General features: G+C 44.5%; 3 protein-coding genes across 6 annotated transcripts; all 3 read left to right on the forward strand.

Moving 5' to 3' along the window:
- The first annotated feature begins 3,443 nt into the window (after nucleotides 1-3,443).
- PHKA2 (phosphorylase kinase regulatory subunit alpha 2) lies at nucleotides 3,444-690,633 on the forward strand. Of its 2 annotated transcripts, XM_085622209.1 has the most exons (34): nucleotides 3,444-3,552; nucleotides 4,088-4,298; nucleotides 100,626-100,784; nucleotides 102,228-102,275; nucleotides 130,209-130,377; nucleotides 143,616-143,698; nucleotides 150,399-150,479; nucleotides 191,116-191,214; nucleotides 192,167-192,313; nucleotides 201,523-201,576; nucleotides 201,884-202,006; nucleotides 219,013-219,108; nucleotides 222,959-223,066; nucleotides 233,711-233,789; nucleotides 281,367-281,501; nucleotides 302,115-302,224; nucleotides 309,396-309,540; nucleotides 310,370-310,448; nucleotides 315,152-315,321; nucleotides 404,512-404,685; nucleotides 408,847-408,935; nucleotides 452,730-452,863; nucleotides 456,860-457,016; nucleotides 467,504-467,583; nucleotides 467,769-467,847; nucleotides 467,968-468,097; nucleotides 474,336-474,437; nucleotides 528,651-528,769; nucleotides 562,818-562,847; nucleotides 633,536-633,589; nucleotides 647,675-647,848; nucleotides 657,074-657,127; nucleotides 669,413-669,613; nucleotides 684,813-686,840. In XM_085622209.1, the coding sequence occupies exons 2-34, from the start codon at nucleotides 4,221-4,223 to the stop codon at nucleotides 684,984-684,986; spliced, it is 3,714 nt and encodes a 1,237-aa protein (XP_085478335.1). In that variant the 5' UTR covers nucleotides 3,444-3,552; nucleotides 4,088-4,220; the 3' UTR covers nucleotides 684,987-686,840. The 2 variants fall into 2 exon arrangements, with proteins under 2 accessions (XP_085478335.1, XP_085478336.1); XM_085622210.1 differs by lacking the exons at nucleotides 562,818-562,847; nucleotides 633,536-633,589 and having other exon boundaries at nucleotides 684,813-690,633.
- Nucleotides 690,634-825,362: 134,729 nt separating this feature from the next.
- On the forward strand, nucleotides 825,363-875,627 carry LOC146805069 (histone H2A-like). Of its 2 annotated transcripts, none has more exons than XM_085620461.1 (2): nucleotides 825,363-825,383; nucleotides 873,958-875,627. In XM_085620461.1, exon 2 carries the CDS (start codon nucleotides 873,961-873,963, stop codon nucleotides 874,372-874,374), a length of 414 nt encoding a protein of 137 aa, XP_085476587.1. In that variant the 5' UTR covers nucleotides 825,363-825,383; nucleotides 873,958-873,960; the 3' UTR covers nucleotides 874,375-875,627. The 2 variants fall into 2 exon arrangements, with proteins under 2 accessions (XP_085476587.1, XP_085476586.1); XM_085620460.1 differs by lacking the exon at nucleotides 825,363-825,383 and adding an exon at nucleotides 826,054-826,161.
- A 68,008-nt stretch (nucleotides 875,628-943,635) lies between these two features.
- On the forward strand, nucleotides 943,636-962,256 carry LOC146805070 (histone H2A, embryonic-like). Of its 2 annotated transcripts, none has more exons than XM_085620462.1 (2): nucleotides 943,636-943,723; nucleotides 961,753-962,256. In XM_085620462.1, exon 2 carries the CDS (start codon nucleotides 961,761-961,763, stop codon nucleotides 962,172-962,174), a length of 414 nt encoding a protein of 137 aa, XP_085476588.1. In that variant the 5' UTR covers nucleotides 943,636-943,723; nucleotides 961,753-961,760; the 3' UTR covers nucleotides 962,175-962,256. The 2 variants fall into 2 exon arrangements, with proteins under 2 accessions (XP_085476588.1, XP_085476589.1); XM_085620463.1 differs by lacking the exon at nucleotides 943,636-943,723 and adding an exon at nucleotides 960,128-960,266.
- Nucleotides 962,257-1,026,049: the final 63,793 nt, after the last annotated feature.

The following is a 1,026,049-nucleotide window of genomic DNA, read 5'->3' on the forward strand; positions in this document are numbered from 1 at the left end:
GCTTTATTAAACTTTGTATTTTCTATTCCAGTTTCTGTGCCAACTTCTTCCTATTGGTCTGAGGACTCTGTGCAGAGAAGGGCGAATCCCTTGCACTGGTAGGCCTAGCTGAGGTCACCCTCAACACACACTGCAGCGGTGACGGTGGGGTTTAAAAACCTTACACCCAGGTCTTTCAGTGGGCTGAAAAAACTGGAGTTTCTCCAAGGGGCGTGGCTTATAAACACGTAACCTAAAAATGTGTGCTTAGCATAGTGCGCTGCCCAACTTGTATTTTGCCGTTTGTCATTGCATCCAGATGTATGATCACAGCAGGCTACGATGCTTTTCCTTCTCGCTTCCAGCTCCCCATGGGTAAGTTAACAGAGTGGGGTTGCAGCAGCAGTCATGCAAGACCGCTGTGGCAAAAGCAGCCCCTGTCTGCGGCGCACTAGGCCATCTTCTAATTGGCGGGGAGCAATTCAGTGCCTATCGGGCAGCGTTTTATGTAAGTCACTTAAGCTGCTGGCGATGATACTCAGAGCTCGCTGCTCGTCAGGCTTTGTTTAAAACCCCCAACCCCCGCCACCCTACACAAAGCAGCTTGTTATTCACATGTTTTGCCAACCACATTTCACTAATAAGCTCGAAACAGGGCGAACTGTGGCTTTAAATGTTGTAGCTCGTTGCAAGTGTGAAGGGACACTGCCTTCAGATAATGCCATTCTCAGCTTTAAAATAAGGGCATTGAAGCAAAGGAGTGGGCGTCTCTTGGATTAGTGGTGCATTACAACAAAAGCTACTTGTGTGATCCGGTTCCGATCTGAAAACCTTTCAAACTGCGCAAAGGCACAGACGAGCCAGCTTTGCTATCTGGGAAACGCAGGCTCCTTTGATACTGGACACCATTTGTTCAGTTGAACAAGCTTGTTTTTCACCTCCTGCCCTCGTGTCTGACTTGCTTCTGGCCAATCTGCTTGTGTAAAGCTCCTTGATGACCTGCAGAAAAGCAGGCTTCCAGCCACTATGATTTTTTTTTTTTAGCAGCCATGATCACATTATTTGATCCTGGTTCCTGGGGGAGAACAAGCAGCGGGTTTTTGACCCCCAACCTCCCTGCCGTGGACTTTGGACATAAACCTCCAGGAGGAGGGGCGGGGGGGTCGGCCTTCTCTGGAGCATCGGTTCCCGCCAGGACTCTGTTTTAGGGCACAATATCCGACCACAGTGTTTTGGGGTCCACAGTTGCAGGAGGATGGAGTGGAAAATCTTCGTTGTCTCTTGGACCCTGTATTTTGGCTTTCGGCAGCACCAGTGAAAGTGAGTATAAGATTGTTTACTACTTATATTTTTTCCATTCATTTTACCACTTGATTACGTTTTTCCTTAATTGTTTCCTGGGAATTCCATGGATATATTTTTGCTCTATCACTGTTTTTTTAGTTGTATTTTATGAATTCCCCCATTTGCAAGTCCTTCTCTTCTATGGTAATGGTCCCCTCTGGGCACCATGCACTCGCTGCCCTCCGCCCCCTCTCCTGACTAGTTACGGGCCTGGCCAAAGGGGCAAATACACGTTTACAAACTATGGCCCACATCGTTTCAGTTTAAAACCAGGAGAATTCAAGTCTCCCCCTTAAACGCCCCCATCCCTAAAAAAAACAACTTCGATTTGCAGCTGCAAAACGCCTTCACTCTAATCTCTGTGCCTCACTGGCACGCAGTTAATGGAGGAGTGGTTTTCATTCGTTCTGCTCCAGTGCTGGAACATGTGGTTATATTTAGTAATGTGCACTGACAATGCGGATCATAACAATGGTTTACAAGGGATTAATTCTGTGAATAAATGTTCCATGTTGTCGTAGACATCTGAGCGACTGTCAATGTATCAAAGTGCTCATGGAATGTATTGTTATAGATTTATTACAGCGCTTAGAAACAATACATGTAAGACATGAAGCTACTTATGTGTTCGCTAGTATAGTGCAGCTTTTGCTTTAAAATATTTGTTTGTGGTTCATTTGGCCTAAACTGCAGAAATGTGTGTTGAAGGTAAAAAAAGCTTTCAATCAATTTAAAACAGTGTTAAAAGCAGCGTGGTTGTTTTCATGGTTGAATCTCATTTCGTCATCCTTGGAAGGATGAAAGGCTAAGCAGAACGGGAGGTGGTTTGACCTAGTTCGCTATGACTGAGACTTGCAGGTTACATCCACATCTCGAGGGCAGGCTCCATGACCCGTGTGTCCATCATGGATACTCAAGTGTTTACAAATGACTGCGTGCTGTGGCTGCTTCTGGACAAAAAAGGTGTATGTGCAGGGAGGCACTCTTGATATTTTTCCCAGTCACTCAGACTTTCATTTTGATTAGGCCCAAGTTTACCAATGTTTTGGCCAACTCCTGGCGCAGATATTCCGAGTTAGCAATGGAAATGCATTATATTTATGTTGTTAAAAAACAATCACATTAATAAAAACCATTACCATTTACAATGGCGATAGCTCACACTGGTGTAAATGCAATACAATAGGTTTCGCATTACAAAAATGTGAGCTTTTGCCATTTTAAATTACAATGCCTTTTATTTATGTTTTACCAAATTTAAAAAAAACGTATTTACAATGCCAATAGCTCAAAATAATCGTCATTGCGAGACATATTGCATTGTATATGCTTGTTATGAGATTTTTGAGGTCAAGGATATTAAGTAATTTCAAACTTTGTTTCCAGAATACAAAGTAAAGAACTATGGCTCTTAAAATACATCTGCTCAGATCTCTACATAGTGCTTCATACTACATTTTGAAATATGTTTCTATTGCCCAAATTATTAGTACTCACTTTACCCACCTTTGAAAAATGGAATGCTGATTGTACCCTGCAATATTTGAATTAGCCATTCATCTTTCACACAGTTCAAATTACTATAATATATTCATTATATAACAATTATATATAATATATGTGAAATTATTCAACAAAAAAACTTGTGTCCATATTTAAATAATAATTTAAAACCCCAAGAATTCATTAAAACAAAAATTTGCCTTTCATATCTGCATGTTATATTACAAAAATACATTTAAACATATTGCTGAACACTGTATTTCTGTGCCTCTCCACGCATTCCAGAACAGATTTCGGTGAGGCGCAAGCACAAACATAGGGACAGCAGAGGCGTTTTCAGGGAAGCATAGACAGACGCGCAGGCCCAAACATACGGGCAGCAGCAGTATTTCTAAGCTTCCCCCTGACGTCGGGGCGGCGCAAACGGTTAGAACACCGGCCGCTTCCGCGCCTAATGGAGAAGACCGCGGCCCTAGGGCCTCGCTTCCCACCGCCTGCACCACACACCGCGCTCCCCAAGAACGTAGAACCGGCACCAGCAGTCCAGCTCAACTCCGCCGATCCAGCTCTGCCGAGGACACTTCCGCACCACGCCCGCGCCCCTAATATAATGATGAAAACAATCTCGGCGTGTGACGTCAGCGCGTCCTCTCCTCTCATCGTCAACACCGCCTCCTCAGCCGCAGTCGCAGTCCGTCAGCAACAGTCGCAGCCCGTCCATTAAAGGTCAGTGGAGAAGAGACACATAGATGCTATTTTGTGTAGTCGCATACTTTTTTTTTTGCTATGTGTAATGTAACCAGGCATGCACGCCCATGGCGTTCTGCATGCACACACATCAGATGTTACAATGCACACAGTGCACACAAAATATTACAGCAGGTACATTCATATTACATACTGTATGCAAAGACACGCCAAGTCTACACACGTTACAAAGCATGCATACAGGACACAACAGTGCATTCACTTGACTTTATTGTGTGTACACAAGATAGAACCGTGTGTACCTGTTCATTATGTTACAGTGTTTTTACACGTGATGGTACAGGGTGAATTCATTGACAGTGTTAAATGTAGTGAACCACTAGTCTAAGTTACGTGCATAAATACGTATTATGTTACAGCACACACACAGTGGGGACAAATACATGTGATGTTCCTATCATGTGGAGTATTTTGTTCTGCTGCCTGTGCGTTGCTGTCCAGTGGGGCCCAAGTCGCTCTCCACTGACAGCTGTGTTGTTTATTTTGGACCCAGGGCATCAGCTGCTAGGGACCGGCCATGGACCCCGTGTGAATGAACGCCGGCAGCTCAGACTTCAAGGGGACACTGGTTTGTGCTGATAGAAGGAAGAGCACGGGGAGGAAAGAGGGAGTCCAGCGCCGAGGCCATGAGGAGTCGGAGCAATTCAGGAGTCCGACTAGATGGCTATGCCCGGCTGGTGCAGCAGACGATTCTGTGTCAGCAGGTTAGTGACTGTTTGCAAACATTGCCTTACTGTGATTAAGTGTTAATAATCACGTTCATCAGGATAGGCTGCTTCTGCTGATAGCACTCATTACGTTGTTGGAGGAGCTATTGCTGTGTGGTTTATGTGAAGCGTTTGCAATAAGGCATGAATTGTTGTTTGTTGTTATTAATATGTAGGTGTTGAAAGGAGGCGCAGTGTCCAGTGTAGTTCACATGTTTTAAACGTGCCTATTTTTTTGGAAACGGCCACTATATAGTAGTAGACATGGACTAGTGGGTTTTGCCTTGGACCCCCAGACAACTAAATAAAATAGTCCCCGCGTTTTCTGGTTTAATAGTAAAAGGCCGCTATAATTGGTGCTCGCTGGTCCCCTGCGGCCTTGACCCGGTGCCACTGATAGCTACGCCGGTGGTAGCAGATGCTCTGTTTTGCATTTTAAACAGGTTTCTTAAAATGTAGATCACTTGAATGTTAGGATCATGGCGATTCTTCAACGTTTTAACTGCATCCTTTCTATTTCGCCACTGAAGCCAGTTCCTCCAGTTTTAAAGAAGGTTGCTTGATTTCTGCCACTGCCCTCCGTTTAAGCCCATGCGTCCTTGTTAGAGGCTTCGTGCACTGGACGTCTTTGGCAAAGTTCAAGTGACACAGTGAGGTCTGAAGGTTAGAGGTCACTTCCAACATTCAGACACGGTCTCTGCATTACTGGTTTGTGTTTCACACCTATAGGCAAGACCAGCAGAATTATGAGATTCCGCTGCCGCAGCGTTTTCTGCATAATCGGGGATTAATAAGGTTATATATTTGCGTAAACACCGTTACCATGTGTAAAACTGTCAAAGTTATGAAGTAATACTATCACAAAATGTGGCACATTACTCTGCACAATTTGATTTTTCTTGACCTGCCGCATACATTGGTCCTTCCCTGCCGCATAATTCCAGTGGCCTTGCCTCTTGGTGTTGCAGTATAATTTAGATTTCAGACATGCAAAACTATGCAGTAGTCTGTGGCCATGCCCTCTCTGCCCCCCCTCTCCCTCCCACCAACACATCTCCAAAACAGAGATGATCTGTGGTCTAAAGCATTTATGTCATAACTCGCTGTTGGACTCTATGATCACATGTTCAAATACTAGCTTCCCCACTTAGCCTTTCATTTTTCGAAGGTCGATAAAATAAATACAGTTGCGTTGGATAACAATAACATCCGCCTTTCCGCATTAAGATACCCATCGGTGAAAGTGTTTTACCTATGCATACACGTATTATATACCTTGTTTTATTGACGACTACATCACAACTTTAGGTACCTATGTTTGCATTTCATTCATGAACCCTAAGCTTCCCTTCTTATAGGATGAGTAACGCTGTCTTTGTCGCAGGACCTCTCAGCTCCAACAAGTTTCTTGCCCATGTTTATGAAGCTACGAGTTTCAGTCTGTTGAAGTTATGTACTCCGTGTTGGGAGTAAAGACATTTCGTGTTACTTCAGTTCACTCTTTTCTGCCTCATCACTCAACTGCCAAGAAAAGCCTGCGTGTTAGCCGTCAGTCAGAGCGGTCTGAACGTCCCCAGGCTCTGAGAGTTCAGCCAGCTCCCCTGAAGTAGGCCCCATGCGGGTTTTTTTTTGCTTCATGCACAGGCCTCCCTTGTTTTTTACAGCTACACACAGGAAGCTGCTTTCCAGGAATTTCCTGGCATGCACAACTGCAGGCGCAGAGCATATTCCTTAGCAGGGTTCAAATTTAGAACATGTTATTATTAATTGTTTAATGCTTCCAATTCACAATAACATAACGCATCACTGTAGAAGCCTTCTATCTCTGCAGATAATTTAATGAGTTTGTTATTTTAGCCGAGACCTAGGGCAATTGTGCAGGTCTACAACATATGTAGCTTATGTTCTGTTCCGCACTGTACTGTCACCTTGTTGTTAAATAATAGGTTTGTCAAATGCTCAATGTATGTTTCATAATGTTAAACGGTGCATACACAGCATCCTCGCCTGTTTAGATTCTCAGTCTCCTTTTCCTTTAATATCTCTTAACATTTTTCTGTGAGACATCTTGGAACCATTGCTTATATATCAATGTATCTGTTTTGTTACGTTAGGTCATGTTATGTTATTCTATGCTTTGCTATTTTAAAAGAGATTTGTTTAGCGGGGCATGGCATTTAGTGGGGTTCACAATGATGGGTGGTTCGGGTACTCTCACTGTGTAGGAGTACTACCATGTCGACTTGCAGTTTCTGTTTCTTCAGGGCCCTTTTGCAGTGTGATGTTGACTCTGTCGCTCTTGGGTTTCCTGTTGACAGATGGGTGAATTTGGTTGTTGAATACTATGCATGTAGTCTCTGAAGATGCTCCTAGGAATAGCTTAGGTTGCAGGTGGTTGGCACTGGTACTAATTTTTGGCGACTGGGACTTCTTTTTCATTATCAGTCTTTGACCCAGAGCAAGAGAGAGAAAGGCACAACACGGAGAAATCACGAATAAGAGAAAGACAGAAATCAGTGACATAGGTAGAAAGCAGAGATGAAAAAGAACCTGCAAGCTGAAATAAAAAAGTATTGAAGGATGAAGAAAGACGCATGAGGTAGAACCAATCAAGACTAGTAGCCCTTTGATTTGCTAACCCTGGTGTTTGACAGTAAAGCAGTGGGCTCCCAAATAAGGCATTGGCCCCCTGCACTTACTATTTTACAGTTAAGCGCTGGTCCTTGGATGGAATGAACATAGAGAATGAACGTTGTCAGTAGCCAGAGCAGAGCTGATGTGCAGCTTAAGGCATGTTAGGAAGGTTGGCCTGGGGGGAATTCTCGCGCTGAAATAATGTTTCTACGTTTTTAGGTGTTTTTTTTAACTCTCTGTGGTGGTGGTGGTACCTATAAATATATTTAAAGGCTTTTGTCCATGCTTTTCTGAAAATCCTGGTGCATCTTTGAGTGTCTAGCTGAGGATAGCCTTGGATTTCTCATGTTTAAAGCTCAACAGTATAGTTCAAATGGAGACAATTTAAATATTTTCTTTTATTATCATAACTTACTTTAGAAATAACATGCTGCAAGTCATTCCCTCAGCGTGCTTAGGGCACTGCATCAATATGGCAATACAAGTACCACCCGTATCAAGTGTACAGAAAGAGCATGACAGGAATATCATGACCTGCATCAGACATGCATTGTGATAGCGTCAGCCCACCCTGCACCAGGTATTTAAAACAACCTTAACTGCAGCTGAACGATTTGCTCGAAGTGTAGAGAAAGAGTGTAACAGCAGTGCTTTTTCTCCAACAGATTGAAGCAGTTCGGCAGCAGTTCTGCCTCGACCAGGGGCTGTATTACATGAAGTGCCCTGGGGCATAACAGGCATGTGTGCCCGCTTTCTGTCTCCTCGGGTACTTTGATATTACAGAACGAGCCGCATATGTTTTTGTGCTACAACTTTTATAATACAGATCACGCTGGGGAACGTGTGGTGTAACACTAGGACAATCCTAAAGGGGCGCTCGCGCATATGTGTGGGGGCATCGCCCCATGCAAATGAGTGAAACACTTTGCCTCTGAGCTCGCATTGAATTATTGATGTGAGTGCAGAGATAAAGTGGTTCTCAGGAGGGGTAACCTAGTGTTCACCACAAAGAAGTGGCACAAAATCAGTTTTACGCCGAAGTATGCCCCTGAAAGGGGGGGGGGGCGTAGGCACCCCACACATCCCCCTGCAGGCGGGGCAGTCACTCACTGCACCCACTTGCAGGGAATTCTCTCTTCTCCTTTGTAATGCTGGTCCGGCTGCTACCTGCAGAGTGAAAGGCTATCCAGGATAGACTGCTTCAAACAGCCAGTCTACCTTTAGCTAAGGCCATTGCCTTGAGGGCAGCGCATTATTTGTAACAGGACATTCGGACCAGGTCTGCGCCAGGTGCACCAACTTAAAGGGGCACTGCAGTGCAGACCAGGGCAGTGCACCCTATAAACAATATGGCCCCAGGTGTGTAGATGCAGTTCAGCCTTATTAATACAACCTGTACCAGGTTACAGAAATGGTCAGAAAACCGCCCTACTACTTGCATCACTTGATCAGAAGCAGGGTAACGGCGGTATCACGATCTGTGTCTAAGAAATATACTATCTTCTTCCCAGAGCAGATTTCTCACTCCTAACAAGTTCTCAAACCACTCTTCATGTGTCAAAAATACCAAGTGCACAAACACATTCCTGCAACTAAATATCACACCCACAGAATGCACATAACCTATTTTTACTTAACAAAAATCATAATTTCAGGTAGTGCCTCACCCCTTCACCAAAGGACTAGAATTTTCATAGAAAGTACATTACCACTTTTCGCCAAACACGGTACAAGTGAACTAACGATCTTTACCAGACATATATCACTCTTCACCAAACACATCTCACATGCGCTTTAATCCTTTTGATCAAACACGTCAGTTGCTAGCAAAATCGCTCAGTGCGGAAATTTGTTGTGTTCAGCAGATCATGAGTCTGAATCGCGGCAAAACCAACATAGCTTTCCTTCTTTCTGAGGGATTGGGTGATGTGCTGTAAAATAATATATTGTGATAACAGCATGTCCACAACCAATGACCACCTAAGCCTATCACAAGATCAGAACCCTTCATCAAACACGTGTCACAAGTGCACTGCGATACTTTTAGCCAAGCAAATTTCACTTGTTAAAAATGCACTAATACTTTCCCCCCACACACTATGGTACAAACTGATACAAAAAGCTTTTTTCATCTTCATTCTTCATCAAAAGTTCCATAATAAAAACCAGGTCTGTTTTGTCGATGCTTTTTTTCATCGGAGACGATGTTAAGCAATGGCTTGTCAATAAGGCTTCTTGCAGAAGTGAGCACATGAAAAATGAATAATTGAACATAGGAAAAGGAGCTATCTTCACTTTAGGGGTGTGCAAAATTTGCGTAATTTTGGGAACATTACGCAAAATTGTGCGTAATGACGCAAAATCCAACTCCGATCTTTTAGGGCTCCATTTTAGCACGAAATGCGTCTTCGCATCAATTTTTGAAACGGGGACATATTTTGCTATAAAAACCCCTACTAAAAACACAAGTGCCACAAACAACTGCCATTCGTGTTTTGGTTGTTTGTGTTGTTCCCATGCTTCTGTGCTATAATTTTGCCACAAACTGTAGCTTTATTATGTAATGTGGCCTGTTGGTTAATTTTGTGAATTCCCTGTAACTTGCGTTATGCAAAATTCCCAAAATGACACCAGTTATAACAGAGTAATCTAAATTTTGCTGAGGCGTACTTCACACACAGGAACATGTATGTGTAATGCTGTTTACAGCGTGCCAGCTTGTAAGAAAACAAGAGAAAATATGTAAGAGATGGGCCAAGTTGCACGAAAGTGTGGTCATTTGTATGGAACTGCGTGCATTTTAAGGGACATGGTGAAAGTTGAACTGAAATGTGCAAACTTCTTGGAAACCGTGAAAGCTAGTATGTGAATCAGGAATTTTCCCAACGTGAAACAATGTGTTTTTCGTCTTTATCAACACTTTACCGAAATAATCTTCTTTGTTTCATGTTATTTTAAAGAGCCGTTTGCTGAAGGGAAACAAATACATTCTCCGTGTTTGACACGAGGTCACTGATTTCTGATCATTCCATCTCCACTGACACATAAGAAGGCAACCCATAAATTAGGCAACCTCCATCATATGAAGGCCTTCTTTTTTACTCCTGTTTTCTGGGGAGCAGCCTGGCACTACAAGTTTTTAGTTAGAGAAACTGTGAAACGACTTATCTTTCCTCTGTAATTCCCTCCTCATAAACACCATATGCAAACTTAATGCAAGGGCTATTATTATGTGTTTATATAGCACTCACCACACGTTCTTGTTGTTGGGAAACTGTAAAAGTCAGGGATTTTTATGATAATTGAGAGCACTCATGCTCACCTAAGAATGAGAAAAATCTCGAGTAAATAAAACAGAAAGTATGTGGCGGAGCATCAAAAATGGGACTTTGTTTTGTGAATTTCTGAGAAAATAGATTTCTGGGACCAGGGTCTGTAAACCGCTGAGCCATCTTACCGGTATCTAATACTACGTCCTAAACTCAGAACATTGGCAACCTGACTGCTTCTCAGAGGAAAAATACATAGGATTGATAGTTATACATGTCTATTTTTCATCAACAGCTCCGCATCCACCTGACGTGCAAAGCATGTTTCAGGTCATGAAAGTGCTTGTGGCAGGGACATCCTAAGGATTTTGGGGGCCTTGGGCCAAACGCAATTTTCGGGGCCACTGTTCAGGAACAGTTTTGATTTTATGATCGAGTTTCAGCTCTTTTATTCCCTCTTTGTCCAGGTCACAGACAGTGCTCAGGCACACTCCTCCAAATTCTAAATGTGTTTAGATCTAATATTCAGGGATATATTGTGTTTTCAATATTGTAACACAGCAGCAGCTCACTCATATTAGTACAAATAATTTCTGTGACACCCTCCCATTTGTCATATGTGAGGTCCTGTTTTGATGTACAAGAAACTTTCTTATGGATGTTGCATAAAATATCAACACAACATTTCTCTGTAAAATGTCTGTAATAGACTCTCACACACCACCCATAATAAAAGTCAATTAAAGGAAAACAGTTAAAAAAAAATATGTTTAGAATTATTCTAGATCATCAGGGCAAGACTCTGCAAATCAGAGCTGGCTCTATCTGGGCCCCCCGAATGACTGGGGCCACGGGCCAGAGCCCACTTTGCCCATGCCTTAATACGTCTCTGGCTTGTGGCCATTTGCAAACAGTCTGGGAGGTGGATTTCACATCTAGTCGATGAAAGAGGCACGAGCAGATGCCGAGGTGTTGGCACCCAGTGTGGCACGCGCGCTTTCCCCTACTGCCTTTTACCAAGTTCTTCCCACGCAGTATATATAGAAGGCATGAGTCATGGAAACAACCTCTTGTCCTTGGGCCTTCACTCTTCGAAGAATGCGAGCAGGCCCTTCTGCACGTAGCAGATCCCTCACCCGGGGCCAGGCCTTGACCTCTGATCTTTCCTTCACCCGGGGCCAGGCCTTGACCTCTCATGTCAATATTGGTAGGTCTGTAGAACTGAGTTTTCACTCTTTTCCCGAGGGTCAGTTTAACAAACAGAATTAAAATGCAGCCACACAAGATGTCTTATTCGTTGCGCCCATAATATTGTTCATAAAACCATTGAATGGAAGATACCCAAAAATTCAATTCAAGTGTACAAAGATAGTTACAACTTAGAAAATCTCTTTACAGAGTATTATTCTGCGTGGTCTACTGTATACCAAGGTCAGTTCTAAAGTACAGCCTGGAGCCCATGTTGTTACATTTCCAGGACAATTAAATGCGTTGACATTTTTAAAGAATGCATAACGTTTTCATATGATGTTATTTTACAAAGACTGGTTCTTTTGTGAGGATCCATATCACTTTAATACATTCAACACAGGCTTCACATTAGCCAATGCCTCGTATATAAAATGCCAGGTACCTATGGCAGATATACCCAGGTCAAACAGTGCCGGGGATATACAGTTGTCTCAGGGTTTTTTCTGTATCCTGCGTGGCCTATCTTTGCTAGACAGATTGGTTTGACAGAGCTCCTGTCCCTCTGATGACTCTTACTAAGTTGGAGTTAGGTGAAGCCACTGAAATTTCGAACCAGGTTCGAGTCAGATGTCTAGATCTGGCTCACCTCAGGGCCCTCTTGGTTCCTCGGCCCCAAACTAGCCGAATTTTCATGTGGTTTCTACCTGACACCGCATGCGCCAAGAGTCAAAGAGAGAGCAGTGACCTTAGTCCTAAAATGTACGAGATGAAGAGACACCCATTTAGTAGCTAAATTGCACAGTGTAAACCCAGAAGACGTTCGATTAATCCTAGCTTCCCCCAATTGTCCAAATTGTGTGATCACAGACAGTTATTTTATTTCACTGAGCATCCTTTTTCTTCATTGTCACGCGAGAGTGCTTCCAAATGCTCAAGTTCAGGATGTGCACTGTAAAAAAATCTCTCTTATGTTTGATTAAATAGACTATAATATTGTTCCATCTATAATAAGAATTTAGGTCACATACAAAGTGCACATGATCACTCTCTTGCCTCTTAGTTCGCTAGTGGCATTCTCATTAGGGCGAGGAGAATGAACTTTTCTAAGTTTATATTCAAAAGGTACTTTTAATAAATAGCTCCTAGTGTAGTGATATAATCTGGTCCATTAAGGGAAAACGCTTCCACTCGTTAAAGAAGAACCCTTTTTAAAGTTTTGAAGAGACTTTATGATTTTTGACATGGTTTTGCGTGACTTACATGGTAAATATTTGCGTGGCTCGGCTCGTGCACCGACTCTTAAGATCCTATATGCTTTCGTAATACAGTTGTAAATTGTGTCTTTGCACCACAAATTCAGTCAAATACCTATCATAGACAGAACGTAGTAATTATCAGTGCTTAATTTGAGCCGGTGGTTGCCAGTGAGTGCCACGGATTTATGGAGACCGGCACTGATTTTTCTGCATCAGACATTCCCTAAGAGCAAAAGAAAGAAAAACACACAAATGGACAAGAAGGAGGACAACAGTAGTGGAAAAACCGTCACAAAGGGAGAAAGCAGGATCGTGCAAGAGTCGGATAAAGTCGCAGGTAGTGCCTGGTAGTGAATTAAAGAGGCCGACATTCAATTGCACCAGCTGTTGACTTTTGAGTGGAAGCTTCTTGCACCGTCACTCTTTCATCTACAAATCAAGCACCGGTTGTTTGTAGGCTTTACGGCCACATGTTTGCAGCTCTGTAGTGCTTTAAATAGTAGTAATGTTAGCCAAATAAATAGTGCTCATAATAGGGCCCCAGATGCTAAATGCTTGTGCAAACACCACAGTGCAATATATGCTGATCTCCTAATTGTTGTTAGAGCTAAAATGAGCACAAAGTGTGCCAACGATCATGCCTCTGCCTGCCGCAGTGAATACCCATGTTAGAACCCTAATCTGATTTGCAACTGCAGAAGACCATTGTAGTCCCTACCCAAGTAACTACAAAGCTCTAAATCGCCAATACTGGAGGCACAAATGGAGGCATTCAGTTCAGTTCAGAAAACTTTATTTCGGCCAATGTGACCATAAAAGAATATATATACAATACAATACCTTTCATTCGAATCAAGGATAAAATAATAGAAAAGGGAATCCATTCCACTCACAAGAATGCAGGTGCATCACATGAATATTACATAAAAGCAATCTATATTTCGACCAGCCCAAACTCAATAACCTCATTAAAGTGCATGTGCGATATATGTGTAATACAGAATACACTAACAAGCAAAGGTAAGCACGAAGTAGTCCTCGTAAACATGAGCGCAAGCCCACTGGCCCTCAATTACGATAGCTTTTTATAAAGTGCTTGTGCTTAACATACAATCTGTTTGCATGAGCATACGCCCTAGCCCAGAAACCACCATTCAGCTTATTGGTGATTTTACACACATGTACAGTATTCATAAAACCGGATATACATCAATAATATAATAAGATTTTTCAGATTCAGAAATCGTTTATTTAGACCATAGGTCTTTAAACAACAAAGACATAATCCAATAAATATTTAAAACTCATTAAAAAATACATCATCAACTACACTATTATAATAGCCTTGTTCCCCCGGGTCCTTTACACTTCCACAATACATCATATATAAAAGGAACCTATAATGTTAAAAAACCAATAAGAAAAAACTGTTCTAAAAAACAATTCTTAAACCAATAGCATAAAAGTTAATTTTAAGATCACACCCAAATTGACTTTAGGCCTAACTTTTAACCATCCGTTTCTTTACCTAAGAAGGACCCTTTTACCGCCTTCATATACTTTGCGATTGCTATTGCTATATTGAGATGAAGCATGCCCGTAAGGAGTTCTATCGCTAAGGAGCGTGAGGCAGCGCCATATTTTAAGAAAATGGAGCATAAAAACAATGTCCGCAGATGTACAAAGTGTTGACAGTCCAATAAGATGTGCAAGTCATCACCTTTTGTGCCCAACCTACATGAGCAATTACCATCAGATTGTAACATTACTGATTTTGTGCTCCTAATTGACACACAATGGTTACAACCTATTCTCCACCTTAGCACGTCATCTCTTAAATATTGATTGGGTAATGCATCCAGATAGGGGTACCAGGTTTCTTTCTCCCAACTATTATTCATAAAGTTCACAAAAACTTTCTTTCTCAGGTACCTCGTGTCTTCTAACCTTACAGTTTGCTTCCCTAATGTTCTGAGTTTGCCCTTTGTTTCTTCTAATAGAAGAGTCTGAGGGTTGAATAATATAATAAAAAGAGCGCATAAAAAGTCATACAAGTTAAAAAACATCCAAATTCAGTTAAAAAATATTGTAAAATAATCTGCCAACACCTATGGGGGTCACCTTCAAGAGAGTTCTACATGTGCACCACATAGAAAATAAAAAACGTGCTAGCGAAAATACAACGGGGAGCCGAGTATCATATTTCAATATCCTAAAAGCCTCTATGCAGTGCCTGGTTCCCAGGTTTCTACATAGATAGATCAGCCATCGTTGTCTCGCCTTCTTGTAGCCTGGGCAGAAAAAAAGTACATGGTATTCAGTCTCTGCTGCGTTATTACAAGCCGGGCAACCCAAATGGAGGTATTCACAATCACTCCTTGGGGAGTTTAGAGCCTAACACACAGGGTCGGATTGGTAAGACGGGCCCTTGAGCAATATCTGAGCTCCAACTATGGGCTGAATTTTTGGCCAGCGTGGTGGGCGATATGGGCTGTGTCTGTGCAGTTCAGATGCCGCCACCGACTCAGTGTGTATGGAGGGGGGAGGGGGCTGAGTGGACTTTATGGAGGCAGATGGGCCTCTATTAACTCCCTTTTACAAATGGGGCGGAGGTATCCTTCCCAGTCTTTTGCTGGGCTGGCCCATTTATGTATGCAGTATTTAAGCACGAGGAGGGGCCCTGAGCATAAGTGACCTCATTTATATTCAGGTGTGGTTCATCATTGTGATCTAATCCATAAATAAAGAGTCCTGGCAACATTTGCATTTTTTTAAATCTTAGTGAAGTTGAGAAACCAGCCATTATTTTAGAGAAACTCCCTCCTTCTTTCTATAACACTTAAAACACTGAAACAGTGTTTCAAAAAAAGTCGCAATCCACAAATGTGGGCCACTTTTTTTTAGGGTGCTTGGGCCAATTTTGATCCCAAACCAACCCTGCTGACACAGACACTTGATCTTAAGTTTGGTGTGTGTTGAGTCGCAAGGTTCAAGTCTGGGACACGAGCCTTCTACAGGTGCTTCTCCATTCAGCAGCTCTGGTAGCTGGGAGCTTCGCAATACTTGTATGCCGGCACCTGTAGGCTCAGAGGTGGGCCTAGCAGAGTCCGTGCTCACAGACGCTGCTCTCTGGTACAAGAGGAAGACCACTGGCACCGGTTGAAGGCAGCATGGGTGCAGATGTCATGGTGGTCCCTTTGACGGGACTGGTGCTCTTTAGTGATGTGCCTGCGCAGCCTCTGGGGCTGACCAGGTGTTCGATGGTGAGGTGCATCTGCAGCCACCCTGGCCAATCAGGCTTCCAGAATTGTAGGGAATGCTTCTAACACAACTTCAGAAAATACAGTCAAATCTGAGACAATTGCAACCCAGTTGCTTTTCTACAAAATTTGCACCCATCAGTACTGTCAGAAGGTGTTAGAAATATTTCAGCTGGCAGTTCAGTTACCATGGATATTTCCCCTTACAAGTGGGTCTACAGTATCCTATATTGTGTGACTGATGCTGGATTTCATTGAAACATCTCTAATTGAGCCCTGCGATGTTCAGGCCCGGGTTTGGGATCTGAGCCTCTTCCCACCCTCCTGATCTCATAATATCCCGTCGAGGTTTCTCCGGCGCAGAATACAGATATCAAAATTGACCCATAACATTTCGACTGTCAATAACAGAATTTTAACAGTTATGGAGGAGGGCAGAATACATTTCCACTTCTTATACCTGCTAGATTCTTGTTGTGCTATGCTGTCCTGTGCTTTGGCTGAGTCTCTACGCCAAGCACACACAGAGTAATTTCTTGGGTGTACAAAGTCAAAGAAGTTCAAGATGAATCTTGGTTTTTGTCCTTGCTTTTAATGGCTAACCAGCAAACAGTATTTTCTGGGAGCCTCAAAGGTTTGCCTCTGTTGCTGACATGGGAAGGATGGGTCTTAGCACCTTCGCTGCTAGGCCTTTTCCCCCCCTGTGCTAAGCCTTTTTGTGGCTATTTGGGGTAGTGCACGCTTAGGCCCCTGTAACTTTTTGACCACATAAGGTATCCACGCCAAATTTGCGTCCTTTTCTTCGAACATCATGGGGATTCTAAAGGTACCCAGGGTTTGTGGATTCCCCTAGAGGGGTCCCAGAAATTAGCCAAAATACAGCAAAATCTTTTTTTGGGGGGGGGGGATGGGAAAAACGGGCTTGAAATGGAAGCATCTGGGTTTTTCTCTGCAAATGGTATCAAAAAAGGGTTTGTGGGGCAGAAATCACAATTTTCACAGCTTTTAGGGAATTACAGACTTTTGTCAGAAAACCAACATGTTTTACACAGTTTTGGCATTTTCCTGGCACATAGCCTATTTTTGCTATTTTTTGTGCTTTCAACCTCCTTCCAGTTAATGGTAGAAATGGGTCTGAAAGCAATAATGGATCCTGGAAAGCTATACATTTTTGAAAAGTAGACACAATTCTGAATTCAGCAAGGGATCATTTGTGTAGATCCATCAAGGTTTCTTTATAGAAACTAACAGTTAAATATAGGAAAAAATGAAAATTAGTTGAAAAAAAACAGCCTTTTGTGTCAACGTTTTTACCTGTAACTTCTTCTAATTATGACAGCTGTTTTAAAGCAATATACAGTTACATCCGTTGGACCTTCCTGGTTGTGGGGATATATAGGACTTGTAGGTTAACCAAGAACCCGACGAACCCAGAGTCAAAAACTGAGCAGCAATTTGCAATCGTTTTTTATTATGTTCCGGGTATATAGCAATTATTGTGGGAAAATGTATACATGGAAAAATCGGTATGAAAGACACCTATGTATTTCTGAAATGGGAACAAATTATAGAGTTTAGAAACAGTACATATTTGCACATTTTCGAAATTGGGAATACTCATACTAGTATGAGAATTATCGGTCATTTTTCAAAATGACTTCTTTTTTACACAATGTCTTTCATTTGGAAGGCAGAAATTCATCGAAAGTCAATAGGTAATAACAGTTGCTTTACAAACCTGAATTACCCTAAGTCTCCCAATAAAATGGTACCTCACTTGTGTGGGTAGGCATAGTGCCCACGACAGGAAATGGCTCAAAACCCAACGTGAACACACCACATTTTCACAATCAAAATGTACCCTTTTTTTGCTAAGTGTCCAGCTGTAGTTTTTGAACACTAGCTCTGCCGGCACCTAGTGAAATGTTGCAAACCTATACATTTTTGAAAACTAGACACCCAGGGGAATCCAGGATTGAGTGACTTGACTGCCTCCCACCAGGTTCTGTTACCCAAAATCCCTTGCAAACCTAAAAAATTGTCAAAAAAACAAAATTTCCCCACATTTCTGTGGTGGAAAGTTCTGGAATCTGCGTGGATCCACAAATTTCTACCCACCCTGCGTTCCCCAAAGTCTTACGAGAAAAATGGTACCTCACTTGTGCAGGTCGGCCTAGTGCCCGCGACAGGAAACGGCGCAAAACGAAACGTGGTCACACCTCAATTTCGCAGTGAAAAATGACCCTTTTTTGGCAAAGTGCCTAGCTGTAGTTTTTGAACCCTAGCTCTGCGGGCACCTTGGGAAACCTAGCAAACTTATACATTTCTGAAAACTAGACACCCGTGGGCTTCCTGGGAGGTATGGATCCCCCAATGGTCCTTACCCAGAATCCCCTGCAAACCTCAATTTTAGCTGAAAAATTACATTTTTCACACATTTTCGTGTGGGAAAGTTGTTGCATCACTGGGCTCAATCAAATTTCCCACCACCCAGCGTTCCCCCGGGTCTCCCGGTAAAAATGGTGCCTCACTTGTGTGGGAGGCCCAAGTACCCGTGACAGGCAAGGGCCCACAACGTAGTGAGGCGACATCAAAATTGCCTATCTCAAAACCACCTGTTTTTGCAAGGGGGGTCACTTGGGTTTTTGGCCCGGTGCTCGGCGGCCATCTAGGGAAACCTACCAAACCCATACATGTCTGAACACTAGACACCCGGGGGCTTCCAGGGAAGTTTGGCTTGCGTGGATCCCCCAACGTTTCCTTTCCCAGAATCCCCTGCAAACCTCAATTATAGCTGAAAAAAAATCACATTTTTCACACATTTTAGTGTGGGAAAGTTGTGGCATCACCGGGCTCACTCAAATTTCCCACCACCCAGCGTTCCCCCGGGTCTCCCGGTAAAAATGGTGCCTCACTTGTGTGGGAGGCCCAAGTACCCGCGACAGGCAAGGGCCCAAAACGTAGTGAGGCAACATCAAAATTGCCTATCTCAAAACCACCTGGTTTTGCAAGGGGGTCACTTGGGTTTTTGGCCCGGTGCTCGGCGGCCATGTAGGTAAACCTACCAAACTCATACATTTCTGAAAACTAGACACCCGGCGGCTACCAGGGAGGTATGGCTTGCGTGGATCCCCCAACGTTTCCTTACCCAGAATCCCCTGCAAACCTCAATTTTAGCTGAAAAAAATCACATTTTCACACATTTTTGTGCAGGAAAGTTGTGGCATCACCCGGCTCACTCAAATTTCCCACCACCCAGCGTTCCCCCGGGTCTCCCGGTAAAAATAGTGCCTCACTTGTGTGGGTGGCCCAAGTACCCGCGACAGGCAAGGGCCCAAAACGTAGTGAGGCAACATCAAAATTGCCTATCTCAAAACCACCTGGTTTTGCAAGGAGGGTCACTCGGGTTTTTAGCCCGGTGCTCGGCGGCCAGCTAGGAAAACCTACCAAACCCATACATTTCTGAAAACCAGACACCCTGGGGCTTCTAGGGAGGTATGGCTTGCATGGATCCCCCAACGTTTCTTTACCCAGAATCCCCTGCAAACCTCAATTTTAGCTGAAAAAATCACATTTTTCACACATTTTTGTGTGGGAAACTTGTGGCATCACCGGGCTCACTCAAATCTCCCACCACCCAGCGTTCCTCCCGGTCTCCCGGTAAAAATGGTGCCTCACTTGTGTGGGAGGCCCAAGTACTCGCGACAGGCAAGAAAGAGACAGCTACACTCAGCATCACCTACTCTGCAGAGACGCAGCAAAAACCAACGATATCCCACTAGAAAAAAAAAAAAAAATACACATCGAGCACAAACGCAAAAAGTTTTTGACACTCAAAAACGAAAACCAAACATACTGCTATTATTCCGATGCAGGCATGTCACGGATTGATATTGCAACGGACCTGTTGCGTCAGGAAGAAATTGAGATTTGTCCCTTTTCTCTTTCAGAAATTGAATTGGCCCTCAATTCCCTATCAGTAGGGAAAAGCTCCGGGGCTTGACAAGATCCCTGGTGACCTCTACAGAAGTGATGTAAAAATCTGGGCCCCTTATATATGTGTGTATTTTAATGCTATTTTGCAGGGCCTTAGAATCCCGGACACCTGGTTGGGTGCAGAAATTATACCCATCCACAAAAAATCCTCCCCACTGGATCCAGCCAATTACCGCCCCATAAGTCTGATTGATGTTTTACAGAAGCTGTTCGCCCGAGTCCTCTTATCCAGATTGCAGTTCTGGATGGAGGATCAACAAATCCTAACCTCCCTCCAGGCGGGGTTCCGAGCTAAGGTTTCTACTATTGATCAACTATTTAGATTACTTTTGATCTATTGGAAGACAGTCAGCATGGGTGCTGGTAATTTGTATCTGATTTTTGTGGACCTTCGGTCCGCTTTTGATATGGTGCAAAGGGAAAAACTCTGGGCCCTTTTGCTAGAGATGGGTGCCCCCCCCTACCTTTGCCATTTATTCAAACGCCTCCACTTAGGCACCTATGCAAGGGTGAGATATGGGAGATGTGGGGAAATCTCTGGGCCATTTCCGGTTGAGAAGGGTGTGAGGCAGGGCTGTGTCCTGGCCCCCACCCTTTTCTCCCTTTTCATCAATGGGCTGATTGAGTATCTTCTGCGCTCCGCTAACCTGGACTCCCCTGTACTGGCGGGGCGTAAGGTCCCGGCCCTAATGTTCGCTGATGATACGCTCTTGTTATCTCAATCTTACATGGGCATCCAGCGTACATTAGAGGCCTTCTGCTCCTTTTGTAAAATCAGGGATCTGGAACTGAACCTTTCCAAGACCAAATTTATGGTTTTCGGTTCTAATTCATTTAATTGCCCCCATCCTAAACTGGGAGATGTTGAGTTGGATAGGGTTGCCACGTTTGAGTATTTGGGGGTGACCCTTAATGATAAAATGAATTGGGGGTCCCATTTGGCGAAGGCAAATTTGAGATTAGCACAATCAGTGGGGGGCATCTTGAAGGTGTTTAATAACTCCTCTTTTAAACCTTTGGGCCCCCCTATGGAAATCTATAAATCTCAAGCCAGAGGAGGAGCACTTTATGGCGCTGAATTATGGGGATATTCCACCCCCGCTTCCCTCTCATCTATTGAGAATTCTTTTATCAGAAGATTGCTGAAACTACCTGTCAGCACCCCATTAATTCCTCTGAGATGGGATTTGGGTCTGGTTCCCATAGAAGAGATTGCCCTGAACCGTCCTCTTCTGTTCTGGAGGCGTCTTTGGTCAACGCCCGAGTTGGTAAGCTACAGGCATGATCTTGGTGACATTATGGCAAGGGGAAAATCGGATAAGATCCCTTGGCTTGCCTACATAAAGAAACTCTGCAACCTAATTGGGTTGGGGAATCTATGGTCCGCCCCGGAAGAGACCTGCCGTGCACTCTCGAAGAATTCATTGCGGGAGGTTTTGAAATCTTATAGGAAGGGAATTCTATTCCACTCCTCCCTGGGTAGGCTTACTGACACCTTTTTGGATACTAAGTGTAGTCCCCAGTTTGAAGTTTTCCTGGACGTTATCCAACCACCTTTGGCAAAGAAACTTTACATCCAGTTCAGACACGGTTCGCTTCCGCTGAGAGATCTCACACATAGATGGTCCAACGTTGTAGATCCCGCTAGCTCGTGTCCCCTATGTTCTGCTATCTGTGAAACAGAGCTGCATGTTGTTCTCTTTTGCCCTTTATATATTATTGCAAGAAAAAAGTGGATCATCCAGTTATGTAAGTCTAGGGGTCTCAGGGACCACAAGGAGGTGTTTAGAATTTTGAAATATGATACTACTCCATTGATAGTGTTTGTAATGGCTAAATTCCTCCTCTCAATGTGGTTTGCAAGGTCCAAATTTATGTCCTCCGCCCTCATCTCTCCTGATTTAGTATTACCTATATTACCATCATAGTACTTTGAGGTGTAATGTGTATATCTTTGGCCCTGGATTAATTTTTAACAATTTGTTTTCGTGGAAAAGATCACGTTTTTTACTGCGTATGTTTTATGGAACTATTTTAATGTTTTAATGGATTACACTCTACACAATGCTATTTAATCATGTTTTAAATGTATATATGAAATTATGTCTTTTTATGGTACTATACCGAAATAAAAGCTTTGACTGACTGGCTATTATTACACCATTTGCAAAAAACAATTCATGCAGAGAAATGAAACTCATTTACATTGTACAAAAAAAAATCTCTTGCCAAACACATGCAACTATACAAACAGCAGAACCAGCAGTAACGTAACCGCAAACTGGAAGAGTCAAAAGAGCAAAAGCCTTCACCTAGAACAAAAAAGAAAAAAAAGCATTACAATTGCAATTCACAAAAAATAAAACAATTAACATTATAACACGCTATGTTACTACCCAGATGGTAAATCGGGTTGTCTGCCAGGTGGGGCAGAAAACAGCAGATAGAAATTTGCCCCTTGCAAAAGTAATAAATCCCTACTGCCTAGTAGGGTTTTCTGCCTCCCCCCTCCCGCCTAGGGCAGAAAGGCCAAAAAAGGGGCAGATCTGTCCCCAGGAAGCAACCACGTTGCTTCCATTACTCACAAAAGAAAATCCCTGGAGCCTAGTGGGGTTTTCTGCCCCTCCCGGGGACAGAAAGGGCACAAAAATAGGCTGATCTGCCACCTATCTGCCAGAGGGGCCAGAATACACATATAAAAAAATCTGCCCCCTGGAAGTGACCCTTGGCCAAGGGGTTGCTTCCATTTTAATTTGAAAGAAGTCCCTGGTGTCTAGTGGGGTTTTCAGCCCCCCCGGGCAGAAAGGCAAAACAAACCAGGCTAATCTGTCCCCGGCGGGGTGGCAGAAAACGCATACAAAAACAATATGCCCCCTAGCAGCGACCCTTGCCCAGGGGGCCGCTTCCATTTTTATTTAAAATAATTCCCTGGTGTCTAGTGGGGGTTTCTGCCCGAAAGGGCAAACAAACGGGCCGATCTGCCCCGGGGGGGGGGGGGGGGGCAGAATTCCCATTACAAAATAAAATGGCCCCCGGAAGTGACCCTTCCATCATATTTTTTAAATATACCCTGGTGTCTAGTGGGGTTTTTTTGCTTCCCCTGGGGGCAGAAAAGCCAAAAAAACAAGGCGATCTGCCCCCAGGGAAGGCAGAATATCAAAATAAACAAAATTGCCCCCCGGGAAGCGACCCTTGCCCAAGGGGTCGCTTCCCTTACAATTCACTATCAATCCCTGGGTCTAGTGGGCTTTTCTGCCCCCCCTGGGACCAGAAACGGCCGAAAAAATGCCCGATCTGCCCCCATGGGGGGCACAAAAGTCTTAATTTTCAAAGGGCGCCCTAGGAAGCGACCCTTGCCTAAGGGGTCTCTTCCTTTTCCAAAAAAAACCCATCCCTGGTGTCTAGTGGGGCTCCATGATCGCGACGCTGTGCGCGATCGTGAAGCAGGAATGCCCTGCATTGAGACATCAGGGGAGAGGAAATACTCTTTCCTCTTCCCTGATGCCTCAAGGCATCATAAAATGCCCCCCCCCCCGCCCCACCGGAGGCAAAACACCTACCTCCTTGCTGGACGTGCTGGAAAGGAATGATTTCCAGCACGTCCAGTGCTTCCTGATGACGTTGGCGCGTGCTGACTTCATGGGGAAGCGTGGGGGGGCTCGGGGGTGGCAGCGGAAACTCTTCCGCTGCCAACCCCCCTATTGGAGCAAAAATCGAGCCCCCGGGGGGGCTGCGCTCATGACGGAGCGGTTCCGTCATAAGCACAGCCCAACCGATGCTCATGACCGAACTGCTCCGTCATGAGCATCGAAGGGGATAATCTAAACCAGGGGTCTCCAACGAGTAGCTCGGGAGCTACTGGTAGCTCGCCAGTACCTTCAAAGTAGCTCTCTGAGGTGAAGTCAAGCCCAGTATCAATTTCAGAGTAGGTGCCTATTAAAGAAGGCAGCACCGATCATCTCAAGACCCTAAGAGTGACAGCCAGCCAAACTTATCACAGTAACTCATACTAACACTCAAACAAACACTGTGTCAGCTTATAGGACCTGCTACATGACAGTCTGTATCCAATCTCAATATAATTAAGCCACAAGGAGATTGACCATGTTGCAGTCCCTCCTTTATCAGTCATAACATGTGTGTGAACAATGCACCATCAAAAAAGTATGGCAGCAGTAGCCTGAGCTGTAATCAGTGCTGACCCACCAAAGTGCGGGACTGCAGGAGTCAGAGTGAAATGTGTCAGTTATATGCATGATCAGCTCAAGACCTGAGGAGAACAGGGTATGATCCAGACCAGAGAAAATTAAGAGATTCATCAACATTTATGTGTGTGCCCATAATAAACACTACTGCTTCCTGAAACTATGCCTGGTGCCAAGAACCACCAAATATATATGCTAGCCCCATCATAAGAGTGTTATTTTTGGCATAATTGTGTCCATTCCTGACATAATAATGCCAATGGAATAATTATAGTCATCCTTGACTATTTTAGTATTTTTGGTCTAGTTGTGGTATGCTGGCAGCCATCATAGGCGTACTCTGAGCATGACTGGCCTATATGTACCTATTCCTGGCATATTAATGGTCATGACTGATATGTGGTCCTATCCCTGATCCTTCTGGTTTCCAGCCTTGGCACAACTGTGGCCCTAGTATAATGGTGGGCATTATCCAGGCATCCATGGTGCTATAGTGAGCATCCATTATGATATAATGGGGTAACCCACAATTGTCCACGGACCTGGGTAACGATTGGTATAGGAAACAACGGTCCTAGACTTCTTTAAAGCTACAATTCAGTTATGAAAGGCATTCATTAGTCAAAGGGCATCCGGTACATATAGAATTAGCATTGTATCATTAATGTACCAATTAATGATACAATGCTATTGCACCGGATGAAAACAAAGCTCCTGCAGCCCAATATGGAAGCATTGTAGCCTACAGAGCTGAGTTATGAGAGCGTGATTCCAGAAACCTGCAAGACAGGAGTGAATATGTAAATTTATGGAAACAAAGTTAATGCTTATACCCAAGAGTATTCCATCAGTAGCATTTGATCTCTCCTATCATTAAACTTTAGAGCATAATCAGAAGACTCAAACTCTCTCCCCAATCTGGAAATTTGGTGTACTAGGCATCTATAGAACATTTGCAGAAGGTTGTCAGCCCTAATACAAAACTTTCCAAACGTTCAGCCAAAGGACAGCATCAAACTCCAGAAGCTCCTGTGTACCAGTGAGACTGCTACTAAATAAGGGCTTTCAAACCCCTAAACTGGCAAGATAGAAACACGCTATTGAGATAGGGTGACCACCTGGTTCCAGGCCATTATGGACACTGTCTTCAGTCCTGAACTTTTCACCTACAAATCATTCATTTCAAGTGAGTGAGTATAACTGATTCAGTGGAGTCAAAACAAGACTACAGCACCAAGGATGTTTCAGACTATCACAAAAAAGTCCAAGACTATGAACAGTGCAATAATGACTTGGAGGGAAGTGGCCACCCTTCATCAAGACTGCAATAACTGTGAGGATTGTAACCAACCCTTAGGGATAGGGGATATTTCATTCGGCAAGGAGCAATTTTATTTTGCAAGGGACTAAGTCAAGTGAAACTTGCAAGCGGCAGATGACCGGTGCCACTAAACTGAAAGCTTCCTCCAGCGCTGCAGTGCTGTACTTTCTGAATGACTGATATTTATGTGGCAAACTTGGTTGTACACTTTCTACAGGTGGACTGTAACATCAGAGCCAGGCAAGATCAGTGACTAGGTCTTGCATGTTGATTGGATACCTATAGAAAAACATGGTAGTATAGTTGTGGAGAATTCAACAATAATTTCTGATCAAAGAAGACCTATATAAAAAACATGGGGAGGCCCAGGAAAAGGACAGCTGTGGAAAACCATGGTAGATCAACCCCAGCCACACCCATGAGTCTTTTTGCCTGCTTTCCTTCACTAATCTGTGTAATTCTTTTCTCTTCTTTTCTGTGCACTCTTTAGATCCCTCTTCCAATCCCTACCTTGTTCCTCCCCTCTCATCCTACCATCACCATTCCTCTTTTACACATTTGGGTAGGCACTTCATTAACTAACTTTCTTTTTATCTTATATTTAAATGCCTGACTGTGTCCATTTACTTTGTACTTCATGGAAATTCTCACAGCTGGTCGCTTTAGATAAAATTAAATATAGTCTTTTCAGCTGTCTGGGCTGCTTCAAACCCCGGCGGATCATGGTGGAGCTTGTGATGGAGAGCTTAGCGGGAAAGGAAAAGCTCAGTCTTGATCAAGGTAATAGCAGAGGCAGATGGGGTTGTGTGTTCTTGGACTGATAAAGACATGTTACTATGTTTTCCCCATATTTCTCAGAAAAGTGTAAAGTCATACAGAGTCACTGAATACTCTTCTCAGGAATGCTGGACGTAGGGGTTTGCAGATACAGTCTTCACAAATCAACAAGCATTTGCAATGCAATTGGTCTTGTATTTGTGAAAGTTAGAGCTATTGGGGGTGTACTTGACAATGTTTTGACAATGTTTTTTACTTTTGTATTTTTGTTTGCAGTGGAGTGATCATATTTGCATAACACTGTTGCCATTTGTATGACCTTGTGGTGCTGGAGAACCAGAAAATGGGAAATAAGTTAGGAGGGAATGGAAGTGGAAAATAAATGACACCAATGGAAAAAGGAATAAAAGAAATAGGGAAGGTTTCGCTGTAAAGAGTTGGGGATAATGCATAACAGGAGAGAGCGTGATACCAGACAGGAGAGACAGAGAGAGCGAAAGAGGGTTTAGAAAGAAGTGTGCACTAGTGACAGGGAGAAAGGGATGTTTAGAGAAGAATGGGGAAGGGGAAAAGGAATCTGAGAGGGACTGGGAAACTGAAGGTGATTGCGAGTTTGTGAGGAACAGACTAGAGTAGAATGGACGGAAGATGGAGCTGGGGGATTTGATTTTGGAGCCTGATTACCCATGGAGGGTCAGTAATGGGAAATGTAGCAGGGTGTAAGCACAGAAGAGTAGCGACACCTCCCGACACGGCAACATCTGAATATAACCCTTCTTCAAAAATAGATTCCCAACCGACACACAGTGATTCAGTTGAGCGTACACATAATAAGGAAATAAAACTCTCATCCATTGATGTTTATTTTGCAAGCATCCAAGGCAGCAGTAGAAGTGCATAAAGTAAACTGTGGGAACAGTGACGCTATGCCACATCCCATCCCTAAGCTCTTGGCATGGTTTTCAAGGTCTGAGGTAATTCATGTTAGCATGTTTCCTAGGAGGTTTCTTAACGCAATAAATGTATAATGTACAGTACTATTATGTAGGGCTGTTTCTTGTTACACTTGGGTGCGTCCAGAGTCCTTTGGACACAAAGTAAAATTCGAAATTGGGATCATTTTTTAGACCACAACATTGAGGGGCAGAAAAGACATGGTCCATTTACAATTGATGCCTATTTTTGGTTTGCCTAAAAAGCATGTTTACACACGGGAGTGTGATGGTGCATAAAATAACCATTTAAAGACAAATGAAGGCTTGGCTCTATTGCAGTTGATGGCAGCCCTTTTATTTGATACTTAATGGAGTAACTACAAGGCTGAAGTGCCTCTCCCATATTCAATTCATGTAAAAAATAATTATATAGTTTCTCCTCAAAAGCAGCTGAACAAAAATTTACCAAAACTAGGCCACAACTGAGCTCGATCTGCCTCCAAAATTTGGGGAATGTTCAATGACGTTCACTAGTTTAGTTTATCACAACGACGATTCTGTATTTGGGGAGAGGTGGGGATTTAAATGGAAAAATTACCTTTATTTTCCTTCTGTTTCCCTCAAAATAATAATGTTGAATAGCACTTCATGTCACACTCCTAATGTGGGCAAGGTTTTGCTGTATCCAGGTTTAACGACTCCATAACTACAGAAGGCCGCTTTTACCTTACTAGGTTTGTGAGCCATGACCTGTAGATCGCTGCAGATGTCAGTGGTGAGCGAAAACTCAGTTATGGTGACTTCACTCGCTCTGCAATGCACTCCTCTCAGTGCAATCTACAACCAAACTATAAATTACCCACAATGTATTAATTGTTCAACCTTAAAATACAGAAGTTAACAGAGGATTACAAGACTGTCCATTCACAGTACCTTTGCTGCTCTTTGTACCACATTTCCCCTCTGGAGGCATGTCTGCAGCATGCACTGCCTTCTTATACAGATTAACTCATTAGGGGGACTTCAACAGCATAGACATAAAAGAAGTACAAACAAGGAACACGCAGCTCCTTAGACGCTGAAATGCCTTCCATTGTTAGAAGCGGCAGGGAATCTCCATGGACAGGAAAGCAGAGTACAAGCTTTGCTCATTCAGACCATTTCATATACAGATATAATTCAAAAACATGAAATTTTAGGATAACTATTTTAAAAGCTCACATTCACAAGGGTATGAGAGGCAATACGTTATACGTTTCACTGTGTTCATACAGTAGTACAATTAATTAGAGAGTCCACGCAGGAGCTTGTATTCTTAGTTTGTTCTTTAATCTTGATATGCATAGAGCTCAGTACAACCACACCCAAAGCGTTTCGCCCAAGCATGGGCTTCTTCAGGGCTGTGTACAATCATACAAAGGGTAATAGCTGTAAAGTTTGTAGATTTACCGGTTTGAAAGATTTTAACAAATTAATACAGTGTGTAAAGGAAAGATTAGTATTGGGCTCAGTGGTTAAGTGAAAAAGGCAGGTTACACAGTTGCCATGTTGTTTGCTGACCCGGGGACCTATTTAGAAACATGAAGGGTAACAGGTTGTGTGGAGTGAAAGAAGAGTAAAGAGAAAGAGTATCCATAGAAGGTACCCAAGATACCTAATAGGGTAACCATCTATTTTGAGAAAAAAGATGGGGGTCTGAGAAGGGCAGTGATATAACAGGTGAGGATCCCAGTTGAATATAGGGATGTAAGGAAAAACAAAGCTTACCAATATGTGACAGCCAATGTAGCGCAATGGCGTATCAAGGGTGTAGTTATAGGAGTAGCGTGTAGTCAAGGTGGACCTAAGAAAAATGAAAAATTACGGTAAATGTCTAAGTCTGGGATGGAGTTAGGGCAAGGAGGAGGTAGTTAATGTGAGTGGAAATGAGAAGCCACTGACCTCACAGAGCAATTGCTCTGATGTTGATGGTCGATAGAGGACACTGAGTAATGCCTCAGATTGAACCAGATCTGAGGCATTACTCAGTAATTAAGGATTAAAGAACAAACTAAGAATACAAGCTCCTGCGTGGACTCTCTAATTAATTGTACTACTGTATAAACACTGTGAAACGTATAACGTATTGCCTCTCATACCCTTGTGGAAACGTATAACGTTTTGCCTCTCATACCCTTGTGAATGTGAACTTATTCTATGGTCTTTTGGCAGCTGGCCATCTGAGGTGGGCAATACCCGTACTACTACTGAGTAACATGTCTAGCCAGTGCAGTCATCTATAATCTAGCTGCTTTCTTCTGTGTTTTAAATCTATTTTAAAAGCTACGTAAGTATTTAAATCTTTGAAGTTAAAAAATCTACATAATTTTCAAAGGAAAATAGTTTGAATGAATTAAAGAGTGAAAATAAGTAAGCACATGAACAATAATTATTTTTTTCTCGACAATCCATACAATGATAAGCATGGCAATTTCATTGTTCCAATATGGCCGTGCCTTGTTGTGGCATTTGAAGGCTTCTTGGAAGCTGGTATGTCTAATCTTTTTTTTTTAAACTTTTTTTTTACTTTATCACATAAGTAATTTCCACGCCGATTCCAGTGATAAAAAATACAAGACGTTGCCCCACTTAAATCTGTTTGAGAATTAAATACGATGTACTCTTCACCTCCGATGAGCATAAATGAGGCAAAGCAAGCCTTTGCTAAATATACCAGGCTATCTTTCTCGCTTCTAAACAAGGGGATGGGGGTCAGCAGCGCCACACAGGCTGCAGGCGAGAAAAGAGCCCTACAAGCAGGAGGGAGGAGGAGGGAGCTTCAATGTGGCCTAACGGCCAGTTCTACTGACTTTTGATCTGTGGTACCAGGTTTGAGTCTCGGCCTCTGCTCAAAATCCTGTGATTCTAGGCAAATCACTTAATCTTCCTGTGGCTACCAAAAATGAATGTGTCCTTGTGTAATGTAACTGGTGCTCATGTAAAGCGCTCCAGTACCTTTGGGTCGAGTTAGTGCTAGATAACTCTGCAAACAGAAAAAAAACAAAGAGAGGGAGCGAAAGGCAGCTGTTGAGAATAAAAGCAAGCTGGGATTTATTGTCAGAGCACAGGAGAGTAAGTAAATTGGGAGCAGCAGCAAGGAGAAAGCGAAAGACAAAGTAGTGCAAAGAAGCAAAACATATGGCCCATAGTGAAAGGATCCATGTAGCAGAGGCAGTCTCCAGAGTGGAGATAAAACAGCCCAAAGCTGGGACAAATGTATGCTATTAACCAATGAAAACAATGGAATTTGTAAAGGCAGAGGAAAGAACCAATGGAAAGTGCTGGGCGTGTTTAAAAGCCCATAGACTGAATACCACATGTCTCAAAGAAACAGCGTACGCGCTGCCTAGGCTAGAACTACAAAGGACATTTCAGACACATCTTTCTCCTAGAAAGGCATAGACAGGCCTTTAGACGTGGGACAGTCTTTTAGCTAAGTTGACCGTCCACAGCAGCCTTTAGATTGTACATCTGTCTCATAGGTGTCTTGATACACAACTCAGCCTCAAAGGACAGCAGGATACCTGCAGTAGGCAAAGCACTCCACTGCTTCAGGGTTTAGGGGGGTAGTTGGCTTCTCCAATCCTGATAGGTAAGATGGGTACCAGTATTGCAAGGTAGAATAGCTCTTTTCTTTGCTATGGTTAAGGATTTCAGGAAACTCCTTGTGATACAATACATCTCTAATTTGGGTGAGTCACAGATTGGCTTTATTCACATTGGTGCAATTAAAAGCCTTAAGCACGATAATCTTACATTTTTCTGTAAGCTGACTAACACATTCTTTGGCTGTAGTGTATGCCAAAGGCACATCTTGAAAGATTTGGTGTTGTTCTTACAAAGACACACATCCAGTTTCCGTCCCAAAATTAAGATGATGCAGGTTCTACATGTTAGTAAGAACTCTGGGTCTCATTATGATGTTGAGCGGAATAACTCCGCCCGACACCGTCTCGTCATGGGACTGACCGACACACAGTCGGCGGTCCCGACCACCCCATAGGATGCGACCGAACATGGTCGCATTCCTATTCATTCGTAAACCGACCGGAATGCATGCTCACGTAGTAAAATGGGAGGTGCGGTTCATCCCTGCACCCTGTGGCAGGCACTTCAAGATACCTGCCACAAGGTGCAGGGAACAACAGGGGGGCACCAAAGAGGGCCCCCGCTAGAGACCCTGCTAGAGGCTCCCAAAGACGCTTTCCACTATGGTTTCCATGTCTGACAGACCGGCATGTAAACCATGTCGGGAACCGTCATTGTAATCTCAAAGGCAGATTGGCCCGCCTTTGAGATTACTTGCGGCATTCCAACTGGCGTACGGGCTCTCCAGCCGGAATGACCGGTTATATTCCTTACCGACCGCCTACATCCTAATAAGGTGGTCGGAAAGGAATACGACCGGCCTATTACGATGCGGACGTAAAGGCTCCGACCGAGGGTTGGAGCCTTTTACGGCCGCATCGTAATCGGCCCATCTGTGTCCTTTGTCAACCTCAACTTGTACTTCAAAGGGAATTTTGCTGATTAGATGCAGCCAGAGGAAGTTCCCACCTGTTATTGGAGCCAAAAGGCTGTTCCTTTCCCAGTCAGAACAATAGCCCTAGGACTATTGGTCTGGTTAGTCTAGTTAGCATGTTGCTAGACCTTGACGGACTGGATAAGGTGTAATAGTCCAGCCAGATCTTTACGAGGAATGCTCCTGAGCTTTAGTATCACCTATTTATGCCAGCCCTAGTGAGGCTTTAAAGCATAATTTAAATCCTCTTTTAATAGATGTGAAAAAGAAATTCACAGCACTAGTTATAGTTTCAGGAGTTTCACTTAAAGTCATATATACCATTCAGTTTTTGGTATGCTCCCCACATGAGGACATTTTACTCTATACTATTGACCCTGAAAAGCTCTCCCCTGCCTTTTGGCTAGGTTGCACTCTACCATATGTATACATACAGAGATACATATATTAGTAATACAGGTTAACAAACCCTATGTCTGTAGGCCGCTGAGTGTTTATGTGTTGACATGGCCATTCACAGTGGCAGAAACAAGACATGTGAAGAGAAATGAAAGTTTAGGTTTATTTTAAATTTGATTTAGACCTCAACTGAGGTCAACAAATACACAAACATAGTTCTAAAACATTTATAATGACAGCCATAGCATCAACTTTCATTAGATATTTATATGGTTGATAGCAGATGAATTCATCCGATAGGTTTCCCAAAGCTTAAATAGATCATTTGAAAAGGAAGGTTGTACTTAAAGTTAATAGTTCATAAAATCAACTTTAAATATTAAGAATTTTTAAAATGTTATCATCATGGATTTTAAAACAACTTTAGAAAGCTCTTTTAAAATGTATACAATTGATAACAAGCGGGTTCATTCGGTGGTGATTTACAGAGCTTAATTAGATTTTGTATAGACATAGCATTGCATCTGATTCTCATAGGCCTTAAATACCTCCTCCTGGCCTCTACTAGGGTTGGGTTAGGACAAACAGATAGAACATGAGTTAGATCTTGTATTCCTCCCTTACACATATCACAAAGTGAAGAGAAATAAAACTGCTCTACTGCCAACTTTGAAAAGTGGTACTATGCTGTGCCAAAGCAATTGACCACATGCACCAGAAGCAGGTTTTCATTGTGTTCTTAATAAAAATGGTGTCCTCCTGTAAATACCAGCAGCCTTGCATCCACTCAAGTGACTGTTACCAGTGTATTCTGTATGTGAGGGAAGAATTGGTCCATTTATAGATGACCATGAGGGCTGAGGCCTCAGTCCAAGGTGGATGTTAAAAAATATATTTGTGATGTGAATGCAAAAAAAGTGAAATACATTTATGAAAAAAGCGATTATTAAGAGCTTCATAACTAGAAACACACATTTATGTTGTGTTAACAATTTTAAAGCAATTAAAAACCTAAATCCTAATTCTAAATCCAGTGCTTATTTGAATCCTATCCCAAAGCCCATCCCCAAACCCAGCTCAAACCTTGTTCCTCACACAGACCTTAAACCAAGCCTTAACTCTAGCCTTAAACTTACACCACAATGTACAAGAGACCACACTTGTGTAATTTGCACCCTACTTGGAGATAGGATGCCCTTGCACAGCACTAAGCCAACATGTTACATTTGTACCCCAGTGTACAGAGATGAGTAGCTTCAGCCTGCATTGATGTAGGAAATGGAAGTCTTCAACCACTGGAAAGTGACGCTGAGCTAGAAGGTAGCACCTAGAGGGTTTGATGAGACTCAGTTACACAAGTACCTTTCATTCATGGGAAGTGCACTTCAAGCACATAGGCACAAATGTCCTCCTACTTAACATGCCTCATTTACCTTTTGCCAAAATTACAGCTTGTATAGGACCACTATCAGTTCACTAATTTCCATGTCTATTCATTATTATGCTGTGTCAGCTAGCTGAATGATAATCTATGGTTAGTTCAGTGATTGGCCAAAATTTGACACTCCAAATTCCAAAACATTAAACAATCCAGTATCATTAGATTGCTGAGCAACAGCTAAAATGTTCCAACAGCTTATTCAGTCACTCTTTATTGCACCAACCTAGGTCATTTCAGACTAAAATAAAATTCTTAATACACACATTCATAAGTAGTCCATCCATATACCAAAATAAATTAATTACAATTATTTTTTTTTAAACTCCCACATTCTTCTTCAAAGACTGTGCAAACATGAACAACAACAAGAATAATTTCAGAACAATATAAAATAAAAAATAACTCGATCTAAAAACTCTGACTCTACAGTAATTATCCCTTGTCTGAACAATTCACTTCACCTAAGAAACCATGGCGAATCCTGGACAGGGAACAATGACTCCAACTTGCAAAGGCAGTTCAATATAACTGGTAACAAATGTCATTCGAAAGACAGAAGAAAAATCTGCTCTGTCGGTTGACATACATAGAAGAACTAGACCAGTAAATATTTAGAAGTTTTCTTTGATTACTTTGTAGCAAAATGAATTTTAAGCAGTTTTTGTCTTCAAATTGTTAGGAGTGCAACAATGATTTTCTTCCATTGAAGTAATCCTTTAATTTGGACTTTTCACTGAAATGCATTGAACCTAGTCAATATTTGCAAGACTCATACTATGGAGTTGATTGTTATACAGCCTATCTGTAGGAAAATTATGGGCTGCTATTTGCAGTGCAGATTACGCCTTACAGTATGTGCAGAATTAACATGAGTTCCAGAGAGGCAACTGTTGACCACATCGTCCCCACTCACAGGGGACTCCACTAGCACCCATTCCGGCTCATACCATGTTCAACACCATGTGCATCATCTACAAAGCCATCACAATCGGCATTGTCACTTACTAAGCCAACCTCTTCTGGTGGTGCTCTGCACACCCGCATCCAAGACACTTAGACTGGAAATCAAGCAGTGCAAAAAAAAATCAATTGAGATTGATAAGGAAAGCCAACCAACTGTAAGCAATATGCCGGCTCCAAGCTCGTCTATGTGCCTGGTAAGCCACAATATGCCTCCCAACAGACAGAACATGCGCTGTCTGGTAGACTCGCCCTAAAAAACAAGGCAACAGGCCTTCTCCAGTTAGGCACCCACAATCTGGAATAATATAACTGTATCCACCAGAACCACTCCAACCTTGCTTCAATTTAGAAAAGAGCAGACAAGACAACCCTTTAAGGAGTTCTATATCATGACGCAGTGAGAATCCACCTTCACTCTCAGAACCCAGCTTCCTTTCAAATCATTAATTAACTGTATCTTTGCTTTTACCTGATCCAGCACACCAGTGCCTTTTGGTTAGGTTTGGCACTATACAAATCCTGCTTACATGCATACACCTGTGTGCACCTATTTGTGTTCGCCTGGAGGGTGAGCTGGTATTCACAACTCCAATCAAAGCCACCAAAGTAATTTATATATCTGCCTCAAATACACAAATCGTCCCAGTCCATCCATGTACTGTAGGCACTGGCGCCCCTCATGGGGCAGCACCTACAGCCTGTGCTGCACTTCTTCAGCACAGGGTGCTTTACAATAGTTTCTTTAGTGCACCATCAAAATCACACCCGGTTTTAGGCCGCGGATGTGTATGGGAATAGTGGTGAGAGGTAAACATCACGCCTTTTGCAGATTTTTTTAAGGAGTGTTAATGTTAAACCATTAGCAGCGAGATGCTAGAACTGCATCTAAAAGGCCATCTCTGCCTTTTCACCCACTCATTTGCTTCTTTAATTTGGTATTGCCTACAAAAATAGGAAGAAACCTAGAAACTAAATTTTATTTTGCAATCCACAACTCTGCCCTTTGGAGGTTCAAAATGTGATACTATCATGTGTGTGTGTGTGTTTTTTTTAACAGCAGTGTTGTAAACGTATTGTGGAGAATGTAGATTTACTTTTAACAGTTTCTCATGAACTTAAAACCCCAACATACAGTGAGCTGTTAGATAAATGCCAGAATTGGACACTTGTCAGTTATGTTTTAAAATTTGACAAAGTCGAAATGTCAGCTATGGTTTAAAATTTGACAAAGTCAACTACTCCATTTGAAAATTTGCTTGTGTCACGCGTAAATCCAAAAGTAAACTCTGTGCACACATTTTGTGAAGGTTTACTTTCTCTCTCACTTCTATGGGTGGGCGTAACTCGTGCAATTTGCTGCAGAGCAATTACACAAAATTACAGCAAAATTCGGTGAGATATTTAAAGGAATGCACCCAGCATTTAGCACCATTTCTTAGCGCAAAATGTACCCTCGCATCCAAAATGGACCAATAGCGCTAAGAAAATAGCTCTAAATGCAACAGAACACTAACAGCAGCAGCCCGCAGCTGCTCGCTTTTTTAAGTTCGTTGTTCCTGCGGTAGGATTTTTGTGCTAAATTACTCATAAATACGCAAACAGACATAATCGCAAAATTTTGGGTAATTTAGTGTGAAAAGTAACAAAGTAAGGATATGTGGCAGTTCTTTGGAGAACCGGGACAATATAGGCAGTAGCAAAGCAAGCTTCCTTGTCTCACAGAAGGCAATGCTTGCAGTCTTCCATTTCCTGCAGAACAGGTCCAGCAGGGCAGACCATTAATTGGCTTCATTGCTCCCAGAATAATACACTTGAGGCATGAGTGACATGTACGCTACAGACAGATCTCTGGAGATGTGCTGTTTGTGTTGATTTGTTGGTGTTCCAAGTATTAAGGAGTAGCTGTCGCCTAGTAGGTCATTGCCATTTGGAGCACCCTCGACGCAGATTTAGACAGGCAGACAGGTGCCAACCTCTAGGAAAATGTTTGGAGTGCACTGCCCCCAGGCGCTGTGCCATCCCAGGCTCGGTGATGCACCTGTTCAAAATGTTGAAGGCCGCCAGTGACTGTAAGCTAGAAAATGACTGTATATCATGTTTGTATTCACTTGTGTACGTAGCTCATGTCTGGCTCTAACAATCTTGAAATTAAAGGATTTCTTCAATGGAAGAAAATCGTTGTTGCTATAGCAAATGCTATACAAGTAAATATAATATATATTATATTAGATATTTCCATTAAAGCTGTGCCACATTTTGACGTACATTCTCCAGAATGTTGTCTGCGAGCTTGGTTCCGACCGGACGACAACAAGTGTGTGATGGATTGAGGTTTTCCCGTGAAAGAAAGCCGAACCCCGCCCTCCAGGCGCTTGGCCGGGTGAAGCGTTTTCTGCCTCGACGAAGAAGGCATCGCGGGCCCCGCAGGCCGCGGCGTCTCTTCAGAGTTCGTCCTTCAAGAAAAAAATCCTGCTATTTGCCGTCCGCAAATAAGTCGAAACGTGCCATTGTTGGAGACGCTTGAACTAATCTTTCCATGGTGTGCTGGGGGAGATTATCGCGGTATTTGTCCCAGCCTGGTCTTTCAGTGTGTACCCTGGGTTAAGTCAACATTTCACAGATCAAATATGGCGAAACCTCCTGAGAGCCTGCGGTTTCTACATCGTAATCCTTCGAGGTACATGCGTGTACCCGTTCGCCTGAAATAAGCAGTGCAACACCCGTCAGTTGTCCAAGTGCACCCTGTGCTGCCGGCTCATTATACCCTCGTTTGTATAAATCCCCATGCAATCAGCGATGCGGTAATCTAAGATGACTACATTACTGCGTGGAGATTGACTCGCGTGTACTGTTCAGCCTCTAGGTTTTATGAGTGTGCCCGGATGTTTCGTAACATAGACCGTTTCCAGGCCAACCATGCTATGTTACTCAGGATAGTCAAATATCCTTAAAGAATTAAGGGACACCTTTGCTTTTTTCTCAAGACCTTGGCACAGAAACTGTAGACTTGGCCTTTTTTGTCACCACGAAACAATCCCTGCGTCGTTGCATCACTCTTGCATGTTGTTTGTCATCCATGTTTTCTCCCTTTCTCACTGTTTTCTTTCTCTTCTACCTTGTTTCCTCCTTTTTCCTTTTTTCTTTCTCTTGTTCTGGGTCAAAGTATGATCAGGAGAAATAAGTGCTGGTCCTCAAAAATGAGTGCTGATAGGCCTGACCTGACCTGCAACCACAACCTCAAATAAAGCACACAAAAGGTAATGGGAAGAATGCTTGCAATTTCTCTACCCACTGACAATCACTCGGGGTAGCTTTCCAACCCATTGTTGGTTTGCTCACTATGTCACCTCAGTTTGAACCCAGATATATGCAAATCAGTCTTGATCCTGCTCCTCATGGGACCAGTCCAGCCTGAACTGCCAGGGCAGGCCATCCCTAGGGTGACCAACTGACATGGGTGCAAATTCAGGACAGTGAGTGTAAAAATTCAGGACAAGGGGTCAAAATTCAGGACAAAAATTCAGGATAGGAGGTCAAAATTCAGGACAAAAGGTACGTTTTACAGACACATCAGAGAAGGTTGCGCAATAGTATATAAGTAAGTAAATAGACAACTACTAAAGTACAAGTGAAAGTAAGTTTATATTAGGTTGAGACAATTGTGCACTTCATGGTTTGTCAGTGTGCGCGCAGCTTTAAGCAAATGTGCAGGTCTTTTTGTGATAACAAAACCGCCCCCACCTTTCCAGCTCCCAGAGAAAACGCCCAATGCCCGGTTCGGCCAGGCCGGCCTTGATACCACCCTCCAATGGCGCCCCTCATCTTCACATAGACCCTCTCTCACATGTATTTAATTTCTTCTATAGTGCTACTCATCCCAAGTATGTGGGGCAGAGTGTTGGAGTGCGTTACAACACACACATATTATATAGAGACAATCACTCATATAAATGTGAGTGTCAATGTATAGGAAATGTTGCTTAAGATAATGGGGCTTACAATGTGTAATCATACTTTCATCCATCATTCAGTCTTTCACCATTCATTCTGTCCTTCCATCTATGTGCCCATCCATGTCCATATTCATCCATTTACAAGCCTATCCATCACGTATCCTTCCATCCATCATTACACTCATCCATCCCTCAATCCACCCTTTTACTCATCCATCATCCATTCATCCACCCTTTCACCCTATCCATCCGTACACTCATCCATCCACTCTTCCACCCATCCATCCATCCATCCATCCATCCATTCACTCATCCATCCAGCCAGCCATTTACCTATCCAGCCATCCTTTCACTTACTTATTCATCCATCCAGTCACTCATCCTTCTACCCATTCACCCATTCAGTCATTCATTTATCCATCCCCCTTTCTCTTTCAAATCCCCTTTCACTTAGCCATCAATCCTTCCATCCACCCACCCATCCATCTACTCATCCACTCATGAATCCATCCATTGAACCTATCATTCATCCATCCTTTCACTCATCCATCCATCCTTTCTCATCCATCCACCATTTCACCCCTTCACTCATCTAGCCATCCTTTTGTCCATCTACCTGCCCTTTCACTCACTCATCCAGCCTTACATCCACCCTTTCACTCATCCGTCCATCCATTCACCCTTTCACTTATCAATTCATCAATTCACCCTTTCACTTATCAATTCATCAATCCATCCATTATTTCACTCATCCATCCACCCATTCTCTCACCCGTCATCCATCCTTTCACTCATCCATCAATCCATCATTTCACTCATCTATCCACCCATCCCTCCACCCATCCCTTCATTTACTTATTCACTCACCTTTTCACATTAATTATGAGACCCATCAAGAACTCCACCCTCGCTGTAGTTCCTAAAGCAAGGGGTGGGGTGGGGCAGGGTTCACTATGCCCCTGCACTTAGGCAATCTGAAAAAGTGGAAGGCATTAGTCATGCATGATGCACAGTGCCTGGACGTGGGGCGACTTTGACATGGTTTTGTTTCCAGAGCTTTAAGTGGGATGTAAAAACTATGGGGGTCTCTCCAAAAGGGTGTTTAATGTAATAAAATGCGTGGCTTAAAACACAAACTAAAAATCAGTGCTGAATATAATGTGCCGCCCGACTGGTATTTTTGTTGCTTGTGTCATTGCATCCAGATATATAATACAACAAGTGACGTTACACTTAGAACAAGTAACGTTACACCTACAACAAGCCAGAACTATTGGCTTTGTCAATGGTTGTTAGTTGCATAAAAGTAAAAAGCAGCAACCATGGCTGCTATACTATAACTATAATCCTTTCCTTTGATATTCTTTCACTGCCTTCCTTCATTAACTGGATTCTCAGGTAGCAGCAGCATGGGCGTTTCTGCACTTCCATGGGACAGAATGCTCTGCCTGGACCGAGGCAGGAGGAGGCCACCACATGCTGTGCCAGCCCAGACTGACCCACTGTCATTCTGTATGTGGCAATCAGACCCACACAGAATGACAATGGGCGGTGTGGGGCTGCTCTTGTACTCGGAGGAGTGCGAGGCGGCCCCATCAGGGGGCTGAGGACTCGCAGGGGAACAGATCTGTTTCCTGAAATGCCTAAAATTACGGACAAAAGGCGTCCGTAAAAAGGATCCTCACGGACAACGGACGTGAGGTCCAATTTACGGACTGTCCGTGAAATTTACGGATGGTTGGTCACCCTAGCCATGCCTGAACTGGAATACAAGCATCCCTGGTATGCCCAGACGTGGGTCTCACTGTGTCACTGGAACCAAGCTGTACCTGGCTGGTAAGCCCATAACTAGGGCTAAACCGGTCCTGGGTTGCTTGTGTACCGGTTCAGGGAGGACCTGGCTTGGCAGTTCAGTCTAGACTGTTCCTACTGGTGAAGGGTCAAGATTGATTTGCATATAGCTAGGTCTAAAGTGAGGTGACATGATGTGTAAAATAGCGATGGATTGGGATGCAGCCCGAGTGATTACCAGTGGCTGAGATTAATTAAAGCATTCCATCCATCACCTTTTTGTATACTTTTTGTATCGCCCTAAGTGGGATGGGTATGCCCAGACGTGGGTCCCGTGCACACTGTGTCGCTGGAACCAAGCTGTACCCAGCTGATGAGCCTGTAACTAGGGCTGAACCAGTCCTGGGTTGCTTGTGTTCCAGTTCTGGAAGGACCTGGCTTGGCAGTTTGGCCCGGACAGTTCCCATTGGAGCAGGATCAAGACCGATTTGCATATAGCTGAGTCCAAACTGAGGTGGCATGGTGTACACAATAGCGATGGATTGGGATGCGGCCTCAGTGATTACCAGTGGCTGAGATTAATTGGAGCATTCGGTCCAGCAATTTCTTGTAAACTGATTGTGTTGTCCTAAGTGGGATGGGTATCCCCAGACTTGGGTCTCATGCAAACAGTGTCACTTGAACTAAGCTGTACCCGGCAGATGAGCCCATAACTAGGGCGAAACCAGTCCTGGGTTGCTTGTGTTCTGGTTCAGGCAGGACCTGCTTTGGCTGTTCGGGCTGAACTGTTCCCATTGGAGCAGGATCAAGACAGATTTGCATATAGCTGAGTCCAAACTGAGGTGGAATGGTGTGCAAAATAGCGATGGACTGGGATGCAGCCCGAGTGAGTATCAGTGGCTGAGATTTATTCAAGCATTCTATCCATCACTCTGTTGTTTACCTATTGCATTGCCCTATGTGGAATGGGTATGCCCAGACGTGGGTCCCGTGCACACTGTGTCACTGGAACCAAGCTGTACCCGGCAGATGAGCCCATAACTAGGGCCAAACTGGTCCTGGGTTGCTTATGTTCCTGTTTAGGGAGGGCCTGGCTTGGCAGTTGGGGGTTGGACAGTTCCTTTTAGAGCAGGGTCAAGACTGATTTGCATATAGCTGGGTCCAAACTGAGGTCGCATGGTGTGCGAAATAAAGATGGATTGGGATGCGGTTCGATTACCAGTGGCTGAGATTAATTCAAGCATTGCATCCATCACTCTTTTGTATACTTATTGGGACAAAGGTAGAAGCACGGCGAGAGTAAGTGAAAGCAACACGTAGGCGGGGTAGAAACAAATGAGGATGAGAGCAATGCATGGAGATAGCAAACAAGGGTGAAAGCAACACAGAGCATGGAGACAGGCATTGACGAGAGCTGCAATACACATGCACTTGCTTGGAGTGTTTAGAAAGAAAAAGTTCTGCAAAAGTGAGCTGTGGAAGGATACAAATGAGCCAGTCAAAGAGATGGTAAAGAGAGATACTCTAGGGGAGGGACAAACACAAATGGACAAACTGGGACAAGTAAAGCCATTGAACGAGAGATCCAAGCAAATGAGAATGACAGTAAAGCTAACCAGTGGTAAGAAATGGACAGGCTGTAAGCCCCTGTAAGATATTTGTAAGCCCCTAATAGGTCTTTTGCAATCAGACAACATGTTCTGTCTGGTACTTGAGACCTAAAAATTACCCCATTCCCCAATGCAGTAGGAAAACACCCAGTGTCTCAGGACAATTCGTTTTTTGTTTTTCAAAAACAAAGACCCACTTTGCTGAGTGGCCGAATTAAATATAGTAGCAGCTCAGCAGTTACAGTGCCTTCAGAGGAGCCGCCGCGGCCATGGCTCCTCTGATGACAGAGCTCTTCTCCAAACAGGTGGAGAGCTTTAAACTGTTAGGATGGCTGGCCACTTGCCTAACACTAAATAATCCCACTAGCCATCATTCGGGAAGTTATTTAGTTGAAATTAATGAGCTGAGGACCATTTTTAAAAAGAGTACGTGTATCCCTCAGGCTATAATCCAACTGGCTTCTAGGTTAGTAGATCCTTAATTCCTCTCAGTGATATGAACAGTTGCAAGAAGAAAAATCACTTATGACACTGATCTGGTAAGAAATTTCCATAAGCATCTTGAACCCTTTTTAGGTCTTGCGCCTAGCGTTGCAGTGCCTAGCACTGCTCGCGCATCCAGAGACCTCTTGTAGGGGGTTTCGGAAACTGACCTAGGAATCGCACACGCACGAGCGTGTGCTTTTCCTTTTGGGCCACGCTATTGGCCTTTGCGTGCGTCTTTTTTACAAAGACAGCACGCAATTGGCCAAAGGCGGGCGCATTGCTCCGCCCATGGCCTATTGGTGTCGGTTACCCGCACCGCCAACATGTGGATTCAATTATCATGCCCAGACACGGGCGCGGTAATTAAAACCACAAGGTTTGCTGTGGCACGCGCCTAGCGTTACTTTTTTCAAGGTGGAGACGTTTCGATATAACAAAGATGACCGTGTGGGTATCATTACTTAAATTAAGAAGTACATTGTAAAATGTGATCTTTCTGATCGTGTGTTGCATTTCACGTTCCGTTACAATCAGCGGTTTCACATTTTAAGAAGTAGGATAACATTATACACATAAGTCATCTTCAATATTTTATTTTCAATGTCGAGGCAACTTGTTTGGGAGATATCTATGGCAATAATTAGTCCTACCCTGCAGCCGTAGCTTTGCTCACCCACCTTATCAACCCCAGAGTGCGCAGCTCTACTCACGTTGTCAGCACCAGCACATCACCTTCCTCGTCAACTGGTGCCCAGTCACTTACAGACGAAGGTTCCTTTTAACAACAGCGACCCGTTCGCAGCTCATACTACACAACAACCGACGGTCACTTTAGTCTGAGGACTAACCCTCTTCCGCTATTCTGAACAGGTATTTCCAGCTTGGCTTGATTACACGAATAGGTTCTTCAAAGTCCCCCGAGGCTCTGAATAGTTCACTTTGACTTGACAGAGGTATACTCTTCAAAGTCCTCCAAGAGAACTGCAAAACTCATACGGTGCCTCGAGCTACGTGATAGATGTAAAACGCCCGCCTCCTTGGGAGCATGTAAACACAAATCAGCCAATCAGCATCGTTACATTGAGCACACTAGACCGTGCATCCCTGTTTCAGAGTCAGGCGTCAACCTTGTTAGGGGTATTTGTAAACCCCTTACTATATGGCTGCTGAATTGTTTAAGCCTAACCGAAAGAGGAGCAGCATCCATGCGTCAATATCGCTGGACTTTCTTCACAAGCGAGCTAGGGACATGAGAGAAGAGCTACCATGATATGTAGATGTTGGATAATAAGAGAAATCTTTGTAGATTGTAGTCTAAATTGAATACACCGTAATTCTAATTAAAATGAGAGTGCTAGATATATGTAAAGATGCCTGGATAATGCACCACCCGCATTTCGGGTGTGATGAGCAGTCCACTGAGCTATATTATTTTAGACACATCAACAGTTTCATGTATCCCGTCCAATTTAGCTGTCTCGTATATTACATTGGGACATCTATTGCTGCTTTCCAATGATTTTTATTTTCTTCACTGTTGCCACAGCTGCCTCTGGTTTTATCTCCCAGTCAACGTGGAACTTGCTGGCCTCGCTCTCGTGAGCCTTTATTTACTTTTAAAATTGCTACTGCTGCCATAGCCGTTTAAAACTGGAAGCAGTGCTTTAACAAGTCCGTCTCACATCGGCCGCCGCCGCCTCGGGTGCACTTGTAAATAGTGATTCCTTCTCACAGCTCAGCAATGGGGCCCCCGAAGAGCACGCGCTCACTGAAGATCCGAAGCTTGTGACTGTGAACGGGGCCTGCACCCAGTGTTCAACATGCAAAAGGACTGTCTGCACGCTGCCAGGTGAGCCAATGCCTCCCCTGGGCAGAACTGCATGCCAACCTTTCACACTCACCCACCCGTGCGCAGATACCCAGCACTGGTGCACAGCCCACCATGCACAAGGATATTCGAATACGGAGTCGCCGTTTTTAAACGGGAGCGGGCGGCCTGTACTACTGCTTCTTTTTGTAGGGCTTTCAGCGTACCTGAAGACTTCAGGCAGATCTTTGATTCAGGACAGATTGAAGGTTGGCGTGACACAGGTAGCATGTGTAGGGCGTGACCATTTAAGGTGACAGAACTGCACCTTCAAAGGAGCGGCAGGGCTTTAACTGGGATGGGATGGGGGAGGGGGCTTAAACATGTAATCTAAATGCAGGGCTGGACTGGGAACCACAACCGGCCCTGGCAAAGTACTCGGCCGCACCCCCCCCAACCCGCAGGGGGTTGGGGTGCCGTCAGGCTCTTTGCCAGGGCCGGTTTTCGGACGATTTTGTTACAGGGCCGATTTTGCAGCTATGCTGCAAAAACGGCCCTGTAACAAAAACGGCCCCCAGGGGCCCAAAACCGGCCCACACCCGTGCGGCGCACCGGGGGATTGCCCGGTGCCCGCTACGGCCAGTCCGGCCCTGACTAAATGATTATAATTTCCACATTGTCACCAGTCCGTATTTTTGTGTCTCTCTGAGCTTTGTTATTGCATCCACGTAAATAACACAACACCTGACCTACACCTAAAACACACCAGGAATATTGGCTGTGCCTTTGGTTATTAGCTGTTTAAGACAAGCATTTGCAATGCAATAGGTCTCGCATTAATAAAAGTTTTAGCTATTGGCGTTGCACATTATAATTCAATGCCAAGAGCTCAAGCTTTCAGTAATGCGAGACCTATTGCATTGTAAATGCTTGTTCTATTTGAAAGATAACATTAGTCAGTATAATTATCCTCTGATTGGCTGAATGTAGGATTATCAGGGATTAATATTAAGAACTCAGCGAGCAAGTACTGATTACTAGTTTTATTGTCGATCTCTGCAAAGATCGATCAATACATATTGGCCAAGACTGGGTTTGAGTTATATTGATGCTCATCCAAAACAGTATCAGACAGGTTTCTTAAAACTATACGTACTGAATAGATTCTTGAGGTTTTATAGTCCATGGTTGGATTATGTAATGTTTGGCCCCGAGTATGCTATAAAACATACTTACTGATGACATTGTGGTTTGGACAATTAAACATTTTCTCACCATATTTGTAACTGTCCAGCCATAGAAGGTCAAAAAAGGTTTTATCTAAATAAAAGATACTTTGAATATGAACAATATACCTACAGCAGAGACAGCATTGCAATTTTGTTTATTCAGTGAATCAAGTGTCTAAAGAGTTATTAATGATTGAGAAGCGTTGTACTTAGCATGGGTTTTAAGTTTTTGAGTAACAGGCATGCTTTCTTTCCTTTGTTACTGTGTGTATTCAGTTTATTTGTCTGTAAGCTTAACAGATGTATCGTATTTGTAGATTAAAAAGGAATGAATAATAAACAAAATCACTTATGTTAGTTCTTCCTGTTTTGTGATTGAGCACTATGACAAACTTATTAATACTTACAGAATGTGAATATTCTAACACATACTTGAGGCAGAAGACCACTATGGTACCAAATACTTTGTGAAAGAGGGGGAAGTAAACCCAAATAACCATATTGAAGAGAGCAACAACTCTGTCATTGAAATCCCAGAGAAAAGCACCTTTCAATATGCAGTGCCTTGTAAACACTATTAAAATATTAATGCTACCACGATTTGAGACAAACAGAAACTGTTTTGGGTAATCTACACCAGAAAATATTAATAGATATTAAGGGAATCCAGTACAATTAGACCAAAAACTAAGAATTCAAGGACATTATTCTGAAGGGAATTACCAGGACATGTTTTTTTCTCTAAATGCTAAAATCTCTTGCAATGCAACACAGAAGAGCAACAAAACTGGGTACTCTACACCGGAAAGTATACAAAATAAGGGAATCCAGTACAATTAGAACAAAAATTAGGAATTCAAAGAAATTATTCTGAAGGGAATTACCATGACATGTTTTTTTTCTAAATGCTAGGATATCTTGCAACGCAACACAAAAACGCAACAAAATGGTATCTTCCAACACACACTTTACTGGTAGCACTCCTCTGGCAACACCAGCAGTACATGCGGTACATGCTTCTCAGTGCTCCTGGGTCCTAGCGAACCTATGGCATTCACTTCAAAGGGATACAGCTGCAAACAATGCAGTGGCACCTATGGACGTTCAGGGGCTTATTCACAAAGGTAAACCTACGCAGTGGTAATGATAGTACTCGTAAAATTCCTTTGTGAATTGCAGAAAATCGTAAAGTTACACAAAAGTCTAAGTTTAACCTTGTGAATCAGGCCCTAAATGTGTGCTTTCAATTGTTGCTGCCTGCTGGCGGGGCGAGGGAAGCACCCCCCCCCCGTACATCTGTCTCTAAATGTAAAAGCAGTCTTTAATTCATTTTGTCAGAGTTCTGTCCTGGCACGAAGCAGGTCTGATATTCACAGGGAGCCAAACCTGTGCATGCAGACCAAGCAGCCCATCAGGAGAAAAAACATACACCAATCCACATGTGAGCCAAGATAAATTATATCACTTTATCTGATGAAACTACCCGAAAAACAGACTTCCAAAGGAAAAGTTTGCAACTTGTGAAGTTATTTTAGGAACAGCCTTGAACAACCCAGTGTGTTGGAGCATGAGTTTAAGATAGCCATGGAAAAAAGCATGTCTATACAAAGCCCACTCATTGTTTGTAATGTAATTTTACTTGTATAGATTGATGTCTGTAATTGTATTAATAATGACCCTTTTATATAGCACACAGTACGTTCAGAAATTCTTTCTACAGTTAATAGCGTTAAACCATGTCCAATCAATCACTATTTATTTTTATTAAACTAGAAGAACAAAAAAATAGGTTTAAAATGTTCATGGATTACAATTTGACTGGTAGATTACATACAGGGGTTTGCAGTGAGTACATGAACCACCAAGCGCTTTTACCTTGCAGATTACACAATGATCACAGCAGTAAAAGCAAAGAGCGAGAAGTGGAGGGTGTTCCTCTAGCTACAATGTGGCCTAGCTCTAGCTGTGGAACACCCTCGCTCTCCAGTATGGCTCATTGACAATAAACTGAGGTTTCGAAAACTTCTAAAAACTTGGCTATTCGACAAATTAATCTTCTTGAGCGCAGTGGTGTATTATGTGTTGCGTTGCAGCGCTGGGATGCATAAGTGTAGCCATGCACTCTACGTATGTGAATAGAATAGAATAGAAAAGCATGAACCCTTTGATAAATATTACTTCACTACACACCTGTGACCTGCAGGTTACACACAATGCTCAGCAGTGCACACTTTTTATTTGATAATCAAATTTTATTAATGTTTACAAAACAGAAATTCATCGTAGCAAATCAAACGCATCATGGAGATGAGTTACATTCGATAAAAGCCGACTGGAACCCAAGGCATAGGTGGGATGACTACGACATATGTTCACAGAAATACAGGTACGCGGCACAGTCAACCCCTTCATGGGGGTAATAGATTGAACCATTTGCCCCACAATTTGCCAAATAGTTCGGGACATCCCCGGGCCTCAAAGAGGGGCTCCTCCTGGGCCCCACACCAGTCCACTCCCCGCCTCCATTTCTTCACAGTAGGTGACTTGACCTGGGACCAAAGCGCCGCTATATCCCGCTTCGCCACCTCCAGCGCTGTCCCCAAGAATCGCTTATCGGCCCTGGAGCCATCGAGGCCATCAAACACCCCCAAGAGCAGAAGTAGTGGGTCGTGGGGAACCTCCCAACCAAGGGCCCGCATGAGCTCAAGCTCCACCCCTCTCCAGAACGGCGCCAGCGACACTGCTAAATCATGGGGTAAAAATCTGCGGGGGCGTGAGTGCAACGCGCACAAGCCGGGGAGGGTCGCATGTGGGCGCTGTGCAGATGCGCTGGAGTAAGGTATGCCATATGGAGGTAGTAGAGTTGGACGAGACGCAGCTTGGAGGAGGTTGTCAAGGTCTTGGGGGCCATAAGGGCATCCCTCCAATCCGCCTCCTCCAGTGGGCCCAACCACCCCTCCCAGCGGGCTCTAAGCCAATCAAGTGACGCGGGGCCATTCACCAGGGATCGGTAGATCCGTGACACCCCTCCTCTACCCAGGTTCCCCATCATCACCTGGGCCTCCAGGGGGCTAAATTCCGGGAGAGGGGTGGGGGACGGAATGTGTATGCGGAGTGCATGCCTGAGTTGTAAGTTTTTGTAAAATTGAGAGGGAAGGAGGGAATGGCGTTGCTGCAGGTCCGCGAAGGATCTGATATGGTCCCCCGTCCAGACGTCTCTGAGTAACGAGATCCCGATGAGATCCCAACGGCGGAGGTCCTGGAGGGATGAAACCTCCCGCACCCAGGTTCCATTCCACAGGGGCGTCTGTCTGGTGAGTTTCCGGTCCCATCGTACATTTCAGAGGGCTGTACGCCAGGCCGTAAGCACCGTCCTAGTGATTGGGGGCAGAGCCCGTGGCACGGGGCTACCGTATAGGTACGCTTGGATCTGCACCAAGTCGATTACCCTGAGTTCCACCCGGTTTGCCGGGTCAGGCCAGCCGCCCGCGAACCAGTCGTGTACTACGATAAGCCTCGTGGCCAGGTAGTAGAGGTGGAGATTAGTCACCCCCATGCCCCTATCAAAGGGGGGAATGCGGCAATGTGCTAGAGATATTCGCGGCCTCCCGTTACCCCATAAAAACCGGGTGAAGACTCCGTCCAATTCCCGAAACCAGTTGCCCGGAAGGTGGATGGCGATATTTTGTAATATATAAAGGAAGCGGGGAAGGACCATCATTTTGAAGAGGGCACTTCTGCCCAAAGGGTTGAGAGAGAGGGAGTGCCATTTCCTGAGATCCGACTTGGCCCTAGCAACCAGGGGCGTAATATTCAGAGCCCACTCGAGTTCCGGGAGGAGGGCGACCCACACACCCAAGTGTTTGAAGGATTGCCTGCGGAGAGGAATAGTCGTTTGCCAGTCAAAGCACGCCCGGGATAAGTGTAGGGGGACCAGGGTGGACTTTGTCGGGTTGAGTCGGAGACCAGTGGCCCGCTCAAAGGCAGAAAGGGCTTCTAGGCATCTAGGGCCGGAGAGCTCCGGGTCCGCCAGAAAAAGGAAGACATCATCGGCATAGAGGGCTATCTTGTCAATCTGAGTCCGGTCTCAGGCCCAACCATGGATGAGGGGATCCTGGCGGATGAGGGAAGCCAAGGGTTCCATCGCCAACGCAAATAGAAGCGGTGAGAGCGGGCAGCCCTGGCGTGTGCCCCTTCGGATGGGGATCGTCTCAGATAGTTCGCCGTTAATGAGGACACTTGCCCTGGGATTACAGTAAAGAACCCGAATAAGACGGCGGAAAGGGGAGCCAAAACCCATCCTCTCCAGCACATCCTCAAGATAACCCCAATCCACTGTATCAAATGCTTTTTCAAAATCTATAAAAAGCAGCGCCAAGTATGGGGTGAGGTGATGACGGTGGGCAAGGGCCAGGTGGAGGCGGCGTATGCAATGTCGGGTGCCCCAGGCAGGCATGAAGCCGCATTGGTCTGGATGGACCAAGTCCTCCAGGTGAGGACGGAGCCGTTGGGCCACCACCGCGGCGAAGATTTTGACCTCCGTATTGAGGAGAGAGATAGGACGATAGTCCGCACAGTCAAGGGAGGGTGGCTGCGTTTTGGGGATGACCACAATAGTGGCCAGATCGGTTTCAGGCGGGAAGGATCCTTCGTCTATCACATGCTTGAACAGCTCCACTAAGTGGGGAACCAATTCATCGCGACCAGACTGCAACAGTGAGATGGCTCCATGTATCTCCTCTGGGGTGAAAGGATGGTCCAGAGCCTCTGAGGCCGTCTGGGGAAGGCGGGGCAGCTGGGTACCAGTCCCAGCCAACAGATCCGCCAGAGAGGACGGGCTGCATAGAGGGCCGCGTAATATCTTGCGAAAGTTTGGGCAATGGCATGGGACGTCACATGGTGAGTTCCGGTTCCATCCCGAATCTCGGGGATGATGCGGTTAACCTTGCGTTAAGACACTAAGTTATGAAGCAATTTGCCATTTTTGTCGCCCTAACCATAGACGCGTACCACAGCATTTTTGCGGATTCCAGCGAGATCCGGCGGATCTCCTCGCGGAGCAATGAAAGTTGCTGAGTGGAGTCTTCGCTATCGTCTGTAAGTCGGTCTCCTTCCAGCCGCGCTGCCTGGGCTTCCAGCTGCATGAGCTGAGCAGATTGCTCCCTGCGTTTCACGTGGACCAGGCCTCTGGCCACACCCCGGCCCACAGCCGTGCCGGCCTCCCACAGCGTTCCCAGCGAAGGAACCAAGCCCACATTGGCTGAGAAGTAAAGTCGCAATTCTCGTCCGAGGGACTCGACAAATGCGGCGTCTTGTAGGAACCAAGCGTTCATCCGCCATGTCGCACGGGTGCCAGCAGGGGGGGTCCAGGGACGGAGGGAGATGGAGGAATGGTCCGAGATACCCCTGGGCAGTATGGAGGCCCCGGACAGCAACTGACAGTCCGTCGCAGGCAACAGAAACAGATCGATGCGGGAGTGGGTGTGATGGGCCGCCGAAGTGTGGGTGTATTGCTCCTCACGGGGGTTCCACACCCTCCAGGCATCACAAAGACCTGGGGCGGAGGACCAATCAGATAGACGTTTCGCCGAGGCAAGGCGGGAGGCCGATGGAATGCCAGTCGCATCACACGATGGTTGCAGGACGGCGTTAAAGTCTCCCCCAACCACCGTCAGGCCATGTGGGAAGGAGGAAATCACTGGCATGAGGCGGCGGAGGGTAGCGGCCATGGTGGCGGGGGGGATGTATGTGCATAGGAGACTAAGAGGGTGACCCTCGATCGTACCCATCAGGGCCACATAGAGGCCTTGAGCGTCCGTTTCAGCTTTGACCAGGGTAAAGGGAAATCCTCGCTGAAGGAGTATGGCCACCCCCCGGGAACCTCGAGTAAAGCCCGAGTGCCAGACCCTGTTAAACCCATAGCAGGTGAGGAAACCACATTGGGAGCCCAGGAGGTGTGTCTCCTGTAGAAACAGGATGTCGGGTGTATGGCGGCGGGCACTGCGAAGGACAGCAGCACGCTTGATACGGTCTAGTATTCCATTAACATTCCAGGATAGGACGTGGAGGGTCCTATTGAAGTTGGAGGGCATCAAGTTGGACAGTGTGTGGAAGAGCGGATGCAAGCACGGAGGTGCCCAGGTCCCCAGGGCAGCAGCCTCCCAAGGCACGGGGCGCCGGGTGGAAAGTGTGTGAACTGGTGGATTTGGTGCCGTCGGCAAAGTCATACATGTGGTTGCAGCTACCGGTAAGAACAAGAACCAGCGGCCCATAGGCGGCTAAAAACAACAAACTGTAGGAAGACAACGGTCTTCCTCCCCTCCCTCGCCCCCCAACTCCCCCCACCCTACACTTCTGAAGAGGAAGCATCTGTCACCCTGAACAAGAAACAAATCAAACCAACAACTCCACTGTGAGGTTAGATGCTAAGCTAAAACGGTTAGCGAAACAGGAATGTGGCAGAGATGGACCCCCTCCATGTAGCTGGTGTTGCGTCCAAATAATAATTCCAAGGGCCACACTTACCACTGGCCCGCAATATTAAGTAGAATAAGGAGCAGTTGGCAACGTGGAAGATTCAAACGTTTATTAGCTACCACAGATCTCTATATAGAGGAGCCTCGTCGATCCTCACCCATCAGGTGCGCCGAGTAAGACTGCTGGCTCCTTGACAGTAACACACTTTTATACATTATCAGTACAGCATACAAAACCTTATATGTGGAAAAGTACCAGTTAGTCCTGGCGCCCCTAATGAGCTCATGCCTATTTCTAGTTTCGGTTACACATACAAAGGGTTACTATCTTTACAGAGAAGGTCGAAAGGGTGACTCCCTTCTCGTCCCAGGTCTAGAGGAATTTGCTTGATACTCCCTTTTAGCAGATGTGACCTTGCTTCTCAGCAACTCAGCCTGTCTCCTAATAAATGCAAGGAAAGGGGGAAGCAGAGGGTGTGCGGAAGAGACCACGTGATTCCCAAGCGAAAGAGCCGCAATCCAAGATGGAGGCGGTTCGGTTCTCGGCCCTTTTTGTCGTGCTAAACATAATCGGGGATTTTTGAACCTTTTAATACACCATAACTAATCATACTGTCATTAGATATACTGCGCTAATCATACCATAGTGACTTGAATACCTCAGAACGGCCCTTTTAGCGCAGCATAGCTAATAACGGGGTCAGTCTTCAAAAATACCCTCATCGATTTGCATTAAGTCATGCATCTCCTTCTGAGCCCGCTGGGTATCTATTCTGGTTTGGATGGGCTTGGGCCTAGGGATGGATCGGCGAACCTGAGTAGCGCAATATGCACAGCAAGCAGGCCCGCACTGTAGACAAAGGCAGCAGGTGAAAATGAACCCTACTACTCCCAAAAGAATCATAAATAACTTCCATCCCCAGGTGGTCACCAAATCCCAAAACCACCCGGACAAAGACCAAGTACCAGTCTCGGTGTGAATTTCAGAGGCTAGCCGATGCAGTTTCTGGATGGCTAAATGGACAGAAGGGGCGGAGTCAGGTATATATACACAACAGGAACTGCCGATGACTCTACAAGCTCCTCCGCGATCAGCTAGGATAACATCTAAAACAAGACGATTTTGAAGGGTCACAAGCCGGGTCGCCTGGAGCTCCACTGTGATATTAGTTAATATTCCTGCAGTAGTATTAACCACCCCTTCCACCACTCTAGATAGCCTCCTAACTTCTTTACTATTGAGGATGGGTCCCCATATGGGCAACACCCCTTTTATGATATCAACGAAGTGTTGGGCTGGAGTGTCAGTCTGGTCAGTGGCATCATTACTGGCGGCTTCAGCTTTCAGGCTCCGCCGATTTAAGGAATGAGACTTATGTTAATCAGAAGGAGCTATGTAGACCGGTGGGTAAAGGAAAGATAAGTAACATCTACCTGCCCATCCTCTGGGTAGCCAAGTGTATTCGTTTTCACCGCACACAAAATAAACATTGGGAGGGGTGAGTGTTGGGGGACTACTGAACGTCTGCAGTCTATAAGTGTAATTACATCTACTATAACCTACGAATAAATGTCCAGTACCCTGCACGCAGAAGGAGGAGGATGTATTCAGTACCGGGACCGGAATGATTTTCTCATCTGAAACATTTCGCTCCTGGAAATACTTGAAATACTCAGTAAAGTTAAAAGTCATGAAATCCAATACTTCATCCCTCAACCAGGTATCATTTTCATGAGCAGTGTACACGTTCATGCAGGCGGCAGGATCAAGGGTACCATCCGTTCCCTCAGCATTAGGAGTAAAACCTTGGTGTTTCTCTATATAGGCTAGAATCAAGGCATAATCCTTCTCTGAGAATCGACGTTCATTTATTTATTTGTTTATGGTTTTATAAAGCGCGTAGTCACCCAGTGGGTATCCCAGCGCTGAACCTTTTTTTACTCGCAAAGGGGGTTTGGTCAGTAGAAGTGACAGCTTAGGGGAAGAGTAGGGTTTTGAGGGATTTTCTGAACCGAAGGAGGTTGGGTTCCGCTCTGAGGCTCAGAGGGAGTGCATTCCATTTATATCCTGTATTGACCGAGAAACGGCGGCCACCTATGCGGGCCTTTTTCACCTTGGGAATCGTAATGAGGTTTCCGTGCTCCGAGCGGAGCGCTCTGGTGGGTCTATAGGGGGTGATCCAGTTGTTGAGTATGGGAGGGCCGGTGTTGTGTAATACCTTGAGGGCGAGACAAAGGGCCTTGAAAGTGACCCTTTCCCTGATAGGGAGCCAGTGCAGCCTCCTAAGTGCGGGTTTGGCAGATGATCTAGCCGGGGTGTTCGTTAGGAGTCGGGCTGCGGCGTTTTGAGCTTTTTGCAGAGTCTGAAGAGTGGATTCTGGAGAGCCTAGGTAAATGGCATTGCTGTAGTCCAGCCTGGATAAAATTAGGCCCTGGATCAGCATGAGATGCGGCTGGAAAGGTAGTAGCGGGAGTACCTTCCTGCAGGATTTAAGTAGACCGTAGCATATGCCGGCCGTCTTTCTTGCCTGTGTCCTGAAGGTAAGATCGGTCTCCAGCCACACTCCGAGACTCTTGACCTCCTTCTTGGGAGTGGGGGGTTCACCCATGCAGGCAGGCCAGATGTTAGAAGGGAGGTTCGTGGTTTTATGTCCTAGGAGCAGGATCTCCGTTTTGGAGCCGTTTAATTTCAAAGCAGAGTCACTCATCCACTGATGTACGTTGGAGAGACAGTCGTGGAGATTAGAGGGCTCTAGCTTGGGGTGGGAGAGTGTCACCACCAATTGTTTGTCGTCAGCATAGCTGACGATAGTGACTCCGAAGGGAGAGACGAGTTCCTCCAGTGGGGCCATGTAAACGTTAAACAACGTGGGGCTCAGGGATGAGCCCTGAGGCACGCCGCACTGGAGGGGGATGGAGGGGGAGCGGCTTTCGCCTTCCCATACTTGGTAGGAGCGTCGAGAGAGAAAGGACGATAGCCATTTCAGCGCTCTGTCTTTGACCCCGATATTCTCCAGACGTTGCGTTAAGACCTGGTGGCTGACCATGTCAAAGGCCGCGCTTAGGTCTAGGAGGACCACTGCCACTGATCCTCCTGTATCGATGATTTCTCTAGTTCTTTCTACTGCTGCGAGGAGAGCAGTATCCGTGCCCTGACCTGGTCTAAAGCCTGTTTGTGAGTCGTTGAGGAGTTGGTTTGACTCTAAGTAGTGCGACAGTTTTTTATTCGCAAGTTTTTCGGCGACTTTACCTATCCAAGGAAGGAGTGAGATAGGTCTGTAGTTGGAAAGGTCTGCTGGGTCAAGCGACGGTTTCTTGAGAAGCGCTTTGACGACAGCCTCCTTCCAGTTTGAAGGGACCTCTCCCTGTTCCAGCGAAATGTTAATGAGGGCTGTCAATTGGGGAACTATGGTCAGCGGGATGTTTTTAGCTAATCGTATGGGGACTGGGTCACTAGGGGCTCCGCTCTTGATTGTGGTGAGTATAACACTTATTTCCTCTTCTGTAACTGGGCCGAGCGACTCCAAAGAGGGCTTGTCGGGAGGGGGCCGCTGCTCCTTAGCTCTCTCTATGGAGTCTGAGTTGGCGGTCGGGAGGGAGGTGAGGATTTTTTTTATTTTTTCGTCAAAGAAGGTGGCCAACTTGACGCATTTTTCCTCCGCTGCTTTGGGGTCCATGGGTTTCTGTGGGGGGTCAGGGACATGGAGGAGTTCTTTGAGAATGGAGAAAGTCTCCTTGGATGAGCAGGAGGAGCCTTTTATTTTTTCCTCATAGTAAGCCCTTTTGGCGTCTTGTAGGGCACGTTTATATGCTTTCATTGAGAATTGATAAGCGCTTTTCTCTTCTATGGACTTGTTTTTCCTCCAAGTGCGTTCTAACCTTTTGCATTCTTTTTTAAGGGCAGTGAGGGCGGGTGTGTACCAGGGGGCGGGGTTGATTCTTTTAAAATGTTTTAAAATGTTGGTTAGTGGGATGAAGCTATCTAAGGGTCGGACTAGCCAATCCGTGAATTCTCTGTCCGCGGTGTTTGGCTCCGTGGATAGGGGGGCGATGGTTTCACGTAGTTTGGCCTCCCATTCCTCTGGTACTAGCTTGTGCCATCGTCTAGTTAGTATCCTTGTTTTTTGTTTGAGCGCTGGTGTCGTTTCGAGTGACCAGTGCAAGAGGATCAGCATATGGTCTGTCCAGGGAAGGGGAGTAGGGTCCTGGGCGTATAGGTTCTTAATGTTGGAGAAGATAGGGTCAAGAAGTTGACCTTTCTCATGGGTGGCTTTGGGGTTTTGCAGATGGAGGTCGGCTGTAGTGAGATCAGCAAGCAAGTTTGCTGCGGCATTGTCCGTGGGGTCCAAAAAGTGCATGTTAAGGTCCCCTAGGAGGAGAAAGTTAGAGACTGAAATAGTCTTAAGTGAGATGTGGTCCATTACAGTATTGGTGAATTCGCCTAGAGAGCCTGGTGGTCGGTACACTAACAGTCCCGAAAGGGAGGTAGATGGTGAGATCTGGATAGTGAAGTGGCAGTTCTCGCAGTCTTTAATGGTCCCATATTCAATTCTACATTTAAGATGGTCTTTGTAGAGTATGGCGAGGCCGCCACCTCTACCGATTGGTCTGTTCAGGCAACATATTTGGTAGCCGGGGGGTGTTGCATTGGCCACATCGAAGTCATTGTGCGGGGTCAGCCATGTTTCCGTCAGAAATAAAAGATCTAACATCCCATCCTGAACGAGGATGTTAATTTCGTGGGCGTGCTTTACTAAGGATCTGCAATTCAGAAGGCCAAGCCGAAGTCCTTGGTGGCGTTCCGTTTCCTCGGGTCTATTGCAGCGGATACATCCTGCATAGGGGGTGTCTTCCTTGAGGATGTATTTGCACTGGGGGTGTTTTTTCGGGTTCCAGGCGTGCAGTGATCCTCGGGAGTATGATATGCGCTTTTGCAGATTGGGCATAGTGGCTAGGCCTAAGGCCGTCTGGGCCCGGACGGGCCCAGACGGGCTTGCCTTTGGCCCGCCTTCGGCGCGCTGACGGCGCGCCCGCTGCGCCCGTCCGCTGCGCGTCCGGTGATTGCACATCTTTTGAGGGAGCGGAAAGGGGCGGGTGGGCGTCGCCTAGGGTAGGCGTGGCCTCGGTTCCTCGCCGTCAATGGCGGCAGGATCGTTAGCTTTCACAATTGTTTGTTGCAGCAAAGATCGCTGTTTTAGGCGTTTCTGTAGCCCGTTTCTGGTGGGGCCAGGCAGGTGAGTGCAATTTAAAAATCAGGTGTTCGGCGAAGTAGTGACACAAGATATACAGATTTTTTTAAAAAGGTGATCTCCCGGCTTCCGCCTCAGGAGTAAAGCAAGTTCTGAAATCGACGCGCTGTCAGCAGCGTTTTATACTGGTTTGGGCGGGTGGGCGTCGCCTAGGGTAGGCGTGGCCTCGGTTCCTCGCCGTCAATGGCGGCAGGATCGTTAGCTTTCACAATTGTTTGTTGCAGCGAAGATCGCTGTTTTAGGCGTTTCTGTAGCCCGTTTCTGGTGGGGCCAGGCAGGTGAGTGCAATTTTAAAATCAGGTGTTCGGCGAAGTAGTGACACAAGATATACAGATTTTTTTAAAAAGGTGATCTCCCGGCTTCCGCCTCAGGAGTAAAGCAAGTTAGTGTAGTGTTCATATAGCATGGATAACATTTTGAACCAGGCTTCGCAACTACCTAAATAAGATAAGGGCATTGATATAAACAAATCTTGCTTATGCATCACTGACGGGAGAAGACCACAGACCCAACAATCAGTAACATTTGTGGAACTATGAGTCTGGTGCAGCATCTCAATGAAGGCATTATGTACATATGTCTGTCGTTGTCTTTCCTTATGAGGGGCAAAGGTCTGGAAATGATGTTCCTTAGGAGCAGGGGTAGACACTATCAAGGTGTGTACAGGATGGCGGAACTCTAGATATATAAACAAACCTAAGCATAGTACAAATGATACAATCAGTATAGAAATGAAAACAATTTTAACACGCAAACTCCATGAGGAGAACATTGGCAAATGCGGGGGAATGGTACGGGGTACTATGGGGCGCCCTTCTTCACGGACAAAACGAGCAAAAGGGTACATTTTCTTACTAAAAGTCCAATATAATCTCGGGAAAAGGGGGCTACAAGCAGTCCGACCTGCCGGAGGGTGCTTCTTTCCTGTGTCCGTATAGAGCCTCACAGGCAGACTCCTATCGTTCAGAGAAATCAAAAAGGTAAAAAGATAAAAAACTTCTCGCGTTGGGGTCGCACTTGACGCAACCCTTGTTGAAAAGAAACTCCACCTGGGCCCCCACCAACCGATCAATGTCTCTATCTTCGTTCTGAACAGAGCTTTACTGAAAGTTCCATGCTCTCAACGAGTTCAGTCCAGTGTTCTACCAACCCTCAGGTCTTTGCCGAGGCCTCCAACTTCCCTCGCCAAGGCTAGACCTGAGATTCTCTATTTCCGGGGCCGCAGGTGATATCGATCCCGACCAGGGGTGTCAGGGTTCACAAACAAAACGGGCACAGTGGGGTCAGACGAGGAGCTGGGCTCCCGACCAGATGCCTAGCTTTGAGCAATTGGGTGGCCACAAAAAGGGGTTTCCAAGCTCACAGCACTCTCCCCTCGCCCGTCAACCTCTCTGCGGGTGTCCAGGGAAAGTGGTTCTCTAGTGCTGGGTTCGCCCTGAGTTGGCAGGCCTTCCTCCTGGTCAAGCTGCTCCCTGGGCAACGGGAGGGGAACTCGCTTAAGATGGGAGATATGGATCCAGTGCTGCTTCCCCTCGACTTTCACCGCCGTTCGCGTGGCCAGGAGCACCTGGTACGGCCGGGACCAGCGTGGATCCAAACTCGACTTTCGTTGGTAGTTTCGAACCAAGACCCACTGCCCAGGTTCTACGCTGTGTCCAGGACCCTCCGGCAGGGGCTGCAGTACGGCAGATATCTGTTGATGAATGGAATGGAGATCTTTAGTCAAAGCATACAAATAGTCAATCAGCATAGGATGGTCAATGTCCCTGAAGGATTTGGGCCGGGGTACTCCCCACACGTTGGCAGGCCTGCCAAAAATTACTTCATAAGGGGAGATACCGCTCCGGGAATGGGGAGTAGTTCTCACGGACAACAGGGCCAGGGGCAGGAGATCAGGCCATTTTAATCCTGTCGTGTCCTGAAGTTTAGCCAGTTTCAACTTCAAAATCCCATTATATTTCTCAACCAGACCCGCTGACTGAGGATGTCGAGCTGCGTGAAACTTCTGCTGGATGGACAGACCCTTGCATACATACTTAACTAAGTTAGCATTAAAATGTGTCCCGTTGTCACTCCAAATCACCCGTGGCAACCCATATCGAGGAAAAAACTCTTTTACCAGAGCTTTCGCAGTTGCCAGGGCAGTATTTTCCTTTGTGGGATACGCCTCCACCCATTTACTAAAAGTACAAATCACCACTAGCACGTATTTCAGATTGTTAACTCGCTCTAGCTGTATGTAATCCATTTGGAGTACTTCAAAGGGCAGAGTGGGTGGCGCAAAATTACCCGCCAGGACGGGAATACTAACCACAGGATTATGCTGGAGACAAATCATGCAATGCTGGACCAAGTTCCTAGCTGTCTTATGGATATTAACATTATACCAGACAGGATCCAATGTGGCACAGATGCCCTGAACTCCTACATGCGAAGGTCCGTGTGCCATGGTTACTACCACATTTACAAATGCGTTTGGCAGTAACCATCTACACCTCTCTGACAAGTCAGTCCAACATCCATTCTCATCAAGCCTCCCCACCTGTTCTTGCCAGTATGTCAGCTCTTCCGGGGTCACCTCCTTTTGTAGCTCTTTCACACTATCTATGGTGTTGTTAAAAACCCCTGCTTCTATCATTCTTGTTACTACAAACATAGAAGTGGTGTCAGACTGGGCCGTTTCCTTAGCGATTCGATCCGCAAAGAAATTTCCTTTACCCACATCATCAATTATAACATTGTGTGCACTACATTTGACTATGGCCAGGGTCTTGGGCAATGTTAATGCGGCTAGTAATCGCTCAACTAATGGTCCATTCTTTATTTTCTCGCCATGGGATGTCAAGAATCCTCTTTCCGCCCATAACCTCCCGAAGCTATGTGCTACACCGAACGCATACTGGCTGTCGGTGTAGACATTTAGCCTTAAGCCTTTCCCCAACTCGCAGGCCCTGAATAATGCAACCAATTCGGCCGCCTGGGCCGATTGGTATGGTATCTTTGCTGCCTCAACTACCGTTTGCAGGGTAGTGATCGCATAAGCCGCAGCTGTCGTACCATCCGGTAATCTGAAGCATGACCCATCAACATACAATTCTCCTTGGGCATCAGATAGTGGGGTGTCAGTTAGATCTATCCGGCCCTTGGTTTCTTCTTCAGTTCGAAAGATACAATCATGTATGTCTTGTCCACCGTCTCCCGAAGGGAGGGGTAACAACGTGGCAGGGTTCAAATTAACACATCTTTTGATCGTTATATGAGGTGCAAACAGGGTCAATTCGTACCCTGTAAGACGCGCACTAGTTAAGTGCTGCGTCTGTGTCCTGTTTAATAATACGTCCACAGCATGAGGCACCATTACTGTCAGATCCGTATTCAGAACTAGCCCTTCCGATTGTCTGATTGCTATGGCCACTGCCGCTGCAGCCCTCAGACAACTGGGAAGTGCTCTGGCGACATTGTCCAAAACCGCCGAGAAATATGCACAAGGCCTTTGCTTACCACCAAAGTCCTGTGTCAACACTGAAAGAGAACAACCGTCCACCTCATGCACGTAGAGCACAAAAGGTTTCCGGTAGTCAAGGGTGCCAAGCACAGGAGCAGAGCAAAGAGCAGTTTTCAGAGCGGAAAAGGCAGTCTGGCATTCATCAGTCCAAGGTAAAGGTTCATGCACATCCTTCGTAGTTAGATACAGGAAAGGTTTAGTCAAGAGAGAATAGTTAGCAATCCATTGCCGACAGTAGGAGGTTATGCCAAGCAAAGCGCGGACATCACGTTGCGTGCGAGGAACAGGCATGTTAGTTATGGTTGCGATACGCTCAGAAGTCAACCGTCTTCCCTCCTTCGACAGGAGATGACCGAGATAGGTCACCTCCGGTCGACAATATTGAAATTTAGAGAGCGACACCTTGTTACCATGCGTAGCCAAATGCTGTAGCAGGGTAACCGTGGCATCGCGGCAACCATGTTCTGTATCGGAGGCCACAAGGAGGTCGTCGACATACTGCAATAGGACATTACCTGGTGGCAATTGTAAAGAATCCAATACTCTCTTTAGGGCTTGGCTGTAGATACTAAGACTTTCGGTATACCCCTGGGGGGCGCGACAGAATCTAAAGCTGCGGCCCCCCAATGAGAAACCAAACAAATGTCTACTATCTGGATGTATGGGAATACTAAAGAAAGCATTCTTCAAATCAACCACCGAGAAAAATGTTGCAGTGGGAGGAATCATGGTCAAAATGGAATTAATGTCTGGTACCACAGGATATTGGGGTACCACAATCTTATTAACCTCTCGCAGGTCAATCACAAATCGATAGGTATCAGCATAATCAGGGGACTGGGGTACAGGGGCTCGTTTAAGAATCGGAAGAATAGGGCTGTTGCAGATATTGGAAGTCGTTTCCTCCACCACCCCTGTTTTAATCAGATCAGAAATAATGGCCAGTAAAGCGCGTTCCCCCTCGGGGGCTATTTTGTACTGTGGGATCCTCGGCAATTTGGCATTCTGTTTCAAAGTGATGGACACTGGGGGGATTTGTAGGAACCCTACGTCAGTGTCCCCCAGGGCCCAAAGATCCCTCGGGAGTTTTGCAAGCTCAGGGGGTAAGGAGTCCGTTTTTGAAAAACATTGAATGGAGGGGATAGAGGTATTCCTAATGGTCAGGTAAACTCCATCGGGGGAGCAAAAGATGCGGGCATGCAGTCTTTTTAATATATCCATACCCAGGAGATTTTCCCCACACTGGGAGGTGAGGAGGAACGGCGATTCTATTGTTACCGGCCCCAGAGTAAGGGAAAGTGGCTTAGAAATGGGGCTCACCACCGGAGTTCCAGAGAATCCCACGGACACATTAGTCTGGCCAGACAGAGCGGCCCCCGGGACCAGGGCACGTGAAACAGAACTGTTCATAGCCCCTGTGTCAACCAAAAACTTACCTGATGCATCCAGCAGTTGTGCATGGACATAAGGTCCAGCTTGATCTATCGGGATTGACACATGCCCCTTACTCTGCCCTTGGCTGTCCTATGCTTGGGTATATCCGGTGCCTTCGTCCGTTACACGTCCGTCATGGTAGTACTGTTTACCTTGGCTTTGGTCGAAATAATTCTGACTGTTCTCACCTCGGGCTGCCTGTTCTTGTCTCGTGTATCCACCTCGGTGCCCACTCATCCTTCCCCGTCCACGACCCCTTGAAGCAGTATTCTGCTCATACAACAACGGGCACTGCGTTCTCCAATGCCCCTCCTCTTTACAAAAAGCACATTGATTTATGCCTAGATCCATTCGCCCAGCCGTTTGCGTCGGTCCCGCCCCTCTTGGAACGAAATTCTGCAACCCTCGTCCTCTTCCTCTACCCCTCTCCACTTGCTGCAGTAACACTCTAGTTTTCAAATCTTTCGACTTTCTTTCTGTCTTATCCTTGCTCTCATTTTCCCGATGCTCATAATACTGAGCCATGCTTAGTATTGTGGAAGGCGTGGTGGTCGTCCAGGTACTCTCAGCTGCCTGTAACCGGGCCGATACCTCAGGTAGCAAATTGGTTACGAATCTATTAACAAATAAACGCACACCCCCCTCCGTGGCCAAGTCCTGTCCGCTGAAATCAATGAATACTCCCTCAAACCTCGTGAAAAAATCGGATACACTCTCATCCTTCTTTTGCTTACAGGCCGTCAGCTTGTCCCAATCTACTTTCCTGGGTGGGATCAATGAATGCATATAGGTTATTATTTTTTCAGGCAAGGTCAGTATCTCAGGTCGGGGCTGGTTCCCCGGTTTACGATCTCTATCCCAGTTTCTCAGTTGGTCCCATGTCCCACCAAATTCCGTAACATGGTCCTGGTCATGTACCTGGCGCCAAATGTCCACCGGTACTAATAAGGCAAAAATAATTCAACATCCGCCAACGTCATTACTGCTGACGAGGCGGCCTCGGTCAGTTCCCTGTAATATGCAGTGGGGTTTTTTCTAGGATCTGGCAACTGGCTTCTTAGGGATAATACCTCACTCCGCTTCCAGGGGGTATAGACCCATTGTTCCTGGAACCGGGCGTCTATTCCCGGGCGGGTAACGACACCGTGGGCATCCACCACCTCAGCAACTTCTGGATGGAAGATAGGGTGCACTTCTCGCATAGGGAACTGGGAGAATCCGGCGGGAATGGCAGACTGCAAACGAGTTCTATAAGAAACCAAAGTCTGCACCTTCCCATACACCTCTTCCGGCGTCAACTGAGATTTGTGAACCTGATCAAGAATATCATATAATATAGCCGGAGATCTCCCTCCCTGGTGTACCTGTTCCCATACAGAAATAAGACGGTTGGCCATATGCTCCAGGGCATGCTGTTGCATCACCGGTTCGTAGTCTCTCATGGTACTCCAAATATCAGCAAGAGTATAAATAGGGTGTCGCATCCACTGGGACGCTTGTGTGGCAATAGTTTCCCTCTCTTCCGTTCCCAAGGCAGAACGAGTGAACAACCTCCTACCCTCCGTTAGACTGGCCGGATGTATTGGAGTAGTCACAGCTGTTACCGGCGTTGTACTGGCGGAGGAGGAGGGCAGAACAGAAGGGGAAGACATTGACCCCGGCAACAGCTGAGGGGTCCCGGCTGCAGCTGCCGTCAATAAATTAGGCAGCATGGCCATAACTTCAGACACAGATGTCGGCAACCTGGAGAGGTTCGGCAGGGAGGGAGGGGTAGTAGTGGCCGGGGGAGCCGAAGCCGAGGCCCCCAGGGACATATTTGGGGCCGGGGCCGAGGCCCCTGACACCTCCGGATATATCCTCTGCGGTACATAAGGGGGCGGTGGCCTGGTGTCCAATAAATCCTCTATTTCATCTTCCGCATTCGGGCGGGTCACATAGCTCTTATCAACCTTCAATCTAAATTCGCGATTCATGCAATCCAATCCCTTTTCTACCCTTTCTCGGTCATAGGCCATAGCTTTCTGAGTAACGTTCTGTCCTGCCTTGGCTCTAGCTACTTTCTCTTCCCTTATTCGCCGTTGTTTGGCCTCCTTCTGCCATGCAATTAAAGCATCGAACATGGCCTGCCTACTTCGCCTAGAAAACAGTTGTTCCTGTAGGAACGCAATTTTCTTCTCATCAAACGAACCCGTCTTGGGCCATCGTAACTCCTCATTTCCCTTGGTATACTTATGCCACAGAGTGCAGAACAATAAAGGAGAGATCCCATGTTTGACATACATAAAATGGCTAGGACTGCCCTCCGGCGGGGCGGGTTGGCTCTCAGCTAATCTGGAGTCACTTGTTCGGCAGCAGCAGCCAAAACAATTCAGTTTACTAAAACAGGACATTTTGGTTAGTTTTCAGACATGTGTACACAGAACAACAATCAACACGAATCACACACAACATACAATCGGTATCAGAGAACCAAGCCCGTCGACTCTGGTTCACAGTCCAGACGCCAAACTGCACGCGGGATTCCGGCCACCCTCCTGGCTCACCACTAAGACCAGCCCCCAACGAGGACTTGCCCCGTCAGGAGTATGCCTTGTGGCTACCCAGTCTAGGTCGCAGGTCCTTCCACGTGCAATCCGTCTATATTCCTTCGGCGCGCTGTGTCTAATCAAATCAAATACAATCTGTACGTACTTCGAGTCAAACCACTGTAATGCTAACCCGATCAAGCAAGACACCACTCTCCGGTGCGTGCCTTCAAATTAATGCACCGCTGTCCAGCGCGAGCTTCAAACAAATGCAATCAGTGTTCAAAATCAAAAAATGCATCGTTGTCAACGAATGCTCTTAAATCAATCAAATAGCACACCGTCTTCAACGCGTGCCTCAACCAATAATGCACCGTTTACAACGCGTGCGTCAAATCAAATCAATACTAACCGGGTGCACCCAGATACGAATGTTCATTCTCCGCTGCCAACTTCTCCCGACCAAATCAGTCCATTTTCTGGGTTAAGCCCGTAGGACCCCGGTGAAGGGTGACTAGCAGCAGGGGACGTACCGAAAAGTCGCGCAGGGTGGGAGAAATCCTCAGGCTCCTCTCCCGCCAACCGGTCAGGACGCCCCCAATCCCACCACCCGAGTACGGGGGGGGGGGAAAAGACCCTTTCACGGGGTCCCTTCGTGGTCGCCAACTGTTGCGTCCAAATAATTATTCCAAGGGCCACACTTACCACTGGCCCGCAATATTAAGTAGAATAAGGAGCAGTTGGCAACGTGGAAGATTCAAACGTTTATTAGCTACCACAGATCTCTATATAGAGGAGCCTCGTCGATCCTCACCCATCAGGTGCGCCGAGGAAGACGGCTGGCTCCTTGACAGTAACACACTTTTATACATTATCAGTACAGCATACAAAACCTTATATGTGGAAAAGTACCAGTTAGTCCTGGCGCCCCTAATGAGCTCATGCCTATTTCTAGTTTCGGTTACACATACAAAGGGTTACTATCTTTACAGAGAAGGTCGAAAGGGTGACTCCCTTCTCGTCCCAGGTCTAGAGGAATTTGCTTGATACTCCCTTTTAGCAGATGTGACCTTGCTTCTCAGCAACTCAGCCTGTCTCCTAATAAATGCAAGGAAAGGGGGAAGCAGAGGGTGTGCGGAAGAGACCACGTGATTCCCAAGCGAAAGAGCCGCAATCCAAGATGGAGGCGGTTCGGTTCTCGGCCCTTTTTGTCGTGCTAAACATAATTGGGGATTTTTGAACCTTTTAATACACCATAACTAATCATACTGTCATTAGATATACTGCGCTAATCATACCATAGTGACTTGAATACCTCACTGGATAAGAGATACGTCGACAGCTGTAATCATATTAAGACAATGTTGCAACCAGTACCGTAGACACGTCATGGGATTGGATTAGAAATTAGTTCACCAACGCTGGGGAACAGCTAAGTCAGATCGCCCCACTCGTGAGGATTTCAAGAGCAGTCACCTTGCCGGCGCCTCCGGAAAAGGGAAAGACGGAGTTCCCGCCCCGTGTTTCAAGTCGTCCCATCTTCATCGGATCCACGGATCACAGGACTTTTAGACAAGTCTGAAGCAGTGCGCACTTTAACGCTGTAAATTATATATTGATGAATCAGATCTGGGATCAGATTACACAGAGATGTCTGCAGTGGTTGAATTAACCACATGGATTATTTTAGCAGTGTATATATCATAAGACTTGCAGCATGCACATATATCCCTTAAATCAGTGCTTTAGCCCCCTATGATCTTAAAATTTGGTGCGCTTGTGAATAATAGAGTCAACCATTTTGTAACACTGTTATCAGCCTAAAGTAAGAAGTGTGATTAAGAGAAATACAGTCAGCTACTAAATAACTATATACGTGTTAGACCCACACATCAGTACTGCTTTAAAATGTGACTTCACCTCAGCCCATGCTATATAATGCCTGTGATGATGCTGCTGCCTCTGAAAAGGTTATGAGTCACCCTTTATGTGTAGATTTACAACCCATGCTTAAAAATGTATCACCCTACACTATTCATGGTGTATTCTATCTACTAGAGTATCCTCTAATTGTGCAGATATAAATTCGATGCCTAACTGTGCATACACCTCCTTCCACAATTCAGGACAGTCTACAACCCGCACCACAATAGTGTAACTTTTCATTCTATAATGACGCACTATGCCCAGTTTGTGGCACAAGCTTGTGTCAAACTGTGGAAGTACTCATCTAATACAGAACAGGGATTCACACACCCTTACACTTCTGGGCTAATGTTCCAACCCATGACTCAGGAGGATACTTTCCATGTCATGCAAGCGTGCAACCCATACACAAGAGACCACCTTGCATTCAGACACTAATCTACGTATCTTCAAAATCAGGCTACAACATGGTGACATTCAACCTGGACATGTACACAACCCATAAGCAGCCGGTATCACTTTCCTTTACTCTGCTCAGGGTATTTTCCGACCCACACCCAACACTTCCTCCAGTTAACACTGTGCTTATATGAACACACACCATCTACAACAGAACATCACCGATGCTTCCATAACACAATGCACATGAGGGATCAACCAACAGATAATTAATAACGCAGACAGCCTGTCACGTTAAGCATGGCCAACACATGGAGCAATCACCCTCTTCAAACAGAAGAAAGCAAAAAATTGCAAAATCAGAATTAATCACAGTAGTTTCGACAGGAATAATCAGAAAAACACATTGTCGCAATATTACAGGAGAAGGCTCTTCCACCTGTTCTGGTTCTGCGGATGCGCGGGGATTCTGCCAGGGCGAGATCGGCAGAGCGGAGGTTCCTTTTGGTTACGTGGAAGGAGACTCTTTCGTTAAAGTAATTGGGTCCGGTGTTGTGGAGGGATTTGTGGGCGTGGGTGAGTAGCTTGAAGTATGGGTAGCCAGTGGAGGTCTCACAGGTGTTGGGTGATGTGCTCATGCTGTGGGATGCCGAAGACGAATCTGGCCACGGTGTTCTGGATGGTCTGGAGTTTGTGTAGCAGGTATTTGTTGATTCCAGCGTAGAGGGCGTTTCCGTAGTCCAGTCTGCTTGTTATGAGTGCGTGGATGACAGTCTTTTTGGCTTCAGGGGGGTCCACTTGAAGGTCTTGCGGATGATGTGGAGGGTGTTGAAGTAGGTGGAGGTGATAGTGTTGATCTGTCGGGTCATGGTGAGGGAGGAGTCGAGTATGATGCCGAGGTTCTGGACGTGGTCTGTGGGGGTGGGGGGGGTGCCGAGGGCAGAGGGCCACCAGGAGTTGTCCCATGCAGAGGGGTAGGGTCTGAGGACTAGGACTTCTGTCTTCTCTGAGTTGAGTTTCAGACAGCTGTTGCTCATCCAGGCTGCGACAGTTTTCATTCCTTTCTTCAAAGCTGAGTCTGGTGGTTTCGGGGTCCTTCGCGAGGGTGAGGATGAGCTGGGTATCATCGGCGTAGGATACAATTCTGAGCCCATGCTGTCTGATGATGGCGGCGAGGTGAGCCATATAGATGTTGAAGAGTGTGGGACTGAACGACGATCCTTGTGGTACTCCGCAGTTGATCACTGTGGGTTCAGAGAAGAAAGGCGGGAGCCTGGTCCTTTGGGTTCTAACGGTGAGGAAGAAGCGGAGCCAGTCGAGGGCAGTTCCCTGTATTCCGGCGTCATGGAGTCTGTCTGTGAGGGTGCGGTGGGAGGCGGTGTTGAAGGCTGCGGAGAGGTCGAGTAGCATGAGGGCTGCGGTGTGGCCTTGGTCGAGGAGTGTGTGGATGTCATCAGCAGCAGCGAGGAGGGCAGTCTTGGTGCTGTGGTTGCTGCAGAATCTGGATTGGGTGGAGTCGAGGATGGAGTTTTCTTCTATGAAGTTTGTCAGCTGTGCGTCAATGATCTTCTCGGTGACTTTGGGTCGGTAGTTCTTCAGGTTCGTTGTGTCTGCCGAGGGTTTTTGAGCAGGGACTTGACCTCTGCGCATTTCCAATCATCGGGGAAAGTGCCGGATTCGAAGGTAGCGTTGATGGTGCATCGTAGCTGGGGCGCCATGGCCGCGGCGGCTCTGTGGAAGATGCGCAGAGCGCAGGGGTCCATGGGGGGTCCTGAGTGGGTGCACTTCATGATCGTATCTTCGCTGGTGATCGGGGTCCAGCCGGAGATGGTGGGTCGTTGTCGTCGCTGGAGGGAAGGGTGGTTTCTGGAGTCTGCTCGCTGAAGTTGTCGTAAAGGGCTTTGATTTTCAGGTGGAAGTAGGCGCCAAGCTTGTTGCAGAGGTCTTGGGAGGGGGTTATGCCTGTGGCTTTGTTGTTGGGCTTGGTGAGTTGCTGGATGATGTTGAAGAGTTCCTTTGAGTTGCTAGTGTTATTTACTTTGGATCTTATGCGTTGGTGGTTGTCTGTCATGGCGTCCTTGTAGGTGGTTAGGTCGTCCGTAGTTTTGCTGTTTCTCCATTGTTTTCGAGACGTCTGCAGGAGCATCTGGCTTCTTGGAGGTCGGTGGTGAACCAGGTGGCCTGGAGGGGGCGTTGTCTGTCGGTGGTGTGGAGGGGTGCGAGCTTGTCTGCGCAGTTGGTGATCCAGTAGTGTAGTTCCTTGGCTGCGGAGTTGGCGTCGGTCAAGGCGGGGGGTGGGGCCCGGCTGAGGATGGAATTGAGGTGCTCCTCTATGACCTAGCTCCAGTTCCTTCGGGTGTAGGGTGAGGGGAGGGTTTGAGAGCGGTGTCGGTGTTGAAAGAGAAATGTACGCAGTGGTGGTCTGTCCAGAGGGGCTGCATGGTGTGGCTGAATCGGATGTTGTTTACACCTGCTAAGATGGGGTCGAGGGTGTGTCCTGCCGTGTTGGTAGGGGTGGTGACAAGCTGTTTCATTCCGATGTTGGCGAGGTTATTCAGGAGGGCGGTGGAGTTGGGGTCGTTGAGGTTGTCGAGGTGGAAGATGAGGTCTCCGATGAGCATGTAGTTCATGGAGGTGATGGTGTGGGGTGTGATGAGGTCAGCAATAGTAGTGGCGGACGAAGCGCGGGGTCCGGGGGGGTCTGTAGGCGAAGGTGCCACGAAGAGTGGTTCTAGGGCTAGTCGAGATCGGGAAGTGAAGGTGTTCGTGGTAGCGGAGGAGTCGCTGGTGGTGGAGGTGGAGGGTTGGAGGAAGCTGTTGTGTGCGATGGCGAGTCCTCCTCCCGGCCGGTTCGGGCAGTCCTTTCTCTGGATCTTGTAGCCGTCGGGAATGGCGGTGGCAATGTCGGGGCGGAGGAGGTGTTGGGCCAGGTTTCCGCGAAAAAGGCGACATCTGGCAAGACGGTGTCGAGGAGGTCCCATATCTCTACGGCATGTCTGTGCAGGGAGTGCACGTTGAGGAGGATGCACTTCAGGGTTTCGGTGGTGTTGGCGTCCGGCATTGGGGCGGTGGCCGCGGCGGGCAGAGGCTGGTGAAGGCTCGGTGACAGAAGAACTGGCCGTGGGTGGTGTTCGGCGTGGAGAGCTTGCAGTTGTTGTTACTTCCAGGGTTGAGTGCGAGGAGGGCAGCTGAGTCATAGCGGTGGGTGGTCAGAGATCCAGGGTCCCTGGCACTGGTCGCGGTCGGGTGATAGACAGGTGCAGACAGACTTGCCTTTGGCATGCCTCCAGGGCACCAGCGGCGCGGGTGCACAGCTGCCGCCATTAAATAGGGAAGGGGGAGGGAAGCGCAGCTGTGAGACGGGAGTGGGAACCAGCAGGGTGGAGGGGCTGCGGGGGCAGCAGCGGCGTGAAAGGGAAACGGGCAGAGTAACAGAACAAACAGAAAGAGACAAGGCAACAATTAATAAAAATACAGAGGCATAATACCTAAAGACAGAAAACCAGGCACAGAGACAACGAGCGAAAAACAGGCGCAAAAGCAAGACAGAAAAACAACAGAAAAAACAGGCACAAAACAGCACAGACAGCAGTAGAACTGGCAGAAGAGCAAGGCTCTCCCACTGGACCACCAGGGATGAGGCACAGACAGGAGCCTGTGGGTGGAGGAGGGCATCGAACACCTACCTGCACAGAGCATTGCACAGGGCAGCGACAGCGGCACTAATTATTATTATTATTATTATTATTATTATTATTATTATTATTATTATTATTATTATTATTATTATATTTGGGTTTGTAAAGCGCACAGATACCCGGGGGTTTCCCGGCGCTAACAGAGGAAAAAGAAGCAGGGAGACAAGATGGAAGTGGACATTAAGCAGAGAAAAGCCAGGTTTTTAGGCCCTTCCTGAATTTCAGGTAGCAAGTTTCAAAGCGCAGAGAAATGGGGAGTGTGTTCCAGAGTGATGGCGCCAGATAGGAAAAGGAGCGACCACCAACTCTGGTGCGTTTGAAACGTGGCACGGAGAAGGTGCCAAGAGAAGAAGATCTGAGGGTACGCACAGGACAGTATGGTTGAACCAGAGTGGAAAGGTAGGGGGGGGAGTTGTCTGTTTTAATCCTGTGCATGTAACAGAGAGCTTTGAACTTTGCTCTAGATTCGATGCGCAACCAGTGAAGGCTGCGCAGGGAAACAGCCGCAGAGGCAGTTCTGGGCAAATTGCAGAGCAGGCGAGCTGCCATGTTTTGCACCACCTGCAATTTGCGTGTTACTTCCTTGTTAACCCCAAGGAGGAGCACGTTACCGTAGTCTAACCTGGAGGTTACTAAAGCCTGGACCACAGTTCTTAGGGTATCTGGCGGCAGCATCCATGCTATTTTTCTCAGCCATCGCATGATATTAGTACAGATGGCTGAGACTTTCACAGCATGCTGCTTCATGGACAATTGGTTGTCAAATGTAACTCCCAGGTTACGAGCCTTGGTGGATGGAACCGGCAGGGGACCCATTTGCAGAGGCCAATGCTTAGGGCCCCAGAGAGAGGTGTCAGGACCGAATAGAAGAAGTTCGGTTTTATCGCCGTTTAATTTTAGTTTATTAGTCAGCATCCAGTTGGCAATATTAATAAGCCCAGATCGAAGAGATGAAGTAGGGGCGTGTTTATTAGAAGAAAGAGAGAAAATAATTTGGGTGTCGTCCGCATATGAAAATATAGAGAGACCAGATTGTTCTGCCAGAGAGGCGAGAGGACTGACATAAATGTTGAAAAAGAGAGGGCTCAGGATAGAGCCCTGGGGTACACCGTGAGGGGACGGGAGAACAGAGGAAACAGAAGTAGGGGAAAAAACCTGGAAAGTGCGTGCGGACAAAAAACTGGCAATCCAGGCTAAAGCCATGCCATGGATACCAGCGGCCTTTAGGGTGGAGAGGAGGATGTCATGAGAGACGGTGTCAAATGCCGCGCTTAAATCCAGCAGGATAAGCGCCACCGTCTCTCCTCTGTCCACCTGTTGTCTAATAGCCTCTGTGACACCTAAGAGGGTGGATTCAGTGGAGAATCCAGCCCTAAAACCAGACTGGGATGGGTGTAAGAATTTGGTGGCCTCAATGTGAGAGGAGAGGCAAAGGTTAATGTGTTTTTCTAAAACCTTGGACAGACAAGGGAGTAGAGATATGGGTCGGAAATTGGAAGGATTATTGGGATCGGCATTGGTTTTTTTGAGAAGGGGAACCACCATAGCGTGTTTCCAAACTGCAGGGACGGTGGCTTCCAACAAAGATGCGTTCAGGAGGGCTAAGATGGGTAAAAGAGCGGGAGTATCAAGAGTGCTTAAAATTTGAGGAGGCATGGCATCAAGTGGGGAGCCAGATTTGATTTTAGCCATGAGTTTGAAGAAGAGTTCCAGAGAGATCGAATCCCATTTGTCAATAGAAGTGTGCGGAACAAGGCTAGTGGTATCCTGAGTGATGGTGTTGTCTGGATCAGTACTGGGAGGGATGTCTAATGCTCGTGGGGAGGCATCAAAACCGGCATAGATACGGTCTATTTTTTCCGTAAAAAATTCGGCAAGAGTATTACATTGGACTGTGTCCAAACAGGGGGCTTTTGGCGAGTTTGATTGTCCAGAGAGTTCTCGGACTGCTTTAAAAAGAGCTTTTGGGCGGTTTTGGGCTGATCGAATAAAGGTGTTAACATAGTTTGCCCTGGCAGATTTGCACAGGGAGTGGTAGTTTCGAAGTTCCATTTTATAAATTTCTTTATCGTTAGGGGAATACGCAGATCTCCATATGCGTTCCAGTTTCTTACACTTGGATTTGGCGCATTTGAGTTGGTCATTAAACCAGGGGGCAGGGGGGTGAGTGAAATTTTTTTTTCCATTACGGGCCGGAAGACAGATATCAACGGCTGAAGAAAGCCATGTGTTAATTAAACTTTCATCTTTAGTAGTAATATTGTTGGGTAGAGAGGATAGGGTTAAGGCAAGCTGGTGATTCAGTTGTGACAATTTGAGTTTTTTCCAATTTCTATTCGGTCTGAGAGTCTGAGTATGCACTGATGGACCGGCAATAACACTCGTCAGGATGTTAAACTCGATAATGTAGTGGTCGGACCAGGTAATAGGTTTGGAAGGGAGGCAGGTAATGTCGTCAAGGTTCGAAAAGATGGGGTCAAGTAGATTACCTGCCTTGTGTGTAGGGCCTGTGTTATGAAGATGTAGATTAAGAGCGGCCAAATCTTGAAGAAGGTGTGTACGGATAGGACAGAGTGAATTGTTAAAGTGGATATTAAAATCGCCAAGGAGAAGAAAGTTTGAGGTTTGAAGCAATAGAGGAGCTAACTTTTCCGATAAAGAAGAAGCCCATGCGCCAACAGCGCCCGGTGGACGATAGAGTAATACGCCCGACAAGGTGTAGTTAGGATTCAATAATAGTTTGAAGTAGCCAGCTTCGCAGTTGGGTATGGCTAAATCTTCCCACTTACATGAGTAGGTCCGTTTATATATGATGGCGATGCCACCTCCCTCCTTGCCCTGTCTATTGCGGCATACATAAGTGTAGTTTTTAGGGAGAGCTGTAGCAACATCAGGTCCCGTGCAGTCGTTCAGCCAGGTTTCTGTTAAAAACAGGGCCGCTGGACTGTCAGAAACCAAAAGATCAAAAATGTCCCTCTTGTGCTTAGGCAGGGACCTGCAATTCAAGCTCAGGAGAGTAAAATCCGTGGAATGATGAGTGGGGAAGGGAATGATTTGACATGGAGAGGGTTTCCAAAACGTAGAGCTGGGAATATGGGTCAGTGAGGGTGCCGAAGTTAGAGTCAGGGAGCAAATCTGACAAGATGTAGGGGCATCCGAGGCCCGTAAGCAGGGGCAAGTATTATTCATAGGGGAACGAAGAGATCGTAAGGCATGGCTAGAATAATAAAGCCTGGGGTTTGTGGAGCACGGCGCAGGGGGGGTGGTCCCTGGTCCCGTCTGGTCGCGGACGGGCGCAGACGGGCTTAACTTAGGCGCAACTTCGGCGGAAGCTGCAGGGGGAGAGAGCTAGTCTCTGACTAGGAGGTTGCTGCTTCTCAATAGATTTCTGCTGAAGCCAACAAGCAACCAGCAGCTAAGCAAACTACACATGAAACCAAGAAACCGTGGAAATGGTCCATCAAAATTGTTTCACCACTTCTGAAAAGACTGCAGCAAAATGATATAGTCTGGAATCCAACTGCACGAACTGGGTAGTCAGGTTGTGTAAGGATACGTCCTCACTACCTGGCAGGCAGATTTTTAAAAGTCCTAATTATTTACCTATAACTGCCAGTAAATCAAGGTACACACCATAACCCTCACATGCTCCATTTCACAGCAACAAAGCTCACAGCATGGTCACCCACACTAGCACCAAACCATGATACTATAATATATGTGGTATTTGTGTTACATTCATTGGGACGAATTGCTTCTCAGTTGGATTTTTACATAAACTCACAGTTCAAAAAATGTGAGACAGGAGGCGTAGTCTCTTCTTCTGCCAAACTAAGTTCTAACTAAGGGTTGGGTACAAGACAAGAAAAATGTGTGCCTTTCACGAGCTCCAAAAGCCAAGAAAGCTTTGAATCAGTGTTCTCTGCCTCGTTGACACTGAAGAAGGTGTTGAAGGGTAAACTGTAGCAACAAGCTGTTGCAGGCCCACTTTTGATGGCTGAATATTTTGTTCAAACCTGGTCAAAAGCTGACTGTTTGACCTGGTAGTCTGTTGTTTGTTTTTGCGTGTGCCTCATGTCAAAGAATGTGCAAAAGTGTTTCTTATACACACAGACACACCCCATGTAATATGTGCTCCTTGTTCAGATATTCTAGTTAGGGCATCTGGAAAGCTCACGTAGCAACTGGTTTTTATTTGTGGTTTGGCCTGTGTAGCACAGTGCAAGATATGTGTTTTTTGTGCAGTGGGATCCATCTCTTAAGCAAGCATTGGCGGCAAAGTCAATAGAATTTTACTACGAGTGAGATTTTGGCTTTGACAGTGTCTTTTATCCATATTGCACAGCGCGGCTTCTGTGCAGCATGGCTGAAAGTAAAAGAAAAATGCTATGCCATAGACAGCGTTGGCTGCGCTATATCGCTTTTTTTTATTGCTGCAGGAACAGGAGACAACGCCAACAGTGGAGGATGTTAGGAAAAGGGCCATGACGTGACCAGCGCTGGCCGTGTCATAGTGCTTTTTATTGTTTATTGCTGGGTGGGAGCCGGGGCGGTAATACGTATTTTGTGGTTGAAAATGAATTGTTGCATTGGTCCTATGTAGCTGATAGTCATGTAGATTCAACCTCAGCTATAAAGTCTGGAATATAACTCGAAGCAGACTGATTACTTACTCACCTGCAAGGCTTCCCCTGACATCCAAACGCAAAAGGGAAGCCGCTTCTTGGGTCATAGAAGGGTGCTAAAAGAGAGACTCAGTTGTATTTCAAACCCCGATATCAAGAGCGAGGAAACAAACAGAGTGTGAGACTGTCGTGGAGGCCTGAGTGGCAATGTTTAGAGTTGCAGGAGGATAGTGAAGGGCAGCGTAGCCCATAGCAGGCCACTGTAGAGACATTTAGTGGCCCTAGTAGACCACAACAAGGAAGTAGTAGCAATCCAAACCTCCTGTGCATGGGATTGGTCGGTGTGGTTGTGACGTCGCCCAACCTGCATTAGAATCTCCTTCAGTACAGACCTGGCGACACTGGCAGGCTCATATGGCACATCACATAGTAGCAGGGAAGACGAGGTGGCAGAGGCAGCAAGCATTATGAGCGAAGGAGGACAGGTTGCACGTCAGAGGCCCTGGGAACTTGCTTGTTGAAGTTAAGGCAAGTTAGAGGCAATGTATGAGACTAATAATATCTGGAGGAGGTAGGGAAGGAAAGTTGAGAGCTAAATAAAGGCATTGACGGCTGAGTCACTGGATCATGACAGTTATCCAAATCAAACAGAATGTATTTAATGTGAAGGCAGCTTTGTTTGAGTTAGGAGATATCCATAGCTTCCCATAGGCCTGAGACGAAAGGCAGAGAATCACTGCATTCCTTACACCAATGGGATATTGATCCTCAAGATAAATCAGCATACATGACCAGCTGCAGAGAGAAAGTGATAGTGTGAGCATGAGAACAGACAAACACTCCCTTAAGAGTGTTCTGGGATACATGGGCACAAGTAACCACAGGCATAGGGATAGTTAATACAATTGCTTGGAAACTTGTGCCGAAAACACAGAGGTAGATGGACTTGGGTCCAGTGATGAAGTCTTGCAACAGTAGATAGAGCTGGAGTGCTGACAAGTGACAGTGTGCTGTACAAACATTACATGTCTTAGAAGCAGAGGAAAACAAGACAACGTGAGCTTAAGCCCTTTTTCCTGAGCAACAGGGCATGTGGGAAATGATTCTTTTGGCAACTGAAAATCACAAAAAGATGACAGCAAAATCCTCTCCTGTGCTAACAAGTGAAGACCTCAAGGATTATGTACTTCAGCATAAGAGGGGTTAGAACACATCGTTGTTGGAGAATATTTTGAAGTATGATCAGATATTAGTAAAGATACTGCTGAATTAAACGTTGATGCAGAAGTCCTCAACTGCAAACCAGAGACAGCGGAAAAGCAGTTGTACTGCAGCAAACATTTAGAGAGACCTATCAAATAACCAAAATGTTGATTGCCTTCATTAATTCTCAAACTAAAGTGCTTATTTCGAAATGCAAGGACCTAGAAAATAGGTCAAGTAGAAATAGCATTCACAACTATTATCTCATTGATGATACCGAAGTAGAAGACATCTGTGAATGCCTTAGAGAGTTGTTATTTGCAGTTCTGATGGACATTGGCATAGAGCAAGCCCACAGGGTGAGCAAAATGAGTCCCAGGGGCCCTCACTGTGCAAGAGATTTCCTCGCTAGAATGTCTAAGAAGAAAGTAAAGCAGGGATTTTCACATTTAATATTGTTGCACCTTCCCTAGCAGCATGCGGTTCAGGTTGAAGGAGAAAGTCACAACTAGTTCTGCAGTGGAAGTTAACAATATTTTGGGCCAATTGTAGGAGGAGGAAGCAGACAACATACTGGCCTGCACTGGTTGATCCTCAAGACGGTATATACTAGATGTGTCATCAAACTGGGATAAGAGATGGAAGCGCAAACTGAACAGAGCAGCAGGTGATTATTAGGACATACCATACAGGTTTGACCTAACAATCCATTTCCAATGCTGCCTGGGCTGTAAATTGGAAGCCAAGTGGAGTCCTTGAGCAGCAGCACCACAATAATAGCATGGAATGAAGTGCTTCCTGGAATTAAGGGTAATACTGCTGAAAAGGAGCTGAAGCTCAGAAGATGAAGGACATGATACAGGAGGGAGAACACGTAGGCACAATAGGGGAGGTGCGACGGTTGAGGTGAAAGGGTGGGCTTTGGATTGAAGTAGGGAAGTTGTTTGCTTGTTATTAACACTGAATTTAGGTTGCATTCATAGGTGCAGCCTTAATGGAAGATTTATTGTCTCTAGAACCCAATTTTGTTTTGGCCCTATTGGGCTGAAGGTTAGGAGCAGGTTTCTACTTTTTTTGTTGAAAACACGGAGGGGGACACTCTGGAAGGAATAGGGGCTCTTGAAGAGAACTTTATAAGAAAGATTACAAAAATAAAGATTCAATAGTATAATTGAATGGTTTCAACTTCCGGAACAAACATAAAGAATATTTATTAGGCTGAATGCTCAATGGCCTAATTTCGTCTTTCTGGAAAGGGTATATTTGGTATGGGCTGCAAAATTTCATTATAAAAATAAAACATTTTTGGGTTTCCAAATCTTCGTATTTACACAGATGACAATGCTGTGTAAACATGACCCACAGCCTATACAGATTAAATTGAGATGATATGGTAGAAGATACCTCCTGATAATGCTTAATGGACAGGGTTTAAGGTTGACATTGATCAGTGTCTGTTCTCCAAAATCACCCTGCTGTAAATTCATAATAACACTCTTAACAGATTTAGTGAAGGAGGTGGACATTGTCATAGATGGTGATTTAAACCTAGTGTAGATTGAGCTGTTGGTCGCTCCAATCCTACACCCTTTACTGTTAAACACTGAGCAAAATGTTTGAAAATATGTTCATTGGCAAGGAGTTGGTGGATGCTTGGAGATATCTGTATAGTTAAATGATAGATGTTGCTTTTTTAGGTCTCACAGACCTAGCGCTGGAGTTCGCATGCACTCCTTGCTCTGCGAGGCTTATAGTAATCGAGAAGATTTCTGTAGTGGACTTAAAGCCACGCCCATAATTTTCATTGGCTGGCGTCAAACCCGCCATCCCAGGAAACTCTGCATGCGAGTTAGAGACCGCCCGGCAGTCCAACCGGGGGCGGAAAGCTGACAACCTTGCCCATCACATCATTGTGCCCGCCATGAGGCGACAAACCCCCCCTCCAACCATCCGATGGCACTGCGTCCTCGTTTACCCCTCCTTCCCTCATCCCACCGTGTTCTGCCATGGGCACCTCAGTACCACAGACGCAGCAAAAAAACACCGGCTTGGGCAACAAAACATTATGCCCAGCACCAATTTAATCACGGCGGCACATCAACCACTCGGAAACGTTACACTGCAATCCGAAAGTGCATTATCTGCGCCCCCCACATCAACGTGCCACCACAATTGCAGGCACCCAGTGTTTCACTCACATTAACGGACTGGTGCCTCTATCCTCCCCACCCCATTGCGCCCCCAGTGTGCAAAGGAATCTCACCCTTGTAATGGCGCCAACCCCTGCTCTCAGGTTGCTGCGCCCTATAGTGCCTAGCGCTGCAACTGCCCTGCCCTCCTCCCTCCAGATGTGGGGGAACGCCCAATGGATCCTAACCAGCCAGACTCCATTCTTTTTATCTTGCAAAAAACCTCCCCCAGGGCAGCCTGGTTCCCGCCTTAGCCTTGTAATTAACCCCTAACTGCCCTGTCTTAAGCTGGCAAAATAATGGCTCCCATGCTCCTCTCTTCTGGCTACCCCCACTCCCGCGCCTTGTCTCCCCCCCCCCCCTCCCGATATTAGTGTTTTCATGCTGCCCATGTTGCATCACCCCCGGACAAATACCTTCTTTGAGGTATTCTGGGAGACATATCAACCGCCCAGGCTCACATGATGCTGAACCACACCCAGACTCAAACTTCACTCCCTTGCTCCAAAGTAGGCCGGTCGAGCCTCGGCCCCCTTGCCTCCCCTTCTACCCTGCCATTGACTGCTATTGTCGTGCATTACAACCTTGCGCTCCTGCGCCCACTTACAATTTGCGCATCTCCTAAAATGGGCCTCCTGCGTCCCCTCTCGCTGCTCCCCCTTCCGAAACTCAGTGCATAGCCCCCAGGTCAAAGACCTCCTTTTTGGTAGTCTGAGGACATTGACCTATCAGCCCAGGATCACTGTATGTTAAGCCAATCTCCAGTCGGCCGCCCTGCCCATAGGCCACATCGCATCCTTTTTAGTCTCTGCTATTACCTACTGTGGTCCAGCGGGCCCTATTGCCTACTCGCAAACCTACACTGAGCCTCCCGCATCCCGAGATGCCAACCTCCCTCACAAGCTTTGCCCCTACCCCCCAACTAGCCTCTCCCCCTCACCGTGTAGGGTAACCACCATTGACACCCCACCCCCATATCCATTATATCCACGGGTATTTGACCGTTCTGCCTTATCCTCATCCTTTGCCCCACATTATATCTTCCGCGTCGCTGCATGTTGGTGGCCAAAGCCTCGTACCCATCCCTCGCCTGTAAATGACACTTGAATCCCTTCTGTTACATTCCCCTTACTCTGCCCTTTTGCAACCACCTTCAAATCAGCCTGCCCCCAGAACAACAATTCAGCCCTATAATTATCACCTATCGTTGCCACCTCTTCTGCATATTGCTCCATTTCTGCTGACATGTCAACTTCGGTCGGGGGGCTCCAAAGTCGGCAGCTCCCTGCACAGGGGCACCTCGCTTCCCCCTAGGTCCCCGTCATTGCCTACAGTTGCCTAGCAGGCCCCATTGACCAACTCGTAACTCCCAAAAACTCACCCCGCCTCCCGAGGTTCCGAACTCCCTCACCAGCCCCCACCCCGCCCTTAAGCCTATCACCTCGCCAACACCACACGCACCACACTTCACAGCAACCCACCCACACCTACCCTCTAGAATCAACCCCCGTGCCCAACCAAGCTCCAAGCCCATGGCAAGCACCACCACTCCCATCCTCCAACCCCCACCCCGCGCCCCTCCCCCCACAGATCTTCTGCAAAGGAAGCTGGAAGACCCCAATTAGTGGTACGGGATATTTATTAAAGACTAGCTGGAATCTTGCCTGCCTCAACCGAGTGGCACTTGTATGCAAGAGGGCTCAGGTCAACTGATCCGGGTCTCCTAGCTATTGGCATGGTAAATGACAATGCCTTTTATGTATGTTTTTAAAACAAAAACAAAAATAAAATGCAGTGTCATTTGCTATGTCAATAGCTCAAACTTGCGTAAATGCGAGACCTTTTGCATTGCAAATGCTTGTTCTTGCATGAGTCCAGGCGTACACTAGTCTGGACCAGAACTTCATAGTGAAACATAAGCTAGGTAGCCTGCAAGGGGGTGGAAATATCTGCTATTTCAATCTCAGATCAGACATGCATGGTAATTAAGTGGTACGGTTGAAGGTAAGCTGAAAATGACCACACCTTCCACAGACACTCAGCTCACACAAGAGAAATAGCCACAATATTTCTGGAATATTTTGAACTTAATATGTTGTAGGGCACTTCTTGGTTCACTTACTGAGAATCATTTGAAGCTTCCTTAAGGGGGAAAACAAATAGTCTTGGCTGCAACAGTATTTAAGGGGGTGAAAGTTATTGTAGTCCCAATCAACAAAAGAGCTAGCATAGTTGGAACAGGCTAAACAGATAAACTATACTACAAATACAGCACCCAAAGACAAATATTAAATTATACATTAAAGAACAAATAGGGCTGTCTTTGCTCTGATAACACTAAAGCAAAGTTCAATGAGAAGGGAATCAAGGCAGACATATTGCTGGCACCATGGTTGAGGGCCGAATGAATCAAGGAGTACATACCACAGCTGAATGATTAGTAGGGCAAACTAATTGCAGGGAAGTTGGGATTGTTCTGTTGACTATATCACAGGCTGTAAAGCAGGGACAAGATGAGATGGACTCTTGTCAAACGTACCTGACAAATATCAGATACTGTTGCTATTTGAAGGACTAGTAGCAGAGTTTACTCGGCGGATAGAGACGAAAGAAGTATAATTTTTAATTCTCTAAGTAAACCTTAAACAAAAGAATTTGGGCCAGATTGCTTCACAGTCTTCTTATTTAAACCATATGAGACACATATCCTAAAAACACCTGAACATCCTTTTTACCTCACTCACATATGCCACGGAATCACTGATGCAATGAAGCACGCATCTCTCTCATACCCGAATAGGGATGTGATGCAAGGATTGTAAATTCTAGTGACCTAAAGTCCTAATAAACACTTACACAAGTTTGTTCACTAAAATACCATTAAATAGCGTGTGCAATCTTATGTTTAGTAACAGATACTTTACACCCTGGATTTATAGTGAACAGACAAGTGGAGGTTAATGACCGGAGACTATTTCATATGACAATCCCAGCCCTCTAAAATAGCTCTTGATGCCGAACGGACAATTCACAGAGGGAGCTGCAGTTTTCTTGGCACCACCCAGCCTAGAGTTGGTTTTGGGCCAGAGATGTTGAGCTGGATTATGTACATTTGCCAGTCTTCTAGGATAAGAGTGCATGAGCAGAGAAGTGAGGCAGGTGTGCTCAAGGGGAACATCAGACGTTGTTGTCCCGTATCACCTTTCATATTTACCTAACCGTAGAAATGTTGGCAGTCAACATTCAGGCCATGTAGTCAATCGGGGCGATCCCTTCTGGGAATGAAAAGCATATTACCTGTTAATTCACTAATTATATTTTGCTTACTCTGGCAGGCCCTGCCACCTCTTTGCCAGCATTTCTAATTGAAATTGAGAGATTTGAGAGGGCATTAAGGTTCAAAATAAATGTTGAGAAATCACAGATACATAACATGATGGTGTACATCAAGAAAGTGACTCAACTGAAATCTGACAAATTATTATTATGTGCAGATAAGCCATTTAGATATCTGGGTGTGAGCTTAACACACAGAGTGGAGGACCTATACAAAACTAAATGGAGATCTTTGTTTTATCTCCTCAGTAGGTAGAATACATGTTTAATAATGTCTTGTCCGGCTTACAGATGCATATGATCCAACCCATACACTCAAAAATAATGTTGAGGGTCTTATGAAGGTCCTAATTGTGTCAGACATGTCCAGCGCTTTTGAAAAAGTACCAAATGGCACATCTGCAAATATTTAAGAAATAGTTCCAAACAGATTCTGGAAGAAATGGGTTCACTTGGACCAGATGGTGGCTGGTAGTGCTCTGTGAGATATGGTATAGCTCTCCAAAGCAATGAGGTGTAAAATATGTGCACAAGCCGAATCACAAAAATTGTGTTAGAGATTTGGCATGGCGTAACAGAACAAGTATTAGCACAGCCAATAGGTCTCGCCTTTGGGACCTTATAAGTGTTTAGCCATGCAACAGTAGATGTTGTTGCACTAAGGATATTGTGCTGCATAACTAAATACTTATAATATCCCAAAAGCGAGACTTATTGGCTATGCCAATGCTTGTTATATTATGCAACAGCTCAGCTGCAGCACACAGTTGAGGTGGGTCAATGAAGGAAGCCCCTGTTGGCTGTAACATGTATAAACTACACACCAAGTCAGACATTTACCTTGGAGCTGGGAATGCCAAGTAAACCTACCATATTTGGCAGATTGTGAGGGTGGTATAGGTTTGTATTAGATTATGAAAGAGATCAGTTTGCAAAGTACCATTCTGGGCCATTCATACATTCCACACACTGAGGAAAGATATTTCCTTCTTGAGATGGCATGCGGTAGGTAGAGTGTCTCATAGTAGGGAATCCATTTATGCAAGCCCAAACATTATTCCGTGTTAGCGTAGGCCAATTTTTGTTTTTACAACATAACAATGCAACTGACGCACGAAGGAGTAGGATTTATCTAGATTGTAAAGCATATATGAATCGATTTTTGTCGGTCACAGTGAGATAGAAACTACAGGGTCTGTGTTCATAAGATGAATTATGTAATTAATTTCTAAAGACGGGCAGGTGGACAGATTCCAGAAGAAAGTGTGTTGCATTATGGTACCATCAGTAGTATGTGCCCAAGCACATTCAAATAAGAAAAAGTGTTGTTCTCAGCAGCACATAAAGGCCTCGCCTCCGCTGACATCAGAACGGGTTAAAACAACAGTTACGTGAAAAGTATGCATAATAGTAAGCCCTTAAAGAATTTGGATGGTCTTAATGAAAAAAATTAGTTAGACCCACGTGTGCCACGTTTTGCCTACCAACTCAGGGTCTCCAGGCCAACACTTCCTCAAACAAAATAAGGCCTGTTTGCATGGGTTGTTCCAGTCAACTAACACACTTACTCCTCTCCTGAAACAAAGCTAGTGGGGGGTTGGTGCCTGTTAGTGAATGGTCCAGCGATTACAAAGTGTGTTCTACAATACAAGTATCAATGCTGTCTGTGTTCTCGTGCTTCTATTCTTGTTCTGTTGCTTTTTATTCACTCCCAAGTGTATCGCCAGGTATAATTTAAATTTTCTATGAATTAATGTGAGTTGGTAGATAGCCTTACATGCCAACAAGGAAGCAGCGAAAGATGACACCAGGAAACCTCACCCAGCTATTTTGCCCGCTGGCTCAAAAAGTAAACTTTAGCTGATTTGCTGCAAAGAAGGCTGCCTTTCGCATTTTAAGTTACCCCCTGCGCATATGTCCCAGGTGGTCAAAGTGCACTGGGTGAGATGGTGAGGCTTGCTCTGGAGAACTATTAAAATTCATAACCACAACGGGAGTCTTAAATGCAGTAAATGATTATGAAAGCGGCCATAAAAGGACCAACAGCGCCCCCATGTGGACATTTTCGGCAATATTGTTTGTGTTCAGTGGCAATGGGCCTGCACTCGTAATGGTTTGATTTCTGTTCGTAACAAGCCTGTGCGCGCGAGAGTGAGCACCAGGCCATATGTTTTGAATTATCGCGCCCGTGTCTGGGCACAATATTTCAAAACATATGGCGCCCGTGCGGGTAACTGCAAGCAATAGTCCACACACGCACGAGCGTGTGGTGAGCTTTTTGAAGCCCCCTTACAATAAGTCGCGCAGCGCTTGCACGCTGCTAGGCGAGACCTAAAAAATGGGGCTAACATCTTTTACGTTGAAATGCCACATACCGGCAACATGTTTTAAAAAAAATTATGTTTCTTAATGATATTGTAAACAACAGCATAATTGACAACGAAGAGTACAGCCATATATAATAAAGTGATGCCGTTGGAAATGCATCTGTGCAATTGTTGAAAGGGTATCTATTTGTGCTTGATACATAGTACACATTCAATTCTGCAACGCATCGATTTTCCAAACATAGCAAAAATAAAGACAAATATTTAATGTAAAGTGCATCACTAAACTTTATAAAAACAAGTCCAAACATAAAAAATATATAAACATTTAACAGTTGGTAGTGGTGGCATGATATGTCAGAAGGGACATGAAAAAGAAGAGGGTATCGGTTGTATAGGATCCATGATTAGTGTATTTTATCATTATGTATGAAGGGATTTACCTGGCATGTGAGGGGTGAGGGTCTCGGGACAGGCATGCCGCCGCCATCTGGATAGGACCAATATTTCAGACACTCTCAGGGTACAGCGCCTATTAATCTGGATCCCACTACCTCCAGGTATCTTTGCCAGTCTGGGGGGAGGGACGAAGCCGGTTGGCCTGTCCTTGCAGAGTGCAGAGCAGTCTGTTCTGCCATGATGCCTGCATGCAGATCGGAAAGCCACAGTCATGCAGCACAATATCCTTGGTGCAACCACATCAACTGTTGCATGGCTAAACACTTATAAGGTCCCAAAGGCGAGACTTATTGGCTATGCCAATGCTTGGTGTGGTTGCGTGTGTGGTTGTGGGTATGGTTGTGGGTGTGGTTGTGTGTGTGGTTGTGTGTGTGTGGTTGTGGGTGTGGTTGTGGTTGTGGGTGCGGTTGTGGGTGTGGTTGTGGGTGTGTGTGGATGTGTGGTTGTGTGTGTGGTTGTGTGTGTGTGGTTATGTGTGTGTGCGGTTGTGTGTGGTTGTGTGTGGTTGTGTGTGTGTGGTTATGTGTGTGTGTGGTTATGTGTGTGTATGGTTGTGTGGGTGGTTGTGTGGGTGGTTGTGTGTGTGTGGTTGTGTGTGTGTGTGTGGTTGTGGGTGTGGTTGTGGTTGTGTGTGTGTGTGGTTGTGGGTGTGGTTGTGTGGTTGTTTGTGTGGTTGTGTGTGTGTGGTTGTGGTTGTGTGTGTGGTTGTGTGTGTGTGTGATTGTGTGTGTGGTTGGGTGTGGTTGTGTGTGTGTGGTTGTATGTGTGTGGTTGTGTGTGTGGTTGTGTTTGTGTGTGTGGTTGTGTGTGTGGTTGGGGTTGTGTGTGTGTGGTTGTGTGTGTGGTTGTGTGTGTGTGGTTGTGTGTGGTTGTGTGTGTGTGGTTGTGTGGGGTTGTAGACAATTTGTTATCACCAGTTTCCCGAGTGGCTTCAGTGCCACAACACGAGGTTTATACTTCTGGCATATCAATAAATACGTCGGTTGTGATCAACACATTCCCAGACCAGGACTCAAAGTTGATACTGCTTGCAAACCCAGAAGAACTTGTGGCCCTCCTGATGAAGGCGCTTTTAGTGCCGAAACGTACGTTGAGAAGAACCATCTGCTAGCCACATCATATCATTTGTCCTAAGTTTTCCTTCTTCATTATTGTTTCCTAATTGATTACATATATGTGTTAAGATTGTGTTCATTTCACACCAATCCTTGGTTTTGTGATATCTGTTCCATCCTGCATTTTACTGAAACTATGTTGCATCAGAATCATGTATTGTTCACAATATTTTTTGAACCAATACCTTTTTTATTATAAATAAACAAAATACATTTTCTAATACGTTTTAATGTAGCTTAATTATACCCACACTGAGTTTTCTCCAATCATGTTGCTGGTTTATTGAGTGTTTGAATTAGCCTAACCTTTTTGACTGCCTAGGAAATTTGCTCTCGACTGTATTGTTACCCTGGCCTAGGAGCTCTAGAATTATTACAGGGGGTCCTTGTTACTTGCATCATCCTCACGAAGGTACACCAGTGCATTGTCCGCATACATAGATAATATATGCCATTGGTTGCCTGCTAATATCCCCAAATACATGGTGTGTCAACTAAGTGCGCAGGACAGTGACTCCATTGCAAGCACGAAAATAATTGGGGATGGGGGCAAGCCTGATGGGTGCCGCACCCAATATTGAATGAGTCAGAAAATGTGGACCCGGCTTTTACTTGGCGATCGCGGTTTTTACTTGAGCCATAGTAGAGTTATATAACTGGGAGACCCATATGAGGAATTTAGGCCCCATTCCAAAGCGTCTAAGAACCTCCATCAAGTAGACCCTACCCAGGGTGTCAAATGCTTTCCCAATATCGAGGGATGCGACCCAAGGGTGTGCCCCCGTCTCGCGAGCCCAGTCCATCAGCATAAAAAACCTATGTAGATTCAAGAACGTAGATCTACCAGGGACGAACCCGTTTTGGTCCGAATGTACTAAATGTTCCACCATAGGAATTAAACGATTAGCTAGGACTTTCCCAAGAATCTTGTAGTCCGAGTTCAGGAGGGATAGTGGACAATATGACCCCAAAAGCAATGGGTCTCTGTCTTGTTTGGGTAGCATAACCAAAACTGCCTCTCTGAGAGTGGGGGGAGAATACCTTCGGCATACTACGAAATGTAAACCTTGAGGAGGTGCGGGTTGAGTTGTGCTTCAAAAGTGGAGTAAAACTCTAATTGCCAGCTGTCCGTCCTAGGGGGTCTTACCCCATGACATTTGTTTGATCGCCCCTGACATTTTGATTTCAGTAAGTGCAGCTTCCAAATCTGCCTGCTGGGAAGCCTGTATACACGGGAGAGTCATTCCGTATTGTATCAATGCTGTATCCTCCCCCTGTGGGGTTCTCTATAAGTTGGCTATGTATGGAAAGCCACATTAATTCCATCTTGAGAGTTCAAAATCAAATCAAATCAAAAGACCTTTATTCGAATTACTTGAATTCATAAAAGTACAGACATAAAAACAATTCATTATTACAATATACAAGATACAATAACTTTAAAAATTGAAAAGGGAACTAAAACAGCAATCTTTCAGGGGTTTTCCATCATATTACATACACGAGTTATTAGTCTTAAAAAGGTACTAGTACGAAAGGTCAGTTCCTCTGTATCCAGGGAGAGTAACATCCGACGGGACTCCTCCAGGGAGAGGGGTCTTTGTTTTCTAAAATAAGGTGTTAAAAACCAGTTAATATATTTTAAATAAAATTTACAGAAAAATAAAAAATGCAGGTCATTCTGTTTACTGGTACCATCACAGGGGCAGGGGTTACATTCTGTGGGGTGATTATAACCCAAGGGGAAACCCAACAAAAGTTTTATGGAGCCTGCCCTTAATCGAAATAACAGAGACCTCTCCCAGCTGGACATAGGAAGAGTAAGATAAAGTGGGAGGGGTTGCCTGGGCAGGTCATTCTCCATGTATCCAACAACGGTAGATTTGGATATTTCCCTTTCCATCCTTTCTGTTTCAAAGAGTACATATAGTGCTTGTCTAACCTCTACCTTATCTTGACATCCGATTCTGGAGGGATCTGAGAAGAGATCTCCTTTGTTCACGGCACTTAATAATTTTAAAACTCCAGCAAGCCATGGGATTGAGAGACCGTGATCACATTTAAGGCAATCCTTAATTATATCTTGTGTTAAGGAGGCTGCGTTGTTCCTCCAGATTCTCAACCAGAATAAGGCTGGTCTGCTTCTAATAAAATCACAGATGTAAGGGAGGTTTAGCTCTTTGTGACAGATAAATTCAGATGACGAAATTGGGGCACCCAATACTTTCCTACAGAAACGTGTCTCTACTCGTTGGATACCGGGGTTTTTAGCAGGGGCCCAAACTTCAGCCCCATAAGTGGCAACAGGAATACACTGCAATCTAAAAAAAATTAAAATAGCACTGGTTGCACCTAATTTCTTAGGGCGTGGGAGACTCAATATTGAGTTGATGGCCTTCGAGAACTTACTCGTGGCGTGGGCAAAATGCCCACTCCATGAGTTGTTCGCAGCGAAAGCCACCCCAAGATATATAAAAGAATTTACAGAATCTAGTTTATCAGACCCGATATGGATGGTATTAAGTTTCCGTTTGCCAGGTCCGCATGACATAACAAAAGATTTTTTAAAATTCACACGCAGGTCTAGGCCCTCCATATGATTCAAAATTTTCCACAAGCAGACGGAGGGCGTTAGGGGTGCGGCCCATAAGGACCGCATCATCTGCGTATAGTAGAACTGGCAAAGGATGCCCCTGGACAGTTGGCACATCTCTAGTTACTTGTTTTAAAACCTTTGCTATGCCATTAATGTAAATGATAAACAACAGGGGTGCTAAAACGCACCCTGTCTAACCCCCCTGCCGATTTTTATAGCTCCGGAGACTTCCCCTCCCAGCCCAATCCTGACTTGCGCCCTGAGATCAGTATGGAGATACGCCAGGAAGTGCACTAGAGGCTCGTCCAGTCCATAATTGAGAAGCATGGACCACAGTTTTGATCTGTTTACCAGATCAAACGCAGATAAAAGATCCATAAAAGCGAGATATATAGGGGACGATCGAGCAACGGTATGCTTATCAATTATTGATTTTAAATTCAAGCATTGCTCGACCGTGCCCACCCCACTCCTGAATCCCATCTGACATGGATCCAGTAGGTCAGAATCTTCCGCCCACTCTACCACCCTGTTATAAATAACTCGCCCGAGTATTTTTAGAGTGTTGTCCAAAAGCGAGATTGGGCGGTAGTTAGCTGGGTCTGACCTATCGCCCTTTTTATAAATTGGGACTATGATGCTGGAAGACCATGTCTTAGGGATGGGCACTCTTGACAAACTGTTAAAAACATTGTATAAAATTGGTGCCCATAGATCTGAACTATACTTTATAATATCTATAGGAAGACCATCTGGTCCGGGGGCCTTGTTGCCAAGGCTCTCTCTGATGGCTGTCACCACCTCGGAAAGATCAATCCGCAGGTCACGCAGCTGTCCCAGATCTGGGGTAATTATTTCCTCAAAGGGAGCAGCATATATGTTGGAAAAGTGGGCTTCCCAAGTGCTACTGGTTATATTGCAGCCAATTGGGGATAAATGTTTACCCATGTCGCGCATTTTCCTGACAGCGGACCAAAATGGCCCACTGCTCTTCAGATTGGCGCTAATGACCAGGGACTCCCACTGTTCCATCAAAAGTGCCGCCTTTCTTTCAGCTATTTTTTGTTTATAGAATTTCCTAGCTGTTTGTACCTCCACTATATTCCTTGGCTTAGTGGTTAATACCCTGCGTAGTTCCTTATTTGCCATAGAACAGGCAGAGTCAAACCATCTTGGGTCTTTCGCCTTCGTGGGTAGTGGGACTAACAAATAATTTTTGATTGCCACGCATAGTTTGCCAAAGTCGGTAACTATTCTGTGGCAATCCCCGTCGGGTGATAAACAAGAATTTATTAATACTGGGTGATCATTTTTTACACGATCGAGTAGGGCTTCGCAATCAATTCCCCTCCATTTTAGGCGGAGACCATCACCTGATGATATAATATCTCTTGCGCCATTAAATTTGGAATATTCTGGGCTAGGGCCCAGATACAAAGTGACTGTAAGGGGGTTATGGTCTCCGTATAATGTCTCTACCACATTTGAGTCTGTGACACGATCTATTAGGTAGGGGGATGTGAAAATAAAATCAATCGTCGAAGATGAATCTCTCCCTCTATGCGTGGGAGCACAGATCATCCTGGGAGATTGGCTTGCTTCCATTACATTAATAAGGATGTGTTCATTTAATATCTTAACGAGCTCAGTACCTCTACGGTCTGCTGAATCTGGATAGCTTTTGTCCTGTAATCGATGCTTTCCTGGAATTTTCGCGTTAAAATCACCCCCAATAAGAATCCCTGACTTCTCATCTAGACCTATATTCATGTTCATTTCAAGGTGTACCAACAAATTAGAAAGTGCTATATAGTTCCGATTTGGTGTCGAATTAAAATCATTATTATAAAAATTAATTAAATAAATCTTGGTCTTTCGCTTGTATTCAAGAACCTGAATGTTTGGGTTCCCGAATGATAAATCCTTAAAAGTACCACCCGCCAATATCCTGATCCCAATAAAAAGTCCTCCCATTGCACGGCCAAAGGCAGGCTTAGAGGCAAGCACACTAAAACAATGGTAACCCTCCAAGTGCACGTTCCCTACGGCCCAGGTCTCTTGGAACATGATGATGTCTTTGCCATCCAATAGCTGGACCCATTGAGGGTCAGACAATCTTGATTCTATACCTGCAACGTTCCAGCTAAGGATTGACAAATCACAGCCACTAGGGCTACTTAGATACTTATCCCTGGTAATCTGCCTGGGGTTAATTTGCAGAGTTGTTATTACGTCTTCACATGCAAGTGGGGATTCAGCCGTGGCAAGCTGTGCGGCCGTGGGTTGGAGTATGATAATTTTTGTGGAATCTAAAAGTTCCTCAGTTACATCGGCTGCCTCTACACGTTCAATATTCCTAACATTATCCCCCAGTCAGTCCAGTTCCTCTAAGTTTGAAAAGGCATGTTCAAATCGATTATATGTTGGAACATTATACAGGTACCTCCTCTCATGCTCATCCAAATAAAAATTTTGATTGGTCACTGCATAGGGCCTCTCCCTGGGAATGTGCTGGGGTACAGCTAAGGAAGGGGGATATGACATTTGGTGTGCAGGTAATGCAGTCACATTACCCAATGAGAGGCCGTTTCTAATGTCAGGATGTTGGTCCTGGGGGTAACGTCGATTGTTAATTCTAAAATCAGTGTTAATGTCCTGGCGGTGTCCCAAGAAACGAGTCCCAAGACTAGGATTAGGATCAATTAAGTGCCTATAAAAATACCCAAGAGGGAGAAGGGTGGTGTTATATTCCCAATAGGAGGGCTGTGGAGCTTTTGCTAGCGTGCATTGAGCCCATTGAGGGGACTTAAAATTTATTATTATGCAGTCCCCTTCGAACTTTTTCCTTAAGGGGCCCACCCACCCCACTCTTTGGGTATGAATAATCTCTCCAGCGCCATCCATCGGAAATTGACAATGTCTGGATAGCCAATGGAGAGTTCTATTTTTTAAATTAACAACATTTTCCTCTTGATCTTTCCTTAGCTTGGGGACATTGGCTAAGACCAGGACATAGGGTCCGCACTCAGGGGGTAGGCTGATACGGGCCGGAATCTGCTTAGCAATAGTTAATATAGACTGGTCCGGCTTAGGTAAGGGAGGGGATGAGTCAAATCGGACATCAGTATTGGTTTGTCCAGAATATGCCGTAATACTTTTAGAGACAGTTTGAGCCGTCTCTGTGGGGGTGGCAACCTTGGGGGATGTTGGTTTGGATGCCGGTTTGGCACGATGCTCCACAGGTGGTAGGCTTTTACTTGTACTTGGTATTGGGGGCAACAAGGGGACACTATTGTTAGTTTTATTATACATTTTGGGCTGATTTGTTAGGGCGTCATCTGTGATGGTAGTTGCCCCTAAGGAGGGCAAAATTTCTTGATGGCGCCCTAAACTTAGTTTAGATACATGATCAGTCAATACTCTCATCCTCTTTTCTATATTTGATACATGTAAATTTAAAGGACCCAAAAGAGTAGATATCAGTGTCTCCAGTCTCCCCCAAAATCCCTGGGCCCCTGACGCTGTGTTAATTTCTGTAATGGAGGAATCCATCCTGCTAGGTAGGCCGTCCCCCTTAGCCTTATCTAGTACTACGGGGGCAACAGACCTCCGTGGTTGGCTATTCCCACCCTTCTGTTTATTTTGTACAGGCTCAGTATTTTTCCGTTTGCTCTTAGCTTTTTGCCTCTTTGCTTTCTGGCCCCTTGTTTGCATTAATCCGCTTGTGCTTTTATCCCCACCTGAGTCCAAAGCATCAGAGTCATGGCATAAGTCAATCCCTTCTGTATGAATCAAGTTGTCAGCTGGGGATGGCAGAAAATCCAAGTCCCTGTTTGAGCTTGGCTCTAACATAATGGGAGTAGTCTATAGCCTAGTGTACGTGGGCAGGTGGCCATAGGATGCTATATTTCCATTTGTGTAGTTCTCATTGGTGTCTGTGCCCGGAAGCCCCGCATAGGATGTAGCAAGTAAGGAATCGAGGGATTTTTCAAAGGAGTTATCATGGTGCATAAATAGGGGCAAACTTGGTGGGAGCGAGAGGCGTCTTTCAGTGTTCTGAATAGCCGTGGCAACGACCCCTATTGTTTTTTGCAACATTTTATCTATGGCCGTTAAGCTTGGCAATGGGGTGGTAGGTGGTGCTGCATGTTGTTTGGGCTTACCCGGTCTTTTGGATGCTGCTGAGGTCTTTTTCCCCATGATGAATGTCGATGCGGGTAGCCAGATGTAGCTTCACAGCCAGATACCCCCGGGCCAGCGATGTTAAGGGGGGGCCCTGCCCTGCCTCTTCCTGGCGATGACGGGCAAGGATGGACCCGCCCTTGGCCCGGGCTTCGCCCGGGCGCTGCCCGCGCGCGTCCCGCGCTGCGGGGCACCAGCGGCACTGAAGTAGGGCCAGGCGCTGCCTGATGACGACAGCGGCGAGCGCCTGGCGCAGAGACTTCTGGGGGATGTGGTCCCGCAACGCTGGCCGTTCCCCTCACGGCGGTGCCGGTGAGATTTTAGGCTGATTGGTGTAGCCCTGCTCCCTCGACCGAGCCGTTTCCCTCACGGCGTCCTCCAAAATTCCTTGGTGCTGGCAATCACAAAACAGGCTCCCACTGCAAGCGCGTCATCTTGAGAGTTAAGAATATTACTAGAGTTCTCTCTAATAGCAGTGATTGGGTTCCTTGGTGAATCAGAGCGGAGAAGCCACACCAAAAACCTGCTTGTTTTATCACCCTCTGCGTGTTTTCTCACCAAGTATTCCCTGTAGTCTAGGGCGCACAACTTCTCTAATGTGGATATATGTGCGAGTTTGGCTTGCGCTAGTGGGGCCACAACCGATTGGTCAGTAGGAGATAATCACTCATAACACTGTATCTCCATTTCCAGAGCCCTGAGTTCCCTACGAAGGGTCAGATTAGTGCTGTATAATGCCTTGATTGTGTAGCCTCGAAGCACACATCCCTTTCAACACCAGTTCCCGAGGCTGAACCCTCGTTATCTTGAAAGTAGGTAGTGCTATTCTCTGTAAGAGCAGAATGGAATGCGGTATCACATAGGGCCTCCGAGGGTAAACACAATGTGGGTATTTCGGTCTATTCCTGCCCCAACGCAATTCTAGTTGCAGCGGTCAGTAGTTTGAAAGAGTGCGTCTGAGATATTTGTCTCAAGTTATTTTAGAAAAGGCATATTGACTACGGTACAAGATATCTATCCTAGTGTGCAGGTCATGAAGACCTGAGTAATGTGAGTACTCCCTGAAATATAGGCTCCAGGCTGCTCCAGGCATCCTACACCTGAGTATTGTTGGCTCACCTTGGTAATGTGTAATAGAGATTGATTGTGCACCAGGTATTGGGAGGTGGGAGCGATCATAGTCTAAGTCCGGGGTGCAGTTGAAATCTCCACCCCATTAACTGGGAGCCAGAGTGTTGTGTAACAATGCTGGAGTCAGAGAGTATAAAAAAGAGACCTGGTTAGTATTGGGGGCAGTCAGCAATATGAGGGATAGGGGCAGACCTTCCAGCAGTCCCTCCAACACCACATCTCTGCAGTCTGTGTCGATTTTGGTATGTATCACCTCTAGCTGCACTCCTGGTGCTGCCAAGATTAGAACTCCTCTTGCATATCTAGAGTATGCGGTCCCTATCAGTGTGCCCCTCCAACACTTACGCATTGCTGTTAGGTCAGGGGCAGTTAAGTGTGTCTCCTGAAGGAGTGCTATTTGAATCCGGCATCTATGTAAGTATGGGTAACCGTGGTAAAGTTTTGTGTAACCTGCCTGTCCATGTACATTCCAGGACAACAACAGAAGTTAGTTTGTAGCCATTACCACTTTAGTGGCCATTCTAACATGTACGTACTGATCATTCCAACTCCGTCACCCAAACCCCCTCTTCTCCCCTCCCCAAATCACATCACACATCGAAATGTATACAGATGCAAAATGAAAAACGATATGGAGAATAATTAAGAAAATAATAGAATAAATTCCCAACGCCAGTTCCCAGGCCAGTACACCAACGGGCGACTAGCCATTAGCACTTTAATGCAATACGAACAAAAGTATATATCAGTCTATAACAATAGTAGTGAACAAGTGAGGGAGACTAGATGACTGTAGCAGTATCCCATCACAAGTGTGCACTCAGTCCACAGTTAGCGCATCAACATTACCATTGCTTACTGTTAGACCTGGTACCATTGGCGTGAGTCTCCCTTCCATTTTTTCTGAATGCCTCCTCTGTTTTTGATATGCTTTGCTGGTTTAGATGCTGTGCCACTGCTATTCAGTGCCACAGTGCATGTGCTCCCTATGTTAAAATTATGTATTGATTAGTGACTCCATGATTCGGTTATTTGATTTACTTGTCAGACCCTAGTACAGTGCACCAGGGGTGCCCAGGGCTTGTAAATCAAATGCTACTGGTGAGCTTGCAGCACTGGTTGTGCCACCCACAGAAGCAGCTTGTAAAGTGTGTCTCAGGTCTGCCATTGCAGAGCCTATGTGCTGTCTGGTACTGCCAGGCTGACTGACCAATTGCACACACCTTCCAGCCCCTAAACCTTCCCTTATCTTCATATCAGACACCCCTATGGTAAGCCCAAGGGCAGGGTTCATTGTAAGTATAAGGTAGGACATGCCCTGGTGTGTGTGGCATGTGCTAATAGTGAATTACAGCCATTTTTGTTTTTCACTATTGCAAGGCTACCTGTTCCCTATAGGCCAGAATGGGCAGTTTGATTATTACATCTTATAATCCTAACTGACTCAGGGAACATAGTAAAAATTCGAGTTTAGTATGCCTGAACTCAGAATGATAAAATACATCTTTAAGTGAAGTTGGTTTTAACATTCTGTGTTTGAAAATACCACTTTTAGAAAGTAGGTATTTTCTTGCTTAACTGTCCAAGCCTGCCTCTGCTAGGTTGTGTATTGTGTGTCTGGTTCTGTGAGTGACAGGGGCTGGGGATTCCAGGGGAGAGGGTGAGTCAGTACAGGGCTGAATAGGAAGATCTGCATGCAGATGGGTGGGAGGAGTTGCACCTGGGACCTGAATAGGGCTGTGCCTTCCCTCCACAATGCTGGCTCCACCTCCTGTAGTGTGTCTGATGTCTCTGCCCTGCATTCTGAAAGGAAAGAAGGAGTCAGGTAAACAAAGTGCTCCAGGACTGACCAGAACTGGTTTGGACTAGGCAAAGGCCTCTCTGCCTTCAGAGAACAAAGAGAAAAGTAGTATAAATATGGAGACCCAGACCCCAAGACTTTAGATCACTTCTGGAACAACAAGAAGAAACCTCTGTCAAGGAGAAGAACCAAAGGAAGCTATAGGAGTGGACTGCCCCCCTGCCAGTGTGCTGTGTTACTGGGTTGGCCTACAGTGGTGTCTTCAGTGCCAAGGAGAGGAGAAGGAACTTTGTGTGTACTTCATCATCTTGCAGAATATTTCTCCAAGGGCTTGAACTTGTGTTTGCCTCCTGCTGAAGTCTCAGGGACAACAGACTTCACCACCAGCTCCCCTCTGAATTTCCTTGCTGGGAATTCTATCTGCAAAAGCCTGCGTGTCGCTGGGAGCTGGAAGCACGATGCAACGAGAAGAAGCGTGTCGCCGCCGCAGCTGTAGTCATTGCATCGCCGGAGCGGCGTGCCGCCGCCTCATCTCCCAGAAGCGTGCCTTTGTCGCAGCTGTCTGATGTCGCTTCAAAGGAGTAGCGCGTCGGTAAGGATTAAGACGCATCCCATACTCTGCGTAAGCATTGAGGCGCGACGCATCGTCTCCCCCAAAGCAAGGAACCGACGCATCTCCAATGCTGCGAGCCTTTTGTTTATTTTGCGTTACGCATCTAATAAAGAGATTAGTAGTGAGTGTTTAGAAATAAATACATATATTTTATATATACCTTGTGTGGATCTCCTTTCATTTAGTAATTCAAGAGGTTATAATCTGGTAAACCAAGCTGCTTTACACTCCTTCAAGACTTAGCCTGAAGGCTGCTCTCCATAGCTACCACTAGGATAGCTTTCAATAAAGGTAGTCTTTAAACCTATCATCAATAAGGGTTGTTTGTACTGGTACAAGTTGCCCACTATAACTAGTGGACAGCATAAACCAGGCCAGCTTCTCACAATCTGCATTGTACATGTTCTTTGCAACAGGCACATTAACCCTCTGAGCTACCTTTCCATGAATCAAAACTTCCACTAGACAAAATGTTCTCTCTCTACGAAGAACATTAAACACCAGAGTCATCATGATATTTTTATTGTTGCCGAAAATTGCTGGAGGCCAGGAAGGAGGCAGCAAGCGCTTTTAAAACCTTAATATACTTGCAAACATAATGCCTCCACCGAAAGTCAGCACCCGGTGCTGTCACACCGGTTGCACTGCCCTAGAGCTGGCCCTTCTAAAGGGTCCTGTGGTCTGGTGGACTGGTTATTAAGGCTGAACCTGGTTCTCCAGTTTCAAATTCAGTAGCTCTGGCCATAGTGCCACATCCTCTACCCCACTGAACACCATACTGCCCCACTGAGAAAAACTCACACTGCCTTCAACTACAACCCAATTGTTGCTGACACATGGATGCGGCTCAATTTAAATTACGCACTAGACAAGAGCAATATGCGGCCTACAAAAAAAAGTAACAACATCCTGGAATAAGCAAACACTCATAGGGAATGCTAAATTTTGCAAACCATGTGAAATGTAAGCAGGAAGAACATGGTTACCTTAACGCGTTTACACTCACTATTCAGAAATCAGTGAGTGCTTTTGCCTGAAAAGTTAAGGACATGACTACAGGGCCCTGAATGGAGCCATTTCAATGTCCATTGCTTATATCCTTACAAAACGTAAGCAGTATGGTAAAAAGACCACATTACTGGACGCAGAGCCGCAGTACACATTTTGTTTTCCAATCCACACATTCAGTACCTCCAGGATTGGTGCACTAGTTGCAAGCCCAGGGAAAACAAAGACAAGAAAACAACAATAGAGCTTCACTGACAAACTCTGTAAAAGTGGCGCTAAGGTGTTTGGGTGTGAATAAAATCAATCTGGCTAGTTTGCTCTGTCTTACTTTATTTAGTTATTTTTCATATTTTTAACCTTTTATTCCAGATGCTACACTTTGGAATTAAAATGCGACATTTCCAGCAAAAATGTTTTTCCTTTTTGGATCCATTTCACAGGGGAGCAAATAAAAGAAAGGAGAGGAAAGAGATTGAAAACCCCGTCTTGAAGACTCGTTTTTCTTTTCAGTAAGAGAAGAACTGCTAGACAGAGAGAGAGGGACGAAGGAAAGAGTGGGGGGGGGGGGCAGCTGAAGCGGCAGAGCAGAAGTGGACACTGTATTTTTCTTCTCTGGGCAAGAAGGAAAAGACAGAGTCCTGTTACTTCTGTGCCTTCCCGCCCGTCACGAACGCCAGGAACCCCGAGCTTTATTTATAGGCGGTGGCGAATTCTTGCGTCCTGGGACGCATTTTCAAAATAAAAAAGTAGGGGAACGGACTCCTTGGAATTGAAGAAGTAGGGGTACGCCGTGCCCTGCCGTTCCCGCCCACTTCGACCACTGGCTGTATCGTGTTGCAGAAGTGTTCTTTGCGGTTCTCTGTGGCGTTTTTAACGCATACTTTAATTCAAAATATCTCCATGTTTTTCTGAAATCAAAGCTTAGAAACCGAGGGGATAAATTCTCTGTTTGTGTTTCCGAACTTCCCTGCCAGAAAAACTTGTATCAACTCGATATTTCAGGTTCAAATATGCACTTAAGACATCAAAAAGAGGCATAGAGATCACTTCTGCGCTGGCACAGTGTAGAAAACAAGTTCAGGTATTACTATCACTTAATTTAATGCTCATCAAACCCACTACGTACAGTGTAGCATAACTCTTGCAATAAAATTCTGTCCGTATGCATTGACTTTTAAAATAATTTTTATTGGCATTTATAAGCATATAACTTGTCCATATGCATTGTCAAGACTACTTGAGACCTCATTGGAGGCTGGTGGGCTGCCCACCAGTCACGTCCACTAGGTAGGCACCGGCCCTCGCTTCCAACCCTCAAAAGAGGATCGCTTCCAACATTTAGAGATCACTGGCTGCTTGGCTGTGATCTCTATACTGAGGCATCAGATACACTTTCGGTAAAACTGAATGCAGAGTGGTTTTCCATGTTGCTGTGGCCCGCACAGAGTTCTCTTTTTGCTTCTCAAAAAGAAACCTCTGAAGAGGATTTAGCTTCTTCCCATCAGGGTCATTTTTAGGTCTCGCCTGACCCAGCGCATGCGCTGGTCTGGCGAGACTTATTGGGAGGGCTCCAAAAAGTGCTACCAGGCCAGCCTAGAGCTACAGTGCATGGGCGCGCGCGCCGCGCTTGACCGCGATTACTTTCACTTTTGATGTTTGATCGGGATCACTTTCACTTTCGCGGCCGCACGGCCGCTTGGCATAGCCAATAGGTCTCACTATTGGGACCTTATAAGTATTTAGTTATGCAACTGTTGCATGGCTAAACACTTATAAGGTCCCAAAGGCGAGACCTATTGGCTATGCCAATGCTTGTTTAAGTCGAGCCTGGGAAGCGCATGAGCTGCTCTGCGAGCCATGCTGTATTACAGTATGGACTTGAAGCTCCGCCCACTTCCTGCCCATATTTTTAATTGGCTTGTGTCATTGTTCTTTGTAAATGCAGGCCTCTGATTAGTTAACAGCTTGTTCGATAGACCCTTCTTAGTATTGCCTTCTCTTCCCACGAGGACTGGCCCTTTTCCTTCTGTTGTTACACAGTATGTCTTATTTAGTCTGTAAGTACTATTTTCTCTAATGAGTTTCTCCTACTGCAGGCTCGACATGCTTTCCTGCAACATTCAGCGCACCATGGGCGCTTTCACTTTCCAAGCAGCTCGGGACAATGGCGGACGCTTCTTTGAAGTGAAATTGGTCCCGTATTTACAAGAGTTTGAGCAATTGGCATTGTAAATGACAATGCCTTTAATTTATGTCAGTTATCAAAACAGATAAATAAAAGGCATTGCAGTTTACAATGCCAATAGCTTAAACACTCGCAAATGCGAGACCTATTGCATTGCAAATGCTTGTTCTCTTTTCTTACAAGGTCTGCCTGGAAGTCCTATGCAGCATCAAGCATTGGCAAAGACAATAGGTCTTGTTCTAAGGCATCGTGCAATGGGGCTTTGACCTTGAATTATTCTCCACACCTCAGATGTGGACAACTTTCTATTCACCTTAATGGGATTACCCGCTTAAATACTCCACGTGATCTGCAATTTTGAGTCAAAAAGTTAACATGTATGCATTTGCCACTGTAAAGACACTATTTTCCCAGACCCTGTGGACTACCCTCCCTAGATACACTGCACAAGTTCCTGAGATGGGCACAGTGGTATACAACCGCAGAACCACAGTTAAAACACAGCGGCACAAGTTATAATAACTTGAGATAACTATGGTGAATTTCAGTGGTTTTGTTTGCTTAAAACAGTACGTTTTAACTGACATTTTCACTTAACTATAACGTTTAGCCCTTGTTTTACCCCCAGTGAAAATATGTACACACACACGCATAAACGCACGCACTCACACACACACACACACACACACACACACACACACACACATACACCTGAAAAACAAAGATTAAAATGAAGCTATGGTTAGATTTATGGTACTTTTAAAAAATCTCAGAAATTCACTTAAAAACAACACATTTAAAATGAAGATATGACTACAAATGAAAACTGAAAAAACACTGACATTTGTAAGATTTAGTTGGAGCACAGTCCATAACTTGCACAAGAGCTATTCAAGCCTTAACTCACAAACCAAATTCAATTCTCATGATGCACCCTTTATTAAACAGATTCAATTACACATTTTGTAAATCTTCTTATAGATGAAATTACATATCACATTAACTGTACCACTTTGACAGAGGTCACATGAGTGAAGTATCATTAATTGGTTCGATTATGTGTTGTTGTTTAATTACCATTTGCTTTTCAGTGTTGTTAGTTATTTGTATAAATATCGTGATGTCACAAGCATTACATTTGGTGTGCTTCATGTAATAATCATGACTGTTTCTGTGAATGGGCCTCATCGTGACCTAATGGTGGTATTAAAAATGCACAAAATGAGAAATTATTTTCTCTTGTTTCTGTTGTGCACAGAACCCAGTTACAGGCCTGTTGTCTGCAAGCAAGGAACAGAAAGATGCATGGGTTCGAGACAACATCTACAGCATCCTGGCTGTTTGGGGTTTGGGCATGGCGTACAGAAAAAATGCAGACCGCGACGAGGATAAAGCCAAAGCATATGAGCTTGAGCAGGTGAGCCTGGGTAGCAACTTTGGTGCTCAGGACTGATTCAGAAAAGTCAAAAGAAAGTTTGAAAAGCGTCAGAAACTTGCGATTGTGGTTACTCCTACCCCTACATTTGAAGCAAATAGCCGATTTTTTTGGTGGGGAAATTTCTGAAACAAATCCGGAAGTAGGCTTGGGAATCTGTGGCAGTTGTACATTTCAGGAAGCATAAATATGATTGATTTGTAACCAACTGTACAATTCTCCACGAGAAGATAAGTTTAATGTAGATGTGCATTGCACATTAACTTTACTTGTTTCTCTGTACGTGGACCCACTCAGGAAAACCCACAAACCATAGGCCCCAGTTTGCAAATGTGGAAATTTGACAACACGTGTTGAATATCCTCATCGGCAAATGCAAGAGTAAACATGCTCTTCCTGATTCAGTTAATAAAGATATAGCTTTACCCTTGCAAATATATTTTGTGCATCTGTGTTGTTTATTACACTGATATATTTATCCAGTCATAATATGATCACATTTTCCATTTTTAGAGGATCTCAAATGTTAAAGCATTTCCTGTTGGTTGTTGTTGCGTGCCATCTCTATAAACGACACGATAACCTGTAATATTAGTCCTTACACTGTGTCTGTTCATTTTTGTTTTTTCAAATACATTTTTATGAATGCCTAGATGGATGTACAAAGCAGGAAAAATCACAAGCAGTGTAATTTTGAAATTGGGTCGAAGTTCTGAATCCTCAGCTGACTTTAAGTCGCCTACTAGGTATAAAAAAACGCTTTTACCTTCGAGGTAAGCTGACAGTTTAAGCTGATTAAAGATTATGAAGTAATTATGAGGCATACACCTTAAAATAGATTTTATAGCCTTCTGAGCTATCAATGCCCAAACAAGTTGGGACAAGGCTGAGGCCTAAGCTTGGCTTCTTTACCCAAATATTTATTTGTTATTTTGATTGATGTCACTTGCTTGGGCCACATTCTGTAGCTGTTATCTCCATTACCAAATATTATTCAGGATTTTCTCCACTCCATAGTGTAGCTCGTTGAATATCCTTATTGATCCCTAGTTTGAGCAGGGCTGGCACAAGCCCCAGCTCAGCTAATACAGCAGGCTTAGCATGCCCTCTAGTGGTGTTGCCAAATTACTGAAAAAAATACCCCAAAAGTCATCTTTTCAGTGTATGACAAACTAGAAATAAAAGCGTATGTTATTGCAATCCCAATGTCTTGGAAAAACACCTCGCACATTTTGTTTCTCTTATCTTTATATTGAATACATTATGAAGGATTGAATCCTAAAATGCGAAAAGGTTAGAAGAGGCTTCAGCACTGAGGTGGAAACCCCCATGAGACAAGAGAGTAAACTACTATGTATTGGACTGTGGTCGGAATCTAAGTTTCTGATTCATGGACCTTACCTCTGTGTATTCTTTCTCCCACAGAATGTTGTGAAACTAATGAGGGGACTGCTGCAGTGCATGATGAGACAGGTAAGATAAACCTGATAATCAGATCTTTTCGCTCTCAACATATTTCATTCTATGAATACAACAGTTTTGTGTGGTAATAAAAAAGCTGAATGATTGGTGGTGACACATTACAAATGTTTGCCATGTAAGAGTCCGGTGTCTTGAAAATATGTAGGATGAGGCGGAAGAGGTGTGGCGGAGCGGCCAGGGCGACAGACACCGGAATCTGGGCATCACGGTTCGATCCTCGGCACCGGTGGCAGATTAGCCCAGCACCATGTGACTCTGGGCAATAGCTTGCTTAATCTTCCCAACAGCCCCCAGCGCCTAGAGACCCTTACGGGTGATTGTTCGCTCTTTACAAATGTGGATATTATTATTCTTATGCTCTTATTATTAATTTTTTTTTACACATTGCCTAATTGATGAAGAATCATGGCTTGTCACCTTAACGGAGAGTGTATTTGTTCAACACTCTGTTTTATGCTACAGAGGGCTGTTAGGTTGGAAGAAGGCCAAATCATTTGTTTCAGTAGTACTTCTCAGACAATACCCAGCTCATAAAAGCTGGCAATCCTGAGTCTTCCATACTACTCTGTGTTGTCCTACGGAGTCAGGATTTACCTCTTAATCTGTTTAAAGGGATAGTCTTGTGAATGTCACAATTGGTTTTATAACTCAGCCAGATATCACCAAAGTGACATTTTGGAACCCATATTGTTGCCTATTGATGATGCAAACTGCAATAAGAGCACAAACGTTTTCAATTCACTGGACAATCCCTGTAAACTTTAAGGGGCTAACTATGAGTCTGGCTGTCCGAGGACTGCCAGACTCACAGGGGCGTGGCGGTGGTGGTCCAACCACCGCCGCACCAGCAGTCTGATGGCTGACATTTAGGACATGGGACAAATTATTCAAAATGTACTGATGTTTGGCACATGGTTGGGTCAAGTGCCTGTCTGGCATGATCAGTAGGAGGTGGAGGCATTTGTTTTATAAGCACATTACATCAGTCAAAACCCCAACCGCGCACAACCAGATTGCTCTGAGAGAGCATCAGCTAGCCTTCTGATACCGCCCAGTTGGTTCGGACAAATAGAGCAAGCAACAGACGGACCAACAGGTAGGCTTATAGACAGACTGATAGATAGAAACACATATAAAGTGCTTTAACAGCCATTCTTGTTTCCAGGTCCGCATCCTAAAGCCCAGTTCACTTTGGATGATAATTGCCTGTTTCTGCAAATAAGTTTCTAAACTCTTTCATGACACATTCTACAAAACTGTACAGATTGTTGTTGGGACACTGCAGAGCCAATGGTGGATACCATGAGGCTGATTTAGGGGATAAAGGTAAGGTGATATTGCCCAAGACAGGCAGAAGTACCTTAGTCGTTCGTCCTCTGTCTTCTGCTGCACTATTTACAGGGGGAGTTTTAATGGCAGAGCTGCTGTTAGCCCTGCCTTCAGAAATTCCAATTTTGCCTCTAAGATGCCATCAAAAAAAGTAGTTTTACTCGTCACTTAATTTAGAGTGACGTTTGGACATCATTGCTGATGCCATTGATTTTATGTGTGACCTGTAATGAATCAATTGCAATTCCATAAAGTGCTTTTTTAGGCTTTGCCTGAGACAGTGCCTGCACTTTTTCTTGGAAGACATTTTGTTTACTTACAACAGGCGTAGAATCCGCCCATTACTTATCATTGGTTGGCTTCATTATCAGCCTTATTTGTTGGGTCCTGTTTAGTCAGCACTTGCTGGCTTCACTTTCTGTTTGTATGTTTCCCCATTCCCTGGAACATGGACGAAGTACTATTTTTTCTTCTGAATTCAGCACTTCGTAAACATGTATGTGTTGCACAGACGTGTGGGGGAATAGCAGATTTTATCCCCTCAGCTATCCATCACTTTCCCTACTATTGCACTGACTGGAGTGGGTATAGTAAATTGTACTCCGCTATCCAACATTTTCAACATTGACTGGAGTGGGAATAGTACGGGTCACTGACAAAATATCGACCCCCAAAATATTCTGGAGTGGACTTCCTGTACATGGCGGTCTTAGCAAGTCCCCCACCTCCATTGGCCTCCGCTATGGGTCTTGGGTGGCACATGTGGTGTCCCCCCAAACATCCATAGACCCTGTGCCAGGTACCTCATGGTACCTGACACACATGGTGCATGAATGTTTAAAACATGCCTATTTTTATTGTGATTTGTGCTGCTGCCTTATTCCGGGCTGCTGCACAAGCCGCAAAACAAAACAACATGTTTGTGAACGCTTGCACGGCAGTCAAATCGTAATTTGGTGGGTGGAACTGCCGTCTACATGACGCTCGTCCGACCACCATCATAATGAGGCCCTAAATTCTTAAATTAAAATTAACCAATAAATACAATGTTATTTATGTTTAAACAGCACAACAAAATTTACACAAACAATAATAAGTAATATATTTATAAAACATTAATTAACTATTTTTTACATTTATTATAACTTGAATAACTTTCTACCCTATATTTCTACACAGTACACAATACATATCTAAAATTAAATCTTTAAATGGTAATATTTACACATGTTACATAATTAACATTTATTGAACTATTAATAATAATTAACTATTATACAAATAATTATATTTAATTACCTCCTGCCCACCCTTTATCCATAAAAAACAACACACACCAAAAAAAAGAAGTATATTGCACTATACAATTTACATAATTACTTGTCAATTAATAATTAAGAATGATTAACGATGAATTATTAATTATAATTAATTTACTTCCCACCCACTAACCCTACAAAACACACAACCCGCACCTTAAAGTTTATTAGCAAGGTAAAATTAATTATACATTCAACAAATAATTGTTAATTGAATAAAAAATATTAATAAAAAATTAATTATTAATTAATTATAATTAGTTTCCTTCCCACCCCATACCTGTATAAACCCCACCCCGGTACCAAAAATGATTTTTTAAAAATTACATTAAATTTCCAAACTACTAAAAATTTTAAAACTATATTAAAAAAACCTTAACAACAATTAAACAAACATTTTGTAACATATACAATTAAAATACATACTAAAATACATTAAAATAATTTTAAAAACGATATTCTTAACAACGATATTTTTGTAAACTATATCAATGATTTCCATATTGTTAAAATCGATATTACTTTCCTTAAAATCGATATTCTTGACATCAGTATTCTTGCACATGATATTTGTGTGACGATATTTCAAACTCAATATTTCTGTCTCACAATATTTTTTTGATATTTTGTCTGAACACAGCTTTCAGTGGCTTATTTTCCGCGTTCATTCCTTTTTACTTTTCACCTTCTCCCCTTCTACTCTTTGGTGCAGCATAACAACACCAGCAGGCCACAGGTTGTTAGTATTGCTTTTAACAGTGATTTCAAAATACATAATTGCTATTTAGTAATCACTTGTTTAGTTTGTAACAAAGCGCTTTTTTGTTAGCGTTTCATATTTATAAAATGTCTTAGGAATGATTAAATTGTTTATGTGAAAAACAGGGTGTGTTTTAAATTGGTATATGTTTGCAAGATTACATGCTGAATAGAACATACTAACATGAAAAGAACATTATATTATAAATCACTGTTTTACTTGTTTGACCGGTCCTATTGCGCTTCCTCCTGTAGGGTAATATGTACATTGTAACAAGGATTATCGTACTATACCATGACAGGACATACCCTAACATACTATATAGTGACAGGCCATATAGCACCTTATTATGACTACGGTGGTCCATCAGACCGCTGTAGCCATGGTGGCGGTGCGGGTAACGCCCCATTACGACTTGGGCGGTCGAACCTCATTGGTACCACTACAACCCCCAGGGAATACAGATCCCTGGCAGTGTCGTGCAGTTTTGATGCCACAATATGCTTGGCATGGGCGCTGCGGCCCCTTAATGTGTACACTGTTGAAACTGCTGCGGTTACATAATTTGAAAAATATGTGCATTTCACCAGAATGTTGCTTTTCTATCGACGAGAACAGTAGAGCAGCATAATATCAAGATTTTCATAATGTGGTTATAGATTGTCTTCCTTCTGTTCGCTCTTGTTTTCACCTGCTCATTTCCCTTATTTGTTCATTTTACTTTCCATCCTGTCTCCTTCTACCCTTTGATGCAGCATAACAACACCAGCCTCCCACAGGTTGCTAGCGTCACTTTTAAAAATGATTTCACAAAACATTAATTGCTTTGTGTTATTGCTATTAAGTAATCACTTGTTTAATCTGTAATTTAAGTGCTTTTTTGGGATGTGTTTCATGATTTATAGGATGTTTTTGGCATAATTAAAATGTTTTATGCAACAAAACAGAGCATGTTTTAAATAGGTTTATGTTTGCACAATTATGGGTTGGATAGAACATTCTAGTAGGAAAAGGACATTATACTTTAAACTTTGGGTAGAGGATGTGGCCTTATGGCTAGAGCGACCAACCTTTACGCTGGGGAACCAGGTTCGAGTCTCGGCAGGGACGTTCAACATCCTGTGATTCTGGGCAAATCACTTAATCTCCCCGTGCCTAACAAAAAAAATGAATGTGTCCTTGTGTAACTCAACTGCTGCTCATGTAAAGTGCTCTGAAACCTTCGGGTCAAGTTCGCGCTTTATAAAACTCTGGAACCCCCCCCCCACACTTTTTTGTTTGTTTGGCAACTCCTATTGCGCTTCCTCCCGTAGAACAAAGATTACCATGCCATACTATATAATGCCAGGCAATACAATACCATAAAATGACAATTGACTTTCACCACTATGTCCTACTGAGCGACCTCAACTTCTACATTGACGACCACAACGGTGCCAACTCCACCGCCCTCCTGGAGAACCTAAATAACAATGGCCTCACCCAGCTGGTCACCGAACACATGAGCAAAGCCAGACACACACTCAATCCTATTTTCACCTCCAGCGACAGAATCAAGCCACACCACAGAACTCACCTGGACTGACCACACCTTCGTACACTTCACTATCACCGACGCCCAGCTCATCATCACTAGGCGTCAAATCTCCTCTCACCGCAGTTGGAGCAAGGCCACCAAAACTCAGTGGTCACAGGCCCTCAACATCTCCCAACCCGATGCCTCAACAGGCCTCGACCAGGCAGTCCAGAACTTTGCCACCTGGATCACCGACAGCGCCGACAGAGTTTCCCCACTGAAGCCTACAAAATCCAGCATGACCTCCAAACATGCCAACTGCTACAACCCAGAACTCAGGACCACCAAGCGCAACCGCCACCAACTGGATAAACAATGGTGCTCCACCAAGAACCCAGCTGACAGAGCTGCTCAGAAAACAGCCCTCAGCAACTATCACCAGCAAACCAAAAAAAACAAGAAAGCAGCCATCACCACTCACATCGACTCCGTGGCCAACCACACAAAGGAACTCTTCAAAATAGTCAAAGAATTCTCCAACCTTTCAGCCATAGAGAACATCATCCACCCCTCCCAAGAACTGTGCAATACCCTCTCAGACTACTTCCACAGCAAGATCACCAACATCTGCAATTTCAACCTCCAACCCGTCACCCTCAACCCCAACAACCTCAACCAGCCAGCAAACATCAGCCAAACCATTACCACCTGGTCTTCGCTCCCCTCCCTGACCACCTCAGCCATCATGTTTTCCATTAATTCCGGGGCACCCACCGACCCCTGCCCCACCACCTCTACAACCTCGCAATGAACCCAATCGACACGCTACTCGCCAACATCCTCAACACCTCTATCTCCACAGCAACCTTCCTGGATAGATAGAAACATGCAGATGTCACACCCCTCCTAAAGAAAGCTTCCACCAAACCCCAGCGATCTAAAAAATTATTGTCCAATTTCCTTCCTCCCCTGCCCGGCCAAAGTACTAGAGAAAGCCATCAACCAGCAGTTCAATGATTTCCTTTAACAAAACCATCTACTGGACACCTCACTATCAGGATTCTGTGCCAACCACAGCACTGAGACTGCACTGATCGCCACCTCAGACGACTTCTGAACGCTCCTCGGCCATGGAAAAACCGCGACCCAGATGCTCCTAGACCTCTCTGCAGCGTTCAACACCGTCTCCCACAATACTCTCATCAACAGACTCTACAATATAGGCATACATTAATACAACCTCAAGTGGAACACCTCCTTACAGGACGCACATAGAGCATCCAACTGCCTCCCTTCACCTCCGTATCCAAAGACATCAAATGCAGCGTACCACAATGATAATCCCTTAGTCCTTCCCTGTTCAACATCTATATGACTCTCCTCATAGACATCTTCAGATCCCATGGACTCAACATAATCTCCTACACAGACGACACTCAACTGATCCTCCCGCTCACTGAGAACCCCTCCAATGCTAAATCCAACTTCCCCGACGCCATGACCAACGTAGCCAAATAGATGAATGACAACTGCCTCCAACTCTATTACGGCAAAACTGAAGTATTGATTTTTGAGAAGAATACCTACCCATAGGACCACAGCTGATGGCCTGCAGAAGTCGGATTTACACCCACACAGACTGACCATGCACGCAACTTCAGCATCATCCTCGACATCCGACTGACTATGAAACGACAAGTCAACACAGTTGCCTTCTCCTGCTTCCACACACTTCGTATTCTTCACAGAATTTTCAAATGGATCCCTACAAAAACCAGAAAAACCTAGACCACCAGTGCCTGCCTGCTTGCCAAGGCCAGTGCGCCATGTGTGGAAGAGGAGAGTGCTTGGAGGGTGGAAGGTCCAGTGGAGGGATCCTTGTGAGTGGACTCCCTAGCGAGGTGCAAGGAGATGGTTGCTGCACTGATCGGGCCGTCATCCATGTGCAGAGTGAAGTCAGCAGCCCCATATGCCAGCATATGTGGTCGCTATGAAGACTGCCATACCTATGTGGCTGTAGAAGTTGGTGACCCTGTATGCCGCAAGGGACTTCCGTGCTGATTGCGTGACTGCCGTGCTGATTGAACTGTAGCCATGCGCGGAGTGAAGCTGTCAACCTCATATGCCAGTGGGGGCTGCCATGATGATGAAGTTACTGCGGTGCCAATACAGGCTGCCACCCATTTGTGGAGTTAGGTCGGTGACCTTATATGTCAGAGGGGCCACCGTGAAGAACATGGAACATTGCCTGGTTCGGCTGTTGTCTAGTGGAGAGAACGCCATGGAGACTTATGTGTGCCCGAGCCTTAACTGAGGGTCGGAACCGGAGTGAGTATCCCCTACCAACAGTGGGAAGGATCAGAGGAACTTACCATGTTATAGGAGAGAGTGCCTTGGGAGCCCAACCACAGGCACTGCTGAGCCATGAGTGCTACTCACCGTCCACAACCGCTGCCCTCTGAGATGTTCAAAAGTGACATGCCCCCAAAGACTCCGGTAGCCCGACCCCTGCAGGAGTAAGAACGATTGTAGAGCCAGAAGGCTCCCGGGAACTTGTTCTACCATATGTCGCTTTGGGCGCTGGAACACTTTTGACTTTTGGAAGAGTTGGAGTGGGACTCCTGAGACTTGGACACCTAGAGGGTTTTAACCTCAATACCGCCTATAGTAAATGGGGAATACCATCTACCATTAGCTAGAGGGAAGTGGGACTCAGGGATATGGCTATCAAATACTAGACCCTGATCTATTGGGGGCTGTGTGTATTGTTTGTGTATGCTGTATGTCACATTGTGTTTGTTTATAAATACTCATTTTCCATAAAAACGAGTATTTGACTGGACAAGCACTTATTGCTGCTGCTTAATGTATTTTGAGCTCTGATCCTGTGTTCACTCCCTTGCATCTATTCCTGCAGGTGCACTGTTGTACAACGTGGCTAAAAAAACACTGCAAAAGCTAATAGATCTTGCATTGGCAAGACCTATTAGCTTTGCTAATGCTTGTTTATCTGGAGGTGTCCCTTGGCCTCTCTAAATATCCTGTCCTCTGCCAGTGGGGGCGAGAGGCCAGGCAACCATTTCCCCCCTACAACCTTTGCATTCTCTCCTTTGGTGTTGCCTCTGTTGTTTTCTGAAACAACTCCTGTGTCGTTTGTACCTAAAGGCCTCTTTAACTCCTATTCTAGCCATGTAATGTTTTATACATTGCGTGTTGTTTGTTATACCTGGTATGACAAGCCTTTTGTTCTTAATTGCATGGTGTTAGTTTCTGTCATAGAATTTAATTTTTGTATACTACCTTCTTGTTTTCTTAAATCTTATGTCAGACGTTTGATTTTGCTGATGTTATAATCAGTTGTTGAGTACGCTTGGATCCCAGTCTGTTCCAGTCTTCACTATAAGAGACAATTCATAATTAAATAAGTGAAATTAAAAGTCCTGGTGCTGTTTAAGGTGAAAATATGTCGCAATCTGGCAGGCAGCAAAGATTGAAGGCACATGTAGTGGCATATTTCCCTTTACAAACACATCATATCATTAGCACTGGTTAAAACTTTGTATGATTTAAAAATTGCAGCCCAAGGGAGGTTTGGGGATTCATCTCCAGAATTATTTCAGGGATGGAGAGGCAGATAACACATTTGTAAGCACACTCAGCCAACTTAAATTCTTTTGCAAGATTTAGACTACTTAAAGGGTTGTCAGAATAGTTATAAGTCCCCCCCAAAGGATTTTTTGAAGACTTTCTACCTGATATTCCGCTATCCCCCACCCCATCTAAGTTACAAATACTGGGGACATCTATAACTCAGTGGGCTGAAATGCTCCAGGCTATGGAATGCGGAAATGACGTGGTAATCGGTATATGTGGCTGTAAGTACACATGGTTTGCATACTCCTGCCAGCTAGTGTTGGGTTTGGATGTGTACATCTAAATCACTCATCCAGTCGAGTCACTTCGACCACGGCACCTACAGGGCCTCGCCCTTCGAGGCCATTCTTCAGTCTGCATTAGGTTTTTCAAAAAATGCCTTGCTGGTGATGGAAAAGAAGCCCTTCAATTACCTCGCTGTCACGTGAAGTATTCCCAAGCTGACCTACATCTGTAATCTGTGTTTATCACCAGAACACAATAAAGCAGGTTGCGACACAGCCATTCCTTCCACTCCAAGAAAACCCTTCGAGACCTTCGAGCACTTGGGCTCGAAATGTTGCAGAGGAGCATTGAGGATACTCCAGACATCTTCAGTCATGAAGACATTGAAGAACACCCTCCGCCGCCGGCTGCAGAGGAAGAGGTGTTTTCTATAGAGGACAGTCTGGCTCTGACCTCGAGGGCGACCTGGAGATGGAGGAAGTTAAGCCAGCTCAGCAGTTGTCAAGTACAGTACCCCTACCCCCCAACACACAGTTTATCCGCCCAAAAGACATTTGGTCCCCCTGGAACAACATACAGAGGCCCTCGGTCAACCACCGCCTTCTGGTCATGTTCGGCAGCGAGTAACTGGTTCGGACACCCGCCTTCCAGCTCAGTGCCGAAATAACATACAAAGCCGAAGCCATCGACCTCAAGCACTTCGGTCCCAGAACTTCAATGGCTGCCTGCACAATCCTCAGTCCTGAGTCGACCATCACCATCGACGGACAATACTTCGATGCCGAGTGGACCTTCAGTGCCAAAACTGAAACCTGGCTCCAAAATCTTCAAGCTGACTTCCAAGCCCGATTCTGGCAGGCCACTGGAGCCCATTCTTCATAGACTCCAAGATTCCTCCACCACCAAAAAGATGGCTGTCTTTCCAGGAAGGTATGGATCCACCGGTACCGCCAAAACACCAGTAAAAATCCAACAAGACCACCGGTCCTTTGATTCCTCTGCCAGCCTCACTAAAACTACCACCACTACTAGATTTGCCTTCTCCACCACAATCTCTAGAAGACCCACTAGAAATGTCACCTCAGGGGTCTCCACAAGATGATACAGCTGGCTATAGTGAGGGGCAAGACACTTTTGGGACACTAACACAACCGACCCCAGGGATACTTATGATATTGATCCTCCAGGGGACACAGAATTGCAGCAATGATTAGATGTGCTAATTTAAAAAAAATGCATGTACAAAGCTCGAAGGGTTCTGCACAATATATAAGAACATTTGGGGGTGATTTTAGGGGGGTGTGGAGCACTTCGGTATCATTTACGATTTTGCAGATTTATCAATCTAATTCTATGTTGCAATGTATATTTCAGTTGGACCGTGTCAATTAGGATTTGCCTGTGTTTGTTTTCTGTATGAAAGTCAATAAAATGCTTGATAAAAAAAATACATAAATGTGTGTATTTTTCCAGTGGCATAGCAAATGTTCCAATGGCCCTATGCAAACAAGGACCGTGCCCCCTTCCTTCCTTTCAAAGTATAAGCTAGAGTCCCATAGTTTTGGTGCAATGGGTCCCTTTTGCCCCTTGGCCTCAGTGCCATTGACACTCCCATGCTACTAATAGCTACACTTTTGTTTTGCTTAAATGCATTATCATGAAACATCAGAAAATGTATCAAACATGGGCTAAGCCAGTCTGTCTGGCTTGAATTTTTAGACTTTAGCGAAACAGTTAAACAAATCCTGGTGCAGTGTGCAATTAAACAAAATATTGCTTTCAATTCACAGTGAGTATGTGGTATAAAAACGTAATGTGTTATGATTCAGTGTCCTTTTGGGATGTAAAATAGTCCCTAATGCAATGAAATGCAATCACTCCTTTGGAGGCATAATGTTACACCAAACAGCCAATAGCACATGGTTAGAAATAATTACTTTGCTGTGTGGAGTCAAAGCTCACTCAGTATATTTTTAAGCAAGGGTGTAGCGAGGCACTCGCTATACCAGCTTCAGCTGGGATTGTCATGAACAGTTTAAATAGTTGTTTATGACCCTTCTTAACTTTAATCTATGACTCGCAGGTCATAAGACAGAAATAGAAGATAAGAGATGATACTGCAAAAAAGAAGATATTATGACACAGTTGTGGGGTGGGGAGAAAGGGTGGCAATGGAACAAAATATTCTTAAAGAGAGAAGATAAAAAAGAGCAAATAAAAAAGTAAGCTAGAGCCAAATGGACTGAGGAGAGTGCAAATGAAAGAAAGAAGAATGGTGGAAAGGAGAAAATGGAGAAGAATGATAGAATCGGGCAACAATTCTACTAGACCATACTTAAAAGGTTCAGAATCCCAAGTTTCAGTAACTCGTAGTATTATGAGGTTCAAAATGGAGGTATTTTATTTTTCTGGCTTCTCTCTTGTTTTAAGGAACTGGTAGCTATGGGGTTTACAGACAGCTGCGCTATCAATTCCGACCTAAAATGTCCCTCTTCTGTGTGTGGCCTTCTGCTGCCCACATGATGCATTTACTCATAGTTTGCTGAACAAGGAAAGTGCATGCTGACCATCATGCAATGATCCCCTATCATCATACCTCATGCCTGATGGTTTTGTCATCTGCTGAGTGCCTTTATCTGGAAACTGGTAACTGTAGGAAATGGAAGGAGCATATGGTTATAACCCAGACAGGGGCAGCGACTGTTCCACACCAGCTTTTGATGTAAAGTTCCAAGGGAGGGGCATGTGGGGAATGGCTGCTGAGTTAGAGATCAGGGTTGAACAGGGCTTTTATTCCACTGGGCATTTCCCCCCCCCAGTGGGCTGGAGCCCTTGAAGGCAGTTTTAAAAGCCCAGGGCCACCCATTGTGATTCTGTAACTTTCCATAGCTCCCTGATAATTGCAGCAGGCACCGACAGGCTTTCAGAAAGAGAGGGAGGGAGGGGAATGTAGGGACAAAGCATTTAGAGAGGGAAGAGAGACAGACAGAGGCGAGAAGGAGGGAGAGAAAATGGATGGAAGGAAAGACAGATAGCATGAGGAGATGAAGAGAGCGCAGTTGGTTTGAGCATTTTTGCCACTGCTTTTTTTGGTTCCCCAATCCGGACCTGCTAAAGATGATGGTAGATGGAGGCCTTATAAGACTAATACAGGCTACACTGCCCGCATGGGCCAGTCAGCCTAATAAAGGTGTTATGTTATAACCTAAAGCTTGACATGGATCATTCTAATGAACACCTCCGCAGCTGGCTTCAACAGAATGCACAAATGAGGAAGTGGGTTTTCTTATTTCCAAGTGGTGGTCCCTATTGGTATGTGTATATCTAAATGTGTAGATTTCCATAAGCTTAGCATATCAGAATGAAAACAAACTGGGCTTGAGTGTAAGTTCTTGTTCCAGTGGACATTCTGCCTCCCATCAAACATCATTACCTGCCATTCATAATTGTGAGAAGTTGGCCTGGTATATGCTGTTCACTAGTTAAAGTGGACACCTTGCACCAGTACAATTCGACACTTATGGTAGTAGGTTTAAGACAACCTTTAAATAAAGCTATCCTAGTGGTAGCTGTGGAGAGCAGCCTTCAGGCAATGTCTTTAGAGGAATGTAAAGCAGCTTGTTTTACCTTAAAATCTCTTGAATTACTAAAGGAAAGGACACCACACAGGTATATATATCAAATATATATGTATTTATTACTAACCAACTCTCTACTAATCTCTTAATGAGATTAGAAGGCAGGAACATATGCACAATCAATGTTTCACAATAAGTTAAGCACAAATATGGCTGGGGCCCTAGGGGCATACCAGACCATATACTAAAAAAGAGACTTAAGAACAACGACTTGCAAGGGGACAAGGCCTAGGGCCTTCAGAAGCGCTGGGGCCTCACAAAACCACCCAAGGCAGGTAAGTAAAGGACCCACGGGAGACGCATGCAATGTGAGAACAGAGCCGCGAATCCCTGTTGACTTCAATGGAGCAAGTCGCGATTGGAAATTAAGAGTTTAAGGATACTTCGGGAGAGTTTACAAGCAAGTCACTTACGGGGTAAGTAGTTCTAGAGCCAACACCCACAGGAGCACCGTAGTGCTGGAGTTACCTCACCCAGGGAAGCCGGGTGCATAGGTGGCTTTTGGTGTCGGGTCGCAGCGTCGTTTTCAATGGGAGCCAAAGAAGACTTGCTGCTTGTGAAGACAGGAGAAGTGTCCGGTGGAATCCAAGGCTGGATTCAGAAGAAGGAAGACCTGAAAGCAGAGGGGACAGTGTTTAAAGTCACTTGGCAGTGACCAGGGGCAAGGAAGATGGATGCCCACAGTCGTCGGGTGATTTCAGGTGATCCATGGGTGTCTTGACTCTTCAGCCACAAGGTCCAGGAGGCGTTGACGATGACCAGGAGCTGGATTCGGCGTGTCCCATGAAGTCTGCAGCGTACTGCGGTGTCGGTGACCAGATTTGAGCCAACAAGCCTTGGTAACAGCAAGTCTCGTGGAAAGGAAAAAAAGTCAGTGGTGCAGACCAGCAAGGTCTGAGGGACTCACCCAGCGAGGGTAAGTCAGGGCAGGCCTGGAGCAACCACGGGAGCCCTTTGGAACTGTAGAAAAGTCTTCAGGGGACCCACAAGCCAACCGGCAAGGGATCACGAAGACGCCTCAGGAGGATCCACTCAACAGGGGCCCGCAGTCACTCTGGACGGGGTAGACCTCTGATCTTCAGAGGGATTCCCGCTAGAGGCTTGGACCACACGTGGTCCAATGCTCAGGTTCGTAGAACGTCGTGAAGGGGTTGCACTCGAAAATAGTGCACGGTACCCAGGGATTGCGGTTCCTCATCACTCGTGGGGTCCACTTGCCTCAGCGTCGCTGGGCACTCATGATGGCCTTGGATAAGTCAGTAAATCCTCTTCCTGGGCTGCAGGGACTTCGGGCTCCGGCGGAAGCGATGGAGTTTGCGACCGTTGATTGCAGTTTTTGGTGCCTGCCAAGCAGGGGAGTCACTCCTTGACTCCAAGGGAGATTCTTCCGTCTTCCAGAGGTAGTGGAATGTCGAAGGTCCGGGATTCGTCTTCAGAGTGTCGTCCAGGGGTATCTAGTTTGCAATGGCTAGGGTTTCCTAACTTATACAGAAAGGAAGGGAGGGACTAGCTCTATGACCCCACCTATGGGAGGGTCAGGGGAGTGGGTGGCTACACCCACTTCCCTTTGTCCAGTTTCGCGCCAGAGCAGGGGCAGGTAGCCCCTGAGCCGGTTTGAACTGGTGTATGCACAGAGGAGCCTACTGCTCCTCCAGTGCAGGACTTCAAAGCACTCTAGGAGTGCACCCACCCAGCCCCAATACACTAAACCCTGTCTGGGAGGTGGTCACACCTCTCTGTGACAGGATACCTATTGTTGGGCTTCCTCCACTGCGAGTTTCGGTCATCAGCAGGAGGGCATCCATTTTGTGATGCCAGGGCTCTGCAGGATTCTACTGTGCTTCCACAGTAGGTACATGTCTATCCCTCTAGAACGGTGGGATCATACTCCCACACCAGTTACTGGTGTGGGGGTATGATTCCAAAGCGTTTGACACCAAACACAACATGTTTTGATGCAGCCATTCTAAAGTTAGCATTTACCGTGAGGTTATAATGCACTTAAGAGTATATGGTTTGACCGCATTCACAAACAGCCCCAGAGAATAGACTCTGAGAGCTGCAGAGGGGCCCTGCTCAGACAGAGGCACCCCCTCACATGGAAACCAAGCACCCTGCCCTCAGGATTGATAGGGCCTGCCTTAGGGGTGACTGATAGGTTTAAATGTGTGTGCAGGAGAGATATAGCGAACCTATATCTCAGTGAGGAGTGCTAGCACCACCTCACCCAGGCTGCAGTAGCAGGCCTGTGGTGTCAGATTTAGTCTGCTTCCCAGGGGTGGCATAATACATGATTCAGCCCCTGGTAGGCCTGTGAAGTACCTATGCCCTTGGTACCTAAGGTACTATATACTAGGGACTCATTAGGCACCACAGTATCCAATCACTAGTGCACCTAATATGCATTCCATGTTGTTTAGAGAGAACAGAGAGGCTGGGGCCCTGATTAGCAGGGTCCCAGCCAGACTATAGCCAGAAACCAGTGTAGGCATCAGAAAAAAGTGGGGGCAACATAAGAGGCAGATCCTACTCTCCTATGCCCCCCAACGCAGGGACACTAAACTAACCTTGACCAGTGGAGTCTTCGTGTTCTAAGTGGAAATACCTTGAGAGTCCATCTTCATGGGCATCTTGGGTCCCAGGTCTATGTTCCACCGTATAGTCCATCCCCTGTAGGGAAATGGACCACCTTAAAAGTTTTGGGTTTTCACCTTTCATCTGTTTAAGCCATAGGAGGGGCTTGTGGTCAGTCTGAACTATGAAGTGAGTGCCAAACAAGTATGGCCTCAGCTTCTTCAGGGCCCACACCACAGCAAAGGCCTCCCTCTCTATAGCTGACCAAGGTTTCTCTCTAGGGGTCAGCCTTCTGCTAATAAAAGCTACTGGCTGGTCTTGACCTTCATCATTCAGTTGAGACAGTACAGCTCCCACACCCAGCTCAGAAGCATCTGCTTGGACAATGAACTTTTTGGTGTAGTCTGGACTCTGTAAGATGAGAGCAGTGCACATGGCCTGCTTTAGGTCTTCAAATGCCTTTTGACAGCTAGCTGTCCACTGAACCTTTTTTGGCATTTTCTTTGAGGTAAGATCATTCAAGGGGGTCACTATAGTTCCATATCCCTTCACAAACCTCCTATAGTACCCAGCCAGGCCTAAGAAGGCTCTCACCTGTGTCTGGGTGGTTGGAGCAACCCATTCCATGATGGTTTGGATTTTACTCTGCAAAGGCTGAACCTGGCCCCCACCTACAAGGTGGCCCAGGTACACAACCTGACTCTGCCCTATCTGGCACTTAGTGGCCTTGATAGTGAGGCCTGCTTTCTACAGGGCCTCCAAAACATTTCTGAGGTGGACCAGGTGATCCTGCCAGGAGGAACTAAAGACAGCAATATCATCTAGATAAGCGGAGCAATAAGTTTCCATCCCTGCCAGAACTTTGTTCACCAACTTCTGAAAAGTGGCAGGTGCATTTTTCAATCCAAAGGGCATCACCACAAAGTGGTAGTGCCCACTAGGGGTTGAAAATGCTGTTTTGGCTTTTGCATCATAAGCTAACCCGATCTGCTAGTAGCCAGCTGTTAGGTCAAATGTACTCAGATACTTGGCTGAGGCCAAAGTATCAATCAGCTCATCTGCCCTTGGTATAGGATAGGCATCAGTCCTGGTGACTGCATTGAGGCCTCTGTAGTCTACACAAAACCTAATTTCTTTCTTACCACCCTGGGTATGAGGTTTGGGTACTAGGACTACTGGGCTAGCCCAGGGGCTATCTGAAGGCTCAATCACACCTAATTCCAACATTTTCTGGACTATAGTCCTGATACAGTCCCTGACATGGTCAGGTTGCCTGTAGATTTTACTCTTGACAGGCAGACTGTCCCCAGTGTCCACCTCGTGGGTGCACCAGGTAGTCTGACTAGGGGTCAGGCTAAACATATGTCTGTACTGCTGCAGAACTTGTCTGCATTCAGTTTGTTGATGGTCAGTGAGGCTGCTTGCCAAAGCAACACCATCTACTGACCCATCATCAGGGTTCTGTGAGAGCAGGTCAGGGAGAGGGTCACTCTCCTCCTCCTGTTCCTCATCAGCCCTGTCAACATATGGTTTCAATCCGTTGACATGAAGCACCCTCAGGGGGCTCCTGAGAGTTCCAAGTTTCACCAGATAGGTGACTTCTCCCTTTTGCTCAACAATGGTATAGGGGCCACTCCATTTGTCCTGGAGGGCTGCTGGTGCTACAGGCTCCAACACCCACACTTTCTGTCCTGGCTGGTACACAGTCAGCACAGCCTTTTGGTCATGCCAAGTTTTTTGTAATTCTTGGCTGGCCTCCAGGTTTTTGGTTGCCTTCTTCATGTATTTGGCCATCCTGGAGCGGAGACCAAGTACATAGTCCATCACATCCTGTTTGGGGTGTTTGAGAGGTAACTCCCAGCCCTCTTTTACCAAACATAATGGACCTCTTACAGGGTGTCCAAAAAGAAGCTCAAATGGGCTGTAACCAACCCCCTTCTGTGGAACCTCTCTGTATGCAAACAAAAGGCAGGGAAGAAGAAGGTCCCATTTCCGCCTAAGCTTCTCTGGGAGTCTTTTAATCATTCCCTTGAGGGTTTTGTTGAAACGTTCAACCAACCCATTGCATTGTGGGTGATAGGGAGTGGTGAATTTATAAGTTACACCACACTCCTTCCACATTGCTTTCAAATATCCTGACATGAAGTTTGTACCTCTGACAGAGATGACCTCCTTTGGGAAACCCACTCTGGAGAAAACTCCAATGAGGTCTCTTGCCACCACAGGGGCTGTTGTGGTCCTCAGGGGAATTGCCTCTGGGTACCTGGTGGCATGATCCACTACCACCAGGATAAATCTGTGCCCAGATGCAGTTGGAGGGTCAAGGGGACCAACAATGTCAATCCCTACCCTTTCAAAGTGTACCCCCACCACAGGTAGTGGTTTCAGGGGGCCTTTGTTGTGCCACTTGACTTGCCACTGGCTTGGCAAGTGACACAGGAGCGACAACACTCCTTGGTGTCTTCTGACATATGTGGCCAATGAAAATGTGGAACAAGCCTGTCCCAGGTCTTTTTTTGGCCCAAGTGACCTGCTAAAGGGATATCATGTGCTAGGGTCAAGAGGAACCCCCTAAACTTCTGAGTTATTACCAACCTCCTAGTGGCGCCAGGGGTTGGATCTCTACCCTCACCATACAGGAGTCCCTCATCCCAATAAACTTTATGGGACCCACTAGCACCCCCAGCAGCCTCAGCAGCAGCCTGCTGTCTGAGGGGTTCAAGAGAGGGGCAGCACTGTTGCTCCTTACTCAGATCTTCCCTAGAAGGGCCCCCTGCCCCCAAGAACTCAACTGGATCGGGCTCAAGTCCCTCTGGGCCAGTTAATTCTTCAGGATCTGCTTCTCCTCCCTCAAGAGGTGAATCTGTGATCTGAGACAGAGGGGAAGGCACTGCCTTAACCCTACTGCTCCTCTTCTTGGGAAACATCTGGTCCATGGTTCCAGGATCCAGAGCTGGGCTCAGTGTTATTCCTTTTGGCCTGTGACCTGGTCACAGCAAATACCTCTGCAGGGATGCCCAACATCTCAGCATGAGTCCATAACTCTACTTCAGACCAGGCTGAAGTCTCTAGATCATTGCCCAATAGACATTCTACAGGGAGGTCTGCACTGACTACTACTTTCTTGAGGCCAGTTACCCCTCCCAAGGAGAAATTCACAACTGCCAGACTATGGTTGGTCCTGACATTGCTTGCATTGGTCACCTGGTACATTTCGCCCAGGATGATCTGTCCAGGGTCCACAAGATCCTCTGCCACCATGGTGACACTAGCCCCTGTGTCCCTAAATGCCAAAACCTGTTTGCCATTTATTACAGGCTTCTGTTTGTATTTGCCCAGACTACTGGGGCTCACTAGGAAGGACATATCAATGTCTCCATCACAAATCAGCAATGCCTGAGTGGGTACTCTGACTAGGCCAGAGTCCACTTCAGAACCAAGGGTCAACCCTACTACACCCTTATTCTGTGTACCACCTCCACCAGTAGCTGAACTAGGGGGAACAGTTGCCTTAGGGGCAGGAGTGGTGGAGGTTTGGTCTTTGGACTTGTTACAATCAGAAGTCCAGTGCCCTTTCTGTTTACAGAATTTGCACCAGGGCTTCTTTTGGCATTTTCCCTTGTTGGATTGTGAATCCCCCCTAGATGCAGATTTTTGGTGCCCTTGTGAAGACTGCTGGTCTTTTGACTTATCCCCACCTTTCTCAGAGCCCTTAGAATCCTGCTTCTTTGTGTCACCCCCTTGGTTCTGGGTTTTCTGCCTCACCCTGGTTCTGACTCATTTGTCTGCCTTCCTTCCCAATTCTTGGGGAGAGGTCAGATCAGTGTCCACCAGGTATTGATGCAACATCTGGTTCTGGCAATTATTAAGGATCTGTTCTCTCATCATTAGATACAATCCCTTGAAATCAGTAACCCTACTGCCAACCGGCCAACCCTCCAGAGCCTTGGTTGCACAATCTACAAAGTCAGTCCAGTCCTGAGTCTGTGCCTTCTGGGTGTCTCTGAACTTCAACCTGTACTACTCAGTGGTTAAGCCAAACCCATCTATCAGTGCACTCTTCAGGACCTCATAGTCATCAGCATCCTCTTCTCTAACAGTGAGGAGCTTGTCTCTGCCTTTATCTGAAAAGGAGAGCCACACGATTGCTGCCCGCTGCTTTTGGGGGACCTGTTGTACTCTACAGGCCCTTTCCATAGCAGTTATCAACTTGTGGATATAATCCCCACTCTGGTAGGGAGGAACAACCTTGCTCAGGTTCCTTTGGTTGGGAATATATTCTCTGCCTCTAGGGACACTGTTGCTGCCACCAGGGGGTTCTAACCCCTCTCTTCTAGAAGCTCTCTGGAGCTCAAAGGCTTCTCTATCTAATGCCAACTGCTTGGTGTTGAGGGCAAATCTTGCTTCCTCATACTGAAGCAGTTTGTACATCCTGTCAGAGGAGGTCTCCCTTCTAGGAAATTAGGAGCTCCTCTGGTGGACAAATTCTCTGCCAGAGTGATAGGAGAGGACAGACTCCCTAGAAAGGGACCTAGACCTTTCCCCCACTCGGTTAGTTCCCTTAGGGAGAATTCCTCTGTCATTTTCAGACCCTTGTGGATCTGGCCCTTCAACCACAGAGTCCTGGTCATCTTGATTTTCATCATCTGACCCAGACACTATAATTTACCCACTCACTGATTCAGACCCATTAGCTCCTAGAGCTAATCTAAGATCATCTGCTGTCAGCAGATCTATTAGGTGTAGTGCGGAGGGATTCTGTCCTAGCTTCAGGTGCCTTGCAGCACACATGGCTTTCAAGTCAAAGAAAGTCATGTCCTTATACTGAGGCTGGGTGGACCCACTGGTTCCAACCCTTAAGGACAATCTAGTGTTGTGCAGTGTTGTACTACCTACACTAGTTTGTGGCTTGCTGATCCTAGCTTGAGCTGTAGAAAGGGTGTGCTATCCCTTGACACACAGCTCTAAGTTCAGTAGAACTTATTGATACTAAGCTTGACTTTATATGTACCTTGAGTACCTATCGTGGTTTTCAGTTAGTAATTCAAATAGAGATTTTCTGGTAAAACAATAGCAAGCTGGAATCCCACACGCCGCCACCAATGTGAGAAGTTGGCCTGGTATATGCTGTTCACTAGTTAAAGTGGACACCTTGCACCAGTACAGTTCGACTCTTATGGTAGTAGGTTTAAGACAACCTTTAAAGAAAGCTATCCTAGTGGTAGCTGTGGAGAGCAGCCTTCAGGCTAAGTCTTTAGAGAAATGTAAAGCAGCTTGTTTTACCTTATAATCTCTTGAATTACTAAATGAAAGGACACCACACAGGTATATATATCAAATATATATGTATTTATTACTAAACAACTCTCTACTAATCTCTTTATGAGATTAGAAGGCAGGAACATATGCACAATCAATGTTTCACAATAAGTTAAGCACAAATATGGCTGGGGCCCTAGGGGCGTACCAGACCATATACTAAAAAAGAGACTTAAGAACAACGACTTGCAAGGGGACAAGGCCTAGGGCCTTCAGAAGCGCTGGGGCCTCACGATACCTCCCAAGGCAGGTAAGTAAAGGATCCACGGGAGACACATGCAGTGTGAGAACACAGCAGCGAATCCCTCTTGACTTCAATGGAGCAAGTCACGATTGGAAATTAAGAGTTTATGGATACTTTGGGAGAGTTTACAAGCAAGTCACTAACGGGGTAAGTAGTTCTAGAGCCAACACCCACAGGAGCACCGTAGTGCTGGAGTTACCTCACCCAGGGAAGCCGGGTGCATAGGTGGCTTTTGGTGTCTGGTCGCGGCGTCGTTTTCAATGGGAGCCAAAGAAGACTTGCTGCTTGTGAAGACGGGAGAAGTGTCTGGTGGAATCCAAGGCTGGATTCAGAAGAAGGAAGACCTGAAAGCAAAGGGGACAGTGTTCAAAGTCACTTGGCAGTGACCCGGGGTAAGGAAGATGGATGCCCACAGTCGTCTGGTGATTTCAGGTGACCCACGGGTGTCTTGACTCTTCAGCCACGAAGTCCAGGAGGCGTTGACGATGACCAGGAGCTGGATTCGGCGTGTCCCATGAAGTCTGCAGCGTACTGCGGTGTCGGTGACCAGATTTGAGCCAACAAGCCTTGGTAACAGCAAGTCTCGTGGAAAGGACAAAAAGTCAGTGGTGCAGACCAGCAAGGTCTGAGGGACTCACCCAGCGAGGCTAACTGCGGTGTCGGTGACCAAGAAAACAGTGGTCCATGCCCTCATCACCTCTCGGCTAGACTATGGAAACATCCTTTACCTTGGCTCAAACAAAGCAGTGACTCGAAGACTGCAGTTAGTACAGAACACTGCAGCAAGATTACATTGCAAGGTTCCCAAAGCCACCCCGATATCTGGCTACCTCCGTAACCTACACTGGCTCAGGGTGGAGACCCGCATTAAGTTTAAAACCCTGAGCTATATGTTCAAGATCAAAATGGGAACGGCACCACAGCATCTTAACTCTCTTGTCCGTCCCTATGCCCCCACTCGCCAACTACGATCTACCACTCTCGGATATTTCACAGTACCTAGGTTCACTATCCAGGATGGGGGAAAGATCTTTCACTTACCTAGGTCCATCACTGTGGAACACCCTTCCTCTCGCCATACGCAAAGAGACTGTTTACACATGCTTCCACAGATCACTCAAGACCTGGTTATTTAACCAGTAACTCCTTCTATTACTGCCTTCTGTTAGCTACACCTAGTCTGCTTGGTGCCTGGAAACCCTTTTTGGGTAGCTGTTGCGCCCTATAAATTAAAATAATAAATAAATAAATTGGAGCTAACAAGCCTTGGTAACAGCAAGTCTCGTGGAAAGGACAAAAAGTCAGCGGTGCAGACTAGCAAGGTCTGAGGGACTCACCCAGCGAGGGTAAGTCAGGGCAGGCCTGGAGCAACCAGAGTAGCCCTTTGGAACTGTAGAAAAGTCTTCAGGGGACCCACAAGCCAACCGGCAAGGGATCGCGAAGACGCCTCAGGAGGATCCACTCAACAGGGGCCCACGCTCACTCGGGACGGGGTAGGCCTCTGATCTTCAGAGGGATTCCTATTAGAGGCTTGGACCACACGTGGTCCAATGCACAGGTTCGTAGAATGTTGTGAAGGGGTTGCACTCGAAAATAGTGCACGGTACCCAGGGATTGCGGTTCCTCGTCACTCGTGGGGTCCACTTGCCTCAGCGTCGCTGGGGTCTCACGAGGGCCTTGGAGAAGTCAGGAAATCCTCTTCCTGGGCTGCAGGGACTTCGGGCTCCGGCGGGAGGGGTGGAGTTTGCGACCGTTGATTGCAGTTTTTGGTGCCTGCCAAGCAGGAGAGTCACTCCTTGACTCCAAGGGAGATTCTTCCGTCTTCCAGAGGTAGTGGAACGTCGAAGGTCCGGCATTCGTCTTCAGAGCGTCGTCCAGGGGTATCTAGTTTGCAATGGCAAGGGTTCCCTAACTTATACTGAAAGGAAGGGAGGGACTAGCTCTATGACCCCACCTATGGGAGGTTCTGGGGAGTGGGTGGCTACACCCACTTCCCTTTGTCCAGTTTCGCGCCAGAGCAGGGGCAGGTAGCCCCTGAGTTAGTTTGAACCTGTGTATGCACAGAGGAGCCTACTGCTTCCCCAGTGCAGGACTTCAAAGCACTCAAGGAGTGCACCCACCCAGCCCCAATACACTAAACCCTGTCTGGGAGGTGGTCATACCTCCCTCTGACAGGATACCTATTGTTGGGCTTCCTCCACTGCGAGTTTCGGTCATCAGCAGGAGGGCAGCCTCCACAGTGTCTGTGACTGGTGGCATCCATTTTGTGACGCCAGGGCTCTGTAGGATTCTACTGTGTTTCCACAGTAGGTACATGTCTATCCCTCTAGAAGGGTGGGATCATACTCCCACACCAGTTACTGGTGTGGGGGTATGATTCCAAAGCGTTTGACACCAAACACAACATGTTTTGATGCAGCCATTCTAAAGTTAGCATTTACCACGAGGTTATAATGCACTTAAGAGTATATAGTTTGACCGCATTCACAAACAGTCCCAGAGAATGGACTCTGAGAGCTGCAGAGGGGCCCTGCTCAGGCAGAGGCACCCACTTACATGGAAACCAAGCACCCTGCCCTCAGGATTGATAGGGCCTGCCTTAGGGGTGACTGATAGGTTTAAATGTGTGTGCAGGAGAGATATAGTGAACCTATATCTCAGTGCGAAGTGCTAGCACCACCTCACCCAGGCTGCAGTAGCAGGCCTGTGGTGTCAGATTTAGTCTGCTTCCCAGAGGTGGCACAATACATGCTTCAGCCCCTGGTAGGCCTGTGAAGTACTTATGCCCTTGGTACCTAAGGTACCATATACTAGAGACTCATAAGGCACCACAGTATCCAATCACTAGTGCACCTAATATGCATTCCATGTTGTTTAGAGAGAACAGAGAGGCTGGGGCCCTGATTAGCAGGGTCCCAGCCAGACTATAGCCAGAAACCAGTGTAAACATCAGAAAAAAAGAGGGGGCAACATAAGAGGCAGATCATACTCTCCTACAGTAATTTAGAACTAATACTAGCCAGGGCTATGTACACCTTGTTTTAAAACACATTTCAAACATATCAACCAGCTGCTGAGTAAATACTTTTTTCCTTTTGTTTGTTCTGTTTCAAGAGATTACATTCATTGGCTGCTGATGTGAGAGGGCAGAAATTTATCTTACTGTGTCCTTATTTGTAAAAAGTTAATATTCTTATTCCATATTTATTGTTAGGTTTTCGAAGAATTTAGATTCTTACCCTGAACTTTCTTTTATGTTTATTTGATATTAACAGGACAGTTCTGAGGTACAGACAGCATGTTTTTCAGGAACGCCTGTCTTTTTTTCATAAACAACCAACGTCTAATTAAATGGCACTAGTCTTGTGTTACTTGATCTTTAAGAAATTAGGGAGTGATATGTTTCTTCCTTTTTAATACTCTGTAGAATGATGCACTTTCCCGAAATGTACTTAAAAAGCATTTGCAATACAATAGGTCTCCCATTTACGAGAGTTTGAGCTAATTGCATTGTAAATGACAATGCCTTTTATTTATGTGTTCTTTTTAAAACAGATAAATAAAAGGCATTGTCATTTACAATGTCAATAGCTTAAACACTCCCAAATGCAAGACCTATTACATTGTAAATGCATAGACAAGTAGACTCACCTATTGAAATTTTCTCAGAGTACTACCTAGTCTATTTTTAAATTATTTTTACGCACTTTACACACCAAACACACCCATCTACGCCTCACGGCCCTACACTGGTACTTCACAGTACGACTTGGGAACAAAAAGATCTCAGTTAAAGAGCCCCTTGAAGGGTGCCTGTTCGGAATTGCAGCGCCGGCCCGACGAGGAGCAAGCCCTATGATGAAGCATGACACCCATTAGGGTGTTTGAGGACCCTAGTTCCAAAAGGAGCAGACTCCTGTTCTATCCTTTCGATATACACACTGACCGACCTGTAAATTCTCTCTTTATCTTTTTTGATAAACACATTTTTATTGATTTTAACAAGAAAATACCAGCCAATCATCAAGGTGCCATGATAACAAAAGAATGCATACAATGGTCTGGACAATCCAAAGGTCAAGTGCATACAAATCAAGAGGACAGCATTTGGAGAATCCCCTACAAAACTAAACAAAGCCCCCCAACCACTTCCCCCAAACCCTACGATACTTCTTGGGGCAACCACGTGCTGCATATGTTGTTTTCTCTTGTGTGGCGCAGCAGTCGACCCCCGCCCGCCACTTCCCCACAGTGGGAGGGTCAGGACTTTTCCAAACAGAGGCTATATCCCTCTTCGCCACCGCCATTGCTGTAGTATAAAACAATTTTTCATGTCTGGACCCATCCAACCCATCTGTGATGCCCAAGATCGCATGCTTCGGATCGTGAGGAATCTCCCACCCCAGCACCTCGGTGAGCTCCTCTTCAATGTCTCCCCAGAAGCGCGCCAAGCGTGGGCACGACCACACCACATGGAAAAAGTCAGCCAGCTCGTGGCCACACCTCACGCAAGCAGGGGACAGCAGAAACCCCGCGCGGTGCAGATGTGCCGGTGTCAAATACGCAGCATGCAAGAAGTAGAGCTGTATCATGCGCAGTCTGGCTGAGGCCGTGACTGTCCTTGGCGCCATAAGGGCGTCGCGCCAGTCTTCCTCTTCCAGGGAGCCCACCCATTCCTCCCATTGGGTCCGAAGCTGCTCAAGTGTGGTGGGGGTATTGTTAATGAGTGTCCGATAGATGCGGGAGATGCCCCCCCTTCCCAGGTCCCCCAGCATGATTTGTGCCTCGGGCGGGCTGTGGTCCAGGAGACGAGTGCCAGTCGTGAGGTGCACCTGAAGGGCATGACGCAGCTGTAAATATCTGTAAAACTGTGAGTGGTGTAAGGAATATCTACCCTGGAGGTCCTGAAAGGGGCGCATATGATCACCCACCCAAACGTCGCCCAGCTGTGAGATACCTATTAGGTCCCACGACCGGAAGCCCTGTAGCCCATTGACTTCCCTGAGCTAGTTCCCCTGCCACAAAGGTGTGCATTGGGTCAGAGTGCGGGTCCATTTGGTGTGGCGGAGCGCAGCCCGCCATGCCAGGAACGCCGAGCGAGTCATGTCAGGCAGACGCTCTCTTTATCTTAAAGGAACTGCATGCCTTATTGATATTATTTGATATGTACTAGGGGATCGTATGCTGGACCTACAAGTGCCCCAGACCCACCTTCTTTGACAATATAATTCCCATACTGTGCCATGACCTCGCTAGATCCTATAAATATACTGAAGTGTGTGCGAGTCTGGGCATTAATGACATTCTTCATTCGGCAGTTAATAACAGCAACTTCATCCTTGCATTCTCCTGCAGTGAGTAGTGGAGGTTTTCATCACAGTGATCCAGGACATGGGTGTGCTACCAGAATATTGTTGTTCTCTGACTTATATAACATGTCTTAAATTTCTACTAAAATATTGCTTTATTGGAGTGAATAATAAAAACCCTACACCCGATTGGACGATATTCCTGTGAACAATATTTAGGATACAACATTTGTGTCACACAGTATTTCTGTATTCCCATGAAATGACATGCAACCACGAGTCACTTCAGTGCAGAAAATAACCCCCTTATTCAGCTGACTGGCCCTTAAATGCAGCATATCCAGCACAGGTCTTATTAGGGCTCCTTCTTTCACCTAGCTGACAGGGCCGCACGTCTTCCCTTGAACATTTAGTTGAAGATTCCCAAAACAGATATGAGATATGTGGATCGAAAGATAGCAGGGAACAATGTCTGCCTCCCTATTGGTTTCAGCCTGGTACTCCTTCTGTTGCGACCAATTACTTGTCTCCAGATAATGGCGCGCAGCTGATGACGTAACCGGATAGCAGTGTGGATGTGGAGAGGATGCACTTTGCAGAACATGCCCCTTTGCACGCTGAGGCCACCAGCCAGTAAAGTCATCTGCTGCTTGCGGTAGGGAACACAGGAAGGAGAGACTACATTTTTTAATTTATAGTAGTAGGACCTTCATCGTCATACGTTTTAAGTGGAAGGGTGCAGTTATCAAGAGTGCATCATGGCCAGTGGGTAAGAGGGATACACTGAATGCAATTTTGACTCTCTTTTACTTACACACCCTGGAGACAGAGGACCCATTTTCCTTGTTTTTATATGGACCAAGTGGTCCTTGTTTGGCACCACTGCAAAGACACACAAACATATTCACATTTTGACAATGGATGAGAATAAAAATAGCAACCATATGAAGTGTTATTTTAAAACCTTTTACATAGGTAGCAATAAAATATTGAAAATCTGTAAGGGCCTGATCACCAGTGCTCCCGTTAATTTCAGGATGTGCGGTAATTCATGTTATTTTGCGTCAGGGAGGTAATCCATGGTGGCAGCGAGGGCTTTCTCTTGTATCCACCCACGGATTTTGGCGCATTCCCAGATTTGCTAAAGCTAGTAACCATGGCAATGCGTCAAAATTCCATGCCTTCCCCAATAAGGCGTAAAGAGGAAAATTGTCTTTATTTCTACTTGTTATCTCCTCTTTTCATGTGTGCTGCAGAAAGAGGAAAATGCCTCTAAGGATTGTTTTTGTTCAAGAAGATGTCCCTTCCTGCACAAAAAGAATACTACCTCTAGATCAGGCAGCCTTGCAGTTTGGTGCAATGGTGCCTGTGTTGGCTCTAGTCAGCACACAATGCACTAGCGCAAGGAGAGAGCAGAAATGCTCCATATCTTTGTAAATATGGAGCAGAAATGCTCTATATATTTGTAAATATGGAGCATTTCTGCTCTTTCTCTTTCACGCAACGAAGCGAAACAACTTTGTTTGCAGCCCTGTGTTGCATGAAATATTAGTAAAGGTGCCCCTAGTTGTTTGGCAGCAAACACAACACCGTTTCACATTTTCCCAAATATGCCGATAATTGTTGTGGGGAAAAGGCCTGGAAAATACTGGAACATGCACTTGTTGGTAAGGTAAGCACAAAAACTGTATGTTATGCCCCATTTTCACAAGCGAAACTTGCAATTTGAGTAAATCGCATCCAACAAAATAATCCCAAGAGTGTGGTTATTGAGTGTAATAAGTAATGATCCACTATTGGGGCGCTTATAATAACGCCCTTATTGTGCATGTTAGCTATAGTTGGTCAGCATTGGGAAAGTAAAACTGTGCAAATTGTAAGCATGTTAAAGAATAGAAAGGTACAGGAAAAATAGAGGAAGACGTGGTACCACACGACTCGCTTTATTTTTTTGGGCTGTTTGTATCCTTATGGTGATTAAACATAACCACAATTCTTCCTGGAGATTGACTTTGATATCTGTACTATCTTTTCTAGATGGACAAAGTGGAGAAGTTCAAACACACGCAGAGCACGAATGACTGCCTTCATGCCAAGTACAACCCGGGCACATGCAGCACGGTAGTCGGGGATGACCAGTGGGGGCATCTGCAGGTGGACGCCACCTCCCTGTATCTGCTGTTCCTAGCACAGATGACAGCATCGGGTAAGCATGCTTGACTGGTTCACTGGCACTGGGTCTTTCCTTTACGCTAAGCCTCTTACACAAAGCCAGCCTTTTTTGTTTTTGTCAAGTAGTTTTTGTGTCTGAATAAACATATTAATGGAGCACATATTACACCGAGGGTGGAATATTTGTTAAAAAAAAAAAAAAAAAAATTAAATGAAAATGCCTGCATTTTCTTTTTATTGCAAAAGCACATCTTGTTTGTAAATATTACAACATGCATCAAATTCCCCATGCACACCAAAGGTATGGTGGATTTAATCAGACAAATCAAAAGAAAATGATATTCAAAAAGAGAGAACAGAAGGAAAGGAAGAGCACAGAGAATGTTGTTCATTATTACAAATACTCCAAACTAGTGGCAGAACAAAGCTTGATCCTAGATAGGCGACTCCTGCTACAAGTATTGTTTTACTATAAATGTGAAAGAAGCAAGTCTGAAGGTCAGGTGCTGTGAGTATTTCCATCCCTCAAAAATATATTTAGTAGAGCTTGCTCTTAAAAAAGCAGGGTGCTCGCTCGATGTAGGTAAACCACCTCAAGAATGCAACCATCCATAAAAGAGTTCATACCTTTGACAGCAATAGGACCTCTAGGCTACAAAGCAGGGAGAGGAAAGCCTACCAGTGGCTATGCTGATGAAAAGAAAATGTGTGTACTCTGCCTCATTTACAGTATCTTAATGATGAAAGGTTAAATATAAAATAGATAACCATTGGAGTAAACGTTAGTCGGCGGTCAATGTACCGCACCATATGTGGTTTTATGTTAATTTCATTTAAGTGCTGCTTTTGGTATTTTGACATCCAGGGCCAACTAGCTTAGTTTATTAGTCTAAGCCGTATAACTTTATGAAGATAATGCTATTAGATTGAGAAATGCATATAATATATGGATACAAATTTACTTTTCATAAAAAAATATTGAATGGGTGTACAGCTTGATTTGACTGTGTATGATTTCAGGCATAAGTTAACAGATCTTGTAATCTCTATTTAAGGGGCAGCGGCCTGATGTAGAAAAGTAGTTAACGAGTTTGCAACAGCCAAGTGCATTTTTTATATTTACAGATGCCCTGGGATTCAGAGAGGAGTGTATCAATGTTTTGTGACCGCAATTGAAATCCCAAATCATTGATTAGATATCAACACCTCAAAGGGTGTAGTATCTGATTGGCAAAACTTTAGCTGTTCCTGTGGGACATATTCTCCTTTGGGTAGGGTCCAGAGGGCCACAACCAGCTTTCCCCGGTGTCTTCCCAAAAGGGAAACTTTTTTTATAAGCAGTGCTGGTCCCTTTAATGGACAGGGGTTACTTTTATGAACATGCATGGACAAAGGTCTGTGGTCCATTGCAGGCTTCCATCCCTGCATTTATAGCCAATCAGAGGGATTGGCAAATTATGACCTGCCCAATTCATATTTATGAGTTGTTTTTGCGATACTACATAATACATAGGCCGGCTGCAAACTGCATTCCCATTAGCGAACCAGTTGGTGTGCAAATTGCAAATTCCTGGTTTGCGAATGGGAATAGTACATCAGACTCAGGTTTCTTTGTATGTTATAGTTCCTTGTACATTTGAAGATTGCTAAATATGTTAGAGCTCATTCCATGCTCCTATGTCCGAGTGCGCCCAGTCCTTCTCTCTAGACAGTCGTCTCAATTTTTTGTCATTTAGAAATGCATCTGATTAAGAATTGTAAGGTGCAGTTCTCGTATCCGAGTTAAGGGACTGGTCATTGCCGCTAAACTTACGCTGCTGCTGCGTTTCAGTAACACTCTGTTGTAATGGGCGAGCACCCATTCCCGAAAGAAAAAAAAATGTTAGTTGTCCCCATCCTCAGTAATCTTGGTGGGTTTATTTTTTTTACTCTTTATCAGAGACTCGTAACTTCTGCATGCGCCGAGATTAGCAACCTCATGTGTGCACATGGACAGTTGTGCTAGGCTCAAGTTTAATGAGATCGTGCTTTCTACTTCCTGTCAGGTGATTCAGGATAAAATCCAACTAAGATGTCTCATGGCCTCTTCATTACCAGTATCAGCTCTTTTGTAGTGGTCTGTAAACAAAATCCTTAGACGAGTTACAAAGTTCTTCCAACTTTACTTATAAGTCCTGTCCTTGAAGTATCACTGGGACACCTTACCGTTCCTTTTTAGATTGCATCTCCAGCTCCCTTCAGCCATATTCATAGTAAGACCATTTATGAACAGCACAGGAGTCACTTGCACCATCCCACTAAAAAGGTGGTCCTGTCTCTGGCACGCCCCAACCACCACAAATCTACTGGTCTCCCCACCTTTACTCCCATTTTATCTTCTGTGGACTGCTCACATCATCAAGCAGTTCTTGTCTCCAATATTTGTTTCTCTTGCCTCGTAGATCATGTTAAGGGCATCCTGATCCATGCTTTATAATAAATAATCACAGACTGCAAGTTTGGTGCCACAACAGGCAAAGTCTCTGGACACCAGCACTACATATGTAGCTGCTGTGTAGGCTGTGGATTAACATCTACACTGAGGGAAAAACACATGGTTTTGAATATTTTAACAGGTTTCTGGGTGCTAAGAGTTTAGCAAAAGTTGCTTCCCCGCTTTCCTCCTAGTGGTAGCCTGGGATGGGGGATTTATGCAGCCTAAGTGATAAAGGAAAGAATAGAATAGTGCCTTCTGACAACATTTTTCGGTGTTCCCTATTCTGTTGTTTGATTCTGAAGAGAGTCTATCTCACTGCCAAAGATAATGATCTGATGTACAGATGGAATAGCTATTGCCAAATGAATCAACAGACACCTACAGTGGAAGACAGTACCTGGCACAACACACATCTCTGCGGGCAAACCAACCAAGCCACAAAACATCCAACAACATACGGACTATGTTCAATTCTGCTAAAAATATAAAAACCCACCTTTATAGCCTCCACCTTTAGCTGTAAAAACTGTACCTATTTCTCAGTTTACCTTCCCTCCCCATCCACCCCTTAACTCTCTTCCTTCTCTGTATCTTGTGTGTTCTAATGCCACCTAACTCCTCCTTCTCCCCTTTTCTCATTTTTGTCCTCCGTCATTGCAACCTGAACATTTATTGCTTATGTTTACTGACCATTGAACTTGACCTTTCCCTGTCATGTTTGTTGTCCTTTTGTTCGGTTCCCCATCTCTCTTCTACTCCTCTCTAATCTCTTCTCCTATCTTAACCATCAATAGTCATCTCTATCCTTTCCCTCAGCCAAAACACCCCTTGTGTGCTTATTCAACCCTCTAACCCTTCATTGCATCTTTTCCCAAGCCTACCTCCCTGTTTCATCTTCCATTTAATTTTTCTATACATGTGACTACATGGGTGACTAGTTTATGTTAACACTTAGGGGCCTATTACAATCTCCGTCGTCGGAAAGCCTCTGACCTTAGGTCGGAGGCTTTCCCACCGAGATCATCGGTTTCAATCCTTACTGCCTAATTACAATATAGGGGGTCTAAATTGAAACGGGCCGGTCATTCCGGCTGCATTCCTATGGGCTCAAAGAGCCTGTTGGGCAGTTGGAAGCCGGCCCGTAATCCCAAAGGGTGGCGTTTCTTCCGTTGGGATTACGATGCTCGGTTTCCGACATGCTTTCCATGCCGGGATTTCCAACATGGAAAGCCTGTTGGAAAGTGAGTTTGGGCACCCCTAACAAGGCCCCCTTCTCATTGCGGCCTTCAGTTGGGGGCCGAGGGGGCACCTATGGTTCCCCTCTGTTCATCCCTGCACCGTGTGGCAGGCACCATGAGGTGCCTGCCACACAGTGCAGGGATTAACACAATCTTCCGTTTCTCTATGGTAGCTTGTGCTACGGCCAGTTTATGGCCGCAGCACAAGCTCCCTTAGGGAAATGGGAGTATGCGACCACACCATGCGCGGTCACATCGTAATTCTGCAGTTGGGACTGTCAACTGGAGGTCCCGATTCCTCGATGATGTCAGTCGGAGGCCACTCCAACCGACATCATAATCAGGCCCATAACGTTCAACGTTGTTTATTCCACTTTTACAATAATGAGTTTTCCATTCTCCAATATGATTTTAATTGGAGAGCGTACTGAAAATGTGCTTAGGTTGAGTCTTGGTATTTAAAAATGTAAAAAGTGAAAGTAAATAAAATGTACAAAGCAAATCATATAGAACAGAATACATGGAAAAAGTATGTATGGGACAAAGAAACAGGAGCTATTGTCTCCATTGTGGGAAGGTTAAGGTTAGTGCAAAAGTGCACTAAACTGTCGTGACCAGGGGGCAGCAAGTCCTCTATTCCCTCCCAAGGAGTACGCTCCCTTTCCAAGAATTTGGGCATATCAATAAATCAATCAATCATTGTTAGTAAAGCGCACCTACTCACCCGTGACGGTCTCAAGGCGCTGGGGTTGGGGGGGGAGGGCAGCTCTGTTGAGTGTTGGGGTCATCCAAAAAGCCAGGCCTTGAGGTCCTTCCTGAACTGGGGCAGTGTAGGGGCTTGCCGGAGGTGGAGGGGGAGGTCGTTCCAGCCCTTGGCTGCGAGGTAGGAGAAGGACTTTTCTCCCGCTCTGGTCCTGTAGAAGCGTAGGACTGATCGAAGGTGTCTCTTGGGTGCGTGGAAGGAGAGGCGGTTGTTAAGGTATGCTGGTTCGATGTTGTGGAGGGCCTTGTATGCGTGAGTGAGGAGCTTGAAGGTAGGGATTCAGTGGAGATCGCAGAGCGGTTGGGTGATATGATTGTGATGGGGGATATCTAGGATCATTCTTGCTGCGGTGTTTTGGACGCTCTGGAGTTTGCGAAGTAGTTTTTTGTTGATTTCAGCATAGAGGGCATTGCCATAGTCCAGTCTGCTACTGATGAGGGCGTTAGTGACCTTTTTTCTGGATTCGGATGGGATCTATCTGAACGTTTTTCAGAGTATGTGGAGGGTATTGAAGCAGGCCAAGGATACGGCATTGATCTGGTGGTTCATCATGACCAATGAGTCAAGTATGAGACCGAGGTTTCGTGCATGGTCTGTCAGGGTGGATGGGTTTCCGAGGGCGGGGGGCCACCACGTGTAGTCCCACGCGGAGGGGGTGGAGCCAAGGGTAAGGACTTATGTTTTCTCGGAGTTGAGTGTCAGGCAGCTCTTCTTCATCTAGGTGGCAACAGCTTTCATCCCTTCTTGGAAGTTGTGCCTGGTGATGTTGGGTTCTTTGGTGAGGGAGAGGATGAGCTGTGTGTCGTCGGCGTGGGAGACGATGTTGAGCCCTTGGTTTCTAACGATGGTTGTGAGGGGGGCCATTTAGATGTTGAAGTGGGTGGGGCTGAGGGAGGATCCCTGGGGCACTCCACATCTGGTGTCTGTTGGCTCCAAGAGGTAGGGTGGCAGTCTGTCTCGCTGAGGTCTGCCTGTGAGAAATGAGCATATCCAGTCAAGGGCCTTTCCGCGGATGCTGGCTTTGTGCAGTCTGGTGGTTAGTGTCCGGTGAGAGACTGTGTCGAAGGCAGCTGAGAGGTCCAAGAGGATGAGGGCTGCCATTTGGATCTGGTCGAGGAAAGAGCGGATGTCTGCGATGGCGGTGATTAGTGATTGGTGCTGTAATTGCTGTGAATCCAAATTGGGAGATGTCAAGGATGTTGTTGGCCTCGGTGAAGTTTGCTGGCTGGGTGTTGATGACCTTTTCGATGACCTTGGCTGCGAATGGAAGCAGGGAGATGGGCCTGAAGTTCTTAAGGTCAGTAGGGTCTGCAGAGGGTTTCTCCAGGAGGGAGTTGAATTCGGCGTGTTTCCAGTCATCGGGGAATGTGGCGGTTTCGAGGGTTTAGTTGATCATCCGGCGTAGTTCGGGTGTGATGGCCGTGGCGGCTCTGTGGAAGATGTGGGGTGGGCGGGGATCTGAGGGTGCTCCGTAGTGGATGCTCTTCATGGTCTTTAGGGTATCTTCTGTCGTAAGCAGGGCCCAAGTGAGCAGGGTCTGTTGGGTGGCGCCGCTGGGGGTGGGAGCTCGAGCGGTGCAGAGGTCTTCAGTAACATAGTTGGGGCCTTATGGGAATGTTAGTGTTCCTGAGATATGAGGTGGGTAAATGTTGATTGTACAGTTTGGGGCAGTTGGGCTGGTTCTTCTTGCCCTGCTCTATTTACTTTCGACATTTAAGTATGCATCCCACATTTCTGAAGAATTTGTTGATCTTCAAGGGTGTTGTACTTTGTGGGGTTTTGGTCAGTAATATGTTCAATAAGCAATGTTTACAAATTAAGGGTGATCTTCCTGCACTAGCTTGCGGTCCTTCCCCAGTAGGGATAATCCTTTATAACATACAGATCTCTTTTTCTGATTCGGAATTTGTCTCTCCCCACCACTGCAATCCTTGTTCCATCCTCACATGTGTCGAGGGCTGACCTTTCTCCTGCTACGTAAGGTTCTTATTTGATCAACTCACTACTCCTCAACAAGATTTCAGGGATTCACTGCCTGGACTTTAAGGTGAAGTAACTAAGATCTGCCCTTTCCACTTGCTGATTCTAATATAATGTGAGGCTGGGGAATATATATTAGTACTCCCCTTATTATCTGGGCCACTTTTGTGCACATTTCATCTGCAGCCTGGCCGCTTTAAGCCCAATGTTTGTAGGAAAGTGGGGTGCGCTCTTAATTGTAAGTCTTTTTGAGACACTGGGGCCACCCCCGTATAGACCTTACAATTTTTCACCACCGTTTTCGTAAGTTTTTAGAAGTCTAATTTGTTTTAGACTCACTCAATTCAGTGGTTTTCTCCGTATATTGCTCAGGAGTTTGTAAGTAATGTTTCAGGGTTATGTTGGATAACCATGCTAATATCGGAATTGCTTTCTCTTTAATGATCCTCCAGATTTTGTAATAACCTCCACTGTTGCTAGGTTTGAGTGCTTTGAGGCAGGCCTTTTGGCTGTGTAAGACAGTATGTAACAAACATCAGCGTATATATTACACACTGTCAATCTGTATGCTACACATTGGCGATAGCCAGTGTGTGGTTATGGTTAGGTCAGATTTTCCATTGAAATGGCGTCTTTTGTTTTCTTAATAAGTTTGGCATCATTCAACAAAGTTACAAAAAACTTTCCTAAAAAGGATTATCCAATTTGGGTTTGGTTTGGCAACTTTCATGCAGAACCGTTATGTTGCACGGCAGCGCAATCTACTGTGCAACGTGGCTTAAAGTAAAATAAACAAAAAAAGCACTATGGCATGGCCAGCAATGAAGCATAATGCTTTTTTCCCTTTAAGCCATGTCAAAAAATTGAGTTATTGGGGGTCAAGCAACACAAGGGAGCGGGGTGTGAAACACATCTGAGAGCGGGAGGAGGGCAGCGGAGGTTTGGATGATACAACGGCGAGTGCGCAGAAGGTGTGAGGACAATTTAAAACAGCAAGAAGAATGGGGAGGATTAAAACCAACAGCGAGCGTGAGGAGGGAGGGGGTGTATGAAAATAAGTGCGAGTGGGGGAGGGCTGTGTAATGGATGAAAACAACAGCGGCCAGGGTGAGGATGGCTGAAAACAGCGGTGAGTGGGAGGAGGGTGGGAGGCTGGCTGAAAGCAACAGTGAGCGGGAAGAGGGCGGGGTGGATGAAAACAATGGCATGCAGAAGAAGGGTGAGGTCAGTGGAGCAAACAACACTGAGGGTGGCGGTGAAGGGTGGGGTCTGCAGCGACATAGTCTCAATAAGAGTGCTTGTCGAAAAGTAACAAGAGGGCCTGCAGGAGTCTGCAGCCTGTAGAAGGACACTGGTCGCAGACAGGAAGCTTCACTTGGTCCATGCTCCATAGCAGGCTGAAGAGTTGAAGCCCAGGAGGAAGCCGGAGGTGAAGATGAGGCGCTGACCAATAGGAAGCAAGGAAACCAGAGTGACATGGGAGCCACTCAGTGGTAACTAAAGCTAAGCAATGGACAGGCTCTATGCCCCTTTTAAGATTTCTTTTCTTTACAAGACATTTCGTAAGCAGGCAAAACCTAAGCATTGAAGAACACGATTAAATCTAACTTGCCATGTAAATATAAATTACTCAATGAAGTGCCTTTGCTTGGTTTGGTGTAAATCCTTTATGTAGTGTTTAAGAAACAGGCATTATAAAAATATGTGTTGTGTTGGCAATATCCGGACCATTAGCCTGTGAGCGGTCCTCCAATCACGGGCACACATTTAAAAAAAATAACAAAACCTTGGTGGACGAGAGAGTTTTGTACTATCATCCATTTTGAGTCCCCAGGCTCAAAACCATGACCATGGACCTGAAAATTCTGACTGGCAGCCTCAAGAGAAAATTTTCTTATGTGGCCACCATTACAGAGAATGGGGCGCACCCCCTTGTGTCCTATCAAAAAGGTGAATGACCACTTCAAGGGGCAAGGTGAGCACAACCTAATCTCAAAGCCAAAGTGCAGAGGCCCTAAGGTCCATCCAGGTTTGAGATAAATAAACGTAGCTTTTGGTGGCAAGGTCCTCGGACCCCAATAGAGGTCTGCGAAGCCAGATATTGTCCACCGTTCTTTTACCCAGGCTTTGCATTGTGGCATCAATTTGAATGTGGAGAATCTGTGGCATCGGTAAGAAGACAGAGAATAATAAATCTTGTTCACCCATGTTGGGTTCCCTTTGGTAGTTGACAATCTCAGTACCAGGGCTGCAGACTATGAGCACCATTCTAGGTGTGTCAAGACCATGGTCTCTAAAAATAGCATATGGACTATCAACTCATTTAAGATCTGTTAAGAATTTAAAAAAAAACTAAAATGAAACTTCATAAAATCTCTACTTAGATCTGGACTGCCATTAGGGTCAATTTTAGGGAGGACTATCACAGTAGACTGAACATTCTTTTGTTGAAAAGTTAGAGACCATGGTCTCTATCAGATACCATGGACTTGGTACTCCTTGCAGAGAGGGGGCTTCCTCTATGGTCCAAACTTCTTTTTGCATCTGCAGATTATTTCACATTGCAAAGGGCATTCTTAACTTCTCATTGGTTGAAAGTCCACGTATTCTTCCACCACATGAAAAAGTATATTTTCCTTGGCTACAAGAAGCACATCAGCCATATTTTGAGGATCAGGAAGCCTGAAAAGGCGATACCGTTACTTGCAGCTACATTTGAAGCAGCTATGGGTGAGAGATGTGAAGGACAGATTCTTGTACCATTCCCTGCTGCTCCAGATGACCCAGACAAACTTTTATGCCTTCAGGAGACTGAATAGGTGAAGACGACATCAAAGACTCTCACATGTTTGAGCTCTTCACACCTCAGCCTGGGATGAAGAAGCTCAATGTGACAAGGGTCTCATGCAAGCTTGTGACGAAAAACTTAGCAGGGGCAGAGAATTTTGTTCTCTTTTAGAATATCCACAATGTGTGGGCACCTCAAGTTGAAGCATGACAAGGAACACTGGGGATTCCTACAGAATAATAAAGATACACGAGGATAGCAGGTGGTGAAGGGACCCCAGAATGTTCCCTCAAGATGTGCTGCAGGGAGCAAAAGAAATCAATCACCACTTAAGCTTCTTTGCACTCTCTGCGTGGAATGGCAAAGCAGGGAATAAAATCCCAACATTGGGAATCAAACTATTGAAATCCTATCAGTAAAGCAAAACAATAAAAGGTTTCTAAGTAGCCATTTGCACCATAGTTGCAAATAAACCAATAAAAACACGGGAATCGCAAAACAATCAAATAAAAAAAAAAAACACAAAATCCAACACACTTTCCTCAAAATGTTCTTTTAAGAACCACCCCAAAAAAATAAAAAGAGCTTGTCTCTATAAAGGACTACACCCTGCAAGGCTATCCATAGTGGGTTGGCTTCAGGACGTGACCTCAGGCCAGGCTTTGCAGTTAATCCCCCTATCTTATGGCCTTGCATGATGGGGGTTGACCGCCAATGGCTTGTTTGGGTGCATGCCTTGACTATAGATATGGCCATTTGGCCAACCCGTGCTGTGCACAGCCAAATCCCTCAACAATGTTTAAAAAAATCTATGAAATTCAAGTAAAACTACATTTTAAGTGAAGTTATAGTTACAAATGCAAACATAAAAAACAGTGAAATTCACGAGTTACGGTTAGCTCTATAATCTATGACTCATACAACAGCCATGCAAACCATAACTTGCACACCAAATGCAATGTATGTGTCCTTACAGTATTTATAGCAATGAGTAGCAACACCTAAAATCACAACATAATTAAATAATAACACATACTCAAACTAATAAATAATACTATGTTAATCGTCTTCTCTTTCATAGTGTTAATGGAATGTGGTATGTAATCCGTTCTGTTAAAATTATTCATGGCACTTTAATGCATCTGTCAAATCAAGGGTGAGGTCAGAAGCATTGCACCTAGTGTGGGAGTTATGGTGTGCATGGCTATTGTGGGATGAACACAGGAAAATTACACCCTGGACTACCACATCATGGGCTGTCAGTTCCATGACCTTCTAAAAAAAAACGGACTACTCTTTATGGTATGTAGCTGCTTGGTGACTTGCAATATCCTAATATTGTGCTGCTTGGGGTACTTTATCCCATATGTTATTTTCAATATTCTTGTATGCAAGGTAAGGGCAGGAAGTGTACACAACAATGTTAGTCTGCCGACCAAATCAAACTCTGTAGGAGAATCAACAAATGCAGGTTGGAATGACTGTCCTTTTTTGATTTACATAAAAGTTTCTGAGCTGAGCTTTACATATTGCGTAATATAAGTAACGTTGTCAAAACATCCGAGCAAGCATGTTGAGTTCGATAGCCTGCCTGTTGTATGGGTAGGGTATTGCTTTAATTGAACCATTGTTGCTGGAATTCCAGTATTGTTTTTGCTATTTCTTTCCCTGCAGCATCAAGCAGGCAGCTTGATAGTCCTTTTTGGACCTTTTACTGTAATAGGAGCAACATGCTTTCCCTTCACAATCTTGGAATTGGTGGAGAGGCATTCCTTTAAAAAAAAGTCACAAATTGACAATGGAACACTGCAAAACCCACCCTCATCTTACAGAACACATACTTAAGAATAGACAATACCCTTTAAACTACCCTCCACAACAAATACTGGGCCTCATGTAGAAATGGTTTTAGTATCCGCAAATCCTCTAAATCTGTAAATTATTGGGCTTGCGAATGTTAAAACCCTTTTTCAAATGTACTAAATCCTTTTACTATTCTTGAAAGGTTTTCTGAATGAATTGCTAAATAGGTTTATAAATCGCTTCAGGATTACTATTTGGTAGGGACGTTTTGCGGGAGTTCTTGCCTATAGTGACTCTGACCAGGATGTATCAGTGTTTTGCAACCGAAATCCGATAGCAAAACATTGAAAAATTACCAATTATAACTGATCGCAGGTGGTTGCAGATTGCAACCAGCCTAATGAATATTCATTAGGATGGTCATTCTGTGACCCCCTTCAATTCGGTATTCTGTGAACCGACCTATTGTTGCATAGATCAGTTTACAAAATCAGAACTGATATTGCGAAATTCAGTGCGCAATTTGTGACCACTTTTAGTGAATCAATTCTTAGTACATGAGGCTCATGGTTTGGCAATTGAATTCCTTTGCGGAAAACCACTGCTGATAGAATCACAAATAAAGGCTGAAGATTGAATGCTGTGCTGTAGGTCAACTAATTGATTCTATGCTCTACAATTACCCAGTGGCACAATGTAACATATCTGAGTTTGCTACTATGTTGATTATATTTGTTATGCCCTTCTCATTGGTTTTGGCACATATTAAAAAATGTTCTTTCCAGTTCCTCCTTAGTTCTTCCTTCCATTCACTGTTCTTATTTAAATTGCATCTTCGTTCGCAGCACTCAGTTGTGCTTGCATAAATGTGACAACATTAAAAAAAATACCAAGGAAAGAATATAATAAAAAGAACAATAATAAAGAAGTAAAGTAGAGACTCGTAATAAACAAGCAGTGCCAAAGCCAGCGAGGCTCTCTTTGCCGATGCTTGTTGTTTTCCAGTATTAGTTTTGCCAATGCGGCACAACCATTGAGAAAGGTATTACTGGATTCAGTCATCTAGGAATGCTATTTTTGTTATTATTATCCTATATGGCCACCATATTGCGTGTAGATGCAATGTGAAGGCCATCTTGGAAGTATTGAAAATAGTGTTCAGCCACTTTGGAATGTATTTTCTATACTGCAAAATTGCGTCACAAGGATTCGCAGAGCCAATTGGTGTATCTGCAATCTTTAAATGGTAGTTGTCTATACTTGCAAGATAGCTGCAATGTTGTGCCTTTACACAATGTGACAGTCATTTTGGAAGTTATAAAACCAACATTTCAAGATGGTAAGTCCACTATTGAATTCTAGCGCCTACAGAATATTTCAGGCATTGGCAAAGCCAATAGCGGCAGACGGCAGTAAAGGTGGCCAGGAAGAGGTAGGAGGGGAGCAGAGATAAAGAGACAATGAGTTCAAGCTGTACTTGGTGTTGGGGGCAGAAGGAGAGAGCAATAGAATGTGGCGGTGGTAAGAACAGAGAGTGAGTGCATGGGTGGATAGAGAGAACGAGAGGGAGTTGCAGACATAGAGATGGCTGGGGAAAGTGCAGGGAGCGAGCTCTCAGGGGGTTGGAAAGAGAAAGATATGACATGCACAGCCAATAAATACTAAATCAGAACTGGCAAACAAAAAAGAAAAAATATATAGTTCCTTGAGATTAGCAGTTTAAGGATACCCATAACAAAAAAAAACAAAGAAACAATGGTGAAACATAAAGTTCCTGGGGACGGGGGGAACAAAAGCTACCGAATCAGCAAAAGAGATTGTAATGGGCAAGAAAGTCATCCAATCATGAGCCAGGGGCGGCCTCAAAGCCCATGCTATGTAATTTTGTATACAGTGCTGGCTGAAACAGACAGCTAAAGCTGTCAGTGTTGAGACAGCTGAAGTTGTCGGTTGTGGGAAAACAACATTGAAAAAAATAATTCCAAATAAGAATGAGAAATAGAATTGGAATTTAAAACACCATGTTTACTTCATCTGAAATAGATGACTTTGGAACTGTCTTCTTTTATTGTTGTGCCTCTGTTGAACTTACTGTGTCTTGGAAAACCTAATGTAGACGTTTACAAGTTGATGCACAGTGCAACTTTATTACCTTAGTCGCTGCCAGATAAGTTGTGCAGGGATGGAAGACTTGTGTTTTTTATGAATGACATTGTGTTTTCAGGTCTTCGCATTGTGTTTACCTTGGATGAAGTGGCCTTCATTCAGAATCTTGTGTTTTACATTGAAGCTGCATACAAAGTTGCTGTAAGTACCCACTGTTTTTTAATTAAGTTGTCAACACTGATCATATGCAAAAGCAGGTTTAAGGCTTTTTTTGGCTTAGGCTGTCACAGAAACATCGGTTTTTAAAGTTGCAGTCTTCGTGAGACTCAATTTTCTTTAGCTTAGCCTCACATAGCTTGCATCTTCTTAGAGTATTGACATCTGCATGGATTGTGCCTGTTTTGCCCAGCATGCACACTCACCCACTCCCTTGGGAAATACCTTCTGTGTATCACAACCTCCTTTGGGGAAATCTGCAGGAGACACTGTACCTCGTCTTGGTATGCCAAAGACATACAATAAAGCAGAAAGCCTACTACGAAGCAGAGGATCAGGAACAGCTAGAATTGGGTTTCTTTGTTAATCTGTCTTTTGGAATTAGGCAAGATTCTGTTATGGGCTTCCATGTATCAGAAAGAGCCATAAAATTCACAAAATGTATTGCACACCTCTCTCAGAGAGATGTCTGTCATTCAGGTTCATCATCCCAAGGAAGATCAACAGGACTGCTGCCCCATCTTTTTCATTCTGTGGCTCACATTTTGAGGGAAGATGAACCACGCCTCTGCCTAGCCCCTTCTTAGCTGTACTAGAAATGTATTACAGAGGGGAGATAACATGGGTTCCTTATAATGTATTTATTTATTTATTTCGCGATTTTTATTGCGCAAACAAATACCCGAAGGTGTCTCGGCGCATGTGACAAAAACGAGAGACCGAGCCGCAGGATTACTGATTGAACAGCCATGTCTTTAAGAGCCTACGAAAGCTTATCAAATTGGGGGCAGTTTTTATGGTGAGTGGCAAAAGGTTCCAGAGTTTAGGTGTGGCAACCAGGAAGCGCCTGTCTCCCCAGGTTGCCGTTCTCGTGCGAGGTAACGGAAGCAGGCAGGAGTTGGCGGATCTCAGCTGTCTCTTGGGGCTATACAACTGGAATGCTTCAATCAGAAACTTTGGACCGACGCCATGCACTGCCTTATAGGCAATGCAGAGGGCCTTGAATTTAATGCGGCCCTCTACTCTTAGCCAATGCAGGTGACGAATGGCTGGAGTAGTTGGCTGGCGGCGGGGGATGTCAAGAAGAATTCTTGCAGCAGCATTTTGTATGGACTGCAACTTAGATAGAACGAGTTTCTGAGTATTAAGGAAGAGGGCGTTCCCATAGTCGATTTTGGAAAAACACTAGGGTAGAGACCAGGGTCTTCCCAGCTGAGGTGGGAAGGTAAGGCAGTATTTTCCTAATTTTCTTTAAAATAAAGAACGCAGATGACACAACCTTGTTGACATGAAGGTTGAATGACAGCTTGCTGTCAAAAATGACTCCCAGGTTTCTGGCCTTATCAACTGGGACAGGAGGAGAGCCCAGCTGGTCAGGCCACCAGGCAGAAGACCAAACCGGGGAGAGATTACCAAAGGTCATGACCTCGGTTTTGTCCGAGTTAAGCCTCAGACAGTTGGAGGACATCCAGGTACTGACAGCAAGCATGGCGCTTTGGAAATTAGCTGCCACCGCTGGGCCGTCCTTGTGTATTGCCAGAACCAGTTGGGTGTCATCTGCGTAGGATGTAAGTCGCAGCCCATGGGCCTTTATTACCCTCGCTAAGTCTGCTACATAGATATTAAATAGCGTAGGACTTAGCGAGGAGCCCTGTGGGACTCCACAGGGGAGTGCAGAGATAGGAGAATAGAAGTTACCCAACTTCACTGTCTGGGTACGGTAGGCAAGAAAAGATGAGATGAGATTTCTAGCCATACCGTTTATCCCCAGGGCTGTGACACGGTCGACCAGAATATCATGGTCGACCGTGTCAAAGGCTGCGGACAAATCCAGCAGAATCTGGACAGCCGCACCTCCCTGGTCCATAATGGCTCTAATCTCATCTGAAGCTTTTATTAAAGCGGTCTCAGTTCCATGACCTTTCCTAAAGCCAAACTGCGTTTCGTCGAGAAGTTGGTGAGTATCGATGAACTCTGAGAGTTGTTTATTCATCAGAGATTCGCATATTTTGGCGTGAAAGGGGAGACACGCTATTGGTCTATAGCTGGCCAGAGCTGTGGGGTCCAGGGAGGGTTTCTTCAGGAGAGGTTTGATCACGGCCTTCTTCCAAAGATCTGGATAGTGACCAGTTTGAAATGCGGTGTCACAGATTTTCATAAGTGGATAAGAGATCACCTCGCTAAGGTTAGCCATCACTGAAGGAGGGGAGGGGTCTAAGGGGGAGCCGGACTTGGTAGTAAAGATAAGTCTGCTGATTTGATCTTGCGTAATGGGAGCAAAGGAAGAGAAGGGATCATGATCGGTGGCAGGTTCTACACCACTGCAGACTCTGGATCTTGTCTCTGCGTTCCCTGCAAAGGATGAGTATATATCTGCTACCTTAGTGGTGAAAAAGCTGGACAGAGCATTACAGAGAGACTGAGAGGGTTCGACCCCAGGTCCCGTAGAGGGGGTGGACAGAGTGGTGACCACTGAAAACAGTTCTCTAGCAGAGTTGCTAGCATTCTCGATTTGAGCCGAGAAAAATGCACTTTTTCGGGCAATGATAGCCTTTTTGTATATTGTCAGGGCGTCTTTGTAGGAATGCTTGGCTATGGGGCAGTAAAATTTCCTCCAGCGCCATTCTAAGTTCCTGCAATGTTGTCGGTGGAGCCTATGCTCTTCGGTATTTCAAACCGCCGAAGGGGATAATCTGTTAGGTCGCGTAAACTTCTCCGGCGCCACCTGATCAGCAGCATTCCGAATCCAGTCTTGGAAGTCGGAGGCTGAGAAGACAGGATTGGCTATCCCCATAGGAAAGGATAGTGTCAGGATATCTGCCATCTGATGGATATCCGCATTTTTCCAAGCACGGGTCCCTAACCTAGTTCGTGGCCTGGAATGGGGAGGGTTAGCATGCCGTGTATGGATCCCAAAGATAATGGCCCTGTGATCTGACCAGGTGAGAGGAAGAATATCCTGTACAAAGATGTCTGAGTTGTTGGTAAACAGACCATCTAGTATGTGCCCCGCCTGGTGTGTAGTTCCCTTCACTAATTGTTGAAGTCCTAAGGTTAGGAGATCATCAGTGAGTTGAGTGGTTTCGTGGTTGCCCTGTTCTTCCAGAGGGAAGTTAAAATCTCCTAAGATCATGTATTCCGGCGAACTTATGATAAGATCATTAAAATCAGAGAGTGTGGCAAGGAAAGAATTTCGGGGCCCAGGAGGTCGGTATAGCAAAATTCCCTTGAGGGCTTGTTTGTGATTAATATTAATAGCAAAGGTGGCTGCTTCACAGTTAATGGACTGTATGGGATCGAGTGTAGTGCGATAGAGATTCTTGTAAATGATAGCAAGTCCGCCACCTCTTCCTATATGTCTATCATGCCTAGCGACACTATAGCCCTCAGGGGTTTCCAGGCAAAAGTCCGGTCCTGAACCAGCATCTCCCCAGGTTTCAGTGGCAAAAAGGAAGTCAAGATCATGGGCGAGAATAAACTCGCTGATCTGTAAGCTGTGACAGGGGAGGGAGCGCGTATTAATGAGCGCTGCTCGACAACCATGGGGCTGAGTGATATGCAATTCATGAAAAGGTATATTGCTAGGGGGGTCTAAGGCTGAGGAGCCAGGAAGACGAGGTTGCGGAAGTTGGTATTGACACCCAGGGCAAGGGGTGGGGGTAACGCCCACTGCAGTGGAGAGAGGCCGAATAATGCAATGTCGGTCGGAATGGCCAGGGTTCAACTGTCTTAGTTGCAGGGAAGAATAGCATAGTGGAGGGACAGAAGTTATGGCCCTGGGCCAAGTCCGGTCGCGGACGGGCGCAGACGGGCTTGCCTCTGGCGCGCCAGAGGCGCGCGCTGCGCGCTTGCATGACTCTGTGTTTTATAGTCTCCCCGTCTGAGAGCGTAAATGCACGATGCAAGATGGCGCTCAAAGTTTAGGATCTAGACCGATCCAAGATGGCGCTCAAAGTTTAGGATCTAGACCGATCCAAGATGGCGCTCGTGACTAGGAAGAGAGAGAGAGAAAGATCCTGCTCAAGCGGCAGGTGAGTGAATTCTGATTTTAAATGAGGGTATGCGGTTCAGAGTGCAGATAAAAACACAGTAAACACAGTAAAAGACACAATAAGCACAGTAAAAGACCGAAATCCGGTCAGTGAACTAGCAGCAACGAAGGAAATATTAGTATCAGCAAATGTCCCTGAGTAAGCAGCAGCAAGTACCCATGGAACAGATAGTGGCCCCGTAACAACTCACTCCTGCGGCTGAGGCTAAGCGTAATGTCAAAAACAGCTGCGCGCTTGCATGACTCTGTGTTCTATAGTCTCCCCGTCTGAGAGCGTAAATGCACGTTGCAAGATGGCGCTCAAAGTTTAGGATCTAGACCAATCCAAGATGGCGCTCAAAGTTTAGGATCTAGACCGATCCAAGATGGCGCTCGTGACTAGGAAGAGAGAGAGAGAAAGATCCTGCTCAAGCGGCAGGTGAGTGAATTCTGATTTTAAATGAGGGTATGCGGTTCAGAGTGCAGATAAAAACACAGTAAACACACAATAAACACAGTAAAAGACCGAAATCCGGTCAGTGAACTAGCAGCAACGAAGGAAATATTAGTATCAGCAAATGTCCCTGAGTAAGCAGCAGCAAGTACCCATGGAACAGATAGTGGCCCCGTAACAACTCACTCCTGCGGCTGAGGCTAAGCGTAATGTCAAAAACAGCTGCACGCTTGCATGACTCTGTGTTTTATAGTCTCCCCGTCTGAGAGCGTAAATGCACGTTGCAAGATGGCGCTCAAAGTTTAGGATCTAGACCGATCCAAGATGGCGCTCAAAGTTTAGGATCTAGACCGATCCAAGATGGCGCTCGTGACTAGGAAGAGAGAGAGAGAAAGATCCTGCTCAAGCGGCAGGTGAGTGAATTCTGATTTTAAATGAGGGTATGCGGTTCAGAGTGCAGATAAAAACACAGTAAACACAGTAAAAGACACAATAAACACAGTAAAAGACCGAAATCCGGTCAGTGAACTAGCAGCAACGAAGGAAATATTAGTATCAGCAAATGTCCCTGAGTAAGCAGCAGCAAGTACCCATGGAACAGAGAGTGGCCCCGTAACAACTCACTCCTGCGGCTGAGGCTAAGCGTAATGTAAAAAAAAAAACACCTCTAATTCTGCGTAGGCTTAACTTTGTTTGGTAACAGCTTTTTCACACACAGTATGCCATACTTTGCACTTCATCAGACAAGTTCAGCATGCTCAGTCTCATCAGGTAAGCTAGGGCTAGTTCTCTTCTGGAAACATAGTGCACCATTGGTTGCCATACAATTGAGAAGGACTTCTGTGCATATATTATCATGATGTATATATTATCATGATGTATATGTTTTGTAGCTAAGATGGCTGAGAGTTTGCAAAGATCCTGTCTTACAGTCAATGCATCTGGTTTCTTACAAAAGATTACTCTTTTGACAGCCATTTTGAGGTGTAAAAGAAGTTGTCTTCAGCTTATGTAATGCTTTCCAAGATGGAATTCTTAAGCCAGAGGTCTGAGAAAAGCCAGGATTGTATAATACACACATTCTTTAATGGAGTACTTCTTTCCCATATATCGACACATTCGTATATTTTCAATACATGTGCATTGGGTTTATCAAACTCTTAACATTGTCTCAAAGACTCTGTTGTTTCATATATTCCATTTAGTTTTGGGGTGAGAAACCAGTCATAAATGTATGTTGGAGTGGGATTCCCAACTGTTTGCAAATCATGTGCTTTTGGTCATATCTACCCAGAGTGTGATTCAATTTGCCTCTCCTATTGTGCTTTCTAGATTGCCTTCCCAATTTGCAGTACAGGCAAACTAATTTGAGTTTTTTATATTGTTGTTATGTATGGGTGTTACTAGCCATACGGTTAGATATAGTAATGTTTTAAAATGCTTTAAGGTGTCTTAGAACTATTGTTCACTGGACATTCTACTTCCACATGTTGCAGCTACATACTTGTAATCTAAATTCCTCTTTACAGTTATGACAGGATTTGATTTGTTGCGTGGAAATTACATCCAAGATGGTTAAAATGTTATTGATTTTTAACTGGTCAAATATTTTTTGTCTCTATTAGTGGTGCATGGAAGTGTATAGGTGTCAACCAGGTCATGAGTATCAGCAAATTATTTTTAGCAGCAAGGCTTTCTGCTTGTACCCTAAAATTTCTGCCACCAGATGCATTTTAACAAATGTACAAATAAGTACATGAATAGCTTCTATGTATCCATGTTGGCCCAGTCAACACGATTTTAAGTTGCAAAGTCTGTGACCACTATTTAATATCTGGAAAAGAAAAACTCCCATTAAGCTTAGGTAGTTGGACAATCCTAACAAAACCTTGACCCTTCACATCCTCAAGCAAAGCTTAGTAATTGTGCTTGTAAGAAGTCCCTTTTCTATCTATAGACACCAGAAGGGGTTTCCACTTTTATTTTTAATAGCCAATGATTTAATATGAACAAACAAGAAAGTTTTCATTTGAAAGTATAAAATATTCAGTGTGTTAGTTACAGAATATTAAAACAAGAATGAGAAGTTAGTTACATTTAGCATTACATAAACATTCTTGATACAGCTGTGTGTGCAAGGGAAATATTATCAGAAGAGTAGCAGGCAATTGGCATAATATTTTGTAATTTTTTTCTTTCAGGACTATGGGATGTGGGAACGTGGAGACAAAACAAACCAGGGTATAGCCGAACTGAATGCAAGCTCTGTAGGAATGGCCAAAGTAAGAACTTAAATTGAGAACTGAGCAGAATCAACCTTTGCAACAATTTTTCATATTTCTAGGTTTTCCATTAAACATTTAAAATCTTCTTACAAGCTCTTATACTCAAAAGGGGGTGTAATAAATTGTTTAGTAAATACTTTTGTAACATCCTTTCTGCTTTTAGTTCTGTGTCCTCATGGCTCCTGCATATTTCCTTTGTCGTAGAGCACATTGATCCCCGTGGGCCAGAGGCAATGCAGATTTTCAGGATATCCACGAGATACATGTAAATACAATTAATCTAAATGGCAATCGTTGTTGTCAATGGTCATCACCGGCGTATTGAGACTGGGGTGGGTGGGCTGAGTCTGAACTTTCCTGGCAGTTATAGCAATCTACTCAATAACACAGATTGGGTAATGAGGTGAGATGAACGACATGAGGGTAATATGTAAGCAGTGAAGATGATATTTTGAAAAGCAAGCCACATTCTTGGTATCATTGGTGTTTAGAACAAAATGTCACTACATAAGTAAATACAGGGTTCATTCAGATAGAAGTATTACTGACTGCAAGCCAATCAATATTATTAGTTAATAGACCTCACCCCACATATCGAGCGCATAACATGGGGAAGTTACGATAGGTAATGTTATTCACTCGCTCCAAACTCATAAATTCTATTAGCAGTCAAATGTTTCAGCTTTGTCACTAGTCACAATCTCCTGTCCTAACTATCTGGATAGTGAGAGACTGCTCCCATGAACACAAGGCACTTTGGTAATCCTTATAATGACATTTTCTGGAATGCTGAAACAACCTTCAACAAAATGAGAATCCCTGTGAATGCCTTTTCCATACAGCACATGTGCAGTACAGACAAGGGAATCCCTGGGATTCATGTTTTATCAGAGAGTGATGGGGTACCCTGGGAAAGCTAATCCTAATTGTGTTATTGTAGTGCACTGGGCAAGTCCTCGTATTCCCCCAACGGCCCCTTGCAAGCTTGGCCTTGCAAGGGTAAGACCTGGGGATTGCCCAGGTTTGGAAGTCTTGGCCAGGTGCTGTTCCCACTAGGCAGCCCTACAGGGCCTCAAAGCGGATGAAACAGAGAGATCAGCTTGGCAGTACTTGCATTGGCTTGCGGGAGTCGGCCACTGCCTCACTATTGCCCCAACCAGCCCCCAGCCACCATGGCTGCCCATCCCTGTAATCAAGGGCAATTAATGCCAGAGCCCCAACTACCTTGGCTGCCCACCCTCGCAATCAAGGACAATTAATGCCAGGGCCATGACGGAGGAATGGAGGAATGGTTATGGGTATTGGGCCTCGTTAGAGATGTTTCCTCCTCTGAAGTCTAAATCGTGGCACCACTGTTTTATTTCAGGGTGTGCTTCGAAATGGAGCGATATTGAAATGTAAAATATCACAATACTTCCTTACGTGAAATGAACGAACACTTTACAAATAAAAAATATTAAATAGATTCACAGTGGCCCTCTATTTTGCGTTGTTTCATATAAATATTTCCCACTATTGATAACTGTTGCCGAGCTTTGATAGTGATAATCTATTCTGATCTGGAACAGGCATAGGAATCCCACTGCTGAGACTTTCACAGAACCACACAGTGCACCTCTACACTTACCTTGTGTTATATCCTAAAACTGAAATGGTCCTATTTCTGTAGAAATGAACCTCTATCTTGATCTGTGTCTTGCACTGATATTCCTATATTAAGTCATACCCAGGGTTCCCATGATGCACCTCTCTGCTGGTCTCAACCATGCACTGCTGTGACACTACTGAGCTATCCACAGACTCACACAGTGCACCTCTACAGTAACCTTGAATTGTATCTTAGTACTGAGCCTTTCATGTGGTTGTTGGAATGCACCTCTCGGAGTGAGGATTTGATATATCTTAATCCTCGAGTATAATCATCAAATATCCCCAGACATTGGTGATATTAGACTTTGTTAGTCGACAAGGGGAGATGATAAGGAGCTATCATTTACATCAACTAACATAAACAGTGAAGTCCATTTGGGGTTTTGCAAGAATCGACAAAGACATTTTGTAGGAGGTTAAAGGGTTTATTAACAAATAATTCAAAATCTGAATTCATTAAGTATTAAAAGTTGTCATCATTATTACAGATTCAAATAATCCATAAATTGATATTTCGAGACCAGGAAAAATACCACTGTTAGAAATGGAGGTTCTGGTTGGCTAGGGTATGCACCTAAGCCAGGCAGAACCTACCACTATAGTCATGTTAAGTAAGTTAAACACTAAATATAACCATGCTCTCCTCCTTGGTAGCTTTGCAAGAGCGGTCAGGCTTATCTCAGAGGCAATGTGTAAAGAATTTGTGTGTGTGTACACACACACACACACACACTCACTGAAACACCACAAAAGTACTCCACACCAATTTAGAAAAATTGCCAGCGTTTTTCTGAATAATTAAGAGCAGAATGACCAAAAATCCAACATACACAAGATTTAATCAAGTATTGCTTCTAGAAAACAAAAATAGCTCCAACCAGGGCTTTTTAGTCGCGGTCAGCGACTCCACAAAGACAGCCTGACCAGCCTGACCTCAATGGAGCAAGGGCCGCTTACGCAGTACAGTACCTTGGAGGTGTTGTGAAAAACAATGCTGGTGCAAAACACAGGGGGAGGTGAGGTGTTGCAGAGGCTGGTGTGGTGTTTGTTCCTTACTGTTGCAGGGGAGGTGAGGCGTTGGTTTCTTACTGCTGCTGGGGAGGGGATGCTGCTGGGGCGGTGCTGTACCTCAGTTCCTTAGTGTGAAGCAGCATTGATGTGGGGGTGGAAGGTCAAGCTATGATGCTTCAGCTCTGCGGTGTCGATGCAGAAGTGCTGGCGTCGGCTGGGCCTGGACTGCTCTGTAAGATGGGGCGGTGCGTTGTGCTCTTTTCGAGTGGTGCCCTCAGCTCCGGTGCAGGTCGCGGCATGACATCGATGGTGGAGCGCAGTCGTCGGTGAAGTCGGGACTGCGGTGTAAGTCGACGTGGTGCAACTTGCTCTTCGCGAGTGGTACCCTCGACTCTGGTGCAGGCAGCGGCCTCGTTGACGACGTCAGAGTCGATAAGTTGCTGTCATCAGCAATTGTGGCTGTAGTGCAAGTCGGGCGGTGCGGCATACTCCTCACGAGCGATGCTCTTGGTTACAGTGCAGGCAGCGGCATCAAAGATGACGTCAGAGTTTCTTTTCTTGAGTTGCAGCAAACAACACTTGACTCCAAGGGCACAGGAACTGGATTTGGCACCATTTGGAGTCACAGGACCATTTTGAGCCACTGGACCTTCATCAGAAGAGTCCAAGTGCTGTTAGCAAGAAAAAGTGAAGTCTTTGATGGCCCTGAGACCCCTTAATAGGAGGCATGCTCAGCTCAAACCCTTGGAGAATCTTGGAAGCAGGATGTAGAAAGCAAAGCTCAGTCCTTTCACTCCCAGGACCAGAAGCAGCAAAGCAGCAGGCCAACACAGCAAAGTGGCAGTTCCTCCTGACAGCTATCCAGTTCTTCTTCCTGGCAGAATGTTCTCAACTCAGAAGTGTCCTTTGGAAATGGTGTCACAGGTCCAGTACTTATACCAATTTTAACCTTTGAAGTAGGCAAACTTCAAAGGAAAGTCTTTGTAGTGCACAATACCCTGCCTTTCCCTGTCCTGTTCCTAGACATGCTACAGGGGGATGGTGACAGCCCTATTCAGGTGTCAGTGTCAACTCCTCCCACCACTGTAGCTCCGGAAGGCCCATCAGCTTGGTAACGGGCCATCAGCATATGCAGGGCACACCTCAGCTTCCTTTGTGTGACTGTCTAGAGAGAATGCACAAGCAGCCCAACTTTAATCCTAACCCAGATGTGTATTCAACAGACAGACAGAGGCATAGAATGGTTGAAGTAAGAAAATGCCTGTTCGAGGCATGTATTTTGTAGATCACATGCTTTGCATACTCCTGACATCTAGTGTTGGGTGTGGATGTTTGCAAGTTGTTTTTCTTTGAAGAAGTCTTTCCAGTCCTGAGGTAGGTGGCTCCTCCTTTTGGTGATAGTGCGCATGGGCATTCACTCCATTGTTAGATTGTTTTTTTTCCGCCATCGGGTTCAGACGTGTTTTGCTGCGCTCCGGTTCCAAACCATTCTTTGAGTTTCTCTCTGTGCGCAATCCACTCTACACGCATTGGTATTGTTTCAAAAGACTTCTGTCCTCGGTGCCACGCGAACTATCCACGCACCGACTCACACAATGTGTGCAACTTGTGCTTGTCTCCAGAGCACAACGAACAGGACTGCGTCACGTACTGATCGTTAAGATTGAAGAAAATGCTCCATGATTATCGTACTCAATGTCGCGAAATGCAGAGTCAAAACTTCGAATACGCGCCTGACATCTTCAGTGAAGGATCCGAGCACGAGTTTGACGCTCAAGGGGCCATGGAAGAACACGAAGAACTGTCATCTATTCCGGAATCGGACTCTGAGTTGGAAGACCACATGGACAATGTCCCGTGAGTACCGAATACCCTTTGCCCGAAAATCCAAATCAGCCCAAACAAAAGGCTTAGGTTCCACCCCCGCCTTTGGGACCGGTCGGCACAGAGAAGATGTTTCTGATGCCCCGCCTTCCGGCTCGGCACCAAAAAACGTTGCTAAGCCTTCTGGCTCAGGATCGAGCTGGCCCAAGTCAGGCACCAAGCCGAAACCTTCAGGCTTGAAGCCAAAAACCGCTTCGGAGCTGAAATCCTTGACATCGTAATCAAAGACAGCTTCGGAACCGAAACCCTCGGTGCCGAAAAGTCATTCCATACCGGCACTAATATTCACGGCGCTGAAACCGAAAAATATGCCTCCGAAGCAACAGGATCCAATTTTCGACATCCCAACACCCAAATCGGACTCAAAACAAAAGGGACTTTATATAAATACAGATACAGCACATGTCTGTACTAAACTGCCTCAAAAGATAGACCTGAGTCCACACTTTATCATATTCCTTTGAAGAGGAAGAATGTAGGTACTAACCCCTCTCCTCCTCCTTCACTAGGATCCCCTGCACCACCCTCCCCACCATTAGAGCATTTACTCATTACACCAACTAACTCTCTACCACCACCACCTGATAATGATGATGATGATGGAGATGGGGAGGACAATATTTTACCAAAAGATCCCTGGAAGGATTATAACACTGATTCAACTACAGATAACGACCCAGATCTTTACCCTACAAAGCCTTCCCCGCCTTACGATAATGTGGGATATCTAGAATTACTTGCTAGAGCATGCAGAATACAATGGAGTACAGCTACACAAGGAATCGCTAGAGAAATATTTCTTATTTGAAACGCTCAGTACAACATAAAAGGCTAGCCCGACTCTACCTATGTTCAAAGGTATGATGAGACATGCTGATGATATTTTTAAAGACCCTATGCGCGTTCACATTCTTACCCCCATAATAGACAAAAAATATAAGCCTGCTCCCTCTGATCCAGCTTTTATTAAAGGGTAGTAACCACTAGACTCTTTGGTTGTCTCTAATGCCCGTAAACGGTCCAATTCACAAACAACAGGGGATGCTCCCCCTCCAGACAAAGAGTCAAAACTGTTAGACACCTCTGGTAAAAGAGTAGCCGCCCACACAGCAAATCATTGGCGCATTGCTATCACCCAGGCCACACTGGGAGGAAATGGAGCAATTGCTCCAATATCTCCCATGTGAGCACAAAGCTAAAGCTCAGGATTTAGTGCAGGAAGGGAAGCTCATTTCCAATTAATCAATTAAATGTGATTTAGATGGTGCTGACATCGCAGCTAGAGAGATCAACACTAGTGTGTAATTAAGGAGGCATGCATGGTTGAGGATTTCTGGTTTCAAACCTAAAGTCCAACATAAGGAAGTGGCCAAGTCTATGGGAGCTCTGCAGTCTCCTTCTTATTGTAGCTCCTTTCGTCATTCCTTCTATCGTGGAGGGTCGAAAACCATGTCCTCAGATAATACAGCCTCCTTGTACAAAAGCAGGACTTAATCTCCCTCTACAAGAGGCTTCTTTAGAGAAGGATACAGAGGTAACAATGTCAAAAGTAGGAGTAAAGGTTCCACACCACGTAATTTCCCTCCCCTAACAAGCAGTGACTTGCCTACACCTCCCCCGATCATTTAACACCTGTTGGGGGACGTCTTCTACCATTCCTTCCCATTTGGCAATCTATCACCACAGACAAAGGGTGTTAGGAATTATCCAACATGGTTATTTCCTGGAGCTTACCAACAATCCTCCAAACATTCCACCACGCTTTCACAAAATGTCACCAGAACATTTACACCTACTTGAACAGGAAATCCAGTCTCTTTTGTAAAAAGGCACCGTAGAGCCTGTACCATTGCAATATCAAGGGTCAGGAGTGTACTCCCTGTATTTTCTAATTCCCAAAAAGGACAGCTTCTTGAGACCTATTCTAGACCTCAGAGAACTAAACCACTACATACTGTCAGAGCATTTCCACATGGTGACACTTCAACAAGTGCTCCCACTTCTACAGCAGGGAGACTTTATGTTTACTCTAGACTTAAAGGACGCATATTTCCACATTCCAATTCATCCAGCTCATCACAAATACCTCAGATTCCTTACCCGTTCAAAGTACTACCGTTTGGAGTCACCACTGCTCCCTGGATATTTACCAAATGCCAGTAGTTGCAGCCCATTTGAGAAGATAGCACATCCATGTCTTCCCATACCTGGACGACTGGCTCATCAAAGCCAGCACTTACCAAATATGTCTCCAACAAACTCAAGCCACTATTCACTCACTACACCAACTATGGTTTACAGTGAACGTGTGGAAGTCTCATCTACATCCTTCCAGCACACAAACATATTTGGGAGCCACGATAGATGCTCAAAAAGCTCTAGCCGCTCCCAATACAGCCAGAGTTCTCAGTATTCAGCCCAGCCAATCATTACCAGCAAGAGTATTCATGCAACTGCTAGGGATGATGGCGTCTTGCATCGTAATTGTTCCCCACGCAAGACTTCACATGCGTGGCCTTCAAGAATGCTTAGCAAATCAGTGGAACCAGTCACAGGGTCAGTTGACTGATCTAGTGTTGGTAGATGGCCACACCCATCACTCTCTGCAGTGGTGGAGCCCAGAAAATGTATCCAAAGGGCGGTCCGTTCCACAGACAGTGCTAACAGCAGACGCATCGCTCACTGGTTGGAGTGTTCACCTACAAAATCACACAATCCAAGGGTTATAGAGTCTAAAGTACAAGAGTCTCCATATAAATCACTTAGAGCTACTAGCAGTGTTTCTAGCGCTCAGAGCTTTTCAATCTCACCTCATAGGGAAAGCTGTCCTAGTCCGCACAGACAACATGACAGCTATGTATTATATACAGAAACAGGACGGGACACATTCTCTCCAACTGTCACGCCTAGCACAAGCCATTTGGAAATGGGCTATACACCATAAGATTTATCTCCTGGCAGAACATCTTCCAGGAGTAAACAATCAGATTGCAGACCTTCTCAGCAGACAGAGAGAGCAAATCCACTAGTGGGAACTTCATCCCCAGATTCTTCTCCCCTACTTTCCGGAATGGGGATTTCCTCACATTGACCTGTTCGCCACAGCTCAAAACGCAAAATGCCCAAGCTCCGCCTCCAGGTTCCCACACCCGCTCTCCGAAGGCAATGCCCTATGGATGAACTGGTCAGGGATATTTGCCTACGCTGTTCTGCCTCTCACACTCATTCCGTTCGTAGTTCGGAAGCTCAGACAAACATCCCTCAAACTAATTCTCATAGCTCCCACATGGGCACGTCAACCTTGGTTCACCACCCTGATGGATCTCTCAGTAGTTCCACACCAAAAGCTGCATCTCAACTCCAATCTCCTCACTCAGAGCCATGGAGAAATCAAGCATCCAAATCCCAAAGAACTCAACCTAGCGATTTGGCTCATGATGTCATAGAGTTTGGTCATTTACAGTTACCACCAGACTGTTATGCAGCAAAATGGAAATGATTTGTTATCTATTGTCACAATAACAGTATCAATCCCCTTCATGCTTCGGTGCAAAACAGCACTTGTTATCTCTTACACTTACAGCAATCTGGACTAGCCTATACATCCATTCACTTGCATCTAGCAGCAGTAGCTGCATACTTACAAAACAGACAACACTTATCTCTATTCAGAGTCCCATTGATTAAGGCCTTAATGGAAGGATTAAAGAGAGTGATATCATCAAGAGTCCCACCTGCACCATTATGGAACTTAAACATAGTCCTTACAAGGCTGATGGGTCCATTTGAACCTATGCACAGGTGTCAGTTACACTTCCTCGCATGGAATTTTGGCTTTTCTCATTACAATCACTTCCCTAAGGAGAGTTGGTGAACTTCGGGCACTAACTATACAAGAGCCTTTCTTTCAGCTTCACAAAGACAAATTTCTTCTAACCAATCCCAAATTTCTTCCTAAAATAGTTTCTGATTTTCATATCAATCAATCAGTTGAGTTACCTCTGTTCTTTGCTCAACCTGATTCTATAGCAGAACGGGCTCTACACACACTAGATGTTATAAGAGCTCAACTATATTATGTGGAAAGAACAAAAGAATTTCGCAAGACAAAACAGCTTTTTGTTGCTTTTTCTCCACCACACAAAGGCACTACCATATCTAAATCAGGTATTGCAAGATGGATTATGAAATGTATCCAAACGAAAGCTAAAAGAATCTTGATAATACCCCCTAGAGCACATTCCACCCGCAAAATAGGGGCTAATATGGCCTTCTTAGGGAATATTCCCCTAACTGACATCTGTAAGGCTGCATCATGGCCTACACTGCACACATTCACCAAGCACTATTGTGTAGATGTGTTAGCGAAGCAACAAGCTAATGTAGGCCAGGCAGTACTTAAACCACTTTTTCCACACAACTGCAACAGCTACAGGTTAGCCACCATTTTTGGAGTATACTGCTGTATAGTCTATGCAAAGCATGTGATCTACAGCTCACATGCTTCGAACGGATAATGTTACTTACCCAGTAAGCATCTGTTCTTGGCATGTAGAGCTGTAGATTCACATGCGCCCACCCGCCTCCCCAGGTACCTATACCTGTTGCAGTTTCTTACTTTACATACATACGCATGGACATCTCTATTCTACACTTACTAACTCCATTCTCACCCTCTGCGTGAAAACAATCTAACAATGGAGTCGATGCCCATGTGCAGTATCACCGAAAGTAGGAGTCACCTACCCCATGACTGGAAAGACTTCTTTGAAGAAAAACAACTTGCATACATCCGGACCCATCACTAGATGGCAGGAGTATGCAAAGCATGTGAATCTAAAGCGCTATATGCCAAGAACAGATGCTTAATGGGTAAGTAACATTATCCACTTTCTAAAAGTGGCATTTTTAGACCTGCAATTTAAAAACTGACTTCACTAAAATACGTGTTTTTAAATTATGAGTCCAGACGCACCAAACTCGAAATTTCAACCAGCTTCCAATTTGCAGATACACTTGTGAGATGTTACAAGGCAGCTCCGTTGCTAAATGGCAGAGATAGGCCTTGCTGTAGCGAAAAAATAAATTTGCAGTAGTCACTACCAGGACATGTAAAACATATCAGGACGTGCCCTACTTTTTAAATACACTACACCCTGCCCATGGGATTACCTTGGGCCTACAAGGGTGGATACAGAGGAAACAATGTTAAAGGAAGACGTAGAGGCACACCAATACGTACCTCTCTATTCCCCAACAAGCAGTGACTTCATGTAATAAGAGGACATGTTTGGCCTTGGCAAGTGGGTGTGCTTGCCAGGTTGAAAGGGCAGTATAAACCTGCCCACACAGACACTGCAGTGGCAGGTCTGCGTCATGTTTGCACGGTTACTCCTGTGGGTGGCACAATAAGTGCAGGCACACTAGTAGAATTTGATTTGCAAGCACTGGGCACACATGGTGCACTTTACTAGGGACTTACCAGTAAATCAAATATGCCAATCTTGGAGAAACCAATTACCATTACCTTTTAGACAGAAAGCACTTGCACTTTCGCGCTGGTCATCAGAGGTAAAGCGCCCGTAGTCCAACACCAGCAAAAACGAGATACAGCACACAGTCATAAACAGGCGGTCAGAGGCAAAAAGACAAGGGAAACCACGCCAAAAGATGCCAGGTCTAACAACCACATTAGTAATAAATTATAACTAGGATACAGAGAATGCATAAAGTGTTTCATAAAGGAAAAGCCCTACTTCTACTTAATTGAGATCAGCATTAAAGGACGTTTGATTTCAGCAAAAAAATGTAAGTTGTTGGTATAGAAGCCAAAAAAACCTGATTAGTTATGAGCATTTATCTTTTTGAAGAACAGGAGCAGTTTAGAATATTAAACTTTGCTCTCGGGACGGACTCAATGCCATTCACCTCCCGATCCAATTGTTCAATTTTCAATATTCGTCAATACACCACATTGCATTTCATCATGTAAGTATCAAGAGGTAAAATGAAAAAATGCGTGAGAGGTCAGAAAGTATCTCACATAAGCATCACCCAGGGAGGTGCTGGTTGGTACTCACCAGTTTGCCCACGTTATCATCATCGGTGACTTTCATGACCATAAAGAAAGAAAAACATGACCAAGTTTTTAATAGGTGAAGAAAAGCAAAGAAAGAAAAATAGTGATATGTGTACAGATGCACTATAAGTGCTTGTATCACTCAGTTCCCACTGGACCCCATTGTGAAGAAAGAGATATACACAAAAACTTTGACACGTTTTTCTTTCTTTATGGCCATGAAAGTCACCGATGATGATAATGTTGGCAAACTGGTGAGTACCAACCAGCAACTCCCTGGGTGATGCTTACGTGAGGTACGTTCTGCTCCTGTCCTCCAAAAAGATAAATGTAATAACTAATCAGGTCATTTTGGGTTTCTAAGTTACTGAGTGGGGGGGGGGACCTGATTAATAACCTCCTTATGCTCCTTTTTATGGCTCGCACCTGCCTTGCAGTGCGCAGCACTGCTCACGAAGCGAGAGCCCTTTTGTAAGGGTTTTTAAACTGTACCTAGAAATTGCACATGCTCGTGCGTGTGCTTTCTTTCTTTTTTGTTACGGGATTGGCTTATGCGTGCGTGTATTTCAGAAGCAGAGCACACAATAGGCCAAAGGCGGGCGCATTGCTCCGCCCATGGCCTATTGGTGTCTATTACGCGCACCTAAGGCCATGTGGTTTCAATTATCGTGCCCAGACGCGGGCGCGATAATTGAAGCCACATGTCTTGCAGTGGCGCGCACGCACGCACCACTCGCGGGCTTCTTTTTCAAGAGATTGCGAAAGTGAAAGCGATCGCTTTCCCTGCCACTTGCTTCTGCCTTCTCGTTCCCCCGCCGGTTCTCCCTCAGTCACCCTTGCCGAAGTGAAAACCCTCATTTCCGGCTTCTATTCTTTGTTCCTGCTGCAGTCTTTGCGGTTTTCAGACGAGGTCTCCCGGGACCCTTTTTTCACGCTTGGGCGTGAAACACACCACAAGTGTATGGAGGAGGCTCCTGGGAACTCTGACGTGCCTCTAAGTCCCCGAGGAGAGTGGTGAGTTAGGGGAGAAGCGAAGGAGCAGTCAGAGAAGCAGGGCCCGTGCTTTCCTAGATAAAAGTCTTCTTTCTAGAGCCTGGGTTGCGAAAAGTATCCGCAGGCAGCCCTTGGTCCCGTGACCAATCCTCGAAAGGACAGCTAAGTGACAGTGATATCAGTGCCTGTCACCCGCCCGTGGGAGCAGTCTCGCTCCCCGGGGAGGGCGCGTCGCACACTCTGTGCACGGAGTCTGTGCTGTCACACGTGTCTGCACACTGACAGCGGCTTCTCCGCTTCATTACCTCTTAATAGCATTTTTTATAGCCCTCTTATCAACACTCAGCTATTTCATAATAGATTCTCGCCTGTTCCCGCGCTTTCTCTGACCTCCTTACCGCACCCTCTCCGCCTTGCCCTTCCCATCAGATCTCAGTTTTCCACACTCTTTGTAAGCCATTCTCCTTCCATTTCTATTCACCCCCTCCCACCCCCCCCCCCTCATTTTTATGATTCACATCTACAGATGCTCTTGGATGCGCCTTACCTTTTATTTCATGCTGCATTTTTTCCCTTCTTCCTGATTAAAATCTCCCACCTCTACCCCTCAGCTGCCCATCTCTCTCTTCGGTGATAGTAAACCCGTCTGTGAGGCTCCAGGACCCAAGTTACGTGCACCTGACCTCTTTCCCAGTAGCACAGCAGCGAATGGCCGCTTCTCCTTGGGGGAGACCGTGGGTGGGCACCGGTGATCCTACGTACACTCCTGCTCTCACAGAGGATGAGGGGTCTTTACTCTCTACCAAACGAGGCCTGATGTGCACACACGCAGCTTGTCGTATACAGGAGGCAGCATGGCCTGTGCATGTGCACATTGTCGGTGTACCTTCTCTGATAATATGCGTTGTGCTGTCATAGGTCGGTTTTAGTGCCATATGAATGGACATGGCATAAGAGCATGGCACACTTTAGCAGCGCATACAAAATCAAAGCACAAAACTCCATAAGACAACTAGTGCATTTCTGGCAGAGAACAAAAACGATATTTCTTCTTAATTCTTAGACTCTCATTTTAAGTGCTGCGATAAAACCACTTCAAGAAATATGAATACCCCCTATTGGAAAAGTGACCACAAGTCCAATCTGCCCTCTGTGGTATCAGCATTTCCACACGCGATGTCATTGTATATGGAACTAGAACACAAGGGACAAGGGAGGTGCTCCTTTTACATGTACTTTTATCAAATGGGAAATTAGCATTTGTAAACCCCAGGGAGCCTGCCAAAGGGTGTTGAGTGCTTGCTAAACTCATGGTGGAGCCAGTAACAGCCACTGGCAAAATGAAAGCAGCCTCGTTTCTACCCTTCAACCATGCACAGGCAAGGAAGCCGTATTTTGTACACAGAACATTTCAGACAGAACACCGGTCAGGTTCTAGCGCCATCCACGGGCAACTTGCACCGTCACTTGTCACCAACCCCCAAAATATCAACGCCATGACATTCGGTAGGCAGAGGTAGCTCAAGTTTTCTGACCATGAGGTAGAGGTCATGGTTCAGGATGCCATGAAAGAGGAGGCCCACCTGTCCAGGCATCTAATTTTAAACCTTATCACAATGTGCGCACCATGTGAATGGAAATATATCACAGACAAGTTCATTGTGATATCATCCTTCCAGCATAAGTTTGACTGGATAAAATACAGTGGCACAACCTTAAAGAGGTGTGTAGGAAATTGCCACACGACACCTCTGTGAAACTCTTGGTATCAATGGAGGTACCCAACTCCAAATATTCTTGAAACGGGGGAGGAGACGGTACTGCCCCACCACTGCCCCACCACACCTTTTGGCCACTGAGGGCATCTGCAAAGGTTGGAGGCAGTTCCTAGTTGCCAAGAAGGTGCACAACAGATGTGCCACATTACTCATAAAAGCACAAATATACGTATGTAGGTAACTCATGTAGCGCAAACTTTGCTACAAAGCACTTAAGCACTAACGAAGAAACAGGGATACAATGAAGGCGTGCAAGAGTGAATGTTCCAGGGATGTATATTAGATGGGAAAGAAAGACTAGCCCAAAGACTGGGTATAATGATTTGGAGAAGGAGGTAGAGGTAGAGGTGATACGATTGGAGCTGCGATGAGAGTGGCGGGCCTGAGGAGTCATGGAGCTCCTCACAGAGAATGACAGTCAGTAGCTGGGGATTCATGTTGGCAGGAGAGTACACATTGAGTGTTTTCTTTAGGCTGAGATGTCTGGATACAGGCAACAGGTTTACACTGAAATCATCTTGGCTATCTATATTGATACAACCTTGGGAAGGGAGGTGGAGCTAGGCAAGAAACTCCCAGCAAACAGTTTGTGCACTTTTATGCAATCAGAGTCCTGCGCAACAGCACATCCCCCCAGGATTTGAACTCCCTGTCCATCCTTGAGGGCACCCACTGTAGGAATGTTCGTGATATTGCAGGGAGGGGATACTGTGCGTCGTCACCGGCCTGACTGACAAAGGTTTCTTGTACTCCACACCCTGAAAGGAGCATGTAAGTGTTGGGCGGTGAGGTCAAGCCATAACATGAGGTGTGAATGGCCAAACCCCTTAACGTTGACGCAGCAGAGTGATCATTCTCACTCTGTGCATGGGGGAGTGGAGTACATGTTGCACATACAAATCAACACCTCCCGTTGCACTTGACTACCCCAAGGAGGAGGAGTTTGATGCAGATGAGGGCACCTCAATCCACAGGATACCTGCACCAGCAGGGCTGCCATCGCTGCCACCACTATCCTGCCCAAACCATGCCTCTGCAGCTGACACCACTATCCTGTTGCTGCAGCTGCCAAGATAACATGGCATCCCATAGTATAAATATAGTAATTCTTGGATTATAATGATATATACGTTTCAATCAGGGGCTGCTCTTCCGCTAAGGCAGAGGATCATCCCCCACTGCTTTCAGAGGAGGAAAATTAAAATGATAATAAAATAGTTATTATCATTTTATGTTTCTTAGGCTCGGGCCTGGGTTACGACGGGACTGGGGTGATGGCACAGGGGGAGGAGTGGTTTGTACACTCCAAGTCTTCATAACTGTTTGGCCGGCCGTCTTGGGCCAGCCAAACCGTCATGCACAATTTGCATGTTCCTCACCAGGCTGCATTACGCAGCCTAGTGGGAATCATGCATGGGCTCCCATTCCTCGTCTGAGCGCTGAACCACGGCCCTCAGACCAATCACAACACTGCATTGCAACATTGTGATTGTACAAGCTGCAGTGTTTTGGACAACTTGAAGTTTATTTAGTAGTGTCTCATTAGTAGAAGCCAATAAGGCATTACAGTAATTCAGGTGGCTTATAACCAATGCTTGGACCAAAGGTTTTCCTCACAGAAAGTGGAAGTACATAGCAATGCCTGTTTACTAACTAACAGAAGGCTTCTGGAAAATTATATCATCTGCAGTGAAAAGAGAAAAACCTCTCTGCAAAGCAGTAGTTTAAATGTGAAAACAGGCCTCTTATCCTTAATGTGTAAAGTCGATGTTTAAAATGGCATCATCAGTTAGGCTAACTTAAGTCAGTACAAAATGTTGCGTCCTATGTGTGCTTATAATGCCTAAATATGATCACCCCCTACAAATGTTGCGTTTATTTTACATGTAATTTAGCATCGAAATTAGCATCATTCATTTAAGTGTGTTTATTTAGCAAAAGGAGGAAATGTGCTCTCACATCTCTATCCTAATGTGTGCATTGCACTGATATTCCAGTATTAAGTCACCCCCTATGTTGGTCCGAACCATCCACTGCTGTTGTATTGTATTGCACTTGGATATGTAGCGCTTAAAACCCCTTACAAGGCGTTAAAGCACTCTATGACAAGTAGCACTCCACTCCGGAATCCAAGTTTAGTGGTTAACTCAGTGGTTGTTGATTATTGTTGGTTAAAGGGGATTCGTTTTATGACTTCAAAGAATCAATTTGATGCATTTACTTCTGTTTCTTTGTAGTAGACTAGATTAACAAGAGTTAGATGTTATCGTTAGTGGGGGCTCTGTGAGTTCTTGCAAATGGTTGGTGGGAGGAATAGGAGATTAGGTATTATTTGGTTGCATGGATATGGGTTTTGAGAAAGGGAAGTTGCAGTGCTTAATTTGGAAAAGAATGAGTGCTGGTGCCCAATGCCCTGCTAAAAGCCACAGCTGGTGCAATTAAATGTCAGTGCGTTGAATAGCAAGACTGCATAGTCTTTAATCCCCTTGATGCCGTTTCAGTGTAATACCAGACATCCGTGCCCCTTTATCTCACTCCTATTGCTTGCTGCTTTCTCCCTTCATGTCAGTTTTCCTGCATTTCTTTTCCTCCATCTTTCTGCTTTGTGTGTTTTTCCCTCTCTCACTCTGATAAATGTATGATACTGGCAAATAAGCACCAGTCCCCAAAAATGAGTGCCGATGGCCCCCACTGGCAACTACCATTTCATATTAAGCACTGGGAAGTTGTGTGCTATAAAAGAGTCGTAGATAATTTGCAGAATTACTATAAAAAGAGGTTAAGTGGGACAGGCATGGTACTTACAGTAGGCTATACTCCGAGATAGAGGCATGCAGAGGATGGAAGGAAGGTAAGGGCTATGCTTAGGGAGGAGGCATGCAAAGATGGAAGGAAGGTAAAGGCTATACACCATCTAATGCCCCTCATTCCTTCACGCTCATTCTACACCCATCATTCCTCATGCATCATTTCTCATCTCTTATTCCCTATCTGTCTTTTATCATTCCTCATCGATTACCCCTAATTGATCGTTCATCATCCATCTCCCCTCATCCATTGTCCCTCATACAGCATCTATTTTCCTTCAGACATCATTCCTCATCCACCGTTCTTAGTGCTTCATCCATCATCCTTTATACCTCATCCATCAATCATCATCCCTTAGCCATCATTCCGAATCCCTCATCCCCACATACCCTCCCTGATCCCTAACCCCATGCACCTCATGCTTAGGGCTCCCTGTTATCAGTTTTTACTGATTTTTACAGATAAATACAGACAGAAAACATTTATATTCGTGTATATATTTACTTTTAAATGTGGATAAAAATGGAAATTGGGTTGCTTTTTGAGTAATTCTAAATTCGGTCTCCCATGACTGCCAAGTCAATAGTTGTGTGGGTTGATAGGAAATGGGGTTAAAAAAGTAAGGCATTTTCGTAAAGAGGCTTTAACAGCAATAGATAAACACAAGGCTGAAACTGAAATTTGCATGTTTACATATACGTGTATTGATTTAACTTAAGCGGCTGTTCACAGCACTGAAACCTGGCAGGCATTCAAACATGAGTGCATATTTTTCGGTTAAATAAATGTGAAAATATATTAATTTCAGCTTAATTTTTTCACAAAGACCAAAATAAATATGGATAAATACAGATAAAATTAGCAAAAAATAAATATGGATACATACAGATGGAAATGTCCCAAAAATAAGTACCATAAAACTGGGAGCCCTACTTGTGCTTCATCCCTCGTCCATCATTCTTCATACCCCATCCATCATTCCTCATCCTTCATCCATTATCACTCATCCACCATCCCTTCTCCATCATTCCTCATCCCTTTAATCCCCATCCATCATCTGTGACCCAGTCCACCTCACTCATCACCTATCATCCCTCAATTATCATTCATCATTCTTCATATATCAGCACTTAGCCTTCCTTCCTCATTCCTCATCCCTAGCTCCTCAAGCCTCAGCTCTTGCCCATAAATTTTAAGTGAGAAATAGGAAAACATACATAATTTCAAAAAGGATTTCATGTAGAAAGCCCAGATGACAGCAAACCCCTCACTCATCATCCCTCCCGCTTTGAGTGATAAGTTACAATGCTCGATTAGTAGGTTTTCCCAGAATAAGCAAACATTCATTTGTGGAAATGATTTGCAGACCACTGTGAATAAGCTTTTTTGCTAATTTGTTAGGTATCAATGGTTCCTTCAATTGCTTATACAAAGCTAATTTAATACTGAATGATCAAAAGCATATCTATTAACTTTATGAAAAACATATTCAATTGAATAGAAATCTATATTTTGCACTGCTCTACCATGTCCTCTTTATTTTGTTTCTAAAGAAGACAGAGTGCCTGATTTAAAAGTTGGCAGAGGGGAACACTCCGTCACAAATCTGACAGATAGCTCGTCTGCCGTATTACGATCGCATTCTATCCTGTGGGGATCATAATACGGCGGATGGGATATCTGTCATGTTTGTGACAGAGTATGCCCTTTGCCGACTTCTAAAGCAGGCCCAGAATTTCCCCTCTTTTGTGTATAATCAATGAACCAGTAAATCCCCACCTTCCTTGTGACCTCTGAAAATGAAGCAGAGGGAATGTATCTTCTGAATATAATAAGACAACAATAATGATGTATGTGTGTTGTAACACATCTAAGAATTGTATGTATATGTTTATTCATATGGCAATAAGAAAATTCAATATTCAGGAAATATACCATGAGATAAATTCTTTGTTGAACAGCATACCTTGAAAGAAACCTGCAGAGTGCCCAGCACTTTTCACCCTACGCCAATATTCTCTACCATGTGTCCACCATGTAGTACCCGGTACTGATTGCCCTGTAGTGAGTGGTTGGTTCTGAGCACCCTTTACTTTCGCACCTGAACTGGGAAAACCCTCTACTGAGTGCTCTGCGAGTGTCCAGAGCCCACTATTCAGCACTAAGAACCATCTACTGACTCCCCTTTGCAAGATGACAGTCACTGCATCCAGGGAGTGCTGACAGAGAAGTCATACCCACGGCTCCCTGCCCTTTACTAAGGGGGAATGTAATCCCTAACAACTATTGAAAAGTAAAGAAAAAAAGAAAAAAGTTATATGATATATATATATATATATATATATAAATATGTCCAAGACCCACACTCCTCTCACCGGAAAGGATCTGAGCAAACACGGGTTCAAAAGCCTGCAAACTTTATTGAGACCAGCAAGACGCGTTTCAGCATAATTGCCTTCCTCAGATGCTGCTTGTCTCACGTATGCAAATCTCCCGATTTAAAAGTGGAATTTGCCACTCAGTGATTGGTGGTAGTCCAAAGTGGGCGTTAAAGGGAACCCCACAGTCTCATCACTACGAGTCCGTATTCGCGGGTGCTCCTGGTAAGTACCATTCATAATCGAAGTGGGCGGTGCTTGCTGTTCCCCTTCATGCGCATCAATATCACATTAACCATCAACAGGCTTCGAACCCTCATCCAACCGCATCAATCCCACACGATGATAATGCCTGCAAGCACCCTTACAGTAAGCAGGTGCTTAACATGAAGTCATGTCCCAACTTGTGATGGCAGGCTGCTGTTTTGGGTTGCGACTGTCCTGCAGATTTCAAGTACTTTGGAGAGTCCATAACGTGCCACTAATGCTGCTGGACTGCTTGAGGATGTGCGCTCACGGTGCTTGTGGCCACACCCAATATATAATTCCAAGACCCACACTCCTCTCACCGGAAAGGATCCGAGCAAACACGGGTTCCAAAGCCTGCAAACTTTATTGAGACCAGCATAATTGCCTTCCTCAGATGCTGCTTGTCTCCTTGTCTCAGGTATGCAAATCTCTCTCTCTCTCTCTCTCTCTCTCTCTCTATATCCATATATAGATATATATGTTCGAGGCATGTGGGCTGCTGAATTCATATCTGTGCATAGATCACCGCCTAGTGTTGGGTCCGGATGATTGCACATTGTTGTCCTGGAAGAGTCTTCGAAGTATCACGAGATAGGTGGCTCCTCCCCTGGACTACAGTGCGCATGGGCATCCTCTCCATCCTCAGATTGTTTTTTTCCGCCATTGGGTTCGGATGTGCTTATCTTAGCTCAAGTTAGGAAAACTTTATTTAAGGCCAAAAGCCTTTAGGTATCATCGGTATTGTGCGCGTTCGGTATCGACAATTATACTTATTCACACTTCTCGGACCTAGTTTCGGTCCGAACATCGATCGACGCTCGAGGATGGAATCGAGGACTCCCTTCAAGAGATGTCCTTTATGTCATGCGAAATATCCACACATCGATGTCCATCCGGTGTGTAACAAATGTTTATCACCAGATCATGATGAGTCAAGGTGTATGGCCTGCGCCCGGTTCCGGTCAAAGAAAACACTTCGGAATCGACGGGCGGCTAGATTGGAGGCCAAACAATCGGCGCCTAACCCGGTTAACATATTCAGCACCGAGGATGAAGAAGTCGAGAGCGTCGAAGAGATAGACTCGAGCCATGCTTCGGAGCATGAATCCCAATCTGACGAGGATGATGAGGTGATCTTCGAGGACGAAGACGTCGTTGACGAGGTAGGAGACGACGATGAGGCCCTTGGGGCCGAGGAAGATAGCTTGGGCGAGGAGCTAGGCCAATCCGTCGATGCGGAGGCCGAAGGAGACAGTCTTGATAAGGCTCAGGTCGAGGGATCGCTTGCGGGCCTTACCCAAGATCAATCGGATCGTTCTACAGCCCCGCCTAAAGGCCCGGCTTCGAACATTTCAAAAGAGCCAACAATATCAAAAAAGACTGGATTCGATTCAGTGAAAGCGAAACCAAACACAGCATCGAAACCGAAAGTGCAGCTGGTTCAGGTCCGATCGAAAGCATCGAAGCCCTCCAATCCGTCGACACAGAAAAAGGACATCGGAGCCGACCAAAGTCAGAAGGACTTCGGTACCGAGAAACCAAAAACAGACACAGAAGAAGGCCCTCGGTCCCGAGAAGACGCACCGGCCTATGGCACCGAAGGTTGGGGCACCAACCACCAAGGTCACGGTGGTCGATCCGACTACGTCAACACCGAAGAGTGCGGCGACTGCCAAAATATCGGATCAACAGGGCGTCGATCCCAAACTTCGGATCGAAAACCCGAAGGCTGGGACGAAACCGGACACCGCGTCGAGACCTGTCTCCAAAGAGCCTATCGGTTCCAAAGCACCGTCTGCATTCACGTTGCAACAGGTGTCGGAGTCCCTAAAACGCATCAGGGAACGGGCAACCCTCGAACCAAAAACGGGTCTCGAACCACACAAGGTCGCCAAAGCTCACTCTGCGCCGGCACCGATCAAGTTTGGATTGCTGCCACCAGGGGCACCGAAGATGTTCGAACTTAGGAAGCGTGTCGAACAACCACGAACAGTGTCCACGGAAAGAACCGATGTCGAGGACACGCAGGACCAGTTTATCGATGCCGACACTGGTAGGCTGTTGTTCCGCAAGCGGAGAATTGTTCCAGAGAAGGCTTTGGACTCATACAAGATTCCACTAAAGAGGAAACTGGCATCAGGTTTGACGCCAGTGCTTGTAGAAACATTCCAAACCTATCATCAGGAGCCACCATCCTTTTCTCCTACACACTCGGAGCCGGATGCAGGAGAGGGCTATATTGGGGATGATACCACTTATCCTGTGGATAATGACCCTGATGACCGACAGCAAGACCCAGATCAAGCATGGGGAGACCCTACTGACCAGGGTGACCCACAAGATGCTCCTGACACTCATCTTTATAATATCAAACCATCTCCCACTGAAGATACTGCTGCTTTTAACGCCCTCATTGAAAGGGCAGCTGCCAATCACGGAGTGGAACTCCATTCTGACTCTGTGGAGGAGGATTTCTTGGTGGACACGTTCTCCACATCTGAAAGAACGGTCAAGACTCTACCAATGTTAAAAGGGGTTCTTAAACATGCTAAGGACATCTTTAAGGAAACAACCAGGGCACGGGTATTGAACCCGAGAATAGAGAAGAAATACAAACCAGCACCCGGAGACCCAATGTACATTAAGGGTCAATTGCCGTTGGACTCCATGGTAGTTTCTAATGCTCGCAAAAGAGCTAACTCGCAGACTACAGGTGATGCTCCTCCTCCAGACAAGGAGTCCAAAGTGCTAGAAACATCAGGCAAAAGGGTAGCAGTACAAGCACAAGCAGCAAACATCTGGCGCATTGCCAACAATCAGACACTCCTGGCCCGATACGACAGGTCACACTACGATACACTAGAAACACTGCTAGAACACCTACCAGATGAATACAAAGAAGGAGCGGAGCTCCTCATCAGAGAGGGACAACTCATTACAAATGCGTCCATCAAATGCGCACTAGATGCAGCTGACACTGCAGCAAGGGCAATCAACACTAGTGTGATGTTGAGGAGACACGCATGGCTGAGAATATCAGGCTTCAAACCTGAGATTCAAAATAATATCTTGAATCAACCAGTCAACCCAGACTTTTTATTTGGCTCCGAGGTTGACACTACACTGGAAAAGATTAAAAAGGACACTGAAACTGCGAAATCTATGGGGGCTCTACAGTTGCAGCAGTTTCGGAGTGGCTCCTTTCGTCGCCCCGGGAATAGAGGAGCAGCTAGAGGTCAGGGGTCCCAGCAGCAGTACAGTAAAGGAGGTACCCAGAGTACCTATAATAAAAACAATAGGGGTGGATCCAGCACCAAAGGCAGAGGACGAGGACACAACAACACCAGGTCCTCCGCCAATAACAAACAGTGACGTCTTGTCACTGCCCCCCGCCCACATAACACCGGTCGGGGGGAGACTCCAACAGTTCCTGCCAGTCTGGAGATCCATCACCACAGACAGGTGGGTCAGAGAAATTGTCCAGTACAGTTATTGTCTGGAATTAACATCCAATCCACCCAACATACCACCAAGACACCGTCCTATGTCTGCAGAGCACTTGACATTATTGCGGCAAGAAGTATTAAGTATGCTGCAAAAAGGAGCCATAGAGCTCGTGCCTATGGAACAGCGGGGGTCAGGGGTGTACTCTCTGTACTTCTTAATACCAAGAAAGGACGGGTCTCTACGACCTATACTAGACCTCCGCCCTCTCAACCAATACATTCTGTCAGAGCATTTTCATATGCTCACCCTCCAGCAGGTTCTGCCGTTACTCAGTCAGGGAGACTTCCTAGCAACACTAGATTTAAAGGATGCGTATTTCCACATACCCATACACCCATCACACTAAAAAAATCTCAGGTTCACTCTTCAGGATCAGCATTATCAGTTCAAAGTACTCCCTTTCGGAGTAACAACAGCGCCCAGAGTCTTTACCAAGTGCCTAGCGACAGTGGCCGCACACTTAATGAGACAGCACATTCACGTCTTCCCTTACCTGGACGACTGGCTTGTTCAGGCAAAGTCAGCCCAGCAGTGTGCCAGCCACATATCCCACACCATTCACCTTCTTCACAGTCTGGGATTCTCACTGAATTATCCAAAGTCACATCTCCAACCCGCCCACGTACGGCAGTACCTGGGTGCGACTATAGACACTCTGGCTGCCACAGCTCAGCCAAATTTAGCGAGAATCAACAGCATGCAACTGCTGATAAAAAAGTTCAGACCACAATACTCCCTTCCAGCGCGAGTGTTCATGCAGTTGATAGGCATGATGGCTTCCTGCATCTTCATAGTCCCGCACGCGAGACTACATATGCACCCGCTTCAGGAGTGCTTGGCACGTCAATGGAATCAGACTCAAGGACAGTTGAAAGACCTAGTGTTGGTGAGCGGTCGGGCATACAACTCTCTGCATTGGTGGAATCCACAAAACCTTTGCAAGGGCCAACCGTTCTAAGAGCCTGTTCCACAGATAATACTGGCGGCGGACGCGTCTCTCCAGGGATGGGGAGCTCATGTACTCAATTACACAGTGCAGGGACAATGGACGACACAGCAACAGAAGATGCACATCAACCTTCTGGAACTGATGGCTATCTTCCTGGCAATGAAGGCATTCAAAGTACACTTGTGCAACAAAGTCGTGTTGATCCGGACGGACAACATGACTGCCATGTACTACATACAGAAGCAGGGAGGAACACACTCTCCACAGTTGTCTCATCTGGCTCAGAGCATGTGGAAGTGGGCCATTCAGAGGAACATCTTCCTCATGGCAGAACACCTCCCGGGCAAGGACAACCAGATGGCGGATCTGCTCAGCAGATACAGCCACCAAATGCACGAGTGGGAGCTACATCCGTCAGTACTCCAACCGTACTTCCAGCAGTGGGGTCATCCAGAGATAGACCTATTCGCCACAAGGGAAAACGCAAAATGCCAAAGCTTTGCCGCCAGGTTCCCGCATCCACAGTCGCAGGGCAATGCGATATGGATGAACTGGTCAGGCAGATTTGCGTACGCTTTTCCCCCAGCGCCATTAATACCGCTAGTGGCACGCAAACTACGGCAACACTCAATGACACTCATCCTGGTTGCTCCAACATGGGCACGCCAGCCATGGTACACCACGTTACTAGAACTGTCCGTGGTGCCGCCTCAAAGACTGCGGCTAACACCCAAACTTTTAACACAGAACCATGGCGAAATTCAGCACCCAGATCCGCAACAGCTGAACCTGGCGATCTGGCTCCTGAAGTCTTAGAGTTTGGCTACCTAAACCTGCCTCCAGAATGTATGAATATCATCAAGGAGGCCAGGAGACCCACGACCAGAGCTTGCTATGCGGCTAAATGGAAAAGATTTGTCATTTACTGTAAAAACAATGACATTAATCCGCTGGATGCATCCATTCAGAACATCATCTGTTACCTGTTACACTTATACCGATGCAATCTGGCATACAACTCCATCCGTATACATCTAACCGCAATAGCGGCCTATCTTCAGAACAGGCAGCACCTCTCTTTATTCAAAGTGCCTGCCATCAAAGCCTTCTTAGAGGGAGTCAAAAGAGTGATTCCTCCAACTCACCCACTGGCACCGGTGTGGAACCTGAATGTGGTCCTCACCAGATTAATGGGTCCACCTTTTGAACCTCTACATTCATGTGAGATTCAATTCCTCACCTGGAAAGTAGTCTTCTTAGTGGCAATCACTTCGTTGAGAAGAGTTAGTGAACTCCAGGCACTAACCATTCAAGAGCCATTCATACAGGTTCACACAAACAGGGTTGTACTACGTACTAACCCTACTTTCATGCCTAAAGTGATATCGCAGTTCCACATGAATCAAACTATTGAACTGCCTGTTTTCTTTCCAAACCCACAAAATGTCGCGGAGAGAATGCTCCATACACTACATGTAAAGAGGGCCCTCATGTACTATATAGACAGAACACAGGATTTTAGGAAAACAAAACAACTGTTCGTTGCCTTTTCTCCACAACACAAGGGCAACGCCATTTCCAAAGCAGGGATAGCCAGATGGATCGTTAAATGTATTCAAATTTGCTATGAAAAAGCTAAACGCACATTAACGATTCCTCCCAGAGCCCACTCAACACGAAAGTTAGGGGCGTCCATGGCTTTCCTGGGGAATATTCCTTTAGAGGAAATATGTAGAGCAGCCACATGGTCCACAATACATACATTTACAAAACACTACTGTGTAGATGTACATTCCAAACAGCAGGCAGCTGTAGGACAGGATGTTCTCAAGACCCTTTTTCAGACTGCTGCAGCTGGCACGGGCAGCCGCCGCTAATGGAGGGACTGCTATATAATCTATGCACAGATATGAATTCAGCAGCCCACATGCCTCGAACTGAATATGCTACTTACCAGTATGCATCTGTTCTTGGCATGTAGGGCTGCTGACATCATCAGTGATGTCATGAGTGATGTCACTGACCATGTCATGAGTGATGTAATATGTGACGTCATCAGCAGTGCATTGTGGGCCCGCGAGTTATAGTTAGCTGAACTAACTATAACGGGGGAATTTCAATGGTTTTGTACGAGTGAAAAGTCCAGCTAACTATAACGCCCCTGAAACCTATGGTTTTTCAGTGAATATATATATATATATATATATATTCACTTAAAAAACCATAGGTTTCACACATGTTATAGTTAGTGGACATTTCACTCGTAAAAAAACAATGAAATTCCACCGTTATAGTTAGTGCAGGCAACTATAACTCACGCGACCGCAATCCTCTGCTGATGACGTCAGATATTACATCACTGTATTTAGACACTTATTTACCCATGTCTTCGTCCATTAATCTTTAGCTATACATATATTACAAATATTTATTTTTCATAAAGACACATATGTCATCAGTGATGTAATATCTGACGTCATCAGCAGAGGATTGCGGTCGCGTGAGTTATAGTTGCCTGCACTAACTATAACGGGGGAATTTCATTGGTTTTTTACGAGTGAAATGTCCAGCTAACTATAACATGTGTGAAACCTATGGTTTTTTAAGTGAATTTGCAAGGTTTTTTAAATGCTAATTCGTAACTATAACGTGTGTGAAACCTATGGTTGTTTCAGTGAATTTGTACGGTTTTTTAAATGCTAAGTTATGTATTTATTATTATTTTTTTTTTCAGGTTTTTCACCGTGCTTCGCGCACCGTGCACCCACGGTTCGCCGTGCGCGCACCGTGCGCGCACCTCGTGATTTAAAAAAAAAAAAAGAATAATTTTTCGCCCTTGGGGGTCCTTCTGTGACCCCCTGACCAAGGCTAGGGGGTCAGGACCTGTCCACTCTGCCCCCTTTTCACGTTCTCCACCTTTTTTTTTCACCCCCTCAGACTGCGAGAGACAAAATGGCGGCCGACACTTCCTGGTTTCGACCGATTCGAATGTTTACCGACATCTAACAACCAATCAGAATTGCGCTCGCGCACGGCAGGGTGCGCGCACAGTGCGCGCACGGTGCGCGCGTATAGATATTGATATGCTTTTAAATGCTATTTTCTCAGGAAATACTGAACAGATTTACACCAGACCTGCAAAAGGGACTTCCTTGACCTTATGGCTACCACTCTGCCAAATTTCACGTAATTCTCTTCAGACGTTCGAGCTGTAGCTGCGACTAAAGGTCCTATGGAAAAATGCATGGGGAAAATGCGTTTTGGGACCCCCCCTTTTTCTCGGCCTCCGCTTGACGAATCACCCCGAGACTTTCAGGGTAGGAGCTGAACGGTGCGCCCCATTAGTTTTGAAAATTTCGCGAGGATTCGTCAACCGGCGCCAAAGTTATTCAAAATAGAATTTTGAGATTTCCTATGGAAACTAGGTTGAATTTCAAAGGTTTTTTAAATGCTAATTTCTAACTATGCCTACAGAGATAGGACATGTGAAGAAAGAAGAAAAAACGCACAGAAAGAAACAAAAGAAATGCAGAAAGAAGCAACAGAAGTCCTCAAAGACGAAGAAAAGTGCAGGAAGAAGGATAACGTGCAGAAAGAACAAACAGAAGAGCAGAAAGAAGCCTTGTTGCAAAATCATCCTGTACCCTCAACTTTTTCAGACAGATACTGGTGGTAACTGAGTCTGACTAACCAGTCCTAGAGCCAGTGCTATGTTAAAAGACACTCAGAATACAGTGAAAACACCTACATACACTAGGGAACACTATGCGTTGGGGTCCCCCTGTGATCAGCATGACCTCCTCTGTAATCCCCTAGTATATAATAGGGCAGGGGATTAAAACTACCTCTTAAAACGCGACACAGGGCGTGTTTGCACACATCACCTCAGGCCCCGTCCCCTCCCTTCCCCACTGTGTAAACACGCCCTGTGGCCGTTTTTTAAGTTGGGATATTAACTCCCCTTGAATCCTGAGGATCCCTAGGGGCAAAATAGCCCACTAGGTACGTCCAGTAAGCACCATTGCAGAGAGGTGTAAAAAGGGGCACAGCCTGCACCACCTCTCTGCAACGCAGAGCAGTGGCGCTTACTGGAAGCACCTGGTGGGCTAGTTGGCCCCCAGGGTCCCTCAGGATTGAAAGGGAATTATTTCCCCAACTTAAAATGCACCACAGGGCGTGTTTGCACACATCACCTCAGGCCCCGTCCCCTCCCTTCACCACTGTGTAAACGCGCCCTGTGGCCGTTCTAAGTTGAAAGATTAAGTTCCCTTGAATCCTAAGGGTCCCTAGGGTCAAACTAGCCCACTAGGTACCTCCAGTAAGCGCCACAGAGCTGCGTTGCATAGAGGTGAAAAAAGGGGCGTGGCCTCAGAACACCTGTCTGCAACGCAGCTCCCTGGCGCATACTGGAGATACCCGTTGGGCTAGTTGGCCCTCAGGGACCCTCAATATTGAAGGGGAATTAATTCCCCAACTTACAACTGGCCATGGGGCGCGTTTGCAGAGTGCTGCAAGGAGGGGGCGTGGCCTCCGGCGCGATGCAGGTCTTTTATTTATTTTATTTTTTTAAGAAGGACCCCATCCTCCAGAGTCTGCATCCTAACTTTTTTTGTTGAAAAAATTTAATTTGGCCCTCCCAAGGCCTTAATCGGCCCCGGGGACCCCAACCCCCGGGTCATGGCCTTTTTTTTTTTTAATTCTTTAGGAGGGGGCTGCGTTGCCCCCCTCCTCATGCCACTTATGGCCCCAGGGACCCCATCCCCTGGGGCCGGCCTTTGTTTTTTTTTTTGTTTTTTTTTTTGAAACCGTTTATTACAATCTCAAATAGTTACAAGTATGGGCCTACAACCGTCTGGCCGGCCGCTAGAGTGGGAGTAGCATATGACATACATACAGAAAAATCTCTTGGCGGTGCAAAAAGGGTAAATCAGGAGATATCAGTAGTGCAGGCCACATAACTCCAAACCAACAATACGGTTTCCTTTTGTCAAAACACAACAACACAAAAACAACCACACCCGCAAGGCAACCCGCAATCCCAAGTGACAGCACGCGCTCCTTAAGTGGGGGACCCCAACCAATCGCCAAACTCTGAAGAGGGGAATGAGAACGGATCAGGGACTGGGGAACCACGTGCCCATGGCTGGGGGAGGGGGTCGGCTAGGGGGACGGAGCTGGCGAAGCAGCCGGCAGCAGCGGCGGCTCGCAAATACCCCCGCGATAGGCGTTCCAGGGGCCCCAGATTTTCACCCACGCCCCAGGCTTACCCCTCGCAACATACACCACCTTTTCACGAAACATACACCAATCCATGTGTTCTTTCCAGGCCGACACCGCCGGAGGCCTCTGGGATCCCCACAATTGAGCAATGTCACGCTTAGCGATCATGTATCCCAGAGTCACCCACCGCGTCTGCGGAACCGAGTAGTCAGTTGGCTCCCACACATTCAGCAAGCATCTCCTCGCTTCAGGCAACAGCACGACACGCGTAACCACTCGCAGGACCTCATGCACACCACGCCAGAATCGCTCCACCTTTGGGCATTCCCACAGAATATGCAAGAAAGTTGCCAAAGCACCACAGCCACGCTTACACAGTCCATCCTCAGCTAAGCCCATACGTAGAAGCCTTGGCCCCGTCACATAAACCCGGTGGAGGATCTTAAGCTGGACGAAGCGAAGGCGAGCCGGGATGGCCACCTCCTTCGGAGAGGCCACCGCGGACATCCAGTCCTCGTCGTCCAACTCCAGCCCATCGGCAACCCAGGCCTCGCGGAGGCCAGTCAGCAGGCCCGATCGGTCGTTAATCAGTTTTTTATATATAAGGGAGATCGTGCTGTCCGGGACATGGCCATCCAGCACTCTGTCCTCCAGGGAGGAAGACTCCGGAATGGACGCGACATCCGGGAAGACGGAGCCCAGCGCGTGGCGGACTTGTAAGTACCGGAAGTACTCACTGCCTTGCAACTGAAACTCCGTCTGCAGCATCTCCCACTGTGCTGATGCCGATCGTGTCCCATTTCTCGAAGCCCTTCGAGGTCCACAAGGAGCCCAACCTCGCCGATGCATATAGCGGTGACGCCCGGGTCAAACGGTCCTTCCACCCCATAGCTGCGTTAGCCGCGTGCCATACACGCACCATGACACGCGTCGGTCCCGTCAGGCGAGGGTCCGGCGCGCCAGAGTAGAGCGCCCGATTGTAGTCGCCACCGGGCAGGAGCATCTTGTCCATTTCAAATGCCGGGTTCAGGGCGGGCCCGTAAAGGCCATGATTAATCGCAGCTAGCTGGGAGGCCCAGTAATACCGTTTAATATCCGGGAGGGCAACCCCCCCATCGTACCACGGGAGCGTCAATTTAGCCAAGGCGATACGTGGCCTCCCGTCCCAGAACAGGCGACGCTGCAAACTCTCCACCTCTCGGAAGTAGCGCGCCGGAACCAAATCCATAGTGTTCTGGAGAGCGTACAGAAAGCGCGGCAACGACATCATTTTAAACAAGGCCGCTCGGCCAAGTGGCGAAAGCGGCAGACGCCGCCAACGCACCACGTCCTCCTTCAAGCGCTGGAGGGGGGGCAGCAAATTCCGCTCGTAGCGGGCCTCCGGGTCCAGAGTAATATATATACCCAGGTACCGAAACCCCTGGGAGGCGATCTGGATCGGACAGTCCCGTGGTAGGACCGGAGCCTCCCCGGCAAGCACATATACACAGGATTTCGCCCAGTTGATGACGAGGCCTGAGTTGCGACCGAATGAGCGCAAAACATCAACTAGGACGATCAGTGATTTACGCGGGGAGGCGAGATATAGAAGGATATCATCAGCGTAGAGGGACACACGGTCCTCATGCTCGGGGGTCCAACGGAGACCACGGATGGAAGGGTGCCACCGCAGCCACTCCGCCAGGGGCTCCAGGGCCAGTGCAAACAGGAGAGGCAACAGGGGGCAGCCCTGTCGCGTACCCCGTCCCAATGCGAATGGGGCCGAAGCTCGTCCATTCACCACCACCTGCGCCAATGGGCCGGAATACAACAACTTGACCCAGCTGATGAAGCCCGGTCCGAAGCCAAACTTCGCCAGCATCGCCCAAATGTATGGCCACTCAAGCGTATCAAACGCCATGGTGGCGTCCAAGGACGCCAAGATGGCCGGTTCCCGCACGAACGGGACACGCGCGAGCACCCCGTGCAAGCGTCGCAGATTAAGGGCCATGTTACGATGGGGTATGAAGCCGGACTGGTCTTGGTGGACCAAGTCGCCCACCACGCCGACCAGCCGGTTGGCCAGCACCTTGGCGAGGATTTTGGGCTCCGCATTCAAGAGCGAGATAGGCCTATAGGATGTGACCCGCTCACGGGGCCTCCCCTCCTTGTGGATCACCACGATCGTGGCCAGACGCTGGTCCGGCGGAAGGGAACCCCGCGAGCAGGCCGCCAGGAACATCGCGCGCAGGTGGGGCGCCAGCACATCCGGTCGCAGCTTGTACAGCTCGATAGGAATGCCATTGCCATTGGGGCCCATGGCCTTGCCAGATGCGACCGAGCGGATAGCAAGGGCAATTTCGTCCGAGGTGGGAGGAGCGTCCAGCGAATCCCTGTCCTCCACCGAAAGGGAGGGCAGCGCGATGTCCCGAAGCAGGGCATGGGAATCCTCCTCCGAGCAGGGAGAAACCGGGGAGTATACCTCGCGGAAATAATCCGCGAAGCAGGAGACAATGGCGTCCGGCTCGGTAACACATACACCATCCATCCTCTCGATCAATGGAACCACACGACTCGCTCTCTCCTTTTTATCCAACCACGCTATCAATTTACCAGCCTTATCACCCACATCATACAGTCGCCCCTGTTGCTCTCTACTGAGGCCCCTGGCCGCCTCCGTGACGAGGGCCCTATAGGCCGCCTGCTTGAGGTGTAGAACATGCAATGTGGCATCCATCACCCCGCTCCCCAGGTCACCCTCTAGTTCAGTAATTTCGGCCTCCACCCGGGTTACCTCCTCCCGCTCGCGCCTCCGGGCATGGGAGATAACGGAGAGGGCCTCCCCCCTAAGAACTACCTTAAAAGCCTCCCAAAGGGAGATGGCAGAAGGGACAGACCCCACATTCTCCTCAAAGTACCGCTGCAAGGATTTGATCAATTCGGCTCGAATAGTGGGGTCGCGCAGGTACCAGGCATTGATCGGGGCTACCCTGCCCCCCCCCCTCGGGAAGACATCAAGATGCAGCAGTAGTGGGGAGTGATCTGAAATACCCCGCGCCAAATGGCGCACCTCTCCCACCCTCCCAGCATAGGCCGCAGGAACAAGGACATAATCAAGCCGCGAGAGGCTACCATGGGCACCCGAGTGGAAGGTGTATTGCAGCTGCGCGGGATGCTTTAGTCGCCAGCAATCCACCAATCCTAGTGTATCTAAGAGGCCGGACAGCCACGCCTGTGCCCGGGGGAGGTCCCTTGGGGGATGACGATCCATAGACCCTGAAGCCACCGCATTGAAGTCCCCCCCAACTACCAGAAGCCCATCCGGGAGGTCAAGGAGGAGGCGCCCCAGGTCCGCAAACGTGGTAGATTGCAACCCCGGCGGAACGTACACTGATACAAAAACGACCACTCTGCCCTCCATTCTACCCACCAAGACAGTGTAACGTCCCCTCTCATCATGGCGCACCTCATCAATCTCCAATGGGAGCGAGTTCTTAATCATGATGCCCACCCCCCGCGAGCCCGAGGTGAAGCCCGAATGGGCCACCAAGCGATAGCCTCTCCGATTCATGGCATGAAAGGAATTACCTATAAGGTGTGTCTCCTGCAGGAAGATCACATCTGGTGAAATGCGTTTCAGATACTGCAGGACCACACCACGCTTAATCCTATCCCCCAGTCCGTTAACGTTCCATGATAACACAGTCAGGTCCCTACCCCCCATCATACATGAAAGCCATCAATCGTCCCCCAAAGTGCATCTCAAAAACAACAATACAGTAAAGGGTTCGCCTTGCGGTGCAAACAAACAACACTCCACCCCCACCCACCCATCCCAACAGAACTCCCCCCTCCCTGCACCCCTGCATGAGCCCAGACAGCCCCCCCAAAGTGCAGTGTGCCTGTCGCCCCATAGAAGAAAACTAACTAGTCCCCCAGAGGAGGAGGGAAAGCCCCCAACGGACCCCGTACGACCTCCATAGGAGAGGAACATACACGATCAGTGAATGGTAACCAAAATGTTGTCCAGAGCAAGGCCTACTATTCACCCCTCAGTTCTGATCCGGCGAGCCCTCCCCGCCAACCGCACCCCCCCCACCCCCCCGGCCCCGATCCCCAGGCAGAGTACGCAACCAGTCCCCAACCGCCTCGGGACGGTCAAAAAAGTGCGTGCGACCATCCACCTCCACCCTCAGCTTAGCTGGAAAAAGCATTGAGTACTTAAGGTTCATGTCCCGTAAGCGACGTTTAACTCCGAGAAAACTCAGTCTCTGCTTTTGGACCGTCGGAGTAAAGTCAGGGTAGAAATTCACGTCCATATTATCAAGCTTGACCGGTCCCTGTAGCCTGGAAGTCTGCAAGATAGCGTCTCTGTCCCGAAAGTTAAAAATCCGGGCAATGAGGGGCCGCGGCGGAGCTCCGACCTTAGGTCTTCCTCCGGGGACCCTGTGAGCACGTTCCACCGCAAAAAGTTTACTCAGCCCCCGGGGCTGGAGATGGGTGAGGATCAAATCTTCCATAAACAAATCAGCCGCCTCCTCCTCCCGTCCCTCCGGCACCCCGACAATACGAACGTTGTTCCTCCGGGCCCGACCCTCGGCGTCCTCCAATCGACGGCCCATCATGGCGCTCGCCTGGCCAAGCCGGTGCATCTCCTTTTGAAGGGCCGCCACGTCTGTAGTGAGACTTGAGGTGGTGTGGGCCAGGGAATCGACCCGATCATTTGTTTTAGACAAGTCGGCTCTCACCAGGCCCACCTCCACCAGGGCCGAGTCTATCTTCTGCGCCAGAGTATCAAAGCGCTGGTCCACCGAGGCCTTCATCTCGGCAATGGCGCCCATGACGTCCCGGAGGGTCAGATCCGTGGGTTGAGCAGATGCCTCAGTCGGGCCCGCGGGGGATGTACGCTGTGCCTCTGGGGATCCCTTCTGGAGGGTGTAGCGGTCCATACTGTTTGACTGATGTGCCGGGCCGCGGCGGGTCGATTTCACCTTGGCCCGGTCGCCATCTTGCTTTGTGGACATGTCGCACTCCCAAAGTCGTGCCAATCTCCTCGAAAGGGCCGAGAAACCAGTTCACGGGTTCCGGGGGGGGTGACCACTGGACCGCAGGACAACTCACAGCCGGCGGGTCTGCCAGGCACAGGGGCAAGGCCACACCACCGCACCCCGCTCCGCAACCCTACCTCGCCTGAGGGCAAGGAGGGCGCAAAAGCGAAAGTGAAAGCGCGGGGTACGCGAGTCGCCCAGCCCTGCCCGCCGTTGTTGTTCGCTTTGTCCCCGGATCGCCCCACAACTCCAATACGGGGGACCGGCGCGGAGAAGGCCGCAATCTTCGATCGGTGCTCCCACCAGTGTCCGGGGTCCGATTCGAAAACGGAAAACGGGTGCCGCCTCAGCTCGGGTACACAGACACAGTCCCCTCGTCAAGGACAGGATATAATCAGGATTAATTCAGGAGGTCGCGGAGGTCCTCGGGAGCTTCGCACCTACGCGGCCATCTTGGTTGCGCGCTAGGCTCCTCCTCCCGGCCTTTGTTTTTTAATATTTTTTAATAAATTATATTTATAGAAACACCTAGGACATGCTGGACAAACCGTATGTACCTATCACCATGACGATTTGCGTGATATTCATTAAAAGGCGACTATGCATAGAATGAATCCACATGGAATGTATTTACACCGCTAGTGAAGCTCTGACGTGTCTGACGCCCTATCGTGCCTAATCCCGGTGCCCCCGCCGGTGGGTACTCTCCAAGTAGACACCCCTGGCGTTTATTTATACAAACATGGGTAGCTATTGACGGGCACATTTAATATACACGCACACCAAGCCATTCACAGGGGATTCAACAAAAATTCGACCAAACTATGCAAGAAACCCCCCTCACGGTTAATAAAACACACATCCACCGCCGGATGTGTAATACTTTTTATTTTACACTCTGGAAAGGAGACGAACCTCACTTGAGAGTCACAGCGTGCTCCTGGCTGAGCCCAATGCTGTGTTACACCCACCAGTGCCCGCCGAGTGCCTCACACCTCTGTGTTGTATTTCACCAGCTAGTGCGTATGCTATGACACTCTCTAGCCCATGTGCACTGTAACACCACCCCGTGAATATGTCATGCCACACTTGCCTTCACACAGGTTATATTGCCCCATCTAACGTGCCTTCCTCAATGCCTATGTTATAACGCACAGTGCTATGCCATACATATTACAATCTGGGATCCATATCTTTGTCACAGTGCATATGCAACGTTACACTCCCCAGCACATATTTTATATTACAACTTTAGAGACTAGTTAGGTTACACAACACTGCCCTGTGCATATTACACTCCAAGGCGCATATCGCATAGCACACGCTAGTGCCTGTGCTATCTCGCGCTCTCCAATGAATCTGTCATTGCGCACAATGTATTGCATATTATATTTCACGCCCCAGTTCATCTTATATCACACTTTTTGGTGCATAGTTTATACCATATACTATATCTAGTTTTCATTTTCAATCGTGCTCCCAGGACTATGTTCTATATAACACTGCGTCCACCTACCCTTTTCACGGGCATTACATTTTGCGATGGGGGTGGAGGGTGTTTCTGCCAAGTGAGCCCGGAGTCACAGTCACAAACGTCCTCTTCTTCCTGAATAAAAGTGAGATTATGCTGCATACTTGTTCATATTTCAAGTAGTTCGCACAGACACACATTTTAAAAACAATAAAGTTCCTAATACCCACCTTCTCTGAACAGTTAGCTTGCTGTCCCATCCACCTCCTCCCTATCCTCTGTTGTCTGAATCCACCGACTAGCCTCCTCCCTCCTGCCATGCATGGTCTGATGTGCTGCCACTGCCCTCCATTTAGCATGATGTACCAGTCCACTCCTCCTGCCCTCCATTGCCCAATTCTATGGCCCATCATTGACCTCCTGCTTAGCCTCTGTGCTTAGCTTGCTGCCCCTATTCTCCTTCCCCCTGCCCTCTTTGTGCATGCCCCTGTTCCATCCTTTTTGCCCACCATGTTCCATGGACCTGCCACTCCTATCTACTCTGAGTGTTCTGTTGAGCTGCACTCCCCTCCCACCTGCCTAGCATTGTCAGATGACTGTAACCTGTCCCTGCCACCTCCACCCTGCCTGTCCACATGCCATGCCCCTATCCCCTTCCTCCTGTCCTCCATGGTTCATTTTACTGCCACACCCTTCTGCCCTCCCTGGTCTGTTGTGCTGCAACTGCTCCTCCTGCCTGCCCCGTGCGGTCTGTTGTGAGGCCCCTTCCCCTGAACTCTCTTGTCTGTGCCCAGGTCCTGACCCTCCCTTCTATCCTCCATGGTCTTTTATGCATGCCCCTGCACCCTACTTCTTGCCCATCATAGCCATTGTGCTGCCACTAACCCTCCCGCTTGCCATGCATGGTCTTCTGTGCTGCCATGGCCCCTCCCACCTTCCCTGTGTGGTCAGCTAGCTGCCCCTGACCCCCTCCCACCTTCCCTCCATGGTCTGTGTGTATGCCATCATAGTCTCATTGTTGCTCTCCATGGTGTGTCTTGTTTCTAGTGCCCAACCTGCCTGACCTCCATGGTCATCTTGCTGCTCCTGCCCTGCCCCCTTGCCCCCAGCCCTCTGTTTCCATGTGCAGACACCTATTCCCTCCCTCCTGGCTTGTCTGTTCCATTGTAATGCCCCTGATCCGTCCCTCTTGCCCTTTATGGTCTGTTATGCTGCAGCTTTCTCTCCTGTCTGTCCATTATGGTCAGCTAGCTACCATTGCCTCTTTCCCCTCTGTTCTCTGTTGTCCATGTGCATGGTCCTGTCCCCTCCCTATTGCTTTCTATGGATTGTTGTGCTGCACGCCCGTCCCGCATGCGCTGTGTGGTGTATTGTGCTGCTGCAAATCCTGATGCCTGCCCTGTAGGGTAATTTTGGTGCACCTCTCCATGTCCCTCCTGTTCTCTGTTATCCGAGTCCATGTCCCTATCCCAATTCCTCCTGCCTACCATGATCCAATGTACGATACTTGCGAACATTTTGAACTTGGTAAGAGGGAGATTTTGAAAAAAAACTGGGGTATTGATTTTCCCCTTTGAGTTACATTGAAAAAGAGGAGATTGTAGAAAGGCGACAGATCAAATAAAGACCATTTGAGATTAAAAACATTGGACGTTTCCTGGCAGAAACGGGTCTGTTGGCATGTATGGTTGTACTACCACTGCCTCTTCCTTCTGCCCACAATGGTCTATTATATTGCCACAGCCTCTCTTGCCAGTCCTGTATTGGTGGTTTGTTGCCCCTGCCCCCCTTTCCACTGCCCTCCATAGTCTGTTGTGCTGCCACTGCCCTTCCTGCCTGCCCAGTGTGGTCAAATTGTTGCATCTGCACTCTCCTACCTGCCTTCAATTTTCAGAGTCCGTGCCCCTGGTCTCTGCCTCTCAACATTATCCCAATGAACAACTAGATTGCTAACATTCTATATTTATTACAAAAGTGTGGAACGCCTGACTTCATCTTGATGTAATCAAAGCTGTAATACCTAAAGTATTTCCTTTAGAAATTACATATATGAGAGGGTCTTATTTGCATCAAAATTATGGTTAGTGCTCTAAAAAACTAAAATGAGGACATATTTTCTGAGTTTTCAAATAGCGACAAAGAACTTTTAAATTATTTGTAATCTTTATGTTTTTTTATCCAGTTGACCACTTGATTAAATGTTGCACCTAGGGGAGAGGATGTGGTGTTACTTCCAGAGCTGCAGACTTTGCAACTGGGGAACCAGGTTGGAGTTTCTGCTTCAGCTCAACATTCTGTGATTCTGGTCAAATCATTTAATCTCCGCATGTCTACAACCAAAATGAATTTGATCTTGTGTGATGTAACCAATGCTCATGTAAAGCACTCCAATACCTGACAAGTCTGCACTATATAAAACTGAAATACACAAAAAATAAGTGTTTTGCACACTTCTGTCATTGGGCTACATGTGGGCTACATCTGGGTGATATTTGTGCTGCATTTGGGCTCTTTTGTCTCTGGTGGCCATCTTGGGAGATTTATTTGTTATGAAGTTTCCTAATTTCCTCATTTACTGCAGTCTCCTCAGCAGGAAATGCTTTCAGTTTTTTACTTTGATTCCATCAAGAAGGTATTCAGATATGTCACACATTTGCCATAAATTCTGAATGTTAGCACTCTAGTTGCTCATTAGATCACTGTAGTAAAGCTACTGCTCACCACGGAAGTCTGCTGCTGGTATTAAAAGTGCATGTTTCAGTCTGCATATCAGAAATTTTTTAATGAAATAGAAGAGGATTTGAGAAGTCACTCAAAATGTGCCCTAATTTTTCTTTCTTCAGCACTAATCATAATTTCTATGGCAAAATAAACCCCCTCATTGTGTTCCTTTTTAAATTAAATGTTTTAAGTGTTACCAGTTAATTCCAATCAAGATGGCTTCAGGTGTGCCATACTTTTGTCATAAGTAAGACTGTTAGCGCTCTAGTTGTTCGTTAGAACACTCTGGGACATTCTGTCATTGGGCTATACTTGGGCTACATCTGGGTGATATTTGGGCTACATTTGGGCTCTTTGGTCTCTGGTGGCCATTTTGGGAGACTTATTTGTTATGATGTTTCCTAATTTCCTCATTTACTACAGTCTCCTCAGTAGGAAATACTTTCATTTTTTTACTTTGATTCCATCAAGAAGGCATTCAGATGTGTCACACATTTGCCATAAATTCAGAATGTTAGCACTCTAGTTGCTTATTAGATCACTGTAGTAAAGCTACTGCTCACCAGGGAAGTCTGCTGCTGGTATTGAAAGTGCATGTTTCAGTCTGCATGTCAGAATTTTTTAATGAAATAGAAGAGGATTTGAGAAGTCACTCAAAATGTGCCCTAATTTTTCTTTCTGCAGCACTAATGATACTTTCTATGGCAAAATGAACCCCCTCGTTTTGTTCCTTTTTTAATTAAATGTTTTAAGAGTTACCACTTTATTCCAACCAAGATGGCTTCAGGTGGGCCATACGTTTGTCATAAGTAGGACTGTTAGCGCTCTAGTTGTTCTTTAGAACACTCTGGGAAGCTGCAGTAGAACACAAAGGAATCAACTGACAGTCTCTGCCCTTGTTGGAAGTACATGTTTTACTGAGAATGTCAGACTTCATTCTCACATGACTGAGAAAGATAATGTGAATTTACAGAAAATATGCTCTCAGTTTAGCTTATAGATCACCTTCCAAACCTCTGTGGGAAAAGCATGAGAAAATAGTTTTCTCTCAAACATGATTTATGATATCACAGCAGAAGGCTTTTTCACATGGTAAAATCACCATAGGACACACCACAATTCCTAAAATGAGTATGGTACCATCAACAAATGATTTATAATGTAACTACAGTCTTGAAACCTTCTAATAACTGCAATGCTTTTTAATGAGGTGCTATCATGTATATTGGTCCCAAGATGGCTGCCAACACTTCTTGGATGAAGTGCTGACAGCCAATCAGATCTCACGGTGAGATGTGTGGTTAGGCTCCGCCCAGATATATATGTGATTTTACTTTTGATTTTCTCAGGAACTACTGAACAGATTGACACCATATATGCAAAAGGCACATGCCTGACCTGAGGACTACCTCTTTGCCAAATTTCAAGCAATTCTGTTCAGCCGTTCGGGCTGTACCTTCGACTAAAGGTCCTATGGGAAAATGCATGGGGAAAACGCGTTTTGGGACCCCCCTTTTTCCTCAGCCCCCGCTTGACGAATCACCCCGAGACTTTCAGGGTAGGAGCTGAGCGGAGCGCCCCATTAGTTTTGAAAATTTCACGAAGATAAGTCAACCGGCGCCAAAGTTATTCAAAATAGAATTTTAAGATTTCCTATGGGAACTCGGGCCTAACTATAACTATCTACTGGCGACTGCCAGTAGATAATATATATATATATATATATATATATATTATTTTTTTTGTGGGAATTTGGGCTTATATTCCCCATTAGTAAAGTATGGGGAGGAGCCGGCACAGTGTGGAAGAGGAATTACTTCTTTCAAAGGCAGGCTAGAACTATTCAGCTGTGGTTGTACAATGAAGCCTTCTCCCCCCTAGCACACAGTGAACTGTATTCACTCCCAGGGACAGAGGGATTGGGGGTATAGTGATAATAGCGTTATTTCCCCAGCTAGTGGGGCAATAATGGCCTTTAATTACTGCAGGGGTGGGTAATAACGCTCATTATGCAGTAGCTTCATATGCTTTGGTTAAATACATTTCTATTTTAGAATATTTGTGGACAAGCATTTTTCAAAGAACCTGGACACACCGCTCTTCACTATACTGCAGTGCATTTAGGGGCATATGTATCAAACGATTTTTTAATCGCAAACGCTGCGATTCGCAAAATAACAGCGTTTGCGATTAAAAAATCGGTAATCGGGATGTATGAGCCAAATCCCATCGCAAAATTAAGGAATTGCTAATTTAGCGATTTCTTAATTTTGCGTAAGCATTTAGGAAATCGCAAATTGCGATTTCTTAAATGATATGTAAAAAGCACCCAAGTTGTGCGAATTATCCTTAAGAAATCGCAAATTACCACCAACTTCCAGTTGGTGGTAATTTGCGATTTCCTTTCAAAATGCACTTTTTTGAATTTTGCAAGGTGCCACGTGGCGCTCATACATGCCCTTAGGGCATGTATGTGCGCCATATGCACACACATGCTCATTTCAGGGGTGCATCAGGGTGTCATCATGACACCCTTGCACCTTTGAAATTATTCTCAAATAGCGATTAGCAAATTGCGAATTCGCTATTTGAGAATTACTTCCCATTCATTCCTATGGGTCTCCTGGCCCATAGAAATGAATGGGCAGGTATTCCTTAATTGCGATTTCGCAATTTGCTAAGCGCAATTAAGGAATTTTAAGAAATCGCAAAAAGTTTGCAATTTTTTAAATACATCCCGTTTTGCAATTCTCAAATAGCGATTCTTTAAAAATCGCTATTTGAGAATCGCAAATGGTGATGTTGATACATATGCCCCTTAGTTCTTAACATTGTGGTGATTTTGTTAAGGTTTCACTAAAAGATGCTTTTTCTAACAAAATCTTTCAACCAAATTGTATTTTTTTAGGCAGCCCTTGAAGCTATCGATGAGCTGGATCTCTTTGGAGCTCATGGCGGACCCAAGTCAGTTATTCATGTCCTTCCTGATGAAGTGGAACACTGCCAGGTAAAGAAGGTGCAAAATGACCACACAGCCAAAGGGGCTTCAGGGGACTGGGAAGCGTTTACAGCACTTGCTTTTAGGAGGTGTATTTTGAACTACTTTTTTACTCTTCTTACTGATGCAGTAACAGCTAAAGCAACTCTCTTAAAGTTGTTGGATTTCTTAAGCAGATGCAAAAGAAACGTTTTGTATAGTTGAACATTAAACCTTTATAGGGAAAAAAGGCCATGGGGGGAGTTAGGTAGTACCAAGCTGTCCCTTGATAGAGGCTTTCCTTTGTAGGATAGCTAAAAAGGAAATATACTGTATGCCATTGGGAGAGATATGAAACTGCTTTCTGAATATGTTGATTTTATTTATAAAGTCTACTAACAAAACTGTATGGCTCCTTGTGTGCAAAGACCTTACATTTAATTTTTCATAGTAAAAGTTGAAATCTGTTACCAGTACCGTGCTTCCATTTACTTTTTCTATCAGTAATCTATCTGTGAGTATCGATATCAGAAAAGTTTGGAAAACCACTTATAGAGAGGTAATATTGTGCTCTGTGCTTTGAATCATCATTCAGTTATATCTACTTGTTTAATGGCTGCAAGCAGAAAATTAATTAAAGTGGAACATAAGAAAACATATAAACTTATCAAGTATTTTATTTGTATCAGGATCAGAGCAATTGTAATGTGTTGATATACTTTGACTCATCTGCTTTGTCCAGATGATTACAGGCAGCGTGTACTTACAGCCTCATATAATCTCGGTGTACAGGAGATTTGTAAAACCAAATATTGAATAGCATATGGTCCTTTACTAGCTATTTGTATATACTTTTTTAAAAGTCAAAAAATTTGCTTTTACTTCATTCTTTTTGCCTCTGGCACTGACCACCTTCATGTTGTTTTGTAGATTTTGTGTGTGGTTTCTCTTTGAACTAATATTTGTGGTTTGTTTTTAAAAGTCAATTCTCTACTCCATGTTGCCGAGGGCTTCCACCTCCAAAGAGATTGATGCAGGACTTCTTTCCGTTATTTCATACCCGGCATTTGCAGTTGAGGACATGAATTTGGTTAATGTGACCAAAAATGAGATCATCACAAAACTACAAGTAAGAGCCTAATTACTGATTCATAGTGAAATAGGTGATAGCATGGTTCTAGTAAACTAATGTGAAATCTTATCTGATTGGTAAAGCATGTTAAAACTTGTATAAAACAAAAGTATAGCTAAATAATTTAATGTAAATAATGTTCTTATCCTTGTAAACAGAAATGTGACAGAGTGACAAACCTTTGTGCCGGACATAAGAAAAAGTACCTGCGCCTTGATAAGTGGAGCTAAAGCAGTGGCCCTAAGGTGCCACCACTAAGGCCCCAGTTATGAGCTGTATGGTATTGCCAGGGTGGTAAATCCTCACTCGTAAAAACAGTACAGTACTATGACATCCTGCCAGTATGTGGTATTATCCCTGTGGAATAGGGACTAACTATGCGGTGCCTCGTTTCACCGGGTGGAATTCTGCACAATGTTCCCTTTTCTCACTTATAACATATGCCCTGAGCAAGTGCTTAATGTGAACAAGGGCTGTTGGACTGGGGAGGGAAGGAGGATAGTGGCAAGGGTGGGCAAGTGTGACTGAAGTCTGGCAGTGGAGCGCATTACATGCCTCTCCAGTTCCATTGCTGATGGTCGCGTGGGGGCAAGAAAAACTCTTTCTGGATTCCATTTTACAAAGCTTGATTGCCAAAGCAAATTTACTGGCCAAATTATTCATTGTTCCCACACTCAGTATATCCAGGTGTGGGGCAATGCCCCACTCATGATTGAGCGGAGCGAAATCCTTGCAGGAGTTGTACTCGGCTCGTCTCATAGTTGGGGCCTAAGTGGCATCAAATTACAACAAGCATTTGCAATGCAATCGGTGTCGCATTTGTGAAAGTTAGAGCTATTTGCGTTGTAAATTATATTGTTTTTTATTTATGTTTTTTTGTAGTGGATGTATGTTGTTTGTAGTGGAATTATGTGGTTTGAATTGGAATTGTTAGATGTGGAATTGTGTGGTGTGTAGTGTATTTTTTTAATGGAGATATGTGGTATGGTCAATAAATAGGGGTGAAGAGGAAAGTGGGGAAACCCACTTGGTACCTCGCACTGTTCACTGAGTGGGAAGAAATCCCTAGGTACACATTATCACAGAACAATTTTTAAATGGTTAATTCTTAATTGCAAGCAAAATAAATGTGTTGGTAACTTTCAATCAATTTTAGCAACAAGTGAAAAACAGAAAGATTTAATCATCCCGTAAATATTGTTCATTTCACAATATGTTAAGCAGTACGTGAATGCATCATATTCAAGTTACAGAAGTGTCCAATAAGTTGAAAATTCTAATATAATGGAGAAAAAATCAAGATGTTTTTGTCTTCATTGGTGTTGAAGCCCAATGCATTTTGGGATTTGTAGAATCCCTTCGTCAGGGGCAGTCTAAAACATAAGCAGAAAACAAGACATATGTCTAGACAATGAACTTTTAGGATTCAAACAGAATTCAAACTGATGCCTAAACGGTGGAGACACAAGGGTGTGTAACCTTAGTGTTGGTTACCAATGTTAAACATTCGTGTGCACATGTTCCCAAAAGGTGAAATTATTCAGCAAGTATAGTTGAGAAAGAAACCTGTGTGTAAAGAACTCTGGTAGAGAGGAAGACAGCGGAGTACTGTGAAAGAAGCTGATATCTCTGGTAAAAAATGTGAGAGAATCTGAACGTGCAAGATTACCGCCAGTGCTGTAAATAAAAATGAATGGAAAGGCGCTCACCTCAATATGACAAAAATGAAAAACAATGAAAAAATAATGAAGAAACGTTCAGCCAGTGGTTTACTCGGAGAAAACTCTTCGAGTTCTGCAGAGTGGGAAGAAAATGAAGCAACGATGAAATGGGTTGAGGGTGGAGATTGACTGCACTGTCCCTAATGTGCGTTGGAGAGTAAACTGTTACCTGAAGTCTCGGCAAGACTGGTGAAGCTGAGTATCCGTGTAAAGCTCGTTGGATGAGACGTTACGCGATAACAGGTGTTGGCGAAGAAATACCTCTAAAGGTAAACGGGGGATCTGCAAACATGGAAAAAATTAGCCTGCTGGACAATAGAATGCCAGGCGGTGGTTCGTAGAGAGAACAGGGTAGTGAACTCTGGTGTACCTGGAAGCCGCAAGTTGACGAAGCGTTCTGTCGTTAGAAGGAAAAACCGGAACTCGTCTCAGGGAAAACGCAGTGATGCGTGAAAGGATGACAGCAGGGTTAAGTGGACGTGGGGAAATGGAGATAGAAAGGAGACTGGGGGTGAACCAAAACGGCAGGATTAACGATAATAAGAAGCATATTAGGAAAATTCCAACCAAGAAAACAATGAACTGTTACCTCTAAGGTTTTGTTCCCCTCTGAGACAAACAATGTAGACACCACTATCATGTTTTTTCCTTGTGTAATCTATCTAATAACACTGAACTTACACTCTCATTCCGGCATTTATCATGTATTCATCGTTCAACTATGTACTGCCTCCAGTGTTATTGTTCTCTCTGTACAGTTGCACACATGCATTTTTTTGTACTCAACCATCATCTTGACTATCATCTAATGATTGCCTTTTGTAACAGTGTTCCTGTGTATATAGTACATATGGAATTTGTTTATACCACTTTTATTATGCTCACACTAGTCTCAATCATGCATTCACCACATGCAACTAACAGACCCCTTCTGCATTCAGGTATCTTATGGTTCTCCTGGTTCCTTTTTACTGAACACTCTTTTTCTCTCCACAAAACTTTATTGTTTTCCACACTCAGCATTCTTATTCCATCATTCACTGCTAGCAGTGCCACGTTCTCAGGATCATTTGCATTGACATTCCGTCTGATTCTCAGACGCTTTCTGCATTCTTCACCCCCGAGCTCATTGATTATTGGTTGGAATTTTCCTAGTACGCTTCTTATTATCGTTAGTCCTGCCGTTTTGGTTCACCCCCAGTCTCATTTCTATCTCCATTTCCCCACGTCCACTTAACCCTGCCGTCATCCTTTCACGCATCACTGCGTTTTCCCTGAGACGAGTTCCGGTTTTTCCTTCTAACGACAGAACGCTTCGTCAACTTGCGGCTTCCAGGTACACCAGAGTTCACTACCCTGTTCTCTCTACGAACCACCGCCTGGCATTCTATTGTCCAGCAGGCTAATTTTTTCCATGTTTGCAGATCCCCCGTTTACCTTTAGAGGTATTTCTTCGCCAACACCTGTTGTCGCGTAACGTCTCATCCAACGAGCTCTACACGGATACTCAGCTTCACCAGTCTCGCCGAGACTTCAGGTAACAGTTTACTCTCCAACGCACATTATCGACAGTGCAGTAAATCTCCACCCTCAACCCATTTCATCGTTGCTTCATTTTCTTCCCACTCTGCAGAACTCGAAGAGTTTTCTCCCAGTAAACCACTGGCTGAACGTTTCTTCATTATTTTTTCATTGTTTTTCATTTTTGTCATATTGAGGTGAGCGCCTTTCCGTTCATTTTTATTTACAGCACTGGCGGTAATCTTGCACGTTCAGATTCTCTCACGTTTTTTACCAGAGATATCAGCTTCTTTCACAGTACTCCGCTGTCTCCCTCTCTACCAGGGTTCTTTACACACGGGTTTCTTTCTCAACTATACTTGCTGAATAATTTCACCTTTTGGGAACATGTACACACGAATGTTTAACATTGGTAACCAACACTAAGGTTACACACCCTTGTGTCTCCACCGTTTAGGCATCAGTTTGAATTCTGTTTGAATCCTAAAAGTTCATTGTCTAGACATATGTCTTGTTTTCTGCTTATGTTTTAGACTTCCCCTGACGAAGGGATTCTACAAATCCCGAAATGCATTGGGCTTCAACATCAATGAAGACAAAAACATCTTGATTTTTTCTCCATTATATTAGAATTTTCAACTTATTGGACACTTCTGTAACTTGAATATGATGCATTCACGTACTGCTTAACATATTGTGAAATGAACAAGATTTACGTGATGATTAAATCTTTCTGTTTTTCACTTGTTGCGAAAATTGATTGAAAGTTAACAACAATTTTGCTTGCAATTAAGAATTAACCATTTAAAAATTGTTCTGTGGTAATGTGTACCTAGGGATTTCTTCCCACTCAGTGAACAGTGCGAGGTACCAAGTGGATTTCCCCAATTTCCTCTTCTCTCATTAATCTCACATCCGTGGTGACAACGGATGTAGTACCTCAGCACCCTTATTGAAACTTTTTCACCTTTACAGGTCAAAATATTACTTCCAGTACTGCCTACAAATTGGTGTGCTCCTTACAACCTTTTTTCCAATAAATAGGGTTGACAGCTGTATAAAATAGAAAGTAAGATTGAGAGTGATAGGTAGTTTGTGTATGAAGTGGTGAATGAACTCTAGATAAAGCAGTAGAAAGAGTGTGTGAAAAAGAGAGAATTAAGGGGGGAGAAGTTTATAGATGCATAAAGAGGCTGCACTTGTGTACGCAGAAAACACCCAAAGAAGAGGAGGAGAGTGTCTGTTTGCGGTTTGTATTTTTTGAAAAGTTATGGTTATGGTAAAGAAACAGTGCTGAAAGACATGAAGTGAACTGGTATGAGAAATGCTGGATCAGTGCGTGCAAGTGAATCGAAATGATGTGGATAGTAATTATGTGCTATTAAGTGTAGTGGATTTATGTGTAGTTGTATTGTGTGTTGTGAAGTGGTATTTATTGAGTGGAATTATGTGGCGTGGTGGGGAATTGTGTGGTGTGGATTGGATGTTTGTGGTGCGTAGTGGAATAATGTATTGTGTATTAGAACTTTGTGGGATAGAACGGAATCGTGTTGTTTGGAATTATATGGCATTGAGTGGAATCAAGTGCATGGTGTGGAATATATTTATGTGGAGTGTTGCTGTGTGGCATGGAGTAGATTTATGTGGAGTGTAATTATGTGGTATGGAGTAGAGTGTAATTATGTTATGTGGTATGTAATTGTGTGGCGTTAAAGTGTGTGGTGTGGCATTTTGTGAAATTGTGTGAAATAGTGTGGCATTATGTGGAGTGTAAATATAGGGCACGTTGCTAATAATAGGCGCGCGGCCGCACAAGCTCCCTGACATAACAGCAGCATCTTTGAGGTGATTTGCTGGCACTGCTGTGTCAAGGAAGGAGGCTCCAACATGGATCTGAGAGTGAGAGTATGTGGCGCAGAGGTTAGAGCTTCGGATTTGGGAGCTGGGGATCCGTGTTCGAGTCTTAGCGTTGGCTCAACATCTTGGGAATTTAGGCAAATCACTTATTTACCCCTTGCCCCCACTATATAAATGTACTAATTTAAATGAAAAAAAAACATCGATCACAGCGATCTTGGCGGGGTGGTGGAGGTGGCAAGTAGTATTGTGGGAATGATGAGGGGGTGGGAAGAGAGGGCACAGGGAGATTAAAGTATAAGAATAATAATTGATATTGAACAAAAAAAAAGCAACAATATCAGAGGGATGGTGGGGCGGGCAGGCAGTGTTGTGCGAGGGGTTATGTGGTGGGGGGGACGGCACAGGGAGATTACATGAAGGCAAGGCAAATAAAGCTGCCCAAGCTTAGTAAACAGAGCACTTAACAACCAGAGGCAGGCCAACAAAAAAAAAGATTGCTCTTGAAGCTCACTGCATAGCCTAACGAGTACCACATGTAACAGGGGCAGTTCTCATGGGAGAGTCCAAAAAAAGAGACTACTAAGCGTATCTACCAAAAAAAACTGGCATTTCCTGAGGACAGACAGATGTTGTGCGGTGTTGTGGAGAGGTGTGATGCAGCAGCCAGGGCAGCTGACTTCAGAGCACAGGGCTCCCGGTTCGATCCCCGGCTCTGGCAGCAGATCAGCTCAGCCCCATGTGACTGTGGGCAACAGCTCACTTACTTTCCACGATGGCCCCCAGTGCCTTGAGACCTGTAAGAGTGAGTAGTTTGCGCTTTATAAATACCGGATTTACGATTTATGTGCGGTCCTCCCAGGCCATATTCAAATTCTGAAGAGAGCATGTCTTGAAAAAACAGCGTATGCGCTGCCTAAGCGAGACCAAATAAAAGAGCCAAAGCATGTCCTAATTAGTAGTGGCAGGAAGCGCTTCCACTGCAAAATTATTTATGCCTGGAGTGCCAAAAATCCTTTTATCATTCCTGATGAGAAGCATGCTCACCCTGCTGTCCTGAGGAGCTTGCTGGGCAAAGTATTAGAAATTAGGGTCAGTATTAGTGACAGGAGCTGAGTGGGGCAATTGCATAGAAGCCGCATTCAGCAAATGAAGACATACTTTGCTGATGTGGTGAATCCAGCACTCAGTGGGATTATAATATCAGAAATCAGTAAGGCATGTGGTACATTTTAGGATGGACTGTATATTTACTTTTGACTTCATTTTCAAAATATTTTGTGCTGTTTTGAATGTCATATATGGGGGGGGGGGGTCACAACCCTAATTGAAGCACTTATAAGTATGCGTCTTTGAAGTATCACTATTTAAAAGGGAAACATGGCTCCTTTAGAAGCCACCATGGCTTTAGCCATATTTGTAAATGCTGTGCAGTGGATAATAGGGTGTGAATTGCAACACATCCAGCGTGTGGCTGCACCATAGCGATATCATTGCGTGAATGCCTAGATGTATTTTGGAGGTGTAAAATGTTTGGCTGTCATGTTGTTGTAGCAGGTTTAGAGGGTACATCGGTGCTCTATTGTGCCTGTACCAGGTTGCTGCAAACCCTTGAATCCTGGGGTCCTGTAATAAGAGCTTAAGAAGTGTCAGAAATTGCAAAGTACCACCAAGCCAGATCCCTCACCCCACAATGTTGAATTTACATCACTGTTTTCCTTATCAAATAGCAGTTTTACAAGAAGTCCTTCAGCAGCACTCTTGAAATATTCCAGTACTTCGTAACCTGCTCAGTAAGCCCAACTCTCCTCATGAAGCTTTGGGGGTGAGGGTGGGTTATCTCCCTGCCTGTAGTTGCACTTCGATGTTTTGGAGCATAGGAGACTTGACTGAGACTTGCAAGGCTTCTTGTGAGAGGGAAACACAAATGCCCTTGAAGAATTGCCCACCAAAATTTGGTATCTGTTGCTAATAGAATTGGAAACTCCCCTCCTGCACCTTTCCACAACAACATATTCTGTCAGATAAGATGTAAGGTAAGGTCCTGTCATCAACCAGATCAAAGACTGTCTGACTTTCCCATCACTTACAATATGAAGGACTTTTTCCAAAACGTTGAGCTTAGCTATCTACAAACTGCACTTCAGTCTAAAACCTGATTCATAGGGACCATCAAGGTGATGATACAAGTCTGTTGTTGGTTTGCTGTAATTTTTCGATTCATTTGCCGAGACACAGGGATCTTGGTCTCAGATTCTGCAGTCCTGAAGCAACAAAAACTACTTTTTGGAACAGGGGCGTTACAAGGCTTGATTTAAGAGAGGATACAAACATTGACAAAGAATTTCACTGGATTCTAAGTGCAGCATTCCATGTTGGTGTAAAATAGTTTTAACAATGTAGGCATCTCAAAAATAGTTTTTATGCCCCTCAGCTGGAATTCTGAACAAACAAGTGAGTGTCTGGAATAGATAGCGAGCAGGTGGAACATTTATTAATCTCAGTGTCAGTCCTAATTTTATCCACTTTCTCCCTACAGTAATTGACAGTGCTGATGAAAATCGTTTGAAAATGGAGACTGGATATTTTTTGGGAAGAGATTGTACCAGTGATTGATAGTTGACTAGAGCTATTTGGTGGTCAAAAGAATATGTGATTTCATTTTGAAAGTTTTGAACTTCCACCTTGTTTGACAGTGCTCAGTGGGATTTCCCTTTGGCTTTCTAAGTTGAAAAGCCTCAGAGAAATTGCTGAATTTCCAGGCCTTTGTCCTGTTTCTTTGATTTAACAATTACAACATAGTTTTTCCATGAGCACCAGGGAATCTTTGTTTTTTGTTAAATGGCTTTGAGAAAGAGAAGAACGTGAACACTGCATTTTCTGTTGAGGAATTCAATGAACTTGTTTGCAAAGTACTGTTCTTGAAAGACCTACGTGAGTCCTGGAAGTATTGTTTGCAAAAACAACAGTTGATGGACAGAATGCAGAACAATGTCATACATTCACCCCAGTACAGAGATCTGGGCCTAAATCCATCGTTTTTTTGCTCACCATGCCATTCCAGTTTAAACCCAGCCATTTGCAAATCAGTCTTGACCCTGTGCCTCATGGGAACAGTCCAGCCCGAAAGCCAAGCCAGGTCCTCCCTGGACTAGAAACAAGCATCCTAGGACCGGTTTCGAGGGTTCACCCCTCTTCAGCCAGGATAGCTTGATTCCAGTGGCATGGAGAGGACAGGACCCACGTCTGGGCATACCCGTCCCACTCGGGGTGACAAATGCAAAAACAACAGTTGGTGGACAGAATGCAGAACAATGTCATACATTCACCCCAGTACAGAGATCTGAACCTAAATCCATCATTTCTTTGCTCACCATGCCATTCCAGTTTAAACCCAGCCATATGCAAATCAGTCTTGACCCTGTGCCTCATGGGAACAGTCCAGCCCGAACTGCCTAGCCAGGTCCTCCCTGGACTGGAAACAAGCATCCTAGGATCGGTTGATAGCTTGATTCCAGTGGCATGGAGAGCACGGGCAGTTCGGGCTGGACTGTTCTCATGAGGCACAGGGTCAGACTGATTTGCATATGGCCATGTCTGAACTGGGGTGGTGAAGTGAGCTAAAGAAAGATGATGGATTAAACCCAGATCAGTTGACTAGGGTTGAGTGTTTGATTTGCTCAAGCACTCCATCCATCATCCCCTTTGGTATCGCTGGAAGTATTGTGGACATAGATGTGGGAGTTCCCCATATTTATAAGTCTTGCCATGGTGTTTGTAGGTTTTGGTTTTTCTTTTTAGAGAAGGAATGTAGTAGGAATTTTACTAAAGGAATAGTCAAGCGCATGACTGATTGCCATAAATTTGAGATAAACATATGGAAACGGGGAATATTTGGCCAAAGTTACAGGAGAAACAATGGTAACAGCATGTGCTTGTGAAGACGCAGACATAAAGCCACAGCTAATGTTCAAGTCATGATGTGTTTTTGCTGATTTTTCTCTTCCGTGGCTGTGAGACATTTAGAAGGGTTGTATTAGTGTAATTTGGTGGCTGTCCTCAGTGTCAGACAACACTGGTATTTATTTATTTTATATCATTCTGCAGGGGCGCTACGGTTGTTGTCGTTTCCTCCGAGATGGCTACAAGACACCAAGAGAGGTTGTACAGAATTTCAGTAAATATTTTGTTTTCTGTATAATTTAGTTATCCGAACAAACCAGTGCTAAGAGTTCACATAATGTGTAGTGTGCAGTATAAAATGTAGACCTGCATTTCTGTAGCGAAGACTGAATTTTCAACAATTATCAATTTTTCCCCTGGTTCTCTTTAATAACTTGTTCTCAGTTGTAATGCTTGGTGCAAAGCCCTGAAAATGTATATATACTACCTTCATTCTTCAGATGCCTTATGAGTTTTGAAACACTTTACATTTTTCAATTTCTAAAAGCCAGTTTGTTCATTTTAGGACCCAAGGAGGCTGCACTATGATCCTGCTGAACTCAAATTGTTTGAAAACATAGAATGTGAATGGCCGATTTTCTGGACCTACCTCATAATTGATGGCGTGTTCAACGGGGACCAAGTGCAGGTAAAGATATAGGACATGTATTGTGTGGAGACAAAATGCCTTATGTGTTATGGGGACATCCAACTATGATGTCATAAAAAGTCTCAGAACTCCAGCAGACATCCTCAAACTAAGGAACATTCAGGAATGCCTTTTATTGACGATTGTTTATTTGGATATACTATGGGAAATGAGTTGGAGCTCCTTGAACTATTATGTTATTCATGACTCATTGGGATAGGGCCAGAATGTTCTGTAAAGAGCCATCTAGGCATGCAATAAAAGGTGTGAGGCAAATGCAGAGATTGCATCTAAAGAGTAATGTTAGACAGATTAATACTTAAGACACATTGTCCAGGAAAGAAAACATATTAGCTTCTGGAACTGAAAGAGTTTTGCATTCACCAACTCAGCATGTTAGGGTAATTGATACGTAGAGGACTATCTCCAAAGTCAAGAACAAAATGATGTGAATATATGAACACAAACTGACATACGCCAACAAAGTAGAAACAACATTCAAATTCTACTGATGAGGTGATTCCCATACAGAAAGATGCTGATCAAATTGGCTCTGTATAATAGGATTACTCATCAGCAGCCCAGTAAGCAAGATGGGCAGAGAAATGTGGTGCTCCAATACACAGAGTCTCACCCCTATTCTTCTCTGCCCCAACCCACAAAGAGAGGAAGGGTGGTTGTCCAACTGATTATTCACATAAAACTTGCCAGTTCTTGAATACAAAACTTTGTTTTAACTGGGTTTAAAGATTGATTGGCTTAATAATGTCCATTGGTAAGATGCAAAAGTAGTGAAGAATATATACATTTTTCCTCCCATTGAAGATCCACTACTGACACAGTCATAGTGACCAGTCAACTATTCTGTTCAACTCACTACTTACTCCTGCTCCATGTAACTATGAGAATGTCTTTCTAGTAGGTGCCACTAGGCAGTCTCCAGTATCATAAAATACCCACCCTAAGACTTGTGACCCATCGTCTCTCAATCAACCCCTCATCAAGAACAGTCAACTTGTTTACATCGGCTGCAATAACTTTGAAGCAATAACTTAGTGCTCACTGTGATTTGGCCAAAATGCATCATGTGTTCTCCTTCAGAAGATGCAGGGAATTTGAGTAGCCTCACTATTCCTGTTTGCTTACTGCATAATCTAACCTTCCAGAAAATGCTAAAACAAGACTCTTGGTACGATGTTTTAGCCCATATGTTTGTGTTTGCACCTATCCCAGCCAGGACCATTGTGGCAGTTGCACAGACCAGACCCAACCAGACTCACACTTCATCTTTAACCTCGGTCTCCCTATCTACACTGTTTTGTAACTGGATAACTCAGAGCAGTGTACAGTACTCCATTCTCTAAGGCTTGGACTTAATTATTTCTTTGTAGCGTTCCTCTAAGAAATAAATAGGTATACCCTCAGTCATCACAAACCAATCAGTGAGTAATCTATTACCAAAGTGGGATGACATCTGGGACACTAGCTTGGTGTCAAGGCTAGTTTTTCGCCCAATATGTTCCTCAAGAGGCCCACCTTCTGGCAGCTCCGACTCCGACTGAGTATCACAGAGAATCAGAGTAGCCAGTTGAGGGGAAGGGAATTAGGGAGGGTACTGCAAGGAGGGATGCCTGGAACAGATGATCCTATAGGTTACTTTGTGTTATGTAATCGGCTATCACAATAGAGTATAATAAAGATGTATCAAAGAATAAAAAGAGCTCTGTAATATTTTACCTGAAAATAAAAGTATGAAATACCATATGAACTGTGTCTAGCCTCTGTTACCCTCTTCTTTTGATGAAACCATCATACATATACATATGTTAATATGTCTCTTGAGATGAGAGATGCTAAATGAATTACTCCAAACAAAATCCAGGATATTCAGATTATGATACTGATGTTTCAGCCACTATCCTGGATTTCTGTGAGAATGACTTTGAGTCTGCTGAGCCTCATGGCCTCCTGCATCCTGCTAGTGACACATGCCAAATGGCATATGCATGTTCTGCAGTGGGACCTGAAGTTCCAGTGGATGCAGCATCAGGGAAATCTCTCCGAAATGGTCCAGATCTCGGAGGTAACTGCATGAGACCTGCATTGGTGGCTAACAAACTGCGATTGGGTCAGAGGCAGACCCCTCGCCCTTCTTCAACTAGATCTCACAGTAGTGACAGATGCATCACTCCTTGGATGGGGCGGCCATTTGGGAGAGTTGGAGATCAGTGTACTCTGATCTCTGACGTAATTCGGACTCCACATCAACCTGTTGGAGCTCCAAGCGATCCATTTGGCATTGAAATCGTTTCTACCCTCCATTAAGGGAAGGCTAGTGCAAGTGTTTACGGACAACACCACCGCCATGTGGTACTGCAACAAAGAGGGCGGGTGGTACCGTGAACCCTTTATCAAGAGGTTCTGCATCTCTAGACATAGCTGGAACAATAGGGCATATCCCAGGTGGTTCAACACATGTCAGGTTCTCTGAACTCTAGGGCATAAAAACTCAGCTGTGAGTACGTAGCAGATCACAAATATCGTCTCCATCCGGAGATGGTGCAAGGCCTTGGTTAGTTCTGTTCGCCTCGGCCGAGAACGTATGATGTCACCAGTTTTGAGCACTGAAGTTTCCAAGGTGACTCTCACTCAGAGACACTTTTCGTCTTGAGCGGAGCTTAGGCTTCCTGTACGCCTTTCCACCCATACCACTACTGCCCAGACTTCTTTAGAAGGTCAGGAATGACAGGGCCCAAGGCATCTTTGTGGCTCCAGACTGGGCACGGAGATGTTTGGTATCCCGAGCTCCTGCAGATGAGCATCGATCCTCCGATCAGGCTGCCTCTTCAGGGGGTTTTTCTGTCGCAGTAGCAGGGATGGGTTCTCCACCCAAACCTATCAACTCTATGCCTTCTTGCATGGAGATTGGGTGGTGGCAGTTGACAGCTTTTGACCATCCTCCCAAAGTATGAAGTGTTTGGAAAACCAGGGCCCGGAAAAAGGCGTTACTGAAGGTAAGTAACTTGTCCATCTGATAGAGACATCTAGCGACAGATTCCTTACCTTTGAATCACCTTTAAGAAAATTATTGGGTCCATCTGTATTGCAACTGGTGCTCATGTAACACTAATATCTTCATGTCGAGTTCAAGCTAAATAAAACTCAAGGTGCAGCAGGACAGGGAGCACCAGGACCATGGCAGAGATGAGGAAACCACATCTTTTATCCCCAGAAAAGGTGACTATCCACCCCTTTTCTTACCTTTCTGCCGAACAGAAGTTGGAGAGATTTCTGCCAGAATTCCCTTGTAAACAACCCAGATCCAAATCTGGCGGGCAGGAATCGTGAATGGAGTCGAACTGCTGCCTGTGGCAGCCCATCCCGCTGTAGGGGCGGGAGCAAAGGCCTAGTAGGGTTGGCGGGATTGCGGTGGTCTTCTCCCTCATATCCAGCCAAGATGTGGATTGGAGCAGCGGACCGCAAGGTATGCAGGTGGGAATACCCCAAAAAAGCCCGCTCCATCGCAGTCCTGCCAAGATCAAAATTAGGCCCTTTGTTGCCATTTTCCTGTTTGCCTGAGCACCTCATGCAGGTGTACCCATCTGGACGATTGACTCTAGCTGTTATCCCTACATAAGATGCCTCATCCGACTCCAATGAATGTAGAATGAAGAAGGTTAAAACCAATTGGAGTTTTGATTTAAAACACTGTTGATTTCTGTTTGACTGTCTTCTTTATTTTTCTGAAGCTCCTTACTTGCCATAACGTAAGTTTTGGTCAAATATTGCCTTTTTCATTTATCGAGGCAAATGTAGGTTTCCCACTATTATTTGTTATTTGAAAGGGTTTCATTAGTGATAGTAGTAGTTTCTCAACCTGCATGGCTAAACATATATAGTCTTTATCCTGGCTTGGCAACTCTTTTCTTGCAGGGATTGTAGAACTTAGAATGCTGTTTATTGTTTCTTTTTCAGACTTGTGCTTCAATGAATAATAAAGAGACACGTTAGTGATAGATTCCTTACCTTAGAATATCCCCAGGCGTCAGACTGGATCTGGAAAGTGTTCGGCAGCAGTACCCCTGCGCGTCGGTAGGCGTCATCGTACGGCACCGCGTACGTCGCTGGCATTGTAGCCACTGAGATGACATTGTCGGAGCTACTTAGATGCGCCCACGCGCGCTGACATCAGTTGTTTCTTATCCCGCGCCAGCAACGCAGATCCAAGAGAGAGCGGTACCCCTAGTTAAAAGTTTTAACTTGGTTTCTGAGAACTTTTTTCTCTTGTTTTGTCGAGTACTCGACTCTTGGTGCAGTAGGGATGTCCGGGTTTAAGTCCTGTAGGACCTGCCGTCGGAACATGGCGGTAGCGGACCCGCAAGATGTGTGTCTCTTCTGCTTGGGGCACGCCCATGACCCCGAGGAGTGCCCTGATTGTCGGGCCATAGTGCCGAAAGCTTTGTGGGAGCGTTCCTGAAAGTTGTTGGAGGTCCAGCAATCGGTTCCACGCTGATCGAGGTCCCACTCCCGTGGGAGGTCGAGGGACCGGTCGCAGAGCCGACACCATCGCTCGTCGGAATTGGGGACAGGTAAGTCACGGCACCATAAAAAGGCGAAGAAGCGACGTCGCTCTTTGTCTACCCCTCACCAGTCGCGGGACGCGGTGGAGGGGATGGGCGGTCACTCCCCCGTGGCTCCGATGGAGCCTCTGTTGTTGCCTGCAGCCTACCCGCCGTTTCCAGGTCCGCACATGACTTTGGACGAGGTACAGGCCTTTCTGTTGGCCATGAGCCGTTTGTTTAGCCCATCGGGTCCCTCCGGAGTGCTTTCAGGCCCTGCGGACCCGTTGGGTGGTTCTTCCCCCATCCCACCGCATTTGGCCGCGGCTACGCCAGCTCCATATCCTGTGGCGCTGCCAGCTCCAGCCTCGGCGCCACCGCTGGATCAGGCACCGAACCAGGATTGGTCTCTTACCCCCCGATTCCATTTCTTGGTGGGGAGTTCGTCCTTACCGGCCTCTTCAACAACCAGTGGATGAAGGGGAGTACTGGGAGGGGTCTGAAGACCCTCTTGCAGCTCAATGCGAGGATGAGCCTGAATGGGAAGGCGACATGGAGGGTCCAGTGGATCTGGATTTCTCTCCACACCCTGCTGCGCTGTCCCCCTCGTCCATGGCTACAGAGGAGGTTGGGACTTTTTCTGGGGTGTTGCATAGGGCGGCTCAGGCTCTCAACCTCGAGCTCCCTTCTGTGCCTATCAAGACTAATCTCCTGACTGAGGTACTGCAACCGGCGTCCTTCTCCGCGGAGCCGCTACTGCCTTTCAACGGCGCACTTCCTGACGTCCTGTTGAGCACCTGGAACAAACCCAACACAGGGGCGCCTGTGGATAAGGGTGTGGTGCGCCACCATCGCCCAGCGCCAGGTGACCCCAGCTTTCTCACGCAACACCCGACGCCTCAGAGTCTGGTTGTCCAGGCCTCTGCCTCGCCGAGCGCATTCCCTTCTGCCCCTACGGACAAGGAATCTAAGAAACTGGAGCAGTTTGAAAAAAAGATTTTCACTTCTGCCAGTTCTGGTTTGCGGGCGGTGAACACTGCGTGCCTGTTGGGCCGCTATTCACATTCTGTTTGGGACACGGTGGCACAGGTGTTGCCTCCCAGGCCATTACCAAGGGGAGAGATGCTGCTCAATTCACTATCCGTTGTGGACTTGACGCGGCCGATTCACTTGGCAGGGCACTCTACTCAATGGTGGTGCTCCGCCGTTATGCTTGGCTCAGAACAACTGGCTTCTCCGGGGATGTCCAGAACACTTTGTTGGACATTCCCTTTGATGGCTCATGCCTTTTTGGTTGGTGACCAGGCGGATAGCACCCTGGAACGCTTTAAGGACTCTCGGGCTACGGCCCAGTCCTTGGGGCTCGCCACCATGCGTACTCCCTCGGGGTCCGCTTTTCGCTTCTTTCGAGGTCAGGGTCGAGGCGCCCAAGCGCGTTGCTTTCAGACCCGCAGGCCTGCACAGCCGCAGTCTCAGCGCATCCGCGAACTTGAGACCCACCGTGATGGGTCCCGAGGACAGCGGGTGGGGTCAGTCCACCACCGCCCCTGCCGCCTCAAAACCTTCCTAGTCCAGTGTTTCAGGTCCACCAGACGCCAGTGGGTGTCAGGATTCGCCATCACCTTCCCCACTGGTGCACCATCACCTCGGACAGGTGGGTTCTACAAATAATCCGAAGGGGCTACTCCCTCCCCTTCGAGTCTACCCCTCCAACCATGCCACCTCAGTACTACCGCATGTCGGGGGGATCATTTGCCACTTCTCCAGCAGGAAGTTGCAGCCCTCTTGGGCCATTGAGCGCGTTCTGTAGTGTAGTTCCTATATTCCTGATCGGTTCTGCCCATTGGAATAATATACACTATAGTTTTGACATAGGACTGAGGTCAGTATGTCTCTATCGAGTACATTACACTTAATTATATGTGTGTGCCAGCTAACTCAAGAGGTCACTAGAAACTTCTCGAATAAACAAGAAGGAATTAGTTTCTGACAACCGCATAGACATGACAACTTTGTTTCCCTTAGAATCGGAATAATCTCAGAATCGTGGAAACAATAGACAACAGTTTCACTCAGTCAATCGTGCATGCTTCGTTTCTACATAGTTACACAGAAATAGATAGACGGGCGTTTCAATAAAAAGGGTTTATTGAACAGTCTTATTTCTCGTGCAAGAGATATGAACTGCTACAATCGTAAGACAGAATGCGAAGTATTATATGTACAGCGTTAGCAGTAAGATAAAATAATACTGCAATAGCCTGGTTTATAGCTATGACAGATATTCATAAAAATACATACATAAATAACACAGGCTAAAATGTTAATACTCATCTGATGCTTCTAGCTAGTTCTACCCCAGTGTACCTAACCTAAGTGTAGTACGAGGTAAGAAGTAGGTGCTGTTTGTCTAAGTCTAGTTTAGCTATAGTTGCCAAGATTTCCAAAAGTCCCTCCAGGTTCTAGTCTGCTCCATATCTTAAAATGAGTGAGATTGGAATCTCTTTCCAAGTCTCGATCTCTAACACCCTGCAAGGGGAGTCAGAAACACTGGAGCTGGATTCTCTGCGAGGATGATGACAGCGTCTGGTCAGTGCGTCAGGTGCGGACTTGACTTCCTTCCGAACTTTCCGTGGTGAGCCGCGTCGTGCAAGTAGGCAGCCGAACTGTGGTTTGCCATGGTAAGTGAAGGTATATTTATACCTTGAAGGTGTTTAGGAATGCCACTATTGACGTAAAGGTCGGGCAGAAGAACGTTATAAATGAACCCCTAAGGAATAGATGTTCATGCATAATAAATGAGTTCTTGGAGAAATCAATATCCAAGCAAGGAGAAGTCCTAAAGGCTTAAGAGTCTGGTTTTCCAAGAACTCGTTGTGACGTAGATGAACGGATGTAGGTGGCCATGCATGTATTTGGTTAGCATGGATAATGCCTAAAGAAGGGTAGGATTTCTATGCCTAAATATGGGCAATGCGAATTGTGCCTATATAAGGACATAAATCGGGAAACCTATATACGGTATCTAAATCGACACACAACACCCACTCCACTTTCGTATGAACGACATTACTAAATCCTAAACATGCTAATAATATCTAAAATATAGCTACATATGGATGGCTAAGAACATGTCTAAAAATACATTGTAAATTGCATAAAAACTGTTGCCATGCATAAAAATGTATTGTTGCTGTACATATTAAAGCAATGTTTCATTCTAAGCATATATTTACATTGAATGCTAAATGAATGAACACACATATATATACACATTATGAAATGGCTAGTAAATACATAAGAAAAAAGCTGAAACCATTTCATGTCAAGATACAGAAATCAATTGTTATTGACTAGGTGACATATTGTCTCTGAAAGTGTATCAAAGAATTATGTTCTCTATGAATAGTTCTACTAAAAGCAGATTACTGTGCCATAAAAAGAAAAATTCAAATTTGGAGAGAGAAAAAAAAGTAATCATAGCAAAAAGTTCCAAGTTAAGTCTTTGTTTTAGAAAAAGAAAGCCAGATTCAGAGTCTTCCTGGTACACTGTGTGCTGAATCAAAAGTCAATGTATGAGAATGGAGAAAACATGAAATCGTCTAATCCTGTAGACAAAAAGTCGTCTACCGTTGTAGGTGAATGTTGGAATACCTCGTTTAGAAGATTAACTGCACATAGATAAGAAGCATTGCCGTCAGCATAGGTCGCATACGCGATGTTCGTATCGGATGTTACCTGTGTACCTGTTGTTTCCTCTCGTACCTCAGCAGTAGCAATTTGAGTCTGTGAGATCTCAATAAAAGCCATCATCAGGATTGGTAGCCACTGGGGACAACACACAGCATGGGCCGTTACCGGGTCCAGCAGGGTATCGATATCCGTAGGCATGACTGATGGGAGTGTTAGACAGATGTCTAGCACGCATTCTTCACCGCAAAGCAGGCAGCGTAGAACATGTAAGATGCAATCTTGCCAGATTGGTCTGAATGACAGAAACGATGTGGTATTTAATTCTCGTAGACGAGGTAAACCCAAAATGTGGACAATGCGCTCACGACACCTTATCTCCAATAGAGCTCTCTCTATGGTGCTTGGAGTGACATTGGTGATTTGGCTTGCCATATCGGAGCAGTAGGAGCAAAAATAGGATCCCTGCAACAAGTCCAAAAAGTAGTGGCAGTCCACCTAACACAGAGTGCACGAAGTTGGGAACTATTCAGAGGACTGCTTGAAAAGGTGCTAACAGTCCTGAACACACGGTCTTAAATACATGTACAATACCGCTTGTATCAGACATGCTTAAGATACGTTCTAACATTGCTGAGAAATGTATAGGGCAGCTTGTATTCGAAAGGTCATGTATCTCGGCAGAAGTCCTTGCGACTTGTAGATCATAGGTTTCTTTGGCCGAGGTCAGTTGCACAGTTTGTTGTAAAAGAATGTTTTCATTCTGCTTAGAGTATCAATTCGTATAGAAGAGATGTTCAGTGAAGGCCATAGAGGCGACTCCCTGACTGCCTGTATTTGTGGAAACAAGACTTGCATACAGCAAGTGACCCTGGATGTAACCGTTACTAGATATGTGATACCTGGCAGCATGCCACAGCAGCTGTGATCATTCAAAATGAGGTAACTTCCATTTGAAAGTAGTCCAAAAATTGGATTAATCACTGCAGCCGGTGAGCCTTGCAGGTGACAGGATAAAACCATCGCAGGCCCCGTGTAAATTAATACCCTGACAAAGGAGAGAACCGCTTAGTGCATTTTCACATTTTGTACCGCTAAGAAACACTTCACGCCCCCCACTCCAACATCTATTGTGTAAGGTAAATCCCAAGATGTCTTGATGTATTCTTTACCCAACCTTTCATATTTGCCTGCTAGTATATGTTTTAGGCAATACCGAAAATGGAAAGTTGTAACAGGCAGAGTAATCTTACCATGTATGATCCACTCAGTAGCTGTTTTTTCTGCCACCGTGAATGGTAATTTCGTCAGTTTTTCAATGCCCAGCACAGTATAGTCTGCTCCCCTTTGTGCCAGTTTGATCTGTTTATCAGTGAGATTGAATTCTGAAAACAGTGACGTAGTGTTGATTAAACACCAAGGCACATAGCTTGAACGCAAGTTTTGGAGCGTCCAGCCTAATAGCATTATAGAACGTAATTGAGACTGACCATGTTGCAGCATGACCAAGTCTTGTTCCATGATGTCTATGGCAGAAGACACAATGCTGTCCAAAGAATATGTCCTGGACGACAGAGTCGTTAACCCATTGTCTACTACAGAGAGAGATTAATATGATCAATTTCTCGTATTCGTTCTGCAGTCTCTGCTTGGGTAATCTTCCATATTTCATTATAAGCAGGGTAGATACCGGCATATATGAAACGTTTTTGATGCTGTTTTCATGGTCCTAGCAAGAATTCCCTAAGGTCTGCGCCTTCTTTAAGTAAAGATAAGTGTTGTTTTACATCCTGCAGTGTAGCTTTCTGTAGCCAATCAAGGCAGAGTTTCCCTACACTGTATGTTGTTACTACCCTTGGATGCTGTCTTTGAACATAGCGTGGGTCTGGTCTATTGATAGTGAAACCCTGTGTTTTATTCAGGAATCGATCTTGACAGTTGTTTGTGTCTGTGGGCTAGAGCAACCATTTTTTCCATTCTGGATCTGATCTGTTGTGATGCAAAATATTTTGTACGTTGACCTCCCCCCGTGTAGTGCTTTACTTGCAGGTATCGGTATGGTCGGTGTGTTCATGTCTTTGATCTTAGCTAACCCAAGGCATGACGTTTGTTGGACAGTGTCATTCAAAAACATAATTTGCTCAAGGATGATACAGGCTCTAAACAAAGCTTCTACCCCCTGCACTTGCCAATCTTTTGTACCCCAGACAGATTTTGTCTCAATGTTGTCTTTCCAAAAGTCGAAACCCTGTCTAGACAGTTGGGCAATAAAGGCTGCAGAATAAATCTAATACGTATTTGTTAACATATTTTTCGTTCCTATCTTGTTCATATTCTTAAAAAAAAACTATTCTGGATTTGATAAGTTGAACCCTGAAAAATATGGAAATTTCATTGCAAAGGTTTTTGAGCTACCCTTTGGAGGTGTAGGACAATGTACCCATTGGTTATACATAAATACATTTCTAGGTGATGCAGTTTTATACAAAAAATGATGACCATAGTGGTTATAACAATACATTTGTTCATAGTCTGATGAACCCTCTAAATATTCATGATTCGTGAATACTGCAGACATTTCTAGATCAGACATCATGTTATTACAGTCTCGAAGTCCCAATCATCAGAAAAGGTACTAGAGGCAATTAAAGTCACTTAATGAAATTTTCAATAAGTGTGGAATCTTCAATTGTTCCGATGGGCCAAAAATGTCATATTTAGTTCTGTCCCAAACTATACCATCTGGTATAGGAACGGCTGTGATGTTCACTGCTGACAAGTCTCTTGCTTCACAATGGGATGATTTGTGTGGCTGGAGAAGTAAGTTCACTCTTTTACTTGCTGTGTCCATTTGAATATATCTTCCATTTATCAGCATACCCAGAGTTATTACCAGAGCTAAACAATGTAGAAAGAAGAATATTCCCAAAACAATCCATAGTTCAATCCATGGTGAAACCAGATAAGTCTTTTTCAGGAGATGAAAAAAGTCTGTTGCTTGTTCTTTGAAAGTTCTTTGCGCTGGCGTCGTTTCAGGTTCGCTGGGATCCTCAGAAAAAGTATCAAAGTTAATGAAATAGCCAGAGGCAGTTCTGTCAATGGTTTGAATTGCATCAGGATTCGTTGAAATCGCTGGAACCAGTTGATCACTAGTTACTTCGTTGAAGACAGGTGTATCAGGATGAACTGTTATTTGGGTCTCAAGAGGGACGAGTTCCATAGCTTTGTTGCTTAGTCCTTCATTTCTCACTGTAGAATCTTCAAAGGTGATGAGTCTCTCAGTTTGAACCTCTTGGATTGTAGCTAGGTGAGTGCGCCTGCTACATTGTCGGAGTCCACTTGGCCTACTGCTTAGTATCGGCCCCATAGTGTGGTTTGATCAGGTCAATGGACACAAATCTTTTCTCCTTTTTACCAGCAAGGGGCAGCAGTCATACTGTTCTCGATCCGTGGATTGCTAGGACAGGTACTGGTTGTCTGTAAGAAGGCCCAAATTCCTTCTTTTCCGCGATCTTTTCTCTGACTAGATCACCAAGCTTTGGGATCCAGACAGGCCTTACTGGGACGGTTGGTTTTTCCCCAGTGGTGGTTGGCTTCAGGAACACATTGCTTTGTTTCGATCTTAGTTCATTTAAGTCCTGTAAAACAGCCAAACGATCTTTGATATCAAACTTTTTATTTTCCACCACTGTGCCTTTCATGTCGAGGTCCGGAATCAACATTCTAGTTCCAAATAGGATTCATATGGAGTGACACCCCCTAGAGAACTTCTTGGCAAATTGTTTAATGAGCGTTGGACCACGTAAAGATGTTTGACCCACCCATCACCCGAACCTAATACCCTAGTTGTTATAGACTGCTTTATGACTGCTTTTTTTTTCTTTGCACAACAGAATTTCCCTCAGGATGGAATGGAGAAGAGTACCGCAATGCTACGCTCAAACTGGCCATGGCTTCTTTGTAAGCTCGAGAGGTAAACGCAGGACCCTGGTCAGAATGTAGTGTGCCAATTGCGTATGTGCCGATACAGACTCGCAGATCTTTTATAACAGTTTGAGCATCAGCCGAGCGCTGAGGCCACCTCCAAAGGAACCTTGAACACAAATCAACTGCGACCATTATATATTTATAGTTACCATCCCTTTGTAAGGGACGGCAGTGGTCCAGGTAAACACATGCTAATGGTTTATCTGAAATTAACAGGGGCGTCTGTGCAGGACGTTTCACAGTAGAGACTTTCATTTTCTGGCATATTTCGCAGTCCAAAACATAATTCCAGGTCTGTTTGCCAATGCCTGGCCACCAGTATCTCTGTTTTAATAACGATACTGTGGCGGAAACACCTGCATGGGCAGAGGCAATCCCTTCATGTGCTGCTAGGATTAGTCCTCATCTATGTTCCATGTTTGGTATTACCCTATCCCCCACTCTAGGGATTCGAGCAAACGGAACATTGTTTGCATCAATTATATATGAGTATTTGAGTGGAAACCTTTTAGGTAACGCTGCACCGCTGCCTTTGCTTGAATCATTGACAGCCAGTATTATTTCACTGTCTATTTTTGTTTTTGAACGAGTGATTGCAGCTACGGAAGCCATTTGCACAGCCCCTTTCGCGGCTTTATCAGCCAATGAATTCCCTTCAACGCGAACTCCATCACGTTGATGACTCAGCGTGTGTACGACCGTTAACGATCGCGCATGCTGCACTATAAGCTTGCTTATCCCCCATAGCGGGTTGTGCAGATCCGTCAGTATAAATTATAAATTCGTACAGGTCAAGAGGGAGAATTTCAGTAGGCAGAAGAAATTTGTGTTCGTATTGCAGGAATGCTTGTGTTTTTAAATATGGATCAAAAACATATTCAACATCAGTTGCAGCAAGAGAATTAACCCATTGTATCCATCTTGGATGCAAAGCTTTGGCATTTGGAATACTCGCTTTTCTAACTGCCTCTAAGCCTGGTACAGGGGTTACGACCATAATGCGTTTCCCCTGTGCTAGGGCTCTTTCTTTTGCTACAGCGTTTTGAACTGCTGTCCGAATTTTTTCTGTCTATGTAAATTTCATTTCTGCTTCCGTATGCAAATGTGATTTGTATGCAATTGGTACTTTTTCACCTTTGTTAAAAGTTAAGTAGGTGAATCCGCATTGACCCGGAATGATTCGGATGTGTGATTTTAAAATCAGGTTTGATTAATTCATAGAGAGGTTTAACCCTTTCTGCGTAGTTTAGAATGTATGTTCTACCAAAATTTAGGAAACCTAGAATCAACTATAAGTTTTTCATTGTCTTTGGAGGTTGGAGCAGCGCACACTTTTCTAAAAAGTTGGCTGCCAGGCTGTCAAATACCTACTTTCAGGTGCTATGTTTTGTCAAAAGAAACCGTTAGAAATATCTAATGTGGTTTTATATTTTTTACGCGCAATGTTTATTCATTAATGCTGTACTATGTGCATTTTGCACTGCAAATGTTTTACAACATGAGTTTAGGTGTCTGTAATCCAAAACTAGACAATATGTATTGTCTGGTTTGGAAACAGGAAACAAAGGATTGTTCATTGATGAGGGTGCATGTTTCAATCACCTCTTGGTATTCAAGTTGATCTAAGATCTCCCTGACCTGTTTTTTAGCTTCTTGCTTAATTGGATACTGCCTTTGTGCAGTTGGTTTATTTTTTAACTGGATCTTATGGTGAGGTGAGTCCTCATCCCATCCTACATGATTTTTGTATAATGCTGGGGCTTGGGCCACTGCCCATTTCCTGGCATAAGTATATTTTAAATGTACTGGAACATGGTTAGAGAAGGCTGGCATAATGATGTCTTTGCCATGTGGGCACTCTGTGACAAATTCTGGTGGCCAGTCCCGTTCTGCTAGAAGTATATCATAACCCTTTGAAAGTCGCACCCAAGAGAGTGCTTTCACTTTTCTTGGTATGTCTCCCTCCATCTGGAGTGTTATTTCATATAACATTTGTGGAGAACTAACCCTGGTGTCTGCAGTCTCAACTTGAATGTCTTCATTCAGGTCCACCGTCTCCAGAACTCCCTTCAGGTTCTGGCGAGCTATTGATACTTCTGCTGCGCTGTCCAACATTGTCTGAGCCCATTCTCCGTTGAGTTGTGTTCTCAGAATCCTCGGCAAGTCTGATCTTCAGACCTGATACTTTCTTCTTGGAGAATTGAGTATTTGGTTTGTTTATCTGAACGTGTTGATCGTCTTTGGACTTCACACGTTCTTCTATTTGAACTGACCGTCCTCTTCTTTCGGATGTCTGTGATGAAATCTGAAAGGTACGAGAGGAATGTGTATCAGTATCTTGATACCTGTCCGTTTTCTCAAATTATCCCTATTCCTAAAGTTATACCTCCTTTCAGAGGGCTCCTTTTGAGGAGACCTACATCGGGATTGAGAATCTTTCTCTTTTGAATGTTGTTTGTTATTTTCCCACTTCTTTTTAGAAAGGGTAGGATTGTTTTTAGTAAAGGCCTTCTCAAGACTTTCAGACAGTTGTCGTTTAACTGGTTTCCCTACCAAACTGTCTCGGCCTAATACTTCATAGGAATTTTCAATTATTCTGGCTAGTTCTTGTGGTTGTTCTGTTACATCAAATTCCCTTAATTTCTGGCGGATTGCCACTGATGCTGCTTCTCCTTTAATATTAGATAATATTATTGTTGAGAACTGGTTCGACATTTTTTCAGTAACTTCATACCTACATTCAGAGCAGGCTCTGCCCCGTATTCATTTTGAATTTGTTTCAGGACATCAGGTATTACTGCCATAGATGAAACACCATGTTTTTTAGTGTAGATAGCAGCAAAGACTGTGCCCCAAGTGATGCAGTCTTCCAGATTTGGTGTTATCCCCATTGGTAAACAGATTGTTAGAATTCTATGTTTATAATCACAATGTGTGGAGGAGGGAACAGGAGGTGTGGGGTTCTAGGAGCTAGCGGCCTCCATTGCTAAATGTTTACCACAGAAAGCTGCTCCTAGTGAGGTGTGACCCTACTACAGTTATAAAACCATTGTGAGTGGGGACATCTCACAAAAAGTAACGGACTGGTCTCACACACCACCTGGTGTCATGCTTCATCATCGGCCAGTCCTCGCCCTCTAAAACCTTCGTTTGATAGAGGGCGGGCATACACCTGGAGACAGGGATGCACTTCTAAACTAAAGAGAGGGGGCCCGTGAAATGGAAAGTGAAGTTAAAAATCATTATAGTTACCAGAAAGTAAGTTTTAATGTGGCCAATAACTATATGATACTAAAAACAAAGGACGGTGAGTGGGGTGTTTAGTGTCCCCTAACCGTCTCGTGAATGGTCAACATGTTTCTGCCATGTAGGCCCGAGCGGGTCCAGGGCATTCATCAGGACATTCGGGAGGACCGGGAGCAGCAACATAGGACGAACGTGGGATTCTTTTCCTGAGACAAATAAACAGGAGTCTCCCCCCTTCCCCTCCCCCATGTGGCAAGTAGTTGTTTCAACTAGGGGTTGACGTTTGGAAGCCATTTAGGAAGCGGAGTGCGGCCTTTGCCACACCCGCACAGTGGTACTTTCTTGCTACTTGTTGGTAAGAACAGAGCCCCCAGTTTAGACTTAGGTCCTGATGAATAGGCCGTGTTTTATAAATTTGGAGAGATGATTTTCGCATTTTCATCGGTTTCATTAAAACCTGTATAATCAAAAGCTGCTGTGACATCGTCGGGTACAGCTCCACCGGTTCCGGTGGTATTATCCTCGTTTAGGGACATTTGTTTAATGAAAATTGTAGAGCAAGTTTCAAGGGAACAAAGATAAGGTGCACAATATTTTGGAACACTTTATCCTTCAACGTTGAACAAACCAAACAGCTAATACATAGGATTTTTTGTCCTACTCAGCTATGGCGGATATTATCCCTACCCACTTCAGACGTCTTATGGAGTATTATGAGTAGGGGTCTCTGAGAAAAGCACGACTGAGTTACTTCAGTATCTAGCGTTAAATTAGATTCTCCCCTTTTCAAGCAAAATGATCAAAGAGTGGATATTTAAAATTCTTCCCCTGCAAAACTTAATTATTTCAGATTATAGCTTGAACAAAATGCAGAAGAAACTTTGCAAACTAGTGTTTTTTTGGCAAGTGAAGTCCTGCAGCTTCAAGCATATCTAACTTTTACCAGTTAGTCCTTCAATACACATATATTGGATGTCCAGAAAAACCTTAACTGTCGCCTTCATTGCAGTGTTCTGTGTTTGGTAATGTTTTCTAAACATTTGGTAATGGAAGCTAGTGAAAGTAAGGTTGATCCCATGTATTAGATTTTTAAATCACTTAGAATAGCGATTCCATGGAACCAAGCTTGGCTCAACCATTTCCACAGTAGTAGTTATGAATCATTATTGAGAAGTGAATGATACGATGTGGCTGGGATAATAGGGGCTAGGAGCATGCAAGCAATGGCTTTAGGGATTTTGAAGTGCCACAACACTAATTATAGCCCCACTACAGTGAACCCAAAATTCCAAGTAACTTTTTTTATCAAAGTAATCCTACAGTCTAGACAAACCAAAGTGACAGTAGGTGAGTAAAATTTTCCTTTAAAATGACTTGATATCTATGATCATGTATTTATTTTAAAAGCCTTATAATCTCAAGAAATGCATGTACTCTATGGCGATGAGTCTTAAATTATGAGTCTGCATTTTCATAGCTAAAAAAAGTTGTTATGTATCCACATATATTTCCAATCTACCCCAGATCCAAGAATATCGAGAGGCCCTTGAGGGAATACTCATCAGAGGAAAGAATGGGATTCATCTGATTCCAGAACTGTATGCTGTGCCGCCAGACAAGGTATTGTTATTCAGAAATTTCTGTGGGTTCCCTAAAACTACGTGAAGCATTCAGGCAAATTGTGCCAAAACTTTTTCTATAAAGGCAACGGATAATGTGTAATTCATACCAGTACCTGTTCACAATTTACAAATGTTTCAATGTTTCACAAACATTTGGAAACCCTAACAGTGTGCAAAGTATGCATCCTGTACTTGACACATTTAAGAGTATGGAACATACGTTGAAAACTTGCCTCTATTTTGATTACCATGATTGTGCATACTCTTTGCATTTCTCACAGAACACATATGGATTGAACATAAATGTACACAATATTTTTTGGAATAAATATTTTTGTCCTTCAAGAACGGTACTTTTGTAGTAAATGTCTACACACATTTTGATACACATTGCCACATTTTGTGCCCAAGCCAACCAGGCATAAGTTTGATATGCAGAATACTCTTGGAAATGCATTGTAACATATTTGTGAATTCCCACTAAATTACAATATTTTGAGTGCCTAATTCACATTACATTTCCCTAATCCCTCTTCTGGCTCTCTCACTTGTCTAATCTAACTTTAACAATATGCTTTTAGTGTGCATATGAGTAGCCTTCAACACACATAAATGTATCACACTTGTGAATCACACATATACTAGGCGTGCAAAAATGATGTTGCTTTACATGCCTTGGTGTGACTTACATCTAGCAAAAGAATTGGGATTGTACCGTGCAGATTTTAGGCCTTCCAGTATGACGTTTTGTGATTTCGATTATGCATTGGATTGAATCAATAAAATTTTGCTTCTGGTAAATGCAGCCAGAGTGTGAATGTGTTCATGCATTTCATAAAGTTCATGCAGGTCATCGGGCATTGAGGGGTCAAATACTTCTAGTACTGCTGTAAGAGTCATTTCACAGTTTAGGTCACCTTTGCATTTCCAACTAGTAGGAGATTTTAAGCTTGTTGAGAAGACTGGTAACCTATATTATCGCTTTAAAAGTCTTATGAGCCAGAAACACTTACACCTATTTATACCTTACACCTATTTGTAATTAGAAAGGAACTGAACATCTGCTGATCCCATGGTATCTACAATGATGACATGAATGAAAATGTAGGTTCTCCTGTCCAACAAGAGCCTATCAGATTATTTCCCATCATGTATATGTGTACATGTTCAATAACAGTTTTATATCTGGTCCATGCAAACAGCATTCAAACATATCTCACCACTTGTTGATTATACACTGCCACCTTGTTTCTGTCTAAAATTATGCTTCCCGCTGTACCGTATGTTGCTTTTCAAATGAAATTATATTCCTCCTATAAACTGTTAAGACACCCTGCATCTGATATGCGCTTTAGAAAACTGCAAATAAATAAACAATGAGCCTACTGAAGAACAGTTGTGTTCATATTTATAGAGAGCGCAATTCTCTTTAGTGGGAGCAGGTGGCAAATGCGTTATGATGAATTAATCAGGTCCTGGGACCTACTTGAAAATTGCTATTGGTGACCTTCAAAAGACTGATAGTTCTTGTGCCAGAAGTAAAAGTTGTAGGAGACCAGTCGTGCTTTTGATGTTCCCTCAGTCACTGCTCACGGGTTTGCAAAGAAACAGTTTTGAACATAGGTGACTGTAGTTATTATTATTATTATAATACAGGATCTCCTGTGATTGCCAACCTATTTTTTGTAGCACCTCTTCTTCATGATTTCCCTTGCTCGACGTCCCCAAGACAATGGTATCAACACCACTGTTGTGTGATAAAATCCCTTGCCCCCTCTTTATCAAAAGGACTAGGTTCCCAAAGAATCCGTAGACACTTCTCTGCCTGCGCTAGCTATTCAAACAACAGCACTAAGTAACAACCCTGACCTATCAAGGCTGCACATGAGGTATAAACTTCCTAGTGCACCATTTAAGGAGGAAAGAATTGTCATCCTGAGAACCTGTTTTATCTGAAGTCTGTGGCACGCTCACACTGCTAAGGCAAATGTAATCCCCCAAATTTTTTTAAGTTTACATTATAGTAAATGAGTGTTTTGGATTTCCTTGTTGTCAAATGGAAATGTTTGCAGAAGTGACTTTTTACCTCAAAATTCAAAGCTGTACCAGTTTGGGTTATATAAAAAAAGTTATACTATTTGTTTTATCTTTCTATAACAACAATATAGCAAACATACATTTTTACAGCTACAAGTACAGGTCCCACAGTGATAAACCGGGGTCGTTGTTCAGTTCAGAAATGTCCATTAACCCTTTTCCTCCTACTACTCCCTATCTGATGGCAAGAGTGACCAAAGCTATCCCCACCCTGTTCTTACGACCATTCTCCCTACGTTCATCCCTCATTCCCCTCCCATCCTCCTCATATTGTTTCATGTTTTCATGCATCCACGCGCTTTTGCTTTCCATCACTTTGCAAAATTCCATTCCAGTTAGCCAGTTTTAGTGCATCAGGGGGACCACTTAACCCCGCCTCTGCGCAATGTCCCTCTTTGCGACTAGACAGCCCATATTTATCAGTTTCTTTTTGGTATCTGGAGTGGTCGGTTGGGTCCCATACCCTCCCGTATTCGCCCTGTCGCGTATAAATACCGATCCCCAATCTGTGTAAGCCCACTTGTTCACCACACTGACTTATACGGCCTCGTAATATTTTCATATATTCAAAGTTATATAATTAAGGTACTCTTCGTATGCTTTCACTGAATGTCTCAATTCTATTTAAAGGTTGTGGAAATGATAGCACTCTCCCAAGGATAATGCTTTTATCTTGTTTGTCCCTGTACCGTTGATCTTTCATACCTTTAATCTTTTGTCTTTCAATTAGGATTGACGCCAGTGCTCACAGTTTATACTTTCATGCAAAGTATAACTAAGGCTTCATTATGAGTTGAGTAAAGGAGAATTTTGTGGAATCATAAGTTGCCCGCTGTTCCCAGGGCAGGATTTTCCAAATGTGGGAACACTAGATGCGATTATGCCTTCTGGAAAATCCTGCTCATAATATCACATTTTGCTCGGGCTGCAAATGCAGCCGGCCCAATCCCCGCCCACCTTCTCAGAGCAGATGGTATTAGTACCCACAGAAAATGGAATACTATGTGGAATTTCACCCCATGAAAATGGGCCTTTATAGTTAACTCATAATTGTATTGTGCTTGTGGGGTGTTACTGCTTGGTGCAAGTTCCACACAATTCATATTAAGGTGAAGGGCCTTATTGGGACTTTAACAGCCTGGGTACTATTTCAATATATGGGGGGTGTCTCACTTGTGATATGGCCTATGGGACATCCTCCACGTTTTTGGTGAAGTATCCTGTGTGCGGAAATTATAAATAAGGCCCTGAGTCATGAAGGTATGTTTCAAGAAAGCATTGTCTTGATAATTTTGAGCTACTGGTTTTCGAAACCTTGACACAGTACATTTATTTCTTGGTTCATTTTATGATCAAGGGAAAAAGTCATAATTCCCTGTGGCCCATTTTTGTCTTTTCCAAGTTTTAAACAAAACGTGAATGGCCAGAGTAAAGCATGTACTAAATGAAAACATGGACATTTACATAGGGAAGCAGTTTAGCCATGGATTCTGCGACTACTGAATTAGTATTTATTTTTCAATTATGTTATGCATTGGGTGGCAATTGAAGAGGTGTCATCAGTTTTCCTAATTGGAGAGAAGAAAAGTGTCATAAAATGGAACCAGAAAATTAAAGTGCGCTTGGAATTTTTTTTAACAATCCTTGTTCGTGAGCTAATCTACACTGTCAAAATGATCTCTTTTCACCTTTCATTTAAATAATGGTTGTTTCTCTCTTTGTCTCCTTTCTTCTTTGGTTACTCCGTACAGGTGGACGAGGAATACAACAATCCTCACTCAGTGGACCGCATCCCTTTGGGGAAGACACCACATTTGTGGGGCCAGTCCCTTTATGTCCTAGGTTCCCTCCTAGCTGAGGTATGTAAGTGCCTTCACAGAATCTTTGAACATTAGTGGTGGGTGAAGCACTCTTGTATTTGTAGAAGAAAGCCTTTGGTTGTGCCATTCCTGCAGTCCTTTTGCAACTGCCTACTTCAAACTGTCAGAGCTACCACTCTGCCAAACCTGGGTTTCAGTGCTTCAACTTCAATTAGAGTGAAGAGAACCACTGAGTTTCATTGGTGGAGCATCTAATGATCCTGTAGTCAAAACCCTTGACCCAGCAGGCTGACCACCATACTACTGCTGGGTCTCTTTGATGGTCACTATCTCCTATTTAGGGCAGGCGTATGTCACAACTTTTCCCTGCCCGAGTCTGCTTTTGGAGGCATGATGGACCCAGGAACAGAAAACAAACAATGGCTCTAACATGTAATGAAAAAAGGCCACATCAGTCATGGTGGTTGCCTTTTTGTTTATTCTGAAAGAAACTCCAACTTTGGCAGTTGGTTTTAAAGAAGCAAAAACAAATGCTAAGCAGGCCAAACAGACATTTTGCTTAGCATTCATCTCTCCTTCTGGTCTCTGAAGGTACGGAGACCCGTGAACAGAAAGATCTCTAATTATGGCGGTCCTGTCTTAAAGATAGTGACAAGGCTCAAGGCTTCCGCTGATCTGGCAGGCCACCCTTCACAGTTTCTAAGGCACTCTCAGTTTTTACAACTACAGATTTGCAATCTCTTATAGCTGAAGTGTGCTTTCCATTTACAGACTATGGGAATACCAGGTAAACAGTCTATAATGCCATACCACCTTTGCTATTCTTAAAACACATATAATCTATAATGAATGCTTACATGTATTCTCAACAGATTTTATTTTTACTGAAACAAAACTAAAGACTAAAAACACAGACCTTTGCTTGTATCTTAATCACAAGGGATTTGTATTCAGTATTTGATAAATAAAATAAGAACTAGGCTACATGTCTCACAGTTTCCAATTTACAAATGATTGTGCTTAGGTAGATGCAAATTATGCGGGGATCGAAGACTGCTTTGCATATGCAAGTTCCCAATCTTGGTGAGCATTCACCTCGTCGAGTTCCACACAATCTACAGTTCCTAGAAGTATACATTCCAAGATTTTACAATATATACATACTTTTCACTGTCACCACTAACATTTGTGCATGGAGAATTTGGCCTAATTCTCGCTGCATAATTTAGTGGCAAATGTGGAAGGTCTGCCACTGTTGTGGAATTTCTCCATGCACAATTCTAGATTCATTCATTTACATTTCTAGATTTCGTGGACTCAACAATGAAAGAATGATATATTGTTTGGGTACTTATTTGGTCCTAATGGCCTCAGTATTTTTTTTAAAGAAAATCTGTAACGGCTACAACGTTGGCAAACTGAACCTGCTTAGTTGGCAGTCTTTAGGGTAATAACAGTGAAGAGTGTGCAGAATTAAAAAAGCTAGATTTAATATGGAAAATCTTTTTCAAAAATAAAGATTTAGCCATGTACAAACTAGCTTATAAATAATAAATGTTCAAACCAGGACTCAGCACAAAGTATTATTAAGTATCATAGCAATGACTAACCATGATTACAATTTCTGTATTTTGGACTGCTAATAAGTGTATATTTTATGTACTAATGAAGGATGTACATTTTATATAACATTGGATGGACTGCATAGTGATCAATTTCATTGAATGCACTGAAGCTTTATAATCAGAAATTTAAGTTGTAGAAACGGATTTCGGGTGTTTCAAGGGAGGGGCAAGTTTTAGTTGTGGGTATTCACCAACAATTGTGTGGTATTTTTCTAACCCGAAAACATGAACATTTATGCCTGTCAACGCCGTGACATGGCATTTCTAGAGCAATACGTTTTTTGCATAAATTCCCACATTTGGTTGGCTGTTTAGGCGTATAACTTAATTCACAGAGTAATATATTTTTTATCTGGTGAAAAGAAAAAGTGCAATGGACAGTTCACTTTTGAATTGCATTTTTGTACTGTAATTTCCACCTAGTTGAAACTCTTACTGCATACGTTTTATACTTGTACCCTAGTAAAACTATGACTGTTTTGGGTTTTGGGACTGAACCTTGTACCTTAAAGAATTGAAACAAATTAGACATTTGCTATAAATGTAGGACTAATCCTCTGGGAATAGATGCCTGACCTTTTCACCTCACCGTTTCTGAATCTGCCCAATAGCAGCTACTGCCCTCCAAGAATTTATAGAAGGGCAAGTACTATTACAAAAACATGTTTCGAGTGCAGGTATGCAGAATTTAAACTGCCCTTTTAAATGATTTATTACAGTATCAGAAGACAGTTTTATGTTTGTCAGACAAGCTACGCAATTACAAATGCAACAGAGTACCCAGCCCTCTATACCCTTTTCCTCATTTAGATACTGGCAGATCATACGTTTTTGCTTCATTGGAGCTCTTGTTGGCTCAGTTGATAGGAAGCATCATCCGACTGCCCGATGGAGTGTGGACTGTCTGAGGAAGGACTTTTCACCACCTGCCCTATTTAAGAGGGACCATGAAATGCCTTTTTCCCCGGCCCAACACTGCCAGGAAGAACCTGGTAGTGCGGGACAGAAGAAAATAATTATGACCCCCTAAACCCTAGGAGAAAAGCAGCGGGATGGGGGGGTCAAATGATTATGACTTATTGTTTACGGGGTCATTATGTGTTTGCTTTTCTGAAACAAACTCCTTCCTTTGATTCATTGAACTCATACAATGCAAACCTGAGACTCACATATGAAATCAGTTAATTTTAGGTAACTTTCCTAGATACAGGGATCTATATAAAACAAGGAATGATCCAAACCACACTCCAAGAGACATTCTCCAACTCATTCCTATATGCTGAAACGTTTCACAAAGAAGCTATGAAGTGGAGTACCCCCTATGGGGAATTTTTCAGAATTAAAAGTAACTGCTCTGTAGAAAGGAAATTAAAAAACACTGAACACTATTAGAAGACTCAAAGAAAGAAAATACACCAAGAAAGTGATCCAGAATGTTTTGAAAAAAGCTGCAGCACAAGACAGATAGTTTTAAAGATGCAAAATAAACAGAGCGATGAAACAGTTGATGGCAAAATCAGAGTGACATGCCACATTCACTGAAAGACAAAAAATAAAGAAGGGCCTTGTATAAACTTTGGGGATCTTGAAAAGTGATTCATTCATCTTTTAGCATTTTGGGGATGCACCAGTAGTAACATACAGGAGAGCTAAAAGCTTGAAGGGCAATGTAAACCACAGTCATTTTTTAGATAAAAATTATCAACATTATTATTAAAGAAAGGATTTGGGAAATGTATGAATTACAAAATCTACAAAACAAGATGAAATAAAAACAGTTTGAAACACATGCAAGTCTTACAAGAACCATCAAACTGGATTTTATGCTTAAAGTAATTAGACCCACTGTCGCCCACTCCTTCACGTCCTGTACCCATTGCATCTTTTTGGGCGGTGTGTGACTTAGTCAGGAAATAGCTATCCGGCATTTCGCCAACACCAATCCCAGAAGGACAAACTTCCTACTAAGATATTATTTTTGGATCAGGGTTGTAAACCAAGTAGAACCACCCGGATCTCCCGTGGTATTTCCCGCCCGTCGCTTCTTGCAGTGAAGCCAAGACATCATCCCCATATACTTGAAGCTCTGGGCAGGACCAAACCATATGACTAAATGTAGCCTCTCCCCACATCTGGGACATTGCCCTGATTGTTCTGGGTAAATCCTGTGTAACATCTTGGGGGTAAGATATATCTGGTGTACATAATTCAATTGAATCAGCTTGAACCGTGTTTGACCTCACCTACTAAATCCCTTCATGGATATTAGACAAATCTTTCTCTGTATGGGGTCCCCTGTCGGTGTCTCCCATTTTGCCTGGATCGGCAGTGCCTGGACCGCCCTGTCGTCCCGGATAGCTTGGTATAGGTGTGACATCAATCTGCGCCCTTTGGCTATCATTATCACGGTCTGTAACACCTTGGAGACGGGGCTCTTCTGGAAACATGGGCCACACCTCTCTAGCTACCTGGGCTATCTTCCCATATTGTAGGAACTGTCCTGGGCCCAGCGAAAGGCTTCTACCGCCTGCTCACGTGAGATGTACTGCTTGTTGATGTGTAGGTCTCTCATGGCGAGGCATCCCCGCTATCTGCGCACAGACATAGATGCAGAAATCTGGGAAAAGGGGCGAACAGCCCACTGGGGCATATCTGGGGCATAGGGGGCCCTTTTCAGTACTTTCCGGACGGCAAGTTCCCAGACATCCCCTACATGTCAAATGATATATGGGCTAGTTGACGGTATCTGTGCCCCCATCATTAGCAATTTAGGGAGTGTTAATATTCCCGTAGGTCTCCGCCAGCAGGGCCTTCTCCCAGTTCTCCCTGTCGTCTAACCAGTGTACCGCATGCTGTAATTAAGAAGCCGCATAGTAAAATTCCAAACATGGAACATCCAGTCCTCAATTGTGCCAGGTTCTTTGGAGATTGACCAATCTTACCCGTCTGTGTTTAGGCCCCCACACCATTTTAGACAAAGCTATTCTCCCCATAAGGGACAGAGGTAGTTCTTGCCAGAAGCATGTTGAACCCCGCAATGCCTCAATTACTTTCCCTATGTTAAGCGCCAAGTATTGCTCGACCTTTTCCGCCAATTTAACTCCTAGGTATCTAGACCCGGATCTCACCCATGGAGGTCCCACCTCCAGCAGTCCTCCTTCCGGGAGCGAGGCCAGTTTACCCAATGGGAGTAATTTCAACTTCCCTGAATTAATTCGTAATCCTGATATATGTCCGAATCTTTCAAGAACGTCAAAAAGCACTGGTATCGCCCTGGAAGGATTTCTGAAGTACACTAATGTATCCTCAGCGTACATGGACACCACGTGATTAGTCTCCCCTAGCTTGATCCCAAAGGGTTCCATCTCTTTTTGTAGGCCTACTGCTAGGGGTTCCATTGCCATGGCAAAGAGAAGTGGTGACAGTGGGCCCCCTTGTCTGGTGCCGTGGTGCAATCTAAAAGCCCGCAACACTAGCCTCCCCATTCTGATCCTAGCTCGAGGTTCCGAGTATAATAGCTGTACCCAATTCAGTAATAGTTGCCCCACCCCCAGTGCACGCAGGACCTCCCAGAGATACATCCAACCAACCGAGTCGAACGCTTGTTCAATATCTAATGTTGCCAGAGCGCACTCTTCCTGTCGTAGTGAGGGTGAATGCCATACCTGGGCTAGCCGCCGCAAATTGTGGGACATGCTACGTTTAGGGATGAATCCCGCTTGATCATAATAAATTACATGTTGCAGTTGAGCCGCCATGATCCCGCTAAGATTTTTTATATCAATATTTAGCAAAGAAATAGGCCTGTATGACCCTGGCAGTTGAGTATCCCGATCTGCTTTGGGGATCATAACCACCAATGCCTCATTCCTGGAAGACGGAAGTGTGAAATTCTGGAGAGCCTCATTATATACCTCCAGGAGGCGATCTACTATCAGGGGTGCAAATTTCTTGCAGAACTCGGCCGGTAAGCCATCACTTCCAGGGCTCTATGCGGATTTCAGGGACTTTATACCCTCTAATATTACCTCTCTCGAGATCGGTTCATCCAATAATTGGCTAACCTCTCTTTCTAAACGAGGTAAGTTCAGTTTGGTAAGGAACTCCAAAGCGGGCATAGAGCGCCCCGTATATACCTCGGCCAAGTGATCAGCTGAAGTATCTTAAGATCTTTTGCTGACTGTAGACCGAGCTTCCATCGGCAGATTGTATCTGGGAGACACTGGTTTCTCATTGCTGATCAGTCTGGCAAGCAACGCCCCAGATCAATCACCCACCACATGTAGTCGCTGTCGATATGCAGTGTAATTCAACTTCTCAAGTCTACAGAGCGCCGCCAACAGCTCTTCCCGTAGCTCCCTCCACTCATTTAAGCGACCCTGGTTCATGGGCGGCGCCGCCTCCAACGCGGCCGGTTCCTTTCTAGAACTTTGATGTCCCTCTCAAGTTGCTGCCGGACCCCATAAGTCGTACTAAGACAAAAACCTCTGACAACCACCTCCATTTCTTCCCATTCTATACCCCTTGAGGATGCCAAACCCCAATTCGTCACAAAATAATTAGAGATCTCTTCTTCCAACTTCCCAGCAAATAGTGGGTCAGCGAGTGCCTCGGTCGACAACCGCCATGTGGGAATTGCCACCCTAGATCTACTGGTACTTAAAATTAAAAGCAAAGGGGAGTGATCCAAGATATATCTCGGTAGATACACTAGCTCCTCGGCCCTAGACATCAAGGTCGATGACAGGAAGAATTGGTCCAACCTACTGAACGTGTTAGTCGCTGGGGTGTAGCAGGAAAATGTCCTAGTGTTCGGGTGTCAGACCCTCCATGCATGCATTAACCCCAGTTCCCTCATAACATTCACTAGGACCCCAGTCATACCTGTGTTAGTACCCACTCGGGGAGGTTGCCTGTCCATCATCCTGTCTATTACACAGTTGACGTCGCCAAGGAGGACTATGTCCCCACCCAGATAAGGGTTCGCTGCAGCCATTATTTCATTAAAGAAGGTATGTGTGTCTGTATTGGGGGCATACACATTTATGAGACATATCTTATGTCCATCAAGCCTACCGTATAGGATCACGTAGCGCCCCTATGGGTCAAGCACATGATGTATATGCTGGAACGGGGTTCCCGGACCACCCAAATAAGCACCCCCTGTGCAAATCCCGAGAATGAGGGGGCATATAGCTGTCCCCTCCATCTGCGGCAGATATGAGGTAGCGTATAACCCCAGACATAGGTCTCCTGCACCAATTTTATACCTCCGTAAATATGAATGCACTCTTGTACATTTTTCTAGCATTGCCATCCCTCGTATATTCCAAGTGAGAAGCTTTGTCAGATAGGGAGCCACAGGATCACACAATTAGTGTCACTTTTTTGTTCCCATCCCTTCAAATCAGTGCTAGATTGAACGCAAAAATGTGAAAATTTACAACCCAGACATGGATACCTGAAACCCCCTTGAAAACCAAAAGGAACAAATAAAGCAGTGTGAATACCTGCAACTCCCCCCTCCCACTGGGCAGTGTAACAGGACTATCCCTCCCACCATTGTGGAGCGTGAACCATCCCATCCTCCGCCCTAAACCACCCCTTCTGAACTTTCCAATATGTTCATGCCTTCAGTATTACCCACATTTGAATTATGTAGCGTAACATTGTCATAATGAGGTGCTGAACAGGGCCTCCGATATAGGTGCTATGCAAGTGACTGGACACTCGATGGGGGCGAGAGCCTCCAGCTCCCCGGACAGGTCCCAGCCGTTATTGAGGAGTGCGTCCCCTCCCAGACGCGACATATGCATATAATACATTCCTCACCAATTACCAAAAGGAGAAAAAAAGGAAAACAACAATTATTTTGAATCTCTTTGCAGTCACTTATCTGAATGTTCAGAACCCTGAACCAGTTCTCCCCGATCTCCCTATAGTCCCAGTCCACATTAGTGTTCGGGATAACCTCCGATGAGGTTAGGTCAGAGTCCGGCGTTCCTTCCACCACCTGTAGTGTACCGTCCTCACACACTCTGACTGTTCCAGGACCATTTGTGTCTGTATGTATTGCCCCTTCGGAGATTCTGTGCCGTCTACCCACCGATTCCATAGAGTCCGTGAGTGTTCTTGGGCTGGACTGCGGCCTCCGTCGGGGATCAAGATTCCCCGCAGCATCCATCCAGTCTGAGGACTCTTCAGCTGATCCAAAGAACAGAGCCCTGCCCTTGTGCTCGAATCGAAGCTTGGCTGGATAGAGGAGGCTGTACTTCATCCCAGCCTCCCTCATGCGCCTCTTGACCGCCAAGAAGGTGCGTTGTTTATCCTGCACTCTTTGCGTATAAGTCCGGTAAGATCTCAATGTGATGCCCTTCATAGTGCAGATCAGTTCTGGCACGGTTGGATTGCAGGAGCATGTCTCGATCCCTATAATTGAAGAATCGGGCTATAATGGCCCTCGGTGGGGCCCCCAGGTGTGGAGGAGGCACCAGCGCCCTGTGTGCCCTCTCGATGTTAAAGAACTTAGATGGTTTACCTGGTGCCAGCACTATCATTCTCCAATCCTCCACTAACAGCTTCGCAGAGGGGCCCTCCACCCGTTCCGGGAACCCCACGAATCTTAGGTTATTTTTCCGGGAGCGCCCTTCCTGGTCTTTGGCGCGTTCATCTAGTTTAATAGTCTTTCTCTGAAGCTCCATGGCTGTCTCCCGCAGGGATTTAATCTCCGTTTGGAGTACTTCCACATTTTGTTTGGTCCTGGTGACCCTGTCCGAGACCTTGCGCAGGTCACATCGGGGGAGGTTGACATCAATCGCCACTGCGTTGATCCTGGTCACCATCTCATCTCTCGCAGCTCCTTGTGCGCCCCTTAGATTAGGGCCATGGGGGAGAGGCTGCACGTAGTGTGATATTATATTGGATTGCACTCTGGTGCCTTTGTCCTTACCCATATTGAGCAATAACGTCCCACTGTATCAGCGCTGATCAATGCTGTCACCTAACCGCATCGTGTCATGCAGTCCACTCAGCATATTTCCCGGGCACCAGACGTTTCCCAGATCTCAGGTCAGGAATGTTGTTTTCCCTGAACTAGTCTGCACTCCAATAGACAGGTCTCTATCACATTATTGGAATTGGCATCAAGGCAGATGGTTTCCTACTCTTCACACTCCTCCAGAGAGCAACCAGCCGCACCTCAGTGGTCTACTGTTGCACCTTCTGCAGTCCCCAGCCTCCGTGGCCCAATCAGTCGACCATGAGGGCAAGCCCCTCCGAAGATCACTTCAGCCCCGCTGGGATTTTCCACTATTAATTCAGGTTGCCCAATGTGTTTCCCAGTCACCATGATCAGGGAGGCCAGGCTCATTTACCCCCCCCCCCCCAGGGCACTGCTTCTCGTATCCCAGCCAAAAGGCTCTGCAAGGATTGTGTGTCGATCTCCCCTCAGGCCTAGGCGCTGGGGCAGGGGCAACCCCTTTAACTTTTGTCTCCCCTCTACAGGCCTGCTGCTCTCTGCAGCGGGCAGCCATTGTTTATTTAATGCAGTCTCGCTACTGTGGTGTAGCTGGCATGAGCCACGAGGGGAGGTCTCCTGCAGCGTGCCTTCTCTTGCGCTTAGGGGTCCCACTGTTAATTCATGCCCCCGGTATAGGAAGTGGCCATCAGGGTCTGGGAATCCAGACTTTCCTATTGTCCAGGACGGGGATTCCCGCGCCCCCACCATCAAGTTTTGCTGTTGGGGAGCCCACCCCTCCAATGCCGTGAGCCTACCTGTCCGGTCGGGTCACGGTCTGTACGGCGTCACCGCCTGTGCGGCCTCAGCTCTGTGCGCGGAAATAAACCGGCCTGGGAACTACCCGGGTTACCGCCGCAGACGCATCTCTGCCCCTTGAACCGATGGGATCCCTGTCAGGTGTTTCTCCACTTCGCGGCCGCGGTAGCCCGTCGTAGGCTCCTCCGTTACTTCTAAGATGGCGTCCCGGTCCCGGAGATGCACCAATTTCGACGCTGCTTATGACCGATCAACTGCCTCTCGGAACACGATTCCTGGCCCAGGTGACTCTCCCGGTCGGGCCGATGTGTGAGGTGAGGTTGGTGCCTTAAATGCACCGCAGGATGTTGACGGATGTTGCCGCGCTGGGACGGAGCTCCAAGCAGCACGTCTTACTCGCCTATCTTGTCTGCTACTCCGACTCACAGTTATTATAGTTTATTAAAAACATAACTTAACACCACATTTGTTACAAATGAAGTTAAAAATGTGAGTGGTGAGGGTAGGCTATTTTAATTTAAAAGTATTGTCCCAAAAGTAATATTTACAAATGTGTCAATATATTTAAATTCATTTAAAAGATAAAACACATTTTTGGCGTAATCTGTTGTGTCTTTTGCATTAGGTAGACATTGGTTATTATTATTTGTTGAAATTTGTTTTACATTTTTATTGTACTTTAAATTCATTTTATTTTTAAATAAAAATCAACTTTATTACATCTTGAATATTTTCCATTAGGGTATTCTCTGACTTGGTGCGCAGATCTCTACAAACAGTTGGAAAGTTCACTCACTCATAAATTCACCTTCATTCAAGAGGGGGGAAACGTTTAAGTCTACACCTATGTATAAATCACCACTTGGAAATGATGAATAGCAAAACAGTGGACAGTTCAGTGTCAGAATAGATTTACTCATGCAAATTACCTTTGTGAATTGGGCCCTCATTTTGTATCCAGTACATTTAGCACCTAACATGCTTGCTTAACATGCTTTGCCATACATCTGTTAGAAGTCAATGAAACAAATGCCACAGCATTGGGATATGAGAGCACCAGTTTGTGGTGTGAACTATATGAATTTGCTTGTATGCATACACAAAGGCAAAGCCATATTAAATATTATCTTGTAAAATATTATATAAAGAATGTAATCCACCCCATTCTTTCCCAGCTATTTAATGTCACCCTTTAAATGTCTAAAATCGGTCTTTGTTTTAAGAGCTGGAATTGATTGGATTCCGTGACATTATTTAACCTATTTCTTTCCATGTTTCCTAAAGGGATTTCTAGCTCCTGGTGAAATTGATCCTTTAAACAGAAGATTTTCAACAGAATTCAAACCAGATGTTGTAGTGCAAGGTTTGTTTGTTTATTTATGTAGAATATTTAGTATCAATGGTGAATGCAATTTGTTAATGTATGTACATGTCAAGATAAACACACTGAGAAATAAAGCGGTACACATCTGCCTATGGTAATGAGTGGACTGCAATTATATGTACTCCAATTAGATGTTGCTGGCACTGGCATAGCTCTTAATGTCCTGCAAATGATTTCAAGGAAGAAAAAAATTAAAGCAGCAAAATAGTAAGGTGTGGAATAAAGGGAAGTACCTGGAGTTTAATGCCATATTCAAGACACACACAAATGTCAAGTACACTAACAGATGATGACACAAATGTGAGATTGGATTGTACCGGTATCCTTTGAGGCAAAATACAATTGGAAAAAAATAGAGAAAATAGGAAATACCATTTACAGAAAAAAATTAACTGCAAACAATTGCATGAATGAATGAAAGGGTGGTGAAGGAAAACAAGAAAATGATATTCAATAGGGAACCAGGAAGATCTCTTGGGCAAAGGTGTTACTAGGCAATTTTGCTGTGAATTTGCACTGTTTAACAAAACCCCCCAGGGTGGAAAGACCCGGGGGCACTGTGAAATGTTCCTTTTGGTGAGAATGGCGCAAGGCCCCCCTCCTTGCGCCTCAAGGCGCCCCAGGGACCCTATCTTGCGGTCCATATGTCAAATATGGGGAAGGGAATGCACGCCAAGCCTTCATAGGCCAAGTGCATTCGCTCCCTGCGCCTGTAAAGTCCCTGGGGACCCCATCCTCTAGGAATGGTAAATAACTGTGTCCCGGAGAACCCTCCCCCAGACACAGTAGTTTCCCTGCCCACTTTAACGTGTGCCAGAAAATATATGTCTGCTTCCATCCATGGGGAGCATTTTTAAGGCTCTTGCCAAGTGATAGCAGACATGCAGAAGGAGACTTTTGTTTCCCTGCCCATGCTCTCACCAGGTGGGCGTGATAACGTCTCACTCAAATGCAGAGAGCCAACTGAGACTTTGGGGACCCTGGTGCTACTCCATGTCCCCCAGCTTGCTGTTGGTGAGTGCCCTGGGTGGGCACCTGGGCACCCACCTAGAAGAAAGAGATGCCACTGGGGATGGACTCCCTGGGACCACAATAGACTCAAGGAAAGGGGTCCTGGACCCACCTCCCCTTTATGTTAAGTGCATCCCTTGGGAATGGGGTCTTCCGGCCTATTAAGGTTTGGGGAGGAGGGGCCGCACGACCCCCTCCCCTCTAGATTGTATTTTTGCACCAAGGGTTTGGGATCCCCAGGGCTTATTAAGGCTTGGGGGGGTGCCCCCTCCCTTTAACACATATGTTTTGACCCTGGAGGATGAAATCCTGGGGCCACTATTGGCCCGGGGAGAGGGCTGTGTGCTCCCCTCATCTTAACATATATGTTTTTGCCCCAGGGGATAGGGACCCCGAGACCACTGTTGGCTCAGGAACATTAAAAAACATACAAAGGCTTTTTTAAGAGCCACCCTATATTATGTCTGTTGATTTTGTAATATATATTTATATATATTTGTGTACTTTGTAGGTGCTTTCACGATAGTACCACTGTAATTTTGCTTTTGTTCAGCAACATTTCATTGGCTTACATCTCTGTCTACTGTAGAAACAGGAAGTGTATACCTCTTTTCCCCATTTCTAGTGAGAACTTCTGAGGTGAAGGTTGTACTCTTTCCCAGAGGGAAAACCTGTCCTTGCAAGCCACCTTTTGGATTTTGCTGAATGACAATGGCTGACCAACAAGATCCTGTCCTGGTTAAGGAGGAAAAAGAAGAGTTGGAGCGCAGGATGCTAGAGGAGGAACAGGAGGTGGAGCGCAGGAAGAAGCTAAAGGATTCTGTTGTGTAGGAGTTTTTCTCCTTGCCAGCTGGACGGAAGACAGTCAGTGCGCAACTGGTCACCTAAAACGTTTGCAAAAGTTAATTTCCCATGGCAACATCAACAGTACTCATTTGGTATGACGGGAATGGAGAAAAACCTGCAGGCTGTTTATTCAACCAGGTTGGTGCTGGCCGAAAAAGATGTCATAAGGACTTGGAAGAGGCCAAAGCAGAAACATTGGCAGCTGCCATTTCTTCGGCTACTGCAAGACCTTCAATTTGTTTGGCGCCCGCAGGACATCCAACACCACCAGCTGCATCTGTCCCTCCAGCACCACCTTCAGCCACCACCCACTGCTGCAGGTACCGTGGTGGCAGTCCATCTGTTGAGGCAGAATAGACACATTGTAGGGCCGTATGGCAGTACTGCAACATACTTTTCCCTTGACCTTGCAGTGTTGCATGAGAGAGCGATCTCACCATACCCTGGGTGCTTGTCATGGCCAGTTTTTTGGCCTTTACTTCCTTCCTGTTTTCTGTATAAACCTTTTATCAGTTGGTTATGTTGACCTTTGTAAAAAAACTTCCAGAAAAATGTTTACAAAAAAGGTTATTTTTAGAACTAAACAAATATCTAAAAAAATAAAGAGCTTGTACCTGTATTAACCATATTTTTTCAGGTAACAGAAATACAACATTGTAGAGATAAAAGATAATTGTAAGATAAATTAAACATGTGCCTTATGGTAGCTTCATACAACATGGTAACAGTGATATGTGATTGTATTTAGAGTATCACTGTCGTAGAGTGAAGTGGCATAAAGTAGAGTTGAGTGTCATAGAGTGGAGTGTCGTTGAGTGGAGTATCGTTGAATGGCATAGGGTGAAAACAGTGTTGTAGAGTGGAGTGGCATCAGTGGAGTGGAGTGGTATTGAGTACAGTGGAGGAGAGTGTCGTACAGTGGCATGTCGTACAGTGGAGTGTCATACAATGGACTGTTGTAGAGTGAAGTTTTGTAGACTGCGGTAGAGTGGAGGAGAGTGTTGTAGAGTGGAATTCAGTGTCCTAGAGCGGCATAGAATGGAGTATATTGTCGTAGAGTGTAGTACAGTGCCATAGGCCATAGAGTGGGGCACGTAGAATGGAGGAGAGTACCGCATAGTGTCGTAGAATGAAGTGTCATAGAGTGGGATGGCGTGTCGTAGACTGTCTCAGAGTGGAGGGGAGTAAAGTGGAGTGACATAGAGTGGAGTGCCATCTCGTATGAGTGGAGAGGTGTGTCGTAGAGTTGAGTGGCGTATCATGGAGTGTCGTAGAGTGTCGTAGAGTGCAGTTAAGTGTCATAGAGGGGAGTGGCGTAGAGTGGAGTGACTGCCTTTTCATTTTACCAGGGCTTTCATTAACCAATAATATTGTGTTTCGTCATTGCCATGTACCGTAGTATACCTCGAATGTGCTGTGGTGGTATACAGCGGCCCAATTTATCACTGTGTTTTTGTCCCTTATTACTTAAAAACTACTGAACCGATGTATATCAAATAACAAAAAGGACCCTTTCCACACTATAATCTATAGTCCTGCAAATTTCTTCACAATCTATTCAGCCATTTTGCCGCTACTTGTGTTTAAAAAGTCTATGTATTGTTGAAAAAACATGTTTTGGACCCCCTTATTTTTCTTTGCACCCCCTTAATGAATTCCCACAAAGCTTTGCATCATCAGCCAATGTATAAAAAGGAATAGATTTGCAAAGCTTTGTGGAGATTCGTATATTCGTCAAACAGTGGCAAAGTTATCACCAATCAAAAATCTGAGGAATTCTGAGGAATTCCTATCTCTCAAAGCCCTCTCAGAAGCCTAACTATAACTGCTGCTACACTAATATATATAGTTCTAGTTAGGAAATGGAATAAAAAAATCTTAGAAATTCACAAAAAAACAAACTTTTACAAAGACTTTATACTAGGGTCAGGTGTCACTCGTACAAAACCAGAGAAATTCAGTCATTATAGTTAGTGAGCTTACTATAACTCTCCCCCCGCATTGCTCCGCTTATGACTTCACATATTACATCACTCATGACCTGGTCAGTGAAATCACTACTGACATCTCAAATCTCAAATGAGATCACTCATGACCTCACAGATATATATATATATACAAAACGAAAATGTCTGGATTTCACTTCTAAGATCCCTTAATTGCATTATGTTTACTATACAATTTTCAATAGCTATGTGCGTTCATTTCTCGCATTTAAATTGGAGCCATGTTTCTGTATTCACAGCGAGATTTCCTCTAAACAAGGAACACAATGTGAAGTATTTCTTTCATGTTTATTTACTGCCGATCACGCGAACCGGAAGTGCTATGTGGTTTAAATTTCCCGGTTTCCAATATGTCACCAAGTGATCAAGGACACAGTTCGTGTCCGAAACGCATCTGAGACTGCACCTTTCCTTTTAATAAAGCACCGTTTATCGGCAACAGCATAGTCTTTGTCCGTGGTCCTATCTGTGCGCGCCCGCATGTGGATATTGCTAGCAGATATATATATATATATATATCATGTGATCAAGAACCCTTGGAGGTTTGAAACGCGTCATGGCGGCTATGCACTTGAAAATAAACTAAAGAATTGCACTGATAAATTGGAGCTCGTGCCTTTTTTGGTTCCGAGGATTGAACGGTGAAAAGAAAGGAATACGGAGGACATATATACCTATATATATATATATATCACAAAAAATGACCTTCCCTCAGCGGTCATAGACGAGGCGCAGACTGGCGAAATTGATTATTTTATATTTATTTTGTCACACAAACTCCCTCGGACAGACACGTTTCGGCTGCACGCCTTCCTCAATGTCACAAAAATATATATATATTGAGGGAAGTGTTCAAACGGGAATCTTCTTAGATTTACAGCCGGGATCCGACACCCGGAACTCGCACCAACCCCGATTGGAGATGACACCGTTCCTGTCGGAAACTTTCCTTTTATATATATAAATGTGGCTCTGATGGTGAAATATATATATATTCACTGAAAAAACCATAAGTTTCACACACGTTATAGTTGGAATTAGCATTTAAAAAACCTTGCAAATTCACTGAAAAAACCATAGGTTTCACACATGTTATAGTTAGCGGAAATTTTACTGATAAAAAACCAATGAAATTCCCCCGTTATAGTTAGTGCAGGAAACTATAACTCACGCGACCGCAATCCTCTGCTGATGCTAATACTGTATTTAGACACTTATTTGCCCATGTCTTCTTCCATAAATTTTTAGCTATACATATATTACAAATATTTTTTTTTCATAAAGACACATATGTCATCAGCAGAAGATTGCGGTCGCGTGAGTTATAGTTTCCTGCACTAACTATAACGGGGGAATTTCATTGGTTTTTTATCAGTAAAATTTCCGCTAACTATAACATGTGTGAAACCTATGGTTTTTTCAGTGAATTTGCAAGGTTTTTTAAATGCTAATTCCTAACTATAACGTGTGTGAAACCTATGTTTTTTTCAGTAAATTTGTACGGTTTTTTAAATGCTAAGTTACTTTACGCCATTCGTGGCGTGCGCGCCCACTTAACGCAGTTCGTTCCGTGCGCGCACGGTGCGCTTCGCGCACTGTGCGCGCACAGTGAGCACGCGGTGCGCTTTGCGCACCGCGCGCCCACTTTACGCAGTTAGTGCCGTGCACGCACGGTGGGCACGCGGTGCGCTACGCGCACCGCGTGCCCACGTTACGCTAGATGGGCCATGTACGCACGATGCGCTTCGCGCACCGTGCGCACATGGAGGACATATTATGCGCTTCCTTGTGATAGGTAATCTGTTGAAATTTTTTGGGGAAATGCTGTGCTCTTATATGCCATGCACAAATGGTGGCCTTCGGCCAACATTTGCACACGGGGTGGAGAGAGTGGGGTTTTTTTTTTTTAATAATTATTTACCGTACGCGTACGGTAAGCGTACGGTAAGCGTAATCGGCGAAATTTTCGAAAAATAAAAAATTACAGTTTTTTGCCTTGGGGGATCTTTGAAGACTCAACTAACATGGTTATGTGCATGGGCGCTGTCTAAACAGCCCCTTTATATGTTTTTGGCATTTGTTTATCAGCTCCCCCCTCAGAGTGCGAGAGAGAAAATGGCGGCCGCCGCTTCCTGGTTTCGACCGATTCGAATGTTTACTAAGATCTAAGGGCCAATCAGAATCGCGCTCGCGCACGCCACCGTACGCGTACGGTAAGCGCACCGTAAGCGCACCGTAAGCTGGCTCAGATATATATATTGATTTAAAGGCTATTTTCTCAGAATCTACTGAACAGATTTACACCAAACCTACCAAAGGCACTTCCTTGACCTGAGGACTACCACTCTGCCAAATTTCAAGTAATTCTGTTCAGTTGTTCGGGCTGTAGCTGTGTCTAAAGGTCCTATGGAAAAATGCATGGGAAAAACGCGTTTTGGGACCCCCCTTTTATCTCAGCCCCCGCTTGACGAATCCCCCCCGAGTCTTTCAGGGTAGGAGCGGAGCATAGCGCCCCACCTATTTTGAAAAATTCGCAAGGATTCGTCGACCGGCGCAAAAGTTATTCAAAATAGAATGTTGCGGATTTCCTATGGAAACGTGGTCCTAACTATAACTACCTACTGGCGACCGCCAGTAGGTAATATGTATATGTATATATATATATATATATATATATATATTCACTGAAAAAAACATAGGTTTCACACATGTTATAGTTAGCGGAAATTTTACTGATAAAAAACCAATGAAATTCCCCCGTTATAGTTAGTGCAGGCAACTATAACTCACGCGACCGCAATCCTCTGCTGATGCTAATACTGTATTTAGACACTTATTTGCCCATGTCTTCTTCCATAAATTTTTAGCTATACATATATTACAAATATTTTTTTTTCATAAAGACACATATGTCATCAGCAGAAGATTGCGGTCGCGTGAGTTATAGTTGCCTGCACTAACTATAACGGGGGAATTTCATTGGTTTTTTATCAGTAAAATTTCCGCTAACTATAACATGTGTGAAACCTATGGTTTTTTCAGTGAATTTGCAAGGTTTTTTAAATGCTAATTCCTAACTATAACGTGTGTGAAACCTATGGTTTTTTCAGTGAATTTGTACGGTTTTTTAAATGCTAAGTTACTTTACGCCATTCGTGGCGTGCGCGCCCACTTAACGCAGTTCGTTCCGTGCGCGCACGGTGCGCTTTGCGCACCGTGCGCGCACAGAGAGCACGCGGTGCGCTTCGCGCACCGCGCGCCCACTTTACGCAGTTAGTGCCGTGCACACACGGTGGGCACGTGGTGCGCTACGCGCACCGCGTGCCCACGTTACGCTAGATGGGCCATGTACGCACGATGCGCTTCGTGCACCGTGCGCACATGGAGGACATATGATGCGCTTCGTTGTGAAAGGTAATATTTTAATTTTTCATATCTGTAATATGCCATGCACAAATGGTGCCCTTCGGGCACCATTTGCACATGGGGTGGGGAGAGTATGGATAATTTTTTTTTTAAAATAATTTTTACCGTACGCGTATGGTAAGCGTAATCGGCGAAATTATCGAAAAAATTAAAATTCCGTTTTTGGCCTTGGGGGATCTTTGGGGACTCCCTCAACATGGCTAGGTGCTTAGGAGCTGTCTAAACAGCCCCTTTACATGTTTTTGTCCTTTGTTTTTTAATCCACACTCTGAGTGCGAGAGAGAAAATGGCGGCCGCCGCTTCCTGGTTTCGACCGATTCGAATGTTTACTAAGATCTAACAGCCAATCAGAATCGCGCTCGCGCACATCACCGTACGCGTACGGTAAGCGCACCGTAAGCGCACCGTAAGCTGGCTCAGATATATATATTGATTTAAAGGCTATTTTCTCAGAATCTACTGAACAGATTTACACCAAACCTACAAAAGGCACTTCCTTGACCTGTAGACTACCTCTCTGCCAAATTTCAAGGAACTCTGTTCAGCCGTTCGGGCTGTAGCTGTGTCTAAAGGTCCTATGGAAAAATGCATGGGAAAAACGCGTTTTGGGACCCCCCTTTTATCTCAGCCCCCGCTTGACGAATCCCCCCGAGACTTTCAGGGTAGGAGCAGAGCGTAGCGCCCCACCTATTTTGAAATATTCGCGAGGATTCGTCGACCGGCGCCAAAGTTATTCAAAATAGAATGTTGCGGATTTCCTATGGAAACAGGGTCCTAACTATAACTACCTACTGGCGACTGCCAGTAGGTAATATATATATATATATATATATTATCTACTGGCGGTCGCCAGTAGATAGTTATAGTTAGGACCGTGTTTCCATAGGAAATCCGCAACATTCTATTTGGAATAACTTTGGCGCCGGTTGATGAATCCTCGCGAAATTTTCAAAATAGGTGGGGCTCTCCGCTCCGCTCCTACCCTGAAAGTCTCGGGGGGATTCGTCAAGCGGGGGCTGAGAAAAAAGGGGGGTCCCAAAACGCGTTTTCCCCATGCAATTTTCCATAGGGACCTTTAGTCCAAGATACAGCCCGAACGGCTGAACAGAATTACTTGAAATTTGGCAGAGAGGTAGTCCTCAGCTCAGGGAAGTGCCTTTTGCAGGTCTGGTGTCAATCTGTTCAGTAGTTCCTGAGAAAATCAAAAGTAAAATCATATATATATGTGGGCGGAGCCTAACCACACATCTCATCGTGAGATCTGATTGGCTGTCAGCACTTCATCCAAGAAGTGTTGGCAGCCATCTTGGGACCAATATACATGATAGCACCTCATTAAAAAGCCTTGCAGTTAATAGAAGGTTTTAAGACTTTAGTTACATTATAAATCATTTGTTGATGGTACCATACTCATTTTAGGAATTGTGGTGTGTTCTAAGGTGATTTTACCATGTGAAAAAGCCTTCTGCTGTGATATCATGAATCATGTTTGAGAGAAAACTATGTTCTCATGCTTTTCCCACAGAGGTTTAAAAGGTGATCTATAAGCTAAACTGAGAGCATATTTTCTGTAAATTCACATTATCTTTCTCAGTCATGGGAGAATGAAGTCTGACATTCTCAGTAAAACATGTACATCCAACAAGTGCAGAGACTGTCAGTTGATTCCTTTGTGTTCTACTGCAGCTTCCCAGAGTGTTCTAAAGAACAACTAGTGCGCTAACAGTCCTACTTATGACAAAAGTATGGCACACCTGGAGCCATCTTGGTTGGAATAAAGTAGTAACTCTTAAAACATTTAATTTAAAAAGGAACAAAATGAGGGGGTTCATTTTGCCATAGAAAGTATGATTAGTGCTGCAGAAAGAAAAATTAGGGCACATTTTGAGTGACTTCTCAAATCCTCTTCTATTTCATTAAAAAATTCTGACATGCAGACTGAAACATGCACTTTCAATACCAGCAGCAGACTTCCCTGGTGAGCAGTAGCTTTACTACAGTGATCTAATAAGCAACTAGAGTGCTAACATTCTGAATTTATGGCAAATGTGTGACACATCTGAATGCCTTCTTGATGGAATCAAAGTAAAAAACTGAAAGTTTTTCCTACTGAGGAGACTGTAGTAAATGAGGAAATTAGGAAACATCATAACAAATAAGTCTCCCAAAATGGCCACCAGAGACAAAAGAGCCCAAATGTAGCCCAAATATCACCGAGATGTAGCCCAAGTATAGCCCAATGACCGAATGTCCCAGTGTTCTAACGAACAACTAGAGCGCTAACAGTCTTACTTATGACAAAAGTATGGCACACCTGAAGCCATCTTAATTGGAATAAAGTGGTAACATTTAAAACATTTAATTTACAATGGAACAAAATGAGGGGGTTCATTTTCCCATATAAATTATGAATAGTTCTGCAGAAAGAAAAATTAGGGCACATTTTGACTTCTCAAATTCTCTTCTATTCATAAAAATTTTCTGACATGCAGACTGAAACATACACTTTTAATACCAGCAGCAGACTTCCGTGGTGAGCAGTAGCTTTACTACAGTGATCTAATGAGCAACTGGAGTGCTAACATTCAGAATTTATGGCAAATGTGTGACATATCTGAATACCATCTTGATGGAATCAAAGTAAAAAACTGAAAGCATTTCCTACTGAGGAGACTGCAGTAAATGAGGAAATTAGGAAACTTCATAACAAATAAATCTCCCAAGATGGCCACCAGAGACAAAAGAGCCCAAATGTAGCCCAAATATCACCGGCCCCAACCAACATCAGCCGAGGACGAAGATGTGGAAAACCTACCCTCCAGCCCCGCTTCCGAACACGATTCCGGATCGAAGAACAACTCTTTCACAGAGATGAAGCCGACACCGAGGTAGGAGACTACGATGAGGCCTTAGGGGCCGAAGAAAGTAGCTCCGGTGACGAGCAAGGCCTACCCGTACAGACGGAGGATATCCCAGTGCGTCAGTCTATGGCTCCGGTCGAGGGATCGCCTTCGGGCCTTACCCAAGACCTATCCCGCAGTTCTTCGGCCCCGCCCTCGGGCCCGGCCTCGGACATTCAGCGACAGCCATTAGTACCCAAAACGACTGGTTTCCCTTCCTCGCAACCGAAACCAAAAGTCGTGTCGGTTCCACAGAAACCGAAACTGAAAGTGACACTGGTCGGATCGAAGCCCACTACACCTTCGACGCCAGCCAAACCCGTCGGCACCGACCGCACCAAACGGGACTTCGGTGCCGAACTCGCAGCAGCCGACGTCGGCGCCGACACACGGAAAAAGGCCATCGGTACCGCCAAACCGCCTCGGCACCCGGCACCGAAACCATCGGCTCCAGCCACGAAGGTCAAAATGGCCGCTGCGTCGCACACCGCTTCGAAAGCAGCACCTAAGGCCCAATCATCGACGCCGTCGACGGCAACTACCTCTCCTCGACTCGATGACCCCGTGGCCCCGAAGAAGTCCACGCCTGCCTCTACCGATCCGCTCGGCGCCAAAGAACCGTCGGCGTTCCAGGTGCGACAAGTTGCAGCGTCCTTGCAACGCATCAAAGAAAAGGCTGCCCTCCAGGACACGTCAGGCTCCGAGCCGAAAAAAGCTCAGAAAGGTTCTCCAGCACCACCCCATATCACTTTTGGCCTGCCGCCATCCACGGCGCCCAAAATGTTTGAAATAAGAACACGTGTCACCCAAACTAGGATCGCGCCTGCCGAACGCTCTCCTACGGAGACGTCACCGTCCCACATCATCGATGCCGACACCGGCAGAATTATGCTCCACAAGCGGAGAATATCTTCCGAACACGCTTTGGACTCCTACCGGATCCCGCTAAAGAAAAAGCTGCCAGCAGATTCGGAACCAGTTCTTTACGAACGTCTCCATACCTCTTACCCAGATCCACAGTCCTTCTCTCCGACACACTCCGAAACCGACGTTTTGGAGGACTATATGGGTGACGACGTCCCCTACCCCAGAGAGATGGACCCTGAAGGCCAACTGGACCCGGACCAGGCTTGGGATGACCCTGTGGACACAGGTGCACCGATGGATACACAGGACACGCAGCTATATGGCGCAAAAACGTCTCCCACAGAGGACACTGCCGCATTCAACGCCCTAATTGAACGTGCTGCGGCCAATCATGGTGTGCAACTCCACTCTGACACAATCGAGGACGATTTTCTAATGGATACTTTCGCATCCTCAGAAAGGAATATCAAAACTCTACCCATGTTGAAAGGTGTCCTCAAACCAGCAAAGGACATTTTCAAAGAACCCACCAGGGCAAGAGTAATAAACCCCAGGATCGACAAGAAATATAGGTCGGCGCCTGGGGACCCTACGTACATTAGAGGCCAGTTGCCTCTGGACTCCATCGTAGTCGCTAATGCTCGCAAACGGGCGCACTCGCAGACAACTGGGGATGCTCCTCCCCCGGACAAAGAGTCCAAGGTGTTAGAGACCTTCGGCAAACGGGTTGCAGCCCAGGCAGCTAACATATGGTGTATTGCCAATACCCAGGCGCTCCTAGCTCGCTACGATCGCGCACACTATGACACATTAGAAACCCTACTCCAACATCTCCCTGACCAATACAAAGAGGGAGCAGAGATCCTCATCAGGGAGGGACAACTCCTCACAAACGCATCCATTAAGTGTGCACTGGATGCCGCAGATACAGCTGCCAGAGCAAAAAACACCAGCGTCATGTTACGACGACACGCCTGGTTACGAATCTCCGGATTCAAACCTGAGGTTCAAAATAACATTCTCAATCAACCGGTCAACCCCGACTACTTATTCGGACCAGAGGTTGACACCACCCTAGAAAAAATAAAAAAGGACACGGACACTGCAAAGTCCATGGGGGCTCTCCAAACGCAGACCTTTCGGAGTGGCTTCTTTCGTCGCCCCGGAAATAGAGGAGCAGGTAGAGGACAGGGGTCACAGCAAACCTACAACAAGGGCAACTCACAAAGTACCTACGATAAAAACACCAGGGGTGGATATCGTGGCTCCAGCACAAAGGGCAGAGGACGCGGATACGGCAATATCAGGTCCTCCCCCAAGAACAAACAGTGACGCCCTCTCCCTTCCTCCCAACCACATAACACCTGTCGGGGGGAGGCTACAAAGGTTCCTGTCCACGTGGAACTCCATCACCACGGACAGGTGGGTCAAAGATATTATCAAACACGGTTACTGCCTAGAATTAACCTCCACTCCACCCACAATACCGCCAAAACACCGTCCTATGTCCTCAGAGCACTTAGCGCTATTACAGCAGGAAGTGCTAAGTATGCTGAAAAAAGGCGCAATAGAGGTCGTACCCGTCCACGAGCAAGGTACGGGGGTGTACTCCCTGTACTTCTTAATACCAAAAAAGGACGGGTCACTCAGACCTATACTAGACCTGAGACCCCTCAACCACTACATTCTCTCAGAGCATTTCCACATGCTCACCCTACAACAAGTCCTCCCGCTGCTCAAACAGGGAGACTTCCTAGCCACGCTAGACCTCAAAGATGCGTATTTCCACATACCCATACACCCGTCACACAGAAAATATCTCCGGTTCACCATTCAGGGGCAGCACTATCAATTCAAAGTCCTCCCCTTCGGAGTGACAACAGCACCCAGAGTTTTCACAAAGTGCCTAGCTACCGTGGCTGCACATCTACGAAGGCAACACATTCACGTCTACCCTTACCTGGACGACTGGCTTGTTCAGGCAAAGTCAGCCCAGCAATGTGCCAGCCACATGTCCCGCACCATTCACCTTCTTCACAGTCTGGGATTCTCACTAAATTACCCGAAATCACATCTCCAACCCGCACACGTACAACAGTACCTAGGTGCGACCATAGACACTCTGGCAGCCACAGCTTAGCCAAATTTAGTGAGGATCAACAGCATGCAAATGCTGATTTCCAAGTTCAAACCCCAACACTCCCTTCCTGCGCGAGTGTTCATGCAGTTGATAGGCATGATGGCCTCCTGCATTTTCATAGTCCTACACGCGAGACTACATATGCGCCCGCTTCAGGAGTGCTTAGCACGTCAATGGAATCAGGCTCACGGGCAATTAAAAGACCTAGTGTTGGTGAGCGGTCGGGCATACAACTCTCTGCATTGGTGGAATCCACAAAACCTTTGCAAGGGCCGACCGTTCCAAGAGCCTGTTCCACAAATAATACTGACAGCGGACGCGTCTCTTCAGGGATGGGGAGCCCATGTACTCAATTACACAGTGCAGGGACTATGGACTACACAACAAAAGAAGATGCACATCAACCTTCTGGAACTGATGGCAATCTTCCTGGCTATGAAAGCATTCAAAGTACACCTGTGCAACAAGGTCGTGTTGATCCGGACGGACAACATGACTGCCATGTACTACATACAGAAGCAGGGAGGAACACACTCTCCACAGTTGTCTCATCTGGCTCAGAGCATGTGGAAGTGGGCCATTCAGAGGAACATATTCCTCATGGCGGAACACCTCCCCGGCAAGGACAACCAGATGGCGGATCTGCTCAGCAGACACAGCCACCAAATGTACGAGTGGGAGTTACACCCATCAGTACTCCAACCGTACTTCCAGCAGTGGGGTCATCCAGAGAAAGACCTATTCGCCACAAGGGAAAACGCAAAATGCCAAAGCTTTGCCGCCAGGTTCCCACATCCACAGTCGCAGGGCAATGCGATATGGATGAACTGGTCCGGCAGATTTGCGTACGCTTTTCCCCCAACGCCGTTGATACCGCTAGTGGCACGCAAACTGCGACAGCACTCACTGACACTCATCCTGGTTGCTCCAACATGGGCACGCCAGCCATGGTACACCACCTTTCTGGAACTTTCCGTGGTGCCGCATCAAAGGCTGCGGATCAAACCCGCACTTTTAACGCAGAACCATGGAGAAATTCAGCACCCAGATCCGCAACAGCTGAACCTGGCAATCTGGCTCCTGAAGTCCTAGAGTTTGGCTACCTAAACCTGCCACCTGACTGTATGGACATCATTAAGGAAGCTAGGAGACCCACTACCAGAGCTTGCTATGCAGCCAAATGGAAAAGGTTTGTCATTTATTGTAATAACAATGACATTAACCCGCTAGACGCATCCACTCAAAACATAATCTGTTACCTCTTACACCTATACCAATGCAATCTGGCATACACCTCAATACGTATCCATTTAACCGCAATAGCAGCCTATCTCCAAAACAGGCAGCACCTCTCTTTATTCAGAGTGCCTGCCATCAAAGCCTTCTTGGAGGGACTTAAACAAGTGATTCCCCCAAGACACCCACCAGCACCAGTGTGGAACCTCAACTTGGTCCTCACCCGACTGATAGGTCCACCCTTCGAACCTCTCCACTCATGTGAGATTCAATTCCTCACCTGGAAGGTGGCTTTCCTAGTAGCAATCACTTCGTTGAGAAGAGTTAGTGAACTCCAGGCACTAACCATTCAAGAGCCATTCATTCAGGTTCACGCAAACAGGGTCGTACTACGTACCAACCCCAAATTCATGCCTAAAGTAATATCGCAGTTCCACATGAATCAAACCATTGAACTGCCTGTTTTCTTTCAGAATCCACAAAATGTCGCTGAAAGAATGCTCCATACACTAGACGTCAAAAGAGCCCTCATGTACTACATAGACAGAACTAAAAACTTTAGGAAAACGAAACAACTTTTCGTCGCCTTTTCCCCACAACACAAAGGCAACGCAATCTCCAAGGCAGGTATAGCCAGATGGATCGTTAAATGTATTCAAATTTGCTATCAAAAGGCTAAACGCACATTAACGATTCCCCCACGGGCCCACTCAACACGTAAGTTAGGGGCCTCCATGGCTTTCCTGGGAAACATTCCTTTACATGATATATGTAGAGCAGCCACATGGTCCACTATACATACATTTACCAAACACTATTGTGTAGATGTACACTCAAAACAGCAGGCAGCTGTAGGACAGGCTGTTCTCAAAACTCTTTTTCAGACCGCTGCAGCTGGCACTGGTGGCCGCCGCTAATGGGAGGTACTGCTATATATTCTATGCACAGATATGAATTCAGCAGCCCACATGCCTCGAACTGAATATGCTACTTACCAGTATGCATCTGTTCTTGGCATGTAGGGCTGCTGACATTCATATCGCCCGCCCTCCTCCCCGGCGCCTGTAGCAGCTGCAGCTCTCAGAATTACTGCATAGCATGGTCATCACTTTCTATATCTACTCCATCACTGCCACAATGGCGAAAAACAATCTGAGGATGGAGAGGATGCCCATGCGCACTGTGGTCCAGGGGAGGAGTCACCTATCCCAGGATACTTCGAAGACTCTTCCAGGACAACAACGTGCAAACATCCGGACCCAACACTAGGCAGCGATCTATGCAAAGATATGAATGTCAGCAGCCCTACATGCCAAGAACAGATGCATACTGGTAAGTAGCATAATTATTCTCAAGCTCGATGAAAGAATAAATGGGTAAATAAAAAAAAAATTTGATTGTATAACGGACTGATTAAGTGTATCTTAGTGAATACATGGGTTAGCGAGTAATGTTTAAATATGTAAATATCTGTATCAGTCTCTCACTTTGTGTATAATTGGCTGCATGGGTTGTGAGTAGCTATATGAGTGTCTATATGGGTTATTAGTTGGTTTTTTGAGTATTAGTATGAGTGTCTGAGTGTCTGTATGGTTCGGTGGGGGTATTACTTAGCGCATAGATGCATGAATGAGTGACTCAGTGTATGTGTTTTGAAGAGAGCATGTGTGCAGGACTGTATGGGTGGATAAGTGTGTGTATAGGTGTGTTAGTGAGTGAATGACTGTCTCAATAGTGTCTTTGAGTAACAACATATGTTTTAAACTAGTATATGTGAGTATTGGTGTATATAAGTGAGTATATGTGAGAGTGAGAGATTGGAAGAGTTCCTGTATAAATAAGTATGTGTTTCTATAAGTGATTGTTTAAGAGAGTAAGTCTGTGTACGTTTCTGTAGAAGTAAGTGCAGTGGTGTGTGTATAACGGTATAAGCAAGTAAATGGATGTTTGATTCTTTATTAGCATGTGTGTGAGTAACTATGAATGAGTGGCGGTGTGTAACAGGATGTATAGGTGTATGAGTACATATGATGAGTGAGTACATGTATGAGTTTCAATGGTTTTGTACGAGTGAAATGTCCAGCTAACTAGAACGCCCCTGAAACCTATGTTTTTTTCTGTGAATTTCTAAGGTTTTTTAAATGCTACTTCCTAACTATAACGTGCCTGAAACCTGTGGTTTTTTCAGTGAATATATATATACATATATAATTTCACCGTCAGAGCCACATTATGTGCCGGCCGACACAAACAGGAGCACACACGCCAAATCTGTGAAAATGTGTGTTTATTTCATTGAGGCTCCCCCCCCCTCAGCGCTGACAGGCGCGTTAGCTGCTCTGGCTTTGTCAATGTTCTTTTTGTTGCTTAGACAATATCAATTCCATCCTCCGAACTGTTAGTAGGGATGAGACAAATTGCAACAGAAACAGAGTTGAATGAAGAGCCAGATATGGTTTCAATGAATAATCAAGCAATAGTAACAGCTGCGGAGGAAGAAATTGATATTGGAGAAAGTGAATCTACAACTTTTAGACCCAGTTCACATTTTATTCCGATATCGACTAGAGACTCTATTGATGTTTTCAATGACTTAGTAATTAATGACTTAAAGAACTTAGAATAATGCACACAAGTGTAAAGAATAAAATGTTGTCTAAGCAACAAAAATAACATTCTGCACTGATTACAAAGCTAAAAATGAATAAAAATTGTATAGTACTTAATGATGATAAGGGCGGGAACGTGGTGCTATGGGACAAACAAAAATATCTAAATTAAGCCTGTAAGCAACTTAACAACAAGTTATGTTATGTTAGAATAGCAATGGGAACCATGCTACAAAGCCATTATCGATACAATGAGCAATTACAAGATTGACATAGTAAGGGTATGCTCTCACAAGATGAGTTTAAGTTTTTAAAGATCAGTAATCCAGTGACACCTCGTTTTTATCTGTTACCAAAGGTGCACAAATACATTGAAAATTCACCCGGCCGCCCGATTATATCTGCTGTAGGCATCGGGTTAGAGAATACCTCTAAATTTGTCGATTCCTTTCGGAATCCACTAGTGAAAGTGCTTCCCTCATACATTCAAGATACAGGGGCATTTTTAAAAGTAATTTACGACATACCCTGGGAGCAGGATCTATTGTTGGTTACCTTTGACGTTACAACGTTGTATACAAGCATTAAACATGAAGACGGTCTGAATGCTGTTAAATACTTCTTAGGCAACAGATCAATTAAAATGTGGTCTCATACACAGATGCTATTAGCCATGGTGTCAACCTGTCTGAAAAACAACTATTTCATCTTCAACGACAAATTATTCCATCAGACCTGCGGTACTGCGATGGGCACCTGCTTCGCCCCCAGGTTTGCGAATTTGCATATGGGCTGGTGGGAGGAGCAGGTGGTCCGGAAGCAGTACCAGGAGGAATGGGAGAACAATATTTTACATTGGAGCTGTAACATAGATGACTTGTTCATCATATGGAAGAGCTCGGTAGCATCAGTAAAGGAGTTTATCATCAAGCTTCAGGTGAACAGTTTGAATTTAAAATTCACTGGTACAGTCAGTGACACTATGATTGATTTTCTAGATTTAACCATCTACGTAAAAGATTCTAAATTACAGACAAAACTCTACAGGAAAGCTACAGCATGGAATACACTGCTTCATGCAGCAAGCTTTCATCCTGACAATCTTGTTTAAAGCATCCCATATGGTGAATGTTTGAGGGTGTTATGAAACTGTAGTGAGCCAGAAGTGAAAGAGAAAGAGTTGTTGAAATTGAAAACACGTTTTAAAAGAAGAGGCTATACTGAAAATTGTTTGCAGGCTTTAATAGAAAAAGTAAATAAAAATACAAGGGAGGAAGTTTTTTTCAAAGTAAAAGAATGTGAAGAAAACAAGAATGCTTGTAGATTAATTACAATCTACAATAAACAACATGGGCCAGTTAGAAATATAATGTCTAAACATTGGCATGTGATAAAAAATGATCCAGTACTTGGTAAATGAATGCCTAGGAGACCGTTAATAACTTTTCGCAGGGCAAGATCTTTTAAACAAATGTTAGTCAGTAATGTGATTTCAAAAAAAGATGTACTTGAAACTAGCTCTACGTTGTTGAAGCGTAAAGATGGCTTCATAAAATGCATGGAGTGTAAGGCTTGTACTCATGGGAAGAATATAGCGACCTATAAACCAGGGCTAACAAAGAGAAAAAAAGATCAAAGGGCAGTATAACTGTAAAACCGAGTATGCTGTTGATGTTTTAAGATGTTGATGTAATTTGCAATATGTTGGTAGCACGATTTTGCCGGTGCATAAGCGAATTTTGCAACATCTGAGAGCTATTAAGAATGGTGATAGATCGTACCCAGTAGCACGCCACTTTGAACAATTTCACAATAAAGACGTGCAAAGCTTAAATTCCAATCAGTAGCAGAGATGGTGATAGAGAAGAGAAATTGAGGAGATTGTAATCTTGCTACATAGTAGAGCTAGATACAAGAAGCCTTGCTGGTCTTAATATGGAAGAAGACCTGTATACTCATTTATGAACTTGTTGTAGACTGCATATGAGTGTCTAAATTCTGAGCTGTGGACATGCTCCCTTTTCTAAAATGTTTAAGTTTTTTTTAGAGCACTATTTAAGAGCACTTTTTAGGTTTATATTCTACACGACATATGAGGTTTTTATGTATTGCCCACTTGGGCTGAATAATCAAAACAGCAAAGAGTTACAATATAAAGTGTTTAAAATTGCGAGCACACTTGGGCATTATTGAATGTGGATAACATTGCATTATAGTTGAGCCATTTAACCTTAAGGGTGGATATGCTCCGATGATTGTATTCTACCAATAGGGACACAGGGCAAATGGAAATGATCAATTTCTGACCGTTAATTATTTGCTCCTTATGATGTTTAAATTCATTATTTAAGCATTGTTGACAGCGATAATACTTTGTGAGACTAATATCATGTTTCCATGTGAGGGCAGGCGTACAACTACGAGTCTGATCTCCATTGTATTGGTTGTGTAGTTTAACACGTGACTGAGTCACATGCACATGATTTAAAAATGGTGGAAATTGTCAAAAACTTTATCGGTGAACAAGCCTGCTGGTTCAGGCGAAACACGTACGAGCAACCGACTAATAAAGGCGATTTTGTCACTACATGGTGTCGTCCGTCCTTGGGGAAACTGAGGTTTTGGCGGAATAATTACCGGTTCGAGCTTGGGTGATCCAGAACGACGACGCGCCCTCTGGTCTGGTACGCGGTGGCTGAAACACAAGCAAAGGAGGAAAAAAATTATACATATATATATATTCACTGAAAAAACCATAGGTTTCAGGGGTGTTATAGTTAGCTGGACTTTTCACTTGTACAAAACCATTGAAATTCCCCCGTTATAGTTAGTTCAGCTAACTATAACTCGCGCGCCCGCAATGCACTGCTGATGACATCACATATTACATCACTCATGACATGGTCAGTGACATCACTCATGACATCACTGATGACATCTCAAATGACATCACTGATGACATCACTGATGACATCATCCAGTGAATGTGTGTTATTCTGAAAATTAAATATGTTTTATATATGTATATCTCAAGGTCGATGGAAGAATAAATGGGTATATAAGTGTCTAAATGGATGATTTGTTTTTGAAAAATTGATTGTGTAACTGACTGATTAAGTGTATCATAGTGAATACATGGCTTAGTGAGTAATGTTTAAATATGTAAATATCTGTATCAGTCTCTCACTTTGTGTATAAGTGGCTGCATGGGTTGGTGAGTAGCTACATGGGTGTCTATATAGGTTATTAGTTGGTTTTTTGAGTATCAGTCTGAGTGTCTGCATGGTTCGGTGGGGGTATTACGTAGTGCATAGGTGCATGAATGAGTGACTCACTGTTTGTATGTGTTGAACACAGTATGTGTGCAGGACTGTATGGGTGGATGAGTGTGTGTATGGGTGTGTTAGTGAGTGAATGACTGTCTCAATAGTGTCTTTATGAGTAACTACATATGTTTTAAACTAGTATATGTGACTATTGGTGTATATATGTGAGTATATGTGAGAGTGAGAGATTGAAAGAGTTCCTGTATGAATAAGTATGTGTTTCTATAAATGATTGTTTAAAAGACTAAGTATGTGTAAGTTTCCGTAGAAGTAAGTGTGGTGGTGTGTGTATAACTGTATATGCAAGTAAATGTATGTTTGATTCTTTATTAGCATGAGTGACTATGTGTGTGAGTAACTATGGATGAGTGGCATTGTGTAACAGGATGTATAGGTGTATGAGTACATATGATGAGTGAGTACATGTATGAGTGACTGTATTGGACTGTTGGTGAATGAGTGGATGTGTATGTGGATCTTAGAATTACTGAAGAGGTTGTTGTAACTGGTATTGGTATGTCCATTGTTTTGAAAATTTTAGTCTCTATTTTTGAATGTGTGTATCAAAGGTTATATTAGGGTGAGAGGAGGTCTGCCACTCTATCACAAGGATGATGTCATCAGTGATGTCATCAGTGATGTCATTTGAGATGTCATCAGTGATGTCATGAGTGATGTCACTGACCATGTCATGAGTGATGTAATATGTGACGTCATCAGCAGTGCATTGCGGGCGCGCGAGTTATAGTTAGCTGAACTAACTATAACGGGGGAATTTCAATGGTTTTGTACAAGTGAAAAGTCCAGCTAACTATAACACCCCTGAAACCTATGGTTTTTTCAGTGAATTTCTGAGGTTTTTTAAATGCTAATTCCTAACTATAACGTGCCTGAAACCTATGGTTTTTTCTGTTAATTTCAAAGGTTTTTTAAATGCTAATTTCTAACTATGCCTACAGAGATAGGACATGTGAAGAAAGAAGAAAAAATGCACAGAAAGAAACAAAAGAAGTGCAGAAAGAAGCAACAGAAGTCCTCAAATACGAAGATAAGTGCAGGAAGAAGGATAACGTGCAGAAAGAACAAAAAGAAGAGCAGAAAGAAGCCTTGTTGCAAAATCATCCTGTACCCTCAACTTTTTCAGACGGATACTGGTGGTAACTGAGTCTGACTAACCAGTCCTAGAGCCAGTGCTATGTTAAAAGACACTTAGAATACAGTGAAAACACCTACATACACTAGGGAACATTATGCGTTGGGGTCCCCCTGTGATTAGCCTTACCTCCTCTATAAGCCCCTGGTATATAATAGGGCATGGGGATTAAAACTACCTCTTAAAACAGGCCACAGGGCGTTTTTGCACACGTTAACTCAGGCCCCGTCCCCTCCTTTCACCATTGTGTAAACACGCCCTGTGTCCGTTTTTAGTTGGGAGATTAAGTTCATTTGAGTCCTGAGGGTCCCTAGGGTCCAACTAGCCCACTAGGTACCTCCAGTAAGTGCCACAGAGCTGCGTTGCAGAGAGGTGTAAAAAGTGGCACGGCCTGGACCACCTCTCTGCAATGCAGCTCAGTGGCGCTTACTGGAAGCACTTGGTGGGCTAGTTAGCCCCCAGGGGCCCTCAGTATTGAAGGGAAATTATATCCCCAATTTAAAACGTGCCATGGTGCGTGTTTGCACACGTCACCTCAGGCCCCGTCCCCTCCCTTCACCACTGTGTAAACGCGCCCTGTGGCTGTTCTAAGTTGAGAGATTAAGTCCCCTTGAATCCTAAGGGTCCCTAGGGTCACACTAGACCACTAGGTACCTCCAGTAAGCGCCACAGAGCTGCGTTGCAGAGAGGTGTAAAAAGGGGCTTGGCCTCAGAACACCTGTCTGCAGCGCAGCTCCCTGGCGCATACTGGAGATGCCTGTTGGGGGCGCGTTTGCAGAGTGCTGCATGGAGGGGGCATGGCCTCCGGCACGATGCCAGTCTTTTATTTATTTTATTTTTTTAAGAAGGGGGGCTGTGTGGTTCCCCTTCTTATTCTAATTTATTGGCCCTGATGACCCCATCCCCCAGGGCCTGTCTCCTAATTATATTTTTTTGACCCCAATCCCCAGGGCCGGCCACTGTTTTTTATTATTTTTAAAAAATATATATTTATAGACACACCGAGGACATGCTGGACAAACCGTACGTACCTATCACCATGACGATTTGCGTGATATTCATTAAAAGGCGACTATGCATGCAATTAATCCACGTGGAATGTATTTACACCACTAGTGAAGCTCTGACATGTCTGATGCTCTACTGTGCCTAATCCCGGTAGACACCCTTGTCGTTTATTTATACAAACATGGGTAGCTATTGACGGGCACATTTAATACACATGCACACCAAGCCATTCCAAGGGGATTCGACAAAAATTCGACCAAAACTATGCAAGAAACCCCCCTCACAGTTAATAAAACACACATCCACTGCCGGATGTGTAATACTTTTTATTTTACTCTCTGGAAAGGGGACGAACATCACTTGCGAGTCACAGCGCGCTCCTGACAGAGCCCAATGCTGTGTTACACCCACCATTGCCTGCCGAGTGCCACACACCTCTGTATTGTATTCCACTAGCTAGTGCATATGCTATGACACTCTCTAGCCCATGTGCACTGTAACACCACCCCGTGAAAATGTCATGCCACACTTGTCTTCGCACGGGTTATATTGCCCCATCTAACGTGCCTTCCTCGATGCCTATGTTATAACGCACAGTGCTATGCCATACATATTACAATTTGGGATCCATATCTTTGTCACAGTGCATATGCAACGTTACACTCCCCAGCACATATTTTATATTACAACTTTAGAGACTAGTTAGGTTACACAACACTGCCCTGTGCATATTACACTCCAAGGCGCATATCGCATAGCACACGCTAGTGCCTGTGCTATCTCGCGCTCTCCAATGAATCTGTCATTGCGCACAATGTATTGCATATTATATTTCACGCCTGGTTCATCTTATATTACACTTTTTGGTGCATAGTTTATACCATACACTATATCTAGTTTTCATTTTCAATCGTGCTCTCAGGACTATGTTCTATATAACACTGTGTTCACCTACCCTTTTCACGGGCATTACATTTTGCGATAGGGGGTGGAGGGTCAGGGGGTGTTTTTGCCAAGTGAGCCCGGAGTCACAGTCACTAACGTCTTCTTCTTCCTGAATAAAAGTGAGATTATGCTGCATACTTGTTCATATTTTAAGTAGTTTGCACAGACAAAATGTTTTAAAAACAATAAAGTTTCTAATACCCGCCTTCTCTGAACAGTTAGCTTGCTGCCCCATCCCCCTCCTCCCTATCCTCTGTTGTGTGAATCCATGGACTAGCCTCCTCCCTCCTGCCATGCATGGTCTGATGTGCTGCCACTGCCCTCAATTTAGTATGATGTACCAGTCCACTCCTCCTGCCCTCCATTGCCCAATTCTATGCCCCATCATTGACCTCCTGCTTAAACTCTGTGCTTAGCTTGCTGCCCCTATTCTCCTTCCCCCTGCCCTCCGATGTCTTTGTGCATGCCCCTGCTCCATCCTTTTTGCCCACCATGTCCCATGGACCTGCCACTCCTATCTACTCTGAGTGTTCTGTTGAGCTGCCACTCCCCTCCCACCTGCCTAGCATTGTCAGATGACTGTAACCTGTCCCTGCCACCTCCACCCTGCCTGTCCACATGCCATGCCTCTATCCTCTTCCTCCTGTCCTACATGGTCCATTGTACTGCCACACCCTTCTGCCCTCCCTGGTCTGTTGTGCTGCAACTGCTCCTCCTGCCTGCCCCGTGTGGTCTGTTGTGAGGCCCCTTCCCCTGAACTTTCTTGTCTGTGCACAGGTCCTGACCCTCCCTTCTATCCTCCATCGTCCTTTGTGCATGCCCCTGCACCCTCCTTCTTGCCCATCATAGCCATTGTGCTGCCACTAACCCTCCCACTTGCCATGCATGGTCTTCTGTGCTGCCATGGCCCCTCCCACCTTCCCTGTGTGGTCAGTTAGCTGCCCCTGACCCCCTCCCACCTTCCCTCCATGGTCTGTGTGTATGCCATCACAGTCTCACTGTTGCTCTTCATGTTGTGTCTTGCTTCTAGTGCCCATCCTGCCTGACCTCCATGGCCATCTTGCTGCTCCTGCCCTGCCCCCTTGCCCCCAGCCCTCTGTTTACATGTGCAGACCCCTACTCCCTCCCTCCTGGCTTGTCTGTTCCATTGTAATGCCCCTGATCCGTCCCTCCTGCCCTTTATGGTCTGTTATGCTGCAGCCTTCTCTCCTGTCTGTCCATTATGGTCAGCTAGCTACCATTGCCTCTTGCCCCTCTGTTCTCTGTTGTCCATGTGCATGGTCCTGTCCCCTCCCTCTTGCTTTCTATGGATTGTTGTGCTGCACTCCCGTCCTGCATGCCCTGTGTGGTGTATTGTGCTGCTGCAAACCCTGATGCCTGCCCTGCAGGGTCAGTTTGGTGCACCTCTCCATGTCTCTCCTGTCCTCTGTTATCCAAGTCCATGTCCCTATCCCATTTCCTTCCATGATCCAATGAACCATACTTGCGAACATTTTGAACTTGGTAAGAGGGAGATTTTGAAAAAAAACTGGGGTATTGATTTTCCCCTTTGAGTTACATTGAAAAAGAGGATATTGTAGACAGGAGACAGATCAAATAAAGCCCATTTGAGCTTAAAAACATTGGACGTTTCCTGGCTGAATCGGGTCTGTTGGCATGTATGGTTGTACTACCATTGCCTCTTCCTTCTGCCCACAATGGTCTATTACATTGCCACAGCCTTGAAGGAGGGTAGATTTTGTATCACAGGGGGCCCCTGGCCCGTTCTGTCCACACCTGAAGTATGAGACCCTTGTCCTTGCCCTGCCAGCCGCATTTGTAGGCCGTATTAAATTGACCAGCGGGTCCTGTGTTGCTATATAATTATCCTGAGACATCCTTACCACTCAGCCAGCATAAAACCCCTGTGTAGGCCCTTCTGTTCAATATGTAGGCCTCTTTGTTAAATTGACCATAGCTCTGCAATTTTAGTGTATAGCAGTCTGAAGGCAGGTCTGCGAGGCCTTCTGCTCCAAACTAGTAGCCCCCACCCTACCCGAGTGCTCCGTGCTCGGTATCAAAGTTCAACATCCCCCTGAAGCTGTCGACATACAGTAGGCTGCATCCTGGACTGGTACTTGCTTCCTGGGTAGGTTTCCCGCTTTTAAGGAAGTGGCAACCGCAGAGCGTCAAGTTAGGAGAACTGAGGAGATTTTATACATGAATATATTGAATTCCTGTACAATACCCATTATTTTCTGCTTGCTCTATGGAACTTACGATAAGCGATTGGCCTGAGAGACTGACCTTTTCACCCAGTCCATTGTCAGCATTAAGTGGGTAAATGACGAAATGTCTGGTAAAATCTGCAGACGAAGCTTTTGGGTAGCATATGTAGGTAGATGTAGCGTGCAAAGGAGCCCACAAAATGATATAAAAAGGGAGCACCCACAGATATCGACGGACAACCTCGCCGTCTGTATGTAGGTTAACAGGCTGTGCAGGTTTTCCCCAAGAAGTGGGAGCTCTTGTCTTCCTTTGCTTAAAATGTCTTGCTCGGCTTTGCTTGAAGTATCTTATTCTATTTTACCTATATGAAATGTCATGTTATGTTTAACCATTGTTCTCTTTACTTTTGCATTTAAAAGATGTTGTATTGTAATTGCAGGAATGCTTGCTCTAAGAGTAAATATGAGTGTCCCTAGGTAACATTTTCCTTGGTGTAACTTGTTTCTCATGATGCATTTATAGATGTGTTTTCTCTCTCTCTCTGTCAGTCCATTAATTGAGATACAGAGAATATCATGACAGCTGTATGATTATCTGGATTCTGTATTTTGTACTTTAGGTCTCTATTCTGCGGTTTCTTTGAAGTTGCATCTTCTCATTAAACTGCCATTGTATTCTGCCTCCAATTCCATGTCTCATATGTCTGTTTTCTTCATTTTTGGAGCAAGCGTTCCTAGGCACCCCGGCTCAAATTAAGGTGCCCCTTTTGTCCCTGACTCACTCTCCTGCTCAGTTCTGTGGTGGCTCCCGGGGCTCTGGGGACCGCCCCTAGCTTCCTTGACCCGTAATAGATCTTCCCTCCAACAGCCTCTCTTGCAAGTCCTGTATTGTTGGTTTGTTGCCCCTGCCCCCCTTTCCACTGCCCTCCATAGTCTGTTGTGCTTCCACGGCCCTTCCTGCCTGCTCAGTGTGGTTAAATTGTTGCCTTTGCACCCTCCTACCTGCCTTCAATTTTCAGAGTCCGTGCCCCTGGCCTCTGCCTCTCAACAGTATCCTAATGAACAACTAGATTGCTAACATTCTATATTTATTACAAAAGTGTGGAGCGCCTGACATCATCTTGATGTAATCAAAACTGTAATACCTAGAGCATTCCTTTAGAAATTACATATATGAGAGGGTCTTATTGGCATCAAAATTATGGTTAGTGCTCTAAAAGACTAAAATAAGGACATATTTTCTGAGTTTTCAAATAGCGACAAAGCACTTTTAAATTATTTGTTATCTTTATGTTTTTTTATCTAGTTGACAACTTGATTAAATGTTGCACTTAGGGGAGAGGATGTGATGTTACTTCCAGAACTGCAGACTTTGCAACTGGGGAACCAGGTTGAAGTTTCTGCTTCAGCTCGACATTCTGTGATTCTGGTCAAATCACTTAGTCTCCCCATGTCTACAACCAAAATGAATTTGTTCTTGTGTGATGTAACCAATGCTCATGTAAAGCACTCCAATACCTGACAAGTCTGCACTATATAACACTGCAAAAACACAAAATAATAAGTGTTTTGCACACTTCTGTCATTGGGCTATATTTGGGCTATATCTGGGTGATTTTGGGCTACATTTGGGATCTTTTGTCTCCGGTGGCCATCTTGGGAGATTTATTTGTTATGAAGTTTCCTAATTTCCTCATGTACTGCAGTCTCCTCAGTCGGAAATGCTTTCAGTTTTTTACTTTGATTCCATCATGAAGGTATTCAGATATGTCACACATTTGCCATGAATTCTGAATGTTAGCACTCTAGTTGCTCATAGATCACTGTAGTAAAACTACTGCTCACCATGGAAGTCTGCTCCTGGTATTAAAAGTGCATGTTTCAGTCTGCATGTCAGAATTTTTTAATGAAATAGAAGAGGATTTGAGAAGTCACTCAAAATGTGCCCTCATTTTCTTTCTTCAGCATTAATCATAATTTCTATGGCAAAATGAACCCCCTCATTGTGTTCCTTTTTAAATTAAATGTTTTAAGTGTTACCAGTTTATTCCAATCAAGATGGCTTCAGGTGTGCCATACTTTTGTCATAATGAAGACAGTAAGTGCTCTAGTTGTTTTTAAGAACATTCTTGGACATTCTGTCATTGGGCTATACTTGGGCTACATCTGGGTGATATTTGGGCTACATTTGGGCTCTTTTGTCTCTGGTGGCCATCTTGGGAGACTTATTTGTTATGAAGTTTCCTAATTTCCTCATTTACTGCAGTCTCCTCAGTAGGAAATACTTTCAGTTTTTTACTTTGATTCCATCAAGAAGGCATTCAAATGTGTCACACATTTGCCATAAAATCAGAATGTTAGCACTCTTTTTGCTCATTAGATCACTGTAGTAAAGCTACTGCTCACCAGGGAAAACTGCTGCTGGTATTGAAAGTGCATGTTTCAGTCTGCATGCCAGGATTTGAGAAGTCACTCAAAATGTGCCCTAATTTTTCTTTATGCAGCACTAATCATACCTTTTATGGAAAAATGAACCACCTCATTTTGTTCCTTTTTAAATTAAATGTTTTAAGAGTTACCACTTTAATCCAAGCAAGATGGCTTCAGGTGTGCCATACATTTATCATAAGTAGGACGGTTAGCGCTCTAGTAGTTCTTTGGAACACTCTGGAAAGCTGCAGTAGAACACAAAGGAATCAACTGACAGTCTCTGCCCTTGTTGGATGTACATGTTTTACTGAGAATGTCAGACTTCATTCTCACATGACTGAGAAAGATAATGTGAATTTACAGAAAATAAGCTCTCAGTTTAGCTTATAGATCACCTTCCAAACCTCTGTGGTAAAAGCATGAGAAAATATTTTTCTCTCAATCATGATATCCCAGCAGAAGGCTTTTTCACATGGTGAAATCACCTTAGAACATACCACAATTCCTAAAATGAGTATGGTACCATCAACAAATGATTTATAATGTAACTAAAGTCTTAAAATCTTCTATTAACTGCAATGCTTTTTAATGAGGTGCTATCATGTATATTGGTCCCAAGATGGCTGCCAACACTTCTTGGATGAAGTGCTGACAGCCAATCAGATCTCAGGATGAGATGTGTGGTTAGGCTCCGCCCACATATATATATTGATTTAAATGCTATTTTCTCAGGAACTACTGAACAGATTTACACCAGACCTACAAAAGGCACTTCCTTGACCTGAGGACTACCTCTCTGCCAAATTTCAAGTAACTCTGTTCAGCCGTTCGGGCTGTAGCTGTGTCTAAAGGTCCTATGGAAAAATGCATGGGAAAAACGCGTTTTGGGACCCCCCTTTTTTCTCAGCCCCCGCTTGACGAATCCCCCCGAGACTTTCAGGGTAGGAGCGGAGCGTAGCGCCCCACCTATTTTGAAAATTTCGCGAGGATTCATCGACCGGCGCCAAAGTTATTCCAAATAGAATGTTGCGGATTTCCTATGGAAACAGGGTCCTAACTATAACTATCTACTGGCGACCGCCAGTAGATAATATATATATATATATATATATATATATATATATTTTTTTTTTTTTCAAACAAAGCACCCTCGATTCGAAAGCTCACTCAAAGCCAGTCTCTTTATTGGCAAAGCAACATCTTCACTGGGAGTAAAATTGCAGCCTTACGCGTTTCGGGGCCTCATACCCCTTGTTCACAGGCATCCGATGTACTGGCACAGTTTCCGTGCGTTTAAATAGGCACTCTTCAGCATGTGACTAAATAATCCAGCTTGTGTTGCATGCTGGGATAGGAAGTCCGTAATTGTTCACAGTTTGTACTTTTTACACAGTGCCTTCACATAATTTTTCTTTTGTAGGTTGTGCCCACTTACATGCAATTGTTCCGTTTCAAAAACCCTCAGTGGGCCTCCAACGTGATAGATGATGCCATGTTCGCCGACTGGTTTTCCAAAGGGGAGACTGCCGAGCAGTTCGTTGTCTCCTTGGCCCCCGGACATCAGGGGTGGTGCGCCTTCGCGGCTGGATTGCCGCCATTAATTTTTCAAACAAAGCACCCTCGATTCGAAAGCTCACTCAAAGCCAGTCTCTTTATTGGCAAAGCAACATCTTCACTGGGAGTAAAATTGCAGCCTTACGCGTTTCGGGGCCTCATACCCCTTGTTCACAGGCATCCGATGTAATGGCACAGTTTCCGTGCGTTTAAATAGGCACTCTTCAGCATGTGACTAAATAATCCAGCTTGTGTTGCATGCTGGGATAGGAAGTCCGTAATTGTTCACAGTTTGTACTTTTTACACAGTGCCTTCACATAATTTTTCTTTTGTAGGTTGTGCCCACTTACATGCAATTGTTCCGTTTCAAAAACCCTCAGTGGGCCTCCAACGTGATAGATGATGCCATGTTCGCCGACTGGTTTTCCAAAGGGGAGACTGCCGAGCAGTTCGTTGTCTCCTTGGCCCCCGGACATCAGGGGTGGTGCGCCTTCGCGGCTGGATTGCCGCCATTAATTTTTCAAACAAAGCACCCTGTATATACATATACAGTTCAAAGTAGTAAATCTTAAATATTATAATATATAACATTAATTTAATATAAATCAAATACGTCCAACTAATATTTAAACCTATTTATAAATATGTATACTTTTATAAACACACGCATATATGCATCTTTATATATATATATGTATGTAGTATAACACAATTATAAAGAAATGTTTACTTGATAATTACTTTCTTTTTATATTAATTTAAATCTATTATCATAAAAAGCGTATGTATATGTGTATATATATATATATATCTACACACACACAAAAAACATAAGAAATATAAACTATTTAATTACAAAAATATATCAATTAATCTAGCAATAAATAAAATATAAAAAAATGTAAAACCCCAAAAGCATATTAACCAAAAAATACCATAAACATTAATATGAAAAAATAATACAAAATATACAAAATAAACAAAAAATACTATAGAATATAGTCAAGCAAGATTAGGAAAACTATTGGTGTCTGTGAATATTAGATGTAGGGGTTAAATTTACTATTTCCAATCTATTCTAAACAACAGTGGGGAAAGCATTATTCTTCCGAGGGGTTAAATGTACTATTCCCACTCCAACAATGCAAAAGTAGGGAAAGTGTTGGACTTCGGAGGGGTTAGCTTCACTATTCCTACTTCAGTCTGCTCAACAGTAGGGAAAGCATTAGACTTTGGAGGGGTTACATTTGCAATTCACACCTTAATCTAAGCAACAGTAGGAACAGTACTGACCTTCGGAGGAGTTAGATTTGCTATTCCTCCTAAAGTTAGCATAATAGTAGGGCATGTACTTCACTCCAAAAACATTACATATATGATAACCCTATTATTGTAGGAAAAATATTGAACTCTAAATATAAACTATATTCTTTATATATTTATATATGTATGTATTAAAATTGAAAACAAATAACTATATAAAAAAGAAAACATCTAATTACATATAATAAATTAAACCTCCCTTACTACCAAAAAGAATAATTAGTAAAATATTTCAATTTATACATACAAACCAATTCAAATGTCTCATAGCAAAAACAAACTTTCATTAACACTTACCATAAAGTAGATTACAAATGTTTAAACATATACATTTTTGAAACTCTACATATTTAATTGCCGAATAATAAATTACATATCAATATAAATTATTCTAACAAATATATATATATCTATTTTCCTCCCTACCAACTAATCCAAAAAAGTAAAAGACAACATTTAAAATACATGTGTAATGCACATATAAATGCAAACATCCAAAGAAAAGTAAATTAAACAGAAGAGCAATTCCACAATTATTAACTTAATTAATGTACATAGTAATCAACATATAATGTAAAGAAATCAACATAAAATGACATTACATTTAATTGAATGTAATTTCCCACCTAATACCCCTACAAACCCAGCAGCCCGCACCTACAAGATAGCTAAAATATATCAATATTAAATAATATACATAATTAATACATTAAATAATTAGCAATTAATTATTTGTTAATTCATCATTACTTAATTTTAACTTCCCACCCTTGCAACTAAAATATAGCTAAAATGCATCAGTTTTAAACAATTTCTATAATTAATAGTCAATTACATAATTAACAATGATTAATTGTTAAGTATTGCTTATTTAGCTTCCCATCCTATCCCTTACAAACCCAGCAAACCACTATGACTCCATAAATTACTAATAAGAGTTAAATTAAAAATTGTACATCACTTAAAAATACAACATATTTTTTAAAACGTGCAACAATTATACAAACAGTACTAACATAAAATTATTAAATTAACTAAAACAAATTGAAATAAATAAAAACATATATTTTTTAAAACTATATTAAAAACAGTAATCTTAAAAACGATATTACTTACTCAAAAAACGATATTCTTGACAACAATATTATTCAATCACAATATTTTTCTATCGCAATATTTAATTTCCCGATATTTCTGTGTTCTGATATTATGAACTCAATATTTCGTCTAAATCTCATCTCAAATGATAGAGAACCAGTAGATTACACCTATTGCATAAAAGTTCAAGCACAAAGGAATATGCCAAAAGAAGAAAGCCAGATATTGGAAACAGATTTATTTAATAAATAGGCAAGAGCATTCCTGCAAATGCTGTAAAGAATACAATTGACTGATAGACCAACACAACATATGAGAACTTACATGGGGAAACCTTAACAAAGGGCAGAATAATTTTATCTTGATGTATGAATCGTAGGGCCTGATTTAGAGTTTGGTAAACGCAGAACACAAAAAGCAGATGTGTGTGTGCTATTTAGAAAGTATAGATTTAAATACACTATAAATAGGAGGGTGAGACATCTGCTGCTGGTTATTTGATATTCTGCATCCGTCAAACTCTAAATTCACTCCAACTGACAAAGACCTCATATCTATACAGACTCCCGTATTTGTGGTTGGAACTCTTCAACGATCACCCAGCTGATGGTTTAATGTATCTTTGTACACAGAGTATGTGTGGAACAGTAGAACAAGCCTTCTAAGAAACTCTCTTTTTAAAAAAATTCATTTTATTTATTTAACATAGCTCGTAGTACTAAGTTACAGAGATCTGTGAGCAACAATCAGACTAAAAGATAACGTCGTGGTGATCAGCCAAAACAGTACAGCAGTACACAATTGGAATGAACAGTTGCATGGTTACTCTTCCAACCCCCCTCCCCCTCCCTGTACTTTTGCCATGGTCCCCATATCTTTTTCCATTTCTTCGTACATCCCCATCTCTTATATATGGTTTCTTCGGCACGCTGGCACCAATCTAGGTCCCTCCCTCACTGCTCCCATGACGGGGGCGTCTGAGATCCTCATCCCCTGGCGATGTTTCTCTTTGCTATCGCCACTGCCAGTGCCAACCAGAGTTCCACGTGTCTTGACCAATCTGTGTCTCCCTTTATCATCAATAACAAAACATCGGCTCCAGTGGAACAGGTGTGCCCACAACCACCGACATTATGTCTGCCACTTTGGTCCAGAACGGGACTATAGCGGGGCACTCCCATAATATGTGGTAGAAGGTGCCTTCCCCCTGACAACCCCTCACGCAAAGGGCCGATGGGCTCCTGCCCCATTTGTACAAATGTGTGCCAGGATAGTATACGCGGTGAAGTATTTTCAATTGGACCAGTCTGAACCTAGGACGGATTGCTATCTCCCGCGGGCTCTGTATGGCGTCTTCAATGGCACCTAAGTTGCGGGTCCATGGCTCTCTAAGTTTCACCAGTGGGTCAGGCATATTGTTTATGAGTTTTCGGTAGATGGTGGACGTGGGCGTCTCTAATATGGGATCTAACAATAGCCTATCCTCCATGGGAGAGTACTCTGGAATGGATGTGTCTTTGCTCGTGTGTGAGTGAATAGCGTGTGTAAGGCATAGGTAGGGGTAGTATTGTGACACAAGGAGGTCGTATTCCTTCTTGAGGTAGGCAAAGGAGCGGGGAGCAGAACCGTTCCAAACGTCGCCCAAATAATCTATCCCGATTAATTTCCTTCCCCCAAAGCCTGTCAGTCGTGACACATCTCGCAGATGATCTCCCAGCCACAGGGGGGTTCTACCAGTCAATTTGTCCGTCCACCCCAGGAACCTGTTTGCCTCCCTCCACGACTGGACCACCACCTTAGTATGTGCAGGCCACTCTTTCCCTACTCTCCGGGCAAAGAGCAAGTGCTCACAGTTTCCCTTTGACATTGCCAGTCTGTCCACTCTAAAGGCCGGTTCGGAGCTGTCTGCATACACCCAATCGTTTACTACTTGAAGCTGGGAGGCCCAGTAGTACAGTCGCACGTCCGGGAGTGCCAGGCCCCCATCGTATACCCCCCTAGTAAGTTTGGTGAGAGCTATTCTGGGAGTTTTACAATTCCAGAGCAGTGCCTGCACTGCCTGCGAGATACATGTGAAAACTCCCTGAGGGACTGGGTACAGTGTATTTTGTAGAATATACAGCAGCCTCGGCAGGGCGAGCATCTTAACTAGTGCTGCTCGGCCAATGAGGGAAAGCGGGAGGGATCTCCAATGGCTTAAATCAGTCCCAAAGCGCGCCAACTGGGGTTCAAGGTTTTTATGAAAAAATTCCCCCACATCCCTGGTTATGTAAAACCCCTAAATATTTTAAGCCATCCGTCGCGATGGTGGCTGGACATCTGGTAGGGACCCATGGGGGAGACCCGACAGAGGAAAGATCACTGACTTTCCCCAATTGATAGTGTATCCGGAATAGCTGCCGAACAGTTCAAAAAGATGTGGTGCCTGCGCTATCGAATGGTATGGCCGCGCCATATATAGTATGATATCATAAGCGTATAGAGAGATATGCTCCTCCCAGTCATCCGTCAGAGCCAGGCTCCAAAAAGACCCATCCCTCCTGATCCAGTGTGCCAACGGCTCCAAGGCCAGGGCGAACAAGAGAGGAGACAAGGGGCAGCCCTGTCTGGTACCCCTCTTAAGGAGGAACACCCTGGACACCGTCCCATTCACTCTAACCCGAGCCATCGGTTGTCCGTACAGGAGACGCACCCATGCACAGAAGGTGGGGCCAAAGCCACATTGCTGAAGCACCATAAATAAATAAGGCCATTCGATACTATCGAATGCCATTGATGCATCCAATGACATCAATGCCGTCTGCGTATCTCCGACATCCTCCGTCATATATAACACTCCGTAGTGATGTCGCAGGTTGTGATGGGTGCTCCTATGGGGCATGAATCCAGATTGGTCCACATGCACCAAGTCCGGAAGGACCGACAGCAGTCTGTCCACCAATGCCTTGGCCAGAACCTTCGCCTCCACATTGATAAGAGAGATGGGGGCAGTACGAGGAGCAGTGGTCCGGTTGCTTCCCAACTTTGTGAATAACCACTATCGTAGCTTCCCGTTGATCGGGGGGGGAGCGTGCCCCTCTCCCTAGCTTCCGAGAACATCTGGATAAGGGGTTTGATGATGACATTTGCCTGTCTCATAGATTTCTTTTGGGAACCCGTTGGGCCCAGGTGCTTTTCCGGATTGTAATGAATTAAGTGCTTTACTAATTTCTTCTTCCGTGAGGTCCGCGTCGAGGCGGTCACTCTGCTCATGGGACAGATGCGACAGCCAGAAATCCTGCAGGAATTAATCACATTCCCCCTCAGTTCTAGCACACACTGGTGAATACACTCTTTCAAAATGGGACGCAAACGCCTCCGCTATGGCCATACTGTTGGATACTGGGGACTCCGACTCATCTTATCACCTGCGCTACCCATGAGCGCTCCCTATCTCGCCGCTCTAGCCAGGCCAGCAACTTTAGGGATTTATCTCCCACATCATATAGCCGGCGTTGTGTGGCCAGTGCATAAGCCTGTGCCTCCTCTTCTGCTAGGGAACAAAGCTCCTGTTGTTTGAGTGTCAATCTATGATGGAGGTCTACCGAGTAGGCTGTACCAGTCTACCCTTCCAATTGCGCAATGTCTTGTTCAATTTGGCTGATCTGCAGGTGTTCCTCCTTCTTTTGGGCACCAATCAATGCCTGTGCCTGCTCCCTCAACACCGTTTTGTAGGCTTCCCACAGCATTACTTGGGAGTCCACCGAACCCTGGTGCTCCTCGAAATAGAGCAGCGAGCCCTCTCAGAGTTTGTCGCCAATAGACTGATCATGGATACGCAATGGGTCAATCCTCGGGAAGGAGGCCCTGTTGATGAACGGGCCCTGGAGTGTGACCTCTACCGGCGCGTGGTCTGAGATTCCATGGGCCAAGATGCGGGGGTCAGTAAAGGCTCCCATCTGATCAGAGCGAGCGCAGAAATATTCGAGCCTAGAAGATGTCGCATGTCGGGCTGATTAAAAGGTATATTGCCTACTGGTTGGGTGATGTGCGCGCCACAGGTCGCTGAGGTCCATCGCTGTGACAACGCCCCCAGGCCCGCTCCCTCCTGTATCCAGACCCATCCCCTGACCGGTCCACATCAGCAGTCATTACCGCATTCATGTCGCCCCCCAATAGGAGAAGCCCCTGGGGAAGATCCGCCAGGAAGGAGCCCAGCCGTGGTAGCATAGATGGGTGTAGGCCCGGCGGGATATAACAGGAGCAAAAGACTACTGTGCGGCCTTCCCACTTCACCGCAGCCGCGACAAGGCAGCCCGCGTCGTCGGACCACGTGCCCAGCAGGACCGCTGGCATGGCGTTACGGATCAGGATGCCCACCCCCCTGGAGCCCGATGTAAACCCTGAGTGAACAACCAATTTATAGCCAAAGCGGTCAAGGGCTTTACAACTGCTCCCAGCCAGGTGCGTCTCCTGGACAAGGACCACATCTGGAACATGTAGTTTAAGGTATTGTAAGATTAGGGTCCTCTTGATTTTGTTACCCAGCCCGTTTACATTCCACGTCCATGCGATACGCCTAGTCTGGGAATTACATACAAAAAGAGTTGACCGCATCGGATAGGTGATAGGACCTTTTGTTTCAAAGAACAGAACACCACGTGCTAAAGGACTGTTTTGGACTTGAGCATAACATACAAACCCCCGAAACAAGCCCCCCCTCCATCCCCCACACCCTGCCTCCCTGCTAGATGGATCCCCAACCTCCCACCTTATGAACATGCAGAGTGCCTGTTGCCCCATTACATCGCCACACAGCATGTAAGAGGAAACATGAACTTGCAGTCAGCCAGAAGAATTATACAAAACTAACGATTGTCCCACCCCCATGAACTTTTTGGTGTTAGGGCAATCCAGTGGGATGTTGCAATGGCCAACCCCCTGTTAAGGTCGCCCCCTGTTAAAGTCGTGCACCTCCCATGGCATCCAGCCCCTGGAGCAGCTACATAGGCATCCAACAGTTCTCGCCTAGAGAGGCTCCATGTGTTTCCAGCCTCTCCCCTCCCAACTATGCCTCTACAGACATCGAGATCTCTGGGCCGGGGAAAATAAATACCATTCAGTCTCTGTGGCTTAACGACCCCAAATTACTTCAGGCCTCTCTTCTCGAGCCCTGATTGCCCGCTATGGGTCTCACGGTGTTGTCAGAGTTCTGCTCATCTGATCGCTGGTTCGATCTCTGGGGGTTTCCCTTCTTACAGTCCACCAACGCTCCAACCAGTCATTGGCCTTCTCCAGTGATTCAAAGAAATAGGCCTTGGGACCATCCATGATTTTGAGTCACGCAGGGAAGAGCATCATATATTTCACCCCTTGTTCCCTGAGGGCTCTCTTCACTCCCTTGAAGGATCGGCGCTGGCGCTGGACGTGCAGGGTGAAGTCCGGGAAGAATCGAATCGTGGCATTCTCAGGGCGAAGGTCTCCTGTCGACCACGCCGCCTGCAGGATGGCGTCCCAGTCTCGGAAATTCAGAATGCGGGCAATGATGGTGCGTAGGGGGGCCCCTGGCTTAGTCCTACCTCCCAGCGCCCGGTGAGTGCGCTCAACTGAGAAAAAATTGGATAAATGTTTGGGTTTTAGATGGTTCAGTATCAGATCTTCGATAAACCAATTCAGGGCCGGCCCCTCCAGTCCTTCCGGAACCCCCACCACGCGAATGTTGTTGCGCCTGGCCCACCCTTCTTAAAACTTGAGCCTTGCGAAGATGTCAGCCTGATTTCTGGTGAGTGCCGCCACTTTTTCTTCAAGCCTATGGGTTTTCTACTGTAGGCCCCCAATGCCCGATTCTGCCGCTGCCACTTTGTCGGACATTTTTCTGAAGTCAGCCTTTAGGATGTTGACCTCCTCCGTCACGGAATCTAGTTTGGGCTCCAATGTCCCCCTGAGGTCACGAATCGCTGCCATTATGTCCCTCAGGATCCTCCTGCTGGCTCCCACCCGGAGCTCCGTCGTCCTTGCCCATGGCCACCATGTATCTGTCTATCTGGTTGGTCTGTCCCTGGCTCAGTTGTCTGTTGTGGCCAATGTCCCTGGCAAGCCCCAGGCCAGATGCGATAGTAGGGGGGACCTCTCGGGCAAACAGGTGCTGCTTAGCTATGAAGGGAGAAACCGGGTCTCCAACCACTCCTCCAGCCCGGTCGCCACCCCAGGGCAGCGTAAGTGCGGCAGGCAGCCCCCTCTGGGTTAGTCCCCGTCTCACCAGATGCCCCCTCTAATGACTTTAGTCACTGCTCACAGCACGCAATGTGAAGAGCACAAGGCCCTCCCTCCTCAGAGCACAGTGCGCTCTCCCCAGTAGTTCCAGGCCTCTCGGGCAAACAAAGTCAGTTCAGCTGTGAGGGGAGAAACCGGGTCTCCCACCACTCTTCTGGCCCAGCTGCCACCCCAGATCAGCGTGCGTGCAGCCGGCAGCCCCCTCAGGGCTAGTCCTGTTCACACCAAGTGCCTCCTTCAACAACGTTAGTCCTTGCCCACAGCACACTGTATTAATGAAGAGCTGGAGCTTTTGAAGGCTACACACACAATACGAAGAGCACCAGGCCCTTCCTCCACGGATCGCTGCTCACTCCTACCGGTAGTCCCAGGCCTCCGGAGAATCCCAAGCCCGGGCTGGTTCTCACTCCCAAGGGGGGGGGGCGATGCTGCGGTCAGCCAGAGTGATGTCAGTTCATGAAACGGGCCCGACCCACCCCCCTGAGCCGGGTGGTCGCTTAGTCCGGTGCCCCCTTCGTGGCCGGCCCCGCTGATTCCGGCCGCCCGCCGCCACCAGCCTTCCTCACGGTCACGCCGTGCCAAGTCCGCACTCACCAGGTATTCTGCAGGGACGCCTCCCGCAGCGCGCAGTATATGCACACAGCCGCTGCTTGCCAACGGTCCGGAACCAGCGGAGCGATATGCTGATGAACCTCCGGGCCAGTGTCCACGGCCTCGGATTCCAGTCGCTACGGCGTCAGGGCATCATTTTGTTGGTGCAGGGGGGGAGCCTCTGCACTCACAGTTTTCCGGCGCGAGCAGTCAATGGCGGCCGCTCCAAGCTTCCTCGGTGGGTCCCCGTTCTCTGTGCAGCAGATCTCTGGTGTTTCGTCCCGAATTGCCCTCAGATGATGACGGATGGCGGGTCTTTGCGCTGACTGCATGTGGAGCTCCAGCAACCTGCGGCCATCTTCTGCGGCTGCAAGCCACACCCCCCTAAGAAACTCTCTTGATGTTATACATACATCCCTCACTTGAATTAATCACCTGTTGAAAAACCTGCATCACACAAGAATAAGGCAATGATTATAACCCTTCCTGTGTTTACAACCGAATTAGTGGAAGAGCAGATTACTCAGGTATTTAACAGTGGGAACTTAGATCAATGCAGGTCTATGGAGGACAATATTGCATAGGACCCCAAGGTGATTGAACTTACTCCTATTAGTGACTGGCTTCAGAATTATGCAAGTAGCTCTGTCCGGTCCACACCTTTAGTAAATCCTTCCACAGCTTCTAGCATTAGTATGGCATCTATGGCTACCACTCCTGATACTAATGTTACTGAACCAACAAGATCTGAAGACAGCATGCCAACTTTTGTTTCAGTTTATGAACTAATCTAAGGCCACGTGGACTAGTGAGAAGGTCTCTCTGGCACTGAAAACATCTCATCATAAGGCGCAGGTGGTCCTTAGAATGTTTTTTAAGAATATGGATATTATTCATACCACTTTGAGTAATATGGAGACTCGTAGTGGTTTGGTGACGGTAGTTCAAAACACCCAAATATAAGTGAGGTGGGAGGAAACCAAGCTAGAAGGTCTGGTTTTAAAGATAGAGGACATGGAAAATTGCGTCAAGGCAACTAGGGCGATGATGCGAGGTCATATAGTGTCCATTTGTTTAAACAGGCAATCCTCAAGTTTAATGACTTGAACATAGACTCTCTGAACCAAAGGGCTCATCGCTTTCGATTTCATAAACCTAGTAATGGAAGGAAAACATAATACCCGTGAGCTGTCCTCATAGACTTGTAGAATTTTTTATTGAGACAGCTAATTTTTCATGTGTCTCGCCCTCATTCCCCTATCAGATTTTGTGGTGTGCCTTTCTTTGTAAGATTGGACTTCCACCATGAGACTGTGGAGCGCAATTAGCGGCTAAGTGAGCAAATTCCTGCCCTTCAGAAAATTGTTCCTCGAGCCTGCCAGTTTAAGGACCAACTACAATGACCAGAGTTACTATTGTCAGGAATCATCTAATGTTCTTGAACTGCTCAACAGTGGCAGCGTCATGACAATATTTCCTTGATTATAGGACCAGAACTCTACCGAACATTATTATGTGGGCTTTCTTATGTTAAGTCATGAATATTGGGAGGAACTGTCCCAATTTGGAAGTAACACAATTGAGTATTGTTATGGGTTGATGTATGGGGAGGTTTTTTACGTTTTTTTTTTTACTATCCTGACTTATTTCCTGGCTTAAAGTATTAGAAAGGTGACATGAATATAATGCCCTGTACTTACTAGCTACGAATGCCATAGGAGGTCTCTCAGGCGCCCTCCTCTGTGGTTTAACCTTTCACCTAGGTTAATACTGTTTTGCCACTATGGTCCTTATTATTGTAAAATCGGAAGAAAATGGTGTTGGAGGTGGTGTGAGTGGGAAGCAGGGAAGGTGGTCTTAGGGTGGTAGTAGGCTTGTTGGGGGTTTGGAAGAGAGTGTAGAAGAAGGTATGGCAGGGATTGGGCTAAACTGGGGAGGTGGGTTTCCTAAGGCACAGGGAGGGTAGAAGCACAGGGTGAAGAAAATGCAAAAAATAGGAACGGCAAATAGGAGAAATGCAAATTTATCAGAGAGTGTCATACTAAGGGCGTTCCATGATAATAATGGATAGAGGAACACAGAACAGTAATTAGGATATGCATATTGTGTACTGGAACATTAATGGTATAAGATTGTCTAGTAAAAGTAAGCCTATTAAGGAGTATATTTCTACTTTGAAATCACATATCTTATGCCTACAGGAGACGCTCCTGTCTATACATTTCTTTATTTAGGGTATGAGATCCTGGCTGCCTCTGGAATAGAGATCTTAGCTGCCTCTGGAACAGAAGCTTCACAGCGGGGAGATGCCCTTGCCATGGCAAAAGATTGGGTGTTGGTTAATGTAAGGATTGACTGCTGTGGCCACTAGCTAGTCACCTAGATAACGAAAGGGAACATTCACCTTGCTATTTGCTCTGTTCAAAGCCCGAATATGAATGATACTTCGGCTTTGATTTTTTAGCCTGATCCTATTATTTTGTGTTGTGCCTTTAATGTAGTCTTGCAACTAGGGCTTAACGTTCGCCAATGGAAGCTATTGGTACTCAGTAGATGAGAGAATCAAAGGTGGAAATTAAAACAAACTATTAAATCATAAGCGTTAATTGGTAAATGGCATAGCTGTGGACTACTAGAATATGGATTCACATATTATTCAGCTATACATAAGCCTGCATCTCGGATTGATATGTTTCCTTTTAGCTATATTATGATGCCATATTTAGAAGTCAAGCTTAATCAGAGAATAGTTTCAGATCAAGTCAGGCTGCATTCTTTTGTCTGCTGCCCCTTCTCGTCGGACATTCGAACGCAAGCTGCTTCTGGTTAGGAAATATATATTAATAACATGGAAGACACGCTAAGAGAATGTATTGATTTTAATTTTGGGTCAACAGCCATCACCATAATATGGGATTCGCTGAATGCTTTTGTTCGCGGTCACACACTAAGGTTTTTCATTCAGAAAGTACAGACAGAAAAGGCCATTGAAGTCCAGTTGAGGTCTCTGCTCTTACAGTTTAGAAACTATACTGCACTCCTGCAATGAGCAATTACCGGTAAGCTTACGGAGAATCTTTGAACAAATGGTTATTCTCCAAATGACTCTTAAAAAAAAGCATTGGCGACAGAGCAAACAGAAAATGCGAGCCAATGGCAGGGCTTGTTTCGAAAACAGTGAGTAAATGGGTCTATTTCTCACATTCCAGAAAAGATAGGCGAAACAGGAACTCTATGGGCCTATTTCACATTCCAGAATAAAGATAGGTGAAATAGGAACTCTATTCCAAAACTAAAGAACCTGGCAGGAGACCTGGTGACAAATCAGAGATTAGAGACATTTTTTTACCAATTTTATGCTAATCTTTATAATGAAGACTACATTGCTTCACAAGAACAGATTAATGAATACTTAAAAATATTTCAGCTTCAAGAACTGTTCCACTCTCATAGAGAAAGATTAGATGAACCAAAAACTGAAGCAAAAATTGAAAAGGTGATCATCTCTGGGATGGTAAAGCCACTGGCTCAGATCAAATATCAATGGAATTCCATACATTTTATCAGGTTCTTGATTCAATTAATGCGTGAACTAATACATTTCTGTTTGATTTTTTAACATACCATATTCCTGAGGTGAAAGCTATGTATATGTCTGGTAAATTACAACTCCAAAATATACACTGGGGTACTCGTTAATTGCTTAGCAACATTTATGTTCTATCTTGTAGATCCTATGCAACATGTGTTCATTCCCTTCAGATATACAACACCACACATAAATACTGAAATACCAGCATTGGTGATCTTAAGGGTGCAGGAAAGACCTGTCGGTATGATCAGAGGAAGAGAAGAGTGGCCACTTGGTGACATCTTTTGTGACTACCAAGACATTGTTTATGTCACAAAGCCTCTAAAAGGTCTTATTGACAAATGCATATTTTAAATGAATCAGATTTAAAACACTTCTGGTTTTCCATCAATTATGGCAGAATGTAAGTAAGCTTTGTAATATGCCAGACTTATATCAATTCACTCTTCTAGGTCATAACCTCAAATGTCCTATGTTTAAGCATTCAAGTTTTTCTTCTTGTTCGCATAACTTGAATCGTAAATCCTTAGGCCACATCTTTTATTTTTGTGGTTTAAATCTTTTTATTGTCATTTTAAATTGAATAACAACAATAGTTCAGTGACAGCATACACAATAAATCACGTAAGAAGGTCATCTGATGTTGATACAGCGGTATTAGTATATGTTTAGTGTGGCATGTATGAGAGATTCCGGGAATCTATATTGGTAGGTCACATGCCTGCAACAATAATTATTAAATATGTCTGTATAATGTGTGTCACATTCATGGTCTGTATATGCTATGTCGCATATCTGAACAGTGGGAGTAGGGTTCGACAAAATGAGGGCAAAGTAATTCAATGAAGGAGAGGGGATAACCGCCCATGACCTCTAGCCATGAAGCACTACAGAACATGTCTATCTGCTTGTAGCAGGTGTTAAGCATCTATGCTATATCTGGCTAAGTAGAGATTGTGGAACTCTGTCCCACCTGTGTAATTGCTTGGAGCTGCTTAGACTCCCATCCTCCCGTGAGTCCCCAGTGGGTATATCTAGCCTCTGTAGGTCCTCCCGAGAGTCCCCAGTGGGTATTTCTAGCCTCTGTAGGTAATTCACGATAGTTCCCCAACCACTAGCTAGGGGAAATGTGCGAAGTCCGAGCAGATACTCCCTTTGCAGGGCCACACCCTCCGCCGTAGCCCAGTTGAGCAATGAGCGGCCCTAGGCCATTGCATGCGGGGCTACCGGCTCTTTCCATCGCTTAGTGATTAGGCATTTTGCTATAACTAGGCCCAGGTCCAAGAATCGGGAGGTGACTGTGGAATCTTAAAAAGGAATGCAAACCCAGTTGTAGCTGTATCCAAGATGTAGCTTTATTTACAAGATGAAATTACAGGATATGCAGCATTGTAATCCAAAGTATTCAGGTAAAAGATGGAAAGCCCCACCGGGAGCAGCAGCCCTGCTGCTCAGCCTCCAAGGATAAACTGACAAATACACTTAAACATACACAGAGGCAACATTCCATGACATCACATAGACTGGCTGAGCAGCAGAGGACAGGATACAGAGAAAGGACTGATTAGTGCAAAAGGCAAGATACCACAAACCTCCCTCCCTAACGGAGACAATGAACATTAAGGAGGCGTGCGGTAGGAAAAAGAGAACAAAAAACAGAAGCGAAATGAAATAAGAAACATGGAACGCACACATAACACACACTTCCCTCCATTGAACAGGAGAAAGAAGTGTTTAAAGAAATAAAGAATACTAAGTGTACAGCAATAAATGCAATGTAAAAGTGAAAACCTCATTAACGTGGTTTAGGTCCACCACCGGACAATAACACACACTTTAATGGCTCAGCACAGTAGTTTAGGATACCCAGAACAGAGCTATACTAGCACTAGAAAGGGCTCTATCAACACGTAGAACTATTAAATGCAATGGAGCGTAAGGTGCCCCCAAATTAATAAGGTGAGCTTAAAACATGCTCTACATAAACCAACACATGTAAGGGTGGAGCGTAAGGTGCCCCCCAACATTAGTAAGGTGAGCTTAGAACATGCTCTACACAAACCAACACAAGAAAAGGTTTACAACACAAGCATGTATAATCTAAAATTGAGCACATAAGTGACTCAACACCAATAAATAGGATTGAGGACCGAAATCTCTCAGCTCCAGAACATAAAATTAAGCACGTATGAAAACAACAATCCCAGTTTAAAGAGGTCATCATTGCAACTAAAGACAAGAAGATTAACATTGAAAAAACTACTTCCTTGCGTCTGGGTGCCCCACCGGTGTCTATGTTCAATGGACAGCCTCAACCCAGAGCATGGAAGTAATTTTTTAAATGTTAATTTTCTTGTCTTTAGTTGCAATGATGACCTCTTTAAGTTCAGAGAAGTCCTTATCCTCCAAGAGGGTCCATTTTCAGCTCGTCGCCAGTGTGGAATCTTAAGAAGGAATGCAAACCCAGTTGTAGCTGTATCCAAGATTTATTTACAAGATGAAATTAGAGGATATGCAGCATTGTAATCCAAAGTATTCAGGTATAAGATGGAAAGCCCCACTGGGAGCAGCAGCACTGCTGCTCAGTCTCCAAGGATTAACTGACAAATACACTTAAACATACACAGAGGCAACATTCCATGACATCACAGAGACTGGCTGAGCAGCAGAGTACAGGACACAGAGAAAGGACAGATTAGTGCAAAAGGCAAGACACCACAGTGACCCTGTTCTTCTTGCCCCCCTTAAAGAGGTGCAAAATATACACCTCCCAGTGAAAAGGGATGTCACGTTCGGTGCAGCGGCTAAAGGGGTGCCATGTCGGTCCAGTACTCTCCCAGGGCAGGGTAATGCCATAGCATGTGTAGTAGGTCAGCATTAGACAAACGACACCTGGTGCAGACTGTCTCAGTGTGGTGGAAGTACTTATTTATCTGGGCTGGGGTGAGGTATGCTCGGTGTATGATAAAGTATTGAATCTGCCGAAAGCGCTGGTTACGAGGGACGCGCGTTGGAACCTGTAACACTGCCGTCCATTCCTTTTCCCGAGAGGACAAGCCCCAGGCCGAAGAACTTCTCTGATACTTTTCTTAATAACAAAAAAAAAACTGAGCCATACTAAAATACCCATGACTCAGTCTGATGCAAACATTCCTCCTTAAACATGTACATATTATGTATATAGCGGAGTGATGTCTAATACATTTGATTTACTTTTTTACAAATCCAACCTAATGATGAAGTTAAATTTTTAATAAATGTCAGGAAAAGTAATTTTTAGAAAGTTACTTTTTCGCTACTTAAAGCTCCCGGGGGCTAATTTGCATTACCCTGCTAGCAGCTTCTCTGTCTGTACTTGACCTTAATAAGGAGTGAAAACTGCTCCCAGTGAGGCACCAGTGATTGTGCTTGGTGACAGGATATAATAGGAGTGCCCATATTAGCGCAGCAAGGAAAGATGGGCATGTTTCAGGAACTTAATTAACTTGAAAGAGACAAAGGTGGAACCTGCCCATTCATAGTTCAGTTTAAGGGGAGATCTTCTTTTGGCCCAAAATAGCCAGTTAGGCTCAGTAGGAGGGAGAGCTGGTCCCAGAACCAGTTTTGTGTAGCTTAGGAGGAGGGGGTTGCTCATTCCCCTAAAAGCCCCCATGACTGGCACACAACCTCCCTCTAAGGGCAGAAGGTCTGTGCCATGTTGGGTTTGCCTTAGAATATTGCATTTTGTAAATATTTGCATTAAGGAGAGCAGAATGTTATGTAAATGTAAGTTGGGTTATAACTGGGAACCTTTTCTCCATTGGTTAGGGGTCTCCCCACCCACTAGCTAATGCCAACCATAAATGTGACACCTCAAGGCATCGTCCTCCGAACACTTTCTGGACCTGCAGAAGAACGGAAGAAGGATATGCACCAGCTGTTTGAGACCTGTGAGGAAACCTGATGGGATGGGCCTGCTCCCAGTTGTACCCAGGACATAGAAGTGTACTCTAAGGGTTGGTTGTCTCACCTCCTATATGGATGGAGGGACACAACAAGTTGCCCGTGACCAGTTGCAGCTGGAACAGAAATAGGCACTGGTGTTGGCCTCTGGTGGAGTAAGTCCTGACCCTTAAGTTTTGTCCCTAAGGTCCTGGGAAACTTAGTGGCGTCCAAAAACACTTATTCTGAAATCTCTAAAATTTTTGGCTCAAAAAAAGTTGTACTTCCAGAGGACTGGGACAAACTCACCCAGGACAATCCGCTAAAGGTGCAATCTTGCTGGTCAAGAAATTCAGATTGGTCCCACTCAAAACTTTTTACCACCCGATAAATCAGTTCAGCAGACCCTCTCAGCAAGCCTATCTGACTTTAGTGCAACCTTCTCCATACAGCCAGGTGCCTTGCTGTACTAGAAGAAGCAAAGCTCCAAAAAGAGACTAAGTCCAAAAGCAAAAAATGTTAACTGGTAAAGGCACCAAAAGTATCCAGCTGACAAGAGGACTTCTCTGGGCGCAAAATGTGACTTTTTCTGCTCTGAGCTTTTCCTGTCAAAACGAGCGGCTTCAGCGGTACCCTGCCCAGTGCCTATCTGACTTCAAAGGGACTTTGTCAGATAGATCTTGCTGCTTTGCCCCACTGGAGGATTTTGATATCCATTTAATTTCAGTGACTAAGTCAGAAGGTAAAATCTTTGCCTGGGGTGGACCTGCTTGGTGTATTCGACCCGCGCTCCCTTGCAGTCAGTCTGATATTGCACCAAGGTCCCAATCAGCTGCAAACAGTGATTACCGCTTGGTGCTTTACTTTCTCTTGGGTTTTCCATAAATAGATTGGATGAGGCTATGATCTCAAAGGGGAAAATCAAGCAACGATGTTCCCTCCAGCAGCATGTTGCAAGCATGACATTTTGTTATCTAACTTAAAAGATAAGATTCCAGAACTAATGTTACAAATATAGGGTTAATTTGCAAATTCTTAGTATTTCATTGCAGCTCATATTAAAATCTAGATATTTACATGCAATATGTTAACAGTTCCTTTCTTTTCCCTACAGTAACTGTTTTGGCAGAATCCAAAGAAATTAAAAAACTGCTGAAGAAGCAAGGGATCATTGTCCAGAGCATTGCTGATGTCCATCCAATCCGTGTGCAGCCTGCTCGGACTCTTAGTCATGTCTACACTAAGCTAGGTAGGTGCAAGCATTGTGGAATAATTGTTTTAAATGGGAACCCATTGTTCAATTATATCAGCTGTTCCTATTTGCGTTGTTTGATTTAAAACATACAAGGGTGCATATTATTATATTTGTAGGTAACTTTAATACAATTAAATACCTCTTATATTAGTGATTCATTCCCTAGTCATACTGTTGGAACATTTAAGTAAAGTCGAATCTCTTGCTGAGACACTATTGAAAAAATAATTGGTTCTAAGACCATTCTCCTGGTACCATCAAAAAGTCCTTGAAGTTCTACAATAATACAGTCTGTGTCAGTTGACTACCACACTTAAAAGAAAAATACATGAGCTTATGTTTGCCAGTGTTAATGTAAGATGATGGATAATAGTTTATCTTACATGTTGAAAATCTTCAGAAGTGTAAATATTATCTTTTTGGAGGGGGGGGGGGGGGGGGGGGGGGGGTTAATAACGCGATCTAGACCCGAAAGTATTAGAGAGCTTTACATGATCACCTGGTGCGTTACAAACGGACATATTAATTTTTTGGTTAGAAATGAGGGGATTAAGTGCCCAAAATCACAGGATGTTGAGCGTCCCTGCCGAGACTCGAACTAGGATGCCCTGCTTCGATGTCAAACCCACTAGCCGTTAGGCCACATCCTCTCCTCTATCTGGCCTAAATACTGATAGCGGACTACAAACCTTTACCTGGAATTCTTAAACTAACCAGGCTCATAAAAAAGCACAGACCATAAGTATGAATATTAAAATAGTAATATGTTAACATTTACTGTGTCATGTTTCGGTAAAGCGAATAGAAGTTGACATATCCCCAACAAGGTCACAGTATCGACAAGCCCATAAGAGGTCAGAAATTAAGATGCCTTCACGAATATATTGTTGAGGGTGTTTAGGTGATACCATTTAGGGTAGTGTATTAAGATGAAGGTCCCACAGTTAGTCTGAGGTTTATTTCTCTTAATTAGTAATGAAAAGACATGAAAGACATAGCTTGCACTCACTTTTTTAGAAAGGATATTTTTCTTATTGATTTCTTGGTATTTGTTACTGCAAATTCAAAATCTTTTGAAGTATCCTCAAGTGTCAGGTACGACCCTGAATGTTTTCAGTATTGCAATTTGTAGATGGTCACAAGGTAGAACCACAGCACTGTTTGGCTGCAGGGTTGCATATGTAACACTAACTGATGTGATGTTTTGACTTTTAAATGTGCCACTTGACCCATGACACAAGTTATTTATTTTTGCTTGCTACAGACACCAGTTTTTGGAGATTGCCACCTCCTTGTCATTTTATTGATGTTTTGCAATTTTTCAACACGTTTTTCTATTGTAGGGGTTAATTTGTCTATTCCCAGGAATGGTGTGTTTAGTAGTTGTGATCAGTTCTCAAAATGTAGCTTTGACGTTTTAGAAAAATGCAAGCTAAAGCTATATGTTAAAAGCAGGTCATAGTTTTGCTCACTTCGCTGTATGCTTTAGCCTGGTTTTCGGTCACCTTCCAAGGGCTGAAAAGAGAAACCCAAGGTCACCATTCTTGTTCTGTAGACAAGACTTCTGACAAAGAGAATAAAAAAAATCTGATGACAACACTGCCTCACACTTCTTCCTGTTCCAGGTTTTGAGATCAGAGCCAGATCAGCACTCATTTAAATTATTCCAGGTTGAGCTGACGACTACATCACCCTCAGGAATGATTACCATTTCTCACTCACAGGAAAGACAGTGCTTTTCAAGTTCAAGGTCCTGGTATAGCCCGTCCATGTTAGACTTTGATACTTCTGTTTTCTTTTCTGCCGCAACTAAAATTGACTCAACCTACTCCCTTGCTAGCGGAGCTCTCTGTGGGCTCTTGTGATGCATTTAACATCAGCCAAAACAACAGCTGTCTCAAGCAGTTCTCTGTGGCACTAATGCCTTTGTCTGTTTTTATTTGTCACATCGTGTACCATTCACTGTGCTACCACACTGTTCTGGCAGACTTTACATAGGCAAAGAAGAGACATTTGACTGAGGCTCAAGAGTGGTTCTTGCAGAAAATATCTAAAGGCAGTTTCAAACCTTTTTAAGAATGCTTTTGAGGTTCTTAACCCTTACTTTCCTCCCCTGTCTTGCCTGTAAAAATGGCTACCTTTTGTTGCTGTTATTTTACTTCAATACCTGCCTTTTAAGGGACTTGCTTCCACTATTCCTTAGGAGTAATCTTCCTTTTTTGCTGAAGTCACTGGGAGTTCTACAGGGTCAAAGATCCCTGTGTCTACCTCACAGTGGGAAAGGGTGATAGTTATACTCGATTAAGGGAGTCAGCAGTCTTAACGACTGTTGTGTTTAATAGTGCCTGCTGAAGCCGCTACCGGTGATGTGAGAAACACCTTTCACATCTCTGTAAGCAAGAAGCCCTCAAAAATTTAATACAGAGATTCTAGTGGGCACGACTTCCTTGAGGCAATTTCAACCAAACAGGTTGTCATCTTTTCCTCCTGGAAGGAAATATAAAAAGAAAACAAATGCATGTTGTTGAAAGGTTTTTACTTCAGAGAGTTTTGGAATCTGGTCTTCCTTTTCAGTGTGCCTTTTTTCATCTGAATATCCTTGCCATGTGGTAAATGCCTAAAATAACTATTCGTCGTTCACCAGAGCACACAAAGGATCCTTTTTTCACAAAATGCATGTGAATAAGACTGAGGATTTAAACATCCAATTTGAGCAAGACTACCCATTGTGTGATCCAAGGGCAAAGGGCATTCTAAGAGAATATACATTGATGCCCTCTAAGTGCTTATTGGGGACATTTTATGGAGTTTCCTAGAGTTTCCTAGATATCCTATGACACACATTATGTACGTTGGTGGGTATGAAAAGAAGGCAGAGCTAAAGCAAAGATAGAGCACTGCACTGTTAGGACGAGAACCCTCACTCATGCGAAGGTGACATGCTTCATCATTGGGTTTCCTCCTCACATGGGGATCGCAAGGAATCCAGTGTGGGCTACAACTCTCATAGAGGAGGAGCAGAGGTATTTTGTTATAAAAGATAAGCAATATCGATGTATAAGAGTGAGGGGCACAGTGCAGGACTAGTAAGCGACTAGTGAAAAAAGTGTGGTCTGAAACTATCTTGTGGTGGGCGAAAACTGTCCTTTATTCTGATGCCCCCATTGGATTGAGTTAAAAATTAATGGATAGGGATTTCTATAATTGCCCTATCTTATGTGGTCATATGGTCAACATGTTTCTGCCAAAGTGGATGATGTTCTTATCATCTGGCGGGGAGACAAGGTTTCGGCCGAGACCTTCCTAACCTGGCTAAATTTGAGGAATCCTTTCCTGTTTTTCACTGCAACGATTACAAATGATACCCTCCCCTTCCTCGACCTGAATATCAAAGCCGAGGGAGGTCTTCTGACTAGCAATGTGTTCCATAAAGAAACTGATAGGAACAACTTACTATCTTTTCTGAGCTTCCATCCACGGGCTTTGAGGGAAAATCTTCCCTACGGACAGTTCCTGCGTCTCCGCAGGAACTGTTCACATGTGGAGGACTATAAAAAGGAAGCAGAAATTCTTAGTGAAAAACTCAGGAGTAGCGACTATCCCGAGATTGTAATAAAAAAAGCTCAAAAAAGAGCCAGGAATTGCAATAGGGATGCCCTTCTTGAAACTAACACGAGAGAGACAACGGAAAGGAGTATTTGTGTCACTACATATAATACATCCTCAAACCACCTCAAAAAAATCATCCAGAAGAAATGGCAGATCTTAAATTCAAATGGGCTGAACCAACCTGCCCCCTTATTCGCATTTAAGAAAAGTGCAAGCATTAAGAACATTATTGTGAATACCCGCCTGAGACCAGTTAGGGACGTAGGTTGCCTGCGTATTGGCCATCAGCCTTTAACTCTTGTTGTTGGACATTACGCTTGTGGCTATTGCAAAGCCTGTCCCCTGTCGATTAATGGAAAAACATTGACATTGGTCGGAAGAGTCCCTGGGAACTCAGACAACATACCACGTGCAATACTGAAAATGTGATCTATATCTTGAAGTGCCCCTGCGATTTATTGTACGTGGGCATGACAACTCGGAAAATAAAAGTTCGTATTTTGGAACACATGAGTACCATACGTTGTGGTAAATCCAATACGAGACTTACCGCCCATTTTCTTGAGAAGGAACATAATGAGAAGGACTTGAGATGGGTAGTAGTGGATAAACCATTTATACCACAGAACACAAATGACATCTCGAGTTTCCTTTTAATAAGAGAACAGAGATGGGTAGAACGTTTGAAGAGTCATACCAGAGGATTAAACGATGGAATCCCTTGGTTCCAGTTATATGGAATCATGCAATAAGAAATGGGATTCCAGAAATAGCAAATGGGTTTTATTCAATGAGACGATGAACTAATAAGTTAATCCACTCCGGTGTACCATTCCCTCGTGGAATTGTGGGAGAATAAACATTAAGCTGACCCATTAAGGAAGTTCGAAATGTGAGCACATTGAAATAAAATACACTCTCCCTAGCTGATAAGAACACCTCTGCTATGTTAGGAAGGCAAAATTAGAGGAGACTAGGAACTCCAATATGGCCGCCATGAATACTGACTCGGGCGTTAGAAATCAGAGGGCCTCTTTCTATGGTGGTGAAGTGAAGAGCATGCTGGGTAACGCACAGATTGGGCGTTGAGGGATCAGCGTGCACGGAAACATCTCCTCTTTAAATAAGGGCTTGATGTGAGGCACCCGTATCGTCGGAGGACGGACGAGGGGAGTAAGGAGACAGTGTCTCTTTGGAGTAGTAAGTGCATAAGTGACATCCCTGTTGTGCGATTAAGTTACCTGAAGCGTGAGTGCCGTTCGGCCACCCCGTCACATTCTACAGTGCCTTGAGTACCGCACTAGAGAAAAAGTTGAATAGGGGTATGAGGACGAGGGCAATTGGACATGGCCATAAAATGGGATTGGTCTGTGTGGTGAAGATGATTGAGTGTGAATTTTATCTTTACACAAACGAGTGTTTTTTTTATATTGACGCTCCTTCCTTATACAGAGTGTGACGACAAGAGCACCCTCCCCCGCTGTCCCGGGTTTAGAGCAGTTCTCGTAAACTCTTGTGAGTATTATTGAGTTCCATTGGTTGTGGGTCACTTGTACAGGACAGATAGACTAATAACATGTGATTTTACACGTTGAATATATGGAAAGAGACACGGTGTTAGCTATGGACCGTTTTTAAACTTGAAGAGTTGTATATACACATATAGGAGGATCTGACACTCAAACATTTGGCGAAGTGTTTTCTGTTGGTTGCAGTGTCCACAGACTTGGGGTTCTGGTTTTGTTAGAAGGTGAGGCTGCATTGGAGAATATATATCACGTTAAAGGATGCGTGGGAAATACAATGAGTATTGTGAATAATCAGGAGAAGAAGGAGATTGGAAATGATGATACGTTTCTTTTTCTTCTTGTGTTATAGATATGTTGATCCTCTTGGAAATTCCACAAAGAGTAACATGGGGATATTACCCCGATTGAATAAGGTAAAAAATACCCGAAGAGGGGTATAGACCAAACAAAAGGGACCAACACCCTGATGAATGCCAGAGTGACCCGGCTGGGCACATAGAAAACTGGCAGAAACATGTTGGTTTTAGCAGTGGGGATTGTAGGGTCGTTACCTGCCCTGGATACCCCATCTTGTTTATTTTAATCCTGCCAGAGGTTGACAAGAATAAAGCTTGAGGGTCAACCCCGAGACAGTTTTAAACTTTTTTCTGCACTTCCTTTGGTCCCTTTCTCCTGGAGACTATTTGTTTCTTTTCTTTCAGAATTACACTCTTGTGTATGTTCTGTTTGTTTTTTCTTTATACTCTACCCTCACCACTTTTCTTCATCATCTATTCTAAAAAATTGCGCTCCACCTAAGGTGTTGGTCTGCACCGAGGTGTATGATGCGGCCCAATGATGAAGCATGACACTTTCGGGTGTGTGAGGGCAGTATTAAAATATCTATTGATTTTCCCACTTTTAGCGTCCCATATTGTCTTATCTGCTTTTTTGATTGCGTCTCTGTTGTGTGAGATTAATTCATCAGTTGCAAGCAGGACTTCACGCCACTCCTTAGAGATAACACAAGGGCATCAGCATGCTTCTCTGTCTCAATCCTGATCCAGCGAGGAACCGGTTCCATCTCTGGTCCTGATGCACCCTGAACTCTGGGGGTCCATCAGCAACCTTGCAGCAAGGCAAAGCCTTTCGAGAGGCTATGCTGTACATATTTTCGATGCTCCCAGTTCCCTCTGGTGGTGCGCCTACGGGCCATTAGTATCTGCAGGGCCCTCTAATTGGGCTACCACCGACGAGTTTGCCCTCAGTGCCATATTGCCCCGTTAAACCCATTACAGGTTCTGGGCCAGCATCAGTCTTAGTCTTGCACTCCGCATTGACCCTAGTTTATAGATGCCAATGCAACCCGTGTCTCATGCATGCGACAATCTGATGCGTGACAGGGGCAGAGCGCACACACACAAAAGACAGGCGCTGATGACAGGAAGCTACTTGGCATTCTAGCAGTTCGTGCCTGCAGCTTTCTGCCATCGGAACCACTTACCTTGCGCTTCCTGATCTTTCCACACTGTCCTCGTGGTGATCGGTGTCTTCGTCGACTTCTTTTGTGCCGGTGCTTCATGCTCTCTGGATTTTTGTAGCTAGTGAAACCTGTGGGAGAAAACATATGAAGACATTTAAACATCGTCAATCTACAAGTTATGGGTAACGCTACAAAACTATGGTAAAACCTGAAATACTTACCTAATGATGGCATACAGCTACTGGATACAAAGACTGATTTGCATATAATCAGCCGACAAAACCTATAAAAGCAAATCAACAGAATATTAGTTAATGTTAGAAAAATTGGCTTAACGTCAACTTGCCAACCTCATCGACACACAAGACATCTTACATGATACTCTGTCTGGCTTCTGGTCAGGTTACAGCACGGAGAACACATTGTTGGAGGTGGCGGAATCAGTGAGAATATCGGTGGATGCAGAAGCATCAGCAATGCTGATCCTCTTAGATTTGTCGGCGGCCTTTGACACGGTTGCTCACCACATTTTTCTGGACAGACTCAAGCAGATAGGCCTACAGGGGGCAGTTCTTGCATGGATCTGGTCCTATCTTACAGACCGCTCTCAAAGAGGTTTTCTCCAACCGCATCAATCTGATCCCAAGCCTTACGGTGCGGTGTGCCACAGGGCTCTGCCCTTAGCCTTGTGCTTTTTAACACTGGTGCCACTTTACACTCTCATTGCTACTTGGGAAGTGAAGGCAGTATCTTATGCAGATGACACCCAGTTGGTGTTCTCATTCAAAGATAACTCAGAGGACTCGTTTTCCAGATTAACGGGGTGTCTGAAGGACATCGCATGCTGGATGAACATCAACAAACTCAAACTAAATGCGGGTAAGACGGAGGTACTATTTTTTGGTCTGGCCTTTCCCTTCCCCTCTGCAGGGTTATGGTGGCCAGTTGAACTGGGCTCACCACCATTTCCAGCAAAGTCTGCAAGGAATTTAGGTATCTATCATTAGAAACTCAAGTCCGGCACATCTCTTCGGCCTGCTTCGGGAAACTAAGAAGCTTAGGAAAATTCATGCACCTCTTACCGAAGGAAAGCTGCAGGGTCGTAGTCCATGCTACTGTGACTTCTCAGTTGGACTACGTGAACAACTTTTACCTTGGATTACCTTCATATCTGATCCACAGAATTCAGATGGTACAAAATGTGGCAGCGAGACTCATCCGACAGGTGCCGTTCCGCCACCATATCTCCCCACATATTAGGAAAGTGCACTGGCTCCCAGTTGCAAAAAGGATTGAGTTCAAGTCTATGACCCTAGCCTTTCGTGCCCTACCTAACAAAGGACCCAGGTATCTCAGACATAGGCTGTGCCCTTACCAACCTAAACGTACACTGAGATCAAACTCCCAGCACCTGCTGTGTGTACCTCGTTTTGCAAAGTCCTGAATGGGAGGAAGATCCTTTACAGTGAGGACCGCCAGGCTATGGAATTCCTTCCCATCGCATATGCACTTGGTGGAAACAGAACCTGAGCTCAGGAATATCGTGAACACCTGGCTCTTTAGCCAGGGATAGCTCCTGGTCAAGTTTCCCTATCTGATCTCCGCTCAGTGCCGGGACACCTCTACTTGAGGTAGCTGTTGCGCTTTACAAATGCCACTATTATTATTATTATTAGTGTCAGAGCTATATCCAATCTAAAGAAGAATATTTTTCTGTTTAACTAAAGATCCTGTATTTTTGTATTCTTTTTACATTTTTGATTATTGAGACATCATGAAGGAAATGAGACCTATTCAATAATAATACTAGGACAGGTGAGGCAGTACCCATGTAATTAATAATTTAACAGATCGTTGTCACCTGCTTATACTCATACATATGTTCTCTACTTTCCAGCCCAACACATGCAAATACCAGTAAGTCTGCTTACATATATATCGTCAAGTGGGTGAGGGGAGAATTAAGGTATAGAATTACTGAGATTCCTTGGCACATGTCATTTTGCACTAGATACTAGCTGGCCACTCACTCTTCTTTTCTCTTTCATGAGAAGAACCAGTCTAGCCCTGAGTAGACAGTTGCATCTTAGACCAGTCTGTGAGGGATGTATGTTTTTTCTCTTCCCCCATGGGGCTGGGTAGACTTTGACTCATTTGGGTTTCCTAGCTTGAGAGTGAGGTTTGGGATTAGCTGTGTGTCATCCTTTTGCTCCTGCAGAAAAGTACACAGGTGTACACAGCACTGGAAGAGGAACTGCAGCCTATCATTCTTTCTGACGCCTAACTGGCATTGTCTTGACTTCAACCACGTTATGCCAAGAACTTGACATGCCACAGCGTATTGTGAACTCTTCGGACTCTAATACTGTCCTACTACCACACCGCAGTGCTCATACATTTCACCAGCTTTTTGGATCAGACTCCGATCAGAGTCAGCCTTATGGAGATGACATGGAAGGGGACATGGATGGCCTTGACCCTCATTATGATGCAGATGACTGGTGTATGGACTTACAGGAGGCCTGGACACCTCCCCCGATATTGGGATGTCCCCCCCCCCCCCCCCCCCCACCGGATCACTAATGGAGGAAAGTACTTCCTTAACAACAGTAACCTGCATGGCTGATGAGGTTCTTGAACTTCACCTCCACACTATGGAGATTAAAACAAATGTCCTTACAGAGTTCTTACAGCCTAGCCAGACACCAGCTGATCCCTTTTTTCCCCTTAATCAATCTCTTCCAGATGCACTATTGGACACTTGGCATAAGCCATGCTCTGACCCCACCTAACTCTCCAAGTCAGTCAACAGGTTGCTCATCACCGTAGGAGGACTCCAGGCGAAAAAGGCTTCTGACCCAGCATCCGACTTTCTAAAAGTGGCATTTTCAATATTGTAATCTCAAATCTGACTTCATCATGAGAGAGATTTAGTGTTATCCTATGGGACAGGTAACCCTGCCGTAGTGAAAAATGAACGCAAGAGTTTTTTCATTACCAGTATATGTAAAACTTAAAAGTACATGTCCTAAATACACTGCACTCTGCCCTCTGGGCTGTCCAGGATCTACTCCAGGGGTGACATATGTATTTAAGCGGAAGGTTTGGACCTGACAAAAGGTTTACTTTTCCAAATTGAAATGTCAGTTTAAAAACTGCACACACAGGCTGCAATGGCAGACCTGAGACATGTTTAAACGGCTACTAAAGTGGGTGGCACAATCAGTGCTGCAGGCCTACTAGTAGCATTTAACTTACGGGCCATGGGCACACATAGTGCCACTTTTACTAGGCACTTGCCAGTGAATTAAATATGCCATTTGGGAATAAGCCAATTCTTCCGGGTTTTAAATAGAGAACACAAGCACTTTAGAACTGTTTAGCAGTGGGAAAATGCAGAGTCCTAAGGCCTGCAAAAATGAAGTCGGCAAAACAGAAGGTTTGAAGGCAAAAAAGATTGGGGGAAAACATCACCAAGGATGCCAGGTCTAACAATGGGTGATATTTTGCCTGTGGTCGCAGAAGACCTGCAACCTGCACTGTCCCAAACTGTTCATGATGGTTGGGATACTGCCAAAATTGTCATCCACGTGGGCCTGGCCACCACTGCGCAGGGCCATGGTAACTAGCATTGTGCTGCGGCATCCCACATTAATGAGGTATACGAGTTTCTCCGGGGATGTCCATGTCCTTGATGGACATGGCTTTTGACATTGAGAAAGTGCTGGTTGCGCCCTGTGCAACAATGTTTGTTGCCCCCCCCCCCAATGACCACCTCCACCACAGATTCTCTCACTAGCACCCAGTGACCAAGTCTCCATAACCACTCTCTCTCAGATGCATTGAATTAGTTATATAGCGCCACTCATACCAGTGTAGGGTGTCAGAGCACTTTGCATCACACACACATTACAAAGAGACAATCAATCATACCTGTGTAAATCAGTGTATAGGAAATGTTACATAAACCAAGGGACTTGTAGGAGTCACATGTTATCCCTACTGGTAGGCAGTATAGTTTAAGAGTGCTTGGTGTGGATAAGCACAAACTCAGGGCCTCATTTATGAGACTCCTTGCGCCTCCGGAATGTCACTTTTTGTGACGTTCCGTGGCGCAGAAGCCTGCGTGATAGTTATCAGGCAGCACCAAGCCACTTTTCTTGGCTTAATGCTGCCTGATAAATATCAGTCCCTTTAACGCATTGTTCTGCGTTAAAGGGGCGTGCAATGGGTGTTTGCTGGGGGCGTTCCCAGCTAAATCCATGGCCTTTTGACACTGTCCCAGATTTATGAGAAATCGTAAATCTGAGGCAGCGCCAAAAGCCTACACCTCCCCATGGGAGGCATAAGGGAGGCGCAACGAGGAGAAATATCTGTATTTCTCCTCGTTTTTCCTTTTTCTATGTGTGCTGTAGATGCAGCACACATAGAAAGAGGAAAAAGCCTCTGTGAATATTTTTGTACAGAAAGTTTCCCTTCCTGTACAACAATAATCATCCCTGCAACGCAGGCACCCTTGCACCATGGTACAAAGGTGCCTGCGTTGGCGCACGGCAGCCCATTGTGCGCCGACGCAGGGGAAAAGGACAGGAATGCGCCGTATCTTATAGTTACGGCGCATTCCTGCTCTTTTCGTTTGCCGTAGGGAAGCGCAGGAGGAAGACCTGCTGCACTGCCTTGCGGCAAAAACACATAAATGAGGCCCAGAGAGTTGAAAAAGAAACAGCATAGTTGGGAGTTTTTTTTAATAATAAGAATGGATTTCTAGCCAAATTAACCCTTTTTGCAACATTAATCAATGTTCTAATGTATACTGTGCAGTGTGTATGCAGTTCTATAATGAAAGTTAATAGTTCACCGCTGTATTAAAAGGACTTTAAGTTATAAATTGCAAGTAACAAAAGGATGTCTTTTTTTAAAAGCAGTAACCTGCTAATCTGTTTACATTATATGCACTCTGTAATCTACTTGGTACACGTTCTTGCAGCAGGCATATTAACCTTCTGCACTAACTTCACATAAGTCAAAACCTCAAGTATAGTAAACTCTGATCTCTCTGCAGGTAGATAATCACGTGAGTTATCTTGACATTTATGTGAGGCCTGGTAGTTGCTGGTGGAAAGGAACGCTGCAGCAGGTGCTTTAGAAACATAATAAACTTGCAAACACGACGCCCTCAGGAAGCCAGCACCTGGTGCGATGGCACCGGTCGCACCGCTCTAGAGCCGGCCCTGAGAAAGTGGAATCAGCCTTGGAGCAATTGAAAGAAAGCCGGGCCATGGCAATCTCTCTCTAGGTCTTTCAGCTCCAGTTCGGCAATCCCCACAACAATTTCATTCTTTAGGGTCTATACCAGGGGCCTAGCATATTGACTGTGCCAGCCCCACCTCACACACAAATGACTTCTTAGGCCTTTCCACACAGTTTTCCATCCTCATTAGCAACTACTGCAAAACCTCTTTAGTATGCCTTTAGCAACACACAACTACCACGTCAGCACAGTATAAGCCTCTTTCTGCAGGGGTGGCAAAACATCATTCAATCTAATGGGTTCTGCAGATGCAGATTGTCCAAGGGGGTTAGGCCGTACCATTCCTTTGCTACCCACCACATTTGCTACCTACAGTGCAATGCCTGATAGAGAACCTTCTGCTGATCTATACCAGGAAGTACTGTCTATTTTGGCCAAAAGAGCCATAGAAAGCATCCCAACATCAGAAGTTGGGACTGGCTGCTATTCCTATTACTTTCTTGTGCCAAAGAAGGACTGAGGCCTTAACCCTTTCTAGACCATCAACCCCTCAATGCCTTTCTGACAAGTTTAAGATACTCACTTTTACCAAGCATCTCTCTCTGCCATGGGTCCTAGCGATTGCGTGGTAGCGTTGGACACGCAGGACATTTATTTAGACATTCTCATCCTGCAGGCCCATAGTCGCTACCTGTGGCTCAAGGTGGGTCACAAACACTTTCAGTTTGCTGTTCTCCCTTTTGGCCTTATAAGTGCACATCAGGTGTTCACAAATGTGATGGTGGTGTTCACTGCCCATCTGAGAAGGTGAGGGGTACCAGTCTTCCCTTGCCTTGACGACTGGCTGTTGAAGGTGAACTTGCCACAGTTAGTTGCGAACCACCTCCTGAGGTTGCACAGGGTATCTTCCAACAATTGGGAGAACTTTGGCTCAATCTCTTTGCCACTACTGAGAATGTCCACTTTTGTGCACTGGAGTGTTCAAGAAGGCTCTCTCTGAATCAGTTTAGAGTGGAGCACAAACCCTTGTATGCCTTCCCGCTGCTGCTGCTTACTGCCCCGAGTTCTGAAAAAAGACTCGGAAGGATGTGCCCAAGTCATCCTAGAGAGACTGGAATGGGCCAGGAGAGTGTTTGAGCTCCAACTTTTGGGTCTGACCAAATGCCGTCCTGTCAGGTTTCCACTGCTAGAGGACCTCTTGACGTAGTAGCAGGAGGGCTGTTCTTACACCGAGCTAGCTCAATCTGCACCTTCGTGCATGGAGAAAGAATGGCGGCAGTTGAGTTCTTTTGATCTCCCTCCTGAGGTCATTGATGTCATACTGGCAGCCAGGGGGGCCTTTGTGAAATCTGTAAATGCCGGGCACTAGGACAAGTTTGTGGCGTGGTGTGGTACCCACCAGTTAAACTCTTTGCAGACAAGATTGTCAGATGTATTATTGTTTGCTTTGTTTCTGGCCCGCAAGATCTTGCTCTGGGCACAGTTAAAGGTTATTTACTGGCTATTTCAGCATTTTAAGGTTTCCAGACAGGATATCCCTATTTAAATCATCAGTTGTGATGCATCTCATAAAAGGTTTGCAGCATATGTTTCAACCAACACATTTTTTGATGTCACAGTGGGACTCACCTTTTGAACCAATGCACAGTTGCTCATTGTCTATTCACTTTAAAAATAGTCTTCTTGGTGGCGATGATACCTGCATGCCTGGTGAGTGAATTTCAGGCCCAGTGCAGTCACCTTATACCACCTTTTTCCCAGCCAAACTGGTGCTCAGGACTCAAGCAGTGTTTCTGCCAAACGTAGTGATGCCTTTTCACATCAGTCAACTCATAACGCTTCCAGCCTTCTTTGCTACGCCTCATCCTTCAAAAAAGGAAAAGAGACCCCATTGTTTAGATCCCAAGAGAACCCTCAGCTTTTCATTGATCAAAACAAAGAACATTGAGTGAGCAATCAGCTCTTTGTGGGCTTCTGCAGGCAAAGACAGGCAAGGCAGTGCAGAAGCAGACATTTATTGATGGCTAGTCGTCTGCTTGAAGATCTGCTATGCATTGTCTTAGAAGAAGCCTCATGGCTAAGGCCTCACTGCCCCAGAGCCAAAACGTCTACAACTGCGTTGGCTCACTGACTGCCTGCCCTGGATATCAGCCAAGTAGCTACGTTGGCCTTAGTGCACACATTCAAGAAGCAATAATGTCTTCAATGTCAGGTCCATCAAGATGGGCATTTAGCCAGCTCAGTCCTGTAGACGTATTAGTCTAAGCCATTCCACAGACCCACTACCTTAAAAGTTATTTCCTTGATATCTATGCACCAGGTGAAGAATCTGCAGTTAGATCTATACATTAGAAGAACATGTTACTTATCTTTGCTACTGCTCTTTCTGGTGGATTCTCCATCTAACCACAGATTCCTCATCTCCCTCCCACCTCCCTGTTCTGTGGTATGGTCCCTTCCGTCTCAAAAGATTTGGGAATCTGTACACTTACAGTTCGCTCATACATTCAGGGTATAAGTTGTTCCCAGTCTCCTCTCTGACGAAAAGAGACATGTTTATATCGGTCTTCTCATTATGAGTAAAAAAGGGAGGATCCATTTCTTAGATGAGCATACATCGTTTTCTGATAATTGTTAATCTGGGAATCCACACCATTTAAAATGTTGACTTTCTTTTTTCTAAGTTATGATCTACAATATTTTAAGCATCTTTGGGAAAAACGTGTGTTTGAGGCATATGAGCTACAGATTACACACTGGGCATAGATCGCCATCTGGTGTTGGGCCCGGATGTTTGCACTTGTTTTTGTCTTGGAAAGTCTTTGGAAGTCATGAGGTATGTGACTCCTCCTTTTGATCATAGTGCACATGGGCATCGGCTCCATCCTCATATTGTTTTTTTCCGCCATTGGGCTCGGATGTGTTCTCACGTTCCAGTTCGTAACCGTTATCGGTTTTCTCTTTCGATGCGCAATCCTTCCCATCTCGATGGTATTGTTTTCGATCGCGTTTCCAGCCAAACGCGACCCTTCAACTTCGAAGTCTTCGATTCCTGTCGTCGACAAAGGCCTTCGGGCCTACCCGGGCCTCATCTCCGGCTCATGGAAAGGACGCCATTTAAAAAGTGTCCTCGGTGTGGGTCGAAGTTTCCCCACACTGACCTACATGAGGTGTGCAACCTCTGCCTCTCACCGGAGCACGAGGCCAGAGACTGTCCAGCTTGTGCCTCCTTCCGCTCCAAAAAGACCATCCGGAACCGACGAGCTTGAAGAACAATTGCGCGCTCGTCATCTTCGATCCCCGATGTGGGACATACCTATTGGTTTTTACTCCTTTGTCTCAGTTATGTTTATGTTCATGGAACGCTCCAATCATCCAGTGACCTTTTTGATCCCATTAAGTATTTCATTGGGGTTGTGGCCTTATGTCCAGAGCTGCTGACGTGTGAAGTAGGTAACCCAGTTTGAATCCCACCTCGCCTTAACATCCAGTGTTCCCATTAGCTACAGAGCAAAATATATAAAGACTTCATCTGGTCCGTAAAGCATTCCTGAACAGGGATGGTTGTCTCCTAACTCTTCTCATTTGTAGGGAAGCATGGTATAATCAGCAGCAGAAAATAAAATGCTGTTCTCTGGTTTCTGGCTTTAAGTATATATTAGTATAGCAGTTACTATTTAGTCGCTCAACCAATTTATTCTCAGTAACTTCATGGAACATTACTGGTTTCTTCAAAAATATAAATTATGTTGTTTTGGTTTCTTTTAATGGTACATTTGATGTTATAGCTTTAAGGTAAACTAAGCCCCATAAACTGTATTGTCATGATGGATGACAATCAATCTCCCAAAAAATATATCACCCGGATGGATAGCAATCATTCTAGTCACCAACTATCAGTGCATTTGCATTTGTTAGTGACCATCAAAATATCCTGTCTCTGTGGAAATTTAGAGGTGAAGTCAATGAACGTCTTGGTGGTGGGGTTTAGGTTTGGGAATGGTCTGTGTTGGATCCTTGGTAGCTTCTATAGCAATCATTCTGAAAGAAAAATCTCACCAAGGTTGGTGATCATTTCTGATTTTTAACCATATTATGTTTCTCTGGTGAATTTGTAAACAACATGCAAAACTAGTTCTGTTTCTTCTAAGTTGTGGTATCAGAAGTAGGGCAGGCAGGAGCAGAGGATTCATTTAAAAAGAGTGGACATATACAGTAGATATATCCAAAACCTCCTTAAGACGTATGATATGTTTAGTTGGACCAGCCATTTCCTTAGCATTCAGATTGCTCACCACACCTTTTAAGGGATAACTATTAAAACTATAGTTGATTATTTAATGTTTAACATCCCCTTTTTTAAATTTAGCAAGAATTTTGAGGTAGTAGATAGAGAGGAAAGTTACCTTAACCCATTAATTATGTGTACACATTTATCCAGTTACACTTCATGGTCATTCTGTCAGTTAGCACATCCTTGACTAGAAATGCCAGAATCAATTAGAAGAGGTTCCTTTGGTAACTGATTAACCTAGTAGAAAACACTGCAACAACATTCAGCGGAGCCTTGAAATCAGTTTATCAGTGTTTAGACCAAAACAGTTTTGAGACATTGATTATTCAAGGATATCAGGAAATAAACTCATCGGAGGCACAGTATTTTTCTTTTAAAAAAACATTAGTATCCAAAAAGAACAAGTAAATGGTTTTCTGGTGAGTGCAGAACAGCACAGAAGAGCCTCTGAAAAGATTTCCAAGATTATGCATTGGGACAGAGGAGAAACCCGCATACTGTCTACAGAGCGAAGTGTGAGAACTGCAACCCAAGAGATTAATACAAAAGTTTGGAACAAGATGAAGGAAGCTTGTGGGTCTGGGGGTTGTAGGAAGTTTAGAAATTAGTGGTCTGAAGAAGCTCTTCCAACATCTAGGTATGGCAGTTGCCCAAGTTAGATGGTTAATCCATTTTGAGAATGTATTTGCTGAGAGTGAGGGGGGTTATGATATTGAATAATATCAAATGGCTACAGGTCCCTAAAATGATAGAAGACAGTTCTGTCAACAAATTCCTGGAATGAATGGAGTTTGGGTACACCTGTTGGCTTTTGTACCCTGCTCTTGATGCAGGTTTTAATGCAGTTTGTGATATGGAAAAGCCTTTCAGTTTTTGCAAAAAATCAATAATTGTTCCATTTTTAAGAAGGAGTATAGGACTGATAACACCTGTAATAGAACACTTTCCCTATTGTATACCTATCTATGCTTTTGGGGAGGCAGATGTTTGTCAGGCTGCACAATTTCACTTAAGTGCCAGATTTTTATCTGACACACAGCTGGGCTGTCCATGAGGCTTGGGTATCAGAGAACAGTACTCCAACGTTTATGCATTGGTCAATGTCAGTACATTTGGCCTTTATGGACGTGACAATTTGGTTTGCTCTTGCTAAAATGTCCAGACTTTGGCAACTCCTGATAATTTGGGGGTGTCGCAGAATAGTTAGTCATTCTCCTTCAAAGGATACAAACACCCCTTATTCCCATAACATTTTACAGCCCGGAGTTTACTCCGTCAGTGCAACTGAGAAAATTATTCCATTGGCCTGACAGAGTAACCCGTCTGCCAGCTTTAAAAATGACCGCCAAGCTGGCAGTCATTTCTAAAGCATAGGCTGGATCTTCCATCAGGGCGGTTCCTGACAACGCTTTTTTAAATTTGACGCATAACTTCGTCGACATGACAGAGCCATCTGTCAAACATTTTTTTTTTCTTCTCAAAAAGAAAATTTAAAAAATGCCCCTTCTCCATGAAGTCACCTATAGTCAGACTATTGAAATCTATAGATATTACCTACTAATACATTTTTTATATGTCGATCAAATATTTAAATGATTCTTGATTTGTATTGATTTTTGATGTTTTTATGATCAATGTATTGAAATAAACTATTTTGAAGATATCATCTGCCCTTTGTTCAACTATTGCTAGTGGTTTTGAACCTGAAATGTTTAGATAGTGAAATATACTGGGGATGCATTCACTTGGGTCTCGTGAAAGTCAGTTTCTTGATGCTTCTGCAGATGACCTCTGCTGTATAACCAGTAGCCTCCTCCAAGGCTTTATCTTTGGACTGCTTATTTGGATGATTACAAAGTTACTTTGTAGGGTTTACCCATTAGGAAGAGAGCATACTACATTCTTGATGCAAACTGTGGCTGAGGTCACACAAAGCCAAACAATCTGATAACACTTTGGCAAATTGATTACTGTGTGGAAAACCTTGATTACTCTTGGTAGCTTAGCAGAAGCAGTAAGGTGTTCCTCAGTAAAAAGGCAGATGACGCATTTTCAACAACACCATAACGTGATTAAAATTAAGAAATCAATGAGTTAACATTTCCAGACTGTTTCAAAAAGTATTTCAAATGGAAAAAATTAGAACTCAAAAATTAATGTAAGTTATCAATGAGGTGCAATAAACTGGAGTCTGGGGGGCCATCCCTTGCGTACCAGCAAGGAAACGGGGTAGGACTGTGATTAGTGCATCACCCAGAAGAGACCTGGACTTAAGTACTGTTTGCGGCCAAGTAGCGAAAAAGCACGGCTGAATAGAATTTGTGGGTCATAGAGGACAAAGGTTTTATTGCAGAATATTTCTGAAGGTCAGAAATCTTCAGTGGAGCAAAGCTAGAAGATATACACTGGAAGCTATATCAAGACAGGGCTTCATGAGGTAAGATACTTTGTTACTGTCTTGTAGTAGCCACAAGTTTCGGGGTCAACAGGGTTGATCATGACAAACTGTGAAAATGCAGCTGCACTGTTTTAAGTTTTTTTCAGGTTGTTTTTCTCTTCCTTCAGAGAAGTCCCAAATTTTAGGGAAAATTCTATAACTTTTTCCCTTGTGCTCCACAAATTTCCAAGGTTTCTTTAATGTAAGCCTTTTTGGTCACCTAGCCAGTGGTTCAAGTTATTGGAACGTCTCCAACAACTCCAGTTTAGGTCCACAGTAAAATGTATATTTCCTGGGTTTCCTCTGCAGTGTTCTAACTCTCTCTGTCTGTGGGGCCTTTTCCACTCACAGATATAGGGGAGATGTTTCACATGAGCTGACTGAAGAAATGCCCACTTGTCCCTACTTTCCTTGTTTCCATCCAGGCTGACATGGCTTCCTCTGTTTCTAGTACATTTTTCACAATTCGGATTCAGGAGAGAAGTTCCAAATGAGTAATCAAGCTTTTTTTCTGGACCTACACCATGTTGTTCTTGATGGCCAGCAAGAAGCTAATATCCTTAGACATCAGTGCAACTTTGCTGATTTATTATAGAGCTTGAGGTCCCTTTCTTGCAGATGGAAATTCTATCAGGTATTTGTCTTCTTCAGTTCCTGGTAGCTCTCTTTCTGAGAGTGTTTATATAGCAGCTTCTGAAGGGTAAACTCTACTCGTACTGTGATTCGCGACAACCCATAAGCATATCCAACTATTTTTTAATTTCCCTACCTAGTATGTGCAGTCATGTGCCAAACTATTAAGTCCTTTGTTATGAGTTTCAGTATCCTAGTCTAAATGCAACTCCAGGAGGTATATTGCTTTAGGCTACAGTTAGCCAGGTTTTTCGGGGTCCTGAAACACCGGGCCCGGTTTCACTGAACGTGGAAATGCTGCAGGAAAACAAGTCTCCTGGCCTACTCCAACCCTGCCCTGACTCTCTGCCATACCCACCAACCAACTCACAGACTCCACTGACACCTTCCACCCACTCTTAGCAGTTGCAAACTGTTGGCAGGTTTGTCCTTGAATCGGGGAAAAAATAGCGGAAAACAATTTGGTATTCCTGAGTCTGACTGGTTATTCCCCATTCCAGGAAACAAACGCTTTTAATTTCTGGATTTTGATGTGCGGATACCGACAAAAATCGGAAATTCTGGTCCACCGGTATATCTGAACCAAAACCCAGCAAACTTGTAATAAGGCCCTACTCGGCACATAAACATCATTACCTCACAATTTATATTGCCTTGTAAAACATGGCTGCCGTCTAATCTGAGATACAGAAAACAAATGCTGAGGGCACAAATGGAAATCGAATGTCTTCTCTTCTTCTTTGGTCATGAATGCTAATTTATGGGCATTTAAGTAATTTGATATTTCTGCACGGTAAGGCATAACAAAGAGAAAACCCCGAGATCAGCTGGTAAGAGTATGTTCTTATTTTAAGCTTGAGGGATCCTAGTTAACTGTAATGCAGTAAAGTGGGAATTCCCCTTGGAAAGCGGGAGTAAAGAATAAGGAAAAACCAACAAATTAATAATTAAATATGTTTCTGTTCAGGAAACCTTCCTACAATTATTTTTTTTATCTTCACTTCCTTTGCACCTTCCCTAAAGGTTTCCTTCGTTCATATTCCTAAAACAGTTACGTTGTGGTTCACAACTTTTTCCACTGTTCAAGTTTTTCATTCACATAAAAGATGCAGTATTAAAAATTCTTATAAATAAGATTGCATATCTTAGCATTGTTGTGTGGCCATCAGCAAATAGAGGCTTTTTGGGATAGGGAAATGTGAAAATTACAATCTCGACAATATTTTTCCGTTCAGCTTAGATTTCTGCATGCATTGTAGAGTTTCTAGAAAGAGCATGATGGTACATAATATAATGGATTTTTTAAAGTGAATTTCTTCCTCAGATTCAAGTAGCTAGAAAGACTACATATAATAAAACTATTGAGATTTTCACATTATTTTTTTTTAATAGGCTTTAACAAGACCATGAAATTAAGTGGACGGCCCTACAGACACATTGGTGTTCTTGGAACATCCAAACTGTACATGATCCGGAATCAAATGTTCACTTTCACACCCCAGGTGAGTCAATAAGACCCACCTAAAAAGATGGTTAATATTCATAATTGTAATCAATCAGAAATAATAATCTACCTTTAAAGTGCTATTCTCTGTCAGTTGCACCAAATCATATCTTGTTTTTTATATTGTACCTTCTTTCTTTCTTTATCAGTCTGATCTCTTGTTGAGGTGCCAGATCTTCATATCCTCAAGTTTACATATGTTATGTCGACCAAGTAATATGGTGTTGCTGTAAATTGGTGCAGGAGAACACGTATTTTGCTCAGTGACACAAAAAGTAGCTCAGATGCAAAATGTCTGGATCTGGTTCATGAATTTTAATTGAATGGGGTCATCTTATGAATAAAAGGAATACCGTGGGGAAGTGGACACACACAACACACACATACACACCCCTCCCCCAGTCATACTTTCACATATGAGGACTGGACATTGACCGTAATCGAGGGTGTATTTACTATTTTTACTCCGCATGCACATATTAACATAGGTTACACAGCGAACCAAAACAAATATGGCTCTCCTTTTAGGTTTTTGATGCTGTATCTGAGTAGTACTTAAACACACTGCAGAGACTGGTAGTTCGATGGACAGGTCTATTGTTTTAAGTGCTGAGTTCTCCACCCCGACTGCGGAATCTCCGCAGTTGTAAAGTTACTATTCAGTCACAGCTTTGTGAATACCAAAAAAGAGAAAACTTACAAAAATGTGTAAGTTTACTTTTGTGAATCAGGCCCTATGTGTATAATGTTCAGAAAATGTATATTTCATTTTTAATTATAGACAAGAAAGTACCACATTGGCCTTTTCCTGTGTATTTCTCAAGGAGCTTCCCTGTGTTCACCATGGCACCTAAAAACTGTGAATCAACTGCTACTAGTGAGGCATCTGTCCAAGGGGGCCATGACTTCCTCCCCCTTGAAGGATTAGGAGTTGGGCGGCCAATGTGGCTCTCCCTTCTATCTCGGCTCTCCCAAGGGCTTGTCCGGAGACTTACCATCTGCAGTTTGCGGAGGGTCCCTAGTGATTAGAATGTTCTCAAAGAGCAGAAGTTACATTCTGAACTTCAGTGTCAAAATAAAAATGTATGGGGAAGCCAGATGCAGCAATTGTCCAGGATTTTCATCCTTGCAGAAGGCAATTTGTGTCTAAAGCAAAACATGTACGCCATTAATACATTAGAAATCTGATTACCAGCTCAAAGATGTACACATGAGTACGTGGACTTGTTATTCTAATTTTGGGGAAAATTCAAATATGGTTCCCAAGTATGAATCCGCTTTTTTTAAAAAAATTTATTAACTCTGTTTATTAAACTTGACGAGACTGTGGTCATAGTATATATTTGTAGCATATATACATATATTCCAGTAGCAGCCAGTTTAAGACGTATCCGTACATATTGCTAATATTGGAATCCGCTTTTTTAAAGCCTACATTTAATTGAATTTCAATAGGTACTCAATAATGGCTGTAGCCACAGATGCACATTCAATTATTTTTTTCATTTTCTACTAACGAAGCAATTTTCAACATCTACACTTGATATTTCTCTTAGTAGTACCTCTTGTTTCCATACCATCGTCCTCAGTCCATTAAGGCATACCCATAACGAGGGTTAACCTGACGGTGAGGGAGCATAGTCCAGGCATGGTATCACTCATTCACTTTTATGCACTCATTATTGGTAGTATTTCCTGTAAATATCAGAGCCCTTTTTAAAGACAGAATGGTGCTGAAAGTCAAAGGTCGACTTCCAGTCTCCGCGGGGTCTTACCGGTGGTAATTACAGCATCGGGGTGTATCTACGTATTGAATGGGGTCGCAGTTTCACCAACCCGCAAGGACGCAATAATGGCAGTCAATTTTGATGGGTATGACATTTTTTACTTTGGGCAGTCTTTGTTTCAGGATAATTTCAGGATAATTCCTCTACTGCGTTATTGCATTATATACAACATATTTTGAAAAAAGTTGATGCAGCTTCCCGTCATATTTAGCGTAACTTTGCGTCTTGCTGCTTCCACTATCAATTCCTTCATGCCTTCCATCCCAAAAAAATCACCATGAAGGTGAGACCTCTATTACTTTGCTTCTCATTACCTATAATGCAGGGCACAATTCCTCTGACATCTATGTGCTCAGAGAGGTCAGATCACCCCCTTTGTTTTCTCTGGAGATCAACAGTACACTCAAATTCTCTTGCTCTAGTAGTGTTTCCCAATATTTCTATTCTACTGTCTGTAAAAGACTTGTGTATCTTGGTTGACACAAGTTTAATCTGCAGCTCATCAGTGGCCCTAAATATTTGTTGCTTACTTTTATGATTTTGACCTTGCGCTTTCTCAAATGTGGAATTCTGTCCTCCCATGTTAAAATTGTTTTCTGTAGCTTGTCAAACTTAGTGTGTCGTGATGAGGTAGTTCTGGCTGGCCTTTTAGCTGTCCTCTGTTCCATTTCAAATGTGCCTCTCACCAAAGGTTGATAGTCACCCAGGATAGTATGTTGAGTCGTGTTACTATCTCCTTCACATTCACCGTCCATTTTGCAGCATTGAGCGTCTCCTCCTAGAAGATATGCTCTAGTTCAAAATGATCACCAGTTTTTTGTACTCATCAGCCATTCTGTTGATCTGTCCCTGTCGATGCTCCCTCCCCAACTCTAATCAGTAAGCATGTGACATTCCTTGTTTAGTTCTGCATGGTGGTTCCCTGCTGCTTCTTTCTCAGGTCTGATCAAAGCAGCCCCCTCGACTTAATTCCCAAAGCCAGGTGCAAAGCAGCTAGTACCCCCATCTCATTGATTTTGTTCCCATTGATTGGTACTATATTGTCACACTGTTATCTCCTTTAATTTTTTCTAGTGAGAGAGTAAGTAGCGGAGCTCCATAGGTTCACTGCTGCCTCAGCATCATACTGGCTGTTTTACTGCTTCTCAAAAATTAGCCAACGTTCACTTGCTTTTGTTTTGCTTTTGTTTTGCTTCATTTGCCAGTATTAAATGGCACTTTTTCAAAATAAAGGAGCAAAAATGCAGTGACAACTATGCATAATTATAGTCTCCCAGCTTAGACCTTAAAATGTATAAGTTGGCTCATCTGGTCATTGGATACTGTTGTACAGACATGGACAACAGTATCCAATGACATGGATATTGAGGTTGCCTGCTACCTTTTCATATTCAATCAGGTTGTTGTTAAATATGTGTTTCAGCACAGGCAGTATTTGTTTTCCCTTTAAGCAGCATCTGCTGGTTTTGTGTGAGTCATGCCTGCTGAATCACACATATATGTTCTGCTATGCTTTTTTCAGAATTTGAATACCACATATCTGCCGTCAGTATGGCACCGTAGTAATTTTATCATTCTTGCATCTGGGCTTCCACCCAGTTCTAGGTTTCCCATCACGTTGGAGTATGAGCCATGATATATTGATGAATTTTGAGTATTATTTTCTGGTTCACCCCTATAACTCTGTTGTGTAAATGGCTTAATTATCAGAAGGGTAATTGGGTGGAGTGGCTTTTTCACTGATCTCTCAGTGTATGGGTTTAGTGTGGGAAAAATCTATCTGGAGGGCTTTACGATCGTCTTTTGGATTTCTAGGATCATTGGTTACAACAGTTGTTGTGTATGGTTAAGATTGAAGAATTGCCTGAATTTAGTTTTCTAAAAAAGATTGTCAAGAATTGATGTAGAATCACCTTCCTTACTAAATTGATTCACCAGATGAGAGACAAGGGGAAATTGTCCCATTTTCTCAAAGTCCACATACCTAGTCTGAAACATGTGCTGAAGGCAATCCTACTCAAGGTCCTCATTTGGATTTAGCATTTTGTATAGAAGCTAAAGTACTGGTCATTCCTACTGAACTCTATACCTGGCCATGTGACTTTGGCAGTTGTATACATCCCCTAAATTGGACAGACTGGACATCCTCCAATTTTGGTTTATGTCCAGCATCCACCAATTGTTAAGTAACTCCCATAGTCTGTACCATTTTTTGGTGTCTTTAGCTATGGTGTGCCATTGCTGCCTTACTCAGGGAGGGCACTTAGGTATTGCCAAGTACCCCGCTGCTTCCAGCTGGGACGCAGTATTGCCAAGTAGCTGAGTGCTTACGCAGGGAAATGATGAGAGCGATCCTGACACAGGTAACCTAGGGGTGGCGTGGTGGTTTGCAGTTATACTTACAGGCTAGCGCTCTACCACACATCTCTCTCTTTTTTCCTGCTAAGGCCCAAATAGGTTATATATTTTTTTTAAATCACACCCACTGATGCACCAGATACTTCACGAGGCAGAGTGGGGCAGGTGGCGTGGGTGCAGGGATTTGAAATTACGGGCTCCAGATTTTGTTACTGTTTTGTTTTCATATAATGGAATCTTTCCTACTCCACTGCAAAGAGATGGGCAGCTGACCACTGTGGGATGTACGAGGACTATTCAATGCCCTAACTTGGTATTTACTCTATGGAACCACATGCAACAAATGTGACTTGTCGTTTCAATGATCACTTTGATTTCCCTCAGTACTAGGTAAACAATGTCTTTCCAGGTGCTGTGATGTCACTTACATGCTTTATCTGAGTTGTACATCAGACCATATTCTTGCTTCTCTTCTTTGAAAATGTTGTATACAAAATGTATATAATTTAATAAAAATATTCAAACAAATAAAGTGTGTGCCACTGCTGCAGCCTTTTTCACGCTGCAAGATCATCGTTGTAAGCATAGAGCCCGGTGGTAGATCATGGTAAATGCATCGTGGTTTCTTCAAGATGCCATCTCCTTCCCCATTCAGTTCTGGATGTCATCATCACAACCAGCTGCCTGACCTTTCCAGAATAGTGCCACTTTTCTGCAAGGGTAAGACTTTCTTGCCATTTTGATACATTTGACCGATGTATCTTTCTCTTTCAAGTTGTCTCTTTTCTTCTTTGCACTTTTTTACCTGGTTTCTTTCCTGTGACACTGTTGTTTTTTATCTTAATTCTTGCAATAATTTCCTAAATGTGTTGTACCATCTCATTAATTAATTGTACTGTGCTTTGGCATAAAGCGCTATGGAAATTCAATAAAATTACAAAAGATTTATTAGGCCGGTCATATACATTCATTCAAGGGATCCGCAGCCACAAAGTGAGTTTCAGAACTACAACCACTTTTAGTTGACTCCAGCATATCTCAGAAAGATCTTCATTATAGGATAATTGAGAGATTTAGAAACTGTGCTATAGTGGCAAGAAGGTCACCAACATCCTTGATCTAAATTTGCAATTCTTGTGTCTTTTGGGCACATTCTTTGCCACACCAACACACAATTCCTTTTCGTTTAGGTTTCTCTTTGCTTCCTGATCCTTTTCCAGTGGGCAACATTCAAGTCATCATAACTTTATACTGGTCAATGAAAGTTCATGTTACTGCTCTTGTGACATTAAACTATTCACCATCTCTTCCCATTTATTGCTGATGTCGGATTCTCTCTCCAGCAAGTCATCATCTTTGTTAAAAATTAAGTTTCTGTTGCCAAATCAAGCGGCTAAAATTCCACAGCTTCTTCCTTAACTTTTTTTCAATTTTCAGGTTATATAATCACTTTTGATTTTCAAAACTACTTTAACTTTTTGAAGTGACTTAGATCGTCCTCTTGCATAAAAATATACTCAATCACTGTTCTGTTAGCTGTGCATTATAAATGCAAATGTTTCATGCACTGTGACCATATAGATGCACTAGTCCACATTTCAAGTGTCTTTAAACTGGAGACCGTAGAAGTAACTTCCAATATCCTTCATAATGTAAAGAAATGAGTATTTTTACCTCATATAATATGTGGACTTCTTGACCCTCCTTATTTTAATACAATATAAAGCATATAATAAGTCATAGCTTATCTAACACCTGAGAAGCTCAATCGATATTACAAGGCGGCAGCCGCTCGGTGCCCGCGCTGTGACCTGGACGGAGCGGACTTCCTCCATATGATGTGGGGGTGCCCAAAGTTAGGGACATATTGGAAGGAAGTGTTAGACAACTTGAATACTATTACTGATAGGACGGTGGAGCTGGACCCGGGTACTTGCCTGCTTCATTGGTTTCCGCACACTACCAGAACAAAAGTGACTAGTAAATTTATAGATTTGGGGCTGGTATTGGCTAAACGGGCGTTAACTAGGCACTGGAAGTCGCGCCAGGGGCCTAAGGTGGGGAGATGGAGGGCAGAATTGCTTAAATGGGCAAAAAGCGAGGGCATACTTAGATTGAGGCAGGCCGCACGTGCGAGTAGCGATAAAGCGTGCGAGACAGCAAGGGCGTGGGAGGCCTTAGTCGAAGCTCTTCAGTCACCGAACACGGACTCAGAGGAGGAGGTCCCTGGGAAGGAGATGGGGAGCCTTGGACTACGTGACTGAATAGATTGACGAACTGGCTCTGGGCTCAGTATGACAGTTATTGTGTAGGGTATTACCACCCCCGGTGCAACACTACCCCAACTAGATACTGTAACGAAGATATACAGGGGATTTTTTTTTTTTTTGCAACTGATTGTACTGCATACACCTCACGGTGCACCGGTAGATAAGGAGGGAGGGGAGAGGGTGGGAAAGTTGGGATGAAGCAGCATGCATTATAATAGGCTATTTGATTCGCTGTATTATTGCTGATAAATCTGATGCTGCTGATTGTTAATTTTGTGTTTGATTTGGAAATTTAATAAACAGATTTAAAAAAAACAAAAATAAATAAAAAAAAAGCATATAATAAGTCATCTTCTTGTCCCTTCCTTATTTAAATACATTATATAGTTGACAAAGGGTCCCATGTCATGTATGGCAACTTCCACTGGTCATGCCAATATATCCAACAAACCTTTCCAGGCTGGGATTGTGAGCCCATAAATGCAATCTTCTGAAGGATAAAAATGCAGGATTTGCTTAAGGTGTCACATATGAAAAAACGAGGCACTTCTGTTTAGGTATTCTTCAGGAATCCTCAGCACTGCTCCTCCCAAATAAAAAGTAATTTCTTTCATGAGCACAAGCAGAGGATTAAAATGCTACATGTAGTCTTTGGAAAATATTTGAGCACCAGCTTACTTTTGTATGAAAATAGACAGTTAAATAGCATATTGCATACTTCTATGATAAATTGTTATTTGTGCTTCTTCCTCAGTTTACAGACCTCCACCATTTCTACTTGGCTCTGGATAATCGAATGATTGTGGAGATGCTCAGAACAGAATTATCTTACCTCTGCTCCTGCTGGCGGATGACTGGAAGACCCATGCTCACCTTCCCCATCACCCACACCATGCTCAGTAATTAACATTCTATATCACATTTGCATGGTATTGATTACAGATATTAAGCACTCTTGTGTTTACTATTAAATTTTTTATTGAAAATGTGTTTGTGTAATTTGAAGAAAGAATAAATATTGGAAACTTAGCTGTACTCCTACTGCAACTCTCCCATTCTCTGATCTCATGAAACTTCACCATCAAAACACAAAGTACCAGTGCAACTTAACGCATCAAAAGTATTTTCGTTTCCTGACCAAAATCCTGGGGATTGCTATATTCCCCACTCATGAAGACCTCGGCACCCCATTATATCCACTTTCTTCCTCAGACCCAAATATTATTTCTATACTGGTGGAGAATGAACATTGTTTCACATTTTGCATAATTTCTTGTGTTCTTCTTAGAACCTACTTATTGTCTTTCTTGCCAGACAGATATCTTCCTCCTTCACTTCGACCTTGTCACGAGTTTGACATTTTTAAATAGAACGATATGGCATTGTTTGCATTGGTGTATAGATGTCTTTTGGAGCTGTGTGATGGAGGATTTCATGGACCTTGTTACATGGAACCCCATGAAGTGATAGACCTTTTCTTCACTTAAAACCCCTGTCCTGGATAGATTTCCTACTTTGAGGAAAGAACAGCTTGAAGCAGCAGAAGATAGCTCATTTTATACTGGTTAATTGAATTGTGTAAGGACTGTGAAGAGGTAACTTTGAGCTCTAGATTACTGCAAAGTGGTTATTGAAAAGCTCACGTAATGACTATCTTAAGACCAAACTGAAGTGTAGCATATCCAGTTCTCTGAAAAAATAATTGTATCATGCATATATTTCTGTTAGATGAAGATGGATCAGACATTGACCCTGCGATTCTCACAACAGTAAGAAAACTAGAAGATGGATATTTTGGAGGAGCAAGGTAAGTACATAATTGATTTGAAAACCAAAATATTCTCAAAATTATGCAGATTCCAGTCTGCAGAATGGAATATATGAAGATGTACATTGTGCTTGGTGTGGTGAAAGGACAGTAAATATCTTGTCACAGCGAGGACTGCCTTTGGTTTGGCTGAGAAGCATCTGGTGCTTTGCTGTTTTTCACTATTGCCAATTAAGAACATGGGCCAAGATTTAGTAATGTTTTCTCAGGTGTTTACATAATCCAAAGCAACCCAAGCAATAGCCTTGATCAACTTTTGCACATAAAGTTTTTGTTGTGCTGAAAATATCCATGGGCACAGCCCTACATGGCATTGCTTAGCATAAAACCCCTAATAATAGATACAAAGTCGGGGGTAATGCAACAGAAACAGCTCAAGCACCCTTAATAGTCAATGCAAACTGATACCTACTAACATAAATTCAAGCAGTATGTCAAGTGTGTAGAAATCTACAGTCAAATGAAAACAGGAGCAAACAATGTTGGACACCTGGGGTTGGAGACATTGTTGCCATTTTTAATGCATTATACATGTAACAATAGTGAAAGGTACTTATTGTATGCCGTTTATCTTAGGGCAGTTGTCTGCACGAAGACAGTTGAACTCGAAGGCATACCTTGAGTACAAAAGTCACTTGAGATACTGTCCATGTCCATGATGATATGGAATAAAGATGGGCAATTTAGATCTTTGTTGCAAGTGGCCCGAAGTGGTATTTCTGGGAGGATACCACTCCGGGCCAGTCTGACTCTCCTGATGTCTCCAGACCTTGAATTATCAGGTCTGCAAACTATGAACCTGATCATTCATGGCCAGTGGACACTAGGCCCAGACTTTCCAGAGAAACTGCAGGGTCTGCTGGCCGCTGCTGCGCCCGGCCCTCATCCGATCTGTATCTGCAACTTGGAGGTAGCATCCAACATTCTCCCCTCACCTAGTCTTCCCTCACCCTGCCCCACCCCACCCCCTCCAAGCAGGTGGTGAATGTGTGTAGATTTGGGCCTTTTATTTCCTGGAGAAGGGCAAAAACACACACAGATTTGGACCTGGTATTCTTTAGTCTGCGTTTTATTCATCCTTCGGGGAATATGAATTGTTGGTTCAAGAGTTACGTGTAGGGTTACTGGCCGTAATCGGAGATTCCAGCACTCCAAGATCCCCACACTAAAACCTAAGGAACATGCAGTGCGGGCCTTCGTCTGCATATCTGCATGCCCAACATCAAAGTCAAAGCTATCGAATTTGTTAGTCATTTTCATTTTGTGCCCCGTACACCAGAGGCTGTGCACCACATTACTGAAATCAATACTGCATTCCCTAAGCTGAAAAATGCCTTTCTACATAAATGTGATGTGTGCAATTTTCATTTGCAAGCTTTTGAGTTAGAATGTACCAGGAACAAACAAGTTGGACTGCTGAAAAACATTAAACATAAATACTTAAAATACTCACAAAAGCTATTAATGTTTATCTGGCCATAATTGCACTCAGTTTTTCTTCAATCATTTGATATGTACATTTTATTCCTTGCTATCCATTGAAGGGGTAGTGTAGGGATTACATCTCAGTATTTATATTGATATGAGATAACAATATGCTGCCACCTAAGACCGCATAGGGTGAAGAGATAGAAATAGTTGTGTGTTTTTGGTGTGCTTGGTCTGCTTGGGGTGATCCAAAGCTTATCCTCTTCCTCCCCCCCATTTTGAATGATATGTGACTCTTCAAGCCTCATTAGGAGTGCCCTGAAGAATCGGATGATAATTCCCTCCTTGAGTTACCATTGCAGGTGGGACTCTAAGGCTACCTACAGAAATGAAGAATTACCCAGGAAATCTGTAATTTATGTCCCAACTTCCTTAATAACTCCTCAATTCCTAAAAGGAGGTGGAGACTATGGGTTAAAGATACAAGATATGAAGAGTTACCATGTGTCTCGTGATTGTTATGGGGCTGATAACACTTGTTACCCACCCCACTGGAATTAAAGGCCAAACTGAATCAGTGTCTTAGAGACTTTGTGGAAATAAGGGCTTGCAAATCTATTGGAGTATGTTTTGAATGCTGTTTGCCTACTAATTGTATCTAATAATTCTTCAACAACATGAAATTCAAATTGTTTTCTATATAGCTAGTAAGTTGGATGTATCCAATTTATTTGAATTTCCATCCCAACTAAAATGACCAACATAGATTAACCCCTTTAGTTTTGGTACTTACTAAAATATATACTTGTATCCCCTTTTGTGTGTTATAAACAGTGTATCTTTCTGTAATGTGTTGTACGCCATTATTTGTTGTTATTTGGTTGAAATGGTTGCCAATTAATTAAATCTGACTGAATTATTCCAGTCTCTTTTCAAAGAGGATGTAGCTTTTCAAGTTCATGATTGCGCCTGGTAGATGCTTTTTCTGTAAAAAAAAAAAGCTCAACATCGTGGAAAGAATTGTGGATCCATATGAATCACATGGCATATCAACCACCTTGAGGACACTGTTTAATGCTTTCTCTTTTTACGTAGCCTTTGTAATTAGCTACTCATGCCATCACTGGGCGAGTTTTTGAAGTGAAGCCTGTAAAATAAAACTCAGCACTTGGAGAAGCCCAAAAGTCTAGCGTGTTCAACACAAAAATAGCTACTAAGCAAGGAAAAACATTATGCGCCAGTTGTTGTTTCAAAAGACCAGAGCTTCCGTCCAAAATCCAGTTGGAGCATATAATGATAAAATCCATGCAATCTTTTATAATTTTTTTTTATCAAAACAGTCAATAAAAATATGAACGCAAAACAGAAACTATTACTTCGTACAAAACTAATTTATGAGCAAAAGGCAGGATCTTCTCACGAGAAAGAATGTGAGAAGTCCTTAAAGACTAGATACTAAAATATAAACAATTGCTGTCTCCACTATTTTCTATAATTCATGCTTCATGATGCCAATTTTCAAAACAAGGCTATGTTTCGTACACAGTTAAAAAAAATGTGCAGTTGTACAACGCTGAATAAAACAGCTTAACACCTTATCAAATATGATACACGTCCATATGGATGAATAAATACAAATTTCCTAAAAAGTCTATGTACAAGTATAAAAATACAATAAAAAAATTGTTATGATAAAACCTTTATAATTGTTCCAAAATCCGAGCTACTGATTTCAGAGCAACGTGGTTATAAAAACGGGCAAGTGTTTCCACTAAAGCAAATTACAGCGTAGCATAATCTCATTTAATCTGCTGCTTGATTGAGGAAACGTGCTCTTATTGCCCACACCCACCCCAGGTATTTTGCCACTGCTATGATAATCACCTCTGCTGTGTCGGTTCTTAGGATTCTTTCAGCTTAACTTGATCTTCTTGTTCCCAAGAGCTTGCAAATAGGTGACAACCAGACACGACGTGGGGCATTGTATCCAATACATTCAAACAATAGGTGGGCCAATGATTCTTTGCTATGCTGGCATACCGGACACAAACCGTTACTGTGTTTGGACCATTTGCTAGTAAAAACTCTTAGTGGCAATGTACCCACCCTAAACGGGAAATATATTTTTCGCTCATGGGGCTTTGTAATGAAATCCCAATATTGTTCCAGCATAGGGATGGGTTTACAGTCTAGGAATAGCCCTGTTAAAGAAGAGGATCCACAATTTATCAAAGTATTAATCTGGATCGATTCCCAGTATTTTACTTTCAAAAACTTTTTGGGGGAAAAGATAGTATTTTTAGGATCCACCCACAGAGAATTCAAGCCGATGTTCGATAAGATAGCTCTAAGCTCCCTCAGCCATTTTATTTGGTGCAACGTGTCTACCCTTATTATATCTAGAAAACCAGCCGCATACTCTGTGAGCTCTGGGGTAGACCAGAGCCTACGCCAGTACAAAAGAAGACGTAGTGTCTGCGATTGGCTTTCTCCCAAGGTCGTTCAATAACGGGCATGTCGGGGTGCTCTGTGGCAAGTTGGTAATATTTCTAAAGAACTTATTTTCTGAAAATGTGAGCCTAACTAAATTCTCATGTCCCCATAGCTCAGCACCGTATAAGGCAGAGCTCATAACTTTCATATTATAGATCTCGATTGCCGGGCTGATTGTCTTAGAGAATGAGGTATTATATTCCTTGCGCAGCACCCCCGCCAGTTGTCGGTGTTTTATGGATGCTATATTGACCTGGTGTGTCCAGTTTAGCCCCTCCTGGATGTTTACCCCTAGATATGTAAACTCCTTGACTTGGTCTAGCAGACAGTTGTTCATTTGATGCCCCCCTGAAGGCCCTATGTGGGTTAAAGGCCATCAGTTTCATTCTTGACACATTAACGTCCAGTCATAAAATGTATCAGTGCATGTTAAGGCATACACAAGCATTTGCACCTTCATAAAACACTTGCATTAAGGTATGCAATTACATTATTCTGCATTCTCACAGAACCTAGAGATTATTTGTTTTACATATGGGGTCTATGTGTTGCAGTGTAATTGGTTAATGTGAGAAGATCTTCTTTGGTCTTGTTCTGAAGAATCATGGGGTTTGTATCTGTTAGCTGAAGGGGATTTCTTCATGATGGTTCTCTGGTGACATAACGTTTGAAAGAAAATTGCAGTTTGATTGCTGACACACTGTGTTACATTTTTGAATAGTTGTTCATCTCATATTATGATTGCTTGTTCTTCTTTTCAGGGTACAGTTAGGGAAACTCTCGGAATTTCTTACTACCTCACTTTACTCTCATTTGAGCTTCTTGGATCCGGAGTTAGATGAGAAGCTGTTTGATGATCCAAATGAAGGCTACAACAGTCCTGAAAATGAATCTGATATAGACGGCTTCACGGACATCATGTATGAAAAAGGTACAGTTGGCCTTTGTGACTTCCGCAGCTATAGACATGTTTCTGTATTTGGTTTGTAATAATATTGATGAAGCTAGAGCAGGGTTCTGCAACCTTTTCTGTAGTGAGAGCTACTTCTGATCAGTGAAAATCATTGTGAGCTACTGAAGGCTAAACAACTTGTGCATTGTTAGCAAACACCCCCACACCCAGCTTCATTGACTTTAAGACTAATGTCCATACAGATAGATGCTATGGTTTGAACAAAATACTTTGACTAGGGGCACTATGACTGGACTGCCATGTGTGTCAGTGAGAGTGTGGTCTTTGGGGATGTATGAACATGTGTGCAAATGAATGGGATATATTTGTATGGGTGACTGAGAGCCTGTGTCATATGTACTTGCAGCACAGGACATAACTTTTGCCATATTTCGCAACGTTGCATGTTTAACACAAACATACAATAATTATTTTTTAAACATTTTTTTTTTGTAAAAGATTTTTATTAATTTTTCACACCCAGGGTCCTGCAGACGAACATTACACATATTACCAGCAGACGAAGAATCCCCCCTCAAAATACGCATCAGGAGAAATCCGTTCCACTGCATTTCCACCCTACATCCCCCACCCACTGCCCCCTCTACCCCCACCCCCCCAGTCAGTGTGCCCGCAGTAACCCCTCATCAGCCACCTTCCATCTGGCCCTATGGCCTGAGACGTCCCAGCTCCGGACAAACGGGCAAACTCCTGCTAGCATTCAGCCCGAGAGAGAGGGCCCCGCCGTGACCTCCCTCCTAATTATTTTTTAAACATGGGAACAAATTTAAAGTGCAGAAAATCTTTCTGTAAAAATTTTCATAATATGTAAGATTGTTCTGTGCTTGAAATTTCTCTCATTTAAAAAAATGGCAGAATCTTTCAGTTATACTTATGACAGTGTCTACTGGCCACTGGGAGCAAGAGGCCTGCTGTTTCTAAATGGTACATGTTAGAGTTAAAGTAATCGTTACGGTAATTTACTTTTCTAACATTTTTCTAACATTTAAAAGCATTCAAAAACATAATTTTGTTCACAACTGCATAATTAAGTTGAAAGGGACTTTTATTTAAGAGTTAAATACCTCAGTGCTTCAGTTGTTCACCTCTGTGCCTCAGCCTGGGTCATACATCTGACTGAGCACTGCTCATTATCAGGCCCTGCTATCTGCAGCCTGATGATAATAATATAAAATAAACAAAGAGTTCCTTTAACTTTGAAAGGAAAATGTAGCCTTATTCTTATTATTGGACTCAAGGCTATGAGATGCTCTGAAGGTGTCTGGAAGCTCACGGTCGACTGTCAGTCAGTCAGTCAGTCAGTCAGTTACTTTATTCGATGCTTATAGTATAAGATCATAAAAGTTCAGATAAAAAACAATTTAAAAACATGAATCAATCAGTGCAAAATCAGGGATTATATACATGTCAATTTAAGAGTGATAAACTCAGAATTATAACAATCCCGGATAAGAAAACCAGTCACTAAAAACTGTTTAAAATTCATTCGCTAGTGTTGTGCTGCCGCCTGATCTTCCATGATTGAATTAAAAAAGATGTCACTGAAAGTCAAACCATAGGATTGGGCAGAGATTATAAAAAGAACATTGCTACCCGACATTGTTTAAAATGGAGATTGTGCATCATAGGGAAGATAAATATTTTGTGTGGTTCCCTGTAAAATTTGCAGAAAAAGAAAATATGTAAATTTGACTGCGCAGAGGAACCATCGCAGGGACAAGGGGGTAAATCATTTATAGAATAGATTCCTGCAGGGTGTGCCAGCATACACGGGATAAAATTTAACCGGAATCTAATTAAATGGAATCTGTGTCGTAGGTTTGTCACAGTAAAAAGACACTACATTGTCCCATCCACATGCTTCAGACCTTCAAGGTATAATTTTACCAACACCTTTGTGCAGTTTTTTTGCAGTCTAGCATCTGCTCTTTGTTTAAGGAAGCGGGCTTTTAGCTCCCGTCTTGAGATGCTCATACAATCCCTGGGGGTAACAAATAGACGCTCCAAGCCTAAGAAGGAGAGAGTAGATTTAATGTACAAAATCCATGGAATCCTATGGGCATTATCCATGGATAGACAATCTTCAATTCGTTTTGGGGTAATCTGAATAGACTCCCTTCTCCAAATAGAATGCCACAAGATAATTGGGGCCACAGAGATTGTATCAGACAGATATGGGACCTTGAATTTTGTATGGGTGATAAAGTTAGAAGAGCTCACGGGGAGGCCCATTACTTTTTTCCAAAAGGTATCCTCTATCACTTGGAGGGCAGACAAATTAATATGGCCCCATATGCCTGCCCCATAAGTTGCTACTGATACTGATTTAGCTGCAAAAACCTTTCTCACCATATCAATAGGTTTCGCCCCCAGTTTCTTAATATAGGAGTGGAGAGCAATGATACTTCTCTCCAGTGATAGCCCTCTAGTGGCACGCATATGGGACCATGAAAGCTGCCTGTCGAATGTTACGCCCAGGTAGGAAAAGGTATCAGTATGGGCTATTTTTTCCTGAAATATAAAAGCTCGGTACCTTCCTATCCCTCTGACCAGGGGTTAGGATGAAGGGTTTTGCCTCATTCGTTTTCAGCCCTGTAGGTTACGTAGATGTTTAGTAACTTTTGTAGGGCGAGGCCCATACGGAGGATTGGGGTGCGCACATTGTTAATTTTAGGGACGTCTGGTGTTGAGTCCGTCAGGGACGCCTCAACCCCATTGGTGTAGATAGAAAAAAGATATGGGGCAAGAACGCAACCCTGGCGGACTCCCCTATTAATTGGGAACGCCCTGGTGCATTCCCCTTCCCTACAGGAAAATGTGGCCTTGTGCTTATTAATGAACTCAAGGCTATGAGATGCTCTGAAAGTGTTTGGAAACTCACGGTCGACTGGTTGGAGACATCTGAGCTAGAGTAAGACTTACTGCATGCATCCTGTCATGAAACTCTCTCATTTCATGATGATCTATCAGGTGGGCAAAATTTAAAGTCCACCAGAACAGACAATTTTACTAAAGTGGAGGGGCCCGATTCACAGAACAAACTTAAGACAAAATCCTAAACTTAGTACCATTTTGGTATTCACAGAATGCACTTACTACTTCTGGTATTCACAGAATGAACTTACTACTTTTACGATTCACAGAATAAACTTACTACTTTTGCTATTCACAGAATGGATTTACGACTCCTAACTTTACGTCCGCACTCGGGCCGGAAATTCCGGCCCGGAGGCGGAGCTTCTGGCCCGGAGGCGGGGCTTCCGGGCCGGAGGCGGGGCTTCCGGGCCAGAGGCGGAGCTTCCGGCCCAGAGGTGGAGATTTTGGCCATGGCTAAATCTCCGCCACTGGCCGGAAGCTCCGCCTCCGGGCCGGAAGCTCCGCCTCTGGGCCGGAAGCTCCGCCTCCGGGCCGGAATTTCCGGCCCGAGTGCGGACGTAAAGTTAGGAGTCGTAAATCCATTCTGTGAATAGCATAAGTAGTAAATTTATTCTGTGAATCGCAAAAGTAGTAAGTTCATTCTGTGAATACCAGAAGTAGTAAGTGCATTCTGTGAATACCAAAATGGTACTAAGTTTAGGATTTTGTCTTAAGTTTGTTCTGTGAATCGGGCCCGAGAAGTTTTCAAAAGCACTCTTTTACACTCGTGTCAGCACTTTGTCCGTTTTTCACATTTGTTTCCCCATATAATGTCTTTCAAATGTTACTTCTTTTTAAAATCTTTATTAAGTTTATTTTGTTCCCTCCTAGTTGCTCAGCATTTCAAATAGTTTACAACCAACCTTTTTCCCAGAGACATTTTAAGGCATGAGCAAAGTGGCCAATTGCCCAGGGCCCCCACATTCTAAGCCCCCCTATGTAAATTATGGCCATCTCTATCTCTGCCACTTTTACTTTATCATCAACTCCTCCCTATCTCTCTCTCTCTTTCTCCTCCTTTCTCCTTTCTTCTCCCTCCCCCCTCTCTCTCTCACACACATACACACACTATCACATATATCTCTGTGGACCTCCTTTTTCCATGTCAACCCACTCCTCCACCTCAACTATCTCTCTTAGTCTCATTCTTTAAAGATCTTTCTACCTCAACCTATCTTCCTTTTTTCTATCTCACAATTCTCTACATCTGTGTAAACCTCTCCTCTCTTTCTATATTTCACTGGTGTCTCTCAACATTCTGTTTCTGCTCTACACATTCCTCTTTCTGCCCTTCATTACTCTATCTACTTTTCTCTCTTCCCCACAAGTCTCTTTATCTGACCTCTTCTCATTTTGCTCTCACCACCTTTCTTTTGTTTGTTTTTCCCCAAGTTTCTCTTTCTGTCTACCTCACTCTGTCTATACCTATCTCTAATTGCCATCTTCTTCTACATTGCATCTCTCTTTCTCTACCTCACCCATCGGTAGAACTATACTCCACTGCCGCTCTCTCCATGTATTTCCTCTCTGTATCTCTGCCTGTCTCTACAGACAGCCTTACCTATATCTCTGACTCTCTTTCTCCACCTAAATCTTCTTCTTTCTACCTCTCCCTATCTTTCCATCTGGCTACCTCACCTTTCTCCATTTACTTTATTTATTGTCCTACCTCACATATCTTTCTACACCATCTCTTTCTCTGCCGCCCACTACTTTACTTTACTCTACTTTATGTTCTCTAGCCATCTTTTGTATCCTGCCACATCCCATTTTGGTTACTCAGCAGAGTCACAGGTAGCTGTTGTTCCAGAGAAGGGCACACATATAAAGAGGAGAGAGAGACAAGGCATGGGAAAATAAATCAGGAATGCCAGTTGCGAAGCGGATTTGTATGTTATTACACACATACAAAAATCAAAGCTATATTTTGAAGTGCTATATCTAGGTCATCCTTAGTATGTTTGTCCCTCTATGAAGTAATAAACTGTTTAGACATTGAATTCTATGTAAAACGTTGTTGCAAGTAAAAACATCTAGATACTAATTAAAAACACAAAGCACTTTATTCTTGATCGTTCAAGCTTTTTTTGGTACTATTGGGCTAGCGGACACAAGGCAGCTTTTGCCTATTTTTGCACGCCCCATGTTTCTGAAGGTTTAACATATGACTCATTTTGTTTCGCATCATGAGGGCTTAAAGAGCCGAAACGGAGTAGTAAATTCAAATTTGCTTCATACACGGGCACCAAAATATATCTTGCCCAGGACCCCACAAATCCTTATAATGTAATTTATAGAGAGTTCAGCCTGGAGGCAGCTTCTGTCAGCACATCAGTGCCAAATACCCTGCAGGGGTTTAAGAGCCTTTACAATAGGAACTGTGTTTGAAGTTATGTTATTTTCATTTATACAGCGCACAGCTACTCAGAAGTGTCCCGGCGCTATAGACCACTAGGGAACCCGTCCTGGCTATCCCTGTGAGATGGTCCCTTTCTGGGTATCTCCAAGGTGAAACCAGGCATCCCCAGCGTTTGTGGGGGGCCGTTGTAGAGATGAGGCAAGCTTAATGCCCAGAGTTGCCGAGTGTGTTCCTGGTTAGAGTAGGTACCGAGGCGAGAATTATCGAGTCCGTTTTTGACCCTGGTCCACGACCCTGCCGCGTCGGGAATTGAACCCTGGTCCCTGGCCGATTCTCTGCTTACGGATCTGCCACCTCTAACCAGTGAGCCACACCTCTCCAAGTACGCTGGGAAAGATGGCGGCTGGTGACATTTGAAAGTGGTGAAACTAAAATTTACGGCAGAGTGCACCGCGGCGAGCGAGTGAGCCTGAACAACCTGAGGAGGTTTCGGGGGGAGGGGGGATTCTCCCACAAGAATGTTTTTTTAAAGAGTTTGCAAATGGTGCATTTTCAAGAAAATTTGAGAAAGCAAGGTTAATAAAGCAATTGTGAAAATGCAGTTCTTGCATCAATAACGAAATTTCATATAATAACTTAGGTAGCTGCTTATTCAGTATAACTACAGAGCTTCATAAGAGACTTCGAGATAACAATGCTGAGTATTTCACAGATTTTTTTATTTAACAAACAACTAAACAGGTCACAAACTAGTAGCCTTCTGGGCCCAAGGCAGTGTTTTAAAAAACAAAAAGTTTTTTATTGATCAAAAAACACAGTGGTGCATTAATCCAAACAGAACGACAATCACATACAAAGCATACATATGATATTGTGCATCTATCGTCCCTTTTTAACGCATCAATCAGGTGTTTCACCACTATCATTGGGTAAGTCATGCAATCCAGATTTGCTATGGCGCAATTCCACTGTAGGATGTAGGCAAATATCACCCTGGTAAGCATTCCACGCTGCCCACTTGCGGTCCAACTTCTGGGGGCATCCTCTGTGTTTAAAAACATCTTTCTCTGCGATCATGGCTCTGTCCATATCAGCGACCCAATTTCTAACATACAGCACATCCCCCACCCCCCATTTTTGTGCAATGTTTCTTTTTGCAATGGCCTATCCTAGCAACACCCATGATTTCTCGGTCTGAGTGAGGTCAATAGCATCCCAAATATTCAGTAGACTGAGCTTCGGGGATATCATCAGGGTTTTACCCCCTGCGCACTGTAGATGTGTGGTAATAGCTTTCCAGTAGGTTTGGGCAACTGAACATTCCCAAATTATGTGAAAGAAGGTCCCCTCATGGTGGCACTGTCTGAGACATGATGGATCTGTCCTCCTCTCCATCCTCACCAACACCCTCGTAGCAAGATAGGCTCGGCGCAGGACTTTAAGTTGGACCAAACGCAGTCTCGTGGGAATGGCCACTTCTCTAGGTGAAGCCAAGGCGTTTTGCCAGCCATCCTCTTCTAACTCCCCCAGATCCGTCTACCAATGCTGACGCAAGCACGTTAGGGGGTCCGGGTGGTTGTTAATCAATTTTTTGTAGGTAAGGGAGATAGCCTTCCTGTCCATGGGGTTGAGTATTAACCTGTCTTCCAATGGGGAGGCCTCAGGAGGTGAGTCGCCCCCAGGTATTGCTGCTTTGAGCGCATGGCTGATCTGCAGATATCTAAATGTTTTGGTCTGTGCCAAATCGTATTCTTTTTGCAATGTGGCAAAAGTGATAAATCCCTTGGAGGTCCACATATCACCCACCCGCGAGATACCTATAAGGTCGCACTTGTCAAACCCAGGGCAGGTACTCAGGTGTCCCAGTTGTTCAGGTTCCCAGAGAGGCATTGCTCATGTAATTTTGTTGTGCCAGCCTAGTTTTTTGTTGACCCTGTGCCAGGTTTCATCCGTGCGTGCTGTCCGCCCGGTGAGGCACTGTTTAGTGGGGTACGTGTAGAGTTCTTTATCAAATCCGCCCCGTCCCATGAGCCACCAGTCAGTGCGGAAACTCGGGTCTCCCCTGTCCCCATGAGCCCAGCGATTAAGCAATGCCAAGTGAGACGCCTGGAAATATAGCCACAGGTCAGGTAGTACTATTCCCCCATTATACCATCCCGCCGACAGCTTGTGCATCGCTATTCGTAGGGTCCGCCCATCCCATAGCAGGATGCGTACAGCACTATCAGTACTGGAGAAGTGAGAGTCGGGAATCCTATCCAGGAGATTTGCAGCACATAAAGAAAGCGGGCAGTGCCAACATTTTAAAGAGGGCAGCTCGTCCTAATAAGGTAAGACGAAGGGAACGCCAGTGTTTGACGCCAGAACGGAAACGCGTTAGGGGGCCTTGCAGATTCATGTCATAAAAACGCGAGGAGTCAGTCGTGATATAAATGCCCAAGTAGCGAAAGCCCTCATGTGTTATAGGGGTCTGGTAGTCTCTTGGTATGCGTGGTGATGGACCATATAATACGTATAATTGCGATTTGGACCAGTTGAATGATTATCGAATATGCGGAAGATGTGGAGTATACGATGTAAAGTGAATGTGGAGAGGTCATGTATAGCAGTATATCGTCTGCATATAGTGATATTCTATCTTCGTGTTCATTGGTCCATTTAAGTCCACGAATCCGCGGGTCTCCCCATATCCAGAGCGCCAGGGGCGCGAGTACCATTGCAAATATAGGGGGCAAGAGGGGTCATCCCTGTCAGGTTCCCCTTCCTAATTGAAACTTTCTAGAGGTATGTTGGTTCACCGCCACTTTGGCGGTTGGGTTAGTATACAGCAGCTTGACCCATTTCATGAAATTAGGTCCAAATCCCATTCTTTCTTGGACCGCAAACAGATAATTCCATTCAATTGTATAAAACTCCATATGGGCATCTAGGGAGAGCAAGGCCACATCTTCTCTAATCGTGTGTTGTCTGCCCAACACGCCGTGCAGGTAGCGTAAGTTTAGGGCAGTATTTCGGCCTGGTATGAAGCCCATTTGATGCGGGTGGACCAGCCCGGCAAGTAGGGGGATAAACCTATTAGCCAGTATTTTAGCTAGTATCTTAGCTTCCGCGGTGAGTAGAGAGAGAGATCTATATGCCTTGCAATCAGTAGGTGGTTTACCCGGTTTGTGGATGACCACGATTGTGGCTAAGCGTATCTCGTCAGGCAAAGTCCCCCTCTCATAGCTCTCCATATACATTTGACAGAGATGAGGAGATAGTTTAGAAGCCATTGGTTTAATAAACTCAATTGGGAGTCCATTGGGTCCCATGGTCTTTCCTGAGCGGATATCCCGGATGGCCAGTTGAATCTCTTTTTCAGTGAGATCTCCCTCTAGGGAGTCCCTGTCTTCTGCAGACAGGTTGGGAACTTTAAGGCTTGAGAGAAACTCCTGCGCCTCAGGCGCGGAGACTGTTACAGTTGAGGTGTAAACTGAGTCAAAATAAGTGCCGAATGTTTCTGCGATCAACTGAGGATTTGTGATTTCCTCCCCCTTGGGCCCATGTATTTGGTGCACCCATCTCGATAATTGCTCTCTTTTTTCTAACCAGGCCAGGAGTTTACCGTTTCCTCTCCCCGTGTTCATAAATCTTATGACAAATGGATTTTTGTTTTGCCTTTGACGCTTCGGTAAGGAGCTGTTTATAGTCCAGTACTTTGACTACCAACAATTGTCGTGCGGCTATATCATGGGACTGTGCCAGCGCCGTTTCGCTCTCGAGGATATCTATCTCCGGTTGGTCTATGTGCTTCGTCAATTCCCTCTTGTGGCCTACCATCAGGGCAAGGGCTCTTCCCTTAATAACAGCCCCAAAGGCACCCCACAAGATCTGGGCCCAGGCGACCAAGCCAACATTATCTTTAAAATACAATTCGGTGTCTGTAATCAGTGCCGCTTTGACATGCGGTATCTTGAGCGCCCATGGATTTATGGTCAAGGTCGTGCACCTGGCCTGTGGGCCTGTGGTTATCTTGGTAAATATAGGGGAATGATCCGAAATTCCCTGAGCCAACCAGCGCGTCTCGCCGAATTTGTGAAGGTCCTGTGCATGTGTTTGTATATAGTCTATTCGTAATTGACTTTTGTGGGCCACAGAATGGAAAGTGAACTGCGACTTCATGGGGTTAACAAGGCCAAGGGCCGATAGAAATTCAGCTAGTTTAGACCCAGAGACCGGGTCACGGCATGGGGGCAAACGGTCGAGCGAGCTATCTGCTACCATATTGAAGTCTTCCCCAATCACTAGCCAATTGGGAGATCATGGATCAGTTTACTGAGGTCCCGCAGGGTAGACTGCTGCAACGCGGGGGGACATAGACTGGGAGTACATTGAGTGTCTTATCTCCCAAGAACCGGACACCGCTACAAACCGGCCATGGTCATCAATCCATGTTTGCTTTCACCGCGTAGGGGCAGTTTTTACATAAAAGCACTCTAGCCCCACGAGAACCCGACGTGAATCCCGAATGGGTGATCAGTTGATATCCTCATCTGCTAAGGGACTTGCATGTATTACCAATCAAGTGGGTTTCCTGCAAGAGGGCTAAATCAGGAGCCTGCCTCTTTAGATATTGGAGAACTATGCACCGTTTCACTTTATCCCCCAACCCATTTACGTTCCATGTCAGGAACTTAAATTCTTCCACTGGACTCATTGATAGAGGGACGATAGCAAACCATATATATCAGTAACGGGGTACCCATCTCGTCAGGAACTTAAATTCTTCCACTGGACTCATTGATAGAGAGACGATAGCAAACCATATATATCAGTAACGGGGTACCCATCTCACCAATACTGTGAAAGTGATATGGATTGCAAGTGTTCATGTATTGCATTAGCCAATTTATCCACAACAGACCGTTAATTGGAATCAGAAAGGAAAGACAGTTCCAAGACCACAAAGTATGCCAATAAAACTTCAATGTACCTGATTTAAGCAGCAATCGTAGCACTGAATGTTGCCTTGCTGTGTCAAACTAAAACAACCAACTAACCTACAACCCCTCCCACCCAGAACTCCCCCACCTCCCTGCATCACGGACTCAAGTGACCCGCTTCCCCTACAGTGCTGAGTGCCCGTCGCCCTCCCACCCCTGCAATAAGGGAACCGTGAACACAGCCCGTCCCTCTCATCCCACAGACCAGGTGAAGAGATACATGATACAGGAGCCCCTAGCAGGACCCTATAATTATCTTAGCCCCAAACAATGGCACAATAGGGCCATAGGCCAGTTCTGTCACTTCTCAATCGGCGGCGAGGCCATATTGAACATTGATACAACCACTGGGCCTATTCCAATTCCCATTCTGGTGGCCCATTGCAAGTCATATTGTCTTGTGTGAGTCTCTAATCGAGTGTTATCAGGGCAGGCCTGGGTACAGGCCACCCAGATATGTTCCAAGTTCTCCCTCTCTCCCTCCCAGGCCCTCATCTCTATATGTGGACTATTATTGATAATACAACATCAATACTCATCGGTTCTTCCGCTCAGAACGTCCTTCTCTCCGACCCTTCGCCAACCATCGAGCCACTCCATCGCCTCCTCAGGATCTGTAAAGAACCAGCTTTTGCCCTCTGCTTCAACCCGTAGCTTCGCGGGGAACAGCATGGCGTACTTGATGTCCCTCTCCCTGAGAGCTTTCTTAAACTCCAGAAAGGAACGTCTTTGTTTCTGGACTTTAGCGGTGAAATCAGGTAAGAAGGTAATGGTGCTGTTTTCAAATTTCAGAGGAGGGGCACTTCGAGCCGTATGAAAGATATGGTCTCGGTCCCGCAAGTTAAAGACTCTCGCAAGGATAGGCTGCGGGGGCGACCCTGGTTTGGGTCTACCCACGGGGATGCGGTGAGCCCTCTCAATGGAGAAGTAATTAGAGAGACACTTAGGCTGCAGATGTCTGGTCAGGAGGTCTTCCACAAAGAGGTCGACTGCCGGCTCTTCGGCCCTCTCCGGGACCCTTAGAATGCGGACGTTGTTGCGTCGCGACCTTCCTTCATAATCATCGAGCTCAATCACCAGTGACTCCGTTTTTTGTTGCAGAATAGAGACTTGCTTCTTCAAAGTGGACACATCTGTAACAATTTCCTGTGTGACATTCTCCACCTCTTTCATCCAAGAGTCCATTTTGCGGAGATCCGCTCTATGGAGGGAAATATCAGTGGACACCGAGTCAATGCTACCCTCAAAGATTATAATGGCCTATTGTTTGCATGCTTGGTTACCTTCCAGCTAATGCCTGGCCATGATTATGCCACAGTTTTGACTATTTCTTTTGTTTCCTCTTACCTTCCAGGCTGAATGCTGGTCCAACCATACTACTTTGGTGGATTCCCTCATACAGCCCAGCCTGTCTAAGCAAAATTGAATATAACTGGTGGTTTTAGAAGTAATCTTCTCCTAGTCCGTGGTAGCTAAACTTAGATATTAATATCATCTCTAATTAAAATACCATGGGGGTCCTATAAATTAAATTCTGGTGTAAAGAATAGATCTTGTGGATTATAGCCATATCAAGTATTTATGTTCTAAATCTCTTGGTTTTGCTTCATCCATTTCAATGACTGCATCAGTGTTTCCATTAAACACCCCGCAACTAACAGCTGGAAGGCTCACAAAAATGCTCCGGAATTAGGATGAAGTTGTATACTCTGACTCTTAACCTATTAAGATATGGGAGTCTCTCAATGGGGGCCTACCTTATGGTCAAACGGATGTCTAATAAGAGATGACTTGCTCATGTCTATGACAGCTGGAGTATATCCCCCATGGCTGTGCCATGCCTATCATCATTCCCGACTCCAACACAGAGCTGGATGGGTCTCATCTGATGCCAGTACCGGCTGACAGCATACCCTGTGTGTTGAAGCCAACAACCTTTTCTATTCTACAGGCCTGGAGTAGGAGACAAATGGGACGGGTCAGAGGACCTTTAAGGAGACCAGTATCCCCTAGATGGCAAGTGGTATGAAGAATTGGCAGGTGCCAGTGGATTAGATACCTTACCAGAGACTGACTTGATCTCTCCCCTTACCGTGGTTATGGAGGAAGGTGCCTCATTCGCTATGGTGGTATGAAAGGTGGCTTAGGTCTTGGACCTTCAGTTGTCCTCAGTAACAAGACAAAGAGGTGCTTCAGCCGGGAGTTGCCTCCTCCGAACCCTTTCTCCTATTTAATGAAACCATTGATGATGTCTTTCTCGAAACACGACAAAAGCAGGCACCGGGAGAGGCGGAGTCCGTTAGAACTTAAAGCTACGGATACGTGATCCGGGTGCCAACAATACGGGTGACAATAAGACCTGCTATTTACAACAAACGAGAGACCGATATGAGTTCCGGTCCTAATTAAACATTATAAACACAGGAGTTATACCTACGAAGCAACCATCCATAAAGGGATGTGAGAGATTGAATCTTCATTGAATTGCTGATGCATATGAAAAAGGATTGCTTTAAAACTCAACCTAACTAGACTTAAGTTATCAATTGAGCAACAGCTATCTACTCCCTTTGATCTGGAGATACAACCACCTGAGTGCAGTTGCACCGGTGTAATTATTAATCATTAGGAGATTTGTTGTTTAAGGAGAAAATAGCTTTGTCCTGAAGAAGGTGGCCCAATTGTACTTATACCACCGAAATGCGTCGACGCCCAGTGTTTATTGGTGTTAAATTTGGCAAAGTCAGCAGTCAACCTGAGACGGGGAATGTACATCTATGCTTAGTGCTGTCTATAATGTGTCCAAATTAACATGTTTAAGACAACTTCAATTGTCTATATGAATTCTCCTTCTTAGTTACAAAAGAGAAAATGTTTTTAATCTAGGAATCAATGTGTTTTTTAAAGTTTTTATGAAATTTCCCATGGACATATAATATTGTATATTGTTTGTATTGATTAAAAGGAAAGGAATCTTATATACATATCTACTTGTGTGATTATAAGTGCTTAAAACATCCTGAGGGAAAGCAGAGTCTGCTGAGTATGCATGTGGTCATAAATCTAGTTTAATTAATCTCTGGCAGTGTTTACCAAAAGAAACATTTGTTTTTCACTTTTAAGTTACTCTGGCCTGAGCCATGTCCTGTACGGGGGCTTCTGTTCACAGGACAATTGCCTGCCACCATCTACCTGCTCCACAAGCCCCAGTTTCCTCACCCAGCACCCCACCCGAAAGCTTGTGGTCCAAACCTCCACTTTCGCGTTAACCCTGGTGCGTTCCCTACCACTCAACTAGATAGAGAATCAGAGTATGTTCTCCTCTGCCAGCCTCAAACTGCAGTCAGTAAACATTGCATGTCTCTTGGGCCGATGCACCCCAACCATTTGGGACTCGTTTGCACAAGTACTGCCCAGGGTCTCGGAGGAGGCCCACTCCATACTGTTGAAGGCAATTACAATCAGCAGGAATGCAGTGAAGTTCACTATGACCAATCGACTTGCTGGGCAGAATGATTTCATTATCAGTGACCCCTAGGCACCACGCCTGACTGAGAATCACTAGCTTTTTAGGGGATATCCAAGCTTCACTCATCGTCATGCCCTTTAATAGCTCTTGCTTTTTTGGTGGGAGGACGGACTCAGTGCTGGAGGACTTTAAGGATAGCAGAGCTACAGCCTCCTTGGGTCTATTGATGGTCCCTTGACAGCCCCAGTCCGCCTTCCACCCCTTTCATGGTTACAGAAGGGGCTCACAGCAGCATTTATTCCCACTTAGCCACCACGGCCTACTGACTTCCTTGCCTGTTCGTGGCTGAGTGTGCGATTCACACAAGCCATGTGTGGTGACTGGCCAGAGGTAGACCCAGTCCACCACCTCCACCACCTCCAGACTCCAATCCCTTTAGTGTGCCCTCATACCAACATGGACTTCCAGTGATGGGCAGGATACGCTATCACCTGCACCACTGGCAGTATATAGGCAGTATATAACATCCAACAAATGTTTTTTTTACAGATCATCCAAAGGGGCTACTCTATTCTCTTTCTAGACAACCCTCCCCCTTGCCATCCAATATGACCAGCTGATGGGGGATTATATTTCCTTGATCCGTCAGAAATTGCTTGCTCTCTTGGCTAATGGAGCCATTTAGAGGGTGCCGGCATCAGAAGTAGGTTGTGGTTGCTATTCTTGCTGCTTTCTGGTGCCCAAGAAGAGCGGAGCCGTCATCCTATTCTAGAACTGTGCCATCTCGACTTCTTCCCCAAAAACCCTGGAAACTTTATGGTTGTGTTGGACTTGCAGGATGCATACTTCTACATTCCTGTTCTGCCTGCCCAACTTCGCTGCCTGCGGTTCACGGTAGGCCTAGTTATGTTGTGCCCCCTTTCAGCTTCATCAGAGCCCTGAGGGTGTTCCCGAAAGTGATGGCTGTGATTGCAGCACATCTGTGGATGCCAGGGGTTTCATTCTTTGTATTCCTCGACAATTGGCTGTTGAAGGCGGGGTCGCCTCCCACCTCCAGATTACGGCGGACCTCCTGCATTTTCAGGGTTCACTATAAACATGCTGAAGTCACACCTTACTCCCTCTCATATGCATCATTGGAGCATTCTGAACACAGTGCAGTTTCTGGTTTATCCCCCTAAACAGTAAGTCCAGGCTATTCGGGCTATGGTTCCGATGTATCAGCCGTTATCATGGATTTCGGTGAGACTGACTCTGAGGCGGTTGGGCCTCATGGCCTCGTGCATCCTGCTAGTTACACAAGCCCGGGGGCATTTGAGTGCTGTGCTGTGGGACCGGAAGTCCCAATGGGCACAGCATTAGGGAAAGCTCGCCGACATGGTGCAGATCTCAAAGGGAATTGCAGAAAACCTGCAGTGGTGGCATACGAACCGCGATTGGGTCAGCAGTAGACCCCTCTGACTTCCCCAACTGCAGTTGACTGTAGTGACAGATAAGTCACTCATGGGCTGGGGCTGCCATATCCTAGAGGTGGAGATCAGAGGACTCTGGTCTCCGGCGGAGGTCGGAACGCCTAAGAATATTATGGCAACCATTGGTATCATTTTTATCGACATTATCATCATTACTCATATGGTTGTAATATTATACATTGATATTGTTTGTACTGGTATGAACGAGATTGTTTGCTCTTGTCTGAACGTGCATTGACATTGGTCTTTTAAGCAACAACAAAATTATCGTACAAGCATGGATTGTTACATACATTGGTATCACTGTTGGTGATGTCGGCGCTGCTGTGCGGGCACAAGTTATGTTATGCATTGAGATTGCACTGACGGGCATTGTTTGGCACAAGCTATGGCACATGTTCACATTGCATTTACTGATATTGTTGTCTGGCCTGCACATATCCTGGCATTCATTGACTTCATATTCACCCATCCCAACACACTCCTGCCCAGAGTTCTCAAGAAGATCGGGAACAACCAGGCCTAAGTCATTCTTGTGGCTCTGGATTGGGCACGGAGAGTCTGATATCCCAAGCTATTGAGCATGAGTGTCAGTCCTCCACCTAAGCGCTGGAAAACCCTGTGGCCAGCTACGCGTTATATAAAACTGCAATAATAATAATCAGTCATTTGCAACAGGGGATGGTCTCGCACCCAATCCTGCGCACCCTCCGCCTTAATGCGGGGAGATTGAGGGGTGACAGTTGACAACTTTCGACCCTCCTCCCAAAGCCTGTGGTGTTATTCTGGCAGCCAGACGTCCCTCCACCAAGACACTATATCCCTCCCGCTAGGCTTCACCCCTTTCTCAGGTTTTACTATTTGTTCTCTCTTTTGCCTAGCAGAGCTCTACTCTGGGCACAGCTAAGGACTAATTATCAACCATCTCACCATTTTGGTGGTTGCTGCACCAACCTTCTTTGTTCAAGTTACTTGTTGTGACTAGGTTCCTTAAAGGGCTCCAACATATGTTTCCTCCCAGGCCTTTCCTCATGCCCCAGTGGGACTTAAACATAGTTCTGACTTTTCTGATGTGCAAGCCGTTTGAGCTGCTACATAACTGCCCATTGAGGTTGCTAACCTTCAAGACAGCTTTCCTAGTTGCCATAACATTGGCCAGTACAGTCAGCGAACTGCAAACACTGTATGTGCATCCTCCTTATAGCACCTTTTACCCATACAAGCTGGTCCTTCAAACACATGCCTCCTTCCTTCCAAAGGGGAAACAACCTTTACAACGCAGTTATTACATCGCACTACATTTACAATGCAGTCATTACATCGCAACATCCTTTACAACGCATGTCACTACAACGCAGCCATTACATTGCATGTCACTACAACGCATGACACTACACCGCATCTCACTACAACGCAGGCATTACATCGCATGTCATTACAGCGCATACCATTAGAATGCATAGTACCCCTACACTAACCAACACTTACCCTACTGTTGCACCCCCTGGAGTTAGAATAGTAATTTTTACCCCTACACTATCCAACACTTACCTTAAATGCGATGTAAATGTGTGCGTTATAAAGGATGTTGCGATGTAAAAACTGCGTTGTAAAGAAATGCGTTGTAAATGTAAGCGTTGTAACGTCATACATTCCTTCCAAAGATAGTGACACCCTTTCATGTAGGCCAAAATATCACCTTGCCACCCATTCTTTGTTCCGTCTAACCCTGCTAAAGAAGAGGAGAGACTCCACCTCTTTGTTGGAGCTAAGAAGGGAAAGCCATGCAGAAACAGATAGTCTTGCGATGGATAGTGGTCTGCATAAAGATCTGCTACAGAATTGGCCAGAAAGCAACCCCCTGAGGGCTTCTGTGACCATTCCACCAGAGCCGAGGCTGCAACCAACATTCTCGCAGAGTCCCTGTCCTGTACATCTGTCAGGTAGCTACGTGGGCATCTCTGTAACCAAGCGCTAGTGCCTGGACAGTAGGGTCCATTGTGATGGTCACTTTGCCTGTTTGGTCCTGCAGGAACTTTTGAATCTGTTTCGCAGACCCACCTCCTAGAAGGCATTGCTTGGTTATCTATTCTAAGGTAAGATAACTGCAGTTAGAAGTCTCCATCAGATGAAAATGTTACTTACCCTCGGTAGTGTCTTATACGGTCGGATTGGGACAAGAAAAAATAGGCCCAAGAACCAAAATAAAAATGGCCCACATTAGTGAAACAGATAGCTAAAAATGTGGTTCACATTTGCACATCAGGCCAGTTTCGAATTTGTAAAGACACAATATAGTGGTATTATTGCAAGGTATTTCAGACTGCATGCATTTTTGTATCCTGAAGGCAATGTTTGTAGTAATATTTGGGAAATCAACAGTAAAAACTAACACAACCTACTATAAAACAGGCACTCAAACTACTAAATTAAAGGGGCCCACACACTGCTCTATCAGACCAGCCCATCGGGCACTGCTGGATTGAGGTATAGGCCAGTCTGAACCTAATATCTTATCTGGTAGAGACTATCTAGCCGCAGATTCCTCACTGACCCTCCCATCCTCCCCGCTCTGCAAACTGATTACAGTGTGAGGATCACCATTCCAGGGGCCTTAGAAACTAACATCAGTTGTCAGTGTTACTCGTGACTCCGCTCTGCTGGCGCGGAAAGTTACAAAAAGAAACTCATGTCAGCAAGCTAGGATGGCACCTATATAGGTATCACACATGTCACTTTCAGCGTGAGCGATGCAGACGCGTACCAGAACGACACAATCTACTGGCATAAAGGAGACCTGCTTGAAAATATCCGGATCCAGTCTGACACCTGGGGAATATGCTAAGTTAAGGATTCTGCGGCTAAATAGAGTCTCTACTAAATAAGGTGTTACTAAAAGTAAGTAACTTGTTCTTCCGTATTATCTTGACATTTTAAGAAAATCAACCTGGTATAAGGACATTTAATTCAGGTGCGCATTTTGTATTCAATTCTAGAATGCTGCATGCCTAGCCAGATTTTTAGATCTGATATGTGCTTCGCTTCTCTTGACAATTAGTAAAAGTACTGATTTTTGATACAATAGATGTTTGTTCTGAAAATAGATTCAGGGCCATATTTACAAATGCTTGGTGTCAGGTTTGAATTACTTTCTAGCGCAAACCCGGCGCAAAGTGTTTAGGTGGGTTTTACTATTCTGCGCAAATTATGCAATGTGCTGCCTTCCGTTACTTTGCGTCAAGGGGGCGTTCCATGGTTGGTACATGGGCATTCCTGTGCAACCACCTATTGGTTTTGATGCAAATCAATTTCTATAAAGAATTGAGACAGGGATATGCGTCAAAATTCTACACCTCCTCAAGGCAGACACAACTAGGAATTTTTTTTCCGAATTTCTCCTAGTTTGTTCCCACTTTTTGTGTGTTGCATGGTGCAGCAGATATAAAGTGGGAAAAGCCATAAAGCATAGGATTCCTTCTAGTACAAAACTTATGCTTCACACAATGCAGACACCCATGCACTATGGGGAAATGGGTGTCTGCGTTGGCACATGGCTATCTAAAAAGTGCAAGCACAGCGGGACGCAGAGCAGTGCTACATCTTAGTAGAAATGGCGCTGTTCTGCTCTTTCCTTTTAACACAACGCTGTAGCTTTACTTGTTGCTCTGCTTTTTATAACATCGTGATAAATCTGGGCCTCTAGAAGAAAGGTGTCAGAAAGCAATCTTCTTCCACCTCACCTCCTTCCATGGTCATGCCATGAAATCTTTAGGTATTTGCTTTGAGAGCACTTCAGCCTATATGATGTGCCCTCACTAAGGTGTAACATATAAGAAGATTGTCTACAGATTCGGAGTGTGATTAGTAATAAGATGGATTCTGGGCAAACACCAAAACTGAGCAGATATTGTGCCGCTCTAGGCGTATAGTTGCTCCATATGATTTGGGATGAGGGAACAGTTGGATATTGCCATCTGGCTTTGCCCTGGGAAATGCTTTGCCAGTGACCCAGTGAACCCAGAACTGCCTCACATAGCAGTCCAGTATTGGAAAAGTAGAAAAATCATTCACTCTCAGGGAGAAAACTGTTTCTGGGTCAAGGACATTTCTTTGAATATCCAAACACAACACTACGGTTTGTGGTTTGTTTCAGGAACAGAAAAAAATTGGATTAAATGCCACCATCAAATGGCATTCTGCTCAACATTGTGGTTTTGTTATAAGAGCTATAGTTTGTTGGAAGCAATTTTGGTTAGCTTTACCTGCCAACATAAGGGGGAACTCTAAATTTGGCAGTCATGCTACTGCATTCTGACAAAAAAGTGGAATTGATAGACTCATCCACAAAACTAAACAGAACATCTTTTTTATATCAATTTAGTATTAAGCTTGCATGTGTATTGGACTTTATGAGCACCTTAAGATAACATTATGTTCGAGGCATATGAGCTGCAGATTACACACTTGTGCATAGATCGCCATCTGGTGTTGGGCCCGGATGTTTACAGTTGTTTTTTCTCTTAGAAAGTCTTTGGAAGTCACGAGGTCGGTGACTCCTCCTTTGGATCGTATTGTGCATGGGCTTCGGCTCCATCCTCAGATTGTTTTTTTCCGCCATCGGGCTTGGATGTAATCTTCGCGCTCCGGTTCCGAACAGCTTCCAGTTCGACGATCGACGCGCAATCCTCACCCCGACTCGCAGTATTGTTTTCGATTGCGATCTCCCCACTCGACGCGGCTCTCATCGGCAAGAAACTTCGATTCCGGTCGTCGACGACGGCCTTCGGGCCTACCCAAGCTCAGGTCCTGGCTAATGGAAAGGACTCCCTTCAAGAAGTGGCCTCGATGTGGGTCCAAATTCCCCTACACCGATCTCCACGAAGTATGTAATCTCTGCCTCTCCCCTGAACACGAGGCTCGAGATTGTCCGGCGTGTAAGTCCTTCCGGTCCAAGAAAACCATTCTAGACCGAAGTGCCAGAAGAACCATGGCACACTCGTCGACGGCGATTCCGGACGACATCTTCGGGGAAGGCGTCGACCCTGCAGAAGAACACCACACCGACGAGGGACTCGTCAGCGCCTCCGAAGCCGACGATTCAGATGTGGAGGACATCACTCTGGCACAGAGGGTCGTGAGTACTAATCTACTCCCCCCCCCCCCACACCCTCACCGGCACCGAAAAAGGCTTCGGTCACGCCTTCGCCTCCTGGCCTAAGCAAGACCAAAGACACTGCTTCCCACACCGCACCTTCGGGCCCGGTAAAGAAGCCGATTAAGCCTTCCTGCGGCTCGGGCCAGCCCACCGTCGGTGCGGATAAACACTTTTCGACATCGAAAAAGAAAATGGCCTCCGCTTCGACACCGAGCCCCGCACCGAAACACTCGGTGTCGAGAACCAGCTCCTCAGTGTCGAAACCATCTTCGGCACCGACAAAAGCACACAAGGCCACCGGCACCGACACTTCGAAGCCGAAATCCATCTCGGCGCCGACCAAACAATCAGACTTTTCCAAGCATAATTCCAAACAACGAACCAGCGCGGATTAAGCCAAAAAACCAACGGCCCCCGACGCCTTCGGCGCCGACGGACCAACCAACCTCACCAGAACTCTTTACACCGGATCCATTACAAAAAACACTAACCAAGGATCCTAAAACCGGACATTTGATGCTCTCCATCAAAAAGAGACAGCTGGAACAACCTGCTCCGCCTCCACCTCCACCTCCAAAGAGGAAGGACTCTGCTACCTCTCCTTTCAGAGTACCTTCCCCACCTCCACCGCCCCCTCCATCTTCCCCTCCTCCACAGTCTCCGCCCCCACCTCATCATTCCCCAACACCCTCTCCGGATGATGATGATCAGCCGGACACATATGATGACATAGGAGACGTGCCACAAGATTTACCTACAGGGGACCCCTCTCCCACAGGCTCCCCAGACCCATGGGACGATTACAATATCCCTGACATCCCTAACGTCCCACAGGATGATCTCTACCCTTCCAGACCTTCCCCACCAGAAGACTCACTGTGGTTCAACCATCTACTACAAAGGGCGGCACACTATCACGGGGTAGATCTCCATACCGACCCCGTGGAGGAGGATTTCCTCCTCGATACATTTGACACCACACATAGGACTCAAGGGAGTTATAAAACATGCGCCAGAGGTCTTTAAAGACCCAGTCAGAGCCAGGGTCATTAACCCGCGCATTGAAAAGAAATATAAATCCGCCCCTACAGATCCCTCCTACATCAGAGGGCCAGCACCACTAGATTCTCTGGTAGTGTCCACAGCACGTAAAAGGGCCAACTCCCAAGCGTCAGGCGAAGCACCACCACCTGACAAAGAGTCTAAACTCTTGGACGCATCAGGCAAGCGTACTACATCCCAAGCTGCCAACATATGGCGTATCGCTAATACACAAGCGCTACTAGCCAGGTATGACAGGGCCCATTATGACGAATTAGAAGCCATAATGCAACATCTCCCTGATAAATACAAACCTAGGGCCAACGAGCTAATTCAGGAGGGCAAAACCATTACTAATACCTCCATACGTTGTGCCCTAGATGCAGCAGACAGGGCCATCAATACTAGTGTCCTCCTCCGTCGCCATGCCTGGCTAAGGATCTCAGGTTTTATACCGGAGGTACAGGACTCCATCCTCAACCATCCCTTTGACCAGGAACATCTGTTTGACCCAAAAGTGGATGAGGCCCTAGAAAGGATGAAAAGCACAGCAAAATCCATGGGAGCTTTACAATCACACCCTCCCAGGCGCTCCTTTCGCCGCTCTTCCTTTCGGAGCACATCCAGAGGCTACTCCTCCGACACCGCTTCCACTTCATATAAGGCCCCTACCCAGTCCACCTTTACAAGGGGCTACCAAAGAGGCGGCTACAGGGGCAACAATAACAAAGGCAGAGGCAAGACAAACACCGCCCGCTCTGCCACCGCACCTACCCAATGACTTCCCTCCACTCCCCCAGACCATCCCACTCCGGTCGGGGGCAGACTCCAAAATTTCCTCCCTGTCTGGGCTACCATCACCTCAGACAAATGGGTAACACAAATAATTCGGTCAGGCTACTGGCTAGAGCTAATATCTACACCCCCAAACATTCCACCCAGACAACGCCCAATGTCACAAGAACATCTAACACTACTAAAACAGGAGGTAATCTCCCTCCTACAGAAAAGGGCGATAGAACACGTTCCTACCAACCAACGAAATATGGGGGTCTACTCCCTATATTTTCTCATACCAAAAAGGGACGAGACTCTGCGGCCCATCCTAGACCTCAGGCCCCTGAACAGATACATACACTCAGACCATTTTCGCATGGTAACGCTTCAGCAGGTACTTCCACTGCTTTCCCAAAACAACTTCCTGACCACTTTAGACCTAAAAGACGCTTATTTCCACATTCCAGTGCACAACTCTCACAGGAAGTTCCTCAGATTTGTAGTGGACGGCCAACACTACCAATTCAAAGTACTCCCGTTCGGAGTCACAACAGCACCACGAGTATTCACCAAGTGCCTAGCAGTAGTGGCAGCACATCTCAGGAGACAACACATCCATGCCTTCCCATACCTAGACGACTGGCTAATAAAAGCCAGTTCATACAGCCAGTGTGTACAACACACACATGCCACTATCCAGCTACTTCACCAACTAGGCTTCACAGTAAACCACGCAAAGTCCCATCGACAATCCTCCCACATAAAACAATACCTCGGTGCCACCATAGACACCTCAAAAGCGCTAGCCTACCCCAATCCTGCCAGGATTACAAGCATTCAGGCTCTACGCGCAAAATTCACAACACAACACTCCCTTCCAGCTCGAGTGTTTATGCAACTAATAGGGATGATGGCCTCTTGCATCTTCATAGTACCTCACGCAAGACTCCAGATGCGTCCTCTCCAAGAGTGCTTAGCGCGCCAATGGAACCAGGCCCAAGGTCAATTAACAGATCTGGTGTTGGTAGACGGTCGCACTTATCGCTCTCTGCAGTGGTGGACCACCACAAACCTTTCCAAAGGTCGACCGTTCCTGGACCCGGTTCCCCAGATAGTACTAACAACAGACGCATCGCTCTCCGGCCGGGGAGCTCATCTACTACATCTCACCGTGTAGAGCACATGGACACCTCAACAAAAGTTACTCCATATCAAGCATCTGGAGTTACTAGCGATCTTCTTAGCCCTAAAATCTTTTTAAAACACAGATTTCAGGCAAGGCAGTCCTAATCCGCACAGACAACATGACAGCCATGTACTATATTCAAAAACAAGGTGGCACACACTCTCCACAGCTCTCTCAGCTAGCACAGAGCATATGGAGATGGGCCATACCCCAGAAAATCTTTCTCCTAGGTCAGCATGTCCCAGAAGTCAAAAACACTATGGCAGACAAACACAACAAATACTCGAGTGGGAACTCCACCCACAAGTTCCACACCCGTGCTTTCAGATGTGGGGGCATCCACAGATAGACCTCTTCGCCACCCGCGAAAACACCAAATGCCCAAGCTTCGCCGCCAGATATCCACACCCATTGTTCAAAGGAAATGCGATATGGATGGATGAACTGGTCAGGCAGATTTGATTACGCTTTTCCACCTCTCCCACTCATTCCATTAGTGGTTCGCAAACTACAGCAACACTCCCTCACACTAACCCTAGTAGCTCCAACTTGGGCCAGACAACCGTGGTACACCACATTGCTGGAACTATCTGTAGTACCGCACCAAAAGTTACACCTCTCTCCACACCTCTTAACCCAGAACCATGGAGAGAACAGACACCCGGACCCAGCTCAGCTCAACCTTGCGATCTGGCTCCTGAAATCGTAGAATTTGGTTATCTAAATCTTTCCCCTGTCTGTATGAACGTCATCAAGGAAGCTAGGCGACCCACCACTATTGTCTATTGTCACAACAACACCATCAATCCCCTAGACGTCTCCATTCAACACATCATAGGCTACTTACTCCACCTACAAAGGTGTAATCTAGCCTATACGTCCATTCGACTGCACCTCGTAGCCATAGCAGCTTACCTACAAAACAGGCAACATCTATCACTCTTTAGAGTACCTGCCATTAAAGCCTTCATGGAAGGCCTTAAAAGAATAATTCCCCCCAGAGTGCCACCCTCACCTGTGTGGAACCTAAATATCGTTCTCACCAGACTAATGGGGCCTCCCTTCGAACCACTGCACAAATGTGAACTCCAAATTTTTTTTTTTTTTTTTTTTTTTTTGAAAAACCTTTATTACAATTTCAGAGAAATACAAGTATGGGCCTACAACCAAGAGGCCGGCCGCTAAAATGCAGTGTGACCCTAGGTACAGCTGGAACATTCACGTCGATGAAGCCATAAAAGGGGGTCACTGGAGAGTAAATCCTTGCCGTCGGCCGCAGTTGCAGTCCATGAACAAACAAAGGTTTCATATTTTTAAGAAACGAAAAACAACAAACACACAAGGCAAGGAATTTTAGAGCAGTAGCATGTGCCCATCGTGTCGAGGGAGTAAACCAACCCGGGTAAACAGAGGGGGAGGGGGGCAAGGCCGAAGAAACCAAACTCGCATGTCGCAGGAGCGTACAGGAATGTGCGGGCTAGGGCGACAGCGCGGCATCTATCTCACGCGTCTGAGGCGGGGCACATATATCCCCGCGATAGGAGTTCCAAGGACCCCACACCTTACTCCACTTGCCAGGCTTGCCTCTCGCCACGTACACCGTTTTCTCTCTGAACATACACCAGTCCATGTGTTCTTTCCACTCGCTGACCGTGGGCGGCCTCTGGGAGCCCCACAATTGCGCAATGTCACACTTCGCTACCATATAGCCCAGAGTCACCCACTGCGTCTGCGTCGCATTGTAATCAGTAGGCTCCCAGACATTCAACAGACATCGCCGTGCCTCCGGCAACAAGGCCACATGCGTGACTTCTTCTAACACCGCATGCACTCTGCACCAAAACCGAGTCACCTCCGGACATTCCCACAGGATATGGAGGAAACTCCCCAGTAGCCCACAGCCTCGCTTACACAACCCATCCACCGAATATCCCATACGCATCAAACCAGGCCCCGTGACGTACACTCTGTGGAGTATTTTAAGCTGGACGAACCGCAATCGGGCCGGGATAGCCACCTCTTTCGGGGAGGCCACCGCTGACACCCAATCCTCGTCGTCCAGCTCCAAACCGTCGGCAATCCAAGTCTCCCGCAATGAGGCCAGCAAACCCACCCGATCATTAATAAGCTTCTTGTAAATCAGCGAAATGGTGCTATCCGGCACATGGCCGTCCAAGACCCTGTCCTCCAACGGGGAATTCTCCGGAATAGCCGCCGCGTCCGGAAACACGGAGCACAGGGCATGATGAACCTGAGCATACCAATAGTATTCCCTATCATTCAACTGATATTCAGTTTTCAGCATGTCGAACGTCTTGAATTTCCATTTCGTCCAGAGATCCCCTACCGTGCTGATACCAATCGTATCCCACTTCTCAAAGCCTTTCGTAGTATACAGATAGCCCAAGCGCTGAGATGTATACAATGGTGTAGCCCGAGTCAAGCGATCCCTCCACCCCATCGCCGCATTTGCTGCATACCACACCTGTACCGCGACCCGCGTCGGGCCCGTCAACCGCGCATCGAGGGACCCCGAGTATAATGCTCGATAATAGTCACCGCCCGGCAATAGCAATTTGTCCATCTCAAAAGCCGGGTTCAAAGCGGGGCCATACATCCCGTGATTAACGGCAGCCAACTGGGAGGCCCAGTAGTATCGCTTAATGTCCGGGAGGGCGACCCCCCATCGTACCATGGCAGGGTTAGTTTGGCAAGAGCAATCCGCGGCCGCCCATCCCAAAACAATCGACGCTGGAGACACTCCACCTCCCGAAAATAACGGGCCGGCACCAGGTCCATGGTGTTCTGTAGGGCGTACAAAAAGCGTGGCAGCGACATCATTTTGAACAGCGCTGCCCGGCCAAGTGGCGAGAGCGGCAGCCGCCGCCAACCCGCCACATCCGCCCTTAGGCGCTGGAGGGGGGGGAGAAGATTCCGTTCGTAGCGGGCCACTGGGTCCAGTGTTATAAAAATACCCAAATAAGTGAATCCCGACGTCGCAATCTGGATAGGGCACCCCCGCGGAAGGGGGGGGGCCTCCCCGGAAAGAACGTATACACAGGACTTAGCCCAGTTGATGACCAATCCGGAGTTGCGACCAAAGGAGCTCAAAACGTCCACCAACACAATGAGCGATTTGCACGGCGATGCCAGATACAAAAGTATATCGTCCGCGTATAGGGAGACCCGGTCCTCGTATTCCGGCGTCCATCTAAGACCACGCATCGAGGGTTCCCATCGCAACCACTCCGCAAGGGGCTCCAAACAAAGCGCAAATAGGAGAGGCGACAGCGGACAACCCTGTCGGGTGCCCCTGCCCAAGACAAAGGGAGCCGATACCCGTCCGTTGACCACTACCTGTGCCAGCGGATTGTCATAGAGCAATTTCACCCAACCGATGAACCCCGGGCCAAAACCAAACTTCGCCAATGCTGCCCAGATGTATGGCCATTCCAGGGTATCAAACGCCATGGTAGCGTCCAAGGACACCAAGATGGCCGGTTCACGAAGGAATGGCGCGCGAGCAAGGACGCCATGCAACCGCCGCAGGTTCAAAGCGGTATTGCGATGGGGTATAAAGCCGGATTGATCCTGATGAACCAGGTCGCCCACAACCCGGATCAGACGATTGGCCAGTACCTTGGCGAGGATTTTAGGTTCCGCGTTTAACAAGGAGATGGGCCTGTAAGAAGCACATCGATCCCGGGGCTTCCCCTCCTTATGGATAACAACAATGGTAGCGAGACGTTAGTCAGAGGGGAGGGAGCCTGCCACCCTAGCCTCAAGGAACATGTCCCTGAGATAAGGCGCAATAACATCTGGGCGCAACTTGTATAATTCAATGGGGAGTCCGTTAGGACCCATGGCCTTGCCCGATGCAATCGAGCGGATGGCCAAAGCAATCTCATCTGGCGACAGGGCCGCATCCATCACTACTTTATCCTCATCGGACAAGGAGGGCAGAGCTACGTCTCGAAGCAGCAGTCGAGAGTCTTCCTCCGAGCGTTCCGAGACCGGAGAGTAGACCCCGTGAAAATACTCCGCAAAGCAATCAACTATATCACCGGGGTCCGTCACACGCACACCGTCCACCCTCTCAACCTCCGGTACCACTCGACTCGCTCTCTCCTTCTTATCCAACCAAGCAATCAATTTCCCGGCCTTATCACCCATATCATACAAACGTCCCTGTTGCTCCCTGCTCACACTCCTAGCAGATTAAGTAACCAGCGCCTTGTAGTCGGCCTGCTTGAGCTCCAAGATATGCAATCTGTCATCCGTTACACCTTGCTCCAACTCACTCTCCAACTCAGTAATCTCATTTTCTAGCCGAACAACCTCCTGCGCAGCGCATTTTTTGGTGGAGGAAATGAGAGATAGGGCCTGTCCCCTGAGCACCGTTTTAAAGGCCTCCCAAAGGGAGATGGCGGAAGACACCGACCCCACATTGTCCTTAAAGTAATGTTCCAGAGACTTGACCAAGTCTGCACGAATCGTGGGGTTTCGTAGGTACCAGGGGTTGATCGGCGCCACCCTCCCCTCCGCCCCCAGGGCGATATCCAGGTGCAACAAAAGGGGGGAGTGATCTGATATACCGCGTGCCAAGTGTCTCACCTCCCCGATCATCCCAGCTTGGGCCGCAGGAACTAGCATATAGTCAAGCCTCGAAAGACTACCATGGGCCCCAGAATGGAAGGTATACTTCGCCTGCCCAGGGTGTTTCAACCGCCAGCAATCTATCAGTCCCAGGGCATCCAGAAAACCCCCCAACCAACTCTGGGCCCGAGGGAGGTCCCTAGGGGGGTATCGATCCTCAACTCCGGAAACAACAGCGTTAAAATCCCCCCCCAGGACCACCACCCCCCCCGGGAGCCCAAGCAGCAGACGTCCCAAATCAGCATAGGTGGCCGTCTGCAGGCCCGGCGGGACGTAGACCGTGACCAGCGTAATCAACCTACCCTCCCACCTCCCCACCAGCGCAGCGTAGCGCCCTCTGTCGTCGTGGATCACCTCATCCACCACTAACGGGAGAGAGGTCCTGACCAAAATGCCCACCCCCCTCGAGCCAGAGGTGAAACCAGAATGGGCCAGAAGGCGATACCCTCATCTGTTCATGGCATGGAAAGAGTTCCCTATGAGGTGTGTTTCCTGCAGGAACACAATGTCCGGCGAGATACGTTTCAGAAACTGCAGGACTACCCCCCGCTTTATCCTGTCCCCCAGCCCATTCACATTCCAGGAAAGAAGTTTCAGCCCCCTACCCCCCATCCCTCCCAGCACAGAACATCCCCCTCCCGGGTGGCACAATCATAGTAGAACAGCATGAAATATTATCCCGCCTTGTGAAACAAACAAACAATCCCCAACCCCGTCCCATCAACCCCAACAAAACTCCCCCCTCCCTGCACCCCTGCGTGAGCCCAAACAGCCCCCCCAACCTGCAGTGTGCCTGTCGCCCCATTATAAAATTCACTACAAGAAGGACAAAAAAAAGAACCCCAGAAGGAGGAAAGGGCCCCAGCAAGCCCCCCGCAACCTCCAAACACCACGGGGCAAAGTGTCAACAACTGGAGTCCGGTGCAGCCACAGGCGCAAAACGTTACCAAAGCAGTCCAGTGCCAGAATCACAGTTCCATTCCTACTCCGGCGAACCTTCTCCGCTCTCCATCATCCGCCCCTCCGGCTCTCGACTCTTGGGCAGGGCATCCAGCCACTCTCCCACCGCCTCCGGCCGGTCGAAGAAGTGTGAGCGACCATCTAGCTCGACTCGCAGCCTAGCCGGGAAGAGCATCGCATACTTGAAGTCCATGTCTCTCAAGCGCCGTTTGATGGCCGAGAAACCCATCCGTTGCTTTTGAACAGCTTGCGTAAAGTCTGGGTAAAAGCTAACATTAGAGTTCTCAAATCTTAATGGCCCCGCCACCCTCGACGCCTGCAGGATAGCGTCTCTATCCCGAAAATTAAAAAGTCGGGCAATGATCGGCCGCGGGGGGCACCCACCTTAGGCGCACCCCCTGGAACCCTGTGGGCCCGTTCCACGGCGAAGAATTTGCTCAGCCCTTTGGGTGCTAGATGAGTCACCACTAGATCCTCCACAAAGAGGTCCACAGCAGACTCCTCCGATCGTTCGGGCACGCCGATAATGCGGACGTTGTTCCGCCTGGCCCTGCCTTCAGAGTCCTCGAGGCGACGCTCGGTCAGGTCGCTTGCGAGCTGCAACCTCCGCACCGTCGTCTGCAGAGCGGCCACATCCACCGTTAGGCTCGACGCCGCTTGGGCCAACGAGTCGACCCGGTCGTTGGTTTTCGACAGGTCTGCTCTGACCAAGGTGACATCGATCAGCACCGAGTCCAACTTGTTGGCCAGAGTATCCAGTTGCTGGTTCACGGTCACCTTCATCTCCTCGATGGCCCCCATGACATCCAGCAGAGTCAATTCGGGTGATGCGCCCGAGGCCTCCTTGGGCGGCTCAGGCGATTTACGTGATCCACTAGGGGATCCCTTTGGCTGAGCATAGCGGTCCATATTGTTGGCCTGAGAATAGGCTCCCCTCCGGGTAGATTTGGGTTTTAGCTTGTCGCCATCCACTCTTGTCGTCATCGTTGGCGATCAGCAAGGTCAGCACCCTCCAGCACCCGGAGGAAGGCCCGGGGATCCGGGCCGCTAGCTGATGTCCAGGCTTGGCACTCCGCACTCGGTGCAGCTCTCCCGATGTCTCCTCAACAGTTTCGGTCGGTCAACTCGAAACCGAAAGTGAAAGTACGAGTTCCAGGGCAGGCCCAGCCTGGCATGCCGCTGTTGTTCACTTTGCAGGCGGGCACCTCACCAACCCGAGTCCGGGACCAAAGCCGGAGAAGGCCGCAAACTGCAGGTCGCCAAAAAAAACAGGTTCCCGGAGTCCAATTTCGATTTGGAAAACGAGTGGCACCTTAGCGTAAGATCATAGACAAAAGCCCGTCGAAAAAATCAGGATTATGACAGGATAGACGTGGGAGGTTGCGGAGGCCCTCGGGAGCCACAAGCCTACGCGGCCATCTTGGTTGCGCGCTAGGCTCCTCCCCCCTGAACTCCAATTTTTAACGTGGAAAACCGCTTTTCTCGTAGCCATCACTAACCTCAGAAGGGTCAGTGAGATACAAGCATTTACCATTTAAGAACCTTTTCTCCAAATGCACCATAACAAAGTTGTTCTCCGTACCAACCCAAAATTCCTCCCTAAAGTCATTTCTCCCTTTCACCTAAACCAATCTGTGGAACTACCAGTATTCTTCTCGCAACCACAGACCGTTGCAGAAAGAGCTCTCCACACACTAGATGTCAAACAAGCCTTACTCTACTACATCGAGAGAACACAGCCTTTCCGTAAGACCAAACAACTGTTTGTCTCTTTCTCTCCACCACACAAGGGCAACCCCATCTCCAAGTCGGGGATAGCTAGGTGGATTGTCAAATGCATTCAGATTTGCTACCACAAAGCAAAACGAACGCTATCCGTTCCCCCTAAAGCCCATTCCACACGTAAAATAGGGGCTTCAATGGCTTTTCTAGGAAACATCCCATTAGATGATATCTGCAAAGCAGTTATATGGTCAACACCGCACACTTTCACCAAACACTATTGTGTAGATGTGCAAACTAAGCAACAGGCTAGTGTGGGCCAGGCTGTACTCAAAACATTATTTCAAACCACTGCAACAGATACGGGTGGCCGCCGCTAAGGATGGATACTGCTATATAATCTATGCACAAGTGTGTAATCTGCAGCTCATATGCCTCGAACGGAATATGATACTTATCAGCATGCATCTGTTCTTGGCATGTAGAGCTGCAGATCTACACACGCCCACCCGCCTCCCCGGCTACCTTTATCTGTTCCAGTCTATCTTATTTAGATATAACACACATGGGCATCTTCACTGTTTATTACTACGCTCCATCATTTCCCTGCTGGCGAAAAAACAATCTGAGAATGGAGCCGAAGCCCATGCGCAATACGATCCAAAGGAGGAGTCACCGACCTCGTGACTTCCAAAGACTTTCCAAGAGGAAAAACAAGTGCAAACATCCGGGCCCAACACCAGATGGCTATCTATGCACAAGTGTGTAGATCTGCAGCTCTACATGCCAAGAACAGATGCATACTGGTAAGTAGCATATTCCTTTCTTAAAACATCAGAAATGTTAGACAAATGCAGTAGTATATTGTGATGTTGAAGCATTTACCTTAACTTTTGTGAAGTACGTAGAGGAAAATTTTAGAATGTGATCATTTTACATTTCACAGAAATTTAAGGTACCCCTCACTGGAAAAACATTATGAAGACAACATTTTTAGATGGTTGCTTGCTGCCTTGAGAAAGGAAAATGCTTCCAGCTCTCTGTGCTGAACTTTTGATGCTGGGTTGAGCTAAGTTAGATTTATGTTCTACAGTGGGGCTGATTTGTTTGAAAATTAAGGACTGCTTCCTCAAGGGCATATTGGTATTAGTCCTTTAGACTTGTAGTGGTTATCAACGGCAGTTTTCAAAACATTTTGAAAGGGATAAGTCAATGCCCTACAGCTGCTTAATAATATCTAAATTACCTTTTTCTGAGCCATAGTTGGTCTGAAGTTGCACACATGATTCAGATACATAATTTTTATCTCCTCTTACGCAAAATCTCTTTTCAGAACCTCTCAATACTAGGAGAACACAAAGTTCAGTAAATAAGGACATTATCATATAAAACAACTCAACGCAATATTCACATTTTTTCAGTTCATTAATTGCTTAAATTATATTTCATAAAGTTTACAATATAGTACACTAGGTTTTATCCTAATTGCCGAGAATGCAAACAACCAGACACTGTCTTCAGGAGAAAACATGTATTTTCAAAGAAGAAATGCTTATTATGGTATCTTGAGCTGTGTTTATATCTGTTGTAATAATTTCCTTTTATTTCTGAACCAGGATCTCATCTTGAGACCCCTGGGGATACTATCTTGGACTGCATTCAGTATCGCACATGATTATGCAATTATTCTAGGAATAATAAAGAACAATTCAAATGATTTTTAAACTTCTAGTGTAAGTCTACCTGGTAGAAGATAACTTGTTGCTCTGTATGTCATCCATTCATTCTTCATATTTTAACTTGTATAGTTATGAACAAATAAGACACATCTTCTCACTTTGCATTAGTAACCTCTCAAAGAGTGGATGAACTCCAACGTACTTATATGGAGAAGGTGGTGAAATTTGATGAAATGTTATAAAGAACAAGAATTTCAATAACCTATGTCATTATTGAAAATTACGTAGCATTTTTCAAAGGCATGGGGTGTTTGACTTAGTAGTCGCGGTATTGGGTCCACTGTAATCAAAGCTAGAACCTCATTGGTGATTGGATAAAAATCTGATTTGAATCAGTATGCGGTAAAGTGGCTAGTTAGGTTTACACACTAAAAATTACCGCCTCCTAAAATAGCCATTTTGTACTTTCCATTTCTGTTTGAAATGTCCAAAAAACAAATATTTACCTGTAGCAGCTGGTCTCTTTTATTTCACATTTGATTAGTTTAGGCATGACATTTTTTTCGGAAAATGTAAAAGAAAATAAAGAGAGCTTGCAAAACCTGGTCAAATGGACAGTGTTATGCTGGGATTATATTAGTATATTGTTGCCTATGATGTCTGATAAAAAGTAATTTAGCTTTGGGTGGATGAAAATGCTGTGGTCGCTAGCCAATGATACATGTTTCCAGAAGGTCTCTCCACATGCTAATATTGCTGTATTTAATGCACCCATACCCATACCCTTGAGGTATTCACACTACTATCCCTTGGCTCTCTCAGAGACATGGCTGGGCACGTCATCGACACCGGACGTTTTAGCAGCCCTTCCCCCTGATTTTGACGCTTTCTGGTACAATCGTCCCAAGGACAGTAGAGGGGGTGGTGTGGCAGTTCTGTTCAAAAAGAATCTTAAAGTGACACAATTAGTAGCAGAAAACTGTGATTGCGCAGAACTGCTAGGGGTAAAAATATCACTCAAATCCTCATGCCTTCTGCTGCTACTAGTCTATCGCCCACCCCAGAGTTCACCCGAATTTAATGACATCTTCTTTGAACTCTTGACAGATTTGTCCTCCAGGTACAAGTCCCTTATTGTGGTAGGCGATTTTAACTACCACTGGGATAAGGTTCCTAAAGAGCCCATGGCGCAAGAGTTTGATACAAACCTCTCTGCCCTCAATTTGCGTCAATTGGTAAGGGGTCCCACCCATGTGAAGGGCCACACACTTGACCTTGTTTGGTCCTCCCTGTCCCGCCTGCAAATTACTGAAGTTAGCCCTTGTATCTGGTCAGACCATTCCTTAATTAGGTGCTGGGTTCCAGGAGAGCCTCTGTTGACCACCGCAACGCACATGAGGAGGAAAGTGAGGTCTTGGATGAAGATTGAGGCTGTTTCCTTAATCTCGACCATGCTCTCCTCTTCTCCTCCCAAGTTGACACAGACTGACCTGGACTCTGACACCACTGTCCTGATGTTCTGGATTCGGTCCGCCCTGGATCAGCTCGCCCCGGAGCGACTGGTGAAGACCAGAGCAAAGGGCAATGGAGCCCCATGGTTTGACGCTTCACTTAGGGAAAAGAAGCAAGCCCTTCGCAAGGCGGAACGAAGGTGGAGACTCAACTACTGCCCAGTAGAATCACTAACCTTTAAAGCATCGTTGGCCAGCTATAAGTTGGATATTTTGGCAAGGAAATCCGCCTTCTATGAAAATAGAATTAGGGAGGCCACCAACAAACAAAGGGAGACTTTCACAATTCTCAGGGAACTCACACAACCAGGCGAGAAAAGGATGACCTACCTGATTGCGATACTTTCCAAGGCTTCTTCCTTCGGAAGGTTCAGGATATCCTGTCAGATATCACCTCGAGTCCGGTCGGCCTGTCCTCGTCATCGGGCTTAGGCAGTCGATGGATGGCCGGGACCCTGAGCGGTTTCCCTTACATCGAGGATGAACATCTGGTGGAGCTGATCAGCCATGTTAAATCAGGCTCCAGTACAGATCCCTGTCCCCCGAAAATCTTCAAATTAGCTCTGCCGGGTATTCAGCCTCAGTTGCTGAGCTTCCTGAACACCTCACTAGAAGCGGGCTATCTCCCTACTCAGTTGAAGGAAGCTAGAGTCTCTCCACTCCTCAAAAAAACAGGAGCCGATACCAAGGTGTTGAAAAACTACAGACCTATCTCCCAGCTACCATTTCTGAGTATGATTCTAGAAAAACACGTCCTGAACACCCTAGCCAGCTATCTGGAGGAACATCATCTACTTCATGCTAGGCAGGCTGGCTTCCGGCCACAGCATAGTACAGAACTTGTTATGGCCACGGTAACTGATGAGCTGAGGGTCAGAGCTGATAAGAAACAACCATGTGCCCTGATTCTACTTGACCTGTCGGCAGCATTCGATACGGTCAGCCATACCATCCTGCTGGACCGTATCGCTAAGCTGGGGATAACAGGACAGGCACTCAAGTGGCTAGAATCTTTCCTGTCAGGACGTACTCAGAGGGTTCAGATGGGGGACCAGCTGTCCGGGATTAAGGAGGTACCATGGGGTGTGCCCCAGGGGTCCGCACTATCCCCCTTACTTTTCAACATCTACCTACAACCTTTGATAGAGGAGCTCGCGCGTAGGAATTGTGAAATCTTTAACTACGCAGACGATACCCAGCTGCTAGTGCAGCTTGGAGAAACAAAGGAGGATCAGGAATCAGTAAGGAACCTGCTCAGTTTCACGGTTAACTGGATGACTAATAACTTCTTGAAGGTAAATGCCGAGAAGACTGAGGTTTTGGTGCTCAGTAACCGGGCCACTCCTTGGGGTGACTTGTACTGGCCCCCGGAACTAGGAAAAACTCCTTCTCCTAGTACAGTGGTAAAAAGTTTGGGCCTAAAGATTGACTCTGATCTCACCATGGCCCCTCAAGTGTCAGCCGTAGTAGGTTCCTGTATGGGGGTGATGAGGCAACTTCGTAAGCTGACTCCCATTCTCTCAGCCTCCACCCTACAAACCATTGTCTCCGCCACAATTATCTCGAGATTAGATTACGGCAATGCGCTGTATCTTGGTCTGTCTCAGAAGTTGCTTAGCAAGCTGCAGGTCCTACAGAATGATGCTGCCAGGCTGATTTTCTCCCTGCCGAGGACTTCCCATGCAACTCCTCTCCTTCAGAAGCTGCACTGGTTGCCCATGAAGTTCAGGGTTCAATTTAAATGTCTCTGTATGGCCCATAAGGCTCTCTTTGACAAAGCCCCAGAGTACATCAAGCAGCGCCTGAGGAGATACGTTCCTGCCAGAACCTTACGCTCAGGTCAGGCCTACAATCTGTCTCAACCCAGGTTTAAACTAAAGACCAAAGGTGGCATTGCCTTGTCGGTGATTCTGCCACAACTCTGGAATGAGCTACCGGCCAAGCTAAAGGAGGATTCACAACTACTTTCCTTCAGGAAAAAACTTAAGACGTTCCTCTTCACAAAAGCTATATCCTTGGCCTAGTCAGAAATGGTATGGGATTTTGGAGTGACTGTACGTTATGTTCTTTCTGTTTTAAAGCGCTTAGAGACCGGCGGTGATAGGCGCTATACAAAACTTTTTTTAACATAACATAACATATGTGCATGGACGAGGTGGAGCAGCAGGGCCCATGAGCTCCACATAACCTCCACAATACATGTCCTACAGTTTAGTGTATGCAGTCCTGTTGACATGGTCAAAATCATTTACTTATTTTTGCGGTACAGAACCCCCTTTGCCGGGAGTTTCTTCTCCAATAGTCTAAATCAGTGTATAGATGAGGTTTAACATTAGAAGTGTCTTCTGCAAAACTAGTAATAATGCAAAATCTGTCAGTTATTGTTATAGCATTTGGTCTCATCTGTCCATTTGAAACCAAGAAACAAGAGCCTGTGTATTAGAGCCCCAGCTCATCTGACAAATAGCAAGTTAAGATATATATTCCATATAAGAAAATGTTTTATTTTGTTTACTTACCCTCAGCATGTTTTGAAACTTTAAGATTGGATATTTTCCAATTTACTGAAAAGTTAGAAAAGGTAACCTCAAAAATGACATAAATTGCTGAATTTTAGATACCTGTGTCAGTAAACTGAATATTTTGTCTTTCAACTTTACATCATGCTCATGTTATGCCTCGGTGCAGTTGTGTTTAAAATATCATACTTGGCAGGTTTGGAAATATTATCCAGTCCATTCACAGATGTGATTTTCCTAATTGGAACAGCACTGCATCTTGCAGTCATGCCCAATTGCTGCACCTGCACAATGTAAACATGATGAATATTGATGTTAAGCACTTCAGTTTCATGCTTTTGAATTTGTAATGCATTTCTAAAATATTTCAGTGAGTGTGTAGATAAATTGAAACTAGTGCAGTGTTTATAGGACAAGGTGTTTTTCTCACGAGAAGCTGACCAAAGATGGCCTTATCCCATGCATCAAAGTATGAAAATGTTATAAAAGCCTCGATTAGATTACTTTCAGGAGGAGCGTCACATATAGCACAATTTGTTTCTTTAAGCCAAAGCAGAAAAAGGGCTTTGATCCACTGGCTCCACTTAGATTGATATGCATGCATTTGAAACCAGTGCATTAGTATTTTACTTCATTACAAAGCTCAAAGTGACTAACACATTTAAGGATTTCAGGCAGAAAATCATGATAGAACTATTGGCAATTAGAGTGAAGCATGAGTTACAAAATCTTCAACTATTTCATTTGGAACTATGAATTGTATAATTGTTTGCCTCAAAAGCATAAAAAAGCATTTTCTTTTAATTGTGAACCTTGCAAGGACTTCTCTCTGTGAATCGCACCCCTTTTTCCTGCACACACTAGATATCTGGGGTCGACATACTTTGCTCCATGGACCCTACCATTTAGGGCTCAAACATGGAACCCTTTTGGGAAACGACAGTCACAGGCTCAACCATGGTTTTGTCCCTTTCTTATAGCCAACCATGCAATTTCCCTGATAATCTTAGCATTCCAAGTGGCACACAGTTTCTATTCTGATCCATCCCCTATCCAAACTTCCCCAGACTTTTCAGCATCCATCTAGGGTCTAGTGCTAGATTACATATGCTGTTCTGGTTCCGTTGTGGTGTCCTTTCGACCACACAGGCCTGTAACATCAGAAAATGAGCAAAACGTATGCAAACAGTGCAGCTATGCCAATCAAGAAAAAACAATGAATTATAATGTTAGTGTGAACAGAGACGCAACAGGAATCTATACACAACACAAGTAATTCAATGTGCAGTCTGTGCCATTTGTAGATTCTTATTCATACATAGAGCAGATTTACCCATCATCAAGCTCTAAATGTAGATTCAGAACCAAGAAAAGTAAAACAAAGATATTTTGAACATGTTAACAAAAAGCCTATTTTCTTTCCTACTGCTACTCCAAAAGACTTATATTGAATTGCCAAAAATCCAAACATCAAATGAGTTAACTAATGCCATACCTGCTTTAAGAATGAAAGAGACACAAAGTGATGGAATTAATTCCTTACTTATTTCCATCCACTAGCTGGTCCCTCCTGGAAAAGTAGAATGAGCAGAAAAAGATGGACTGGAATGTGCCCCAGACTGATTCGAACCATCACAATTTTTCTTAAGATAGTTATGCCTCAGTTACGATGACAATGCATAAATGATCTTGTTCTCACATTCCCATTGAACTCATTCTAACCTCACTGATTAGGCAAAAGGCTAAACCAGTCTGGGTTGCTCATGCTCGTGCTCCCATCACGATTTTGCCTAGCAGTTTTGTCTGGACTGTTCTTATTGGAGAAGAGTCAAGATTGATTTCAATATGGCTTTTTCTCTTTCTACTGTCACACAGTGGTAAAAAAAATAATGGCCTGGAATACAGTCAAAGTAATTGCCAGTAGGTAAGATTATTTCAAGCACTCCCAATGGCCGATAGTTATGCAAGCATTCCAGTTTAAAAACCACACAGAAGATGCCAACGTACGGGAGATTTCAGTTACATATACATGTGCTGAATGTAGACTAGATGCTGTGGGGATTTTTTATTATCTTTTTTATTATCCTATCCTGTATACATTGCTGTACTGGTGTCCATACTGCCTGATGAGACTAGGTTAGCCGAGAACAAAACAGATTTTCTGACAACAGAAGCTAATATGGGTTCCCAGATATTCCCTTCCTGTACTTCGGGTTTACAATATTTAGCAAAACGGCATTTCCTTGTTTTTTGTGGTGATTGTAGAGCAATGGAAATGGGATCTGCATAATCTCCACAATGCCTCAACTACAGTTTAGTGGGTGCTGTGATCTTGCAAAGGTCACAGTCATCAAAATGTTTTGAAGGAATTGCAGCCATTGGACAAACAAGAGCATCTTTCCCTGCAGTCTGAATCCGTGCCAAGAAGAGATTGCATATTACAAATACATACTCCCTGGCCTAGGCCAGGAAGAATCTAACTCTTCAGACTTACTGTTGGTGCATTGGGACGGATCTGCCCGCTTCAAGCAAAGTAGCAAGAGGAACTGGTTGCTTGGAGACACTACCCATCTCATCGAAAGGAAACTAAGTCTTCTCTAAACTTAGAGAATAATTTGAAAGACTCTCTTCTTGGATAGTTGGGTTTAGGTGTTCGAGGTTTTGGATAACTTCCATTTCAACATAGTCATTTTGTTAAGGGTCATCTTGCTACAGTCTAAAGTCTTCTTCGCAATATCACACTCACCTCAGCTGGTTTGGATAATGAATCAGGTCTATTGTCAGATGTTGTTTTGTTAAAGTTAACTGAATTGCATATTCCATTGGCTCCTGCTTGCTGAACCTACACAATATGCACATTGAGAAATTATCAACTGTAATTATATGCTTTTGAGATTCTTCTTACACTAAAAATACTTAAATGAGTTTATAATTTATTTGAAATTAGGTCTTTGAGGTTTTTTTTTATAGAGTAAGATAATTTTCTAGTAAACGTTAACCTAAATTGGCATTATTAATGGTATCACAGTAGGAAAATTATTCTTACAAATGTTAGGATCAATAATGCATACAGAAAATAACCCATATAAATCCAGTTGTTTCTTTAATCCAAAGCTGAATATTCATTTGATTCACTAACTGTACATATTGACGTCATTCGAAGACGGTGTGATAGAAACTACCTACAATAAAACTGCAATGATGCTTTTCAGATAGCTGAGTGTTATATAGGGTTATTTTAGAATGGTGAATATGTAATAATGAGTCTGACATTAGGGGGTTCCAGGGAATGGCAGGAAATTGTCAGTAGGAAGGAGATACAGAAGTGGGAGGACTTGTGCTGATTTGTTACTATTACTGTGTCTTACTTAGTAATAAATGTACTTCCAGTAACTGGAGTCTAGCAGCTTTATTGCCTTCAACAATTGGCGACGAGTTGCAGCACCTTACAGCTATCAGCTAAAGTAAAGATGACTTGCGACTTATCAGCCTACGAAATGGACTCCATCATCGTCAACTTCTTAGTTTCAGGAGTCTGCTGTTATAATTTTACCCTCACCTTTGCGCTCTTTGCAGTACGGGCACAGATTGTTATGGCAGCACCTATGCTCACATTTCTATGGCCACTGGCGCGTGACCCCTCAGCCTCAGGAGCAGTAAGATGCATTCCTGGCGCATGGCACTTCTATGGGCTGCAAGATATGTTTGCGTGCACGTGCAGTTTTGTGCACTGAACCTCCACATGATCAGTAACCTGACGTCATCACACGAGGTCGAGTTGTGTGACCTTAGGCGCCTCCGTTTTTGCTTCTAGCTTTCGGATGTTATCGAGTGATCAGGCATTATTGGAGTGACTCGCTAATGCTAAAAACCCACTATGCTTTATCCCTGTCTAATACCCTTAATTTCAGGTGAGGATTAGCTTGCTTGTTCATCACAATTGATTGTGATGCGACCGTTCTATTTTTGGTGAATTTTTATGGTAAATGCTCTGTTAACACTCCACTAAATATTACCTGAACCAAAGGTAATTTAACTTCATATTTTTGCTGTATGGTTACGTTCTTATGCAAGTTAATTCTTTTATTTACAAAGTTTTATATAGCGCGAACAAGAACCCAAAGGATATCAGAGTGCTTTATAATAGGATGGACAGTAGGTAATGTGACATGTGGATTCTTTACATATTTTTGCTCTTCCTTCAACTACGCATACAGATATTTTCCTTAGTGGTGAAGAAAGGACATTGGACTAGTCCAATTTCTTGGTGAAGATTGGACACTGAAAAATTCCACTTTTCTTACAAATATCTGTCCAAAATATAAATATCAGTACACCTCAACCTTTTTGGCCTTTAGGTTCTCCAGCTATATTTAAATGAGGAGAGTTTAAAGAACACTTTTTAAAATATCTTGCAGCCGTGGATGACGCAGACGCAAAGAAAAATGTCTGCAGAACGGAAAAAAATTATTCTCTTACATTCCATTGGTCCTTATGGTCTTAAGGTTTATTCTCAAATAACCAAAGCTGTGGTTGTAGGGGATGTAAATGTTTTAATGCTGCCATTCATGGCTTAAATTTGTATTTTAAACCTAACGTTTGCATGAGCCTCACTAGATTAACATTTTTCCAACAAAATAAGAGAAAGAAGGAATCTATTGATGATTATGTGGCTGAGTTTAAAAAAATAGCAATGGATTGTAGGTTTGGCACTTTACTAGATGAGCTTATACGTGATCAAGTGGTAATGTATGCGTATAATCACGCAATTCAAGAGTGTTTGTAGATAAATGGTGATTCTTCTTTGGATGGTGTTGTTGCAATTGTACGTAAGGCTGAAATTTCTAACAAATTCACTGTTGCGTTGAAACAAGAATCCAAAAAGGGAGAAACTATTTGCAAGGTGCGTAACAAAACGAGCAATAATTCTGCTAAATATAAAAGGGACAAAAAGACTAAAGAGCACCTCAGGTGTTACAGGTGTGACAGCAAGGAACACCTAGCTTTCACACAAAAACTGCTCAGCTGCTAAACAGAAGTGCAGCAACTGCAGAATTTTAGGCCATGCGAAAGTATGTAAGAAAAGCAAGAAATGTATAAAATGTGTATGTGAGGATGTGAGTTTTGATTGTGATGAACCTTCCACGAGTGATTACAGATGTTGTTTTAACATGGCGAGTTTATGCAACAAACTAGTTTTAAACCTCCAGGGAGGAGTAGAAAGAACTAAACCTGAGTGTTCTATGACTATTGCTGGCATACAATTAAAGATTGATACGGACTCTGGTTCTCCATTTACTATCATCAATGAAGAGCTATGGAGAAACACATTTTTAAACAAGGTGGAGGAACATCGGAGAACATATAGATATGATCGCTTTCAGATGGTTTACTTTTAGGTTCAAACGTACAACTTGAATAACACGGTAAATTGTATGTAGCAAGAAAAGGACCTCTGGTTTTTGGTTGGTTCGACCAGAAGAAATCACATATAGTTCTTGACCCTCATAGTAAAGAACAAGTGCTGATAATGGATGATGACGTGAAAGTTGGTGGTACCATACTGGCAAGTTTTCCTAAGGTTTTTTGCTGGGATTTAGGGAAACTTAAGGGCTTTGAGCACAAAATATTTTTAAAGGTTCAGGCAGGGCGGAAAATTCACAAAGTGAGGAACATACCATTTATGGTCTGAAACGAGTTTTCTAAGGAATTACAAAAACTTGTGTTCAAGGCATATCACCGGAGCACGAGGCCAGAGACTGTCCAGCTTGTGCCTCTTTCCGCTCCAAGAAGACCATTCGGGATCGGCGAGCTCGGAGGTCCCATGGCTTGCTCACCGACAGCAATCCCCGACGACATCTTCCAAGAGGGCATCAATGTACCGGAGCCGGAGCGGATTGAAGAAGGCCTTGTCAGCACTTCCGAAACCGATGACTCCGACGCCGAAGAAATCACTCCGGCGCATAGGGTCATAAGTAAAGACGTCGACCTCGACCCCCTCCATGCAAAAAAGGTTTCGGTCACACCTTCGCCTTCGGGCCCAGGTACACACCAACACACTGCTTCCCACGCCCCACCCTTGGGCCCGGCAAAGAAGCCTACCAAGCCTTCAGGCAACTCGGGTCGAGTTAGCCTGCGTCCGGTGCCGAAACTCAATCTTCGGCACCGAAAAAGAAACCGCCCTCATCCTCCGTGTTGAGCGCTGCTTCCACCTCAAAGCCCTCGACACCGAAAACAGCAACCACCGACTCGCCAGCACCGAAAAAACACTCAGAGCCGACCAAGAAGCCACTCCCAAGAGTTCGGACTCACACTCTTCGGAGCCGAAAAAATCATCCGGCCCGAAAAAACACACAGAGACTGCAAAACAACACGGGTCCAAACGCAAGGACACTCCAGAGCTGGTGCCGAAAAAGCCCTCGCAACCGAAACACTCGGCGCCGAAAAAACAACCTTCATCTGAAGAGCTTTTTCGACCAGATCTTGCACAAAAAACTCTGGTTAAAAACCCTAAAACTGGTCAATTGACACTAAGCTCCAGGAAAAGACCACTGGACAAGCCTACACCTGCTCCACCACCTAAGAAGAGGGCCATTGCTACATCCCCTCTTAGAGTCCCTTCTCCACCTCCTCCTCCACCACCTCCTCCACCCCCTCCTCCCCCTCCCCCACCACCTCATTTTTCTACACCATCTCCTACACCAGTAGATGATGATGACACCTCTGATGACACGGGGGTGCGGACGATGTGCCACTAGGGGATCCCAGCCCACCTGGTTCCCCTGACCCTTGGGATGACTATAATACACCTGATGTACCTAATCTCCCGCAAGACGACATCTACCCCTCTAGGCCTTCCCCACCAGAGGACACCATGGGTTTTCATCAGCTCGTACACCGGGGTGCCCAGTACCACGGGGTCGACCTACACACAGACCCCATCGAGGAGGATTTCTTGTTGGACACTTTCGACACCACACAAAGGTCAACATCTACTTTACCCATGCTCAAAGGAGTTATTAAGCATGCTCCTGATGTATTAAAGGATCCTGTTAGGGCTTGAGTCATCAACCCTCGCATAGAAAAGAAATACAAAGCTGCACCTACAGACCCAGCTTACATTAAGGGCCCTGTTCCATTAGACTCCATGTTGGTATCCAATACCAGGAAGAGAGCTAACTCTCAGACATCAGGTGACGCAGCCCCACCCGATAAAGAGTCTAAACTCTTGGACGGCTCCGGCAAGAGGACAGCCTCACAAGCGGCTAACATATGGCTCATCGCCAACACTCAGGCCCTGCTGGCCAGATACGATAGGGCACATTATGACGAATTAGAGTCCCTATTGCAACACCTCCCGGACAAATATAAAAACAAAGCCAACAACCTCATACAGGAGGGTAAACTGATAACCAATACCTCCGTTTGTTACGCTCTCGAAGTGGCAGAAACCGCCTCCAGAGCTGTAAATACCAGTGTCCTTTTTCGTAGGCACGCTTGGCTACGCATTTCAGGCTTTAAGCCTGCGGTACAAAGTTCGATCCTGAACCAACCATTCGACCAAGAGCACCTCTTTGGCCCTGATGTAGATTCCACTCTGGAGAAAATGAAAAAGGACACAGACACAGCCAAGTCAATGAGAGCCTTGCAATCACAAGCTCTCAGACGTTCTTTTTGCCGCTCATCCTACAGAGGCAACTCCAGAGGCTACTCATCAGACAACCCTTCCTCCTCTTACAAGGCTTCCACCCAGTCAACCTTCACCAGAGGTTACCAGAGAGGAGTTTACAGAGGAAACAATAACAAGGGCAGAGGCAAGACTAACAACACCCGCTCTGCCTCCACCCCTATCCAATGACTTCCCCTCGCTTCCCCCAGACCATTCAACTCCTGTCGGGGGAAGACTACGACAGTTTCTTCCTGTCTGGACCAACATCACCACAGACAGGTGGGTGCGACAGATAGTTCAATATGGTTACTTTCTAGAACTAACCTCTACCCCCCCAGACATACCACCCAAACAGCGTCCAATGTCACAAGAACATCTATCACTGCTAAAGCAGGAGGTAATCTCCCTTCTACAAAAAAATGCAATAGAACTGGTTCCCCTGCGCCATCAAAACACAGGAGTCTTCTCCCTGTATTTTCTCATACCAAAGAAGGACGGCACTCTGAGACCTATTTTAGACCTCAGACCCCTAAACCTATACATACACTCAGACCATTTCCACATGGTCACACTTCAGCAGGTCCTTCCTCTTCTTTCACAAGGCGACTTTCTTGCTACCATAGATCTCAAGGACGCCTACTACCATATTCCCATTCACGCAGCTCACAGGAAGTATCTCAGGTTTGTAGTGGACGGGCAGCACTATCAATTCAAAGTGCTCCCGTTCGGAGTCACAACAGCACCAAGGGTATTCACCAAGTGCCTAGCGGTAGTAGCAGCCCACTTAAGAAGACAGCAAATTCACGTCTTCCCATATCTCGACGACTGGCTCATAAAAGCCAGCTCATACAACCAGTGTGTACACCACACTCACGCGACTATCCAACTACTCCACGACCTGGGGTTCACAGTAAACCACACCAAGTCTCATCTGAAACCATCCCACACACAACAATACCTCGGTGCCACCATAGACACCTCAAGAGCGCTAGCCTATCCCACTCCAGCCAGGATAGCAAGCATGCAGGCTCTCCTCCCCAAATTTCAACCTCAATACTCCCTTCCAGCTCAAGTGTTCATGCAACTCATAGGGATGATGGCCTCTTGCATATTTATAGTGCCTCACGCAAGACTCCAGATACGTCCGCTACAAGAGTGCTTAGCACGCCAATGGAACCAGGCTCAAGGTCAGCTAACAGATCTGGTGTTGGTAGACGGTCGCACTCATCGCTCTCTGCAGTGGTGGAACACCAAAAACCTTTACAAAGGGCGACCGTTCCTAGAGCCAGTTCCGCAAATTGTCATGACAGTGGACGCATCGCTCTCCGGATGGGGTGCTCACCTATTACATCACACCATGCAGGGCAGATGGACACCTCAACAAAAGTTACTCCACATAAACCACCTGCAGTTACTAGCCATATTCTTAGCCTTAAAAGCATTCCAAAAGCAAATATCAGGCAAAGCTGTCTTAGTCCGCACTGACAACATGACAGCCATGTACTACATACAGAAACAAGTCGGGACACACTCTCTGCAGCTCTCTCAGCTAGCACAGAGCATATGGAGATGGGCTATACCACAAAATATATTTCTCCTAGCTAAACATGTCCCGGGAGTCCAAAACACCATAGCCGATCTGTTAAGTCGTCAAACACAACAGATCCACAAGTGGAACTTCATCCGCAAGTTCTTCAGCCATTCTTTCAAATGTGGGGGCAACCACAGATAGACCGCATCACCACCCACGAAAAAGCCAAATGCCCAAGCTTCGCCGCCAGATATCCACACCCATTGTCCAAAGGCAATGCGATATGGATGAATTGGTCAGGCAGATTTGCGTATGCTTTTCCGCCTCTCCCACTCATTCCACTGGTGGTGCGCAAACTACAGCAACACTCGCTAACTCTCATTCTAGTTGCTCCACCTTGGGCCAGACAACCGTGGTACACCACATTACTGGAACTGTCCATAGCTCCGCACCAAAAATTACACCTCTCACCACGCCTCTTAACCCAGAACCGTGGAGAGATCAGACACCCGGACCCAGCTCAGCTCAACCTTGCGATATGGCTCCTGAGGTCTTAGAGTTTGGTTACCTTAATCTTTCCCCTGACTGTATGAACGTCATTAAAGAAGCTAGATGTCCCACCACTAGAGCCTGCTATGCAGCCAAGTGGAAGCGATTTGTGATATATTGTCATAACAACACCATCAATCCCCTAGACGTGTCTATCCAACACATCATAGGGTACCTGCTACACCTCCAAAGGTGTAACTTAGCCTATACGTCTATTAGACTGCACCTTGCTGCCATAGCAGCATACCTACAAAATAGACAACACTTATCACTTTTCAGGGTACCTGCCATCAAAGCCTTTATGGAAGGCCTTAAAAGGATAATTCCTCCCAGAGTTCCACCCTCACCTGTGTGGAATTTAAACATTGTTCTCACAAGATTAATGGGCCCTCCTTTTGAACCTCTACATAAATGAGAGCTACAATTCTTAACATGGAAAGGTGCTTTCCTAGTGGCCATTACTTCTCTTAGGAGAGTTAGTGAGCTACAAGCACCTACTATCCAGGAACCTTTTTTGCAAATCCATCATAATAAGGTTGTTCTACGAACTAATCCTAAATTCCTTCAAAAAGTCATTTCTCCCTTCAACCTCAATCAGTCTGTGGAGTTGCCCGTATTTTTCTCGCAACCACACACAGTCGCAGAAAGAGCTCTTCTTACTTGTTAAAAGAGCATTGCTTTATTACATCAAGAGAACACAACCTTTTCTTAAAACCAAACAACTTTTTGTGTCTTTCTCACCACCACACAAAGGCAACCCCATATCAAAGTCTGGGATAGCTAGATGGATTGTTAAATACATACAAATATGCTATCACAAAGCAAAACGTACTATATCTGTTCCTCCAAAAGCCCACTCTACATGAAAGATAGAGGCTTCTATGGCATTTTTAGGGAACATTCCCTTAGATTATATCTGCAGGGCAGCTACATGGTCTACACCACACACATTCACAAAAAACTATTGTGTAGATGTGCAAACAAAACAACAAGCTAGTGTGGGCCAGGCTGTTCTCAAAACACTATTTCAAACTACTGCAGCAGATACTGGTGGTCGCCGCTAAGGATGGGTACTGCTATACAATCTATGCTAAGTGTGTGATCTGCAGCTCATATGCCTCAAACAGCAAATGCTACTTACCAGTATGCATCTGTTCTTGGCATGTAGAGCTGCAGATCCACACACGCCCACCCGCCTCCCCGGCTACCTTTATCTGTTCCAGTACCATCTTATTTGGATACAGCATACATGGGCATCTTTCCTGTTTCTTACAAAGCTCCATCATTTCCCTCCTGGCGGAAAACAATCTGAGGATGGAGCCGATGCCTATGCGCACTATGATCCAAAGGAGGAGTCACCTACCTCGTGACTTCCAAAGACTTTCCAGAACAAAAACAAGTGCAAACATCCGGTCCCAACACCAAATGGTGATCTATGCTAAGTGTGTGGATCTGCAGCTCTACATGCCAAGAACAGATGCATACTGGTAAGTAGCATTTGCCTTCCTCTGGGGATAAAGTGCCTGTAGAAAGATAAGACAATGTGTCGATTTGGGCCATCTCAATAATAACATAGTTGTGGATCAATTTTCCCTACCAAGAATAAATTAAATGGTTGCTTCCCTGAAAGCTGCAAAGTGGATTTCCATCTATCTACCACGAGATACCCTTGTCTACTGAATGTAAACATTATACTACATTTGTAACACCAAAGGGGTGTTTCCAGTTCAAATGCATGCCCTTTGGATTGGTTTCTACAGCAGCTGTATTTCAGCGTTTGATTTTCCATTTGTTTTCCAAAGAGGCAGGGTTAAATATTTCCAGGACAATAATTTGATCTTTGCCAGCACTAGGGAACAACACAATAAGACATAAACTTATGTTTTGAAAATATTCGATTTTAGAGGACTAACTGTAGAATTTTCAAAATGCAAATCGCCGAGGAAAGTGTAACTTACTTTGGCCATGTTATTGATGAAGATGTTCTTAGACCAAAACCTCTTTGATCAGAGCCATTGAGGATTCTTCATGTCCCACTGGTAGTGATCGATGTATGTTCATTCATGGGAATGGTAGAGTAGTGTGCAAAGTGCTAATGCTGATAGCGTCATTAGCATTGATGCTAGTAGCAATGGGTTAGGTGCCGTATTATCATAAGTTTGCAAAACTGGAAAGGAGAATGTAATTGCTTACGCATCTAGATCCCTGTCTCCTTCTGAAGAAAATGTTCCTACGATTGAACGTGAGACATTGGCATTTGCATGGTATTTAAAACACTTTAGGACATTTGCTTGGAAGATACCTTGTGTTATATGTTGTTACCACAGACCCCTGAAATTGTTAACCCCAGAAGCTACTATTAAAGCTTCTGCCAGGATTGTTCAATCATCCATGCAAGTGCAGGAATATGATTGCTTTCTGGAGAAGAGAGCACCACGTACCAAGAGTACCTGACATTTAACGGAGTTGAAGTTACCAGGAGTATTGCGTCTAGTTACATTTTTGGCAATGATTGCCTGTGCAGCAGTAAAGTGGAGTACTCTCCTGTTACTTGGATTCTGAGAACCTACATTAGAGCACCAAGTAAAGTTAGGCCTAGCATGTGGCACTTAAGCAAAGAAGGGGCGCACTCAAACGTGACCCGAAGCGAGGAACTGTTTAAGCTTGCAACACTAAGGTTTTTGGATAAGCTGTCAGGAAGGAGCTATCAGTAGTTAGTGTGAGGTGCTTTTTTAATAAGTCATTTTGCATCATTTCATTTAGAAACATGAGTCTCAAACACAAAAACACTCTACCCTCCAAGTGTCAGACTGATGGAGCATGTTCTATGTGAAAGGAACTCAATGACTACATGCTTTCTTGATTTCTGGAGTCCGTACATTCACACCCTAAGAGACCAACCATGTGGTGACAAACCTTTAACGTTTGAAACCAAGCACACACCCTTTGTCCTGTATCCCTCTTGTTGTCTGGGGCAAAAACATACAAATCCATGGAGGCCTTGAACATTAACAGTCTCCTTTCTAGTTCCTGTCCATGCCAGTATTATCCGAGACTTACTGGAATCCACTTTGGGGGTAGTTTTAGATTTCTTTGCCTGATCTGTATTCATTCTGGTGTTGCCTGGACTGCACTTGTCTAAAAACACAAAGAAGGACAAAAACTAAAGTCAGAATTGGTATCGGAAAGGTGTAGCCATTCCAGTCCAAACCAAACAGTGCAATTTGGCTTTTATATATACACAGACAACCCAGAGATATGTACAGGAAACAGGGGGGGATGTGATGTGAACCCTGCACTGCTTGCGTATGCTCTACTCCTATACCTAGCATAAACTAGGGGGGATATCCATAGAATCAGCTTTTAAATGTATACCTAATAACAACAACAATAAACCTAAGACTTTGTTAAAGAGCTGATTTCGAATTTGGCGGGTGGCCTGCGATCAGTGTAGTGGAAGTAATTACATCTACAACCCTGATCGGACTACCGCCAATCCAGTTTAGAGATCTTTGTTGGCCCAGAGGAGATCTCTATGCCTTTAGAAGTAGCCACTCTGAAGACACTGAAGGTTTCCTGAGCATCCGCCGTATTTCATGTTGCCACTGAGTAAACTTTTTGGTGTTCAAAAAGGAACTCCCAAAACTGAGGTTGTTTTGTTTAAAAAAAACAAAATGCTAATGACCAGGGGTGAATTCAACAAAGTAAGTTTCCTTACCTAGTGCTAGTTCAGAGACTCATTTTGAATTAACTAGAGGCTTGTTATTCTTTTTTTTATTTATTTTTGCCAAAAGAAAGATAACGTACATAACATTGATTCAAAAACATAGTACAAGAACACAATAGCCACGCACAGAGAAAATAAGAAAAAGGGGGGGGGGGGCAGGAGTTGGGGGGGGGATGAAAAGAAAAATCAATATCACTTAGTCCCAGTGTAGACAGAGCCAGATTTGTTCTATTCTGGCTCGTGAAGAGAGGCCCCTGACCTTAGCAAGAGCCATTTCCATCTCATACACCCCTCGCAGTAACTGCCAGAACTCCGCAAGTGTTGGAGGTTTTGACTCGATCCAGACCCTAGCAATACATAAGCGACAGCAAGCCATAATAATAGAAAATAAAGCAACAGAGATTAAGCCGGGGTCCTCTATAAATCCCATCAGTATCTCTTTCTCAGAAATAATAATATTGCTGCCTGACAAGTTACACAACTCCTTAGTAATCAACGTCCAAAAAACCAAAAGTTCCGGGCAAGTTATAAACATATGTCTAATGTCTGCAGCAAAAAGTGAGCATTTAGGACAGCAGGTCTTTAGTGTCAAACTAGGCGTAGCCCACTTAGAGATAATTTCGGGTGTGTAATACAAAAGAAATAACATGCGGTGTTGCTGAAGTTTTAAATTAATAGAAGTAACAGAGGAATTGATAGTCAATAATTGCCTATGCAAGTCTGCTGTATTTACACAGGTTCCGAAATAGCGATTTAATTTTTCTACAGCCTGAGCGTCAACATCAGCTACACCTGTAAGAAGGTGTTCATAGATTTTTCCTATACAACCCCTGCCTCTAAACTGTAGTAGTGAGCTAACGGGCTCCCCCTGTACATTAACAGTCACTAGACCTTCCCCATTAATAAAAAAATCTCTAATCTGCAAAAATTTAAAGAAAGAGTTGTTCGGGACCCCAAATTCGTCTCTAAAAGAAGAAAATGATCTAAAACCGTCCTGATCGTACAATTGCCCTAACTGTAGTACACTGCACCGTTGCCAGATCTTCCAAGTAAAATCACCAAATAGGGCCCCCAAACGGGGATTCCCCCTTAGATAGGTGCTTGCATGTAATTCAGGGATATTGTACGACTTTACTAAGTCCCGCCAAATCCAAGTAGCATGTCTCACTGTCTTGAAGCGAACGCGCTTGAAGTAATTCGGGTCAGACATCCTAGTGAGTACGAACCTATACTCAGGCCCGCAGACTAACTGATATGCTAGCCACATTTGTGACATACTAAAACCTTTTACCAACAGTTCTGTTGTAAGAAGCGCCCCCCTCCCGCTTCCTGCACAGCGCCTTCACTCAGCCATAGTGTAATTATCCTTCCCCCTGCTATTTTGCGCATTGTTTTTTCGAGCCTGTGCCCATCACTCTTCTTCAGCGCTTGGAGGCTCCATTTAGCCCCTCACTTTTAGCGCACTCTGGGCCTCTCACCATATACATACCTCATTCAGAGGTTCCGCAACCATTGCCAGCAGAAACACTTGGCGCTGTTCGTGTGACTTTCACTTATAGTCCTATGTAGTGCCGCGGTATCTACCACTTGGCACCCCTAGTCCACAGAACGTTTTACGCATTACCTAGCATTCCTAATGGTCTTGCCCCCGCTCTTTTGCATAGCAGCATGATACACTTCATATGTATGTGTGTCACCCACGGTACGCTCATTGAAGACAGGTTTGATCATTCACAGCACATTAAACCTATTTGTATGTTGCCTGCCATCCAGTGCACCTATGTTGATTTCTCATGTGTATTGTGTGCTGTCTTGTTTTTCTTCCACAGGTTTGCGCCACAGTGTCCGCTAATGTGTTGACACCGCGTTCCACACACCTTAGCGAGTGTGTAGGTAACTCATATTTTTAATTAATTTTTTTCACCACGTGGCACTTCACCTTTTGCCACTCACTTCACACTGGTCCTGATGAAAGCTCCCCATTACTTTTATTCGAGAGCTGAAACATGTAGACCCACCACATAGCCAACTAACAGATAATTATTTCTCCATTTAGTTGCATCACATATCTTTTTAACCAATACCCTGAGCCGCCAATAATAAATCTTCTAATGGTAAGGATTCTCAGCGGTATTTTTTAAATTATCACCACATCACATTTTTGCACTACACCAGCTCCGCTGTAGTCAGGCGTCGCAGCACAACCGGGAGGCATTCGGCCACCCGGTTGGGGCCCCAATGATGAAGCATGACACCAACCAGGTTGGTGTGTGAGGGGTCTTTTAACCCACTTGGTGGGTTCCCAAAACATTGCTTCACTTGACCGTACCACACTACATTGGGCGTGTCCACCTTTGACAAAGCTTATCTAAATCCAGGGGATACGGACACAACCCCCCCTAGTTGTCCCTAGCTCTCCCTTTTGTTCTTGATAGTTATTCGCAGCGCACAGCTGTGAGAGCAGATCTTCTCTTGACCTGCGCAAACACTTTTCCCCCTTTTTTTCACTATGGCTGAGAACCCTGGCTTAGGGTTCACTCTGGATGACGTCAACAATATTCTTGACAATCCTCCATTACTGGCTGACTTCAACTTAGCTACCTCGATCGCACAAACAGCCGATTGGGACAACCTTAATGAGAAAAAGCGCAACCGGATAAGAACCATACTCCACGGGGTAATTCTTACTGAATATCTGAGGAACAACACCGCGCCAAGAGGCCTGATAGTCACGAATGCCCCACGCATCTTTCTAGAGGATCCTATCTTTCGTAAGGACTGGGCCCAAATAGCGTGGAGATGCACCCGTGATTGGATGATTCTCATCATCCAAACATCTAAACGCCTCTCCGATGCATTCCTCATAGAAATACAAACTACGGAATCACACTTCAAAGCCACTCTCTCCTCTTTCAAGAAAAAACTAGAGGAAACGAACAAAGAAATAAATGAATATAAAGAAGGCCTCACCCAAAGCAAGATTACCAAATTTCAAAAAGATCTCAAGAGATTCTCCTATACCAAAACCTATCCCTATGCCGCCGCAGATTTTCAACCACCTAATCGGGCGGATCTGTCAGGGACAACATCAGATGAAGACTCATCCGGAAGCAGCAACTCCAGCAATAACAGTTACCGCCGACGCCAACAAGGCAGAGGGGGTTCCACAGGATGGCAACAACCGTGGACCCCGGGGCCCCGGGGTCCCAACGTACTATATCCACCTATGTATCCCCCAATACACCCACAATTTGGATATGGCTGGAACCCACCATTTGGTCCACCACCTCCTTACATGAACCAAAACCAACCACAGCCTTTTTTAGGAAGAGGCAGAAGAGGTCGCGGAAGGAGACGCAGAGGGAACACAGTTCACTGGCAAGAGGACCCTCCACAGGGAGCACAGACGAGGAGCCAAACCAGAGACCAACAACCAGGCCCGAGCACACGCTAAGCCTCATCACCAACCTCTCCCAACATATCTTAACACCCGCAGAGGAAGCCATCCTTGAGAAAGGTTTAGGCTATGCACCCACGTCCAAGTTGGATAAATTCAAACTACATTGCGAACTAGCTGAATTTTTCCGCAAACTAAAACTCAAGGCATTCTTCGAGAATACTCCGATTCTCCCTGACCCCATTGACCAGGGGGACACCACCCTCCGGGTAAAATCTACATTCATGCCCCCCCCCGAGCTCTATCCCCCCGGAAATCTTGGTATATGAACAAGCGGTGTTTAAGGAAATTGAAGCCCTTGAAGAACCCCACATATTTCATAACACTAGTAAACAAGAACGGCTGGCCCTACAAACACTGAAGAATAACCCTGATATAATCATCAAACCCGCTGACAAAGGGGGTGGCACAGTAATCCTCAACAAAAAGGACTACCATCACGAGTGCCAACGTCTACTCAATGACACTAAGAACTACGAACTGCTCACTCATGATCCCAGTATCTCACTCAAAGCGAACATCCAAACCCTAGTAGGAGAAGCTGAACAAAGTGGGCACATTTCTAAAAGTGAGGCCAAATTCCTGACCACCACCCAAGGAAAAATACCATACTTTTATACTGTTCCCAAAATCCATAAGAACAGGTTTCCCCCCCCAGGTCGCCCGATTGTTTCAGGCATTGGGTCCCTTTTGGAACCCCTCTCACGCTTCTGTGACCACTTCTTACAACCCCTGGTCCAGTCCACAAGCACGTATCTTAAAGACACCAAAGATTTGCTAGGACTCCTAGCTAACATTCACTACGATCCCGAAAGCTCTTTCTTGGTGTCGCTGGATGTGGAAAGTCTGTACACTAGCCTCCCCCAAGATGATACCCTACGTGTTCTTGAAGAGGCCCTCAATGAGGGTGATTGGCAATACCACACGCCCCCCTCTTTTGTCCTGAAGTGCGCTACCCTCGCACTCAAGGAGAATTACTTCGAATATGAGGGTAAGCTCTACCTACAGAAGTACGGTACATCAATGGGGAGCGTTTTCGCTCCCAGCATAGCGGGCCTGTATGTTTTTAGCTTTGAGACCAAACACCTGCTCAGCAACAACCAGCCACGCATTCCGCATATCAAGTTCTACAAGCGCTACATTGATGACATTCTCCTCATCTGGGAAGGTTCGAGCGAAACACTCATCACCTTCTGTGACTGGCTAAACACGTGTGATCCTAAATTGCGCTTCACACACAGTTTTGACAGATACCATACCACCTTTCTGGATCTCGACATCTATGCAGTGGCAGGAGGACTCATGAGCAAAACACACTTCAAACCCACTGCACGTAACTCCCTCCTCCACTTTTCCAGCTTCCACCCACGGGCCCTCCGGGAAAACCTCCCGTATGGCCAATTTCTGCGACTGCGCAGAAACTGTAGCGATCCCAAAGACTACAAAATACAAGCCCAAGACCTCTGCCAGAAACTGCACCAACGCGGTTACCCAAGGCACATAACTAAGACCGCCAGTAAAAGGGCCAGAAATCAAAACCGAGACGGTCTACTCACAACGTACCCTAAAGAACCAACCCCTCCCCCACTCACATGTGTTACCACGTACAACACAGTGTCCAACAAGTTTGCGCAGATAGTTAAAAAGAACTGGAAGATCCTCAACACAGGCCACCTGAATTGGGAACCTCCCCTACTCTCTACTAAAAGGGCAAGATCCATCAAAGACACCATTGTGTCTACCAGACCAATGGCCCCAGCCGGACCTCCCAACACGGTACTCAATGCCTGGGGCCTCCCCGACATCAAGGGGCACTACCCCTGTGGTAACTGCAGCGTATGCCACATCACAGAGACAACTAAGCAGCTGAATTTGGAACCTGGGAAGACATGGGAGTTACGAAAACACACCAACTGCAACACAGAGAATGTTGTATACCGCATCACATGTCCGTGTAATCTGACCTACATTGGGATGACCACCCGCAAAGTTAAAACCCGTATCTGTGAGCACCGCAGCACCATACGCTGCAGGAAAAACACCACTAAAATGACAAACCACTTCCTGGAAAAAGGCCACACGACTAACGACATGAGATGGGTGATACTTGAAGCCTTGGACAACAACATTCCCAACATTCAGACTCGCCTCCTAGAACAGGAACAACGATGGATATATCGTCTTTCGAGCCACATCACTGGCTTGAACGATAATATCCCTTGGAACTGCCTAAGAAAGTCCTGATTACCTGGGACCTCTCCACTACGCCTTTATCCATAGGCTTCGCCACGTTTTGTTCCCATTCTGGCTCATCTGGCCACCTTAGACCCCCTATTTTCGCCTAAGCCCTGGCTCCCACTCCACGGCTGTCCAGGGATGTATGCGCCACCTCCCGCGCCCCATCCCGGGCACTGAATAGCATTGCCTCTTCTATTGCCAACCAGGCTCGCACCCTGTGTGGGCTCTCCCAGTAACCCTGGGTTCCTTTTACAACACCCGCGTCTTCTAACATGCTCGCTAGACGCTGGATATTCTCCCTAACCTCTGGCGCCCTCTCGCGCATGCGCGCTATCATCACGCTACTTCCACACGCATGCACGCAGTAACGAACTGGATTGCTAGCCCTTTCGCGCATGCGCGCCATCATCACGCTACTCCTACACGCATGCGCGTTTGAGACAGTAACGCCCTAGCTCGCCAGCACGAACGCACGTATACAATGGCGCTCCTCCCTATTTAACCTCCTCTCCCCCCGGGGTCCGTCAGCATCCGGGACTTCGGGAGGCCACAGTAGGTGCAAGGCGATGGTAGCTTCACAACCAAGTAAGGTGTCTCGTATTTGCTCTAGCAGGATACCGTCTCCTTCCTGCCAGCCTCGCTCTCTAATCTTGTTGTTTCTTTTACCAACAGTTCTGTTGTAAGAAGCGCCCCCCTCCCGCTTCCTGCACAGCGCCTTCACTCAGCCATAGTGTAATTATCCTTCCCCCTGCTATTTTGCGCATTGTTTTTTCGAGCCTGTGCCCATCACTCTTCTTCAGCGCTTGGAGGCTCCATTTAGCCCCTCACTTTTAGCGCACTCTGGGCCTCTCACCATATACATACCTCATTCAGAGGTTCCGCAACCATTGCCAGCAGAATCACTTGGCGCTGTTCGTGTGACTTTCACTTATAGTCCTATGTAGTGCCGCGGTATCTACCACTTGGCACCCCTAGTCCACAGAACGTTTTACGCATTACCTAGCATTCCTAATGGTCTTGCCCCCGCTCTTTTGCATAGCAGCATGATACACTTCATATGTATGTGTGTCACCCACGGTACGCTCATTGAAGACAGGTTTGATCATTCACAGCACATTAAACCTATTTGTATGTTGCCTGCCATCCAGTGCACCTATGTTGATTTCTCATGTGTATTGTGTGCTGTCTTGTTTTTCTTCCACAGGTTTGCGCCACAGTGTCCGCTAATGCGTTGACACCGCGTTCCACACACCTTAGCGAGTGTGTAGGTAACTCATATTTTTAATTAATTTTTTTCACCACGTGGCACTTCACCTTTTGCCACTCACTTCACACTGGTCCTGATGAAAGCTCCCCATTACTTTTATTCGAGAGCTGAAACATGTAGACCCACCACATAGCCAACTAACAGATAATTATTTCTCCATTTAGTTGCATCACATATCTTTTTAACCAAAACCCTGAGCCGCCAATAATAAATCTTCTAATGGTAAGGATTCTCAGCGGTATTTTTTAAATTATCACCACATCACATTTTTGCACTACACCAGCTCCGCTGTAGTCAGGCGTCGCAGCACAACCGGGAGGCATTCGGCCACCCGGTTGGGGCCCCAATGATGAAGCATGACACCAACCAGGTTGGTGTGTGAGGGGTCTTTTAACCCACTTGGTGGGTTCCCAAAACATTGCTTCACTTGACCGTACCACACTACATTGGGCGTGTCCACCTTTGACAAAGCATACTAAAACCTTCCATCAAACTCTGTAAGCGCGTAGCAAAAGAAGCCCAAAAGTATAACTTAAAATCCGGCAGCCCAAAACCCCCCCTTTCATATGGCAGTTTAAGAAATTTGATGGCCCTCCTGGCCCTTTTATACCCCCAGATAAAGCTGCCTATAATACCATCCAGTCTTTTAAAAAATGAAAATGGAACCCGCAAAGGGATGCTCCTAAAAAGATACAAAAACTTTGGGAGGACGTTCATCTTAATAATATTACAACGTCCCCAGATAGTTAAAGGTAGTTGATGCCATTTGCGCAAATCCGTAGCTACTTTCTTGAATAGTGGTTCATAATTAAGTTTCACTATTTCTTCCGTATGACTATTAAGACAAACCCCTAAATAAGTAGCTTTATGAGTGGCACCCAAAGCGGGTACAAGAGGGATAGTTCCAAAATTAGTTATTGTTTGGGTTTTATTAGTGTTAAGCTTATACCCTGAAAATGATCCAAATCGCTGCGCTTCCAAAACGATCTCCCCCAAAGCTTGAACCGGGTCTGTAGTAAAGACAGCTATGTCGTCCGCATAAGCAGTTATCTTAATATGTATTTGATTATAAGAAACCGGACTGATATGCTGATTTCGTAGCAGATGGCGGATAAATGGTTCGATGTATATTGCGAATAGCAAAGGTGAGAGGGGACACCACTGCCGGGTGCCCCTCTAAATGTAAAGTGGATCCGATATCAATCCATTAAGCCGAATAACAGCCTGCGAGTTCATATATATTTTCTGAATAGCCGAGACAAACTTGCGACCAATTCCTACTTCCAACATTATAGCCCAGAGTGCCCCCCAGGTAACTCGGTCGAAAGCTTTCTCGGCGTCAAGCATTAGCATCGCTGCTTTACCGCCCAAACAATGGGCAGCGTCAAACATGGCTATAGCGGTATTAATATGCATTGTAGTATCCCTCCCAGGGACAAAGCCGTGCTGTTGATCAGACACTATTAAATGTATGGATGGTGCAAGTCGAGAAGACAAAATTTTAGAAAAGGTCTTAGCATCATGGTTAATGAGAGAGATTGGGCGATAAGAACCTCTCTCGATTGGAGGCTTCCCCTTTTTAAGAAACACAATTATATTAGTCCGTTTCCAAGACGGGGGAGCATCCCCACCATCCAATATATCATTTGCTACCTTCATAAAAACCGGACCAAGAGTTTCTATAAAAGTTCTATAGAACTCCAGGGGTAGAGCATCCCCCCCAACGGCTTTCCCAAGGAGGAGAGCCTTGATTGCTTCCGAGATTTCAGCTCTATCCACGTCCCTATCCATTGAGACTGTGGTAGGGAAATCTAATACGTTCATACCACTCTCCTGTAGATAAGCTGCCGTCGCTTGTTGATCACAAGCCATATTATCGCTATAAAGGCTGATATAAAATTGCCTAAATTGCTCCAATATCTCTATAGATTGATGATACATTAGGCCATCACCACCAATAATGCTTTTAATTTGGATGTTGGCCCTGAAGTCCGCCAATTGATAGAGTAATACCCGCCCAATCCTCTCCCCATATTCGTATTGTTGAGCTCTAAATTTATGGTACTGATTGGCAACTTTCTCCCTTAACTCACGAATAATCTTAGCTCTCACTGTTATAAGTTGCCTATAAATCTCAGCTTCCCGGGCATCCTTAGTTAATATTAAATTAATATGCCGCTGTTCTAGGACTAGGTATTCCCTGCGTCCGGCCGCTGCCAGTCGTGATTTAGCCTGATTCTGTCGAAACAAATACTGTTGGGTGATGGCCCTAGCGTATGCCTTAAGACTGTCCCACACTATAGACCATGAAGCAGTATGGGCATTAATTTCTATAAAATCCACTAATTGCCCTTGCATGTACTGAATATAATCGTGGCTTTTAAGCAGATATTTGGGAAACGTAAAACCCCTTATCGTCCGCTGTGGTATTGATCCTAAAAGTATTGTAAATAATAGGGGATTATGATCCGATGTGATTTTCTGACATATCTCAATATTAGAATCTATAGTTCTAGATTGGTTTGCAAACACCATATCTATCCTGGAATATTGTCGATGTGGTTGCGAGAAATATGTGAAGCCATTAACTAGTGGATAAGCCTCCCGCCATAAATCAACCAACTGATGTATATGCAGTAGATCCTTGATGGCCGTCCTAGTATGTATCATTCTAGCCCTACCCATAGTATTTGTGGTATCTAACTTCTGATCTAATACACAGTTAAAATCTCCCATGACTATAAGTTCGCCATCCCAGTCCAGCAACTCTGAATGTAAAAAGGAGATAACCTCTGGGCAGTCATTATCTGGGCCGTAGACCACACAAATCGTGAGCTTCTGACCATAGACCAGGAGTTGAGCGATTACCCAGCGACCTTTACTGTCGCTAAGTGAACGGAGTACCATAAATTTAGAAGTTTGCGCTTGCAAGAGGGCAACACCACGTATTGACACGGTCTGAGTTGTACACGTTATTAGTTCAAACCCCATTTGCTTAAAAAAAACTGCGATCCTTACAAGCCAAGTGAGTCTCTGATAATCCAACAATCTGTGGTCTATATGCTTTCAGTTCTTCCGACACTAATCGGCGCTTAATAGAAGAGTTCAGGCCAGCTACGTTCCAACACATTATATGAATTCTAGACATTGTCATCCAATTATAATTCCCAACCAATGTCCCTCCTTAACCCCAATCGTGTCCTACAAAACAGTCCCTAAGTGTGCGTTTAACAATCCTTTGGCTTTTTTCATTTTTAACACCACCCCACCCCACCCCCCACCAAAAGCACCCACCTTAGCCAGTACTACCATGCAGATTAACCCGACGAATTCCCTGAAAAAATGAACCTGGCCCCACCCCACCAACCCCCCCCCCACTCCCCCCCCCACAACCCTGTGCCTATGTAACGGAATCACCCCCTTCCCTGCTGTCATCAGTGACAGCACTAAACCAAAGTGCACCCCAAGATACCCCCCCCCCCCTCCGACTGCCTTAACTGGCCAGTAGACACAAGTATGAGAGTACATTGTAAACCCCCCAAACGCATAACAAAAATCAGACCTCATTAAGGACTAAATCTAAGGAGCTGTGAGTACACTAAACCTCATTGCAAATGCGCCACCTCATTTCTTAGATTGCAGTTGCCATTTATATAAACTGTTTTTAGCCTCCTTCTCATTAAAGAAAATATGAGGGCGCCCATCTTTAATCACTTTAAGGCGGGCAGGATCTTGTAAGAAAACTTGTGCACCAACAGACTTAAAAGGGTCCATAAGCTGCCTGAGCTGCCACCTTCTATCCATAGTTTGTTTGCATAAGTCAGATCGAACAAAGATAGACATTGAGTCAAATTGAACTGGAGTAGTTGGTCGGGCTTTGAAAAAAATGGCTTGTCTCAATAAAAAATTCCCTATATACACCAGTATTGGTCGCGAAAATTTAGAAGATCGAGAGGTGTTAGCTACTATAGGGAGCCGATGTGCTCTCTGAATTTACGTATCCATGTCCCAATCAGCAAGATCAGGAAAAGCCTTTGAATTTTTTTTTACAATGAATGCTCGAACATCAGCACCCTCTCTTCCTTCGGGCACCCCAAAGACCCTCAGGTTCTGGCGTCTTTGCCGATTTTCTAGGTCCTCGACCTTAGATTGCATAGTCGTCATCAACTTATCTTGGGCCTTAATTGAAGTACAGGTAGCGGCATTGACCTCTTCCACTTCGGCAACACGCTGTTGAAGATCTGAGACTACAAGAGCAAGATTTGAAACCTTTGTAACAGCCTCCTCCAGAGCTAGTTTAATCTCCCGTCTGTCCGTTCTAGCCTCTTGAAAATAGCACTGAGTCTCCTCATGTTGAGCCGCCAATACTTGAAGCACTGTAGATAGAGTGGGTTCCGGCTGCAGGGCCATCTTAGAGTTGGAAACTTCACTACTGCTATTCAAAAAACCACCAGCTGACTCCATGGCCGATATGGCAGGCATCGGAGAATTCTGCGGTAAGCACTGAGTAATACCAGAACCAGTATCTATTGTCCACTTGGTTGCCGATGTGGGGACAAATGCAGATAAGGGTGCCGAGGGAGCAAGACCAGGAGTCAATAGAGCTGGTGAGGGCTGCCCCCCTACTCTGTAGTCCTTCTTTTCGAGTATTTTATCGGTAAGGGGTGTTTGGGTCATTACGGGGGGAGTTTGAGTAGTAGGAGATACACAAGTCGCTGCACTTTCCAGATCTATAGAAAAAATCGCACCATCGCTAGCTTGAGGCATTACAGATTGAGCTGCACCTTCCGCTGTAGATAAAATTATAGGAGTGACAGGAGCGGACCTAGGTCTCTCTGATCGTGTTGCAGAGTCTGTTGTTGATTTTGCCTGACTGGCGGGTAAGCCTATATTAGATAATCGTGCAACTAAGGACTTCACCTCGCCTTTTGAAGACACCCATTTACGTAACGGACTTGCTCCTGAATCCTTGTTCGGGTGGTAGAAGAAGTTTTTATAGTTCCTGTAGCTGCTTGTGTCTTAGAGCTCCCCTGGCCGCGACCCTTTCCACCCCTACTACCGACACTGTTGACTGTCAGGCCCTTATTTTTAAATGATTTTTCCGGCCCTGCTCCTGTAGTTTGACTTGTGCACCCTTTTGTCCCCCCTGATATACCCTTCAACTCTGCCTGCTTAGTGCCGGTAGCACACTCCCCCTCCACCACTGTGGGTATGCTGGATGGATCAGAAAATGAGCACGCGGCGTCGATAATTCCAGACGGTGAAGACACAACAGAATGGCCAGTATTGAGAGTTTCCACGGGGTTAACAGTACTAGTTAAGCAGCGCTTCTGCATTAAAAATGTACCTGCCGGTCCCCCACCAGACTTGACCATGCCGCACTCAATTGCCGCACTGAGTGTTTCGGCTATAGGAAAACCTGGAGTGGATGATTCTGAACCAATAGCTTGAAAAAGTGCTGTGGCTTGACCTGATTTCAAAAGATTCATTATAGGTTTGCCAAAGTTACTTGAAGTGTTTGTAGCAGCAGAATTCACAAAGGGGCCTCCACGAATGCCCCTATCTAGACCAGCTATCAAAGCAGAGTTGGGCTGAGCATTGCTACCAGCTACCATTAGCTCCTCCTCACCATTAGTCTCCGGTGCAGCTTCTTGTGAAGGTTCCTGTTCTCCCCCTTGACCGGCCCTAGCCCGCCGAGTGCTCCGAGGAGGGGCCATCTCTGTACTGCCCGATCTTACAGCTGCTGATCTGAAGCGGGTCTCTGCGAGTCTGGAACCAGGACGCCAACTCGCAAGACGAACACCGAAGACTGCACCGCTTGTTTGCGTTAGACGGCACATAAGCAAAAGTGAGTATTCCTCAAGCCGCGTTGTCTCGTTGAGTTTTGTTTTTTCGAGTCGCCGGTGTTTTCACAACATTCACAGCATTCCTCCTCCTTATTACCGTCTTTAAAACGTTTGGCGAGGCAGATTGTAGCCGTCAGTCGGAGCTACGGGGGAGAGGCTCTAAGAGACGTCCTTCAGCGGCGGATCAACATCCGCCATCTTCCTTTCCCCCCTACTACAGTCTTTCCCCCCTTAGAGGCTTGTTATTCTATGAGTTAACACACACACAACACTTACTTAGGGGTAGTTATGCTTATATATTGTATTTAAGCGAAACCCTGTGTAGCTAATTGCTTGACATATTCATTGTCCTTTTACCATGTGTATTTTACTGTGGCATTGCCCAGAATGTGTGAGAAAAATAATTGCACTATCCTCAGAAGAACACGAGTGCTGAAGAAGGAGAGGAGTTTATATGTGTTTCTAGATGTCACCTTCCTATTATTAAGTGTTGCTGTTTTCAACATGTCCACATTCCTCATGTGTTGTGGTGATAACTTAGCAGAGAGAGTGGGAATTATATAATGTCAAAGCAAACACAAGGAGACGATGGACGGAGGGCTGAAACTTTTCAGAAACTCGCCCCCATTCATAGATCTGGGTTGAATCCATCATAATTGTTTAGCTCACTTTGCCACCACAGTTCAGACACAGCTATATGCAAATCAGTCTTGGCCCTGTGCCTCATGAGAACAGTCCAGCCCAAACTGCCAAGCCGTGTCTTCCCTGGACTGGAAACAAGCATTATTTGTGGAATAGTGGCTAGCGGGCACAGAGATCTTCAGAGGGCCATAAGGATTGAACATTTCTGATGGCACCGAAGAAGCCCATTTGCCAGATTAAAACATCCTCATCTAGGGTTCTGAATTAGTGCAAAGAAAAGGTTTCATAATATGCATTCCCAATCCAACACTTGTGGCCAAGAAATACTTAACTCCTCTAATTTATTGTTAGAGCACTGGTCCTTATCTGGCCATGTGAGGTTAAGCAGAAAGAGGCATGAGAATTAACAACTAGAGTCATTGTGAGGGTGTGAAGATTTGGTAGCATTGGTAAAGAGGTATTTGAGGAAGATGAATAGGATGGCCCTATCAAGAAATATTTGCATTTAGGTATTTTATTCCTCAGCAGCTCCTCATAGGCTATGTCTGGAATTTGGCCAAGCTATTGAAAGGGGAGGTTTACCTCAGATAATTTGTTGAATGGCTCTATTTTTATTAGATAGATGGTTTTGTGTGTTCTGGAATGTTGAATAATCTTTTCTTGACTTTACCATTTAGTTAACTTTACCTAACATTTTCTTCACTCTATCATACTCACCTCAGTATTTTAGGTTAGGCGATGTGTAATTGTAAATTGTACAAGCAATTGTAAAGCGCACTATCTCCCACGTGGGTATCCTGGTGCTGAGCAGGTGTGTGTTCCTAACCCTGCCTACGGTAGGTTGGTTACGTGACATTTTTAATGACAAATCTTGAGTAATTTCATTTTGGCTCATGAATTGTTTCAGACTTGGTCTCAAGAGCAGAAATACTTATAATTGTGTGGTAATTGTACTTCTCTGCCAGTCACTCCCTCATGCCATTTCATATGAATTCTAAGTTCTAATCACACACCCTTATCACATGACCCCTCCAGTCATCTAGGACCTAAGTATGCAATACTGCTCAAGACTAAACATTTGGCCTTTGTAACTTGTCCCTATTGTTCTAGTGGTACATACACCCAGCTCCCCCCAGGAACTCAACGTTCATAGAGGCAACATTTGTCATGTTTTCTTTCTGCTCCCTACCAGATAGTTACATACTTACAGGTATCCATCTTGGGGCTAGTACCAGATTACTTTGCCTATTCAAGATTTGTTCTGCTTTTGTCTTCTCCACACTACCCTCGAAAAATAATAACAGACAAACGCTAACAGTAGAATCACTACATAAATGACACTGCCATCCAATCTAAAAGCTCAAAGTCATTTCAACTGTGCTTTAAAAATAGACAAACCAAAGACACAAACAGGAGACAATGTGTAATGCAACATCTGACCCATGTTGTTTGAGAACTTTGGGATTATATCTCAATGCTGGAGGTCATACTGTTAGGCATTCAGACGATCTTGCTACGCACGCACTTCTGCCTCAGATGTATTAAAAATTGTCAGAATATCCTTATGGATCATACAGTGTTAGTTTTCTATGGTTTGGGCTTGAACTGTGGGTAAAAATTGAAATCTAACATGGATGGTGATCACTTGACATGTAATTTTAAAATATTTTTTCTATTACATTTTGAAGTTCTCTTACCTACCTTCTCTTCATCTGAAGTACGTACATGAGCACCGACTGTGCAACCACAAGGAAAGAGAAGCATGTCCTTGCTGTCTCTCTGTGGTGAATATAATGACTCCATGAAGCGCAGCATATATATATCCAAGAACCACGTTTATTCAGGTAACAGTAGCAGCCACGGCAAGGAGCATCGCACTCTCAGGATCCCGATCAGAACTCAAAGCAGTTGATCGAATTCCTAAGAATGCACACTCCAAGCGCGAGACAAACAGAACATTGAAAGAAGAACATTCGAACATTCGATAAACATCACATTGGTACACACCCATTACACTCTCCTACCAACAGGGGAGGGGAGAAGCAGGACTATGCGATGCAGACTCTTAACAGTAGTTATATTTTAAAGTGTGCATAAACATAGAGTTTGATGATATATAGACTCTATATTGTATGTGAAACTTGGAATATAGCAGTAAATTCACAGCAACAGTCACTCAGCTTCCACCTCTTTAGTCGCCAAGCTACGAAATATCTTGAGATGCCTCATTCTAGAATTCTTAACACTGACATAATAATACGTGTATCAGAAATCTCAGATGATAACACAATGGCCAGAGCAACACAGGTGTCCATGACAACAAGAAAGATGCGCCATGGCTCAGGATTCAAAGCTTCCACAGAACTCAATGTTTACAAAAAACACATAAACTGTTTGGTAAAATGAGTAATGGAATCAACATCCTCAGTTTAAAGCAACCAAGGGCGTTCCAAATTATTGAAGAAAATCAATCATTTTATATCTGTTATATTATCTATCTGCTGTGAAGCTGTTTCTGTATGCCTCCAATATGAGGGCCTGCGTTATTTTAAGTGTGTTAAGCTGTTATGAAGATGTGTTTGTAATTCCTAGGTTTCCGGAAGACAAAACTGTCTTCAGTTTAGGAAAAGAGCCATTTTTTACTGGGCAATTCTCTATGAAAGAGCTCTGTCTGTATCTTTTGGAAATGTTTGTGCCTGCTGCTAGTGAGAGGCCCAATATGGTAAGACGTCTGTGAAGAAGCCCTTCAGAACAACATTAAGCTATTACTCGTGGATAGTGCCCTTTCAGGATTGGACAGAAATAAGATTGTTCCTTCATTCATTGATCAGGCTTGGTCCAGGAGAGACTGGTGTTGTACAAAGGCATATACCTTTATTTAGTGAAATCCTATGCTTTATTTGCCAAATGGTTTTGACATTTTCATTTAAGAAATGGTAACTCATCCTTTATTTTAGGAGCGGAAGTTAGTAATTCAGACCACTACTGCAGAGCAGACATACTACGAAAATGTTATTGTTCGAGTGGTTCTGTAGCGCAGGTTAGGACAGCAACACATGAGTGCTAGGCAACAAGGCATTTTAAGGCATGAGCAAAGTGGGCTGTTGCCCAGGGCACCCACCTTCTAAGGGGCTCCCTCGTAAAATTAGTGGGGCAGTTCAAATTCCTGCCATAATAGTGCTGTGGTAAAAACAAAATGGTTTTCTAATTTGACAGCCAAGCATGCATAACAGAAACTTCATTAGCAAAGGATTTATACTAGGGCAAAGTCACGCAAATTGGTGCACATCAGCACAAATTCATGCAAGGGTATTTTCATTCAAGCACAAAAGTTATTTTGAGCTGGAAAGGGGGGCTTTCTTTTCTCATTTCATGTAGCGCTGTGTCCTGCTTTGTACCACTTTGCGTTAAGGGAATGTTACTCAAGTGTAACTTGAGTTTAGCGCAAGAACCTTTAGTTTCTAGCATAAAGCCTCTCCATCACTCTCTGTGCCTATATCAAATCTATCAACCTCAATTCCCTCTCCTTACCTCAATTCTCTTTCTCCCTGATCCTTCTCTGTACCTCACTGCACTTTTTCCATCTGACCTCTCTGACTCTCCTCTATCTACTTCTCACACAACTATATCTCTGTCTTTGCCTCCCCTCTCTATCACTCTCTCGCTATCTTACTTCTCTCTACCTCTCTCTCAGCCCTTTGTCTCCCTCTTCTTTCCCCTTCACCACTGTCTTATTTCTGTAAATCGCATCTCCTTTTCTACGTCATCTCCCTTTACCACATTGCTCTGTCTGTCACTAGCTAACTATATTTTGCATTGTTTACAATGCATAAAAGTGCAAACATCACAAAACCTTAAACATATAAATTACAATAAAATCATACAATAATAGTTTTAAAACAGTCCATAAAATATTTAATTAATCAAATAACATCTTAATTCATAAATCACATATATACTAAAAATATTGTACAACTCCCTACACATCTCAGATAATTATTTTCAACTTGGTGGCCAGCCATACATCAATACTATGTTGTGATAACTCTCTTGAGAGGCTATCCGCTCCAATGAATTCAAATAATTGCCTCAATCATGTATCTTGTTTCAATTGCCTTTGTTTCAATACTGCCCACAAAAAGGATGTAAGTGCATAACATACATATGGGTCTTGCAACTTACGAATAAACTTACGAATAAAAGCTAGGGCCGGCCGATAATGCCTAAAATTATATTCCCATAAAAAAGGTACTATAAACTTATTTCTTTGAGGGCCATTAGGTGAACAAAAGAATAAAATACGTGAATTTGATTGTGCTGTCCTCCCATCGCATGGGCAAGGGGGTAACTCCTTCATAGAATATACATTGGAGGGGAAACCAAACATAGGCGGAATATAGTTTAGATGGACTATAGTGAATATATATTTATGCTCGGAATTCTGTACAAAGTTCAGATAGGCCTAAGTTTCCATGTTCAAGAGTGGCAATGTATGGTACATGTTTACCGTACTTTTGTCTATGTTTTCCTCCCATCTATCCTCTGCAGCCTTTTATAGGAAAATCTCTTTTAGGTTAGATTTCGAAAAGCATGCACACATAACTGGGACTCAAACAATCTTTGGAGGCCTAATACTGAGAGCGTGGTTATCAAGTAGCTCAGCCACAGTATCTTATGGGCATAGTCCATTGTTAGGCAATCCCGAAGCACAACTTGATTCAGTGGTACGCTATCTCTTTTCCATATCGAGTGCCATAATAGCAGTGGGCCCAGTCTAATCTGATCCTCGAGGTATGGTAAACCTAGTTCACTATGAGGGATGTAATTGGTGCAGGTGTGAGGGAGTGATAATAATCTTGTACAAAACGCATACTCCACCTGCTGCAGTGGTTCCATATCCACCATACCCTAGACTGCTGCCCTATACGTAGCGATGGCTTTTGCTTTGGCCAAATAAATATTAAAAATTTCAGGGATTGGATTGGCACCCAATTTTTTTTTAACATTTGAAAAATAGCCACAATACTATTTTCCAAAAGGACACTCTATTTAAACCAAAATCTATAGCTAACCAGAGAAGGGGAACTTCTCCTGTGCCGTAAGGGCGGAGAGGGAATTTCTGGTGGGGATACGTCCTCCTGTACTAAACTTTATACCACAATAAGTACCCCACAGGCTTATAAACACAGTCTATAAGCTCCAAGAATAAAATGGGAAAATTTGATGGAAGCCTTTCAGTTGTTACGCATTAAATTGTGGCAAAGGAAGCAATTCCTTTTGTTAGTATAACCCTCACACTCTAGTAGTGTCATGCTTCATCATCGGGTTCACCCTGACTCCTAAAGGTCAGGGTGGGCTCAACCACGTTTCAGGGAGCACTTAGAAATAAATGGCCAGAGGGTATAAAGATTGAAAATCCTCCAGCAGATCCCAGTCTCCCTTTATTATTGGAACTACCAGGGGTGTTCAAATATAAAAAAGGGGGTCGCACAGAGTTTTATGGTCCGTAGGACTTTCATCAGGGCAAAAAAATTCCTCCCTGGTTGAAAAAGTAACAGGATATTACCTAGCTACACATGTATATACAAGGACAGGTAGCTGCTCCTTTGTAAAAAAGAACCAGATAACTTATCTTGGTCTCCCGTAGGTTTTGTTACTCCATCCCAGTTTTGGAGAGTGCAAACATCACAAGGGATTGCAGCATTTTGGAGGTAACCCTTTAGTCACACTTATGCCAAGGGTCCTGCCCTGTATGTCCACCTACTCGGTCTGCATCCCTGGCCTTGCTCTATTTAAAACCATGTTTTTCCATGATAATTTCTTATCAAAACACACCCCTAGGTAAAGGAATGTGCCTACCACCTCTCCCTCCTCTTATTTATCTATCTTGGGGCTTTTATAGATGTAATCCCAGCAGTTATCACATAAGATTTAGACTCTTTTACGAGCAAGTCCAAGCTGTCCATAAATCTAATATATTCCTCTATGAGCTTCTGCAGTGCCAATTGTGTTCTTGCCAGAAGCACTGCATCATCTGTATAGAGGAGAATTGGGAGTGGGGATGTCTCGACATATGGAGCGTCCTTGACCCTCTCCCTCAACAGCCCATCTAGCTTGTTTTTATAGAGAGAGAACAAGAAGGGAGCAAGGACGCAACCCTGCCTCACTCCTCTTTCGATGTTAAAAGGTTTTGTATACCCCCTTCCCTGCCATCACAGAATGACGCAGTTGCGCTAGAATATAGCTGCCTTGTGAATGTAATTTTTTTTTTTTAAACATACTTTATTGATTTTCATTTATTACCATTACAGTTTAGCAATTTGTTTCTCTTGTCTGCCTTGTGGATGTAATAATGGCGGGATCAACTCCCATGATCTCCATGGTGGCCCACAGTTTGCTGTGGGCCACACAGTCAAATGTAGCAGAAAGGTCCATAAAGGCCATACATAGCTGACCCTTTTTGCTATTGTGTATTTGAAGACTATCATGGACAGATTTAAACAGTGGTCAATTGTTCCCTTGCCCTTCCTAAAGCCGTACTGGGCCTCAGAAAGAACCTTCTTTTCCCTTGCACATTCATCTAGCCTATGTAGTAGTACTCTCCCCATCAGTTTTGCTGTACCATCAATTAGGGATATGGGCCTATAGAGTTTTGGATCTGATCTATCCCCCTTTTTATATATCAGAACAATAATGGAGTGTTTCCACGATCTCAGAAGACCTAATGTAGCAACCACATTAAATACATTTGTCAATATTGGACCCCACAGATCTTTAATCTCAAAGAAGATATTTGTAGTGACCCCATTGGGTCTAAGGGCCTTTAACAGGCATGTCTGTTCCAAGGCTTGCACTACTTCTCATATTTCAAAATTTATAGATGGATTTTTAGGCTCCTGCATGTTAATATTCTTAGTCTCAGACTCACTCACATTAAAAAAGATATTTCGAAAAAACTTATCCCAGCCATCCTCCTCTATATGTATGTCTAGCGAGGGATCCCCATCATCTCTTAAAAATGGGGCATCCACCACCTTTCAGAACTCATGACTTAAATCGTCCCAAGCTTTTTCTTTCAAGGTTCTTAAGCGCGTCCGCCTGAACTCTTTGTAACTAGCGCATAAACTCCGAATTAACTGCACATCCCTATGCACTCCACGCAGTGCTCTGCCAAGGTTAGAGGAGGTTTTAGTGCACATTGCATCAAACCAATGCACTGGCAGGGCCTCTCTACTACTACATGGTCTTGTTAACTGTTTTATAAACTCTTTTAGAACTTCTTAAGAGGCTTTCACCACTTGCTCCATGCTAGCATTGTCATTAAGGCAGGTCATAACCTCTTGGTAGTTATCTGAGATTTCTGATGTCAAAATATCTTGTTTATTCAATCTATCCCATTTTAGAATGCATCAATTTTTCTTTGCTACAACCGGTTTTGGAGCTCTCATTTCACTCTTGGAGTTAAACACCCATTTCAGGTTACAAGCAATATAGGCATGGTCACTGAATTCTGTGACGGTGACCTGCAGGTTACTAACTCTATCTATCAAAATTTCAGATGATCATATAATCAATTGAAGAACCCCCTCCCAGCGCTCTCAAATGTTTTATCCATGGCTCCTGCCACCGCATTTATGTTATTACTTACCCTCAGATTCCTAATGCTTAGAATCCTGTTTAATGCATTTCCATATTTACTATGAGTAAAGTGAACAATCGGGTCGCCTTCCCAATCTGTAACCCCAAAGACTGATTTCCCCATTATGGGTTAATTTCTTACATTGAAATCTCCCAGAAAAATACAATTCACCGGAATATAGCACCACAGAATCCATTTCCCCCTCAAAATTATTATTATAATAATTTATGATGATCAAATCCCAAACCCCTCTGTCTTCACGTATCAAAAAATAGAAGTAGGAGAGGAGGAGCTTAGCGCGCATCCAAGATGGTCGCGTGAGCACAGGGCTCCCCGGACCCTCGCCACTCCTCGCAATTTATCCGGATGATATCCTGATTTCTTGGACGGACTCTCGAAGTTAAACCTCGACTGAGTCCATAACTCTTTCCAGAATTTAAATCGGACTTGGGCGACCAGAATTACAGCACTTTGAACTTTTGAGGCCCACCTGGAGGCCGTGCCGGGGACTTGGTGATTTGTGGAGCCGGGACGTAGTTTAACAACAACGGCAGTGGGACCTCATCGGTGGCCGTACCCCCACTTTCGGTTTCGTTTTTGGATCCTGGCATGGTCTGATTGAGAGACCGTTTCGCTCGGCCGGGGACCCATCCAGCCTCCATTTAGTGTCATCGCTGCCTCCTCATCGTAGCCTACTGGGTCAAGTCGTGACTTTCTCCGGACCGTACGAGCCAACTTCTCGGCCTGGTGGTGCCCGACCTGCCGGCGGCAATTTTCACCAGGTCTTGCGGCCCCTCCGGGGTGCATCTTCCAACATGACGGGCAGGGGTGAACCCGAGAAGCGGAAGACCAAGACGTCTCTTCGTGGGAGACCGTTCCAGACGAATGTTATGGATCGTTACACTCAAGTCAAAGGATCCCCCGGGCTCTCCAGCAGTACTCCGGAGGACGCCAGAGAAGACCCTTCTGCCCCTGTTGACTTGTCCCTGCAGGACATTATGGGCGCCATCACCGGCATGAAGGAGACCATCGGCCAGCAATATGAGGCTCTGGCTCGTAAAATTGACACGGTCGCCATTGATGTCACTCTAATCAGGGCCGACCTGTCTAAGACTAACGAGAAGGTGAAGTCATTGGATTTGAAGACTTCCAGCCTCACGGCCGATGTGTCGGAACTTCAGACAGACCTTGGTACTCTGAAATCGGCCAACGACCTGATGTCCCATCGGCTGGAGGATTTTGAGAACAGGGCAAGACGCAACAACATTCGCGTCATAGGTGTTCCGGAGAATCCCAAGACTCGTTCGGTTGACCTCCTGGTCGAAGATCTAATCCTCACCCATCTTGCCCCTTCTGGACTGAGCAAGTTTTTCGCTGTGGAGCGTGCCCATCGTGTTCCGGGCGGTAAGCCCAAGCCTGGCGCTCCTCCGAGGCCTATCATCGCAAAACTTTTTCATTTCAGGGACCGTGATGCGATTTTGCAGGCTTCGAGAGTGCACGGCCTGGTGAAATTTGAAAACTCCTCTGTCAATTTTTTCCCGTACTTCACTCAACTTGTCCAGAGACAGAGGTTGGACTTTCAGGGGGTTAAGCGACGTCTCCGGTACCTGGGACTGAAGTATGCCATGCATTTCCCTACCAGGCTTCGAGTGGAATATGAGGAACGGACCTTCTTTTTCGAGCGACCGGACAATGTGAGTGACTGGTTGGATTCCCTGCCTGGTCGGAGTGATCGAACGGGGCACCCTGGCGGTGCCGAGGGTGGTGAGCCTACACAGAAGTGACCTTTCGGTCCCTAACCTGGACAATCGGACATTGCTCAGTTGGGTTCTATTTCTTTTGTATATTTTGTCTTATAGTAGTTCGCGTCCGGGTGGCGGGTGGAGACGGGCCTCTCTCCTCCTCCGGGGTCTTTTTGTAGAATGGGATTGTTAGGGCGACAGGCACACTGCATTTTGGGGTGGCTTTATAGTCTGCAGGGGTGCAGGGAGGGGGGAGTTGTAACGGGTTTTGGTTGGGGGGTGGGAGGGGGTGTTCGTGTTTTCTTTTCTCAAGGCGGCATATTGGTTCTTTTTCTGCTTCAGGTGTCCTGCTCTCTGTGGGGGGACTCATGCAACTTTTGTGGGGATGGGGAGTAGTGGGTTGAGGTTGATATCCTGCAACGTCAATGGATTGGGGGATCGTATCAAACGGGGTGTTGTACTGCAATATTTGCGTCGTTTGACTCCTGATGTGGTACTCCTGCAGGAGACGCATTTGGTAGGCAATGTGTGTCATGCTATGAATAGGTGGGGATACCGATTGGTTGCACACTCCGGGTTCACCACTGGTTCCAGAGGGGTTGGTATTCTGGTCCGGTCTTCCCTCCCACTGGAGATTGATAATGTCATCCTTGACGACAGAGGGTGTTATGCCGCCCTAACTGGTAGGTGGGAGGGTAGGACTCTTTCTTTAGTCACAATATATGTTCCCCCAGGCCTCCAGACCTCCACTTTCTCTAATGTTGGTCAGAAGTTGCTGGAACTCCCCGATAGTCTTCTCCTCATGGGTGGGGACTTCAATTCCGTGCTATCCGGTGACCTGGATCGCCACCTCCCCAGGGCCCTTCCCGTTTCCCAATCATGGCTTGGTGGGTTTTTGGACACCTTTGGTCTGGTGGATTGCTGGAGGTTAATGCATCCGACGCAATGTCAATACACCTTCCACTCCGGGGCTCATGGGAGTCTCTCCAGGCTTGATTACTTCCTCATGCCCGCGGCCCAGTCCTCCCACGTTGGGGAGGTTAGACACTTGGCCCGGGGCATTTCAGATCACTCCCCTGTGTGGCTTCTTTTCGACACGGGGACGCAAGCCGCGGGGCGGATCGCCCCTATTAATCCTTGGCATCTGTGCAACCCCAAGACTCGCAACAGCCTCATTAAGTCGCTCGACCATTACTTCCTGGAGAACGAGGGGTCTGTTGTGTCCTCAGTGTCCCTGTGGGAAGCCTTCAAAACTGTTGTTCGTGGACAGGCCCTATCTTTAATAGTCGAGACCAAGAAAGCCAGGAATGGGGAGGTCGTGAAGCTGGAGGCCGAAATACTGGAGTTGGAGGCTGATCTAGACTTAGGTGTCACCCAGGATAGGCTCCACGCCCTTAGCTTGAAACAGTTTGAATATAAATCCCTTGTTACGGATGCTGCCAAGACAATGTATAGGGAACAGCAAGGTAGACTGTATGATGTTGGGGATAAGGCGGGTAAATTGATTGCATGGCTTGATAAGAAGGAGAGAGCGAACCGTGTGGTCCCTGTGCTTCAGAATTCTGACGGTGTGCATGTGACTGACCCTGGCGAGATTATGGAGTGTTTTGCTGACTATTTTCGTGTGGTCTACTCCCCGGTGTCCGATAGAGATGAGGATGACTCTCGTTTCTTGTTAAGGGACATTGCGCTGCCCTGCCTGTCTGACGAGGATCGAGAGTGCATGGAGGCATCGTTGTCGGCCGACGAGATTGCCACCGCGATTCGTTCCCTTCGTTCTGGCAAGGCTATGGGCCCCAATGGATTGCCTATTGAATTGTATAAATTGCGCCCGGATAAAGTCGCACCGTTTCTCCGTGATATGTTTCTGGAGTCGCGTGAGCTTGGTTTCCACCCTTGTGACCAGCGTCTGGCCACTATAGTTGTGATTCCTAAGGAGGGCAAGCCTCGTGATCGTTGTGCCTCATACAGGCCTATTTCCCTATTGAATGCTGAAACGAAGATTCTCGCCAAGGTCCTTGCTAATCGCTTACTCGCTGTTATCTGTGACCTGATTCATCCGGATCAATCTGGTTTCATTCCGCACCGGAACACTGCTCTCAACTTGCGGCGCTTACATGGCGTTCTCGCCAGGGCGGAGTTTCTTTCCGAGCCGGCCATCTTGGCTTCCTTGGACGCCACGATGGCCTTTGATACGATAGAATGGCCATATCTTTGGTCCACTCTGGCGAAGTTCGGTTTCGGTGCGGGATTTATTAGTTGGGTGAGACTTTTATATACGGATCCGCTTGCACAGGTTGTTGTCAATGAGAGGGTGTCCCAGCCCTTCGCTCTCGGGAGGGGTACTAGGCAGGGGTGTCCATTGTCCCCCCTGCTCTTTGCTCTTGCTCTAGAACCGCTTGCAGCCTGGCTCCGATGGGAACCGTCGATAAAGGGCATTCAGTGGGCCCCTGGCTTTGAAGACCGGGTTTCGTTGTACGCAGATGATATTCTTTTGTACCTCACCTCCCCGCGTGAATCCCTTAACGTCCTATTTGACGTCTTCACTTCTTTCGGTAAAAACTCCGGTTTGATCATTAATTGGTCTAAATCGTGTGTGTATGTTATTTCCGGTAGCCTTCCCCCCCCTACCGAATAGGTTTCCCATTCAAATTTCGCAATCCGGTTTCAATTACTTGGGGGTCTACGTATCGCTGGACCCGGCGGTCCGCCACGAGCATAATCTCCTTCCTCCTCTCCGACGATTGAAGTTGGACGTGGCTCGGTGGCATAGATTGCCGTTGTCCCCACTCGGTCGAGCGTCGCTTTTTAAAATTATGTCCCTGCCCCGATTTCTCTACGCACTCCAGAACTCCTTTGATATTATTCCGGCGGCCTACTTCCGGGAGGTGGAGGGTTTACAGAGGAGACTTGTTTGGGACGGTCGCACACGCATCGCTCTTGCAAAACTGACTCTCCCCTGGTATGACGGGGGCATTGCGCTCCCGGACATCAGGAGGTATTATTGGGCCTCCCAGTTGTCCGCTGTCAACCATGCTACGTATGCACCCGGTCCAAATCCGACTTTCGAGATGGATAAATATCAGCTGCCTGGTGGCAACTTCAACAGAGCGCTCTACTCTCGGACGGTGGGGAGGAACCTAACGGGACCCACTAAGATTGCAGTACGTGTGTGGAAGGATGCTAATGTGGCTATGGGATGGAATGATCGCCTGACACGAGCGACCCCCTTGTTTGCGTCGGACAGATTGGGATGCCTCTGGACAACGAAAGGTTTTGAGAACTGGGATACGATTGGCATTAGCAGAGTGGGTGATCTCTGGGTGAAAGGTGTGGTCAAATCCTTTGCGGTGCTTCAGAGTGAGTATGAGTTGAGTGAGAGGGAGTTCGTCACGCTTTGCTGTCGGTCTTCGAGGCTGGTACCACAGTCCCTGCATCTTCACCACTCGAGGACCGTATACTTGATGGTCATCTGCCCGATAGTACGATTTCCCTGATTTACAAGAAATTAATCAACACTCGGGCGGACCTCCTTGTGCGTCTTCGGGAGGCCTGGACCGGAGACGGGTTGGAGTTGGATGACGAAGACTGGCAGTCCGCACTGTCCTCCCCGAAGGAGGTCGCAATTCCTGCCCGTCTCCGTCTCGTCCAGCTCAAAATTCTTCACCGTGTGTATGTGACGGGTCCTCGTTTGGTTGTGATGGGTTTTTCTTCGGATGGGTTGTGTAAGCGCGGCTGTGGAATGAGCGCCACCTTCCTTCATATCCTTTGGAAGTGCCGCGAGGTTGCGGCATATTGGCACCGTGTGCATGCTGTAATGGAGTGTGTCACTGGGGTCGCTTTGTTGCCTGAGGCTCGTCGATGTTTGTTGAATGTATGGGAGCCGAATGACTACAACGTCGCCCAGGCCCGGTGGGCGGCACTTGGGAACATGATTGCAAAGCGGGATATTGCGCAGCTTTGGGGTTCCCGACGGCCTCCCACTGTGTCAGTGTGGAAGGAGAACATGGACTGGTGCATGTTCAGAGAGAAGACGGTATATCTGGTTCGGGGCAAGCCCGGGGCGTGGGGTAGAATTTGGGGTCAGTGGAACACCTACCGAGGTAACATCTGTACGCCCCCTTTTGTAGATACTCTGGACATTTCTCTGTCCCCCTGATCCTGAAGTTCCTGGAATACTGTACCCCTTTTTGCATTTAAAATATTTGTATCCTGTCTAACTTCTGAGTTGCCGAGAATATCTCCTGTAAACCGGCTGAACCTCTGGAGATCAGTCGCTGCTTCGTGAAGTCAAGCAATTGACATGCATATACTAGCAGCCGGCCCTGGTGGATGTAGGCCCATATTTGTAATGCGGCCTTTTTGCACAATAAAGTTTTCCAAAAAAAAATAGAAGTAGGTAGACCCATTAAGAAATTTTAAAACTTTGATGCTAATATTGTTTGCTATTAATGTTAGAATGCCTCCTCTTGCCCATCCAGCTCTGGATGGTGGTGCAAGGGTGTGATACGATCTATACCCATCCAGGGAAGTTGGAACTACCTCCCATGTTTTCTGGAGGCATATAATGTCATATTTGTCTATCATTTCTGTCCAATTTGTATCATCTCTCCTACGAGTGAGGCCAGCTATGTTCCAATTTATCATCTTAATGTTTTCTTGTCGCACCATCTCCTTACGATTTCCCGTCCCAATACCCCTCCCTAGAAGTCAGTAGCAACCATCCAGGCTCTCTAATGCAGCCAGCCTTTTCTGGGTAGACAGATATGTGATTTATTCGAAAGGATTAAGATTACATTTAAAATTGGGATAGAGGTGTGAAGTTGATGGAATGTGGTTTGCCTCTTCTGCAGTTCCAAGCAGATCATGAGGTTTATAATAAAACCCTAAGGGTAAAGCATATTTCTCGCAACCTCTGATTGTACGTAGGATATTTGACCTATCAGGTTACTCACTAGCCCTGGGCTGTCAAAATTTAGAAAGATACAGTACCCATCAATGGTTTTTAAAGCTGGTCTCACCAAAGTAACCTTCCTTGCCATCAGAAGGTATCTACCTAATAACCTGCCCATTCTAGCTAATTTGGATAACCAATGACATGATGAGTTCCTCCATGGATTCAAACTGTGACTTCCTTAACACTGGTATAGTAACCAAAATGAATACATATGGGCATGCTGCAGGCGGGAGGCATAATGTCTGACCCCTTACCCCCTCCCCCATTAAATTGTCTTCAATACTCCCCACATCCCCCGTGTGTTGTAGGTGGGTTGCATATGTGAAGCCCTAGATCGTAATGTCGGGTTTATGGATTGAGCGACCAAAGGACCTGAACCTAATTGCTGCGAGGTGGGCATTGTTTCTGTATTGGGTATGTCTGGAGTCTTCCCTACCTACTCTAAGTGCGGTGTTTCTCTTCTTTGGTGGACTCATAATTGTGTTGATTTTTGCTGTGGAAGTTGCTGTTGTTCACCCAATCCACTCATGTTGACCCCTCTCTCTTCACTCTAGGAAAATTCAGATACCCTTGGGTAAAGGTTTGCTGCACTAGTAGTGACATTTAGGGGATTTTTCTGTGTTACCCCACCCTGCTCAATTAATTGAGCTAGCCGCTGCTCTATGAGCTCTAATTGAGCGTTCAGCGGGTGAATCTGGGTTAATAAAACACTTTCCATCCTTGCATATAGGTCATTCAAATTCAACCACAATGGCTCCGACTGTAACTGTGGCGATTGTTCAATTGTAGGGCTCTTTCTCACTTTCCTCGCTTTAGGCTCCACCGGTGAAATAATAAAAATTTTCATTTTCACCCACTTCGGTAAGGGAGTCCTCGGTCACAGTGCTAGTGACATTGGATATCGTCGTTCTCAAGGGACTTTCTCCTACAGCTTCTCCGCCTCTGATATCACTCAAAGATAACCTGTGCTCTGTGAGTTTAATTTCATTGGATAGAACATTAGCTGTTCTTGCCAGGAACGAGTCCAACGTCTTAATAATTTCTCCTCTCGGTTCTGACTACTTCAACTTCCTTTTTCCCATTATTGGTGGCTACGTTCTATGGACTGACGGGAGATTGCCGGTTCGCCCACAAAGTCGCGAGGTCAAACCTTATCAGGGCTTTGGAACAGTCAGCATTTCTGCACGTATACGCCAGGACTAACAGGAAAGCCAGTGGGGGGGGTTAACTTAGAAAAGGACGGGCGTTTACGGGTCCACGCCTTCTCCAGTTTCAAACCATTCTGGGTTTTATAACGGAGAGACGCCCATGGAACTTGGCTGTGGCTTTCAGTCCTGCACTTTGACAAAGAATTGATGAAACTTGGGCGATGCTTGCATAATACAGACGTAGGAGCGTGCCAACCTCAGTTGAAAGAGCGAGATGTTGCCATCCTTTTTGAATTGTATGCGGATACGGATCAACTTTGGTGCAGGATTCCATATGCTTTTGATACTTTCTGAAACTTGGAATCGTCGGGCTGTTAAGTTTACATACAGACACAGGAACTCGCAAGAACAAAGGCGGGTCATACTACGCATTATCCATAGCACTTCCTATGCTGCATACTTGGTCTTGGGAACCTTGGAAAATCTAGAGGGCGAAGCTCTCTTTAATTGATCTGGGCTTCTTCAGAGAATCAGAATTTGCGTATCCTTCCTATACGTCCGGTACACTGTCCTATGGTGATGCCGGCTATATTTATTGTTGGATCTTAGCCTTGAAAAAGTCCTGCTGGATGAAACACGTGTCGGCTGCCAGTGTGTTTTTGTATGTGGACACTTGAGAACAAGAAGAAAATAAAAGAATAAGAAATATCTGATGGACTCACTCTGTAGACTATCTATGCTACTATTCGTTTTTACGTTGTGTTGAGACCACCCTGTGTGCCTCCGCATTTGTGTATGTCATTTATGAACTTGACAGGGGATTATTTCCCATAGAGTTTGTTTTTGTCTCTCTGAGGGTGGAGGGAGACATTTTTGCTTGAAGAGCACCACACCATACTCTACAGATGTGTTAATATTTGCCAGACTTATTACTGAGATGTGCATTTGCAATTAGTCATTGCCACCTTTGTGCTACTGTGAAATGACTTGACCCATTATCGGTGGCTATTATCCTCGCCCCCAGATGTTAGAGGGGTGGCTCAGCCCAGCCACTGGCGGGCTCTGACAGACAAAGATGGGCCCGAACTTGTCCCGGCCGCGGCCCAGTTGTGTCCCACGCCACGAGACTGGCGTGTTTTTGAGCGCATAGGTGCTGAGTCATAATCACGGGGGAGCGATGGAATTTGTAGTTCCCCCTGTAGTGCGGCGAACTCCAGGCATCACGGGCTCCCCCCTTCTCCTTCAAGCAGCTACAATCTGCCGTGGGACTGCGACGCGCTTTTGCTACACAACCATATCTCTGTCTTTGCCTCACCTCTTTATCACTCTCTCTGTCTTTCTTCTCTCTACCTCTCTCTCAACCTTTTGTCTACATCATCTCACCCCCTCACAGCTGTCTTATTTCTGAAACTCACATCTCCCTTACTGCCTCACCTCTCTTTACTACCACATTGCTCTATCTGTCACTAGCTAACCTCTTAAATTCCCTAATAATGACTTTACTGCCTTCCCTCTCTTTCTCTTGTACTACCTCTGTTCTGTTTTCTTCACTTCTCCACATATCTTCCTTCTGACTGGCTATCTCTATTTCTCTACCTCTACCCCTATTTCTCTATCATCAACTCCTCTTTCTCTTGCACACAAACACAGATCTCTCTGTGGACCTTCTTTTCCATTTCAACTCACCCCCTCCACCTCATCTACCTCTCCCAGCTTCTTTCTCTCTGTACCTCACCATCTTTTCCTTTATTCTGTCTCACAGTTCTCTACATCTGTGTAAAACTCACCTTTTTTCCCTTTTTCAACTGTCTCTCAGTGTCCTTTTTTTGCTGTACACATTACTCCTTATGCCCTTCATCCCATTATCTGCATTTCTCTCTTCCCTGCTAGCCTCTTTATCTGAGTTCTTCTAATTCTGCTCTCTCTTCCTTGCATTTCTTTGTTTTTCCTCAAGCCTCTCTGTCTACATGTACCTCTTTCAGTTTTTACATTTTTATAATTCACATCTTATTAGACTTTACCTCACTCCCTACCTCACCCAATGGAGTACTGTACTCTTCTGCCTCTCTACACTTCCTTCTCTCAATTTATTTCTGCCGCTACAGCCTTACCCCTTTCTCTTACTCTCTTAATCTACATCTGCCCTTTTCTACCTCTCCTTGGGCCATATTATCAAGAATGGGCGATAACATTATTGCCTCTTTAGCGGCAGGAAACTGCCGCTAAAGCGGCGATAAGGGGCTTGATAATATGTCCTAGAGAATTCCAATAGAAGCCCAGGTTCTGGTGGGAAGGACATCAAACCTGGGCTTCTATTGGAATTCTCTAGGGCATATTATCAAGCCCCTTATCGCCGCTTTTTAAAGCGGCGATAATGTTACGCCTGTTCTTGATAATATGGCCCCTTATGTTTACATCTGGCTACCTCTCCTTTCTCTAGTCACTTAATTTCTCTGTCTGCACATCTCTTTATCTACCTCCCTCTACTTTAATTCACTCTACTTTATGTTCTCTAGTCATGTTTTGTATCCTGTCCCATACCATTTTTCTTACTCAGCAGGGTCACAGGTAACTGTCTAGCCAGAGAAGGGCACACACAAAAAGATGAGAAGAGGGGTAAGGCAGAGGAAAATTAATTTTGAGAAAGCTATTACAGGTACATGCATCAATGTAGGCTTTTGCGATTCCTTAATTGCGATTATTAAGGAATTGCAAAAGCCTATGCATGCAGGAATCGCTGTAAAATTAGCGATTCCCAAACATTCCTTAATTGCGACTCGCAAATTGCGAATCACAATTAAGGAATGGCTTCCCATTCATTCCTAAGGGCCTACGGGCCCATAGGAATGAATGGGAGATTGCATGCGCAATTTGCGAGTACCAATAGGTACTTGCAAATTGCACATGCAATTTCAAGGGTGCCAGGGTGTCAAAGGGCATGTGTGTGTGTAACCTACAACTTTGAAAAATGCACTTTAGTGCATTTTTAAAAGTTTTTGCAAATTACCATCAAGTTCAACTTGATGGTAATTTGCGCCCCCTAGTAGCGAAATCGCTATTCTAAAGTGTTTCTTGCATTGCATTTAAGGAATCTCAAATTTTGATTCCTTAAATGCAAGTGCAATTTCAGAAATCACAATTGCGAATTCTCAAGTTTTTAACCAATGTAATGGTGAAAATCCTCACAGCAGCGCTTAGATTTCAACTGTTACGACAAGAATGCCAGTAGAGAAGGACGATACAAATGCACAACAATTGAAGCTTTATTTTCAATTGCTATATCCTTATGACTTACTTTAATAGTATGCACTAGTCCAATAATCATCTTACAAATCATCCATAGCATGTGTTTCCTTCAGTGGCAGTACCAAGCTGGTTAGGCATTGAATTCAAGATCAAGTATTGCTATTGCATGTAACAATTCTAGATCATAACTAAAGAAATTTCTTTATCCTTGTTTGTTCAAGCTTTATTATTATTGGGCTAGCAGACACAAGGCAGCTTGAGCTTTTGACTGCTTTGGCATGCTCCCCGTTTCTGAAGGTTTAATTTAAGATTTATATTATTTTGCATCATTAGGGCTTGAATGAACTGAAAAGGGGTAATAACTTCAAAGTTGCCTTAAATAGGGGTCCCAAATATATATATATTTTCCAGAGCCCCTCAAATCCTTAAGACATCAACTTTTTCCCACATAGATATGGGCACTTCAAAAATACTTTATGCAGCATACTCCTGTCGCAAAATCTTTTTATTCCAGCTTTTTCAGAAGATGGTGCCAGAAATACTGAGTGTGCATCAAAGCATTACAGCAGACCAAGTCCTCTAGGGTGTATAAGGCATGGGATAAGTTGCGTTTGCTGTGTGCCCTTTTTCAGTGACTCACTAGACATAAGAACTGTGGGGCTTATTTACAAGCCCATTGTGCAGCTGGTGCATCACTTTTTATGTGATAGAAAGTGCTGCACTGACGGCGAAATGGGCTTGTAAATAAGCCCTTGTATTTTATAGGAATTCCTAGCCGCAAGTCCTCCAAATCTTTCCAGAGCTGTCTGGGTTTATAGAGGGCTTGCGTTGAGGGTGAGGTTTGTATGTCATGTACCAGAGAGTTATTTAGGATGTCTCAAATATGGCCCCTCTCCCAATTCAGAGCCTTCTAATAGACACTAAACTACAAACAAAGTAACCTGTTAATCTTCTTTCTCTCTCAAACCACTGGTCCTACTGAGACGTTAAGGTAAGTTTGCACACAAAAATGCTTTCAAAAGGTTTTAGTATAAAAACAATTCAGAAACAAAAACATGAGCAAATTATTATCCGTATGAAAAACCTTTTTTTTAAAACAAAATTCTATAAATCAAAGAAAGTATTTAAATTCTAAATCATTCTAGTGCTAAAAATAAACAGAACAGGTGGGTGTTTATGTATTGCAACTATTTTTGTGATTTCTTGATTTCTTTCTTGCTTTTGATGATTTTGGGTAGGTTTATTTGACCTTTCATGTATTTTTGGAGGGCATACATTTCCTTCTTCCTGTCCCTTGTGCCCTCATTTTTGTCTATGCAGTGAGAAGACAGCCATGATATTTTTAAATTTTCTTTAGTTTTTAATGTTATGTTTTAACAATCAGACGCCAGCCCTCTGGCTTTTTGTGCTGGGCTCCTTTAGGAATCCATCAGTGATTTCTGGAATAGTGGGGTTTTAATGATTGTAGCGCTAATGCCTGGCAGGCTTACATATGGCTGTGGTGGTGAGTGATTACATTTGACTAAATTCCTTCCTTGTAAACAGCAGGCAACTAATATCCAGATGGTTGAAACACATCTGACCTCCAAGTTAGGCCCAAAATAGGCACAGGACTGTGTTGATCCTCTTGAATGTTTTAAAAAAAAGCAAAACAAGGAAGAGTGTTGACTTTGTTATGAGTGTGTGGCAGAGCCTGACCAAGATGGCCTAGCACTGTACTAGACCAGCAAAATGCTAGAACACAGGTTGACTTGCTTTGCTTGCTTCTTCCTTGTTTTCCAGTTTTCTTCAGCTCTATCATATAAATCATCTGACTATAAGAAAATATTCGAATACCTACAGACATTGTTCAGGTTTTTATTTCTTCTGAATGTTCAACTTTACACAAGATGATGTTGGATCAGATGAAATATTTTTCTTGTTATTTTCTGCTTTTAAGCAAAATACTCATATAAATCCAGTTTGGTTTGACTTGGAGAAACCTGCACCATGTCCTCCTACCTCCTGCACAACACCCACAAAGCATGTCCTGCTGCATGTTAGCCATTTTCCCAGTATTCTGTGTGGTTCAGACACCCAGTGCCCTCTCCAGATTGAATTTGTAGATTCACATCTACCTGATGCAGTGAAGAAGGGTTTGCCTAACTGTCTCTAGCCATCTCATTCAGTGGTTCCACTTGCTTCTTGGTTGCTTCCATAATTTTCTATTGACAATGCAGGAAAAGGCTGTACTGTTGCTTCCAGCAGAGGAATGAAAGGGCTATTCAAAGATGGTATAAGGTCGTGGCATGGACGTTTTATGACTACGAAACTATCAGTTTATACACTTTTAGATCAGTGACTTTTCCTCTATGTAGGATGGTCAAGCTGTGATTAGCCCCACCTGTTGGGATTTTTCTCAGATTTCCAGTCACGGATCCTCAGGCTACATTCAATGTACGCAAAATAAGCTTTTGTCACTCCTACCAATTACCCACTTGGGAACAAGAGTATGTATTGGAAAAAACTCTTCTACCTCTGTGGTTTAGACTAACCCTGCTTGCAAAGGTATTTTGATACTTGGTTGGTAGTTTATCCTGAAGAGGGGTCATGAAGGCAGTTACTGGCTCAAAATACTCCGCACATCGCTGGCTACACTCTGGATGTTTGGTACTAGACCTTGAGTAGGCCTTTGATTTGCTGGAATGGGGTTTTCTATTAGACACCTTGCCTCGCTATGGTCATGGGAATCGATACCTTCGTCTGACTGAACTGCTTTACTCCGTGCCAATGGCCAGAGTCAAGACAGGCTTCTATATTTCAGACCCTATGTCGATAGGCATGGGCACCCGCCAGCGATCCCGCTAACTCCATTACTCTTCTCATTAGCTACAGAGCCTCTTGCCATGGCTATCCAGGCCCAAGGTGCAGTGTCAGGTTTTCCACTGGGAGACAAAACCCATACGATCTCTTTATACTCTAATGACCTACTCCTATATATCTGGGATTTGTGATCAGAACCTGCTCTACTAGCCCAGACACTCAGTGAATTCGCTGCTATCTCTGGTCTGCAGGTTAAGTGGGCCAAATCATGCTTGTTTTCATTTACCCCTTCATACCCCAATCCCACTTTTGCCCTTAGCATAGTTCCAGTTTTATGGCAACCCAGCACATTTCGCTACCTAGGGGTCAAGAGTGTACCATAAGCCAGCTGACCGACTAGATGGTAACCTTGTCAGAGTGACAACAGCCATCAGGTCCCAGATGTCGTTCTGATGCACACTTCCGCTATCTGTCATGAGAAGCGTAAACTTTATTCAAAATGTTGGTCCAGCCTCGAGTACTCAATATTCACACTAATCTGCCGCTATATGTTACACCTTCCTTCTTTCGATCTCTTGAGGGAACCCTGAGAGAGTTCGTCGAGAACAAGCCCGCTGTAGGGTGCCTCTATCAAAGCTGTACTTGCCTACGGACTAAGGCGGGCTTGCAGTACCTAATATGGAGCAGTGCTATCTTGCCTCTCAGCTCCACTGAGTGGCTCGGTGGGTTGCAGGGTTGCAGCTCTCAGACACTGCCACATTGTCCCCGTCCTGGACCCTCTCGGAGATACTCTGACTATTTTTACCGCTGCACTTGCGAAAAATCTCCGGAGTCACTGCTACTTGGTGTTGCGTATAGGTGCTACCATTTTAGTCTGTACCTTCGCGATTCACCACCCTTGTTATCCTATGACACATTAGTGGAGGAGGAGGAGGGACTACTTTCGGGCCAATTTCTATTACACACTTCGTTGCTTGCAGCACTGGGTGGCAAATGGGGGGGGACATGTCCAAGGAACCTCCAACACACCTCACGATCCAATACCTGCATGTTAAGAGGAAAGGTCAGCATCTCACAAGATGGTTTACAGCCTCCCTACGGCAACACACAGCAGTACCACTCACACCTCTGAGGCGACGCTGTGAAGAGGCTCTGACATGTCCATGCACAAGTAAGGAGTGGGCTACCATATTGAAGAGTCCGGTCAGTATCCTTCAGAACGCTCAATTCTGCCTCATCCAATACTACATAATCCAAAGAGCCTACCTCACCCCTGCTAAGGCTAACAGATACTTTCAACCAGTGGATGCTTACTGCCCGAGATGTCATTTACTAGATGCAGACCTCCTTCATATGCTGTGAGCATGTCCCCACCTCACCACTTATTGGCGCCACGTAACCACCCAATTGACCGCCTGCTCACTTGCCTGCACACGTGGAAGAAATGCATCTTGGGTCTCTTTTACACAAGCAAGAGGCAGAAGGTCACTTCCCACTTCCTTGATTTGGGATTATTGGTGGCTAAGGGCCAGATGTATCAAGGTAAATTGCGATTGCAAATGCTGAAATTAGCAAAATTTCACCGTTTGCGATCACAATTTAGCTGTGTGCAATGCAGGTATGTAAAAACACACTCGCAAAATAAGGAATCGCAAAATTTGCGATTCCCTATTTTGCACAAGCATTTAGAGAATCTCAATTTGCAATTCCCTAAATGCTATTCAAGTATCCATCGCAAATTGCTATTTTGCTGTAAGAAATCAACTTCAGGTTGGTGGTAAGTTGCGATTTCTTTGAAAAATGCAATTTCATGCATTTTTCAAAGTGCCATGTAGCACACATACAGATACATACAACACACATACATGCCTTTAGGGCATGTATGTGCACCACATGTGCACACATGCACATTTCAGGGGTGCAACAGGGTGTCCTTTAGGAACCCTTACAGCCTTGAAATTGCGTGCACAATTTGGAGTACCTATTGGTTACTCGCAAATTGCGTACGCAATTCCCATCTACGGGCCTCTTGGCCCATAGGAATGAATGGGAAGCCATTTCTTATTTGAATCGGTCAAATTCGCTATTATAGACTCGCAAATTGTAATGTTGATACATCTGGCTCTCTAAGTTTTAAATCACAAGATGTCGGAAGTCAACTGAACCTCCTCCTCTGGTAGCCTGGAGACAGTCGCTTCTGGCATGGGCCCTAGCAGAGAGTATTACTCTACACAAAGAAGATGCTTTGGGGTTACAAAAGACTCCTAAAGCCACCAAATGGGACACTATACTACATGACTTCAAAAACGAACAATACTCCGACTGAAATCATACAGACACTGCAGCAGTAGTGATGAACCGGCTGTAGAGTCCTAGCTTAACGCGCCGCAAGAGCCAGGCAAGATGATGATGCAGTGCTAGCCCATTATACAAATTAGGATCTGTTGGGTTCATTGATAGGAAGTATATACACTGTTGTTTCATTTGGGTGGGTGAGTGGGATGGAGGAGGGCTGGAGGGACCTAAGTTGGGCTGGTTCGACCTGATGTCCTTTTATCCTTCCTCGTTTTTCCTTCTCCTTGATGTATTCTTGTGATGATGATCTTGAAACGGACTCCTGTCTATGCCAAAGCCACCTGTCATTAGCTCTGCAGTAAGACTTTCGTAAGAGCTCAGTAACGTTCCCCCCGTGCATTGAGACGTCCATGCCTTCTGAATTCTGATTGTGACTTCATGTCTGACCATTGATGCATGTGACACTTTTCTATGCGACGAACCTTGTGCTCTTATCCTGCCTCCTTTTGTATCACATGTAAAGTCAAATGGCAATAATAGGCCTTGTCTCTGATTCCGAACTGTCGACCCCTTAACCATGTTCATGCTTTTTCGCAAAGAATAAGAAAACAGATTTAAACAAAAAAACATGGAGGCAGTTACCGGACAGACTGGAGGAAGTATCAGTAGAAGGTCTTGAAAATTATGAAAAATAAATTACCTGTTTTCTTTTCCATCCATTCCTGTTATCTCATCTGGAATCATTTTATGAAGAGGTGAATATGTAACTGCTTAAGAAAGAGAAAGTTGGGATTTCAAGTTATTTTTCTCTGGCAGCCACACAATTAATGGCATGTACCCTACTCTAGATCTCAAGCTCCTGTGCAGGTTTCTGAATCATAAACATATGAATACGGCCACCTTATTGCTGATCATCCACTCCTTTTCAAAGGCACCTCTCCTGCGTTTATCCATAGGACATTTCAGTTTTTCAGTCAACTTACCATTGTTTGTTTCATCTGAATTGTGAGAGGATGAGGTCACTACCTATTAAAGGATTTACTGTGTATAGTTTTTTTGGTGCCACAACCACTCCTTTCAGCAGAGGACTGTTGAGAGTTCGACAAATACAAAAATATGTTCACATACGTTCGATGGTCTACTCTACTCTTCTACGGGAGGGTCTCCAAGCAGAAAACCAGTACACTCATAGTAACCTAATAAAAAAATCTACTATTGCTAAACGGACTTTTATCAAGTGCATTCCTTTTTTCTGTATGCTCCACAGAAAATTCTTACCAGCGGTTCTGACACTCAAGAATGTCAGTGAAACCCTGAAGTTGTCTTTTTCACTTCTTTTACTAACATTAGGAGCCAATAATGAAGAAGAAAGAAAGTATGCTCTATCAATATCCTGCTGAATGTGCAATGACCAAATCAGATTTGTGCATGCTTCAAAACTGCTGACTCACAAGATAGAGGAGGAGTTTTATGTGTTTGTGCATTTATTTCTTTTGCATGTCAAGTGCTTTCTTGCGTATACCATTTCAATATGCCAGGTGGAATCATCCTCTTGTCTGCCCTGAAGACCAAATTAAAGTCCGGGCTGAGTGGGAAACTTTCTCTACTTCAAGAATGCCAGTTTAACAATCACATTGTTCTCTAATGTCACACAGACATATTTGATAGCCACCAAACTATGATCCACTTTCTGCTTGCAGGTGATGGTTCTAAAAGAACCAGCAACACCATTTCACTCTAGTCAGCAGTTAACCTTTTCAGTATGCTGGTGCACCCAGCATACTGCAATTCTAAGGTGAGGAATTCATAACTAATTGTCTCTTTCAGATAATGTAATCTTTATATAAATCTTAAGTTAAGCTAGTGCTCAGCAGATGCTTCCTCCATTCTTACAAAATGTTCTGAGCAATCCCCCAGAAATGTCTATGAGAACTTTCTTCTGTCCAAACCAGCACAGTAAATGTCACTGTTTCTTTTCTTACTTTGCAGAAGATCAAGATGAGCTTGACATGTACATAAATCACCTACAGCAAAGCACAGCCCAAAAATCAAACCTGCCTCCGATATGTGTCAAGTCCGCACCTCATCATGTCTTCAGTGCTGTCCATTCTACTAGGGACATTCTCTCGCTGGTGGCCAAGGCAAAGGGTTTGGATGCTCCAAGTGAGTTTTTGAAGGTTCATGATCATTTTGTTGCTGTTGTGTTTGACATACGTCAAGCTGGTTGCCAAAGAGGGCATGATACTTGAGCATTTGCATATTTTTTGTAGAAAAACTGGTCTGATCTGCAGGAGATTCCTGTTTGCTTCAAGGTTTAACAGCCAATCCCTCACCTAACAGACATATCCTATAACCTTTGCATATGTCCCTAGGTTCTTCATCAAAATGTACATTTCCAATCATGTAATGAAATTGAATCCATAAAATAGTACAGCTTTTTTATCATTTTTTCCCTGTAATGACTATTTGAGCCAGTCAACTTTGTAACTGCCCTTCACGCTGCTCACCCAAAGATCTTTTTTTCTTTTTGACTGTAAGGGTCTACCCAGCAATCTACAACACACCATTGCTACTTAAACTATTTCCTTTTCACCAATGAATAGATTGTCACAAGCAGGCTATAAATGATATTGGTTGCAAAAGATGTTTCGCTGTTTTGACACAACTCGTGGTGTCTATGTCTCTACAGTACATGAGTGAAAACTTGTACAGTAACCTTTTTTTACCATCTGATTGCTGAATTTGCCTCTGTTAAGTGATGATTGTATTCCATTGTGGCAACTTTGTTTGGTTAACGGGGTTGAAAAAATCTCAGAAGAATGAATAATCTACCTTGTTGGGTGCATGTGGGAAGATCAGAGGGATATGTGTAGCTGTTGATTATTTAGGGTCAAGCTAATTTATCGTGTTACTAGGAGAGCACTGCCACCAGTCGGCAGGTAACAAGGTAAGGTCAATTTTATTGTTTAGTTATTTAAAACTATAACAATTTTGACATAAAGAAACAAGGTTAACACAAGCTTTATTGTTAAAATAAGACTTAATAAACACTTCATCCAGCATTAATTTATGGTGCAGAAATGGACCAATAATTTGTCATAATTTAAAAGCGTAATGTGCATAAGGCTAGCAAGGGCTAGAAAATGCAGTCTTCATTACAGACATAAAATGTCATCTAAAAATGGATTCAATGTGCAAAATTGGTAAGATAAATGCAAACTTCATTCTTGAATTGAGGCATAATAAGTACTAGAGCCTAAAATTGATAAAATGTACAAAATGAGCCAATAACTCTTCAAATTGTAAGCGCATAGAGTGCATTGTGCTTGCTAGGACTATCACATTAGGCCTTCCCTTTTTATCATGCCCAGGAATCCAGATAGCCAGCTAGAGACTGTTGAAAGTGGAAAAGTATAAAAAGGTGCAATGTGCCACATGGCAGAGCCCTGCAAATTCAATATCGACAAGGTATTCTTATTCATACCTTTATAGAATCCTTCAGGAATTTCATAAATTTAGCGTTAACTGGACGTGTCATACTTAGACATGTTGCTATTGCATTTTGACATTGCCTGATTGCTAAGAGGTGAAATACAGGAGTTAACCAATAATGGCTCAAGTCCTTCAGTTTGTTACACACACAAACTATAAGCAACAATGATTTGAGTTTATAATTACACAGCCTACAGTTAAAGGCCTCTGTACCTTTCAGTCATCCATATTTATATTTATAGGCCTTAACGGGTATAATGCTGCATCTTAGCCCGATTAGGTCTATTTTTCAGCCCGAGACTCACAGGGCAGCATAAATGGGCAGCCCTCCCGTTGGACCGATAGAAAGAAATACACAGATTCACATGGGCCTTTGCTGATAGTTCCTGTTGAACGTCATCTGTGGACCTTAGCCTTTTATTTTTTGTAAGCAACTTGGCACCTAATTTTGGTGGACAATTCAGATCAATGATTTCTTGAGCACCAACGGAGATGAATACATTCATTGCATATGCTTTCTGTGCAAGGTTAGTATTTTGCATGTACAGCCTTAAGCTTGAAATAGTAATTTAAGAATCTGTTTTCCCCAAGGTCACTTGCTTGCTTAAGTTGAATTCTAGGTAAATTTATGCTGATGGAATGGCGTCCGGCAGCTGGAACAGTCTTCTATAACAGCAGCACTGGGCCTTGTCCAGCCAGCGGCCAAGACTGTCTTTAAAGATTAAGGAGCCATATAACAATTTTAGAATGAACTTGAATTAAAAGATTTGACAAATTGCAGACAGATCAGGCCCTCTCATTTGTTTTAACAATGTCTGAAAGCTGATAAGCAGACACCACGGTATATGAAAGGTGGATATCTGCTCCATATTCGCCTGAGCTAAGGTGAATTTTGGTTTTCTTAACCTGCTTCCTCTCATGCACCATTATTTGTATGGACATATGTGATCAAATAAGATTGTATCGTCTGCATATTACAAACTTAGTTGATTAGAGCCTCCAAATTGGGGTGGAAATAGGTTTACACCGGCTAGGTCATTGTTTAGGTCAGCCAAATAAAAGTTAAATAATGGTGGAGCCAGTATGCATCACTGTTTCAGCCCTTCGTTTGTCCAGGTCGTTTACGTCACTCTATTGACGTAGACCTTGAACTCAGGTCTTAATGTATGTGAAGGCTCTTAGCAGTGTGGCCAGAAGGCCCCAGTTGTGAAACTTCTGCCAAAACCTCGATCTGTCTACTTTATCATGGCAGTTGTGTAATCAATAAAGGCTACATAAAGTGTTGGCGCTTGTTTTTAATTTGCTACCTCAATCAGGAAAGAGAGAATTATCAGGTTATCCTCCGTGCTGCAACCTTGTCTGAAACCTGATTGTGTGGTCGCGTTTGATTGCAGCCCATTCTTCAAGCTTTGAATTGAGCACTTTCGCAAAGCGTTTCCCATCTACATCGAGCAGGGATATTAGCCTGAAAATAGCTGGCTGACTGACTGGACCTTTTTTATGTATTGGGGATAATATGGATCCCCTCCAGCTGTCAGTAACCTAATTTTTTGCCACCATTCAGCATTTTTACCTCGATGTTTTAGGGTGACATTTCAGCTGAATGTGAGAACTGGCACTCAGAGATGGCTCCCACAGAAAATAAAATGTTTCCACATGTTGGAGTGTTTAGATCGAAATTTACAGGGGTCTCACAGTGATTACCCATGCTCAGACATGGCTCAAATTCTTTGCCAAGAGGACAAGTGCAAATGCTTCCATAACACCTGAATGTCGACTGATTTTGTTTTATCTAAGAAATGTGGTACACATAGAACTGGCATCAGCAAACAAGCCAAGTTTTCAAAACTGCTCGCAAATGGCGGTAAAAATATGTCAAGCAATAGATGAACTAGACTTTCACAGTAGGTGGGGAAAAAAACAGAACTGGAGCCTTATGTTCATTTAACTATTTTCATATCCTAAATATGTCTTAGCATCACTAAGATTTTGAAGAGATAACTGTTGAGTTCACCAAAAAAACAGGTTAATGTGCTTATATTTAATTTAGCTTCAAACGTCACCCTTTTAGTTGCAACCAGTAAAATACGGCCTTTTGGGTCACATATTATCTGGCCTCTCTAAAAACATTTTGATAGAAAAAAAATAATGGTTGGAAGTGTTCAATTTAATCTCAAACTATGAGTGTTTCTCTGGGTTAGCATCTATCCCATCGTTAAAGTCAGTCTTTGCCAGTACAGTTTTGTTGGACCTATGCCTCCTGGCCGTCTCACAAACTCAAAGTCATATTTTGGACCTGCATGTTGTATAAGGCTGGGTAGTATTCCATTTGTGCTGTGTAGATGTGCATCTATACCTTTGTAAATAGAGGCTCGTCTAAGTTTCAAGTTTTTGCATTTTGCCAATTCAGGGTCCTACGTATTCATGACAGTGTTACATTTAATAAAAAAAATAGCTTGCCAAAAACAAACGTAAAAAAAATCTTAGTAGTTTATTAGAAGGAACCACCCATGATCAAATCAAATTTTTAAAATGTTTTGGCACATTTGGCATGGCTACTTTTCACACCCACGCACACTCCCTCCTGTAACTAAACGTGGAAACAAATCAAAATACCTTACGTTTTTGGAATTTGAGGGATAACCCTTTGTAGATGACTGATTAAATCTCTGGCAATTTGGTCAATCTAATCTTTTTCGATATTTAGTATAGATGCTAATAGATGCTAGCAATTTATAAGTACGCAAGAGAAATACAACAATTGTTGACATGTTTAATAGGGTCTCCTGCCAGATAAAAACGTCAGCAGTAGTTTGTTTACATGTTTTTCAGCTGCATCCGTGTCTTTGCCTACAAAAGTTTTACGCACACATCGGAAAACTTTGAATCTCATCGAAGCTTCAAAACCTGAAAAGGAAGAGGTAACAGTTTTTAAATGTGTTGTTTATGTGTATTTTTCCAGCTACCTTTTGTCTTTAGAACAAACATAGCAAGATGTACATGTGTCCAGAATGTGTCCTGGCATTAGACATCCTGAATTACTAGTCCGTCTACGCTTGAGCAGATTTGTGTAAATTGATTCCTCAAGATGGTGCTAGCTGTCTGGATAAGTGTAATGCCATTCAGCACCAAGGAGGGTATGTAAGAGGTTACATACCTTCACCCAGCTGGCTCTGCTTTACTTTTTCCCTTCTCTGACCATTTGAGATAACGTGGGTCACAATCACACCTTGTACACCTGGCTATAGGTGAAACTGAAAAAAACTATATAGTAGTTATGATCTATATGTCATGAAAATAGTCGGAGCGGAAGAGAAGGGGAGAAATCCTTTCAGGACGAGAACCCTCACTCACCGTAAGGTGACATACTTTATCATATGGGTTCCCTCCGCACCCCTGGATTGAGAGATCTAAGGTGTGGGCTGCGACTCCCCTGACGGAGAGGAGCTGTTTTCTCAGAGATGAGAGGTGAAGATAGGTGGTGAGGGCACAGTGCAAAAAAGTGATAAATTTAGTGGTGAGCAAAATATCTCATAAGGTCCAACTTTATTTGGTGGCCCATAGGATAAGGTTAAAAAGAGGACTGGGATACGTACTGTGATCTATAATTTGCCCGGTCCTCTGTATTGTATTACTAGCTGATGTATGTTTAACAAAAAGATTTATAAACAAAAAAAAAAGAGGACTGGGGATTAACCAAATATATATCCCTCACAGGGGTCAACATGTTTCTGCCTTAGATAGGCCCCGTACAAGAATCCAGGGGTATTCGACAGGACCTCAGTGTTAGGTAGTCACTCTGCAATTATACGTATTTAGTGACTATATGTCAGTATATGTGAGGTGACTGTAAGTCATCACACAGACAAGCCTGTCTGATTTCTGTTTGGATTGCGTCTCCAGTAGGGCGTCCCTGTGATTGTTCTTTGCCCGTTTCACTGCTCTCTTAATAAGATCTTGTGGATAGGATCTCTGGGCAAGATAACTGCTAAGAGTAGCTGCGTGCTCCTTAAATTTGTCCAGTTCAGTGCAGTTCCTTCTGAATTGTAAAAATTGGCCAACCGGTAGGTTATCTCGCAGTGCCCGGGGATGGAAACTGTTGTAGCAGAGAAGCCAATTCCATGCCATGGGTTTTTTGTATAGCTCTGAGCAGATTCCTCCATCTTTAGGGTAGAGTAGGAGGTCCAGGACCGGTAATGATGTTTTACTAAATTCACAGGTAAACTTGAGGTTAGTGTTCCTTGTGTTGAGCCATCCAGAGAAAACCTGTAGGGAATCCAAATCACCTTCCCAGATAACCTAGATATCATCTATATATCTCCTCCAATGTTTTGAGATTTCCTGTATATGGGTTATCGGGGGATAGATGTATTTGGATTCAAATTCATGCATTTAGTGATTTGCCATGCTGGCTCAAAAGTGCTTCCCATGGAAGTCCCTGTTGTTTGCCGGAAGAGATGATCTTCATACTGAAAAAATTATTCTTCATGTAGGTGTCATATCTCCTTCTAATCTCTGTTCTATGAGTCTTTTAATGGTGGAAAGGGTGTCATTCTGTGGAATTTTCGTGTATATAACGATTCTACATCTACATCAAATGAGACTAAGAAGTGCTGTTCTGGATCGAATGGGATCTCCTGAAGGACATTCAATACATGTTTTGTGTCCTGTAGGTATGACGGCATCTTTGATACAAGGGGACGGAAAAACCAGTCCACAAATTGTGATAGGGGTTCCAACAGGGACCCTATCCCGGATACTATAGGTCTCCTTGGTTTGTGAATTTGTTGCAGCATGTAGAAGTAGGTTGTCTTCGAATTGATTGGTTGTAAACATTCAAATTCATTTTTGGTCATCCAGCCTTCTTCTTTTCCTTTTTCTGCCAAGCTTTTAATACACCTCTGAATGTTGGGTGTCGGGTCTTTCTGCAGTCGTGTATAGTACTTGGTGTCATGCAGTTGGCGGTAGCATTCATCGTGATACTCTATACGATCCATGACAATAGTAGCTCGCTGTCTGCAGGTTTGATGATGATATGCTGGTCTGCACCCAGATTCTTTAGGCATGCCATCTCATCTCTACCGTCAACCATAGGTCAAGAGATTGTTTGGTCCCTCATTTGTGCCAGGAGGAGCCAGGCAGGATGATGAAACATAGGTCTGGTTTCAGGAATTAAGAGGCATTTTAGAAGCTTTTAACGCATATGTGCTGTATTTAGCGCGCACTCCCGCGACACCGTTCGCGCCGCCGCTTTTAAAATGCGAGCGGCGTGAAAAACTGCCATTTCCTCGTTATGGGAGACGCCGATTCTTACACTGCACAGCTGCGGGGCTGATTCTAGTCCTTTGAATTAGTATTCTTGTTAATTGCAGCACACACGGGCGTGCGATTAACATGAATACTAACCGAAAGGTTCCCAATCAGCCCCGCAGCTGTGCACTGTATGAAAAGGAATGCAGAGTGTCAAGCACCGCGTGTGCTAAAGCACACGACGTGTTTTAGACTTTGCTTTTCTTTTTTTAATTGTGCACAACTGCGGGGCTGCTTGAGACCCTTTGTGTTGCCTTCCTCCAGCTCTCCTGTAAGGGAGAGGCGAAGAAATATCAATAGCAAACAGCACCTGCGTAAACGCAACACTATCCCTATAATTATAGTACAAATGACTGCAGCTCACACACACAGAAAAAGTAAAAACTCTTCTCAGGTACAGTAAGAAAAAAGTTCGGCATCATCATCTCCTACAAAAACATATGGCTGTATAACCACACAAAATAACGATCTAAAGATGCACAGGCAGATGCATTCTTTGCAATAAAGCATTCTCAGTAGGTCCTGGGTGTTTCACTGCTTTAAAAATCTGCATAATCGAAATCAGCAACCAATCACATTCAGCCTGCCTTTTCCTGACATACACGGATTCCCTGCTCTCTGCTCCCGAAACAGTCAGAGGACTACAGTGTGAAAGTTAAAGTTTAATCAGGTAAACAGAGCGTAGGCATAGTTTTGCTTCATGCTTTGGCTCCCAGAACAAACAAATTTTTACTTATTGAAAAATTAAGAGAACCAGTTGGTAAACTCACAGCAAAGACAATCTAGCATTACTTCCACAGTTTTCTGCACTGCACTAAAGGAGCACTATTACCGTTTCAAGATTGCTATGCGTAGTGAGACTGCCCAAAGAGTGTGTTTTTATTACAGATCAGACTGAATCACCAGAGCACTTACTCTGTTGAAGCGAAGCCGCACCCGCGCTCCGATTTCCCATCATACTGTGCCAAAACTGTAGGAGGTCTAGGAACTATTTGTGTTCACTACCCTGATTTTGATGCTCAAGCAAAGAAGGATTTTTCTGGAAGTTTCATCCTAAAATATCTTTGCGAGATGTTCCACTTCCTATCTGAAAGTATTTTACATGTTCAGAGGCAAAGTGCTATTTGCACTCATTTTGATTACTGCAGTGCTTCACAAGAGGGAAAATTGGGAAAACTCGTCACAAAACTGCAGGTTCCACAAGACTCTGCAGGAAGACCATTTTCAATCAGAATATTTGGCCCAGATTATGAACTGTCAATCTGCCGAAAGAGCCACACTGATTGCTGGTGCAGTAGAAGCGACCAGGCAAGGTTGCAAGCGTGGAAACAAAAAGAGTCCACTGAACCTTTGCGGATTCCAACATTACTGCACCCTGAGGACCATTACATATTTTTCCTCGACAAACTTTCATCCAGGGCCACAGACAGAAAACAATGCACATATTCTGAGCTAAGCTTTGAGCACCGGCACTTATTGTTTTACAAATTAAGCAATGTATCCCGCAGTATTTGGCAATAGTTGAAATTGCTAAATGAAGATGAATGCTGCAGGCTATTAGCAAAAAGATTCCATTCCACAACTTATTGTGTATTTGTGTAGGCTCTCAAAATGTACGCACCCAATGAACAGTGCTCCAGTTAAGAATCTTTACTAAAATCTTATGATGGCACCACCGTTGGAGTCTTGTGCTTTTGTAAACCTGAAGTGTACTTGCCTGTGTAACCAATTCATGGCATGGTGGGTGTATCCAAATTGCAAATCTGCCTTAAGACCCTTAACGTGGCACTGTAAGTGTGGAAATGCATCATCTTCTCAGATTTTTAAGCAAAGGTTTGGAGTGATATTTTTTTTAATTTTTTTTTTTAATGCTTTATTTAAATTTGCAAAATCAAAACAATACAAAGACAGTGGCTGTATGTTCAATAAGAAACCGTCGATAAGATACATCATGACACCTCTGGCCCCCAAATCATCAACAGTATCGAATAATGGCATCAGTTCAGTGGCCCACCGTAATCGCCCCAACATTCCCAACCGTCACAGTTCAAAAAGAAACATAAGAAGAACCGCCCGCCAAAGGGCCCATCGTTCAATCTCCGCAGCTGCTGCAGCTGTCGCCCCACACCTCCCGTCCAGCCCACGCCAGCACAGACCAGCATCCCAAACAGAACAGCAATGCTGACATAACGTCTTGCCAGGTTCCTCACTTCTCCTTAATTATAACCCTGGCGCCGCGCAGCTCACCCCACTCCCGTAGGCACTATTCCGGAACTGGAGTGTGGTGGGGAAGAGCTCGGCAGGGTAGCGATGTATGTCTTATACGGGCCCCAAATGTCTTTAGGTCGTGCCACCGTGGGGAGGAGACTAGAGTAGATCTCGCTGTTTGTGCTGCAGAAAGCCATGGAAGTGAGCCATGCATCCGCCGTGGGGGCCATTCGATCCCCCCAGCGCTTAGCAATCTCTCGCTTAGCAAGCAGGAGGCCCAGAGAGGCGAGCCTTCGGACAGTCTTAGGGAAATTTACCGTGTAGCCCAGCAGCGCAACCTCGGGTGTGGGAACCAACGTGAGCCCCAGCATAGTGCCCAGGATCTCGTGCACCTGTGTCCAGTATAACTGCAGTCTGGGGCACGTCCACGACAGGTGTGCAAAATCGGCGTGTGGTGCAGCGCATTTCCAGCATGTGTGAGGTCGAGAGGGGTCAATGGCGTGGAGTCTGTCAGGGGTCATGTAGAAGCGGCGAAGGAATTTGTAATGGAGGAGCTTATGGCGACTATTGAGTGATATCGTGTTAGTGACTTTGCAGCAAACGGTCCACTGTTCGTCCGTGATCGGCCTGCCCAAGTCCGACTCCCAAGCCGCCCGCAGCCGGGCATCCGCATAAGGAACCAGAGCTGCGCATGACTTATAAAGCTTAGAAACTATGTGGGCTCCCGTGTCTTTATCAATGAGGAGGGTGAGGGGCTCAAAGGACTCCGGCTCGAGGGGGAATCCCGCGATTTCCGACCGCGCCGCGCAATAAAGCCGGCGTAGTACAAACTTATCCATGAACGTAGCCTCGCTGAAACGCGCCTCCTCCGTCATCAAGAATATGTGCCCGCCAGGGTATAAATCTCCAATCTTAGTGAGGTTAAACTTATTTAAAGTGCGCTGCACAAGGAGCTCTCCCGTACCCGGCAGCAGCCCAGGGTTGGGAAGTGGGAGCGAAGAGGAGTACAGGCGAGGCCGGGCTAAATAACGAGCCAGGCGACCCCAGGCCCAGCTGGTGGTGGACACCGTTTGTATGTCCACTGGGCTCCGGGGAACCCCCTCGGGCAACACCGCCGACAAGCGACCCGGGAGCACGAAAACCGCCTCCGGCCGAAGGAACGGGATCCGTGCGTCAGGATGATACCAGGCGCACATTGAGCAATCAAGTAGTACAGGTACATATCCGGTACACCGAAGCCGCCTCTGTCATGGGGGAGCGTAAGAGTCCTCCAGCTGATTCGGGGGCGCTTCCCGCCCCAAACCAGCTTAATCAAATGTGACCGCAGGGTGGAGAAAAACGCCTGAGTAAGAGGAATAGGGATATTATTAAAAAAATACAGAAATCTGGGAAGTACAACCATTTTTATAATGGCAATTCTGGCCGACATGGAGAGCGGGAGTCGCAGCCACCCCTCCACCTGCGTCTCCAACCTGGCAATCGCGCGGCCATAATTGAGGCGAATAATTTCGTCCGTGCTCAGATGTATCTGAATGCCCAAGTACCGTACCGAGTCGGAGCACCACTCCAACGGGAACTCGCACTGCCATTGGGACGTGCCGCTAGTCAACGGGAAAATTATGGACTTGTGCCAGTTGATGCCCAATCCAGAGTGGGCTCCAAAGCGGAGAATTTCTCGTATCAGGGGAGCCAAGTTGACCTGAGGCTCTCTGACATACAGTATTGTGTCGTCCGCGTAGAGGGAAGCCAATAAGGGACCCGTCCGGAACTGGAGACCCCTGTGCAGATGCCGCTCCTGGAAATGCCGAATTAAGGGGTCCATGGTCAAAATGAATAATAGCGGGGAAAGCGGGCAGCCCTGCCGCGTGCCCCTCGTGAGAGAGAAAGGGCGGGATAGCGTACTATTGATACGCAGACGAGCCGTGGGGCGGCTATACAAAAGCCGCGTCGTGGCGAGGAAGTTCTCCTGCATGCCCATGCGTTGCATGACAGCAAGAAAGAAAGGCCACTCTAGGGAGTCGAAGGCCTTCTCAGTGTCTAGAAGGATAGCCGCGGCAGGCGTGGCCGGGTTGATTCTGTGGAGAACCGTGAACAACGTCCGCAAATTTAGAGACGTGGAGCGACGCGGGACAAAGCCCGACTGCATGGGCGATATAATGAATTCCATCAATTGAGACAGTCTGTTGGCCACAATTTTGGCCAGTATCTTGTAATCGAGGTTCAATAGGGAGAGGGGCCTATACGAACCACACAGCGTCGGGTCTTTATTTGGTTTTGGGAGCAGAACTATTACCGCTTCACTAAGGGTCGCCGGGAGGGACCCACGCTCCAGCGCCTCTGCCTAGACCTCAATAAGCCGTGGCGACAGGAGATCCGCAAAGGCCTTGTAGAAATCCCCAGTGAAGCCATCGAGGCCGGGGGCAGAAGAGCCGCGAAGCACCTTAATCGCACCCCGAACCTCAGTCACCGTTATGGGCTCCGCCATGAACTCCTGCATACCCCGATCGAGGAACACTAGCGCGATTTCGGACAAGTAGGCCTCACGCGAGGCCGAGGATTCACTTAACTTGGTCTTGTAGAGATCCGAGTAGTAAGCCAGGAAGTCGTCCCTGATCTCGGTGGGCTTAGTGTGCAGCGAGCCATCCGTCCCCCGCACCTCGACTATCAGGGATTTGCTGTACGGGGGTCGCAGAGCCTGAGCCAGCGTGCGACCCGGTCTATCCCCCTCCCCGTATCTACGCGCCGTCTGGTACTTCCCCAGGTACAAAATCTCTCTGTCAGCCGCGTCCCTGAATTCGGCCAGGAGGCGGAGTCGACGAGCGGACACGTCGGCGGTGGGCGCAAGCAGCGCCTCAGCGTCAACTGCCTTCAACTGTGTCTCCAATTGTTTAATCGTCCTGCGCAGCGCCTTTAGGACCCCAGCCTGTTTGGCTATGCAAATTCCCCTAATATATGCCTTGAATCCCTCCCAAAGCATGGCCCACGAGTCAACCGATCCGGTGTTAATCGTGAAATAGTCCTCGATCGCCTCGGAAATTTCGTGGACAAATAAGTCATCCAGGAGCGCCCTCCCAGGGAATCGCCATTGCCGCTCATAACCCTCCGACCGCGGGACGTCCAAGCACAATGACACCGGGGAGTGATCCGAATATGTTCTGGGGAAGGTCTGCATCGTGCGGAACCATGGGGACAGGAGCCAGTAGTCAATCCTGGTCCAAGTGTTGTGTTGCCCCGAGAAGTGTGTGTAGTCAGTGGTGTGTGGATTGCGCCTGCGCCAAATGTCCGTCAGAGAGAACTGGCTGCATAGGTCAAGTAGTGCGCGTCGCGCCCTAGGCTTAGAGTGAGCCGCCCCCGAGGTACTGTCCAGACTCTCGTCCAGCAACAAGTTAAAGTCACCCCCAAGTATGAGGCCGGCCGGTTCAAGAGCAGCAAGCTGGGCGGCGAGCTCCTGAAAAAATTCCGGAGAATCAGTGTTAGGAGCATACACACACACCAGAACAATAGCATGGCCCATCAACACCCCTCGTACTATGCAGTAGCGCCCCTCCCTATCCCCTAAGAATGCCCGGCAGTGGAACAGGACCCTCTTATGAATCAACTCCGCGGTGCCTCTGGCGTAGTTGCTGAAATTGGAGAAGTATCTATGAGCGCCCCATGAAGCCGCAAAGCGTGAGCCAACCGAAGAGTGAAAATGTGTCTCTTGGATAAAAGCTATATCAACTCTATGGCGATTCAAATAATGTAATATCTGTTTACGTGGGTTGTTCAGACCCCTGACGTTCCAGGACATTAGCGATAGGCCAAGGGGGGACTCGTGCAGGCCTATTTGAGCCATCGGTGCCATGAAACAAGGGAGAAGGGTATAATAACATTCGTGTCTCCGTGTACCTGCATAATTAACACAATGCCAGCCATGTCAAGATAATCAAAATAACCAATCCCAACCCCCCACCCTCCACCCAGCCATACCACGCAAACGTGAGGCAAACCCCAACCTGTGGAAAAAAAGCAGAGTTGCAAACAACAGTACCATATGCAAGCAATGATAACAATATAGAACAACATAACCAAAAGTGATCCCAGCGGTGTCAACCAGAGGGGGATGACAACGACCCGCCACCTACCCAGCACTACAAAGCAGTTATATATAAAGCAAAGAGTTCCCAAGTCCCCTGTAACAAATATTCAGAAAGGGATAAAGCCAGTCCACAGGCGCCGATTCAGCCGACCCCAGAGCCAGAGAACAGGTCCTGACTATTCGCTGTTCCACTACGCTGAGGCGATCGACCATCCTCGTCGCCCCCCGGTGGGTCCTTGCGTAGCTTGTAAGTCCGGCAGAATTCCTGCACCGCATTAGGATTGTCAAAGATCCGTACTCGGCCCTCAATGTCAACCCGGAGCCGGGCAGGGTAGAGCATGCCATATTTGAGGCCCAGATTGCGGAGCGCCGCCTTAACCCCAACGTATTTGCGACGGGCTTCCTGGACCATAGCGGTAAAGTCGGGGAAGAATGAAAGTCTCGAGCCCTGCCAAGTGATCTCTCCCTTTTCCCTAGCCAGTCGCAGGGCCGTGTCGCGGTCTCGGAAGTTCATAATACGGGCAACCAGCGGGCGGGGCGGGAGCCCCGGGCCAGGCCGCGGACCCAGGGAACGGTGCGCCCTCTCGACCACAAAGCCTGGTGTGAAGGAGTCTCTCCCAAAAATATCTGAAAAAAGCTTTTCCACAAAAACATCCAGTCTGCCAGTAGCCGTGGACTCCGGAACCCCAGTAATTTGCACGTTGTTGCGCCGACTGCGCGATTCCAGGTCCTCGTTCTTGATGACCACCTCCTTCAGAATGCGTTCCAGTCTATCTATGAGCTTGGTGTCCTGCCCCGCGCCATCCTCCACGGCCGATATCCTGGCCTCAGCCTCCAGCAATCTCTTGTCGTGGGCCTGGATCTTGGTCCCCATCGTTTCCAGCGTTCTGTCCAGGGCGTCAAAGCGACCGTCGAGGGCCCTGAACCCAGCACGCATCTCCTGCAGCCAGTCCGGGGAAGGGGCACCGGCCGCCGGGTCACCGGGCCGGCCTCCGGAGGGTGCCGTCATATCTGGACGGAGTTCCACCGGTTGTTCAGGCAGCTTTTCAAAAGGCAGCGTTTTCTGCTTTGGGTCCTTACGACCCATGCCCCCACACGGCAGGGCCGCAACCAGCGCGTCCCGATGGGAAGAGGGTTCCAGGACAATGAGGAGGCGGCACAAGGGGACAGCTCACTCCGCAACCCACTGGGCCCGTGTCACGGGCGATGCAACAGCCTCCACAGAAGTGCCATGCGCTGGTCGGCAGCCGGGCGCGGCCCCCACTCCCCGGGTCAGGCAGCGCCCTCGCGGAACGTAGGGCCCAAAGCAATCCGGGGCCGTCCGGTGTTGCCGCAGCAGACGCGCCGAGCTATGCGGGGCGGTGGCGCAGGAGAGTAGGCCGCACCAGCCGCCGAGCACAGGAGCGGTCAGGCGAGGAACCAAGGCAGGGGCAGAGACAGTCCAGGTACCCGGCTCAGCGCGGGGTCCCCCCCAGCCCAACCACTCCGCCAACCAGCCGGCACGTCGCCTCGAAGGCCCCCAGACAGTGTCCGCCCGGGGCTCCCCAGGAGGAGACCCAGGGGAAGGCCGCAACCGAAGCGCAAAGCCAGGTCCCAGCCCCACCCCGACCAACAGCGGAGCGGGGAGCAGAGCGGACCCCCACCAGCCCGAGCCCCGGCGCTCAATGTCCCCCCCTCAGTCCCCCCCCCCGGCCGCCGCCCCCGCGCTCCCGGCCCCGGCCGCCGAGTCATGCCGCCATCTTGGGCTGGAGGGCCGGGAGCCCGCGTCCGCTACCGTCCGTTCCGGGCCACCGCGGGGCCCGATCGATGTCAAGGAGTGCTCCGGGACCAAAGGGGAGTCAATGCCGGGGTCGGACACCCAGCGCCCGCATCAGGAGGTCGGGAATGGCGGTGTGAGTGCTGGGCCGGCGGCGGAGCTTCAACGCCGCGTGGCCATCTCAGCCCGCAGCTTGGCCACGCCCCAAGGTTTGGAGTGATATTTGGCGCTGCACACACGCACGGTCTGGTTCCTGGTGCACATAGCCATGGCTGCAGCGCACAGAGACCCTACACTGCCGCACACAGAGAAAGAAATTAGAGGGAACATTGGTCACTAGTATTAATACTCACTGTGTTTTTACTTGGTGTTGTTAATGAGGGGAAGAAATCTTCTCTCCTAACCATTGTTTTTGCAACTCTTATAGTCCCTGACACAAGAGGTATAAAGAGCAAAGTCTCTGATCGTAAAAAAGAGTAGGTAGGAGGTCAAACAATAGGTTGTATGTGGAACTTCATCTTCATCACTATAAGACCTGCTACGATCCTCCAGAAATTCAGAATGAAGCCTAGGACTCATCTCTTCAAATAGCACTAACATCCTCCTTGATAGAAACCAGTACTTAATTTGTAAAAAAAAAAAAAAAAAAAGAATAAGTGCCAGGGCTCTTGTCAAGAAGCCACTGCAGCTTGCATCACCTATTGCCTCTGCCAGCGCTTCCAATGACAGTACAACACAACTTTTGATCATCACATTCCTGCAAGTGTGACAATTCAGACTATTCCAGGCCTCCAAAGCTATAAATTAGACAGAGTGCTACTAAGTGGCAGGCTGTCATAAGTGCTAGTGCTGACAATTAAATGTAGGTGCCGAGCACTGGAAACCACCGGCTTAAATTTAGCACTGATAGGAACCTACCTCTTACCTGCCTCATTTTGAAATATCTGAAATTGTGTCCCTAACATTTCTCCTAATGCTCAGTGCTCCATGTTTTCCAACTAGGTTTCTGATCTATAAGCACCTCTAAACATACTTATGGTCATATATACATACATTATAAAATCACACCAAGGCCACTCCAAATGGTGCCCCAAATTCCCCAGCCTGTGAATCTTCACGTACAACTACAATCTTTCCAACAACATGCAGTGAGGTGATCTCCCGCTAACGAGACAACCTACTAGGGCATTCACTAAGCTCACTAACGATTTCAATGGCATTAAGCCCACTCTTGGGTTCGAGCTCAGTTGGTACCAGGTGGCTGCTCTATTGCACAGGAAGCTATATTTTGAGTTTGAGTTGGCACTCTACTATCAACAGTGTTCACGTCTAACTGGGCTGATGGGGAAGCTTCTTGCCCGACTTGTAATTTTCTAGAGGAGAACGTTCCGCATGTCTTCTTTGTGTGTCCTGCCAATGCTTCCCCTCGTAGTACCTGGATAGAATACATCTGTAGGCTGCTAGGTGTATGCAATCACTCTGCCGCCCTTCATATTCTTAGGGCGGATTGTCACCCGGATTGTCATCTCTGTTGCCAAATTCCTTGGAGCTATTGGGTGATTAGAAGGAAGGCTCTTTCTTCCACTTTAGTTGTTTAACACTGCTTGTACTGGTTACCAGGTACTATCTTGTTGTATGAATTATGTGTCCTTTTTCCTGTAAAATCTGTGTTTTAATATTGTTTTGAATTGTTTTAAACTGAGTCATTGCCTGGCACAATGTCTTATATTTGTATCTATTTATTATTGTTTTTTAAACTTGTTTGTACTTTTATGGCCCTGTCAGCCAAAATAAAGTTATTTGAACTGAATGAAATTACTTACCCTATCATGAATATATTTCACAACAGCAGGCTAGCCTTGTATTTCTGATATATAAATCAATTTAATAGTAGCAGGATGAAGCCTGTGCAGAATGGGGTCTCAAGCAAGCAGCCTCAGCTCGTCCTGCCTAGCTCTTCGGGATTCAAAAACTGTTAGATTTGCCCAATAATGCTTTTTCAAAAGATCGTTGTCCAGGAATTTGACATATTTGGGATGTGCCCACAACTCTAGCATTCCAATGAGTAAAGCGCCTCCTTAATGTGTGAGAGCAAAGGGAACCTATCAAAGAAATCAGCCTTCATAACATCCTTGAGGCCTTCAACGCAATGGACAAGTTCAGGGTTGGTCTATAATCGTCGCCAATACAGTAATGGACATAGCCGAATCTTGGCCATCAGTTTTGACCCCAGGTCCAAGAGAAGTGGATACAGTGGGGTATTAGGGGGAAGAGAGGCAAGGATCATAAGAAATTTATTTTCAGTTTTAGTTATTTCTTCATCGTTAGAAAAACCCCACAGTTCCGTACAAAGCGGAACCTAGTGCTTTGGCCTCATAGATTTTAAGAGGAGGTATGATAGGTTTGTTGTATGAAGTTGAATGCTCCTTGAGTAACACACCCGAAATCTGCTTGAGTTTTGTAGCTGCCTTATCAACATGGGAATGCCAAGTTATACTCCCGGAGAACGTCACTCTATGATAGATAAAGGAGTCGACCCTCTCAAGGGGAACCCCCCACCCCACCAATCAATATTCACACTAAGCAATTTATGCTGATTAAACATCATCACTTTGGTTTTAGAAAAGTGGATTTCCAGACCACGGGCAATGCAAAACTCTTTGAAACAGGTTAAGAGTGTTTAAAGCCCTCTCTGGGTCATTTATCACTAGGCTGCACCATATACTGGAGCTGCCTCCTAATGTGTCTCCCTGGGAATTGTTTTTCTTTAGAATATGCACCAGAAAAGGGTCTTGCTGATATTAGTGACCCGGGACACACAAAAGCTTCATAAAGACTCAGGGGCGTCTCCTTCGCCATGGCGGAGGAGCTTTGCTCCTCTGGCTCAGAGGCAGCAGCAACAAAAAATACAAAAAAAATATTTCAGTATCGTTTTATTTTTAAGCTGCTGGCTCAGCCAGGGTGTGCAGGGAGGGGCGGGCCGAAGCATGGGAGGGGGAAGGATGAGTGCTAGTGCACTCCCTAAGTGCTCATGTGTGTTTGTCCGGCCGTCTCAGGCCGACCAAAGCTCAAATGCGCACTTAGGTTTCTCTAAGCCGGCTTTGTGGAACAGCCGGGTTAGAGAAACCCCACATACTCCCTGAGCAGAGCATCTTTCTAACCTGCTCAGGCCCATCAGAGCAGCGCAGGGACTGGACAGGGAGTCTGTGACCTAGTCACAGTGTCTGCTGGGACAAGGAAGTCCCAGCACCAAGGCGCAACGCGGAGGCAGCTGGTTAGTTTAACTTTAAAAAATGTTTTATTATTATTATGGTCCCTCCTTCCCCGCACCTCGTCCTGCGTTCCATCCCGCGCTCCTCCCCCAACCCCCTTCCCCCGCCTTACAACCTTTTGCATGTGGCGGCCCCCACTGAAAAGACTCGCAGCTTACCCTCAGATAAGGATGCCGATTTGGTGTTTTCTAATGTACATCACTCCAGGAGCTCCCCTGGCTGAATGCAGGGGGAACTAAAACAAGTGTTAAAATTGTAAGTATCTGAAGAAAGTTTATGATGAAGGTTGGTGAGAAGCATTTTGGACAGTGAGTGAACTAGTCACCTGTCAAGACCGCAGTGTGCCACCAGCTCAAGTGGCGAGCAGGCAACAAGCTTTCCAGCATCGCTGCCCAGCCACTCTCCACTTTTGCAACTGTGTCACATATTTGTCTGGTTGTCAAAATATTTATGTTGGTTTGATGCTAGAGAGGATTACACGAGTTAAACACACAGGGGTAACCCTATAACCCAAGGAACCTGGGCCTCATCAACATAATATGAACAATGGTTCCAAAGGGAAGCAGTTACTTACAATTGAAATAAATCAAACTTCACAAAACACAGCATTAGTAGATCAACCAAATAATCAATATTACACAATGAATTACAATTCGAAAAAACAATTATTTATTTTTTAGATTTTCATTTGGATATCAACTCATTTATCAACTCATTTGAATATGGACAAAAATGAAAAAGGCTGTATATACAATAATATTTATAGAGAAACGACGCAGTGACAAAGTGAATAAGGTGACTAAGTGTAATAGTGAAAGTGTAAATATTTACAATATATGCACGTGATTATCAATAAAATACACAAAAGTTTTTGCAGAAATTTGCAAAAAAGACCTCAGCTTAATTATGGATAAAGAATAGACCTTGTAAGGCACATGTCCTAACTTTTTATGGTATATACAAGGAATTCCAATTGGTAAGGGACTGTAGAACCGTCAACGTTTCGACCCTATATCAACCAGTTGTTGTACATAGTCATATCGGGTCTTCTTCAGGACACAGGAGATGTATAACAGCCTACACAAGATAAATATATATAGATCAGTATCTAAGCTGTGTTAAAGGTTTTAAGACAAGGAGAACAAGAGTTTCCCCATCAACTCACCTAAATTGTAAGTGATAGGACAGATGTCCACCAATATGCCGCAGTTGCCACTCAATTTCAATCGGAAGAGACTACCTGGTGACATGTGTGCACATTAGTACGCATATATTAGATGCAAAAAATTAATTTACGGCATTGAGACCATAGAAAATTAATTACCAGAATCGTAGAAGATCTTGATTCGTCTTGGTCTAATTAGTAAGTCTTTTTTCGTCTCTTTACGCTCTGATTAACGGGACTTGTTGTGGATTGCTACAGATATAAACCCAGATAGGGATAATCAGAATGATATTCGTATGACAAACATTAGGTACCATTAAAGGTTAATGGCCCACGTGATGGCTCACCTGACTTCAAGGTAGAGACTTTGCGTATAGCACTGCAGGAGGCACAGTCATCAGGACACAAGTTCAACTAAAAATGCATAAAGCAACCCACATTTAGTACCACAAGAGTCGTTTAGTCTGTTAAAAATTCAAATGACCCCAAAATTAGGTCATAATTTCCAAATATAAACGTGGCTTGATTCCTTTCACTAACAAATTATAAATACAGTATCCTCAACGCTATCCCAGTGGAGATCTACTCCCCAAGTGGCATAGACTGGTTACGAATCGATATATTCACTGCATACGTGCACCGCCCAATTCATAACACACAATTTAAAAGTATAGGTACCCAATGAGCCAATGACTAGCCACTATAAACAAATTAACCGATCCGCCGTCACTTTACCGGTAAGTAAGTCTAATAGCGATAAAAACAAGAAACGACACAGATGTCCGGCAAAACAGTTTGGGACGCCTCCTACCTGATGTTTTTCGGTTGTTTCTCTTACTCAGGGGGAGTCCGTCTGTTACACGCAGCCAGCCCGGGAGCAAAGCGTGCAGCAGCTATATTATGGCTGTCAACGGACATAGAAACAGGACTGTTGTGGGCCATTTCGATTGGTCTCTCCAAAATAAACTAATTATTCGTGCGTATAAGGCAAAAGCCACAGTGCCAAATTATTTTCTATGTTTACACGCAGGATATCTGAATCGTGCGAAAATATAAAATATTTATAAAGTATTTAGGCAGAGAATAGAGATTCTCAACCTTACACGGCTTTTCAGAGTATAACTTCCAAGTCTTTCCTTATTCATGACAGTTTTCATACACGTTGGACAAATAACCCGCAGTTACATCATGTACCGAAGTCATGACTCAAGAGACATTGGCAGTTCTACTAAATAGTGTAACAATAGTGGACAAGTGTATCAGCTCAGACAGTTCACATAGACCAGTTTGAACATTGCTTTACACCGTGCATATACACAAAGCATGGCTGTTTGAGAAAGGTTAGTGTTTTGTATACAAATTAGGTAACATTAAGATGGTTTCATTGGGTATACATTTTTTACACCATATGTTCGTCGCGAATTAGACAGACACAGTGAACATGACAGGGAGCTATATATAAGTATCAATGATAAACAAACTTGTCACAGACAGGCAAAGTTTAAGAATATCTCTACTTATCCAAAGCATAACATTCCAAGTTGTTTATTGGTCTCCTCATTTTCATTGAGCCCTGTCTTTACAGAGTCCAGAGAGTGGATCCATCTACACTCCTTATAGTTGAGAATGGAATGAATGTTACCACCTCTCGGATGCAGCCGCACCCTCTCGATTACTGTCCATCTCATACTATCTGGTAAATGGTTGAGACTTAGAAAATGATCCACCAACGGTGCCCCTTGTGTTCTACATTTGATCCTGCTCATGTGTTGTAAAATTCTACACTTAATTTTTTGTGTAGTTTGCCCTACATACACTTTATCGCATGGGCAATAAATTGCATAAATAACGTTGTTACTATTGCAGTTAGTAAATGCAGGTCGTGTGTAGTTTTTTGTACCATAAACAAATACGGGGCCTTCTATCGTGGACACACAAGCTTTACAATGGCCGCATTTTTTATGGCCCAAGATCGGTGATAGTGATAGTTGTGAGCGTAAGTCTGGTTTAGGGGGACTCTGAAGGTAGGCATTAACCACAGCATCTTTTATACTCTTGCCACGTTTGAAAGCAAACAATGGTAATTCAGCAGTCCCAATTTCTGTAGCCACCAAGTTCCAATACTTGACTATTGTTTTCTTGATTGCTTGGCTGTCTGGGTTAAAGGTGGTGACACATACCATTCTGTCATTCGCCTTTTCACTTTTTTTGGTCTCTAGTAGAGTCTCTCGTGGGCAATACCAAGCTCTCTTTTTGGCCCGTTTTAAAAGGGTACTGGGATAACCTCTGTCCCTTAATCTTTGTGTTAAAACTGTTGCTTCAGCAAAGTAATCTGTTCTCTGAGTACAATTACGGCGCAGTCTTAGAAACTGCCCGTAGGGCAGATTATCACGGAGACTGCGGGGATGATTGCGGGGATGAGAGCATTTCTCTCAATAGGTTTTCTATAAAGTCCAGTATAGAGTACCCCCTCCGTCGTTTTCACATTAAGGTCTAGGAAACTTATAGTTTCACTGTTCTCACTCATTGTGAATTTTATGTCGTTTGATCTTTCATTTAGCCATTCAAAAAACGACCTCAGAGTCATGGTTGAACCGGTCCAGATCATAAAGACATCATCGATATATCTTTTCCACATATCGATGCTGTCTCTGTATGGATTATTCTCATCATACAAAAAGGTCCACTCAAAATTGTCCATGTAGAGATTTGCCAGGGACGGCGCATAGCTCGCACCCATAGCAACGCCCTTGCATTGGAAAAAGTATTGGTTCTGGAAAACAAAATAATTTTTTGTCATTGCGATGTCCAGCATAGCTATTAGAAATTCCGTGGGGATTCTATGGGGAGTAGGTCTTGTATTGAGTACCTCTTGCACTACAGCAAGTGCCTCGTGCTGAGGAATGCTCGTGTACAAGGAGGACACGTCTAAGGTTACTAAGAGTTGTTTCTCCTTGTCAAAAGGGTAATCCTCTATGAACTGAATCATTTGTGTTGAATCCCGAACATAAGATTTAGTAGCAGTCACAAATGGCTGTAGAAAGTAATCAATATATTGATTAAGGGGTTCTAATACAGAGCCGCAGCCCGATATAATTGGGCGTCCAGGTGGCTTATCAAGGTTCTTATGGACCTTTGGCAAGGTATAGATTGTGGGGATTCTAGGGTTAGTTTTAGAAAGAAATTTGGACTCTGTGATACTCAGAAAACCTAATTCAAGGCCATGTGCCAGTAGGGAGTCTATCAAAATTTTTATTTCAGATGTTGGATCCTTTGTGATTGGTTGATAACTATCACGATCATTGAGTTGTTTTTGGATCTCATCGATGTAGTCAATCCGATTTTGTATTACGATTGAGCCCCCTTTATCGGCAGCTTTAATAATTATTTGCTCATTGTTCTTGAGGGACTGTAGGGCCGATTTTTCTCTTACTGAGATATTGTAGGGAACAAATCTAGGTTTGTCCAATATGGACAAAACCTCTTGTATAACAATTTGCTCAAAAGCTACAATTTTTTGGCTCATAGTCTGTATAGAAGGTGTAAAAACAGAATCGGGTTTAAAAGGTGTCGCCGCAATAGACCGAATACAAGGTTCTCTTTGTGCAAAAAAATATTTTAATCTGACCTTTCTGAAAAACTGCATAAGTTCAAGTTTCACCATAAAAGGATCCGTTCTTTGGGTGGGCACAAAAGATAGCCCCTTGGAAAGAATATTATTTTCTTCTTGTGACAAAGTATAGTTGGAAAGATTAATAATTGGGTCGCTGTCATTTAGAACCACAGATTCCTTTTGGATATTATTGGCAGTTAAAGCGTCTCTAGTGTCATCCACTCTAGGAGAGGCATTTGTAAGTAATAAAGTTACATTAGTACTCTCAGGAAGTAAATTATCAGACGTTGCATTTAGGGGGGTCGAAGTTACCACCGGTATGTCTGACGTCTTGTTGAGATTTCCCCATGATTCCCCTGGTCGAAGAATCTCACTTGTTGGTTGCCTCTTTGGGGTGGGGGATTCTGATTTCCCCTCAAGGTTTTTACACCAATCGTAGCAGACAGGGGCCACGAAGGTTTACTACTCTGTCCAATTCCTCTTTTGGGAGCAACTCTGAAGGAGAAATTGAACAAGCCTCGACAAGTACAGCACAGAGACCACAAGGTCCTCAACAACAGTCTTTTTTAGGGGACGGACCATGGAGTTCCAACAGAGGAAGGGGCTACCCAAGGCAGAGAGGATGGTATCGTGGCAGGGGCGGGAACCAACAGGTTTACACCCAGAGGGGAAATCAGAATACGTAATGAAAAAGGCGTTACAATAGGCGTGCATAAGGGCGTGTACTAGAAACGTCATTCTGAGGATGACACAGGTGGGTGGATCCATAAGAGAATCCTGCAAGGTCAGCAGAAATACATGGCAGAGATGCGCGTGCAGCAGCATGACGTGTGAATGACGTTTAACTGGAGGGTGAAGGGGACTTGACATTTAGCTCTACATGAGGAGACAGAAGTCTGGGATGTCAGAACAACCTAATCCCAAGTCGTATCTAATATCTTGTGTTTAAGGAACTGTATTATCTGGAAGGAAAGGTCTCTCAGGCAGAGGCTATCCTATACTGACTGCTAGTGCGTGTATAAGCGTCTACGTGTCTACATGAGATGCGAGGGGGATGGGCCTACCATGGTAACAGGAGCTATGAATTACTTGCACGGAGACAGTAAGGCCGGGCCCTTTGCTCTGCAGCTGGAAGGGTGTTTACCTAAACTACTAGACAGGAATGCATTTCTCGAGGAGCGGAGCAGATAACTTGAAGGCTGAATACAGTCTTGGCAGGCAACAGGCCGAGCCAGGCACCGTTAGCCGCGCAGGGAGTAAGACAAAGGTCATGGATACAGATGCAGGTCCAGGCTGGAGCAGTCAGAGGCAGAAGGCAGGAAAAGGCTCGATGGCAGAATTCAGGGCCTAACTTGCCAGAGCTGAAAAACGTGAAAGGTACACCATATAAAGGCGGTGGCAAGGCATACTTAGGAACGGAATATTCGACCCATTCATGGTGGATCTGAAAGAGGTCATGTTAACGTTGGACACAATTGTATTTGCGTCTTCATAGCTGGAAGTGGAGGGAACATACATGTACTTGTAGCACGTACATGGAGCCGTTGGGGTCTAAGATAGGGGACACAATTGATCATAAAAATTCATATTTCCTCATTCCCTCCTTGTCCCCTACGGACCCTTCATGATATATCGATCCTCAGGAATCCATCAATCTGTTCATGTAACATCATTTGCTCTTCTTTCTTCTTACGGGATTTTGAATGAGAACTTGAATGTGGAATACATGATGTGGCACACAGGCCGCAAATCGCTGGCCCACATTGTAGACACAGGCAGCAACTGAATACTATGAGAAGGGCAATACCTAGGAAGGATAGGACTTTCCATCCCCAGGCTGACAACACACTCCAGAACCAACCGGACCATGTCCAGGTGCCTGGATTCTGGTGTATCTGACTTGCAATCTTATGAAGACGAGTTATGGCTTTATATACTGATGGCGCGTTTTCTGGAATGAAAACACAGCAACTCGATCCGATGACTCTACAAGCTCCGCCCCTATCGGCCAGGATGACGTCAAGGACAAGACGATTTTGGAGAACAACAATCCGCATCGCAGACTGCTCCTCTGTTAAGTTGCCTAGGGCAGAGGTAGTTTCATCCACTACTGCTTCAAGGGTTCTGGTTAATTTACGTATCAGTTTACTATTAGAGACAACACCTATGTAGGGAAAGAGACCTTTATTGAAGTCTGTGTATTGTTCCCATGCCGTTTCAGTGTAGTCGACAATCGGGAGATCTCTCTGGGGTCTATTGTGTACTAGATGGGTATTTCTATGATAATCAGGAGGGGCTAGGAAAACAGGTGGCAGAAGGAATGCAATGTAACAGGTACCATCCCAATCTAGAGGTAAACGTATATATGCGGTATGACCACAAATGAAGTAGGAATGACGGGAAGCTCTAAATGTAGACTTGCCTTGATCACTGAATTCGATCACAGTAGTACATTTACTATGACCCAGGTGTACTGAACCATTTTTTCTTACACATAATTCACCTTTGACTGGTAATACTGACATAGCAGGCAAGACTGGTGCAGCTTCGGATTCAACATTTAGAATCATGAGGTTAAGTGTAAAGTTACCTAATCCATATACTTCATTTTCTAGATCAGTTCCTGTCCTTTTGGGAAGTCCCTCTTTGTTAGGGCAGCAGGCTTTAAGCAAAACAAAGTTCAGGTTTCCCCATACCCAGTTGCTCTGGTAAACTACGGTATTTGAATCCAAAGAATTAATCAAACTAAACCATGCACCACAGGAACCATTGTGTGTGAACGGATACGGAAAGAGGGGCAGAACTCCCTTGTATTTCTGGTAGGGAGGGAGTCGGCCACATATCCAACAATTTGTAGCGTTGTTGGTCTGATGGGAGTGATGTAACATACTAATGAATGTGTTGTTGCGCAGCTCAAGTCTGTAGGGCAACTCATGCGGAGGTAATTCGCTAAAAGAGTGTTCGGCAGTAACATTGAAAGCAGAATGTGCACGCTTGAAAATAGGGTAGTATATGTGCAACAGTATACTTGCAGCAATAATCAGAAGATTTAGAAAAAACATAATCAATAATGTCACTATACAGTGACTACGAAGTGATTTACAATATGCACGTTTCTTGAGCTGTTTCTGTCTATCTCTCTCTCGATTTCGGTCTAGAGGATACATGTCAGAGACTAATTTAACCGATTCACCTAGGAGAGGACTTAAACAATTAAATTGTCTGACTTGCTAGACCTTAGTTTCAGTTTATATTCCTGGGAAGCAGTTTTCTCGACCAGGGGGAGTTTTGAGTCAGTTCGTGGAGGAGGGCAGGGCTGAGAGTTCAAATCAGAAGGCAGTCCATGAAATTTCTTGATATGGCTCGAGTGTAGCCAACCCTTGCGACCCTCAATCTTCACTGCTGTCCTCGTGGTCAGAAGTACTAGTTTCGGCGTTTGCCAGCGAGGCTCCAGCGGGCTCCTCCTGTCGAAATTTCTTATAAACACGTAGTCTCCGGGGACCACTTCATGGGGCTTCACCTCGGTGTTGTCGGGAAAGGCTGCAGCTACCTGTGAACGGCAAGATTGTAGTGCAGACATCAAGGAAGCAAGGTAATCTGTCAGCATATTACAATCAACATCAGTGATTTTACGAGGTATAGGCGTCCCCCACATATTTGGTGGCCTACCGAAGACCACCTCGTACGGGGATAGCCCTGTTCGAGAATGTGCTATCATTCTTATGTAAAAGAGCGCAACTGGTAAAGCTACTATCCAGTCGACGCCTTTCTCTCTGCAGATTTTAGAAAGTCGTATTTTCAGAGTCTGATTATGACGCTCCACGAGACCTGCTGCCTCGGGATGCCGGACACAGTGGAATTTCCACTGATAGCCTAACAGGAGTGTAATGTGTTTCATTAGCTCGGATGAGAACGGCTGACCGTTATGTGAGTACACGATACGGGGCAAACCATACCGTGGGAAGAATTCACGAACCAGCTGCTTGGCAGTGGTCGGAGCAGTGTAATCTGGGACTGGATATGCTTCTGTCCAACGAGAAAGTGCGCATACAACTACGAGGACATATTTGAATCCTCGACAACGTTCCATCTGGATATAATCCATCTGGAGGACTTCAAAAGGGTGATCGGGAGGTTGAAATCCACCTTGCTCTACAGGAATGCTTTTACCTGGGTTGAACTGACAACAAATCATGCAAGTACGCACTTTCTGTTTGGCTGCTGCTCGTAAGTGTTTATTGAACCAAATGTTTTGAATACTGTCTAGCATAGCTTTCTCTCCTAGATGCGCTGGACTATGTATTGTGTTAATGATAACTTGAACCATTGAGTCGGGGAGAAACCATGTAGATTTTCCCTTCGTCATCCATCCCTGATCTGTTTGGATCCCTCCTAGTTCAGTCCATTTCTTGATTTCCTCTGGTGTAGCATGTGTCTGTATGTCAATTACATCAAGGGCGGGATCCCTAACTGTCATGCAGTGTGTCGATGTCGGAACTATTGTCTTTGTCAAGTCAGTTGCATGAGTACGATTCTGTGCTGTTTGCTTAGCTGTTCGGTCTGCCAGGTCGTTACCCTGGGAAATGATATCGGTGACTTTTGTATGGGCCTTGCACTTCATGATAGATATCGCAGTAGGCAGATGTATTGCATCTAACAGAGCTTGAATGAGGGGACCGTGTTGAATGTTGGCACCGTGAGAAGTTAAATAACCTCTCTCTCGCCAGAGGACTCCGAAGTCGTGTACAACTCCGAATGCATAACGTGAATCTGTGTATATGTTGACTCTTTTATTTTTGGCTTGAATACAGGCTTGTGTCAGAGCGATGAGCTCTGCTGCTTGAGCTGACAAGGTGTCAATATAATTCGTTTCAATAACTTCGGTGTCTGTCGTGACTGCGTAAGCGGCCACTAACTCTCCTGTACTTGTTCTCATGCATGAACCATCCACATAAAGTGTCAGGTCTGGATCTGGTAATGGAATGTCTGTCAAGTCTTGTCTGGGTTTCGTCGTAATAGTAATGACTTCAATACAATCATGTGCCAATGGGTCTGTTCCACTTAATGGCAAAAGTGTGGCAGGATTTAATGTACTACAGCGTCTGATTTCTATGTGTGGCTGAAACAATGTCAATTCGTAACCTGTCAGTCGTGCTATAGTCAAGTGCTGGGTCTGAGTTCGGTTTAAAAGAACTTCCACGGAATGTGGAACTTGCACTGTCAATTGATGTCCTAATACTATGGAATCGCTTTGTCTGATCGCTAAAGCTGTCGCTGCGGCTGATTTCAGGCACGTAGGCAGAGCCTGGGCTACTGGATCTAATGTGCTAGAAAAGTAAGCACACGGTTTGTGTGAACCTGCTTGTTCCTGAGTGAGTACTGACAAGGCAGTACCTTCGCGTTCTGTAACAAAAAGTGTAAAAGGCTTACTGTAACATGGTGTCGCTAAAACAGGTGCTTGACATAAGGCTTTCTTTAAGTCTTCAAAAGCTTGTGTATGTTCCTGAGTCCAAGGGAGGAAAGTCGAAGTCGCTGCCTCCTGGGTTGTCAACTGAATGAGTGGCTTTACTAGAAATGCATATTGGGGAATCCATTGTCTACAGTACGAAGTGAGACCTATGAAGGCCCGCACCTCCTTTTGTGTCTTGGGTGGTGACATGTTTACAATTAACTGGATGCGGTCAGGTGTGAGCTGTCTCCCCCCTTTGGACAGCAAGTGCCCAAGGTACACAACTTGCTGAACACAGAATTGCAGCTTCGAAGGGGACACCTTGTGCCCCTTGTCGGCCAGAAAATGTAAAACCGTCAGTGATGCTTTTTCACATTCGGGCTCGCTTCGGGCGGTGATCAGCAGATCATCGACATACTGAAGCAGGGTAGTGTTAACAGGCATGTGGATACTGTCAAGTTGTCTTTTCAGTGCTTGGCTGTAGATGCTGGGGCTTTCTGTGAATCCTTGAGGTGCGCGTGCAAATTTGAAGCTTCGTCCATTTAAACAGAATCCGAACAAATATTGGCTTTCCGGATCGATTGGGACGCTAAAGAAGGCATTCTTGAGGTCAATTACAGTAAAGAACGTTGCTTCTGAATCAATAGCTGTCAATAATGAAGAGATATCTGGAACCACGGGGTACTGTGGTACAATGCATTTATTCAATTCGCGCAGATCAATAATTAATCGATAAACTGGGGGTGCTTTTGGATCAGTACGTTTAAGAATCGGAATGATAGGAGAATTACATACATTGGAGTCGGTTTCCACAACCACTCCTTGTGCAATGAGCTCGTCAATGATTTGCAGCAAAGCCACTACAGCATCTGGAGGTAACTTGTATTGTCGAATTCGTGGTAATACCACTCCTGCTTTGAGTGTGACTCGATATGGTGTAATGTGCATACAACCTACATCAGTGGGGCCTTGTGCCCATAAATGTGCGGGGACATTCTGTAACCGGTGATCCATGTCTCTAAATACGTAGTGACCTTTAAAGTCACGCAAAAATAGTCGTACCCCTTCCGGGGAACAACATATTACAGCTCCTAGAGCTTTCAGTGTCTTTATACCTAACAAGTTTTCTGGGCATGATTTTGTAAGCAATAAATCTGTAGTCCGTGTCAATGGACCAACTGCAAGAGGAAGAGGTTGCGATACTTCGTTAACAATAGGCTTTCCTGAAAATCCAAGGGAAACATTCTGTGAGCCTGAGAGGGGTGCCCCTGGAACCTCGTCGTGACTTATAGTTGTTCTGCTTGCCCCTGTATCAATTAAAAACTTTCTGTCTTTCCCTAATACTTGACTATGTACATAAGGACCCTCTTGATCTACAGGAACCTCAATAAGAGGCAAGCCAACCTCCCTCTCTAGGCTGTTTCATGTGTATCGCTGATAATCGGGATAGTCATTTTGTGCATACTGGTACATCTGTTGTGTCGTGTTTTGTGTTGCGACACTAGGCTGTGGCTGTGGTACTGCTACAGTCTGTTGTGAAGCTTGCATAGGCTGTACATTCTGAGGTACTTGTGGTTGGATCTGATGCTGTCTAGGTGGACGCGGTCTCTCCTTGGTTTTACCCGTAGAGATATTATGTTTCAGAACTGCACAATCGTTTATATAATGACCTGGCTGTTTACAATAGTTGCATGTCCCTTTAACAGGAGCCGCTGAATTACTGGACTGTGTCGCACCCTTTTTATGACCGTCAGCTGGAACTGACTGGGCGACGAGCATTTTCATTTTCGTGTCTTTCATACGTCTTTGTTCGTGTTCATGTTCCTCTCTGATTCTATTCTGGTGGTACTGTAACATTTGTAACATTTGTGAAGGGGTATTAGCTTGCCAAGAGCTCTCGACTTTTAATACTCTGTTCTTAACCTGTGGCAAGGAATTCTCGACTAATTTTGTTACAAAAAGATGTGGATATGAATCGCTACTTGCTTTCAGGCCGCTATTAATACCAAAACATTTTTCAAATCGGGAATAAAAATCACTAGTGTCTTCATCGGGTTTCTGTTTGCAGGCTGAGATTGCACCCCAGTCTTCCTTTTTCGTAGTTAATAAACGTGGCAATACTTGTACTAACAATCCTGGTAACGCTTTAGTTTTTTCCCCAAGCCCTAGGCCTGGAGTTCGGGTATTTTCTTCGTTTTCTAATGCTGTCCAATCAATCTTCTGCTCTCCCACCTCCCATTCTTTTTCTTTGAGTTTCTCGTAAATACCGGCAGGCAATAATACTTTTAATATTTTCATAATGTCAGGATAGGTATAATCACCCATGAGTAACATGTCTTTTATTTCACGGTGAAAACCTGCTGGATCTCTGTCATGGCTGGGCACTAATTTTTTCATTTCCAATAGTTCTATTTTAGTTATAGGCGTGTACACAAACACGCGTCTAAAAGTATTATCATCATTTCTAACTGGGTGCACTTCGCGTAAGGGATTCTGTCTGTCTATGTAATACATTTTTCTTTCCATGGAGGGAGCTGGATCAAGCTGTGGACACAGAAAGGCACTGTATCTGTGCCGATGTTCTAGAATTACTTTAATTAGATCGGTACCTAGACCTCTCCATTTCTTCATGAGTAGTTCTATCAGTATATCAGGTAGGGGACCAGGATCGGAGTGTTGACCTTTATACAATATAAGGAGGTGTTGTATCATGTACATACCAGCTAAACGCTGTTCGTCTGGTGAAAGATTCAAAAACGTGTGTGCTAGCGCGTCATCACTATATTTATCAGAACTGTCAGCCCATTGTACTGCTGACCTGGCTAATTCTTGTTCATCCATAGAATCGAGTACATGGTACCCCATTCGTTCTTGAAGTATTTTATCAGTAGCCTGAAATAAGTGTTCAGGGGTCTTCGGATTTGACATGGCTGCCTGAAAAATTCTCTTACTTTCTGGACGTATCGGACGCATTGAATTATTAAAAGATCTTCCCTTACCTACATAAGCTATCATTTCTCTAGCTGGTAATTGTAATTGTCCTGTTGTTGTTTCTTGTTGTTCCTCCTCCTCCGAGGATTCTGTCTTATCTGCATCTATTTCTCTTTCAGGCTGTTCTCTTTCACGTATTTGTTCTACTGTTTTTCGGATCCTTCGATACATATTTTTTATACTATTCTGTTTATCATGTTTTCCGTCTGCTATATTCTGACCCCATTTGTTAAGTGCTTTCATTTCTTCCGGGTCTACACTAGGCCTATCTCTGTTTCTTATCAGGCAGTTTATGAAGAAGCGTAACAACAGTTTTTGCGTGTCCACTTTCTGGTATGCCATGGCCTCGCCAATACTTTCAGGACCTTGCCCTGTTTGGACAAAGTGATATATTTTGTCTAGATAATCAACCATTCCTGGTAGTATCATTAAATAGTTCGCAACTCGTCGTAGACGTACTGATGATAGCATCATTCTGTCGTCTTTACCGGGTACTGGATCATATCTACAGTCTGTAAGAGGCTCTTTAAGTATGTCGTAATTCGCTGTTTGGGGTGTACGTTGGTGTGCTAAATCCCTATAAGTCAATCGATGTGCTGGTGGTGGCGTCTGAAAACCTCCTGTCGCACCTCCTGAGGTGCCAGGTCCAAAAGGATTTGTTGGGTGTAAGGTAGGGAGAATAGGTGCAGGAAGAAGTGGAGGAACAGGCGGAAGGTTTGGAACGGACGGAGGAGTAGTATGTTGCTGCAGAAGTGGGGGCAGATTATCTCGGGGTCGAGCGCCGTTAGCAGGTGGTGTGCGTGGCGGCGGAACATTAACATATTCGGGAGCTACATCGTCTAAATAGGAAGAAAGGAAAATGTCCTTTGCGGTCTTGTGGTGCAATTTGGTCGGAAGCAATGGAGATGGCAGATCTTCTGGTACTTCCAGGGTGGCCTTAGGTAAACCCTCGGCCAGAAGAGGATACATACCATTCATAAGAGTGTTTTGTTGTCTGTCTATTTGTTCTGCTTTTACTCGGATACCTTCCTCAACTAATACGTTTTCTCGGGCTTTGTCTGAATCCTCCCTACTTTTCTCTTCTTTTCTGAGCGCTTTCTCTTTGCGTCTATGCGATTCTTTACGCCATAATTCAATGGCATCTTTCTGTGACTGTCTAGCTTTCTTTTTCCATAATGCTTCTTCTACTCTCATGATGCAATCTGCATCCCATGTCCCAACAGCGGGCCATCTCTGATTCTCTGCTAAATCCTTGGTGTAGTCCACCCATAAAGTGAGATATAATACGGCATCTAGGCCATGTTTATGGTACATAAAGTACCCTGGAGTGTCCCTAGGTGGAATGGGAACGGCTTCCTCGAGTATCCCTTTTCTAGTTTTTATCTGTCTTAATTTTGAGAATAACGGCATCTTAAACCTTGCTACTTGATTCTTACTCGGACTTGAACACAATTAATACAATAAACACAGTAATGAAGATCGAACAATCACTCATACCACGACATTTAAAACATATTAAAACATTTTAAAACGAACAATGATAATTAGAATAAAACTAGCTAACTGCATAATACTGGATATACTGCTAAACAGTACAGATACACTGCTAAAACAGTGCAGACCGGATCTGTGTACCCAAACCCGTCTTGACCGGCACAAACTAATGCGCACGTCTAGATGCGTCCCCAGCAACGGTACTCACCGGGAAGCACGGAACGCCTCGGAAACTCTGAACTGGACTGGACCGGACTGGACTCGACTCGACTCGTGACGTAGGTACTTCGGAACTTCGGAACCTGGTGGGCCTCTGTATACCTCGGATCTTGCTCTCTCAGCTAGGCTCTGGTCGGGATCCTCCGCACTCCTCACCGCCTCGTCTGGGTGTTGATCGCAGCCTCAGTCACCTCCGTTGGCCTGAGGGAGGTACAGGAAATCCTGCGGGTACGCGTAGTTGTCCGTCCGGCTGTGGCAGGAGACCGGGCCTGCAATGCACCTCCGGCGCGTGGGGTGGGGGAGGAGTCCCTGTTTGGGCGCCAATTATGTGGTAAATTTTAAATTACCTGTACTTAATTTATGCGGTAAAATTCAATAAGGATAACTCAGAATAAATAAGAGGCAGAATCCGTGATATTTGAGGTTTTAAAAGGGGGTTTATTCCTTACAAAGGAATTGGTTCGAACCAGGCAATCGGATTCCGTCACCACGAAGGTTCGGGAAGGGATTGAGCATATTTTATTGACAGGTTATCATATAAATAGTCAATGCATTACAGTAAAGGCAGATGCAGGAGGCGTAACAGCTGAGAAGAGAGATAAGAATACACATACGTAATGAAAAAGGCGTTACAATAGGCGTGCATAAGGGCGTGTACTAGAAACGTCATTCTGAGGATGACACAGGTGGGTGGATCCATAAGAGAATCCTGCAAGGTCAGCAGAAATACATGGCAGAGATGCGCGTGCAGCAGCATGACGTGTGAATGACGTATAACTGGAGGGTGAAGGGGACTTGACATTTAGCTCTACATGAGGAGACAGAAGTCTGGGATGTCAGAACAACCTAATCCCAAGTCGTATCTAATATCTTGTGTTTAAGGAACTGTATTATCTGGAAGGAAAGGTCTCTCAGGCAGAGGCTATCCTATACTGACTGCTAGTGCGTGTATAAGCGTCTACGTGTCTACATGAGATGCGAGGGGGCATGGGCCTACCATGGTAACAGGAGCTATGAATTACTTGCACGGAGACAGTAAGGCCGGGCCCTTTGCTCTGCAGCTGGAAGGGTGTTTACCTAAACTACTAGACAGGAATGCATTTCTCGAGGAGCGGAGCAGATAACTTGAAGGCTGAATACAGTCTTGGCAGGCAACAGGCCGAGCCAGGCACCGTTAGCCGCGCAGGGAGTAAGACAAAGGTCATGGATACAGATGCAGGTCCAGGCTGGAGCAGTCAGAGGCAGAAGGCAGGAAAAGGCTCGATGGCAGAATTCAGGGCCTAACTTGCCAGAGCTGAAAAACGTGAAAGGTACACCATATAAAGGCGGTGGCAAGGCATACTTAGGAACGGAATATTCGACCCATTCATGGTGGATCTAAAAGAGGTCATGTTAACGTTGGACACAATTGTATTTGCGTCTTCATAGCTGGAAGTGGAGGGAACATACATGTACTTGTAGCACGTACATGGAGCCGTTGGGGTCTAAGATAGGGGACACAATTGATCATAAAAATTCATATTTCCTCACACGTATGCAGTGAATATATCGATTCGTAACCAGTCTATGCCACTTGGGGAGTAGATCTCCACTGGGATAGCGTTGAGGATACTGTATTTATAATTTGTTAGTGAAAGGAATCAAGCCACGTTTATATTTGGAAATTATGACCTAATTTTGGGGTCATTTGAATTTTTAACAGACTAAACGACTCTTGTGGTACTAAATGTGGGTTGCTTTATGCATTTTTAGTTGAACTTGTGTCCTGATGACTGTGCCTCCTGCAGTGCTATACGCAAAGTCTCTACCTTGAAGTCAGGTGAGCCATCATGTGGGCCATTAACCTTTAATGGTACCTAATGTTTGTCATACGAATATCATTCTGATTATCCCTATCTGGGTTTATATCTGTAGCAATCCACAACAGGTCCCGTTAATCAGAGCGTAAAGAGACGAGAAAAGACTTACTAATTAGACCAAGACGAATCAAGATCTTCTACGATTCTGGTAATTAATTTTCTATGGTCTCAATGCCGTAAATTAATTTTTTGCATCTAATATATGCGTACTAATGTGCACACATGTCACCAGGTAGTCTCTTCCGATTGAAATTGAGTGGCAACTGCGGCATATTGGTGGACATCTGTCCTATCACTTACAATTTAGGTGAGTTGATGGGGAAACTCTTGTTCTCCTTGTCTTAAAACCTTTAACACAGCTTAGATACTGATCTATATATATTTATCTTGTGTAGGCTGTTATACACCTCCTGTGTCCTGAAGAAGACCCGATATGACTATGTACAACGACTGGTTGATATAGGGTCGAAACGTTGACGGTTCTACAGTCCCTTACCAATTGGAATTCCTTGTATATACCATAAAAAGTTAGGACATGTGCCTTACAAGGTCTATTCTTTATCCATAATTAAGCTGAGGACTTTTTTGCAAATTTCTGCAAAAACTTTTGTGTATTTTATTGATAATCACGTGCATATATTGTAAATATTTACACTTTCACTATTACACTTAGTCACCTTATTCACTTTGTCACTGCGTCGTTTCTCTATAAATATTATTGTATATACAGCCTTTTTCATTTTTGTCCATATTCAAATGAGTTGATAAATGAGTTGATATCCAAATGAAAATCTAAAAAATAAATTATTGTTTTTTCGAATTGTAATTCATTGTGTAATATTGATTATTTGGTTGATCTACTAATGCTGTGTTTTGTGAAGTTTGATTTATTTCAGCAGAGAGGATTACACATCAGAACTACACATAATTTCTTATGCATTCCTTGGTTTGTAGCCACAAACAAATGCAAGCTGCTGTAGGAAGATACCCTTTATGTGTTCTTCCATTTCAGATTCCCAAAGACAGTTTGGCAATCTGGCAGATCTCCATATGCTCTATGATACTTACAACCAATAGTATTATCATCTGGGGGTGATACATTTTTCTTCATGTTCAACTTCCAATATTTTGTCAGTGATCTCAAAATTCCATACTACCTCTGTTGGGAAACTCTTATCCTGTGAATAGGATTACTTTCCTCACTTAGGCACTAATTCCAAATTATTTTGAATATCGATGTAATACATTTGCTCTCCTAATTGATGATACTGTGTCAATGAGCATCAGTAAATTTGAAGATGCAGAATTACGTTGTAATTATGAGTTGTTTTCTTGTGCAGAGGAATTACTATGGGAAATCACCATTTCTTCCCAAATGTCCACAGGTAAATTCTCAAATTTGGGGTTTGTTTTCTGGAGACAAATTGCATCGAATTTGACTTGGCGCACCCGAAAACCCACACTCATATTTAAAGCACCTAACCATTTGTTTACAAATGTACGTTTTTGGTCTGGAATGGTGATAAACATTCAGGGTGCAAAATTACAGCACTTGTTTACGCATGCTTTCCTCAATTACCATACCATTTACCAAGCACAAATGTCACCTGTGCTTGACATCTGGAGCTGTGCCTTGGTTTTACCACATCTCGAAATCCTGGGTACAGTAAAACCTTACCACCTGTAAACTTGTTTCCGACAAACATGTTAATTTTTAGCTCGAAGTATTACCCTTCAACATCAAAAATGACCTCAAAGAAGCAAATTAATGTGCTCACTAATATTTAGACCAAGGATCTACAACACATAGCTTGAGAGCTACCAGTAGGACTTGAGCTGCTAGTAAATAGCTCCCAAACATGGAGCCCAGCCCACTACATCACAGGGTTTGGAACTAAGCAGTGCTCACCTCAAGGCACAACATGGACGCTAACTTGCTCTTCCACACCAATAGCAGGCCCAAAGCTCACACAGTCTGACCAGCAGCACCCTCTTCACCATTGGTTAAATCCTCCAAATGATTACTCATGTCCCTGGAGCCCTTGCTCTGAACCAGACTATTGCCGTTATTACCAGTTGGCTGGAACAGTTTCTCCTTGGGGAAATACTGCTCCGTACAACTACAAGTTTTCTGATGTCTCCGGGCCCTCAATCATCAGGTACTCAAATACTGGACCTGATCATTTTAGAACTGGAGACAACAGACCTGTGGTCTAATGCAAAGCTGTGGGTTCCTGCACCCATCCCCGGTCCGCCTCTATATCAGCTGGTAAGAACAGAAAAAGCTCCAAACAGCTGATATTAAAGGCCCTCTACCCCTACCACACCCCGACATCGACCTCCACTCTAGGGCTAAGGAAAAAATGCCTCTGCAACATTCATCACTTTCTCCAAGCAGGTGATAAACATATCTACATTTAACTCAGTATTTCCCATGGAAAGGGGAAAACATGAAGAATTAACCGAGTAATTTCAGGGCTGCCTGTCTTCCTCATTTTGAGAAAAATAATTTGTAATCCCCATTAATTAACTTATAGAACCCAGGAAATGCCTGTCGTGCTTATTTCCCCCATTAACATGATGTATAATAAACTCTTCTCCAAGAGCAACTCCCTGGTATCACCATTAGCGCCCTCAGTTAAAATTGTTGGTGCTAGCTTTTTAACTAGTTCCTTTTTACCCTATTGTTTCCATGTCCCCGGTGGCATTGGGTTATGACCTTACTGGCACACTGTGTTGAGTGCTAGTTTGCAAAGGGATAGAATTCATAAGAAGGGTTATATTATAGGAGTGGATAGGAAAGGCAGGCTAATCAAAGCAGGAAGGGTAAACAAGCATTTGCAATGCAATAGATCATTTGCGAGAGTTTGAGCTATTGGTGTTGTAATTGATAATGTCTATCACGTATGTGTTTTTGTTTGGAGTGGTGTGGATGTATGTGGTGTGTAGTGGAATTATGTGGGTTGGATTGTTAGTTGTGGAACTGTGTGGGGTGGTATTGTGTAGTGTTGTGCATTTGTGTAGTGGAATTATGTGGCATGGCGAATAGATGGAAAGGAAGATAGAGCGCGATAGGTAGTTTTTGGATGAAGTGGTGAATGAATTCCAGACAGAGGAGCAGAAATAGTGTGTGAGAAAGAGAAAAAGAAGGCCAAAGCATGCCATACACATATAAAGAGGGAGCGTCTGTATGCAGAAGACAACCGTAGAAGAGGAGGAGAGCATGGGTTTGAGGGACGGAAACCTTGAAAAGGCACAGGAAAGATTATTGTGCTAGAAGACCTGAATTGAATCAGATGAGAAAGGTAGGATTAGTGTGTGAATGAGTGAGAGAGAGGGGTGAGAGATGGTACAAGAGAGAGTGAAAAAGAGAAAGGGAGAGAGACGAGTGGGAATGGCACAGGGGGGTGGGGAGGAGAGAGGTGGAGCAGTGCACAGTGCGAGGATGTACAGAAAGGGTGCATGTGTGAGCAGGTATTATAGACATAAGATAGTTAGTGTGAGGTAGGGATGATGGGGCAGTAGTGAATTGAGGGGGGGTAGTTGGAGTGTGAGGGAGAAGGGATAATAGGAACGTTGGGGAAAGACGATAGTGTTGGCAGAGGTGTGAGGGAGATATGTTTTGGATTGGAATTGTTTGTTGCAGAATTGTGTGGTGTGGTGGGGGGTTGTGTAGTGAAAATATATGGCATGGTTTGTTCTAGAATTATGTGGATAGTAATTAAATGGTATTAAGTGTATTGGAATTATATAGAGTGAGATTGTGTGTTATGAGGTGAATTATGTGGAATGGTATTGTGTGTTGTGTATTGGCATGTTGTGGAGTTGAATTATGTGGTGTGATGTTGAATTTTGTGACATGATGTAAAAATGTGTATTGTGGATTGGAGGTATGTGCTGTGTTGTGGAATTGTACTGTCTAGTCGATGTATTTGGTTTAATGTGGAATTATGTGGGGCGTATTGTGTGGAGTTGAATTATGTGGCATGGAACTGTGTGGTGTTGTGGGAAATTATGATTTTTAGAATTATGTGTTATTGTGTGGAGTGCATTTATGTGCGTTGCTGGTATATGGCAAAGGGTGAATTTATGTGGGGAGTATTTATGTTGTATTGAGTAGAGCTTATTTATGTGTTTTGTAATTATGTTGTGCTGCGTGGTATTATGTAAAGTGTATTTATTTTGTGTGGTGTAGAATTGTGTGGCTTTCAATTGCATGGTGTTGTGTGAAACCAATAGATCTCGTCTCTGTGACAGCAATTCTTTAGTTTACTTTAGCTGTGTTGTACAGCACTGTGATAGTACAGTATGTTTAAAGTTCAATTCTAAATTGCTATGAGACAGACATTATTCTTTTGTTATTTATTAATGCATGAGGAATGGTATGAGCTTTGAATTAAAATGTGAAGTGGAAGTGAAGTAGTAAAACAAACAACAGCTGTCTTAAAAAAGTATTATGATATACTGAACACTGCACTTTTTTTATGGGAGAGTTGGCAGTGCTTAATGTAGAGAATGGTATGGGTAGTGCTAGGTAATAAGTAAAGTGTATAATGAGCAGTGTGAAAGTAAATATCCATTGTGCTTAGTGGAAAGGACAGTTTCATTTTAATTTATGAAATCATTTAATTTAAAGTGATGGAGATGGTGTAAATTAATTAACAAACACATGTAAAAAAGATTAATTACATTTCCACTGTAACACTGCAATTGAAGAGAGGTGGGAAGCACCTTTTCTTGTCTCAAAGGAAATGGAATGCGACAGAGTCTGTGTATAACAGGCAAGCAGTTACCCAAATGTGATCATGTGTGTCTGAGCTAAGAATTAATACAATTTGTATTTAAAAGTACAGAAAAAGTGTCCCTGATGCTCGTTTTTTGACACAGTACAGTTTATAATAAAACAGATTGTGGATGAGGTACAGTCGCAAATATTATCTAAAGCTGTTTTACTTAACAAATGAAAGTCAGTCTTGTTCAAGGTGGAATAAAAGTAAATTTAAAGCTAAATGTAAATATTTCTCTCCTGGTCGCTTTTTGGACACCTATAAGCTAAAATAAGTGAAGGGTAACATTTTCTAGTGTACCTTGCACACATCCTGTGTTTTGCAGTCACAACTATTGTTAATAGCTGTTTAGCAAAATAATTGAAAGGCAGCATTGTTCAAGGGGAATAAAACTTGTGTTGTGGTTGAGATGCATTCACAAATATTTCCTAAAGTTGTCTAACTTGAAAAAATGAAAGGCAGCATTGTCCGAGGTGGAATAAAGGTGAATAAATAAGCCCTCACTTGCAAGGTCCCTTTTGTTTGAAATAAGAAAATATGCTTTCCATATTGCTTTCACTTGCAATGTTATGGGGGGATGGTCGACTGTGTTATTCTGTTTCTTACATTTTCACATTAGGTTTTTTGCAACTCAATCGCAAGAAGTTGTGGTACTGCTGGGACTTGAACGGGGTTCCCCAATTTCAAAGGCCACAGCTCTGCACGTACCAAAACACAAAGCAATGCAGGGTCTCGTTATCTGCAGATCAGTGGCCTTTGGAGCTGTGAAGACTGCATTAGTCCTGTAAAAAAGATGAATGAGAAATTTCCCCGTAACATTGCAAGTGAAGAAAGTATTAGAAGCACATTTTCTTATTTCAAAGGAAATGGAATGCGACAGAGTGTGAGTATAACAGGCAAGCAGTCCCCTTAATGAGATAACACATGTGCTTGAGCTAATAATTAAACAAACACTTATGTGTGAGGTCCCCTCACAGTCACGCCTTAAACACAAACTCAGGCAAATTATAATTTGTTTAAAAAAAAACATAGTAAGGATGTGGCCGAAATGAATTTGGAAACAGTGGTGAAAGCTATATAAACAAGGGTGGGAGCACAGCAATTAGATGGGGGAGGAGGAACAAGCAAACATAGACAGAACGCGATGGAGCAGACAGAGCCAGCTAGGAAACCTGCAGTCTGTACAGTTGCTCAACAAAAAGAAAAAAATATAGATCCAAAAAATACGAGCAGTGTAAGGACACAAGTACTTGAGCCACGCTCTAGGGGAGGGTCACATGCTAATAAGGGAAGTGCCGACCACAGAGCTGACCAGCAGGAAGCAAGCAATTGAGAGTATCTTTCAAGCCCACCTATGGTAAGTAATGGGAGTGCTCCAAGCCCGTTAACAGTAAACAAAATGCCTCGAAGAGACAGTGGATGTGCTATCTACGCTAGACCTAACAATGGACTCAATGAAAACCCCTGAAAGGTATCGAAGCCCTGAGAGTCGTGATCTGCCAGATGAATGATCTATTGAAGCACATAGGCTATTATTTCTTTAAATCCCTGTGTAATGGCAAACATGAGCAAAACGACCGGACAATCAAACATAAAACACCTGAAACTGTAAGGAATCGAGTTAAAAACACTTAGGAAAAGGGCAAACTACATTGGTCTGGCAGTCCATCTGTTAACTTCTGTATAACAAATGAATCCCTCACTCCTGCATGCTATGAGAGAGTTGTGTTTTTCCTCTTGTGAAAATAAGGCTCCAGAATATAGACGGTGAAGCGCTCAGGCTGGAGATACTTAGGCTCCATCTAACAGTGTTTCACTCTAAAGAAATCATATTTGAGTTGGAGAAAGTATTGTGATGTCAATACCCACCCAATATGTGTCCTCTTTTCGGACAGATCCTCTCTGCTAGGTATTGGAACACTTTAGTCTGAAATTCAATATTTATGTATTGTATAGTTTGTTTAAAGCTTTAACAGAAAAACTGTTTAAAAAAACAAATATTAACTGTATTACATTATGAAAAAAAGTTCCAAATTCACCAAAAAAATCCCAAAACACTTTGAAAAAATTGAAATTCTTAAAGCAACCTCGAGGGAATAAGGAATGCATGAATAATCAAAAGCATGTAATAGTCCTAATAATGTTTTTTTTTCAAAAAGGTAAATATTTTCTTCATTTTACAGACTAGAATGACAGTTCAACATTAAATTAGAGATTTTAGATACATATCTAACAAAAAAGATTTTGATGAATATCATAAGAATTCAGTGTCAGACCACATCCCATTACGTCAAATGGCATAAGTCAAGATTGGTTTTGATAGCTAAGTGCCTTTCTTTTCCAAACGTGCTCTTACGCGTATAGAGAAAGTTTAAGGATTTTTTTTCTGTTAAAATACTGTAGATTTCCATTAAAAGAAGTTCCTTTAGCACTATTTTTTTTGTCAAATTTTTTTTTTTGTCAAAGATTTAGCACTATTTTTAAATGGTTCTTTAACAGCCATTGAATATACATTATCCCTAACAATGTTCATATCTAGACTACAATTCTATTTTCGAAGTAAATTGAACCTCGACTACGAAGTGATATAAAAATGTAATCCAGGTATCTAGCAGCTAGAGATTGCACTTTATTTCTTAGGTACATAATCAAAAACATAATTCTCAATACTGTAACTTTAACCTGCAAGGAATAAAGACCATATTTCAAGCACAACTGGAATAATTTGCCCATTGCAACTTCACTACCTGTTCGCTTCCAACCCTTTCTCTCCAGAAAATGGTCACCTACAGGTAATAGTGAACTCTCCATGCTCATTCTATCCTTGGCCTCTGATTACACCATACCCCAAGTGAACATGGCATCCAGGCCTTCTTTGCTCCCAAGATCATGCTTCTCTCTGGAATGGGTAATTTGTGTTGCCAGATCGCTCCTACTGCACCCATCTGTATGCAGTCATGGCTTACTTTTGATTAAACACTTTTCATCAACTGGGTCAAAAGAATCCACCAGACCACAAATCTGAGAAGGAACTAAATCATTTAATGAAAGTATAAGATTGGAAACACTGTTTAGGGTATGGGTAAATCAAAGAATTCCTTCTGTGCACTTCAATTTACATGCATCAACTTAGCCACATTTTTTTATGTGGAAAATTTGAACTAATTACTTGTTTTGGTTCCCTAAATGAGTGTACTTATTTTAACACCCTGCAGTAAAGTACAAGGAATCTTTATATTATCCCATACTTCTTGGCTAGCAAACGTTCTCCTCAGTATGCATTTGTTTATGTTAATAGCCGTTAATGGGCGCAGGCAACAGATCTTTGAACGCGGAAACCATGGGTGACAGAGTTCTGAACTGCATGTCTTGTTTACATGAAGAGGCAGATACACTATTTTGGTGCCAGAACCGCACTTGGGTCCTGCGAGCAGCAGATTAATATAGGGAAAACCACACAAAGGATATGGTGAACACTCTCTCTTAACCAATTGTGAAGCCAGAAACTGCACATTGCCTACAACAAGCTTTGCCACCTCTTAAGTGTCTGGGCATACCCGTCTCAATCAGGCAAGGTGATGGATGGAATGCTTGAATTACTTCCTGTGCCACTGGAACCTAGCTACACCTGACCGAAGAGCCCCAATCAGTTGGAAACAGTTGGGGTGGGGTTAGGGAGCCCAGAGTGCCATGCCTGTAGTACAAGAAGATCTGCATTCCTTGCGCCCAACAATAAAAGAGATTCTTGTTTAAACCATCTTTTACACTCCACTCATGCACTCCTAATGCAAACACTCACCCAAGTGCTGCAAAACGCTAGAAAATAACTACTTTCAGATAAGTAAAATGAGAAACAATAGAAAGTGCCAAACCAGGTGGGTTCCACAGTGCATGTTTTACAATAAAAGAGGCGCTTCCATGCCCCAATACCACACCATGATGCCACGAGCCTGCACCTCACACAATATCCATCAGTGTGACCACAGGACTCATATGAAACGACCCCAACAGACTCCCCTCCAAGATGCGCACTTACAACACGCTTATAGACTGCAATGAGCATTCACCAGTTCCTTTTATGGACTTCACAAAGCTAATTTTCCCTCCGTGCCTGACTATAGTCAATCATGCCTCAACCATCAGGCCTGCACACGAATGGTCGCCGTCTGTCCAATAAGCACCAGATTCACTCTATGCATGGAGAACACCGTACGCACCTCACCTCCAGCAACTATGCCGCGACACAGAACAATTCCTGTTGCACTTATTTACCACCAAGATAAGATCTGCCCTTTTATGTAAACAAATTAATCCACCCTGCCTCAGGCAAACAGCTATAACGTTCTCCTCTAGCCACGATAAATAAAGATTTGCTTCCGATTTACACAGGCGATGTCTGGAGGGACAAACTATTTGAAAGCAGATCTAGTCAGCCAAGCTGCAATATTATCCACCTATGCACTGAATCACAATGGCACAACACACTCTGTCATCAGGAGCAGCTCACGGGCTCGAGTTAGGCTTGGGCTGCCCACCGGGCAGGCCACAGGCCCTGGGATGTTCGCTTGGGCATTTGCCATTAATAGCATGTGAGCTGCTCTGTCTGCACCACGCCCACACCGAGCTCTGTCAAGCACAGTCTGCCCCCTGCGCCAGCTAACAATGAGCTCAAGGCAGCATAGTCTTTCTGACAATACCTGCGCTTCTGCCGTTCCATCTGCTTAAAGGGACTGCAAGGAAGGGTGGTGCATGCGCACTTCACAAAATGTGTTCCCTTGCTAGAACGTATGTCTCTCAATACGAGTCCAAAATTTGAGAAAGAGCTGGGGCTCCTGTGTGCAGGATGAATATGCTCTGACAGGGAATAAACAATAACGGGTAAGGAAACACCTGGGCAGAGTGAATAGCAACATATGCGGGCATAACAATTTCAATTCAACTAAAACATTAACAATGAGTCTGGAAATGTATAATCAAAATAAATATTTATTTGATAAAGTTTTATATAAAGAGAGAATATTAGAATATTTGTGTACGTAATTATAGTCAATCAAGTTGATCTATTCATATTTTATATATATATATTTCACTTTTATAAAAAACAAGATTTCAGTCATTCAGTGTCGTGCTAGCCAAGTTAATAGTACATGATACTACTATACTAAGGTCCTAAGGACCTGGTTATTTTCAACAGATAATTAAGTAATAACATCTGTGATCACAATATAACAGTGTGATGACAAATAGACACGGTATACGGGAACTGGCGGAATGTTGTTGTGCTACGCGCGTTTCGGCATTGACTTCATCAGGGTTCCGTCTCAAAAGTCACTGAATGAAACACATAATCACAATATTGAATATTGAAATTGGATGCCCGCTATTTACTCTAGTTAAGCAAAAAACCCAAGAAAAATGGTATATCACAAGAGTGTCTTAAAAGAGACGCAGTGTTTCGCTGTTAACGCTTAAAACATTATATTTATAGTCCCTAAACCAAAAAGTGTGTCAGTTACACATGCAACAAGTGTGAATTTTCTCCAAAAAGGAAAAAGGTTGCGATCTTGTGCCCAACATACAGAATAGAGTTGTTAAAAATGTATTAGTTTTGATATACCAGAGAGTCCCTCTCATTTTAAAAGTTTGGACATGCATGGACAAGATTCACTAAGAGTCTAAGTCATCTTACAAACTTGTGTAATTATGGTCTAGATGATGGCTGAAGGATTCCTACTGACAAAAAAGAAGAGGTCACAGTATGCCATTTGAACCGTGTAAAGTGGCTAAGATTTACAGAAAACTCTTGTCCTAAAAACGAGAGATATGAAAAACATGAGAAGAAAATGTAAGAAGGTAATCATCATTTTGCCGAATTAAGAAACTGGAGACCGCACATATGTCCATGAGTCTTAAAGTTACCTGTGATAGAGGAAATAGCCTAGTACTTTTCCAGTAAATCCTGATCTTTTATCGGCAAACGGAGGAAGGTGTTGACTTATATATTTCGTAACGGAATAGCTAAAAGAAATACGATGTTCTATATAAGTACAGGGAGCCTCCGATGTTACGATTGAATGCACTTTTAGTGCACCTGATCAGGATTTACTGGAAAAGTACTAGGTCTGTGTTAGGAAAATTCACACTCGCACCATGAAACCACCCGCTGTCATTACCTGTTGCCCTCGCCCCTTTTCATGCGCAGCCAATAATAGACAAAGGAAAAGTAAAGGATTGGTTAATGAAAACAAACTGCTCTTGGCGCTGGAGCAAATGAAAACAGCAGCGATCCTGATGAGGGCTCGTTACCAAGGAAAAATAAATATCTAAAATGGTAATAAAATGAGTTATAGTAGAGGGATGTTATACTTGGCCACTGCTCTCGGGGAGGAGTAAGCACAAAAGCGACATGACAAATGCATGCCATAGCCAAATGTGGAGAAAGAATAGCAGAGCGACAATGCAGCCAGCAAATGGGAAGCCTGTAGGGGGGCTGGAGCTCACAAAGTAGATACCGCATGTCTCTTCAAGACAGCGCAAGCGTTGTCCAGCCGATATCTAAAAAGGGGAACGGAAGAGGGTTAGTTTGGGGCTATATAATAGCAGTATGGCAGGGAAGCCATGTGTGGAGTTTGGGTCGCCCTTGGCAGTACTTCTACAGGGGATTTACTGTTCTTTCGATGGTAACTGAATGGTAACTGATTGTGGAATCAAGACATCTTTCAATAGTGGATTCAAGGTTCTTTTCTTCACGACATATGGCATTTCTCTTGCATCCTTCACACTATGTATTTGTGTGTAATATATGTAGAGATACACATACACTCTCACTGTGTGTGTGTGTATTATTTATATAGATACACACACATACACACACACATTTAGCATATTAGAAACAATCTTTGTGCACGTATGAGAGCAGTCGTCAGTGTACTCACTTGACTGAACTACAATATCGAAAATAGAGACTATTTATTACAAAAGTAATTGTTGTTTGTGCGTAAAGATGACCATGTTGTATGATCCTTACATACACTTGGAACCCTCTAGAAGGAACATAACCATACAATGAACTTCTTTGAAATACCTCTTATTTTAATAATTCTCTATTACTGAAACATGTTTCAAACATCTGTTTTAAGAAGCTGTGTACATTAGCGTCATGATAATCAGAGCCAGTGGATTCAAGCAATTATGTGGCTGTGGAGTCTTCTGTGTGATTGTGCATTCACCTCAAATAGCTAAGAAAAACGTGTCACTCCAAATGCATTACCCTCGCAGACATTTAGCAAAGTTTAACAGGTCACGTTTTAATTGCTGATTACTGTATCAAAGTGTTAAACTGGAACTATTGAGGTAAAACTGTTGCCCAAACAGTAGCCATGTCCCCATTTAAACAAGGCTGGGCTGAAACGAAAATCACCCCTGGGAGAAAATTTCAAACCAGCCTCACACTGCAAGAAGCCATGAATAGATTGGGGGCCATGGTGGCAGAGTTGGGCGTTGTCAGTCAATGTTCTGTAAGCAGCCTCCTTGCCTGCAGCCTATAGTGAAATCTAGAGTAGTACAATTGCCAGTCAGCCCCTTCACTTGCTGCACTTTCATCTGCAGCATGAAATAAACCCTCACATATCTAACTATGATATTTAAAACATGGTGGGAATATTGATTCCTTATTTTGTCATGAAAATTACTTCTTTCACAAAGGTAATGCATTTGTGCTCCTGAGCTACCAGGCAAGCCAGATTATTATTTGTTGAAAAATAAAAATTTTAATGGGATCTCATGAATGTGTTTTTGTCTCGCTTAAGAAACCTTTCATTTTGCATAGCTTTTAGGTTAGTTTAAAATATATCAATGTATGTTAAAATTTAAAATTAGTTAGTTCATACTTCTGTAGATCGTGCTGCACAGTGCTGCATAATTCGTACTTCCATGATTCATATTTTGGCCCTCCACTTCCACAATTGATGACAATACACAGGAAGTGAAGAAACCAATTCCTGTAACAATTAATAAACATTTAGGCCTCTGTATGTTCATTTGTGGACAAACAATCTCAATGCAACCATTTCTTGGGTTAAAACACCAAAAGGTGTACTACTCAAAACGCCTTTTTGGTGCATGTTCAGACAATCAAAAAAGGAGCTTCAGCAGGTACTGCTTACCACTACAAGAAGGAGCACCAACAATTTTGATGCATTTTACAAATTTTCCATTTCCATATTGCTTTTTTGCAAAAAACCCTAGTCACTGCCAAAGAAACCATACATGCAGCACTGCATTATCAAATATTATTTCTACGTAAAAGAGATTAATGTGGGGCATATTTAGCTGGCATCCTACTTGCTGATTTTGAGCCCTGGTGTTCAGCTGCCTGTAGTATACAGTAACGGTGCATCACAAAATCACAGTACGTATTATCAGAACAAATGACATTGAAGCATTTGTGTGTGAAATGGTCATTTTATCAGCAAAACTGTGTTTACTGATCTTTGTGCTTGTGTTGCCCAATAGGATCCCAATAGCGGCCTCCATTTGCCAAAAGACGAGCATGGAAATGTGGACTGTATGAAGTTGGTGCAACAGCTAAAGGAATGTCCTACTCTCCAGGATCAAGCAGATATACTGTATATTTTGTGTGTCATCAAGTACGTTGACATAAATAACTTTTACACAAATTTCCCTTTGACGCTCAAAATCTGTGACTGTGATTAATATTTAGTTACTATAATAATATTGTAAAACATGATTATTCAAAGTATTATGTCTGGTTTTTAGAGATTTCTAACAATAAAATATTTAGTATCTGATGTCAGTGATGGATCTAGTTCAGAGATGCTAAGGCATTTAAAAAAAACCTCAGGTTCTCAAAATCAGGAGAGCAAAGATCATGTTGCAGGCCTATAATCAGGGCCACTAATCCATAATCTCCTGCATAATCTGCCGATTTTAGCCGAACACATTTTTCTTCCTCAAACTGATCAAATTTCATGAAAAACATGGTGATATGTGTTCCCGCGCAATGGGAGGCCCTTTACAAAAGATGACAAGTCATCTTTTAGTTGCTTATTGCTTCATTTGGTTATTGAGGTGAAATCTTTGCCTAGTCAGTGTTACCATGAGTAAAAATGACTAGTTAATGAAGTAATCCTAACACAGAATATGCTGCTTTATGCCGCATAATTTGCCCTTTCTTGTGGCGTCATTTAGGGTGAGCAGCCATCACATTGCATGCGGTACAACGTATGCGATTACAATGCTGTTGTTACAGCGACCGCGTTGTTACATCGCAGTACCATTACAACGCAAGTCGTTACAACAACTTGCCTTAGGGGGCGCTCTAAACTAAGAAATAGTAAATTATACTATTCCTAAGTCCAGGGCACCCCCTACAGCAAGTCGTTGTAACGACTTGCGTTGTAATGGTACTGCGATGTAACAACGCGGTTGTTGTAATGACCGCGCTGTAATCGCATGCGTTGTAAACGCATGTGATGTAAACGGCTATATTCGTAATTTAGTCAACCCTACCACATAATTTTGTGCTCCCCGTGTCATGTTTCCAGTGGCCTTGCCTATAATCATGATGGTACTCATCAGAAATCCATGGTTGAATCAGATAAACGTATGATCTCCTAGGTCATGACTGTTTACATTAAGTCATTAATTTCACTGTTGATCAAAATAGTCCAGCTCAATCACCAGAGTGTTCATCTGATACCTAGACACAGACTTTCTTAATGTGAGTCGGCCCAGGCTCCAGGTTCCTGTGGAGGTATGTAATAATATCTCATTACTAATAAGGTCCTCAATAATACATATCAATTTTCTGCTCATTCAAACCACCTTTCATAAAAGAAACCAATGAACTATTTAAACTATCACCATAGCTGAATCACCTTTTAGCCATGCGCCTCACACTCATTCAAGAATGTTCTCCAAGCATCTTCTGCCACCATACTGGTCTGAGCAGTTACATAGGAGTCACTTTCAACAGAGAATTCTCCTGTAAATTAAAAACATCCTCAACCAAGCTATTCCTGAGGAAAAAAGATTCAACCCAGGCAGCCTGCCAAATTACAGCCCTATTTTGAAAGAGCCATATCTAGGTAAACTTGTTGAAAATGCAGAATGCATTCAGGTATTTGATAACCTTAAGCAAATCAACCTCCTGTCCATCAGGGTTTTAGGTTTGTTCCTTCTGTCTGCTGAAAGCAATATATCAAGATTTCCAAAAACTACTGACTGAGTGGAGAGAACTTTATTAGTGTAGTGTTGTGCTTAGTGATGACATCCCTTTACTGCCCTATGATCAGCAACGTACAGACACAAATTGCTCCTTTCTGGAAAGTCTGAATTATGTATTTGTTCACTTTTCATCTTTAAGACCATGAAATGTGTTCTCTTCTTTTTTGCTGAGGCTCCCTCTATCTGTTTCTGACATCAGGGAGATTGTGTAGGATTCTGGGTCTAGTTAGGAGAAGGCCAAAATCATGGGATGGATGCATATCCTCTGTTATAGTCAAGTAGTATCACCACAGGAGTGTGAACCTTTATGGCAGATGGGCCACTGAGGCACATAGCAGGCCTTCACTTAGTTGACAGTTCTCTAATTATTTAATAATTAACTGTTTGGTATTCAGAATTCAATTTCACTGTTAATTTCATGGTTTTCTACGCTTTTAAAGCTAGTAAGATTGCTCACTTAATCGCTTAGTGCTGAAATCTGATTGTGACTTTCATATCAGGCGTTTGAAGGCCAACTCTGACTTTTATCCTTCCAATTGGCTAATAGTAACACCTGTTATTTAAGTGCTTAGAAAAGACAATCCCCTAATGCCAAACCAATTAAAAGTTATTATGCTGCAAAAGGGTTATGCTTAATAATCACCCATAAGAAATCTCTTCAATCAGCTGTCAAGGATGCAATGCAGTCTTAACAACATCCTAAACCCCTGTGGTATAGCAAGCCTAACCTACAAAATAACCTAAGCATAAGAAGAGCACCAGAGCTTTTGCAAAACCACTGTCATAAAGATCACTGAGCAATATAGCATTTTAGGGTTAAACACAAAATTTCCGCTCCAAAGATTATCAGTATTTTTTTGCAGAGTCTCTTGGCTTCTCTAACTTTCTATAGGTTGAATCATGTTGAGGTAACCACCTATATATCACATAGTATCCATGTATGGACTGTATGTGTGTATTCACCTTTTGTGATGTCTCAAGAGCAGCTATTGATGGGAATTAGACAAATTCATGGTAAGCACACTTCAAACATTGCTGCTGAAGTTACTTTTATAACAATTACCTGATCTGAAAAGTGCTCCCCAACTGCCACTGGATCAGGACTATTCTCCCAAAAAGTAAGTAAGTAAATTGTTATCTGGAGTAGTGGACAAGAATCACTTAGGACTTTCAGCACTTGAGTCATATTTTCAGATATGGGCAATATTTCTGAGATTCAGATAATCATCCTCTTGCTCTTGTGTTTATCTTTGCCTTAGACATCTCTGGCCTGTGTTGCATTATATTCTAGACATAGAGCAATGCATTGACTAAATTGTATGTCTCGTGATATTTTGACCATAAGGCATGCTGAAAATGTTAACGCACAACACACATCATACTGTGTAAAATATGCTGGAACTCTGCCAGTGAGATACTGAATAGTTTTGATTAAAAAAAAACCCATTTTGCATCAAATGTGCAAAATGTGGACTCATTGAAAGCACACATTGGCTACTCAATGTTGCTAAGTTTCCTATAAGGACCTACAAGCTGGCAATGAGGATAGAGCTGATTGTTGTTCCTCTGGAAGATCCAATAGGGATGAAGCAACTTTTGTTCTGAGTATAATTATGCCTTAACCAGAGATCGAACTTCTTTCAGGGCAGTTTAAGGGAATTGTGTGCCATGGACTGTGCTCCTTAAGGATGTGCTGGTGTGGATGCATCTGGAATCAGCCATCCATTTTAAAGCTCATTGCCCTATCGAACACACCGAGCTCTGTATCAAAAGTGGAAGCGGCGGGGGTGAGTTAAGCTTTTAAAGCACATTGCCCCAAAACGATGACTATTGTGGTGGCAAGTAGTGTTCAAGCTATAGGATATTTCTGTGCTTTGGTCTGACATTAGGGCACCAAAGTGGCACATTTATTGTAAAATTGCATGGGCTAGGTTGCCTTGAATATAAAAGTAGACAGTTTACAGATTAAGGGTGAGCACTATGTTTCACAAAAGTAACAGTTGAGAAACAATGATAGACTTGCTCCTAATTGGTTAGGAGAATGATCACTGCCTTGGAATTGCTCAATCCTAGTTATTCAGCACCACATTGTGGCAATCATTCTAGTTATGACCTGTTGGTTGTATGTGTGGTGTCAATTTTATCAACACTTGGTGGAAACGATGAGTGTGTCAGTTTAAGGGTATGTGCTGATTAGAATGTCCTCTGGTACACATGATTTTTTTTAATTGTTTTTTTTTCAATGTAAAACAGTATCTGATGTCAACTTTTTACATTAGTTTCAATGCCTTCTATATTGTCTAAAATTTCTGCATTATATATATCAAATATTGCAGCAACAAATTGTTATTAATTACATAACAAAATATGTTTTATTTATCATTTCTTGACCACAGAGGCCCTGACTGGGACACCAATCTCTCTGGGCAGTATGGAATCACAGTACACAGTCTCCTCAGTGAACTCTACAGCAAGGCCGGCCTGAACCGGGAATGGGGCCTGATCCGTTACATCTCTGGCATTTTGAAAAAAAGGGTGGAAGTACTTGCAGAGGTACATTATTTAAAACTTTGTGTAGTCCCATAAACTACTAAGTACGCGCTAGATATATGTGTAAATAAGATAGCATTTGGAAAATCTGTTTTCAAATAGATTTTTGAACATGTTATTTTATACATTTTCTTTGTAAACATCACAAGTGTTGATACAGATACATTATGAATTAAATACAGGTACAGCGTCAGTATTTCCAGGTTTTGTACTGTAAGAAATGCATTACAGTGCAGTCGACATGCAACATTTCTGCAAATAATGAAGGGTCAGACAGACCACAGAACATGAGCAATTTACTACCATCCTCCATCCACACAGTACATTTACATATGGGAGTGTTAGTCACACATTGTCTGGTGTACCATATCCATCAATCTTTTCTGCAGTGCATTGAGCTACATATGCCTCATATGGTCCCTATATGTTTCGTGGTCTGGGCTGGGGATGCATCAGCAGACTGTGATTCTCATTTGCTTCATTACAGTATACCAGGTTGTTGTGCTATTCTCTTATTGTTGGTATTGACCCCTTACCCCACCTCATCGCCACACACCACTTAGCTTAGAATATGGTCAATGCAGTGAACTTTATAACAATGACTGGTATATCCTTTACATATCCTAGGAAAGCATTTAGCAGATTGCAAGTTACCGGGATCCCTATTACTTGGATTATGTCAGTGAATATCTTGTCCCAGTAAGCCCTTACGTCTGGGCATTCCCATGCTATGTATATACAGTCTGCTTTCATATCCTTACATCTTGCACAGGTGGAATTATCGGTAAAACCAGACCTATGCAATTTAATTGGGGTGTTATAATATCTTTTCACATATTTTAAATTAATCAACCTGTGTCTATTGTGTAGTGATATATTTTAATTGATGAGTAGCCTTAAAGCCATTTTTCGTCTGTAATGTGTTGTTTTAAATCAGTTGCCCATTCCTGGGTACTTTTTTATGTTTGTAGTGGTGTTTGAGTTGTGAGTGCACATAACCAAGATAAGATGCCCTTATGGGTAGTATTTTGGATTATGGACATAAGCATGCTAAGTGAGGAAGGCTGTTTCAGTGCATTGTCAAGCGTACTTCCAAAGGCATGGCGTATCCTGTAATACATTTCTTTTTCCAAAGTTGTGACATTATCCTCGCTCTTTTAACAAGTCAAGAGTTATCTAGCTGGTGGCAATAAATATATTTCCCAATGTGTTAATTTGTAGCCTTCGCAGCTGTTCCAGAACATCTCTCTCCAGGTATACTGGTAGCCATGTACACCATTGAACTTTCATCGCTGTAGAGTATAATTTCCCCCAACTATGTGTTAGCAGCCAATGCCATGTTTGTATTGTACAGCTAATTGGGTCGACAATGTTATATTTTTGGGGAGGGGTGCTAAACAGTGTGTCACATACTGTCTGCAGCCCTGCTACATCCCTCTCCAGCCAAAAATGTGGTAAGTGAGGGAGGCCCTGCTGCCAGTAATGAGCAAACAAACTTTGTGCCACGTTATATTATAATTCCAAATCTGGGGTGCTAACCTCCTCGTTCAAATGGCAGCGAAACCTTTAACCATTTAATTTGTGGCTGTTTAGAAGCTCCTCCCATCTTGATTAACAATGGTTGCAGTGTGTGGAAGAATGTCCTGTGGAGCCGTAGGGGTTTAATTAATACCAGAAAGAGCAGTTGGTGTAGCACAACCATTTTGATTATTGCAGTCCTGCCTGCCAGCAACAGTGGGGGTAATTTAATCCACCTATCAATGTCCTCAGTGAGTTACTTTATTGTGGCGCCACAGCTGAATAGTATAGTGCACCGGCTTCTCTGTACACTCCAGGCAGAACTCCACCATGAAATGTGTTGTGGTTGCAGTAAGGGTGAACATCAATGACTTGTCCCAGTTTACCCTGAGACCATCATGTCTCCCAAATTGTACTATCTCAGTTACTACCATAGTGAGACAATGGGTCCAAGACATACAGTAGCATATTATTCACATTTGTAGACAGTATGAGTACGTCCCTAGGGAATTTTAAGCCTCTTTCTGCGTGTTATACTCTTAACATGCCTGCGAGTTGCTCCACTACTAGAGCTTAAAGCAATTAGAAAAGAGGGCACCCATGTCATGTACCCCTCCCGACTTGTATGGTTTCTGTTATTGCACCATTAACTTGGACACAGGCCACCAGATGAGTGCAGAGAAGACAGACTCATTTTAGATAAATATTTCCTACCCCACTTTTAGCCAGAACAGAGAACATGAATTCCCACTGCTCCGTCCTGTGAGTCTGATTGGGAGACTGCGCCAAAGAATGTTTGGAGACTGAGCACATTGGATCTCCCGGGTATCAAACCAGCCTGCTCCAGCAAGACTAGGTCCAACATCATTGTGCTATGCCGATCTGCCAATATTTTTGTGAATATTTTGGTTTCTGTATTTAGTAATGACAAGGGTCAATATGATAAGCACAAGTCTGCCGGCTTGCCAGGCTTTAATATTGTGACTATTAGCACTTCTCTCATTGTAGGCAGTAAGCAACCATTCTGTAACACCTCTTTAAATAATGTTATTAAATGTGGGGTCAGTTCTAGTAAAAACTCTTTCTGAAAGGTAACGTTTGATCTGTCTGTGCCCGGTACTCGGAGCGCTCCAGCCAGGTGATGGTAAGATCGTCTAAATATTCTTTTGATTCTTATGTAGTGAAGCACACGCAGGAGGTATATGGATCTGTATAATATTGTCGGAATCTGTCTACTATGTGTTTTGTTTTGCATAATATCTACCAGTGTCTAAGCGCACACTGGTGATCACTCCTTCTGCTTGGGGCACATTAGTGTACCAAGGGAGTGCCTGGCCTTTCCATATTTTCTGGCAACTGCATATTTCCCCATTTACCTAATCTCTCTATCTGCCAGCTCTTGGTATTCTGACAAATTTCATATGCATGTCCCCCAGTGCACATTCGTCGCATCATATTTCATGCTGTCTTTCCAGTCGAGCTAGGTCAGCCGCTGGTCTAGACAAATGGTCTTGTATAGATTTTAATACTCATGCTAACTTGGAAATGCTCACCCCTAGGATGTAGACCTTAAAGGCCTCTCAGGTCGTCTGAACACTTAATATAGACCCTATATTGTGTTTAAAGTATTTCACCATGACAGGGACTAGTTTTACACAAAAAAAACTGAATCGAGTAGGGAAGTCGACAAGAATCACCTGCTGAAACTTGTGTGTTGTGTGCTAGGTAGTGCAAAGTCTAGGGACACCATGGAATTATTTGAGTGTGTGCCTTCCAGTTTCTCCCATGCCTGGACCCTTGGCACAATGTCTCTAAATACTAAACGATAACCTATGCATGAGTGCATTTTGTGCACAGCAGAATAATATACGTACTCTGCACCGTCAGGGTGACACTGTTGGCAGGGGTCCTCCAGCCCCTCCTGTTGCATTATTTCCAATAGTATGCGTGCCATAGCTGAAGGGAACCTATGTGGGCCTGCAGATCAGTCACAACCCGGGTCTAATGCACAGGTCAGGTCCCCCTGCCCTATATTTGCATATGGCATTGGTAATGCACTACTATATTATGTAGATCATTCCACATACCATATCCATATCAAGACACCTCTGGCATGCGTGCTAAAAGCTGCTCCATAGCATTTACTTTTCAATTTCTGTCAAATGTTCAGTGTGGTGATTGGGTCCATTTGTGTTTCCTGTAGGAAAGCAATTTCCACTGCGTGTATCTTAACGTAGTCTGCTCCTTTTCTCACCTTTCTATGGTTGTTAAGGCCTCGGACATTCCATGTGAGAAGTCGTTAAGTAGACTGGACTGTGCCAATGCTAGGTACCATAATCGCATTACTGCACTATTCTGTATGCTTAGCACATTGCTGCCTGCTCCAATCTGATTTAAAGCTGCCCAGTATATTCCATACATATAGTGAACTGTCAGTAGGCATCCTCCAAACTTTTCCAACACACCGCTGTCCCCATCTTGCAGTGACCCTTTGCCTCCTTCCCATCCTCCCATTCCCTCTCGCTTTGAACCATTGTGGGGCACAAACAGGGGCAGTGCACGTAAGGTGCAACCCCAGTGCTCGTGTAGCAGGGACCACATGTCAGGTTAGTGGCCGGCCAGCCCAGGGAAACGTACATAGCCTGTTAATAGTATTGACAGGAACCTGACGCATACCAGCGTATGGGAGCACACATCATACTTACTTTAAACTAATGCTGGACAACTATCAATTACATTTCAGGAAAGAACAATCAAATGCATAGATTTCTCTTATTGCTTTATGTGTCTGTGTCTCTGATCATTATTCGCTCAAGAGTTCTTGAGTAGCATTATTATCTTCTGTGTACAATGTAAGCACCCCAGCAGTACACTGTGTACAGGCAGACATTGATGCACATTTGGTCATGACCCAGAGTATGTCTCCCTTGTATCAGCAGTCATTCCTGAGTTGTATTTTGATTCTTGATCTCTTTCAGCACCACCTGTGAGTCATTGATGACACAGGGCTTGCCATCAATAACCATTCTGAGGCAGGCAGGCTATATCATTCTGTACTCATTGTTCATTTCTTGTCACTTAATTTTAGTTTGGAGTAATGCCCTCAGTGCTGTGTAAAGTCACAGTACTGTGATATCTCTATGCCAGCTTGCTGTAATTTCTTTAATTCCCTGGCTTGCCTCAAAGCTGCATCACTGTCCATATAATTTAGTATTTTGGCTATTATGAAATGTTGGTTCTTGATATTGGTTTTGGCACCAAGGATCAATTGGCACGTTCCATTATGAAGACTCCTGAAAAATTAACTTGCCTAGAAAGTCAAGTAGTAGTATTTCACAAATTGCTCCAAGTTTCCTACGATTATTGTGCTGTGAGCGCACCTCTAGATCATTGTTTTTGGCCTGGACAATTGCAAGTGTTGCTTCTTAGACCGATTTGCTTTCTATGCTGGATTTTCGTCTTCGACTTCTGTGTCACGTGGTTTGACCATGTCCAGCCTAGTCGTGTGAGTGTCCATCCCAGACATCCTGTCCATCCTCTAGGTTAGAGCATCTATTTTGCTCTTTATGGTTGGCAGGCTGTGACGCATGTCTTTTATCAAGGTTAGGATATATTCAAATCCATCTTCTTTGAGGTGCCCTCATAATCCCTTCTGCATGTGGATTTTCTGGGGGTCAAACGCCAATATGGGTTGTGATTTATCAGTTTTTCTCATCTTGATCATGCCACCACCACGTGGGTGTGAGATCATCACAATGAGTACTCCGCATCCCCAACAGCACACACCAGAGGTTCTTTTGTGAGCTTTTGAATGTCATAATGGTGCAAGTGGTATCTGTCTAACTGTCCCATTCACATCACTGTGTGTTTCAGCCCCAGTGCTCTCATCCTGTATCCCATCGGCCTGGGTCCAGGCCAGTTTCAAGCAAGTTGCTGACTGACCTGCAGTTCCATAAACCTCTTTAGGTTGTCAACCCTAGGGTTGTCCTGACTTTTCTCACCCAGTGCTGCACCTAGAGTGGAAAATTGGCAGCCTCAAGAGTCCAGTATTTGCTTATTGTTTCTGTGCATCACAGGGCGCTGTTGCCAGTAAAGAGACACACATGCACCGCACTCACCTGAGCAGTTCTCTGGGGAAAAGTGGTTAGTCAGCGTTTATTGTTCCATTGAACAATCTCATTTGTGTTATATTGGATCATTGCTGTCCGTGTTTCGGTGCAGCTCCTTGCAAGGCTGCTCCATCAATTCTCTTAAACTTAGTTGTCTCCAGTCGTCCGTACCCTCAGAAACCCATACCTCTGGAGGGAATTCGCGTGGGTGCTCGCTCCGATCCATGCACCTCTTTGTCCCTGAATTCTCAGCTTTACATGTCCCTGGACCACTAAAGTCAGCAACATCAGCTTCCCACTACTTTCAGCATTGTTACTTCCCCTGTCGCTGTAGTAACTGAAGTATTTTAAATGCAGTTGAAGGAACCACCCGTTCAAACCGCCATCTTCAAGCCAGGCAAGCTCCGCCTCCCCTGTCAAATTGAAATATAAACATATTTCTTTGAAATTCACTTGAGGTATGCTGGAAGTTGTGGCAGAGGTCATTTGTGCTGGACCCAGTCTTGTATGTTGCACGACGTGGATGTTGTTGTGAAGCATTTGTTAAATGTACACTATTCTTGGGCTACAGATCTGGGTTCCTGAAGACCTTTTTTGACTTGAGCAAAGGAGAGTATTTCCCTCAAACCTCTCGCCACCCATGGAGAATCATCCAGGGATTTAATTTATTAGTCATGAAAATGGTAGCACTTCTACTATTAGATTCTAAAAGTTTCACCACTTTACTGAGAATTGATTAAATTTAGGCCCCACCTCATGGTATTTAAAGTTACTTATACCACCCCTCACAGCTCAATATCTGATTTTGGATGATTACTTCATAACATTACATTAGATTGATGATAAAAAGAAAGTAATTCAGAATCAGTCAGGTGCTTGAGACATGGCATTCTGGTGCTATTTTTCACTGGAGAAGACCACACAGAAAAGAAAATGAACTGCCTGCTAGGGTGGGTAATGCTTGTACATACTATAAATCATGGTCAATGGGATTAGCGTGAATCTCAAACTCCAAAGCTATTGATCCTCGCATTAAATTTTTCAGATAGAAACTGTTTGGCTGTAGGTTTGTTTCCTGTTACAAGTCCTGCCAATTATATTTTATAAGCAAGCCACCCTCCAAAGAATCATATTAGAAGAAACAAGGAGGAAAATAATTTGAAGACAGATTACTCAGCAAAAAAAGACCTGCTTTAAGATAACCACAAGTTTCAGTATTATAAGTTCCTCACAGATAAAATCTCTTTTAGCGAAGTGTACTCTATGGGCACCAGGTTTCTGCCCTGATTCCAGCAATAGGACACTGCTGGCGTTGTGTGGGGTAATTGAGCATTGCTGTTGGCCTTGCCGTAACCATTCAGTGTACGTGAGTGAGGGTAGCATATACTTCCTCTGCTTCTGTAGCAGCTGTTCTGTGCGTGAGCGGGAAAATTGCTTTTCTTTTACACATGAACCACCTGTTCTGTATGTGGGAACGAACCTTCATTCATTGCTTCTGCCTGCACTGTACTTGATGTGTGTGTGTCTATATGTGTGTGCCTTTGTGTGTGTCTGTGAATTTTAAGCCTCAATTGCTGTTTCCCATGCTGTATCTGCACTGTTTTCTGTGATAGTAACGCATGTTTGCCCTCTCCAGTTTACAAAAGACAAAACTAATGTTTTTGTCAGTTCACATACCTCATTCACAACCGTGATTCAATGTTGCTAAACAAATATGTCAACAATAAACTCATGAGTGGCTATGAATGATGGGATGAATGTAAAGGGCATATTTGACCCTTGTAAATGCCCCTTAATTCAATTCAAACATTAGACAGACAAATATATAATACGGTCCTACTGACCTTATGCTTCTTCTGTTAATACTTGGGAGGCCTGCAAAGCCTTCAAAGACAACCTAGAAATGTGTTGCATAAATCAAGTAGAATATATTCAGTTAGCATCAGTGGTAACATGAGTGCCCTGTTCACACCATTCACATCATCGACTCCAGAGCAAATCCTTTGTTTTTCTCCGCTTTTCAAATGTGTTCTGAAGTGCCCATAGAACCAGAGGTCCCCACTCAAACAGTGATCCTTATGGTGGTTATTAGACATAGAGTAACTTGACCATGTCATTGAACAAGGAAAGGCACTAATATTAGAAAGAAATGGAGTGAGATAGCTGATTCAGTGCATTTTGGGGGGGGGGGCTAAAGCAGTGGAGCCTAATCAGCAAGTATTTAGATGGTCAGACTGCTCCTTTCTCTACTATTCAATGTTGAGATCTTCTATCTTCAGTCTCGAGTGATGTGGAGTAGGTTGTGAAATTGACATATTTCCAAATAATGTAATTCTTTCCTGTAAGAAATGTGGCGTTAGGTGACAGGTAAAGTACCCACTTCAACTAGTGAACCCCTAAAGTCACTAAAGAAACCTAAACTTGTGACTTTGTCCCGGTCTAGCGTGACCAGATATCCACAGTTTAAGATTGCATATCTTTGGTTCTACTGATTGGATTGTTTTCCCTTTGGTCTTATATTATTTATTAAAGTTTAGTCATTTTTTTCTAAATTGGTGTGGGATTCTTCTTGTGTTGTGTTTCACTTTATGACTATTTGAAGTGCTGCACAAATACTTTACACATTGCCTCTAAGTTAAGCTTGACTGCTCTGTACCAAGCTACCAGAGGGTTGAGCAAAATTAGGAGAAGCCCTTCAAAAGTTGAATTGAAATTGAAAAGAAATTGTTGCACATTCCAATTTAGGAAGAGGGTTTATATTTCCCATTGGCTGTGTTATATTTAGGGCTATATTCTTCCTTTTCATACGGATTGCTCTTGATAATTATTGTTCTGGGTTTCTCTGCATCCGTAATACTAATTAGGGTTCCAAGGAATGATGTTTGTGTACAGATATAAGCGTTGTTGTGTTTTTTTTGTATATATAATTTGTGTATATATAATTGTTTGTATTGTCCAAATTAAAATATAAAAATACTATTTTGTTGGTTTCTAAGTCAGAATAAATAATTGAACATTAATTATAGTCCATGTGATGGATTAATTTAATTTTCCTTCTAGAAATAATTCCCCTACCTATCCATTCCGCTGGATTATTATTGTATATCCACCCTCTTGCACATAAGACAAAGAAGTGGACTCCAGTGGTCAGATGGCTGATCTCCTGTTAAGCTATAGGACCACAACAAACTGCAAAAAGACTTTACCTGAAGAGCCCAGCTCACCAGTTCCAACTGGAACTGCCCTGCACCCTGCTGGTGGCTTTGGCCAGAGTGAGCCATCACCTCCAAGTGCTGTTTCTGATGTCCTAGGCCACTTAATTGTGCCAAAGTGTAACCCTCCAACATCGTGAATAACCTGGGACTTAAAAACCTTTTGTCTCCAAAGAGGTCCGGAAGACCAGGACAAACCTATCAAGTCAATCTGGCCAAGATGTATTGCTGTGGTACTGATGATTCAGGTTTCTCCTGCTTGGAGCTCAGCAGCAAATTCTGTTCAGCGGGATTTCGCTGAGAAGGTATGCGACATTGTGGAGCCTTTGTTACCTACATCCTGCAGCCTTGTCCCCTGAAGGTTTCCAAGCTTTACAAAAAGTGACTAAGTACGAACATCGAAAACTTAACTGAAGAAGGTGCCAAAAGTATCCAGCTGGCAAGAGAACCTCACTGGACTCAAATTATGAACATTACCGCTTGGTGCTTTTTCTGTCTAAACCAATGGATTCATAGGGACCTCGTCTAACATGTATTTAACGTTGTAGAGCCCTTCTCAGATACAGCCTGAACCTTTGCTCCACTCAAGGACTTTTGCTTCCACTTTCAAAACTTAAGTCCAAAGGTAAAATCTTCTAACCTGATAGCTGTATCCGACCCGCACGCTCTCGCTGTCGGCCCCAAATTCGGTTCTAGGTCCCAATCAAGTTGACCCTCATTTGCGCTTAACGCTTTTTGGCACTATTTTAATATAAAGCTTAAAAATTGTATATCTCCAGTTCCCCTTATGGGATTTTTGTCATTTGCATGTCATGTCTTTTTTAAACCTTTACTGGACCTAACAAGATAGTGACATTATTACTTGTGGTGGACTCCCAGCCACACTCAACTAATATTCCACCTTCTCACACTCATCTTCCTGGGATATGCAGAAATGTTCAAGACATTCTAATTATCTATTTTTGTTAGTTTCAAATTGCATTACTGTGCTCTTTTAGGTGCAGAACAAAAAGATCTCAAATGCATATGCAAATCCTCCTACACTTGCTGCTAGAGCTTCTATCCATCTATACCCAGACACATTCTAGTACACTGCTATGTGTTGTGACCTCCTTTTTCTTTGTTGCTCTTTTGCACTCATGGTGCTGATCCTGTTCAAAATCTTAAGAGGCACTGCTGCCAATGGCAGTGATCATTGTATGAGACAGAAGACGTAGTTGAGGACCGAGGTGAGTATATGCTCCTGAAGAGGCCAGAGACGTTGACTGATAAAATAGAAACAGCACTCATTGTTTACATTTTACATCTATGTACCCACAGCAAAAGGGGACTATCAATAATAAATCATAAACTGCCTTTCCAGTTCCACTCGCCTTACTCGGCATTTTCACTGTTACTTTGTTTTTCCTTCTTCGAAATGAATGGTTTGCCCATTCTGGTTTGACTCTTCATCCACTTATGGTGCCAAAAGATCTGTTTTTCTTTTCCTAGTAGTTTTTGATTTTCTAGCCTAAATACTCCCCTTTGGCAATATAGGAATCATTCTGTATGTCTCCAGTTGTGCCTAATGTTCAGAATTATTAAATTGTGAGTCTATTTTTCCTGTTTATTGTGATATGATGAATGATTCACTTCATCTGTATGCTTCCAGGCATGTACAGACATCCTGTCTCACCAGAAGCAACTCACTGTGGGGTTGCCACCTGAGCCTCGTGAAAAGACCATCACAGCGTAGGTATCATTCTAATAGTCTCTCTTTTGTATCAGATACTTAATATCACTCATCTGCTTCATGTAAGAGTTGAAACTTAAGAAATATATATTACTTTAGATGTATAAATCAGCTTAAGTTAAGAAGTTTATCTAGTAGCTCAAACCAGTGCATAAAATATACATACATACTTTTATACTTTCAGCCCTTTACCTCCAGATGAGCTCACAACACTCATTTACGAAGCCAGTGGTGATGATATCAGCATAGCTGTTCTAACACAGGTAAAATGCATCAGAGACAGTCTGTGTTTTTGTTCTAACCAGAAGATATGGTTCTTGCAGCTAAGTCACTAAAAAACTAATGTTCTGAATCTACTCTCTCTGTCCCTATATCTGTGTCAGGAAATAATGGTCTACTTGGCTATGTTTGTCCGGTCACAACCCAGCCTCTTTGGAGAGATGCTCCGGCTCCGCATTGGGCTTATAATTCAGGTGATGGCTACAGAACTTGCCCGCAGTCTGAACTGCTCAGGTACACCATTGCAATGATTGTGTCAAGTCTATTAGTCCTCTACTCGACATCTTCCTTCTCTTACTGTATGGTTACTGCAGTCTGACAACCTTATGAATTATATCTACAACAGTATCTAAATGATGTATTAGAATTACTAGTCTGTTCACCAATCTCTCAAGAATTCATCCCTGTTTCATGATGGACTGCAAAAATAGACAGTATACTGTTGGTTCATCTGAAGGCAAAGAGAAATGCATAGATGGTATTTATATAGGGTGAAGAGGCAGAAAATGTATTATTGGGGTGGCTGTAGATCAACAGTGTTGTCAGTGAAACCATCTCTTTGAGGATTTGTGGAACCACTCAGAGTTTGATCCACTGTATAGACCAGGTAGTGAATAACTGGTGGTCAAGCCATACATCTATGTAGCCAAAAACTCTTAAGGTGAAGGCAATAATTAATATTCCACATCATCTTCATTTTGTTGCTTCTAAAACATAATTCTAATTAACAAATAGGCAACAAATATGTAAAAATAACCTAGTTGTTGGGCCAACCAGAATATGAATTAAACGTGTATCTGCATCCTGAAGCATCACTATCCTCATTGGTGCCATTGCCATCCAACTGCAGACTTCACTGACCACATCTTCCATAAGACCCCCTATCATGCAAACTCTGCATAACTGTTTCCTGCATCCACCCAACTCTTTTATGCACTGGTCTCTCCATCTTCAAGATGATTTTGTTAAAGCCATGCAAGTGTACCATAATGCTTCCAACTTTATATCCTAATAGAGGACTTTGCCACCCAATCTTCAACCCATGTGCAAACACATTAGCCGAAGTCATCCACTGGCCTATTTTGCAGACAGAGTAGACACTCTTCAGTCCTCCACCGTATCTCAAATTCCATCAAGCCCACTGCCTAACCTTGCACAATATATATGACACCTCTTGTAAAGACTCCATTGTTAGGATATTCAAGCAACTAAAATCATATATGGCTCTGTGAGTCATCTGTAGCTTGAATTGGAGAAGAGATAGTTTCCATCATGTTTATCCTCCTCTGCCTTTCTTCAGTATGTACCCCTGTTTGTCATGATACACCCCTTGGCTCTTTTGAAGGGATTTTCAGAATTGGAGGAACTATCCTTCAGTGGTTCATGTCCTTTCTTTTGCATTATACCCACCATGTCAAATCAGTCTTCTTCCTTTTCGAATTCTTCCAAAGTCTCATCTGGGGTGCTCAGTGGTCCATATTGCCTTTGACAATGCAGACCTTCTAGCAAGCCCTAACACTACTGACTAGCATATCATTTGTTTATATCAAGCATGTGCAGACTAGAATGTGAAATAATCCTTAGAAGTGTTGGCAGGCTATGGAGAGTCTCTTGCTTGTACAGCAATGGATGCAGTGAAATTGATTGTGGCTCAACACTTTTAAAATGTAGTTTTACTACTTAAGCAGTTAGAACCGATACTCTCAGGTAAATATACATGTTAATTTACTCATGTGTATATCCACTCCCATGTGTAGGTGTAACTCCTCACCTTTTTTCTATTCACCATTTCTGAGTAATAATTTACACCTTTGTGTAGACTTAGCATACCACCACCCCTTCGAGGGAGGGTGTGGAGCACCACACAACAGAATTTACGAGGTTAAAGTTACTACTAGTAACTTTTTCTCTCATGTTGGAGATCTTTGCCACCGGGGTCTCTGAAATCTGTCTATGGAAAAATCTAAAAAATATAATAAAGTTTACTATTTAATTTTTTTTATAGCACTGATTAAATGTATAGCACAAATACAGATTAATTGCAGATATTTATTAATAACCTGGAAATAATAAAATTAAATGTTACATCACATAAACTCGTCAAACACTATGGCCACAGACTGCTTTCCTTCACCAAATATTTATTTTCCAACTGTAAACCTGAGGCCACTGGTATGTGGGGGAAGGGGTGGCTATGCAAGCATAATGGTGAATGTAAAATGATATTTAAAAGAACAATGTCTAGAAATTGCTAGAAAATAAATGGGCACAATAGAAAGTAGAGGTAAGGCTTTCTGGCCAAACCATTACTTCAAACAGAAAAATGCATTAGACAACCTCTTTAAATTAAACTTGTGACTTTGTTGTTCATGCCACCATCATGAAATATTGGATGGAATAACTATCTGCAAATATGTGTGTCACAGAACTTCCCCTGCAGATTTGTGAATTCCTGAAATATCTCCTGCACCATAATCAAAACCGTTTTACTCAGCTTGAGCTCCTTGTAATACCCAAAAGTGAACTGGTTGAACTGCCATTAGTGATAGTGAAAACACCCAAGTTCTCACCTATGGCCATCTTAGTCTCAGTTTTCTTTTTTGTGTCACGTTGCACCTGGACAAAAGATTCTCAACTTCAAAGAATGTTCCTTTATACCTGATTTCCTTCTCTGTAAAACAGTCTGACATCCTGATACAAGTGGCTTTGAAGATAATGCAGTACCTCTTAAATTTGATGGAGGCTGGTAAGGGGAGCCAGTGAAGTTTTCATTAAGTTGGGGTGATTAATTGTAATTTTCTACCCGTAATTACATTAGCTGCTTCATGTAAGACAGCTGCCATAAGAGCCAGTGTGGACAGCACAGCAAAGGTTTGGAGCTAGGAAGCTGCCAGTATGGAAAGATTTCATGGTATAGACACCAGAATGGAAATTACCAGTGGAAGCTTAAAGGGAGTCAGCTGAACCCACACTGTCTGAAATGTCTTGGCAAGATACATTGTGATAACATTCAGTGTCAGCTCAGGCTTAGTAATACGTTTGTGGATCTTGAAATCTTGGATACCAAACAAATATATCAATGCATGATTGTGTCTTTTGAAGGGTTACAAAAACGGGCTATTATGAGAGTTACCTAATATCATACCAAATTGATAGTTAAGAAGTGCAGCAGTTTTTGTGATGCTGGAGACTTAACCTCCCTGAGAAGAATACACCAAAATTTTAGTTCTAAGATCTCCATCTCCCAGAACATTTGATCCCTCCGAATACGTGTCAGATGACTTGGCATATTATAATTTTGTTGTATCCAATAACAATATACCCCCTCTGAAATGTGCACCCAAATACATGCCTTTGGCTGTCTTCAGAATATGAAGCATAGCATGTAAAAAGTGTTTTAGGTGGACCCACAGAGGCTAAAAAGTAAATTTAATGATTTTCTTGCATTCCTTATGTATTCAATTTTGTCTCTGATCTATTTTTGGATTGTGACTTTTCATTAGGGGTGGGCGTAACTTGCATAATTTGTGTAATTTGCTGTACTATAATTACTTGAAATTACCCAGAATTACGCGAGCAGAGTAACCCAGCAATCAGCGCAATTTTTAGATCATAATTAGGGCTCCCGGTTTTCCGTTTAAACTGATTTTTACATATAAATACAGACGGAAAACAATTTTTCCTTTGTCTGTATTAATATGTAAAAACTACAAAATACTAGTAAATTTTGCCTGGCTGCCGTGCTTCAGCCTAGAGTTGCCATGCCCCTGTTCCTTTTGTTGCTGCCCCAGCCCTTCTTTTGAATTCGGCATCTGTTCGGCAAGTGTATTTCTGTGGCCTCAGGGGACAAATTAATGGGCTCAAAGAGCTTCAGACCCCCCCACCCCCACCCCCCCTGGCTGAGGCAGCTTCCCGGGTACACACAAAGCCGCACCCGAGTACTACACAGGTCTTTAAAAGACCATTTATTTGCTAACCAGGCTTTGTTGTGTTTTCTCACCCCTTCTTAGCATCCCTGCATCTCCGCTCTGCATATTGCTGGGTGAATCAGCCCCCCCCGCGAAATTTTTCGTAGCCCTCACCCTGACATTTGGCTCTAGTTGCGCCTCTGTGTCAGGTAGTATGTGTCCGCGCTGCTTAGATTTGAAAGCTTGCACAGCGCTTCTCGGCAGGACGCAGCGCTGTAATGAGTATCATTCCTTCTCAGTAGCAGACGGCTCCTCTGGGATAGAGCATAAGCATACCTCTGTATTAGACTTCCATTTCGACTAGCACCACCAGAATTCCAACTGAATCCACTTCCCAATGTTTTTGAAGTCTAGTACAACACCTTATGATATATTCTAGGTGGGATGAGTGCCTGCTCCATAGATAACCAGCAGTGCAACAATCTGAATCGAGACAGGGCGCACAGCATTTGTTATTCTTGTGAGGGGGTTGGAACGAGCGTCATCTGAATGTACAGCATAATTTAAAATATCGATATTTTTTTTTTCACAGCACAAAGGAGGCAAAACTATTTCAATATAATCACTAGTGCATTATTTTGCTACCCATGTCTGAATTGATCAATGATATACAATGATAATTAGAAGCGTCAACCGGGTCGGCATTTTGAAATGCACACTATTCTGTTTGCTCCATTATTTTTTTATTCGTATAATTTGATTCACGTTCTCAAACCATTTTTTGCATTCTGCAAACAGCAGGTGATGTTTTAATTCAGCCAGTAAGGCAATATGGTAGTGAACAGGTACCGCTAGGTGGAAGGAAATAAATCATTAATAATAATTGTAATGAAACGCGTGTTTAATGTCCTTGCCTATGTCCTGGCATTTTAATTTGTGTTTTTGTGTCCCTCAGCGCTCTGAGTTTGTTCACTACCCGCTGTAAATTACGCCCTCGGCCTCCACTCTATAAATGGGTAAATCAGCTCTGTCCCATTAGGAAGCTAATTCATGTGACCTATAGGGTTGTCAGCTATACATGTTGTGCATTCGGTTTTATGAGCTCATTTTCTTGTTCTTTGTTTACTGTGAATAATGCTGCTCTCCCCACGGGCCTCCAGTCATGTTACCGAGTAGGATTGTAAGGCCATGGCCATTTTAAATGTCACCTTAAGATATATGGTCATAAAACAGTTACAACGAACAGGTAACAGCATTGTAAATTATGGGCATAATCTATACAATTACACATTTCACTAGCAGTTGGACGCTGGCTCTTGCTGGCAATTTCAATGTTCTGGGTCTGCAACAACTAGTCCTAGATTCAACTCTTGCAGCTGGACGCACACCATGTCTGTCTGCGGCCTGGTGGCTTGTGGTGTCCCTTTTGCATTGTGATCGTTGTGTGTTGAGTTCGTTGCCATTTAGTTTGTTGTTCCCTCGGCTCTTGTGTCCGTGTTCAAGCAGTTGCACATGTGTTTTTGGGGACTGAAATAAATGTGGAAAAATACTAGCTGTAGCGTCGTCTTTTGCTTGTGGCAAAAATAAATGCGGATAAATACAGAAAAAATGCCCAAAAAATAAATATGGATAAATACAGATGGAAATGGCAAAAAAATAAATACCATAAAACTGGGAGCCCTAATCATAATGCACGCTCACTTTTCAAATTAAATCCAAGGGGGCATTTTACGCTAATAAAAAAGCAAAACATGAACAGCAGCTCGCGCTTGCTAAGTTCTTTGCTCCTGTGCTTCTGCGGTAAGATTTTTGTTGCACCATAGTCATAATTTCACTCATAATTAAGCAAATGGGAGTAATTGCGTAATTTGGGATAATTTTGGCGCAAAAGAGTAACATGAAATTAACTAAATTACTCTGATTACTCCTGTGTAATTAAAATTTCCCCCAGGCCTACTTCTCAGCGGGGCAGCGTAGGCGATACCTTTATAATTTTCCCCTTCACGACTCAAACAACTGTGCAGTGAGTTACATGCTAGCTGCCTTCCACTGTGTATGTGCATGACATGTTTTTAATATTCACAATTCAAAAGCCAATAAATTGAGTACCCTTTAGTAGTAACATTTGTTATGTACAGTGATTGCAAACAAAAACACTGAATATTAAGTCCTATAAGAAAACAAGTATTACATTAAACCATATCTTCACAACTCATAGGAAGTATTCTGATGGGTTTTTCATGAGCATAATGGGTTTTATATGTTAACCTTTATGTAATTTGCCAATTGTTTTTAGACATGTTCAACGAATTGTTGTTGTGTTTGTATGCTTTTATAGATGTTCTGGAAAAATGCACTGAATGTTTTCATCATTTGCTCTTATTTGAATTATGGTTGCCTTGAAACCTCTTCTTTCTCTGTAATGAGGTGTATGAAAATGCAAAAGCTCCTTGCCCTAAATAGCATTGTACATTGTCTTATTGTTGTCATCATCTGCAAAATCTTCAAAGTAGCATGTGAAGATATAACTCTATCTTGTCATTGGCCTCTTGTATCATTAATAGGTGAAGAAGCCTCTGAAAGCTTGATGAGCCTGAGTCCATTTGATATGAAGAACCTCCTTCATCACATACTGAGTGGCAAAGAATTCGGTGTTGAGAAAAGCAGTAAGTCATGTATTAGGGCAAGTGGAAAAGAATCCACACTAAAATTTGTAAATAGGAAAGATTATTTGTTCGAATAATGTTGCATAACCGTTGATGTCGGTAAAGCAAGCTTAATGGGATTCACCCTCCCTTGGCTAATATTTCCTACCAACAAGAAATCCTTCTCCAGTTTAAGCTGATTAAGAAGACTGAAACAATTGTTTGCCACTATTTATCCTTTTTGTTTTGTCTCATATTCCAAATCTTCTGGTGTGAAGTTCAAGTAGGTGTGGAGAAGTTCTTCAGCTTGAGGTCACAACTTTGCTTGAGGTGGATAGTGGCCAACAAAAGAAGAAAGAAAAGAGGGGCTGAGTGAATAGACGGCAATTAATGCTAGCTACGTGTAGTAGCATTCTCAGGTGTCAGAAAGTCAGGAATAGTAACAGAACAGACAATCACTAAAGTTATAAGAGCTCTGCGTACTTTCTATACTTAACATTCTGTGTCTTTCCCCTCACAGCCGAATAGGGAGCTATACATGAGGTATGGTTGGGCTTAAGGTTAAGTCAGTGATGTCATTGGGTCAAAGAGTGTTCGGGTTGTTTTCTGCTACCACTGGAATTTTGTTGAATAAATGTCCACCTCAGTGAGTGGAAATACATTTTTGCAAATATACCAACTGGTATTTAAGTAATTTGATACCCTTTGTAATACCTGTCTACAACTCAGCTGCTCAATGGAGTTGATAATTAGTTTAAATGTTGTACCTCACAGGCATGGTGATACATCAAGTAACCTGTCAGGTCAAAATGGGATATTCTCACCCAACTTTTACTCTAATCTCAGAAATCAAAAAAACTATTTTAGAGTTTTCCAAAGCAATTCAGTTGTATTCTTCTTGTTTGAGATCCCCTCTGCCAAAATGAAGGGAGAAGAAACTGGGTGTCCACATTGTGGATAACACATGGCGATATTCTAGCGCATCGATTCAACATATACCTTTCTCTAATAGGCATCAGTTAATACACTTTAAATTTCCCCGTCGCTGCTGTCATACTTCGGAGAGGATTGCCAAATGTACCCCAATAGTTAAATAGCCTGTAAGATGTGTGGCATGTAATACAGTGTTTTTTTTCCTGTCCCAAAATATATGAGTATTGGGCTGCTGTTTTTGCCTAACGGCAATATGGTGACTACAAACCTACTGTTGGACGCGAGTCTAGCACTACTTGCACTATTCACAAAACAGATTATTGCAATAGCCCTTTTACTAGCCAAATGATGGATGTAATCTCCTGGTGGAGCTGAACAGGGCTCAAAACAAGCTGTTGGTTATGAGACATGACATATTATAATACTCATTTTGATGTGTATATCGAAACACTGCCTGGCCTAGAGATTTTTGGGATCCTCTCCAATCTTATCTTTTATCTCAGGAATGCCACAGATGACCTGTCAGAAAACGGTGGGCCCCAAGGCTTAATACGCCCTCAGTTGACATTGTGGCTGGACCAATAACTGTTCTGTTCTAAATTTAGTGTTGATGGAGTGGACCTGCTTGTCTCTCTGAATGCTAATTAATTTTGCCTCTGGTGTCACTGTCATACTTGCTGCAATAACCCTTACATTTCAATTAAGTTATAATAAAAAAGAGGTGGCTAAATACAAAAAAATGAGAAGGAATGGTCTGGTGTGTAACAAAAGTGTCTCTTCAGTCACCAATGAGATTAGACACTCTGTTACTTGCACTCTGTTACTCATCTAGTCATCCACTCACCGACTCAGTCAACAAGGATACACTAGATTAATTAAAATAACGAAAGTAGAAAATTGACAAAAAGCGGCTTCATAAATGGGGCAGGCAAAATTAAACCTACTGTGGGTAACCATTTTTAAATAGTATTCTGCATAGTGTATCATTGTTTCTGAAGGATACTCCTGTCTTCAGATTCCTCACCTTTAGAATATGCCCAGGTGCCAGTCTGGATCTGGGACATTTTTCAGCAAAGCCTATGTGCATACCGATCCTATTATCCTGTCACACTCCAAACCGAATTTGTCTCGACCAAGGTTGCATCTTGGAACAGTCTCCGCGTGACTAATTCCTGCAATTTAGGCAAAATGGAACCTTTGCATAGGAGATGACAACAGGACATTTTCGGAACACATTCTAAACAAAATGAGCCAGCATTTGAAGATGATGGAGATGATGGGGGTGAATTTACCTCCAAGTATAATGACGAAAATTTCGATCTGGATGTACAAGAGGCCAATGGACAGAACAATTTTCTTGACATGGGGCTGGTTTTCATCTGTGGTCCCTCAACTGAAGAGACAGCCTCATGTGCGGTGGTCATCCGAATGCCATCTGAAGTCCTGGACTTACAATTGCTGTCTGTCAAATCAAAACCAATGTACTCACTGAGGTTCTGCAGCCTAGGCAGACCTCATCTAAGCCCTTGTTGCATTTCAACAAAGCCTTGACTGATACCCTTATAGGCACCTGAGCTAAATCTTGCCCCAGCCTATTTACAGGTGCACAGTGTCACAGACCTGCTCCAGCTCTCCCTGATTTTTTGACGAATCAACCTAGTGGTTTAGGCCTCCCCTGGCAGAGTCAACCAGAACTCCTTTGCAATGACCCCTTCAGATAGGGAGTCAAAGAGACTTGAGGCAATTGGGAAACAAGTGTTCTCATCAATTATATTTTATAATTAGCTTTGCCCTTCAGTCAGTCATTGCCAGCTGTTTTCTGGGCAGGCACTCCCATGCATTATGTGATTTGGTTGTAGACGTTTTGCAAGGAGTCCTGGAGGACTACTGAACTAATTTGGCACAGACTGTTCAGGATGGCCAGGACTAAACCGAATATGTCATATGTTCATGCCTCGACACAACCAACTGTTTAGGCACAGCATTCGGGACTAGCGTCATGCTCCGGTGCCTTTCATGGATGAGATGCACAGGTTTCTCAGATTATGTTCAAGTATCACTCATGAATATGCCTTTTGACGAGTCTTGTCTTTTTGGTGAGAAGCTGAACTCCACCCTAGAGCACTTAAAAGAAAGTAAAGCCACAGCGCTCCATTGTTGTCTCCACACCCGCAATACAGTATTTGCAACAATTCTGCCCTTTTTGAGGCTTTGCCAATGGTTTTGCCTACCTGCAGCATCAAGGCCCACTACCAACACAGCAGGCACCCCAGTCCTTTCAGACTGGGAGATCCAGCAGACAGCGTCCAGGAACACAGGGACAACGAACCTCCCAGTCTCCTGACCCTATGATGATAGCCTGTTACCCGCTTTAGAATGCGCTTAGCGGAACACAGCCGCCCTTTGGGAGGTGAAATCAGTAATTAACTCCACAGGTGACAAGCCATAATATCCAACATATGGGTCCTGCAGATAATTCAACAGGGCTACCCGTGCCATTAATTCCTGCCCCTCAGCATCTTCCACCCTCATCAGAGGGGCTTTCAGAGGACCATTTGTCCATTTTGCTACAGAACGTTCAGGCTCTTTTGAAGAAAGGAGCCATAGAGAGAGTCCCAGCCTCAGAGATCAGAACTGGGTGTAACTCCTGTTATTTCCTAGAGCCAAAAAAAAACAAAGGCCTTCTTCCCTTCTAAATGTTCGACCTCTCAATTTCTTTGTGCGGAAGGACATATTCAAGATGCCCATCCCGGCCAGGTTCTGTCTGACCTGGATCCAGGAGACTGGATGGTAGCAACGCACCAGCAGGACACCTATGTCCATATTTCTGTCCTGCGGTCCACAGGCGCTATCTGCTGTTCAAGGGGGGCCACAAGCAATTTCAGTTTGTCATGCTCCCTTTTGGCCTCACATGCCGCTTGAGTGATCATGAAGGTGATGGCAGTGGTCTCGGCATTCCCCTTTAGGACAGGGGTGCTAGTCTTCCCCTGCCTTGACAACAGCTGTTGAAGGTGGTGCTGCCACAGTCAGTAGTGGACTACCTCCAGATGACAGCAAACCTCCATACATCACTGGGGTTCACAATCAATATGCTTAAGTCACAGCTGACTTCTTTGCAGAGGCTCCCTTTCATCAAACCTGGATACAGTGCATTTTCGGGCTTTCCCTCCAGATAACAAGTCCAGGATATTTGGGCAATGATCCCAATGTTTCAGTCTCAGTCCTGGTCTCAGTGGTGGTGGTGGTTCTGAGGCTTCTTGGCTTATTGGCTTTCTGTTAATCGTGTCAGATGGCACATGTGGCTCTACAGTTGGATCTTAATTCTCATTAGGTCTATCACCAAGGGATCCTGTCAGATCCCATCCAGGTTTCAGAGGAGGCTGAACAGATCTGCAGCTCTGGCTGATTTGGATGATTACTCCATTGACAGACCCCTCTCCCTACCCAGCCCAGAGCTGACAGTGCTGATGGATGCATCATTGCTGGATTATGGCGGTCATGTCAGAGAGGTGGAGATCAGAGTTCTCTGTATACTCGTCTCATAAACAGTTTATTGTAGTTGTGGGCCACTCACTTGGCATTGAAAGCTGTCCTACTGTCCATCACGGGGAGGCTGGTTTATGCCCTAATGGACAACACTGCTGCTATTTTGTATCGCAACAAGCAGGGTGGGGTGGGTCTGTGTCTCTGGATCTGACTGAATCATCAGGGGATTTCTCTGATTTTTTATTACATGTCTGGATCTTTAAACACCAGGGTGGGCAGACTTAGCAGGCGAAGCCTAGCGGATCACGTATGGCAGTTGAACCTAGAAGTGGTTCAGTGCATTTTCCAGCAATGAGAGAGCTCTAACTCTTCTCCACCTCTGCGAACACACAATGTCGACACTTTTGCACACTGGGGTTCCAAAGAAGGCTGTCTCTCGGAGATACACTCCACCTAGAAAGTTGCAAGGGACTCCTGTTTGCCTCTGGAATTTCTGAGCTTAAGCATCTGTCTTCCAATCAGGCTGCCACTTCGGGAGGATCTCCTGTCGCAGCAGAAAGGTAGCGTTTTGCACCCGGCCTGCGCAATCCACACCTTCCTACCTAGAGATTGAGCAGCGACAGTTAACTTCATTCGATCTCCCTCTCAAAGTTGTGTATGTCATCCATGCAGCCAGGCATCCTTCTACGAAGTCTGTGTACTCTGGAACCAATTTGTGGCCTGGTATGGTACACATAATACAGACTCATTGCAGACTAAACTGTCAGATGTTTTGCTGGTCGTTTTGTCTTTGGCTGTGCAAGGACTTGCAGTGGGCACAGTTAAAGGCTGTCTGTGGGCCATTTTGGCCTTTTTGAGGTTAACTGAGCATTGTTGTGCCCTCCTTTTGAGCTGCTACACAGCTGTCTCCTACGTCTCCTGTCCCTGAAGACGGTCTTTCTTGTTGTGATAACTTCAGCTCATCACATTAGTGAACTTTAAACTCTGTCAAAGAAGCCTACTCACACCACGTTCTATATGGACAAACTGATGCTGAGGATGAGAGCAACATTTCTACCGAAGGTTGTGACTCCATTTCATGTCGATATTATCATAAGGACAACCCTTTCTATGCCTACGGGGACCAGGGTCTATAATCGTTATATGAACAACAAAGTCCACTGTGGGTCTCTTTTCTGAAAAAGTGACCCCTTCCTGCACCTGGCTGAGAGAGTCAACACTCATTGTAATATTTGGAAATTCCAAGTGGTAAGTACCTACTTTGGTAGCGTTTTAAACACACACAAACAAATGATACTCAAAAAAGACTTATTTTAATGATCACAAATTGCACAAAAGGGTTTTGACAAGACTGTTTTTTTCCTAGAGAAGAGTGGTGTTGGACCGTTTGGCACCACACTCTTTGACACAACATGCCAAATACTGAGGACATTTGGTGTAGGTGAAATTGTTGACACTTAAAACACGCACAGGCTGAGTGACATATGCTATGTGGATGTTGTGGTGACATTTGAGCCACTTGCTTATAGTGGAACTTCCATGGAGGATTTTGGACAGAGACTTACCTCCTGTTCCTCCCCCCCCCCCCTATTTCCCCCCCGTTTTGAGAATTTTCCATGTACAGCTGTTACCATTAGTTGATATTTAGTCAAACGACTTTTGTTCTTAGACCCCGAAAGTCACTAGGGGTTGAAACGTCAACATTGTTTCCCTTAGTTACTGACCAATAATTATTCCACATGTTGCAATGCTATATGCACATGTCATCCGTTTATAAATATGTAATTATATAAATATATAAGTGTGTCCTTTGTATATATTCTATATTTATTATTACACTGGAGCACTGCGTTGCCTGCACTTATGTTTAGTGTTGTCACAGTATCCTCATATAAATTTAAGAATATAAAAATAAAAATGTGAAACCCTTTTGTGCAATGTGATCATTAACGTATGTCTTTTTTGAGTATCATTATTATTTGTTTGTGTGAAACGCTACCAAAGTAGGTACTTACCCCTTGGAATTTCCAAATATTATATTGATTGTTGGCTCCCCCACACAGGTGCGGGAGGGGGGGTCACTTTTTCAGAAAAGAGTCTCATGGTGGACTTTGATGTTCATATATCCATTTCATGTTGGACGATCCATCACGCTTCTGACATTATTTGTTCTGCCTTATCCCTTGTAAGAGGAGGAGAGACTCCATTGTTTGGACCCTAGAAGGCTGCTGAGATTTTACACTGATCGTATCAAAGACCTTCGGGTGGACAATCAGCGTTATTGGGGTTCCCTGTGGCGAAGAAAGCCAAGGCAGTACAGAAAAGGACTCTGCCATGGTGGATAGTCCTCAGCATTAAGATCTGCCACACTGGACAGAAAGCAGCCCACAGCCGGTTTGCGTGCCCATCCAATCAGGGCCAAGGCTGCTACTACTGTGCTGGCATGTGGAGTGCCTGTCCGTGACACCTTCCAGGCTGTGACGTGAGCTTCGGCTCACATGTTCACAAAGTACTACTGCCTTGACAGCCAGGTCGGACTAGAAGGGCATTGAATGAATGAATATAAGCTTTATAAAGCACGAACTTAGCCCAGGGGTGTCAAGGCTCTGCGGAAAGAGGTCAAGAGAACTATGGTGCATATATGTAAAAGATTACAGAGTGGAGAGAGAGAAAAGCCAGGTCTTCAAGGCTTTATGAAAGAGAGAGTGAGAATCCAGAGCCGAAATTGAGAGAGGGAGGGAGTTCCAATGTTTATCCGCAGAAACAGGAAGTCTCTGCCTCCCCACCTAGCTTTCCTAAAACTAGGGACTATCAGCAAGTTCTTGCTAGCTGATCTTAACTACTCCAATACTGGGGAGGTACTGCTTTGACTCGGATCCACATATTGCCACCCACCAGCTTACAGGGGCCATGTTGAAAACTTTTCCAGTTCCCGTCTATCGCCTGGGGATTATCTAAATGTGAGGAATCTGCTGTTAGATAGAGTATCGAACAGAAAGAGCATTACCAAAGGTAAGTAACTTGTTCTTTAAGATGTGAAATGGCTTTTACATTTAGAAGTAAAGTTTCGGCCATCTTGGAATGGTATAATTGTGAAATGCTGTGCACAATTACTATTCAAATAAAGATTACACTGTCTGCCCATCTTGAATGGTATTGTGCATAGTGTGTCATTGCTGACATGTTGCCTCTTATTCTGTTCCTACATGGAACAGTAAAACAATGATTCACTGCAAAGACATTCCAAATTAACCACCTTGATTACAATCAGTGGCTGCATTGGATTTGGCGCAATGATGAGAAAATAACCGACAAGTGAACAGCCCCCCTAACACTATCTGGGAGGGTGACAGCTGCTATTTAAAAAATAAAAGGATGAATAGGACAAAAATGAAACAGGACCTATCAAAGAGACAAAATAGGAACCGAAAGGACTGACACACCAGCCCTGTCACTGAAGTATCCTCAGTTTCAGGTAAATGTGCACATGTAATAAGACAAAAGGCTGTCTGTCATTCACAAGGTATTAGACCTAATAGCTGATGTGGGTTAACACATTCTCCAATGCCATATGCTGTCATGAGTGGAAAAAGAATGTGAATGACGCTTGAACAAACCAATAGCAGAAGAGAGCTGACCCAAAGGTCCTAGTGCTGTTTTTTATGTGTATTTTGCTGATTGCTTTGCTATATGAGCCTGGCAGACAGCTAATTGTGTCAGGTCACATATGAAAGGTACTTTAATACATACACAGCTAAGAACTATGCATAAACTTTCAAACATCAAAATTCTTGCCTACTTTCCATCCATCTAAATAAATATCTGTTTGCATGTTATAAGACATCGAAATAACCATCATTTCTTAGAGGCCTATAAGGTTTAACATATATTTTCACTACAAATAAGTCAGCCCTACTACCTAGTAACTTTTCTTAGTTAATGAATGGGATTTAAGGTATCTAACTTAAAATTTCACAGTTCAGAAGCCAGGCCAATATCCTTTATAATCCATAACCCAAGCCTACTGAATTGTGCATAAATTTATACAAAAGGCAAACATCAGTCATGGTGTCAAAAGTTAGTAAATATGATTAAAATCACAGTGGACACAAACGTATACAACTATTGTGTCCCCAGGATTTCTCATAGTGGGTAACCAACACAAAAACCATTGCCTACTATTGTAATCTGTCAGATTCCATGTAACAAAATACCTGTCTGCATGCTGTACAAAGTTTAAAACTATACCATCCTTAAAATCTTATTAGCTATAAAATATGTTTTTCAAAATAAGTTAGTCAGGCCTCCTGCCCTTTTCATAACTTGTCGTAATGATCTATGACTCCTGGTGTAACATTCCCCAGTGAACCAATTCGGCCAATAGCCTTTACCATTTATCTGTCAAAAAAACTGCTCACGCCCACTCTTTTGACCATAAGCTTTTTCACAAAGCAAGCAACAGGCAATAAGAAGTACGTGCAAAATAGTAACTGACAAAACAATGTAAACCTTTGCTTAAGAGAGCCCAGCAAGGATGATTACAGTGCATATCGTCTACAACCAGGTTTATTCCGAGTGGATAACCAATCCTACAATCCATCCTTTCTAGGGTAAATTGTCAGATTCTATGTAACAAAATACCTGCCTGTCGACTTTAGCACAGGTACTAATAATCCACCCTTAAAGACTTACTTGCTTTTACACAAGCTTTTCACAATAAGTAAGTCATGCATTTGTTGCCTTTTTAGGAGTTTTTCATAATAAATTAATTGGATCAATGCCATTTGATAAATGGTATAGTAGGCATGCTACCATGTAAGAAGATGGCTCTGACCATCTGAGCAGTCTGGATTTTTTGCTTTTTGAACACGTGTTTTTTGAGCTTTTATTGTGGGAGAGCCTCATAAACTGGGACTCACCCCCAGTGAACTTATGATAAAATGGACTGCATGTGGATTTCACTTGTGTCCGCCTTGTGAGATAAGGCTGCTGTGCTGCAGCCAGGGTAAGGGGCACCAGACTGGTCACATGTGGACATGTGTGCACAAGTGTGCGCACCCGTGTAAGGGCTGCGCAGGGGAGATTCCTTTTGTGCGCAGCCCAGGAGCTGGTACAGATAGAATGGTGCGGCAGGGATTATGCATAGTTGGGTGGTGACATGGAATAGGCTTTATAATGTGGGGAGACACATGTAAGGGAAAGTCAGTGTGCTTTACTGTAGGAACACTCAATTACTCTCCTATGGAGACAGAGACCACACGGGGTAGTTTCAGTCCCCTAGGGCCTACCAATTCCAGACATGCACCAAAGTACACTGGAAATTGTGTAAGAAGTATTCTTTTTTTTTTTTTTTTTTTTTTTTTTTATTCCTCATATACCAAGAAATAAGGGCGATCTTGATGGGCGGCCATAACCTCTCCTCCATGGTCAACCTATCCCGACCCTGGTGTTTAAGGCCGATATGGAGAAAAAGGAAAGGCTCAATCCCTCAAGCCATCACTACTTCTACAGTCCACTTCTCTTCGCGACGTGATATAAACCAACATCGAATTGAAGGGACCAGCCATGTAGTGCCCAGGTGAAATCATTGGAATATTCCCTATCTGTTCCGCCATGCAACCAAGGGTGCCCAAACATTACCATAACTATTACAGTCACATGCCATATCAGATTCACAAGTATAAATTATATGTTTCAAACAATCTGAAAAAGTAGGGGCATTTATGTTTTTCCATGCTCTACATATCTCACGTCTTGCCAGAATAATAACATAAAAAATAAGTTTAGATCCCGGATCGTTAAGATGGTAATCAATATGTAATCCGAACATAATCAAACCTGTGGTAATTTCGATCTGTTTATCAAGTACCTCAGCTAGAAAGGTTTGTACCTTTGCCCAAAAAGCTACTATTTCAGGGCAACTCATGAACATATGATAGTCATCTGCCGATGGTAATTTACATCTTGGACACTGATAATGTAGACCTGTAATCTTAGTTAACTTTTTTGGGGATAAATATACTCTATAAGTAGTGTATAAATGGTTTCTTTTAAGAAGAGCCGATTTTACCACAGCATGTAACATAACGTGAGAATCTCCCCATAATTTCATCAAGTTGTTTAAATCAATACTAATAAGATTACCCCAGAGAGTATGAAGTTCCGATTCTGATATCGCTTCTGGCTCAAGAATAGCCGAATACCAGAAAGACACCTCCTGATTCAATACACCTCTTCTGGATACAAAATCAAACTTAGAATTCAGTGCCTCAAAGTCCCAAGATTTAGTTGCCCACCACCCTGCCAGCTGATAGTACTTATATCTAGATAGGGTACCGTTTGTCAGGCCAGAAAGCTTCTCCCAAGAAGTATTCTGTTGAGTCCAAAGCCATACCTGTATTGCTTATGGGTCATCCAGAAATGTCATGACTCAGCTCATAACCAGAGCCAGGCCAGGTGTGACCCTGCCAGGCTGGATTAATTACCTTCCTCCCCAAGCTGTAGTATCAGAGGCCTAACCCTTCACTGCAAGCATTCCCAAGGGTGAAGGTCTTGTCTCCAGGAGGGAGAGATGGGGTGAAGCTGCAGGTTATCAATCAGAAGCTCTCCCCCGGTGCCAGGCACCGGCCAGGCCCGGGCCATGAAGTCAGCAAGTGGGAAGGGTCTTCTCAGTGGCATGAGACCCCTGGACGATGCCATTATGAAGTATCCCAGAGGCCAGTGCAGGAAGGAGGGAGCAGAGGCAGAGAGGTGATGTGTCGCTGCAGGATAGGGCAGAAGTGCCTTCCTGCCAGCCCCCTGCAATTTCTCTTAAACAGTCTTGCACATGAAGAGGCTCAGAAGGAGAGCCAGGTGAAAGGCTGGCGCAGGGAGACAGTGAAGACAGCTCCTTGCCGAGTCACGCTCTTGGAGGCCAGGAGGGTGGTGAAAAGTTCTTCAGATGGCTAGGGCTGGCCACCAGGAGTAAGAAGAAGCCAAGATTGCCAAAATCAGCCACACAGGGTCGAGATATGCCCCCCAGACGGTAGGCGACCTTTGACCTCTTAACAGACCGAGGACGAAGTGTGTGGAGCTCTGCCGCCAGTCTTTGATGTGCCTCCTGGGTGGGTCAGATACCAGGGGCTACCCTAAGATGGAGGAGATGCCAGGGAGCGCCGTCGCGCCCCCCGTGAAGGTGCCTACAGGGCCCAGGCTCTCCATCCTGGCCCCGAGAAGTGAAGTAAAGTCGGAGAGCGCTGTCGCACTCCCCATGAAAAGGCTTCTCGGGGGTGCCAGGAGCCTACCCTGGCCCTTGACGAAAACTGGGGAGCACTGTCGCGCCCTCGTAAAGTGTTACCAGGGGCCCGGGACCCCCAACTCCGGCCCCACCGAAAAGGAAGCCATAGAGCGCAGTTGCACTCCCCGTGAAAAAATTCCTGGGGCCCAGGACCCCCAACTCTGGGCCCCGCAGAAGAGGAAGTCGTGCTCCCCGTGAAGGTGGGTGGGTCCCAGGACCTTCCCTGGGCCCCGGATGCCGGAGAGAGGAGGGGGGAGTGCCAGTGCACTCCCCTGCAGCTGGAAGAAGAAGGGGGGAGTGCCGTCGCACTCCCCCGAGGCCCCGCCAACCGGTGGCATCATCCGTGTCTGCCCATAGGAGCGGGCAGGCCAGAATGAAGAGCTGGCTCCCGCTGCCGCACGTGATGTTGCTGGCCAGTTGGGGAGATGGCGAGAGCAGCCGGGGGTGGGCTCCCCGAGCTGCTTTCCAACCTACCTGGATGCTGGGTGCCCGGGCCCCTGAAGAGATGTGAATGCCGGGTGATGCCGTCAGCGAGGGCAGCGCGGCTCTCCCCCGAGCAGCGGGAGAGCCGCTACTCAAATATGCACACGCTAAGAGAAAAGTGCCCCATAATGCCCTGTAGGGCATGGTCAAGCCTAAGAGGAAAACTTGCTAGTTTTCAGCGCGGGGTGACCCCAGGAAGATGGGGTCACCCCCATTTGTTGGCAACAGTGCAGGAGCATATCCCAGATTCTTTACTACCAGATAAAATAAAAACGGACAAACGGGGATTTCTCCTGGTTGATAGCACCAGAAGCAGGGATTTGGTCATTTTAAATGGGAGGGTGCCTGTCGATAAAATAGCACAATTTACTTTTCACTCCCATCATACACAAAGCCTATTGGACTAAGTGGTTGTTTCCTATCAAATGTTTGGGGCCTGTGAAAACTTAGTGGTATCCCCGTCAGTATGGTGTGACCACAGCGTAATAGGTTTGACAATAGCCTTTAATCTACCCGCACTGAATCAAGGGAACTTGGACCAGGGCTCGGTGGTTTTTAATAAAGCAAATGGACGTTCTTTTTGGATGCCAAAAAATACCACCGAGGTAGGTGTGATAGTGAAGGAAATGTATGTAGAACAGAAGGGCCATGCTCTTGCAAATATTTTACAGTTCTTTAAGGCCCAAATGAAGGAAATAAAAAATGTAGGTTCTGAATCGGCTGGCCCCCGCATGGCAAACCAGGGTATGCCCTTGTTGAAAGTATTAAATCAAGGAATTAACCGCTTAGTCCGAAAACAACATTTACAATTCACTATTGGTAAACAGCAGGAAATTAATCACCTTAAGCGAGTAAGAAGTCGCTATACACTTAGAGAAAAGAGAAGGGAGTTTGATGCTAAATGGATTGGTTTGAGGGAAGCCACAATAGCCAAAGATTCAAAGAAGTACTGGCGCCTGATAGCAGAATATTGTGATTCAAGACAGAGGGCTCTCCCTATTCCGATCCCAGAAAGGAGTGGGTGGATTATATCTCACTATTATTAAAAAACCAAGGTTCAGTACCTTTTTTGATGCCCACCATAGAGGAGCCTTCTTTTCTGGAATATGGACCCCCATTAAGGGATGAAGTAGTGGGTCACATAAAGAATGCTAGAACCTCCGGCGCACAAGGGCCGGATGGAATCCCGATTGTGTTTATTAGAAGGAGTCAGCCGCATGGGGAACCTTTTTAGCGCCATGGTTTAATTTCTGCTTTCGAACGATTAATATTCCCTCCTCTTGGAAGGGGAGTATTATAGTTCCTTTGTATAAAAGAGGCCCGAAAAATCTATCTACTAGTTTCAGACAGATTGCGCTGTTGGACGCTTCGGGCAAATTATTTGCAAAAAGTATACTTTGTCATCTGCAGCAATGGGCCCATGACCAGAACATCTTACCACCAGAACAGGCTGGTTTTAGAAAGAATCATGGAACCCTGGACAATATTGTCCAGACCATCTTAGAGAAATATGCTTTCTCTCGAAGCATGCCAGTTTATACGGCATTCATTGACTTCTCCACGGCTTTTGATAAGTGGATCGTTAAACACTGTGGAGAAAGCTCTCACAACTCGGTATGCCACACCATCTCTTGGGCCTCTTAATAGAATTACATACAGACACCTGTTGCCAAGTGATGATGGGAGGCTTGCAGGGGTTATCTTGTAGGATTAAGACTGAAAATGGGCTTAAGCAGGGTTGCCTGTTGGCCCCTCTTTTGTTTTCCTTTTACATATATGATCTCCCCTGCACATTAAACTCAGTGAGGGGGATGCCCCTAGAAGCGGTGCAATGTCCATCGGTTCCTTATTATATGCAGATGACGTTGCAATTTTCGATTTAACTCCTATTGGCTTGCAACGTCGTCTGGATGCCCTAACTAAATATGCGGAGGACCATTTTCTGAAAATCAATATTTCTAAAAGCAAAATTATTGTCTTCCGCAAGAAAGGTCTTAGAATAAAGAAAGGGTATAACTGGTTGTTGGGGCATGAAGAACTAGAATTGGTTGACTCATATTTGTATCTGGGGAAGGTTTTTTTTTTAAAAAAATGGGCGAGATTCAGAGCATATTAAATTGTGCGTTAGTAAGGCTGCCTCCCAGGATGGAGCTTTAAACAGATTTTATAAAACCTGTGGGAGACGCCATTTTAGTCATGTTCTGTCAGTATTTAAGGTTAAAATTCCTCCTTCATTAACTTATGCTGCAGAAGTACTGTATATGAACTATTGGCTCGCTTTGGATACGGCTGAAGGCCGGTTCTTCCGCCAAATTTGTAATTTAAACTCTTTGGCTGCCCCACACGTTCTACTTTTGGAATTCCGTTTAGTCTCCTCATATATTTCATCTTTGTCAGCGGTCCTGAGGTGGGAGAATTCCCTCTTTTGGGGGGATGTGGGCACCCTCAGGGCCGCCTTGAGAATGGACATTTTTTTTTTTTACAGTGTTCCTAAATTTTTTATTTTTTTTTCCCTTTGTTTTTTTTTTCTTTTACGGGTTTCCTAATCCAAAAGTGATCCCTTTAAGTTACTCTACTAATTACTCTAAAAATTATTCTGATAGCAACATCCCTTTCCCTTCCCCGTCTCCTTTAACTTTACTCGTGACATTATTTACTCTCTTTTCCTTTTTCTCACCCTCTCTCCCTTTTCCCCTCCCCTTCCTCTCTTCTCTTCCTTTTGACAGAAGCAATATTCTACTACTTTAACTCGTACCCCCCTTGTTCTTATCCTTATCTCTACTCCTCCCCAAAGAGATTAAAAGTTCATCTGCTGCCTGCACTGTTCGAATGTTGTGCATTGTATTGTTATGCATGACCTTCAGAGCGGCTGGGAATACTAACTGGGCTACCGCTCCCAGACTCCTGAAGGCCTCTAACCTCCTCCCAAATTCCCACTGTTTATCCAGCGTGGCCCTTGAAAGATCCGATCTAATCGGGAAGTTAAATCCCTTCCCACTCAATGACTTCTGCTTTAGGGCCAGACTCAAGATGGACTCTTTAAGAGTATAGGTGTGGAAGTTCACTAGTACTTTCCTCGGCTTTGTTCTTTGGGGGTTCCTCCTGAAAGGGTCGCTAGGGACACGTTGAATGTCCAGAGACAGCTCCTCAGCCGATTGATCCAATGTCAGGGATTCTTTTAATAATTGAATAATATATTGTTTGATATCCGAGCCCTCACTGCCTTCCGGGATATTGAGAATGCGGAGGTTACTGCGACGCGCATTATTCTCCAAGGACTCTATCCTTTCAGCCAACAGCAGATCTTCTTTTTTGAGCTTAACAATATCCATTTTGGCTTCGTCCAGGTGCAGAGACATACCTGTAACTTTATCCTCCAATCTTTCCGTTCTTGTTGCTAGGCTGTCTATTTTGCTGTCTAAGGACTCACAAAAGTTCAGAATTTCGGATTGGATAGTTGCCGAGGCCTCAAAGCCTTGATATCTGCCGATAAAGATGAAAACATAGACTGGAGATATGAAGTCAAAAGTGAATCAACCCCGCTACCCAGGTACGCATCAGGGGCCGCAGCCCCCCGTACGTCTTCCGGCTGAGGGGACTGGAAAGCGATCCATATTAACCTCCATCTCAACCTCGTCCTCACCCCCGGTCTTGGACCCACCTTTATCTCGTAGAGCTCATTTGTGGAATCAACTATATCCCCCTCTGTATTCGTATCCCCTCCCTCAACCAGGATCTGCAGGGTGTTTAATTTGGCAGGGAGAAGCTCTGAGAGAGGAGCGGTCAGGTCTGCGCCTGTGGCTAGTACTATAGATTCATGATCCAGCGATGCCATCGGCAAGGGAGCATCTTCAAGTAATTGCTGGTCGGGAAGGTGGAGGATTTGAGGGGCAACCCTAAAAGAAGACCGCAAAGACGGCGCTATCCTCAACCCTGCGTTATTAGCTGCCTTGGCATTTTTAGAGGTTTTAGGACCTTTCGCTGTTTTACACGTGAAAGCGCGTTTCGCTTTAACCTCACCAGATAAATAAGAGGAGAATTTTTTCTTTAGGGAGCCCCCTGTGATATTTGGCTTAAAACCGGTGTCACCTCTGGGCTCTGTTCTACCTCAGCCCCCTCAGCCCCCACACCCAGATCGGTAGAGCCTCCAACAGTTTTAGTCTTTAGAGCACCTCTCCCCCTTCCTCTGCCTCCATGCTTCGAACTTGCAGTTGGAGTAACTACTTTAGCGCTGCCCTGTAGAAAACCGGGGACGAAGCTGATGTCAGGGGCCTCCAGACTCACTGGCGCAGATACAGCAGATATTGTGCTTTGTACCACCGGACCCCCCAACCTGCTGCGAACCCCCTGTGATGTTTCTACAGCCACAGCACTAATCTCCGCGCCGGGCTTTAAACAGCTCTGAGCCTCCTTTGTGTCGTTCTCCGCACCCCCCTACACCTCCTACCATATACCAAGGAGATGTCAGAGTGGGATCCCTCCAGGCATCGTCGGGGGCCCAAGAGAAGGCTGCGGATCTTCCTACCGCGGCGGAGCTCCAGCGCAGCCAAACTCCAGAGCTGCAAGCCGGGAACAGCCTGCCACGAGCCTCGGCAATCGAACAGCATACCCGGGCACCTCCCCGTCACAGCCGGCCCAGGATAGGAGGGAGGAGCAAGTGCAGCTGAACACCCGGCAGCTGGAACTCCAACACCGGCAACTCCAGTGATGGTTCCCGGAACAAGAAGGCACTCCTCACCTCCACACATCAAGCGCATCAGGCCGATATACTCGAGGTACTATCAAGGCTCTGTCGATCAAGTTCAGGTCCACAGACCACAAAACCAGAACGCTCACTCTCTCTCCCGCCCCATTGTGTGCCTACGCCATACGCGGGCAGGAACTCAGATCAGAGCGCCACAACAGCTCACCTAGCTGCCGCCATGTTTCCCCGCCTTTGAGAATGGACATTTTTGACAAATTAAAGGATCAAGCAGCATTCTTTAGATCATTTGCTTACGCAAATGATTTATTTGGGCTGTTTAAATAGTGACTCACCTATGCCAAAGCCTGCACTGAAGTTATTTTTAAAGAAGTCCGCAAACTCAATTAGCACGGCAAGAGATATAGTTTTAAGTCAGTCTAAATAACCGCAATGAGGTGGTCTGTGGGAGTGCTGTGGGGGGTAGACCACAGCCTTATTTAACATGGGATCTTCCACATGGGATTAGAAGGCTGATACTTCTTTTGAGAATTAACCTGTTGCCTTTAAGAGAAGTTACTGGTATATGGGACAAAATTCCAAGAGATGAGAGAATTTGTAAATAGTGTTATTTACAAATTCAGGATCTCAATCATGTGCTATTTATGTGCCCTGAAAAGCCAAAAGGTGGTTTGATAATACATGCTTGGTTGCCCATAAGGAACTGAAACAGGCCCTTAAGCAAAACCCAAGGGACCCAACACTAATCTGGAGCTGGAGGAAGGCCTACAAACTTGCGGCCCTGACCAGGAAGAAGCAGATAAGGGAGCAAGCCTGGGAAGCACTCAACCAAGCTAGTGTACTGGCTGATAGTACCAGATTTTGGTCGGTGGTTATTAGCCCCTTTTTATCAGACACCACAAACTCTGGCAGTGATTGTACGATACCTGCTGAGCTCTGCGTCCAGCATTTTGGCAACATCTATAGTAATGTAAATTTGGAATCTGCCGTGGGACAATCAGTTCCCAGCTCATCCAGCAATCCTCTCCATTTTAATAAAGATGAGGTCTACAATGCTATTATTTCACCCTTGTTGCAGGGATTCTGCTGATACACAGAACTATGCGAAGAACCCCAGGACCTCAGTGAATTGTGGTGTACCAGAAACTCACCTCAGAACCCAGAACCCAGTATCCGGCTAGCATAAGTGTCCCATTCGTTATCCGAGATTTAGCTCGGCGGTCCCAATGTGTAGACAACCCAGAACAAGCGACTCAGTACATACTCAGGAATGGTGGGAATCGGAAATACCTGTTCGTATATTATTCTCACATCAGTCCACAACAATAATCAACAGAGACACGTTGTAAATAAAAAGGGGTTTATTTTTATAGACCACGTGTCCTAAGATGCAGTACTTTGGCTAATACAAGCAGACAAATGATTAATATCAAAACCAGCAACATAGTTACAATACCATAGAATATAAAAGGGGTGATCATATTATAATGACAGTGGATACTACCACCTTCCCTTTACTAAGAAGCTAATATTATTATTATGCTAATAGAAGGTCTCTTAGGCTTGAATAGGGGACCCCATACCTCAAAGATCAGCTTAGTGAAATCACATCACAGGAGCATCAGAAGTCTTCTCGCAGGAAGGCTCGTCTTCGGTCTGAATAATAAACATGATGTCTGTGATACTAAAAGCACTAATTTTCAGGCATTTGCAGCTGCGCGTGTGTTATGGCTAAATAGTGGGCCGATCAACCTAGAGTGAAAAACATGCATTGTGTAATACCCCAGACTGTTTGTCACACCATGTACAGACCAAGGTCGCTGCGCAGAGCTTGGGATAGTAGCAACAGATCGCGCTTGTGTGAAGCAAGTCTCGAGTCAACAGTCTGTTTTAAGAAATAACATGTAAACGCAGTGCCGTGTGCAAAAGCAAAAAGATGGCCTTCTAACATCTAACGTGGTTATGCTAACTTAACAATGCCTGTACGTATTCAGAGAGAACTCACTACACGCCCCCTTGATCGAAGCACTATTTAGTAGGCAAGAAAAGAGAGAACGCAGAGTTCAGTTTCGTCAGAGCAGAACAAGGCGTAACCAATTCAAAGGTTCAGAATGAGTTAAAGTCTGAAACGAAAAAAATTGAAAAGCAACAGGGGAAACTGTGGAGTCCGGGAAAAAAATATATTCAATTAAAATAAAAAAACTCAAAACAACCATCAGGGAGAAAAAATAAAAAAGTGTACATGCCGCGGCAGGGTGCTGTCCAGGAGCGACAGGCGCCAAGGACGATAGTCCAGTCAATCCATGAATGTATAGGCAGCATATGTGGCAACCGCTTCCAACAAAAAATCATTTGCAGGGCCAGCGAAAGTCTCAGCCATCCAATCCATCAACGAGAAGGAACACACGTGTTCTTCAATCAGCGGAGCTTCCAGCACGATCAGAGGGCACCCGGAATGTTCCTCCAAATAGCTCATAGCCAAGAAGTTGTAGGCAGCTGTAGAGATGTCCCAATTACCCAGGATCCCATGTGCTGCTCCACAAGCCATTATCCGGACACCAGAACAGGTCAACTCGTGAGACACTAAGGGCCTCATTAGTCGATCGAAATCCGGCACCGGAGACACCAGGCTGGTCAAGCACAAATCCAAAGGCCATTCAAAGGGGCAATCCAGGCAGTGTAGCACAGGCTGCACGCAGGTGAAGTAGCAATACCGGAAGGACAATCCATACGCCAGGCTTAATGTCGCCAATGGCAGAGTTCCATAAAAGTCAAGCATCCTATCCCGAAGAAGCTGCAGGCGGGACAGGTGCACGAGTGGCACAGATGGAGCAGCCATTTCGTAGTATGAAAAGGAAAAGCAGCACACCTGCCACTAGCGCCAGAAGTAGCGGAACACCTCCAAAGATGCTCGAGAAAAGGGAATGAAAAAAGCCCGGAACCACACCAAAAATAGTTTGGAAAGAGGTCACGAGACCCGAGCCCACAAGTTTAAAAAAATGAGCCAGGCCGGTCGTGGACGAGGCATTGAAAATAGTTTGGATCAAAGAGCCGAAATGTAGGGGGAGGTCAGTATTCAGAAGCGCCTGTACCTCTGTGCGCGTATTAGCTACGTGAAGGTCGAATGTTTCACGAGAGGAAGTCAAAGACACCTCTTTTTGGGACAATAAGGCTCTTATTCTGCTCAACTTGTTGAACTCTGCTTTCAAGGTTGGAATCGAAGGCCAGATAGAAACATCCAGCCGCCCATGCGGGGGTGGAAAGAGAACATTATTGCAGCAGACAACTTTCTGCGAGACAGTTACTATGTATGGGATTCCCACTAACATCCCACAGCAAGCTTCATTATTCAAAATCAAATAACTACCGTTAGCAAGCAGCGTAAAAGAGGGGGTAATCACAGGCACTGGGACACCTCGCAGAACGCAGGCCAAATTCGGGGCTTGTACATTGCATGCGCCGTGTAATTGAATGTGCCTACATACTAAGGAATGGTCTGGTGACGTGGTACATTCCTCACCTTTCAAATAAACCTCAGTTCCGTCCCTAGTACATCTATACGTAAAGGGGAGGGACCAAACCTCATGTATGAAAGCGGTGCCCAGCGGTTCATATCTACCTAAAGCATAATGTTTCATACAAGATGTAAACTTAAAAAGCGCGAAAGGGAGAATTATCAATCCGTGTGCTAGCCACGTAGCCGAATTGATCTCCGCTACTGAGAAGGGCAACGGTTCTAATTTTTCAATATGTAATAATGAATATGTAGCATCCTTCATGGACATAAATCGCTGCTTGTCAGTAAGGTTAAAGGGAAGGAATAACGATGTAGTGTTCAGATAGTCCCAAGGGACCTTCCCTGCCTTCAACGTTTGCAACGTCCATGCAAACTGCATAACAGAACGCAACTGGTTTTGACCATGATATAACACAGACATATCATCATGCACAATATCAACAACTGATGAAACAATATTATCTAATGTATAAATCCTAGAAGAGAGAGTGCTAATGCTATTATCTATAACGGCTAAAACCTTTTCCATGTTTGCTTGGTCAATCGCTCTCAATCTGGAAGCCGCCTCAATCTGTGACAACTTCCAGACTTCGTTGTAAATAGCATACGCCCACCTTTTGGTTCTGCCGCCCACAGGACCCTTAACAAAATCATTCAAATCTATTCTGTCATGTAATTGTGATAAGTGATCCTTGACAGACGCCAAAGTGGAATGTCGCAGCCAAGATTGACATAACTTGCCCACAGAGTATGTAGTGACAGTATGTGACGACTCAAACCGAGGGTCTACACGTTCTTGAGTATACCCCGGTTTCAGTCCCAGAAAACGTCGTTGACAGATATCTGAACTGCTTTGCCAAATTAACCAACCCTCACTATTAACTTTTGAAATATTGAAAGATATATTTGAAACTAAGGATTGCAAAGCAGCGCGGGACAGATCTGTGTGGTTATCCCAATTGGGATAAGCGCCCAGATCTGGCACAGAAGGTGACTTTAATTGTTTAGAAGTAGCCAATCCGAAACAGGTGGTTTGGAAGATGGATGAATTTAAAAATAAAATATGATTTGGTATAAGACAGGCACGATGTAAAGCCTCTGTACCCTGTACCTGCCACGGCTTGGAACCCCAAACTGACTTTAGATCAATAGTAGCCTTCCATACATCATAACCTTTGATTGACAACTCGTCCATAAAGGACTTAGAATAAAGTAGCTTCGTGTGTGTCAGTCTAACCTTTGCGGCAGACTCAGGCAGCACCTTAAAATAAAACGCTGCCGGGTTGGAAACACTGAAATCGGTAAAATATGAATACTTGTTAACTAGTGTTTGTGAACTTCCGAATTCGGGAGTAGGACAGTGTTCCCATTGGGTAAAATTTACAAAATTTCTAAATGTATTTGCTTTATGCAGGAAATGATTGCCATAATGTTGAAAACAATACTGTTCCGCATAATTAGCCGCATTTTCGTATAAATCTTCAGCATCAAAAGCGGCATAATATTTCAAATCAGAAAACAGTGATTCAATGGCGTGTACATCCCAATCATCAGAACGTATGTTCTGCCCAACCACATCACCCATAGAAACACGAAATACATTAGGTACATTAATGACCTCTGTAGGCCCATGAATTTGGAATTTAACAGCATCCCATGCGATTCCATCCAAGACGGGCCAGGCAGTAATATTCACAAAAGTCTGGTCCCTCTTCATGATGTGGGACGAGGAGTGGGGGGCCAAAGTTCCATTGATAAGTCTAATTGTCGATCTCTCACTCAGATAGTGGCCATCCACAAGACGGAAAAAAACTATTACAAATCCAATGGACATAAACAAAAAAACACTGAAAAGCAACAGCCAAATGTATGTCCAAGGGGCAATCAAAAAATGTCTCTTAAACCAGCTGAAAAAAACTGCAATGTTCGATGGGGGGCTTGAGGGCAATGAGTTAGTGTCAAAGGAGAAACGGGACTGTCCAAGCGCCGTAGATTGTAAAACAGGTGAGGGACCACGTGTAGGATAAGCATACTCAGTCTCTTCGGGCAAACCACCAGCCGATGGTATCAACAAGGGATCAGTAACCGATTGCATCTCGATGGCAACATCAGGCAAGGTGTTAGAAGCAAGAGTCAACATTGAATTTCTTTGCATCGTCTGGCATGAAACTGCTGGAGTCACACTAAGAAGTATCGGCCACTCGCTGAAGTTTGACATTGTCAATAGAGATGTACCTGTTTTCTTTGCGACCAGGAAGTGGAGGTAAAACGACTGTTCTTGTACCCTGCACTCCAAGCACTGGAACTGGTGCACGATAAGAGGGGCCGAACTCCTTCTTGTTCTCCACCTTCTCACGGACCAGATCACCAACTCGGGGTAGCCAGCCGACTACCGGAATCTGAACTTCAGCTTCAGATGTGGAGGGCATGTGTTCCTTCGATAGAGTGTCTCTGGCTTCTTGCAGAGTCTGTAAAACAGCACAGTGATCATCTACGTCAAAGGGTGCGGTCGACGCCGCCATGTCTAGACCATCAAGGTCTGGTACAAACATTCTGATTCCGAAGAGCATCATGTACGGGGTCCGCCCACCCAGAGACCTTCTAGGGAGATTATTAAGTGCACGTTGAACGTTATACAAATGGGCTAGCCAGTTCCGGCCTGTGCCTAAAACACGGGCTGTCAATGATTGCTTTAAGTCACGGTTCATTCGCTCCACCACACTATTACCCTCAGGTCGGTAGGGGGACGAAAATTTGACTAGGACCCCCAAATTTCTCATAGCCTCCTTGTAAGCCTTAGAGGCGAACGCAGGGCCCTGATCAGAATGGAAGGTACCACACGCAAAAGTTCCCACAAAGACACGCAAATCCCTGATGACAGTCCGCGAGTCGGCACTCCTTTGTGGCCATACCCACAGAAAACGTGTGCACGAATCTACTGCAACCAAGATGTACTTGTACGCAGTATCAGAAGAAAAAGGACCGCAGTGATCCAAATAAACGCAACCAAATGGTTTATTTGAAATGTACAACTGTGTTTGTGATGGGCGCGCAACAGTAGAAGGTTTAATCTGTTGGCAAATGTCACAATCAAGGACATAAGCTCGCGCTTGTTTATATAAACCAAACCACCAGTAACGTTGTTGTAGCAGAGATATTGTGGCTGACACTCCGGCGTGGGCAGACGCCAACCCCTCATGAGCAGCCAAAATCAGTGCGGGTCTGCAGTCCGCGTTGGGAATAATTCTGTCACCAACGTCGTTAATCCTCACTAATGGGACATTATCAGGACTTAAATGGTAAATGTAACGAGAAGGAAAACCCTTCGGGTAATCGCCTCCCTTTTCTGTAGCAGCAATAGCTGCCAAGATGTCATCATCAATCTTACTCTTTGATCTGGTAACTGCTGCCACTAAGTATGTAGCCACTGCTGTTTTTGCTGCCTCGTCAGCTAAGCTGTTGCCGACAGCATGGACACCAAGTCTCTGGTGACCAAGAGTGTGAATAACATTCACGAGAGGGAGACGTGCTTTAAAGTCTGCCACTCGAACCCAAAGCGTTTTATGCTTAATTGTGCCACCTTTCGTGTCTCGATAGTCATTCTGAGACCAGAAGTGTAAATTGTCATTATAGGACTGGACACAGTAGAAAGAGTCACTCACAATTAGTGTAGTGACTCTGGGATCGGCAAACTCCAGTGCAAGCACTAGAGCCCGAAGCTCCGCCAATTGCGCGGTACAATCGCCCAATGACTGCGTATGCACTGCATCAGATTGGAATTCACCATTTACGAAAGTACCTACGACAATTGCGCAAGCCGCTGAGTAGGCGTGCTTTGATCCAATTGCGGGCTGCGCAGACCCGTCAGTGTATATGACACAATGGTATTCTTCGAGCGGGCGCAAAGACAGAGGAGCCGGATGAACGAATTCATACTGCAAGAACTCTTGAGTCTGTAATGAGGCATCAAAGATGTAGGTGACGTCTGGCGACGTCAGTGTTGTGGCCCATTGTATCCACCGAGGATGCAAAGCTTTAGAATTTGGTACACTTGCCTTTGTCACCGCTTCTAAGGCGGGATAGGGTGTTACAACCAGAATCTGTTTCCCATGTGACAGTGCGCGTTCTTTAAGGATCGCCATCTGTACAGCAGTCAGAACTTTTTCGACCGCGGAAAAACGTAATTCAGCAGAGGTGTACAAGTGGGATTTGTACGCAATGGGGACTGTATCGCCCTCATTAAACGTCAAATACGTGAAACCCACGGCGCCTGGCACAATTCTTATTACCAGATTGGTGCGGTTATCACGTGTCAGCAAATATTGTGAAGCAAGAAGGTCAGCCTGTAAAGACTGTAGAATTTTAGAATGTTCCAGCTGCCAGCTAGACTTCGAAAATGTGGGTTGTACCAAGGCGTAAAGCGGCTTGATACGCTGGGCATAATCAGGAATGTACGTACGGCCGAAATTCAGAAAGCCCAGTAGAGATTGTAATTTCTTTAGTGTCGTTGGCGCACTCAAGCATGCGCACTTCTCCAGAAAGTGGGGAGCTAACCCCTTTCCTTCATTATTGAGCTCGTAGCCCAAAAACAACACTGTATATTCCGCGATGTGAGACTTCGCAAAATTGAATTTGTAGCCATAGTCAGCAAAACTCACTACAATATTGTCGACTCGAGACAGATGCGGCAACAGCTCATCATCCGTTAGGTAGATATCGTCAACATAGGAGTATGCCTCGGGATCTATTCTTTCTAAGAGAGAGACCACGCGAGCGGAAAAGACGCCTGGGCTATTTTTGTAGCCCATGGCTAATCTCGTAAACTGTTTTTGTTTACCGCCCGAGGTAAACGCTGTCCACTGGCTACTCAGTGTGGACAGGTTATGGCTAAAAAAGCCATTGGAAATGTCAAGTGTCGTTTTAAATCGTTTACGCACGAGACTGTCGACTAGAGCCGAGCTATGTGTATTTTGTACCGCGCAGGTCCGGCAATGGGAGTTTAGGTGCCGGTAATCCAAAACTAAACGGTACGAGCCGTCAGGCTTCGTCACAGTGAATAAAGGGTTATTCATAGGGGACACACATGTTTCAATTACACCCTGATATTCCAATTGTTCAAGGATCGCCGCGACGTGAGGTCTAGCCTCACGACGCATGGGATATTGGGGCTGAGGCTGGGGCATAGACCGCAATGGAATCTCATGGCAGGGGGACAACCGGTCCCAACCCACCTGAGTACGATATACCGCTGGCGCAAGCGCCAGCGCCCACTCACCAGCGTACATTTCAGCTTGGTCCTTAGGCACCGTGTGCGCAAAGGACGGGAGGATTTTCTCCTCCCCTCTAGGAGCATCCAAAATGAAGGCCGGGGGCCAATCTGCCTCCGCTAGGAGGATATCATAGGTGGTGGTCAGATTATCCCAAAAAATCCCTTTTATAGTACGTTGTATGTCACCCTCTATTAACAAGACTATTTCATAAAGTCTATCAGGGGGAGCCACTCTGGTGTCAGCTGTTTCAACAGTAACCAATACATCAGTTGCTGTCACCGCCAGAAATGGACGCAGAGCTTGACGGACTATGGTAATTTCCGCTGCGCTGTCTAGTAGCGTCAGCGCCCATGTCCGGTTCTGAAGCTGTGTCCGCACTATCTGAGGCATATGTTGCCGTCAGAGCCGCCACTTTCTTCTTCTGAAACGGGGGTCTTTGTCGAGCAAACTCGTCCTGCTTGCCTTTACCCTCAGTCTGTCGGGGTTGGTCACGCTGTTGTGGAGCACCCCGACCTTTGCCACCGCCTCCGCCACCAGACTGTGTAGCCGATGTTTCCTGTGAAGAACGAGGAGAACGCGGTTCAGAAACCTGAAATCTATCAGGAGACTTAATAGTAGCACGATCTCGCAGATCATAAGTGCGTTCACTACTTGACTGTACGGGAGAGGCAGGCCGAGAGCCCTGTTTCTGCTGCTGCTTGCCCTGTTGTTTAAACGGCCACTTTTGTTTTGGAAAAAAGGGTCGTTCATCCTTACCAGAAGTTCCTGCCTTACCCTGCTGCTTAGCATCGGGATTCTTGATCACAGGCTTAACTCCTAAAGAGCTACGACCCAAATCACGATATGCTTCTGCGATTATTTTAGCAAATTCCTGCGGCTTGTCCTCTTCAGCAACCTTCTTCAGTTCATTACGAACCTGAAAGTGCAACGCATCACCCTTAAGGTTTCCCATTATCATGGTAGCCACCAGGCCAAAATCTCCGAGGAGCCGCATCCCCAATTCTATCGCAGACTCCGCTCCATGGTCCTCTTGAACCTGTTTAATGATGGAGGGCAGCTGTAACATAGACGGAGTGCCGAAGCACTGCGCGTACGTCGCAGCAAAAATCTTACCCCAGGATACACAGTCATCTATATGGGGAACTAAGTCTTTAGGCAAACTAATGGTGAGGATCCTGTGTTTTTCCACAGGAGTTGTATGCGGATAAACCGCCTCTATTTGGTCAAATTTTTCAGCAAGCCAAAAGGGATAATCATCCCTTGCGAGGGGGCGCTTGCCCACAACAGAATTGACCATAACAGGACTAATGACCACCGCGTGACGATCACTAGGTTGTCCCGCACTAACAGGCGCCCCCGCCTGTACAGTGCGCGACACATACTGCACTAACGCCCTATATACTGTTATAAGGGCAGTGTGTAGTACACGCAATTCATCCACCGTCACCGTGAGGTAACGGGGATGAGGCGTAAATCCGGCTAGTACCGGCCAAGTGGCCCCCGCAATTGATAAAGGGCCCATTCTCGGCGGTATAACCACATGGGGGAGGGCGCCATTAAACCAAATCTGATGTTGCCAAGCAGATATTGGTATCTCCTGTGTCCTATAAGGCGCATAGGCGGCAGGCACGGCAGTGGCAGTGTAAGAATGAAATGTATTATCATTACCACTGACTGCCGGAATCGTCACCCAAGAGTAGAACAACTCAAAGGGGTGAGCCGCATCGGCTCCCACCACAAAGATGACGTCCATGCCCGCGTCCGGCACCCCATACTGCGTCAAGTGACGTTTCAGGGCCGCACGGCTATGCGCCGCAATATTAATTGCCATAAGGACCAGCTACACTTCAATTATGCAGTAGCACAAGGGTTCAATAACCTTTTTAATAATCAAGCTTGAAGGAACCTATATCAATAGAACTAGGTAGGTTTAAAATCCGTCAGACTTGTTATCCGGAAACAAGAATGAGGGTGCTGTGGACTAAATGCAAGCACTACTAAGGCGTTTCAACTCATAGACCAAACGTTAGGTGCGCCATGTTGCAGGGATTCTGCTGATACACAGAACTATGCGAAGAACCCCAGGACCTCAGTGAATTGTGGTGTACCAGAAACTCACCTCAGAACCCAGAACCCAGTATCCGGCTAGCATAAGTGTCCCATTCGTTATCCGAGATTTAGCTCGGCGGTCCCAATGTGTAGACAACCCAGAACAAGCGACTCAGTACATACTCAGGAATGGTGGGAATCGGAAATACCTGTTCGTATATTATTCTCACATCAGTCCACAACAATAATCAACAGAGACACGTTGTAAATAAAAAGGGGTTTATTTTTATAGACCACGTGTCCTAAGATGCAGTACTTTGGCTAATACAAGCAGACAAATGATTAATATCAAAACCAGCAACATAGTTACAATACCATAGAATATAAAAGGGGTGATCATATTATAATGACAGTGGATACTACCACCTTCCCTTTACTAAGAAGCTAATATTATTATTATGCTAATAGAAGGTCTCTTAGGCTTGAATAGGGGACCCCATACCTCAAAGATCAGCTTAGTGAAATCACATCACAGGAGCATCAGAAGTCTTCTCGCAGGAAGGCTCGTCTTCGGTCTGAATAATAAACATGATGTCTGTGATACTAAAAGCACTAATTTTCAGGCATTTGCAGCTGCGCGTGTGTTATGGCTAAATAGTGGGCCGATCAACCTAGAGTGAAAAACATGCATTGTGTAATACCCCAGACTGTTTGTCACACCATGTACAGACCAAGGTCGCTGCGCAGAGCTTGGGATAGTAGCAACAGATCGCGCTTGTGTGAAGCAAGTCTCGAGTCAACAGTCTGTTTTAAGAAATAACATGTAAACGCAGTGCCGTGTGCAAAAGCAAAAAGATGGCCTTCTAACATCTAACGTGGTTATGCTAACTTAACAATGCCTGTACGTATTCAGAGAGAACTCACTACACCCTCAGTAGGCAAGGCACCTGGCCCAGATGGGGTAACAGCTGACTTTTATAAGGCGGATCCCAAAATTTTGCCAAGATCTGAAATCATGTTTTTAATGCAGCTTGCTCCTATGGCTTCCCCCCTCCTGGGCTAAGGCAGTTATTATCCCCATATTTAAAAGGGGAGATCGGGCGGATCCCGCCTGTTATAGACCGATCTCTCTCTTAGATTCTGCGGCTAAATATTGGGGAAAGTAATTCTGAATCGCCTAACAGGCTATCTTGATCAGGCTAACATCATTTCTGATCTGCAATATGGCTTCAGGCAGGGGAAAGGGACCCTGGACCAGTGTCTTAACTTGCATTTGGTCATCGGGATGTACACCATCGCCAAGAGGGGAGTCTTACATTTGGCTTTCATGGACTTAACCTCAGCGTTCGACTATGTCAACAGGTCTAAGCTTTGTCTGGTGCTGCGTGACCTGGAAATACAACCGGAGCTGGTCTCTTTTCTGCAAACCGCCCAGGTACAACACAGACGGCAGGTTGACAAGCTCCTGGGAAGTAAAAAGGGGGGTCCGACAGGGGTGCATTTTGGCACCTCTGCTGTTTACATTATATATTAATAAATTAGGAGAATCCCTAACAGCCTGTTGCGAAAGATATACCCAGAGCTAGCTACAAAATGAATATAGCACTTCTGTACGCCAGTGACACGGTTCTACTGGCCAGAACCGCATTGGGTCTTCAACGCCTTTTAAATTGTTTTATAAGTTTTATGGAGTCACTAGATTTAACCACAAACTTTAAGAAATCCAATACTATGACCATAGGATCTGGAAAGTTGGCTAAGGTTAATTTTATTGCAAGGGCGCTGAGTTAACCAAAGTGCCAACGTTCCCTTACTTCGGGGTAGTCTTTTTATGAGCAAGGATCCTGGTGCCCGAAACTTTTACTTAAAAAGAACATCTTAGCACGAGCCGGGGGGGGGGGGGATCAGCCTGAAATTTGCTAAAAGACTTGGGTCAAAGCTGCTTCCCGCACTCCTAAAAGTCTACAATGCAAAATGTATCCAGATGGCCACGTATGGGAGTGACATCTGGGGATATAGGGACGTGAAGGGGATTCAGGTGACTGAGAATAATTTTATGCGAAAACTTCTTGCCGTCCCCACTGCTACCCCTGTTTTTAATTTATATGAAGAACTGGGAGTGGGCTATATATCAGACCAGATTGCGGTCACCCCACTGTTGCGCAGGCTCAGAGTTTGGGCAAACCCGATCCCAAATCTAAATCAACTCATAATTACTGACTGCATTGCATTGGAAGGGGCACTATCTATTCCCTGGCTGAAATACATAATAGAACAGACCAGATGGCTCAGCCGCCCTGATTTGTTACCAAGCCCAGGGGTTTTGGGTAAGCCTGCTATTAGGGATTTTAAGAAGCAGTTTCTTGATAAGCGGCAGAGTCTAAGGGAAGATGCGGAATTAACCAAACCGTCTGTGAGAAGATTTGCCATATTGAGCCTTGGCCCACAGATGCAGCCCTATCTATCTTACGTTAACAAAGCACATCACCGCTTTGTTTTGACCAGATTTCATCTGAACCTGGTCCCCTGGCTCCTGGCATTTCCCCAAAGCCATTCCAAATCCGGTTCGCTTGGACCCTGCCCATGTGATAATTTTTCAGAGTAGGATACACTACATTTTATGTTCTTCTGCGCCTATTACGATTCCCTGCGCAGAAAACATATTTTACCACTGCTTAGGGACTGCCAGTTTGTCCAAGTTAGGCCGGCCTTCACCTATCTTCAAATGCTATCCTCCCCCATGGTCTGCCTGGGTGTTGCAAGTTTTTTAACAGCTGCCATTAGACACATGAAAAAATTGCCGCTGCTGGAGCAGGTCTATTCTCTTACCTAATGCGCACTTTATGAGATATTCTTCATAGCCTCTGGTTTTATATTTAGCACCCTTGCACTTTATATTGTTGTACCATCTATAGATTTTTACATGATTCATGAAATAGTAAAGATAGATTTTTTTTATTGTTTTATATAGGCATTTTTAAAAACAAAGAACTTTTATTGGGACTCAAGTTTTTATGTTTTAATGTCTTTTCGTGAATTGCGTTTTCTTTTTAAAATGTTTACTTTTATGGCTCTTGGCGGCCGAATAAAGTATCTTTCACTTGACTTGTGTGCCCTGAACTACAAAGGGCCAGGCGTATGTTTTTAAGATCATCATTTATCAAATTTAACATTCATTCTGCTCAGGAGGCCCGAACATTTGTTCTTTCCCCACCAAATGAAATGGTTTGCCATAGGATATTTCAATTTTTAAAAACATTTCTGGCTATTTATTAGGACATTTTTAAAGTTTAGTTTGTATGTTGTAACGTCTGATGGTTGGACATCGAAGAATTTTGCACTGTATACAAAGTATGTCTCTGTTATTGAATTGAACAATGCAGGGGGAGCGGCAGGAGCAACGCAGACTCCCCCAGCACAAAAGAGGAAAGCCCCCACGTAAGTCTCTGGGGACTTAACGAAAATAAACCCTCAAGGTGTTTGTTTTTAAGCCTGCCTAATGCTGGAACTTCTGTTCTTCAGCTGGGAGCTGATGTTTAGGACTTCACTAAGGTGTTAAAGGCTGAACAGGGACTTTCTTCGTGGAGACATCCCCTAGGGGTGGAAAGGTGTAATTGCACAAGAGGTGCATTTACTTAATGTTGTTCCTGTTTGGGACAGGAAGTCACATGCAATATGTGGGAAGATAAGTAAATTGGAAAAATGTTGCTAGGATTTCTTGCCAGGGTGCCTGGTTGTAATTGCATAATTATGTGATTATAAATGGTGATGCCTTTTAAGGGCTGAGATCGACTCGCATTGATCATGTGATCAGTGATGATAAGTACCTGACATTCTAAGTGATGCTTAGACATGTATTCTTGCTACTGTGTTTAGTTGAACAACCAGACTGTCAGCCACTGTGGTTTAAGTGTATATACTGTATGGTCAGTAGTAGATGCTCGCAGTCAGGGTTATGTGTCACTATGGCAGATGTTCCCCATTATAAATGCTTGTTGAAATAATGGGGTGGGCTGCCACTGGGGTGGTGCTAGTGGGAAGGGGGAAACAGCGTTTACAACGCTGTCATTGCATCGCGCTACCATTACAACGCGGTCGTTACAACAACCGCGTTGTTAGTACGCAATGCAACTACATCGCAAGTCATTACAACGACTTGCACTAGGGGGCGCTCAGGTATTGGAAATTAATTCTAACACCTTCCTTACTCTTGCGCAAACAGCAGTAGGAATAGTAATAAATACTATTCCTAAGTTCAGCGCGCCCCCTAGTGCAAGTCGTTGTAATGACTTGCGATATAAATGCATCGCTACTAACAACGCGGTAATAGTACTCAGTGTTATAGCATGCGTTGTAACATGCTAGTGTGTGTGTAATAAATGTACTCATCCTTTTTATAAAGAAAGTACAGACTGGAATCAATTATTGAGTGTTATTTCTGCATACATGTAAATGGTGATTACTAGCCCACACCACCTCCCTTGAGTAAGCCTTAGACTACAATGGGGTGTTTGGTTCCCAGTGAAGGACAAATGTAGACATATTGTTTGTGCAGGTCCACGAATAATGCCTCGTTTTCTAACACACCATAATCAACTCAACCCTACTATGTGTAGAAAAAGATTTCAAATGAGTCGTAAAGTACAATACAAACTTTCTTTTGTCAGTGGAAGCACGCAACTTCTGAGAAATCAAATTCTGCCTTTATAGAACAATATCAACATGAGGATGGAGCTAAATTCCCTCTCTCAGGCCAGTGCAGGAAGGAGGGAGCAGAGGCAGAGAGGTGATGTGTCGCTGCAGGATAGGGCAGAAGTGCCTTCCTGCCAGCCCCCTGCAATTTCTCTTAAACAGTCTTGCACATGAAGAGGCTCAGAAGGAGAGCCAGGTGAAAGGCTGGCGCAGGGAGACAGTGAAGACAGCTCCTTGCCGAGTCACGCTCTTGGAGGCCAGGAGGGTGGTGAAAAGTTCTTCAGATGGCTAGGGCTGGCCACCAGGAGCAAGAAGAAGCCAAGATTGTCAAAATTAGCCACACAGGGTCGAGATATGCCCCCCAGAAGGTAGGCGACCTTTGACCTCTTAACAGACCGACGACGAAGTGTGTGGAGCTCTGCCGCCAGTCTTTGATGTGCCTCCTGGGTGGGTCAGATACCAGGGGCTACCCTAAGATGGAGGAGATGCCAGGGAGCGCCGTCGCGCCCCCCGTGAAGGTGCCTACAGGGCCCAGGCTCTCCATCCTGGCCCCGAGAAGTGAAGTAAAGTCGGAGAGCGTTGTCGCACTCCCCATGAAAAGGCTTCTCGGGGGTGCCAGGAGCCTACCCTGGCCCTTGACGAAAACTGGGGAGCACTGTCGCGCCCTCGTAAAGTGTTACCAGGGGCCTGGGACCCCCAACTCCGGGCCCCACCGAAAAGGAAGCCATAGAGCGCAGTTGCACTCCCCGTGAAAAAATTCCTGGGGCCCAGGACCCCCAACTCTGGGCCCCGCAGAAGAGGAAGTCGTGCTCCCCGTGAAGGTGGGTGGGTCCCAGGACCTTCCCTGGGCCCCGGATGCCGGAGAGAGGAGGGGGGAGTGCCAGTGCACTCCCCTGCAGCTGGAAGAAGAAGGGGGGAGTGCCGTCGCACTCCCCCGAGGCCCCGCCAACCGGAGGCATCATCCGTGTCTGCCCATAGGAGCGGGCAGGCCAGAATGAAGAGCTGGCTCCCGCTGCCGCACGTGAGGGTGCTGGCCAGTTGGGGAGATGGCGAGAGCAGCCGGGGTGGGCTCCCCGAGCTGCTTTCCAACCTACCTGGATGCTGGGTGCCCGGGACCCTGAAGAGATGTGAATGCCAGGTGATGCCGTCAGCGAGGGCAGCGCGGCTCTCCCCCGAGCAGCGGGAGAGCCGCTACTCAAATATGCACACGCTAAGAGAAAAGTGCCCCATAATGCCCTGTAGGGCATGGCAAAGCCTAAAAGGAAAACTTGCTAGTTTTCACCGCGGGGTGACCCCAGGAAGATGGGGTCACCCCCATTTGTTGGCAACAGTGCAGGAGCATATCCCAGATTCTTTACTACCAGATAAACTAAAAACTGACAAACGGGGATTTCTCCTGTTTGATAGCACCAGAAGCAGGGATTTGGTCATTTTAAATGGGAGGGTGCCTGTCGATAAAATAGCACAATTTACTTTTCACTCCCATCATACACAAAGCCTATTGGACTAAGTGGTTGTTTCCTATCAAATGTTTGGGGCCTGTGAAAACTTAGTGGTATCCACGTCAGTATGGTGTGACCACAGCGTAATAGGTTCGACAATAGCCTTTAATCTACCCGCACTGAATCAAGGGAACTTGGACCAGGGCTCGGTGGTTTTTAATAAAGCAAATGGACGTTCTTTTTGGATGCCAAAAAATACCACCGAGGTAGGTGTGATAGTGAAGGAAATGTATGTAGAACAGAAGGGCCATGCTCTTGCAAATATTTTACAGTTCTTTAAGGCCCAAATGAAGGAAATAAAAAATGTAGGTTCTGAATCGGCTGGCCCCCGCATGGCAAACCAGGGTATGCCCTTGTTGAAAGTATTAAATCAAGGAATTAACCGCTTAGTCCGAAAACAACATTTACAATTCACTATTGGTAAACAGCAGGAAATTAATCACCTTAAGCGAGTAAGAAGTCGCTATACACTTAGAGAAAAGAGAAGGGAGTTCGATGCTAAATGGATTGGGTTGAGGGAAGCCACAATAGCCAAAGATTCAAAGAAGTACTGGCGCCTGATAGCAGAATATTGTGATTCAAGACAGAGGGCTCTCCCTATTCCGATCCCAGAAAGGAGTGGGTGGATTATATCTCACTATTATATAAAAACAACGGTTCAGTACCTTTTTTGATGCCCACCATAGAGGAGCCTTCTTTTCTGGAATATGGACCCCCTTAAGGGATGAAGTAGTGGGTCACATAAAGAATGCTAGAACTTCCGGCGCACAAGGGCCGGATGGAATCCCGATTGTGTTTATTAGAAGGAGTCAGCCGCATGGGGCACCTTTTTGGCGCCATGGTTTAATTTCTGCTTTCGAACGATTAATATTCCCTCCTCTTGGAAGGGGAGTATTATAGTTCCTTTGTATAAAAGAGGCCCGAAAAATCTATCTACTAGTTTCAGACAGATTGCGCTGTTGGACGCTTCGGGCAAATTATTTGCAAAAAGTATACTTTGTCATCTGCAGCAATGGGCCCATGACCAGAACATCTTACCACCAGAACAGGCTGGTTTTAGAAAGAATCATGGAACCCTGGACAATATTGTCCAGACCATCTTAGAGAAATATGCTTTCTCTCGAAGCATGCCAGTTTATACGGCATTCATTGACTTCTCCACGGCTTTTGATAAAGTGGATCTTTAAACGCTGTGGAGAAAGCTCTCACAACTCGGTATGCCACACCATCTCTTGGGCCTCATAATAGAATTACATACAGACACCTGTTGCCAAGTGATGATGGGAGGCTTGCAGGGGTTATCTTGTAGGATTAAGACTGATAATGGGCTTAAGCAGGGTTGCCTGTTGGCCCCTCTTTTGTTTTCCTTTTACATATATGATCTCCCCTGCACATTAAACTCAGTGAGGGGGATGCCCCTAGAAGCGGTGCAATGTCCATCGGTTCCTTATTATATGCAGATGACGTTGCAATTTTCGATTTAACTCCTATTGGCTTGCAACGTCGTCTGGATGCCCTAACTAAATATGCGGAGGACCATTTTCTGAAAATCAATATTTCTAAAAGCAAAATTATTGTCTTCCGCAAGAAAGGTCTTAGAATAAAGAAAGGGTATAACTGGTTGTTGGGGCATGAAGAACTAGAATTGGTTGACTCATATTTGTATCTGGGGAAGGTTTTTTTTTAAAAAAATGGGCGAGATTCAGAGCATATTAAATTGTGCGTTAGTAAGGCTGCCTCCCAGGATGGAGCTTTAAACAGATTTTATAAAACCTGTGGGAGACGCCATTTTAGTCATGTTCTGTCAGTATTTAAGGTTAAAATTCCTCCTTCATTAACTTATGCTGCAGAAGTACTGTATATGAACTATTGGCTCGCTTTGGATACGGCTGAAGGCCGGTTCTTCCGCCAAATTTGTAATTTAAACTCTTTGGCTGCCCCACACGTTCTACTTTTGGAATTCCGTTTAGTCTCCTCATATATTTCATCTTTGTCAGCGGTCCTGAGGTGGGAGAATTCCCTCTTTTGGGGGGATGTGGTCACCCTCAGGGCCGCCTTGAGAATGGACATTTTTTTTTTTTTACAGTGTTCCTAAAAATTTTTTTTTTTTTTCCCTTTGGTTTTTTTTTCTTTTACGGGTTTCCTAATCCAAAAGTGATCCCTTTAAGTTACTCTACTAATTACTCTAGAAATTATTCTGATAGCAACATCCCTTTCCCTTCCCCGTCTCCTTTAACTTTACTCGTGACATTATTTACTCTCTTTTACTTTTTCTCACCCTCTCTCCCTTTTCCCCTCCCCTTCCTCTCTTCTCTTCCTTTTGACAGAAGCAATATTCTACTACTTTAACTCGTACCCCCCTTGTTCTTATCCTTATCTCTACTCCTCCCCAAAGAGATTAAAAGTTCATCTGCTGCCTGCACTGATCGAATGTTCTGCATTGTATTGTTATGCATGACCTTCAGAGCGGCTGGGAATACTAACTGGGCTACCGCTCCCAGACTCCTGAAGGCCTCTAACCTCCTCCCAAATTCCCACTGTTTATCCAGCGTGGCCCTTGAAAGATCCGATCTAATCTGGAAGTTAAAACCCTTCCCACTCAATGACTTCTGCTTTAGGGCCAGACTCAAGATGGACTCTTTAAGAGTATAGGTGTGGAAGTTCACTAGTACTTTCCTCGGCTTTGTTCTTTGGGGGTTCCTCCTGAAAGGGTCGCTAGGGACACGTTGAATGTCCAGAGACAGCTCCTCAGCCGATTGATCCAATCTCAGGGATTCTTTTAATAATTGAATAATATATTGTTTGATATCCGAGCCCTCACTGCCTTCCGGGATATTGAGAATGCGGAGGTTACTGCGACGCGCATTATTCTCCAAGGACTCTATCCTTTCAGCCAACAGCAGATCTTCTTTTTTGAGCTTAACAATATCCATTTTGGCTTCGTCCAGGTGCAGAGACATACCTGTAACTTTATCCTCCAATCTTTCCGTTCTTGTTGCTAGGCTGTCTATTTTGCTGTCTAAGGACTCACAAAAGTTCAGAATTTCGGATTGGATAGTTGCCGAGGCCTCAAAGCCTTGATATCTACCGATAAAGATGAAAACATAGACTGGAGATATGAAGTCAAAAGTGAATCAACCCCGCTACCCAGGTACGCATCAGGGGCCGCAGCCCCCGTACGTCTTCCGGCTGAGGGGACTGGAAAGCGATCCATATTAACCTCCACCTCAACCTCGTCCTCACCCCCGGTCTTGGACCCACCTTTATCTCGTAGAGCTCATTTGTGGCATCAACTATATCCCCCTCTGTATTCGTATCCCCTCCCTCAACCAGGATCTGCAGGGTGTTTCATTTGGCAGGGAGAAGCTCTGAGAGAGGAGCGGTCAGGTCTGCGCCTGTGGCTAGTACTATAGATTCATGATCCAGCGATGCCATCGGCAAGGGAGCATCTTCAAGTAATTGCTGGTCGGGAAGGTGGAGGATTTGAGGGGCAACCCTAAAATAAGACCGCAAAGACGGCGCTATCCTCAACCCTGCGTTATTAGCTGCCTTGGCATTTTTAGAGGTTTTAGGACCTTTCGCTGTTTTACACGTGAAAGCGCGTTTCGCTTTAACCTCACCAGATAAATAAGAGGAGACTTTTTTCTTTAGGGAGCCCCCTGTGATATTTGGCTTAAAACCGGTGTCACCTCTGGGCTCTGTTCTACCTCAGCCCCCTCAGCCCCCACACCCAGATCGGTAGAGCCTCCAACAGTTTTAGTCTTTAGAGCACCTCTCCCCCTTCCTCTGCCTCCATGCTTCGAACTTGCAGTTGGAGTAACTACTTTAGCGCTGCCCTGTAGAAAACCGGGGACGAAGCTGATGTCAGGGGCCTCCAGACTCACTGGCGCAGATACCGCAGATATTGTGCTTTGTACCACCGGACCCCCCAACCTGCTGCAAACCCCCTGTGATGTTTCTACAGCCACAGCACTAATCTCCGCGCCGGGCTTTAAACAGCTTTGAGCCTCCTTTGTGTCGTTCTCCGCACCCCCCCTACACCTCCTACCATATACCAAGGAGATGTCGGAGTGTGATCCCTCCAGGCATCGTCGGGGGCCCAAGAGAAGGCTGCGGATCTTCCTACCGCGGCGGAGCTCCAGCGCAGCCAAACTCCAGAGCTGCAAGCCGGGAACAGCCTGCCACGAGCCTCGGCAATCGAACAGCATACCCGGGCACCTCCTCGTCACAGCCGGCCCAGGATAGGAGGGAGGAGCAAGTGCAGCTGAACACCCGGCAGCGGGAACTCCAACACCGGCAACTCCAGCGATGGTTCCCGGAACAAGAAGGCACTCCTCACCTCCGCACATCAAGCGCATCAGGCCGATTTACTCGAGGTACTATCAAGGCTCTGTCGATCAAGTTCAGGTCCACAGACCACAAAACCAGAACGCTCACTCTCTCTCCCGCCCCATTGTGTGCCTACGCCATACGCGGGCAGGAACTCAGATCAGAGCGCCACGACAGCTCACCTAGCTGCCGCCATGTTTCCCCGCCTTTGAGAATGGACATTTTTGACAAATTAAAGGATCAATCAGCATTCTTTAGATCATTTGCTTACGCAAATGATTTATTTGGGCTGTTTAAATAGTGATTCACCTATGCCAAAGCCTGCACTGAAGTTATTTTTAAAGAAGTCCGCAAACTAAATTAGCACGGCAAGAGATATAGTTTTAAGTCAGTCTAAATAACCGCAATGAGGTGGTCTGTGGGAGTGCTGTGGGGGGTAGACCACAGCCTTATTTAACATGGGATCTTCCACATGGGATTAGAAGGCTGATACTTATTTTGAGAATTAACCTGTTGCCTTTAAGAGAAGTTACTGGTATATGGGACAAAATTCAAAGAGATGAGAGAATTTGTAAATAGTGTTATTTACAAATTCAGGATCTCAATCATGTGCTATTTATGTGCCCTGAAAAGCCAAAAGGTGGTTTGATAATACATGCTCGGTTGCCCATAAGGAACTGAAACAGGCCCTTAAGCAAAACCCAAGGGACCCAACACTAATCTGGAGCTGGAGGAAGGCCTACAAACTTGCGGCCCTGACCAGGAAGAAGCAGATAAGGGAGCAAGCCTGGGAAGCACTCAACCAAGCTAGTGTACTGGCTGATAATACCAGATTTTGGTCGGTGGTTATTAGCCCCTTTTTATCAGACACCACAAACTCTGGCAGTGATTGTACGATACCTGCTGAGCTCTGCGTCCAGCATTTTGGCAACATCTATAGTAATGTAAATTTGGAATCTGCCGTGGGACAATCAGTTCCCAGCTCATCCAGCAGTCCTCTCCATTTTAATAAAGATGAGGTCTACAATGCTATTATTTCACCCTCAGTAGGCAAGGCACCTGGCCCAGATGGGGTAACAGCTGACTTTTATAAGGCGGATCCCAAAATTTTGCCAAGATCTGAAATCATGTTTTTAATGCAGCTTGCTCATATGGCTTCCCCCCTCCTGGGCTAAGGCAGTTATTATCCCCATATTTAAAAGGGGAGATCGGGCGGATCCCGCCTGTTATAGACCGATCTCTTTCTTAGATTCTGCGGCTAAATATTGGGGAAATTAATTCTGAATCGCCTAACAGGCTATCTTGATCAGGCTAACATCATTTCTGATCTGCAATATGGCTTCAGGCAGGGGAAAGGGACCTTGACCAGTGTCTTAACTTGCATTTGGTCATCGGGATGTACACCATCGCCAAGAGGGGAGTCTTACATTTGGCTTTCATGGACTTAACCTCAGCGTTCGACTATGTCAACAGGTCTAAGCTTTGTCTGGTGCTGCGTGACCTGGAAATACAACTGGAGCTGGTCTCTTTTCTGCAAACCGCCCAGGTACAACACAGACGGCAGGTTGACAAGCTCCTGGGAAGTAAAAAGGGGGGTCCGACAGGGGTGCATTTTGGCACCTCTGCTGTTTACATTATATATTAATAAATTAGGAGAATCCCTAACAGCCTGTTGCGAATGATATACCCAGAGCTAGCTACAAAATGAATATAGCACTTCTGTACGCCAGTGACACGGTTCTACTGGCCAGAACCGCATTGGGTCTTCAACGCCTTTTAAATTGTTTTATAAGTTTTATGGAGTCACTAGATTTAACCACAAACTTTAAGAAATCCAATACTATGACCATAGGATCTGGAAAGTTGGCTAAGGTTAATTTTATTGCAAGGGCGCCGAGTTAACCAAAGTGCCAACGTTCCCTTACTTCGGGGTAGTCTTTTTATGAGCAAGGATCCTGGTGCCCGAAACTTTTACTTAAAAAGAACATCTTAGCACGAGCCGGGGGGGGGGTGGGGGGGGGGCAGCCTGAATTTTGCTAAAAGACTTGGGTCAAAGCTGCTTCCCGCACTCCTAAAAGTCTACAATGCAAAATGTATCCAGATGGCCACGTATGGGAGTGACATCTGGGGATATAGGGACGTGAAGGGGATTCAGGTGACTGAGAATAATTTTATGCGAAAACTTCTTGCCGTCCCCACTGCTACCCCTGTTTTTAATTTATATGAAGAACTGGGAGTGGGCTATATATCAGACCAGATTGCGGTCACCCCACTGTTGCGCAGGCTCAGAGTTTGGGCAAACCCGATCCCAAATCTAAATCAACTCATAATTACTGACTGCATTGCATTGGAAGGGGCACTATCTATTCCCTGGCTGAAATACATAATAGAACAGACCAGATGGCTCAGCCGCCCTGATTTGTTACCAAGCCCAGGGGTTTTGGGTAAGCCTGCTATTAGGGATTTTAAGAAGCAGTTTCTTGATAAGCGGCAGAGTCTAAGGGAAGATGCGGAATTAACCAAACCGTCTGTGAGAAGATTTGCCATATTGAGCCTTGGCCCACAGATGCAGCCCTATCTATCTTACGTTAACAAAGCACATCACCGCCTTGTTTTGACCAGATTTCATCTGAACCTGGTCCCCTGGCTCCTGGCATTTCCCCAAAGCCATTCCAAATCCGGTTCGCTTGGACCCTGCCCATGTGATAATTTTTCAGAGTAGGATACACTACATTTTATGTTCTTCTGCGCCTATTACGATTCCCTGCGCAGAAAACATATTTTACCACTGCTTAGGGACTGCCAGTTTGTCCAAGTTAGGCCGGCCTTCACCTATCTTCAAATGCTATCCTCCCCCATGGTCTGCCTGGGTGTTGCAAGTTTTTTAACAGCTGCCATTAGACACATGAAAATATTGCCGCTGCTGGAGCAGGTCTATTCTCTTACCTAATGCGCACTTTATGAGATATTCTTCATAGCCTCTGGTTTTATATTTAGCACCCTTGCACTTTATATTGTTGTACCATCTATAGATTTTTACATGATTCATGAAATAGTAAAGATAGATTTTTTTTATTGTTTTATATAGGCATTTTTAAAAACAAAGAACTTTTATTGGGACTCAAGTTTTTATGTTTTAATGTCTTTTCGTGAATTGCGTTTTCTTTTTAAAATGTTTACTTTTATGGCTCTTGGCGGCCGAATAAAGTATCTTTCACTTGACTTGTGTGCCCTGAACTACAAAGGGCCAGGCGTATGTTTTTAAGATCATCATTTATCAAATTTAACATTCATTCTGCTCAGGAGGCCCGAACATTTGTTCTTTCCCCACCAAATGAAATGGTTTGCCATAGAATATTTCAATTTTTAAAAACATTTCTGGCTATTTATTAGGACATTTTTAAAGTTTAGTTTGTATGTTGTAACGTCTGATGGTTGGACATCGAAGAATTTTGCACTGTATACAAAGTATGTCTCTGTTATTGAATTGAACAATGCAGGGGGAGCGGCAGGAGCAACGCAGACTCCCCCAGAACAAAAGAGGAAAGCCCCCACGTAAGTCTCTGGGGACTTAACGAAAATAAACCCTCAAGGTGTTTGTTTTTAAGCCTGCCTAATGCTGGAACTTCTGTTCTTCAGCTGGGAGCTGATGTTTAGGACTTCACTAAGGTGTTAAAGGCTGAAAAGGGACTTTCTTCGTGGAGACATCCCCTAGGGGTGGAAAGGTGTAATTGCACAAGAGGTGCATTTACTTAATGTTGTTCCTGTTTGGGACAGGAAGTCACATGCAATATGTGGGAAGATAAGTAAATTGGAAAAATGTTGCTAGGATTTCTTGCCAGGGTGCCTGGTTGTAATTGCATAATTATGTGATTATAAATGGTGATGCCTTTTAAGGGCTGAGATCGACTCGCATTGATCATATTATCAGTGATGATAAGTACCTGACATTCTAAGTGATGCTTAGACATGTATTCTTGCTACTGTGTTTAGTTGAACAACCAGACTGTCAGCCACTGTGGTTTAAGTGTATATACTGTATGGTCAGTATTAGATGCTCGCAGTCAGGGTTATGTGTCACTATGGCAGATGTTCCCCATTATAAATGCTTGTTGAAATAATGGGGTGGGCTGCGACTGGGGTGGTGCTAGTGGGAAGGGGGAAACAGCGTTTACAACGCTGTCATTGCATCGCGCTACCATTACAACGCGGTCGTTACAACAACCGCGTTGTTAGTACGCAATGCAACTACATCGCAAGTCATTACAACGACTTGCACTAGGGGGCGCTCAGGTATTGGAAATTAATTCTAACACCTTCCTTACTCTTGCGCAAACAGCAGTAGGAATAGTAATAAATACTATTCCTAAGTTCAGCGCGCCCCCTAGTGCAAGTCGTTGTAATGACTTGCGATATAAATGCATCGCTACTAACAACGCGGTAATCGTACTCAGTGTTATAGCATGCGTTGTAACATGCTAGTGTGTGTGTAATAAATGTACTCATCCTTTTTATAAAGAAAGTACAGACTGGAATCAATTATTGAGTGTTATTTCTGCATACATGTAAATGGTGATTACTAGCCCACACCACCTCCCTTGAGTAAGCCTTAGACTACAATGGGGTGTTTGGTTCCCAGTGAAGGACAAATGTAGACATATTGTTTGTGCAGGTCCACGAATAATGCCTCGTTTTCTAACACACCATAATCAACTCAACCCTACTATGTGTAGAAAAAGATTTCAAATGAGTCGTAAAGTACAATACAAACTTTCTTTTGTTAGTGGAAGCACGCAACTTCTGAGAAATCAAATTCTGCCTTTATAGAACAATATCAACATGAGGATGGAGCTAAATTCCCTCTCTCGGGCCAGTGCAGGAAGGAGGGAGCAGAGGCAGAGAGGTGATGTGTCGCTGCAGGATAGGGCAGAAGTGCCTTCCTGCCAGCCCCCTGCAATTTCTCTTAAACAGTCTTGCACATGAAGAGGCTCAGAAGGAGAGCCAGGTGAAAGGCTGGCGCAGGGAGACAGTGAAGACAGCTCCTTGCCGAGTCACGCTCTTGGAGGCCAGGAGGGTGGTGAAAAGTTCTTCAGATGGCTAGGGCTGGCCACCAGGAGCAAGAAGAAGCCAAGATTGTCAAAATCAGCCACACAGGGTCGAGATATGCCCCCCAGAAGGTAGGCGACCTTTGACCTCTTAACAGACCGACGACGAAGTGTGTGGAGCTCTGCCGCCAGTCTTTGATGTGCCTCCTGGGTGGGTCAGATACCAGGGGCTACCCTAAGATGGAGGAGATGCCAGGGAGCGCCGTCGCGCCCCCCGTGAAGGTGCCTACAGGGCCCAGGCTCTCCATCCTGGCCCCGAGAAGTGAAGTAAAGTCGGAGAGCGTTGTCGCACTCCCCATGAAAAGGCTTCTCGGGGGTGCCAGGAGCCTACCCTGGCCCTTGACGAAAACTGGGGAGCACTGTCGCACCCTCGTAAAGTGTTACCAGGGGCCTGGGACCCCCAACTCCGGGCCCCACCGAAAAGGAAGCCATAGAGCGCAGTTGCACTCCCCGTGAAAAAATTCCTGGGGCCCAGGACCCCCAACTCTGGGCCCCGCAGAAGAGGAAGTCGTGCTCCCCGTGAAGGTGGGTGGGTCCCAGGACCTTCCCTGGGCCCCGGATGCCGGAGAGAGGAGGGGGGAGTGCCAGTGCACTCCCCTGCAGCTGGAAGAAGAAGGGGGGAGTGCCGTCGCACTCCCCCGAGGCCCCGCCAACCGGTGGCATCATCCGTGTCTGCCCATAGGAGCGGGCAGGCCAGAATGAAGAGCTGGCTCCCGCTGCCGCACGTAAGGGTGCTGGCCAGTTGGGGAGATGGCGAGAGCAGCCGGGGGTGGGCTCCCAGAGCTGCTTTCCAACCTACCTGGATGCTGGGTGCCCGGGACCCTGAAGAGATGTGAATGCCGGGTGATGCCGTCAGCGAGGGCAGCGCGGCTCTCCCCCGAGCAGTGGGAGAGCCGCTGCTCAAATATACACACGCTAAGAGAAAAGTGCCCCATAATGCCCTGTAGGGCATGGTCAAGCCTAAGAGGAAAACTTGCTAGTTTTCACCGCGGGGTGACCCCAGGAAGATGGGGTCACCCCCATTTGTTGGCAACAGTGCAGGAGCATATCCCAGATTCTTTACTACCAGATAAAATAAAAACGGACAAACGGGGATTTCTCCTGTTTGATAGCACCAGAAGCGGGGATTTGGTCATTTTAACTGGGAGGGTGCCTGTCGATAAAATAGCACAATTTACTTTTCACTCCCATCATACACAAAGCCTATTGGACTAAGTGGTTGTTTCCTATCAAATGTTTGGGGCCTGTGAAAACTTAGTGGTATCCACGTCAGTATGGTGTGACCACAGCGTAATAGGTTTGACAATAGCCTTTAATCTACCCGCACTGAATCAAGGGAACTTGGACCAGGGCTCGGTGGTTTTTAATAAAGCAAATGGACGTTCTTTTTGGATGCCAAAAAATACCACCGAGGTAGGTGTGATAGTGAAGGAAATGTATGTAGAACAGAAGGGCCATGCTCTTGCAAATATTTTACAGTTCTTTAAGGCGCAAATGAAGGAAATAAAAAATGTAGGTTCTGAATCGGCTGGCCCCCGCATGGCAAACCAGGGTATGCCCTTGTTGAAAGTATTAAATCAAGGAATTAACCGCTTAGTCCGAAAACAACATTTACAATTCACTATTGGTAAACAGCAGGAACTTAATCACCTTAAGCGAGTAAGAAGTCGCTATACACTTAGAGAAAAGAGAAGGGAGTTTGATGCTAAATGGATTGGGTTGAGGGAAGCCACAATAGCCAAAGATTCAAAGAAGTACTGGCGCCTGATAGCAGAATATTGTGATTCAAGACAGAGGGCTCTCCCTATTCCGATCCCAGAAAGGAGTGGGTGGATTATATCTCACTATTATATAAAAACAACGGTTCAGTACCTTTTTTGATGCCCACCATAGAGGAGCCTTCTTTTCTGGAATATGTACCCCCTTAAGGGATGAAGTAGTGGGTCACATAAAGAATGCTAGAACCTCCGGCGCACAAGGGCCGGATGGAATCCCGATTGTGTTTATTAGAAGGAGTCAGCCGCATGGGGCACCTTTTTGGCGCCATGGTTTAATTTCTGCTTTCGAACGATTAATATTCCCTCCTCTTGGAAGGGGAGTATTATAGTTCCTTTGTATAAAAGAGGCCCGAAAAATCTATCTACTAGTTTCAGACAGATTGCGCTGTTGGACGCTTCGGGCAAATTATTTGCAAAAAGTATACTTTGTCATCTGCAGCAATGGGCCCATGACCAGAACATCTTACCACCAGAACAGGCTGGTTTTAGAAAGAATCATGGAACCCTGGACAATATTGTCCAGACCATCTTAGAGAAATATGCTTTCTCTCGAAGCATGCCAGTTTATACGGCATTCATTGACTTCTCCACGGCTTTTGATAAAGTGGATCTTTAAACGCTGTGGAGAAAGCTCTCACAACTCGGTATGCCACACCATCTCTTGGGCCTCTTAATAGAATTCCATACAGACACCTGTTGCCAAGTGATGATGGGAGGCTTGCAGGGGTTATCTTGTAGGATTAAGACTGATAATGGGCTTAAGCAGGGTTGCCTGTTGGCCCCTCTTTTGTTTTCCTTTTACATATATGATCTCCCCTGCACATTAAACTCAGTGAGGGGGATGCCCCTAGAAGCGGTGCAATGTCCATCGGTTCCTTATTATATGCAGATGACGTTGCAATTTTCGATTTAACTCCTATTGGCTTGCAACGTCGTCTGGATGCCCTAACTAAATATGCGGAGGACCATTTTCTGAAAATCAATATTTCTAAAAGCAAAATTATTGTCTTCCGCAAGAAAGGTCTTAGAATAAAGAAAGGGTATAACTGGTTGTTGGGGCATGAAGAACTAGAATTGGTTGACTCATATTTGTATCTGGGGAAGGTTTTTTTTTAAAAAAATGGGCGAGATTCAGAGCATATTAAATTGTGCGTTAGTAAGGCTGCCTCCCAGGATGGAGCTTTAAACAGATTTTATAAAACCTGTGGGAGACGCCATTTTAGTCATGTTCTGTCAGTATTTAAGGTTAAAATTCCTCCTTCATTAACTTATGCTGCAGAAGTACTGTATATGAACTATTGGCTCGCTTTGGATACGGCTGAAGGCCGGTTCTTCCGCCAAATTTGTAATTTAAACTCTTTGGCTGCCCCACACGTTCTACTTTTGGAATTCCGTTTAGTCTCCTCATATATTTCATCTTTGTCAGCGGTCCTGAGGTGGGAGAATTCCCTCTTTTGGGGGGATGTGGTCACCCTCAGGGCCGCCTTGAGAATGGCCATTTTTTTTTTTTACAGTGTTCCTAAAACATTTTTTTTTTTTTCCCCTTTGTTTTTTTTTTCTTTTACGGGTTTCCTAATCCAAAAGTGATCCCTTTAAGTTACTCTACTAATTACTCTAGAAATTATTCTGATAGCAACATCCCTTTCCCTTCCCCGTCTCCTTTAACTTTACTCGTGACATTATTTACTCTTTTCCTTTTTCTCACCCTCTCTCCCTTTTCCCCTCCCCTTCCTCTCTTCTCTTCCTTTTGACAGAAGCAATATTCTACTACTTTAACTCGTACCCCCCTTGTTCTTATCCTTATCTCTACTCCTCCCCAAAGAGATTAAAAGTTCATCTGCTGCCTGCACTGATCGAATGTTCTGCATTGTATTGTTATGCATGACCTTCAGAGCGGCTGGGAATACTAACTGGGCTACCGCTCCCAGACTCCTGAAGGCCTCTAACCTCCTCCCAAATTCCCACTGTTTATCCAGCGTGGCCCTTGAAAGATCCGATCTTATCTGGAAGTTAAAACCCTTCCCACTCAATGACTTCTGCTTTAGGGCCAGACTCAAGATGGACTCTTTAAGAGTATAGATGTGGAAGTTCACTAGTACTTTCCTCGGCTTTGTTCTTTGGGGGTTCCTCCTGAAAGGGTCGCTAGGGACACGTTGAATGTCCAGAGACAGCTCCTCAACCGATTGATCCAATCTCAGGGATTCTTTTAATAATTGAATAATATATTGTTTGATATCCGAGCCCTCACTGCCTTCCGGGATATTGAGAATGCGGAGGTTACTGCGACGCGCATTATTCTCCAAGGACTCTATCCTTTCAGCCAACAGCAGATCTTCTTTTTTGAGCTTAACAATATCCATTTTGGCTTCGTCCAGGTGCAGAGACATACCTGTAACTTTATCCTCCAATCTTTCCGTTCTTGTTGCTAGGCTGTCTATTTTGCTGTCTAAGGACTCACAAAAGTTCAGAATTTCGGATTGGATAGTTGCCGAGGCCTCAAAGCCTTGATATCTGCCGATAAAGATGAAAACATAGACTGGAGATATGAAGTCAAAAGTGAATCAACCCCGCTACCCAGGTACGCATCAGGGGCCGCAGCCCCCCGTACGTCTTCCGGCTGAGGGGACTGGAAAGCGATCCATATTAACCTCCACCTCAACCTCGTCCTCACCCCCGGTCTTGGACCCACCTTTATCTCGTAGAGCTCATTTGTGGCATCAACTATATCCCCCTCTGTATTCGTATCCCCTCCCTCAACCAGGATCTGCAGGGTGTTTAATTTGGCAGGGAGAAGCTCTGAGAGAGGAGCGGTCAGGTCTGCGCCTGTGGCTAGTACTATAGATTCATGATCCAGCGATACCATCGGCAAGGGAGCATCTTCAAGTAATTGCTGGTCGGGAAGGTGGAGGATTTGAGGGGCAACCCTAAAATAAGACCGCCGCAAAGACGGCGCTATCCTCAACCCTGCGTTATTAGCTGCCTTGGCATTTTTAGAGGTTTTAGGACCTTTCGCTGTTTTACACGTGAAAGCGCGTTTCGCTTTAACCTCACCAGATAAATAAGAGGAGACTTTTTTCTTTAGGGAGCCCCCTGTGATATTTGGCTTAAAACCGGTGTCACCTCTGGGCTCTGTTCTACCTCAGCCCCCTCAGCCCCCACACCCAGATCGGTAGAGCCTCCAACAGTTTTAGTCTTTAGAGCACCTCTCCCCCTTCCTCTGCCTCCATGCTTCGAACTTGCAGTTGGAGTAACTACTTTAGCGCTGCCCTGTAGACAACCGGGGACGAAGCTGATGTCAGGGGCCTCCAGACTCACTGGCGCAGATACCGCAGATATTGTGCTTTGTACCACCGGACCCCCCAACCTGCTGCAAACCCCCTGTGATGTTTCTACAGCCACAGCACTAATCTCCGCGCCGGGCTTTAAACAGCTCTGAGCCTCCTTTGTGTCGTTCTCCGCACCCCCCTACACCTCCTACCATATACCAAGGGGATGTCGGAGTGGGATCCCTCCAGGCATCGTCGGGGGCCCAAGAGAAGGCTGCGGATCTTCCTACCGCGGCGGAGCTCCAGCGCAGCCAAACTCCAGAGCTGCAATCCGGGAACAGCCTGCCACGAGCCTCGGCAATCGAACAGCATACCCGGGCACCTCCCCGTCACAGCCGGCCCAGGATAGGAGGGAGGAGCAAGTGCAGCTGAACACCCGGCAGCGGGAACTCCAACACCGGCAACTCCAGCGATGGTTCCCGGAACAAGAAGGCACTCCTCACCTCCGCACATCAAGCGCATCAGGCCGATTTACTCGAGGTACTATCAAGGCTCTGTCGATCAAGTTCAGGTCCACAGACCACAAAACCAGAACGCTCACTCTCTCTCCCGCCCCATTGTGTGCCTACGCCATACGCGGGCAGGAACTCAGATCAGAGCGCCACGACAGCTCACCTAGCTGTCGCCATGTTTCCCCGCCTTTGAGAATGGACATTTTTGACAAATTAAAGGATCAATCAGCATTCTTTAGATCATTTGCTTACGCAAATGATTTATTTGGGCTGTTTAAATAGTGATTCACCTATGCCAAAGCCTGCACTGAAGTTATTTTTTAAAGAAGTCCGCAAACTCAATTAGCACGGCAAGAGATATAGTTTTAAGTCAGTCTAAATAACCGCAATGAGGTGGTCTGTGGGAGTGCTGTGGGGGGTAGACCACAGCCTTATTTAACATGGGATCTTCCACATGGGATTAGAAGGCTGATACTTATTTTGAGAATTAACCTATTGCCTTTAAGAGAAGTTACTGGTATATGGGACAAAATTCCAAGAGATGAGAGAATTTGTAAATAGTGTTATTTACAAATTCAGGATCTCAATCATGTGCTATTTATGTGCCCTGAAAAGCCAAAAGGTGGTTTGATAATACATGCTCGGTTGCCCATAAGGAACTGAAACAGGCCCTTAAGCAAAACCCAAGGGACCCAACACTAATCTGGAGCTGGAGGAAGGCCTACAAACTTGCGGCCCTGACCAGGAAGAAGCAGATAAGGGAGCAAGCCTGGAAAGCACTCAACCAAGCTAGTGTACTGGCTGATAGTACCAGATTTTGGTCGGTGGTTATTAGCCCCTTTTTATCAGACACCACAAACTCTGGCAGTGATTGTACGATACCTGCTGAGCTCTGCGTCCAGCATTTTGGCAACATCTATAGAAATGTAAATTTGGAATCTGCCGTGGGACAATCAGTTCCCAGCTCATCCAGCAATCCTCTCCATTTTAATAAAGATGAGGTCTACAATGCTATTATTTCACCCTCAGTAGGCAAGGCACCTGGCCCAGATGGGGTAACAGCTGACTTTTATAAGGCGGATCCCAAAATGTTGCCAAGATCTGAAATCATGTTTTTAATGCAGCTTGCTCCTATGGCTTCCCCCCCTCCTGGGCTAAGGCAGTTATTATCCCCATATTTAAAAGGGGAGATCGGGCGGATCCCGCCTGTTATAGACCGATCTCTCTCTTAGATTCTGCGGCTAAATATTGGGGAAAGTAATTCTGAATCGCCTAACAGGCTATCTTGATCAGGCTAACATCATTTCTGATCTGCAATATGGCTTCAGGCAGGGGAAAGGGACCCTGGACCAGTGTCTTAACTTGCATTTGGTCATCGGGATGTACACCATCGCCAAGAGGGGAGTCTTACATTTGGCTTTCATGGACTTAACCTCAGCGTTCGACTATGTCAACAGGTCTAAGCTTTGTCTGGTGCTGCGTGACCTGGAAATACAACCGGAGCTGGTCTCTTTTCTGCAAACCGCCCAGGTACAACACAGACGGCAGGTTGACAAGCTCCTGGGAAGTAAAAAGGGGGGTCCGACAGGGGTGCATTTTGGCACCTCTGCTGTTTACATTACATATTAATAAATTAGGAGAATCCCTAACAGCCTGTTGCGAAAGATATACCCAGAGCTAGCTACAAAATGAATATAGCACTTCTGTACGCCAGTGACACGGTTCTACTGGCCAGAACCGCATTGGGTCTTCAACGCCTTTTAAATTGTTTTATAAGTTTTATGGAGTCACTAGATTTAACCACAAACTTTAAGAAATCCAATACTATGACCATAGGATCTGGAAAGTTGGCTAAGGTTAATTTTATTGCAAGGGCGCTGAGTTAACCAAAGTGCCAACGTTCCCTTACTTCGGGGTAGTCTTTTTATGAGCAAGGATCCTGGTGCCCGAAACTTTTACTTAAAAAGAACATCTTAGCACGAGCCGGGGGGGGGGTGGGGGGGGGGCAGCCTGAATTTTGCTAAAAGACTTGGGTCAAAGCTGCTTCCCGCACTCCTAAAAGTCTGCAATGCAAAATGTATCCAGATGGCCACGTATGGGAGTGACATCTGGGGATATAGGGACGTGAAGGGGATTCAGGTGACTGAGAATAATTTTATGCGAAAACTTCTTGCCGTCCCCACTGCTACCCCTGTTTTTAATTTATATGAAGAACTGGGAGTGGGCTATATATCAGACCAGATTGCGATCACCCCACTGTTGCGCAGGCTCAGAGTTTGGGCAAACCCGATCCCAAATCTAAATCAACTCATAATTACTGACTGCATTGCATTGGAAGGGGCACTATCTATTCCCTGGCTGAAATACATAATAGAACAGACCAGATGGCTCAGCCGCCCTGATTTGTTACCAAGCCCAGGGGTTTTGGGTAAGCCTGCTATTAGGGATTTTAAGAAGCAGTTTCTTGATAAGCGGCAGAGTCTAAGGGAAGATGCGGAATTAACCAAACCGTCTGTGAGAAGATTTGCCATATTGAGCCTTGGCCAACAGATGCAGCCCTATCTATCTTACGTTAACAAAGCACATCACCGCTTTGTTTTGAACAGATTTCATCTGAACCTGGTCCCCTGGCTCCTGGCATTTCCCCAAAGCCATTCCAAATCCGGTTCGCTTGGACCCTGCCCATGTGATAATTTTTCAGAGTAGGATACACTACATTTTATGTTCTTCTGCGCCTATTACGATTCCCTGCGCAGAAAACATATTTTACCACTGCTTAGGGACTGCCAGTTTGTCCAAGTTAGGCCGGCCTTCACCTATCTTCAAATGCTATCCTCCCCCATGGTCTGCCTGGGTGTTGCAAGTTTTTTAACAGCTGCCATTAGACACATGAAAAAATTGCCGCTGCTGGAGCAGGTCTATTCTCTTACCTAATGCGCACTTTATGAGATATTCTTCATAGCCTCTGGTTTTATATTTAGCACCCTTGCACTTTATATTGTTGTACCATCTATAGATTTTTACATGATTCATGAAATAGTAAAGATAGATTTTTTTTATTGTTTTATATAGGCATTTTTAAAAACAAAGAACTTTTATTGGGACTCAAGTTTTTATGTTTTAATGTCTTTTCGTGAATTGCGTTTTCTTTTTAAAATGTTTACTTTTATGGCTCTTGGCGGCCGAATAAAGTATCTTTCACTTGACTTGTGTGCCCTGAACTACAAAGGGCCAGGCGTATGTTTTTAAGATCATCATTTATCAAATTTAACATTCATTCTGCTCAGGAGGCCCGAACATTTGTTCTTTCCCCACCAAATGAAATGGTTTGCCATAGGATATTTCAATTTTTAAAAACATTTCTGGCTATTTATTAGGACATTTTTAAAGTTTAGTTTGTATGTTGTAACGTCTGATGGTTGGACATCGAAGAATTTTGCACTGTATACAAAGTATGTCTCTGTTATTGAATTGAACAATGCAGGGGGAGCGGCAGGAGCAACGCAGACTCCCCCAGCACAAAAGAGGAAAGCCCCCACGTAAGTCTCTGGGGACTTAACGAAAATAAACCCTCAAGGTGTTTGTTTTTAAGCCTGCCTAATGCTGGAACTTCTGTTCTTCAGCTGGGAGCTGATGTTTAGGACTTCACTAAGGTGTTAAAGGCTGAACAGGGACTTTCTTCGTGGAGACATCCCCTAGGGGTGGAAAGGTGTAATTGCACAAGAGGTGCATTTACTTAATGTTGTTCCTGTTTGGGACAGGAAGTCACATGCAATATGTGGGAAGATAAGTAAATTGGAAAAATGTTGCTAGGATTTCTTGCCAGGGTGCCTGGTTGTCATTGCATAATTATGTGATTATAAATGGTGATGCCTTTTAAGGGCTGAGATCGACTCGCATTGATCATGTTATCAGTGATGATAAGTACCTGACATTCTAAGTGATGCTTAGACATGTATTCTTGCTACTGTGTTTAGTTGAACAACCAGACTGTCAGCCACTGTGGTTTAAGTGTATATACTGTATGGTCAGTATTAGATGCTCGCAGTCAGGGTTATGTGTCACTATGGCAGATGTTCCCCATTATAAATGCTTGTTGAAATAATGGGGTGGGCTGCCACTGGGGTGGTGCTAGTGGGAAGGGGGAAACAGCGTTTACAACGCTGTCATTGCATCGCGCTACCATTACAACGCGGTCGTTACAACAACCGCGTTGTTAGTACGCAATGCAACTACATCGCAAGTCATTACAACGACTTGCACTAGGGGGCGCTCAGGTATTGGAAATTAATTCTAACACCTTCCTTACTCTTGCGCAAACAGCAGTAGGAATAGTAATAAATACTATTCCTAAGTTCAGCGCGCCCCCTAGTGCAAGTCGTTGTAATGACTTGCGATATAAATGCATCGCTACTAACAACACGGTAATAGTACTCAGTGTTATAGCATGCGTTGTAACATGCTAGTGTGTGTGTAATAAATGTACTCATCCTTTTTATAAAGAGAGTACAGACTGGAATCAATTATTGAGTGTTATTTCTGCATACATGTAAATGGTGATTACTAGCCCACACCACCTCCCTTGAGTAAGCCTTAGACTACAATGGGGTGTTTGGTTCCAAGTGAAGGACAAATGTAGACATATTGTTTGTGCAGGTCCACGAATAATGCCTCGTTTTCTAACACACCATAATCAACTCAACCCTACTATGTGTAGAAAAAGATTTCAAATGAGTTGTAAAGTACAATACAAACTTTCTTTTGTTAGTGGAAGCACGCAACTTCTGAGAAATCAAATTCTGCCTTTATAGAACAATATCAACATGAGGATGGAGCTAAATTCCCTCTCTCAGTGGTGCTTCTTAAAGCTCTTTTTTTATTGGTGACCTAAGATCTGGTGAAAACTCATATGTCAAACAAAACATAAAAGAGTCCCCTTAAGTCAGTAATGGAAGGATAGAACCCATCCAGCACTGTGAGACCAAAATGCTCCTGATTTTGGGACAAACACATGAATAGGGAGGCATGCTATTGAATGAATGGCAGAGACCTAAGATAGACAAGAAAGCCATCCACTCATGGGCAAGAGGCTGTCCCAAGCCCCCTTTAGGTAGATGGAATGTATTGGAAACAATATCTCTCCAACAGATAGCTCTCTTTCCTAGATCTAAAAACAGTTCTTTGACCGCATTACATTGCACTTCTCCAGTGGCAGTATATGGAATGTTATTTATACTTAAAACGTCCACCAAAGTGCAAAGTTTAAAAAACTCAGTGTAACTAATACTTTATCCTTTGACTTTTGAGCAAGACAATTTTGCTTTCTTTCTGAAGTGCGACCGATCCATTCGTCAGCTACCAGCCCTGCAATTTCAATCCATGAAATGGGCCACACAGGAGCGACCAAGACAGAGAGAAGCGGCATAAGCAGACTAAGGAGTGAGATGAAACAGGTGAGGCACCACCTGCTGCTCGGTGACCATCTTTAATCACAAATCTTTTCTTCAAGCATTGTTTCATATTAGATGTATACTGATTAAACCAGTGGGGCAATTCTGAAACATGTTTTATGTTCCTCGTAAAGGATTTAATTGAGCTATACATTTTTTATGGATCCACCAAAGCCTGAGGCATATACCAGAGAAAAATTAGATTTTTGGTAAATTGCTGGCATTTACCTTTGTACCTTAAGCCTACACTTTCAGATTCACTACAGTGTGGAAAATCAGCAGGTGTAGGGTTACAGTAAACGTATAATCTTATTTTTAGTTATTGAATATAATTTTCCTTGTGAGGACTTTGATTTCTTTTTATAATCCCTTTAAATGCATTAGTGAATTCTTCCTTTCTCAAAGTCTTCAGCACCAGTTCACCTATTCTGTTGTGGCATCAATGTAGAAGTGCATGCAAATGTGGACAGACCTTGTGAGCATTTTTGTGTTTTAACGAAGTTCTGATGTGATTGGTGGTAACTCCATTTGCATTGCCCTCTCCCTTTCCCACTTCCTTGATTGTCTCCTGCAAATACCCACTTCCCCAGTCCTTAATGTTTCAAATGTGATTTCCAAAGTCATTTCATGACATCTGCTCCCATCAAAATCTGCATCATGGGTTTGTATATCAGGTCAAGTAATTTAAACATTTTAATTTTTCACTTGTTTTGGTTTTGGCTTATACCGGGCCCAAGATACCCTGTTGAAAAACTAGAATTTGCATCCTGCAAATAATGAAAAGTAGACTTCATTTAACTACATCTATGTTTGCCTCTTTAACTATACACACTACGCCCTTTTCGGTTTCTAACCCTTGACTTTAAATTTTAGCATGGTTTTTCTACAAACGTATGGGCTATATACCAGGGAAGGCAACCAAAGCACACACCGCTTGAACGCGGGGCTAGCAGGAATCTTGATTAGATCTAAGTTTAGATTATCTGGAGTGGCACATTATGACTTGAAGGTATTTACGTAAATGTCCCTAGTGACCTCATTACTCTCATGTTGCATGACCCAGTTATAAGCCCAATGTCAGTCCTATCATTCTCTGCATTTTATTTAATTGAACAAGAGATCCCTATATTCTCTTTTGGCCAACCTCCAAGTGCTAGGAGAAAGACTATCTTGCTCACGCCACTCCCGGGGCAACATTCTCTCTAGGGGGTTTTGCTTGTTGCAGCCCCCTATGATGGTGGGCCAGAGTTCCCCAGAGGTGACAACTGCTTAGTTCTAAACTGTTCTAACCTTGGCAATGTGATCCTGTTCTACAGACACAGGCTGTGCATTATTCTGCCATCTAGTGTTTTGGACCAGAATTATTTCTCAAAGTAAACACATTTTTGTTTAAGTCATCAACCATAGACTGAGCTAGTATAGCTAACTATGACATTGATCCGAAGCTCACAATGCCTCAGTCTGTATCCATCATCATCCAGTATAATTAGAAAATACTTCCACTGCAAACTATCTATTCAATTCAACAGCTCAACAGTCACTCCAACAAGTACAGAAAGTGCAATACAATCCACTTTAGCTTCTGATTACTTTATTGTTTGTTTTTTGTCCTCATACATTTATTCACATATTACATTAAAGATTCATTCGACTTTTTATATGTTTTATCAAAATTATGCAAACAATGAAGGACACATTATTATCAGGTCAATACAGTTGGGTCGTACTAGGGAGAAGCGTGCTAATACAATATATAAAAAAACTTAATTCAATATTTCAGCCAACCCAGGAATATACTCCTTCATTCATACTCATCCAATTAACATTCATAAAGTGCATCACATCAATAAAAATGAGAATTGAAAGGGCTCTTCAAAACAGCGTTTGTGTTATAAATTGTTCTGTATCATATTGCAGTCAGAACTTCATATTTTAACTTATCAAATCCTATAAAGGATCTCGTGTCAACATGCCAAAAACCTTTCTTGTATTTTGATACAACTAACATTTTTAGTATTTATTTTTTTTTAAACTTTATTGTGCAGAAGCAACAGTACAAACGTGGGCCGACAACCACCAGGGCCGGCCGCTAGCACATGCATGTCAATTACGTGACGTCACAAAGCAGCGACCGATCCCCAGAGGCGCAGCAGGATTACAAAGTTATGCACGGCAACGCAGAAGTTAGGCAGAGTACTGATATTTTAAATTTTGAAAAAAGGAAAACGAACAAAAAAGAAAAACAAAACTCAAGGCGAGAAACAGTCTAGATAGTGTCAAGCGCCGACGGGGGGACCCCACCCCACCAGATAAAGAATCAGGAGGTCAATAAAGATGACCGGGGGGGGAAGGCAGCGGGGAGGCCAGAACAATCAGCATAAAGAGTACAGTACTCAGGGAACCCCAGGATCAGGGGGACAGGGAAATATCAGAAGTATCTTCAAAAGGGGGCGTACAAATGTTACCTCGGTAGGCGTTCCACTGACCCCAAATTCTACCCCACGCCCCAGGCTTGCCCCGCACCAGATATACCGCCTTCTCCCTGAACATACACCAGTCCATGTTCTCCTTCCACACTGACACGGTGGGAGGCCGTCGGGAACCCCAAAGCTGCGCGATATCCCTCTTTGCAATCATGTTCCCAAGTGCCGCCCACCGGGCCTGGGCAACGTTATAATCATTCGGCTCCCATACATTCAGCAAACATCGACGAGCCTCAGGCAACAGAGCAACCCCAGTGACACAGTCTATTACCGCATGCACACGGCGCCAATAAGCCGCAACCTCGCGACACTCCCAAAGGATATGAAGGAAGGTGGCACTCATACCACAGCCGCGCTTACATAGCCCATCCGAAGAAAAACCCATCGCAACCAAACGAGGACCCGTCACATACACACGGTGAAGAATTGTAAGCTGGACAAGACGGAGACTGCCAGGAATGGCGACCTCTTTCGGGGAAGACAATGCAGACTGCCAGTCCTCGTCGTCCAACTCCAACCCGTCTCCGGTCCAGGCCACCCGAAGATGTACAAGGAGGTCCGCCCGACTGTTGATTAACTTCTTATAAATCAAAGAAATCGTACTATCGGGCAGATGACCATCAAGTATACGGTCCTCGAGTGGTGAAGCTACGGGGATCGTGGTACCGGCCCTGAAAACCGACAGCAAAGCGTGGCGAACCTGTGCGTACCTGAAGAACTCCCTCTCACTCAGCTCATACTCACTCTGAAGCGCCGCAAAGGATTTGACAGACCCTTTCACCCAAAGATCACCCACTCTGCTAATGCCAATCATATCCCAGTTCTCAAAACCTTTCGTCGTCCAGAGGCATCCCAATCCGTCCGACGCAAACAGGGGGGTCGCTCGTGTCAGGCGATCATTCCAACGCATGGCCACATTGGCATCCCTCCACGCACGCACTGCAATCCTAGTGGGTCCCGTTAGGTTCCTCCCCGCGGTCCGAGAATAGAGCGCTCTAATGAAGTTGCCACCAGGCAACTGATATTTATCCATCTCGAAAGCCGGATTTGGGCCGGGTGCATACGTAGCATGGTTGACAGCAGACAGCTGGGAGGCCCAATAGTACCTCCTGATTTCCGGGAGCGCAATGCCCCCGTCATACCAGGGGAGAGTCAGTTTTGCAAGAGCGATACGAGCGCGACCGTCCCAAATAAGTCTCCTCTGTAGACCCTCCACCTCCCGGAAGTAGGCCGCCGGAATAATATCAAAGGAGTTCTGAAGTGCGTAAAGAAATCGGGGCAGGGACATAATTTTAAAAAGTGCCGCTCGACCGAGTGGTGACAACGGCAACCTATGCCAGCGAGCCACGTCCAACTTTAATCGCCGGAGAGGAGGAAGGAGATTATGCTCATGGCGGACCGCCGAGTCCAACTATACGTAGATCCCCAAGTACTTGAAACCGGATTGCGAAATTTGAATGGGAAACCTATTCGGCAAGGGGGGAAGGTCACCGGAAATAACATACACACAGGATTTGGACCAGTTGATGATCAGCCCGGAGTTTTTCCCGAAAGAAGTGAGGACGTCAAAAAGGACATTAAGGGATTCACGCGGGGAGGTGAGGTACAAAAGAATATCGTCGGCGTACAACGAGACTCGGTCCTCAAAGCCAGGGGCCCACTGAATGCCCTTTATCGACGGTTCCCATCGGAGCCAGGCTGCGAGCGGTTCTAAAGCAAGAGCAAAGAGCAGGGGGGACAGCGGACACCCCTGCCTAGTACCCCTCCTGAGAGCGAAGGGCTGGGACACCCTCCCATTGACAACAACCTGAGCCAGCGGATCCGTATATAAAAGTCTGACCCAACTAATAAATCCCGGCCCGAAACCGAACTTCGCCAGAGTGGCCCAAAGGTATGACCATTCTATCGTATCAAAGGCCATCGTGGCGTCCAAGGAAGCCAAGATGTCCGGCTCGGAAAGAAACTCCGCCCTGGCGAGAACGCCATGCAAACGCCGCAGGTTGAGAGTGGTGTTCCGGTGCGGGATGAAACCAGATTGATCCGGATGAATCAGGTCACAGATAACAGCGAGTAGGCGATTAGCGAGGACCTTGGCGAGGATCTTTGGTTCAGCATTCAGTAGGGAAATGGGCCTGTATGAGGCACAACGATCACGAGGCTTGCCCTCTTTGGGAATCACAACTATGGTGGCCAGCCGCTGGTCACTAGGGAGGGAACCAAGTTCACGCGACTCCAAAAACATATCACGGAGAAAAGGCGCGACTTTATCCGGACACAATTTGTACAATTCAATGGGCAATCCGTTGGGGCCCATAGCCTTACCAGTACGAAGGGAACGAATCGCGATAGCAATCTCGTCGGCTGACAACGATGCATCCATGCACTCTCGATCCTCTTCAGACAGGCAAGGCAGCGCAATGTCCCTCAACAAGGAACGAGAGTCAACCTCATCTCTGTCGGACAACGGGGAGTAAACCACACGAAAATAATCAGCAAAACACTCCACAATCTCGCCAGGGTCAGTCACACGCACACCAACGGAATCCTGAAGCACAGGGACCACGCGGTTCACCCTCTCCTTCTTATCGAGCCACGCAATCCGTTTACCCGCCTTATCCCCAACATCATACAGTCTACCTTGCTGTCCCTGTACAGTGTCTTGGCAGCGTCAGTAACAAGGGATTTGTATTCGAACTGTTTCAAGCCAAGGACGTGAAGCCTGTCCTGAGTGACACCCGAGTCTAGCTCAGCCTCCAACTCCAGTATTTCAGCCTCCAGCCTCACAACCTCCCCATTCCTAGCTTTCTTGGTCTCAGCTATTAAAGAGAGGGCCTGTCCACGAATAACAGTTTTGAAAGCTTTCCACAGGGACACGGAGGACAGGACAGACCCCTCGTTCTCCAGGAAGTAGTGGTCGAGCGACTTAATGAGGCTGTCGCGAGTCCTGGGGTTGCGCAGATGCCAAGGGTTAATAGGGGCGATCCGCCCCGCGGCTTGCGTCCACGTGTCAAAAAGCAGCCACACAGGGGAGTGGTCTGAAATGCCCCGGGCCAAATGTCGAACCTCCCCAACGTGGGTGGACTGGGCCGCGGGCATGAGGAAGTAATCAAGCCTGGAGAGACTCCCATGCGCCCTGGAATGGAAGGTGTATTGACATTGCGTCGGGTGCATTAACCTCCAACAATCCACCAGACCAAAGGTGTCCAAAAACCCACCGAGCCATGATTGGGAAACAGGAAGGGCCCTGGGGGGGTGACGATCCAGATCGCCGGATAGCACCGAGTTAAAGTCCCCACCCATGAGGAGAAGACTATCGGGGAGTTCTAACAACAGCCGGCCGACATCCAAGAAAGTAGAGGTCTGGAGGCCCGGGGGGACATATATTGTGACCAAGGAAAGGGTCTTGCCCTCCCACCTCCCAGTTAGGTCAGCATAACGCCCTCTGTCGTCAAGGATGACCATATCAATCTCTAGTGGGAGGGAAGACCGGACAAGAATACCAACCCCTCTGGAACCAGTGGTGAACCCAGAGTGTGCAACCAATCGTATCCCCACCTGTTCATAGCATGACACACATTGCCAACCAAATGCGTCTCTTGCAGGAGTACGACATCAGGAGTCAAACGACGCAAATATTGCAATGCAACACCCCGTTTGATACGATCCCCCAATCCATTGACGTTCCAAGATATCAACTTCAACCCACTACCCCCCATCCCCACAAAAGTAGAAGGAGTCTCCCCACAGAGAGCAGGACACCAGAAGCAAAGAAAGAACCAATATGCCGCCTTGAGAAAAGAAAACACAAACACAAACCCCCCAACCAAAACCCATTACAACACCCCCCTCCCTGCACCCCTGCAAAGAACAAAACCACCCCAAAATGCAGTGTGCCTGTCGCCCTAACAATCCCATTCTACAAAAAGACCCCGGAGGAGGAGAGAGGCCCGTCTCCACCCGCCACCCAGACACGAACTATTATAAGACAAAATATACAAAAGAGGTAGAACCCAACTGAGCAATGTCTGATTATCAAGAATAGGGACCGAAAGATCACTTCTGTGGAGGTTCACCATCTTCGGCACCGCCAGGATGCCCCGCTCGATCGCCCCGGCCAGGCAGGAAATCCAACCAGTCACTCACATTGTCCGGTCGTTCAAAAAAGAAGGTCCATTCCTCATGTTCCACTCGAAGCCTGGTAGGGAAAAGCATAGCATACTTCAAGCCCAGGTCCCGAAGACGTCGCTTAACCCCCTGAAAGCCCATCCTCTGTCTCTGCACAAGTTGAGTGAAGTCCGGGAAAAAATTGACAGAGGAGTTTTCAAATTTCACCGGGCCGTGCACCCTCGAGGCCTGCAAAATCGCATCACGGTCCCTGAAATGAAAGAGTTTAGCAATGATAGGCCTCGGGGGAGCGCCAGGCTTGGGCTTCCCGCCCGGAACACGATGTGCACGGTCCACAGCGAAGAACTTGCTGAGTCCAGAAGGGGCAAGATGAGTAAGGATTAGATCTTCAACCAGGAGGTCAACAGAACGAGTCTCGGGATTCTCCGGAACACCTATGACGCTGATGTTGTTGCGTCTTGCCCTGTTCTCAAAATCGTCCAGCCGATGGGACATCAAGTCGTTGGCCGATTTCAGAGCGCCAAGGTCTGTTAAAAGTCCCGACACATCGGCCGTGAGGCTGGAGGTCTTCAAATCCAATGACTTCACCTTCTCATTAGTTTTGGACAGGTCAGCCCTGATTAGAGTGACATCAATGGCGACTGTGTCAATTTTACGAGCCAGGGCCTCATACTGCTGGCCGATGGTCTCCTTCATGCCGGTGATGGCGCCCATAATGTCCTGCAGGGACAAGTCACCAGGGGCAGATAGGTCTTCTCTGGCGTCCTCCGGGGTACTGCTGGAAGGCCCGGGGGATCCTTTGGCTTGAGTATAGCGGTCCATAACATTTGTCTGGAACTGTCCCCCACGAAGAGACGTCTTGGTCTTCCGCCTTTCGGGGTCACCCCTGCCCACCATGGTGGGAGATGCACCCCGGAGGGGCCCACAAGACCGAGTAAAAATGGCCGCCGGCAGGTCGGGCACTGGCCGGCCAAGAAGCCGGCTCGTGGGGTCCGGAGAGAGGCGCGACTTGACCCAGTACGCTGTGATGAGAAGGCAGCGATGACAACAGAAGAAGGCCGGATTGGTCCCCGGCCGAGCAAAACAGGCCCTCGATCAGACCACGCCAGAAACCGAAAGTGAAACCGAAAGTGGGGACACAGCCACTGAGGATGTCCCAATGCCGTTGTTGTTCAACTACGCCCCGGCTCCACAGATCACCAAGTCCCCGGCACGGCCTCAAGGTGGGCCTCAAAAGTTCAAAGTGCCGTAATTTCGGTCGCCCAAGTCCGATTCAAATTCTGGAAAGAGTTATGGACTCAGTCTAGGTTCGCCTTCAAAAGTCTGTCCAAGAAATCAGGATATCATCAGGATAAGTTGCGAGGAGCGGCGAGGGTCCGGGGAGCCCTGTGCTCACGCGACCATCTTGGATGCGCGCTAAGCTCCTCCTCCATTTTTTTGTATTTTAATACAATTTTAACACTGTAACAATTTCTGTATATATCTAGTGAATTGTTTGACCTTTGCATGAAAATCATCGCCCAGTTCCTTTTTACCTATCAGTTCAGAAGCGAGACAAAGTGCTGTTAGTGTAGCAATGATTTCAGAGGGCAGAATGAGACACATGACAATATCACATACTGAAGATGAAGACAACAGTTCTGATGAGAAGGGCTGGGCATTTAAAAATCTAGGTTTAAAGCAGTCCTTGAAGATATGGAGGTCCAGTCTGAAAAATAACGTTTTGGTGAAAATAGTTTGGTCTGGGTCCCTTCAATGCCATTTTGTAATATTATACTATGGAACATATCCCTTAACATTTTTTTCCAAATCGTCAAAGAATAATGGTTCTAAATATTATGTATGTAATTTATGCCTACCCTATGCTTATTAGTCATATGATTGTACACTAAGCTCTGTATTTAAACCTAAATAATTGAAAAACAGGGCCAAGAGGTAATAAGGGGATGGCCTTCTAAGATAGCGGTTGCAGGTTGCTGGTTCTCTGGCTCTTCTCCCGGTAATTCTGCATTTATCCTGATCAAAAACGATTTCTGATTCTACTGGCGGGCATCCCGCCTCCGTTTACAGTGAGGAGCACTTACCTAGGGACTCTGCCACTAGCGTTGTCCCAATGCTGGCCTTGTTGCCCCTTCTACCCTCTGCTGAAAGGTGGTGTTGTGGTGGGAAGAGAGTGTGCTGAGGCTGCAGTACACACCTAGATACCCTGTGAATTGTCTTACTCTGAGACTTTCCTGACTGTTGTTAGGTAGTACGCACCAGATATTGGGGCAGGGGCCGTTGGTTTGAGGCAGTGCTTAATTTGTGAAAGGATAAGTGCTAGGGCTCTCGTCAGGAGGCCACTGCAGCTTGCACCACACATTGTTCTTGCCATGCGCCAGTGATAGTAACAACAAAACTACTAACCACCACACTCCTACAAGCGTACCATTCAGACCATTTCAGGCCCCCAAAGCTATAAGAACGGCTTGAGCAGCAGGTAATAGTAATTTTGAATGTATATTGAAATAACAAGTAACTTGTTGTGGTCATCTCTAAATTAGCCAGAGAGCGCCACCTTGTGGCAGACTGCCTCAAGCGCCGGTGTTGACAATTAAGTGCCGAGCACCAGAAACCACCGGCTCAAATTAAGCAATGTGTGGGGTGGCTACCTTCTGGCAGCTAGGACTTGTGGCTGCCTGCTGGGCCTTGGCCTAAAGTGAGACTGTTGTTAGAATGTGGGTGGAGACCAAGGCCGGCACACAGGTTTTCTTCCTAGGGTGTTTGCAGCCAATGAATGTCGTAGTCTTTCAAAGCGTAATTGTTGGGTTTGTGTGCAAGGAACTTGGGAGTAGAAAATGTGTCCCCACCTCCTCCCTAATGTAACATTTCGTCTGAGTTGTTCCTGGGTCTGATACTTGATGGCTAGCTTGTCAGCACTGTACGGCCCTAGAGAGCTGATGGTAGTTACTGGGACTTTATTGTCGCTGGATTCAAGCTAGCCTAGCTGATATGAGGTGATAACCTTGAAGCCAGTCCCAGGATGCTTGTTTCTGGGCCAGGGAGGACCTGTCCTGGCAGTTCAGACTGAACTGTTCCTGACGTGGGTTCACCATGCCACTGAATTCAAGCTAGCCTGAATGATGTGGGTGATACACCGAATCCGGTCCCAGGATGCTTGTTTCCGCGCCAGGGAGGACCTGTCCTTGCAGTTTGGGCTGGACTGTTCCCATGGGGAGCAGGGTTAAGACTGATTAACATATGGCTGGGTTTGAATTGGAATGGTATGGTGGACAAAAATAAATTTGATGTAGGCCCAGATCTCTGTACTGGTAGTGAATTTTTGACATTGTTCAGCGTTCCGTATATCAATTGTTCTTTTTGCCTTTGTCACCTTGAGTGGGATGTTTGCGCCCAGATGTGGGCCTGTGTTCACAATGCCACTAGATTCATGCTATCCTGGCTGATATGGGGTGATACCCCAAAACCGTTCCCAGGATGCTTATTTCCAGTCCTGAGCGGACTTGGCCTGGCAGTTCAGGCTGAACTGTTCCCCTCGGGAGCAGGATCAAAACTGATTTGCATATGACTGGGTTTAAATTGGAATGGCATAGTGGGCACAAAAAGATTGATTTAGGACCAGATCTCTGTACTGGGGGTGAATGTTTGACATTGTTCAGCATTCCATCCATCAATTATTCTTTTTGTAATTGAGTTTACAGGTAGCATTACATGAGAATGCACTTGTAGTGAACTGGCAGCGTTTATTGTAAAGGAACCAACAGTGTTTGTTCTGGAGTGAACTTGCAGTGCTAAATTGTACTGGCAATGAGCAGAACTCTCACTGAATTGCTGGTACGTTTTTTTTTCTTCTTGGTCTCTACTTGTATAAGTCAGGCTTGGACAGCTCGGCACTGGGACCAGACAGCTATTAGCGCTCAGTAGGATAGCTCTTGCCACTATTCTTTAGTGTATTTTGTAACATTGAAATGGTCCTGAACCTCATCGTGGGCCCATTCATCTGACATTGTTTATTTAAAAAGAGACTCACCGCAACAGCCTAGATCAGCTCGAGCAGTGGAGTTGTGTGAGCGCGCTGAGGAGTTGGTTTCTACGCAGCAGCGCTGTGGCTGGAACTTCTGGTTATTTCAGGAGCGTGCCCATGAGGTGTTGGTTTGTAGGCAGTGCGGGCCAGAACTGGGCAATACGTGCGCTGATCACGCTGCACATGACATTTTGCCAGGTCATCGCTCTGTGCGTGGGCACCATCTTTAAACACTTTAAACCCTTACACGTTTGTGATCTTATCTACCAGTTACCCTGACGATTTCATGGAGAAACCAACCAATACATGAGTGACAAGGTAACGGAAGTTGGGCGCATTTGATATTGGCACAACTGAATGGTCAGGGCATTCAAGGTAAAATATTTTTATGAGTTGCACAGTGAGGTGCACTGAGTGTTTGGACAGTGGACAAATATTAAACATAAGTAATATGCCCTAGTTCACATGATTTATGGTGAGGGCACTAGCGACAGACCAATGTTGGACCTCAGTCCTCAGAGTAAAGGGCTCTCATCGACCTGAAGAGAAGCAATTGACAACATCCATCTTAAATTGGTAAAAAAGTACTGTTGGCAAGAGATTTAGGGTGGCAGGTTGCTCACCATGCTGGATGATTGTATGCTCGGGTGAGGAGTTGTTCACCGGGGGATGAGCGAGTTACCTGCGTTATAACCTGCCTAATAATAATTTATTTTAATGCTGAGTTATTTTGAGATGCTGTAATTATTTTGAGATGTTTAATGCTAATTTGGATTTGTTGCATATGCTATGTTGCTAAGTTTTTAATGCCATGCTGAATTCTCTCCTTGTCCTATATGGTATACAGAAGGGGGAATCTGAGTACAGTGATATGTTGATCCTAAAGCGTGACCATGTTGACGTGTTGGTCCTGGAGTTTGCCATGTTGTGAGGTGTAGGTCCAGGAGTGTGACTGTGTTGGTTGAGTGACATGTTTGTCATGTGTAAATTTGACCACTGTTCCTAAGGGTGTAGGCTTAATGTGTTAATCCCAAGGTTGTCCACCCCTCCTAAGGGGTTAAAGGTGTAGGGGCAGCGCGTAAGCCCAAGTTTCCACCCTTCCTAAGGGTGTAAGGGCAGTGTGTAAGCCCAAGCCTGTCCACCCTTCTTAAGGGGTTATGGGTGTAGGGTTACAACAAACAATTGATGGACGGAATGCTGACAATGCAGACATTCTCCCCCAGTCAAGAGATCTGGGTTAAATCCATCGTTCTTTTGCCCACTACACCACCCCAGTTTAGACATGGCCATATGCAAATCCGTCATGACCCTGTGCCTCATGGGAACAGTCCAGCCCGAACTGCCAGGCCATGTCTTCACTGGACCGGAATCAAGCATCCTAGGACCGGTTTCTGGCTATCAGCCGTCATCAGCCAGGATAGCTTGACTCCAGTGGCGTAGTGAGCACGGGTCCCACGTCTGGGAATACCCATCCCACTTAGGGCGAAAAGCGTTACAACAAACAATTGATGGACGGAATGCTGACAATGCAGACATTCTCCCCCAGTCAAGAGATCTGGGTTAAATCCATCGTTCTTTTGCCCACTACACCACCCCAGTTTAGACATGGCCATATGCAAATCAGTCATGACCCTGTGCCTCATGGGAACAGTCCAGCCCGAACTGCCAAGCCATGTCTTCACTGGACCGGAATCAAGCATCCTAGGACCGGTTTCTGGCTATCAGCCGTCATCAGCCAGGATAGCTTGACTCCAGTGGCGTAGTGAGCACGGGTCCCACGTCTGGGAATACCCATCCCACTTAGGGCGAAAAGCGTTACAAAACAATTGATGGACGGAATGCTGACAATGCAGACATTCTCCCCCAGTCAAGAGATCTGGGTTAAATCCATCGTTCTTTTGCCCACTACACCACCCCAGTTTAGACATGGCCATATGCAAATCAGTCATGACCCTGTACCTCATGGGAACAGTCCAGCCCGAACTGCCAAGCCATGTCTTCACTGGACCGGAATCAAGCATCCTAGGACCGGTTTCTGGCTATCAGCCGTCATCAGCCAGGATAGCTTGACTCCAGTGGCGTAGTGAGCACGGGTCCCACGTCTGGGAATACCCATCCCACTTAGGGCGAAAAGCGTTACAAACTGGAATGGCATGGTGAGCAAAAAAACGATGGATTTAGGCCCAGATCTCTGTACTGGGGTGAATGTATGACATTGTTCTGCATTCTGTCCATCAATTGTTGTTTTTGCATTTGTCACCCCGAGTGGGAAGGGTATGCTCAGACGTGAGTCCCTTGCTCTCCATGCCACTGGAATCAAGCTATCCTGGCTGACGAGGGCTGAAAGCCCGAAACCGGTCCTAGGATGCTTGTTTCCAGTCCAGGGAGGACCTGGCTTGGCAGTTCGGGCTGGACTGTTCCCATGGGGCACAGGGTCAAGACTGATTTGCATATGGCTGGGTTCAAACTGGAATGGCATGGTGAGCAAAAAAACGATGGATTTAGGCCCAGATCTCTGTACTGGGGTGAATGTATGACATTGTTCTGCATTCTGTCCATCAATTGTTGTTTTTGCATTTGTCACCCCGAGTGGGAAGGGTATGCTCAGACGTGAGTCCCTTGCTCTCCATGCCACTGGAATCAAGCTATCCTGGCTGACGAGGGCTGAAAGCCCGAAACCGGTCCTAGGATGCTTGTTTCCAGTCCAGGGAGGACCTGGCTTGGCAGTTCGGGCTGGACTGTTCCCATGGGGCACAGGGTCAAGACTGATTTGCATATGGCTGGGTTCAAACTGGAATGGCATGGTGAGCAAAAAAACGATGGATTTAGGCCCAGATCTCTGTACTGGGGTGAATGTATGACATTGTTCTGCATTCTGTCCATCAATTGTTGTTTTTGCATTTGTCACCCCGAGTGGGAAGGGTATGCTCAGACGTGAGTCCCTTGCTCTCCATGCCACTGGAATCAAGCTATCCTGGCTGACGAGGGCTGAAAGCCCGAAACCGGTCCTAGGATGCTTGTTTCCAGTCCAGGGAGGACCTGGCTTGGCAGTTCGGGCTGGACTGTTCCCATGGGGCACAGGGTCAAGACTGATTTGCATATGGCTGGGTTCAAACTGGAATGGCATGGTGAGCAAAAAAACGATGGATTTAGGCCCAGATCTCTGTACTGGGGTGAATGTATGACATTGTTCTGCATTCTGTCCATCAATTGTTGTTTTTGCATTTGTCACCCCGAGTGGGAAGGGTATGCTCAGACGTGAGTCCCTTGCTCTCCATGCCACTGGAATCAAGCTATCCTGGCTGACGAGGGCTGAAAGCCCGAAACCGGTCCTAGGATGCTTGTTTCCAGTCCAGGGAGGACCTGGCTTGGCAGTTCGGGCTGGACTGTTCCCATGGGGCACAGGGTCAAGACTGATTTGCATATGGCTGGGTTCAAACTGGAATGGCATGGTGAGCAAAAAAAGATGGATTTAGGCCCAGATCTCTGTACTGGGGTGAATGTATGACATTGTTCTGCATTCTGTCCATCAATTGTTGTTTTTGCATTTGTCACCCCGAGTGGGAAGGGTATGCTCAGACGTGAGTCCCTTGCTCTCCATGCCACTGGAATCAAGCTATCCTGGCTGACGAGGGCTGAAAGCCCGAAACCGGTCCTAGGATGCTTGTTTCCAGTCCAGGGAGGACCTGGCTTGGCAGTTCGGGCTGGACTGTTCCCATGGGGCACAGGGTCAAGACTGATTTGCATATGGCTGGGTTCAAACTGGAATGGCATGGTGGGCAAAAAACGATGGATTTAGGCCCAGATCTCTGTACTGGGGTGAATGTATGACATTGTTCTGCATTCTGTCCATCAATTGTTGTTTTTGCAGTTATGGGTGTAGGGTCATGTGTTTAGCCCAAGGTTGTATGAGTGTATGTTTTCTCTGTCCTGTTTACTATGCAGGAGGAGGACAGTGCATCAAGTGAGTTCTGATGTAGGGCCAATGTGTTAAGCCTGGTGGGTAGTTACCATCCTTCCTTTTGGTGTAGCATGATTGGGCAGTTTTCTTAGCCCAAAGTTAATGGGGTATGTTGTTACACCCCTATGCAGTAGAGGGTAGGTGAAACCCTGGTCCTGTTTAGGTGTATGGTGATGGGGGTGCATGGTTACACCCCAATGCAGTAGAATGTGGAAGAGCCTGGTCTAGTTTCAGTGTTGTGTTATGGAGGGTAACAGGCTGATCCTGTTGGAGTGTATTTGTTGTGAGGACAATGTGTAGCTGTGTTCAGTTTTTGGCTTATCTGCACTCTTGCATTGTTAATTTGTTGGACATATTGATTGCCTGTGTATTTGTCCATCTTACATCCCGTTGGAGCATTGAAGTTATTGCAGAGAGTTTTCTTGACCTTTCTGTTTGTTTCGGTGGGGTGATATTGTGGTTTGTTGGACATTTTACAGGAGGGTATTTTGCCATCCTTCGACCTTCTTAATTTCCTGTTGTTTCATGGAAAGGCGGTGTGCTGTGGCATCTTTTGTCCTTTTGATTTGATGGTTGTTGAGAAGGAATATGAAGTAAGCCACAGTAGAAATAACACTGAAGTCTTCTGAGGTGGAATAGTAGATTTATTGTCAGAGTGTAGATAAAGCATGCACCGCTCCAACTGACCAGACACCAACTGACTCGTCTGGAATCCAGCTATGATTCGAAGCAGGTACTTAGAACACAATAAGAATTCCAACAGGAGAATAGGAACGGACACAAAGGAAGGGCTAATACAAGAGGGGAAGATCAGTGAATACATTGAGGATAGTACATATTTACAACACATCTTCTTCCCTTAGAATTACAACAGATGAAACTGCAATAGACCCGACTACCCATCTGACACATTAAAATAAATAATCATTCAAATACGCAGGAGGTCTGCGAGATCTCGCACCTCTAGTTCCTTCAGATTGATAAGAAGTATAACTATTACCACCTTGACTCTGCATATCACTGATGTTAGGAGCATCACCACCACCGTCCTCCCTATGACGAACAGCATCAGGAGGAGAGTTAGAAAACTCTGGGGTAGATAGCAAGTAACCACTGCTGGGTTGAACAACTTTAATTGACTTATTGGAAACACTGGAAGATGTAGACTTACAATAAAGTGCTACCCTGCGAAGATTCCACTTCTCACCATTGTCAAGTACAACATACTGTGGAAAAATCTTTTTGACCAAATGTGACCCTCTAAATTTTGAAAGACCTTTGGTTACTCTGCCTGATTTAACTTTAACCAAGTCACCTACAGAAATTCTTTTGGAGACATAACCACCTGTTTGTGAATTAATTTTTTTCACTTGACAATCTTTAATCCAGGAAGGTGCAAGTTTAGTGCCTGGACGTCTGCCACACATAAGTTCAAAAGGAGATTTACAATCTTCTTTATGGACAGTGGTCCGGTAGGCCCACACCATATCCTTGACCATCTCACTGGCAAACCCTCCCGAAGCACATGTCATTTGAATAATTCCTTTAACAAATCTGTTAGTCCTTTCACACACACCATTAGCTTGTGGGTTGTAAAGAGAAGTATGATGGTGACTCACTCCACACCCAGATAAGAATAATCACATTTTCTGAGAAGTAAGCTGAGTGCCATTATCCGTGATTAAAACTGCCTTTAAGAAATTGAATAGTTCAATCAGTAGTTATGTCTTTGACGAATTCCACTGCCAACCATTTGGAATACACGTCAACAATAACTATGGCAAAACGTTGACAAACTGGTAATGCATCCATCGGACCAATGAAATCAAGACATACACTATGCCACGGTAAATCTGGAGTGACAATGTGGTTCTGTATCGTACTAGAGCCAACTTTGAGTCTCTTCTCACTATCTCTACAAACAGGGCAATTTTCAACCCAGGATGCTACTTGAGCATCCATGGCTGGCCACCAAAAATCTGCTTTGAGTCTACTTTGTGCGAGAGTTTGCCCTAAATGCCCTTCATGAGCTAATTGCATAAGTTTCTTCCTTAAGTTACATGGAGGAATATACCTGTCACCCCCCATTAAAATACTATCACCACATGTTGACCTTCTTAATTTCCTGTTGTTTCATGGAAAGGAGGTGTGCTGTGGCATCTTTTGTCTTCTTGATTTGATGGTTGTTGAGAAGGAATACTGATGGGAATTGTTGAATGTTTTATTTATATTTTCTTTTGTTTCCTTAAGAGGGGAAGATGTGTTGTGACTTGCCTTGGTTGCTATGCATCCTCCCCAGAGTTCTAGGTCCTTGCTGCTCAGCCATTGTGTGAAGTCATTAGAATGTTGAGAGTGTTTGTGATTGGATGAGTGTCAGTTGAAGGAATGGGCTGAGCAGCAAGGGTGGGGCATTATCTGTAGCTTGGAACAAGCTTATTGAACCTTCAGCTTTAATCCATACAAATTAGCTATGCAACTTCCTTTATTCATTACAACACAGTCCCTAGTTGTGGCAAAGCTGGCCTTGACGATATGGCAGTGACGTATCTATGCAAAGGTTGGTAAAGCTGTCAAACCTATATATTGATTTTTTACTCGTATTGTGCCTTCAAAAGTGATCCGCTTTGTCTGAGATCCTATTGAAGGGTTGGTGTCTTGTGTTTGTGGAATAGTTGCCACATTTGCGGAATAAGAAAAGATCTGAATGCTGCCTGCCCATTGGTGGAATATAAAGTTTCACCCACTCTTGTTCAAAGTGTTGCTGACTCAGACTTTATCAGATGCCCACCACAACACTCATGACCTCCCGTTGACCTCTAAGGAAGTTTTAGAGGCTATTTCTGATATACTGTCTGGGAAAAAGCCTGGCTATTTGAACTTTTTAAGAGACTGGCCCCTGTGCTGAACCTGCACCTTTTTTTTTGTTGTTGTCATTTTCAATGAAGTATACAAACAAGAAATCAAAAAGTGCAATGAAACACACTACAGGGTGCAAGACTGGTCACTATACAGCGCATGGCAAGGGCAACAGATCCATGAAGAGCAGAGCTGGAGCAGGCACATAATTAGAGCATACAATATTGCCGGAACTGAGGGGGGGGGAAACACAGGTGAGGGGGACAGTACAATACAGGCATGTAGCAGACCAATCCATCACAGAGGCCGAGAAGGCAGGAGACTAGATAGCAGTCACTGATAGTAAGTAGGCCGTAAGGGGCGACCATGTGTCTCGTGGCCGCGAGGAGACAGGCAGCTCCTCAGCATAGCAACCCAATTGATCCCTACAGTAGGTCAAGACCTGCAGTCAATGCTTGGTGGTGGGCGCCGACCTTCTCTCCCAACACAGAGAGATCCGCCGTTTGGCAACCAACAGCGCAATAGCCACAAATCGTCTATAGGAGGCCTTGACATCGGCAAGGAGACCAAGCAGACATAGCTGAGGAGTGCAGTCCAAGGAAAGCTCAGTCATTAAGTGCAGAATCTTTATTACATCTTCCCAGTATGAGAATACTCTAGGACACAACCATGCTAGATGATTAAAGGTAGCATCAGGAGCCCCACACCGCTTACAGGCCGCAGAATCACGTAACCCATATTTAGACAGCGTAGCAGGGGTATAGTACAGTTGATGGATATACTTAAAATGAACCATCCGCAAATTCCCATTCGACGTTAGATGCCCAGTAAGGCGACAGCAACCACCCCACTCATCCTCAGTCAGAGCGCGCGGCAGGACAGCATTCCATTTGGCCAAGGCCACCGCATCAGAGACAGCAGCTTCCCTCTGCGACACCCGATAAAGCCGCGTGACTAGCTTCACCCTGGAGGGGGTAGTGTATAACAATTGCAGTGCCTCCAATGTAGGCGGCTCAGCAGGAAAGCACGGATACAGCTCGCGCATTGCCGACCTCAATCTGATGTAAGCAAAGAGGTGCATAGAAGGAAGAGGGCCAGTAGCAGCCAAGGTTGCCGAAGTCACAAAATGACCCCCAGGGTAGACATCTTTCATGGTCACCAAATTCATGTCTTTAAGGACCCGCAAGGCGCCCACCTCAGTGGTAACCGAGAGATCCGTATGATGAAGCAGTGGCATAGCAGGCGCATATAACGGCAGCTTCCGAGCACGTCTGCCAAGCTCTCGCCAAGCCCTAGCTGTGGTCTGTACCGTATCAAACTCTCCCTTGTCAAACACTGAGTGAGTGTTAACAAGCATGGCCTTGAGTGGTATGGGGTGCACCGCCCCAGCCTCGACTGCCACATGGCGAATATAAGCCGGGTCATGTTACCAATAATACTCAAAATGGACCTGCGCGCACAAATAGTACAGCTAAAAATCAGGCGAGGCGAACCCCCCCAGCTCATATGGTAACACCAGCATCTCCCTCTTAAGACGAGGCTTTTTACCCCCCTATGCTAGCGTAATCAGATGTGAGCGAAGAGAACGAAAAAATTGGTGGGACAAATGCATCGGCACGTTTAAAAAAGGTACAGAAAGCGGGGAAGGACCACCATTTTTATCAATGCCAGACGGTCGGCAAAGGAAAGAGGCAGCTTAATCCAACGGCCAACCTGCTCCTCAAGCCGCGCGACTGCCACTCCATAGTTGGCGTGCACCACCTCCTGAGGATCACGGTGCAGCCACACGCCCAGGTATTTGACGGCGTCAGTGCACCAAACCAGCAGAAACTCCAAGTCAATGGGAGATGTATAGTCCGTCAAGGGCAGCACCACTGACTTGGACCAATTGATGCCCAACCCCGAGAACCACTTGAAACGGACATATTCTCGGAGAAGAGGAGGCAAATAGAGGGCAGGCTCCCGCACGTACAGCACCATGTCATCTGCGTACATGGAGACTGCCAAAGGCCGCTGCAAGAACCGCAACGCTGTCTGGGAATAACGTTGCCGCAAGATACAGGCCAGGGGTTCAAGCATGAGCGTAAACAACAGCGGAGAGAGCGGACAGCCCTGCCGTGTACCACACTGTATAGGAAAAGGAGAAGATAAAGCACCATTGACCCTCAAGCGCGCTGTGGGCCAAGTGTAAAGCAGTTTTATCCAATTGGTAAACACAAAAGGCACCCCCATCCGGTGCAAGATCGCAAGCATGTACGACCAAGAGATAGAATCAAAAGCCTTAGCGGCGTCAAGAAGTACAGCCACCGCAGGCAACATGGGCGTTAGAACATGCATAGCCGCGAAAATCGTCCAAAGATTATGTGAGGTGGATCGAGTCAGCACAAAACCCGATTGATCCGGCAGAACCATAACGGGAAGGAGCAGCTGCAGCCGGGTCGCAAGAACCTTAGCCAAGATTTTGACATCTGTGTTAATTAAGGACAGAGGTCGGTAGGAGTCGCAGCTATCGGCCGGCTTGCCTGGCTTCAGAAGAGTGACCACCAGAGCTTCCCGTAAGGTAGGAGGCAGACAATGCGCATCGTATGCCTCCTCATAGACCTGAAGCAAACAAGGAGCCAGGATATCAATATAAGCCTTGTAGAACTCTGCCGGCAGGCCATCAGAACCGGCAGATTTACCATTAGGGAGAGCCGCAATGGCACCCCGTATCTCACCGAGGGTAATAGGGTGCATTAAAAATTCCTGTTGTCCCCGAGAGAGCCATACTAAGGCGATGTCGTTCAAATAGTGCTGCAGTTCCACCTCAGTCGCAACCTGCCGTTGAGCATACATATCCGTGTAGAAATCCGCGAACTGTTGCAGAATATGAGAAGTGTCATGATGGGTAACGCCATCAGCTACAATGGAGCTAACCGTATAGACCCCCCCTCGGGGCTCCAAAAGACGGGCAGCCAATGCCCGACTCGGCCGACCACCCTCCCCATAGTACCTAGCCCTACACCTCCGCGACATGTGGCGCACCTCCTGATCTGCCACCTCATTGTATTCTGCCACTTTGTCATTAATGAGGGCCAGCACAGAAGGGTCAGGCGAGCTCTCATAACTGCTCTCCAGCCCCTGCAGCTCACGCTCCAGGGCGGACATTGTACGCCGAAGGGATCTAAGAACCCCAGCCTGGAGCCCAATGCAGACCCCCCGTATGGTCACCTTAAAGGCTTCCCATAATGTTCCCACCGCATCAACCGATCCAGTATTACACGCAAAGTAATCAGTGATAGCCTTCCGAACACCCTCGCAGAACACCAGGTCCAGCAGGGCAGAAGGCTGAAGTCGCCACTGGAAGGGGGGGGGGAGAGCACGAGGGAAGCGTCATGCGGACCTGCACATGGGAATGATCAGAGAGCGTCCTAGGTAAATGCTCCACATGCACAGTCCAGTCACAAGCATCACGAGACAGCAGCCAGAAGTCAATACGGAACCATGCAGAATGGGCATAAGAGTGGCAAGTGCCGTCACTAGCGCAAGGGTTGCGCGAGCACCAGACATCCACCAGCCCCAGCGTCAACATACCATCTCGAACAGCTGCAGCTGCCTTTTTAGGGGGCCGGTCCACAGTGGACACCCGATCCACAGCAGGGTCCAGAACCACATTAAAATCCCCACCACAGATGATAGTGCATGGCGGCAGACAGCAAAGTTTTCGCCAGAGAGCCTCAAAGAACGCAGGATCGTCGATGTTAGGGCCATACACATTAACAATAGTCAGAGATCTACCATGAGGTGTACCCTGCACAATAAGATATCTCCCCTCGTCGTCTTCATCTACAGAGAGCGGTGTAAAGGGGGTGCCTTTTTTAACCAGAATCATCACCCCCAAGCATAAGAGGAATACGAGGCCGCAAGTCGCACCCCGGCCCATCTAGTGGCGATACCGGACACAGCCTGTTTGAGAAGATGCATCTCCTGTAGAAGAGCAACTTGGATGTGGTGACGGTCGAGGTACGAGAGCACCTGACGTACCTTCCGCGGATTATTAAGCCCCCTTACATTCCAACTAAGACAGGATATCGTTAGGGCAGCAGAGGCAGTCACGTCCCAGCAAGGAGAAACAATGTCCCGTGCCCACAGTTAGGACCAGCCCAAAGCATTACATCACTACATCTGCAGCGCCATACCATTGCACATCTTAAAAAGGTAAAAACCCCAACCTCCCAACCCACCCACTCCAGCAACATAAGGCTGCCGTGACATCCCAGGAGACAACGTTGAAGGAACCATCCCGAAACATGTTGCAACAGGAGCAACACAGGCAACAACAGTCGCCAAAGTAACAAGGAGACAAACAAAGCGCACCTATGCGCTAGAGCAAAAAAAAACTACTTTGCGGGGATTTCCCATTCAGAGACGCGCTAGAGGCCACCGGCAGCCCGAGGAACCCAGGGTGGGCCGAGACAACACATGTGTGGCCACCCTATGCTGACCTTAATATCCACATAGTGGTCACTGACGTAACCCTTACAGCAAAGGACCTCTCATCCCCTACACACATCACAACAAGCAATGCAGGACGAAGTGTCATGAGGATATGAAACAAATTGTCAAAATGAGGCTTTAGCAAACTGGACCTTACAACTACAACAGAGCATCACAAAACAGCAATTGGACGCAAAGAGAATGCATGAGACATTAAATCAGCATTATAGAAGGCAAATGGAACATAGATAATACAGATACATATCAAGCCGACTGCTCAGCCATCGGGGCCAGAGTCCCCCACAGTCTCATGTTGCGGGGAGCGGCGCTCCAGCTGCCGGAGATAGTGAAGAGCATCCCTGGGTGATGAAAAAATGTGGGCTTTGCCATTGTGTTGGATGCGCAGACGCGCAGGATAGAGCATTGCGTAGGGAATGCTGAGCAATTGTAGTTTTTTCTTGACAGCGTGAAACTCCCTGCGCGCCTGCTGCACCGCCACTGTAAAGTCAGGGAAGAGCTCGACTTTCATGCCCTGATAGTTCAGACTGCCCTTTTCCCGCGCCAGCCGCAGAGCGGCATCACGATCGCGATAATTCAGCAAACGGGCTATTATTGGCCGGGGCGGTGCTCCCGGAATAGGTCGAGTAGCCAAGGAGCGATGAGCCCGCTCAACAATGAACACCTTTGAAAAGTGCTCCGCACCCAGCAGAGAGGTCAGCAGCGTCTCAACGTACAGCTCCATGGGCCCAGTATTGGTCGATTCCGAAATTCCGGTAATACGGAGATTATTGCGTCGCGAGCGGGCCTCAATGTCCTCGTTCTTAGCCCAGGTGACCTCCAGAAGCTTTTCCATACCCACACAAGAGGTATTAAGTTGCTCAACCTCAGTCGTCGAAATACTCTGCTCTGCCTCGGCCAGCAGGGCGCCATGCTTGTCCAACTTGGACGCCATTGTGTCCATGCGCAGATTCAAATTGTCTATTTTGGCATCAATAGTGTGAAGGCTTTGCTGCAAGGACATCATCATGCGCTCCAGTCTAGCCCCGGAGCCCTGCTCAGGGTCAGGTTCGGCGTCCGAAGTAATAGGTGTGGGAGGCTTAGGAGGCTTTCTAGCGTCAAAAGAGAGCTTACTCTGCTGCTTATCAGTGCGGCCCATGTCGACCACCCAGAGCCACCCGCTAGGGGAAAATCAGAAGTAACTGCGAGGGGTAGCAGCAACAAATCTACTCAATTAGCTCCCAGCGCTACCAAAAAGCAGGAAAAAAAAAAAAAGCGGCGGAGGCGGCGAGCAGCGCTATGAGACCCACCGCAAGGGCCTGCAGGCACAGAATCAGCCACCAAATCGCCCAGATAGCGCGGGGCAGTGAGCAGTCCGCCAGCACAATGATACCCACACAGCAGAGAGGGCTCAAGAAGGGTAATCAGCAAAAAGGGCAAAGCATGTGGTGCCCACCCAGGGCCCAGCACCCTCCAGCCGCCACTCTGCTGCACCGCAGGCCGCAAAGACACCCCAGGGCACCAGCAATGGCAGCTAATATAGCGCAGGGCCCAGGATCCAAGCAGGCCGGCACTCCCACAGGATGAAGCGAGTAGGCAGCAATAAGACGCAAGCCCGCAGGGAGCACAGGCAGGGCAAACTCACTGTTACCAATGCAGGTCCAGGGGCACTCCACTCTGCACTGCAGCACTCAGTGGACTCCAGCGGCGATCGGGAGGGCCAGGCACAGGCCCAGGTAGGGCGGCCCGCGCACAGCAGCCCACGAGGTCCAGAGAAGCTCCCCTTCGCGATGCGGCAGATCGGAACCACCAGCGGCAGCAACAGGGAGCAGCAGCAGTGAGCGGAGGCGGGGAGAGGGCAGTACCACCCTCCGCGCCGCTCAGAAGAGGCTAGGCACAGGACTACAGGGCCCCGAACTCCACCGCGGCCCCCTCACCTCCAGCCCGCATCCGCCGCCACACTCCGCTCCTCGCGCTTCCTCCACTGAAGCTCCGGTGAGTCACCACTGACGACCGGACTGCCTCCCGCCTTTCAGAAAGGTACTGTGCCCGTTAGGTTAAGGGCTGGGCTGCAACAAAGGACTTGCTCGGAGCTCACCCCCGGCTCGGATCCACAAAGGCCCAGGGTACACCGCTCCGCCGGGGGCAAAGCACAGATCCGGACTCCGCACCCAGCAACCGGCTGCGCCCAGCCGTCACCTCGCCAGCAGGTCAGCCGCAATTACATGCCAGGACCCCAGAGGCAGAAAAGTAAGCAGGAAGCAGCTGCGGGCCACCAAAGATTATCAAAATGTACAGCAGGCAGCAGGGATGGCAGGTCCGATCGTACCCAGCATGGATGGCACGGGAGGCGGAGGATAATTGGCGGATAGAGGTCTCGGCCGGCAGAGTCGCGCTAGGAAGCGGCCATCTTGCTCCGGGCTCTCTAGCGCCCCCCAACCTGCACCTTAAGCGCAGATTTAACAAAACCATACATGAGGACTGTCTGTCAGGGCTGCCACTATCATTCCTGCTGAAACCTGGACTACCCTCTAACCAATAGAAACCCTAATTCTTGCTAAGGTTCTAGAAAATAGATGTTCGAGGCATATGAGCTGCAGATTACACACTTTTGAATAGATCGCCATCTGGTGTTGGGCCCGGATGTTTGCAGTATGTTTTTCCTCTTGGAAAGTCTTTGGAAGTCACGAGGTCGGTGACTCCTCCCTTGGTTCGTATTGCGCATGGGCATCGGCTCCATCCTCAGATTGTTTTTTTTCCGCCATCGGGCTCGGATGTAATACTTCGCGCTCCGGCTCCGAACATTCCAGTTCGACGATCGAAGCAAAATCCTCGCTCTCCGCGGTATTGTTTAGATACTAATCTCCTCAATCACCTTCTTCTTCGACGCACTTTCGATTCCAGTCATCGACGGTGGCCTTCGGGCCTCTCCAGGCTCCGGTCCCGGCTGATGGAAAGGACTCCATTCAAGAAGTGCCCTCGATGTTGGTCCAAATTCCCCCACACCGATCTTCATGAGGTGTGCAACCTCTGCCTCTCCCCTGAACACGAGGCTCGAGACTGTCCCGCCTGCAAGTCTTTTAGATCTAAAAAGACTATTCGAGATCGAAGGGCCAGAAGGTAAATGGCGCACTCCTCGACCTCCGTTCCAGTCGACATCTTCGGGGACGACGTCGAACCTCCGGGACACCAGCACACCGAAGAGGACCTCGTCAGTGCTTCCGAAGCCGACGACTCGGATGTGGAGGACATCACCCCGGCGCAGAGGGTCGTGAGTAAAATACCCTCTCCCACACCCGCGCCGACACCCAAAAAGGCTTCGGTCACGCCTTCGCCTTCGGGCCTAGGCAAGACCAAAGACACTGCTTCGAACACCCCACCTTCGGGCCCGGTGACGAAGCCAAGTAAGCCTTCCGGCGGCTCGGGCTCGAGCCAGCCTGCCAGCGGTGCCGAAAAACACCCTTCGGCACCGAAGAAAAGATCGGCCTCTACCTCGACACCGAGCTCCACACCAAAGCCCTCGGTGTCGAAACCCAGCCTCTCGGTGCCGACCAAACATCATAAGGCTCCCGGCACCGACGCTCCCGCACCGAGGCCTGTATCGGCACTGAACAAAAAATCGGAGGTTCCCAAAAAGCACGGCACAGACAAGCCTAAGAAGCCGTCGGCCCCGAAAACGTCGGCGCCAACCGAACAACCAGTGTCCCAAGAACTTTTTACACCGGATACTTTACAAAAGACACTTACCAAGGATCCAAAAACTGGACATTTCTTCTAAAAAGAGACATTTGGACAGACCAGCTCCACCTCCACATCCAAAGAGGAAGGACTGTGCTACCTCCCGGTTCAGAGTGCCTTCCCCGCCTCCTCCACCTCCTCCACCCTCTCCACCTCCGCCCCCTCCACCTTCTCCCCCTCCACCTTCTCCACCCCTGCCTCATCGCTCTCCGACCCCGTCTCCAGACCATGATGATCAGGGGGACCCATACTACTACCCAGCAGATGTGCCACAAGACCCCACCCCCACAGGATCCCCAGACCCCTGGGATGATTATAATAATCCAGACATTCCAGATGTCCCACAAGATGACCTATATCCATCCAGGCCATCACCACCAGAAGACTCACTAGGTTTTCACCACCTACTTCAGAGGGCGGCACATTATCACGAGGTAGAGCTACACACTGACCCAGTAGAGGAAGATTTCCTCCTAGACACCTTTGATACAGCACATAGGTCTACTGCTATACTACCTATGCTCAAAGGGGTAATAAAACATGCGCCAGAGGTTTTTAAAGACCTAGTCAGGGCTAGGGTCCTAAACCCACGGATAGAGAAAAAGTAGAAAGCTGCCCCTACAGATCCTGCCTACATCAAAGGGCCAGCGCCACTGGATTCCCTAGTGTTATCCACCGCAAGAAAGAGATCAAATTCCCAGGCGTCAGGCGAAGCACCACCACCTGACAAGAAATCAAAGCTCCTGGACGCATCAGGAAAACGCACTGCGTCACAGGCATCTAAAATATGGCGTATCACCAACACTCAAGCGCTATTGGCCAGATACGACAGGGTACATTATGATGAGCTAGAAACCATCATGCACCATCTCCCAGAAAAATATAAAAATAGGGCCAATGAACTAATCCAAGAGGGTAAGACCATAACCAATACCTCTATACGCTGTGCCTTAGACGCAGCAGACACAGCTTCCAGGGCCATTAACACCAGTGTCCTACTCCGTCGACACGCTTGGCTGAGAGTGTCCGGCTTTAAATCCGACGTACAAGCCTCTATATTAAACCACCCGTTCGACCAGGAACATTTATTCGGGCCAAAGATAGATGTGGCCCTCGAGAAGATGAAAAAAGATATAGATACGGCGAAATCTATGGGAGCCCTACAGTCACACCCTCCTACACGCTCCTTTCGCCGCTCTTCCTTCCGTGGCACGGGCAGAGGCTACTCCTCAGATAGCGCGTCCACGTCCTACAAATCCCCTCCTCAGTCCACCTTCACAAAAGGTTATCAAAGAGGCGGATACAGAGGAAATAACAATAAAGGCAAAACAAATACTGCCCGCTCTGCCACACCGCCTACCCAATGACTTCCCCCTGCTCCCCCCAGACCATCCCACTCCGGTCGGGGGCAGACTACAAAATTTCCTTCACGTCTGGGAGTCCATCACATCAGACCAGTGGGTGATCTAAATTATTCGTTCAGGGTACTGCCTAGAACTCACATCTACCCCCCCCCCAACATTCCACCCAGGCAACACCCAATGTCACAAGAACATTCTACGTTACTAAAGCAGGAGGTGATTTCCCTCCTACAAAAACACGCAATAGAACAGGTCCCCCACAATCAGCAAAATGTTGGGGTCTACTCCCTATATTTTCTAATACCAAAGAGAGATGAGACTCTACGACCCATCTTAGATCTCCGACCTCTAAACACATACATACATTCGGACCATTTTCACATGGTAACACTTCAGCAGGTACTTCCGCTCCTCTCCCAGGACGACTTTCTCACCACACTGGACTTGAAAGACGCGTACTTTCACATTCTGGTACACCATGCCCACAGAAAGTACCTCAGATTCGTAGTGGACGGGCAACACTACCAGTTCAAGGTGCTCCCATTCGGGGTCACAACAGCACCATGGGTATTCACCAAGTGCCTAGCGGTAGTGGCGGCACACCTCAGAAGACAGCACATTCACGTCTTCCCGTATCTGGACGACTGGCTGATAAAAGCCGCGTCCTACAACCAATGTGTACACCACACTGCCACTACAATCCAGCTACTTCACCAACTAGGCTTCACGGTGAACCACCAAAAGTCCCAGCTAACGCCATCCCACATAAAGCAATACCTTGGTGCCACCATAGACACCTCAAAAGCCATTGCCTACCCCAATCCGGCAAGGATCGCAAGCATTCAAGCTTTGCGTCAAAAATTCATACTTCAACACTCCCTCCCAGCAAGAGTGTTTATGCAACTGATAGGGATGATGGCCTCTTGCATTTTTATAGTACCTCATGCAAGACTCCAGATGCGTCCACTCCAAGAGTGCTTAGCGCGCCAATGGAATCAGGCCCAGGGGCAACTGACAGATCTGGTGTTGGTAGACGGTCGCACCCATCCTCTCTGCAGTGGTGGAACACCACAAATCTTTCCAGAGGTCGACCGTTCCTGGACCCGGTTCCACAAATAATCCTGACAACAGACGCATCGCTCTCCGGCTGGGGAGCTCATCTACTACACCTCGCAGTGCAAGGTACATGGACGCCGCAACAAAAGTTACTCCACATCAATCATCTGGAGCTACTGGCAATCTTTCTAGCCCTAAAATCCTTTCACACACAGATTTTAGGCAAGGCAGTCCTTATCCGCATGGACAACATGACCGCCATGTACTACATCCAAAAACAAGGCGGCACACACTCGCCACAGCTCTCTTAACTAGCACAGAGCATATGGAGATGGGCAATTCCACACAAAATCTTTCTCCTAGCCCAACATGTCCCAGGAGTCCAGAACACCGTGGCAGATCTGCTCAGCAGACAGACGCAGCAGATCCACGAGTGGGAACTTCACCCGCAAGTTCTTCACCCGTTCTTTCAAATGTGGGGGCATCCACAAATAGACCTATTCGCCACCCACGAAAACAAAAAATGCCCAAGCTTCGCCGCCAGATACCCACACCCATTGTCCAAAGGCAATGCGATATGGATGAACTGGTCAGGCAAATTTGCATACGCCTTTCCACCTCTCCCACTAATTCCATTAGTGGTGCGAAAGCTACAACAGCACTCCCTCACACTCATTCTAGTAGCTCCAACATGGGCCAGACAACCATGGTACACCACGTTGCTGGAAATCTCAGTAGTGCCACACCAAAAATTACACCTCTCACCATGCCTCCTAATCCAGAACCATGGAGAGATCAGACACCCGGACCCAGCTCAGCATAACCTTGCGATCTGGCTCCTAAAATCCTAGAGTTCGGATACCTTAACCTTCCCCCCGACTGTATGAATGTTATCAGAGAAGCTAGACGTCCTACCACTAGAGCCTGCTACGCTGCCAAGTGGAAAAGATTTGTTGTTTACTGCCATAACAACACAATCAACCCTCTAGACGCATCCATACAGCACATCATATGCTACTTACTACACCTACAAAGATGTAACCTAGCATATACATTCATTCGGCTACACCTCGCAGCAATTGCTGCTTACTTACAAAACAGACAGCACCTGTCACTTTTCAGAGTGCCTGCCATTAAAGCCTTTATGGAAGGCCTAAAACGAATAATTCCCCCCAGAGTGCCACCCTCACCTGTGTGGAACTTAAATATAGTGCTCACAAGGCTAATGGGACTACCTTTCGAACCCTTGCAGAAATGCGAACTGCAATCCCTCACATGGAAAACAGCTTTCCTTGTAGCCATCACCTCCCTTAGAAGGGTCAGTGAAATACAAGCACTTACTATACAAGAACCTTTTCTCCAAATGCACCCGATCAAGGTTCTCCTACGTACCAACCCAAAATTCCTACCCTAGGTCATCTCACCCTTTCATCTAAACCAATCGGTAGAACTACTGGTTTTTTTCTTGCAACCTCAAACTGTTGCAGCAAGGGCTCTACACACACTGGATGTTAAAAGAGCCTTGCTTTACTATATCCAGAGAACACAACCTTTCAGGAAGACAAAGCAATTGTCTCTTTCTCCCCACCTCATAAAGGCAACCCCATCTCTAAATCAGGGATAGCTAGGTGGATTGTAAAATGCATACAGATTTGCTACCACAAAGCAAAACGCACGCAATCTGTTCCCCCTAAAGCCCACTCTACAAGAAAGATAGGGGCTTCTATGGCTTTTCTAGGGAACATCCCATTAGATTATATCTGCAAGGCAGCTACATGGTCAACACCGCACACTTTCACTAAACATTACTGTGTAGATGTGCAAACCAAGCAACAAGCTAGTGTGGGCCAGGCTGTACTAAAAATACTTTTTCAAACCACTGCAACAGATACCGGTGGTCGCCGCTAAGGTTGGGAAGGGCTATATAGTCTATGCAAAAGTGTGTAATCTTCAGCTCATATGCGTCGAACGGAATATGCTACTTACCAGTATGCATCTGTTCTTGGCATGTAGAGCTGCAGATCTACACACGCCCACCCGCCTCCCCGGCTACCTGTATCTGTTCCGGTCTATCCTATTTAGATACAACACACATGGGTTTCTTCACTGTTATTACTACGCTCCATCTTTCCCTGTTGGTGAAAAACAATCTGAGGATGGAGCCGAAGCCCATGCGCAATACGAACCAAGGGAGGAGTCACCGACCTCGTGACTTCCAAAGACTTTCCAAGAGGAAAAACAAACATCAAACATCCGGGCCCAACACCAGATGGCGATCTATGCAAAAGTGTGTAGATCTGCAGCTCTACATGCCAAGAACAGATGCATACTGGTAAGTAGCATATTCCATATGCTGGTCATCACTTCCCTGATTCATCTGGATCCGAAAGGCTCTATGCCAGGACATGCTACAAGGCTTTGCATTAGGCGAGTGCAGGCGGCTATGACCTACGCATATCAGATATTTGGTCATAGTGTCTTGATTTTGGTATAATTCAAACAGGCATTTCACTGCCTAAAGTGGAGCTTCTGCTTTCAGATTCTCCACAAGATGAGTTTTGGTCTCTGTGTTTTAGCCTTTGTAAAGACCTTTTCTAAAAATCAGTGGGCCAGAGTCTGGATTAATGCTATAGTTTGCAGCCTTTCTCATAGAAATGGCCATCAGGCACAGATTTCCCTCTGTCGTCTGCTGTTCACTCTTTGCTGCTTATCCTGTCTCGATATAGATAAGACATGCTTTCTTGGTACAAGGCTTTTAGTAGGTTAACAATATTGATGACTGTGCTCGTGAAGGACAAATTGATGGGCATCTTGGAAATCTCTGGGGAAAATGTGGGCTTAAAAGTAAATTAAGAAAAACATGTATTTATCCCCATTCAGGGAGAAGAGACAGCGATTAATTCACAAACTAGGTTGCACACTGACAGTTTCAATACCTGGGAGTACATATTCCCCTTGACACTGTATTGCGTTGAAAGCACAAAATGGTATATGTTCGAGGGACTAGGTAGGGGTAAAATGTGATATCCATCAATATCATAGCAACTGTATCTTTGTTCAAAATGATTAGGGCTCTTCTGCGTCCTTCAGAAATATAATTATGGGATGCTTGCATAGTTCTTCAACGTTGTCCATTATAGTTCTCTAAGCTTTTTTATAGGTGGGTAAAATGTGCTGGATTGCATTCGATAAATGTACTTAATCATTTTACAACCAATGTAACTGCTGTGAATGACTGGCTATTAAGATATACAAGCAATCCTACCTTAAGCTAGATTTGTTCAATGGCTCTAACCTGTTTTGATTTCTTTATGGTTCCCTGGTACCCATTTTGATTCATCCTGCACTAGAGTGGTTTTACGCTGCTGGTGCAAATAGTTGTGCTGGCCAAGCAAGTTAACACAAGCAAAGCACTGTGACAGGGAACGCGGTCAGTCCACCTGGCAAGCTTGGCTGGCTTCCTGTTGTAGTATCAGTTGTTTACCATGTGTAGTGCTGGACTTACTACTTTTTGTATTAGTCACACTCGTAAATGCAGCTTCATCCCCTTTTTCAGGGTAAATTTAGACTAGGATTTTTTTAAGACACTCGAAGGTGTAAGAGTAGTTTACACCTGTAGATTTACTTTCAAGTGTAATTTTCCCTTGTGAATAGCCCCATAAATACATTCATAACTTGATATCTGATTTCCATATCAATCAAACTAGTTATTTAGAAACGTTCTTCCAGCTTCTGAGTACACTGGCTGAGTGTCACATGCATTGAATGTCAAATAGTAGCCACTATTACATTCAAGATACCAAGTCAGTATGTAACACTCAAGTTTTTCATTACTTATTCACGACAAGTTAAGCTACACCTTTGACAAAGGGTACATAGAAAGATGAATTGTACAATAATATTGTTATGTTAATCATTAACTAGGAAAACATTGGAAATAAAAAGAATGGTTCATTCAACAAGGAAAGGGTATTGTGTCACTGTAAGATATTTGTGCTGCTGTTGCATTGTTTTCAACACCCATGTTCAGGAAACAATGTTATGTAGACCTAGAGTCTCCAAGAGAGTTACAAGTGGGATAGATGTTTTAAATCTGCGTGGAGCTACTCACTCCCTTCTCCGCAATGGAAGAGCACTGCAGTACAAGCAACGCATTGCATATTACTCTAAAATAGGTTCCCCCTACCCCAAAAACTATTTGCTTACCTGTAAAATGTTTTGAAGTTTAAAGACACTAGATTCAAATGTGACCCTCCCACCTCCCCAGTGAAGAAGGAAAGATAATGCAAACTTGTTTGCCTATAATTTTATCTAATATGAACACTTTAAAATAAAACATTACAAGGGTAAAATGAATCCAAAGATGGTGGATGTGGGTATACATTTCCTGTCATAGCAAGTCATATTATGTCATGGGTCAGTGCCTAAAATAAAATGAGTATTTCAAATAATATTTCCAGACTAGATAGCAGAATTAGACACAGCATGTTAAATGCTTGTAACCTTCGCCTTCAACTCACAGTATCTTGAGGTATGCGCCCATGTTTTTAATCATACCTTAACACGTGTTGAACACTGTGTCACTCATGTCTTGCAGCCTAGTGACCCTGTATTGTCAGTGTTCAATCAGTCTCTTCTCTCATTCCCTTATTCGTTTTCAATTTCATTGGGATTGTGCTGAGTGTGTTGCTGGTGAGGCATGAGAGCAAGAGCTTTTTACTGGGCTTGCTTGGTTAACTGGTGTGTATGGCAATTTATGAGACCGGCATGTGCATGGAGGAAAGACCTCAGGGGAGCAAAGAAGAGTCTGGCAAGACAGTGAGCAGACTGTTGTCTCCATCAGTGTGTGAAAGACCGCAAGTTAGTACTGTGGTGGGAGAAAGAGTTTTATGCTTTGTAAAAGCATTAGCTGGTACCAACTTCCAACGGTTGAATGAAAAGCAGAAATTGATGAAAACGGCAGAGTACTTGTCATTTTCTGTGAGAGGGCGGCGGAAAAGCCAGCCACTTGCGTGTTATTAAACCAGTTGTTGATTTGGGGGTCTATGGTTGCCACAATCAATGCTGTTACCTTGCTTCCCTCTGTGAAGTCACCTTGGGCCTGATTGACAAAGGTAAACGTACACTGTTATTTGAGTTAACTAATTTTGTGGTATTCACAAACTACGATTTTAATTTTACTAGTAGCAGTTTTACAACAGTGGCGATTTACCAGTCAGGGCAGAAATCTCCACCCATAAAAAAATAGGACAGACCTATCTTTTTATGGTGGAGTCTGCAGTCGTAAAAATTACTATTAGTAAAATTAAGCCCCCCAAAAAATTGTAAGTTTACACAAAAGTCTAAGTTTACCTTTGTGAATCAGGCCCACCTTGTTGCAGCATAGTCAGGTTACAATTCACAAATTATGAAGTAGATAATTGTGCATGTTGTTGTGTCCTTCAAGTGGTTCACCCGCCAACAAAAAAGCTGAAAATAACAAGAATATTGCTGCCAAACATTTTTATAATGGTTTCTTTGGTTTTCATTACAAACATGTTGGAATTAAGATTTCAGATTTAAAGTAGTGGAACTTATCTTCCATTGGTTCCTGTTGACTTCGACTCCTCTCAGGAACATAGGGCACCATCTGTCTGGAGAGCTCTGCAAATATCCATCAGTATGCAATTTTTTGCAACTCTTCCTAACATGGAAGCAATGGTCAAAGGTCTGTGCACCTATATGATCAACCCAAAGATTTTCATTGTCATACATTCACTTATGAAAATATGTACATGGAAAAAATCTTAGGTTTCAACTCCACAAACAGCTGTAAATGCATATCATATTATGCAGAGCATCCTCCATTTTTAAAACTGAAACAAATCCCACCTAAGCATGAGATGCTTGATAAATAGGAAAGATATACAAATGAAAAAGTCATCTTGAACTCTGTTTTACATTGTTTTGTTTTATTATTTATTTGTATTTTCAGATGGATAGGAGGCTAAGCACTGATGATCAGGTGATATAATCAGAGGCATTTGCTGATTTATTTATTTTTTGCATGCAAATACTTTTTTGTTTTTCTTCTCACTAATAATTTTGTTTGCGGTGCCTCTCAGGTTGATACTAACGTGAAGCTCATGCTTTGTTAACACCGTCTCCAACTAGGCGTACTAACATCTGCTGAGAGATTGCAGTTGATCTAATGGGACGGGGCAACAGTATTTACTTTCTAACTAATCAAAGTTGTTTTCTTCAAAATAATGTAAAGGTACTCTTCCACTGCGCATGCCTTTAAAATAATGTGTGTATGTTAAGGACAGTGCAACCATGTATTCCAAAGGATATCTACACAAGGTACAATCAGTTCGATCAATTTGTGGATAAATGTGTTTGTAACATGTGTTGCTGTAGATCTCATGCTTTTCATTCTCCTGCCAACTAGTGTTGAATCCAGAATATTGCAACTAGTTTTTTAGGTATAGCCTAGGCAGCGCATGTGTGTCTTTTCGTGACATGCTGTATCTAGAATATGGCCATCAAGAACCGCACATCTTTTTCATTGGCTCCTCTTACTGTTGTTTGTAACTGCCGGCTTTATATTGATGAATACACTTAGTAGTCCCTCCTTTTGGATTTTTGTAACCTCCCATGAGCACTGCGCCTGCTACTTGTGCTCTTACTCAGCATTTTATTTACAATACCTTGTAGGCAGTCTTATTTTTGTTGATTTTTTGCTTTTGAGGTAACATACACAGCATTTGAATTTCTTTGTTTCCTGCTCATCATCCGCGTTCCGAGGGCACCTGTTCCGTGCACTACTCCCTACCACGCTTAATCACACAGCCTAGCGGCCGCTTGGGGGGACTGCGCGCCCTTCTTTTTTTTCTGCACAGCATCTCTTCCGCCTCTGACCTGAAGGTCTGTTCCATCACCACAGCGAAACCCCCTGCAGGCAGCACGCAAACAATGGCTTCAGCCTGCAACCGGTGTTACATGGCGTTTTTCCCTTTAGACAGTGCGGAGTGTCTTTATGTGTGCCGTCTCACGTGAAACACCCGGGGCAAGACCGCAGAGGACTCCATACACCCCAACCCGCACTCAATGGCACACCTTTAGAATACATATCAAGCATACTGCATGGCGTTGCAGTTAACCATGCGCATACCCAAAAGATCCAATAAAATCAATCCAGAAAACAAGGAATAATGTCAAAATGCTAATCAGCAGCCTCCGGACATCTCCCTGCTCATAATGATCGTCACAGCCGTTCTCAGCAGGGTTCTTTAGCATGCTTCACTGCCGTATGCAGACGGAATGCACTTCCAAGCACCACACGATTTCTTTAGAAACGCGTTACAAATAGTTGGTGAGTACTCCACTGAATATGTAGATAATTCGGCCCAAAAATGTCTTAATGCACATTTTTTATAGGCCTCTGTGCATTGTGCCTCTGACTGCAGCCGTGCCAATATTTATTTTTTGTATTAGAAATGCATCGGCATTTTGAATGTGTATACATATTTTTCCACTTCTTGCTATTAATGTTTGCTAACCCTACTTTCAGATCGGCATGTTTATCACATTCTCTTTTTAATAATGTGATCTCTTTCAATATTTTTCGTTATATTGCTGCACTAGCACGGATTTGTAAAGGAGTCAGTGTGACCGCATGTGTTTGTTGTTTAGCTTTCTTCGTATCAGCATTCATTTCCGTTCCACATTTTGTTTTACATGAGCTTCTTAAGATGGCATGTCATTATCAAAGCGTTTTGATTAACCCTGGGCGTAGTTCGCGAAGTAGCACTACGCGAAGCTACGCAAAGTGCACTTCGCACTACTCGAGCTACGCGTAGCACTTTGCGAGCTGAGTAGTACCCTGTTCGCACTGTGCAAGATGCCGTTTTCAATGATTGCACAGTGCGGACAAGCATCCGGCACTGTGCAATCATTGAAAACGGCATCTTGCACAGTGCGAGCTGTAGTTTTCTGCCGCTCAAGTACATTTTTACTCGAGCTGCAGCTTTCTCAACGCGGACTGGTAGTTTCTCATCGCAAGCGGTCGCGAGCATACGCGACCACTCGCAATGAGAAACCTGACCTCCTCGCGTTGATAATCTCGCCGGGATGTTTATTTTCCACGATTGATGTTGCTGATCGCGAACAAGGAAAAAGTCTCGCCGGGATGTCATTTTGCTTGCTCGCGGTCGCCAACTTGATGTTGAGGACCGCCAGCAAGCAAAAAATGACCGCTGCACTACACAACGCTACGCTACGCATGTTTGCACTGTGCTACGTGCAATTCGCGTAGTGCGAAGTAGCGCAAACTTCGCAAACTAAGCGAGCGTAGCGCTTTGCCCAGGCTTAGTTTTGATGTAAATTATAGTACTGCTGTAAAGCTTTATCCAGATGACAAGATTGTGTTCGTGTTTGGTCTGATCGGCATGTTTTTAGCTTGGGAGTTGCATCTGCATTTTAATTAATATTTGCTAACTCTACTTTCGGATCAGCATGTTTATCCCATTCACTTTTTATAATGTAAATCATTTTCATTGTATTGTTGCACTAGAAAAGATTTATAAAGGAGTCTGTGTGATCGTATGTGTATGTTTTTAAACTTTCTTAGTATCAGCTTTTTTTTCCAATCGCCATTTTGATTTACGTGAGTTTCTTTCGATGGCATGTAGTATTTAAGGGGGTACAATGTAAAGTATTCATCTATCTTTAGGTTGCAGTTGTTTCCTATTTCAAAGCTAATAACAAGTTTGCATATATATATATAACCGATTTGAAGTCCAGTGCGGTGTTATTGTCGTCAGAGACACATTTATGATGAAAATAATAAAATATGCTCATTATGTACACTATTTTCCTCTCGTAACACAGAGTTCTTTCTGAAACTCTGCAATCCGCCGTTTGAATAAAAAAGCTCCTGCAGTGTTAAAAAATCACCCACTATTTATTCTAAAGGGCTTTTCTACGTATCTGCCTCTGTAACAATATACATACAATAGGAATAGGGTGACCCAGAATTTAAAAAAAAAAAGGGACATTTCACAAAAATAGAAGAAGGACTATACGTTTACGTCAAGTGAGCACCCAGAATGACAGCGCTCCTCAGCAGAGAATTACAAAACAGGCAGTAAGAACATACATAAGATGCAATTTTTAAACCCAGTAGCTTGCCTGTGAATTAAATTGCTTTCTTGGAACAACTGCTAAATCCCTGCTTTGTAAAACATAAAAAAACACCTCCCCCTGTTTTTAGTCGACCCTCTCCAAAAACAGGGATATGAGCTAAATTTCTCGAAATCTACCCGGACAGCTGGTGAAAAACGTGGACCGTCCTGGCAAATCAGGGACGCATGGTCACCCTAAATAGGAAGTGCTTTAAAGGTATCAGCCTTTTTTGGTCATTGGTTTTGCATTGGTATTTTCAATGTTTCCACTTTTTTACGTTACTTGCAGCTGCATTGTTTTTAGTTTTTACACATTTTACCCATACTGGCATTGTGCTGCTGAGATCTATTTTTGGCAACAGTTTTTATTTTTGTGTTTCTGGCCGGCATTATTTTCACATAGGGCTTGTGTCCGCATTTTTAATGTTTTCCCCATTGCTGCTGGAGCACTTCACTCATGAGGCCATCTTTGGCGGCTAGTTATTTACCTCGAGCACTTCCTGGTGGTGACTGCCAGCGCTCCGCCCACTTTGCATGCAACTGCTGTTTACAATGCCAATAACTCTAACTTTCACAAATGTGAGATCCATTGCATTTGCAAATGCTCGTCTGTGAACGTGTTTTGGTTTAGTGGTGTCTCATGGTACCTTCAATGAAACCCACAATGCACCATGACATAGACTCCATCTCAGATTGGTTTTTTTTCCACAATTTGGCTTGGATGAGTCTATACTAGCTTTGTCACAGCTGCAAATCAGATTTAAAAAATGTATGCCAGCATACTGGATTACATCTATTAAAATGGCATTGAGGAGTATCAGATAACTTTAGCCATCTCAGGATCAGGTTTACGATAGGCCTAGCATCTGGTCGTATAAGAAAGACACTTTTTGGTTTAGCTTATGGAGAACATTCCATTTACATTTTGCCCCTCTTGCAACAACAAATTGCCATGGTCAGACCAACATCGGGACTGCAACCTGTGTCTACCCAGCGACCAGACCAAGCACGCCTATTCAACATGTTACTGCTTCAACTTCAAAGCGACAGTTCAGCAATGTCACTATAGAAGGTGGGTTCATTATGCAGAAATACAGCTTTTGATGAATACTTCTAAGCACAGATTATTCATCTTGACCATATTTCCCAGGCATCGGACTGGATCCATAAACTTAAAAGCAGTACTTCTGCGTGCCGATAGATGTTTTTACGTTGCTTCGCACTGACATCATTCTGCTCTAGAAGTGAAGAGCGGCAATGTATATAACCACCACTCTTGTGCGCTGATATCTGAAAGAGACACGTTATGGATAGATTCCTTACCTTAGAATATTCCCCAGGCGTCAGTCTGGATCCGGAAAGTTTTTTGCTTAGCAGTGCCTCTGCATGCCAGTAGGTGGCGCCGTGCGGCTCCGTGCCCGTCACCGGCGTCGTGCATGCCTGGATGACGTCACGGAGGCTACTTAGGTGCCACCCATGTGTGCAGACTTCAGTTCTTTCTTTTTCCGCGCCGAAAGCGCAGATCCGGATTGAACACGTACCTTGGTCACTTTTTGACCACTTTTTTTGAGACTTTTTATCTCCATCTCTTGTTTCCTGGTGCACGTAAGGATGCCCGGCTTTTAAGTCTTGCGGGTCATGCCACCGTAATATGTCGGTGGCGGACCCCCATGATGTCTGCCTCTACTGCCTGGAGAACGACCACGACTCCCGGGATTGTCCGGACTGCCATGGCCTCGAAGGCATTACGGGAGCGGCGCTGGAAGTTGCTGGAGGTCCGGCACTCCTCTCACCGCCCGGGTCTAGGGGCTGTTCGCGGGACCGCAGCCGTCGCTCCTCGGACTCTAAGTCTTCACCGAAAAGGTAAGCGACGCCATAAGAAGAAGTCGAAGAAGCGTGTTCGCTCTCCGACGTCCCCCTGTCGCTCCCCGGAGGCGGACGTGGGGTACAGGGGCTCTGCCCCTGCGGCTTCTCTGGAGTCTGGGAGTCCCGCGGCCTACCCGCTATACCCGGGTCCGTCGGCGACTCCGGAACAGCGGCAAGAGTTTCTTGCTGCCTTGGACCACCTGTTTAGGCTCGGGCTCCCGCCGGTGCGCCTGCGGGCCCCGCGGCCCTGTGTCCAGATCCTGTTGATCCGGCGGCACTGCCTCCGGCGCCAGCCCCGGAGCCACTGGATCCAGCGCCAGCGGCTCCGGCGCCACAAGGTGCAACGCCGCTGGCTCCAGATCCGGCGCTGCCCTTGGCTCCGGCCCCAGCGCCGCACTGGGTGCCGTTTATCCCGCCCCTGCCTCGGTTCTCAGACCATTTCGTTCCGACCTGGGATCCTCATTGGGAGGCGGCTCCGGTTCGTCCCCAGCCGGCGCCGCTCCCGGCGCTGCTGGCCCCCTCTTCGGCTCCAGTCCTGCCGCCGCGACCGGCTCCTTCTACCCCGGAGCCGGATGAGGACTGTTACGGCTCCGAGGACCCCCTTGCGCGGCAGTGTAACTCCGAGCAGGATTGGGTGGATGACCTTCAAGATGCAGGTGAGCTTGATGTGTCTTCTGACCCGGGGTTTGCCTTGCCTCCGCCTACTATGGAGGAGGGCGCTTCCTACACTATGCTGCTGCGTCGAGCCGCGGAGACTCTCCACCTTGACCTCCTTACGGTGGCCCTTAAGACCAACCTCCTTACGGAGGTGCTCCAGACGGCTTCTACGTCGTCGGTGCCGCTGCTCCCTTTCAATGAGGCCCTTACCAAAGTCCTCTCGGGTACTTGGTTGCGACCGGTCTCGGGTGGATAAGAACGTCGCTAGGCGTCATTGCCCGGCGCCTGGTGATCCCGCCTTCTTGACCACTCACCCCACGCCTAAGAGCCTGGTCATTCAGGCCTCGACATCACAAAGTGCCTTTCCCTCGGCTCCACCGGATAAGTACTCTAAGAGGCTGGACCAATATGGCAAGAGGTTGCTCTCCTCAGCCAGTTTGGGGTTGAGATCGGTTAATACCGCCTGCTTATTGGGCCGTTACTCCCACGTAGTGTGGGATTCGGTGGTGGAGGTTCTGCTTCAGTGCTCTGAGGAGTTCCAGGTTGTTCTTTCCCAAGTAATTGCGGAGGGCAAGGATGCGGCGAAGTTTGCCATCAGGTGTGGTTTTGCTGATTCGTTGGGCAGGGTGATTTCCACGACGGTGGCATTGCGGCGCCACCCATGGTTGCGTTCCACTGGCTTCTCACTCGATGTCCAGAGATCGCTCATGGACGTGCCCTTCGATGGCACCCGCCTCTTTGGTGATAAGGCTGACAATGCCCTGGAGCGCTTTAAAGACTCTCGTGCCACGGCCAAGTCTTTGGGTCTTTTCTCGAAAACCCCTGGCACGACGGGGTTTCGTTCCTTTTGTGGCCATGGCATGGGTGCCCAGGCGCACTCTTCCAGCAAGCCTGCGCAAAACCAGCCTCAACAGGGCCGCGGACGTGGGTTCCGCAGGGGCGGGTCTGGTAACCAGCATGCGGGGCAGTCCACTTCCACCCCCGCTGCTTCCGCCTCAAAACCTTCCTAATCCGAGCTTCAGGGGGCACCCCACGCCAGTGGGTGGCAGGGTTCACCTCCACCTCCACCACTGGTGCGAGATTACGTCAGACAAGTGGGTGCTGCAGATAATCTGCCAAGGTTACTCGCTCCCTTTTCTGTTCTCCCCTCCAGCCATGCCACCTCGGTACCACCGCATGTCAGGCAACATTTGGCGCTTCTCCGTCAGGAAGTCACGGCCCTCCTGGACATCGAGTATGTTCCCGATCAAGAAGTGGAGAGTGGTTGCTATTCCCACTACTTTCTGGTCCCCAAGAAGGACAAGGGGGGCCTGCTCCCCATCTTGGACTTCCGGGACGTCAATCGCTTCATCCGGAAGGAGAAGTTCAAGATGCTGACTCTGGCTCAGGTCCTGTCTGCCCTGGACCCTGGAGACTGGATGGTAGCGTTGGACTTGCAGGATGCTTATTTTCACATTCCCATCCTGCCGGCGTTACCTGCGGTTCACGGTAGGCCAGAAGCATTTTCAGTTTGCCGTGCTCCCCTTCGGCCTTACCAGCGCCCCTCGGGTGTTCACGAAGGTGATGGTGGTGGTCGCAGCTCACTTGCGCAGGTCAGGGGTGTCAGTCTTCCCCTACCTCGACGACTGGCTGTTGAAGGTGGGTTCACCCCAGGCAGTTGTCTCCCAACTCCAGACTATAGCAGACCTCCTGCATTGTGATTCTAGACAAGCACCATTATCCCTAGGAGTTTACCAAAACTCATTCACTACACTGGAAGTGGTAAGGGAACTGCACACAATCTACATATTTCACGACTACACTTTACTGTCAATACCTAACTCATTTAATGAAAGCATAAGCCATAACTGTCTTCTAATGCTACTAAAACTTGAGAACATGACATGTTTTAAAACAGTTATCTGTCGGCAAATACACGATGTTACCAAACGCTTCTCTCACAGTGGTTCCCAAATGTACAAAGTCGCACCTGAGTCCCTCTCAGAAGCTCCCTTTTATCGGAGCGGTTCTGGATTCGATGCTGTTTCGGGTTTATATTCCCGAACAGCGAGTCCGGGATATTCAGGCTATTGTTCCGCTCTTTCAGCCTCTATCCCAGGTTTCAGTCAGGATGACCCTCGGGCTTCTGGGCCTGATGGCCTCCTGCATCCTGCTGGTACCGCATGTCAGATGGCATATGCGGGCTCTGCAGTGGGACCTGCAGTTCCAGTGGGCGCAGCATCAGGGCAACCTGTCCGATCATGTCCAGATCTCGGAGGGCACTGCACAGCAATTGCAGTGGTGGCTCACAAATCACGATTGGGTTAATGGCTGATCCCTCTCCCTTCCCCAACCGGAGCACACAGTAGTGACGGATGCGTCCCACCTGGGTTGGGGGGGGCCACATGGGAGAGGCGGAGATCAGAGGCCTCTGGTCTCCGGCGGAGTCCCGGCTCCATATCAACCCTCTGGAGCTGCGGGCGATCTGGCTTGCACTGAAGGCATTCCTACCCTCTGTCCGGGGAAGTGTAGTGCAGGTGTTCACGGACAACACCACCGCCATGTGGTATTGCAACAAACAGGGCGGGGTGGGGTCATGGACCCTATGTCAGGAGGCTCTGCGCCTCTGGACATGGCTGGAATATCAAGGCATTACCTTGGTGGTTCAACACCTGGCAGGTTTTCTGAACGCCAGGGCGGATGTACTCAGCCGCCGGTGCATAGTGGATCACGAGTGGCGTCTGAACTTGGACGTGGCGCAAGGTCTCTTTCTGCGATAGGGAGAGCCTTGGTTAGATGTATTCTCCACCGAAGAGAACGCGGAATTTCCAAGGCGGCACTAGTTCGTAGACGCTTTTCGTCTCGAGTGGAGCCGCTGTCTGTTGTACGCCTTTCCGCCTATACCACTTCTGCCCAGAGTGCTGAAGAAGATCAGGCGTGACCGGGCCCAAGTTATTCTTGTGGCTCCGGACTGGGCTCGAAGAGTATGGTATCCCGAGCTACTCATTATGAGTGTCGATCCTCCGATCCGTCTGCCTCTTCGGGAGGATCTTCTGACGCAGCAGCAGGGGACGGTCCTCCACCTGAACCTGTCCAGCCTCCACCTCCATGCTTGGAGATTGAGTGGCGACAGTTGACACCTTTCGATCTTCCTCCCGAAGTCTGTGATGTCATCCTGGCAGCCAGGCGTCCCTCCACGAAAACTGTGTACGCCTGCAGGTGGAACAGATTTGTGGCATGGTGCACAGCTAAGACTGTGGATCCCCTTTCTGCCCCTCTTTTTGAGGTTCTTCTGTTCCTTCTTTCTTTGGCCGAGCAGGGCTCTGCTCTGGGCACTCTTTAAGGTTATCTTTCGGCCATCTCTGCCTTTCTACGGCTTCCAGATCAGCCTTCTCTTTTTAAGTCCCCGGTTGTTAACCGTTTTCTTAAGGGCATTACGCATATGTTCCCACCTGTGCCCTCCATAATGCCTCAGTGGGACTTGAATCTTGTCTTGACTTTTCTGATGTGCACCCCCTTTGAGCCCCTTCATAACTGTCCCTTACGTCTTCTTACCACCTCTGCCAGGAGAGTGAGTGAGCTTCTGGCTCTTTCTTCCAAACCTCCTTTCCTTTCTGTTCATCCGGACAAGGTGGTTCTGAGGACACGTCCTTCTTTCTTGCCAAAGGTTGTCACGCCCTTCCACATCGGGCAGACCATCCCTTTGCCCACCTTTTTTCCACCACCGCATCCTTCACGGGAAGAGGAGCAGCTCCAACGTCTGGACCCAAAACGTGCCCTCGCATTCTATCTGCAGCGTACACAGCAGTTCCGCGTGGGCGATCAGCTCTTTGTTGGCTACGTGGGCGCCAAAAGAGGTCGGGCGGTGCACAAACGGACCATCTCCTGGTGGGTCGTTCTGTGCATCAAAGCCTGTTACTCCTTGGCCAAGAAGGAGCCTTCTGTGGGTCTGCGTGTCCATTCGACCAGGGCAACTGCAGCCACTACTGCCTTGGGACGCGGTGTCCCCTTGCAGGATATTTGTCAGGCAGCTACGTGGGCCTCGCTGCACACGTTTACCAAGCACTACTGCCTTGACAGTCAAGTCCGGAGGGACGGCTTCTTTGCCCGTTCCGTGCTCCGTGACTTTCTGGTGTAAAGGGTAATTGTTTGCAGACCCACCACCGGGGTTGGTATTGCTGGGGTATCTATTCTAAGGTAAGGAATCTATCACTAACGTGTCTCTTTCAGATGCACAAGTTACTACTTGTGTAACGATATATCTGTAAGAGACATTAGTTAGTGATAGATTCCTTACCGTCTCACCCGTCCTCCCCGTTCTGCGAACTGATTACTAGGGTTAAGGTCATCTCCTTTTAAGGCCCTAGTTTTATGCACCAAAGGTCAGTTTCTCGCATGACTCTGCGTTTCGGCTCGGAAAGTTGTGTACAGAACTGACGTCAGCGCGCATGGGTGGCGTCTAAGTACCCTCCTTGACGTCATCCCGGCACGCACGACGCTGGTGACGGGCGCGGAGCCGCACGGCGCCGCCTACTGGTGCGCAGAGGTACTGCTAAGCAGAAAACTTTCTGGATCCAGACTGACGCCTGGGGAATATTCTAAGGTAAGGAATCTATCACTAACGTGTCTCTTTCAGATAGAGCCATACTGACCTTAGTCCTATGTCAAATCTATAGTGTATGTTATTCCAATGTGAAGAGCCTATCACGACTGGGCTGGGAAACCCATCTGGAAGAGGTGGACATCAGAACACTCTGGTCTCTGGCAGAAGCCTAATTCCACATCAGTTTGCTGGACTTGCAGGTGAGTCAATTGGAGTTGACGGCTTTCCTGCCCACCATCAAAGGGAGGCTTGTGTCGATGCTCACGGAGAAATCCACCACTTGTGTGCTATTGCAGCAAGCACAGCAGATTAGGGTCTTGGGTTCTGTGCCATGAGTCTCTATGTCTCTGGATGGCTGAATTGCCAAGGCATTTCTCTGGTTGTGAACTACTTGATAGCATCTCTAAACACCAGGGCAGAAAAGCTCAGCTGCTTTACACCTAGCGGATCACAAATGGCAGTAACTCCCAGAGGTGCTGCAGAGCATCTTTCAGCAATAGGGAGGGGCCTGACTCAATCGTTTTGCCACCACTTAGAACACGCAATGTTAGCACTTTGGCACGCTGGAGTACCCATGAGATCTCTCTCGGGATCGCATTTCACCTAGAATGGAGCTTGGACTGCTGTACACCTTCTCGCTTCTACTCTGCCAGGCTCGTGTTCTGAAGACGATCAAGACTGGCTGGGTCCAAGTCATCTTAGCACCACCAGACTCTGCTAGGAGTGTTTAGTACCTATAACTCCAGGGCATGAGCATCTGTTCTGCACAACCAACACCTCCATGCATGGAGAATGAGGGGTGTTACTTGATTTCATTTGACCTTCCTCTTGAGGTCGTGGATATCTTCTTGACGGCCAGGCATCCTTCTACAAAGTATGTGTACTCCAGGCATTGGAGCAAGTTTGAAGCTTGGTGCGGCACCCATCAGATAGACAAGCCAAGTTGTGTGAAGTATTGCTGTTTATATTGCCTCTGATCCAGCAAGGACTTGCAGTGGGCACTGTTAAGGATTATTTATTGGCCCTTTCGGCTTTTTTGTGATGGCTAGATCAGCCTTCCTTGTTTAAATCTCCCATTGGGATGCGATTTTTGTAGTGTTTGCAACACTTGTTTGCCTCAAAGTCCTTTTTTATGCCATAGTAGTACTTGAATTTGGTTCTTACTATAATAATGTGTACCACTTTGAGAAAGTTCAAAGTTGACCATTCAGACTTTTGACCTTGATGGCCATTACGTCAGCTCGGCAAGGGAGCGAGCTTTGGGCTCTTTCCGTCCGTCCAGCCGCAGGGCTTATACAACGTTCTTCCCAGGAAAGCTGGCGTTGAGGACTCCAGCTGCCTTTATGCCAAAAGTGATTGCACATTTTCATGTCGGGAGCCTATCATCCTTCCAGCATTCTTGGCTACGCCTCATCCCTTGAAGGAGGAAAAGAGACTTCACCATATGGAGCGCAAGAGAGCAGTCAGCTTTTAGATAGCTCACACCAAGGAACAAGGGGGGAATGAGCATCTCTTTGTAATTTCAATTTTTTTTTAATTTTGATATGGAACTCCTACGGAGGTCCACAAGGATACACGGATAGATAAAACGATAGATACGTAACATACAAACTTACACCTCTCTTTTCACTGAGTTTACGGCGGCTTCTTACTCGCTTAAGGCGATTGATGTGAATTGTATATGCTGTTTTCTGACTAGTCGATTAACCCCTTCGATGCGAATGACGGAGCGGTTCCGTCATGCGCGTCGTTTGCGCTGTGCGCATGACGGAACCGCTCCGTCACGGCCCCGCCCGCGCACGGAACCTTGAGCACGGCGCGGCAAGCCGCGCCGCGCTGAAGGGGTTAATTTCTTGATTTAATAATTTCAACGAGGGGGTGCCCTGTTTAATCAAGCGAGGTCCAGCAGATTTAGAGCTTAAATTGCATATCTCTTCCATTTGGGCCTCAAAATACTGTATGGTATTAGCGTGAGGATTACCCTGCTGTCCTACATAATTTCCTTTTCACTATTGAACTTCAGAGATATTTTTTAACGTCCAAAAAGAACGTCCATTTGCTGTATTAAAAACAACCATGCCCTGGCCAGAGTTCCCCAGATCCAGTACAGGTAGATCAAAGGCCCCTGTCAAACCCACTACACTATGGTCGCTCCATACCGATGGGGGGACAGATAGATTTTCACAAGCCCCAAACATTTGATAGGAGACAACCACATAGTCTAAGAGGCTCTGAGTATGATGAGAGTGAAAGGTAAATTGTGCTATTTTGTCCACAGGCACTCTCCCATTTAGAATGACAAGATCTATACGTCTAATGCTTTCAAGCAGGGAGATCCCCCTTTTATCCGTTTCGATTTTGTCCGGTAATAAAATCTTGGGTATATGCCAAATTTCCTCTTTAACAGTGTTGGCGTAAATCTCCGAAGTGCAGTTAGAGATTTTGGCATTTAAGTCTCCCACGATTATCACTAGGGGGCATTCTTCCCTGATAGCTATATCATGAATGTATATAAAAAGTACACTCAACAAATTATCAAAATGTCTCCCAGGTGGGATAAACAGATTTGCCACGAGGAAGATAGTAGACCTGCTGATGTCTCCTAAACGTGCCAGCTTCAAACATATACAAAGATTTGAAGGATGGCGAAATACCTTCTGATTCCATTTAATGGAGTTCTTAAGCAGAATGGAGACACCCACCTGCTTGACGTGACCCCTGTTTTTCTCAACTTCTCCAGTACCCCCTTTTTCACCATTATTAAACAGAGGGAAGGTTTTCAGTATAGGCTTTCCCGGAAGGGGACCTGATTCAGCCTCCCCAAATAGTGCTTAAACAAAGCTCTTCCTTTTCGAAATTACACGTAGATTCTATGAGGGGCAACAAATAAAGGGGCATACCCGCTTGAACAGAGACGTCTCTCAACTCTCCCAAGGGGACAAATAATAGTGGCCTGTCTTTAACCAGTTCTTCTGTAAGGGAGTGTATCGTAGGCATAGGTTTGATGGTGTCAGACTTATTTACCTTTTGCACTTCAAACAACATTACTGAGCTCATTTCCAATATATGATCAGAACTTAATACAGATTTCTCTAATAGAGACAACATAGAATTACATTTTTTTCAATACAAACAAGATATTCCGAAGGCACACCATCCCTCTCATTTCCAGATTTCTGTTGTGTACAAGGCAGGAATACATCATGGGCAGACTCCATAGAAGTACCAATCAAATGACTTGTGCTACAATATAAATGGGCCAGAGAAAGACGCCTAGGGGATAGAGGAAGAGCTGGGATGTTTTTTCCCCTGGGACTACTCGTTGAATGATCATCCTTATGGGTTTGATCATGAGGATCTCCCCAGTCCCTTCTTTGGGCTTCTATATCTATATCTGGTAGTGTAAAGTCTTTCCTTGATATTAACTTTTTGCTTTTCTTTGCCTTCTCAACCATGAAAGAATCAACCATAAAAGAATCATCTCCCAGGGGATCACCATCCACACTTTTTCAATTGTAAATACTCCCCCGAACCGGTGAAACAACAGGTGTTACAACAGTCATACAGTCTGGCTTTGACCTGTCCACGGGGAATATGTAGCTGGCTCTGTTGGTTAATGAGAGAATCTAAGATCAAATTTACACATGGAAAAACATCAGAAGGTTGCCCACTTAAACCATCCTCAACACATTCGTTTATCTGGGCCCGGACCCTTCTCATGACTGAGTCTGACCTCCAGCAGGACTGCAATGATCTCCCTGTGGTTCCACAGAGGATAATGAAGAGGGCGTTACTGAGTGGGAGTTGAAAATCAGTCCTTCTTGAACCACTGCTGCCGCTTCAGGTACAATCCGGGGTATCTTTCGGAAGAAACCAGTGATGGCTGGTTGGGATTTATAGCAGAGTTGCTATAATTGTCTAGTGCCACTGTACTATCTCCTTAATTTATGAGATCGACTCGGTAACGAGGAGAGCAAACTCCTGAGCGTAATTTTCTAGAAGTCATCTCGCTAGGGCTTACTTGCCTGCCTGGCTGACTCCCACCTCCACTTTTTTGTTCAGGATGAAGCGGTTTCAGCTTTCCGACCTCGTCGAGCCCCTTCAGGACTTTGAAACTTTAAAATTTCTGAGCGGTCTGACAGGACTATAGGGTGGGAGACTATAGGGTGGGAGACTATAGGGTGACACTGAAGGCCCAATTCACAAAGGGAAAGTTAGACCAAGAGTCTAACTTTACTACTTTTCGGTATTCACAAAGGTAAGTTACTACTAGTAAATTTACTGCTAGTAATTTTACTAGTAGTAGCTTTACTATTAGTAAGTTTACTACTAAGAAGTTTACTACTAGTAAAGTTGCAAGTAGTAACTTCCCTTTTGAGTACGAAAAAGTAGTAAAGTTAGACTTTAGGTCTAAACTTAGACTTCAGGTCTAAACTTAGGGTTCAGGTCTAAGTTTACATTTGTGAATTGGACCCTCAGTGTGAAAGACTTATACTTTCACATTCTTATACTTTAGGTGTTTCACTAGTACTTCAGGTTTGTGCGAACATAATCAATACAAAGTCATACCAGTTGGAGTAATCACAGCTCTGTGCATATTTACTACATGTCTAGCTGCAATGCCACACACTTTGCACACATTTTCCTCACAAAATGTCTGAAATCTGGGAAGAGCCACAAATTTCCTACCACCCAGCATTCCCCCAAGTCTCACCTAAATATAGTACCCTTGTGTGAGTAGGGCTAGTGCATGCATGCTAAAGAAAAGGCCCCAAAATGCAACAAGAACACATCACATTTTGGCTAGCTGTGGATTTTGGGCCCTAGTTCAGACGATGCCAAAGGAAACATAGCAAACTAGCACCTGTTTTAAAACTAGACACCTTGGGCTATCCAAGGTGGGGGAGACTTGTCTGACTTCCACCAGGTTTTGGAACCCAGAAGCCCTTGCAAACCTCAAAGCTTGACTAAAAAAAACTTTTTCCTCACATTTCTGTGAATAAAAGATCATGAATCTGTTGGGAGTCACAAATTTCCTACCACCCAGCATTCCACCAAATCTCACATAAATATGGTACTTCACTTGTGTGAGTAGGGCTAGTGCCTACGACAGGAAATACCCCAAAACGCAACAAGACACAGCACATATTTCTACAGAATTGTTTTTGCAATGCGATTAGCTTTGGATTTGAGCCCTAGGTCAGGCGGTTCCTAGGAAAACCTAGCAAACTTGCATATCTTTGAAACTTAGACATGTAGGAGAATCGAGGGTAGGGTGACTTGTGTATCCAGAAACATTGACTAAAAACATACATTTTCCTCATATTTCTGTGATGGAAAGTTCTGGAATCTGCAGGAAACCACAAATATCCTAACACACAATTCCCCCATGTCTCCGGGTGAAAGTGGCACCTCACTTATGTGAGTAGGCTTAGTGCCCACTACAGGAAGGGCTCCAAAACGCACCATGAACCCATTACATTTTTCCACTGAAAACTGACCCGTGTTTTTTGCACTGCGGCTAGCTGTGGATTTTGGGCCCTAGCTCAGCCAGCACATAGGAAAAAATAGCAAACCTGTAAATTTTTAGAAAGAAACTAGACACCTAGGAGAATCCAGGGTGAGGCGACTTGCATGCTTCCTACCAGACTTTCCTACCCAGAAGCCTTTGCAAACCTCAAAGTTTGATTAAAAACACACATTTTTCTCACATTTCTGTGAGGAAATCTTTTGGAATCTGCGGGGTGCCACACATTTCCTACCGCCAAGCATTTCCTCAAGTCTCCCCATAAAAATGATACCTCACTTGTGTGGGTTGGGCTAGTGCCTGCAGCAGGAAACCCTCCAAAACATAACCTGACACATCACATTTTTCCAATCAGAGATGGCCCTTTTTTTTCCAATGTGGCTAGCTGTGGATTTTGGACCCTAGTGTAGCTGGCACCTAGGGAAACCTGGAAAACCTGTACATTTTTTAAAATTAGACATCCAGGGAAATCCAGGTTGGAGTGACTTGTGTGGCTCCCACCAGAGTTTCCTACCCAGAAGCCTTTGCAAACCACAAAGTTTGATTTAAAATACACATTTTCCTCACCCATCTGTGATGGAAAGTTCTGGAATCTACAGAAAGCTTGGGTGCATAGGCCTAGTGCCAAAACAGGAAAGCCCCCAAAATACAGTGCAGGGACATCAACATTTCCTGTCACGAAAATGATCTGATTTGGCAATGGGGGTAGCAGTGTTTTTTTGGTTGGTGATCGATGGCCATCCAGGGAAACTTACCAAACCCAGACATCTCTGATAAATATACACCCAGAGGAGTAAAGGGTGGTGTGCCGTGATTGGATGGCAGAATGTTTTCTTACCCATAATGCCCTGAAAACCTCAAACTGTACCTTTTATTGCATATTTTCCTTGCATTTCTGTAAAGTAAATTTCCGGAATCAGCAGAAATCCACAGAATTCCTACCACCCAGCATTTCCCCACCTATCCCGATCAAAATGTTACCCCACATTTGTGGCTGGATGCATTGCTCATGACAGGCACACATCAAACCAAGGCCAATGGAAGTATCGTGGAGCAGTTCTCATTGACCATGGTTTGATTTGTTCCTGTCGGGGGCACTAAGCCCATCCTCTCAAGTGATATAGCATTTGTATCAGAACAAGTGGGGGACGCTGGGTGGTGGGAATTTTTGTGGATTTGTGAGGTTTCCAGAAGCTTATGTTACATAAATATACACAAAATGTGCAATTTTTAGTCGAAGTTTTAGGTTTACATGGCATTGTGGGTAAGAAGATGTTGTGGGATCGACATGAGGCACACCACTTTGCACTCCCCCAGTTGTCTAGTTTTCCGAAATGTTTGGGTTTGGTAGGTTTCCCTTTGTGGCTGCCGAGCCCAGTTCCAAATACTGGAGTTACCCCTAGTGCCGATTTCTCCACATTGCGTTTTGGGGCATTTTGTATCATGGATGCTAGGCCCAGCCAGACAAGTGGGGTAACATTTTTATCGGGACAAGTGGGGTTGGGCAGGGTGGAAGGCATTTTGTGGATCTCAGTGGTTTTCAAAAGCTTACGTCACAGTAATGCTAGGAACATTTGCAATTTTAGTTAAAGTTTGAGATCTGCTGGGTATTTTGTGTAAGAAAATGTCATGGGATACACACAAGGCACACAATCGTGCACTGCCCCAGGTGTTTAGTTTTCAAAAATACCTACCTTTGGTAGGTGTCTCCAAATGGCAACTGACCCAAGGCCAAAAGGTGCAGCCATTCAACATAGAAGTAGGACATTATTGGGACGTTGCCCAACTATGCTACCCATATGTACAAAAAATAATAAAAATGTCCCTTCTTGCCATAAAGAGGGGATGCTTTAGTCCCCAGGCGGTAAGAAAGACTCTATTGCCCATTCTGGGGTAGGAGTATTGGCTTGATGCCAGAGTAGGCCACCCTATCCTTTTATTTGTGTTTGTTCCATGTTGAAATCCCTGGTTTCTAGTTTTCTTTCTGTATCCCTGGGGCAGATTTGGGGTAAAGACCCTCAGTCCACCCCAAGGGGGCGCAAAGATTGACGCACCTGTTCTCAGGTTGGAGCATGGCACAATGCCTGAGCGAGTTGCCCCCAACCCTTTTTTTTAACATTTTTAGAAATATTTTTGCCTTGGTGTCCAGTGGCCTTTCTGTCCCCCAGGGCCACATTTTGGTTAAACCCCCTTAATCCACAGTAGGGGCAAAAAGACTGATGCACCTGTTCTTGGGTGTGAGCACAGCACAATGTCTGAGCGAGCCATCCCCACCACTTTGTTTTTTATTTTTGGGAACATTTTTCCACTGGTGTCTAAGCGCCTTTCTGGGTAAACACCATCAATGCACCCCCAATCCAGTGGAGTGAATGGTGGGATTTTAGAAACACTGATGCACCTATTCTGGGGTGGGAACATGGCGTGATGCCTTGGGCGAGCCACCCCACACCCTTTTCTTTATTTGGGGGAATATTTATCCCCTGGTGTGTTGTGGCCTTTCTGTCCCCTGGAGGAAGATTTTGGGTAAACACCCTCAATTCACCTCCCCCTTTTTTTGGCCCCATGGTGTGTGGGGCGGCTCACCCAGGCATCGCGTCTTGCACCTACCCCGGAATAGTTGCATTATTCTTCCTAACCCCCCTCCACCCCTTGGGGGTGGATTGAAAGTGTTCACCTTGAGTGCAGAAAGATGTTTGCGGGTCACTTGAGGGGTCGAGGCTAGTCTCGATGCCTGGGCGGGCCACCCCAACCCATTTTTCAATTTAAAAAACCAAACCCTGGTATTTAGTGGGCTGTCTGTCTTCCTACGCGGACAAATTCGAGGTATTTTCCTCTCATCTCTCCCAGGGAGCAGAAAGACTTTGGGGGACGAGATTGGGCATTAGCCCATTGCCAGTGGGGTGGCTCCCCACTCCAAATACACTCCCTGGCCGTATAGTGGGCTTTCTGCCCCACATCCGGGGCAGGTTGGAGGAAGTTTTGCATAAACCAGAAGCACACCCTCAGTAATCCAAAAGTTAATTTTATCCATGTTATTCCCGTTTGGCGTACATACACTCTTGATGCGCTCCGTTCCAAATGCACCTGTGAGAATTGATTACGGGCAATTTAGAGATAGTCATATGGACCATACTACCAAACCCATACAGGGGCAGGAGGCTAACACAGGGGAGCAAGCCAAGATACTAAGTTGGAACATAGCAGGACTAAAAACACAAGATGGACGATGAAAGGTGGAAAGGTGTCGTAAAAGAGTATGATGTGACTGGGCTTCAAGAGTCCTGGTAAACCGAAAAAATTACTTCTGGCTGGACGGTTACACAACCTATTTTGAGCCAGCAAGACCATCTGTAGCTGGTAGGGCAAAGGGCAGTTTAATAACCCTAATCTTCTTAAAGGTAATAGGCCACCACTGTAAATTGGACTCAGGTTCATTAAACTGTCTAGCTGTACAGATTACGCCTACTAAGGCACCCAAAATTCTTATTGTTAATTTTTATAACTTATTTGACAGAATTGCTGCAAATGAACATTTGGTCAGTCTGATTTGTTTCCTTGAGTCTTATAATCTAAAGCAAGTTACACCTTATTCGGTTATCGTTTTGGGAGATTTTAAAATGTGCATCAATGCTCATTGAACTGTCATGTCACTGACAGTTTAGGCCCCGGTAATCATTCGGAGACGCATTTTGAACATTCACAGCAAGGTGGATCCTTAGAGGGTACCCTAGCGGAATTTGGTTGATCATATCCTAATACCTCGCATGATAGCGATAACATTCCAACTTTTAAAGGGAGGGGAATGAATTCCACTATTGATTATATTTGTATTAATACTGCCTTGACACCCCTGGTGATAGGATATACCACTGCGTGGTCACATTTTAGTGACCACAACCCTATACACATTACACTGGCAGGGGGCATTAAGAACAACTCAGAATCAAATAGATGTGTCCCCTCCTCTAATTTAAAAAACATAAGACCAAGCCCGTAGACTTAAGTGGTGTAAGCTAGTGCAGGAGGATTTTCACGAGAACTTACTGAACACTGTTGGAATGGAGATTGATTTCTGTCTAGACGATAATATAAGGGACAAAGAGATCCTCATAGCTTACGCTAAAATCTGTAACCAGGTGGCCTGTGATCTTAAACGTCAGTATAAGGAATTTCTGAATAAAGGGGAGAGATGGTTTGACCATAATTTTACAGTTGCCCACCAAAAGTTGCTGGTGGCCCTAAAACATAAACCACAAGATAAAAGTGTAATAGCGGCCCTTAGGAAACCCTATAAGTTGCCCATAAACACACGCAAATCTGAGACTAGAAATGAGGCATGGAATGATCTTTTGTCCATAGACATTATTAAAAGTAGTGCTAAGTTCTGGGAAATAGTTAATAAACCAATTTTCCAGGAAACTAAGGGTAGCCCTCTAGAATGCAATATACCAGAGCAGGAGTGGTTTAATCATTTTAAACATATATATGGCGACCAGGAGAACCGAGGACCCCCAGGTACATTATTTGAGGCTGAGGTATATACCCTGTTTTTTATAGAAACAGAAGTCGCAGAGGCTATAAACCAAATGACAAGCAATAAGGCTCCTGGACCAGATGGTGTCCCGGACGATCTTTTTAAATCTAACGTGACATTATGGTAAAAACTTTTGGCTCACGTTTTTAATATGGCCTGTAAATTTGGCCTGCCTAGATCATGGTCTAAGTCAGTTATCATCCCAGTTTTTAAAAAGGGTAATAGAGGAGATCCAAGCTGCTACAGACCAATCTCACTTATGGATTCAGCAGTGAAGGTGCTAGGAAGAGTGGTACTCAGTAAACTTACTGATTGCTTAAACAAAACCAACACACTTTAAAATTTGCAATACGGTTTCAGGAAAGGGAGGGGGGCCACGGATCAGTGTTTTATTTGCACCTACTAGTTGGGAAGTATACCATCGCCAAGAAGGGGACACTGTACTTGGCGTTCATGGATCTTTCCTCAGCCTTTGACCGGGTGAATAGATCCAAGCTGTGGGCAATATTAATTACATTAGGCGTGGACAAGAACATTGTTTACTTCCTTTCTGATCTGCATAGGGATCTGACAGCTACAGTGAGATTTGATCAAAGGGGGAATTGTACCCAGGGATTACGCATTATAAATGGAGTAAGGCACGGATGTATTTTAGCCCTCCTACTTTTTACCTTATACATAAACAACCTGGACTCAGTCTTAGGGGAAGCCAGTAAAGACATTCCATGTGTGGGGGATCGGCTGATCCCAGCTCTCCTATATGCGGACGACGACACCTTATTAGCTAAAACTGCAGTTGGCTTACAGTGTCTTTTAACTTCCTTTGCCGTGTTTACGAGATCTCTGGACTTAAGTGTAAACTTTTCAAAATATCATACAATGATAATTGGCTGCAAGCCCAGAAGGCGTAAAACACTTAATTGTGAAGGAAACAAAATCACCAGGGTTACTACATTTACTTACCTAGGCGTCCTATTTGATGATAGGGGTACATGGGCCCGCCAATGAATGCAAAAAGAAATGTAATGGCCAGATCCACATCAGCGGTCCTTGGCTTTGCACGTAGGCTAGGGCCAAAACCAATACAAGCACTGTTAAATATATATAGAGCTAAATGCATTGCAATCTCGAATTACGGCTCTGATATATGGGGATATAAAGAAGCTAAGGATATTCAAATAGTTGAAAATAAATTTCTAAGAAATCTGCTATCGGTGCCACAATCAACACCGTCATACATAGTTCATCAGGAAACTGGCATAGGTTTTGAGGCAGACCTAATAGGAATGGCACCTCTACTCAAATGTATTGCAACTTGGCTAAACCCTCAACTTGAAATGAATCGCAAAATTAAGCGCGACTGTTTAGCTTTAGACCGAGCAAGTAGTATCCCCTGGTTGAGCTTTGTGAAAAGACTTGCACTGCAATTAAGACGGCCTGAATTATTTAACTCCCCAGATAATCTACCGAAGGGAGATATGTTATGGGTTAAGAAATCTTATTAATATATGACACTTATGGAAAAAGAGGCCAGGGAACTGGAAAAACCAATGGTACGTGCCCATGAATTATTAAAAACCTCCTGTGCAATTGAACCCTATTTAAATGTAGTAACCAACCCGAATCATCGTTTACTTTTAATAAGATTTAGGCTGAATCAGTTAAATTTTATACTTGGCGAACCTCAGGGATGGAGAAGGGAGGATGACTTGGGTGTCTGTACATATGACAATTTCTCCACACAGGACACATTGCACTTTGTCTTATTTTGCGAGCATTTATTGCACAGTCGGAAAAGTTTTTTTCCAACTTTAAAGTCCAAAGGATTCTTACAGGCGAAACCAGAACTTATATATTTACAGATGCGGCCTAATGTCTGGGAAACTTTTAACATCACAAGTTTTAACAGCTGTAGTCAGGATAAGGTAAAAAAAGAGAGTGACTCCCATGGTCTAGAATATAGCAATTATATTTTTATAATCAATTTTAAAGATGTACTTGATGAATTGTTTGTTTACCTTGATTAGGAAAAGTGTGTGTACTATTTTTGGTGTAAGTCTATGTCATATTACTGTTTTAAAATCTTTTTATTCTGTAGAATGCTTTTATGGTTTTAATTAACCAAATAAAGTGATTTTGACTGACTAAAGATCTTGAAGTATCTTAATGTACTACTGCAGTAAATAATTGTTTGATTTGTTTTGACAAAATCCATTTGTTTGGCACAGAGCTAAATGGAACTACACTCCTACAGATATTTTATCACACAGACTCAAAGCCATAAGTAAGCGTGTGCACAATGGGCTCAGCAGGATTTGCAGCATGGGGCAGCGGGAAATGTTCAGCAGAGGAGCACAGTGTGATGTGCACCACAGGATAACAGTATAATGTGCAGCTTTGGGAAGAGGGTGATGTACTCCCTAGGTTATGTGCCCCACACGAGAACTGGGTGAGTGCTTAATTTGAGCTGTTGGTTTCCGGTGCTGGACACCAGCACTAATGACAGTCCACCACATGGCAATGCAGTCTGTCCAATTTTAAAATAAGCACAACAACAGTATTGACTAATTCAGTATACAATAAAATGATCAATTCTTGCCATCCACGCCTTTTAGCTTTAAATGGCCTGGAATATCCTGAATTGTAGGAGTGCAATTGTTATTAGTTCTGTTGGTACAAGCACTGCCAGGGGTAATGGGTGGTGCAAGCTGCAGTGGCCTTCTGAGACAAGCCCTGGCACTTATTTTATTTTATTTTTTTAACAAATTAAGCACTGTATGTCATGCTTTTAATTGGCCATGGACGCCGTGCTGCTGAAATCCACAAAATGTATTAGGAAGCTGGCAGCGATAAATCGCATAAAGCTATGTGGTAACTATTGTTTTTATTAATGTTTGGTTGCAACCTGTTTATAAAATTGAGAGGGAACCTGCGTTTCTTAAGTTATTCCAACATATCTTTTTTGAAGGCTAAATTTAATTATTATCAGACTGTGCTTTCAGTCCGTGCTTCTCATAGAAATCAGAATTTGGATATTGCAATATTTGGAAAGGGAAAAGGGCATATTTTAGACATCTGTTTAATGCATTTGAATTGAGTTTTTAGAGTATACTGAGCTATTTGAGGTGTGTGCATAAATAAAGTGACCAGTATTGGTCAAAAATTGATGAAGAGATCCTTCAAATGGAGGTCTAGTTTGGAGGTGTATTTTTTTTGCCACCCACATTCCACTTTTTGGTTCCTTGCATTTGCACCTAAATGCACTAAGTGATGATTGCAAACTCTATTTTATAGGGAGTATCAAATAAGGGGACAGGTGAGATTGGGTAGAGGAACTGCATCATTTGTGTCTCTTGACACATCATCTCTCTCTCTCTCTCTCTCTCTCTCTCTCGCTCGCTCTCTCTCTCTCTCTCTCTCTTTTTCTCACATTGCACCCCTTCTGGCTCATCATTTCTCAGTGTGTTTTAATGTATCATCCACATTACACCATTCTCAACGACAGTCTATGTTTCACTTTCTCTATTTCAGGACTTTTGCACACATCCTAGAGAATTTCTTGCTGCCTTTCAGTTTTGTCTCACTGTGTCAGGCTTTGCTATTTGTCCTTTTACCCCTCCACCAATCTAGCATTTTATTTATGTTTTTGAGCAATAGGTACCAAGAGCCCACTCACTCTGCATGATTTTCATTTTGTTTCCCAATCCATTGCCCTGTGCTCTCTCTCTGTTTCCTATTGCTGTACTCCCATGATCCATCTGCTACCCTCCAGAGACTGTCATGTAACATAAGGTCTCATGCCTTTAGTTTCTTAAATTTAAGTTCCCTCTCACTTCATCACATGCTTGACCACTCATTAGTGTCAACACCATGAACACTTGCCTTCAAAAAGGGGGCAGTTGGTTCCCTTCCTGCTTCTAAATGATCTTGATTTCGAGAGTATCTGTTGTTTCTTAACCCTCCAACTAAGTACCTGTAAACCTGCCCCAAATCATGTACTGCAAATGGCTACCTTTGCTGCAGCTTTCAAAAGGTTTTAAATATGCATGGTTGGGCAGGTATAGGGATTCTGACTACCAGGCTTTGGGTTAGAGCAGAGGTGTCCAAAATAGCTCCATGAGGATACAGTACTTTCTGACATAAACTTATTCTAAATATAACATATGTATGTAGTAGATAGCTCCCTTGAATCCGACACTCCAAGACCTTACGATGTATTAGGAACGTCTTCACTGTAATTGACTGTGTTTCCATAGTACCTGAACAGAAAGACCCAGAAGGCCAGTCTTCAAAGACAAAGCTTGTCTTTGCAGAGAAATGTCTGTCTTATGACGTGCAACAAACCAAATAACATACAGTTCAAGAAACAGAAATTTCTGATGGATAATTGTAGCCACAGATTCCTCACCCTGTGAAAATCCCCAGGTGCCACACTAGATCTGGAAGATTTTTCAGCATAGCCACTGCGTGCTAGTAGATGGCATTGTGCGACTGCTTTGACTCCGCTCCATCCTGGAATGATAACTGGAGCCTATCTAGGAGCCATCCATGCACGATGATATCAGTTCCTTTCACTCTGCGCCTTCACACACGGATACAGTGCTAGCATCTCTTTTTCTCATCAGTCGATAGGTTTTTTTGTTGTTCATTTTTTCTGTGTGCAAGGAAATATCATCTAAAACCACAGACTTTTATCCTATCAGGGACTGTCTCAAGCAACTTTCTGTAACAGATATGCCTAGGTGTATAGGGTTGAACTACAACTTCAAGTCGTGTGGTGAGTGTGTCCTGATAAATCCAAAGGTAATCCAGGACCCCAAAGTCAGGCTGTATGTCATCAAAGTTTGCTGTAAATTATGTAGAGGATTTCCCTGCTTCAAGTCTAGGACTCACACTGCTCCCTGTCTTGGGGCCAGTCCTATGACAGTTGTTTGTTTCACTCTTAAGTGCTTGGGTAAGTCCAAGTCAAGGAAGATGCACAAGAAGTCTAAGTGGGCCTCATCCCAAACTTGCCACTCTCCTTTGAAGTAGTCACAAGGACGTCAATGTTCCCTGCAATATCGATCCAGGTCCTGTGTCAAGAAATCAATTATGCAACTGATCCCAATGTAGCCAGAGTTTCAGGACAATCCACAATGCCACAACAAATTGCAGTGTTTAAAGATGCCATGCTCACATCTCTGAGCCCTTACCATTTCCCACTGGAGTGCCTTCAAGCACCACAGATCTGCCGGAGCCTCCAGCTGACATACCACCAGCAGATCAACTCTTGCATAAGCTATGCCTCCCAACTGGCTGCGCCCATGCAGGTAAGAGCAGTGGGGCGATGAGGCCGGGTGGGGGGGATTTTGACGGACGATGACGAGGGAAAATTAAATAAATATTTTTTCCTCATCATCGTCCGTCGAAACCCCCTACCCGGCCCCACCGCTCTTACCTGTACTGGCCGTGGCTGCTCCCAACCCCTTTTGAGTTTGGCTCAGACTCGAGAGCCAATTTCACAACGTGTGCCACGATCCACACAGGTTCCTGCTGCATTGATACCAGAGTTGGGTGTTAAACCCATATTATTTTCCGATAGAACCACACATTAGTTCAGTTCCTATGTACCAGACCCATTACTTCTGATTCATGAAAGACAATGCCTTTCACTAGAAGCTTTCCCCAAGCTCTTCAGCAACTATTTGGATCGAACTCTGATCAGGGCCAACCTGCATTTTGAGACAATTGTGGTGATGATGACGGTAGGGAAGATCTTTCCCTACAACAATAGACCTACAAGAGGCCAGTGTGTTAGATACTTCTCCTGAATGGGGCTGATGTCCCTTCCTGACCCCTCTACTGAGGAATCAAAATCCTTCACCATGGTAATTAGAAGAGAAGCCAAGGTCTTACATTTTTATCTACCTTCATTCGAAGTCGAGACTAACGTCTTCACAGAGGTTCTGAAGCCTGGTCAGTCCTCAACAGAGCCTCTGCTCCCTTTTAATTATGCACTTACTGATGCCCTTATTGGACACCTGGACAAATCCCAGGCATCCACCAATAGAGTCAACTCCAGTTTCTTCTCCACAACTCCATTGGAGAAGGAGTCGAAGAGGATTGAGTCATTTGGATATTTTCCTCCACTAGCCTTGTGCTCATATCAGTCAAATGTAGTTGCTTGTTGGGATCATACTCACTTGCCTTGCGAGATTCTGTAGACGAAATGTTGCTAGCAGTCCTCATTCAATTTAGGGGGGCCAGGATGTGGCCAAAGATGTAATTTCCTCAAGACTGGATACTAATGACTACTTAGGCAGAGCAATAGGTACTAGTGTGGTGTTTCAGCGCCACAGCTGAATGAGATCCATAGAATTTTCAGGTGATGTCCAAGCATCACTCATGCACATACGATTCTATGGGTTTAGTCTTTTTGGTAAGCAGACTGGCTCTGCTCTTGTGTGCTTCAAGGAAGATCTACTGTGCACTCCCTCTGTCTTTCAACACCCATGAGACAGGCTGGTGTTAAGAACCAGAGCAGCCTTTCCTCCAAAGGTTGTGAAATCTTTTAATGTCAGGCAATCCATCACTCTTCTGATGCTGTTTGTTCACCCCTTCCAGAGCCCCAAAAGAGGAAGAGAGACTCCTTTGTTTGGATAACAAAGAGTGCTCAGCTTTTACATCAGTTGTACCAAAGACCACCAAGTGAATGATCAGTTCTTTGTGGAGTTCTCTGGGGCAAAGAAAAGTATAGTGGTGCAGAAGCAGACCGTATCCAGATGGATAGTTAGTTATCTGTATTAAGATGTGTTACTTAATGTTGAACAGCCTTCGGAGGGGTTGAGGGCCCATTCCACCAGTGCCAAGGCTGCAGCCACCTCACTGGCACCTGTAGTGCCTGTCTTGGATATCTGTAAGGCTGCAACATGGACATCTGTGCATTCATTCACCAAGTTCTACTGCCTTGTCAGCCAGGAAACAGCATTTTGGCCATTCAGCAGAACCTTTTGGTCTGAGCCATTCCACAGGCTCACCGACTTGGGAGATACTGCTTTAGTATCTATTCACAAAGTGAGGAAGCTGCAGTTAGAAGTATCTATCAGTAGAAAATGTTACTTTTGTTAGCGTTTTTTCTGGTATATAATCTAACCCCAGATTCTTCACAGCCCATCCACCTCCCCCTTCTGTGGAATGGGCTCTGGTCCATTTAATAAGGCTTAGAGATGCTCACGCTGGTGCAATTACTATTGGGCTCTGCGTCTGAGGGAGCGGACAATGTATAGAAAGAAACTGGCATCACCGCACATGGCTGGTGCCTATATATGGCTCTAGTCATCACTTTTGGGGTGGAGTGGAGTCGACACAGAGGCACACGATGCGATCTACTGGTGTGCAGAGGCTATGCTGAAAAATCTTCCAGATCCAGTCTGGCGTCTGGGGATATTCACAAGGTGAGGAATCTACAATTAAAGTATTCACCAGGAAGTGCGTTACCAAAAGTAAGTAACTTGTTTGGATGGTTCAAACCATGTTGAAGTAAAAAGATACATATGTAAAAAGCAAAATGGCATACAAATAAAGATAATCTGTCATGGTGTTCATGAAATATAAATGTTCAAAATGTTTTCCTATAAGTGGCAATGAACACCAAACGTTTATCAAAGAGAAACAGGTAAAATTCTCAAGCAGATTTTACCTGAACCTTGCAGCCAAGTAAAAACATTGTAGAGTAGATGTTTGAGTTTGGAGACTTGGTGACTTCCAGGCTTCGAAATATTTTATGAAGTAAAATTACCCTAGTGGATAAAACATGTCAAGCGTGCTTGGAAGCCACACACCTTCAATTAGAATATTTGGTGAAGGTTTAGGCAATTCTCTATCCGAAGAGGTTGCATCTTTCTGAAACATTTCTCTGGGTCCGTTTCAGGTAAGAAAGGTTGATGTTTTCCTGTAAATGTCAATTGGCCCGATCCACAATGCTATTTTTGGTGGTTAAGTGCTTTACAAAAAAAAACTGCTGGATTTATAGCTTCCACATGCCCAATATAGATGACTTAGCACATGTAAATCCATTCACTTATGCCTAAGATTTCCACACAACAGCAGTATATTGTAAATTCCTTGAAAATGTGTAAATCTTTACGAGCACATCAGTTTAGAATCTTTCACAAACCTCCATCTGACCCTTTCCTACACTGGAAATGGTTAGAGATTAGCTACAAGCAAGCGCAAGAGTAAATCCCTTGCCAAGGTGTGAGGAGGAGCTGAATGTGCTCGAACTATGTTGGGATGAAGAGGTAGAGGTTTCTTCCTAGGGAAACATATTTCCCACTGGCAATTAAATATGAAAGTGCACATTTAGGCCCTGCCTTCTTTTAATGCAGAATTGTATTGTGTACATAATTCCGCATTGGTTAAATGCAAGCACACAAATACTCACAAGACTTTTCCATGAGCATGGCAGGAAAACTGGAACTTAGTACTGTTTACTATTGTTGTCCCAGAAACCTAGGGTATTATTGTACTGTATTTCGGTAATTCATTAGCATTACATTTCACACAAATCAACTAGCCCTACATCACCAAAACATTAATTACACAACATCAATAGTCAATCTACTGAAGGCAAATGAATGTACTTATGATGGCAATTGAGTGTTTTCCAAAAAAGGGAAATACCCAATTAAAAGGGGGTACCCGGGCTCCAGTGGTCATTGTTTAGATCACTACACAAATTTCAAGCTGAACTTCACTGAGAGCAGTCACAGAACTAGAGACACCTGGACCCACTAGTTACAACTGGGTTTTGTGGTCATGGTCCAACCCTGACTTCAAACCATGATAACTCTGTGCCTGTAAGTGAGGAGAGTCAAGCAGCTCTGGAATCAGACTGACTAGCCTTGGTCATCAAACACTTCCCCCAAAGCTTAAGGATGAAAAAGAATTCCTGTGCCCCTCCTGACTTGGGTTGGCAGTTGTTTGATATGGCCTCCAAGGAAATCGGGAATGATACAGTGGGCTTCTGATAGAGACTTCTAGCCTCAGATTCCTTACCTTAGAATATTCCCCAGGCATCAGATTGGATCCGGAATTTTTTAGCAATCCCTCTGCCTGTCGTCCGGTGCCGTTCATCTCTGAGTGTCGTCGGTGGCATTGTCGGTACCGGAAGTGATATGCCCTGTTCCTATATAGGTGTAACCACAGTGTACTGACCTAGGTTGCTTCTTTTCCGCACCAACAGCCCTAACCTGGACGAGCACCCTTCAGTCATTTGTTTACTGGATTTTTGTCGACAACTAGTGTGCCTATTTTTCAGTATGTTTCAGAAGAAACCCACTGGATTTAATCTTTGTGGAGCCTGTCCTGACAGATGTCGGTGACGGACCCACACTTGGTGTATCTGTAGTGGGCCCACAACTCTGAGACTTACACGGAGTGCTCACCGTGAACCCCAAGGCCCTCCACAAGCGGGACATGCAGTTCTTTGCTGCTCTCCATGCAACTCCATTCCGCTCCAGGTCGCATTTGCAAGGGAGGTCTCAGGACCGTTCGTGGAGATGTTCTCGTCGAGCTTCAGTGCAACCCCTGACTTTTTCTGGCAAATCTCATAAGAAGTCAAAGAAGTTGAAGCACTCTTCAAAATCTCTATATCACTTCCACACTTTGGACCATGTGAGGGAATGATGCCAGAAATCCAGGCCCGCTCACAGGCTGTTCTTGCACCGCAGGCTTACAACATCTCCCAAAATTACCCAGAGCAACCCCCGCCCAACTTTGTGAATTCTACGAATCTTTGAGAGACCAAGTTCCTCTGGAATGCCTTTGGGCTTCATGGGTTAGGGTCTTCAACTAAGGCTCCGCTGGCATGCCAGCCCTCAGCGCCAGTCAGCACTTTATGATCCATTGGTGGATCCTAGTCTGACTTAGCTGTGGTTTCGCTACCTCCTCAAGGGACTGTTCCAGTGATGCCTACACCCATCGGTGGTGCCAAACCTATAGTGATTCCTGACTCCGATATGGAGCCGGACCAGCGTCGCACGCCGTCGGCTCCTGCGCCATACAGGCCCACACGGCCTGAATTGGAGATGGAGCCCAATTGAGGAACACCTATGGATGGGTCTGGCCAATGACACCTGATATGAGAATTTGGCTGATGCCACTGGTCTGGACGTATCATCAGACACTGGCCTCCTCTGTCCTTCCACAGTGGCTACGGAGAAAGGGGCTTCTTTAGCAATGGTGGCCTGGGGGTTGGCTGAGGTCCTGGACCTAACGCTGCCCACAGTTAAAGTCAAGACTAACTTCTTGACAGAGGTGCTACAGCCCGGTGTATCTCTCCTCAGAACCAGTACTGTCCTTTAATGCAACTCTCACAGATATCCTGCTTGGGGCCTGGGCCAAGCTCTTCACAGGCATGCCTGTGCACAGGACCATTTATCACTGCCATCACCCCACTCCTGGGGTCCCAGCTTCCTCTCCCAGCACTCCACCCCTGAGAGCCAGGTGGTCCAGGCCTCAACCTCCAGGATACATCCCGGCACATTCCCTACCACACCATGAGATATGATATCCAAGAGGCTGGATATGTGTGGTAAGAGAATTTTCCATTCCACCAGCCTGGCACTGAGGTCCATGAACATTGAGTTCTTATTGGGTTGTTATTCTCGCATGGTGTGGAATTTGTTTGAGCAAGTGCTGCCTTGGTCATGGGTGAGGCTCAGGTCTTACTCTGCCAAGTTATTGTTGATGGGAGAGATGCAGCAAAGTTCATGATCAGATGTGGATTGGATATTAGTGACTTGCTGCGCTGAACCATTGCTTTAATGGTGGAGCTTCAAGGACATGCCTGGCTGAGGACTACTGGCTGTTGGTGGGATGTCCGGACATCCCTTATGGACCTGCCCTTTGATGGGACATGCATTTTGGCGACAAGGCAGATTCTGCTCTGGAACGATTTAAATATAGTATGGCCACTGCCAGGTCGTTGGGAGTCCCCATGGCCCTGTGACACACCCGGGGTCTGCCTTCCACCCCTTCCATGGCTACAGCAGGAGTTATCAACTGCGTCCATTTCTGACATGCCACTATGCCCAGCAGGCATTGCAGTTGTTTTGTGGCTGCTGCTCCCACAAATCACGTGGGATCCAGAGCCAGAGGTTGACCCAATCCACAATCCCATGCAGCCACTGCTACTCAGAAGCCTCTTTAGTTTGCCCTCTTTTCACTATGGACACCCTTTTGGTGGCAGGATCCGGTACCACATGCATCAATAGTGGGAAATAACTTCAGACAAGTGGGTACTACAAATTGTCCATCAGGGCTATGCACTACCGTTGTAACAGACCCAGCCAACTTTGCCACTGTCCTCTAATCTGCTGACAGAGGACCACCTCTCGCTCTTGCAACAGGAAGTACAGGCTCTTCTGTCCAAAGGAGACATCAAGAGGGTACTGATATCCAAAGTAGGTTGTGGTTGCAATTCCTGCTACTTTCTGGTGCCAAAGAAGGATGGGGCCTCAGTCCCATATTAGACCTACACCTTCTCAACTACTTTCTGAAGAAGGAAAAATTCAAGTTGCTCATTTTGGCTCAGGTCTTATCTGCACTCGACTCTGGAGACAGATGGTAGTGTTGAACATGCAAGACGCTTAATTCCATATCTGCGTCCTGCCTGCCTACAGATGATATCTGCTGTTCACAGTTGGCCATGAGCACTTTCAATTTGCTGTACTCCGTTATGGCCTCACCTGTGCCCCTCGGGTGTTTTCACCAAGTTGATGGCGGGGGTTGCAGCACATCTACAGAGGTTAAGGTTTCTAGTCTTCCACTGCCTCGACGACTGTCTGTTAAAAGCGGGATCGCCCCAGGCAGTCGTCTTCCACCTCCAGACCATGACGAACCTCTTACATCTGGCTCCGTCTCAGACGTTCCCTTCCATTTGAGTTGTTCTGTATACAGTGCAGTTTCTGGCTTATCCTCCGGGACAGGGAGTGCAGGATATTTGGGTTATGATTCTGATGTTTCAGCGTCCATCCTGGATTTCGGTGAGATTGAGATTGACTCTGATGGCTGCTAGGCGTCATCGTCTCCTGCAGTCTGTTGGTAAAACATACCGTTGGTTTATGCAGGATCTTCAGTAAGATTTGAAGACCCAGTGGGCATAGCATCAGGGGAATCTCTCTGGCCTGGTCCAGATATCGAGGGGATTGCAAACGCTCTGCTATGGTAGTTCATGTACCACAATTGGGTGAGTGGTGGACCACTCTCCCTTTCCCCCACAGAGCTCACAGTGGTGACAAATGCATCATTTCCGAGTTGGGGCGGCCATCCGGGATAGGCAGAGATCAGAGGATTCTGGTCTCCTGCAGAGTCTCAGCTTCACTTAAATCTACTGGAGTTGAAAGCAATTCACCTGGCATTGAAAGCCTTTCTTCCTTCGAACAAGGGAAGGCTAGTTAAGGTGTTCACAAACAACACCACCACCATGTAGTATTAAAACAAGCAGGACAGAGTGGGGTCATGGGCCCTGTGTCAAGAGGCCATATCTTTGGACATGACTTAAATGTCAAGGCATTTTCCTGGTAGTTAATCATTTGGCAGGCTCTCCGAATGGCCGAGAAGACAAACTCAGCTGCCAATGCCTCGCAGATCATGAATGGGTCATCCATCTGGAGGTAGCTCAAGGTCTTTTCAGAGATTGGAGAGAACCTTGGTTAGATCTATTCTCCACTGCCGAGAACGTGCAATGGCAACACTTCTGCGTGCTGGAGTTTCCAAGGCGGCTCTTGCTCTGAGACACATGTAGTCTTGAGCAGAGCTCAGGATTCCTGTACTCCCGTCCACTGACATCACTCCTGCCCAGAGTCCTCAAGAAGACCGGCGCAAGTTATCTTAGTGGCCCCGGATTGGTCAAGAAGAATCTAGTATCCCAAATTTCGGAGAACGATCATCTGTCCTCTGATCAGGCTCCCCCTTTGAGAGAATCTCCGGTCACAGCCGCAAGGCAGGGTTCTGCACCCGAACCTGTCCACTGTCCACCTACATGCGTGGAGATTGAGCTGAAACAGTTGAGAGTGTTTGACCTGCCTCTTGGCATGTGCGATGTCATCTTGGCATGAAAAGATTGTAGGCCTGCCGATTGGACAAGTTTGTCGCTTGGTGCGTTACTAAATTCTTTACACCCTTTTCTGAAGTTCTGCTGTTTGTTCTGTCCTTAGCCTGGCAAGGCTTTGGGCATGATTAAGGTGTACCTTTTTGCCATTGCCATTTCCTCCTTCTTGCGGTTGCTGGACCAATCTTCCCTGTTCAAGTCACCTATTGTGACTTGTTTCCTTAAAGATTTCCAACAAATGTTTCCTCTACAACTTTCATCATGTCCCAATAGGACTTGAATCTTGTCCTCACCTTCCTCATGTGCTCACCATTTGAACTGATGCACAGCTGCCCTTTAAGACTGCTGACCCTCAAAACTGTCTTCTTTGTGGTGATCATATCTGCCAGGAGGGTTAGCAAATTGCAGGCACTATCCGTTATCCCTCCGTACATTTCCTTCTTTTACAGGCAAGCTCATTCTTCGAACTCAAGCATACTTTTTGCCAAAGGTGTTTATACCTTTTCATGTTAGGCAGAACATCTCACTATCTGCCTTCTTCCTTTCCCCTCATCCTACCAAGGAAGAGGAGAAATTCCACTGCCTGGACCCAGAAAGAGTATTGTCGTTCCACATAGATTGTACAAAAGAATTCAGGTGGACAATCAACTCTTTGATTCGTTTGTGGGTGCGAAGAAGTGGAAGGCAGTTCAGAAAATAACAATCTCTTGATAGATTATCCTCTGTATTAAGATCTGTTATGCAATGGGCAAGAAAAAAACCCTGAGGGCTTGACAGCTCATTCTGCCAGAGCTAAAGCTTCGACCACTGCTTCAGATCGAGGAGTCCCAGTTCTGGACATCTGTCAGGCAGCCACGTGGGCCTCACTACATACGTCTTACCAAACCCTCCTGCCTCGACAGGCAAGTCCAGAGAGCTGGGCATTTTACCCGTTTGGTCCTCCAGGACATTTTAGTATGAATAGACTGCAGATTCATCTCTGAAGAGAGATTGCTTTGGTATATATTCTAAAGTAAGGAATCTGCGGCTAGAAGTCTCTATCGGATGAACCAGTTACTTACCTTTGGTAATGCCTTATTTGGTATCTAGCCACAGATTTCTTTGCGATTCTCCCCATTCATCCTTCAGGACCTCACTTGGCACAATAGTAATTACCTGCTCTGTGCTTCTGGTGCAGAAGAACTGTCAAACTGAGGTCAGCACGCTGGGGTGGCGTCTATATAGGCACCTCGTACATCATTTCCAGTGTGGATGACGCAGACAACATACATTCTAATGTAAGGAATCTGCAGCTAGATAAAGTCTCTACCAGATAAGGTGCTACTGAAGGTAAGTAACTTGTTCATTGGGGTAATGCAGGTCACAGCCTTCTCCGTGCTGGAATTCTGACTGTCAGTCCTCATCCTTCTTGAAGTTGGTGAGGTCCTTGGAATATTTCTGGCCATCTGCAGCAACTGTGAGTATCCCCCAGCCTGGTTTGAGGGGCAGTAGCCACTGTTAACTAGAGCGATTTCATACTTTTGGAACTTTTTCTGGTCAGCAGATCATGTTGCTCTGCTGGAAAGAGTCAGCATAACTAGGTGCACCTGCACTGGCTCTCAGATGGCCTACTCCACAACAGAAAACATAGATCTGAAAGAAACACGTTAGTTAGATTCCTCACCTTTGAATATCCCCAGGCGTCAGACTGGATCCGGAAGATTTTTCGTCAGCAATACCCCTTGCGCGTCGCTAGGCGTCGTCTGCAGCTCCGCGTCCGTCGTTAGTTCTTCTTTTTTCCGCGCCAGTAAGCGCAGATCCGGGAGAGCTACCCCTTTAGTCAATTTTTGACTAACTTTTTTGATCCTTTTTGATCTTGTCTCGACTCCGGTGCCGGTAGGATGCCTGGTTTTGAAGCCTGTGCTGACTGTAGCCGATTGATGTCGGTTACGGACCATCACCGCCGGTGCCTTTACTGCTTGGGCCTCGACCACGACGCGGAGTCGTGCTCGGACTGCAAGGCCCTGACCTCGAAGGCTAGACGGGAGCGGTCCCGTAAGCTTCTCGAGATTCGCCACTCGGCTCCGCGCGCCTCTCGATCCCGGTCCAGGAGGAGGTCCAAGGATCGGTCGCGGAGCCGCAGCCGACGTCACCATCGGTCGTCGGGATCCAAGTCTTCGGGTAAGTCGAAGCATTCCAAGAAGTCCAAGAGGCGACACCGCTCTTTGGACTCCCCTCGCCGGTCGCGCGACTCGGCCGAGGGTCAGGGTGGTTCCACCCCCGCGGCTCCGGCGGAGCCGCAGGCGCCACGCACGTCCCCATACCCTCCGGTCCCTGGGACTAACGCGACGCCGGCGGAAGTCAGTGCCTTCCTCTCGGCCATGAGGAACCTGGCTCCGCCGTCGACGCCCGCTGGCGCGCCTTCGGGCCCCGCGGACCCGACTGGGCTGCCTTGCCTGCCGGTGGCTCCGGCCCCGGCGCCGTTGACGGCTCCGGCTTCGACGCCGCAAGCGCCCGAGGGACCCGTTCCCGAGTCCCCGCCAACGCCGGTCGACCTCGTCACGCCTCCTCCGCCGGCGTCGACACCGGTACCACCCCCGACGCCGACGTCGACTCCGCTCGACGTCGGGCCCCAGTTCAGCCCCACTCCGGGCCCGGCGCCGGTACGGCGTCGATGGACGCCGCGTTCGGCGCCGCTAGAGACACATTATGTCTATCGCCCGGCTCCGTTACTTCCTCCTGTATACCAGGAATCGGATGATGGGGACAACTGGGAGGGATCCGAGGATCCTATGGCCGTTCAGGCTCAACTGTCACAGGACTGGGCAGATGAACTGGGGGAGGCCAGTGGCCTGGATACCTCCCCAGACACTGGATTTGTGTCTCCTCCGACTGTGGCTTCGGAGGAGGGCGCTGCTTTCTCTGTGGTGCTGCGCAAGGTGGCCGCAGCCCTTGGGCTCGAGCTGCCTGCCGTGGCTGTGAGGACTAACGTCCTTACTGAGGTGCTTCAGTCTGCAGCAAGCTCCACTGAGCCTCTGCTGCAATTCAATGAGGCCCTCATTGACATTCTGCAGGGCACCTGGTCCAAGCCCTCCACAGTTCCTCCTGTGGACAGGAACGTCGCCAGGCGCCACCGCCCTGCTCCGGGCGACCCCAGTTTTCTGTCCCAACACCCTACCCCTGAGAGCCTGGTTATCCAGGCCTCTACCTCCCAATCCTCTTTCCCGACCGCCCCGCCGGACCGGGATTCCAAGAGACTGGAAAAGTTCGGCAAGAAGCTCCCTTAGTTTGGGCCTGCGGTCTTTGAACACCGCTTGTCTCTTGGACCGTTATTCCCACTCTCTGTGGGATGCGGTGGAGGACGCGCTGCCCCTGTGTCCGGAGGAGGTCCGGACACAACTTACCCAGGCTCTGGCCGATGGGAGGGATGCAGCGCGACATGCTATCCGATGTGGGCTTGACACCACGGACTCGCTGGGTAGGGCCATTTCTACCACAGTGGCGCTTAGACGTCACGCCTGGCTGCGGTCCACGTCATTTTCGGGCGATGTCCAGAGCACTCTCATGGACATGCCCTTTGATGGCACTCGCCTTTTTGGCGAGAAAGCGGACAGTGCGCTGAATCGCTTTAAGGACTCCCGGGCTACGGCCAAGTCCTTGGGCCTCTCGGCCCCGCGGTCGCAAACTTCCGCCTTTCGCCCCTTTCGTGGCCAAGGAAGGGGTGCCTCCTCACGTGCGCCTAGCCACCAGCCGCAGAACCAACCTGCACGCGGTCGCGGACGTGGTTTCCGCCGAGGCGGTTCTGGAGGACGACGAGGTCAGCCCACATCCACCCCGGCAGCATCCGCCTCAAAGCCTTCCTAGTCCGAGCTTTCAGGCCCATTCCACGTCAGTGGGCGGCAGAGTTCGCCATCACCTGCTCGACTGGCGGTCCATCACATCGGACAGGTGGGTGCTGCAAATCGTCCGAAGGGGCTACTCCCTCCCCTTCGAGACGACCCGTCCAGCCATGCCACCGCAGCACCACCGTATCTCGGGGGATCATTTGAATCTTCTCCACGAGGAAGTTTCGGCCCTCTTGGCCAAGGGGGCCGTCGAGCGCGTTCCGAGCCCAGAAGTAGGTCGTGGTTGTTATTCCCACAACTTTCTGGTTCCCAAGAAGGGCAAAGGGGGCCTCCGCCCTACTTGGACCTCCGGAACGTCAATGCCTTCCTCCGGAAGGAAAGGTTCAAGATGTTAACTTTGGCTCAGGTTCTAGCTGCCCTAGACCCCGGAGACTGGATGGTAGCGTTGGACTTGCAGGACGCATATTTCCACATCCCCGTCCTGCAGGCCCACCGGCGTTACCTGCGGTTCACGGTGGGCCAAGAGCACTTTCAGTTTACCGTGCTCCCTTTCGGCCTCACCAGTGCCCCTCGGGTGTTCACGAAAGTGATGGCGGTGGTCGCAGCTCATCTGCGCAGATCAGGGGTTCCAGTCTTCCCCTATCTCGACGACTGGTTGTTGAAGGCGGGCTCGCCCCAGACAGTCGTCTCCCACCTCCAGACTACGGCGGATCTCCTGCATTTGCTGGGATTTTCCATCAACGTGCCGAAGTCACACTTGAGTCCCTCTCAGAAGCTCCTCTTCATCGGAGCAGTTCTCGATTCGGCGCAGTTCCGGGTCTATCCACCGGAACAGCGGGTCCGGGATATTCAGGCCCTGATTCCGATCTTTCGGCCTCTATCCTGGGTTTCGGTCAGGCTAGTGTTGCGGCTTCTGGGGCTGATGGCCTCCTGCATCCTACTAGTGCATCACGCCAGGCGGCGCATGCGGGCTCTGCAGTGGGACCTGAAGTTTCATTGGGCCCAGCATCACGGCAACCTGTCCGACCATGTCTTGATCTCGGAGGACACTGCACAGCAGTTGCAGTGGTGGCTCATGGACCGCGATTGGGTCATGGGCAGAAGCCTCTCCCTTCCCCAACCGGAGCATGTCGTAGTGACGGATGCGTCTCTCCTGGGATGGGGTGGCCATATGGGAGAGGCGGAGATCAGAGGCCTCTGGTCTCCGGCGGAGTCTCGCCTCCACATCAACCTGTTGGAGTTGAGAGCGATCCGGCTTGCACTGAAAGCCTTCCTTCCCTCTGTCAGGGGAAGTGTCGTGCAGGTGTTCACGGACAACACCACCGCCATGTGGTATTGCAACAAACAGGGCGGGGTGGGGTCGTGGACCCTTTGTCAGGAGGGTCTGCGCCTCTGGACGTGGCTGGAACACCAGGGCGTCACCCTAGTGGTTCAACATCTGGCGGGCTCTCTGAACGCCAGAGCAGACGAACTCAGCCGCCGGTGCATGATGGATCACGAATGGCGTCTGAACTCCGAAGTGGCGCAAGGTCTCTTTCAGCAGTGGGGAGAGCCTTGGTTAGATCTATTCGCCACCGAAGAGAATGCGCAATGTCAGCAGTTCTGCGCGTTGGAATTTCCAAGGCGGCACTCGCTCGGCGACGCTTTTCGTCACAAGTGGAGTTGCGGTCTGTTGTACGCCTTTCCGCCTATACCACTTCTGCCCAGAGTGCTGAAGAAGATCAGGCACGACCGGGCCCAAGTCATCTTGGTGGCTCCGTATTGGGCACGAAGGTACTGGTATCCCGAGCTACTCAGTATGATGACAGATCCTCCGATACGTCTGCCCCTTCGGGAGGATCTTCTGTCGCAGCAGCAGGGGACGGTCCTCCACCCGAACCTGTCCAGCCTCCACCTCCATGCGTGGACATTGAGCGGCGGCAGTTGATGCCATTTGACTTGCCTCCTGAAGTCTGTGATATCATTCTGGCAGCCAGGCGTCCCTCCACAAAGACGGTATACGCCTGCTGGTGGAACAAATTTGTGGCATGGTGCACAGCAAAGGCTGTGGATCCCCTTTCCGCCCCTCTTTCTGAGGTTCTACTGTTTCTTCTTTCTTTGGCCCGGCAGGGCTCTGCCCTGGGCACCCTGAAAGGTTATCTTGCTGCCATCTCTGCCTTCTTGCGGCTTCCTGATCAGCCTTCTCTTTTCAAGTCCCCTGTAGTTACACGCTTTCTAAAAGGCATTACTCACACGTTCCCTCCTGTCCCTTTTGTAATGCCTCAGTGGGACTTGAATCTTGTTCTCACATTTCTGATGTGTGCTCCCTTTGAGCCTCTTCATAATTGTCCTCTTCGTCTGCTGACGCTTAAGACTGCTTTTCTGGTAGCCATCACCTCGGCTAGACGGGTGAGTGAGCTCCAGGCTTTATCTTCAAAGCCTCCTTTTCTCTCTGTTCATCCGGACAAGGTTGTCCTTCGGCCTCGTCCCTCCTTTCTTCCGAAAGTGGTGACTCCATTTCATCTTGGGCAGTCTGTCACCTTACCCACCTTCTTTCCGCCTCCGCATCCTTCCAAAGAGGAAGAGAGGCTCCACCGTCTGGACCCAAAACGTGCGCTCTCCTTTTATTTGGACCGCACAAAGCAGTTCCGGGTGGACGACCAACTTTTCGTTGGATACGTGGGTGCTAAGTAGGGGAAAGCTGTGCACAAACGGACCATCTCTCAGTGGGTCGTTTTGTGCATCAAAATTTGTTACTCCTTGGCAAAAAAGGACCCTCCTGTTGGGCTGCGCGCCCATTCTACTCGGGCCACAGCGGCTACCACTGCTTTGGGACGGGGTGTCCCTTTGCAGGACATCTGTCAGGCGGCAACGTGGGCTTCGCTACACACGTTTGCCAGGCATTATTGTCTTGACAGCCAAGTCCGGAGGGATGGCTTCTTTGGCCGTTCTGTCCTCCAGGACTTTCTGGTGTGATCTTGGTTCGCAGACCCACCACCGGGGATGGTATTGCTTGGGTATCTATTCTAAGGTGAGGAATCTAACTAACGTGTTTCTTTCAGATGAACAAGTTACTTACCTTCGGTAACGATGTATCTGTAAGAAACATTAGTTAGTTAGATTCCTCACCGACCCACCCATCCTCCCCGTTCTGCGAACTGACATCTAGGGTTAAGGTTATCCTTTTCAGGCCCCTAGATTTATTTTTGGCACCAGTGTCGGTCTTTGCATGGCTCTGCGTTCCTGGCGCGGAAAGCTATGTACAAGAACTGACGTCAGCGCGCGAGGGCGGCGTCTAAGTACTCTGACGACGTCATTCCGGCGCACGACGCCGACGACGGACGCGGAGCCGCAGACGACGCCTAGCGACGCGCAAGGGGTATTGCTGACGAAAAATCTTCCGGATCCAGTCTGACGCCTGGGGATATTCTAAGGTGAGGAATCTAACTAACTAATGTTTCTTACAGATACATCGTTACCGAAGGTAAGTAACTTGTTCTTTGACAGGCCAGAAAAAGGTAAATATGAAGAGGGAGCCACAACTTTCTGTACCATGTCCTTCTGTGTGGGTGACCTCCCCCACCCCAGAAGCTAGTCAACAAGTTAAAACGCCCTCCCAGGATTTCCCCCAATAGCTAACACACCTCCCACTGATCAGTAGGCTTTCTCCATTCTAGCACCATTAAGCACCAGACACTTTCAGATCCAAGAGGCAGGAAACATAGAAGATTGTATTCTCCCAAAGCAGAGCAAAACCATCAGCAATTCTGGGTGAGTCCTTTCAAGAGAATTGCAGATGGGGGATAGGACAGATCTCCTAATACTTCTCATAATCTGGGGGTCAGTCGGTGAGGGATTATATTGGAAAGAAAACAGGCTTACATGTCATTGGTAGGTACTCAAGAACGAATCCCTGGCTGTTCTTTATGTATCCTCATCTCTAATTTTCATCAATGCAGGTTTGCCCAGGTACTGTGAATTGACTTTGGGTTGTCAAAATCTCACGGGGCATATCCTAAATAAATAAATTGAGTCATTTCTTTCATTTGAAGATCTACTGCATTTCATAATAACTCTTCTGCCCTCTCCTGAATAACTGGCATAAGACTTCCTGAGTTGAATTGACTGTGGGACACACAAATGTTATGCGATATGCCTGGCTGCATGAAAATGTATTCCTCTAAAAACACATAACAAAGTACACATTTACCCAGGTGGGTGGCCCTGTCCATTTTAAACACTGCATAGTGGATTTATTGGTAGTATTTGACTCCTTTCACTCACAAAGTGGTATATTAAGCCTACAATGAAAGGTTGTGCTGACAGGTTAACACAAAAATACAGTGGCTTAGGCTAGGCAATCCTCAATTGGAATACCACAGAGTTCACAATCTTGTGTAGTACCTTGAGTGGATGGACTTCCCTACAGCAGCTGATAAGTATATACAAGGTTGAGGGTCAAAATCTGGACAAAACCTTGTTGTGTGCTTCTCTAAAAACAATACAGCAATTAATAATATTGGGCAGCTCTGACTACACTGGACAAATACCAACCATTTCATCTTAAAAATGCCTTTGAAAACCCTGATGCTATAAGAAGTCATTTAAAAAAAAATATATATATATATATATTCACTTAAAAAACCATAGGTTTCACACACGTTATAGTTAGGAATTAGCATTTAAAAAACCTTGCAAATTCACTGAAAAAACCATAGGTTTCACACACGTTATAGTTAGGAATTAGCATTTAAAAAACCTTGCAAATTCAGTGAAAAAACCATAGGTTTCACACACGTTATAGTTAGCTGGACATTTCACTCGTAAAAAACCAATGAAATTTCCCCGTTATAGTTAGTTAAGCTAACTATAACTCACGCGCCCGCAATGCACTGCTGATGACGTCACATATTACATCACTCATGACATGGTCAGTGACATCACTCATGACATCACTGATGACATCTCAAATGACATCACTGATGACATCATCCAGTGAATGTGTGTTTTTCTGAAAATTAAATATGTTTAATATATGTATATCTCAAGGTCGATGGAAGAATAAATGAGTATATAAGTGTCTAAATGGATGATTTGTTTTTGAAAAATTGATTGTATTACTGACTGATTAAGTGTATCTTTTTGAATACATGGCTAAGTGAGTACTGTTTAAATGTGTAAATACCTGTATCAGTCTCTCACTTTGTGTATAAGTGTCTGCATGGGTTGGTGAGTAGCTACATGGGTGTTTATATAGGTTATTATTTGGTTTTTTGAGTCTCAGTATGAGTGTCTGAGTGTCTGCATGGTTCAGTGGGGGGTATTACGTAGTGCATAGATGCATGAATGAGTGACTCACTGTTTGTATGTGTTGAAGACAGCATGTTTGCAGGACTGTATGGGTGGATGAGTGTGTGTATGGGTGTGTTAGTGAGTGAATGGCTGTCTCAATAGTGTCTTTATGAGTAACTTCATATGTTTTAAACTAGTATATGTGACTATTGGTGTATATAAGTGAGTATATGTGAGAGTGAGAGATTGAAAGAGTTCCTGTATGAATAAGTATGTGTTTCTATAAGTGATTGTTTAAAAGACTAAGTATGTGTAAGTTTCTGTAGAAGTAAGTGTGGTGGTGTGTGTATAACTGTATATGCAAGTAAATGTATGTTTGATTCTTTATTAGCATGAGTGACTATGTGTGTGAGTAACTCTATGGATGAGTGGCATTGTGTTACAGGATGTATAGGTGTATGAGTACATATGATGTGTGAGTACACGTATGAGTGACTGTACAGGACTGTTGGTGAATGAGTGGATGTTTATGTGGATCTTAGAATTATTGAAGAGGTTGTTGTAATTGGTATTGGTATGTCCATTTTTTTGAAAATTTCAGTCTCTATTTTTGAATGTTTGTATCAAAGGTTATATTAGGGTGAGAGGAGGTCTACCACTCTGTCACAAGGATGATGTCATCAGTGATGTCATTTGAGATGTCATCAGTGATGTCATGAGTGATGTCACTGACCATGTCATGAGTGATGTAATATGTGACGTCATCAGCAGTGCATTGCGGGCGCGCGAGTTATAGTTAGCTTAACTAACTACAACGGGGAAATTTCATTGGTTTTTTACGAGTGAAATGTCCAGCTAACTATAACGTGTGTGAAACCTATGGTTTTTTCACTGAATTTGCAAGGTTTTTTAAATGCTAATTCCTAACTATAACGTGTGTGAAACCTATGGTTTTTTCAGTGAATTTGCAAGATTTTTTAAATGCTAATTCCTAACTATAACGTGTGTGAAACCTATGGTTTTTTCAGTGAATTTGCAAGGTTTTTTAAATGCTAATTTCTAACTATAACGTGTGTGAAACCCATGGTTTTTTCAGTGAATTTGTATGGTTTTTTAAATGCTAATTCTTACCTATAACATATGTGATTCCCATAGTTTTTTTATTGATTTTGTATGATTTTTTTATTATAAATTCTTATATTAAATGTGTTTTTTTTTAAAAAAAAAACAAGTTTTTTAAAATCTTTTTATTCTCTTAAAATACTATGTTTTTTTTAAAAAAAATCTGCAATATATCAATTTTTCTCTTTTTTATTTTACCAAACAGGTAAGATATATTAGTATAACATAGAAAATATATATTTTTTTTTTTTTATTTTTTTTTTTAGTGCGCGTACGGTAAGCGTACGGTAAGCGTACGGTTTACGCAATGTTCGTAATTTATCTACTCTGTTTGCGTATAGTTACTCAATTTGCGTAGCTGTGCGTACTGCACGTGGGGCGCGTAGGCGTGTACGCTACACGCGCACGTTACGCGGAAGTGTTGTGGAGTGACTGTTTTGCGCATGCGCGCGAGCGCGTGTCTTTTTTACGCGCATGCGTACTTTTACCGTAAGCGCACCGTAAGCGTAACGTACGCGCACGGTGGGTCATGTGATCAAGAAACAACACTTTTGATTTGTTTTTACTACTTTCAGTTCTAGAACTCTCCTACACCACACCCATTCCCCTCATTTCTGCTTGTGATCCCTTTGGAGAAGGAGCTGAGTTGTCTTTGTGATACGATGGCAGAACAGCAGACCTCTTCAGAGAGTGAGGCTAGCAGCACTACCTTGAGGCAGAGAAGGAGGAAACAAAAGAGCTCTTTCATATGGGAGTATTTTTCTTTTCCAGAGGGCAAGAAAAAGGTAAATGCACCTTTAGTGACTTGTAAGCTGTGTGACCGTGTACTTTCAAGAGGGAATCCTAACAAGAAGTATTCCTTCGGGAATCACACTATGTTGAGACACCTTCATGATGTACATGGTAGGACATATGCTCGACATACTGGAGGAAACCCTTCAGTAAGTCAACCAAGCACATCCACAGCAGCTCAGCCTGGTCCATCATCTGCAAGGCCGAGTCCATCTTCGGCAGGTCAGCTGAGCCCTTCATCTGTGGGGGGAGCATCTCCTTTTTCTGGTCCTCTGGAAACTAACCCTCGGTTTGCGAGGGTTACAATGCGGTGTGCCACTTGTCATGGTCTAATTTGTCGTAGGGAGACCAGTGTTGCCCTAGTTAACAATAAAATAGACCAGCACATTTGTCCTACCGACTAATATTCCCATTCTTTCTTTCCTCTGTCCCTGTACGAACACAACGGCTCTTTTAAGAGCCAACCTTACCTTTCAACTTTTTTTTATATATTTTTTAAAACTTTTTTTTTATTTTTTTTTTTTACCGTACGCGTAATTGTTTTTTTTTTTTTTTAAAAAACACTAAAAATCAATTATCACATTACAAGGTCCTTGAGAGATTACAATGAAAAACTGAAAATGTGATTGTGGAGAAGTGGAAAAAAGGGACCATGAAATTTCTCACTTACCATACCCACTCAAAAAATTATTTATTAATTAAAATTTAATTTAAATTGTTAAAAAAATGGTTCAAGTTTTCGTAAATTTTCTTTCTCAATCTGAAAAAAAAGAAAAAAGTATTAATATTTAATAAAACATTTTATAATACAGTACACGTATTTACATATTTTCAAAAAACATTTTTTTGCCTTTTTATTGCTGTTTTCAGAATATATTGCATTTCACTATAAATCGTAAAAGCAATTGCATTCATCACTTAACAGCGGGCAAAAAAAAAATAACAATCTCAAAGATTGTTAAAAAAAGCCCAGAATCTCTTCTCAGTTAAACATAACATTATCGAAATGCAAAATATTATTCATTAAAAATATCTTCTAATAACAAAAACTATTTCTAAAAAATACCGTCTGACAATTTTCTTTCAGAAGCATAATCTCAAAAAAAATATATCTCAAATAAATCCACAATATATCTAGTTTCCTTTCCTTTAGGCCAAATGTTAATTTTTGAAATTATTTTGATTAAATTTCCAACGATAATCCAATAAAATTCCAAAATTTAAATTGTACACATGTTACCGATTCTCTCTAAAATTTTGGTTTCCGAAAGATTAATTAGGATTTAATTAAGTCCACAATACAATTGGATACCTTTCCTTTAGGCCAAATGGTAATTTTAAAAATCTTTTTTGATTAAATTTCCAACGTTAATCCAATAAAATACAAAAATTTAAATTGTACAGATGTTACCGATTCTCTCTAAAATGTTGATTACTGAAACATTAATTAAGAATTATATAAGTCCACAATACAATTGGTTACCTTTCCTTTAGGCCAAATGGTAATTTTAAAAAACTTTAAATTTGTAAATTCCAATGGTAATCCAATAAAATGGTAAAATTGTTTTGTACAGATGTTGCCAATTCTCTCTAAAATTTAGGTTTCAGGAAGATTAGATAGGAATTTGCTAAATCAAAAGGCAAACGTTGCTTGAAAATCAATTGGGAATCATTACACAGTGTCCAGCCTTTTCCACATTTAAGATAAACTGTGTAATGACCAGAAGTTACAGTAGGTCCATCATGGAAAATTATTGCAACTGTTACAAAAGTTTTTCCTGAAATTGATAATTGCTGTCCTGTAAACTTTTTTATTAAAGTATCCAATTTTGAACCATCAGCTCTACATCGTTGCATCATTAAAATTAAATACTGTCCGTATTCCTTTAAAATTAACGTTGAAAACATGTCAGATTTACACTCTCCGCATTCCATGCTATGATTAGCATCTTTAACTAATTTAGCAAAAGTGACTGTTTTACTCTCTGGCAATGTTAAATAAATAAACCTTTCAGAATCAACATTAGAGCCACATGTATTGTAACAGTTTACACAACTATGTTCCCATTTATAAGAGAGACCAAACACATTTTCAATTGGCACCCCTTCTTCTTCCAGTACCTGAAGAAAATACAACAAGAATTCCTGTGTGTCTTGCTGTACATTTTGAGAAAACTGTGTACATCCTGAACATACATCTAAAAGTTTTCTAATTTCAGTAGCACTTTCTATTTTAGTTTTATCAATACTCAGCTTTTCAAAAAGGAGACTCAGCACAGAACAGAATCTTTTTCCCTGATTTACTATTATCTGCTCTTGCAAACTTTCCAGATAAAATGCAACATTCAGCACTACATTAGCGTAGCAGTTGACACCAGAGCTATTTTCAAAATGACATCCTACAACCTCTTCTTCATTTTCCTTTTTCTTTTTGCTTGCAATTACATCACTCCTCTTTTTTTTCCTCCTCTCTACATCCTCATTACAGATATTCTCATTTCTCCTTTTACGAGAAACTACACGTTTCTCTAACACAGGATACTGACCTAAATGAGGAGCATAGGTTCTTCTTAATCTATTGTACTCCTTTACACAATTTGCATCAGCACTAACTTTTGAATCATCAAAGTCTATCATGAATAAACCAGATAATGTTTTCACTCGTGACAAAGCTACATAAGCCATACCTTCTTTGAACACAGTTGAACCAATGTTTACAAATGCACAATCTACAGTCAATCCTTGAGACTTGTGAATAGTTACAGCATATGCTAGAGAAAACGGAAACTGTTTCCTTTGTACATATAAGTCTTTCACAAGCATAAAACGAACTGTACAACGACAAATGTCTATAACTTCTTCTATCTGATCAAATTTTATTTTTAAACATTCAATTCCATCTTTTTTCTGATAATTAATAAAACCCACAACTCTTCCCATAGCTCCATTAACTAAACCTTTTTCAACATCCAAATTTCTCCTTAAAAATACTCTACAGTTCATGCAAACATATAGATTTTTTTCTAATCCAGCAGTTTTGGAAATGTTCTTCTCTAGTGAATCCAATTTATTTTTCAGTGTGCCTGTTAATGTGATAATAATTCTTCCATCTTGAATTTTGTCCACTGCTTCCAATTTCCTGATCTCTTCCTTTTCCAATTTCAAAAGCTCCTCATTGAATATTGAGCATTCACGTAGAGTTGGCATTAAGCAGATGACACTTTTCTTTTCTGCAATGTTCTTGTATATCTTCTCTGCAACTATTTCTTTCTTTGGAAATAAATTATGTAGCAATCGACTCTGTAATGCGTTTGTGCCAGCTTCAGTCAGTAGTCCAATTCTGATATCTTTCAGAATACTTCCATATTCTTCATCGTTTGCTTGCCTCATATTAGTAGTAAGTTCCTTGTACTCAAAGAAGGACCAACTATTTGCATTACCGATGCTTCCCAATGACTTCTTTGTGTCTTCATGTGTCACAGTATTAAACACTGGTTGTCCTTTAACTGGAGTAAGTTGTAGAAGATCCCCAAAAACTATGACATGTTTTCCACCAAATAACACGTCATAGTCTGTCCTTAGAGTTTGCTGCATTCTTAAATGCACAAAGGCAAGCATTAAGTTTGATACCATGCTCACCTCATCAATAATGAGAACTTGCATCTTCTTCAATACTCTTGAAACTTCCAAGCATGCTTCTCCAGTTAGCTTGTGGTATTGTATTTTGTTCTCATGCTCCACTGGTAACATTAGCAAACGATGTAAGGTGATTCCTTTTATGTTATATGCTGCTAACCCAGTTGGAGCAGTAACCACACAAGACAAAGTAGAATCCGTTTTTTGCTGTAGGTAGCTTCTGATGACTTTTATTAGGAAACTTTTTCCAGTTCCAGCTTGTCCGCTTACATACATCCTGATTGGATGAAATGATGTGCATGAGCACTCTTTTTTTTCATGTAGAAATCCGTGATCAATTTTGTTTCTGATCTCTTCATAAATTTGTTGCTGCTCTTCATTCAGTTGTCTTTCCAAATTTTGTAAGTCTATAAATTCTTCTTGAGCTTGATTCATAGCTGTTTCCACTTCATTCATGGCTATTGATGCTTCATTTTCAACGATTGGTTGTCCTAGGGGATCTTGACTGAGTGTTCCTGAACTTTGGCTGTCTTGAGAACTGTCTCTAGCTACTTCAGCTGCAATTGTAGTTTCCTGTTCAATTTCTTCATTTAACATTTGCACATAAGTTGAGAATGTACTGCATTGTATGCTGTCTTTGCAAGCATTAAAAGAATCTTCATAGCTTTGAAATTCTCCCAGTAGTTCATCCTCTGGACGCCATGGTTTAAACAGCTGTAAAAGAGCCAAGTAGTAAAATTCCTTTTTGTCAGTAGTGTCGCAACTCAGCTTCCTGTGATTTATCAAACTTCCTTTTGTTTGCTTCACCAAACATCCTTCCTCACCAATGACTTTATATTTTCCATTGTTGATGTCTTCTGCGGCTTTCCGTGAATAAATGTAGTTCTGCAGCACTTCATAGAGACACATGTTCTCCAGATGATGACTTCTCTTGGGATAATATGTGTCCAACATGTTTGATTTCAAAATATCTGTACTTTCTGGGTCATTCTCGGCCAAATATTCAATTTCTCCAACAGATTTCAGTACCCGATTTCTCATTGCTGCAAGGCCTAAACTTGCCCAAATTATTCTTCTTGATTTCGAGTAGAGACTTGCAGAAGATAACCTATCTGAACATTCGTAGGATCCAATTTCTCGATGCGATAACATCTTTAAACTTTAACTTTTTCTCTTCTGTGCTTTTTGGTATAGCACATGTTGTATATTCTTCAATGTAAGATAACACTGCTTCATCAGTATCTGTTCCAAACTTTGGGGCATCCTTGATCCACAACAGCATATGAATATGAGGAGCACCTCTTGCCTGGTACTCTTTTCTCCAAAAGAAATCCACTACTTCTCCAAGAGGTGGATTTTTTTTATTGCAGATGAAGGACATCATAGCCTCAAATCTATGATTGAAATATCTGCAAACATTAACCGGATCCAATGAGCACAGTTCTCCTGCTGTCTTATATTCGATGTTTTTAATGTTTGAATTTGCCTCTCGTAGAAAATCCAGTAAATCATCCCAAGCGTACTCAGCACAGCTTAGGGTAAGGAACCATGTTGGTGTTCCTAAATTTCGTAACATGCATTTTAATTCACCATGGCGTCGGTACCAATATTCATTTGTCCCACGCTGACAAGCCATCAGATTGATCAGTTGTGTTTCCAAATGATCATCTCGGTGCTGCACTTTCTCCATAAAATCCTTAGCAGACACATTTTGTAAATGTACTCCACTTTTTAAAATGTGATTTACAGCATATGATAATGCAGACAAGTCGCTTTCAAATAAAAGATGGAACAAATAAGGAATACTTTGTCGAAATCTTGGATCTTCTGCATATAGTCTTGTAGTCCGATACTCAGAAGCTGGAATCTGTTCTGGACGTTCATCGTATCGTCCTCCTTTTCCTTTAGGAAACAGCTGGGGAAAACATCGAGCTTCCAAGCTCTCCTCCCATACACTCACGGGAGTTCCTTTTGCTTTCTTCATCTGAAAGAGATCAATATTGTCTCCCATAACTTCTTTTGAATGAAGAGGATGTATGCTAAAATGTTCATAAATTTCTTCTTCCTTTGACTTGTCCACTTTTTCAATTTGTCCAGTTGGTGTTTCTGTGTCTTCTTGTAAATCTTCTTCTTCTTCGTCTATATAAATTGATTCATACCATTTGTTATTCCTTTTCAAATACAAATTTGCTCTTTGTACTTTCCGTACATCCACCAGCTCCTGCCAAATCTTCTTATTCTTTGTAGGTACACCATTAACCAGAATAACTAATGGTTCAGTTTCCAAAGTATCTGCATCAATAGTTTCCATATTTTTTTTCAAATCCAAGGGCAAATACACCACTCTACCTTTTAAACCTCTCAGTAAATCTGAAGGAGGTAATTTACCAGTTTTGGGCTCCATACGTACTATGGTCTGGAACGGATGAACACATTGAATAAGTATAGACTCATATGTATTTAATTCAGAAAGTTCGGCAGGAATAACATCCTATTCTAAATTATTATGTACAGCTCTGGTCGGCATTCTATTTTCCTCTAACTTGTTGTAACAGTATTTACAAATACGCTGATCTTCACCCAATTCAAAACAATTTTCAAGAAAGATATATGTGGCAAAATCCTTCCACTTATAATTATCTTCATTATCACTTTTTCTGTAGAGATCAACATTCCTAGTTCGTTTTCTATAATGAGTTCTGCGGCAACAAATACAAGTTATATTTGGTCTTTCATTAGAGATTATTGCAAATTTTGTTATGTGATCATTAATTTCTTACTTACAGAGGGTTCTACATTCTCTTCCACTTCTTCCTCATTTACTGTGTCCTTTTCTGCACTGTCTTGTTCAGGACCAAAGTAACAAAACTGAATTTCATCAATAACCTTCTCTACATCTGATACCGATCCACGGAACAGAGCCCTATTCAATTCATCTAACTTTATTGCTGGACTTTTAGCAAAATACAACCGTCTCACAAACTTTCTCATTTCAGTATGATGAACAGCCAGCATCCTAAAATGATGAAAAACACTTTTACACACTTTTCTAGATAGACAAGCCAGAGAATGTCCCTGCAAACCAGTATTCTCTCTCACTCTGCATGGATCTAGACTTTGAAGCACCTTAATCTTTTGTTTAACACTTTTTTTACTATATTCTCTTAGAAACTCACGAAATTTATCAATAGATTCCTGACGCACAGTGCAAATACTACTACAATTCCAAGTGTACACTGGGGCTTTAGGACGTCTCCCCATAGCCTCATCCGCCATCACTTGTACCTCATCTCTTGGAACCATTATCTCCTTCTCCATTATGCAACCATTTTTCACTTTGTAAGCACGACCTCTGGTGTCAACTGCATGCAGCAAACTATTACTTTGAAAATAACTCTCTTCATTAAAAAAAGGTTCTCTACTTGAACTATGCATCCATTCTCCTAAAAACACTTTACAAAAGTTTGTTCTTTTCACTACTCTTTTCCTTTTGCATTGTGATTTCAGTACATTAACCATTTTATCTAATGTACGCATCCTATTCAAAATTAAAATGAATAGTTTCCTTTTTAATTCTAATGCCTTTGCTGCAATGGCTTCAATTTCTTTTTTTCTCTTATAATATTTTGCCTATTGCTTATATTTCTTCACATCCTTTATCAAATTGGACATAACTCTTCTCTGAAACATTTTTCTACGTATCTCTTTAAACGCTGTTTTTCTGTTTAAGTTAATCTTTATTGTTGCAGAAGGTATATTTGCATTAACTAAATTCTCAATTTTTCCCTGTTCTTTTCTATTGAAAACATTCTTTCCAGTACAGACATTTTGTACATTTTTCCTTTTTTTGAAGATGTTCTTTAAAAAATCTTTTGTCTGCTTACCAGAAGACTTTTTCTTTTTCCCAACATGAGCATCTCCAACTAACTTAGGTCCTCCAGTTGTCTTCAAATATAGTTTTTTTTGTGGTTTTTCCTTAGTCTGGATTTTGTAGGCATCTTAAATTTTGTTCACTGCTCTTCAGCAATACCTGAAAAAAACTAAAAAAAAATTCCTTTTTTTCATTTAAATATATTACTACATTTTTTATGATCTTTTCAAATCTTAAAATAATATGTACCCCTTTCCTAGAAGTGAAAATCACAATAACACCTTCACAAATTAAATATCTAAAAACAATTCCTGTGTGCACACAGAGTCATGCTTTGAAATTAGGCAGAAAACGAAATTTCTTTGCCAATTGGAAAGCACACTTTCTACTACTTTTTTGGCAAGTGATAAGTACTTTTACAGTCTGACACATTTTGAATCCACTTTTCAGATTCTGATAAAAGCACATGTCCAAACTGCTTTTTGAGACCAGCACCATGTGTAACCTGGGTGACTGACTACACTCCAGCAAGGGCAACCAGCCTTAGGGATGCTGAATGTATTTGCATTACTGAGTGCAACCTCAAACCCTAAAAGTATTCCTTATTTATACCAGTACACCTTAATTTATCGTGAAAACATAGTCCATATTATTTTACATGTTCCTCACATTTAAATTTCTCCCAAAACAGAAAATGATAAACACAACTTCAACAAAAGGAATTCCAATTCTATTATTCATTTCTTAATTTACCATATACATCCCCTCTCAAACTCTAAACTCACCTTTAAAATTAGTTAGTTGTGAAAGAAATGTGGCACTCAAACAGCAGATTATCAGAGCCAGGATCTCTGTTCTGTACACCTCTCTCCTCTCAGCAGAACCAGATAATGGCAAAATATCCCTCTCTTTTTCCACACATATACATGTTAGTTTCAAATCTCAGTGCTTCCCCCTTTTTTTCAAATGTAATCACACATTTCTATTGGTTGAAAACCAACCCTTTTCCAAAAGTACCCTTCCCCCAACTTGACTTCTGCCTAGTACCCTTCCCCCAACTTGACTTCTGTCTGCTACCATAGCAACAGCTCTTGAAACACTGCTGTGTAGAGTTAGGTCAGAAGTTCACCAAACAATGTTTCATTTCCAAAGAGCAGGAGTGCTTGACTTTTCAAACCTAACAGCAAATCCATAGTACTGTTCTTTGGTAACACATATTTCTGTACCAATACAAATCATGCTTCTATAAATTTACACATACAGCCTAGTTTTTATTGTAGAATGGTATGAAACAGCCAATCAGTTCTTTTTATTTTAAAAAAATATGTATGCCTCCATTTCCAAACTGTCTTTCATTTCTTTTTCCCATTCTACTGAAATACACCTCCTGAGTGCATCCAGATCTCCTTGGAACATGTTCACAGTGTGGATTGTAGGACACAGCTATGTCTTCTGGAGTGAAAAGTATGCAGAGAAAACAGGTATGGTGAGAGACCTTGCTTTGCCAAATGTAGACATTAAATGGATTGGTCAGAGAGGGTTAAAGTGGCACCAATTGATGCCATTGGTGAAATCCTTCATGCAAATCCAACACCCTGACCTCATAATAGTGCACTGTGGTGGCAATGACCTAGGCACTTTGACTGGGGTAGGTCTGGAAATGCTTATGAAGGAGACCTTTGCACAACTGTTTTCACTTTTCCCTAAAACTGCCTTTGTGTATTCTAACATATGCCAAAGGCAAAAATGGAACTGGTCCAATCATTTTTGTCCGCAGATTGACAAAGCCAAGAAAGCACGTCAACAAATCTGTTTCTGCTTTCCTCCGTGACTATGGTATGGGTTCCATTTACCACAACAACTTGCGTTACGACATGCAAGACATTTATAGAGGAGATGGTGTACACTTCACTGATGAAGGGAACAGAGTCTTCCTCTTGAACCTTAGACTCTGCATCGGTACTTACTTGTAGGTACCACTAAAAAATCACTTAATAAACACAACGGCTCTTTTTAGAGCCCCCTAATATCTAAACACTTAAATCTGCATTTCATTTCTTTTTTTTATTTTTTTTTACCGTACGCGTACGGTGAGCTTACCGTACGCGTACCCCGCGATTTTTTTTAAAATTAATAAATGTTTTTTTTGTACTTTTCTGTCCTTCTTTGACCCCCTTTCAAATGTTAGGGGGTCTGAAACTCTCTTCCTTGCCCCCTTTTCAAGTTATCACCCTTTTTTTTCTGAGTGAAACACACAAAATGGCGGCCACCGCTTCCTGGTTTCGACCGATTCGAATGTTTACTAAGATCTAACAGCCAATCAGAATCGCGCTCGCGCACGTCACCGTACGCGTACGGTAAGCGCACCGTAAGCGCACCGTAAGCTGGCTCAGATATATATATTGATTTAAAGGCTATTTTCTCAGAATCTACTGAACAGATTTACACCAAACCTACAAAAGGCACTTCCTTGACCTGTAGACTACCTCTCTGCCAAATTTCAAGGAAGTCTGTTCAGCCGTTCGGGCTGTAGCTGCGTCTAAAGGTCCTATGGAAAAATGCATGGGAAAAACGCGTTTTGGGACCCCCCTTTTATCTCAGCCCCCGCTTGACGAATCCCCCCGAGACTTTCAGGGTAGGAGCGGAGCGTAGCGCCCCATTAGTTTTGAAAATTTTGCGAAGATTCGTCGCCCGGCGCCAAAGTTATTCAAAATAGAATGTTGCGGTTTTCCTATGGAAACAGGGTCCTAACTATAACTACCTACTGGCGACCGCCAGTAGGTAATATATATATATAGATTCAGTGAAAAAACCATAGGTTTCACACACGTTATAGTTAGGAATTAGCATTTAAAAAACCTTAGAAATTCAGTGAAAAAACCATAGGTTTCACACATGTTATAGTTAGCTGGACATTTTACTCGTAAAAAACCAATGAAATTCCCCCGTTATAGTTAGTTCAGCTAACTATAACTCGCGCGCCCGCAATGCACTGCTGATGACGTCACATATTACATCACTCATGACATGGTCAGTGACATCACTGATGACATCTCAAATGACATCACTGATGACCTCACTGATGACATCATCCAGTGAATGTGTGTTTTTCTGAAAATTAAATATGTTTTATATATGTATATCTCAAGGTCGATGGAAGAATAAATGGGTATATTACTGTCTAAATGGATGATTTCTTTTTGAAAAATTGATTGTGTAACTGACTGATTAAGTGTATCATAGTGAATACATGGCTTAGTGAGTAATGTTTAAATATATAAATATCTGTATCAGTCTCTCACTTTGTGTATAAGTGGCTGCATGGGTTGGAGAGTAGCTACATGGGTGTCTATATAGGTTATTAGTTGGTTTTTTGAGTATCAGTATGAGTGTCTGCATGGTTCGGTGGGGGGTATGACGTAGTGCATAGGTGCATGAATGAGTGACTCACTGTTTGTATGTGTTGAACAGAGCATGTGTGCAGGACTGCATGGGTGGATGAGTGTGTGTATGGGTGTGTTAGTGAGTGAATGACTGTCTCAATAGTGTCTTTATGAGTAACTACATATGTTTAAAACTAGTATATGTGACTATTGGTTTATATATGTGAGTATATGTGAGAGTGAGAGATTGAAAGAGTTCCTGTATGAATAAGTATGTATTTCTATAAGTAATTGTTTAAAAGACTAAGTATGTGTAAGTTTCCGTAGAAGTAAGTGTGGTGGTGTGTGTATAACTGTATATGCAAGTAAATGTATGTTTGATTCTTTATTGGCATGAGTGACTATGTGTGTGAGTAGCTCTATGGATGAGTGGCATTGTGTAACAGGATGTATAGGTGTATGAGTACATATGATAAGTGAGTACATGTATGAGTGACTGTATTGGACTGTTGGTGAATGAGTGGATGTGTATGTGGATCTTAGAATTACTGAAGAGGTTGTTGTAACTGTTATTGGTATGTCCATTGTTTTGTAAATTTTAGTCTCTATTTTTGAATGTGTGTATCAAAGGTTTTATTAGGGGAAGAGGAGGTCTGCCACTCTATCACAAGGATGATGTCATCAGTGAGGTCATCAGTGATGTCATTTGAGATGTCATCAGTGATGTCATGAGTGATGTCACTGACCATGTCATGAGTGATGTAATATGTGACGTCATCAGCAGTGCATTGCGGGCGCGCGAGTTATAGTTAGCTGAACTAACTATAACGGGGGAATTTCATTGGTTTTTTACGAGTAAAATGTCCAGCTAACTATAACATGTGTGAAACCTATGGTTTTTTCACTGAATTTCTAAGGTTTTTTAAATGCTAATTCCTAACTATAACGTGTGTGAAACCTATGTTTTTTTCACTGAATTTCTAAGGTTTTTTAAATGCTAATTCCTAACTATAACGTGTGTGAAACCCATGGTTTTTTCAGTGAATTTGCAAGGTTTTTTAAATGCTAATTGTTTTTTTTTTCTTCTATTTTTTTTAACATATTTTTATTTTAATTTTCTTACCTTTTATAAAGACTATGGTTAAATGTTTAAAATTCTTTAATATGTTTTTTTTAAATATATTTTTTAAAATAAACATGTAAAATTTATTTGCAGTACTTTTTTTTTTTTTTTTATTATTTTTTTAGTACGCGTACCGTAAGCTTACGGTAAACGTACGGTTTACGCAACGCCCGTAATTTTTCTACGCTGCTTGCGTATAGTTACGCAATTTGCGTAGCCGCGCGTACTCCGCGTGGGACGCGTGCGCGCGTACGCTACACGCGCACGTTACGCGGAAGTGTCGGGTAGTGTCTGTTATGCGCATGCGCGCAAGCGCGTGTCTTTTTTACGCGCATGCGCACTTTTGACGTAAGCGTACCGTAAGCGTACCGTAAGCGTACGGTAGGTCATGTGATCATGAAACACAACTTTTGATTGGTTGAAACTACTTTCAGTTCTAGAACTCTCCTACACCACACCCATTCCTCTCATTTCTGCTTGTGATCCCTTAGGAGAAGGAGCTGGGTTGTCTTTGTGATACGATGGCAGAACAGCAGAGCTCTTCTGAGAGTGAGGCTAGCACTAGCAGCACTGTTTTGAGGCAGAGAGCGAGGAAACAAAAGCCCTCTTATGTATGGGATTATTTTACTTTTCCTGAAGGCCAGCAAAAGGTGAATGCACCCTTAGTAACTTGCAAGCTGTGTCAGCGTGTACTTTCAAGAGGTAATCCTGACAGGAAGTATTCCTTTGGGAATCATACCATGAAGAGACACCTCAAGGATGTACACAGAAGGACACATGGTCATCTTTTTGGAGGTAACTCTTCAGAAAGACAAGCAAGTACATCCACAGCAGCTCAGCCTGGACCATCATCTGCAGAGCTGACTCCTTCTTCTGCAGGTCAGGTGAGCCCTTCATCTGTGGGGGGAGCATCTCCTTTTGCTGGCCCTCTGGAAATGAACCCTCGATTTCGGAGGGTTGATATTCGATGCGCCTTTTGTCAAGATCTAATTTGCCATAGGGAGACCAGTGTTTCCCTAGTGAACAACAAAATAGATCAGCACACTTGTCGCTTTGAATAATTTTCCCATTCTTTCTTTCCTCTGTCCCTGCATGAACACAACGGTTCTTTTAAGAGCCAACCTTATCTTTCATCTTTTTTTTACATATGTTTTTAAAAACTTTTTTTTTTTTTTTTTACCGTACGCGTACGGTGCGCGTACTTTTTTTTTTTTTTTTTTTTTTAAAAACACTAAAAATCAATTATCACATTACAAGGTCCTTGAGAGACTACAATTATTATTATTGACTTACCATACCCACTCAAAAAAATATTTATTCATTTGTTTTTTAAAAAAATAGCTTTAAAAATGGTTCTAGTTTTCGAAATTTTTCTATATCAATCTGAAAAAAAAGAAAAAAGTATTAATATTTTTTAAACATTTTATAATACAGTACACATATTTACATATTTATCAAAAAATATTTTTGCCTTATTTTTGCTGTTTTCAGAATATATTGCATTTCACTATAAATTGTGAAAGCAATTGCATTCATCATTTTACAGCGGGCTAAAAAAAATAACAATCACAAAGATTGTATTAAAAAAGCCCAGAATCTCTTTTTACTTAAACTTAACATTATAGAAATGCATAATATTCTAAAAAAATATCATCTAATACCAATACTTATTTCTTTAAAATACCGTCTGATATGTTTGTTTCAGAAGTATAATCACAATATTATATCTCAAATAACTCCACAATACATCTGATTCCATTTCCTTTAGGCCAAATAGTAATTTTAAAATTTTTTGGGGAATAAATTTCCAACGGTAATCCAATAAAATTCTAAAGTTTAATTTGTCCAGATCTCACCGATTCTCTGTAACATTTTGGTTCACGAAAATTTTTTGAATAATTTATTAAGTCCACAATAGAATTGGTTACTTTTCCACATGGCCAAATAGTAATTTTTTAAATCATTTTTGAAAAAATTTCCAATGGCAGTCCAATAACATTCCAAAATTTAAATTGTGCAGATGTTACCGATTATCTCTAAATTATTGGTTTTTGAAAGTTTCATTAAAAATTAAAAAAGTCCACATTACAATTGGTTATCTTTCCATTAGGCCAAATGATAATTTAAAAAATCTTTTTTTTACAAAATTGCAATGGTAATCCAGTAAAATGGTAAAATTATTTTGTCCAGATCTTGCCAAATCTCTCTAAAATTTAGGTTTCAGGAAGATTAGATAGGAATTTGCTAAATCAAAAGGCAAACGTTGTTTGAAAATCAATTGGGAATCATTACACAGTGTCCAGCCTTTTTCACATTTAAGATAAACTGTGTAATGTCCAGAAGTAACAGTAGGTCCATCATGGAAAATTATTGCAACAGTTACAAAAGTTTTTCCTGAAATTGATAATTGCTGTCCTGTAAACTTCTTTATTAAAGTATCCAATTTAGAACCATCAGCTCTACATCGTTGCATCATTAAAATTACATACTGTCCGTATTCCTTTAAAATTAATGTTGAAAACATGTCAGATTTACACTCACCACATTTCATGCTATGATTAGTATCTTTAACTAATTTTGCAAAAGTGACTGTTTTACTCTCTGGCAATGTCAAATAAATAAACCTTTCATTATCAACATTAGAGCCACATATATTATAACAATTTTCACAACTATGTTCCCATTTATAAGAGAGACCAAAAAAAATTTCAATGGGAATTCCTTCTTCTTCCACTACCTGAAGAAAATACATCAAAAATTCGTGTGCATCTTGCTGTTCATTTTGAGAAAACTGTGTTCGTCCTGAACATATATCTAAAAGTTTTCTAATTTCAGTAGCACTTTCTATTTGAGTTTTATCTTTACTCAGCTTTTGAAAAAGGAGACTCAGCTCTGAACAGAATCTTTTTCCCTGATTTACTATTATCTGCTCTTGCAAACTTTCCAGATAAAATGCAACATTCAGCACTACATTTGCGTAGCAGTTGACACCAGAGCTATTTTCAAAATGACATCCTACAACCTGTTCTTCATTTTCCTTTTTCTTTTTGCTTGCAATTACATCACTCCTCTTTTTTTTCCTCTTCTCTACATCTTCATTACAGATATTCTCATTTTTTCTTTTACGAGAAACTACACGTTTCTCCAACACAGGATACTGACCTAAATGAGGAGCATAGCTTCTTCTTAATCTATTATACTCCTTTACACAGTTTGTATCAGCACTAACTTTTGAATCATCAAAGTCTATCATGAATAAACCTGATAATGTTTTCACTCGTGACAAAGCAACATATGCCATACCTTCTTTGAACACAGTTGAACCAATGTTCACAAAAGCACAATCTACAGTCAATCCTTGAGACTTGTGAATAGTTACAGCATATGCTAGAGAAAACGGAAACTGCTTCCTACGTACATATAAGTCTTTCACAAGCATGAAACGAACTGTACAACGACAAATATCTTTAACTTCTTCTATCTGATCAAATTTTATTTTTAAACATTCAATTCCTTCTTTTTTCTGATAATTAATAAAACCCACAACTCTTCCCATAGCTCCATTAACTAAACCTTTTTCAACATCCAAATTTCTTCTTAAAAATACTCTACAGTTCATGCAAACATATAGATTTTTTTCTAATCCAGCTGTTTTGGAGATGTTCTTCTCTAGTGAGTCCAATTTATTTTTCAGTTTGCCTGTTACTGTGACAGTAATTCTTCCATCCTCAATTTTGTCCACTGCTTCCAATTTCCTGATCTCTTCCTTTTCCAATTTCAAAAGCTCCTCATTAAATATTGAGCATTCACGTAGAGTTGGCATTAAGCAGATGACACTTTTGTTTTCTGCAATATTCTTGTATATTTTCTCTGCAACTATTTCTTCCTTTGGAAATAAATTATGTAGCAGCCGACTCTGTAATGCTTTTTTGCCAACTTCTGTGAGTAGTCCAATTCTGATATCTTTCAGAATACTTCCATATTCTTCATCGCTTGCTTGCCTCATATTAGTAGTAAGTTCCTTGTACTCAAAGAAGGACCAAATATTTGTATTTCCGATGCTTCCCAATGACTTCTTCGTGTCTTCATGTGTGACAGTATTAAATACTGGTTGTCCTTTAACTGGAGTAAGCTGCAGAAGATCTCCAAAAACTATGACGTGTTTTCCACCAAATAACATGTCATAGTCTGTCTTCAAAATTTGCTGCATTCTTAAATGCACAAAGGCAAGCATTAAGTTTGATACCATGCTCACCTCATCAATAATGAGAACTTGCATCTTCTTCAATACTCTTGAAACTTCCAAGGATGCTTCTCCAGTTAGCTTGTTGTATTGTATTTTGTTCTCATGCTCCACTGGTAACATTAGCAAACGATGTAAAGTGATTCCTTTTATGTTATATGCTGCTAACCCAGTTGGAGCAGTAACCACACAAGACAATGTAGAATCCGTTTTTTGCTGTAGGTAGCTTCTGATGACTTTTATTAGGAAACTTTTTCCAGTTCCAGCTTGTCCGCTTACATACATCCTGATTGGATGAAATGATGTGCATGAGCACTCTTTTTTTTCATGTAGAAATCCGTGATCAATTTTGTTTTTGATCTCTTCATAAATTTGTTGCTGCTCTTGATTCAGTTGTCTTTCCAAATTTTCTAAGTCTATAAATTCTTCTTGAGCTTGATTCATAGCCGTTTCCACTTCATTCATGGCTATTGATGCTTCATTTTCAACGATTGGTTGTCCTAGGGGATCTTGACTGAGTGTTCCTGAACTTTGGCTGTCCTGAGAACTGTCTCTAGCTATTTCTGCTGCAATTGTAGTTTCCTGTTCAATTTCTTCATTTAACATTTGCAGATAAGTTGAGAATGTACTGCATTGTATGCTGTCTTTGCAAGCATTAAAAGAATCTTCATAGCTTTGAAATTCTCCCAGTAGTTCATCCTCTGTACGCCATGGTTTAAACAACTGTAAAAGAGCCAAGTAGTAAAATTCCTTCTTGTCAGTAGTGTCACAACTCAGCTTCCGGTGATTTATCAAACTTCCTTTTGTTTGCTTCACCAAACATCCTTCTTCACCAACGACTTTATATTTTCCATTGTTGATGTCTTCTGCGGCTTTCCGTGAATAAATGTAGTTCTGCAGCACTTCATAGAGACACATGTTCTCCAGATGATGACTTCTCTTGGGATAATAAGTGTCCAACATGTTTGATTTCAAAATATCTGTACTTTCTGGGTCATTCTCGGCCAAATATTCAATTTCTCCTACAGATTTCAGTACCCGATTTCTCATTGCTGCAAGGCCTAAACTTGCCCAAATTATTCTTCTTGACTTCGAGTAGAGACTTGCAGAAGATAACCTATCTGAACATTCGTAGGATCCAATTTCTCGATGCGATAACATCTTCAAACTGAAACTGTACAGCTTCTTACTGACAGTCTTCTCGTGAGAAATCTCTTCCCACATTTCCTTCAATTCAGTTTTTTCAGATTTCGTAATGTAAGACGTTACATATCGAGCAACAGCAATGGAATTGTCAGCTACATACTGTATATCCATGTTAGCGTTCCACATGGATAAAATGACTGGGTTGTAGTCATTTATATTTTTTGATTCTTCTTTTCTTTTAAGGTTGTAGGTATTCTTAGGTGATTTTCTTGTGATAGTATGTCTCACAGCTGACATAAAACTGTTAACTCTTCCATTTGAAAGAACAGGTCTAGGAAATCCAAATCGACATTTAGTGTAGTATTTTTCTTTGCTCTTGTATTTCCGTCGACAGTATTTTCCACACCGATGACTTTGGAAACGTAAAACTTGCTCCTTTAACTTTTTCTCTTCTGTGCTTTTTGGTATAGCACATGTTGCATATTCTTCAATGTAAGATAACACTGCTTCATCAGTATCTGTTCCAAACTTTGGGGCATCCTTGATCCACAACAGCATATGAATATGAGGAGCACCTCTTGCCTGGTACTCTTTTCTCCAAAAGAAATCCACTACTTCTCCAAGAGGTGGATTTTTTTTATTGCAGATGAAGGATATCATAGCCTCAAATCTATGATTGAAATATCTGCAAACATTAACCGGATCCAATGAGCACAGTTCTCCTGCTGTCTTGTATTCGATGTTTTTAATGTTTGAATTTGCCTCTCGTAGAAAATCCAGTAAATCATCCCAAGCGTACTCGGCACAGCTTAGGGTAAGGAACCATGTTGGAGTTCCTAAATTCCGTAACATGCATTTTAATTCACCATGGCGTCGGTACCAATATGCATTTGTCCCACGCTGACAAGCCATCAGATTGATCAGTTGTGTTTCCAAATTATCATCTCGGTGCTGCACTTTCTCCATAAAATCCTTAGCAGACACATTTTGTAAATGTACTCCACTTTTTAAAATGTGATTTACTGCATAAGACAGTGCAGACAAGTCGCTTTCAAATAAAAGATGGAACAAATAAGGAATACTTTGTCGAAATCTGGGATCTTCAGCATATAGTCTTGTAGTCCGATACTCAGAAGCTGGAATCTGTTCTGGACGTTCATCGTATCGTCCTCCTTTTCCTTTAGGAAACAGCTGGGGAAAACATCGAGCTTCCAAGCTCTCCTCCCATACACTCACGGGAGTTCCTTTTGCTTTCTTCATCTGAAAGAGATCAATATTGTCTCCCATAACTTCTTTTGAATGAAGAGGATGTATGCTAAAATGTTCATAAATTTCTTCTTCCTTTGACTTGTCCACTTTTTCAATTTGTCCAGTTGGTGTTTCTGTGTCTTCTTGTAAATCTTCTTCTTCTTCTTCTTCTATATAAATTGATTCATACCATTTGTTATTCCTTTTCAAATACAAATTTGCTCTTTGTACTTTCCGTACATCTACCAGCTCCTGCCAAATCTTCTTATTCTTTGTAGGTACACCATTAACCAGAATAACTAATGGTTCAGTTTCCAAAGTATCCGCATCAATAGTTTCCATATTTTTTTTCAAATCCAAGGGCAAATACACCACTCTACCTTTTAAACCTCTCAGTAAATCAGAAGGAGGTAATTTACCAGTTTTGGGCTCCATACGTACTATGGTCTGGAACGGATGAACACATTGAATGAGTATAGACTCATAAGTATTTAATTCAGAAAGTTCAGCAGGAATAGCATCCAATTCTAAATTATTATGTACAGCTCTGGTCGGCATTCTATTTTCCTCTAACTTGTTGTAACAGTATTTACAAATACGCTGAACTTCACCCAATTCAAAACAATTTTCAAGAAATATATATGTGGCAAAATCCTTCCACTTATAATTATCTTCATTTTCACTCTTTCTGTACAGATCAACATACCTGGTTTGTTTTCTATAATGAGTTCTGCGGCAACAAATACAAGTAATATTTGGTCTTTCATTAGAGATTTTTTCAAATTTTGTTATGTGATCATTAAATGTCTTACTTACAAATGGTTGTACATTCTCTTCCACTTCTTCCTCATTTAGTGTGTCCTTCTCTGCACTGTTTTGTTCAGGACCAAAGTAACAAAACTGAATTTCATCAACAACCTTCTCTACATCTGATACCGTTCCTCGGAACAGAGCCCTATTCAATTCATCTAACTTTATTGCTGGACTTTTAGCAAAATACAACCGTCTCACAAACTTTCTCATTTCAGTATGATGAACAGCCAGCATCCTAAAATGATGGAAAACACTATTGCACACTTTTCTAGATAGACAAGCCAGAGAATGACCCTGCAAACCAGTATTCTCTCTCACTCTGCATGGATCCAGACTTTGAAGCACCTTAATCTTCTGTTTTATACTTTTTTTACTATATTCTCTTAGAAACTCTCGAAATTTGTCAATAGATTCCTGACGCACAGTGCAAATACTACTACAATTCCAAGTGTACACTGGGGCTTTAGGACGTCTCCCCATTGCCTCATCTGCCATCACTTGTACCTCATCTCTTGGAACCATTATCTCCTTCTCCATTATGCAACCATTTTTTACTTCGTATGAACGACCTCTGGTGTCAACTGCATGCAGCAAACTATTACTTTGAAAATAGCTTTCTTCATTAAAAAAAGGTTCACTACTTGAACTATGCATCCACTTGCCTAAAAACACTTTACAAAAGTTTGTTCTGTTCACTACTCTTTTCCTTTTGCTATGTGATTTCAGTACATTAACCATTTTGTCTAATGTACGCATCCTATTCAAAATTAATATGAATAGTTTCCTTTTTAATTCTAATGCCTTTGCTGCAATGGCTTCTATTTCTTTTTTTCTTTTATAAAACTTTTTCTTTTTCTTATATTTCTTCACATCCTTCATCAAATTAGACATAACTCTTCTCTGAAACATTTTTCTACGTATCTCTTTAAACGCTGTTTTTCTATTTATATAAATCTTTTCAGTTGCTGAAGGTATATTTGCATTAACTAAATTGTCAATTTTTTCCTCTCCTTTTTTTTTAAAAACATCCTTTCGAGTACAGACATTTTGTACATTTTTCATTCTTTTGAATATATTTTTAAGAAATTGTTTTTTGTGCTTACCAGAAGATTTTTTCTTTTTCCCAACATCAGCATCTTCTACTAACTTTGGTCCTCTAGTTGTCTTCAAATATAGGTTTTTTTTTAGCGTTTTTTGAACTCTGGATTTTGTAGGCATCTTAAATTTTGTTCACTGCTCTTCAGCAATACCTGAAAAAAACTAAAAAAAAAATTCCTTTATTTTATTTCAATATATTACTACATTTCTTTTCACAATAGTCACAAAACGAAATTTCTTTGCCAATTTGAATGCACACTTACTGCTCTTTTTTTTTGGCAAGTGAAAATCACTTTTACAGACTGACACATTATGAAACCACTTTTCAGATTTTTTAAAAAGCCCATGTCCAGACTGCTACACTCCAGCAAGGGCAACCAGCCTTAGTGATGCTGAATGTATTTGCATTACAGACTGAAACCTGAAAACCCCACTCGCTTGTAAATACTGTGCATGATTATACATGGCAAGCAGCTGGGTGTGTGCTAAGAGTCTGCTTCTGCACCAAAAAAATCGCTCCCCCTTTTTCCTACTAATGCAACTGTGAAATTACCAGAGCAAAACGCAATAAATCTCTGCCTGTAATTCCTATTTGCACACAGAGTCATGTTTTCACATTAGTCCCAAAACGAAATTTCTTTGCCAATTTGAATGCACACTTACTACTCTTTTTTTTGGCAAGTGAAAATCACTTTTACAGACTGACACATTATGAAACCACTTTTCAGTTTTTTTAAAAAGCCCATGTCCAGACTGCTTTTTCAGACCACCACCATGTGTATCCTCGAGGACTACCTACACTCCAGCAAGGGCAACCAGCCTTAGTGATGCTGAATGTATTTGCATTACAGACTGAAACCTGAAAACCCCACTCGCTTCTAAATACTGTGCATGATTATACATGGAAAGGAGCTGGGTGTGTGCTAAGAGTCTGCTTCTTCCCCCAAAAAATCGCTCCCCCTTTTTCCTACTAATGCAACTGTGAAATCACCAGAGCAAAACACAATAAATCTCTGCCTGTAATTCCTATTTCCACACAGAGTCATGTTTTCACATTAGTCCCAAAACGAAATTTCTTTGCCAATTTGAATGCACACTTACTGCTCTTTTTTTTGGCAAGTGAAAATCACTTTTACAGACTGACACATTATGAAACCACTTTTTTGATTTTTTTAAAAAGCCCATGTCCAAACTGCTTTTTCAGACCACCACCATGTGTAACCTGGGTGGCTGCCTACATTCCAGCAAGGGCAACCAGCCTTAGTGATGCTGAATGTATTTGCATTACAGACTGAAACCTGAAAACCCCACTCGCTTGTAAATACTGTGCATGATTATACATGGCAAGCAGCTGGGTGTGTGTGCTAAGAGTCTGCTTCTTCCCCCAAAAAATCGCTCCCCCTTTTTCCTACTAATGCAACTGTGAAATCACCAGAAAAAAACACAATAAATCTCTGCCTGTAATTCCTATTTCCACACAGAGTCATGTTTTCACATTAGTCCCAAAACGAAATTTCTTTGCCAATTTGAATGCACACTTACTGCTCTTTTTTTTTGGCAAGTGAAAATCACTTTTACAGACTGACACATTATGAAACCACTTTTCAGTTTTTTTAAAAAGCCCATGTCCAAACAGCTTTTTCAGACCACCACCATGTGTAACCTGGGTGGCTGCCTACATTCCAGCAAGGGCAACCAGCCTTAGTGATGCTGAATGTATTTGCATTACAGACTGAAACCTGAAAACCCCACTCGCTTGTAAATACTGTGCATGATTATACATGGCAAGCAGATGGGTGTGTGCTAAGAGTCTGCTTCTTCCCCCAAAAAATCGCTCCCCCTTTTTCCTACTAATGCAACTGTGAAATCACCAGAAAAAAACGCAATAAATCTCTGCCTGTAATTCCTATTTCCACACAGAGTCATGTTTTCACATTAGTCCCAAAACGAAATTTCTTTGCCAATTTGAAAGCACACTTACTGCTCTTTTTTTTTGGCAAGTGAAAATCACTTTTACAGACTGACACATTATGAAACCACTTTTTTGATTTTTTTAAATGCACATGTCCAAACTGCTTTTTCAGACCACCACCATGTGTAACCTGGGTGGCTGCCTACATTCCAGCAAGGGCAACCAGCCTTAGTGATGCTGAATGTATTTGCATTACAGACTGAAACCTGAAAACCCCACTCGCTTGTAAATACTGTGCATGATTATACATGGCAAGCAGATGGGTGTGTGCTAAGAGTCTGCTTCTTCTCCAAAAAAATCGCTCCCCCTTTTTCCTACTAATGCAACTGTGAAATCACCAGAAAAAAACGCAATAAATCTCTGCCTGTAATTCCTATTTCCACACAGAGTCATGTTTTCACATTAGTCCCAAAACGAAATTTCTTTGCCAATTTGAATGCACACTTACTGCTCTTTTTTTTTGGCAAGTGAAAATCACTTTTACAGACTGACACATTATGAAACCACTTTTTTGATTTTTTTAAAAAGCCCATGTCCAAACTGCTTTTTCAGACCACCACCATGTGTAACCTGGGTGGCTGCCTACATTCCAGCAAGGGCAACCAGCCTTAGTGATGCTGAATGTATTTGCATTACAGACTGAAACCTGAAAACCCCACTCGCTTGTAAATACTGTGCATGATTATACATGGCAAGCAGATGGGTGTGTGCTAAGAGTCTGCTTCTTCCCCCCAAAAATCGCTCCCCCTTTTTCCTACTAATGCAACTGTGAAATCACCAGAAAAAAACGCAATAAATCTCTGCCTGTAATTCCTATTTCCACACAGAGTCATGTTTTCACATTAGTCCCAAAACGAAATTTCTTTGCCAATTTGAATGCACACTTACTGCTCTTTTTTTTTGGCAAGTGAAAATCACTTTTACAGACTGACACATTATGAAACCACTTTTTTGATTTTTTTAAAAAGCCCATGTCCAAACTGCTTTTTCAGACCACCACCATGTGTAACCTGGGTGGCTGCCTACATTCCAGCAAGGGCAACCAGCCTTAGTGATGCTGAATGTATTTGCATTACTGAGTCCAACCTCAAACCCTTAAACTATTCTTTTTTTTTCCAGTACACCTTAATTTATCGTGAAAACATAGTCCATATTATTTTACATGTTCCTCACATTTAAATTTCTCCCAAAACAGAAAATGATAAACGCAACTTCAACAAAAAGAATTTCCATTTCTATTATTAATTTCTTAATTTACCATATACATCTCCTCTCAAACTCTAACCTCACCTTTAAAATTAGTTAGTTGTGAAAGAAATGTGGCACTCAAACAGCAGATTATCAGAGCCAGGATCTCTGTTCTCTACACCTCTCTCCTCTCAGCAGAACCAGATAATGGCAAACTTTCCCTCTATTTTTCCACACATATACATGTAAGTTTCAAATCTCAGTGCTTCCCCCTTTTTTTCAAATGTAATCACACATTTCTATTGGTTGAAAACCAACCCTTTTCCAAAAGTACCCTGCCCCCAACTTGACTTCTGCCTAGTACCCTTCCCCCAACTTGACTTCTGCCTGCTACCATAGCAACAGCTCATGGAACACTGCTGTGTGGAGTTAGGTCAGAAGTTCGCCACACAATGTTTCAATTCCACAGAGCAAGAGTGCTTGACTTTTCAAACCTAACAGCAAATCCATACTACTGTTCTTTGGTAACACATTTTTTTGTACCAATACAAAACATGCTTCTATTAATTTACACATACAGCCTAGTTTTTATTCTAGAATGGTATGAAACAGCCAATCAGTTCTTTTTGTTTTGAAAAAAATATGTATGCCTCCATTTCCAAACTGTCTTTCTTTTCATATTGCCATTCTACTGAAAGACACCTCCTGAGTGCATCCAGTTCTCCTTTGAAGATGTTCACAGTGTGGATTGTAGGGCACAGCTATGTCTTCTGGAGTGAAAAGTTTGCAGAGAAAACAGATATGGTGAGAGACCTTGCTTTGCCAAATGTAGACATTAAATGGATTGGTCAGAGAGGGTTAAAGTGGCACCAATTGATGCCATTGGTGAAATCCTTCATTCAAATCCAACACCCTGACCTCATAATAGTGCACTGTGGTGGCAATGACCTAGGCACTTTGACTGGGGTAGGTCTGGAAATGCTTATGAAGGACACCTTTGCACAACTGTTTTCACTTTTTCCTAAAACTGCCTTTGTGTTTTCCAACATATGCCAAAGGCAAAAATGGAACTGGTCCAATCATTTCTGTCCGCAGATTGACAAAGCAAGAAAGCACGTCAACAAATCTGTTTCTGCTTTCCTCCGTGACTATGGTATGGGTGCCATTTACCACAACAACTTGCGTTATGACATGCAAGACATTTATAGAGGAGATGGTGTGCACTTCAATGATGAAGGGAACAGAGTCTTCCTCTTGAACCTTAGACTCTGCATCGGTACTTACTTGTAGGTACCACTAAAAAATCATTTCATAAACACAACGGCTCTTTTTAGAGCCCCCTAATATCTAAACACTTAAATCTGAATTTCATTTATTTTTTTATTTTTTTTTTCTACCGTACGCTTACCGTAAGCTTACCGTACGCGTACCCCGTGTTTTTTTTAAAAATCAATAAATGTTTTCTTTGTACTTTACAGTCCTTCTTTGACCCCCTCACACATGTAAGGGGGTCTGTAACTCTCCTCATTGCCCCCTTTTCTTGTTTTCACTCTTTTTTTTCTGAGTGAAACACACAAAATGGCGGCCGCCGCTTCCTGGTTTCGGCCGATTCGAATGTTTACTAAGATCTAACAGCCAATCAGAATCGCGCTCGCCACCGTACGCGTACCGTAAGCTTACCGTAAGCGTACGGTAAGCGTACCGTAAGCGGGCTCAGATATATATATTGATTTAAAGGCTATTTTCTCAGAATCTACTGAACAGATTTACACCAAACCTACAAAAGGCACTTCCTTGACATAGGGACTACCTCTCTGCCAAATTTCTAGTAATTCTGTTCAGCCGTTCGGGCTGTAGCTCGTTCTAAAGGTCCTATGGAAAAATGCATGGGAAAAACGCGTTTTGGGACCCCCCTTTTGTCTCAGCCCCCGCTTGACGTATCCCCCCCGAGGCTTTCAGGGTAGGAGCGGAGCGTAGCGCCCCACCTATTTTGAGAAATTCGCGAGGATTCATCGACCGGCGCCAAAGTTATTCAAAATAGAATGTTGCGGATTTCCTATGGAAAAGGGGTCCTAACTATAACTACCTACTGGCGACCGCCAGTAGGTAATATATATATATATATTTAATGCTTGCTCATCACACAAAATTTAATTTGATGTAAGGTGTTAAGCCTTTAAATGCACTGTTCTTTAGTCCTATGTTTCAGTTACATCAAATATGTAATTTTGTTAATTCAGGTCTTCTCCACTTTTAATAAAGGGGACCTTACCAACATACAGGTTATCAGTGGAGTTAACTAACTGTAGGAGAAAATATGGTAGAAGTACACTGTATGCATTTAAAGTTTTATTTATAGGTTCTCCCTACAAAGCTACCTTTCTAGTGCATTCCAAGATTTAATAGTTACTTTTTTAAGTTGTGCTTGTGTGTGTTGTTTTCCCAGCTGAATATTTCCTTTGCATGCCTCTGTTTGTACCGTGATCATCATCATCATTATCATTTGTTTATTTTTTGCATTTTCTGTCTTGTTTTATAGTTCTTTTCTGGCGGCCACTCTGTAGGCAGCAGCATTCACTCCGCCAGGTCCACGGTAAACAAACCTTCCCACCCTCTCTGCCATGATACAGTGTTTCTTTCTGTGTCCCTCCGCTGTCCTTTTTTCTGTAGACCCAGCCATGTAGTCTCCGAGCAGGTGGTGCTTTTATATCTTTTCATTGTTTGCTTCTTGTGATATCTCTGTTGGGTCTCCTGGAAAATGTAGGTATTGATGGTTCTCCATTTTTGTACTGCTGCACAAATATTACGATTAAATAATAAGAAAGGTAAAATACAATTTGTACAATGTCATCTATATCCATGTCTGCTTGTTTTATTTTTTGCTTGCATTATTCGCCCCCTGTTGTTCTGTAAGTAGGGGAGGTTCCCTGTACACCCATCACTTCTGCTCACAATTAATGTTATTGTACTTCTTGGTTAATTTTCTTTTCTGACTTTTTTATATTATATCACTTTACTGGATTTAAAATCAACATAAACTTTTTCCAGACTAAAAGAAGACAGTGCACTTTCTCAAAGTACCCATACTGAGATGGCAATGATAGCAAACTACCATCAACGTTTGTCGTAAGCATTAAACAAATTCTGAAATCAGTGATGAAGCAAGGATGTCCTGGACCTGAATTAATGCAAGGAAAATTGAACTGCAAGCCTAGGGTGTGTGATATAAGAGAGAGCCTGCTGTGGATCACTCAGACTCATGGGTCTTGGCACCTCCTAGTATTGATAGCTACTTCTCTGAAGGGTACCTACCATAATTCAGTACATTAAAGTGTAGAATTAAAAAATGCAAACCCACAGAAATGTTCTTTAATGGCTCCTTCACTCTTATCAGTTTTGTATGTTTTCTTCTTTTTTTTTTATTACATATTTCATCCCTTATAACACTTTCCCGTTGTAGTTTAGCAGGAAAACACAAAACACCAATATTCTGGTTACAGCAGATCTATAAATAGTAGTACAATAAAAGTCAAACTACACACTTTTGTCTCCCTGCTGATGGGTGGACATTGAAGGTCATGGGTTTATTACTTTAAGAGCATTAAAGCCCTGATGTCGTCCACGTACGTGACATCAGCGAGGTCATTTAAGTCCCTCCCGGCACGCTGACGTCAGTTTTCCTTCTGTTCCGCGTGCAACGTGGATCTGGAGTGAGCAGTTCCTCTGGTCTGTTTTCAGGCCTCCTTGTCGACGCTTTGCGTCAGGAACAGTGTGCGATGCCTTCGGGCTTTAAAACTTGTATTTCCTGCCTGTTCGCGGCAGATGTCCGAGACGGACCCACATCTTATTTGTATGTGGTGTCTGGGCGAGCACCATGACTCCCGGACTGCGAAGCCTACCAACACCTGAAGCCGAAGTCTCGGCGGGAGCGCCGTATGAAGCTTCTCTCGGCACGGCAGTCCCGGTCGGAGTCGTCTCGCCCCACGGCCTCTTCATCAACGGCAGGTCCCTCTACAGTCCAGTTCCGCCGTCGTTCGCCCTCCAATTGAGCCTTTGCCCCCCAGGAACGTCGGACATGTGGTGTCGTTAGGGCGCGGCCCGGTTGGGTCCCCCTCTATGGTCCACGTGGAGTTGTTAGTGTGCGGCCCGCCTGGTTCCTCCTCTATGACCCACGGCACCTCTGCTGCACTGCATAGCCCCGCTGGGCTCACTTTGGCGCCCCAGGTGGTTGCCGGTGCTCATAGCCCTGCCTTGAGCACACCCCGGGCTTCCGGGCAGGCGGTCGCCTGTCCGGAGCCGGGGTCGGCACCGTACCGGAGCCGGGGTCGGCGCTGTACCGGTGCCGGAGGCTCGCCTCCTCGGCTCTGCCTCCGCTTCTTTCTCTGGAGATGGAGCCTGTCATGGATGAGGTGGAGTCAGCGCCAGGGCGGCGCAGAAAGCTTGCCTCGCCGGCTCCGGCGCCTTCTCCTTCTCTGGAAGGGGAGCTTGTCATAGTTTCGCCACCGGCCGTGCGTCGTTTTGACGCCGTGTCGACACCGAGCTATGGACTCTTCTCTAGAGGCCTCTGGAGAGAGTTCGGCGCCGCCCTCTCGCCTGGCATCGCTGGAGTTATGTAATGTAATGTAATGTAATGTAAAAATTATTTATAAAGCGCGACATTCACCGGACGGTTTCTTGGCGCTATTCACTTAAATCAACGAGAGGCAGAAGCAAAAGCAAGGAGAAAGAGATTTATGAATAGATACCGAGAAACAGGTGGGTTTTTAGGAGGGACCTGAAGTGAAGATAAGAGGAGGAGAGTCTCAATTCCAGCGGTAAAGAGTTCCAGAAGGAGGGTGCCAGAAAGGAGAACCTAAGACCGCCGTGTTTTTTGCGCTTGAAGCGGGGAGTCTGAAGGAGCGCAAGATGAGAGGAGCGGAGATTCCTAGAGGGGGTATAGGGGTGCAAAAGGGAGGAAATGAAGGAAGGGCCGGTGCCTGCCAGAGATTTGTGGATTAGGCAACCAAGTTTAAACTTGCAGCGCTCCGAAATGGGAAGCCAATGGAGGGCCTTGAGGAGGGGACGGACGTGGTGGTGTTTCGGTTGGTGGTAAATAAGGCGAGCTGCTTGGTTCTGAATGAGTTGTAGTCTGTTGATTTGATATTGAAGGATGCCAACGTATAGGGCGTTGGCGTAGTCGATTCGGGAGATGACTAATGCCAGTAGTACCAAGGTGAGGGCTTCAGTGGTTAGAAGATGGGCTATTTTACGAATCTTCCGGAGCTGGAAGAAGCAAGAGGACACGGTGGCACTGACCTGATGCTGCATTGAGAGGTCTTGGGAGATGAAAACCCCAAGGCTTTTCACTTTGTCAGCAGGGTGGGGGGAAGGGCCGAGGGAGGAGGGCCAGAAGGTGGAATTCCAGGGATTGGAAGGGCCTCCGACAAGAACGAGCTCCGTCTTGTCGGGGTTGAGTTTGAGATGGTGTGTGCCCATCCAATTACTGATGTGACAGAGGGTGGACTGGAAATCTAGAGCCGCTTCGTCCGAGGAGTCGAGATTGAAGACGAGCTGAATGTCATCTGCATAATTAAAGGCTGTGACATTCCTGCCGCGGAGGGAGCGGATCAGGGGGGTGAGGTAGAGGTTGAAGAGAAGGGGTGACAGGGAAGAACCCTGCGGGACACCGCAGGTGACTCTCGTCTGGTTTGCCGTGAACTGAGAGAGACGGACCGATTGATGGCGGTCTGCAAGGAAGGAGCGAACCCAATTAAGGGCCGTCCCGCTGATGCCTGCCTCTTCGACACGGTCGACTAAGATGGAATGATCGACCGTGTCGAAGGCTGCTGACAGGTCTAGAAGCACCAGGGCTTGACTGGTGTTGGAGTCGGCGCCTCTACGGAGTTCCTCCATAACAGAGAGGATAACAGACTCTGTCGAGTAGGCAGGTCTAAACCCAGCTTGCTGAGAGTCTAAGAAGTTGGAGTCCTCGATGAAGGAACTGAGGACGGTGGTCACGTGCGTCTCGAGTACCTTGCTTAGGTAAGGCAGGAGAGAAATAGGGCGGAAGTTGCCCAAGACCGTGGGGTCGGCATTGGGTTTTTTTAATATCGGGATAACTTCGGCGTTCTTGAATTGGCTGGGAACCACGCCGAGCAGCAGGGAATTATTCAAGAGGGCCAGTGGGGGGCCAGGGCAGGACAAAAAAGCAGTCCGGAGAATTGCTGGGGGGCAGCAATCAGTGGGGGAGCCGGATGAGACTTTATGAAGCAGGGAGAAGAAGACTTCTTCAGATATAGGAGGCAGCTGTGGCAAGGAGTGAGAGTTGAAAGAGGGAGCAGCCTCTGAGAGAGACATTACTGGAGGGCTGGAGGAAATACTGTTTTTGATTTTACTGATTTTGTCGATGAAAAATTGGTTAAGGGAGTCACAGAGTGCCTGAGAAGGGAGGGGTTTGATGGTTACTCTGTCCGGGTGTGAGAGTTCCTCCACAATCGCAAAAATGTCTTTGGATTTATTCACAGAGTTGAGAATTTTTGTGGAAAAGTAAATGGATTTTGCGGATGAGATTGCGTGTTTGTATTCTCCAGATAGTTTGAGGAAATGGGCTTTATCTAAGGGGTCGTAGTTTCGACGCCAGCGGCGCTCAGCTTGGCGAAGTCCTAGTTTGAGGGATTTGAGGCTATCGGAGAACCAGCGGTGAGCGTCGTGAGGACGCTTGGTACGGATAGACTTAAGAGGGGCGACTATATTACTGGCAGATTCCAACCAATCGACGAGAGCAGCTTCCTGGGAATCTGGAGGGCCTAAGCCAGGTGGGACGGAGGATGTTAGGGAGGAAAGGAAAAGGTCAAGGTTGGCTTTATTCCAATTGCGAGCCAGGAGGCTAGCGCCACGGCTACGGGAGGGCGGTGGGGGGACCAAAAGAAGGAAAGAAATTAAGGAATGGTCCGACCAGGGGCAAGGGAGGATTGTGAGTGCTGTAATGTCGAGGTTGTAGGTCCAGACCTGATCTAGGGTGTGGCCTTTAGAGTGGGTCGCCGTGTGGATGTGCTGACAGCCATTGAGGCTACTAAGTAGGTCAGTGAAAGCCAGGGAGTGGGGGCTTTCAAGTGGGTCAGACGGCCAGTAATTGAAGTCTCCTAAAACCAGGAGTTTGGAGTTGTTGAGTGTGAGCTGGGATAGAAGGTCACCAAAAAGGGAGAGGAAATTGGGCATGGGTTGAGGGGGACGGTATACCAGAATGCAGGTGAGCGGGGACACCGAGGATTCGAGTCTGGTAACCAGGCAGTCGGCCTGGGGGATAGTGAGTAGAGAGAGGGAAGAGAATCTGAGAGGAAATTTAATAATAGCGGCTACGCCACCTCCGGATTTACCAGCTGGACGGTTGGCTTGAAGAATGTAATAGCCAGGAGGAATAGCTGCCAGAATGTCAGGAGAGGAGTCCTCTTTCAACCAGGTCTCAGTTAGGAACAGGATGTCGGGGCGGTCTGAGTCCAAAAGGTGGTATATATCGTGTTGGTGGCTGACAAGAGACCGGGTGTTGAGATATAGAACTGCTAGCTCCATGTTAGCAGGTGACTGGGCAGGCTGAGTGATGGAGGATGGGAGGGCCCTGAGCTCAGGGAAAACGCGACGAGCATTAAGAATCCCGAGTTGGAGGAGTTTTGAATGGCAGGAGAGGTCTAGCAGGAAATGTGAGTGTAGTGCAATCAAGTCCCTAGGGGCATAGGAGGTAGTTGGGGCAGAGTGACAGGCCCCGGGCCCCTGCCGGCCGCGGACGGGCGCAGACGGGCTTGCCTTATGCGCGCCTTCAGCGCATTCGTCGCGCCCGCTGCGCACGTCCGCTGCGCTGCCGGGAGTGACACATTTATATACCAGTGAAGGGAGGGGTTTGGGAGGGGGCGTGGCCTGCGCGAGTGGGCGTGGCCTAAGGCTCGCGGTAGAATGGCGGCAAGAGTGGTTTCAAACACCTCACCCGAGGCAGCGAAAGCAGCGCTGTGCGGGGGTGTCTGAGCCAGCAGGAAGAGAAATGCCAGGGGGGAGTTCCAGCACACAGGTATGGAGCACACAGAATACAGTTTTTAAAATTTAAATGCAGCGAAGCGCGCTACTCCCGGCTGTGCCTCAGGAGAGCAAAGTGAATCTGGGGGTGGCGCTAGTAGTCAGCGCTTAAAAGCAATCCTGGCGGAGGGGGCCAGGTTATTGTTGCCAGTGCCCCCCTTGGAATTTGTGGCGCCTCCTCAGGAGCTCCCAGATCCAGTAGGCTCTTCGCCTCCCCAGGATCCCCGTCAGGATCCTCATTCTTCAATGGGGCTCCCTTATGTGGGGCATTGGTCCCACCCTGAGTGTCTTGGGAGGGTCAGCTTACCACCCTACCCCACTCATGAGGGCTACCGAGGCTGGTGCGGCTTTTTTGAGAGTGGCCTCATTGGCCACCCGCATTTTAAACATGCAACCACCTTCTGACCCCTTGCGTGAGGTCCTTTACTGGGGGACCGGGAATGTGGAGCCGCTTCTGCCCTTTGAAGCTTCCCTTTATGATACCCTTTTGGGTACCTGGGTCCGGCCTGCTTCAGGTGACCCTGTGGCTCGTTCAGTTTTGCACCACCACCGTTCAGCTCCGCATGATCCCGTTTGTCTTTTGGTGCACCCTGATGTGCAGGGGTTTGTGTTACAGTCTGCCCTTCCTTCCCTGCCCCATCTAGCGATTCCTCCCTCTCGGGAGTCCAGATGGCTTGAGTCATGGGGTAGGAACATCTTTGCATCCATTAGTGTGGCCCTACAGTCCTTAAACACAGTGTGTGTTTTAGCCCGGGCTACCTCTGCCCTGTGGGTTTCTGCAGAGTCTTTGCTTTCTGCCACCTCTGAAGGTGCTTGCGTTGATCTCCTTCGCCTCCTCCGGGATGGCCGCGACCTTGCCGAATTCACAATCCGCTCAGCCTTAGATACTGCGGATTCTTTGGGCAGAGCTATGGCGGGCTCTGTTGCCTTAAGGCGTCACGCTTGGTTGCGAGATAGCATCTTCCCTGAAAATATCCGGGAGCGACTGGTTGACTTACTCTTTGATGGGGTTTTGCTGTTTGATGCTCACGCCGAGTTGGCGCTTCACTGGCTGCTTGCGGGCTTTCGTCCTCCCATTTAGGTCTTGTTAGGCCTATCTTCCGTGGTGGTACTTTTTCATTTTGCATCCTTTAGATGCGCTCTGTGTTTAACATGGGCGGTGAGCCTTACGTCTTCTTTTTCTGTGGTCAAGGGTGATTACCCTTTTATTGGCATCCCTTGGATGCGTTTTGCTTTGAGCTGCCTGTTGGCCTGCTGTGCCCGTGTTGCACAGGTTGCTGTGGGGAACAACCTTTACAACGCAACTTTTACAACGCACTACACTTACAACGCAATTTTTACAACGCAACATCCACTACAACGCATTCCATTACATCGCATGACACTACAACGCATTTTTAAAAACTACCTTTACAACGCATTCCATTACATCGCATACTACCTTTACAACGCATACCATTACAACGCATAATATTACACTACACTATCCAACACTTACCCTACTGTTGCACCCCCTGGAGTTAGAATAGTAATTTTTACCCCTATACTATCCAACACTTACCCTACTGTTGCACCCCCTGGAGTTAGAATAGTAATTTTTACCCCTATACTATCCAACACTTACGCTACTGTTGCACCCCCTGGAGTTAGAATAGTAATTTTTACCCCTATACTATCCAACACTTACCCTACTGTTGCACCCCCTGGAGTAAGAATAGTAATTTTTACCCCTATACTATCCAACACTTACCCTACTGTTGCACCCCCTGGAGTTAGAATAGGAATTTTTACCCCTATACTATCCAACACTTACCCTACTGTTGCACCCCCTGGAGTTAGAATAGTAATTTTTACCCCTATACTATCCAATACTTACCTTAAATGCAATGTAATATTATGCGTTGTAATTGTATGCGTTGTAAAGGTAGTATGCGATGTAATGGAATGCGTTGTAAAGGTAGTTTTTAAAAATGCGTTGTAGTGTCATGCGATGTAATGGAATGCGTTGTAGTGGATGTTGCGTTGTAAAAATTGCGTTGTAAGTGCATGCGTTGTAAAAGTATGCGTTGTAACGTCATACATCCGGTTGCTGTGCCTGGTCCTCTGACTGTGGTATTGAGCCGGTGGCTCCGCTCGGTAATGTCATATGGCTCGGAACTCATGTTCACGGGTTCAGTTCGTTACTGCGCTCTTTTAGCTTGGCTTATTGCCCTAAGAGGTGTTCCCCATTGTTGGGGTATGCATACTCCATATGGGGAACTTATATGCTATTATATAGCTTTGCTTATCTCACCTGGGCCTGGAGAGCCTGTGTCTCCACGCGTCGCATGCTGGTCCGTTGTACGGTGTTCTATGTTTTTTCCTGGGGCCATCTGCTTACGCCATGGTCATCCACCTCTTTGGGAGGTTTCCTGGTCTCCTCTTCTACAACGGCTCCTACCTGCCCTTACTGTGCTAGGTATGATCCGGTATGGACATGTTCTTGCTCCTGGCTAGCTCTGTCTCTACATGATTATATGTTTATACATTCTGTATACATGCTGGTTGCCTTGGTATTCCTCTTCCTACATCGCCACCTCTTTCGAGGCTGCAAGGTCCGGACCAATATCTCCATGTGTGGGGGACCTTTTCTATGTTGTTGCAAGTTGCCCATAGGTTCCTCCTTGCTTCTGCTTACTGGGGTAATTTCCCAATTTGACATATGCTCCCTTTTTTGGTGTTCAACGCTGTACGTGTCTTTTCTGGAGTGTTGGTCTCGGATTTCGAGACTCTTCCCACCATTCGTTAACTTGGCTTTTTTTGGCCACTTACTTCGGATATGCCTTTTTCCCACGTTTTCACATACTATTGTTAAAGCTACGCCTGCGGGACAGCTTTATTGTGGGTTGTTTCTCACTTTGACTTCATATTGCCCGGTCGGGCACTCTTATGCTTCTTGTGTAAGCCACTTTAAGGTCTCTGTGGCTGTTTGCCTACTGCATATTTCTACCTGCTTCGGCGGGTTTAGAATTGATGCTAATTGCCCCTAATTACCCTTTTTGGGGATTGTGTGTGCACTTGGCATGTTTCCTGTCCCGCCGGCTATTCCCAACGCATGGCTCAGGTTCTAGCTCTTGCCTTTGGGCTCTTGACACCGGCTCCTTCGACTTCCTTCTATAGACTAGTCTGTTAGGCTGGTTGCATCTCTTCAAGTTCATTTCGAGCTTGGGTCGGTGTACTCATCGCGTGCCATTAAGCGGAGAGTGGTCCTTCTTCCTCTCAATGGGCCCGATTCACAGAACTAACTTAAGTCAAAATCCTAAACTTACTACTTTTGGTATTCACAGAAGGCATTTAGTAGTAGTAAAGTTAGGATTTTGTCTTAAGTCTGTCTTAAGTCTGTCCTAAGTTTGTCTTAAGTCTGTCTTAAGTCTGTCCTAAGTTTATCTTAAGTCTGACTTAAGTCTGTCCTACTACTTTTGGTATTCACAGAAGGCTTTTAGAAGTAGTAAAGTTAGGATTTTGTCTTAAGTCTGACTTAAAGTTGACTTAAGACAGACTTAAGACAGACTTAAGACAGTCTTAAGACAAACTTAAGACAAACTTAGGACAAAATCCTAACTTTACTACTACTAAATGCCTTCTGTGAATACCAAAAGTAGTATGTTTAGGAATTTGTCTTAAGTTAGTTCTGTGAATCGGGCCCTCTCTCTCTCTTTCTTTGCTCTGGTATAGGGCTCCTGCCGTTCTACCTGTCATCTTTATACGGGTATGGTGTGGCGCCATTCTGGAGTTTTTAGGATATCTTCTATCCTGTTATTTCTGCTCTTTCGAGCTGCTTGGGTTGCTGTCTGGCTGTTCTGCCACAGTTTTTCCCCCCTTTATCCGTCACTCTGTGGTTGGATTGGATGCTTGGCGCTTTCTGTTGTGCTCTCACAGACCCACCCCCCTTTTGGGGTATGGCTGTGGTATCTATTCTAAGTTAAGGAATCTGCGACTAGATGTCTCTATCAGATGTACGAGTTACTTACCTTTAGTAACGATGTATCTGGTATAGACGTTGTCTAGCCGCAGATTCCTTAACGCCCACCCAGCCTCCCCATTCTGCGAGGACCTTGTCGAGTGGTGTTCTCCACTGGCCTCTTCAGTTGCCATTAGGTTATCTCTCAAGGAGGTTCGGATTGTTGCACCCCCCTGAGTGTTTTCGTATACAGTTAACCTCAGCTGAGGTGCTTCTTTCCTGTGATATGGTGCCTTTTGATTCACGAGGAGATTCGTTTTCCTCTCCAGTTATCTTCCCTTCCTTCCGTCTTCTCTACTAACTCGGGGTCCTGGTCCCCTCATGGTCATCCTCTTTGAGGGTCGGTTGTGCTCTGTTTCCAACCTCCGTTCTTATAGGGAAAAGTACAGCCTTTTCCTACCTTCCTACAGTGGACTGTTTTTCTGTCTGTGTTCCGTTATTACTAGACGGCACAGTTCTACATGGCACTATCAGTCTAGTTCTGTCTGTTGAGATGTTCTTCCCTGGTTGCACTCGGGAAGGGGTCTTCGCTTAGCTTGGGGGGCTCTTTATGTAGGCAGTGTCCAATTCTGTCTTTTACGATGGTGTCTTCCACCATCCTCCTTCTTTATTCATGGATTTTCATTCCTCGAACACTGTTCCCATACTTTCACTGTTTTTTGTTGGTGGCTCCGCATTGTGTCGCGGAAAAGTTTCTCCGAAGAAAACTAACGTCAGCGCGCCGGGAGGGACTTATATGACCTCGCTGACGTCACGTACGTGGGCGACATCACGGCGGGGCCGTGTGGCACTGTCCCCCGGCGTGCAGAGGTGCTGCTGTAAAAAATTTCCGGATCCAGTCTGATGCTTGGGGATATTCTAAGTTAAGAAATCTGCGGCGAGACAACGTCTCTACCAGATACATCATTACCGAAGGTAAGTAACTCGTACGTCAGGTCCCGCCTGCCAATGCCCACAGCCTCTGCGCAGGCACCGCAGCATGAGCAGCCCACTCCTGTCTCACAAATTCTGTCGGAGGTGCAGTGTGGTGTCTTACAGCGCAGATGAGGAGCAGGGATAGGGGCTCATATTGCAATGTCTCCAAATTATGCAATAGGCTAAGGCTTAACGAGCAGGGGCCCTAATTAGGAACTCAACTCCAAGCCAGCATAGGGCATTTTATGAGCAGATTGGCATCTGTTGGGCCCAAGCCATCCAGGGCCTATCCCCTCTGAATGTCACAGGCCACTCCAGACTAGACCCAGGTCGCAAGCATCTAGCTTCAGTGGAGGAGACGGATCCAGCAGAGCTCTGCAACAGTACTTTGCCCCAGTTCTCGGACAACAGTGCAGCGCTCCGTGGCAGCGTCCTATCTTTAATTAGCAGTAGCTGTCTCCCTTTGGCGCCAGTTAGCCTCCATGGCCTCGTTCCAGAGGCCGCGGTTCGACAGGACTTTCGCTGCCCCTCAGGGGACACCGCAGGCACCTGATCCGCATCTCTGCCTGCCAGGCTCCGGCTGCTCCTGCAGGGCTCCAAACAACGCAGGATGAATGGACACAGCGGGCCACAACACTCACCAGTCGGCAGCGCTTCGGGGCAGGCACCAAGCCTCGCTATAGTAGGGCCAGCTCGCGCACACACTCACAGTCCTGCCGGGCCTCTGCAAATTCTCCTCCACAGTTGGCAGGCAAGCCGGAGGCTCCCAGCACAAGCACCTCAACAGAGGGGATCCAGGTAGCCACCCGAGCAGCACAACTCGCGCAGGATCCTCCGGCTTGAGCCCCAACATACCATCTCTGGAGTTCATCCAAGCCAACAGTGGCAATCCAGCGGCAGGACACCGCGACTGGCAGTCCACAGGTAAAACAAACGGCTCTGCCAGTCAATAATCAGGTGCAGACATGAGATGAGGTAATTGTAGAGCTGGATGGGTGGTTGGCAGCAGGATTTGTATGGATATTTAGGGGCATTACGGCAGAGCCTTCTCAAAGTGCATCCGCCATCTTGGCTGAGCAAGCCACGCCCCCAAGTCCCCGCAGTTTGTGTCTGATGTTTCCCGGCCCATTTTGCTCAGTTGTAATAGTCTCTCAGTCCCGTGTCTCCCAGTTCCAATGTGTTCCAAGCAGAGTAATTTCTGAAATTCTCTTTCCTCAAGACCTCCTCTTGCCTGGATTCTGAGGGAGAGACAGAGCGAGAGAGAGAATCCTTGTTCTGGTGGCTCAAACTCCCAGGCTACCTGTAAGCATATGTATTTGTTGGCTCTGGTGAACACTTTTTAGAGAAAGCTATGATTACAAAGACCCTGTCCAAATGTATTGTGTATTACATTGTCTTTTGGGATTTCCATGTTAGTGTATCATTCCCCAGATTAAATCACAGAGGAAACCTATATTAAAATATGCAGTTTTGCATCATGGACATCCCCGACTATGCAAACAAAGCCCTTATGTAGTATAGATTTTGTCTCCAGGGCTGGCACTAAATTTGACGAAGGAGCCCTGCAGGTTCCTGTTCTGCCAGAGTCCAGTTTACTGTCTGGGTTTATTCATAACATAGAAAGGTTTATACCCCTATACGGAAGATGAACATTGGGCTGAGTTCTGGCAATAAATGTACTGAATTGTAGCATTTGTATATCATTTCGTATCACTGTTATTTCCCCAAGCATAGGTAAAAGGTTAACCAGCTTGAATTTGTTTGGGAGAGTATATGTCAACAGTGTGACCTATGTAAGAAGTGTTGCAAAGTACCCACTGCAGGCAAATTTGACAAAACCTGGTTGTTCTTTTCTAGTTCAGGGAATAAAGTGAAAATCTTTATAGAGATTGAAGAGTTTTAATAATAAAGAAACTATAATAATAACAATTTTTATAGTGCACCTGAAACTGAAGTGGCGGATGAAGAATTCACCAACAATCTTGATTACGTTTATCATAGATACAATGCCTCAAAAGACATATCAGGTTGGAAACGGATTTGCCTGTTTTCATTAGCATTATTTTTGTCCAGATGTCCTCAAAGATGTTTCATATCAAAGTCAAATCCACTTTATTCGGAATATACACAATATATCCATAAAAGCATACTACATAAAAACAATTCATCATAATAAACATTTCATAAAAATCATTTCATCTGTGGAATATAAAAATAGAGTATTCCATACACAAAACATTTAGGTATAAATTTCGGACAAGACAAGATAATTAATATTACTTGGCATCACAGAACTATCCAAAGGTAAACATAATCAGAGATGTTTCATAACAATGGACAATACTAAAAGTCAAATCCAGATATTTTGCCATTGGTCTTATTCTTTTTTGAAGACACTTTTCCCTATTTCAGATGTAGACGTTTTGTAAAGATTGAATAGATCTAGAAGTTGCTTTTAATTCTGGTGGAAAGGGCCGCACCAGTACTAATTTTACTGACAGCCATTCCTTCTATATTTAGGTGAAAATCTGTAAAATTGTGTTAACATTGGTATCACAGATCTTTTTCACATCTGCAATCAAACAGCAAATAGCTGCCTTAGATAATTGTGAAAATTACTGGGAGATTTGTAGGATAAACAATGCAACTTCTAGTCATTTCTGTGGTATCGTATTGCTACGGACAAAAGAATGTCTAGCAACATGGTAACCAGGCTTTTGTCTGGTCCACAATACAGCCACCGGGATCTAAACGGATCTCCTTGTATTGAGTGTATTAAAGATAAGCAGAACTAGCACATCACAATATTCTTGTGTAGTCCTTGCAATAGATGTTGCTTTTGTTCTCTATGCTTGGCCGCATGACATCTGTTCAATGTAAGATTTTAAGGGACTTACAATGGATTCTTAAAAACAACTAAAGGTTAAAAGGTTGTATGATTTTATCTCAATTCACCAAGCCTAAGCCAACCACAATGGCTCTTTTTGTAAGCAGTAAATATGCAAAGTTTGTTGTGAACAGCTTGAGTAGATCACTACTGGATTGTCTCGTAAAGTGCTACCAATATGAACCTGAGGCTTGGAAGTGCTAGAATGTAAAACCTTATTGAATGAATCTTGCCTCTTCAATCTTTGACCCTTCCCAATTTTGAGAGAAGTACCTGCTGTAGAACTGTTCTGGGAGGTAATCTGTAAAGGGAAGTATCCAAGGCAGGAGAATTGCCACATAACCGTTTTTAAAGGCAGAGCAGGTTTATTATTTAGTAGTGTCATCTATCAAGGACATTAAATAAATTCCTGACTGGTTTTGGCAGGCATTAATGTTTTGTGAAGTCTTAAAGAAGGACATTTGATAACCAATGTTAATGGCGAGTAACCTCCGTATAGTATTTTGCATCTGCAGATAGATTTAAAAAAACTTTGCGGGAAAGTTGGTGACAACAAGCTAAACAATATGAAAACAAACAGAAGTCCAGAGACTTCAGACATTCATATAAAAAAATCATCTGATATAAATATTTTGTCCTACAATCATTTAATTTAGTGTAGATATTCTATTATTAACGCCAACCAGGTGATATTTTTAAGACAATATTTCAGACACAGTATTTATGTCAGATATTATTCTAACATGCATATCTTGGCACCACGCCACTCCAGTGTTATTGGTCTGAAGGTTTTCAGGCTGTGCTGTCTATCTAATGATTTTCATCTTTTGCAGAGATGTAGTAGTCCTTCATCACCAAATGGTACTCTGTCTCCTAGTGGATCAGGTGGGACTCATCTCGGCTGGGAGGAGCGCAGTGGCCAATGGCTGCGAAGGAGAAGGCTTGATGGTGCTATTAACCGAGTCCCTGTAGGCTTCTATCAGAAAGTGTGGAAAATACTTCAAAAGGTAAATCATTGGAAACACATACCTAAATGTATTGTACCACTACTAGACAGTGAATCAAACGGGTATGATGCTTGACCTTCAACATAGAAGGAAAGGACTGGAAGGGGGAACAGAGCTGCTGGGTAAAGTATTTCACAGGACAGCTGATGGATCCCTAAGCCTTACAGAGTGCTGCTATTCATTGGCAAAAATAATAACAGGTTTGAAATTCAAAATATATTCATCATTACTGTTTCAACAGCAGGTTAAACTAACATTATGGAGGCTATTTTCCTACATTTACTCCACGTCTTGAAATATTTATCTGAGCTTGATAGGGATTCCCAAAACTTTTCTGCAGCCCGGTCACAACTGATTGACCAACCTGCTAAGTGATACCTGGATTGCAGATGTCAAGGGACATTAGAGTCACAGTGAAAGAGTTTTAAACTTGTGTCTCCCTTATTTCTTCTCTTATTGCCAATAGGCTTAGGGACAGCAAAGCGTCCTCTATGCATTGTGTTAGTGTTTTGTGCTGATGTTTTCTTTCTTCTTTCCAAGACTCTGCACCAGTGAACATATCAAAGTTAAAGAATTGAATTACCTAAAGAGGGTTCCACTGACTAATCCTTGTGTTTACTAGATCAGAATGTTAGGCAGAGGCACAGCAGTATCGTGCGAAGCATATTTCACACTGCTAATATTAAGAAAGGTTGTGAAGAAATGGAGCATTGGAATGCTGCTTTGCTCCCATTCAAAAAGAACAATTGATGTTCGTCCCACTCGGGGTGACAAATGCAAAAAAGAACAATTGATGGATGGAACTCTGAACAAAGTCAAACATTCACCCCGGTACAGAGACCAGGGACTACATCCATCTTTTTTTGCTCCCCATGCCATTCCAGTTTAAGTACAGCCATATGCAAATCAGACTTGACCCCGCTCCACATGGGAACAGTCCAGCCCAAACTGCCAGGATAGATACGCCCTGGACCAGAAACAAGCATCCTGGGACCGGTTTTGGAGTTTCACCCCTCATCAGCCAGGATAGCTTGACTTCAGTGGCATTGAGAGCAGGGGACCCGCATCTGGGCATACCTGTCCCTCTCGTGGTGACAAATGCTAAAAGAACAATTGATGGACAGAATGTTGAACAATGTCAAACATTCATCCCAGTACAGAGATCTGGGCCTAAATCCATAGTTTTTTTGCTCCCCACGCCATTCCAGTTTAAACCCAGCCATATGCAAATCAGTCTTGACCCTGCTCCCTCTTAATGCGCCACTGGATTCAAGCTAGCCTGGCTGATATAGGGTGATGCCCCGAAACTTGTCACAGGATGTTGTTTCTGGTCCAGGGAGGACCAGGCTTGGCAGTTCGGGTTGGACCATTCCCATGAGGAACAGGGTAAAGGCTGATTTGCATATGACTGGGTTCAAACTGGGGTGGCATGGTTAGCAAATGAATGATGGATTAATCCCAGATCTTTATGACTGGGGTGAATGTTTGCATTGTTCAGCATTCCATCCATCACTTGTTCTTCTTGTAGGATTCTCACATTGACACAAGAGCTAAGATAAAGAGAGCAGGGTTTCTTTACTCCGCACCAAACAACATCTTCTGGTCATTTTTCACCTTTGAAGGACAAAGGTCCTCTTCCAGGACTCTCTCTTGTGAGTGGAGCGGTCACAATTCCAAGAGCCATTGTAGGTAGCCCACTTAAAAAATTAGCTACTTTTCTGAATCTGAACCTGGAGTCTTACGCAAAGTTAATGAAAATCATGTGGCAAATCCAAAATTCACCTCCTTCCTGTTCCAAGCAGGTATTTTGGAAGATAGATTGTGGCAATGGGTCTGTACATCTGTACCCCAAGTCTGTTCTAGAAGGTCTGGGTTGTTCCTGACAGTGCCCCCCCCCCCTTGTCAATGTTCAATATCTCAATTGTTCACTTCTAGGTCTGTATGTCTTCAGCAAGGTGGATTCAGTAAAACCAGGGGCAACATCTATTTTAAATATATTTACAGCTGCAGCATTGAGGTATTAAATTACAACCATGCCATTAGTGGGCAGATTGTTCATCCTACAGATGCATTCGGTGTGACCCATTCACTCCAGCGGCATTACTTTCTGCGGGAAAAAGGGCCAATGATACCAGAAAAAACCTTTGTTCTGCCTCCAAAGTATTTAGTCTAATAATATTTCTTTGAGTCCAACCATCAGTTCTGCAGGCAGCCTTGCGAAGGCTTGGCCCAAGCGCAGAACCTAGAAGGTGCACAGTACTTCCTTGAGGCTCAGACTGACAGTTTACTGATCAGTTAACAGATCTGACTATCAAAACTCAGACCAAGTTATTTTAAAAAATGACTTTGTAGAAAGTGCATGTTATAATGAAAAAATATCATATCACTTAATACCCAAATATGATCCTTCTCCTCACCCAAGATGGCAAAGTTGAAATCATCAATGAAAATATTTCAGGTTTAACTTCTAGCTGATAGATATCTGCATCAACTCTTGAAAGCTTTTTTTCAGGCTCTTGTAAAACTTGCACACAGGAACAAAGTGCCAGCATCTATATCAACCTAAGCCCACCATTGATCTAGAAAAGTTAGCCTTGGATCAACAAGTAGCCACCGCCATGCTTAAACTTCTGGTCATTAAGTGATTGTTTATTGTTCTAATTTCAGATAACAACTCATGGATAAAATCAACTAAAGCACCATACACACAATTGTCCACAATTTTTCAGATGTTAATTTAAAATTCACACCATTTGGTTAACTATAGTAACAGAGCACTAAGGGCATGATTAAAAGTTTGGCAGATGGGTTACTCTGTTAGAAAATTGACCGATAGCCTGTCCGCCACATTACAAGTGTTCTATATCCAGTGGCACTTTTGATGGAGGAACCCATCCACCAAACACTAAATCAGGCCCTTAGTACTCTGTAGTCAGCTGACCAAATGTGGTGAATTTTAAATTAACATTTAAAGGCCCTAGCATCTTAAAAACAAAACAAAGCACTTGCTGCATCTTTGCGTATCCATGCAGCTCTCTTTGGAGGGTTCAAATCTGTATACAGTCTGTAGTGATCAAGTCCACTCAGTTGAGATGTTTCAAAGAGATTTATTTCAAGTTGATAAAAGATCACAGGTAGATTATAAGTAGATCAAATCAAGACCAAGTCTAAATCAGATAAAGACCCCACCAGGAGCAGCCAGCAGGCAGCTCAGCCCAGTCAACTGTCCCTTCTCTGACAGACTCCCCAACATTCTGATAGCATCATCACATTAACATTCCACTAGTGATTAAATAACATTGGATTGACATTAGCAGGATATAACATATCTCCCTTTCTTATACGGGAAACAAAAAAAACTAGAAATATCAGAAAACGAGCAATGTGAGAACAACCATAGAAAAGGAGAGCAACCAAGAGAAATCAAGGAACAGTAAAGAAAAGTAAAGAAAAAAAACATAGAAACCATCATCCCTTCTCACACAACAACGAAGAAACACAACAATGTTCGAGGATATAAGAAAGTACAAAAGACTTCCCCAAAACGCACCCACTGGCCAGAACAGGAATGAAATGGGGCTGAAAATGGAAAACCAACAAAACATAGAGTTACAGGCTGCGACAACACAGAGGAAGAAAACCCGACAGAAAAGCAAAAGAAAGTCCAGAATCCACAAGAGACAGGAAAAGAAGACCTCAGAAGGAAACAGAAAAGAAGAAAAAACAAGGAAGATGAGGAAAAAATAAGGGCGATCCTCACCTACATGAAACACCATCATCAATAAAATCTTTAAAATATAATCTAAAGACAACAGTGTATAATAAAATTCTTAACTAGATGTAAGTGTTTGAAAAACCAGCACAAATGCAAAAGGACTGTAACCTTTGCATGGGTACACCCTGTAGACAGGTACATTTGAAAGCATACGGGTAAGAACCCGCAAATTGATTCATGCGAAAGGACTGTAACCTTTGCATAGACACACCTTGTAGACAGGTACATTAGAAAACGTACGGGTAAGAACCCGCAAATTGATTCATGCGGAAGGACTGTAACCTTTGCATAGACGCACCTTGTCGACAGGTACATTTGAAAGCGTACGGGTAAGAACCCACAAATTGATTAATGTGAAAGGTCTGTAACCTTTGCATAGACACACCTTGTAGACAGGTACATTTGAAAGCGTACGGGTAAGAACCCGCAAATTGACTAATGCGAAAGGACTGTAACCTTTGCATAGACACCTAATAATAAGGTACATAGATTGTGCACAGAGGAGTAAGTTAAAAATTGCACTGTGTGACCGTATTAAGACACTTGTTAAACATAGCTCACTAGAAATATATTTTTTTTTTAAAACAACCCAAAAGATCAAAATCAAAACACGACTTGTCACACTATTAATACGTCACTGAGCAATGACATGCCATGCACTAGAAATGGAATACCTTGTAAACTGTAAAAGAAAATAACACCTTGATACATTTGCCATGGAGCTTTGAGTTTGTGATGTGAGTAATAGTCACTTAAACCGGTAAAGTGAGGCATAGTCACTAGATGGCAGCATAGGTCAAAGAAGTGAGTGAAGAAAATAAAACACTGAAATGATGTTAACACACCCTCGATCCGAAAATCCTCACAATGGTGTGCAGTACGTTTCAAGAATGTTCACCTCAAAGACACTATAAATAAATATTTGGCAAAGGTTGTGAATTCCATGCGACCCTGAAGGAACAAAGGTGGAAATACCTCGTAGTCGATTCACCCCTAGGCAGTACCTGTAAATAGAACGGCGACATACAGGAGGCAAAAAAAACCTTTATACTCGAAATTCCCGTTGCTACATGTTGAAGTATATTATCGCTCATAGAGGAATATGGGTGTCAAAGCAAAGAATCGGAGAAAACCTCGCAGTCTGCAGCTTGAAACTTAGAGAACCTAAGATGGCGGCACATAGGATCACGGAGTACCGAGTGACTCTCGGCAGCTACATGCATGACTAGCGCTGCCCATGCAGACTTCGAAGAGAAGCGTCACAAAAGGCTTGGCATCCATCTTAACCAGCAGGATCCATGGCACTGACGCAGGTAAGGTGGTGCTTGCAATGGTCTTGCGGTAACCATTCAAATGTTGCGGCTCGTGGCACACATTCAAAACTCGCTGAGTGTAACGGCAAGTTTTAAAATACTAGATAATGTCACACCAAAATACCGTAATTTGTTGCCTGGAGGAACAGTTTTGCTGCCGTATATCAAGATGCACAATTAAACATGCCATTTGCGCAAACCTCGCAGAGGTCTCAATAAAATTTACTGTCTATTGAAGGTATCTTTGCTCATTTAAATATAAAAACGAGATGTGCAAGTAAACGCTACACACAAGAACACCCTCCGTGGAGCACATGCCTTTGTTACATCGATCTGTGCAGATGATTGATATATTAGTACCATAACTGTCTCAGAAAATTGCAAAAGAAGTTATGTATAAATAATTAAATACACTTCCAAGCTTTGTTGGGTTGCAAATCTCTCTGCACAAGAAACACAAGGCAGTCCACATACCATGGTTGTAGAGAAGTCGTTGTGGGAACAACAAGTAATTCTTTGAGCTGCATTTGAAATCCAGTTAGAGTAGACACAGCTATAAAACATTGAACAGCCTTGAGTTGTGGTTTGAACAGACGCCATAGGCATAGAAAAAAAACAGAGCTTTTCAGATGCAGTGCGAACAGCAGACAGAGGCAGGAGCTGCTTAGAGAATTGAACTGGCACTTTGCGTTGAGGTCACTCTGTGCTGTGTAGACTGGAACTGGCACTTTGATTTAAAGACACTTTGTGCTGTGCAGACAGGAACTGGTACATTGAGTTGAAGGCACTCTATGCTGTGTAGACTGGAACAGGCACTTTGATTTGAAGATTGCTAATAGACTTGAACTGGCACTTAGCGTTGAGGGCGACCGATGGGAGGTCACTGGTGGGGTCTAGAATGAGAGTTGAGAGCGGTGCCAGCTTGAGTTGATAGAAGATTGATGGTTGAAGTAGCAGGTTCTTTAAGTTCAAATCGTCGCCAAAATTCTGTAGTGATCAGGTCCACTCAGTTGAGATGTTTCAAAGAGATTTATTTCAAGTTGATAAAAGATCACAGGTAGATTATAAGTAGATCAAATCAAGACCAAGTCTAAATCAGATAAAGACCCCACCAGGAGCAGCCAGCAGGCAGCTCAGCCCAGTCAACTGTCCCTTCTCTGACAGACTCCCCAACATTCTGATAGCATCATCACATTAACATTCCACTAGTGATTAAATAACATTGGATTGACATTAGCAGGATATAACACAGTCCCTTACAAGAGGTGGCAAATACAAACAAGCTGGACAAATATAAATTAAATGCCATATGTCTTCAGCAATGATATCAGCAGAAGGAAGAGTTGGAGTAAGACACAATTTAAATTGAAAAAACTTCAATCTTACGTAAGCTAACAATGGTTGGGGTAAATATAGTTGAGCACAATGGTGTTTTCACACAGTCTAAAATAAGTCTAAAATAGAATGTACCTGTTACAAATATCAGACAGGTACCTGCTGCACCTTTTTAATGATTTGGATTCTTCAGTGCTTGTCCCTCTGGTATGAAAACAGGTTGCTACACAACTGTTTTAAAACATTATCTGGACACACTATGCTAAGTATTTTTCTGACAATCTTATAGATGCTGTTCCCTTGAAAACACATCGAAAGAAGAGCACCAGTTGTGTGTGTTTTAACTCTGAATCTTGGATAAACAAGCTTTGAGTTTCAGATGCCTGTTTATATGTAAGGCACTCAGATCATCATGTAACCTAATTTTCTAGAGTTAAATTACCCAAACAACTTTCTAGTTGTATTCTCGTCATAAACAAATTGATAGGTCAGACCTGGTGGAAGTCTAGCCCAGAGAAAGGCCAACATACTAATTGTCAAAGAATGCCAAGCCCCAAGAGGTCCTGGCAGGCTTACCTAATAGCTTTCTTACTCTGCTCAAGGCAATGCTACATACTGCAGCCAGCTGCCTTCCATGGCATAGACCTTCACTGGCTACCTTCAAAGTCCAGGTTCAATTTTAAGATAGCCTTTCTGGTCATTAAATGGATGATCTAGAAACCTTACATTCTAGGAGGAAAGCTGTATATTTTAGGAGGAACAAAGATGATGACTTTTTGAGGCTGGTGGTTTACATTTTCTAGAACTAAGAAACAGTAAATTACAGATATGGCCATGATGGTATGCACTTTTCTGTCTATATCATTCACAGTAGATCAATATTTGATCAATTGTGGGGAAAAACAGATTACATTTTTCTTTGGATTACTCAGGTTGATTTCTAGGCTTGGTCTGCTATTTAATGCACTATTATTGTATATTCTGCTACATTATATGTGTAGGTGGGCGGTAATGGAAAGCCTTTAAAAAAATTGATATCCTGTCTAGCCACCATGGCGTTACTGTGCCTTATTTAGAGAATATGGGAAAAAGGGTGGTTCCTGATGGTGGAGCCAGAGCCATCTTTGTCACTTAGAGTTACAATTTCGACCTTGGCGTCAATGGGAATGTCCTCAAAGAAGGCAAGCAATTTAGGGTGGCCATTCCAGGTCATTCCCACTGGTGTTTTTGTTTTTATTCAGGTCTGCCATTGAAGCCAGAAAAATACCTAAATGCCCTCCACATGCTAAGAGAAAACTTCCAGCACATGTTGACAATTTATTGTGTGTGCGCCCTGGAGACAGACTGTACTTTGTGGGTCTATCTTCTGGATACTCATAAGTGACAGCAGTCCATGCCATCATTCATTCCTTGTAAGTGGCTCCTGCAATACATGAGAGAGTTGTTTGCGTGGGACATGTCCAAAGACGATCTCGTAGGTCTTTTGTTTTTGATTGTCGATGACCGTTGTTTGCTGTTTATGTCTATTGCGACATTGCCATTTGTCTTATGTGGGATTTTGCAAACTGCTTAAGTAGCATAAAAATAAATAATATTTAGAAGCTGGAGATCTTAGCCTTAGCATATATTGGAATGAAAATAATCACTGTTCTTTGAGATGATAAAGGTTTGCTCTTTCCATCTTAAAACCATCAAGCAGATTTTTAGCATACTCACACAAGAAGGCCTGTGCTTGAGGCCCTCTCAGAAATGTCTAAAAAAGTTAGAATCTCCTATTTGCTTCATCATGGACATATACCAAGACAACCTGCCATAAGCCTTTCTCATTTATCTTCAGTCAGACAGTGTCTTTAGCTAGGAAATCATAGCCTTTCATAAATCCAGAAGTGTTGCGGTAGAAGAGTTTCCTTATGTACAATAGTGCACAAAGTACCGTAGAAAAAAACATGCACATTTTAGGTTTAGCAGGAACAGTAAGATCCGTTGCTCTAGAATTCAGTCACACTCCACTCTGATCGATTGTGGCTCATTTCTCCAGTTTTAAGTGGTCCTTGGGGGAATTACAAGTTTTTTATAAGAAATTTACTGCATTACTAGAACTTTATTTTTACCTACTTCCCATGAAATATCCATAGAGAATATCCAATTCTCAGAGAATGAAGATCATTACAATCCTTCCAAGAGATAAGTGGTATCTTTTTTTTCGGGGACATTTAGCATAATTATATCAATGATCTGAAGCCATATTATTTCTTGCTAGATGAAGATTTCCGAACTTGGTCTGTAAATAAGAAAGCCACACTGTTGTGTAGAAATTACGTTGGAGTGTAGGATTTGTGGCATCAGCATCTAAATATGCACAAGACACATTTAGCTTCATATGTTGATACTTAAAACATTGCAGGGGTCTGCATTTTGGAAAAACACAATAATCTAATATAGTAAACAATTTTGCCCTCAATGTGCTTTCCTTTCATGATGGTTCACCTTTCTGTAGCCATAACCCTAGCGACCACCTTTGGGTGTGTTTGTTGTATTTTGTTATTTCTGATAGCTTTACGTTTTAAGCTAAGGCGTGCTTATCCTAAAAACTTTTTTCGGGTTTGTCAGGGACAATGTTGGGAATATTACTTTTAACATGTGTTCTACTTTCCCACTAGTAAGTACTTGTATAGACAAACATTTCAGGGGGGGTGAATGAATAATCGATGAATTCATGTGATGAATTGCAGTTGATTATGTTCACAATGTGCTGTGTTCTTATGCTGCGTTCTTATGCTGTTCTGTCTTCCATTCTTTTAGTGCCACGGCCTTTCAATTGATGGATATGTACTGCCGTCCTCTAGTACAAGAGAAGTAATGGACTTTACATTTTGTTTTATAAGAATCTGAGCCCAATTTATGGTAGAATTTGATAGGTGACATGCTCAGGCCTAGTTGTTATGGGCAGGTGCTTACAATGTAATACTGTATCTGTGAATCAGTGTGTGAATGATGGAGGAAGTAACAGTCTAAAATGTTTCTGGGTGCTGTGCAATCGACTTAAGATCTGTATAGCATTTTATGAAAACAGGACATTTAAATACTCATGAAACAAGCCTAAAGATTGACATTGCCGAAAAACACTGGAAAATGAAAGAGGAATCTATCTTGTAATGTTTTGTGGAAGATAAACTAAAATAGAACGATTGAGAAATGCAAATGATGGTTATGCACGGCAGAATAAATTGGGCTTGTGTGTTAGTGGTAACCATTGCAGTGCTCTCCTGTCCCCTAACACATGATCATGCCTTTCAGGCTGCAAATCATCTAGATAACAGCAGTCTCAGCCCACCTGATGACCATGAAAGTAAAAGTCGGGACGGCCAGCATGTAGTGCACTTCTAAAGTCAGTTCTCCTTGCCACTATTACCCTTTAACTGTTGAGAGAGAATGGAAAACAAGTTTGTTTTACAACCACATTTCCCTATGAGCATTTCTTAATCATGTGGACTTTTTGTTGTCCCATGGTCCCATTAACATGGTTGACTGCACCTAGATTTTGTGTTGTAGAGAAAATTATGTGCAAGAAGAGGGCTATACTCTGTATTGAGAAGGCAAGCCTCTCTGAAAGATAAGCCATCTGGGATCAATGCTGTCTTGATGCTATTGATCCAGAGTAGGTAATTCTTTTACAGTGCTTGAGTGTTTTCGAAACCATTCACTAAATTCCCAATACATTCACAATCTGAGGGCTCATTAAGTACGTATACATGCTAGTGACACTCCATATTAGAACTTTTTTTACATTGGCAAACAATGGGGTAAAGAAGCGGTGGAAGATACATGTAGAGAAATTGGAACATTTCAGAATTTGATTGGTTAGAAAACATTTAGGAGAAACTAAAGGGCCCACGAAGGAGGGAGCAACCAGAGAAGCAACAGACAAGTGTAAATTATCCAGTATGACCATCACCTTGATCCACTATTGACATTATGTCATACCACTCATTGACCAGCTTCCCTGTGTAAAGAAAAAACATGACAGCAGGATTTTTCCTTCTAAACACCGAGGATTTGGAGCAGCTACCCTTCATCCGCCAGTACCACCACAATGCTGCTCCAATTTAGGAAAGAGTTGATGACTGACCTCATTATAGAATACTGCATCACAGAGCATTACCCATGCACAACCCAGCTTCCACCCCTCATATTCATTGACTTTATGCTTGTCTTTCAACATGTATAGAACACGTATAGCTCACTTTTAGCTGGGTTCATGCTATAGAAGTACCATATACATACTTCGATACATACATGTATTTTGCAGTAAAATATCAATGGCATTGATTTGCTCCATGGATGTTGATTTCTTGCATACATGCAAGATATCAGCAGTTACCAATTTAGCTTCTCTTATTATTTGATTTTATAGTTATTCCTCTCACTGATGTAAAGGAAAATACTTTTTTGTTTCCCGCACTCACCTAATAAACTGGTGAACGTTCAATTCTATAATCCAATAGACAGGATACGAAGTGCCTCCCTGCACATCATGCATACATCAGTACAGAATACATGCAAAATACTCCCTTTAGAGTTGCCTCCTCTGTTGCAATCATCAGTGAAATACCTTTCTGATAGGGACTTCTAACCACAGATTCTTCACCTTGTGAATGCCTCCAGGCATCAAATTGGTTCCAGAAACTCTTGCATTGCAATACCCTCCAGCATCTACAGATGACATTCGGCATCATCATGGTTCTGCGTGCGATACCCTCTCATGCAGCTGTGACGTCTGATTCACTTCATATACCTCACCTGCTCGCTGTGGTGTCGGTTCCTTTCTTTCTGCACCAATCAACGTGAATCCAAAGCTTCAGCTGTCATTCGGTGATTGTTGGTTGATTTCTTCTTTTTGTGTGCATGAAGTTGTTCTCCAGCTTGCGATCAACCTTATAGAGATCCTCCTTCAACGTTTTTTCCTTTTCGTCTCCCAGTAGATAAAGTAGCAACACCAGATCAGATCCAACAGCTAAGAAGCTATGGACTCGATATTTGGTGTTGGCAGTATCCTGTTGGTACACCTTTGGGTTCAACGGATCTGTGGAGGCCTCTAATTGGTCAAACATCGAAGGATCCATCCTCAATGCCAACTGTGTCTCTTTGTTCGGGTTCAAGGCCTACAACGTCGGGAATAATGGGTATCGATCCTACGACTTCATTCTTGCCGGCACTCCAATTCAAGCCACTGGTTCCTTGTTCGAGGTTGCATATGACACCAGGATCGACATCGCTGGCGCCGATGGCAGATCCGATTGTTATGTCGAATTCTGAAGGTCAGTTCAACTATGGTATATGCTAGGTCAGAACCAGTTCTTTCATGGGGAGAATATTTTTTAGATGCAGAATATCCTCAAGATTATATTCTGCTAGATTGTCAAGATGCTAGCGGTCTTGAGACTTTGCCTGATGTAGGTTGATCATCTCCTAAACAAATTGTGGCTACCAAGGAGACATCATCCTCTGCAACTGTAATACGCAGAGTAGCAGAAACTCTTGATTATGTTTTACCTACACAGGAGGTAAAAATGACTTTATTGACTCAAATTTAGGATCCCTCACAGGCTTCGCAGGAGCCTTTATCATCATTTAATGAAGTCTTAACCAATGTTTTGATGGGTACTTGGGCTAATCCTGGATCTTGCCTCCAGTAAACAGGCAGACTGCGAGGAGGCACCGAACAGCTCCGGGAGATCCGGATTTTCTCCTTCAGCATCCAACTCCGTGGAGTTTGAGAGTACAGGCTTCTACATATTGTATTAACCTGAATGCTTTTCCATGCACTCCTGATAGGGAGTCTAAGAAGATGGAAGCATATGCGTAGAAGCATTTTTCTCCAACGAGTTAGGCCCTATGTTCCATACCTTTTCCTTGTCTGTAGGGAAGATATTCTTCCACTTTGTGGGATAGAGTTTTTATTTTATTTATTTTTATAGAGTTTTACATAGCGCGAACTTGACCCGAATCGGGTATCAGAGCGCTTTACAAAGTACCAGTTATGTTACATGAGGACACACATTCATTTGTGTTTGGCATGGGGATTAAGTGATTTGCCCAGAATCACAGGATGTTCAGCGTCATTGCCGAGACTCAAACCCAGTTCCCCAGGTTCGAGGTCGACCGCCCTAGCTGTCAGGCCAACTCCTCCCCCTGTTGCTGATGTTGTTCCAGCAATACTGGAGGATACTTAAAAGATTTTGAAAAGTTTGGTTGTGAATGGGCTGGATGCTGCAAACATTTCAATACAATCTTGACTAGATACAACTTATTGTTTGGGTAGATTCTGGGGGACCCATGGGGTAATAAGAAGGCATGCTTGGATCCATTCAACTGGGTTGTCATGAGATGTCCAGTATTCTTTGATTGTCTGGGGAGAACGCAGATACTGCCCTTGAGAGATAACAGCATCCCTTTCGGGGTTTGATAGAGGATACCTTCAAAGACGGTACATACCATCAGTGTAGCAGTCCAAACAGGTATTTAGAGGATGTGGTCGAGGAGCAGGTAGAAAGTGTAAGGCCTATCTAACACAATGATCTGCCCAAACTTCACACCCCCCCTTCTGCAGCAACTTCAAGGCCTCTCTAAGTTGACCTTGATGCCTCACGATCGGCCAGTTGGGGGTCATAACGCATAACTTAAGACCAATGGGTGCTCCAGATCGTGGCACAAGGTTGCTTCCTACCTTTTCAAATATTCCCATCCGAACATTCCTCCACCACCACAGTTCTTTTCAGTGGATCATTTGTCACTTCTTCAGCCAGATGTTCAGGCCCTGTTAGAGATTTCCACATTTCAGAAGTAGGGGTAGATTGTCACTCCCATTATTTCCTAATAAAAGAAAAGGATGGGGTTTTCTTCCCATTTTAGATCTTTGTCCCCTGAATTACTTTTTGTGAAAGGACAAGTTAAAAATGCTCACATTGGTCCAAGTTCTATCTGCCCTGGATCTAGGAGACTTGATGGTAGCGTGGGATCTGTGGGATGCGTATTTTCACATTCCCATTGTGCAGGCTCCCAGACGTTATCTGAGTTTTCAGTTGGGACAAGAGCATTTTCAATTGGGCTGACCAGTGCACCTTGAGTGTTCACAAAGGTGATGGTAGAGGTTGCAGCACATTTGCAGAGGTTTGAAATAGCAATGTAGAGATTAGGACCCACTTAGCCAAAAGGAAACACTTATTGGTAATCGATATTAAGGGTTGTTTATTGGAGAAAAAAACAATCCACAGACAACTATCCAGAGAAAAGAATCAAAACAACAACAAAAAAAAGTAATAATCCTTTTCTCTCTTTCTCTGCTTCTTGGTATCCCTTTTCTTCTCTTTCTCCTGTTCTTGACAAAAGGAATTAGGTGTAAAATTCCCAAAATTCATGCGCATCTTCACCTTAGTAATTCGAGCTTATTTCGGGGGAGAGGTCTTGAGAGGAATATCCGGATTTGGCAGGAGCATGGAATTAGCACATTAGGAGATATAGCGGGGGCAGAAGGGCTGATCGGCTTCGAAGCACTTCAGAGTAGAGCTGCTATCCCTTCAAGTCATTGGCTCTCTTATGTTCAGTTGGCTAGTGTCATTAAAGCTTTAAGAATCAGATGGCCAATAGCTTTAAAAGTTCCTCTGATCGATATGTTGGTAACAGGGGGTATAAGAATTAAAACTGTCTATCTGTCTTTGCTGGATGAACTACAAAGCGATATCGAGAAAATGGAGAATACTCTTGTACGGAAGCTGGATAACCCCGATGTGGATCTTGATATGGCACTCTATTTGAATAAAAAAATCTTCCGCTCTACGAACTTGAGGGCCCAGCATTATAAAACCCTGTTTGATCTATATTTTACTCCAGCAAAGCTTTTTATGTGGGGGGTTTAAAGCTGATGACAGGTGCCCCAGATGCAATTTGGCTCAAGCAGATTTGATGCATATGTTTTATAACTGTAGCTCGCTATCAGCTATTCAGGGAGAGATAGCGAAATTCTGGGTGGAGGTACTTGGTCGAAGGGTTGAATGGTCCTCCTCTCTGATGATATTGGGTATAGATAATAGTTTAAAACTTGGGAAATCTGAGGAAGCTTTGGTCTTTTTAACTGTAGCAGTACAGGGTGGAAAGATGTAAATGCCCCCTCTTTCCAGCTATGGTTATCTAGATTATTGGGTATATATAATATCGAAATATCCTTATATGCTCAGAAAGGGAGGAAAAAACAAGACTTCGGTAAAAAGATATGGTCTCCAATCTCTGACTGGATTGTCGGAAGATCAAGAGATTGATGTATAATGGATTGTATTGTCGAATGTATGTACATAATGCCTCCCTGTCTCATGTTTTGATATGTTCCTACTTGGCTTTGGTTTCTTTGAAGATTTAGCATATGTTTATTTGTTGATAATATTTGTTTCTGTCTAATGTATTATGTAACATCTAAGTGCATCAATAAAAAATTAAAAAAAAAAAAAAAGGAATTAGGTGCCCCTTCGAAATAATCACATAAAACACAGCTGCAGTCACTGTGCTAGCACTTGAGAGGAGTGAGTCCTTAGGTGTTTTGTGCCCTTCATCGGCTGCCACACACAAAACAATAACAAAAATGCAAGTGGGTTTCATGGCCCATGAATGTCAGGCGTGAGTCATTCATGACCCTTTTAAGCTCTCCCACCACCTCCTAAAAATAGTTATGAAGCCCAGTTGGACTTGCCAGGGACCACAACCCTCCAGGGCCATGGTTTTGGGGTTCGCAACATTCGCACCTCCTCGGGGCACGCTGGAACCAAGCACAGTGCTCTCTGGCTGCGCTGTCAGCCACCCCATCCTGCGTCACCCGTACTCCGCCAAAGCTGCTTGCCCCCTCGTCCTGCATCACCTGGTCTCTGCCAAAGCTGCTTTCCTCCTTGTCCTGCGTTACCCGGTCTCCTGTTCCATACGGGTCTGCCTCCTTGATCGAGTTTTCATCCTTCTGCGCGTCTCTGGAGAAAAGGAGCAGTCTTTCTTTTATGTTGTTCGCAGTCGAAGGCACTTGGTTGTGCTTGGCTGGTGCAGAGTTCTTTATCCCCGTATTGTTACCAGCTGCTGCCATGTTGGAAGTATACAGCATGCCCTGTGCCGTATCACAACCAATTTTTCCATACCTCAATGACTGGCGGTTAAAAGCGGGGTCTTCTCAGGAAGTTGCCAACCGTCTCCCGACGACGGCCAACCTATTGATGTCTTTGGATTTTACTATCAATGTGCCGAAGTCACACCTGACTCCTTCACCAAGATTCCCCTTTATCTGAGCTATACTGGACATGGTATTGTTTTCAGCTATACCTCTGCCTCATCAAATCCAGGACATTTGGGATATGAACCAGATGTTTCAGCCTGGATCTTGGTGAGAGGGGCTCTGAGAATTCTGGGCCTCTTCGCCTCCTGCATTATGCTTGGGGACCATACCAAGTGGCACATTAGGGCTTTGAAGTTTTATTTGAAGTCTCAGTGGGCTCAACACCGAAGAACTCTGTCAGATTTCATCCAGGTGTTGGAGGAGACTGCGAAAGACCTGCATTGGTGGCTGCTAGACTACAGTTTGACTAGTGGAAGACCTCTCTCATTGCCCCACACTGAACTGACCATTGTGACAGATGCATCTTTACTGGGTTGGGGAGGCCGTCTGAGGGACATGGAGATCAGAGGCCTTAAAAGCTTTTCTTCCAAAATTCAAAGGGCAACGAGTGCAGGTACTCGCAGACAATACGACCACCATGTGATATTCCAACAAACAGGGAGTGGGTTAATTGGTTCTGTGTCTGGAAGCTCTTCATCTTTGGGAGTTTCTGAGCAATCAGGGCATATTTCTAATCTTCCAACACCTGGCTTGATCTTTAAAGGTCAGAGCAGACAAACACAACCTGTGATATCTACCAGATGGTGAATGGCATCTGTGCTTGGCGGTGGTATGGGGTCTCTTCCAATGAAGAGGAGAGCCCTGGCTTGATCTATTTGTCACTGCAGGGTTGATAATTTTGCAAATTGGAATACCCAAGGCAGTCTTCTCTAGGAGGCACCTTTCACCTTCACTGGGACTCAGGACTCTCATATGCCTATCCACCACTACCTCTCATGCCCAGAGTGCTCAAGAAGATCAAGAGAGACCAAGTCATCCTAGTGGCTCCAGACTGGGCAAGGAGAATGTGGTATCCTGAACCTCTGGCCCTAAGCATCAGTCCACCATTTCGGCTACCTTTAAGGGAGGACCTCCTGTCAAAGCCGCAAAGTCGGGTTCTGCACCCAAGCCCGACCATGTTACAACTCCATGAATGGAGATTGAGCGGAGGAAGTTGTTAACATATGAACTTCCTTTGGAAGTTGTTGGTGTAATTCTGGCAGCCAGGCGTCCATTTAATAATACTGTTAATGATGGGCAGTGGCAAAGGTTTGTGGTGTGGTGTGGTGTGGTGTGCTTTGCATCATATCCAACCTTTAGAAGCTTCCCTTTCTGATATTCTCTTGTTTTGGTTATCACTGGCTCAGCAAGATCTAGCTGTAGCTACAGTTAAAGGTCATTTGGCAGCCCTTTCAGTTTTCTTACATTCACCGGATCAACCATCATTTTTTTAAATCACCTGTAATGATTTGTTTTTTAAAGGTATTGGTCTATATGTTTCCTCCTGTTCCTTTTATAATGCCACAGTGGGATTTGCATCTAGTCACAACATAGCTAATGTGCTTACTGTTTGAACCTATACACAGTTGTTCTTTGTGTCTGTTTACTCTGAAAACAGTGTTCCTTACAGCAATTACGTCTGCTAGACGAGTAAGTGAACTTCAGGCTTTTTCATCAGTACCTCCATGTTTCCTTTTTTCCTCATAAGTTAGTTTCTAAACAATAGCAGCATTCCTTCCTAAAATAGTTATGCCCTTTAATGTGGGACAATCCATTACATTGTCAAACTTTTATGCGCCATCTTATACTACAAAGGAAGAAGAATGGTTACATTGTCTTGATCCCAAGAGAGCTCTTTGCTTTTATTTGGACAGAATTTGAGAATTTTGACTGGATGATTAAGCAATCAAATCAATTTACCTTTATTCAGTTAAAAGAAATAGTACAACCATAAAAGCATTCTAAAAAAAAAAAAAATCATCTTCACAATTCATCGTCAATACATTAGAACACATAAAGATGTTAAAAATTATTCTAAAATAGATAAACAATAAACATAGTACTGTAAAGAATTAATCACAGGAGGTGATTTGTACATAAAGTGCCTAAGTGCAATATGTATGACACAACATCACACAGCATCCCTAGGCATCACTAGTCAGTATATGTTTTGTCATCTTCATAGAGTAGAGCCTCTAGGTATAAATTAAACTTTCGTCTTTTAATTGCCATTTGGATATACACCACCACCGCGTTACAGGTAAAATCAAATGCAATATTTTATGTATACTATTTTTCGTTTAAAAATAATGGATGTACATGGTCTTCCTGATGTCTCTATAAAAATCACAAAATAAAATTAAATGTAAAGTTGTCTGGTCCGATTTTCCATCCCATGGCACTTTGGGAGATTTTGTTCCCACTTCCCCATGGTTGGAAAAGCTATTAAAAAGTGGATTGTCCCCATTCATTCTTAGCCTTGTAAGATATAATCTATGTCTTAAGTTCGAGACCTGGAGTAGGTAGCGCTGTATTCCTGATCCAATGGGCCTGTCACTGTATGCCCTAGTCAACTGTTTCGAGTTTGCCTCAACTTCTCTTAACCATTCCCTTGATTCTATGAGCCCAGTTTTTAATTCCTTTTTACTATAACTAAGAATTTGTAAAGGATTATTAAAATCAATATTCTCAGCGCATCATTTTAATATATTATTAATATACATAAACCAATGATTTTTTTAACCATGCTCAAGGGTGAGGCAGTCCTTAATAATTTCCTGCGTACATTTAGTTCCCTCTTTACTCCAGTTCCCATACCAGACACTAAAGCCTGCTGCACTAATAAAATCATTAATATAAGGGGCAGCAAGCTCTTTATGAACAATACATATGGAGGTAGAGTTGGTAAAGGCTACCAATCTTAAGAAGATATTTTCTTGGGTCTGGAGGATAGCATGGTTGGTCGTTCCCCAAAGCGCAGCAACATAACAGGTTCCAGAAAGGCACTTAATCCTTTAAAGGGTCAAAATGTCCCTAATTGGCTTATTCCCCATTTTGTTTGAAAATCTAAAAATTGCCTCTGTTATCCGTGTAAATTTTGATTTGCATGAAACAATATGGGGTCCCCAATGGCCGTTTGATGTAACAGGCCTAAATACAAAAATGAATGTGTTTCTGCAATGGGGACACTATTTACATGGTGTGTCCTAGTCTTTGGCTTCCCTTTTCTGCAGACCATCGTAAAAAAAAAATCAAATTAAGTATTAAATATTTTTTCTGCATATATTCTGCAAACTTCTCAATTAGGCACTGGAGCCCGTTAGCAGTTCTAGACAGAAGAACCGCGTTGTGTGCGTAAAGCAAAGTAGGGACGATGCGGTTACCAACTGTAGGGTCATCGGCCTTTAACTTTTGCAGGCATTCGTCTACTCTGTTTATATATAAAGAGGACAGGAGTGGGGCAAGAACACAATCCTGCCTAATCCCAAGTGTTACTCTAAAACGGGTAGTACACTCTCCTCCAGGCCATTGTCGAACTCTTGTGGTTAATCCTTTATATTTTTGTGACAGGTAGACAATAATATCGCTTGGAGCACCCATGGGAGCCAAAATCTGCCGTAATTGTACATGATTTACTAAGTCGAAAGCACTTGTGAGATTGACAAAACACAAGTGTATATAGCCCTTTTTTGCAACTGTATATTTACTAATTATTAAATGGAGGTTGATGCAATGCTCAGCAGTCCCTATCTCCTTTCTGAATCCATACTGTGAGTCTGTAAGGGTTAAGTTATCAGTTGCCCAGATTTCCAGTCTCTAGAAGTATTCTGCCCATGAATTTGGAGGTTGTATCAAGTAGGGAAATAGGGCAATAGCATTTAGCATCACCTCTATCGCTCTTTTAAAAAATAGGTACTATAATGCTTTCCGTCCAAGTTCTGGGCACAAGACTACCAGCTGCAGCGTTACATACTCTTTGTAAAATTGGGGCCCAATGACCTGTATCAGTCTTAAAAGTATCTACTGGTACCCCATCAAGTCCAGGTGCCTTTCCATTTACACATCTGTCTAGGGCCACTGTAACCTCATCCAGAGTAATAGGGGCCAAATTGGAAGAATCCATGATTATGAAATCTCAGTTATCTGGTAATACAAAAATGGCATTATCTGGGTTAAAAACCTGCCTAAAATACTTTAACGAGTCCGAGGGCTGGACTAGGCTCTCGGTGTTTGCTGCAGAATGATTTTTAAAATAGGTATGGTTAATTGTTTTCCAGAATAAGGGGGCTTCCGTGCATTAGCCACTTGAGCAAATTTTTCACATGTCTGATCTTGTATCTCCCTTTTCCTTCTATTGAGCATCTGCTTTTATAGCCTCCTTTGTGTTTTAATTAAAGCAGCATTCCTTCCTAAAGCAGTTATACCCTTTAATGTGGGACAGTCCATTACATTGCCAAACTGTTATGCACCACCTTATACTACAAAGGAAGAGGAACGGTTACATCGTCTTGATCCCAAGAGAGCTCTTTGTTTTTATTTGGACAGAATTAGAGAATTTTGACTGGATGATTAACTTTTTGTTGGATTCTCAGGAGTAAAACATGGGCAATACAAGTTCTAGATGGATTTTCTTATCCATTAAGATTTGTTATACTCTATCCAAGAAATAGCCTCCAGTGGGACTGCGTGCACATTTAACCAGGGCAAAGGCTGCTACTACAGCTTTGGCTTGTATTGTTACGGTGTTACATATATATATATATGTCAGGCTGTAATATGGGCATTTTTGCACATGTTGACCAAGCATTATTGATTAGATAGTCAAGTCAGGAGAGAAGGGCATTTTGCCCGGTTTGTCCCACAAGATTTCCTACTGGGAGTCAGTCCCCAGACTCACCATCTGAATGGTACCGCTATGGTATCTATTCAAAAGGTGAGGAATCTGTGGTTAGAAGTCTATCAGAAGATCAAGTTTCTTACCTTTGGTAATGCCTTTTTTGGTAGACTCTATGGGCCCGATTCACAGAACTAACTTAAGACAAAATCCTAAACTTACTACTTTTGGTATTCACAGAAGTTAGGATTTTGTCTTAAGTCTGTCTTAAGTCTGTCTTAAGTTTGTCTTAGGTTTGTCTTAAGTCTGTCTTAAGTCTGTCTTAAGTCTGTCTTAAGTTTGTCTTATGTCAAACTTTAGACAAAATCCTAACTTCTGTGAATACCAAAAGTAGTAAGTTTAGGATTTTGTCTCAAGTTAGTTCTGTGAATCGGCCCCTATGTAACCCCAGATTCCTCACCTGCCCTGCTACCTCACTGTTCCATGGAAGGGGCTTAAGCAAAGGCTTATGTTGACATATATTTGTGTTTTTGGATATCAACACACAAAAAAATTATTATTATCATACACATTGAATTGCATTTCTTAAGGCTCTACGTCTGTTGGTTCGGTTGATGGGCAGAAAGAATATGACACCAGCAGGAGCAGGTAATGTATATGTAGGGAATCTGACATCACAGCCGCATGAGAGGGAATTGCTCACAGAACCATGACGTCACACAATGCCACCTTCTGACACTGGAGGCGTTGCTATACAAAAGTTTCTGGATGCAGTAAGACGCCTGGAGGTATTCAAAAGGTGAGGATTCTGCGGTTAGATAGAGTCTGTACCAAAAAAGGCATTACCGAAGGTAAGTAACTTGTTATTTAGCATGCCTTGTGTGTAATACCACATCTATTTCTTGCATTGTCTGCAGGACCCTTTGTTGTGACGAAATAGGAGTTTAGTGGTATATAATTGTCTATACTTTGACGTCAAAAATGTTATTTCCAGTGCAAGTAGTGCTTGTTTGGTTTCTTTGGTGGGCGATGCTCACAGAATATGTAGTTTATTTTTTCTGCCATATGCTCTGTTAAGAGTAATTTTTTTCTGTTTACCTTTCTCTGCTGTCCTCTTTGTCAGATGACACCTTGTGAGATCAAATTCGCTGTCCATGTGGAGTCAGTGTTGAACCATGTCCCGCAGCCCGAATACAGGCAGCTGCTGGTTGAAACCATTCTTGTTCTCACGCTTTTGTCAGACATGGAGGTGGCTAGCATTGGTGGCATCATCCATGTAGATCGGATAGTGCACTTGGCCAATGATCTTTTCCTTCAGGAGCAGGTACGTGTGGTGGAGTGCCTAATTGAAAATTAAATTGCACTGACTAACCTGAATCCTCAAATTAAGTCTAAGGGCAGGCTGTAGATTTGGATGGTAAAAGAAAATCTTCCTATTTTCTGGTATAAGTGCTAAATCTAGAGAAACTCCACTGTTGGAATTTCCTCTGCCTTAAGAGATAGTAAGATGGAGTAAATTCCAATGATTGGTTCTAACCTGGTTCTAGCTCTAATCCAGAAAATAGAGGATTTTGTATTAAAAGCCAACTCTAAATTAGGTCCTTAAATCTCCTCCTTTGGGTAAACTTTATTTGTGAAACAGCATTTTTTATACGAGAAAAGCACAAGATAACAACATGCCTCACACTGAAAATCCCTAAAATACAGTGCTTTCTGGGTATTTATGGGTGTTATTATTAGCCAGCTACAGAACCACAGCAATAAATATGTTACATATATTTTATACCAATAAAACATGTATTTGTGAACTTGTTTCCTACAAAAATATCTTGTCTACTCTAAACTGTGCCCTCAACTGTAAATCTGCAGCCTCTAACTACACTAGTTACTGCTGCTATGTATTAGAACCTCTATGTCCTCGTTCCACCCCTTATAGACATCCTTATCCCAGCCTAAATTTCTCTATAATTAGACAAGATAGCAAGGTTTGAACAGGAAGAGTTAATGTTTTCTGTTCTCTGTCACTCGTACACTTGTCACAACTTTTTCCTCAACCACTCTGTTTTTTACAACTGTATTACACTATACCTACATTGCTCTACTTCATGCTACTGCGCTCTACATCACTCCACTCTACACCACTCTGCTCTACTTTGTACCACTATACCCTGCGTCATGCTACTCTACGCCTCTCCAAACCATTCCGTGACACTCTATGGCACTCAACTCTATGCCACTGCACACTATGCCACATCACTCTACTCTATACCACTCCACACATTGTCACTCTACTGAAATCTATGCCACTCCACTCTACTGTACGCCACTCTGCACCACTCCACTCCACACCACTCTTCTCAATGCCACTCTACTCCACGCAACTTCACTCTGCTCCATACAATGCCACTCTACTCTGCTCCACTATTACTCTATGCCATTCCACTCTAATCTATGCTAATCCATGCCACTCAACACCACTCTATTCTATGCTACTCTGTTCTATGCCACTCTCCTTCATGCCACTCCACTCTATGTCACTGCACGGCACTCTACGCCACTACACTCTACTTGATGCCACTCTACTTTACACCACTCTAATATACACCTATTTACTCTATACCACTCCACTCTACTCTAGTCCACGCCATCCCACTCTATGTCACCCCCTCTATGCATCTCCACTCTACAACACTCTACTCTATGCCATGCAACTACACCCCGTACAATGCCACGCTATTACACTCCACTCTACATCACTCAATGCCACTCTATCCCACACCACAATACTCCACCCCACTCTATACCACTCTACTGTACGCCACTCCCTCATCATCATCACCAATCGGTACTTGTAAAGCACAGCTGATCACCTGTGAGGGTATCCAGGTGATGGGTTGCTGGACTTAGTCGAAAAGTCAGGTCTTGAGTCTCTTCCTGAAGTCTGTCAGCGAGGGTGATGTTCAGAGGTGGAGGGCGTTCCAGGACTTGGTGGCGAAGTGGGAGAAGGAGCGGCCTCCGCTGTGGCTACGGAGTGTGCACGGTGTCTGTGCTAGGCAAGGGAAGCAGAGCAAAGGTTTCTGTATGGTTGGTGGCAGTTCAGGCGGTGGTTCATGTATGCTGGTCCTTGGTTGTGGAGTGCTTTGTAGGCATGTGTCAGCATCCTGAATTGGCATCTTTTCTGAATGGGAAACCAGTGGAGGCTTCTCAGGTGTGGGGTGATATGAGCCCTTTTGGGCAGGTTGGGGATCAGTCTGGCCGCTGCGTTCTGTATAGTCTGGAGCCTTCTCATGAGTTCAGTTGTGGTTCCTGCATGCGTTGCCATAGTCCAGCCATTTAGTGATTAAGGCTTGCGTGACTGTTAGTCTTGTGCTGATGGGGAGCCATTTGAAGATTCTTCATAGCATGTGGAGAGTGTGAAAGCAGGAAGAGGAGACTACCTTGATCTGTTGTTTCATGGTGAGTTTGCTGTCCAGGATGATGCCGAGGTAGAGGGCGTGGTTTTCGGTGAGGGTGTGGGTCCGAGTTCGAGGAGGAGGAGTGGTTACCAAAGATCAACTCTTCCGTCTTGTCAGTGTTGAGCTTCAGACAGTTGGCCTTCATCCAGTCTGTGACATTTTTCATGCAGTTGTGGAAGTTGGTCTTAGTGGTGGAGGGGTCTGCTAAGAGTGAGAGGAGGAGCTGTGTTTCGTTGGCATAGGATTTGATATTGAGATCGTGGGTTCTGACAATGTTGGCTAGAGCTGTCATGCAAGTGTTGAAGAGGTTGAGACTGAGGGATGAACCTAGAGTGACGCTGCAGATGGTGCTCTTGGGGTCCGAGGTTAAGGGAGATAGCCGGATTCTCTGCGCTTGTCCCATCATGAGGAACGATGCAATCCATCTGAGTGCATCTCCCTTGATCTGGTGCAGTCTCTTGATGATGGTAAGGTAGGATTATGGTGTAGAAAGTTGCTTAGAGGTCGAGGAGGATCAGTATCGCCAATTCTCCCCTGTGGAGTAGGGTGCAGATATCATCTGTGGCAGCGATCAGGGTGGGCTTGGTGATGTGGTTGATGCAGAAACCGGATTGGCAGGCCTCTAGAAGGTTGTTTCTCTCCAGGTGTTCTGTGGGCTGCCGGTTGATTTCCTTCTCCAGGACGTTGGCGGAGAAAGGGAGCAGTGAGATGGGTGGTAGTTCTGTAGTTTGATTGGGTTGGTGGAGGGTTTACTGAGGAGAGGTCTGACTTTTGCATGTTTCCATGCATCTGAAAAGGTGGCTGTGGCGATGGATACATTGAGGATGGTGGTGAGTTAGTGGCTGATCTCCTTACCTCCTAGGTTGAAGAGGCTGTGGGGTCAGGGGGCTATCGAGTGGATGCAGTTCATGATGGCTGTGGGTTTCGGTGTGCTGAGCTGTTCCCATGCGGTGAGATGCTAGTCTGGGGAGGCTTCCATTGGAGTGAGAAGGCTGTCGAGGACAGTGGGTTGGGACTCAAAGTTCATGTGGATGATGGATATCTTGTTGTGGCAGTGAGTCGCTAGAGCATCGCAGAGTTCCAGTGAATGATGAATAGTGTTCTCTGTGGCTGGTGGGCAGGAGAACTCTCTGACGATGGTGAAGAGTTCCTTGGTGAGGTTGGTACTTGCCTTGATGCAGTCTTCAAGGGTGTCCTTTTTCGCATCTTTGAGCCATTGGTAGTGTTCTTTGAGGGCTAACTTGAAGGTGGCTTAGTCTGTAGCATCTCTGCTGGTGCACCATCTTCTTACCAGTTGTCTGCAGCTGCGTTTCATTGTACTGAGTTCTGGTATGTACCAGCGGGGGCAACTAGGTCGACGGCGTTGGTGATCCAGGTGTTGAAATTCTGAACTGCTTGTTTGAGGTCAGCTGTCGAGCCGGCCTGGGTGGTGTTGATGGCATCTATCCATTGGATCTGTATCACTTTGCTCCAGCTGCGCATGGAGGTGTTAGTGGTGGCGGTGCAAGGTGGTCCTGCGATGGTGAAGTGGACAATGGAATGGTTGGTCCAGGTGAGTTCTGTGGTATGGCTGTATTTGACTCTGTTGTTGGACGTGATGATAGGGTTCGGTGTGTGTCCTGCTCTGTGTGTGAGGTCTGTAACCAGCTTGGTGGGGCCAATGTTGTTCATTCGTTCCAGTAGGTTGGTGTCTGTGGAATCGTCCATGTGGAAGTTGAGGTCTCGGAAGAAGATAGTGTGCTTGGACTCGATGACAAGTGGGGCTACCAGTGCGTGGTCCTGGTGGTCTGTAGATGAGGGTGCCTTTGATGGTTGTTTTGTCATCAGTGTGGAGTTGAAAATTGAGGTGTTCTATGATCAGTGTGGTGTCGTCTTTGGTGCTGGTGCAGCAAATTGTTTCCTTGTTCACAATGGTGATGTCCCCTCGATGTTTGTTGGTGTGGTGCCGGTGTGTCATCTTGTAACCATTGGGCCTTGCGATGTCGGAGTCAGAGGAGCAGTATGTTTGCAGAAAGATCCAGCATTGATCAGGAAGCATTGGAGTGTTTCCGGGGTGGTCTCTGCCGGCAGAGGGGGGAGTGGCGTGAGTTTCTGTGGGGGCTTTAGGTCCTAAGTTGCAGGTGAAAAGACAGCGATGGCAGGTAAACAGTTCTGATGTAGAATGAGGAGATGCGAGGCAGCAGTTGTTGCGGCGTCCGGGGTCCGGGGCTTGGAGATCTTCGGTGGAGGACCTGTGGGTGCCCAGAAGGCAAGGGTTCCTGGTGCTGGGCGTGGACAAGCGTGGCCACACTATGGCGTCCATTAAGTAGGTCTTGGGATGGACACTAGGGAAGTGGCTGGCGGGAAGATGGGGGAGCACAGTGGTAAGAATGAGGCAGCCCTAGAGGCGAGATAACTAAATTCCTAACAAAATGAGGGGTAATACAAATTCACTAAAGTTAAATAGTGTTCATAATAAAATGAGTCAAATAAATATAGTGAGCACTAGCAAAGGCTGAATGGTTCTGGTAATAATCGCAATGCCTGTGCGAGCACTAGAACAGGCTGATCAGTGCACAGAGGGAGCAGGATGGATAAGTGTCACACGTCCAAGCTGCAAGGGGAAACTGGTGTAAGTACCTGTAGGACCTCTACTCTACGTAGCTCCACTCTATACCTATCTACTCCACTCTACTCTACACCACTCCACTCTAAACCACTCCTTGTCACGCTATGCCCCTCAACTCTACATACTTCACTCTACTCTGTGCCACTCCACACAATGCCAATCTACGGCACTCTACTTCACTGTACTCTATGCCACCCCACTCTACTCTCCGCCTCTCCACTCTATACCTATCTACTTCACTCTACACAAATCCCCTCTGTGATACTCCTTGCCACTCTATGCCACTCAACTCTATGCCACTGCTCTCTGCTCTTCACCTCTCCACTCCACACAATGCCACTCTACTCCACTGTACTCAATGCCACTCCACTCTGCACCACTCTACTCCATGCAACTCCACGCCACCCTACTCCACTGTATGCCACTCTACTATACGCCACGCAATTCCACTCTACTCCATACAATGTCACTCTATGCCACTGTACTCTGTGCCACTTCACTCTACGCCACCCCTCTCTTTGCCACTTTACTGTATGCCACTCTATTATACACCACTCCATTCTTTGACACTCTATTCTGCGCCACTCAACTTTGCTCCACGCTATGGCACTCTATACCTCTACACTCTATCTGTGTCACTCTACTGTACACCACTCTAATATATGCCACTCTATGGCAATCTACTCCACTCCACACTACTCTACACCACTCCACTCTGCTGTACGCTACGCAATTCCGCTTTACTCCATACAGTCCCACTCTACTCTGTGCTACTCCATGCCACACTACACCACTCTACGCCACTCCTCGCCACTTCACGATATGCTACTCTACTGCACTCTAGGCCACTACACTCTACTCTGTGCCACTCTACGCCATTCCCCTGTAATGTGTGCCACTCCACTCTACGCCACACTACACCAATCTATTCCACTCCACACTACATCACTCCATTAAACTCTGTGACTCTCTACTCTACGCCACTCCATTATACCCCACTCTGCTCTACACCACTCCACTCTATGCCACTCTGCTCTACACCACTCTACTCTATACCATGCCAATCTTTTTCATGCCACTCTACTCTATGCCACTCTACTCTATTTCACTCTACTTGACGCCATTCTACTACCCACCACTCTACTGTACGCCACTCCACTCCACTACACTTAACGCCACTCCACCCGACGTCACTCCACACCACGTGGCATAGAGTGTCAAAGAGTGGAGTGGCATGCTAGTTTGATAAGCTGCTGTCAGCAATTGTGTCCCGCTATCATTCCTGAATGTTTAGTGCCTTACAAGACTGCTGTAGTCCCACCTAACGTTGAACTAATATGAATATTGTATGTTGCAGTTATTTGAGTCGATACCCATGCATTGTGTGTCTGAAAGAAACACGTTAGTTAGATTCCTCACCTTAGAATATCCCCAGGCGTCAGACTGGATCCGGAAGATTTTTCATCAGCAATACCCCTTGCGCGTCGCTAGGCGTCGTCTGCGGCTCCGCGTCCGTCGTCGGCGTCGTGCGCCGTAATGACGTCGTCGGAGTACTTAGACGCCGCCCTCGTGCGCTGACGTCAGTTCTTCTTTTTTCCGCGCCAGTAAGCGCAGATCTGGGAGAGTTACCCCTTTTAGTTTTTTTTTACTAAGTTTTTTGATCCTTTTTGATCTTGTCTCGACTCCGGTGCCGGTAGGATGCCTGGTTTTAAAGCCTGTGCTGACTGCAACCGCTTGATGTCGGTTACGGATCATCACCGCCGGTGCCTTTACTGATTGGGCCTCGACCACGACGCGGAGTCGTGTTCGGACTGCAAGGCCCTGACCTCGAAGGCTAGACGGGAGCGGTCCCGTAAGCTTCTCGAGCTTCGCCACTCGGCTCCGCGCCCCTCTCGATCCCGGTCCAGGAGGAGGTCCAAGGATCGGTCGTGGAGCCGCAGCCGACGTCATCATCGATCGTCTGGCTCCAAGTCTTCGGGTAAGTCGAAGCACTCCAAGAAGTCCAAGAGGCGACACCGCTCTTCAGACTCCCCTCGCCGGTCGCGCGACTCGGCCGAGGGTCAGGGTGGTTCCACCCCTGCGGCTCCAGCGCCGCGCAAGTCCCCATACCCGCCGGTCCCTGGGACTGACGCGACGCCGGCGGAAGTCAGTGCCTTCCTCTCGGCCATGAGGAACCTGGCTCCGCCGTCGACGCCCACTGGCGCGCCTTCGGGCCTCGCGGACCCGACTGGGCAACCTTGCATGCCAACGCCGGTCGACCTCGTCATGCCTCCTCCGCCGGCGTCGACACCGGTTCCACCTCCGACGCCGGCTCCGCTCGGCGTCGTGCCCCAGTTCAGCCCCGCTCCGGACCCGGCGCCGTTACGGCGTCGATGGACGCCGCGTACGGCGCCGCTGGAGACACATTATGTCTATCGTCCGGCTCCGATCCTTCCTCCTGTTTACCAGGAATCGGATGACGGGGGCGAATGGGAGGGGTCCGAGGATCCTATGGCCGTTCAGGCTCAGCTGTCACAGGACTGGGCAGATTAACTGGGGGAGGCCAGTGGTCTGGATACTTCTCCAGACACTGGATTCATCTCTCCTCCGAGTGTGGCTTCGGAGGAGGGTGCTGCTTTCTCTGTGGTGCTGCGCAAGGCGGCCGCAGCCCTTGGGCTCGAGCTACCTGCCGTGGCTGTGAGAACTAACGTCCTCACTGAGGTGCTTCAGTCTGCAGCAAGCTCCACTGAGCCTCTGCTGCAATTCAATGAGGCCCTCATTGACGTTCTGCAGGGCACCTGGTCCAAGCCCTCCACAGTCCCTCCTGTGGACAGGAACGTCGCCAGGCGCCACCGCCCTGCTCCGGGCGACCCCAGTTTTCTGTCCCAACACCCTACCCCCGAGAGCCTGGTTATCCAGGCTTCTACCTCCCAATCCTCCTTCCCGACCGCTCCGCCGGACCAGGATTCCAAGAGACTGGAACAGTTTGGCAAAAGGCTGTTCTCCTCCCTTAGTTTGGGCCTGCGGTCCTTGACCACCGCCTGTCTTTTGGACCGTTATTCCCACTCTCTGTGGGATACGGTGGAGGACGTGCTGCTCCTGTGTCCGGAGGAGGTCCAGACACGACTTACCCAGGCTCTGGCCGATAAGAGGGATGCAGCACGACATGCTATCAGATGTGGGCTTGACACTACGGACTCGCTGGGTAGGGCGATTTCTACCACGGTGGCGCTTAGACGTCTGGCTGCGGTCCACGTCCTTTTCGGGAGATGTCCAGAGCACTCTCATGGACATGCCCTTTGATGGCACTCGCCTTTTTGGTGAGAAAGCGGACAGTGCGCTGAATCGCTTTAAGGACTCCCGGGCTACGGCCAAGTCCTTGGGCCTCTCGGCCCCGCGGTCGCAAACTTCCGCCTTTCGCCCCTTTCGTGGCCAAGGAAGGGGTGCCTCCTCACGTCCGCCTAGCCACCTAGTGGACGTGGTTTCCGCCGAGGCGGTTCTGGAGGACGACGCGGTCAGCCCACATCCACCCCGGCAGCATCTGCCTCAAAGCCTTCCTAGTCCGAGCTTTGAGGCCCATTCCACGCCAGTGGGCGGCAGAGTTCGCCATCACCTGCTCCACTGGCGGTCCATCACATCGGACAGGTGGGTGCTGCAAATCGTCCGAAGGGGCTACTCCCTCCCCTTCGAGACGACCCCTCCAGCCATACCACCGCAGCACCACCGTATCTCGGGGGATCATTTGAATCTTCTCCACGAGGAAGTTTCGAGCCCAGAAGTAGGTCGTGGTTGTTATTCCCACTACTTTCTGGTTCCCAAGAAGGGCAAAGGGGGCCTACGCCCTATCTTGGACCTCCGGAACGTCAATGCCTTCCTCCGGAAGGAAAGGTTCAAGATGTTAACTTTAGCTCAGGTTCTAGCTGCCCTAGACCCGGGAGACTGGATGGTAGCGTTGGACTTGCAGGACGCATATTTCCACATCCCCGTCCTGCCGGCCCACCGGCGTTACCTGCGGTTCACGGTGGGTCACGAGCACTTTCAGTTTGCCGTGCTCCCCTTCGGCCTTACCAGTGCCCCTCGGGTGTTCACGAAAGTGATGGCGGTGGTCGCAGCTCATCTGCGCAGATCAGGGGTTCCAGTCTTCCCCTATCTCGACGACTGGTTGTTGAATCCGGGCTCGCCCCAGGCAGTCGTCTCCCACCTCCAGACTACGGCGGATCTCCTGCATTTGCTGGGGTTTTCCATCAACGTGCCGAAGTCGCACCTGAGTCCCTCTCAGAAACTCCTCTTCATCGGAGCGGTTCTCGATTCGGCGTAGTTCTGGGTCTATCCGCCGGAACAGCGGGTCCGGGATATTCAGGCCCTGATTCCCATCTTTCGGCCTCTATCCTGGGTTTCGGTCAGGCTAGTGTTGCGGCTTCTGGGGCTGATGGCCTCCTGCATCCTACTAGTGCATCACGCCAGGCGGCGCATGCGGGCTCTGCAGTGGGACCTGAAGTTTCAGTGGGCCCAGCATCACGGCAACCTGTCCGACCATGTCTTGATCTCGGAGGGCACTGCACGGCAGTTGCAGTGGTGGCTCACGGACCGCGATTGGGTCACGGGCAAGAGCCTCTCCCTTCCCCAACCGGAGCATGTCGTAGTGACGGATGCGTCCCTCCTGGGATGGGGTGGCCATATGGGAGAGGCGGAGATCAGAGGCCTTTGGTCTCCGGCGGAGTCTCGCCTCCACATCAACCTGTTGGAGTTGAGAGCGATCCGACTTGCACTGAAAGCCTTCCTCCCCTCTGTCAGGGGAAGTGTCGTGCAGGTGTTCACGGACAACACCACCGCCATGTGGTATTGCAACAAACAGGGCGGGGTGGGGTCGTGGACCCTTTGTCAGGAGGCTCTGCACCTCTGGACGTGGCTGGAACACCAGGGCGTCACCCTAGTGGTTAAACATCTGGCGGGCTCTCTGAACGCCAGAGCAGATGAACTCAGCCGCCGGTGCATGATGGATCACGAATGGCGTCTGAACTCCGAAGTGGCGCAAGGTCTCTTTCAGCAGTGGGGAGAGCCTTGGTTAGATCTATTCGCCACCGAAGAGAACGCGCAATGTCAGCAGTTCTGCGCGTTGGAATTTCCAAGGCGGCACTCGCTCGGCGACGCTTTTCGTCACGAGTGGAGTTGCGGTCTGTTGTACGCCTTTCTGCCTATACCACTTCTGCCCAGAGTGCTGAAGAAGATCAGGCACGACCGGGCCCAAGTCATCTTGGTGGCCCCGGATTGGGCACGAAGGTACTGGTATCCCGAGCTACTCAGTATGTTGACCGATCCTCCGATACGTCTGCCCCTTCGGGAGGATCTTCTGTCGCAGCAGCAGGGGATGGTCCTACACCCGAACCTGTCCAGCCTCCACCTCCATGCGTGGAGATTGAGCGGCGGCAGTTGATGCCATTTGACATGCCTCCTGAAGTCTGTGATATCATTCTGGCAGCCAGGCGTCCCTCCACAAAGACGGTATACGCCTGCCGGTGGAACAAATTTGTGGCATGGTGCACAGCAAAGGCTGTGGATCCCCTTTCCGCCCCTCTTTCTGAGGTCCTCCTCTTTCTTCTTTCTTTGGCCCGGCAGGGCTCTGCCCTGGGCACCTTGAAAGGTTATCTTGCTGCCATCTCTGCCTTCTTGTGGCTTCCTAATCAGCCTTCTCTTTTCAAGTCCCCTGTAGTTACACGCTTTCTAAAAGGCATTACTCACACGTTCCCTCCTGTCCCTTTTGTAATGCCTCAGTGGGACTTGAATCTTGTTCTCACATTTCTAATGTGCGCTCCCTTTGAGCCTCTTCATAATTGTCCTCTTCGTCTGCTGACGCTTAAGACTGCTTTTCTGGTAGCCATCACCTCGGCTAGACGGGTGAGTGAGCTCCAGGCTTTATCATCCAAGCCTCCTTTTCTCTCTGTTCATCCGGACAAGGTTGTCCTTCTGCCTCGTCCCTCCTTTCTTCTGAAAGTGGTGACCCCCTTTCATCTTGGGCAGTCTGTCACCTTGCCCACCTTCTTTCCGCCTCCGCATCCTTCCAAAGAGGAAGAGAGGCTCCACCGTCTGGACCCAAAACGTGCGCTCTCCTTTTATCTGGACCGCACAAAGCAGTTCCGGGTGGACGACCAACTTTCCGTTGGATACGTGGGTGCTAAGAAGGGGAAAGCTGTGCACAAACGGACCATTTCTCGATGGGTCCTTTTGTGCATCAAAATTTGTTATTCCTTGGCAAAAAAGGACCCTCCTGTTGGGCTGCGCGCCCATTCTACTCGGGCCACGGCGGCTACTACTGCTTTGGGACGGGGTGTCCCTTTGCAGGACATCTGTCAGGCGGCAACGTGGGCTTCGCTACACACGTTTGCCAGGCATTATTGCCTTGACAGCCAAGTCCGGAGGGATGGCTTCTTTGGCCGTTCTGTCCTCCAGGACTTTCTGGTGTGATCTTGGTTCGCAGACCCACCACCGGGGATGGTATTGCTTGGGTATCTATTCTAAGGTGAGGAATCTAACTAACGTGTTTCTTTCAGATGAACAAGTTACTTACCTTCGGTAACGATGTATCTGTAAGAAACATTAGTTAGTTAGATTCCTCACCGACCCACCCATCTTCCTCGTTCTGCGAACTGACATCTAGGGTTAAGGCTATCCCTTTCAGGGCCCTAGAATTTTTTGGCACCAGTGTCGGTATCTTGCATGGCTCTGCGTTCCTGGCGCGGAAGGCAATGTACAAGAACTGAAGTCAGCGCACGAGGGCGGCGTCTAAGTACTCCGACGACGTCATTCCGGCGCACGACGACGGACGCGGAGCCGCAGACGACGCCTAGCGACGCGCAAGGGGTATTGCTGACGAAAAATCTTCCGGATCCAGTCTGACGCCTGGGGATATTCTAAGGTGAGGAATCTAACTAACTAATGTTTCTTACAGATACATTGTTACCGAAGGTAAGTAACTTGTTCTTCTAGTTCTTATTGCGTAGTACTCTGACACCCTCCCATTGCTACGTAGTGTGACCACAATAGGCCTGTGTTGCACATCTATCTTATAAGCTGACAAGCTCTGCACACTGACTGCTTGCTGTTGCCCCATTACTTCTGTTTGTTGCCTCAAATGTGTGTATATCCCTCGCCTTTGCAAATCTCTACCCTGATTGTATAGTGCTTTGACTCCCTCTTCGTACGAAATTTGCTGTGCACTAGACTGTATAGAACTAACTACAAATTCATTATCTGGATAACTTGAGAGATAGCTGACATCCCTTAATTACAAATATCTAAATATAGGCTAGGCATGAGAACGTGAGACATCTCTGCACTAAATGTGTTCTTGGGGCACTGAAGTTGCCCTCTTTTATGTTTTTTTCCAGCAAGTTCTGTTTTCTGCACACCAATGACTGTTGCATCTGTGTTACTGTCATACTTTATATTTGTGTATGGGTACAGCATCTTTTCTATTTGATTCATTCAGGCACAAAAAAGGCACTGTGAGTTCCTGGCTAAAATTGCTTGATATAAATAAGATAATCACCTGCGAAGATCTTTGAGGCACCAAGTAGAACCACAAGTGTGTTAAAAGACAAGCTCTCTGCGAGTACGTGGCAGCCATGATAGGAATGGGGAAGCAACGAGTGGATTTACACTCTGTCGATGCGCTCCCACAACACCAGCGCGCAGGCTCATAGTCAGACCAGGCATACTTTAATAGTGTTTCTGATCCCCTTGTGCGTAGCTCAGGTCAAACTCAAAAGTCTGTCTCCATCTGAGGTGCTTTTGGAGGCAGGAACCACTAAGTACAATTTGTATCAATTTAACCAGTAATTTAAATGGCAGGAAAATGAATTTATAAAAATGGCAATTACTCAGATGTAGTGGTCAGACGAAATGCGAGGAAATGGAAAACAAATGTTTTTATCATTAATATCAACAGAGATTTTCACTGTCATTAAATTATATGGGGCGTGCAGAAAAAGTGGAAACATTCCAGAGCTCTCCCGGGGAACTTTTCCGTGGGATGTGGCTGACAAGACAAGTCGATTTGTAAACGGACCTAGGTGGCCTCGAGTGGGGGGTTTAGCTCAGTAGGACAGTTACATTCATTGTAGTCTCTTTCATGGAGGAAAGTCAGCGCAGCAATGATTGTCTCAATATGGTGTCTCTTTTATAGAGATCAGACTGTCCAGCAATTGTTGCCTTATTGTGATATGTCTTTTATGGAAGTCAATCTGTCCAGCTGTGGTTGACTTAATATGGTATTAGAAGAGCAATGCACAAGGCAATCTACTGTGGGTTTAAGTGTATAGGCAAGAATTTATGTGAGGCTGGGGCTGCAGAAGCAAAGAGAGAGAAGAAACAGGAGATGTGACAAGGATAGTTGCGATATCTGGATTGATGGTACCAAGCATGAAGTTACTTTTACTAAAATGCTTAAACGTGTGCGTGTCTGCAGACATTTAGTCCAGTAAAACGTGGGACATTGATCTTCAGAAACAGTTGTCAAGAGATCAGATTCCCATGTCCCATACTTGTCTAGTGTCCAAATGTTAGTGTCTGCTTAGTACTTACTGTAAAAGGTAATGAGGGAATGGCAGGCCTGTAGTATGCAGAGCTAGACAAGTTTACAGTTTTTCGGTATTCACAAACTGGACTTTTGTAGAAACTTACATTTTTGTAGTAGGTCCAGCACTACACTTGGCCAACTATTGGGATTGCATCTCCCTCCCATAGAAAATAGTGGCGGTATGGACTTACTACAAAAGTGTAAGTTACTACACTAGTGTAGTTTGTGAATAGCACTTTGTAGAAGGTTTTGTACCAGTACTACAAAACAAACTACAAAGTGCATTTTGGGATTCAGGCTCTCTGTGCCTAAACCCCTGTTTCAGTGCTTCTGTGTGCTAGGCAGAACAGCAGAGCATCAACAGTGCCCTATGAGAATTTCCTGAGAGTATTTTCCACCAACCTAAACAGGACCATCTCAAATCCCTGACAGAACGTAGAAATGCTGCTGAGGAACTACTAACTGGATTGTTTTCTACCTGGAATCCAATTGACCTTAAATATACAAGGGAACCAAACTTTCAGTTTTTGCTTCCCATCTACAATATTATGATGTGTATATCTCCCTTTCCATGAAAAATATCCTATAAACTGATACCATAGAGTAGATATGCAGGGGTTGAAAAACCAAGGGGAGCCATACACCTCACACCCACATTCCTGTAGCTCTCAACTCCTTCTCACCCAAAGCAACTCCTTGCCATTCCATTTAAATGTTTTTTTAAAAAACAATACCAGCCATCCTACTACCTTCCCCCGCCACTCTTGGCAACACCCGGTCCCACGTAAATAATATTCCTAAAATATCTGCTATCCAGCCACCCTTTCTGGGCATTCCAAGAAGCACCTTCTCCACCAAATTTGAAAATAAATCCAGTTGCCCTGTAGCCTATCCCACCCACTGCAGCCCAGCCAGGTACCACACATCTTGCGCAAGACTAACGCATTTTAGTGTGGTGATCCACATCACCGCACTGAAATGAGAAGTAATGCATATTAGAGCCTCCTGAGATGCACCTGTCAAACCCTGCGGCCAAGAGAGCTGTGTTTTTTAACTAATTATACTAAAGCATTTTTGAAACCAGGTGTGGCAGTCAAGGCAGCGCGCAGACGTGCGCGCTGCTCACCAGATGTGGGGGCTGGCTGAGGCTGCTGCTGAGCAATGCCGATCCGTGAGTCTGCTGTTCCTGGTCACACTCTTCTACTCAACTGGGCGGCACCACTACTTAGGTCCCGAGGCAGGGGAGCTTTGACTCATCTCCTGCTCCACCCAAGCTATCTTGCACATCGCTGCTTTCGTTTTCGCAGAACAAGTATCCTATTCCTGTCAAATCACCACAACGCCACCCTTGAAAGTCTCCTCCCTTCATATATTCAAATATTTGTTTAACACAAAAAAAACTGGTGGCCTGCTGCCCACCCAATCACCATCTCTCAGCCTTCTCCCCCCCCCCCCCCAAAGGCTGTACTTCCCACTCTAAATGCAAGAGTGGAGATCCAGTGGCTGTGCTGACACCAGATCTAACTGAGCCTTGTCAGCATGGGTTCAAGTCTGTTGCCATGCGTGGGTCTGTGGCTAACTGGCGATAAGGTTGATGGCCACCCTCATTTCCCCTTACTTTCCTCTGTATAGAGGTGGGAGAGGCGGATTGGACATACGGTCATTCAAAAATCCCATAATTTGCTCAGGTGTCTGGAGCCCTAGGTGAGATGGGGGGCATACCATGCAAGCAAGTGCTTCTCTGGGAGGAGTCGCACCAATGGAAAGCTGAAGTGAGAGCTTGAATCTGGTCGTCACATTACCGGCTTCCAGAGGAAGCCACACACAACGCATTTAATAGGTTTTTCATGTTAAAAATTTGGTAACAATGTAACACCCTTTATTATTATTCTTTTCATTTCTTTAGAAAGCCCTCGGAGCAGCAGAGATTCTGTTTGACCTAGACCAAGCCACAGGAATCTGCAACTATTTCTACGACAGCGCTCCCAGTGGGGCCTACGGAACCATGACGTACTTATCAAAGGCTGTCGCTACCTACCTGCAGGACTTTCTGCCTAACACTGGTTGCCTGATGCAATAGCAGACAGCTGCGAACGAAGCAGGAAGAATGAAGGAGCAGCGCTCATCCCCCACAACTCCATGGTCATTAAGAGTTATTTTGCAGTTCAGACTCTACCTCAGCAGCAGATAGTGTCACTCGTTGCACCTACCACTGCCTGGGCATCAGAAGCAGTGCAGAGATGGAATTCGGTCCAATGCAGGGCACCATGAATCTATTATCTACGTTTCAAAACATTCATCAATGCAAAGCCGCTAATATTTTAAGGAGTGAACTATGCTGTGATTATTTATTTTATTGTTGGTCTTCACTCCATTTTTTGACGTTTATGTGATCAGGTTTTATCCCATTGAGCGTAAAAGCGCATTTTGCATCTTCTGTTGTAGCATTCCTCTGTTTACTGTGATATCAGGGTACTGCTGAATGCCTCATTTACTGCAGGTGCTTTGTCGTAGAGCCTCCTTGGGCACGTGACATGGACTAGTGATGGGGCTCTGAGTTTGCATGTAGTAAATAATGAATTCAGATCTTGCCTTAGGCATTGTCCACATTGATCCTCAGCACACAAAGGTTTCTGCTGGCAGTAAATGATCTCTACACAGAGATTAGCGCCATTACAGAATTGCAGTCTGCAGCATTTGAACCATTTTTACTGCTAGCAATAAAAAGATTTCACCAGCAGTTTCATTTACCACCATGTGGTAAAAATAATACATTTCTGTCAAAAGGTCAGTGATGGTGCCTGTGCTGGACAAAACACCTTTGCACCGCTGCCTGAGTGTTTAGTGATCCACCATCCTTAGCCTCACAGTGCCGAAGATGGTTATGAATTTTACTTATTTTATGATTACATCAGAGCTCAACTAAATTTATAGATTTTTGACAGCAGTACATTTATGGCACAGGTAATCCGGTAAGGTTTATTGTACTGGTAGGCGGTATTTCTGCTCTCTCGAGCATGCCGTCAGTTTACTTTTGCCCTTTCCATAATGAGGTCCATCATGAAATGTCAGGCAAACGTATTTCTCTTTCTGTGCCTCAGTACCTCAACTGTAAATCTGAGAGCACCTTGGAGCACTTAAGTCTGCAGTGTGCACTTTATAGGTAACTTCAAAACCCACCCTTTGCTTCATTGTGCAACACACAGAGGTGTCTGTTTACTAAGATTTAATGAAAGCGATGCCAAACAACGTGAAATCTTTTTTCACCTATTTATTTTCCAGCGCAACACCTTTTTTATGCTGGAAAGTAACTTGAAAGTACTCAGCGCCCAGGGTGCGTACCAGGGTGGTGCATGGGCGTTCCCATGTAACCACCCAAGGTTTCTGAGGTTAAGCCCTATTTATTTTAAAAAGTTGACACGGTTTAGCGTGACAAAGTAGGGCCCATTTTAAATAGGCACTATAAAGGAGAAATGCTTCAATTTCTCCTTTATTTTTTGACTTTGTGTGTGTGCTGCACTGCACATCACACAAACAAAGTGGGAAAAGGTTTCAAGTTAGTCTAAGCATGGTATTTTGTACTGCAAGTTACCTTCCAGTGCAAAACCTATGCTAGACTCACACAGACAACCTTGCACTATGGTGCAAAGGTGTGTGTGTGGCACACGGCAGTATATTTCTGCACCAGCGCTAGGGAGTGTGGAGGAGAGTGCTACATTTCTGTAAATATTGCGCTCTTCTGCTCTCTCCTTCTCACGCAGCACAGCGCAGCATTTGCGGCTGCTGCACTGCGCTCCGTCAGAATCTAATAAATCTGCCCCAGAATCTGATTCACAAAGATTTTCTGCAAGTGGGAGTAAATCACACCTATTCATTGAACAGCTTCGTGAAGCCGGCCTAAATTTAATCGTGTCAAATATCAACTAAATAAAAATTGAAAACTTGTATGCCCTACACTTGTATGCCTCTGAGGAAGAATGTTCTAATAACCTTAGCGTGCTCCTAGCGTGCTCTACCGACCATTAAAGGCCTGCTCCCTTGCTAAAGGCGTTCGCCTTTGGCTCGGGCCATTAACGTTGGTGCGGGATCATTAATGGCCGGTAGAGCCCACTAGGTCAGGCTCTAAGGCTATAATAAATCCCTTTTCCAGTTTTTATGTAACTCTGGCATTGCTATGGGAGGCATGCCAAGGATGGGGTTGTCTCTGATTGTTAGGCAAATGTTATTCACTACAAAAGAAAATTGTGTATGTCTTTTGCTTACAGTTTGTTTTTAATAATTCTATCTTAATTCTGCATTGGAGCATTTAGACATGTACTTTGCCAGGCAATACCTTAAATACGTTTTTTTAGGAAACTGAATTGATAAACTATGGAAGAAAATGACTGGGGGCTTGAGGTGAGCTATGGCCGAGCTCCCACAAAGGAAAGACAGTCGAATTCCTATTAAGTAATAAGGGTTATAGGACAATCTCTTGCGATCAGTTAGTAGCTTGGCACAAGCAGTATGGCCTTCCTCTGCGAAAATTGTATGTGGTACACATCAGAAACACTAACACAACATTGTAGTTATGTATTGAGCATCTCATCATCTGAACTAAACATACTGCTTGCCAATGAAAGGTGCCTTATGAAAATACTCTCTCCGTAACCCCTCAACAGTAAGCTGCATTTGTTATCGCTATTTCGTACGCAGCCTATATATTCTTACACATATCTGTGCACATGCATACATACAAGTCAAAAAAGGACTCAGAACTCTGGCCCCTATTCGAGTAGTTACTGTAGATTAGCTGCAGTTACTTTAAGGTGCTTAAGCTATGCCACTAATGGTCGCTGAGTGCATCACCAGTAGAAGGGGTACCATCTTAATTTTGTCCTCTACAGTGTGCTAGGCAAAGCATGCAAGAGACAGACTTTTATTCTTCACAACAAACATCAAGAGGGCCCTAAGTTAGCCCTCATTGAAATACGGTCAGGCTCACTTTTGAGATCCCAGAGGCATCATTGTGATTAATAGTTGGCATCAAGTTCTCTTTGAGCCTACTCTCCGCCATCTATAATTTGTAGCTTCTACCCCATGTAAGCTGTTAATACCCAAATCATCTTCAGGTCACAAGAAATTATTGTGAAGTAGATTTTCGCTCATCTAGACTACCGGAGCTTGCTGTACCATGCCCTTACAATAAAACAAATCCAACAGCTGCAACAGATGCAAACCTCACAGCAGAAACGGTTGACAGCCTTTTGCACAAAGACCATAATAAATGTGGCTTCAGTAGCTACCACGGACTCCCTGTCAGTCAGAGGCTTCTGTGCAACGCACGCTACTGAACTTTCTATGCTTGAACTTTCTATTTCCATAAGCATGATCGTCAAACAGCCAGGCACAGTTGCCACTGAGGCAACATTTTTTTAAATGTTTTCCAACTAAATGGACTTTACCAAACAATCAAAAGGCATGTCTTTTCCCAGGATCTCATGTAGCCTTGTTGACCCTGCATGTAGGTACTTAGCAAAATGTGAGTGCGTCTCTGAGTTACAGTTACTGCTCTCCATCAGAGAGGCCAGCATGGTCCAGACCATCAGCGTGCAGTGGTGTCTACCTAAATTAATGATGTTCAAGTAAGAAATTCTGTAAAATAATGTATGAAAATATATCTATGGTGGCCACCATTCCATTCTTGTAATTCCACTCCAAAAGTTCCAAAATTTGAACATTGTCTAGTTAGTTTTCCAGAATAGGTAGAATAACATACACCTGCACTGTAGTGGAGAAGCAACTTGTTGGAGCGAAGACTAAGTACTGCTACGTTCCTCATTTGTAGGTGTCAGCAATAATTGCCAGCATGTTTGCTGTCGAATATTTTTTTTATATAAAGCAAAGTCTCAAACGCTACTGTCCTAGGCCTTTCTGGAGTTGATTCATAATGACCGACTTAGTGAGGGCTGCTATCAACATACAGCATTCTTCAGCCACGTTTTTGCAGTGCGATTATATTTGAGTGTGCACACCTAACCACATCAGATTGAGTTTTACAATTTAATGCCCATTCAGCAGCATTGTTTGTGTCAGCAACAATCAAAGTATGCTCTTAAGTCTCTGCCCCATGGCATCCCTTTCTACTCGCTGTTAGCTTGTTGGCAGCATTTTTTTTTACTTTTAACTTACCCACATACACAAATATTTGCTTAGTAAAAGTTGTAATGTGTGCATGTGTCGCTAAGATACAATTGAAAAAAACAGAAATGCATGAGGAACTCAATGTTACTTAAAGTTCATTTTCACGGGCTGAGCCTACCTTACTCATAAGAGGGATCTGAGTACCTGTGGAGGCATAGAAGTTTCAAGTGACATAACGAGGCATGCTTGAAAATTGGTTAAAGGCAAGCAAGGCACACGCGTTCTGAACTTCCAAAAACTAGTACATTTCGGAGGACTGACCAAAGTTTTAATATGCACTTACTTACTTGACATATAGGAACTCCATATTTTACGCCCAAATTCCCTAGGGGTACATGGGATGAAGTGTGCTGATCAAGTTTAAATTTGCCAACTGTGAGTAAGCAAAGGTGCCAGGTATGGGAACAATGTTTGTATTGGAGAAAAAAAATAAAACACAAATAAAAGTACCATTTTATACATTTTCTAACTTTACTGAGGAGTTCATGAGGCAGGTGTTAATTACTCCTGAGTATTATTATAGAAACATGCATAAGCTTTGTAAATACTTAACAGTTCTCGTGTGAATTTACACAATATTTAAATTATGCATGCTTAGATTTGCTGACATTGTTATTGTTAGTGGGTTTTTAAAAAAAAGGCTACTTACAAGTAGGTAAAACGTACATATTCAGCATGTTATACTTTTTTGCAATTTCCCTTGTAAATCAGTCCCACAGAGTTTGCCTGGAGTTTTAGCCTCTCCTGCCCCTTGACACCTTGCCTGATTTAGTCTTTCCACACATTCAAAATACATAGGCTACTCTTTTTATAAAGATGTGTGTACTGTCTTTTCTCTATATTTATTTGCACCCACGCACATTTAAAAATTCTCTTTGAACATAAACTCCCCATTCTGTTTGTGTGTCTATATAGGCTTATTTCCAATATATGATTTTTTTTTCTGTGTTTCTGTGCACTTGCATGCAGTAATCCCTTTCGCCGTTCTTTGTTACCAGTGCATCTGCTGCCGATTAATGGGAGATGTCAACTGTTCTAGCTTGTTGACACAGTTTTTTAACAATGCTTTGCTCTTTGCAAAAGGTTTATGCTAGTAACACCTGCTTAAGGAAGTGTGACACTGGTCATTATAAGGATGTCTCAGGGACCTGAATGCACATATTGGTAACTTGGTTGAATGCACTTGTTTAGACGAAATACACTTTTTTGGGCACACTCAAGCATCATATATAAGAACCTATTAGATATGTATACATGCACTTAAAACTTTCTTTTGAAATCTTCAGAGGTGGGAGATCTTTCAAGAGATAATAAACATTTGAAGTTTGTTTGATAACAGCAGAATGTATATGGCTATCCACCAAACACAGCAATCTGCTTGTGAAGTAACCTCCATGAGAGAGCACTCAAATCGGGACATGTGGGGTATGTTTTATCTGAAGAACATATGCATGATTGGGCATTAGTATGCGCTTTTTTAAAGGGATAGTAGGTTGTCTCCTACTCATTATTATCCCATAAATAAAGTAATTTTTATAAAGCCAGGGTGTGCAATAGGGTTATTTCTGCTGCTACATAGGGTACTCTGTCTTGTACATTTCAAAGTATAGAAGGCTCAAATATGCACATACATGTTTCTGTATTGTTAAGACAGTTTTATTATATTCGAAAACAAAAAGCAGTGGCACTGGAAAAATCCATAAAGAACTAGATATTCAATACAGTATTTTATGGTATAACATAAGTTATCATTATAAGATAATTATTCTTTATATGATTTATGTATTTGAATAACCAAAGGGCATTGTGAGTAACAAACATATTCTATCTTAAGTTTGCCTTTTTAGAATTATTATATTAAGTATAGACAGTGACAAACATTGTTAACTCTGGGCCTTTAAATGTTACCTGTGATTGACCTTTGTGCTAATGGCATGATTTGTGTGAAGCATTTATTAAAGCTCTGAGCCACTGCAGAGCTGTATTTGTAAAGGATGTATATTTTGTTGGTGTGCAATGCAGTCAGACTGCAATTCCGATACTGTTGATAAATGCAGCAAGTACTCCTGCAGCCATTCAACAACTTCACAGACATATTTATCACATACTTCATTTGCTGTCTGTTTGGGTCTGGGAGTGGTGTACTGGGCATGGACAGATGTTTTTAAAACATCGTTTCCAAACATAACATTTCTCCATTGGCCATGACAATCTCGTCACCACTCCTGTTAGGTACTGTGTTCTGTTTACCATGGACACTCCACAGAAAACCAAAAATAGTATTCAGATAATGCTGTGAGATGCAACTGGCCTGCAACTCTGATAAACTGCAGTATATTTCTGTACTTGTACCATAACTGTTTCCCTGTCTCAGATATGTAGACATCAGATGCCTTAGTTTCTGAAGAATGTATCCTATTAGTGAGTTTCAAAGGGTTTTTACATCAAATGAGAATTAAATGGGATGAGTGTAAAAGGCAGAGGAAGAATGCAAGAGCGGATACAACAATTGAAAAGAATTGAAGTAGGTTTCAATCAAAACAAAAATGGCAAATATTCACAAATATTTTTTCCTGTAAGTTCCTTATTTTCAAGCCTGCTGTCCTAATACATTATTCTGCATGGTGTTTGGCCACAATATTGAGACAAGTGATTACATGGCTTTGGTACTATGACAAGTGAATACGAAAAGAAAACATGTATTCTACTATCACCAAAAAGGGATAGGGTTAAAAGTCCTGTCCCTCATAAATACTGCTTGCTCACTATCTCTGTAGAATGTGAAAATGTTCATGTCATTCAAATTGTACATGATCTGTTACTCATGAAAGCTGTACATTGTGTGTTCCCCATATGCTGATATCGTTATTATCCTCAATACTGTTTACAAGCAGAATAATGTGAAGAATGAGTATATACTTACACATATATAAAAATACATATATAAATATATATATCTATATATACACCCACATACACATATATATGGACATAAAAACACTTGAAACACATAACTGAAATAGCCATCCTTTTGGCTACATCTGAAGCAGAAATACATGATCTCTGAGAGTGATTTGTATCTTTTAATGACCCTTAATGATGGTTCATTTGATCTGGTCAATACTTTTTTTACCTTTAAATAATGTTTCAATGAGTGTTGCTTAAATTATGTCAACTTAGCATGGAGACCCCTTTTAGTGGTCGAGACCTGACTGTGGATTCATGATCAAATTTGAGACCCCGATAAGTACCTTCAGTAAGTACTGTAAGTGTTCAGCCTGAAAAATTTACAACCACACATTATGCACAGAAATGTGGGCATTTGTCCCAATCCTATTTGAAATCATTCAGCACTGTAGTCTTTGTATGTATGTCTTACGCTTAGTTTTCATTAGTCCAGAATCATAATTCACTTTGCTGTGAATTTGAATTGTGAGGATAAACATGTATAATGATGTCATTGTGAGAAGAGGAAATTGCTTCTGTCACTGTTCTGACAATGAAGCAATTTGATGCCAGAACTCAGAAGGTAAATCTAGAACAAATCCTCTTGTTAAATTGGCTCAACTTTTCACGCCTGATGCTTCAAGTGGACTTTAAGAAAATGGTGTGTAGATTTAAGAATGAAAATCAGAAGAAACAACCAGTTTGCTTAATATTGAGTCTTTTTATTTATACTATGTACTTTAGTTGTGAGTAAATTAAACAAAAGTTAACAGAGATCTGAACAATCAAACATTGTTGATTGATAATTGTATATTATAATTATAACATAATGAATGAGTTGTTCAAGCTACCTGCATGTTCTGTATGTTTTGCTTCATTTTGGGAGACTGGTGTTCAAGATACAACAGGTTCAGTATCTACAAATGCGCCTTGTTCTCATTATTTATGTCTGCAGTTGCTTTTCTACAAACATAATATGAAGTCACTTATTTTGCTTTGTACTGTCGGGTCCCTGTGCTCCCATTTCTGTGGAGACGCTGCGATTCATCATTAACTTTATGAATCACATGTTGAAGTGCATTGTTCCAATGCATCTAGCAGTGTATTCGCCTTAGAAAGGTGATTGCATAATCTCAAAAAGGTTAGGTGCCTTCAAATTGCCTGTAAACACCTGGCATTAAATGGCGCACATCGACATACATGCAGGAACTTTAAGTGCACCAACTGTTTCTGTGTATGATAAACAACAAAGGTAGGTCGCAGACTCACTCAAGCTATGAAAGATTCAAATCATTTCCTTGAAGTAGACCTGGTAGAATTAACATCATAAAAAACTCTTCAAGTCACTCCACACCCTTTCTTGCTAAGCCTATTTACACAGAGACAGTAAGCACTTGTGAAGGCAGTCACGGGTGGTGGACACCAGAACTTTTTGGGGGACCTGAAACTTATTTTTCATCATTAAACTTAGCCCCACAGCAAGAGAAAAAAAGGCTGAAAAAGGAGACAGAACCAGAAGGAGACTTAAAAAGATAGCAGGGATGAACAAAAACCAGCAAGAGTGAGATTAAAGAGGCAGATTGTGTAAGTGGTGGGCGAAAGAGACATGAGGTGGAATTAAGAGTAGGCGTCATTGGAATTCAGGAAATCTGTCCTCAAGTAGAGACAGTGGCAGGATTTTAAGATAAAATATATATAACAAAATAACTATGATAGATGACCACAAGCAAGCTCTCAATAGTTGCCTACTACCTCCAACCTAGTGAGAAGGTCAACAGTGTTTAATTTGTATACACTTATATTTTTCTTTTACAAATTAAACACTGCTGACCAGGTCATTAATTTGGGAATAGTAGGCAACTAATGAGGGCCTTCTTTTTTTTTTTTTTTTTTAAATTTATTAGACAACTCCAAAAAAATCACAGACAATGAGATCATCAATAGCGAAAGGAAAAAAAAGAAATAGGAAGCCAAACTTACATCAATGCCGGTTCAATCTAAGTGAAAAAAAAAAATGGGAACATAAGAATTCGTATATAATCCAAAATAGACAATAGGAACTGTTGCATTGTAAGAAACTTAGTACCAAAGGTTTATAAATTAATTTGGGACAGCTGCGGTGCACCATAAAGTGACGGGGGACCAAATCTTATCTCCTTTTCTTTTGGACTTAGGGCCCCTAGTTGCGTATATTGCAAGCTCGTAATTATATACAGACAGAAATCTAGAGAGCCACATTTGGAAACTAGGGGCATCACAATTTTTCCATAGAGCAGCAAGAATAATTCTATATATCGCAGTTCCGATGAAAAGGATAGCTTCCTCGTTGGAGTTCAATTTTAGCGTACAATCATATCCAAGCAAGCAAATCGTAGGGGACTCGGGTAATTTATGCCCAAAGATCGCCTCCCAAAATTCCCAGATCATTTTTTTTAATAATGTCAGCTTAGCACAATAATAAAACATGTGGGTTAACGTTGCGGGTCCACAATTGCACCTTGGACATTGATCATTGGTTCTTTTCCCCCATGAGAATAGCTTGGCTGGAGTGAAATAGAGATTATAGATAGTTTTGTAGAGTTGGGACCTCAGATTAGTGGAAAGTAATAGTTGTGTTGACATGGCAAGAACCTTATTGATGTCTATATCTGAGTTATCGAGCCTATTTACCCATAATAGTTCTGTCTGTATTATATCATCTGGTGAGTTCTCTTGTAGAAACGTATAGATCGTGCCGATTCTGGAAGAAGGACTGGTGGTGTCTTCAATAATAGGGCTTCTAGTCCAGATTACGTTGTGCAACTGAGAGTTTATAATTGATCTAATTTGGAGAAATTTTAAGTAATCTGTCGCAGGTATATTAAATTGATTTTGGAGAGTAGTAAAATTGGCCTTCATGTCTATACCCAGGAAATCATAAAGGGATATAATTCCTTGTCTCTCCCACCTGGCAGAGATAGCATCATTCATGTTTTGCGGTAATACACATGAATGCCAGAGTGGAGTATATCGACTAAGTCTGGGGATATTCATAAATTTTTTGATTCTGCACCAGACTTTCCATGCCCCGATGACAATCTTGAATTTGACTTTCTTATAGTAACTGGGCTCGAGTTGTCTTAACAAAAGTCCTCTTGCATTATGTCCGAGGGCTAGTTCATATATGGACGGAATATCTAGCTCTTCCCGGTTATCTGCTAGGGTAACCATTGGGGTGAGTTGTTTCAAAAAACAAGCCCAGAAATAAAGAAGTAGCTGTGGAATTGCAAGCCCCCCTCTGTCAAGTGGAAGAGACAAGTATTTCAGCGATCTTCTGATCCTGCCATTTTGCCAAACGAATTTAGAGAATTGTGAATCCAGAATTTTAATAATTGTATCGTCTACTAGCAAAGGGATAGCACGAAATAGATATAATACTTTAGGAAAAACAGTCATTTTGATAAAGTTCCCTCTCCCTATGATAGATAGCTGCAAACTGTTTACCCTTGTGAGATCTTGGCTAATTGAGTCAATCAGTGGTTCATAATTAATTTTGATAATATTTTGTGCTGTTGTACATATATGGACCCCTAAATATGTTGCTAGTTCTGCCCGTCTCGCATCCACGCACTGTGTGTTTGCTGTACATAATATTATGGTTTTATTTTTATTCAGGGAGTATCCTGAATAGGCACCAAACTGCTGTGTGATTGCCTCTATCTCGGTTATGGCTGTCTCGGGGTCACGTGTAACAATAGCAATGTCATCTGCATATGCTAGGACTTTTGTTTCATATCGGCCTGTCACCACCGGTGTAATCCTGTTACTTTCCAGCATTTTGAGTATCAGAGGATTAATGTAGAGGGCAAATAGTATCGGGGAGCACGGGCATCCCTGCCTTGCTCCTCTTGAGATTTGGATGGTGTTAGATTCGCACCCCATAACCTGAAGCTTAGCCCTTGGGTCAATATACATTGCCTTGATTGATTTGATAAACCCTTGCCCAAAGTTGAACCGTTCTAAAATAGCCCACATAAATTCCCATGATACTCTGTCGAATGCTTTTTCGGCATCAAGGAGAATCATTGACATCTGGCCACCCGTTGTTGCAGTGATATCAAATAATGTAATTACTCTACGGATGTGGTCGGTAGTGCCCTTTCCTGGGATGAAGCCATGTTGCCATGGCGTGACCAGATGCCCAATGACCCCCCTGAGCCGATTGGCGAGTATTTTTGAGTAGAGTTTCGAATCTGAGTTTATCAGTGAGATTGGGCGGTAGGAGGATGGAGAATCAGTAGGTTTGCCTTTTTTAGCAAAAATGACAATATTTGTGTCCTGCCATGATGCTGGCGTGTGGCCGTTCCACTGAATTCCGAGAAATAGATCTAATAAAAATGGTTGTATTATTTTACCTAAGACTCGATAGATCTCTAGCGGCAGTTTATCTGGGCCTGCTGCTTTCCCCGATGCTAGTTCTGCCAGGGCGAGTTCTACCTCGGTTATTGATATTTCTTTCTCCAGATTATTTTTGATAGCATTATCTAGCCTCTTATCTGAGCAAGCTACAAAGTTACCCAAAAATGTATTAATATCCTCTTTATTACACAAGATGTCGTTCCGATAGAGGTTCTGGTAGTAGTGTTGGAAAATGTCGACTATATCTTTAATTTGTGTATAATCTTGTCCGTTTGATTTAATTAAGGAGATAGTGTTTTGAGATGCCTTTTGTCTTGTCCGTAAGGCCAATTGCCTGCCGACCTTTTCGCCATTCTCGTAGAGATTTCTTTGCTGTGTTCTATAAGTTTCAGCAGACTTTTTTGAAATTGCCTTATTTAGGTCGTTTTTTAAGATCAGGATCTGTCGTAGTAGATCTGAGCCATCCGTTTTTTGTGCTAGTGATATGGTATGCGTGGTTTCTAAATTGGCTAGTTCGCCCAATTTCTTAGTGAGCTCAGCGGTCTGTTGTTTTTTGGTCCGAGCTACAAAGCTGATGGTTTCCCCTCTAAGCGAGGCCTTAAAACAATCCCACACTATATTTCTAGGGGCGCTATAGCGATTAATATCAAAATATCCCTGAGCCCAATTTCTGATAAAATTAACATAGTCACTGTTGGCCAGTAGTTTCCTATCAAACGTCCAGACTGAAGGTTTCCTGGTGGTGTTTGTTAGATTAATAGTAAGCACTAGGGCGTTATGATCAGAGACTAACTTAGGATATTTGACGATGTTTGCTGAATTCGAGATATTTCTGGTGGAAAATATATAGTCGATTCTGCTGTATTTATTGTGTGGGTTTGAAAAAAATGTAAACCCCGGATCCCCTTGGTGTTTGAGCAGCCAGATATCGGCTAAATTATGACTCGTAAGGAGTGAATTAACAGCTTTAAACACCCTAGGTTTACGACCATAATACCTATGCCTGCCTAGAGTTTCCCGAACTGAATCTAGTGTGATATTGAGATCGCCAGCCAAGATCAGCGGGCCTGGCCAATCAGCCAATTCTACTTCTAAGCTTTCAAACATAGCTGGATCGTCTATGTTTGGTCCATATACAGCACAGATGGTTAGCCCTATAGCAAGCTCAACAATTATCCACCTGCCATGCTGGTCAGTTGCTTGGCGTATAGGGATTCCTAAATATTTCTTACCTAATATCGCCACACCTCGATTATTAGTTGTTTGAGTTGTAGTGGCCAAGATGTTGTACCCCTGTATTTTTAATAGGCTTCGCATTGACCAAGGAAGGTGTGTTTCTTGCAGACAAATAATATCGAATGAATTTTGCTTTACTATCTCAGAAAACCGCCCTCGCTTACCTCTGTCGTGTAGCCCTGCAATGTTCCAGCTACAGATACTTATCCTCCCCATATAGCTAAGGTTTCAGTCTTTTTACTGGTAATGAAATTTGATTCTAGATTTGTCTTGTAATACCGAAATATTTTATAATGTGTCATGATAGTTCGAGTTCCTTTGTTTGGAGTTGTCAGCATTTTCCCCATTTTGCTCCCTTCCCCGCCCTCCCCACCCTCCCCCCATCTTCCTGCCCCCCCCCCCTGCTCCCAACATAAGGCAACAAGACTCAATAAGAGTCCTTTGGTGAGGGACGTGCATCACGCTATCAGGTCCCTGATCGGTCAGCCGTCATCGTTTTTTTTTTTTTTTTTTTTTTTTTTTTTTTTAGACCCCTCTTCCAAAAAAAAAGAAATTTTTTTTTTTTTTTTTTTTTCCCCTTACGAATATTTCTTTTTAAGCAGATATCTCACGAACCACTGGCCCCCCACCTTAAATTAATGAATATAATACAATATAATATAATAATGAATATTCCGCAGTGTTTGCCTCCTCTCCCCCAGTTAGTAGTATTCGCATAATTCACATTCACATTATGTTAATATGTTTTGAGAGTGCCTTGAATTGCTTAGATAGCTCAATCAGATCAACTCAGACGTGCCCTAGCTCATATAAAGTTATCAGTCGGAGGCAATCATTTTAGGCTGTCCAAGTATTCTTGTGCCGCTATCTCCGAGACAAAAAATTTCACCTGCCCTCCATATATAACTTTCAGCCGTGCGGGGTTATTCAGGTACACTATTGCCTTTTTGTCTTGGAAGGGTTTTATAAGCTGCCGCAGCCTCCATCTTCTCTCAACGGTTGTATGACAAAAATCAGGACGTGAAAAATAGGTGATATCCTTTGAGGTGCGTTTGGCTTCAGGCCTTGCCTTCTCAAACACTGCCTGTCTGAGCAAAAAATTGCCAAAATAAACCAAAACAGCCCTTGGGTATGCGCCGGGCTTATCGGGGGTTTTTTGAACAAGAGGCATTCGGTGTGCCCGCTGGACTTCGACGTCCCAATTCCAATTTGATAGCTCTGGCAGAGAGTCTCTAAAAATGTTAACCATAAATGAGCGGATGTCCTCCCCCTCTGATTTCTCAGGTATTCCTAGTATACGCAGGTTGTTTCTGCGCTGACGATTTTCAAAATCCTCCAGTTTCCATCTGATGTCCCCTATCTGCAGCTCGTTTGACTCCACCCGCTCTTGGATTGCGACAACTTCAGTTTCGTTGGCCAAGGTTCTGGACTCTATTTCGGTTAGTCGATCGCCGAACGTACTGCATGTTTTAACCAGCTTTCTCACCACTCCTTGCACCTTACGCAATGCTGCCTGCGCTTTTCGCCCATCCTGTGAGGTCTCTTCACGATGCGAGGCTATAGCCTGCAGGACAGCCTCTATAGATGCAGCCGCAGGGTTGTTTGGAGCAGGCGAGTTTATAGAATTCAGTGGAGTTAGTTGCTCGGAGTGTGTATGATCCCAGTGTAAAGCCGCTCCATGCGATTTATTTCCCCTTTTGTTGAGGACCTTTTGCTTTAGTTTGATAGTGACTGGCTCTGCCCCCGCATCTGTCGCACTATCAGATTCATCAGACACATATGAAGCTGATGTATCGCCCCATGCTGCTCCTAGTTCTGCTTCATCAGAGAAGGAGAAAAAGTCACTAGCCTCTTTCTCAAGATCATTGCGAATTGTGCTGCCAGTGCCGAGATGTTCCAGAGCCGGTGTTACACCCCTATTTTTAGGTATGTTCTCAGACATGTTCTCAGCCAAATCGGGGTTAGTGTTCATGGTCTTCATAGTGGCTGGCGGCACTGTCTGCATTTGGGTTCTTGAGCTAAGAGACTTCTGCTGCTGCAATTGTCTGTTGAGCCCGAGCTCAATGCTTGCATTTATTTTGGCAGATTTATTTAACACCAAATCATTCTCTACAGTGTTAGTCAGATCGTTGTCTAGGGAGACCCCTGAGTTAGAGTGTATATCAGGCATATCAGGTACAGCAGGTAGCATGCTCACCTCAAGACTTGAATGTGGCTGCTGCTGAGATGAGACTGGGTTACCAAGATCCCTTTTTGCATGTTGAGTTTGGATATCTTCCGTTGCAGTACAGGTTTTATCGCCCACTGTCGTCGTTAGAGAGGGTGGGCCGTTTGCGAGGTCTGGGACAGGAAGAGACTCCCCCTCGGAGTGTGAGGCCCGCCGCTGCCTCTCCTGACCTGGAAGCGAACAGGAGCCTTTCCGTAGCAGGTCCACGACTGATGGTCCGGTGAGCTCCCTCCGTGTGGCTTTCTTCCGGGTTGCGCCCCCTGGTTTAGAGGAATCAACCGCTACCGCCATCTCCTTCGCTGCTTTCAGATGCTGTGTATCGGCCTGACCCGTCGTCTTGTCCGACCCCCGGTGCTCCAGAGCTTCGCGCTGGGCTTGCCTTGCTGCCCTTGCGCGTGCAGCAGCAGTGGAGGCAGTGGAGGCGGTAGAGGGAGCAGCAACTTTTGGGGCCATTTCTGCCGTGAGCTCCGCTTGCATTCCAACGTCTCGGGATTGCTTTGGCCCCGCTCGGCGCGCACAAGCACAAGCACAGCGGACGGGTCTATTTGCAGAGGTAAGAGAGTTGATGAAAATTCGATATACAGCTAGCCAGCCTATACATGAATAGCAAGTCCAGGCGACGTATCGGGTTGGAGGGGTCAGGGGGTGAGATCCATGTATTAGATCCATATGCGGCTACGATACTCGGTACTGCGGCTGTTTTTCGATTTTATTTTTCCGCCTTTTTTCATCCGCTAATCACTGTGTTGTCAACTTCGAACAAGAGCCATAGTATAGATACGCGGCTGCAGATCCAGTTTCATCAGTTTTCATACATGATTAGACTGACGGGGGGGTTCACTCGGCGTCTCCGATCAGGAGCCTGATGCGTTAGCACTGCGATCCACGTCAGATCGCCATCTTGCCTTCCCTCTAATGAGGGCCTTCTAATGATAATCTATCATAGTTATTTTGCTTTTGCTCAATTGATACCTGTCTGATTCTACTAACTACATTTAGGTAGCGCCTAAAGCTCTAAGATATGTGTGTGTGTGTGTATCTGTGTGTGTATACTTCTACAACATCAATACAGCTAGACTATCTTAGTGAAATATAAATCCATACATTATCATTTCATTTAAAAAATAAAGCACCGCATCGAAAAATACATTTAAAAAAGGGGTTATCAGTGCATCGAAGACTGGAAAATGCCACAGACAATAAGAAAAGACACTTAAAAACGTATGATATGTTAATTTCACCAAAGCACCTGCTATGATATGTAGCAAGAATCAGAAGGGCATGTAGTTCTCATCCCCAGCTGTAGTGCCTTTATTGCCTGTAGTAGATTTTTTCAAACTATGAATTTGTGAGAGCCTGCTGTTGCCATTTGTACATGCATTCATTTAATAGTTTCTTCTTTGTAGAAGTTTGAAATACTTTGCAGTCCAATATTTCTGTTGTCAATAATGTGCACCTCTATACTGGGAAAACCAAGCTTGAGCCATTGATCTATTTATTTTTGTGTTACATAAAATGTAATTTAATGTGTGCAGGCTCATTTCTGTGTATGTGTTTTGTTATATTAATTGCGTTCTGTGCATGAAGGCTGTAACTTTGGTTCGCTGCAACCTCAAAGCGCACAATCAGTTTAAATGTCGACTTGCAGCTGACGCAAACAAAAGAAGATGCGCACTAGAGTATGAAGATTGCGTCACTGTAAGGCAATATTTTCAGGTGCCGGGCAACTTTTGTACCTGGGATGAAAAGACATTTGAAACAAACAAACCACTGGTACCCAGGGACAGATTTACTAACAATTTGCACTGGGTATATGATGCAAACTGTTGTTTAGGGATTTACCTTCCAGTGCAAAACTTTATTTGCAATGGAAAGTAGCCCTAAATTTGTTCGAAGTAGCCCTAGAGCTGCATTGCTTTAAAGGGGTGTCCCGTGATCGTGCATCGGTGATCCCGGGCCATTACCTATGGGTTTTGACGCAAAGCTCTATCTACTAAAATTGGTACACACTCCATCAAATAATACCACATTGAAGCATGTGTTCTGTTTCTCTTAACTCTTCCAACATTGCGTGGGAAAAGTTTGAAACCATGTCTAAGGATTATATTCTGTACTAGAAGGGTATTCTTCCATTATAAAATCTTTGCTAAATATCACACACCTTTGTGAAAGGGTGTGCGCATGGCTCAAGGCAGACACGAAGAGAGCCGGCTGGGGGGCTGGGCGGGGGGGCGTGGAGTGATATAGGTCCAAATATCTTAGTAGATATGGGGCTACTTCTCCCTCCCTTTCACGCAGTGCAGCAACTTTGGTTACTTCATTATGTTGCATGAAATGTTAGTAAATCTACCCCAAAATGTTTCTGCACACATCAGTCAGTCCAAATGTAGTTTTTGCAATGGACCTTTGCAAATGTCACAGAAAAATGTGCTAGCCGCAGGTGTTTGATTGACTGGAACCAGTCCAGAATTGCTCTGGAACTGATGCATTTTATACGAAATGCTTGTCGCATCAACTTGCTCTGTTTAATGTTTGAATACACTCAGCTCCTAGTATGTACAGAGATCTGCAGAATGAGTCTGATGGTGCAGACATGGAATATATTTAAATTAATTTGTTGAATGTAAATAGGACAAGGCCTATGTTACTCAATGATTGTGAAATAAATAAAACAGAAGCACTTGTGTACCTGCATGTTTCTGGTTGCAATCATTTTTAACCAGTAGCATAAGATTACAGAAACAAGATTTTATGAAGTTATTTGGAAGGGAAAAAGAGTCACAAGCTACAGAGGGCCTAAATGACAAACCTGTAACAGGAGTGGTTATTCAAGCAGATGGGCATCTTCTATTTAGAGCACCAAATAGCATAGTCCCTGAAAGCAAAAGCTTCTATATTCATATTGATATTTCAGTTTTGATTGACTTCATTCACACCCTGTGACATGGTAATGAGTGTTTTTATTTTGCAACCATACATTTTGTCTCCATTACTACATTTTGTTACATGACGACACACCCGTTAATGAAGCAACTTAAATGCATGTATGTATATATGTGCATTTATGTCATACGTATCTAGCGGGAAGTACTGTGAATAGAGAAATGCAGTTGGTTAGAATAGGCAGGCCAGCAGGTCATTTTAACATTTTAAGATTAAAAGAGGGGGTGTTCAATTCCTTCCTGAAATGAAGGAGCCTCCGGTGGTTCTGATGATGATAGGGATAGTGTTCCAGACGGCTGTAGCTTGGACAGAGAAAGCTTGTTTTCTTTTTTTTTTCTTTGTTGTTGTTCTTTGTCTCCATTCTGACAATGTCCTTGCATGTAACATAGTCAAACCCAGAGCAAACCCTGTTTAGTTTTATTAGACATCCCATGAAATATGCCAGTTATTGGCACAAAGAAAGATAATATTGTCTTTCAATGACTTTAACCAAAAGACATGGTTTAAATCCCTTTAAATGACGAAAAATGAAAACGTGCTAAACAACACAAAGAAAAAACATTGGTAAAGTATTGGCTCACCAGCCCTGACACTGAAGTGCACTTCATTATAAGTGGATATGTATGTACATGTAATCAGGAGAAAAGCTATCACACACACACAGTGCAAAAGAACCAATGGCAAATGTGGACTTACCTGTTGCCTCATCCTGTATGCTATGGTAGGTTGCAGGAAATTGTGAATGACAGATGACCAGACCAAAGGATGAAGAGGGCTAACCCAAAGCCCCTCTATGATTTTGTACATGTGCGTATGTAGTGATTCAAGACACGCTTAGAAGGTAAGACATCATGTATGATTACATTTGTGCTTTATTCTGTCATGTCCTGGTGATGAACGGTTACAACATTAACCGTCAACCACCCTGCAGCCTCTTCAAAAGAACAATACAATTGTTTCAAAATAACATTCTGACACACAGAAAGCATTCCATTTAGAATGGAATGTTAGCCATGACACACAGATCAAAAGATATTAGATGTAATTTTCCTTAACAAACAAACACAGTACCAAAACGTACAATCATTGTAAACAAAATCACCTCATGCAGCCCCACAAGATACAAAACAAAATAGAGGATAACTCAAAAACCATATATTAATTACTTGCTGTAGCATTGAGGTATCTTATGGGAATGCTTACTCCTACAAAAACAGCTCCCACAACTTTTGAGCTCAATATTTGTTTGCAAACCTGGGTCATCATCAAATATTTCACAATTTCTTAATCCTGCCTCCATTCGGGACACGTCATACACCTTAACCACCCTCTCACAGTTCTGCCAGTTGCGACCATTCACTCACACAGCCTTCCCTCATACTTTGTCAATGGCCAGTTTCACCATATTTAGATTCTCCTTTCTATTTTTTTTTAAAAATAATTTTTTTTTTTTTTATTAATATCAAAATCCACAACATTTCAGCAGTCTTGACACTCAATTTGCACCTACATAGGCGGAGCACATGGTTGGGCATTGGAGACGACAAGTAGTACATCAAGGGCACTTAGCATAGAAACAAAACGGGCATTGAAACATTATAGAGGTGATTCCCGGAACATTTTAGGACCAGGGGGGCCCCATCACCCACAGTTTAGGCTAGGTTTCTCCAAGACTTCAGGTCAGCACACCTACTTCCATGTTATCCAGGATAGCCTGTCTCTCTCGTCGAAGTTCTACTGTAGGAGAAATACAGATGTCCCCCCGATATTTATTCCATCGTCCCCATTTGTGGTCCCACTTCTTAGGGCAACCTCGACTCTTATAGACCGTTTTCTCCGCCACCATCGATAGATCCATATCATTGGCCCATGCGCGCAACGATGGCAAGGCAGCCACCCCCCACTTCTGGGCAATATTCCTTTTAGCTATGGCCCAACCCAATGCCGCCCACTCCTGCTCCGCTGGGGTAAGGTCCGTAGCATCCCACACATTTAGGAGGCATAGCTGAGGGGAGGGGGCGACCGACTTACCGATGGCCCTTGCCATCTGACGGGTGACTTCTGTCCAATAGTGCTGTATAGGGGGGCAAATCCACAAAATATGTGTAAATGTACCTACATGATGACAGTGTCGGAGGCAGAGCTCATCTGGACGTCTACCTAATTTACACAACAGGGTGGCATCAAAATACACGGTGCAGAACCTTGAGCTGAACTAGGCGGAGCCGCATTGGTATTGCCACCTCCCGAGGGGAGGCTAGCGCGTCCCTCCAGTCCTCGTCAGACATTTCGCCCACATCCGTTTCCCACCTGGCTCGTATTTTTTGCATTGTGTCAGCGCGATTATTAATTAACTTTTTATACGTTAAGGAGATAGCCCTGCGGTCCATTGGATCCAGCAACAGTCTGTCTTCCAAAGGAGAGTAGTCTGGAAGGGGAGTCCCCGCGGGCAGGGCGCAGTCGATAGCATGGCTTATTTGTAGATAGCGATAGTGTTTAGAGGGTGCGAGCTGGTACTTAAGTTGAAGCTCTGCGAAGGACGCCCTCCCGTCTTTATCCCATACATCCCCCACCATAGAGATACCAATAAGATCCCATTTATCGAATCCTGCGCAGGTGCTCAGCCGTCCCAGACAATCCGGTTCCCAGAGTGGGGTGGCCTTGGTCAACCGCCCATACCACCCCATTCGCCTCTGGAGCAGGTGCCAAATTTCCACCGTTCTGGCCGTGGGGCCAGTCAAGCCCAGTTTCTTCGGGTTTGAGTACAACGCCCTGTTATATCCTCCCTTCCCTAAGAGCCAACGGTCGGTTCGGAAGCTAGGGTCATCATGAGACCCGAACACCCACTGGTTGACTGCAATCAGTTGTGCGGCCTGGTAATAAAGTCCGGCAGTCCAATCCCGCCGTCGTACCAGCCCATTGTCAGTTTTTGCATTACTATACGCGGCGGCCCGGTATCCCACAGCAGTCCACGCAGTGTTGCATCAATCTTTAAAAAATAGGCTCCTGGGATCCGGAAGGGCGTATTCTGAAGGCCATAGAGAAAACGGGGAGGGCTTGCATCTTAAAAAGGGCTGCCCGGCCCAGGAGTGTAAGGGGCAATGTTTTCCAATGGATCACGTCGGATTTGAACCGCTGCAAAGGGCCCCCTAGGTTTCGCTCATAGAATATAGCTGAGTCCAATGTTATGAAAATGCCCAGATACTGGAAACCCTGTAGCGCCACCAGTATGTTATATCCCCTAGGACTAAGTGGCGGGTCACCCCAGAGGGGATACATCTGGGATTTGGACCAGTTGATCTGGTACCCAGAGTGGGCCCCAAATATATGAAAAATATGTAGTACCTGACGGATCGAACACGCAGGGGAGGCCAGGTATAGCAAAATATCGTCCGCATATAGAGAGATGCGGTCTTCATGATCTACTGTCCATTTGAGGCCCCTGATTTCTGGGTCATTCCGGATCCAGACCGCAAGAAATTCAAGCGCCAAGTCAAAAAGGAGCGGCGACATTGGACAGCCCTGTCTCGTGCCACGGCCGAGGGAGAAAGAGTTCGAACGGTGGTTGTTGACTGATACATAAGCCGTGGGCAAGGTATATAGTAGTCGAATCCACCCCATCAACCGGGGACCCAACCCCACACGGGCCAGGACAGCGAAGAGATACTCCCATGCCACCGTATCGAACGCCATTTTAGCATCGAGCGCAAGCAATAGCGCTTCCTCCTGGAGTGTGGCAGCCCTCCCCAGGGCCCCGTGGACACGACGCAGATTACGTGCGGTATTACGGCCCGGCATGAAACCCGACTGGTCCGGGTGGATCAAGGCCGCGAGATAGGGAAGCAATCGATTGGCCAGCAGCTTAGCCAGGATTTTGGCCTCCACTGTGATCAGGGAGATGGGCCGGTACGATGCACACTCATCCGCAGGTTTGCCCGGTTTGCGGATAACCACTATGGTGGCGGTGCGGATATTGGCCAGGAGTGTGCCAGTCTCATAGCACTCCTTGTACAAGTTTAGCAGGTGCGGCGCCAGTTTCAGAGCAATAGATTTCATGAATTCTATTGGGATTCCGTTGGGGCCCATGGCCTTTCCGGAGCCGGTATCCCGGATGGCTGTCTGAATTTCCTCGAGTGAGATATCTGACTCCAGAGCCTCCTGTTCTTGCTGGGAGAGACATCGCATTTCTATGGTGACCAGGAGGTCTGCCGCCCAACGCGCCTGCGAGTTCGGTGGCGGAGTATATATTTGCTCATAATACTTTGCAAACGCTTCGGCAATGTTTTGAGGGTTCGTGATCAACACACCATCCGGCCCTTTGACCGCACCCACCCATCGCGCAGCCAATTCTTTACGCTCCAGCCATGCCAGCAATTTACCAGTGCGCTCCCCCAGCTCATAAATTCTGCGTCGGGTGGCAAGGGTGCATCGACTGGCCTCCTCACAGAGCAGTTGCTTATAGTCCCTTCTCTTAACTTCGAGTAGGTGTTGGACCGCATGGGCCGGGGTGTGCGAAGTCCCCTGCTCGAGATGTAGTATCTCCGCTTCCAACTCACTAACCCGCCGCCTACGTTCAGTTTTGTGTCCCACCATCAGGGACAACGCTCGCCCCTTGATAACCGCTCCGTAAGCGCCCCACAATGTTACCGCTGAAGCCACCGACCCCGCGTTTTCATCAAAATAGTAATCAGTGTCTTGCCGCAAGGAGTCTCTAATGTGCGGGATTTTCAGCAACCAAGGCTGAATCTGGATGGGACCAGGTTGTCGCATTATACTGGCTCCAAAGAAAGATCTTACCGGGGAGTGATCGGAAATCCCCCTTGCTAAGCTCGAGGAATCGGTGAAGTGTTGAATATATTGCACCTGTGTGAACAGGTAATCAAGCCGTGAGTGACTGCCATGCACTCCAGATTGAAAAGTATAAAGCGTGTCTCGGGGGTGTGACCATCTCCAGATGTCCACCAGGCCGAACGCATCCGCAAAATTGCTCAGTTGCGAGCCCCGCGGATTGTCCCTACGGGGTGGAGTGCGGTCCGTAGTCCCGTCCATTGTCAGGTTAAAGTCGCCGCCCATAACCATGGCACCCTCCGGCAAGGTCATTAGGATTGTCCCCACATCTGCCAGGGTCTGGCGCTGAAGGCCCGGCGGCGCATATACCGAGAGCAAGTTGAGGGCCTTCCCCTCCCAGCTACCTGAGCAAACGACGTACCTACCCTGAGGCTCAGTTTGAGTGGTGTGAATCACATAGGGGCAGCCCTTCCTTAGGAGGATCCTCACCCCTCTGGATCCCGAGGTAAAGCCCGAGTGGGCTACCATACCATACCCCTTCCGGTCTAGGGCCTGACAGGAGTTGCCTATGAGATGTGTTTCTTGGAGCAACACCACATCTATGCGGTGTCGGTGTATGTATTGTTGCACTATGCTCCGTTTAATTTTGTCACCCAGCCCATTAACGTTCCAGGTCATTAGGCTAAGTCTCTGAGCCATAGCCATAAGATCTTAATAGCAACATGTATGAATGGTCGGGGTGACCATTGTATAGAGGTCCCATAGCCATCACCCTCAACAACAGCACCAGCCGCACCATGCCCTTCCTGAAGACGAAGGAGAGGAGACCAGGACCCTGTAGGTGAATAGTCTATGCCCTGTATTGACTAAAGTTACCGTGTAGGACTGCTGCAAAAAAAACATAAATAACAATCCCCCCAACAAACCCAATCCAATAAAGTACCCCTCCCTCCCTGCCTCCCTGCAAAACGGGACTAAAACCGCCCGCCTCCCCCAACATGCAGAGTGCCTGTCGCCCCCCCCATAAACACTTCGAGGAAACGTGCGCCGCCCCACTCCCATCATGGCAGCTGACCTCTTACAAGAACCGTCCCCTACCCCCCCAACCCTAGTCTCGCCAGGCCAGAAAATTCAGTTGAAGCACTGCCTAGATTGCCAGAACCCCACCAACCCAGTCCCTGCTTGCTTGAATTAGACTCCCCCGGATCGATCTAGAAAACAATTCTACCAATAAGCGCACTGTTGAGGGGAGTCCATCTATGTTTGTGGAGGCTCGGCTCTCGCCCCCCAGATGCCTACAATGAAGGGCCCTGTTGACAACGTAACAAAGGGTTCAACTCACTCCCCTCATAAGTCCCATCTATACATGACATAGTATCACCATGAGGAAAGTAGTCCGTCTCCTGACATCTACAGGGGAATTTCAGTGCGGCCATGGTAGATCATATACCTTCTTACCAGCGTCCAGAGTTAGTGTGCCCTGCAGGGCCAGGGGCCCCAGAGTCTGAACGTGAAGGAGAGCGACTCTGCTGGCGCCAGTCATCGGCCACATCCGCCGCCGAAGGTCCCTTTTTCTTCCGTTTGTCTACAGTGCGCCAACCTTCCAGCCAGTCCCAGGCATCCTCCGGGCGCATGAAGAACCACGATTTGCCATTGGCCTCCACATGCAGCTTGTCAGGGAACATCATTGCGTACTTGACGTCTTGGTCACGAAGGGCTTTTTTTACCTCCTGGAAGCTTCGTCTTTGTTTCTGGACTCTTAGGGTAAAGTCCGGAAAGAACGTAATTTTGCTGTTCTCCACAGTGACGGGTGGAGCCGCCCTCGCCGTTTGAAGAATAATGTCTCGGTCACGGAAATTAAACACACGGGCAAGAATTGGTCTAGGAGGGGCCCCTGGCCTAGGGCGACCCCCCGGCACCCGATGGGCTCTTTCAATGGAAAAACACTTGGAGAGTCCCCTAGGCAGTAGGTGAGTGAGGACCAAGTCTTCGACAAAGAGGTCCACTGCTTGCCCCTCCGCCCGCTCCAGTACACCAATAATTCGAACGTTATTCCGGCGCATCCTGCCTTCATAGTCGTCCAGCTGCCGGGCAAGTACCTCATGAGAGGCGCGCAGGTCCGCGACCTCTCGTTTGAGGAGGCCGGTGTCATTTGACAGTTCTTTGGTGACATTTTCCACTGCCCCCACCCGGTCAGCAATCTTTCTCACATCCTCACGAATCAGACCCATATCGGTGGCGAAAGTGTCGATCCGATGTTCAAGTGACGCCTTGACGGCGGTAATGGCGTCGAGGAGGTCTTTGTTCGTCGGGTCAATCTTACCGTCCGGGGCCGGCGTCCCAGCCCGATCGCCGCCCGGTTGTTGGTGCCATGCGAATTTCTCTAGTTTGGTCTGCGTTGCAGTTTTGTTGTGCCTCCCGGATGGCATGATCACCTTTCGTTGGGCACTTCCCAGCAATAAGGCACAGCCGCTAGTCCCCGCCGCCTGCGGTGGGGAACTCCACCCGGCCTGTCGGTTTTCGCAGGCTGTACCCCAGTCGCCGGGGCACCCCACTCGGCTCCGAGATCCTGCACTGGAACGCGGGTAAGGCCAGCCTCTTTCGTCCCCGCCCTTGCGTCACCTCAGCAGGATTGTCGCCCTCCAGCCGGGAGCCCCCACTCTGGGAGATCTGGCTTCGTAGTTGGTCAAGCGGCCTCCGGGTCCAGCTACTCAGCAAGGCTGCACTTCAGCTCCGTCGGCCAGTTGTCGTCCGGGCACTACCAGCGGCCGAGGCCCACTTCCCTGCAGAAGCGGGAAATCGAGGGTCCCCTATCCGGTCCCTCACACCACTTTCAGGTAGGTCTGTGTAGGCGGCGGGCCTCCATCAATTGCTCTCACGCCCGTCGGGTGTTATCCTTTCACCCCGAGCAGGCTACCGGGGCCGCGGAGTAGGAGGATCGCCCCCCCCACTCGGAGGGAAGCGCGGAGATCGCGTCAACACCGTCGTCTTCAGCGCCTTAGGGGGACACCCAACCCCCCGGGCGAATCTCCACAACACCGTGGCCCGGCTTTCACCGGGTAGCAGTCCGGCTTCTAGACTCTCCTCTGGGCCCCACGATTTTGCCACTAAAGTTTCAGGTCCGGGCCGGCGGAGCGCCCATCCGCATGCCCCAGCGCACACCACGGCAGCAACGGAGGCACCGAGCCCCTCTCTTCCACCTCTGCAAGCGTCCGATCACTCCCACCGCCACTCTCCTCTCACTCCAACGCTTGGGCGCAACCCCTACCGACAGCGAGGCGGCCAGGCAACCCAGTCCTGAGCTCCGTCACTTCTGCGCTGCGGGTGCGTCGCAAATCACACCGTGTCACTTTCAAATTCGCTGAGGTGCAGGGGAGGCCTCAGGATCTCGGAGAACCAGCTTGCATCCCGCTGGAGGCGCCGCGCCTCAAGTCGCCTCTCCCCGGGTAAACTAGGCCGCCACCACGGCCCCGCGTGATCCTGTGTCCGTCCGGGCTGCGCTTCTCCCCGTCTGGTGAGCGTTAGCTCTCGGGAGTTGGTGTCACCAAGCCTCCTGCCTCCACCTCTCGGAGCAGGCGAACCAGCACTACAGTATCACCTCCGTCGCCTCCTCCGTCAGGGCGCGTGAATCAGGGATTGTGCACCGGCCACACCACCAGGCCCGGAGCTCCGCTGCCTCCTCCCGTAATTCTGTCGCCTTGCAGCCCTTGTCACCACTGGGGCATCTGATGGACCGGGAAGACCAGAGGGTCCCGCAGAACCAGCCTCCGTGTCGCCAGAGGCGCCTCGCCTCAGCCTGCTCCTCTCCGGATATCCCACGCAGCGGCCTCCTGTAGCCGTTGTGCCCGACTGGGACAAAATCCTAGTCGTAAAGTTAGGATTTTGTCTCAGTTAAACTTAAGTTTGTCTTAAATTTAACTTAAGACCAAAATTTAAGATTGACTGTGACAAAATTCTAACTTTAGTACTCCTAAATGCCTTCTGTGAATACCGAAAGTCGTAAAGTTAGGATTTTGTCTCAGATTACTTTTGTGAATCGGGCCCAATATCTCCAACCCTGAACTTTGTATATTAATCTGAATTTCGTTGTCAAGCTCAGGTTTCTCTTTAACTTGCGCTTCAATGACATTGTTTTGAACAATGTCATCAACTTCAATAGAACCATTCATGCTACCATTCACCTGACCATCCATGCGAGGCACACTTAGGTACCGGTTTCCTGCCTCTCAAAAGTTGAAATGGAGAGATCCATTGATGGAATGAGGTTTCATCCTATAAAACCACAGCAAATTCAGCTGTTGCTGCATCAAATGTATTTAAAACAGCCCACTGAATGTACTCGCCCGTAGTCCTGTTCATCCTTTCAATTAAATCCTTAGCGTGGTGTTTAACTCCTTAAATGTTTAACATTAGGTTTCCTAAAAAGCATTTTTATTTTGCTTACTCACAAATTGTACACCATTGTCTAATATTAGGTACATAGGAAAACCTTGTCTTGCTAACAATTCTTTAAAATAAATCCAGTATCTTTCCAGCATTGCATTCAGACACAGATTTAGCCTCAGGCCACTAAGCATTGTAATGAACTATATAATGACATTTCTGCACTTGTGATGCAGACCATGAGGGATCCACTAAATCTATACCAAGCTTAAACGACAGATCTTTGGGCAAATCTATGGGTTGCACATGTGATTTGTGTGTACATAATTGTGTTTTAGCACTGGCACACACTACACATCTCTTGCCTGGTTCTTCCACCTCTTGTCCAATCCAACTAAAGGAAGCTCGCAATCTACGTTTATTTCAAGTGCAACCCAGGTGTCCCTCATGAGCATTACGTACCATGAGGGAACTCAAGGACTCTGGAGGGATGAATGTTTCTGCATGCAATAGCAGACCATCTTCCACAAAAGGTTCCCCTGATACCTGTACCACAGGCTCCAAAACCCACACCTTTTGTCCTGGTTGGAACTCCACCAGTGCAGCCTTCGGGTCATACCACAGCTTCTGGATCTGTTGGCTGGCCTCAAGATTTTTTCATGTACTCTGCCATCTTGAAAAGTAGGCCTAGTACATAATCCACGACATCTTGTTTAGGCTCATGGAGAGGCCACTCCCAGCCGCCTTTTACAAGAGCAAGTGGTCCCCTCACAGGATGTCCAAACAGAAGTTCAAAGGGGGAAAACCCTACTCCCTTCTGAGGCACCTCTCCGTAAGGGAGAAGCAGGCATAGTAAGAGGACATCCCATCTACTTTTGAGTTTTTCATGGAGCCCCACGATCCTGCCTTTCAATGTCTTGTTGAATCTCTCACCAAGGCCATTGGTTTGTGGGTAGTAAGGTGTAGGGAATTTGTACTTCACTCCACACTCATCCCATATGTGTTTCAGCTTTGCAGACATGAAGTTGGTCCTCTTTCTGACACCACCACCTTAGGAAACCCTACTCTGGTAAAGATACCAATGAGGGCTTTGGCTACTGCAGGGAGTGCAGTAGACCTAAGGAGAATTGCTTCAGGATACCTGGTAGTATGATCCACTACTACCAGTATATATTGGTTTTCTTTTTTTGTTTTTTTTTTTTATCTTATTGAATCATCATCAATCTTAACAACTGTAATAATACATATTTCAAGACTTGGATTAATCATATAACACAAAAAAAGGTAAATGAAGGAGAGAAAAAAAAAAACGAAAATGAAAGAGAAGGATACCAAAGAATAGCACATATCTAAGAAAAATACAAATTCAACCCCGTCTTAATGATGAAATCAGTATACCGATCTTTCAGACCGTCAGGTATCGATTATCATTCCATCTTTGACTGCCATTCAGCTATTGGTGCCCAGATTTGGTTTCCCAATTTTTTTAACTTCCTTCCCCTTTTATCATAGAGTGCTTTTTCTAAAGTGTATATAGCCAGGATGCGCGATAACCACTGATGAAACGTAGGTGGATTTGGATCTTTCCATAGAGATGCTATACACAGACGACTTACAGTCATAGCCAGAAATATAAATTCATAACATGCTACATCAGTACCGTCTTTAACCACCCCTAACACCATGACTTCATTTGTTAATCTGATAAAAATCCCAAGTGCCCTATCCATGAATTGTTCTATCAGTTGCTTATACAGATCTAGCTTAGGGCATGCAGAAAACATGTGGATAGTGTCTGCCTGCGTACTCTGGCATCTTGGACAGGTTATCCCACTTGTTCCGCCCCAGCAAGCTATTCTATAAGGGGTATGATATAATTCAAAAAAGGTCTTGTAATATTGAGTTTGCAAGTTTGCTACTCTTAAGATTGTATTAGCGAGTTTTAGCGATTTTTCAGGTTTGCTCTTTTCTAAATTTAACTTTCTTCTCCATTTCTCATAAGTGTTTACTTGATCATCTTTTTTGTACAGACATATTACTTTATATAACTGAGTTATTGTGCAACTCCCTTCGCTTCTGATCAGCTCCATTATTTCTTCTTTCTTAAAATGCATATTACCTGCTTGTTTTTTGGATAATACTGATCTAATCTGCAAGTATTTGAAGAAGTCTTTGCTCTCTATTTTATATTCTCGTTGTATTTTTTCAAAAACCATCATACCCGTACTATCGATAAGATCTCCGATGACTTTGACCCCTAAATTATCCCAGCATTTCATTGCTGGGTCGTGGAACACTCCTGGCATAGCCGGATTCTTATAAAGAGGGGTATAAAAATTCATTCTTCCCATAGCTATCTTTTTCCGGACCATCGACCATAATGACCAAGCTCCTCCCAGAGTCTTAAACCTGGTTTTTTTATAATAGTTTGGGTCATAGCACAATAACGATCCTTTAGATCCCTCCAGTATCAATTCGTAGATATCTGGGATATCTCCATTATCTCTCCACCTGTCTTTTATACTCCCTCCCAATAATCCTTTTATGTACTGCAGAGCTGCAGCTAGATAATAAGCCTTGAAATCCGGGGTTGCTAACCCTCCCCTTTCTCTTGAGAGGGAAAGAAATGTAATAGCTCTGCGTGTTTTGCCTTTTGCCCATATAAAACGATTAGCAATCCCATCGAGTTCTTTAAACCATGTATTGCCAAATTTTAAATGGATAGTGCGAAATAAATACAATACTTTAGGCAGAAAATTCATTTTTATTACGTTAGATCGACCTATCGTTGTTAAATGTAAGTTATTTATTTTGTCTAAACTTTCCTTAGCTTTCTTTATCACAGGGCCTAGATTTTCTTCCACTATCTTAGTTATTTCTGCTGTTATGGTGATTCCAAGGTAGGTTGCACCCTCTGTTACTCTACTGTCAGTTGACACAGCATATTCGTTTACCACTATCTGGGTCTTCCCTGCGTTTAATTTATACCCCGATAAGGACCCAAAAGTCCTTGCTTCCCTCTCTATTTCTCCTAATGCTGTTGTAGGATCAGATGTAGTGATGGCAAGATCATCCGCATACCCCAATATTTTAGTGACATATCCATTTAAAATTATCGGAGGAATACTTCTATTTAACTCTATTCTTCTTATAAATGGATCTATATAAAAGGCAAAAAGTAGTGGAGAGCAGGGGCAGCCTTGTCTCATCCCTCGTTTAATCTTTATTAAATCGCTCTCTACCCCCATTACTCTCAGCCTGATAGTGGGTTTTTTATATAAAACTTTCAATGCCTCAATGCAGCCACTTCCCAATTTTGCTTTATGAAGTACTGTCCAAAGGAAATCCCACGAGACCCTATCAAACGCTTTCTCAGCATCCAATAGTATCAAGGCCATAGGGTCCCGTGAGACTGTCGTACCATCGAACAAAGCACAGACTCTCCTTATATGATCTGCCGTTCCTCTCCCGGGTATAAATCCATGTTGTCGAGGGGAGACGATCTTGCCGACAATCATACTCAGCCTATTAGCTAAAATCTTAGAGTAAATTTTAGAATCACTATTCAAGAGGCTTATTGGCCTATACGACCCAGGATCTTCAGAGGGTTTATTTTTTTTAAGAAAAACTACCATAGTTGCCTCCCCCCAAGTACTAGGTGGTGTTGCCCCCCCTTGTACAGCGGCCATCAGCTTGAGGATGTCTGACTGTAAAATATGAAGAAATTTTTTATAAAACTCCATTGGAATTGAATCCGGTCCGACTGCTTTTCCGGCGGGGAGTTCTTTGACCGCTGTCTGTATTTCTTCTACAGTAAAGCCTAGTTCTAGATCATTTTTATCCTCTATTGACAGTCCCTCGACTAGGGCTGACTCTAAGTAACGCACTATCTCTGCATCGTCAGGTTTGAGATCGGTGGAGTATATCGCTTGATAAAAATCGTGCATGACTGTACAAATCTCTTTAGGCGTTGTAGCGATAACACCTGTGTTAGATATCAATTTTTTTATATCTCCTTTCGTGACTGCTTGACGAGTTCTGATCGCTAAGAGTCTTCCAATTTGCTCACTAAACTCGTATTGATCTTGTCTCCAGGCTAAATATTTCCCAGTGGCTCTTGTTGCAAATATTTCCCCAACTACAGATTTGGCTATCGATAATCTCTGTTCTATCTCTAACAGGTCTGATTTTTTTACGCTGATTGCCTTAGTTAATTCTTCTTCTAGGGCGGCAACGGCTCTGATCTTTCCATGGATCTCTTCCCTATCCATTCTGTTCCGTTTAACAGAGAAACTAGTGGTCTCCCCCCTGATGCCCGCTTTCATAGTGTCCCATACCACCGCTAATGAAGCGGAGCCTCTGTTTATCTCTAAAAACTCCCTGAGCCAATCTTCCATATGTTTGATATAATTACTATCTAATAACAATGCTCTCTCGAAGGTCCAGCTTCTTCTTTCCTTTTGGACATTAGGCCATGCTATATCTAGAGTTAGAGGATTATGATCTGACATCACTCTTGGCAGTCTAGATATTGTAGTAATAGAAGTTAGCGAGGGTGATGTTAGAAAATAATCTAGTCGTGCCGCCCTCTTATGTGGTATTGAATAATAGGTGCTGCCACCCCCAGAGGATTATCCTGCTCCCACCTGTCAATCAATCCGTTATCTCGCATTAATTGGATCAGAGCTCTGTGGCTTTTTCTTTTCCTTCCAATAAATTTATCAGGTTTGTTTAGCCATAGGCCTTCTAGCCCATTTAAATTCAGATCCCCACACAGGATGATTGGCAAGGGCCAGCTGGTTAGTTGAACATTAATATTGTTTATCATCTCTGGATCATCTTCTGTTGATGCATATACGGAGCATAGCGTGAAGTTATGCCCCTGTGTTTGACATTCAGCCAGAGCCCACCATCCATATTTATCTGCCTGCTGCCTAGTTGATGTGATCGTATTTGCCCGAATTAATATAGCCACTCCCCGAGTTCTAACTCCTTGTTTTGTACATATTAGTAATTGAAATCCCAATTGTCCCAATAGATGTTTCTGGGACCACTCTATGTGTGTTTCTTGCAGGCATAAAATATCTGCGTGTACATATTGTAGATACTCTTTCAAGTCTCTGCGTTTTTTAACATTATTTAACCCACAAATATTTATGGTAACTATCCGCATAGTTATTGGTTTATTCTACAATTTCTCCCCCTCTTGGATATGCAGTATTGTATAAACTTGATAGTTGATGATGATTCTTTTTTTCCCCCCTCAGTCCCCCTATGTCCTCCCTAGTCCCTCTTACCCCCTCCCTCAAAGGTCCCCCCCCCCCCTATTGAAGCAAGTGGACTTGTCGTCCCTATGATGGAGTCTGGCCCTCAGCCTCCCTATCCCATTTTTATTTTTTTTCCCCCCCACACTATCTCCTTTCCACTCTCCCCGATGCTTCTCACCCCTATCCCTTGTGCCAGCCCCATTTGTGCCTACTCCTAAATATGATATACTATAGAATAGAATACATGGTGAATGCTTATCCTTCTTTTAAACCCTCCATTAATCACTTTAAATCTTCTTAGATCTTTACTTTTACAGATTGCGTTCATAGGGCTGATGCCGAAATAACATAATCTTTATATTTAGCCTGAGACTTCAAAACCAGATGCCACACCGAGTTGCCTATAACATACCACTCTGGTTATATTATCATTCCCGTTTGACCAAGCCCATTATCGTGTAAAAAAGTGGAAGATAGAGCTATTTTGTATTTAAGCAACTTCACTGGGAAGGAGTAGTTGCAGATCCAGGGTTTTTTAGAGAGTCAATATAAGACTTTGCTTGTATTTCGGAAGTGAAGATTCTGGAGCTGTTGTTGTACACTATTTTTAATTTTGCAGGGTTCATGAGGTAAGCTTGCAGCCCCATCTGCTGACAGGGTGTGATCAACTCCCTCAGCCTCCAGCGCCTTTCCACTGTGTTATGGCAATAGTCAGGCGTGGTGAAAAAGGACTGTGATTCATACACACGTTTCGCATTAGGTCGGGCTTTAGCGTAGACCTCTTCCCTTAGTAGAAAGTTGCCACAATATATCAAGATCGCTCTTGGTCTTTGAGTGCCATCCTGAGCTCTCGACGGACCCTTCTTTCTGTTGGCTATCGGGAACCGGTGTACCCTTTGTAGTTCATTTTCACAATTCCAGTGGCTTAGTTCTGGGAATGCTTCCTTCATTAACTTTAACACATAAGCCTGGATGTTATCTCCTTCAACTCCTTCTTCAATACCTATAATTCTAAGATTGTTTCGCCGCTGCCGATTTTCTAAATCTTCCAGCTATATTGGTTTTCTGATGCTGTGGATGATTCAAGTGGACCCACTATGTCTACACCAACCCTTTCAAAGGGAACCCGCAACCATTGGTAGTGGAATTAAGGGTGATTTGGGTATCCACCTGTTTTGCCACTGGCCTGACAGGTGACACAGGAGCTGACAAACTCCTTTACTTTCTGGGACATCTGGGGCCAGTAGAAATGGCTAACAAGCCTTTTCCATGTTTTAGTCTGGCCCAGATGCCCAGCTAGGGGGATGTCATGGGCCAATGTGAGTAGAAACTCTCTGTACAGCTGAGGCACTTGCACTCTCCTAGTGACACCACGTGTGGGGTCTCTGGCCTCAGTATACAGGAGTCTCTCCTCCCATTAGGTCCTGAGGGAGCAACTGACACCTCCCTTTCCCTGTGCAGCGGCTTGCTGTTGTAGGCCTTGAGTTGGGCAGACCTGCTGTCCAAGGAACAGCTGTTCCCTAGAGGCCCCCCTGGGCACAAGAGCTCAACCTGGTAAGGTCCAAGTCCCATGGGCTCAGGTCCCTTTTGGAGTGACAAGCCCTCTCCCTGAGGAAAGGGGTCCTGAGTCTTTTACTGTTCAGAACCTGGTCCCCCAGTCTTCTTACCTTTCCTCTTGGAAGGTTGGGCCATTCTTCCAGACTCCAACACTTCTTTTTCAACTCATGCTCGAGTTTGTGCTTTTGTCTTTACACACACTATCTCAGGGATTTGCAGCATGGCTGCATGAATTTTCAGCTCTACCTCAGCCCAGGCTGAGGTCTCCAGCTCATTTGCAAGCAGACAGGTAGCTGGAAGTTTTGGAGAGACCACTACCTGTTTCAGGCCAGGAAGTCCCCCTCCCCCGTCCCCTTATAATGTCACCCTTGCTATGGAATGGTCTGAATGACACTCAGAGTTGGTGACTGAATAGGCTTTTCCAGTCAGGTATTGTCCTGGGAAAACCAGTGTATCTTTCACCATAGTGATGGTGGCACCCGTATCCCTCAGGGCTTCTACTCTAGTCCCATTCACTAAGGGGTACTGTACGTACTTTTTTAAGTTAAGGGCCCAGAGAGCCAAAGTGACCAACTCTTCCTCCCCTTCAGAGACTAAAACAGCTTCAGTGTGATCCCTGATTTGTTCTGGGCAACCTGCTGATACCATCTGCAGATTTGTCACACCAGTGGTAACTGGAGGTGAACTAGGGGCATTCTTGTTGGGACAGGTAGAATATCCAGTTTGGTGTTCTACCTTCTTACAGGTGCGACACCAGGCCTTTAGGGGATCATCACTTTTACCTGTAAGCCCACCAGTGGGCTGGGAAGACTTCTGGGGCCAACCCTCCTGAACAGGTTTTTTGGGGGCCTTTAGAAGACTTGTGGTTTTTATCTTTGGGGAGGATCACCCCCTTTCATCTGGGGAGGTTTTGTAATCCCTTTCTTTTGGTCACCCCCAGTGGAAGTTTTTGTTACCCTAGTCTTGACCCAATGGTCTGCCTTCTTTCACAATTCTTGGGGAGAAATTAGACCTAGGGCCACCAGATACTGATGCAACTTTTCATATTTGCAATTAGTGAATATGTGTTCTTCCATATTGAGATTATAAAGTCTAACATAGTCAGGCACCTCACTTCCAGTTAACAAACCATCTAGTGTTTTGACCGAGTAGTCTATGAAGTCAACCCAGGACTGGCTTGGGGTTTTGTGAGCCCCCTGAATCTAATCCTATACTCCTCAGTTGTGAGTCCAAAGCCCTCAATCAGGGTGTCCTTCATGAAGTCATAGGACTCAGCATCTGCCCCAGTGAGGGTCAGACGTCTGTCTCTGTAGTTACCAGAGAACAGTTCCCAAAGTAAGGCTCCCCAGTGTAACTTCTTTACTTGCCTCATTCCACAAGCCCTCTCAAAGGCCATGAACCATTTGGTGATATCATCAACTACCTCATATTTGGGAACAATCCCTATGGGGATTGTAGGGTCATAAGAACTATCTTTTTCCCTAGGTTTTAAGGTACTGCCACCATTTATGAGAGCTAAGCTCATTTCTGCTCTATCTCGTTCTAGCGCAAGGAGTTTGGACTCTAGGTCTAGTCTTTTGGTCAGCCTTTCTACACGGATGTCCTCCTCATTGAGGCAGTCCTCAATGATCTCATCAAGACCTGACCCACCTATGTGGGATCTAGGTGCTATTAGTACTACCCTTGAAGTCAGGGGCCCAGTGACCCTGTTCTCCCTATCTAGTGTGGGAGATAGAGAGTTGTTCTCCACATCACTAGCTTCATCATTTTCTGAGGTGGGGTCTCCCCCCTCAGAGGGGTGGTCCCTTGCATACTCTGGCAAGAGCTCCTGGAGCTTGACCTTAGAGGCATGGGACCCCATGGAAATCGTTTTAAGTCTACACAGGGACTTTAGCTCACTCATCTCTAAATGAATGTAGGAGGTGAGGTCAAGATCTTCAACCCTGTTCGGTGTATCAGTCATTATTTTACTAATAGTGGGGATCTCTTTACAAGAGGTCAAAAATGTCTAAAATACGTTTACCCTTTACTACTAAATCAAGGCCCTAACAAGACTTTTTAAAATTCAGAAAAACTGTTAAGTCAAAGAAATCTGAATCTAAAGACAATTTAGGAGTTCTGTTGTGTTATGAGGTGTTGGCTGAGTAGTCCAATAAATGCAAAGTCGTAGACCCCATCGCTGATCCATCTATGTAGGAAGCTGGCACAACATATACTATGCTAAAAAGAGGTATAGGGCCAGATGTAGGTAAATCTGAAATACCGATTTCTTAATAGCGAATTTTACCAAATCGCTATTAAGAAATCGTTATTTCCTATGTAGGTAAAGATTCGGTAAAAAATACTGAATCCTTAATATTCCTTATTACCGAATTGGTAATTGAGATTCGGTAATAAGGAATACCTACCCATTCATTTCTAAGGGCTTGGAGGCCCATAGGAATGAATTTGAAGACATTCACTATTAGCGATTCGGTATTACCAAATCGCTAATAACGGGAGCACTTTCAAGGGTGCCAGGGTGTCAAATGGACACCCTGTTGCACCCCTGAAATATGCATGTGTGCACATGTGGCGCACATACATGCCCTAATGGCAGGAATGTGTGCCACATGGCACTTAACAAAAAACAAAAAAGTGATTTTTTAAAGGAAATCGGTAATTACCACCAACTTGAAGTTGTTGGTAATTACCGATTTCTTAAGGCTCAAAAGCTCTCTTTAATGTGCTTCCTACATTGCATTTAAGGAATCGGTATTACCGATTCCTTAAATACAAGAGCAATAAGGAATCGGTATTTACCGATTCCTTATTTACCGATTCCAACCTACATTAGGAATGGCTAAATACCGGTCGGTAACGCTGAAATTTACCGAATTTCAGCGTTACCGACCGCTATTTAGTCACCTACATCTGGCCCCTAGTGTGCACAGAGTTCAGTGAGTCCCCAAAGGTACGGCAGAGGTTAAAGTAGATAATACCTTACTTTCAATTTAGTGGTAGCTGGGCTAAGTAGTTAGGCTTATCAGAGGGTAGTGTGAATGGATTTGGTATATTCACACAAGATTGGAACACACACTCAGTGACTGACTCCAGGCCAATGGTTGAAGAAACTTATTACTTTTGTTTCTTTTATTTCAAATTACTGGCAATAGGTTTGTATAGCATTAAACAATACTGAACATGAGCAAGAAATGCTTTTCAATACAGAGATAGATACTTTGTTTTTAGGATCACAGTGAGAGACCAATGCAATCCTATGGGAGAAATACAGGTGAGTGACTTACAAGTATGTAAGTGGTTCTCAAGTTCATTCTCTGGGGGTTGGGGTCAAAACTGGGCCAGGGTCTGACCAAGGTAGGTACTGCACAACCAGCGGCACTGGGGCAGCCAGGTGCAGAGGTCACTTGGCCCAATGTTATCCTAGAGGCACCGGGTAAGTACCTGTGGTTCAGGGACACCGGCCCTGGGGGTTAAGATCAGCACTGGAGGGGCCACCATAGAGCACTGAGACTGCACTACCAGCAGAGTGCAAAGAAGGCGTTGGGGGGCCCATTGAAATCAATGGAGATCCTCAGTTGGGGAAAACGGCTGCAGGCTCAGTTCCGAATTTGGCTGAATGAATCCCACAACAGGAGAGGTAAGTTAGATAGTGGGGGGATATTGGAACACTGTTGGTTGGGCACACCAAGGCCAGGGGTCTGCGGGTGCACGGGTGTCGTTTGCCGACTGGTTTTCCCACCAGATCCTGTTGAGGTCGGGGGTACCCTTCAGGTTGATGCTACTGGCATTGAGGGGAGGTCAGGAGAGGTCATCCAGCACTGGATCCCAGGTCAGGATTGCTGGGGAGACTTCACTGGATCATGGGCCACCTAAACTCAGGCCGTGGGCGTTGGGTGCAGAATGGTGCAAGTGTTGCAGATCAGCCTGGACCGAAGTCTTGGTATTGGTTTTTTGGCTGGGCAAATCTGGTGTCCACGGGAGAAGGGAGTCTTTGTCGAAGACAGCACAGGTCCTTTGGGATCCTTGAGGTGGCTGGCTGCGGGCCACGCCGATTTCTTGAAGCAGGGTCGCTGGAGGAGGAGACAGGCCGGTAGGGCTAGGGCCAAGTCAGTCGTCATCTCCTTGACCGTTGCGCGGCTCTTCGGTCTTCTTCTTAGGTTGTCGAATCTGTGGAACAAGGTTCAGGAGAGTCCTTAAGTACTAAATTTAAGGGTATTACTGAGGTTGGGGTAGAGTGGCCAATGGCTACTGTCTCCTAGGGGGACTACACCATTTGGGTGCCCCCTCCCTCTGGGGAGAGGGGCACATTCCTGTTACAATTGGGCCTAATTCTCCAATTCAAGATGGAGAATTTCTAAGAGAGGGGTTCACCTCAGCTCTTCGCGACCCTAGGGATGTGCCAGGCTGGGGAGGACACTCCTACTCTGCTTACTAATTTTCCCACCTGTCCTGCCGCCATAAGCGGGGCTTGGACAGGGGGGTGGCCATCGCCACTAGTTGGAGCTGCCCAAATCCACACATTACAAGGTGAGAGCCTTTGAGTCTCACTGCCAAGGGTTGCTGTTCTTGACAGGGAGAGGTGTGAATCGTTCCTCTGGCTCGCAAAATATTTATACAATTTTGCTATAAGACTCTGCCAACCAAATTGTTTTGCAGTAAATGGAGCCATAATGTTTCCTCAGACAACCTCTGTCCATCTTGTAAAGACAGTACAGAATCTATAGTCCACTTGCTTTTAAGTGACGGTCAAGTGTATCATCCCATTGTGCAGATTGGTTGGTCGTGGACACTATCTGGAGGTGTTGAGAAACTTGTCTACCGATACAAGCAGGACAATTATATTTTGCCTGGCCAAATACTGACATGCTTTTTGGATTAGGCGCGCCAAATGTATTGTATGAATTGCTTTTATACTTTTATTGTATATATTGTATTTTATGACTCCGATGTCTTTTATTGTATTATTTTTGTGAGTTGCTATGTACTTTTTAAGATCTATATGATCGAAAGAAAGTTTTGATGATGATGACTACATCTTCTGAGTTCTCAAATATCTTGCTTATGCATGTCGGGAAAACATTCTGGCATGCGGAGCAATACATGTACTTCCATCACCAGTAGCAGTCTGTCTGTTCCCTCCCAAGTGATCAACTACAGCTTCACCACAGAGTTATATAGGACAACCTTTTCTGAGGACCAAGCTGAAGTAAATGAGCATCGAGATGTTAATGTAGGTGTGAAATCGGCTGGTTTAAAATATGAGGGGGGTATGTTTTTTTTAGTAATTTGAGGCATAAAGTATTTCTAACATGGCTAAAAAGTTACAGAGGAAGACATCTGCATAAGAACAACATCCCCTTTTTACTTCTGTTTACTCACCTACCGATCTTCACAGTCTTTTAACAGCTCCCTATTTTTGAAATAGTAAAATGTTGGTAGACAGACTTTGTTAGTGTATAGTGTATTTCACTAAAATACGAAGGGTTGTCCCTAGAACCTGGCTGAAGTTTTCTTCACAGTGCAAATTACGTACCTGTCATCTCTTGGCTTAAAATTCTGGGTCATATGAAGTCTTAAAAAGGAAGATCTCCTTAAGGTGAATAGAGTACATATTATATTTGGGAGTGTACTTTAAAAAGAAGGTAACCACATTAAAGTCTGTGGAGGTATTTTGTTTGTTATGTGGGTGAATGCCAGTAAAAGCATTGGTAATTCTAATAGGTCTGGCTTATGAATGAAAGCGCTTTTTGTGTCATTGATGGTTGAGGCACTCAATAGGTCATCATACATGCACTCTGTTACTTATTGTCGATTTCACATCCATTTATCAATCCACTAATTCTTGCATTTACCCTCTGACCAAACAAAATAAAATACACACAAACTCAACAACATATGCAAGATACATTAAAAGAATTTAAGTAGAAAAAGAGAACATGCTGCCATCTAAAAATGGTGGGCATATGTGTGCAGTAGCAAAACTAAACATAGCAGGAGGGATCCATCTTCCAAATATATTGTAAATAGTCTGTTGTTGTACATGGCAGCTACATTTAGAAGCAACATGCTGGAAAAGATCTCTCCCTTTGCTCCTCTTTTCGCCCTATTGCACTTCTCAATACAGATCTTAAAATACACACCAAAATCCTAGCCAAGCGCTTAGACCCACACCTCCCAGGCCTTATAGATCCCGACCAGGTTGGGTTTATTCGTCACCGACAGGGGGCAGACAATGTGGGACGAATAGTGCACCTGGTTATGAAGGCACATCATTGGAACATACCTGCCTGCTTACTGTCTCTTGACGCGGAGAAAGCGTTCAACCGAGTGGATTGGACCTTTCTCCAAGCGGTCCTATGGAAAATAGGACTGGGCCCCTTGATGACGTTATCCCAACCACAAGCATCCTTGCCCGCCCTCTACCATCTTTTACGCTTATTCGAGCAGGCGTCTGGTCTTAAGATCAATCATGACAAATCCTGGGCCCTGAACCTCACTATTCCGGTAGACGAGCTTCCCATGCTCCAGACACTGGTCCCTTACAGATGGGCCCCTCACTCCATTAGATACCTTGGACTCAATCTAACTCCCACCCTCGCCACCTGGTCACAAGCCAACTGGCAGGAATGCAGACGGACTGTGCTAGAGGACCTGAGAACCTGGAGGCCCCTTTCCCTCTCATGTCTAGGCCGCTTACACATGCTTAAAATGTCCATCTTACCTAAAATTCTGTATGTATTTCAATCTCTCCCCACCCCTATCCCGCAACATCAGATTCACAGCTTGCAGCGCAAATTCACTAGGTTCATCTGGAGAGGTCGTCGACCGCGGTTCTCGAATAAAATTCTCATGTTACGCCGGGATAGGGGGGATCTGGCCTGCCCAACCCTGTAGAATACTATTGGTCATCACACTTACGCTTCATTTCAGAATGGATGGCATGGGAGAGTGCGAAGGTACGGTTCCATATGGACACGGCGGTGACTGGGCGCTCTATATGGGCCCTCCCATGGCAGCCCCGGGCCTCACGTTCCCGCAGCCATACATAGCTTTCCCCACCAAGATAGTTCTCGACATCTGGGACAAGATAGCCGTCCCCAAATGCCTCACTACCTTTCCTTCCCCTCACACTCCCATTGCTGGCAACTCTCTTCCCGCCTGCTTTGCACCCTCCTGTATTCTCCGAGTGGCTGGATGACGGGTGTCAAACAATCAGGGATCTCTATGCAGGAGACACCTTTAAATCTTTTGAACACTGCAAACAAGAGTTTCAACTCCCCGAAGGGGCCATATTGCAATACTTGCAACTTAGGCACTGGTTACGCGATGCGTCTCTGACTCAGGCAGCCACACGTGCCCTCACTCCCTTTGAGCGACTGGTCCGCTCTTTCGATAACTGCAAGGGCCTCATCTCCCGTACGTATCACATTCTCCAGCACCCCCGCAGGTCGCCTTACATCCATATCAGCCCCGATGGCAGTCTGACCTGTCCATGGACATCACACCCGCGCAATGGGATCGTCTTTGGCGTGACATTCCAAAGGTTTATTGATGCATATCTCAGCGGGAAACTGCATATAAGGTTATGACCAAATGGTACTACACTCCTCACAGGCTACATAAGATGTTCCCTACATCTTCTCCTCTTTGTTGGCAATGCTTGACCTCCCCCGGGGACTTCCTTCATATTTGGTGGACCTATCCACTTCTGGCCACGTACTGGAAAGAGATCCTCAGCCACATCAAATTGGTTCTTGGCTTCCCCCTGCTTGAAACTCCAGCTACTGCTCTATTGGGTATCAAGCCTGATAATTTGCACGCACTGACACGTAGTGACTGGCATATCTGCCTCCATATGCTGGGCACGGCTAAACAACTCTTAGCACTATACTGGAAAAAAGCGGAGACTCCCCCAGTCAATATCTGTTTCACTCACCTATGGCATACCATGGCGATGGAACTTCTCACTGTGCGCTTACAGTCCCATGACACTCACTTCACCAAACTCTGGCAACCATCAATTGATCATTTCTGTAAGCTGGAGCATGTCCGCTTTCGCCCCCGACACTCCGGGCATTACGCCTTTTTGAGGACGCTGTATATTCCCCTGCCTCTGACACATTCCCCTGACTCCAGCATCAACATCGCCTGATGGCCTAATTGGGTGAACTCACTCTCACATGGACTCCATTCATCCTGGCCCCCCCTCTCTTAGCCCCCCCAGCCACTCTCTTTGCAACAACCGTTCCTCGTGCTCTACCCTCCCTCTCTTCTCACTTCCTTACTCGCTCTTTCTCTCCTGTTTCTCCTATTCCTTCACTCTCTTCCTTTTAGGAGTAATGGGGGACTTTTTCCTTCGTATCCTCTCTCTTTCTCTCTCTTTCCCTCTCTTTTGGTTACTGTTTTACGTTTGGTAGTGTTTAGTTTATGCAGCTCTCCTTATTTGAAGGAGCTCTACAACTTGCAACTACCACATGTAGCCGCTACACTACGTGGCCGGCCCGGCCTGGGTTGTAGGCGACTTGCTGTGTAATATAACATTCTTGCATAGTCTCATATTGCCTCACTCTTGTACACTGCTCAAGTGTTCAATCACGCGGCCGGCCCGCTGAAGGGTTGTAGGCGACATGCTGTGTACACGCTTAGTCTTCTTCACTCCTTTAATAAAACAGATTTTCACCAAACGAAGCAACATGCCTGCCGTTTTTGACTGGTAAAACAATAATATGCTATGGACCATTGCATTCCATAATTTTCTCCTGGTATAGAAGAAAATACTGTTTTATACGACTCGATTTCATGGGCTAAACCTGATCGCTTAAAGATTACAGTGATTCGAGCGTCTGTCCGTATTGCAGCACTGTTGATCTGGCGTCTAATTGTGTAACAGAAGTGCTGTTCTCTATGGTTCTACTTATAGTGACGTAAATTAGAGACACCCCGATCACATGATTAGACAAGTCCTAATACTAATGGGGCCACCCTGGACGGACGATCGAATCACGGTAATCTTCTTTAAGCAATCATCTTTAGCCCATGATAGAGATTCATAAAAAAAGACGGGCATCCCAGGCTAATCTACCTATAAGCTGGGCAATAATATAGTAAGCTGCAGTATGAGTAAGATGAGGCGATGGTTTATAAATGACAATTCGTTCGCAGAAGGTTTTATACCTGATAACAGCGTTTTGTCTTGGCACTGAACAGCGGGTCGCTGTAAGTTACTTTTAAATGTCAGGGATCCACATCTTTAATAAGATTAGAACGCTAATAGTTTATCTTTATATTTAACTAATTTACACTAGATATTTATTGTGAATGGCAGCCAGAAATATCACTATTATCTCTATATTTCAGCCCCCTTCTGCATACGCACCAATTGAGACGGTAGCAGGGTAGTGGGAATCCGCTGTTGCTGATTAATAACGCAGATCATACCATTCGCTGCAACGTTTTAGGTGAGATGGTTGGTCCATATGTTTTATTTTCTCTCTATTGGCTACTACTATGCAATGGAAAGAATGGAAACACTCTCTAGACGACACATCTGAAGAAGTTCATCAGATAGGAAATGGCCTGGTGCACCTAGAGGAGTAATATATGGACATCATGATCAACTAAGAAGATTTGGAGAACTGCTCCACACTTGGGGCCCGATTACGAGTTTTGGCGGTGTGGGAATGGACAGCACGTTACCGCCACTCTTCCGCACTGCCAAAATTTACTGTCGCCTGCCAGATTACAAGTATTTTTGTGGTCAGGCAGGTGGGTGCCCTGGCGGTCTTGCAGCAGTACAGTTTAAAGGCTCATAGTGAGCCTTAAACTGCACTACCGTGCGACCACCAGTGCACGTTCCTGCATGGGAAGAAATGCACCATGTTGTGCATTTCTTCTCGTGCAGGAACTGGGGGTGCAAAACTACAGGGGGGCACAACATGTGCCCCCCTGCATGCAGCCCTGTGCACAGGCACAAGAGGGGGCCCTGAAATGTCCCCTTTCTTTCCTCTCCGCCATCAGTTTCTTGGAGAAAGAACCTCCATGAGACCGCTGGCGGTGAGGTAAGTGGTATGTCGGTGCCTCAGGGTACCACCAAGCATAATGCGGCCTCAAGACCACCGTGCCACCACCCCGGATCTCTGATGCCTGGGGTTGCAATGGTGGTCCAACCATCCTAGTTGTAATTGGGTGGTCAGACTTTCAGTGTGGTTCACTGGAGAAGTGTGGCTCAATGATTAGAGCGGCAGACCCTGATGCAGAGGTCTAGCCCGGGACCAGGGTTCAATTCCCCGCCTTGGCGGGTCTTGGGCTCAAAAGTTCCACGGACCTGATAATTCTCGCCTCGGTGCCTATTCCAATCATGGAGTCCCACTCTGCAACTCTGGGCAATAGCTTGCTTAATCTCCACAACGGCCCACACAATGCTAAGGATGCCTGGCCTCCACCTTGGGGGTGCCCAGGAGTGGATGCCTCACAGGGAAAGCCAGGATGGGTTCCACAGTGGTATTCGTACAAGCGCCTTGAGACCCTTGCGGGTGAGTAGTGCGCTATACAAGTACCAAATTTAAATTTTGACTCATAATCAGGCCCATAATAACATTCAGATTTAGGGGCTACCTCAGGGCGTTGAAGAATCTGATAGCCAATCCTAAATCCAGACGTTTCTCTATCACAGAGGTTTGACACATTACCTGTCAATACGTCTAGACCGCACCTACAGGGCCTTAGCAATGGGCTTCAGATGGGAGGCCTTGCCAGATGTCTTAATGAGGGTTTATTTTTTCGAGGAGAAAGAACATATCATGGCATTGACCAGTGCCAGGACATGGTGTAATTCGATGCTCATAAACTAAGCTTGTTCCATGACCTGGCTACACCTACCATACGAAGCTGGAGAGAGTTTTGCCAGGTTATGGCCCACCTGTGCAAATGAGATATACGTTATCAGTGGGACCACCCTTTTCATCTCAGTTTCTCATGGAATAACGCTAAATATGCCATAAAGATGATGGAGGAAGCTTTTACGATACTTAGGCTCCAGATGGGTGATCATGCAGGTCCTTTGTATGCTAGAGATAGAGGCAGACCTACCCGGGGTGACAATGGCACAATGTACTTGGCTCCAAGAGGTGCCCCTCCCTATTTCCGGATGTGATAAAGTGAGTTAAAAAGGCAGCTGGGGAGGAAGTCGGCAGACGTCGACCCAGCCAGACACTGCGATGACGACCGTCCAGGAGATGGCGATCAAGTCAAGGGGTGAATTAGATGTGGTAGGTCAAGGCTGGGGGTCGCCTTCTGGAGCCCGGAGTGGTTTAGGAATGGGGGGAGGGCCCATGGAGCACCTCGTCTATCAACAATTAAAACAACTATAATATAAATGTAAGACTGGGGTCTTGGGAAGGGAGTGGGAGGGCATTGGGGTAATGGGGAGTCTTGTGGATAATGGAGTGGTCGGATATGGCAATTTAAGCTCTGATAGTTTAGTAGAAAAGGAGGATGCACCATAGAGATGGTGGAGATATCCCTACAAACCAGGGCTTGGGCTGCTGTTGCCAGCCATTGGCACATTTACAGAGGAGGCACATCCTACCAAATATAGGTTTGAGCACTTGCAAGACAGGGGATAGGTGGCTCTTATGCACAGATCCCACATTTGTGCGAGAGCCCATGGCAACACTCTTTCGCTATTGTCAGACGCTGAAAAGTCATTCAATAGGGTGGATTGGACACTGATTCAATTAGTTCTACAACAGGCAGGTTTCAGATGGAGATTCAAGTGGTGGGTTGTGGCGGGTTACCGCTCATGAACAGCTCACATTAGGGGGAGTAGAGTCAGCGAGACCTGGTGGAAAATGGGAGGGGGCACCAGATGGGTTTGCCACCTTTTGCCACTTTTGTTTGCTCTAACTCCGGAGCCGTTAGGCTAATGCCATATGGAAGAGAGTGGACATTAAAGGAATTGACTGGGAAGAAGACAGCTACAAGCTTACAATGGTCGCCGATGACATTACGGTGACGCTCAAAGACTTGGTGCACTCATTACCTCTTCAGTTTGACAAATATAGACAGGTCTCAGGAATGAAGATTAGTATCACTAAATAGGAAGGTCTCTGTTAGAAATAGGATTCCTGGTTGACTTGAAGTATACAACCAGGCCAGGCAGGAACCACCACTCCAGTCAGGGTAAGCTAGATACACATTACAAGATAACCTCTGCTCACCCTCTGGTAGCTTGGGACAGAGCAGTAAGGCACACAGTAACACAATGAATACACCACAAAAAGACTCCACACAGGATTTGAAAAATAGATTATTGTGTTCTGAACAAAACAAGACCAAAACGACAAGAATCCAATAAGTAGAAGCTGAGATATTGAATTTTAAATGAATAAGTGCAGTAAAACGCTTAGAAGCAAGTAGCACTAAAAAGGTTACATTAGGTGGTGCTGGACCGGGACAAAGTTAACGTTTTGGTTGCCCCTGATGGAGCGCCGGCCGGATACAAGACCCTGGTGAACAAAGTACCTTTCCTGGTCGCAACCAGCGAGATGTGTTGATATCAAGGCTCGCAGGTCCAGGAGGTGTTGATCTTCTCCATGCAGTGAAATTGATGCGTCTGTTCTGAAGATGGGTGCCAGAGTCGAGAGGCGTCGAGTGATATGCTGGATTCTGCCACGCAGTCATGGGGATGCATCGATCTCACCAAGCTGCAGCAGCAGTATACTCTATCCGTTGTTTCCAAGCTATGCACCGATTTTACTCGCAAAACCCGGTCGATGCACCAGTTCTGCTACTCTCAGACAAGCGATGCGTCGAAATCCATGTTGCAAGTATTTGGGCCACTTCCAGTGAGCTAGGCACAGAAGCAGGGTTAGAGACTTTGATATCCCTGAGTCTCAAGCAAAAGGAGGCAAGACAACAAGCCCTTGGAGATCACTTGGAGTGAAGGAAGAGTCTAGCTCTCCTTCAGCAGAGTCAGAGAGCAGCAAGCAGCAGGGCAACAAACAGAAAAGCAGACCTTCCAGATCAGCAGTCCAGTTGAGACCTTTAAGCAGCACAGCAGACCTCCTGGAAGAGCTTTAGTTACAAGTCCAGTAGTGTCTGATTTTAGGGGATCAGAGACGCAGTACTTATACCAAAAAGTGCCTTTGATGTGGGGGTGACTTCAAAGTAGCTCTCTGAAGTGCATAAGTATCCCTTTCAATCCAGTCCTTTCTGCCAGGCTGTCTGTTGGGACCGGACACTGCCTATTCAAGTGAAATGTTAGCCCCTCCCTTCCATCCAGCCCAGGCAAGGCCATTTGAATGCAGATGTATGTAGATGGGTACTCATACACACCTATCCTTCCTGTGTTGTGGCTGTATGGAGGGAATGCACAAAGTGGAGCCATCACCCATCCCAGATGTGTATTGGAAACAGGCTGTCAGGCACACAGAGTAGTAAGTGCAGAGAATTGTCTACTCTCTAAAAGTGGCATTTCTACAACAGTAATGTTAAATCCAACTTAATCAGTGAGTGGGATTTATCATTACCAATTCAATGATATGAAACATGAAAAAGGTCTAGGGGAAAAAAGGGCAAATCTTTGCACAGGTTTTTAGTAGGAAAAAGCATGAAGATGTCAGCAGGTTGATCTGACCTCTCTGATAAGGAATTACAACTTAAAAGTGTATTAAGGAATTCCCAATGCTAGCCTATTAGAGGGGTAGACCTCACAGAAGTGAAAAACAACATAGGCTGTTTGTCACTACCAGGATATGTAAACTATAACAGTACATGTCCTACCTTTTACTTACATAACACCCTGCCCTTAGGGCTACCTGGGGCCTAACCTAGGGGTGACTTAGATGTAATAAAAGAGGAGTGTAAGGCTTAGCAAGAAGTTTTAAATGCCAAGTCGAAGTGGCAGTAAATTGCACACATAGGCCCTGCAATGGCAGGCCTGAGACAGGTTTCAAAGGCTACTTATGTGGGTGAAACAATCAGTGCTGCAAGCCCACTAGTAGCATTTGACTTACAGGCTGTTTGTATATGTAATACCACTTTACAAGGGACTTACCAGTAAATCAAATAGGCCAATCAGGTATACACCAATGTCACCATGTTTAGGGGAGAAGCAGATGCACTTTAGCACTGGTTAAAAGTGGTAAAGTGCTCAGAACCCTATGGCCTCCAAAACTACTCACAGGGCAAAGGATCTGGTTCACAGTCCCAATCAGGCCACCAGAGGAACAATTACCCTGACAAAGGACAGCAGCCCAAGGCAGTTAAGTGCTAATAGTGCTACGAGTATGGACAATACAAGGGTGATCGCAAGTGTCCAAAAAGAGCTCCGCCTCCCACTGGAGGAAAGGTTCCAGGGGTAAGCTAGTGTAGTGCTGGGGAAGTGGTTGGCCGCAGTTAATGGGAGTTACCCTAGTGTACTTCGGTGACAGCCAGATGGTTTCAAAGATCCATGTGCCCTCAAATACTACAAAGTATAGGCAATAGATCACCGTCAATAGGAAAGGGGTTAAGGCTCTGAGGGATACAGGAGCAAGTATGACTATGGTAAGGAGTCAGTTTATTTTCCCAGAGCCGGTAATTCACCATGCATCCCACCAGGTTGTGGCGACTGACAACAGAGAGGGTCACCATCCTTGGCCCTTGTTCCATTTGAGTGGGTGGGGTTAGGTCTTCCGAAAGTTGCAGTGAGTCCTGCCATGCTTGTGGACTGTTTGTTGGGTAATGACCTGGAGCACACTACCTGGATGAAAGTAGAGTTCAAGGCTCATGTGGAGATGTTAGGGTTACCTGACTGGATCTGTGCTACCACACGGTCCATGGCTACCCAGGATGGGAGTCTAAAAGGGCTTGAGCCTGGAGCAATGGCCAGCTGCTAGGAAGAGGAGAGGCACAGGACGGGGGAAACCAGCCCCTGAATGTACCTTCAGTGAGATGGATGGGGCACCTGCGGTGGCCGCCCTGGAGTCCACTGAGGAGGACATTGCTGCACTTGGTGACCTGCCTGACCTTGATGGATGGCATGCGGCAGGAGGACCCACCAAGATGGGGTTCTGTAGGTCACAAAGGGAGTGCCCAACCCTTGTGGGCATGAAGCAACAGGCTGAAGCCCAAACAGCAGGTGATGCTTCTGGTAGTCACCATATTTACTGGGAGGACAACCTCATTTACAGTGAGCCTAAGGCTACTGGGCATGGGACAACAAGGGCCCTGGTGGTCCACCAATGCTACAGAGCCTTCATACTGGATCTGGCAGGACACGTGGACCACGACAAGACCTTTTCAAGGCTTGTCCTCCACATCTATTGTCCTAGGATCAGGAATTCCTCAGATGCATTCTGTGGGGCTTGTGTGGCTTGCCAGGCCAGTGGGTAGGCAGGGCAGAGTCCTAAAGGCCCCCTTAGCCCATTACCTGTCATTGGCAGACCCTTTGAGAGGGTGGAATTGATATTGTAGGGCCTAAGGATCCCCAGACTGCCTCAGGCAATAGGTCTATCCTGGTTCTGGTGGATCATGCCACTAGGTATCCAGAGGCAATCCCTCTGAGAACCAGGTCTGCACCTGCAGTGGCAGTTGCTCTGATGGGGATTTTTATCCGAGTGGGTTTCTCCAAGAAAGTTGTGTCTGACAGGGAATCAAACTTCATGTCTACTTATACGCAGTCAATGTGGAAGAAGTGTGTCATGCACTCACCTGGTCCCAACCGCGGGGTCGACAAAGAAGCCAATGTTGGACCTCATATTCCTCTCAGAGGCGCACAATATCAAAAGACCAAAATCTTCAGATCACGCATGGGCCCTAGGCGAGGGGGGTTGGGATAAAATAAGAAAAGAGAGACTGACTCAGGGAGTCACAGGGGTCCGAAGTAGCTGTTCAGGAGGGAGAGAGGAGGAAGATGTCAAGGGAGCTGGAGCCACGGAAACCACCAGTTCACTTGGACTTGAAGGAGACTGGAGCACTACTTGGTTCCAGCAGGATTGTTCAGGTGAGTGGAGAGGGTGAAGCTTGTTCCTCATGAAGCGAGACCAAGCCACAACTCGGGGTTGGACAGGGTTTATATACCCTCTCGAAGACTCAACGAATGTAGCTAGATCACATGTGGCACGTGGGGCACATGGACGTTTGAAAGCTTCTCGAACCCTTGAACAAGACTCGTTAGTAAACTAGCTTTGACTTATCAGAATAGGTAGGTGAAACTTGATAATCAAACCAAATAACAGGAAACAAATGTATCGTTTTCACTCGAGCGTGCATAATGGAAAACAACACCAAGGCCCCTGTAACAGCGGGAGCAATGCTTGCCATTTTCTCATGGGATTCTGGGCGCTTGCAGGGATTCAAGCGCAATGGAATTACGGGTCTTGGAGAACATCAGTCATGATATCACAGTGCACCGTAAAGCCCCACAAGGGTAATACAAATTGAGCCCTGCAAGCTAGCCTACCCCAGCTCAGGGACGCGGGAAGGGGTTGTGACAGAGCGGGCACAGGAGGGGCTTGTGACAGAGTGTGGGGTAACCTACAAGTTCTCTACCCCTTACCATCCACAAATCAATGGGCTTGTTGAGAGGTTAAACAAGATCCTGAAGGACATGATTAGAGGCCTGCCTGAGTCTTTGAGGAAAGAGCCAGATATTCTCTTGCCATGCCTATTATTTGCATACAAAGAGGTGCCATAGAGAGGAGTTGGTTTCAGCCCCTTCGAGCTGTTGTATGGGCACCTGATTAGAGGAACTCTGAGTTGGTGAAAGACGGGTGGGAGCTAGCTTCCAGCAAGGTACCCCAGGACGTAGTAGAGCTACATGCTGGCCTTCAGGAGCCAAATGGCTTAGTTATGAAAGTAAGCTTCCAGTAACCTAGAAGCCAGCCAGGAGTGGTATAACAACAATGCTGACACTGTGGAATTACAATCTAGTCAGAAAGTGTGGGTGATGGAGCTGGTAGAGTCCAAGGCACTCCATGATCACTGGAATGGGCCCTGTGAGGTGATTGAAAGGGCGAGGCCACATACTTGGTTGACCCCAAGACCCCTAGGCAACCCCACAGGATGCTGCATGTAAATCGCCTCAAACCACAGCTTGAGAGGTCGAAACTCTGTGATGACAGATTGAGAAGAGGAGAGTGAACCTCTTCCTCATTTCTTGGACTCCAAGGAAAAGGTAGGGAAAGGATTAATCCTTTCCCCATCTCTAACTCCTGAGCAACAGAGAGACTGCCACCAAGAGTTGGGACAGTCCTCTTCTCTGTTCTCCCTTATCCCTGTGTCTACAAACCTGTGTACTCATGATGTGGATGGAGGGGACAATCTCCCTGTTTAGAATACATTTTACAGGTTGTGAGATACAGTGAGGTACAGCATTGAGGCCGAAGTGACCAAAGTGCTGGAGTTGGGGGTGATAGAACCCTCCTGTAGCCCCATGTCCAGTCCTGTGGTTCTGGCACCAAAAGCTGCCCCACCAGGCACCACACCTGAGCAGAGGTTCTGTGTGGATTTCAGAGGGCTACATTTATTGACTAAGACAGATGCTCACCCCATCCCACAGGCTGATAAACTGATAGACAGGTTAGGGGCTGCCCAGTATCTCAGTAACATTGGTCTTATATCAGGGTACTGGCAGATCGTCATAACAGAAGGAGTCAAGGAAAGGTCAGCCTTCTCCACTCTAGAGGGCCACTATCAGTTTAGGGTGATGCCCTCTCGAGTAAATAATGTACCTGCCACCTCCTGAGGCTGGTAAACCAGGTTCTTGCTTCTATGGAGGCCTTCTACGCTTCTTATCTGGATATCATAGTTGTCTTCAGTAGCAGCTGGAAGAAACACCTTTTTCCCCTCCAAGAAGTGCTTCAGGCTCTTCAACAGGCAGGCCTGACTATCAAGGCACAGAAGTACTAGATAGGGCAGGTGTCAGTGGTGTACTTGGGATACATGGTGGTCTGGGGAAAGGTGGAACCCCTTTAGGCAAAGATAGAAACCATCATGGCCTGGCTGCCTCCCAAAACCTAGACTGAGGACAGAGTATTCTTGGGCCTCACTGGGTACTATAGGAGGTTTGTCTAGGGATATGGCATCATTGTTGCCCCCTTGACTGAGCTGACTTCCAAGAAGCAGCCAAGAAATGAGATTTGGACAGAGGCATGCCAAACTAAATTTGACTCCCATAAGCTGGCCATAGTAAGTAATAAACTTATAAGGCACACAAATGCAGAGGCGTCTTGTCGCTGAAGCAAGGAACGAGTTAAAAATGGGCGAGAGCTTCATTCCTGTAAGGGGAATAACCAGGTCTTAAGCATTTTCCTAAACAGGGGTCTGGTAGGTTGTATCCTAATGATGTCTGGGAATTCATTCCAGAGCTTGGATGCTCGATAGGACAGGCTTCTGCCTCCCCATCTCGCCTTTTGTATTCTGGGTACCTGAACTAGACCTTTATTGGTAGATCTAAGATCACGCCGTGGCGAGTGCCAGTGAAAAAGTTGTTGTAGGTCTGCTGCCCCACCATCATACAGAGCTTTATGCACAAGGTATAGTGCCTTAAATTCAATGTGCTGCTGAACTGGAAGCCAATGAAGCTTCCTAATGCTGCTGGTAATATGGTGGTATTTTGGAATGTTGAGCATTCTAGCTACAGCATTTAGGAGGTATTGCTGTTTTAACAGTTGGTGTGTGTTTATGCCTAAGAAAAGGGTGTTACAGTAGTCAATTTGTGACTGAATTAGTTCGACTACAACAGATTTTCTGAGGTCTAAGGGAAAAAAAGGCAAATCTTTGAACAGGTTTTTAGTAGGAAAAAGTATGAAGATGTCAGCAGGTTGATCTGACCTCCAAAGTTTAATTGATCATCAAACAGGAATCCAAGATACCTGCCCTGTGCTGTGGGTAGTGGACATTGACCTGCTTCTGCCGGCCACCAGAATTAATTCCAAAGTGGTGACCAATTCCCAAACTCCATGACCTCCGTTTTACCAGTGTTTAGTTTAAGGTAATTCTGATGCATCCATCGCATGATATACTTCAGACAGCTGTGAAATCTCCCAGCCATGGTTTAACCACTCGAAGAAATAGAAATGGCAATCTGCGTGTCGTCGGCGCTTGATACCAGCGAGAAACCATGAGCCCTAGTCAGCTCAGCCAGAGGTGTAACATAGATGTTAAACAGAGTTTGTGACAATGCTGAACCTTGGGGGAACGCCACAGGGGAAGGAAAACCTCTCTGATTTAAATTTATCCCAACACACCCTCTGTTCCCTCGCAGTGAGGAAAGAGGTGAGAAGGATTAGAGCCTCCTCCTTGATTCCTATTGCCTTCAGCCTCTGTGTTAATACCAGATGATTAAATGTATCAAACGCGGCTCATAGGTCAAGTAGGATCAAAATGGCTTTTCCTCCCTTGTCGAGCTGATGGCGTATTTCTTTGGTGGCCATGATTAAAGCTGATTTGGTGGAGTGCCGGGGTCTGAAGCCATGTTGGGTGGGGCTTAGGAGGTTATTGGCCTCGAGATACCCAGTTTGGTCTTGCAAGCAAGATATAGGCAGATAGTTTTCCACCTCAGAAGGATCCAAGGCCTAATACAAGCTTTCTTCCATGAGGCGGGGAAGATTCTTGACCTAATGACATTATTCAAAAGTGGGGCAAGTTGAGCACTATTCTTATGCGAAGCCAGATGTATTATAGTGGGGGCAAGGGTCTGTCGGGGACCCGGATTTTGCAGACAATAGCAGATTGTTAATTATTCTACCGATAGAGGAGTGAAACTGGTTAGTTGGCAAGCTATGATATCCGAGGTAGAGTCCACCGACGAGGGTAATATGAAGCTGATAGAGGCAGGGGCCTTCCCTGCAAGTTCATCATAAACCAATTGCACTTTGGTCTGAAAGAACCTGGCAACCTTATCACAGAGAGCTTGGTTTGATACAAATTGACTTTCCTGGTTCAATTTGGACATAGCAGTGACGGTCTTAAAAAACTCTCTTGAGGAGTTTTTTGCCCCCTCTATTTTGCTTTTAAAGTATTACATTTTAGAACTTTTTGTGGCGTCCTTATACTCTGCTAGAGCAAGTTTATAGGTAAGTTTACCCTGCTCACTATAATCTACCCTCCAAGCCATCTCTAGGCATTTACACTTAGATTTTATAGACTTGAGATCTAGGATGTACCAGGGGGATGGAGCATTCTTTCTCCATTGTTTTATTTTAATTTTTTCAGGGGCAAAATCGATTTATAGCTGATCTAATCCAGCTATCAAAGTTATTGGCGACCTTATTGTGATCTTGCACTAACAAGGGTGGGCTTTTCTCAAGCAACTCTATTAGATCCTGTCTCTTTATTTTGTGCCATCGTCTAGATTTGGCAGGGGGCAGGTTCTTCGTCTGAGATCTATGACTCTCCAGATCAGAGAGTTTAAAGAGAATGGCATTCTGGTCCGTCCATGTTAGGGGTAGTACTTTTCCACTTCAGAAGGATCCAAGGATGGTTTCTTTAGGATCGGCCTAATACAAACTTTCTTCCAGGAAGTGGGGAAGATTCCTGACCTAATGACATTATTCAAAAGTGGGGCAAGTTGAGTACTAATCTTATCCAAAGCCAGATGTATTATAGCGGGGAAAGGGTCTGTCGAGGACCTGGATTTTGCAGATAATAGCAGATTCTTTACTGTGTCCTCTGATAGAGGAGTGAAACTGGTCAGTTGGCAAGCTATGATATCCGAGGTAGAGTCCACCGGTGAGTGTAAAATGAAGCTGATAGAGGCAGGGACCTTCCCTGCAAGTTTTTCATTGACCAATTGCACTTTGGTCTGCAAGAATCTGGCCACCTTATCGCAGAGAGCTTGGTCTGGTACAAATTGATTTAGATGAAGCAGTGACGGTCTTATAAAGCTCTCTCGAGGAGTTTGTTGCCCCCATGATTTTGCTTGTAAAGTATTTCATTTTAGAGCTTTTTATGGCTTCCTTATACTCTCCTGGTGCAAGTTTGTAGGTAGGTTTACCCTGCTCACTATAATCTACCCTCCAAGCTCTCTCTAGGTGTCTACACTTCGATTTTATAGTTTTGAGATCTAAGTTGTACCAGGGGGCTGGAGCATTCTTTCTCTGTTGTTTGTTTATTCTTTCAGGGGCCAATCAATCCATGGGTGATCTAATCCAGCCATCAAAGCTATTGGCTACCTTCTTGTGAAATGGCACTAGCAAGGGTGGGCTTTTGTCTAGCAACTCTACTAGATCATCTCTATTTATTTTGTGCCCTGGTCTAGATTTGGCAGGGGGCAAGTTCTTCATCTGAGACCCATGACTCTCCAGATGAGAGAGTTTAAAGAGAATGGCTTTATGGTCCATCCATGTTAGGGGTGGTACTTTGTCCACTATAATATTAGGATTGTTAGTGAAGATTCTGTCAAGAATATGATGGGCCTTTTGTGCGGGCTCGGAAACTAGCTGTGTAAGCCCGAATCCTTCTAAATTATCTAATAGAGTGTAGGTGTCTGCATTCTTCTCAGTATCTAGATGATAATTGAAATCTCTGTGTATCGTAAAAGTCAGGGAGTCCAGAAAAGATTCCATGAATGTCTGTAGAACTTGAATGAACAAAGTTTTCGGCCCAGGCGGCCGATAAAAGAGTAGACCAGGGAAGGACGAGGTATTAGAAATTTTAATGTTAAAGGTCATTGCTTCAGCACCTGGCAACTGAATAGTCTCAAAGGTGGCTTTGAAGCTAGAGTGCTAAATGATTGCTATGCCACCCTCCTTTTAGCCTGTCCTTGCTACACTGGCCAGTACATATCCAGCCGGTAATACTATAACCCAGTCGGGCTCAGAGGTGTCATTTGCCCAGGTCTCCATTAGGAAAACCATATCTGGGTTTGATGTCTGCAACAAATATTCAAATTGGTATTTATGCTTGATCACTGATCTCGTGTTTGGCAGAATAGCATTTAACAAGCTCCCATCCGCTTCATGATGGTTATTTTTCCCTTTTACAGGATTGTGTGGATGAGGAAATTATGAAGTGGCTGTACATACTTCACTAAATAAGTCTAGAGAGTTGTTATCCCTCATCGGAGGGCTGGGGACTGAAATGGTGGAGGGAGAGTTTGTGCCCACGAATGAGAAGTGACAGGAAGTGCACTGATATGAAAGAATAGCCTTATCCACACCCACTTAGCTGTGTTGCAGCACTTACCCTTAATATATGCCAGTAACTCCTGGAGCGATGTGCACAACACCCCTCATGTGACTTATGCAAATGAGGGGTGAGAATCCCATTTCTAACATTCTAACAGTCTCTTTCGAAGGTACTGCCCCAATCGTGGGCCTGATTGTGTGACATTATTCCCCTTGACTGGAAGGCCCAGCCGGTGACCTATTTGGGCATTAAATTAGCCCATACCACTCCCAAGTAGGGAACCTTATTAACTTACAGTTATTGAGCAATATCAAACAAGATCGTAGGGCCCGATTCACAGAACTAACTTAAGACAAAATCCTAAACTTACTACTTTTGGTATTCACAGAAGGGAGGATTCTGTCTTAAGTTTGTCTTAAGACTGTCTTAAGTCTGTCTTAAGTCTGTCTTAAGTCTGTCTTAAGCCAAACTTAAGTCAAATTTAAGACAAAATCCTAACTTTACTACTACTAAATGCCATCTGTGAATACCAAAAATAGTAGGACAGACTTAAGACAGACTTAAGACAGACTTAAGACAGACTTAAGACAAACTTAGGACAGACTTAGGACAGACTTAGGACAGACTTAAGACAGACTTAAGACAGACTTAAGACAAACTTAGGCCAGACTTAAGACAAAATCCTAACTTTACTACTACTAAATGCCTTCTGTGAATACCAAAAGTAGTAAGTGTAGGACTTTGTCTTAAGTTAGTTCTGTGAATCGGGCCCGTAGGTCCTGGCAGACGCAATACTTTTCATGGTTAGGTAAAATTGTGGCTATCAAGATGAACACACTTCTGAAAACCTTTGTATGTGTTTCAAACCATCCATTGGCTGTCCAAACCATCATCTTGAAGCCACTATCACCATCTGGGTTTCTTCACTGTATCTGGCATGGTAAAGTCCAGAGGATCGCAATTAAAATGACGGCGGGTCTGATTATACACCATCTTTTCTCTTATCATTGGGCTGCTCATTTGAGATGTGCGTTTGAATGGAAAATGTGAAATCGGCTAAGCAATGGTGCTATAAAGACCACACAATCACATTGACTTCCCTCTGGCAGGTCCCTTCCCCAAAGGCAGTGTGTCCTGTATTCTTCCCTGGTAACGAGGGTAATGTTAGCGATACGGGACAGGGTGGTGGGAACGAAGGGGCTGTCATCATACCCTTACCCTAATACATCTATTTGTTTTAACATAGGTTTTACGTCAGTTGCTCAAAAATATGCATTTTGTAATTGGCGAGCCGAAAGGTGCGTCATGTTTGGGCCCGTGTTTAACAATGGCAAAAAAAAGTCCTTTGACGACCTGTTGAACGAATATCAGCTACTCGAGAGCGAGCAGTGTGCGTAGCTGCAGGTTCATCACTGGGTCCTCCATCCCCATTTTAAGCAGGGGGCTGCTCGATTGCATGAGCACCATCTAATCTCTTCTATTTACAAGCATTTAACAGGACCCGCCCCTCAAGGAAAAACCTGGTGCCAAAAACAGTGGGAAGCAGATTTGGGAGTGCAGATGCTCATGAAATAGTGGGAGTGGACATTTGATAGAACCAGGGTTGTGGTGCATAGTGCGAGCACCAGAGCTCCCAGTGGCAGGGTCCCACAATATAAGATTTTAACACATTGGTAAGCTGGAAAGATGGTGTAGACACATAAGAGGGCGGTTGGAGGGGTTCTAGGACTGTGGGTACACTGCTGCATCTCTTATGGTTATACCCCAGATTGCATAGATATTGAAAGGCAGGGACCAATCGCCGATCCAACATGGCACCCTAGAGCAGAGCTCCCACCGAGAAAGCAAAAACCTCAGAAATCCTAAATAAATATGCCTTGCCCTTGAGAAGTTACTGGCAGCGTTGCAGAGTGACGGGCCCGATGCAGTGTCTCTGGTGTGAAGGGCCTGCCCACGGAGAGAGCTGCTGAGGGCTGACACTGAGCAGCCCTGGTGACCAGGAAGTAAGCGGAGCTGCCCTGAGACACGCACAGCCAGCGCCAGTATGCGCGGCAGGAAACAAGACTGGGCATGGAAGGCACAGTCTGTGGGAAAGCCTCAAGGCCTGGAGAGATGACCTACAGTCCACTACGAACACAGTGAGGGCCTGCTAGCTCTTGAAGACAGCTAACTGCCTGAAAGCAGGAGTGTGGCCGGACTGATCGGGATTGTATGGAGGCCCCCAGTCGATGGATAGTTTGATACGCTGCAGCCTGCGGTGAGAGAAGCAGGGCCCTGTAAAAGTGATCGGCCAATAAGGCCGCGGATACTGTGCAACCAGGATAGGGCGCAACTCATAAGCGCACCTCAACGCAGGGACTGGCCCCTGGGACACTGAGGGAGAACAAAAGACGCCTCACATCCAGGCACAAGTACTAGCAACTCACTGCAGAACAGGCAGAGGCGTTCTCCCAGGGCACTGCCGTGACTGCTGTGATGGAGGGGCAGCGAGCCTAGAGGCAGACCCCAAGGTTGTGATTCTTGAGCGAATCAAGGATGAAACACCCCCCCTGGCCCCCCCTCCCGGTGCTCCACACAGCCAAGGGTGGGGAGCCTAACAGAATCAACCCCAGAACACTACATCTTGCGAACTATATTAAAAACAAACTCAGGGGTTCTACAATTGGCTTAGAAAAATATGCGTTCTGCGCCCAGGGACAAGGCACCGGCCCAGTGGGTCGAGAATGAGCATCTCCAGCAGCCAAGCCGGAGCCTTCCATGAGAGAGGTACTGCAAGATGCGAAGAATACACTGGAACAAAACATAGACATGGTTGCCCTACTGCACACTGGCTTGCAAAAAATCTCAGCCAGATTGGGAACTGGGGAATACACACTGGAAGAGCACATGGTGGCCATTAAGCAACTACAAAGATGCTTCACATCAGGGAGGTTACAATTTGCCTGAACACAAGAGCTGAGGATGCAGAAGGGAGATCCTGGAGAAACAACGTCCACCTCGTGGGTATCCCAGAGAAACTGGAAGGAGGTAATGTCAAACAATTTGTTGAAGATCTTCTAAAAACATTCTTGCAACCTCAGCAAATCACAGCACATTTTGTACTAGAGAGAGCTCACCGTGTGCTCGCGGTCCCACCCAGACCGTGGGAATGGTCTCGACCAATGATTGCGAAGCTTCTTAATTATAAGGATCGTGACGCACTACTAAAAGCAAGGAAACAACAGTGTCCAATCAGACTGGAAAACTAATATATTCTGATCTTCCCTGATTACACACAAAAGGGCATATTCTCAAGGATCTATCGCCGAGTTATCGGCACATTATCGCAGCCAAAGTCACGATAAATTTATCGCCCCATTCACAAGCTGGTGCTAACAGCCGATACCACCAGTTTCCCTGCGATAGCATCCGCAAAAAACATCGCCACAGATTGTAGTGTAGTTCCTATACCCCTGATAGGCTCTGCACATTGGAATAACATACACTATAGATTTGACATAGGACTAAGGTCAGTATGTCTCTATCGAGTATATTAAACGTAATTACTTGTGTGTGTCAGCTAACTCAGAGGTCACTAGAAACGTCTCGAATATACAAGAAGGGATTAGTTTTTGACAACCGCATAAACATGACAACTTTGTTTCCTTTTAGAATCGGAACAGTCTCAGAATCGTGGAAACAATAGATAACAGTTTCACTCAGTCAATCGTGCATGCTTCGTTTCTACAGAGTTGCACAGAAATAGAGAGATGTGTGTTTCAATAAAAAGGGTTTATTGAACAGTCTTATTTCTCATGCAAGAGATATGAATTGCTACCATCATAAGACAGACTGCGAAGTACAATATGTACGAAGTTAGCAGTAAGATAAAATAATACTGCAATAGCATGGTTTGTAGCTATGAAATATATTAATCAAATTACATATATAAATAACATAAGCTAAAATGTGATACTACTGATGCTTCTAAATTGTTCTACCCCAGTGTATCTAACCTAAGTGCAGTACAAGGTTTGAAGTAGGTGCCGTTTCTAAAGTATAGCTAGCTATATTTTAGTTTAGCCAAGGCCAAGAGTTGCCAAAAGTTTCTCTAAGTTGTAGTCAGCTCCATACCTTAGAATGTGAAAGGTTGGAATCTCTTTTCTGGACTCAATAGTCTAACCCCCCGCAAGGGAAGTCAGAGAGCACTGGAGCTGGATTCTCTGCGAGGAGGATGGCAGCGTCAGGTCAGTGCATCAGGCTGGAACTCGATCTCCTTCCGAACTTGCCGTGGCGAACCGCGTAGTCTGGGTTGGATCGAATCCTCCGGGAACCGCAATTTGCCAGGGCAAGTGCTGGTATATTTATACCTTGAAGGTGTCTAGGAATGCCAGTATTGATGTAAAAGTCGGGCAGAGGAACGTTATGAATGAACCCCTAAGGAATAGATGTTCATGCATACTTAATGAGTTCTTGGAGAAATCAATATTCAAGCTGAGGGAAATTCCTAAAGGCTTAAGGGTCTGGTTTTCCAAGAATTCGTTGTGACGTGGATGGACGGATGTAGGTGGCCATGCCTGTATTTGGTTTGTACGGACAATGTCCAAATAAGGGCCAGATTTCTATGTCCAAATAAGGGCAATGTGAATTGTACCTATATAAAGGCATAAATTGGGAAACCTATATAAGGAATCTAAATCTGCACACAACACCCACTTAATTACGTTACTAAATCCAAAACGTTCTAAACATATCTTAAAACAGAGAATCGCATGGGTTTGCTAAAATAAGCTAAAAAAAATCTAAAACATATGTTCTAAAAATACATTACGAAACCATTGCTATGCATAAAGTGTGGTACATATTAAAGGCAATGTTCCATTCTAAGCATAGGATCACATTGGAATGCAAAATGAATGAACCAAAATATATACATGTGATGAAATGGCTCGTAAATACAGAAGAAAAAAGGGCCGAAACCATTTCATATCAGGTTACACAAGTCAAATTGTTATTCATGACAAGGTGGCATACTGTCCCTGGAAGTGTTATCAAAGAATGCTGTTCTCTATGAATAGTTCTACTATAAGCAAATTAATGTGCCAAAAAATGAAAAATACAATTTTGGGACGGGAAGAGAAAATAAAATATATATATATTCATAGAAAAAGTTCCAAAGTCAGTATCACGTTTGAAAAAGAATGAAGGCCAAATTCAGAGCTTCTCCGGAACACTGTGTGCTTGAATCAAAAGTCAGGGCCCGATTCACAGAACTAACTTAAGACAAAATCCTAAACTTACTACCATTTTGGTATTCACAGAAGGCACTTACTCATTTTGGTATTCACAGAAGGCACTTACTCATTTCGGTATTCACAGAAGTTAGGAGTCCTAACTTTAGGACTCCTAAATGCCTTCTGTGAATACCGAAAGTCTTAAAATTAGGATTTTTCTCAGTTTAGTAGTAGTATAGTTAGGACTCCTAACTTTAGGACTCCTAAATGCCTTCTGTGAATACTGAAAGTCTTAAAATTAGGATTTTCCTCAATTTAGTAGTCCTAAGTTTAGGACTCCTAACTTTAGGACTCCTAAATGCCTTCTGTGAATACCGAAAGCCTTAAAATTAGGATTTTTCTCAGTTTAGTTGTAGTATAGTTAGGACTCCTAACTTTAGGACTCCTAAATGCCGTCTGTGAATACCGAAAGTCTTAAAATTGGGATTTTTCTCAATTTAGTAGTCCTAAATTTAGACTTAGGACTACTAAATTGAGAAAAATCCTAATTTTAAGACTTTCGGTATTCACAGAAGGCATTTAGGAGTCCTAAAGTTAGGAGTCCTAACTATATTACTACTAAACTGAGAAAAATCCTAATTTTAAGACTTTCGGTATTCACAGAAGGCATTTAGGAGTCCTAAAGTTAGGACTCCTAACTTCTGTGAATACCGAAATGAGTAAGTGCCTTCTGTGAATACCAAAATGAGTAAGTGCCTTCTGTGAATACCAAAATGGTAGTAAGTTTAGGATTTTGTCTTAAGTTAGTTCTGTGAATCGGGCCCTCAGTGTGTGGGGATGGAGAAAACATAACATTTTCTAAACCTGTAGACAACAAGTCGTCTACCGTTGTGGGTGAGAGTTGGAATACCTTGTGTAGAAGATCAACAGCACATAGATGCGAACTATCGACTTCAGCATGGGAAGCATCAGCAATGTCCGGATTGGATGTTATTTGTGCGCCTGGTGTTTCCTCTCATACTTCAGCAGTAGCATGTTGCGACTGTGAGATCTCAATGAATGCCTCCATCAGGATTAGTAGCTGCTGGGGACAACACATAGCATGGGCCGTTATCGGGTCCAGCAGATTATCGATATCCGTAGGCATGACTGATGGGAGTGTCAGACAAATGTCCAGCACGCATTCTTCACTGCATAGCAGGCAGCGTAGAACAGGTAAGATGCAATCTTGCCAGATTGGCCTGAATGAAAGAAACCAAGTGGTGTTTAATTCTCGTAGACGAGGTAAACCCAGAATTTGGACGATGCGCTCACGACACTACATCTCCAATACAGTTCTTTCCATGGTGAACTGTGTGTCGCTGGTGATTTGGCTTGCCATATCGTAGCAGTAGGAGCAAAAATAGTATCCCTGCAACGAGTGCTAAAAGGAGCGGCATTCTGCCAAACACAGAGTGCACAAAGTTTGGAAAAATTCAGAGGACTGCTTGAAAAGGTGCTAACAGTCCTGCACACACGTTCTTAAATACATGTACAATACCGCTCGTATCAGACATGTTTAAGATACGACCTCTAACAGTCCTGCACGCACGTTCTTAAATACATGTACAATACCGCTCGTATCAGACATGTTTAAGATACGACCTAACATTTCTGAGAAATGCACAGGGCAGTTTGTATACAAAAGGGTATGTATCTCTGCAGAAGTCCTTGCGACTTGGAGATCATAGGTTTCTTTGGCAGAGGTCAAAGGCACAGTTTTCTGTAAAAGAATGGCTTTCATTCTGCTTAGAGTATCAACTTGTTTAGAAGAGATTTTCAGTGAGGGCCATAAAGGCGACTCCCTGACTATGTCTATTTGGGGAAACAAGACTTGCATACAGCAAGTGACCCTGGATGGTACCATTACTAGATATGGAATACTTGGCAGCATGCCACAGCAGCTGTGATCATTCAACATAATGTAACTCCCATTTGAAAGTTGAACAAAGATTGGATTAATCACTGCTGCCGGTGAGCCGTGCAGGTGGCAGGAGAAGTTTGTAGTGGAACCATCACAGGCCCCGTGTAAGTTAACACCCTGACAAAGTAGAGAACCGCTTAGTGCGTGTTCACGGTTTTCACCGCTAAGAAACACTTCATGTTCCCTACTCCAACATCTGTGTGTGTAAGGTAAATCCCAGGATGTCTTGATGTATACTTTACCCAACCTTTCATATTTGCCTGCTGGTATATTTTTTAGGCAATACTGAAAATGGAAAGTCATAACAGGCAGAGTTATCTTACCATGTATTATCCACTCAGTAGCTGTTTTTTTCTGCCACTGTGAATGGTAATTTCACCAGTTTTGCAATGCTCAGCACCGTATAGTCTGCTCCCCGTTGTGCCAGTTTGATCTGTCTATCAGTGAGATTGAATTCTGCAAACAGTGACGTAGTATTGATTAAACGCCAAGGCACATAGCCAGAATGCAGGTTTTGAAGCGTCCAGCCTAACAGCATGATAGAACGTAGTTGTGACTGACCATGTTGCAACATGACCAAGTCTTGTTCCATGATGTGTATGACAGAGGATACAATGCTGTCCAAAGAATATATCCTGGACGACAGAGTTGTTAACTCATTGTCTATTACAGAGAGATATTTCTCTAAATTAATACGATCAATTTCTCGTATTTGTTCTGCAGTCTTTGCTTTGGTGACTTTCCATGCTTCATTATAAGCAGCGTAGATACTGGCATATATGAAACGTTTTTGATGCGGTTTTCTTGGTCCTAGCAAGAATTCCCTAAGGTCTGCGCCTTCTTGAAGTAAAGTTAAGTGTTGTTTTACATCCCCTAGTGTAGCTTTCTGTAGCCAATCAAGGAAAAGTTTCCCTACACTGTAAGTTGTTACTACCCCCGGATGCTGTCTTTGGACATAACGTGGGTCTGGCCTATGAAAGGTAAAACCTTGTGTTTTGTTCAGAAATCTATCTTGACAGTTGTTTGTCTAAGTGCCAGAGCAACCATTTTTTACATTCAGGATCTGATCTGTTATTATTCAAAATAGTATGTACGTCGACCTCCCCCTGTGTAGTGCTTTCACTTGTAGGTGCAGGTATAGACGGAGTGTTCATGTCTTTTATCTTGGCTATTCCAAGGCATGATGTTTGTTGGACAGTGTCGTTCAAAAACATAATTTTCTCAGGGATGATACAGGCTCTAAGCAAACCTTCTATTCCCTGTACTTGCCAATCTTTAGTACCCCAGACAGTTTTCGTCTCAATGTTGTCTTTCCAAAAGTCATAACACTGTCTAGACAGTTGAGCAATAAAGGCTGAAGAATAAATCTGTTTGGTATTCATTAACATAGTTTTCATTCCTGTCTTATTGACATTCTTAAAGTAAAATGTCTCTGCATTCGAGATATTAAACCCTGAAAAATTTGGAAATTTCATTGCAAATGTTTTCGAGCTACCCTTTGGTGGCATAGTACAATGTTCCCATTGGTTATACATAAATACATTTCTAGGTGTTGCAGATTTATGCAAGAAATGATGACCATAGTGGTTATAACAATACAGTTGTTCATAGTCTGATGAACCCTCTAAATATTCATTATTAGTGAATGCAGTTGACATCTCTAGATCAGACATCATATTATTAACAGTCTCGAAGTCCCAATCATCAGAAAAGGTACTGGAGGTAATAAAGTCACTTAATGAAATTTTAAATAAATGTGGAATCTTCAAATGCTCCGACGGGCCAAAAATGTCATATTCGGTTTTGTCCCAAACTATACCATCAGGTATAGGAATCGCGGTGATGTTCACTGTTGACAAGTCTCTTGCGTCACGATGGGATGATTTGTGTGGCTGGAGAAGTAAGTTCACTCTTTTACTTGCTGTGTCCATTTAAATATATCTTCCATTAATCAGCATACCCAGAGTTATTACCAGAGTTAACCAAAGTAGAAAGAAGAATATTCCCAAAACAATCCATACTTCAATCCATGGTGAAACCAGATAAGTTTTTTCCAGTAGATGAACAAAGTCTGTTGCTTGTTCTTTGAAAGTTCTTTGCACTGGTGATGTTTCAGGCTCACTGGTATCCTCAGAAAACGTATCAAAGTTCATGAAATAGCCAGAAGCAGTTCTGTCAATGGTGGGAATTGCATCCGTATTTGATTAAATTGCTGGAACCAGTTGATCACTTGTTACTTTGTTGTAAACAGGTGTATCTGGACGAACTGTTATTTGGGTCTCAAGAGGTACAAGGTCCATAGCATTGTTGCTTAGTCCTCTATTTCTTACTGTCGAATCTTCACAGGTGATGAGTCTCTCAGTTTGAACCTCTTGGATTGTAGCTAGAGGAGTGCATCTGCTACATTGGCGGAGTCCACTTGGCCTACTGTTCAGTATCGGCCACAAAGTGTGGTTTGATCAGGTCAATGGACACAAATCTTTTCTCCTTTTTACCAACAAGGGGCGGCAAAAGTACTGTTCTTGATCCGTGGATTGCTAGGACAGGTACTGGTTGTCTGTATGAAGACCCAAATTCCTTCTTATCCGCGATCTTTTCTCTGACAAGATCCCCAAGCTTTGGGATCCAGACAGGCCTTGCTGGGACTGCTGGATTTTTCTCAGTGGTGATTGGCTTCCGGACCACGTTGCTTTGTTGCGAACTTAGTTTATTTAAGTCCTGTAAAACAGCAAAACGATCTTTGATATCAAATTGTTTGTTTTCCACCATTGTGCCTTTCATATCTAAGTCCGGAACCAACATTCTAGTCCCAAACAGGACCTCATATGGAGTGACACCCCCCCGAGAACTTCTTGGCAAGTTGTTTATTGCGCGCTGGACCCCATATAAATGTTTGACCCATCCATCACTCGAACCTAATACCCTAGCTGTTATAGACTGCTTTATGTCCCGTTATTTTCTTTCCACAACAGAATTTCCCTCAGGATGGAATGGAGAAGAATACCGCAATGCTACGCCCAGACTGGCCATGGCTTCTTTGTAAGCCCTAGAGCTAAACGCAGGACCCTGGTCAGAATGTAGTGTGCCTATTGCGTATGTGCAGATAAAGACTCACAAATCTTTTATAACAGTTCGAGCGTCAGCCGAGTGCTGAGGCCACATCCATAGTAACCTAGACTTAGTGTTTCAGGGATTGCATTCGTCCATGAGGACGCATGTACATCGTTAGTCTAATGCTGTCTAATAATGGTGTCTGAACTGGGCTGGCTACATTGTAGTCAGGTGTCTGGTGGCGTTCTGTACTGCGATCTCTATTGCATGCTATACAGTTATTAATGAAGATGTGAATGAGAGTATTCATCCCGGGCCACCAGTACATCTCTTTTAACTCTAAAATTGTCTTTGAGATCCCCAGATGTATCAGACCCTCTCCCAGATGCGCTTCATAAATCAAAGCTGCTCTACGTTCCCTGTTTGGAATTACTCTATCCCCCACTCCAGGGATTTGAGCAAACGGAACGCCATTCGCATCAATTATATATGAGTATTTGAGTGGAAACTATTTAGGTAATGCTGCACCGCTGCCTTTGCTTGATGCATTGACAGCCAGCATTATTTCGCTGTCTATTTTCGTTTTTCAACGAGTGATTGCAGCTACGGAAGCCGTTTGCACAGCCCCTTTCGCGGCTTCATCAGCCAATGAATTCCCTTCAACGTGAACGCCATCACGTTGGTGACTCAGCGTGTGTATCGCGTGAGTGTTCTGTAGGCCGTTTCGCAACTGAACTGCTTGTTCCCAAAGCAATTTGTGCTTGATTGTGCCACCTTTTGCATCTTTGAAACTATTTTGAATCCAATTCTGTAAATATTCATTATAAGATTGAACACAGTAAAAGGAATCGCACACTATCAGTGTGGGGAATTCGCAATCTGTATTTTCAAGTGCCATCTTAAATGCTGCGCTGAGCTGTACAGTCTCCTAGAGATTGGGTTTTTGTGACCATTGGTCTGAATTTGACATTTCGCATGCGACCTTTAACGATAGCACACGCTGCACTGTAAGCTTGTTTACTCCTCGTAGCGGGCTGTGCAGATCCGTCAGTATAAATTATAAATTCGTACTGGTCAAGAGGGAGAATTTCAGTAGGCAGAGGACATTCATGTTCATATTGCAGAAATGCTTGTGTTTTTAAATATGGATCAAAAACGTATTCAACATCAGTTGCAGCAAGAGAATTAACCCATTGTATCCTTCTCGGATGTAAAGCTTTTGTATTTGGAATGGTAGCCTTTGTAACTGCCTCTAGGACTGGTACAGGAGTCACAACCATAATGCGTTTTCCCTGTGCTAGGGCTCTTTCTTATGCCACAGCGGTTTGAACTGCAGTCAGAATTTTTTCTGTAGAAGTGAATTTAATTTCTGCTTGTGTATACAAGTGGGATTTGTATGCAATTGGTACTTTTTCACCTTAGTTAAAAGTTAAGTAGGTGAATCCGCATTGACCCGGAATTATTCGGATCACTAAGTTGATTACGTTTACGCGTGTTTGCAAGTATTTCGTTGCTAACATGTCTGTTTGGAGTGAACGCAAAATTTCTGTGTGTTTTTGTGTCCAATGTGTGATTTTAAAATCAGGTTTGATTAATTCGTAGAGAGGTTTAACCCTTTCTGCGTAATTTAAAATGTAAGTTCTTCCAAAATTCAGGAAACCTAGAATCGACTGTAAATTTTTCAGCGTTTGTGGCGGTTGGAGCAGCGCACACTTTTGTAACAAGTTGGCTGCCAGGCTTTTGCCTTCACTTGATAGTTCATATCCTAGAAAAAGGACGTTGAGGTGGGCAATTCTTGACTTTTTAAAGTTGAATTTGTAACCCTCTAAGGCGAAATCCAATATTATGGTGCTCACCCTGTTCAAGTGCCTATCCAGGTCATCGTCTGTCAGATATATATCATCGACATAAGACAATACCTCGTTTGTAGTAACTCTGTTACCATTATTGAGAATAACCCCGGGCTGTTTTTGAATCGGGGCAGTAGAAAAAATTGACGCTGGGTCCCCATTATTGAGAAAGCGGTCAAATATCTGCTTTCTGGTGCAATATTTTGACAAAAGAACCATTTGAAATGTCTAATGTGGTTTTATATTTTCTACGCACAATGTTATTCATTAATGCTGTATTATGTGCATTTTGCACTGCAAATGTTTTGCAACAAGAATTTAAGTGTCTGTAATCCAAAACTAGATGATATGTATTGTCTGGTTTGGAGACAGGAAACAAAGGATTGTTCATTGATGAGGTGCATGTTTCAATCACCCCCTGATATTCAAGTTAATCTAAAATCTCCCTGACCTGTTTTTTAGCTTCTTGCTTAACTGGGAACTGCCTTTGTGCAGTCGGTTGAGTTTTTTAACTGGATTTTATGGTGAGGTGAGTCCTCATCCCATCCTACATGATTTTTATACAGTGCTGGGGCTTGAGCTACTGCCCATTTCCTGGCTAATGTATATTTTAGATGAATTGGAACATGGTTGGAGAAGGCAGGCCTAATGATGTCCTAGCCATGTGGGCACTCCTTGACAAACTCTGGTGGCCAGTCCTGTTCTGCTAGAAGTATATCATAACCCTTTGAAAGATGCTCCCAAAAGAGTGCTTTCACTTTTCTTGGTATGTCTCCCTCCATCCTGAGTGTTATTTCATATAACCTATGTGGAGAACTAACCCTGGTGTCTACAGTCTCAACTTGTATGTCTTCATTCAAGTCCACTGTCTCCAGAAGTCCCTTCAGGTTCTGACGAGCTATTGTAACTTCTGCTGCACTGTCCAGCATGGTCTGGGCCCATTCTCCGTTCTTGAGTTGGGTTCTCAGTATTCTCGGCATGTCTGATCTTCAGACCTGCTACCTTTTTCTTGGAGAACTGATGTTTTGCTTTATTTTTCTAAACGTGTTGATCGTCTTTGGACTTCACGCGTTCTTCCTTGTTTTCTGACCATCCTCTTCTTTCGGATGTCTGTGGCGATATCTGAAAGGTACGAGAGGGACTTGTATCATTATCTTGATATCTGTCAGGTTTTCTCAAATTATCGCTATTCCTGAGGTTGCACCTCCTTTCAGAGGGCTCCTTCTGTGGAGGAGACCTGCCTCGGGAATGAGAACGCTTCTCTTTGGAATTCTGTTTGCTATTTTCCCACTTTTTTTTAGAAGAGGTAGGAGTGTTTTTAGGAAAGTCCTTATCAGGATTTTCAGACAGTTGTGGTTTAACTGTATAGTTCTATTAGCTTTTGTATCTTTCCTCGTCTGACATTGATTCAATGTCAGGGTCAGGTGTGTAGCCGGCTAAAATCGGCCATGTTGCTCCTGGTCTACCTAGTGGACCGCGCCTGGTAATGTGATTGTAATGTTTTAGGGCGCCTTTAAACCAGAGCTCATGCTCCTGGTATGCGAGTGGAATTTCAATATCCTCGAAAGGAATATATTCCTCAGGTGGTTCATCTTCTTTGTAGAAGTGAAACACATGTGTTACTGGATTTGATTCTGGAAATACTATCCATGAATAGAATACCTCTGTCTGGTGAGATTCATGTGCCTCTATCACGAAAACTGCTCTACTACCTCTTGGTGTCAGGCCATGTTTTATAAGTTTTAGAGTGATGGCTCTCCTTAAATTTGGATGGATGTTAATAGCATCCTCGTCTGTTTCTTGAAAACCTGTACGATTAAAAGCTGCTGTGACTTGGTCAGCCGCAGCTCCACCGGTGTTTGTGCCATTTTCGGTCATTGTTTAATGAAAGTTGCAGATCAAGTTTCAAGGGAACAAAGATAAGGTGCACAATATTTTCGAACACTGTATCCTTCAACGCTGAACAAAACCAAACAGCTAATACATAAGACTTTCGTCCTACTCAGCTACCCACTCCAGACGTCTTATGGAGTTTTATGAGTAGAGGGTCTCTGAGAAAAACACCACTGAGTTACTTCAGTATCTAGCGTTAAATTAGTGCCTTACCAAACCGTTGGGCACCAAGTAGTGTAGTTCCTATATCCCTGATAGGCTCTGCGCATTGGAATAACATACACTATAGATTTGACATAGGACTAAGGTCAGTATGGCTCTATCTGAAAGAGACACGTTAGTGATAGATTCCTTACCTTAGAATATTCCCCAGGCGTCAGTCTGGATCCGGAAAGTTTTCTGCTTAGCAGTACCCCTGCGCGCCAGTAGGTGGCGCCGTGCGGATCCGCGCTCGTCACTGGCGTCGTGCGCACCGGGACAATGTCACGAAGGCTACTTAGGCGCCACCCATGCACGCTGACGTCAATTCTTTCTTTTTCCGTGCCGAAAGCGCAGATCCGGATTGAGCACGTACCTCAGTCAATTATTGACCACTTTTTGAGACTTTTTGTCTTCTCCTCTTGTCTCCTGGTGCACGTGGGGATGCCCGGCTTTAAGTCTTGCGGGTCGTGCCACCGTAATATGTCGGCGTCGGACCCCCATGATGTCTGCCTCTACTGTCTGGAGACCGACCACGACTCCCGGGATTGTCAGGACTGCCGTGCCATGGCCCGAAGGCGTTGAGGGAGCGGTGCCGGAAGTTGCTAGAGGTCCGGCACTCCTCTTGCTGCCGCTCCGGGTCTAGTGGTCGTTCGGGGGACCGCAACCTTCGCTCCTCAGACTCTAAGTCTTCGCCTTCAGATTCCGGTAAGTGGCACCGTAAGAAGAAGTCGAAGAAGCGTGTTCGCTCTCCGACGTCCCCCCGTCACTACCCGGAGGCGGACGTGGGTGACAGGGGCTCTGCTCTGTGGCTCCTCTGCCTGGGAGTCCCGCGGCCTACTCGGTCTACCCGGGTCCGTCGGCAACTCCTGAATATCGGCAAGAGTTTCTTGCTGCCTTGGACCACCTGTTTAGGCCTCGGGCTCCCGACGGTGCGCCTACGGGCCCCGCAGCCCCGTGTCCAGAACGTGTTGACCCGGCGGCACCACCTCTGGCACCAGCCCCAGAGCCACTGGATCCAGCGCCCATGGCTCAGGCCCCAGCGCCACAAGGTGCAACGCCGCTGGCTCCCGCCCTGTTGCTGCAGTTGGCTCCGGCCCCAGCGCTGCCCCTGGCTCAGCCACAGGCGCCGCACTGGGTGCCGTTCATCCCACCCCTGCCTCGGTTCTCGGACCATTTCGTTCCGACCTGGGATCCTCATTGGGATGGGGCTCCGGTTCGGCCCCGGCCGCGCCGCTCCTGGCACTGCTCCCGGTGCCGCTGGCCCCCCCTCCGGCTCCGGTTCTACCGCGACTGGCTCCTTCTACCCCGGAGCCAGGTGAGGACAGGGACGGATCCGAGGACCCACTTGTGCGGCAGTGTGACTCTGAGCAGGATTGGGTGGATGACCTTCAAGACGCGGGTGAACTTGATGTGTCTTCTGACCCAGGGTTTGCCTCGCCTCCACCTACTATGGAGGAGGGCGCTTCCTACACTATGGTGTTGCGTCGAGCCGTGGAGGCTCTCCACCTCGACCTCTCTACGGTGGCCCTTAAGACCAACCTCCTTATGGAGGTACTCCAGACGGCGTCTACATCGTCGGAGCCGCTGCTTCCTTTCAATGAGGCCCTTACCGAAGTCCTCTTGGGTACTTGGTTGCGGCCGGCCTTGGGGTGCCGGTGGATAAGAACGTCACTAGGCGTCATCGCCTGGCGCCTGGTGATCCCGCCGTCTTAACCACTCAGCCCATGCCTGAGAGCCTGGTCATTCAGGCCTCGACATCGCAGAGTGCCTTTCCCTCGGCTCCGCCAGACAAGGACTCTAAGAGGCTGGACCAATATGGCAAGAGGTTGTTCTCCTCCGCCAGTTTGAGGTTGAGATCAGTTAATACCGCCTGCTTATTGGGCCGTTACTCCCACGCAGTGTGGGATTCGGTGGTGGAGATTCTGCCTCAGTGCTCTGAGGAGTTCCAGACTATCCTTTCCCAAGCCATTGCGGATGGCAAGGATGCGGCGAAGTTTGCCATCAGGTGTGGTTTGGACACGGCTGATTCGTTGGGCAGGGCGATTTCCACGACGGTGGCGTTGCAGCGCCTCGCCTGGTTGCATTCCACTGGTTTCTCACCCGATGTCCAGAGCTCGCTCATGGACATGCCCTTCGATGGCTCCCGCCTCTTTGGTGATAAGACTGACAATGCCCTGGAGCGCTTTAAAGACTCTCGTGCCATGGCCAAGTCTTTGGGTCTTTCCTCGAAACCTCTTGCCACGACGGGGTTTCGTTCCTTTCGTGGCCAGGGCAGGGGTACCCAGGCGCGCTCTTCCAGCAAGCCTGTGCAGAACCAGCCTCAGTGAGGCCGCGGACGTGGGTTCCGCAGGGGCGGGTCTGGTAACCGGCATGCGGGGCAGTCCACTTCCATCCCGCCGCTTCCACATCGAAACCTTCCTAATCCGAGCTTCAGGGGGCACCCCACGCCAGTGGGTGGCAGGGTTCACCTCCACATCCACCACTGGCACGAGATTACGTCGGACAAGTTCCCGATCAGGAAGTAGGAAGTGGTTGCTATTCCCACTACTTCCTGGTCCCCAAGAAGGACAAGGGAGGCCTGCGCCCCATCTTGGACCTCCGGGACGTCAATCGCTTCCTCCGGAAGGAGAAGTTCAAAATGCTGACTCTAGCTCAGGTCCTGTCTGCCCAGGACCCTGGAGACTGGATGGTAGCGTTGGACTTGCAGGATGCTTATTTTCACATTCCCGTCCTGCCGGCCCACCGGCGTTACCTGCGTTCACGGTAGCATTTACAGTTTGCCGTGCTCCCCTTCGGCCTTACCAACGCCCCTCGGGTGTTCGCGACGGCGGTGGTCGCAGCTCATCTGCGCAGGTCGGGGGTGTCAGTCTTCCCCTACCTCGATGACTGGCTGTTGAAGGCGGGTTCGCCCCAGGCAGTGGTTTCCCACCTCCAGACTACGGCCGGCCTCCTGCATCTGCTGGGGTTCTCCATCAATGTATCGAAGTCGCACCTGAGTCCCTCTCAGAAGCTCCCTTTCATTGGAGCGGTTCTGGATTCAACGCTGTTTCGGGTTTATCCTCCCAAACAGCGAGTCCGGGATATTCAGGCTATGGTTCCGCTCTTTCAGCCTCTATTCCGGGTTTCGGTCAGGATGTCCCTCCAGCTTCTCGGCCTGATGGCCTTCTGCATCCTGCTGGTGCCGCATGCCAGATGGTATATGCAGGCTCTGCAGTGGGACCTGAAGTTCCAGTGAGCGTAGCATCAGGGCAACCTGTCCGATCATGTTCAGATCTCAGAGGGCACTTCACGGCAATTGCAGTGGTGGCTCACGAATCGCGATTGGATCAACGGCAGATCCCTCTCCTTTCCCCAACTGGAGCACACGGTAGTGACGGATGCGTCCCTCCTGGGCTGGGAAGGCCACATGGGAGAGGCGGAGATCAGAGGCCTCTGGTCTCCGGCGGAGTCCCGGCTCCATATCAACCTTCTGGAGCTGTGGGTGATCCGGCTTGCACTGAAGGCATTCCTTCCCTCTGTCTGGGGAAGTGTAGTGCAGGTGTTCACGGACAACACCACCGCCATGTGCTATTGCAACAAACATGGCGGGGTGGGGTCGTGGACCCTTTGTCAGGAGGCTCTGCACCTCTGGACGTGGCTGGAACATCAAGGCATTACCTTGGTGGTTCAACACCTGGCAGGTTCTCTGAACGCCAGGGCGGACGAACTCAGGTGCCGGTGCATGGTGGATCACGAGTGGCGTCTGAATTTGGACGTGGCGCATGGTCTCTTTCTGCGATGGGGAGAGCCTTGGTTAGATCTATTCGCCACCGAAGAGAACGCGCAATGTCATAAGTTCTGCGCGTTGGAATTTCCAAGGCTTTTTGTCTCGAGTGGAGTTGCAGTCTGTTGTATGCCTTTCCGCCTATACCACTGCTGCCCAGAGTGCTGATGAAGATCAGGCGCGACCGAGCCCAATTTATTCTTGTGGCTCCGGACTAGGCTCGAAGAGTATGGTATCCCGAGCTACTCAGTATGAGCATCGATCCCCCGATCCGTCTGCCTCTTTGGGAGGATCTTCTGTCGCAGAAGCAGGGGACGGTCCTCCACCCGAACCTGTCCAGAATCGGAACAGTCTCAGAATCGTGGAAACAGTAGATAACAGTTTCACTAAGTCAATTGTGCATGCTTCGTTTCTACAGAGTTGCACAGAAATAGAGAGACGGGCGTTTCAATAAAAAGCGTTTATTGAACTGTCTTATTTCTCATGCAACAGATATGAATTGCTACCAGCGTAAGACAGACAGTGAAGTACAATTTGTACGAAGTTAGCAGTAAGATAAAATAATACTGCAATAGCATGGTTTGTAGCTATGACATATATTAATCAAAATACATACATAAATAACATAAGCTAAAATGTGATACTCATCTGATGCTTCTAAATTGTTCTACCCCAGTGTACCTAACCTAAGTGCAGTACGAGGTTTGAAGTAGGTGCCATTTCTAAAGTATAGCTAGGTATCTTTTAGTTTAGCCAAGAGTTGCCAAAAGTTTCTCTAAGTTCTAGTCAGCTCCATATCTTAGAACGAGTGAGGTTGGAATCCCTTTTCTGGACTCGATAGTCTAACCCCCGCAAGGGAAGTCAGAGAGCACTGGAGCTGGATTCTCTGCGAGGAGGATGGCAGCGTCAGGTCAGTGCATCAGGCTGGAACTCGATCTCCTTCCGAACTTGCCGGGGCGAACCGCGTAGTCTGGGTTGGATCGAATCCTCCAGGAACCACAATTTGCCAGGGCAAGTGCTGGTATATTTATAGCTTGAAGGTGTCTAGGAAGGCCAGTATTGACGTAAAAGTCGGGCAGAGGAACATATTGATTGAACCCCTAAGGAATAGATGTTCATGCATACTTAATGAGTTCTTGGAGAAATCAATATTCAAGCTGAGGGAAATTCCTAAAGGCTTAAGGGTCTGGTTTTCCAAGAATTCGTTGTGACGTGGATGGACGGATGTAGGTGGCAATGCCTGTATATGGTTTGTACGGACAACGTCTAAATAAGGGCCGGATTTCTATGTCCAAATAAGGGCAATGTGAATTGTACCTATATAAGGGCATAAATCTGCACACAATAAGATGACCCCAGCTACTATCGCTAATGAGATGAAGAGTATGCGTTCCCGAGCAAAAAGCCGCAACAACACCACACCTCAACATTCTCAACGACCAGCTAGATCGGCAATAAGACCACAAAATAGGCGATAAGGTGCGTTAGCAGCAGGAAATTAACATCTGCTCTGACCTGGTGCAAAGTTGGATGACAACCTGCACCAGAAAAGGGAGCCCAGCTCACAGCCACACCTGAAGACTAACAGATGCCATGGAGCCACTGATCATGCAGCTCGGAGCCCCAACAGGGCCACAACACCCACCGCCACCACCCCCAGGACCGCCATACCCCCCGGACACCCGAGCCCGCCCCCCCACCCCCCGGACCACCACAGAGGCAGCACAGACAAAGACAGCGGACCTTCAGGAAATGCACCAGCCTCTCAGACCTAACACCGGACAATGTCATTGCCTACTACAGGCTCAAAAGGACAGCCATCCTCCACATCCTGCCCATCATTGCCCACAGGCTGACGTTACCAACACGGCGGACAGCCACATCCCACCTCAGACAAAGCTTCTGGCTGTGCTGCACCTGTTGGCCTGTGGTTCCTCCCAACCAACAACCACCAGAGTCAGAGGAGTCTCGCAGCCAGCCCCATCCAAGTTCCTCGCACCTGTCTTGGATGCCATCATCAGCTTGGTACCCTGGTACCTATATGTCCCCCACAATGCGCAGGAACAGCTGGAGACCAAGCAAGTACTATACACCATAGCTGGATTCCCGCACGTGTTGGGGGCAATCGACTTGCCACATGTCCTACTTGTGCCCCCTGCCGACACTGCACACAATTACCGCAACAGAAAGCACACGCATTCCATCAATTTGCAGGCAATAGTGGACCACCGGGGACTCTTCACCAATGTTGTCGCCAACTACCCAGGCAATGTGCATGATTCCTTCATCTTCCGACATTCCATCATCAACCAGCGCTTCCAGGATGGCACCTATGGGAATGTACTGCTCGTTGGTAAGTACCAAATGAACACACCACACACCTCAACTCCACAATCATGCAACTCACAACTTTGGCAATGCACACGTTACAAAATCACACACAACATGCCAAACAACATGCCCACCCACCAGACACGACAGCACAACTTACTGTGGTGACCTGGGCAAGCCATGTACACAAGCCATCAACGGCATAGCACCACAGACACACAATATCAGAATGTGGGGAGAGGTGGGAACCATGCATGTGCGAAGGAGGCAAGTGACCCATGAATGAGAATGTACACAATGCCAAGTGTGGCGTGCATGTGCTGGCCAGACTGCAGTATGCAGACCACAGACATGCCCATGTCGACATATACTGCTGGTGTATAGGAGTGTAGTGAACAGTGGACTCTCCTGTAAGCGTGAGCGGAGTGGGCTGGCCCGGCGTACGTCAGGCCAGCGCAGGGGTGTGAATAAAAAGCCCACTGCTCCTGGCGTGGTTCTCTTACAGAATGGCCAATGTGTCTGTCAGGGCAGCGCCTCCCAGCACGCCACGAGGCCAACGCCAAGAGCGGCAGTGCCTGCGACCATGTGTGCCTGCTGCACCCCAGGACGCAGGTCCCCAGACCTGTCTTGGCCGCCCCTGCACAACCAGGCCACACCGCTCACCTGCCGACACCAGTGTGTGTCAGAGAGGGCCCACCATGTGCCTGTGTAAGCTCCAAGCCCGAGGCCCACGACCCTGGCAGTCTCCTCAGACCATCACTGTCCTCCACGAGAAAGGCCCGCTGCACTCCTTTTTCGTTGACGTACTCCACCGGCCTACACAGCGGTCAAGTAGGTCACACATCTGGAACTGAGTCTTGATCATCCAATGGCCGAGTACACATTTTAATGCACAGTTCAATTCACTTTACTCCCTCCGATGTGGTGCCACCGACTCTGTGCATAGCATTACAACCACATGTGTCTGTGGACCCTTGCTGACAACGCCTTCGGCCTACACTGCAGTCCACCAGGCCTCACACCAATCCAATCCAGTCAGTACCAGGCAGGACACGGCATCTTCGCTGGCTAAACACCCGCTCAGCTCTGGTGCTTCTACCTCCGTCAACCACAAGTCATCCCCACATGCCATTTCAACATCGTGTATTAGAGTTCCAGGAGGAGCTTTCTGAACAGCGGTTGGCCCGCGCTGACTGCTGCCTCCGGCCTACACAGCGGTCAAGTAGGTCGCACATGTGGAACTGAGTCTTGATTATGCAATGGCAGAGTACACACTTTATGGTAGATCTTATGTCACTGTACTCCCTTTGATGTGGTGCCACCAACTCTGTGCCTAGCCTCTGAACGACACCTGTCTGTGGTCCCTTGCTGACTACTGCCTTCGGCCTACACTGCGGTCGAGTAGGTCACACAGTTGAAACTGAGTCTTGATTTTTGAATGGCAGAGTTCATATCATTGAACGCAAGGAGAGGAGTAAGAGGAAGACGTGGTTCAGTCCGGAGGAAAAAGGATCCTCGTTACGGAGGTGATCAAACACTACCAACACCTGCTCTGGTGCCACTAACTCTGTGCATCGCAAGCCAACGACACGTGGCTGTGGGCCCATGCTGACCACTGCCTCTGGCCAACACTGCGGTCCAGTAGGTCAAACATTTGGATCTGAGCCTTGATTTATTTATGGCAGATTTGATATTATTGTACTGGCCTCATCGCAGACTGCATCCCCTTTCAGCTCCGGTGCCACTAAGTCTGTTCCCCGACATCCATGGACACTTTCTGGTTGAACTTTGGTGGCGACTGAGTCTATGGACTGGGAGTTGTCTTCATCATCATGTCGGTGATACTGACTTTATGGCAAAAACGAGGCTGTAGCATTCCACTCCTCCATTTGCCGCTTCCGGCCGGCTTCTGCCCTCTGCATCATGCCTTCCACTTCCCCCCGAAACCCTCCGCTACAGTCACCTTCGACATCGACGAGGATCCTCTCAGCTCGCGTGGCCCTATCTCAGTGCACTGCAAGTCACCGTCCCATGGCGGTGTGCCTGTGCCGGCCACAGTGCATCCGGGGCCACTAACTCTGTGCAGCTCAAGTCATGGACCCTGTCTGATAGCATATTGGATGGCCTCTGAGTCGATGGACTGGGGGTCATCAAGGCCATGTGTCTGTGCCCCTGTGCTGTCCGCTGCCTCCGGCCTCAACTCACTCATCAAATCGAGTCCTGACCTGCCCAGACGTTGCATTACCGCAGGATGCACATGCCACAACTGCCAGGACCAACTCCAAACAACAGGTGCCAGAGTCAGAGGTGTCTTACTGCCAGACTATCAGAGTTGCTCACACCTGTCATGGGTGCCATCATCATCTTGATACCCTGCTCAGCTCTTCAGGTGCCACTAACTCAGTGCACCACAACTCATGGACCATTCAGGTTGCATATTGGGTGAACATTGTACTTTCTCCGGCTACCACCATGATGCTTCACAGTTGTTTCTGTTATACTGGTGTTTTCTGTTTCCGCTTTAATTGTGATCACTGTTCAAGTTGTTGCCAGCACCAACGACTCCATGAGGGTTTGCTTACACTCACCCCACACACATCGAGCACAGGCGTCACTGTACATGGGACCCTGGCAATAAAGGTGTCAAGCGCACGTGCCCGTAGCCAGCTCAATGAACTATCTGAGTGTGTCCGTGTGCTCATGATGTATGCATTAGGGCCCTGGGCCCTACAACATTACATTGTGCCGTGTACAGCGGACGCAGCCATGTCCCCGCAGGCAGCGGGTGAGACCTTGCACATGTAGCTTTGTTGTCCGCCACTCAATACGTAAGAGGAGTGAACTGGGTAGGTGGACGCCAGTCCAGCGTGAGGGTGTGGATGATTATCCTGTGGCCCTGGGAGTTGTTCAGTGCTGGAAATGTGCAAAGGCATGTGTCTCTGTTGCAGTGTGGGTCTCCATTGGGGAGTGTAGGTGGTCCCTGATGGGACTTAGACACCCACATATATGATCTAGTTCGGCTTCCATGAGGTAGAACCCCATCTGCACCTGTTCGGCCACCCCCTTCTGGCAGTCTGACACCTGGTCTTGGAATGCGATGTGTGCTTCAGTGGGCTGCTGGGAATTAGCCGTGGTGGTGGGTGCGTCCATCTGTGTGGTCTGTGCAGGGGCTGGGGTATCCTCGATGCAGCTGGGCTGCCCCGCTCCTGGAGGTCGATTGCCTAAGATGTCCATGAACTGTTGTATGGCGTCAGTGTCGAAAGGGTGGATGTCCTCTTCAGCATCACTGTAGAGTTGTCTGGTCTGCTCTGCTGGAGGTGTTGTTTATCCCTCTGCAATGTGAAGCGGAGATGCTTGTTGACATTGTGTTGGCATGTATGTTGACGCATTGTTCAAGTTTACATATAGACTGCATGACAATGTACATTGTGACTGTTTGGGAGGAGTGGACTATTTGATGCGGGACAGTGGACATTTGGACTACATGACGTAGGTTAGGTTGTACATGTACATTTTCATTTCACAGTTTCCTGCTATGTCAGATGTGATTGACCATTTTCTACGCACAAGCGGACCTAGTTGTGAGTTGTGTCCTCTGTTCTGCAGTGTAAGTGTTGCACTGTGTACCACATTGTCGTCCATGTGGATGTGCTGTCATTGCTATGTGTGTGTGCTGCATTGTGGGAGAGTTGCCCCTGCAGCTGTGATTTTGCTGCCCCTTACCCCTTGGAGGCGGTGTGCCTTTGACTTTTGTGCTTTTAAGGTGATGTGATGTTGGCGACTTGGGTCATTTGTGCTCTTGGATGGTTTTTGCACTCTTGTGCATTGTCTGCAGATGTATTGTTGAAGTCAGTGGTTGTTTGTGCATGTGGATGTGTCAGAGTGTGACCTGCTCCTTTACGGATGTGGTCCACATTCAGCCACCTCAGTCTCATGGCATGCACAATGTCATGGTGATTGTACTCCAGCCATGCTGCTCGCCATGTAGTGTCACTTGCATTGTCAGTGTGGCTCACAAATACGCATCTTTGCTGTGTTTGTTGTGGAATTGGTGATGTGTGGGGTGGGGCCCCTTTGGGCACATGGTGGACGGGTGCCTACTTGATGTTTGTATGTGTGCTGCAGTGTGCCACGGGGATCAGGGACATGACCCAGGGTCCTTGTGGGTGTGTGGTGTGCTACACATCGTTGTGCATGTGTGCCATTGTGCCTGTCACCCCCCGTCCCCCCAGTCCCTGTTCATTATTCACCCTGTTGATGTTGTGTCAGGTCATGTCGAGCAGTGTCCGGACTCCCGACTCCTTGCACCGTCTCCACACTGATGACTGTGGCCACCATTTGCTCCAGCCCCTCCTGTGGCGCAAGACTCCCACCTCCATTCCCAGTTGCTGCCTTCCTGTTGGCAGCGGGTTTCAGCTTGGTTGGCTTTTCACATCATGCCAGCGCATCTTGGCCTCGTCGACACTCCGACTGCATTCACGAATGCCATTTTTCCGTCTGTGTTGCCAATGACACGGTGGAAGTGATGGACAGTTGTTGTTAGTGTTCTATCACCTCCATCACGACGATCCGGTTGTCATGCGGACTGTATCCAGTCTTCCTCTTCTCCTTGGCCTTCCCCTACCCCGAGGTTCCTTACTGGTGGTCTGTGGGGCTTGTGGGGTTCGCGTTCACCTGGGCACTCGGTCCGGGTGCATCCATGTTGCTACGTAATTTATTTTGTTTTTGGTGTGTCTTTCTTGTTCTACTTTTATAGTGCATTTTCCCGCATGAGGCGTGGCAATTACAGGCCTGTCGCTGGTTAACGCTGATTTTTTTATCGCGATTGGCCTCATCGCAACTTTTTTCGTGTTCGCGTTTTGCATTTGTGCGGCGTCATGTTGATTTTAACGCGGTCATTTGACGCGTTATCGTGGGACTATCGCATGGTGCAGCCGGGCTGAGAATACTACGCTAACACGGCATTGTTTTCCCGCAATAGACTGCGATATGCAAAGTTGCGTTAAGCTAATTTTGTGATGATTATCACATGTTCATGAGAGTATCCCCCAAAAAAGTGCAAGCTTTGCGTTGATCATTCAACAAGATGTAAGTGGAACTCAGGAAAAGGAATCTTCAATATATGATGCTATTGCTGGAAAAACTTTAAGTCCAGTCATAAGGGAAGCCCTGGTTCTTCAACTCTCCATCAGAGGTTTGTGAATGGCTGGAGGGATGGCCAAAGGACAGTGCTGAGGCCCGAAGGCAGCAGAGAGAAGCCCTGTTGGATCGCCAGATCTGAAGACGTTGGGCAGGACTGTGACCGGTAGTGCGACAGCCCAGATGTGAACTCACATACCCGCAATAGAGACTTGGACAAGAGGTTACAGCTGAACACACAGGAGCCACGAGATAGGGCCAAATGGACCCCACACATTATACACCCACAAGAGGGATTACAGATTATATTGTTACCATTAGAAGTTAGATAAAAGTTCATGGGTCAAGGGCAATAGGCACCTCAAGCATGGGGGGGGGAATGTTCAGAGCCTACCACTTGAGGAAGTAGGGAGGGGGTAGTTGGGGAGGGAGATGGGATCACAATGACATCCAGAAGAGAAGCCGACCACACCTGAAGAGACTTAACTGGAACAACAGATATGGCATACACCACAGGGCTGCACAATGAGGTGAGGGCCCTCTGAGCCTCAGGATCCTATCCTGGAAAGTAAATGGGTAGGGGAATAAGGTGAAAAGAATGATGGTCAGGAGGTTCGTGCATAGACTCAATCCTAATGTAATTATATTTCCAGAAACACACAAACAACAACTGTGCAATCTTGGGTCAGGGCAGATATAAAGCAATCATTCACTCAGTGTTTACATCAGACTCCAGAGGATTCGGTATATTTTTGAAGAAATTCCTGCCCCGAGCAATCACTCAGGTGTGAACAGACAAGAAGGGCTGAACTTATGGAATATACCACCGGAATTGAAGTCACTAGCCCTAGAAGGCATGGGCAAGTGGCTAACACAGGCCCCTGAAGTGATTTTGCTTATTGGGGAGAGCTCAACTTAATGATGTGCCCAGAACTAGATAGGCAAACTCAGGCAGGAACTATGGGGAGAATGGATTTTAGACTACGAGATTTCACACGAGTGATGGGTCTCCATGACCTGTGGAGGGCGGAGCACCGAGAAACGAAACAGTTCTCCCAAACATTATCTTCTATGAAGGCAGGGGCATGGTTGGACTATATCTTAAAACCACTATCACAAGGGTCCAGAGAGACCAACTTCCTACCTCAGGGGATATCAGATCACTCTCCGCTAAGCACAAGATTGACCACCACTGTGTAGATAACAAGGCCACCATGGTCCCTTGGCCCCAGGGATATCAGGGACTGAGTAATGAGAACATACCTCTTGCAGGCCACGGAGGAATACTTTGTAGAAAATTAGGGGTGGTAGACTCTGCCATAACGTTATAGGTGGAAAACAAAATGGTAATATGAGGCTGATTGATATAAAAAATTTCAGGGATGAGCAAAGAAGCCAGCAACATAATAGGAGATAGAAAAAGGCACCTGATGCAGGAAGAAAGGGAACACCAGGGTAACTCTACAACAGAACTGGTGCATCCATAGTGTTCATAGTGTGAAATATGAAGAATATAGTCAGCTGGAGGAAGACAGGCATGGAAATTGCGCAGGCTATATGGGGTGGGCAATAAAGCCAGAAAATTGCTACCCTCGCTGACCCCCAACCGGAGGGCAGCTGGTAGGCAAGTGAGATTGGAGATAACACTGGTAGGAAGGTAAACACGCCCCTAAGATAGTAGCTCGCTTTGCAGGTTACCTGGAAGCATTCTATTGCCCAGCTAAAAGTGTACTGAGTCAGACCTGCAGGGTTTTATGACCCAGAAGTTCATAGTTGCACACAGGGAGAGCCTGGGCTGCAAACTAGAAGTAGGAGAGATCGGGGAACCCATGCGCAACTGCAGAGCGGTAGAACTCAGGGGTTGAACGGCTTCCCTGCAGAGTGTCTTGCGGGGGGCCCGGGGAACCTCTTCTGTGGATTTTATGGTCTGCCCCTGGCAGAGGGGTGCCTGCCCAGGGACATTCAAGCAGCCACTATAGTCATGATCTATAAACAAGTAAAGCAACCAGAAGACAGTGCTAGCTACAGACCCATCTTGCTGCTCAACCTAGAGGTAAAAATACTGGCAAAGGTTTAGGAAGACCATCTCCAGGAAGTTACAGACAAATTGATTAGGGCAGATCAACGGGGGTTTATGTGACAAAGAGCCACAAAACTTAACCTTAGACGCCTATATGGTGTACTTGATAGTAGTAAATCCCTTCAGGAACCTAAGGTAATACTATTGCTGGATGTCGAATGGCATTCAACTCCCTCAAAGGGCCATACCTGATGTCGGTGTTTAAAAAAATGGGTATAGGCCCAGCATTTACAGCATGGGTCTGCCTATTATATATGGCATCACAGGCTGGAGAATGAGCTAACGGGGCAATGTTGTGAGGATTTAGGCTGGAATGAGGTACCCGTCAGGAATGGCCACTGTCTCCCCTGTTGTTTGCCCTGGCCATCGAACCTTTGTTGGAGTGCGCAAGCAAAGACACCCAGTTGAGGGAACTGAGGTGGGACCAGGGATGGGAAGGCACAATTTCCTTATATGTGGATGACTTGCTCCTCTGTCTGGCAGATTCCGTACATTCCATCCCGAGAGTGCTGGAGATATTAAATATTTTTGAGTAGTATTAAGGGATCAAAATTAATTGGCGCAAGTCAGTGGCATAATCACACATGGGCTGGCGGCCTATGGAAGTTCGGGAATTCCGGTGGGCAGTGGTCCACTTCAGGATTCGATACTTGGTTAGTTATACTACCAAGACTCCAATTGATTTCACTAATAGGAACCTGAGGTGGGGATCCTCACACAATATAAGTCGGATTTAGCCTGGTGGAGAAATTTTCCGATATCTCTACCTAAAAGGGACGCACTCTACAAAATTATTTATTTCCCAAAGTTTCTTTATGTACTACAAAACACACCATCCACGGTTCCGGAAAACAAATTTTGGGCAGTGTTGAAAACCACCAGAGTGCTGGTATGGAATGGGGGCCCACCCACAATCACCCTGGCCACTATGATACGCGGACATTATGAGGGGGGATCGCGATGCCTAACCTTAAACTGTATTACTGGGCGTCCCAGCTGACAGTGATCAACGACTAGATGTTTGCCAAGCAGAATGACTCAACCCTGATGGCAGACAGCCGGGCGCTGCTGCAGTGCGGGTGCCCTAGAGCATCATGCGGGTCAACAACACTTGCCACCTAGAGCAACAGTTGCCCAAATATGGAAACACGCAACAAGGGCAAATGGCTGGCAGGAAAAGATCACCTTAGAAACATCATTGTGGGATTCTGACATGCTTGCTGACCTGAAGAACCTACCAGGCTTGCATCAATGGGACCTTATAGGATTTTTTCCTGAGGTGGGTGATATGAGGGGCCATAGAGGATGCAAAAATTCGAGAAGGTACAGGAACAATTTGAACTCTCAGACTCCCACAGATTTAAGTAACCCCAGGTTCAACATGCTCTGTCAACACTTTACATCTAGATGAATTGCCCAAAGAAACTCTGTTACAATATAGGATCCTCGTATCCCCCTGCATAGACATGCAGACTCAGATCTATACAACACTCACCCAAAATTGCCTGAAACCCCTAGACAAGCTAAAAGATGGATGGGAGAAGGACTTAGGGATCATAGATGACCCGAACTAGGAGGAAACATGTAGATACCAGAGGGAGGTAGCAATCTGAGCTGGTTTCAGGTTAATACAAATCAAGATACTACATAGAGCATATTATACACGCACCAGACTACACAAAATGGACAGGGCCTCCACTGATAGGTGCCTCCGTGGATGCAACCAAAATGGAACATTGATACACACTGTGTGGGACTGTACAAAACTGCAGGTCTCTTGGCGACATGTATGGAACCTCTTTGAGCAGGTCAATGGTCTTGCGATTGACCTTACAGCACAAGGGGTGTGCTTAGGAATGTAGGGAGATCAGGCAATACCCCAGTGCCCTCTTACATTCTGTAATATAACCGTGATGGTGATGAGAGATGTTATACAACTGTGATGTAGCATTCAACACACCTTGCACATCTCAATGGGCCCAGAAGATGGACTGGTGCATGCAGGCGGAGAAAACAGTATACCAGGCATGAGGATGCCCAATGAAATTCGCTCAAATGTGGGGCTTATCGGAAAAACTGCACGATGTGGAGGACTAACTTGAAGGAAATGTGATTCTACTAACTATTTTAAGGAGGGGAAGGCCAGAGGTGACTCGCTGTTGTCATGTCTAACCGGATATGTTGTTGGATATGGGTTGGGGAGAAGGATAGACTACTGAAATGCCTATGTCCTTGAGATGCCAGAGTTAATGTACATTGTATGCATTTAGCTTTGTATGTTTCTATGTTGCAAAACTCATAAAAACATTTTTGTAACTAATAACATTTTTCTTCAAGATATTGGGAGGCAGTGCTCGGTGATATAAATTCCTGCACCAACTCCATTTTTAAAGGTACTTAGTGTTAGCCTGATTACAGTTATTACCCTTTGTCAGTTTTAAATAATTTATTTTACAAGTTTTCCTGAGACAAGGGCACATCCAGCTTGAATGACATCTTCTTGATAGTTTCTCAGCAGCATACGAGCGTGCCCTAGAATATCTCTGCCTCAGGGTCATCTGATACCTATGTGTGATATGTGCACTGAATTTATATATCCAAAGAATACTAGATAGGCTGGATTTTCTACAGCATTCCTATCTTGCTTGTCATCTCTAATGAGTTGGATTACGGAGTGGTTATTTTATTATTGTGAGGCTCCCCTGGATTTTCTGCAGGGGCGAAATGTATGGAATCGATGCTAGGTCCCAGCTTCCCTCACCCACCTCCTTCCCCCAACAAGGTCAAAGCAAAAGAGGGAAGGTGGGAAACACTAGGAGACAAAACAAGGAAAGGAAGAAGGGGTAGAATCCACTGGATTGTCCGTTAGGGTATCACCACGGCTCCTGCTGAATGATGTGCTATTCATACACAGAGAACATTCTCAACTAGAATGTAGGACGCAAACAAAGCATCTAATGAGGAATCACCTTCGGAGATCTATAGATTCTTAGGAAAAAAAAATCCTCTATTTCGCCTGACCATGGGTATAACCAAAAAACTCATTTTTTCCCAAGTCAGGAGAAAACAAAGGATAAAAATATGGTAAAAAGTGGAAACACACTCCTCAACAAACAAGGAGCACAGCCATTAGATAAGTATGAGAGTACTGTAGGAAAAGAAAAGCAAATTTCCCAAACGAGGAAACAACGATTCTTTAGAAACCTTTCTTCTCCTCTTTTACAGAAATAGACTGCTGGAGAACGAAGAGTTAAACTGCGCAGCAAAAACCCGAAGGGAACAATGTTGCCAGCTGGCAAAAGAGCTCCGAGGATACCCGGAGCCCCGGAAGAGTATCCAACAACCTGGAAATGGAAACTATCTCAAGGGCGCCGAAGAGGAAAGCCGCAAAGTCTAACCACCCCGGTGAGGGATCAAGGTGATGGCAGGTAAGTGATTCGAGAAACAAAGGAATGTACGGGAGGCCTGGCAGGGTCCGTGATGGAACAGGAAGCGCGTTACCCTTGCGGATCCCTCCCTTTTAACTGCTCAGGCATCGACTTCCCCAGCTGACAGGACTCATTATAAACACTGAATCTCGGCTACTGTCCTTCCTGGGCCTTGGTTGTATCTATGGAGCTGCAACTGAGTTCACACAGAATCACAGGAGGCTCCCTCCTCCTTGCCTTGCCGGTTGGAAGTGTGACAACTCAGGGGCCCTCCATATGGCAGGTATGCAGAGGGACAATTGTAAGACTTTTCCTGCAGGCAATGTTAGCTTATTTACATGTTCTCAGAGTAGTGTGTAGAGAGTGATAGGAGTGGCTGTAGCAAATGGGGAACCTGGTGCCTTGAACCATGATAGAAACATTTGTTGTGTTCACTCTCATAGTCACCCTAATAATGGCAATCTGCTCCATATGTTTTGTTGTTATAGCTCATGTACTAATTCGTAGAATACTGAAATAAATGTTTTAAACATACATTGTGTCATTATTAGTACAGATGCTTGAGTGTGACATTTTAAGTACGAAAGGTGTATTTTCCTGAATACCACTGCATCCCTGAGAGAAGGAGTTTTTTTTACTGGAATGCATATTTTTCCCAGTAAAAAGGTAAAAATATCATCTTCTTCATACATAGAACATTGAACTCAATGCTCGTGTTATTGGGTTGGATGGTCCAAATCTGTAGACTGAGGCCCCTACTTATCAAGGGGGTTGCATCGCTTTTGCGCCACCAAAAGTGGTGCATCCGCGATGCAACCCCCAAATGTGATTTATCAAGCCACAAATGGTCACTTTGTGTGGCTCTCAGTGGCTTGATAAATCAGGAGCAATGCAATACAGAGAAAATCACAGCGTTGCGTTTTTTTGCCCTGGGAAGTCATTCCATGGGCGTTGCGTAGGTGTTCTCATGCAACTCCCAAGGATTTTAAGCATTTCCAGATTTACCATTATTGTAGGCCTTGGAATGCACCAAAATGCTACACCTTCCCAGGGGAGGTGAAATGAGGAGAAATATCTTTATTTCTCCTTGTTACTTCCTCTTTCTGTGTGTGCTGCATTCTACAGCACACATAGAGAGAGGAATATGCCTCATGTGATTGTTTTTGTGCAGGAAGGTGCCCCTTTCTACACAAAACCAAACCTGTGCGCAACGCAGGGACACTTGCACCATGGTGCAAGGGTGCCTGCATTGGCGCCAGGCAGCCCATTGTGCCCCAGAGCTAGGAAAAGGACAGGAATGTGCCATATTGTGATAAATACAGCACATTCCTGCCTTATCTCTGTAAGGCAGCACAGCGCAATAAGGTGACCTGATGCACTGCATTACTTTTGAATAAATATGGACCTTAGGATATAGATCTAAGAAACGGGGGAGATTGATAGAGTATTTGGCATTCAAATACACAGGGACCCAGGTCTGGTGGTTCTGGGCCTGCAATACAAGGGCGGTCGGTCTAACATATCCTTAAGCGGGAAACAATTATCGATGATAACTATCTCAGCACAGAGAAGGAATCTCGCCATGTGGAGATCACAGAAGGTGCCCACACTGACTAGTTCGTTGTCTAAAGTTTGGGAACTTCTTGCAATAGAAAAAAATTGCGCTGTCACTGAAGCACAACCAGAAAGCTTATGGTATAGAAAGGGCCCCATTGATCTCTATACTTTCAAGGAAGTCCTGACATTGGCAAAGTCCTCGATACGGAAAGTTCTGCATTTAGTACCCTCTGCTCAACTGTTATCCCTTCATTAGAGTGAATGGCAAACAAGTCCTTGGGGGTCCTGGTGTTTACCTTCCTTTCATGTATTAAGTCGTCCTCACAAACAATCCACAGTGTGCGTGGGTAGTGGGAGGTTTCTTGGTGGGGATTAACAAAATATTTAGAAAATGGATAAGGCCATGTTTCATTGATTCCCGCCCCCCCCCCAGTCTTCCCCCCTCCCGGCCATTGGATGTAGTTTTAAAACCGCACAGACAGACTATAGTGGTAGGCCTGCTTTCAGGTCTGTAATGCCACTGTAGTGGGTGGCACAGTAGGTGCTGCAGTTCAGTAGTGACATTCAATTTACAGGCCCTGGGTATTGAACCATATACTATTGACTTATATGTAAGTTAAATATGCCAATTTGTAGTATAGCAAATTTTGACATGTTTTAGGAGTCAGATCACATGCACTGAGGCCTGGTTAGCAAAGTCACAGCACACAGAGTCAAAAACCCAGCTGTATCAGTCCAATAAATATGGTTGATTATGCAAAGAGGCATTTTCCTACCAGAAACAATAAAATAAAAAGAGTAGAGGCAAATCTATGAAAGGGAACTATAAAAAAGAGAAAATCCAAAACTAAAGGTCTGCCCGGCCAGCCAAGACACTGAAGTGCAATTATTTCCAGGTGGATGTACACATATGATCACAAAATGCCGTAATTCACAGGGCAAGACGGCCAATGACTAGTGCACACTCAACCATTACACCATGCAGTTTGCTGTCATGGATGGAAGCTTAGTGTAAATGACACTCGGACAGTGACAGAACTGAGCTGACCCAAACACCCTCTATGTATTTATACGGATATATATTTATCTAAATGGATGTATGTATTTTTGATTTGATTGATGAGTATTTTATTACAAGATCCTGGCAGACAGCGCATTACAGTGCAAATCTTCTCCCTCTGGGGTTTGTCAGATGCAGTAACTAACAGTGAAATAATTCCCTATAAGTGTAAGCTGTGACTTTCTTGGAACAAAATTCCTATCAGAGAAATAACAACCCACACACTTAAAAGCCTATTGATTTTAATATTTGATTTTCACAATTAATATGTCAGGCCTACTACCATGATCATTAGCTTGCCACTATTACCAACTCAGTCCTGCTATATCAGGTATAAACGTTGCCACAAAACAAAAAGAGTAATACAAGCAGTCTTTTTGGTGGAAACTCACAATCTCAGTCCAATCAATTCCTGTACTGAAAGGAACCAACATGCATGTGAGCCCCTCGCTCAGTAGGACTCTGAAAGCTCTCTTTGTTGATTACATAAAGTCAGGTGACAGTTGCACTGTTAAGCAGACCTAAAACTCTATGTTTGAATAGTTCACCCCTGGGCTCGCATACACAAACCTATACTGTCAAGTCTAAAGTTAACAGCTGTCCTCCTGCCATCTGTGCTGCTGCCAGTTAGAAACAAACCCTGCAAATCATCCAGTTATCCAAGAGACGTTGATAGCATTACAAAATTTGAGCTCAGGCAACTGGATAAATAAAATGATGACAGCTGAATGGAGGGCAAGAACTTTTTGGTGAAGCACACAATTCCTACCTAATCACAACATGTGCTCCTGGCTACCAACATGGGCCGGAGCCAGAGAATCTCTCCTGGTAGTGCTTTTTCAAGACCTTTATTAGGTTGATCACATAACGTCTGGTGACAGCTACTGTTAGTACTGGGGGTCTCTAGTTGGTAATGGTATACACCTTTGTCCAAATAGGGACCCTTGCTTGTAAGTCAGGATAAGGGGATTACACTCCTAGATAACCCCTGCTCACCCCCTTGGTAGCTTGGCACGAGCAGACAGGCTTATCTCAGAGGCAGTGTGTTAAGCATTTGTGAACACATACAGTAATACAGTGAAAACACCACAGATGGACACCACACAGGTTTTAGAAAAATAAGTATTCTTTATATAGACTTAACACAAGACCACAAATGACAAAAATCCACTATTCTGTACTTAAGATTGACTTAAAGATGGTAAAAGTTACTTAGATCAAGTTGATGATAAATGCGACACAGTTCTCACAAAAGTACCTGGATGCGTAACGCAAAATAAACAAAAGGCTCACAGAGGGAGATGCGTCGGTTCCGTGCTCTGGGGGAGATGATGCGTCGCGCCTCAATGCTTGCGCAGAGTAGGGGATGCGCCGTGATCCTTACTGGTGCGGGGGTGATGCGTAGGTCCTCGGCCTGCGGGCCGGTTGCAATGCGCAAGATGGCGCCTCGATGCGATGCAACAATCCTGGTAGATGGCGAGAAGATGGCGCCCTTGATGCGACGATACGACGATGCGACGGTGATGCGTTCACGCCCTGGCAGCCTTGCGACGACTCTGTACCTTGGAGCCACGACAGGCCCTGCGACACGCTTCTCTGGCGATGGAATAACGACCCTCTCGATGACGTCACACTTCTCCGGTGATGCGACAGCAGACAGCTTCGACGAAGGCATGCTTCCTGGGAGATGCGGCGGCGGCACACTTCTCCGGCGATGCGACGACTACAGCTGCGGCGGCGACACGCTTCTTCTCGTTGCATCGCGCTTCCAGCTCCCAGCGACACGCAGGCTTCTGCAGATAGAATTCCCAGCAAGGAAATTCAGAGGGGAGCTGGTGGTGAAATCTTTTGTCCCTGAGACTTCAGCATGAGGCAAGCACAAGTTCAAGCCCTTGGAGAAATATTCTGTAGGATGATGAAAGTCCTCTAAAAAGTTCCTTCTCCTTTCCTTGGCAATGAAGACACCACTGCAGGCCAACCCAGCAAACAGCACACTGGCAGAGGGGCAGTCCAAACTCCTGCAGCTTCCTTGGTTCTTCTCCTTGGCAAAAGGTTTGTCTTGTTCCCAGAAGTGATCTAATTTCTTGGGATCATGGTCCCAATATTTATACCCCAAAATCCTTTGTCCAAACCAGTTCTGGAGCACTCTGTTTACATGACTCCTTCTTTCCTTTCACAGTGCAGGGCAGAAACATCAGACACCCCACAGGAGGTGGAGCTAGCTTGGTGGAGGGAAAGCACAGCCCTGGAGCACTTTGTTGACATGATTCCTTCTCTCCTTTATAGTGCAGGGCAGAGACATCAGACGTACCACAGGGGGTGAAGCCAGCACTGTGGGGGGCAGGCACTGTCCTATTGAGGTCCCAGGTGCAACTCCTCCCTCCCATCTAGATGCAGATCTCTCTATTCAGCCCTGTGCTGACTCACCCTGTCTCTGGTAATTCCCCAGCCCCCTGGAATTCCCCAGACCCTGTCACTCAAACTCCAGACAAGGAATTCACAGCCTAGCAAAGGCAGGTTTGGATGGTTAGACAAGAAAACGCCTACTTTCTAAAAGTGGTATTTTCAAACACAGAATGTTAAAACCAACTTCACTAAAATATGTATTTTATCATTCTGAGTTCAGGCATACTAAATCCAAATTTCTACCATGTTCCCTGAGTCAGTTTAGGATTATAAAGTGTAATAATCAAACTGCCCATTCTGGTCTATGGAGAACAGGTAGCCTTGCAATAGTGATAAAATGAAAATGGCTGTAATTCACTATTACGACATGCCACACACATCAGGGCTTCTCCTACCTCATACTTACAATGCACCCTGCCCTTGGGCCTACCATAGGGGTGACTGATATGAAGCAAAGGGAAGGTTTAGGGACTGGTAAGTGGGTGAACTTACCCAGTCGACATGGCAGTGCGAGACTGCACACAGGCTCTGCAATGGCAGTCCTTAGACACATTTTACAAGGCTGCTTCTGTGGGTGGCACAACCGGTGCTGCAAGCCCACCAGCAGCATCTGGATTTACAAGCCCTGGACACTCCTGGTGCACTGTACTAGGGTTTGACAGGTAAACCAAAGCAGCCAATCATGGAATCACTAATCCATACAACAATTTATAATAGGGAGAGCATATGCACTTTAGCACTGATCAGCAGTGGTAAAGTGCCCAGAGTCATACAATAGCCAACAACAGGTCAGAAAAAATATGGGAGGAAGGCAAAAAGTTCAGGGATGACCCTGCAAAAAGGGCCAAGTCCAACAGCTACGCTGTCAGAACAGACCTACAATGAGGGAAACATTTACCAAAAATCAGTCTCCTGACAGATATGCTATGTTTCCAGAGTTTGGCCAAAGGTTATGTCCATTATCACTTGACTTGTGCGAGAAAATTGGGTACAGGTGTAGCTTGTTAAATTATTTCAATTCCACAAATCCTACAGGATACTGTCACAATTAATGGATGATGTCATCAATTAAGGCATTTAACACAGCATGAGTGATGTACTACGTGTAACCATAAGCAGTGAATATTATTGTTAGTTATCTGACCTATAACCAGCAAATTCCAAACGTTTTTTGGCTTTTGAACGTGAGTTCTTACCTTATCTTATCTTTCACTGCGCAATTATAATGTCTTTTCTCCATTGTTTTTATCAGTGAATACTTACATGTACTTACCTCTGATGTAATGTTCCATGTGGTTTGGACACATTGTGCCTGATTCAGAAGGGCCTCCACACTCGTGGCGGAGGCCTCGCAGTCCTGGGGGAGTCTCCACACTTGGGCGGAATCTCCTCAATGAGAAGTCCAATTGAGGAGATTCGCCCTGAGTGCAGAGACTCCCACACCACTGCGGGGCCTCCGAAACGAGTCCAAAGGCCCTTTGTGAATCAGGCCCTCTGAATCCAATTAGTGGCTACAATGTAGTGACATCTGATGTTGTGCCCTTGAAGAAGTTGTGGTACATCCTCTAGGTGAACTTGAAAATACTGCAGTGGTGGCTCCTCCATTAGGGCAGAGGAACGCCGCCCCAGTAGAAAAACACTATGTTATTATAATTTTTTTTTCCGTTGTCAGGCAGGCTTACGGGACGGGGCCTGGCTGTCGTAACAGCCAGCAGGGGATGAGTGGTTGGGGCACTAAGTGCGCATGGCGGTTTGGCCGGCCGTCCTGGGCCAGCCCAAAAGTCTTGCGCACTTTGCATGTTCTGCACCGGCTGTATTGTACAGCCTGGGTGGAGAATATGTACAGGCTCCTGCTCCCTGTCTGACCGCCGAACCACAGCATTCAGACCAATGACAATGCTGCTGTCATGGTGGCAGCAAACAGTGTCGTGATTGGCTTATGGGAGCCTGTGTGTGCTTCCTGCTTCCAGCAGAAACAGAAGAGGACGAAGGCGAGCCAAGGCGGCAGCATGCAGCAAGGTAAGTAAAAAAAATATTTTCTACCCCCCCACACCTTACTGTAGTACACTGTGGCAGCCGCCACTTAAATACTGTTTCTAATGAAATACCTTCATTGCTAAATGTATTGAAAACTTTACTTGTATGCACAACAATGCATGAAGTGATTATTTGAAATCAAATAAAATGAATGACAGAATCATATTTATTTGGTAGATGTATTAACTAGTGATTGAGAAGAGTTAACAGATTTTTGCAAGAAAAAAATAATTGTATGAAGTTTGTGGTTTAGAAAAGAAATATAAACTCTTGAATCTTTTTTTGTCTCTTATGGTAACAAATTATTTTGCCATAAACATGAACCTGAACAGAATATGGGCAGGAAACTTCATATTTTTAAACCTTGATGGCATTGGTGATAAGGGAAAAGATGTTGAAATTGAGGGTGAATTTCTTGCTGTGCATGCCGCTGTATGACATGGACAGTGGAGAAATACAGAATAAGGACTGGAATAGTGTATGGCGCCTTAGGTTAACATTTGTGGTGCTTTTTCATTTCCCCGAAAGAATGAGACCATGGTAACTAAGAAGATGCTAGTCCAAGGAAGGTGGTAAATATCACCATGAGAGGTTGTCGTCAAAGTTCAAATCAATTGAGAGTGTCTATTTTTGGAAGTTCATAATATTTATCTTGAGATGAAGTTTGTGTCGTGGGTTTCAGGATAGATCCGCAAGTAGTAGTAAAACTTTAATTCGGCCATACAAGTACAGAAAAGAACAGAATTAACAGCTTAGCAACAGTTGAAAATCGAGCTATATCACAGTATCTAATTCACATATATTAAAAGCAAGGGCAAATAACATTCACATAAGGTGCGTGGTGAAGATTCCAAACTACTTTCCATTACGTTTTTGAAAGAAATGTTCTGGAGTAAACCTCTATCTAAAGTAAAGTTAGTAGTAATTGGGTAGAGTTCAGGGTAACAACAATGAAATATTTTTTTGCAGAGCTGGGAACTGAGCAGTATCACAGTACATGTCAGTTTGTCATCCTTGTGGAAATTGCTCAGTGGAGCATTTCAAGATATGCCGTACTACAAGCTGTGGAAAGAGTGCAATAGAGTTGGAAGAACATTTGATGGGCAAATCAAACAAATATAAGTAACATCTTGAGCATTACCCATTTAATTTGATTGAGTGGAAGTGTCCAAAACCCCACATCTTGCTGTTATGGAAGGTGTGATCTGAGCAAGTCAGTGAGAATGCTAATTTAGTGATGCTCATGATAGTGAGTGCTCAAGAAAATTATAGGAGCACTAGGAGAAGAAACATGGTGTGAAAATGTGTGGAGTGCAGGTTGGTTATTGAGAAAGGGTGAAAGGAGTGACGGTTACAACAAGCATGGAAAAAGCCAAGAGATCGTGCCTTTGAAGGCACCATCCACATTTTTGGCTTTACTGATGTTTATTGTCGCTACTGAAGAGCATCAACAACTAAAAAGAAAGAAGCAAATGGGCTGTCCACAACATTATGACATGTGTGCACATGTATGTGTCATGAGGCTGCAGCAGCCATTTTCTTTACTTTCAATTTTCCTTTCCAAGATGGTGGACACTAATCATAGAATGGAAACATATTAGCCCAAAATCATTTAAATCTCAAAAGAACATGTTAAATGGGAGTTGGAACATTATATAGAAATCAACTCTTACCTAATATTTTTTTCTATCGTGTAACCAGTGACACATTTTATGGGGTAATCAAAATAAGGGCAAAGTAATAGCCTAATTAGAGGATCTAATGGGTTATAAACAGTGTTAAGAGATCAGGGGCCAGAGTTATCAAGCTTTTATGCAACACAGCAAGACACCTTGCTGCACTGAGCTGTGTGAAAGGGAGAAGGCAGGAATGTATCATATTTAACATAATCTGGCACATTCATTGCATTTCCTTTCACTGGCACACAACGTGCTGCTTTGTGCCAACGCAGGCAGCCTTGCACCATCAAGCAAGAGTGTCTGTGTTGCAGGCAGGATTGTTTTTGTGCCGGAAGGGACACCTTCCTGCACAAATGCAGGACTTTTTTTTATCTATCTACGTCTGCTGCAGAATGCAGCACACATTGAAAGAGGGAAAAAACAGAGACGAATAAAAATATTTCTCCTTGTTACGCCTCCCATGGCAAGGCATAGTGTTTTGACGCATTCCCAGGTCTACCATTAATGGTAAATTTGGGAATGCACCAAAGAATCCATGGGTGGATGCATGGGAATACCCACGCTCCACCCATGGAACGCCTCCCTGGGGCAGAGTAACGCAAAGCAACAACTTGCACTGCCTTACATTACTCCAGATTTACCTAGCACTGCAATGCCATGCAAGGTGATCATGTGTTGCTTGGTTAATCTGACTTTAGTGTTGCATTGCTCTTGCATTACCTTGCGTGGTGCAAGGGCAACGCTATGATAAATAAGGACCCTGGTGCGCAGTTTACAGCACTAATCCAGTGAACAACTCCCCACCTTTTACTATCTCCAGCTTGTTAGCAGGAGTTAAAAAACATGTTGTTAAATCCTACTGACTTATTTCTTGGACTGACACACTAATAGCAGCAACCTAGATTTTGAGCAGCTTGTGAAATCCAAGATATGTCTTACCCATCATAACATGAAGGTACAAAAGGGTAAATAAAGCCATAAATGTTGCAGCTCTGTCCCTACCAAAACATTGTTCTAAGCAACAAAAAAAGTAAATTGCATTCGTTGATCCTTTGATCAATGTATTCAAAATCAGAAACACTTCTCAGTATGAAATAATGCACGGCTTAAGTGGATCATTAGCACCACCAAGCAGTCCACAGTGGAATAACTGACAAATGACCGAACATCACTGACCTACCAGAGGGCCAATAACAAGACCTTTTAATTGTAATTGTATTTATATAGCGCTTACTAGTCCTGAACAGGCGTCGAAGCACTTTTCAGTGAGAAGCACGCCACTCCAGAATCCAAAGGATTAGTGGTAGATTAGAATAGGGAACTATAAATTGTTAATTTGAGTGGTGAACATGTGAGTCTGTTTGTTTGATTGTATAGGATAAAGGAGGGATAGTGTAGGGAAGAATCTAGATAGTTTTATATGGGAGATGATGTTAGCTAGATGAGGTTTGGAATGAGTCAAAGGAGGGACGGGGAAAGAGTCTAGAAAGGGTTTTTAGAGAGATCAAAGAAGTAAAATGAGGTATGGGATTGATCAAAGGAGGGATATAGGAGGCAAGAGTCTAGGAAGTGTTTTTAGGGAGATCAAAGTAGTAAAATGAAGTTTGGGGTGGCTCAAGGAGGGAAGAGTCTAGAAAGGGTTATATGGTAGATCATAGTAGCAGAATGAGGTTGGGGTGAGTCAAGGAGGGATAGAGGAGGAAAGAGTTAAGAAAGGATCGTAGGGAGATCACAGTGGTAGAATGCTGTTTGAGATGAGTCAGAGAGTGGAGGTAGAGTTTATATTGAGAGAGGTCTAGGATGAGACCTAGAGCAGTGCATTAGAAGGAATTGACGTTTTTTTCTTTCTTTCTACAATAGGAGTACTGTAATAAATACATGGATTCATAACTACAGAGAAAGGGTATACATGTATACGGAAATAATAAAGAGATATAAAATTGCACTGCAAAAAGTTCCATATGTGCAAGTATGGATAAAATGTTAGAAATTCAGACTTTCAGTTGTGTATTTTTATACATTCCTTTTTTTATTAATTTATTTTATTTTTTCTTCAATACTTTCAATAGTGAAGCACTTATAGATACTCTTAAGATCATATTTACATATTTTGATCAACAATTAAACAGAGACCCATGGGCATCTAATCAAATAACTCATATGAAAACTATATAGTGATCTATATACATGCTTAGCATAAAATAATGTATCTATCTATCTATATATCTATATATGTGTGTGTGTGTTGATGGTGTCTGTGTTTGTGTATATATATATATTCACTGAAAAAACCATAGGTTTCAGGGGCGTTATAGTTAGCTGGACATTTCACTCGGAAAAAAAATTGAAATTCCCTCGTTATAGTTAGTTCAGCTAACTATAACTCGCGCGGCCGCAATCCACTGCTGATGACGTCACATATTACATCACTCATGACATGGTCAGTGACATCACTGATGACATCTCAAATGACATCACTGATGACATCACTGATGACATCATCCAGTGACTGTGTGTTTCTGTAAAATTTAAATATGTTTTATATATTTATAGTGAAAGGCCTGTGGAAGAATGAGTGGCTGTACAAGTGTGTGAATGGATGATTTTCTACATGCGTAATTGACTGGAAAAGTGAGTCATTAAATGTATCTTACTGCAGACTAGTGACTAAACTGTGTGAATGTCTTCATGTTTCTGTCTGTTGGTGTATAAGTGGCTGCATGGTTTTGTGAATAGCTATATGAGTGTCTATATGGGTTATCGATTGGTTGTCTGAGTATCTGTATGGGTGCTTGAGTGTTTGTGTGGGTAGGCTGTGTGTGACTCTGTGCATAGATGTGTGAGTGGGTGATTCCATGGGTGCATGGTGTTAACAGTGCATCTGTGATGGACTGTATGGTTGAGTGAGTGTATGTATGGGTGTGTTAGGGATTGAATGTATATCTCAGTGGTACATTTGTGACTAACTACATATGTGAAAGGCAGTATATATGCGTGTAAGAGTATATAAGTGGGTATATGTGAGAGTGTGTGATTGTGAGAGTGGCTGTATGGTTGAGTGTGTGCTTGTATCAATGATTGTATAAGAGCGTAAGAATGTGGTACTATTTGTATGAGTAAGTGAACTTGTGTGGGTATAACTGCATAGGTGAGTAAATGGGAGTGTGATTAATTATTTGCATGACTGACTAGGTGTGACAGTACCTCTATGGATGATTGGTGGTGTGTGAGTGTCTATGTAGGTGCATAAATGTATATGATAGTCTTGTACGGAGTGACTGTAAGTATGAGTGACTGTACATATGAATGAGTGGAGGTGTATGTAAACCTAAGAGTTAATAAGTGGGTATGTAGTTATTGGTATTGGAGTATCTATGGTTTTGAGAATGGACGTCTGAAATTTTGAGTTCGTGTATCATCGGTTAAATTAGGGTGTGAGAAGATGCAGTAATTTATCACATTGATGATGTCATCAGTGATGTCATTTGAGATGTCATTTGAGATGTCATCAGTGATGTCATGAGTGATGTCACTGACCATGTCATGAGTGATGTAATATGTGACGTCATCAGCAGTGGATTGCGGGCGCGCGAGTTATAGTTAGCTGAACTAACTATAACGGGGGAATTTCAATGTTTTTTTTCGAGTGAAATGTCCAGCTAACTATAACGTGTGTGAAACCTATGGTTTTTTCAGTGAATTCGCAAGGTTTTTTAGATGCTAATTACTAACTATAACGTGTGTGAAACCTAAGGTTTTTTCAGTGAATTTCAAAGGTTTTTTAAATGCTAACTCCCAACTTTAATGTGTGTGAATCCTATGGTTTTTAAAGTGAATTTGCAAGGTTTTTTAAATGCTAATTTATGAATGTTTTATTATATTTTTTAATTATTTATTTTACAATAAGCTACCTATGTATATAATTATAGATTGACTGTATCCTGCAATATGGAATGGCTCAGTTTTTTTTTTTATTTTGGTTACAGTTGAACAGCATAGTTAACATCTTCTATAAACCTCTAAACATATATATATATATTTTTTATTAAGGGCTTTTGACCGTGCGTGGACCGTACGCGTACGGTACGCGTACGGTGCGCGCACGGTGCTTGCATGCGTACGTGCTCCGTGTGCGCATGCGTACGTGCTCCACGTGCGCATGCGTACTTCGTGCATGATCCGTACGCGTGTGCTCCGTACGCGCATGCGCGCGTGCTCCTTTCACGCATGCGCGCGTGCTCCGTACGTGCATGCGCGCGTGCTCCGTACAAGCATGTGCGCGTGCTTCGTACACGTGTGCTACGTACGCGCATGCGCACGTGCTACGTACGCGCATGCGCGCGTCCTCCGTACACGCGTGCTCCGTACACGCATGAGCGCGTGCTCCGTACGCACATGCGTGCTTGTACCGTGCGTGCTCCGTGCGCACACCGTACACGCACGGTGCGCGCACGGCAAGTCATGTGATCAAGAAACAACACTTTTCATTGGTTTATAGTAGTTTCAGGTCATGTGATTAAGAAACAACACTTTTCATTGGTTTATAGTAGTTTCAGTTCCAGAAACTTCCAACACCACACCCACTCCCCTCATTATTACTTCTGATTCCCTGGGAGAAGGAGATGAGCAGCTTTTCTAGTACTTCAGTACTTCAGAATAGCAGAGCAGCAGTCATCTTCTGCGAGTGAGCAGGAGACCCTTGTGAGACAGAGACAGAGGAAACAGAAAGACTCTTTTATATGGCAATTTTTTACATTTCCACAGGGGCAGAAGAAAGTGAATGCTCCTAAAGTCACCTGCACTCTTTATGATCGTGTCTTATCAAGAGGAGATCCTAAAAAGAAATACTCTTTTAGTATCTTCACTATGATCAGGCACGTTAGAGATGTACATCCTGTGGCTTATGCTCGAGCTGCTAGAGAAAACCCTCCAGCAGCTCAGCCGAGCACATCCACAGCAGCTCAGCCGAGCACATCATCGGCAGCTCAGCCAAGCACTTCATCTGCGGCGGCAGCTTCACCTTCTTCGGTTCCTCTGGATATACACCCTCTGTTTAAGAGGGTGCATATACGGTGCAATGCGTGTAACGCTCTTCTCTCTTATGCGGACATCAGCATTCCGCTATAAGAGAGCAAGATACAGCAGCACCCTATAATTTTTGCCATGTCTTTTTTTTCCTCTGTCCCTCAATTAACACAACGGTTCTTTTTAGAGCCACCTAACATCTAAACACTTAAATTTGTTTTTTAATTCTATTTTTTTAATGTTTTTTTTCCCGCCGTGCGCGCACCGTGCGCGCACCCCGCGATTTAAAAAAAAAAATGTTTTTTTCACCCTTCATGGTCCTTCAAGGACCCCCTGACAAAAGCTAGGGGGTCAGGAACTCTGTACCCTGCCCCCTTTTCACGTTCTCCACCTTTCTTTTAAATGGAAACACACATTTCTTTTTTTTGCATATTTCAACCCTTTCCAAATGATTTCTACCCCCAACATGACTTCTGCCTGCTAGCATAGCAACAGATCATGGAACACTGGTGTGAGCAGAGACGTCAGAAGTTCAGCACATAATGTTTCTAATCCAAAGAGCAAGATTGCTTAACTTTTCAAACCTAACAGCAAATCCAAAGTAATGTTCTGTGGGAACACATTTTTCTGGACCAATACAAAACATGCTTTTAAAAATTTAAACATACAGCCTAGTTTTTATTGTAAAATGGTCTGAAACAGCCAATGAGTTCTTTTTAAAAAAAAAAAAGTATATAAGCCTCCATTTTACAACTACCTTTCTTTTCATTTTGTCATTCTACTGAAAGACACCTTCAGAGTGCATCCAGGTCTCCTCCTCACTCCCTGAAATACACTGCTGTTCTACCATTTTCAATTAAAATTGATTGCTGCTCAGCTCCTTGTCCCAGGTAATAAGAAGAAATAGTGAGGGGAGTGGCTATGGTGTATGAAGATTCTGGAAAAGAAACTACTATGAACCAATGCTTCTGAGTGCATCCAGATGTCCTCCTCACTCCCTGAAGTAGAGTGCTCTTCTGCCATTTACAACTAAAATTGATACCTGTTCTGCTCCTTGTCCCACGAAATAAGAATAAATAGTGAGGGGATTGGCAAGGCATTTATAGAGTAGACGGTGTACATTTCACAGATGAAGGGAACAGAGTCTTCCTCTTGATCTTTAGACTCTGCATCGATACTTACTTATAGGTACCAAAAAACACTCAATTAACACAATGGCTGTTTTTAGAGCCAACCAACATACAAACACTTAAACTTTATTTTTAATTCAATTTTTTATACGATTTTTTTGTCACATCTCTATGCTTCCCCTGCGCAGGCGTACAAACTGCAGCCATGCGCCGGTGCAGGCTCCCTTGCACCATGGTTCAAGGATGCCTGCGTGGTGGGGAGATTGTTCTTGTGCAGGAAGGGACACCTTCCTGCACAAAAACAATCACAAGAGGCTTTTTCCTCTTTCAATGTGTGCTGTAGAATGGAGCACGCACTAAAAGAGGAAAAAACGAGGAGAAATAAAAACATTTCTCCTTGTTGTGCCTCGCAACACCACCTCTAGGGTGGCGTAGCATTCACACGCATCTCCAGAGTTACGATTTCTCGTAAACCTGGAGATGTGTCTAGTTCTTTGTGTGTTGCGTGGGAACACCCACAACAACACCCATGGAACGCCCCTTCAACGCACAGTGCTGCGTGTGAAGTGGCTGTATTTATGTGGAGAGGAAAAGTCACGCAGGGTGGCTTTTCCTCTCCTTGTAAATATGGAGGAGCTCCCTGCGCCACCAGTACGTTATGAAAAGTGACGTAGTGGTGGCGAAGGGGCCTTGTTAATCTTCCCTAGAGATGTTAAGCAAATTAAGGGTAAGACAGACAAAGGGAGAGAGACAGAAACAGAGACAGAGAGCAAGGAACTGAGGAGTAAGGCAGTTAGAATGACTGAGACACATGGAGACAGGGAGAGATACATGGTTGAAAAAGTAGTGATGGAGGCAGTAAACCTAGGGGAGTAGTATAGAAGGAGTGAGGGAGTTACGAAAGAGCAGTAAAGGAAGAAGAGAGAGAGAAGGGGAATGAGAAAAGCAGAGTGAAGAGAAGTGAAGAAAAGGGAGCATGAAAGTGAAGGGGTGAGAAATACAGATATTTCAAACTTACCTGACCAACAAAATAACTTAATTATAAATACATGTTTTTTTTAATTGCTAGAAAAAAGGATTACATTTCCTAAATTTTCTTTCTCGATCTGAAAAAAAAGAAAAAAAGTAGTAATATTTAACAATACATTTTAGAATACAGTACACATATTTTCATATTTAACAAAGTAATGTTTTGCCCTTTTTTGTTTTTTTCAGAATATATTGAATTTCACTGCAAATTGTGAAATCAATTGCATTCATCACTTAACAACGGGCAAAAAAATTAACAATCTGAAAGATTGTTTAAAAAAAGCCCTGAATCTCTCCTCAGTAAAACATACCTTGATAGAAATGTAACATATATATTAAAAATATCATCTAAGAACAATAACTATTTGCAATAAATAACGTCTGTAAATCTTGTTGCTTAAGCTCATACACCAAAATAATATCTGTCAAAGAAGTCCACAATAGAAACAGTTACCTTTCCATGAGGCCAAATGGTAATTTTTAAATTCTTTTTTGGTGAAATATCCAATGGTAATCCTATAAAATCGAAATAATGGTTTCTTCAGATGCTGCCATTTGTATCTAAAATTTTGGTTTTAGAAAAATTAAGTAGGAATTTGGTAATTCTGCAGGCAAACGTTGCTTGAAAATCAATTGTGAATCATTACACAGTGTCCAGCCTTTTTCACTTTTTAGATAAACTGTGCAATGACCAGAAGTTAGAGAAGGTCCATCATGGAAAATTATTGCAACTGCAACAAAAGTTTTTCCTGATATTGATAATTGATTTCCTGTAAACTTCTTTATTAAAGTGTCCAATTTTGTTCCATCAGCTCTACAACGTTGCATCATTAAAATTACATACTGTCCATATTTCTTTAAAAATAACGTTGATAACATTTCTGATTTACATTGAGAACATTCCATGTTGTGATTTGCATCTTTAACTAATTTACTAAAAGTCACTGATTTACTCTCTGGTAATGTTAAATATATGAACCTTTCAGAATCAACATTAGTGCTGCATGTGTTCAAACAATTTTCACAAGAATGTTCCCATTTATAAGAGAGACCAAACATATTTTCTATTTCTACCCCTTCATCTTCCAGTACCATAAGCATATACATTAAGAATTCCTGTGCATCTTGCTGGACATTTTCTGTAAAATGTATACATTCAGAACATACATATTAAAGATTTCTATCATCAGAAGCACTTTCTATTTTACTTTTATCATTACTCAGCTTTTCATAAAGGAAACTCAGCAGAGAATAGAATCTTTTTTCATGATTTAGTATTATCTGCTCTTGCAAACTTTCAAGATAAAATACAACATTCAGCACTACATTAGCGTAGCAGTTGACACCAGAGCTATTTTCAAAATGACAACCAACAACCTCTTCAGCATTGTCCTTTTTCTTTTTGCTTGCAATCACATCAGTCTCTATTTGTTTACTCTTCTGTATATCCTCATTACAGATATTCTCAATTCTCCTTTTCCGACAAACAACACGTTTTTCAAACACAGGATACTGACCTAAATGAGGAGCATAGCTTCTTCTTAAACTATTATATTCCTGTACACAGTTTGCATCAGCACTAACTTTTGACTCATCAAAGTCTATCATGAATAAACCAGATATTTTTTTCACGCGTGACAAAGCAACATATGCCATACCTTCTTTAAACACACTAGATCCAATGTTTACAAAAGCACTATCTACAGTTAATCCTTGAAATTTGTGAATAGTTACAGCATATGCTAGAGAAAACGGCAACTGCTTCCTACGTACATATAAGTCTTTCACAAGCAAGAAACGAACTGAACAACGACTAATGTCTTTAACCTCTTCAATCTGATCAAATTTTATTTTTAAGAATTCAATTCCATCTTTTTTCTGGTAATTAACAAAACCCACAACTTTACCCATAGCTCCATTCACTAAACCTTTTTCTACATCCAAATTACGTCTGTTTTTGATATGTTTTTCTCTAGAGAATCCAATTTAGTTGTCAATTTGCTTGTCAATATAATAGTTATTCCTTCATGCTGTATTTTATCCACAGCTTCCAATTTTATAATCTCTTCATTTTCCAATTTCAAAAGTTCTTGATTGAATATAGAGCATTCATGTAGTGTTGGCATTAAGCAGATTACAGTATTTTTTCCTGCAATTTTCTTGTATATTTTCTCTGGAACTATTTGTTCTGTTGGAAACAAATTACATAGCAATCGACTCTGTAAAGCTTTTCTGCCATGTTCTGTGAGTAGTTCAATTCTGATATCTTTGAGAATACTTGCATAATCATCATCATTTGCTTGCCGCATATTGGTAATGAGTTCTTTGTACTCAAAGTATGTCCAAATATTCACATTACCTATACTTCCTAACGACTTTTTCGTGTCTTCATGTGTAATAGTATGAAATACTGGTTGTCCTTTAAATGGAGTGAGCTGCAGTAGATCCCCAAAAACTATAACATGTTTTCCTCCAAATAGCACGTCATAGTTTGTCTTTAGAATTTGCTGCATTCTTAAATGCACAAAGGCAAGCATTAAGTTTGATACCATGCTTACCTCATCAATAATGAGAACTTTCATTTTTTTCAATACTCTTGAAACTTCAAAACATGCTTCTCATGTTAGCTTGTGGTATTGTATTTTGTTCTCATGCTCTACTGGTAACATTAGCAAACGATGGAGGGTAATTCCTTTTATGTTATATGCTGCTAACCCAGTTGGAGCAGTAACAACACAAGACAAAGTTGAATTAGTTTTTTTCTGTAGGTAGCTTCTAATTACTTTAATTAAGAAACTTTTTCCAGTTCCAGCTTGTCCACTCACATACATTCTGATTGGTTCAAATGATGTGCATGAGCACTCTTTATTTTCATGTAGTAATCCATGATCAATTTGTTTTGTGACTTCCTCATAAATTTGTTGTTGTTCATCATTCAGTTGTTGTTCCAAAGTTGGTAAGTCTATTAAATCTTCCTGAGCTCGATTCATAGCTGTTTCCACTTCAGTCATGGCTATTGCAGCTTCATTTTCTAAGATTGGTTGTCCTAGAGGATCTTGACTGAGCGTCCCAGAACTTTGACTGTCTTGAGAACTGTCTCTAGCTACTTCAGCTGCAATGGTTGCTTCTTGTTCAATTTCTTCATTTAACATTTGTACATAAGTTGTGAAAGTGCTGCATTCTATGGTATCTTTGCATGCATTAAAGGAATCTTCATAGCTTTGAAAATGTCTAAGTAATTCATCCTCTGAACGCCATGGTTTAAACAACTGTAAAAGTGCTAAGTGGTAAAATTCCTTCTTGTCAGTAGTGTCGCAACTCAGCTTTCTGTGATTAATCAAACTTCCTTTTGGTTGTTTTACCAAACATCCTTCCTCACCAATGACTTTATATTTTCCATTGTTGATGTCTTCTGTGGTATTCCGTTTAAAAATGTAGTTCTGCAGCACTTCATAGAGACACATGTTCTCAAGATGATGACTTCTCTTTGGGTAATATGTGTCCAACATGTTTGTTCTTAAAATGTCTGTACTTTCTGGTTCGTACTCTGCTAAATATTCAATTTCTCGAATAGATTTCAATACCCGATTTCGCATTCCTGCAAGGCCTAAACTTACCCAAATTATTCTTCTGGATTTGGAGTACAGACTTGCAGATGATAACCTATCTGAGCATTCGTATGACCCAATTTCTCAATGCGATAACATCTTTAAACTGAAACTGTATAGATTTTTACTGACAGTCTTCTCGTGAGAAATCTCTTCCCACATTTCTTTCAATTCCGTTTTCTCAGATTTAGTGATGTAAGATGTGACATACCGAGCAACAGCAATAGAATTGTAAGCTACATACTGAATATCCATGTTAGCATTCCACATGGATAAAATGACTGGGTTGTAGTCATTTATATATTTTGACTCTTCTTTTCTTCTTAGGTTGTAGGTATTTTTAGGCGATTTTCTTGTAATAGTATGTCGCAGGGCTGACATAAAACTGTTTACTCTTCCTTTTGAAAGAACAGGTCGTGGAAATCCAAATCGACATTTTGTGTAGAATTTATCTTTACTCTTGTACTTTCGTCGACAGTATTTTCCACACCGATGACTTTGGAAACGTAAAACTTCCTCTTTTAAGTTTTTTTCTTCTGTGCTTTTTAGGTATAGCACATGTTGCATATCCTTCAATGAAAGATAAAACTGCATCATCAGAATCTGTTCCAAATTTTGGGGCATCCTTGATCCACAACAGCATATGAATATGAGGAGCACCTCTTGCTTGGTACTCTTTTCTCCAAAAGAAATCCACAACTTCTCCAAGAGGTGGATTTTTTTTATTGCAGATGAAGGACATCATAGCCTCAAATCTATGATTGAAATATCTGCAAACATTAACCGGATCCAATGAGCACAATTCTCCTGCTGTCTTGTATTGGATGTTTTCAATATTTGAATTTGCCTCTCGAAGAAAATCCAGTAAATCATCCCAAGCGTACTCAGCACAGCTTAGGGTAAGGCACCATGTAGGAGTTCCTAAATTCCGTAACATACATTTCAATTCTCCATGGCGTCGGTACCAATATTCATTAGTCCCACGCTGACAAGCCATCAGATTAATCAATTGAGATTGCAAATGATCATCTCGCTGTTGCACTTTGTTCAGAAAATCCTTTGCAGACACATTATGTAGATGTACTCCAGTTTTTAAAATGTGATTTACTGCATAAGATAGTGCAGATAAGTCACTTTCAAATAAAAGATGGAACAAATAAGGAATACTTTGACGAAATCTTGGATCTTCTGCATATAATCTTGTAGTCCGATGCTCAGAAGCAGGAATCTGTACTGGACGTTCATCATATCGTCCACCTTTTCCTGTAGGAAACAGCTGGGGAAAACAACGAGTTTGCAAGCTCTCCTCCCATACACTCACGGGAGTTCCTTTTGCTTTTTTCATCTGAAACAGATCAATAGTGTTTCCCATAACTTCTTTAGAATGAAGAGGATGTATGCTGAAATGTTCATAAATTTCTTCTTCTTTTGACTTATCCACTTTTTCAATTTGCCCAGTTGGTATTCCCGTGTCTGCTAGTAAAACTTCTTCATCTTCATCCATATAAATTGATTCATACCATTTATTATTTCTTTTCAAATATAAATTTGCTCTTTGTACTTTTCGTACATCTACCAGCTCCTGCCAAATATTCTTATTCTTTGTAGGTACACCATTAACCAGAATAACTAATGGTTCAGTTTCCAAACTATCTGCATCAATTGTTTCAACATTTTTTTTCAAATCTAATGGCAAATAGACAACTCTTCCTTTTAAACCTCTTTTTTTAAATCTGAAGGAGGTAATTTACCTGTTTTGGGCTCCATACAAACTATAGTCTGAAACGGATGGACACATTGAATGAGTATAGACTCATTCGTATTTAAATCACTAAGTTCTGCAGGAATATCAACCAATTCTAAATTATTATGTACAGCTCTAGCTGGCATTTTATTTTCTTCTAACTTGTTATAACAGTATTTACAAATACGCTGATCTTCACCCAAATCAAAACAATTTTCCAGAAACAAATATGTAGCAAAATCCTTCCACTTAGAATTATTTTCTTTTTCACTTTTTTTATAGAGATCAACGTTCCTTGTTTGAGTTTTATAATGGCTTCTCCAGCAACAAATACAAGTAATATTTGGTCTTTCATTAGAGATGATAGTAAATTTTGTCATTTGATCTTCAAATGTTTTACTAACAGTGGGTTCTACATTCTCTTCCACATTTTCTTCAATAACTGTGTCATTTCCCGCACTTTCTTGCTCTGGACCAAAGTAACAAAACTCAATATCCTCACAAACCTTCTTCACATCTGATACAGATCCACGGAACAGAGCACTATTCAACTCATGTAACTTTAGTGCTGGACTTTTAGCAAAATACAATCTTCTCACAAACTTTCTCATTTCAGTATGATGAACTGCCAGCATCCTAAAATGGTGAAAAACACTTTGACAAACTTTCCTAGAAAGACAAGCCAGAGAATGTCCTTGCAAACCAGTATTCTCTCTCACTCTGCATGGATCTAGTCTTTGAAGCACCTTAATCTTCTGTTTAACACTTTTTTTTACTATATTCTCTTAGAAAGTCACGAAATTTATCAATAGATTCCTGTCGTACAGTACAAATACTACTACAATTCCAAGTGTACACTGGGGCTTTAGGACGTCTCCCCATAACCTCTTCAGCTAACACTTCTTCCTCATTTCTTGGAACCATTTTCTCCTTTTCCATTACACAACCATCTTTAACTTCATATGCTCGACCACTGGTGTCACCTGCATGCAGCAAACTATTACTTTGAAGATAACTCTCTTCATTAAAAAATGGTTCAGTACTTGAACAATGTTTCCATTCTCCTAAGAACACTTTACAAAAGATTTTTTTTTTCACTTCTCTTTTTCTTTTGCTTTTTGACTTCATTACATTCACTAATTTATCTAATGTACGGATCCTGTTGAAAATTAAAATGAATAGTTTTCTTTTTAATTCCAAAGCCTTTGCAACAATTGATTCAATATGTTTCTTTTTCTTATAAAATTTGGCTTTCTTCCTATATTTTTTCACATCCTTTAGCAAATTGAACATCACTCTTCTCTGAAACATTTTTGTACGAATGTTTTTAAAATCTATTTTTCTTTTTAAGTCATTCTTTCTTACTTCTGATTGTACATTAGCATTTAGTATATTCTGTCGATTGTCTTGTTGTTTTCTACTTGAAACACTATTTCCAGTGGATATATTTTTTACATTTTTTCTTTGCTTGAGGATATTTTTTATAAAATCCTTAGTCTGCTTACCAGAAGGCTTTTTCTTTTTTCCAACATGAGGTTCTTCAACTAATTTTTGTTGTCCAGTTGTCTTCAAATATAGATGTTGTTGCTGTTCTTTTCTCTTTCTTGATTTTATAGGCATCTTTAATTTATTTCAGTGTTGTTCAGCAATACCTGAAAGAAACTAAAAAAAAAATACCTTTATGTAATTTAAATATATTACTATATTGTTATGAGCTTTTCAAAACCTATCATATGAGCTGTCCATTTCCTATGACTGCAAGTCTTACACAATAAAAGCTACACAAATTAAATCTCTGACAACAATTCCTGTGTGCACACAGACTCATGGTGTGATTCTAGGCAGAAAACGATATTTGATTGGCAATTTCAAAGCACATTTACTACTGTGGTTTTGCAAGTGATAATTACTGTAACAGCCTGACACATTTTCCTTATAGTTTAGAGAGGCAGAAAAGAGCACATGTCCTAACAGCTACTTGAGAGCATGAGCATGTGGAACCTGGGTGAGTGATTAGACTAGAGCAAAGGAAATGAGCCTTGGTGATGTTGAATGTGGTAGCGTTACACACTACTATCTAAAATACCACACAGTGCTGAATAGTAAGCATGGGAGTGCAGGAGAAGCAGCTGCCTGTGTGCTAAGAGTGTGTTTCTGGAGACTGTGTATTGTGAGGTGCAAGAGAGATCTGCATGGACGCTTGCACAACTGCATGAAGACTGCAGAGATGTATGTAAGAGTACATGTGTGGTAAGGGTTAATTGGAGTTTTGAACATATAGGATCTACCTCACCCATGGCAGGAGTGGAAGGAAAATCTACCATGTTGATTTCAAATATGTTAGCATTTGCCTCTCATTTGTGAGATATTGATTTGTGCTGAATGCTAGCCATCACAGTTCAAGAAAACAAGCTGCCCCTCTCCTACGAATGCAAGTCTTACAGAACCAGACCACCACGAATTAAATCTCTGACAACAATTCCTTTGTGCACACAGACTCATGGTGTGATTCTAGGCAGAAAACGATATTTGATTGGCAATTTCAAAGCACATTTACTACTGTAGTTTTGCAAGTGATAATTACTGTAACAGCCTGACACATTTTCCTTATAGTTTAGAGAGGCAGAAAAGAGCACATGTCCTAACAGCTACTTGAGAGGATGAGCATGTGTAACCTGGGTGAGTGATTAGACTACAGCAAAGGAAATGAGCCTTAGTGATATTGATTGTGTTAGCATTACTCACTGCTATCTGAAATACCACACAGTGCTGAATACTTAGCATGGGAGTGCAGGAGAAGCAGCTGCCTGTGTGCTAAGAGCGTGCTTCTGGATACTGTGTATTGTCAGGTGCAAGAGAGATCTGCATGGACGCTTGCACAACTGCATGAAGACTGCACAGTTGTATGTAAGAGTACATGTGGGGTAAGAGTTAATTGGAGTTTTGAACATGCAGGATCTACCTCACCCATTGCAGGAGTGTAAGGCAAATCTACCCTGTTGTTTTCAAATGTGTTAGCATTTGCCTCTCATTTGTGAGATATTGATTTGTGCTGAATGCTAGCTATCACAGTTCAAGAGAACAAGCTGCCCCTTTCCTACGAATGCAAGTCTTACAGAACCAGACCACCACGAATTAAATCTCTGACAACAATTCCTTTGTGCACACAGACTCATGGTGTGATTCTAGGCAGAAAACGATATTTGATTGGCAATTTCAAAGCACATTTACTACTGTGGTTTTGCAAGTGATAATTACTGTAACAGCCTGACACATTTTCCTTATAGTTTAGAGAGGCAGAAAAGAGCACATGTCCTAACAGCTACTTGAGAGGATGAGCATGTGTAACCTGGGTGAGTGATTAGACTACAGCAAAGGAAATGAGCCTTAGTGATATTGATTGTGTTAGCATTACTCACTGCTATCTGAAATACCACACAGTGCTGAATACTTAGCATGGGAGTGCAGGAGAAGCAGCTGCCTGTGTGCTAAGAGCGTGCTTCTGGATACTGTGTATTGTCAGGTGCAAGAGAGATCTGCATGGACGCTTGCACAACTGCATGAAGACTGCACAGATGTATGTAAGAGTACATGTGGGGTAAGGGTTTTTGGAGTTTTGAACATATAGGATCTACCTCACCCATGGCAGGAGTGGAAGGAAAATCTACCATGTTGATTTCAAATATGTTAGCATTTGCCTCTCATTTGTGAGATATTGATTTGTGCTGAATGCTAGCCATCACAGTTCAAGAAAACAAGCTGCCCCTCTCCTACGAATGCAAGTCTTACAGAACCAGACCACCACGAATTAAATCTCTGACAACAATTCCTTTGTGCACACAGACTCATGGTGTGATTCTAGGCAGAAAACGATATTTGATTGGCAATTTCAAAGCACATTTACTACTGTAGTTTTGCAAGTGATAATTACTGTAACAGCCTGACACATTTTCCTTATAGTTTAGAGAGGCAGAAAAGAGCACATGTCCTAACAGCTACTTGAGAGGATGAGCATGTGTAACCTGGGTGAGTGATTAGACTACAGCAAAGGAAATGAGCCTTAGTGATATTGATTGTGTTAGCATTACTCACTGCTATCTGAAATACCACACAGTGCTGAATACTTAGCATGGGAGTGCAGGAGAAGCAGCTGCCTGTGTGCTAAGAGCGTGCTTCTGGATACTGTGTATTGTCAGGTGCAAGAGAGATCTGCATGGACGCTTGCACAACTGCATGAAGACTGCACAGTTGTATGTAAGAGTACATGTGGGGTAAGAGTTAATTGGAGTTTTGAACATGCAGGATCTACCTCACCCATTGCAGGAGTGTAAGGCAAATCTACCCTGTTGTTTTCAAATGTGTTAGCATTTGCCTCTCATTTGTGAGATATTGATTTGTGCTGAATGCTAGCTATCACAGTTCAAGAGAACAAGCTGCCCCTTTCCTACGAATGCAAGTCTTACAGAACCAGACCACCACGAATTAAATCTCTGACAACAATTCCTTTGTGCACACAGACTCATGGTGTGATTCTAGGCAGAAAACGATATTTGATTGCCAATTTCAAAGCACATTTACTACTGTGGTTTTGCAAGTGATAATTACTGTAACAGCCTGACACATTTTCCTTATAGTTTAGAGAGGCAGAAAAGAGCACATGTCCTAACAGCTACTTGAGACCATGAACATGTGGAACCTGGGTGAGTGATTAGACTAGAACAAAGGAAATGAGCCTTGGTGATGTTTAATGTGGTAGCGTTACACACTACTATCTAAAATAACACACAGTGCTGAATACTTAGCATGGGAGTGCAGGAGAAGCAGCTGCCTGTGTGCTAAGAGCGTGCTTCTGGAGACTGTGTATTGTCAGGTGCAAGAGAGATCTGCATGGACGCTTGCACAACTGCATGAAGACTGCAGAGATGTTTGTAAGAGTACATGTGAGGTAAGGGTTAATTGGAGTTTTGAACATGTAGGATCTACCTCACCCATTGCAGGAGTGTAAGGAAAATCTACCCTGTTGTTTTCAAATGTGTTAGCATTTGCCTCTCATTTGTGAGATATTGATTTGTGCTGAATGCTAGCCATCACAGTTCAAGAGAACAAGCTGCCCCTTTCCTACGAATGCAAGTCTTACAGAACCAGACCACCACGAATTAAATCTCTGACAACAATTCCTTTGTGCACACAGACTCATGGTGTGATTCTAGGCAGAAAACGATATTTGATTGGCAATTTCAAAGCACATTTACTACTGTGGTTTTGCAAGTGATAATTACTGTAACAGCCTGACACATTTTCCTTATAGTTTAGAGAGGCAGAAAAGAGCACATGTCCTAACAGCTACTTGAGACCATGAACATGTGGAACCTGGGTGAGTGATTAGACTAGAGCAAAGGAAATGAGCCTTGGTGATGTTGAATGTGGTAGCGTTACACACTACTATCTAAAATACCACACAGTGTCGAATACTTAGCATGGGAGTGCAGGAGAAGCAGCTGCCTGTGTGCTAAGAGCGTACTTCTGGAGACTGTGTATTGTCAGGTGCAAGAGAGATCTGCATGGACACTTGCACAACTGCATGAAGACTGCACAGATATATGTAAGAGTACATGTGTGGTAAGTTTTAATTGGAGTTTGTAACATGTAGGAACTACCTCACCCATTGCAGGAGTGGAAGGAAAATCTACCATGTTGATTTCAAATGTGTTAGCATTTGCCTCTCATTTGTGAGATATTGATTTGTGCTGAATGCTAGCCATCACACTTCAAGAAAACAAGCTGCCCCTTTCCTACGAATGCAAGTCTTACAGAACCAGACCACCACGAATTAAATCTCTGACAACAATTCCTTTGTGCACACAGACTCATGGTGTGATTCTAGGCAGAAAACAGTATTCCTGGGTGATACCAGTACACCTTAACTTATGGTGAAGACATACTCCATAATATCTTACAAGTTCAAGGCAGTTAAATATCTTCCAAAACATAAAATGTAAAACACAACTTTAAAACAAGAATCACATTTATATTTGTTATATCAAAATGCACCACATACATCCCCTCTCAAATTCATAACTCACCTTTAAAAGTAGTTAGTTGAGAAAGAAATGTGGCACTCACACAGCAGATTATCAGAGCCAGAATCTCTGAACTGTACACCTCTCAGCAGAACCAGTAGATGGCAATCTTTCCCTCTCTTTTTTCACACATATACATGTTAACTTCAAATCACAGTGCTTCCCACATTTTTTCAAATGGAAACACACATTTCTATTGGTTGCAAACTTCAACCCTTTCCAAATGATTCCTACCCCCAACATGACTTCTGCCTGCTACCATAGCAACAGGTCATGGAACACTGGTGTGAGCAGAGAGGTCAGAAGTTCAGCACACAATGTTTCTAATCCAAAGAGCAAGAGTGCTTGACTTTTCAAACCTAACAGCAAATCCAAAGTAATGTTCTGTGGGAACACATTTTTCTGAACCAATACAAAACAGCCAATTAGTTCTTTTTATTTAAAAAAAAGTATGTAAGCCTCCATTTACAACTATCTTTCTTTTCATATTGCCATTCTACTGAAAGACACCTTCTGAGTGCATCCAGATCTCCTTGAAAGATGTTCACAGTGTGGATTGTAGGTCATAGCTATGTCTTCTGGAGTGAAAAGTATGCAGAAAAAAGAGGTATTGTGAAAGACCTTGCTTTGCCAAATGTAGACATTAAATGGATTGGTCAGAGAGGGTTAAAGTGGCACCAATTAATGCCTTTGGTGAAATCCTTTCTACATCTCCCACAGCCTGACCTTATAATTGTGCACTGTGGTGGAAATGACCTAGGCACTTTAACTGGGGTAGGTCTGGAAATGCTTGTTAAGGACACCTTTGTGCAATTGATGTCACTTTTTCCACAAACTACCTTTGTATATTCTAATATATGCCAAAGGCAAAAGTGGAACTGGTCCAACCAATATTGTCCGCAGATTGACAAAGCAAGAAAGCACGTCAATAAGTCTGTTTCTGCTTTCCTCAGAGACTATGGTATGGGTTCTATATACCACAACAACTTGCGTTACAACATGCAAGGTATTTATAGAGGAGACGGTGTTCATTTCACAGATGAAGGCAAAAGAGTCTTCCTCTTGAACTTTAGACTCTGCATCGGTACTTACTTGTAGGTACAAAAAAACACTCAATGAACACAACGGCTCTTTTTATAGCCAACCAACATCTAAACACTTAAACTTGATTTTTAATTCTAATTTTTTATGGTTTTTTGCCGCCGTGCACGCACCCCGCGAAATTTTAAAAAAAGTTGTTTTTTTTGTGACCCAAGGGGTCTTTCATGGTCCCCCTGAGAAGGCCTAGGGGGTCAGGGACTCTCTACCCTGCCATTTTTCACGTTCTCCAATTGTGTTTTTAGCTCTCTTCTGCCTCTAAAACTCAAAATGGCGACTGGGGGTGCGCGCACCATGCGCGCACCCCGCGATTTAAAAACAAAAAAAAAATGGTTTTTTTACCCTTCGGGGTCCTTCAGGGACCCCCTGACAAAGGCTAGGGGGTCAGGAACTCTCTACCCTGCCCCCTTTTCAGGTTCTCCTCCTTTCTTTTTCCCTGTCACACACACAACACACAAAATGGCGGTCGACACTTCCTGATTTCGACCGATTTGAATGTTGACTGTCATGAATCCACCAATCAGAATTACGCTCGCGCACGGTGCGCGGCTATAGATATGTATGTGCTTTTAACTGCAATTTTCTCAGGAACTACTGAACAGATTGACACCATATATGCAAAAGGCACATCCCTGACCTGAGGACTACCTCTTTGCCAAATTTCAAGTAATTCTGTTCAGCCGTTCGGGCTGTACCTTCGACTAAAGGTCCTATGGGAAAATGCATGGGGAAAACGGGTTTTGGGACCCCCCTTTTTTCTCGGCCCCCGCTTGACGAATCACCCCGAGACTTTCAGGGTAGGAGCTGAGCGGAGCGCCCCATTAGTTTTGCAAATTTCGCGAGGATTCGTCAACCGGCGCCAAAGTTATTCAAAATAGAATTTTGAGATTTCCTATGGAAACACGGTCCTAACTATAACTATCTACTGGCGACCGCCAGTAGATAATATATATATATTTATATATATATATATATATATATATATATATATATATATATATATATATATATATATATATATATATATATATATATATATATATATATATATTACCTACTGGCAGTCGCCTGTAGGTAGTTATAGTTAGGACCTATTTTCCATAGGAAATCCGCAACATTCTATTTGGAATAACGTTAGCGCTGATTGATGAATCTTCGTGAAATTTTCCAAACTTTTGGCCAGCTCCGGTCCGCATCTATCCTGAAAATTTCACGGTGATTCGTCAAGCGGGGGCCGAGAAAAAAGGGGGGTCCCAAAACGCATTTTCCCCCTGCATTTTCCCATAGGACCTGTTGACGCAGCTACAGCCCGAACTGCTGAACAGAATTACACCAAATTTCGCAAAGAGGTAGTCCTCAGTTCAGACTCGTGCCTTTTGCTTAAATGATGTAAATCCATTCAGTAGTTCCTGAGAAAATCAAAATCAAAATCACATATATATCTGGGCGGAGCCTAACCACACATCTCATCGTGAGATCTGATTGGCTGTCAGTACTTCATCCAAGAAGTGTTGGCAGCCATCTTGGGACCAATATACATGATAGCACCTCATTAAAAAGCATTGCAGTTAATAGAAGGTTTTAAGACTTTAGTTGCATTATAAATCATTTGTTGATGGTACCATACTCATTTTAGGAATTGTGGTGTGTTCTAAGGTGATTTTACCATGTGAAAAAGCCTCCTACTGTGATATCATGAATCATGTTTGAGAGAAAACTATTTTCTCATGCTCTTCCCACAGAGGTTTGGAAGGTGATCTATAAGCTAAACTGAGAGCATGTTTTCTGTAAATTCACATTATCTTTCTCAGTCATATGAGAATGAAGTCTGACATTCTCAGTAAAACATGTACACCCAACAAGGGCAGACACTGTCAGTTGATTCCTTTGTGTTCTACTGCAGCTTCCCAGAGTGTTCCAAAGAACAACTAGAGCGCTAACAGTCCTACTTATGACAAACATATGGCACACCTGAAGCCATCTTGATTGGAATAAAGTGGTAACTCTTAAAAACATTTAATTTAAAAAGGAACAAAATGAGGAGGTTCATTTTGCCATAGAAAGTATGGTTAGTGCTGCAGAAAGAAAAATGAGGGCACGTTTTGAGTGGCTTCTCAAATCCTCTTCTATTTCATTAAAAAATTCTGACATGCAGACTGAAACATGCACTTTCAACACCAGCAGCAGACTTCCCTGGTGAGCAGTAGCTTTACTACAGTGATCTAATAACCAACTAGAGTGCTAACATTCTGAATTTATGGCAAATGTGTGACACATCTGAATGCCTTCTTGATGGAATCAAAGTAAAAAACTGAAAGTATTTCCTACTGAGGAGACTGTAGTAAATGAGGAAATTAGGAAACTTCATAACAAATAAATCTCCCAAGATGGCCACCAGAGACAAAAGAGCCCAAATGCAGCACGAATATCACCCAGATGTAGCCCACATGTAGCCCAATGACAGAAGTGTGCAAAACACTTATTTTTTGTGTATTTGCATTTTTATATAGTGCAGCCTTGTCAGGTATTGGAGTGCTTTACATGAGCATTGGTTACATCACACAAGATCAAATTCGTTTTGGTTGTAGACATGGGGAGATTAAGTGATTTGACCCGAATCACAGAATGTTGAGCTGAAGCAGAAACTCCAACCTGGTTTCCCAGTTGCAAAGTCTGCAGCTCTGGAAGTAACACCACATCCTCTCCCCTAAGTGCAACATTTAATCAAGTGGTCAACTGGATAAAAAAACATAAAGATTACAAATAATTTAAAAGTTCTTTGTCGCTATTTGAAAACTCAGAAAATATGTCCTCATTTTAGTTTTTTAGAGCACTAACCATAATTTTGATGCAAATAAGACCCTCTCATATATGTAATTTCTAAAGGAAATGCTATAGGTATTACATCAAGATGATGTCAGGCGTTCCACACTTTTGTAATAAATATAGAATGTTAGCAATCTAGTTGTTCATTGGGATACTGTTGAGAGGCAGAGGCCAGGGGCGCGGACTCTGAAAATTGAAGGCAGGTAGGAGAGTGCAGAGGCAACAATTTGACCACACTGGGCAGGCAGGAAGGGCAGTGGCAGCACAACAGACTATGGAGGGCAGTGGAAAGGGGGGCAGGGGCAACAAACCAACAATACAGGACTGGCAAGAGAGGCTGTGGCAATATAATAGACCATTGTGAGCAGAAGGAAGAGGCAGTGGTAGTACAACCATACATGCCAACAGACCAGTTTCAGCCAGGAAACGTCCAATGTTTTTAAGCTCAAATGGGCTTTATTTGATCTGTCTCCAGTCTACAATCTCCTCTTTTTCAATGTAACTCAAAGGGGAAAATCAATACCCCAGTTTTTTTCAAAATCTCCCTCTTACCAAGTTACAACTTGCCAGGGGGTGCGTTTGCCGAGTGCTGCAAGGAGGGGGTGTGGCCTCCGGCGCGATGCCGGTCTTTTATTTTTTTTATTTTTTTAAGAAGGAGGGCTGTGTGGCCCCCCTTCTTTTTCTAAAATCCCACTGTATGGCTGGAATAAATATATTTTTTATAAAATAATGGGGCGGTTCTTGCCCAGTTTAACATCAGGCCCCACCCTCACCCCTAAAACCTCAACACTCTTTCTGCTCCCCTGCAGACTAATTCATCCCATCTTAATGGCAAGTGAGCAGACATTTGATTCTTCTGGGTGTTTTTACATATGAGCCAGGAGAATGCTGCTAACTTCCAATATTGTGGTACTTGAAATGGTAAACGGCTGCATTTTTGGGCTTGGGTAGGCTGACACCTGGAAAACCTACCAAACCTAGATAGTTCTGAAAGCGAAACATCCGGGGTAGTCCAGGGTGGTGTCCTTTGCATACATCTCACACCATTTTCTTACCCACAATGCCGTCCAAACCTTAAACTATGACTAAAAACATACATTGTCCTCACATTTCTGTGAGGAAAAGTTCTGGAATCTGTGGGGAGCCACAATTGTCCTGTCACATAGCATCCTCCCAAGTCTCCCAATAAAAATTATACCACATTTGTATGGGTGGACCAAGGAACTATGGCACAGAAGGCCCTTAAATGGCATGTGGAGAGATCAGCAAAAGGAGTAGCTGCAGGATTTTAGTCTACGCTCGGCCACCACCGTTGGAAACCTACCAACCACAGATATTTTTAAAAACTAGCTAAAAAGAGGATTCCAGGGTGGTGAGCCTAGTGTGAATCCCATGAGGTTTAGTTACCCACAATGCCCTGCAAACCTCAAACTTTACTTACATTTCTGTGATGGAAACTTCCGGAATTGGCAGGAATCCACAAAATTCCTACCACCCAGCAATGCCCTACTTGTGCAGATAAAAACGCTGTACCAAAATGTGATGTATCCATGCTGTGTTTTGGGAAATTTCTTGCTGCGTGTACTAGGCCTACCCATGCAAGTGAGGTACCATTTTTATCGGGAGACTTGGGGAAATGGCGGGTAGAAGAACATTTGTGGCTCTCCACAGATTAAAATATTTTCCAGCAATGAAATGTGAGGAAAATATTTTATTTGTCCAAGTTTCAGGTTTGCAAGGAATTCTGGGTAACATAACCTGGTGAAATCCGCAGCAGTCACCCCACTCTGAAATTAAAAAGATGTCTAGTTTTAAAAATGTACAGGTTTGCTAGGTTTCCCTAGGTGCCACCTGAGCTAGGGCTTAAACTCCACAGCTATCCACCTTGCAAAAAACTGTCAGTTTTGAGTGGAAAAATGTTATGTATCAATGTTGCATTTTGTGCCATTTCCAGTCACGGGTACTAGGCCTATCCACACAAGTGAGGTACCATTTTTATCGGGAGACTTCTGGGAATGCTGGGTAGAAGGAAATTTATGGCTTCTAACATATTCTAGAACTTTTGGCAGAAATGTTAGGAAAATATTTTTTTTGTCTAAGGTTGAGGTTTGCAAGGAATTCTGGGTAACACAACCTGGTGAAAGCCATGCAGGTCCCCTCACCCTGGATATCCGTAAGTGTCTAGTTTAAAAAAAAAATATGTACCAGTTTGCTAGGTTTCCCAAGGCACCTGCTGAGCTAGGGCCCAAAATCCAGGAGCTACCTGCACTGGAAAAAAGCAGGTCAGTTTTGAGTGGAAAAATTAGATGCTTCCATGTTGTGTTTTGGCCCGTTTCCTGTTGCGGGTGAGTAGTACTACCCAACACAAGTAAGTTACCATTTCTTTCGGAAGGCATGTTGGAACATATAATAGTAGAACATTTGTCATTACCAATTTAATTTCACTGTATCTGTGCCTTCCAAATGTAGGCCAGTGTGCTAGAAAGAAAACATTAACAAAAAAATGCCCTCTAAATCTTATGCTAGTACGGGTTCCCACAAATTCAGGATTGTACAAATAACTACTGCTCCTAAACTCCACATCTTATGCCCGTATCAGAAATACATAGGTTTCCTTGATGCCCATTATTCACTCTACATATTTCACTATATGAATTGGTCTATAGTTGGTACACGATGAAAAACCATTGTATGGTGCAGCTCAGGTGTTGGCTCTGGTGCCAATGGTTCTTGGAGAACCTACAAACCCTATAAATCTCTGCAACCAGTAGAGTCTAGTAGACATAATGGTATATTGCTTTTGTAATGGCCATCGTGACAAAAAGTTACAGATGAAAAAATTGCCACAAATGGTCATTTTTTCCTACTAATTTTCAATATTTCTTTATTTAAACAGTTAGGTGCACATGCATCAACATCCTGAATACCGATTCCTTAATAGCGAAAAATAAAGAATCGCTAATAAGGAATCGCATTTCGGAATGCATGAACAGATTCGGTAAGTCTTAGCCTTTCCTTAAAAATCGCTAAAATCTACCGAAAACTCAATAGCGATTCCCTAAAATAAATATTAGCAATTACCGAAATCGGTATTTCCGAATTCGGTATTAGCGATTTCGGTATTTGCGAATTCGCTAAAAACGGGTCGCTCTAGAAGCAGGCTGATGACATCACAACCAGGAAGTCAACACATATGTGCACTCTAACTGATGCTGTGCGGCACATGACCACAGTTGTGGCAGAGGGCAATAGGGACATAAGCCAGAACCTTCAGGAGCTCACCCGTGCCATCCGAGCAGGCCAAAACAGCGAGCGCAGGAGGCATAGGCAGAACTTGCTCCGTACCACAGCATCAACCAGGGCCATCACAAAGCTCTGCAATAGTACTGCTGTTTTGTCCCGCCGATCAGTGTCACTGCAGGTGGACCTCGGCCATTACTGTGGGGACGTGGCGTAGGCCTTAGGCCAGGTGACCACTGCAGTGGAACACTTGCAGTCAGGGACATTCAGTGGCAGCAACTTGGGAGGGGAGGAGGGCAGTGAGGCTGCATCCAGTGTGAGCAGCGTGTCGGTGCTGGAGACCTGCACCAGGAGGAGCAGTTCGCGCTGCTCCACAGCCACAGAGACACAGCGTGGTGAGATGGAGGAGACACGCGATAGGAGGCTGGGTGTTCGTGGGAAGCGCCACTAGACATTCAGTCCTGCATCCCTGACCATGGTGGGGTAACCATGGGCAACTTTAATTTAGCCTTAGAACTCCCGTGATGCAAACGGTCATGTTTTTGCCCACAATGTGTGGGGGAACTCTAAATAGCATGTTAATGTTACATTATTCACATAAGTGCTCATGTGAAGTAAACAATAGCACTCCTAATGATATCGTCATGGCTCATTCTTATCTGGCTCTGAAATGATGTTGTGTGATGTATATCCGCCTCCTTTGACCTTCAGCTGTGTTTTGAACGTGTGCCTGTCGGTGTTGTGCGGGTGGTTGATCTTCCCGATAGTTGTCATTCCTGTCCACCTCTATGGGTATCCCCCTTCTGGTTGCAATGTTGTGCAGCATGGCACACACTGCTACAATCCTGCAGCAGGTGTCTGGTTTATATTGCAAAGCACCACCAGTCTTATGTAAGATCCGAAAGCGACTCTTCAGGATCCCGAATGTCCTCTCAATCACATTTCTGGTGCTAATATGGGCCGCATTGTAGCGTTGTTCCTGTGGTGTAGCTGGGTTGATGTAGGGGGTGAGGATATATTCCCGCAGGGCGTCTGCACTGTCACCTACAGGGGGGAATCATAGGCTTAGCGTCTGTTATGATGATACATGTGTGATACAGATGTTATGAATAGGTATGAGTACGTACCAAGCAGGAGTCCCTCTCCGAATTCTCCATTGAGCAGACGCCTGTGGATGCCACTGTGTCTGAATATATATGAGTCGTGTGTGCTCCCTGGAAATTGTGCCACTATGTCTGTGATGATGTGCTTGGCATCGCACACGACCTGCACGTTGATGGAGCGGTAGGACTTCCTGTTACGGAAGATGTACTCATTGGCTGAGGTGGGACAGATGGGGACATGCGTGCAGTCAATGCATCCTATGAGATGGGAGAATTGGGCCACCTGGTAGAATTCCTGTTTGGTGTGGTCCATCTGCTGTGGGGTTGTGGGGAAGCTGATGTGTGTATGTATCATTGTCAGCATGGCATCAATGAATTTACGGAAGAAGCGTGAAAGTGCGCTTTGTGATACGCCTCCCGCTACCGCTATGACCCCCTGGAAACTTCCAGACGCCAGTAGGTGCAGGCTGCATAGGACCTGGACGTGCGCAGGAATGGCATTGGTCCGAGGTGTCTGGTGCTGCAGTAGTGGTTCCAGGTCAGCAATTAGGCGCATTATCATTGCACGATTGAGACGGTACTTGTCGTATACTTCATCCTCATTTTGGCCAAGCAATGTAATGCGCACTCTGAATACCCTCTCCTGGATCCTTCTCCTGCGCTGTGCTGCTGCATTTATCCTCATCCTCCTTGCAAGCACGTAGAGGGCTGCCATTTTGTGAAAGGAAACAGGGTCTCCAGGCCCACATTTTATGGCTTTCTGATTGATGACATCTGTGGTACACTTGTGCAAATTTTTTTTTTTTTTTACTTTTTCTGCAACTTTTCCTCCTGGTTCTGATTCCCCTTAATCTGCTCATGCTAAATAGCGATTTTTGAGATTTCCGGTATTTGCGAGTTTTGATGCATTCTTTAGCGATTCTTTATTTGCGAATCGCTAATGCCAGGCGCTATTTGCATTTTCGGTATTGCCGTTTCTTTATTTTCCGATTATTTATTTTAACGGGGATTATTTTTGCGATTCTTTTCGCTATTGGTGTTGATGCATTGGGATCCGTTGTTTGCCACTCACTAACGGGAGATTTTTGCGATTCGGTATTTTTGCGAGGTGATTTTTGCTTGATGCATGTGCCAGTAAATGCCTATTTTCTTGGTCCCCTCCATGGCAATCCACAAACTGTGGATAGCTTTAGAATCCCCACAATGTTGGGGGGGAAAAGGATAATAATTTAGCATGGATACCTTATGTGGACAAAGGTTATAGAGCTCTAGGGGTGAACTACCTCAAATAGCCAAACAAGTGCTCAGCACTGGGAGGGAAAGGCCCACGAGTTAAGAGGCTATAGGAAACTTAAAAAAGGTGCTTCACTAAATGCTGTGAAATCGTCAGTAGAAGGATAAAAGTCAACTAATCACAATACTTCGAGACAAATAGCTTCTGGTGGGACAAATTACGACTAGGGATTAAGCTATAAACTTTTCATATTTGCAAACTTTGCTACCTATAATACTACATGCTTACTTCACCAGCTTTAATCTACTTCGCTATTTATTGCTGCAAAGATAAATCCTTCAGCTTGCTGCTAATACAAATCCTTTTAATGTAGTCATCACAATCGGTGATTGCAGCACTAGTAAGAACAAAAGCGCAGGTCTACAGGATCTAAAGGCAATAGGTAAAATTAATAGTTAAATATATTTAAAGCTATTATGTCATGCCGATAGAATATGCAACCTTCTCACTGTAAATTGTGTCAGCAGGCATCAAATCTAGTCATTGTCTACCTGTAGAATATATGGCTCTACACTCCCACTCATAATCATTGTTAGAACTGGGGGTCTCTAGTTGGCTGAGGTAGGTAACTTAGTCCAAATAGGGATCCTTGCTTCTAGTCAGGGAAAGGAGTGACACACTCTTAGATAACCCCTGCTCACCCTCCGGTAGCTTGGCACGAGCAGCCAGGCTTACCTCCAAGGCAATGTGTAAAGTATTTGCAGCCACACTCCCAGTAACACTCCCAGTAACGCAGTGATAACACCACAAATGGACACCACACTGATTTAGGAATATAGCGTTATCTTTATCAAGAAGAAATACTATGAGACCAAACGATAAAAATATCCAGCATATGCGTATTTGTAATATTTCACTGGGCCGGTTATTAGGCCAACAATCACTTGTAGGTTCTGGCGGTATCATGAGCAGTTCACGATGATCTAATGCAGTCCTAATGCAATGCTATGCAGTTCGTAATGTAGAAATTAGATAGTCCTTAATGCAAGTACTAATGCGGAACGTAAAACAAGTAATAATGCAGTTCGTAATGCAGGTACTAATGCGGATCGTAAAAGCAAGTAATAATGCAGTTCATAATTCAAGTACTAATGTGGATCGTAAAAGCAAGTAATAATGCAGTTCGTAATGCAAGAACTAATGCGGATCGTAAAACCAAGTACTAATGCAGTTTATAAGGCAAGTACTAATGTGGATCGTGATGCAAGTAATAATGCAGTTCGTAAAAACAATCCGGCGCCGATCGCGGTGGTAATGAAGGTCTCTATGCCACTCTTGGCTGACTCGCGGTCAGCGGCTGCCAAAATGTGCCCCCAAAACGGTTACGAAGGAAACAAAGTGCAGCTCCACAATCCGACCCCGGTACTGCCACTCCTCGGCGAGTACGGGCCGTGATACTGACTTGAGCGGAGGCTCGTGCTGCAAAGATGGAAAAGGCCGAGAGCGGTCTCTTGTAGCACGCACTCCACCCCAGGCTGCGACACACGCATGCTTGCTGAGCGTTACCTGGGGGGGGGGGGTGCAGTGTCTCTCTCCTCTCGGCTTGGGCGTCACACTGTACGGCTTCAGGTTGGCGGTGGCTGCTCATCATCGCAGTGAGAGTCGGGCTACCAGGCGACGGCCTTTTAGCTGATCGGCTCCCGGTGTGACTCCTTTGATCTCGGGCACAGGACCTCAGACCCACAATGATGAAGGTTCACAGGTCTCTCCTTGGCAAAGGCAGGCTCGGGCCGGGAGCGGTGATTTCTCTTTTCTTTTACTTTATTTACCAGTTTACATAATAGAACATCATATCTGCAAAATCGTGTACAGTTACACATCTCCATATCAATATAGTTGAAATCCCAAAAAAATAATGTTTCCCCGCATCATTCAAAATAACAACCAAGTGCATTTACAGTACAATGCAAACCATTGAACCCGCACATGACCCTCTCCGCCCCTTGCTAGCAGAACACACCACTTGCGTTTGTTCCCGGGGGGAGGGGGGGTCAAGGCTTCAGCCAGAGTAGATTTGATACGTGAATGTCAAATGAGGAAAGCTCACACCCCACCCACTCAGCCCTCCCCCAAGCCGTGCTCAATTTGTGTGGCAGATTGTGTCTGCGCTGTTGCTGTGTAACGTTTTAACGGGATCCAGATGTCTTTTGTGCAGGGCTTGCTGGGAAGTGTAGTAGAGGTGGCTGTGATTTCTCATGGCTCCCCCTTAGGACGACGGTCTGGGCCGATGGCAATAACAATCACAGCACTTCTGGTCACGCTGTCGATCGAAGCAGAGTGCAAGACTGCTCCGAGGCACACGGTCACGGGGAAATTCTCACGACGGTCTCAGGCTGCAAAAAGCACAGGCACACAGCGTCGCTGGGATAAACTTGGGAACTTTGATGTTCCTGAGTTTCCACAACAGGGAGCCAGCTCCTCTTGGGGCCTTGGAGACAAGTTACTTTAGGACACAGCACACAGCAAAGTCCTTTCAAGCAGGGGGACATAGCAATGTCCCTTGTCCTTTCCTTTGTCAATTCAGTAAACTGCAGGCCAGCCCCAGAACACTCAGCAAGGGCAGTCCTTCTCTTCAGTCTCTTCAGCTGTTCTTCCTTGGCAGAGGTTCCTCTTGATCATAAAGTAGTTGCAATCCTTTTTCAGGCTTGAGTTCAGTCTTGAGTTCAGGGGTTTCAGCTCTCACATGTATATCCCTAAATGCCTTTGAATTCTTTGTATTCAGGGGGCTCTGAGCCCGGTCCAAACCAGACCTGGGTGTCTTCCTGCCAGTGCACACCTTCTTTCTTTGATATTGACGGTCTGGGCCTCAGACACTCCGCACGAGGTGGAGCCATTCTTTTGTGGCAGCAGCACGGGCCTCTTCGCATCAAAGGGGCTACTCCTCCCACTACACCAAATGCAGGCCAGCCTGTGCTGTCTCACTTACTCCTCCCTGGTGTCAGGACACCTCCCCAGACCCTGTCACATCCAAACCCAGACAGTCAATACACAACCAGGCAGAGGCACACAGGATGATCAGGACAAGAAACCAGCCACTTCTAAAAGCGTGGTTTCTAAACACACAATTTAAAAACCATCTTCACAAAAAGATGTGCTATTAAATTCTGAGTTCAGGCACACTAAACTCCATCCCTCCATCTTATGCCTATATGGCGATATGCTGAAAACATGTGACAGAGCATTCCCCACTCTGTCCTATGGGCAAAATGGCCTTGCAACAGTGAAAAACGAATTTGGCAATATTTCACTGTCAGGACATGGTACACACCTCAGTACATGTCCTACCTTTCACATACACTGCACCCTGCCCAGGGGGGAACCTTGGGCCTACTCTGGGTGTGCATAAAAAGGGAAGGGTAAGGCCTGGCAAGTGGGTGCACTTGTCAGGACAACAAGGCAGTTAAACTGCGCACAGGCACTGCAGTGGCAGGCCTGAGATCTCTCTTTAGGGCTACTTGTGTGGGGGGCACAATTAGTGCTGCAGGCCCACTAGTAGCATTTGCATTACCAGCCCTGGCACACATGGTGCATTTTACTAGGGACTTTACTAGTAAGGCAAACATACCAATTATAGACAACCAATTATCATAACACTTTATACAGGGAGCACTTGTACTTTGACACTGATCAGCAGTGGAAAAGTGCCCAAAGCATCTAAGTCGGCAACACAATGTCAGAAAAAGGTCTAGGAGGTAGGCAAAAAGTTTAAGGAACTTTAGCCAAAAAGGGCCAAGTACAACAATCGGTAGCATATGGCAAGATGGCGATTTCATCAATTTGGCTTGCTTGCTCTCAGACTCACTTCTAGCTAAAAACTAGACCTGGCTGAATCAACTATGGGGGCATAATCTTGTGTTACACGAAATTCCTGAAATTATGCTAGGACACCACTTTGTGTAACTGTGCACAGTTTGCAGCAAATATCTGATAGCGAGCAAACAGGAGCACTTCAATTACCAGATTACGAGGGGCTTCTGTTGGGGCACTTGTGTTTTTGTGCCACGTTTTTACACACTCCTCTTAAAAACAGGTTTGATAACTGCTTATCTTCCTTTAACACATTACAGCTAAGTTAGCTCAACTCACATGAGCAGTTTTAAAACATGTAAGCTACTGTATCTTGACAGCAGTATTCAAAATGCAAGCATCTTCTTAGGTTGAGCCTAGGCAGTTCATGCGCTGAATGCAAGACCTGCCATAGTCAATAAAGGTACTTTTTTCCTGCCTCCTGCTTACCATAGGTTGACTCCAGTGTCACTCTTTTTTGCTGCTTCCTAACTGGTTCAAGCGGCCGATACATCACTTTCGTTGAAGGCTAAGGAGCACCGACCAATTACAGTTTCCTAACGCTTTCATGGATTAACTGTTGTTTGGGAGAATTCTTTTTCCTCTGCTGCCCTTCGATGCACTACAAGCCCAGCTTGTGTCTTCGGTGCCATGCGTGTCTTCAGCAACTGTCTTTTAAAAAATAATAGTTTCCTGCTTCTCGCTGCCTTTGTTGGAGCACCAACCGCTCTGTTCCTGTCAGTGATTTCCAACCGGGATTGCGCCATTGTGCGGAAAATGGTTGGCTGCGATGGCGACACGCTTCCTCCTCGATGCGAGACTCTTCTCTCGATGCGGTGCAATGCAACAGCTACGAAGGCTGCGATGGCGACACGCTTCTTCGGCGTTGCGAGACACTTCCGGAATGATGCGAGACGCTTCCGCTCGATGCGATGCTGCAGCGGCGACACTCTCTGCGAGATGCGACGGCAACAGCTCCGACGGCGGTGCCAGGCGCGTGGCGCGCGCCCTGTGTCCCTGCCGCTGGGGTTGGCCGGGCTAGTGACCGCCTAGGTAGGCGGGTGTTCGAGTCCCCTACAGACCTACGTTGGTGTCACAACAGAAAAACAGCTCCGACGGCGGCACACTTCTCTTCCTTGCGTCACACTTCCAGCTCCTTGCGACACGCAGTTCCTCAGAAGGCCCAACAACAGCAGCAGGCACTTCCAAAAGACTCTGGGGAGCTGGGGGTGAAGTCCACTGGTCCTGGGACTTCGTTCAGGAGGCAAGCTCAGTTCAAGCCCTTGGAGATCTTTTTAAAGCACAAGTTGAAGCAAAGTCTTTAGTAGTCTTTCTCCTCTCCTTCAGCAGCAAGGCAACCACTGCAGGCCAATCCCCCAGGTCAGGGACAGTACTCCTCCTACAGCTTTCCCAATTCCTTCTCCTCTGGCCGAGGTTCTTCTTGTTTCAGCAGGATCTCATTTCTTGGGAGCAGGGTCCCAATACTTATACCCCTAATTCCTTTGTTCCTCTGGGGTAGAGGGGCCTTTACCCAGTCCAAACCAGTTCTTGAGCACTCTGTTGACATGACTCTGCCTTTCTATTCAGGGTGCAGGGCAGAGACATCAGCCGCTCCGCAGGAGGTGGAGCCAGCATTGGGATAGCAGAGCACAACCCTATTCAGAGCCCAGGTGTACTCCTCCCACCCATCTGACTGCCAATCTTCCTATTCACCACCAGGCTACCTAGTCCTGCCCCTCTGGGTTTCCCCACCCCTGTCACTCACACAACCAGACAGGCAGATACACATCATAGCAGAGGCGGGCTGAAATGGTCAGGCAAGCAAATACCAACTTTCTAAAAGTGGTATTTGCAAACACGGAATATTAAAATAAACTTTACTAAAAGATGTATTTTATTATTCTGAGTTCAGGCATACTAAACTCGAATTTCTACCATGTTCCCTGGGTCTGTTAGGATCATAGAATGTAACAATTCTAGCAGCCCATTCTGGCCTATGGAGAACAGGTAGCCTTACAATAGTGAAAAATGAAAATGGCTGTAATTCACTATTAGGACATGCCACACACATCAGGGCTTGTCCTACCTTATGCTTACAATGCACCCTGCCCTTGGGCCTACCATAGGGGTGACTGATATGAAGTTAAGGGAAGGTTTAGGGACTGGCAAGTGGGTGCACTTGCCCAGTCAGCATGACAGTACCAGACTGCACGCAGGTTCTGCAATGGCAGACCTTAGATACATTTTACTAGGCCGCTTCTGTGGGTGGCACAACCAGTGCTGCAAGCCCACCAGCTGCATTTGTATTTACAAGCCCTGGCACTCCTGGTGCACTTTACTGAGGTCTGACAGTAAACCAAATAAGCCAATCATGGAATACAACCAACATATACATTTTAAATAGGGAGCACTTGCACTGTGGCACTGGTTGGCAGTGGCACAGTGCTCTGAGCAGCTAACACCAGCAAAACACATGAGGCACAGTGACAAAAAGTGGAAGGGAGACTCACACCAAGGTGCCAGGTCTAACAGTCAGGGAAAGAGATGCCCCATTACAGACCCACTCAGAAACTCACACACCCACTCAGACACTCATGAATCTACCCACAGACCCACTAAGAGAGTCATACCCCCACTCACAGAGCCACTCATACACTCATACACCAACTCACAGACCCACTCAGAGTCTCATGCATCCATTCACAGACACACACAGACTCATTTAGACACTCACACACCCACTCAGAGACTCATGCACCCACTCACAGAACCACTCAGAGACTCACACACTCACTCACAGACCCACTCAGAGACTCAGACACTCACTCACAGACCCACTCAGAGACACATGTATTCACTCACAGACTCACACACCCACTCACTGACTTACTCATAGACTCACACACCCACTTACAGACCCACTCAGACACTCATGCACTCACTCACAGACTGACTCCCACAATTATGTAGGCACTTGCAAACCCACTCAAATGCCCACTCAGATACTTACATACCCATTCAGATACTCATGTACCCACCCGCACACACTCACAGACCCACTCAAACATTTATGCACCCACTCACACAACCAGTGAGAAACGTATGCAGCCACTCCCATACCCATTCAAATACTCACACACCTGCTGACAGACCAACTCAGACACTCTCACACCCACTCAGAGACCTACTGAGACACGCATACACTCACTCACACACTGAATGTCAAAGTTTACCACTTAAAGTTAGGAGATAAAATTTTAAAAACATAGAAATTGACTAGAAAAAGCAAAGGTTACAGGGATGTTATAGTTAGGCTCAGATTTCACTCATACAAAACCAGTGACATTCAGCAGTAATAGTTACCTGTGTTCTAACGGTAACTTACACCTTCACAATGCACTGCTTATGAACTCATATATTACATCACTTATGACCTGGCCAGTGACATCACTCATGACATCTCAAATGATATCACTGATGACATCATCCACAGTACCACTCACATACCACTCACACCCATATACAACCTCTCATACGCCCATTCACACATCCAAACAACCACTATTTCATAGGTCCTTCTTTTAACAGAACTACCTAATTAGTTCTGGCATTAGGCAACATGTTTGATTTTACTAAAATGATATGTTTTATATGATTACAAATCAGGGCTTTCTGTCAGCCCTCTTCGGCCATTGTTTTTTTATTGTGTCATTTGATTACATTGTGTAATCTTGTGCGCATCTCTGTGTCACCCCCCTGCTTATTTCTGTCCCTCCATGGTAATATATAACTTAAAAAGCACTTTAAGTCACCTCTTTGTTACTGCATCACAGATGCCAACCCTGGCATGTTATCACCAGCAGCAGCATCTGAGGGGGACTAATAGGACTCAAAGGACACAAAAATGCTTCATTTTACGAGCACTTAGTCCTTGCCAGCCTCTGTTCCCTTAAGAAGCATACGAGAAGGCACACACCTATATCTACAGGAAACAAACAAAAAGTTCCTATATATTTTTTTAGTTTTCGTGTTATACACTAGGGTAATAACCGTAATAAACCCAAAGGACCAAACAGATATAAGTATCCAGTTCATAAACCAACAACAATTGGTCAGTGCAACACAAAGAGCAAATAACAACCTTATTAAAAACGATATAGAATTTATTCAGTAATATTACACAATAAAAATTCATAAAATTACAATATACATTTCAAATTTAAAAAGAAAAACATTTCATTATAAAAGTACATATTTTGTAATGTTAGAAAACAGGAAAAGTCGACGCTGCGTTTCGGTGAGTCTTTGATTTGTCACCTTCTTCAGGACAGTTTTCTAAGTAATAGAAACATTTTTGTTATTCATCTCCAGTGTTGCTACTGTAGTTATTATTTATACAATCCGATTTTCAATGGTACCTCCAAAAATATAGCCACTGTCACTCTAGATAATGGAGATGAGGAACAGTGGAAAACACTATGGAATCTAAAAAAGAAAGCAATAAGAACAGAATTACACGCGGATTTCCTTGTGGAATACTGTAAAAAGGGAACTATACCAAAAGGCCTTCAGGTTCATAATGAACAAGGTGTTTTCATAAAAAATCAGAAATTTATTGAAAATTGGACATTTCTTGTGAATAGATGCAGCCGTGATTGGATGCTCCTTATTATAGAAATGGCCCATGAAGTCTTAATTATTGAAAGAGTAGAAATTGAAGAATTAGAAAAGAAACTTAAAGACAATACTGCTCTTGAGAAAGCCAAAAAAAAGCTAGATGAAATCCAGGAGGATATTTCTGGCTACAGAGTGTATCTAGCCAATAAAAAAAATCGAAAAAACTGAGGAAAGACATTTCTAAATACAATCTTGAACATGTCTATCCATATCTTCAAAAAGACTTCTATGAAAGACCCAGAGAAGATTACAACAATAGGAGAACATGGCAGCAGCAAACCAGAATCTTTCCAAAAAAGAATGTAAGGTTCTTTGATACCTCTTATACGAGCTCAGACTTGGATATGAAACCCCAAAGGAAACTCAACAATAAGGGGAGGGACTCGACCACCAGCTCTAGCAGAGAGACATTATCTTTTTTAGAGCAACGGCAGAAAAACTTTGGACTAGCGAGGGGAAGAGGAAGAGGGAGGGGGAACTACAATTCGCAGAACCAATTCCAACATCGTCCCTACACAAGGAGCCAGAAAAAATGCGATTAGAAGATAAGGCCCCAATAATAAATCTATCAAAAAGAACTCTTTCGTCGGAGGAAGTTAATGTTTTAGAAAAAGGTTTATGGTATACCATCACTTCCCCGATTGATAGGTATAATCTCGAGAGAGATGTGTTTGGTTTCTTTAGAAAGATTAGATTTAAATGCCTTTTTTGAAGGCAAAGATAGATTACTAACTGACAATAAATCAGGTTTAAAACCCAAATCCAATTGGACCCCTCATATCAATTTAGTGAGTAAAGATATAGAAGTATTCGAACGTGTTGTTGAAAAAAGCATAGATGATCTTTTAGATAAAAAAATATGGATCAAGAACAATTTGAATGCTCATGAACGATTAGCACTTAAAACTCTCGAACAGTGTCATAACCTTACGATTAAACCGGCTGACAAAGGCAGTAGCATCGTTATTATGGATACCCAAGACTACAATGACAGAATGCACACCCTTCTTAATAATAATCTTCACTACCAAAAATCAAATAGAGATGAATGGAATAATCTAAAAAGCAATATTACTAACTTGCTGAATTTCGCAAAAGAAGATGGCGTCATTTGTAATGAGGAATTTAGGTTTATGAATAATTTAGATCCAACCATTGCAGCACTATATGGTCTTCCCAAAGTGCATAAGAACATGATAGATCCACCTATGAGACCGATTGTGTCTAGTATCAACTCTCTCACTGAGCCGTTGAGCAAATACGTAGACATTTTTTTACAGCCCCTGATAGCCAACAAAGGGCTTAAATAAAAGACACTACTGCCATGTTCCAGAAGATAGAGGGATTGGATTATAATCCAGAATCGCAATGCCTCGTAACTCTAGATATTGAGGCGCTATACACGAATATTCCTCAGGATAGCACCATACAAATGATTAAGAATATTTTTTGCTCAAATGAGGAATACCTATCTTCTCACTCTACCTTTATAGTAGAATGTGTGACCATTGTATTAAAAAATAATATTTTTCTGTTCGATAATGACTTTTTTAGACAAATCAAAGGTACCAGCATGGGAGCAACCTGTGCTCCCAGTCTAGCATGTCTTTATGTGGCTCAATTTGAAGAAAAGTCCATCTTCAATGTATCGGCACCATTTTTTGAGAACATCTCACACTGGTCCCGATACATTGACGATGTGTTTTTTATCTGGACAGGTAACTCAGAAACTCTTGCCGAATTTATACAATGGATTAATTTAGGAGATGAGAACCTTAATTTCACCTCCTCTATCAATAAACAGGACTGTGAATTTTTAGATATCAAAATCAAACATATTGATGGATTCCTCAATGTAGAATTATTCACAAAACCAACTGATCGTAATACTATGCTCCTTTACAACAGCAATCACCCTGCTTGTCAAAAAGATAATATTCCCTTTGGACAATTTTTACGGTTAAAACGTAATTTCACAACCATCAGCGATTATGATAAACACGCGGATATCTTGACCAAGAAACTCCTGAATAGAGGCTATCCGAGGAGAATAGTTAGACATGCTTATAAAAGAGCAAAATATTTTATTAGATGCTCTTTTTTTGAGAACAAGAATGAAAAAGTGATTCCCACAGTGACACCTTTGATTTTTGTAACTAATTATAGTAATATTGGTGTCAAAATCCAAAATATCATTAACAGAAATTGGCATTTGCTTACCAATCGAAAAAAAAAGAGAACCTACCGAAACCTATGTTCTCATTTAGACGCAATAAAACCATCAGGAACTGCTTAGTCCATACTTATTGAGACATCAGTGAACACAGACAACCCTGTTTACCCAATGCCCCATTACCAGTTGGAACTTTTGCTTGCAGTGGATGCAATAATTGTGTTAACATCATTAAAGGACCAACATTGGTACACAATGTTGTAATGCATAAATGTAATACTTTCATGAATTGCCGCACAAAGAACCTAACATACTTCATTATGTGCCTATGTCTCTTGGGCTATGTTGGAGAGACCTCAAGAGAAGCAAGGATTCGAATGAATGAACACAAATCTGCAATTCGTATCAATAAAAGAACTGCTCCATTAGTTGAACACTGGCATAATGCACAACACAAAGTTGAAGATCTAAAATGGTGCGGTCTAGAAATAATACATATGAATTTAGAGGAGGTGATCTGACCCTTAAAAGAAAAAAACAAGAACAGTTTCATATGTCTCGCTTCAATACCTTTAGACAAGGACTTAGCAGTAAAGAAGACTGGGAAAAGCTTATTTAACTAATAGGTTTTATCTTAGCTTTTCTTTGGCATTCCTGATTTTAGAAATAATAATAATAATAATAACATAGACAAACAATGAGTACAGATGACATTAAAATTTTGCTTTACATATTATATGTAAAACTCCTTATAGGATGTCCCAAATTAGAATCCATCTAGAAGGTGCATTTGTTACCATGTATTTACTGTTGCAGTTTATTTGAATTCTGTGTTCATTTAAAAAAAAAAACGAGATCTGATTTAGGTTTATTCAATAAAGATCCCATTCCAAAATGGCCGACGTCTTTTCTCGTCCTACACTGATCAGGTGTCACTACTTATATAAACTATAGTGTTATTTTAGGATGTTTATGGCCAGAAGTAAATTATACTCTAAGTTTTATTTAGTATAATTCATATATGATATCAACATCTACAGAAATAATAAGGAATCCTGTATGCACTTCTTTATTTATAGTATTTAGTTCTCTGAGAACCCTCTTACGATGGCCGACATCTACTACGCCGTTTTACGATAGAAAAAACTATCCCAAATTACATCGACTGTGAATATAGAAAAACCCCTGTCTCATTGTAGACATCGTCATTAAGAATAATATGACTCGGTTGTATTAACAAAAATACGTTTTTTCATTGCACACACAATTTTTACATAAATATTGTTAATACGAATATCACGTGACTTTTGAGAATTGCGTATAAAAATGAACCCCGGGTCAGAGGAAGAACACGTATCCTGACCCGGAAGCTGCTGTTTTGCTGCTGGCAGGGAGACCATCTTGCTTGTTTTAGGTAAGCGATAGAGAGACATTGATTGCGGTACTCTCAATATATAGATTTAGTCATGTGAGAGTTGGACACTACATGCGTGAGTTTTGTTTAAATAAACAGTAGCTTAACTTTCCACGTTCCCTTTGGTCCAAGCCCCACGTACATCGAGATTCATGCTTAAGTTCGACGCAGACTTTTACCTGATAGTTTGCCGATTAATAAACCAAACAGCTATGATTCCTGGGTAGTTCTGAATTAATATATAACAATGGACTCGGTGCGTCTTAATTGCTAAAAGCATTAATATACGCATATATTTATGAATAAACAAAATCAATTATGAGAGACAGACACAATAAGCTTCATACATGGATCTCGTTCATTTACGCTATTTATCTTCAAGTTCTATATAGATTGAGACGTCCGCCTGAGATGACGTTGATTAACAAAACAAATGATCATGGACCCTGGTTGGTCCTGAATTAACATACAGCAATCGATTTCGTGTTTTTTTGGTAATCACATCAGCATATTAAAAGAGAGTGATAAAATACTTTGGAGAATAATGAATCTGTTTCCTCTTAATACTGCACATATAGCTTAAAATGTTAAAATTTTTAACAATTTTTGTGCATATCCAAGCGATTATTAAATCAATTAAATGGAGCGCTATGATGACAAGTACACCAAAAACTCTCAAGACAAAGAACATAAGTGAAATATATTGTTTCTTAATAGGATTGTTACCAACCTGTTTGCTTTGATGATCATGACGGTGTTATAATCAGGTAATAAATTGATGCACTATTAATTGTAGACTAAGTATCAGATTATAATTATAACCCTATAGAGACATACAAACAAAAATGTTTTTGTTTCCATTAGAAAAGTTTCCATACCGCAAAAAATATAGAAAATAAACGGCGAATTTTGGGGACATAATTAATGTGCAAGAAATCACAGCGTATCAGCCCTTAGCACTATTTCATCATTTTTTCTTGCCTGCTGGTAAGCCTATTAGAATTGTATTTTATCATATTGACGTAGAATAAATTCTACAATTCTTTTTTAAAAAATGTATCATGTTGCCTTACAGAATCTATGGACTCCTTTGAAGAACAATATTAAATTAATGGTGGTCACAGCAAACACAACTTCCCTAAACTGGCCTTTAATATAATAGGTACAGATAAAAGCTGTAGAGGGGGTGTAAAGAATATTTTTGAGAATATTCTTGGAGTTATTATTGAATAATAATTCAGATTTATCTGTTTTTTTTCATTCTAGAGGTTTTATTTTCAATAAAAGTGGCACATTCTCAGCCCTTAATTATGAGAAGGTTCCTTGGACAAATTATAAATCTACCATTAGGTATGTGTTAATACATCTTGATGCATGTTCTTTAGTATGTTATATCGCTAGGAGGAAATATGTAATGAGATCTCTGAGAACTTTTAAAATTAAAATTATATGCTCATGATGCAATTGTGTCTAGTTTAAAACAAAACATATTGAGGATGATAAGTAAACATGTAAAATGTATGTCATAAATAAGAACATATTATGCTATGAAATCGTTAAACTTAGGCTTGTATAAATACTAACTACAGTAGCAACACTGGAGATGAATAACAAAAATGTTTCTATTACTTAGAAAACTGTCCTGAAGAAGGTGACAAATCAAGACTCACCGAAACGCAGCGTCGACTTTTCCTGTTTCCTAACAACATTACAAAATGTGTCCTTTTATAATGAAATGTTTTTCTTTTTAAATTTGAATTGTATATTGTAATTTTATGAATTTTCATTGTTTAATATTACTGACTAAATTCTATATCGTTTTTAATAAGGTTGTTATTCACTCTTTGTGTTGCACTGACCAATTGTTGTTGGTTTATGAACTGTATACTCATATCTATTTGTCCTTTGGGTTTATTACGGTTATTACCCTAGTGTATAACACGATAACTAAAAAAATATATAGGGACTTTTTGTTTGTTTCCTGTTTATATTTACCCTGTCCCTATCAATAAGTTTAGGGTACCTCCCTTTTTGTTTTTACACACCTATATCTACCATATCCAGCTTGCAGTTTGACGAATTTATGCAGGTGGGTAGGTGAAGGTTTGTATTACCTCTTGTAGTATAACAGTAAGACCTTTAGTGTTATGTGCACCGCTTACATTTCCACTAACTCCAGTGTTCTGAAAAGCGTAAACTGCATGCTTATCTGTCACACCTCTTCATCCACCACACCGCTGAACCCTGTGTCACATAACACGATAACCACACCTCGTGTTCATCACACACAATATGGAAACACTACTTGCATTGGATCACAACAAAGAAATCGCCTTTACCAACCCAAAACCAATGGGGCATAGCATGCTACAGATGTAGGCAAGAGCTTCAGTGCCACACACAAGGGTAGTAACTGCTATATAAATTTTTTCAAAACAGTGCAATACAAATCACATATTTATTCTGCCGATTTCAGCACATGGCATGGGACACTGGGTCAGCCCTTTTCAGCCCATGGCTGACTTCAGTGCTAGCGAAAGCGTTCTTCCCTTTTCACAAGAAGCTCATCAACACACACAAAATAGTTCCACACACAAAATAGTTCTTTAAGTGCCAGGGACTACTTGGGACCAAAAAATATTTCTGTTTTTTTTTTTTAGATTGAAGAGAGCAAAGCAGCTTTTTCAACAAAATGTTTTTGAAAGAGCCATAAAAAAACAAGAATTGGCTAAGCCAATTACTGGTGGCCAACGTCAGACCTTAAATTCTTGTTTTTAGCAATGGAATCCATCTTAAATAACAGTCAAAAGAGACCCCATGTGAGGAAAAACGTTCACCATCTTTTGCGAGCCCACATATATATTTGTATTGCTGTTCTTCCCCTAGGCATGCACAGTTTTTTAGATTTATTGACATTTGGACATGGGGCAGAAATTCCATACACATAAAATAAATATTGATCAGTCGGTAGACCCTTTGGCATTCTGGAAAGCAGGACCGCATTGTCAGGTCAGCATATAAATACTGGGACAAAAGGTCTCCTATTTTGGGGAGCCATAAGCAGTGCTTTAAATGGGCATGTACTGTCAGGTACTGAATACCTATACCTATTTAATTTGAAAGAGCGCGTACCAGTACTTCTCAATTGTCATGCAATACATATAACGGAAGAGTACCGGGACTTCCCAGAAGCAAACAGTTACTCTTGATATTGAGTACCAGAACTTCTGTATTTCCTCTGTATTTCGATTTAAAGCACTGACAATAAGTATGTTTTAGGAGTCGGGCCTCAAAGTCATCAGTTTACAGATTACATTGGAAGGGGCAATCATGCATCCCTATTGAACACCCATTGATACACCAAAGAATGTTGTGCAAGCTCCCTCATGTCCACTTTTAATGATTGCTGCAAGGAATTTGTGCATACCTCTTAGTCGGTCTATGATTCTAGCATCAGCTCCCTTCTGTGCTAAGAACGCCAAAGATTTCTGATGTTGACATTCTTAAACAAAGAAACCCAGTTCTGTCATGAACAAAGATAATAACTCTCCACTAGAAAAGAAAAAACTACGTTTTTCTTATAAAAACCCTCACCCACCAGGGTTACCCCTTGGTGGCATGCTTCATCATTGGGTCCATCCTGATTCACTATGGATTGAGGCATGCTGCGACCTACGAATTGCTTGGGAGCACTATTTTTCTTCTACATCACCAAGTGTGTGAATGACAACATGGACGGGGTGGTGCTGCGTCATAGGTGCTGTTGTGACAGAAAGCAATATGAGAGCAAAAGGGGCAGTGTGTGAACAAATGGGGCAATGTGTGAACAAAGGGGGCAGGAGGTGCTGGGATGACAGATACGTTTTAAGGCATGGGCAATTACCCAGGGTGGGCCCCCACCTGCCAAGGATCCGTTGTAAAAGTGAACGTTCTCACTCTTTAATCTGTCCATGTCATTTCTCTACATAAATCACGCTTATTCTCTTCCTTGCTGCTACCACGGACTGCTGTTCTACCCTGTTTCAACTTAAGAATGTTTGGGGTCCTGGGGGAGACATATTTAAACAGTTTTTGTGTGACCCTTTTAAACCTTAACACATAATTTAGTATTGCGTGGCATCATGCGGCTTGAATTAGTAGGAAATGGGTAATGAAATTCAAAATGATCCTTTCCCGGGTCCCCCAAAATCCCTAAAATGACACTATGGTCAGTGTGTGAGCAGAAGGGGCTGGGAGCACAGGTGGTTCCAGAATGAGCATGAATCAGAGATGTGTGAGTAATGGGGCAGTGTGTGTGAGCACATGGGCAGGAAGCAGATGAGGCTAGCGTGTGTGCAGATGGGGCAGTGTATTAGTGGTGGTCATTATAAAGGGCAACGAGTGAAAACAAGTGCGTGAGGATAAGGGCCATGAGGCAGAGTGTGTGAGTGAAGGTGGCAGCAGTGTGTGAGCAGAAGAGTCATGGGGCAGAATGTGAGTAAAGGGGGCAGAAAGCTGACAGAGCCGCGAGAGAGCAAAAAGTCTAGTGTGTAAGCGGAAGAGTGTCTTCGAAGAGGTAGGCAACAAATGGGGGCAGTATTTGAGCATAGGTTTTTCTAAATGTGTATCCATGTGACCTTATTGAAGTTTAACATAACTTGCAGATCTAAAAATGGATCAAACTGAATACATTTACCAAGTAATAAACTTGCCACACCTGGCTCTCTAAAACGCAATCCCTCCACCCCTAACCCCACAATGCCGCCAGAGCAGAAAAGGGCTTCCCTTACCCTCCACTCGGACCTATTGTTTTCATCTGTGTTAGTTCTATTGACTCAGCTGAGGTGATCCGGGACTACAACTCCCAGAATGCATTACTACGTTAAAAGAAAAGACATAGCTGGAATACTATCTTCTTTGTTGCATGGAATCATTTGGTAACCTTATCTTGATGGTTTACGTGTAAAAAAAAATGTAACCAGCCCTCTTTGATTTGCATCCTCCTCCTGATAACCGGGTTGCATTTCCCACTAATAACCCGTTGCTTTTGGCCGGCAATCTGATTGGTAAATAAATGAAAATATAGCATGTGTACTCCTCCCTGTCGATGGTGATAGTTATCTATACTTTTGCAAAAGTACGGGTGTCTGAGTGAGAGGGAAATTCAGGCGCTGTTGTGATGCACAGGTGTTAGCATTTGGTTTGAAAGGGGCCGGCCAGTATTTTTTTTTTTTTTTTTTTTTACAGGCTGCTCGCAATTATTTTTGCTGAGGGCGTAAAAGTAGCGTTTTTCGAGGAAGGTAAAGGCTAGTGGCGCCTGGGTGTCCGGAGATTCGTGAAAGTTAAACTTGAAGGTACTGTCCTTTGTTATACAAGTCGTGTTTCGGAAGTTAGCTCGTTTTGTGCAATTAGAGTTTATTTCTGTATTTATGCTTCGAGTTTACATTTTGAGACCAGGAAGGCTAATACGATAGATAGTTTAATGCCATACTGTTAAACGCACTTTTTTTTTTCTGGTAACCCTGATCGTCTACTTATACTTCCCGATTACGGGCGTGAAAGATTTGCCAGTTTGTTTTTTCTCTTTGCATTGTGGATATTGTAGTTGTGTGTATCCCATCATAAATGGAGTGACCAGATTTCTCGAGGTCACTGAGACTCCACTTTTCTTTTCCATACCTTTGCTCTTACAGATTAATGCACTCTGGGAGTTGTGGTATTGGTGCATTTTAAAATAACCCATTGAATCAACCTGCCCGATGTGATATTTAAAAGCAAAGCCCAGAAATGGGTAATGAGTCTTAAGAGTTAAGACGTAGCCCAATGCCGGTGGAATCCCTGTAATACAAATCCCACTGTGTCCTTTCTGTCGTTTCGGCTGAATCCATGTAAGGTTAGTGCCTTGTTTTAGTTTGTGGCCTTACAGAGATTTGATGACTTCATGTCCTCACGGATTCACTGTGCCAGTCCTAGAATTTTCTTTTTGCGCTCGTTTTTTCGGGTGTGTTAGTTCAACTGGATCAGCTGACGCACCATAGAAAAGCGTGGAACAAAGATTACAGTCCACAGAATGCATTAGGTTGTCACTGGTAATGTTTGGTTCCGTGTTGGCACTCTAATTGTGTTTTACATTTTCGTAAATAGTGATTAATCCAAGAAAAGTCTGGCAAAGTTGTCTTGAATCATAGTACGCGCACAATGAAACACTCACTCCCCTTCACTTCTGACACCCCTCCGCGCCCAAGAATATCCAAACATCGGTTATGTTGTTCAAAGCGTAGACTTTTATTCACATCAAACCATATAAATCTACACAACCACTACAGGAGTAAAGTACTACTTGGATATATATCATTATTCACAGCAACCCCAATAGAGCAGTCTCAAACAGCCTGATAGTACATACAATTACGGTTGCCGGTCAACCCTAAGAGGAGGTCCAAGCACAATTCATTGAGGCGCTACACCCACACGACAGCCCGTGCACTCGGTTACGAGGTGAACTTCCATGCCCTTCCCCTAGTCTACACCTGTGTTACACCCCAGTTCAAGTGACCTATTATCCATCCGAACCCCTAGGCTACACACATTGTCTCGTATTTGATCACATCCTCTTTCTACCGATTCTACGGCAGGTTCTACAGCTGATGTGTGATACCGCATACTGTACTTTATGCCATAATTATTGGATGGACTTGAATGACGTACGGTATTAAAAATTTGAAAATGTCAATAAAAATATGTTACAAAAAAAAATCATTATTCACAGCAACAGACTTTTTGAGACAAAGGCAGTAAGGAAATTAGGCATAACATTATAATTGATTTCAGCTTCACCATATACATGTACTTAAATTTGTTGGCCGACCCACTCAGCTGCGCACATTGTACCGGCAGGGTCCAACGCGCTACAGCAAACATTGCATTGCTTGAAATACAGGGCACCGCATAGCGTACCGGCCCACCGAGGTACCTGAACACAGGCAGCCTCCCAAAAAGTCCACACAATCCATACGTTGCGGGATAGGGCAGTAGAGACAGGACCACCGGCAAGTCAGTCCTCTCCCCGCGCCTACCCTCGGCAGTAGAGTCCAGGACCACCAGCAGGTCAGTCCCCTCCCCACCTATCCACTGCACAGTTCCATCGTACCCCCTCTTGGGGTCCATCCAGTCGCTGAACCTCCATTGCTGCGCGTGCCCCCTTTGTTGTTAACTGTCAGCGCTCCGCCACAGGGTGAGAAGGTCCCTGGCGCACTCTCCCTTCCCCCTCTACCTGGCGCTGGCTGTGCTCCACAATAGCCCCCAGTACATTGTGGATAAAGATCGCCATCCTCTTGGCAGACAGATGCACCCCATCCTCAAGGAACAACTCTCTCATCCCGGGATGTAGCAATTTGTGTCTAATAGTACCTATGGAGGACTTTGCCAAAATGCTTTTTATGGAATGGTTCAGCTTCTTTACCGATTTTGTTGATGGCTTTTACCGGAATCCCACCAGCCCAGGCCGTTCGCGGAATCACTTCCAACCACAATATTGCTACCTTTGGTAGGCATTGTTGAAACTTAGCTATGACTGAAAACAAGGCCTCTCGCGCCCCACGCCTGCCCAGGGACACCATATCATTCCCGCCAGCGTGGGTGACTAAAATGTCAGGGCGGGGAAATGCTTCAGATCGTAACACTTGTTCAAAATGACCAAATATATCCTGCAATCTTAGACGCCCAACCCCAAACAAATGGTGCATAAACCCTGCAGCCTTTTGTGCTTTTTCCAGACTGGGCTAGTGGAATTGCTGCTCCTCTTTGCAAATCAAGGAATGCCCACACCAACATATGTGCACTGGGCTACTGGCATCAACTTAAAGAAAGAGAGAATTGCTGTTATCAACAAAATTGTTTTGCCTCCTGGGCATTTCTCTCCCGTCTACACGAGACCCTGGTGCCGACTGTGCTCCACAATAGCCCAGTATAGTGTGGATAAAGATTTTCTGCCCTTTTGCCGACCAGATGCACCCCCATCCAAATGGAACAACTTTTCTGGCTGTAGCCAGTTGCGCCGAATTGTGCCCATTGAGGCACCGGCTAAAATTATTTTGCTCAAATGGTTCCACTATTTATTTATTTTATTTATTTATTTATTTTACTTTTATTTTACTTCCATTTATTTTTTTTACATGGCCTTCACTAGAGCCCCAAGCTCGTACTGCCTGCGGTATTACTTCTGACCTCCATGTTGGCGGTAAGCATTGACTAATCCTAGACATGGCTGTGAACAAGGCCTCCCTCACACCTCGCCTGCCCAGCGGTAACCTATCTTTCCCGCCAGCGAGAATGACTAGAATCACCAGGCGGGGAACTGCTTTCATTCCATTGCTTGGTCAAGCTGACCAAACCGATCCGGCATTGTTAGACCCCGCTCAATCCGATGATATGCAAACCTAGCGGCCCACTGTGCTTCCTGCAAACTGGACCCATGGAATTGCTGCGCTGCATTGTCTCATTTAAGGAAATACTGGAGACACTCCTTACTCCGTCTCCTCTAACAAACCCTAGCCTGTTTTCACGGCTGTCACATTTGCACCGGTTAAGTGCGGACGGTATGATTAAAGTAACCGCCGTAAACTAAACGTATTATTGTGAGAGGCGATAATCCTTTATTTCCACTGCCGCCAACACACTACAGCAGTCATTGTTCGCCTAGCATAGTTTATTAGATTCCAGTAACTTCCATTCACAGGCTCTCTGTTAATATGTAATATGAACAATATTGTTGAGCCCACAAGCTGGCCGCTGGCGCAAATGAAGGTTGGCAACCGAACTACCAACACTGAATGCCTTCTTGTTAATTCAGTCCCCAAAAGGGGGTTCTGATAAACCCCCCCCCTTTCAACCCTTTGCTCAAATTAAGCCCAGCTCTCCGTATCCAGCATTGTTTAAGTTGATAGCATCTAAACACCGAAAAATTACGAATGTGAATGAGCCAATCAATTATCTAAACGGATAGCTGCTGATATATAGTTACTTGCCACCAATTGTTAGCATGGCAGTCCCTGGATAGCAAGACAGATTGCAATATTACCAGTATATGTCCGCTGCAGTCCCCATAACGTTCCCACAATAGGATACCGATATACTATACACGTGTGCACAGGTGATATGGTGCGGCCCCGGTTTATCTATTTGTCACGCCCCCAGGTTGTTACCAGGAGCAACAGTGTAACCCAGGAGATAGAGTTGAGCTGAACATAACCTCTGTAGATATAGTATTAAAATACCTAGCGATATACGGCTGGGCAACATGCAAAACGACTATATTAAGCTGCGAAATCTAGGCACCTGGCCTATGATAAGCGTAGCTGCAGTTGAAGAACTGCTACAAAGACTCCTTCCTGCTCTAAGATAAGCTAGTGAGACTTCTACTGACCCTTACAGTCCTTTTACAACAAGGGGAGAGCAACCGCACCTGTTTGTGATGTCATTTTTAAGCGATATGTATGTTTATATAAAGAGCCAACTTGTTGCATTTTACATGATCACCAGTTACATTACTCATGATATATTTATTTGGGAGTCACCGGCTTGAAAGCTGGTAGCTTTGGCCGATAAGTAAAATCTGCTCCCTTTTCACTGAGTAGCGCAACCATTGGCCCGAAAACCATCCTAGGAGATTATGTTGCCTGTACTGCAGCCGCCCCTTCCCCAATGTAGCACTGTTTGGGAATCACCGGTTTGAAAGCTGGTAGCTTCTGCCGATAGGTAAAATGCGCTCCCTTGTCACTGAGTGGCGCAACCCTTGGCCTGAAAACCATCCTAAGAAATTATATTCTCCATACTGCAGCCGCCCCTTCCATAATGCAGCGCTGCCTAAGAGAGAGACAGCGCGCACGTGTGAGCTATATGGCCCTTGCTGGAAGCGGTGCTTTTACTGTTGTTGGTGAGACATCATTGGAGTATACGAATGCGTTGGGCTGATGCAGCCTTGAGATAATACCATAGGGCAGTTGTTCGTAGTTGCACCCATTCTACTGTCACCACTGGTGCCGTCTGTCTATATACTGGCCCTTGTAACGCAGCTTCTAGCTGATGAACGTTTAAGCTCCTCATTGGCAGGGCACCGAAGATGTCCACAAATGTATGTTCCTGAAGCCCAGATTCACTGTAACAAATGAGCATAAAGCACTACCAATCATTCAGCGAGTTCTGCCCTAAGCGTAACCAATGAACATAAAGCACCACTAATTGTCCAGGAAGTTCTACCCTAAAAAAATGTACCTTATTCACACATGCATTCATTGGTGGGGCCCATAACACCAACACTCACACGTCTCACTCGTATCTGCACACAGGAGGATGAGGAATCCGCTGGACATGTGGGGGTACCTCCTTACCTATAGGGAAGGAAACTTGTTACAATGTACACATTTTTACATCAATACCTATAGAATCCTAACCTTAACATCAAGGCACTCCACCACTTGGTCGACGGACCAATTAATTGGACTGGTTGATGGTAATTTAGAACCAGCTAAAACACATTAAAGCTTCGGAATCCTTGTTCAATGCCCTACTTAAAGAACCACAAACTCATTCTCTGTTAATCAAGGTTTAGTTTATCCAATTACTTTGCTTTCAGTTGCACAATTAGCATTTTGGTCAACACAAAGTTCAAATTATTCAGCACAATTTAGCATGACATTTATCTTTACCTATTCTTGATATCGGGGGCTCTTTCTCTAAATCTGTTACCTCTGCATAACTCAAATCCCTTCTGATAAAATCGTCCCAATCAAATGCAGGCCAATACTCCAACAAGTCCGTAAAGTTCTTTTGCTCAGCATGGCACAGTCCCAAAGCACCAAGCAATTGTGCAGGCAAGTCGGTCACGCAAGTTCGGGACACCCCTTCTGAACGCACTAACCTCCTCTGTCCCTTTCCTACTCTTATAATAAATTTGGGGAACGTGTACATTTACTGAATTGGGAATGTCTGTGATTGGTTTAGCCCTTTAAAGTTGCAATATGGTCCTTTATTTCTCATAGTCCTGGGTTCTCAGGGAAATGGCCATGTCATTCTTTTAGCTCATACAGTTCTCATGCAAAAAGGTCTGATGTATCGACATGTTGACCTTCCGTTATAGGTGGTTATTGTTCTTTCTTGTCATTCACACTGACTAAAATCTGGCAGTCCTCCACGTTCCTATCCTTGACAAGTAACACTGTGCTCTGAATTGAGGATGCCTGGAGATCTTCGGAGCCATCCGAGGATGCCTGGAGATCTTCGGAGCCATCTGAGTCTGCGCAGTAGACATCGCGCTCACAAGACGATGGCCACTTCCGAACTCCATTTTGAATATTATGGCCTGGCAGGCCCGAATGCCAACTTAAGCAAAACATACATTAAAACATAATTAATATACGGAAATGAAGATTCTAATGTTTAAACCTACACTAATCCCATTATATATTAGTATTTTCCTAGCTTATAGCGACATTTAAAGCAATAATACTCACCATTTTGTCCCAGCAGGAACGCAAAACATCACAAAAGCAACACAATTCAGCAATTTCTATCGCCACACCTTCTATTGTTAATATGCGTACCACAGTTAGTCATTAAAGTTATTCTGCCATGCAATTAGCACCGCGTGTCATTCGTGTTTATCAAGGTGCCCTTTATTGGTTAGTATACCACGGCACACGGTTAATATGTAAATTTATTACGTCATTCGTATTTTCATGCAAAATAGAGAAGGTATAAAAAAAAAATTTTACCTGCTCCATCAGGAGTAAAGCTTTTCCTTGTTGCATTTACTAGCGGGGGTACTTAGTAACACCTTTCAATAGAGAATTCCACCAATGGTGCTGTCGGTATACATACTGGCCCTGTACTGCAGACTTAAAGCTGAAAAAAGGGGTTTAAGCGCTTGATTGGCAGGGCACAGAAGAAGTCTGCAAATGTGTATTCATGAACCCCCCCATTTGCTGTAACAAATGAACCCAGAACCCCACCAGTTATCCTGCGCGTTCAGCACCAAGCAGCTATAGTCGAGATAAAGGGAATAAACGCTTTCCTGGTTGCATCTACAAGAATGAGTACTTATTAATACCTTTTGATAGCGAATTGGGCAGTATATTTTATTCCGTTTTGGGCCGTCTCCATATACACGCGGGTGTGGAGTCACGCACCAAGACTATTTCCTTCAACCCCAATGACTCGCATTCCCACACTCCCTGGAACACCCTCAAATAACAGTCTGGTAATTGCGCCGAGCATTTATAACTTGTAGAAAGAGGAGAGAAGGTAGATAAGCTCTCGCTATAACTACCTAGAAAGTGTCCATGAATTAACACTCCAGTAATTACACCAAGGATTTATAATTTGTAGTAAGGGGTGAGAAGGTAGATAAACTCTTCACAGCACTATCTAACGTGTCTCTTCACGCACTCGGGCAGGTACACACGGGACTAGTCTGCGCCCATCCAAGAGCCCAAGGCGAGCTGTAACAACCCACGTAACACCCCAAATGCATTCCATTTACCAACTTTTGTAAAAAAAAAAAAAAAATTTTTAAAAAGAGCGGCTTATGCGGAATTATTCTTGCGCCCTTTGACCCGAGTGACTCCAATTACCAACCCTCTTGGAATAACCTGTAAAAACGACCTGTTACTAACACCAAGTGTCTGTAATTTTTAGTAAGGGTAAGAGGATAGAGAAGCTCTCAATAGAACTATCTAACAATTGTCCATGAACACAGTTAGGGAATTACACTCGAGACTAATTTGCGCCTGACGAAGCGCCTGGCTCAAACCCATGTAACGCCAAAATGTATTCAATTTACCAACCTGTGTGCATAATAAAGGCTTCACGCCTACCCGGCATTTTTTCCACCCTGCATAAGTGCAGGCCCCTCAATCATCTCCATAACGTTCACTATGTTTCTGCTGGGCCAATTTGGTGGCGTTTGCGTAAGTTTTCTGCTTCACAGACTTCGGAAACGTTGCACCCGCTGGATGACCTGCACATCATCTCGCCGCCTTGTCAGCCAGGCGCGCCTCCGAATATCGCCTACATGTAAGCAACAAAGGGAGAAAGTTAAACCAAAGACCCTATGTTAAAAATCTAATCCCTACATACTTATGACAACTTTGCGACACATACCCCCTGCCCACAGTACACGTATCGGCAAAGAATTTCATTCCTCCTCAACTGAAAAAGGGTTCTCTGCCGCACCCATGAACCACACCAACCCCGGAATTGAACCCCTGACTGCAGACACCATAGACGCCGGTTTGAACCATTGAGCTATAAACTTTGATACTGCCCCTCATTAGCTTCTATAATTAACTTTGTAAATCCGGCACACGACCCCCACATAGCTCATCGTAATACTGAGTAATTGAAAGCAAGGCCACAAAGTTATCGCGACATTGCACAGGATAAACACCAAGTGAGGAAACCTCTGCCTAATATGCAGGATTCTGGGACCAAGCCTCACACCCAGTCAGACGCTCCCTCTGCATATCGCGACCGCCCGCTGACTCGGCTTAGTTTACGTTCTTGAATGTTTTATTATAGAGAAAAGCTCCAGGACCCCACGCATCAACGCGAGTATCATTAAATTGGGGTATTATTAAGGGTGTGTGGCATTGATTGATACAGACTTTAACTACCTTTCTGATGCAAATGACGTTTATAGTGTAGGGATCTCTAGTCTTGATGAAAGCCGACGACCTGTGAAGGCGGATGGAGCACGGTCAACACGTGTTGACAAAATAAAGATGTTAGGGTAATTATGATCCTTTGACCATCTATCTGATTTTAATCCTGCCCCACAATATTGAATAAATCAATTAGATTATGTTTACGTTGTAGGCAGTTTTAACTGTTTACATCCACCGATCACCGCGACAGCAACCGGAACACAAAAGGCGCATCTTAACACCCTCCGAAGCGCAAACCCCAGGGTGAACGAGCTCCACCACTGAAGCCACGCCCAGCCAGATACGGGCCGCCCTCCTGCAACGCGACAGCCTCATACCCACTACGCTTCCCGCCACGGCCCCGATAAACACAACGGCGGTTACACAACTAAACTGCCAAGAATTTGTTGTGCTACTTCTACAAAATTAACAATATGAATAAAGAATCTGTTGAACATCAAAATGAAAATTAGTCCCATCCAAGCAGTGCACGGGAGAAAAGAACCCGTGAACTTAAGCTCCAGATACTACGAATTACTTAACTGTGCCAACAGCTTGATGTTCCGCATAATTTATTCCCAGAGACTGCATTTAACGTTCTAGTGCCGGTACAGGAATTCCAAGATGTAAAGCACTTTTGGCTAAAAAGGAAAGATTTGCCTAAGGAGTCATAGGTGACAACGCCGCGTGGCCTTTGACAAATGCAGTAAGGGTAATGTTTGCATGTGGACGGTAATGTACCCCAGGTGACATCTGCTTATCATAAAGTAATGATGGTGGGCCTATCTTGAGGGTAGAACTTCCAGTTTTCTGGGCCCAGGGTGGGTTCACGTTTATATATATATATATATATATATATATATATATTCTATATATCTATCTCTATCCTTTCTCAAATCGTCCATATGAATGAACGTGGAGGCAATCGAGTACAGAAACTACGCAGACTGGAATCCCTTATGATCATGAGATTCAAAACGAAACATCCCCTGGGATTGAATGGGGATGAGGAGATGTATGTTCACCTTTAAAAGTCCATGAATAATCCAGAATAAGAGTCCAAAGAGGAAGCTACAACTGTTAAACATTTGGAGAAAAAACCCTAATGGAACCCAAATACTTAATTGTATGAACTCTTTTGAAAAAATACATAGAATGTAAAAATAAGTAGAAATATGTTTTGATGTATCTCCATATCTGAAACATTCGATTATGAGGAGCACAAACAGATTTTATAATTAGCCCAAGAATAAGCAACTTATAACAACTGGCATTGCTACTTGCATGTTCTCTGTCTGGGTGGTGAGATGAGTAACCAAAAGCAGAGTGTGGGGGCACTCAGCCCATAAATATATCTGGACACTCAGTCGCCCTATTCACTCCATGTCAGATCAACTGTGTAACACAGGAATGATCATTAATGTCCAGGCTCTCCCGCTTTTATAAATATATGCGGCTGTAGCTCGTAATAGCGCGCAACATGGCTTGTGATCCATAATAAATAACACTCTTTGCTTTGTAATACTCCAACTCACCAGTACAGCCAGAGTAAAAAATAGCAGACTGTATAATAAAGTTTTTCTGAAACAATATGAAAAACTACTAAACCCATAATGCACTAGTGAAATAAGAATGTATATAACTGAAAATTGAAAAAGGACTAAACACTCTACCGTGATCAGGAACTTCGGTTCGAAACGCGTAGGAGGAAGTCACGAATTGAATAAACAACATTTATCATCAAGAGGAGTGCCACGTTTTTTGTCTTTGGAGGATATATATATATATATATATATTGTATGAATGCACATGTATATATAATGTGGGTGTTTGTGTGTGTGTATGTATGTATATGTGTATATATATATATTTCTCCTATTTATTGACAGTCTTTTAATAATGTGTTGCATTTTTTATCCATTTCCAGTGTTGATTTGTAAATGTATAACCTAATAATATCATATGCATTCAAAATCATGGCGATTGTTCAAGTGATTTCACGGAATCTGTTTTTCTACAAGTCTGTTGTCTGTGTCTATAATCATGTGACACAGGAAGTAAACTCACCTTGCATATTTAAATTGTATTGGCAGACTGTTACCGGTGTGTGATCAAGGGCTCTGCTGTGCCCGAAACGCGTCACTGAGAGAAGGAGCAGAATAAAAATCTTCCTGCCAGTAATCAGGGTCCGTTTTCCTCTGTTCGCCGCCGCTGCTGCATTGCATTGCTACGGAGGTTCGAGGAGTATGAGTAGTTGCATATATATATATATATATTACCTACTGGCGGTCGCCAGTAGGTAGTTATAGTTAGGACCCTGTTTCCATAGGAAAACCGCAACATTCTATTTTTGAATAACTTTGGTGCCGGTCGACGAATCCTCGCGAAATTTTCAAAACTAATGGGGCGCTACGCTCTGCTCCTACCCTGAAGTCTCGGGGGGATTCGTCAAGCGGGGGCTGAGAAAAAAGGGGGGTCCCAAAACGCGTTTTCCCCATGCATTTTTCCATAGGACCTTTAGACACAGCTACAGCCCGAACGGCTAAACAGAGTTAATTGAAATTTGGCAGAGAGGTAGTCTACAGGTCAAGGAAGTGCCTTTTGTAGGTCTGGTGTAAATCTGTTCAGTAGTTCCTGAGAAAATAGCATTTAAATCAATATATATCTGTGGCAGCTTACTGTGCGCTTACGGTAAGCTTACCGTACGCGTACGGTGCCGTGCGCGAGCTCAAATCTGATTGGTTGTCACATGACTGTAAACATTCGAATCGGACGAAATCAGGAAGTGTCGGCCGCCATTTCGTGTGTTTCACACAGAAAAAAAAGGGAGATAACTTGAAAAGGGGGCAAGGAAGAGAGTTACAGACCCCCTAACATTTGAAAGGGGGTCAAAGAAGGACAGAAAAGTACAAAAAAACATTTATTAATTTAAAAAAAAAATCGCGGGTACGCTTACGGTAAGCTTACCGTACGCGTACGGTAGAAAAAAAATAAAAAAAGAAATAAAATTCAGATTTAAGTGTTTAGATATTAGGGGGCTCTAAAAAGAGCCGTTGTGTTTATGAAGTGATTTTTTAGTGGTACCTACAAGTGAGTACCGATGCAGAGTCTAAGGTTCAAGAGGAAGACTCTGTTCCCTTCATCAGTGAAGTGTACACCATCTCCTCTATAAATGTCTTGCATGTCGTAACGCAAGTTGTTGTGGTAAATGGAACCCATACCATAGTCTCGGAGGAAAGCAGAAACAGATTTGTTGACGTGCTTTCTTGCTTTGTCAATCTGCGGACAAAAATGATTGGACCAGTTCCATTTTTGCCTTTGGCATATGTTAGAATACGCAAAGGCAGTTCTAGGGAAAAGTGAAAACAGTTGTGCAAAGGTCTCCTTCATAAGCATTTCCAGACCTACCCCAGTCAAAGTGCCTAGGTCATTGCCACCACAGTGCACTATTATGAGGTCAGGGTGTTGGATTTGCATGAAGGATTTCACCAATGGCATCAATTGGTGCCACTTTAACCCTCTCTGCCCAATCCATTTAATGTCTACATTTGGCAAAGCAAGGTCTCTCACCATACCTGTTTTCTCTGCATACTTTTCACTCCAGAAGACATAGCTGTGCCCTACAATCCACACTGTGAACATCTTCAAAGGAGATCTGGATGCACTCAGGAGGTGTATTTCAGTAGAATGGGAAAAAGAAATGAAACACATTTTGGAAATGGAGGCATACATATTTTTTTAAAATAAAAAGAACTCATTGGCTGTTTCATACCATTCTACACTAAAAACTAGGCTGTATGTGTCAATTTATAGAAGCATGTTTTGTATTGGTACAGAAAAATGTGTTACCAAAGAACAGTACTATGGATTTGCTGTTAGGTTTGAAAAGTCAAGCACTCTTGCTCTTTGGAAATGAAACATTGTGTGGTGAACTTCTGACCTAACTCCACACAGCAGTGTTCCATGAGCTGTTGCTATGGTAGCAGGCAGAAGTCAAGTTGGGGGAAGGGTACTAGGCAGAAGTCAAGTTGGGAGAAGGGTACTTTTGGAAAAGGGTTGGTTTTCAACCAATAGAAATGTGTGATTACATTTGAAAAAAAGGGGGAAGCACTGAGATTTGAAATTAACATGTATATGTGTGGAAAAAGAGAGGGAAACATTGCCATTATCTGGTTCTGCTGAGAGGAGAGAGGTGTACAGAACAGAGATCCTGGCTCTGATAATCTGCTGTTTGAGTGCCACATTTCTTTCACAGCTAACTAATTTTAAAGGTGAGTTTAGAGTTTGAGAGGGGATGTATATGGTAAATTAAGAAATGAATAATAGAATTGGAATTCCTTTTGTTGAAGTTGTGTTTATCATTTTGTGTTTTGGGAGAAATTTAAATGTAAGGAACATGTAAAATAATATGGACTATGTTTTCACCATAAATTAAGGTGTACTGGTATAAATGAGGAATACTTTTAGGGTTTGAGGTTGCAGTCTGTAATGCAAATACATTCAGCATCACTAAGGCTGGTTGCCCTTGCTGGAGTGTAGTCAGTCACCCAGGTTACACATGTTGCTGGTCTCAAAAAGCTGTTTGGACATGTGCTGTTTTCAGAATCTGAAAAGTGAATTCAAAATGTGTCAGACTGTAAAAGTATTTATCACTTTCCAAAAAAGAGTAGTAAGTGTGCTTTCCAATTGGCAAAGAAATTTCGTTTTCTGACTAATATCAAACCATGACTCTGTGTGCACACAGGAATTGTTTTTAGATATTTAATTTGTGATGGTGTTATTGTGATTTTCACTTGTAGGAAAGGGGTACATAGTATTTTAAGATTTGAAAAGATCATAAAAAATGTAGTAATATATTTAAATAAAATAAAGGAATTTTTTTTTTAGTTTTTTTCAGATATTGCTGAAGAGCAGTGAACAAAATTTAAGATGCCTACAAAATCCAGACTAAGGAAAAACCACAAAAAAATCTATATTTGAAGACAACTGGAGGACCTAAGATAGTTGGAGATGCTCATGTTGGGGAAAAAGAGAAAGTCTTCTGGTAAGCAGACAAAAGAGTTTTTTAAACAATATCTTCAAAAAAAGGAAAAATGTACAAAATGTCTGTACTGGAAAGAATGTTTTAAATAGAAAACAACAGGAAAAAATTGAGCATTTAGTTAATGCAAATATACCTTCAGAAACCAAGATTAACTTAAAAAGAAAAACAGCGTTTAAAGAGATTCGTAGAAAAATGTTTCAGAGAAGAGTTATGTCCAATTTGATAAAGGATGTGAAGAAATATAAGAAAAAAGCTAAATTTTATAAGAGAAAAAAAGAAATTGAAGCCATTGCAGCAAAGGCTTTAGAATTAAAAAGGAAACTATTCATTTTAATTTTGAACAGGATGCGTACATTAGATAAAATGGTCAATGTACTGAAATCACAAAGCAAAAGGAAAAGACTTGTGAAAAGAACAAACTTTTGTAAAGTGTTTTTAGGAGAATGGATGCATAGTTCAAGTAGTGAACCTTTTTTTAATGAAGAGAGTTATTTTCAAAGTAATAGTTTGCTGCATGCAGTTGACACCAGAGGTCGTGCTTATGAAGTGAAAAATGGTTGTATGATGGAGAAGGAGAAAATGGTTCCAAGAGATGAGGAACAAGTGATGGCGGATGAGGCTATGGGGAGACGTCCTAAAGCCCCAGTGTACACTTGGAATTGTAGTAGTATTTGCAATGTGCGTCCGGAATCTATTGATAAATTTCATTAGTTTCTAAGAGAATATAGTAAAAAGAGTGTTAAACAGAAGATTAAGGTGCTTCAAAGTCTAGATCCATGCAGAGTGAGAGAGAATACTGGTTTGCAGGGACATTCTCTGGCTTGTCTATCTAGAAAAGTGTGTAAAAGTGTTTTTCATCATTTTAGGATGCTGGCTGTTCATCATACTGAAATGAGAAAGTTTGTGAGACGATTGTATTTTGCTAAAAGTCCAGCAATAAAGTTAGATGAATTGAAAAGGGCTCTGTTCCGTGGATCGGTATCAGATGTAGAGAAGGTTACTGATGAAATTCAGTTTTGTTACTTTGGTCCAGAACAAGAAAGTGCAGAAAAGGACACAGTAAATGAGGAAGAAGTGGAAGAGAATGTAGAACCCTCTGTGAGTAAGAAATTTAATGATCACATAACAAAATTTGCAATAATCTCTAATGAAAGACCAAATATTACTTGTATTTGTTGCCGCAGAACTCATTATAGAAAACAAACCAGGAATGTTGATCTCTACAGAAAAAGTGAAAATGAAGATAATTATAAGTGGAAGGATTTTGCCACATATATATTTCTTGAAAATTGTTTTGAATTGGGTGAAGATCAGCGTATTTGTAAATACTGTTAAAACAAGTTAGAAGAAAATAGAATGCCGACCAGAGCTGTACATAATAATTTAGAATTGGATGCTATTCCTGCAGAACTTTCTGAATTAAATACATATGAGTCTATACTTATTCAATGTGTTCATCCGTTCCAGACCATAGTACGTATGGAGCCCAAAACTGGTAAATTACCTCCTTCAGATTTACTGAGAGGTTTAAAAGGTAGAGTGGTGTATTTGCCCTTGGATTTGAAAAAAAATATGGAAACTATTGATGCAGATACTTTGGAAACTGAACCATTAGTTATTCTGGTTAATGATGTACGGAAAGTACAAAGAGCAAATTTGTATTTGAAAAGGAATAACAAATGGCATGAATCAATTTATATAGAAGAAGATTTACAAGAAGACACAAACACCAACTGGACAAATTGAAAAAGTGGACAAGTCAAAGGAAGAAGAAATTTATGAACATTTTAGCATACATCCTCTTCATTCAAAAGAAGTTATGGGAGACAATATTGATCTGTTTCAGATGAAGAAAGCAAAAGGAACTCCTGTGAGTGTATGGGAGGAGAGCTTGGAAGCTCGATGTTTTCCCCAGCTGTTTCCTACAGGAAAAGGAGGACGATACGATGAACGTCCAGAACAGATTCCAGCTTCTGAGTATCGAACTACAAGACTATATGCAGAAGATCCAAGATTTCGACAAAGTATTCCTTATTTGTTCCATCTTTTATTTGAAAGCGACTTGTCTGCATTATCTTATGCAGTAAATCACATTTTAAAAAGTGGAGTACATTTACAAAATGTGTCTGCTAAGGATTTTATGGAGAAAGTGCAGCACCGAGATGATCATTTGGAAACCCAACTGATCAATCTGATGGCTTGTCAGCGTGGGACAAATGAATATTGGTACCGACGCCATGGTGAATTAAAATGCATGTTATGGAATTTAGGAACTCCAACATGGTTCCTTACCCTAAGCTGTGCCGAGTACGCTTGGGATGATTTACTGGATTTTCTACGAGAGGCAAATTCAAACATTAAAAACATCGAATACAAGACAGCAGGAGAACTGTGCTCATTGGATCCGGTTAATGTTTGCAGATATTTCAATCATAGATTTGAGGCTATGATGTCCTTCATCTGCAATAAAAAAAATCCACCTCTTGGAGAAGTAGTGGATTTCTTTTGGAGAAAAGAGTACCAGGCAAGAGGTGCTCCTCATATTCATATGCTGTTGTGGATCAAGGATGCCCCAAAGTTTGGAACAGATACTGATGAAGCAGTGTTATCTTACATTGAAGAATATACAACATGTGCTATACCAAAAGGCACAGAAGAGAAAAAGTTAAAGGAGCAAGTTTTACGTTTCCAAAGTCATCGGTGTGAAAAATACTGTCGCCGGAAATACAAGAGCAAAGATAAATACTACACTAAATGTCGATTTGGATTTCCTAGACCTGTTCTTTCAAATGGAAGAGTAAACAGTTTTATGTCATCTGTTAGACATACTATTACAAGAAAATCACCTAAGAATACCTCCAACCTAAAAAGAAAAGAAGAATCAAAAAATATAAATGACTACAACCCAGTCATTTTATCCATGTGGAATGCTAACATGGATATACAGTATGTAGCTGACCATTCCATTGCTGTTGCTCGATATGTAACGTCTTACATTACTAAATCAGAAAAAACTGAATTGAAAGAAATGTGGGAAGAGATTTCTCACGAGAAGACTGTCAGTAAGAAGCTGTACAGTTTCAGTTTAAAGATGTTATCGCATCGAGAAATTGGATCCTACGAATGTTCAGATAGGTTATCTTCTGCAAGTCTCTACTCGAAATCACGAAGAATAATTTGGGCAAGTTTAGGCCTTGCAGCAATGAGAAATCGGGTACTGAAATCTGTTGGAGAAATTGAATATTTGGCCGAGAATGACCCAGAAAGTACAGATATTTTGAAATCAAACATGTTGGACACATATTATCCCAAGAGAAGTCTTCATCTAGAGAACATGTGTCTCTATGAAGTGCTGCAGAACTACATTTATTCACGGAAAGCCACAGAAGACATCAACAATGGAAAATATAAAGTCATTGGTGAGGAATGATGTTTGGTGAAGCAAACAAAAGGAAGTTTGATAAATCACAGGAAGCTGAGTTGCGACACTACTGACAAAAAGGAATTTTACTACTTGGCTCTTTTACAGCTGTTTAAACCATGGCGTACCGAGGACGAACTACTGGGAAAATTTCAAAGCTATGAAGATTCCTTTAATGCTTGCAAAGACCGCATAGAATGCAGTACTTTCACAAATTATGTGCAAATGTTAAATGAAGAAATTGAACAGGAAACTACAATTGCAGCTGAAGTAGCTAGAGACAGTTCTCAAGACAGCCAAAGTTCAGGAACACTCAGTCAAGATCCCCTAGGACAACCAATCGTTGAAAATGAAGCTGCAATAGCTATGACTGAAGTGGAAACGGCTATGAATCAAGCTCAAGAAGAATTTATAGACTTGCCAAATTTGGAAAGACGACTGAATGAAGAGCAGCAACAAATTTATGAAGAGATCAGAAACAAAATTGATCACGGATTACTACATGAAAAAAAAGAGTGCTCATGCACATCATTTCAACCAATCAGGATGTATGTAAGCGGACAAGCTGGAACTGGAAAGTTTCTTACTAAAAGTCATCAGAAGCTACCTACAGCAAAAAACGGATTCAACTTTGTCTTGTGTGGTTACTGCTTCAACTGGGTTAGCAGCATATAACATAAAAGGAATCGCCTTACATCGTTTGCTAATGTTACCAGTGGAGCATGAGAACAAAATACAATACCACAAGCTAACTGGAGAAGCATGCTTGGAAGTTTCAAGAGTATTGAAGATGCAAGTTCTCATTATTGATGAGGTGAGCATGGTATCAAACTTAATGCTTGCCTTTGTGCATTTAAGAATGCAGCAAATTCTAAGGACAGACTATGACGTGTTATTTGGTGGAAAACATGTCATAGTTTTTGGGGATCTTCTACAGCTTACTCCAGTTAAAGGACAACCAGTGTTTAATACTGTGACACATGAAGACACAAAGGTCATTGGGAAGCATTGGTAATGCAAATATTTGGTCCTTCTTTGAGTACAAGGAACTTGCTACTAATATGAGGCAAGCAAACGATGAAGAATATGGAAGTATTCTGAAAGATATCAGAATTGGACTACTCACTGAGGCTGGCACGAAAGCATTACAGAGTCGGTTGCTACATAATTTATTTCCAAAGGAAGAAATAGTTGCAGAGAAGATATACAAGAACATTGCAGAAAAGAAAAGTGTCATCTGCTTAATGCCAACTCTACGTCAATGCTCAATATTCAATGAGGAGCTTTTGAAATTGGAAAAGGAAGAGATTAGGAAATTGGAAGCAGTGGACAAAATTCAGCATGAAAGAATTACTATTACATTAACAGGCAAACTGAAAAATAAATTGGATTCACTAGAGAAGAACATTTCAAAAACTGCCGGATTAGAAAAAAATCTATATGTTTGCATGAACTGTAGAGTATTTTTAAGGAGAAATTTGGATGTAGAAAAAGGTTTAGTAAATGGAGCTATGGGAAGAGTTGTGGGTTTTATTAATTATCAGAAAAAAGATGGAATTGAATGTTTAAAAATAAAATTTGATCAGATAGAAGAAGTTATAGACATTTGTCGTTGTACAGTTCGTTTCATGCTTGTGAAAGACTTGTATGTACGTAGGAAACAGTTTCCGTTTTCTCTAGCATATGCTGTAACTATTCACAAGTCTCAAGGATTGACTGTAGATTGTGCATTTGTAAACATTGGTTCAACTGTGTTCAAAGAAGGTATGGCTTATGTAGCTTTGTCACGAGTGAAAACATGATCTGGTTTATTCATGATAGACTTTGATGATTCAAAAGTTAGTGCTGATACAAACTGTGTAAAGGAGTATAATAGATTAAGAAGAACCTATGCTCCTCATTTAGGTCAGTATCCTGTGTTGGAGAAACGTGTAGTTTCTCGAAAAAGGAGAATTGAGAATATCTGTAATGAGGATGTAGAGAGGAGGAAAAAAAAAGAGGAGTGATGTAATTGCAAGCAAAAAGAAAAAGGAAAATGTTGAAGAGGTTGTAGGTTGTCATTTTGAAAATAGCTCTGGTGTCAACTGCTACGCTAATGTAGTGCTGAATGTTGCATTTTATCTGGAAAGTTTGCAAGAGCAGATATTAGTAAATCAGAGAGATTCTGTTCTGAGTTGTCTCCTTTTTCAAAAGCTGAGTAATGATAAAACTCAAATAGAAAGTGCTACTGAAATTAGAAAACTTTTAGATGTATGTTCAGGACGAACACAGTTTTCTCAAAATGTACAGCAAGCCGCACAGGAATTCTTGATGTATTTTCTTCAGGTACTGGAAGAAGAAGGGGTACACATTGAAAATATGTTTGGTGTCTCTTATAAATGGGAACATAGTTGTGAAAACTGTTTCAATACATGTGGCTCTAATGTTGATTCTGAAAGGTTTATTTATTTAACATTGCCAGACAGTAAAACAGTCACTTTTGCTAAATTAGTTAAAGATGCTAATAATAGCATGGAATGCGGTGAGTGTAAATCTGACCTGTTTTCAACGTTAATTTTAAAGGACTACGGACAGTATGTAATTTTAATGATGCAACGATGTAGAGCTGATGGTTCAAAATTGGATACTTTAATAAAGAAGTTTATAGGACAGCAATTATCAATTTCAGGAAAAACTTTGGTAACAGTTGCAATAATTTTCCATGAAGGACCTACTGTAACTTCTGGACATTACACAGTTTATCTTAAATGTGAAAAAGGCTGGACACTGTGTAATGATTCCCAATTGATTTTCAAGCAACGTTTGCCTTTTGATTTAGCAAATTCCTATCTAATCTTTCTGAAACCTAAATTTTAGAGAGAATTGGCAAGATCTGTACAAAACAATTTTACCATTTTATTGGATTACCATTGGAATTTTCAAATAAAGATTTTTCAAATTACCATTTGGCCTAAAGGAAAGGTAACCAATTGTATTGTGGACTTATTTAATTCCCAATGAATCTTTCGGAAACCAAAATTTTAGAGAGAATCGGTAACATCTGTACAATTTTAAATTTTGGAATTTTATTAGATTACCATTGGAAATTTAATCAAAGAATTTTAAAATTACCATTTGGCCTAAAGGAAATGTAACCAGATGTTTTGTGGAGTTATTTGAGATATATTATTTTTGTGATTATGCTTCTGTAACAAAATTGTCAGACGGTATTTTAAAGAAATAGTTATTGTTATTAGATATTTTTTTTGAATATTTTGCATTTCTATAATGTTATGTTTAAGTAAAAAGAGATTCTGGGCTTTTTTAAAACAATCATTGAGATTGTTGGTTTTTTTTTTGCCCGCTGTTAAGTGATGAATGCAATTGCTTTCACGATTTATAGTGAGATGCAATATATTCTGAAAACAGCAAAACAATGGCAAAAAATTGTTTTTGGAAAATATGTAAATACGTGTACTGTATTATATAATTTATTAAATATTAATACTTTTTTCTTTTTTTTTTTTCAGATTGCGAAAGAATTTTCGAGAAAAAAAAAACATTTTTACAAGTAATTTCAATTAAATTTTAATTAAAAATTAAATTGTTGGGTGGGTCAGGTAAGTCAGAAATTAGATGGTCCCTTTCTTCCACTTCTCCTCAAACAGATTTTCAGTATTTAGTTATTAATCCCTCAAGGACCTTGTAATGTGGTAATTGTTGTTTAGTGTTTAGTGTACGGTAAAAAAAAAGAAAAAAAAAAAGGTTTTAAAAATTTTTTTTAAAAAGTTGAGAGGTAAGGTTGGCTCTTAAAAGAGCCGTTGTGTTCATGCAGGGACAGAGGAAAGGAAGAATGGGAACATTAGCTGGTAGGACAAATGTGCTGGTCTATTTTGTTGTTAATGAGGGGAAGACTGGTCTCCCTATGAACAATTAGACCATGGCAAAATGAGCACCGCATTGTAACCCTCGCAAACCGATGGTTAGTTTCCACAGGACCAGAAAAAGGTGAATCTGCCCCCACAGATGAAGGGCTCAGCTGAGCTTCCGAAGATGGACTCGGCTGAGCTGCTGTGGATGTGCTTGCTCGACTTACTGAAGGGTTTCCTCTAGTATGTCGTGCATGTGTCCTAGGGTGTACATCCTCAAGGTGTCGTAACATAGTGTGATTCCCGAAGGAATACTTCTTGTTAGGATTACCTCTTGAAAGTACACGCTGGCACAGCTTACAAGTCACCAAAGCAGCATTGACTTTTTTTCTCGCCCTTAGGGAAAGTAAAATACTCCCATATAAAAGAGCTCTTCTGTTTCCTCTTTCTCTGCCTGATGGTGGTGCTGCTAGCCTCACTCTCAGCAGAGGAGTGCTGGTCTGCCATCGTATCCCAAAGACAACTCCGCTCCTTCTCCTAAGGGATCACAAGCAGAAATGAGGGGAATGGGTGTGGTGTAGGAGAGTTCTAGAACTGAAACTACTTTGAACCAATCAAAAGTTTTGTTTCTTGATCACATGACCCACCGTGCGCGTACGTTACGCTTACGGTACGCTTACGGTAAAAGTACGCATGTGCGTAAAAAAGACTCGCGCACATGCGCATAACAGGCACGCCCCAACACTTCCGCGTAACGTGCGCGTGTAGCGTACACGCTTACGCGCCACGTACGCAGTACGCACGGCTACGTAAATTGCGTAACCATACGCAAAAAGAGTAGAAATATTACGAACATTACGCAAACCGTACGCTTACCGTAAGCTTACCGTACGCGCACATAAAAAAAAAAAGGAAAAAAAAAAATCACTATGCTATACTAATATATCTTACCTGCTTGGTAAAAAAAAAATGAGAAAAAATAATATATTGCAGAATTTTTAAAAATTAAGCATAGTGTTTTAAGAGAATATAAAGTAAAAAAGCTTGCAAATAAAAAAAAAAAAGTTTAATATAAGAATTTGTATTAAAAAAAACATACAAAAACAATGAAAAAACCATGGGAATGACACATGTTATAGGTAAGAATTAGCATTTAAAAAACCATACAAATTCACTGAAAAAACCATGGGTTTCACACACGTTATAGTTAGGAATTAGCATTTAAAAAACCTTGCAAATTCAGTGAAAAAACCATGGGTTTCACACACGTTATAGTTCGGAATTAGCATTTAAAAAACCTTGCAAATTCAGTGAAAAAACCATAGGTTTCACACACGTTCTAGTTAGCGGACATTTTACTCATAAAAAACCAATGAAATTCCCCCGTTATAGTTAGTTAAGCTAACTATAACTCGCGCACCCGCAATCCACTGCTGATGACGTCACATATTACATCACTCATGACATGGTCCGTGACCTCACTCATGACATCACTGATGTCATTTGAGATGTCATCACTGATGACATCATCCTTGTGATAGAGTGGTAGACCTCCTCTCACCCTAATATAACCTTTGATACAAACATTCAAAAATAGAGACTGAAATTTTCAAAAAAATGGACATACCAATACCAGTTACAACAACCTCTTCAGTAATTCTAAGATCCACATACACATCCACTCATTCACCAACAGTCCTATACGGTCACTCATACATGTACTCACTCATCATATGTACTCATACACCTATACATCCTGTTACACAATGCCACTCATCCATAGAGTTACTCACACACATAGTCACTCATGCTAATAAAGAATCAAACATACATTTACTTGCATATACAGTTATACACACACCACCACACTTACTTCTACGGAAACTTACACATACTTACTGTTTTAAATAATCACTTATAAAAACACATACTTATTCATACAGGAACTGTTTCAATCTCTCACTCTCACATATACTCACTTATATACACCAATAGTCAAATATACTTCTTTAAAACATATTTTGTAACTCATAAAGACACTATTGAGACAGTCATTCACTCACTAACACACCCATACACACACTCATCCAACCATACAGACATGCACACATGCTGTCTTCAACACATACAACCAGAGAGTCGATCATTCATGCACCTATGCACTACGTAATACCCCCCACCGAACCATGTAGACACTCAGACTGATACTCAAAAAACAACCTAATATCCTATATAAACACCCATGTAGCTACTCACCAACCCATGTAGACACTTGTACACAAAGTGAGAGACTGATACAGATAATTACATATTTAAACATTACTCACTAAGCCATGTATTCACTAAGATACACTTTAATCAGTCAGTTACACAATCAATTTTTCAAAAACAAATCATCCTTTTAGACACTTATATACCCATTTATTCTTCCATCGACCTTGAGATATACATATATAAAACGTATGTAATTTTCAGAAAAACACACATTCACTAGATGATGTCATCAGTGATGTCATTTGAGATGTCATCAGTGATGTCATGAGTGATGTCACTGACCATGTCATGAGTGATGTAATATGTGACGTCATCAGCAGTGGATTGCGGGTGCGCGAGTTATAGTTAGCTTAACTAACTATAACGGGGGAATTTCATTGGTTTTTTATGAGTAAAATGTCCGCTAACTATAACGTGTGTGAAACCTATGGTTTTTTCACTGAATTTGCAAGGTTTTTTAAATGCTAATTCCTAACTATAACGTGTGTGAAACCCATGGTTTTTTCACTGAATATATATATATATATATATATATATATATATATATATATATATATATAATTTCATTCACTGGAAAAACATAGGTTTCAGGGCTGTTATAGTTAGCTGGACATTTCACTCGCACAAAACCATTGAAATTCCTCCGTTATAGTTAGTTGTACTCACTATAACTCGCACGCCCGCAAGCCACTGCTGATGTCACATATTACATCATCCATGACATGGTGAGTGACATCACTGATGACATCACTGATGAAATCCAGTGAATGTGGATTGGTTTGTTAGTTAAATATGTAATATATATATATATATATATATATATATATATTCACTGAAAAAACCATAGGTTTCACACACGTTATAGTTACGAATTAGCATTTAAAAAACCTTGCAAATTCACTTTAAGCCATAGGTTTCACACATGTTATAGTTAGCTGGACATTTCACTCGTAAAAAACCAATGAAATTCCCCCGTTATAGTTACTGCAGGCAACTATAACTCACGCGACCGCAATCCTCTGCTGATGACGTCAGATATTACATCACTGTATTTAGACACTTATTTACCCATGTCTTCTTCCATTAATCTTAAGCTATACATATATTACAAATATTTATTTTTCATAAAGACACATGTCATCAGTGATGTAATATCTGATGTCATCAACTGTGGGCACTCGGTGCGCTGCGCACCCCTCGCGATTTAAAAAAAAAAAAAATTGTTTTTTTGTTTCGCCCTTGGGGGTCCTTCTGTGACCCCCAGACCAAGGCTAGGGGGTCAGGAACTGTCCACTCTGCCCCCTTTTCACGTTCTCCACCTTTTTTTTTTTTTTTTTTTTTTTTTTTTTTTTTTTTTTTTCACCCCCTCAGACTGCAAGAGACAAAATGGTGGCCGACACTTCCTGGTTTCGACCGATTCGAATGTTTACCGACATCTGACAACCAATCAGAATTGCGCTCGCGCGCGACAGGGTGCGCGCACGGTGCGCGCGTATAGATATTGATATGCTTTTAAATGCTATTTTCTCAGGAAATACTGAACAGATTTACACCAGACCTGCAAAAGGCACTTCCTTATGGCTACCTCTCTGCCAAATTTCCCGTAAGTCTGTTCAGCCGTTCGGGCTGTAGCTGCGACTAAAGGTCCTATGGAAAAATGCATGGGGACAACGCGTTTTGGGACCCCCATTTTTCTCGGCCCCCGCTTGAAGAATCACCCCGAGACTTTCAGGGTAGGAGCTGAACGGAGCGCCCCATTAGTTGTGAAAATTTCGCGAGGATTCGTCAACCGGCGCCAAAGTTATTCAAAATAGAATTTTGAGATTTCCTATGGAAACTAGGTTGTAACTATAACTATCTACTGGCGACCGCCAGTAGATAATATATAGCAATCTGCATTGAAGAATGAGTGGGAATAGAAATATCTGGATGGAGGATTTAGTAGCAGTGTGATTGACTGTTTACTTAACTAATATATAGTGTCTCACTAAATATATTGCATAGTTACTAAACTGTGTGAATATCTGTATCACTTTGTCAGTTGTTGTGTAAACTGCTGTACCAGTTGGTTACTAGCTATGTGAAAGTCTATATTAGTTATTGATTAGTTAACTGAGTATTTGTATGGGAGAGTGAATGTGTGTGTGGTTCAGTGGGGGTGTGTGACTGCCGAAAGATGTGTGAATAGTTGATTCAGTAGGTATATGAGGTATACATATGACTCGGTGATTGTAAGAGTAACTGTATACTTGTAATAGTGATTTTAGAACACACTAAGTATGAGTTACTATCTATATGAATAAATGAAGTGGTGTTTGTATAAGAGTGTAGCTGAGTAAATGTAAGTATGATTCATTGTTTGCATAAATGAATAGGATGACTGCATAAGTGAATAGGATGTGTGCTGGTGTGTAATGTCGATATAGGTGTATAAGTATTTGATAGTGTTCTATTGGTCATTGACAGCATGTGTGAGTGAATCTATAGGTAAGTGATTAGATGTGTGTTTAGCTCTAGGAATCACTAAGTGGGTTTTTAGAAACTTGTATTGGTGTGTCAATGGATTCAAATATGGTACTCTGTATTTTACAGTAGTGATGAAAGGTTATACTAGTGTTTGATGAGGTGTATCTGATTGTCCCATGGATGATGTCATCAGTGATGTCACTCACCATGTCATGAATGATGTAATATGTGACCTAATCAGCAGTGGATTGCGGGCGCGCGAGTTATAGTGAGTACAACTAACTATAACGGAGGATTTTCAATGGCTTTGTACGAGTGAAATGTCCAGCTAACTATAACAGCCCTGAAACCTATGGGTTTTTTTCCAGTGAATTTCGAAGGTTTTTTTAAATGATAATTTTTAAATGTAATAGTCAAATGTATTTTTTATACTCATTTTCTACGGTTTTTAACTGTTTATTTTTACATATTTTATTTTTTAAATTACATTATATATTTTTAATATAAATGGAAATAAAAATGTTTTTTAAAATATTGAAACTGAATTTTTGTTTTTTTTTGTTTTTTTGTTGAATGTATAAGTGCAGAACTACAAGTGTGTTGGTTAGTTAGGATACTGCATGCATAGTGGATAGGGGTTTGACGCAGTCCATGTACTAATGCCTGGCTTGCTGCATGAGTACTTGGATACTAACTGAATGATTAGAGTACTGCAAGGAGAGTCCCTGGGTGAATTTAGAAGTGTTAGAATTACTTTTCAGGATCAGTACTGGGCTCAAAGATGGAGCACTGAGGTCTCTCCATGTTCACTGGAATACTATTAAGTTGGAACAGGGGTGGAAGCACACCACTTCACCTCCCAGCAAGGTTCGCCCTTGGCATTGTGGTAAATGCAGTTTCAGTTGCTTGCTTCAAGAGTGTTCGAGTGTTTCGCCACAGTTGGCGCAGATAGTGCTGATCTCTAGACACGTGTTTCTGGTTCTTTAACCATCATCAGTAGATATTACAGTCTTTCAAATGTGGAGTTTGCTGAGTAGGCTGCGAACATCTTTCTCAGGTCAGGTACCTCTCACAGGCATGCGGGTACTTTATCCACCAGCTCATCAGCTCAATGACTCACGGGAGTACTATTAAACTATAAAACAGAAACAGGAGTGGGAGGCAATGATATCCTATGGCAGGAAATTCAAGTTACTGGTAAGTATGGTTAGAATTACTTTTCAGGATCAGTACTGTGCTCAAAGATACAGCACTGAGGTCTCTCCCGATTTACTCGCCTGTTATCAGAATTCGTAGTTTGGTTGATTTTAGATGAATATTTTAAAGCTCCAAAACTCCACACTTAGAAGATTTCCAAGTGAAACCAGTCAATGTTAGCCTATGGAAGAAAATTCAAGTTACTGGTAAGTATGGTTAGAATTACTTGTGAGGATCAGTACTGGGCTCAAACATGCAGCACTGAGGTCTCTCCTGATAACAGGTGAGTAAATCGGAATTCGTAGTTCGGCTGATTTTACTTCGGTCCAGTATATATAGAGCCACTTTCCTACACCATCCCCTCCCTTCACCACTGTGCAAACACGCCCTGTGGCGCATTTTAAGTTGGGGAAATAATTCCCCTTCAATCCTGAGGGTCCGTAGAGTCCAACTAGCACACTAGGTACATCCAGTAACCGCCACAGAGCTGCGTAGCAGAGAGATGTAAAAAGGCACACTGCCTGCACCACCTCTCTGCAACGCAGCACAGTGGCACTTCCTGGAAGCACCTGGTGGGTTACTTGGCCCCCAGGGTCCCTCAATTATGATGTAGTGATGTTTAAAGAGGTACATCTTCAATTCTTTCCTGAGTTGGAGCAGTGCTGGGGTGGTCCTGATGGATATGGTGAGATTGTGCCAGATCCTGGGTGCATAGATGTAAAAGGCCTGCTGCCTTGTTTTTTTTCTTTCTGACCCTTCTTAGAGTGCTGTTAGATCTTCTGGCTGCAGGAGTGCTGAGAACTACCAGAGTTGGTGATCTTGTCTGCAAGATCAGCAGGGGTTATGCATGTACCCATGTACCCATGTGACTGGTGCATAAGATGTGTCTCAGTAACAAATAATGTTCCACAGACCGATAAACTAGCTCCAGTCAAGTATGCCGCTAGAGCTCTGAAAGGGAAGATGCCTGCGCCAGTATTTTGTAATTAGTGCACTGTCCCGGTTTGCTCTATGGCGCACCTTTAGACGGGTGCACTGGACTCAAATAAGGGTGGTGTGCCCTATTAACAACTAATGTGCTGCCCAGCACAGAGCATTAGTGAAAGGTGGAGAGCCTGTTCAAATCAGCCAGTCCATGTATCTCTGTGCAAGCGGCAGCCCACCTGCACTTCAAAGAGTTAACCGAGATTCACCAGCAGGCAGGAGCAGCGAGTGTGTGACACTCAATGAATCTCCAGAAGACATCTTTCCCAGGCCCGTAATACGGCTGGGACGCAGAGGCAAAATGATGTCTTAAATTGCAAGAGGCTACACCTCCATGCAAACAAGAGGGTAATCTCTCAAGATACCCCTGGTACTACATGTGCACTAGCCCTATTAGTGTTGGGGAAGGGGCTGCCGAAGCGTCTGTGGCCCCTTCTGTAATACTATAGTGCCCCAGGGCTGCATAAACAAGGTGCACATGCCCTTGGTGCTCCAGGGGCACTGTATGTAATACAGCCGATGGCATGTTACACAACAGCAGAACAATCCTAATGAAGAAGGCATGCAGGAGAAACTAAATGGAGACATACCCATGAAACAAACCAATTAGATTTGGTATTTGTGCTCCAGGAATTCACTTAATTATATACTGTGCTGGAACATTGATAATCACAGTTTGGTCTCTTACTGGATGGCAGGATCTACATTTTAAATCATTTCTTCATTGGTCCTTGTGCATCATGCCATAACTTTCAGGAAATTATAGATTGGCATGATTGGGGGCATATGATGTATATTGGTTGTAATTTGTGGCAGTCAAAGGAAGACTGGGAACAGAGAGATACAGCATAGAAGGTATAGCCAGAGAGAACCAGGGATATGGCATGCTGCACAAGGCCCAACAAAGGAATGATTTAAGATGCAGGTCCTGGCATCTGGCAAGAGGCTGAGAAGGCTGAAGACTAGACTTTGGGCGACATGTTGCAGAAATTCTGCACATATGCAGAACTATGCGCAGGAAACCAGGACCTCGGTGTGTAGTGTTGTTGTACCAAAATACCCACCTCGGTACCGAGATCCCCTATCCGACTAGCTAAAGTTTCTTTTGTTCTCCGTGCTACAGCGATGCTACCAATGATTAGACATACTAGAACATGTTACTCCCACCTCTCTCGGGATACAGGAACAAGAACACTTTTGTTCAAACTCTCATATTTGTCCACAACATGAGTAAATAGAGAAAGTCTAGTTTAAAAATGTTTATTTTAACGAACGTGCTCTATAATGCAATACACAAGCCAGTACTAGCAGCAAAATGCATAGGATCAAACCAATCAGCATAGTTAGAATTCCATATAGAACAAAAGGGGAAATCATATTATAATAGTGTAAGCAGGTCTATAGCGCCTTGCCACCCTCCCCGTGCTATAAGCTAGTTTATTCTAATTATTGAAGACCTCCAGGCTTTGTCAGGGGGACCCCATACCTCCGAGTTCAGATGCAGGAATTTATATCTCCGGACAAGCCCAGCTCTTCTATCCTGGAAAGCGCTTTCTCCAAGTGTCTTAACATGCATGCACAGCAATATTAAAAGCACCAGATTTCCAGGGTTGCAGTTGTGTTCTATGTTATGGCTAGGTATGTGAGACTGACCAAAGCAATTCAACAGAGCTCATTGTTTTTTGACCTTGAACACGCTGTGCAGACTAGGAGCAGAGTGTTCAACTAAATGCATGAAATACAGACCGTTCTCATGTGAAAGCGCGTGAGCAAAGTGTTTACTAGAAATGTGCCATGTAGTAACGTGGGCAAAATGGCGTCCAACTCATGACAACTTAGCAATGTATGCAGGTGTGTCCTTATCCTCACTACAAGAGGTTGCTTCCAGCAAGAGTCCAAGATTGAACAAGAACACAAAGAGCACATATTTTACTGTAGCAATTACCCTCCAAGATGACCATCAGTTGTTATGAAGTTTAGTCTTGGAGACTGATGTACAACACTGTAGCGGAGCCTGAATGTCCCTGATCACTTTCACTTTGGAGTCCCGAAAAAGATCAGCAGCATTAGGACTTTAGATTATGCTTTTTTCCCCCACTTATGTCTATCCCCCTGAAGCTTGGATTAAGCCCAGGAATCTGGAGAAGCTCTATTGATTTACCCTTCCTGGGAAATCCTGCTGCTGGACTGTTCTTTGAGAAGTGGATCTGCCACAACATGGAGGATAAACCGATAGCGCGGTACTGGGTCCCCAAATTTATTTCTAATCCTTTAAGTCAGAGTTGAGCCCTCCTTCCAGCGCGATGTCTTTCTTCTTTTGGGATGGACATTTGAACTGTGTATTGGGAGTCAAGAAGCAATTTGGCCATCTCAAAAACAACAGTTTATGTTCAGTCAATTATGAGTCGTATTGTCGTTTTTAAAAATGTTCTCATTAAAAGATTGCTAAAGAGCTTTATTTTTGTTATTTATTCAGTTGGTCCATCAATTAAATAAGTTTACAGAGTTTTCATCATAAAGTAAATTGGTTGGAACCAGATCACTCATTAGTATTAATGCATTTAAACGTGTTCCGTAAAGGAATAAACTCCCTACTCTATAGATCAGAGTTTTAGATTATTAAGAAACCGCATAGAATTCGAAATCAAATGGAAAAGAGTGAAATTAAGGAACATTAAGTTTGAAATCAAATTAAATAGCAGAATTACCGATAGAGAGAATTTCATAAGACTCAGCCGAATCTCAGACCAGCATGCAGTTGCAGTCACCAACTTTTGAATCCAAGCAAAGTCTGGTAAAAGGAGCGAAACAGTGGTAACAGTAGCTACCACCATGAAGGGTCTGGGGCAATCCTGCAAGCAGAAGCGTTGCCTCTCCCTAGCAACACGCAATAATATAAAAGGTAAGAGAAACCTCCATGAGCCAATAAGAAGACTGGGTTCTTCTGTAAGCAAGTTCAGCTCCTCCGTTCCCATGAAAATACATGTGGATCAAACTTTTTATCATGTTATTAGCTACAGACCGCCTTGAGAGGTTAGATTCTGGAAACATCCCTCATAGTTCCCAAAGGATTATCAGATCCATTGACCTTTTTATATCTCTACTTGTTTCACTGACAAATCACGGTTTAGTAATGCATTCTTTTATACTAAACGACAGTCATTCTTGTTTAAATTCACAAGCTATTCTATTAAATTCTTACATGAAAAATTAAGAAATAGAAGTTCATGACATTCAAGAATATATTGTTTCATAGTAAAATAATAATCTTTGTTAAATGAGAAGTCTGCAGTTATGACAACAGCCTTTCTAAGAATCAATCTAAGGTCAAGCTTCTACATCACGTTGTGCACATTTCAGCAATATACAGTTTCTTCTTAGCTAGGAAAACTTGTCAGGGTTTTTCTGTGGCGTACATGAATAGTAATGATTGCCTACTGCGAGTTAGCACATGTTAAAATATACACTCTTTCCGGCACATTTAGCATACTATATTAATTAATTTGTACGTCCTAATCTTTAGAATATATTAAACCCAAGGCCCAGGTCATTGAATCAGTGTTGAGCTAAACTTTAAGTGCATCTACCTCGGAGTACATAGTTCAGCCCATCTGGCCTTTTCCGGAACTGATGACCCCTGCAACACCTGAGGGTAGATATTCTGGGACAGGCGATGAACTGCACCAGTTGATGTTTGTACGCTGGTTCTTGGCCTGTCCAATGCTGTAGGAACCTGTACTACACTGCCTCACCTCCAGCCAATGGGGGACAGAAAGAGGTTTATCCATTTGTCCTATTGCAGAGGTTGATCACAGACTTCTGAACCATCTCTGAAAACGGATAAGGATAAAACACTATTTTATGTCCTTGTTTACCTCCACCCTTTCACCTCTGGGTTATTTGCACGTCTCTGTGCCAGAGGTTTTAAAAAGAAATGTTTTAGGATGTTAAACATTTGTACCTTTTTGTATCTTTGTGCGTTGTATAATCCTCCATCCCCCATTTGGGGCTATACATCTGTGCAAACCTGGCATCAATAACAATGCAGCCTGAAGATGTAATCAAAGATGTGGATATATTGATTTATTTTAACCAATTTGCTCAACATAGTTACATTTCTCAGATGGACAAACACAAATCCAAGAACACTGAGGAAGGGAATGTTCAACAAAACCAATTACAATGGATTTGCCTAGGGGATGTAGTGTGCCCAATCAATTATGTAATATTAGCACAGATATTTACTGGCTACGAGACACTAGTCATTTAATCCCAAACTCCAGACTAAATGTAACATATAAACTCTAGATTTTCTAATTCTGTAAAACCATAAAGAATCTAGTGGTGTGGTGCGGTGCAAGATAGCATTGTCATGCTGAATATTTTGGTCCGACACTTAGCCTTTTTTCCCCAAAGATTGACCGTCTCCAGTCTTCCTCACACAGGAACACATTCCTACCCTTGTTTGACCCCATCTGTGTTCATCTGGGCCTCCGGAGTGTGGGTACAAGACATTAAAGGGTTTGTAGAAGTGTGGGCTTCCCACAGGTGAGAACCAAGTGCAGTGCATTCAGGAAATTTGGAAACCAGCAAAGGAAAAGGCTGGTGTGAGTTCCAAAACCCAATGGTCTCGCAATTCACCTGATTAAAAAAAAAAAAAAAAAAATGGTAACACGTGTATGTGTGGGTCTATTGCATGGGACCGAAATAGGCCAAAAATGTGTGTGAAGTCAATACAGTCTTCACATGGTCAGTCTTTCTGGCCTGTCTTTACAGTTGGCCCACGCACGCGAGACAGGGGTTTGTTAACACTGGCTGGTGATACTTCTGCTGTTCCCTGCAAGTTTCAAAACTTTGCAACACAGAAAAATTAGGTAATTCTGTATCTTGAAATGAAAGTTTGATATTGACGGGGCCTTCAGTGTAAGAGCTTTTGGCAAGCACAAAAGCCACACCTACTAGGATTTCCCCGAATGTCTAGTTTTCAGAAATACCAGATTACCTAGATTCTCTGTGGGCTGACTGACCCCAGGCCCAAATACCACTGATACCCTCATCTCTAGCATCGACTTAATTCCAAGCTATTTTTTGCCCTTTCCACATCTTCTTCAGAATTGCATGACAGTAGTAGTAATCCAGAATTTAAAATGGTTACACTTCTCCTTATTCTTCAACTTTGATTTGTGGAAAAAAACCATAGCATTTATTCACCCATAATTTCTATTCCTTAGAGTTTTCATTATCAAATGATGTGTGTACATCATGGAAAAATAGAGTAATAAACAGCTCGATTGTTGGCTCTGGGTATTGTGGTCTTTTGAAAACTATGAACAATATACCTACCTGCGAACAGAAGAGACTAATGTAATAGTGTATCATTATTGTAGATCTGTCTTCTATAGAAAAAGGTAAGGTGAGTCTTGTTACCTATTTCTCTTTTTTTGCTCATTTCTCAATTTTTCAAATTCAACCATTAGTTTCTTTGTGAAATTTATGTAAATGACCCCATGCTAACTGAAGTCTACCTTTGAGCAATCTATAGATTCTGTTCTCCCGAGAGCGCGTCTCCTGTTTACATCCCAAACTTCAACTGTGTGTAAAGCACAGGACTATGCAGTTCTAATTTCCTAGGCTAAGAATAAATCCTGAGTGTCTGACTCCTTGCTGGGGCAAACGCACAGCTCTGTCATCTTACTTTGCACTGTGAGAGAGAGGATCTGTGTCTCTCTGCCAAGGCAAGAATCCAGATGTCGTTTGGATTTTTTAATAGGCTAACAAAAAATGTTAACTGCGTCGGGTTACTTGATGGGACAGAAGCATATGATTCATCCAATCATAGTGCTTCTTATTGAGAGGAAGATCTTGTGGGACCTATTCACAAGGTACATTTATGCCCAAGTAAATCCGCATGTGTACGTTTACTCCTACACTTTTGTAGTAAATGTACTACTTTTGGCCACTCTCCACTTATGAGTGTGAATTAAGTACAAAGTGTAGACTTGCATGTCACCATGCCCCGAAATCTGGGCAGGAGCCAAATTTGAGTGTAAAGTTACTAGTAACTTTTCACACATAGGAAGTAATCTCCCCAATGGCAAAATATAGGGAAAATGTTAAAGTTCATTAAACTTAAAAAAACTAAAACTAATTTTCTAATGTAGTTTACATTTTGTTTCTGTATAATTAGTTATAATTCAAATTTTTTGAAGAGATGGCCGAAATAGATATTGAGGTAACTAAGGTAGGGTGTTGTGATGGTGAGGGTAAAGGCACAGTTTTCTCTGAGGTTGTGCTGCTACGATTTATTTAGAGGTTGTGGGCAGTTGGCCAACAAACCAGGCAGAAGGTTTAAAGGAGTGGGTTTATGACTTTGTTGTAGAGAAGTTCCAGTTTTTTCTTGAAGTGAGGGAGTGATTGATTGACACACATCTTGAGGTAACGAGTTCCAGCTTCTAGGAGTGTTCCTGGAGAAAGAGAGGTGCAATATTTCTCTTTCTTAAATCTGGGTGGAATCAAGTAGACTGTCAAAGCTTTGAAGAGATCATCTTTGGCTGGCTTTTGATTATTTATAGATGAGGTAGGCTGGCTTTTCTTTGTAAAGAGCTGCGTGGGTTGTGCACGCAGTTTTGAATATGGCTTGTGCCTTGATTGGTAGCCAGCTGAGTTTCTTGAAGGAAGGGGGGCGTAATGCGATCAAAGCATCTCTCCCTCAACAGTAGTCTGGTCACTGTGTGGTATGGCCTTCAAAGGAGGTAGGTGTGTTTTTGGGTCTACCACAATTGTTGCTTTACTCTAGATTAGCTTGAGGAGGACTAGGGATTGCTCTACAGTCTATAGGCCTTCAATAAAGATGAAGGGTTTGACTTTGTTTAAGGTGATTTAGCATGTAGAAGGCACTTTTAGCAGGGGGATTAATATGCTCTTTCATGCTCAAGTGACTGTACAGTATAATTCCCAGTGATTTGACGGAGATGTATATGGATAGATGGCAGTTCAGTGCTGTGAGGTTATCAAGCCTGGTATCTATAGGACATGATATTTCCTTTGGTTAGATGCAAAGGATTTCTATTTTGTTGGGGTTGAGCTTCAGATGGTTGTTGGTGTTCCCTGACTGAACAGTGGAGAGAGTGCTATTTACATGCTGTATGTCTTTGCTTGACCAGATTTTCATGTAGAGTTGAGTGCCATCTGCAAGAGAGATGATAGACAATTTTGGCTTGTTTCAGGATCCTTGTGAGTGGTTGTATATAAGGGTTGAAAAGAGCAGGAGACAGGATTGGTCCTAGCAGGACTCCTAGTGAGACGGGAGCTGCTTTTAAGGTTTAATCTGATTAGTTGAGAGCGTTGGTTCAGGAAAGATGCGAACCACTGAAGGACCGTTCCTTTGATGCCTGCATGCTGTGAGAGGGTGTTTAGGAGGATGTCCTGGTTGATGGTGTCAAAGGCAACGAGAGGTCCAAGAGGACTAGGACGCAGGCCTGACCCACATCTAGAAATCTGTGCAGGTAGTCTATGATGTTCAGTATTGCAGTCTCTGTACTGCAGCTTTTCCTGAACCCAGATTGGAAAGTGTTGTGCAAGTTGTACTTTATGATGATTGTTGAGTTGTGCAAGTACATGTTTTTTGATGGTTTTGGCAAGGAGAGGGAGATTAGTTATGGGTCTGTAGTTTATAGGGGTCTGCATTGAGCCGCTCGATAGGGAGGAGTTAATGATTTTGGCCCATATAGGGGGGAAAATGTGCCTAAGATTTTTGGCCAGCACTGCAGGAAGGAGGTCGGGAAGATGTGCATAATTTTTCGATTGCAAGGGTTTGAGGTTAGTGATCAGTGTTGCTTGGGGGGGACCGCCATCTACCATGGCGGTAGGTCTTTGGGTGGACCCTTTTCGGATGGAGGTGGGTCCTTGGTGTTTGGTGGGGAGGTGGATGGTTTAAGAGTTTGATGTTCGATAATTTTTCAGAGAAAAATGTTGCACATTCTTTGCATCACTTAATCGAGTCGTTAATTGATTGTTGTGTGAGAGGAGGTTTGCTGTTTGATTGTTTTGAAGAGGTTCTTGAGTCTTTTCCTAGAGCGGCCAAGTTGGTCTCGGAAAAAGGAGGCTTTTCTCTGAAGATGTGCTTTTTGTATTTTAGTCTTTCAGCCCAGAGGATCGAGAGATTTGTTAGCGAAGGCTGAGGTTTTCAATTTCTTTCAGCAAGTCTGAGTTGCCGCCTCCCTTGATTGAGGTCTTTATTGAACCTGGATCTGGTCTTATTGGGGTTTCAAATGGGTGGCTGGCTCAACGACTGCTGTTGTGTTTTAGTGGTCGGTAAGGTCCTCAACAAAAGGGAGGTCGGGTGGGAGTAGGATTTGGGCGCTGATTAATGTTTCTGACTCTACCTGGGCAATATGATACAAGTTCCTAACCCAGTGTTTGGGACGGCTGTAACGAGGGCAGTCCTGTGTTTGGGTGGTATTTAGATGAAAGGGGATTAAATGGTTGATCGGACCGTTCTGATGGTAGGATAGATTGAAGGAATATGGTGTTGTGTTTAGAGTTTATTACGTCACGGGTCGAGCCCTTATTGTGGATTTGATTATTGCAGTGTTGGGTAAGGTTGTGTGTTTCCAGGAGGAAGGATGGGCCTTGTAATGCAGGATCTGTAGTGTTATGCAGGTACAGGTTTATGTCTCTTAGTATGATGTCTGCTTCCTTTTATAGAGTGTTGCAATATTAGGACATTTAAGTCTTAGAAAATGAAGGTAGTCAACTGGAGGGTGGTAGATGACCTGAAGCTTAATGGGGTTGGGGCCTTTAGGGGAGAGCTGAACTCCTAGGTATGAAAAGTTAGTAAAGAGTATTTTTGTGTATGATGTCTACTCCACCACCTCTGCAATCCTTGTGGTCAAAGGGAATGATTGAAGCCCTGTGGGGTGAGGAGGTCAATTTAAGGGGTTGAGTGGTCATTTAGCCAGGTCTCAGAAAGCAGTTGTCAATGTTGTAGGTAAAAGATAGTTTTGGCTATATTGGTAGCATGCTTGACTGCTGATCAACAGCTTAGTAGCATGCAGCAAAGCGTAGGTGGAGATCTCCTCATATCTGTCTTAAGTTGGCTGGAAATTAGTTGGATGGGTGACCTGGGGGGGGACGTGGTATTCCGGGTCCTACTCGTGCCAAGGATTACCTGGATCATGCGGTGTGAGTGTTGGCTGGGTGCAGTGTTATGTATTGCCTGGTGTTTTGGTTTGTGATTAGCTTTTTAGGTCTCGCCTGGCGTTGGAGCGTGCATGTGCTCCTCACCTGCGAGAGCTATAGTGAAGGCAGTTTCGAGAAGGGGACTTGAAGTCCCGCCCCTCATTTTCATTGGGTAGCGTCAGCGTTTATGTTAAACGCTGGCTTCCCATTGAAAAGGAGGGTTTTCGGTTGCCGCCTTTTTGTCCAGCCCACCCGGACTGGCTCTTCTGCTTTGCGTCTGTTGCAAAGAAATTTCTTATCTTTGAGAGGCGTGCTATATAAACACGCCTTGAGATCCAGTCCGGATGGGCTGCCCCAAAAGCAGACAGGGCGCCGCGTGTTTATTTTTGCATCACGCTTTCACAAGCGCGATGCAAAAATAAACAGCTACTGCCTTCCTGCAATGGCGAGCGTTTTTTTTTGTTGTCTTATCTCTGTGTCGATAGACTGTTAGCTTTTGCGGCAGCCGCTACATGGCTGCAATTGCTTGAACAGAGTCTGGAGCCAGTCTAGGGAGAGGAACATGTCCAGGGGCGGCTCTGGTGGGGAAACAGCGAGATGACGGGCAAGAAGCAGAAGCTAAGTAGCGATGAAAATGGGAACCGCCGACCTCTCCGGGGACAACCATGTGAGTAACGCCGGCAAGGGCAGCATATTTAACACGTAAAAAACGGAAAATGCACCTGGGCTTATTTGAACTAATGTACCAATTTTGCATAGTTTGGTAGAGAGGAAGTGGATTTCCAACCTTTGACTTCTTTGGCATATCTTTTTTAAAAAAACAACACTCTGTGCTTTAAGGATTAATTGCTTGACCAGAAATTGGCGAACGGCCGTTGCATAGGCTATACATACAAGCAAGAAAAATCAGAAAATGTGTGTGCCGTGGTTTCATTTTCTGTCAGATGTTACCCAAGGGCACCAGCCTGTGACCGACAAAACCTTTGAGAGGACAAGTTATAAGCGGGTTAGGGTTGCAGTGTTTCGGTGTTTTTTTTTTTTTTTGTGTGTGCTACATCCTGATGTTCCAGGACGGGCCGGCCTTGGGCATTAACTCGTTCTAATCACCTCTCTCGACTCACATGGGTTCCCAAATACCAGACCTCGGGTCATGCCACACTCATGAGTGACGGGCACCCCTCTATGGCGCAGCTTCACCAGCCCCCTTCCAGCATTTACAGACTGGGCATGTAATCGGAGCTTGCACAGCGCCTGGAGGATGAGCGCACAGGTCAGCAGCACATTAAGTAGGCGAATGAGACTCTGGGGCGGTCAGTGCGAGAGTGGCATTCAACACTGCCAGCTCAGGATGCCAAGCTTGTATGTCGACAGGAGCCAGTTTGTCCAGCCACCACGCGGCACCCCAGGAGCTATGGGCATGGTTTGCTCTGAATTAAACGACAGGGCAGGTGCACCTGTAGTAATTTGCAGGGAGAGAATGTTGCATAACTGCCAGAGCGGTCGAGCTCGAAGCTGGGGAACCAGGTTCAAGTCTCTGCAGGGATGCTCGACATCCTGTGATTCTGGGCAAAGCACTTAAGCTCCCCGCTCCTAATAAAATTATGTGGCTCGACTGTTAATTTGTTGCGCAGCATAATTTAACGAGGGAGGAGTTTTTTTAATAAAAGCCGGCAGGGGTGTTGGTGCCCGGACGGGCCTGCCTTGTTTTCACTGTAAACTTGCTCCCTGTTTTTGTGATAGTGGTTTGCACGGCTCTGTCGACAGTCATAACTTTTGTCTTGTGTTTAGTTTAAACAGAGCTGGGTATATTGAGTGGGAGCGTTGCCATAACCATGCTCCTTCAGTGGTCCGTGTGCTGTTTACTACCCCTCCCCAGCTTTGGAGATGAGAGGTGGGAACGGCTCAGGCTTGTTTTTCATTGAACCTCGGACCCTGAGCATACAGAAAAGCTGTTGGATTTGTATTTTTTATTTTGCTCCTCGTGCTGCAGTTATGCACTTTATAATCGCAGTAAATTGCGGGTGTTAATGTTCACCGATTTAATGGTACTCATTTTACCGACCTCGGGAGGATGGAAAGCTGACTAGGCCTCTTCGACAGTCTGCGTACCTGCAAAGGCGTCTTACTTAATCAAGCGTCTCCAGTAGGGCGAAGGGAGCAGCTAGGGTCACAACAAAACATGAGCCGTTAGGAGCTCGGGAGATTAGGGCATGTCAAAGTACTAATAATTGTGGTTTGCACGGCTCTGTCGACAGTCATGACTATAAAGATACAAGTTTTTTTTAACTTCAAAATAAAAAAAAGAGCTGATCGTTTGCATCGCCGAGCCTCCAAAGAAAAGAGCTAAAAATATAAAACATTTATGCAGTTATGTAAAAGTCTCGTTTTTCAGACTGAATACAACCTGCCTGGCTGGAAAGTTTGGCGATCAGGTGAGTTGAAATGGAACACTGAGCTTGGTATGTCACAACAATGGCAAAATAAGCAGAACAAGCATTTGCAATGCAATAGGTCTTGCATTTGCGAGAGTTTAAGCTATTGGTATTGTAAATGACAACCTTTTTATTTATGTTTTAAAAAGCCACGCGTAAATACAAGGCATTGCCATTTACAATGCCAATAGCTCATACTCTCACAACTGCGAGACCTATTGCCATTGCAAATGCTTGTTGTATGTGAGTAATATTTTTCAGTACTACTAAACCTACTACATTAAGCAGTTTGGGAATAGGCTCCATAGTGTTGGTTTTGCTGAGATTTTGAAAGTTGAGAGCTGTGCTTACTCTTGCTAGAAGTGTCTCTCTAACTATACTTTTTTGAGTGGATAGGTACATAATTTTTATTTTGGTCCCAGATTCCTTTAGCTTAATTTACTATTTTCACCAAAAGTGGTTCTGTATCACTGACTCAGTAATAAACCAGGGCAAAGATATAAAAACTAATTTTTGGCCTACAATGCAGAACTAAAAGATTAATCGGTCTAAACGTTCCCCTGTGAGATGTCTAGACTTCTATTACCTGTCTGATGGCAAAAACTCAATTGAATCTCCCCCATCTGAACTTTAGAGGATCACATTTTAAGCTAGAATTTCAAATGCATAAACTTTTTTCCCATTAGGAAATTACCTAAAATACATGATTACTGGACCGTGTTTGATTTTACAACACGTTTTTGATCTGCCTAGTACAACAATCCTCCTTTTTAAGGATCAATTTGTATTATTTCCAGAAATAGTTAGTATGTGAACCAGATATCAAGAATGTGATTAATCACTCAAACTGGGTAACCAGTGGCTAAACCTACAAAAAGCAGGGTACAAGATACAGTGGAAAGGCAGTAGTGTCTTTAATTCAACAGTGGCTTTATAAATTATGCATAAAGAGACGGGAGTGCTATGAACAACAGTCTAAGCAGTAAACAGTCACACTTTAGCAACCCATCCTGCTATCTGCAGCATGGAGCAACCTTAACAGAAGTAAAGCCTACTTTTTTTGTTTTTTTTAAAAGTAAAAGTTAACAACCGAAGATGGAGTGTAAGGTCCAGAATATCTATAGATCAGAGCAGCCAGACTGCAAGCAGTAAATGAGTCCGAAAAAAGAAATGTAAGTTGTTAGCATGCTAGAAATTGCCAAAGGTAAAGACCCAGTGTCATTTGAGGAGAACAGTCTACCTAAATGTTTTCCAATTGACTATTCACATGTAATAGAAGTCGAAAAGGGTTCATATAGCGAAGCCCCATTCTCTAAATAATGAAGGGTGATGCACACCTCTTTATTACATACCTGCTGCAGCCCACATGCACCAGTCATCTCCTGCAAGCGATGAATAAAGGAAACACCTCTATGGTTGCAGCAAGCAACACCTGTTGGACAACTTTCGAGGCAACCATGGTAAAGATCAAGATAAATTCCTACATTTTCCTCGCCAGCATTACGGGGAAAGACCATGACGGAGGCCAACCAGTCCGGAGTGAGGAGAACCAGGCAAATGACAGGACCCTGTTTAAAAGAAACCCAAGTGCGCTGTGGCTCTCGTGTTGAGGGCGTAAGTGGGCAAATCCTGGGCCTTATGCATTATTGTGGCATTACCAGCCCTGTATGGAGATGTAGGTGTTTCTCCCTGTGTGTTAGTCATTACTACTGCATTTTGATGCCCTGATAAATGGTTGGATGTTGTTTGTATGCCTTACTAAAGCATAGTAACAAGTACTATTCTCAGAAACTGCATATTATATATTGATGGTGTAAGGTGTTATTTTCATAAGGTTTTATGATCTTTCCAACTAGTAAGTATTTGCTTTATTGCAGTAAGGGGCCGATTCCGATCTTGCTCGGAAGGGCTCTGAATGCGATCCGGCTGGAAAAAGTACGAGCCGTACACATGTTTTCCGTCCGACTCGTACAGCTGTACGAGCGAGCAAGTACGATGCGAAAAACGTGAAATCGCCGACCAAATAGTTTCTGGGTCCGAACCGCTCCGTACATTTCGTCCGTAAGCAAACCGTGCCGTGCAATGGAGGCGATTTACGACGAGCCAGTACAATGCACGATTCGGACAGCCGGATCGAGTTGGAGCATCTGACACGTAAACGCTCAGGGAAGTAGACTTCGGGGGTCTGCGTCGGACCCCCCCCCCCTTCACCTGTAGCCTTCCGAGTCCATCACAGGGGAGACCCCAGGGTCCCCCCCTACACGTGTGTACGGTGCGGGTGGCACAGATGCGTCCCCCCACTACAGGGGGCGCCTTTGTGCGCAACGTACCTTTTTTAAAGCAATGGGAGCCTATGTACGTGTTGTACAACAGGCTCCAATTGACTTCAATGGGGCTCCGAGGGACCCGTGTCTGTCAGCGCTTGTTCACATCGTACTCTGGCGCTCGGAGCACGAGTCGGTCGGAAAGCCTTCCGGATCAGAGTCGGATGGAACCTTCTCCCAGCGAGATCGGAATCTGCCCCTAAATGTGATGTTATGACAGTTGCATAGTCAGCAAAGTGATTTATGAGATTAGGGGTCTAGGTGTTTTATATACAACATGAGATTTGTATATAACCTTGTGTGGAGTCTCTTGCTGTCTCTTTTGTGATGTATTTATTGTGTTACTGGTGTGGGTGTGTTGCACAAACACCTTACACATTGCCTCTGGAATAAGCCTGACTGCTCTGCCAAGCTACCAAGGCGTTGAGCAGGGGTGATCTTGGATGTGTAATTACTTTATCCTGACTAGAGTGGTGGGTTCTGCCTGGCTTAGGTGCATACCCGAGCCAACCAGAAAAACCATTTCTAACAGACAATAAAAATTCCTCAGCTGGATCCAAACTTTCTATCACTTGCCTAAAGCTTGCATATGAATTAATGGTGAACTATCGTCTACAATTAATTGTGGAACCAGACAAAGGTGAATCAAACCCAGGTATCTGTTTATATTGTTTTTAGCATGTATCCACTAGGAGATCTGGCATGAAACCTTCTAACACACATGTTCCATGCCCAGTCCTAATGTAGAGATTACAGATTGGAACAAGTTGGACAGGCCTATTGAAGGTCTTAATTGTTCTTGTATAAATGTTTGATCCTTGATGCACAGCACAAGCACTTTTTCTGCACTTATCACCTATGAAACATCTTTATGTTTGATTCATGGAAATTGTCATTTTATCAACTAAATATACATCAATCTCAGTAATTGCGTTGTCTGGGCCTCTGTTTTTTCCTTTCCATGTTTGTTTTCTTTGTTGCTATCCATGGATGGTATTCATCCATGTATGAAACTATGCATACTAATAATGGTTCACTGATCGAATATCGACCCCCCACCCCCACCCCCCAAAATATCCCCATTTGCAAATATTGAGTTATACATACCTGTCAAAAATATCGACATCCTATATTTATTATGGTAAGTACAAAATATTGAATACAAAATGCTGATGTAAAAAATATAGTTGTACAAAATATCTATTTTAATATATGTATTAAATTAAAGTAACTTTCAAAAATAAATTAGATTAAATATACATTTTAACAACTATAACAAAGAAATGTAAAAAATTTAAACGTGCGTATATAAAATGTAATATATACATATATATATATATATATATATATATATACATACACTTTCTAACAATGAATAAACTAACTTATTTATAATTGTGTGTGTGTATATAGATATATATATATATTCACTTAAAAAACCATAGGTTTCACACATGTTATAGTTAGCTGGACATTTCACTCGTAAAAAAACCAATGAAATTCCCCCGTTATAATTAGTGCAGGCAACTATAACTCACGCGACCGCAATCCTCTGCTGATGACATCAGATATTACATCACTGATGACATATGTGTCTTTATGAAAAATAAATATTTGTAATATATGTATAGCTAAAGATTAATGGAAGAAGACACGGGTAAATAAGTGTCTAAATACAGTGACGTAATATCTGACGTCATCAGCAGAGGATTGCGGTCGCGTGAGTTATAGTTGCCTGCACTAACTATAACGGGGGAATTTCATTGGTTTTTTACGAGTGAAATGTCCAGCTAACTATAACATGTGTGAAACCTATGGTTTTCTCAGTGAATATATAAACATATAAATATAATCTGCATATCTATATAAATATAAATTCATGCAAACATATACATATGCATGGTATGTACATGAAAGTTTGAAAAACTCTAATACAAGCAAAGCTAAAAAGCCACCTAATTACAAACCGAATTGCTTTAACTTAAACGAGGGCAAGACTTATTGCATTTTCAATGCTTGTTTACTTTGATTCCATCAAGAAGGCATTCAGATGTGACACATTTGCCATAAATTCTGAATGGTAGCACTCTAGTTCCTCATTAGTCTGCTGCTGGTATTCAAAGTGCATGTTTCAGTCTGCATGTCAGAACTTTTAAATGAAATAGAAGAGGATTTGAGAAGTCAAAATGAGCCCTATGTTTTCTTTCTGCAGCACTAGTCATAATTTCTATGGCAAAATGAACACCCTCATTTTGTTCCTTTGCAAATTAAATGTTTTAAATGTTACCACTTTATTCCAATCAAGATGGCTGCAGGTGTGCCATACTTTTGTCATAAGTAAGACTGTTAGCGCTCTATTTGTTCTTTAAAACACTCTGGGATTTCTGTCATTGGGTTATACTCGGTGATATTTGTGCTACATTTGGGCTCTTTTGTCTCTGGTGGCCATCTTGGGAGACTTGTTATGAAGTTTCCTAATTTCCTCATTTACTGCAGTCTCCTCAGTAGGCATACTGTCCGTTTTTTACTTTGATTCAATGAAGAAGGCATTCAGATGTGTCACACATTTGCCATAAATTCAGAATGTTAGCACTCTAGTTGCTCATTAGATCACTGTAGTAAAGCTACTGCTCACCAGGGAAGTCTGCTGCTGGTATTGAAAGTGCATGTTTCAGTCTGCATGTCAGAATTCTTTAATGAAATAGAGGATTTGAGAAGTCACTCAAAATGTGCCCTAATTTTTCTTTCTGCAGCACTAATCATACATTCTATGGCAAAATGAACCCTCTCATTTTGTTCCTTTTTAAATTAAATGTTACCACTTTATTCCAATCAAGATGGCTTCAGGTGTGCCATACCTTTGTCATAAGTAAGACTGTTAGCGCTCTAGTTGTTCTTTGGAACACTGTGGGAAGCTGCAGTAGAACACAAACGAATCAACTGACAGTCTCTGCCCTTGTTGGATGTACATGTTTTACTGAGAATGTCGGACTTAATTCTCACATGACTGAGAAAGATGTGAATTTACAGAAAATATGCTCTCAGTTTAGCTTCTAGATCACCTTCCAAACCTCTGTGGGAAAAGCATGTGAAAATAGTTTTCTCTCAAACATGATTCATGATATCCCAGCAGAAGGCTTTTTCACATGGTAAAATCACCTTAGAACATACTACAATTCCTAAAATGAGTATGGTACCATCAACAAATGATTTATAATGTAACTAAGGTCTTAAAACCTTCTATTAACTGCAATGCTTTTTAATGAGGTGCGATCATGTATATTGATCCCAAGATGGCTGCCAACACTTCTTGGCTGAAGTGCTGACAGCCAATCAGATCTCACAATGAGATGTGTGGTTAGGCTCCGCCCAGATATGTATATGAATTTACTTTTGATTTTCTCAGGAACTACTGAACGGATTTACACCATATATGCAAAAGGCACATGCCTGACCTGAGGACTACCTCTTTGCCAAATTTCAAGTAATTCTGTTCAGCCGTTCTGGCTGTAGCTGTGTCTAAAGGTCCTATGGAAAAATGCATGGGGAAAATGCGTTTTGGGACCCCCCTTTTTTCTCTGCCCCCGCTTGACGAATCACCCCGAGACTTTCAGGGTAGGAGCTGAACGGAGCGCCCCATTTGTTTTGAAAATTTCGCGAGGATTCGTCAACCGGCGCCAAAGTTATTCAAAATAGAATTGAGATTTGCTATGGAAACTAGGTTGTAACTACAACTATCTACTGGCGACCGCCAGTAGATAATATATATATACACATACACCAATAACATAAAATATAATAAATACATTATATTCTAAATGAAAACATTTAAACTATGTAAAAGTTTCAACTCCAGTGAGTGCAACAGTGGTGAAAGTGTTGGATAGCGGAGGGCTAAAAATTATGATTCCCACTCCAGTGAGTGCAACAGTAGGGAATGTGTTTGGTAGCGGAGGGGTACAAATTTATATTCCCCACTCCAGTCAGCTCAAAATGAAAACAGAAAAGATATATATTTTTTAAATGAAAAATAAATATTTTAAAGATCTAAAAAAATAGAAATATAATGTTAAATAGATATGACAAATACCTAGAAATATTATATTCAATACATTTACAAAACAATTTACAGACTATTTAATTAGAAATTATTTATAAACAAAAACATTAATTACATAAATGTAATCTTTTTTTATTTCCTACCCTATAACGCAGCACAACACACATTTTTTTTTTTTTAAATGTAGCCCATAGTTAACATAATTAAGTATCAATTAAAGAAATATTAATCAAACATTAAAACAGATATTAATTTACACCCCAAACGTTACACCTATAAAACCAAAACTCACACACAAAAATAAACAATTACCCGAATTCTCAATTGATGAAATAATATTAATCAACTAATGATTGATTAAACATAAATGACTTTCCACCCTCTACCCCTATAAACCCCACACCTAAAAAGCATTACACAATTTTCATAATTAATTAAAAAATATATCTATTAACAACTAGTTAATAATTAAGTAAAAATAACTTCCCACCCTTTACCCCTATAAACCCCCTCAACCTGCTCCTAAGAAAATGACTCCATTAACATTAATGACCAATTAACTAAGTAATAATTTACTTCCTACAATTAGCACTATCAAATTAAATAAATATAAATTTGATTAAAAATCGATAATATACTTCCCACCTATAACCCCCACAACCTGCTCCTAAAAAAATGACACAATTAACATTAATTACCAATTAATATTTACTTAATAATTTACTTCCTACAATTAGCACTATAAAATCGAAATTAAATAAATATAACATTTTAAAAAATCGATAATTTACTTCCCACCTATTACCCCACAACCTGCTCCTAAAAAATAACACAATTACCATAATTAATAACCAATTAATTGATAATTAACAACCAATTATTAATTCATAATAAATTACTTCCCACAATTAACACTTTAAAATCTAAATTAAACAAATATTACTAAATAAAAAAAAATCATTAATTTAGTATAATTCAATGATTTCCCACCCTATTCCCTTATAAACCCACAACCTGATGCAGAACTAAAAAGCGCAAAAGTTAATTAAATGAAATTGATAACTACTAAAAAGTTAAGGCTTATATTAAAAAAAATACATTTACAAATAAATCGCATTTAAAATGCAGACTAAAATATATAACACTAATTAAAAAATCGATATTTTTAACAACCATATTTTTACAAACGAGATTGAGGACTTTGATATTTTTAAAACAAAATTTCTTACCTTAAAGTCGATATTCTTGGCCACGATTTTCCTTATATTTAGGAGCCAACAAATCTGAAATTCAGAGGTTACAGAGAGTCCAGAATGCGGCCGCAAGATCTCTCCTGGGCTGCGTAGAACCTGTCCAGTGACTAGTGCTATCCGTCGCTTTCATTGGCTACCTGTAGCCAGGCGGATTGAGTTTAAAGCACTCTGTTTTGCCTTTAAAATCCTGAAGTTGGCATCTCCCCCCAAAATCCTGTCTGACCTCTTGCTACTTTATATTCCCTCATGGTCGCTTCGATCTATGGGACCGTGTTTGGCAGTAATCCCTCGGATAAGGAAAGTTCGTGCGGGCGGGCGCGCTTTTCGGAATAGAGCGGCCATTTTGTGGAACTCTCTACCTATCCACATTCGAGGGCTTACCAACTACTTCCATTTCAGGAAAGCTATCAAGACATTCCTGTTTCCCTCCTTGTAGGCCTTTTGCTTGTACGTGTATTGCTCTCATGTTGCTCAGCGCCGGGACGCCTCTTAGCTGAGGCAGCTGCCGCACTTTATAAAACTTTCTAACATAACATAACGATATTCTTGCTCTCTATTTCTGTCACAACATTTCCAACTCTATATTCTGTCTGCATACCACTAATAATTGCACAACTAAGCAACAAGGTTTTTACCTAAACGACGAAACCAAATTTGTGTTTGTAGGGTATATGATACCCAGATTCTGAGAAACACCGGGTCACCCTAGTGATATTTAACGACTACCTTGATTTTGAAGGAGGCACACGCTCCAAGATGATCATTTAAAGTGATTACTTAATCTGATGTCACAAAATGGGCTATTTGACTTTTTTTTTTTTTTTTTTTTTTTTTAATTCAATTGTTTTATACGCTAAGTTAGCACATTGCTATAACTGCCACTGTGCGTGAAGGTGACCAGATGCGTTTGATTTGCAGTCTCCTATTAAATATTAACTGTGCTGTTGTTTTCTTGTTTTTGTTCTAGATCATGTCTGGACGTGGTAAAAAAGCTGCAAAGCTAAAATCTGGACACAAATCCAGGTCCTCTAAAGCGGGTCTGCAGTTTCCAGTGGGCCGTATCCACCGGCTTTTGAGGAAGGGGAAATATGCAGAGCGGATTGGCTCTGGTGCTCCGATCTACCTGGGTGCAGTCCTGGAGTACCTGACCGCAGAGGTTCTTGAGTTAGCAGGCAATGCGGCCCGTGACAACAAGAAGTCCAGAGTTCTGCCAAGACATCTGCAACTGGCTATTAGGAATGATGAAGAACTGAACAAATTGTTTGCTGGTGTGACCATCGCTGAAGGTGGTGTGCTGCCTAATATACAGGCCCAACTTCTGCCCAAGAAGACCTCCAAGACCTCTACGAAAGAGCCAAAAGATCTTCAATCTCAAGAGTTATAGTACCATCTTGACTTGTACTAAAACTTGCATCAAATATTTTCATTCACATTTATTTTAAGGGTTCTCTTTTCAAGAACTTAATTTGACTTAACATCACTTAATGCATTATGGCTGGCAAATCACAAAGCATATTTGACAATTGCTTTAGCTGCTGTTTGATATCTGGACAGTGTTAAAAAAAAAAAAAAGAAAAGTGGTGGGGTTTTGTTTTTTTTGTTTAATGAGCCACGTTTGGTTGATTTTTATTTTGCATCTGGCTTTGAGGAGTTCTGTGTATTTTGAGTACCACTGAGTTGCAATCTCTTCATTGGTGTAAAGTTGTACAACCTCCAATAAAATATGGGGAGTTAAAAAGCAAGGGTTCTTAGCCAATATCTTTGCGTTTTCATGTTTAGATGTGTCAACTAGAAAATGGTGAGCCAATTGAATTTGACTTAAATTTGTCTAAACATGCGGGAGTTTAAGGATTTCTATAATTTTTGCACTTCGTATGGTTTGAACCCTGATGCGAGTAAACCTGTTGGTTTCAGCTGGGCTCTCTGGCTCAAATGTATTTGATAATTTGATATAACTCCTGGTAGCACAGAATTCTGGGATAGTCGTCATTAAGGAAGTGATGTAAAAGGTCCAGTACTGCAGGAATGGATCACTTGCAATGGAGAGTGCAACTATCAAGTACTGAATATAGTGCAGCGACACATACTCTTAATTGTGCCAGCTACCCTAGGTTTTTTCTGCTTTTAATTTCTATTTATTTATAATTTGAGGAATCCTTTTTCTCATTTAAACGTTTTTAGTGTAGACTTAAAAGGATTATCTAGTGTCATTTTTCAGTTTATTCTTTTAGCCACGATCCTGGAGAAGTATAAAAATATTTTTGTGCTTCAAACGGGGCTAGTACTCGGGGGAACTCTCAATACAAAACTAAAAAACAAAGAGCACTTATGAAATTATTTATCATTATGTCGGCATTCAAGTTAATCGGCTGCTAGTAATTGGAAAAAGTATCCCATGCCCAAACTGAATAAAATTCAGGCTTCCCACAATGGGCTCAGGAGAAGCTTGTTCGAGTCTATAACGCCAAAATTATGACTAAATGAATACATTTGTCTACATTTCTTTGTATTCTACAGTTCGTTAACAGTGCTGTAAACGGAGTTGGGAAAAGTCTCCTTTATTTTTCTTTCTGTACTTACTTTCAGCGGCTGTAATGAGGAGTTAAAAACTATTCATTAAAACTGAGTGTAAATGGACTTGATTTTACATTGTATTTTTTTCCACAAGGTCAAGTAAGACCAGAGAAATGACCTAAAATTTCTTAACCTCTAATGGGGAGAAGACATTACTAACCAAGACCTTCCTTCCTCCCCCTTGTGTAGCAGCCGAATCCCAATAATCATCTGAACCCTAATATTTAATACCCCGATTCTCGCCCAAGTAATTCGGCTTCGAAGTATCCAATAGATCTAGCAGTTAGTGACTGCAATCCTCATGGAAACAGATAGTTTAGTAGAGAAACAATTTAAAAGAGGAAATGCTAATAACCGAGTTCTAGATCAGAAATAAGGTAAAAATTGTTTTTATTACAGAAACTTTAGTAAATGCGGTACAGAGAAAAATACATGATAATGACATGAAGGCTTGAACACAGAATCATTTTAGGCAAAACCTCGAGAGTTAAACTCCTAAAGAGTAGTAGTAAGATCCCAACAGTCCCATTGAGGAAAATCTAAGATAAATTGACAAAGTCTCAGAAATAAACCCAGCAGCATCATGATGCGCACCATGTGAGTAAAAAGACATGCTTTCAGGGAAATGGAGTAAGCTCCACAAAATAAGCCCCTAAGGAAAAACCGAATTCGCCCCTTAATACTAAAACCCAAGAGCTTTTATACACAAATCCCATTTCTATGAATAGATTCTGCAAATTCAGCTTAGTATGATCATGGTTAGGATCGCATTGGGAAAAAAAACTGCAACATAATTAAAAGTATGTAATTATTTCGCACAACACATTCCTTAAGGTCAGAAAAATCTTCCACCTATGCTCTCAGCAACTGCTCCCTGGAGATAATCAGCACAAAATGAAACATTTCTCAACAATAAGTAGAATCCCCACCAACATGTCTTCAGCGGATGTTCCAGCTAAAGTCCTTGAATATGATAGTTTAGGTATGCGAGGGAAGCTCCATTCGCAATACACACTGCCTAACACAATAGTCCACTTTTTGTTATTGATTTATTTCACTTGATGTCAGATGAGGGGGTGTGTTGTGGGAGGCCCAGTGGCTGGCGGTTACAGTTGGCCTACTAAGTCCAACATTCACAGGATCCCCGGAGGAGGTCCCTGGACATTGTGTTCACCTGTGGACTTTTAGTGCTATAAAGCACATAATCGTTCTCCGCAGCACAGGAAGTAACTGGGCCTGTCTGTGCCTGGAGGAGGCTGTGCTGGGCCACGCCTCCTGGACCCAATATCCAGGCTCTGTAATAACCCTGACAGCAACGAGCGAGAATGGAGCAAAAAAGATAGCTGGTTCTGCGAAAGGTGCAACTTCAAGTGCTTGTCAAGCAACACAACTATTACATAATACCTTACTATGGTAATGGGGCAATTGGGCAATTAACTCCGATATGGATCTGGTTGAAGCGCGCATAGGCCAAGTTCAACGTCTGACATCAGCCCCATCTCCAACACCAGTAGTAAATACAGCTGCTGAAATCAAAACCCAGGAGGGTGCTCCTAAAAAAGTTATCAGGACTTTGACCGGTTTAAATGGCAAAGATAATGCAAAATGAAATCCTTGGACTACTACCATCCCAAAGCTGGAAGTTATTGATGTGTGCTCAGGGCCTGTAAATCTCCCTCCAACAAAATGGAAAAGAAAGGAGCCCCAAGAGATTGTGGTTGGGAGTAAACGGGGGCCCTGTCTTATCTGCCCGCACCAGAAGAGGTCTGCAGGCCAGGTAGGTGACATATTTTACACAAGGAAGAATATTATTTGCTACAGGGAGAGCACCAGGACAGTGCCACCTTCAATAAACCTAATTTTTTTTTGGACATAAAATTGCAGGAATTTTGTATTTGATGTGATCGCTGGAGTCAATTGAGGAACAGGTGTCCCTAACGTGCCCAGCCCCAAGGGGACTGGTAGGTTCTACCTTGGGAGCCCCACATATTGCCAATTTAGAAAGACTCCACCCTATGGAGTAGCTTGTCACACCTATTGAACCTTGAGTAAATTCAGATCGACCCCCCCCCCCCAACAGAAAAACAGACTTTCAAACCTTGCCATATATACAGAATTCTGAATGGAGACCTAACACCTTATTCGAACCCTGACACGCGTCTGCATTTGCCTCCGGCTTGCATCCAGTTTGTGGTAATTTTAAGGAATGTCCTGCCTCTGGGCCCTAAGAAGTCTGAAAATGTGTTGGATTTAAAGGCCAAAGGGGTACACTGGCTCATGCAAAACTCAGGGTGGTGTGAAGATCTGCATGATGAGATTATTCTTGTAAGAAGAGTTAAGAAAATTGGGTATGCTTTGAACAATCCACTGACAGATTGCGTAGTGGTACATTATAAGGTACCAAAGCTAGTGGCAATACTTTAGAATTGCCTCACCCACACACATACATCTCACAAGGCTATCCAGGCCTTCTTCCCTATAGTATTTTTACAAATCACTGAGAACAGCTCCTAATTCATAATTGGGGGATGTCAGAGGGACACGCTGATCACATTAACGTGGACATACAAAATCGTTTTACAACCCTTACCGATCTGGAGGACTTAGGCTGACATGAGGGGAAATCCTAGAATAGATCAGGAGACACCCAGGGGTCGCTGTTGGGAGGACAGTCCAAGGGGAAAGGTAATCCAGCTTTCATAAAGAGTATGGGTTTGGGCAATAAAATACCTGGTAGCGATCCTCAGTGTGCCTTCATCTATTACTGTAGTTTCCTGGAATACGGCAGGAATGCAGGGTAAACTTGACAACCCAGATTGGTTAGCTCTAATTGGTGCATATGATTTAATCTTCTTGCAAGGAACATGGATGGTCCCCCCCCCCTCCCGTTCACTTGGAAGGCTTTTGCTCCTATTACTCCTCTGTGGTTCCATCACCAGCAGGAAATGCGAAGGGGGGTTAGAGGTCCTGGTCTCAGTTAAATTCCCTCAATTAAGATAATGGAGTTACATTATTCAGTGTGGTTCCAGGTTTTACAGTTTCCATTTGGGGGTCATAGAAACCTGCTGTTAGTAAACTATTACTACAACATATTCGATAATGGGCTCACTGAGGTGGGGGAGGATCTGGATAAGCTTCTCTCCAAAAATGCTATTGAAAGCAAGTCATCAGACTTCGGTTATTTGGGCAGGTGAGTTTAACTTGAAGCTCTAATTTTAGTAATACCTCAGTCTGGGGCCTAACTGCTCCTAATGGTGACATGATTTCTTACTTGCAGCATACCCCCTTTGGAGAGTTCTTAAACAAGATCATTAACTCTACGTCCCTCATCCTCGACCCAGTCATTAGACATGAGGTAATATTCACTGACCGGAAACAAAACGGGAAACGCTTGCTAACACCACGTACCCTCCTGCCAGAGCTACAATAGCCATAACAAAGCACTTTCTGTTTAGTTTCCTGTCGGTGAAGGAGACTGGGGAAGCTGAGATAACTGTTTGGCTTTTACCTCCACTGTGTTGTCTCCTGGCCTCTCCTTCTGCTGGGCTCTGGGAGTGCCTGGGGAATGGCAAGGAAGCTGCTGGCTATCTGGACGTGTTGTATGGCCTCCTGAACTCCGTGAGTATGGTGTGCTGCTGGGCATCCTTGCCTGGAGCATGACATGGGTTGCTCCGCTCCTGCAGTTTTTACATGCCGGGTGGTGTTTGACAGCAGATTATGTAGCTGCTCTGTCAATTTGTGCGCTAGGGCTGGTTGAATGCGGTTTTGTTTGCTTCTGGGGTGATGTATTTTTGGATGCACTCCGCTGATGGTGTTCTGTCATTTTGTCATAGTGTCATTATGGGGAAGCATGCTTGTAAATGCAGGCTGTGCTTTCTGCTTTCTTCGTCGTCCTCCTCCAAGGGTAGTCTGGATTCAGTCCCACCCGTGAAGTAAGGTAAAGGGGGTGATGACGGCCGGCTGAGGAAGTTAATTTTGGAGATGTTATCTGCTATGAAGCAGAATAAGAAGACGGCTGGTGTTCTTTCTGGAGGGGAGCACGACCTCTACTCTGACATATCCAGTTTGGGTTCTTCTGATGAGTCCTCCTTGGGTTCTGTAGACCTTCTACATCTCGCGATCTGTTGCTAGATATTCTTTCCCATATGAGTGACCATATGGGTTTTCCAAATGAGGAGGTCCCCAGCACGTCCAACGACATGGTTTTGCCACAGTTTCGAAATCAGCTTACCAAAGCCTTGCCCATTCATCAGTTTGTGATGGACGTTCTTTTAAAGGCATGTAAGGATCCTGAATGCATCATGATGCCTGTCTTCATGTCTAAGCTGTACCCCTTGAGAGACATGGAGGATACTATTCCGAAGTCATTTCATGTGGACTCTATTGTGGCCAGTCTGGTGGATTGGGCAGATGTGAAGATTGACTCCTCTTTGAAGAAGGGGTCCCATCTTGACATTAGTTTCTGTGGTTTTTTGAAGCGTATGTGGTGCAGTCTTTATTGTCCGACTCCAAATATTTGTTCTCTACGATGCAGGATGGTGGGCAGTGTCCTGGATTATTGGATTCCATGGACCGTCCGGCTGAGTTTCTTTCTGACATTGCATTTGACTCTGTTAGAGCGTCAGCTTTATCCCGTGGTAATTCCATTGCTGCCAGATGTAGTCTGTTGCTGAATGGTTGGAACACAGATGTTGCTCAGCGTTCCATGACTTTGAGGTTGCCATTTGCTGGTCCCCTGCTTTATGGAAAAGACCTTGAGGAAAAGTTTCATTGGGTCTTCAAGGAGCGGAAGCAAGCCTTTTCTTTTCGAAAACAGCAACAACATAAGGACTCCTTTTTTTGGGGGGGTCCTCTGTGAAGTTTTGTCAATCTTCTCACCAGCAGAGGAATAACTTCAGGAACCTGAAGGGAGGGTTTCCAGGTAACATTGCAGAGTAAGCCTTATCCAGATACCGGACCTGGGGGTCAGTGTTCTGACTCTGCTGCCTTCCGAGGTCCTGATGGCATGCTGCCAGAGGTTGGTGGGAGACTGCGCCATTTCCTGGTGGCATGGAGACTCCATGACGATGGACCATTGGGTGCTGAAGTGTCCTGTAAAGGTATTACCAAAGCGAGTCCCTCCCCCGCCCCTCCCCCTCAGCACAGTTCAGACTCCGTTTCCAAAGGATGTTCCCCGTCCGAGGGCTCTGTTGGACTGGGTCCAGCTGTTACTGAAGAAGGAAAGTGTCCCTGTTCCTCGGTCGGAATGAGGTCGGGGCACTTATTTGGTCATCTTTCTGGTCCCAAAAGTTACAGGGGATTTCTGAATTGTGATCAACCTCAGGCCCTGGAACAGGTTTGTCCAGAAGATCTCCTTCAAGATGGTGACCCTGCAGTGTGTTATCCCATTTATTCAGGCTGGCTGTGTGATGAATAGCTTGGATCTTTCGGATTCATATCTGCATGTGCCCGTGGCATTTGGGTTCTAGCAGATTGAAGTTCTCCCTGCAGCGTCATCATTGAGAGTTTTGTGTCCTCCCTTTCGGCCTGCGTTCCTCGCCCAGGGCTTTTACCAATGTGGTGTCTCACCTTCACCTCCAAGGAGTCTCTGGGTGTCCGTACCTGGACAACTGGCTGCTTAAGGCCCCTCTCTACCATGGTGATGATTAAACATCTGGCTTTGACCATACATATGCTAGAGAGCCACAGCTTCCTCATGAAAGTGCCATCTTCAGCCTTCCACCAGGAGGTCTTTTATAGGGGCGGACTTCGACTCTGTTCTGGGCAAAGGGTTCCTCCCTCCCGGATCCTGCATCTGCAGACTTTGTTGGGGGCTCTGTTGTCTCGGCCCTTGGCTCTGCTTATTAGTTGGATGGAGGTGCAGGGGCATATGGCGGCCTTGGTATTCACAGTACTGTTGACCAGGTTTCATCTTCGTCCCTTGCTGTGGCATCTTTACCACTTTCTTTGTTTCCCTATTCAGGATTTGCCCTTGATGATCCCAGTGTCTCTGGATGTGGTGCGCAGCCTGAAGTGGTGGATGGACGCTTCCAATCTCTCCTGGGGCTTGTGGTTGCATCACTCGCCACCTATGGTTCTGACGACGGATGCCAGTGTGCTGGGTTGGGGTGCCGCTCTGGGTCAGTGAACTGTTCAGGCTCTTTGACAGGGGTCAGAGACCGGGTGCTCCTCCAACTTGAAGGAGTTGTCTGCTGCGGAGGGCCCTTCAGTACTTCCAGGGTTATCTGTTGGGTCACAGTGTGCTGGTGCGGTCTGACAACACTAACTTTGGCTTACATGAATCATCAGGGCAATACTCAGTCTTTTTTTCTTTTTTTTTTTTTTTCGTGTGGCCTGTGCTGTTGCAGGTTGGGTGGAACAACATCTCCAGGCCATTTTGGCTCAACACATCCGGGGCATGGACAATGTGGTCGTGGATACCCTAGGTAGCAGGTTTCCTACCTCTCTCATGTTGTGTCTGTCTCCCAGGGTGTTCCGCTTGGTTTGCCGGATGTGCTGCACTTCCAAGATGGACTTGTTTACTTCCAGGACCAATGCCCTCCTGCCTCTTTTTTTTGTTCCTGGATTCCAGAGAGGGGGTGTGGAGTGTGGAGGCCTTTTCTATCTCGTTGGCCTCCTTGGCTGCTGAATGCTTTCCCTCCCTTTCCCTTCATTCCTGTTGAAAGTCTAGAGGGTGGAGGGGCATGTGGTGGTCGTGTTGCCACACTGGCCCTGGAAATCTTGGTTCTTGCTGTTGAGTCTGGCGGCAGGTCCTCCTTGGATCTTGCTGTGGAGTCTTCCACTCCTCGCCTGCTAGTCCCTCTCACCTTAGCGGTCTGGAGGTGGACCGGCAGTCGCTAGGTGGACGAGGTTTGCCTGACCACAGAATCTGTAGTGCAGGGTTCTCCTAGATTGTCTACTTTGTCTTCTTAGTCTAAGCATTGGTCTGCTTTCGGTAGGTGGTGGTCTCTTCATGATCTGTCTTCTACTTCCTGTTCTGTCACTCACATTCTACAGTTCTTTTTGGACCGGTTCAGTAAGGATTTTGCACTCTCTACTTGGAAGGGCCAGTGGGCAGCTGTCTGGGCTTTCATGGATCTGGCTTTTTTGTCCTCAGCACATGGCCTATTGGTGTCCAGGCTGTTCAGGGGCTATACTCTCTCCTCCCCTGCTGTCTGATCTTTGGTGCCTGCCTGGGATCCTTCTCTGGTCCTGCATGCTCTTCAGTTCTCTCCTTTTGAGCCTTTGTTGTCTGTGGATATCAAATGCTTGACTTTTAAAGTGGCTTTCCTGGTGGACACCACATCGGCCTAGAGGTTGGGGAAACTTTCTGCTTTGCGTTGTTCCCCCCCCCCCCCCCCCCCTTTTTTTTTTTAGGTTTATGGAGGATGCTACAGTGTTATGTTTGGATTCTGGTTTTCTTCCTAAAATTTATTCTAAGTTTCATACATCTTAGGAGTTGGTTTTGTCTTCTTCTTCTGATTAAGACTTGTTGCGTACTCTGGATGTGAAGCATACTTTCTCCGTGTATATGGACAGGTCTGCTGCATTTCGTGCTTCTGACTGTCTGTTTGTGACTTTTGGGCTATGGGAAGGCTGCATCTTGACTGGCCCTGGGTCATTGGACCAAGACCACTATTTCTTTGGCCATTCGGGGCTCTGGTTTGCCATGGTGTTCAGGCCAGGCCAGGCCGGGCCCACTAGAGGGGTCTCTGTGTCCTGGGCCGCCTTTAATTGTGTGGCTTTGGATGAAAACTGTCATGCTGGGACTTGGGCATCTGAGTCTACCTTTATCAGGCATTACAGGTTGAATTGCACTCTGGGTCACATTTTAATTTTGGCAGTGGCGTTTTGTGTGCCATGGTGTCTGATGCTCCTCGTCGAGTTATTTTCATGCCATTAAATTCACTGTGGTGCGGACGTCTCCTGTGTGAGTTTTTTTTTTCTGCCAGTGTTCCATAGGCCCTCACTTTGGGAGATCTGCTTTGGCATGCCTCACGTGTAATGAATGGGACGAGGGACGCAGAGGTAATTTACTGATTACTTACCGGTAATCCTCATTACTCTTACTCGGCCTCGACTCAGTCATCGTTCCCCCTGACACTCCCTGTGTCAGGCCTTTGTTGTACATGGTATTTTAGGAAGTGCATTGTTCTAGCTATAGTATTATAGCCTCTGGCAGATGGTGGGTGGAGTTAGCAAGCCGTTCCTGTTTTGTTTCCTGTCAGTGAATATTACCTCACGTGTAATGACTTGGTCGAGGAGGAGTAGGACTAAGAGTAATGAGGATTACCTGTAAGTAATCGGGCATTACTAAACATCAATTGCTCTTTGTTTCAGACCTTTTCTTTAAATCATGTGCCCAGTGACCCACTTTTTATAGAAATGGTAAGTCTAGCACATTTTGTTTTATTATAGTCCCAATCGACGTTGCAGCCCAAATTCCTGATTTTTCAAACCGGAACAATTGTGCAAGTGGTAAGTTTATTGATTTAAATATTAAATTGGGATTTGGAGAGGGCACAAAGAAAAGAGGTGCGAGAATTGATTTGTTTTTGTGTCCAATTTTGGTATGAGACTAAAATGTGATAAAGTAAATGTCAATCAGTTTATGCAGGATCTAATAAAGGGAGAGCAGGCAGCAATAGTAAGTTGCCTGTACCAGATGCTGACCTAAAAGTGATAGACGAGGTTTGTGTCACTCTGCTTCAAGGTTTCTACTCTACTAACTGCTATAATGTTGAGGCAAAACACTCTGGCAAATGGCTGGATTAATAAAGATTTTAACACAGCCCACTGTAGATTGAAAAGAGCACTCAAAGCCACCCTGAGGGATAAGACCCAAATTCAGTTGGCCAGGAAACTATATAAAGATACCTTAGCTTCCAGAAGGATAGATATACAAAATAAAGTTTGGGATGACATTAAACAGCAATACGGACCAAGGACCACTCCAGTATTTGGGGAAATTGCAAATTTTTTATCAGGGCGTAAGCTGGCTAATATTGATTGTAATACCACCTGAATCCTGGGTTTCTCATTATTCCAAACTCTTTAGTCAAGAACAGGTTTTGGTAACTAGTGGTAGTGAGCTTGTGAATGTGCCTACAGATGTGAGCGCCCTTACTGCTTTAAGCCTCTCTATAGATAATAAGGAGGTGGAAGTGGCTATAAAAAAAAGAGCTTATTCTATAAAGGTCCAGGTCCAGTTGGAGTCCCTATGGACCTTTTTAAATTCAACGTAGAATTTGGGCCCCTCGCATTATTAATGTTCTGCATGCTGCCGTGATTGGCCACATACCTTCCACTTCGAGGAAGTCTGTTATTGTCTCCATTTTAAAAAAGGGGGGCATATCCGACCCAGGTTGCTATAGACTTATCTCTGTACTGGATACTCCATTTAAGATCCTGGGGAGGGTTCTCCTTGCACGTTAGGAGAAGTGGGCCAAATCTACAAATATTCTTTCACCTGTTCAATTAGGTTTCCGCCCAGGGGTGGGCACAGTGGAACAATGTTTATACTTGGCACTGCTAGCCTAGCCGGAAAGTATGTCAAAGCCAGGAGAGGTGCTTTACAGCTAGCATTTACAGACCTACAATTCAACAATTTTGAGGAGCACAGTAAGGTTCTTTCACAGTATCCTATGTTTGATTGAAGATAAGACTTCCCATAAGATTAAATGCTGCCCTGAAAAAGTTCCATGTGAAAGAGTAAGAAATGCGTAGGCTGTTTCATTTTTGGAATTTTCCATCTGTTTTATCACGAAATCTGTGAAATTAAAGAATAAAAGGATGAAAAACAATCTGATTATGAATCTAACTTTTGTATTGTATGACTACTAAAAGTCTCTTGTGGTCGTTTGATCCAAACAGAAGTAATGTGCAAACTCTGTAAATTACAAGAAGATCTTTTCAGGCCATAACCGGATTCTTGCTGTACTAGCATTTGTGGACCTCTCCTATGCCTTTGATAATGTAAACCATCCTAAGTTATGGATTGAGATGGAATCTATTGGGGGTGGAGCAGGCTTTTGTCGATGTCCTGAAGAGGTTACACTCTAATACCACAATCAAAGTTCGTTTTGGCTAAAATGGGGAATGCACTGACCCCATTAACTCAAGTAGAGGTTTAGGCAAGAATGCATTTTGGCCTGTGGGGCACTATGGTTCGGAGTTTGGGGTCATGTTGATGCACAAATCCTTCAGACCATGTAAAATAGATTTCTAAATTGTATGCTTTCAACCACCGCGTCTTTGTTCTCATTCATTGCCCACCAAGAGTTGGGTCTAAACTATCTGTTAATCAGCGCCAAGATACCTTGGGTGAACATGCGCTTCACAAATTGACATGTTCTGTTGGACGGGCGGATAGGATTCCTTGTTGGCTTTCTGTGCAACAGTCTTTGAAGAAACTGGGTCTTGAAGAACTTTGTCAAACCCTCAATGATAACTCCCCATAGTAAGTAAAGGGTTAAATCTGTTTCTTGACTTTTCTTCCACGAATAGGCTCTCAAAAGTTTATAACATGCCTACAGTGGGAGCATATTTAGGTCTGGGCCCATACATTGCCATGGAACTCTACTTGCCTTTTTCCGCCACACTTAATACAGATTTTATCTGACCAGAGTGAGGTTGAGTACTATCCATTTCCTTTGTGCCTTTCCCACCCAGGGCACTTGTTTTAAATCTCTACCCACCTACCCGCGCTATAACTGCACTCTAAAAAGTTTTATACATTTTAAGTCCCTCGTACACAGTGCCTCGGAGGAGGTTTTTAATCCCGTTTTAAAATGATCAAATATTAGACAACACAGAAGCGCTTTGATTTTTCTACAACAATTGGGCTCTGTTTTGCAGTGATACATTTTATTAGAAGCACTATGCACATTATACTAAGATATGCACACTGATTTCCATGCACATTTTAACCCGTTTTTAAACTTTCTGCTACTGTAAGATGGCTGTAACTATATGGCAGCTGTGAAATGTTTGCTGAGTTTGCAAGGTCTGTGTAGTTTATATCGCTTTTCTTACTGTTTATTGTATGTAATTGCAGTTTCTTTTATATGACATTTTATTGTATCTTTTTATGGCCATACTCTGACCGAAATAAGAGTATTCATATGAAAATGTCGCATAACTATTTCATAATGCTAATTACATTTCTAGGTGGCTCGGGAAACTCGTTTCAAGTGTATCATTAATTCATCAGTTGCGACTCTATGCATCATCGAAAACCCCACAAAGTCAGAAATAATGTCTCGCTCTACATTGCACATTTTAAATGCTCCTTTTTGTGCTTTATGGGGGCACATTCCCAATTCCCCCACCCCCCAAACTCGATTTTAAACGACGATCAAGAATTTATAAACTATTTGTTACGGATGGGAAATGATTTAAACTGTTCACAAAGACTGTCATTGAAATTCCGGATTCTATGTGGAACAGCCGTGTTCCTCATGACGTCAGTTCTGCTCCTGGGCTCCTGTCTCTTCTAACTCCTCCCAATTGCCGCCTCCTCTTCATCTCGGCATTAGCAGTCTACTGATGACTTCACAGGGCCTCATCTCCGGCTAACTCAGGTCTTCACTGCAGCATCACTCGCCCGGATATGTCATAAAGAAACAAACCAACACAAAACCCTGAGGTCCTTGTGCCAGCTCCCCCCTTTTGCTGCATGGATTCTCCTCATTTGCACTGTTGGTATCGTTTTCATAGCCTGCTGTACACTAATGTTATCGTACTTGGCCACTGTTGCTGTAACGTTGTATCCTTGCTGCAAGGTTGTATCCTTGTCTTTAACATTGTTTCTAGCCGTTTAGCTCTGTCTCTCCTCCTGATTAGCCTTTAACTTTGTACTACTTTTGTATTTATTTGCAGCCTCTATTTTAACTAGCTGTTTGGTCCTGTTTGGCATTTTTCCGTTTGTTGGCATTCTCCGCTGCACCTCCATTGCCACTCATCTTTCCTGCCATTTCACCTCTCCTAGGGCCCCTCCCTTCTCCAAAGACCTACTTAATGGCAGCTGCAGCATGGCTGCACCACTGGTGTGCTAAAGGTGCACCAAAGACAAGCCCGGCTGCACCTGTCCATGCCTGGACCACGCTTAGCGCCAGGAACCCTGGCTTTCCCTGCACTTGAAGCTACACTGCCTCCAAGCTACGTGCCCTGGACCCCACAACAACTGCTGCTGTTCCTCGCAATGACCCAGGGTAGGACCTTTCGACTGCTGGGACTGCTTCTTCGTCTGCATAACTATAGCACACACTTGCACAGCAACCACTACCACCTCAGAACATCTGCGCAGCCTCCTGCTCAATGTACGATCTCTCTGCAAACATGTCAGACACGTACACCCCCATCTCCTCCATCACCCTGACATCATCTTCCTCACTTAGACCTGGCTCAACCCCGCATCAGTGGCATACATTACCTCAGAAATGCACGACCGCTACAAGATAACACACCGAAACCGCATTAACAAAAACAGAGGTGGAATTGCCATCATCCACATGAAGCTATAAACTGCACCACCACTGCAGACAACATCACCCCGATCATGGAGCATCTCAACTTCCAACTCCATACCAATGGCAAAACCACCATCAGAGGCGTGCTCACCTTTAGACACCCAGGACCTCCCCCAGCTTCTGCAAATCCATCCACGATTTCATCCCACCGCTCCCCATCGACTCAAGCAGTACATCTTCCTCGGAGACCTCAATTTCCACCTCGACCACCCGGATGACACCAACACTGCCAACCTCCTGGAAAGCATGAACATCCTCAGCCTCACTCAATTAGTCACCAGCCCCACGCACATCGCGGGACATGCACTTGACCCCATTTTCATGGCGAGTGACAATCCAGTACAGCCATGTCAGCGACCTCACCTGTACAGACCACACCATTGTCTACTTCACCATCAGAGGTCCCACCACCAAACCTCCCAGCAACCCTCACCAAAACTGGACACCGTTTCAGAGGCCATGGACCAACGCTCTCTGCTCCTCCCAACCAGACACTTCAACCAACCTTGGAGCAAGCTGTTAAGAATTTCTCCACCTGGATCACTGACTGCACCGACAGAGCCTCCCCCCATCAATCCCACTAAACCTAAGAGACCCTCCAAAGAGGCCAGCTGGTATACCACAGAACTAAGAACTACAAAACATAACTGCAAGCGACTTGAAAGAAGATGGTGCACCATCAAGGACACAGCATACTGAACATCCTACAAAACATCGCTCAACTAATACCACCTACTGCTGAAAAGGAGTGCCAACCTCCTTGAGGCCAACCACGGCAAAGAGCTATTCAACATCGCCTGAGTTCTCAAACCCGTCCACCTCTGAAAACATCATCACCCCCTCTTAGGAACTTTGGGACTCTCTGGCGGACTTCCTTCTTTACAAGATCTCTGACCTCTACCAATCCTTCGAGTCACAGCCTTCCATCACCGACATCCTCAGCCTCATTTCTCCCACAGAGGTGAACTCCGACCACCTGGACCCAACTCTCCAATCAAAACCCCATTGCCATCATGAACCCTGTCCACTCAGGAGCATCGACGGACTCCTGCACCCACCACAAATTCAACCTTGGGAGCAAAACGGTCAGCAACGACCTCGCCACCATCTTCAATGCATCCATTGCCACAGCCAACTTACCTGGTGAATGGAAACCTGCTGAAGTCAAACCCCTCCTCAAGAAACCATCCACTGACCCCCGTGAAGACTGACAACTTCAGTCAGACAAACATTCCAGAATTTTATTAAGGGATGTACAGACTGAAAATAGTGATGCACTCTGTGAACCCACATTACCAACCACAACTTTGGCATCAACTTTCATTAGTACAAGAATTGTTTCCCTCCCATGGGTTATAGTGGGCCTCAATATTAGCCCCTATGTTCAGTGATGTAGGGCAGCATGGTAATCTGCATGTCTTGGAAGCGTGAACATCTCATACCAATTTAAATGAATAAAGCAATATCTGGCCGCTCTGTTGTCTGTTGGCTCACCAGCCAAAACAATTTTTTTGTGAAAAAAGCCAAATGTATTGGCGTTCTCCGCATTACAAGTACAGTCATAGTAAGGGACAGTGAGTTGTGGCATCAAGTTGAGTGATTGTGAAGTTAATCGAACACCCCGTATCAACATAGTGCAGTTGCCAAAGCAATCGCACTTAGTCCTAAAGATACCATGCCAGGAAGTAGGCGATGAGGTTTTGCCCAACCACCTATACAATGTGCTTAAATAAGCCCCGCAAGGAAAAGGAACAATGCAGGTGAAATGGGAGAAGCAGTAGTGAAACAAAAAAGGTTACTAGGGTGTAATTTATTGTTTCCAGTAAGGGGATGGGGGGGTATGTGGGGGAATACAGTGAATTGGGGGAGAAACTTGTGGGTCTCCCCAGCAATCCTTGCAGGTCAGTGTGTGGTATACATGTGTTAGTGGGGCCCTGAATAGGTGGTTAGAGGCGGAGTCCTCATCGGATGAGCCTTCGTCTGAGGCGGGAAACAGGCAGCCATCAGGGGTCAGTTCTGCAGTATCTGGTCCCATGCCTGTGTGTGGCTAGGGCTGAGGCATCCCCTTTGTACTTAGTTTCATAGGGGCACCCTCGCATTGCACCCAATTGAACAGTTTTCGTCTTCAATCCAGCAGGGAGAGACCACCGGGGGGGACTTCCAAAACATGTAAATATGTTGGTAGGCTAGAATTAAGGCCAGCTCTCTAAACTTGTAGGTGATATGTCTGCCACATGGTTTGGGAAATAGTCCCAATAAGCCTGGGTCCTGTCAAAACTGCGACCCATAGCAGCCTTGACATGGGTTGTCACTGATTCCCAGTATGGGTCCCAGGTAGGGCAATCCCATATCATATGATAAACATCTGCATCCTCCAGGTGGCCTCTGGGACAAGCAGTTTGGGCTCCCAGAAGCTTTCTATTGAGTCACTTAGGAGTTAGATATGCCCTATGAAGGTAGTAATATTGGATCAATTTAAAGCAGACGTTGTGGGAAGTACGAGGGGCAAAGTAAAAGAACATGCGTCCAGTGTATGTCCCAACAGTTCTCAAACCAGGTCTGCAGCACAGTGGGCCCGTAAGGGTGAGAGGTCGTGTTTAGTTTGGGAGAGTAGGGAGCAATACAGGAGTGCAATTGCCCTAACCTGACCAGTCGTGGTACAAATAGTCTGAAGGTAATTATATTTGTGGGTTCTTATCCCCCTCCACGCCCCCTTCCTGTCTAATAGTTGCTGCTACTGAACCATACAGGAGGAACTGATGTAGAGGGATATCGAACTCAGGCACCCAGGCCTTGGATGTCGCAAAGTTGACACTTCATAATCCAGTCACCCGTATTAATCATGCCCTTCTGTTACCAGTCCCCTAGTACCACCCAGTCTCCTATATGCATGAGGTGTAGTAGCACCGATAAGGGGTGATCCATAGCATAATGGAATTTCATCCTGGTCCATTGTAATGCCTGGGTACATGCAAATCAAATGAAGGACATTATGGGTTCCTCTGTTTCCACTCTGGATTGTGGTTGGGGTGTAAGGCCACCTGTGAGGCCAGTGTGGGGCAAACTGTTATCTCCTGGTGCCAACAGTCCAGTGTGTATTACACCACAGAGCTGTCCATCTCAAATGCGCAGCAAGGAAATAGAGCTAAATATCAGGAACTGTGAATCTCCCCTCATCTGCAGGGAGGTGCATTTTACCCAAGGCTCTGAAATGGCACTCTGTACCCCAGATAAGCTGAGTTAGTAGGCTGTCTACTTCGGGAAAAAGAGATCTCGGCAGGTAAAGTGGCAAAGAAGTAAAGAAGCTGGGGGACGAAATATCATCTGCGATATGGCAACCCTTCAGGAGGGGAAGGGTAAGCCAGAACTGTAAACATAGGGAGGCAAGAGTTGACCTTATGCTGCCCTCAGGGAGCTCTGTTTCAGTATAGTAAACCTGTATCCCGAGATACCAGAATGTAATCGGTTCCCAGGGAATTGTGGGACCCATCTCAGGGGGTGGAGCCCATGTGAGCAGGGGGGTATTTAATTGGAAGGCGTTCTATTTGTCCCAGCTGACCATTTAGCTAGAATGGTGCCCACATTCTGCTAGTGCAGAGATTACTCCTTTAATGTCGGTGCGTTCACCTTGGGTATAAAGCATGAGGTCATCCACGTATAGGGAGACCGAGAGAAGAGCCCTCTGTTTGTAACCTATGATAGTGGGGGCCAGAGGTGAGCAAAAGAGAGAGTGGTTCATTGCCAAGGCAAATAATAGGGTTGGGAAGGAACAGCCATGGTGAATTTCCATCTCTATCATGTGTGGTGAAATGATGACGGAGCAAGTCTTCACCCAGGCAACTAGGTTTGTGTAGAGAAGGTGTGTCCAACTGAGGCAATCGCTACCCAGTCCCATGGTGGCATACAAGTAATCTCAGCTCAGAGAATCGGATGCCTTCTTGATGTCAACAGCTGTAACAAGGGCTTTCTGTGAGATCTCGTATTAGTTGGCGGATATTATTCGTAGTACTCCGGGTGGGGATGAATCCCAATTGATCATCATGAATGAGGTCTTGTATGTTTGTGGAGGTTGAGAATTGATAAGTATCTTTGGGAAGTGACCAGCTCTCTGTGTTTCTTCTTTAAGGAGGGGAACCAACAGGGCTTTGCAGAGTGTCAGAGTAAAAGAACTAGTGCCTTTAGCTGCAATAAACAGTATGATCCTTGCAGGGGCGAGGGCATCGACGTATGTTGTGTAAAAGTCTATGGGTAGGCTGCCTGTAACCAGGATCTTACCTCGGGCCAAAGCTTTAATGGCTTCCCTGACCTGCTAAACCAGGATCTCACCTCCTAGCAAAGTTGCCACTGCAGGAGGAAGTCTACGGGGCAGACTTACAATAACTGGCCCATCTCTGCATATTAGCAGAGCTGTGCCAGTTATTTTGCGTCACAGAAAAATAGCCTTGCGCCACCATGAATGTGCCGCATTTAAAATGCGGCGCAACATGGCGCAAGGATGGAAAGATGCGTGACTCATCTTCTGACGTAAAGGCAGCGCATTGCTGGAGTCGTGTCACAAGCACGACGCAACTTCAGCAATGGTTAGGAATGCCTATTCCTAACATGCTGCATCACTCCTTTTGCCTATTTCAAGCGGGCGTAAGGTTTTGACGCAGTGGCGTCGTAAAAGTGACTCAGTGAAATTTTGTAGATTTCACTGTGTCACTTTCACGAGGCTTTCCTATGTTAGAATGCCCACACTGCATTCATTATACCTGACACAGGTATAATGTAGTGCAGGGCTTTACAACGTGACGCATCTCACTAGATGTGTCACGTTGTAATATGTTGTATAGTGGCTCATTGTTTACGACGATGCTGCGTCACAGAAGCAACGGTGTCGTAAAGATGTTGCAAGGGGCTTGTAAATCTGCCACTATGTATCTCAGCTGCTAGGATATATATTTGTGCATGGCTGTGAGGTAGCTCCACCACGCCGGGCATAAAGCTGGGTGTAGTACTCTGCAAAGACCACATTGACTTCAGTCTGGATATATGTTCGTATAAAAAAAAAAGAGGTGCCCCCTAAAGGGCACTTTATAATGTCTGGGACAAGGTGGAATACATCAAGGATTGCAAAGAACTGTCCCACGCTACCTGTATTGCTTTCTGAGGGAATCTGATTAGCTCCCAATGCTGGCCATATGTAAAAAATCTATGAGATTAAACCATTATTTCCTTGTGTCAATTTCATTTTTATTTATTTTATCATTTATATCAATTTCTCTTAATTTATCATCTCTTTATATATTATACATTGCTCAGTTGAAATAAATTTTGAAAAGTGAATACAAACAATATATACAGTGCTATACAATTATGTATACAATGCTATGTTCAAGTGTGTAGAATTTCAAAAGGCCCTCAGAGGCCTCTCCCTCCTGGAGCCAGTCCTCAGGGTAAGCCATCATCACTGCGACGTCAACGTTCTGGGGAAAGTCCAATCACTCAGATATTTTTACATCTGGCTCTGCCCTTTTGATCCTTAAACCAGGCTTCAAGTAGACTAGCTAAGATTAATGGTCCTTTGTGGTAGCCGTTAGTTCAGACACAGTGCACCAGCCTAAACTATTTGTTTGAAAATGTGAGATTAATGAAGAATTTCTGTTGACGAGCACAACATAAGGTCATTTACCCAAACAGTTTTTCAGAAGGGATCCTCCATAGTGTAAGATTTAGTGGATGTTACAAGTAGATTGTTCAATCCAGGTATTTTTCCAATGCACTATGTGTTTTCAGACTTCTTAACAGCTTTTTATAAGGTGAACTGTTCACTATTTTGTTATGAAAGCTCACTGACTGTGCTATGCTTGATTGATTGATTTATTTGTTGATTAATTAAAACCATTACAAAAAAGGACAAAAATAAGTACAAACCACACATTTTACCTAATTGAACATTCCTGGATACAATGCATAAAATTACCCACAATCAATTCACTTATTCCAGTTCGGGATAATCCAAAATTATTAATTCAATTTTTAAAATAGTTTAGGACTTGACAGTTTTCAGGGATAAAGTGCACGTGTGCCATTTGGTAAAAATAATAGAACATCATCTAAGAATAGTACTCTAAAAACAGACAATTAATACATTATCTTAAAGTAGTACTATGAAAGCAAACAATTAAAAAATGCCATAAAATTAATTCATCATCACCTTAAAAGCAACAACATCAATAATTCACAGTTTTAACAAAAATAACATTTACTTTGGGTGTCAACCTTGCATAATTTCTTTTCTACTATAAACATAAATTTTACAAATTGGTGAATAGTATAAACATTGACACCACTTAGGCAAAATATTAATGCCGATCTACAAGTCCTAAATCCCATTTTAAAAAAAATAGGTTTTAAAATTATTTTCCATTCCTTCATCATTTTTGGGCACAGTGTTACCATATGCATCAAGGTTTCATCATACTGCCCAAAAAGCCGACATATTCGATGCCCATTTGGACTTTTAGAGGTTCCATCTTGGTTGGATAAATTCCAAACCTTAATAACATAAATTTCTTCTTAATTAAGGGTTTTTGGTGATGATAAAGTAAATAAGGTTGGGCCATCATTTTGTCGAAGCAATTGGCAATAGACCAAAAGTGTTTTTTTTTTCTCAACTCATATCTATCCAACAATTCTGACAGCAAGGCGACGGTTGAATTAATTATTTTTTTATAATCCATTTTACTCCTTGTTTCGTCTTCCAATTTGGGGCAATCAAATTTTAGGAGACACTCAGCTAAATAATCCTGCCAGCTTCTAGAGTATTCACTGGACGAAATCTCTCTCCAACATATATTGGCCAGCGTGCCCTCCTTGGCTCGAGATAATGCCAATAGTGTTTTTACAAATGATGCTTTACGCACAAGGAGCTGATTCCGTAAGCCAAATTCCAGTCTTAAATTGGCACAGGAAATCTGCCTAGGAATCCTAAAGACTGATTTATATGCCCTTGCAACTATGGCCTCCAATACTTTCACATCTTTACCCTTAAAAATAATAGACCCATAATCCAGGGAGGGGATAAGTTTTGCTTTCATGACTTTAAGTAGATGATCATAATTGGGGCATGCTAATTTATCTCTTAATTTTCAAAATGCAAAGGCAAGTGAAGAACCTTTAGCCTCTAAGTTATTGAAGTGCTGTCTGAATGATAGCCGATCATCAAATGTAATTCCCAAATATTTATAAGTTTTTACACAGTCCACAGACCAACCATTGAAACACAAATCCTTTACCCCAAGATTGCCTTTTCCTATTAACATTATTTTTGTTTTTTTTAAATTAATTTTTAACCCATTTTGGGTTACATATATATTAAAAGAATGTATTAATCTTTTTAGTCCTATCATAGTTTGGTTAAGTAAAATAGTATCATTGGCATACTGTAAGTATTTAATTTCTTTACCCATTACAGAAGGGGAATGTGAATTTACGTCATTAAAATGGGTTGGGAGATCAGACATAAATAAATTAAAAAGACAAGGAGCGAGCACGCATCCTTGTTTTAAGCCAAGATTTGTTTCGAGGCGGCGGGTAGTATGTCTACCATTGCCGATTTTGACCTGTACCCAAGTATTTGAATACAATAATTTTATCATTTTTAAAAGACTTTCTGATATACCCCAATTCATTAACTTTTTCCAGAGAATATTTCTGGGTACAGAGTCAAATGCGGCTTTTAAGTCAATAAAACAAATGTACAATTTTTGTTTCCTACATATCGCTCTTTCTATTCTCACTTCCTAACTCCTGTCTGAAAGATTGGAATCAATTCTTCTCTTTCCGCCCAAGACTCCAACTCCTCTAACAGACAACTTGCAAATATTTTAGCATCTACGTCTGTGAGGGTAATTAAACGATAATTTGCAGGATTCTCCTGGGGCCCACTTTTGTAGATCGGTTGTATTATACTTCCCCTCCATGAATCCGGAACACAGCCTGTCTTACGAATTTCATTGAAGAGGACCGTTAATAACTCTGGCCAATACTCAGTTTTGACTTTAAAAATAGCATTCGGCATTCCATTAGGGTCAGGTGCTCCATTTGATCTAATTTTAAGTAAAACTTTTTTAACTTTTTCTACTGACCATAACTTAATATTAGTAGAGCCCGGTGTATTCCTTACACCAAGAGGGTCACACCCTTCAACTTGCTCCAATTTACATTTGGGGTCAAGACATTCAGACTCCTCTATCAGATGGCTTTGAGGAATTAATTTATTATTAAAAAAAGTATCCAGCTTAATTCATCTATATTGGCACTTGTATTTCTAAAATTTCCATTTTCCAAATTATTAATTATGCTCCAAAACATTCTCGGATCCTTAGATTTACATGCAAAATGGAGTTTAGCCCAGGTCTCTTCATAATACAAAGGTTTAGCCCTCCAAATTTCGTTCTTATAACCCCTCTTTAATTTTCTGATTTTGAGCAATGTTAAAAAGTAGAATGAACCCTTTGCTTTTCTGTACACCGATCTTATTGATTTGTTAAGAGACCGCTTCAGATATAATAAGCGATGTGAAAACCAACCTGGTTTCCTAGGATTCAAAATTCCACCCCCAAATCTGTGCATCCCTATGATCATAATATAGCACTTTCACCATCTCCCATAACTCAATAAGTTGAAGTGATCGCACCTTTTTTTTCGAACTTAAATAAACATTTAAAATGATCAACGATTGACTGGCTATTAATTGAACACATTGAATCCATTTGACTTGAAGGTCTATTTCATAGTGTTCAACATTAAGATTTAAAGAAACGTATATTGAGAGGCCCCCACTTGGTCGACCATATGCAACTTCCCTGCACGCTGTATTCAAATATTCGTAATAGCCGATCAGCGGCGTGCTGGCCAAATTCCACGTTTCTTGCAGAAATAACATATCAAACATATTTAAAAAACTTACAGCATTTACATCTTCTACAAGTGTATTAAAACCATTTATATTCCAAGAGCAAATTCTGACTGATGTTGGAGCATTAAACGAAGTACCCCAACATCAATCAGTCTCTGCTGAATTTTTTCTAGATAGAATAGCCGGTAGCCAACTCCAATCATCAGCTGCCGCATCAACCCCTTTTGATTCCTCACACACTCCTGACCCTGGCTGACAGCTTTTGATTTTAATGCCACCTAGCCTATTTAGGGCTGATGATGGTCCTGAGGCACCTTTCAATACTCTAAATTGGTTAACAACGGTTTGTTTTGGAGCATCATTCTTCACTATGGGTATTTGTGGGGTAGGGTATTGCAGACCGTGTAGCCTCCATACCTTAATACCCCAACTTTCAAATTTGTTAGAGTTCGCTAATATTTTCTTTACAATATCATCATTTAGCCAAGTCGTGATGGTTGTCTCCCTATTACCACCATCTATCTTAAACTCTACAGAATCCAGGTCTTCGGTTGCTACATCCTTAAGATCAGGAGTTGCTTTTAGTAATTTCAGAATGTTCCCTCTAGTCAAAATATCATGTGAACCGCGAGTCGAGTATTGGGGGCAGAACACCACTTTTCGATTTTCAACTTGCAGTGATTCAATATTACTCCCAAGCTTTGGACCGGATTGATCAATATTACTCCTAAACCCTAAATCCGATCTAACCATATTCTCAGCAGTCACCGACAGGGAACTATCCTGCAGTTTAGGGAATTCAATATTACTCCTAAGCCTTGGGCCGGATCGATCAGTATTACTCCTAGGCCCTGAGTCCGAACGATCAGTATTCCCAGCAGTCACCAACAGGGGATTATCCGGTTGATTTAAATGCTCAGGCTGCCCTGGCTTAGATTGAACCAGCAAGCGGGGGCCCTCAGCCTGTTCATTCTTGTTAGGATGCAAAGGAGGGGGATTTACTAATTTTCCAAGAGACAGCTTCTGATCCTGTACACGGGGCTGAATTCTCTGATTAATCTGGTCCCTGTGCGTAAGGGAAAGGTTTACAATTGTTTCAATGGCCATATGTTGCTCACTTTTTGAGACTTCTCCTTTGTCTCTGGACCAAACGGGCCCTATTTCTTTTGAATAGGTGCGTATAATATTGTTAGACCCTATTAATTCTTGAATTGGGATAATCTCATTCTGTAAAAAGTTTTCAGTACCCTGATAAAGGAGTGGATCTTGCATAGGGTTATCTTGGCCTACCTGGTTCTCTCGGATTGACTGTGCTATGCACTAGCTGCTGATGTTAATCAGTGAACTTTAAATTAACAACTGGGCTATTCTATAAATGCTGGATGGCAATCTAACATCAAATGGGATTCCCTGCTCTTCAGCCAGGATAGTTCCTTTTTTGATCAACATTTGAGCGGTCATGATGTTTGTAATGTTTTGGTAGAAACACAAATACAGGAGCGAAATTACAGCAATGGGTTTGCTATGCAGAGCTTTAATATCAGTGCTGCAAAATGGATAAGAACGATGTGTATTGCCAAAACGGGAGCTTCTCAGAGTGCACCTGCACTCATGGGGGAGGGTATGCTGGTTCTAGCTCTTTAGTCTTAGTTTGTGCATCGGAAATAACAGACTGACCTCTACTCCAAACTTGCCAACTCACTCATACCTTCACTTAGCTCATCATGTAGAGAATCTTTGAGGGGGGTTTGCCAGTATGGCAGACAGGCTAAACTCGGGGTTCGTGGTGTAAAGGTTGTAAAAGAGTGGGGCAAGTTAAAAATTGAAGTTCCTGGTGAGTGAAACCTCTTCAGGAAGTTTTTCAGTGTCCATAATCCTTACTTCCTAATGAAACTGACATCAGAGCTCTTTTTGAGGCTTATTGAGAATGAGCAATTTCAGGTCAGGGACTGGCCATTTCATTGCACAGTGAGCATGGATCACTGAATGCCAGTTACAATGCAAGGCTTATGCGGGCCCTTCATTTTAGCCATGACAACATCTCCCTGACACAGATTGTGGGGCGTGGCTCTTATCCCTGTCACATATGACTTAATGTTTCATTTTTTATGAGCCTGCTGATGTACTTACTAGTACATGTGGAGTTGCTGACTCTTCTGTGCAGTGAATCCAGGTCCATATATTTACCTCAAAAAGCACAGCAGGTGGTTTTCCATTTGTGCTATAAGGAGTGTCTCTGAAAGTCCACAGGGTATGACCAAGTACTTGAGATATAGCCACTTCTTGTGAGCTTGGCAACATGCATGGCTTTCTTCACGAAGCTAAGTAGTGTTCAACAGTCTAATTTGTCTGTGACCACAAAGGAGTGATTTTCCTTTGGTGAAAACCCTTATAAATGACATTGTACTTAAACTCCTTTCTATTTAAGGGAGGGCCATAGACCGATTGGAGCCTCTCCGCTATCCCAAATGTCAACAATTTCGGTGAGAGCTGGAAGTGCATCTGCCAAAGAGCTGGGCACAGCCATAACTTTTAGAAACCATGGGTGTAATTATGAGGAATTATTGTGCAGTCACACTGAGCTCAGGGAAATCAGCAACGTCCCCTCATTCAAGTAAGGAACATCAGTAGAGGCTTGAGCAAAGTTTTTGTCCAGGTTTTGACAAACAAGATGTGAGTTGAGACCTTTTTCTACTAGCTCATCTAGGAACAGTCCACACATTGTCTGTGCAGTTGCTTTTTGCTTGCTACTCCTCAATGTTTTGGAAATAATTAGTTGAGCCCCTCTGAGCAAAAAGTCTGTTGTTTTGGTTGCTAGGTCACCCAGCATATCTTAATGTGGCTCTATTTCCTGTTTGCACTTTATGGTCTTGCAAATTTCACAGAGATATATCCATTACCAATTGTGAATGAGTTTGGTCATGGCTGTCTATGTTGGATCAACTTGAATGACTTTCATGTTGATCTTCGGGTTCAATAGACCGCGTTTGGGTGAAGATGGGTTTTGTGCATCTCTCAGGAGTGCGTGTGTCCTTCCCTTTAGTTCATTGTAGCAAGGTGTGTAGATTTCTGGTGTAAGTGAATTTATGGAATAAGACACCTTATTTTATTGCTCTTAGAAAGTACATTAAATCTGTTACTAAATAGAATTTAACAATGCCAAACAGTATTGGACTCCATCTTAATCCAAGTTGACGAGTAAAGTTTAAAACAAATTCAAAATATACCCCTTTTTACTACAATTGCATAAATGCATAGTTTTCAGAGATACTTTTCAAATGAAATTGTTTTTCTATGAAAAACTTTCTTTATTTTCACATCCTTGCTGCTTCAGGAAAGTTGGATAATGGCATCAGCTCATAGAGTTCTTTATGAAATGTGAACAATATATATGTGTGTGTATACACCACTGTGTGATATATATATCTATAAACACAGTGCGGGATTCTATAGGAAATTGTATTTTTTAGTTCGCTAATAACTTTGTTGCCATTGGATGAATCTTGAAGAGACTTTCCACACAAAAGGTAATGCCAACGCTGCTCCTTTCTGGAAAGTTTCAGGGTGATCAGTTATGAGATGGCCAAACAAAAGGGATGGTGCCAAAAAGAGTTTCCCCTATGCAATTTCCCATAGGAAATTTGAACAGCGTTACAGTAAAAACAGCAGAACATAATTACACTAAATTTGGCAGAAAGCTAGATCTTTACCCAGAAAGTGTGTTTGTGCTTTGGTCTAAATCTGTTCAGTACTTTTTGAGGAATTAAGGTTCATAATCTATGCATATACAGAGATGCCGCAGTACAGCAGGCCCGGCAAATAAAAAGATAAAATCTGATTGGCTGCCTCACCTCAACAAAGTTTAGCAGTCATTTTAGGACTCTGGGACTTAGTCCCCCTGTCCTGAAAAAAAATGAAAAAACATATAGGGGGCAGTATAGTGATACCCTCACTCCCTAGTCTTGTGGGAGGGGTCCCAGAGGGACCTGCCTGGGGCCAAAAACATTTTTTTTTAGCTGTAGTCTGGTACAATAATAAGGGAAGATTTTAATTTCACTCCTGAGAAGGGTCGCCAGAATATTTATATAAGGGGAGGGAGCTGTGCAGCCGCCTTGCCTGAGCCATTTAACAGTCACGGGGACCCCATCCTCTGGGGTTTGCACTACATATATTTGGGGAGAAGAATGTGGGTGTCTCCCACCTCAAGTTAAGCTATGGCCCCAGGGACAGCATCCCGCAGGGCTCATAGTAAATTCATTTGGGTGGGCGGCATGAGTCATTTCCCTCCTCAGGCCATGCTTTGGCCCTGGAGACCACATCCCATGAGGCCTGATGTTAAACAGTGTCTCAGGGACCCCATTTGCAGAGACACTGTTGTTCACTGCCTGCAAGACTACGGGCCTACAATATTGTGCGTGCTCCGTGTGGGACCAGAGCACCCACAAAAAAAAGGGGATTTCTGGCTACCTCTGACACCCTGAATGGGTGCTGTAGGGGAGCCAGCAGGACAGTGGGGACCATGGGTATCCCCACAACATGTTTAAGATGCTGAGAGCCCTAGGTGGGACCGGGGCACAAAAATATGAATATGTATTTATTAAAAAGGCACAAATCATGCAAAATGATTTCACATTCTCTGCACCCACCAGTGAGCACCCTATAATGCATTGTGAGGACTATATAGCTGAAAGTTTTTATCTTCCTAGTGCCCCTAGAAGGGGCAAGGGCACCACCAGGGCTACAAGGTGTGCAGCAGCCCCACAGGAACACTTTAAAAAAGTTACAGTAAGTCCTGAGTCATTAACCCCAGGAACCAGATGCACCTGAGGCAGAGTGCCATTGTGGCAAACAAGATGACCCCACTACAATTTCTGGTGAGTGATGGGAGCTACTTCCTGCCCACCTGATATGAGGAACAGCTGTGATAAGTTGACGGCTCATTTCGGGCAGCAATTGGAGATGGGTGGAAGGTGGGGCCAGTCCATGTTCCCACTATTGGGCAATGCATAGGACCACAGACACATATGCAGTCTCATTCCAGGAAGACACTGATATTTGCTGGTTCTTGCCTCTCATTGTGATTCCTAGAGTCTGCCATGATATAGAATACCAACAAAACTACCCTGCTAGCTGGCCAATACTTGCGCAATGTCCCAGAAGGAAGAATGTCGACCATTTTGGAAGCCAAAATGTCATCAGCCATTTAACTATTATAAATCATTTCCAGCACCTTCAGCGCAGTTTTATGAGACCACTGTTGGAACTGAGAGAGATCATCATCACTAATCCTGTCTCATTACAATATTCAATTGCATCCTAAACACTTGAAAATATTTTTTCACCTTTGCATTATTCTTCATAATAGGCCAACAATTATTATTATTTTTTAATATAATGATGGCCTGGAACTGCAGAGATGTAGGAATTGACCTTGCTGGACCCTCGGACAGTGTTGCTTCTTTCTATATGGAGGTAGGTGAGCATGAGTTAGAGCTGGTGTACCTCCATGCCAATGGGCACTATATGGCTGCATGCCCTCAATCTACTATTTGTCCTTGGACTTGGTGACCTTCACACAAACTACCTCTAATAAACTGGTTCCTTTTTCTTTGTAACTGGCAATTTGAAATTTGCCCTTCGCAGTATCGAAGTGACAAAATAAAAACATTGTGTATTGGTAACTGCTCTTATGTAAAAAGCTCTGTCACCTATTGGGTCTAGTTTGCTCTGTATGTAAAACTGCAAATTGAACGCCAGTTACTCACCTCCAAACAGAAAACTAAAAACACATAGCAAGCACTCATTTCAAAGTGAGCAGCTGAGCACAAAACAGTCTCTGATGCAGCAGGTGATCCAGCTTGCGACATCAGCACAGACCACTGGTGATGGTCAATGTTAAAGTCCTAAAGTTGCCAGCTGTGTGTAGCAGAACTCTTCAGTCATTCCATGCCTGCTTGGGGATCAGTAGTTAGTTGCCTAGGACTGGTAAGAGTACTGGATGACAGACCTGTTAGGTAAGGGTGTAGGTGGCAATTGGCTCCATGAGGTGAGCTATAGATGAGGTTTTCCGATTGCATCGATGGAACTACAAGTTCCAGCATGCTTCCTGCTATTGGCTAAAAAACACAAAACTGGCTGAAAGTGACTTTAATGGCATACAGTCAGCAGAGTCCATGGATTTCCAAGGTTAGGTTTCACAAGTATGCATGTAGTTTTTCCAGTCCAAGCCATCTTCCTTGCACTCTGGGGCTGCAGTCCTGCTGCTCCTATTATTGAAAAGGGACTGCAAGTCCCGGAATGCAAACAAAAATCCCTGGTCCGAATGAGCCAAAAACACATTATTCCTGGAAGTTTCAATAGCTCAGGGACTCTTATGAGCTGAGTTCTTGTTCGCAGAAGGTAATGGGGGCCTTTGATAAGGTCCAGGAGACAAACAAGGACCATCCTGAATACAGCCTGATCGAGAGCAGCCTAATGCTGACTGGCAGACTTCAACAAGGTAACACTGGTTGAAGCAGAGCTCCTTTGAAGTGACAAGGGGATGCTGAGATTACGCATAGGAATTTACTCATCTACTTTCTGATATTAGGGGGCATATTCACAAGGAGCTATCGCCGAATTAACTGCACTTTATCGCAGCCAAAGTCGTGATAAATTTACCTCCCCATTCACAAACTTGTGCTAACAGCCCACAGCACCAGTTTACCCGCGATAGCAGCTGCAAAAAACATCGCCACAGAGACCCCCCGCAAATATCACTAATGAGATGCAGAGTGAGCGTTCCCGTGCCAAAATCCTCGACAACATCACCCCTCAACATTCTCAACGACCAGCAAGATCTGCGATAAAAACACAAAACAGGCGATGAGGCGCGTTAGCACCACGAAATCTACACCTGCTCTGACCTAAAGTCGGACGGCAGCCTGCACCACAAAAGGGAGCACAGCCCAGGGCCACATCGGAAGGGTAACAGATGCCATGGAGCCACCCATCATGCGGCCCGGACACCCAAGATGGCCACAACACCCACTGCCACCACCCCCAGACCCACCCCTCCCTGGCACCCCCCTACCAAAGACATGCCACATCAGCTACACCTAAACATGTACAAAATAATCCGCCTGACGTCGCACAATCACAACTGGTGACATGCATGTGTCGACACAGAAATGAGCAGCACACATTCACTTTCGAAGCAACAAATTAAACTTATTAAAATTAACACTGCAATGAAATGAAGACACATGGCGGCTCCCCTCAGGACAATCCGTAGGTCCCAGCCTGCAAGACAAAAAACATGATGAGAAGGTGTGTCCTGCGCACATCAAAGGACAGAGAAAGCTAAGGAGAGAGAGAGAGAGAGAGAGAGAAAAGAAGAGGGAGCGAGAGAGAGAAAAAGGGAGGGAGGGAGAGAGAGTGAGAGAGAAGAAGAGAGGGAGAGAGAGAGTGTGAGAAGAAGAGAGGGAGAGAGGGAGAGGGAGAGAGAAAGAAAGAAAGAAAGAGAGAGGGAGAGAGAGAGAGAGAGAGAGAGAGAGAGAGAGAGAGAGAGAGAGAGAGAAGAAGAAGAGAGGGAGAGAGAGAATGCTGCCCCTGCGCACCCAGGCCACACTGCTCACCTGCTGCCACCGGTGTGTCTCCAATCACGTGCCGGTATGTATCGCAGTTCACCAGGTCACACATCTGAGTCAGAGACGTCAGCTGAAACAGAGTCAAGATACATGACTGGCACAGTACACACACCTGCAGAAGACAACATCCCCTGCCCGCCCATGCACACCAAGGCAGAGGCAGAGGCACCCCAACCCCTCCCGCCGCCCATCGGAGCATGCCCACCCATGCATACCCAGGCCTCACTGCTCACCTTCCACCACCGTTGCATAGACAGGAGGATCCACCACGTGCTGGTGCAAGCCACAAGCCCGGGGCCCGCGGACATGGCACCCTCCACACCATGGAGCCATGCTCCGCAGGCCAACAGGTCTCACGTTTGGTGCTGGGTCTTGATTACTCCATGGCAGAGGACATACCAGTGCACCCAGCACCATCACAGGCTGCACACCCGTTCAGCCCAATGGGTGCCACTAACTCTGGGATCCCGGAAGCGACGCCACGTGGCAGTAGACCCGCACTGCCCCCTGGCTCTGGCCTACACTGCGGTCCAGCCGAGAACACTAAACCTGAGCTGTCCGGACCGCCGGGACGGGGCATCATTGCAGGCTGCACACCCGCTCAGCAGCTTAAAGGTGCCACTGACTCAGTGCACCCAAAGTCACAGTCCCATGGCGGGGTGCCTGTGCCGTCCGCAAGGCCTCGGATGCCACTAACCCTGTGCAACCCCGATCTGCGCCACGTGGCGGTAGGCCTGTGCCGTCTGCCAGGCCTCGGATGCCACTAACCCTGTGCAATCCCAGTCTGCGCCACTTGGCGGTAGGCCTGTGCCATCTGCCAGGCCTCGGATGCCACCAACCCTGTGCACAACAACTCATGGGCCCTTTATGAATGAGAAGCGTGAAGCGGCCGTCATCCAGTCACCACTGTAAGAGGGGAATGTGACGTTGTCGGCCCCATGTTAGTGGAGTCACATGGCCAATGCCGCCTGTGCCGGGTGGGTGTGGTGTGTGTGCCAACCTGCCCTCAGGGAGTGGCTGTGACATGCTGACGACTAGACCAGTGACCTTCACACCATCAGCGAACATGCCTGCGACGGGTAGCAATGATGGACCCCCCTCGGTGTGTCATCGGAGTGGTCTGGCCTGCCGTACGCTGGACCAGCGCAGAGCTTGCCACAATGACTGGTGGGTTTGTGGCGTGGTCCAGTCCATGTCCGTACAAGGAAGTGACTGATGCGTGTGTCCCTGTTGTAGTGTTCACGGGACCAGGTACACAAAATGCAATGTCACACCCTCTGATTCGCATCCCACAGGATGAACTTCATTGACGCAAGGAAAGGCACTGTCCCCACATTTATCCACACATCCATACCTGAATGACGTAAGACATGACACATCAGTGCGTCACTTGATATTTATTTGCACATCCAGTGCAGTCATGCAGCTGGAGCGGTACAGGGCAATGCTGAGCACACTACACAATATGGGCCCGTGGAGGGCCAGCCTGAGTCCATCCGGGGATGACATGTACTGCGGAAGAGGAAGGGTGCAGTCTGCCCGCCATGTCATTGGTCATCGAACAGGATGTGGCAGTCTATGTCGCTGTCCAAGGTGAGTGCATCGGAATGTATCAGGGGTCAGTGGAAGTTCATGAGGCCATGTGCGGCACAATGCAGAAACAGGCCAGGTGGCGGAAATGAATACTAGTGCCTCCTGATCACAAACCCATCCACGTCCTCATCCCCGGATGTGTGCTCAGCCCCCCCCTGTGGGTGTTGCAGTACCAGCTGCGGCACTGTGTGCCATTGACACATCAGGGGCCGGAGGGGGATTGTCGACAGCACTGTGTGCCACTGACACATCTGGTGCCTGAGTGGATACGCCTGCCGCACTGGGAGGCACTGACACACCAGGGGGCGTGGATATGGATGGTGTGGGGGCAGCAGCATTCATCAGCGCCACGCCTTGTGGCGGCAATGCCATGATGGAGGTCTGCAGGGCATGATAGATCCCAGCTACATTTCGATGATGTGCAGCGGTGGCTGCCGTCCTTTCCGCCTCCAGCCGCACCATTTCCTCCATGAGCATTCGCATGTGTGCCAGCTCACGGCTGGCATCGCTGGAGCCACTCTGAGTGGACAGCTGTTCTTCTCTCCACGTCATGACTCCAGCAATGTCAGTCAGGGCTCGTTGGCGACCATGCGGTGGACATAGACACCTAAGGATGGCGTCCAGTTTGGCAGCCATGAGTTTGAACCCCACCCACACCTGCTCAGCCGTCTCTCTCTGGCCCTCCAGCACATGGCGTTGGAAGGCCATTTGTTGTTCCTGGGGGACTTGGGAGGGTGCCGGGGCTGTGGGTGCCTTCTGCTGGGTGTATTGGGTGATGGGTGGGGTCTCATCGATGTAGCTGGGCTGCCCTGATCCTGGAGGTGAGTGGCGGATGAGGTCAATGATGTCTTGGATGGTTTGTGTGTCGATGCTGGTGTTGTCCTCCTCATCATCAGTGAAGAGTGGCTGGGACAGCTCTGCAGGAGGTGTTGACGATGCCCCTGCGATGTGAAGGGGAGATGCTGTATTACAATGTGTCCACATGTATGTAGCCGCATAGTACAGGGTGACATTCAGACAGCATGGCATTGTACATTGTGACAGTCTGTGGGTCTGGGCAAGGAGCCAGGGTCATTGTGGGTGTGTACTGTGCCCTGCTTGGTTGTGCATGTGTGCCATCGTGCCCATCTCCACCCGTCCCCCCAGTACCTGGTGGTCACTCACACTGTTGCGGTTGTGTTGTGTCCTGTCGAGCAGTGTCCCGTCCCCCAACTCCGGCTACAGTATCCACACTGATGACTGTCGACACCAGATCCTGCATGTCATCCAGCACGAGCTGTGACGCTGGACCCCCACCTCCGGTCTGCGTTGCTGCCTTCTGGTTGGCGGAGAGTTTCTCCTTGGTCTTCCGCTTGATGTCATTCCATCGCCTCTTGACCTCGTCCATTGTCCACTTGCGCTCTCCGATGGCATTCACCTTGTCGACGATGTCCCGCCATATTCCAGTTTTGGTGCCCAATGACATGTTGGAGGTGACGAAGAGTTGTTGATGGTGTTCCATCACCTTGTAGTAATCTAAATAGTAATCCCAAGGGCCACACTTACCAGTGGCCCGCAATATCAAGTCAATAATAAGCAGTTGGCAACGTAGAAGGTTCAAGCGTTTATTGGCCACAACAGAACTCTACATAGAGGAGCCTCATCGATCCTCACCCATCAGGTGCGCCGAGGAAGACTGCTGGCCCCTTGACAGAGTCACACTTATATACATAACAGATTCAACATACAAAGCCTTACAAGTGGAAAAACACCAGTTAGCCCTGGAGCTCCTAAATGAGCTCATACCATATCCAGTTTCAGCTGCACACATAAGGTTACTATCTTTACACAGAAGGTCGGCGGGGTGACTCCCTTTTCGTCTCGGGCCCAGAGGAATTTCGCTTGATACTCCCTACAGCAGATGTGACCTTGGGCCTCAGTCGTAAATACAATTCACCCTGTCTCTAGGCTGGTACGAGCTAAATCATACAGACGGTGGGCAGAGAGAACCACGTGATCTATAGCACGACTGATCATAATCCAAGATGGCCGTAGTATGGCTTTTCGGCCCTTTCTATCATACAAGACACGGAGAACGAATGGGCCATCTTCTAAAGCAGGTCTCGCTGTTTATGGAGTAGAGATACAGACCAAGATACGTTATGCTAACTTCATATGCTGACTTGAATCCCACAGAACAGCCCTTTTTAGCATAATGTAGCTATTCATCAAACTACTCTTCGAAAATACCCTCGTCTATCTGCATTATGTCATGTATCTCTTTCTGCACTAGTTGAGCGTTCACCCTAGCAGGGTTTGCTTTAGGTTTAGGTAAAGCAAGACGAATTTGGGTGGCACAATAGGAGCAACAGGCAGGCCCACATTGGATGCAAACACAACAAGTAAAAAGGAAACCCCCTATTCCTAGGAGGATCATGAATATTTTCCAACTCCAGGTGGTAAGAAGACCCCAGAACCACCCCGAAATAGACCAGGTACCTGTCTCCGTATGAATCTCAGACGCTAATCGATGCAATTTCTGAATGGCCAGATGAACCGAGGGGGTGGAGTCAGGTATATATACGCAGCAGGAGCTGCCAATCACTCTACACGCTCCTCCGCGATCAGCTAGGATAACGTCTAAAACAAGGCGGTTTTGGAGGGTCACAAGTCTGGTCGCTTGAAGCTCAACTGTTATATTAGTCAATATTCCAGCGGTGGTATTCACCACTCCCTCTACTACCCTGGACAATCTTCTAATTTCTTTACTGGTTAAAATGGGTCCCCATATAGGCAGGACTCCTTTCATAATATCGACAAAGTGTTGGGCAGGGGTATCAGTCTGATCCGTAGCATCTCTATCAGTGGTTCCTGAGTCTAAACTCCGTCGGTTCAGTGAGTGGGATCTATGATAGTCGGAAGGGGCTATATAAACGGGAGGGTATAGGAAGGATAAGTAACATTTACCTGACCACCCTCTGGGGAGCCAGGTGTAAGCGTTTTCTCCGCACACAAAATATACATTCGGAGGAGTAAGTATAGGTGGGCTGCTAAAGGTTTGTAATCTATAGGTATAGTTACATTTACTAAATCCAACAAATAGATGGCCAGTACCATGTATGCAAAAGGAGGACGATGTATTCAACACAGGGACCGGAATGATCCTATCATTCGACACATTTCGTTCCTGGAAATATCTGAAATACTCAGTAAAATTGAAGGACACAAAATCTAACACTTCGTCCCTCAACCAGGTGTCATTTTCATGTTCCGTATACACATTCATGCAGGCGGTAGGATCCAGAGTACCTTATGTACCTTCGGCATTTGGGGTGAATCCCTGGTGCCTTTCTATATAGGCCAGAATCAAATCGTAATCCTTCTCTGAAAATCAATGCTCATCAACAGTATAATGTTCATACATCATTGAAAATAATCTAAACCAAGCTTCACAACTGCCTAAATATGACAAAGGCATTGAAATGAATAGATCATGCTTGTGCATTACTGAGGGATGAAGGCCACATACCCAGCAATTCGTGGCATTCGTTGAACTATGGGTTTGGTGTAACATTTCAATAAAAGCATTATTCACATAGGTCTGACGATGCCTCTCTTTATGTGGGGCAAAGTCTGAAAACGGTGCTCCTCGGGGGCGGGGGTGGTAGCTATCAGGGTGTGCACAGGATGGCGGAATTCTAGATAAATGAACATTCCCAAACATAATATTAATGAAACAACTATTATGACAATAAAAACAATCTCGGCACGCAAACTCCAAGTAGAAAACATTGGCAGATGTGAATACAAAGGGCGGTGTACTATGGGACGTTCCTCTTCAGGGACAAAACGAGCAAAAGGGTACATTCTCACTAAAAGTCCAGGTATAATTTCGGGGAAAAAGGGAATCTACAAGCAGTCCAACCTGCCGGAGGGTGCTTCTTTCCTGTGTCCGTGTTAGAGCCTCACAGGCAGACTCCTATTGTTCCATGCAACACAAAAAAGGAAGAAGGGCACAAAAACTTCTCGCGTCGGAGCTGTACTTGACACAACTCTTGCTGAAAAGAAACTCTACCTGGGCCCCCACCAACTAATCAATGTCTCTATCTTCTTTCTGAACAGAGTGTTATCAAAAAGTTCCAAGCTCTCAACGAGTTCAGTCCAGTGTTTTTACTTTTCCCAGGGTTTTACTCAGACCTTCATTCTCATTCTCTAGGCTGAATCTGGGATCTTTGCTTTCTGTCGGGGCCGCAGGTTGTAACGAACATGACCCGGTATTTCAGGATTAATGAAAAGAACAGGCACAGTTGGATCAGGTAAAGGACTGGGTGTGTGTCTTTCCTTGTCAGGTATTGCATTCCCAGGTGTCAGATTACCTGTTGCAGATGTCGCCGAACTCACGACACCCTCCACTCGCCCATTCGTTTCTCCTTGGGCTTCTGGGGAAGGTGACTTTTTGGTAGGTTTATCACTTTCGTGCCTTAATACGTCGCTCTGGTCCTGCTGATCATCCGGCAAAGGAAGGGGAACCCTTTTCAGATGTGATACATGAATCCAATGCCGTTTCCCTTCAACTTTTACAGCCGTTCTCGAAGCCAAAAGCACTTGAAAGGGCTTGGTCCAGCGTGGGTCCAGACTCGATTTCCGTTGGTAGTTCCGAACCAAGACCCACTGTCCAGGCTCCAGGCTGTGTCCAGGACCCTCCGGCAGATGCTGCAGCACTGCTGATATCTGTTGGTGAATGGAACGAAGATCTTTAGTTAGTGCATAAAGGTAATCCGCCAACATAGGGTACTCAATGTCTCTAAGGGATTTTGGTCGTGGCACACCCCATACATTAGCGGGCCTACCAAATATCACCTCATACGGTGATATCCCACCGCGGGAGTGGGGAGTAGTTCTTACATACAGTAAAGCCAGGGGTAAGAGATCAGGCCATTTTAGTCCTGTTGTATCCTGTAGCTTTGCTAATTTCAATTTTAAGATGCCATTATATTTCTCCACCAGCCCTGCTGATTGGGGGTGACGGGCAGCATGGAACTTCTGCTGTATTGACAGGCCCTTGCAAACATGTTCAACAAGGTCAGCATTAAAATGTTTCCCATAGTCACTCCAGATCACCCGTGGTAACCCATAGCGGGGAAAGAACTCCTTTACTAGGGCCTTTGCGGTGGCTAGGGCAGTATTTTCCTTGGTGGGGTACACCTCTACCCACTTGCTGAACGTACAGACCACTACCAAGACGTATTTGAGATTGTTAACCCGCTCAAACTGAATAAAATCCATTTGTAATACCTCAAAAGGTAGGGTGGGGGGGCGCGAAGCTACCAGTCAGAACAGGGATACTACCTCCTGGATTATGCTGCAGACAAATCATGCAATTCTGGACTAGTCTTCAACAAGGCCGATGCAGTCATCGCACCCCACCTGCGGGACATCATCAACACCTCCTTCGACACCGCTACCTTCCCGGAGAGCTGGAAGCACGCCGAACTCAACGCTCTACTGAAGAAGCCATCAGCCGACCCCACCGACCTCAAGAACTACCCCCCCATCTCGCTGCTCCTGTTCCCAGCCAAAGTCAGCTAGAAGACCGTCAACAAGCAGCTTGCCGCCTTCCTCGAGACGAACGGATCCCTAGCCCTCTCACAGTCTGGCTTCCGAGCCAACCACAGCACCGAGACCGCCCTGATCGCAGCCACCGATGACATCCGAGCCCTGCTTGACAACGGAGAAACAGCAGCCCTCATCCTCCTAGACCTCTCCGCGGCCTTCGACACTGTCTGCCACCGCACACTTGTGCAGTGCCTCCGCAACGTCGGAATCCAGGAGAAGGCACTGGAGTGGATCGTCTCCTTCCTCGCCGGAAGGACACAGAGAGTTCGCCTCCCCCCGTTCAGATCTGAAGCCACCGAAGTCATCTGCGGCGTTCCTCAAGGCTCCTCGCTCAGTCCAACCCTCTTCAACGTCTACATGAGCCCCCTCGCAGACATCGCACGCCAGCACAACCTCAACATCGTCTCCTACGCCGACGACACCCAGCTGATCCTCTCCCTCACCAACGACCCCGCCACCGCCAGAGCCAACCTCCACGAAGGGATGAAAGAGGTAGCCGAATGGATGAAGTACAGCCGCCTGAAACTGAACTCGGACAAGAGGGAAGTCCTCATCCTAGGATCCTCACCCTCTGCCTGGGACGACTCCTGGTGGCCCCCCGCCCTAGGCAGCGCACCCAAACCAACAGACCACGCACGCAACCTAGGCTTCATCCTGGACTCCTCCCTCTCCATGACCAGACAAGTCAACGCCGTCTCCTCATCGTGCTTCAACATCCTGCGCATGCTACGAAAGATCTTCCGGTGGATCCCCACCGAGACCAGGAAGACGGTCACCCAGGCCCTCGTCACCAGCCGTCTGGACTACGGGAACTCCCTCTACGCCGGAACCACCGCCAAACTCCAGAAGAGACTCCAGCGGATCCAAAACGCCTCAGCACGACTCATCCTGGACATCCCCCGTCGCAGCCACATCTCCGAACACCTGAGAGACCTGCACTGGCTCCCGGTCAACAAGAGAATCACCTTCCGTCTCCTCACCCACGCTCACAAAGCCCTACATAACCAAGGACCAGGATACCTCAACAGCCGCCTCAACTTCTACGCTCCCAAACGCCAGCTTCGATCGACCACCCACGCCCTCGCCGCCGTCCCCCGTATCCGAAGAGCCACCACAGGGGGACGGTCCTTCTCCTACCTCGCCACCAAGACATGGAACTCCCTCCCGACCCACCTCCGCCTGACCCAGGACCACCTCACTTTCAGGAAGCAGCTCAATACCTGGCTGTTCGAGCAGTAGCGGACCCCCCTCCCCCAGCGCCTTGAGACCCTCTGGGTGAGTAGTGCGCTATATAAATGCACTGATTGATTGATTGATTGATTTGCAGTCCTATGGATGTTGGTATTATACAACACAGGATCTAGTACTGCGCAAATACCTCGAATCCCCACATGTGCGGGACCATGTGCCATGGACACTACCGCATTCACAAATGCATTCGGCAGCAGCCATCTACATCTCTCTGATAGGTCAATCCAACATCCATTGTCATCTAGCTTCCCTATCTGTTCTTGCCAGTGCTTTAGTTCTTCAGGGGTTGCTTCTAATTGCAATTCTTTCACACTGTCTATAGTGTTATTGAATGTCTCTGTTTCTACCATCCCTCTATGCAAACTCGTTACAAACATGGAGGTGGTATTGGACTGGGCAGTTTCTCTAGCGATTCTGTCCGCAAAGGAATTTCCCTTACCTACATCATCAACTACTGCTTTATGAGCACTACACTACTACTAACAACGGCTATGGCTTGGGGCAAGGTCAGGGCGGCCAACAATCTCAAAACCAACTGACCATTCTTTATTTTCTGACCATGGGATGTAAGGAAACCTCTCTCTGCCCACAACCTCCCAAAGCTATGTGCTACGCCAAAAGCATATTGGCTATCGGTGTAGACATTTATCCTTAACCCTTCGCCCAATTCACAAGCCCTTAGTAGTGCGACTAACTCAGCAGCCTGGGCCGATCGATAAGGTACCTTGGCCGTTTCAACTATTGTCTGCAATGTAGTGATCGCATAAGCAGCGGTCGTAGTGCCGTTAGGTAACCTAAAACATGAGCCATCGACATACAATTCCCCTTGAGGGTCAGATAAAGGAATGTCTGACAAATCTATCCGCCCCTTTGTTTCTTCTTCTGTCCGAAATATGCAATCATGTATATCTTGACTGTGGTCTTCCAGAGGGAGAGGTAGTAACGTAGCAGGGTTCAGGGTGACACATCTTTTGATAGTGATGTGTGGTGCAAACAGGGTCAATTCGTACCCTGTCAGACGCGCACTAGTTAAGCGCTGAGTCTGCGTCCTGTTCAATAATACGTCCACAGCGTGGGGCACCATCACTGTCAGGTCCGTATTCAGGACGAGCCCTTCCAATTGTCGGATCACCACTGCAACCGCAGCCGTGGCTCTCAGACAACTAGGAAGTGCCCTGGCGACATTATCCAATACCGCCGAAAAGTACGCACAAGGTCTTTGCTTACCACCAAATCCTTGTGTTAGCACTGAAAGTGAGCAACCGTCCACCTCATGCACGTAGAGTACAAAAGGCTTCCGGTAATCAGGGGTGCCAAGCACGGGAGCAGAGCAAAGAGCAGATTTCAAAGAAACAAAAGCAGTCTGACATTCAGCTGTCCAAGGTAAAGGCTCATGCACATCTTTAGTCGTTCGAGGCAAGAAAGGTTTAGAATAGTTAGGGATCCATTGGCGACAGTAAGAAGTTATGCCAAGCAAAGCGCGGACATCACGTTGCGTGCAAGGAACAGGCATGTTAGATATAGTTATGATGCGATCAGGAGTCAGTCGTCTTCCCTCCTTCGACAGGAGATGACCTAGATAGGTCACCTCCGGTCGACAATATTGAAATTTAGACAACGAGACTTTATTACCATGGTTTGCCAAGTGCTGTAACAATGCAGTCGTCGCCGCTCGGCAACTGTGCTCGGTATCAGAGGCCACGAGGAGATCGTCTACATACTGCACCAGAACGTTACCGGGTGGCAAAGTTAGGGTATCCAATAACGTTTTAAGCGCTTGACTGTAAATACTCGGGCTTTCTGTATAGCCCTGTGGGGCGCGACAAAATCTGAAGCTTCGGCCTCCTAATGAGAAGCCGAAGAGATAACGGCTATCTGGATGAATGGGAATACTAAAGAAAGCATTTTTCAAATCAATGACAGAGAAAAATCTAGCTGTCGGAGGAATCATCGTCAAAATAGTAGTGATGTCAGGTACCACGGGATATTGGGGCACTACAATCTTGTTTATTTCGCGCAGGTCAATCACAAAACGATATGTGTCAGCATAATCAGGGCTTTGATCTATCGGGGCTCGTTTAAGAATAGGAAGAATAGGGCTATTGCACGTATTGGAAGCTGTCTCCTCCACTACACCGGTGCGGATCAAATCATGAATGATGGACAACAATGCCCGCTCACCCGCGGGGGCAATCTTATACTGCGGGACTCTAGGTAACCGGGCATTTTGTTTCAAGGTGATCGAAATAGGTGGTATGTTCAACAAACCCACATCAGTATCTCCGGAAGCCCAAAGACCCTGTGGAATCTTTGCAAGCTCAGGGGGTAGGGTGTCCGTTTTGGAGAAACATTGTGCTGAAGGAGGAAGGGGTTTCCTAATAGTCAAATAAACACCGTCGGGAGAGCAATAGATGCGGGCATATAACCTCTTCAGTATGTCCATCCCCAAGAGATTCTCGCCACACTGTGAGGTTAGAAGGAAGAGTGAATCTATTGAAATCGGTCCCAAAGTAAGAGAAAGAGGTTGGGAAATGGGGCTTACCACCAGAGTTCCAGAGAAACCTACAGACACATTATTCTGGCCAGACAGAGCAGCCCCAGGGACAAGGGCATGTGAAACAGAACTATTCATAGCCCCTGTGTCAACTAGAAACTTACCTGATGTATCCATCAAACGGGCATGCACATAAGGTCCGTTTTGATCTATTGGAATTGACTCATGTCCCCCACTCTGTCCTTGGCTCTCCTATGCCTCAGAATAGCCTGCCGAGTCGTTGCTCACACATCTTTCATTGTAATATTGCTTCCCCTGACCATGGTCAAAATAATTCTGACTATTCTCACCTTGCCCGACACCTTCCTGTCTCGTATGTCCACCCCGATGACCACCAGCACGGCCTCTCCCTTGGCCCCTCGGAACGCCGTTTTGCACATGCAACAACGGACACTGAGCTCGCCAATGCCCTTCCTGCTTACAGAATGCGCACTGATTTATTCCCAAATCTGTTCGTCCTACACCCTGTCCGGGACCCGCCCCTCGTGGGGCGAAGTTCTGTGTTCCCCGACCCCTCCCTCGGCCTCTTTCAACTTGCTGTAACAGGACCCGTGTCTTCAAATCCTTCGATCTCTTTTCCGTTTTTTCCTTACTCTCGTTCTCCCGATGCTCATAGTATTGAGCCATACTTAAGATAGTCGAAGGGGTAGATGTCGTCCAGGTACTCTCCGCAGCCTGAAGTCGGGCTGATATCTCGGGTAATAGGTTACTTACAAACCTATTAACAAACAAGCGTATGCCACCCTCCTTGGACAGATCTTGCCCGCTAAAATCAATGAAAACCCCTTCGAATCTTGTAAAGAAATCGGACACACTCTCATCCTTTTTTTGTTTACACGCGGTCAATTTGTCCCAATCTACTTTCCTGGGAGGGATTAGTGAATGCATGTAAGTGATTATTTTCTCCGGCAAAGTCAATATTTCAGTTCTAGGCTTATCTCCTGGCTTACGATCCCTATTCCAGTCCCTCAATTGCTCCCAGGTTCCCCCAAACTCCGTCGCATGGTCCTGGTCATGCACCTGCCGCCATATGTCCACCGGCACCAATAGAGCAAAAAATAGCTCGATATCAGCCAGTGTCATCACCCCCGAGGAGGCGGCTTCCGTAAGTTCCTTATAGTATGCTGTAGGATTCTTTCTGGGGTCAGGCAACTGAGTTTTCAATGAAAGTACCTCACTACGTTTCCATGGGGTGTATACCCACTGCTCCTGAAAACGAGCGTCTACTCTCGGGCGGGTAATCGTCCCTTGTGCGTCTACTATTTCAGTTACTTCCGGGTGATAAATGGGGTGTACCTCACGCATTGGGAACTGCTGTACCCCTGCGGGAATAGCAGCTTGTAGGCGCATTCTGTAATTTACCAGAGTTCTCACATTCCCATGTACCGCTTCTGGACTTAACTGAGACTTATGTGCTTGGTTATGAATATCATACAGTATAGTCGGAGCTCTCTCCCCTTTATAAACTTGCTCCCACAATGAGATGAGGCGTTCGGCCATGTGTGCTAACGCGTGCTGCTGCATCACGGTTCATAATCTTTCATGGTGCTCCATATGTCGGACAGGGTATAAATAGATTGCTGCATCCATTGGGATGCTTGTACTGCAATGGTCTCCTTTTCCTCTGTTCCTAGAGCTGATCGAGTGAACAGCTTCTTGCCATCAAGTGAACCGGCCGGATGTACTGGAGTTGAAACAGCTGCAAAAGGAGTTGCACTCGCGGAAGAGGAGGTCAAGGCAGAGGGAGAATGCATGGCCCCTGGTGACAACTAGGGAGCTTCAGCTGTTGTGGCTGACAACAAATTGGGCAATAAAGCCATAACTTCTGAGACAGAGGAAGACAACCGAGAGAGATCGGTGACAGGCGTAGGGAGGGAGGGAGGGAGGCTGAGGCGCCGATGCAACCGGAGTTGCTGTGGCGGCAACTAGAGCCGGCGTAGTGGCGCCTGTTCCTGCCCCAGCCGATACAATAGCTGCTGGTACCTCCGGATATAACCGCTGCGGGACATAAGGGGGCGGTGGCCGCATGTCCAGCAAGTCTTCTATTTCATCCTCCGCATTAGGTCGAGCCACATAACTTTTATCGACCTTCAATCTAAACTCACGATTCATACATTCGATTCCTTTTTCTACCCTAGCTCTGTCATAGGCTACAGCTTTCTGAGTTATGGTCTGCCCAGCCTTAGCTCTTGCTAGCTTTTCCCCCTTCATCCGTCGTAGTTTGGCTTCTTTCTGCCAGGTGTTTAAGGCTTCAAACATAGATTGCCTACTGCGCCTAGAAAATAGTTGTTCCTGTAAAAAGGCCATTTTCTTTTCATCAAATGAACCAGTCTTTGGCCACTGCAACTCTTCATTACCTTTAGTATACTTATGCCACAAGGTGTTGAACAATATGGGGGCAATTCTGTGCTTCACATACATAAAATGGCTAGGGCTGCCCTCCGGTGGGGCGGGCTGACTCTCAGCCAAACGAGTCGCTAGTCCGGCAACAACAATCAAAACAATTCAATTTGCTGAAACACGACATGTTGGTTAGTAGACAGACACAAATAACAAATAACTGACTTTATATCACATATAACATATATGTCCACATTATTCTCTGCAGTTCAACCTATCCAAACTTGATGCATCCAAACAAATGAACCGAGCCCGTCGACTCCCGTTCGTGGAGAATTATTCAAAAGGACCAACAGAATCACAACAAGCAGTCTCTCCACCGACTGGCAAGAGACAGTTAGACAGAGGTAACCACGAACGGTACTACGGCCCACTCCGCTGCATCCCTGGTTCACCACTTGAGACTATTCCGACGTGGTCCAAGCCACACCTCAGATGTGTCTCGTGGCTACCCAGTTTTTGCCACGGGTTTCCCGAGTACAGTTCGGCTGTGCGTCCCGCCCAGATAACAACCAGACATCCGACCAATATCTTCAAATCACAAAAGATCCGTGGAGTCCCTACAGTCAGTCCCTACCGGACCACCCTGCAAGACCTCCTTAATTCTCCTGAGGTCATCACGACCCCTCAATCAAATCCAAACTTACCACTCAATAGTGCATACTTCAAACAAATGCACCGCTCCACTGCGCGTGCTTCAAACAAATGCACCGCTCCACAGCGCGTGCTTCAAACAAATTTCCAAGTTAATCACCGGGTGCACCCAGCTACGAATGTTCGTTCTCCGCTGCCAACTTCTTACGACCAACACGGTCAGTTCCTGGGTTAAGCCCGTAGGACCCCGGTGAAGGGCGACTAGCAGCAGAGGGCACCCCGAGCGGGAGTACGGAGTGGACGTCGAACTCCCCTCCGCCCAGCCAAGACGCCCTCGATCCTGCCACCCGAATACGGGGGAGGAAAGACCCTATCACGGGGTCCTTTCGTGGTCACCAACTGTAGTAATCTAAATAGTAATCCCAAGGGCCACACTTACCAGTGGCCCGCAATATCAAGTCAATAATAAGCAGTTGGCAACGTAGAAGGTTCAAGCGTTTATTGGCCACAACAGAACTCTACATAGAGGAGCCTCATCGATCCTCACCCATCAGGTGCGCCGAGGAAGACTGCTGGCCCCTTGACAGAGTCACACTTATATACATAACAGATTCAACATACAAAGCCTTACAAGTGGAAAAACACCAGTTAGCCCTGGAGCTCCTAAATGAGCTCATACCATATCCAGTTTCAGCTGCACACATAAGGTTACTATCTTTACAGAGAAGGTCGGCAGGGTGACTCCCTTTTCGTCTCGGGCCCAGAGGAATTTCGCTTGATACTCCCTACAGCAGATGTGACCTTGGGCCTCAGTCGTAAATACAATTCACCCTGTCCCTAGGCTGGTACGAGCTAAATCATACAGACGGTGGGCAGAGAGAACCACGTGATCTGAAGCACGACTGATCATAATCCAAGATGGCCGTAGTATGGCTTTTCGGCCCTTTCTATCATACAAGACACGGAGAACGAATGGGCCATCTTCTAAAGCAGGTCTCGCTGTTTATGGAGTAGAGATACAGACCAAGATACGTTATGCTAACTTCACATGCTGACTTGAATCCCACATCTCCGTGTTTATGATCCTGTTCGCCTGCGGACTCAATTTCGTCTTTCTCGTCTTCTTGTCCTTGCCCATCCCTGTCCCCAATGTCCTGGGCTGGTCGTCCGGGGTGCTTGTGGGATTGCGCTCATCCTCTGTGCCTGCGCCTGCTCCGGCTGCCTCCATGGTGCTTGGGTGTAGGTCAGTTTTTTTCAGCCTGCCAGGTGTGTGTTGCAGACCTAGCGCTGCTTATCACTGATTTCCTCATCACGCTTTGGCCCATCGCGTGTTTTTTGGTGTTGTGGTTTTATCTCCGTTGTGGTGGTTGTATCGCAGACATTGTCCACGGTTTCGGCAGACTATCGCTTGCTCCCGCTATGTTGTGAATTCCACGTTGTCACTGGGTTATTTTCCCGCGATAGACTGCGATATTGAAAGTTGAGTTACGCTACTCTTGCGGTAGTTATCACACGTTCTTGTGAATATACCCCTAAGTTTCCTAAAATTAAAATAGCTTCTTGCAGTTTCTTTGGGTTTAGCGTCTGATGTACACCAGTGTACTGATACCCCACTTAGTTTATGGTTACAGTTTCAGGGTACCAGAGGACACAACTTTCCCATACCCCAAGAAATACAGATCACTGTAGTATTTGAGTTCATTGAACATACTTTTTCTTGGCAACGCATTGAGTAAACTGCAGGCTTGTTAGCATAACTCCTACAATGGTGATACCACCTGGAAATATCACTGTGTAAATTTGTGTACAAATATCAAGGTACATAAATCAAAATGTCATGAGCTTATCTGACAAGCCAAGATAAACTTTTAATAATAGTTCGCAGCAGCATGAAAGAATGGATGGATTAGCAAACAGTATTATGAATGCATGGTTGATTTGTACTTATGATGTTGAGCATTTGCATTTTATTTGAATTATTTTCATTGTGCTAGCTCTACTGGATTTAAGGATGTGCTTCCTATATTGACGTCTAAGTTAAATCCAATGTGCACAATTATCCAATGGTCTTCTTATGCTGACATGGTAAAAAGTAACAAAGACTGAACTTCTGAGAAGAAAAAAGAAGTTCAACCCCCTAAGAAAGATTGATGTAAAGACAATAGCAATGTGAAGTCTTGTACCAAAGTAAGACACTCTTGCTGAAAAAGCTCTGGCTCCCAGTCTGTCTCTTTGATATAGTCAACCTATCAACCTACAGAGGTTGCCAAACAGAAGAGTATGTCTGGAGTTGTTCTCTATTGTGGTTTCCCCAGAAAACTGGGGAGTTGCCATGCACAGTAAAGTGGACAATGCAAACAATCTTAAATTGGACCCTGGCTGGTACTCCTGGCTGGTGCAGGGACGATAAAAGCAAAACAACATCCTCAAACCTGCAGGCCCCAGCAGACCATGCATGGGGCCACATTTTGTGATAGGAAAGAGCGGGGAAATTGGGTCCAACTAATTCTGATATTGTATTAAGAACTTAAAGATGACAAGGGTCAACTGAGGAGCCAGAATTTGTATAGCTTTATATAATGTTTATTGGTGACAATGTTAAAAGGCATCCTTCCTTCAAGGTTTTGGGATTCTATTAAAGAAACAGCTTTGGAGTAAGTAGAAGAGATCAAGGTCTGTATCGTTGCTACTCCATTGTAGAAGAAACAATATTGTCTTTCAACAAGTTTGCATCAATCAAATATGGCACTGACATACTCAAATGTGTATTGGATGCAAATTGCTAACCACTCTTTCAGAGCATTTTTCTTTTGTTTAAGTGAGTTTTGAAAAATCTTAAATACATTTGTTAAAGTTTATACCTAACCTCTCTGCAATGAAAATATATGTTTGCCAAATACAGACCACCCACACCTGCCATAACCCTAGAAGGCTAGCAATGCATATCAATGTGGGAATAATCCCGGGGGAAAACACCAGTCACCCAGCACTTCCCAGCCAAAAAATACTGGGTGGCCGGAACAGGGAGGTGGTCCACTGCTGCAAAGCCATGGTGCAGCAGAAGAACCCCAAGTCAGAGCACATTCAACATTGGTTATTAGGGGAACACCTTAAGATGAACCCCACAACTCGCCCATACCGAAAGAGACAGACCCTTATTCATGAGCAGTACATATTATGAGCAGCATAACTACTGCACTCAGTCATTATCACCTGTGCGGCTGGTGTCATCAGTGACATGGGAAGAGTCTGAGTCAGTTTTAGTTATAAGCAGGCCTCTGACAAACTTCACAGCCGCTTTTGGGTCAGTGAAAAATACAGTCTTACCAGCATAGAAAATGTGTAGTTTCGCAGGATAAAGCAGAGAGTACTTAGCTTCTGGTTTGTTCGGAGGGAGCGCTTCGCGGGAATGAAGTCTCACCTTGCAGCCTGGACAGCGATTGTAAAATCAGGATATAAGGAAACATAAGACATGGTGTGCTGCTCCCTGGCGAGTCTGTATACGGTGTTCCTATCCCTATAATTTAGGAGTCGGTGATAATGGGCCGCGCAGAGGCTCCAGGTGGCGGTTTCAGTCCCAACGATCTGTCTACCTGTTCCACTATGCACACAAGGGACCAGAGGCTCAGATTATGCTTTTCTTTCTTTACGCTTTATTTCCGGCAGCCAATCAAGTAAAACTTTAGTAAACACCTTCTTTCTTGATACTTTGTTGCACTGGGCATCACAAACTTTTCCTCTGGTCCCTGACGATCTGCGTGAGGTGGAGCCATGGGCACAGGAGCGCCATAAATCAAACGGAGAAACCCAGCGAAGCGGGAGCCTTCTTTCTTGATACTTTGTTGCACTGGGCATCACAAACTTTTCTTCCGGTCCCTAGCGGTATGTGTGAGGTGGTGCCACGGGAGCAGGAGCGCCATAAATCAAACGGAGAAACCCCGCTGCGCGGGACGCAGCCCGGGGCAAAGACCGGGCCAAGACGGGCCCGTCTAAGCCCGTGCGATGCTGGGCTGGACCCCATCTCTTGGCCATGTGACTTGGATAAACAAGACTGTTGAAGAAACTGTAAGTAGCCAGGTCCAAGCCCACTATTGACTATCAAGCACAAGACTCTCTGGAAGTAACATAAGAGCCGCAAATTACAAAGTACTCTTGCAGGGAGGCAGGGGGGTCATAATCCACAATCTTGTTTTTGGTTACGTATACACGCTTTTATGAGGGGCTAATCCATCACCCTAGAACTATATTAGTTTTGAGCACCTCTCCGTCCCGCCAGGGGGGATTGGGATTGAGATTGGTGAATAATTGCAGTGTATAGACTGAAATACAAGAATGGGTAAAAGAAAGGCGGTAAGCGTGCAGCCCTCGTTTGAAAAAGAAATCCCGGGTGATACACAACAAATCCTACTGAGTTACCTCACTGGAGCAATGGGGGCGTTAGAGAAACAAATATCCTTTGTAGAGGAGTCAATAGTATCAGGTACATCATGTTCTACTATTGAGTCAGACAACATCACTTCAGGAGCGTCTGGTATGCTGGGGACACTAGGGAGGTGTTCGAAGGTGATGCTTAGCGACCCTGACTCATTCTCACAACCCCCACAGAAGCGGCAAAACAATCCGACACCAACAGATAAAATGAACGAGGGTAGCGGGGTAGTAGCAGAAGGCAAAAAAATTCTTAAGATAAGCGCACCAAGTACCCCTAAGTTAGCTTAGCAGGGTAAAAAAACAATTGGATTGAGGAAAGGCATCACGAAGTCTAAAGAAGAACTATCTAAAAAGAGCGACCCTCGGGGTAACAACCTAAAACACCTAATCTTGTTAGTTGAAAGGCTGGATCTTTTTGTACAGGTCTCATTAGATAAATTAGGGGAAAGAGTAGACCAGATAGAGACACATCTGACAAATTTTTTAGCTGGGGAAGAGAGCGTTAAACATACAGGTAACAACCCCAGTCAGGGGGGTAGGGGTAATTGTGAAACACGTAGGAGCACTAATCCAATCAGTATTCAACAACAGAATAGAGAGGTTGGAAAACCTAGCCGGAGCAATCCCCACTCACCACGACGACCGGCTATTCCATATACATCTGTACAAAACATCATTGGTCAGCACTCAAGTGTTCAAGCAAATAGGGATAGGAGTGAAATAACCATTTTAGAGCATAGTGCTAGCAAGTCTACTAGTAACTAACCCACTGCACCATTACCATCTAGGATATATCCCACAGTACCTAATGAATTACCAATGGAACAACCCTATCTAGACTTACCACCAGCAGTCACACCGTATATGGTCGTATTAGCAAACGTACCCAGGTTGAGGCTTTCAGACAATGAATACTGGGAACCATTAAGAAATAAGTCATTACACTGGCTAAGCATGAAGGTTGGATACACGGAACAACTCAGGGTCCAGTGGGTGGGCAAAGGTAGAAAAACATTACATGGTGATTGTGTGGTTTTAACGTTTAAAACCCCTTTGCTAGTGCAAAACATTTTATGGAAGGCAGGAAACAACACAATGATAATGGGAGGCATTAATATATTCTCCCTGGGATTTTTCTACCAACCACACGCCATGCAGGAGAGAGGTGGAGGTGCTAGAAATGTCGAGGTGAGAAATAAGTGTATGTATATATATATATATATAACATACCGGTGGAAAACCGGTTTGCATTGCTCCCTTCCTTGGACGAGATAGACTGACTGGACCATCCACTTGAAATAAAGCAAAAGAAAGAGGCAATTTATAGCTCTTCTAGACCACAATATGTTTACCAAACCCAAAACCTAAACCGAAGTCTTGAAGAACCGGGGTTTAACCCAGCGGCGTCAGGGGCACGCCTAAGATCTTCGAGTTCACCTGTCTTGGTATACAGAGACACGGAATACCTCTGGATGGCATCAGAGACCAAGTTTATTAGCTGCAGTTAGTAACAGTGATCCTAGAAATACATCACGGTGTAAATTCTCAGGAGACTGCTCATTTTACTGAGGCGAGACGTCTCCTTTTATACCCAATATTCACATTATAAATGTACACCCACTGCTCAAAATTCTAGCCAATGAAGTACATTTTCAAACAAAGTGTCACATAACAAAAACTCAATTTACAGTATCCCAACCCAAAAGTGAATTATTAGGAATGTCCCAAATTCAATCTCCACAAGCCGGGCAAACCTATAATTGAAAGCATAACCCATGTAATGAAGAAACATAAAAAAGAAACGGTAACAGATGCTGAACAAGATAAGGCATGTGCAAGGAAACTAAAAGTTAACGATGTCCTGAACATTGATTGGCAATCTCAGACAAAGATTGATCAGGGAAATTGGCTTTGTGGGGTCAGTTTCAGGTGCAGAGGTTAGTTTCTTACAGTTCATTTCAGAGTCAAAAAGAAACCTAGTTAATGTATACATGAACTAAGAAGGCCAGGCCACTTTTTTCGCCAGGCTACCTTCACAGGCCTACGTGAGGGCAACACAAAATGGTGGCACAGAACAAAATGGAGTCAGACTCGAGAATTACAGAACCTCAGTCTGAATAGAGTACCTGCGGGAGGGCATGACACGACGGAATCACAGAATATAGTTTTAGACAATAACCCCATTAGCACAGGTGTTATCCCTAACCATAGCTTAGTGACAGATCAGGGAATACATTTGACTACGAGCCCAGCCATCTATCCATCTAGTTCCTTTCTATCTGACATTCAAAGCGAACCAATAGCTAATGAGAATAGCCTCACTGTATTATACTGGAACATAAAAAGGAAAATACGAATCAACTGATCTGAAATTCTGGGACTAACTGAAACGAAAGGTGTCAGGAGACTGTTAAGTCCCTGTCACTTGGTTTCAACCGAAAGAAGAGCGTTTGTAGCGAGGAGACCCAGTTACTTGGAGCTTATTTAGTCCCAGAATTTCAGACCAGTTGATTCGTATTTTCTCCTCCACCAATTAACTCAAGGCTCGTAGAGAGTTTTTTTTAAATCAATAAGCACATGTAAGAAATGGCCTGTTGTCCTTTTACCCTGAGGAGCCAGATCTCAAGTGAACTGATTGACAATACGTCACCTTTTCTGATTTGAAGCTTTGGGAGATATCACGTTTTTATTCCTGAAGAAGGTGGTTGGAACATTTTAATCCCCCGAAATGTGTCGCACTGCTGCAACAAAAGCACAAAATCGAATTGATCTTGGTCAAAAGAGAAACTGTACACAATGATGTTTTGACCATGGAATTGTTGTTGGGTAAGTGCCAAAAATGACAAAACCTTAATGTCTATTATATTCTCCCATATCAAATTCTATATGCATGATTTTGTGTATGTGAGTTTCCATATCGGAAGTCAACCTATGGTGCAATAACTGACGCGTTTTATCAAATGTACTTTTTTATGACTTTTTAATTGGAATTCATTGAATAAAACATTTGTATATTAGCTTTGGTGAACTTGTGACACTCCCTGGTGATAGTGGTATGCTTGGTACGGATGTGGTATCAGTTACTGATAGTGTGCTTGAATACAAAACAAAGGGAATTGCTGTTTTGATTTACTGATATCAGAATAATCACAAGAAGAGAGCCTCCTACCTATATCCTGTAAAACCACTTGATAAGATGAAAAACCGACTCATATTATGGGCCTCATTTACAAGGAACTGACGCATCTGCATAGATGCATCAGTTTCCTTGTGCCAGCTCCAAATGTCCTTCCACCACAATGGATGCCCTGTAGAGTGCCAGGGCCTGTAAATCAAATGCTGCTGGTGGGCCTGCAGTACTGATTGTGCCACTCACCCAAGCAGCCCTGAAAATCGTAAAATCGTAAATCGAGTGGAGAGGTGTGGTGCAGCGGTCAGGAACTGACTGGTTCGATCCCTGCTCCGGTGGCAGATCTGCTCAGCACCATGTGACTCTGGGCAATAGCTCACTTAATTTCCACAACTGCCCCCAGCGCCTTGAGACCCGTAGGGGTGAGTAGTTCGCACTTTACAAATACCTGATTTGTTTACGACTGAAGGTACCCCTGTGGGCAGGGTGGCGTGTATATTAAAGGTAGGATATGTACTGGTGTGTGTGACATGTCCTGGTAGTGCATTACAGTGTGTTTCATTTTTTTACAATGGAAAGGCTCTCTGTCCCATAGGATGAATATGAGTTTACTTATAACATCTTATAAGCATATCTTCACATTGGGACAAGATAGAGAAATGGGGTTTAGTATGCCTGAACTCAGAATATAAAAATGCATCTTTTAGTAAAGATGATTTTTATGTTCTGTGTTTGAAAATACCACTTTTAGTAAATAGGTATTTTCTTGCTTAGCCATCCTGTGTGCCTCTGCTGGGTTTGTGGATTGTCTGTCTGGCTTTGGAGTGACAGGGGCTTGGTATGTACATTCTCATCAGACAGCCACTGGAGGAGGGGGGCTGGGGGGGATCAGGGTGTGTACTGCCTTTCCTGGAGGGCTAGTCTGAATAGACCTGATCTGTATTTAGAATAGTGGGAGGAGATTTCCTTGCACGTGAATGGGCCTGGTCTGCCTTGGATAATGCTGTCTACACCTCCTGCCAGGAAGCTGGGCCAGAGAGGATGGAACTGGTTTGTGCCTGGCACAGACACTCTCTGCCCAAAAGAAAAAAGAGAAACTGAGTATACATTTCGGGGCCCAGACATCAGAACTTTAGAACTCGCTGGAATCAAGGTACCGGCCAAAAAGAAGAGCTGGAGGAACTGACAGGAGGAGTACTGCCCCTTTGCTGTGTTGTTGCTTTGTTGGGTTCTTCTGCAGTTGCTGCTTCTGCCTTGGGCTGTGAAAGGACTAGACTGAACTTTCTTTACTTGTTGCTGGGTATCTCCAAGGGCTTGAAGTAGAGCTTGCCACCTGTTCTGAAGTCTCAGGAACTACAAAGACTTCACTGATCTCTGGGTACCACCTCTGGAACTGTGGTTTCAGTTGCCACAGAGAGGGAAAGCAACTGACTTCGTCAATGGCTCAGAGTTGTGAAGGCACTGCAGAGGGCACTGCTGCATCTCGCACCGCAACCCTGGTCTCACTGACGAGGACCACCACCGTGCCACTGCTTGCACCGTGACCTGTGGGCACCGCACTCCGCACCTCCTCGCTTCACTTCGCCGCCCTGGTCTCACTGACGCCATTGCTGCCAGCTGACTTTGACAACTGTGACCACACCGTGGCTTGGGGGCACCGCTCCTAAGTATTGCGATACACCGCCCTGTCCCACACCGCAGTCCAGACCGATCAACGCCAGCTCCCTGCAACCGGCACTGTTGCCTGCACCGTGATCAGTCAGCACCGCAACGAGCACTGCCTTCACTCTGCACCGCAGCCCTGGTCTCACCGATGCCGCTAGACGACCATCATCGAGCCGCTGCCTGCAACGCAACCTGAGGGCACCGCATGCCGCACCGCTCCACTTCACATCCCAACCACGACGGTTGCCATGAGTGGCCCGCACCAACGTAATCGGCCGCAATGAAAAGGTACTGTTTACAAGTCTGCCGATACCCCGTCTGATGCAGTCAGATGGAACTCTTGGATTCTGTTGTTCTCAGCATCATGGTGGCAGTGGACAGAGCTACTGACTTCAAGGAATCGCGGGGCATATTATCAAGGGGCCGCGATAAAATTATCGCCGCTTTAGCGTCTGTTTTCGGGTGAAAAGCGGCGATAATTTTATCACATTATCATCAAGGACACGCTAGCGCGTGATTCCTTGACTTAGCGTCCGTTTGTCACACGCCTCGCCTCGCATCGATAATAAGATGCAAAGGAGGCGTGGCTGTGAAAACAACATGGGATAATATCGCGAAGGCAGCTTCGCGATATTATCAACGAGGGGTAGCGATATTTGAAATCGTGTTAAGTATGCCTTAACGCAGGAATTTAACATCTGTTAAATTCCTGACTAAGGCATACCTAACATGGGCGGTGGATTGTGTGGCTAAGACCACAGGCCCTACCATCAAGGATATCTCCGTTTTCCATGTAACATCGCTGGAAAACCAGCGATGTTCCATGGAAAACACCGCTATTGCTGGAATAATTATCACCATTGCGCTATGCGTTGTTAATACAGCGCTAGAAGGGCGATAATTTCCAGCGATAGCCGGCGATAAACATCCTCACGCTAAGAGCGGCCAGCGATAATTATCGCTGCCGCTTGATAATATGCCCCTTCATTTTTAAGGTTATTCTTGCAAAGTGCATATTTTTAAGTACTGTATGTTGGATTTTTATCGTTTTGGTCTTGTTTTGAATATAGAAAGTATTGAATATTTTTTGTAAACTGGTGTGGTGTTCTTTTGTAGTGTTTTCACTGTATTACTGTTGGTTATGTGCAAAAGCTTTACAGACTGCCTCTGATATAAGCCTGACTGCTCGTGCTGAGCTACCAAGGGAGTGAGCAGGAGTTATTTCAGTAGTGTATCTCCCTTACGCTGACTAGAAGGAAGGGCCCCTACTTGGACAGAGTTGCAAACTATTGCCAACTAGAGACCCCCATTTCTAACAGCCCCCAATTCCCCCAGCAAATAATTTTTACGGTGGGGAAATAATATTAAACAGTGTTTAGCAAACCAAAGGTCAGTGATCGTTGAGGTGTGGTAAGAGGTGTAGCTAAAAACAAAGGGCCTCATTTATGAGGAATTGGCGTGGTGCAGCGTCGCAAGTCTCCTTGCGGTGCTGCCCTATGCCAATCTGAAATGGCGGGAATGCACTGTATTTACGAAATACGGTGCATTCCAGTCCTTTTTCCTTGTGTTGGCGCACAAATTTCTGCCTATCACTAACATAGGCAGGATTGTTTTTGTACGGAAAGGGGCACCTTCCTTCACCAAAACAATCCCGAGGGGCGTTTTCCTCTTTCTATGTGAGCTGCAGAATGCAGCACACATGGAAAGAGATAAAAACGAGGAGAAATTAAGACATTTTTCCTTGTTACGCCTCCGCTGGGGAGGAGTAAGGTTTTGACGCTGCCCCAGGTTTACTTCATGTTGTAAATCTGGGGCAGCATCAAAATCCATGAAAGTTGCTCGGGAACCCCACGCAAAGTAAATGGAACACCTCCTTGATGCAGAGTAAGGCAACGCAGTGACTTGTGCTGCTATGTCTTACTCCATATCTATGAGGCCATTCAGGGTGACTTTGCACCGCCTCATAGGTATGGTGGAGACGCTTGCACCACCGGAGCGTCAAAAAAAGTGATGCTCTGGAGATGCAAGCCTCTCATAAATAATCCAAAAATATTCTGTACATATTTTAGGTCTTTCACCATCAGGTATCTACATATAAAATAATGGGCAGCGTAAATGAAAAATAAAATCAAGAAGTTACTGCTCAATGGGAAATATGTTATGAAACCTCTATTAGTTAATGCACTGCAGAGGTCTGTGTGTAACCAGAGAACAACAGAATTAAATCTTGATTGGTGCAGTGGAGAATAGTGATGTGTATTTTTAGTGCTACGAGGTCACAGCCTGTGACAGAAAGCACTGTGAATATGTAAATCCATTTTTTATACTTGCATTACACACGGGGTAAGATAGAATGCTGAAAAACATGCAAATAGTCTTACAATATAATGGTGTTTTCAAAATGTAGATTTTTGTCATACCAGAGTATATGTAATGCATTTTGTTTTACATAACTGTCCCTTCAAAAACTCTTTAGGGGCACTAAGGGCTGTGTGTTCACAGTTAAAATTAAAAGCAAGAACTTCCAAGCCCAGTTGTTAACTTTTGCAAATCTTTGTCATCACTAAGAGCCACAACTGATCCCAAGTATCCTTTACACTTGCAGGATACCTGATAAGGCACATTTGCATTTCATTCAGCCAAGCAGTTGATAATGATTTAAATTAGCCGTCCCAGGATGGCTGTCTTTTTGCAAGGACAAGTGAAGCTGGGAAATCCGCGACCCCCTTCCCAGGAGTCCACGGCCCCCCTGGGGGTTGTGCCCCACAGATTGAAGACCTCTGATCTAGAGTCTCAGAAATGTCTTTGTTTCACGATCCAGGAGAATCATTATCAGTTTGTAGTTTTACCTTGAGGCCTCACGTCATCCCCGAGAGTCTTCACTAGGATACTAGCTCTGGTAATGGCTCATCTACATATCTTTGGTGTTCATTTGTTTCCATATCTGGGTGATTGGCTATTTCTTGTTCCTTCTTTTTCTAAGGCTTAGGAACATGTGAAACTGGTTTGTTCAACTCTGGACTCTCTGGGCTGCCTTCTCAATCAGAAGTCACGACTGGTTCCAACGAAGCAGAAAAACTTCATAGGAGTTCTTTTTGACACAGAGAAAGCACATGTATTTCTTCCACAACCAAGAAGAGAGAAACTGCAGTCTCAATTACAGCAACTTCTCCAATCTCGTTCAGCATCAACTCACCACTAGTTCAAAATTAATGGCCGCATGGCTTTGTGCACAGCGATAGTTCTGTGGGTTCGCCTTCGTTTAAAACTGTTAATCCTTCATGTTCTGGCTCACTGGTCCCCATCATCAAGGAACTACCAAGTTCAGATCCCAGTGTCTTAGACCATTGCCCAGTAACTCCAAGAGTGGCTACATCCCTAAAATCGACAGAGGAGAGTTCCAATAATAGAACTCTTGCCTCCAGCTCTCATGACAGATGCAAGCCCAGGGGGTTGGGTGACAACATTATGAGATCAGGAAATTCAAAAGACTTGGTCCCCGCAGAAATCCAGAACTCCTCCAATTGGCGAGAACTTGCTTTAGTCATCGGAGTGCTCCATGTTTTCGAGAATGTCCTCATGAACAAGACTCCTCTAGTGAGAACGTACAACCAGGTCACCAAGTCCTATCTCAACAGATAGGGAGGGGCAAATTTCTCACGATTCGACAGTCTGACAAACGAGATATTCTGTTGGGCAGAGGAGAATCTTGTCTCCTTATGAGCCATGTGCATGATGGGCAACGACAATTACAGAGCGGACAGGATCAGTTGGAATTTACCCTCATCAATAGATTTTCACCTCAGTCAGCAGACTTTTCATTTGTTGAGCAAGTGGGGCTTCCAACTGTGCACCTCTTTGCATCCCCCACAAATGCCCTCTAATCAGGCTTCAGTACGGAGGCTCTGTGTATGAGGTGAGGGGAATAGGTCCTCAGGAGCTGTTGTATGCCGTCACTCCTATTCCCCTCCTCCCAAAGGTGTTTCAAAAGATTTGGAGGAATAGTGTTACAGTAAGCTGGATTGCTCCATTTTGACCAAGCAGAACGTGGTCTCCTCTTCTGTCACAGATGTCGACTGATTCTTAACTGCCGCCACCTCTTCAGCTCTCACCTTCTCTACTCCCAGTGCTGACATTCAAACAGTTGGATCAGTTAAATCTGAGGGCATGCACGTCGAGCAGACCCACCTACAACAGGTAGATTGTTCAAGAGGTGGCCTGTGGCATTCAGTCTTCCAAGAAAGGCTTGACTTTGAAAGAATATGCAAAACATTGTGGGACCTTCTCAAAATGGTGTAGTCAGTCAGGTTATGGCCAGGTCTCTAAAGATCCCTTCAGAATTCTGTATTTTTTGAGGGATGGATTTTCAAGAGGTTTAGCCCCTCTTCCTTAACAGCTCAATAGGCGGCATTTACTATTGTAAAGGTTCATATGGGGACTTGCTGAAGATATTACATTTAGCAAAAAACAAAAACTACCCAAGTCCTTTAACTTGAAAAGGCCTAAGTTATCCTATCCCTTCATGGGATGTTTCTTTTAGTTTTCCAGGGTCTACAGAAGAAAGCTTTTGAACTACTGGAACCAGCTCATATCTTGGGTATCCACTAAAGTAACTTTTTTATTGGCCATAACTTTGGCTAGGAGGTTGGGGGAGTTGTCATCTCTCTAAGTTTCCTATCCTTATTTGAAGTTTTTCCTGACAGGATAGTTCTTCGATCAGACGCTAAGATCAGACTGAAGATACAGTGTTGTTTTCATTCTTCTCAAGAGATTGTCCTTCCAGTTTTTCAGATTTCTGATGATATTCCACTATCCTTAAATATCAAAAGAGCTTTGTTGATCTATTTAAAGAGACTGGCAGACCTAAGAAAGTCCCATTCTCACTTTGTTTTATATGGATCAGCACATAAAGGAAAGAAGGAAGCAATGGCGACTATCAGTAGATGAGTTAAGCAGGCAATTTCCCAGGCCTACATTTCCATGGGGGAACAACTGCTAGATAGCGTGATAGCTAGATCAACACGAGCTGTGGCTACATCCTGAGATGAGGTGGGAGTGGTTCTCTAGAAGACCTGCCATCTGGGCAAACCCTCATACTTCCTTTTCTCATTATAAGCTGGAGTTATTTTTGTATGATGACGTTGACTTTAGAGCATCTGTGATAAAACCAGCAATGACATCATTGTTGAGTATGATTATATACTTGTGGAGCGGCTAAATTGTGTCAGTCTATTCTTTGACTTTGGTACATCCTCGCACATTATGACTATGACGAGGATAATGATATGGAAGGTAATAAAATCGTTGCTTACCGGTAGTCTTCATTACCGTTAGAATAGTCCTCCTTGACATGGTAGGTTCCAGCCATCCCTCCCAGTTCATGTACACAATGAATGAGCTTGGTGACAAGTAGGAAGTGGCTGGGATGGGAGGGACCTTTCTAAGCCAATCAGATTTTGACTTTGGTAGTGATCACTGTGGAAGATGGAACGGCCTCACATGTTACGACTATGACGAGAAGGACCATCCTAAGGGTAATGAAGATTACCGGTAAGTAAAGGTTCAATTTACACTCCTCTCTGTTTTCCATTCCCAATTTTACTTCTTCGGTCAAGGCACTAAATATTGTGCACCTAAACCCTGCACTCCTCTGTTGGGGTGGCTTATGTTTGCCCACCTACAACCCTAACCATATCTATAATCATACTGTGTGCTGTCCTGCAGCATGTATTTGGTGGAACTGTAGGAGTGTTGTGTGCGTTTATGTGTGGTAGAGACTGATTTGCTGTTGGTGTATGTGCCAGTGGTGTAACACAGGCCGCCGCAGCCCCCGCAGTGCGCAGGGCCCTCAAGCTCCAGGGGGCCCCCCTCAGCATAGTACTCTGGCCGAAGAGCTCCTAATTGAGTCCGGTGGGGGCCCCTCCACATGCCTTGCAGAGGGCCTCCCTCAAGTTTCCTTTCGCCAGTGGTATGTGGATACCTGTATATCTGTTATCCTATGTGCAGTATGTAAATGCAGGTCTGTTGATCTGCCGTCATGGTGTGTGTACATCTGTGTGCATGGGCACTCTTTTGTCTGATGGCCCACGTCTGTTCTGTAACTGTGTGGAGGTGTGTTGTGTTGTAAAGGAAGATACAGAGTCCATATGTGCATGTAGGTTACTTCTTTATTAGTAGCTTGGTTCCAGCATAGGAGATCAGGATAGTAGGAGAAGATAGATGGTACAAAGACAGCCCCACCAGGAGCAGGCTCCTAACAGCTCAGCCTGAGTTGACTAACTGACTCTCTAACACAGAGAGGCACTCAGGCATTCTATGATGTCATGGAACATTCTGATAGAGCAGTACAGTGGAGAATAGTAGACAAGTAATTTACTACACATCCCCTTTCCTTAGGGAACACCAGCAGAAATAAAGATAAAGACAAATAAGATACCTCAATATATCATTAGCAAGAAGGTACAACAATGAGATGCACATATCCACAGGTGTATTGCATGAGGTATCAGAAATTCCACTGGCATGAACAGAAATGTGTTAAGATGCAAAAATAAGAGAAAACATTAAAATTGCAAATAACATTACTACACGCCCCATCCCCCTCCCTTAGGGAAAAAACAAAGCATGGCTTAGATGAAAAAAAAACAATGCAACAGAGAAGGGTGGTCACCCACACAACCTCCCCATAAACGGGTAGACCACAGGGTAGACACCCTGTTAAACAAAGGTGGGTGCAGACACTGACCCTTGGGAGAAAACAACATCCCCAATAGAAAGGTACAAAAGGGGTTAGATTCACTCTAGATGACAGGAAGAGTGCAACCTCAACAACAACGACACACCAGAGAGAAAACGCTCTGGAAAGAAACACAAGTTCCCCTGGTAGAAGGCATGCTGACACTTAAAATCCGTTAAGAGTAACGGAAGAGGTCTAAACACTAGAGAGAAGCTTCTCACTCAAAGTCGTACAAGCGTGAAACCCTTGGCCACGAGTTCCATGCAGGTGGACTTCGACCGGAGCATAGTGTCAACATGAAAGGAAGACCCATGATAACGCTAGGAACCGGCCAAAGAACCTCCACCAAAATAGGGAACAACACAGGGTACTAACCCATGGAAATAAAACAACCTCCCCTAGATAGGGTACTAGAAAACAAAATACCTCCCCTAAATAGGGTGCACCAAAGAGTACTAACCCTGGAAAAAATAACACAACCTCCCCTAGGTAGGGTACACCACAGGGTACGAACCCTGGAAAAATAACACAACCTCCCCTAGGTAGGGTACACCAAAGGGTACACACCCCGGAAACAACATAACCTCCACTAGAAATAGAGGACCACGCAGGGTACTAACCCTGGAAAAATAGCACAACCTCCCCTAGGTAGGGTACGTCACAGGGTAGTCCCCCTGAGAACAGATATGAGGCATTGACTACCCACAAACAACACAACCTCCCCTAAGTAGTGTAGGGTACACCGCAGGGTGCTCACCCTGGGATCTGATACGGGGCATTGACTACCCACAAATGACGGAACCTCCCCTAAATAGGGTACACACAAAATAAACGACAAAACTGGGAAACTAACTGTCGGCTCAAGACACTAGGTTATACACTGAGCGCCCCTTCCACCAGATGAAAGCACAGATTTATAGAGAACATGCATAATAAGTACAGACATTATAATTACAAAGCATATGTTAGGCACCAGTGAGCGATTTCTCAACCGTGATTGTCACACAAAGTTCCATGTGGCTGTTCCCGGATAGCGTCCCGCAAAGCTGGTGAAGGATGGCTCAAGACGACGTGCTGTGGCATCCAGCACATTACACAACAGTAATGCAAAGTCCAATGTCCTCAATGTGGTGAAAGGCTTGGTCTCGCAAGCCAAGTATCTGAAACTCGAAGGGGAACAAAGTTCAACTGTAGGAAAGTTGCGCTTGAAAGGAAAGCGTATCCGTGTCCCTTGTCAAAATCCCACAGTCAATCAATCAATCAATCAAAGACATTTATAGAGTGCACTACATACCCGTAGGGTCTCAAGGCGCTGGGGGTGGGGGGGGTGCCGCTACTGCTCGAACAGCCAGGTCTTCAGCTTCTTCCTGAAGGAGAGGTGGTCTTGGGTCAGGCGCAGGTCGGTCGGGAGGGAGTTCCAGGTCTTGGCGGCCAGGTAGGAGAAGGACCTTCCTCCTGTAGTCGCTCTTCGGATGTGGGGGACGGCGGCGAGGGCGTGGTTGGCTGATCGGAGGTGGCGTTTGGGAGCGTAGAAGTTGATTCGGCTGTTGAGGTAGCTCGGGCCTTGGTCGTGTAGTGCTTTGTGTGCGTGGGTGAGGAGGCGGAAGGTGATTCTTTTGTTGACGGGGAGCCAGTGTAGGTCTCTCAGATGTCCGGAGATGTGGCTGGTTCGTGGGATGTCGAGGATGAGTCTGGCTGAGGCGTTCTGGATCCGCTGGAGTCTCTTCTGGAGCTTGGCGGTGGTACCGGCGTAGAGGGCGTTGCCGTAGTCCAGTCGACTGGTGACGAGGGCCTGGGTGACGGTCTTCCTGGTCTCGGTGGGGATCCACCAGAAGATCTTCCGTAGCATGCGTAGGATGTTGAAGCACGCCGAGGAGACGTTGTTGACTTGCCTGGTCATGGAGAGGGAGGAGTCCAGGATGAAGCCCAGGTTGCGTGCATGGTCTGTCGGTTTGGGTGCGGTGCCCAGGGCGGGAGGCCACCAGGAGTCGTCCCAGGCGGAGGGTGAAGAGCCCAGGATGAGGACCTCCGTCTTGTCTGAGTTCAGTTTCAGGCGGCTGGTCGTCATCCACTCGGCTACCTCTTTCATCCCTTCGTGCAGGTTGGCTCTGGCGGCGGCGGGGTCGTTGGTCAGGGAGAGGATCAGCTGGGTGTCGTCGGCGTAGGAGATTATGCTGAGGTTGTGTTGGCGTGCGATGGCCGCGAGGGGGCTCATGTAGACGTTGAAGAGAGTAGGGCTCAGCGAGGATCCTTGAGGGACGCCGCAGATAACTTCGGTGGCCTCTGACTTGTACGGAGGTAGGCGGACTCTCTGTGTTCTTCCGTCGAGGAAGGAGATGATCCATTCCAGCGCCTTGTCCTGGATTCCGATGTTGCTGAGGCGCTGTGCTAGGGTGCGGTGGCAGACAGTGTCGAATGCCGCGGAGAGGTCTAGGAGGATGAGGGCCGCTGTTTCTCCGTTGTCCGGATCAGGGCTCGGATGTCATCGGTGGCGGCGATGAGGGCGGTCTCGGTGCTGTGGTTGGCTCGGAAGCCAGACTGTGAGGGGTCGAGGGATCCATTCGTCTCGAGGAAGGCGGCCATCTGCTTGTTGACGGTCTTTTCGATGACTTTGGCTGGAAACGGGAGGAGCGAGATGGGGCGGTAATTCTTGAGTTCGGTGGGGTCCGCTGTGGGTTTCTTGAGTAGAGCGCTGAGTTCGGCGTGCTTCCAGCTCTCAGGGAAGGTGGCGGTGTCGAGGGATGTGTTGATGATGTCTCGTAGGTGGGGTGCGATGACAGCGTCGGCCTTGTTGAAGACGTGGTGAGGGCAGGGGTCGGTCGGCGATCCGGAGTGGATGGAGTTCATCGTGCGGATGGTGTCTTCGGTGCTGATCGGGGTCCAGGCATGGAGGGTGGTGGTGGGGGGTGGTTGTTCGGTCGTGGTGTGCGTTGGTTGGTTGTTGAAGCTGTTGTGTATGTCCGCGATCTTGTTGTGGAAGTATGAGGCGAGGGAGTTGCAGAGGTCTTGCGATGGGGTGATGTCGTTGTTTCCTGCGCTGGGGTTGGATAGCTCTTTCACGATGTTGAAGAGTTCCTTGCAGTTGTGTGCGTTGTTGTCCAGCCGGTCCTTGAATGCAGTTTTCTTGGCGGCGCGGATCAGCTGGTGGTGCTTCCGGGTGGCCAGCTTGAAGGTGGTCCTGTTGTCCGGTGTAGGTTCCCTTCTCCAGACTTTCTCGAGGGCTCGGCAGTTCTTCTTGGAGCTCCTGAGTTCGTCTGTGAACCATGGGGCTTTCTTGCTGCCGGGTCTGCTGGGCGGGGTCCTCAGCGGGGCGAGCTCGTCCGCGCAGTTGCTGATCCACTTCGTGAGGTTGTCGGCGGCCTGGTTGGGGTTCGCTGAGCTGGCAGGAGGGTGCTGGCTCAAGGAGGTGGCGAGCTGGTCTGCTGTGATCTTGTTCCAGCTTCTGCGGGCAGCCTGTTGTTGGTGGTGGTGGGTCGTCGTTCTTTTGAAGGTGAAGTGGACGCAGCTGTGGTCCGTCCATTGAAGCTCTGTGGCGTGGCTGAAGTCGATGTCTGTGCTGGATGAGAAGACTGCGTCGAGTGTGTGTCCGGCGAGGTGGGTGGGGGTGGACACCAGTTGCTTGAGTCCAAGGTTGGCGAGGTTGTCGAGCAGGGTGCTGGTGTTGCGGTCGTTGTTGTTCTCCAGGTGGAAGTTGAGGTCCCCCAAGAGGATGTAGGCAGCGGAGGGGAGGGCATGCGGGCTGACGAAGTCGGCGATGTCCTCGCTGAATTGTGTGCGTGGTCCCGGGGGTCGGTAGATCAGGGTGCCTCTGAGGGTGGTGTTCGGGTCGGTGTGGATCTGGAAATGCAGGTGTTCGGCGGTGGTCAGGGTGTTGTCGGTGCTGGTCGTGAGACGGATGGTGTTCCTGTGGACGATGGCGATGCCTCCTCCCATCTGGTTGGCGGTGCGATCCCTCCGGGTGATCTTGTAGCCCTCTGGGATGGCGATGGCGATGTCGGGAGCTGAAGAGGCGTTCATCCAGGTCTCCGTGAGGAAGGCAACGTCTGGAGCTGTGGTGTCGAGGAGGTTCCAGAGTTCGATGGCGTGTCTGTGGACGGAGCGGGTGTTGAGCAGGATGCACTTGAGGTGGTTGCTGCTGGTGTTCGGCTTGGCGGGTGCTGGTGCGGGGCAGGTCCAGATGCAGGTGAACTTGCAGGCGAGGCAGCTGAAGGGTCCGTGGGTGCGTCGTGGTGTGGCTTGGTGGCATCCTGGGAGTCGGCCGGTGTTGAGTACGATGAGGGTGGCGGCGGAGTACGTCAGGCGGGTCGGTCGGGGTCTTCGTGGGCCAGGGGTCCTGGCGCTGGTCACGATCCGGTCGCGGACGGGCGCAGACGGGCTTACCTTTGGCGCGCCTTCGGCGCACAATCGGCGCGCCCGCTGCGCGTGACCGCTGCGCGTTCGCACGGTCGCCATATAAGGCGAAGTGCGCAGGTGGGCGGAGCAGCTGGGAGGCGGGAGCGGGGAGGGAACAGAAGGAAAAAAGGGGCGGGGTCTGCGGTGGAGGCGGGAAGCGGGGAGGGCGTCAACAGGCGGGAAAAAAGACAGTCGATACGGCGGAACAGCAAAAATGATCACAAAAAACACAAAAAAAAAACAGGTCAACAGGCAATACGGCGGACAAACAATTATAAGCACAGAAGAGCACTAGAACGAGTCTGCACAGTGCCCCGGGGGCACAGGGAGAGGAGCGCTGAGCACGGACCACGCCGCTCGAAGGAGGGGGTGTGGTCACGAGCCAGCAGTCGGGCAGCGAGGCACAAGGAATGAAGGGGGCACACGCAGCAGCTGGTGGCCATGCGGCACGGGGGTGTCCCAAAACTAGGGCACACTCACCTGCGTCGCGCGGTCGCCATATAAGGCCAAGTGGGCGGAGCAGCTGGGAGGCGGGAGCGGGGAGGGAACAGAAGGAAAAAAGGGGCGGGGTCTGTGGTGGAGGCGGGAAGCGGGGAGCGGGGAGGGCGTCAACAGGCGGGAAAAAAGACAGTCGATACGGCGGAACAGCAACAATGATCACAAAAAACACACAAAAAACAGGTCAACAGGCAATACGGCGGACAAACAATTATAAGCACAGAAGAGCACTAGAACGAGTCTGCACAGTGCCCCGGGGGCACAGGGAGAGGAGCGCTGAGCACGGACCACGCCGCTCGAAGGAGGGGGCGTGGTCACGAGCCGGCAGTCGGGCAGCGAGGCACAAGGAAGGAAGGGGGCACACGCAGCAGCTGGTGGCCGTGCGGCGCGGGGGTGTCCCAAAACTAGGGCACACTCACCTGCGTCGCGCGGTCGCCATATAAGGCCAAGTGCGCGGGTGGGCGGAGCAGCTGGGAGGCGGGAGCGGGGAGGGAACAGAAGGAAAAAAGGGGCGGGGTCTGCGGTGGAGGCGGGAAGCGGGGAGGGCGTCAACAGGCGGGAAAAAAGACAGTCGATACGGCGGAACAGCAACAATGATCACAAAAAACACAAAAAAAACAGGTCAACAGGCAATACGGCGGACAAACAATTATAAGCACAGAAGAGCAGTCAAGGTGATGGCGATTCTAATTAAGTTTGTTGCAACTGCGCAAGCAAAAACAACGTGGTTGGCAGTGTAAAACTTGACCATAGAACACCAAGGGACCCTGTATGGGCTGTTTCCAAGCACAAGATGGCAGCACGTTTCTAACGCTGAGCCGGGTGGCTCACGGTGAGTTGCGGTATGCGGGCGTCACTAAGCAGCTGAATGGAACTATAGACGTCATACAGCAACGAGGTGGGAAAGACGTCACCAAGGATTCACCTTGCCTCCGTGCGGCACTAAGGAATCGGTGAGGAGTGCATGCATGTTTTTTTAATTTAAACGATGCGCTGCAGTTGCTGGTAACCACTTGAGTATTTTAAACAAACAAAGAAATTGGCCCCCACTCACCGAATATCACGTGGCCACAGTCTTGAAGCTGTCACTGTCTCCGTCAAAGCACGTCCCTAAATACACAATAAAAGGGTGCTCGCTGAGAAGGAAGTCACACAAAGTCCTTCTTTTCCCTAAAATACACACCCGCTCTCAGCTGCTGAGGTCGCTGATCAAACACAATGCAAGACACTGCCGGAAGCAAATTCCACCACCAGGTAGATGGGCAATTCACTGAGGATGCAGACAGAACTTGCTGTCAGACTGTGACACTTTCCACGCAGGACCCAGATAGGGCAGTGAAACACAGCAGGGTGCGCAAACCTGTTGTGCCTCTGGGAAGTTTGTTGCTGGAGAAATGACAGCAGGGTCTTTAGTGATAGGATAACCAGGCTCCAGATAGTACAGGACACTGGTGGGGAAAGCAAGAGAACACCGCAGGCTTGTTGGCAGAGAGACTGTTCACAGTTGAAGTCTTACAGGTGACAGCAGGATCTTCAGTAATGTGAAGACAAACGCCCAGGCTGCAGGCTGTCCAGATGGTACAGGACACTGGTGGGGCTGGCCAGGGCGTTACCTTTGAGTTTCAATTGACGTTTTGAAAGTCTTTAATGTCCTTGGTTCTTTTTCTTTTGGTTCCTTAGTTGTCTTTACTCCTTAGTCCACGCGTCAGTTCTTAAGATCATCTTCGTCGCCAAAATTGCTGTAAAGGAAGATACAGAGTCCATATGTACATGTAGGTTACTTCTTTATTAGTAGCTTGGTTCCAGCATAGGAGATCAGGATAGTAGGAGAAGATAGATGGTACAAAGACAGTCCCACCAGGAGCAGGCTCCTAACAGCTCAGCCTGAGTTGACTAACTGACTCTCTAACACAGAGAGGCACTCAGGCATTCTATGATGTCATGGAACAATCTGATAGAGCAGTACAGTGGAGAATAGTAGACAAGTAATTTACTACATGTTGCTATGTTCATCCTTGGGCATCTACTTGTGATTCCCTGTTAGAATATGTGCACGATTATGTGATCTGTGTCAGTGTGTGTGTGTTGCGTTCTGAGTGTAACATCAAGTCACCAATGACGTAATACAACAGTGCGGGGATTTACGTTTACAAAGCATTATTTTCATGTGTCTTAGACTAGTTTAATTGGGTTTACTGTTCAACTAGGACCACAACTCCTAGACTGCAATGAGGTCACAGGGAAATTCAGTACTCTCATTCTTACACACATGCCAACATTTAAAAAATGAAAAGTGTGCAATTTTGGAAATACAATTGGGGGAATGTAATTTCGCCATTTACTTTTATTAAAGCAAAGGCACTTTTAGGTGGGAGGCAGCTAAAATAAAGCAATTTTGGCTTTAAAAAGTGTTTCTCCCGCTTAACTTGCATCTGTTGGGATGAATGTTCTTTGACCTCTGTCAAAAAAGTTGCTTTATGTTCCTTTTTTTTTTTTATGTTTCTGAATACACAGAACAGTGCATTTTTTCATCTATTTGATGTGGGGGAAACAATATCAACTTGAAATCATTGTCCATGCCTGGTATGTTGTAACGAGTCTCTAGGCTCCCCGTGCGCTGTAGACAAGCTGCCAGGCGACCCACTTTGAGCTGGCACACCCCCAGTCCTTGTTTTCAGCCAACAATACTTTGCATTCTGGGAAATGTAGTTCTGAATTTACATCGTTGAGCGAGGCATCACCTGTGAAACACCCATAGCAGTGGTCGAAGTGGGGCGATCTGAGGGGCACGATGTACCCATACTTTTTCAATTTTAGAGAAACAGCTACCCTACTTTTTGTGAAAACACAACTGACAGTTAATTCTGACAGTTGAAATGCATCCACTGAAGCATAAGGCAAGGAGTCTCCTGTGCTGTGAAGCCAAAGGAGGGACAGACGGCTAAACAAGCCTTCTTGCCAGGGTGCCTACTACCCTGAAACAAATGTAAAAGTACACAACTGGTCAATCTGCAAAATGTAAAGGGTGCTGGGTGCTTGGAAGCTGGTATTGGCTTTAATTGATAGAATCACTTGAAGCTTTCTGATGACACATTCTTTTTGCGATTTATTGTAAGGGAGCTACAACGTAAACTGGGAAGTGTGCTTTTGAAATACTTTTTTTTTTTAATTGCACTACATACAGTCTGGGTATTACTAAAATCTGTATTTTGGAAACACTTTTTATCTTAAACTTTTTCGCACATTTTGTAGCAGCCTATCTTATACTGTGCTGTGTGACATGCAAGTTTAAAATAATGCCTTACCTGTTCACAGTGCTTTCTGTCACAGACTGGGACCTTGAAACACTAAACATACACAAGTTAATATTCTTCACTGCACTAACGAGGATTCAATTCTGTGGCTCTCTGGTGCAGTGCATTAACTAATTAATGCATAATCTACAATAGTGTATATCCCACTGATTAACATAACTTGCATTTCATTTAAGCTGTACCTTATTTTATATTTCGTCACCTGAAGGTGAAAGAGTTACAGAATATTTGTTTTAAGCCACGCCTTTGACCAAACCCCCACACTCACTCACCCCGTCCCCATTGCACACAGGGTCACAGTTCCTATACTTTTTTAATGCACTTCGACCAGGGGGTAAGAGGGATAAACGAGGAATAAAATCTTGGAGGAATTGATCATCCTAATTGCCTTGCATTAAAGCAGAGGAGGTTTTAGGGGGGAGACACCTAAAATAAAAGTGCTGGCCTTTAAAAAATCGGGACTATTGGTATGCACTCACACCAAGAGCTGGTTTTCAACCAAGAGCACTTTGCATTCTGGGATGTGTAGTTTTATGTTCACTGTGTTGTGCGGGGATCAAATAGGCTTCCCTAACTTGCTGGGCAGGGTTGACCCCAATACAAGCTTTATTAAGGTATTCCATGTGACCTTTGGCTGCTCGGCTTCTACACAGCAAGTATCTGAAGTGAAAAGGTGAAAAACTAACTGCAACAGTCAGCATTTTGTTGCTGAAATGAAATACTGTTCATGCAAATTTATGGCATTGTTTACCCCTTTTAATAAACACTTCGCTTTCCACGTTTCCAACAGAAAGGGAGGAGTGGGGCGGGCCTGCGATGGCAGCACAGGTGGACTTAACAAATACAATTAATTACGAGTCTGGAGCCTTGGTGGGAGGCACGGGGGTGGGGGTTTAAAAGCGCATTTTTAGGGAACGGAGCGGCGTCGTGGAGATGTTTGCGCGCTGAAACGTGAACTAAAACGGTAACCTGATTGCTCTCGTCTTTTGAAGTTCAGTGTTTTGCAGCCTAAGAAATTAATTAATTGCACAGTATATAAGTATGTCTTTTAACAACAGATGTGTCTTACGACACTTCAGTAAATATCTAGCAGTTTGTTATGAGTTGCGCCATAGGCCTGTGCGTAGAAGAATGGCCTTTACGACTTTTATAAGCGCTTCTGCAGACGGTATTTTAAGTTCTTACTACGAGTCCGTGAAACGCTTACTAACTCGTTACTACGATGGGACATTCACCTTCCATAATGTGTGGTTTTTTTTTTTTTTTTTTTTTTTTTTTTATGTCCGTTGAGGTGAATTCGACTACCGTCCAAGGCCTGTTTAATTCGGTTAGCCAGCAAGCTTTGCTTCGTGTCACACTGGCTGGCATCTTATTGAGTTGCACCGAGGATTATCTAACTGCTTTTACACTGGCGTGAGCAGCTAAAAGGCGTCGTAGTTGATTGGCGTTCCCTGGCGCAAGGGCTTGCCTCGACAATTTAGACATGCAGTGCCCCCCCCCCCCCCCCCCCAACCAAGTATTTCTGTGAATGCTGAATCATTTTCGCATAACTTAAAACTAAATACCTCTAAATTCCTAGTAGCCACATGTTACCTCCCGTAGCCAGTCTAAACTGATAGAAGTGCCGGTACCCACTATTTCGAGTACCCGTTTACTCTTGAGAAGTGCTGCCACTCTCTAAGACTAAGTATTGCGGCACAATTGAGAAGTGCAGGTGACCACTTTCAAATTGAAGAAGGGCAGGCACGCTGTGCGACAGTGCCTGCCCGTTTAAACCACGGTATATGGAGGAAGTCTAGGGGCTGCCCACCACACGGTTAATAGATGTAGTTATTCACCACTGCAGGTTGCCTACAGACAGAACCACAAACCAACTATCCACCGGTCTACTTGAAGATATTAAAATATTGGGTTATATATTTACTTGCTCAAGCATCGGCTCCCTGTACTCAATCTGTCAACCCTTCCTCTGTGGCAAGGCACCAACCCTTCCAGACTAGAGTGTGTGCCCTATTCTTGTCTGCCACCTGTCGTAGCGAGTCAACTAATGCCCCAACCTGGAAAAAAAATCAAAGCAAGCCAATAGGCGACCATGACCTTTAAAGGGGGGGGAGGGAAACCAAAGAACCCTTACCTGACAGGACCACAGCGCACTTGCAATGTGGCGAGTGGTCCAGCATATCCCTAACTGCCTGAGACCTCACCTCTGTCCCCAGACTGGCCAATCCCAACACACCCTGGGCTTGAACTGCCCACCACCCCAAAGCATCCCGGGGGGAGGACATCCAAGGGGTGTGAATCTTCCTCTTCCCCCCCAACACACGCACCCACCACTCCGGAAAGCATATGAAGCCTGAACACCGCCATTCGAGTCATTATGGAACTTTCCAACCCTGGCATTTTGTGTGGTTGCTTAATGCATTGTGGGTGTCGTAGTCTTGTCTTACTTGCATTGAACTAATTATACGAACGTATGTGACATCGGTGGTTTATATAGGTGAAGTCAGGACTGAAGGCAGCCATTAAAGACCTGGGGACTGGAGGTGTGTGCTCACTTTTAAATGTTAACATCTCTGTTGCCAAGCATTAACTGCTGTATCGGAGATTCATTCAGCCAGTTCTCATCTGTTATAGACCTGTTAGTATTGTTTGCTTTCTGTGATATGAATGGGTGCAGACTACACAGCGCCTCAAAGAAAATCCCAGAGCAGGTGATTCGGTGCTTCTCGTGGCGCGTAGCCATCACTCTGCCCATGAAACATGTTTTAAAGGGGCAGTTTACCATTTGAGTAAATTATCAAACATACTTTATTTGGTTAAAATGTAACCATAGGATACATAAAACAATTAAACATAACACCAAATACAGCACAATGATATTAATTATATTTAAGTGTAAAACAAAAAAGCGTACATACTAAAAAAATTGCCCAAAAGGGCTTCAGTGAGCACATAATGCTTAGTCCGACCAGCATCCGAGCCGTGGTACACTCGTCAGCATGAAATAGATGCTCAAATATCCCGAGCCGGTGGTGTAACAAGCAGTGCGGGGGGGAGGCTCCAGGGGGCCCCCTCAGCACAGTAATCTGTCCTGAGAGCTCCTGAGTGAGTCCGGGGGAGGGCTCTACCATGTACTTTGCTCTGGCTTAAAAACCAGGAAGTGACGCCTTTTTAAAGGCCAATGCAAAAACGGGTATGTAGTTCCTGATAGTGGAAAATGGGAGTGACATCCTAGAAAGACAATAGGTTGTCCTCTACGAAGGGGGGGAGGGAGGGGATCCCTCCTTTCGGAATTAGGGCCCTTACACACCCAGCCAGCTGTGTGTCGTGCTTCATAGGGCATGCTCCTCGTCAGGTCAGAGCTGAAATCCCTCACAGGCACCCTATGAGGGGCTCTTTGGCAGAGATCTTTTATTCCTTGCTGTTTGGTGCTGTGGATGTGAGGGGCCTAAAGGCGTAGATGTGTTGATCGTGTAGGTCAATAGACTGTGCAAATTAAAACTGGAGTAAAAGATCAGGCAGAACAATTTTAATAACACTGGCATCCAACCTAGTTAAAATAGGAGTGGCGATTACCTGATATGTTTCAGGGTGTTGTGCTCAGTCTCATGTGGTCAACATGTTTCTTGCCTATTGGTCGAAATGATCTGTCGGCAATTCTTCAGTACCTTATGGGAGAATAGCTACACTACATCTATGGTATTGTGGTGTAATAACCTCGATATACCACAAACTCACACCTAAAGGTGATTTACCTGTAGATGGAGTGGCCATGGTATTGTGGTGTACTAACTTTGATATACCACAAATCACACCTAAAGGTGATTTACCTGTAGATGGAGTGGCCATGGTATTGTGGTGTACTAACCTCGATATACCACAAATCACACCTAAAGGTGATTTACCTGTAGATGGAGTGGCCATGGTATTGTGGTGTACTAACCTCGATATACCACAAATCACACCTAAAGGTGATTTACCTGTAGATGTAGTGGCCATGGTATTGTGGTGTACTAACCTCGATATACCACAAATCACACCTAAAGGTGATTTACCTGTAGATGGAGTGGCCATGGTATTGTGGTGTACTAACCTCGATATACCACAAATCACACCTAAAGGTGATTTACCTGTAGATGGAGTGGCCATGGTATTGTGGTGTACTAACCTCGATATACCACAAATCACACCTAAAGGTGATTTACCTGTAGATGGAGTGGCCATGGTATTGTGGTGTACTAACCTCGATATACCACAAATCACACCTAAAGGTGATTTACCTGTAGATGGAGTGGCCATGGTATTGTGGTGTACTAACTTCGATATACCACAAATCACACCTAAAGGTGATTTACCTGTAGATGGAGTGGCCATGGTATTGTGGTGTACTAACCTCGATATACCACAAATCACACCTAAAGGTGATTTACCTGTAGATGGAGTGGCCATGGTATTGTGGTGTACTAACCTCGATATACCACAAATCCCACCTAAAGGTGATTTACCTGTAGATGGAGTGGCCAATCTAAGAACTATAGTCAATTAGCCCCATTAACTTCCGGCAAGTAAATCACTTCCAGCAAGTAAATCACACATGGGAGTGTCCTGTCACGCAAGGGCTGCAAAGGTGGCGGTAGACCTACCTCACACTGCTGGAGCCAGGTTAAAGGCCCCAACTCGCAAAGGTCTGTGGGCTATAACCAAGGAGAAGGCTATAGAAGCAGGTAGCAATGTCTTCAATTTATCAGATCCTGTCTCGGGACTATGGCAAGATTAATTCCATGGGGGATATCCAGGAGCTTAATTGCACTGTTTAGAAAGCTGCCTTTACACAGGCGGGCATAAACACCCATAAGCATCAGGAGGTGTAGCATATCTGGCCTCACTTGTTTACATTTTTAATATTTTAAGAGGTATTAATCTTTTTCTTGGCAAGGTAAAATGTGGACACTGGGCTGTTTTTTATTGCACTCCTACGGCCTAGTGAACTATGAGCAGACAGCCCTTGGGGAAGCTGATTAATAGTTCTAAAAATGTATCCTAAACCTTGTGAATAGCTGTCTGTTACAGGCGTTGGTCACCCATGTCTGGTATTGTTGAGTTGACAGTACTGTTTATCAAGTAATGAGCAGCAGTTTTTTTTTTAAATTTGTTTCTTTCTCTTAAAACAATTACACATGTTCTTTGGGTTTTTTTTTTTTTTTTTTTTTTAGCCACTCGTAATTTGCTTTGCTTATTCTTTCAGGGCATGAATAGAAGTCTGGATGACCCACAATGGTACACTTGGCTTGCATATATCCAAGCCATGAGGTCGCTCTTAAACTCTCCAGGCTAAAATAATCCCTAATAATTGCTCCCTTCAAGGTTGACTCACTCTAGTACCGTACATATATCTACCATAACAATGGTCTTAGTGCAACAGATTCCAAGGTGTATTTAATACCCAATTCGTCTTGGCTTTCAAAGGTTGAAATGCTTTGGAGGACAGCCACTAAATGTCTGGCTAACCTGTTCTCCTCAATCTGGATGACACTACAATCTCTCTCCCACGCCCCCCCCCCCCCAAATGTCACTGCTATACCATGAGGCAGACTCACATTTGCCATCATAAACTTAAAGGTCCTTGATTGGTTTCCTGCCCATCTTTGCACTGAAATCCATAACTGTTCCCCCAAGAGTGAGCAAGCATTCTTTTTGAACTGAACAAGGGACCCTATGTGTTCTGTCATCAAACATGCCCAAATAGTTAAAAGTATGAACTTGTGTAGTGTTAATTTTATTCTAAAATTAGCTTTTAGTGGGCTTAGAGCACCGATGACCATTGTGTGTGATTTATGGAAAGATCAAAGTGCTCCAGAAAATCTGCAAAGGTGTCCAGTATGAGTTGCACCCCCATAGCCATCCTCAACATCAGGATGGCATAATCAGCATAAAGTAGAACTGGTAACAGGCGTGGGCCCCACAAGGAACACAATTTCTCTTTTTCTTGGTTCAACGCCATCTCTAAGTGTTTGACATAAATGGTAAACAAAAATGGGGCCAGGATGCGCCCCTACATGACGACTCTGGTTATGGGAAAAGATCTTGTACAACAACCATACTGCCCGAACCTCAGACATGTCCCTGTGAATGTCCCCCAAAAAGGACCCCAGTGCTGGGTCTACCCCATTGACGTTGCCCAAAGCGTTGTATGGTTCACCAGCTCAAATGCTGAGGTAAGAACCAGAGAACTCAAATCTGGTACCTTTCTTAGCCATGGTGTACTTCGGGGTTATTGGGTGCAGGTTCAGGCACTGGTCGATGGTACTTAAGCTAGGCCTGAACCAGTACTGTAGGTCGGAAATTATTCTCCTTATTCCAAAGGGATAGCCTTTTTAAGATCACCTGGCCCAAGACCTCTTCACAGCTGTATCAGTTAAGGAGATGGGCCTGTAGCATATTGGGTCATCTCGGTCACCCGTTTTGAAAATGGGCACAAGGATGGATTGAGCCCACAAACTAGAAGGACCTGATTACACAGCATCATTTAATACCTTGGCTAGCAGGGGGTCCAGATAAATGGGTCACTCCTAAAGAGATCTGCTGGAACTCCATCTGGGCCTGGGGCCTTATTTCAGCTAACGTCATAGGGCCTGCAACTTCAATTGTAAAGCTTTTTTTCCATCTCCCAACGGCTCCACCATGCTGGGTTGAATTGAGGGCCCCAATTAACCTCAAGGGAGTTTATACGAGAAAAAATGATCAAACCATTTTTCTTCACCGATTACTGAGGTCAAAATTACTGCATACTCAGTTGCTAGGATTGGATTATAACCCTCCAAAAGGTGATGCCATAGCGAAGGGTGCTGGTGCTCAGTAGCTGGTCTCAAGCTTCATCCTTAATTGACTTTTTTGCTATCCTTAGTAGCCTTTTTTTTTTTTTTTTTTTTACAAATCCCACATATGTTTCACTTTCATTCCAGGATGAGTGTTTGAGGGCTATTAGTAACATTGAGAGCATCCCTCACTACAGAAAAGGCAGTTTAAACATCTTTGGGCTCAATCGGAATTTATCCAGCGTTGAAGCTCGCTGGCCCATGAAAAATAGGTTTCCACAGAACTCCTCGGATCGCTTTTGTCCCTTTCAGACGCCGGCTCTGATCTGTGGGAGCTAGATGTTGGCATGGCCTGACGGACACTTTCTGACATGGATACTTTTAACAACAAAACCAGTGGATTGTGGTTGCTCCACCCAGACCATGAGACCCTGTAGTCAGTTAAAAAAAAAAAATAGGATGGGGTGAGGAGATTAGGATGGAATGCACTCACCTCGTACCGACATCAGTAGGATCCCCTGAGGAGCTTGGTATAACCAAGTTCAAGGATTGAACTAAAGCTTGCCTGTTCACCTTGGGCGGTGTGCTCAAAACAAACCATTATGGGTTCATCTCCCTCCTGGAGGAAAACCTGGAAGATCTGGCAAACTTTGACCAGGAGGAATATTAAAATCGCCCATAACCACCTACTATTGGGATAGGAGATGGTCCTAGAGCAGGACGCTAAAGTGTCTTGCATGCCTCTATGATCGTACCCATAGAGGCAATGACGTCAGAGTGGGAGGAATGACCAATTGAAACAGAAGGGTATTTCATTGCCAGGGCTGGTGGGCCAAGAATTTACTTTGCAGCTGCATTAAAAAATGCTTTTTATATGGTCTTATGTGTTAAAACTAGGTCTTCATTATTTCGCAAAGTCACTACTCATCATGCAGCTTTTGCTTTGGGAGGGGGGAGGGACGAGCGTTGTTATCCTCTGGTAGGTGATGTAGATAAGAGACCTGAAAGACTGAGTGACGTGGGAGAGGTATTAGGGGGTGGGATCCTCCCCTAGTTGGGACGACAGACTAGTACTGTTCCACTTACATACCCTATCTTAATGTGTCCACCGGCTTTCGGACGTAGGTGGCAAATTCTGTTAATCAATAAAATTACTTAAAAGATAAACTGACTTAGTCTCAATAATTCAAAGCCAATTGCTTTTTGTGTGGAAATATTTTCCTGTGATGCACATTTAAATGGGGGGTGGGGGGGAGGAACACTCCCATACATGTTTCAAATACACCTGCATGTTAGGAGGCACTGTATTGTGCTATAAACATTATATTGAATGGTATTTTTGTGTGTAATTGTTTATTTTTAAATGTAAAATGTTCATTGCAAATGTGACGTTGGCATGCGTTATTACAAAGGATATGCCACCAAAAGAAGAGGGGGCGCATTTTTTTTTTTTTTAGTTAAATAGTTTTTATTGATAATAAGAGCACATGAGTACAGGTAAAGACTAATCAATAATGTTCAAAATGTAAGTATACAAACATTCTAAAAAATAGTAACTGTATAATAGGATAATTACATAGAAAAGGTTACAGAGTATAAAAGCATTTATAATAACGTGCCTAAAAAAGAGTATACCTAAGGAAAATGATGAGACTAGGAAATTGCAGTGGTATACAAAGAACCTATGTGAATGTTAGAAGGAATATAATATTTAAAGGGGTAGAGTCATTTTTATAGAGTAAAGAGATAAGAAAGAAGAGAACGAGAAAAAGAAAGGAAACGAGTGAAGAGAAGAGAGGAAGAGAAGGAGAACTCGGTAGTGAGGATAAAAAGGGGTTATAATGATAAGTCGTAAAAGGTAGCCATAGTAAATCAGATTTAATTTGAAGATGGATAGAAGATTGAGGAATAGAGGCAATTCTATGCTCATCACATATATAGTTCCACCAATGTAAAAAGGACAATTTAGAATTGTCTTTCCAGCAGGTTAATATGACTTTAAGAGCCACCGCAAGAAATAAATCAAATAAAGGAGATGTGGGATTAGCTTGAGCCAAATCAGGTGACATGGTGCCTAGAAATACATTATGAATACTAAGTTGAGTTTTGTAAAAGAAGATCAGGGTACACTTTGACCATATAGCAGTCCAAAATGCATAAACCTTGGGGCAATAGAACAATACATGCAATAAAGAACCTTCAGCATTAAGACAAGACCAACAAAATGATGAAGCAGAGTGGTTAAACTTGTGTAACAAAAGGGGAGTAATGACCACTCTATTATAAATAAAGTACAGGGACTGTGTGATATTAGCAGCTTTGGAAGTCTTGAATATTTTTTGCCAAAACTTATCCCATTGCGAGATCGACCAAGTCAAAGAAAGGTCATGTTCCCACTCTAGTTCAGCCTTAGATTTAGTCCGTGTACCAACAGGGGTAGATAAAGATTTATATATAAAAGAGGCACTAGGCACGGTATCAGCAGAAATTTGATATAATGGAGTATCAGGAAGAAAAGGAGGGGTTGGTAGAGAGAAACATTTCTGTACACAATCCTGAAGTATTGAGGCTAGAGTATTATATTGTTGAATACAGGAGTCAGGTAATCGAAAAGATTCTTGCAACTGATGAAAAGAAAGAATTACATTATTCATAAACATTAGGTGTACAAAAATAAGACCCTTTTCTTTCCATTGTTTGTAGTAAAATGATTTGTGACGAAACTTAATGTATTTATTAAACCAAAGTGATGACGCTAGAAAAGATTGATAGTCATCCAAATTCGTAAAGAAAAGTGCTTGTAACAAGGATTGAGAATGTTTCAGAATTGGGTATTTGGAAACAAAAGTATAATTAGTCATGTGGACAACATCTCTCATTGAAAAATCATTTAACAGTGAACACTCAACATTGACCCATGGAGGTTTAGGTGAATCCTGGTAATCTTTAGATAAAGCATAACATTGACGAATCAGAAAGGCGTTATGATATAAAGCAAAATCAGGGAATCTTACCCCCCCCCCCCCTCATTCTTAGGACGAATCAGTTTGGACAAAGCAATACGTGCATGTTTATTATTCCAGAGAAATTTAGTGCATAATGAGTGAAGCTGAGAAAAATAATATTTAGGGATTTTAAAAGGTAACATAGATAGTATGAATAGAATCTGAGGGACAATCATCATTTTAATTGTATCAAGTCTACCCCACCCAAGAGAGGAACAGAGGAGACCAGAGGTTTAACAAATTAGTAATTTTAAGTTAAGGTAGTTAAATTATGGGACAATGTGTCACGAATGTTGGGGGAGAACCATATGCCAAGATATTTAATTTTTTGGGGACACCAGGTGAAATTAGATGAGTCACACATGTATCTAAAACATGAAGGGTTTAAGGGTAAGATTTCAGTTTTAGAAAAATTTAATTTGTAGCCAGAAACCTTAGCAAATGATGCAATTTCCTGCAAAAAGGGGGGTAGGGAAGACACAGGATGAGACATATAAATAAGAACATCACCAGCATATGCAGATAATTTAATTTGTCGGGACTTGAAGTTAACCAGAAATGAGAGGGTTATTTCTAATATGTTCCAGAAAAGGTTCTAAGCATAATAAGAAAAGAAGTGGTGAAATGGGGCAGCCCTGACGAGTACCTCTTTGAAGGGAAAAATAAGGGGAAAATAGACCATTAACAAAAATACATGCTTTTGGATTGGTAAATAAGAATTTAACATATGAAATAAACTTTGGACCAAAACCAATGTAATGCATGAAATAAAAACGCCCAGTTAACACGATCGAAGGCTTTTTCTGCATCTAGGGATAAGGCAGCTAGTGGGGCTGGATAATTTCTACTAAGAGCAAGAACATTGGAAAACATTCTGGCGTTATCAGAGGCCAAACGACCTTTAACAAAGCCAACTTGGTCAGGCTTTATGAGAAGAGGGATCATTTTTTCCAAACGGGAAGCTAAAATTTTTGCAAAAATCTTACAATCCTAATTAAGGATATAGGATGAGAATTTTTGTAAAAGGAGGGGTCTTTATCTGGTTTGGGAATTACAATAATAAGGGCTTCCAGAAAAGAGCCACGGGCTTGGGAATTGGATATAAAGGAATTAAAAAGTTGTAACAATTTGGGAGCAAAAATTGAGGAGAAAGAGGAAAATAATTCTATTGAAAATCCATCAGGACCAGGAGCCTTCGCTTTTTTCAAAGATTTAAGAGCATCGGTTAATTCTTGTAAAGAGATGTCTTCTTCAAGGGGTTCGAAATTATCCTGGGAAATTTTAGGCTTGGGGATATCATGGAAAAAAGAAGTAAGATCATCTTCAGAGGGCATGATAGTTTGTGTGTATAAGAGATTGTAGTATGATTGAAATGTGGAGATAATATCGGAATCCGATGACAGGAGTGTGTTTGATTCCGAATGAATTGGGCCAATAACTTTACGTTCTGATTTAATTTTTAAATCTAGCATTTTCCCAGCTTTATTTTGACCTCCATGGTATTTCAATTTGATCTTAAGGAGGATGTTACAAGCATCCGCAGTGACAATTTATTCAGTGAGGATTTAGCCTTAATCAAATCTTGTAGTGATGAGGGAGATTTAGAATAATAATAATTGTGTTCTAATGTTTTTAGAAGGGTTAGGGTATCTTTATATTTAGTTTGCAGTAATCTTTTTTCTTGAGGAGTAAGCAATAGTGAATGCTCTGAAGGAAGCATTAAATGCGTCCCAATTGTTGTGAAAGGAAGGGTCTAAAGAGTTATTAAAGGTAAAAAATTCCTTAATGAAAGAGGTCGCTTCTAAAATAAAGGAATGATCCAATAGGAGGAAATTATTGAAGCGCCATCTACCTTGTTTACATGTGGTGAGAGATAGGTCGATAAGGGTGGAGACAGGAGCATGGTCAGAAATAAATATGGATCCAATATCAGAAGATTGGAGACATGGTAGCAGTGATTTGGAAACTAAAATATAATCTATACGAGATCTGGTATGATGGACGGGTGAAAAAAAAGGTAAGTTCTAAGGTATCTGGGTTACATGTTTTCCACGTATCAAATAATGGGCGAGAGAAAAGGGCTGCTTGAAATGATTTGTGAGTTTTGTCAGGTTTAAACTTACAATTGGATTGTCTATCAGTAAATGGGTCTAACCAATTGTTAAAATCCCCCCCAATCACAATATTAGGATTAGCAATTGACAATAGTTTCTGCTTCATAGAATGCCAGAATTCAGAATCTGGTTTAACAAGACCATAAATGTTGAAAAAAGTTATTTGTCTTTTATTTATAACAACCTCTGCCAATACCCACCGACCATCAGGGTCACATTCTGAGGAAATAATCTGTGCATTAATAGATTTATGAAATAATATAGCGACACCATCATGACTATCAATCGCAGGAGAATAAACAATTTGATTAACCCACTGGCGTTTAAGTTTAAGGGATTCTTTGTCATTACAATGGGTTTCCTGTAAAAAAGCAACTTGGGTATTAAGTTTAGCAAGGTGAGACAATACCTTTTGACGTTTGACTGGATGACCAAGACCACGAACATTCCACGAAGTCACATTAACCATAATTCTGGGAGCAGGTAAACATGAGGGAACAGGAACACAAAACTGCAAAATCGACAAAAGAAGGAAAAACAATGTTCAATATGTGAAGAGAGCGACTTAGTATTCAAGATGAGACAGGTACAGAAAAACCTGATTACAGCTGAGTAAGAGTGAGTAGGTAAAGAGAAGAGACAGACAAAGAAACAAAAGAGCGAAATAGAAACATGTAAACAGATCGAGGAATAACATCCAGATCTGTAAAGAACAAAGAGAAGTCATAGAGAGGAGCAGAGAGACGCCAGAGGACATGAACCACGACAATAACTATAATGAAGGAAAGAGAGAGAAAGCCACAAAAATATTGATGATATAAAATATTGATGATATAAACCATCAACAAAAAACTTTAAAGAAACCAATTAACAGAATACGGTGTAACAATCCATAAGAGGAATTAGTCCAGGATTAGTATCCATGCCATGTGACGGGGGACTCCGAAGAAAAAGTTTAAGTTTTTCCGGATCGTCAAATGATTGTGATCGTCCTTCATGAGTAATTTTGCAGAGACATGGATGAAGAATTCCATACTGAATGTTGAGACGTCTCATATGTGGGCGTAAAGCAAGAAATTCTTTGCGACGAGCATTGGTTGCATTGGAGACATCTTGCGATAAAGAGATCGTGACCTGACCAAATAAGACTCCTTTTGAGTCTAACAGCTTTCAAAATATGGATCAGTTCAGTAAATTCAAGAAAGAGCATAATAATGCCACAAGGTTTATTTGCAGCAGGGTTTAATCGACCTAGGCGGTGTGCTCTTTGAATATTAAGAGGACCTGGAGAGGATGTGAGATCAAGGAGCTCTGGAAGGAATTTCTGAAGAAAGGATACCATGTCAGACCCTTAAATATTTTCCGGAAGACCATAAAGGCGTAGGTTATTTCTGCGATTGCGATTTTCAAGGTCCTCCGTGTGTATCTTCAATTTATGAATTTCCTGTTCAAGAAGCGGAATTTTTGTAGAGGCAACCTGTAAGTCACTAACACGTTGTTCCAGATCGAAAACTTTGCTTTCCATGACGATCCATCTTTCTTCAATTTGTTTCAATTTATCATTAGTGGCTGACATGAAGGGTTGAAGGCCACGGACTTCATCAAGGATGGAGTCCAGAACAGGATTTTGAGAAGAGTGGATAGGAGAAGGCGGGTCATTCTTATGACGTTTAGGTTTTGTACCGGAGGTGGAAGATTTGATAGAGTGGGAATCAGTAGACATTGTGCCAAGTAAAAGAAAACACCAAAGAAATGCAGTAAGGTAAAGGAGGAGCCACCATACGCCAGGGCAAATTCAATGAAAGCCAAATCGTTGAAGGAGGTCGTCCAAAAATTGAAGTGGATACGAAAATGGCACCACAAAAATAAAAATACTATTAGAATTAGGCATGGACGACGTGATCTAAAATGGCAGTAACATACGTTTTTGTGAAGAAATAATTATCATTTGCTGAAATATGGTGAGGTAAACTCCTGGCTCTTAATCTGTAAATATAGGCTTCAATAAGGAGGGCAACATCCTAAGACGCAATGCAACACATGACGCTGCCCTCAAAACTGCTGACGCATAAGTCACAATTGCCAAGAAGACCTCATCTTGAAAGTGGTATCCAGGCTCACCGCATCTTCAATAATCTACTAAATGGTAGCCGGGAGTCAGTCTGACTTCATTAAAACTTTACCACAGTGTGGGCAGCAATTTACATTTCTCAGTTAAATTGAATTTACAGCATACAGTGGCAGCACTCCTCAAAAGTATCTTCCATTGATAACACTGCATTTAGCAACAAAATGTAGTTCATTGAGTAGATAACAACGCTGAAAACATTGCCAATGGAGAATGTTCATGTCGACCTCACCGCCAAACCTTCAAGAAGTAGAGCCTTCAATGGCAACGTACTCGTACTCCCCATTGCGCCGCCATCTTAGGAGCCGTGCTGAGGACAACACAAGAACCTCAATTAAGGTGTGTGGAACGCGTTCTCAGAGCGCCGCAGCACCTCCTCTGTTCTCGCTACAGTCCGCTTGCAGTAGCGCTAGCGGGGAACGACCTCCCGAAGCTCCGTGTACCGGAATCCAAACTGTCACACGAGGCTCACCGAAGCTTACAGAAAAGCCGCCATCTTGCGTGCGCGCGCGTCACGCTCCCAGAGGGGGCGCATTTACTTCCCATGGACTGACCTATTTGCTTAGGTAATGGTGGTTAGGTTTTGCCTACAGGCTGCCTTGGATGTTTGTCAGACTTTTTTTGCTTATGACGAGATGGATTCATCTCACTTCCCTGTGCCCAACTGAAGGGCTCTTCATCCCTATTCTTGTTTGCTGTGCCTGAACAATTCGTTCTCCCTTTATTTTGATTGGATAGCATGTATCAGAGCTACTGTCAGACCTTGCATATGAAAGGCTATTTTCTCTCCCTCGTTCTGTCCCTGCCCCACTTTTCCTCCATTCCACTCACTGTCTTTATTAAGCCCAGCACCCACAACTGCCTCTTGACCTTCCGCCCTCTCACGCTTCACACTGATCTTTAAACAAATTTTCTTCAAGCATACATTGTGCATAAATGTCATGACAACCGGAAACCCTTGTGCACTAGGGGACCTTCTAGCCTCCTGCTAGCACGGCTTAGGTTTCCTTGTCTCACTGTATAGCAGCCCATCCTCCCAGCCAACATAATGCCTTCCAACCACTCCCTTGCTGACCTGTCTCTAGGCTTCCATTCAAGTCCCCCAAGAGCCAGGCACACAACTTGTGCCTGCTAACCTATCTCATGGGTAGATAACGAATTCTATCACCAATCAGCCGCTAACAGACCCTGTAGCCAGGGCCACTGAAATTGTGCGATTCTACTGGGTTTTGTATCGATTTGCTGCATAATCTGTCAATTTTAACATCTTTCTTGCTCCAACAGATCTAAAGTTACTGAAACATGGCTACACTTCTTCCTGTGAACGGGAAGGCACTAGTCACAGGTTGACTGGCCATCTTACAGTTGCTTATTGCTGTGGTCTAAGCCATGTAGGCATGTGGCCTTGCTACCAAACCAGGCCAGTCAAATCACTGCAAACTGACAGCTCCGTGCTTCCCTTTCCACCCCTAAGTCAACCATTGATTTATACCTGGGCTCGGGTGATCGAATACTCCATCGTTCCACTAGCTAACAGACCTGTGCCATTGGCATTAGGAAGAAATTACTCTGATTTGAGAGGCTTTCTTTCAACCATAGTCCTGTAAGCACTGTTCTCCTTTAGGCTCGGGCCCCTTCCTTCCATCGTCAATAGCTTCCAATGCATGGCGTTTGGATGGATGTGCTTCAGGGAGTCTAGCTCCTTTTTCCAATTGCCCTGTTCTACTAGGTTGAGTGCAACAGGGCCCTCTATGGTCCCTTAACCCACAGTCGGCACACTTACTGCAATGGGTGCAGCTCTTACAGGGTCTTTCATCTGACAGTCCCATTTGTAAAGCTCATCACATTGGGCTTTGAAGATGCTTCCTGTCCTTCCTTCTCCTTGTGTTCCTGACTTGGAACTCCATTCCTTTTTGCTGGTGATCTCCTTGAACCCATTTGGACTAGCCCTGGCCCTCATCCTCTGGTTTGAAGCCAGACTGCGTACCTCTCTGCTCTTTCCTTGGATCCATGCAGCTCCAACTTTGTTAACCTGGTTAACTATTCGCTTAGTCGTTCCTGCAAGCTTCTCTGGATCCTTCCTCCTCTTCCCCCCCCCCCCCCCTTTACAATACCAGTCAAAGTGGGGCAAAGCACTCCTTTCACTTTGCACAGCAGTGGACATAAACTGGTGGAAAGTGTTGATAAAGTGTTTACTTTCCAGCACAAAACATTTCTACTCTAGAAAAAAAGCCCTAAAACTAACAAATAGTGCTTTGCGCTATTGTGCATCACAGAGGCATCCCATTGGTTGGGCATTCTGACATATGATTGGTTTTTGATGCAAAGTCTATCTACTGTTATTGGCGTACCGCAGATGAGGAGAAATGGTTATTCCTCCTAACCTTTCTCACAAAGCATGTGTGCTGTGCTGTGCATTACATGTTCTATTTGGGAGAAGTTAAGTATGTCTAAGATCTGTACTTTTTACTGAAAGTTGACCTGTATGTAAAATATCATGCACGCCCCTTGGCACTATGGTGCAAGTGTCTCTGCATTGCACCGGGCAGCCTGAAAGAGCACAGGCTAAGAGCAGCAGCAGCGCCCTATCTTTTCAGATGTTACTGCCCTCCACTCTCATCCGAGCCCAGTGCAGTGCTGCGGGGTTAGAATCTGGTAAAGCTCCACCTTTGAGTCTCACGGTCACCATATCTGGTTAAGGGCATGAACATCTCTATAGTCGATCCAAGTCACCCACTCATTCTAATCCTGCAAAACCCCACGAAGCTGTTGCAAATGGATCAGTATCCACTTGTGGCTTCAAGTCTCTGAAGGGCCTGAACTGGCTCCAGCCTTTGCATCAGAGCTGACTTCGCGGACTTATTTCAAGTGATCAGGTAGAGGTGTTCTCCAAATAAATCGAAGTGGCGGTGTTAGATCAATCATTCAAGGTTTGTACTCTGCAAGCAATGTTAGAGCTCGCAAACCTTTCAAAATATTCTGGCCTTGCACATGTGTGCACAAGCTCTCTTGGAGTATTCGTAAGTACATCTGCAGATCCAGATTGCCTCTCCCTGGTGTAGATTTCTTTATCCTCCTAAGCTTCTCAATAGGGGTCCTTTTTCCCCTAGAATGTTTTTCCCCTGCCTTTTTATTTCCATCCCTACTTTCCCTTTTCCTTTTCTTGTGGGCTTGTATTTCTCCTGGTTTTATCCCCTCTTTTCCTCTTATTAGCTTCTCGTCCTAACAAAGTCTTCTCTTCCACAGCCTTAGATTTCTGGGAAGGCAACTGCAAGGTTACAAAGCAGAACTTTACAGAACTGGGAAGAGCAGGCCATACTGTGCCAGACGCAGATAAAAGGTCTGGCCAGACTACAAATAAGAAAACGCAGTATGCTGCACCACTGCTGTTACACCCATGACGGAGACTGGAAGTAGTCCTTTGCATGCTTGGTGCACTCGCCAGGTAACAGGACAAGTCATTAACTTCACATTGTTGGGGACAGGCATAGGCCCCTGCACATATGCTAGATTAGTTTGTTGCCAGGGCCAAAATAAGTCGGCATACAAGATTTACCAGCAGTCCTGCAACCAGGGCAGGGGTATACTTGTATACCATGCAGAGGACATTCCTGTCCCAGCAGAAAGGCAACAAATTTATTTCTAATTGTGAAATTTGTGCCCCAGGATCCACCTTCTCCACAACTTGCTGCTGGGTACAATGCCACACAGTTGCACCAGCATTATACAAAATTTCCTGTAACCATGCATTACTTCCTCAATGCCTTGTTCGTCACTTATTTCTCTGCCATAATCCGGTAGCTTAAGGTATATTGAAAAAAACCAAAGAAGTGACTGAATTACTTGTAGCGATCTCGGCCACATACATTTGTTCTGGGCCACAATCTAACCTCTGCCCACCCACACATCCGCATACCACCTCAGACAGAAGCCAGCAATATGTGAATTGCCCCTGGTCTGGCTCCAGTAATAAATGTTTAGCCCAAACTGCCAGCTCAGGCACCCTCTGAACAGCCCTCTAGTTCACAAGTAAGCCTTGGTGGTTTATTTTGGATGATCATAGGCATCCTGCTTTGACTTCACCTCTTCCCAGCAAAATCTCCATTTCTCAAGAGTAATTACTGCTTGTCAACGCCAAGAAGGATAGTTCTAATAATGCTCGGGATGGAATCATGGTATCATGCGCAAGTGCCCAACTAGATATCCTGTCGCACAGCTTTGAGAATTGTGCACCATGGCAAACGATTACTGATTTCAGTGGAATGAGCCTACAGGATAGATGTAGCACAATCCCTTGGGGCCCCTTAATTCTTAATTTGTGTTAGTGGCTGGTTCTACCACTAATGTTGAAGTGGAGCGAAAAGTGAGTTTTAGATGGGGAAAGGAGTGACCAAGGCAGTAGCATGTATGACAGAACACACGAGTGCCAAAATCTATGGTGTTAGGAAAGAGGCATTATGTAGAAACTTGACTAAACACCCTAGCATTCGTTACTCTTGGCTTCTTAAAAGGAACCCCCTTTAAAAAAATGCATATTCCTCCCTGGATTTGCTTGACTACGAACTAAGTAGTAGGGTGAAATGCTACTTAACCAGTCATATCTCCAAAACATATAAAGCACTGTAAGTGTATCACTAGTCTGTTAATACCCCTCTTCTGCCCCAATCTTAATTTATTTCCTATATCCATTTTTTGGCTATTGTAAGCTGTGGTCAGGTCTCTGAAATCCATATTAAGCTTTGCATAAAGTGGGAAATTGTCACCCAATGGCATTAAGTAGATTGTGATCCAACCTTGCCTTAGGGAGGCTCCCTACATGGAAGTCTCTAAACTAAATGCCAGTTTCACAAGTACCACATAATGAATCGTAAGGTTGGCAACTATTTCACAATGACCCTCTTAACACAAATGCATGTTCTTTCTGTCTTCAGATTGCATTATGTCTGGATGTGGCAAGAAACCTGTCAAAGCTAGAATGATGCCAAAGACCAAATCTTTCAGAGCTGGCCTACAGTTTCCAGTTGGCCGTGTCCATCGTCTCCTGAGGAAGGGGCGGTATGCTGATCGGGTTGGCTGTGGTGCATCTGTTTATCTGGCGGCAGTTCTGGAATATTTGACTGCTGAAGTTCTGGAGTTGGCTGGAAATGCTGCCCGTGACAACAAGAAATCTCGTGTTGTGCCAAGACATCTGCAACTGGCTGTGAGGAATGATGAGGAACTGAACAGGCTGTTTGATGGTGTGACCATTGCTGAAGGGGGTGTGTTGCCGAACATACAGGTCCAACTTCTGCCCAAGAAGAACTCAAAGGGTTCTGCGTCAGAGCCCACAGCTGTTCAGTCTCTTGAATGCTAGCATCTTGTCTGGAAATCAAGATATTCTCATGCATTTTTCTTGTATTGTGTTAACAGGCTTTCATTAAAGATGCAGTTCTGGAGTTCATTGAGTTGGAGTGTTTTAAAATGGTGCAGAGTTTAAATGGTCACTGTTAGACTTGGGGGTCTCTAGTTGGCACAGGTATGCACTTGTGACAAATAGGAACCCTACCCTCTAGTCAGTGTAAGGGGGTACACTCCTAAAATAACCCCTGCTCACCCCCTTGGTAGCTTGGCACGAGCAGACAGGCTTATCTCAAGAGGCAGTGTGTAAAGCATTTGTGAACACATGAGGTAACCAAGTGACAACACTACAGATGGACACCACACAAGTTTTATATAAAAAATATCTATTCTTTAGATAGATTTACCACAAGACCATAAATGACAAAAAATCCACAATACTGTTACTTTAAGATGGTAGAATTTAGCTTAGTTCTCTTTAGTTCTTAAATGTGACACTTTAAGTCAATGTACCTTTAGATGCGACACGCAGGGCAACAAAAGTGTTGCAGTGATGTTGATGCGATGAAAGTTTGGTGCAAAGAAATAAAGACGTGAAGACCTTCCTGATGCGGCTCGCTTCTCCGATGTTGCGAGAGATCTCAGCTTGATGCGTCCGCTACAGCGGCGGCACCCTTGTCCAGAGATGCGGCGGCAGCAGCTCCGATGGCGGCACGCTTCAACGTGGATGCGAGGCGCTTTTCTTGATGCGGTTCAATGCGACGGCTATAGCGGGGTCATCCAAGATGCTGCGACGGCGACACCCTTCTTCCTCGATGCGAGACTCTTCTCTTGATGCGGTGCAATGCGTCAGCTATGATGGATGCGACGGCAACACGCTGCTTCGGTGTTGCGGGGCGCTTCTCGTGATGTGGTGCAATGCAACAGCTACAGCAGCGACACCCTTGTTCAGTGATGCGACGGCGACATGCTTCTTCTCCATGAGTCGCGCTTCCAGCTACTTGCAACACGCAGTCCCTCAGAAGGCCCAAACACAGCAGCAGGCACTTCCAAAGAACTCTGGGGAGCTGGTGGTTGAAGTATGTTGTCCCCGAGACTTCAGCAGGAGGCAAACTCTTTTCCAAGCCCTTGGAGATCCTTCAAAAGTTGAGCAAAAGTACACAGTTCCTTTCTCCTCTTTGGCAGTAGGCAACCCCTGCAGGCCAATCCCCCAGTTTCAGGGATAGTCTCTCCTCTGTTTCTTCTTGGTTCCTCTCCTCAGCAAAGGTTTCTTCTTGGTTACCAAAGTGATCTAAATTCTTAGGATCAGGGTCCCAATACTTGTACCCCAAAATCCTTTGTCCTCTGAGGGCAGGGGGGGCCTTTGCCTAGTCCAATCCTTTGTCCTCTGAGGGCAGAGGGGCCTTTGCCTAGTCCAAACCAGTTCTGGTCAGTCCTTGAGCCCTTTGCTTATTTGACTCCTTCTTTCCGTTCAGAGTGCAGTGCAGAGACATCAGACGCACTACAGGAGGTGGAGCCAGCATTGTGGAGGGAAGACACAGCCCTATTCAGGTCCCAGGTGCAACTCCTCCCTCCCATCTAGACGCAGATCTCTCTATTCACCATTGGGCTGCCTCACCCGGTCTCCTGGATTTCCCCAGCCCTGTCACTCAAACTCCAGACAAGGAACACACAGCCTAGCAGAGACAAGTTTGAATGGTTAGACAAGAAAATACCTACTTTCTAAAAGTGGTATTTTCAAACACAGAATGTTAAAACCAACTTCACTAAAAGATGTATTTTATCATTCTGAGTTCACCATACTAAATTCAAATTTCTACCATGTTCCCTGAGTCAGTTAGGATTATAAGATGTAATAATCAAACTGCCCATTCTGGCCTATGGAGAACAGGTAGCCTTGCAAAGTGAAAAACTAAAATGGCTGTAATTCACTATTAGAACATGCCACACACACCAGGGCATGTCCTACCTTATCCTTGCAATGCACCCTGACCTTGGACCTACCATAGGGGTGTCTGATATGAAGAAAAGGGAAGCTTTAGGGACTGGCAAGTGGGTGCACTTGCCCAGTCAGCATGACAGTACCAGACTGCACGCAGGCTCTGCAATGGCAGACCTTAGACACACTTTTTACAGGCTGTTTCTGTGGGTGACACAACCAGTGCTGCAAGCCCATCAGCAGCATTTGGATTTACAAGCCCTGGGCACTCCTGGTGCACTGTACTAGGGTCTGACAGGTAAGCCAAACCAACCAATCATGGAATCACAAATTCATACATCAATTTACAATAGGAAGCACTTGCACTGTGGCACTGGGCAGCAGGGGCACAGTGCCCTGAACAACTAACACCAGCAAAAACACATGAGGCAACAGAAAAAATGAAAGGGAAACCCACGCCAAGGTGCCAGGTCTAACACGTCACGCTAAACTAAATTATTTATTGGCTGTAGGTATAGCGGCACTGGAAAATGGTTTGAGGGTGCAGAAGGGTTCAAGTTGGAGGGAAGTTTATGAATCCAGTGTTGTAGCATTCGTGTCAGAACCCTTTTCAGAGGGTTAAGGACACACAGGGGCTACTGGGACCAACCATGGTGGTTGAGGCCTTTTACTCAGACTATGGTTCCTGAGTAACTGGCCCAAGCACCCCTTCTGCACTTGACTCTCCGTGGTAGCTGTGGATGAGTGTTCAAAGGCTTCCTGGACTGGAGTTTAAGTGAACGCTACTCATAACCCAAAGTGCAAACTGCACGAACAATAAATCAATGCTCAGTCAAATACTTGCTTGTTTTATTTCCAAGCCTAGACATGCAAAGGAATAATTATATGCACATACAATAACACAGCCTCCTTGAGGTCAGGGCTCATGTAGTCCTGCAAATCCCTGTCCCTCCCTCTTCCTTGTAATGTGCTCTGGGTTATTCTCCATTCACTGGTGGCTGCATCCAGGGAATGCTCACGATTAGGCCAAACTCTAGTTCCCATTTGACTTTTCAGGAGTTGAAGTCTGGTGCTGCAGTACCTTTAGCAGCAGGTTCCTTGGGACCCAACCGGCCCAGTTCATGTCTTGCTGCACGAGAACATTCAGCATCGTAGCTGTGGGCCTCATTGTGGGAGCCCAAGAGTTCTGATCTGCAAAGTCTTGCTGCTTGCAGCCCACGCAGCAGCAAAGGCTCTCCCTTCTGAGTAGCATTGTTGGCTTCTCCAGTTACTGTTGCAGCTCCTAGATGACGAAGTAAAGCTGCCTTTCTCAGGGGAAAGCGTGTGGCCTTCAGCTCCAGACTACATCCCAGTGTCCCCTGCAGGCAGGGAGAGGTGTCAGTCAAGCAGTTGAGGGTAGTTCTTGCTGTGGGGTGACTTGCCGAACACAGCCTTGGTCCTTTCCCTGGGCGATGGCCTGAACCTCTTGGCAACATAGGCACTGGTGTGCCGTCCTGGCATACAGGGTACCTGAGGCACTTGGTAAATCAGGCAAAGATTCTCCTGTAAATGCCTCCACTGTGGCAGTTACAAGTCTCTACTCTCCTTAGCATTAACTTTACCAGTGGCCCCTCCTGCATACAGGGTCATCGCAGTGATAGACTTGGTAAGATCCGCACAGTGCACAACACAAATCAGCCCATACCATCCCTCTCCTGGTATATGTGGGTTGCCAAATTGACACTTCATGCAGGCAACTGCCCAACAATTCCCTCACACCCCACTCAGGGAGTCTTCTCAGCAGGACTCCCCACTCGACCGTGCGCCTTCTCACTGGTCACTTTGGTCTTGGCAAGCAGACGGGTGCTAATGCTCCAGGGCCAGTGGTATTGGTTTGCTGGGTGATTTCCCCCTCACCCAGCAGGGAGACTAGCAGGCTTTTGCTCCCAGTCCTGGTCACAGGCAGGAGTTTTGCAGAGCTTCCGCTTCTCACACAACCGGTTTGGCTTCTGGGCAGATGACTGTTTGGAAATGGACTATAAGAAGGGTAGGTTGAGACCAACGCCCTCCCCCCCCCCCCCCCCAACCCAAAATATGATTTAGAATCTGGGTATTTGATGGTGGGGTTGTGCTTCTTTTTGTAGGGTCTACTTCTCCTTTCACTAATCCTGTAATGTGTAGCACTCCACATTGTAGGCCAAGGGTGAATTGAGCACAGACCAGCCCAGATTTTTGAAAGTTGAGTGAACCTGTATACCTCATTAGTGACGCAGGGTAAAAAGGTTCTGTTCACTACAAGGTTTGCTGCCACCACTGCACTTGTGCTGCTTGGCCCCTGATGAAGGCAGTAGGCTTCCGCCACTGAGGGTAGCACTTTGGGCACCCCTTTTGGTCAACAAAAATGTGATCATGAGACAGGTCAGTTATGGTGCACACATGTGGGGTTACCTATGAAAAAAGTCTGTATTACGGATCCAGGCTACAGTACAGTTGGGTACGTGTATTTAAACATTCAGAGAACTTTTCATTTCCAACATTTACTTTAAAGGTTTAGCCAAATGTTTCTTAGAAATGAGGGTTGAGTCTTTCAAAGGAAAGTAGGCATTTAAAAAAAAAAAAAAAAAAATTACCACCAGAACAAACCTCTTGCCTTTTTATAATGGAAGGGTATCTTCCCTCAGTTAGCAACACTCGGCAGGGCAAGAAGGTACATGCTAGATGTTCTTGCCTAACGTAACAGCTGCCTACTGGTCTCTTGACTTGTCACAGTGCTTGTAAATTGTTGATTGTGTTCCTGATATGTGAATTGGGTCCATAATTCTGATCCAGGGTCTTTAACAACTGGTATAGCTGTTGGCAGCAGGCCTTAATAATAACTTGGTAAAGTGGCAGTCTCTTTTTTTTTTAGCAGAGGGGCGCCTTTCACCTAGGTGCACCATTGATGTTTATGGAACTGCCTTCTGGTGGTTTGCACCACTTTTTCTTCATGCTTTCACTATAACAAACTATGTAATCGCTAGGGAAGAAATGGTTCTAGCTGGATTGTGCACATCACTCCTGAATAACCCATTTTAATTACATTTGCTGGCCTAGGAGTTAAGGAATTCAGCGGGCCCCACATAAAACTGGCTGCAAAGCTGTGGCTTCAGTGGCATGCAATCCTGTCCATCTCCAGGTGGCATCACGGTCCTCAATATATCCAGGAATTTTGAACCTGCACTACCCAGTCGCTGTATCTTCAATACTCCTAGGAGAAAAAAAAATCCTAAATTAACATTTCTTGATCTGGGAACTGCATCTTTCAATTGTTTGCACATATAGAATCTTCCCTAGTCTTGGACAAGGTGGGTCTTTGATTGGTTTGCACCTTTACTGTTCCTGGGTAAATATCATATCACGCTTTGTGATTGGAAGCTGTCTTGTGGGGGTGAGGGGTGTCAACTCACTGTGCCAGGTGCAATTTTTATCTTGCATGTCAACTCACTTCAAACGGGGACTAGCATTGTCAATCCACCAGTTCTGGACAAGGAAACCTCACAAACTCTTGTGGCATGCTTCATCTTAAGTAGCCTTATTTAGACCACTAAGGTAACACTACCTGCATAAACTCAACCTCTGTTTGTGGGATTTTCTGATGCAATGGATGGGTAGAGGAATCTCGGTATCTTCATTTTGCTAGCTTTCAGGAAAACCGAGCTGTATTTATCCAATTAAGAAATGGTCTACTATTCTGTGCTCCCACATGTGCTGAAGTTTTTAAAAATGGTACCTCCCTTATGTGCCCCAGCCAAGTGCCTGTGGGACAAAGCTCGATCTGGAGACCTCCTATTTTACCCAGCGGAATCCATTTAGTTAAAGTTGGAAGCTGTGGATTTGGGGCCCTGGTTCAGCCGCAACCCTGGAAATGATACCATACTTAGACATTTCTCAAAACTAGACACGAGGGGGGGGGGGGTCCAGGGTGGTGTGACTTGTGGAGTTTTAATGTTTTTTTACCCAGAAGCCTAAAAAACACACAATTGTTCCTCATATTACTATGAGGGTAAGTTGTGGAATCTGCAGGGAGCCACAAGTGTCCTACTACCCACATTCCCCAAAGAATTGCAGCCACAGTACCGTGTATCAAAAAATTACCACAGGGCCCCAGCCTAACTCTTTGATTCTCTTAACAGCCCCATTTGCTGCCTGAGTTATGCCCAGGTCTCTTTTCATGATGTGTCTGAATCAAAGAGCCTGGCTCTTCCTTGGTGTCTCCCAACCAGCTTGCATGAAAACAGGAATCCACAAATTTGTCGGGGGGGGGGGGGGGAGGGAGGGGATTCTTCTACCTCCTTAAGCTCCTCCAGTCAACCCTGGTTCTGCCAAAATGGAACCCAGAATCTTCCATGTATTGTACCATTCACAGGCACACTTACATACATATAAAACGCATGCGCTACATACTAACTTGATGTGGGCAAAGAGTGAGTTATTCACACAGCAGCTGAACACTACATGAGTGAGCCTGTTGCCCTCCTAGTGACTGGTAAACAGGCCTGTTCACGTGCACTGATCACTGCAGGGTATGCTGTCACCACTGCACTTGTGCTACTTAACCCCCTGGTAAAGTCATACTTAACCCCCTGGTAAAGTCAGGAAACCTTTCATCACTATCACCTAGTTCTTCGGGTTCCACTCCTGGTCCAATAAGACCAAAATCTGTGAGACAGGCCTATGTCCTGGCACACATGCATGAGCCGGGTTTAGGCCTAGGCAGTGAACTCTGCTCCGTTTGCAGAGTTTTCTGTGCTCAGCAAAGTTCTGAAATTGCAGAGTGGAGTTTTTTTCCATGCTCACCAATGTTAGGTTGGTAAGTGAGAAATCCAACGCTAGACCACCTCCCAGCGAGATTGCTCAATGCGGGCGATTGCAGATGGTTGCAACCGCTCGGGTTGAGAAACCATCCCTTCACGTTGATGAAGCTGCCTCTCCAGTAGAAAATCTATTCTAGCAGCAAAAAGAAGCTGTGCATGGTGCCGTTCACGCTGATTTTTCCCAGCGCGGGCCAAACAACCGGTGCTAAAAATCGATGTGAACGGCATGGCCTAACACACTTTGACGCTTGTGTGTCATGTGGCAGAGTTCTTTAGTCACTTTGTGGAGTTCTGCCCAGGCCTAGCAGTGTTCACCCACAATAACACATTGGCAGCAGGGATCCACACCCCATTGCAGCTGGAGCACTCTGGCCATGTGTACAAATCAGTCACCCTTGGGGACTTCCTCGTCCCAACAAAAACATTGTGGGATCTACACAAGGCACAGCACCCTGGAGTCCCCTGTGTCTAGTTTTCAAAATGTCTGGGTTTTGTTGGTCTCTCTTGGTGACAGAGCATGACCCGACAGGTGCAATAATTAACCATGGCAAGTAGGAGCAAACCTAATCTGCTGGTCCACATGTCAAAGCTATGGTCAAACAAATCCTGTTCTCTTGCTTGCCATGGGACTGTTCTGTGCCCCAGGTGGACAAACTGTTCAGATTTCAGGGTTGGAGGATATGCTCAACACCAGGGTGGATCACCCACATGCCAGATTTCTTTTTCTACGGCAGAATAAGTTGTTGCTATCTAGTGAGCTTTATGCCCCCAGAGGGCAGATTGCAAGTAAACTTGTAAATCTACGCCCAGGGGGCAAAAAGACTGTTGTGCCCTTTCAGAGTTGAGGGCACAGTTCGATGCCTGGGGGGGCAACTTCCTCACCCCCACCTTCTTTTGTTCGAGACTCATCATTTTTCCTGGTGGTCCACTGGGCTTTCTGCCCTCTGGGTGGCAGATTAGGGATACATTCCCCAAATCTGCCCACGGGGGAGGAGACGGTTGGGCCCTGAATGCGGTGAGGGAAACTCAGGACTATTCCCCTGGGGGCAAATCCACCTCAAAAATACTGCAGTTCAACTAGCTCTGGTACCTAGGCTTAAAGGTTAACTTGCCCCAGGGCATGAGCAACGGCCCATGCCATGGGGGCTGCTTTCTCAACCCCTAAAAAAAATACTGCCTTTCACTGATTCCCTAGTGGGCTTTCTGTATCCAGTGTGGCGCAGAAAGACTAGTTGGGCCTGGCCCGAGGAGCGTACTGCCCCATGCTATGGGGACTGCTGCTACCCCAAAACAAATAGTTCCCTTCACCTACCCCTGGTATCTAGTGGACTTTCTGCCCCCGCCATTGATAAACAGCAAAAATACCATAACCGTGCCCTTTTCTCTTTATCTTCCTTCTGTTTCCTTTCCCCAGTTCTACATCTGAGATCTCGCAGCGCTTTGAACCAGGCATAGGATGCAGCATCAACACGATACAAGCAACCAATGTGTCATAATCTATGATCCCCGCTAACTTTTCTATTCTCCCCCACACCCATTTTCTTGTCCCCTTCTTCCTGTTTAATATCTCTTGTAGCATTAAGAAGCTGCCTAAGCTAAGTGCTTTACAGGCAACCTGTGAATGTTGGGGCATGAGAACTGAAAATAATCCTGCATTTTGTGAACTCACATGTTTACTGTTGAGCAGGTGTCCATTCATTCAAGACCTCTTCTATATCCTTTAGTATATACTTCTCGAATGAGATTAAAGCCATCCCCTGCTCTTCATTTTTTTTGTTCCAGTGTCCTTTAAAAATCCTTTCTTGCTAGTGGTCAGTCCTGCCTCTTTGCTCCTCCTATTTAGCTTGTGTATCTTTACTCCTTGGTTGTTTATCTATTCTTTTGGGGACTATTTTTTTTTACTTTATTTCTTCCTTGCTCGTGTTACTGTTTGCATGTGTTTTTCTGTGTTACGTGATACATTTTGTAGTAAGATAGCATCTGATGATTTTATTCTCTATGCTCCTTTGAGGACATGTTATGCCAGTGAACTACTTGGCTAAGGCTGTCTGATGTGGCTCAAATATATTTATTCCTAGTTAAGTGCCTAGTGGCAAATTGTCCCAAGTAGTCACAATTTCTGTACATATCGGATAAACATTGTTTTTGGGTCTAAGTATTTGAGAAGTCATTATGTTCATTCTCCCTTTATTGTTTTGAAATGGATCAAATCCAATAGCTCTTCAATTACTCCTTTTTGGTGCAAATAACTAGGAAGATTTTACTCAAACAGTTTCAGCCATGATTAGACATTCCTCTTGGAATGCTCATAAGTACGTTTTTCTTACTGATCCCTCATTTGCTACTTTTCCTTAATTCTTCTTCTTTTTTTCTTTCCCTCAATGTTTTCTGAAGGGTGTGGTTTTAATCCTATTGCTCATCTTGATCAAATTCCAACAGGGCAAGTCACTGGTTTCTTTGTCTCTTGCTCACAGGTGTGGTTTTTTTTGTGTGTGTGATCTTTCATTGATGTATAATTGATTGAATATTCCATTGATACAGGGGTCATCCAACAGCCTATTTCATTGTCCTGAAGATGGTCTAACGGATGCATACACCACTAAGACTGAAACGTCGACAACCTCATCTATTTCCGCATTGATTAGTTCCCTTTTAGGAAGTGACTTCTGTTTTGATCACTCACTGTTCTATTTGTGTATTTTTGTTTGGAATAGATGTTTGCATTAATGACCCTGAGGTAGTAATAATATTGAATCTTTTTGTAAACCTTGTTCATTTGTGTTGCATCATTTTTCTGTACCCTCTTTATTTCACATTATATAAATTTGATTTCTGAAGAATTCACACCAGTTTCATGGGTATCTTATAGATCTTTTGGAAAGAAATTTAAAAAACTGAACTGTTGATTATCTAACTGCAGGTTACCAATTGGAACCTCTATACATTGTTGTATGAATTGTTTAACTGAGTGCACCTAAATGCATCCTAATGGAGCATTGGTCACTGCCACCTCCTCCCATGTCACTGGATGCCTGCAAATTTCTTGAGCAGCCCGTTCTTTGTTTTACTGATAGTATTTGCAGATAAAGGAGGGGGGGGGGTGCACACTGCCTCACATCCCAGCACTCAATTTGCCCTGATGCATCGTATTAAATGCAGTGCATGACAACACTTACCTCGGTGTCAGGCTTTAGTTTTTCACCCTGGTTTGTGCAGTCAGTGCTGTGTATCTCTGGACACGTGTTTCAGGATAGTTGTCCTTCAGTAGAGAGCAGCACATTCTTTTTGGGGTGCTGGAAAATGCTGCCCAAAGTCGTCTCGGGTCTCTGTACCACTCGCTGGGTCCAGGTGCATCAATCTGAGCTCGTCAGCTCATTCCATTTCAATGTTGGAAATTCCATTACTTCGAATTTATGTCTCTTCAAATGTTATGAGTCTTTCTGTCTGAACTTCCTGTATGGTAGCGAGAGGAATGCGTTGGCTACCCAGGAGCCCACAAGGCCTACTATTCAGCATCAGCCACATAGTGTGGTTTGATCAGATCAATGGAGACGAATCTCTTTTCTGCCGGCAAGAGGCGGAAGAAGGATTGTTCTTGTTCCTTCGACAGCAAGGACAGGTACAGACTTTCTGTAGGATGGCCCACATTCTTTTTTGTCCTCTATTTTTTTTCTGACCAGATCCCACTGACTTTTGGGATCCAGACAGGTCTTGCCGTGACTGATTTGACTTCCCCATTGGCGGTGCGTTTGACCTGCATGTTTCTTAGTAGTGATCTGGATTCATTCAGAATCCTGTTGCTCATACACAATGGTCTTTTGTGCAGTCAAAGTAGAAGCTCAGAGCCCTTATAGGGTTGAGGTGATGGAGCTTCTCCTCCTCTTTTGAAGGGCAAGAAGGAGCTACAAACCTTTGCAGAGTAATAGACAAGCCAATGTAAAAAGGGTAACTTTGGACATGAAAGCTGCCCGGGGTCTCCGCTTCAATTTGTCTGGGAAGAAGGTGGTATAGGTCAGCTGCACCAAGAGTACCTGTATATCACTCGTACAACCCGCAGAAGCCATGGCAATAAAAAACTAATTACTTGCCTTCTGTAATGCTCTTTCTGGTGGATTCTGTAACTGCAGATACCTCACCTTTAGAATATTCCCCAGGTGCCAGCCTGGAAATTTTTAACATCAAGACTCCTGCAGGCGGTGCCGCGCGCCTCTGCACTGACTTTGTTCCACCCCTGCAGAGACTAAGAAACAGCAAATAAGTGCTACCCCTGTGTGTGGACATCTATTTCTTTCCTGAGTCTGTCTTCGCTGTTAGATATGAAGTCCAACAATAATCAATGGTACCAGTGTGCAGTACTTTAGATTAGAGCCTTTTTAGATGGCAAAAGACATCATTTTGCAATACTGGGAGTGGTGTTATATGGCTCCTATGAATTTAATAGGACTGTGTGTTAGTGCAACAAAACTTCACAATACAGACAATAAATCTACTCGCATCAATAAAAGTTGGTTCGGATAGCTCACAGGACCGCACCTAAACTTCCAAAGTAATAGATGTTCACAACACCACTCTGATTCACAAGGAATTTGGGGAAACCGATCTAACACATTTGTTTGTCACTTTTACATGCCCAAAGTATTACAAAGAAGTGAAATGCTGATACATTTTCAAATGTTTATTGAAAAGATGTAATCCTTGTAAATAAAACGAACTGCGAATATTAGACAGATGAAACACATCACTATCATAAGCATTATTAGAATGGTGAAAAACACAAACAAACCATGTTCATTTTTTTTTTTTTTAAATGTTACTCCTGTCTATCAACAATACTCCTACTCTAGCAAGAGCATAATGGAAGTATCCTTCTGCCAGATCCAGTTGGAATGATCTAACCAAAATTCCAAGAGTTAAACTGAAAAGAATGTTTATGAAACATAGTTACGAAGTCAGAGATCGTTTAGAATATAGTAAGAAAAGAGTTGTCGAACACTCGTTGTTGGTCTGTTCTTTAGGCACTGAACTTTCTTTCTATTTGAAACATTGTAAGATGTTTTACCTCATAAGATTCAGGATGGGTATTGCCCATTTATTGGTTTCTTATCCGCCTGACGCACATTGTGATGCAAAACTGGATTTGTGTCCCTGTGACTCAAAATCAGTATAGAGCACTTTACGTTTTATGTGGACTCTATACTACTCCTAGACGCGCCTTTTTAAAACCACTGTTAAAGATTTTTAAACATAAGAAATTGCAGGGCTGCATTACAATATTTGCTCCTTTTGAAAGATTAGTTTGTTTAATGATTTATAAATACATTTCCACCGTGGTTCGGCTTCGGAACATGGTTGGCAAATGTTTTTACATTGTTCAATACGATATTTCTGATATACACTTGATGGTCTTAATTGTATGAAATGTTTTTATTATGTAATCTTTTATGGTTGATTTACAGCTGAATAAAGATTAATTGATGATCTAACCACATACCTTGGTGTAATGTCTCAGGAAGCTGGCCTCTTTGCATTAACAAATGCAAGCCATCTAAGTGTGCAAGCCTACACACATCTTTGCTTGTACAGCTATCTTCCTCCTTTAGCTGAATGTTGGGGCCTACTGGGCGGACTCTCATTCACAGCTATCTGCAGCATTCATAACTCCGGAGAGGAGTGCCTCTCCCTGACTTCAACACAGGCACATTTAAATAATAAAACATCAGTCTTATGACATTCTGCTAGAGACGCAGAATAATTATTTTACGTAGTCTGAAAGAAAGAGTTTTCTCCTATGAGCACATGATAAAGCAAGGACCTCGTGTTCTAATGTGTGTGTTCCTGGAACTAACCGTGCAAACTATAGAACAACATCTACCATAAATAAATATGTGCATGACTTTGTCTCATTTGAGTAAACAACATATTTAAACCTACTAGTTCGGTGGAGGGTTTCGATTGAGGACAGGAAGAAATGGCGCTCAAGCAGGTACGCAATGGAGTTTACAGATGTGACAAATGAGTATGGTGCTGCCAGGTCAGGGGAAACAAACCCATAACAACCCCTGCGAGTGTGTAGGTAAGGACCCATACTGTAGAAATTAGAACCAAGTCCTGGGCACACGTTTTTAGATTGATGGTTTCAGTGTAGAAACCGCTAGTCAAGTATTCTTTGTGCAAAAAATATGAAGGTTGACATCAGGAGAATCTTTCTGAAGATATTTATATATCAAACCAGATCAATACAGAATTGAAAAGCCAGCCGACATGTGTTTCGTCACAACGCGGTACAATTGTGACTCTTCAGGGCTGTCGTGTTGAAAAATTCGTGGTGCGCAAGTCGCAGTACTGGTGATAATTCCAACCCTGTATGGACACGGGTTCATCGAACCATATGGACAGAAAGGAAGGTAAGGGTCGTCCTTCCTTGGTGTTTCAGAAGTAATCTGAAAACATGAACGGACGTGTCAGTCCGTGGGATTGGGAGACTTCAGCTCCCGAGTAGTGGGCGAGTAATGGTCGCGGCTAGAATTCCAGTGTAGTGGGGCATATTTAAACCGCCATCTTAAAAAGATGCTAACTTAGAAGGGAAAACTGAGTTGGAAACTAAATGTAATCACTACAACAGTGGGAGGGCAGTAAGGGTGGTACGGTTAGAGTATCCACTAGAGAGAGCATTATCGAAGGTAAGTAAGTTGTTCTTCTGATGGACATTTTTAACAACAGATTCTTCACCCCCCCTCCAAAGTAGATACCAAACCAGTACCTCCCAAGGTGGTGGGTCTATGGAATGGATCAGCTCAAAAAGTCCTGCTGCACCACACAGGCAAAATACCTGTCTTGCTGTCAAGGCAATAGTGCTTCATAAACATCAAAGATACTGGAATCAAGCCCCAATATGTCATAGAAATTGAAGGCTTTTGTGACATGTCCTGTTTATGAAGATAGGGCTCAGATTTGTACCTCTAGCTTCAGGTATACACTCTGTAGCCAGATCAGTTTTGAGAAAATCAAAACTGACATCGGGAGGGCCACCATAGGCGTTGTTTGCATGTGAAAAGATTCAAAACACATAAAGAATGGAAGAGAGGTTAGCTACTGACTTTGGGTGCAGCTATCATGTTGTCATTGGGCCTCTAGGTTGCCATCAAGGAGGCGAGGACACCATAGTGGTGAGAGGTGAAGCTGCAAAGACTGCTAGCATGGCCATTTAAAAGTTTTCGATCTGGCCAGTACAAGCGCCAGCAGGATGGGTTGAAGAACTGGGACTCTGCACACTTTTTATGTTTTTGTTTCTGGAGAATGGGTCTACGATTTAGACTGAAGCATAATTTGTTCTTCCGGGAGTACATTTGTAGTTTGGGTTCTTTTTCACAAATGGCAGTAGGCATCCATGCAAAGCTGGTGTGAACAGGTTTATGCGGCCTCCCCAAGCACCAAAACAATCTATGAGAGAGCCCATTACAGACATCAATCTGTGACATGGCATATAGTCTTGAATCTCCAAAATATAGGAAGAGGCCTTTTCTCAGTGTTTTTACAAACAGATGAAAAAACATAAAAAATAAGAGACAACTAAGTGGTTCTGCATCCGGTTTCTGTGAAGGCACAGAAAAAACCCACAAGAACTGACATCTCTGGTATGTGGGTGCCTTTTATGGAGCTGGAATAACACAGTGAAGCTGTGTTACTTTAGAAGACTTCAGTCCTAGCATCAGAGAGCACATCCTGAAGCTAGTGACCCCATATTGCACTTAGCGCTAGGATGAATATCGCCGGGTAACGTGGAATTTTATCGCTGAGATGGCATGCTATTAGCAACGCTTATCTCAAAAGCGATAAAATTCCAAGCGCTAACTGCCAAATGTGAGATTATCGCTGGAAATCCAGCAATAATCTCACAAAGTTTGGCGATAGCTTGTTGATGGGGCAGGGCAGACTTAATAAAAAGAAGAAGTACAGTCCATTCAAAACAGAAATAGCCAACTGACGGTTAATGTGAAGGTGTGTACGAGAACCTGCGAATAGTTGAGGCACCCCTGCGGGAGAAAGGAGTCCATCAGCCCACCCTTACTGGCGGAGCATCGTCATCTGGAACTCCAAGGAATCACTGTCTGAGCCCGAGATGGCAGATCGCTCAGGTATACAGGCTAGTGAAACCCGGAAGGAAAATAAACTCCTGCAGGGGTATGGACCCAAATAGTCGAGGGCTCCTGTAAAGTGCAGTGCTAAGAGAGTGATGTGAGGTTAAAAATGAATATTTGATCAAAAATGAATTTAATGTAGATTGATCAAATTTCATATCTAAAAGAACCTATAGTCTGGTATGAATTTTACAGGCTAATTTTTGGTTCGTGTGTGAGAAGTATGGTCGACATGTTTCAGCCGGAGCGGTCAATTTGACCCGGCTTTCTTCAGGACCTTGAAATTGAAAAAAAGCTACTGCTTAAAGTAATCTCATAAAGTGAAAAAACAATAATAACTAAACCCATGCAAATCAATTGAATGTGGGATATGTGTGTGGCGTGTGCCACCCTACCAGAACAGCTCTAGCATTGAGCGTGAGGACAATGTCTTCATTCCTGGAAATAAAATACATATATCAAACCTCATGCACATCAAAACAAAACCATCAGTTGCAAAATGGCCGGTCTAAAGTTAGCCGTGCCTTGATATTCAGACAAACTCAAAACGATGTTTGGAGATACAATTTGTATATCAAAATAGTGGTAGAAAAATAGCAAAAAAACTCACCCAGCTTTGTGTGGGAGTAAAGCCTCACCTCACCCGGCTGACTACTCGGAGAAGGAGGCACCGCTCTGTTTAAATGTGGAGAAAAGCCCAGACAGATTGCTGATTGATACCTGTCTGCTTCAATCTCAAACACACGTATTTTAAACATATTAAAAAGAACCTGTAATAGCTAGAATGTCCGAAACCTTAAAGAACTCCTAACTCTTAGAATGTATTTATGGTCTAAATCTCTGCTGACCCTTGTTGATATGGGATCATGTATCTTAGTAAACTGGTAGCATAATGGACCCCAGTGATAGGCAGAAACCAGTAATTGGTGAATGGTTATTGCCCATATAATCTGATGGAATACTAGGAATTGGTAAAAGATATTAAAAGTGGCTATGAGTGTCCACTGGGCTCTACTGGTTCCATCTGGGGAAGTAGTTCAATTGCAGAGCAAAAACAGCAAGAGCTATCAGCCTCCTCCCTTACCTGTCCGTCGATACCTCTGACTGACTCACGAGCCGTCTGGGAGGTATCGACCGGAACAGGAGGGGGCTTATTATAGCGCTCACATGTGAAGTAAAAGTCCACGATCGAGATCAGCTGTGTGTCTCGACCGGGACTGATGAGCGTGTTGGTAATAGGGCGCATGCGCCTCACGACGTTTTACCCGAGGGGGCTTTTCATAGTGCTCGCAGGTGAAATAGAAGTCCGCGATCGAGATCAGCTGTGTGTCTCGATCGGGACAAGTGAGCGTGTTCGTAATAGAGCGCATGCGCCTCACGAAGTTTTACCCGAGACGTAATTCCCCACAGCGCATAGATCAGTGCTATCACGTTGTATCAGAAAAACCTTGTTTGTTGGCAGATCGGCCGTTGTAGCCGTGATCGAAACAGAACCGGTCACCCAAAAGGAAGAGAAATCGTACACATCGAGTGTGCGGAGAGCTTGCTAAATAGCGAGTTTATTGTGGAATTATTGCTACGTCTGTCGCGCATGCGTGAACAGTAGATGGCAATTACTGGCGGATGCGTGCACCTGAATCAGTGTAACACTAAAACCGCTTTCGAGAGCAGCATGGACCCAGAGTAGAGTGTAGGTGTTAACCCCGAATGTTTAGGCAATCAAGATCATAAGTCGAACAATTGGTTCACAGCGAAGTCAAGGGTTATAGGGCAGTGGTTCAGAATCCTTGAGACACTGTTACACAGGGTATGTATAGATCTCGTGAAGTAGAGTCACCATGAGAAACATGATGCCCGCTGGTCACTACTACTAGGAGAGCTAAAGTTACAGCCCCTCTCGTGCCAGATAGATACAGGGATGGCAACCAGTTCTTCATTCAGGGGGTCTAGTTGGTAGTGGTGCCCAAAGGGGTCATCTAGTGCCCTAGTAGTATTCTAATAAATCATGTTTAGCTTTTGATGGTAAGGGATGACTCACTCATCAAAGCAGAAGACCCAAAGGGAGATGGACATGGAGAAGTTCGGCCCATCCAAATAGATAATCAATGGATATAAATGGGTGTTATGATTAGTAAAATGCGTCCCAGTCATTTAACCGGATGTACACCTTCATACAGTATGGCAGTATAACTGTCTTAGGTGTAGACGGAAGCCCATGGAATGTTATCATTCAGTCCCTGGGTGTCAGTCTTGAGCTTATAAACCCATTTCTGTTCTTTGGCAAATAGAAATTGAGAAACGTCCGTTAAATGTTGGGGAATAAATGGACGTTCTAAGACAATCCACCTGAGGTCCTCAGCTTTGTGTTTCTTAGCTAGGAAATGCTCGGTCAAACACGTGGATTGTCTCATGCAGCGGATGGTACTTTTGTGCTCGCTGATGCGGAGCTTGACTTTCCGTGTGGTGTACCCTATGTAATGTAGCAAACAAGGGCAAGTGATTCTGTAGATTACGCAATCCGAATTACAATTCGTGTGGTTGCGTAATATCCAGGGGCGTTCTGTGCCTATGTCCACAGATGTAGTTTTAGTAGTCTGCGGACAGACACTGCACATGCCACAGGGGAAATGGCCCCGAACAGGTGGTAAGGACCACAAAGTATTTGTCTCACAGACTGAATGTGATAGTGGTCTTGTGTGGACCAAACTGTCTCGCAAACTTGGGCCCTTTTTGAAAGCAAATAAAGGAGGCGAGATACTGCCCGATGCTATGTTCAATATCGGCCAATGCTTGCGTACTGTCTTCTGTATTTGGTTGGACACAGTGCAGAATGTAGTAACAAAAGTGAGTCTCTCGCTGGTGGTCCTTGGCACAGCGGTATCTAGTAAAGCATCTCGATGATTATTAGATGCCCGTTTCCAGGCTTTCCGTACTAGATGTTTAGGATACTGTCGCGATTGTAGTTGTTTTGCTAGTGCTCCAGCATGTTTATCAAACAACTGTCTGGTGGAACAGTTTCTGCGAATCCGCAGGAACTGGCCGACTGGGAGGTTCTCACGGAGTGCCCTTGGATGATAGCTGTTGAATGACAACAAAGAGTTTTTAGACATGGGTTTTCTGTATAGTTCCGAACTCAATGAGTTTTCATGAACAAAAATGGAGATGTCAAGGAAGGCCAGACGATGTTTACTGTATTCAATGGTGAAGCGTAAAAATGCATTCTGTTGGTTTAGCCACGAATGAAAGGCTAGAATTTCGTCATCTGTGCCTCGCCACACCACCAGGATGTCGTCTATGTATCTCTTCCACAGCACCACATGATGATGATAAGGGTTGCTGTGGTTGAGTACATAGTCCTGTTCGAATAAGTGGACATATAGGTTCGCGAGGCTGGGCGCAAAAACGCTGCCCATTGAAGTACCAGATGTCTGGAGGAAGATCTGATCTTCAAATTTGAAATAATTCTCCATCATGGCCAATCTGGCGCATTCCATGATAAAAGGCACTGGGGTGATGCTGTCCAGAGACCGTGCTTCTAAGAGTCCTCTGATTGCATCTAGGGTCTCAAGCTGCGGAATGCAAGTGTACAATGACTCTACATCAAGGCTGACTAATAGATCGGTATCAGGATTGAATTCAACCTCGGGTAAAATACGGAGGACATCAGCCGTATCTTTCAAATATGTAGGCATCTCGGTGACCATGGGTCTTAAAAACACGTCTACAAATTTAGATAGAGGTTCCAATAATGAACCAATCCCAGAGATAATGGGACGTCCCGGAGGTGGTCGTTGCTGTTTGTGAATTTTAGGGAGGCAGTAGAAGTAGGGTATAACCGGGTTGTTGGTCACCAGAAATTTCGCCTCATGTGATGTTATCCATCCCTCTGCCTCCCCTTCCTCCACCAGCTGTTTAATCTCTAGGGACAGTCTAGATGTAGGGTCTGACTCTAAGGCCCGATAAGAATTAACATCTGACAACTGCCTCAGACATTCAGCCCGGTAGGCGACGGTATCTTGTAGGACCGTAGCCCCACCCTTGTCTGCTGGTTTGATGATGATCGACGTGTCCTTGATGATGTTTTTCAGGGCAGTCTGATCCTTCTTAGAAAAGTTACAGTAAGAATGGGGGCGAGTGTCATATAGTGTCATTAAATCATGAACCACCGCCTTTTCAAAAGTAGACACTTGTGGGGGGACCTGGTGAGGAAGAGGACAAAACGTACTATTAGGACGTAATCCAGTATTGACCTCATTGGTCTCGTTGCCAACGGTTGTGACTGTTGGACCTTTCTCTTTAAAGAAGAAATGCAGCCTGATCTTTCTGAAGAATTTCTCAATTTCACATCTCAGGGTGAATGGATCCCCTGAATGTGTGGGAACAAAACCCAAACCCTTGTTGAGGACATTTTCTTCATCAGTCGTCAGCACTTTTGAACTCAGATTGACTACCAGGTCATTTACTCGCTGGTCGAGTTCGTGGGTGGTTGTTGGTTGCCCCTCCTGCTCCGAGTGTTGGGGAATGTCTGGTCTGATTGCCAGTGTACCGTTGGGGTTCCTCTCCGTTTGCCTCTGTTGCGTCCCTGGCCTTGATCTAAAAAAGGCTGGTTAGGGAAGAATTGCTGCTGAGGTGGATAAGTGTGCATGTGTGGCGGAAAGGGGGGTGGTTGGTAGCCCCAAGGTGCCGGTGGCCACCATTGGCTCTGATTGGGGTAAAAGGTCTGATTACCCCTCCTTCGGTTGTACCTACGGGATTGACCTCTCCCTCTTCCTTGCGGTGTCCCTGACATACCTGAATCAGAATCATCAGATCCTCCTTCGGACCCAGATGAAGAGTAATTGGAACCATAGCGTCTCCCCTTGTTGTTAAATGTTGGTGCTACATATGTGTCGCTTGTGTAGGGGTATATCTTTTCCCATGAAAATCGGGCGAGATCCTTCTTAAATTTGTCAATTTTGTTAATCAGGATGTTGTCCCTATATTCTTTATTAGTTTTGTTTGTCTCATCCATTTGTTTTTTGAAAAGGGCTGCTGTGATGGTAGTTTTAATTTGCCCCTCCAGCGTTTGGATCTCAACTAGGATTGCATCTGCCTGACGTTTCGCCGTGCTGATGATGAGAATGAGCCAGTCACGGGTACAGCGCCAGGCTATAAGTGACCAGTCTCGTGTGAACTGTTTGTCTGTAAGGAATAGTCTCGGGGTATTAGTCACAATAAGCCCTGTAGGGGCACATTTCCCACGTAGGTACTCTGTCATGACTAAGCCATGGACCGCAGTCCGTGATTGGTTTTTTCGAAGATTGAGTAAGGTGGCCCAGTCATCCTTAGGATTTCCTGTAATCTCTGGTAAAGAGTCTAGGATGCTGGGATTGTCAGATAAAATGCTACTCAGGGTTTCATCATCGAAAGCAAGGCCTGCAAAGTCGGCCATTATAGAGCAGGGTCTTGTGGTTAAGGACAATAGGGAGCGGTTTACGACTACTAGAGATTCCTAGAAGCCAGAATTAGACCCGCAGCCGTGGCTGCTCTACAAACAAAACAACAACTTTTAGGAGGGTCACAAAAAAGGGACTTGGTTTAAGGACTGAAACAACTCCGATCCCTAATAGACACTATAGAACAAAAAGAAGAAGTACAGTCCATTCAAAACAGAAATAGCCAACTGACGGTTAATGTGAAGGTGTGTACGAGAACCTGCGAATAGTTGAGGCACCCCTGCGGGAGAAAGGAGTCCATCAGCCCACCCTTACTGGCGGAGCATCGTCATCTGGAACTCCAAGGAATCACTGTCTGAGCCCGAGATGGCAGATCGCTCAGGTATACAGGCTAGTGAAACCCGGAAGGAAAATAAACTCCTGCAGGGGTATGGACCCAAATAGTCGAGGGCTCCTGTAAAGTGCAGTGCTAAGAGAGTGATGTGAGGTTAAAAATGAATATTTGATCAAAAATGAATTTAATGTAGATTGATCAAATTTCATATCTAAAAGAACCTATAGTCTGGTATGAATTTTACAGGCTAATTTTTGGTTCGTGTGTGAGAAGTATGGTCGACATGTTTCAGCCGGAGCGGTCAATTTGACCCGGCTTTCTTCAGGACCTTGAAATTGAAAAAAAGCTACTGCTTAAAGTAATCTCATAAAGTGAAAAAACAATTTATATCCAATGATTATCTATTTGGATGGGCCGAACTTCTCCATGTCCATCTCCCTTTGGGTCTTCTGCTTTGATGAGTGAGTCATCCCTTACCATCAAAAGCTAAACATGATTTATTAGAATACTACTAGGGCACTAGATGACCCCTTTGGGCACCACTACCAACTAGACCCCCTGAATGAAGAACTGGTTGCCATCCCTGTATCTATCTGGCACGAGAGGGGCTGTAACTTTAGCTCTCCTAGTAGTAGTGACCAGCGGGCATCATGTTTCTCATGGTGACTCTACTTCACGAGATCTATACATACCCTGTGTAACAGTGTCTCAAGGATTCTGAACCACTGCCCTATAACCCTTGACTTCGCTGTGAACCAATTGTTCGACTTATGATCTTGATTGCCTAAACATTCGGGGTTAACACCTACACTCTACTCTGGGTCCATGCTGCTCTCGAAAGCGGTTTTAGTGTTACACTGATTCAGGTGCACGCATCCGCCAGTAATTGCCATCTACTGTTCACGCATGCGCGACAGACGTAGCAATAATTCCACAATAAACTCGCTATTTAGCAAGCTCTCCGCACACTCGATGTGTACGATTTCTCTTCCTTTTGGGTGACCGGTTCTGTTTCGATCACGGCTACAACGGCCGATCTGCCAACAAACAAGGTTTTTCTGATACAACGTGATAGCACTGATCTATGCGCTGTGGGGAATTACGTCTCGGGTAAAACTTCGTGAGGCGCATGCGCTCTATTACGAACACGCTCACTTGTCCCGATCGAGACACACAGCTGATCTCGATCGCGGACTTCTATTTCACCTGCGAGCACTATGAAAAGCCCCCTCGGGTAAAACGTCGTGAGGCGCATGCGCCCTATTACCAACACGCTCATCAGTCCCGGTCGAGACACACAGCTGATCTCGATCGTGGACTTTTACTTCACATGTGAGCGCTATAATAAGCCCCCTCCTGTTCCGGTCGATACCTCCCAGACGGCTCGTGAGTCAGTCAGAGGTATCGACGGACAGGTAAGGGAGGAGGCTGATAGCTCTTGCTGTTTTTGCTCTGCAATTGAACTACTTCCCCAGATGGAACCAGTAGAGCCCAGTGGACACTCATAGCCACTTTTAATATCTTTTACCAATTCCTAGTATTCCATCAGATTATATGGGCAATAACCATTCACCAATTACTGGTTTCTGCCTATCACTGGGGTCCATTATGCTACCAGTTTACTAAGATACATGATCCCATATCAACAAGGGTCAGCAGAGATTTAGACCATAAATACATTCTAAGAGTTAGGAGTTCTTTAAGGTTTCGGACATTCTAGCTATTACAGGTTCTTTTTAATATGTTTAAAATACGTGTGTTTGAGATTGAAGCAGACAGGTATCAATCAGCAATCTGTCTGGGCTTTTCTCCACATTTAAACAGAGCGGTGCCTCCTTCTCCGAGTAGTCAGCCGGGTGAGGTGAGGCTTTACTCCCACACAAAGCTGGGTGAGTTTTTTTGCTATTTTTCTACCACTATTTTGATATACAAATTGTATCTCCAAACATCGTTTTGAGTTTGTCTGAATATCAAGGCACGGCTAACTTTAGACCGGCCATTTTGCAACTGATGGTTTTGTTTTGATGTGCATGAGGTTTGATATATGTATTTTATTTCCAGGAATGAAGACATTGTCCTCACGCTCAATGCTAGAGCTGTTCTGGTAGGGTGGCACACGCCACACACATATCCCACATTCAATTGATTTGCATGGGTTTAGTTATTATTGTTTTTTCACTTTATGAGATTACTTTAAGCAGTAGCTTTTTTTCAATTTCAAGGTCCTGAAGAAAGCCGGGTCAAATTGACCGCTCCGGCTGAAACATGTCGACCATACTTCTCACACACGAACCAAAAATTAGCCTGTAAAATTCATACCAGACTATAGGTTCTTTTAGATATGAAATTTGATCAATCTACATTAAATTCATTTTTGATCAAATATTCATTTTTAACCTCACATCACTCTCTTAGCACTGCACTTTACAGGAGCCCTCGACTATTTGGGTCCATACCCCTGCAGGAGTTTATTTTCCTTCCGGGTTTCACTAGCCTGTATACCTGAGCGATCTGCCATCTCGGGCTCAGACAGTGATTCCTTGGAGTTCCAGATGACGATGCTCCGCCAGTAAGGGTGGGCTGATGGACTCCTTTCTCCCGCAGGGGTGCCTCAACTATTCGCAGGTTCTCGTACACACCTTCACATTAACCGTCAGTTGGCTATTTCTGTTTTGAATGGACTGTACTTCTTCTTTTTGTTCTATAGTGTCTATTAGGGATCGGAGTTGTTTCAGTCCTTAAACCAAGTCCCTTTTTTGTGACCCTCCTAAAAGTTGTTGTTTTGCAGGGCAGACTTAGCCATGATATCCACCTTACATAGGATATCATGGCTAAGTCAGTTTTGAAGCAGGCGTGACCTTGCTGATTAGGTGATAAAATTATCGCCGCTTTTTGTCCGAAAACGGACGCAAAAGCGGCAATTTTATACCGCCTCCTTGATGATGTGCCCCTAAATTGCGAATGCCATCACAGTTTGTGTCAGAAATCAGTTTTGTGAGTACCTAATTTTCAATTATCACTTTTTGAGGCAAAAAATATCTGTATAGCTCACACTGTCATAAAGTGAGAAGTTCTTCAGATTCTTTATATCTCCATACTACATGTCGAAAGGCCATGATCTAAAATTACACCCGGGAATAGAGATTAGATTCTGTAAGAGGAATACATAAACTTTAGGTTATTTATTATGTTTTCGCCTACTATTAAATCTTAGGAGTTAGCTGCCCTCCTTGTTTAGAGGCGTTAGCTTCACTCCCTGATCAGAAAGAGAGGCTGCCGAATGGTATCGCATGTGATCATAGAATATTTTAAAGGTCACTCAAATGCTGTATTTGGAGCATCATGACGTTTTTGACATAACATATACGCTGATGATGAATGAGAGTTAAAAGCAAGGGAAGGAAATGAAATCTATAGATTCGTAACTACTTTTAATTTTTGTGCTTAATATGCTCAGCAGCCTTACCATACCCTAAAATTAATGCAGTTGATATAAGCGTGTCTTTCTTCTCACCCATCATGAACCACCTCCTCATCTGCCTGCCAGGGTGTTGTCTACGTACTGACTCATCCCACTTCTCTGCCCCTGTCAATAGTGTACTTTGCTCCAAGTCTGTAGGCTCAGACTAAGCTCAGATTCAGGTACCCTCTTTGATATCAGGCCTTTTCTTGCCACCAATAGTCCTGTAAGAGGATGAATCACAGAGGCAAATGAATGAGCGTTCAAGGCCCTAGAATGTGAAACATGCTCAACCCCTTAGTGATATCTAAAACCAATGACAAGTGGTTCAGGATATCTATGAAGATCAAACTATTTAGACTTGCTTTCATAAGAATTGTATACTAAACAGGGGTCATAAAGTACGTAGGGGCAGATTTACGAGCCCCGTGCGCCACATTTGTGCCGCCATTGCGTCACTTCTGTGACGCAGCCGCGGCGTAAACCAGGCAACACGTTGCACCCTATTTACAATGTGACACATCTAGGGAGATGCGTCGCGTTGTAAAGCCCTGCGCCACATGAAATCTGCCTCAGGTTTCATGTGGGCGTTCTAGTGCAGGAACGCCTCGGAAAAGTGCCTGAGTGAAATCTACAAGATTTCACTCAGTCACTTTTCCGACGCTGCAGCGTCAAAACCTTGCGCCTGCTTGAAGCAGGCTTAAGGCGTGACACACCATGTTGAGGATAGGCCAGGTTGGAACAGTGCTGGAGTTGCGTCACACCCGCGACACAACTCCAGCACTGCACCAACCTTCCGCTGGCAGATGCGACACCCATCTGTTTATCCTTGCGCCATGAGGTGCCGCATTGCAAATGCGGTGCATCTGTGGTGGCGCAAGGGTAAACGTGCATCACGCATCTTTCTTGGCGCATCCCTGCTGATTTGCAGGGATGCGCCAGGAAAAGTAAATCTGCCCCTCAGTACTTTATTTATTTATTTTATTTATAAAGTTTTATATAGCGCGAACAAGATTCCGAAGGATATCAGAGCGCTTTACAAAAGGGTGGAAGGAAGAATGCACAACATGAATAATCGCAGGATTTACAGACAAATGAAACAAAGGAGAGTAATACAATAAACAGGTATATAGCGGGCTACGAAAGGGGCACACAATGCGGTAAAGAAGAGCAGCATCACATGATGGAACAATGGTTGTAGGATCAATGATTTCGAGGCAGTGAAACTAGCCCAGATTAAGGTAGAAATTTGTCCATTGGGAATCTTTTGGCTTCCAGTTTGAAAGCAGTCATTGAGGAGATTCTGTGTACTTCCGGTGGAAGAGAGTTCCATATCTTTGGGGCAGCGCCGGAGAAGGCTCGGTGACAAGTTCTCTTTTTGCTGAGGATGAGTGGTTTCAGGAGGAAAGTGTTAGCGCTTCTGGAGGCTCTCCCACCACAGGATAATTCCAGCTTTTGCGCTAGGTACCTGGGAGTTTTGAAATGCAGGGCTTTGTGCGCCAGAACGGCAATCTTTAACTGAATTCAAGTTTCATAGGGTAAAAAATTGAGAGATTTAAAGACTGGGGATATGTGCTCATTTCATTCGGTACCTGTGACCAGTCTGGCCCCAGCGTTCAGTGAAGCGTATTTGGGAAGGCCACAGAGTGTAGCGCTGCCGTAGTCTAGCCTCGGCAAAACCAGTGCTTTGACCACCTGCTTGAATCCTTTAGTGGCAGGAATGGTTTGATGTTTTTCAGGGTCCTCATCAAGTGGTTAGCTCCCTTAAATACATTGCTGATATGATTTTTCATATTCAGATGCTTGTCCAGGGTGATTCTGAGAGAATTTGGCTGAGTCTATGATGAGGGGGGTACAGTTGAAGGCCGTGAGGTGATTCAGCCAAAGGTCTAGCTTGGGGATGTGGTTTGGTGGAGAGATGAGAAAGAATTCAGTTTTGGAGGTGTTGAGCAGTAGAGGGTTCTCAGTTAACCAATTTTGTGTAGCCTGGAGGGTAGTGTTGAGTGAGATGATGTTATCCGGGGATGAGATTTTCAAATAAAGTTGTGTTTCGTCCGCATACATATGGTAGAGAATGTTCGTGGAATTTAGTGATTTTGCTTGAGGTTCCAAGAAAAGATTGAAGAGGACAGGAGATATGGCGGACCCTTTGGGGACACCCATGAGTACTGGAGAGGGCTAGGAGAGGGAGTGGTTTGCCTTGACTCTTTGTGATCTGTGGTGGAGGAAGGAGGAGAACCATTGTAACACCAGACCAGAGAAACCCATCCTGTTCTTTAGAATGGATAGGAGGTTGTCGTGATTAACCGTGTCCAATGCGGAGGAAAGGTCAAGGAGGATTAGGAGGCAGTAATCATTTTGGTCAAGCATTTTTTAAAGGTCATCCATAATGTGCGTGAGAGCCGATTCGGTACTCTGCCCCTTCCGAAAGCCGGATTGATGCTGGTCTAGGAGTTGGACATTTTCTATATGAGCACAAAGTTGGGATTGTATGCATTTTTCCAGTAGTTTGGCTAGTGTGGGGATGTTGGAGATAGAGAAATTATTGAGGTCAGTTTTATCTGCGTTAGGTTTTTTTTTTAGTATAGGTGACACCTGAGCTGCTTTTAGGCAGTCTGGGATCGTGCCTTGAGATACTGAAGCGTTTTCAATCCTTGTCCAGGTGGGGATGAGTACATACTTAATTTCTTTGAAGATGGCCGGGGGCAACGGGTCACTGAAGTGGTTAGATGGATTGATGTTCTGAAGAATCTTGTTGATGTCTTTTTCACTGAATGAGGTAAAGGTGCCCCATGACGCATTGTGCTTAGTGTTCAGGCTGATAAGTTTGCGCTTATCTAAGAGTTCAAGGGATGGCAGTAGAGCCTTCTCAGAGGCAAGTTCAATGGTGAGTCTTGATTTCTCAGTGAAAAAAACAGCAAGATCATCGCAAGAAGGTGGGATGACTCCGGAATCCGAGTGGTTTGGGCCTGCCACTTATTGCTATTGCTGTGTGACCAATTCGAAAAGTTTCTTGGGGCCGTTTGCAGCTTGATCAAGTTGGTGTCTGAAATAGTCTGCCTTGGCGCTCTTGATTTGTTTGTTATAGAAGCTCCTAAAATCTCTAAGCAGTTTTAGTTGTTCCAAGGTGGGTTTGGATTTCCAGGAGCGTTCAGCTGCCCTAAGGTTGCGGCGTTCCGTGTTTAAATTGTCGTTGTACCATGGTTTGGATATTTTTGTTGAAGCGTTTTTTTGTTGGAATGGTGCAATGTTGTCCATGATGTTGGAGATGGTTGAATTGTAGGAGTCAGTGAGTAACTGAACCTCAACCAAGTCAGCTTGGGAGGAGATAGCAGATTCCCAGTGGGCTGCTAGTTCAGTTGAGTTTATTGATCTAAAGTTCCAGATCTTTGATTTCGTTGGCTGAGTCTTGCTCATCGACACCTCCCTGTTAATGTAGAAGAGGATGCAATGGTGGTTGGATCAATCGCAAGGGGTAATGGTATCCAATGTGATGGTCTGCCCATTCGAGTTAATGAGGTCTAGCGTTTCTCCTTTATTATGAGTTGGTTGGTCACAGTGCTGGATCAGATCATAATCATTCAGAAATGCTTTAAGGCAGGATACCGCCTGGTCATTGGGGTTAGACCACTGAAGGTTGAAATCACCAAGGAAAATTTGGGACCTGGCTGAGTCAAGTGCTCCCAAGTAGGTATGGTGAGTTAGCCCTCTGATTTCATCTGGGATTTTTATACACGCACACAACAAAAAAACACTTCCTCAATCCCTCTGTTTTGAAAGTCTTCTAGAATGTTGGTTATTTTACAAAATATTGTGTTTCCTCCCACTTAATACCCTAAACTTCCACTGCCCCTTAAGCCCCCAATGTGGCCCTGCTTGTTGTCTAAAATATTGTAACAGAAAATCTGTGTGAGGGTCACATTTCCCCAACTTACTGACCAATGTGCACCCCTGCTGGTGGTGCAGTTGGGGTTCTTCAATTTCCTCCTATTACCACGGGCAGAGTGATTTCGCAGTCACACACACACATACTCATCATACGCTGGTGGGGCCCATAACACCAACACTAATTCTATCAATCTATCCGCACCTACTCAGAAGGGGAAAACATCGGTTCCGAACCACACTGCTTTCCTTGATGGGAACTTTTATCACCTTCCTTCTAGTATCAAAACCCTCGCTTCTCTTCCCATCAAGAAAAATATAGGTCAATGAATCATTTAGTTGGGATTAGCTTAATGACTCCTTAATTCTCTAACATTATTCAATAATGCATTTCAATAAAAGAACAACCCGACACATGAATTCAATTAATATTTCTTTATCTAAATCAAATGCAGGTTAAATTCTAGTTAATAAATTTAATCTTTTGTCATATTTACCTATTCTGGCTATTTATCGTTTTCTAAGTCAGAATCTGGTCCTCAGTCAAATCGTCAAAGTCCTTGTTCTATCATGCAAAGTCACCGTCCTCTCCGTCAGCATAACATCAGGATACTGGAAATGATGAAGTCATGACCAAACCCCCCTCTCTAGTCTACTATTATTTATACTAAAAATTACATTCTAAATGTTGCAATTGACATTTATTTTCAGAGATTCTCATTGGACAACTGAAATACATTCTAATGCATCAGGAAACATTCGATGTCGTTCCCACATATTAAAAGTTCCCAAACGAATGTATGGGAATATTAGCAATCCATAGTTCAGGTTGCAACAATTTCTGTTGAAGGGTTGGCCTTTCGCCCAGAGCAGCCTTGATGGGCACAGCGATGACAGTTCACCGGCAGGTCGCAGCTGCTGAAGTTTGCGCAGGCGCATTTCTCCTTTCCCTTCATTGATATTACTTCGTAAATGTCTGATTCAGTCGGCGGCCATTTTATAACAGGCCCAAATGGTCAACTTAAGTAAAGAAACACAAAACGTAATTAATACATTGAAATGATTAAACAGTGTTATTTCCCTTGCTAATACCCATATGTGTGTGCATTTATCTAGCCATATGCAACGTTCAAAGCCATTAATACTCGTTTATTTAAGCATAATTCACGATAACATCACATAAGCAACATTTATCCTATTAATATGCATACAAACTTAGTTTACATATTATTTTAGCCATGCAAAGCAATCCCACGTGTATTCTCTCGGTTAATAAGGTTGATTAGTTTCCATACAACAAACTGTTAATTCTTATGATTAATTATTAATCGTTTTAATACAAACATACATAAATGGATTGGGTATATGAAAGGAAAACATTTTACCCGCTCCATCAATCCCCCCTTTGGTGATTTTATCACCATAAAACAAAACCCACAAAATAAATGTATTTTCCCCTTTTACGGAAATTCAAATGTTTTCTTGCTCAATTATAATTCTGTTTCCCCTTCATCTTCTCTTTTTGTTTTGCCATACATACTCTCCTTCCATTCTTCCAATTCTATTTCTTCAAAATCTCTTTCTTGTTTCTTTTCCTTCTTTTTGATAATTTCTCGTCTAAATTTCCTTTTATTTCTTTTATGTCTACAATACATACATCCTAGTCTAAGTATTAATAATATGAAAATTACACACGTTAATGGAAATAATATTTTCCCTAATATAGTACTACCTAATTTACCTAAGAAAGTCTTAATAGCAGCCATCTTATTACTAATTTTAGTCCAGATACTTTCAACCTCCAGTGGTACTATTTCATCATGCAATTCTGTAATATTTTTGATATAAACCTTTAGATCTTTGCTTTCATCAGGAATGTAAGTACAACAATGTTGAACTTTCAGCATTCCACAGACTCCACCCTCTTTTGCCAATAAGATATCAAGGGCAAGTCAATTTTGCATTATCATAGCATGCATAGCAACCATTTCGGTGTTTACCAAAAGAAATTCTCCAGCGGTGCTTGTTGACAAGCGATCCACTATGGTTGACAATTTCCGAATATTATTTGCATTCAAAGATATTCCCACTGCTGGTATCAAGGCTCCAAAAATGTCACCTACAAATTCTAACCAAGTTTCTCTTCTACTACGCATTAATAGGTTATTTTGTCCATTATTTTCTACTCTATCCATGTGAAAGATCTTTGGAAAGACCAGGCCAACATAACATGTGCCATACCAATGGTCAGGCAACCTGTAATAAGCCTTGTTCCCACAAATGTAGTACAAACCAGGGAAAACTGGATCCTCTCCGCCTCTAAATCCCCATCCGGATGCAGTAAAATATGTATCATGGCACTCACTAGTCCCTATATAATAATAATCATATTGGGATCTTTCCCGCATAATACATAATTTGCCTTTCTGTGATGTATCTATAGCTATTGTTGGACTAGCTCCATTTTTCAGCTCCTCTTTCCCACCTATGTCCCAAGCATTTTTCCTTAATTCATGTCCTTCTGCCTTTTTATACATTCTCGATCTCCTTTCTTCAACCATATCTAAAAATGTTTTCTCTTCTTTCTTCAAACTGCAAGTTAAATTGTTTCTAAAAATATATTCTAATGTTAGTTCTTTAATTTCTATAAAAATCTCACCTAATACATTAGCAGTTTTAGCAGGATTCAATTCGTTATTCATGGGCAATTGTCCAAGAATGTTATCTATATTTGACAGATTATATTCTAATTTCCCTACTTGATAAAATATACTTGTTAAAACGCTACATGTTATTCCATAAGTTGCTGGGAGGTGATGATAAGTCACTCCTTCTGAAACAGAGGCAGGCAACTGCTTACATACGTAGCAATCCCTTACATCCATTGTTTTTACATATTCACACAATAATTTTGAAAACACATTGCTAGAAAAATCAGTTATAGACCTATCCTTGTGTATATGTTCAGTGCTTGTTTTATATGGAACTACCTTTTGTGAACTCTTCACTATGTTAGTCATATTCTCTGTATGCCCTTCTAGTGTATCTAAAGTTACCTTGAAAGAGATCAATAGAGCGAGTACGCTCCAAAGAAGCATTAATAATCCTGTACAACAACAACACATCTTACACCATCTTCTCATAAAGGTGAATCTACTCTTGTTATCATCTATGTTAGCCATCTTGTTAAATTGACCGTGTCTTTTGACTTAACCTCTTCTACTCCTTTTGTTCTTTCACCTGAAAGAGCTAAACACTTATCAGGTTATCCCAGTCCTTCGATTTCTTATTCAATCCTTTATATTTTCTACAACGATCTTCTTGAAATTACTCAGTTTGGCATCTTATCGTTTTTCACTTCCTTCTCATCATCCACATACAGAAATTCCTGAATTTCCGCTTCTGCTCCAATATCTGATAGGATAACTCTCAGGATTTCCACTGTTTCTTCTTCCTCCACCCCTTTCAGTAAAGTCTCCTCTGGATTTCCTTGACTATCTACCTCATCTCCTTGTTCAGGCAGTGCCACATACGTCCATTCAGGTGACTTATACTTCTGGTTTGGTTTTCTTGATCGTTTGTTTTCTTCAGACACCTCTGTCTCTCCCTCTTTTACTTTGAGCTGACTTGTCACTTCGTTCACTTGTTCAGCTTTTGAGGGTTTAACTCGTGTCAATCGATATCTCAGTCTCTTTATTTTGTTTGGCCAAAGGTCTCCTTTAGCATTTCTTCTTGGTTTGCTTTCTTTGCTGTTCCTTTCCTCGACCCAAGTTCTCTTTCTCAGAACTCGACCCTCTGGTATTTCGTTTTCACTGTCTTCAGATTCTGTCTCGTTTGGCTTTTCTTTTCCAACAGTTTCTTTTTCCACCTCTTGTGTTTGCCCTACTTCTGTCCCTCCTCGGGTCTCTGACACGCAATCTTTCTGCTTGCTGCTTGTCCCTTCACCTAACTCAGTGTTGGATGTCCCTACACCTCCTCGGGGGTTTTCCGCAGAAATCTGTCCCTCTCTCTCTATTTCTGTCCCTTCTTCCTCTTCAAGAATTTTCTCAGGTGGCACTTCTCTTACTCTTTCATCTGGTGTAAATGTCACTTCTGCTGAAATGTTCTTTTCTTTTCTCTTCTTCTTTTTGTGTTCGCCACTGGCGTTTTGCTCGTCTCCAGAATCTGAACTTGTGTCTGAAATCTGCAATCTTTTCCGTAGGATTTCTTCTCTCGGAGTTGGAGCTAGTCTTGGCTCCTTCTCCCCCCTTTCGGGATTTTCTTTTATCTTTGAATTCTCGTTGTCTGAATCAGCGCTCGATTCCGAATCATCATAATATTCTTTTCCAATGCTGTCTGCTGGATTTGGAACTCTCAAAGTGTGACTTGCATGTATCCAATTCTTCAGTCCAGCATACTTCACAGCAGTTGTTGTGGTCAGGACTTGTCTTGGCCTTCCCCACCTTGGAACCAAGCAATTCCTTCTTCTGTGGACTTTTATTCTCACCCAGTCCCCTGGGCTCAGGTCATGGGCTGGTTTTCTTTCAAGGGTAGTGGCATCCGCTCCAACCTGGTGAAACACAGAATGGACTGCGTCAGCCAGGCCTTTACAGTAATCCAAAACCATGTCATCAGTTATTGTCATCAATTTGTTGACTGGAACAAACACGTGTCTCATGGCCCGTCCCATGATAATTTCGTGGGGACTCAAACCTGTAGTTCTGTCTGGAGTAGATCTGATTGTCATCAAGACTAGAGGCAAGACATCAGGCCATTTCATTCCTGTGGCTAAACACATTTTCCCTATTCTGTTTTTGATCGTACCATTCATTTGTACAACCACACCAGAAGCCTCTGGTCGATAGGCACAATGTTGTTTTTGTTGTACACTCAATGCTTCACAAATCAATCTCATGATCTCATTGTAAAAGTGTCCTCCTCTGTCTGATTCAATGGTCACTGGGAACCCGAAAATCACTGATGGATTTGGAACAATGGGACAACATGACACAACAATTTTGTTAATCTTTCTCAAATCCTGCACAATTCTGAACTTTCCATTAGGCTTTTCCAGTCCCATTATAGGTGAGTTACATGGACTGCTCATTATTTCCCTCAAAACTCCTTGTTGAATCATTTTCTCAATTAAAGGTGTCACTCCTTCAATTATTTCAGATGTCAGTCTGTATTGTGGAATGTTTGGATAAACTACTCCTTCTTTTAATGTAATTTTTACTGGATCTATATTTCTCATAAGGCCTACATCTTCTCCAGTAAAATCCCAGACTCCTGCTTTCACAGACTGTTTCAATTCTTTGGGCAATTCGTCTGGATTAAATACTGCATATGTTCCAATAGTTTCACATTCTCTGTTAGCTATGGTCATTTTGTACAATACATCCTCATCTGGTGTTTCAAAAGCTATTCCATCTGGAGTACAAAATATAGTGCAGTTCATCTTGCACAGCAGATCCCTACCTAGCAAGTTCACAGGACTGGTGTCGCACACCACAAATCGGTGCATGTCAGAAAATTTCCCTATTTTAACTTTTACTGGTTCTGTAAGGTATGTCCTAATTTGGGTGTTTGACATACCAACTACTTGGATTGTTTCATCCGAAAGAGGAAGATTCTTTACATCTGCTGACCTGACAGTTGATCGCGTAGCTCCAGTGTCTACTAGAAAAGTAATGTTTTCATCATTAACTTTCCCATCTACAAATGGTCCTGTCTGATCTATTTCTAGAGTTGCGCCAAGCACGCACTCTTCTTCCTCCCTTCGGCACCGTCAATAATTCTCCTCTGAATCACTCTCGTCATTTCGCAGCCAATATTGTGAAACAGCGCTTGCGCGTTGCGGTTTGTTTACCTATTCTTCATTGTAGAATCCCACTTCTTTGCTATATTTCTGGGTATTTCTGCTTTGCGGTAATGGCGGTTTTGGCACCTGATTCTGTGGATTAACAGCCTTCTGCTGCTGCTGCAGTTGGCCACTCACCTCACACTGCACCTGTGGATTCAATGATGGATTTTCATTATTAGTACTTGGTGGATATTTACACTCGGATTTCCAATGCCCTAACCTACCGCAATTGTGGCATGGGAACTTCTTTTTAGCTTCTTCTATATTACCTTTCCCCTTTCCTGGACCAAATCTCGGTTTATTTCCTGGATTATTGGCTTGTTCGACTAACTGAGCTTCCTGACTTTCTGCAACTTTCACTTGTGCCCACATTGCCTTTTCCTTTAGTTTTCGCTGTTTTGCCTCAATCTCATCACTAAAGTATTTGGCATGTCTCAGGATTTCGTCAATTTTCTTGCTTTGCCAATCAACTGTGTGCTGCTTTATCATTTCACTAATTTCAGGACGCAAACCATACACAAATCTGTACACAAAATGACTCAGATCCTTTTCACCAAGATTCTCATCTCCACTAAACTGCTTGAAGGCTAGTAAGCATGAACTGATTCTTTCACTTCCTGATGTGTTCAATCTATTTTTACCCAATCTGTTTCTTTGGGAGGCACTTTATTTTTCAAAAATACCATAACTTGTTCATATTTCTTCATTGCCTTGGGGTCTGGTGCTCCTGTTTTAGGATCTCTCGGGTATTCTTTTGCTGGCCAATCTATGACTATTTTGCATTCTGCCCATAAGTCTGCTGGCACTATTATATCAAATAGGCTATTTAGATCAATCCACAGTACCTTCGACAGCTTAACAAATCTGTCCACCTGTCTGTACCACTCGACGGGCTTTTCTCGCAATCGAGGGAAGTCATTTGTAAATGATAAAATGTCCTCTCTTGTCCATGGGACATGCACATGTTCCCCTCCTGGAATTTCTCTCATGGGAAACTCTGTCACTACCTTCTCCTTTTCTCTCACAGGAAATGCTGGGAAAGTTCTGTCCGAGGTATCATCTCGCTTTCTATACCACCTACTTTTCCATTTGTCCACATCTCCCCATTTTCTTAACAATGTGATTATGTCCTTAATCTGCCCTATTCGTCCTGTAGTATTCAGGTTTTCAATATCTTTTTCCGTGAAATCCACTCTGTAAGGCTTTTGTAAAGCTTTCACCTTGTCCATGTCAATTCCCATTTCACTTGCTATTTCTTCTAACCTGTCATGTAAATTCTTTGCTCTCCAAGTGACACTCTTGCATAAGAACAACAGCTCCTCATCATGGTAATTTTTCAGCTTTTCTGTGGGAATTGTCCCTACTATTAATTCTCCCTTGCAAGCCCTTCAGCCATTCGCTCAATTCGTCTGCAGTTATACCTACTGATTTTTCTGCATTCCCTTGTTCTGTCATTCTTTGTGGTTCTAATATTGGTCCTCCTACTATTCTGTTTCTTTCTACAGAATCAGGACTATATAACGGGTTATTTGACACATTTAGTTCACCTTCACTCATTATGTGTCTCCAAGGATTCTCCCTTGCTCTCATTAGGGGTTGTTCCGCTTGTCTATTGCTTACATACGGAACTGTTAGAGCATGCTCACTTTCTTTCTGTTTTTCAAAAATGGGCATAACCGGACCTATGGTTACAGGAACTGTAACTGCTTCTAGATTTTTGGTCAATTCTCTTATTTTCTCTGTTAGTTCTAACATGGTTTTTGCTAATTCCCTGGAATTTTCACTTTCAGCCTTATTTTCCATCTCTCTTTCCCTAAGGGAATTTCTTCTCTTCACCTCTGGAGTCATAACCTCTGTTTTGATGATTCGCAGAGTTTCCTTCACTGGAGTATCTGAGGTTAATATCTCTGATTCCTGTCTGTACGGCGGTGGATTTTTGTAAAACATATCATCTAGGACATCATCCTCTGATTCATTTGCTCCATACCTTCTAGGTTCTACATTATGTCTTTTCTCTATACATTTTCCGCCTTCATTTTCTCCTGCAGCTCTTACGGGAAACAGTCCTTCAGTCATACTTGCGTCTCGCCACCTTCTCATTCGATCACAATGAGTTTCACGATCATTTGGCCGTCCAAACATATATCTATATCTACTGCCATTTCTCGCTCATGCATCTCATCTTCCCACTCAGTCAAAGCCTCAAACTCTGTCGGTCTAGGCCGTGGATCTAAGCTCATCATTCTTTCCCGCAAGTTCCTTAAAATTGCCAAATTAAACAAACCATTTTCTGGGAACGCTAAAACTCCGTCTTCCTTTGTATACTTTGCCCAATTGTCTAACCAAATGCAAGTATGGTATCCATATTTCGCAACCATGAAGGATGCGGGTGTTTTCGTCGGAGGAAGTAACTGTCCTTTCCTAGTCACAATCTCTTTGTCTTTCACAAACCATCCTTTTATTTTACTAAACAAGGATTTTTTCTTCTTCTCGGCTGAATGATAATACATCTTCTTTTCTCTCGTGAACTCTTAGTCTTTACTTCAACTGTACGATCTTTAGTCCAATAGCAGCGCGACTCTCACTAACGCACCAATCCTAGCGCGTCTACGTCACTGTCACAATCCTCAAATCCCAGCGCGACTCACACTAACGCACCAATCCTGGAGCGTCTACGTCACCCTGTACTTCTCCAATCCTAGCGCGACTTTACACTAACGTACCAATCCAGGGCGTTTTACGCTTCCGACTAGCTGTCCAATCCCTGCGCGGTCTTTCTGACGTCAGCAGTCGCTGCGGCAGCTCCTGCTCCTGACTCCAGTCTACCACTCCTTTACAAGACTACTCGGTAGACTTTGTTTCAATTTTTACAATACCGTTAGTTACAACATATAAACATCTCCATTGTCTGCTTCGCTAACCATAGAATAGCAATAGACATTTCTCACGAGAATCCTGTTTTTCCCGAGAGCAGCGCTTACCTCTGCCCTACTACAGAATCGTTACTTCCGTTGATAAAGTAGCACATCCCTCTACTTCACCCTTCTATCAAGCATCAATTAACTGTTTCTCCAGAATTAAGACACATAGTTGGAAACGCAATGCTCCTGAGAAATAAAACCAGAGTTTCACAATTAACCTGAATGCTATCTCATTCACGCACTTTCACACAAGAAAATGTAGTACATTCACACAGAATCCCGTCTTTTCCGAGAACAGCGAACAGTCTGTCCTACTACAGAATTATGACATACGTTAACAAAGCAGCACTTACCTCTACTTTGTCCTTCTAACAAGCTCAGAGAACACCTGCTACCTTTTCAGTGATAAGCGTTATCGGTATGCCAATTGGTTTCCTGGTACTTAAAGACCAACATTTCACAGGTACCCCTCGCTATCATACACACTCTTTTCACACAGAAATGTCTCTAACGGCAACATACGACGATGTCACCAAATCGAACCTAAACAATGTGACGCGCAACATCAATTGTTACATGCTTTTCCCTGTGTACCTACAGGGCCAACAATTCCGTCTTTCCCGAGAGCAGCGTTTTCTTTTCTCTGCCCTACTACGGAACTGTTACCGACTTCCTACATCACAGAAGCCGTACAAACTACATAAAACTCAATACGACTTTAACATATAGTGTTAGTACACATATCAATACCAATCAATAATCGATAAGCTATATACATGCCAATAAAATCATTAAACCAACCAATAAAAACCATCTCTAGCTACCAGAAAAACTAGTGATTTCGCAGTCACACACACACATACTCATCATACGCTGGTGGGGCCCATAACACCAACACTCATTCTATCAATCTATCCGCACATACTCAGAAGGGGAAAACATCGGTTCCGAACCACACTGCTTTCCTTGATGGGAACTTTTATCACCTTCCTTCTAGTATCAAAACCCTCGCTTCTCTTCCCATCAAGAAAAATATAGGTCAATGAATCATTTAGTTGGGATTAGCTTAATGACTCCTTAATTTTCTAATATTATTCAATAATACATTTCAATAAAAGAACAACCCGACACATGAATTCAATTAATATTTCTTTATCTAAATCAAATGCAGGTTAAATCCTAGTTAATAAATTTAATCTTTTGTCATATTTACCTATTCTGGCTATTTATCGTTTTCTAAGTCAGAATCTGGTCCTCAGTCAAATCGTCAAAGTCCTTGTTCTATCATGCAAAGTCACCGTCCTCTCCGTCAGCATAACATCAGGATACTGGAAATGATGAAGTCATGACCAAACCCCCTCTCTAGTCTACTATTATTTATACTAAAAATTACATTCTAAATGTTGCAATTGACATTTATTTTCAGAGATTCTCATTGGACAACTGAAATACATTCTAATTGATATTACTTCGTAAATGTCTGATTCAGTCGGCGGCCATTTTATAACAGTCCCAAATGGTCCACTTAAGCAAAGAAACACAAAACGTAATTAATACATTGAAATGATTAAACAGTGTTATTTCCCTTGCTAATACCCATATGTGTGTGCATTTATCCAGCCATATGCAACGTTCAAAGCCATTAATACTCGTTTATTTAAGCATAATTCACGATAACATCACATAAGCAACATTTATCCTATTAATATGCATACAAACTTCGTTTACACATTATTTTAGCCATGCAAAGCAATCCCACGTGTATTCTCTCGGTTAATAAGGTTGATTAGTTTCCATACAACAAACTGTTAATTATTATGATTAATTATTAATCGTTTTAATACAAACGGATGGATTGGGTATATGAAAGGAGAACATTTTACCCGCTCCATCACTGGTTCCACAGGAGAGCTCCAGATTCAGTACTAGCTCAGCGATGTGTCACACTTTGGAGCCTATGTTGAAAGGCACTGCTTGGGGCGGCTTAGCTAACACAGACACTACGCTTGGCTGAGAAGCAGAAGGGCAAAGCCAAATAGTGCAGTGTCCCAGTTTCTACAAGGTCTCAGAAAATTCAGACACACTTCTAGCAGTAAGGAGATAAAGTGAAACTGACAATTATTGTATCAGTACGGTTAGTGGCCAGGCACCCAACTGGGTCAGAGGCGTAACATGTTGTGAAGACATACCACTTCCACAGTACCGAAGATAGGCAAACTCGAAGTCAGGTGCCACAGTTGGTAAGGGTATTGAAGACTTTTGAACCGGCCTTAGCCTCTGCCCCTGTGGGCCTTAAATATATTTATGAATATTTGAGGAGCTATCTCCGCAGATATTCATAATTACATTTAAATAAGAGATACGAGGGGAGTGTCATAAAAAACACAAATGTACATTTAGGTTCTATTACACCCATGAACTGAGTAAGAGAGCTCCTGAAGGACTTATAAAGTAGATTTATCAAAATAATTAATATAAACTTCTTACTTGAACAACTGTTTTTGCTCACTGTTATGCTGTAGCATAACATATTTCTTTAAAAAATAAACTGTAGAAAAAGACATTAGGACTTCAGTTGACAATTATTTGATGAAAACACTCATCTATAAGCCTCAGTAAGGATTTTGCTCTCCACGTAAACATGGTTTTCTTATAATTTTTTAATTAACGGTTGGCGAACCAACAAATTAACAGGGTCGACTCTGGCTCTAAAAGCTCGTACATGAGCAGAGCCTTGAACATATTTAACAACTTTGCTTTGATAAGTCATCGCAAGGGCTATATGGCAAAGGTGTACGCCAACCGACTTCATTGGGGAAGGCAACTAATAAGTGAAGAAGGTTAAAACGCAGCCTGGTAAGCAAGAACCTACTATTTGCACCAGAAATTGGCATCAAATAAAATTCACAACCCAGCAATGTTTTAATAGCGTTATAGTAGGCGCTACAACTTAGGGGCATATTATCAAGGGCCTATCGCCGCTTTAGCTGCACTTTTTTGCCGCTAAAGCTGCGATAATTTTATCGCCCTATTAGCAATCTGCAGCTAACGGGATTTAGTGTGAGTTTTTTGGCGATAGCAGCCCGTTTTTTATCTCAAAGCATGTTAGCGATATTTATCGCTAATGACATGCAAAGTAGGCGTTCCCGTGCAAAAAGGCACGCAAACACCACTACTCCATATTATCAAGGGGCTCCTTGAAATTCTGAAGAGCCAAAAAGCTGGCTCTAACTGCATTCAGAGCCAGTTACTTAAGACCAGAAAATAGCTGGTCTTAAAAATGGTGATAAAACTTGGGCCCATATCTCTGCTGGTTTTGGCGCTGGCCAGCGCTGCAAGCAATGTTGCAGCTCCGCCCTGCGACAAAACTACAGTGCAGGAATGCACACAATCAATAAGATAGTGCGCATTCCTGTGCCACAGTCATGAAAAGTGTTGCTGCGCTGCGACAAGACAGCGTTGCAACACTTCTCACTACACCCTTCTTTCGACAGCATGGATGCGCTGTAATCACTGGACAGCGCTCCATGACGTAAGTACTGAAAGATACGTCAGGAATCCTGACGTATCTGCCTGCACTAAAGTCACGCATTGCTGCAGTCGTGTCACAACCATGACGTAACTCCAGCAATGCATTGGGCGAGCCTATCCCTGTGGCACTGCCTCACCCTCATGCCTGCCATTAGGCAGGCGGAAGGTACTGACTCAGTGCTGTTCATGAGGGGTGCCCGAATGTCGGCGCTGTTAGAGATCCATCAGTGGTGGTTGCGCGCTGCGGTGTCATCGTTTGGAAGCATTGGTGGAGTGTTGGTGCGGAGGGAGTTGACGAGATGTTCTGCGCTGGCCTTGATCCAGCTGCGAGGGGGGGGGGGCAATGATGGTGGGGGCGTCCGGTGGGCAAGGTGAAGACGTGATGTTACCAATGATGGTCGGTCCAGGAGAGTCCGGTGTTTTGGCTGTAGTTGAAGTACCCGCTGGCGGAGGTGACGTGCTCAACCGTGTGTCCTGCTATGCGGCCTGTTGAGGTGACTTGCTGCTTGCGCCTGATGTTGGTGACACTCCCCAGGAAGGTGTGGTGCTCTGGTCACTGGAGTTGTCCAGGTGGAACTTGAGTTCACCGAGTTGGATGTCGTCGGTGGATGGGAGACACTGGGGTGCAATGAGGTCTACAATGGTATTTGAGAATGGGGGGTCTTGGCCCGGGGGGCCTCCACATGAGGGTGCCGCAGAGGATCTTCTTGGGCTTGGTCCGGATCTGGGAGTTGACGTGGTCCATGGTCACCCATGGCACATTAGAGTGCGCTGTCAGTCGGAGTGTACCTCTGTAGGTGGCGGCAATGTCTCCTCCTTGACGGTCGGGGTGCTCCTTGTGGGTTGATACTGCAGCCGTCAGTGATGGCGAAGGCAATGTCCGGCATGGAACAGAAGTTGGTCATGGCAGGCAGGGTGGCGCCCAGGGTTGATGGTGAGGAGGGCGCTGGCGTCGTAGCGGTGGAGTGTCCAAAAGGAATGCTCCTTGGTGCTGAGCGAGTTTCAGGGGCAGACAGACGCAAACGGCGTAGCCAATGGGTTGACTTTGGCATGGCTGACGACCATTACAACGCAGGCAGTACATCGTTAACAATGCAACTCCGACAACGCGGGTGCCTTAACATCGCATTTGATCACAACTCATTGTGAGGTCAGTAATGGGGTAATTTTAAGTTTCTCAGGTGTGTAAGGGTTTTGGGGTAAAATTTGAAAATGTATGTTTGTCTTGGGGTAAAATATGAAAAATGGGGTGTTTGTTGGGGTAAAAGAAGAAAAATGGGGTGTTTGTTGGGGTAAAATATTTTTAAAACGTGTGATTTCTGGGGTAAAATATGAAAAATCAGGTGTTTTTGGGGTAAAATATGAACAATGGGGTGTTTCTCGGGGTAAAAGATGAAGAATGGGGTGTGCATTTGTCTCAAACTATTATTTGATCCCATTCTTACTCTGGACGTTTGCCGGTTCTGCAGCTTAAAACTGGCTTTTTAATCAACGCTAGATCGTTGATTAAGCATAATGTTGTCTTTCATGAATTTGTATTGGAAAGACAGCCTGACTGGGTTTTCATCACAGAGACTTGGGCTTCAGATTCTTCTGGCCATGACCTACTGCTGGCCATCCCTGATGGCTACTCATTACTGAGGCAGGATAGACAACTGCGTAGAGGTGGAGGAATTGCTGCTCTTTTTAAATCTTCCTTATCATGCTCTGTTAAATCTATATCCTTGCCCGGGGATTGTTTTGAGGCACTTTATTTTTGCATTCATTGCACTCCATCCGTCTCCTTTACTGGGATTCTTCTATATCGACCCCCCGGCCCTAGGGCCAGCTTTCCTTCTGATCTGCTCCGAATTCTGGAGCCCTACTTTGGGAGAACGGATTTTTCCGTTTTGGGTGATTTCAACTTCCACCTTGAGGAAATCAACTCCAAGGATACTTTAACACTACTAGAGTCACTTGGGGCCTGTGATTTGTCTCAATTGGTGAGCAGCCCCACTCATATAGCTGGCCATACCCTTGATGGGGTATTTTCTAGCGATCTTAGGCTATCTGCTGGACTGCCTCTGCCTCTGATTTGGACGGATCACTTTGCTGTTCCACTTAAATTCGAGTTCTCCTCCTTGTCCTCAGCTAAGCGTATCAACTCTCGATTTATCCCTAGGAGAAATCTTAGAAATATCACGGATGATACAGTGGGCTCTCATATTGGGATATCAGAATCTTTTTCTTTGAAAGATGCTGATGAGGCAGCTCAAGAACTCACGGATTCTATCATCAAAGTAGTGGAGGAGCTTGCCCCTGCCTCCCTCCGATATGTAGCGCGACAGAAACCAACCGCACCCTGGTTTTCTGAACACTTGAGACTTTTGAGACAGAAATGTAGGCGTAGCAAGAGATGCTGGAGGAAGTCTTGGTACCTGAATGATCGTGAGACATATAAATCTGTTCTACGAGAATATAAACAGAGAGTTTTAGTGGAGAAGAAAGAATATTTCTCTAATCTTACAAGCTCCCTTATTTCATCTAGTGAACTTTTTAAAATTGCGGACTCACTTTGCTCTCTCCAACTCCCGGATCCTGTAGTCAGCTCCCAAGATCTTTGCAATAATATCTCTGACTTTTTCTTTAGTAAAATCTCGGATATACATATTGCTTTGGAAGCCCAATGCCGCTCTCTAGACAAGTACAACAAAAACCAGAGGTGTATCTGGGAATACCTAGTGCACTACGAAAATACACTATCCAGTGTATATCTTTCACAAAAATGTTGAATCACAATTATCACATGAAACCCATTGTACAATGTGAACCAAAATGTTTATCCATGAATCAAACATAATTCAAACAAAGTCGCATGTTGATTGTGAAAACAGTTCTTTCTTTACTGTCACAGAAGATCAAAATTCATAGCTGTTGCAGCGACATCCTACTGCAATAAACACATGTTCAAAAAAACGGTCTCAATTTCAAAATTTCCCAATGCATTTCGGGCTGATAAAGCAAAGCCCTTCGTCAGGGGAATCTATAAAACATAAATGACAGCAATGTACATGATTGTTAGAACTACATATATACATATTATACAGCTAACAAATAGGGCCCAACAGTTTGGCCGGACTAGAGCATTCCTCCCGCTATAGCTAGGCTGGACAGTCTGGATGAAGGACCTTCTAAATTTCTTAGGCAGTTTCCATTACTGTCGTTAGAAGGATTTAACCTTCTTCTTGACAAGACAAAATCTTCCTCCCCTATGGATCCGCTTCCGCTAAAATTATTGAAGGAATGCAGAAACAGCATTGTTCCGCTTATGCTGGGAGTTATGAACAGGGCCATTACTCAGGGTTTATTTCCTTCAATCTGGAAGAAGGCTATTGTAAAGCCTCTTCTAAAGAAACCCTCTTTAGATCCCGGCCTCCTTAAAAACTTTAGGCCCATCTCATTGCTTCCTGCCCCTGCAAAAATATTGGAAGCTCATCTTAATCTCCATCTTTCCACTTTTCTTTAGACCAGTGAATATCTCGACCACACACAGCACGGATTTAGAAAACATCACAGCACTGAATCCGCACTTACTGTAGTAGTCGATACCATCCGTCGTAAAGTGGATGGCGGCCAAACTACGATCTTGGTCCTGTTGGACCTTACAGCTGCATTCGATACCCTGTCTCCTGCCATTTTAACATCTCGGCTAAGGGAGGCGGGGATTACTGGGCAGGCTTTGGATCTTCTCAACCCCTTCCTTCTTGGGAGAGAACAGAGAGTGAAGCTCGGAGACTTTCTCTCCCCTGCAAAGTCATTGCAATGTGGGGTGCCACAGGGGTCGGCTCTTAGTCCGACCTTGTTTAATATCTATGTGGCCCCCCTTGCCCGACTAGTAAAATCTCAGGGGATGGAGGTGGTCTCCTATGCTGACGACACCCAGATCATGGTGTCTCTGGCTCATTCCTCTGTTCATACATCCGCCATTGGCTTTAGGTCTTGCATGCAACTTGTTGCAGACTGGATGATTATCAACTCACTAAAGCTAAATGGCGATAAAACTGAGGTCTTGGTCTTTGGGAAAGACCATGATGTTTGGTCGAGTGATTGGTGGCCTACATCTCTTGGTGTTTGCCCCACCCCCTCCCAATCAGCCAGGAATCTGGGTGTGATCTTTGACACCTCACTCTCTATGATCCCTCAAGTGAATAGGACAATAGCCACATGTTGGGGGGTTATCAGGATCCTGAATAGGATCCGTGACTATCTCTCTCCCCAGGCACGCATGCAGGTTGCAGTTGCCCTTGTTGGCTCTAGGCTCGACTATTGTAACTCCCTGTATGTGGAGTCCAACAAGGGCCTTATACATCGACTGCAAATCGTGCAGAATGCCGCTGCACGCTTTGCCCTAGCCCTTCCCTTGGCGTCCTCAGCCACGACGGCTAGAAAAAAGCTTCACTGGCTCCCTGTTCAGTACAGAATTTCCTTCAAGATTCTCTGTCTTGCTTATAGAGCCCTTATGGCTGGCTCTAACGATGCATTGGGATCTCTGCTGACTCGTTACATCCCCTCCAGATCACTTCGGTCGGCTGGGCTATCTCAATTGGTAGTGCCTCGTACAAGATTAGCCAGATGGGGAGCGAGAGCTTTTTCTGTAGTCGCCCCCAAGCTCTGGAATTCTCTTCCAATTGAGGTTAAAACCCTTCCCTCAATTGACTTGTTTAAAAAGGCTCTGAAGACGTGTTTTTTTACTATGGCTTATCAATGAGATTCTGCTGGTTCTGATCTGCGAGCTGTATTATTTTGATTTAGGCGCCTTGACGCCCACTGGGCTAAGTTGCGCGTGATAAAATCTATTTCATTCATTCATTCATTCAAATGTGATTTTTGTGTGTGTATTGGGAGCTCAAAAAAGGAATTCCAGGGTTCACGGTTGGGTTTGTGGTGCAAAGGTTAGTTTTGGGTTGCACTCATTGAAGTGGGAACAGTGATCTTTATGTCTCCGCTATGCAACACCCACTCTACTGTTGCAATGTGCCAAGTATTAGTATGCATTGGAATGGAATGAGAAGTGATGGCATGCATCGCAACTACGTATGTGCCTTTAGCACATAAGTGGTACGCCTGCTGTGCATGGGCGCACAGCGGCCACCATTGAGAAGTGCGGGGTGTGCTGGACAGCTGTGAGGCGGTAAACGCAGGAAATAACACTGGATGGTGCGTAGACGCAGGGATGTGTGTGTTTGCGTGTGTTGTTAAAATTTTATTCAGGGGAAGTCTTACCTCGAAGCTGTGTCCCATGTCTTTGTAGCTCCTTCTTTCCTGCGTCTGCTTCCAGGAAAAGGAAGTAGGCAGCCAGGCTCACTCCCCTGAGTCAATCACAATGCTGCGATGCATCGGTGGGATTGGTAATCGGCAACGGGACAAGTCATGCAGCCAGGGGCTGGAGGGGTTGCCATGTTCTCCATGCAGGCTGTAATACAGCCTGCATTGCTAACAGGGAAGTGCGCATAACTGCTTTGGACGGCCTGAGTGGGCCGACGAAACAGTCATTGCGCACTTGAGTGGGCATGCCAATCCGCCCATGCCCTGCTCTGTGTTTGGAGCCATCCTACCCTCCCTCTCACCCCCTTAGGACACATAGCATGATTACATCAGTTGGTTAATCCTTGTTTTTAACTTGTGATCTGTTTTTTTGGCTTCTCGGAGACCGCACTTCCCGCTTCCTGCCGCTGCTGCCCCTTTGGCTCCGCACCCCTGTTCTCGCCCATTTCCCCCTCCCAGCTGATCGTCCCTTCCCCCTCCTAAATGGTGGACGCTGTGCGGTTGCGCAGTGGACATGCGCCGCTGGCGCGCAAAGGCGTGCCTTAGCCAAGCCCGTCTGCGTCCGTCCGTGACCTGACCGCGACCATCACCAGGAACCCTGGATCTCGAGCCAGCCACTGCTACAGCTCAGCCACCGTCCACGCACTCAACCACGGAAATCTCAGAGACTGACAACAGGCCTCGCCAAACACGACCCATGGCCAGTTCTCCTGCCTACACTGCCCCCAGACCTTAACCACCACCCCGGCCTCCAACACATCCAATGCCAGCGTCGCAGCCAGAGAACTCCACACATGGATCTCCAACTGCGCATACAAGCTCGCCCCGCTACGCAAGTCCAACAAACAGCGCCCCAGGAAAGCCGCCTGGTTCAACACCGATCTCCAAGAAGCAAGATGCACCTGCAGATGCCTGAAGAAGAACTGGAGAAACACCAAATCCTCAACAACTCCACCAACTACAAGCAACTCTTCAAAGTCATTCATGAATTCACCAACCCACGCAGCAAAGCCACAGACATCACCCCGTCCCAAGACCCCTGCGATAAGTGTGTAACCTACTTCTACCTCAAGATCAAAAAACTCTACAACTTCGCCGACCATCCACCAGACGCCACAGGTGGCCCCCCGCCCCCCTAACACACCAGCCAGCCCACCATCTGCACCTTGACGCCGGTCACAACCGAATACACCACTTCGACCATGAAAGGAATCCACTCGGGTCCCCCACCGACCTCTGCCCTCCTCACATCTACCACAGCACCGAGATCGCTCTACTCGCCGCCACAGACGACATCCGCACCCTCCTGGATCAAGTCCACTCTGCAGCCCTCATCCTACTCAACCTTTCAGCGGCCTTCGACACCGTCTCCCACTGCACACTAGTCGCCAGACTACACGACGCAGGCATACAAGGAACAGCCCTATACTGGATACGATCATTCCTCACCAGAAGAAGCCAAAGGATCAGACTGCCACCCTCGGAAGCCCACCTACCCCCTCGGACCACGCCAAAAACCTTGACATCGTACTGGACTCATCCCTCACCATGAACCGACAGGTCTACACCGTCACCTCCAGCTGCTTCAACACCCTCCACGTCCTCCGCAAGACGTTCAAATGGAGACCCCCGGAGTCAAGAAAGTCAGTCACCCATGCACTCATCACCAGCAGACTGGACTAATGAAACGCATACTATGCCAGCATTTACAAGTCCCTACTCCACAAACTCCAGACATTACAGAACACCGCCGCCAGACTCATCCTCGGCATCTTCCGGCACGAACACATCAGCCAACGCCTACGTAGACTCCACTGGCTCCCCGTGGAGAAAAGAGTCACCTTCAAAATCCTCACTCACGCCGACAAAGGCCTACACAACAATGGACCCAAATACCTCAATGACAGAATCAACTTCCACGTACCCAAAAGAGACATCTGATCTTCCAAATTCACACTGGCCGAAACCCCACGCATTCACAGATCCTTCTCCCACATTGCATCCAAGACCTGGAATGAGCTGCCGGCAGACATCAGACGCGCCCCCTCCCTGAACACCTTCAGGAAGACCCTCAAGACCTGGCTCTTTGGCTAACAGTTCTGCACATCCCCCCCTCAGCGCCTTGATACCCTCACGGGTGAGTAGCGAGCTTACAATTCCCCTGATTGATCCATTGATTGAGTTACCAGCATGTGATGATTGTTCCTCTTCTGCACTGCTTGAGGCAGTGGGGCAACGCTCTTCCACCATAGCGGAAGAGCCGCCACTGAGGGTGTGTCATCTACGTGTGTTAGGCATGAGCGACTCACCCCCCAGCCTTCTTGCGCTACGTGTCCCACCTTCTCCTTATGTGGCACAATCCACTGCACTCTCTCCAAATCTGTGACTCAGCCAGCAGGAACCTCAGCCAGGTGTGATTTCACGCGGCTGGGTACAGCAGTCGCCGCCTAGTACGCTGGTGGAACTCCCGATGCAGTTGATGCAGCAGGGTCCCCTTAGCCGTGAAGGCACAGCGCTCACGCCACACAAGTTCACTGTAGCACAGGGGCCTCAGCCTCCACAGCGTACGGCCAGCCCAACATCATCCGGCCTGTGATGCAGGGAGGCGGCACACACTGTTGGTAACCCCCTCCATGCACCCCGGTGTAGTGGTGCATTGTAGTATGCGATGCGGACCTCACTACGTTGGTGCGCAGGAGCGCCTCTACCATTAACTGCTCCAAGGGTCGCAAGGGGGTCTTCTCACACAGGTCAGCTACGTGGCTCCATGCGACCTACCAGACTTCACCACCAGGTACTGGCGATCATCATGCTTCTATGTCTCCCACCACGGCTCATCGACTCCACAGCTCCTCCACATCCCACTCCAGGCTCCAGACGCAGGTCCAGCGAGGCATCCAGGCTCAAGACGCAGGCCCAGCGGGGCATCCAGGCTCCAGACGCAGGTCCAGGGAGGCATCCAGGCTCCAGACGCAGGTCCAGCGGGGCATCCAGGCTCCAGACGCAGGTCCAGCAGGGCATCCGGGCTCAAGACGCAGGTCCAGGGAGGCATCCAGGCTCAAGACACAGGTCCAGCGGGGCATCCAGGCACCAGGTGCAGGTCCAGGGAGGTATCCAGGCTCAAGACGCAGGTCCAGCGGGGCATCCAGGCTCCAGACGCGGGTCCAGCGGGGCATCCGGGCTCAAGACGCAGGTCCAGGGAGGCATCCAGGCTCAAGACGCAGGTCCAGCGAGGCATCCAGGCTCCAGACGCAGGTCCAGGGAGGCATCCAGCCTCAAGACACAGGTCCAGTGGGGCATCCAGGCTCCAGGTGCAGGTCCAGGGAGGCATCCAGGATCCAGACGCAGGTTCAAGGAGGCATCCAGGCTCAAGACGCAGGTCCAGCGGGGCATCCAGGCTCTCATCCTGGATGTTGGGTAGCTTGAGGGGGTTGTTGATGTGTGCTGCTCCAATCTGCATTAAACTTTTTTTTTGGGCATCTCTTCTATAGGAGATGGTCTGTTAGGCTATTTTTTAAGTTAGAAGGAAAAATCACTCATGTTGGGCTGCCTAACATGCATTTTTTTATCGCTAATGTGCTTATCACTTTTTTAACGTTAGCGCCAGGACTTTTATCGCCGTCCCGCTAATTTTATCGCCGGACATTTCAGCCGGTAAGAGAAACTATCACCTGTTAGCAGCGTGTTGTTAATACGCCGCTAACACGGCGATAATTACCCGTGGGAGACGGCGATAAAAAAAGTCACGCTATCGGCAGTTAGCGATAATTATCGCCACTTCTTGATAATATCCCCCTTAGTTTGTCAAAGTTCGCCTGGTGGAGCCAGAGCTGTCATTTCCTAAATGCTTCTTTCACCACGGCCAACGCAGTAGGTTTAATATCTTTTGGGTTGGAGTACAGGTCTACGAGACCCAGATCTGAAAGCCCCACTTTAATATAGTCGAGCCAGGGATCTCAAAAACACAATCCGTGGAGAGACAATCTTTCAGAACGTCTTTTGACAGAGAAGCCCCCTTATTTCCCCAAATTTTGACCAAGAGCAGCAGAGGGGCCAACTTAGGGGCATATTATCAAGGACAGCGTTAAAATTATCGCCCGTTTAGCGGCAGAAAACTGCAGCTAAAGCGGCGATAATGGGCTTGATAATATGCCCTGGAGCATTCCAATAGAAGCCCATGTTGACACCAGAACATGGGCTTCTATTAGAATTCTCTGCGGCATATTATCAAGCCCATTATCGCCGCTTTAGCTGCAGTTTTCTGCCGCTAAACCGGCGATCATTTTTAACACCGTCCTTGATAATATGCCCCTACATCATGTCCTCCAGTGGGTGCAGCCGCACCTCCAAGTGCCACATAAAAGTAGGGGTGACTTGCAGATCAGCAAGCAGTCTTCTAAGTAACTTGTTTTCAACCTTCTCAAGAGGGACAGCACCTTTGTGCCCCCACACCCGCTCCATATGAAGATACAGCAGGGCTCTTGCTTTTGTAAATGCTAATCATCTAGCACAGCAGTGTTTGACCTAGCCGGCGTCCAAAGGGGAAAATCACCTCTACAGCACTTTAGAGAATAGGCTGCATCAAGATAAATTTTGGTCAAGTGGGATGCATAGGTAATTAAGTCTTGACCTTTTGAATTTTTGTGCCACCCGTGTAAAATTTTGAGTTGTAAACAATTTTAGGCCAATACTCATTGAGAGGGACTTGCTGAGACTGGTACTCAAATCGAGCCCTCCATTAAACTATAAAAAAGTGTCTAAAAGGCATTGCAAACCATTTACAGGTATCGAAATAGGTACTGCTTCATCAGCATATAATAAAACGGGCAGGGTTGTTGACATCACATTGGGGAGATCTTTCCCAGCTTTGCACAGGCTCAGTTTGAGGTCATTAATGGAAATTGGGAGCAATATGGGGGCCATCACGCATTCCTGTGTTACTCTAATTGTGTATTTAATTTCAGGAGAGAGTTCACCGTCTGTGCCAAACCTGACCCTAATCAGATAATTCTAGTGCATCCTTTGTAGCAGGCCAATTATCGATGGGTTGATTCCCAACCTTGCCATTATTCCCCAGAGCTTAGATCTATTGACTGTGCAAACGACAAAGAGAGGTCCATAAACGCTAGGTGAATAGATCCACTCTTTGCCTTGACGTACTTGCAATGACCAACTGGAGATTCAAGCATTGCTCGACTGTCCCCAGACTTGTCCGAAACCCATTTGGACTCTGGATAAAGAGGCGGATTCCTAAACCTAATCCTACAGTTGGCGCTCTAGTGCCCCAACCCCCTCTATATAATCGGATGCCTCAGACGACGCGCAGCGGACACGCGCAGCGGGTGCGCCGGTGGTGCACCAAAGGTGCACCTAAGGCAAGCCAGTCTGAGCCCGTCCGCACCTGGACGTCGCCAGGAGCCAGGAACTCTGGCCAATTTACTTCTAAAAAGGGCTCAGCCCCACTTAGGTTTTATACTAGACAGGAGCTGTTGGATTTAAGAGTCAATCCATCACTCTCTTACAGGACTGAGTCTTGGCCTTTCTTTGAAGGCCCCTTTGCATGCCGAGCTTGCCAGTTTCAGGGAAATGCGGGTCAGACGGTGCCGATCCATGAGGCCCCATATCGCCCTCTTCCTAGTATGGGCTCCCTTATTTCTGAACCTGCTACCCCCCCTGTCCAAGCTATAGGTAATTCCATAAATAAGTCGCAAGCGGGATGAAGAAGCTTGCTATGTAACATGCGCTCTCTGCACAAGCACTCCACCGAGGTCTTGGATCTACTGTCCTCTGTACAGCCTGAGCTGGGACTTCTGACCGAAACCTGGCTAAAGCACCATTCTGTTCCCTCTATTGCATTAGCCATACCTGAAGGCTACAAGTTCATTAGGATGGACGGACCGCTTAAAGTGGAGGGAGGAATTGCTATTGTCCATAGAGATAGCATTAATGTCTCCTCACTGGACGAGTGCTGTAGTGCTTTGATGGAAGTACTTGTCTTCCGGATAGACTTCTCTTCCCAAGTTAGCTGGAAGGGAGCCTTAGTGTATCGTCCACCAGGACCTTTAGCTGAATTCTCGATACTACTCACTGAACTAATAGCCCCCCATGTAATCGCGAGCAGCAATTTTCTGCTATTAGGTGATTTTAATATTCATAGCGAAGGCACATCCAACGCAGATTCACAGGCTCTTATGGCAGACTTAGCACTCCTAGGCCTATCTAAGCTCAATGCAGGCCCCACTCATATAGCTGGCCACACACTGGACATAATTTTTTCCCAATTCTCCTAAGGTCCAATGTGAGCCCCCCTTCCAGCTTACCTGGTCCGACCATGCGCTAATTGAATTTTCCATTCAGGAACCAAGGGACCTGAAGGGATCAAACCCGGCTACACACCATATCCGTAGACAATGGCAGAAAGTCACCCCGGAGAGCTTTCAAGCCTCTTTTTTTAAGACCACGGATTATCGCATCAGATAATATAGTAGAAGCCCTGGCGAAATACAATTCCACAGTCTCTAAGACGATTGATTATCTCGCACCATTGAAACGTCTCCCTAACCACTCCAAACGGCCGCAGGCTGCCTGGTTCTCCCCTCAGCTGTGTGTGAAAAAACAGCTTTGCAGGAAATATGAGAGGCGCTGGCACACGACTCACGATGAGAGTGATAAAGCTCAGTTTCTGACCACTCTGTCCAGATATCATAATAATATAAAAGATGCGGGCAAAACCTTCATCGCCTCCTAACTAGCTATGGCTGGCAATGCCCCTAAAATCCTACATTGTATCCTCCGGTCTTTCACCAAACCCAAGGCCTGTGAGAACCTTGAAGCACCTACGCAAACACTATGCAATAACATCGCGCAATATTTCTCACAGAAAATTGAGCGAATTTATGAAAAAAATTGTTTTGTCAGGAAGCCTGGACCTGTCCCCTTTAGCCACGGATTTACCTGAACCAGCTACTCATCAGCTGCTGGAAAGCTTTCCCCCGCTGACCTCGGCAGATGTTGTCACTCTGATCCATAGAATTAAATCCAGGTCCCCCCATGACACCATCCCAGCCAAAGTTGTCACCTCCCTGGCCACTCAACTCTCCCCCTCGATTGAACATCTCCTCAACCTTTCACTAAGAGAAGGTCATGATCCGGCAGAGTGGAAAGCAGCGCAGGTTATGCCCATTCGTAAGAACACCAAGGCCCCTTTGACAAATCTGTCTAATCTCCAGCCCATATCGTTGCTTCCTTTTCTGAGTAAACTTCTGGAGAGACATATTAACACACATCTCTCAAACCATGTCGAACTTACTGGTTGTCTAGATCCTTCCCAGTCAGACTTTAGGCCCAAGTACAGCACCGAATCAGCCCTGCTAGCGGTCACCGAAAACATCAGGATGACCCTGGATAAGGACCACTCTACGATTCTGGTGCTGTTGGACCTATCCGCCGCTTCGACACGGTCTCACACCAGATATTACTCAGGAGACTGAAGGAGATTGGTCTAAGAAACTCTGCCTTTCAGTGGATGTCAAGTTTTTTATCTGGTCGCTCTCAGACGGTCAATCTTGGCCCATATCGTTCAGCACCTATGGTACTGTCCAAGGGAGTGCCTCAGGACTCATGCCAGAGCCCTACACTTTTCAATATCTATGTTGCTCCCTTGGCCAACCTCTTGAGGACCCGTGGGTTTACCCCAATATCATATGCCGACGATACACAGCTGCTTTTCGCTTTTGACAAATTTACACCGTCTGTACAGCTGGCCTTCTCCTCGGGAATGAGAGCCATCTCACACTGGATAAAGAGTAATCTCTAGTGTAACGTTGGAAAAACTGAAATTTTGCTCTTCGGAGAGGCCCCTCTATTGTGGTCTACCGAGTGGTGGCCGCCTGATCTTGGCATCCCTCCCGACCCTAAATCCACTGTTAAGAATCTAGGCATCCGCCTGGCTCAAGCCCTTACCCTGAAAGAGCACATTGCTCAGACAGCTGGCGCTTGCTTCCACACTCTGGGCCTACTACGCCAAGTATTTCCTCTACTTCCTGACTCCACCCGAAAGACTCTGACCCAGGCACTTATATTAAGCCGGCTGGACTACTGTAATGGCCTGCTGATCTCTGCTAGTGAGACCTCGATCAGCAGATTACAGGTGGTCCAGAACACGGCAGTACGGCGAGTCTTTAATGTGCCCCCTAGGACTGCCTCCCGCCCTCGTCTCTCACAGCTTCACTGGCTTCCGATACGCCAAAGGGTAAAATTAAAAATTTGTTGCGCCATTCATAAGGCACTTTCCAATCTTGGCCCTATCTATCTCACAGAGAAATTCACACCCTATCGTCCCTCTAGGTCTCTCCGCTCGTGCTCCAAACATCTCTTGGAAGTTACCCGAGTTAGGAGGGCAAGACTAGGGGGGAAAGGCCCTCTACTACCTTGGCCCGCGTTACTGGAATGAGCTCCCCCTGCATTTACGTCAGTGCTCCAATCATTTCCAATTTAGGAAGCTGCTCAAGACCACTCTTTTCTCTTGCTGATTTTGGCTGCAATTACTTTTTATCTGTGTTCCCCGTCCGAAGCGCAGAGATACTCCTTTGGGAGTCGATTCTGGCGCTATACAAATAAATAAAGAGCTGTTACTTTGCCAGGATCTGGCCTCATTCCTTCAGAAGAAAATATATGTCCAAAGAACGTCGACTCAGTTTTATTTATTTCAAATTTTTTTACATTGAGCATCAACCCAGTTCTTTGAAGCTGTTGAGACACTCCACCTGATGCCTGGCCATATTCCTCCTGAGTTTTACCAAACGTTAAAATATCATCACTGTAGTTCATACTATTTTGCACCGGCCTTATGACATTCTTTATAATTTCTTGAAAATCTCAGCAGCTGAACATATTCCAAAATGTAACAGTTTGTATCTAAACAGTCCGAAATGTGTAAAGAACGTTGTGATATACCTCTGGTTATCAATTTCCAATTGATGATATCCTTTGTATAAATCAAGTTTTGAAAAAACAGCACCCCACTAATCATGTCATTTAAATAATGACTTGGCTACCTTTCTCTCTCAATGGATGTGTTCGGAATTCTCATATAAACACAGATTCTGATGTTCTCAGTATCTTTTTTTTGGACGATTACAATGGGTGACACCCAAAGTGTTGGTCCTGTTACTTCTTCACTTATACACTGATGAAGCAATAATTTGACCTCTTTCCCTACCTTTGCCTGCATATGGACTGTGACCCTTCTATGAGTTTGTGCCACCGGTTTTACTCTTTCATTTATGTGCAGGGTAATCGCTTTGTTTTTTAGTTTACTTAACCCATCAAATAATTGTGGATAGGGGAGGAGCCAAGATGGCCGACGGGACGGACGCTTGAGCTCCCGGCTCCGTGGACCGTCTGGCTTCCTTTGTTAATCCTGATCAATTCTCCTGACCTGCGCCGCTCTACCGCCGCGGATTACCGGCACTGAAGTGACTGGCGTTCTCCTGACACCTTTGTCGGCGGGTTTGGTAGCAGACTCGGTGTTTGCTTCGACCTCCGGCGCTCCCCCTGGTCCCTGCGTAGATGGCCGCCGCTGGACGCCGAGGGATGTGGACGGGGTGCTGAGCTGGAATACTGCGGGTGGTCGCGGGGGTGAAAACGCTGGCTGTGCGACTGGAGTCGGACCCTTACGTCCGGGTCGGACTCCCCCTCGCGCTGGCAGTGGTGTGGACGACGTTGGAGCCCCCTAATACTAGCTCTCCTCCGCCACCCTGAAGAAAAGCGAGCGGACTCCATTTTGAAGCGTCTTCCTGCGGCGAACGGCCGGTCCTCGCGGCAACCGTGGGGCGCTCTCGCCCTGTGCAGTTCCCGAGTGGAGCACGAAGCTTTTCCGGTGTCTACATCCTCGGATCTCCGGTATACATAGTCACTTTTGTCCCGCCACTAATTGCCTGCAGTGGAGATGACAATGGCGCCTGCTCTTCTTGCTGAGACGCCGGCTGACCCTGGACTCGCAGTGTCTGCGCGCCCATGTGCCCCGGAGCTGGTTGCCGCATCGGAGGAGCAGCGGGATAGTGCGGGCCGATGCTTGGTACAGAGAGACCCGACCTGTGGGGATGTAGTGGCCGCCCTCGTGGCGTTAAAAGTGGCAATGCAGAGTACTTGCCGGGCGCTGACCCGGAGACTCGATGAGGCACTGTTTGCAACGGGACGTTCCCGGCTGGAGGATCCCCCGCCGCCCATGTTTTCTCCTGGAGGTGAAACAATGTTGCAGAGCGGAGGGACGGTGGCGCGGAGTCCTCCTGGCTACAATGTAACGCGTCAACCCATCGACACGGATGCAGTTGTAGGGACACCCTTCACTTTGAACGCTGTGACTCTGCCTACGAACTACCTGTTGAGACCTAGCCTTTCACTTCCCTTGCCAGATGTTACCCTGAATGCACCTATCGCTGGAGCCTCTATGGCATGTTACTGCTGCGTTTGGGACCCTGCGGTACGATACGTTTTCATTGTCCCCTTTCCTCGAGAGCGGCCATCTTGTCTCTTTGTCCTGGCTGAAGGTGACTCGCAGCAATGGACGGGCCTGAACCACATCTGCCGGTCCGGACAGGGGTGATGGCATGCTCGTTGTCGCTTTGGTTGGATCGGCGGACGGGGACCTGGACTGATACACGTTTTGCAATATTGGCTGAGTAGTTTTTAATGACCTGTTTTTTGCTGCATGTCGCTGTGATTTCGCCTCCTGTTTCCTTCTTCTGCCGGGGGGAGGACTTGTGAAGTGCTGAAGTGCTGGGTGGTATTGATTCGGGACCACCGGGTTTACGTGGGTCTTTTGATACTGTGCTGTACATGGCGCAGGATGTATGGGCGGCGCGGGAGTCCGGGAGTTCGGCAGTGGGGTGGGCTCCTCCCCGCTTTTTCTTTTCCTTTTCCTGGGAGTAGTAGGGTAGTGCACTCTTCCTTTTCTCCCTGGGCTCAACCGTGATTTTATGGTCCTTTTTCCTTTCTTCTTTCCTTAATTCTACATTTCGGGTTCCTATGGGGCGACAGACACGTAGCTAGGGGGGGGGTAGGCCATAGCCTCGGCATGCGTGTAGGGTGGGGGGTCTTCTTCGGTACGTTTTTTGTTTCTATGGGCCTTCTTTTTCTTTTTTCCGTCCTTTTCTTACGTCTTTTTCTAGGGTCAGTGGGGGGGACTGGTGTTAGGAGGGTAGCGGCTGGGAGGCACACTTCGCTGCGTATCTATATCCTGGTATTATAGTTTCGTGCCGCCATTTTAGATGTGTTCACTGTTAGTTGACTCTCCTGTTGGCTGTTACCCATTTATCATATGATCGTCTGTTCTGTACACTGATCCGTTCTAGCTTCTGTATCTCCTTACATAAAATTTTTTAAAATTAACCTTACTGTCTCCTGCCACTCGGTGCACGTGGATTTATTGTAACATAGGTCGTATGCTTTTATGTGCTGCCGTGCCACCGAGTGGACGTATACTTTGCTATCAAGCTTCAGAAGTATCGAGGCCGGCCGGATGGTTGTAGGCCCGTATTTGTCTTGTACACAGTGCTAAATAAAGGTTTTAAAAAAAAAAAAATAATAATAAATAATTGTGGATATTTCCTCAGAACTGGGTGATGTTTTGAAATGTTGCAGGTCATTGCTAACAAACCCATGAGCGGAGCAGTAACATTGCTCAACAGGCATGGTCCTGTAACTTAACCTTTTAAAACACGCATGTCTTCTTTGCACATCACATCTCCATATTGCAGTGTTTCTTCAAATTTTCCTAAACACAAAACAGGATGCTTAGCCCCATTGAAAAACACTAACAAGCGATGGACTTAAATGAGGTTGTTTATTCATTTTCATATATTCAGTTATGCACATTATGTTGCACGTTTCTCCACTATCCAAAACAAATGCAATCTTTTGAAGACCAACCATTAGGTCTACAGATGTGGTTTTCTTATATATTTTCTCTCTTAATCAAATTAAGTTGCTGAATTTCACTTTCTTCTTGCCTCATATAAAGTCTATCAGACTGCTCCACTTCTCCCTCAAAGTCCCTTGCATATTTTGTTTCCAATTTTCCTTTTTTAATCCAATTGGCTTGCTTATTCCAATTTTCCTTTTTCTTCCAAACTTTCTTTTCTTTTCTAAACATCCGTACACTAGCAAAATGATTGTACCTCCCACATTCTTCACATTGTTGTCCCATTGCTGGACAGGTTCGCTGATGCAAAAATTGAAACCCACATCTGTAACACAATCTCCTTTCTTTGGTCTGTGCTTCTACTTTTTCTCCAACATTCACTTTTCTTGCCATTTGTCTCACCTGTTCTAGCGTATTCATTCCCATTTCTTCCATGTTCGTAGCATGTTTCTGAGCGTGCATGTCTGTTTTGGCCATGCGTAAAATCTCTTGCAGGTGTAAGTTTTTTCCAGAAGCTTTTTCCTAAATTTTACTGAGTTATAACCTTGTATTATTCTGTCTTATTGCGTCTTCATTGCTAAATCGACATAACATCACCAACTTTTTTAGTCTAGTGACATAGTTATCCATTGTTTTGATTTCTTTTGACCTGCCATGTTAAAATTGTACCTTTCAAAATCTAGGTTTCTTTGAGGATCAAACTTGTCATTTAAGCATTTCCTGAGTCCTTTATACGTATCTCATTCTTGTTCTGGAAATGCAATTATTAACTCTTCTACATCATCTCTCACACGATTGAGTAACAAGTCTTTTGCATGTTCATCAGTATATTTCTTACATGTTGCCTTCAGAATTTTTTTTAATCTCCCCCTCCATTTCTCCCACCTTTGCTCAACATTTTCTTGGTCAGATAAAATTAAAAGGTAATGGTCTCCTAAAAATTGTGCTTGAATTTTCTTTAGCAATATCTTCTTAACTGTATATTCCTGAATTCATATTTACTGTAACTTCACTGTTTGTATCTTCCACTGACATGACTGCTAATGCTTATACTATATATATTTGTCTCTCTCTTTTTTTATTCTATTCCTTTTGTCTTGATTATTCTAGTCTTTCTTTGTTAATCTCCTTTTATATTTATTTTTTCACTCTAATATGGATCCTCTGCTTTCCTTTTTTCTACTCCCCAGTTTTATGCCTGACATTAAAATGTCTGCCACCGTTTGTTCGTGTATAATTAAACAATACTCTCACTTATATTCACTTCTAGTGCACTTCCTGGCACCAGTTAAAGAAATGTACACCCTTTTTCCAAATGAGTATTTCTCCTTTCAGTTGTTCACTTTACTTGCCTCCTTACCCACTACACGCTTATTTCCAGATCTCAACATGGCGATTGAGACCCTCGTGGTGACTCGCGCACGTGCAAGCGGGCTACGCGGCTATCTTTCTGTCCGACACTGATCGTGTCTGGTACTCACCGTTTGGCTCTTCTTCCTATATCTGCGTGGCGTCAGTCAATCCTCACCTCTTTTGACCTTCCGACCAGCTAACAGCTTCAGATGACTCCTCAGCATGACTGACATGATCAGTTACAGCCTCTTCTTGATTGTTCTACAGCCTGTAAGTTTCCGCTGCGTCTTCTTTTCGCTCGTCGCCATTGTAAGGAATGGGCTCACGTGAAGACTTAAACATGACAAATTTATTAGAGCTCATTAACCCTAATACATGTTACTGCCAAAATCCTAGTCTTAACTGCCGCATTACCACTTGAAAACCTTCAACCCAGAACTTTTTCCCCTTTATCATTCAAGGTGACATCACAGTGTCACCACATCCATCGTCACATTATTAAACCCTGTAGGGTAGGAGCTTTTTTATCTGGATTGAAAATGTCATTATAGTGGGCAATCCATGCCTCCACTAGGATGACCGTATCTATGGAAGGTTTCTCACACCCTGAAAAGAAAGGCCGGTTAACAATCTTCTAGAATAATGCAGAGTCCTTCAGGGCAGAGGTTTTTGACAGCTCCTCCCAAACGTCTTCCCTCAGAACAGATTTCCTGACTTTCAGGGTAGATTTAAAGCTGCTTCTAGCGTTCACTTTATCACTTTTTGAGCAAAGTCTGTTAGGGAGGGTAAGTTTCATATTCTTATGAGCCAATGTCAACCCAGTCTACAGGTGGGGGATCCTTAGAGACTTTAGGCTTCCACAACCCCCTTTCCACTGAAGCACGTACCTGAATGCAGTAGTGATGTTTTCTGGTGCTCTCTCCCTTGTAAGTAACGAGAACGCCTCACTGTTCTCACATACAAGCTTATCCAGAAAGGCCTCCCTATCCACCCTCTCCCATTTTATCCAAATACCCCCATTTTATAGGTTCTCATGCCGCCCTCCCCCCTATCGGTGTAAGGTCCAATGCGAAGGTCAGAGGGTTGTGGTCACAAATACATAAAAAATCGAAACATAACCGTCAAGTGTTAGCTTAACTAAGTCCTGTGATACTAAAAAGAAGCCAATTTCACTACCCTTTTGGGGGCCATTAAAAGTAGTGAGGGGGGAGGCCTCAGGCCTTGAATTCTTTAGCAAAGACCTGGGTTCTGGTAGTCAGACATCTATTCAGGACATCCTCAAAAGGTGTGTGCGTATATACTCATCTCTCTTTGATATTTCCAGGCCACATAAGGAAGGATCAGTACTCACACAGAACCTTGCATTAAAACCAGCCCCCTCTGACAATCTGGGCCTCTTTGTTATGACTATCCAGAAAAGACACAAGGTCACTCTCTAAATAGTCTTCTAAGGAGGTTATAAGGGAGTCAAAACCATTGGTATATAGGTTGATCAATACCAACTCAAAGCAGTATGGGGGCAACATTACAGTCTGCAGATAATTGCCCTAATACAGATTGTTGTCAACAAGGAACAAGTAAATTTTACAGAGCATAGAATTACTACCCCCTGCTTAGCTCCGCCTGTACGAGATGGAGCAGCAGGGCTACATACTGTATGAAAGCCATTTATAACAAAATTCTCAATTGCTCATGTCCCTGCAATAGGAAAATGTTTGCTTTTGAGAGCCAATCTGAGTTCCTGAGTTTGGAATGGACACTAGCGATGTTCCATGATATAACTCTCTGACTCTATACAGAGGCCTGACCCAGAGGGTGGTGAGTTCCCCTCTTTAGCGATCCATTCTGTTCCACCTATTCCAATAGATAATTTAGCACGCACCCATCCTTGTGAGTGTGATCATTTCAACAGGCCTCTGAACAGCCGGAGGTAAAAAGTCAATCCAGCTCTTCCAGGGAACTGAGCCCTTCAATTGAGTTCATCACTTCTATACAAAAGATTGGCTCCCAGTCCCTTGATGGTGTTCGATTTTCCCATGCCTTGCAGCAAAAATCTCTGACCTGTAAAAGTAATCTAAAGAAAAAACTTGGATATAGTTTTGAGACTGCTTGCTCAAGAGCCTTAAAATCAATCTAGCTGTGTGGGGTGACTTAAAGTTAACTATTGCACAATCACCAGCCTTTCCTTTGCACCCGGACCCACTCAAGGGGACCTTCTCACCATTATGATTTCCCTTGACAGATCACACACCCACCTTATGCCTGCCCAAGCCAATGGGTTACTTTATTTTTAAGGGCTTGGTGATCTTCTCTTTGGTTGGCCTTTGAGGTTGGCACATTCTTTATTAGTATTACATAAGGGGTACACTCCAGTGGAAGCTGAGGAAAGGAAAGACCTGAATCAGTGTGGGCAAGGGCCGAGGTTGGGAGGCACTTGACTTCTGCCCCTTTCAAGATCCGAACTCCCCACATTTCCCTGCGGAAGTGGTGCACCTTTTTGTCATTGGACCCTGTTCCATGAGTAGTTTAGAACCCATTCCTTATTGGAATTAGCAGCCCTTGGAGCCAGAGGCTCAGACTGATATGAGAGGGAGCTGATCAGAACAAGTCCTACAGGCAGAACAGCAGAAGCAGGAGACACCCCCACTGGCACGGCCAGTGACACAGCCTCTAGCAGTCAGGAAGACAACACCAACCCCAGCTTGATTAATTCACTCTCAATCCTCTCCAAACGAGTCAGAACGGGATCAAGGTTATTATTCAGGAGCTCCAGCACCTTGTTACAGATGGCGTCCGATAGTATAAATGAATAACACTGGGCGAGGTTACTTGCCTATCTGTATTTGTATGTTTATACCATTCTCAGTTCGCTAACGTAACTGAATGGCTACATGTAGCACTAAAAGAAAAAAAACTCTAAATAAATAAAGGAATAGAAATTGATCCTTGACAAAGGTTTTGGAACCAACTATATACCACGAGTTAAGAAGGACGTAAGTATCAATAAGAGAGGGAGAGATAATAAGTGCACTATTAGAAGTGGTCAAGGTTTTAGCCTTCAGAGGGAGATGTTAGCACTACCACTACTGATAAGTTAATTTCCATACTGACGTAGAAGGCCTGCAAGAGAGAAGATCGTCAAGAAGGACCATTTAGGTAGCAAAGAAGAGAAACTAACGAGACTGGAGTAAATGTAGAGTAGGACCTCAAGGAACATTGATTATTTACGTCTTAATAAGTGGAACCTCTACATGTTTGAACAAATAGGGAACTCCTATCTATCCAAATATGTTGTACGTAAAAATATTTGGCAACTATCCTTGGGCACCTAGTAGATATAAGTTCACCTGCCTACATATACATTACCTGCATTTATACGCATTCACTATGCAGATCATCTGCATAGGTCGTTAAGAGTTACAAAAGAGAAAATTAATAGGAAGTAGAGCTATTTTCCGTGGTCCAGACACAGGCTCCATGGAAAGGCATTTGGGCTGTAGGTATGAATGATGCAGAGATGAGAACTAGTGCTGAAATGACAAAGTCCAAAAGCAAAAAGAAAGTCAAATCAAGTTTCTTTGCTGGAGAGGGTTTTTGGGTAATCCTGTTGGAGGTGTGTAACATATCTGAAGTATAGAAGTAGAGAGCATACATCTACACAGGAACCACTGTATGCAAGACTTGCAGTAGACATTTGAGCAATGGTGGCCTCTAGGTAGAGTGGAGATCAGTGCATACTGCTTTAATAAATACATGGATGATAATACTGCAAATTGTAAAATTATTTGGAATATCAAGATTGAACACTGAAAATGATTCAAAACTGTCAATCTATGAAATAGTAAATGATACAGGACTAGGTTATCCAAGGTGTGATCAACGTTGTACCCTGTCACAACTAGATACTTTGTGAAGAGAGTGAAAATAGTGGCAAAATGTTGAGAAGGCTTGAAGTCAACTGAAAGGACTTCTGCTGGAAAGTCCATGACACTCATTGGAAATAGGAGTTTAAAAAAACCTTTGTTTCATATTTATGTTTGTTGTATGCATGCATGCTGCTAGGGTTTTATTTCCTCAGTGCTTACATCGGCACACAGAAAAAGTATCATGCTTAAAAAAATCAAACAATTAAAAATCCCAAGAACAGGATGTGTCTTCACATCGATCTGAAATACTAAGAACATAAAGCACAAGTTACTTACCTTCGGTAACGATATATCTGTAAGAAACATTAGTATTGATAGATTCCTTACCTTAGAATTACCCCCAGGCGTCAGACTGGATCCGGAAAGTTTTCGTCAGCAGTACCTCTGCGCGTCGGTAGGCGGCGTCGTGCGGCCCCGCGTGCGTCGGCGTTGTTGTCGCCGAGATGACGTCACTGGAGCTACTTAGACGCGCGCTGACAGCAGTTCTGTACACGACTTTCCGCGCCAGGAACGCAGAGCCATGCAAGAAACTGACCACTGGTGCCATGAAACTAGGACCCTGAAAGGGATGACCTTAACCCTAGAAATCAGTTCGCAGAACGGGGAGGATGGGTGGGGCGGTAAGGAATCAATCACTACTAATGTTTCTTACAGATATATCATTACCGAAGGTAAGTAACTTGTGCATCTGAAAGAAACACGAAGTGATAGATTCCTTGCCTTAGAATAGATACCCCAGCAATACCAACCCCGGTGGTGGGTCTGAGAACCAAGATCACACCAGGAAGTCCTGGAGAACAGAACAGCCAAAGAAGCCGTCTCTCCGGACTTGGCTGTCCAGGCAGTAATGTTTGGTAAACGTGTGCAGCGAGGCCCACGTAGCTGCCTGACAGATGTCATGCAAGGGAACACCCCATCCCAAAGTAGTAGTGGCTGCCGTCGCCCTGGTAGAATGGGCACGTAGCCCCACCAGAGGCTCCTTTTTAGCAAAAGAATAACAAGCCTTAATGCACAGAACGACCCACCGAGTGATTATGCACGGTCCGGCCTTTCTTGGCACCCAAGTAG

This window comes from Triturus cristatus, chromosome 8, assembly GCF_964204655.1.
Source record: "Triturus cristatus chromosome 8, aTriCri1.1, whole genome shotgun sequence".
NCBI lineage: Eukaryota > Metazoa > Chordata > Amphibia > Caudata > Salamandridae > Triturus > Triturus cristatus.

Excerpts from the sequence above, each read along its gene's own strand:
- LOC146805070 (XM_085620462.1), top strand. The coding sequence starts at position 961,761 with ATGTCTGGATGTGGCAAGAAACCTGTCAAAGCTAGAATGATGCCAAAG.
- LOC146805069 (XM_085620461.1), top strand. The coding sequence starts at position 873,961 with ATGTCTGGACGTGGTAAAAAAGCTGCAAAGCTAAAATCTGGACACAAA.
- PHKA2 (XM_085622209.1), top strand. The coding sequence starts at position 4,221 with ATGAGGAGTCGGAGCAATTCAGGAGTCCGACTAGATGGCTATGCCCGG. Across the intron at positions 452,864-456,859 it reads TATATTTTGTGTGTCATCAA|AGGCCCTGACTGGGACACCA; the intron begins GTACGTTGACAT and ends TCTTGACCACAG. Across the intron at positions 647,849-657,073 it reads TGTGGAAAATACTTCAAAAG|TGCCACGGCCTTTCAATTGA; the intron begins GTAAATCATTGG and ends CCATTCTTTTAG.